General features: G+C 36.6%; 2 protein-coding genes and 1 long non-coding RNA gene across 21 annotated transcripts; 1 reads left to right on the top strand and 2 right to left on the bottom strand.

The window, feature by feature from the left end:
* Nucleotides 1-138,859: 138,859 nt before the first annotated feature.
* On the bottom strand, nt 138,860-572,930 carry PCLO (piccolo presynaptic cytomatrix protein). 16 transcript variants are annotated; one of them, XM_065049216.1, is made up of 27 exons: nt 572,599-572,930; nt 509,972-510,062; nt 489,408-490,662; nt 476,340-477,746; nt 341,398-342,615; nt 331,659-336,708; nt 329,276-331,287; nt 296,767-298,975; nt 292,137-292,285; nt 284,565-284,646; nt 266,208-266,333; nt 229,029-229,137; nt 228,357-228,424; nt 225,441-225,652; nt 219,771-219,821; nt 218,690-218,820; nt 217,095-217,121; nt 214,065-214,158; nt 207,942-208,013; nt 205,450-205,630; nt 204,051-204,245; nt 202,631-202,813; nt 191,212-191,353; nt 187,675-187,742; nt 149,469-149,603; nt 148,723-148,868; nt 138,860-143,985 (listed from the first exon to the last, which is right to left on the bottom strand). In XM_065049216.1, exons 3-27 carry the CDS (start codon nt 490,464-490,466, stop codon nt 143,845-143,847), a joined length of 15,267 nt encoding a protein of 5,088 aa, XP_064905288.1. In that variant the 5' UTR covers nt 490,467-490,662; nt 509,972-510,062; nt 572,599-572,930; the 3' UTR covers nt 138,860-143,844. The 16 variants fall into 16 exon arrangements, with proteins under 16 accessions (XP_064905288.1, XP_064905282.1, XP_021156279.2 ...); XM_065049210.1 differs by lacking the exons at nt 509,972-510,062; nt 572,599-572,930 and adding an exon at nt 496,305-496,800 and having other exon boundaries at nt 202,631-202,705; nt 292,149-292,285; XM_021300604.2 differs by lacking the exons at nt 509,972-510,062; nt 572,599-572,930 and adding an exon at nt 496,305-496,800 and having other exon boundaries at nt 292,149-292,285.
* On the top strand, nt 147,309-203,860 carry LOC135578238 (uncharacterized). 4 transcript variants are annotated; one of them, XR_010469633.1, is made up of 6 exons: nt 147,309-147,544; nt 178,712-178,787; nt 188,009-188,219; nt 190,035-190,225; nt 198,284-198,370; nt 201,862-203,860. It is a non-coding gene; the product is annotated as an uncharacterized LOC135578238 (long non-coding RNA). The 4 variants fall into 4 exon arrangements; XR_010469632.1 differs by lacking the exon at nt 147,309-147,544 and adding an exon at nt 160,423-160,664; XR_010469635.1 differs by lacking the exon at nt 178,712-178,787 and having other exon boundaries at nt 147,310-147,544.
* A 19,006-nt stretch (nt 572,931-591,936) lies between the features above and the next one.
* On the bottom strand, nt 591,937-737,662 carry SEMA3E (semaphorin 3E). Its single transcript, XM_005512065.3, has 17 exons — nt 736,897-737,662; nt 664,031-664,191; nt 655,721-655,780; nt 647,712-647,831; nt 630,886-630,979; nt 623,656-623,775; nt 623,294-623,436; nt 620,643-620,757; nt 620,231-620,300; nt 618,818-618,962; nt 612,744-612,966; nt 609,964-610,055; nt 608,789-608,830; nt 605,527-605,693; nt 599,254-599,321; nt 597,590-597,729; nt 591,937-595,126 (listed from the first exon to the last, which is right to left on the bottom strand). The coding sequence occupies exons 1-17, from the start codon at nt 737,009-737,011 to the stop codon at nt 594,674-594,676; spliced, it is 2,328 nt and encodes a 775-aa protein (XP_005512122.1). The 5' UTR covers nt 737,012-737,662; the 3' UTR covers nt 591,937-594,673.
* Between the last annotated feature and the right edge of the window lie 102,851 nt (nt 737,663-840,513).

Raw genomic sequence — 840,513 nt, forward strand, 5'->3', positions numbered from 1 at the left:
GAGCGCCTCTTTTTTCACCCTCTCAGCTGTAATTTCTAACAGTCTTCAGTTCAGACAATGATTATTAAGATGACGTGGATATAGCATTGTATAAAGCAACAGAGTTTTAAAAACTGAATGCATAGCCTTCTGCAACAAAAATCTGGCATTCTTTTTTTTTTTTTTGAGGGCAGCCAACATATAACCTAGCATCAATACTAGATAACTCTCTTTTGGATTCCCTAAAGAATATTTTTATGATTAGTGTTCAATGAACTCAGTCCAATAGCTGCAGAAACAATTTTGTTGATATGAACCTGGGTATGCATATAGAATAGGAAGTGCAATGAGACTACTGGGACTATTTCCTAAGAGAAACAAGCTTTCTTATTGACAAGCTCAAAGAGCAGAGAAACCCAAAACATAGCTGTGGGCTGTTAGTTAAAAATTATGTTTCACTGTCCACAGGTATAAAAGATTCCAATTCAAAGATCATGGAGAGGTCCATTGATTTTAGTACAATTCACATGCATCTCAGGATAACTGGGTTTCCAAAAGAAATCCAGTAAACAGCATTGAAATAAACTCTTTAAAATGGGGGGAGAGGGAAGGGTGATCAAAGTTTTATAGAGTGAAATATGAAAGTGTAAACAGAAATTCAAGTCATCCAGGAACCAAAGGCTTGAGCCTGAATTACTCAATACTTCCATGCCATTTACCATTACCTATTGATGTGCCCTCAGCATCAGAAATCTGCTTACAGTACTTCATCTAGAAAGGGAGAAATAACTAAAGGTTCTAATTTTGATCTTTGCCACAAATGGATTACATAACAATAAACCAAAACTTTGGAGTTCACTGTTCAGGCTTTTATTCCTAATTTATATTTCTCACTCTCCTTCTTTTAAACTACAGTTGATGTGAGTTTGCTGAAGCAAAATCACACACACATACAAGAAAGAAAAAAAGGCAAAAAGAATTAAAACTCAGGATATGGCTCTTTGTGAGTTTTTGGTGTTTCTTTCTTGCTATTTAATATCAGAGAATGTTCTGTAATTCTGTCATAGTGCCACATATACAGGAAAGTCTGATAAGTCCAAATGTTGTCATTCTGAGCACTTGATCTATGATGTAGATGACGACACAGGCAGTCTGTAATACATGATACTTGGTTGGTGGTTTTGGAGAGAATGCTTTTCACTTTCCTAGCAGCCTCTGTTATTAAACTCTTCATAACATTTACAGCAGTTCAGCTGCTGAAAGAAAATGCGTGAGTCTTGTAATGCCCTGGAAATGAATAAAGATGAAAACAGAAAAAGACAAAAGAAGCAGCTGTGAGCTTTGCTCTCTGGGTTGCTGGGAGCTCCCCGAAGCATGACATGCAGACATGCCAGAAAAGGGTCTTGCTCCTCTGGAGGGTTAATGTCTTATCTGTGTTGGAAAACAGCAACACAGGGAACTGAGCTGAGTTGTGACTTGTTATCCTGTTGTGTGTCCAACTAATGTGATGTGTGAACAGCTTTTGACTGAACAGCAAGGTTTGCTTTGGAATATTCTGATGTTGTGAAGAAGTATTTGATGCATGTCCTAGCAGTCACTTAATTGTATTTACCTATAATTTGTGTAAGCTGCCTCCCTCAGCTCCCCATAGTAACGAGAAGAATGAAATTCCAGGACCCAGACAAAGACTTTTAATATTTTTCATCCATCGTAACTGTACATAAAGAGAGACTTTACTAAACTAACGGATAAGGCTAAAAACATACCACCTCGTAGGAATTTATTACTTTCATTGCTGAGCACTATGCTCAGTGTTATAAACTGAGTGACTAGTGTATCAGTAAGAAAAAGGATAACAGCTAACAGAACTGTCCTTACAGCTCAAGTAACAACAACAGTGGGTTAGTGCCTTTTTTCCCATAGGATAGGCACCATCTGAGTATACGCATTGGCATGTAAATACATTCATGACATTATTATAATGACATTCTCTGCCAGGTTTTTTTTTGTCTGGAAGTGCTGAACACAGTATTTTAAATACTCATTAAGGAGAAGATACGACAGCTCTACCTCTTGACTGATAGAGCACTGTTCCTGCACTAGGAAACCTCAGTTTGAGCAAAGTAGACAGACAATCATTATGAAATTCTGAGACAAGTTCCCTATCCTCCCTTCATCAGGCTGTGCAGCAGAGCAAAACAGGTCTCTTTGAAGTACTGCTAAGCATAAAATACAAAAGTATTCACTGGCAAAGAGCAGGAGAGAATGACTCCATGACTTTGTCTTTGACTACAAACATAAGAAAAGGTTTTCTGGAGTTCCATTCCGTTTGCCAATTGATATTATGACAGCTGGAGCTGCCCACCCTGCCCTGAATGCTCGCACAATTACACAGAGGCTGTGAATTTCAATCTCCTCATCCAGACAAAGGAACTGAACCTGAATTTCTGCAATGAATATCTTAACTACTGTCTTGTTGTATAAAATAGGATGCTTCCTCACCATCTTCATTTATTCCTTTTAAAAATAATAGTAAAAAACTTTTAAAATTTGATCAAAGGAAATCAGTGACTTGACAAAGCTGCATTTTTCAATTTTTTTTGTTTCTGTTGAGAAGATTGTTTGTTATTCCTCTCCATCCCTCCCAGATTTCAGGTCAGACTGAACTCAAGTTCTTCTGATTTCTCCTAGTCAAATAAGATTTGGAGAAAAATGAGGTGTCTGTTTATCTGTTTCCCAAGACTGGTCTTGGATCTTGTGGTCTGAGACATTGTGGTGGAGACTGCTGCAAATTTGCAATGACAAAAAGAATCAATAAAATCAAGTGAATGACTGCAGCAGTTCTGAGTAGTGTGAGTAATTTCAGTTTGACAAGAGCAGATTTGAAGTGATTGTTGTTGTGACTCTAAAATGAGGGTGTCCCTTTCGTGAGACTTGGATGTCCAGGTGGGACAACTTCTTGCTTTATTTTTATCTCTGAATACTTGAATTTACTTTCTTCTCCTGTCTTCACTGTGTAATGGCGGTTTGTGTTTCTTTTGGTACTTTGGTTTCCTTGATTGTAGGGAAGACGATTGCATGGACACATACAGATTGTGAAACAACTGCACTTGTGCTCAGTAAAATCTCTGCTTGGTGAATGGATTTGTTAATTACTAGATTTATTGTTTCGTGGCTGGACACAAAGTTTTGTTTTGGTGGAGTTATATCCGTGTTCCTGGCACAGATTACCAACCCCATCTTCCCTCTGAGGGATGGAAAAGCAGAAGCACTTGTAGCTACTGTGATGCTCCATGGACTCCATGCTATCATACATGGTTTAGGGAGGTTCTTTATGTTCTATATATTTGTTCCCAGATACATAAAAAAGATTAGTGGTTTCTAAGTTTGTCTTAGGCTTAAATCCTAAGGAGAACTGTTCAATATAAATACCAATATCGACCAGCATAATTCTTCCTTTGAAGAGATCAATGTCTATAAAGGCAAAATAGAAACATGAATTTCCTAATTTTTGAGGGATCCCAGGGAGAGACTGAGTTTATCTAATGGTAATCTGGATCTAAATCTTTCTCCACTTGCTGCAGAAGGTAGGCACATACTAGTTCATTACATGCCTAAAATTTCCCACACATTTCACACCCAGCTTAAGCACATCAAATAGAAGTGAATATCACCAAAAGAGGCAACTCTGTAGCTTGAACACTGTCTGCTTTAGCTATCAAGATTTCTTGAAGCAGTATCTTGGATACGTGCACACTGCAGCACAACCTGAGAGCTGTATTGCTTACATTGTGCATATTGTGTATCCCATGTCAACATTCCTTTCTATTCCATTTTTTGTGATAAAATATTGTGTATTATATAGCATTGATAAAATATATTTAAAAAAGAAACCCAACCAACCTGAAAATGAGAAGGTTTATAAACAAAAGAGGCTTAAAATCACTTTACTGCCATTGTAAAGTTTATATTACTTGCAGTAATGCCAAGGTATTTCTAACCAATTCAAGCATAAGCTGGTGTTCTGTACAGAGAAATATTTTTACAGTGAAACAAAATAGACACTGTATCCTGGTATAAACTTCAGATTAGAAGTATTTTTAGGCTTTATATCTGCAAAAGGTTTCTTATGATTTTTTTAGAATTTGAGGATAAAGCATAAATAATCAGACCTTCAAAAAAAACATATATTGATTAGATGGCTGAATTTACTGACTGGCCCATTTCTGAAATTAATGTTCAAATCATTGTGCTTGTTAATTACACATCAATATTTATTAACCTGAAAGTTATAAAATAACTCTGCCTCCTCATTTATACTCATAGAATATCTGTGAGCCCTTTGGCTTTGATATTATTCATGTAGATACAGGGCCACGTGCAAATCTATCAACACTGGGCATTTAATTCATGCCTAAATTTTATGTATCTAATGGAGCATTCTTTCAAATAAGTACTTAATATAAAAATATAATTTTAAAAAGATATTTTAAAGTTAAGATCCCACAAGTACTTACAGGGAAAGATCTAGTATAAGTAAGGTACTTGACCTATGTGAACAGATTCTCCCTCTGGAGGCCTCCAAACTCATCTATTTCTCTTCTTTGCCTTTATTGAGATGATAGACACGTAAACGTTTAGAGCTAAGGGTCTAAATTTATCTATAGGAACTGAAAAGTCAGTATTAGATAGCAGCTACACTGGTGGTCTCTGATGTAATTTTTTTGAAGTTACTTCCTAACCTAACAAAAGCAACTGTCAATATTATCCTGTGGCAGCACCTAATAAATGCCACAGTTTTCAAAGGTGAAAAAAAGATATTTTTGGGTATATTCAATCTTCTGACTACGTGATTGAGGAAACTAAGAGCAGATTCGTCATTATATGGTCAGGGCAGATGATCATAGATTTCCTAGAGTTTAAGCTCAGAAAGGGCAACTGAATAATTCAATTGGATCTTCTATATGTTGAATATTATCTAATTTCAATGTTATCTCTCTTTTTCTCCCAGTACTGTGTGTACATTGAATGAGAGGATATGAACATAAAAGTACATGTTTGGGTGTGGTTTTTGTTCCCTACTGATCTCTCAAACATGCCTTGCCCTTACAATATATCTGTGAAAGACACTCAAAGTTTTTCTAGCCAGAATTCTTGAAAAAAAGATTTAGTCATTGACATTCCTCTTTTTATTCATTTATACAGTAGATAGAAGACTTAATCAGGATATAAAAGGTAGTGTCTGTTTTCCCTCTACCTGAGAATATGTGACTAAATCACATCTTTCTAGAGATTATTCAAATTCCCATGAGATATTCTAGGGTGGCATTTTAATCTGTTCTCTCACATTGCCTCACATTGTAAAAGACAAATAGAACTTCGTACAAGTCTGATTAGATTCTAAATTTGAGTTTTGATCAGGCTGTCTGTGCAAGAAAAATGTTCACTAGGAAGTGCTTAGAAAAAAAGGTAGAGAGGCAAGAACACAGGCATCGAACTCCCAAGCCTTGATAATTGAACTGTGTGGTCATTCTCACCAGAACACAGTAAATAAGTATTTAATGCAAAACAGAGCAGCCTCAAAGGGAGGAATCAGACACAGAAGAATATGGTCGATGAGGTGATGGTGAAGGTTTTTTAGGGGAGATGTTTCAGTCTTCTACATGAAGGAGTAGATTGAATCAGGACCATTTTTATGTTCAGTAAGCATATATGGGATTTTGTGCTTGTACTTTTCTGATTAACACTACCACACTACATATTACAGTTATTTTCTATTTTTCTCTGCCTTAAATTCTGCAGGAAACTCATCTACAGCCCTGGAACTAAAAGTCGAAGAAAGACACAGGTGCTCTGCTGTCTTTCCAGACAGCTTGGCCTAGACATGGAGGTTCCCCTGTGCATGCAGAAAGGTCCGCTTCTAAACATACATGGCTCTTATGGTAATACTATTTCTCTGGTAATATATTTCTATGATAAAGTACAGGATTCTTTAGGAATTATCATAGTGAGGTAACACCTATCCTTGATAGAATGATGAGCTCACAGGTGATTATTAATTGACTGTGATGAAAGGTAACTTGTTATCAAATCGTGGTTATACAACCATGGACATGGAAAATAAGCCACTATAGGGTCAGAAGAAATGGGTTTTGCTGGGGTAAGTAGCTGGAGTTTCATGTGTTATTTTCAGCATATATAAAACATATACATACCCTGAAAGGAGCCCTCAAAATAATTTTAGTTTATTTTTCATTCTAAGTAGACACATTGAAGATATATGCTCAGTACTGAGACTGAAAGAGTCTGGGACAAAATTCAAAAAAGTAGATCACTTGTAAAGCAGAATAAGTCACACTAAAAATTCTAAGTAATAAAAGGAGAAGCTGTATTACTAAGGGATATGACCAGCAGTTGAAAACCTCTACTGTGATTTTATTATTTTAAAATAGAGAAAAAATAATGCATTTCATTAAATTCATTGGTTGTGATTCGGACCAAGTTTGCATTTAAGCAACATCTTTGGAAGCGTCTGCTCATAGGTACTTACATGATTCCCCTATCATCACAAACTATGTGTACCTTGCAGAGCTAATGAGCACCGAAATTGTCCCTAAGTTCTAGGGTCTCTGAACAGTCTGCAGTACTGTTGACATTACCTTCATCCTAACATCATTTGCCGGTTACATTTTTGAACCTATATTTTCTTTTTTTCTCTACTGCAATAACTGACCTTGAGTCTTTGTTCAGGTGTTCTTTAATTAATCTGGAATTCAAAATACGATGTCTGCTTCTAGTGTCCTCACAAACTGACCTCACAAAATGTTAAATCAGAAGTGAATTCATTAGCATTCAGAACCACTGCAGATGAACAAAGAAGGAACATTACAGAAAATAAAAGGAAAGATATTAAAAGAAGAGCATTGTGGGGAGGAAAATAATTTCTTAAGTGGACTGGCGAGAAGGAGTAGGTGAAGGAGGCTGCCCTGTATCAGAACATCTTTGCAATGATCTGTCATTTGGCAGGTAGAATGAGATTGCCTCTACATTTTTTTTCATTTTATCTTGAATGTAAAGACTCATTGAGAAGCATATTTAAACAGGATGAAAAGCATACGCAAAAATGCAAGTAGCTGGTGCCATCATCTTAATGGACACACAATGAAACAGCAGTTTTTTCTTCAACATAACATTGTCAATGTTTTGAATTGTTTTTGGTTTTTCCTAATGGTATTTTTCTCCTTCTTCCTTAACTAAACAGCCTAGCAGCCTTTCACTTCAGTAACCTCTTATAACAGTTCCGTCATTTAAAAAGTTTGGTAGCCATACTTATTGTAGCACCCGTGATGATCTAAGGAATGTTTCGGACCACACAAGGAGCCTTGATTTTGTTACTTGCCTGGAAAAGAGTGTGAGAAGTGAACTGACAAAAGTAATACCTTGTGATATGAAATGAGTAGTTTGGTTAATGACTAAAGACTGTTTCTGTTGTTTGGATAGAAGAACATTGCAGGAGTATATTGTACACAAAGTATTCTACTCCAGCTAAGTTAGGGCTTGGAGTCGTTTTAAAAATAAACCAGCCTAGTTGCTAAGATATCCATCAACTAGGTGATGGGAAGCCTGAATTCCAGATTCCTGCTCTTATAATTATTTTTACTTTTACCCAATGACTGCCTAATATGAAATGTATAAACACTGATGGGAACAGTTACCAGAGATCAGGAGTCTCCTGCTGACCTAAAGGGTACATTAGGCCATCTGTAGAGAGCTGGTTGGTTGTTTTATTTATTTTATTTTATTTTATTTTATTTTATTTTATTTTATTTTATTTTATTTTATTTTATTTTATTTTATTTTATTTTCTTCTTCTTCCTATTCTGTTCATATGAATCTTACTTTACTTAGAATCATAGAATCATTTCAGTTGGAAGAAACCCTCAGGACCATCGAGTCTAACCATAACCTAACCTAACTCTTGTTAATCAATTGGTCAAATTTTAGCAGGAGGGGTAGAAGGTGACACACTGAAGCCATATGGTGCTTAAGGCGTTTTAGGGTATGTAAACTACATGCACTTGAATCTGAAGACAGGTAGGAGTCTAAGGCAATAATGTCTAATACCTGATACAAATTGTTGGCACCACTGATTCATCTTGCTCTGATTTGAATGAAGGTGGCTCTGGCTGCTATAACTTGTATTTTATTTAATGGTTTATTTACAATTTTAATTAAATAGTATGGCCTATGCAATTTCTTTATCAGAAAATATGTCCCATTTAGTGTACATGACGGTCATTCAAACAGGCTTACCGGGCCTGACCCTGTAGAGAACTGAAACATTGTCTCACCTAGGTTTTAGCTGAGTGGGTTGGAGGGGACCTGTTTCCTTGGCTGTTCACAGCAGAGCTCTGGTTATGTCCTGAAGGTAAACATAAAGATACTAATAAAATCACTGATTTAAATTAAAGCAGTAAGTTTAGTCTCCTTTTATATCAGGAAGACAATTAGTACTATTTTGTTTTTGTAGGAGGGGGACTTTGGATTTAAAGTTGGGTTTAGATTGAAGCGATGGAAGCTTTATTTATGCTCCTAAAGTCATCTTCATATCTGGCCTGTGGACAAATATGTTCTTAGAACTGTATTCTCATGGTAACTCTGGTTTCAATTGTAGATGAATTTTCTCTTCTTGTTAGAAAATGATTAATACACTGTTTGCTAAGAAACCATGAGTGGTTGTTGTGTGGAGGGAAAACAAAAGACCAGATTGTTGAAAGCTCTATCTGAAATAAGGCAAATTATCACTGAAATTCAGTAGTGTGGTTATTTTTTCTTTATATTCTTTATTGCCAAACTTCTCTAACCTTTCATAAAACTGAATTAAGAAAGATTTAGGTGGGACTTGGATTTTTTTTTTTTTTTTTTTCAATTGCTAAGAATGAACTTCTTAGGGTAGATGCTTTCTGTATTCCCAGAGGAAAACCTTCAAGCTATGTATTGCAGTTTCTCTCTTGGGGCCAATTATGTAAAGGGCATCAACCCTGTGTTTCAGAGGCTACAACTATCAGTTACCAAGCTTGCTCACATGTTCAAAGGAGGCTCCGCACATGTGTTTGTGTTAATTTTCAGCCCTCATGAGCACGCTAATTCAAAGAAGGGCTGAGTCACTGTTAAAGTTATATTCCCTTGTCCTTCATGTAGAGCAGATTGGCTTTGCAATTCTATAACAGGCATGTTAAGCCTCCTCAGTGAACAAAGCACATGAGATACATTAATAATTGTCTGTGGTCGTTTGACAGACTCAAAAAGAACATAAGAAAAAGGGCCAGCATGAGAAAGGAGTCTGAGAGAAAAAGACCCAATGGAGTTCTGTACTGATTCAGTCTCCTTGGAGTGAATGTAGCTGTCATGATCTCTCCTGTAGAAAATAAGCATTAAAAAGGCCAGCTGGCGATTATTTCTCAGGATCTTATTTGTAGCACAAGGGGATTTTCTTTCTAAAGCACTGTTACTCTTTCTCAAAAACATTTTGTTACATTTGTGTATTAGCTTTTGAAAAATCATAGGAAAGCGCCATAATTGCTAATTAGAAAGCAGTTAAAGAGATATTAATGAAACTCCTACATTGGTCTTTTATGCAGAGAATTGATGAGTTTTTCCCCAAGCAGACACAGTTCTCAGACAGATTCATTAGCTGGTCTCTAACATGCACAATACAGTTAATGAGCAGAATATACATGTCATTTATTCAGCTATATCAAATGGTATTTACTCACTTGAGGAAAAGGCTACATGTTAAATATAGTTATTGTATGAACAGCAAAAATTATACATTTTTAATGGAGATGAAAGTTAAACTTTGGAAGAGATTGTCAGCTTGTTTCATAGATTCATCATAATTTCATAAATTCTTCATTGCTTGGTTTTTTTTTTTTTCAAAATAAATAAATCTTTAAAATATGTGCTTAAGTTCAAGTTCACTAAATCTTTTTTTTTTTTTTTTTTAAATCATAGTGCTTCTCATTGCTGTGCAGGATAACAAGCTGCATGACCATAATGTTTCTTTCAGCCCTCTAGTTGTGTGATACTGTACAACTAACAGATCTTGCGTATATCGCGACAAATGCAATCGAAGTCCAAAGTTGGCTTTGTGGGTCAAACACAAAATATGTAAATTATCACAGCTTTATATATGGAATTAAAATGAATTTCACCAGCTAAGATAGTGTTTGTTTTTTCACCTCATTTACAGTTATGCTGCGACTATTTTTCATCATAGGTGCAAATCAATCAGGTGTCTTATACAGATTTATGATTGGTAGTCAATCCTTGCATCATATTTTTTGCTTACCATGACAAACCTGGAAATACATACTGTTTTAAAGGATATGGTACCTGGTTTTATGGCTTTACAGTAACTCATTTGCAGTTGCATCACTTACAAAAAGGGCTGCTAAGGTACTCAGCCAAGAGTGTGATGATCCAAATAAAGAATATCCCAACAGCATCACAAGGCAGCAGCCTGTGGTGTATCCACGAAGAGCATCTTTTTGATCCTCACTCCTAGAGACAATGCTGGTTTACAAAGAAGAAAAGAAGAGATTAAAGGGAATGTGAAGCTTTATAGAGCTGGGCCCTGGAAAAAAGGAGGAAGAGGGGTTAGAGGAAACTGTTTACTCTTTCAAGGCAAGATGAAGAGCAAACAAGAAATCAGACTGCCAGAGACATACCCAGATGAACAGGGGGTTGCTATAGCTCCATGTGTCTTGGTCCAGCCAGTAGAGAGGCTGAGCTTTTTAGGGACACACTCACATACTGCACACAGTGCCTTGCCAACACCAACAGAAACATGACCGGCGTGACTGACCTGATGGTGGTCCTCCTCTTCTGCTGATCAGGATGGAAGTCTATACATATTTGAAGACAATAAGGCTCTCTCAGTAACTGGCCTTAGACAATCAGTCTATGCAGTGGCTGGCCTCAGACCCCTGCGCCCCAGTGCCCACAGCCCCAGTCCAGCTGCCAGGACACAAACCTCTTCTCAATACACACAGACAAAACCAGGTCTACCTGGCAGTTGGTTCAGACCTACGTTCTTCCAAGCTGCCATCTCTCACACTCCCTGGTCAGCCCAGTATCGAGAGCCCCATCTCCCCAGTAGCTGACTCCCAGACCTCTTATCCCACTCACCAGCTACTCTGGCTTAGGGTCTGCCAGCAAATTCCACTCACACATGAAGTCCTGCAGTTCCTTAGGGAAACATACCTCAGGTCACGTGGATTGCTGGCATCCAGACCTATTGACCCTTATGACCTTCAGTCCCTTCTCCGGTTGCTGCACATACACATACAATGCACATACACACAGAACTACATGTGAGATCACACTGAAAGCAGGAATGGGATTTAATAATCCTATGTGGTGATCAGGCATAGGTCCAGGCTAGACAAGCCTAGAGACTAGCAACTTGTTTACTCTCAGCCAGTCTTCTTGTTTTCTTTCTGCTCTGTTTTCCCATTCTTGTTCCTCCTCAATCCACCTTGATGTCTACCTTTCCTTCCCTTCGATTATTGCTCTAAACAACCCATAACAAGTCTTGCTTATTCCCATAGTCCCCATAAATACATTATAATTTTCACACAACCTCCCAACGTTCTTCCCCTGCTTCCCATAAGAAGTCCAATATCTCTATAGCAACAACCCTCTTCAGCCTGCAAGTTATTCTTGTAAGAGTTTCTTTGGTTGAACCACTTTTCTGAGTTTCACACCAAGGACGATGGTCTGAGTGTTCTCCTTGAGTAGCCCTTGGAGCAGCCTTTTTGGTGCACCTCATTTGCCCTGGCATTGTTCCTCTGAGCTGTGCCAGGCCCCCGGGTTTGTGGTGACCAGCCTCTAATCACACAGCTTAGCACTGAACAGTCTGTTCCTCCCAGGCTTCTGTGGGCACTTGAAGGACTCTACCTACGTGCCAGGAAAACTAAATTATGGAAAAGGAAAGTGGCATATCTATAGGAACTTTTTTTCTTTTTTTGTATTTTCACTTTTGACCAAATGGAGATCTAATTCTTCACTTCAGAGAAACTCTTCCACTTTGCATAATATAATTATTATTAGGAGACTAATTATTCATTGGAACAGAGAATTAGGATATTAGGGCAATTACCTTGGAGGACCCAATTACAATTCCTCTTCCAGTGAGTACATAATTATGTGTAAAAAGCAAGATTCAGATAGCATACCTCAGGACCCATGCTCGTGGAACACTTCAAGAAAGTAGAAATCAAATAAACCAAGAATTTGTTCCTGTGCTCCCTGGTAGGCCTTGTTTGCTCATACTGCTACTCTTCTAAATACAAATGGCCAATTGGTATCATTTTACTATCTGTTGTACAACATGAGACATGAATCACTGATGTTTCTTTCTTGTTTTGTGCTAACTGGGATAGATTTCACTTGTGAATTCTACTAGAGGTTTCAAAATATCCCTTGGGGCTATTTGTACTTCGGTGGATCTGTGAATGACCAAAGGCAGAAATGGAGATTACCAAAAACGTCTTTAGTTTTCTCAAATGTACCACCTGAATGATTGGGGGTAGACAAAGGGTACATGTTAAATCTCTCCCACCTCATAAAATCCTAGAATCAGCTCATCATGTGGCTCCATTGAACCAGGCCCACCATTTTAATGTTCTGGTGAGACTATGGGCACCAGAAACCATTAACACCATAGTAAACAGCAATAATTAATCAACAAAAACTAAAAGCATCAATCAAATAAAATTCTGACAAAAAAGCAGCTAATTTTATATCTGTGTCATACTGACACTTGTCCATAGCTATGCAGACATTAATACAGTATAGAATAAAGACAGCTGAGATACAGATAGCTTCCAACATCTTGCTTCAGTTCCAGCAGGGGTCTAAATGCTTTAGACTGCTCCTCATAAAGTCTTGCTTTATGGAGCATTAAACCTGAAATGCTGTGCAGGAAGTCTCTGTCATCTACGTGAGGTGAATTGCCTGTATTTTTACTTGAAGTCACTGTAGCACACATATATACTATTTTCTTTATTTAGCTTGATCGAGAGATGTCTGAACAACTCAAAATTCAGCACAGATCAAAAGAAGCAGTATGGCTAAAAATATTGCAAGTCCTGAAAACACACATTTGGCTCTGCAAGGTGTGACTTCAAAGTCCATCTGGTGAATCGACTCTGTTCTTAAGGTTACTAAACTCTGTTCGCTCTTACTATTAACTGAAAGTAAAAAATGCACAAAATCAAGTTGCTAAGAATTGGCGTTTAACGAATTAAAATTTTCATGCATAGATTCATTTGCTGACAGAAATGAGTAAGATTTACAACAATTACTAATTTAAAATACTGCAGATTTTGGTGTGACTGTTTAACGATGCGTAGTCCTTAAAGAAAACATGGGCAACTTGTTTTCTAACAATTTGGCTTCTTTAAGAGGTGATGTGATAGCAGCATTTTTTCCGCTGTTACTTTCTTTTCTATTAGTAGCGCTTCTATGTGGGGGTAAAGTTGCCATAGCTTTTGTGGTTTGATCTACACAGCTATAATGAGATGTGGGCACTGTTAGCTATGTCTATCAGATGTTCGGATCTTTCCTCTAATATCAGCTAATGGCCAGATGGTACCATTGATTACTAAGCAGAGATGCCCGTTGATTCACTAGACTGTCTGCTGGAAAATCAATAAAATAATGTGGCCCAAATTTCACTGAAAAAAGTCCATTATATTTGGAATATAGCTGACTCTGTAGGCTAAGCTACATGTCAGGGTATTTTATGAACCTGCTCATTGTGAACTGACTAAATGTGAAAGCCATTAGCATTCACATATGAAAAATAATATAACACACATAGGGGGTCTAATTTGCTTTCTCTTGACTTGTGTTGTCAGCTACACTGGTGTAAAGTGGGTATAAAATGCTATTATTCTGGTCTGGGTTTTTTTACATTCTCACTAGTGAAACGACCTGGGGATGTGCAGAACAAGGGTTAACTGAGAAATTCTATTCAAAGTTTTATGTTATTTCTATGCTAGTTTTATAAAGGAGATAGCATTTCTGTAACATACTCCTGCTGTTTCTTTTTCATTACTCTTTAGTCCTGATAAAACCAAAGATAAGCTCCAAAGCATCTGCCTTTTGTTATATGATCTTGACATTATTCAACACCTGAACAGAATACATGGTTCAACATTGAGGATATTGGTCCTCTCATTTCCATAGCCCAAGTTCAGTTCCCTACGTTTTTGCAATCCCACTAAGCCTGTACAAAGCAGTATCTCACAGAAACGCTAGGCTAGCTCTAACTAAGCTGGTGTTTTGAGGCTGGCAGAGATATGAATTTGAACTCTGGAAGTTTCATGACATTTTCATAGGCCATGTGTACTGATTATCCATGGATCTTGCCATACTTGAATGTCAATGCACAGCCAAACACCATTTCAACAGTCTGAGATTTACTTTCCCATCTGTGAAATGGAATTAAGAATACTTTATTATCTCACAGTGTTACTGGGAGGAAAATGCTTTTAAGATTGCAAGATACCCATATACCAAGCTAATAAGTGTATTGGAAATCCCTAGAATATTTAGTTATGTTAATTGGTTATATTAATTTTGGTACAGCACTTTAACTCAACATAAAGTATAGAAAGTCAAATCCTTTTGCATGTAGAGTTTAATCTGTAATGATGTAATGAAGATATTTAATTTCATTCTTCTCTTGTATTTGGTGGATGAATAAATGAGTCTTAGTGGTGTTGTTTTCAGGGCTTGAACTTCAAGTATCTGCCAACGATTTATTTTTTTGCCAGGCTACTCTGGCCTTTACAATTGAGATTTTGGCTCTATCCCAGCTACTGAATCCTGACACTAGGGTTCTTGTTTAAAAAAAAAACCAGAAAACACAACTAAAATAATGCTATTTTCTTGTAACTAGAAGATGCTATGGCAATGTGGGTTAGGAGTCAACTGAGTAAGAGTCTTTTCTTTGCATCCCAATGATGCAAGGCTGAATTTAGTGGATTGAAGATGTAGAGGCAAAGTCTGTTCGACAAATTTTTGAATTGCCAAAATAAGCAAATTGTGGGTTGGTTCCTCTAGGCTGTCCTTTCCACTCTCTCAGGAAGAAAAGACAAAAGAGTTTGAAAGACCAACAGCAGGAAGAGAGATTCTCTGTTAAACTGTTAATAAAGCACAGGAATACTGCAAATCTAACGGTCTGCTAGGTGTTGAAACTGTGGAGTCATTCCTATTCTTCAGCTGTGCTGAAGCACTGATTATGGATTATTTGCTTTGTTTTGTTTGACCCTGACTACACATTGATTTGTTTTTGCCTTACCAGAAACAGTTGGTAGAACAGAGAAGTCAAATACAGTCTTCCAAGAGAAAATAGCTTATGACAAAGGTAAAGATAAACAGAGGCAGGGAGAATAAAATTTAAAAAAAATCTTAGAGGGGAAGTGAGATGAGTGATGACCGAAAAAAAAGGTGTTTGGAGTAGAAAGAATGGTGCCAGAGATTGTATCTATACCCCCTTTTTACACAGGAGAATTTCTATATGTTGCCAAGGGCTCAGTCTAGAGTGGGATAATCTTTTACCATACTCAGCAACGTGAGAGAAGGAAACCATTTAGCCGATGGGACTCAGGCAGTCTGCAAGCTACATCTGCTACAGTCCTTTAACACAGAATTTCAATCAGTTTCAATCAGTCCTTTGCCTTCACTCAGAAAATAGTCAAGAGCACCTCAGCAGTGAAGATGCTGTCACAGCGCATGATGAGTTTTGTTCACTGAAGTAGGTAAATACCAAAGGTGATGTACAGTTCCACACTTTGATGGTATCAATTAGTCAGTCAGTTATTTAAAAAAATAGCCTCTAGCAAAATATTTAAAATGTTTATATCAATGCTAGAGATTTCTTCAAATTCAGTCTCAGACAATGAATAAGTAAACTTAGCCCGAGGCTCAAAAAAGCAACATATTTTCTTAATTTTATAATAATTACTCAATGATAATTACTTTGTACACTCCTGAGTGAGTAAGATTTATGATCCTTCCTTCTGGGCAGCCATATTTAATCATCTTGTCAGATTTCTATGTAAGGACAGATGTCCATAATGGCATGTTAATGGTATATCTGTTCTACCAGTATAATGCTTCCGACATTACTGGAAATACTTGTTCACTTCATTGAGATGAAGACAGGTGAGCTCAGGGGTGTGTGATATTCTAAACTGGACACTCTTGCTAAAGAGTTTTTCAGTCTACAGAAAGCACCTACGTAATGCCTTTCAAACTGAAAACATTGCATTTTTTTGTTCAATCCTTAACTTTTTAAAGTTTCTCATGAGAGATTGCAGCATTTTCCCAATGGTGAAACCAACAGAAGATGTCACCGAATTGTCCTCAGAAATGTCAATGCATTTGGTAGAATCTGGAGGAAAAACGTCAAAGTAAAACCAAGAAAATTTTCATTCAAAAATAGGTGTGTCAGGGAGGGGTCCATATGAAAGAAATTATGCTTTTCTGTCAACAATAAGTGAAATTTCTTCGTCATAGGGACCACTGATAATCAAGAATACTCCTTTTTATTTGTTGGGTATGATTCAGAAAGTGAATTATACTCAGCAGAGCTTTGCAGGTAAATATGTGTGACATTTACAGTGGTTGGCTCACCTTATATTTCCTTTTATTAGTTTTAGACTCATATTTACTGTAGTTTTTTGAAATTGTTATAACCCTGTATCCTTCCTAACATAAAGACATATTAGGCATAAAACATAAATCTATTGCTTGCTTTTTATGAGTTCTCCCCATAAAGGCAGATTTATATTTTTGATTTTACTAAACAGTGACAAAACCAAACTTTTGATCTAAGAACTTTCTTTTAACAGTGTCTCACTTAAATGAGATTATAAGTGAAGACATTTCCTCTAGTAAAAAAGAGAATAGTCATTACAAAAGGTGTCCTCTTTTTTCTCTTTATGGAAGGTCAGCAAACTCATAGCAGAGGTGGTGTCAACCTGCAAACTGTATGGACACAGTATTGGAAATAGTCTGTATGCCTCCTTTTCACCTTTCACCAAGAAAGTACAGGAGAAAGCTGCAAGCTCACAAATGCTGTTTTATTTTTTTTTTTTTTGTCTCCTGCTGCTGTCATGGTTATTTTCAAATACATTCTCAGATCATGCATTCCTCAGGGAAGGTCCTTTCCTCGTCTAGCACAAAGCTGATCACTTTGCTGTTGTCCTTTTGATTTAGGGAGAAAAATCCCATGTCTGATGTACAGCTTTGATTTCCTACTAATTAAAATGGCAGTGTGGGAGCTCATCACTCCTCCTCCTATCCACCCTGCTGAGGTTCAAGGCTACCTTTGGAACAATTCCACCCCCTGACGTGTTAAGACTGAAGAGAAGTCCTTGTTGCTGTTTACCTAGTTCCCCCAGATTTACTAGATAAATGTTTTCTGAATCTGCAAGCAGGTGAGCTGCTTTGAAGCATGAACCATGGCTAAATAAAACACATATTTGTACTGCCTGGATAATGGGTTAGTCTATCACTTTTATATGAGAAGTGAGTGGTCTCACTCTTCTGTGTTTCAAGTCTCTTTTTTCTATCAATCAAAAGGACAGTGTCATGGGAACTTCTAGTGCTACAAAGTTTAATAGCAGATTTTCACTCACATGTTAGTTTTGGAGAAGTGAACCATAATAGTTAGGTTTTCTGTGGAATTATTGTCACTGAACTGAAATCACTCCCCATCCAAGTCACAGAAACTTTTCCACTGAAAAAAGCACCCACCTGTACTGCACTGATGTAAGAATAGAGATCAGCAAAATACTTCTACAAAATTATTTGGGGGGCTTGAAACAAGATAATTATTTTAATATATATATGAGGCAGTTGTTTATTTGTTTGTTTTTGTTTGTTTTTTGTTTGTAGTTTGTTTGTTTGTTTGTTTTCCTAGAAAAGAAGCCCTAAAAATCTACCATTTTGCAAAATCTAGAATGGATATTTTCTTTTTCTATCTTCTCTCAAAAGGTCTTGGCCGTTTCACTTTCGCACTTCAGGCCAAAATTAAAATTGCCGTTAGCTTAGAAATGGGCTGCCAAATAGCATTTGCTACCCCATCTTTCCTTTTCTGCCTCCCCAGGGGGACTGTCAGTAAGCCAGGAAGGCTGTAGGTCAAATATAAAGCCAAAACATTTGATTCACAAAATTTCTCTTCAAGATTCGGTACTAAAGAAGCAGGGGCTTGTGACACGTAGCTAGAAGTATCCTACTTGGATACTCGTTCTCAATTTTCTACAAACAAATAGTAATTATTTTTAAAAAGCCATCCATCCAAGTTCCATCCATGTCTTCAAAACACTACTATAAGAGAAAATAATGAGAAAAAGATCCTGTCACTCTTAAGATATATGAACCAACATTCATTTTTAAATAGAGGACTGGAAGTTAAAATAAAATACTGATTTGGACGATTTATATAGTGTTGGCTGTGTTGTACACATACTTCTCTGCTTCACATTGCGGAGCAGCCACATCACCATGCCTCAAGGAGACAAATAAAAAGCACTGAAGTTTATTAACCACTTATTTTCTACAGAGTATCAGCACTCAGTTATTTAGCACAGTCACTTCTCTTATTTTGACACATTTGGGAAAATTCACAGCATCTAATTGGCTTTCAAACTCCCACTTCTACCTATGTGGCTTGTTAATCTGTCATTAGTACACACAGGATGTAAAAGAAAACACGTAGCATGGGAATACTGACTGGCTCAAGAGCTGCTAAAAGGTTTCATGTTGCACTCTAAGAGCTTTATTCATCTAGGGGTTTTTTTGTGTTTACAAAATAGAAAATAAGTCTTTGACTCCTTAGCTTGTCTGCCATAGACATCATTCTACTGAAGTACCATGGTGTGACAAAATTTTGTCCTTTATCTTTGTGGGGAAAAAAAGCTAAATCTATTTTCCTGGCTGCAATAACCAGATCCCTGTCTTTTTTGGTGTGGTTGAGTGCCATGTTGAGGATGAGTTTGGACACTAAGCTGACTGTGGATCCTGAACCTGTTTAGCATGCACTCAGGTTGGATAGTAGTCTTCTGATTACAGAGCACAATCTGGTCAGAGACTCCAGAAATTTGGTTTTAATTTTAAATGTTCATATTCTGTATGCAGAATGGATTATTATTATTTTTTTTTTTTTAATTACCAGCTCTGTTTCTCAGCTCTGTTGTGAACCATAAGAAAAATTTATACAAAAGGCCTAGGTTTTTAAGCATGTGCAGAATGCTCTTTCTGTGCTGATGCTATTGAACTTAGAGAAAACACAGAAGCAATGGACACACTCTTAAATCACAAAGTTATCTTGGGGATTAACGCTGGTGCTGCATATGACAAGTGATTAGGGCTCATCCACAGAGCTGAAGCCCTGCTTTCAATATTCCCTACAAGGCATTGCAGCTTCAACTCCACCTTGTCAAGATACTTTGCTCAAAAAGACAACGAGATGAAGGAAAACCTGTCCTGCTCTCCAGTACCTTGTTTCAGACTGTTTACATATTTTTGATTAGTCAGTTATTGGATAAAAAACACAATTTAGAGACTGCTCATAGAATGACAGAATGTTTGGGGTTGGAAGGAACCTCTGGAGATCATCCAGTCCAATCCACCTGCTAAAGCAGGTTCACCAGAGCAGATCACACAGGATTGTGTCCAGGTGGGTTTGAATGTCTCCAGAGAAGGAGACTCCACAGCCTCTCTGGGCAGCCTGTTCCAGGGCTCTGGCACCCTCAGAGTAAAGAATTTTCTCCTCATGTTTCAATGGAGCCTCCTGTGCTTCAGTCTGTGCCCATTGCCCCTCATCTTACCATTGGGCACCACTGAGAGGAGTCTGGTCCCATCCTTTTGACACCCACCCTCGAGATATTTCTAAGTATTTATATGAAAATATTTAAACAAGAGCAATAATAAACCAGTGGTAACTATCACCAGTAAGATGACATTGTTCATATTTAAGTAAAAATAAAAAAAGAAACCAAATGTAATCAAGATCAAATTAGCTAATTAAAAATTTAACCCCAGTAATTGGAATGGTGCTTAAATAAAAATTATTTCTACCAAAAATAAATAATTTCTATGAGTTCTGAAAAGAGTGATCTTCATTTGATTATAAATCATACTAAATGACTTTTCTCTAGTTAATTAGTCATTTTACCTGCATGTTTTTAATTCTATTACTGAAATCATGCTATTACTTAATGACTCAGTTGCAGCTTAGAACCAATTACGATCCTATTTGTTTAAATTTTTCTTTTTACTGAGCACCTATTGCCCTACTTCCATAAACCAAGATACAGGGTTCATAGGCAACAATTCTCAATAAATATCCAGGTTTACCTGGCTTTCTATCAAAAGTTATAGCTGGTAACTTCAAGTATCTTCTATAGCTTTACTTCTACAGCTTTTATTTTTCTTTGTGGAGACTGGAGATTCTTGGATAAAGATTGTTGGCCTACTTAAAAGGGGGATTCTTCTTGGCCTTCTTTGGTTTTACAGTTCACAGGCATTGATTTACTTACTTTATGATATCTTTCTGCAAGGTGTAAGGTCATTCAAATGACTTTAATTACTGCTGTGTGTATTGGTTGAGTCAGTATTAGTGAGCAACATTTTGAAAAGGCTTTATTTGTCTGCAAAGTGCAAAAAATATTTTCAAATATTAGGTTACATGAAGTGATTTTTTGGGGATACGAAAAATGGTCCACAGCATGTACTAGATCTTAAGATTAAATTGTCTCACTAGTACGTGGAAAGGCAGAATAAACTAAACATAGTTAGTTGTGGCAGTGGGGGTGGAACTTCGTGACAACTAGCTATTCTGCATTTACTCATTAAAAAATAAAAATAGGTTTAACTTACTGACAATTTTCCCCAGTTTCTTTTTTAATTTAAAACAAAACATGTTCAAATGCAATCTGTAAAAAAGCTGACTTTTTTCTGAAGTTTTTTTATATAACCACAAGCAACTTTCCAGTTACATTGTTGTCTCTGTTGATAGAACAGAGATGCTTCTTATTCTTGCCTTGTCAGTAAAGAATCAAATGGCCAATGTACAGTAAAAGAGTCACCCATTTGGAATCATAGCCTGTACACACTATGACAAGCCAAATAAATTATTAGAAATTCTCTTATGAGTAAAGAGTCCACATCACTTCTTTTAAAATCTAGTAATTATAGTAAAGGAGGTAAGACTATAATAACTTGTGAGAACAAATCTGAATTTTTCAATGCAATTTTATGAAGTTAATGAAAATATAAAGAAGAAGAAGTTATGGATGTTCAACTGTACCTTTGTTGTTCAAAATGAGACATAATTTTAGTTACGTGTGGTTTAACTGAAAGTGTATAATACCAATGTACAGGAAAAAAAATGTTTAACAAGTTGTATTGGTTCAGCCAGATGATCGAAATGCAGACTGTCACATGTTGCCAGTGGCCAAATTACTATGACATGCAAGATGGCTGATGTCATATATTAGTTATGCTGACTTATGGATGTGAAATAAGAAAAGATGATTATTAGCAAAGATCCAAATAGCTGAGAGATGCAAAATGGACAGCTTGTCATATTGACGGAGCCTAATGAGATTATAGTTGAATAGGATAAAAGATTATAATGAGAGGAGAACTCAGAGTGTGTAAAGCTATACAGTAACAAGAAAGATAGTGACTGCTGTAGCAACACATGGGATTACACCATAAGTTGTCCATCTTCCACTTTGCAGAGCATCTGCTGACAAAGCAGTCTGGGCTTAAGAGAAGAAGTCTTTGCTCATTTTCTAATGTATTAGAGCTTGGAGCAAAAATAGCTGTAAATTATATTCTTTTCATCAGAGAAACATTTTTCTTATTTCAGAGCATATCACTGTAATTGGGTTACTGCAACTGAGTAAATTAAGAAATCTCAGTTGAGCTGTATTAACTGACTTTGCCCACTGCCAATGCGACATCAGACACGACCTTAAACCACTTTCATGACAAGAGAGTGCAGAAGTAGCTACTGAAGGAAGGTTAAAAGGTACTTCTGTGTGTTGCATGTGCACGCACTTATTTTTCCATATTCTCAGTGTTGCCATATATCATAAACTTATCAAGTCTTTCTTATTTTTCCAGTAAGTTTTCATTTTCTAGAGTTACTTGTTGCTTGCATAAGGATATACTATGTTCTGCTGCATGAGGGGAACAAGCAGAATTTAGCAGCAGTATTTTAAGAGAGCCTATTTTAAAGAATGAGGGAATGTTAAAAGCAAGCTCTAGGTATCTTATGGCACACAAAGAAAATGTTTCTCAGCTAGAGATAACTGCTTATATACCCAGTAACTACAGAAGAGGAAGACAAGCAAAAGTCCACCTATCAAGATGTAAATTTTAAAAAGATCTATAATGAAAAATATGTTGGCCACATCAGGCTGCATTATATGTAGATATCTTAACTGGATAGAAAGGCTAAGTTTATATTACCAGTTTCCGATCTGAATACAAAAGTTAAAAGTCTTAGATTTCTACCTAAAAAGGGAAATTAAGCACCCTTGAGCTTTGTGCCTTTTAGAAGACTCTACTGAATTGTAATATTCCCTTTTCAGATGAGATCAACTTCCCTGACTCTTACATCTGTGTGTAAAATTCTTCATTCTCTCTCTTCTTTGCAGAGGACTTTTGAGAGGATAAATTTCAGACACAAGTAACTGTAGTGGAGGTTATAGAATTAGCTGTCAATATGAAGAGCAACAACCTGCAAGGAGAAGGGAATGTTTATTTAGAGGTTCTAAAGAAACTCAGAGCTGAAGTATTCATAGCTGCATTACTAACACTGATATCAAAACTTTACTTCAAAACTGCTTTACTGAAGGCTGGGGGATGGCAAATATAACACCAGTTCAAAAAAAAAAAAAAAAAAAAGAGAAAAAAAGTCTAGAAGATATATACACAGTTGCTGGCTTGCAAACCTGATGTCTACCCAGGACAAAGTAGGAGAAACTATTATTAAGAATGGAATTGGTGTACATGTGGATAGATGTGCTTTACCTTGGAAAAGTCAGCATGTTTTTTGCAAAAGGAAATACTGTCTTGAAAATTTATTGGAGATCTTTGAAAGGGTCAGGAGACACATGAATAAAGCTGATCTGATTGATAGAATCTATTTGGATTTAGATATTTAGCAGCCATGCACAGGAGATAAAAAGGTCATAGCTTGGATAAATAATTGGTTACAAGACAGGCAACAGAGAGAGGGAGTAAATAGTCAATTCTCCCAGTGAAGGGAGGTCAGCAACAGAATTCCACAGGGACATGTGCAAGGGATTGTTCTACTTAATATGGTTTTCAGTGACCTGTATAACAGGGTGAGCAGTGATGTAAGAAAGTTGGATGATGATGCTAAATTATTCAGAGTAGCATGAGATCTAATGGCAAAAAGGCTGAGGAAGGGTTCCATGAGATAAATTAAAGAGGGGGAAAAAAAGGCACATGAAATTCTGCATAGCTAAATGCAAAATAATGAGAAGAAGACAATCTTAGTTCCATATACAAACCATGTACACTGACATAACTATTGCCACTCAGCAGCGAGTGTGTGTTGCTGAGAAAGAGATTTGCATTGAAATGTCAGTTGGTGTTCCGCAGTCATCAAAAGCAAATGTTAGGAATTATTAAGAAAGTAACAGAAAGCAAAACAGAGATCACTGTTCCACTATATAAAGTCATGGGTTCACCCATATCCTAGAATATTCTACATGGTCCTGAGCCTCTCATTTCAAATGCATGAAGTAGAACTAGAAGAAGTGCAGAGGATGATCAAAGGTCTGTAACAGCTTTCAGTCAAGGAAACCTTGTGTAAGATAGGAATCTTCTTTCTGTAAAAGAGACAACATGAGGGAAGGATGTGCTAGAAATTTTAAAAATTTTGAGTGATATGAAGATAGTGGGTGGAGATGAAATTATTCACAGTTTCTTCCAGTTGAAGAACAAGAGAGAGTCAAATTAAACTCACAGAACCCACCTCTTTTTTCTTCAAGACAAGTGAGATGCAATAGAAGCTTATACAAGATGGGAGAGGTGAGCAAGTTCTTGTTGAAGTTTGTTTTACATGCTGAAAATTTCCACGGACTCAAGGGCAGACTGGACAAGTTTATGTAGAAGAAATCTGTTGAGGTTTGCCAAACACATAACCCCCTTATCTGGCTCAGCAAATCTCTGAAATAGAAATAACTGGAGAATAGGACAGTCATAAGGAGAAATATAGACTGTTACCCTTCTAGTTTGTATTGTGTCCTCCAGAATTGTGCCCATTAGAATCAGGTTACTGGAGTACACTGCAGTTGGTCTGACCTAATATGGATATACTTAGATTAATATATTCCCTTTCAAACAAGTTTTCTTATCAGGATACCAATTGTCGTATTCCAAAGCTGAATTTCAATGTATGACAAAATACAGGCAGCGTGGTGGATGTAGGAGCTGGGATCTAAGCATGAACTAAAGAATAAACCAATTTGATAACATGTCTATATATCCAGTGTCATGCCCATTGAAGCTGGGTTCAAGTGCATGTAGACATGTAGAACATTCTTGTATTTCATCCCACACTTCTGTTTTCCTATTTATAAAAGCTTGCTGTGGGCTTAAAAAAGGACAAACATGCAGTTGAAGAGACAGTCTGCAGATGGAGAGAGGATGATCAGTGGTATGCAGTAAAACTATGTAGACACATATACAAAGAATTATCCATCTGCCTGTTTGGCTCCTGGTAAACCCCGAGCACTTGTGACTGTACGTAGGCAGTTATTATGAGCTGTGATATGTGCTTTGGAGATCATGAACGTGAAACTTCATTGCAACTATATTTTCCTGGGTTTTTGCATATTTAGGCTCCTTTTCTTGCCATTACAACCCACCAAATAAAAATAAAAGTCCCTGAATATGCGTAAGATTTAAACATCTTAATAAATGCATAAATATCTTGAAACAGAAAACGAATGTGGTAATCTCATTTTTTTCTTTGTCAGATTTCAATGGTTGGTATGCACTTCTGGCAGACTAGCATATGTGGTATCTTCTATGCATCACCAGCTTAAACTAAGTTATTATCTAACCTAAATGCTATTCTGGAAAACATGCCAGATTCATGCTATTATTATTAGTCTTTTATATTATTTATCAGAGATTATTATTCATCTCTGATATTGTTCTACTGTCCTTTCTAGAAACTGCTCATATGTCGATGTACCTTAGACATACAAGGCAGCTTGTGGTAAAAGCTGCAATGTGACCTTAAACAAGAGAATTATTGCAACATTAATTATTAAAGACTCCAAGAATAGTCGTGAAGTTAAAAAATGGGGCTTAAGAAACAGGTAGTAGGACGTCTATTTCTGGCTTTGCTACTGACGTCATAGCTAAGAAATTCATTCCTTTTTTTCCTTCTATGTACAATAACAACAATGAAATTTTCTAAACCAAAGCAATGTAAGAAATTATAGTTACTAATTTTTTGTAAAGTGATTGGAAAATCTTCCATGGAAGAATGCATTTTTAACAATTTTCTTGATAAATGTCTATGTTTTGCTGTCATAATTCACCCATATATTTTCAGGCAAAAAACTAGAACTGTGGAGGACAGTAGAGATCGTAATTTGCAGCTGAAATTTTCAAATGTTGTCCCTATAATGTTATTGTGTGTATGGAGCTAGTTCCTGCTAGTATATTAGTTGGAGACAAAGCACACTATCCACACAATTGGGTTATTTTAAGAATAAGAAGTACTTAAAATGAGCAATTTTTTTCATTCTATCTAGTGATGCAAGGAGGCACCTAAAAGCAACCGGGAGAAAGGACTCTGAAAAAGAAAGTGCTACTAACTTATCGTTAAAGTGGTTTGAGAGCTGTCTGAATGCCCACCTAAGACTGTCTCTGAAGAAGGCTCAGAGATTGTGCTTGAAGAGAATCATGCAGCGGATGCTTACAATAGCTGTAATAGAGCAGGATGATGGAAAAGTTTTCTATTTTAATTTATTTATTTTTGAAAATATCCAGTTAGTCAAACATTAATGTAAAGAAAGATGATTCCACTTAAATTACCTGTACAGTAAGAATTTGAATGGTGAGGTGTCTAAGTATCTATGATATTTTATGACCGTCAAATGTTAAGGTAAGGTTCCTGTGGTTTGGTTGGATGTTTTTTTTTTCCCCCAAGAAGTGGAAAGTGTCACCCAGAGAAGGACTAATAATGCAAACCGCAAAAAAAATAAATAAATTATTTCTATTGATGGAGATCTGTAGTGTTTTCTACTTGATGATCAAATAGATAATTTGCAATTATGTCCATACTGTTATTGTAAACACAGAAAAAACAGTTTCTAGAGTACAACACAGATACTCACACACATATAGATCTACACATACGTACATACATACACCTACACATATGTATTATATTTGTATATTTAGAACATAATCCAAAGCTCCCTGATGTTACTGGAAAAAAATTCATGCACATATTTATATGCTTTTATACACATGGATATTTGTTTCCTAATTAATACATAGAAGGTGTTGATGGTGAAAAAAAACTAACAAAGCTTTGGAAAGTGAGGAGGGAAAGGATAAAGTCTATTCAACAAAAACAACTAGAAATGGGGTGGTTCAGTGGCTCTTGATATAACATTTCTGGACAACTCCCCGCTGGAAATCAAGAATTAGAAATCAGTGATCTGTGCTTTGTTCATCTCCTTATCAATGTGTTGAGCATGAAAACAGGATCTAGTTTAATGAAACAAACTGCTCACCCTACGAGATGATTATATGATGTGCACGCAGAGTACTTATTTTTATATTAACATAAAGGACTGAATATGAAAACAATAGAAACACATGTGTTATTGAACCTTGTCTTTTTTAGTATGATTTTTTTCTCCTTATGTATTTCTGTCTTGCATTTGAAATTTCCTAGTTACAGCACACATTTCCACTCAGTCCACAGCAGCAGATAAAAGTTCACTGCAATTTTCACTAGTTCTATCATTCCAACCCAAAAAGAGTTAGATCCACTGAAGAATGAGATCTTTCATGGGCTAGTTTTTAAAAGAAGCAGGAAAAATGATTGTTTTTTCACTGATACAACAGAAGAAATATATGGCAGAATGTATTCTGGGACTGTTTTCCTTAAACAATTAAATCTGTTAATAGGATAATAAAGACTTATTTAATCAGATACATCACTTACTTGTCCAGAAAGAAAGAACCAAGTGGCTTTGTGAATAAAAATATATTAAGTCTTATGAAGTAGTTGATAATTTTTTATCAGTAAAAATTCTGTATGAAAAGACAGACTACAAATAGGTGGAAACCCAGAATGGAATGTCAGCTGTATGGCAACAAATGCTTCGTGTACCTGTGCACTGCTGAGGTCAGGATTCCCTGACCTGTCCTCATTGATGATTCCCTTACATGCCTTCCCCTCACATGAAAACAACAGACAAATAAAAAATCTGAAAAGATTTTTTAGATAGTGTTGCTCCATTTTTAGTATCAGGACCTTCAGTTATTATTTAAGCTTCTGTAGGTATCCTCTGAAGGGCAATGACAAAGAAAAATGTGTAATGTGATACCCATAATTAACCTTCTGACATGGTCTCATTATTACTTGGTCCTACCTACTTCTTTCTGCTTCAGAGTAGTGATGTGTAAATGAAGTAAAATGTATTCATCTGGTGTACAATACCTTGGTCCCCTATACTAACTGCAGAACACTTCAGACATCTTCAAAAGTTTATCAATGTCACTTGAAAAAATGTGATAAATTCACCCTACTAGGGATTTGGCCTGCAGATCACAGTATCACACAGTATCACAGTATGTTTGGGATTGGAAGGGACCTCAAAAGATCATCTAGTCCAATCCCCCTGCTGGAGCAGGAACGCCTAGGTGAGGTCGCACAGGAACATGTCCAGGTGGGTTTTGAATGTCTCCAGAGAAGGAGACTCCACAACCCCCCTGGGCAGCCTGTTCCAGTGCTCTGTCACCCTCACTGAGAAGAAGTTTCTTCTCAAATTTAAGCGGAACCTCTTGTGTTCCAGCTTGATCCCATTACCCCTTGTCCTATCATTGTTGGCCACCGAGAAGAGCCTGGCTCCATCCTCATGGCACTCACCCTTTATATATTTATAAACATTAATGAGGTCCCCCCTTAGTCTCCTCTTCTCCAAACTAAAGAGCCCCAGCTCCCTCAGCCTTTCTTCATAAGGGAGGTGCTCCACTCCCTTAATCATCTTGGTTGCCCTATGCTGGACCCTCTCCAGCAGTTCCCTGTCCTTCTGGAACTGAGGGGCCCAGAACTGGACACAATATTCCAGATGTGGTCTCACCAGGGCGGAGTAGAGGGGAAGGAGGACCTCTCTCGATCTACTAGCCACCCCCCTTCTAATACACCCCAGGATGCCATTGGCCTTCCTGGCCACAAGGGCACAGTGCTGGCTCATGGTCATCCTGTTGTCCACCAGGACCCCCAGGTCCCTTTCCCCTACACTGCTCTCTAATATGTAATTTCCCAACCTATACTGGAACCTGGGGTTGTTCCTGCCCAGATACAGGACTCTACACTTTCCCTTGTTAAATTTCATCAGGTTATTCCCCACCCAACTCTCCAGCCTGTCCAGGTCCCACTGGATGGCAGCACAGCCTTCTGGTAGACATGTCTATCTATTTGCTGAAATTGCATACTACCAGGTTGCTCCAACTCTCAGTATATTTATTTGCAAATGGTGCAACTTATATAATGCAATGTTGAACCTTGGGTGCCTGAGATGGAGACTTGCTATGACTGGGTATTAAACATGCGTCTGTGTGTGTCTGCACTTAAGACCTGGCTATTTATATTTTGAGAAAATCTGGGGTTTATACATGCAACGGTTACGTATACAATATACAGAGTCAAACATTAAGAAGACAATGTACTTGTAGATCTTCATTGTGAAGAAAAGATAGTTCATATTTTTTAAAAATAGACAGAAGAAAAAGGGAAAAACTATTATAGAATGTGTGGGTAGATTGCTAACATCATGGAAAAATCACTCCCCAATTTGAATGTTTGTTGTCATGCCCTTTAGATGATAAGTTCTCACATGGCCTTTATGCTGCTCTAAAAAGCACAACACTGATTAACAAAAAGCAAAAACAAATCCAACATACAAACTCACAGTGAAACAAATTCTTTCCAGAATCCCTATAAGGAAAAAAAAAAAGGGGGAAGAGGTGATATATCTTAGAATAATCCTCACCTTCATTAGTGAACCAAGAAATGTATGTACACTTTCTTCTCTGTTGCTTAGAAATAAAGAGCAGTGAGATAAAGCTCTAGTGCCATTACAGTCAATTTACAATAGCCTATTTACACCAACTGAGGAACTGGCTCATAATGTTGCTTAAATACAGTGACAGCCCAGAAAATGGTCTGATTAATGAGTCACTGAGCTGTAGAACCAAAATTCATTCCTGACCCACTATGGCTACTGCACTTATGCTATAAAGAGGGTCGTGGTTGTTTTTATGTTGTATAGGGTACCCTGAGGTTTTAATTAAATGGGATTTAAAATTATGAATACCAAAGCCAGACAGGTCATATTGGATAATCCACTTGTATTTTACAGTAATTGGTTACGCAAGTTATTATTATATTATTTAGAACACCCTGATCCTCAGTGGAAGTACTTGTGCATTTAATTAACCATGAGTATAAAATGACTATAACAAACTAAAGCCATTAAGCCCTCCTCATATATTCTTTTCAAATGGAAATTGACAGTGTTTTCATTTAATTTCTTAGAATTTTGTAGTTTTTAGATGAAGAAGCAAGGTAAATAAAACTGGCTTAATTGTTGATTTAGTTATTACCTTTAATAACTAGTATTAGTGAATATTTCATATTTGAATTCTGATCTGAGGTTTTCATAACATGATCTTCACATCTTCTAACTTTATGGGTAGCTTGACCTCCACTTTGCTTAAGTTTGTAGGAGTTTAAGTTTCTAATCACAAGAAAAGTTGCCTACTGTTTCTGTATCTTTGCTGAGGCCTACAGATTTTGAAGCATTTATAAAAAAAAGGTGAAAGAATGCTGATGGTAAATCTTAAAGGGCAAGAGGAGATTTAATCTTTACTTAACTGAAAGATCAGAAAACCAGCTTATTATTGCGTATCTCAGCGTGATGCTCAAGTATGATGGAGTACTCAGTAACTTCTTGCAGACCAAGACAATCTTTCTTTTTTGGTGTTTTTTTTTTGCGATGTTCCTGACTGCAGTTTTCAGTACCACTCTAGGGAAAACAGAATGTTCAGACTGTAACAGCAAGGTAGAGATTTCAGCGAGCATGCAGGATGGGTCCGTCACAAACCCATGGCAAGAACTCACTTCCCCAGCAGTCTGTGATCCTTATGGATATAGAATGCTGACAGCAATGTCTGTAAGGAGTTTCTTTTCGGCAGTTCTTTTCACTAACTGCAACCTGCTTCAGCTTGTTTGGCTATGAAAAGTGATTCATCTGGGCAATCATCAAGAACACGGTACAATGGAAGTGCTCTCTGGCACATCATAATGCCCAATATTAAACAGTGTTTACTCACATGTCCATTTACATTCCAGGTCTGGGCAACTGTGAAAGATAAGCATAGTCAAACCTAAAGTCATTAGGGACCATAAAAGACAGGTTGCTATTTGTACTGTTTGGTTAATTGTTCTATACGACTGAGAAATAGATGAGAATTTACTGGAGTCTTTTGATATTCACTGTTGCTGTGTCACAGTACATTGAGAATAATGAATAGGATGTTCACTTCAGAGCAAAGAACATTAGTTTTCTTACCCAGGAAAAAAGGAAGCCAGCTGGAGGGGAGAAAATTGCCAGGTAGGTTGTCGACACAAAGGCAAAAATAACATGCTGATTATAACCAAGGGAAATATGAAGATAATAACAGAGGATGATAACAACCCAGCTGAGGAGAAGAGTGTGGTCTGGAAGATCAAGTGATCCCAAGCTGTGCACAGCTATTATGCAGGTGGAGGGGCAACTTCGCTCTTGCAGGAAGGAGCTGGTTTATCTCTCCTGCAGAACAATGTGTTAACTCCAGCCTTGTACTAAATAGGATCAGGCCGTGCTTGCTTTCTATTATTAGGGGTGCATATTTCCCCACAGATTTCCACACTGCTGCATTGTTATTTTGAATGTATCATTATTTATCCCACTTTGTCCTCCCTCCTCCTTCCCCTTGGCTGGGGGGCTCTGCATGTTGCAGGCAACTGTCACCTCAGGTGTGTGTGAATCTGTCAGACGCACAATGAAGAAAGATGGAGCGATCGCTTCCCGCTGCCGTGTTTATTCTGTTTTCTGCCTTCAGCAGGCCTGTTCTCAATGAGATGCTTTCCAGGATGCTTCCCGCCAAGAGCGCTGGGAGGAGCGAGGGTGGCTGCGGTAGCTGTGCTACTGCTCGGTAATGACAGAAACCTTGGATCATATCCCTGCCTCCAGCAGCTCATCCTGGAGCACCTTTTCTCAACAGCACACCCACTCCTCCCAGACTGTCCCAGCTCCTTGTAGCCATCTGCTGTCACTGGCAAATGAGGAGCGAGGAAGAGGAGCTGAGAGGCAGGGAGAAAAGAAAGGTCAGGGTGGGGAGATGGAGGGCAAGAGCTTCCAGCACTGACAAGATGGGCGAGAATTTTGTCTTGCTCTAGAAATCAGTTTACTTTTAACAAGTGTTGTGTTCTATTTTTGTAATCTTCCAGCAATAGTGGCTACACAAACAATTTTTGTTTCTTTTCCAAGCCATAGTGGTTTACGTAAGAACAGTTTGAAATGAGAGATTTCCCAAACTGTATTTCTTCTTCATCTTCTTCTCCTTTATTTCTGCTTCTGCTTCTTTTCTTCTTGTCCACCTTGTCTGTCTGGTTTCTTTGTTTCTTTTTTATATTTTTTCCTAAATTACCTCACTGAAACTACGTTTTACAGTCAAGATATTTTCTGGGATAGGCTTATATGAGTATCCTAACTTGAATGTAAGTGACTCATAAACTCCTGTGACTTATTAAAGCTTACCTTTGGAGAGAAAAAAAAAAAAGTTATTTCAAATATGATGGGAGTCATTATACTGTATATTTATGAAGGTGACTCACAATATTTACAATCCCAGAAATCATGAACATATCGTTGAATGCAGAATCTGAAATAATATATTAAGTTCTTTCATTAATTACTGATCTAAAAAGACAGACCTAATGTCAGCCCACTGCCTTGCTTACACACAGACCATGAAGCTCCACTTTTGTCAACAATTATTATTTTTTTTCTTTTTTTTTTTTTCTTTTTTTTTCCTGCATTGGAGAAGGGATACAAGCATTTTCCCAGATCAGTTTTCCATTGTTGGTGACTCATTGGTGCAGATATAGAAAAGATGGTGAACTGTGACAAGCTAGCCAAAGATTTGGATTTCTGTTTTTACTAGAAGGCTTGGGAAAATTTGCCTTTGGCTTTGTAATGATAAGTCTAGCTCCTCCTCGCATATCTCCTGTCTGTCAGAAAGGATGATTGAGGAGTTGTAGACTCTGCTCAGAACCCCTGATGTACTGAGAAAGATAACCGGAACAGCAGCAGCACAGGAATAGTCACGGAGCACGGACACTGTCAATATTTTTGAACTGAACTCTTGCTTACTGCTTTTTCTTTCCCCTTCTAATAGCTTAAGCACAGAAATTAAGGGTATGCAACAATTTTCTGATTGCTGTGATGGATCCTTTAGCTCAGGTAATGCAAGAGCTTAATATTTAATGCAGAGTCCTGTCTGTGGCTCTCCCTACCAACCCGTGTTATTTATATAATCTGGTTATAGAAATTCTGTCAGCACCATGCCTTTCTGTCATGTAAAGCCCTCTAATAGTGAAAGCTTATTAACTTGTGCTTTATTAGATTCTGTGCCTTTACAACCAAGTCATTAGACATACCCATTATCCTAGTCTCCTTTCGTTTGTGTCTTAAGATCCATCTTTACCATGATACCCATGCTTAATGAGAGCGCTTAAGTAGACAGGCTGCAAGTGATTCATTTGTATCTCTTGTCCACTTGTTTCATGGAATAAAAAAAACCTTTAAAGCTTCCAGCTGGATGATCAGCCAATAGTTTTTCCAATCTTGTGTTCCAATTATTTGCCCTCAGGTTTAGCATCCTTCTTCCACACTGCTTTCTGTAAGACTCAATGTGCATTGCTGTTGTATAGATGGTAGTGATTTTGAGGCAAGGAATGTTGCCTGTTTATGTTCATACAATAATCAGCACAGTGAGGGCTCTGAACTAATTGGAGCCTATGGATGCTACTTGCTTACTACTGATATACATTATATATACATCCAAACAATTTGTAGAGATTAGTGAGGAGATTCTGGTTTTTAATTGTTGCTCATTTTTGCGACTAGTGCGTTGTTGGTTTATATTACCTTAATTAACAGGCAAATGCAACACTCAGTACAGTTTAAAGATGTGTCAAGTATCTACTTTTGGACAACTGCGTATCCAGACACAGCTAGTTCAGATTTTGTTGAGAAAAGGAGACATGAGTAGAATGTTGTGTATGCGTTCAAATTTTCTTCAGTAAAATCGATAAAGGCAGTCCTAGAAAAAGGTTATCCATCTATTTATCGATCTATCTATCTAGCTATCTATCATCTTTCTAGCTATCTATCTTCTTCATTTTACATTTAAAAGTAAGAATTTATACAGATTTTTGCTAATACTCTATTCTCACTCTGGGTTCACACTGACAGTGTTCGTTAGCTTGAATAGCTTTACAGGGGCTCTATTCTAAACATGCAATCTCTGACTTAAAAATAGTTCTTGAATTATCTTACTCTGTTTCTGTTCCATCTGACAGTCTTTACTGAGGCTCTTCAACTTAGTCTGGCAGGTTGGACTACACTAATAAAACCTTCACAGAGGGCAAGGAGAAAGCGTTTAATGCATGTGTAACAGTATGCTTGCCTGCTGGTGATTTTTGTGCTCTCAGTTCTGGTTAAGAAATCATTGATGACTACAGCAATGCTTCTGAAAATTAGTAAAATCTGTTGGTACATGAAATCCTACTTCAGAAGTTGTGTCTTACAGATATTCAAAATGAGTCTGTCATAGAACCATAAGTAGAGCTTTTTGCAAAGCATTTGTTCAATGGAGTATCCAAGAATGAGCTCTGAGTAAATGAGTGCGCTTAGCACATCCTAGTATAATGTCAAAGCCTCGCTGGCTCCAAGGGGGACCTTTGCTTTGACAAACCTAGTTCTGGTGCCTTTTGCTTGCAATGGATTCAGGGAGTTTGAAATATATGAAAATAATATATCAGCACAATGACGCCTACAATGAGCAGAAGGTATTCATTAGCAGGAAATGGAAAAAGAACAAACAAACTCTTGCTATAATTTTCTTAGAAATTTGCTTTTTTATTTGTTTTTTTTAATCTGACTGTGACTATACATCAATATCTCCAGCAAAGAAAGAAAAATACTCCAGTTGAACTCTGTCACTACAGAATGATCCTGAAGTGTATTTTCAGAGGAAACTCTGATATTATTTATATTTCTTGTGTGGATGCAGAATGCTCTGACTAAGGTGCATTAATGATGGGAAGAGACAGCTCTGACAGCTCACTTTCGAGTCCTGCAGCTTTCAAGAGGAATCAGTCCATGTTTTGCTCTGCGATACCTTCCATTGAGTCAACCAAAGTAAACACTGCTCGGGAGCTGTGTGATTCCAGCTTGTTGAAATACTAAATGGGAGCACCTGATGGGTGGATTGTTTAATGTAGGGATAATTGATCACTGGGAGTGATGCATGGCCAAGCCTCCTTGTGTCAGAGCTGGTTGTTAATTAAGCAGCCCACCCAGGGGCTGTGAGCAGGTGTGTCTGTGTAGTCAATCTGCCTGGGGATTTATTTCTCTGGAGCTGCCTAGTGATGTGATGCAGATGGTTGTGCTCCCATGACACTCCCAGCCTCTCCATCCCTCACAACAGACCACTGGGAAGACTTTATGATACTCTCAGAGTGCAACTCAGATCCACGGAGAGAGAAAGCAACAAATAGCCCCAGGAAGTTTCAGTGTTGCTGCTCTCAGATGTAGGGAATTTCTGTTTGCATGGACCTAAGGTGCCAATCCCAGTCAGTTCTACCACATAAAAATGTGTAGATTAAAAACCTTGAGCCAAAGTGCTGAATGTCTTTAGACCCCATTGAGCTTCCTTCCTTGGTAAATGGCACGCTGCCATGGTGTCTTGCAGGATGCAACCAGAAATGAGCATCTAACTAGGGCCCAATACCAGATTACCTCCAGGGCGGATTACCTCCAGAGTTAGGATCCAAACACTAGGGAAGTGATAGTAGTGTTCCCTGGGAGAGTCAGTCTGATAAGTAAAGGTGCTGGTGTCCTCCTGGGATTATCTACTTTGTTGTTGTTGTTGATGTTGTTGTTGATGTTGTTGTTGTCCTCAAGAACTAGCTCTTCACATAAAAAGCGTCTTTCTTCATGAGTTCTTATTTTTACTATAAGAGACAAAAATAGACCTTGTAAAACCTCTTTTAAGAGGAAGTTATTTTTCTTAGATGCTTAAAGGAATGTAGGAATATGCTATCAACCGTAAACTGCAGATTAGAAAGACAGTAGTTTGGTCCAGATGTCAGACTCTGAAATTTGGTCCTGGGAACCCTGCTTAGCAGCTACTTTATTTTAGACTTCGTGGACCTCTCTTGGAGCACTGTCCCGTTCTAGCCTGTACACAAATAGGAGTTTGCAAATTAAGTTTTTAAAATATGTTTTTAATGCTAGGCACTGATAATGTGACATAGTGTTAATTTATTCCTGAAACATTTCCAGTCAAAAAAAAAAAATGCAGATATTGTCATGTTAATTCATCCTCATTAATTTGAATGATTTGTTTATTTCAGTTAGGAGAAGAGAAATAGATTGTAACATGATACCAAAACAAGTTTTTCTGAATGTCTGAAGCAAAGTGTTCATTTCTGTATAATGTTTCTGCACACATCACTTTTAGATGTGAATGTTGCTGAAGCACTGTACGCATTGCTCAGATTTCTACTTCCTTAGTTGAGTCTCCCTGAGCCTGGTCTAAAGCCTAATGATTCCGTGTTCATTCTGAATTTGGATCCAACCCTTTTTATTTCTGTTATCTTTGCCTACTCCTTAAATTTTAAGAAACAATCTACTTTTTCTCACCAGTTTCCCCCAGCTGAGCAGGTGCTGAAATCTTCGACTCCTGTAACTATTGCTGTGGTTTCTGTTAATTAGGCCAGAGCAAAATCTTTTTTTAAATAGGAATGGAACAGAATGATGCATTTGTTCTCAAGGGATATGTCCATTTTCTATGCATGAATGCACTACCCAAAGGTTTGCCTAGCACATGTGTCAAACACATTTGTCTCATCTAGTAGGATAATTAAATCACAGCAACTTGTATTGTAGAAATAGTAAATGTTTTTTTTTTTCTAGATTAACTAAGTTCTTTCCTAGAAGGAAAAGGTTACAAAAATTCTATATAGAAGTTCTTACACACTGAAGAAAACAAGCATATCTTAGTCTTAAGAATTTTATTTATTTGAATTTATTTAGAGGATAAACCATGTGTAAGTTCAAATATTGATCAAATTTCTATTCCAATCAGTTTTTTAACTTCAGCTCCCAAAGCTGCATAAATGTATTAATGAAATTACTCTAAGGAACCATATGTGCAGAAATATTTGCAAGGTCAAGTCATTAGATTATTCAGTATTTTGTCCTATGACTATTTGGAAATACAGTAGTTACTTTTTGAAAGCATTGAAAATATCCTTGTGTATTTATCAAGGTTTGTTTTTTGTTTTTGTTTTTTTTTTTTTTTCTCCATGTTCTTCAATAGTGAGTTTCATTATCCTCTTGTTAGCTGCGGCATTTCCACTATGAAATGCAGTTTTTGCTGATAAATAGGCACTCACCATTTCAACACATTTTATTGTCAGTGGAGAAGCTGAAGAGCAGAGCCTGCTTCCTCTCACATTTGAACTGCTTGTTTGTGATCATTGCAGTATTCTGCTGCGTCTGACATTTGAGAGAAAATGAGCAAGAATCCCTAGAAAAAGTTAAATGCAAATGATAATACCATCACATCAGGTTCATACTCCTTTATAAGTCTGAGACGTTAATAATAAAGAAGTATGAGGTTCTCCACTAATTTAATTCTGCTAGTGCTAGAAAAATAGATAAACATAAGTTGGCAAATTTGTAGGTAGGAAGGAGATTTTTACTTTGATGCAGATTCAGGGAAAAATTATATATTAGCACCACATGATGTGTCCATATTTCTTGCTGAAATTCAGATTGCTAACATCAGTAGTGGTTGGAACTGAAACTTAAGCAGCAAAAGCTGCACTGCAACAGTGCAAAAGAACAGCAGCAGCCAGAAGGAGGGATAAAGTCAGGAAAATATGAAAACACTTCTGACACCCCTAAAAGTAGTGAAAAGGCTTCCACTGATCAGAAGCAAGTGCTGGGTCAGGGACTGAGGAAAAGATTTGAGGATAAGGAGAACAGGGTAAGAATAGAGAGCAAATGTCCAACCACTGGGGTGAGGGTGTGAGCTCAGAACCTTCGCTGTCTCCAGTGGCTTAGCTGTATGTGTGTTGCTATGTGTGTGTGATTAAAAGTAATTTTTAAATTCCGATTTATAAATATTTATTGATTTCTACATATTTGAATACAGGCAGGGTTTTTTTGTTTTGGTTTGGTTTTCATTTTGGATATAATCTTCAGTTCATTCACTGCAAATGCAGACTCCTATATTTTGTTTTCATTTTTCCAAAAAAAAAATTTAAAAGGTCTAATTTTTCAGCTTCTGATCATATTAGATAAGTGTCAGGCAGCTACTTGTCTATCAATGAATGTTTGAAAAACTAAAAACTCTAGATTCCAAGGCCAGGTTGGGAATAGCTGCTGAGCAGAACGGGTTCTTTAGTCCGTAGGAGAGACAGGCTAGTAAAGAATCTAATTCTGGGAACTGCGTGAATTATTTACATCCTCCAACATATTTTATGCAGTTCCTGAAGTAGATTACACCATTTTAATTCTGCTTGGAGACAGAGGTTTAACATAGATGCCTCCTTGCTTTGTTAAGCATCCTATGATCCTACCTGCTCTCATGCAGGGGAGAGCTGTGAGAGGGTCTTTGTTGTGGTGGCATCTGTGAGGCTGTGGGAGACTGGAGTAATGTACATACAGAGGCTGGAGGGCTGTTATAGTTCCACATCGTGATGTTTCCATGTAAATTGAGCCCAAGAAAGACTAGATGTTGTAGAAATTGGGTAAAAGGATTATTTCCTAAAGATTTAAGAAAATCTGAATTCCTCAGCTGATGCACTGGAGAGTTAATAAGGCATTTAATTTTTGCTGGGTGTTATGTAGCTTGTGCCATATTTTAGAAGTTGAAGAAGTGGCTGCTACAGAATGTCCTTGTGCTCATAAGCAAAAAATTGAGAAATGTAGGTGTAATTGTTCCATGGTAATTAAAATGCAAACTATATAAAAAAAAAAGAAAAGAAGCCTTGGGAAAATATTTGTTTTGTCAAAAAAAACCCTGAAATAGTGAAAAATCCTTTCTAGAAATGGTAATATTTTTGTGTACTATGTAATGTATTCGTTTTTGTGAAGAAAAATCGCAATCATTCGTGAAAGGTGTTTTTCACAGCCATGGCAATAAAAAGGAAATATCTCAGATCTTCATTAAAAAGTGACTGCCCAAAATGTTTTACATATTCTATGCCCTTTTTAAAACAAAAACAAAAACAAAAAACAACAACCTGATTGTATTTCCATTTGTAATGGAATTTTATCTTTCTTTGCAACTGCCTGGCATTTTGCTTTCATTTTGACTCTGTTTTGTTTGGCTTCCCAGAGCACACAGCTGATGAAACATAGAAATAGTGAGTTTGACTTGAAAATGATATTGAGTTCACTGTTCACTGGAAGTTTTATGCCTTCCACATGTTTGGGAAAGTGTTTCCTTGTCTCTTTGGTTTACTGGGTTTTACCACACATTTCAGTGGTGGTTGCAATAAGCAAACCCTTAACCCTGTTTTGAGATCAGAGAGACCTCCAGGATACTTTGAAGAGTTTGCGACCATCTGAGAGACAGGAAAGGGCCTTATTGCTGATGCTTTCAAAATATAATGTCAGTTCGCATTTTTTCTACATGTTAAAATATTGTTACAGACACTGTAGCAGGGGTACACACTGGTAATGATCATCTGAGCATAAGTTGGGCCTTCAGCTTTGCTAATACAGTTATTAATACAGAATGATTGCAATTACTCTTCCTGAAAAGGTTTTATTTGATTAATGAAATCCAGGAACAGGGTTCCCTCTCAATGCCCTAAGGCTATTTTGAAATGATACTTGTGCCTCAAATGCATTATTCCTAAAGAAAAACTATTTCCACGTATTTGTTTTATATTTGGTGTAAATGAAGGATCTACTGAATAAAGTGTGGCTACTACTTTCCTAACATGATTAGGATTCCTTCCATTAAAAAAAATGATTTCTAATAAATGGAGCCTCTGAAAAAAAATAAATAAAGGACACATTTTCAAAATATGAAATGTTTTAATAATAATAATATTTTTAATTATTTTTAATAATGCTGTGCCAAAAGCAGATCTTCAATTAAATAACAAATAAAAAAAATGTCAAAAGGGAAACAAATAGGGTCTTCAAAAGCTTCAGTGTAGTGTTTGCCAAAACTGGTGTTTGAACTACTGGACTATTAAATGGTGGTTGCCATAGGAGGGCTTACCACTGTCATCTTGTAGCAGACTATACTCCTCTAGAACCATCAGCTATGGCGAATGAAGAAGAAAGACTTATTCTGTGTCCTGGGTCTAGGAATGATTTGAGTATTTAGCTGCTCAACATACACAACACAGACACTGCCAAATCTAGGCATCTTGGCTGATGATGCAAATATATTGAGCTAGAGCATTTAGGTACTTCTCACATGAGGGTTCACTTGAATCAAAGTTTCATATAGGATATCTTTATTTGCAGTCAGGCAGTATTTGGATGTCTAAGATGTATGGGAGCAAAACAGAATATAAAATATTCTGAATAATAATCACAGAATGTTAGGGATTGGAAGGGACCTCAAAAGATCATCTAGTCCAATCCCCCTGTTGGAGCAGGAACACGTGCTTATAGAAATACGGTGTCTCAAAATGTGAGTCTTACAGCCTGAGGTCTTCTTTTGGTATCATCTACTGTGAGACAAGAGGGCTGAGAAGTAATAGAAAAAAGAGAACCTGCTCCAAGGCAGGAGTTACGTAGTGATAACCCCATAATATGCTCAAGCTGATATGCCAAAAATGGGCAGAATAATAGTACTTTTTATCTCACGGAAGGTAATGTGCAAACTGAGAGAATATACATTAAAGATTAAAACAAGCTTAGATACTAAGTTTATAATAAAAATTTGAAACTGCTTAAATATTACAATTGCAGCATTTGGCAAACATGAACTTGTGACAGTGGGAGTGGCAGTACCAGATCACCGGGAAGTGACTGGTCCATATAGATAAAAATAAATCTAAGGCTAGAATTAGGCATTTAATTTATTAAAGTATTAACATCTATAGTTAACCTAAAATAACCTGAGTTGTTCCTTTCGAACTTTATCTTAAACTACGTGGTCCTGCTTTCACTGACCATCGTGTGTAGGTATATTTAAGTTCAGATTGTTGTTTTTTTTTTTTTGTTACAGAGGTTACATTTTGTTTTTCAAAGAACCTGTGGTCCTGAAAGGTAAAATGAAGAGTTGATCCAGAAGGAAGAACTGAAATTCAAAGACAAAGAAGCTGTCTGAGAAATGATCTTGCTGTGAAATGATTGATATTTCTTGTTTGTATAGCAATGGTGTTAATGAACTCCAGGTAAAGTCCCAGTGTTCTTATACCCTCATGTCCACTTGATAATATAAGCATGAGTTCATCCAAGATCCACCTTATTAGTGGTGTGACAAGCACCATGCAAATACAAGTGTATGGCTTCCAGAGAGGGGCTGCCCAACCAAGCTTGTGCCTGCCTGCATGGTAAACATTCCTGTCACCTACCTTTAGAGTACGTACCTATCAAAACGTAAATCCAGAAACTTTGAGAGTGGAATATAGTTGGTTGTTTATGACTAGAGGAGTTACCTTTTGGAGTGTCAGTTTTTCATAAAGGGAGTCCAGAAGTCACTAAATTCATTTGGTCAGATGCAACCCATCACTCATGAGTGTCTAATTAGTCTTGGCTTTTACATACAAGTATCAAAATTTCTCTGTCTGAGAAAATGCTCTGTCAAATTAGATAAAGAAGCAAAATAGTAATATGGTTACCTCCAGTGTATTCAAAACTTTCGCTAAGTAAACAAGACTTGGAAGTATTGTGATATTTATTTAAATAATATTCTCCATAGCCATTTTTTTCATCCAAGATCTCCTGCTGGTATTGTCATGGAGACCAAGGTTGTTAATTTCATGCAATTCTATAATATATATAGAACAACTATTTCATCTCATAATTCATAAAAACAAGTTTATACAATGTCACAATCCTCACCTCACAATGCAGAATTATAGCTACACCTTTGTTGCCAGCTTCAAACTTTGGACATTTACCGGGTATGTCACTGACAAAACTAAGTAAAAAGATGCAGTGCTTAAGATTATTTATGCATGTTCAACCTTCATCTGCTCAGTCAAGAAAAACAAACCACTGCAGTAGGTTTATTTTGGTTGTAATAAAGAATACAGTCCGAGTAATCTCAGTGCACGGAACAGCAATAAAATTGGCAGCTACATAATCAGTCTAAAATGAGCTCACTAGGAAGGGTCGAATTCCTTTGGGAATCCAAATGAGATTTGTATGGCTTCTGCGCTTAGTGTTTTGCTATTTTGCATCATAGAGCCTGATATCTGTATTTTACATAAAGAGAAAAATGACAGAAACCCTCATTGTTAGTGTCCATCTGTGAAGCATAACACAGATTTCTATTTTTAATTAAAGCAAGAAAACAGTTTTGAAAGTCCAGAACTCACAAACACATGTATAGAAGAAGTTGCTTTTGTGAGTAGCCCCTACCATTTCAATCAGGCTGAACATAGTCTGATTCTACTAGAGATGAGCAGAAGATGGGTTTATTGCAGGAACTTGAACTCTGGGCATGAATAGAGGGATTTTGCATGTCTAGTTGTGGTGATTTAAGACAGTACTGCCCCAGCTGTTCACTTGAATTTAAAAAGCAAAGCCACGTTTATTATTTACTGAGAATCTTGCTCATCCTCAACCAAAGCTCCACTCACATATTTTGAAAAAATCATTTGGGGGTGACTGAGACTAAGCCAGATGACTTTGAAACAAAAATGCACCAACTTGGGCTGTTAGCTTGGCTCAGACATAGAACTGGTAAGAATGAATCTTGGACAAAATATTAAACCATTATAACGGCAGAAGTAAGACATCATATAGACATTCTAAGTTGCACCATGTGTATGTCAGGCCTATTTCCTCTTCGTCAATGAAGATTTAAGTGTAATCCACTGCTCCATTTTTACCTGAGACATAGACATCAGAGATAAAATTCAGCAACTCCTTTGCTACTCTATCATAAAAAGATAATAGTTGCTAGGATAGGACTTAAGACTATAACATATGCTATACACCTTGGAGCACTGTCCAGCTGTTGTGTTAGTTTTCTGCCTGTAAGTATCACCTGTATGAAGCTGCACTTTAGAAAGGATGGAAAGGAAGATCCTCTCTCCCAGGAGAATCCAGGTACATTACTTAGGAAGTACCAGATAGAGCCAGATGAGCCAGACACAATCATTCATTGTCTTTGATCCTGTTTTTAACTTACTCAGCTGAAATATATTAAATATGTGAGTTAAAAGGCATGAGGTATAAAAAGACTGAACAATGAGCATTCACGTTTGCAGACATGACTATAATTAAAAAAGCATAGATAAGTTTTTCTTGTATTGAAACAATGCGATCAGGATTGTAAAAGACTGTACACCAAAGTATCTAGGTTTTTTGGACAGTTGAACTGAAAATCTGAGGAGATAATTAGTAAGGCTCTAAACTTCATATAAAAAAAAATCACTGATATTTCATTTCTGAAAAAGAGGAGCATGTTATAGGGATGAATAGATGCAATTATAATAACACTTCCCAGGCTCTTTTTAAATTTTACCACTACTGACAATATCAGAATGCCATTGTTATATTTCTAATTTGGCAGTCTTACAGACCTTGTGCGATGGTTTCACTCAGTTTTTATCCTTTCCTGGTGATTCAGCTTGATTCAACCTCAGCTAAATAACATTCTTACCATTGTTTTGCTTACACACTGCAGTGTGCATTTTCACTCTGCAAACAAATTAGCAAACCTCATCCTCTCACTTTGTGAGTAAAATCCATAGGATCCTTAAAACTGTCATAGAGTGAAGTCACAAACTGCATTTGCGATTCTTTTATGGAAAGCATAAAGAATCAGTACTCCTCAGCTAGTACTGATGTGTGAACCGTGATGGTTTTAATAGATCTCTGTCCCCTAAAGCCAGCTGAGGCCTTGTTACATACTTTCACAAGTGAATGACTATCAGTTAGAGTTATGAATGCTTAGCCCATTTACATAGGCTTTAAAACCTAGCTATTTAATTCAGTTGCCTAAAAGTAGGGATATTTATTTTGGCTGAGTGATCTAGGGTTATAAAAAAGGAGATTAAGTAAGATGATATTGCCCGTACAGTGTTATGATCACACTGAGAAAAATATACTCCACTCAGCAACATCAGAGAACGTAAATTCCTGTGTAAGTTGCTGTGTTTTATGGCACACAATCCAAGTAACTTACTGCAGTGTCAGAAAGATGGCTTTGGTGATAAGCTGGTCCAATAAAGTTAATTCTGTAAACAAATATTGAGTAAAAACTACTGTCAGAAATACATGAAGTGTTTTTTTTCCCTCTGCTTCTCCTGGAAAGTCTGTCCTTTGGCAGGCAGCTATGCACACTGTGCGATTCATCTGTCTGAGAAGACAGCTGATGTCACCTCCTGGCCAGCTGGCAAGGTGTGACTACGTACACAGACGCCAGCACATTCCTCTGAGAGGGAATAAATCAGACAACTGGCACCTGTGACACTGATGTCCATTCAAATACTTCTCCGATCGTGTAATTTCAAGTGTAGTGGAAGAGCATAGTTGGGGTCCCTCTCCTTTGTCGCAATCTGGTATCAAAAGCAGCTTCTTCCCATACATAATCAACTAGGACTAGAAACTCATTTTTGGAAAATGGAATTAAATGATGAACTCCTAGGGACTGACCAGATTGCACATGGAAGTAATATTAAGCAATAGATTTCATGTCTAACATGTAGGCTGTGATATATTTTCTTCTTTTATTAGAGTAAACTTGAAGCAATGTCTATTTGAGGAGAGCCCTTCCTACCTTAACATATAATTAATAGCACAATGGGAAACAGGCTTGTCAGTATTAGTGGTCTGGTACAAAATACATCATCACTTTGTATTTATTGACCTCTTCCAACTTCAATGCCCTCTGTAAAGACGCATTAGACGCGAGTGAAATAAATCTGAATACACCTGTCTCCCAGAGCCCTTCAAATATTTTTAATACATAATAGCTAGAAGCTGGTGAATGAAAGACAGTGCCCAAGGCTTCTGAAGCTTGAACTAAGCCAGTTTTCATTCCACTTATGTGAGAAATACTAATAATAGTCATGTACAGGTAGAAAAGATTTGGGATAAGCAAATAAACCTCATGAGAGTGCCTGACAACTTCAACCAGAGTGTAGCTTGAAATCAGAACTACCCCACCACCTTTCATGCCGATAGTTCTTTTAGATTAAATAAATATTAATATGGAGAAAATATATCAATAGCTACTTCAAGTTTTTAAGAGATCATTTTATTTCTACAGAAACATACATATTTCATAAAATCTGAAACCTAAAGTAGCTGTATATTTTTGACAAAAGTTCTAGCAGCTTCAAGGAATTTTCCCTGAACTTGTCTGTTAACCAAGGTAAGTTACTGCAGTAATACAAGTCACTTATGTTGTAAACACTTGAATAAATGGCATTGTCTCTTCTGACCCATGATATACACCCTCCTGATGCTATGCTTCTCCTTCTCCTGTGCTTTCACTCTGCTATAGCCATGAGTTATATCCAGTTCTAAGTTAATGGAAAATGTAAGGTCCCCTTAATTAATTCCAATAATCTCATATTTTCTGTAGGCTAAGAACATGCACAGGGATGGTTACACAATGTGTAGTGATGTGTGTGAGCCAATGTACTTTCTTCTAAGTGTGTTAGAAATACAATGGTTGTGGAAACTTCTATTTATTGTAGACAATCACGGTCTCAGGCTGTAGCACTGGTTCAAAAATAGTCTTGTTCCTTGACACAGTGGTGTTCTAAACATTACATTATGATTATATACACTCTGGTCTAATGAATATTCAGTTATTCATCTCAAAGACCCCCTGCTAAGAACGCAGGACATTCAAAGGTAAGACACTTGCTCAACAGGGAAATTGAGCTGGATCTCCACCCCCAAGATGAGTGGGCTCATCATTACCGTCCTGGCAAAAGAGGCAGTTCTAGCTCCTGGGATGCGTGGGGCATTTTTAATGCATGATCCAATGCAACAAAAATATAGACACAGCAGATATCAATGAAAAACAAAACAAAACAGATTAGCTGCAGGTGATCTAGCATGATTTTTGTGATTTGTTAACATTTAAGGCATAAGACTGATGTGTTATCAACACTGTTCTAGCTTCAAATACAAAGCATAGCACTATGAAGGCTACTACAAGGAAAGTTAACTCTGTCCCAGCCAGACCCAGTTCAACCATCAAGGTATCAGACACTTTGGGGGAACTTAGAAGTGACAAGGTGATTCATAACAGGTCTTCCAAAATGCTTTGACCTTCTGGATTCTTTAGGTAGCGTACAATTTTGCCTTTTGTTTACAAACATCTTCCTTGACATAATCAAAATGAGTGCCCAGGAATTCTGTGGCTCCTGCGTCATTAACATTGACCTCACCTCAGTGTGCTAATGAAGGAAATGTCACTACACCTAACTAGACTTTTTAATCCTACTCCTTGCTTCTCTGCCAATTTAGGGTGTTCCAGGTGTGCCTAAAATCAGATCTTTTGTTTCCTAAGGTACTATTCTGATGAAAATTTAGGATAAAAGTGTGATAAGGTTTCATTTAAGTTTCATTCAAGTTTCACTGGGACCTACAGTGACAAGTTCATTTAGTAATTTCATACGTCTAGCTTTCGCCCTGCCCTCCTCAAAGTTCTATGGATCATACCTAGTAGGAGTAAAGAAACGTTTTGGATTATAAATCTGTTTCTGCCAATCAGACCATCTACAAGCTCTATCTTATTAACATCGAAGATATTTTCAGTCTGTTCTCTGTTTTCAGTACTTTGTTGTTATAATTTAAAGAAATTTCACCCTGAATTCATTTTTGGACAGTGTATATGTTTATCCCTGTATTGGACATGGTTAGAATGTGAAGCTCTTCTATCTTGATGATGTTTATTCTCCTTGTCTCACTTTCCTCACTCTGCCTGTGTATTTTTTGGGAAAAAAAAAAAAAAGAAAAATCTCCTCTCAGCCTTTCTTTACTATGCTAAATAAGCCATGCTTTCATACCATCCTCTCACACAGCTGTCCTTTCATCATAATGCTACTACTTGTAGTTCTTTTTTACTCTCATTTGCTGAGGTTTCCTCTATCCCATTCTTATTTTTCATTCATCACTTACCTGGATTTTAAGGCTCATGTGATGAGCTGACACATTCTGTGCTGGAGTTCTGCCTCCCACAGTGCGGGCCTGCAAAGGCAGGCTAAGGTTATCAATAGTTAACAAGCATACTCTACTATTTTAACCTTTGCATTTGCTTTGAAAATCTGTATAAAGCAAAAAGAAACAGGGTACAGGCACACTATAGTCAAGAAGTTCTCAGTTCAATGATCTGTACATGAGAATCAGTCAGTAGGATTAGGTTTACTAAGCTCAGATAAAAGGCAGGAGTAGAAAATGCTGATAGAGTTTTGTCTTCTTCTCCTTCCCCCTCCATGGTCTACACCCCGCCTGCCCCCAATAGAAATAATAATTTCAATTCTCAGCTTCTGGAAAGAAAGCTCCTCAACATACTTAAATGTATATAGGCCATTCCCAATCGGTTTCAGGTGCTGAGTGAAAGGAAGATTTCTGCCTCTTTCCTATTATTGAGGCCCTTGAGTAAAACAATGACCTCCAACAGTCTGTTTTCCCTTCTATAAATGCTCTGGGCAGCAGAGAGGTCCATCATGTTCTTCTGCACCATCCTAAAGACAGCCCCTAGGTTGATCACAAGACCAAAATAATGTATCATGCAGACAATGGTCTTGAAATCCAGCCTTGTGAGAAATCAGGACACATCCTTTGGAGTGTACGAAACACATGGTTCCCAACACACTGATGTATTTCTCTACATGAAGCAGGCAGTCTATAGGTGTGCAACTGTATGGATGGGCAAGGAGCTCGGAAAGAAAAGTCCAGAGTCTTCTCTTGGGAGTGGATGAAGGTGCAGCAACTGTGTTTTGACACTTTTACTTTGTGAATTTTTTATTTGTGTGCTCAACATTTCCTGAGAAGCAGCAGCAGCGTATAACTGCGGTAATTCTTGTCTGCCCACATAATATGTAACTGTAATTGTGAAATTGAACAATCTTGTTAAATTCCTTTCTGGAGGTTCTTAACAAAACTGTGAGCAGGACCAGAAGCTCTGGGATTTCTGTGTACAACCTTAAAACTACCTTGTATTTGGTTTATACTTGATTCATATTTAGAATCACAGGAATTAAAAAGACTTCAACAAATATGTACTAGAAGTCTAATATTAAAAAAAAAAAAAAAGATGGATGCTATCAGTCCTGTTGCTTGCCAAAGCAAATTTCTGAATTACCAATTGAACAGAGTGTCAGGGATTTTTAAGCTCTGCATTTGCTATATGAATACAGATTATTTGATGCCTACAGGGCCTCCATGTAAACACCCACTAATCTGTTAAAAAAAGAAATATGAATGATCCTGCTCACTAACAGGCATTTCCTCAGGGACTTCAATGAGTGTTAGATTAGGTAATGAATGCTTAGAGGTTCTTCTGTTAAACAGCAGCACAGGCTCCTTTTTGTGGGGATGGTATTTTTCTGCCAGTAATATAGAGTCAATGCTTTAGGTTTGATAGAACTTTTCCCAGTAACAATCAACAGATATGAGATTGTGGGAGTTTATTTTTTTTGCCAGATTTTCGAATGTCTATTTCTAGCCTCCTACTGTGTGAAATGCTGGCACATTTCACAAGGTCTTTGCATGATCCTTCATCACTAAAAGCCTTTTTCAGGTCTTCAAATATTTATTTCTACATGTCTGTGCAGAAACTACAAGTTTTACAAGACCCCTGCTTTAACTAAACCAATGAATTTTGATATTCCAAACCAGACAAAAGTAGGTCTCAAAAAGCATTGGTTTTAAAACCTTTGCATTGGAGGAATTTCTACTTTCACACTTGTAGCTAAGTTGGAGCTGGAGAAAAAGACCTGGGCTGTGATCCTGGGGTCTGCTATTTTTTCTTGATTAAATAATGATTTTTGCATTCTTAGAAGGTATGTGAAGTAAGTGAAGGATTTTTTCTTCTGAGATAGCTTTGAACAGCAAGCTGCAGTCTTTAACTGAATAGGTTGCAGTAGCTCCAAGGCTCGAGGTCTGAGAGGGCCCATGCGATGTTCATGGGGTGAGTCTTCTTGGAATATATTTCTGGGAACATAAAGGCAAAGAAGGTGATTAGGAACAATCAGAACAAATTTACTTACGCCTGACCAACATGATTGTCTTTTACAAAACTGTGGATGAGGGGACAGCAGTTGAAGTCATTAACCTGGACTTGAGAAAGGCTTTTGACACCATCTTTCACAGTGTACTTGCATTCAAGGTAGGATGTTAACAAGTGGATGAGTGTGTAAAAAATAATTTGGATGGTTGTGCTCAGATTATAGTGGCTAACAGGCCTTTCATTACCTGAATGCTGTTAAGAAGAGGGGTGTTACAAGGGTCTAGCCTGATACAAATCCTGTTTAACATCTTTATCAGCAATCAGGAGAAGGCAATGGAATGTGCTCTCAGAAAGTCTGCAAATGATATCAAACTGCAGAGGCTAAGGAGACACCAGTAGCCATGCTTGAGCACAGGACTGCCAGCCACAGAGACCTGGACACCTGAGCAGGCACCTAGAAAGAATGAGGTTTGTTCCACCAGGAGAAAAGACTGCTTCAGCCATCCCATACCTCCAAGGAGCATAGCATGAAGATGGAGCCACTCTCTTCACAAGAGGCATACACTGAAACAAGAGGTGTTCAGAAACTTTTTCCATGTGCAGATATTCAAGTACATAGTTTACGCTGTCCAGACATGTTGTGCAGTCTCCATCCTTGGAGGTTTACAACACCTCAGTAGATAAAGCCCCAAGGAACCTGGTGTGACAACATAGCTGGCCCAGCTTTGAGGGGTTGGGGTAGCAGGAGCTTGCCAGGGCACAGGGCAGGACCCAGAAGCCAGACACATCCCCCCAAGCCCGGAGCAGTACCTGCAGGGGGTCAGGCAAGGCAACATCAGCCCTGGGCATTGGACACTTTCCTGGGGATGGGATGAGCTGAACTGGGATGTAAACTTGTGGGCAGGAGTACAGATCCATAGCTTGTGTTCAGCCACAGACATGGTGGCAGTGCAGCAGGGGCTATAGCTCGTGTGAGGGTCAAGGGTGAGATCCTCTGCTCAGGGCAGCTCCCTGGGCTGGGACAGGCCCTGGCCACAGCCTTCCCACCAACTACTGGATCTTGTCCTTGCAACCCAGGGGATGGGCTGCCCTCAGGGAGATAGCTCTGCTCTGCCCTGGGCTCCTTCCTCAGGCCTGACTCAAGGGCTAAGGGTGTGCTCAGTGCCCTTGTACAGGGCTTGGGATGGGTGACCTCCTAAGGTGCCTTCCAACCTGAGTTATCTGGTGATTCTACCATGCAAACACCGTCAGATTTTAGCAAAAATAATAGAGTTGTTGCTGTCTACCAGCGAGCTCTCCAACATTGGTGCATGACATGTATTCATAGTGGGAAGGGTAAAGGACAGGGGAGGAGACTGAGAAAGTTAGGAAGGCACCTTCCTTGCTGACAAGTGAAAGACTTTTAGAGAGAAGAAGAACATTTTTTAAGAGAATATTTGTTCTCTGACTTTAAAGTACTATCACAATATTGTTTGGTCATCTTTCACAGGATGTTTTCATACCTGTTTTAGGGATGGGAGAATACAGATGTGGCAAACACAGATGACACACATAAGTGAAGATGATAAGGCAAGATGACGAAGACTCAGGCCTGCTCTCTAGACAACAAAAGCACCCTTAGCTTCTTGATCCAGCCCAAATGAACAGCAAAATGTTACTGGTGTATTCTTTTCTAAGTAGCACCCTATTGATACTTCCAGGGTTTGATATATGTGCAGAATTTCCTTGCACCATGAAAAAAAAAAAAAAAAAAGTAAAATAAGCAGCAAAGTACTTTCTGACAGTTTCACTGTTAGCACAATGTAACAAAAATTCAAACGCCATTATCTGAGATTAGAAGCAATGGATAATTCAGAGAAGTTGATCCTGTCAACTACACTTTGTCAAATCAAGTGATTTGTAAAATCACTGCATTGACTACAAATGAAATAAGGAAACCTGACCAGTGTAAGGACAAAGAGAACAGTCAGTACTTGGCCTGTTGTGTTATGTTTCCTGTTTGCTGTGAGAGCAACTTTAGGAAAAAACTGCCTGCCTTTCATTTAACCCATTTACCAGGGTATATCTGCACAAAGTTTTCACTACTTATACAGCTTTAACATTTTTTTCCAGGGTCAGTCTGTATGGTGGTCTGGTCAGTTGGATATATTTAACCCTGAACAGACACTCTAAAAGGTAAATAATGATACTATCTGACTTCAAGAGAACAGATTGTCTAAGATCAGTGGTGAAGAGAACATTAATCTGGGTCTCTTAAATCTGCTCAGACGTACTCAGTAAAGTCCACAGACACCATTTAAATAAAAATATTTAGTGTTTAAAGGAACAGGTTTGGTTCTCTACTGGACAAGAGAACAGAATAAAAAGAAGTGTTCATCTTTCTCCAGTTTTGGGACCTATGGAAATAGGACTGATCCCTAACACAATTTAGGGTGAGCATCTCTAATTCACATCCCATAACATCACCTCCCAGAAAGTAATCCTGCCATAAGTGATACTGAAAGCTCTAAGGCATGAGGCTATTCTTCCTATGAATTGTTTTTGACACATCAGAATCAGGAAGTTAAAATGTGTTTGTAGGTTATGAAGTGCTGAGAAACTCCTTTATGGGATAGTTTTGTTACTGCTATCTTTCTTTAATATCAGTGTCATGGAGGCACCCTGAAGTTAGTTTTAGGCAGACAACAAGGTCCAAAACAAACTTTTATTTTGGTCAAAAAGGTGCAGCAGATTAACTGGTAAAGAATGGGGTTTTAGTACTCCAGTAACGTAAATACAGGTTCGAGTATCAGTTGAGGAAATTATTGGGATGCAGCAAATAAGAATAATGGAGGTCCACAGTGTGCATAGACGTGGCTCACCAAAAACAATGCCAGAGCTGTCCCTGACTCCGGGAAAAATATACGCCTGCCTGAATCTGGCAAGAAATTATTAAAGAAAATACACGTGGTTATATTTAAGCACAGAATCATTCACCCACATGTGGAGATAAAGCAGTCCCATTTTTCTTTCGGGAGGTTACCTTAGACGACGTCCCAGGAGGGCTCTCGGCAGCAGCATTTGGCCCACACTCCAAGAGGACATGCCAAGCACATGCCTCGGTGGAGTCCCGCTTATATAGCTGAGTCAGGTCCAACTGTGGGCATTTCAGAAGCTTCTCTGCACCCCCACTCTGGCTGTGGGGTGCCCTGAAATTTCTCGGCACACCCCCAACTCCATCTGTGGGAGCCCAGAAACTTCTCAGCTCCTTGGTGCCTCTGAGTCTCCTCCTCTTCTCTCTTAATGACCTTGGCCAAAGGGCTCTGGGGTCATACAAAAGAAGCTTTCAGCCCCAATGCAGGAGAGTGAGGGGGGAATGTGTTGAGGGAGAGGGGGATGTGCCTGCACCTTCCATATCCAAGGAAAGTGGGGGGAGCAAGGGGGAAGAGAGAGGGGTATGCAACTGCCACACAATCAGTTTTCAAAAAACAAAATATCTAGACTGTTTTACTCTCAAAGAAAAAGAATAAACCTTCCCTTCCAGAATTCTGAGGACATGAGCCTGGATTCTAATGCAGAGGTTAAAAGTTAAACTTAGCAAGTCTGTCCATTTTAGGTATAAAACATTGCAGGATGAACTAGGCCTTTGAGATGTGCAGATTCCAGACTAAAGTGCACTTTTTTCCCCAGCTTCTCCTGCTCATATGACAGAAAACAGATGACTAACTGGAAGTCTATTTATAATAGTATGGTGGTGTTTTGACCTGCTCTCAAGGAGTCTTTGGATGAGATTCTGTGAAGGTCCAGTCCTGAGAGCAAAAGAGCGAATAAGTAAAGCAGATGTTGAAGGTGCTTGGGAGGAAATCTATAGAGGGGTGGGGGAAAAAACAAAAAAAACCCAAACAACAACAACAAAAAAAACAGGAAATAGTCTTTAAAGATAGACTAAAGAAAAAAAACTCTTGAAAGCTAGTGGAGAAGGCCAGACTGTCAGCAGATATTCTAATCTGTGAACAGGGTAGTCTTGGAATTAAGCCAGAGTAAAGTCAACAGTTATAATAAGATGAGTGAAATATAGTGCAGGAAGGACTTGACTTCCTCGGGTTAGTAGTGGGAACCCTTTCACCAGAAGGGAAAAGACTTAACTATATAAGAAATGGCTGAAAAGTCTCTTTTCTGTTTTATTCATATTTCTTTTATTTTAAGAAATGTGACCATCTGCATTTTAAGGGTGACCTGGCAAAAGTGCTCTGTCTGCAAATAGCGTGGGACTACGGAAAAGTTCATAATTTTCTAGATCTCTGTAGTCTTTTTCTTTTGCATTCTAGCCTCTTCTAACATTCCAACCAAATGATCATGTTAACATATTTAACTCCTCAAGAGTGTGTTTACTCCCATAATCAAGATTTACTCATATATTTCAGTCCTTCATTCACTACTTGCATTCTTAAATTATTAATTGCAATGGTAAGTGGCAGGTAGCAAAGAAACAGTAATCAGTATAAAGCAGGTTTAAATTATAGAGCAAGAGCTCAAGATCAAAGTTTCTGAATCATGTCCTCTTTTCCATATACATTTAACCAGAACCCTACTGACTACCTTCCATCACTGGCAGAACACACATAAACAATATTAGATGTTTCTAAATTGGTCAATTATTTTGTCCATGTATTTAGCACACACTTGTGTTTCAGTTTAATCAATGTTATATCTTCATGTATTCAGGCAAATAACCTACTATGCTAAGCTTGGATGTGTCCCATCTGCATATACTGCTGTGTGATGCCCTCTCCATGGCTGCTACAAGTCAGAAGAATGATTATGAGAATAACTGCTCATTAGCAATTTGTTGGCACAGTCATCCTGTTATGATTATCTTGCGATCCCCTGACCACTATGGTCACCCATGTAAATAATCCATTACCTACTTAAAAGCAGCAACCCAAATACACCACAGCTCCTTTTTTGATAATACAAGTGCCCTGTATCTAACCATTAGTTTAATCATAATTAGATCATGAATGACTTGGATGGGCTTCTCATTTTTTAAAAAACCTGCAGCTCATGTATTAATAAGATTTTAGACACAACCTTTTTCCTTCATAGTGCAGCTTGCCTTCAGCCTCAGTTTTTGCCTACAGCTGATTGCCAAGTTGTGGGATGCTGACTTATGTCATTCTATATGTCTTTTACACATAAGCTTTAGCAGTCACCTTCAACAGTAAGAAGTAAGAACTGTACTTTGTGGGAACATCTTGAATTTTTATTTTTTTATTCCAGATAAAGCAAAGTCTGTTCTTTCTCATTTGAGCAATTATTTAACTTGTGAGCTGCTGTTTTCCATTGGAAACCAAAACAAACCCACAAAACATTAACAGAAATAAACACATAGAAGTAGAAACAGAGAAGGAAAGGGAAGACTATGTATTTCATGAGAGCTATTGCCTGTTATTCAGCCTTCAGATCCATTTCAGAGACACTGTTTGTTATTAAAGCTCATTAGAAACTTGCAGTTCTTTCAGATTCTAAATCTCCTTTGTATCAACATTCTTTACTCTTTCCATCCATCTTAAATTACTGTGTGAAGAAAAATCCTGTGCATAATCTGAATGCTTTCATTATCTGGCTCTCCTACAGACATCGGATATTAAATCTCTTGCTTAGTATTGTCCCAATATTTGACATTTACCATTGCAGCATTTATCTTTCAGAACCTACATCTTTGTTGACTTTCCTTCTAGACCAAATATTTATTGTACAGCCCTTACTGTACCTATATCTAATCCTGCCAACCTTTCCAACTACAGCCGCCAGATATTATTTTTTCAAAAACCTATTAACCTAACAGTAAGAAATAAGGATCTAGTGAGTTCAGCCTCTTCCTGGCACTGGTGCTAACCCTGGGAGTCCACATGGCTTTGATTAAAGCCCCTTTATAAGCCATAAATGAGTAGCAGCTGTTCCTGACATATCTAGGAAACTTGGCAAATTAGACCACCTCACATTTGATGAAGCTGCAGGTGGGAGATGACAGGTTTCGTTTGTGGTCTTCAAATCAGTTCCCTCAAATTAATGTTCTGCATCAAAGCAAATACTATTTTTAACTTTTTGATTAAGAGAGAAAAGGAAAGGAAAAAGACGATTGCCTCTCAGGTAACAGAGTTACCTGTATAACCAATATACCTGCAATGTTAAATATGATGCAAAACTCCTATAAAGGCTTGTGCATATATCAAAGCTTCTGCTGCTTGGAACATGTTGAATGATGGGCTGCATCAAAACCTTGATGAAATAGAAATATATCACACATACAGTAAGAGACAATAAATCATGTTATGGGTGTGATGAATGAATCAAAATGAGTCAACATTAAGTTATGGGAGAGAGGAATCATCCATATATTTTGCCTCAGCACTGGGGTAGATAAGGGCAGCAACTACGGGGTTTGATTTGAAATTTTGAACACAAATTTGAAATTTTGACGTTTAAAAAAAATCCTCTAATTTTTGTTCCAGGCCCATTCCGGCTTTATTTTCTAACATAATACATGCAAACTCTTGAGATGTTGATTTTTGCTTTGTTTTATTTTAAGTTCTGTCTTAAGTGCTGTAATTTGAATAACTACATTTCAGTCATTTCTATATACTGTATACATCTGCCCAGGATCTATTCTTACAAATTTGGCATGCAAATAATAATCTCCACTTCAATTCTTTGCTTAGAAACTGAGATTCAGAATATATTAGAATAAACTCATACATTAGAACTTGAGAACATGTATAAAATTTTTTGAGAACCAGAAAACTTTGCCAAAAAGTCAACACAGGCTTCCAGTTTGTATAGTTCTGAAGATCACAACAGTGTATTCAATGACTATTCAGCAACACCTATATGAATTTAAAGGGTAAGTTAAGAAATAATGACTTCTGTACTTGATATCAATTGTAGCCCTCACTGGCAACTCAAAATAAAACCTGAAAGTGGAAGCTGAATTACAATTATCCATTTGACACCTGAAAATGAAGTTTAAATAACCTGATGCTATGTGATTGCAAATATATTTCAAAAGTTTGTTCCAACCACTTTTTTTGGTAGAAAGACTGGCAGCTGAATTCTCTTTGGATGCTTAACTACAATCAAAAACAGAATAAAAATTCCTTCTAATCTTACTTATTACTAGATAGAATACCTAATACTTTACAGAATGTTGTCATATATCAATGTTAATGGGCATCTCTAACCCTGTAAATTAAAGGAGCTGATAAAAACTAGTCAAACTTTCAATTCCAGTTTAAATGTCAGCTCAGTCACTAGAAAAATTCCCATTGACTGGAATAATTTGGTTCATAGACTAACAAAGGAGACCTAAACAGGCTTAAAACTATAATCTTGCACTTAAAAGCATGTGGTTTATTTTTGCCCCCACTTGACACTCTGTGAGAGCCAGCGTCACATACCCTGAATTGCATAAGCCATTTGTTCCCTTGGAATGTTCCTCGGAGTATCATATTGTGGTCCTTTAAAATTTGCTGTTCATTTCTTTTTAAACAATCTGACTCAAAATTGCATTTGTCTGTTTTGTTGTGTACACTCCAACAGTCCCTTGTGAAGCGTTTTTCACAGAGAAGGGCTAAAAAAATGGTAGAACAATGATGTCTGGTAAACACATTAACAGAAACAGATTGTTTTGCATTGCCTTTGACTGGTATGTTTTTTCTCTAGCTCTCCCTCTGGGTCCCCTTTGCCCTCCAATACTCAGTAGCCTTGCTACTTTTCCCCAACAACAGAATAGCTTTGAAAGTTTACTTTCTAAGACAGGAATTAAAATGGGATTTGCAAGAAACCTCCTAGCCAGGGGCATTTTTCTGAAAGTATCAGTGTCTGAAGATAAGTAGCTTTAGATGTAGCTGCTTCTTAGGGCTACTCAAAGCTCAATGTCTCCATTCTCTCACAGCCCTGTAGACCTTTTTTACATTTTAGCTTTCTTTAAAAGAGCAAATATTGGAAAGAATAAACAATCCCACATACTTGTAAAGTTGGCAACATCGCAGCAGCCAGTATCCTGTTGAAAGGTGGTCAAGGAAAGCACTAAGCTGTTACAAAGCTATCAAAACCAGCTAGAACCTCAAAGTTTATTCTAGGTTTCCTCCCAAATTTTCAATTCTTAGTTCATTAAGATGTTGATTTTTCTGAGTACCCTATGCGTTCACTTCTCTCTTGGGACAACAAGAGGTGCATCTGTCTCTTCCTTTAGTAATATGTTCTTTGTGCTTCTTCAGGCTGTTGTATCAACCACTTCCTGTTGGAGCAAGAGTGAAGAAAGAAAGACCAAGGGAAAGAGCTTAGGTGTCTGTGTTAAGCCAACAACTTGTCTAGGACATGTTTCTACTGAAATGAAAATTTATGGTGAGACAAGCGTGGAAGTCAGTGATCACGAAAGGTACTGACATATTGTCATTGACCTTGCAAACACGATAGCAGGTTGTAAGTGTAGGACAATCTACGTTGCACAAAAGAACCCATGTTTTTTCTTTGTATTTGACATTGGTAACACTACCTTGTAAAACACTATGAAACATTCTGAGTTCTTTTGAATGTATTAAGTGGATTGAGTCGACTTCCAAAGTATTTATGTATCACAAGCTTTACAACAGAAAATTTACAACAGAAAATTTACAACACAAGCTTTACAACAGTCTTTCCTCCACCGTAGGAAGAAAAACTGCAATTCTTTGGCTTGGTCCCTCTGAGGGACATGAGAGCACTTCTGTGCTGTCCTCAATTGTATGTTTTTCTTCCTGCATCAAGGAAATCTGGACATTTGAGCCAGAAGGGAGCTATGGAACAGTGCCTGGGAGATGACGTGCCATTGCTATGCGTAAGAAGAGGAGACTGAGTGACTAGTCAGCTTGTCACAAATCAAATGAAGAACTGTCATCAGGGAAAGGAATTTTAGACTTTTAGACTTAGGTCCTGATTATAATTTTAACCACCAATGTTAACAGACTGGACAAGAAGCTCCTGCAAGGATAAGGAGGTAGTTATAGATATAACCTGAAATCTGTGTGATCCTTTGACCAGAGGAGGAAGGAATGGGCTGCAAATTCCAGTCTCTTACATGTTTGATTTGATTTTTTTTTTGTTTTTTTCCTGCATTTGAAAAATACAACATTAAATAGAACTGCAGAATCTTACATTTCTTACATTACCAGAGCACTATGAGGCTGTTAACAGCTGCTGTAGTTATCGAGTTTAATGCTATTGTGCCCCACCAGCAAGTCTGAGCCATCAGCTTCTGGGAGTTTCCATGTTTCCAGCAAAGATGCCAATCCTGTTCATAGTTCTGTCCTACACACCATAGTCCATGATAAAAATGAACAGGGAAACCTATTGAAAATGCCACTCAATAACATTAATATATGACTGCTACCAAACCAGGGACAATCCAAATCACTGCCATAAAGTTTTAGAGGTGGAAGACTCCGTACATCTCTTTCTGTGTCATCTTGTCTCTTAGGAAAAAAAAACAACAAACAAACCAAACCAAAAGCTATTAAGAATATAATCTCAAACTGTTCATAGGTCTTACTTCAGAAAAACAAACAAGCCAAAGACCTCATGAACAATTATGTAATTAGGATTCTGTCTGAAACTGGCATTATTCATTTCCATAGGTGAATTAAGCACTCATTACTTTCATTATGCTCCATTCTGCTAATATGATTAATCATATATATTTTAAAATGAAGTCATTTAACTACTATTGGCCATAAACCATACTTCTAATAAAAACAAAGCCTTTTAACTACTGTTGGCCATGAAGGGTACTTCTGATTACTCACTTCACTAATGCTCATTTGTCATCTAACTCTTTGATTTTACTGCATTAGTCCATAACAAATATAAAATAAGAGACCTTAACCTGATGCCAAAAGATATTTAGCTTGGATCGCTGTAATCCATCAAATGTCCTAGTGAGTCAAAATGGAATCTGCAATCCTCTGAACATTGTTATTGATTTGAAAACTGCGATATTTTGGGCAAGCCTCTGAGAAATATCATCATTCTCTTGTGTAAATATGGAGAGTGATCAAATACATGCATCTGCATTCTTTCATAGCAAATGATGTAAAGGCAGGAATAGATTAGACTGCAGCACACAACAGAGGGCAGGCTATAACCCAGAAAGATATAATGCTGGATGGAACACTTATGCCCTATTAGCAAAAACCAAGCTGTTACAATTGTTGCCTTAAATCAAATCTTAACCACCCTGACCAATTACAGCTCTGACTGCAATGTGCAGTAAATGGATAGGACATAATAAATCTTTCTATTTTACCAGACATATCAAGATACAAATGTGCTTGACTGTATACTATTATCTTACAGCTGAGTCTCATGACACTTCATATCTCACTCTGCAACAAGATTTTGAACAAGCACGTGCTAGATGGTTTAATACGAGTTCAGGTGGTGACAAATAGCCCCCTTTTGCCAAAGACATTTCCAGAGAGCTGCTGGTCACATACAATGTTACTGTCTTTGTTACTTCAGTCTGCAAAAGCACAGGAAAATCAGTGGGCTCATCATCTATAGCTGGAATCTATATCATGGATTTCTGACCTTACCGTGCAATTTTATTTTGAAAACAGTGAGATAAAAATGATGAGTCTTATTTCACGTTTCCCAGATAAGTGCTGTTTGTTTGGCTTCCAGCAGTAGACAGTAACAAAGAAATCCAAATAAAACCTCTTAAATCTCACTGCTTACACATGACTACTGTTCTCCAGCAACTATCCTGACAGCTTGAGAAAAAGCTATTGTTATTTTCTGTAATGAGTGACTTGTGTTGGAAATGTGACATGTTTTCTAGTTTTCTAAAGTGATGTAAACCTGTGTAAATGCATATTATCAGATACTGTCATTGCAGACACAGTATTAGGCATTGTTCTGAAAGGAATGGCACAGTTAAAATTAACAGGCTGAATTTGTAGCCGGAGGAGTTGATGCCATGCCGTTACCTTAATGTCCGCTTTCCAATCATTACAGACTTTTTCTCTTTAATTAACAAGGCATGACAGTGAAAAGTTGATTATAGACAAGAAGGTGCTTTTAATGTCCCTTAGAACTGTAGAATGTCCCCACTCAGCTGGAATATAGGCTCACCAGGAGGCTCATACGTAGTTACCAGGCAGTTGTTTCTCAGTAAAGCAGTTACCTTCATTGGCTGAGTTAGTCTGATTTTCTCCTGGTTTTGCCTTTTGGCAATAGAGCAAGCAAAGCTCTCTTTTCTCAGAGGACATTAGCCAATTAAAGCAGTGGTCTGGCAAAGGTACTGTGCAGAAATCACAGCCATATATTAATTATGCAGATCTTTTTCACGTTGTACAATTGCTATAAACCCCCTTTTATTTCAGGTTTCTAATCAGCTGGGTATAACATTGACATCAAGGTTGCCTCAACGCCAGCCCCATCCCTTCTCTATTTATCCACTGGGTCACAAGTATTAAATAAATTTTGTGGGAAAAACAACTGGCATACAGACATTAAGTGCACAATACCAGGTGAAATGGGAATGCAGAGGGGTTGTTGGAAAAGCTGTGTCATATCTGAGCTGCTAGCAATGCAAAGGGGCAAAATCACAAAGTCTCTGTAGATATGCTGTAATAGAAAAGGGAAGGGCACAATCAAATGCAGTTGGAGCAAATTCAAGAAGCATCTGACTGATAAGAATTTGAGCATGTGTAATGTTATTTTTATGATAAACATTCTGGCCAAAAAAGTACTTGGCAGTTTTCCTCTAAGGCTGTTTTTCGATGTTGTTGTTGGCCTCAGTTTCATTAGCCTAAAACGTGTTGGTGGTTTTGTAAAAAAGCAATACCCGTAAATTACTCTTGTATCATAGTTGTCATGATGATAAATGAAGAGCGATTAATTAAATGTATATTCAAATGAACTTCACTGACTTTATAAGTTTTTTTCTAGGATGGGATTTCACTGAGGCTTGGAAGTGGTGTCATGGTGAGAGAAAACTTTTGTTCAGAAACTTCTGAAGTTTAAATGTGTGGAAAGACATGAGAGACGGCACTGGAGGGTTATGGTTTTAAATGTGGCATCTGGGTGCCCCTTTGTGGGCTGTGGTGTTATTGCACTGGTGAGGACTCATAAGGTACCCACAGGATTTCATCACCTGTGATTATTAGTATCTGTCTGATGTTTATACACTTTGTAAAAATATATCATTTTGAAATTACACTTTTGCTGCTTCAGTATCTTTTCTCTCATTATGTGGTGTAAGCTATCCACCTGATATTGCAGTGAAGCACAGTACTTTATTAAATTACAAGGCAGATTAATGTTATGAGTCATTTATTATCCACATTTGAGGCAAAACACAGCCACAAAAGTAGAAATATTAACATAAGTAGGAGGAAATGCAAGCAGAGACTAGAGAAGCAGTAACAGTTACCAGCAGATATGAGGAGTAATCTTCCATCCAGAAAAACAAAACAAAGCAAAACAAAACTATTTTGGGGCTACTCATATCAGGATGAGAGAAATAGTAGGTCAGAAAAAGGTCTAGCTAATGAATCTGTGCTTCTAAATACTTTTGATTTATAATTGCTATAACAGTTGCATTTATCACAGTATCACAGCGTGGTTGAGGTTGGAAGGGACCTGGTCCAACACCTCTGCCCAAGCTGGGTGACCTAGTTCACCGGAATGATGTCCAGTCAGGTTTTGACTGTCTCCAATGAGGGAGACTACAGAACCTCTCTAGGCAATCTGTGCCAATGCTCAGCCACCCTCAGAGTAAATAAGTGTTTCCTGGTGTTCAGGGGCTCCTGTGTTTCAATTTGTGCCCACTGCCACTTGCCCTGTCACTGAGCTCTACTGAAAAAACCCTGGCTCTATCTTATTTGCATCCTCCCATCTGGTATTCATATACTCTGCTAAGACCTCTCCTGAACCTTCTCTTCTTCAACCTGAGAAACCCCAGGTCACTTAGCCTCTTCTCTATGTCATGTGCTTCAAACCTCTAATGGTCTTTGTAATCCTTCACTGGACTTGCTCCAGTATGTCCATGTTCTCTGGTACCGTGGAGTGCTCAACGGGACCCAGCACTCCAAATGTGTCTCACCAGTGCTGAGTATAGGGGATCATCTACCTTGACCTGCTAACACAGCCTAGAAGGCTGTTGATCTTTGCTGAGAAGGTGCATTGCTGTCTTATAGTCAATTTGGCATCCACCAGGACCCTTAAGAAACTTTTCTGTAATTCTGCTTTCCAGCTGGTAGATCCCCTGTGCTGGCACAGGAAGCTATTCCTCCCCAAGTGCAGGACTTGGCATTTCTCTTTGCTAAACCTCACAAAATTCCTGTTGGTTCATTTCTCCAACTTGTTGAGGTTTCTGTGAGTGTCATCACAAAAGTCTGCTGTATCAGTGACTCCTTTTAATTCTTTATTTTCCTCAAACTTGCTGAGGCTGTGCTCTAGGTCATTAATGAGTATATTGAACAGTATTGGCTCTGATATCAATTGCTGTGGTATTCCACTAGTGACTGACCTCTAGCTGGACTATGTTGCTGATGATAACCCTCTTCATCCAACAGTTCAGACAGTTTTCAGTCAGTCTTATTGACCACTTACCTAGATCATACTTCATCATTTTGTCTATGTGAGACAGTGTTGAAAGCCCAACCAAAATCAAGACAAACAACATCCCCTGTTCTTTCCTCCTCCACTGGCTTAGTTATTTCCTTGCAGAAGACTATCAGGTTGGCAAGGCCTGATTTCCCTTTTATAACTCTTGTCCTTCATATGCTTGGACTTGTTTGTTCCAGAAGGACTTGCTCTTTCTTGATCCTGGAAATAAGATGAGGTTGACTGGCTTTTTGTTCCCTAGATCCTTCTTGCAAGTTTTGAAGATAGCAATGGTATTTTCTTTCTTGCAATCTCTCAATTGCCATGACCTTTTAGTGATTATTGAGAGTAGCCTCTCAGTGGCATCAGCCAGCTCTCTCAGCATGGTTTTGGGTCCACGTGCCTGTCCACTTTGTTTAAATGTTCCTTAGGTCGATCCTCCTGCATAAATTGATTTTTTGGGGTGCTTCTGTAATACTACTCTACAGAGGCTAAGCCTATTTATTCCCCAATTAAGACTGATGATTCATTGTTCTCTTTCACAGAGAAAAAATAGACTTTGACTTGAAGAGCAGAAATCATAACAGAAGAGACATATAAGGAAAGAATATTCTCACTTATGTCACTATAGAACCAAGATTTAGAATAAGGCACACTGTTTAGCATTGAAGTGGGTGACAGTGATAGGAGCTGGCCTCACTTTTAGTGTGTTCGCTTCTAGTCTGACATCTATTGACCACCAAAGACCTGTGTAAAAAATTCAATTGTTTTGTTCCACATGGAACAGCATATTTAAAGTTAAAAAATGTTCTGCTTTATCTCATTGTGTGTTCTTCAGTAGATGAGGAATGTTCTGCGCTTTGCAGAAAGAAATCACAAGTTGCATCTCTGCCGCTGCAAAGTAATTCCCTGTGACAGTGGTGAAGTCCAGGGCTAGTTTTGCAGTTAATATATTCTTTTTTTGGATTAACGATTTTGATGAAGTAGAGGATCTGTGGTTCTTAGTCCCTCTTTCTTCCAGTATATGGTGTGAGCTGGACCACGTTCCCCTAGCCCCCAGCTGTGCCAACACTGTCCACCATGGTTGCTCCTCACAGAATATTTCAGTGTATTTCACTCAGTATGAGAGGAAAAAGTACATCAAAACAATTGAATTTCCAGTGAGACAGGTCATATAGTTTTGTGTTTATTTCATTCGTTGTTGTTGTTGTTGTTGTTGTTTCTCTTTTTTTTTGGGGGGGTGAGGGAGGGAGTGGATTGTCCTTTTCTCCATCATACAAATCTATCATTGTTGTAGTTTCCACTTGTCATTACCTATCAACTAGTATTTCATCTCCATGACCATTTCTTATTTTTCTGACAAAAAGCATACCATGGAGGCAACTTGGAAATTGTATTAGACACCAGTGAAAAGCTGAATATAAAGACAATGAAAAAGAGAGTTAAATATTTTAGTAACAATTTAAGGAATCTCTGCTTCACAGGAAAACTCTAGAGCTAGACAGTAGATGTTGCATGGTGGGGTATCCTTAAGATCCAGCTTTCCTCCATAGTTTGTGTCCTGAACAGCATGCATGAGAGGCAGTCTCCTTCCTTATTTTATTAAAGATTGGTCAGTGGGTATTATATAAAGCAGTTGCAGAAAAGAACATCAGAATGTAAGACTGACTGCCTCAGATGAGTGTTAATACAGTACATTCCCTTCTCTGTTTTCCTTTCTCCTTCATTTGGTGTTTAATGAAAAATCTTTTTCTCCGAAGTCAGTATTATTAAGCTACAGAGTCATGTTGCTCCTCCGTGTCTCTCTTTTCTCACTGCATTCTTAATTTGTTTTCTGCCAAATGACACATCTTCAACCAGAGAAGTGCAGATACTCACAATACAAATTCTAGCCTTAAAAGCCTAGAGAAAAACATTGACACTGTCAGTTCCACGGGGTAGAAAGGTACCCAGCATACAGGGCTGCTAAAACTATTTTTCTGGAGCCTGCATGCAATAAACAGGGATGAGTTCAAAAGACATCTGGAGACTGGGGCCAGCGAAACCATCACAACTTGATAATGATGTTCTCTGCATATTGAAAGAAACCCCTTCAAACAAACTCCAATGCCCGATACCAAACTCCTCTTTTGTCCTGCATATGGCTTCCCTGTTCCTGGCCCTGTGTGGGCATGCTGTACTGTATCATTCAGCTGGCTAGTCCTTGGCCTTCTCTGAGCCTTCCTCTGTTAAGACTAGCTCCACTGCCTGCTGTCTTTCTTCCACTTAACTTTCTCAAGCAACAACAGAAATTCTTGCCAGTTCCCCACAGGTCTTTAATAGCAGTGTTAGCTTTTGACTTGGTTCTCATTTCAAATGTTGCTGCAACAATAGCAACAAGAACAGCTTATTTTTAATGAAAACTGTATTTATGTGGACAATGCTGGTTTTCCTGTAGTTCATGGTCTAAATGAAATTTTCAAGTTTTCTATGTATTGTGTAAAATGATTCAGTGCCTTGTTTATCTTTTTTCCACCGAAACAGATATAACTGAAAGAACAAGGGTTCAAAGTCAATGAGTTCTTCTTACATGAATCTCCAGCAGCACAGCTGTGTACCCAGCTTTATAGAGAGCTCTGTCAATAAAGTCAGATAAAGAAATCCTTCATAAACCAGACTCTCAAGAAGTCCTGGTCACAATGTCTGTGAGATATAACATCTCAAGATAGAGTAGCATGTTTGCCTTCAGTACAGAATAGACTTTTGATCACAATCACAACTATAGTATAGCTGCAACACCTTTGAAAAATAAAGAGGAATTATTATCTGGAAGTTAATTCACCTGTGGTGGACTTGATGGAGTTAGAACACAGGTAAGAAAAGTAATCCTTAGACAGATTACTGAATCTATACTAATCTTTAGTTCTACATGTATAAAATGGGGACATTTTCTGATTTAATGGGAGTGCCAGCATGTCAGGGAGGTGATTCTGCCCTTCTGCTCTGCTCTGGTGAGACCTCACCTGCAGTGAGGGGTCCTCAGCAAAGGACAGACATGGACCTGTTAGAGAGGGGCCAGAGGAGCCACAGAAATGATCAGGGGGCTGGAACACCTCTTCTATGAGGACCAGCTGAGAGATATGGGATCTATAAGAAGGATGAAGATAGCCTTTTTAGCAGGCCCTGTTGCATTAGTACAAGGGGTAATGGTTTTAAGCTAAAAGAGGGGAGATTCAGGTTAGACATGAGAAAAAAGATTTTTACAATGAGGTTGGTAAAATACTGGAACAGGTTTCCCACAGAGGTGGTAGATGACTTATCCCTGGAGACATTCAAGGCCAGGCTGGATAGGGCTCTGAGCAACCTGATCTAGTTGAAGATGTCTCTGCTCATTGCAGAGGGGTTGGACTAGGTGACTTTTTGGAGGCCCTTTGTAACCCAAACTATTCTATGATTCTATGATTTTAGCACTTGTTCACAGACTTTTTTAAAGCAACTGTTATCTAGCATACAACATTTTTTTTTAATTGCATCTAGATTCTCAGGCAGAACTTGAAACCCAACTGCAACAATGCCTGGTTTTTATGTCTAACATAGATGGGGCCTCATAGAAATGTTAGATACAGACTAACAGGCAGGAAACCTTGGTCAGCCTAATGTAATACAAACATTTGAGTGCCTTACTCAGCTGTGCCCGCAGGAGATCCAGACCTCTTAATTTGTTACTTCTCTCTCTCTTTGCAAGACAATCCAGTTAACTGGCTTCTGGCTATTGAGAAAACCATGACAAAATGTCTGGCACCTCCATTCGCTTGGGATAAAATATAGCTAACACTTACCGAGAGCATGTTTAATTGTATGGTGAGTGCCAATGTTACGTTGTCGTTACATGATTGTTCAGAAGCCAAATCACTCACCCAGAAGTGACGCCACTCTGCACACCCATAGGAAGCAAGCTCAGGCTGCAAAAGGAGGATCTAGCCATGGATTATGCTGGAGGAAGCACTCCCCTTACATGTGGTAAGGGAGATGCAAGGTTTCAAACCCACTTTCCAGTGATGTATATGTTTTATTAAAGCCTTGCTGGGTAGATGCCCCATCCCTGGAAACGTTAAAGGTCAGGTTGGATGGGGCTCTGAGTAACGTCATCTAGTTGAAGATGTCCCTGTTAATTGCAGGGGAAGTTAGACTAGATGAGCTTTAACAATCCCTTCCAACATAAACTATTCTATGATTCTGTGATATTCAAATTACCCTCCAGGTCAAGGATCAGAAGTCTCTCCTTCTCAGTTGTTGTCAGGCCTTTTCCCTCTCTCTGTGACTGTTGCATACCTGACTGCTCAGTGTCTGACCTTCAGCAGGAAACAGGAAGGTATTCTTACTCAGGATGCTCCGTGGTGCTTAGGACAGTCCTCTGGGATGGAGACAGAAAAGGCCACTTCATTGGGCTAGTAAGAATCAAAGACCTAGATGATTCGGTGTGTATGCAAGATCTGAGCAAAGCGGCCACTTCACCAGGTAATTGTAGCCTTGATTCTTTCTGTCTCCTTGGACATCTCCAAGAAACTTAAGCAGGACAAAAACAGCTATCTGTCTCACAAGGATCGCATTAGAGCTCCCATCTTCTCAGAGCAGGAGGTTCAGAACAGTCATGGGTGACTGAGGTTACATAAACTGAGGCTGCTGAGGTCACAAGGAGCTTTAAGCAAATTGGGGAAATGCCTAAAGGACAGAGGGACCTATGTAGCTAGGCAAAGCAAGATTGCTCTCTTACAACACTCTGAGTCTAGTCTTAATTTGAGAAGATTTTTCTGCATTGTTCTGTGAAGTAACAGTGCATTTTGCAAGTTATTTAATATGTGTTTTTCAAAGACAATACTCTCTGGTTGCTAACATGACAACTAATTTGACTATTTACTTTCTTGCTTTGTTCAACAAGTGAAATACTAGTAATAAAAATAATAGTAATAACGATAGTAATAATAATAGTAGTAATAGCAATAATAACGATAAGAGTAATAATTTGAAGGTTTGTTTCTAGATAAAATCTCCTCTCATTTATACCGGCACCATTGAATGAGTTGAAGGTGCAGGGTGGAATCAAGGCCAGCTCATATAAAAACTGGACACAAACTCTAGTTTGAGAATCTGCAAAAAGGTTGGGTTTGTTCTTTATTTTTTAACGTGCCAATGGTAACAAATTCCCAAAGGTTTAAGACTTAATCATCATCAGTAGCTGAGTAGAAGACTGAAGTACAATTGTAGCAGAGCTGTTTATCTGCTTGGATAGAATTCATTTCCTCAGCCTTTTTCTGACACAAAAACAGATGTAACTCTGTCATTCCTCTGACCTCTGTGGCAAGATGAACAGCTAGGCTGCTACATGTATTGATCAGAGAAAGAAGCACTCCATGGGAAATAAGCTGTAGATGCCTTGCTGTGAAATTGAAGATTTAACATCTGTCCCATGCAGATGGTAATTAATCTTGAATTTGTAATGCCCACAATTGGTTGGTTGACAACATTACTTTCTTAATCTGGGAGCACGGATAAACAAACGTATTGGATTGCTCTGTGGGTAACATTTTATGAATGTGTTATAATTGCATATGCAGCCCATAAATCAGTTAGATTTCTCATCTACATTGCTAATTGTGTTTATTATTGGAAATGCTTCTCATGTTGCTTGGTATTCACTAACTGGTTGATTTCCCACTGTTGAAATCACATACCCATGTAGGAATTGAAAACCTTACTGATACAAATATTTTACGAACTATTAAAGATTTTGCTGATTCTAATCATCTGGTAGCTAGGTGTGTGCATTTAAGGGTAGCTTAGGTATTCATTTTTTATTCCATTTTATGGAATCTGCAATTATGAAATAAATTTAATAGATAATGTTCTGGTTATGAGATGTTAAGGGTTGTTTTATATCCCTTTCTGCCCTGCTACAGTTTTACTCTTCGCACCTCAACACTGCTACTTCACGTTCTGAAACCAAATTCCTTCCCCATATCTTCCTTTAAGGATTGATTTAGAGGATCACTGTAGATATATCTAACTTTGTGGCAGGATTCTAGCACTTCCAAATCTTAATTTCTCAGTTATACTCATACATGTAGCTTACCGTAACTAGGACAGCTACTAGCATAAAAAGTGTTGAAAATGTTGAAATTAAACTGGTAGTCTGCAGAAAAAAAAATCTTCCATAATCAAAAATGTTTGCAGTAACTGAATCTGTGTCCCAAAAAATTACCCCTATGAGGGGAATTTTGAAAGTGTTGCCTGAACCTGGTTAGACTCAAAGGTTTCAATATGTAATATAATATGAATTACATGCTAGTTTAGACATGTAATAATTCATGTGTGTATTTAAAAGCCAAATAACAGCATATTGGTGGTTCCTTCTCTGCTGTATGTCAGTAGCCTGGGGGAACTGGGTAGCCTGTGCAGAGTAAATGCTTAGAGTCATGACAGCACATTTGAAGTAAATCACAACCCTTACACTCTAGTGTAGGCTGCTTGACATTAGGGTGTAAGGGGGAGAAGGAAAGAAGGAGCTTTCTCTTCTTGAATTGTGTAGGCAATGGTTCTTCTCCCACTGTTTTCTCCTCTGTACTGGCACTGGGAGGGCTTTACCTCATATTTCTGCCTATACCACAGGCAGCATCAAAACACACTCCAACCACAATAATTAATTTCATTTTGGCCTCTGAACAGACAACAGCAGATGTCTGAAGCTTTTGATTTTCAGTCCTAAGTTAAGACTCTTTGAAGTCAATGGAAAGACTGCCGTTTGCTTCAGTGGGCTCTGAATCAACCTTTTAGTCCCTTACCAATGAATGGCTGATTTAAGCTGGCTGCTTGTTCATGGAAGGGTTTGCATTTGTTACAGCACTTTGAATGGAGCTGTCCCCTGAAAAATTTGCTCCTTCTTTTCTTAAAGGAAGATGTAGATTCTAGAAGCTGGTGTATAATCTGGTCTGACACAGAATATGCTGGATCTCCATATTTGTATTATTCTGACTTTAAAGGATAAAATATTGATAGAAGTTAGGAGCTGATGACTTTTGTTGTGAGCATTTCCAAGCAGAATATTTGTATGTAGATGGTTTTGAAACATTCTGAACCAAGTCATCTATCTTTTAAGTGAATCTTGAAGTAAAGTTTGCTCTGGATTCTAGAAGCTTAATTTAGGTTACAGCTGTAACAATCATCATTAAACTCATATTTAAGTTTTCTAGACTTTTATTTTTTTAGGGTGGATGAAACATCAGTATGAATTCTAAAATGAAATCAGCCCCATTATGCTTCTACAGGGTTTGTGGGAACAGGTCATGCCACTACATAATTCTAATAACACAAAGTCAGGGAAATAAAATTATAATAACAAAATAGAAGAGAAGAAAAAATGGTACTACAGCTACTAAATTACTGTAGCAGTAAAAATATCACCAGATTTGTAGAATTATTCTTCAGCAAAAAAGCTGAAATTCCTTCATAGAAATTCTGGTTCCATTATTTTCATAACAAAACTACTCCCATCTTTTGTTTTTGCAGACTCTTTATGCTGTTATTTCTTGTTTAAATTTATTGTATGAAAGCCAAAGTGGTTTTCTTCCCCCAAATTTCCCATACATTTGTGTTGAAAAGAGCTGCACGCATAAATTTAAAAATAAATAAGCAAATAAAATCCCTTCATTTTTCATGGTTGTATTAGACTTCATCTTTAAATTGACTATCTCTGAGCACTTCTGCCAATGAAACTCAATAACAAAAATGTCTGCAGAAGGTAAGCATGAAAAGAGGTGTGGATATGATCAAAATGAGTTTGCCTGAATATTTTTATAGAATGGATACTGCTAGAACAGAAACAGTAGCTGTATCAAGCTTCACAAAGTAAAACACATGAAATTGCTAATTTAGAGGATGTCTATTCAAATTGTCAGGAGGAAGCCAGTATCTAGATTTGAAGCCACTTAGCTACTTTGCAATGGTTTTCCAATGTGCAAGACTTTAACTTGTAGTCAATTTGGTGAGTTACTTTGCCACAAATGTTAAATCTCTTATGTAAAGGTTAAAATTTACTCTGGAAAATGTAGCATCTTGTAAATCAGAAGTATCACTTTCACATGGCAATTTGTTTTTGAGTCCATGTTATCTGCAAAAAGATACTGGAATTTATAATTTTAACGCTTGACCATGAGAATTGAATCACCAGTAAATATGTAGAATATTACATTCATTATTTCACTTTTTCAACCTCCAATTAACTCTACGTCCCCCTGTCTTTTCCTTATTGGTGTCTGCTGCTTATTGTAACTAATTTAGAAGCAAGATCCTTAGGGTAGGAACCTGTCTTTTTTTGTTTGTCTGTAAAGTGCTATGAAGCCATGGGAGTAATGTGTTGTCTTTCATAGTAACTGACCTATGATATGTCAGATAAAGGTTAAAGCCCTCCATAATATGCTAATGCCTGGGACCCTCAACCTGACAATTACCATTTTAGAGGTTATTTATGTCCAGCAGCACAGTGAATTAGCACACAAACAAGCAGAGAAGTTGGACCAACTTCCTCATCTCTTGCACATATACAAACTATGATGGCAGCTCTGCAGACTGATGTCATTTTTCACTATGAGCAGAACAATACAAGGCCTTTAATAAAATATATCTCAGAAAACCCACAGTTTTGACTTATTTATATGATATCATCTAAATATTCTGGAAGCAGAAGGAGCTTGCCTATATCAGTAGGAAAGACCTTAGATTTCTTTTCTCTTGCCAGAGCCATAGAATGCAAATACTGCAGAAGTAGCCAGAATGAGTTCCAGATACCAAAGGGAAGGATCAGTGGGACTGTAGAAAGAATGCTTTAAAGCATTAATTAAATAATGGCAATAGTCATGCTACTTTGTCTCCTTGCCCTTTGGTGTATGTTTTCCAGCTTTAGAAAGCTAAAGAGTGCTAAAGCTAACGTAGCATATTAGCCTGGTTTGAGACACTGGATTTAAATCTGGACTTACACAGAAGGAACACAGTTCACACTGTAGAACATTCTCAGGCACTGGTTCCACCTGAGCCCTGAAGTGCCCTTGAACAGTGCTTTAGCATTAAATCTGGCAGTCCCTCCAGAGTTTAGGAAAATAGAAACCATAATCTACTCCGGTAAGTTTCCAAGCTAATACTAACATTTGTACAACATGGATCTTTAAGCAAAAAGCTAAGTCAGACTGAAGGACGAAGAGATATTGAGGCACAGAGATTACTTTACAGCCTGTGAAATTGTAAAGAAGGTATGGTAATTTCAGCGTTGGACACACAGGGGATAGCTCCGCCTAAGAAGTGTGTAAATTTCCAGTAGCTGTGAGCTTGGTTAAAAGCTTTAAAGTATTACATATTCTTTAAAGTTCTAGGGGTGCCTATACATATTCATAACCTGTCTCGGAGAAGGCGGTTCTTATTACAGTAAGTTCTGGGAGATCATTTCCATGGTCTCCACCTCCAGCCCCTCCTGGTTGCACCTGTGCAGTGATCATGGGCCGGGACCTTCTCAACTATACACTTTTAGCTCTGGCCTGGTGTGCTGAGTTGTCTGGGACACAAACTGATGGGTTGGTTAGAAGTGGCGTATCTCCTGTCCTGTGCCCAAGATTCTGTTATCTAGTCCACCCAAGGATGCAGCTAGGGTTTTTTATCTTTGCAAGGCCTGTGAAGTTATTAGCGAACTCCTGTTTCTCATACAATAAGTTACACAAAACTCTAAGCTAGGCAATTCTATGTGGGTTAAGGGTTAGCTTTCTAAGTGTTAGCTCCTTAGTTCTTTAAGTGTTAGTTCTTTAAGTGTTAGTTAGTTCCCTGTGTCAATATGAGGATACTGGTGCTCAGCCCTGTTCCTGGAGCCCAGCTATTTCATCTAGCAGCACACCAGATGTTTATTGTCTACCATGAGAGGGTAGCACCTGTGGAAACTGCAAAAAATGAACTTTAGTTCTGAAATTTTGACGATAAGGTGAAACACGAGCGATAGTGCTATCTGTGTTTTCCAAATACCTATGTTCGAGGAGATCTAGGATTTCTTTCCTCTGGAAATGTCTGGGTTATAAAGACAGTAGCAATTCCCAAAGCATCAGAGTATGTGTTTCTCCCTGCAGATAGAAAATGGACATAATATCTAAAATGTAAGTACCACATGCATGACCTTTGGTGAGATTAAATGTGCATTAGGCCAATAAGTAGAGCAGAGTTTTTCAGTTTTCAACAGTATGGCTCAGAATCAATAAGTTACTGTAAATACTTTTTATTTCACCCACTATGGGAGTAAACAGTCACATATTACTTCCTATTTGTTCTGGTTTTTCTTTCTATATCTGCATTATGCATGCGTACAGTAACAGAAGTATGTAAGGTAATATGATTTATTCTAGAGGATTGATTTTCCCTTTTCTGCCAAGCTTGTCCTCATTACCTCATTGGGACTAGATTCTTCCTAGCATTTACTTGAACCAAGAAGAATCTATTTGCAGTGATCTTGTCACCAGAATCCTCTTAGCAACCATTTTACAGTTTTATGTAAAACCCACACTCTCCTCTGTGGTCCTGTGTGTAGAGATTTGCTGCAGGGGTTAAATCAGTCCTTGCACACAGGAAACCTGAGGCATAAGCCAGCAGCAACAGAGTCAAGAAGAGGAATTAGTACTTCATGAGTTGTGAAAATATGGAATACACTGACATTATCCTGCATATTTAACTATCATGTATGTTTTATTTTCTCATCAATATAGACAAGTAAATGTCTGTGAAAGTAAGTATTCCTGTTTGTCTAAGTTCAGGTTCCTAAAAATAGATGGGCTGGATTTTAAGGAACCTTCACTGAGCTTTGTCTTTCTTGTACATTTTTTTTTTTTTTCCCATCCAAGAAGCCTGCATCCAATGTCATGGATATTTCAATACATTAAAACAGTATGTATTGGAATTTACATTTATTGCCAGTACTTTGTGTTTTCATTGTTTGCTTGGTTGCTTGCTTGCATGTATGTGTTTTGCTTTATAACCCTCAAGGAAAAAGTTGCTTGTGATTATAAGGCTCTGGTCTTGCATTACACTATTATTACTGGAACATATTTTTTCTTATTATTCTTTCAAGATGACTCATGCATGTTGATTAATGAAAACAAGACTTTGTTGATGTTACTTAATGTTTAAGTGGGTGGTGATGAGAACTGACAAGAAACACTTTGAAAAGTCTTGCAAAGAGCAGTATTTATGCAGTTTTCCATTGTGTTCCTCTCATACTGTGTTTAAGCAATGGTGCTTCATACAGCAACCCTCATTAAAAACTGTTATAGAATGGGGGAGCCAGGTTATGATGAGTAATGGAACAGTGTCACTTAAGCCTTGCAGAACTAACCTCACTTTCATAACACAATTGCTCTTTCTTGCAAAAAGTTGTAAACCAGAGAGACCAATTTTTTACTTACTCCCTCTTCCTCCCACAGCAGCCCCTGGCTTTTCTCCTGCTTCCAGAGTTGAAAGAATCTCACTGACCTCAATGTGCTGAACTGTGTATTTCATATTCCTGAAGTGCCCAGAAACTGAACATTCTTCTGTAGACAAATACAAAGCTACTTGCATGAGAGCACTGCCCTCCTCAGAAGGAAAACAGATGTGCTCTAATGAGGGCCCTTCGAGTGCATCTTTCTGTACATTCTCAGTGTTTGAGATGCTGATTTTCAAATGAGGTACCTAAGGCAATATGCTAAAAAATAAATCAGCATTACAATGTTTTTCATATTGAAATTGTTATGGAAGATCAGATGGGCATGTTATATGGTAAATGGCTTGAATTAAAACTTGTGTCAATAAAGATAATAGTACTGAATCGTAAGTCTCCAACATATTTATAAAAGCTGTATAACAATGCTCACAGTCATGGCAACTCCACCTTTGTCAACAAAAATACATTAAAATGAAATCTGAAGTTGTCCAGTGTACGGTCTATAGTTCAGAAAACAAATGTGCAGGATGCATGAAGCTATTCATGGCAGAGTGCTGCATGGGGTTGGACTAGAAGCAATAGAAATACTTGCTGGAAGCCATTCCACATGAGAAAATGTTCTATGACATGACAGCCTGACATTACCAATATATCAGGAGCTTGGTGGAAGTAAAGGACTTTGCCCTACAAGAAATGCTAGGCTGTCCATTCGTGACGTGGTTTGGTGTTTCAGGCAGTGAGAATAAAACAAAAAAAGCCTTAATGTTTTGCATTAATGAACAATTCACAGCCAGTGTCGAAAAATTGAATGTTGTTCTTGGAATATGCACTTCGAAGGAAAAATAAAAGACTTAAAAAAGAAATTTATCAAAAAAGAGTCTATAAACATTGATCACCATAGCCATCTTAAATGTATAGTCTGTATATAGAAAGTTCCCAGAGGTACAAAAATCATTTTTTGTTTCATTTACTTTTTTCAGACAAGTACATTTTTCATTAAGAAGTGTTTAATTAGTACAACTGGCCTCATAAATAAAGGAATATTCTCTTTTGCTCTGTATAAAGAAGTACAATTGGAAGACTGGATAATTCAAGAATAGGACCTGATTTGAATTCATCCCAGCACAGTGACTGGGAATGATTATTACTTGGTAGCTATTCAGGAATTTATAAAAAACAAAATATTCAAAAGTTCTTTGGGTGCATTTATTATATATTTGTGATGTTTATGCATCTCAATAATCATTCAAAATTAAAATTCAGTGATCAAAGTGTGACCAGATCTGAGGCGTATTTTTGAGTCGCCCAACGGACTGACATAATATTTGATAGCACCACTTTCATGATATTCCAGGCTAGTAAAACTGACACAGTTTTAGAAGAAACAAACTATGCTAACACATCATGGGAACATCCTTGAATATACCACCAGAACCAAAATATTGCAGAACTAGGACTGAAGCTGCCACAGCATCAGAAGTACTAGGCCACACCCAGGGTAATTAAATTTTACAATTCTCACAGCCTGTACATTTCTAATAACATTAGTTTAAAGCACATCAATAACCACAGAAGAAACTCACAGTGATATAAGAAGCTATTTTGGAAGTATGAAAGATGTCCCCTCCTTTCAAATATTCTCTCACAGTTCAGACAGTAAGCATCTTAGATCAGTACTTTCTACTAGAATGCAAAAAGTCTAAAAATCAAACTATAAGAGTCTGCCCTATTGTCCCTGAAAAGATTCTTATTGGTTGCGAAGTCTTTGGGTCAGAAGAACAGAATTTGCATGGGATCCAGAACTCAAACTATTTTCTTTGTTCATATCTGTTTGAACTAACACAAATGAGGCCAGTTAATGTCCATTTCTGTCAACACAGCATACATGCAATAAAAGGGTAGACCTTTCACATAGAGTAAGACTCTATTCCTTTATGTTTTCAGTGTATACGGTGATTATTTTTCTTTTTCTTTTCTTTTTTTTCTTTTCTTTTCTTTTCTTTTCTTTTCTTTTCTTTTCTTTTCTTTTCTTTTCTTTTCTTTTCTTTTCTTTTCTTTTCTTTTCTTTTCTTTTCTTTTCTTTTCTTTTCTTTTCTTTTCTTTTCTTTTCTTTTCTTTTCTTTTCTTTTTCTTTTCTTTTCTTCTTTCCTTTCCTTTCCTTTCCTTTCCTTTCCTTTCCTTTCCTTTCCTTTCCTTTCCTTTCCTTTCCTTTCCTTTCCTTTCCTTTCCTTTCCTTTCCTTTCCTTTCCTTTCCTTTCCTTTCCTTTCCTTTCCTTTCCTTTCCTTTCCTTTCCTTTCCTTTCCTTTCCTTTCCTTTCCTTTCCTTTCCTTTCCTTTCCTTTCCTTTCCTTTCCTTTCCTTTCCTTTCCTTTCCTTTCCTTTCCTTTCCTTTCCTTTCCTTCTTTGCTTTTTTTCACAGATGTTGATATCTTCTTAAAGCTGGAATTGATAGAAGAGAAAGATCTGATTAATTTTTATATTCTTAAAAGGCAAAAAAAAATCCTCAAGAAGGAGTTCAAGAAAGAGTTTTAAATGTAAAAATACAAATTATTCTATTCCAGACAAGTACTAGTGAAGGCCAATGCACAGCTAGTCCCGAAATCAAGAAGTTATGGTCAAAATGAAATGTCCCAGATGGAGCTGAAGTAACAAAATGACTATACCAGATCTAATATTAGTTCTGTCACATGGGTTATATCAGGGAAAAAGGAGGTTTGACAGAGGAGGTTGATGATTTCGTGATTACTGGTCACTAGAATACTCTTTGAGCTTATTTGAGTGCAATTTGGCACATAGCTAAACCTGAACTACCTTGCTTTAGTGACTGCAGTGGCTTCCTGTTTAACGGAACAGTATGAAGCGGTGAAGATGAAATAAGGCAACTTTTTGGATCCTAATCAGAGAACAGCATGATGATCAGAGGACTGACATCTGAGGTTTTTTTTCCTGAATAATCTAATTTCTTCCTTTTTCTTGGTATTTCTGTCTAATTAAAAGTATACTCTTCCATAAGATCTCATGTTTGTTTTAGCCAACAGTGCACTATCCAGATAATTACAATGTGTTCTCTCTACTGCAGTATACTTTAAGGATCAGAAAATTTTATATAATTTTCTTTTGAAAGCAATTAGAATGAATATTTTTATGGTCCCTTGCTAGTACAGTGTATGATATGAATTAAGAAATTAACATTTTCAGATAAAGAACAGGTTGCATTTTAAATTTTCTGTGCATCTGACCAAATAAATTAGGCTTATTTTAAAGTTAGGTAATTGCCCAGTAATTGAAAAAATAACAGGATTTAAAGACAAATATTTTCTTAGATTCAGACTTATTTTTTAAATTGTATGTATATATATATATATATATATGTATGTATTTCACTATGGGATATTACATAGTGTTCAGTGTTGGCCTGATCCTGTATTGTCCGAGCAAGACAATTATGGGAAACCAACTATACAATGTGTTTTCTATCAGCCTGTAAATTTTACCTTTTAAGTTTAAGGGAAACATTCTATCCCAGTTTGAACAGCCCATTTTATGTTCATTCAGCTTAAAGTAATTTTACAACATGCAGTGATGAGAAGATTAAGTAATTTGCCCTAGTCAGTGTGTATTGTACTGCATTCTAGGTGACAAAAACCCTCCACAAGCAAAGCAATACGAATTCTTTATCTAACTTCATTTCTGCATGTATCTGAGAATCTAAAGGTGTTACAGCAGAAATGTTACTGCTCCTACAGACTTCTAGGCCCACATTGGATTTTTCTGTACATTAATTGTTTAGGTAAACTGCTTGGTATGTACGACAGTGCAAATCTGATACTTTTCCTAAATGCCCTTGTCACCATTGGTCAATATAAACGGCATAGTCTTCCCTACCTCTCATTCACTAAGGAACTATTAGGTGCAAAGATACAAAGCTGGCTCGTAAAGTCAAGCTTTATGTATCAGGTTTCTAGTTAAAATCCGTTTCAGTCAAGATGGGAGTTAAAATCCATGTCAAGCAAGATGGGAACAATTCTGTGCACAGAGGCAAACAGGGGGCAGTTGTGGTGTTGAGGAAGAGGCTGGACAGCAACTAAACAATTTCCCACCCTACGGCCTTGCAGTGCAAGCCACTTGCCTCATGAGGCACTCAGTGTATCACCTTCTAAACAGTGCAGATATCAAAACTGCAATTTAGGAACTGGAGCCCACTAAAGAAAAGAAGAATTAAGAGATTGATTCTGTTTAGACACGAAAGAAGTATAACCCTGTCTTCTGTATCTTCTGAGTTACAAAGCTGTTGTCATGGAGCACTTCAGTCATTAAAATAGAACTTGAACAGCTGTTTGGATTTGTGCTGGCTGGGATCACAAGGAGAGTGTTAATGGGTGATATAATTGTAACAAATTGAAAATCCAAGTGTTCCCATAGATTTCAAAAATAATTTTATGTAAGCTAAACTGAATGTGCATCCCAGCCTTCGCTGTTTTGTTTCTGTCATGCTATTTAGTTGTTGTTTTTTGTTTGTTTTTTTTTCAGGGTGTTAAGGAGTTTACTTTTATATATATATATATATATATTTTTTGTAATTATTATCGCATGACCATGAGTCTGAACGTTAACAAATTTCACATGATATTGTGACACTGTTCTTGTGCACTAGTCAGACTCCTTAGTTTGCTGGGAACCATGGAAGTAACTGGGCTGGCCAGCCTGTAGCTGTTGAACCAAGTTGCATGCAGATTCAGTGGCAAGGCTAAGCTGGTGCAGGACTCCTGTGGAGGTTCACATAGGTGTCTGTGAGGTTCCCAGCACAGGTCTCTCAGGAATGCAGTGTATGCTTGTGCCATCTTCATCATGCAAGGGCAAAAGCTTTTTAACTCCACTTTGCAAATGACTTCCCTTGTGTGTTCATGTTGTTCCTCACTGCATTAAGCTTTTCACAAGTGTCTCTTACAGTCAGTGAGGCTGACCAGCCATAGTGTATATGAACAGTGTACCCAACTCTTTCACCTATGCTTTTTCTTCTTTTGTAAACGCTAACAAATGAAAGACCATACATGGAATTTAAATTGCTGTGACTTTCTCTCTGTTCCTTTAGAAAATTATCTTTTAAAAACTGTTAGCCAATAAAATATTGGCAGGATGTTGGAGCTGTTGAGTTTCATAAGCATCTGTAAAATATTGTTTTTAATAAACTCTGTATTTACTGCTAGAAGTCCTGTAAAAATTATCTGCAGATTTGTCTGCCTTCTACGGAATACATTAACGTCTATCACTTTGTGTGTACCCATTAAAATTTTATAGAATAGCTAGTGCAAAAAGCTCTTTAAATCATTGCAAGATGTTGTCTGGCTATTTTATGTTGATACACTAAATATAATTGTAGGGGAGAAAGGGTGCAATTCATGGTTGAATATTTAAGTCAAAGTAGCAGATCTATAAAACATACTTCTTTGACTGAGACAACAAAAATTATCAGTCTAATAATATTTTCCTTTGAATATGTGTAATTGGTGTATGCAGCAAATGCTGTAAGCTGTATTACATTGGAGGTCTTAATCTAGTAGCTGTCTGGGTTATGACTGATTATAATAAGCAAGCTTTAAAATAATGGTAAATAACCAAAAAAGGTGAAAAAGACATGGAAAAATTTTAGCAGGATTCAGCTAAGTCAAGGTGAGTTCTTCATTGCAGGCCTGTATCTTTCTTACTGACAATTAAACATCACATAATAAATTAGAAGTAAGCCAAACAATTTCCTGCTAGAAATGGTGCAGTTCAATCCTATTGAACTTTGAATCAAACCATGGATTTCTGAACATTCCACTAACTGCCATTTCACAGTTCAGAATTTATTTGGTCTGGATTTTATGCTTTCTGTTTATTTTGTTGACATCCTGATTCTGCATGGGGTTGTATAATATCTGGTGAATCACATTATCACAGAAAAAGGATTTGGTGATGAAGAAAAAAAGGAAAGTCTTCCAGCTACAGTATTTCCAGTTATTTCAATTCTTCCTTAAAATCTGTGTATTCCTTTCTTACACTGTCTTCTCATCTACCTTTTGTCCTGGCTACACCACACAGATTGTGCTCTTTGCACACCCACAGTGCTACTACATGGGACAAGAAACTCAAGCTAAATTCTCAAAAGAGATTTAGACTTAGGTGTTCCAGTACAGAAGTTTTCTGTGCACTTTTGTTTATAGGAATTTAATGCTAAGTGTTAGGCACATCATACACAAGGATTTGGTACTTCAACCGAGCTTCACAGAAACTGGTCTTTGAGTGAGACAACGCTTAAGCTTGCCACAAAGAAAACTGAGGAAAAAGGTGATACTGAAGCAATGTACCTCAAAATACCTAACTGAACTGGGGCAAGTTTTCCTTCTGTTTAAGATTTGCAGATAAAGACACTTGCAGAACTGAAACAATGATATCAGATCAGTCCTGGATCTTGAAAGAAAATATAAAAGAAATAAAAATGAAGAAATGAAACTGCTGGTAACAACTGTATCTCAATCAATTGATCAGATTCAGTGATGTGAGTGCACATACTTCATGTACCTCTTCCTCTACAGCAGATAGAGAAAATGAGGTTTTTTTTACATCCAGTACAGCAATTTTTTCACACAACAAAACAAACCAAACCAAAATTCTACGAGTAGAAAGAATGCCATAATTTGTGTATATGTGGTGCTGTTAGGAAGCCTGTTTTCCTTTCTTAGGTTAAAAAGGCACTTCAAGCTGTGATTTGTTACCAAGGCACAGAAAATAAAAATTGATGGCTCCCAAAAGATGAGGAATCATATACACTGTGTACCCATCAATAGTAGGAAATCTTTGCTTTGCAGTGTCATTGACACTTCGCTTTTACTTTTGTTAGAAACATGAGTATTAGCTTTTCTGAACACTTAATGCATGACACAGCACATTTTCACACTAGAAATCTCTATCTTTGCTTATTCTTTGTATACTACTTTAGTCTTGATATATAAGTTAAAATATCTCATCTCAAAGTCTAATATTTATTTCTTTCAAAAGAGATCCACTATTTGTGTCCCCTCTTCAGTACTAGTAGAAAAGCATTGGAGGGCAAGCTAGCACAGAACTATTTGGAAGCCCTAATATAACTTCATCCCCTCCTCCCAAGCTTCCCAATAATTCACAATTATTTTTTCCCTAGCAAAAGTCCAAATTACACTTTCAGACTTACATGGTGGGGCTGGCTTGAGGATAGTTTGTTTCCCAAAAAGTTTTGCTTTCCCCTTAATGTCAATTAGCATTTCATGTCAGTTCAGTGATAATGTTGTGGCAGATTGCAACCCCCCTCCCTCCTTCAGTATGGCACATCTCCCCCTTTCTCTGCTACTTGAGGCTAACAGCTTCTTTTGTTTGGCCCAGAGCACCCTGGCTCCTGGGACATTAGCAGAAGGGAGTGCCAAGGCACACTGAGCCGCGCCCAGTGTGGGGGATGTTTGAAGGCTTCAGGGGCACCCACACTCAGTGTGGGGGGTGCAGAGAAGCTTCTACAATGCCTACAGTCAGGTCTGATCAGATAACAAAAACGGAACTCTCGTCGAGACTCCGCCCACTTTGCCGCAGGTCTCTCGGAGCACGAGCAAGATGCTGCCGCTGAGAGCCCCCCTCCCGGGGATGGGGACTGCGCTTGCCTTGCCGCCACGTGTGTAAGCAAAACCTCTCGCAGGATTGCGAGTATATTTATACTTTCGTGCACATATGCACGTATAACTTTCCGTGCTCCATATGAGCGCGTGTAAAATTAATCCTCGCAGAATCGCGGGTGTATTTTCTTTCCGTGCACATTTGCACAAGTACTTTATTTCCTCGCACAATCGCGAGTGGCCGCCGAGAGCCCCTCACACAATTGCGAGTGTATTTTCCTCCCGTGCTTCCACATAAGCACTTGTAGGATTCCGTGCACATTTGCACGTGTAAAATAACTCTTGCAGGACTGCGAGCGTATTATAAATTTACTCTCGTGGAATCGCGAGTGCACACTTTCCGTACTCACTACGAGTACGTGTATCTCTTTAAAAATAATCCCGCACCGTGTTCAGGCAAGTGTGTATTCCTCCGGGACTCAGGGACTCAGGGACGGCTCCGGCATTGTTTTGGTGAAGCCACATGCATGCACATTGTGGACAGCCTGTTGGTTATATCAATGGCCGCCCCTCTCAATAATTTCCTCCACTGATATCCGAACCTGTATTTAAGTCACTTCTGGAGTGCTAAAACCCTGTTCCTCGCCGGTCTAATAAAAGTTGTTTTTGGACCTTGTTGTCCCTTAAATTGACCTGTGGGTAGCCTTCTGTGACATTTTTATTCCCCTTCCCATCATCTTTGTGTGTCATCTCTCTGCTGTACCTGAGACCGAGAATACAAGCACTATGCCATGTTATGAATAAACACTTTCCTAGCATCTCTGTCACGGAGGTACCCCGAGGTTAGTTTAAGGGACAACAGGGTCCAAAACAACTTTTATTTAACTGGTGAGAAACAGGGTTTTAGCACTCCAAAGTGACTTAAATAAAGGTTCAGATATCAGTTGAGGAAAATTATTAAGGGGCAGCAACTAATACAACAGGCGGTCCACAGTGTGCATGCAAAGTGGCTTCACCCAAAACAATGCTGGAGCTGTCCCTGAGTCCCGGAGAAGTGCACACTTGCCTAAACACGGTGTGGGATTATTTTTAAAGAGATACACATACTCGTAGTGAGTACGGGAAGTGTACACTCGCAATTCTGCGAGGGTAAATATGTGCACGGGAGGAAAATACACCCGCGATTCTGCGAGGATTAATTTTACACGCGCTCATATGGAGCACGGAAAATTACACGTGCATATGTGCACGGAAAGTATAAATACACTTGCAATCCTGCGAGAAGTTTTACTCACACCCGTGGAGGCAAGGCAAGCGCAGTCTCCATCCCGGGGGGGCTCTCAGCGGCAGCATCTCGCTCGTGCTCCAAGAGACCCACGACAATGGGCGGAGTCTCGACGAGAATCCCGTTTTTATATTGGCTGATCAGATCTGACTGTAGGCATTCTAGAAGCTTCTCTGCACCACCACACTGGCTGTGGGTGCCCCTGAAGCCTCCAAACATCCCCCACACTGGCCACAGGTGCCCAGCTGCCCAGTGGTGCCTCAGCACTCCCTTCTCCTAATGGCCCTGGCCAGGGTGCTCTGGGGCCAAACAAAAGAAGCTGTTAGCCTCAAGTAGCAGAGAGAGAGGGAGATGTGCCTACTCCTTCTATACTGGAAGGAGGGAGGGGGAGAGAGGGGGGTTTGCATTCTGCCACAATCTCTTTGCCACAATCGAAGCAGTGTCCAAAAAAAAGAGGAAAAAAAAAAGAAATTGTAGCTATGCTTAGGATAATAGAAAAATGTATTTTGTTGTGGTAAAAATACTTAAATGGGTCACTACCCATAATCTGATGAGTTCGGTAAATATTCTCCGCCAAAGGAAGAACAAAAATTCCATAGTGACCTACTGCAGACTTTCTGATTCTTACCTCAGAATCAGGTATGCAGACTTTCAGGCAGGTGCAAGAAGTAGGTATACGGAGACGTTCTTGAAACACACAGCTTCATTATAATTAGAAACTTCCTTAATAGTTAGTGGATATTTCAAGTTTTAATCCAGTTTTATACAGGTGAAAGTTAGAAAATGAACAGCAGGGTCTAAATTTCCCCAGTTGTTAGGTGGGTCACATTTAAATTATTGATTTGGTAGCTTTCCCAATGCAAAATAAAATAGGATCTTCTCTGAGGACAGCAGAGCACATCAGACATATGCATGAGGGACATCTTATTTATTTGCATGATAATGGGGAATACTATTCATTTTAATTAAGTTTCAAAATAAGAATATGCTAGGAAATCTGTATTCACTGCATTTCCTCTGTGAATTCTGTAAGGTGATGAATAATTACTCTCACAATTTTTCTCACTCTCTTGAGATTCTTAATTCCTGTCTTGGAAATCAGAAGAGGGTTGGAGAAAATGTACAGCTCATTTTTCATTGCATTTTCCAGTGGGATTATGGTATTAATGGGATTTGCCTTCCTGACTGATGTGTTCCCCATTTTTTAACTGCTAATGTTCAACTAAAGGAATGAAAAAGAATAATCTTATTTTAGTGTAAGCCCAAAAGAAATGTCAAATGATGCATCCATGGGACTTTAACAAGTATCTCAAAATAGATATAATAGTCAAGTCCTTATTGTTAATTTACCATGGAGCATAAAATACTGTACATAAAATGAAATAGCTAGAAGTCAAAGAGAAGCATGGAGGAAAGATGTCTCTTGAAGTTCATGGAGTCCATCATCCTTTCTAGATATTGCCAAGACATTTATATTGACCTAGACAGATTACTGATGTCAGAATGTGCTAATATCTGCAGCACAGAAATCTTAACTCCTCACCTAATTCTAACCTTTAACACACAGGGGAAAATATTTTCTGGTACACTTTATGATATGGATTAATGTACATTAAGCGCATGCAGATAACATCTTGAACTGTTCCATAACCAGCCAAATATCATGCAGTGGAACTCTGTGGAATACTTAAGTATTCTTAAGTTAAACTTCACGGAAAACCTGAAAAGTAAACAAGATCACTGATACAGATCAAAATCCATGTGTTTGAATCACTACTGTTAAAGTATCGAATAAAATTTTAACAGAAACTTTTTGTCTTCTTTTTGGATGTTGAATCAGTTACATAAAGATGAAAGGAAGGAAGGAGATATTACAAGCTCTACATCGTAACATGAGTCCATAATGATACAGGAGGTCTGAATTATATTGTAACATTTGCTTGCTAACAAACATTTGAAGTAGGAGAACACAACTGAAAGGAAAACCCTATCAGTACATTTCAACATGAATTAAGAACATACAGAAAAATCTCAGACTTTGGTCCATCAACATAAGAAACACCAATGCACATCCTTTTGAATGCCTTCATTTGATGTGCTCACAAAGGCAGATATTAATGGACAGGTAAATAATTGAGATTAACATTCCCTCATGCTCTTCTGAGGTACCTGGACCACAGGAACACAGACTTACATGGAAGTCAAGTCAAATGAATCTGCACTCAGTATACCTAGGTAGTACCTACACAAGCATCCACAGCTGTAAAATCTCATTAGCACACACACTCTTTCAAGATTGTATGTGATTCATGACTAACTGTCCTTTGATAGAACCATCATTAGACAGAGTCCCACCAATTTCTGAGGAAATAATTAAATCTACAAATAAATTATTCTAAAAATTCTACAACTCAGTATTGGAAATACTGTAATTAAAAAAAACAAAATACATTTGTTTGAGCTGCTCCTTATTTTGTAATAATTGTATAAAAAAGAATATTTGAAATGGACTGCCCTGTTTTTCCAGCTGCTTTCTGTAAAGAAATAGCATCATAGTATTATTCCAGCTAGTATGAGAGTATGAGTGATGAGATTTTCACGACTTTACCCATCAAAAAGAAGACTTCTAATTTGACCTGAAGAACTTCTTCACCCTGCTGTCAGCTCTTGAGTTACTGCTTGCTTTTTTTTTCTTTTCCTTTTTGTCTACCCATTCTAAAGTTGCTTTTGTTAGTTTGGTGAACCTTTGTTGTGTTATGGAGGTGAGACCAAGGTCTTACAGTTTCAAAAGAGTGACCTCACCCCTGCCAGTTTGAAATCCACCTGGGAAATACACAAAAGAGTAACCTTAGCATTCGGTGTGACAGCCTTGATAAGTCTTAACATTGTAGCTTGATAACTTATTTTAACTTTGACAACTGAAGAAGTAGAAAAGAGAGCAAAATGTATGAAAACTTCAACAATGGCATTGGGTCAGCTCTGATTGATTAAAATATGTCATCTGGATGACAGGAATAAATATCAGTGATGAGAGTAACAGTCTATGTCAGGTATTTAAACATCTTTTTCAGTGGACTAGGGAGATTAAGGTACTAGGGGCTATCATGCTAATGTAAAAAAGAGCAATATGGAATCTCAGGGTAAATGTGCTAAATGAAAATAAAAAGATATATTTTTCAAAAGGTCTAATACATTGGTCTTTGTTTACTGTAACCAATAAGCTAATACTGAAAGGTACTATCAATAATTAATTAAACTAATTGTTTCTGCTAATTCTTCCTACAAAATAAAAAATGCATAACTAGTATTTAGTTTTGTTCATATCCATTCTATACTGACAAATGTCACCCCATTTCTTCATATTCTGATCCACAGCAGGAAAATTCTTCAGGGACAAGGACAAAGCACTGGCATAAGTTAATAGGCTTCTAATTTTGATCTAAGGCTCTTATATCTCAAACAGCTGTCTGAGTTGGTTCCTGTAAGAATTTCCACCTATTTGCAGCCAGTTCCAGACTTGTGTTTGGTTTCCCAGCACTCACACTCTTCCCTGTTAATTCACCCAAGCAATTACCCTGTCTTAGCACCAGAATGCTCAGCCTGTTGACCATCTGCCCAAATTCAGATGCTACAATGTTCCACTACATCCATGTAGTACATTGTTCATCAGGACAACTGCAGGTACAGGAGCTACGTATTTCTTTCATCCAGCTAGGATAGTAGTGTCTGCTTATTTGTCAGCTCTCCACATCAACTCATCATGACAGTCACCCAGAACTTTGAAGGTCTGGAAAACACCCACAGATGCAACTGAAAGTCACCCAGCAAATGCAATATTTGCCTCTGGCAACAAGTTGAACTGTTGACTTTTTATCACTACATTCTTGTCAAAATATATCATTACAGTGCATCTTCCTGGTTTTCCTTTGACTTCTCTGGGTTGGATAATGGAATATTGTTCACTGTAAGCAAGTTACATTTCAACTATAAAGAAAAACAATCCATACGATAGCTGCTGGAGAGACAACTGGAGAAAACCAGCAAGTATTAATCATGGGTATGAGTAAGTTACGAAGTCTTGTTTCTGGAGGAAAAGCTAGAAAAAACAGATTATGATAGAGAAATGAGAAAAGCAAAATTTTCTCCAGAGTGTCTCCAGATCTACATTTTTCTTTTAAGAAAAGTTATTTAATTAAGCAGTACAAATTTAAAAATTTAAATTTAGAAGCTTCTTGGAACTAGATATTTATACCACAGACTTCCCTTCACTGTTGTGGGTTTTTTTCTGTTTGTTTGTTTGTTTTTTTGTTTGGTTTTGTTTGTTTTGTGTGTGTTTTATTGTTGTTGTTGTTGTTGTTTTGTTTGTTTGTTTTTTGTCCTGTGTGTTATCCTCCAATGCAAACTCCAGGTCGATGATAACATTTTTGGGGTAAGGGCTGCTCCTCTGGGTCTGTGCTTTTTGTGTTCCAGATTCTCATTTCAGTAGGAAATAGGCACAGGCATATGTTCAGGATTGCAGCTAAGAGGTTAATAATTCCTTCAAGGGAGTGGAAATTTTGGCTACCTCTGGATCCTGGGTAGAGGGTGGGGATAAGGGAGTGGGTTGATGGACAGCCTGTCCTCTGACCCTGCTCCATGTGTCCTCATTGACACCTGTGGGCTGTTTGGGGGTTACTGTCCACACACTGCAAGGGCAACTTAAGCTGTTTGACTCTGCAGGCCCTTTCACCTTTCTGGCTGGAGATATTAAGGCTCTTGTAGAAAAATAAAAAGGTTGTTGCTTCTACCCGTAAGTTATTGAAGCTACAGAGTTTCCTTGAAATGTATCACTTTTGCATCAGTCTGGCAGAATGTGTTTCACTAATTCACAGAAATATGTAGGTGTCCAAAACAGATTAGACAGGAATATGTCACCATCTTTCAACAGGTACAACATGCCTATCAGAGCCCATATTGAAAACAAAACACCTTGAGCATGTGCTAAGAGGTAGTGTGGACCTGATTTTTTTTGCCACCCAGAAGTTTTAAAATTTATCTGAAGTTACCATCTAATTGTGTCAGTATAGTGTGGCTGGTCATCAATGCCAGACACAGGTTTGTACTCAGTGTGCTAACCAGACCAGTCCATTGTGCCCACACTAGATTGAGAAATGTAATGTTAAATGAAACACTTCACAAGTGACAGATCCTGTTACAGAACAATTTAATGAGTTCATAATTAAATTTAAAAATTTTGGTTATCCTGGTCATGTTCAGAGGCTTAACAAAGCAATTAATATCATAATTCCTAAAGTAAACTTACATTATTTCATTTGTGTTGCTGCTCTCATACTTTAGAATCCTTAATTGAGCCCATTACACTTCAAAAACCTTTTTTTTTTCACTTTCATCTCTTTCTTTCTCATTATGTTTTTAACACTTCATTTGTCAACACTTTTTAGTCACAAGGTGGGAACACAAAGTCAGGATGTGTGTTTCTTAACAGGAGCATTGAAGCTGCCACAAATGCTCCCCAACTGTCCTATTCCTTCAGCTTGACACATTTAAAAAAACTGATTACTAGTTTTGATTTTATATGACTGGAACTCATCCTCACTTATTTCTTGTCACAGTTTTCCCTGGCATGACACTGTGTATGTGTTCAAGATCCAGGCGAGTTTCTTAAGATTTAAATAGCTACTTGAATAACTTAAATTTAAAGCTATTTGAATAGCCTAAAATTTAAATAGCTATTTAACTTGCAACTCAGCCTGATCTTCAGCTGTAAAATACCGCAGGACTAGAGAGGCTTTGGTGCTAGTTGGAAGTGTTATCTTGCTACTAAATTAGCAACTACTGACTGTTAACCACTACAGAAATCACAGTATTAATTGATAATTCATTTTGTTTGCAGACTTACATTATCCAGGTTTATATGACAGATTTTTCTCTTAGGTTCAACAACTGAATTTCTTAGTCATAGCAACATTTATTAGATATAAATGCTCTGGATGTATAAGAAATCAGGCATTCTTCTTATGCATGGAAAAGGACTGAAGAGATTTTTTTTTACCATTATTTGAAAAAAAAAAAAAATCTGATCTGCCACAACTATGAGTTGAACTGAGCCACCCCAGATCTGTATCTTAATTGAAATACCTGATTTCATATCTGCCCGCTAAACTATGATTCAGTTTATCTGAAATTATAGTATGAGATGTATTAGGTATGACACCAGTTTTAATGTAATAATAAAACATAAATACTATGAATCTTTAAAGATATGAATGCCATGACACTAATTGGATCAGAATGCTTGCTAATTATTTGTTTTCTGTGTTTACAGTCACTATTTCATGGAAACACTTAAATAATATTTTAACTTGAAAGTACTAAGTTCAGATTCAGAAACAATTTTTCAGTTTAAGATGGAAGGTCGTTTCCTTTCCTCATTATCTTAAGCTGCTGAAAATGGTTCAGAAAAATTCTGATTGAATCAAGGATTTAAGTCCATTTTCAACTGGTATTGAAGTGAGCAGAGCACAGCACACTGCCAACCTCCCTCCAACATCACCATCAGTTGTGATTTTAGCACGAAAGGTCTGGATTTGTCCTGTGTAAGGTAACTCCCTCACTGAGAGCTCTAAATCAAACACCAGTTTCCTCACTGGTAAACAGACAAACCCAGGCATGTTGATGATAGGTGTAACATGGGATTTCTATGTCAAGCAACTTTGGCCTGTGTAAATTCTTAATGTTAGTTAGGATTAATCTGGCTTGGGTTCCTTTACTTTTATTGTCAACAATAGAGATAAAGAATACGTCACTGTTCTCAGCAGAATTGGCATAGGCAAGTGTAACAGGGGAATCATCTTCTGGAACAAAGTTACATCAGCAACAATCTACATCAATTTATAGCTGGTCTACTATTGATTTCAATAAACTGGTCCATTGTAGCATGTTTGTTTAAAGCTTTCTTTTTGCCAGTAATTTCACCATTTAATATTTCATGTAATTGTCTATGAGTAATAGAGCAGAAAGCCATGAGGCATGGTTTTGTTTCTTCTCCCCTTTTTTCTTTTCTGCCTTGTCTTTCCTTGTGATTCCTTGTTCCATGTCAAACAACTAATTTATGATTAGACTCTGAGTCATGTCTGGCCTGTTGATTTATTATTGAGCAGTGATGAAATGAGACTGTCTATTTAGAATTTTCATCTTTCTGAATGACAAGTAACTACCGATTTTATATTAAAATTTCTGATTTTCTGCAAGTCTGATGGTTAATATTATTTTAAGGTTCCTACCATAATTTGCATACCTCTACATCACATCACCTCTTCTTCTCAAATATAAGAAATCTAATAAACCATTTTCTTAATAGCAAGAGCTATGAGATCAGAGGTTAAAGTAAAGAATAAAATATTGATGATCCTTACAGATCCTATTACGAAAAATCAGTTTTTAGTAGTAGTAGTCTCTTGGTTAAGATATACTTTAAGGAATGTAAATATATCTGTGTAAAAATACCACATTGAACAGAGGTGAATAAAGGAATGTTTACTTCCTATTTCACATTGACCTTGTATTTTTTCTGTTAAATTTTGTTGTTGTATTTCAAGATTTTGAGGCAGTGTGCTATTTTTATTGCTATGTAAATTCACGTTACTCATGCTTTTTATGTGCACATGTATGCATACTGACAATTTTAATTTAACTTTATGTTCTATGTTCTAGGAACATTGAAACACATCAACAGGCAGTTGAAAACAGTTCATGTAATGCAGTCATGAATGTCAGGCCTTTTCCTAGCCTCAGAAATAAACAGATTTATATATTCAGATCAGTAAAACACCTTCGGACAGAAAAAACCTCATGTGAGAAAGTGCTGTGATTTTTAAGTGTCTTTCTGGTTCCAATGTCGGTATAGATGCATTCTCAGGCAGCATTAAATGCATGAGAAGATGTAACATGCTCTTCCTCACATTAATTGAGAAAAGCACTGAAATACTTTCTCAACATTACACATCTAATTGAAGTCAAAATGCCTACACTGTGAGTTTAAACTTAGATTTGAGAGTGGATAAGTTAGCTAAATTATCTGTTTCAGTTTGATCCATGTTTTTGTGTTAATTATACATCAAACGATATGAGTAATCACAATGAAATCAATCCTCTAGTTCAGCATATTTGATTTTAATAATCACTAGGGATATTTTAAATTCCACTGCCATCAACTTTTGCATATAAGGGTAGACAAAAATTAAAACTTTTTTCCTAGGGAACTGTGAGATCTCTATACTTGGAGACGTAAAATGTCAGCTGGACAAAGTCCCTGAGTAATCCCATCTACCTGTGAAGTAATCTGTGCTCTTAGCAAGCTGGCACTAGATGATCTTAAGAGGTTTCTCCCAATCTAATTTACTCTAGGACTTTACTTATCTCTTTCATTATTCACTCTGTGTCCTCTCCTCTATTGTCTCTATTTCTTCCTCCCCAATAAAAAAGAAACACCCTACAGTTCATATAACATGTATTGTTGTCTCTTCATATAGTCCATGGAATTGGGATGCTATTGATCTCACCACTTTCTTGGCCCTTTCACTTGTTCTACAAAAATTGCCAGGGAAGAAAAGATATTCCAGCAGAGGAACATCCTTTCAATTAAACTTACATCTTTGTGTTTACTGCATATTAATGCCTTGCAGTCTGATATGCCACCTGCCCCCCACACCAGCTGAGATCATTGTCTTCTTTGTGATTGTCTCATTTTTCTGACTCCTCAAAATAAAAAAAAAAAAAAAAGAAGAAATTTTTGATTCCTTTGTCATTTTATAGAGTTCTCCAGGCCTTCCTCATTATAATGTTACTTCCATAACATTACTTTTGCTACCGTAGTGCCTTTGAAGTGGAGTTAGCAGATAATAATTTTATCTTACACTGTTTTGTTAGAAGTAAGGCCAAATTCAGATTGATAGATTGAATATAGCTTAATATTTTATTCACCAGGAGTGTGAATATTTGCAATTTACTGTTAAAACTAGACAATACATCATAATTTTTCATATTAAACTGTATATTTTGCTACTATTTTAGCAGTGAATTACTGAAGAAACAGAGGCACATGATTTATGGCATCCTGTTCATGCATGTTCTTATCCAAGTGGGTCTTAGAGATTTGCATATATGTCATAGAAAGACACTAACCTTTTTATTTTTTAGCTAGCAGAAAGGTCCCTTTGTTACTGTCCCTCAAACTGTATGGGTTGCTGTGCTGTTGAGTGACCAGTTAGAATAACCTCAGCATTCATTCTGCTGACCACTGGGTTTAAATTTTAATTAAATTCAAATGAAAATTTTAATGCAACTGCTACTTTCAGTAAAGCTACTTCTGTTTAACATTGTCCAAAACTAATGTTAAAACAATATGAAACACTTATTAGTCACTTTCATTATGTAGACAAAACAATACATGTGCATGATGCTTTACCTCAACCTCACTAGAGTTTACAAATAAATACAAAAAACAGAATCACCACATAGGGTCACCAAACTAAAATATGCACAAGACATGAGGAAGAACTACAGTATGTAATTGTGCAGAAAAGGCGATTTTTTTTTCCTGAGAAAAAATACAAGAACCAGGACAAGGGTAGAACAGAAAAGTAGATTTATTCTAAAATAATTAAGATAAGTGGGAATATAATATGAACATTATAATTTATATATTTTATATATGTGATCAAGTAATAATAGCGATCAGAAAAGAAAGAGGAGAAATGAGATTAGACAATTAGAAAGACGGAGACAGGACAATTGTGCTTGTCAGCTTCAGAGGGAAATGAAGAGCATGTTTTGAGTTACTACAAACCTCTATGGGATTCAGTCTTTTTTTAATGAGACTGAAGGCCGAACGGGTGAAAGTAATTCAGTTAAATAATACTGCATTCAAGAGATAAAAATAAGAGACTAAACATATATATAGTAGATGAAAGGATTGAACAGAAAATACAGGAATAATGGAAAAACCTACTGTGATATCCCATAAGACAGAAATTTTTCATATTAGGAATTGTCTAAAATCTTATACACAAGATGTCTATTTCTAATCCTTGGAACAAGGAACCTGAAGGTAAAGGCTCCCAGTGGTTTTAATAGGCTATATCTATGGTTCTTAAGGTGTCTGCCTTTCAGAATTATACCCATTAACACATAATTCAGTAGCATTATTTGGGATTTGTACTACAGTAAGAGAATAAGTGTTTTGGATTGATTTACTAAAGATAAACATGTGGTTCTATTAAGTCAATAAAACATTTTGTATGAAACTTTCTTGATAAAGATGTGATTGCTTCTTTAGTTCTTATTTATGTGCTTTTCAGGTTATTACCTTGTATTTTTTACTATTGTAGGAAAAGAGATCATGTTGAATTTAGGAGAGAACAGACCAGGGTTTTTTACGAATTCTTCAGATTTACTGGAAGAATTAAAAAAAAAAAAAAAAAAAACAAAAGAATAATTGTTGTTTAGTCCAATCATAGTTGTATTAACTGATTTGGTACAATTATACATGATTTATAAATATAGCAAACAATAAAGAGAACCAGTAAAAACAGCTGCTCATGGTTATTTCGAGCAACTGTTTTGATCAGGGTCAGCAGGACAGATTGAGACAGGTGGCTCAAAATGCACCTGCCACTCGAGCTTTTTATAGATCATTAATATATTTGGATACTGGACTGGCAACTTTATCAATATAAATTTTATCTGCAGAGATGTACTTTTTAAACTAATTAGTGTTTTATGAAAGAAGCAGTCATTTTCTACAGGAAGTCAGTAGCCGTAAATCACTGGAGCTGCATATTAAGCATCAGTTCTTCCCACTTGCTCAGCCACCATATGGCACCACACACTGTGCTGAAAGATAATCACTTTATTGTTGGCTGGGTTTTTAATCAGATACATCTCATACTGTTTTGTTAAACATTGCCTTGCAAATAAACCAGCCTTACAATACATTTTCTCCTTGGAAGAAAACATAAGTAAGACCCAGCAAAACACAGGAAGGTCTGGTCAAACTTGAAATCCAGAATTTAGTAAAATGATCAGGCATGAAAAAATCTAAAGCATTATTTTCAGTACCACAAAGATGCACCAAGATGAACTGGGTTGGGAACCTGGGAATCCATTGTGGAAGGTGTCTTTTTTTCTAGCAGTAGTTTGCTGGTTGCATTAACCTTGACAGCTGTTGTGCTTGGTGGCCATCAGACTTTGATCTTCACTACATCTAGCAGCTAATGGGCTTCTGTGGTCCACTGACACTTGAAGGGTGCGCAAGCAGGGATTTTATACAATGACTGGTCTTGCAGTTCTCTCCCACAGACAGAAACTCCCATGGAACATTGCCCTTGGGTATTCCTCAGATGGAGGTCATTGGTTTTGGTTGTTCTTTACATCCACCCAAACAGAAGCTCTCTGGCCAATTTGTCTCAGGTGCTCTGCAAGGGGAAAGGAACAGAAAATTTGGTGAGGTCTGCATTCATAGGGATGAAAAAGGGAAAAAAGAGGAATGAATATGCACAGTAAGGGAAAAAAAATCCCATCCTCCTTAAGACAAGTTTCTTAGTTTATGATAATGTTTCCTAGGAGAAGTAGCTGAAGATTCATCCTTGTGGAGGGTTAAGATTGCGGGATAACAATAAAACCCTGGCAGATGTATTGTTAACCCCCTCTTCCCCCCCCACTTTCCCCTTTTTGCCCCTCCCTCTCCCCCCTTCCCACTCAGGACAGACGATCGCAAGGGAAAGGACAGAGAGAAGAGAGTTGGGAAAATTAACAATGTTTTACTAATGCTACTAATAAGAATAAAGAAAATAATACAAAATACACAAAATCAATCTTGAAAGTCTCAGCAACTGCAGAGCCGGCAACCAAAGTCCTGGATTGGACTCTGCAGCCAACCGGAGCTGGATTCAGTCTCTCGCTAGGCCTCAGTTCGCAGGGACGACTAGCAAGGTCCTCTCCTAATGTCGGCCATAAGCAGAAGGGAAAGAGCAAAGGCAAAAGGGCAAAAGGGACGAGATCCTCATGATCTCCCACTTTTATATGAAGTATTCACGTGAATGGAATGTTATACAGAATTGGTCAGTTTCTTGGTCACCGGTTTCTCGTTGCCCCTCTCGCGAGATGTCCATCCATGCTTATCAATAAGTTTGCATTCCATGGCTAGGTTTACCAAAACATGTGTCTGGTTCTCCAGGAAAATGCATTTAATATGAAGGCTTTAGCTGACAGGCAAAATTCACTGAAAGAGAAACTTGTTTTTAACAAAACCAGGACAGTCCTCTAGAATGACTGAAACAAGCACAGATATACAACAGGAACAGCCCGATCTGAAAAAGAGATAAATTAGAGGCTCTTTGTATTGCTGAAATACAATTAACAGAATGTTACACAGTCAAATGCTGACATTAATATTAGCTGTGCAACCTTGTCTATATGCTTTTGCATATTAATTGTGATACATGACTCCATTGGGACTGTTGTAATCCCCAGACAACATCCTTTCTCTCATTTCCTGCATTTGGTATCAGATTATTCCTTGGGGAGGGGCTGGAGGAGGGACAGTGGTGGGGAGGAACAGTTCCTAACTGTCTGAGGAATTTCTGACCCTTCTGGATGGAACATGTTTAGTGTGGATTTGGTGCTCTGAAAAACTGCACGGAAAAGATGTTCAGATACATTTAGGGAAAATCTCATGGGATGCTACAACATTTCTGAGGCAAGAAGAATTTCTCTCTCAAGTGTTTTCTTTCTTTCCCAGACAGTGGAGAAACTTGAGTTCTCAAAGATTTATAAATTACTTGGTCTGAACAAAACCAATATCTGACCTAATCTGCAGAAAGGCTGGGTTGTTTTTGCTGTATTTGCTCCAAAATGTAGTCTGGTAGACTCAAAAAATTAAAAAAAAAAAAAATTAGAATGAACACTTAATTGTTAGCTAAGTTGAAAACACTTAAAACCAGTGTCTGTATTTGTCTTAAAACCAGTCTTCTATATCTACATTTATATCACAGGGTTAAATAGTGGTTTTGGAGAAACAGTCATAGACAGTGCTGGGAAATCTCAGGATACCAAAAAGATCACACTGATATCACCCTCCTCTTGAGTTCTTCTGACAGAATCATAGAAATACAAGCTTGCTTTATCTTGCCTCTCTTCCAAGGTGATATCAACAAGATACCTTAGTAGATGCTTGATTTAACCTTGCCTTAAAAGTTGCAAAGTACTATGATGTAGATTCCATTAACATTCCAAGTAGAGCTTAAAGTCTTCAGAAGTTCCCATTGACACCAATTGACTTTGCTTCAGGTTTGCAGCTCATAGTGATGTGAGGAATTGGATACAAATTCATTCTATGAGTGCTAGGTATCCTAATGAAAACATGAGGCTCCTTATTTTTCTATCTTACAGGTAGTGCTCAATTTTAAGGCTTTTATTAAGTAGTGGATATTACCAACCTTACTTGCATTGTTTACACTTTGCATGCTTTGTGAGTACTTTACATTTCATGTAACTACTAATGTTCACCAACAATTTATAAAAGGAACGTATGTGACACCTGGATATCTCAATCAAGGAAGCAAGACAACTCTTAGAAAATGCCTTTTCTTCTTTGGATATTTGGTCTTAAGCCACATGCATAACTGTGGACCATAATCGAGCTGATCTTTTCACTATTCTCAAACATAAGATTTACTGAAGATTTGTTGCAATGTTTCTATGTAAATACCGGTTCTAATCTCGTAAACATGTATGTTTTGTTTCGGGGAGAAAAGTATGTTTTTTTCATATCCTTTATTTGCTTACTTTATTTGCTTACTTTATTATTGAACAAATTTGTTTTACTTTACCTTTGCTGGAGTATTTTTGATGGCTAGTCTATAAGGAAAAGAAGAGCAGGGCAAGGTAGACATTTACACATTGATGTTGACATCATTCATAGTTTCAGCTCCCATGTAAAGCATCATGGAATCCTTCATTTTTGCATCAGTCATGTACCAGATTTTATTATATTGTCAGGAATAGCCATAGTTGTTTTAAGAAAGAACAAAATTACTATTTTCCATTTCTATTTCAACAAACTTCTTCAACATTTGTTTGAAATTTTTCTGAGGTCTTTCCCGTTCTCTCGGGATTGACATGATTTGGAAGAGAAATTCCTATTCTTGTTTTCTTTCACACTAACAAGAATTTTCATGTAAATATGTTTCCAGTTGGTTTGTTCCTAGCTCCCAGCCTGCAGCAAGACCATCTAGTGAATAAATCCTGATATCAAAGAAAGGATAGTGCACGTGTGGGTGCATATTATATAAGAAATACAAATGCAAGTATTGGGTGCTGACTTCCGTATGCTCACACAGAAACCGAGGTTGCCCACAGTACCCTTGTGGCTGCAACACCCAGGAATGAACGAAATGTGCATGTTTGGTTTGGAAAGCAGAGATACTGGCATTAAGGAACCAGTAATGTGCCTTAGGTTTAAGAGACCTCATGAATGTGTGGACTTAAGGAGGAACATAGGAAAAGAAAGGAATACCTCTGAGCATGTGTATTATCTCTCATAAATCCTGAGGTTCTGGCACTGTGATTATGGCAACCCTTTCTGTGACATATCTGATCATTATAAAATGTTTTTTCCAAACAGGAGTTTGTGTGCATAAATGTGATTAGTCATTTATTCATGGAAATTCTATATCTATTGCCAGGAAATAGAAATAGTGAGCTTGGTTTTGGGTAAGCTCTCATGCCATCATCTGTATTTGAAAGATCTCCCAGGCAGATTGAATCTAACTTTTTCTGTTGCCAATAGCACCTTGCAGAGGGGGTCCTGGATATGCTCTGACCCATAAAAAACCAACCAACCAAACTGTAATCAGCCCTGTAGCTGATGGAGTTTTATGGTTAGGTCTTAAGTTCTCTCCGTTCCATGTGCTGAATATGTTTCAGGGGAAAGAGCAGTGGGAGAAGAGCTGATGACAGTAATGTTTGGTTTTAGGCAGCCTCTGATGCATTACAATCTTTAATTAAAATGATCAGAGCAATGTGTCTTCCTCATGCCAATCTTTGCTTCAGAGGGAGCCCAGCAGACAAAGGCAGCATAAACTGCTTTTTAGTCTTTGAGTTTGTGTGTCTCAAAAGTGTACCTGACTGCCATGTTTCCAGTTGATTCTGTCAAATATTGCTGAAAATATTTGGAAAATCTGTCTTCTTTCTATAGACCATGACATGAGCCTGAACATTTTGCTTCGATTTTTAGTGTTGAAGGTTTCAGTAATGCAGGTGGTTTTTCTTTCTATCTACATGTACCTCAGAACAGGAAACTGTTTGGGTGGTGGATTTTGTTTGTTTGATTTAAATTTTTTGTTTATTTGTTGGTTTGTTTTCACCTGTTGTTTTCATTGAAAATTCAGGCTGAGAACACTTCTGTGTCTATGACAGGTGTGTCTGTTTGCTCCTTGATTTCAACTCAGCAGTCCCTTGTCTCCTTGACATTACCAGTGCTTTCTGGCTGGGACTGAGTGTTGGCAGCTTAGTATGGACACTGCAAGCATAAATGTGTCCCTTTATAGCAGCGAAGACATCAGGAAGGTTGACAGAAGAAGTGAGGAGAGGGTGGTGGGATGACATGAGAAATGTGCCAGGGTGAGTGCATCTTCCTGATATCTTAATCTGTCTGTAGGCCTTGTTCCAATGAGTGCCGGATTATAGGGTTGTTTTGGTAAGGGACAGATTTCCCCAGGAAAAAGGGTCAACATTTCACCAAAAACTTATGAAGCACAAGTAAAGTTATACCATTGCTCCTCTTTGTCCAGGGTAGATTTACACAATCTTAGTCATATAAAGGTGAGTAATTCTGTGAGTAATGCTGTTGGCTCCTGTGAGTTTAGTCAGTGTGTGAGTAGGAGAATTGCACTGTTGTCTGAATGTGATATCGTGAGCAGCTGCTCACAGTTCTCCTTACCTTTTTTTTTTCAACCTCAGCACACAGAATTTTAAAAACTGATTTGCTGGACTTGTATATTTTTTTGTTTGTTTGTCTATTGTTTATTGTTTATGATATTTTAAACTGAAGTCTGAATTTTCCATTACAGATGTAACTGAAGTACAACCAGCTTGTCTGGGGATATTTTCTAGTTGTTTTAACCATGTGAGATGTTTCATATTTTGTTATAAACACATCTTAGAGAGAATTTCCACTGAGTTACCACGTCCCAAATAACATTCTCTTCACAAAAGAATTAAGTGCCTGGGGAATTTTCAAGAAAAATTATTTTACTGTTCTTCATCACTTTTTAATTTTTTGTTGTTGTTGTTGTTGCCTTATCTAAGCTCATTCAAAATATTGCATTTACTACCTTACCTTTTAGGACTGTCGGAGTATAGTTCTTGGAAACATGGATGATGTTTTTGGCTTACCAAGAAAGAACATCCTACTAAGTAGTTTAGGAATATTTATTGTAACACGATCATTGCCTTGTTGGTTAACATCATAAGACAAAGTAGATAAAACCAATATCTGCATCAACAAAAAATATGAGTTGTGACTCATGAGCACAGCTGAAGTAGAAACTACATCTCAGTTCTCCAATGTCACCTTGTTTTACAGAAATGTACATTCAGACAACTTGAATGGAACCCATTTCTCCCATCTTAGGCTCCTAAGAATTATATGTTTAAAGCTCAGCTTGTTATCTGAGATTTTTTAACTATCGCTGAAGAGAACAGACTCTGAAGCGGATGACTTGTCTCACCTAAAGAAAGCTTTTTAAGACAGGCCAATAACCTGACATTGACAAGGAACATATTGTCTGTGTAGGGAGTCATTTGTAAGTAAACTAACTGAAGATGAAGAAACTCTTGATCCCTGCAGTTGATCAGAATTCAATCCTAGGAATGAGAATCAGATGCCAGATATAAATATTATTTTTGTGAGTAGGAATTATTATATTAAAGTGAAAGAATATTAGTTGCTTGCTTCCTGATTCTAAACTGTGAGATAGGCCACTATGTGTGATTGTCTCACTGTGAAGAATGCAATCTGTATGAGATCTGTGTTCTGAGGTAAAGAGGACTACATAGAATTGAGACAATATTGGGAAAATCATGATTGGAAAGTACTTGCATTGGAAATCCAAAAGGTAACTTGCCCTTTCTGTGATGAACAAAGACATGTAAAGAGGCCACAATGGGAATCTTATCTCTCAGAGGAGAGAGCGCACTTACCACTTCAGTGATGGTAGCATGACTTCCTTTTACCTTGATGATAAATGCAGAAAACATTTTATCTTGACTTTTTTTACTTCATTTAACACACTTAGGTGTGGCGTATCACCATGCAAAATGGGAAGAATCCTAAAGCTGTTACTTAGAAAAATGAATAAAACATATAATGATATTAATATTTATAACCGGTAGCACAAAAAAGACCAGTAGCAGCTAATTAATGCTTAGCGGTATGAAAAGGTCTGCATGTTATCCCCGTTGGACAGCAGTCAATGAGGTTGGATGCTAAGCTGACTAATCTATCGCCTCTCAGATATCATGTTGTTTACTTCTGTCATGCTGGCTAATACCTGCATGTGATATATACCCTTCATGTATTGGTTTTCAGGAGGTCTGATCTTTTCCTAGATAACAGCTGTCCTGACAGGCAGCTGTGGTCTTTTGAGACAGATATATTGCAACCCATCAAGACGTGCTAATATAAGCTCTTGAGCACACTTTCTCAGTCAATGGTTTGTTGCTTGTTTTAAAGAACTATGGATGCTCTTTAAGAGCTTTTGAAAGAACTGTGACAAAGTCTATGAAAATCTGTATTTCATTTTACATGAAAGCATCCTGTAAAAGCAAATATTCAATGAAGTATTATTTTAAAATTATATTAACTATGGGAATATTTTATGTTCCCTGTAAATTTAAGGTAATTAGAGGAATACAGAACTTGCATAATATAGGTAGCAAAACTAACCTAGATAATAATGTTTTACACTAAGGTTATTGAATTTATGTGGTTGTGAAATCAAGGTTACAGGCATTTAAAAATGCTGATTGGTAAACTGCTTTGGTTGACTCTGTGTCATCTGAAGATATAGATTCATCAGAAAAGATGCAAAATACAATATGAATTATAACTTTCTTTCCAATAATGCCTTCTTGGCTGGGGTGTAAGGAAGTAAAAATGGGGCCACTATACATACTTAGACAAAAGAAACTGTAAGAATGTGTAAGTTAACTAACGTTCTTTTTCTTATTATTAATTCTGTCCTTTGTCATTCGTTTTGTTTTGTTTTGTTTTGTTTTCCTACTCCTTGGCATAAAAGTTGCTCTCACTCAGCCTCCTACATTTGTCATACGGCAGATCTGAGTAGGCTTACAGGAATAATTTAAAATATGCTTCCAAAGATTCCTGAAAGTATTTTTATGGCTCTTATGGAATTAAGCAGTAAGGACTGAACTTGCCACAGGCATGGGCATCTAAATAATTCTCGGTTTATATTTTATAATTAATTTAATTAAACCCTCATTTAAAATATGGGTAATTTATTAAGACATCTTTCTACATAGGAAAGAATGAGCTAGCATTTGTTTTATGTTCATTTTATGTTTCTGCATGCTGATCTGATCATCAAAGCGTGAGGTGTGGAGCATTTTGCTGAAGTGACAGAAAGTTCTGTCTCTGGAAGGTCTTATTTCCCCGCATATGATTACTTTTATGAAAGAGATACAATGTGTTTCAGTGGAGAGTGAATGGAGTAAGAGGAAATCAAGAATCTGAAGTTTTTTCGTAACTCTGCCACTAGACAACTCTGTCTTCTTGATCATATTACCCTAAAAACAAACAAACAAACAAATAGACAAAACCCCACAAACGAAAAAAACAAAAACATAACCAAACCCCCAAACAAAAAAAACCAAACCAACAAACTTTACATAAGAATGAAGTAGAATTGAGATATTTACATTCCATATATTTTTGTAAATGCTTAGATTTTGTGCTTGGTTTTCTACCCCATCTGCCCTATATTTAGATAGAAAGTAGACCTCTACTCTCCTTCATGTGCTTAAGTCTTAGCAGTGTGATGCTGCTTAAGTACATCTTGAGCCTTCTGCTTAGGGAACCACATCCAGAATAGACCATATCCTGGTGGTTCTACTAAGTGCAAAGCAGGCAGAGTAGGTTTTCCCTATCTTGAAATGTGAGGAATATGAAATTTAGTAAGTACTGAAAATTTTGGTAAAATATAGGCATGACAGGGTCAGGGAGGTTTTGAGGACTGTTTCAACATTTGAATCCTTTTCAGTTTAGCCCTAGATTTTCTGCAGCATTAGTCTTTTATTTTATGTGTGTATGACCTGTATCCAAACAAAATGAAATACAAATTAGACTTTCAAGTCCCTGCATAATGTTGGTAAAACTGATTTTTTGTGAAGTTCTATTTAAATTAATTGAGTTACAGGTTTCACACAGATTTTTATCTACTATTTTACTGTACACTTTTCCTTACTTGTGTTTTTAAAACTTGATTTTAGTTATCTCAACTCTTTGTAAGTTCAAAATGAATTATTGTGGGAAATTTGTTAAACTGAGAAGAAAGTACATTTATTTATATACAGATTTTACCTTCTGTCTCCCAAAATACTGCCTTGAGAAACTGAATAGCATGTTCTGAAATATCACTTCCCCAGTAGCATCGTGCCCAGAAGTGTCATCCTACACAGGCACTGCAATGGGTTGCAACATGAAGTACATCAGGCACAAAGGAAAAAGGAGGCACTTCACTGTGAGCAGAAAGAAATAATTTCATTCCTGTCCCTCTGGATAGGTAAAAAGGGGAAGATGTAGGGAAGGAATCCAAGAAAAATGGTTCTCACAGTGTTCAAATTGTACTCGGTGAAAGATCTGTCACTTACAGAGGTAGAATGTATTGTATGCCTGCACACCATCGCTTTTTCAGGTGTGTGCCCCAAAGGACAGAACTATTTTCTGGAGTCAAGAAGCCTCCTGTGTATCACTGTGTGGTGTGTTACAGTGACACCACTTTCTTCATGCTGCCACAGCCAATGCAGTTGCATGGGGCTTATGTATTCTATTTTTTCCTTGCCTTTCATTGTAAGCTGTGTTTCAGTCAATGTCCACACATCTTTGCTTTTGCATTTTAAAGTTTAACTGATTGCAAAAATCAGAGCAGTGTTATAAGAGTCTATAAGAATTGCCATGTTCTGTCAAACAACAGGTTCTTCAATCCCACTATCCTGTCTTAAGATGCTGCCAACAACAGCTGTTTAGAGAAAGATTATAAGAAATGGCAAGGAAAACATTTTGGTGACCCTGTCTCATTTTGTTCCATTATGACATTTAGATTCAAACATTAATTGTAACATTCTGTCGTATTTACACCTGTGACAATTCATAGCCATTCAATGTCAAAAGAAATCTAGTGTGATATTAAGGTTTTCTATTAGTAATTTGGAGTGACAGCACATTTTAAGGAGAGAAAATTCTTTCCAGATCTCCAGTTTGAAGGACTTGAACTGGATTTTAAGGCTTAAAATGACCTGGCTTTATTATTTTCTATGGGATATTGTATCACAGATCTCATGGGTTCGCCAATACATAAAAACAGATACAGTTTTATTATTTTATCTCTTTTATTACATAAGCTGTGTAGCCTACATCACACTTTCATGTGCATTGTGAAGAATTCATTTATAGAGAAATACATTGGGAACAGTATACCAAGGTTATTTATGACATACAAAGTGGGAATAACAAACACATATATACATATTTAAAATCTATTTGAAAGCTAATTTAAATAGTGCAAATAGTTCCTGATTTTCAATAGGTTAAGATCACTTCTTCTGGGTATCTGTGCCTTTGATTTTGATACAGATACAGATTTATTCCTATACTTCAGTGTAAATATGTGTCTAAGTTCTTCTCTTGATGAGGGAATTTGGTGTCTGTGAAATGAGAAGTTTTAATATTGAACTTGAACACAACAAACAAAATTTAAATGAACTGTTTCTTCTATTGCATTCTTTAGATAATTTGAAAGTCAAGAATTTTCCATTTCTGCTTTTTACCCTTGCTGCTGGATATTTACAACTGTCAATGACATTCACTAGGTTTCATGAAAAAAGAACATTGTCATGAGGCCTGAGCTGTTGTGTTAGTGCTGTTATTTTCTTTCTCACTTTTTAATATAATAGAGAAAATAAAATCTTAGTCAATAACAATCACTGTAAACTAGCAACACAGTTCAGTCCCATGAGGATGTTTTACTCATACCTTGCACAGCATATATATTATAACATTAAAAGCTTTTAAAAACTTATTGCTTGCCATAAATTTTAATAAAAACACCTCACATCTGCTATTTTTGTTTTAATGAAAATAAAATCTCTTTTTTTTTTGCGTATGTGAATGGTAATCAAGAATTACCGTTTTCAGAACATGTATTATCAAGTGGGATTAAGTCAATGATTTATTCATTTTTTTTTTCTAATTTCTTTGTTAGAATTCCTATTATTCCCAGGGAGGATTTGTCATTAGTAGGGTGGCAAAGGTGGCAACACTTTAAGTTTCAGGTACTGATCAAATAGAGGAATGTACAGATTCATGGTATAATGAGCTGGAATGCATGAAGCTCTGTCTGGGGATGGATGGGGAGATAACTGAGAGTTTATGAGTCAAGATTAAAGGGAGGAAAGGGACAGGGGACATTATAGTGGGGTTTGTTATAGGCCACCCAACCAGGAAGATCGAGTGGATGAGGCCCTCTAAAGACAGACAGGAGCCGCCTCACATTCACAAGTCCATGTCCTTATGGGGGACTTCAACCACTCCCATGTCTGTTGGAGGTAAAAGACAACAAGGCATAAGCAAATCAGGAGGCTCCTGGAATGCGTTGGTGATATCTTCCTTCTTCAAGTGATAGAGGATCCAATGAGGAGAGGTGTTATGCTGGACTTTTTACTCACCAACAAGGAAGGGCTGGTGGAGAGTGTGAAGCCCAAGGGAAGTCTTGGCTGCAGTGACTATGAGCCATTGAAGTTCCAGACCCTTAGGGCAGTGAGGGGCGGGGACACAGCAAGATCACTACCCTGGACTACAGGACAGAAGACTTTGGCCTCTTCAGGGACCTGCTTGATAGTGTGCCATGAGATAAAGCCCTGGAAGAAAGAAGGGCCCAAAAAAGCTGATTAATATTCAAGGATCACCTCCAAGCTCAAGAGCAATGCATCCCAACAAAGAAGAAGTCAGGCAAAAAAGCTAGGAGGCCTGCATGGATGAACAAGGAGCTCCTGGACAAATTCAAACACAGAAAGGAAGGCTGCAGAGGGTGGAAGCAAGGACAGGTAGCCTGTGAGAAATACAGAGAAATTGTTTGAGTGGCCAGGGATCAGGTTAGGAAAGCTAAAGCCCTGATACAGTTAAAAGTGGTCAGGGAAATCAAGGGTAACATGAAAAGCTTCTATAGGTACCTCGGTGATAAAAGGAAGTCTAAGAAAAATGTAGGTCTTCTCCAGAAGGAAACAGGAGACCTAGTTACCTGAGATATGTAGAAGGCTGATGTACTCAACTAGCTTTTTACCTCAGTCTTCACTGACAGGAGCTCTAACCACACTGCTCAGGTCACAGACAGCAAAGGAAGGGACTGGGAGAATGATGATCTGCCCATAGTAGGAGATCACAGAATCACAGAATCACAGAATTGACTGGGTTGGAAAAGACTTCAGAGATCATCGAGTCCAACCCTTGGTCCAACTCTAGTCCGTTTACTAGATCATGGCACTAAGTGCCATGTCCAATCTCAGTTTAAAAACCTCCAGGGACGGCGAGTCCACTACCTCCCTGGGCAGGCCATTCCAATGCCTGACCACTCTCTCTGTAAATAATTTCTTTCTAATATCCAGCCTAAATTTCCCCTGGAAGAGTTTAAGCCCATGCCCCCTTGTCCTATTGCTAACTGCAATGAGATGATCAGGTTCAAGAGCCTCTAAGGAACCTGAAGGTGTACAAATCAATGGGGCCTGATGAGATGAATCCATTGGTCCTGAGGGAGCTGGCAGATGAAGTTTCTAAACCACTATGCATTTATATTTGAGAATTCATGGCAGTCCTGTGAAGTTTCCACTAACTGGAAAAAGGGAAACATAAGTCCCATTTTTAAAAACAGGAAAAAGGAAGATACTGGGGATTTATTATCAATATATTGGTCAAAACCCCAAAATCCTTTCTGGTATGCTTCTGTATGATGTATCTATCAAGATATATTAAAGGACTACTACTTATTTTGTCCCTCATTTTTAACAGAAATACTAGGCAAGTGCGTACATTTTATTCATGAATGCTGGGATGAGCGCGTACTGCTTGTAAAAGGGATAAGACCGGTTGATGACAATGACAATCCTAGAGGTCTGCACAGCATTTATAGTATCCATTTATCTGTGATAACTAATAAAGTACTGGCACTTGAAGAAGCTGTTTCTCTTCTACATTTATTACATAGATTAATCAATAATCTAGGCAACCGGTTCCAAGATCAATTTTAAATATATTCAGCCCAGCCTAACCTCAGTTAATCAAACTGATATGGTTATTTGGAATATTAAAGAGAAGCAAATAAGGGACCTTACAAATACTTCAGCCTTTGAAGACACTGAAATAATAACAGCAATGGAGAATCACTATTTAGATCTGTGGCACAAAAAATACAAAAGTTACAATTCCTGTTGGTTTTGAATATACTCAGATGTTTGTTTTCTTACCTTGTGTGAAACAGGATGAGTTCCAGCTCAGCAGTAAATTTCTTGTCTGCCAAAAGAGCAAATTAAATCATGATTTTATAACCTAATGCTTTATTTTTTTTTTCCTAATCTGATATGTGGCTAATGTCCTTGGATAATATAATTAGCTTTTTATCTTGATAACCTTTATGAAGAAGTTTTGCTGAGCTATATGCTTCTTTGACATTGGGATTCTCTCCTTACTATAGATATGAGGTTTTAATTCTTGAGTTTTCATGTTTCATGTCTGTTAAGGATCTTAAATACTTTGTTTGTTCCATTAAAACTCACAAATTCTACAATTTGCACTTTAAAAAGTTACAAATGTATTGAAATTGTGTTTAGCTAAAATAAAAATCCTGTGACTTTTGCATTTGTAACTTTAATGATTCAGTGATCATAATTATTTTGTTCACTATAATCTTTAAGATTTTAGCTTAAACCTTTCCCAAGCTTTTCCATCTGTATTTTTGCCGAGCCCTGATTCTTAGCCATTCCTTATGTATTGAAGCTGATATTCTACTGATCCAGCTTCAGTCATGTAACACCTACCCGTGTTTTATTATAAGACTGAGTTGGGATGCACCTTCGAGGTTGGACTTCTCTCTCCTCATACCAGGATGAGCTATTGACAAATGAAAACATGTCAGCTTTTGTGCCTTTTACAGTCAGTGGAAAAAGAGAGGTAATTTCAGAGTGTGATTCAGCTTCCTCAGTCTTGTCTGCTACCCATCTTTCTCTTCTCTACAGAAAGATGAATAATTATTATGGATTTCCAATAAAACAATGGTTTAGTTTCATATGAGAGATTATGGTTATTTTCTCTCGACCACACTTCTTAAAATCTCTAGATTGTGTAGTAAAACAAACATGTAAAACATCAATGAAGGTGGAGTATCTAGAGTTGTCCTATGATTTCTTGCCTTTTTATGTTTTTTGATAATATATATGAGGTTTGATTTTCATAATTCTTGTGCAAAATCAAAATTCCATTGAATAAAATTAAAAAATGTTATTAACATTTCTCATTAATATCATTTGTGGGTAGCATTGTTTTCCTGACACTTCCTAAAATAAATCCTTTGCACTTGTTTCAGAAGTTAATTATCTGGACTGAAAATTTTCAGCTTGGATATCTGCTTCAGTTTTTTTGTTAGGCTTGTTTATCTATAGAAAGTTTCACTCAAAACAGTTCAGCTCTTTCTGAGGAAAGGTAAAGTAAAAATGTCTCAGTAGAAAATATGCTGGTTTCTTATTTTAAAAAGTGCCTTCTGGGACCTTCAAGCAACAAGGACTGGATCAATGATAGGTAAATGTTTTCTTGAATTTAGAAATATGAATCATGTCTTTAAGGCTGGTCATATTTAGTCAAATTACTTAAATTTTAAAACATACTCCCTGAAACTCAATTAAGATGTCCTCTGCTCAACTACCAGGATATTTCTCAAAGCCGTAACTGGGCTGTCTCATACTGTGCTACTAATCACAGAATCACAGAATGGTTTGGGTTGGAAGGAACCTCTGGAGATCATCTAGTCTAACTCACCTTCCAAAGAAGGTTTGGCTGGAGTAGATTGCACAGGAATGTGTCCAGGCAGGTTTTGAATGTCTTCAAAGAAGGAGACTTTACCACCTATCTGGGAAGCCTGTTCCAGTGCTTTGGCACCCTCAAAGGAAAAGTTTCTCCACATTTTCAGATGGAACCTCCTATATTTAAATCTGTGCCTGTTGCCCTTCATTATATCATTGGTCACCACCAAAAAGAAACTGGTCCCATCCTCTTACATGCACCCTTGACATATTTGTAAGAATTGATAAGATCCTCTCTCAGCCTTCTCTCCTCCAGGATAAAAAGACTCTCTCAGTCTTTTCTCATCAGAAAGATACTCTGGACCCCTGATCATCTTCATAGCCCACCACTGGACTCCCTTCAGTAGTTCTGTGTCTTTCTTGAACTGTGGAGCCCAGAATAATATATATATGCTGCTCAGAAGACTTGGATGGAAAACATATACCTTTATAAACAGTCACCCTTTCCTGTGTTTAGGTAGAAAAATTAAAAAATTTCTACCTCAGTCTTCCCTCTTGCATAAGTACTGTAGGGAGTAGTTGAAGACAAAAAGCTGAGAACATTGGCAAAACCACTAAAGTTACAGAATGATTATGCGCTAGGACAGAGGAAGAAAAGGAGTATGCAGTGGGGAAGGAATTATCAAGGAAAAGATTATTGTGAGCCAGGTGATGTGGAAGATGTGAAAACAGACATGGATCCGGTGTAACTGTTAAAAAAGTGGCTGACTTAAATTTGAGATTGATTACCTGGTCTAGGAAACTGTCAGGAGAAGATTTTTGACTGTCACCACTAGGACTTGATGGGTTGCTGTTATCTCATAACATCCCCCAAGAATACAAGTCTGAGAGGAGAGATGAGAGATGCATGTGAATGTGGCAGAACATCTTACAGCTGAGGCACTCATAATCACTGAAGACTAAAATATTTCAAATTCAACATGTAGAGAGAACTACTACTTAACTCAGCAGATTAATTTATATGATAATTTTATAATCCTTCATGGTATGGCTCTGTCTTTAAAACAATGAAAAAATAACTTGAACACTTTTTTTCTAACAAAAAATTATGCATACATAATAAACTCTGGAGAAAACAATTCAATAAAATAATACATATGCATCAGGAATTCACTGAATATTCTTGATTTCCCTTGATTCCCTTAGATTTTCCTTCAAGCTTTAAACTCCCAGGACCACATCCATCCCCAATGTATACTGAGTTCCCTGCAGGCAATGAAGTTATGTTGCAGGTGTACTCTATTTAGTTCTAATAAGTATATAGCTTATACTGAACTGCTGATGTAAACATCTTCTTTAGGTCTCTAAAGAACAGTATTGTTTTTCACTTTAAAGGGAAATACAGTAAAGTAGAAAGTGATTAATGTACCTGATTGGATATTCATCATCACGGGCAAGTTGTTAGTTATGTTTTTCACTCAGAAGTGGCTTGTTTTTGAATAAGCACCTGTTCTTTGTGTCCCTGCTCCCCAAAGTCCCTGAAAGTAATTAGTATTGTTGTGGAAAACTGGGAACAGAGCTACACTTCAGTTACAGACATATCCAGCTTTAAAGTAGGTGCTGGTGGTTCTAGAAGACACCTAGCATGGTATCACCAAATTCAGGATGTGCTGCAAATCTCTGGATGAATTCTCAGAGGTAGATCTTCAATATGATAAATATTTCTTGTTGGGTTTAGAGGTTATCATCATCCCACCTGATGCTGGAGTCACAGCAAGAACCACGTAGCCAAATATTTAGTGTTTTGAGTTCACAAGTGCTTGTGAAAAGGTTGCATACTTTTCTGTTTTGATGAGTTTGTATTCCTGAGGACAATGATTTTTTTCTGCAAGCAATGTGCAACTCCAAATAATTCCCTCAATAAAAGAACAGGAGGAAAAAAATGTTAAAAACCAAACTTAATGAGAAAAGAAGGCTAATTCAACACAGAGAGTCCCATCAGTTTGATACTTAGAAATCATAAGGGATATTGTAGTATAATGGGACTTTTATCCCCAAAGCTGCAAGTTCTCCTTTTGAAGCTTCTCCTCTTTGAATCACATTATTTTCAGGGGAAAATTTTTCTGCCTTTTTTTTTGTATTTATGGCAAGTTAATAATCCATAATAAAGCATTAGTTATTTTTGGACTGTAATTTTAATACAAGCAACAGCTATTAAAATGGCCCCACAGAAGAGACTCAAATACCTACCATTAAAGCTTTTGATAGATTAGTACCTTGGAAAATAATTTGTGGCACTGTCAGCTGGATGCTCATAGAGCTTCCTCCTTTCAGTCAGGAACGGATATCAGTCATCAATGGATATCAGACAGATAGATAGATAGATAGATAGATAGATAGATAGATAAAGATACATAAGTCAAATAAGGGAATAATACCCCATCTTATACTGAAAGGTCTATGGTGCAAGAAAAGTATGTGATTTTAATCCAGTCTATCAAAAAAAAAAAAAAAAAAAAACAACCCCAAACAAACCAAAAAACAACCAACCAACCAACCAAAACCAAGTGAGAATAGGAATTGTCTCCAAGGAGTCAAAATCCAGGACACTGATGTCTGGGTTAGGCTTTTAAATACTCCTAGCTCCCATAAAAAAGTAAAAAGTAGCAAACAACAGGCTGAGAATCTGAAATTGCATGGGGTGCTTCTCTGACATGTAAGGCAACTGGCATCGTATTGGTCATTTCTATAACCTGGCTCTCCAAATAGGTGACCACATCGAATCTGTCTCATCTGTGCATGTATCTTTTGTCCAGACTAACTCCTGAAGCATGAGAGTGGGTGGTTCAGAAGAGTTTTACATGACAAGGACCAAAATCACATGAGTGATTACCCAAACAATTTACCAGTGTGTAGCAAGAAGCATTTGTATCTTGTTTAATTTGGTATATAACTGTAGCATTGGAGTCTTGAGGTCACCAGGCTTCTAGAAAGGCACACTGGAAATAACTCTGAAAACAACCAGGTCACCATAGTTCCCAGCAGAGGGAAAGGAGTGGTTCTTTCAGAGAGTTTCATATAGTAAGCACAACTTGAAATAGATAAATAATGTCTATAATAATCTGTATAGTCAGGCGCACACACTTTCTGCTTAGTCCCAACACAGAAAATATATATATACATAATGGATAAAGAAAATTGTAATAGATTTACTTTTTTCTGGGGTTACATGACCTTATATATATAACCTTATGTAGAAGACAACACACCTAAGCAATCAGACAATTAAGCACTGGAAAGATTTTCATTGTAAGATTATGGATTCTCCTTTTTTTGAGATACCTAAGAGCCTACCACACACGCAGACCTCATATAAAAATCTAATATATATTTTGCATTATTTGGGTAAAGATAGTATGTCTTAATTGGACCAACTGATTCTGCCCATTTTTCTAAAAATATGGTGATTACACAAAACAGGCCACTGTCAGCTGCATGGCAGTAACATCCCTGGTTATATTGCCTGACTGGTTAGGGTAGAAGCCAGTTTACCTCACCTAAATGACTAAACTTAAACAGACCAGATCTCTCTTTACAGCCTCCAGAAATACCTCCCTCTCTCTCTCTCCACAACTTATTTCAGGGGATTAATTCTAAACTTAAGCATCAGGCACTTAGGAGGCTAAATTAGATGAACTAGAGTCCCACAATTCCTTGCTTTCATTTTAGTGTTATCTTTATGCAAATTTCAAGTTAAGATATTATGATTCATAAAAATTAAAAATTGCAGAGGTACACAGAACTTAGGCCTGCTGTGCTTTTAGTCTCAAAATAACTTGCATTTACTACATATCTTATTACAACTGTGAAATTTGTGTAGGACAGTAATGAAACTGTCAGGCTAAGCATATAACGAGCTATTTTGCTTTGTTGCTAACTGCCTCTTTGTTTGTATTATATTTCATGAGTGTACCACATCTTCATAAACATGATTGAATACAATAATAACTTTAAAGGAACTACAGCAACTGCTTTGTTTTGAGAAAGGTAATGTTTTAGTGTCTTGCCATTTGTATTGGACTTGTGCTGAATATGAATATTTGTAAAATTAGAACATTTTTTAAAATAAGGAATTGTTTAAAGTAAAATATGGCACTAATTAAAAAGAAGCCTAGAGCTGTGCTGAATGGTGTAAAACTTTGCTACACTTATATGAAACCTGAGTGAAATATAAAATTAAGCAAGTTTAACTAGAACTCTAGCCTTATTTTCTGAAGGTGGTAAAAAGCAGATATCTTATGGATTTGATTAGAAACTATCAGGAATTCAGTGATTACAAATACACGAAAATGAGTAATGACCTCTTCACCTGCAAAAAATCCATCATGTAAGCGTGTTGATATAAAGTACTTCAGACCATGAGAATGTTTTTTCCTGGAACAAATAAGCTTATGAGAGCTTGGGTTTGTTTTTACACAAGTATGGTAAAGTGAGGCACAGTCATAGGAATGTATATTAGGTGAAAATCATACTAACTCAGATAAATTGAGTTTTGTAAAATTATCAAACTGTGTATCGAGGAGGTCTATTTGCAGACTTAAGGATTTGACCTAATGTAAGGATATTTTTAAGACTAATAGTGCTGTCAGCCCCTCTCAACAAACTAGTCACTGCTTTTAGGAAATCCTTCTCATTTGAGCACCTTAATAGCATTATTTTCTATTTATTTTTTTTTTTTTTTTTCAGTTTCCAACTCCCCACAAGTTTTCTCATGTGGAATAGTTGCCTCTAAAATAAATCTAAGCTTACTGAGAATAGATCTGTTTTTTTCTTTAACAGTATTCCCAGAAGGATTAGAAATTGTAAACCATTCTGCTAAATGGACAAGGAGTAGTCAAGTACTTAAAAAAGGCAAAAGTATGTTAAATGTGGCAATGTGAAATGCTGCTTCACTGGGAAAAACACAAAAATACTGGTAAAAAGAAAAATCATTTGACTCATTGGGGACAAAAAAAAAATAAAAGGAAAGATTTCATCCATTTTCTACTTCACAAAAGACTCAGAGCTTTAATGTAGGCACTTCTTGCATCCTGTGAAAGGTTTTGGTGCTTATCTTTGTTCCATTCATGATTCAGAGAAACTTGAGTCAGACACCGTTTCTTTTTGCTTGTTCTTATCGAGTCATAGAAGGTGTTTCTGATATTTTCTGGTAGGCTGCAGCTTCACCCACTTTGTATCTACAAAGACTTTGATGACTGTGCTCGCTCATCAAGTGTTTATGACTGCCTTGGACATTTGTCAGGCCTCTTCAGGGCCCATCACCCCAGGGAGCCCCCACTGCTCCTGCCACCCAACACAGACAGCCACTGGCCCCCACTGGTACTTGACATCTACTTTTTCACATCTTAATTTCTTCCTTCTTTTAAATTACTGAATTTATAACCCAAATGTTCCCTTAACTGTATTAAATAAATAAACCCTTAATCTTCTTAGTTCCCAGCTAAGTTGCAGCTTAGGTCTGACAGTGTTAAATCCTGAGATATGCATCCTAGACCACCATCCAGGAGATTTGCTTTCATTAGCTTCAAGGGTTCCCATATCAGCTTGAGGTCTCCAGAAAGTTTTGGATGCTGAATTTTAGTTGCCCATTTTAGTTCAGGTGTGTCTGAATTTAGGAAACAGGAGATTTCATTTCTGAGTATGAAACAGGTTTCAGTGGATAGTTAGATAAAGTCCACCTTAGTCCGCTCTGCACGCAGTCATGAGGGAAATACAAGACCAACTGGAAACCTGGTGACTAAGAGCCTGATTCAAACACTTCTGGTCAGGTCAGCCTTTTAGAGAAGGCAAAATGCTTAGAACCTGGTTCATTGCAATGGTTTTGCGTATATTCATCAGGTTAAAAAAGCCAGCACAGAACCTGGAAGTAGGAACCAAATGTCACACCCACTCAGCCAAAGGTGCCAGTGTCAGTGTTAATGCCAGGAATCCATTTTCCTGCTCTTCTTGTGGCTCCATGTCCTGGTTTCAGCTGGGTTAGAGTTTATTTTCTTCCTAGTAGCTGGTATAGTGCTGTGTTTTGAATTTAGGATGAGAATAATTTTGATAACACCCTGAAGTTTTAGTTGTTGCTGAGCAACGTTTACACCAAGTCAGGGACTTTTCAGCTTCTCATATGACTCTGCCAGCGAGCAGGTTGGCAGTGATCAGGAAGCTGAGAGGGGACACAGCCAGGACAGCTGATCCAAATGGACCAAAGGGGTATTCCATACCGTATGACATCATGCTCAGTAGATAAACTTGAGGCAAGCTCACCAAGGGCATGATCACTGCCTGGGGATGAGCTGAGCATCAGTCGTTAGGTAATGAGCATTTGCATTGTCTATCACTTGTTTTGTATGTTATTTTATCATTATTAATATTATTAATTTTTGTATTATTTTACTGTCCTATTAAACTGTTTTTATCTCAACCCATGAGTTTTACCTTTTTTCCTGATTCTGTCCCCCATCCCACTGGGAAGTGGGGGAAGAGTGAGTGAACAGCTGTTTGGTGTTTATCTGCCTGTCAGGAAAAACACCACGGTCCTTTAATATTGTTGATATGGCATGTAACAACCATGGTGGTGATGTCGTACAGTATTATATAGCAGTTAACATGGTACATTTCAAATCATTGGCTATTCTTACTCAAAATCAAAGCCCCTTGAGGTACCCATCGGAATTCCTCATCCTCTCACATTACCCACCAAGTTCACCCAGGTTCTTAAGCAAAACCAACCCCATGGATTGGTTTGCCTTTGCCTGAGACAGGAATAACCCAGACTGTCTTCCCTTGCATATTTTTAATATTCACTACAGGTACTTTATCCCCTTCTAGTACGCATTAAAATTTTGACTGGGCAGGGACAGCTGTATTAGTAGATCCACTAGTGTTGACTAGCCAGGCATCTTTTGCTGAATGTGGATCTCAATGTTTGAATGTTCCAGCAATCATTGCTCTCAGTGAATGGTAAAACCCACCACACTAATGCCATCTTCCTTCAGCAACAAAGTTTAGGAAACCAGACTCCAAGTAGATCAAAGTGTCTGCCTTTTCCTGTTGATTCCCTGTGTTTAGGAAAATGGGTAGACATTTAACCAGTACTCTAATCCATCATCCATCAGTTCATTAAAATGTCTGAGCTGGATGAACTGAAATCCCACTCATAATTTTTTTATAGGCACCTATTTCTTTCCTCTGCCCGTACGTGAGTGACATGGGGTGCCAAATACATACATTTTAATGAAGCAACGTGTAATGTAAGTACCTAACAAAGGTGGCCTGATACGTTTCATTTCAGGTATGCAGATGACTCATAGACAAGATTATGGAATAATAAAAATTCAGATTGAAAATAATATTGAATGTAAATAAGCATAGGTACCACTTAATAATGAAAAGATTGTAAACTATGACTAGATATCTTTCTGACACACTAGTGTAAGGAAAAACTATGATCTTACTGCAAAAAGAATGAGAAATAGTTCTCTTATGTTGATTGCTTCTAATATGCTATTTCTCTAACACTTTGCTTCATGTGTCACACTCTTACTCTGAGGTGGTTGCATTTGCAGGACGTGAAATTCGTGGTCACCTAAATGGCCTGTGATTAACTCTGTATGTACCTTTAGACACTCTGCGTGAGAAAATAATGACGTTCCTTTAGTACACAACTGTCCATTGTAACTGGAAGTTAGCAGTAAAAGCCTGGGAAAATCTAACTTAATTACATGGAGTGTCTATTATATGATTGAAATGTTACAGAAGGCATTAAATTATAGGTTTTTAGTTATTATGAAAGTTGCTGGGAATCTCTACTTTTTTTTTTTTTTTTCTAGTAACAAATAGTAGTAAGCTAAATCAAATTTACGTTCTCTTGAATTTGTACTGCTGAAACTAGACAGTTTGTACACTATTCAGAGCAAATTATTCTAGTGAGATTAGGAAAGCTTCATGATGAAAACTTAATTTCACTCACTGGAACATAATCAGTGTTGTGTGTTGACAAGGAGCAAAAGTAATGTAAAGGTTATAATTGGTAACAGGTTACCACTGTTATCAATATGGTATTTTTATTGGTGTCTGCATAGATGATACACTGAGACCTGACATCATCTATACATACACGTAGTACAAGTTGACAAAGGGCAAGCATGAAAATGAAACTCTCCTATCACCTACAGAAAGAGCATTACAAAATAATAGTGCTGTAGAGAACTTTCTGTGCACAAGACAAAGTAAATGCAATTGCTTTAAGAGGCCAGAAGTAATAAAATACAGTGAGGCTAGAACTGATATTAATAACACTGCCCAGAAACATTCTATATGTAGAGACAGAGCCCTGCACTTAGACTTATTCCTTAATAATCAAAAACTGGAGAATTCCTTGTAAAAGGATGTAAAGGATGTTCTGCTTAGGTAAAGGACACTTATCCTGTGGACAAAAGCTCTCTTCATAATAAAAAAGACAAAATTTTCCTCTACCATCTTGAGTAGAATATTATTGGGAAAAAAAAATCTAACTAAAGCAAACGCTGTGACACCAAAGTTGTGATAGCTATCTGATGAGATGTCAGATGAAGACTCCCAATAGTATCATCACTGACTGGTGCAGTAAAGTTTTCAGGAAGTCTTAGGTTCAACAAGACAACAAATCAGACTTTCAGAAATGTTTCATGAAAGGCTAATGAGAAGCATTATCAAACCAGCAAGTAATCAAAACCCAAATAAACTAAGTTGAGGTTCTGCATTGAATTTATTCTTCAGTAGAATTAAATCCTAAAATTATTTGAAAACAAACAGATGTTTGGTACACTTCACATAATTAACTTTTAACGTTCTGTACTGTGAAGCTGCAGGACAAAGAGAACATTTCTCTGTCATGCTTTCATCAGGTCACTGTGACAATTGTCAAATTCATTGTTACTCTTGAGGTGGGGGCAGGTAGGATTTAAGACGTACAGCAGCAGTCTTTTTGTAGAGGATCATCTTACCCAAGTTGCCTCCTCTAAAAATAAGCTTTCAACAGGATGGATTCAGTAAAATTTCAATAAAATTACTTCAGCTGACAGCTACCTAAAATCTCAATAGCTTCTTTTCCTCATTGTCTGAACAGCAAAAAATTAGGAATTGATACTCAGCCTACATACTAATGATTGTTCTTCTACAGAAGTGTTCAAGCCACATTGAGAAGGTACATCCCAGAGAAATCAGTAGTGTGCATAACGTTTGGGACTGTGATTTCTACTGGACTTTGTGCACGCTGCAGTTTCCTCAACATAAAAACAATGTTAGAGTTGTATCTTCAGTCACTATAATCCTCTTCTGTGTGTGTCAATAGTAAATGAAGAAAGAGAATAATATCTGTCCTTCTCTTTACTGCTGACATAATGAAAATGACTCATGGACGTATCATTCGACTATTCACTTTATTAGCTCCAGAGAAGAGTCGTGTCTGTCTCTTCATCTAAAACTGACCTTTTCTCTCACTATCTGTTCCTTTTCCAGTCAAGGATACCAATGATCTAGATTACCTACTGTAACTGAAGTGTTTCATTAGGATTTACCCAAATGTGAATGGATTATAACCTTTCCATCCCTGAAATGTGTTTTCAGGGCTAGTAGATCAGGGAGTAACATTCCCACATGCATCAGGATGAAACCACTAACAAGTCTCTGCACATCTGTTGTTTGTTTATGTGAACTCTATGTTACCCAATCTTTCCCCAGGGTTCTTCGTCCAGTTTTTGTGTAGAAATTTTCAAGCTGTTAGCCTCAAGGAAGCTTGTGCTCAGTTCTGCCTCTAAAATACTGGCCTAAACTTTTGATTTCAACAGTGGTAACCGTAATACCTTCCCTGTGAACTCACTGAGAATTAATACCACTGAAGCAAGATCATGGATTAGTATATCTATATATGAGATATTGATGAATGACATTAGGGTCATTGTATATTCTGTTACAGATCTTGAGACTTTTAACCTTCCAGCTATTTTGAAGTCAGTAATGCTATCAGGTCTGTAATAGTGGGAATCATAGCCCAATGGAAGACACTTTTAAATAGGAATCGATAACTTGAATTGTGGTTTTGCAGTTTTCTTTCAGAATGCTTCCCAGGGTTCTCACAACTGTGCAGCAAATGTCTTTGCTCCCACCTCTGAGTTTACAGTGAAAATGTTCAAACTTTCCTGTGTCTATTACTTAGTTACAAAGGTTATCTTTGACTTGACCGGTTAGAGTCTTTGTGGGCATATAGAATAGTGGCTTGTGACAACTGGTGGTGATTAAAGAGAGCACTCAGAACCCAGCCTTAGATGAGTGCCAGAGACGCAGTGGTTATCTGAAGGACAGGCAGAGTAGCCAAGAACAGCTCTCTGAAGTGATACCAGCTTCTAAAACCCTGCCAGTGCCACAGCTGCCTTGTATTTTAGATGGATAATTTTGCTGCTTTTATGTGACTTTTCATTCTTCTTGAAAAATATCATAGAGATTTGCTCCTTATATGACTTTATCACAGTTTGGGAGATAATCGGAACTGGACTTGGCTGCATCCCCAGGCTTGCTGTGTTTGGAAAAGAACTTGATTATGTATGAAATGAGAAACACAAAATCCAAGAAAAAACAGCAAAAAGGAGCATAAGAAATACTCCTATTAACTCTTTATGTTCCTGCTTTATTGTACCTGACTGCAACCAAAGAAAGGTAGAATTTTGTAGTGAAATTAATATATATATGTTAAAGCTCATCTATTTTTTTAGAGAACTCAAAGCCATAAAGACAAGAACCATCTTCTTCTGTACTTGTGAAAATTTTAATCTAGAAAGTTAACATTACTTTCCCAGGACATAATAATATTGTTATCAAAACCACCACAGTCTGGACACTTCCACACTGAAGTCTTCTATGGAGTTCACCTCTTCCCTTCCTGGCTAAACCCTTAAGAATGAAACATGTGAAAACTTTTTCTTCATAATTCTTTTTGATTTTAGTTTGAGCTCTAATTATGGCTCTGGTTCCTGCATTTCATTGAGAGTTCTGAGCCCCATATATTTCAATATAAGTTGAGGAGATTTTGAATTTTTCTTCTTATTATTTCTTACTATTTTAATTTTCACTCCTGCTATTCACCAGCTCTTCTAAACAGTGGTCTCCAAAGCAATAAAAGTCAAAGAATTGACAGGTGCATTCGTATAATACCAAGAGAAGCATCACCATCTTCCTTCTGAATAAAATATTTAAAGGGCATTTGGAACATCTGGGAAGGATGGTCACTCTTCTCTAATTTGCTGTGGTGAGTACATTGCATGTTAGCTGGAGCACACAAGGCCTTCTCAACATTTCACTTTGCTACAGGCCTAACTGCAATGTTATCAATTTCTATTACTGTCTGTAGCAACTTCAACAATTCAAACTCAAGGTAACTGGAAGCTCAGCAACTGTTTCACTGGCCACTGACATTTATTTCCTGGACATAGAGTAGATTCATTGAGTTATAAGCACTGAGTGCCATCTAGTGTATATATTGCAGTGCATGGACAAAAGCAGCCTAGGGAAGTCTAAAGAATCTCATTATTACAGTGCCTAGCAAAAAAGTGTGTAGAAAAAGTTGCTATGTCTGAATCATTAAATTACACAGCTCCACTGAAAAAAAAAAAAACAACAGAACATATCTCAGACTAGAGGGAGAGATGTATGGGCACAAAACTATTGGAGGGTCATGTATATTATTGCTTCTGTAGGCTGAGCTCATTAAATACACCAGGAGTTTCTTGTATCCTTTCATTCTCCATGTGATTTCCCAGTATACCACCTTCTCATCCCACTTTACATCTTAGAACAGTTAAGCCATTAACAACTTGCAATTTGCCAAATTACTTTGTTCTTTCTTCCTGGGAGAAAAGTAAATCTTAACTGAGATATTTAACAGGGTTAAAAGCTATTCTATCACTCCAACTCTTTGATCTATAGGCAATTATAATCCCATTAGGTGACAAATTGACTTATCAATTGCCATAGTTTTACTGGTCCCACATTTGCATCTCCAGTTTTCACCAAAATCAATAGGACCCTTCTTACTGGTATCTGACACTGTTTTCTGAAAGAATGATTGCACCATGGCCAGGCAAACAGAGTTCTTGCAAAAAAAAAATGTTGCTAGTGTGAATGTAAGTCCTTGTTTCACTTGGGACAGTACAGCCTGAAGAATTAAACTGTATAAAGACTACAACTAAACCTCTGTCAAAACATCTAAGGTGATAAATATCTATGTAAAGTGATAGCTGCTATATTTTGAAATGACAAAAATGTAACACTCTGGTCTTACACATATAATATCTTGTATTTTTTTTCCAGTTGAAGCTGGATGTTTGCAATAGCCCTATTTGCACACATGAGTCTTGGTTTTGTTTACCTGATATGATATATATAATTTCTCATTTCATGTTACAGATGTAAAAATCTTACCTTTGGCACTTTTAATGACCAGATGGAGACATCAATAGATGTATTTCCAAACTTAGTTTCAATTGATTTAACATTTAGTGCAGCTTTCTTCAGAAAATTGCCTAGGTCTGTATCACTAGGTGCTCCAAAAGCCTAGATGAGATTGAATGCTATTAGAAATTCCATAACGTGTTTATGATAAAAAAAACTTTTGAGTGTCATTGTGTTAAAAGAAGAAAGTAATAGCTCAAAGGAAAACTTCTAGGAAACTACTGGGAAAGTCTCCAAGTGGATCAACAAAATATGAAACTCGTTCTTTCAAAAGAAAAATAAACGCTTGAAAGGTTAAACAGCTCATAAAGTGTTTGTAAAGTGCTGTATACTACATGCAGCTGTATGGGTACAAAGGTAGGGAGGAAAAAAAAAAGCTACCTGCTGCTGTCAGTAGAGAAAATAATAATCCATTAAGTTGATGCTGTTTGTACACCTGAAATGAAAAGGGTAGAAAGCAGCATTGTGTCCAATTTTACTGATTTTTGGCTGCAGTACCAATCACCTTACTACTTAGGGAAGCTGGAGGAGAAAGCACACACGCACCCACAAACCTGCTTAAAATTCTAAATATATTTAACCTAGCTACTTAAAGATAACATGTCAGAGAGGACTGCTGACTTGTAGCAGCAAAATATGGTGAATGGCAAATAAAAGAGGAGCTCTCGTTCTCTGCCAGAGGAGGTGGATGACCTGCTGCAGATACCCAGAGGCACTGCCCAGGTGCAGCATCCCTACCTGGAGAAACAGGGCTGGAGTGATCCCCTCTCTCGCTGCTGCCTCTGCCCCTGTTCCTGTAGGGCTGTAACCGCCCTTTACACCTTCTGGTTATCGCCTTTGTGTTTCCATGCTGTATGGGGTGTTTTAAATGCAATGCCAATGTGTTATTTGTTGTCTCTGCTGTGTCTAAGACAGGTTCTTCCCAGCTCTCATGGCTGCATCGCTTCAGTGAGCAGAATATAGTATTCGGTATTTCTGCAATTCCCCAAGAACAAGTGGTATTACCCTGTACTTGTACTGTCAGTTCCTCTGCTATCAATCTAGGCTTGTTATAGACTAGGTGAAGCATTGAAAGCTGATAAGCAGGTACTAATCTACAGTAGCAAACTGGTTTGTGTTCATTAAAAGTATAATTTTTATTGTCCTTAAGGTGGAAAATATTTCCAGTTTTAGAAAGAGATTATTTTAAAACCATGAAAGAGAAGTAAAATGAACTAGAAACACATCTATCAGAAATCAATCAACAATTTTAGATGAATATTATATACTAGACATTGTCATAATATGTAATCTGTTATGTATTTGAGTATTTGAAGGGCAACTTACTTGAAGTGGTGTAATGCTAGAAACAGGCTTAGCAGCCAAATCAAAATCATCATATAACCAAGTAATTTTGGAGTGGAAGAGATTTACTGTTGAGTCATCAAAATACCAGGTGTGAATGAGTCACGAACTCCTCAAATCTCAGGACTGAATCACGACTCAGTAAATACCATGTGCCTTCTTCACACAAATGGAACAATAAGAATCCCTCAGTTTATGAGCCAAAGTGGAACAATTGATGAACTCCTTTGATGAAAGCACAGTTTCCATAGAGAGATGAAGTAATTCAACAAGATAGCTTTTTCTAACATTTATTACAGAGCACAAGTGATTTTCAACAAGAAATCTAATGTTTCATCTGAGTAGTTGTTTTAGCTGGAAATGCTAGGCAAACTTTTGAGCATCTTCAGGTTTAAGATAGCCTTGGCATGTTTTAAAGCTAAGCAGAAATTTTAAACATTTGTTTAGTGCCTAGATAGACAGGTATCAGTAAGATCATCTGTGAGAGAAAAGGTGTTTGATGCTTATGGAATAGATGATATATTATCAGAGGAAAAAGGCAGGTGGCAGAGAAGGAGAGGTAGAGTAGTAAATATGAGAGACATCATTTCCATAACAATTTAGTAGAGGAGAAGACGACAACAGTATGTCCTAAAAGCAATACCACCACTGAGTTTATTTGTTCTGTATCTAGTAAAATTATGAAACTTAGTTCCCAGCATCAGTGAAGAAATATTATTAGTCTGTTTCTTTTGAAGATAAAGTATTAGAGATCAGAAATAGAGTGATTTTTCTTTTTTAGAAATACTAATCTTTGTTATGTAGCCTGTTATAGAGGTTTTGGAGTGTTCATCCAAACATGAAAGGGACTGTGATATTTTATACACTATTTGATAACTGAATATGACTGACAGGGCACTTTCTCCAGAAATTATTGTTAGACATTCATTCTTCAGTACACACAAAATTTGTGTAGGTTAACCCCAATAGACATTGAGAGAAGTACAGAGGCACTGCATCATGGAAGGTGAAGTCCTATTCAATGTCTTGCCATAGGACTTAAAAATTGGAAGTAATACATGGAGAAAGTGAGCATCACAGCATTGCCTCTGCCAGCCTGCGAGGTTTAGGAAAGAGATGGACCTTTAGCACTGCAGCTGTGGGAAGGCGAGGTTAAGAATAGTTCAGATAGAGCAAGCCAGACAATCCTCAATCCTGAGGCCTTGCAAACTCAGTACAAAGCTCTAATAAGCTTTAATAGCACCTTTAATTATTTCTAGCATTTTTTCATTAAACAAAGACTATTATTACTCTTTAATCAATACAAAAACATTTTACCAGTAAGGCTTATTACGCATAAAATAAATATGGTTATGTCAGTTCTGAGAACACCATCACTAACATAATCGTCACTTCTAAGGTAACAAGAAATTTGTAACATCTAAATGAAGTCTGTGGGTACATATCTTCAAGATATCTAGATTTTGTCATTTCAGCTTTGTCAATAGCTTAGATTTCTGACTTGGGTCACTGGCTGAAAATTCTGCAAGGTGAAACCATGGTAGTTGTACAAAGTGGAATAAAATACACAATAAATTTAGCAAAGATGAATAAATATCTTTAGACTGATGCCACTGAGAGACTGTGGGTTACACTGGACAGTGGCTCCTAGTAACGAGCAGCATCACATAAAGAAGTATTAAATTGGGAATAAGCTGTAAGATTTCAGATGAATCAGCTGTTAGTGTTTTGGCAGGGATAGGGGATTCTCAGTTATTTGAGTTATAAGTACTATAGATAGATCATGCTGTACCCAGCTTGAGGTTCTATATGTATCATCAAATATATGTTAGACAGCCTGGGATGTGTCTTAAAAGGGTCCCTCTGGAACCTGCTAAAAAGGTAGCCAGACACTGTAAATAATTCAAACTTAGTTGAGACTCAGGTTGCCCCATTGATATTTGGGTCTGCATCCCCAGCACCTCCAGCTGCTCCCATGGTGGAGCTCAAACAGGGTTGGCTGTCAAACTGGGTCTCGGTTTCAGCAATGCAGTTTGATCGGTCTATAAAAAATCTGTACTTTTCTGCTTTCTTGTCGAATAAACCACAAATCCATGTTTTCCGGACTTACGGCACCATCTCGTGGCAAAATGGAGTGTTTGCGCTGAAAGTCAAAAACGTATTGTGAAACAAATTAAAAGATATCTCGGTAGGTCCTCTGAACTTTCCAGCTCCAGCTCGTTCTAGTCACCAGAATTCCCAACTGCCTGTGGTACATTAATCGGGGCTGGGGGAGCAGGTCTATACTATTTGCAGTGTTTTACCAAAATAAAAATTGTAACAGAAGCATAAATATTAATGATTTTTTGAAGAGACTCAAACCAGTTGTACTTTGGAGTGTTGGTGCATCCTCTTACTTGCAATGTGCACAATGTTACAGTGGAACTTCACCATGGAAAGGCATTGACTCTCTTCATCTTTGCTTCCTTAGTCGTGCCTTCTCCTTTCATGACAGCATGGTGGAGTCACATCCACATCTGACAGCCAATAACCAGGTACAGGAAAACAGTTCTGAGGTCAGAAAGTGGGTGTTTCCACATTAACTGGACGTAATAAATTTTCCTGCATCAGTTATTGCTTTGCTTCATGTTTCAGGCTGGCCAGAGTTGTCAAAACACACCAGACACAACGTTCTAAGGCCCTTTCTGGCAGAAACTAGCCTTTGATCCTGTGGATCCTTCAATGACAAGATTCTATGAACTTTTATTAAAATCGTTTGTGAAATAATGTAATTGCTTGTAGACCTGGGAAAAATATTACAGGTGGAAGAAGAAACAGAAACACAAAGAAACTGATGACTTTCTGGTCTCTGATTAATGATTTTTTTGACCTAGAGGTTACTTGCAATATTCTGTCACATCTTCACAGCCACCAATAGTCTGTTAATATAGTATTATTGCGTTTTGAAGCTGTAGAAATAATTAAACCAAACTAAAACTGCAGAGCACCAGGGTGAGTGTTCAAATGCTACCATCTGTTTTCAGCATGAAACACCAGTTTTCCAAGACAAATGTTGGCTGTTCCATTTTTCTAGTTATTTAACAATGTACATGATCATGTGGACAAGACTACCTTGGGAGAAGAGACAAGATAATATTAGGTCTTTTTCATTCTTAATTTCTGTCACCTGTAATATGCTCCATTTGCATCAATAACTTCAATTTTGTGCAAGCTGAAGTGAAAGAACATACAGGATAATTTTATTAACATATGTTAAAAGAGAGCTCTTGTTACATGTAGTTATTTAAAAGTGGGGCTTGATGTTTTCTCATCCATGTGTCCAAATACAGATGTAGAAGCACTGACCTGAGATACCTAAGGCTTCTGCCAGCACTCTCGTATCGACTCTTCAGGCATTTTTCATCATGACTTTATTTCGCAATTCAAGAAGAACGGGTGAATTTTCCAATTAAAATGTTAAAATTTTGTTCAGTAACTAGGTCCTTATTAATGTTTTCATGTATTAATAACTTATTTGTACAGAAAATTCTAGAACTTAGATTTTAAAATGGTGGTCTGTAATTACTTGTATATTTATAGATGAAAAAAATAATTTATATTTCACAGATATATGTGGGTGATTTCTTTCTTTTTTGTTTGTTTGTTTCTATATCTAAACATTTTAAAAGCTGTACTGAGCAGCAAAACCCTATCAGGACCTCTTGTTATCTTTTCAGGTTGTTTGAGATATGAGGAGTACTGCTCACCTGTTGCCTGTTCTTTCCAGAGCTGATAAAGCATAAGCAATTCTTTTTAACATACATATCACACAATAAACTTTCTTTCATAAGTATTCTATTTTTCTCCTATTTTTTTGTAGTCATGATCCATGTTGGAGGTTGATAGAAGCTAGCATAATGAAAAGAAAAAAAAAATTAAACAAAATAAATTACTTTTAATTCAAAACAAAAATGTTTAGTTAGGCTTATAAGATAATGTTTAAACTTCTAATTGTTTCTGAGATTGTTTCTGACTTCTGACAGAGGACGAACTTCTGATCTGGTAAAATGATGGCTAAAATTTACTTTTTCACTCAGCAATTCATGACCAAAATGTTATAAAGCATTTCCAGATAGTCATATTCAAAACTGCACAGCATCTGAGAAGCTCCATTTTCTATCTACCGAATCACACTCATTCAGCAGTATCGATGCTGGGAAACAGGAATATATTCCAATATATAGTTATATCTATATATAGATATATTCCAAGTAGTTCTTTCCATGGAATCAGTTGGGAAAATCAGTAAAGCAGTCTTGAAAAACTTAATCAAGTTAATGATTCAGCAATGGATTTTCATTTATGTCTCTGAGTCTGGTTTGCTAATATTCAAGTAAAGATAAACATGAAATTTCAATTTAAAATGTTTATTAGTACAATTCCTGTAGCTTAACAATAGGGTGTCTGATTCTGAACTTCACTCATGCTACTTTTGGCATAGATGGAGTGTGGGAAAGGTGACAGACGGAGACAAAATTGTAATTAAATTTTAATTCCTCTGGCCCTACTCTGAAAAAGAAATAATGTCTTATTGCACACAACAGCCATTCACTCCATTCTGGCAAACTCCCAAACAAAAGAGCAACCTGTTCTAGCAAAGAATTCCTCAGACCATTCCTTAACAAACTTGCATTCAGGTATCGTGATAAAAACTATTAAAAATGCTTTTTGATTTGACTTGCAAAAGTGTGTATGACTGTGAGAGCATTAGTAAGTAATTACGGTTGTAATGTTAATTTTTAAAAAGCACGTTTTTCCCATGATTTTATAAAGCTTTGTGCTAGCCAGCCAAAAATGACACCTATCTGCAAATGCTTCATAAAAAATAACATAACATAACATAACATAACATAACATAACATAACATGACATAACACAACATGAAAAAATAAAATAAAATAAAATAAAATAAAATAAAATAAAATAAAATAAAATAAAATAAAATAAAATAAAATAAAAATCAGTGGATGTTCAGCAGGAATCATGTTAGTTTTTGCATCATTATTTTCATCTGCACAGCCTGAGACTTCTAAAGGAGATGCCTGCACACCCCATAAGTCTGAAATTTTGTCACACTGTCACTGCTGTGCAGCCTGGTCTGTCCTCCACACCACCTCAAGCTTGTAAAAATGAATGCTATAAGCTACCACAACACCTCAGAAACACATTGAAGAAATTTGTTTATTGATTATTTCTTATTTATGTTAAGTCCATGCCTCAAAAATTTTGGTCTAAAGAATTTCCTGCTCATTTTAAACTGAAAACATGTTTTGAACTTTCAGAGGTTTAGATCCAGTCACAGACTTCGCTGCTTTCTAAAGCCAAGACTTTCTTAACACTAACGTGGCTAAGACAAAATTTGTAAAGACAAGTTTTCACATAACATTTTATTCAGGAAAAAATGTAGGTTTACATTTCTGCTTAATTTTTTCTTTAGAAGTAAGCTTTGGACTCATCAGATAGGGTACCTTCTCCCCCTAAAGTCTACTGGGAGTTACAGAACTTGCTATGTGTATCCAGCCTAAATACATGAGGAATAATCCTAGAGGACAATGCTGCTTTCTCTGCTGCCATCTGCTGCTTGCTTTAAAATCATCAGCCTTTAAATGTCGAAAAAAGAAAAAAAAAAAAAGAAATGACGTGAAACTTAAACTGAGTTTCAGAAATCCTAATAAAAGATGTACGAATTGCAGCTTATAACTGGGTTTTATTCTAAATATAACATAAAAATCGTTTAACTGTGTTCTATGTAGTTACATCACTGTTATTTTTTTTATTTATTTATTTTAATGTGGAAATTGATAGAAATGTCTGCACAAAGCAGTTTTCCATAAAAGGATCATTAATGTTTCTTTTTAATTTCTCATTGTAGAAGAATTCTTGGTTTTTCTTCTATCTTTACCACCTTTCATATATATATATCACCATAAAATGTAGTCACAGTGTCTTTATCTTCAATTGGTATCTTCTAAATAAAAATGATAGCATGTATTTGTGGGGAGTGCTCCAGATTTATGTAGCCCCTGGGTTTTCTTCCTCAGAGAGTTTACTCACTTGTTTATTCCTTATTTTCATATCTTGAGGCTGTTGCCTGGTCAGCATTCTTTATAATCTTTTGAAGTCTGAATCAAGGTTTTCAAGGACTGGATGAAATGTATCTGGTACTGGAAATATATCACAGATCCAAGATTAGCATTAAAAAGTAATATTAAAATTCGAAACACCAGGGAACCTTGGTAATAATTAATGCCCTTTCTATAAATAAAAATAGCTGTTTAAGATAGTTATTATTGCTGTTCTGGTTAACACAGAATGAAATCAGCAACTTCTGCACAAAACCTGAAGTTTTCATACTCTCACTCACTTTTACTCTCATCTATAAACACATGAAAAAGTATATTCTTCAAAAATCTATCCTTGCAACTGTTGAAATAGTTTTAAAAGTGCATACTGTAGCTGGTTCCTTGCAAGGGTAGCTGCCTAAGAGTGCGAATATATACAAATAAAGCAAGAATGTTTACTGAGACTTAAGCATATCACTTTTGCAAGCACCTTTCTGGGTTGTTAAACTGAGGAGGAGGTATTTAATGAACGCTTTTTCTCTTAACAGGAAAGATCCCACTTAATTTTTATTAAACTTTAATTAATCTACAACATACTTTTTTAAAGTCAGAAATAACTTTTGATTCTAACAAACCAAATATTATATTACTAAATTTTTAAGAAGATTAATTCCCATGCCACTCTGGATATTGAACAATATTTTGAATGCCATAGCCTCTGCTCTTATGCGAGGTTTAAAATAAGTGGCTCAGCTCACATACCTTGTTCTGGTGGCTGGTGAGAAGGCGTGTTATGGGTACTGCTTCCTTAAGTTCATCAAAGCACTTCAGTCACTGTTACTGCTTTTTGTCTTTAATTATCAAACTTGGGTGTCTAGTAAACAGCCTCTGTACATTACACATTGAGTTGGAGTCCACGAAGAGTGATTAAGAACAGTTTATTCAAACTTCTGGTCCTGTTAGACCTTAAACTTTAAAAAAGTAGTAATTTAAACAGGAGTGACTGGGAAAGACTGGTTTGGTAAGCTTCTGAAAATTTTTGATTTAGGACTGTAAAGAATCTTCTCAGACTCATATTGATGATTTCTGCTCAGCCTGATCTCCTGGTCTCGCTGAGCTGCTGGAACTCAGGTCAGCACAGGGCAAACTCTATAGTTACTTAACAAAGAAAAACTTGTTTTCCAGACCTTGCCGAGAATCAGGTGGAAAAGAGGAATATGAAGCATGCTCACTCACATTTCATATGAGTCCTAGTTGGTTTTGGATGAACGACAACAATGACTCTGTCTTTCTCATTCCACCATAGGTACCTAAGTCCAGAAAAAGCTTTTTACCTTCTTCTATTAAGAAAGATAAAGTGCCTCCCTCCAGTCTGGAGTTTAGTGTATGAATCATTGAAATGTATTAACTCTTCTTTGATAGTACAGAGACACAGTGTTAAAAAAAAATAAAATAATACTAATAACAGTACTTTAAAAATAATTTTTAAAAAAGATACAATTTTTTATTTTTAGGTTTTTAAATATTTTTTTATATTATTGATCTTCATATTGATTGACACATAGATTTACTGGGCTCTAGGTTTCTCTATTGTATGCTTGTAGACATAAACTGTAAAATAAAGATGAAACTTTTGTGAAATTGGAAAATGGCCTGAATCCACTAGAGACTAGTAATTACTGCCTAGATTTAATTCCAAGACAAATGTGTCACTGCTACTGCCTTTTTCCTGTCTATAAGCAGAGACCTCAACAGTATAAGCATAGTGTCATATCAGGGGCCCTTAGGGCATGAATACAAATCTCATCTGCTGTTCTACTACTCACTGAAGTGATGTAGCCCTTAAAGATGGGCAGAACCTGGCTCAGGCACAGCAAAGACAAGGAACATGTACTTATTGCATGTAAAACACCCTGTATAGCATGAAAGCAAAAAGGAGATAATCAGAAGGTATAAAGGGCAGAAGCAGCAGAGAGAGAGGGGATCACTCCAGCCCTGTTTCTACAGGTAAGGATGCTGCACCTGGGCAGTGCCACTGGGTATCTGCTGCCTCCTCTGGGTATCTGCTGATACCTCTGGGTATCTTCACCTCCTCTGGCAGAGAAGGGTTGCATCTTTTTTATTTGGGGTCTGGAGCATCTTTCTTATGAGGAGAGCCTAGAGAGAGCTGAATTTGTTCAGTCTGGAGAAGACTGAGAGGATATCTTATCAATGCTTATAAATTTCTCAAGGTTGGGTGTCAAGACTCCTTTCAGTGGTGCCAATGATAGGATGAGGGGCAATGAGCACAAACCAAAGCACAGGAGGTTCAATTGAAACGTGAGGAGAAACTGTTTTACTTCGAGGGTGCCAGAGCCCTGGAACAGGCTGCCCAGACAGGCTGTAGAGTCTCCTTCTCTGGAGACATTCAAACCCACCTGGACACATTCCTGTGTGATCTGCTCTGGTGAACCTGCTTTAGCAGGTGGGTTGCACTCGATGTTCTCCAGAGGTCCCTTCCAACCCCAACCATTCTGTGATTTACCACATTTTGCTGCTGTAACTCAGCAGTCATGTCTATTGTGTTCTTTTGCTAAGTAACTAGGTTAAATATATCAGAATTTTAAGCAGGTGTGTGGGCATGTGTGTGTGTGAATGTTTTTTCCTCCAGCCTCCACACACAGTAAGTTGACTGACAGCTCAGTGCTGAATCAGAGCAAATTTGGATGCACCACAACATAAAAGAAGTCAGGTGGCACCAGCAAAAGTGTTGCTGCTTGGTGTTGTTACTTGGTGTTGCTATAGAAAGAGTATTTTTAAGACCTGCAGAAAAAAAAAACAACAAAAAACCCAAAAACCAGCAACAAAACAAAAACCCAACTTGTGGATTATTTTCAATTGCTGCATTAGCATCCATCGGTGATATCAAATATATGGAACTGAGAGCATCACTTTGAAGATTTCACATCTTGGTGTTCTTTTCCCATATGTTAATTACTTAAAAAAATTATATGGAACATTTTTTTTACGAAGACTGTTTACTTTTTCTATTTGGAACATGTAAAAAGTTTTAGCCATAAAAAATTTTTGAAGGTAACTCAGTGTTGCAAGGAAAAGATTTTCCTACGGGCATTAAACTTCATAAGTTTGCATTGCTACTTCATTAACACTACAATCAAGTGTACTTTCTTGTTTCTCTTGGGTTTTTGCTGACCTATGTACTAACAACTACTTCATGATTTAACTGATGATATTATGTGATTAAACCTTGCTTTGAGAGCTTATTATAGTAATTAATATTGCCCTTTGGAGTTTCTATATGGGCACATTGTTTTGCTGTGCCTTCAGCACTTACTCTTTGTGTTGCTTGTACCAAGACGTAGAAACTAAATGTTAATAATGATAAACTTAATTTCACCCTCACTCATGCTTTTGGGAAGACTTATGACATCAGAACAACAGGATCTTTAAAAACAGGTTGAACATCTTAATTAAGCATCATGGTAGAAATGAGAAATGAGCTCTTACAGCAAACACAATTCTAGAATTCTACAAAATATTTATTATTGGGAATAGAGATTCCAGGATTGTAAGTATTCAATAATTTTAAAATATTTTAAATGTAGTTTAAAAATTAAATTGTTTAAGGAAATTGGCTGTTTATTTGTTGTTTTTTTTTTTTTTGTGTGTGTGTGTTTCTGAGCTTTTAGAGTGTGAGCTGTGCATGTTTTCTGCCTCTTTACTACAGTATGTGATTTGAAAGCACTTTCTGTCGCTTATCAGAGAAGGCCTGGTGTGGCAGAATGCAAACCCCCCTCTCTCCCCCTCCCTCCTTCAGTATGGAAGGAGTAGGCACATCTCCCTCTCTCTCTGCTACTTGAGGCTAACAGCTTCTTTTGTTTGGCCCCAGAGCACACTGGCCAGGGCCATTAGGAGAAGGGAGTGCCGAGGTGCCAGTGAGCTGCTGGGTGCCTGCGGCCGATATGGGGGATGTTTGGAGGCTTCAGGGGCACCCACAGCCAGTGTGGGGGTGCAGAGAAGCTTCTAGAATGCCTACAGTCAGGTCTGATCAGCCAATATAAAAACGGGATTCTCGTCGAGACTCCGCCCTTTGTCGCGGATCTCTCGGAGCACGAGCAAGATGCTGCCGCTGAGAGCCCCCCTCCCTGGGATGGAGACTCCGCCTGCCTTGCCGCCACGTGTGTAAGTAAATTAACCCTCGCAGGATTGCGAGTGTATTATAAATTAATCCTCGCAGAATCGCGGATGTATTTTCCTTCCGTGCACATTTGCACGTGTAACTTTCTGTGCTCAATACGAGCACGTGTATAAATTAATCCTCGCAGAATCGCGAGTGTATTTTCCTCCCGTGCTTCCACATAAGCACGTGTAATATTCCATGCACATTTGCACGTGTAAGTAAATTAACCCTCGCAGGATTGCGAGTGTATTATAAATTTACCCTCGCACCATCGCGAGTGTACACTTTCCGTACTCACTACGAGTACGTGTATCTCTTTAAAAATAATCCCACACCGTGTTTAGGCAAGTGTGTACTTCTCTGCGACTCAGGGCCGGCTCTGGCATTGTTTTGAGTGAAGCCACATGCATGCACACTGTGGACTGCCTGTTGTATTAGTTGCTGCCCCTTAATGATTTTCCTCAACTGATATCCGAACCTGTATTTAAGTCACTTTTGGAGTGCTAAAACCCTGTTTCTCACCGGTTAAATAAAAGTTGTTTTGGACCCTGTTGTCCCTTAAACTAACCTCGGTGTGCCTCCATGACACCTGGTCTTTCAGTAAAACAACAAAAGCGATTAATTTCACATAGCTTTGGATGTTACCCCAATAGCTCAGATGAATCCATTTTGTGTGAGTAGTATTAAACAAAACCAGTCTGGAGCTCTGGATTCTTTCCTAAAGCAACATCGCACATATCACATAGAATCAGGAACAAAGGATTTTAGACTATACACAGGTTTTATTTTCATTAAACCACATCACTCTTGTATGCTTACCAGGTATTATTGTTACTCTTAAAATTGCAGCTTTCCCTTGGCTTCCAATTTTGTGATAGTAGTTAAGACTTTCAAAGTGGGATTTATTTTACCTGAATTCAAATGCCTACGATGCAGGCCTATAAGGCTGTATTTCTGTTCCATGCTTGAATATAGAGTTAAACTAAGCTAAAGAGGTGAGGAACCATTGTCACATGCTGGTGAGAGACGAGTGAACTAGGTGAGGAGTTCCTGCCTGTGTGATATATACACCAAAAGGCAAAACTCTCTGTGGAGCAGCAGTGCAGAAACCACCAATATTAACTGAAGAAAGATGACATCAGGTGAACTCTGGTAGGAAAGCTGTTGAAAAGTTTGCATGCTTGCATCCCTCTATTTATAATAAAATAATGAAAAGAAGAAAAATAATATTAAATTCTGTTGTGCCCTGAAGTCACACTAAATGAGACTGAGAACAGAATATCGTCCTAACAAACTGAGTATTAGCTTTCAAGTAGTTTGTTGGTTTTATTTTTTTTAATTCCATCTTCTGAATGCCTAGGATGAAGCAAGAATGAAGTGCCCCCAGGTCGTAAAAGCTTCTCCAAATTCTCAGAGCTAGGGATGAAAACGGGCCTGTTATTACCATTGTCAATTAGAGCAGAGACTAAGAGCGGCTCCAAGCTGTTACCCAAATGTGTTCAGCCCAAATCTGCTTCAAAGTCAGCACGAAAGCTCCAGGCACTCGCTGCTAGCATGGATGCTTACTACTTACTGTTGGAGTTTCCTTTCTGACCTCTTGTCTTTAGACAAAAAAATATATTCCAGGTTTTATTAATTTGATTTTCAGAACACAGCATCACAATGAGATTTTCTTTTGTTTCATTTCCTTTTAGAGGGAGGGACTGAGTAAGGCCAATCATTTACAAAGAAAAGATGAGAAAGTTGTGATAACCCGAAGACTTTTGCAAAGAGACTTGTAGCGTTCTTGTGTGTCAGGTCCTTCACCTGTGAAAGAAAAGGAATAACATTTCCCTACTTTCTGTAGACTGCATGTATGAAAAAACTTGCAATTGTTTATAATCATTTTTATTGTTCTAGGTAAGTTTTGAAATGTAACTGGCTGAAAAATCAACAATTGTCCTGTGTTCTCACTAGGATGCAGACATTACTTAGCATTATCAGGACCTCCTTTCTAATGGCCAGTTTCATGAGCATAAAAAAAGTCTAAAAGCATCAGATTTTGATTCCTCTATATTTTGAAATGCCAGTCATGGACAATTAATTTTGAGTTAGCTATAGAAATAGCGATAGGGTAAACCCATCCAATCCCTATTCTCTAGCACCTTTATCTCCACAATAGTTTTGTTTTTTTTTTTTTTTTTCTGGAAAGAGTTTCAAATATACCTCATGGAAACTATCTTATTCTTTCCTGTTTAATATTTATTGCATTCCTTTCAGCTATTCTTCATAGATAATGATTAGTGATTAATTAATATTTGAAGTAGAACTTTAAATCTTTGTGTATTAATAGTACTTTGTCATTTTCTGATGCTAAGTGGGAAATGTTGGGTCATTACAGCTCTTACTTGTAGGATTAGCAGGGAATGTTTGCTCAAAATCCTCTATAAATCCCTTAAACCCTCAATTTAACATAATTTTTCATGTTTGTATGATGAATTGGCAATTTGAATTACTAGGTGCTACTGGGTTTTATTCTTAAGCACATGCAACAAACTCAGAAATTAATAATTAATTTTAATATTTGCAATGATTAATTAGAAATAAGTTAATCAAAGACTTTCTTTGGATAAGTGTAGGTAGAATCAGAAAGCACATGGTCTTCTTGTAGAAGAATCTGAAAAATGGAACAATCTTCCAGTGCTATTTTGTCATTGCTTAAATATTGTACCTTCTCTCATAAAAAGAGGACTATAGTGTTTTTAGGCCCTGGACTAGTCCCATTCCACTTTCAACACAAAACTGCAACTCTTCTTTGTCCATTTGACTTTTGCATCCCACTTGTAGCTGATTATCCCACCAACAGTGTGTTGTATTTTTTTTTTTTTGTATGAAGGCTCCTGAAGCAAGAGAGAAGATGTAGTATTGTGCAACAACTTGAATCTCTGTGCTTTTTTCACACTAAAGTCCTGCAATACAGCCTGACCCTATCTTGGTGCACAGGAAAGTGAATTACTTTCAAAAAACAGAAAATTATGGCATATGCTGGCTTTGCTCAAGTACATCTTTCTTCTACTGCGAATTTTAAATCTATACACAATACTATCAAATCTTACATATGCCGAATAGAAGGATATAATACTTTTGTGACCCAGTGGATACATTCATAATAGTTCGCTCTAGTATCTGGTTGGTCTTCTTTATAGCAAGGGCACACTGATGAACCATGTTCAACTTGTTGTCCACCAGGACCCTTAAGTCCTCTTCTGCAAAGCTGAGCTTCATTTAACTGGCCTTTTAATCACAGATGCCGGACTTCACGTCTGCCTTTTTGAAATTTATGAGTTTCTCACCAGCCCATTTCTCCTGGTTGCCAAGGTCTCTCTAAATAGCACGATCCCTACCAACCAGTATATTGACCCTAGCCTCAAATTTGCTGGCAGTGCCTTTATCACAGCTGTGGATGCTGAATCGCTGCTAACAAGAACTTGATTTGACAATGTGTGCTGAAAAAAAGGTTTTATTTTGTGTTTTCATATGTTTAAAATCTTATCTGACACTATATAATCTAAACATTTCTGATACAGTAAGTGGAATGCTGTAGGATCAAGCAGTACAAGATCCTTTAGAAAGGCTGAAGTAGTAGTCACTTTGAAACTGTAATGACAGTAAAACGGCCAGCCTGTCCAAACTAGAAGTTATCCTCCTCTGGAGACATTCAAAACCCACCTGGACACCTTCCTGTGTAACCTCATCTAGGTGTTCCTGCTCCAGCAGGGCATTGGACTGGATGATCTTTCAAGGTCCTTTCCAATCCCTGACATTCTGTGATTCTGTGATTCTTTTATCAGACCTTTAGTGTCCAAGTCCTTGACTGCAAAGAGTAATACTATTTTAGCTATACTGAAACAGATAAATCATCCATCTATCCCTATGTCCTTAGTTTTTTCCCCAGTCTTAAGTGACAGACTGAAATTTGTGGAACTTGGCACCCTTGTAAAGCATGGATGGAAAAGGTGCACTGTGCTTTTTCTGCATCAGCTCTTAGGAAAATCACACAGAAAAAGGAAGGATTAAGGAGTTTTCCATTCCCATGTATGGCAGATAAGAAAATAATGAAGATATTTACTGTGATGTTCTTGCTACAATCTCTTGGAGTTTGGCCTCCCTAAGGAAACAGGAGAGTAAAGAATTCACAGAATTTGTGTAGGTTGGACACCATTTTGCAGGTTGACATAGTTGGGGAGCAGCAAATTCTGCTAGACCTCAAGGGCTTAGTGGTACCTGGGAAGAAAACCCTCATGGAGATCACCCAAAGCACGTAAGGATTCATGGTTAGGACAATATGCCTGGAGACCCATGTTACTGGAGACAGTTTTAACAAGTTAAAAGTAAAAGTTCCTATGTTCAGACATGCTTGGGTTATTACAGTAAGAGAAACCAAAGTGTGTTGAGTTGATAAATCTGTAAAATCTATAAGAAGACAGAGCCTGAGAGCAAAGTCCTGGAGGAGTAGTGAAGAGAGGGCAGAATAGAGAAGCAGGTGTCCCTCATATGTGACTGCATTGGAAGAGACAGGAGCAACTTAGACCTATTTTGATTTTTCAAGTAATAATAAAAAACTGTAGTCTGTAGCTATTCAAGCAGTTCTAGCAGCAGTACCTGTGAAATGTAGCTGTGGTGCTGGACGATGCTGGGCAGGGGGACAGTGCAGCCTCTCAGTTGCAGCAATTTTAAGCCTGTGGCTCTTCTCACGCTGAATTTAGTGACCATTTGGTGTTTGATTTCGGTATGTGAGAATGGAGGGATCCATCCTCAGAGTCAGAGTGCCAGGCTGAATCTCTGTGCATATTTTCAGAGACTTCTCTCGATCACAGGATTAATTTCAGCCTATATTTTAAAAACATTCTTTGAACTGTCCAGTTCCCAGTTTCATATCCTATATCATGTATAGCTGCTAGATTAAAACCCACATTATCACTTCTGAGAAGTATTTAATATATACTCTGCACTTTGCTGAGTGCTTTAACCGAGTAAACACACATTTTTGTTAAGCATTGTTAATTATTTAAAGAAAGGTATTTTATTAATTCATTCTCTGTCTGTGTGTGAAAGCATACTGGGATTTTCTTTCTATAAGCTAGTTTCCAGCAGCTAGATTCAGATAAACCTATAGCTTCCACAGCAGCTAATTCCAGGCAGCTTTCTGTCCAGAAATTATTTCTATGCATTTCCAGAGTGCCACCATGCTGGGCAGGAGCTGCCTGACCAAAATAAAAAGGAGGCTGAGAAATGCAGCTAACTATTTCATTAGGGAGAGGTATCAGAGAGACGTAACCTAAATGTAAATCTTTGTGATTAAGACAAGTACTGGGAAAACTGGAGTTTTTCTTCTGATGGACATTAAGTAGATATGAGCCTCTGTCACTGCTGTAGTAAGTAGGCTAACATTAAAAAGAGCACCTCTTTTCTTGAGGTACCCTCCTATGACGTTGTCTGTTTCTCAGCATGTTACTTTTTGAGAAAAGGACATCAAGGGAGAGAAAACATTCCACACTGTGTGCTCTTTGTGCCAGACTCAAGCATCAAATTATCTTACTTGAGAAGCATTATTTTTTATTATTTGTATCAAAGAGGGAAACTATGGAAATATAAAAATTTAGGTCTAGATGTGGCTCAGAATTGCAAGCTCTATGCGAAAACGTCATGGATGTTCTACAAGTCAGGTAAAATTCAGTAACATAAAAATCACTGCTGAGAGAAACTGATTTCTAGTTTATAAAAAGGGCTAAAAGACATTGTCCCTGGTAACTTTCTTTCTAGCGGAAAAAAGAGCCAGAAAATCCCTTTAGGGATTTAGCATTTTTCAGATGCTTTCTTACTCTGCTTTTGTCAGCAACTTAAAAGGTACAGAGTGGATACTTGAAAGGGTACATTTAGGCCACGTTTTCAATTCAACTTTTCTTCACAGTGAAGAGACAAAACTCTGTACACTCCTAAACTCTGATGATGTGTATGTATTTATTTGTTGTCTATACAGGATGCCAGAGATTCATCTGTGCGAAGATATCAACAAGCTGCATGTGGATTCTGGTTCTGACTTGTTTGAAGAAAGGTTTTGATGAACTAATAATCCCTTATTTCAAATTGAAATGTGGAACATTAGTGATACCATGGGAGGTGAGCTAATGCTGAAACAGGACAGATGACTATTGGCAGTGTGCACAGTATTACAATAAAACCAACAAATAGGAAATTTGAACCAGCAAAATAGATTTTTACGTTAATTAGGGAAAAGAAATCAGATGAAATATTTTAAATATTTATTTGTCAGACTGGGATACAGCCTTTATACAGCACAATTTGCATAAGTTCTCAAGATACATCCTGTATACAATCACAAAACCATGACATGGATTTATACATAAAGTGAAAACTGAGACAGATTTACAAGCATTTTTATACAATTCTCATACTGCTTTTGTTTCAGTTTTTACAACTTTTAGAACAAGTTTGTATTTTTTTTTCCTGATGAATCTGGAAGCAAAATGAAAATTAAAAGAAATTCAAACCAAAAGGAATATCAACGAACCACCACCTATGCATGCAACATTCACTGTGGAAACATTACATTTCTCCAAGGACTAAACTTTTTTGTGGTTTTGTGGGGTTTTTTGTGGGTTTGGATGTTTTAAAATATTGAGTGTGCTGTACACGTTGTCCGTAGCATGACAGCACACACGCTAGTCAGCCATTGTTGAGCACCTGAGCACATCACTGAACATCTATAAGATACAATCAAATAAGGTCACATTCACATGCTTAGATGTCAGATGGAGTTAATAATTCAAATCAAGTTTCTTTTACAAAAATGTATACTTATTTACAGGGTAACAAATTAAGAAAACAGTTTTTGCTCAAATCATCTATTTTGAGTTATGGATATCTATATATATATTATAACTTTTGTGTTCATGAATATATTTGCTTATTAATCTTTTCAAAATAATAGAACATATAGAAAACATTAAAATGCTTTTTATGATTTAAAGAGAGAGTATCCGGATTCGCTTATTCCTTCTATTTTCCTTCTAAAGGCAACATGTATTCATAAAGAGCAATGGATCCTACATGCCAGGTGTACTGAAAATTCACAAGGCATGTAGGACTAGGTTTTAAATATTAATATAATGTAGGTGGATACTTACACTGAATTTCCTCTCTGTTTCATTTCCTTTGTAAGTTACACTCACACAAATGCAAATTTTCTCTGTTATTCACATAGGTATGTACATATCTAGATATATACTCAAATAATGGAATCTGGGACATTCAACATCGTAGCAATGAAAATAAAGTACTTAAAAATAGTGTCACTTATGATTTAAATAATAATTTAAAAAAATACTATTATCTTTATGATATCTCCATGAAACTAAATCCTAATTAAATAATCTCTATTGGGCACACACTAGCTTACAATATAGTAGATGTCTTCTTTTTCTTCATCATCATCCTCAAAGTAAGAATCAATATCAGCTGGTTACCAGCTACCATATCCCACAGCCTAACCATGCGAACACCCAGCATCCAGAAAAATAACTCAAATATTTCCTAGGTCTTGATTTAAAACCAATTTGAGTCAACAGATTGTTTGTTGTTGACTTCGGTTGTTTGGGATTGGGGTTTTGTTTCTTCCACACAGGATCCATGTAATGTAAAAACATGGGTAATAATAAAGAAGCAGCACTCATTGCCCCTGGATACTATCCCTTTAAAGTTTAATGATAAAGAACTAGCTCAACATTCATCATAGAAACTCTCATGTCTATTTTTAATCTGAAAAAAAAAAGTGGCTGCTTGCTGCTCATTTTATGCATAATAATAACTATAATAGTGATAATGTTAGAAATCCCTGTCATTTTTAAACACAAACACTGTGCTTTTGCTCATTTTTCAACTTGTTTCCACTATACAAGGCCTTGAACAAAGAAGCAGCTTCAGTCTCTGTTGACTCAGCAGATTTAGGAATAAAAACAGTTAAAATGCCTCTGCTATTGCCTCCCTGCAATAAGCATCTTCAAAGCAATCGTAGAAATGTGTCAACTCATTAATCAATCAATCAGAAATGATAAAAACTGTTGCCACATCTGAGCACTTTTGGCCAGATAAAAGAAACAAAAATTAATGAGAAAAAAGTGAAAAAAATATACTGAGATATATACAAAAAAGTAAAAAAATACTAGTAGTCCTTGTCCGAATATTTTTTAAAAAACATTGTCACAAGTGAGTTTTTCCTGACTTCATTCACAAAACAAGAAAATGTAAAAAGAAAACAAAAATGCATTCAAACATGAATCTGTGTTGCATAGAGTGATTCCAGTACAACCTAGAAATTTGGTCAAAAAAAGGAACTTGGCACACTTTGGAAGCATCCTCTGACTTCTGCATGATGCTGCCTTGGAAAAGAGAGAGCACGTGGGCCCAGGTCTCTCACTAGCCCATTCTGGGTGACACCAAAGGAGCCCTGTCCTTGCTGCAGCTGGCCAAGGCAGTGCTGCCTTCCTGACAAATTCTACTCTTTGAATTTCATAATGGGAGTTTGCAACTTACATTTCAACATGCAGAAACATTTCGCGTGATGTTCAGAGAATCAAAGATGCTTGAATTAAACCAGTTGCCGACAGCTGATATACCCTGCAAAGGTAGCTGTTCCATAGAGCCGTAGCTATACCACTCAACACAACTATTTTATAAAAATATTGGCCACATTTGTATGTGTGTGAGAGCAAAACACCCTTGTCCGCTTTTGCAATTAAGAGTGATGATTACATGCTTCCCTGTAAAGCAGCCGAATAGTGCTTGCTCCTGCTGGAAATCTCCATAGCAACTACCATCATGAATTGCTGTCTTTATAATAAATCTTAGCAAGAACAAAATTACCAGCAGTTTGCACAAAATTGCACACCTCATGGCTTGCACTTCACACAGTAATTGAAACGGGACATTTTTTTTGTTGTTGTTTTTGTTTTGTTTTGTTTTTTTAAAAAAAAAGAACACACACTGTAGCCACCAGGAATGCAAAATAACCCACCAAAAGAGCAACACATACGTCAAATATATCCACACAGGATTTTTTGGTTCAATCGGGGATCTTTTTCTTTGAATTATTTATCTTCTTATAAAAACATATACAACATCAAAACATATAGGATGTTTACAATAACTCCAGAGGACTGCTTTGAAAATATATGAGAGGTAGGGCATACATATACTGGTGAAAGCATAAAATTCAACATTAAAGCACACATCCTACTTACACTGTCAGTGATGTTGTGTTTTTAAGATAGCTAATAAGATTTTGGTAAGATTGCTCTGCTTGTAAGTGAAGCAGGCTACCAGCAGGTTATTGACAACGGGAGTTGCCTTGGTGTGCATAGCATTAATTTCTTCTGTGTGTTTCTTCTCATATTCTTTTACTACACTGTTATTTTAAGCTGACAAAGGTAATTGAAATCTGTATGTGGGCAGTGTCATCAGATTAATTGATGAAGTTTTTTTCATGGTTAGTCCAGCTTCTGAAGAAGCTGGGCCTTATTTTTCCTTTTTTAAAAGCATATATTATTTTCCAGAATATTCTCAGTTGGTCTTGCACAACCTGTTGAAGAGTACTACATATATTCAGAAAGTATAAGAAGAAATAAATTAAATAGTTCGTGAAAAGTCCTTATCAGGCAAGAAAATTAAATGTCTGATGTGCAAAAGTTTGGTCATTTTCTTTTTAAATATGCAGAGGTTATGAGGTAATACTTCAAGGGAAACTACTTTTTAATGAAGCTTATTAAACAACTTCTGAGTAACAGTAACAGGGGCATTAGTACCCTATTTATTCATTTGGTGGCGTCTCTTTTATTTTATTTTATTTTATTTTTTTTTAAGAAACTTCTATATTTTTAGGAATAGGAGAAAAAGCTCTCCCTTCTTCTTCAAAAATGGCATGACGGAAAATACAACTAGCCTAAACCATCCCAGACAGAAGTTTCTCCCCAAAGTGAGCTGACTCCTCTGTTTCAAGTCCCTGAAAGTGGAACTTTAAACATGGAAGTGCTGACACAGTCTTAAATGTTGCAAGTTACCTTCCTACTATGTTCTTTCCTGACTGAGGAGCCATGCTGTTGAGTGAATTATACTCAGACATTCACCTGAGAGAGCAAGGGGATATTCTCAATTGTCTATAATGGAACAGCATTCAGGCAGTAACTGCCCTGCAATCCCTTCCCCTTAGATTTCAAGTGTTAGCATGGTGGGTCTACTGCTCCGAAGCGCACACGATATAGCCTAGAATTTATTGTCTCTGTACAGTTTCAGAATAAGACTGCCTGCTGAAAAATGGAAGGACTAGTCAAAATGATCGTATTAGTCCCAGTGCTTAAGTCTCTTAAATTCCAAACTTTTTTTAATACTGCTGATTCAAAGGGTAGTGTGAAGTACAGTGTCACTGACATTGAAACAGCATTTTTTCTTCCTGATGTAGTGCAGTTTACATCCTGTCCTTTGTCTTTAAAACCACATCCCAAATTATAGACCATTGATATACTTTTATCCATTACATTCTAGGACAGTGGTTTATATTAATAGTTAACACACAGAAATAAATCAAACAATTAGATCTGATTCTCCACAGCATAGTTTCTGAAGGAAAAAAAAAAAGAAGGAAAAAGTAATATAAAATAACATTACCACTCTTGCAAACATCTTGCACTTTGTGTCAAGTGGCATAATCTCACTACAGCAAATTATCAGAGATCCTAAGGTGCAGAGGAACAAGTTTTGCACTCCTGATAAGTGAGATTTGGAAAGTCAGTCACCTTAGGTGCTTTTGCATAAAATGATCTCCTTCTTGTTGCACAGAAAACCAGACTGCTCTTTCCATCACACTAGCTCCAGCTGCAGCCAAATTCTGCATTAACACCTGCCTTCCAGCCTTCATTACTTCCTTCACAGTTACTCTCTTCACAAAGAGTCCAACAATACAGAGCTCTCGCATCAGTCTTCATTTCAAACACCTTCATTTGAATTTCTGGGCCCAGGTTTTCTTTTACTTTGCTGTCTTTTGCAGCAAAACAAGTGTACTAGCCCTCATTTAAGTGTGCTATGTAGCCCAGAGACTGCTCTTTTCTACTTTGTATTCTGAAAGACTAGCTAAACACAATGATATCAAACTATACTCTTGGAGTGATGCTGTTTATAGCAGACTCTGCAGGTTTTGTGCCCTAAGCAGACAGCTCTGCTCAGTGTGTTTGTGTGGAGCTGACCAACAGTTTGTGCCAGTTTACTATTCTTTTCCTTAGATCCACTTTGTCAAGCCAGATATAAGCTTCCCCAATCAGTGTCTTTTTCATAAACTTCCCTCCATTGGAGACAAGAAGAATCTGGGAAAATATAATAATAATAATAAACATCATCATCATCAATGTGCATATAAATATACAGCATTTGTTAGCAAACATGAAAGATTCAGAAATGTTGAGCTCTGATGCAGTCCATGCAGCAAAGAAACAGTGACCACTACACTTATATAGAGTCACCTTCCCAATAAAGCCCTGTAAATATTGGACCTTCCTCTTCTTTTATTATCATGGGATGTAGCAACAAGAAGATTACAATCTTGAACTTCAGCAAGCAATTTGTTCACCTCCTGGTTACCAAAGACGAACACAGGGTCAAATTTTAAGTTACAGACTAAAGCTTTATGCAGTAAGTCCGAGGGCACCCTGCATACAGGTTGTAACTTGAGAGCAGAATAGTGTGTGAGAAAATGAAGTTCTCATTTCTGACCTCAGTAAGTGGTAGTCTAACCTAAAATGTAGCATTGGTCTGGAATGTCACTCCTGCTATACCTCTGTTGAGAACCACAGTATTTTGTCTGGTTTTATGGCTCTTGCTTGCCCAGCTGTGGAGGGCAGGAAGGGCAAGGAACTGTTGCGGCACCTACGTAAGCTGTGCGGGCTGGATGTTCAAGACTCTCCCTGATACATCATACAGGCATGTTTTCCGGATAAGCAGACTCATGCCATGCAAGCAGTAGCCTTCTCTGGAGGACTTGATTCATTCTCTGGATATATAGGTTCATTCTATGTGTTTCTGGGAGAAATACATTTGATGTTATATATACTTCAGGGGGTGAGTTATAATTACAGTTGGATAAATTCTAGCATGACTTTATTATTCAGTAACTGACTTAACAAGCTCAATGCTTCTTTGTTTGTTTGTTTGCTTTTGTTTATTTGTTTGTTTGTTTGTTTTTACCACTTCTTAGATTTTTCAAAAATAAAAAGAACTCATGAAAAATTGCAGTTCAATTATAGGATTAGCAGCAAGTTTCTAATATTCACAGTCACTGAGCAGACCTCTGGCAATGAGCAAGGGAGGTAACTGATAACAGTAGGAGGCTGTCACCCTCTGTATGAACCAGCAGGAGAGAAAACAGGGCATTTTGTTGCTTGGTTTCACAGATCTAGGCTAACAGAAGAATAGCAGGATTCAGGGATTTTGTGCTTCACTGAGATGCTGGAAGAGACCATACGGCAGTAGACGTGTAAAAGAATTGTATAAGAACTAGAGTTTCTAGTAATCAAGAACTTCAGCTTTTTAAAAATTTTTCCATTCTGATTTGGGAAACAAAGTAAAAAATGCAAACATCGTTTTTTTAAAAATTATTATTGTACTTTTAAATGTGTGCGAGGGTGAGAAATTTGCAAATGTTTTCCTGGATGAGCTTCCCAGTTCCCTGTCCATTTTTGCTATCAATTGGCACAGCTTAGATACCTACATGCCTGTTGGTCAACAGGTGTGAGGAAGGAAGACCAAATGATCCTTAGGCACTGATCTATTAGGGAATGCCACTTCACTCATCAGAAAGTTCAGCCTTGGGGAAAATAGGAAGTCTCTTTCTACTGGCAGTGGCTTCTAGGTCACTTGCTTCAGTGAATCCTGAAGAAATTGACAGCCTAGAGGCTGGCAAGCCAAACAAAACATCTGTGAGAAACATTATTCTGGATTTTTCTGATTACCTTAACGTAGGACATTATGTGTTTCTAATTGCAGCAAGCCATCCAGCCTGAAGCCAGCTAGGGAATGAGGCAAACGAGCCGGGATCTTAGTGCTTTCCAGAAGGGTCCCAGGTGGGTTGCCAAGGAACAGGGAAATCAGGCAAGCCAGCAAGCAAGCTGCCAGGGGCAAGTGCCAGTCTGAAACCTGTCAGAATGTTTTTTGCAAAATGTTTTAATTCTGATACATCAACAGTTTTGTGACAGAAAAATTTTTAACAGAAATCTTCCGTCACTTCTGTCCTTGATCCTTCTCTTCACTTCTGCCAGCTGGATCCCTAGTATCTGTCCTCTCTAGCTTGTCTGTCTCTCAGCCTTGTGTCTTCTCTGCTTCAGGTTTCAAATTCCAGCCTTGTTATCCTGAATCTGTTCATGTCAGTTCCTTATTCTTAGGGTTTTTTTCCCCCATTCCCAATACTCTTGATGAGATGATTATACATTCTCTTCTCTTCTCTTCTCTTCTCTTCTCTTCTCTTCTCTTCTCTTCTCTTCTCTTCTCTTCTCTTCTCTTCTCTTCTCTTCTCTTCTCTTCTCTTCTCTTCTCTTCTCTTCTCTTCTCTTCTCTTCTCTTCTCTTCTCTTCTCTTCTCTTCTCTTCTCTCCTCTCCTCTCCTCTCCTCTCCTCTCCTCTCCTCTCCTCTCCTCTCCTCTCCTCTCCTCTCCTCTCCTCTCCTCTCCTCTCCTCTCCTCTCCTCTCCTCTCCTCTCCTCTCCTCTCCTCTCCTCTCCTCTCCTCTCCTCTCCTCTCCTCTCCTCTCCTCTCCTCTCCTCTCCTCTCCTCTCCTCTCCTCTCCTCTCCTCTCCTCTCCTCTCCTCTCCTCTCCTCTCCTCTCCTCTTATTTTCCTTTCTTTTTTTCTTTTCCTTGATATCCCATATTTCCGTATTTATGGCTAATATTCACAGATCTTGCTGTTGATTTTTAGAGTGCAGACCCTTGTCCTAATTTCTTCCTCTATTTGTTTCAATATCTCTTTACAATATATTTTCTGTGACTAAAATGTTTGACATGTCTTACTCCCTCTCACTGATCTTATTACTCCTCCTCAGTTTCCTAGTTCCATGTTTATTTTTTACATTCTGGTTTTATTTCTTTCCTTTCGCCCTCAAATCTCTTTTGACAATGTCCATCTCTTTGCCCCTGAATGTTCACCACTCTGAAATTCAGCATTCAAATCAGCCAACTTTATTTACAGTAGGAATGGACTGATTGATAGGTATGAAGAGCATGGAAAAACAGATGTACTGAGTCAAATCAAATCAATCTTTCCAGGCTAATATTCTGCTTCCAAAAGTGTATAGGACAGTGATTAAGACAGAATATAAGAACAGGACAATCATGTAACAATACTTCACCAAAATATCTACTGTAAACTGTGGAGCCTTGGCTTCTTTACTCACAAGTTGTATGTTTATATTTAACAAGCTATGAGATATTTTACTCTTTAATTTGTCCAATCATTTTCTCCAGTTACTTTTTCCATTAAAACATTTAGCACCACAATATCTCATAGCAATAGAGTTTATAGGTCAAACTCCGAGTTGCATCAAGAAGAAACACATTTTTGTTGTTTTAAACTTGTTCCTTGCTACTTTTGCAGGTTTATTCTCGTGGGTTTGGTGTGCAGCATCAGTACATATCACAGAGTTTCTGAGGATTTTTTGTGAAATCTCAGGCTGACTGTTCCTATGACTACCTCTCTCACTGTCTCCCTCCGTAACAACTTGATGGCTTATTTTCCCATAGGAATCTGTGGCTTTTTCTTTATTGGTCTACTAATTCCTTCTGATTTCCTCTTCAAAACACTGCTGGAAGCAAAGTTTTTACAGGAATTTTAGCTGCTAAACTTCAGCAAGACTTTATTGACCACTCTGGATTTTCCAAGGTAAGATAACATCTTAAATAATCTTTTAGCGAATCAACAAGAATGTTAGGATGCCTTAACACAGGGGAAAGAGTGTCTATTTTTGTTGGGTTTGTTTTGTAAGCAACATCCATTTTGTCTTTAATTTTAATGATACAACCAATAAGCCTAGCACAAGCACTTAGGTAATCCAGTATAGCTTTAGTCATCAGAATGTAGCTGACTTGTTTACATCGGTCTTCCAGATTTAAAGGCACATTAAGTCGATGCTGGTATGCCCAACAATTCCTCCCACTGCCTTTTAAGATTAACATGCAGATATCCTCGGAATTGTCCATCCCTTTCTACTAACTAGTGGAAGCCTGAATATGTAGCTTATATTAGTTATCTACTCAAGTGAAAGTAAAGGAAGGTAGTCAAAATGATTCCTACCTGTCCGAAAAAGCATATCTGACCAAATGTCTTAACAACTGAAACCCATGAGAAGAATGATTTCTGAACCAGTTCCATACATCATTTGATGTGCCATAGGCTGAAAATACCATCACCTGCTTTACAAATGTACACAGAGAATATTTGACTTGGCATAGTCAATGATTCTGCAATGCCTGAGATTATCACTGTTGTGTCTAATTCTAGGCACACAACTTTTAAAGAAGCTGAAGAACTGGAGAGAATGCTAAAATGATTAGGCATTTAGGTAACAGGAGATATCAAAGAAACTTGGTTTACTTAGCCTGGAAAAATAGAGAGGAAAGATATGATAACAACCTCTCAGTGTGCATTTTTTTTTTAAGAAAGTAGATCAGCTTTTGTCTCTGATTTGTCAGGATACTTAAGGATAAATAAATTTTAAAATGTAGCATATTTAAGTTAGATTTTACACTAAACTTTCTGAGTATATAGAAAAGTATTTTTGGAAGGCATGCATAACTTCCTTCTCTAGAGGATTTTAAGAACATACTAAGACTCAAACATTCAGGCCTGGTCTACAAATATCCTTCCTTGATGTGGGGTGATAGATTAAACCATCTTTTAAAATGTCCTCTAGCCCAATATTTCCATTTTTATGTAGCTGTGTTATTTCCTTTGTAATTTTCTCTTTTAAGCAAGTAACTGGGGTAGAAGATTGGTCTCAAATGCCAAAAGCACAGCATGGACACCATCCAAAATCAGATTTTAATAAAATACAGCATTACCTGAAGAGAATGCCCAGCAGGACTCAAGCTAAATCTAAACGTTTCATTGAACGAAGGCTCCCGGTCATGCCTGCATACCCTGGTTTTCTTCTTAATTACTCTTTTTTGAGTAGAGATATTGACAACGTACAGCTTCACATACAGGTCTGGGGAAGAACAGTTCAATCATTAATTATGGAAGCTTTTAAATAATTGTTGTTGTTAATGGTTACAACAGATGAGAAGTGTTGTGATAGAACAGAGCATGGTACTTTACAAAGTCATATTCTGTTCTCATTCGCATGGTGCAGAAATGGAACCACCCTACTAAATCCAAGATAGTTATTGTGTGTTTACAATGTTGTCATTAAAGGAACAGATACCGTGATGTATTTATGCATGATGAAAATATTGTTACTAACATCAGTTTTTAATTTTTAAAAAAGATTTTTCACCAAAACACAATTTTTCACTTGATATTATTGTTATTTAATAACCTAGTGACTTATCATTTTTATTAAAGTTTAAAAGGATTAATTTTTAACAACCAAAAATAAATTAAAAAGTGGATTAACTTCTGAGAGCTAATTTGCTTCTACAAAATATTTTTACTTTCTTGGAAGATGTTCACAGAAGAAAAAAAAAAATCACTTCAAAAGGATCCTATAGAATATGTCATTCTGACTAAGGAGCAATGTTCTTTCCCATTGTAGTGGTTTTCAGTTACATCCTACTTAATGTTTTCAAATCTGGTTTATGTGTGATACCTGGTAGGTGATCTGGAGATTTAAATTTGTATGTGATATTTCTGCACTGAAGGATTTCTACTATCAGCTGTTCTCCATCTGTCTTCATTTCCTTCTTTAATGCAATCTTGATTTCACCCATAACCTGTGTTTTACCTGGAAAAGCAGAAAAAGCAACCCCCATTAATATAAAATGAAGCTGAATGTATACTTTAAACTTGGAAAGAGGTAGAGGAGGGTTTGTTTAGTTGGTTGGTTGGTTTTGTTCGTTTGTTTTCAGGACAGCTTGGAGTTTTTAGTCAGGGATGTAAGGATAATGTATTGGTTGAATAAACAAATGGTAAATACATGCGTACACGTGTGTACCTAGATTATATGCTTCAGAATGTACTAGATTCAGTGGAGATCTGTTCACAAGAATACAAATTTCACTAGAAGTCATTACAAGTCATGTAATGGTCACTACAATTCATCTTTTCAGAAACCTTTACTACATGATTCTGAAGTTTTCTCATTAAAAAAAAAAAAATAAAAAAATAAAAAAGAAGGGGGACATTTGTTCGAGTGTTAAAAAGCAAGATTCTGAGAGCCAATGACTTAAGACCTTGGTGAAGTTAGCATTACATTTCACCTGCATGTGGATATGGATAAATATAATTCACAAAATTTAAAGGGAAGTGCTCATTTTGACCTTTAAAATAAAGGTGATTTCCCTTCTTGTGTGGGCAAAAATACATACCCATTGTTCCTACATTGTACGGATTTCTCTATGAATCAGTTCAGAGATGGAGAGAAGGCACAGAAAGAAATGTAGACAAAGTTGGTTTATCTTTCCCTTGCCTGTCCTCCCACAAGGCTTCACTGAAGCCAGACAGAGTAGAACAGGGTTGAATCTTCCAAATTAGTGTGGTGGTGTAAGCAGAGCCCATGTTCTCAGCTCAATGCTGTCTATACAGCACCATGTCGTAACAGGAGTTGTGTTCCTATATCTATTGTCCTGCTACTGTAAAATATTTCACCTTCCTTTTCTCTTTAGACACCATTGGTAAAAAAAACCAAACCAAACCAAACAAAACAAAACAAAAGAACAATGTTAAAACGTATTATGCCCCTGGGAGTCTTTATTACTTAGTTTCTGGTGTCAGCATTCTGGAGCTTTACCAAGAAATTATAGAAGCTGGTGCCAAGAGGTTTTAAGAAGAAAAGAAATTCTGCAGAAAGTAAACAATTATGGTACATCTGGAGAACCTCCTCTCTTAAAGAACAGAAAGTTACCAAGGGGCATTTAGAAATTATTTATTTGTCTCACAAACATATAACCAAATTTGAATAATCCCCAGTAAAAATGCCAACTGTTATGTCCCAGATGTTTATGAGCATTCTATTGGTTTTTGGACTTAAAATATATTTTGGGATCATGAATTAAAATTTAATAACAAATAATCACAGCTACAGCCTGGCCCCTTAACTGTACTCACAAACTGAAGCTGGAATCTGACTTAGTTACAATCAATAAAATATTTGCAAATTCAGCTCTGGGAAAGGACCATGAGGCAAGCGATGCTTTTGCCATATTTAATCATCAGAAAACCCTTCCCATAGGTTTGAACATGCAATAATAGCATCTTGCTTTCTGGTATATGTTTGTGAAAAGAAAATGGAGCCCTCATCTTGCCATGACAGCAGAAAAAATCATCAGTAGTTTGGATTAAAGAAGGAAAGGCCAACCATGTCCCAGTTGTTATTTATTAAACTGTTCCATCATCTGTCAACAAGGTTTACACTATAGTTATAATGACCTTTTTTCTGGAAAGTGTTGAGTGACCAGTGGTCAAGCTTAGCTAAACTTTGGATTTTGACTAGAAACGAACAAACAAAAAAATTATAATGCCTCCCCAGATCTGTGGATGAACTACCAAAATCACTGATGAAGATACGACATCCCTGAAAGATGTTGTATAAATCTGTTTTTTTGATCAATATGGACAGTTGTAGCACAAACCTAATGCTAGTTTCAGGCAATCTTTAGTGAAGTACTGCCTTTCCTGGAAAACGTGCTCGACTTATTTACTTTATTTTTGTTCTGTACTTTAGGGTATAGTTGCAACATTTGTTAGGTCTTGATTGCCTAAGTATCTTTTACTTCACTGAGATGCACATTCAACCTAAACCACGATGAGGTGCATCAGATGGCACCTGTGCCACTGTGAGCCAGAAAAAGGGATGAATGCTTCCAGTAAATTAGAATGTGTTTGAAAATTTTAGCACCATTTCTCAGCATCTAGAAATTTTCTGTGGACTGTTCTGAACTCCAGATACTCTTTATGACAAACAGTCCTGCTTCACAGTTTAAGCCTCATGGGGAAAACAATAATCTCCAGCTGTGAGCACATGAAGCATGATAGCTCTCTTGTGCTTCCATACTAATTTTCATTTCTCCCATAGCATGCAGGAAAAAAGCCTTAACACCAGCCTTATGTATCATTGCACTAAAATAAATCACCACTTCAAAACCTAGCAGAATTTTGAAGACTCAGAAGAGATTCCTATTCCATGGTTTAGGTTTTTTTTCTCTTTCTTTTGTATGTTCACTACATCTTTCCTTTGGCAGGTGTGTAAGAACAGCTCAAACAAACATTGCTTTGTGGAGTTGGTTTAAATGGAAATACATTAAGAAAAAGAGATACACTGATGAGGGCAAGTGTTAATGATGAACTGTCTCTGAGCTGTTGAGAGAATTCACAGTGGACTGAGCTGGACATGAATGTTCTTTGACTGATATGACAGAAATCAAGTTGCTCAGGATGTCATGGGATTGGATGACTCTGAGGATTGCACTGGTAGGAATAGCTCAAAAAACAGAGTCTAGTCACCACCTTTTACATTCTGGAAAACAACAACAACAACAACAACAACAAAACCAACAACAACAAAAAACAGCTTTATTTTCCTACACTTTATGGCTAAAATCTATAGGACTAGCATGCCTTACTCATCATGTATGGAGAAAAGGAAGGATCATAGAGCCATGGTTTGTTTTAGCAGGATTTCTCCTAATTTTTCTGTGTTCTGTGTTCAGAGCCATGGCTGCATTTTAAGAAGAATACACACTCTGGGTTTATTTCTACACTTTCTAATTGTGAGTACTCGTGTTACTTCTACTTTTCTGAAAGCATACATCCCAGAGAGCAGTTCCAGGTTTCCAAAGGCTGGTGCAGAACACCTTAATCTACTGTTGTAGACAAGCTCCCTTTAAAGAAGACCAGACACATTCACACTGCTTTGCCATTAGTCCTGTGTCTTCTGACCTCCAGTCTGATTCCTTGTGGAAAAAAAAGATTGTTTGTTTTGTGATATTTTAGTGCAAAGAGCCTGATAAAATTACAATTGTCTTATTGTAGCATGACTATGGTGGTATATAGACAGCATGATAATAACGTTGGAGTTTTTGGTGGAGCAGGGCTGTGTTAGTGCTGATAGTCGGTACGAATTACAGGGAAGAAAACACATCCTCCATGCTGTTGGGAGATGAGCAGATTGCCTCCAGAACCTAGGTTTTGTCTCAGAAAGAGTAAATCAGTTTCTGCTAAAAGAATTCCCAGAAGAAAACTAAAATCATTCAGTATGGAAATCAAATAAGCCAGATTAGGGAGTCAACTGAGGAGAGAAATCATGTGACAGTGCAAATTCTGGTTATGAGACTACATGATGCAACTCCGTAAATGTTCTCTTGAGGAAGGTTTGGGAATAAAATATCTCCACAGATTTTTGCATTAATAGCTTCTGGTATTTGGTATTAGTATTTTGCATGAGTGTTCCCCATGAACAAACTAAAGTGAATGAAATCTATCTCCCAACTTGTCTTGCAAACATTTCTGAGTATAACATGAAGTATTGATCCTTCCTAATCTGTTACATTTATAATTTTGAAAGAGTGAGTAATAAGCCTCCAAATTTCTATAATCTTTCAGTCTGAGATGAAGAGATGAGTAATGATTAGCACAGTGTCATCATAAGCATATGATCAGAAATAAAGCCTTCTGTTTTTAGACTTAATTTAATTTCCTTAGGTCTTTATCTGTTTTGACACACTAAGAGATTAAATCAATGAACCTCTGAGAGCTCTGCACACTGTTCATTGATAGAATACAACATTTGTCCCACAAATATCTAGTGACCTGGAGCTTGTGCAGCTACAGTTATCTCTAACATTGTTTAACGACACAGAACCCATGGTTTTGGATTCCTTTTAATCACAACTACATAGCTGCGCAAAGAGTGTTTATCATACGATTCTATGATTCCAGAACTGAACAACTCAAATGTTTTACGTAGCTGTATTGCTTAAATTAACAAAATCTTGGGATCAGCTATATTAGGATATGTTTGTAGTATTTAGAAGCTTAAAATATGTAGTAGCATGACATAAATTACTAGGAATCCCAGGTGAGTTCTTGAGAACTTAATTCTAGAAAGGAAAATTTACAGCTTTAAAATATGGAGCATGATAAAGGGAACCCAAAACCATGGGTTCTGTCCTCAGATCCCCATCCCTTAGTAACTTTCTGTCATCTTAGACTTCATCTCAGTGCCTAACCTCAGAGGTGGAGATAAGAATATCTATTTTGCTAATTAAGAGTTGTTTGGTTTTAGTAACTGGAAGTGGGTATATTGCAAAGAGAGAGACTTAGACCATCTAAGCATAAACAGGATTTTGGTGTGTGATTTCTAATACCATGAAAAAACACAAAGATTTAGAAAGCCTGATGAGGATTTATGCCACTCTTATGCTTTCCTCTACCATAATCCATGAAACTCACGTAGACATAATTTTCTGTCTAACAGAGTGCTGTTGTAGCAAGAAGTATGTTTCTGCTGGATTCCTTTAACACTATTTTGAGAATCAGAAGTCCATCCTCCAGCAGACAGCTGTGCTTCAGGAAAAGAAGATAGCATTATCTTGTTGAAATATTCAGGAAAAGAAGATAGCATTATCTTATTGAAATAAATAATCCAGTAGTACTGCAAATACTAGACATTTATTATTTACTTTTCAGTATTGGAGTTAAATATCTCTAACTGAAAGTGAAAGGGTATTCAATACAACTTAAAAATCAAATATACCAAGAATTCAAAATGTTAGACAAACCCTTCCAATACTTTTTTTAAGCAAAGCATTGTTTGTTTGTTTGTTTGTTTGTTTGTTTGTTTGTTTTTTACATCACACCAGTTACTTACAGTACCAGGTGTTTGTATTCATAATGCCTTTCATCCCCTTGCTGGGAAATGAGCTACTGGCAAAGCTGTTGTAAAATAATGGTGGATGAGTTTTATTAACAGTATCTTCCATTGTTTACAGGCTCTGATGTTTGCTGTTATTTTGAGTTTTTTTCATTACCTTCTTTTTGTCTTTCACCTTCCCCCAACACATTTCTTTCTCCCTGAAAACTGCCACAATTTTCTCTGTAGGCTGGTTTTATCTTTGTGTTCCCTACTATAAGAAAAATCAGACATCTATTATAGTTTTAACTACTCCCTCCTCCCATCTCACAGCATTTTAAATAGATGTTGGGTTTACTGTGTCAATAAATATGCAGTTTGGCTCCACATACGAGGTTGAATATATGCAGGTTCTGAAATCTGTTACTTCTCTTGACACCGCATACCCAGTCTGCCCTGCACAGTGCAACCAAATGATCATGGAACAAACTAAAACTCAGAGTAAGGGTGTTTCTTTTTTCCTGTGCTCTGAAGAGGAGTTGCAGCTGCTGAGGGTTCCTGGTATGTCTTCAGAGTCTTGTCGAATCTGCCTGTGTGAAGGTTAATTGTTGTTATACATAATGGGCTCAGGTGTTTTTACAATTTATTCCCTCCCTTACCTGATGCAGGGAGGGATACTGTGTGCAGGCAGTCATGCTCCTCTGAGACGCCAAACACAATTGGCTCAACTGCTGACAAACGGGTTCCCTCTGCGATACAGGGATGCTCTGCAATGGGAGCGGGCATGAACTGAGGGAACCACTCTTTTTTCTTCCCTCTCCTTACCCTGAAGATCTGAACTGCTGTGAACGAACTGTATATTATGAAATGAGAAAAGAAGATTGAGGTCTTTCATTAATATCTCCCTGTCTCCTCTGTTGTGATGTGTATGAAATCACGTTAAGAGGGAGACGTACAGAATTAATGAACTTTGCTCACAGCAAACACAATTCACAATTTTGCAGGCAGTGAGGGTGGCTGGCTTTTAAGCTCAGGCATGTGAAGAAGTTGATAGTTTTATGTTATGATTCTTAGAGCTACCAGGCTCACTGCCCACAAAATGTTGAATATACTAGTGCAGAAATTTAGCTTGTATGCCCAGAATTCTCAGTAGGACTAAACAAAGAATATTTGAGGGAAAATACTGTTCAGACTTCATTTTCAGATGAAGCAAAACTCTTGCGCAAAATACAATTTGAAAACAGAGAAAGCTTTTTTTCCTCTTGAGATTTTGAGGTGTGGAATATTTCCCAGAAGAAATACAAACTCTGTTCCATTTATTGGTCACTATGTGTGTGTGCCTCTTTCAGAGAGTTTATTTATTTATTTTAAAAGGAAAAAAAAAATGCTGATTGGCCTACTGTGGACTGATGCCATATGTAAAATCTCTTGGCCTGAAGCAAAGTTATTTGTGGGAAAATAACACTGATACTTCACAAATGTTCAAGTACAAAAAATAAAAATCATAGACTTGTGCAAATGCACTTTCAACCAGCTTTATTTCTGACAGTTGGCATTCCAAAATATTGTAGCAAGAGGTTAATGAGGCAGCAGGATTAGAGATGAATTAGAGGATGAAGTTTTGCTTGAGTCAGAAGGTGTCCAAGTCAGTGACCTAAAGGACAGTGTAGGGGATTGGAGATTTCTCTAGAAAGATTTTTTCAATATTTTAGTGAGACTGGTCCTTCTACCATAAATGAATTAGTAGTAAATGGAGGGAAATTAATGAGAAATGTAAATATCAGATTCAACCAATTTAGCTGCTCAGAGATGACTACAGTGATTGCTTTTAACTAAGCAGATGAACACAGAACACCTGCATGTACTTGACAGGTGGTAGGTAGGGGGAGAATAAAAATGAGGTGAGGGAAAAAAAGAGAGTTATAGAACAAACTGATAGTACATCCTACTTCTACAACAAGGTGACCTGTTTAGTGGATGTTGTCTACCTAGATGTTAGTAAAGCCTTTGACACCATTTCCCACAGCATTCTCCTGAAGAAACTGGCTGCTCATGGCTTGGATGGATATACTCTTTGCTGGGTAAAAAACTGGCTTGATTGTCAGTTCCAAATGGCTGTGGTGAATGGAGTCAAATCCAGTTGGCGGTTGGTCACGAGTGGTGTTCCCCAGGGCTCAATGTGGGGGCCAGTTCTATTTAATCTCTTTATCAATGATCTGGACATGGGGATCGAGTGCATCCTTAGTAAGTCTGCAGATGAGACCATGTTGGATGGGAGTATTGATCTGCTTGAGGGTAGGAAGGCTCTACAGAGGGATCCGGACCAAGGCCAATTGTATGGGGTGAAGTGCTGTGTCCTGCACTTGACTCACAACGTCCCCATACAATGCTACAGGCTTGGAGAAGAGTGGATGGAAAGCTGCCTGGCAGAAAAGGACCTGGGTAGGTTGGTCAACAGACAGCTGAATATGAGCCAGCAGTGTGCCCAGGTGGCCAAAAAGGCCAGCAGCATCCTCGCTTGTATCAGAAACAGTGTGGCCAGCAGGACTAGAGAGGTGATCATCCCCCTGGATTAGGCACTGGTGAGACCACACCTCAAATACTGAATTCAGTTTTGGGCACCTGGCTGCAAGAAAGACATTGAGGTGCTGGAGCGTTCAGAGAAGAGCAATGGAGGTGGTGAATGGTCTGGAGCACAAGTTCTGTGAGGAGTAGTGGAGGGATCTGGGTTTGTTAAGCCTGGAGAAAAGGAGTCTCTCTCTACAACTACCTGAAAGGAGGTTGTAGCATGGTGGGACTTGGTATCTTCTCCCAAGTAGCAAGTGATAGGATGAGAGGAAATTACCTCAAGTTGCACAAGGGAGGGTTTAGATTGGATATTAGGAAAAATTTGTTCATTGAAAGGGTTGCCAAGCATTTGAACAGGCTGCCCAAGGAAGTGGTTGAGTCACCGCCCCTGGAGGTGTTTAAAAGGCACATAGATGTGGCACTTAGGGACGTGGTTTAGAGGTGGACTTAAGAGTACTAATTTAACAGTTGAACTCAATGATCTTAAATGAGTTTTCCAACCTAAATGATTCTATGACGTTATGATTCTATGATCTCTTATTTATATTTATTTATACTTGTTTATACTCCTGCGGAAGAGAAACCTTATGTTCTCAGCTGATTACTCTATCCACATCCATTCTGCAATTCATGCAAATACCAGAGTTCCCCAAAATTTAGCTTTGGTTTAGAATAATGAACTAATGACAGGGTTAATCATAAGGAAGTTTAGTTCTGTAACTCCCTAGACTGTACAATCAACAAGGATAGCATCACCTTAAACTTCTATCTTAGGATGGATAAATGCCTTCAGTGACAGTTAAGAAACAAGGTGATCACTTTGATTTAGAAATCTGATATTTAAACAGTGAAATTGGGCTAGGAGTATCAAAATGCAAATCTACAGCTCTGATGATTTCCATAACTTCAATGACAGAAAGCTAAAATTATGGTTGAAATTATTCTTGGTATTTTAATTGAACTTCAAAGATAGGCACACCTGGATCTGAAAGAGGAAATTATGCAATCTCATGTCTCAGAAGGCAAAACTCTCTTCAACCACATTTCCTCCCTTTCATCCTTGCCGTAAATCACTGCCTGAGCCTAAATATAGATTCACAGTCTTCTTTTCTCAATTTTAGCATCTTACATAAGGAGACATATCAGATGCTGCAGATTCAGCTGCATAAAAGACAACTTGGCACAGTATACCCGAAATTTTGATGATGAAAGGTGCACTTTGCCCTGGCTTTTGGGTGACCAAAAGTTCATACAGGGAAAATAAGAGAAGTATTTAATGTCATATACACAGAACAACCAGAATCTTTATTATTTTAAGCCTATTTTATTGTAACTTTACCAAGGAGAACATGTGTTGCTAAAGGGAGAAGAAATTTGCAAGCTGCCATTAAAATTCTGTATTTGACATAACCACAATTGGTAAAGTATTTTGCACAATCCTACAATAATCTTTCTGTAATGTGGCATAAACATTCTGGTAAAGTAGTACAAGTGAATCTACAAGCTCTTTTACCTTGTCTATGTGAGAACACAAAATGGGTTTTACCTATACAAAACCAGGGAGGATTTTGCTAGATTTTGCTTAAGTTCTCATTTAAATGATGACAAATGTTAAGGTACTTTTCCTGTCCCATGGCAAATATATTTTCTATCTTTTTTGTCTGTTTGTTTTGATATGCAAGTTTTTGAGAGCTTGACAATATATTCTGAAATGACAAAATCCCTTCTGAGCCAGCCTTCACTTTCTGTGCCAAAATAATGAAAATGTTACACCTTCTTGATCTGAATGTGTATATGACGTGAATATCACAACAAATTTATTTATTCTTTTTGTCCACTTGATGTCATGTAATCAGATATTTTTGCTGGAACCACTAGAAACCCTAGGAAATGGCTTAAAGCCCATTTGGCTTATATTACAATATGATGAAAGTATAATGGAAATAAAATGAACACTTTAAGATGAGTGAAATGAATCCCATGGATGGTAGCAAGAGATAATAGAAAATTTTCCCAAATAAATAATAAAGAAGATCAAATAATTATGAATATAATTTGAAATATTAGGTATCACAATATCAGAAGGGAGGAAAATAGATTCTCAAGTAGGTGTTGTATAATATTTACTTTTTTTGAATCCGAAGAGAAAATAATCCTTTGAACAGAATATTTTGTACTTGGGATGTAAGCAAACATCCCCCAACCTAAATTCAAATACACAGAGTGCTTTAAAAATATTTTAAGAACAACATATTTCTTAAGAACAACAGCTAAAAACGAAAGCAATGAAACCAAAGTATTGAAGATTGCATTGCTGAAAAGTAATTGTTCTTTTGGGAAACCTGCTGACCGCTCAAGGAGTAGAATGACATAAAAACAAAGTGTTTATATAATTTCTGCCAAATTCGTCGGTCAGACATAAGCAAAATGAGTCATATCACATTTAAATATAAACCAAAGAATATGTTGTGTTACAGGAACTCCTAGGAACTTCCCCATTTGCTTTGGCAGATAGCCACCTTAGGTGGTGATTTTTCATTCCTTTTAGTGTTTTGGACATATGGTCTGACTAAAGAAAAAAAAAATCAAACTTCAAAGACAGATGGATAAAATTACATGCAGATCTTTCAAGAATTTAGATAACAGAAAAAAGAGCTCTAGGATAAAGAGCTGACTTCAAGAGTAGGTGTTACCTACACATCTAATACAGGCTTAGATTTATTAGTCATAGTAAAAATTTTAAAAGTGGTAAGCAAACTCAAAAAAATACTGATGTTTTCTGACTTAGCAGTGGAAATAATGGAATATTTATTACTTTCTCTTTGTCATAAAGCCATCCTGTTACAGGGAAGTATACACAGTAAATAGGAATTGGTATACGAACCGCATATGATGTGTTTTCATTCCATGTAGTTTGGAGAGTGGGTCATTGCACATTTACTGCATAGACAATAAGCACTGAGCCTGCACTGTTATTTCTGTGGAACAAGCTGTTTCATTTCACAGCTTGGCCAAGTCATTTATAGCCCATAAAAAATTTCTTAACACATGGTGGCATATGTAAGTCTCTAAAGCTTTCTTTGAGAAGGAGGTGGAAGATGGCATTTGTATACACAAATTTATCCATACACATACTCAAGCTAACACAATATGTTATCACTCTTTTGTGCTATAAACCTAGTAGGCACACTATGATGTTAACTAAAGATGGAAATTTTTTGTAAGAACCTGCCTATTCATTCCCTACATCATGATTTCCAGATCCCCCACTCAGATTTATACTGCAGCTCTGAGGCTCTTCAGTGAAATATGCTTTAAGTCTTGCTCATACCTCCCTGGAACTACATACTGGTGAGCACAGTTGTGTGTGCTGCACAGCTTGGGTACCAGAGCAGATGCTTCTGCACTGACTGTTCATGTGGAAAACAGGTAATGCTATTATATTAATAGATTTTCTTTCGTATACTTCCATTACCTGATACAGTGGTAGCAGCCCACTGTTGAGATGCTATTTCTCTGTCATTAAATTAGAATGATTACTGAAATAATTGTTGCTAATAAGACTACTAAGTGTAAGAGAATAAGAAATTGCCTATTCAGTGTGATAGTAAGCACTGTGATAATTCTAACAAAGCTCATTGTGTCTGATATACTAAAGAAAGCCAAATTTGTCTTCCAGGACCACCAGAGTGTTTTGTAGAGAACCTAGGAAATTTTAACACAAAAATGAGTAATTATTACTGGAATTCAGCTACCTGCATAATCTGTACAACAGAGCAATGAAGGATAATCCTTCATATTAATCAGGATAAACATGGAATCAGCTCAGTCAAAACTGGAAAAATTTTGCTCAGGAGGGATGGATGGAAATATTATGCAGAGTATCCTACAGTATTATGCAGAATGAAGATTTCTACAGTCCCTGGAGGACTGATGTCTGTAAGCATTGCTTACAGTAATGTGGAGATGGTTCCTAAAGTTGTTACCAGTTTGGAGAAACATCAATTTACTTTTCAGCTTCTGCCGGCAACTTTCTGTTAAATGCATTTTATTTTTTAATTTTTTTTTTAATTTGCAACTTTCCATTGGAAATCGTTATAGTCTGACATACCTGTTTTTCATTTAAATACTTACTTTACATTTCCCCCCTTATTCAGCAGTGCCATTATTCTTCATTTCATGAAATGCAAATTCCCTCAAACTGCTGTAATAGACATTTCCTGAAGTTGGTATTTCATTGCACTGCTGAACTGATATATGTGGTTAAAGTCCACAGGGATACACTTGAATAAAAAATATCATATAAAATCCTAGAACAGAAAAAAAAGTACAGGGACAGTACTGCACTTACCTAAATGTACTCATAGAGCTTTTTGATTAAGACTGAAATAATGGAAAGAAAAAGAGAAAGGGAAAAGGTGCTCCTACTTACAGTGTTCATGAACTGGGAAGAAACCATTAAGTAAGTGGAATTATGTATCACTTGAAAACGAAGGGTGAAGCTCAAAATGATAAGTCTATGTTCCAAGTGGACTAATTGACTGTACAGAAGAGATCTTGATCTTCTACAGGGGTGAAAATGCCAAAAATGTTTCTCAGTTTCTGAACTTTCATGGTCAATGGGGGAAATGGTGGAAGTGCTCTTACAAAGAAAGGGAGAGTTGGGAATTATGGATTTTAGAAAAAGAGAAGGGCCTAATGTTCAGTAATGGGAGAATGTAATAGGTTGGTATCAGAGATGCAAGGACTGAAAATTTTCCAAGATGATGACCTAAAACATCTATTCAGGACCTTTAAGAGTGAGAAAAAAATTCAGAGACTGATTCCTGGGAATCTCACATCTCAAATGCTGAGACCTTTCTCTGGTGCCACACAGAACAGAGGTACCCAGTCCCCTGGTCTGAGTGCTGAGAGTCTGTCCCAAGCAATTCCACCTGCAATTGAGAAACTTTTTAAATGAAAATTTTCTCAAAACTGTGTGCCTTAGAAAAAGTGAATCAGAAAGCACACACATATTTGTATTTAAATATGTCTGGCTGGATTAGAAACTCCCCCAAAATTTTCTGAAGTCATTGAAGCAAATACTATCTATTTGTAGATATAAAAACCTCAGCTCTTTTGCAACTCATTGAAAGTCTTTTTCTGCTTCTGGGCAATACGTATGCAGTAGGACTTGTATAATTAACCGAACCTTTTCAATAATGAATACAAAGGAGTATCTCATAGGAAGCTAATGCTCTGACAGCTCCTGTAGATTTATTTTCTGTCTTTAAACAGATATGAGACTTTTTTCTGTCTCCTGCCACAGTACAGTGAGACTGTTTTGAAAGTTAATGCCTCACAGATTTTATGTACTGAGGCCGACACTGATGATTTTATCAAGAATCTCTGAGGCTTAGTACCGCTCTTTTGAAAACATCTGTTGAAGCCTTGCTCATAATTTATATTTAAAAATTAAAGCTGTGCATATGGAAATTGAAAGTAGGGTTTTTCAAGTCCTTACAAAGTGAAAATGCAACATTGACTCTTTGCATAACATGATTTAAAACTTGTCTGGCAGTTTTTGAAATGTAAAATGCCTGGGACCTGGAAAAATATTATTACTGTTATACACTCATTATAAATATGTAATAAAATATAGCAAACATTGTATTTGTGATCATCATCCATGAATATGATTCCACTACCTGTAGGAATTATGCAGGCTCTCTTTACAGTTTCAATCTATTTAGAAGAGATAGTTAAAAGGGTATTTTTGTTTGTTTACAACTAAAAATGAAGAAATTTTAGGAGAGTAGAACATACATTCTTCTGGATTTGGAACTTACTCAGGAAGTGCTCTATACCATATGAGAGACGTTTGAATAAATATCTGATGTACAGTTCAGGTTTATGTGAACTGAAGAAAGATGCCTTGCCCTGAAAAGTTACCACAAAAAGAGCCTTGAATAATGTAAAGAATATTTAAAAACTCTACAGTGCTGCCTTGCTAGAAATCCTACAGTGACCTGGTATGTCTACTGAATATATGCTTGTAATGGGCTCAAAAAAATGCAACTGCACAGTCCCTTGGGGTAGTGTACATGAAGAATAACTTACTGAGCTAGTGCCAGGGCATGGCTAGGTACCATGCCACCTGACATACTCAGCATCACTAGACAAGACCTTGTGAAGAACAGTAAAGTATCATGTGAGACTCCTGTTTCTAGCATCAGCATGCAATATTACGTTTGCAAGCTGATGTACAACAAATTGCTTCTGTATCCATGAGGAAAAAGAGTATTATGTATTATTTCCTACAGAATATAAGTCTGTTAATTTTTCTGATCTAACTAGGTCAGAAAAAGCATTAAAAGGTGTAGAAAATCTTAGAAATATGTTTGACAGCTTAATGTGTATGCTGGATACCAAATGACTGAAGACAGAAAAAAATCCATAGGCTCTGAAGACTAGTCAGTAGTTCTCATCAGTGTTTGACGTTATTTGGTCACTTGAAGAGCTGTTCTCTGAGTTTCCAATAAAATTAATCAATCATTGAGAACATTAGCATAGGAATAAAAGTATAAATGCTATTTAAATATGCAAATATTGAGGTATAGATATGGATTAGCTCAGGAACAGTAACAAAGTCATTAAAGATCATTTCAGATTATGATCTGCCTTTGAAAGATAATTACGTTTTCCTAAAAGTCTATGAGCTTTTTCAGTAGTAATGCATATGATTAGATTTACATTCCTGTTTGTCAGATTCAAAGTACAATATCTGGATTCTTCATGTAAAATTGACTTTCAGTTGCTTGCCTGACAGCAGTATCATGCTGTCCATCTGATTTGGAAAATACTACATATTCATACTCAAAGACTACTACTCTGCCCATTTTAATGGGCTTATTGACTGTGGTGGTAGCACTAATTATTTCCGTAAATTGATTATCATTGTGAAATATAGGGCTGCATGGCAGAAGAACCTGAGGACCCTATTCTGTCCCTAAAGTTATTTCAGCACAATTTTAACCCCTTGGGTTAAAAAGGGAGTGTGGCCAGCAGGTTGAGGGAGGTAGTTCTGCCCCTCTGTTCTGGGAGACCTCACCTGCAGTGCAGCATCCAGTTCTGGAGCCCTCTGTACAGGCAAGACATGGACCTGTTGGAGAGGGGCCAGAGGAGGCTATCAAGATGATCAGAGGCAGGAACACCTCTCCTGTGAAGACAGGATGAGAGATTTGGGGTTGTTCAGTCTGGAGAAGGGAAGACTCTGGGGAGAAATTATTGTGGCCTTTCAGTACTTAAAAGGGGCCTAAAAGAAAGCAGGGTGTGTTATGATAGGATAAGAGGTGATGCTTTTAAACTAAAAGAAAGGAGATTCAGGTTAGAGCTGAGGAAGAAATTTTTTACAATGAGGATGGTAAAATACAGGAACAGGCTGCCCAGAGAGCTGGTAGATGCCCCATCCCTGGAGACATCCAAGGCCAGGCTGGACTGGACTCTGAGCAACCTGATCTAGTTGATAATGTCCCTGCCCATGGCAGGGGAGTTGGACTAGATGATCTTTGAAGGTCTCTTCCAACTCAAACTATGGTATGATTCTATGATCATGTGTACCAGAAGTGTTTTACAAGCAAAACTTTGGGGAACTGCTGCTGAACTGCAAGTCTTTGAGCACTGTTCCTCTCAGTACTGAATCCAAAAGGTCTCTATTGGTAGCTCTTCCAAAGAGGGGGCAGCTTTATTTAGCAATCAAATATATACATTTTACTATCTTCAGATCTGAAATTTGAGGATACGTATACAACATGACTCAGGTCAAGGCTGTTTTTAACTTCTTTCTTTTATAATTTTCATTCCTCCTTCTCCATATAGTTTGGCTACAGGAAAGAATGCAGCCATTTAAATTCATGACTTGAAACCAATAAGATTATACTGATATGGGAAACTGCAAACTTGATCCTGAAATGGTTTGCAAGCCATCTAATTATTCTGTGCAAGGCACTCAAGTCAAATTTTGAAATAGTATTTATATAACATATTTCAGTTGAACAACAGATACACTTCCCTGCATTAAATAGAATTAAGCTTGAGATGCCCATCATGCTGTCAGTTAATAGTTGTGATTTCCCTCAAAATAATTAAAAATTCTGTCTCAGGAACTTTGTGATACATAATCTCAGCTGTTTGCACAAAGTGTTTCTTGTAAAATTTTCATTTGCTTCTTTTAATGATTTTAATAACAGTAGTAGTTAAAAAAAAAAAAAAAAATAAAAGGATCATAGGATCACAGAATGTCTTGAGTTGGAAGGCACCCACAAGGATCATAAAGTCCAACTAGTGAGTGGTATCCTTATTTTCAGTTTACAAGGAAATAAGGCTTAAAGAGCATAAAAAGATGTCTAATTTAACCCAACACAGCTGCAAAAATCATAATGTAAACCTGTTTTCTTTCTTGGTTCTCAGCTGTGTGGGAGAGGATACAGTATTCTTTGTGTACCCATGTTTCTGAGTGGTCTGTATTGTATGTTTATTTTCATTATTTGCACAAAATTATAAGCAATTATAAGCAGGTCTTCTAATCAAAAGGGTCAGGCAACTACAGCTACAGACAATAATTGCAACTAAATGTATATTGGTAACCTTTGCTATTTTTCTGACCTATCTCAGAGAAGCACAAAGAGACAAAATAATAAGGAGTTTCATGCTGATTTATTTTTCTTTCTCCATGTGACATATAAGCTGCATCAAAGCAGTACTTCTTTTATCAAGAATGCTTCAAGACACATTTGGCAAGTCTGCTACCCTGCTGAGCAGTGTAGTTTCTGATTTTGAAAGCCATTTGTTACGCTTTGAAAACAGGCACTGGTAATGGCAGAAGTAACTGCTCTGCTGTCAAAGACAAAGCGGGTGCCATTGGGAACTCCAAGCACTGTTGCTGATACCCGTAAAACCATCATCCTACTGCTCAGACAAAGAAAAGGCATAGGAAATATTTGTTTATTTTCTGTTATTCAGCAAATAGATTGTTTTAAAAATAATCCCTTATTTTAAAAGCTCGTGAATAGATATGTCAGGTGTTGCCAGCATATGTATGGTAGGGAAAGAAAACAATGTGTTATTTGTATGCAATTGCAGCAGGGAACTTCAAGCAATAGAACATTATTACCTGAGAGGAATCTGGACAATTTGGTGGTTATGAAAAATACTATGTAGTGTTTAAAGAATAGGTGTAACAGATTGCTACTTTAAATTCTTCCTGGTAACATGTCCCCTTAAAAAATAATTCCATCCTTGGCATCAGTCTAGCTGCAAATAACATCTACCTGTAACTAATCACTGATTGTTACTCATCCTAATATGGAATAAACAGGCACTGGCACTAACAGAACTCTGTTCACACTCCTGCTTTTTCCTTCCCACACAGTTTCCTTAATGTTGTCTCTATTAGCCATAGATGGTTGTGCAGCTGCCTGGTGAACTAGTTGGCACTAATGATCCTACTAACTGCCACTTCACCCCCCCGACTCCCACAAAGGATTGATTTTGCGTTAGTCCCCCAACTTGATTCAGCACATGCTTTATGCCACCATGAAGGGAGACATGAGACTGAGGGAAAACACTTTTCAGCAACAGTGTTGGTTTATGACAAAGCGTGCTTTATGAAGCAATTTTAGACTGAAAAGATAGTTGAGAGAGAAAAGGACTGGTGGACATCTCCAGTCTAATCCTGCATTCATAGTAGGGTGAACTTCTGAATTAGATCAGGCTGCACAGAGATTGTTAACTTTTGAAAATTTCCTACTGAAGCTACGCAGCATCTCTGGGCAGTTGTACCCAGTTTCCAACTACACTCATGGAGATATTTTTTCAGCTTTCCTTCTATTCAGTTGGAATTTTCCTTACTTAACTTGTGAATGTCTATTTCTGTTTTGTTTGTGGTTTTTTGTTCACTTTGTTTGGTTGTGTTTTTTTTGTTTGCTTGTTTGTTTGTTTTCTGTGCAGCTCTGAGAAGTGTCTGGCTCCATTTTCTCTATACTACCCCATAAGGTAGTTGGCTGCCCATAAAGTAGCTAATTTCCTAAGATTTAAAGAAATCTTCAGCATCTCCTCAATGATACTTGTACTGGCCACTAATCATTTTACTGGCACTCTAGTTGGAGTCTCCTCAGTATCTCCAGAGTCCACAAACAAGACCCATTGGTCTGGATGTGGCCTCATAACTACTCAGTGGAAGGGAATAACCCCTTCCTATGACCTGCTCCCTACACAGATACTTTTGCAGCCCAGTATGCAGCAACAATGATCACAAAGACATTTACTAAATTAATATTGTTTAAAGAAAAGTTGTTGGTGTCATTGTACTACTGATTTTCTCATAGAAAATCTGATTTGAAGATCCTTTAAAAATGTTCATCTGACCAGAATAGAGTGGACAAAACACATTTTGAGATGGGGACATGTGAAAATTAATTCCTTTGTAGGAAAAGGACATTTTCTCCAATGCCAGCACTTTCAATATTTCTAAAATTGCTTTGGGCATCAATTGTTTGTTTTTAGTTTTACTCATTTTAAAAAAGTCTAAAGAATATTGAATCTGCTTTATGGTCCCTGCATTATTCTCCAACTCTGAAAAGAAAGAGCAGAACAAAAATCTCTTTTCATGGACCATCCATTTTACTGTCAACAATAAAGAAAAGTTGCCTCAGGAAAAGAGCTTTAAGTGTAGCTGTGGTGCTATCAACAAGTTAGCACTCCTGCATGAAACCATGACCAATTGTTTATTCAAGAGTTTTGTTGTAGCATGAATGTAACCGCAGTTCTTCATTGCTCAGTTTTGCTGCAGGGAGCTGGAGCTGGAGAGATCAGATGCATACACATCTTGGCCATACATGGTTGGGTTTGCTCTTTATATAAATGGAAGGTTGGTTATGATTCCCAAAGGCTTCTAATGCTACAAATGCGTGTTCATGAAGTGAGCTGGACTAAGCTGAGTATGAAGAATTTATATGAAGACAGCTTGGCAGTTCTCAGAAGTGAGCAGGTTTACTTCTGTCTCTTTGGGCCAGCTGTTGCACTGGTATCAAAGAGGAAAAGGAATAGCCTTGATCAATTTTTTTCAGCTACGCACAAGAGCTGTGATTGTTGCATGGGCTGTAAATCCATGTGTAACAGTCCACTGGGAGCTGCTAAAAGCTCAAGGATACTTCAAATCCTTGTTACCACTCTGTAGGAAAGTCTAAACAATGGAAACAATGCTTTTCCTCACTCGTTTTGACAGACATATGCCCGATTGCCTTGTGGGCTGCTCAGTCTCCAAGCTTTTAATGTCAGTGCTTCCAAACAGCACCATGGTGTGGATTATGAGGATTATTAATATTTTATATCATCTGACTAGTTCCCACATCAGCTTTGTCCCTTTTTCCCAGTTTCATCTTTGCTCTCCTAACAGTTCCCAGAGTTCTTTATCTTCCACCTTCCTAGCTGGTGAAGGCAACCCTGCTGGGATCCTACCTTCCATGAACAAGTGGTTAACTAAATACCTAAATACTGATGAGTTTTGAACCCAGAAAAAATAATTGAAGTATGAGACAGTGAACTTGTCAGAACTGTTGAGGATATTTCCATTTTTGTCCTAGAGTCTTATTCTGAAATTATATGAGACCGTGGTTTAAATCCAAGACCAATATTACTGTCATGTTTTATATCCCACTATCCAATTATGAAAAATATTAGGGATCTTGTGTAACAAAGGAGTAATGATAAGTGTTGTTTTTTAATTTGATTTATTTGTGTTTCCTTTTACCGGTTTGCCTCAAGATTATAACTATGATTATGACTCTGTGTGTTCTTTTCATGGTGAACTACAGTGAAGTAAACAGGGATAGAGCTGTGATCTCCACAGAGGTAGAGAATTCAGAGAAAAGCACATATGGTTTCTTTAGGAAACTCAGGGTTTCTTGCCAGGCTTGCCTCAGGTCAGGGAGACTGCTATGTGCTAGCGCGTTCTGAGGGTTAAATTCTTTCAGCAAATACAAGACACCAATTCTTCTGAGAGACAAAACCAATTAAAAGGCAATCAGTAACTCCAGGTACAGCAAATCATGAGTGCTCCTAGTTCTCTTCTTTCTAATGAGCTTTGTGTCAGTCACTGAATCCATAGAAGAATTCTGCAGGCTCTCTATAGCATTTCTACAGTATGGGGATTTTTTAACTCTTCCCAGTGAGATTTGAAATGTGGAGAAATGGGGAGAAATTAGTGTGGTGTTCTCCTCAAGTAGAACCAAGAGAGAAATTTATTCTGTTGCTAAATCGATCACTAATCTTGACATAATTCCAGTTGCCTTGTAAAAAAAGAAAAATAAAAAATCAGACTGATTAGCAAGTGTTAGGTTATATAAATGCAATGAAAGCAGTATTAGTATTTGTAATCTAAAGATGCACAAAACTCATCCTTAATTCATGTTTGTGACCTGCTTCAGATTCATCTTTATTGAAATAAACCTGTCTGTTATCCTGCTATATGTCTGTGATTTTAAGATGGTTATGGTTATCTTGTGTCTGAGTAAACTCTTAACCTAAAATTTCTCCCCTATTCCATTTTTCACATCCTAATTACAGCCTTTTCAAACAGAAAAAACCCAACCAAATTGACACTATTTTGTGCTTCTTGTTAGTTCAAGATAATTATGGAACTCAACACTCCAAATGGTAATTACACTTGCAGTTGAGCACAGCAGCCGTTTTAGAACTGCAGACCAAATCAAATTAGCATTTTTGTCAAATAAAGTTAAATGTGCTTAGAAGTTACTTCTTGATGCTTATAGAACAACATTTTACAGTGACTGTCACCTAACGCCTGTTGGACATAGACCCTGCTGAGAGGATTCATCTACCTGAGCATTGGTGCCTATACCTGAGCTAGATATCAAGGATCCTTTTACAGCAAAGGTAGCTCAATTGCTCTTCTAGAATGTGGTTTGTTTTATTTGCAAATAGATCTCTAAAACAGGTCAGATGAATTGCACCTTCAAAATAGTTCTTTCCACTCATTGCAAAAGTTTTACTTAGTGGATGATTCTCCCTTAACTCCCATGATAACATTTCTCATTGCATTATCTATTTCAGGTATCCCAGCTGTAGAAGGATATTGGTTTAGATTTTTTTAATATGGTAGACAAAACTCTAGGTTTTTCATTAGACAATTGACATAGAAATATGAGAATCAAACAAAACTTCTGCTATTCAGAGAAATTCCTGGACTAGTTAAGCAGGTCCTGTTTGTGAGATCTAATGGATCTATTTATCTTCTATTTATCCTCTATTTAAGATTGAAAAGAAATTGCCAATTAAATCAATAATCATTAAATTATTGTAAATTTATTTAAACAAAAAAAGACCGTTAAACTAGTAGCACATGCAAAAGCTGATTGTGAAACTGAATGCTATCCATTGCAGTCACAATGGTGTTTACTTTCCAGATTATAAAAGTTCATTAAACAAAAGTGATATTTTGAATAATGGAGAATACCATAGACACAGAGTATTTAATTCAGAACCCTTTTTTTTTTTTTTCCCCAGACATGTATCTAGAACTGTTATTAGGTCATAATAAGTGTAATTATACATTTATATGTATATATATGTGTTGAATTCAATCCTTTACGTAAGTGCACATATACGTATATACAATGCACATGTGTATACATATATGTGCATGTGTACAAATGTATGCATACATATAATTGAAGTTGGCTTAATCCTAAGAATCTACATATATTAAACCCACCTTGACTCAACACAAAGTATTCGCTTGTTGAACACTAAATTAACACTATTAACACTAAATCCTTGGGCTTGAATTGTAGTTTATAAAGTTATAGGTTGCTAAAATAACTTCAAATTGCTGACTCTGCTTTTGCTCCTAACACGTAGTATTATACAAACTGTCTACTTCAAATTATTCATAAATCTTACCTTCCATTTCATAATCTAAGCACAATTTAATAAAAAAAAAAAAAAAAGAAAAAAAGAAAAAAAAGAAACACACCAGCCACTGATATCAGTACAGAAACCAACTAGGGAAACAAAAAAAATTATATGGTTTGGATATCTCTCTGAGTACAAGACAGGAAATCTGAAATCCAACAAAAGCGTGCTGCAAAGGTTTCCTAACATATGTATAAGCAACTTTCTGAAATAAAGCACTGCTTATCTAACGTAAATATAGTACAGCGAACCAGTGCGGTGAAAACCTGGGGAGTTAAAGATCGTAGGTAGAATAGGACAAAAGTGCTGCTCCTCTAAATAATGAGTATAAAGCTGCACAGGCTGAGCTCAGGGTTGCTCAGAGGACAGACTTCCCACCTTCAGGGATCATTTGCAGCACTTAGTTGCTCAGTCAGCTAAATGCTTTGATTTTAACTTTTCTGCTCTCTCCAGTACTGCTCCTGTGTTTTTCACGGTACTTGAAAGTTCTCATTGTGCAATCCCTCTTCTCTCATGTTGATTGCAGGCTGATGGAATTTCAGTGACTTTAGTGGAGTGTGTTCTGATCAAAACTTTTACATGATAATAATCTAGCCCACTACATCTGTTTGACTGTGTATGTCACCTATGTATGTCACAACCATGTATATACCTTCTGTACTTTATATTGTAGTTAAGCAATGTTTCCTCTACAATGCAATGAAATATATTTGAGTAATTTATTTCACAATTCATTGCAGAACTCAAAGTATGCTACAGGGAATTTTGACTCCCAATGGCAAAACTCCCATTAATTCATGGGACACAGTCTCTCTTGTCATAACCATCATTTGGATTCTGAAAGCTTTATGAAAGGATGAGGTTAATGTAATTTTATGAATGAATATACATATGTATTAAAAAGTTACTTAGTTCATATGGTGAGTGGAAAAAAAAAATAAAAATCAAAGACTCCTGATTGCAACATAACTCAATATCACTTACATTAAGAGCTTTAAATATACGTTTTAAGGTGAATTAATAAAAACCAGTAGACAACACAATGTCAAGCAAGATAAAATTGAAGAATTTATTTCAAAGTTATGTTACTGCTCTGAATCATAGAAGCGACCTGAAATGAACATAATGATGTCAGAGAGATTGTTTACAGAAGTAATGTAAAGCAGGGAAGCGCTTGTAGACTGTAAGTCTTGGTCAGTGCTGTGTTTCTTAGCAGGGCCATGCTCAGTTTGCTTATTGGGGTGTTTTCTGTGATCCCTGGGATATTTTTTTTTTCAGTGTAATTTTGCTGGGAGAATTTTTTTCTCTGTATTTTACTCCATATCTTGTGGCTAAGTAAGCTTTGAAGATTTTTGTTAGGTTAGATTTGATGTAAGGTAGACTGGACAATTATGGATTTTGACCTATACATGTAAACTAACTACAGTTTTTGTGAGACTACACAAGACTGATTGTCTACTGAGGATTTCATAGTCCTAATGAATTGATGCTTAAGATAAAATATTAATCTGTCTCAAGTGAAATGGAGTTGGATAAAGATTTGTGACTTACATTTGTCTACAGGTGGATAAGCAGACAACTGCTTGTAGGAAGAGAAGAATACAAGGTACACAGTACATCTATGAAAATGTCCAGGGGGACAGTAGAGGGACTGACTGTCAGCAGACTCCTTCTAAGCCCATTTTGAGTGGGGGCAAATCGCACTTAAGTGATGCACATCTCAGCTGTATGATATTGCAATGTGTTGAATGTCATTTCAAATATACATTTGAGATTGCAAAGGTAAGAGTTAAGAAGGACAGATGGAAGGACAGAATGCACACAGTGTGCATTATCTACATTTTCCAAACAGAAGCATTGTCTTTGGGTACTAACTCTATTGTCTTAACAAAATTATGCAGAAACCTTGAAGTTCCTCTACTAACCATCAACACTAACTTGGTACTATCAGAAAAGGTATTTACCCAAGGCTTCCCAACCAGTATTCTCAAAGCATTTCAGGCAGTTGTGAATATTTTGGAATGCTACTTTTGTCATGGAAAATTACATTATAAAGACCAAGTTGTTCATTCAAATGCTTCATAAAGAAAATAAGATGGCAATTTTATGTATCCATTTCTAAATTGTTAGGGTTTTTTTTTTGGTTTTTTTTGTGTGTTTTTTTTTAATTTTATTTTATTTTTTATTTTTTACTAAAAAATTCATCAAAACTTGCAATCTTTTGAAGAAATCTGTTCAGAGAAACCTGTTGACATTGACTTTTAGTAGGAAAAAATCTGCTATTGTGTAATTTGGATTAATCAGGTAAAAAGAATCATATAGATAAATTGACAAAATGCATCCAAAAAGATCTGACCTCTTTGTATTTAATTTATAATGTTCACAGACATAGTACCCCTAAGAAAGACTGCTTAAGATTATAACAGAAATCAGACTAATTATTTCTTTTTGTCAGTGCTTTAAACATACATACATATATTCAGTTGGCTGCAGAGAGGGACAAGAAAGAAAGAATCTGTTTATGAGTTTGTTTTGTTTTTTTTTGTGTGTGTTGTCCTTTCTCCCAGGATTTGCATCACTTCCTATTATATCCATTTTTCAAGTTGTCTTCACTGGCAGAAAATTTTACTTGAAACAAATTACTCAGCTTTGTTCAACATGAAAACTGCAATATTTAATTTTGGAATTTGATTCAGAACAAGTAACCTGAGGGCGGTAAATGCTGCCAATAAAAAGGGGACTAATTTGTCATATTACACTTGGATGCATCTATGATTTCAGTGCAGTCTTTCCCTTACAATGGGACAAGATGCACTCTAAAATGAATGAGATGTTTCTGGGGAGGCTATGGCCTCTTTACCTTTCCTCGTTCTTGATAAATCTCTACCTGCATACATCTAGTTAGATTCAACAAGTAAATTTCAAGAGGCTAGGAGAAAAAACATAGTGTATGATGACATATTAGCTACTGGATTTTGTCCAGTGGATGACAAAATTATTAGGCTGGTGCAAAACTAATTGTGGTTTTGGATGGTGAATTTTAAATCAATGTAACTAGGCTTTAGGAAGACTGGCTTTGTCTCACTCAAATTGGTGCTTTTCTGTTTTCTGATGGAAAACAATATATTTTCACATTATTTCCACTGTTGAAAATAAATTCTAAAAATCTGTTTAATGCTGTAGTATTCTTGCAAATATCCCAAATAAAACCAGAATATTAATCATTATTTTATGTAACTTTGGAAAAGCTCAAGTCATTTCCTGAAGGCAAGCTGAGACTACTCAATGTCTCGTTCTCTTTTTATGAAGTTGTAAATCTGGTTTATTCGCTTTAGTCAATGGAAGTACACCTAGGTAAGGTGGTGGTGATAAGGTGAGGTGAAGAGCAGCTCCTAGGCTCTGCTTCCCAAACTCTGTTTCCCTTTTGGTGTGAAAGCTTTTGTTAATTTTCTTCCATTTCTTTGTTCTAACACTGCTCAGATTCTTTTCTTTGGAAATGACAGCTTTCATGTACAGAAATATCACGGACTCTAAAACCTACTGTTACACTGTAAAGTTTCTGAATTATAATAAAATCTAGTATAATTTTACAGGAACTTTCAAATTTTGCTTTGTGGAAGTGTTTGAAAAGAAAGCACTGAGTATGAAAGAAGATACACAGTATGAATATTGCATAAGTTTCACTTTTTCAAACATGGAAAATAGTATGGAAAATGTGTCTGTATAAAGTCTGAGACTCTGCATAGTGCTTTAAAACATAAGGAAAACACCAAATAGTCCTAAACCAAACATATTAAAAATGAGTGAAGGTGTCTATATTTGTTACTCTCCCAAATGTCCAGAGAGAAGAAGGAAAAACCTCCGTTTTCTCTCTTTTACTTGCAAAGAAAGGAGGAACTGTTAAGAAAATCAGATTAGTCAGAAAGGTATACGTTAAAAAGAAAAAAAAAGTGTCAAATAATGGCATTCAGATCAGTGAGAATCCAATTCCTTCAAGAAGATAACGAAGTGCAAATGTGGTTCTAAATAGCTAAGCACTCAGCCAGGCACAGCCAAGGCGATCAGGAGGCTGCTGAAGAAATGCTATAGGTATTAAATGAGGAGCAGGAGGAAACAGTAAGAATCCATAGCATACTCAGCAGGCATTGATGCAAGTTACTTATGGGGCTTTTTCTAGTAAATTGCACAAACTGACTGGTTATCATAGGCAGTATGTTACCAGACTTCTGGAAAATATGTGAACTTCTAGTTACGACAGCAGTGTGAAACACAAGGGCAGATGTGTATCAGATGTTTGAACCCGCTGATCTCCAGAAGCTTTGTGGATTTTTCCAAGGCGTGGAAGTTCAGTTACATTATGTTGTTATCACATCACAATCAGTCAGAGTGCAAAGCCGATGTGGCAGACAAAAAAACCCAACCAAACAGACAAACTAAAAACACCTAAAAAAAGCTTAAAAAAGAAAGTATAACAAAATGAAGCATACAAAAGGGTGTTTCATAAAAGACTTATGGAGTCGATGGCAGTAACACACATGCAAACCCAGAGACCATTTGGCAGAACTAATCTCATCTGATATCAGCCACCTAAACTTTAGATATGCAAGCTAAAATAAATGTCGTAAATTTTCATTATAATCTTTTGGTTCTTAACAGATAGTGGAAAAGGACTAGAACTCCAGGTAGGTGACCCTGAAGGGAATCCTAAATATTGCCTTAGCTGTATGAGCAAATCAGGTTTGTGTCTGTACACATGTGGATCTGGGTCATTCGAGATGTGATAGTGAAACTGAGGTATCTGGTCAAGAATGGCAGATGTGATGAAGAATCTGTGAGACACCCATGATTTTCTGGACCAACAACTGGACTGATGCAGAAAAATACTTTTGGGTATTTAAAACAGCAGGATACACCTACAACTAAAGCCCCTGAATCCTTTTGTAGCTAAAGATACACAAACTGCATCCTACTATACACACAGTACATCACTTTCTGACACTAGATTTGTCTCATCTTCTGTCCATCTGATTCCCTCACAGTTATAGCCTAGTAGTGTCAGCATAAATAATAAAGAAAAGGGAAGAGCAGCATACAACGGCCTAAAGTAATTACAAATGACTGCACAGGACAAACTGTTATGAATTCTTGAAGAGAAATACACACTTTAAAGTTTTCCTTAACAGACAAAGCACTATTCACGTACTGTTGCAATGGATGACACATTCCATTAAAGCCGAAAGCCTGTAAGACTACTTTCATAGCATGAAATAAGGAACATGGAGCATGGTGAAAACTGTATTAATCTGAAAATAAACTGGGGACAAAACAGAAGGTTCTAATTATAAATATGAAAGCAGACCCTCTACCCTGAGAATCATACATATCTAGGTAATTTCAACACAGGAAACATTTATATTAATTCTAATGCACTGATTTAAAAAAACATCTGTCTTGACACACAACTTACAGTCCAATAATTCTGAGCAGTTTCACATGCAAACACAAATATCAGCTGAAGTTTAATTTAAGCTTGCCACGTGATCTCACCTGGAAATGCCCTAGGTTCATCTGCATTTAAACAGCATTCCAATATAATAGTTTGAACATCAGTCTAAAAAAAGAGTTTATATTACAAGAACATGTGAAGGTAAATAAGAAACTCCTTTCTGAATCTCTAGCATAACAGTTAAATTTCTAAGCAAGTTATAAATTGTTTGACAAAAGAAATAAAGAACAAATAATCTTCTAAACCACTCATGCATAATTGAATACCAGCAGGTCCTTTTACAAGAGTTACAAATGTTAAGAAGCTACAAAGGACTGTTAAGTATAGAAACAGGTTATGACACTCCTTTTTTTTTTTTTTTGACATTTCAAATAAATACAACTAAAGTGCAGCTCTAATTCAGAACTGTTCAGTAGGAACAGCTGTGTTATTATTTGTAGGCAATCTTAGAAAAAAACTATTTATGGGAAGTGCTTGATAAAATATGCTATGTGTGTGAGAGGAAGAGCTTGGATTTTGGATTCCTGTTTCTCTCCTTGAATATTAATTACAGCAAGAAAGATCAAGCTAATAGTTAGGAAAAACATTTTAGTGTCAAGGATATTCAAGCATTAGACCAGACTAATGAAGCTGTAAAATCTCTATCCCCACTAATAATTTTCTGGTGCAAGTTAGCAAAAGTCTTTTAGGAACAATATGTGTTTTGAAGTAACGGGATAATCTCTTGAAGACCCCTTGACTCCATTCCTGCTACACAGTAGCTCACACATATTTGAGCATTTAACATTACTGACCTTAAAATAGATCTATTTTATTTTTTTTCTTGAGTATGCACAAAATTCCAGGTCCTAAGCACACTGCTAAATGGAGGAGATCACCTGAATCGTCCAGGAAGATGACATTTAAAACCCCTGCTCAGTATCTCCTAGTTTTATTTTCATCACAGAGGGGAACTTACTTAGAATTTCACAATTCACCTTCTATCATTTAATTGCATCAACCTAACTTTTGCTAACTCTAAAAGAGCACTGATCATAAAAAGTGCCTCCATTTCATTGTTTTAAATTACTCACTGGGTGAAGCAGCCTTTCTTCAGACTTACACCAGACACAGCTCAGGTCCAGTAGTCATACATTCCAGCATCTTCACCTTTACTACATTTTTGGTGGGGGGTTCACCTGTTTGCTCCCCAGTGTTTAAGGTCTTTATTATTAAGTGGTATTTGTACTAAATGTGCCAGCTGGTATTAAATTAATTTCCTTCATAATCATGTCTTTTTTAGAAAAACAGATTACAGAATTCTACTAAAACTCATTTAACATGTAGCTTTGTCATGTTTTGGATGGAATTACTAGTACTCTGATTCCCAGCCCAAACAGTCTGAGCCCATCACATTTCCAAGCAGTCACCAGCAGAAATCTTCTGAAAGTCTCCAGCAGGTTTATTTTAGTTAAGGTGTAGGTCAATACAAGTGATTAAGAAAATCAGGCAAGCAAATTATCTTTCCGGGTGCTTACTGAAGCATTATAATAAAGGGTGATATTTTGGGTTCACGATAAAATACAGATGCTTTCAGGTTTTGCTCCTTTTACTTGTTTGTCTTCTTAATATTTGTTAATTTTCTACAGCTCCCATAGTAAAATCAGACTTTTTCTAATGAAATCTTAAAAAAAAAAAAAAAAGAATAATAAAGTTTTTTCAAATTTTCTTGCGACATGATTTAATGGCTAATAGCCATTCAGTTCCAGTTGATATAAGAGTGGCACAAGCTGCTGGCCAGCCAATAGCTAATCACAGTCAGGCTCCCTGGATTATTTACATCTCTTTCAATGACACTTCATAATAACAATTCAGGAACAGGATGATTTGTAACTATGTAAAATGTCATTTGTGATGTGAATACAAGAATACAGAAGATTATTTTGTCCTTTTTCCCCTTATGTTTCTATCTCTGGCTGCAGTCTTTATTCTTATTTAAATTCTTTATCCTTCTTTTTAGGAAAACCAGCTGGATTATACTGGCAAATACCTCAGGAAAGCAGAACTAATTGCTCCAATTATTACTGGAGAACGAGGTGGGCAAATTAGAGTACTGGTCCAATCAGGGTTAGATCAAAGAAATGTTTCCCAGAATTTAGAGAGGAAGTTGACAATTATCAGGCTTATGATACTGCTGGTTTTTTTTATCTTGAATGGCTTCTTCAAAATAGTGTGGCATTTAGGCTTAGTTGTATGGCTATTCCTATTGTGAGGGAGCATGTATAAAATGTTATAGATGGCTTCAAACAAATCAAAAGAGAGAAAGGATAAGGCCTACTGTCAGTGCATAAGCCTGATTAATTGTTTAAGGATCTCTTGCGACAGAAAGCGTATCTGATCTTTGCATTCCCAAAAACAAAGAAGGTGCAGGATGAGGCATCAACATGTGACAGGCTAGCTGCAAGGGCTTATATTCTATTCCCTTGTGGCCCTTTTTATCTCTGTACTGAAGCAGCTACTCATGTGAGAAATCACCCTTGCTGGTATTTTCTGCTTTAAATTTTGTTGGCATTGATTAATCTTACACTGTCAAGAGTAGTAGACGGTAGACCTTTGGTAAAAGCTGATGGCAAAAATCAAGGTTGTGATTTTATATTAAAGACAGTTTAAACAATGCCAGGTTGAATTTTAACCTTTTTCTTTAAAGAGATAGTAGTCTGGCAATACCTTATTCTTACATTTACGTGTCTTCCTGGGATGGCATCACATTTTACTCCTTAATATTTTATTTCATAAAGTTACCTCATCTACATGTAAATCAGAATGGCAACAAGACTACAAAAGCAGATATTGCACCTCCTAAAAATGTACTTTAAAAAAGAGATGACCCCGCTTATATTGCTCTTTAGGAAATACATTAAGAGTGTGCAGCACTTTCTTTTGCTATGTATTACTGCACATAAATTCAAAAGCAAAAAATGCAATTCAACCACCGTTCAAGTCAGGGTTGGTAACATTTCATATCGGCTGTATTTTTCTTTAAATCCATGGATCAATATCCACTGCAATCAAGTCAACAGTCTCATACTTCGTCTGTATATGATTCTATTGATTCAAGAATAATACTTCAAAGTCCAGATTTTTTCAGGTTCTCTTACATTTTAGTATATGTTAGGTTTAAAGTTTCAATACTCTTGAGATATTTGAGTTATTGGGAAGGCAACAAAGAGCAAAGATATTATTTGGCATGTGTGCAAGAATAAAACAGATGGTGCTCCTTGTGGCTTTGAGATACCAGTCTAAAAAGGCCTTAAAAAGAATTGGAACAAGCCTTGGTGCAGAAACATGGAACTGTTCCAAAATAACAAATTCTCTGCTATTATGAAAGTGACTGGTTCTGACTTTGTCATTTATTGCCGATCTGTTTACTGCTAGTGTGCCATGACTCGGGGATTATGTTATAGGAGACAGGAATTTTCTCTCCAGAAGATAAAGTTTAGTTTAACTAAATTTAGAAAAAAAACAATATGCGTTAGTATATGATTTTTGAGTTAATTCGAGACTACTTCTGCCAAAAACCTTGGGCGTGTGGATTCACAATTCCTCTGTCAATTTAGTCACTTTCGAACTTAAACAGAAGTGAGCACAGTTCTTGGACTCTTACCACCCAATAATATACATGTAACAGTCTGATGTTGTTTCAATAATTGGAAGGTAAGACACTGAAAAGAAGGTGGAATTTTCCTGGCACAGGGTCACTGACTGGATCTGTTCAAGACAAAACCCTGGGCAAAGCAAATGAGATGTGCATGCTTGAAGATCCCAGTCAAAGGTATAGAAGAAATCATGGTCGAAGGATTAAAGTGTTTCTACTTCTATAACTGCAAAATATCTTTGCCTGAATGGGCAATAGCGCCCAGAATATGACTCACACAGTACATGAGTATTTGCAGTTTATGTGTTGAACCCTTCAATAATCATTGTCATATCTCATATCATAGAATCATAGAATGATTTGGGTTGAAAGAGACCTTTAAAGATCATCTAGTCCAACCCCCATGATCCCTGCCATGGGAAGGGAGATTTTTCACTACATTAGGCTGCTCAAAGCCATGTCCAATTTGATCTTGAACTTTTCCGGAGATGAGGCATCTTCAACTTCTCTGGGAAACTTGTTCTGTTGTCCCACCACCCTCATCATAAAACATTTCTCCCTTACACGCAAACTAAATCTCCCCTCTTTTTGTTTAAAACTGTTGTCCCTTGTTCTATTGGAGCAGGCCCCGCTAAAAAGTCTCTCTCTTTCTGATAACTCCATTTATATGCTAGAAGGCCACAATAAGGACTCCCTGGAGCCTTCTCTTCTCCAGGCTCAACAAGACCAACCCTCTCAGCCTGTCTTCACAGGAGAGGTGCTACAGCCCACTGACCATTTTCTGTGGCCCATCTCAGGACCTGCTCTAGCAGGTCCATGTCTTTCTTGTACTGGGGACCCCAGAGGTGAACAAAGTCCTCGAGATGGAGCCTCACCAGAGCAGGGTAGAAGGGCAAAATCACCTCTCTTGGCCTGCTGACCATGCTTTTTGTGATGCAGCCCAGGATGCGGTCAGCTTTCTGGACTGCAAGTGCACATTGCCAGCTCATTTCCAGCTTTTCATCCACCATTATCTCCAAGTCCTTTTCTGCAGGCTTGCTCTCAATTAACTTATCACCTTCCTTTGAATATTGGTAATAAATACGAACTCTGTCAAAACTCCTGCCCACTTTACTCATTTTGCAGGTTGTGTTTGATTCTATTCTATAGTTGAGCCTTGTGGAAGAAGTAATCTACCATAATTTTTTCTGATTACTGACCAAGAAAAACAACAAAGGCAGTTGGATTAATCATTAGAAATAAATTGTTAGATATTAATAGAGGACTTTTGTCATGCCAAAGGAAGTTGAAGGTATATTTATAATACATAGAGTATTTAAACTCATTATGTAGTCCATGAGGAAACTCAGATAGCTGCAGGGGCAAAGTATAGCACATAAATTAGGTGCTGATATACTTCATAACACTGGCCTAAAGTGGTGGTAATCTAGTCTCCACAAAAGGTGAGGATGTAGTCCCAAAATGCAGTGGTGCTGGGCTCCAGACAAGCACAAGAAACTACTTGTTGCCTAGAACTGCCTGATAACAAGATGATAATCCCCCTTGTCCAAATGTAGAACATCCATCTTAGATTTTTTTTTTTTTTTGTGTGTTTTCTTTCCTAAATTATAGTGCTTCTCCATTCAATATCAAAGAACTTACTCCAAATATTTAAAAGAAATGGCTGGATGTTTTATCATCTGGTTTCCATTACGCAACTTTGTGGAGGAAGTGCCTACAAATGCCCTAATGCTTCCTTTCTAATTGTGTGTGTGTGTGAGTATGTGTGTGTGTGTGTCTTCAAGAACAGTTAGAGAGGAAAAATGCTTATGAGGGAAAGACAACTAAATATGTCTTTCTGATATTCACATTAGATGACATAAAATGTAGTTATATTTTATAGAAGTTACTTCCTAAGGGTACAAAGATATAAATTAGACTTGATTATGAAAGAAGAAAAGACTCAGGTGATCCCAATACTACATAAATTTAATATTTAACCTGATCTCTGTCTTGCATTGTTCCCAGTCTCAGTGTTTTCATTCAAATTCATAATTGTTTGTACAAGTGCAATAAAATTCACCTTAATTTTAATCCAACAAGAAGTTTAATTCTATTTATAACCTCTTTAATTAATATTAAGCATCATATTTTAATCTGATCACAGTCCTCTTTGTTTGCTTGGTTTTTTGTTGGTTGGTTTGGCTTTTTTTTTTTTGTGTGTGTGTGTGTGTGTGTGAAATGATGCAGATAGCTGCAGAAAAAAGTTTCTCATCTGCAGTAAACCCCATATGTTCAGCCTGGCCAACCAAGACATCAAAGTACAGATCTGTGCATAGGCAGAAGCACTTGCAGGTCTCAGTAACTGTACTGTGATTAGCTTTTAATTATTTCCTTCATCTGTCTTTTTTCTCCTCTTACTTATAATTTTATGGTTGACGGTCTAAAATTAAGACAATTTCTCTCTGAGTATCTTTATAAGAACTAATATTATAGTTCTGATATTTCAATGATTAGAGTTAAAAAAAAAATCAAAATGTTAAATTTCTAAAATGTGGAAATGCAGCAAGTTGATTTAAGCAACATCTCAAGCCCTTTGTCTCTTCTCAGTCATGCCACAGTGCTGAAACAGTACCTTTGGCTTAAAAGGAGTCTCTCTAGCTTACCTAAACAGCAAATAAAGGAGATTTTTTTTTTTTGTGAGTTTTAATTACTTCAAATAATGTGACAATACTTAGCTGTGCCTGTGCTGTCAGTTTGTTATGTGCTTTATTTTACCCAAGAGCTAATTCACATATTATTTCTGGGTATCCCTTCAAGAGAAAGTGTGAAACAGTTTGCAAGACAATTTGGTCCATAGTCTATCCTGTGCAGATATAATTGATGAAAATTTCATCAAGACTATTCAGAAATGTATAAAGGAAAATTTACAAGTTTAATAATCACCAGTCCCTTACTTACAGAGGTCATAGACTTTTCCTCCAAAATGTTAATAGAATGACCTCCTAGCTTTTTATAATATTTGTGTGGTATTTCAACCATTTTTCTCATAAATAAAAATTAGACAGTTGTAATTAATAAAATACAAAGTTAACTGATAAAACTACTGTTAAATCTGAATTTCTTAGTTTATAATATATGCCAAAAAACGAGCGAGCTCAAAAATTAAGGAAAAACATGGATGTTTTTTAGCTCAGACTACTCTGAATAGATGAAATAAAAATCACAGTATTGCCAGATTTTCCTGTTAAAGCATGATGTTATCACAGAGCTTGTTTATTGTTGTGGTTGTTTTAATCTGCAACTCAGCCAAGTACATAGCATACAAAAAAGGAAAACCATGGAAGACTTCATTAAAGGTTATTGTAAACAATGTATCGTAAACATCGTAAACAATGAGTGCATACCGTTAGGATGTCACCTTGGAGAAGTTAAGCAAGTATGTGTGGATCATCAGATTTTGAAACAGTACAAATCTATTTCTTCTGCTTGGGTGTGGAAATACATCTGCAGAGTCTATACTAAAATATTCTCTAGTTTTCTGGACAGGGTCAGTCATTTATACAGAGAGTTTCTTACTTACAGGACATCATTTTACTGGACTCAAAGAATGATGGTCAAAGGACAAGTGGAAATGTCAGAAAGTGAGGCTCTGAGCCATGGCAGAACTGTGTAGAGAAGTTTTGGGTATTCAGGACATGGACTGGACAGAATTTTTAAAACAAAAACTAAAAAAACACCACCATTTTGGAAGATGTGGGTGGGAAACCACTCTAGTACTATATAAAGTTTACAGTATTCTGACTGAAAATCCTAACGAGGCCAAGCACAGAGGATGACAGAAGCATTGTGAGTACTCGTTCACTCCAAAAAACACCGAATGGGTGGAGCCAGGCCATGTTTACTGATGTGTTCATCTTTCCTAAAAGACTCTTTTTTTGACATGAACCTCAATGTCTGTAATACTAAAAGAGTATTTTGCATGTGTATAACATATTCAAAATTAGAAAATGCAAAATTTCCCTATATCAAAGTATTTCAATTAAAATGCTATTTATATTTATATATTCCTCTTCTACTAGAAACAATGGCAGTTTGGGATTACTGAGTAAATTTACATTTTTTAAATATATAAAAATAACTTTCCCCATATATTTCTTAACTGGATAAATAGCTGGAGTGTGGAAAATACCATGTGGGATCTATTACCTGAGCAGTTTCATAGGGCAGATATACCAATCATGACCTACAATTGAATCAAGATATTAATCATGTATTTTTAATTGTTAGTTTCAATCCTTACATGGAATGTAATTGCTTTTTTTTTTGTCTCTAATATCTGTAATATTCCATAGCATGTCATAAGAAATCTTTAAACAAAAGATATTGCACTTTCTGAAACTAATAGAGAAATTGGTTCACGTAACTCAGTGAAGATCGCAATATGTATCATGAGATTTACTGAAGCTTAAGAAGATTAAGTATTTTATCTGCTCAGGGCAGAATATCCAGTATAAGACAGCATGCAACAATGCATATCATAAAAATAACTGCAACACAGCATCCAAGAACCGAACTCTGAATTATTTTATATTATTAAGTAGTATGAAAATACAGAATATAACAAGATGATATGTTCAGAGAAACAAAGAATATCATAGAAATACTCATAGTTATTCATATTGACCATTTGGTTGTGTCAACAAAGTAAATAGTACTGGTTTCCAATATTTACTTATAACTTAACTGGTACATCTTAATAGCACAAAAACTATCCCCAAGAAAACATTAGCACAGTTCTCAAATGGGTAAACAATTACAAAAGGAGCATATTTTTCCCTGGTGATTCCACTTATGTACATACCTAAATTTTGATGTCATACCCTGTGAGCTGAATCCAAACTCTGTTGCTACAGTCTTGGTTCAGCTGCCTAAAAATCAGGTGCTTTTGCTATTTGAGAGTCCTACCTTGCTCTGCCTCCAGCTACTGGTCTTAAAGATCTTGTACCTGTAAGTCCCCTGCCATATTTGCCAGGCCTATGTGAATGACCTGGATGACTAAAACATTTCAAGTAGCAGTAGATCCGCATGTCTAAGCAATTGAATTTATTCTGGACAGTTTTAAAGAGAGTAATCTGCAGGCTACTTTTCACAGAAATTATCCATCAAGAATACTTGAAAAAGTAAAAATAGCACTAGTACTAAAACGTTTGAAGTATAACACTAAATGATTTTTTAATCCTTTTTTTTGCAAATGCGAATACAGATGTCAACCATGGAAGCTCTCTACAAATTAATGAAAAATGGGAATAAGTTAATTGCAGAGCTCACCTGGTCCACAACACAGAAAATATATTCCACTACCGAAAACATATTATTCTAAGACTTCAAGATTTTTATTCACTTTTGTTCACCTATGAAAAAAATACCACAATGACACTATAACACTGAAGTAATTCTCAGCTAATCTTGAGTTCCTCTAAATTCCAAACTATATCCCTGCAAGATGATTATATTTACACGTCAAAACAGAAATGTTCTTGAATTGTTTTCCAGCTTTTATTTAAGATTGATGTGTCCCATCTTAGACAGCTACAAATCAGACACTGAAAACTAGGCTGACTGTCCTAGCTTCTCTCAATGGAGGGAAACAACCACACATTTTATCATAACTGGAGTTGTAACTCCTAGAGTACTCAAGCTAGGAGAAGTGAATTGCATCATAAGTGAAAATTAGGGAATTACAGCTCTTGAGTTATTTGCAAATTTTGAAGATGAGCATAAACATACCTTTGGTTGGAAAAATAGTTTTAGTGATCAAAAGTTATAAACGTATTTTTAGCTTGTTCCAAAAGTGTTTTTTGTTTGTTTGTTTGTTTTTGTTGTTTTTTTCAGTTGGTTTTGTTTGCTTGTTTGGGTTTTTTGTTTGTTTGTTTTTAATGACAGAAATATTAAATGTATACATTTTGTATTTGTTGATTCTGAAACTTATGATCCAAGACCTCACCAAAGGGGCAATTTATGATAAACAAAATGATGAAAAGCTATTTGTTTACAATTATCATTCTGTATAAAACACACCATGACAAAGTAAAAATGGAAAATTCCTGATTTCCCATTTTCATCCCACCATTTCTCTTTTAAAAAATAGTTTGGTTTTCAAATACTTAAAAATACCATTGAATTTTGATTTTTGTATGATGAGTACTATGTACTGAAATACTTAGCAAAATTTATATACAAAGTTAAGAATTCCTGCTTTAGAAAAGACAGTTTTATAGTTCTACTTTCAAAGTCTAATTTGATTTCTTCAAATCTGTGGAACATTTGACCATTTTACCTCAAATATAGCAACAGCAATTATTTCCCCATATATACAGATTGCAGAAACCTGAAAAATGACAATTTTTTAAGGTTGAACTTAACATGAAATTAACTTCAAATGTACTTATGAATTCAATTTATGAATGAATTAAAACCCTGAAGCTGCATTGAAATGCATTGAAATGATTAAACTCTTGTTTTAATAATAAAATGAAGATCAAGATAATTAGATTTTATATTTGAGGTCAGCAGAAACATATACTTGAAAGAAATTACCTTATATGTAAAGGGAAATGGAATTTTCTTAACATGTCCTTCAATACAAAACACTCTTAATTTTCATGCAGTTGTCCATTATTACACATGAAAGAGATAACCACGTTGTTCATGAAATGTTGACAGCCATTCTGTCAGGCTCCTTCCAGCTCCAGTATTATAATGTGTCCTTCTTTGGCTTCACTACATTAATGTCGAGAAAAATCACTCAGGATTTCCCAATTAGATAAGAGTTTCCACTATTATCTAAGTGCAGCAGTCAAGTCAAGCTTGACGTTCAGCTAATATTTTTTATTTAAACTTAATGTTTTATGTTGACAGCAAAATTAATAATTGCTTTATGAAGTGAATATTGTGAAATGTTACAAAAAATAGAGCCTGACAGCCATTGGATATTTTCTTTTGATCTAATGGGTACTGAGTTAGCTTCACACTTCATACTTTTTATTCTAATACTATGAAAAACAATGAACATTGAAAGACAGATATTATTCATTCCAATCTAACTATTTAGTTGCTTTAAATAAACAGGTAAGAAACTATTCTCATTTAAACTGAAGACTCATTACATTGATGCTATGTGTGTGATGCTATGATGCATGCCTTAGAGTAAATGAAAGACAGGATCTTAATCTGTAATACAAAGAGAGCATAGGCTAATCTTTCATAGCACAACAAGTAAAAGAAATAAACACATTTGTTCTATAAACATGGGATACCCCTGTAGTGTTGTTTGTATTTCTTTTTACCTTCTGCATCGGTTAATCCTGCTCCTGACTGTTTTACTGGCTCTTGTCCATTCTGGCTCATCTTCCCTCTGTTAAAAGATATGGTGGTAGTTGTCAATAAGATCATAAAGAAATGAAATCTAAGAAAATGATACATCTAAGCCAATGAGGCTTAAAAGATAAACAAAATATAAACAAAGGGTAAACAAAAAGATAAATGTCACAGATATTTCTAAACCACAAAAAAGTGTGTGTAAATATAAACATAAATAGTCAAGAAGATAAGGTCAATGATAATTTTTTTCTATTGGTATTTGGACACGTCACTTAAGAGCATTATGTTTTTTTTCTTTAGGAGCCAACTGCAATCGCATCTTGGTGAGCTCATACATTCTCACAGAATGGGGCCATCAGGTGCTGTCTGCTACTTGCCCCCCATCAGCCTGGGGTTTCACAATCAGTTTGCATAGCTCCTGTACTCACTTTATCCTGTTACGGTGAACAACGAAATATATAATAAGGAGTCACAAAATTGATATTGTGTCTACAATACTACTACTTCAAAGGTAAGGCATGTTTGTGGTCAATATCTTATTTAATGATTGCTTTACATTAGAGTCTAGGCTTAGTATTAAACAAAACCAGTTCAGTTCCAAGACTTATATTAAAGTAAGGTGAGTGGAATAAATCATGCTCCGAAAGTCCCTGTCTTTCTCCACTGGATGCAGAAAGAAGCCCGGTTACAATCTAGACATCTATTTTTAGGCAATGAAAATTAGGTAAAATTTAAGTTATTGTTAAACATACTTGTTGTAAGCTCTAAGCATGATTACAGTCACTCTCAAAAACAAGTCTGCTACTATGACATTTTTGACATGTTTCTCTTTCTCCCTCAAGAGTCCAAATGTTGTGATAAAGAATATAAGGCATTATCTTCAGATGCATGTGATTCCTCTGGGGTCAAATGGTCAGCGCTGTTCTTTGCTATCAACAAAACAGCTTCATGTTTCACAATAGCAACAGAAGCTGCCCAAGTTCACAATGAACTAAAAGCTTAATATAAGATGTCAGTTTTTAAAGTGTTTTTATGTTTAATTTTAGCTGAAATTTATTATTTTCTTTTTTTTTTTTCTGTGTTAGATTCCTTAGACATTGTTCAATTGCATTTCACCTTTGCATTCAAAATTAATATTTTACAGACATCATACTGCTATAGTTGGTCACGTAATACAAAGGCATAGAGAATCTGGTCGTTATCACAGTTGATATCATGAGTAACTTTCAGGGGTATCACAACCAGATAATAAGAGTCTTCTAAAAATATATCTCCCAAATAGAAAGACTTCACAAGATTTATTCATCAGTGTATAACTGTATATAATGATTAATTTCCCTTGATAGTTATATTTAATATTGGCAAGTATTCTCATTATTTACCTCATCAAAAAACTCCCATGGTGTCACTATTTAATTTTCTTTTGCTGCATGACTAAATGTTCTTCTGGTTAAAAGCATTTGGACTAGAGTTTAAAACTCAGCTTATCCAACACTTTTTCTATCAATAAATAAGAAACTTCACCTGAGCAGAGAGCTTAGAAGCAAAAATGCTTTTAAATGCCAAGACACCTAAAATTATTTAGCTCACTTAATGCTTCACATGCAAATTGTGAGCTATGGTCTTATGGATATGATGAATTAAGAGCGCAAGATCAGAATCCATGAAGTCATTATCAAAACAGTGTGAATGCAAATGTTGATTAGAATTTCAGTCATATATATACTGTGATACATAAGAATCTTTATAAAGAATTCAAAATGGAAACAGTTATCTACTTTAAAACATTCTCCCCAGGGATGAACCCAAAGGTTTCTGATGGCAAACAGTAATTTTGTCATTAATTTTCATTAAATTGCCATGTAAAGCCCTTGAGACTAACATGAAAAATAAAGCATTTTTTGTCTATGTAGATGTCCTGTTTCACTTTTAAAGTCTCTGTCTAATAACAGCATATAAACCATTTCCTTTAAAAATGCCATAATAAAAAAATACATATATTGTAGCCCTTAACAGAAAATAAGAGTGCTGGATGTATTTTATTTAATTAAGTACAATTCATGGGAACAATTTACTATAAGAGAAAAGATGAAGCCATGGAGATTTTTTCCTGCTTTTCAGTAGAAGTGAGGCTGGTTTAATATGCTGCTGAATCTGTCAGCCAAATACCAAGTAACTGTACGTAGTGTCCCATTCCTGGACAATACATAGTAAGTGATACTATTTAGATTCAAATTTAGCATATGCGAACTAAAAACTTCTATTGATAGCTCCATGTTGTGTTTCTGTGCATAAAGGTTTTATGCATCTTTGCTTTTCTCATTAGGAATAACAGCAAAATAGTTTTAAGATTATCAAATCCAATTAAGGATTACCTTTTTGCAACTGGGAAGCACAACATGTTTTAACCCAGAAAAAAACATGATGGAAAAGCTCAATGATTTTTAAAAAATTGGCACCCCACAACCTGTGCTTACATTGCCCTCCTGGATTCTGGAAATGAGACTGAAATATGAGGTATGTGTCTATTTTCCTTTTAGCTACTATTAAGCTGTAGACTTTATTTTAGAAATGAAGAATACTTAGAAGTGTTACAGTTCTAGAGAATGATTTTTTTCTTCACTCAAGCTTTTTTAAGAAAATTATATCATACTCTTGTGACTAATAATTCAAGACTGCAGGGGAAAAGCAAAAACTTGTGTCCCAGAGAAAAAACATGGAACAACTATTGCAGACACTGAATGAGCAATGACCACCAACTAATATTTTGAGAAGAATCAATCTATAAAAAATTCAGGTCAGAAACATTAAGTTGATCAGAAACAATTAAGGTGATCAGAAGCAATTGCATTTTGCTATAAAGGAATATAAATTAAATTGCTAATTGAAGATAAATACTGCCAAACTTGAGGAAAAAAAAAAAAAAAATCCTGGCAAAACTTTTCTCTGTGGAGTAGTTAACCAGGAAAAATGACTGAAAATTAAATCACTTCATAGGATCATTGCACTGATAGTATGTTGATAATTCCTATAGGGATACCATCTCAAAAATATTTTTTTCCAACCAAGAACTATTGGGAAATCCTACAAAACTCTTAAAAACTTGGGGAAAGCTGGTTTATATTCAGAATCTGAATTTCAGTTGAATTAGTAAAATCTATTTCTAGAAGGAGGTCAATCTGAAAACTTCTAAAGCCTATGAAGGTTGTACTTTTAAAACCTAACCCAAGCCCACGTTACACACTTGCATCAAAAGCTGAGACTGGCACATCTCTTGTGTGACAGAAATAAATTCATGAGGTTGAGGCACAGGTTTGGTTGGTTATTAAGAATGCAGAGTTCAACAAAGAATAAAAATACAAGCTCTGAAAAATTCTTCACCTTCATCTGTTGGCCTACTGCACAACAAGTCTGCAAAGAAAACTACGTAAAAAGATAACTGGAAAATGGAAGGGCTATACATAGTGTACAGAGGATGTAGTATATTAAAGGAAAAGCCTTACATTCTTGGGATGGGAAATAGATTATTCTCTCCGGTGGCACTGCTGCTGCCTTCGCTGTCCATGCTGTATCCACTGCCAAAGCTACTGGCTGATGAGCCAGTGGAGACAGAACTTTCTGTAGGTCGGTGATTAGTAGACCTTGCTGTACAGGGCAGGAACAGTGGGTTACCAAAAAACTCATAAGACATCAGTACCATCAAAATCACATGCTGAAAACACTTTCAGTTTTTTACTTTACATTACAGTACTGACTTATAATCTTTTGAAGATTATGTTTATTTCCACATAGAATAAGGTGTTCTAAACCAAATAGTATACCACCATTATTTTTTCTCCAGTCATGTTAACAGTTCAAATCAACAGCCTGAAGGAAAAAAAGAATGTGTTTGATTGGTTAACACTGCTTTTCTGATTAAAGATAAAGAAAACCAGTTATTCATCTGAAACATTTCATGTGGTAGTCTCTTAAAAAGGAAAGACTCAGTGTGCCTTTCTCATATTCCTCATGAAACATTCTTTGCATTTGGTGATTTTGAGACAGAGAAGAAGCTGCAAGGAAATATAGGTACACCATATATAGTCACAGAGACTGTATGAAGACTTCCACCCTTCTTCAGACTTAACACAGCTACTGCATTATATTTCTCAACTGCTCCTACCCATCTGGATCTCTCTTACTGCATGTCTAGAATGCTAATGCACATATTTTGCCAGGAGCTGTGCTAAACTTAAGAACATTTGGTGTAGAAAATGTGCACCAGCATGTTATTTTTACTTCAGATGCTTTGTGTTTTGGATATTGTACTACATAAGCAAATCTTCTGGTATTGAGCCTTTGGCAAGTTGAGAAATATAAACAAAAAAAGGACACACTGACATTACACATAATTAATACAGGAACAGTAGAGTAGTATAGCTATTATCATATTGAAAAACAAAATTGTCTGGGGATGTTAATACATTTTTTGTTGTTGTTTTTAAATGTCCTCAACGACATCTACTATTGTCACATTTCATCTGTTCCAACTGACTGAACGTATACACTGAAGACAAAAAATATGTTTTGTAAAGTTATTTTTTCTGTGAAGACTTAATAAAGTTTTATGGTATTTTAGTGAAATGTGAAACTCTAATGCAAGCAGTTAAAAGAGATTTTTCTTTAAACAATAAATTAGCCAAATATCTAAATGGAAATTACTTCAAATAAGAGCCAGAGCCCCAATGGTGTCTTGCCTTAAACTGGCAACCAATATTATTTAGGTTTGACCGGATGAGTAGTATTTTTGGTGAAGACTGCTCCATGCTGCCTGACATGGGACTGAGAAGCTGTGAGTGACTCCTCAAAAATAATACAAAAGCAGATTAATAATTTAAACTAAAAGAGAGAAATGAAGCAATTCACATATTTTTAATCCTTAGGCCAAACTGTTAGTGAAAACAGGACTCTTACTGTGACAAGTGATTCTTTGCTACTAAACCGAGCTGTCACATAACTTTATTTTAAAACCGTAATAGCCTCCTCTGTTTCACTATTGCCTATAGCCACAGAAGGAAACTGTCAATCTAAATTATTTTCAGACAAAAATATTCTTTAGCTCTATTTCATTATTTTATGCATTGATCATAGGCTGTCTTCTTGGATATTAATACAAATTAATCAACTCTAAAATCATAGTATTATTAACAGGCACTTTCAGTGCCTTATCTGGAGAGAAAGCCACCAGGTTTTTCCAGCAGAGATGGCCAGAGCACAGCAGTGTGTCCTGCTAAGGCAGTTGTGGGCAAAGGGTGCTCCATCACTTACAGTTTGCGGTACGGTAAGTGAATTCCTATGACTACAGTGACATGTCACAAAACTGCTGTTGGGCAAAAGCGAGATTTAAGAGAGGTCAAGCTCTACTTTACAGTGCATTACTGCCAGCTGCCCTATATTCAACAGCCTGAACGAGGGCTGTCTCAAACTAATCCATAACTTCAGTTCTCAGTGTTTGTGTGACATGTATGACTTCTGATGTTTGTTGTTTGGGATTCTGAGGTTTCTTTAGGTTGGGTTGGGGTGTTTTTGCCATGGCATAACAAATGACTCATAGATGAGGACAATGGCGAAAGACACACATCTGCAAAACCCATGGAAACCAAGACAATCTTGTGCCAGCACAAAAAAGTGACTTTAGTCCTTCCCTTAGGCATGAATTTGCTTAGTGTAGCATACATCTCCACTACAGCATATGTGGCTGAAAGAGCAGTTCATATCTGAGCTATTATTTTTATTGACTTTGCTGTAAAAGCTAATGCCTGAAGTAATTTCTTATCTCTTTACTGGTGGATTTCTAAAACCAGTAAGAACTTAGAATTTAGTTCAAACCAGAAAAATTGAATTGAATTGAATCAAGCCTTTATAAATGATTCAGAAGTTTTGCTATATCTATTTATAATCAAAACATAGTTGTTTTCTTTGAAACATCTGTATCCTGATGATCCATTCAGTATGCTCTATTTTTAGCTTATCCACTGTTTTCACTAATTTATGTCTTTTTCTGTATTGATTTTCTTCCCCATAAGATCTCCTGGTGAATGGCTATAATGGATCCAAATTTAGATTCATTACTAGATTTTGAAAATTCTGAAGTTCAACGTTATTATTTTGCTTTCTTTTTTTTTCCCTGTGGGCTCTATGAAAGTAACAAACTACATCATCAGTTTGCAACAAGAGATGAAATTCACAAATAGATTTACAGCTAGTTTTGTGACAAATTAAGAATCTGGATACAGACAACTGCTCCGTAACTCATGAGGCACTCACATTTTCTATATATCTATATTTTTACAGATAAATGTAGAACTCTAAGCTGCTTCTGCTGTTTACATAGGAGACTTCCAAGTTTTGAAGATGTGTTGAAGCCTGCTGTGAGATATTTTATCTGAGAGCCAGAATAACCATGGCTAGATTTTTACTTTTAATTCGAAAGTTAGAATTTTTTCCCTGCTCTCATGTGCAAGAGATTAGCATTGATTTGCAGTTTTGCCCTTTCTCTTTGAACAAAGGCAAATATTGTCTTAGGAACTTTTACAAGGAAGGCTGAGTTCACTGTCTTCTAGTTCTTCTAGTCTTACTAGTCTATGTAAGATCTATGAAGCCCTCTAAGTGTCACAGCAATTGCCACATTTCTGGGCCAGTTGTGTTCCTATCCACATAAAGGACAAGTAACTAAAGTGAGATTAGGACAGGTTCACTTCTGAGTTACAGAGTTCTGCTTGCAGCTGCCTATGCTAGAAAATGCCTAAGTTCTCAGGTTTTAACATCACAGTTCTGGTGGGAGGTGCCTTGGTCTGGAAACAATTAAATAGTTTTGCATGGATCCACTCAGTTTTTGAGGTCCACAGACTGAATATTTTCTTCTGTTATCACAGAGGTGGCTTGTACTATGAGGGGTAGTTTTACTTTGTGTAAATGTACAACACGTATTTGAATAGGAGCCTGGGCAAAGGCAAGTGACATCATTCAAATATCAAGTATCCAGAGTACAGAAGAGCTATGTTTCTTTGCTTTCTTGCCCATTGGTTTTTAAAATTATTTTGTGATTCTTGGGAAAACAAACAAACAAACAAACAAACAACAACAAAACAAAACAAAACAAAACAAAACAACAAAAACAAACAAACAAAAAAACCCCACAACAAAACAACAAAGATTTAGAAACTCATAGAAAGCTTAGGAAACTTTTAGAAACTCTCAGGAAAAAAACCTTCTCATGTGCAAGGTTTTGCTTGCCAATTACATATGATGCTGAAATAATTTCAGTTTTAGAAGAAAACAAAAAAAAAGAGCCTTCAGGCTTCAGCAGATGGAAGAGACTAAGTTAAACTAAAGATCAATACCCAGCATCATCATTTGGCCTCGTACTGGGAGACAGGAGATATCATTTCCTCCCTCCAGCCCCTTCTCCATTCACCATTTCTGGAGTTTATCAGGTGTTCAGTACTTTTTAAGGATAGTAACTTCAATGATGTCTGGGCTGTCCAACCATTGGACTATGAAGAATAGAAATAGGAAAGGAAAGTGTAAAACTCTAATATGAGATGCTTACTCTGAAATAGTGCACAGAATTTCCTATTATACAAAACTATTGTTGTAGCTAAATCACATTTTATAACCCAGAAAAACATGTAAGTCATGTCTTATTATAAAGAAGATATTATATTAAAATCAATAAGAAAGGAGAGAATGGAAGTCATATATTTCACTTAATCTTTCAGCGAAGTCTTTCTTTATAACAGAGAAGATGCATTTTAAAGGCTGACATAGGGGAGATCAATAATTCACAAAAGACATATACCCATGAACTGTCAAATCAGCCAGTGGCAAAATGGGAACAACCCAGCACTGTCAGTCTCTCCAGACATTCTCCTACAGTGAAATACTTAAAAAAAAATTAAAAAGAAAAAGGAAAAAATCTTAAATTTGAAAAAATAGGATTGTGTTGTTCTGTGCTTCCTGGGGACAAAAGAACATGCTCAAATAAAGCTTTCTCCTGGGGATTAAATTGTGGATGTTATCCTTTTCAGGTATCTGTCTAGAAGCAGAAATACAACTGTCAAAACACATTCGGGAAGACAGTTCTATCTGTAAAACAAACAGGAGGAGGGAAAATGCTTTTAAGTATGCATTCAGGATGAAATTTTGTGACTTTGCCTGTAATCACTTGAAAAAAAAAAAAAAATTGTTCTTTAAAACCCTGGGTAACAAAAAGGCTGAGAGCATCGTGCTGGGTCTCCTCAAAGAGATGCAATCCCATGGGAGCAGTTGAAATCACCAATCTGCTTTGGATACTTATCTGCTGACCCACAGATGGGGCGTGTCACACAGCATCTTCTGGCTGAAGTTTGTCTACTCTTCAATCTCAGTCACCTTGTCTTTCAAATATCCAACCTCGACCTGCCCCCGAGGTGCCTGTTTACCTGTTTTTCTGAAGAGTTTGCTAGTGCTAGAAGCAATTGCTGCTCAGGCTTGCTCTGTAAGGTTCATCAGTGTAAAACCCTGTTTTTGTGACTGCTAGTTGCACCTTTTGTGAAGTGGCAACAGAATGGGGATACATAGATAACTAGTGATCAAAGGCATATACCTCAAGTCAGTTCTGATGGTGGCTTTTCCTCACTCTTCCTCATATGGAACAGTACTTTAGACCATGGTCTCACGTATTTCAGCCACATTTGTATATTACACGTGACTTTGACCGCACACTGAGTAATGGTATTTTGTGAAATTTCAACACCACTCTTCATAGAGCAATTTACCATTCAAAGTGAGTAATGGCAAACTGCATTTGTCTTAAACTGTAGTGATGGCATTTCTTCACCCAGCAAAGCAATTCTGATGAAATAACTTTCTTCCATGTACACCATAGTGTTAGGCTAGCGTCTACTAGAGTTTTGAAATAAGAGTTATCAAATGAAGAATCTGATCAATCTCCTGAAATTACATGTCAGCTTAAAATGGTGGAAGAATAAACAGCAGGAATAGCCAAAGCAAAATGTGCCAGCTAGTAGACTGAAACAAGACTCAAAAGACAGCCTCAGATTATTGCTATCTGCAGAGAATAGGGACAAACTGCTCATGTTTTGATAATGATTCTTGGAAAGGGGTTATTTGTAGCAATATGAAGGCCCATTTAACTTGGAAATTAAGAGACTAGTGAAGTTAGGCAAAAAAGACCTTTGGGTGGTATATTATTTAAAGTGTGAAGGAAACGACGTAAATTATTGCAGGAAATTAAAACATGGCATTGCCTATTAAAAGTGTGAAAATGGGTATAGACCTAAAGGGACACCAAATAAGCAGGTATTTAAATCCACAGTTGTGTGCAATTGAAAAGATTTACGGAACCTAGGAATCAATTTCCTTTCACTCCACATTGTTGCTAACACCAGTAAATAGAACTTAGTGATAAGGAAAATTCCTGTTGATTTTAATTTCTTACAGCTAAGTGTCTAGAAATTACACAATCCTGGCTCAGCCCTGCATCATGGATTATACAGTGCTAGCAATATCTTAATAGACACATCACACCACATTTCTGTGTAGTTTTAACCTGTTATGCTGACACTTAAGTGAACTTTTGTCAAAGATATTGGACAAAGGTAGCTAAAACCAGACATGCTGCCTTTTGAACTGAAGTGTTTTAAACTGAAGGTCTTCAACAGGTGTAAATGACAGGCTCATTTGAGTACAATTGTGAAAATGCTGATGCACAGTCTGTCTACTCTAGATATTCTAGCTAACAGTATAAGCTCTGATAGTAAACCTTCCTCTGACCAGTAAAATCACTTGACACACAACTATTTGGAAAGTAGCTTCTTCTTAGGATATCACAGAAATGCTTTTGTATCTGATAGAAAAATCTATAATGCAAAAAAATGAAATGTTCTCTATGAGATGTGAGAAATAAATAGGTTCTGTGTATAGGCATTAGATTTGGAGATTTTCAGAAAATGTTGTGATTTTAAATTCCCAGGGATTTGAGGTTGAAAAAAACAAGTCTATTGTTGAGTAAAAAAAAATATAGGGAAAATAGATAGAGATACCTGTGGAAATATATTGTTTGTATTACTTAAATGGTAATTTAACAGTAATGTTTGAAACTTTAACTGAAACACATGGTATTTTCTCTAGATCTTTAACATTTGGTAACTATTTAAGGTCAAGAGTATAGCAGTGCTTTTCCAATTGCAGGTTGTTTGATTGTTTCTCTCATTGTGTTTTTTAATGTGTGCCAAATAAAATAGGATGTTCTATGGCATCCATTATCACATGATGTTCAAGCAACAGCATATTGGCTTGTATCTTCTCTCTCATGAGTGTCTGTTTGAAAGGATAGAAAAGTGCATAGGACTAAAATGATATTCAGGCTTGAAATCACCTACTTAGCTATTTAAATATTAATTTACTGTTCTCCAAAGATCCTAGGAAGAATCAAAATAATTTTTTAGCAATTCTCTTCATTGTTCATAAAACATTTTGTTGTTGTTGTTGGCTATTTGATATTCTGATGTAATAAAGGAATTGTTTTTCCAGTGTACAATCATTGCACCTTTTGGGGCAAAACTGGCATATCTTCCTCTGCAAATAAGGACAAGCACACTGAATTTTACCCATTAGCAGGTATGTTAAACACTCATGTAAAGACCAGAGCTCCCTATAAAACCGTGTACTTTAAAAAATGACCAGTTACATTGATAAATGTGGACTATAAGGTGAGCACCAGCATTACCTTTTTTTTTTTTTTTGGTGCTCTGTACCTCTGTACACCTTATTTCACTGGAAACTATAATACACTTTCTATTCTAATGAGGAAGAGATGGTGAACCTTTCTGCTTCACACAGACATTGAAGGAAAATTTTTCTGTTTCTTGTCATTCTTATTCACTTTATTGGAAGTTATTAAAACTAAACTATGTAGCTTATTCTTTTAAAACTATAAACTGGCTTTGAAAAGGCCTTTTATATGAAATCAGTAAATAACTGCATTGCAGATACATTTACTGTTTTATATGCACATATCTGGTATATATGGTATAGATATCTATATCTATATCTATATCTATATCTATATCTATATCTATATCTATATCTATATCTATATCTATCTATATCTATATCTATATCTATATCTATATCTATATCTATATCTATATCTATATCTATATCTATATCTATATCTATATCTATATCTATATCTATATCTATATCTATATCTATAGAACTGGTAATCAAACTACCTTTATTTGTTCAAATATCTGAAGAACTCTAACAACATTTGCTATATTTAAAACATAGGTGATCTACCAAATAAATTCTGTATACTGGAAAGATTCTTCTGTGGGATAAATTACTGACTTAAAAGGAGGTGGACTGATTTACATTATCTCTAAAACTGACCTATCTGGTGGATACATTCTAATGCACAGATTTATGTTGAAAGGAATGTGCTTAATTTTATATGAATGTGTAATTGGCAATGATTAAGATTTTTCACAAAAAATAAATCAAATGAACTCAAACCCAGGCACTGCTTTCTCCCTCTGCCTTGGATCCCTCACAACTTCAGCCTGCAAAGGGTTGGCTCGGAAATTTTATTCTTCCTCTCCAAGGGATGTGATGGGGATGTGTATTAGGCAATTGGTTTCTTAGCAGATCACACTCTTACGTCTCACAGGCAACAAGAAAATTATACTTCAGGATTTATTTTTAATTAAATGCTGTAGCTGAATATTGTTTTTTACAAAGGGGCTGAACAAAGACCAAAGTTTTCTGTTGTAGTTTCACCTTACTTTTAAAATACATTTTTTACAGTTTGAAATGATCAAAGAAATAGTTTTGTCTAATAAACTTAAAGTCATGGAAGTCCTTTACATTTACAAAAAAATATTTAGTATACCACAGGTGCTGGTTTTGTTTATTACTTCCTTTTTTACTTCTCATCAGACATACTGTCAAAAGAACTGTCAAAATACATCCAATAGAAAAGCTCCTAGGAGTCGGAAGAATAGAAAGATTTCTCTGGAACATTCTAAGAATGACCGAAGGTTCTTGTTCTGTTTTGTTTTTTTCAAGTGCCAATTCAATTCAAGAAAATTAAAAAAGCTATTGAGGGACTAAGGTAAAGGAGGGAACTCCTTCTGAGCATTCTCTTAGGTAGAGAAGGATTGACTCACAGAACAGATTTTTTCCCATCACCCTTGTGGAAACCTTGCTAGATTACAGCCACCTGGTATGCTTGGGCTGAAGAAACCCAAACAGTTATTTTAAAAGGTGCTGTTAGCTGGCAAACTCACATAGAAATAACTGTGGTTAGTACTACTACTACTACTACTACTGTGGATTATCTGTAATGGCTTCTTTAATAAAAGGCTTTGAGATTTAGTGACAAAAAATTACTAACTTGCAAAGATGACTGTTCCAGTCCATAAAACCAGTTCATAATTGGTTCTTTTCCATGTGTCAATAAAGCAGGCTGTAATGGGAGTGGGTAACACAAGGATGCAGCATACCTTTAGGAACGGACTTGCAAACTGATGACGCCATTATATTAATTGTTCACAATAGTTTTAACTTTTAGAATTTTTGAACTACAGGGGCATCCTCTCTTTCCTTCCACTGCTCTTCCTGCTGTAAAGAACACTAAAAATTAAAAGCTGACTTAAGTATTTTTGGTGTTTTTTTTCCTATTCAAGTTCATAGCCTCTCCTCATTTTACTTCCATACTCCACAAAGCTGCAATCTTGGTTTTTGCTCCTGCTGAAATGCATGAGTTCTATTAACCTTAAAATGGTAATTTTTGGCCCACCTCATATGAATAAATTACAACAGACTAGTTTTGGTACAACAAGGAGAAGCCAAAACTTCCCACAGATCTGAAAACAGACGTGTAAGCTTTGTGTAGGTGATTATGCATTGTGTATAATTTTCAGAAGTAAAAAGACAGAAGTACTATGTCTCCTTATAGTAACCCTAACCTCATTGATATATTAATGATAATAATGTGGGCTCTTATTCCCACAGCTCTCTATGATGCTTCTAATACTGCTGAGCCAAAGGCATATTGATACATAGCCTTTTTGTAATTTTAAAAGTAAAGAAGTTAGCATAATAGCTCAGTGGCAAGCTTACTCAAAGCCAACAGCCTAGCTATTTCCTCATCATAAAAGTATATATGAACCTTGATTCAACCTCATGTCACAAACAAAAGTTTTAGCATTGCTTGTGTAGGCCATAAGGCACCACAGGACCACAAATACTTATGATAAATCTCTATAGACATGACACCTCAAAACATCATAAGAGTTGAATAGACTATACTAGACTAGACTAGAATATATTTTAGTTGGAAGTGAGCTACAGTGATCATCTAATCCAACTGCCTGACCAATCTAGGGCTGACCAAAAGTTAAAGCATATTATTAAGGGCATCGTCCAAATGCCCGTTAAACACTGACAGGCTTGGAACAACAACAACATCTCAAGAAACTCTGTTTCAGTGTTTGACCACCCTCTTGGTAAAGAAACGTTTTCTAATGTCCAGTCTAAACCTCCCATGGCCCAGCTTTGAATCATTCCCACATATCCTATCACAGGACACCAGGGAGAACCAGAACCACCTCCCTTCCCACTTCTCCTCAGGAAGGTGTAGAGAGCCATGAAGTAACCCCTCAGTCTCCTTTTCCGTAAACTAGACAAACCTAAAGTACTTAGCCACTTCTCATAGGACATTCTTTCCAGAATTAGACTTCCGTCGTATACATCCCAGGAATTGGATGAGCCTTTCAGTCATGATACCTGAACTAGTACCATGATATAATCTGGCCTCTGTCTGAACTGAGTGTCTGAAGTTGAGCTGTAGAGTAAGACAACATATATGCGGGTGGATGCACACGTGTAGATATACTTATAGCTCTCATAAAAAACACCTTTTTATTTCTAAATGCAATGTTTAAAATTATTTGTTAAATTTGACCTTGTTAATTAGCTGCTTTAACATCACAGTAGTTCTCTTATTGACTTCTTGCTTATGGATATATTGCTTGAAATATAATTCCCTCTTTTTCTTCTACAACCTTAGACTGCATTGTCCATGTGTGCATTTGTGTTGACAGGAAAAACGTCAATGAATTGTGAGAGCCTGGGAAGGGATTACAGCACAAGAGAAGATCTGTGAATCCAGTCTGTCAGTTTATTGGGATAATCTCTCCAATTCCATGGAAATAAGCAAAAGATCAGTGCCAATTTGAACCAATTGAGAATCTGGCTCTTTATTTGTGATGAGGGGATAAATTGATGATGGTATTTAGGTTTGATGCACAGGTTCCTATAGATAGAAAACATTTTTTAAGTGACTGATGAGAAAGTTATCAAGAGATTTAACTGTACATAGATCAAAACTTTCCTTTCCACTGGCGGTTTAAAAAATTATCTATGCTAATGACTTTTGACATAACAGCTGTGTTGGGAGAGGAAAAAGAAATGGTTAATGTCCCAATTAGAATTCCAAGAAAAAAAAAAAAAAGTGCAATTAGGTTTTTGTCACAGTAGAAGAAATGTTCAATTATGCTTAAGCAGACCAACTTGTATGCATACTTTTTATTAGGCAACAACAAGACCAAAGCTGTACCATTTTTCAACAGATGTCTAAGTCCTCCAGTGGAATGGAAGTGCACATGTTTGTTGTTTTGTAATGTTTTTTAGCACAATTTTCATCGTGGATTTATGCGCTGATGTGGAAAGATCAAGCAGATTTCTTGATTCATGTTAATATTTGCAGCAATTAATGGAGGGGCAAAATAAATAAATATTGCAATGAATTAGTTTACATGGCAAGAAGGATTTGGGATGTGGTTGGCTTCTTAACTATGTCTTTCTGCTCACCTCCTTCAGGCTTGACTGGTCCATCAGACATCACTTTCCTGAGGGCTAGTTGACTTTGGTCTTTGTTGTCATTGGCTGGTGGAGGCAGATTGTCAGACTGAGTTCTTTGAATAGGGAGGACTCCTGCTATGCTGTGTCTGTGCTGCTTCCTGGCATGATTAGACTGACCGCTTTTATGTGCTGCTGTGGCAGTGTGGGTGAAATGGAAACCCAGAGTATGTATCCTCAGATGGAACCAGCTTAAATGTTATTCATGCAAACAGAAGTGGTTTTTTTTTCTGTATTTAAGTAGTGTTTTCAAACACCAAAGAGACACCACATGCACAGCATTAAAGAGTATTAAAACTGGCTGTTTCTTTATTAATGATGGTGAAGACAAGGGAAAAAATTTTTCCCAAGTTTTTGCATTATACCATGTTAAGTTTATGGCATATCAACAAATCCTGAAGACAAACACAATGATTCCACAGTCAGAGAGTTTTAATTTGCCATCAACTAAACCCTCAGCTAGCAATCAGAAACTACTCTGAAGTATACTCTGGAGAGCAAAGTTTTAATATATTAATCTATTTGAAGTTGTCAGATGAAATCTATCTTGACTCTTAATCAATCCATGGCACAAAAACTACTAGAAAAATTTAACTGACTATGGCACCTGACTTAGCTCTCACTTCCCTTCGACTTTATGAACTCATTAACGGTGTTGAAATCTGATGTTGTTAATGGCTTTGTGTCTTTAATGATTTTGCATTTAATGTGTTTAATGTTTTTGTCTGTTGCTGTTCTGCTTAACACTAATGTGATTTTATCTGAGATATTAAGAAGGTTGCCTTGTATTTCCTTTCAAAAAAAAAAAAAAAGATATTTACAGTCATCTTTCAAAAATAGAAATCTCAGACATATAGTTAAAAAACCTTTTTCTTCAATTATAAATCTTCTTTTGTGTATATAGTACTGTCCTTCCTGATCACTACTTATGGATATATTTTGTTGTTAATGTGCTCCAGCACTTGTGTGCAACTTGAAGAACTGGCAGCTGTATCTATGCAGGTTTTGATTATTTCATTGGTAGTTATTTAGTGACATCAAAATATCACCACACAAAGAAATTCTCTGTGAGTCATGCACAACCATGGAACATCATGGACCATGAGTGAAGGGACTGATGGAGAAACAGCCAGTTTCACTGCAGTCTATATAAATTAAAATAAATAAATTAAAAAAAAAAAAGACTTCTATATACAAGAGTATATTGTAATTATATGTATTCACACACAGGCACACAAAAAAAGACATTGAACAGAGTGAGCACAGTGTGCCAAGAACAGAAAAAAATAGCCAAAACGGGAAGGACAGCAGGGAAAAAGGCAACAGATGAACATTAAGCTGCCATGCTGAGGAATTTATTTGCGTCTTTTACTTGGTTGAAGGCGAAGTTGTTGAACAGCTGCTTCAGCAGCGGCGATGGCTGCCCCAGCGTCTTCAAGGTGAGTTTGAGTGACGCTGGTTTTGCTTTGGCTGCGAGATGGACCGTGAGAACGTAGATGTCCTTCAGAAGAAGATTTGGAGCTCCCTGGGCTGCTGTGGGATTTCTCAATGGTGGGCACCTGCATGTCTACCATGAAAATGAAGAAACACAAGGGTTGCATTTATTAAAAACAAATAATTTCATTTTCTTTCTCTTGACTGGCCTTTCTAGATGCATTCCAAAACAAGTAATAAAGATTAAGCTGTGAAATGCCATGAATGTCTTGGGGTATATCGTGACTAAGAAACTTATGAAGCACAATTTTTTACTTCCCCACTGTTCCCTGGCCCAGGAAATAATTAATTTACTATCGGGTTTCTTTCACCTGTGAATTATGTCGCCTGTGCAGGTTCACACTGGTGGAATAACAGGGTAGCCTAAAGATCAATTTTTTTCCACTTTGTACTTCTATAGTATGTAGCAACTGACTGGTGTTACCTACATTCTTCCTGAATACTTAGATAAAGTAAGCAGTTTTATTCTGAGGAATGGTCATGTCAAAACCATAGTCTAACTTAAAATATACTATACTATACTAACCTCTAATTTAGATATAGACCATATCTAGACACCAATCCCTAGCAAAACATTACACAGAGAAATAGAGAGGAGGTGGAGCAGAGTCTTATCACTCCAAGGCTCTCATCTGGGTGCTATTTGGGATGGCTTTTACCATTTGTGTTTTAAGTGAGCAAAGGGCCACTGACTAATTACTGTATGTATATATATTAAAAAAAAAAAATAAAAAAAAATGTAGAGACAAACTTCTCGGACCAGGAGACACTGAGATCAATTCTGCTTTTCTAAACATTAGTATAATTCTACTATATCAGCTCCACTGATTTCCAATACAATTTAGATATGCTACAGTCCATTATCATTGTCTGGAAATGCATATGCTTTATTATAGCATAATCGTCATTCTAAAAAATATTAATATGATTTTCCAGAAGATAAAACACGATAGAATATTAAGGAACATGAAAAATAGATAGCTAAATATGTATTGAATTTGGCCAAGGCTATCAAAAAATGAAAAGGGCACAGAACCTATAGCAGACATAGAACTTGTAAGCTGCTGTTTTTAGGACACAACTACTCAGTACGTTGGCTGGCACTGAATTAAGCTTTGTCTCCAATGAATTAATCATAGACATAAATACATTTTTAATAAAAGTCTATACAAACTCAATAGCAGTAACTTTATTTTTCTATTAGAACTTACACATGGCAAAGGTTTTCCCATCACCTGGAAAAACATTTTAGGTCAGATGCACCAAGTCATTCCTACCCTTGGAGGGGTCCGGGAAGATTCCATGACTTCTGCTTTTGATGACAGATGGTTTTGGAGATTGCTGGCTACTTTGTCCAGAATGAGATTTGCCGTGATCAATGTTTTCACTCTGTTCTTTCAGAGGGTACCACCGAGGAGTGTTGTCAAGCTGAGAGACACTGGATAACTCGATCAATACCTACAAATAAGTCAAAGTACAACATATAGCCTGTATCTCATCTATTAATGGTTGGGTACAGTAGAAGAGTCTACAGTTGTGTTACCAAAAGTTGCAATCCAATGTAAGAAGTTAAGGTTATAAGACTGTATGCTGACAGATTTGGGACTCTCTGCCTATGCTCTGACCTCGCCTGATACAAGCCAGCTCTGATCCCAAACCCACATTTGCTAGAATATTGATGTGACTGAACCAATAAGTCTTCTCAACAGCACCTCAGTAATGACTAAGAGCTTAGACAGAGCTCCGTACCAAGATGGCTAGACAGTTTAAGGAGTAGCTTCTGACCACCAGCTTGATAGCTAGACTAAAAAGACATCTAGTCATTCTATCTCTGTATAGATATATTCTAATCAAAGAATCAGGCAGTGTTATTTTCTCTCTTTTGTCAGTATTAGTAAAAGGGTAAATAATTCAACATTTGTTTTTAATAAAGTCTTCAATAACATAAGACTGGTGCTTGTTAATTCTTAAAAAAATCCACATATGTAGAATTTGTAACAAAAGGAAAATAATAAAGATACCTTCACACTTCAGTAAAATAATAGAATTCAATAGGCCAATTAGGCCTTGAAACTTCACTGGAAAAAAAAAAAAGGTAGATGCAGTGGCATTGTGGAAATGAAATGACCAACTGTCTTTTTTATCTCCATAAAATCTGCTCTAGGCCACCAGCATTGCTAGAAGGAGTTCTGTGATTTTTTTTTTTTTTTAAAGTAAAAAAAAACAAAACAAAAAAAAAATCAGCATTTAGACCAATAGAAACCCTTCCCTTGACGGTCTTGAAACTGAGAGGGCCAAGAGTTGTAAAGTACTAAAGAGTCATCATAGAGTCTTGAATGAAGGAAAGGACAAAAGTAGCCTTGCTTTTGGCAAGGTGAGAGAGTTAAAACTAATGTCAGGTGGGGAAGTTTTAAAGCTGCTAGACAAATAAAGTGTGCAATTACCTCAGGGAACAATGCCTTTGTCAGTTTATTACCAGACCCTGAATAAAAGAAAGCCTCTTTAAGTTTAGGGATGGAGAAGCCTCTTCACAACTGATTGTTTCTAGAACGTGAAAAGACTTTTTTCTTTCTTTTTTTTCTTTCAGCTTCACAGGTTGTATATGTTTCGGCTTGGTATTTCTGGTTAGGTCTATACTTAATATGAATAGAATAACTATTTAGCATGTTCCTTGATGTGGTTTTTGGTCATAGCTTTGGGAACGGTTGAAGATTGCTCCCAAGAAGCTGAACAGGCTGGGGGACTCTGCTGTGTAGAAGAAGAGGGTTCACCTTCCATGGAGGTGAACTATAAGGTGCCACTTGCCGTCTGGGGCATAAAAGTGGTGCTGGCCCTATTCAAGCACGTCCTTGGAGCACAATTTGGACATCCCATGTCTGGTGTCATGGCACAGGATTCCTCTGGACATCCTGGTCCTGAAATACACTAGATGGACTTTTCCATTCCTTTTTTCCAATAAAATCTGAATGATTTAATAAATGACATAGTTATAGAGGTTGAAAATATTTAAAGGCAAAAGTTTAAATATTCCTGTAGAGGCATCCATTTTCTAAATGTTATAAATAACAATGTAAATATTAATTAAAGCCCTGCATTTGGACAAACATGCTGAACTCAACAAGAATACTGACGCAGTATGCGCAAAATAAGTAATCATGTATCTGCTTTCTATATATTTATTTTTCTAATTGTTTAAATAGTGCCACTGATTGCTCAGTTTTGTAGTTACACAAAGGGGAACTGGAGCTGAACTGAGGGGTTTTTTTTTGCAAAATACAAATGCAGAATGAGCAGAGATACTCTGAGGTACTCTGTATATGAGCGATCTATTTTCTTGGGCTTCTGTTTCTAACTATTATATAACATTCTTTTGTAATAACATTTTTAATTACTTTTGACATTATAGTTATTGCTGGTAATTCTGTATAACACATGCATATGTTTATTTGCTTTAAAAAAGAGACTATACTTCTTCCTCCTATAATAACTCATCTTATTTATTATTAATTACAAGATTTTTCCTTCAGTCATACTTTGGTAATGATATTACTATTCTGTAGCATTAAAAATGAGACCTTGATCAGCAAGACCAAATTTGCAAATGAAAGAAATCATGTCTGTTTGCTATGAAGCGACCAGTAAAACTGTGATGTAAAAAAAGTTTTGTTTAACAAAGTACAATACCGTGGAAGCAGTCTCCAAGTACCAGTGTGCAGTTAATCAGCTTTCTAACTAGTCATTGTTAGAGAGGAGGAAATAAGATACTCACTTCACCAAGAAAGTCATTTGAGGAGAATCTATCATAATCCCAGACAGTCACTTCCAGCGTTTTCTTTTTCAGCTGCAATTTAAGTCAAAGGATAATTAACCCCATTGCCATCATAAACTTCAATTCAAGTCTTTATGGTGGTTTCTATTCATTATCTCACCCTTATACCCTTTTTCATAGTGACAGCTAGGCAGCTTTTGTCCTCCCATCAGAAAAATAATTTGGGGCTATTATTTGTTATCAAGAAAAATGGGCTTGTGCTTGGCCCTCTTTTAGGGATTTCCACAAGTTGTTTTTGACAGAATGTGTGTCCATTACAAAAGCCAAACTGATTTTTAAGGCCCCATTTTTGTATTTCTGAAGCTTTTCTCATTGTGAGATCTGAGTTGTTTGATCCCAGGCATTTGCCTAAGGTGCATTTGAGTGTGAATATCAAATGCATTATCTAAACCACCCTATTTACACAATCTCATCTGTGAAGACCAGGCTTTAATACCCCCAGAATTCAGTGTAGTCAATGGGACCCTGCAAGTGATCCAGGCATGTAGGTCAAGTTGTACTGTTAGATATTAATGACATTATCTGTTGACCCTGTTATGCATGGTAGCTGTGTCAAGCACTCTTCTTCCAGGCTGCAGTAAACCTTTTCATATAACAAGATAGCACAAGACAGAGAAGCTATTGACCAAAGCAGTTGACGTCATTGGAAAAAATGACCTGAATGTTATTCCAGGGCTGTTTGGGAGCAGAATAGGAGACGATTGACTACTGGTAGCATGTGCTGGGCCAAAAGACCAGCAAGTGGCTGGAGAGGCAGTAATAAAATCTTGTGGCTTGAAAGAGAGAAGAACAAAATCCTGTGGGTATGGGGTATCTGCAAAGTCAGGTTGAGAAGTTGTAAGTGAAGAGTTTGTTGGATGCTTCCAAGCATCACTAAGGAAAACAGGGCTCTTTTCACATACTTGAATAAAGGAGGCCAGAACCAGAAATTTTATGAGATAATTGAGGTCACCATCCTAAGAGAAGCAATGTATCACTCACTGCTGTGATTATTAATTGGCTGCTTGGGACAGAAGGATCAAGTCATTGCTCAAAATTATAAGCTATACTATTTACTGTTCATATTATACATACTTTCAAGAAAAACACTGTTTGCTATTTACTTCCATTGCCCCTTGTTTTAATGCAATATTTTCACAGCTCTTAATAACTTTTAATTGCCTTTAAATAGTAATTTAATCTCATTATTATGCATCCAGAATATCTTCTGCTCTCAGCTAACTTCAGAAGAATGAGCAACCATGAAAAGTCAGTGTCTTTGAAAAACAAGTTTTAATCAGCATGTCCTGGAAAACCCACACAAAGGGGAATTGCACTATTTTTAGCACCGATGATGTACTCTTCAAGCAGGTAACAACATGACTTGAAACCTAAACTCAAAAAAAAAAAAAACTTGAGAACAATTCTTTAATCTTTCTCTGTTTTATTCCTGCATAATTAGGCAAAATCCTTCTTAAAATTATCCTGCAAAACTTAAGGAAAAGGTTGGACAAAAAGATTCTCTTTTAACATCCCTTACCGAATACTTATAAAACTGATTTCCTTCACTGAATAAAATTAATTTTCGTTGCTGTTCTAAGACAGTATAGAAACTGCAATGTGAGAAATAACCTGAAAAAATGAGTTGAGCAGCCACTGGTCCATGCTACTTTTAGATTCCTGGTTGATATAATTTCCTACTAAATGCTATACTATCTATATGTATTTTTACCCTTTAACAAAGAGGAATAGCATAAACACTTTTCAAAATGTATAGTCTCAATTGTTGCTGTTTTGGGTGGACATGTCTTCTTGTTTCAAGTGATGACTGTGCAAGGACAGAAAGAAGAAACTATTTATCCAGGAAAGGAAACCAAAACCAAAACCAAAGCAAAACAAACACAACAACAAAACCCCAAAGCAAAACAAAACAAAAGGAGATTTTCAAGTAACTGAATCCCTAAGTCCCTATTTTGTTAGCTTCTTTGCATTAGTATGATAATAAAACTGTGTTAAAAACTTGCAGTATTCTACATTTCTTTGTGATATCTTTTTTAAGCTTCTCAGTTTAATAATGATTTTATAAAATACTTTATAAAATATTATGACAATGAAAAACCATCAAAAGAGCTGTATTAGGCAGAGTGAATGAAATTAGTTTCCAAGAGGAGGAAAAATTGCTTTTCTGAAGATATATTTATGAACCACTATTGAAGGCAAAGAACACTCAGTGGCTAGTGATTTTAAAAACAGCAATCACACCATCCCAGCAAAGTGGGGTTCTGCCCCACATCATCCAGTTTTAGGTCATTAACTCAGAAGTTCAGATCCCCATCAGGAATTTAACTGATAGCAATACTGAAATGGGTTGCAGAAACCCACTGTCCATCTAACCGTGAGGTTTTGCAACTGGGCGATGTACCAACAGGAAAGATGAGAAGTGTCCTAAAAGAAGGAAAGCAGTTTACGTTGTGCACCTCAACTGAATTCCAAGCATATAATGAAAACAGTGTTACTAAGCAGCAACTAATTTCAGGTTGTGCCTTGTGGCAAAATTTAAAATAAAATAAAGAAAGAAATAGATAACAATAAAAAAACCACACACGCATACACAAAAAACCAAACAAAACAACAAAAAAACCCACAACCAACCAACCAAAAAAAAACACCTAAAAGATTATTACTGCATGTGAACTACATTTAGCTTTAGGCTGCTGTGGACAACCATCATTTAAAAACAATGAAACAATACACAGAAAGTGCTAATGCTTCTCTTACAGAAGAGAAAAACAGCACCACATGCACAAAAGTGTGTGTTTCTTGTTTAAAATCTCCGTCGGTCACTGGATTTTTTATGGATAATGTGTACCTATGTAACTAAACACGTACTACTTGAAATAGATAATAGATATTCCTTGAAACTCTCCTACAAGAATTTGTAAGAGGAAATAAATAATTTTAAGGCAGTTTTTTCTATGCTTCAAGTAAATTCCTAAAATTACTTCAAAATAAAACATAAGATTTCAGTCTCAGGATATTTGATGAATAGAAATGAAGGTGTTGTATTATCTCATGCTTTACACTTATTTGTCTTTACATTTATATTTAACATTGTATCGTACTTTTCTCTATGTTAGTGCACTTCAGCACACAGAACAACAAAGACTTTTGCTTGGTCACTTTGAAATTTACTTTCTCTTGTCCAAGATATTAAGTAAGACTCAAGTATCAACACCCTACTGATTCATAAGCGGGCTTTCCTAATTTTGGAAATAAGACATAGACTCCTACATCACTCAAGGATTTTGAAAACATTACTCTTTCTAGATATATTCATTTTAAGGACATGAGCTATGGCAAAAGCTATTTGCTTTAATGAATTACATCCATCATCTAAGTAGAGACATTTATTTGCTTTCTGACAAGTAAGAAATTGAGGCAAAGAAAGCCACACCTTATATTGTTGTCTTACATTATACCAGTGGCCTGACCTGCAACAGAACTTACATTTTTTACAATTTTCTCCTCAGATCAGTATAATGCTTCATTTCATGCTCTGAGAAAGTACTTGAGTTAGCAATTTTTATACCGTATTTGTAATGTGTGTACTTGGCCTTCCTTGTAAATTATCTCCATTTTATTACTTAACAAAAACCTTAAATTACTAAATATTTACAGTTTATTTTTCTCCAACTGTCAAAGTAAAATTTGCTACATGATGTAACCAGTCATTCTGACCTTGAAAAACTCTGCTCCATTTCAGAGAGTCATCTGTTTCCCATAATTATTTTCACTTTAATTTCAGCTAGGTTACAAAAGGGAAAAGGAAAATGAAAAATTGTACAACCAGCTAAAGTCTAGACAGTGACATTAAAAGGACTATATTAGGAAATATTTAATAATATTTATTTGCTGTCAGCAAGCAATCCATGATTTGATGGAGGGAAAGGAAATGTTTCTTTGAAGAAGCAAGACTTAAAATGATTCATAAGTTTACCGTAGGGTACAACTGCTAACTCTGTATAACTTTGTGTATGATGCAGTTTTCCTTGTTTTGTGATCAGAACATTTATTCTCAGTCTATAGAAAACTATTGTTTTGTACTTCTCTTTATATTCCTAACTATTTTGAAATATCCATTCTGAGGGTTATGAGAGCAAAAGATATACTATTGCATGATGATAGTTCTTCAAACTGTAGTGGGAACTTATCAACAGCATGGAATTATTTGGTGATTTAAGAATGTGCTTTACTGTATAGTCTCTAAGCCAGGGCACTGAAGTTTATAGGAGAAGTATCACTCACACTGGTATCTTAGCACTAGATACAAACCATGGAAAGGTGTGTAAGGAAATACTATTCCCTGCACACACTTTTGTGTGACAAGAGGACAAAATATACAACATATGTGGTGCTCGGATAAAGTTTACTTGCCTGTAATCATAAGCACTACACAATAATCTCAGAGGAAGGGAAAAGGAGGAGATTTACAAATAGAAAGCAAAAGTTCAAAGAATTCAACACGAGAGCTAAAGGCAAATTTCATCAAATAATGGTCAAAATTACATCAAAGGTATTAGGAGATGTTCTGCCATAAAAATGTATGTCCAATAAATCCTAGACTAAGATCATTATCCAATTTAAAATCATCAAACATCCATTGAATGTTCAACACCCAAATGCTCTTAATTACAGCTCTGCGAAATGTCACAGCAGAACATGAAATAAAATCCAGTAAACTGAAGAGCCTTTCTTAAATGGAAAGCTCAGTTTGGAAGTATTGCTAAGACTCAGCAAACATTTTTAAAAAGCATATAAGACCTAGGTTTTATACTGCAGCCAGGCAAACATCCCAGGGTTTTGATTCTGATGCTTTCATTGTCGATTAGCTAACTTTTATGCAACTCTACGCAAGACAACCTACAAAACCCAGCAAACTACAACCACTACATACAACAGGGCACCCCTGAAGAAAATGTAAGCTACCACCTGTTAAGTTCAGATGTGTAGATTGCGTGAGCAACCATATGCGTCCCTCTGAGGGAAGGGGCTTGCTCCATGCACAAATTAGTATCTTAAACTATGTTACTCTCAATGAACAAGAAGAATGTATAATGAAATTGTAAGTTAGGAAGATAATATTGAGGTCTTGGTGTCGTGTGGGAGAAGTATATTAAAAGCATTGGGAAATCTATTCGCTAAAGAGTCCGGTTATTCTGGGCTGTTTAAAAAAGTACTGAAAGATTCAGTGGCCTTGAAAAATGAAGTTGGAAGTATCAAGAACAAAACACTAAGAAAGGCAAAAAAAAAATTAGGGCTGCGTACAGATCCATTATTCTACAAAATATGCTTCATAATTTAAACAAATGGACCGATCATCACTTTGCTCTTTAAGCCTTTTTCAAATGATAAAAAGTCCCTTTGAAAGAGGAGAAAGAGGACTAAATTGCTTCATACTGCCTCAGTTAACCCTGTAGGTCAGACAGCATTAGGAAGCCAAGAAACAGAGAAGACTTCTACAGACTCTTTTCCCAGATGTGAGTTAAATCTCTCCATAACAATGAAATGAAATATCTTCTAATTCTTTTTCAGGTGATTCAAATTTCAAGCCCATTGCTGTAAATTGCTGTTAAATCTAAAAATTTATCCCTGTATTTTATAAATATTTTTAATAAGAAAATGGTAGGACCTGAGTTTTGTGTGAGCTTGCATGGCTTTTGGAATGAAGAGTGACAGTGATTTCTTCATCTACTTCAGAAACTTATGTCTTAATTCACTCCCTCATTAATTTATTCCTTCATTCCATTATAATTTTTTAAATTGCCACATGTATACTTACAGCATAATTATGAGTTTAATCCCCACAAATTACCATTTTTATGAGTAGAAGAGACAAGAAAAGTGTATTGATATAGTAAGCTCTATCAGAGGAAAGGAAAAAGTTCCAAACTTCCCCTAAATATGGCAAGACTTTACAAGGGTTCACAAAATTGCCAGTAGCACTGTTCCCTTCATGGAAAGCACTGCAAACCATACAAATAATAAAGTAGTAAATTGCACTGAACAGTACTACCAGTCACGCACCTGCTCCGTGGAGATATTTTTATAGATGACTGTCTGATTCCACTCAGGATTCAAGCTTTTCTGTACATACTTAGTTCTCCGCTTGTACTCAGCACTGAATTTGAACAAAGGAGGAAACATTACATTAGAAATAATCTGTTTCTTTCAGTTCTAGTGCAAAAAAAACCCACCCACAAACAACAACAACAAAAACACAACACAAAACCCCCAAACAAACAAAAATCAGAAAAAGAAAAATAAAAGAACCACATCTCCCATTTCTGAAACATCTCAGGGTTGGAAGAGGACAACGACCACCTTTGGTTTTTTTTTCTTTAGTATGCTTTCCTGACACAGCTTTTTGAAGCATCTTCTCCTGACTCTTCAGCAGGCTAGCTCTGCCTACAACCATTTCAACATAAGACATCAGTCAGCACATGCAGATATGCTTTGTTCTCTTGTAGGTGTTAGGGTCTGATTATAAATTGAAATGATAGTGCATCGATTTCTTTTCCAACACCATCCTCCTATTAGCACTTTAAAGTAGCATGAATCCATTATACTTATAGGTTGCAGTCTCTAATTACGGGAGTCCCATCTCACAAGAATGTTTAATGAATGCCATGGGATAACTAATATCCTGTTAATGATAGAAACACTAATTTCTTATTGATCCTGTTCCCTGGCTATGCCTCTCACTGTACTGGAAACAAACACAGAAGAGCATCAAGCTCATGATTGTTTTTATCAAGAGCCAAGAATAAAATTTTGGCTGCATGATGTTTTTTAAAGAGAATTGGTAATGCTTTGTATTGCACATTAAATTTCCTGAGTATGAAAAAAACCCTACACTAACCTTTAACAGAGTATGGATTAATCTACCTCTGTGAGCTTTGATACCAGATTTGCTTCCATTCCAATTCTAATTTAAAATAAGAGCTGGGTAGGAGAACATGAGAAGCTTTTAATACTTCAAAAACCCAACAAGGTATAAGGTTAAGAACCTATTTTTGCACCCCTACAACCAACTACCCTTTGTTTTCTGTTCAAGCCTCCCATACATTGAAAGACTTACCACTATATCTGTCACTAAATTAAATGTGCCCAGGACAGTTCTCCAGCACTAACACCAAATGGCACAGAATAACCTGTATCTGCCCTATTAAACAGTCTTCAGGTTAATTTTTGGTAATATGTTGTTCTCCTGATTCTCACTTCTGACTTTTGATCGAACTGTGTTTTGGTTCGCACTGTGGCATGGTCTCAGAGCTAATGAACTGGATGCCTTTCATATGAGATTAACTTGGAAGATGCACTGCAGGGACTCATTTAATCAGCTAGTCACTAACGATGTACCACACGTGGTACCAGATCGGAGCAGGTCTGAATTAACATTATGTAAAAGATGTATGTGTTTCATCGACCCATATATATCAATGTTGGGTCTTCAGCACCAGCAGTTTCACTCTACAAACTCAAGTCTACTGTGCAGTGCCTAGTGGCCTTATTCTCCAAAAGGGTGTGGCCATATTCAGCCTGCTGACTAGACTGTTATCTTTTAATTAAAGTGACTTCCTCTACTTTTGCTCCCACTTTTCACTCATAGTCTTTCTATGCAGTTCCATTTCTTTTCTTGCAAAACATGCTATCCACTGTCTTCCAAAAAACGTGAAGGGTATTGGGACCTGTGAATTTATGGTTCTTTTCAGAAATTTCTGATTATTTTCAGAAATGTGAGAAGAGGATTCATGCACTGTTGAGTTTCAGAGCTGGCACAGACAAAAGGTAAATGTGTTGTTAACATGGTAACTCTGGAGCATTTCCACTGAAGTCCATAGAGTGTCTGGATCTAAACTGGCAAGGGTGGCGTTAGCCCACGTTCATGTAACCTATGGTGTGGATCTGTTGCAGAGGGAAGCAGGAGACATTGACCACTTCTAAGGATGTGCAGACTCAGGCAAAGCTGGATGACTACTGAAGGTTTCTAGACCTCTGAAGGGAAGGATCTGGCAAATACAGTAAGTTCGTACCACCAATGCACTTTCCCCCAACAACTGTGACTGACAGGTGCTTTAATCAAATGTATTCATTAAACCAGTCTAAACCTAGTATGAAATAACTTGCACTTGAAATTCATAGAGTATGTTGTGTAAAAATATAAAGACTGCATTACTGTTTTCTTTTTTGTTTCTCTATGCTTCCCTAACTATAGTTTATTAATAAATAATATAAATGAAAGTACAATGAAAAAAGTATAATAGAATAACTGCATAAAAAATGTGGCATTTAAACACATTAATTAAATAATTTTATTAATGAAGGAACAGGCTGATGACAGAGAAGATCCACGTATGAAAATTCATCTGTTGGCTTGTTTGGTCAGGTTTCTACTTTCAACCAAATCTAGAAGTAAGGTTGAATTACTACTCTTATGTATAATACTGAACATGGGCTGATATTAGCATATCTTGAGAACTGAGTTTTGCCTTATGTTTCCAACCCCAGGACAAACAATGCACGACTAATTTTAACAAATAAAAATTTAACTTTGTTTACCATGAATAGACATTTATGTGGTCAAGCAGCTTTAAAGCCAGCTGTGGAATTGCCTAGAATTATCCATGGCTTCAATGTCTATACACTGTGCAAGGTGCAGAGCGAAAAATATTCCATTTAATTTCCAAAAAGTGCCTATTTCTCCTGACAGTAACACAATTCCAAATCTTGATACAAGTTCACAGTTTATTATTTCACAATATTCAGTGAGTTAGAATTAATCTTTAGATATCTCTGAACTAAATTCTTCCAGACTCCCAAAGAAATTTTGCTTGTCGTCAGAGTTTGGCCCTGGAATATTAAGGACCATTAATTACTTGTTTACAGTTCCTTCTGACCTGGAAATGGGATTTACTTGAAAATGAACAGCAAAACTGCACTGCAATCACATCATAAAAACTCAAGAGAAATGTATAGTCCAATGCACAGGCTTATCATAATACCATGCAAGCATACAAAAATGAAAGAATAAAATTGGAAGATAGTACACTCTACCTTGCATTTTGGACAACCATGACTTGTCTGCATACCCAGCATTTACAGAGATAAGAACATAGAGGAAGCAGTGTGAGAGAAAGTGAGACAGAGGTGAAAGAAAACATGCAAATAATGGGTAGTTTCTAGTATCAGAATCAAAGGAAACAGAGGCATTAGGAAGAATAAGAAGTATAGCATGGACTGAACTACAGATAAAAGATATTTGGTAGCAATTCAAGTTTCTGATTTCAGAAATAAGTTCATGTCTTTTGAGAAGATTTTCATTTTCATTTTTCCCTAAAGTCCCAAGTTACATGCAAAACTGTAACATTGCCATGTTTTAAAAAGATGAACCCAAACACAACTAAAATCCAAAGTTTTCATCATTTGTCTGCAAGTTTAAACTTGGTTGGATCTGGCTTAGACCTCTGCAGGTTGAATATCTCTCTAGTTCAAAGTCTTATTTGTACATCAGTGTACATCACTAAATGCACCTGCAAAATTCCCAGTAAGATTGACTTGACAAGTATTTTACAAGACTCTTATGCGCAGTAAAAAACCTCTCAAGATTTAGGACCTGTTCCCATTATATTCAGTAATAGTTTTGGGCCCAGTGCCACTGAACAATATTGAATGCTGTATAGCTGGAATCAGCAAGCTACAAAAGAATACGTGCGTCTTTAGTTGTACCATTCATGTGCTTTTAGTGCTGCTTGCCCATATGTCAAATGCTGAACTGTGACCTGAGCATCTACTTTCCTGTTACTTTGAATAGAGCAGAAATATAGATTTTTAGTCGCATGGTCGTAGCCTAAGAGTCTTTTAGGATAAGTGTGATTAAACCAGCAGAAAAGTTTGCAGGAATTTGTTTTTGCAGTCCAAGGTCTAATCCACCAATTTAGCTTTAGGTATTGTCACTGAAGTCAACAGGATTATTACAGCCATGTATACTTATGCATACATTGCATTCTGCAACTTTAGGGCACAAAAAAGTTATAATATTGCTGATAGAGAAACATGTTTTTTAAAGGAAGCACTAGTGAGATACTTGTAATTACAGAGTCTAGAAAAAGGTGATTAGTGATTTGTATAGTCATTAGATAGACAATTACTTGAATTTTAACTCTTAAAAGAAGTCATAAAAAACACATGGAATTATTATTTCCTGTCTGTTATTTCTCACATTTTACATAATACTGCTACCTTAAATTTATCTCTGATACTGTAATTCTGCATGTTTGTGAATCTGTCCCACATTAATGTCTTGAGCTGAAGCAACAATTCAATTTTAACCTTAACATGTAGTTTTCTTTGTTAGAGAGACTATTACATGTATTTAGTACATTACAGTAGTGTCTGCTGTTCTCTTAATATATATTTTTGCATGTAGCAGAATTTTTACATGGAAACAGAAAAAAAAACAATCTACACGAATGAGTCCCTGAGGTGATTAGCAAAGTGTGCACATTCTCCTGAGAAGAGGATCTGGCTCTCTACTAAAAATCTACCATTTTACCTGATTTTGTACCTAGATTCTTTTATAGTATATATTAGTGACAAGTAACACACCCAAATTAAAAGAAAGTTCAGGTTAAAATTTCTCCTACACTTACCCTCTCCCTGGCAGAAGATAAACTTTAACAAATGGGTCAGAATAGCCATTGTTGTCTCTGGGAGCAAGGTTTCTTGCCTGAAGGATGTGGATGATAAGGTTGCCAAGGTGTTTGTCATAGTTGATTTGAAGCTAGAGAATGCATTAAAACACAGTAAGATAATTTAATTTTTTTTCCTAAATGATTCAACACCTCTCCAAAATTCTTTGAATAAAATCAATTTTAGACCTTTACTTTGGCTGGAAATAAATACATTTTAGCAGTTTCTGTCTCTCTCTCCTGACTAGGACAAGATGCTAGATGATTATGTTGGACCTTGAAGCAAATTTTGTTCTCAAAGTCTGTCAGTATTAGTTAAAAAAAAAAAAAAAAAAAAAAACAACCAAAACCAAACCCAAAAACCAAAAAAACCCATGCATATTGATCAATTCCATTCAGGAAAAAGCAGATGAAATTCAAACCCTTTATATTCTTCTGAGCAATAGCCATCTTACTGAGTAGAAATTACACAAATTCTGACTGCCTGGAGGCCAGTACAAGGAAGGATGTTGTACTACGGAAAAACCCTTAGGATTAGTATAGGAGAGTGGGATGAATTAAGGAAACAAAAGACAGAAATCAATAGGAAATCAGGCTTAATTTATTCTGCTGCTTCCAGTTCCACTGTTTAAAAAAAACCACAAAGTCAAGTCAGTTTGCATAAGACATAATCAGAAACTTGGCATTGCATGGAAATTAATCCACTGCACTAGGAGGGACCGACAGAAGCCTTTGCTTAAATGTAGAGTCTGGCAATTTCTGATATAAACCACAAGTGTCCAAAGGCTGAAGATCAGAATGAATTTCACTACACTTTTAGCCCCTTCAGGAACAGTAGTATTTTCCATTCTTCTGTTTATATTTCACAAGACAACATTAAAGACAGAGGCAAAAATCTAGCACTGACTTACATTAGTGACATTTCAATAGGCTGGAGTTGAATAAGAAATCACTTCATAGATATTGTGTTCAGCAAACTTATTCAACGGGGAAACACAACCAAGAGCAATAACAATTTACACAGCAAGAATTAAATATTTACCTGAATTTCTCCAGTGATTGGATGGGAAGCAGACTTCACAGTTTCAGTGGGCTGCCAGATTAAAATACATAAATAAATACATAGGCACACACTCACAAACATACACATATGCATATTGGAAGTAACAGATGTTCGAAGTTAACTTTTTAAACAATTGTTGTTTAGACTGATGTATTGCCATATATTTAAAAAAAAACAAAACACATTTGTCTCCAATTTGTATTCTTAAAACTAATAGTTACGGTATTGCAACAGTACTTAAAGTCCAGCCCAGACTTTGTGCCTTAGACCACTTGAACACCAAAGTCTTTACAGTCTGAGCAGGTTGGTCACACAGGGAGGCGTGGAGAGAAAAAGACATATAGCATTAACTCTGTCTAACTAAAGTGAATTTTGCAAAGAGAAACCAAATATCATGAGAAGTACAACATATATGTATTTTTTATTGAATGGCAAAGGTCACACTAGTTTAAACTGAGTTTAGGTTAAAGTGGGTAGAAATAATGGAAAAAATGGTACTAAAACTGTGTGAAGTGTGTAAATGGATTTCAAAATTGCAAGCCATCTCAGATAACATTTTTTGCTTTATTATGTGTTTTCTGACAATCAATCCAGCTACACCTCTTCATCATCAAATTCCTCCACACACTTTCCATGACAGGAATTTTAAATTTTCTGTCCTCTGTTTTACAACACTGTACAATTTTCCTTGTTCCTCTCTCTTCTTTATCACTGAGCTTCTCTAGGTTGATTACAAAAGCAATAAAATCCTTGGTGCCTTTGTTTTTTCATGTTTTCTTCCCTCCTGCTTGTAAGTAGTTGGAAAATAATATCATAATTTGCTTCACATCCTGGACTGTTATAAAATGCCATTCTGTTAAACTGTGGTGCCTTTGACCCACCCTGGATCTATCTCTAATCTGCAAGCCATCAGTCAAGCAAGAAAGTTCAGTAGCAGGATTTGAATATTTTTGCATTCACTCCACATCTGCTTTCTTTGTTGATGCAGCAGAAAACAAAAGATGCAAACAAGGACAAACTTACTGGTCTCTGAAGACTTATCTGGAAGTCATCTTTTCTTGTCTTTCCAGATGTAACCAGCATCCTGGCATGTTATTCTGTGTAATTAGGATTTCTTTCACTTTCTGAGAGGAGGAAAACCCATCTGCCCCTTTTGTGCTGCCCTATCCTCCAAAAAAACCCTTAGAGGTTTTCTCAGGATGTTGGAAATGAACTGTTTTAAATTAGGTCAAAACAAAGCCTACATCTCCCAGACCAGAGCATGAAGTTAAGGTGATGCACTACCCTTTTCAGGTTTGCAATATGGAAACATCCCCTCAGTCACTCAGACCTGCAGACCAGAACTAACCAGAAGAATTCCAGCCAAGCATTAGCGCAACAGAAAACAAGGGAGAAAAACATCCCAAACCTGCCTCTTATATAATTCTATTCACTATCCTGTGTAGCCTTATTTTTGTTTGTTTAATATGCTTTACTTCACCTTCTGGGTGTGTTTCTTTATGAACACAAACTTTTTCAGAATAACAAAAAATGTTATTTTTCTGGAAATGCATGTGGCTCTGAAAAATAATTTTCATGGAAAATTTTTAAATCAGCTTTTCTTGGTACCTTACAAAGCTTTTAAATTGTAATGCATCTAGCAGCTAAAACAGGACATCAATAGTTTATAAAATGTTCTGAATCTTACATGATATTTTAAATTGACAGCAAACTACTTCTAAAACTTCTTTGGTCCCTGAAAGAATATTCAAAGAGAGAATTTAACTCTTTTTGCCAAAGACAGAAATCTACCTGAGTACCATGCAAACTTTCAAAGCAGGCTTTAAATGGCTTACATTTCTCATAACTTTACCTCTGCAAACGGATTCTGACCTCCGTTCTGACCTCCGTTGGTACTAGCACTGACAATACTGACAATGCTACGAAATAATATGGAGTCAGATGTTCTGTGTCTCAAAAATCACTGCCAGATAGTCTAAATGCTCTAATTTTTCAGAAGTTTGAATAGAAAAAATAATGAGTTTGTTCACTCCAAATATCACACAAGAATGTATTAGTACTGATAATGTACAAGGAGTTCAGAGAAAAGGGAATGGGCATGCTGAATTTGTGCGAGGACTTCCAAAGTTGGTTAAATTGGAGTTCTCTTTAGTCATGCAGTTACTTTGCTTTCACCTACTTTTCTGTAAAAATAAATGTGCATTTTTATGTTTTAATATCATTGTTAAATATCTGTATTCATTTACAAGGCTGTGATTCAGCATATTAAATATTTTGTTTTCTCTCTGATATCAGCTGACTTAAAACTGACCATGGAGAACTACCTAAATATTCAAAGAAACATGAATGATTTAAGCTGAAAGAAACCTCTCAAGGTCACCTGGTCCAACTCCCAGCTCAGAGCTGGGCCAACTTTGAAGTTGGATCTGGACTGAAAAGCAGAGATGAAAGTAAGTATCCTTTATCAGGGCCTCATTGAGGATTAATTTGAAAAGATGGAAAAGCATCTTACTGCTGACTTCTCTAAGAGACAAAGCATCTGAGGATTTAGAAAAACAACCCATTCTTCAAGACACAAAGACAATTAGATGTTCCTATAGGGCATTTATATCCTGGATGTAAGCTGCACTGTAGAATGATCCTGCTTATTTACATTACAAAAGAAACAGGTCTGCACAGGATATAGTCAGATGAAAACTCCCAAAGGTTAAATCTCTCATGCGATGGCTACTCTAATTTCATTCTAATTTCTTTGATACTCCCTGAATGCACTCACACACCTTGTGTAAGAGCCAGTGCTTTGTAATTTCACACCTGATGGAGAAGGTTCTCATTTCCATGATGTGAAACTTGTTAATGCCAGGCTCAGATTCCATGTGCTATCACTCTCCGGAGATGTGGAACAAAGCATTAAATATGAGAGAATCAGCACTGTGCAATGTCAGAGACCCCTACAACCTTTCTGAAGCATATATTCTATACAGAAAGCTTTAAATAAATAAATAAATAGATAAATATAATATAATAATAATAATAATAATAATAATAATAATAATAATAATAATAATAATAATAATAATAATAATAATAATAAATAAAATAAGCTTGCTAAAAATAAGAACAGTTGCAAAAACAAGATCTAGGCAGTTTGGATATTTAGTCTGTCATAATACTTCGGCATGGCTGCAGCCTGCCTAGAAATGCTGTCGGCCCAAGGCAAAGATTCGGTCCAGAAACGATGAGCAGTAGCTTTCTCTTCTAACAGAGCTCAACATTATTAGAAACTTGGCCTGCAGTCAATGAACAGAAACTATACAAGTCAACAAGAGCTGTGGTTATTATGGAAGAAGTGCCTCTCAATGTGATTTTCAGAAATAAGCAAAGAATGCTTTAAACATTTACCTGATTACGTTTGACTTTTGCATCCTCTACATAAAGGCACTAGTCTTAATGACTTTTTGTTTCATCTTTATAAGCCTTCAGCTGAATTTTTGTAAAAGATTAGTAAATCCTCTGTGAAGCAGGAAATGAAATTTATGCATCAAACTTTAGGTGACCTGCTACAGTGCCAAAGCTGGGAACCCAACCTTCTCATGTGGGTAGAGAGAAGCACCACTCCAGGACACACAACACATCAAGAATTTATGGATCTCCATACACTATGCAGTGAATTTAGGAGTGTGATTCATTTAACCAAGTGAAAAAGGTTTCAGTCTAGATAGTGACATCTGCACTGAGAGCCCTGCCCTCTACTTTCCATGCCATGCATGCACTTTAGTAACAGGTTTCATCCAGTCTCATGAATCATACTTCAGAAGTGCTTTATTCTCACTGGTAAACCTAAAGCACATGGCAAACTTGTTCATATGTAGACGTATACAACATCCAGAGTAAGGTGCGATGAAACCAACTTTTCTCCTGATGATGAGACAATTCTGCCAGATCCCCGAAAATTTTGACATGGATTTAATTTATGCATCACAGACCTGAATCAGTTCATACAGAGTCTATAGGAATTGCAGCAAGACCAAATTACTATCCAAAATAAACTGATCAATAAATATATTTACGTGATTTGCTAAATTCCTGGATGAAAGAGATTTCTGTGCTTCCTCTCACATGGAAGTTACATAAGCACATTGAAGAGCCATCTGAAGTGAGCAGGCACCGTGTACTGGTTTTGGTTTGCACAGTACCTAATGAATTTCGTATTTGAAAACACAGTTATAGTTTCAACAGCACAAAAACACAAACATAACAATAATGCAATAGGAACCTGACAGTCCCAAGAAGGAATAAAGATACAGAGAAAAAAAAAAAAATCTAGAAAAAAAATCTAGAAAGTACCTCATTTGCAATGTGAAACTTTGCTTCCAATAGTAAGACAGAAAGAACCTGGGTATTCAGGGTAGCAATCATCTTATCTATCTTGCAAATTGCTTAAGCAAGTACAGTCTTTGAAAGACTGATTTTTACTTCAGGTGTTATATATTTTGACACTAAATACATAAAAAATGTGACAGATGACTTTATAATCTAGTTTGCAGTTTCAACTTGAAAAAATGCAACTAAATTCCCATTCTGCCCTTTCCAGCTGTGCAGGTGGGTGCACAAGGAGAAAGAAAGCAAGCTGAGAAATGGACAGGACATTGCAAAGAATATGAGAAAATGTACTTAACAATTTCATAGGAATTAGAGCCACAAAGATGATTAAGGGAGTGGAGCATCTTCCGCATGAGGAAAGGTTGAGGGAGTTGGGTCTCCTTAGCTTGGAAAAGAGGAGAATGAGGGGTGACCTCATTAATGTTTATAAATATGTAAAGGGTGAGTGTCACGAGGATGGAGCCAGGCTCTTCTCAGTGACAAGCAATGATAGGACAAGGGGCAATGGATACAAACTGGAACATAGGAGGTTCCACTTAAATATGAGAAGAAACTTCTTCACAGTGAGGGAGACAGACACTGGAAGAGGCTGCCCAGGGAGGTTGTGGAGTCTCTTTCTTTGGAGATATTCAAACCCGCCTGGACACCTTCCTGTGTAACCTCATCTGGGTGTTCCTGCTCCAGCAGGGGGATTGGACTGGATGATCTTTTGAGGTCCCTTCCATTCCCTGACATTCTGTGATTCTGTAATTCTGTAATTAGCTAGTGCCAAAAAACATTTTGATGGTAAATTTATTTTTCATTCTTTCCCTGGATTTCAGAGAAATGCTTAATATTGCTATGATTATTCAAAGCTTGTAACACTTCAAACTGTAGCTTAGTACAAAAAGGTAAATTATCATCTTAATAATATCATCTTCTGCGGAACTAGTACCTCACCATCATGGAGGATGCGCTTAAAAAGGAGCAGAAACAAAAAAAAAAAAAAAAAATGAAAAGTGGAATTATTTGGTTTAAAAACAATAATATTAAGTAAGTTCAATAAATCTATTTTCAGAGAGGGCCCAATCTTTTTTGACCTTGGATAAATCACATAATCTCCTTTCCTAGTGTCCAAATTCTTTATCTTAACAGTAATACTTATCACTGTCACAGAAATGAATTCATCAATATGTGCTGTGATTTCTTGCTCCATTAAAGAAGATAAATAGGCAGTTTCTTCTTGACATCAAAATGGTATTGCCACACAGCTGACAAGTTTCTTACTTTGCTGCTGTGCCGCTTTTTGCTCACTGAGGGAGAACCAGGCTGACCGGGGCTGGGAACAGCACTGGAGGTGGCAGAAGTAGTTCCAGAGTGAATGTGAGATCCCTTTTCCGCTCCTGACGAAGTGACCAGAGGCGACTGCTGCAGTGAAACCTTCTGGAGCTCTGCAGCCAGCTGCTTGGGATCGACTCCTGGGGACTTTGCTTTATCTACTGGATTAAAGAAAGAGAGCTTTGTATTGATAATTGCTAGCACATTCAAATCCATCTTACCATGGTACATGGACAGGATAATGATCTTTAAAAATTTTCATGTCATCATACATTGTACACTTTGAAGATGCAAAAGGCAACCTATGAAAAATAGAGTTCTCCCCCACAAAGTCGACATTGCAATTCCAATCTTTCCACTCAACATGCTGTCAGCTAGTGTTACTCATCTCCCCAGATTTCTCAGAAGGTCATTCTCTAGCTGAAGAAAATTAGGCCTTGCTGATCATGCTGAATCATACTGGAGCAAATTACAGTTTTAAAGACTGGCCTATGCTAACTTGCACTGTTTGAAACTGGTCCAGTTTCAACAAGTATCTGAACTTTATTGTAACAAACTTTAATCTCAACTTTGTTTTTAATCAACTGGACATCCAATAAAACTGAATTATGCTCCTGAGATAATTTATACAAAAATAAAGAGAAAAGGAGCTCAAAACTTTAGCACTGCAAATTAATCAAAGCAGAATAAAATGAAAACAAATGTAGAGTAAAAGCCCTGATTAACCTTTCCTTATTTCACATATCTATGTGAGGCATCTGTTGTAGGAGTCTGATTGCCCTCCCTTCTACCCAGGGATGAGTGAGGAGAATTTACGCTTTGTAGATGGCAATTTCCATTTAACAGAGAAATGAGGTCAAGCAAGTTTCATATGTGCCTTAAAGTGCATAAAATTAAAAGGATACTGTGCCCAGCTTGCTTCCCAGGTTCTCAGAAGTATGAGACGTGTCAGGCAATACATTAACCTTACCTTGCCTGCTAGTCTATATTTGTTTTTTTCTTTCTAGAGGGATTGTTCCTTTCCAAAGCAAAAACGGTCTGCAATACCTCAGAGATGATGGCAAGAAAGACTTGACTAGGCAGCCAGAAGGGACTCTGCAGTGCTCTTCCAGCAAAGAAACCACCAGAAGATTGCTAGACTAGGAGGAAGAATGGCTGCAAGACTGGGGGAATTTAATTTTATTTCTGTTTTTTCTCATTTTGAGTTTTCTCAATTAATTAAAAAAAATATTGTTTATTCTATCTTCCCAAACCCAATTTCAATGTCTTTGAATGCCATTGGTGTTTTTGGATCTGCTCACTAAGGAAAAAAATTGTGGCTCGCTCTGCCTCAAAGCTCTGTTAGACTCAGTTTTTGCTTTACATTAATGTCAGTAACATCCACTTTCAGCAAAAAGTAGCTTGATGGTAAGTCTATTAATAGACAGGAAGAGTTATATGGTCAGAAGATGGAGTATTTAATCCAAGTAACTTGTGTACTGATTGAAAAAAGAGCAGTCACAAAACCACAGAACTTAGAACAGATCCCTGAGATGCTGAGTGAAACACTCTTTTAATCTGCACTGAGCTTGCCCAAAGGTAGCATTGCTAGTAAGATTGTGGATGTCAGTTCAAAGTTAGATTAGATACAACTAATACCATGAGTGGAGCCTGCAGTCATAGTATTGATTGAACAGAAGGAAATTTCCTCTAAAACATTGCCATCTTAACAAAATTTCACACAAAGTACCTGCTATTGCATCCGTGTATCTTAGTAAATACTTTATTTTCATCACTTATACCAGGCCACAAACCTTTTATTAAGGTAACATAGGCCTTAGAACTCGTTCTGTGTTATTTGGACTTGCTCCAGTTTGCTAGGAGCTTTGTTTCAGCTTGTCTGGCTGCAACAGTAATTGTCTAACGACCAGATGGCTATGACCTTAATTAGTCTCTGAGTTATGTTTCACCTTATATAATTTATGGCACAATGTCTGTTCTTAATAATTTTTATATGTAAAGGCACAACAGTAATTGCACTGTGTAGAGTGAAGTATTTCTGACTCCAGAATAATAATGCAGCTTATAGGAGCACAGGCCTGGGATGACAGCAGAGTGCTGCAAGGTTTGGGCACAGGATAACAGCTGAGGCCCCAGGGATACTGGCAACATGCTGCTCAGTACTGACACTGATGCAAACTCAGGAGTTGGACAAAATAAATTTTAGGGGCAACAGAAACGACAAAGAACAAGAATATACCACATGTAAAATGTACAATATCCAGTCAAGTCATATGCATTACAAAGTTGCTGGCTGGTGAGGATGTTGCAAAGAATGCTAGAAAACATGAAAAAAAAAAAGCCCCAAGCAGATCCTGAAGTGAAGAAGAAGGAATCTTCAACATCATCCACCTCCCAGCAAGGAGGAGTCAAAAACTCTCACCACAAATATCACACTCTCCCAGAAAATTCCTCAGATCACTGTCAACTTGCTGCAATGCCCCTGCAGTGAAAGCTCTGCCTGCAGGGACCGGAGAAGCTGCCGAAGGGGGACCCTTATGCCACGGTTTTCTGTGGCATGTATAGATGAAGGGGTAGCTAGTGGTATGTTTTCTTTGGATAACGAAAGTTAGCTGCAGTATTGTTACTGAAATTTCCTTTGTATTGATTAGACAGTGTGGACTGTGTCAGTATGAACTGAACTAGGTTAATAATAATAACCAACTAATGGCTGGCTTTGTACATAAAGTGTGGTCCCCCTTCTGCTCATGACAAGATTTAAGATGTAACACCTGAGATTTCAATGCTATTATCGTAGCTCGCATCACATCCAATTTTCAGCTGATATCCAGTCTTGCTGTATGAAAGCAACAGCTTGTCGCTCACCTGCCTTTACTGGCTCATGCAGCTCCAGGTGCTGGGGATTCTCAGAGTCCGAGAGCATGTTCAGGTCCCTAAAGAAAGCAATGAGAAGCCTGAGACAAAAGAAACTCTTTCCTCATACCCTCATTATTGTATTAAGTAGATAAATGAATAGTGGTTCATGACAGAAAGCAGCTCCCAAGCATGGCCCCTTCTTAGCTGATTCATATTTGCAGTGCTGTTAAAGAGCTGAGAAGAAAAGGTTCTTTTAAGGTGAAATCTTTAATGGACTGAATGCAAGTTTATACATTTCTCATGATGCTTAAATGACTTTCATCTAAAGGACACAGATTTCAGTAAAAGTCAAGTTAGTGCTAAATAACCATCTTTTTCTAACCCCAGGAAATTCAGTGAATTGTATGTGTGTCAGTTAGAGTAGATTGTGGCCTGACAATGGAGATATCATTGTTTATAGAAGTATAATTACTAACATCTGCCTCACTTATCTTTACTTATGGCTTTAAAAGAAAAAAAGAACAGATTTCCCACACTCACAGTGAACTCCTCCTAATTATTACATTGATGCTTTGTGCTAACAAAGGTTCCACCTTAATAACAGTAAATTCAAAAAAAAAAAAAAAAAAAAAGCCATGAAAAGCCAAAAAAATGGAAACAGAAAGATGGGGAAAAACTCACAGTCTTACACATATTTCTGCTTCCCCACTCTGTTGAATAATAATGCTCTGGACTTCTTCATAAGTTTTCCCAGTCAAGGGGATGCCATTCCATTCCAGCACCTGCATTCCTAGGAAGGCGAAACAGTATAAGGTCAAGTGCTCACAGTTCGACAAAGGCATCAGACAGACTACTTTGACAAGAAGATTTGATGTGACATTCAGTGAATGTTGTTTAAATGGCACAACACATTACCAAATCCCTTTCACTTCACACGTATTAGATTGTTGAATGTTACTGTCCCATTAGCTATAACTTACCTATTGAAACAAGACAGGACATTAATTCCTTTCTGATTCAAAATATACATGCATTCTCCACAGTCTGGACTGCATGATATTGAAAAACTTTTACATGCACACTTACCAACATGGCAAGAAACCAAAACATTTTATATATCAGACATTTCCTGGCCAGACATGGTCTTGGAAGATAACTGCTCCCTACAGCGCCACATTGCTATTAAGAAGCTGAATCTCAAAATAGAACTGAATTTGTGAATGTGATTTGCTAATTCAAACATATGTTCTCTACTTTGTCACTTAAGCAAATACAAGAAGATGAAGGCAGTTGGGCTGCTCCACATTTTAAAAATCAGCATGGAAATATTCAGATTTAAATTTTTCTTCCATATATTTTCTTATGAAAAAGTGACAGAACAGCTGAACATAATTCATTGTGGAAGATAGGAATAGAGTCATGATAACCAGGTTGAAAAATACTGAATACTGATGTAATCTCTTGTGTCTTCCAACTGTCCCAGGACTGAGCCAGGAAACTTGGTACAGAGCAAGGTATCACTATACGGAAGTTTTATGCTCAATATTTGCAGAGTCAACTCCCTCTGTAAATCATGTGAGGTGTATTCTGATGAGATATCTTTTGGTTACATTAAAATGCTTACAAAAAACAAACTATAGATACATATCTGGGAGTTACATCTCAGGTTCTGAGAACTGCATTCATATTTTGAATTAGTGGTCATAAGGATGACTCCAAAAAGATTAACTTCTCACTAATGTACAAATGTCAAAATACAAGCCTCAGGCTCTATTGAAAAAAAAAGATTTCTTAATGGGACAAGAAACTTAATTCTTAATAGGCCACTAAAAGCAATGTATTACAAAACATCTGAAAAACACATCACTCACACGGCAAGGAGAAACACAAACACTTATCTTGCTGCCACTTACACAGATAAAACCAAGTCTTCACCTGGGTCATATTTTTAATTCAAATTCCTGTGCTGTTGCGTATAACAAATGGGAAAAATAATGAAGTGAAATGTGGAGATCAACTCAGAGGAAAACATGCTGCTAAATAAAATATAATGACAGCTGTTCATGGAATAAAGCAGATGAAATTATTTGATGATGAAGAACATGAAAAATAAAGACTATAACTTTATGTTACTAAATTTTACATAGAATTCCACAAATTATGATTTGAAATATCGGATTTGCTCATAACTTTCATCAGTAAGAATTTATCATTTATCAGCACTTTACAGAAACATAAACTGTGCAGTATGACAAAAAAGTGATGCTCAGAAGGCAGTAAAACCAGCTGCTTACTGCCAAAATAGATTTGTCTTTTCCTAAAATTTAGCCCTTTTCATTCACCAGCCATCATTCAAAAGCACCATCTTGCTTTTGCTTGTTAGAGCAGATCTGGCTTTAAGCTCAGTTCCTCTGGAATAAAGCAAGAGCAATTATGAATAAATGCAGCTCCCCCTAATTTTCTGCCATACAAATATAACAGCATGCACTCTGTCTTTAGAGGCTTCTAGAAAGGAAGAAACTGAAGTTATTTTTGTTTTTCCTGTCAGTGTGTGCCCCCATAATGCTATCATGGCATAGGATGTTGAGTCTGACAGTACGAACCACTTGAGTAAGATAAGCCAAGCCACCACTTCTATGTATTGGCAACAAACAAGAATAAAACCAGCAAGTTTTTGATACTTGAGAAAGTGGTTAGTATCCTTTTTATGAGAAAAAAAAAAAGAGCTTTGTTGAAACCATCCATGGTTTATCATATCCTGCTTGCATGGCTTCAGAAGAAAATTTACTGGGGGAACAGTAAGGCTCTCATCAACCACTTGTTTTAATTTAAAAGAGCAGCAGGAACTGCCCAGCTGAGCGCTGCTGCAGTGTTGGGGTGAGGAAATTGAGTTTCATTCTCAGTGGTGAGAGTTTCACTGCTGAGTGCGACGGCACCGCAGTCACTCCCTTGGTCAGTAAGGCTACGGACATGTGAACAAAGCAGCAAACCAAAAGGAAATTGAATCTCAACAACCTTGGCTCACACAGAGATGCATTTAAGCTGTCAGTATAGAGGTATATTCTTTTATTGGCTGCCTTGTGGATTCATTAATGTTTAAAATCAAAGCAATTTAAACATGACTTAATTGATCTGTCTGATGGCCCTGGCTTCTCAGGAAAAAGTTTTTAGGCAAGAAGCTGATTTCTCTTTTCTTAAGGAGTAACTGCTAAATAACTTTTGCTGGAAAAAAATAATGTTACAAAGAAAGCCTTTAGGAGGAGGAACATGAGTCTAATCAACAGAAAGAGAAAAAAGGTACTGAGAAGTCACAGGAGACTAGTGATAATGAATTTTTTTGTCTTAAAACCAATCACATTCTGTAACTGGTCTTTGGTATTCAGAAGATATTATTCACATTTCCAAAACTTTGTATGCTTCAGACTCCCAGTTCAGTAGACAAGAAAAACAAATAGGAAGATAAGAAAACTTATATTGCTCCATGAGAACTCTGCTGACTGAGGAAGAACTAGTAATTGCCCTGATAATCGAATCCATAATTTCTTGTAGCATCCTTTTTTCTTTTTTAAATTTTATTGGGATGGCTATATCCTGCATTGATGGTGAGCAATGACTTATTTTTAGCAATATCAGCTCCCACAGTCAGCAGATCAGCTTTGCACATCAAGACCTCCTCCCTGTTCCCACTAAGTAAGCTGACACATGATTTTCTGTCTTTTTGGTATCTACTTTATGTTGACATTTAGAACCTGGAATCAGAACAAGTTTACCACTTTCCACTGATTACAAAATTATTATTCCAGAGAGGGAAACTCATAAATTCATAACTGCCACGGACATATCCACATTTAGCTAAATTAATATCATCTTTTCCCTTAAAAAAACATTCTACAGTTCTACCATATTGAATGAAAGAAGCCTATTGTGTCTGTATATTCTTCTGTATGCATCTGTTACCGGCCACAGTTGGAGATGTTATCAAAATCTAAATGCACCTTTCCTCTGATATGTATAACCATTGTGTTCTCCTTTATATGTATCAAATAAATATGTCCAAGTCTCATGTATTCATTATAGTTGCTGCTCTCAGAGCTTAAACTAAGAGATGGTGAAATTTTGTTGTATTGCATTATATTGCCATGCTTAATACATAGTTTCATGCTGCTCAAGATTGCCAGGCACTTTTTAACAGCTTCTAAAGTGTTAATTCTTATTTATTTTTGTTTAAGCATGAATAGGCCAATTATCTGTTAACTGATAACAATAAAACCTGAAAACGTTCCAGAATATATTTCCTTTTTCTGACATTTTGACTAGTCATTTGACAGCTTGTGAAATGGAAGCTAAGTACCGGTGAATCTAGAAATCAGCTTTTAACAACAGGGAGTCAGGGACTATTGAGAGGTAGTTTCTATCAGCCCAGGGATGAAAATACTTGAAATAGTTACCTCTGTTTCCTGGAGAGCATTCAGCATGCTTTGCTGATCCCGGAAGATATGTGAAATTTTTGGCAAGAGAAGTTTTGGGGAGAAAGTTTTAACAATCTGTAAAAAAGGTGAGTTTAGACTCAAACCTAGGGCCACAATTGAGCTTACAACACCACATACTATTTCTCAGGAGCCTGAATAAACCTGTGTCCAAATATGAGGAGCTAGTCTGCTGAAACTTGCTTGGACTGGCCACACGGTTTGAACTGGAAATCTTCTACTGATAATTTTTATTGCTATACTAAAGCTCTCTAATTTCTGACTACTTAAATTTATGAACATCATAGGTGTATCAGCTTTTAGAAAAAAAATGCTTGCATAATAGTAAGGACTATATTGGTATTGCTTCCTGTTCAGTCTTACAAAATGTTGCTCAATTAAGAAGTGCAAAATGAAGCTCACTAATAATGTTCAACAGACTGTACAAAATAAGGCACTTTTTAATCTTAATTATTTCCATATGTTTACAAGCATTGAAAAATTACAGCTTGTTCAGAGAGGTTGTGGAGTCTCTGTCCTTACAGATATCCAAAATCCAAAAGGACACAACCCTGGGCATATACTGGCTGGAGGGCCGGGCCCAGAGAGTGCTGGTGAATGGGGCTGCATCCAGCTGGCGGCCAGTCACTAGTGGTGTTCCCCAGGGGTCAGTGTTGGGTCCAGTCCTGTTTAACATCTTTATTGATGATTTAGATGAGGGGATTGAGACCATCATCAGCAAATTTGCTGATGACACCAAGTTGGGAGGGAGTGTCGACCTGCTGGAAGGCAGGAGGGCTCTGCAGAGGGATCTGGATAGACTGGAAAAATGGGCTGATTCCAATGGGATGAAGTTCAATAAGGCCAAAGGCCGGGTGCTGCACTTTGGTCACAACAACCCCCTGCAGCGCTACAGGCTGGGCGCAGAGTGGCTGGAGAGCAGAAGCTCAACATGAGCCAACAGTGTGCCCAGGTGGCCAAGAAGGCCAACGGTATCCTGTCCTGTATCAAAAACAGCGTGGTCAGCAGGACAAGGGAAGTGATCCTTCCCCTGTACTCTGCATTGGTGAGGCCACACCTGGAGTATTGTGTTCAGTTCTGGGCCCCTCAGTTCAGGAAAGACATTGAAGTGCTGGAGCGGGTCCAGAGAAGAGCAACACGACTGGTGAAGGGACTTGAACATAAGACCTATGAGGAGAGGCTGAGGGAGCTGGGGTTGTTTAGTCTAGAGAAGAGGAGGCTTAGAGGTGACCTCATCACTCTCTATAACTACCTGAAGGGAAGTTATAGCCAGGTGGGGATTGGTCTCTTCTCCCAGGCAGTTAGCAATAGGACAAGGGGGCATGGGCTTAAACTCTACCAGGGGAAATTTAGGCTGGATATTAGAAAGAAATTCTTTACAGAGAGAGTGATCAGGCATTGGAATGGCCTGCCCAGGGAGGTAGTGGACTCGCCGTCCCTAGAGGTTTTTAAACTGAGATTGGACATGGCACTTAGTGCCATGATCTAGTAAACGGACTAGAGTTGCACCAAGGGTTGGACTCGATGATCTCTGAGGTCTCTTCCAACCCAGTCGATTCTGTGATTCTGTGATTCTGTGATATCAGTCTCAGTGACCCCGCTTTGAACAGGGAGCTTAAACTAGGTGTTCTCCAGAGGTGCTTTCCAGCCTCAACTGCCTTGTTATTCTGTGTCAAATAGTTATATTTTGCTTTATAGACTATGTTAATATTTCATCCATATATGCCACAGCTCTATGTATCAAAGAAATAACCAGTTCTGGAGATATCAGCTCTGGACTCTGATGTCCATAAATAGTTCAAAGTGCAGTTCCATGAATTAACTGATTTGATCTAACTGAGCAATAATGAACAACTGTTCTCCATCTCTTTGAGCTCCTGTACATGAGTGTGTATATACACAAACTGTTTAGCTGATTTTTCATGAAGAGGAGAGATATTTAGTAACATTGAAAAAGCCCATGATATCAAATGATCAGAAATCAGTTCCATGGATATCGTTGAAATCTGTGTCTAAACCTCATAGCTTCTTTCAAAATGTTGGATTACATTCAGTTTTAAAATTTGGATATAATTGCATCCTGTATCATAGATCATGGTATTTAGGATAAAATTAGATAACAATAGTTCTTTGTTCTCCTACTTTTTGGCATAAGTACTTTGATGTAGTTCCTTTGAGTAGACTCTGCCCTCATTAACTAATGATTAATTACACTAACCATCATCCTATTTAAAACTAAACTGTAGGAAAGATCTGAGAACTGATAAAATGTGTCATTATATTATCATCTCTTTTAGGATTTATGATAAAGATATCTAAAGCAGACATAGAGAGAAAATTGAAAGTACTACCAACTATGGTACCCTTAATTTTCAAAGTCTTTCCTACCACTGAATTTGCTATGCTATGGTGATACAGAACCCTAGATGCTAAAATTGCTGCTTTTAATGGTTACCAGTGAAGACTGGATGACATTGTAGTTATGTCAAACATATTAACCTATAAGCATTTCATGAGTTCATCTCGTTAGTGCATATAAAATCCATGCTCATGGCCAATAGTTTGAGGACTGTTTCTTCAGAGATGTTCAAAGACTGTGGCTGTGAATGCTCCCTGCCATGCACCTGGTTCTCTTTCTACTTACACTACTTTATGAATTCCATTATCTTTACTTTGGACTTGCACTAATGTAAAACACTGACACAAATGCTCTTTTAAAAAATAAAATTGTTAGATACTGGCTGTACAATATCCAAACTTTTCTCTGTATTTGTGTACACCACGAGTGACCCAGAGTTTAGAAATTTTATAGAAATGACAGCTGTTAATAGGAGTAATTCAGAGCCACAACCTTGAACTATGTATAATATTGTGTTTTCATATTCAGAGGAGTTTTCAGAAGGAACACATGCTGCAGGAGAATACCAGATAAATGACTACTTTTTCTCTGAAGTGAATTTCATACCAGGGCAGCTGTTAGAGTTGAAAACTTAAATTATTTACTTATTCACAGAAACAATATAGCAAAGTTTCAAATACCCTATGCTGGTGCTACAGAATATCTCATATTAGACCCAGAAGAGCTACTTCTAGCTGCCTTCTCTGTAACTGTGTGAGTCCTTGGCTTTGTATTAAGATCTTGAACATTGGTATTTTCATTTACTCCATGGAACCATGTATTTATGAGTCATTTATGTCATATGACTTCATACAGAGCTGGTAGGAGAGAGTTTGTTCCTTTATCCTGCAGCCTTGAGAGAAAACATGACTAAATGGTGTGAAAAAGCTACTGAAAGAAGGGGAAACAGAGCAAAACAACTAACGCATCGATGACTCTGGGGGTTGGGCATGGTGTGGATTTGGAAAGGCTATAAGATCTGTTCCCATATCTATCCAACATATAATGTTTTGGTTTTTTTTGGTTTGTTTTTTTTTTTTTTAATGTCTATTTCCTTAATAGCGATCAAGGTAAGAAATATTTCTTCTCTTCATTAGGATACTGCAATTATGTGCTTATATATATATATGTATAAATATGTTTGAAGAGATCCTATTCTGCTTGGGTGGCTGCTCTCAAGAAATACCTCCTTCAGTCCACCAGCTGGGTGATAAAGCTGTATTGTTTAAATGAGTGTGGTTGTATATATAACATTCCTATCAATAAAAAAGCACAAAACCTATTATAAAATAAGCAGACAGAGTAGATCTTGGTATTAGAGTTTCTGACTGTCAACTAGAAGACATAATATATATCTCAGTTTCCACCCATCTTCTGTTATTTTCCACTTTTTCTGTCCTCTTCAGATTCATTTTTAAGACATGAGCTGACTGCATGATTAAAGTTGAAATTGAAAGGAATCTGAAAATCATCAAAGGATTTTATTTCTCTGAATATGAGTCCCAACATAGCTGCTTCAAATACAGAAATACTAAACTGAGCCACTGAACATCTCTTGAATTTTATTCCCATCTGTAACACAATGTACAGTATTAGAAAGTTAATCTTAGTCACTTTGCATACATTGTTACACTGCAGAATCTCCTATTGAGTATACCCAAGGTGCCTGAGAAATGGTAAAACTATTGCTTGCTATTTCACCAGGAGTTTTTAATCACTTCTAAAAAACCAGACTGCACATATATAAAACCTATTTTTTCCCCAATTTTTAGAGGTTCAGAGATGCTCTCCTACTGGAATTTTAAAATACCTGGACATTACACCATCAGAATAGAGCCTCTGATTTTGCTTACACCATAGTTATACACACACAGATTGCTGGGGTTTATTCTCTGCTTCTTCATAGTGTTGTTTATACATACGCCAAATAAACATGTCAGTTTGAATTGCATTTTTCACCAGTCCAGTGCTCACCAAGGAAAAGAAAATTTGACTCTCTAGGCTTGCAGCTTCAATCAGAAGAATGTGAATGTTAGTTTCTTTTTATTTAACAGAAGAATTAAAATTCAGAAACATTACTTTGAAAACCCAGAAAGTGCTATAGAAGTTAAATGAACACGCAGAACAAGGAGAAAAAATATCAAGTTTCAGTCTGACATTCAACACTAAATTACTTTATGGTCTATGTTCTCCAGTTATTTTTCTTTTGTTTCTAAACCCTTCTGACGCTTAAAAATAGGTTGATGGAAGTCAATGTGTTAATGTATTTCCCTGTACTGCTGGGAATGAATCACACCAAAACTCATTATTTTTTGTAGGCAACTTAACTTCCTCTCCCATTCATCATTCACACCTAGGCTGAATATTTTCCATTATTACAATAATTATTTAATAGATAACACAATTCTTAAAAATGGATATGTTGTTCATCACATAGAAATGATATAATGGACTTGTCTATTCCTTATGGCTGCTGTGCTGCTACTATGAAATGGCATTTATAAAAGTACAGCCAGGGCAAATCAACCTTGTATTTGAAGTGTACTTGGCATTTACAGGCAGCTCTACATCACACCACTGCATGGTACAGCTGCAGTTATCAACTCAGTACTAAACAACTCTCTATTTTAGTTTGCCTTCAAATTTCTGTATGTAGTGGCACACAATTCTGTAGATCACTCTTCAGTTTGAACTATGCTAGGGCAAAAAACAATGGCCTGGATGTGTTTGTACTACCTGAACTGAAGCTCTTAGCAATTTAAATGAAGATTTGAGTTACTGTTTATGAAAATAGTTATGACATAAATGATAAATTTATAGTGCTTTCATGACTATTCTGTCCTCAAACAATATATTACATTAGAGATACAGACAGATGATCAGTTATACCATACTGAACAAAATGCTGTGGTGCATTGTAATTATTCAGTGTGTCAGAAAAATAAATGCTTTTCAAAACATACTATTCATTGAAGCTATAGAGCATCACACATTTACTTTACTTTCAGAAATGCCATATGAAAGATTAGAATGATTTTACCAGAGAGATGAGCTTCCTGTAGAGAGCTCTAATTTAACTGAAAGTCTTAAACATTTCATTTTCAGCTTGTGTTCAGAAAAAAAATCCACTTTTGAAAGCAGTTTGCTACAACTTTAGATTAAAGACAAACAAACAAACAAAAAAACCCCAAAACTTGTAATAATATAGATATCTGGTGAAAAAGCCTGTTTCATTCAGATTCACCTAAAAATTTATCTAAAGATCAGTAAACAATGAGGCTGAAGGAATTTCTCTTTTGCTGTCTCCTTCATGAGTGATAAATACATAAAAAACATTATTTTCATGTGGGTTTAATGTCAGGTATGAATTTAGACTGTCTGCATTCTATATTTACCAGTATCGGTGTATTCAGAATTCAGTGGGGGTTTTGTTTGGATTTCCATTTTGGAGGAAAAAAAAAAAATCTCATTTCCACAACTGAAGTTGTCTTAGTCCAGCCTCCATTAGTTACCACTGAGAATGGAATTTGCTCCAGTGATATTTGGTTTTGAAATTTTCTTTGGGAGGGGCAAGAGGGACATGTCATGAGATGCAAGCACACAGTTCTTGTGCAAGTTACAGTGTGTGTCTGAAGAATCACTTTTTCTGTATTACTTAGTTTTTAGTCTCATTAGGAGCATAAATTACTGCAGTAAGTATGTCAAAGTCTATATGAAACACTGTTCTATTGTCAAAACAATTAGACTCTAAACATAAATCCTAATTTACATTAAAAGAAAACTGACTTAACTTATTAGTGTCAAAATTTCTTTTGTACTTTCACATAAATAAAAAAAGTTTTAATGCTCTGTCTTCTACAGAGTGGGAGGGAAATTGCCTACACCTCATGGGAGGCCCACTGACTGCTGCTGAGATACCCACAGCCTGATCTTCCCTTTAAGAAAGTGAGTTTCTGCCAAGATTAGTCTCAACAGCGTGGATCCAAGACAGATCCAGACCCTCCAACCCCAGTAGTGCTGGTGTCTATATGTACCAATCGAGGATTTAAACATGACATTCTGTTCTTTCTCCTATCTCTTCTCCATCACTTCTCTTTCTTCAATCAAAATATCACCCATTAACGAAAAAACACAGGATAGATTTGGTTCAGACCAGCCATCTTTGCCACATCAAAGAAACAGCAAGTACCTACTACTCCGTAGTATCCTAGTTGCCACTCAAGTGTCAAGAAAAACTAAGTCAAGGGAGAGAAATTCATACAGACTAGGGACTCAGCTCTGTCATGTGGAGCTACATAACAGAAACCTTACGACTATTACGAATATGTCCTGGCTTTTTATGACTGGTAATTTATGTATGTAGGGCTCCTAGAAGGGATGGTAAGGAAAAGGATTCATGGCACATAAATTAGCAGGTCATCAAGATCCCAACACATGTACATGTGGCTTCTCAAGACGCTTGGCTCAGGAAAGGGAAAGCAGCCTAAAAAATACAAGTGAGAGCCACACTTTAGCAAATAGCTGATTCAACCAAGTGCAGCCTGAAACTATAAAGAGATAATGACACAGGAAGATAAAGAACAGAACTGAAGCCATAAGACCCCAAGTTATGGAAAAAATGGTCAGAGAGTAACACAGCAACACATTGCAGTGACTCATAGAGGTACAGGGCATAGAAACAAAAGATTGCAATCACTATCAGCTTCTAAAGGTGTGAAAAAGGCACTTCCAAGACCATCACATGATTGCCAACTCAAGAACTCAGAGGAAAAGAAGAAGACTCAATAGCTAGCGTCACTTGCTCTCTGGGCATGCCACTTAGATACACATACCCTGGTGTTCAGGAGAACATAGGTACGAGAGAATGGATTTATTCAGAAAGCACAATAGAGAAAGAACACTAATAGAAAATAAAAGTTACTCAACTGAGAATTCCCAACCTGCTGCGTCTGTTGGGGCTTCCTGAAGAGACTCTTCTGATACAGCTCTGCACTGCCCTCGGGGTTTATCCCTGTTTGATGGAGCCCAGGCTGGTCTCCAGCAGTGTCACCACTGAGGGACTAGAGTCCAGTTCAGAAACTAATGGAACTGCTGTGATAATTTAAATACTGAAAGCATGCTAGGAATAAGCAAAGGCCATGGTTATGCATTGGATGGCAATGTTACTTAAGGTCATATACAAACAAGTACAGAAAGTTTTTGTGACTCACAGTAAGCAAATACCACTGTTTAAGTAAAAAGTCAAGCCTTCTTAATGGGAACGACTGAAGACCTTAAAATACCACTCTGTCATACAGGATAGCGTGAGATCTTTACTTGATGTCTTCTAATAGGAGTCACACTGTCAGATAATCATCCTCTGTACCCTGGGGGTAATTTAACAGTTCTGACACTATGTGCTTATTCAAATAGTAAGTAGAATTTACTCACTATGATCCCATTTGTGAGGGTCACGTAACCTGAAAACTAAGGAAATTGAATGCAAACTGCTGGCCAGTGCTGCCCAGTTCTCATCTCCTGTATGTATCTAGTTTTCAACTGTGTATGTTTAACTCGCCTTTTAAGAAAAGTTTTGGGAAATTATGTTCTTCATAATGTAAATAGGTATGGTAAATCCATGATATTATCTTGGAATCAACATGTTCATGTTCTAACTTAAGCTGAGCTAATTTTTTAAGTCACATTCTGCATTTTAAGATAGGCAGACTAATTACCACTGAAGTTATTTAAAAACTAATTTTAAGAATTTGATATTGTTTTAGCTAAAAAAAATAAGTAATTATTTATCTTTTTTTTACAAGATAAATTTATTTTTAATTTTTAAAGGATTTTCCAATCCTTAATTTTTAATTTGATGTAAAATTTCATTTGAAACTGAAGCAATGTTGTCTCCCATTTTTTCAGGAAGAAAAGTTTATTTCATAAAAAATCCAACATCTATTTTGATGCTAACACAGATGTAGGTAGAGGGGAAAGAACATAGCTATGCCAAAATATGGTATCAATGTAGAGTGTTTTTTTTTTTTTTTTTTCAAGAAAAGGAAGTTGTGGTTTTTATCACCAACAACAGTAATTTGATATCATTAGGAAGTAATGGTGTGGGATGAAGATTTCAAATTACAGTACAAATAGATCTATTTGCAAGTCCTTAATGGTATCTTCTGAGATGAAAATATAATAGATGCTCTAAAATTTACTCGAATAAATAAGTACCACTGGAGAAATTTGACTAGATATGCCAGTTACTAATTTAGGAAAAAATATTTTATACAACAGCTTCTAAGCAGGAGGTAGTGGGTTTCCTACAGGGAATAATAACCTATTCACAGAGATTAAGAAACTGTTGATTTCTTATAAGATATCAAAATAGTTTTCCTTCACAGAATTGCTAGAACTATGGAATCTCAGCCATTGGAATGATTTCATTTCTACCAACATTTGCTATGCTTGAGGGGTTAATTTGGTGTTTGTACAAATTCCTGACATATAGCATGTCCATAGTTGTGGGACCACAGTAGAAAGTACATGGAGCAGATTTGTTTGATTATTGGCTGGTTTCAACAATCAATAATCTGAACCACAGGTGAAAATGTATACAATCATAATTTTTTTTTCCATCAAATTTTGATGTGAAATAATAAAGAAAAGAGCATGGATAGCATTATGCATGTCTACAGGGAAGAAGTTTCAGGCACACAAACAAAATCTCTCTTCTAATTTTTCCTTGCTTTGGCCTTAGAGTCAATGGGTCAATTTTTAGCTTTTTAGTATTAGGATGGTCCATCTGATCTGAAACCTCTTTGGAATGAGATGAATCACATCCTTTGGGGTACCGTTCTTTAACTTGTGACTAGAAAAGAAGCTGATAGTAAAAGCTTAATTAAACTATTTACTTATCAGACACCTACAAATATGTGTATTGATTCCCTCATTTGTCATCTAAAATTATAAACCTGTCCTAGAAACTGAAATGGACTTTGGTTGGTTGTTTTTTCTCAATTTAGTAAGGTGGCAGCTGTACCTTGTCAACAATGAAAGGAATGAACTGAAAGATCGTGTACCTCGAGTGAAGAGGATTAATGTGCCATCATCAGAGACTGAGTGGTACTTCTGCTTCTGCTACAGCCATCCAGGTGACCACTGACCAATTAGCCTTTTTGTGCCTCAGTTTCTTTATGTGTTAAAAGACATGGTGGAAAAATGTTAGGATTATTCAACTTTAAGAAGTATAGGTTACATATCTCCTAGAAAAATGAGAGATCCTAAAAGTTAACAGTTAGAAATGACTGGCATTTCAACAGTAATGCTGAAAACCTTCAGGATTTCTCTTTTCAATAAATATTCTACAAGTTCAATGATAAAATTAGGCACAAACCCCATTTTTAGGAACATCCACTGAGTGATATTGATGCAATTTTACTGCTGGTTCACAGAGCAGCTAAGCTCCCTGATACGATACTGGGCTGTCCAGAGCAGTGTCTCCAGTTCCCAAAGTATCTTTTCTTGGGAGCTCCAGCACTGCCCACCATTGTGGCACAACTTAAGCTAGGAACTATGAACCAGAAAAATCTGGCAGGTTTAAGTGTGATTTAGTAATAGATTTGATGAGTAGAGTCAGAGATATATAATCAAATAGGGATAGAAAGTTGTTTATGGTCATATTTAAAAGTACAGTTCAATTTGCTGCACTGATTTTAGCTGGGATGGAACCCTTTCTGCCATCTCACTGCAGGGGAGTGAGTGGCTATGTAGAGCTGAGCTGCCTACCAGGGTTAAGCCACACTTACCAAAGTTATACTGTACATTCAGGGTGTGATGGTGATTATCTCATATCTACATACCTAATTAACTTGCATGAATACTCACATAAGATGTCAGAAACAGGTCCTATTGCTTTTGCTGTAACGGTTCTTCATATTATAATAAGCTTTTGGAATTCAAGTCATAGCTTAAGAATTTAATACGAGAAACAGCATCCAGGCAAAAATGAAAAAAAAATCTATGAAGACCAAGAACTAACCAACTATATGCCAGATAGGGTAGGAGAGAAGCTGCAGGAAAGGAGCAAGGTAATAAAATAGTTACACAAGTATGTTCCTGTTTGACTGTTCCATACTTTCTACTGACATCAAATTCTGATTCAAAGGTTGGTTTTACATTATCCCCAAGAGAGATAAGGAATACTTTTTTTGACATGAGCATGAGTTCCTTCTTCACAGCAGAGCTACAATAATAACGTCAATAGCAAATCCCTTACAGCTGCAGGTTCTTGGAAAGAACTTATATGATAAATGTGTCGTTCTTTTTTATTGGTTTTAATAGAACAAGAAAAGCTACTTGGTATTATCATAGATAAAAATAGCTTAAATTGTGAATGCTAGCAGGAGGTAGATAATTGGATGCATGTGTGTGTGTGTATGAATGTTTGAAATTGAATTTTTGAACTCTCAGACAGATGTGGCTACTTCATAACTGTAACAAGTATGGTCTGGTTGGAAATATTGATAACTCTTGGACTAAAGGAAAGTGACCCTTCCTAAGTCCTCCTGTTAATAATGAGAAATGAGACAGAACCACCATTTAGCAGACTGATCACACAATGTGCTTCTACACATAAACAGTTTTGATTGAGGAAACTGGGGGACTAGTGAGTCCAGAAAGGAGTAACTTAAAAGGAGGGATCACAAAAAGAACTGGCCTATGAAAAGGGAAGGGAATCTGGAAAGAAGTGAAGATCTTGGCTGGAGGAGAGTTGTGGGAAATGGAAGACTCTGGAGATCCAGGAGATGGATGGAGATGAGTGCCAGAGGCCACCTGGGGTGCTTGAGACAGGTACTTGCAAGCAGTGGCACAGCAGGAGCCAACACAACATCCTGCCCAACCACCCCAGGCAGCGGGGACTGGAAGGGAAGGTGGGACCTCCCAAATGTGGCACTGGGCTGAGAGAGAGGGAGTATGAAAACAGGGCAGGGCAAGGACTCTGCTCTTCTTTGGTATCAAACAAAACTCTGTATCCAGGTCCCCTGCAGGCAGGTGTTTGTGGTTTTACACATGACAAGCAGATGACAACTAAGAAGAAAGCAGTCAGAACAATGGATCACCTAACATTCATTGTCTGCTGGCTATAGTAATCTAATGTATTTATTTATTTAAAGTCCTTGAAGATAAGGACAAATTCAAGCTAGCTTTGGCATGCATACTGATTAGCAGCAGCTTCTATTTCTTCTCATTATGTACACTAAAACAAATGATCCCTTAGTAGCCAGTGTCTGTATACTTGTGTGTTATAATCACCATTAATATACTCACAGTGTCAGCTTCAGGAAGACAAACAAAACAAGTGTATGACACCACGTTCCCTTACTGATAACTATAGCTCTAGAAACTTTATTCATGTCTCTCCAGAGAAAGCAGTTTCCCCAGGGGAGAAGCCACTGTTACCCTCAGGATGACAACAGACAAGTCCCTTTTTGCAGCTGGTGACAAGCAAAAGGAGTACAGGACTGCTAGTTTCAGGGCTCATTTTCTAGTTTCCTAAAGACATTTGGAGCTTTTCTGCTGAAGTAATATAGTCCATCAAAACTCATAGGGAATAATACAACCGACGAAATCTGATTTAAGATTTAAGGGTGAGGAGTTGAGCATGAACTGCGGCTATGCACAGGGAAGGTGCTGGAAGGAAGAGTTCCCAGCCTGACTGCTACATGCCGATGCTTTGGTGCAAGCACCAATCCTGCTGTTGCTGCTGCTGCCCAGCAATAGTGCTGCCTATACAGGCAACCTCTTGCCTGGTAGCAACACTAGTAATAAGCCTGTCTATTTTGATACTCTTGTAGTCTCAACCTAGCAACTACATGCTAGCCCTACAGCAACATCTCTCTGTATTTCTTAAAACTCATATGTCTTAATTACACACAAAAACCACATTTAAACACTGCAGTGTTACTGAATTCTCAACACTGCATCTCGCTTTAGCTTCACTGAGTACTGAAATGGCCTATTCTCCTTCAAAAACATGCCCCAAGCGAGATATTGAGCATTACTGCCAAATGTAAGTGTTAAAGTGACATTTCAACTCTGTAGACTCAAGCTCACATGTGTATTATGGGTCAACAAGGACAAAGAAGTTTGATCATGTCACTAATTTTATAAGACTACTTTCATTTAACCAAAGCTATTGTACAGTTATTTTTTTTTTCCCAGGACTGATATATTAAAATTATTAGTGTCAAACAATGTAAGAGAGTAAAACAATCATCTCTGCTTCTTTACATCAAACCACTAAATATTCTTTCCCAGGCAAAAGGAAAAGTAGGTGTCATTTTTAACTGAATAAAAATTACATATGTCCTTTCTTCTAGAGAAAATGTAAACAAGAGCATCCTCCTCTCAAAACTGCGCAATTACACCTGTGAAATACTGTGAATCAGTTATGTAACAATAGGTGTAAGCAAAGTAAAAATGTAAGCAAGCAGTAAAAAAATGCCAGCTGAAAGTATAAATTCCACAAACATCCTGAATACAGTAAGAGTAAAGCACAAATGAAACTATACACTTTAGAGATGAAAAAGTTTGTGCAATTCTCCTTGAGGAAAAAGTATCCAAGGAATTGTTAAGTTGCCTATCAGATCATCAGCATTTCAAAGGCATTTCTTTATCTTCACCAAAACTCATAATTATTTTCTCTAAAAGTAATGAACAAGATTAATCTGACTATTTTTTTCTAGCTGATGAAAAATATTGTTTTGAATATACACGACAAATTTTAATGAAAATACTAAAAAGCCCAGTCACTTTTCCCAGCTCAATCCAAAGGCTGAGAGGCAACAGAAATAGCATTGCCAGTTGTATTTCTTCTTTACCAATTGCCTGGAGGCCTGCAGGACCACTCCTAGTCATACTCTCTTCATAGGCGAAAAGAACTGAACCCATAATGCATCCTGAAGACCTATAAATGCAAAATCCAGATGGAAACTTGGTTTCATTCACATATGCACCTCTTCAAAGCATGATTTTATTTGTTCTTCCACTGAATTCAATGATAGCTGAGAACCAGGCACAATGTCCAAATTGCAATTCTAACTCCAATGCTCACCTTCTAGCTATGGATGGTGTTGCCAGGACAGCAGGCTCCAACAAGCAAAAGGAGATACTGTGTCATACAGCATGTAGGAACTCTGTGGAAGATCATTATGCTGGAAGTCTAAGGGTGGACTAGACAAGATCATGCAGGAAAAAACCCCATGGATTACTAAATAGAAGACACCATGCTGTAGACTCATATAGGGAATTCTTGAGTCATATAGCATATGTCATAATTGTATATATGACCATATGACTATATACATGTATATATATGTGTGTGAGTGTACACAAACATATGTAATCATAGAATCATAAAATCATATAATCATTTCAGTTGGAAGAGACCCTCAGGATCATTGTGTCCAACCATAACCTAACATAACTCTGGCACTAAACCATGTCCCTAAGAAACTCATCTAAATGCCTTTTAAACATCTTTATATATTATATATAATGATATGCACACATACATCTGTACACCTATACATATATCACAGATATATGTGTTTAATTTGCTGTTTCTGGGATATATTAGATGGTTCATCTGATAAAATAGAGATAGTCTTATGATTTTTTACCTGTTCTGCTTTCTGAAGTACATTACACGTAATCAGGTCACCACTAACAGCTTTTACAGCAATAATAATTGTTTGTAGCATTATTCATTATGACAGTGATTGTATTGGTGGTGGAGTAGTCCAACTCCTTTTTGCTAATGGACTTTGTAAGTGTACATGCTGATATAAAGCCCATGGGCTAATGCAATACTTTGTTGACATAATCATATTTTCTACTAAGACAGATAGCTAAGTCCATGGAGTTAGCAGTAAACTTGTTTAAGGATGGTTTAGAATAATCTATCTCATTTTGACAAAATATCTAGTTAAATTTCATCTGTAAACACATCAGAGCACTTAGGTGTAATAATTTAGTTTCACATGTTGTTACATTGCTGAAACCAAGGAAGATGTTTGATGACCTCAGTTCATAAATTTAAAGCCAGCAAACACAGAAATCTTTGTATTGCCTGTGGGGATTAGTAAGTCTTTGCCTTCAAACAATGCATATTACATCCCAAGATATATGACTCAGCACACTGAATTAGAAATCCTTATTTTGAAGCATTAACAAACATAGGTAACAGGTCTTTACAGATCCCTTGTGAAAGCATTCCTGTATGGAGTTAAACACATTGGAAATTCGGGATGTGGGGTGCTGTCCATTAGGTGGCACCAAATTTTTCCATATCTATGGAAACTGTAGACACCAGAGCATTTATCTGCTAGTAGACGTCAGGGTATCTCCCAACTAGTCTCCATTCAGAGGCAGAACCTCTGAGTTAGCATTGCAGCCCATCAGTGTTCATCCAGATAGGGGACTCTGTGCTTCAGCTCCTGTTTAACTAAATGTCCAGTGTAAAGTTGTTTTTATCATATCTGTGAGTCTGTCTGCATCATACTCAGCAAGGGTCACTGTGGCACTCAAATTTATTTTCATTTCCTCCTTTGGATCTTCACTCTTTCCTAAGCAGGGGGAAGTATTTTTCTTGTCTCATGTTCTCTACAGCTACTCAATCAGAAGAAAGCCCCTACTTTTCAAATAATCAGTCAGCTTCCACTGTGCAAATTGCACAGTTATTACTATCACTGAGATACGCTGGTACTTCAAAGAGTAGTACAGTGGTCTATGAATAAGAAGACGAAAGATTGCATTTTCTTTCTACAGTATTAAAAATGTTTCTACTTTCCCATTAGTAGCAGCCACGAAAGTCCCTGCCTAGAATTCTGCTTCCTTTTCTCCTTTCTTTCACACACATCTCAGGAACTGTCAGTTCTCTCTAATCAGTCACTTCAGATCTATTTGGAAAGTACAATCAGTAAACATAACACGAAACTTTGCTGTATTTAGACATAAGTCAATGCTTATTTCTATTTAACAGTCTCTAAACTGTCTGTATGATTAGCAAATGTATGAATTATATAGATTGATTCCACTTCACCCACACTATGACAGAAATAATTTAGCAAGCTTGGTGCTCACACAGTGATGCACATCGCCTGATATGACTCATTTCCTTTTACTGTGTCATCTTAAATGTTAATTTCATGGGGTTCTGTTCAGCATATTATGTAGTACCAGAGAAACAATCAAACCTCCTATCCATTGAGATGACTGGTCAGCACCACTAAACAGCACTGTCATTGCACTTGGGCTGGTAAATGGTACTCATCAAACTTTCCCTTGCAAATAGATTCTAATGAGGAACAGAAGTACATGGGGCATTGCTTTTCACCAGATTTCTTTCCACACAGTTCTAGAAATCCTTTCCTCTAGCACTAACTGGATCATACTAACGTTCTCTTTACCTCCTGCCTGCTCTTCTTTACCTTGTGCCTGCCATAAAGCAGCTAACATGCAGTCTAACCCTCCAACATAGGACAGTCCCATATTTACTGTCCATTTGTCATCTGATCTGTCTGCATGTGGGCAGCATGTAAATTCACAGGCCTGGGCTAAGGCAACCTTGGTGCCGTTGTACAGCACAGCAGTTGTCAGGTTCTTTGTTTGCCTTTGACTGGAAGTGTTTAGGAGGGGTGTCCTGAGACCCCACAGTGCTTCTGAAAACCAAACCCTCACAGAACAACAGGGCCCGTGGCAGTACCAAAACTAACCCTGCTTGTCTGGGTATGTATCTTTGAAGGATATTCTAGATATACTTCCTCCTGACCTGAGCTGGTTTAGGATGGGAAGCAAGCAGACAGGTAGCATGTGAGCAACCAAACCTATTCCCTGTGTCTTTAATTGTCAGTTTATTTTTATGGATGTATACCTCTGGGTCTCTACTCTACCCCTGCTGGCCTTTTAGGAATAAATTTATGGAAATAAAAAAAACAACCAAACAAACAAAAAAACAGCAAAGAATTCTTTACACTTCCACAGACTAAGGAACAACTGTAATACAGGCACTACTGCTGGATGATAGTATACTTCCTTCTTATTGGACAAATTACCTGTATCATATTAAAGGCTTTATGGACCTTTTAAGAATTAGTACTTTTCAGTTATTAGCATGTCCTTGTGGTTTGGCAGTAACGAGTCCCCTGGGAAATGCCCTTATAGCCACATAACATTACACAGGTAGGTGGATAAAGCTAATTTTAGACCAAAGACCTTTATTATTAAATCAAATTATTAATATTTTTCAGTGGGATTCTTCTTGGCATTCAGAAGTAGACACAGAGCTACAGACTCAATACTCTCTATCTTTGTACATTATTAGCAGTCTTCATCACCATAGTGCAAATATTTTATCTACATTTCCTCAACATCAGAAGGTTGACACTTTTTTCACACCTTTTTAATGTGAAATCTTATTATTACTCCAGCTGTTTAAATTCAATTAAACACCTAAATCAAAATGTACATTCATTCTGCATGCTTTTGTTTGGACTGACAGTGCCAACATCCAAAGAGAAGAAGGATGTGAACAAGTTACTTCTGAATTTGCAAATGATTGTCATATAGCAATACATATATGAATAAACCCTATAGTGAAAGTTAATTTAAGACCCAACATTTAAAGTAAATTCAGCTGGAATGAGCATCATGGTCCTACAATGGCTTAAGTGTTTCACAGTTTCATTGGAAATAATTTTTAAGAAAGCTACTGTTTCCTATTAGGTGATTCGGGGAATAACAGGAACATATGCAATAATTCCAGGAAAAAAAAAAAAAAAAAAAATAAAAAAGTATACAATACGATCATCAAGCAAGAAAAAGTAACTGTGCTAAACTTCTGCAATTCCTGTTCATGTCATTTGGGGAGAGAAACTGTGACTTTTCCTTGGCACACAGCAATATTCATTCCTAGAAAAACAGCAGTTAAGAATTTGTGAAGTGGATTGACTTGAGCTGTTGAAAAGGAGAATCACTAAACAGAAATGTATGGCCCAGAGTGAAGGCTGGAGTATCACAACCCTTATTTTAATTGTACTTCACATGACAATACACAAGGAGAGATGCTTATGTCACAGTAGTTACTTCTGGTCTTTCTCAAAATTCGTGAATTTTTGCTTCATAATAAAGATTTAATAAAGTGTTATGAAAGTGTTAAGCTTCCTAAAGTCTTAATGGAAATTTCCTAATTTTTATAAAATGTAAATATCTATTTAAGTGTAATATATTTTCAATATCTACCCAATATCAAATTTAAATCTTTAGATCACAGTATCACAGTATGTTTGGGATTGGAAGGGACCTCAAAAGATCATCTAGTCCAATCCCCCTGCTGGAGCAGGAATGCCTAGGTGAGGTCGCACGGGAACATGTCCAGGCGGGTTTTGAATGTCTCCAGAGAAGGAGACTCCACAACCTCCCTGGGCAGCCTGTTCCAGTGTTCTGTCACCCTCACTGAGAAGAAGTTTCTTCTCAAATTTAAGTGGAACCTCTTGTGTTCCAGCTTGATCCCATTACCCCTTGTCCTATCATTGTTTGACACCGAGAAGAGCCTGGCTCCATCCTCATGGCACTCAACTTTATATATTTATAAACATTGATAAGGTCCCCCCTTAGTCTCCTCTTCTCCAAACTAAAGAGACCCAGCTCCCTCAGCCTTTCTTCATAAGGGAGGTGCTCCACTCCCTTAATCATCTTTGTTGTCCTACACTGGACCCTCTCCAGCAGTTCCCTGTCCTTCTGGAACTGAGGGTCCCAGAACTGGACACAATATTCCAGATGTGGTCTCACCAGGGCGGAGTAGAGGGGAAGGAGGACCTCTCTCGATCTACTAACCACCCCCCTTCTAATACACCCCAGGACGCCATTGGCCTTCCTGGCCACAAGAGCACAGTGCTGGCTCATGGTCATCCTGTTGTCCACCAGGACCCCCAGGTCCCTTTCCCCTACACTGCTCTCTAATATGTAATTTCCCAACCTATACTGGAACCTGGGGTTGTTCCTGCAAAGATGCAGGACTCTACACTTTCCCTTGTTAAATTTCATTAGGTTATTCCCCACACAACTCTCCAGACTGTCCAGATCCTGCTGGATGGCAGCACAGCCTTCTGGCATGTCAGCCACACCTCCCAGCTTAGTGTCATCAGCAAACTTGCTGATAGTACACTCTATTCCCTCATCTAAATCGTTAATGAATATATTGAATAATATTGGCCCCAGTACTGACCCCTGAGGCACTCCACTAGATACTGGCCTCCAACTAGACTCCACACCATTGACTACCACTCTCTGGCTTCTCTCCTTAAGCCAGTTTGCAACCCACCTCACTAGTCTATTGTCTAGACCACACCTCCTCAACTTAGCTGTGAGGATGCTGTGGGAGACTGTGTCAAAGGCTTTACTGAAGTCAAGGTAGACCACATCCACCGCTCTGCCATCATCCATCCATCTTGTTACATTCTCATAAAAGGCTATGAGATTGATCAAGCATGACTTACCCTTGGCGAAGCCATGCTGACTGCCCCTAATAACCCTCTTATCCTTGATATGCCTTGAGATGGCACCAAGGATAAACTGTTCCATTACTTTCCCAGGGACAGAGGTGAGGCTGACCAGTCTGTAATTACCCGGGTCCTCCTTCTTGCCCTTTTTGAAGACTGGAGTGACATTTGCTTTCCTCCAATCCTCAGGCACCTCCCCCATTTCCCAAGACTTGGCAAAGATAGATAATACACTTCTACCTAGATATCTTGTATAGAGCCCTCAGAATTAGACCTGTGGATGCCCCAGCATACAAATAATTATTTTCAGACCATTTTCTTTGATTTTCTTTAACACAACCAACATTCAAACCTTCTCACTGTGAACACTTTTTGTGTGTCCTATGTGTGGTATGTCCCTCTTGTTGCTGTTTGTTACATTAATAATGCATAAAGAACAGTGGCTAATTAATTTTCATGTAATCAGTGTTGTGAAAGATGATGGCAGTCAAAAAAAAGTATATGAATGTTAAAAAAGATCCTCACCAGTATCCACAGGAAAAAATTGAACAATTGAACAACATAAAACCAGACTTCACAGTGGAATTTCTTGCCACTGTTCTAGGGACTGCCTGCTGCTTACTGGGAATGACATTATAACATTCTTTCTAGCTATAAATCATGAAGGAATGTTGTGCCCCTGAGAAAGCCATGACCACAATCAGCATGGAAAATAATAGCTCACTGTTTTATCTAGGTTATTCTTCTGTTTCAGGTGAATTATTAATCCTAGTCTGCAACTGTGCATTTCAGTACACATGGCAATAAAGTCCAGAACAACTATAATTCAGCTAAGACATGTCAATTGGCAATGTTTTGTTTTTCATCCAAGATACGTATTTAGATGAGATGCAGATGTTAAAGCATCTCTTAGAAATGAGATATGCAACATTTATGATTTTACCCAGCACATAATTTACTGTACCTATATTATCTGTCATGATAACTGAAAGCAGTGGAATAAATTGCAGGAAATCTAACACAGATATTCTGGGAAATACACAAGAATTTGGGCCTTAAACTATTTGAATGCCTTTGAATCTGTCGGTATCATCATACTTTTAATGAAGACTACATTAGCTTTTAGACTCCAAAAACACACAAGCTAAGCTTTCATGCTAAGTGCTATGCAGAAAAGTATTAAAAATGGTCAGACAGTGTTGAAATTGAGTCATAAATAATCAATACTGAATGCTAAATTCTTCACTAAGGTTTTTAAATTGGGATCCCATAGGCTTTCACGGTGTTTGCCCAGGACCTGTCTGCAGAATATTCTTCTATACCCACACATTAAACACTGAGTACAACAGGAAGCCTTCTCACAAGAGTGCAACATACTGGTTAAAGGCAAGCTGACAGTCAGTGAAGAACAATTTAACATTTAACTATTTATTTTTTATTATTTAGTTTTATTTATTTATTGTATATGTATTTTTTAAGACTGGAATGGAATTATTCATATTGCATTATTTGTAAATTTTTCATAAAGTTGAGTAATGATCCAGATTTCATCTTTCTTTCTTATTCCTTGCTCTTGAGGCATTTAACTGACCATGCACACATATTATTACAATTTATTTTAAAAGGATGCTCCTTTACTGGAAAACTTACAATTGAGGGTCTGGATATTATAATTTTAGGTCTTGGGTAGAACGGACCAGTATATGCCAGTGGGGATCTGGCCTCACAACAGCAGTTGCAAAATTATGCATAAACAAATATGGGACTACTTATAATGGAAAAAATATTATTTAAAAAATCCTTTTCAAGACAAAGTAGATATTTCCCAGAAGGTACCCTAACTGTCACAGTACATAATAGCCTATGGTTTATTGTTTGGAAGACAGACCATCAGTAAAATGGAAAGCAAGATCCAATTCAAAATAAAATGCATCCAGTTGCCCATTCTCAGTGGAATTTAATAGTAAGCAGCTCCATTTCAAATACAGCCCTCCTTGGAAGCAGATGTATCTGAGCAACTGAACATCAGCTGAGCTAGGAAAGGCCCACAATCAGGCTTTCCTATTACTTTGGTGGGTACCAAACCATTACATTGTTACTTAAAAGCAGTCAGGACCAGCTACACCATATACACCATGACTTGGAAAAATTCTTAAAATCTGAATGTTTCAAATGCAGTCTGAACCACCTCACATACAATGTGTTCTTTCAGAGATTTAGGGCTCAGGCCCTGGAGAACTTAGCTGCTATCTGCCCACATCTGCCAGACACCAAGAGAGACAGTCTGAATTCTTTTCGCTTTCAAGTTTTTTGCACTTTATATCCTAGTTTGCTCCTGCTGTTACACCCAAGAAAAGGAAATGTCAGTACATGCTCACTTGAAAATGCTCATTTTACCATGAAATCTGATCTCCAATACTCAAATAGCTATGACTATAAGGTTATTACTATCTTTGTGAATTGATTGTTTGCAAATCCCTGTCATTTGTAATAAGTTAGTACTTCCCTCACATCCACCCAAATCAAGACTAATTCAATTTTTCCAGAAAATAAAAGTAAAGTACTTAACAAAAACAGTTTGAAAAGTTACCTTGAACATACTATTATACCTGTAAGGTAATTTCAGAAGTTTTCAAATGGACCATAAAATGCAAAGATCTTAACAGAATTCTGCTTGGTGCTCTGTTTAGAGAGACATCAGGCAGTTTTAAATTCATTTCAATTCATTTAAATTCATTCTGAATCTCAGGCATTCCCATTGGAAACCATGAAAAGTAATAAGATTTTAAGGAGTTCTGGCTTAAAAATTTTAGGAAAAATTGATTGCAGAAAATTATTTATTTGTTCTTAAGGTTCCTATATCTTTTCAACTGAATAAGAGAATCACTGTTAGATTAGGACAAAGCAAAGTACAGCCTAGTTAAGCATCTCTTCTGAAAACAGTTGATATCAGAGGTTTTAGAAGTTGTCTAGAAAACCTTGGAAAATTCTGGAATTAAATTGCTTATGCCATTTTCTTGTTATTATTTTTTTTTCTCAATTATCTCCAGAGATTAGTTGACTTAGTTTAAGTAATTTAGGAAATATCTTGTTATTCTCTTTTTCCTCTCTGTCTACTACCTGACACCTATAAAAGTTACAGGTTTTTTCATTGTGATTATGTCATTTATGAAAACACTGAAGTGAGTCTCTGTGATCAAGCATTCCAAATTTGTGCTCAAGCCTTACATATTACCATGATCAAAGTCCATCTAAAAGACGTATAATGTTCTACTCTGAGACAACCCACTTTCAGTAGTCCTTTCTTCATAGTAAAATGTAGGTAATTGTTAATAATGTTCCTTCTAGCCACGGAAGAATCAAATGTGCATACACGTATCTAGAAAATATTTTAATATAGCAAGCAACAAAAGCAAGTATGTTTGCTGCAGTTCCCAGCTTCATTGTCAGGAAAATGTACTGTTTACAAGCCTCTCAATTTCTGGGAAGTGTCTTGCAAAACAGCGAACACACCAGATATTCAGTGAGAGTGGTTATTTGTTTACCTGACCTGCAGCAAATCAAGACTTGACTAGGGACAGTTAATCTTGGGCCTTGAATCTTTGCTATATTTTACATCAATACGGCACTCCGTGGAGTCCCGAAACTGGCCTAATATTTATGGAAATCCAGATTTCAGAAATGGGATTGAAGGTTAGAATTGTTATGTGTAGATGCAAAATGTTCCAGTGCACTTTTTGGAGTCCAGGAATGGTGAAATCGTCTGTAAGGACAGAGTTATATTTTATCTGTACTTCAAGATGACCCTCACATAGATTTCACTGGACTTCTTTCACAATCAAAACCCATCAAACCATTAATCTGCTAGTTTCAGCCCACAATAGTCTGCATAATAGGAAACAGAATGAGGGTATTTTTAGATTCCCAGTTCACTAGGAAGCCACTATCAAACAACACAGTTCAGTGGCTATGGAAATAGACTTTTTCATGCTGCAATAAGATTTTTCCTCTTGGAATGCTCATGTACGTGAGCCCAAATCTGTATTGTTCCTTAAAAACATCAAGAAAAAAAAAAATGATATTGTTTTATGAGATGTGCTCCAGCATGCCTAATGTACGCAATTAGCATCTAAATTTTATGCTGAGTCAGTTCACCTAAAAGAAACACCTAAGGTTCTGGTACAGTTAATAAAGGCAGGAGGGTGCTTTCGATGACTTCCACTGGTAAAACAAATGGCCTTGGTTTAAGTACAAAAGGATTTACATTTGTCTGGTTTCTTTGTAAATCTGCTACACAGAAGCCTGTCCTTGAGAACAGAAGACAATAAACAGAGCAATACAGGCACATAGCTTTGATGCTTCCAGCTGAAATTCAACTCCCTTTTAGCACCCATAGCAAGTAATTGCCATGTAAAGGGGCAGGTACAGTTTCTATGTCTCCCTGTGTTTGTTATTTGCCTGTGTATCAGGTATAACGTGATCTCATGACTGTATCTCCCAGTCTATCTTTACAGGCCCAGACAGGCTGCCTTTGTTTGACTAAAGCTGTAGCTGTATCCCTGAACATCTTGGGCCCGGTAACTAAAACCATCTCTATAGCTGAGATTCATCTCCGTGCCCACAGAGCTGGGTCTGCACTCTGTGTTTTTCTCTCCAATGTTGCCCAAATAAGAAAAGTCACAGCTTCCTCCTTGTCACTTCTGCCAATGTGTACTGGGAATACAAAAGTAGAAAATACCACTGCATCTTCTTACAAATCTGCACCAATTTGATTTTAATACAGTGTTGTACCACATTACATAGTTACTGTCCGTCCTGCAACCATGTCTCTGATGTAAGAATGGACAAATCATATTAAAAATACTGAAAAAAGGAATTAAACTCTTTTATGGTGACAAATAAACCTTAATACTACTCACACTGTCAGAACATAGCAAGAACTATCCAAGAAGAGTAAGTGAGGAATGACTGGAACCACATGGACAGGTGATATCTGTCAATGTCAGAGGCAGAAAATCAAAGCAACCATGATCTGTATGATCCTAGAGGACACCAGAGAGCTGTATGGTCCTGGTCAGAGCCAAGAGGAAACCATTGTGGGCAGCCTCATGACAATGCTCCACTGCTGTTTCTGCTGTGCTCAAAGAAATAGGGTGTCAGGCACATCCTCTGGAAGCAATGAGGACTTTTCCCAAGAAGTACGTGGATTTTCTTCCTAACATGAACTATCCATCAAGGTCTTGAATAATTACAGCTGTCAAAAGCGGTGTGTCTGATAATTACTAATTGCATAGCTCCATGTAAGTACTTTACAATACCTAGCAGTGACTTCTAATATGATCTTAGTGGGATGTTATTGAAAGCCAGTTATAACACCAATGACATCTTCACCAGTGATCCTCCACAATTTGTGTTACAAACCATCTGATGAATGCTTTCAGCCTGACCTCTGTGATTGTTCTTCACTTCATTACCTCTGGAACTCTAGTGATTTTGTCCGTATCTACTCACTGCTTGAAGCATCCAGGTTATTTTGCTTGTCTCTATAAAGCAGACTTACCACTCTAAGACTAAAGAGAAACTCCCTAAAGAGATATTTTGATGCAGTTATATATTTGCTATTAAGAGCCCAATTTCCCTGTGCAATTTTTACAACAGAGCTTTTCCTTCAAAACTGATTTTCAGAGTTCCTGATCCTAAAGAAAGTACAACATATACTAGCTTACATGGTGCATAACAGGGCTACAGGAGTGAAAAATTGGTAACGTGTTATGCAAGAAGCCAGATCTTTATTGGTCCTAATGTGAATTAATTTAATGCTTCTTCCTCATAGCTTTAAAACTTTTATACATGCTCCATAAGTTTTCTATTATCTTCAGCTTTAGATTACATCAAAAAGATCCTGAATTCTCAGTCTATACAGTTGCTCAACTACTTGCTAGATCAAAGTTCCCTCTAACAGCTGTTAACAGTGTTGATTTTTATTGCAGGAAAATTAAATATAGAGCGATTACAGTGCTAGGCAGAAACATTACAAACTCATATTACCTGCTTTATCTCATTAAAACAGATATTCTAGGTATACAAGAAGTTTTCTGATGAAGTTTCCTTGCAATATCCCAGTTGTATTTTTCTGCTACCATAAGATTAAACTAAATCTCCATAAACTACATGCCCTATACTGTGAAGCACCTAAATGTATCATTTTCTACGTGGTTTTCAACTGCTGCAAAACAGATTTAGTAAATAAAGTTACAGTGTTACAATAACCAGCTATCTCAGATTTCCATGTCAAACATTCATACTGCAATTATTTCTTCCTCCATTTCCTTCTGTAAGACCCACAGGGGTGGTAAAACAATTCTTGATCCTACTGGTGATTCTGATTTCCTTCTCATATCTCAGCAAATGGTCAAACTGGACTCTCAGTACAACTCACCTCTTACCACAGTAAGAAAAGTATTGACACCTCTATCCATGAGATAGCATATGAAATTACTAAAGCAGTGTGAGAAAGCTTCCTTGCTTGCTTCTTTCTAACAGATAAAAGGTTAATTGTAATATGCAAATGATAGACCTTGCAGGGGTGCTCTTTCTACTACATTTTTAGAATAACCTTTCCTTTAAAAAAAAATCTAAATTTTTAAAAGTAATTTTCTTATATGCTGAATGCCCATAGCCACATTTAGCAAGAACAACACTGCACACTCATTAATGATTGCTTATTTGATAGAAGTACAAGGCAGAACAAAATACATAGATGAGAGGAGCACAACTAGCAAGACTTACAGCTGATGGAGGCCATTTTGGGGTTTGTTTAGATTAAGTCCTTTCTAAAGAGCTGTAAGGCAAATCTTTCAACTGCACTATCGCATTGTCTGTTAGTTTGTGCAATACTTCTTTAGATGAAGTGAGTTTCTGCTGGGACAGATAAACTTGAGCCTGTAGCCCAGGGGTTATGTTGAGAGCAAGCTCTCCTCTCTTTTAACCCCACAGAATAAGCATGGGCAGCACAATAAATCACTAAGACTAATGCTCAGAGAACAGGGTAAAGTTAATTCTTCATTTTCTCCAATGTTTCATAAATTAAAGCAAACTGCAAAACGGAAGTGCAGGATGGGAAGACTATTTCTGACTATTTCTGATAATTTAAGACCTGATCCAAAGTTTTTTGAGAATTTTTCCTTCCCTTCTTGTGTTCCTTTTAATTTATTTTCAGCATTTTCCAGCTTCATCATGTTATCTACTGTCTGCCAGGAGTGTAATTATCAGAGGGACTCTAGAATGGATTCTGGCTCTTCACTTTCCCCAGCTTCATGGGGACTGGAAAATATCTTTTCACTGCGATTCCCCTATCAACGTTTCTAATTTTAGCTCACTAAATAGCAAGCAGCACTCGCTACTGTCTTCTAGAACTCAGGAAGATCTGGTGCTGGTTGCACTTCCCACCAATAGATGATGAAGATCAGTCAGTGTTACACTCAAGCCTGTCTATAACTCGGGGAGAAGAGGGAAGGGGCAAGAGGAGCAGTGGAAGGACAGTGACTTACTGCTTCTGTTCTGGTTTTCCAAATATTTAGGTGTCCATGACCATTCCAGCCACATTCCATTTTCAAAGCAACATCCAAAACCTGTCTATGATATGATAAGAGATAGTTTTGATAAGATGGATGGCCATTACACATGCTATTGCCTTTGCAAAAGGCCTTCTGAAACTGGGTCTGGTCTTGTCCTTCAGTACTCAGTGCTTTCCAAACTTGTTCAAAAGTGCCTCAAACAAGCTGCAGAAAAATGGTACTTAATGTTTTCTTTCTGCTTCTTTCATGGACTGGTCAATAATCCAGTGGCATGTCCCACGGCCCCTCTGAGAGGACTTAAATTGTGTGCTTTCAATGTCAGTAAATAATATGATTTAAGATGACAAGGACTTAAAAACTTGAAAAGTCATGATTAAAAACTTATGGTGTGAAACACATGAAGGGAACATCCCTGGGGCATGGCTGAGCTGATACAACTTCTGGAAGCTGACTAGTTGGCACTTTTACCTGGAGGAATAAGAAAGCTGCTTGTACTCAAAGATGTTATTGCCCAGAACCTAGGAAATACTTTGCAGAATAAACAGTGATGCTAATATTCCAACAACCTCTATCCACCATTGCTTATGCTCAGATTCATGTTACTTATACTAGACAACCACAGCACAGCTAATCATCTGCTAAATTGGCCATCTCCTCTATTAGTCTGCTCATCAGACTTATTTACATTCTCCTCAGAGGAAGTGTTGTAGGTATTATAATAGTATAACAGTATAAATACTCAAGATATTTTTCTCCATGCAGTCAATGCAGACTGTGTGCCCTGGAATAATGAAGAGCTGTGGTAATGACACTTGGAGCTATAGGGATGAGGATCCCAGTGACCCTGGGTTTTCTTTTTCTGCATTCAGAGAAACTTCCCAGTGCACATGCTTCCGTGGGGAAGCCTGAGGCTAGGAGATGCTTGAAGTGGGATAGGTCAGAAGCCAAAGTCCACAGCATGGGTTAGAGCTGTAGAGCAGCCCTGTTAAGGCAGACTTCTGACAGGAAATCCTAGGTCTGCCTCCTTCTTCACAGAAGGAAAGGTGGGGAGCTTGGCTGATCTCTGAAGCCCACGGAGGTAATCCAAATATGTCTTTGCTCCTTTCTCCTATCCCACTCTGTTTTAGGTGGAAAATATCTCCCACTGGTCTAGATGCTTCCTTGTTTTGCCAGTCACAGCATGATGTTTTGGTACACACCGTTCATCTCATGTCAGTCCTGGTGTGGTGAGCTGTATGGTGGCAAACAATGAACAACATGTTTCTCCCCATATTGGCTTAACATCTGTGAGGAAGTGTTGTCTTTGGCACTGTAGCCATGGTCCATGGCTTCAAGAGATAATAAGCTATGCCATCTCATGAAAGTCCAAGGGAAGGCTCTTAGTTTCAATGGGAGGAATGTTTCTAATATTTCTTGGGTCTCATATTAGGAGATTAATTAGAGAGAGAAGGAGTGAGATGTGCACTAAAGGTCTTCTTACAAGAAGCAATTGAACAATGCCCTCAGACACATGGTGTGAATTTTAGGATTGTCTATGCAGGGACAGGATTTGGACTTGATGATCCTTGTGAGTCCCTTGTAACTCAGGACATTCTATGATTCTATGGAAAGGAAATTGTGACACTTAAATATGTAAGAATATGTATGACTTTCTACAGAAGAAGAAAGAGTGAATAAATAGGGATAAGAGGAATGGGAACACTTCAGTCTTATTTCAAGACAGTGTCTTAAAGTTCTGAGATTGCACTGTTTTCTAAAGATGAAAGACAGCTCTGACATTTGCCATAAAGACCCACTCATTCAAAACACAGGAAAATGCATTTTGAATGAGTGGGTCTTTATTAGGTATGTCAAACTGGTCATGCAGCCTGGGAAACTTCTAGCACAATTAAAGGCAATCAACCAATTTGGAAAACTGACCATTTGTAATTGAATCTAAGGCTAAAAGATATTAAGTACATTTAAGAACTCGTCATCAATCTTCACTTTGATGCTGAGGACATTGGAAGTGTTTTTGTCTACTCTTTGTATCTGTCACCAGGCTGCAGGTGGCTCTTCCCAGAGGACCTTCATAGTGTTTTGAGGAGTAATGTTTCTTGCACCCTAAGGGGAGTATTTATTCATTTAGATCAAAACAAGTGCCTAAGGACTGGACTGAGGGACAGGACACCATTAACTACCACAGAATTCTCAAATGGCAGAGCATTTTCTCTTCCCTGACCTACTTCACAGCTTTATCAGGATGGTATTATCCTTCCATTGTCTGTTCACACATTGGGTAGCTTTTCTGGTAGCATTATTGGACTAGCTTCAGGATGAAGAAGCTTAAAATATCCTTGTATGATGAATATTTTTATTGAATTATAAAATGCAAAATCTAACAAACTGAATTGAATAGCATGCCTCTTTGCTGGCACGGATTGCTTATATACAAAATTCTACAGTGAAGCTCTGTGACTCATAAGGTAGGTGGCATCCTTCCATGTTATGCTAGAAATGTTACATTATTATATTTGGTATAAAATAGAAACCAGGGGTTCTATTTCAGTATTTTTAAGAAGAGTTTTCATCTTTACTGTATAAGATTTTTCTTTTCTTAAGTTTGGGAAGATATAATTTAAATGGGGCATACATATTAAAAATAAACATGCACACATAAAGCCTCAGACAAGTTAACAAAAACTGATCAGTGTCATGGTTGGTGTTGAGAGGAGTGACAGCAAAGGCCTTAAGAACAGCACTGATTAAGTCCACGTTAGCTTTTAGACCATGCAGGTTCCCTAGAATTGCCAGGAGACTGGAAAGTCAGGGAATCTCTTCAATCTTGGTGAATGTCAGATGGCTTAAGCATTGCAACACAGTATGCTTGGCTGATTGAAAACGTGGAACAAAGACACCTACAGTTCCCAGGCTCTCCACTCAACCTGTTGAAGTGGTCCAATAAGAAAACTTGAATGCTGAGGGCATCCAGAAAATTTGTAACAGTTGGTAAAACACATCAATATTTTATTTCTGCTCTTTACCTTAGGTTCCTCTGTTTCTGAAAAATGCTGGCAGTGTAAAATGCCATTTACCCAGTAGATTTACCAGGTGGAATCTAACTGAACAGTTTCTGTCAACACAAGAGGGAGCACAGACACATCTATCAAATTGACACAGTCCCTGCACTTGATGAGTTCAGTGGAATGAGTCTTCCACCTCCAGTTTTCGTAGTGCCAATGAATGATGAACCAGAGATATTTTTGACATCTGAAAGCAATTCAAGGTGAGAGAACCAAGAAGAGTGGTATTTGCCAGTCAGAACTATAAATAAACTTTTCAGCACTAAGACTCCTCCAAAGCTATTTAAATAGGCTAAAATATGGACTGCTATTCCCTAAGGAAAGGAATGCTATCTGTATGTGTGTCATTTCTTCATAGATGCAGGCATAGATGCAGTCATGCAGACAGCAGGTAGGACTTTGCCATCCTACAACCACAGTAAATCTGTCCTTGTTACTTATGCTATAGATCGGATTTTTAGACCTGACCCAGTGTTTTCTATTTTTAGAATTAGAGGAATTATTTAAATTGATGGGACTTCTCACAGTGAACCATGTTCTTAGAAAGGCTAATGAGTCATGAGCTTAGCTTGTAATGACATTAGTATACATTTAGTTGATGACTAGGTGTATAATTTGAAGTCATATAGAATTTTGGCAGAAAAAAATGACTCATGATTACTATAAAAATTATTAATATGTAATTGTCATTTATAGATAATGACATAAAGTTTTCCACATGTGATCTGAGAGACAGCAAATAACTTGAAAAAGAAGTTAAGGGTAGTCTCTATTTTCAGTCATAGAAGTATCAGTGATACTGGTAGCATCAGCAGTTTGCCCAGATTTACAGAGATCAATATGAGAATGATTGGAGACCTCAATGAATTTCTTCTGAAGGGCAGAGATTAAATTTGCATCAGCCATATTTCCTGTAAAACAAACAAACCTAACAGTGGAGTACCCATATATTCTTTGGTGATCTATGATAGCCATCTAAAGCAACGTAAAAAGTAAACTAGACATAAAGGCAAGATTTAAAAGGTAAATTACAGTAAGGGGAAATTTCTCTTGTATGCTATAGTAATAGCACATTCTGAATAAAACATTTTTTCTCTCTGACAGAACATTTACACATCAATAGTAAAACACATTCTGGGACATTGTGTGGACAAATTCTACAGATTAAGTATAGTGATTTTGATGGAGTTGATTTATGCCAACATATTCAAGTCTAGGATATGTTAAAGGTCAGACCAGAAAGATGATGGATCATATGATGGGAGAAGGAAACAAAGTAATAAATATTTTACCATTTTGTTAATATTTCTATAAAATATGAATAAACCTTCAAAATATATGATATGGACAGAAAAGCAAACTGCCATGTTTGAACTTCTCTTGTAGTTATTGTAAATCCAAGATGGTTTTGATCATTGCTAAAATATACCTATATGGTGAATGAAGAACTAATTCAAGCCTCAATATCCAGAAAAGTTCCTGACAATAGAAACTAAAACACAGGAGATAATTCCAAGTAGTAACTGCTCAGCCTCTTGAAATGTTGAGTCTCAGGGAAATGTTAAATAATGTTCTCATCTTTCTCTGCATGGTACTGAAACATTGCATGCATGATCCAGCACAGCACTCTTCTGTATGGAGGGAGCTGTCCTGGTTTTGTTAAAAACAAGACCAGTTTCTCTTTTAGTGAATCTTCCTTTCAGTTAAATTCTTCTAAGTAACTGCACTTTTCTGAAGTTGGCTACATATTTTTGTAAACAAACATAGCAATGGAATGCAAGGTCACTCATAAGAATGCACATCCCATAAGCGAGAGGGGCATATTTGCAAGGAGGGGTGAACTGAACAGGTTACTAAAATTGACCAACTAAGTATTCCATCCAATCCATGTCATACATCATATAAAGGTGGGAGATCACGAGGATCTCTCTCTTTTTGACTATGACCGGCATCTAAAGGGGACCCTGCCTGCCGTCCCTGAATCTGAGGCCTAGTGACAGACCCTGCATCCCTGAATCCAATTCCAGCTTGCTGCAGAGTCCAACCCAGGACTTCTGGGTGCCTGTCCTGCAGCTGCCGGAGCAGCTGGCAGTGAGCTGTGCCAGGAATTTCAAGGTTAGTTTTGTATATTTTGTATTATTTTCTCTATTTTAATAGCAACATTAGTAAAACATTTAAAACTTTTTCCAACTTGCAAGTCCTCTCTCTCTTTGCCTCTCTTTGCCCTCCTATTGCTTTCCTTGGTGGGGAGGGCTGAGGTGGGGGAAAAAGAGAGGGGGTTAACAGAAAGCATCTGCCACAGTTTATTGTCATCCTGCATTAAACAGTGACAGGAGCCAAAACAAACTCATTTCAAACACAATAAAGTCAATTCCTTCATCATTCACTTGCAATAAATAACACTGTTCTATCACTTCATAAGTGATACACTACCCATTAAATATGAATGGCAGAATCAACTCCATAGGGGAAAAAAGGAAGATATTTTCATTGACAGATCATTTCTTCACTTAAACTTTAAATTGACATCAGTATATGTGCAACTTTTTAATGTATACCTTTAAAATATTGGCAAAGAAACCACCAAGGATATAAAAAGAAGGGAAAACATGGATGAAGGTGACATTGTATTGCAATACCTACAACATACTTAAACTATTTTTTGTGAATATATTTAATCAATTTACTCAGCTTTTTTATCTGTAAAGTACTCTTGGTTTAGTTGTGACTTCTGTTGCATGTTTGATATTCAATTAACTCATGTGAATTGAATTCTGCCTGAGAGAACTATTCCTTCTGCTTATCTTTTTTTTTTTTTTTTTTTTCCGTATATCTGCTTTTATTAAAGAAATAAAAATAACTGGTTGAATTAATTAGAAACAAATGTATCATGTTTTTGTCTATGGATAAATTCACGTATCAGGTGTATACAGACAGAAAACAGAAATAGAAAATAATTATACAGAGAAGGGACCATTTATGTCATTATGGATAGAAATATTTTTTTATTAGACAGATTTATCACTTTTGTAATAATCCTAGAAAATTTAGAGATAACTAAGTCAAATTCATTTCACCTAGCTTTAGTTGTCTAAAAGATGATGTGAAGTACAATGCAGTCTTCTTAAAGTCAATTAAAAGAGGAAGATATTCCTAGCTGTTGAAACAGTTCTGTGGTAGATTAAATCAGTTGCCCATCTGTACATGCCTCTTTTTCTCTGTTGCCTGTTCAGGCAGACAGGACGACTATCTTACACTGGAAACCTAAAGTTAGGTCAGATAAATTCAGTCAAGTCTGAATTTAGGGAATGTTTAAAAGAGTGCATGTAACTGAGAGAGAATTAGATCTGTGATCCCTTTTACCTCTGCAACTAAAAAATGTAAATAATCTCAGACATAGGTGCCTAGATGATCGAGCCAGGTTAAAGATCTTCAAAATAGCATGTCTATGATATATGTTGATGATATACGTCCATGATATATAGTTGGACTCTGGTCATATTGTCTTACCCCCACTACAGACACCATGTTGGCATAGATTACTGAAGACATGCCATAATGCTGCTCATCATGACAATTCTCTTTGGCTATAGAAGTTATAAAATGACCTCCTATCACTCCTTTTCCCCTTTTTCACAACTTTAAGACCCATGGAGGTTTAGAAGGGCTCTCAAATGCCCCACACTCCTTGCACAAGATTACACCACTTTTGCAAGAGAAAATGTATGTTATAATAATTCTACCCAACTTCCAACTCTCTTATGGTTCAATTTTTTGATAACACATTTATCTTACCCTCTATCAGCTTCCCCGTCAGCTCTGCATTGCCTCCAGGCAAGATCTTGGCAATGTAAGCTCCAATTTCCCCACTGCTTCCTGGAATTTCTTTCCCACCTACAACTCGGATTCCCAGTCCATTGCCTGTGATCAAAAGAAAGAGAAAACTTTAAATGGAGGTAAAGTAAAGAATAATTCACCAGAAAGAAAGGAAGAGAACAACTCATTAGAGGGTATTGAAGGATGTTACCAATAACTTCTGGCTGTGGTTGGAAAATTAAGGTTAGCTGCAGTCCCTGCCAGCACTTTCCCAAAGACTTAACTTTGGGTAGAAACATTTCAACACAGGAAAAGATTTTGAGTAAATATTGTATGAATGACATCATACAAATAACTATTTCCCTTTAAAATAGTGTTGAAACCAATCCTACCTTCTTTTGATAGCCTTAGTCTGCTACAAAGGGACTGTTAGCATGGCAAAACTATTTCAAGCAAACCATAATTTTCAGTATTTAAATTGCCTCAAAGTGCTAGAAATCCACGTGAAACACAGATTCAAATGATAACTTTATCATATACCTAAATTATGCAGTCAATTTAACTGAAAAATATAGTAGCTACCCTTTGAGAAACACATAAATATGGAGACAGACAGGGATCATTAATCTCCAGTTGCAAAGCAGGCACATTTACATGAACCTATATTTGGCAGATGCTATTATTTTAATTAAATATTTGCTTTTAATTGACATCTTTTACATCAAATGATGTATAAATCATCACAATTGAAAAAGCCCACAACTGCTCTATGTAAGGCATCATTAAATCTAACATATTTTTTTCCCTTTTTTAAAAATTACAAAGATGAAAACATTTTGATCACTATGATTATTTTAGCTGGAGAGAAGCCAAGCACTAAAGTCCCTTTTGTATAAAACAAGGAGAGAGAAAAGAAAAGCTTAAAAAATAATCTCATAAAGTTAGCTTTATGCATTGCAATCTTTTCATGCTACCTTACCTTTTTTAAAAAAATACTTCCCATACAAGAAAAGCAAATTCCTTCTTTGAAGAAACAGAAGATTTCATCTGAGATGATTTGCACTTTGATGTGGGAATGTAAAGGCTGATTTTCCCACCTTCATTGCAAAGGCTAAATAATTAATTTTCAATTTCTTAATTTAATAAACCAAACCTGGTAAATGATAAGCCTAATCAACTATAGGCAGTTCACCACACAATCTCTTTGCAAAGCTTTATCTTTTTAGATTGAGGCTTTTACTTATAATCATATTAATGTACGATAAGTCAGCCCTCAGTTTGTTTTAGAAGCAAGACAGTGATATTGAGTTTCTGGCCAAAAAAGTTTCCAGTGGTTTTTCTATTCTAGTTTAACTACATCTATACCCTTTGTGCCTCACCTTTCCTCATAATTGCATATTAGACATTTTCCAAACAAGCATTTTCTTTTCTTTCAGAAGGTGCCTGGTGTTCAGATACATGCATGGATCCTATGCAGCACAATACAAAGGTAAGGAAGGACACAGTAGACTTACAACTTAAGGGATTTAGCAGGAATTACTTAACATGGTAACAGCTCACTCCACCACTGCAAGCATAGACCAAAATGGTGTATCCCTCTTATATACTGATTAAACAGATAGCTGAGAGCAACCAAGGAAACCTAATGGTGAGGAACTAAAAGGAAATATCTGATGATTGTTCTTACAGCTACAGCATTGAAATTAGTGCACATAGGTCCATCTAATGTGCTGAGATGAACAGACTGCTATATAAATCAAGCACTATGCATTGCTGGAACATGCAAGAAGTTCAGTCACACAGCTAGTGGTGCAGGCTGGTGGCACCTCAGAGGATGGTTGCAGATCAGTCTTGGGGAGATGGTGTTACTATGCACATAGGTGTTGTCAACTAAGAGATAAATATTACATTCCATACAAAATGCTAGTTGCTGAGCTAGCAGATGTGTCAAAATATGCCCTGTAGATGAACTTTGTTCATTATAATCTCATTATAATTCAAAACCACACCTCCATCCCAAAAGATACCAACATCCACTCGCGCTGGAGCATGCTCCCTGAATTCTTTTAAGTCTACACCTTTAAAACAGAAGAGAGAGACTTTTACACCAATCAATAACAAGGGTATGAATGACCAGAGTCTTTCTAGTTCCACCTAAATGTGGAAAATAGAACAAAATACCCTAACAATAGGGAAAAGTTAAGGAAGACACCATCACTGAGAAGTCAAGGAGACTGCATCGCAGACTTCTGCAATCAGTCAACGGGCTGAGTTTATCTTCTCACCCAAAAGGATGCTTTTGGGTAAGATTTGCACACTTGGTTATACCAAGTGTTTCCCCAGGAAACTTAGACTTCAAGCTTATATTTGTAATCACATCAGTAGTGCTACACAGTAATCTTAGAACACATATATATTTGCTACCAAGGTGTATTTTTGCAACTAAAGTGTATTTTTGCAGACAGTGTATTTTATCATTGGCAATCTAAAAGAACTTCAACCTGTTGCTTTAATAAACCTCATCATTTGTGGAGCTAGGTATGAGAATTTCTCATTGGATGCACTCACACTTATAGTATATATTATACTATTTGTGAATCTGTGAAAGCAAGCAAAGTCAATGACCACAACCCAACCCTGCACTATTAGTGATTCTGTAATCATGTGAAAGCAACATAACGCCGGAGTGGTTGTTGAGCATGATCAGACTCATAGCGTCGACTTGAGGTCATCTGGTGTAATTAGTACTCAGAAGCTAAGCTCAGCCGTCCCCAGCCTCCCAGTAATATACCGAGAACAAGCTGGAATGCAAGGGGGTTTGGCTTCTGTCAAATTAACCCTTCTTAATATGACACCTTAGGACTTGGAACTTCATGCGGACTGCTCTACACATTTATCAGAGGACTTCTGATCAAACACTATTGAAAGACTCGCTAATATGTTACGGATCTGAGGCTCACAACTGAAGACTACTAAATTCAGCAAATCCAACAAACAACAATCCCTAGTATACAACACATGCAAACGAACACACGGTAATTTATTCTTAAGCCACGCAGTCAAAATATGGACTTTTCAACATATCAGTAGGACTGAAGGTTTTTCAACACATAGCGAAGTGAGTCCACAGAGTCAGAATTTTCCCATGATATACCATGCTAGTAATCTCTATCTCTGATAATTGTAACAGAATGGCAGAAAGGTGGTTTGTCATTTACATGGGTGTACAAAACACTTGAATTCTACAGATACCTATGCTATATAAATTTGAGAATCATGGCTGACATTGGTTCTGATTTTGCAAATCTAAGCTGTTTTTCCATATTACTGCTAATAAAATAAATGATCTTCCATGCTAACATATACAGAATTTTATTGCCAGACGCTTTGAAAAGGCTTGTGATTTTACATTTGCAGATTTTAGAGTCAAATGTATGACTGACATTATGTATTTAGTAGGAGCATGCTTGCTAAGGGACGGCCATGGGGGCGTGTGTTTGCACACGATCTTGTTGCTGGACAAAATAGGTGGTATTTAATCTAATTTGATCTGTTTGCACTGGATTATGAATTGTATTTCATTCTTATTATGTTGCAAAAATGTTACCAGAATAAATATTTTAACTTAAATTACAAAACATTCAATTCCTGGTAGTCAAAATTAATTAAATACTTTTTGCCCAATGAGCTTTAACTTCCCTGTTCTGTCTGACAAATATTACTTGGAAGTTGCTGTATTTTCTCATGTAAATATGGGATTTCAAACCTGTTTATACTGTATCTATTGAAAACATTGAGTTTACTGCTTTTCTTTGCAATGATATTGCCCAATTTATCACCTTGAATGCAGACAGCTTAAAATATCATCACTCGTATGCTTTCTTAGATACCTTTTCCCTTGTTTTTTGATATTTATCTAAGAAATCTTTGAGTATTTATTTCCATCTCTCAGACTATTTTTATGTAACCAGACATTCACCTTTCAGTTTCAGATTTTCAGGTTAATGAACTACTGTTTTCTCCCTTAGAAGACACAGGAGCAGTTAACCATCAGAAAGTGAATCACTGTGCTTTGAATGAGAGAGAGCACCTTTCTGAACTCTGAGTATTGATTAATATGGAAAATATCTTCAGGAAAAACATCTCGTCAAAGGGAATTTTGTACATTTAAGATCCAATCCTTTTTAGGATGCTTCAAAGCTAAAAGTCTGGTAATTAATTGCAACTGTTTTTACTGATCTTCCAAAGCTGTGATCCTGCTCTCCTATGTAATCTTAACTAAAGTCTTAAGATGCAGCACATTAAGCAAAAATAAAGCCTCCTAAAACCCCAACAACCCAAACCCAAAGAGTCTAATGGTAAAATTTAACAAGATAGATCATGCAACTGAATTGGTTATATACTTTGATAAACAAATATGGATACTAAATCATTACAGGTAGCTTGTGAGCCATTGATTTACACAGCTGGAAATTCAAACTTAGAAGCTTTAATGAAGATTTCAAATGTCCAATAAATGAAGAGTTGCTTTTGAGAGAAATTCATACTTAGAGAAAAATATTAATAAAATTAAATGGCCAATAGCTTTTTTTTCTTTTTGGCAATTAACCTACTTTGTGACTTTCAAAAGGATATTTTAAGGATATTTCATTTGTCATTTTGTATCCTTCCAGACATCACAAATTGTTCCAGTGATGCATGTTTGAGTAGAGATCAACAACTTGACACTAACAAATTCTGTCACTGGTGACCTGTCAAGCATCACTGCAAAACTATTTTAAGAAATTATCATGCTCTTTTCCTTAACTCCACCATTAGGTACTTTGTGTCCAATTAGACTTATTTATTCTGAACTTGTGTAGCTCAGTGTTTCTCAGACCACTATGAAATTATATCCTCTGGTATATTTTGCTGTGTCAGAGTAACACCACAGCAGAAAGACTAGAAACATGACTCAGCTGATACACAATAATTTGTTCTGCTGGGCTAGACTGACCATACCCAGAGCTCCGCAATTACAATTTGGTCATTTTTCTGCATTACAGAGATAATAAAGATCAGATTGCTCCCAATCTGTTGCTGTTCCTCTGGTCACATGGAAGTTAATGAAAACTTATCATCTTTTTACTACTCAGCTGAGCAGCTCCACTATAGCCATTAGCGTATAAACAGCCTAGATTTCCTGGAACTATTGCAGCATCTAAGCAATGATTACACTTGCCTTTCCAAACAAATTTCAATAAACCCTTCCTTAAGTTACATGCTAAAAAAAAAAAAAAAGAAAAAAATAGTAGAGAAAAACTGATTAATTCAAGGCACACCAGCCTTTTGCTCGTGCTGGTGGTTCTGCCTTTACACAAAGGTGAAAATTAAGTTTCCTGGGATGTTTTCTCTTATAAAAGTAAATAGAATTTCAGCACCAAATGCAGGGATTGATATTGTTTGATTATTAGCTAAGTTCCTTATAGTAGCAACGACTTCAACATGCGACCCAGAAGCTCTGTGCAAACACTATTCATGTGTTAACTCAAACAAATATTTCCTCTGAGCTAATTTTTCAAAGTATGAAACCATTTGTATGTCTAATTAGAACAACAAAGAGAGTAAAGAAGCAAGTAGGATGTACAACAGATTTTCAGTAATCGTACATGAGTTTGTGCAAATTGGCATTGGAAACCCTAAGTATGACTGCCAGCAGCAATCTGGCTCTTATCACAGTTAGAAATAGAGCTATATGAATTTTTAATAGACGTTTAGGTGACTGAATTTTTAAGAAATATATTAAATACTGCTACTCATTTGGATTTCTAAGCACATAAGAGCATGCCCTCCAAGATTACAGTTGAAAATCACTGTTTATTTCTGTAAAACTATTTGGTTTACCACCTTTGGATATTATGTGCTCTGAACTTAAAACTATACATAAGTAAAATGGGAAAATATGAAATGGGCCTAAACTGAAAAATGCAGATGAGAGCTACAATGTATGTCTCTGAGTATTCTAAAATAGAAGATATGTTTAAACCTCAAAATAAAGATTAGGTGTTGTGTTTCAGGTCCATGAGCTGATGTACAGACATATTACTGAGGGAGGAAAAAAACATATGTTCAAATACGATTTTCATCACTTTCTAACAACACTTTCAAAAACAAAATACAAAACCAGAAGACTGAATTATAGCAAATAAGCCTAAGGATGACCTTTCATGGACCAGGTTCAATTGTAGCAATCAGAAAAATGCATGAGGATAAAGAATGAAAAGGAGATGTTAGGCATGAAAGACTTTGCAATGTGCCAAAATACCATGCTATAGAAATGAGAACATATCAATCAAATCAAACAATATGAAGTCTTCCAACTCAATTTAGCTGTGAATGGAGACAGAACATACCTTCCTTCAGTGTTAATTTACTAGAGGTTATCTCCCCATTCCTCCTCCAGCCTTATCTAGATCAGACATATGCAGGTTGCTGGTAGACCCTTATCTGCTGGAAGAATTTTACACCATGTTCCATTGTCTGTATGAAACAGAATTGTTATCCACAGAAAAAAAAAAAAAAAAAAAAACAACGATGACTTCTCTTTGGAGAGTTCAGACTGAAAAGTTCCATGAAGAAATGCAAGGCATTTATTTAAAAAACATAGTAGTGATAAAGCTATCTGTAAAGTCTGGAGAACAGATGGAAATGAAACATGTCAAAGCAAACAAAATCAGGTTAGATCAGACACTAGAAAAACTGCAGGAAAAGTAATGTGCATAATAAAATCCAAGCTAAATTTTTATTTGCATTATTATTCCTATGCAATTCTCTAGAACACCTAACATCATGATCCATATCAGAGCTTGGTTGACTAGATAGGTGCATTTTCAAGATTGTACTCAGGAGAATTGTTTCGATGCTTTCTAATTAAATTAGTTTAAATGAAGTTGTTTCCTAGAATCATGATTAAGCCTACTCAGTTATTGCACTTCTTGGCCACTGGCAATTGAAGCATAAAATATACATGAAGCCAAATTCTGAGCTGATGAAATTCAGATCTATTCCAGTTGTTTTAATAGGACAGCATTAATTTATATCAGCTGCAAATCTGCTTCATGCTGATTTGCACACTAGTTATCATCCTGAAGGATCATGAAGTGTTTTACGAATTAGCATCTTGGAGTACTTATCATATCTACTTGAAAATAAGACACATGTCTCTTCCTTTCGGATGATTTGTCACATCAGAATTTATGGCATGATCTATGGCAGACTGTAGCTTTAAATCTATAAAAAACCTGTAGGCAATGAGTTTCATTTGTGTTTATTGATAGACACCAATGGCTCAATACATGCCACTGACTGACAGCTGAACTTCATTGTTTAAAATGTTAGTTTTGGATTCTCCCATCCATATCAGCTTGGTATTTAAGAAGTACAAACAGAATTAATGTAAATATAATAGGATAGGATATTAAACAATATGTAAGACATATAGATGCATATGCTAACAAAAGCCTCTAGGAAAGGAGTAGTTCCCCATTAAATGCAAAGAAGCAATCACTGCTTCACAAAGTGGCTGAACCACAAACTATAGGAAGCTGTGAGAATATTGTATTGTGTTTACCCTGTCCTTATATACTTAAACACTTTCTGTCAGAGCTATGATGAAGGGCTAAATGAACTTTGTGTCTGACGTAGAAAGACTGTTCTTATGTTTAATAAATTTTGGAAAAATTTGCTGTCTTCAATAAACAGTGATGATTATTACATCTGCTAAAAATCTCATCCAGGGTGTTGCATAGACTTATCCAACATACAGTCACGTTGAGAAGGAAGCAAGAAACACACTCCTCTCCTACCTTTTGCATTACTTCTTCAGTAAAGATGGTGCTGATATTTGCGGAGCATAAAGGCTATATCTATCATAAATTCTTTTTATTAGGCTGGTAAGCTGGAGCATAGGGTTAAGAGGAAACAGAAACATGACTCTGTCCTGTCGCCTATTAGACAGTGGTTCATGCTACCCATGCAGAGTGCTGATGCTATCTTAAGGTATGTCAATGGCGACACTGTTTTTCAAAAAATATAGATAAATGCAGACATAGTGATCTTATTCACTGTAAACTTATACTCTGGAGCAACTCAAGACTTTTTAGCAAAGACCAGTCTTGGTCTTGTCTTCAGTGCTGCATTAGTCAAAACTTGTTCTTCACCCTTCTCCATCTGTTCTGAATTTTCTCTCCCTTCTTTGTCACTGTGTTCTTGCCCATACAGCTTTATTTAGTGAGCAGTCCTGTATCTAAGCACATACACACTCTTTACTATTCCAAAATTGAAGGAATTTTAAGCAAGTCACAAAATAGCTTAGTTTTACAGATTTTAATAGTTCTAGCTAGGTGCAGTGGTGACAAAGATGTCCTTTAGTATTAACCTCTCTTGTTTTGACTTACGTCCGCTGACTCTCATCTTCCTGCTGTGTATCACCGTGAACAGCCTGGCTCCCTCTTGTTGATAAGCTCTTCATCAGTATGGGGCAGCTGCTATTAGGTGTCCTTTTCAGGCTTAACAAGACCTGGCCCTCAACTGTTGCTCTCAGGGAAGGTGCTGTAGTCCTCGATCACCTCAGTGGCCCTCTGCTGTGCTTTCTCCTGTGTGTCAATGTCTTTCTTGTATTGGGGGTGAGGTGTGGGCAACACTGAACACAGTATCTAGACACAGTCTGACATGCTGAGTACAAGGGGACAGTCACTTCCTTTGATCTACTGGCATGTTCCTGGTAACACAGCCCAGGATGCTGTGGGCCACCTTTACTGTCAAGGCACATGATGTGAAGATGGCTATCTATGAAGTCTTCTTCTGCGCAACTGCTCCCCAGCTACTAAGTTCCCAGCTTGTATCATTGCACAGGGTTCTTTGTCTCCAGATACAGGATCTGTATTTGCCCTTGTTCGGCTTCACAAGTTTTCTGTCTTGGTCCCTCTGAATGGCAGCTCTGCCCTCAAGTGTATTCCCCCAATTTGATGTCATCTGCAAATGTTACAAGAGTGCACTCCATCACCTGCTTCATCTCCCTAATAAAGATATTAAACAGTCCCACAATAGGGTCTTCTGTGGAACTCATTGTCTGCCTCCAGGAAAAGTATGGGCCATTAATCAGCACCCTCAAAACCCAAACATCTAACCAGTTTTTTGCTCATCTAGTTACATGCACATCCAGATCTTTACATCCTAATTCCAGGTTAAAAGTAAATGTAAGAAAATACCTGAAGTCTAGAGTCACTCTCAGCTTACTGCATTAAAATAATTTCAGTCTAGTTTCACAGAAATGTAAAGATTCTTGTGAGGATGCCATAAAAGCATATAATACTATAAAAGGCAAGCTTTAATCTGTTCAGCCAACGTCAGCCAATCTTTTATGGCTTCACTTTAAAAAAATCAATCTTTGTGATATTTTTAATGCTACAGTAATTGGGTTTAGCTCAAGCTTTTCATTAATGTTCCTCTCAACGAGGGGAAAAGTTGAATAGATTTTACTGATGTTTCCCACATAGTATAAGGTAGCCCTGTCATCAGAGGAAAAGGATTTACATAAAGGATGCTCTGCTGGCATATCACAACTTACTTGTTTTTTTATGAATCTAGCATATTAGTGATGTTTTAGCAACCATTATTAGCAAATAATAGTTCAGTTCTATGTGAATGCAATAAGAATTGTAGCAGTTATCTTTACATATTGTACCAAAACTTCAAATCATTTGCTTTCATTTAGCTGATTTGGAAGACGACCTTCAGCTTTTGAAGTGATCTATATTTTGTTAAGAAAATACCAAGAAAATGCTTGGTGATTTAGCATGTAATTTCTCTCTTCTATGACTTTGTATGCTTGTCTTGCATTGCAGATTTATTTGCATAATGTTCTGTTATTACAATTTCATACAAACTGCAGACAGGTGTGAATTTATGTAATTAATGAACTTCCAATAAATTTCTTAGAGCAGAACAAATCTGCCTGATATCTGTGTAAATATGTGTTGGGAATAGTTAAATAGATGCTACTCAGCTCTACAACTTTCTTTGGGACGAAAGACACCATGGAGAGTGTACACACCATGGGGAACACTGAGGGATCTTGATCAGCATTTTGAGGAACCTGTAGAAAAGATGATACTGCCTGCACTTAACAGCCACCCCGTAAAGCCTCTACACGTTGCATAATTCCTCCTGAAGGAAAACCGTAGAGGAATATTACACCCAAACGACTCTCTTGCACAAAGGAATCAACTGAAACCATACTGCATGGACTTTTGCCATGAATGGGGAAGAATTTGTGGAATTACAAATTGTAAAATAGCATTATTTCAGAACAAGTAATACCTGAAGTCCATTAAGTCTTTGTAAAAAATGCTGAACTTTCCTTCTTTTTTCAAAGACAGTGTCTGGTTTTGTTGTAGAATTAATTTAAAACATTAAAATATTCATTTAAATTACAATAAATAACTGAAGGAATTGTAGTTCCTCTGTTGTTAAAACTTCAAATTAATTTTTGACTCAATGCTTGGAAAAGATCCCAAGTTGGCAACAGCAGAGGCAGAAGCTCATGGTTTATTCTCAGAAGAGGTATCACAGGGCATCTCTTCAGACTGTCCCTGGGAAGTATTGTGTGGCCATTTGACAGTCCATTTCTCACAACCAATCTGTGAGTATGAGCTATCTTTGTGTTTGGAAATCTGAACTGTCTGCTAAGACACATGTTGAGACCTTCAGGTCATTGCACATGCTCTTTTCCCAATGACATCAGTCACTACTGAATGAGGTTAGGAACTGTATCCATTCATTTCTCATCTAAGTTGGGTTTAAACTCATGTCTTTAAGTAATCAATTGCCTTATTTCTGTTGTACGCAGCTTAGGCTAGTAATAAAAAAATAATAATTAAAAAGAAATAAAAGGAAGGAAAGACATAGAAAAAAATAACTTCCATGTTTTAACATGAGGGAACTGACAAAACGATTTTTAGTTGTTTTTCCTTTTTAAATAACAGGCATAAATTTTGTAAGACTTGATATATCACATCTTATTTGGGATATATTAATTTGATTTCTCACACAAAATTAATATTTATTATAATAACCATACGAAAGAAAAACAGCGTATGGATTAAGTGCATAGTAATTTACTAGTCAGCTTGTTGTTTGTTGAAATTAACTCCTCAAAATGCAGTGTGTTTTCTTTTTGTCACAGGGATAAAGACAATTTATTTAACAGCATAGCTTGTTCCTTTAAACACTGCAGAAGAAGCTGTCTTTTCTCAGAAAATGGTATATCCTCAAGCCAATGACTACTGCCGTCCAAGACATCAACATGCAAAAACCCCCAAACATTTTTTAGAGAAATCAGAAAGACAATTTCCAATCTCACACACAAAACAGCACTTTGATATATCTTAAACTTGTGCCTAAACTTCTTTTAGAAAAATGTGGATTGTAGTGAATATGTGGGCTGATTTTGTGAGAGTGTGTGTGTGTGTGTGTGTGTGTGTGTGTAGGAATTTCATGTAATTTTTGGGTGCCTATCCTCAGACAGCTTTGGCTTCAAAAGCCTTGGCTGCCCAATGTCAACTTCACTCCCTTTCTTGATGAACAGATTTCTTCAGGAACAAGAACACTTTATGGCAAACTTTAGTTTATTTAAATCATTATTGGCTGAAAACCCTTTTCCCCCAACTTCTTTTTACTGAAGTAAACAAGCAAATAAACATGCAGGCATTGCGTGCATATTGCTTGGAAACAACATTAAAGTGAAAAAAAGAAACAGAGATAATGAAAAGCAGAGATTTCACTTGACAAAAGCTGCACCTCAGCTTAGTGCAGTGATCCTATGAGACAATCAGCACCTCAGAGTACCCTGCCAATCCATGAGGAACATTTTATTTGCATCAGTGACCTGCAGAATCAGAATGTTTTAACCATAATCATCCTGCATCCAAAATGCCTGGGAGTGTACACATAGTACACTTCAAAGACCTGTACAAATCTACGATCAGATGAACAGTGAATGGAAAGCAAAGATTCTCAAAATGTTCCAGCACCCTGCCCTGGAAAGTACATCCAACTCAAACATTGCCTGTGTTTGTCTCTTGCTGATGAGGAGTGATGTGGTCCTTCAGACAACCAGTCCTCTACAAGTTTTTTGATTGTTCTATAGACTTTTTGTACATACACCGTATGTGTTTATCTCATCTAATTTAAGATGTCTGTAAGATAGAAATGGTAGTCTAACTTATTCACCTCATGGTCTTTTTATAATCAATGGAGCAAAATTGCCATATCCAAAAGGGGATTTCTTTAAGCTATTTCAACATCTAATTGTCTTTTGTAACTGCCTCATTCTAATGTAATTATTAAACCTACACATATTTTTGATAGCCAGCATGCAGAGAAGGGAGCACAGGGTCTTCATTTTCCTCTGAGAGTCATTAAGATAATTTATGTCTCACCTGCGAAGTAAAACATTAAACTGACATTTCTGCATTATTAACTTTTACTAATGTCCTTGAAAAGTCCTCTCACCAATGATACACATCCCTGAATGTCTCATCCTTTAGCTCTTCACGAAAAAGACCTGACCTGCATTACTTATCTCCAAAACAGAGAGAATTCTGGTTTGGCTTCTGTGAATCTCCTTCTTACATGCTGGCTTTCCTCTCAGCTTTCCATGGGAACCTGGGGGCCTGACTTAACTCTGACATTCACTATGCAGTGATCTGTTTCTGCAGCCTTTTCTGCCTGAGAGCTATGAAAGAAAATTGGACTTTTATAACCAGTAGACACATTGCCCTCTTAATTACCTCCACTCGTCTTAAGATCGTAGAACCATAGATCTTATCAGTCATCTTTCAACAGATGTTCAGATGCTGAAAAATGCATTAACAACTGAGCTGCAGAAAAGGCTTCATGGAAAGTATTTTAAATACACACACTAGTGCTTTTCAAATTAAGCTAGAGTGAAGGCACATAAACATGGAATATATGGTCTGTATCTCTACAAAATATTTCTATCAAATACCAAAATGTGTTTGTGGCTTGCTTTTTTTTTTTTTTTTTTTTTTTAGATTTAGTAAACCTGAATATGATATTAAGTTTTTTCTAAGCTTGCTATTAAGACCTTAACAGACATTTCTCCACCCCTTTATTTCCATTTCTGTCCTCACTTGCTGCTGCGTGACTTCACTGGAAAATCTCTGATGTCATCTGGCTGTAACAGCTCTGTCCTTTTCTGTTTATGGTTTTTACCTTCTGTGACACATCTCAGATAAGGAGAGAGTGTTTGAGGGAATGATGGTCATTAATTAGGGGTTATATCTTTCCCCAGTGACAAATGAGTGCTGGAGGAGAGTATTGTATTATCACAGTTCTTCACAACATTAAACCAAACAAACAAGATAAGTAATCCTCTAAGAAAAGAGTATGAGGAAAAGAGGTGGATTACAATTACATTTCTCTACCCTTTGACTATTATATCACATTCAACACAGATTATGTTTAATGTGTTTTTGATTAGTAATTAGATATTGACTCCACTTCAGTATTTTGCTGTAAGAACTGAATTTGCTGAACTTGCAGGTGAAAAAAACCCTAAATATAAAGGGTTATTTATTTAGAGACTTTCTAAAGTAGTGAGGGCTTGCTGTAGGAAAACCCTTCTAGTTCTCTCTCAGGATAAATACCCCATGAGCTGGCATGCTGGAGACCTGTAGAGTTGTGTGCAGGAGTTAATAACCCTTTTAGAGAGTATGAGGCATCTCTTGACGTGTTTTCAGCGTTACAGCTACGCTGTCATCCCCTTAGCAGTTTCACTGCCATCACTGCTGAAGTGAATATTAAGGATACAATCTTCCACCCACAGTCTAAGTCCCTTCTTTATAATAAAGTTTACAGCTTTTTCTGAGCTGCTTCTCTGCCTTTTATTTTTTCTTCAGAATTGAAGAGGATGCTTCACTATGGAGACAGTCTGGCTGCTGAAAGGTACATTTTTCTCCCTTGAAACACAGAATATTGTACCTTTGGAAAGGGAAGAATTATTTGTGACTCAGCCTAAGTGAGGCAAAGCAGCAAAAATTACCTTCGACTGAGTGCTCTCTTTGTACCTATGCACCTACTGAGATTTGTCTTCCTTGCTGGCTTTTCACCCAGCGTGTCTAAACAGCTTACTGATCAGGAATAACAAAATGCAAATTTTTATCTCTGTGACATTTCCAAAGGCATTGCCAATGCTTTCATTGCTTTCAACAGCCATGTCCTCTCTTCACTTTTTCAAATATAACTATGAAGTGTTAAAAAAAAAAAAAAGAAAACAATTTAAAAAAAAAAAAAAGACAAACCAAACCAAACCAAACCAAACAAAAAAACAAAACAGAAGAGATACACTGGCATAAACCAGTGCTTATGCTACTATTGTAAAGGATCCAAAAGGAATAAGTGATTCTCACTGAAAACAAACAGGGAGATTCTGGAGCATCAAATATTGCTACATTATCATTCACTGATCACTACTGTCATTGCTTTGACACCTCAGGGTAACCGTGACACTTTTTTTTTTTTTTTTAATGCAAATTATTAATCAAACTTTGCAGAGAAAATCCTTGGCAATTCCTTCACATCTATCATCATTGCCTGAGGAGGGGACACTGCATACCTTGAAAAGAACAGCTGTGAGTTCTAGATGATGGAATTTGCTAAAGAAACAACAACCCTCAAGAGAGAGGCCAGCTAGCAAGTACACATTTAGTTTTCATTCAGAATTACAGTTCTCCTGCCATCACAATTTTGGCCCAGTTCCTCATTCCTTAAACATCTCATTCAAATGCTAAAATTTGTAGCAAATATTTTTTGAGTGCAGAATTATGCCAGATTATGTAAGAGGCATCGAAGGCATCTGTACCTCACAGCCAGTTTTCATTAATCAAGAAAGCAAATAAACAGAACTACTCTAATAACTGATATTCATGATGTGCCAATTTCTGTATCCATAATCAAGCAACAACATCCACTATGTTAATTATATGGTGAGATCAATGGAATTCAAATTATAATGGTGATATTAGGATGAAGTTCAAGGTTGCCCTGGTATAGCTGGGTACCAGGGCTGACCCAGCACACTGAGTCATTAATGCCCAGGTTGGCCCAGGAATTCCCCAGTGAGATGAGGTGATGGGCTGAACCACTGGCCAGCGTCCCAGCAAAACAGCTGATCAACAGTTGCAGGAGTTCTCCAGGTGGGAATTGTGGACAGTTTGGGAGATTTCCCCATGTAACTCCTGCTGTGCACACACCAGTTAAGATACACTATTTGTATACTTAAAATGTGTTCATTAATTCCCTGAAAGGAGAAACTGTCAGTCCCAGGCATCTTCCCAGGCAGGTCCTGCTCTTGAATCAACCAAACTGCACCTAGATCATTCAGATCAGGTGTGTCAAACTCATTTTCACCAGGGACCACATCAGCCTTGTGGTTGGCTTCAAACGGCCGAATGGAATTTTAGGACTGTATACTGGCTGTATGCATTTATACAGTCCAAAATTCCATTCAGCCCTGTGAAGGCAACTGTGAGGTTGATGTGGCCCCTGGTGAAAATGAGTTTGACGGCCCTGATTTAGATCATCAGTAGAAAGTGATTCTGCATGTGTAGAAATGATCAAATAGAACAGGCTTTTGTGCATAGCTAAGGCAGAGGACGTTTTGTACATACTGTAAGATAATCAGAAACAATGGACCACAGGTGAGCTGGCTTGTAAGAATCCAGCAACACAACAGTTCAGGAAGTCTTATATGATACAGCTGAAGATACTGCTGCAAGGATGACTTCAACTGAGACTCCCATCTTGCCACCCAGTGACTGGCTGCTGTCTTGGAGAGATCTGACTCCTCATGTGAGCTTTATTGAGTTGTTTCTGTTTGCATTGGTTTGTTTGTTTGGTTGGTTGGTTTGGTTTGTTTTGAACATACACTGTTCCTGTATCTATACAACAGGCAAAAAGGCAAAGCATAAGGCAAAACATATCTATGCATAAGGCAAAGTGTTGAATATAATAATTCAACACCTCATTTTAGTACTTTTGATGAGAAAGAGAGGGGGTTGGAGAAAGGGAGAGCATAAAAAGGAGAGGATGGGAAGAAACAAAGAAAAAGGAAGAATTCAGCCAGCCAGTCAACCAAACATGGCATGTGTATCTTGTAGTGAGGTAGATGTGGTGGTATATGAGTATATATTGTTTAATTTACCATTATTTTAAGTACCTTTTGCTCTATAATAGATTTCTAAGTCAGCCTCTGGTTCATAGTCATTGTCTGGTTAATAAACAAAAATACTTTCTATTAGTTTGCAGACAATGGTTAATCAAAATCAAATGTTTAAAAAAGTGAATAAAACCCATGTGAGTGGCTCTGGGAGACACCATTTGGAAAGCTAAAGGCTAAGCAGAAAGCACTGTACATTTAAAAAGAGTTTCAGTGTACTTTAATCCTTCAGACAGTGAGAAGTGAGGAAGGGAGCTATGAATTCAAGGAGTTATGCTACTTCAAAGACGTATGAGGAATGAAAAATACAATGATTTCTTCTGGCTCAGGTCCTCCCTATTGGTACCATATTCTACCTTTGGCTTTTCCCTGTACAACTCACATTTGAATCTTTTCATATTTGTAGGGAAATCTACACGTACCTCACACAGAAGTATGTCTGCGCAGGTATCCAAGGCTGTATAAGGACTAAAACCCAAAAGTATGAGTGCAGCTTGTAGAGACATAGTCAAGCTTGCTTACTGCAATTGGAATTAAAGTAGAATATAGCACAGCTACAGCAGTGAGCAATCCAAGTTTGGGCTATGAAACCTTAGCGGGATCCTGAGTGAATATTTGATCCTGTCTTACCTCATGCTGTGCAGGGCATTAGGAAATGGGAAGTCAACATCTACACCTTGGTTTTCCAGTCATGCATTTACCCTGATGCACTGTATGTTGCTGTGGCTGCCAGCACAAGAGCTGGTAGAGAATTTGGAATAGTCATTTTACATTGTATGAGGGTAACTTTACGTAGGAGAGCAGGCCTTCAGTAACATGAAATCATGAGCTATACACAGTAGCGTGGTTATAATTCCACTTGTTCTTGAGTAAGAGAGAAGCCTGGATCACAACATTACTCATCACCCACAGGGCAAAATTCCTCACTAGGATGTCGAGGAGCTGCTATGGACTTGCTAGGGCTTGGGGACACAGAAGCTGAAACAACCACTGACCCTGAGGCTTCTTTCAGACTGTGCTCTGTGGGTGGAGGGGTCTTCATGCATTCTGGAATCATCTGTGGGCGTTACACTGACTAGCAAGAAAATACCTCATAATATATAAAGAACATTAATTTAACACCCTAAATATGAGGTGGATACTGGGGGTGGAAGTAATCAAGATTTTACTGCCAGAAACCCTGTGAAAACAATATTTAGCAATTCAAGTAATTTTGTGCCACTTTCTACTTAATGCTCAAGGGAACTCCAGGGCTGGCAGTCAGTAATTACTTCTGCACAGAAACAGTTTGACACACGCTGCTAGAATTTTTAAGAGAGTTAAAAGAAACTGTGATGGTTCCATGACAAAGCTGCTTCAAGCATGTACCTCTGAAAGAAGGCAAACAGCATATTAAAAAATCCAACGACTTTTTCAGTTCCTTATCAGTATTAGATGTGAAAAAGTGTGCAATTCCAAAAGCTCAAACAGACAGATGTTGCCTGGTGCTAGATCTTTTAACTTGCAGTCTTTTACAATTTCATACATGAAAACATCACGCTGTGTTCTGCTCAGAGTCCAGGAGGTGAATGAATATAAACTTTGCCACCTTTCTTTGTAAAAAGACTCACACTTACATGAACATTTGTATCAGCATTAGGGATAACAGAATAAAAAATGGGATCTGATACCCCCTTCTGTAGAATAGTTCTAGTACAGAAAGAATAAAATTGTTGTTTCTGTACATGTCGAACACCTACACAAGTCTATTTTATATAAACTCCTCATACAGAGAATATAGAGTTATATAAAAAGCAATAGCAGAACAGACTGCTTATATGTATAATACAACAGATTTTCCCTCTGTTTTTAATGTCGGTATAGCTTATGTATCTTGAACAGATGTTGTGACCTTTTTTCCGCACTGCTGCTTTCTGTTATAACCAACCAGCAAGATTTAAAATGACCGCTGAATTTTCTGCTGCATATGACACAAGAACTATTTTTAATACTGCCAGTATTTTGCATGATTCATGTTAATCAAATTAATTATCATGTAGAGGGTTCTTGTTTTTTACCTGAAACTGTGTGATCCTTTGGGTCTCTCAGTAGTTTGAGCCTTGCATGAGGGAATATGTACTGCAGGGGCTTCCCATTTATCTGAGGAACACAAATATGCATGTCATAAAAAGATAAAACAACTTCAATTGTTTCCATAATTTTAGACAGTTGAAACAGAAACAAGCAAACACACTTATTTCACCCTGGGAAATATCACAGCTTCACAATTCAAACACCCCCCCCGAGTTTCAAGACATTTATCAGACTGCAAAATCCTTCTGCAGGGGAATGAATATTTGCTTCTATAAGGCTAAATTCATTTTGAATATGGCTTTAGTTCTGATTTGTATTTTCTAATGATTAGAAGGTACGCAGCCTTCTGTAGCTTCTCTTAATGTTAATCCTTTGCTGAAGCAATGTTCAAGACAATAATTAAATTAAACATAATTCCTGTAATTATTATAAAATCCTATTCATACAGACCTAAACAAAATGATGGTTGAATGTGTAAACATCCACGAGTTACTGCTTTAGTTTCAACAAAGCCACATAATCCAATGTACCTCTTGACATCAAATTTGAAAAGCCTTTTGGAAGAGCCTACCCAAAACTTTCAGGACTACATCTTATATGAAAATGTGCAACATTTGTTTGGGCTGATACTGGGAAGTGTCAAAACTGAAATAAATGCATGTCTACAATGCCTGCTAAAGAGCCAGGTTTCCAGCTGGGATGATCGCACCTGCCCCAGGACACAGGCACACAGGAGGGACCATGAGCAGGAACTAAACCAAGTGCCAGGGACAACCATCATCAGCTTGCAGCAAAATGCCTTTGCAGAAAGAGTATTAATCGCAAAACTTCCACACCTGACACTATCACAGAGCCTCTTTGCCTGCAGCTTTTGTCTTTGTGAAGCCAAGCAGAGTCCAAGACCTCTTTGCCTCTGGCCCGTTGGTGCTGAGCCTGAGCACTGCCTGGACTGAGAGGAGAGACACGAGTGTCTATGACTGCTCCAGGCTGAGAGTTTGGGATAGGACTTGGGGGGGCAAATTCAATATTTAAGTTGCATTTGAAACCGCTAAGCTCCTTCTGAACTAAGCACTTCAAAGCCAGTTTCTGTTGTGGAGAGTTTGTGATGCTAATGGATAGCATACTTAAAGGACAGGAGGAAAACAGAGACGTCAAGGGCCTCAGCGCAAACCCGCAGTGAGAATAAGAATCTATACATCTTTTGTCATAATTCAGCTTCTTATCCATTAGATGACACTGCATCTAGAAGGCTGAAATCTTCATGCTACACACTGAAAGTAGTATTGATTGTAATTAATTTCAGACATAAAGATGGATTTGGTAGCAGACAAGTACTCCAGAATAAATCAGAACATGAGATCAGGTAGTGTTTAGGTCTTAACATGGAATTTTGCCAGTATGTAGTCTACTACTGCCAGAAGTGTATGAAATTCTATGAGACTTCCATAATTATAAATAGATAGGGACATTGTTATGTTTTTAATTATATTATCAGACATTCAGGAAGTGTAATTAAAGAGTAAAAATAATGTATTTGTCACATGTAACTTACATAAATTGTAAAAAATAAGAAAAAAATGTGTCTAGTTTTATTTTTAGTTAAGTAAAAAAAAGAATACAAAATAAAGCAATTTAAGAGAAGCAGTATTAACACATTTGAACAAATACTTAGCTAGGATCCATTTTGGTGGGAGCAATTCAATTTAACTGGGGAACACTGCAGCTTATAAACTCAAATTCACTTTTTTTAAAAATTGCTCTATCTTATCTTTCTTTAGCAACACTGGATTTTTTCTTTAATAATCCAAGACTATTCAATGTCATATTGTACATGATTTTCTTATAGATATATAGACCATGTCCTACTTTAGTCTATTACTTATTCGTTACTTGCACTTACAGAATTTTATGATAAGTATAAATCTTGGTGATTCATATCATCATGAATAAAATCATTAAAGTTTTTGAGCATATTGTTTTTTACTGTTGGTAGGAATTAGTAGTTATATTGAATATGTCATTAGGCATTTACCTTCAAAACAGTATCTGTCTGAAAGTGGCAGAATAAATAGGAAAAAACAGTGCTTGCTGTAAACAGATAATAGAATGAACAGTTATATTGGTTTTTATTATTTTACTTTAACCAGTAATGCCTATATCCATCTGAAATCTATTAGTGCATTTGAAACCCTGTAGAACACAAATTATTTTGTGTTTCCAGTTGTTCACATCTTCTAATTTTCACTAAAGGTGATTTCCCTTCACCCGAATATATGCCACGGGGTCCTTCTAGCTGACTGTTTCCGCATTAACTCTTGTGAAGACAGAGGGACCCCACTGAAGTCACACAATCACAGCAGTGTAAATCTGAGCTACGGCACAGATAGGACATCCCTTGGTTGCAAGGCTTCAGGAATGGAGGATGTGTAAGTCCCCAAGCCCAGATTTAGGTCACAGGGCAAATAGTGACTTGATCCCACTTAGTTGCTACAAAAACCACAGATTCCTGCCATCTGTCTTTGCCATTGAGATCCTTTCCTCACCTTTCTGGGAGCATTCAGTACACTCAAGTAATAATTCTTGCAGTTCAGCTCTGCTCTTATGATCACGGACACATTTTGACTCTCCAGTGGATATTCCCTCTTGTTGTGCTCTTTGAGCTGACAGTGAGCTCAGGTCACATTTTTTCTGTACATTACTCAGTGGGCCCTTGGGGTTTGCATCCCAGTGAGTTAAATGAAAACTGGACTGCAAAGCGTTTCCTCCAGGCATTTAAGTTCTCATCATGTGTTTCATGTTATTAGTCAGCTCAAACCCCCCAAAAAATTAGAATGAATGGCAAATAAACGTGCTGAGATTTTCCAACACTGTTGCAGAAAATCAGTTTAAATATCCACTTTATTATCCTTTTGTTGTTGTTACACATTTTGTCTGATAAAGAATCTCTACAGAAACCCTATGTAAGGGAATTTTATAAGGCAAAGAAGACAATTAAGAAAAATAAATTTCTTTAGTGCTGTATTAAAGTATTCCATGTATTTTAGTATTCCAGGCAAAGCCCATAGCAACAGCTATAACTTATTAACTGGTCTTTGGATGACGTCACCAAAGCCACAGTATTAAAAATTTCTAGTTTTAAATGGTGCTGCCTGATAAAGTGAATCTCAGTGGCCATGCCTGGCTGTAGAGCTTTAGAAAACACAGTCTTCAAGGGAAATTCTACTGAGTTAGGCATCCAGGAACAGGATAGTGGATGCTCAAGGTGATGATTTAGATAGTATCTGTCCTAATTTCTGAATACCACAGGTACTTGCATGAGCACACAAGTCCTGTGAATGCTGACATGAAGAATTTCCACAGCTGAGGTAATCCTGCCCCTTTGAAACTCTGTATCTCCTCTGAGCAGAGTACAAACATCAAGTTCTCTAGAAATCCTAAAGCTAGAAAGCTCTGACAGATTCCTGATGATGGAGATATTTTGCAAAAGAAGTACTGAAGAAAAACTTAACAAATACTATGTTCCTGTTCATTAACATATTGCAGAATGAGTGGCCTTTGCTTCTGCAATTAGATCAGTTCAGAACTCTGACTTTTGATTAAAAAGTCATTCTGTCATGCAGTGAAAATAACATTGCTGGGTGACTAAAAAATGAGCAACTGCCTGCTAAATTCCATCTTGAATTACAGTGAGGGGGTGGCTAACAATTCACTCATTAGATTAGATAGTTTAACAGCTACACTAAATTTGGAAATGTCTTATTTCTCATCATATTTTCAGAGAATCAGAAAAAACAAAATTACTTCCTCTGCAAGAGAAAGCACTAACACTATAAATTTAATGAAATCTCCTTGGGAATTGGAAAACAATAAAAACTAAGCAGTATGGACTTACAAAACATGGAATAAAAGTTTGCAGGTAGCCTTCTGGATCTCTGTCACTTTCTTATTTTAACCCAATTGCTCACCTTATGACCCATTTTTTCTTCATTTTTAAATATTCAAGTGCCCCTAAAAAGGCATGACTTAAATGTTATTTTAAGGGAATGATACACACCCATGAACCAAGAAAAGCATATACTTTTTGAGGGCCTTTAGAAACAGACTAGCACTGAAAAGGCTCTAGAGCTCTAGCCTTGTTTTTGTGCTTAGAAAACTGTTGCCAAAGCAAATTGATGATGATACACTGGTATTATGACGAGTTTGAGATTTTGTTACTCATTCATCTATGTTCACTGGAATTTCTGTATTTAAAACCCTTCGCTGAGAAGCTGCTTATCTCCTGTTAATATACTCTCTCTGTCCACCTCCTTGTCATGGTCTCTTACTCCCCTGGCACCTCCTCCTACTATTCCTTCCCAAACTGTTTAAAATAGTCAGTTTAGTTCAGGATATACAATTATTTTTCAAAGAAAATAATAGTGAAAAGAGCCTTGATGTCTGGAGATTTAAAGAAGCTGCAGGTCAACTGGTAGCAACTAAGCAAACCGTTGAGGTCAACAGGGATCAGGGAGAATCTGCAATAGATTATGTATTGGTTGGGTTTAAACCATGTTTACCCTCCTCTGGTAAGCATTTCAGAAACACTACATTCGGAAAAGCTCTTTTAAGATATTAAACTGCACTGTAATTTAATGTGAATTAGGAATACTATGTAGCCCTGCAGAAGTTGCTATAGAAACACATATGTTTTAATATTAATAATACAGTATGTGAGTTTAATCTGCTAGGTTATAAGAAATCCATGGAAACCTGGAAATTCAGGGTTGCCATTCTGCTTCATTCTTGTTTCAAAAGCCCAGTTTTGGCTTATTTATTACATTTAATTGTATAAGCTCCGTGGGACATACGAGTTCTGATTTCTACTAGTAAGGAAACCGATGTTTCAGGCATGTGAAACAAAATCTTCTGGAAAACATGTTTTGGTGGTCAGTAAAATATTTACATTTTTTTATAAAGAAGAAAATACAAATGGAAAATTTACAGTGGCTAAGTGTATGTGGAAACTTTAGCTGATCCATCACAAGCAGATTAGTGCTACTGATGCAAATATTCCCTTTTGTGGCTGGTTTGCACTCAGTACTGGATATTACAGGAGTCGCATTGGCTGAATTCCCTTGCTAACAAGGAAACTGCCATCTTAAATGATTTGAGGAGAGTCTCTGCAATAAAGGAATCTCTGGGTGCAGGTGGACCTATTCAGCTGTTTCAGGATGAAGAACAATTTGTCATTTTTGTCTCCAGAGTGCATTATGCTTGGACACTACAGTTCTCTGTGCAGAACTGAGTTGTGGATACAGGAGACATAGAGCATGGGACAATGAAATCAGGAACTTTTTTGTTACAGAAAACACAGGACTGAAAAAACCTTTATGCCTCAGCACACTCTTTGACCTGAAAATTGTTTATTTTTCTTAATAGCTTTAAAATATAAAATGAATGCTAATAATAGAGATGTTGATATTGATTTACTTGCTTCTACTGCTACGTGTTATACTTTCAGAATTCAATGTGGAGCTAATGAAAGTTTTAAAAATGGCTCTGACCCTTGTTATCTTACGTTAAAGTAATTTAACTTCTGTATGTCTTAAAATATATATATTTTTTAAGTTATCACAAACAAATGTTCACAGAAAAAAAATAAAATACACAATGTCTGAGCAATATTTAGACAAGGTAGATGATGAAGAATCGGTGAGAACGGACATTTCTCCCTTCTGCAGACACACTGACACTGTTTTACACCAGGGGGTGAATGACAGTAGTTAACCTGGATGGAAACAGATGAAGAGGGAACTGTTGTAAAGCTTCTCCTTCCACACCACTTTTGTTTTGCAGAGGCTTTACACAGCACCACACAGAACTATTTAGAACATGTTCTCTCTCCAGTTTCCATCCCAGATTTTATAAAACCTTACAAGGTGCCTTTGAGAATATTTTAAATGCAGTACCTCTATTTCCATATAAACTTGGGGACATCACTACAACTTCAGGGAGAAAAACAAAAAAGTATTTTCCTTCTGAACATAATCCAAGAAAAGAAGAACTCTCAGTCCCCTAAATCTTCCTCCTAAAAAGTCTCATCAAGTCTTTCAACTGGTCCTAGCATAGTGCTATGTATATGAGAGAAAAGAAACAAACCAACAACAAAAATTGGAGCTTTGTCACTAGTAACTTTCCCTGCAGCTGTTTCTCAGGGCAAAAGGTCTGGGATGCTAAGAGTAAAATACATCTTACTGACCATGTCCATGTCACAGAGCTCAGGATAACAGTAACCTTCCTCTTGGGAAAGCCTAATTTTCAACGCACATTTTTCATTTTACATCATGAGGCTGTAGTGGCCAAATACAATCATGTATGCAGAGGAAAATTAATGTTTCACATGAGGATTAAAGTGCTCAGATAGACAGTTTTTTATCTGTTACCAGTGTAACTAAGAGTTGTGAAGACTAAAAGATCCTTTATCCTGCAGTAAGATTGGTTCACGTAGAGTTCTTTAAAAAGATTCCTGTAAGACCTGTATCTTGTATAACCCCCTTTCTTAAAAAGAAATGGGTAGGCTCAGTACAACATAGGCTTTGTAAATTTCAATATATGCTAAACTAGAGATAGGAAGAGAGGTAAAAATAAAAATAAATGACAGCTTGTAAGATATTTGAATGCTCACTTCATAAAATCTACATCCTTACTTCATAAAACCTACATTCTATTGATAAATGTCAGTCAAAATGCTCGCCAGCAAAAATGTTTGGAAGGCTGCATGATAGCAGGATATTCCTGTTTGTATATTATCTGAGGAGTTAACATGACCAATATAAGCTATTAAGTACCACAACGGGGCCATACAATACCTTCTCTTGCATCCATTGCATCTCATGGAAAACAGAGTATAATCTCAATCAATCAGTAAAAATGATAACTAAAACAATCAAGTGAAGACCTTAAAGGTTTGAAATATATAAACTTCTTTAATACAAACAGGATATGGGATGGCATAATAAGGTGAACTAGATTTCAAAGTTGGCAAGCTTGAAAAGCAGAATATGGTATATTTTGTTCTTGCTATAATGAATGAAATATTCTAATTATTATATTGATAAAGTCTTGCTGATTTATTCAGTAATTGATCACATACTGTTGGGATTATACTGACCAACTAAAAGTAGAAACAACTGTCAACAGGATAAAGCAACTCTTTTCCTTAAACTACTAAAAGAAGGGGCTTGGCTTTGGATGGCATAAAGCTGATGAGGTAAAATAGGATTGTTTAACTTTTTGTAATTTTTAGTTTTAATATGAATACCTAATCTATAGATAGTTTTGGTTAGCAGACTAACTCCTTTCAGATATGTTTCAAAATTCAAAAGATAACCTGCAAAATTAGTACTGAATTGCAGATGAATGTTACTCTAATTTCATCGTCAAGTACTGATGACAAATCCAGGTTCAACAGCACTGCAGCTGAATGTAGGTGGAATTTGATTAATCCTATAGTCCCTGTGCTACTGGACAGTGTGATTAAAATGTCAAACATTTATAAAACTGGAGACAGAGCTTACTTGACAGCTTACTTGATCTTGGTGTTGACTTGGTGGTCGAGAGTGGGACAACTTCTCTGGCAGCCTTCTGTCGAGGCCATGTCCATTCTCCAAACGAGATTCCCTGGGCTTGTCAAACCAATCTGTTTCTTCACGACGGAGATGATAGGCTTTGAAAACCAAGGACAGGTCAAATGTTCTGATCCAGTGCTGGGCAAAGGGCAATAATGTGCATTGTGCATAGCAAGCATGCATAGTGGTTACTAATTGGCCATGCAGCTAAAGCAGAGTTACAGGTGAGACTTGAGGCATTGAACTTAAGCAAAATTTAGCCATAAGTGATAGAAAAAAATGGGAAGATTCTTTTTATGTCAAAACTATGGATATTAGATACCAGAAGGAACTCACTGCTGAGTGCTCTAGCCATTTCCTTCCTTCTGGCAGCTCAGAAAAACACTACAGATTTCATATATTTCTAAAATGTTTGATGAAAAAAAAAAATAGTCAAATTAGTTACTTTGCAGTGAGTTAAATAAAAACAAAACAAAACAAAACAAAAGCAAAACCTAAAAAAACCCAGTCTCTATTAATTCCCAATCTTCTGAACTGAATATTTTATGAAGTATTTTGGAAATAATCTAGAACTACTTATAAGAAAACTGAGACTCCTTTATGGAATCAATATAATCTCAAATCAAAGAAGATATGAAGCAAACTGTGCTCTTTGTGATACTAAGCAGAAATAATCCAAGTGTTCTTATTTTGAATTCCATCCCCTGAATTTGCAGCATGAAACTTTGTGCTGGGAAAGTTAGCCAGAATGTTCTTTCTGCAACAATTCTGTAAGACTAATGTTCTTATATTTTCAACAATTTTAAACTTGCATAAAATCTATTGTATTAGGCACTCTTTTGGGATCAAATAACACTGCTGCATTTAAATGAGTTTTGAAATGACACGTATTTATGCCTATTCACTAGTGGGTCAACTGACATAAGTCTCACTCCATTGGGATCAGAATCAGCTGCCACGTATTTTATATTTCCACTATACAAACCAGAGATTTTCATCTATGTTGCCTATCACTGTAAACTAAAGCAACGTGTAGCTAATTAGAATGTACTGCAAGTTTGATTGCTATGATTTAATAAGCAAATTATATTTGGAATTCAAAGAAAGGCAATATTTACTTCAGCCAAACCACCAGAAATTGCAAATCTTAAATAAGGTCAGTTGTTGCTATAGTAACAACAGTGAATGCAATTGTTCCATGATGTAGAAGAGAATTTAAAATGAAAAATGGTAGTGTGCATAATCTTCTCTATTTAGTTCTTAAAGTTGTTAAATGTAACCTAGTTCATTTCACAAATATTAGGAAAAAAGTTTAATGGGAGGAAAAAAAAAGTTGTATTTTTTCATTAATATTTTATTTATTTTCTCCAAAAAGAGGAGTCATATATATATATGCATGTTTTTGAAAAATAATATTTTGTATGTTGTCAAAACAACATCCTATATTCTAATAGGCCTTTGAATAATTCTTCATCGTAGTTCAGATATTATGCAGTCCCTTCCTAACTGTGCACAGATTTAATATGAAATGGTTTGAAAATATTATTTATATATGAATTAAATTAAAACATTATTAAAGGTTGATGCTTGTCTGGCTGGTGATTAGTTATTGATTAATTGCTCTCAATAAACCATTATGATCTAATATGCAGATTATTTATGCATTACACATTCCTGCCAATTGACTAGTGCCTGCACGAAGCAGTGTGGTTCATAAATCATCCTGACAGACTTTTTTTATGGAAGCTTACATGAGGCGCCTAATGCATTTTTCTGATCCCAGGTACTAACACTGACTGTCACAATCTGTGTCATTAGCTAAGTGAAGAAAGAATGATAATTTTTTTTTCCTTCTGTTTCAGTTGAAATAACTTTTGCTGGATTTCTTCTTTTGAAAAGTGAGCACATATGTAGAATCCCATACTGCAGTTCAGACCACTCTACTTTTTTATCAAACTGTGATGAATGTGTGTATTTTATATGAAATTTAAAAAGTTATGTATGTATGTGTATATAGGCACACAGACACCACACTCACATGTACATACACACACAACTGGTTTTCGTGTGATTAGTCGGGATTTGTTTCAGCTGGAAACCTGAGAACAGCCAAGATGAATCACTGACAGTCTCAGAGGATACATATTTTTTTTTAAGACTAACAATATGCAGCCAGGTGGTTCCACCTGCAAAAAACTGCTGGAGTCAATAAGGTCCCATGCTGTTAATAGCACACAGTTTAACAAGATGAGATTGAACATCAGGCTGTTGAGTCCAAAAAACTTAATCAGAAAACTAGTAGTGATCACTCTAAATCCCACAGATTAAAAATTACAATGGGTCAGCTGTGTTGATGTCTTGATATCTCACTTGTAAACTTCTAAACTCTATGGTAGAATTAACAATGGCTGGATGCAACATGCCAGAATAGCTATCCAGTTTCAGGGCACTACAGAAAAAAGTACAGTCCAGAGAAAAGAAGGCCGTAATTTTCTGAAGAACTGTAATTGCTTCTTTGGAACATTTTTTTATCTTACATCCAAACTATATGAATTATTTTCATCTCAAGTTACTTGCTATTAGACAGCATATTTGAAAATAATGTCATAAAGTGTTTTGATTTCTCAAGAATTTACATAAAATGGTGCAAAAATAAGCTATTTGTGAACAAACAAAAGGTTGATAGAAATCACAAAAATATTGCTGAAAGGGGAAGCCGTGGTATTCAGGGACATAACAATCCAATAAGGAATATGTGAATAGAGTTATAATACTTCTGAAAGAGTGTAACTATTCAGAGACTAATTTAAAACCAAAACATGTTCAACCTAAAATGTAACATGTATGACTTCTACAAATATATAACAAAAGCATAATGTGCTGTAGTGCAGAAATCTAATTCTCTATGACCTATTTACATGAGATTGAATTGCACCAAATAGGATTTTTTTGGTCCAGGTTGTTTCTCATCAGTTTTCAGGAGGAAAAGTCCTGTGACTTTCACAAAGTGACCATAGAACGACCCTTAAAAGTCACAAGTTGAATTGAGACAAGATAACATCTACTTATTTAAGAGGAATTATATGAGTTGCAACTTGGGGAGTTTCTCTTAAGTGACTTCAGATTTAATCATAGGGCTCTGTGTGCTAATAATTTAAGAACAGTGAAAACACTAAAACTTCTGATAAAAATAAAAAATGCTGATGATCCCAAACCTCTCCTGAAACACAGACTTCATGGGGGGGTTGTAAATATCTAAGAAATATGAAGAGAAATGTACAGAACAAAACCCTTCAATATATTGTAGTATCAGGTAGGCATGAAAGATTCAGCATATATAAAAAAGCAATAATGCAATAATGAACATTGCGGTTAATATAAACCTGAAAAATAAACCATGCTACTTCATAATAATGCAAATGTGCCTTTTGAGACAATCATTGCCATTTACAGACAATATAGCACATGCAAAGTCTCTTTTATTGTGCAGTAAATACACATAAGAAAAAGTTAAGGGAGCGCATACAGTTTTGAACATATTAGTTTCATTTTGTTTCAAACTGTCTTTATGATTTTTAAACAATTTAGAATATATTAAGTCTGAACTGACTCCAACAAAACTAATACATGATTTGCAATTATTTAGTACTCAACATCAGCTTCAACATTCCGCTGTACTTATTCAGAAGAAACATTTTTAATTGCACCATTTATAATACATCAGAAAGGTTCCTTTCATGAACCTAAGCGGGATAAACCTTTTGTGCTTATTTGGCAGACATATTGTATGGGGTGCATATAAAACCAGCTACACTGCATAATCCATAAATAGAAGTAAAATACTTTATGCAAGTTTATTGAAGGATGAGATTGTCTTGCACCATCCAAATGACAAATTATCTTACATCATCACAATTCGGAATGCACAGAAGTCCACACGACAGGATGCTTTCAACAAATCATATGTAGGACGTCATTTTGCAATCACGTCTATATGGTTCTAACATACAATATGTACTTAATGGACATACTATTACTATAAAAATGCAGATCTAAAGTGGTGCATCGGGAGATGGAATTATCAGTTCTTGAATTCTATTGTGAAATTTCATGCAAATAAAATTACCAGAGTTTTTTAGAGATTTGGGAGGTTATTTCCAAATCTCAACAAAAACTATTGCAAAGAAGTTCAATGATTCACAGTCACTGGAGACGGCTCCACATAAAGACTGATGGTAGAGTCTGTACTGTATATGGAATACTCTACACAGTATCATTAGACATCAACAAGTGAAAAGGAAAATGCACAAGCAAACCAAAAGGAAGGCAAATCAACAATATAGTGAGCATGCTAGAGTAGCTTCACACCATCCAGAAACTGCTGTAAGGGTAAAACAAAGAAACAAACAAAATCAAATAAACCAAAACAAATAAAACCCCAAAAATGTAGATACACAGAAGATGCACCAAGGAACAGAAAAAAAGAACAAGTCTTTGAAGCATAACAAAAATCAGACACATGCATAGAAATGAGGATTTGCGTTGTGATAGTAAGATACCAGTCTGAGGCCTAATTTACCTTCACTGTCTGACATGGCATGCTGGAAGTCATCCATGATGAAGGCTATATCTCGATCATAGCCTCGAGTCCGTGACTCCTCCCTCATATGTTGCTGGACCTCAGGTAATGAATGGCTCGATCCAAACTGGTCCCTGGTATCTGCAGATATTGGTGGCAAGGGTCCAGCTGCTGCTCTTGCCATTCCCATTGGCTGGCCAACAGGACTTAGTGGGCTCTCTTCCTCTGAGTTCTGAGCTACTATCGGGATCCTTCCCCTGCTTTGGCTAATAGGTAGACTGGTGGGTTTAGTTCTTCCAGAAGGTGCTGCATGGCTAAAGGAAACATCTAAGGGTTCAGCTTCTTGGGCTTTCAGTCTTAAAGAAGAACTGGAGGAATCCCTTTTCAATGATAAATCAAGCCCATAAACTGAGGAGGGTCTAGATGAGGGCCTAGATCTACTACCACTGCTATACGACTTGTCTGCTTCATCTTGTAATGTGGATCTCATTGTTGGACCTAGTGCAGTCCCAAGGCCTGCTCCAATGGATGAAGTCAGTTGTGGCCCCATGTATTTCTGTTGGTCTGTGATGTTTTTTCTAAGGCCAAAAGTGATATCATCCTGAAGAAGCCTTGCCCTAGCAGTAATTCCCCCAAGTGTTGAAGTGCTAGAAGTCATATAGCTTGAATAGTCAGGCTCAAGGTCTCTGCTTTCTTGGATAGGTGAAAACTTTGTTAGTTTGGGGTCTATCAAAGCTTTCTTGTGTTTTGATTGCTTTTGGTAAAGGAGGGCTGCTGGGAGCTGCTTAGCAGCCTGTTTCTCAAGAGTAAGCCTACCTATGCTATATTTCTCAGATTTTGGAAAATGCCTGTAGCTGCCCTCTGCGTGGTAATACTGCGACAGGCCAGCCAGATGATCAAGACTTTCTGCACCTCTACGGAACTCTTGTTTTATCTGGTGTTTCAGAAGTTTGAGCTCATAAGGGTCCTCCATTGGGTCTTCATCAGCTTTAACATAGGAATGTAACCTAGAAGAAGTCTGCAGTGGTGCTAGGAAGTCTGACACTTCTTGTGCTCTCCTGGCCTCAGTTGTGCGAAGCAGTCGATCTGTTTTGGTCAGATCTTTCTCATGGAGGCTAAAACTGGAACCAAGTGCTCCTGTTCCTTTAGTGAGTTCTCCTATATCATCAATTAGCACATAATTTCGGGGTGTATGGTGGTGGTCTATATCTGCATAGAATGAATCTGTAGATATGCTTGATATAGGGCTGCTTGCTATGCTGTTTCTCTCATCTAGTCCTATTCTTAAGTCCAAGGTAGAGTATTTACTGCCCAGCTGGGAAACTGCATAATTATTGTCGGTTGAAACTGGTGCTATCATGAGAGGCTGATTGCGAATTACATCATAGTTTGTTGTTATCTTAGGCTCCAAATACAATGCGGTTTGTCTTGGCTTTGGCTGTATCACCATCATCTGTGATGGGAGTTGATATGATGGTTGTTGAGATGGTGGAGGTTGAGCCTGTGGAGTAAAGGACATAGTAGCTCCTGTTTGGAAAGCTGTCTGGGTCGGATAGGGTGAAACCTGCTGGTGATATAAAGGCTGCTGTTGTTGGTAATGTGATTGTTGTGTGAACTGAGTTGGTGCTTGAGTTGGCAGGGCAGGAGATGAATACTGATATTGAGCATATGGGCTTGTAGCAGGGGCAAATTGTGTTTCTGGCTGGGTTTGTGGTGGCATAAACTGGTTAAATTCTGTCTGGGGTGCAGTACGTGGTCTTTCCAAGCCGTGCTGAGTTTCTATTCTGGTTGACCTGGTATTATTAACTTCACTGTCTGACATATAATCACGTTCTTCTGCTACTCCTTGGAGATAGGCACGCTCTCTCTTTTCTCTTTCCTTTAGTAGGGCTTCTTTCCTCCTATTAATACCCATTTCCAAGTATCTCAGCTTGGCATCTATTTCTTTTTCCTCCTCATCTAGCTCTGCTTGCTTCTTCCTAAGCTTGGCTGATTCACGTTCAACCAGATCCAATTCCCTGTCTATATCCTGAAGGATTTTGGCTCTGGCCATAGTGGTGGTTCTACAAATCCTTCTGCGTGAAACTGATCCCATAGAAGTATATGGCAACTGAGTTCCTGCTGTTGCTTCCTCTGGAGGTGGATTGGGTAGAGTCCTCTTCACCTTCTTTTGAGTGCCTGATGGAGTTATGCTTGAAGAACCTTTTGTCTGCAACAGAAGAAACAAGACTGAATCACTATTCTGGAGGCTTGATCGCAAAGTAATCACAAGTCGTTTAAATTTTTTTCACGGTATGCCTTTATATTGTAGCCACACACTTTCTCTAATGGAGATGAAAGCTTGTGGTATCTGTGAATAAGCAGCAGAAAACGGCGTGAAAAAATGCCGTCAGTCTGCTAAAGGTCAGGAAGATAAGCAATCTAATGCAAAATAAGGGTGATACTCACTAGGACTTTGTTTAGCCTAAAACTGAAAAATCTACTTGATGTAAATGAAATTGAATTGACTGTAATTTAAAAGTTTTCTTTAATTTCTGAATGCTTATACATAAACATATACAGTGCATGTGTGTGTGAGGGGAAAAATATATACGCTTACACATCTTCCTTTTATATAACACCTAACAGAAAAAATATATGTATCATTACAAATGCAAATATATACATATTAATATATAAACATATGTATAACCTGTACAATCAAATAGAAGTCCCTGAGATGGACACTGAGCAAGATACTAAGCAACTATAACTTGTACTGTAATCCAGACACCAAAGCAGGATTTCCTGGTGCCTACACGTTTGGTACAGCAGGTACTTCTTAGCTGATCTTGTAATTTTGCCTCACTTCTGCTGCTACATATATATTATCAGGGAAGATTTTTGTGCCTTACAAAATTGGTATGTGCTCTCTTCAGTTCACTTCTTAAACGAAATTTGTTCCAGTTCCAAACTTTAAAACTTAAAAAAAAAGCTAAGCAACATAAAAATATAGGAATCTGTTCAGTCTAGATTCTAGAATTCCCCATAGTTAACGGTAGAAGGGTGACTCACCCTGATGTAGGAGAACTATCTGCCTCAGGTTGATGAGTCACTTTTTGGAGGTGCCTATCTCTCTTCATCAACTCAGAAAGTAGGCAATGCAACTGGGTAGATGCAATCTAAATTGCACCCTAAATTACCAGGGTTTTTGAAGGTTCTTTTTAGTTTTGAAGTAAATTTAGACTCCCTCAAAGTGCAGATACATTAAGAAGTGGGACTTGAATGATTTGAAATTGTATCCAATCTACCCAATAGCTTCTTACGAATTTTGTCTTAGTAAGAGATTGGCCTATACACATATACCAAAAATAATCACCTCAGCCATAACAGAATACATCCATGTTAATAGCAAAATATGGAAACACCTTAGCAGTGTTTAACAAGGTAAGTAACAAGAATTGTAACTAACTTGACTCTACTGTCTCTGCCACAAGCAAAGACTTTAGCAAGCATCAACTGTTATTAATTAAAAATGGAATTTCTTCTGAGTTAAATACTACTTCACTCAGATAAGAAGTCAACAAGATTAATTTTAATTAGGAGTTTTAAAATCACTGTTTTCTCTGTTTATTTTCTGTCATTAACAAATTGTAAAACTTTTAAAGTGCTGATAAACCTCCTTTGCTGCTCCCCTGCTACCTAACCTTAGCAAATCACAACAATCAACACATCATTTCTCATGGATTGTTAAAGAAATGGCACCTTTTCAAGTGCGATTTGAGCTCTTTTCATCCTCTTCATCTAAATTCCATCAATTTTTGCATGTTTCAGATTTCAATAAACACAATTTAATTTTGTTTTCAGCTTCCCGTGGCCATTTCCCAAACCCATGTTGTGCCAACAAATCAAAGAAACTAATTTTCTTTTGCTCAGTGTGTACTTATAATCAAAGACAAACTAATCATCTACAGTAGGTCTAGTTGGCTATAAATTTATATTATAAATTCAGTCCAATACCACTGTTACTTTCCCCCCCCAAACTGAAATAGCAATCACAGATGGTGAAGCAGTCACAGATGGTCACTCGTATTGGGGAAGAGCTATTAATAACACATTCATTAAAAGGTCTATAATACTTTATAGAACTATTAATTTCAGATGACAGTTCAGTTGCTCATGAGTAAATCCCAATGTCATCTTATAAAGCATTTTATTGAAAAAAAAACATTTTTTATATATATCTTTGTCTGCATACAAAGAAGCTCAGAATAACAGACACTACAGGAAGATGTACCACTTGCTGTTGACAAAGTATTGATACCTTGTAGCTCTCAGCTGCTATTCTGTCAAAATGCAAGTCTTAATAATTTTTACTTGATATTTACATTGGTATAAGAAAAAAACAAATATGATATTGTAGCACAAGTGATAAAATGTGGTGTATTTTTTTTTTTTCTTTCTACATATTCTTATTATTGGTTATGTTAGCATGCTACCTGGGAAGTTCATTAGTAGATTTAAGGGAAGTTCAACTGCAGCATTTTGGCAGATAACTTTAAAGTAGTTGTTAAATTTAGTTTTTGCATTTCCTTTGAATTTGTTAACCAGCAAGCAAAAAATATAATCCAGGACTGCTCTGCACAAAATTCTAATCTCTTCACCACAAAGAACTGGGAGTGGAAAGGAATAATTGTGCCATCCAGCCCTATCCCTGTATTTTTGATCTCTGTAAAACATTTATAATGTGCCCATTTTAGGTTTAAAGTATCCAAATGAAGGATGGTGCAGAAACCTTCATGAGTCTATTCTGGAGCCAAATCAACCAACCAACCAACCAACGAACCAACCAACCAACCACCAAAAACAAACAAACAAACAAACAAAAAACAACAACAACAACAAAAAACCACAAAACAAAACTATCAGGCATTTTTAGGCCTTACAATTACTGGTTAAAGAATAGGTTAGATGTCAGACAGGTGACCTTAGCAAACTCTCTGACTGAATAAGCCACAAAGTTTTCTAACATATTTTTTTCTCACACATATTGTTATTCTTCATTCTAACCCAATTACTTCTAGCTATCTACCTCACTAACTTTTAAAAATCATTCTGTGTTTAGCAAATGATCACTATAAATGCTGACTCTAAATCTCAAGAACTAGAAGTAAATTATTCTGCTTCTTGTTTCACCAAGGCAACCTTATAAAAGTTATACTTTATTGCTGACCTTGTATATGGAAAGAATTTCACAGTATTCTGGGACATCTCTTCAGGATGGACATAATGTTAATCAGATCTGCTTCTGAGGCAAAGCTAAAATAAGTCCAAAGCATGTGCTTGAGATAAATCTACAGATATGTTCTTCCTTATACTACAGATTAAAGAACTAAGGGAGAAACAGTCTTCCCCGCCCCCATTTTTTAAGCTTAACAATGTTTTGATAATCAAGACAGAAGAATAATGGTCTTTTCAGTCTTGTACTTCAATGATAAGACTACATCACAGCAAGAAACTCAAAACACTGAGCTGAAGGTTGTGTGCAAACAGATATAGTAAAACCTTCCTTTTCTGCCTTGCCAATACACATTAGTCTTGACATGCTTATCTCCTGAATTTTAACTTTTACAGGTCAGTTGGATGAAGCCTTGTGAATTCTGCTAAATTTTGCAATGACTTTGGAATAATTTCTTTGAGATGACCATCCTATTCCTTGTAAATCTTTGTACCTATTTTTTGTCTCCTCCAATTTGATGGCATTGCTGATGAGGTCAGCAAGACTCAGACCCACTAAAAGAATCATTCAAGCAGTAGAAAATACTCATAGCTTCCACTGTTTTTTATCAGTTGTGAAGAGGTAGTTTACTTTGGGGGACTGAATGACTCAGGAGATCTGTGGTGAATTTCTATCTCTAAACAGTGTATTTGACTCAGTCTTTCTCCTCTTCTCAACTGAATTTGTTTGAACATTATATGGTACTGTTCTTTTACCTTTTTTTCTCTATTTGTCTAGCCATGCTTGGATATTAGCTTCATCTGCTCAAAGAACTGAGCTATCACACTTGAGCAGACAACTCTTATATACTTCTTGCATATTTTGGATTTTAGTGGCAAATATGTAACCCTCATTATTCATTGCTCTTTTAACGTTTTCTCTCATCACGATGCAAAAAAAATTAACTTCGTCTGTCCTCTTTAGACCCGAAAAAATAGACACATATTTATATGTATTTTTGGTGTAAGATTTTTGCAAATCTTGCAAATAATGTATAGAATAAGTGTACTTATCTGCATATGCAAAAAAAACCCAATTACAATTGTAATGACGGCATCCTTATTAGAGTCTGCCACTACTAGATTTTCTATGTAATAGACACAGGGATATTAGACTGCTGACAGTCTGATGCTACGAAAAAACAATAGTAAAGTGGATCATATCTGAAGCCACTCCTCTGCTTCAATCTTGAGAAGGCTCAACAGCATGGTGGAAAGCCTGCTCTACGCTCTAGAGCAGGGGTGTCAAACTCATTTTCACCAGGGGCCACATCAGCCTCACGGTTGCCTTCCAAGGGCCAAATGTAATTTTAGGACATCTGGCCCTTTGAAGGCAACCGTGAGGCTGATGTGGCCTCCGGTGAAAATGAGTTTGACATCCTTGCTCTAGAAGAACAAAACCTTACTCTCTGCAGGGTGTCTTGAAGCATCTGATATTGACTTGCAATAGACTTGAAATGTCAGCAAAATGTTGGCTATAGCCTGATTATCAGAAAAACAATGCAACTGATTTTTTTTGTCTTCAAACAAGGCCTATGAAATCAATAAAGCTTTCTCAGCAAACTCATCACTATCATCAGTTCGAGATGCATGCTGATGTGTTAAATGAGATTACTGGTAATAAATCATTTGCATGTAGAAAAGATGTCAGTTAGTGGAGGGACAGAAATTACTGTCTCAATCTGAAAAAAGGTCACTTTAGGTGGGGATCAATGCAGCGATGGGGTGGAAGGAGAAGCCTGTGCTGTAGCTCTGTGTATTCCATCTCTCACAACTGGGATTTTTCTTGTATCAAAAAACTCCCCGAATGCAACCCTTCCAAAACTCACAGTAAAAATTGCAATTGTAATGATGCTGTTCAACTTATAAAGGGTTGGTATGTGTTACTCAGGATTATGGTATGTACTCTTCATTGTTAGAAATGCATCAGTAAGAACAGTTAGAAATTTTGGAAATTCATTATTTTAAACATTAATTTTATTTAAAAGATTCTATGAAAATCAGTTATAATTCATTAAGGAATTTTTAGTAATTTAACAGTATTTTTCAGATTGCTTGTAAATGAGACCTAATTCCAAAACATGCTAACATAATACACGAGTATTAGTTTACTTCATCCTAAGTATGGAAAACTTAACTGTATCTTCTTGTAGGATGCATACAGAGATATTGGACAGTATTTTGTAGCTTGTCCTGTGCAAAGAAGTAGTTCCTCATGTAAGTTTTTGTGGACTCTTCTGTACTCAATATCTGTTACGTGGTAACCGCTGACTAGAGGGGACCAGCTTTGCTACCCCTTGCTAACAGACATTAGAGCAAGAATATTGAGGAACATCTCTCTGCTGACTGAGACTGGCATGGGGTCACATTCATGGCAAGAACAGCCAGAGAGTGTGGAATCCCACCTCTGAAGCCAGCAGGTAGAGTGAAGCAGAAGATTTGTGCATGGTAAGGAAAAGATATTGAAACACGTATTTTTAAAAGCTAGTCTTATCAGCAGTGCTGAAAATTCAGTAATACATGCTCTGAACAAATTCTAACCATCAGTAAAACCCTTCCGGCCAACCTGTGCTGCCTTGTATTGTGTGACGTTGCTGGTAATGGGAAAGGAAGATGAATTTGACGAGCTGAATTTGGCCTTGTGTATGGCAGGAAAGTACCCTGCTTCATGAGTAATATACTAGAGCTTTCCTTTAATATTGTGGGTTTTTTTGTTTTCCTGCAAGTATTTTGCTCTGGGGACTGAGATGCCAGTCAGTCTGATATTATTATTATTTTTTCTCTTTTTTTTTTTTTTTTTCCACTTCTTTGGAGATTCCGTGAAGATAAATTTCTCTTCTGCTAAGACCATTACAAAATTTTTACTCTATTCCAAAACAATAAGCATTTTTCAGACGTTTTTGCTTTCATTTGTGTTAGAGTCACTCATTCCTCAGATAAGCACTTCTGTACTTTCCAACCTCTTGCTCCTTTCATTTTCTCTGTGAAATTGTTTGAAATTGCCATTTTCACTTCAAATGCAAGGGAAACAGCACAGTGCACTTCCTAACAGCTGATGTGACATGAGGTATCAAGTTCTTTCCTCAGTTAAACACATAAAAGGCCATATGCTTCTTTTGATCTTGGGGGAGAAAGGAGAAATTCAATGGAAATTTGATATGCAAACTACAGATGTGGCCCTTACATAGTGATTTTCAAAGGGATCTAAACCTACATTTCATCTGCTTTATGTGAGTAGGCATAATAGTTGTTCTCAGGCATTTGACAGAAGAGGTAGTTTTACACAGACTGATTTGTGATTCATTTGGAACAGGACTGACAACTTTTGCCTATATGGTCAATGAGACAATTCCCTCCTCAATTTATACTGTTGAAAATAAGAAATAGCAGTTTAAAACAGCAGAAATTCATCAGTGGAAAAGCAGTTTGTGAGAAGAATGAAGGCCAATGTTTTAAAACTTTGACTTTAAATATTGTAACTGGAACAATACTCCATATGTGCACATTTAACTGATTTTAGACAATATACACATTATTCACAAGCTTGTGTTTTCATTTCCTCAGCTTATATCTACAAACAATATCTATATTGCTTCTTTTGGCTCACTGAAGATGCAGCAGTCTCTTTACCCATTCTCTTTAGTATGATTCAATAGTGTTTGTAACTTTTTTTCTTCCACAGCCTAAGCCTGGTACAAAAGGGAAACATTTCTGGCTACTTCATACAGTAACAGTATCTTCAAAACTCACCTGAAAACAACTGTTTTCTTTTTTATCTTCATTTAATTTTGCCTCTGTTATTCTTTGCTACTTGTCTTTCTAATCATACTACTTATCTTTGCAACATGTTCTGGGACACAAGCTTTTATGTGAGATTTGCTGTCTAATTATTTGAAATGCATATAGGATTACATGTATCATCTCAGTTGCTTTACAATAGGGCAAAAATCTCTGGCAGACTGATTTAGACAATGGGCATCTGTCAAGCCAGTAGAGTTGAGCACTGCATCAGCACTGAAATCTCTGTACCAAATGGGCTTAATATTTTTTCCCAGTATGCAATCTCTGGAGAAAAAAAAAAAAAAAAAGGAAAAATAGGAAAAAAAAAAGGGAAGGGGGAAATTATTCTCAAGTGTTCTGAAAACAGAATAACATGGTCAGAATTTCTTCTCTGAATGACAAATATAGGTTTCATACTTTACTGTAAATGGCTAGAAAACATGGCAGAAAATATATAGCTGTTATGTAGGCATCAAGTACTGATGCTTACAAGTGCTTGTCTTTATATGCTTTTAGTAAAATATGTTAAATATTCTTAAGTATTTTATTTATATATCGTTATATTAAAAATTCTGAAGGGACTTCACAGAAAGAAAATAGTATTCTCCCACTGCTGCAATACTGTGCTTTTAGTACCAACTCTGGTTTGTACTCTGAGTACTATTCTACTATAGCCCTAGTCCAGGACTGAAGCCTGAATCTGGTAAAGAATTCAGAATAAATACATTTGTTTGTGAATTAAAATCTTTCCTCCTTTGTAAATTACTAGTGATTTTTAAGAAGATAGTCCAATTTTTGTTTAAAAGAAACAAGGATCCAAATGAATTTATATATCTGGATGCTGCCTTCCTCATGACTCATTAAAGTTTCTGAAAATGAGGCTTCTGAGGCATATTCTGCTTTGACAACAAAAATATTAAGAAATAAATGAAAAATCAGAGGGTAAAGTATTCAGAACTCTATGTACTCCACAACAACAAGCTGGACAGGAGAAAGATTCACTATCCGGATAAACACTAATGGCAAAGCTAGAATTGCTATGAGGTAGGTGCTTAACAAGATTAAGATGAAGTCTGTAGATTTGTGGTGACTATATACTATACTATAAAATAGTATACTATACTATAACATATATATACTATACTATAAAATAGTATACTATACTATAACATAATTAGTGTTTCTTAATTAATCTTCACTTCTTTCCCCCCTGCCCCTCTATTGTTTCACTTACAGTCTAAGAGGTGTTTTACCTAAATACAGAACTGTAGGTACTGAGAACTTCTAAGCCTAACCTGTCGAAAGTTATTAAAAGTTCTATGAAGCTGATGGACCATTTGATGCCTGTGCCAGATGAAGATAAAAATATTGCTTGCACATGATGTGTCCTGTCTCCAGCACAGCCTGGTTTTGGATTTAAGTAATGACACAGAACTGTACCTCAGTAATATGTTCTGATACAGAGGCGATGTGATTCTGCCATTAGTAATTCAAACCAGTTACATTAAAGGATATTGTACCAAAGTATTAATTAATAGCTTCAGGATTAGCTGATCATGAAGGTATTTGTGGCAGTACGGAAAGACATCAGTCACCTTAATCTTGGAATGACAAAGTCCTTAGAATAAATCTTTTTGCACATAATGCAACATCCTCAGCATGGGCTCATTCACTCATTATAATTAATAATACATTGTTTCTTATCATGTAACACAAATCATTATATGTCATTCCCCTCAGTCAGACTAATAAATTTTATTTGAAACTTGGATCTCATCTGTCAAAGATTTTACTGGATTATAAAGAGCCTTTTCCCAGTCAATGAGAACATTATTAAATTCTCTTCCTTCGCAATCTGAGAATTCTGGCCAGAAAATACTGGTGGGAAAAATTCAGAACAGTTTATACTTATCAGTAGGATATGCATATGCTGAATTAACACCATCTGTTTTCAAGCGATTTCAGACTACTTTGCAAACTTTCAGCTATAATTAAAAAAAAAACAAAAAACAAAAAAACAAAAAAGCAAAAAAAAACCCAACTCTATCTCTAAAGAGAGAAAGGAAATATTAATCTTGTTTCAGAGGAAAAACAAACAAACAAAAAAGGTGTGAGAAAATCTTGGCTTTTTCTGCCTCTCCTTCATTACTGGCTTCCTCCAAGGAATGGCAGCTGACAGGACTTCACATGCTGCGCCACAGCCCTTGTTTATTCGCAAGAGCGCGGATTCATCTGCCCAAGCGCAGATATAATGTAGAGAGCTAATCTGAGCTAGTCCTCCAGACTACTGAACTGGAAGAAAGTGCAATTTTTCTTCAGCTCACTCCATAACCACACCTGTTTCTCTTACTGACTGTAGAAACGCATGTAACACAGTTGTCACCTGTAAATATCTCAAGACTGCAGCAATTTGAATTCCTGCTTTTGGCTTCTCATGCAGGATCTGTTTTCTAGCAGAGTTTTAATCCTTTACTCTGTGCAGGAATCTCACCACCTCTGCAGTTTTTCAGAATATGACACCTCTCCTCAGCAACCAGAGGCTTGGCTTCAGTTAGATCATTCGGGCAGCATTTATTTTATTTTGCACCCATGATGCTTTGCCTTCCTGGTCCAAGATTAAAGGTGGCAAAGTGAGCAGAGCCCTGATTAACCACTTTCTCTAAAATGTGGTTCATGCTGAGTAACAGTGGCCATGTAACTCCTGCTGTAAGGCACAGATTAGAGAAACTTACCAAGTATCTAACTGCTTAATTCAGGTCTTTCTATAAGCATCACAGCTAAGCCTTCTCTTTGTCTTTTCTGCTTCATTCTTACTGCTGTGCACCTGCAGAATAGCCTGTATTAAATTTCCTTCCCCTTCTTTCCAATAGTGGCTTAAAATTTACCAATGCAACGTATTCTGTTGTAGAAAAATGTATGTCTTATTCTGCTTTGGTACCATGTATAGCTCTATAAAGGCTTTTCATGTTCTGTAAGGACCGATAGACCTTCATGGTGGCAACACAGGTGTCAAAATCCCAATGTTATACACTACTAAAATAGTATAGAAACAAAAAGCAGAGTAGAAATGAAAGGAAGTTTGTGAAACTCTCCTTGGTTACTGACACCTAGCTTCCAGGCTTCACTCCATTCCAACAACTCACCAGCTTTCTGGTCTGCAGCAAATTCTGCATAATCTCCTCTGCCTCAGCTGGACAAGTTGCTCTCTCCATCAGGTCAGGTTGTGAGTCCATTCCTCTCCTCTGCAGTTTCTCAGTGTCTGCCTGGAACTTCCTTCCACCTGAAACTTTTTTGTTTCCCCTCTCCCTTCACCCTTCTTTTTCTGAAGCATGAGAACTCCCATTAAAATATGTTCATTTGCTCTCAGGGCAGGAGCAATCTCTCTCTCTCTCTCTCCAGAAGCTTCCAGCCAACCCAATCCGCTCCCTTTTTAAAGGAACGTAACTGAACCTGACAACAAACACACAGAATAGATCATCTGCCACAGATGGCTAAACTTATGAAGTGTGAAAACCACTCACAGTATGTCCAGATTTTTCATTACGCGTTTTCTACAGCAAAAAAGGGTACTAGCCAGACCACACAAAATGCCATATTCCTACTCTTATTCTCATATAAGAGTAGCATTTCAAGTTTGATATAAACCCACCACCAAGTGACACAAGTTAAACAAAATCATATTAATCCCTCCTCCTACCCCACCCCAAATCTTCAACCACTTTTGCTAAGTTTACTTTTTTTCTTCTTCCCCCCGCCCCCATTTTTCTTATATATGCATTCTATAGTGTTGATATTACACCAGACTTAATCCATGGAGCTTGGAAGAGAAGTGGCAGATGTCTCATCATTTGAGAGCATTTAAAACCACACTGGACATCAGCAGTTGCTCTTCAACAAAGAAATCCAGTCAAGGCACTCAACTCAGCCTTGATTAGCTCGACTGCGAATAAAACTGGGAGAAAGTTCTGGCTTTTAGAACACCCTCCATTTTTTCTTCTCAAGTATAAATGGAAATAATTTTTATTCCTGATTGTTTTAGCAATTATTAAATCTGGTTTATATGACTAACACTGAAATCTAGGTTCATTTCAGAAGAGGAAGTGTTTCACTCTTGGATAAATTCAATGAGATGACAGCTTAGCAGGCAATGTGGTATTTAATCCAACAGTGCAGGGTTGGGGAAGAAAAAAACAGTAACCTTTAATGAATTTTCTTCCTACTATTTTAATAGCAATTATACTCTTTTAGAATCATGACCTTCCTTTTCCCATTTCTGCTTACTGTGACAAGCAGGACAGGAAGATAGAAATTTGGCAAGCTTACTTTTAAACACTAATGAAGATAAAAATAAAGAAAAGGCAGCAGAAAAAAAAACAGAAGTTAATGTAAAAGAAGATGTGCCATTTGCAGTTTCTAAACCTACACTTGTATCCAAAAAAAAAAAAAAAAAAAAAAGAAAAAAAAGAAACAGAACTTAAACCAACTGTGATGTTTCACGACACCACATAAAAATGAAATTTCTTATGGTTAACCTGGAATCTAGGATATACTTTCACTTTTATACTTTTCAGGCCCCTATTATTCCTGTTTCAAACCATTCTTTGTTCACTACTGCCATAGCTCAAAAGAAATAAAAAAAGTAGCTCTACTTGATTAGATGCATATGGACTATACCAATTACCCTAAACATGCAGTGCACAGTGAGTTTTACTATAGAAAGACAGGAAATAAACAGTAAAAGAGCTTTAAAACATTAATGCATATTTGGGGTGCTTATCTTCTCTGTTGTTTTTATGTGTTGTTCTCACTGTTTTAAAATTTCTAGCGACACTAATGAGCCTGAAGTTGATCTTGTAAACCCAGAGCTTACAAAGAAAAGAAAATGAATGAAACCTTGAAATGTATGTAATCATTCAAGTTCGCATTCTAGACCTGTGGTAGGGTAAGGTCTGAAGAAGTTAGTTCAGACTATCCAAACCAAACATATAAAATATACTAGTGACATTTTAACTTCACAAATTATCAGGCTTTACAGCCATGTCATTCAATGTTTTGCAGTCTGTATGGGGATATAGCGGAAGATTTGGCGAGGAGGTTAGTTAAATGTAAATATGCTCAAGTGACTTGCACCTGTCTGTAGAAAAAGCACATACATCACACTAATTGTTTTACCGACCTTGTGTGCTTGATGAGTAGAACCTCTGTGTTAGATAACATAGGCCTGTGAGAAACTCTAGGCACTATGTCTGAGATTCCTGCTTTGTTGTGAGAAAGAGCAGGAGGCTGCGCCTGCCTGAAGCCTTGAAATACAGGCGAGCCCAGCAGGCCTAGTGATCTTCCAGCAGGGCTGAAGTGACCAGCTCCTGCGTCCCTGCCAGTGTCACCTCTGCATGGGAGCTCAGGTGTGGCTTCGGAGATCCCCTAGTAGAGGTAACTAAAATAAAACTTGCTCTTTGCAATGCATTCATGGCCTCTGGCTCTTCTTGCAACATGCCTGCGTATGTGTACACAGGGTCCAGATGGAAAGTCAAATGATTGCTCTAAAAGTCTCAGAAGATGTGACGGTTACCATGGTCTATAGCAGCCTAAGGCACAGTGTATGAATTCACTTTCTTACATAAAACAAATGGCAGTATTTATGGATTGAAAGCAGAACTGCCGGATGCAAGTGTGGTTTGTTAAAGATGTGCTCCCTAAAGACTGAAAAAGGCAGAGATGACTAATGGTTTTTAGCTGGTGAGGATGTCAGAAGAAAATGTAGTACAAATCTCCAACACAACAAAGGTTTAAGAAAACCGTACTGCACAAAACAGTCAAAGTTTTACAGTAACAGGATAAACAAGACAAGAACACTTATTAGTTAATAGTTAGAAAACAGGAAAAATTGGCTGAGCATGAAAAGGGTTTTTCTAAACCTTCATCGCACAGTGCTACCACTGCAACTCACAACGAAGAAAGAACTTTAGCTAGGATTAAAAAAATTCAGACAGGGACGAACACTGGTATTCCCAAGGTAAGAACTACCCCGGATGGAGACCTGGGCTTGTTGAAAACAGCAAGGCAAAGGATGGGAAGACAAGAAGCACAGACTTTAAGCAGCTGAAAGTCACCTTTCAGTAACAGGCCATAATGGTATGTTTAATAGTACTGTAGAGGTGAGGAATGCCTACCGGAAACACTAAATACCTGGATGCTAGACAGTGTCTGATGTAGACGAATAGTTTTGGTCACCTACATAAAATCTATAGGTGGCAAAGTTTTTGTTTCAGTTTTTCTCATTTCAAGATAAATCTGATTTTGTGCAAGTCCTAACATTATTAGATTTAAAGATACAAATGAAAAACTTAATAAAATTATTTGTGTTTCATATTTTGTAAATTATGAATACTTTTGATATTTAGTTAAGGCAACCAAAGCAAAATCACTGCGCTGAAATATTTTGACTCTGCATCAAAGTTGACGCTTAAAGGGTCTCAGGCTTATTAGCCATTAATTCATTCATCTCTGAGCTAAGACTGACAAAAGGTTATTGTTTAGCATGAATCATGAACTGATATTAGAGCTTGGAAAGACCAGAATACAGATCATCTAGTCATCTTCCATGATGAAGATTACTGTCATTTACTTTAATTGAGGCAGAAACCTAAATGTTTTTTACTTCATTTCCAGAAGACAGACAGTATTTATGTTCATTGATCTTTGATAAGTCCATAAACAAAAGTAAAGAACCTCTCCAGAAGTATTACAGAACTTGTAATACTTACAGAACCAGCTGTTTGTATTTCAGCAGGAAACATGAAATCCTTTAATTCTCAGATATCTCTTCTGATATCCAAATAAACAATAATCTCTCTAGTACATACAGCAGAGAGGAGCCAGGCTGGCTGAACAGTGATGAAGATTATCTTGCCTGACGAATCATTGATGCCATTTACCTCAGCATGCATTATCTATGAGCTCTGTGTATTAGTGTGCAATTCCATATCTTGTTGTTTGAACATTCGTTTACACATAAACAGTAAGCACATTTTTCTTTATCTGCTCTGATCTCTTTCTGGAAAACACTAAATGACTTTGTATCTGACTATAGCCAACATTTTTAATTTACACTGCTTTGCTGCCACAATGCCAATTCCTTCTCACAGCATTTTACAAATTATGTATTCATCAAATATAACTACAAGGCTGCAATATAATAATAATTCCAGATATTTCAGAATTAGAAAATGGAACGCATATCAAAAATATTTTAGCTCAAAGCAACATAAGAACAACAATGTGTTCTTTTTAATTTTAGAACAACTGAAACTCAGGACCAAGTCAGGAGAAACCCACTGGCACAAGGGTCTCTTCCAAAAAGCAAACCTTGAGGTCTTTGTTAGACTTAACAAGAAGACTCCAAAGAGGACAGAAAAGGTGAGCCCATTATTTTCTTACATGTTCATAGATCTAGGTCAAAACATAAGATAGGCCTGCTCCATTCAAGAAAAAAAATCTTAACATCTACGCTCATGTCACGAAGCCCCAACAGCACAGTCTTCCTATGCAGCAGTTCTGAAAGGACACCGGAAAAGCACTGCACCACTTTATATATATATGGGTCATGTACATGAGGAATACACTGTCTTGTGAAAAATCATGTATTTATATGTAAAAGTATGTGCTTTTTTGTGAATCATTCTCTAGCTTAGCCCAGCAAAGGTAAGCAGCCAGCTATCCAACAGATGTGGGACACATCTAGTTATTTGGAAACTGCTGTGTTTGAGACTTTGGAAACATTCAATATGAGAAAATGTCTGCTGCAGACTTCATGCATGAAGTGAAAGAACAGGTTCAGAAAAAAACTGTATTCTATCCGAACACTTCCCTTAAAGGACTGAATATGTTCTAAAATACAATAAAGATTTATATTTTCCATTCTGTTTTCAGATTTAAAAAAAAAAAAAAAAAAAAAAAGAATAACATTTTTAGGGATAAAAAAAATGTGTTGCATTTAATAATTAGCATTAATTGATATTTAAAAGAAATATTGTGCTAGCCTTCCAGGGGTAAGCCAAGTTCTATTACAGAGGATGACAGCTACCTTCAGAAGCTACCTCATTCTTTTCTGAAGACATCTGAATTGGTCACTGTCATGGAGAAAAGGTTGAATTAGATGGACCTTGGTCTGAAATTGTGTTGCAGATCCTACCCTTACAAAACTACACTGCAGTTGTTGAACTGCACATGAAAAAAACAAATACCTGAAAATCCTCAAGTTGTCCTTCGGTTTATTCTTTCTCTATGACCCACTCAGGATCCACTATAAAACATTCATTGCAACTTGTTTTTTCTCAGTTCTCCACTACATTTCCAAACTACATTCAAACTCTGAATATTCTGAACTGCAGGAAAAAAAAAATAAATATTTCCAATACATTACTTTAAAAATGTTTTGGAGTTTTATAGTAATAATGCTATAACTTTCAGCAGAAGATTCACAAGTGATGACAATGATTTTCAGAGAGAGGATGAGAAATATACTGGTATTTTAAAGCATTTACATGTTTCTCCCCATTACATAATTACCACCTGTTCAGTGTAATGGAGTTAAAACATACTTCTATATAGTGAAGCCCTTGTAGGCTTTGAAGCAAATGGAGCTGATGATCATCATCTGTCACTTCCCACCATTTACTTTATTGACTGTATTGTCAATAATTCCAGAACAAGTCACATGAATGAAAATTCTTCTCTATTAATAAAAACATCCTCCTTTTTTGTTCTTTTTTTTTTTTTTTTCAAAATAAATTTTGAGTATGTTCAAAAGTAGAGGATAGGAAAAATGTGTTTCAGGAGAATCACTGTATATTATTTCAGCTTGTCAGCTGCCAGGGCCTCATTTGCACTTTCTCTCTAAAGACAGTTTGCAAACTATCATTTTTTTTTCCTATTATACAAAACTCTGTTATTTTTTTTCCTATGCAAACTTGAACCTCTCCAATATAAAACTCAGATTTTAAGGATATTTTCTTCTACAACATTTTCAGTGGCACTAACTATTTAAATCATTGAAATGAACAGCCTTCCCCCCTGTTCCACACACTCCATCTATTTGGGGGTTCCTTTTTTTTTTTTTTTCTAATAATCAGAACTCATAAATTTTGTTTAAAAGGAAGTACAAAAAAGCATCTCCGTATTGGAAATAGTGGAACAACCAGTTGAGAGTAAAAAATTCATTTTAATTTCTTCAATCATGATCCACATCTTACTGAATTAACAGAGTGTACCATTAGCTTCAGAGAATTTTGTATGAGTTATCTAGTTAATGTCTTCTACAACAGCCCCTGAAACATAAGCATAAGCCTCTAAAGCTTTAAAAGTCAGTGGAAATACTCAGCTTTGAACTTAAACCATCATAATAGATCACAAAGGGTTCAGCGGCAATGCTGCTTTAGAGCAGCTACTAATAAGCCGGTAAACTGCAGCAGATACAATTTTGCTACTGAAACTACTATGTAGATTAATGGGAGAGTAAGTCTAGTACTGTTAATGTGCATTATCTCGCACAAAGTGCAAGTAACTTCTTCAGAGCCAGTTTAAATTTTTATACATAATACTACATGTGCTGGACACACATTTGTTCTCTGAGAGTCATGCCTCTTCTTTTCCCACATTTAATTTCAATATATCACCTTTTGAAGTTTCTTTTTGAGCTTGATCCATTTGATGGCAGTTCTCTGTGCCTTTTTTTCTGCTAATATTCCTATCCTTGGTGGTTAAGGTGGCAATTTGGCTGACATAACACCACCAGAAACTGCTGCAAATATTAATGAGGCAAAAGATTCATGATGCCAGCAAACATGCTTGGAAGAAATGACTCAATGGTGAAAACACAGAAGAGAAATGACATGAAACAAATAGGAGAAAAGAATACAGTTAGCAAAGGACAGGAAGAAAGAATGGAGAGAAGGAAAAGGACAAAAAAAGCTTGAAGAAAGGAGGGAAAGGTTACACAGGCTGAACAAAATAGGAACACACGCATATCCAGTGTGGACTGGATGCAGATGACTGGAAAATAAGAAATAGAAATGAGGTGATAATTTTCTTCTTGTTTTTTACCTTATACTTAGACTTCTACATTAAGCACACAAACAGGTAGTTATAGAAGAGAGAAAAAACTATTATCAATTTATCGATTTTATTATTTCCCTTTTTTCTTTAGTTATACCTTAAACATTTATCTTAAATTTTATCTGTTTTAAACCACAGATATATTATATCTATAATTATGAAGTTAAATTAATAAAATGTATAATCTCTTTTAACAGTCATTGCTCCCCTGTTACTTGGATATGATTATTTATAGATTATAACCAAACTTTTCTATTTCAACAGGATTTGAAAGACAGATCTTCATTTAAACATGAATTTATCTGCTTAAATACATTATAAGCAATCAATACTGAGTAGTAATGGAAAACATTAGTATATCTTCAAGACCAAGGATCATATACCTCAAGAATCTTTGAAGAATTTGTAAACCAAATTAGAAATAGGAGTTAAAAGCATTCTGGTCCCAGAGTTACTCTTCTGCAATCAAAGTTTTAATAAAGAAATTTGTTTTTAAATTTTTTTTTAAATATTCCAAAATCGAAGAAAATATTCCAACATTAAGATTCTAAAAATCATATTCCAAGAAATTCCTCAAGAAAAGGTATTAATGGGTGCCAACTTGAATTTGGGATGGTGCTGTAAATTAGAAGTGTTTCAGCAGTGCCCCATCACTTCCCCTTCAATTGTAGCTTCTTGTTATTTTTATATAAAACACAGAAATATTGTCACTGGATTTTGGGGATCTTTATTTCCAGTCACAGATATCCATAACACAGGTGTGACAGAAGCATTTTCTAATCTGTCAGTTAAAAACCTAGGATACATTTATAATAGATTTTCTCTCTATGATGAAGACAGACATTGAGGTTTTACTATGTCTGAATTTATATATTACTTGTGCATTACATGCCTATAAACAGATACTAGTTTTTATTATGAAAGGATGAATTCTCAAACTTTCAGTCTATCAAAAAAAAAAAATAGAAAAAAAGAAAAAGGAGGAGGTTTTAGTGTAAAAAATATATATATATATATTCCAGCAATTTCTCGAATTACTCTAAATTAATTATGGGGTTTGAGAGCTTAATGGGGGGCATTGGATAGTGTTTCCTGAACTGTACTGTGTAATTCTTTATAATGCTGCATAGGAAGTGCTTGAGGGAACATAATTTGCCTCTGAAGTGAAGCAGTACAGCAGTTCGAGTGTCACTGCACTCCAGCTAATGGGAACAGCACCACTAACTAGAAGAGCAGAACTCAGATGGGAGGGGTTCCTGTCCTCTTCCCATCCTGTTCTATATCCACTCAAAGCATTAAAAACCTTGTCTAGAGAGCCCAATGTAGTCCCAGCTAAGATGGTGTGAGAAGAGTGTGTTTTTCTGGTTTTTTTTGCAAAGAAGAGAGGTGAGGCAAACTGAGCTTCTTCAGCTTGGAAAAATCAGCTAACTGCTGTTTTCAGCTCTGAAATGCTGCACTACTGAAAAGACAGAATCAGACTCTTTTAAGAGATGCACAGTGAAGGACATAAAGCACAAGTTGCACAAGGGAAATTAAGCATTCTTCACCATGAGAGGAATGACGTCCCAGAACAGGATGCCCAATGAGACAGTGAAATCTCCATCCTTGGAGACCTTCAAAATTCGACTGGACAAGCCTCTAGTCATTTGATCTAACTTTGAAATTAGCCCATCTTTGAGGTGGAGATGGGACTACATGACCTCCATATAACCTTCCCAATATAATTTGCTGGTGATGCTTTTCTCAGTCACTGTCATGGCTGACGAGTTTTGCTAGTTAATGTTTCCAAAACATAACAGAGGCACCAACACTCTGATGGATTTGCTGCCAAGATGCTGTGGAAGGTGCGAAAGAGTAGGGACTGCAGCATTTATTTTTATTAAATAAAAGCTTCAGTGTAGGCAAGAATGTTCCATAATTGCAGTGTTGCTAAGATCAAATATACCATTAGTCTTGTTTGTAAAATACGCTCCAGAAAAGCCATTTGCCTTTTTACATATTTTATATATATATATATATATATATATACACACATACATATATATAGATGAAGTAAAAATGTTACTTTCATAACATTGTCAAAACTTTTTGTTTTCTTTGGTGATCTTTTGTTTTGGGTCAAATCATGAAGAGATGGGGAAAAAAAAAAGGAGATAAAAATGAATTCCTTTGCCTGGGTTATGGTTCTCTCAGACAGGCAATGTTCGAACAGGCTGTAAGAACATAAGGACGTGGAGCAGCCTACACTACTGCTGTCAAAAGAATGACTTTTAACACCTAAAGCAATATCTGGAGGCATTACTATAAAACTTTCTATGTTACTACATGACTGATCAAATGAGCAAAGGACAAACACATTGATTCCTTTCTGTTCTTTGTAGAGGGGCTGGATATTTTGGCTGTGGATTTTAACTTTGGTATGATAGAAGGAATATCAATGTAATATCACCATGTAAGTGATTAACCCAGACAGGAAAATTTCTGAAAAAGACAGTTATTGGTTCTAACTTCAATTCAGACAAAAAGCATAATTTTATTTCATTGTTGCTCTCTTACACCATATATATGTAGCTAAAACACAACTATGAAAGAGGTTTCAGAAAATGTGCTCCAGAAAATTATGAAGTAAACAGTACTTTCAAGCTACCTTAAGATTTCCTGGGGCTTATGTTACTTTGATTTATTAATGCTATACAGCAACTGAAAATAAACACTGAGTCTGAAATTAACCTTCTCTGTATTAGGCTCAAATTTTAGGTGAGTGACTCTCATTCTGATTCACCCTGTACATCATCCTTCCTGACAATCTTTTCACCTCTGGCAAGTGCTGTCTAAATCAAGCAGTTATCCAAATTTAGAGAAACCAGGACCATTAAACTTCTCATCTCACACATACTGAGGAAATTATCAGCATTCAGTCCTCCTTCATGTCTTCCTCCATACTAGTTACTTAATTTCAAACCCTGCCTTTACTTTCAGTTAATCGTTAGCCCATTTAACCTGGTTGATATTTATGGTCCTACAGCAGGGAAAAGGCTTGGCAGGCAGTGTAAGAGCACAGTCAGTGCTTGAGCTGGATTCAGCATTTGCAAGCAGCTTGCAAAGTGAGTAAGGTGAGATAGTAAAAGCTGTATTTTTATAGGAACCATTTAGACTGGATGAGAGAAGCTGTCAAGAGAGAGACTGGCTGGGAAACAGAAGCAGAGTTTAGCAAAAAGATCAGTGAGAAGATATGGACAGATGGAGAATGTGAACAGAAATTGAACCAAGACCTGAATTCAGTCTGTACAAAATGCAAGAAGTTCTGGAGAAGGAGAGCCAAAAGGCAAGCTTCCTCTGTAGCCTCATGTGGAGAGGAGGAATACGAAGACAGAAATTTCAGGCTCTGCATCAGTTTCACAGAGGTGTCTAAGCCGTATCTTGTGACAATATTTCAGACTTACCCTTGTATTTGGAGTTTCTAAATGGCTGACTTAGACATCACAGCACTGAGCAAACTGGCTACTGTTAATTCCCGTTCATTCTAAATGCAGAGACTGAAAGCACTTACAATATGGATCCCACTCCCTCAGCTGAACATTGCAGTAGGTAAATCACTTTTTTGAGTTTATGAAAAAGTTTACCAGTGTTTCCTTCCTGGTAAGGAAACTGGAAATTATTTGGAAAAACTGAACCAAGAAGATAAGAACAAAGGAAAAACTATCTTGGTTTCTCCAGGCCAGATTTGAGAACAAAATATTTTTGCCTGCTGACTATTACAGGACTCTACAGTGACCAGGCCAGGTGTGATTTTACACCACCAATATCTAACATGAAACATGATCTTTCCAATCCTTCATACCTTAACTAGGTAGCCTATGTCCTTGTGTCAGTCAAGGAGGATACTAGACCTCTAGGCTTTTGAAGAGAAATGTAAAAAGAGGAAAGCAAAATGTGAAATAAATGCCCCTTCAGCTAAAGGATAGAATAAGATAGGTGGCATTTAGGCTATTTGATTATGGATGTATTTTCTTTGTCTCAGCTTCCCATCTTTTAAACAAAGGCTGTAACTACTGAGGTCACCCAGATTATAAAAAGAACCCTATAAGGTCTGAGGGGTTAGTTTACTTGAGCAGTCTGTGACAAATGCTGTATCAACACAAATTGACAGCAGTGATGTGGATAATAATTTGTGAGAAGAGCCACGAAGAGTAAAGAAAGTTGTATTTTTAGAATTCAATTTTTAAAGATAATGCTATTACTTGTACTGTTCAAGATATTCTTGTCTTGGAAGAGAAATCAGTAATTTAGGCTATCTCTTTATGTTATATCCAATATTCAGATGTAAACCAGTTTCACTAAAATATATTCATTCTAAGACATTTGTCCTATTGCAGTTATAATGTTGTTTTTCATATCTATTAAATAACTCAGGCCACAAATTGTGATAATCAGTTTCTTGCCTCCCTTGGATGTGAATGGTGGTTAGTAGCAGTCCTAGTTACAGTAATGTTGAACACAGTGACAGACCGTTATTTGCCCAGCTTTGGTTTTCTTCTGAGATTAACACAACCAGATCATTCAGCCTTCCAATCAATCTCTTGCTGTCTAAATCTTTTATCCTTTCTCTTTTGCTCAACTTTGAATTTTTTCAGTCCCTCTAACTCTTAAGTGCTGCTGCCCTAAACCGCATGTAGCATTATAGCTGAAGTCTCACCAGCCTCTGAGTAGGGTAGAACAATTACAACATGTATCTTACACATGGATAAGTTGTCAGCATTTCCCAAGAACTCTGCTGCCTTTCATGAAAGCACTGCATATTTTTCAATCGTATTAAGTCTGAACTTTTGCTGCTACACCTGAACATTTTCAGTGCTGCTTTTGCATAAACAGCTATATTTCTGGATATATTTTTTTTTTTTCTTTTGTACCTGTACTGTCTGTATCATTACTGAATTTGATTTTGGAACAATGCTCTGAATTGCAATTCTGGTTTTCAAAGTAATTTTGTTTTCTATATTCATCAGCAAAGCTATACGAGTGCTTTCTCCATACTCTAAATTGACATTGAATTATTAAAAAGTCAAGCCTATGACAAACTCTTGTTCGACCCACTTAAAACTGCCTTCCAGTTTGGCAGTGGCCAACTTGACCTAATATAGCTACTTCCAGCTGGCAGATGGAAAGTAAACTTCCATTAAAAATTAGTAAGAGTTTTAGTTTATCAATAAAAAATGTTGTGCTGGACTAAGAAACAAGTGCTGTAGAAGAGACTATTTTTATCAACATTTCATACTAAAATTTGATTTTGCAGCATCAGTATGTAAACCCATATGCATGCACCTAGTATAATTTATAACTGTAAATAGTTATTTATCTTAAATTATTTTTAATATGAAATCACTGTCTCAGAAAACTAAAGCCTGAATAGAAGGATTCCAAGGATCAGAACCAAGGTAAATTTAGTTCTAGTATTGACAAGGCTTATTAATTAAAAACAACAACAACCAAAAGATTGAACAAACAAATGAACGAAAAAACAAACAAATGAACAGTGTTTTCAGACCACATTGCAATTTGAAACACCAATAGCATGAGAGAAACTGGCCTGGAAAGTATTTTCAGAGATGAGAAGTAAAACTTCAGAGCTCTGGTAGACAATTTATGAAGTTTTAATGCTAATGCAGTGATGATTATTAACAATACATGCCTAGCCCAAAGATTACTGCTCAGCTCATTTCTTTTTTTTCTTTTTGGGATGATCATATGGGCTATGTTCACCTCCACAGTTATTTTTAATTATTTTCTTCAGGGGAAAATGCAGAGTTCAAAAAGTTTCAATAACTCATATGCAAAAAATAAATTCATCTCCATGGACAAGTATGTCCTTGGACAAAGTATGCCCAGGTATCAAAATTTAATGGAGATGCATCTCTTTAAGTTCTAAATGATTGAACAAAATAGTTATCTCAATACTGGCATATCTTGAAATGTTTCCAAAAAACAGAAACAAAAAACACAAACCAATCAAACAATGGAAACAAAAACAAAGAACCCCCCCTACAAACATACAAACAAACAAACAAACAACAAATCCCTCCAAACAACCAACCAAACAACAGGGAGAATTTTAAATGCACTGGTTTGTTTTAAAGTAGCATCCTAGAGGTCTCATATGCAGAGGAAAGGTAACCTTTCATACAGTGGAGAATGAAGGGGCATTCAGAACATCCTTTTACTGTTCTGAATATTTTCTTGTATTTAATCATATCTGATCAAAAGTTTTGGATGTACTGTGGTACTATTTCACTTTTTTATTTTTATTTATTAATCTTCATATAGGACATATGAGCTATCATGGGATTTTGCCAGTCTTGAATCATTTCCAAAAAATATTTTATTACATTTGGCTGATCAAGACAGTATTTTACAATATGAAAAATAGTTTAATAAAATTATCATCAAAAGTGTTGGAACTAAAGCTTGCATTTTGTGAAGAGATGATGTTCAGACTACTTTGACAGGATTTAATTTGCTTTCTCTAGTTGCTGCCCATTTTGCTGCTACAGTTTGCAGGGAGGTTTTCATTAATGCAAACTAGATTTCTTCTAGAGAAAACTAAATAGGAAACTCCATCCTAAGTGTATCTTAAATGCGCTCAAACTCCAGTAGGGAAAACCAGTCCAAGCAAATGACTGGTGCCCTTTGGACAACAATACTGTATGCTCACAGATATTTTAGCATTAGCCACTTTTATCCATTTCTGCTTTTATTGCACCAAACAACTTGCTAACATAGCACAGTCAGTGCTTCCTTTCTTGGGAAGATGTAATAGACATGGGTCTTCTGCTGCTTTTGGAGAATGTACATTCAATTTCTCAGTACAATATGATTTTCCTGTGCTCCAGTCACAGCTGCTCATGATAAAGTGGACAGAATACAATGCAGGAAGCCAAACTTATCAGCAAAACATGTGAAAGAAACTCACTTTTGAATTCAGTCAGGTAATTACTCCAGTAGAAATTTTACCCTCCTACTATTTATTCAGACCAACTACAGTAATCTATGACATAGTAGGAGATGAAAGTCTGAGGCAAAACAGAGCTGAAGTAGGCAAAAACTTGCTGGTCACTGTGTGTCCCTCTGTAAATCTTCAGTGCCTGCTTGGTTCTGCTGTATACATTTATATACTGTATTTATTATTTTAAAGCAGGGAACATGGCCTCTCTCTACACCCAAAATTGAAAGTATTCTTAAAATGAATAGCCAAGATAACCAAGACAGCTAGCAATGAGAGGAAAGATATTTTTGCACCTTTATTCTTCATTGTCTTTTATGGAAGAAAAATATATGAGGAACGGGATTTGTGGCTGGGATGCTGGTTTTGGGTTTGTTTTTTTTATGTGTATATGAGAGCTGGCTTAAGAGGAAGATGGCTAAGTTGGCAGCAGGTGAGAAAAGGCACAAGTGACAGAAAGCCTAGGCTCTTTGTCAACTCTGCCATAAATCTCATGCTTTACAAAAGATTGTTAAGGCTTCTCTTTGAAAAGCAAAAGAGCGAATACTATAATAATTTTCTATTATTCATGAATGTCCCTTGGTTGAATAGAGAAGGTGTGAAATCAACTAATTTAAAAGTATCAGGCAAGACAGACTGACCCAGTTAAATGTGCTTTAGAAAATAATGTTTATATGATATGTTGACCAAGTGTGGGGTAGTCTTTCTGTTTGAAGATCTGACAGATGGGAAAAAGATGCCTCATTTGAGTCACACAAATGTTAAACCAAAGGATTTCAAATACAGCACAAGAAGCAGTAGCTTGAAATGTTGACAAGACTCTAAATTGTAAATAATTCAGACCATTAGGGGAAAAAGTAATCTTAAATCTAGCTAAAACCACATATTTAAATAAGAAGATAGATATATCTTTACTGTTTACACGGGGATAAGATTGTCTAGAATTGTTTCTAGATGTGAGATCACCTTTTCAACTAGGTTTCTAGTGAATTCCTTTGAAACACACAAAAAGTGTGTGACTTGATAATCAAGTACAAAAGGAACTCACTGGGTACATCTACATCTTCTCTGAATTGCTGACCTGAATTAAATCTCAAAATAAGATGCCCTGGCCATAGGTAATGAACCAGCCCCCCATGGAGCTGCAGGAACTCTTCAAGGATGCAGGAACATGCGTGCCTAATCAGACCTGGTGATGCAGCCTGTTGCTATGCGGGGTAACACACTGTTGGGCCAAGCCAGATGCACATTTCACAAACTGCATGCAAATCCTTTAAATCACGGCAATCAGCCTGCTCCCAGACTGTTCTTTAAGACTGGCATAGGCATGGCCAAAATGAAGGACCAGTTGTTACCTATGCCTGAAGAATTTCATTAAACCACAGCCCACAGGCATAACCTGGAATCAAAGGAAAGAAAAACAAAACAAAACTTACACTTTAAATCTAGGTTACTCTAATATCAAAGATGCCAAAGATGGTTCTTCACTCAACACCTGTTTGCACTTAAACCCAAATAGCAGTTCTTTCTGTCAGAGGTAATGGCTCATTTATACCGAAATATAAATTTTACAGAAAACAAAAGGTTCTTCCTTTTTTTCTGGACCAGTTCACAGGATTAAAATGGAAAACTAAAGTAATTGAATTAAGCCTCTTGCAGTTACAAGCACGTGACCACCTATTTCTCAGACCACAAAACACTTCTGAAGATTTTACAATAAGAGCTGTAACAAAGTACCAACCCCTTTTGGCTGGAATTAGCCCAAAATGAAACAACAATGTTCTGTGCTTCAACAATAGCAGAAATCTCTCACCTGAAATTCTGACATGACACTAAGAAAGAGCCTACTTGCTGAGGAAGGTAAACAGAAATACCAAACTCCAAACCAGGTAATTACCCCTACCATTTATCTCTATTCATTACCCAAGCAAAACATTCCTCACTGTCATACAAGTTTGGTGATCAGCTTAGTCCTGAATAAACAAGCAAAACATCATGGATGTCACATATGGAAGATTTTAATTCTGCTGAGAACAACCACATTCCACATTCCTTCCCCTCTCCAGTGCCCAGATGTACAGCACATCTGACACAGCAAAAGGCAGCCCAAATCACTGATGTCCCAACCTTCAGTTTTAAATTTTAAAAATTTAGAATGCCACAGAAGACAAAAGACAGATTAGTGTTCCTTGTTTTCACTTTAAAAATCAGCATAAAATCATTTCTGGTCTTACTGCAGCAATAGATGAAATCCTGCAATTCTTACCTAAATAAAGAAACAACCTTTTACGATTTTGCTTGAAATCACTTACTTTTTCTACTATAGTATAAAGACTTGAATTATATTTGCCTTACAACTGCAACAACTCACATCAGATGAAAAATTTGAGGAAAGTCTCTGTTAATGCTCTTAATAAACAGATTGATAGAATTTGTTCGAAGTGTTGAAGCTTAAATGTACATTTTCTACCCTGAAGCTGACAGGCTGTTGACAGATGTGTCTTTGCATTACTTTCACTAATACAAACAGTTCTGCTGAGTCTTTATGCACTGCTTAGCTGTAGATGTTATACGTGAGTGACAGTTTATGTGCAAGACCTTTCGCAATTTGCTTCAGTTTAGTTGTGGAGGCATTCTGCATCCAAAGGCAATAGGAAGACAACTTCCATCTTTGATTACACACACGCAATTTGTACAAATGCTGAAGTTGACTGTGACTGGCATGTGACTTCATGCTGTGATGCTCTGGTGCAAAGCTTCTTTATTAAAGCAGACAGGTACCCACAACTTTTTGCTGCTGCTGAATGGACAAATTTAAATCTCCACTTTCAAACTCTACAAACACTTGCCAGTGTCCTCACAGAAATCACTGCTATGGCTTTGAATCTGTGGAAAGCTACCACGCCGGGCTGCGGACAGTCTATCAAGGTCAGCCCTACGGAGATCATTGTCCCTGGGAGCTCAAATGGCCCAAAGCTCACAAAACAGCAAAATGTGGATCTTTTCAAAGTATCAGTTCTACATAGGTGGTTTCCACAACATTTTTTTTGGGTGATAGACAGTAAATGAAAATGTAATGCAAACATATAACTTGTTAGCTGAAAATTAAATGTGCCATCACTTAACGCAATATTATCTGCATACTTATTATTATGTGATTAGCTACCAAGTTATTTTTCAGCCTTTCCTTTACACTAAATTAGACAAAACATTGTAATAATTTCTTATAAAAGACACATTAAAGAATAAAATCCTATTTAAAGCAGAGAGACATAATTTAATCTTCTTAGTCATAGTCTCCATAATATTTTTTTTCTTGAAATGTTGTAATAAATATATTTTTCAACAGAAGAAGTACATGAATGATGAAAGTGTACTGCCTGAAGGACAAGGTATCATTTCATTGTAAAACTTTGAAAGAGACCAATTTTATTCTCACCCTTTTAGTCCCACTGATTGCATAAAGATCAACTTTTTTTTATAAACTGCTATAAAAAGAAGACTGTGAAAAATATATGTGAACACATAAACACCCTTTTCACGCGCAGTGCCTATGAATTCAGACAAAGACATAACCCTGAAACAAGAACTACTAAAAAAAGCAATGGGATAATCATCCATGCAAAAAATATTAATATACACACTCAATTTTCCTAAGGTAGTGAAAGATTAATCTTTCATTGCCATTTTATTCTTTATGTTCAGCTCTAGTAAATTCTCTTTTCCAGAGTGAGCTGCTTCACAAGTTTTTCTACACTGAACTTCACTGTTTTGAATGACAGAACTGATCCCTTCCACCCTTCTCTTTTAATAACTAGGAGATCTCCAGCCAGGAGGCACAAACGGGTACACAGAGAATTACAGACAATGACTTTAGCTGTTGTAGACACAGTACAAACACAGATTGAAAAAAACAGTCCCAGTGCCAAAAATATCTTAAAGTTGAGGAAACATCTTACTTTCACACTTAGCAAGATAATTCAAAAGCAACTCTGTATTTAAACTCAAGTATAACAATGATATATTGCTGTAACAATGCTGTTGAAAAAATGTCAACAATATTTACACTTTGTCAATGGTGACACTGTGTGTATGCTAACTTTCAGGAAGAACTTCTGAGTGTTACAAAAGGTATAAGAAATAAATCACTGACTACTTTTTCCTGTTCTTCCAAGATGATACAGTCCTAAAACCAGGTTCTCAGTATAAACACAGACATGCTGGAGAGAACATTGTCAGTCTTGTGAAAATGAGGAGATCATTTAGAACTCATATTGCAGATCCCTCCTTTCCAACATAACTGCACTGAGTAACCAAAACTGATATAGCAACGGCAAAATGAATTCATGACCGTATTTACAGATGCTGATGAGGTCACTACATTATGTAAGCTTCACCTGAAATACTCTCTTTTTGTCATGTGTCTCTTTTCTGCCTTTAAATTTCATATACCTGATGCCAGTCTAAGCTAACCAAACCTCAGATACTTAATTAACAAAACTCTATCAGAAAGAGATATCATCAAAGTTGAAAGCAGCCATGGGAGGTTACAGAGCAGCTTCCTCACCATATGCCACATGACACAGTTAGTGTAGCCCACTTTACATCTATGGAAGTTTTTTACTTTCCTTACATTTGTCTACGTGCACCTTACGTTCCATAAAAATATCCATCTCATTTATTTAGACTGTAAGTACCTTGAGACATGGGCTATTTGCTGCTTGATGGCTGCATACTAATAAGAACAATGTAGCTCACTATTTGGGCTTAAGGCAAAATAGTAGTAAACATGTAGGTAAAAAATAAACAGTTATGTATAAGCCCTTTGTTTCCATGTCTCATTAATGAATACGTGTTCAAACTCTACTGTAGAGGCCTTTAAACAATTTGCTGTTCATAGAATTTATCATTTAGCATATAAAGTATAAAATTCATATCAAACATACAGGTATCTGTGAAACAGGCAAACTAAATAATTTGTCCTCAGTAACAGTTTCACTGCACTGACAGTTATTTTACAACATTATACCTACTCTCCAATATCTAGTACAACCCAACACTTTCTAACTCACGAGCAATGTTCGAGATGCTGTTCCAAATTCTCTACGTGAAACTTTAGTGCTTGTGCTACAGTTTCCCCCACTGTGCTAATCCTGCATTAGGGAATGATGGCTAATGCCATGACTACAGTTTTCCAAGCAGTAACAGCGCAGGAGGCATCTAATATCCACATAAATATGTGAAGCTGCAGAAACTGCTTACGTTGTGAGACTTGGAGGGCATAACTAGATAATTCTGCATTTGAAAGTCACCACAAGCTATCAAACATAGAGAAAAACCCCTCATTATTCTATTCAGCATGTACTAATCACTCATGTGTTCACAGATAACTGAACATAAAAGGTAAAATTTGCTGAAGAACTCAAAGGGCAACTCTACTAGAGCTCTCGCAAATAAGATACTGACCCTGCAACTGAGAGACAGGAAAGGGCTCGGACAAAAGGACAGCCAAGAACATGCAAAATTCTAAAAGTACTTTTTTTTTAGCCAAGACTTCATCCTCTTATGTGTAAAAAGAGCGAAACAAAAACCAGACTGATTCTCCAATCAGAAATCCTACCACTCAAGGAAAAGGAATACTGTAGAAATGACAGATTTAAATCCTGATGATGCCAGCCTTATTCAAAATTGCCTTCTCTGACTCCGTAAGAAACAGCCTTCAACACTTGCACAACTTCTTGATAATTCTCCTTATCCAAAACAAGCAGACAAAAAATGGGCTTGTGATCTGAGACCTTTTGGTCTGGGAGAGATAAAAGATGTACACATTGGGTCACAAGATTACCCACAGAATCACAAATGGCCAAGTAACCTCATGAGGGTCGAAGAGGACAGCTAACTAAAGTGATTATGAATCTAGTGTTAGCTGCCTCTCAAAAGAAGCATGCAGTAGTTTCAAGGCAAACACACTGTAGACTGTGCCACAAGAGCTGAGTGTTGTATGATTAGAAAGAAAATGCTTTTCATTTTCTGAAGACTTGGTGGTAACTACTCAATTGGCCATTAATTGCCATGTAAAATAGAATGTGTCTTCCAAATTCTGAATTTTTTTTTTTTCTTTTTTTCTTTTTTTTCTGAATCATAGTAAGACTGTGGTATGGATTCCTGTAATTTCAGGCAAAGCAATGAAGTAAATAACCATTGCTTCAGAGAGCAGACATTGCTTGGGACTTTTCAGCAGGTGTGCAAAAAGACTAAATACATAGGTATTGCAAATGAATGTGCTAGACCTCATGCTGTACTGATAGCTGTAGAGTTAAATATTTAAAAAAAAAAAAAAAAAGGCAAGCAAATACTTCTTACCATGAAACCCTCAGTGTACTGAAACTGAGCTCTGGAACTGTCTTCTGCTGTGGGACTCAGGGGCTTAGGATCAGACATAGAGCGTTGCATCATCTTTGTTGCCTTTGGGCTTGATGGAGGAACCTTGGCAATGTCAGCATGCAGCATCTTCTGAGGGCTGATGTCATCAGTGATGGGTTTTTCATAGGGTACAAATGCTGACTCTATAACTTTGCTTGGTGAAACAGGTGAAATGGGTGAATAGAGAACTTTGGGAGATTTGGGAGGGGAAGGAACTACCTGCAATGTGGAGTCTGGATGAAGATGGGTTGAGTATCCTATCTCTAATGGTGTTGGGCGTTTTTTATCTTTCTGAGGAGATGAAGCTGACAGATATTGGGGACTCTGAGTATCTGACTCTGTCTCTGTTTGACATCCCAAACTTTCTCCTTTATATGTCTTTTCTGGAGCTGAAATGTGCTTTATGATTTCTACCTTAGCATCCAATCGGGCCCTGATTGAAGGTGTTCTTATTGTTCCTACAGGTTCTGTTTGTACTGAAATCTCTGCCACTGTCTGAACTGCAATACTAGATACTTTGGAGAATTGTTTAGCTTTGTCTGCCTCAGTGGTACTCTCACTGTATTTCCCTACACGAGGTTTCCTTCTAGATCTGCTAGAAAGATCCCATTCATCTTGATCTTCATCATCTGTCTGAACACTCGTATCAACACTCTTCTTAGTTCTCCGTCTCCTGTTTGTGTAACCTCTGTCTGCTCCATCTTCATCATCAGTTTGCACTCCACTGTCCACTATCTTTTTGAAGCATCGTGGCTCTTCTTCCAGAGTCTCCTCAAGCTCCTCATATGGACCACGTAATTTTGGCATAGAACTTCTCTTTTTCAATTGCTTCTCCTCTCTAACATCAATATCCTTAAGAGACATCTCTGACACAGAGCTTAGGATACCAGTCCTTGGTATGTATTGGGTAATACCATCAGACTGAACTGTATACCATGCTTGGCTTTGTGGAATTTCAATACCCAGCACTCCTGAAGCCGTAGTGGTTGCATCATCAGTAGGCCAGAACTGGCCATTTTCTGTGGTTGCATACTGTCCTTCCAAAAGTGTTTGATCTGTGGTAGTTTGTGGTGAGCCAGTTCCTGAAGGTTCATAACCATACTGATATATTTGACGAATTTTTTGCTCCTCTAACTGTTGGTGGAGCTGTTGTTGAAGTTGTTGGAATTGTTCAAGCTGCAACTGCTGCTGGGCTAATGTCTCTTGCCTCATTATAAACTGAGCTTGTCGTTCTTCCTCTTGCTGAAATAAGAGATGATGTTTCATGGATTGCAACTCCTCAAGCTTTTTTTGCACCATAAACTTTTCTTGTTCCCTAAATCTTTGAATTTCCTGACGTTCCCATTCCAGCTCTTCTGCAAAACGCTGCTGCTTTATTTTCTCAAGCTCAAGAAGTTCACGCTCCAAATCAAGCTGCTGTTGTTTGCCTTCTTCAGGGGCAATGAGAAGGGCAACCTCATCTTCAATTGCGTCTGTATAAACTTCAGATGCTGTGGTCAAAGCAGGTATCAAGTTGGTTGGCTCTGTTGTAATAGTTTCTATAGTAAGAGGTGGCAACCCTGTCTCCATATCAATGGCAGTAATTGCATCTTTTTCAGCTGCCACTGTTGTCAAGAAACTGTATGATCTTGGGAGTGGTTGATTCTGTTGTAAAGTTGATATAGAGGGCACTGAGTCAATTGTTTGGAGAGCAGGTAAATCTCTGACAGATGTACTGAAAATAGAACCAGGTTGTGTAGTGATGGCAAACGTGGATGGGATTGGAGTCGCTACTGAAGAATAAACAACACCATTGGATGATCTTAAAACACTTCCAACGCCAAACTGGGAACCCAGAGATGAAACCATTCTTGCTTGGGAATATTGTGGTGTACTGAGCCCGATGCCAGAAATCACCTGTCGAGTCTCTGGATAAGGACCAGTGGTCTTGCTTGAGTAATCCATAACCTCACCTGAAATTATAGGGCAAAGTTACAGTCCAGTCCCACAAAAGAATGCTGCTTTGCGGATTCTGAAAGTCATCTCATCCTGATGAATTAAATGGGAAGGGGAAACTGCATGCAAATCTTCAGGTTAATGATCTACTTTAGATGTGAAGCAAACAGCATTTCTGAACATGCAGGCACATGCAGGCACCTCTGTGCAAAACACATGTAAAATGAAGAAATGGAAAACACGTGTAATCCGGAATTATTTGTCACACTGTCCAAAAGAAAACAAAACAACAGAAGGAGGGGAAAAATAATAAAAAATCATCCTGAAATGAGGTGAAGAACATCAAAATTATATTTCAAAGAAAGATCTGCTGCTGTGTCATACTGACCTGTAGTAACTCTTCCAGAAGTAAGATCTACTGCTGCATCAGTTGCCCCAACTCGATAATTAAAGCTATTCTTGCTTTTGTATGCAAACAGTCCAGCTTCTGATAAATTTGTGTCAGACATAGATGGTTTCATACCTCCCATTCCTCGGTAGCCATATGACCCTGAACGATCATACTGATAATGGTCATCTCTGTAACCAAAGCGATCTTCAGGAAGTGTAGTTGGTGGCTGCTGTGCTGTACAACTCCTACCAAATGGCAATTTATAAACCATATCACAGCAGACAGCTCTTCTCCCTGCAGTCAGATCCACAGGCTTTTCATCATCTTCTATCACTGTTGTTATGATACCTGAAGTAGTTTCGTCCATTGTTACTACTGTTCTGTGGGATTTTGTAGTGCTAAGGTCAACAGCTCCACTCTCTATTGGCTCCTGAGAAGCGGAGAGGTCAGTCCAACCATTTGTAACACCAACGGGTGGTACAGTAACAGGCTTTGTAGTAGCCCATGTCACTGCATGCGTTGAAGTACCTAGGGATAAATTTATTGGCACTTCGTCTCTACCTGTAGGGAATGCCGGGCTGCCTGTTACTCTGTATGCAGGCTCAAAGTGTTTCGCTGTTGTTAGCTGAAGTGGCGTTGTCATCGCATGTCCCAGATCTACAAGGCTGTCTGTACTGGCAGTGTAGCTTACAGGGGCAGTGCAGGTCACTACAGTTACTGTCTCAGTGACTACAGACAGAGAAGGATCTGCAACACAGGTAGTGCTAAGATTTATTATAGATGGCTGGACAGTACTTACTGGCCGCCCACATGTATCACTTGCTGGCATTTGCCTTCTCACATCCATGGAAACAGCAGAGAGATCCATACAGTTGTCTCTCACTTCGATATCCATCTTAGTTAAAGTGCGAAGATCTATGACATCACCCAGGGGATGGAATCTTCCATTCTCTCTATACCTGGGTTGATCTACTATATGTATTGGCTCTGGAGGTATAGTAATAGCAACACTACCTAAACCAAAACCAGGTGCTGGGCCCTTAACCACTGACACTGTGGTCTTGGTTACCTCTCGTGTTACTACTTCTGACTTTGAACTAGGTAATTTCTCAAAAGCTGATTGTGTTGTGACAGGAACAGTTTGCAAAGCACCTGAAATATACAAACTTTGATCTGCCATACTTTGAATTTCCATAGTTTTCATGGATGAAGTAAAAATTGGTTGCATAGGCTGGGGAATCTGTTCTTTCGAAGGTGCTTCTAAAGGCCAGCTTGTAACAGCCTGACTAGTTATAGCCTCTGTGGGAGTTCCAGGCTCAGATGGCAAAGTGATGACAACATAAGTTTCCTGTGAGGGTTTTGTCAACCTTGGTGAAGATTTGTTAGAGTGTGGAGACAAAGGGGAAGTGGGAGATGCTATTTTGTATTCAGCTGCAGAGACCAAATTCAGAGTCATACTTGAAGTCAACGACAAACCTATTGGTTTGGGCTGTGTTTCTGATGGCTTATGAACAGCTATTGGGAGAGGAGGAACTGCTGGTTTTGGAGCAATTGGAGGTTTAGTTACTTCAGTGGGCCTGTGACTGAAAACAAGCCCTGCTGGAATGGAGGACGGTTTGGGTGGCACAGGAGGTGGTGTTGGGGTATATGTTTTTGTGACTGGTACCACATGGTTCTTTAATACAGCTGGGGACTCACGTGTTGGAACACTCGTGACTGCAGGTACTACTGTAGGATCTGTTGCTGCCGGAGTCTTAATCTGTGACTTCTTTTTGGGATAAATGGCTGGCTTGGGTAAAATAGGTGGAGGTAATGGTGGTGGAGGAGGTGGTGGAGGAGGAGGAGGCGGGGGTGGAGAAAGTTGTGCAGAAGAATCCAAAGAAGAGCTTCTTAAAAGCGAGAATACTTTGGATGTTACAGCAGGAGCTGAGGAAGGCACAGGGACCATGCTGGTCTTACTTACAACACCAGGAGTAGGTACAGAAGATGTTTCTGATGCAGGCTCTGTTACTAGTACTGATGCTATACATATAGGTGGTTGCTCAGATGTAGCACTAGTCAAATTAATTCTTGTCATATCAACACCCAATTCTTTGCGTGAATCTTCAGGATGAATTTTGACAATGCCAGCATCTAATGTACTTTTCATTTTTCTAGCTGCTTCCTTTTCTGCTTTGGAGGTATCAAAGGCAATGGTATCAGTTTCATATTGCTTGGGTTTTACAACTGCTGAAGGTGCAGTTTCAGACAAACAAACTGCAGCTTGATCCACGCTTTCCATATCAGATGATATAGATGCCTTTTTAGTGGCTTCGGCAACAGATTCATAAGGCATGCTCACTTCAGAGTACTCTTTTGTAGAAGTTAAGGGAACTTGGGCTATTATCCTGACACCTTCAGAATCTGCTAGTTTATCTACAGCATCTGCCTTATCTACATAACCTGTGGTTGCACTATCTATAGGTGATGAACTATCTGTGGTACAAACTGAAGATGTCGATGATGTTAAGGAAGCTGTATCAGAAGGTAAAACTGATGCAGCACCTTCTGATGTCTCAGAGTATGTCAACATTGATGTTTCATGAGAAATTATTTCTTGAATTTCTCTGGCATAATCTGTTAAGTATTCATCTTCAATTTCCTCTGCTGTAAAATGCTGTGTTATTTTAACATCTGGAATAGAAAGTGGTGTGCTACTGACAGGTGAAACATCTGAGATTGCTGAAGTAGTGCTTGATGTTAAAGATGCACTATCCACTGTTTCTCCAACACTAGATGCCTTTGTATCGGATGTGGGAATGAAACCTGAAGCGGGTTGTGTTGGACTGGACCCAGGGGTTAGCTGCTTTCTCTGCCTTTTCATAAGCTCTTCATAAGCAGCTTCTGCATCTAACAACTGTTTTTCCTCACTGGTGGAAGCTACTGTGCTGTCTAATACAACTATTTCGTGACTTTCTGGGATAATGTAAGAACTGGACACTATATCTTCTTGAGGCACAATAGAATGTAAAGTCTCAACACTATAGTAGTCTTTCTGTAGATCAGTAATTTTCTGTGGCTCTTCATAGATCTGTTCTGATGCTCTTATTTTTTTCTCTTTTCCTCTCTGTTGTATATATTCATTGCTCTCATCTTGTCTCATTACAAGATTAGTATCAATACTTCCATTGTAACTATCCTCTACTAAAGATTCATAAATATAATCCTCTATTAGCATTCCACCATATAATGATTCTTTTTCAAATACTTCATCTTTTTCATTTGCAATTTGAAATGGCTTGGACTTATGGGTCTTATGCATCATCTCCTCATATACCTCTTCGGCACTTTTCAATGTCTTTTGACCGCTTTCTTCTTTTGGGAGTCCAGTCGGTTGTTCATCTGTTGGTGAGTATAGAGAGACAGCAGTAGGCAATTTATAAACTTTTTGTACTTCTATTATTTTTTCTGGACTGATTTCAAATCCTTCAGGATCTGACTCAATACTAGGTGAATATTCTGAACAGGAAGATCTGTGCAGCTCTTCCATTTCTGCTGCCTGTCGTAATTCTTCTGTTGGAGATGCATCTTCAATGGGAGAAAGATTACTTGGTGGAGTCTTTGGACGCTCCCTTCTTCTCTGGGCTCTTAGTTCATCCTTGTCCTTTTTAGATTTTTTGCTAGAACTTTTTCTTTGTTGCTGTTCTAATTCACGCTGTTTCTCTTGTTCCTTTAGTAGTTCTTCCTCTTCCCGTAGTTCTTCTTCTTCTGAAGAATCTTCAATAGTTGGAAGAAGAGGACCATGTGACCGATGTCTGGATTTGCGCTGTTTGCTCTCCCCTCCCAGTTTCTTGTGACTCGGACTGCTGTCGCTGTCTTCATCAAGTGATGACACTGAAGTAGGAGATGTACCTGGTGTGAAACTAGAAGCATGTAAACTAGAAGACCCTTCTCCTCTAGATCTATCTTCTGGTGAATCTGTAAGACTCTCCATCTCTAGCTCAGGCTCTTCATCAAAATATAAAATGCCTTTCTGTTGTTCAGATGCTTCAGAATATTTGTTTGTTATTGTACTATTTAATTCTATTGTTTTGAACCGTCGAAGGCCGCCTCCCCCAGTTACTGCAAGTTCTTCACTGTCTTGACTTTTAGTTTCTCTGTATTTTGGCTCTGGGCTTTCATCAAAAGTCTCATCATCGTCATCGTGCCATGAATGTCGCCTTCCTGCATCCTCATCATAGCTTGCACTACTTTTCCGTGCCATTCTTCTATGTTTTCCAGCTGTTCCTTTGGCTTTGCTTTTCACTTCATCTTTCTTTTGGCTATCAGTTATACTGATCTCTTTCAGTTGATTTCTTATGAATTCATCATCCTCAGAACCTGAGGCATCTTCATCAGCACTCATCTCTATAATCTGTTTTCTAATATAGTCTTCCTCATCACCAGATCCCTGGCTGTCATCTCGTTTGTACTCATCACTGCTTGAAGAACCAACACTGGCTCTTCTTTTTCTCCTTGGGACAGGTGAGTTTTCACTTTCACTGCTGTCTTCCACAGAATCATAGCGCTGTCTTCTTGATGGTAAGTCGTCTCTTTCCTCTTCTTTGTAGTCTGCTTGGGAGGAAGTGCTTCCTTTGCCACCTTCTACAATGTTTTTTTCACTTTTTTGAATAGTTTCTAAGTCTTCCTCATCTGAACTGTAAGACTCAGGAGTGACGGGCAAAGGTTTTGTTTTATGTGGATCTTTTGTCTGTTCACTGTACATTTCATAAAGCTCTTTGCTTTTAGCAGACTTTTCATCAGAAAGTGTAGTTGCCTGAGCTTCCAAAATAGAGAGTACAGTACTTTCCAATTTAGCTAGGTCTGAGGGGCTTGGAGGACTTTCTTGTGAAACAGTGTCTTTTTTACTAGATTCTCTGAGTAAATCCTTTTCATCACTGGGGATATGACTTGGAATTTCACCAAGTGAACTTGATATCCCATCAGAAGAATAGCCGGTGTCACTCAGACCTTGTGGACTTTTCTGTTGCTGAGAGCTTGATGTGTCTGATTTGTCATCCTCCTTTTCCTAAAAAAATAAATACATATGTGTGTACATATTTATATAGTAACTCTTAATGTCTCCAGGCAAGTAAACACATGTGATTTTTTTTTTTTTTTTCTAAAAGATGAGTTAATGTCTCAAGGAAAAAAAATATCATGCCAAGAAGAATTATATTAAACCATAAAGGCTGAACACTAATTTTATTATTCAAAGCTACTAAAATAATACAAAAAGTTCCTCAAATTTTGAGTTTTTAATTGAATTTGTGCTTTGTCTGGCTGTCCACACGGAGATCTATTTTTCAGTATAAACAAATACTGTAGTTAATTCTTTCCAGAACACTTATAAATTATAATCTATCATTTGTTCACGTATGCATGGGACAAGATGTTTGGGGGTTAATTTAGATGAAGCTTTCAATTACCTGTGTTTCAAAACTGCCTACATAGTTCTACATACAAAGTAATATAGCTCATCAAATATCAGCTTGCAGTATTTTTTGGGGTCTGCTTCTTTCTTTGCCCATTTAATGATGGAGTATTGAAGCATGATGTAATGCAATTTGCAATGTCACCATATCTGCAGTTCAGAGCTGTACAAACATTTTCTGAGTACCCCATGAACAAAAAGAAGTTTCTCAGTTAATTTGTAATGCAGCAGTAAGCTGCTCGTAGGGAAGTGTAATTGCAGGGAGGAAAGCACAACAGTCAGCTATAGATTGAAGGAAATAAGGAAACAAACAAGTCAGGATCCTTAGTCATTCTCCTGGCTTCTGGATCCCTCTACACCATTCTGAATGATACGTACTTCTATCTCCTTCTTTAGATAACAAAAATATCAAGAATATCCTTCAGCAAGTGTTTAGTTCTTACTGTGAAATGCTCTGTACCTAAGGAAAGTATCTCAGCATCCAGCTAAACAAAACAGCTAACTCTCCAAATGACAGGTCATCTTAGCTGTCATCTTAGCTGACAATCTTACAAGAAGTCCCCACCTCCACTAGCAATTTGAGAAAAAGAATCCCAAAGCCTCCTGGTTTTAGTAATATAGTGTGATCTTATTTGTTATGGCCCTAAATAATACAGGTAGGTAGTATTTATCACCTTTGCTAATCTAAGCCAATGACTTCTGAAGTACAGCAAACCATTTATTTAAAGCTTTAACATCTTCATTGGCAATATACTGAGTTAAAAAAAAAAAAAAAGGTGGAATAAATATATTAAGAAAATTATGTCAGTGGTTAATTATAATTTAAAGTTATATTTACACTCCTGTTAAGTTGCTAGTACTTGCAAGTATTTTCAAATGTTTATTCACACTAAAGTTATATTTAATGCCTAAATATCATAAACATTACATTTGTTATTGTCATCTATATTATTTTTAAAAATGACTCAGGTTTTCTTTATTATGGAATCTACATTTACAGTACCTGTTCTTGCCTATAGACATACCACTGTGCACATAATCCTACATTAAAACAGTAATATAAATATCACAGTAATCTACTAGTTAATTTTTTATTAAGTAGTCTGCATTTCACTGGAGTGATTTATTATATGCTTTGCAAAATCATATACTACCTTGAATATAAACTACATCTGTTCTTACCAATATTGTACCCAATATGATAAACCAAATATCTGATAGCAGAGCAAAATCCATTGCAATTAAAAATCAAATAAGAAAACAAATATTTCTAAAGACAACTCTATTGAGAAAGTTGAGATTAATACATAAATATGGAGAAGCCTATAGGACTCAAAAATCTTTTGTAAGTCATCGCCACTTCAACACTTCAGCACTTCTTATTCTGAAAAATGTACTCTCAGGTATTCTCCAGCCCGTAATGACAGAATTATAAATACTCTTAATGAAAGTCAGCAATGAAGCATAGCTAAAAATTTTTGGGTTTGTATGTAATATTTACATTTTTGTTCCCTTCACTAACGAAGAAAGTGTTTAAGGGGAATTTACTGGTCTACGTTTAAAAAAAAAATACACTTTTCATTAGAACCAAAGGATTTTTCCATCCAGAAGTATGATGCCCCTCACTGGAATTTCAGCTTTGACATTTGATTGTTATTTTTTACTTTATTTCCAACATGTTCATACTGCTAAAGACATACCAAACCAAACACAGTGTCATCAACTTAGATGAGCTACTAGAAAATCCATTGTTCAAGCTCAGAAATTCTCCCAGGAGTTGATGGACAGCCTGTCTAACTAGTGAAAGTCAATCTGGCAGGTCTTGGTTCTCCACAGGGAGATGAAGCGATTCAGTGACTTGTAAAGCAGAGCCAGAAAGCATCAGCTAAACAGTTAAGTTCATAAATATGTAGATAGGTTATGGAACAGTTTTAGCTGTTCTCCTTGTAATTTGTGATGGTGCCAGTATCTGTGAGTCCAAGGTGTAGTACCTACTCAGTGACAAAAGCAGAGGAGATGGCAATGAACGTTGCTATTGCCCACCTTGCTGTTGAACCTCACTGTACACCATAACATCTCTGCTATGATTAATAGGAAATAGAATATAGGAAAGAGTGCTATTGTACAGTAAGGAGATGAAAAAGATCTGCAATAAGGAAGGACTCCTTTTTTCACTAGAAATAAATGTCACGAGAAAATCCAAGTATCTTTCTAAGGCTACCAACAATATGAATATATTTTATATAATTTTTGTATGTATAGTTGTCTGCCCTGTGATACGTCATGCAAAAATTATCCTCCACATCATGCTTGAAGATCACATGCACGTAACTTAAAATAAATAAAAAATAATTAAAAAAAAAATTGGTCTTCATGTTATCTTGGTTGGTTGAGTTATTTTTGTTTGCTTTTTTTGTGTGTGTTTTTTTTTCCCTATTTCTTTCAGCCTGAGAACTAGGACATTGTCATTAGCTAGATCTATTTTTAAATGACTAATAACTTATTTTCTACAGGGTTGGCCATCACATACACAAAAACATCATTGTCAAACCTGTAAACATACTGCAAACATAAGATTATTAGATGAACAGCAAAACATTGAAGAAATAATGCTGCTAAGAATCATATATATATATATATATATATATATTCAATGACTCTTGGAAAATGAAAAATTTATTTTAATCAATAAGAAAAAGAACCCACTTTTTCTGGTAAAGTAGGAAGTGATCTGGTACACATTGAATTACTGGGCCATTCTGAGTAGTAGAACTACATTTTTTCTGAAAGTTTGCCTACTGTGAGTTTTTTAAGACCCAAAGATTTTAAAGTGTTCTAATATTAAAGTCACATTTATTTGCAATTATGTGAGATCTCCAAATACAATTGATACTTGTGATTTTCCAAGCCTCTCCATATCTTTAGGGACTTGTTGAAGTGTTGTTGTCTTTTTTTTTTTTTTTAATGAAAAAATGAGGGTAGTATTATTTACTTTTCTCCTTGGAATACTACAAGAGTAAGTAATTACAATTTGCACAGATTTGGGTATAAAATGCCATCGGCAGTTTGTTAAGTGCAAAAGTATTAGGTCTTCCCTTGCACCCCTATTTAAAAAGACACATATCTGAAATTCTTGATACAATTCCGTCCTGAAATACATATAAAATGCCTGCTTCAAAGCCTAAATATTGGTTCTTTTTAGCCACTGAAAAAGAACCAATATGTGATATTTAAATTGTTATCTCTTCCACTTCTGTCACATGCTCTGTTGCAAAAGAACTGTATCTAACAAAGTTTGGTGTACAGCACAGAGAAGATTAAAATACTTAAATAAAGGTGAAAAAACACAGCTATTTTAATGAAGTACAAGCTAGATGAGGCACCAGCTTTATCTTTAATTCTGAACAATTTGAGCTGCTTCCTACTAGGTGCATGTTTTGTTGGTTTTTGTTGTTGTTGTTGTTTGGTTTTTGAGTTTTTTTCCTGTATGTTGGTTGGTTTTCTTTTATTTGTTTGTTTTGTTTTGTTTTTTTTTCAGGGAGCAAAAATCTACTTGTACTTTCATAACATAATAATTAGCATTTAATTTCATTTCTCAACAAATTGTGTGTATTACCCACTTTGGCTGATAAAGTAACTTATTGGTGACTTCACATCCAGCAAATGCATATATTTAAGACATCTGGCCCTCTAGTACAAGCTGTCATAAAATCACCCACTTGTCTGACTTCAGAGCCCACCAAGAACCCTACCTAAAAGTACTTGTCCATATGAGGTAAGCAAATGAAATACTAAAAAAAACATAAAGGTTGCATATTCTAACATACCACGTTCAGGCATCACAAAGTATTCCTCAAATGTTTCTTACACTTAAATATTGCAAAACACTGTACATTTTACCATCACAGATTATTCCCCTCTGAGATTAAGAACTATGAAAACAATCCCATTTCAAAAGCTATACTTCAAGGACCTGAGAGTCTATAGAAGCAGGTAAATAAAACAAAAGTATTGGAAAAAATTATTAAACAGGAACTGTGTCTTAGTTTAAATGCTTAACTGCTTGAGACTGAAAATCATGCAACAAGTACTGAAAAGTTGCATGTAGAGCACAGGGTTAACTGGTGAAACTTTCACTCAATGGGACTCATTGATTCTATAAGTTAGAATCATTCCGTACAGAAAATTACAATAAAGAGCAGGAAGACATAAGGGAGAGGTTCTGTCAGGATCAGATTCTAAATTGTAGCAAGGGAGGCGGCTATGAGTGAGAAAGTCACTTACTGTTTTTTCCTTTGCTGCTTCCACATGGCCAGTTCTTGGCAAAGGTGCTGTTTGAACAGGAATTTCTTCTCCCTGAGCTTTTTCAGCTTTCAAAACCAGTTCTGAAATCCCAGTTGTCAAACCTTCTTTCTTAACATCCTCTTGCTTCTTAGATTGAAGTCCCTTATCAGGTTCTTCAGCTTCTGCTTTCTGTTCAGCAACATGGTCTTTAGTCTCAGCTGTAATTTGTTCTTTTTTGTCCTCTGGATGTGGTGTGCTCTTTGCTGGGAGCACAGGTTTTTTATCTTCTTCCAATGTGCTTAGGGGTTTCTTTTGATCTGAACTTATTGTTGCAGGAATTTTTTCTGCTGAAAGTGTCTTTGAAAGTTTCCCTTGCTGAAGTTTTGAGTCTTCTTTCTGAGTTTCCTGTTGGATTTTATCCACTGATGGAGTTTTCATTATTTTCTCATGTTGAAGTTTTGGATCTTCTTTCTGAATACCATGTTGGATTTTATCAACTGAAACTGCCTTTGACAATCTGACCTCCTGAAGTTGCTTATCTTCCTTCTGAGCTGCTGGTTGGATTTTGTCAGCTGATAGTGCCTTTGCCATTTTCATTTGTTGGAGTTTTGGGTCTTCTTTCTGAATTCCATGTAAAATTTTGTCAGCTGAGGGTGTCTTTACCAATTTTGCCTCTTGAAGTGTTATGTCTTCCTTCTGAACTCCATGTAAAATTTTATCAGCTGAGGATGTTTTTGCCAGTTTTGCCTCTTGAAATTTTACATCCTCCTTCTGAAGTCCATGCAAAATTTTATCAGATGAGGCTGTCTTTGTCAGCTTTGTTTGCTGGAGTCTTGGGTCTTCCTTCTGAGAAACACGTTGGATTTTATCGGCTGAGGGTGTCTTGACCAGTTTTCCCTGCTTAAGTTTTGCATCTTCTTTTTGAATTCCTTGTTGGAGTTTATCAGCTGACAACGTTTTTTCCAGTCTCCCCTGTTGAAGTTTTGGAACTTCCTTCTGAACGCCTGGTTCTTCTTTCAGTTTTGCTGCTGTAGGCGGTGTGGAAGTCTTCTGAGGGGAATGTGAGACAGCAGGCATAGGCTGTTTTTGAGGAGAAGCAGGTGGTTTGGATACTGGTTGTGAAGGTCCTGTTTTCGGAAGTGGCACCTTCCCCATATCCCCAAGTTGTCCTGACATTGCCCTCTGGGTCTGGCAGTTTAAACAGAGCCATTCCTGTACCTGTGATAAAACAAACATAGGAAGTTACTTATTTGAAAACTTAACAGTAAAATTATGTGGTGTCTTGAAGTGATACAGTTGAATACTTTGAATGCTACACATACTGAAAAAATATTTTCTTGGTTTTCTGCTCCTGCAGGAAGATCCGTAACACTTTTCTAACAGAAATTAAGCAGAAATGAAGTTCTAGAAAGCCAAGCAGGACAAATATGAGGTGAAAACTAACAGCAATTGCATTGCTCCAAAGTATTGATGACCTTTACGTACAAAATTTGCTTATATATTTCTGACATCTGTTTTCTAGAGCCTGTATAATCTGTCAATAGTTCCCTCTAATTTTATAAATCTGAGCAAAAGCGGACAAACTGGGACTCATGGCTCTCTGTGTTTCTCTTCAGAAGTTATCTGCCCCTCTTGCATTTGTGTATAAGTATCACTGTGGAAATTTAAGATGGCCATAATCCAAAAGGACTATCACCTGTCTTCTCTCCTTACTGCTAAACCCCTGCTGCACACTGGCTCCTTTTACTTTTCTTCCCAGAAAAAACAGAAAAAAATAGGACAAGCGCTTATATCTGTGCAGAAGATCTTGTTGCCAGTTGCCTAGCTACTACATGAGAGGAGTAATCAGACTGTTTCCAGTGGGATTTGGGTTATAGTTTCTTTAGAGTAGCAAAAGGAAATTTTAAACACAGAAAAGTGCTGGAATAAAAAGAGAACACCAAGAATCTTCTGGATACTAGAATAGCTAATGAAGCCCTACTTTGCTAGTGCAAAATTAGCTTTACTGGAGGATATGAGGCCTATGCTATATATTAAAATCTTTGCATGTTTGTTTTTAACTCCTTCTACTGTGACAATGGAAGGTCTCAGCAATTCAGTTATTTATTTGTCTGGTTGAGAGAACTTAGAGACCTACTGAATGTGAAGCACAGGAAAAACAGTGCAAAATTGTTCTATTAATAATTAAATAGGTAGTACTGCTGATAATATTAGGATAATACGGATGACTGATCAGTTATATAACACTATGTATTTCAGAATATCCAGTGGTATATAATCAGTTGCCCAGAAGGTGAGGCATTCAGTCAGAAGAAAGAGGTATCTGGCAGAAGTGTAGAACTCCAGAAACATTCACACATTTAATATTAACAAATAACAGTAATAAATGAGGAAACACCAAAAGCAGAGACTGGAACTGCAGCTGTGCCCCTGCCAGCAACGAATTCCCAGATAACAGGAGTGTAAGCATCAGAGTCCCTTCTTTCCTGACTCCATGAACCTGCCTTTTTCAGTGTAAAGTGGGGACAAACATTTTTTCTACTAAGAGCACTAAGCATTTGGTGATGTCAGCACCTTGCCATTGATAGGGCATTTCCCAGAGTGATAGGGTTGGTCTTGATAGGACCACAAATGGCTTTTCAAGACAGTTAAGCAGAAACGAGGCACCTCTCTACTCATCTTGAATGATTGAATTTAGGTGCTCAGCTCCCACATCCTAACCAAGGTATTTCTGAGCACATGAGTACTTTATAAAGTTTCTATGCATAGTAGGTATGTCCAGGATACTGTGACTTTTGTTACCTTCAGAAATTAAGACATTTTGAGATTAGCTGGTTTCAAACGTTTTCTGGAATGATGTAAAATCTACCAAACCTCTAAAGTGTGAAATCTATCTGCATGCTTCAGATCCAAATCCCATAGTTAAATGGTTCTACAATTCCCTTGGGTTTTTAAAATTGTTTTAAAAATAATTGAATCACTACTATGATGCTGCTCCTTTGTAAAATTAGCTGAAATGATAATTGGATGTGAAACAAAATATATTAAGAAAAGCTCAAGTGGGCTAATTTCGTTTAAGTGCAACAATAGTCTACTTAACGTATAAAATAATTTACTTTGGCTGAAAGAAATTGTTTCAGGCACAAGAAATGCAACAATGCATTCATTATCACTCAGGTCATCTAACAATTGCCTTGTGTGGTTATTATTCTACTTTTATGGATAGTGACCAAACCAGTGAGTCCTAGTAATTGACATAAATAAATGTTTATTAAAAGTATTTAGCAATATTGTCTCAAAAAATTGAATTTATTGACTGAATCAGCTGTCCCCAAATGTAACATAGCTCCTAATAGTTACTGTACCCTTTCCAGCTCCAAACTGAATGTGGCTCTGTATCAGAATACTAAGTATACTTTAAGTTTGTTGGTTTTGTTTTTGTTTTCTGTGAAAACAAACAAACAAACAAAACATTAAAACATAATACTCCAGGAAAGCTTATCCTCCTCTGTAGGACTTAAAAGGCTTCAATGGCACATCATTTGTCTGGGAAGCAATAATTAAGAAATATAAATTAAAGCAACTTTTTATTTCAAGAATGTGGAAAATATAAATTAGTTTTCTTGAAAATATTTGTTAGAGTGTTTTTTTCTGAATTTTTTACTATAGTTTCCTCCCTTTTTATGGGCAGCAACATTTTTTTCCTAGAAACCAATACTGGAAACAAAAAGTATGTTGTGAACTCTCTTTTATAAACTTAAAATACAATCAATACACCAGGAAATAAAATTACCTCACAGAAAATCATGATGTTAGTATTGTCAGCAGTTTATAAGTGACTAAATATGCTAGATAATATTTAGTATAAATATACTACATAAGAAAAGATCCAGTTTCATAGTTTCCTGGATTCTTTTCCCATAAATATTGTAAAGACCACCACCTAAAGCTGACTAGATAATTATGATAGATCAATTTTTATTAAATTTATCAGAGAGTCTAAAAGCTTTTAAACTCATTAAAAAGGGGGTAGGTTTTGCCTTCTCCAATCAGCCTGACAAATACTCATTTCACAATGTAAGCAGAAATAATACCATTATTATTTGTGCTAATATAGCTTCTGTCAGCATGGGGCATGGGAAGAAGACAATACTTAAATGTCATTAAGCTTCTCAGAATCTAGCCTTAACCATCTTTAATTTAATAAAAATGTAATAAAGTGGCTTCTATCATTAAATAATCCAGGGTTTAAGAGTTTGCTGAATTTCACATACATGCTATATAGATACTCTTAAAGAATATGTTACTCTACATTAAATGCACATGTTCTCACAGTACTATTTGTTTGTGACATGATTTACATTTATTTCCTTATAATATAAACATATCCAGCTCTTAGGGTCTCTGTGTTTGTTTCTTTTCTATACATCTACATCTGGCTCTTATTACTTCTCTAGTGCTGCTCCTTATGTAGATCCCGTTTAGTAACTCTTCAGCCTCAGCCTACTCACTGCTCAGATACTTGCTCCTTCTCAGTTTCATCAAGTCTCTTCACTTCCCTCATTCACAGATTCAATTCTTTGAAATGCCTATAACTAGTTCAGCAACTTCACTAATAGTATTAACTACTGAAAAAACAAAACTGCTACCCAGACACCGTTTCCTCTCAGTTTTGCTCACTCAGTCTCTTTTCCCTGCAGTAAAGTCCTTCAACTCAAGAACTGCGTATTGTGGTGAGTATATAGTAGAACAAGCCTCTTAAAATGGAAAATAATAATAATTAACATGAGCAAAGGAAGGTGATTATGAGAAAATTGGCAAACCGCATCAAATCTTGTCAAGAGATGTAAGTCCCAGTTTTGTCCTCCTGCCATACTGATGTGAGTGATGCTACTGAAATGGCCTGGAATTGTCCGGATACGACCGATTTAATGAACCTTGCCATTGTACTCTTGGACATTTGTTATATCTGTATCTGCTTACCCGTTTATTTTTTTAGTGTTGCTATACAGGCACAGCAAATACTTCTCCCAAGCTATGTGTTTCAAATTCCAATCTAAACTTTTATAATCTTGCAGATATTCGATCACAAAAGAGTCTACAAAAATCTTCTTATATCACCCGCCCTCTAGCTCATGATTCTCTGTCAGAATGGTTCTCTGTAAAATCAAATTTTGTACCATGAAGTCATATGTCTCAGTTTTAGAGTTGTCTTTTCCTCAGTTAACCTCATGCCCTGAATGCAAGTTTTTCCCTACAGCTATCTTTTCAGTTAGCGTGTCAACCCAAATTTATTAGGACTTGGGAAACGGACATCATCTTCTTTTAGCAGTCTTCACTAGATAAGTTTTCTTTGTTCCTTACAGAATTCTTCACACCCTTTGGTTCCTGAATGGGCAGTAGACACTTATTGCCATCACAACTGATACTAGTGTGCTTTAATATTCTGAATCCATAGCTCTCCCCCTGTGTTTTCATCAATCCTTACAACCCCATATTGCTGGATAGAACAAAGTAGCTGTGGCACAATGTTCTGCTCATTCAATTTGGTAATAAACAAACGTCTTCATGAAAAGGGCATACAGCTGACATCCATTGTGAATGTCTATTTTTCACTTGTCACGCAAGAGCTCAGGCACTTCAGTTCCTTTGCTTTTGTACCCCCAGATGACAATGTTAGATAATTTGAAGTTCAAAATAATAACTGTTCCATCTCCCTACAAGTCAAGGATTTTATTTTTTTTTTTGCAGTATGTTGATAAATTCATTACCCACTCTTGGCAAATGCTTATTGACAAACTAGAGTTTTTCTCTAGCTGAAAGTAACTCCATGTACTCAATATATTTGCGAACGTGAAAACAAACACTTCTTCCCAAAAAACTTCTTTAAAGAATGTAAATCCTTTAGGTTCATTTAGATATTAAGTAACTCTTTTGCAATAGCTAGATCTTATCTTTAACCCTTCCTAATTCTTCCTCCTCACTGTTTTCAGTAAAACAAAATCATAAAACCCACATAGAAATGAAAAAAAAAAATTAAGAAATAAATCTCTGAAAGATTAATATCCTTCTGATTTCACCACCTAGAGTAATCAAATTGCAAAACAGAATCATTATAAAAAAGCATATACTACTTATAAAAAAGTGAATATATCTATGAAAAGAAAAGCATGCTTTTTCTACCTAATTATCTCATAAACAAAACAGGGGGAGAAGGAATGGAGGCAGTCACTAAAATATTTTTCTTATTACTCAAATTTGCCATCTTTTTTACTAAGCATAGATTTGAATATGTTTCTTAGAAAAAACAATAAACAGACTTTTAAAAATAACAAACACTTAATGAAATAATGAAAAATAATGAAAAATAACAAACACTTAATGAAATAATAGAAAAAGTAACGACATAGCCCACCCAGAGAGCAAAAGTAATTTCTTCAGATGTATCTGTCTGCGGTGTGCTATTTATTCATCAGCAAATAATTGCTCTGTACTCCTAATGTCTGTATATCTTCCTTGTTGAGTCTCTCATTGCCTGCACCAAGTGACGCATAAAGGGAAGGTAACTTTCCCACCTAGAATGGGACTGGTGGTCAGAGCATTTCTTTGGGTGTGTGAACTACAAACTCAAATCCTGCACAACTTGAGGACTCTGATCTCCAGGATAAATATTCAAATTGCTTAATTTACATGCAAAAAAGTTACCAGCACCGTTGCACAGAATGATAGAGGGATATACGTATTCACAGAATGACCACCAAATCAGACTGTAGAGCTGGCAGGAGATAAAAGATAAAATACAAAATATCCCACACTCTTCCCTGTTCAAAGAGTATTAGGCAGGAGGTAACTGCCTAAGTAGCCAGCTTGATAGAGACAGGGTCCACAGATGAGCTTCTACGGTGTCTAAAATTAGGAAAATACAGAAAGGTTTTAATAGTTACTGTGTGCTGATGGAGGTCAAAGACAGTTTTCCAGGATCATTCTCCTTAATTTATACACATAAACTTTGTCCAAAATGTAAATTAGAATTTTAAACTTATTTTTTTTAATGTTATCCCAGTTGGAGGAAGGATGTGTAAACAAATGCTTATATGCTTAGTCAGACAGCTGATTTTTGGAGAAGACATTAAAAGAATATGGCTAATTTAACCTACGAAAATGAATCCCACAAATACGATCTACGTAGCAGGAAAGGTATACTGGCTGCAAACCAAATAGACATAATTTGTCCCTGGATAAATGTAGGTTTGAAACTAGAAGACAATTCCTTGCCATTAGTGATTTGCAGTTTGGAGTACAATACAACAGGAGTGGTGATACAAAGAAATGCAGCTGATTTCAATATATGATGTGATTGCCAACAAAATCACTCGATGACTGATGAAATCCTACCAGTGTTACAAACTGCATTCCTGCAATAGTATTCAAGAGCAGAATACCTTATATTATTAGCCTCAGATAGAATCATAACATTTAGCTGACTTTAAACGCCAAGTTATTATGATCTCACCAAAGAGAGAGATAAAAAAACCCCACCAAAGCTGGTTCAGGTAATGTAAGACATTAACTCAAAACAAACACCTGCAAAAAAATCTGCAGAATAAGGACCTTTCTCAACAGAAGGAGAAAGTGACATCACTTTCTATGTTTGAGAATGTTTTTTTTTTAATTTTTTAGGTTGCATTGTTATTTGAACAATGCAAAAAAATGACCAGATTTTATATCTTTCTAAAGTAAAGGCTTCTAGCATGTGATTGAGGAAAAACAAGTTATCTCAGAATCTCAGCTTATTTTCATTGATAAGCTTACTTTTAAGCCAGCACAACAATGAAATAAGCTATTTTCAATTATTTACCTTGCGTAGTTTTGTATGTGCCCCATTACCGCTGCTTACGTGACTTGATGTATATATTAAAAGTCACAAAAACTATTGCAAATGACAAAAAAATGGATTCTATATATTTATTTTTGTTGCTACTGGGAAGCCGATATAGCAAAAAGGAGTGAGAAACTTCTCTGTTTCTCCTGTATGCATCAGTAGAAATATCTGCTATATGCTTCTTGGCTACTGCTGTGCACAACCACTGAAGACAACACTTACTTATGGACATCAATTATGGTATATACACCAAAGTCTCAAAAAATTTTGGTCAGTGTGTTGAAAGATACAATTAATACCAAAATAAGAATAGAATCAAGTTTAGTTCTCCCTATCTCAACTTTGAAGTTTAACAGAAACACAGAAGAAAAAAATACCCAAAAAGCAATATTGCCACTGACAGTGCTGGTATTTGTTCTGAACTGTGACACGTCAGCATGTCATCTGCTTGATGAGTTGTCATTTTTGCATTCTGCTGTAAGGTACTTTACTTTTTTTATTTGGTGTATGATGGGCAGCAATTAAAGCAAAATCTATTCTATGGCTTCAGTCCACAATCTACTGTCTCAAATTATGGGAATTTCAATCATTACTGAAGGAAACAAAGCAGTTCTAATAAAAGAAATCTTAAGTTTCTGAAGGCTCTTTTAGCTTGTCATCTTTAAAATAAAATGTTTTGGAGTAAAACTGTTATCAAATCCATTAAAAATTACCTTTTTTTTTTTTTTCCTTCAGTTGCTTTAATTATTTCCCAGCATCTCTTAATGACAATATAGTTCATACTTTTACAGGGAGTAAAGCATTCCAGAACATTAGAAGACATTTTCAAATCACATACATTCACATTTATTGGAATCAGCATATAATTACTCAGTGTGGTCTAACTGAACACTTATTCTTTAGGCTGTTGAATCTTATCTGTAACTTAGCATTGTTTAAAACACTGGGGTAGCCACTACCTAAGCAGGCAAGATAGCAGGATTTCCACTAAACTGTGGATATGTATTGTGTAGACATTTATAATTGTGGTTGGTAACTTCTACCTTCAGTGAAGAAAACCAGGAATATATAGAAGGCAGTGGCAGTTAATCTCATAGGACATTAGATAAAAGGAATGACACTTCAAAAGTGTCTGCTTGTGTCCACTGACTATAGGGCAAGAGTGTTGCTGATTAGACCAGTTACTCACATCTACAGCTGAGCTAGTGAATATCACCTTGGTCTTTGAGCTGGAAGAAACTTCAACAAATAAGAAAAAGTAAGGACATGGGAGAACACATGAGACAGCATTGACCTGTACACCGGTGCACAGTTACTCCCCAAAAGCTTCTATGGAACTTTTATCTTGAATGCAGTGACTATGCACAACCACTATTTGGATTATAGAATCATGAAATAGTTTGGGTTGGAATGGATCTTTAAAGGTTATCTAGTCCAACCACCTGCAATGAGCAAAGCCATCTTCAACTAGATCAAGATGTTCAGAGCCCCATCCAGCCTGACCTCGAATATTTCCAAGTATGGGGCATCTACCACCTCTGTGGGCAACCTGTGCCAGTGTTTCACCACCCTCATCATAAAAAAAAAATAAATAAAATTTCTTATGTCCAGTCTACATCACTCCTCTTTTAGTTTAAAACCATTACTCCTTGTCGTATTACAACAGGCCTGACTAAAAAGTCTGTCCTCATCTTTCTTATAAGCTCCCTTTAAGTACTGAAAGGCACAATGAGGTCTTCCAGGAGCCTTCTCTTCTCCAGGCTGAACAACCCCAACTCTCTCAGCCTGTCCTCACAGCAGAGCTGTTCCAGCCTCAGATAATTTCTGTGGCTTTTCTGGCCCCTCTCCAACAGGTCCATGTCTGTCCTGTGCTGAGGACCCCAGAGCTGGACCAGCACTGCAGGTGTGGTCTCACCAGGGCAGAGCAGAGGGGCAGAATCACCTCCCTGACCTCCTGGCCACGCTCCTTGTGATACAGCCCAGGATACGATCACATGACAGTTATTGCAATGACATTCTCCTTCACTTGTTCTTTTAAAGAGATTCCTAATTAGATGGCTACAAGAATTGCAATGTACTTGCACCCATGAAAAATCAATATGCTGTTGTGTATTAATTAAATAGCACTATATGTTCTTCATTTACATTATTTTTAACTTGCTTTGATAATGTTTTTTGTAGTTACTCCATTTAGATCATGTAGACCAAAGAAATACAAGGTTGTGTCAGTGTCTGGAATAATAATTTTATAGTAAAAGACGGTTTTTAATAACCGGTTATTTAGAAAATACTCTGTGCTTTAATAATTTAGGTTACTGCAGTCCTTCTTGGCTATATGTAGATACTGAGTAACCCTAGTATGCTCCTTTGTACCTTTTATAATAACAGTCTCAACGAACTGACTGTTTTCTGTGCATTCTAGCAGCTAAATCACTATTTCCCACATAGCTGGTCAGCAGAGAGCATGAGTATTCCCATCCCATCATTGCTATTATTTGTCCTGAACTGACAAAATGTCTAGTGTCACAGATGGCACTAAAACAACACACAATTCCATTCCCTGGAGAGTCTGTGGTCTTTTGAGTCCTGCTCTCAATGTTGACCTTTTAGGGAGGCCCTAGACAAAATTGGTTTTGTTCCAACAAGGGCTTAGCTATGGAATTAGATGAGATGAATTCTGTAGTAGAAAGGAGAACTATTCTTAATGTTTCATAGTGCCTCGTGCTCAGTTGATCTTTATACAATTCAGAATGTAAGCTTGATGTTCAACTATAAATACAACCTTTTACCTGAACCTTAATGGATCATATAAAAAAACAGTTTAAACACTTTCTGTAAAATCTTTTTTATATTGGTCATCCCAATAGAAATACAGAGACATAACTATTCTGAAAAGTCATTTTACATTGTGTTCACACTTGCAAAACAGATAATCCTAAAACTAACATGTGTAGTTCACTTCAACAATATGCTTTGCAAAAACAATAATCTCTACTAAAACAGACTGAAATGTGTCTTCCCTTTTCTCATGTTTAGCCTATTTCTGCATGAAAAGTCCTTTTTACAAAGAGGGATCTGCATGCTATTTCACATAAGTGGAAGTGGCTGCTCTCTACTTCAAGTGAAATGCTATGGAGTAGGATAGAAACTTATTTAAAGAACAGAAGTTTTGTTGTTGTTGCTGTTGTTTGGTTTGTTTGTTTGTTTGTTTGGTACTCCTAGCTCAATCCAGTCTCATCACACCTACATTTCAATATTTTTAATACTTAACTGAGGAGCTAAAGTTTTGACCCTGGCTACTCAGATTAACTCACCAGGCAATGGGACATTATCTCCAGATACAAATGCCATTGGTGGGCTGACTCCTGATGAGGGAGAAAGCATGCAGCAAACTATGCTCTAGACAAACCTCACTTCAAGGATAAATGTGAAATGTGTTGAAAGCCTACATTAAAGTCCAGAGACAAAGTATTCTTAAAATGATAGCCTGAAGTAAGGTCCTAAATCTGTCATCTGATACCTAAATACATGGTCTGATTTTCAAAAGCTCTAAATACACTTCCGCTGACTCCCATTACTCAATTAATCTCTTCTGTTTGAATCATACTTTAATCCGAACCACAGTGTGCATATCTGTTTCATCACTTGTGTACACGTTCATCACATTGTACATGGCTTTCTCATCTGAGTTTATTATAATTTAGTAATTATTTATGCATAATGTTTGCTCTGTATGTTACATGACTGATACATGAATCATTTAGGTGTCTGAAAATAATCCTTAGTCAAGGCAATGGACTGTTCTCAAGGAAGAGAGCACAGGTCCAGCAGAAAGCAAAGGAAAATCACTTACTTAGCTTTGGAAAATTACATTAATCATTAACTACAAATACAGTATGAAGGTTGCATGTAACCATTTCCTGATATACTGGCAACTGCCATGGCAGTAAAGAGATAATAAAGCAAAAAAGAAAATAGATATACCACTACATCTGTGCAGAATGACCATGACTTTGTGTGATACCATACATACTGAGAAGAACATATACTTTCCAGCACTTCTTGAGCTCTTCCCAATGGACACCTCTACTGAGCACCCAAACTGAGGAGGTGAAAACCATTCTGGCCTCCCTGCTTTAAAATCATGACAAAGGCAAGGTGAAGAGATGGCAGAGCACAGGAGCACAGAAATCATCATAGCTGCCATCTCCTACAAAAACACCAGCTGGTTTTGCAACGTATGGATCAGAATAACACTTTATCATTAGGTGTGGCCCTTTTCACTGATAAGAGGCAAATTACCAAGCTTCGAAGCAACGCAGTCCAAAGTCCAAGGAAAGGCAAAGGGAGAGAAGAGGTGCAGGAGCAAAAGTCAAACCCAAGCTTTTTTAATGTCTTGGTTTCTGCCTGATTATGCTGATTATGTCTCAGGAAGACTGTGGTAGACACAATTTAATTAATACTAATCTTTCCTATGTGTCCTGCTCATTAATTTTACCTTGCACTTTAATGCCTTTAATTGTGTCCTTGTACAGCCACACAACAGGAAATACTGGAAAGATAGTCTTAAAAAGGAATGTGCCATTTAGCCAACAAGATAATCCCGTCAAATATTGTAACTCAAAAAAGGGAAGGATGCTGTGTACTTCCATAATTCGGCAAATACGTGCACAAAGAATAAAAATAAAGCATTTTTACTGGAAAACTTCAAACCAATATTAATTAAGATTTCTTCTCAATATTTCATACAGAAACATGTGTGCAATCTGTTTAAAAGCATAACATACTGTGATGCTACAGTATGACTTAAAGCAGATGTTTTTTGTCATTTTATGTGTAAATAAATCCTATATACTCCAGCAATCATAGATAATAAGCTTGAGTTTACTTTCAAGAGACACAGAATCATAGAATCACAGAATGTTAGAGATTGGAAGGGATCTCCAAAGATAGCTTCTGTTGTAAACTAGACAAAACTCTAACACAATAATGCTAACAATAGCATAAATATCGCTGTACTTCAAAATCATACAATTCATGTTTCTATTTTAAAACATACTTATTGGTTTTATACCTCATGTCAGAACTAACAAACCTTATTTCCGTGGTTAACAACACATTTATATCATTCTCACAATATTAGCAGAAGCTGCATGCAAGCTTAACTTTCAACTTGAAAGCATGACCTGTCTTCAACTGTGTTCTAAAAGGGTATTTGATGCTAAAATGTCCTTAGTAAAACTTTTAGATATATTGCAAATGGCAGAAAACTTTTAGAAATATTTTTAAATGCTTTTAATATAAACTGTTACTGGATTCTAAAGTCAACTGCTCTTCTTACTCTATCGACAAGAACCTGTGTGTCATTTTGGAAGTATACCATTCCCTTACTTTACTACTCCACCCAAAATATTAACATCTGCCACAAAAGCAAACAAAAAAAATAATTCTCTGAACTTTGGACTGAATTATGTCTTTTTGTCCCTTATGAAATGAACAAACAAACAAATAAACAAACAATAAAACAAAACAAAACAAAACCAACAAAAAACACATAACACCCAAAACAACAATAATAAAAACAAACAAACAAACAAACAAACAAGCAAACAAACAAACAAACCTCCTCAACATATATAGCAAATTAGTAAATAAAGCAACATTCATTTCAATTTCAACATTGTCAGCTTTTGTTTCTTTGTAACTGCCTATGTGGCTTAAAATTAACTGTTACTGTTATTCGGAAGTCAATTTTCAAGTCTCAATTAATTTTGAAGCATTTCCTCAACCACTGAAAGACTTTTCTAAAGAACCTGTTCACATCATAGGTAACATAACATGATGCAGTCTTCCAGGATGAGTGATACTAATGTTGGCTTCTAATTAATTTAATTGTATGTTTCCCATTAAGTAAAGAACAAACATCTGGAGATAAAAATGCCAAAGAAGTCAATAGCTCTCAGTTGTTTGATGAAAAGTTATAAAAAAGAAAAACAAAACAAACAAATAAACAAAACCCAAAAAATAAACTGAAAACAACAGCAAAAAAAACCCACCACCACAACCACAAAACAAACAAAAACATAAAATTTCTTCCTTCATAGGTTTCCTATAACTTCCTTTCTTATTCCATTCTTTTCTCCCTCTAGTCAAATAGGAAAGGGAAGCTCAGGGGAAGAGAGAAAAGAGAGAGAGAAGATTAAAAAAAGGGGAAGGGAAGGGAAGGGAAGGGAAGGGAAGGGAAGGGAAGGGAAGGGAAGGGAAGGGAAGGGAAGGGAAGGGAAGGGAAGGGAAGGGAAGGGAAGGGAAGGGAAGGGAAGGGAAGGGAAGGGAAGGGAAGGGAAGGGAAGGGAAGGGAAGGGAAGGGAAGGGAAGGGAAGGGGAAGGGCCTGAACAAGAAAAGAGTCAGCTAGGTTAAACACGTCATAAAGAAACAAACTTTTTTTTTTTTTTTTTTTTTTTTTTAATGGAAAAGGGTTGTTAATGAAAATAATGTGATTCTCTCTGTTCTTAGCCTATGATTCAGCCAACAGAATTAATGTGATTAAAACTGAACTGAGGGTCTTATCCAGATAGCAACTCCACTACTGTGGGTAAAAATCCAGAGCAAAAAATATTGCATGCATTTTGATATAATTTTATTTTAAAAAAGAAGAAAGAAGAGGAACAGACTTTGCTGGTTATCTCTAAATCTCCTTATTTATTCTAAAATTATCACTATTTCCAGAAAAACAAACAAGAAACCAAACAAAACCAACAGCCTTTTGGTAAAACCATTCAAAATATTTAGTTCTTGGCTTGTGGCACCTGAACAATTTTGCTAGTTTACTGTCACCTTAATTCACAGTGTATAAAACCAGGATACAATTTTTTTACATGTTTGGCCTTTTTTTTTGTTTGTTTGTTTGGTTGGTTTTTTGTTAAAAAGAAAGAGATCTTTGGAATAGAAACTTACTCATGGTTTTATGCAACTATATAGCTTAAACTAGGAATTCTCATTTACATTCATTTTTTTAAAATCTTAAATGTCATGTAAACCAATTGAAATAAAAATAAAGTAAAAATAAAATAAAAATTAAAAAAAAAAAAAAAGTAACCTTTTTGGTAAAATATGCATCTGTCTGAATGAAACAAACCAAACCAAAACAAAACCAATCCCATTTATTGGTAGTGATTTTAAACAACCACAGACAGCAGGAGCTCTTGTAAACATGGGTTACAGAGAGCTGCAGACATAAATGCATGAAGTGTATATTACAGAGATCACAACTCCAGGTGTATGGCTTAGATAATTCCAGTTTCATTCTAAAACATAACAGAAATTATCATATCTATATTATAGTGTATGTAATCAATTCCAAAGCCTTTGACATGAGAAAAATATATAGTGTGCTTGCAAAACGAACCATTTATGGAGTTCTCTTCAAAAAAACATCTTTAGGCAATGAAGTGGAAAGTTCACATCTGTCTTCAAGGGCAGAACTGGAAGCAGTTTCCAGTGTGCAGAAGTGAATTTTTGTACATCAAAACAGTTACAAGTATGTCCCCCAATAATCTGCATTTAATATAAATCCAGTACTTCAGAAACAATATTTTTTTTTTTAATTTAAAGATGGCAGTTGGATAAAATAATCTACTTTTTCTGCAAAGATAACTAAGCAGATCTTCTTCAAAACTTTTAAATTTTCAATACTGTGTTTTCACATATTTTGCAGTATAAGTTTACTCTTTTTTCTGTTTCAAATACAATTAAAAATAGTTAAAAGCAGCACAAAAGTATTTAAATTGCACTGTTATCTTTAAAAATAAAATGTGCAAATAATTATTTCAATTGTCTATTCTTTCCAGAGTCACATTTGGGATGTTAAACCACAACCTAAACTGCTTAGATAGATTCATAAAATTCACCATTCATGAGTTCGTTTAGGACATCTTATTGCCAATTGAACATCTACCTGTGTAATTCATCTCATCATGGTATTTATCATTATTTTGCTTAAATCTCTCTGATTAAACTACATTGGCACCTAGAAAAAAAAAATAACGCTTCATCAGCTATTTTTTCATCATAGTTAAAAAATGAATGTTACAGCTATAAAGTACTATAGCAAAACTGTAGATAGCTCAGAAGTTGCCAGTTCTTTTCAGATCTCTCTTTCTAATGGAGTATTTGCCCAATAATCTTCACTGGGCATTGCATCTTACAAAACTAATTTGTTGTTATTTTTAAATAAGTATACTGTATAATAGTACAAAAAACATTTCTTAGAAATTCCTTATAAGAGAAGTGTTGCTACCAATGAATTTTATTGTTGATGTTAGTCACAATAGTAGGAAAATGAAGCCATATCTGAAATAACATTTAGTATTTCAGAACAAAAAATTATCTCCATATTTGCAGAATAATTGTGCTGAACAGAAGAAGCCAGAGAAGAACTAAGGCCGTTTTTGTCTGGTTTTACATAAAAGGATTCACTGAATTAAATCAGCAAACCTCATGAACTGATTTAAGAAGCACATGCACAAATAGAATCAAAAACAGTCTATGAGTTTAACAAAAATCTGAATCAAAGAGCAGAAATCAGTAATTACAAAAATCGGGGAAAACAGACTGTACCACAGTGCAAGACTTGACAGGACGAATGCTCAAAACCAGACATCACTCAGAAGAACAGGGAGACCCAACTGCTGGGGAACGAAGCACAGCAAAACACAGAGGACCTTGGGCAGCTCCAAGTTAATAAAGAAAACCCTTTACTCTCATTCCGTCAATAAGGATCCTTCTCAGAATAATGCTGATTTAAAGAAGGGGGAAAAGAGTGCTGCTCTGTCCACAAAGCCTTCATGCTTCGATAAGTAATTTCTGTTAGATAACAGCAGTGAGTACGGTAACTATACACTTCAAGAAAAGTACGTAACTGTAGGACTGGCTAATCTGCTTTTAGAGCTGCCTCTGTAAAACCTGATGAACCCTCTAGGAAGTAGCATGTTTGCTAGTTTCATTTGAAAAACATATCATTATGAATCTGTCATAAAAGCTTACTGTCTGCCAAAGCATGGGGTTGAAAACTGATGTCCAAATATAATTTTTAAGAGCTTCTTCTTAATATGAATCAGTTTTAATTGGTATGTCAGAAAATGAATCCATTTTGTCACAAGAACTATCCGAAGCATCTATGCTTGATAGAGCTTTTTGAACAACCAATTAGAACACTGAGTTTCCATAATTATTTGAGATAATAAAATATGTCTTACCCAGTCTGAATAAAAAGCCTTAAAGTAACTATTAATAAAAGACTTGAATGATGCTCTAGATATTTTGAAAAGTCATATTGAACATCATGCAGTACTTCAAACTCGGGTTACTTTTCTGAAACACCACTCAACAACGTGAGCACAGGTTTTATTTCCTGCCCAAAACTACCCACAACCCTTCTGAGGCTGACCCAGATTTGTTCTACTTGGCTTAAACTCTCCATGTTTAGCTGGAAAGTGTCATCACCTAACATTATCTTTACATGATGAAAGGCATTAAATATTTCTAAAATGTCTTCTTGAGAAAAAACTGCATGGACACATTTAATTTTTATAAAGTCTGTGTATTCCTAATGAGACACTAAGAGATGGGTAAGTAAACAAAAAAAGTGTACAATGGAGAAGACTAAGGGAACCTAGAAAATATCATTTGTGGGCAACAGTGAGATTGCATTTTAGAAAGCTCAGAAAATTGGTACATTCTGTGTAGAATCTTCTGTTCTTCTTACAGTTTGTCAGTTTTCACCAGAACAAATTAAGTTTGTGATATTTTCTGTTCTCATTACAATCTATGTGACAAGAATGCATTATAAATTTGCCATTTTCTATACCTTTTACAGTCACTGTTACAATAAATTATATCAGCATTAATGGATGATAGTTTATCACTCTGTACAGATTCACTAGATAGATAGATAAGCAGTATCTGACTCTGATCTCACATTTACCTGGTGAGATTTACGAGTGTCATCAGTAAAACTGAGACCTTCAGAAATTTATGCAAATGTCACGTCAGATATAAGTAAACATGAGGCTAATCTACAGAGTTCCGACGATAAAAGAAAAAATATATATATAATCTGGTGCCGCAACAGATGAGCTGGGAATAAAAAATATTTATCTCTTCTTTAGTCTTTCCTTCTAATCTAGACCATTTATTAACAATTCTACTCAGTTTCTGCAGACCTAATTTTTGTTTTCTAAAAGATCACTCTTTCTCCAGACTTCACTATTCTTTCTCCTGTCCTACATGGATGATGCTGTGTCGCATTAAGACAGTTTGCTCATTTCAGGATGTCAAAGTTCTGCTTAGACTTTAAATCACAAAGCTCATAAGAAAAAGCTAAGAATCATTACAGCAATGATTTATTTTAGACCACCTCGTGAACCCAGACACACCCTCTAGCTCAGTTTTTATATATCCTCTTTCTCCCTGCTCACATTAATTTTGAGGAAATCCAGTTATGTATTTTGGTAGAAAAGGGAAACAAAGCAAAAGGAAATGTCTCAATAATTTGATGATAAATGTTATAAACTCTTATTTTCTATGGTATTCCAGAAAGGTGTCACATAAGAATATATAGATCATTTATCATCAAGGAATACAACTCTTACTAAGGCCTTTTTAAATTCTATATAGGGAGAGTGTGACCATGCTAAATAACAGAAAGAATTTGCATAAACTCCACTTACCTTTCTAAAAATATTGTAATACAACTATTATTTCCACACAAAAAGATCTCTAGATGCTAAACAGAATCAAATCCTGATGCAGTAAGATAATTTGCTGACTTACACAATATACAACGAGAAGTGCAATGATGACTGTAGTTACATTCAAAAGCTGCTGATGTGTTTCAATGCACACCAGTAATTGCCCCTGGAAGAAAATGTCAATAAATCATGAACTGGCATTCTGAAGTTATGTGTTTCCCATAAAACTCACCTGAACTGTTAAAGAATCATTGTGATTTAGGGTAGGTCTGTTGAAGTTTATCCTAAACAGACCACTTAAAATTAAGATTCAGGATGTTGTAAGGTGATGAAATGTTTCCTGTGCAGAACATGTGAAAAATAAAATTATTTAAACTGCAGAAGTGTAAATAGCTGTTCCTTGAATACAGAATGCTTTAACTGAAATCAATTGGATCTATTCAGCCCACAGTGGCTGAAGAGAACATCTAAAATGCTTTGTGTTTGTCTATGTGTGTTTGTTTACATGCACATTTTGTTTCTAGGTCTGCAGGCTACCACTATTATTCACTTGAAAAGCCACCCAACCTTGTTTAAAAATAAAAAAATAAACACATCTATTTTTATACCTGGAGTCATCATAATCTTAATTAAAATAAGCTCAGTGAAGGGATGCACCCACGAGTGCTCAGAGAGCTTGCAGATGTTATTGCTAAGTTGCTCTCCGTGATCTCTGAAAGGTTGTGGAGAACAGGAGAGGTACCTGATGACTCGAAGAAAGCAAACATCACTCCAGTCTTCAAAAAGGGTAAGAAAGACGACCCAGGAAACTACAGGCCTGTCAGCCTCACCTCCATCCCTAGTAAGGTGATGGAACAGCTCATTCTGGACATCATCTCTAAGCGTGTGGAGGAAAAGAAGGTTATCAGGAGTAGTCAGCATGGATTCATCAAGGGGAAGTCATGTTTGACCAACCTGATAACTTTCTGTGATGTTATGACTGGCTGGATAGACAAGGGAAGAGCAATGGATGTTGTCTACCTTGACTTCAGCAAGGCTTTTGACACTTTTCCTCACAACATCCTCATAGGTAAGCTCAGGAAGTGCAACCCAGATGAATGAACGATGAGATGCATCATGAACTGGCTGGATGGCAGAGCTCAGAATGTTGAGATCAACGGTGCAGAGTCTACTTGAAGGCCTGTAGTTACTGGGGTTCCCCAGGGGTCAGTATTAGGTCCAATCCTGTTCAACCTGTTCATCAATGACATGGATAAAGAGACTGAGTGCGCCCTTAGCAAGCTTGCGGATGATACCAAACTGGGAGGAAGGGCTGACACACCAGAAGACCTGGACAGGCTGGAGGGCTGGGCAGAGAAGAATCTGATGAAGTTCAACAAGGGCAAGTGTAGGGTCCTACACCTGGGGAAGAATAACCCCAGGCACCAGTACAGGTTGGGGGCAAACCTGTTAGAAATCAGCATTGCAGAGAAGGACATGGGAGTTCTGGTTGAGAACAGGTTTACCAGGAGTCAGTAGCATGTCTGTGTGGTCAAAAAGGCCAATGGTACCTGGGGTGCATTAAGAAGAGTGTGATTAGCAGGTTGAGGGAGGTTGTTCCTCCCCCTCTACTCTGCCCTAGTGAGGCTGCATCTGGAGAACTGTGTCCAGTTCTGGGCTCTTCACTTTAAAAAGGACAAGGAATTACTGGAGGGAATCCAGTGGCAGGCTATGAAGATGATTAGGGGTTTGGAGCATCTTTCTTATGAGGAAAGACTGAGAGAGCTGGGTCTGTTCAGCCTGGAGAGGACTTGAGAGCGGATCTCATCAATGCTTATAAATATCTTAAGGGTAAGTTTCAAGAGGATAAGACCAGACATTTTTCAGTGGTGCTCAATGATAGCATGAGGGACAATGAGCACAGACAAGCACAAGAAGTTCTATCTAAATATGAGGAGAAACTTCTTTACTCTGAGAATGCCAGAGCCCTGGAACAGGCTGCCCAGAGAGGTTGTGGAGTCTCCTTCTCTGGAGACATTCAAACTCACCTGGACACATTCCTGTGTGATCTGCTCTGGTGAACCTGCTTTAGCAGGTGGGTTGGACTGGATGATCTCCAGAGGTCCCTTTTAACCCCAACCATTCTGTGATTCCATAAATAGTTACTTCAGCAGATACCACTTTAGTATTGAATTAAAAAGATGATGGAAAAAATTAATGTGAATGTCCTAGAAAGATCACTTTTGAATGTTGACGAGCCTCTCTCCTGGAAAAATCCAAAAAAGAACAAAGAACCACAGAACCATAAATCTATCTCCTCCTCTCCAAGTGTATAAACACCATCTCAGCTAAAAGAGTCAGAACGGATGTCAGTGGGACATTAATCTCACCTGACATAAAACACCTAACAGAATATGTCTGAACTAGTTACCCTAAACTAGTTTCACAGTGTATGAAAAGAAGCATGCATGTCAAGAACACAAACCTTTGTCTTATTTAACTCTCTTAAAATTAGATATAACACAGGCCTAAAACATTTAAAGGAAGAAAATTAGACATGAAGTCTTTAGTCTGTTGAGCCATTAGACCATTTTATCTCAGGAGAGGTACAAGTCATGTTTTGTTTCTTTTGTGCCATCAGTCTCCCTTATTGGTAGGTGTCCATGGTGACATCTACACATAAGTGGGTTGGGGTCTGTTCTTTATCACTGAGATCAAGTGGTGCAGCAGAGTTCCTGTCTATATGGCTTTACTGGCCCTCCCCCCTACATGCATCTCAGCCAAAACCAGAATGACTTCATCCAAACTGTCTGTTTGGAATACTTTGCTTGTTACTATACGAACTCTGACCATAAATTGCCTGGATTTTGGTAAATTCATACATGCTAAAAACAGGGAGCCAGGGACCATGCTACTGATTGACAGTATAGTTTCAAGCCAGTGCTTGTTCCACAACACATAATTAGGTTGCTAACAGTTTATATTGATTATGCTTTTACTATATTCACTACGTCATGTGAAAACATTATTTCAATACACCTAATAACACATTTTTGTATTATTTCATTTAATATTTCCATGTATTTAGGAGAAATCTGTTTCAAGACAGACTTTCACTGAAGGAAACTGTTACTTTTGACCAGCTTCAGCATTGTAGCTGAAAATAAGAGCAGATGGATTCTCCCTTGTAATTAAAGGATACAGTTTACTTCTGAAAGAACACTATGAATGAATTCACTCAACATTTAATTTCAGTAATGATAAACTCAAAAACAGCACAAGGTAGATGATTTGCATCACAGAACAACTTTTAAAAGAGTCTAGTTTGCTCATTAACCACAATTTGCAAATTATTCCACATACCAGAAAGGAATTAATATTGTGAAATAGCACATATAGAATCACAGATGAGCAAAGCCAATTGGTAGAAGAAGAGAGATTTAAAATGTTTCTTGCAAGTTAAAATCCCATTACAAATCAGAGCTAAACTAGTGTATTCTCATAGCACAAAAACTACAGAATCCAGTAGCACTCGTGTTCATAATCATAGGTGTATCTGAACGAATAGGAAGTGTGATTGGGTATCTCTGAAAACAGTTTGGTAACCAAATTGCACAGTGTCTTACTGATAGCATGTACTGACATGCCACCAAATGCAATTTCCTAGTAATTAATAGGAATAGAATTCTTACCCTCAATAGGAAACACTGCAAAGAACTGACTGTATTCCAGGGAGAGATTAATGTTTATCACTTCGTTTGATATCACTCAGACAAGTTAAGAGTTTTGCTTTTTATTACCCCTATGGAAAGTGTCTGCTAGAAGTAGGATTTCACTGTTTTAGCCATCTGCTCAAATGCCTTTAATGAACCTTGAAAGACTAATTCACACATTTTCTTGTTATTGTGATAAGGTCAGAGGAAATCACTTCAAATTGGATATTTTTTCTTGTTCACTTCTGCATGAGGTAAATGAGATCAAAGGTTTCTTTGAGGCACAGCAGAAATGAAATCACTGCCCTATTCATGGAAATGTACATGGCTTGAGTCACTCTGTGACACATTCCCATCTGAATCATTTAAATGCTACATCATAAAATATTTACTCATTGACATGAAAAAAATCCTAAATGGGTGAAAAAAAAAAACAAACATGCAAACAAAAAACAAAAACAAAAAACACATGGGAGGGTTGATTAACATATCTCTTGTTTTCATGACCCAAAAGAGACAAATTCTCTGTATGATACATTTTCCTTAAAAAAAGTCTATCAGCACTTACTGTAAATGATCAAGAAATGACTACATATTAACACAGAGTGATGTTTTATAAGTTAGTATTTTTAATGAAGGTACTGTGGTATTTTCTTACTGTTAGATTGCATCATGTAGTATCTCAAAGCCTCTCTTGCCGACTCAGAATAAAAACCTCCATAGATAGTATGCACAGAAGAAAAAAAAAAAAAAACTACTAAAAATAACTGAGATTCAGGATGTTATATCTCGAAAAATTCTTCTTGGAAAATCAGAACTTTACATATTGAAAGATCACCATGAACAAGAATATTAATCATCTTCAGTTTTCAAGTATGTCAGAAAATATCTCACTGAGAATTTCTAGTGAAGTATTTTTTTTTCATTCCAAAATGTTTATTCACCATATTCAATACTACCTGGAGCAGTATATTACCTTTGATTAAATGTTTGTCAGGAAATCGTTCTCAGATTTTTCTAATATGGACAATAAAAGAGAGTGCTCATAGAAAAAACAGCAGATACTGAGATACATAAATTTAGAACAGAGATATAGAGCTATCAAAGAGCTACATTCACATTTCTGAAGGTAAATATAAAATTTATATTATTTTTTACAATGTTAATTATTTTTGCAAATTATAATGTTAAAAAAAAAAAAAAAAAGTAATCCACTCTGGACTTCACAGAAACATGAAGAATCTACCTTTGCTTGAACCAGGTAGAGAATAAACATTAAACTCTCTCTTCTGAAGAGTTCCAGAATCTCTGACCTGGTAATGTTTTGTAAATGTCAAGAGATTAGAGTAGTAAAGAAAAAACTTCCTGCAAATTCCAACATGAACCTCTCTTTAATATCTTTAGTCATGTCTGAAGTTTTGTTCCTATGAAATAGTTTTTATAATTACTGCCAAGACATAATCTTACTTTTTTGTTCAGCCAGGATTCAGAAAATATTAACTCACTTCCACTCTAGAGAACATATTTGATGTTTATTTAAGCAGTTAATTTAATTCAGCAACATTTCCATTAAAGATAAAGTCCTGAGACAGTGTCTCACTGACACGCACAGAAAGCAAGACGAAGAAAACAGTGAGAGGAAGAGATAAGTCTACTAAGAATTCCCATTTCTAGAAGGGTGTTACGAAATACACTGATTAATGTCAAATGTCTGAAGTGACAGCCAATGTGCAAATACATGATTGCTTAACTTTGATAGAAACTGTCAACCAATAAGAGCCTTAAGAAATCTTTTTGTGGTGCACAGAGATTTACTGACAAACTGCTGCATGGGGATGAAAAATGTGTAAGTTCGTATAAAGAAACATAGCTTCATGTGAGTGATTATTTTTGGGGGAAAACTGCCTTGAAATAAATAATGATAGTGTAATTTTGTCACATTGCCAGAATGTGAACAAACCACAAACGTAGAAGTGCAAGACACCACCTTCTACTGTGAGAATAATTTTTACTTAAAAGCACATGTAAACTCAGTCTCTAGACTACAAAGACCGTGTAATGAAGATGAGACCTTCCCCTGCCTACAATCAGGAGAGGGGAGAGAGGATCTGAGATTGGGGTACCTAAATTTTGCTTTCATGTGTTAAGTGTGGCATTCCATCACTTGAACCCAGGGGTGACCGCCACTTTAGACACTTGACTGTATCCTGACTCACCTATGCCCAACCTTTTTACATACAGACTTTTTATATACACTTTTTTATACACACTGCAGTATCCAAGACACCAAAAAGGAACTTGAAGAGATGATCCAGTACTGAGAGCTGTGCCTTCTGGATTACAAGCAACAAGCAAAGAATGATATTCTAACTTGTAGGCAACTCAGTTTAGTGACAGTAATCTTTAACTGAATCCCATCCAGTCTCAAGAGCCACAGTGAGCCCCAGGAAGAAAACAGGAAAACTCAAAAGCTGACCCAATGTCCTAAGTTCCTCCCATTTCTTCATGCACATTTGTATTCAAAAATGTGCATCTGCTGTAGTATAACATGTAATTTCAAACTCTTTTTTTAATATTAAATAAAAATCATAATAACAATAAGAAGTTGAAAGTTTCTAATAGAATTTAAAATAAGAATAAACAGAAGCCAGTAATGTTCCTACAAAAAATAACAGAAAATATGTGGCAGATCTAAAATGCAATCTCACAGGTCATATTATTCTTTGGCCTAAAAATTGGTTATATATTCTCAATTTCTGTTTATTAAGAAGTAGTGAAAAATTTGTTAGAAACATTTTAAGTTATAGAAAACAAACAAACAAAACCCACAAAACCCAACAACTCCTACAAGTCTTTATGTACAAGGACTCACAAACAATAGTGAACACAATCACAATAAGGTGCTTAATGAACAAGCTCATGTAACTATCAGCATATGCTCTTTCTGCCCATTCCATTGCAAATTAAAATAATAGTTTATTGTGATTACACTACTGATGTTTAGTCTAATGCATTTCAATACAAAGTGAGGTTTGGTTTAGAATACAGTCGTAAGCAATCAAGTTACCGTGGCTTAGCTTCCAATGTAGCTACATCATCTGACTAAATGTTCATTTCCATTCGGCCTGAATTTTAAAACATGTGGTACATTCATATTTTACGTGACATTTATAACAATTAAAGTTGTCCTAGCATCACTTCATGCTGCTCAGATAACATGAGCTAACTCATTAAAATGTGATATGGATTTCTTTGCAGCCATTTAACAGTGGCTATTTAATATGGGTAGGTACCACAGCTCAGCTGACCAGTAGTTTGTCAAGTTGCTACAATTCAGCTCTTATCTGATCATGTGTTTAAGCACATTTTATAACTTGTTTAGATAAGGCTCTTAGGGACATGGTTGAGTGCTAGAGTTAGGTTAGGTTGTGGTTGGACTTGATGATCCTGAAAGTTTCTTCCAACTTCAATGATTCTATGATTCTATTCAATGATTATTCTAAAATAACCCTTTACCAAGCAATTAGTTTAGATAAATTGATCAAGTAAAAGAATTGGACAAGTAAAAAAATAAATATGAGAAGTACGGTACACTGCAGCAAAAACACTGTTCTGTGATGAAATTGTAATCTGCATACTGATGAGCTGTAGCAACAAGACTCAGTTATTAAGCTCATTGAGGTATCTATAGCTTAATTTATATAGGTACTAAGCCTAGGTGACTTAGGACCAATTCAAACATTTTTGTACCAATAGACTCACTAGCTGACATTATAGGTCATAAAACTGCTTTAAAAACATCAACAAGGGGATTTTGTATTTTGAAAATTTGATCTCATGAAACATCTCTGTTAACCACTGGCAATAAAGTTTGTCAACACATACAAGAAACATAGAGGTCCATTTTATATGTACACAGGTATTTGTTTTGGCATTTCAGCATCAACAGATGTCATGAGGGAAGAAAGCATGTGGAACCAATGTGGCAAATCTATCTTAGAGCAGAGAGAGCCTGTAGAAAAGCTTTTAAAACTGCCTAAACCCACATTCACTTGGCATCTGTAATCTAGTGTAATCGTCCGACCAACTTCTAAGTAGGAATATTGCCATGATAACAGATGGATAAAAGTGTAGGCAGCAACAGGAACATGTACCAGCATCCAGTTTATTTACTGAGACTTGGAAAACCTAGCCAGGAATGACTCAAGTGACTGAAATAAAAGCCTGTGGCCAAGATGGCTTGCCAGTGGCAATTCAGCTCTTGCCTCAGCATTTCAAAGTACATACATTCTGCCATTTCTAAGTAGGGATAAAAAACTAAGAAAATAGGCTGTATAGTAAATATAGGGGACCTTGCGTTTTCAGTCTTATCTGACAGGACGGTGCCTGTGCAAATCTGCATAGGCACTGAACAAACATCTCCTGATTCTGCTGGCAGATCTGGGACTATTGCTGAGGCTGCTGCATACAAGACTGGCACAGTTGTGTAGATCTTTATTTACAAGGCTCCTTAGGGTGAGTAGTGCTGTTTTATGAGTACTTCAGTCATCAGTGTAATTGCTGAGTTTGCCCCTACTGTGCTACAGATGAGGAAGGCAGGTTACTATTTTCAGAATTCTGTGGAGACATATTTGTGTCCCTTCACAAAGCAGTTTTCCACCCCATTATGTAAAGGCTTTTCAGACTAACAGGAGGAAGCCTCTAATAGCTCTTGTGAGCCACAACTGGCTGGAATGTCAATAGGGTAAAGTGTTTTCTACTCAGATTTTCACAGTCTGGTCACTGGAAAATAATTTACTGACTCTGGCATTCAGGTTGTCAACATTAAATCAAACAGGACTGTACCCAGACAAAGATCAATTGATTAAGCCAAAAAGAACTGAAGCAAAAGAAAGCACTTCCTCAGCAATGTCTGCTCAAAGAGCTGGCAGCTGTGAGGTTATCTCTGCACAGGGAAAGTGCTTGCTTTTTTCTTGCCAAATGCAGATCACTGTTCCATTATATGAAGGAGACCAGGCAGCTGGTCTCCTTCCATAGTTATCAGTCTGAGAGCAGTATATGAAAACACAGGGAATTAATTCTGTCATGGAAAAAGGACTTGCAGAAAATAAATTTATGTGTACCTCAGCATACAATGAAGCTGGAATTAAGTTTCTAATAGATCACAACTGGAACTCTACAATGCAATAAAATGGAGAGGCATGAGACAGAGGAAGGAAGTACAAAAGTCTTATTAAAACTCTTGTACGAAGTAGTGTCCTCAAAGAGCATACAGGACATTTATTAAACAAACTTTCCTTCCAGAAAGTTGTTATGCTACAGCACAAGCTCACCAGCTCTTGTAACAATAAAGATATGACATAACATGATAAAACTAAGCCACATATTTTAGTGTCAAGTCTTAAAATGCCCTGCTGCAAAATTGGAAAAAAGTCCTGTCCCTCTAGTACTTGAAATAAGAGGCTCTATATAGCTCCTGTCTGCTACTACTTAAATGAAAGACTTCATATGACAATATATGTAAACTTTCATGCCCTCTATGATCAAAAGCTGTCTTCTTTGACATGGCCTAATATATATATAAAATAAAAATATGCTTGCTATTTACTACCTAGACTCAGAAACAGGCTGTTTTCAAAATAGTATCATGGTTTTAGTGCCGTTCTGCAAGGTTAGACTCATGTTCAAGAAGCAGAAAGTGGCATCGATGATGGATATATTAGGTTAATGGTTGGACTCAATGATCTTAAGGATCTTTTCTATCATCTTCCCATAGAAAATTACTCAACAGATGAAGTGAAATTCAGTAACATCCTGTTATATTACTTAAGAGTATTATAATACTGAGCTCATAAGAACCACTATCACTACTTGTGAAGTATTACTATAAATGAACACATCACTAAAGAGACACAGAGCAATAACACTTGATACCAGGTGACAAACCAGGTATCAATCCTTAAAGCTTTACAAGAAGGCTACATGTTTCACCATAGACCAAAGAGAGAAAGGGACCAGAGCGAGTACCTGTGTGAAAATTAAAAATGCCTCTGCCTTTACAGGAAGCCTAAGAGATGCCTGGCAAATTGAGATTGATTTAACAGGAGTTCCTTTACTTTATGGAAAATTTTAGAGAGTATAGGTTAGCCAAGAATGTCTGCCATGGACAAGAGTTTGTGATACTTGGGTATTTGATCTATGTCTGCAGGGTAGTATCACCCACCAAGCTTTACAAGTCCATCTGTTAGCTGAAATATTGCTGCGATACCCTCACTTCAGTATACATACAAAGGGCGATCTGGCAGTGAGGGACTGCAGCAAGGATTCTGTGTGGCAAGCAGGGCTCTGGGTCCAGAGGGAGCTGCTAGTTCAGAGAAACACACGAAGAATTGGTGACGTCGGAATTTCTTATAAAGGAAAATTGTTTACAAAAAGGTATTCTGTTACTTAAAAAGAAAAACATTAATAAGATCAACATGAAATGTTGAAATGTTACTTTCTTTCTAGTGAATACATCATGGAGTGGCAAATTCAAAACCAAGCACATTTGTTTTGAGTACAATACATTGGCCTAAAGCCAACAAACAAAAAACCTTCTCAAATGTTGGCATTGTTTCACTTTCATAGCTCTGGAATCCTTCCCTAAATGTTTAATCTGATAATTGCTTAGTAAATTATTTCTTCCATTCACCTGATGGCAGCTTCAGAAATCTGGTGCCTGAGTCCTGCAGGGAACCTAAAAAGATGCCCCATGGACATTAAAAATGCCTTATCTCTGCTACCTGGGTTCAGGCAGATTCTGGGATATGCAAAGACAAACGGTACAGAAAGCACCTTTATGTTCTGCAAGCATTTGTCACAGGACATGAGATAGGACTAGTCACATCTGGCTTGATTACCAAATTTCTATCCTAATGAACTTTTTTTTTCTTTTTTCATTCTCTGCATGTTCTGCAGACAAGTACCTAGGAGTCCTGGTGGACAAGTTAACCATGAGCCTGCAATGTGCCTGTGTGGCCAAGGCCAATGGTACCTGGGGTGCATTAGGAAGAGGGTGGCCAGCAGGTCAAGGGAGGTTGTACTCCCCCTCTACTCAGCCCTGGTGTGGCTGCATCTGGAGTACTGCATCCAGTTCCGGACTCCCAGGTACCAGAAAGACAAGGAACTAGGAGAAAGAGTCCACTGGAGTGCTAGAAAGATGCTCAGGTGTCTGGAGCATCTTTCTTACAAGGAAAGGCTGAGAGAGCTGGGCCTGTTCAGCCTGGAGAAGATTTGAGAGGGGATCTTTTCAATGCTTATAAATATCCCAAGAGGGGGTGTCAAGAAGATGCGACCAGACACTTTACAGTGGTGCCCAATGAGAGGATATGGGTAATGGGCACAAACTGAAACACAGGAGGTTCCATCTGAATATGAGGAGAAACTTCTTTACTTTGAGGGTGCCAGAGCACTGGAACAGGCTGTCCAGAGAGGCTGTAGAGTCTCCTTCGCTGAAGACATTCAAAACGTCCCTGGACGGGATCCTGTGCAACCTGTCCTAGGTGAACCTGCTTTATCAGGTAGGTTGGACTAGATGATCTCCAGACGTCCCTTCCAATCCCAAACATTCTGTGATTCTGTGATCCATCCAGAACCCTGAGGAATAGGGCAGGCGTATGTTACATCATCAGTAGCAAACTTGAAAATTATGTTTCACATGTTCCAGACAATTGATCACTAGTTGATTTGGAATATGTTGTCACATAGTCACTGGATCATGCAGGTGTGAAGATCGTCTTGATCATCTAGGCAACCAACATTTGCCAGACATTTATCATTGACGTTGTTTACAGAGCTTCAGCTCACACAAAGGTGAGACAACAGTCACCTGGCCACTAGACAATTGTTAAAACAAACTTCCTGGTGGCCTTCGCTGTCCCATGAGCCCAAAACCAATGGCATTTTACTGGTCATGAAAAAAACAGTATTTTCTGGGCTACACGGCGGAGCTCTCTTGACTTCTATGTCAGTCTTCAAATAATAATGGATTTTATCCTTTGGGCATAGGAGGAATATTTGCTCTAGCATTTATTCTATCCAGGCAGAAGATTTTTAAAAAGGTCTCTCATTGCTCTGTTTTTCAGTATCTCAGCCATTTCCCAGGGCTGCATAGGATGAAACAGGTCTCCACACTGGATCTACAAGGAGGTAGAGGGAGACAGAAAGCTCTGGACTGATCAAGTATGGATGCTCAAAGGGCAATAATCGTGAACTGAACAAATTTTCAGTCTTGAAAGATGGGCTGACCCAGACTGCAGTCTCTTCCTTTTCCTTTTCCTAAACATGTCACTGGCTGGACTCAGAGAGAGGTATTTCTATCATTGGCACGGGCCTTTAAGATCAACAAGAGAATCTACTGTGTGACTTGCTACACATTTCAAGCTACAGAGCAAAGACACTAATACTCTTCACCCCACATTCTCCTCCTGCTTTCCCATATGTGACTAACCAACCTCCCAGAGTCATCACAATCCCTTTTCACTGCCACTAAACCTGCTCTAGGAACTGAGTGCATGTGTCAAGCTCTGACTTCAACCATTCTTTCACAGATGTCTTTCAGTCAAGATGGGGCTAATTTGCTGAGATACTTTAATAATCATAGCTAGGCTATAAATAAACACAGTATTAGCAGAGGCTTCTCTAATTCATTTGCAGGAAGTACAAGAAACATAAGCACAGATTTTGAAGTGTCAGGAACGCAACAAGCATTACTTCTGATTAAATGAACCATGTTGTAAACACAGGTTTTGGAAGGAGGTAAACACGGCTCACTCAGGAAAAGGGAACAATGGGGACTGTTTTTATTAGAACTCCCCACTTTCTCTTAATCACTATTGAGTGTGAATGCATTCTAATCCTTAAATGAAGGAATAAGAAAATACCTTTCATTGCCTGTAATGATACAAGATACTTTCCATTGATTTGTTCATACATTTAAGCTACCGGTTAGCTATTCCATATTCTTTGACTGTAATGTTTCTGCCAAAATGGATGTAGACATAAAGTTCAATGTTCCTGTGAGAATTTTTCAGGGGGAATTACAGAAAAAAAACAGAAGGAGAAAATTGGATAAATTAAATCAAATTACTATTACACTATAGATGGTTGTAATATCTTATTATACGTATATTTCTTTCCAAACTTTTTTTTTTTTTAAAAAAAAAAGAGAACAGTGAAGTAAAGGAAATAATAAAAATAACAACACTCCATATCAGATAATCTTATTAACTTGAAAAGCTAACCAAGGTTGAAGAAACTCAGTATTATCTGTGGTTACACTGCCTACAAACTATTCAGTTAAAGCTGGTATTTGCAATATAATAAAGCAAGAAATTATGGTGGTAAGTCATCATGGAGAACTCTAAATTTTTGGTTGGCTTATGGTTGGCACTTGCCTGACAGCAGATGGGATTAAGATCGTTTTTTTGCTGTGACTTTGATTTGCTCTTTAAAGGCAATTTCTGTATCCTTAAATTTAGCCTTCTGTATACTGAGGCATATGCTACACTGCCCACAAGACATAATTAATCTAAAATATACACAGCTCCTAATCAGTGATCACTTAGTCTTTTACTAGACAGAAATCATTACTGGATATTACATACAATTTGAGAGAAATACTGCTTCTGAAGAGGCCAGATGTTCTTTTATACAGCTACTGCTTCAATTTAACTGCATACAAATCCTGTAAACTCTGAAATAAACATTTTAAAACGTAGGAGGAAAGGGTACATAAATATATATACATATATGTCAGTGGTAAATGGAAGAGAAGAAAACTCCCTTGTGACCTCCTCTGGAACCTGTGTAACAAATTTACTTCTGCCTGAATCCAGATCAACAAAAAGTAAAAGCTCAGACATAAGCATTCCCTTTTATTGTACTCAGAACACAAGGCAAAATTCTTAGAAATCAGCACTGTTCATCATGTTTTCCATATATATGAGCATCCCCTAGAAGTACTATGGCAGAACAGAAACATGCGTCATTGCATATAGAGAGTGGGAGAAAGGAAAGGCCATAATATCTGCTGATTTATTTTTTTCCAGGTTCTATCAATAAATATATCAATAAATATATCAATAAAACTATGCATAGACACAGAAATACAAAAAAAATACATATTTCCATATGTGTATATAATTATACACCAACATATAGCTTTATTATTTTCTCAGCCACAATACAAAATACAAATTAAGCATAATATTAAAGATTTTCATATCTTTTTCTTGAATTGCAAAGGTATAAGCCCAATTTGCCTTTGTAGTCAAGAAAATGTGAACTCAGAGAAGCTTTTCTCGAAGTTATAGTTTTTACAAAGAAATTCCCAAAGTCGTTTCTACAACATGAAGCCTTCTCTTAATGCTTTTCAGACCTCTGTGGCTTTGTCAGATTCGAAATGCCCCAAAATTCAGAGGTTATTAAGGTCTGGGGTTTTCTTATTCCATTTTAACGAAGAAAGTAATGAATCCCTGAATGCCACTTGCACTGTTTTCCACACCTGCATAAATCTGTTCCACTTTTTTTTTTTTTTGTTCTTTAATTCTACAGTATGTAAGATGACAGGGGAGCTACAAATAATGAAAATATTTGGGTTTCTTTTACAGTCTAAAGCAAGATACTTGATTATATTGAAAACTAATTGTTCATATTCTGAAACTCTGATGGTTTGTTTTCCTGTTTATTTCAAATAATTTACTGTTAAATTCATTGTTTCAAGTTAAATGTGATTTCAGTGTATTTATCAGATGTATTCATAGCATTATCAGCTAAAACACATTAGAATTCTACGTTGTTTGTTGCCTGTTTTAATGTTTGGCTCAAAACCTGCAGATAGGTGTGTAAACTACAGCGGACCCACTCACGACCTTTATCAGTGAAGTGGTTTAGAGCAGTCCTTAAACCTTTGAATTCAACATTTGGAACTGATTGTGCTTTTCCTAAAACCTTTATTCTAAAGACCGTGGATTTTCTCTCTGACATCATAATGTGGAGGATATTGACCCATTGCCTCCAGCTGATAACACCCATAATTCAATTTTCCCTCTCTGCCACAAACTCTCCCAGTTACCACCTTTTTAATAATTCTGAAAAATACCGGCATCCAAGCTCTAATTCAAACCCATAACCTGGCCACTGTCGTCAACTCAGAGCTTCCTCTAGATCTTTAAATTCAAATCACGCTTCACAGAAACAGCATCTTCTATCACCAAACTACACTATAAGGTAGGATGCAGAAATCTTTGAGGCTAATACAACCACTTATGCAGTTTTAAATAAAAACATATGCTTAAAAAAGATTGCTAAAATATTTAGGTAAGGAAATCTGATAGGTTTCCAAACTCTGTTTTCCTAATATTTGAATACCTTTGTAACCAGATTAAAAAGTTTCCTGATATTCAAATCAGAAAATGTACTTGGTCCCTTATTAACCTTTCCTATGGCAATGAATTGGATTTTTCTAGAACAATCTTCTACATGTATAATACCAGAGCTTGTATTGCATTTCTGACTCAAAGCATCCACGCAAGATGTACAAAAATATACCCTAAATATATATTTGTGATTCTGCTTGTAACCTTAAACAAATGTGATATTAACATGCCTGTAGTTCCACAGCTTTCCAAGTTCACACATTTTCCTTCGGGTTTTCTATTGTTTTGCTTTTTTTTAAAAAAAAACCTTTGTCTGAAGTTGGGTATCACCAAAACTTTCTTTGCTTCTCCAGTCACTGGTTAAATTATTTCAAAATCTCACTGATTGATGCCATTATTCAGTTGTTAACAGTGCTTTAACTGAACAATTTATTATTTACATAATCAAATTTGTGCCAACCTACTGCATATAAACATAAGGCATTTAAGAAAATTAAATTCCAAGCATTCAGTATGGTTCAGTTCGGTTCAATGGCCTCAGTGGCTATTTAACTAATAGATTCCAATGCATATGAACTAAAATCAACCAACCAATGTAACAAAACCAAACTCCAAAACAATAAAACAAAACAGAAAACCTCAATAAGTTATAAATAAGTCCATAGTTGATTAGAGAACTGAGCAGTGATTTTCAAATCTGCATCTATCTCAAAGGCCTTTTTCCAGTTGCAGACCAAATTTTAACTTTTCAGGATTGTACCTAAAACCACAGAGATAGTAGGATAAAATGGCTCTTTTTTGCCATCTATGAATACAATATTCCTTCTGTTTTTATCACAAGAAAATCCAGTACCTTCTATCCTAGGAAGTCTTAGAAAATATAAACATAGCAACCAACAGAGCTAGTAAAAAAAAAATAAATTCAGGTAAGTACTGTTCTCTAAAAATCAGAGTTTTATGCAAGGAAATTTTAAACTACACTGCTTTATCATTAAAAGAAAAATTCAATATTTTTCCAAGTGAAATTATTTTCTTTCTGTCGATTTACATTAAGTATTTTATTTCATATTGCTTTGCAAGTCAGAGCCTGCCTGACTTGGTAAGACTTGAGGCTGGAATTTTCAGTATCATGGTGCTTGAAATTATATTCCCCTCCTTTATCCCATGTTGTGGAAACTGATGTAATTTTAATTCTTCACATAACATATAATTTTTATTATTTTATGTCAACACCTTTATTTTTAATTTAACCTGACACTGAATTATGATACTTTATTGAATGCAGTCTCTTGGATGTATTCTAATTAATTAGGATATATCCTTCCTCCCCTCTATCAGCCAGTCTCATGGGCTGGACTTGCTTCCTATTGCCAGTGCTTACCACAGCTTCTCTTCAAAGTCCCATTGCATGTACCTCATAGGAAACATATTCCTGGGGGAGATTGTAATATAGAGGTAATTTGCAAACTATTAGAAACTTCTGTGAAAAATCCAGTCATTTATAAGGTTGAATGAAATCTGAGGGTAAAAAGAAAGCACCAATAAACTGAATAGCAAAACTGGAGACATTTGACATGTGACAGGATTCAGGGACCAAGTCATCTTCATCTCTCTTTTCTCTAGTTCACAATAATGATTTTGTAAGTTCCAGGTTTTACAATACATTATTCTTTTATATAAATAGCACCCGTATCAACTTCCTTTCCCCAGCTCCTCATAACGAAAAGCACCCAAGAAGTCTGAGATCTTATTTTGTTCTAAGAGTTTCACCACAGTACAATAACTACTGCATCGCATAAATTGATTATTTAGTTTTCAGTGTCATTCTTATACTACACACTTCAATTACTTTTCCCTGTAATGTATGTACTTTTCTATGTTCAGTACTGTGTGAACCCTTCCATAACATATGTGGTATATACCACAGCATGCTGTGGAAGAAAGCAACTTACAAAATGTTACATAGATATCTAGGTTGGATTTATGTTCTGTTTTATAACTATCTGTTGTAATGTCAAAACAACACTCACCCCCAAAAAAATCAAGGTTTTTCTGGTTATTCTTAATGCATCTAATGCAATAAGAGGAATTTCCCAAATTCTAATCAACAGAAAAAACAAAAAAAGCCACTATGTTCTTTTCCACTCACTTATCATGTTTGACTATGAGGAGGGAAAGGCTGAATAGTCATAACTGGATTTAAAACAATTCTGTACAGCATCATGATGGTAATAAACAGACCTCTCTCTGCATCTGGAGCAGTAGACATTCACACTCAAATTCAAAGTCAATAAATAAATATCTAATTACTAATGCCATTCACCTACCTATGTTGTGCTCTGCCACATATCACCACGGCACAGTGCCAGAGATGGTGAGTACTACCCAGAGATAGTGAGACTACCCCACCTAAAACCGGAGGAGTTCCCACAATGTGATGAATGAGCAGTTACGCAGACCAGGGTATTAAGTACTCAGTGCTGTAGCATCACTACTCCAGGATGGCCACTTGCAAAGGTGGAATGTTATTGAAGAGACAACAACTGTGGCCACCTTAGTCCAAAGCCTGCCTCAGTCTTCTTCCTATAAGTGTAAGCCTTGCACCCCTAATTTCTAATTAACTTATAAAAACATCTTATGATCATCTGTGAAGCAGTAAGTTAAATTGAACCCTGCTGAAATAATAATAACTTGTCTCTTTCACTTGCTGATCAGTGGGAACTCTATGCTGCAACCAAAAGGTATCTTACTGTAGAGTAAATCCTATTTTTCTGAAAAAAAAACAAAAGCTACAGGGATTCTAATGTGAATAAAATTAAATCAACTTTGAGTAATTTTCATTTTAATGAACAGGCTTCCAAAAAAAGGTGAAATTGTAAACATGACTAAGTGTAGCATCCTCTGAAGAGCTTGGTGATGTCCTGTCTATGCCACTATAAATCAAATTCAGCTTTTAAAAGAACATTTATTTATTTTTCAAGATTTATTTGAATGTAGGAAATGTAATTTTTCATTAAATCAACAAAATGAGGATTGAGAATCTAAATGGAATTTTAACATGTCTAATGCAAATTTCGTAAAATTACTTTAAATCAGCGAAGACCACAGGTAACAAGCTGAAAGACTGTGGCATCAAAACAAGAAATTCAGTCACAGACTCAAGTAAAAATGCTGACAAGCATTAAATGAAGAGAGAGCTGTGTTACATTCAGTACTTGCAAATGGAAAGCTAAAAATATCAGTTTTATGGTAGCTAGCTATTCAGCAAGAAATGAGTTCAGATTCTAAGATGGACATTAAGCAAGTCCAAATTACAGAGCAAACATGATGAAAAATATTCCCATTGGAAGTCAAACTGATAGTGAGAGTTGGATGTATGTCACCATTTACACCGTTTACAAAACCAGAACAATGTGTGATCCAGCAACCTGGTCTATGGGTTACCTAATAAACATCCTACCAAGGAAACATTCTGCATTTCCCAGTATTTGACCTGTTCTTGGTATCAAAATAGTTCAACTTCCATAACATTCATCAGAAAAAGTGCAGAAAACAATGTGAAAAACAAACAATACTCAAATTACAGTAATGAGTGAATGACAGTATCTGTGACAACGGATAATTTTGACACTATTTGGTAAGTCCACTGTGTTTATTGCACAAAATCTGTCCTTACTGCACAATGACACAACAGAGTGATTAACTGAAAGACTTGCACAGTAAGTATGAAGACTACAAAGTCTAAATAAATCAGTCTTTATTAAACAAGGGAAAAACCACTCAGAAAATGTTTCAGAACTAACTTAAAAACTAATGAATCTGAGCTTTAGACTCCAAGTTTCAAGGTAACTTCAGAAAATAACACATAAATTACTTAGTTATCATTAATATATTGTATCTAAATCTCATTGAAATACATTCATTCACTGCCTTAAGTACATTCAGAAACAAAGGCTGGAACACACTTCCCCTTAGGGTAAGTAGTGGAAAAATATATGAAAGCACCAGGTATTAAAGTGGAGGTTTTGATTTACATGGTAAAGGCATTATCACCAGAAAAGGATTAGGGAAAACAAAGAGGAAAAAGAAAACACAATTACATTTTGTATTTCTGTGCTTATGAAAACTGCAGGAACTGGCAAGTAGCAACTAATTGGAATGTGACATGATATATTGGTAAACTGCAATCATATAATTTATAGAGCAGTGACCTCCCTGTGCCATTTCTGGCTCACAAGAGTTTTATTAAGGATATTTTTTCCTTTGGTGATGACATTCGGACTAAGACTGCCGGATCAGGGTCCCTATTCAGTGAGTGAGCCAGCTGAATGTTAGGAAGCCTGATCTCAGTCATGATTTTTCAAAAGTTCATGAATGGAACAGATTTGTCAAATATTCTTAAGTACTTGCTGGTGAAATAAATACAAGACTTGTTGCTAACTCCAAGCACTCCCAAACCTCTGGGAGGGAAAGGCAAAAGTGAGAGCAACTACAAGTAAGATCATGGGTAAATACAGATAAACAGGGTCCACTTAAAGACAAAACAATACATAATTAATATGGATTTTAGGAAAGCCTTTGCATATGCATTCTTAAAAGCTATTGCAGAGAAACAAAAACATGCTCCTTAAATAACTAAAAAGATATGAAATATTAAACACTTTTTGGAATCCAAGTTTAAAGTGGTATAATTAAAAGGTGCTAGTCTGTGAATAACAGCATCACGCATTTCAGGATAGCAAGAAAGGACTGCAAGAAAGTGAAAAAAATGGATTCATCTGCTTAACAGCATTCATATTGTGGCTGAACTGAAATCATCAATGTTCTGATTTTATTCTAGGTTTGCTCCTCATGTGCAGTTGTCAAATTGTCTTGGCCAATGTATAGGAAAAGCTGAAGCAGACTTTAGAACATTGTTTTCTAAATGGGAAACCATTCATCACCAGCGGTGTGAACAAACAATGCTGTGTTGTGTACACCAATGGCTCTCAGACACACTAATACTTTCACCTCTATGAATTTTCTGTCATTCACCTTACCTCTCCACATCAAATTTAAACACAGCACAGACAATGCAAAGAAGGGAAAATATACAGCTTTAAAGACCATTACAAGACATTTCCCAATGCAGACTGCTGTCTATCGACCGAAAGTTCAGACTGGAAGCACTGGGGCAGAGATCTGAAGCTGAGAAGAGCTTCCTCCTTTATAGAGCAGATCAGTAAGGTGGAGGAAATCATTGCCTGCAAATGTGCAAAGATGCATGACCTAAGGCACAGTTGCTGTCTACATGCCTGAGACTTCAGGATCTGGCTGTACAGTTTGTTTGTTTGCTCATATTTTTGCTGCCATTTTCTAAAAAGAACGGTATTAATATCATATTGCTCTCTATTATGAATCACACATAAGTATATGAACACTTATGTTCCTGTTACTCAATTCCATTTTGTTACACAAATCGGCAGAATAAGGGCCTTTACAGGCATCCTCCCTCTTTACAGACCAGAGGACACACCAGGGAAAAATGCTACACGTACACACACAGAATCTCATCATCACTAGTTTATTAGGCAGAAGCCAATTTATTTAGCAAAGCACTCAGCTTTACATCTTTTTAAATACTCTATATGGAACAATAAAACAGCAAGACATTTGGAATACATAGCTAATGGTTACTTTTCTTGCTCTAGCAGGTTTGCAGATATGTTAAGAAAATCTGTATGTGTTCTAGAATGCAGAAGAGGAGAAATGAATTGTGTCCTATATCTGCAAATCTTGGAAGTTTACAACACATTGTGGTGAAAGACAGGAAATGAACCTGTAATATCTTATGGAAACAAAACAAAACATATACCACTTTGCTGGTGTTGTTTTTGTTTGGCTGGTTTTTCATTTGGTTTGTTTTTGTTTTGTTGGGTTGTTTGTGGTTTGTTCTGGTGTTGTTGGCTGGTTGGTTTTTAATGCTCTTTGCTATGTGGACGTGACAAGAAACTAAACCCCCATAGAAAGGTGACAAAAATTTCTCATAGCCCTTGGGCAGCTGCTACTAAGAAGTACTGTAAAAGTGCCAGTTCCACGGAAGTCTCCCCTAAACACACACGTTTGTCTGTCCAGCTTTGGTAGGAAAGACACCAATTTGTTACCTCAATGGGTGATGAGGGAAACAAAGATCTCTGGATTAACTGAGGAAGCAAAAGTTCTAGGTAAGACAGTATGTACAGACACATTTCCTTATGCTGCATCTTTTCTGTTGAGATGACGTGTGTATTTGAAAAGGCTGATTTGTGTTTGCAGGTCACAGCTCTCACAGTAAGTCTTGTAGGACAGACAAACCCAACCAGGCCTACAGAGAGGCGGAAAGCATTAAAACAACCAACCAACCCACCCCCCCAAAAAAAGCCAACCAACGAATGAAACAAACAAACAAAAAAAAAAAAAAAAACAAACCCACTGCATTTTACTGTCTAATGAAAATCAGCAAATCTGAGTAAGAAAAGCAAAAAAGCTTTCAACATTAAAATCTCTCTGAAGCAAATTTTCCAGGGTAGCTAGTTGGAAAAATGCTCCCAGCTGTTTTCTTCCTCATTAATATTACTAGTCACAAGGTGGATAAAAAGGGAAAATGCACACAACAATAAATTGCAAGGTTTTACAGAACACCTCTCTTAGACCATCATTTCATAATAGAAGAGAATCAGTGAGCACTTAGCAGATTGAAAAAAGGTTGGCAAGGACCTGGGCGAATTGATCAGGCTAAGAACATGGCATAGATTAGTGGCAAAGGTGAGAATAAAAACATTCTATTTTGGGGTAAGCAGTCCAATGAACAAGTCTACTATCCAACCTTCTCTGATATGGTTCAATACTGACCCAACCTGTCACAAGATATCAGTTGGGAGAAATAACTGAAAAAAGGAAAAAACACTTATTTTTCCACCGTTAATGCTAAATGCATGAAGGTCAATGGAAAGCTGAACACCAGGTTTGACTTTTAGCTGGAAAATGTTCCTCAAATAAATGAAAGTCAAAAACCTAATAAATTTTCCTTCACAATACTTGCTTAACAATGATGCACTTAGTTCTTTGCATTTTCAAATTGCTTCACAAATATTAACTAATTAGTAAAAGATGAAGCACAGCATTTTAAGTAACAAACATGGGATGAAAATGAAACAAAAGAAAAAGATACCTTTTTCTGCAGTCACACCATCTGACAAATAGAGGTGATTTTTAATTACACTGAATGCCTAATGATTACAAATTACCATGTATCAGTGATCAAACAGCTTTCTCTACTGGCTCATAGGAATTAATGGGAAAATACAGAGAACAGACTTTTCAGATATAGTTTATATGTCCTCCATGAGATGTTTCTGACTGTTTCTTCCCTATTTCCTTAGTAACAATTAGTCTTTATTTATTTTTTTATTTTAAATTTTTTAAATTTATCATGTAATCAGGTTATTATATTTTCAGCTACTTGGAGGAAAAAGGCATTTTACAGATGGCTGCTACAGTATTACAAATGATATAAAATCATAGGGTTTAGAAGACCCCACAGACAAAACTATAATCAGTTATATGAAGATATGACTAAAGAAGTTTATATTTTAATGTATATTTACGAAGCTCAAAGACAAAACACATCCACAAAGAAGGTGGAGTTTACAACCATATTTTATATATAGCAAAGCGAGTTTTCATGAATACAAACATTAAATCAGATACTGTAGCAGAAGAGATACTAAAATATATCTGAAATGAATTCTTTAATTAAATATGGCAGTCAAAAAGCTAGAGAAAAAAAAATTTCAACATTTCTTTTTCTCAGTGGAAAAAATGACTGATTATTACAGTTTATTGATAAAGTCCTCCAGTGTCCTCGAGATCCCAATTATGTACTTTGCTAACTAAAACTAAAAATAAAACACACAAAGCTTACAATAACTGCAGACTGGAATTGTTATCGGCACCAAGCTTCTGTCACATAACACAAGGATTTCAAAGTAGTTTCGTATAAATGACTCACATGTTGGATACTTCTGGTTTGATCATGGTGCTCCAATATAATATACATATATTATAATATGTTCACATAATCAGTAAGAAAATTTCTGTATCATCACCTGTTCAATTTCAAGAAAATTCTAAAAACTTGTTAGTTATCTGACATAGTGTAACTTGACTGTTTTCCCATTGTAGTAACTGACTGGAACACTGTAGACACAGATCTATGGATCAGTATTTATTGTGCCAAAACAGTACTGAAAATGCTTATCCTACTCATTAAGAAATGGACCATTTTCCTAATTTGTCCCTAAAATTATCTCACCTCCATTCCACTTTTAGTCACATTTTTGGTGCCCATTTTAAGCACTTGAAACCCAAGCTTCTTGAGTGTATGCCTAATACCCATTGCAATTTGGCACTGCCTCACTTCAGTGACCTATTAGTTTCTTATGACCACCTAACACAATCTGTACCTTCTGAGAATGGTTGGTAGCAAAATGCAAAGAAAGGATACAAGAAAAGAATGCTTAAAAGTGACAGTTCTCTCTCTTATTCATGTAGCTTTTCATTCACTTAATCACAGCATCCTTTTTCCTGCACTGAACCTCCTTCAGCAGTGTCTCTGTTACTGTACTTTTCAGGAAGTAAAATAAATCCTTAAGTTCTAAAATAAGAGAAAGAGTGACACAATTTTTTAAATTACTTTTGGAAAGAGAAAAATATTTTTCACTGCAACCTAGAATATTCTGGAGGGAAAATAGCACAGCAGAGATTCCAGAATTTATATTATTTTCCCACAACACATTACTTTAGGGCCAGAAGAAGAAAATAACCCATTGAGATGATGAATTACTGATTATTTTAACATAGGCATAAAAGAGACAATGTTTCCTTTAGTGAACTCACATGACATGCTTCCCTGCAGCATGCAGGGTCTGAACAGCATCTCAAAGAGGGGCCACAGCACGCACTCTGTAAGCACATTGCTGAACCAGCTCCTACCAGAATTAGTGGCGAAGTTGCTGCCAAGTTCAAGTTCAGAGGCTGCATGTTCACATGCAGCTAAAGGGCCATGTGTGAGCGTCTTGGTTTCACAAAGATTGAAATATCATCCTCACAAAATCAGAACTGATGGTTTTTCCAAACATTGTTTAGGAATTACTCTGGGTTACTCAGTAAATATAGGAGAATGGGGGACACAACATTGCTGTCCTACATATGTCTTCAACTGCTCTGCCCAACTGGAAGGCCGAAACAGCAATGACTTTTACACCAAATATGAAAGGTTATCTCTGTTACATTTAATTTTGTGAAGGTTTTGAGGTGAGTCAGCAGAAGGATTAAAATGCTGAGGGATGCAGTGGTGGTAGAGATTTGACGCAACCTAGACAAGCACTAGGACATTAAGGAAAGGGAAAAGGGAGAGTGGTTAATTATGAGAGAAGATTGCTTCTTGATGCTTAATTGCAATCATATTCAGATAATAATATTTTCATATAACTTCTGTGAAGAAATAAGACTCATCAGTGCTAACTGATCGATCATCAGTTCCTTCTGGTAATAGAAACAATTTTCACCATCGGAATTTCTAGTTGAGTTATGTAACTTTGGTTAATATTTTAATTTTTGATGGAAGCATTAGTTAATATGTATCATCAATAAAAATTACAATTGCTGTTAATTTTGTGGGGGTTTGTTTGTTTGTTTTTTAAAATCATCTCAGTGCTAATAATTGGAGTAGAGACTAGAACACTGAAGGACATTGGAACTGAAAATGACAAACACTTGTTTCTACATTACAATTAAGTGAAGGAAAATGTCAAAAATATTCAGTGTATGACTCCAAGCTGGCTGGATATCTGTAAAGTCAGCATCAGCTTCTTTATGAGAAAGCACTACCTATTAACAAAATTGATCCTCTCTTGAAAATATGAGAAACAGACATTTGTTGCATAAATAATGGAATGAGGACTCATTCTCAAATTCAGAAGCTTCACAGGTTAGAAGAATATACACAAATCTCTGATATATTGGGTTTCTCACAATTATAAAATCACATCAATCAAGTTAAACTTGATTTAAGTTGGTGTATTTATGTATTTTTACAACTTTTTTTTTTTTTGAGGGGGAGAGGAGGTGTTGCTCATTCAACCAGTTTGTTAGATATGTAATTAAGATATAGTCATTTAGAAATATTTTTTTTTCCTTTCTTCACTGCCACTCACTACTTATCATTTTGCTGTTCAGCAAATAAGCCATTGGAATATCTACTGTCAAATTGAAACAACTGTACCAAAACTTATACTGGTATAATTGTAAAAAATACTGCTTCTAATCTGTATCTGTGCTCCAGCTGATTCCTTAATAGCCATCCCCAGCAAGCATCAACCACATTACGTCAAAAGTGAGCATGATTCTTGTTTTGGAAAGATAAAGGGTAGAAAATGAAAAGATGCAATCTCATGAAAAAACTACCTAACAAGAACATTTTTAGTAAAACAGGAAAAATATACTTCAAACCTTTTCCTCTTTAAACAATCTCCAAAAGGAGTAAGGACATGGACCACCACAGAAATGTGCCCATGCAGCTAGAGGTTTCTTCCGCTATAGAATCTTCCCAAAACAAAACAAACAAAAAAATTGTCTTATGATTTTCCAAGGAAAGGTCTGAATTTTGGAAGAAAAATTCGTAAATGAAATATTCAAAAACCAAATCTATACTGTTTTATTCTCATATGCTTCTTACTATAAAAATACTAATTCTTGGCCTATGTCATTTATTCAAGAGTTTTGTCTCTTCTGTTTAAATTCCCAAGTGCTGCTTCTTCACCATTGGTTAATTCTTCACAACACAGCTGTGCATAGAGCTCTATGGACACTACTACATCTCACAAACGCAGAATACAAAGATCTCTGCCACAAAGTCAGGAATCTAAAGACAAACTTTTAAAGGTAGTGATTTACCATCTTGGCATTTATTACTAAAAGACCATGTAAACTGCCTAAAAACTTAAAAACAAAACCTGCTGTTTTAACTATTGGGGTGAATCTCTTTGCAATACCACACTTTTTTTCACTTTGTCTTTGCAGTGCAATTTTTGAATCATAAGCAGTTTAAATACAACTACCTTAAAGTGTGTTGTCATACTAAGAGAAAGCTTTGAAGTGTTTTAGATCTGAGAATTTGAGACAGACAAAGGGGGCTTGAAGTGCTGGGAAATAAATAATCACGCCTTAGTGGCACTTCTTATTAAATCAGTAAAAACAGTTCTAGCTCAATAAACACCGCGGACTTCAGCTACAGATCCTACATAGCCAAAATGTAGTTAGTACCTCATAAAGCACAAAAACATTTGAGTTATTGCCTGTATAAGCCTACATTTATGACTTCATAGAATGCTATAAATGAAACAGGTGCCTGTTGGTATTCTAGGTTGACTCCAAAGAGCGGAATGAACAAGAGGCAACAGGCACAAACTTAAATGCAGGAAATTCCACTTAATCATAAGTAAAAGTTGCTTCAGTGTGAGTGCTGTTGAACACTGGCACAAGTTTCCCAGAGAGGTTGTGGAGTCTCCCTCCTCAGTGATTCAAAACTCTAATGGACAAGGCCTTGAACAACTTGTTCTGATGACCCTGCTTGAATATGGGGTTGGACAAGATGACCTCCAGAGGGTTCCTTCCAGCTTCAGCAATTCTGTGGTCCTGTGTGGGAACATACCTAAAACACAGACTAAAGACTGAGTCCAGCAAACTCTTCTAACTCTTCTACAATATATATATACATATATATATATATGTATATTTGTTCTTTTTTTTGGTCAAACACCAGTGAATACAGGGGGTTCAAGGAAAGCAGTCACACACAACAAATTACTTAGAGGTGTTGGGTTTTTTTTTTGCAGGATTAGGATAGGTTTGGGACTTCTAGAGGGCTATTGGAAATAATGTGATATTGTCTTACAAATGAATTTCTCTCAAGACAACCTGCAGCTCCAGAAGTAGAACAAATTAATAAGATAATGATTCTGCAAAAAAGTAAATTATTCCCTTTTAATAGCATAAATCAGAAATAACTTCACATAAGTCAGTTAAAATACATAACTGTGAAAATGGGTTTGTGCTAAATATCTTTCTTCAGTGCAGAAATTGTCTCCTTGCCACCTAATTCAGTGCCTATTGTAATGTGGATCTTTTAAACCCTGGAAGAGCAACTGACCTATCTCTAAGCAAACGATACATAGGCACTGGGTTCAGCTCAGGGGCTTGCTTCCCAGCTGGTGCATTTAAATACAATTGCAGTCCAGGGGAAAGGTAGAAAGCTAGATGCATGCCCCTGGGGACAGGATGTTCCCAGAAGAGCAAGTCTTAAGCATCTTTCTGTGGAGATGGCTGAAGGACCACTGATACCACCTGAGTGAAAGGAAGATAAAGTTCTGCTGCTGCTGTGGTTCACTGCTCAGAGCTGCCTGGCTCTTTTGCTAGGTGGGAAATGAGAATTGATTGTAGATTCCATATTAGGTGTCTGACTCCACATGGAAGGACACTAGAGGCAAAACCAGCCTTGCACCAACTTTTCCCCAGCATTAGTCCCTGCTGTCTGACCTCAGTGACCTCCCAAAAAAAAGAACTGTGAAAGGAGGGCTATCCTGTTTTTTCTGTCATCTCTTTCTTGCATTTACCCTAACAAAAAGGATCATCTTTAGGGCAGAAACTAAGCCTGTATTTGCACAGTACAAAAAGTGTAACCCATCATCAACTACACCAAAATAAATAAGAATTCAGCATCTAGTTTATTTATCATCACTTAGTGGTGAAACAAGGAAAACATGGTGTTTACAGACATATAAGATCTCAAAAAATGAATACTGATGTAAATTATGTCACATGAGAACTCAGGAAAAACACTGCTAAGAAAAATGACAGCAAAAACCAAAACAACATCAGTAACAAAAGCATCAGACTTCTTCAGTGTAGAAAATAATTAAACAAAAGAAAATAAATATGTTTGTGGTTTTAAGAGTAGGAAAGCCTTTTGCCTTAGTTAAAATCATAAGATGAATGGAAAATACTATAAAAACAATATTACAGAAATAATTATTTTATTTCATTTTATACTTACATATACCCTCCAATGGCTGATCTAATTCTTTAGGCAATGCAAGTATTTGTTGGAAGTTGCTTATCTCACCAATATGAAATCAAAGTAAGACTTACACCCTTGAGACACAAATAATAATAATAATATTGAACATCCGAATCAGTCCACCAGGGCAGTAATTTGATCAGGATTAAATAAATAAAATCAAAATTCATAAAGCATTGAGAGAAAACCGGAGACCTCTACTACATAGTCTACAAAATATGCTTCATTTTTCTATGCAGATTTCAGTTTAGCTCTCAGTTATTTAGCACATGGAAGTCTTAAGGAAAACATGGTGTAGGTAACAGCTGTGGGGTCACTGAAAAGCTGGGGGCTACATTACATAAAAGTTGGCTATAACATGAAACAGGAGGTCCTGATGTCCCTCAAGTACTTTTTATGAGCTATCTCTTGAGATTTTTAGACACCTGGACTCTTTCTCTGCCTGAGGAATTATAAGTGACCCAAAGTGTATAGAGTGTGTGCATCTCCCGACAGAGAACTTCCAACTGTGAAATATTCACAGGGACATGTCAGCCCGGTTATCCATGACTGAACAAACACATGTGCCAGCAGGTAAATCATCTGTTCTTGGGTTTTGGTCAGTTTTCTAGTCTTCTCAAGAAGCATTTGTCACAAATATGAAAGAAATTAATTTTCCATCTTAGATTATAGGATTAACTAAAAGGCCTTATATCAGCTAGCCTCAATAAATACAGCAGTTTGGACTAAACCAAAGATTTGATCTTAAACGGTCATGCTGATATAAGTACATTGAGGTTTACACTTAACATGTGATAGTCACAGGTAAACTATTTTTCATTGTTTCTCACACATTATTTGCAGGTGAGATGTGGGAGCATGACAAGTAATTTTGCAGTGCTAAAAATACAACATCTTGGGAGAACTGAGAGATTCCATGCTGGAATCCATGATTTAATAAAATAGCTTGCACCTCATTGTACTGATATTCCAAGGGGAATACAGTGCCATAATACAAATCCATTTTTCATATATCCAACATCACTCCCTGCCAAGCACATTTCTCCTCTCAAGCTGATATCTTCTGTACTTGAAAACATCCAAAGGGACAGTAAAAAGCATTTGCAAGATCACATTTCCACAATAAGCTTTCTACAGACTTCATTCTGAAGCACAAGTCTGCACAAAGTTCTTCTTGTTTGATTCAACTAACAGCCTGTTTCACAGCTCTAACTCTTCTGGTTTTACTGTGTGACTCAGCCAACAGCAACAGAACAGTCTGGATTTTAACAAAATGAGATTCTTCAAAGTAAAGATTTAAGATTTATGTCTTTGCTGCTTTTCTTTTTTTTTCTTTTTTTTTTTAAACCACTGCAAAACTAACAAACACCCTTGCTGTCAAATCTATCTTTACATTTTACCCCCTGCAAAAAGTAACATTCCCTTGAGTTTGGGATGACCTCTATGTGTGACAGTCAATCAAGTGAGTAATAAAGAGGATTAACGTAATTTCTGTCACAGAGATGAAGTTATCTGGGAACAAGAACATGTGGGTGAACTTGAACTCCTGCTCAAACTCTGTACAAACTCTATCAAAGTTTCAGAGGCTTTGACCATAGTTGATAGTTAAGTAGATAGTAACTTGATAGTTAAGTAGAGCCATAACAGTGCCCCCAGGCACTGCAATTTGACACTCTGTGCCGTTGAAATGTTAGATGGATCCCTAGCCTTACTTTCTGTCCATGTAAATAGCACTGACCCAAGAAATCTCCAATGGACAGATTGTGGGAGTTACCCTGGGCCAGGTATGGGTACGACCACTTCATTGGGTGAAATAGTTTGGTTCTAAGGGAGTGCATAATTTTCTGCCAGCAGGTCTTAGCATCTGCTGGACATAATCACCTGTATAGATGTAGCTGACTCATAATGTATTCTTAGCCTTGATGAAGCAAGGAGGACTTTTGCCATGGAAGCTAATGGGCTGGGAATTTAGGTACAGCCTTGTCAAGTTTCACACAGTGAGGATATGCACGTAGCACCCAAGAAGAGTCTAGACGATGCCCTCAGACACATGGTGTGAACTGTGGGGTTGTCATATGCAAGGACAGGAGCTGGACTTGATGATCCTTGATCCTAGCCCAAAGCCTGGTGCCGCTGTTTCTAATGTAACTTGGTGTCCCCACACAGCTTCTACAGCTGATTTGGGATCAACGGATGGCCCACAGCTGCAGCAGCCAGAGCATGAAATAGGCAGTGATGGTCCACTGCTGCAGAAGAAATGTCCCATAAATGCACCTTCTTGCCAGAAGCCTAATGCTAAGGATCCTTCCATGCTGAGCCCCAGGTGTGTTGGTGATCTGGCCTCAATACTAGAGACATGGTTTATCTTCCATTCCCGTCCTGTGTCCAGATAAGAAACATTCAGACACTGGATTTCTCAGAGCTTGAAGGATCCACATACACCAACTTTCTGCTCTGTAAAACTACAATTCCCCACTGTGATAATGTGCTGTGAAACCCAACTCAAACTGTTTCCAAGATTTTCAGATGCTGTGATCAGCAGCAGCTTGTAAGTCTTTATATAAATAAAATTAATTTATCTAATGCCATAGAATGAAGCTACTTGACTTCAATGCCAAGCAAACTTCTTATGAATGACTAGATTTTGCAAATGAGAGAGGAATAAACTCCATTAAAACATGGCTATCACAAATTCTGCTGCATTTATTTGACAAGTTATAGCTCAATAATCTAGCAGATATGCTGTAGTACATTTCTTAAATGCAATTAAGCCTTAGTAGTATGAGACCTCACTACAGCATCTGCTATTAAATCCTTACTGAGGGCTGTAAAAGAGAGACAAGGATTTCTTTTCTTTCCTCCTTGTCTTTTTTTAGGAGATTATAGAGTGAACTGCTTAATGAAGTGCAGATTATCATTATTTTACTGAACATAACTGTGACAAAATATTTACACATAATTAATTTATCTCTGACTTTCCCAGCCATAAAGAAGCTCAGAACACAGGGGAAAAGGATGAGGAAAAAGAAAGAGAATTTGAATTTCTTTGCTCTTTTTTAGGGCAAGAGGGAGGGAACCCTGGGGAAAAATACCCAAGGTTAGTTGCTGTTTGCATAGTGATGCTAAATCTGGCTCCCAACAGCAGGCAGAGAAGTCAGAAATGTGCAACAGATCTGTACAATGGTGCAAGAAGGGAATCCAGCTGACAAAGGAGCAACGCAGCCAGGCCCTAGATCAGGCCAGCATGTTCAGCTGGCCAGTTCCTTTGTCATTCCAGTCACTCACCTCTATTTATGAAATTGGTAGTAGGAGAATATATCTGTTTGGTGTTGGGTTTTTGTTTTGTTTTGTTTTGTTTGTTTGTTTGTTTGTTTTGGTTGGTTCGTTGGTTGGTTGGTTTTTTTTAATACGAGTATCTCTTGTGCTGTCCAATCCACTGGAAAATCAGAATTGATATGCTACCTCACAAGCATCCCCAACTCCAATTATCACTGAAGAAGAGCACAAATTGAGCTAAAACTTATGAAGAATGAAAACTAAAACAAGCTAACATTTATCTTGCCCTCTGTATCTCCCATCACAAAATTGGACTAGAAACCACACAAAAAATATAAATAAGAAGTTCACACTCAGTTTCTTGATCTTGGGATCCAGATTTCCCTGATGCTCCTCAGAACCTGCAAGATACCTTTAGCATCTCTTAGAATGCTGTTGTCCCAAACATGTTTACTGACTGTCAGCCCAGATTCTTTATTGAGAGCTAGTAGTAAACGGAAGGTTTTTTTCTTCTTTATACTTTAAATACAGAGAGTAAATTTTAATCTGTATGTTTAAAGAGCTTCATACTGAGATATAAATCTCACCCCACCAGATCTCAGAAAAAAATTTCATTCACAGCAGTCCATATCAAGCTATAACTAGTTTAGTAAAAAAAAACTGTCAGGTCTTGAACTTGCCTTTCATAAAGAGGTTGCTCCACAACTGGCTAAATCCTCATTATAAATGAAGTCTACTTTGCAGTGAGTAAAACACACATCATGATTAAATGCCAAATTTACGATTTACAGGACACATTTATGGGAAGAGTGGATCTGTCATTGGATTGCCAGGGAGTAAATAGACAAATAAAAACATATTTGTTATGATATGAGCATAATTTTTCAGGGCAGAGGCAACATCAGGATGAGATTTGTTAATTTCTGAGTGCCATCTGACACTGTGCAAATATCCTGAGAGCTTTTTAGATGAACAAAACAGAGGAAGAATTGCATAAAGTTAAACTAGAAAACAGGTAGCTATCCATTGTGGGACAGTTGTTTATGTTGGAGCATCTCTCTCTAAATACAGCATCTATCCTATTAGTTTTATATTTTCAATAGAATATATTCTTTATATTCAAGTAATAGTGATGACAATGGTGTTAGAAAACTAGAGTCCATCCTGAACCAGTTGTAACCATTGGGACTGGTCCACTCTTGAGGCTCTCAGTACCCCAAACACAAGAAGAAAGGTCTCCAAGATGCTGCAGTGTGCTCCTCCACTAATCTGCAAGGCACAGTCTAAATATCAGCAAAGTAGGGTATCAGTTTTGAAGCCACACATCTGAGAAGCAAGCAGTAAACATTGCATTTAGCAGGATAGCAGGAAGACCATCTGTACAGATGAAGAAAACTGCCTTCACAGCAAGTACTCCTGTGCTTCATCTTCCTGTCAAATCTCTCCTCCAGACTGCTTTGCTATTTTTCCTCTCCTTCTTACTTATTTTGCTTGGCCAGTTCTTTGCTCTTCCTGAGGCTTGTAGTTTGGGTAACACCACCACCAGCAACACCACTCCCCAGATGTACAGAGAAGGGCTGTTCTTGCTCTCATTGGCTCATCTCCAATGACGCATGATAGAGAAGAGAGGAGGAAAATGGAAAAGAAAACCTGATCACTCAAGGGAAGGGAGAAGTGAGCAGAGCCACCACTGAGCTATTGGGCCACCTGCTCCCCAGCTGAGCTCTGGGAAGGGTGTGAGCTCACAGCTAGAATGAGGGAGAACGCTGACTTTGTCACCTCCTGAGGCAGGTGTGATTCACTGCTCCAGGCATCTGATCACCCAGGAAGATTGCTTCCTGTAAAGGAAAGAAATTCTAAGGTCTGTACTTTCATGAATTATCTTGCAATTGCTTTTATCCTATCAAAGAAATGTAAACCAGAGAACAATCCTGCACAAAAAAGGACTTTCTCACAAAACCAGGCAAACTAGCCCTCCATCAGTTGGTCTTCTCTAACTCAACAGGAATAGAAAGGGTTTTTGTTTTTGTTTCCCCTACATGTGCACAGATATTTATTTCTAGCCCTACATAGCTTATAGTACAATTTTCACTACGTCAACTCCTTAGATAGTTCCAGGAACATGGAAGAGCAGGTCATCACTTTATTATTGCACAGAATACTTCACAGAGGACAAATTAATAGTATGGTATGGTATGGTATGAAAAAAAAAAAAAAAGGCAAACTTTTTTTTATAAAAGGTTCTCCTATTTAAAAGTGTGAAGATTGAATAGGAGGTTATGAACTGGATTTCCATCTGATTCTTTAATTCTGCAGACATAAGCAGTATAATAAAGAAGGAGGAGATGAGGAAATAATGTCAGCTTCTAAAAACCACATTGTTTCTTCTTGTCTTGATTTATACAGAAATCTAAATATAATAATGTATGGATTCCCTTAATTGCCATTAACAGGGCAGAGGTTGTGATTTGCAAGGATATAATTACAGTATTTTTCCAGAAGAACACAATTGAGAATAACTTTGAAAGAACAGAAGAAAAACTATCAAAAGCAAAACTGAATAGAAAGAATGTGGAGTATTATTGCAGCTTGATGAAAAAACAAGAATGCTAATTATAAATCACACAATTGCACGGGAAAGTTCAATTCACACTTATACTAATTAAAGGATGTCTTCATGAACAATCTAAAAAGCCAGCCAAAATTAAATTTTCTTAAAGGATTAAAGCTGCAAAAGCAATGGAAATGCTTAGACCAGAAGAGCAAACTGCCAAAGGCACACGGTGTTCCAGAGCAATGCAGAAAAGAGAAACATGTCAAAAGCATTTATTTCTGAATTCCATATAAACAAGCCAAATTGGTAGGCAAGATACCTTCAGTTTACCCTAGCACAAAGTGTTCACAACCCTTTCCTTTCTTTCAATTACTATACACCATTAGTACTCAGCAAATTAGATAGTTTCAGATAAATTAGCAAAGAATTCAGGTGTTAAAATTAGACCTATTGAAATAATTATTTTCCAGCTGGAAGACTGCAACTATACACCATAATGTGTTCCGTAAGCACTATTCCACTTTTCAATAATTAAATATTCATTGGACTACAGACAGAGACAGACTGACTCAGCAAGCCCAAGGGTTCTGAGACAGGAGATCAAAACTCAAACCTCTGATCAAAATAAGGCTTAAAAGAGATCTAAAAGTGGGATTCCCTGTGTCCCAGGGAATGCCTAACTGCTTGATATTTGGGACTACAAAATGAGGCAACACTGTTCTTTCAGCTCCTGAGAGAGAATCAGCTTCCTTTCCCGAGGAACTGAAACTTTTAACAGCTGAACTTTCTGCACATATAAGTTCAACACATTATTGACACTACTTGTAGATTAGTGAAACAAGCACAGTCATGATTCAGGTGCTGGTCCATGACTATCCATCCTGTTTTACTGTTAGCATGAGTCCTGGTTTGATATTGCCTCCGTCAAAAATTGGTCAGTTTAGGGGACAGCACCAGCCAGACCCTCATCCCTCATCTACGATTCTATGATCCCTGCAAGGCTTCCTCTTGCAGGAGGACGAGCAATTTTAGCTGCAGGGATGCAACCTGTGCCATGCAAGGCCTGAGAAGAGGCTTCAGAGAGGCACAACCTGGGAGGCCACAGCATCAGGCAGATTTATTGGAAGCACCAAAACTGGTATTTAAGTGGGTTCTACCCCACAACAGACAAATTCACAAGGAAATTGTCAAAGAGCACTAGAAAGGTTTTTATGTTAAAAGTTACACTAGCACTGGAACCCAGAGAATTTGGGAGACAGCAACAACACAAATTTGCCAGACTATGCACTTTAATTGCAAGCAGTCATCCTCAGCAGAAAGGAAGGTGATCAGGAGAACCCAATGTCCCATTACTGCTGGTTCTGAGGTACCTGCTGTGCTCAAGAGTTTTCAGACAACTAAAGGAGAAAATAATTACTATGAAATTAATAGAGATTTAAAATCAGTGAGGGAAAAAAACAAGAAGAGGTACAAAAAAGAAGGCTAAAGGAGAATTTGCAAATATGTGTCATATGACACTGCACACAGAACCTTGTCTGAACTTAAAAAAAGTATTGTAATTTGCAGTGGCTAGAGAAATTCCTAATAAAAATGAGATTGCAGTTGGGATCAGTAAGAATATAAAACAGAGAAAGGTTACAATTATTAGAATCAACCCTTGATAAAGCAAACTAAAATTTACCAATCAAAATAAATTATCTAACATTATGAGGCTTATCACAAATGACAACACTTTTGCATGAGACGGTATCCAAAAACCTAAAAAAAAAAAAAGGAAAACAACCCGAGGCAGTAAGGCAGACAGAGTTCAAAGCAGCAGCACAGCAAAAACAACAGACACAGTTGCATACACTGTCAAAAATGAAAACAAGCCAAGAAAATGCCCAGGAGATACAAAATTTTTGCAAGTGCAGCCAGCACATACATAACATCAATGGAAAAAACAGAGTCTTTTTTGATCAGCATTTTTGTAAGAGTAATACAGGATGTTGTGAAATAAGTGGGGAGATAGAAAACAAAACAGACAACAAGATCTTGGCTGATAGCTCAGACATTCATGTCTGCCACAGTTTCATGAATATTTGATAGCGTATGTTGGGAAAATACAGCAAACTCAGGTGTTGACACTGGAATTTAACTTTAGAAAATTGGACAAAATGACAACACCCCCCACATAATCCCAGGCAGGGACTGGAAATGACAGGGAGGCCCATTTAGCCTTTAGCTTTCATTTGGAAGCTCTCAGAAGGCACTAACCACAGCAAGATGAGAAAATGGAGGTGCTGGGATATGAGGATTCGCAAGCTTTTAATATTTAATTTTCTAGAAAAGCCAGCAGGCCCAAGCAAGACTGCTCTAATATTAATTAAGCAGCATTTGTGAGCTGAAGTCAGGAAGATACTTGTGTACCCTTGAACTTGGGAGTTATAGTCATTTGATCTTCATTTAGTTTTGTACTTTTATGGATTGACCTCACCAGAGAGAACCTGCAAAAGGTATTTTGAGGTTCCTGCTGGCATATGCAGCCACTGAAACAAGAAACAAATATGGTCTTTTTCTTAAAGGCAAAGAGAAAGTCTGAACAGAACTCAGATAAAAGCAGCTTCAGAAGTCATAGTAGTTCATGCACAAACTACACAGGGCTTGGGGCTTTCCTGGAGGCTGGGAAATAGCAATGGCAAGTGCTACCTACTAATTGATTCCCTGTGCTAGCGTTATGACAGGTTCAGAATGGCTGCAATAATGTTCTAAGGAAACTCCCTCTTGAGAGTAATTCTTTAAAAAAAATTTAAAAAAACAACAACACAAACAAAAAAAATACCCAACAAAACAAAAACAAAATACCATTGCAAGTACTCTACAGCCACTTCAAAGTAGTTAAGCAATTACAGAGCAACGATTGTAACAAAATAAACATCCCTTATGGATCAAAAAGGCTTTGAGTTTCATGAGAAGTGCACATTTCTAAAGGGTCTGTCTTGGTTTCAGCCTCTCTCTAGACAGGAATTAAGGTTAAATTCATAGCAGCAATGTCCTATGGACTAATGGATGTTTGGCCTAAGCAATTCAAACCTCTACTCACTCTGATAATCGATTCTGCTTATTTCATTATAACCTCTGTATTATAACATATCTCACAAGCTATTTTAGCACCTCCACATATTTCAAACATCAGTAAAAATCAATCAGAAGAAATCTTCAATGCATAAAATCCAGACATCTACATTCAAGAAAGTTCCAATAAGAGGGATATTCCTGGCTTTGCTGTCTTTGGAAACAATAAGTATTGCATTAAACAGTTGTGGTTCCTACTGATAGTCAAGAATAACAGCTATTGAACCAAAATTCACTCATTTGCAGTTAACTGGAACAATGATAAAGGTAAATGCAGGAATTTTTCTGCATTTGTGACTATTTCACAAAGTCCAGTGTAGTCTTGTATGGCTCACACATTGTATGTGATTGTGCATTTATACTAGAAAAGGTGGTGTATTGAGTGACAAGAATTTAATTACTGTGCACAATACATCCCAGTATTCCATTCGTGACTCTGAGAAAGTGCAAGGTCATGCTCAGCCAGTATATAGCTGATTACAGAAAAAACTGTTATATCAAAGGAAAAAAACTGAGCAAAAGCTGTTGTCAGTCATCTCTGTCCTTTACTGATTATGAAGGTATCTTTAAGCATAGCCCCTGCAAGAATTTTCTTGTGCAAGTATTTCACCTCACATGTTTATTCTGTTTCTTCAGGTATAATTATAGGAGTATTTGTGAACAAAGCATACAAGGCACTAAATTTTTGCCTCTTCAAAATATTGGCTGAATTTCCGTATAATACAGTCTGACTGCTACTAGCACTGATCTGAGGAAATAATTTCCAAATTCAGCCTTTAGTAGTACCATGACATCCCATTTGTATGTAAGTAAATTCCAAGATAAAGTGTTTTCCTTTCTCACAGGCAAAATTTATACTAATATTACTGTAGAATATAATATAAAGCTATCATACATTTTAGCTCAGGAGAGCATTTAAAAGGAAAATACTGAGTCATATTATACATTTTGACTCTCTTATCTTTTTCATTTTAGTTTAAAGTTACTGACTTTTTTATTTAAGATAACTTTCAATTACCTATTAACAATGTTAGAACTTGAATCACCAATTGTCTGTTGCTCTGCATATGCTAACATCAGCTTAGACTCAATTCTGCCTTCATTAATTTTCTCATTTCTCCAAAATCACATCCCAGTATAACATCCTAAATTCACTATTATAAATTGGGAGTAGAAAATACAGACGTCAAATTCAGTGCCATGCAGCAAAGGACTTAACTCAGTCTTTCAAGAGGTAAGACTTCAGTTTGGCACCAACCTTATACACTAAAAACAAATTAAAACAAAAAAATCCAGGAGTGGCTTTATCTGACCAAATAGGTAGTATCAGAGCTGTCAGCCTTTGACTCCCCTCTACTGACTGGAAAGGTGTGATTGATTTGACTGATTTTAGATGCCTACTTCAGGATGTGATAAATAGCACCCTTTCTAGAAAGGCCTCCTTTGTTCCACTGAACATGTAGGTAGCCTCAAGTGACTGACTCCAATACAGACAATGTAGACTTCTCATATTGAGTTCCTCTTGCTCATACACACCTTCTTGGGTCACACAAAGAGTGATCAAAAGACATTTGAAAAGACATTATCAAAAGAGAGATCTTTCGTGATCAAAAGACATTTAATAATAGACATTACAAAGGGTACAATCTTCACCAAACCAAAGCCCTATATAAACTTAGCTTTTGCTTTTGCTTGCTCCCATTTTACCCCTGGAAATTTGTCCATTTCTTCTGACTATTTCACATTCTGTAGATTGTGGCACCACATTCACTGCAGCATTACACACAATGAAATATTTGCATATTTACCTTAGTTTTAAAATTTTAATCATAAGGCCTCTATTTTATAGGACTCAATAAAGACACTGGAGAATTTTTGGCTGTTGGAAAATGAGAGGAAATGACAGTTCTCCCACCTGAGATCAAGCCCGAGGGCTTCTCGGCAGTAGAACCCCTGGCCCAACCTTCATACCTCCCAGGGGCATTCTGAGAGACAACAGGCACCAGCTGAACATGCAGATTTCTGATATAAAGAAAAACCTGTTCATGCCCTGGAAGATGTTGCCCAGAAAACTTGTGAAATCTCCATCCTCAGAGACACTACAAAACTCAATGGGTAAGGTCCTGATCTAATTGTCGGGTGAAAAGGGCTGGACCAGAGGACCTCCAAAGCTCCCTTTTAGCCTCCACAATTCTATTGTTGTCCTGAGCAGTCATGCTGTGAAATGGTGACTTGACATCATGAAAAGAAAGCTCAGAAATATCCTGTAACTAATTTACACTTCCTTAATGAAATAATTTGACAGATGAGTAAAAGTTCTGATTTACACTGGCAAGTGAAAGTAGATTAAATATATCAAACCTGATAATGATTTCTCAACAGTTCACCTGTACGATGTCAACATTTATCACGAGGCAGTTCACAATGGAAAGGAAAAACACAACCAAACATTTTCAGTAATCTGTGTTACTGAAGGTAATTTAACTTTGGTATCTTTACTGATATTAGTAAGACCAAAGAAACAAGCTTTGACATGAGAGAGTAGTCTGCAGAAAATTTCACAGACCACAGCAATCTTTAATAACATTTCATGAAATTTAAATCTCATGCCATTCAAAAGACTGTTTATTTTGAGCAGAAATAAAGGATGTTTTCATTATCCATAATTATTAGCTACTCTTTAGCTTCCTGTACAGACAATTTTCAATTATAAAAGAAATTTTTATTTCCAGAAGAAGACAGAATGGCCTTAGAATAATGATTTGCATTTGGTGGATAGACTCTTTCTCTTAGTGCAGTCAATGGCATTTCCATGTACAGGGGGTCTGACAACATTAAATTAAAAAACTAAGCCTTGTGTTTCTTCTGTTTTTCTATTTGCTAATACAGTTTTGTGAACCTTTGACTCTGACTGGAAAAATAAATACACTGCTTAGTCAAACATTGCACCGGTTTGCATATTTTGCTTAGCACCATTAAAACAATCAGATTTTTAAAGTGCACATTAAAATATGTATATCTTTGCAAAATAGCAGCCTATACCAATTCATGTTCTTCATCCCAGTAAAATTCAGCTTTGCTGATTTTGTAAAAGAATTTTTCATATGGCAACATTTCCTAGAACAAGCTGGATCTTTTAATGACAACCAAAAATACTGTGCTGATATGCAGCTATAAAACACGCAATAGCGCCTGCTGAAAAAAAAAAAAATCATGCTCCATGTGCATGTTTTGCATTTAATTTTTACAGGTTTTGAGTTATAAAAGATTTCTGTTTTTTCACTTGCCTTTACACCCACTGACATTTTTCAGCAGTTCTGTAGTTGTATTTTCATTATATTTATTTACAGCAAAAGGTTTTTTGTTATTTCAGTCTTTCTAGGTTCTGGATGAAATAACTGTTTAAAGCATGAGGGCGACAGTAAAAAATAGAATATTCAGAAAGTGAAAGTGCTGTCAAATGTTCACAAATGTGCACAAGTGTTTTTAAAATTTGGGTTCAAAAGCTCAGTACCCCTAATATTAGAGTAGAAAGTGTTCACTACCTGGGAGGGAAGTTAAAGATGATTTGTTGAATCATTGGGAAAGAATACAAGATGATCACTGGTGATTTGGGAAATGTAAGGCATTATAAGAATAAAAATAGTGTATATATTAAAAAAAAAAAAGAAACAAGAGAAGAGACACTGAAAGATATGCATGAAAATAATATGCATCCTTGTTTCAGAAAAAACAGAATTACAATTTCATATTGGTTTCATAATTTTTTTTTTTTTTTACTATGTCTTTTTCTAAAATGATGTAAATCAGAGAACTGGAGCTCAGGAAATGGTTTATATTTTCTTATCTGTTCTACAGTCACAAAACTCTTATTGAAGCAAAATAAAAATAAATAATCTTGATTGATATAAACTGGCTTATCAAACCAGTAGGGCTCACGATCTTCACACAACGACACATTCTTATATGTTAAATGTGAACTATATTCTATATTAATATTAGTTTTATTTCCATCAATCCAAATGGGAATAGATTGGGATTTTTTTCAACCTTCAAGTCAAAACAACAAACCTTTCCAACTTACTGCGAAAAATTACAGAGGTGATTTCAAATCATGAAGCTTGAACAAGTAATGACTGCAACATCCACCTGCAAATATTTATTAGAGTGATTTACTATGAGCTGAAAAACATTATTAGTATTTTTGTAACCTCTTGCTAGGTATTTTTAAAGAGATCCATCATAGGCAACCTGTAGAACAGCACATGAAAGTAAGAATCATTACCAAGAGAACCACTGAGAACCATTGGAGTAACTGAATGTTGTTAGGGATGTCAACGTAGCAATAGACAAGAAACATATTTGTTGCCTGGTTTCCTTGCTGAAAGAACACTGGTGTACATATTAGCTGTGTGGGTAACCCTATTGGCTCTGGTGCCATAGAGCTCTTTGAAGACAGCATCTAGATTTTCACGAAACTGCATTTCATTTCCTTAACTCTTTCAGGCAAATTTCTCATCTTCCATTTGCAATGTTAAAAGAAACACATTGCTATTTGAAGTATGAGCTACTAACTTCAGTATGCTTTGAAATGTCTCTAAATTAACAAAAATATTCTCACTGTCTTCAATGGCCAGTCAATTAAAGAGTGTGCTGATCCAGTGAGGTACTGAGACTTCCTTTGATTCTTCTTTGAAAAGGAAGAAAAATACAATATTTGCTTTGGAAGTTGTCATTATATGGGCAACAAAATACCTGTGAATCCCTATACCTGATATAAGAGAAGCAACAAACTCAATACTCACAAAATAGCAATTCAGGCTCTCACACTGTTATCCTGAATGGTTCATCACCTTGACTGAGTAGTAGGAATATGGTGTTTACAAAAGTTTGGTGATGATTTATTGATTTAATCACAAAATAAACAAAAAAAATCCAAACAATTAAAATTTTGGCCTTGAAGGAACTCCTTTGTGAATACACAGGTGCATAATAAAAACAGCCAGTGATCATGGCCTGATGCTGTGCAATGGCAGGAACCTACATCTGCTGTGCCTAGGATGACAGACGTGCAGAGTGCCTCAGCACAAGGAACAGAAAAAGGGGAAAAAAAAGAACTCTTTGGATAGTTATTTTCTCTCTTTCTACTTTTACATGTCTTTGATCTTTCCACTATTGGCCCTTCCATTGGTCTGTCTTTGTGGTTTTCTACATTCCCTATGTGCTATATTTTTCCCATTTACTGTGATCATGCTCATATATGATACTTTCCCTAGCTCTTTTAAAGTCTTTTTTGCATTCTTTTTTTCCGTCTTCTGAACCTTTAGCTTCTGTGTCTTTTCCTCACTTAAATTCAGTGCACAATTTATTTTTTATTTTTTTGCCTTGGCTGCAGTGTTTTTAATTTCATTTCCCTGGAGCCTTTTGTTTTCTCTATGCCTCCCTAAACACCATCTGCTCAACTAATTTGGTTGAACATATGATCCTGGAGCCTGGCTCTCTTCTTGTACCTTTACCACCCCTTTATATCTCTCAGATTCAATGAAAATATTTTCATTTGCAACAGCACTGCTGAGAGCACAACCCTAATAGATGAAACATTTATTAATTCATCCTGTTTGAAGCTGTTCTACTTATGTATTCATGGGACTAGAGAATGAATTTCTAGCTTAGAAAGGGAGGAGTTAGCAGTTCCAATGAATTTTCAAGTACTTTATACACAAGCAGAACACTTTCAACACGAGAGACAGAGGTTATGTCCAACCAGTTAAATAATATGGGGAGAAGGAGAAAGCACAAGCTCTTATCTACAGTGGCTAATAATTTGTGACCTCTTGCTGTGTTTTTAGCAAGAGCCAGGTGTTCACCAGGGCACTGACCACAGCATGTAGTGTAGTCAACTGAATAAGGCTTGTCTGGCTCTCTCCAACCTACACCATCCTTCAGCTCTATCTCTCTAACCTTTGTGGTTTGAAGCCTCTACATGTTCTCAGGTTACATCATAATACAAGGTAGAGAATATATTCCTTAACTTTTTCTGCCATAAAAACACTAACACAGACCTTATACTATGTAACGTACTTGAAAATAAATTCCTGGAAGATGAGAGATCTTTGTTGAGAAGCAAAAGGATAGAAAGGTGTCTTGAAACAAAGTCTTTAGGGGTAAAGCATAACACAGTAGAAAAAAACTGACTTCTTTCAGAAAGTTTCATTAGTCTTCAATCAGTTTCAAAACAGTAGTAAAATACTCAGTAATGTATCATTACTCTACTTCTGAAAGTAGAAAATATTCAGAATAGCTTGCCAAAATGATTATTTGGCATATTTGGTTGATTTTTTTTAATAGTCTCCTATTACTCACTTAAGAAAGAGTATTTCCTTATTCTTCTTATTATTTAAAGTCAACTAGCATTGGATTAAAAAAAAAAAAAAAAAAGAAAGTTTAAACTGCAAGTACCAAGAAATCAAACAACTGAGCTTTATAAAACTGATTTAATATTTCTCATTTTAAAATTATTTTTATTTTACTTCATAAAGAAGCCCACATGCAGTGTATTAATGTGTTATTTTTACCCAAAAAGCTAAAGTTTTTATTTCCGTAAATCACTTAAATGCAAGATGACAAAACCGAGAACTGCATGATTATTCAATAATATACTTCCATTATGTCATAAAATGGAAAGTTAGAGAGTAGAAGAAGATTTTCCTTAAGGCAATCACTTAATGTTTTGACATTTCTAAAATGGGACACTTAACAGCGAGTAATACTGCGGAAAATATCCTCACAGAATAATAATCAAATCACAGGGGAAATGAGGTGAAGTGTGAAGGTCTCAATGCCATGATTTGTTTAATTACATTTTTTATGAAGCCTTCTTTTTTTTTTCTCTCTCTCTGCCAGGCTTTCTAATTTCTTCACTAAATTTTACATATCAAACTAAGTTTGTATGTTTGATTGGCCACAGTAGCTTTCCTCTAAGAAGGTGTAACTTGGCCCTGTTCCTGTCAACCCTGGAATATATAATGCACAGGGAAGAATAAAAGAAAACTCAGGAGGGGAAAGAAACATGAACAAAAGATGTGAGGAGAACAGAAAAAAAATGAGGAGATCCATGAAAAGAGGGAGAAAGGCTCAGAGAAATGCACGTAAAGAGCCCATTTGAAGGCAGTACCAGAAAACTTTCATCTTGCATAACGTCCCTAACTAACAAGCATTTATTGCTGTGTTTCAGCTTTGAACTTTTAAGCTTACAAAAGTAAGAGAATAGTATGTATTTGTCACCAGCAGATATTAACTACAGCTCATTCCACCCTAGTGTACACTTGCCAGACTTTCCTCTCTGAGTGATCTGATGGATACAGACCCATGATGAACGGTCCTGGTGCAATCAGCTGTTCATGCAGTAACACGTGCAACACAATACTGATTCCTAATACTTCTTAATCTTCAGAGGAGAGGATTTGAGGACAATGGAGAAAGGGTATGGTAAGCTGCAAAATGACTAGGTAGGGCGAGAAGTTACATTTCACGTGTAGCACGTGCTGTGGAAAGTAGGACATACAACACTGCAGTTAGAAAACCATATATAAAGCTAACAAAGACTAAAAATGTTAAAGGAGCAACAGTAAAACAAATATTGAAGCTGAGATTAAATGTGCTTCCAATTGTGTTGCACAAAGGCTGAGTTTCACTGATGAAAGCTTCTACCAGATATGTATCTGGGACCACAAGGCAGCATCTGCAAATTTGCAGGGTATTTCATAAGTATTTAACATTCTTTTGTCTGAGCAACTACGGACAATGTGCTCTTTAATTTCTAACACTATGAGATCCTCAACTAATTACATTCACATGAAAAGATTCAAATAACCTGGATTGCCAGGATTTTAAATCCATTGAACAACCAACTATATGCTTGAGAATGTTATTCATAAATACCACAGGACAGACCATAGAAAAAACTAAGGAGGGACACACTCACCTCCAGCTGCAGAACCTTATTCAGGAAGGACCGCATAAATTATCAAGGTCATTATTTTCTCTACTTTCATAGGCATAGCCACAGTTCTAATACACTTATTATTTCTTTGTTTCAGTCTGAATTCCCAAATTGAGTATTTGATCCCTTTAATCAGTTATCAATATAAATCCAAGCACCATTAGAAATTCACTAAGTGCCTGTAATATTTATTTTTTTTTATTTCTGTCACATCATAAATGTATGTCTGGTTGGGTTCAGATGCCGATCTTAATACCTTCTTGTCTCTACACGCTGCATCTTATATATACAGGCAGGGCTCTCATACATGTTTTCTCATTAGAGTTCTCTGTGGAACAGAGACACCAGTGAGTGTTTGAAAGCCAGGCTCCTCCTGCCATGGACTATTTCATATCACATACCCCTTTTAAAGATTTCCAACCTCATAATCTGCTTTCAGGCATTTTTTACCTCCAACATGAATTTCTTTTATGTTGCTTCTGGAAAATAGACAGTTTATGGGTATGTATCTGTTGCAGCCAGATTTTCATAATGGCCAAGTGCCCAAAGCAGAATGGCAGTGCCATGGATTTTGCTTCCTGGGAGATTTAATTTTCATTAACTTTTGCATGACTTTGGGCACATTTCATGTAATCCAAGGCACTGGATGAGTTCATAACTAGAAAGGGTTCTTGTAATATACATTTGTGCTTTACTGAGCACAGACAAACAAGAAAAAAAAAAAAAAAAGAAAGAAAAAAACAGAAGAGACATTCTATTAGGTGTAAGAGAGTTGCATACATTGTGTAAAGCAAGATTAGTTCTGCTTCTTTGTTCAAACCAGTGGTGACGATTAAGTGGAATAATTAGCTAAGTGCAGAACAGGAGGCTCACAGAATCACAGAATATTAGGGATTGGAAGGAACCTTGAAAGATCATCCAGTTCAATCCCCCTGCTGGAGCAGGAACACCTAGATAAGGTGTTCCAATTAAATTTGAGAAGAAACTTCTTCACAGTGAGGGTGACAGAATACTGGACCAGGCTGCCCAGAAAGGTTGTGGAGTCTCCTTCTCTGGAGACATTCAAAACCCACCTGGACACATCCCTGTATAACCTTATCTAGGAATGCAGAGGATGGAGAACCCAGAATAGTTGCATGTAAACATGTGAAGAAAACATTGATAAAATCTTAGTTATCTAGTTATTGGCAATAACAAGCATATATTTGTTATATTTAAATACATTATGTGTCAGAATAAAAGCTATTATATGTATGGCAAAGTCACACAGATATGCCTAGTAAGGGAAAATAATTGTGGAGAATATATTGAAAGGAGAGATGATGTTACAACATGATGTCAGAGATCTGCACTTAGTTTAACTCTCTATAGACAATCAAAGCTTTCATATATACAGCTAGACTTTGATTGTGATGCTAAATATTCATTGATTTCCTGCAAATATTACTGACAAACTACATAATTATATCATCTGAGGCTAAGACAAACTACCACAGGCACTTAGTGAGGACCAGCAGTACTAGTACGTCATTTTGGACAAGAAAATAACCTGTACTACTTTTTCTTTCAGATGTCATTGTGACTAATTGTACTTTCTACAGTGTAACTCCTGCTGGTATAACTGTACTCTCTCTCACACATTTTCTATTATAAATATCACATTTTTAAGGAATTCACCTATTCATACATGGGTGAAATATTTTCTTGAGACATTTCTCCCTTAAGAAAATTGCTTTAGAAGCAAAGCTCCTCTTATGCAAGCTCAGGGTGGAACCTAAATTATTGTAACTCCATCTCAGGTGCTCACAAATTCTTTTACTTATTTTTCAGCTTTGCTCTATCTTCTCCAAAGACAAAACTCTTAACATCCCTGTCTACATGATAAAGTAATACAGTGGAAATTCTGTTTTGTTTCCTTTTTTTTTTTCTCCCTTCTTCATTAGTTACCTGAACTAAACCAATGATCAGCTACTAGCAACTACCAGAGTCTTTTATTGGGCAAGTAAAACAAAACGATCATCTGCCTGAACTCAAGAGGTGCCACATTTTACCATTCATTGCAAAATAGTGTTGTGTATATTAACATCTTATTTTTATTACAGCTTGACCTTTTATCAAAATAATCTTCAGCCTCTGTTAAACAAAAGGATAATACAGTAGGAAAAGCCTTTACATAAATACTTACTTTGCAGTCTGCAAATAACACATGGAAATTCAACACGTAGAGTAAAGCCTTTGCTTTTCAGAAAGAGTTTTAAGAATCCTTTTGATTTGAAGACTAAAGAAGGTCACTAATAATTATTTGAGATAATCTAAAGATGGATAGACTAGAGATGGATTTGTCTGGAGTTCTACAAGGAGGAAATTTGCAGAGAAGTAGTTGGATATTCATCTACCACTCAAGAAGTGAATTGTTTTGGTTTGTTTTTTTTTTTCCCATAAAAGAGTAAAATGAGGAAGGGTCGGGGTTTGGTGATGTTTTGTTTAAAAACAGCACTGGAGTAAGGGAAGACCAGTAAATGTCCATTGTTGTCAACATGGTAAGTGATTCCTCCAGTTGCTTATAGTCTTTCACTAAAACTATAAACTCAGTAAAGCAGCAGTTAAAAATAATCTTAAAAGAAATAAATAAATACATAAATAAATACAGGTATTATATTTAGCTCTCACCTTTCCATAAATTTATATGAATAAAAATGACTAAAAAAATATCCTATCTGCATCTATGTTTTGAGTAACATCACAAAAGAAGGATGTTTTTGAGAATTCTGTCAGAATAAAGTTCCATGTGAATTTCAAAAGTACAAAGATGTCAATTAAATCAAACAGTTTGAGATTATGTATCTAAAATCTCTTTTTGTAATTTATTTGTAAATATATGTTCAGGTGTAAAAAATAATCATATTTATACAAATAGATAAGTAACAGAATAGATCCACTAACTGAATTATTTAAAATTCAATTGAACAAGTGTGCATGTTGGTTATATAAACCAGATGGTACTTTTGCTATATCCTACTAGCGCAAAGTATGTTTCCTCCGCCTCCTTGAAAGGTGATACTGAATAAAATCAGTGTTATACAAAAACAAAGGCCATTGTCTGCCAAAACACAGACTTATAAAAGAAGTTGAACTAGCACTCTGCCTCTTTTCTTTTTCTTTTATTTTTTTCCTGAGAATGTTTATTCTAAACACATTCATTATTGTGTAGATGAGGTTCTTGGGGACATGGTTTAGAGGAGAACTTGACAGTGTTAGGTTAATGGTTGGACTCGACGATCTTAAAGGTCTTTTCCAATCAAAATAATTCTATGATACTCTGAAATACAAAATTTTGAGCTCTATGACTTTTAAGTGCTTAAAAATAAACTATATTTCTGAAAATTCAAATTTAGAATTGTTAGAAGGGCACAGAAACAACAATATGATTTTTTAATACTTTTTATTTTTACTTTTTTAATTAGTTTTCAAGTTTATGTATTATAAATAAGCCAAAGAACATGAAAAGGAACAAAAGCATAATTTCATTTTGTGCACTGCATTATTCTCTACACCTTTTTGTACCACAATTTCTTTTTGGAAGCTAACAGAGGAACCTGTAAGTAAATAAGACTTAGAGAATAAGTAAAGGTTGGTTTCAACTTCTCTCTAGGTGTAGGCAGCAAAAAAGCTCAATTTCTTAGGATTTTCACTCTAAAAACATATTTCATACAGTGAAGTCAATGAGATAGGTTCCTCCGCCAAGAAGTAATTTTCTTTTATCAACACTGAAGAATTAGAAAGTTTGGGATTTTCTTTTTAAACTGTCAAAAATATAAATTAACTTGAGCTAGACATATCTTGAGAAGTATTTCACCTGCTAGCAAAGCACTGCAGTAACTATTCTTCCCTTATCTCTGACTAGCAAAAGGACAATTATTATTGGAAGGGAATTAATATGAGAAAAGAGAGATTTTTAATTCATCACTGTAATATTTATGCTTAACAAATAGAGAAATGTACTAGCCTTTACTTAAGCCAAATGTTGGTTATCGACATTAATCTGAAATTCCAGAAAAAGGCATATCTCCAAATGGCAGCAATTCAAAATGTGTTTGAGCAATCTTATTTTTAAAAATTAATGATCAAAGGAAGTAATCTGGAAGTGTCTACAATGAAATTTGTTTAAGGTATGCTAAATATCTTATTATCTTATGAACCTTTTTAATATTTCCTTATCCCTTGGTAAATTTAGTTCGTTCAATTGATGAGCAGGCTATAAACTTAAATTTTAAAATTACTCCTAACACTTTTCCAGTGTACATACAGGCATGAAATGAAATTGGATCTTAATTTTGATATCAGTAGCGAATCATTTTCCACAAAAGAAGCAGATGTGCTCATCCAATCTTTCTATTCAGTGTGTAATAGTGACCACTTCCAAAGTGTGAAGTGAATTAGGACTGACCAAAAAAAAACACAAGAAAAAAAATCTCTTTGGAGAATTTGTCTTCAAGCCAATTTGAAAGGAAATGACAAGAGTTTTTAATTTCTTGTGAAATATAAATGTAGCTTATTATCCATCTTCATTATACTTTCTTACCGCTAACACTCCAAATAAAACATTGTTCTCTTACCTGACAGTGCTTTCTCACACCAGAGACTATCTATATGAAAACCTAATGATTCCTCTTGACCTTATTTTGCCTGTCCAAAATGTCAGTCAAACTGACATTTTAAATTTGGCAGAACCAGGTTTTCCTATGGAAAACAGATATTTTTTTCCCAGAACAGTTATAAGGGAAATGTAGAGGAAAATACTGAACAGTTATGGGGGAGCATCTCCACAGGGAGATGTTCTCCCAACATTACAATGAGAACAACGTAAATTTATAACCATGACTGTTTATTTTAGTAGACTGTAGTTGTTTTAATGGTATATCTTTGACATATCAAATCTAATCTCAAAATCTGCAGAAAAAAACCTCCATGGATTAACCTTTTCTAGATGGTGCATCTCTTTTGATTTATTTTAGATGTTCACTTTACCATTTTATCATTTTTTTTCTGGTGCCAGTTGTGTTTACATGATTGCTGTGCTCTCTGTCAGTGGTGATCTGTGTCCAGCTGTTTCTGTTTTAGTGCGTATGGCATATATGTGTTTGTGTGGGTACCTATCAGGAACAGATGCTGAGCATCACTGCTGCCTGGACCTGAAGACAAGGAACTGTGTCAGCCTCATTTCTCTTGGATTCCCAGATGTGGCAACCCCTAACCATCTCTATAAGTTTCTTGTTATTTCATATATTTGAGACACAGTAACCAGAGCATTGCAGGTTTTCAGGCCAAAATATTTATCAGATTTATATAATAAAATTGCAACAGATCTTATATTTTTGGTATAATTTTCCTTAGCGACACCAGGGTATATTGGTGTACCAGGTCAAAATTTTCATTCAGCTCTCCATTATGAAATCCAAAGCTTTTCCCCTCTGGCTACAGAGATAATGAATGTGTGCACACAGACATAGACACGTGAGCAACAAGCAATCAAAAGAGAAGCAAAAATGTACCATGAAATTCAAGTCTGAGAAGTGTCAACACAGGCCGTAACCCAAGCTTTAACTAGTATATGAGTATTGATATCAACATGTAAATCCTGTAATCTAGTTGACCCCTATACCTACCATTGACAACTTCAGAAATACTTTCCATGTTCCTTTCTATTAATATATTTTGAAAACTGAGAAATCTATAAACCCCAAATAGAGAAGCAGATATTTGATAATAATGTACAGAAGCATAAATTAGAAGGACAAGCATTTAAAAGCAGAAAAAAATCCTAGGAGATTATCTTCTTTAATCCTAATTTTGTTTTTAGTGTTGATATGCTAGTAGAAGTATAGTTGAATACACAAAAAAATCCCTTTGCATAGGGACTTCTGTATCTCACTGGATTTCAAACCTAGGAAATAACATTTTATAGTTTGAGAAGAAAAATCTCAGAATTCATGATGAAAGTAAAAAAAAATGTATTTGATTTAGTGGCATATGATCTAACAATTTAATATTGAAAACTCCTTTCTGAATGCAAATCATCTTCAACACTTAAATTATACGTAGCAACATCACTTGCATAAGGAATTCCATCCCACATTTTATAGAAAGTCAACATTATCACATAGCAGATTATATAAAACGTGAATGTGTTGGTGGATTCAAAATCAGCAAGCAAAAACCCAAATCCTCTACATTGTATTAAGGAAAAAATATCTGTGGTGGGTGAAACTGAATGACAGTTTTACCTCACATATCACTGAGACCTCAGATGATGATTCACTGTTGTTGGAAGCATGCAAAAGTCATTGTGTGGTTTTCACATAAGTGAAAGGCCACCACATCACTGTGTTCAGTTTTGAGCCCCTCATCATACGAAGGACATCGAGGTACTAAAGAGAGTGCAGAGGAGGCAACACAGCTGGTGAGAGGCCTGGAGCACAAGTCTGATGAGGAACGGCTGAGGGAACTGGGGCTGATCAGCCTGGAGAACAGGAGGCTGAAGGGAGATCTTATCTCTGTCTGCAACTACCTGAAGTTGGCCTCAGGTTGCACCAGGAGAGGTTTAGAGTGAATATTAGGAAAAAATTCTTCCCAGAAGGGGTTGTGCAGTGTTGGAACAGGCTGCCCAGGGAAGTGGTGGAGTCACCATCCCTGGAGGTGTTTAAAAGGCATTTAGATGAGGCTCTTAGGGACGTGGTTTAGTGGTAGAGTTAGGTTAGGTTATGGTTGGACTCAATGATCCTGAGGGTCTCTTCCAACCAAAATGATTCTATGATTCTGTGATTCTATTTTCGTCTTGGAACAAGGACGGGCAACAACTTTTTTCTTGATCAGAATGTCTAAGTGATAAGTGAAGGTTATAGCATAGTTATTCAGAAAGAACACAGTGGAATCAATGCTACAAGCCAAATTTTAGATCTCAGTCAAGGAGTGGTAACCTTCATAACAAAATCTACAGTTCTGTAATTAGTGGTGTGCAGCTTCTAATGTCTCCTGGATGGCAACTGAGACTTTTCACTGAGAGATTCTCATCTTGGTTTTGCATTAGAATTACTGCCTGAACATTTGTCAGTGAAATTAATGATATAATTTATCCTTGTACTTCAGCCAATTGAAAGTTTACAAATACTAACTATATTACCATTGCGGGGATTTCCAAGCAAATTCCTATACAGGGAATAACAAAACTAAACCATACACAATTAATCTTTTTCCTTCACAATAGTATTCATATTTTATTATTTTGAGAGACAAGCTAATCACAACAGCAATTAAGTTGTATTTGACTTCAATAATGTATTTGTAATGTGAATATATTAATATCTAGATTGGAATCCTAATAGAAATTAATTATGTATTATTTGTATTGCTCCTTAATTTTATATTTAAAGTAATTGGAAACAAGACTTGATTTTTACATTATTGGGATTCTTGGGAGGTGCCAATGTATCAAATTTTTGTTTTGTAAGATAAGAAATATGAAGAGCCAGGTGAGGTGGTTCACAGAAAGTCATGAAGGAATATTTGAAAATCTTATTTACCAATAGAAATAATATGCAGGATGATATAATTTAGACTGACAGAAGCACTTTCCATTCCAATTTTATCTTAAAAAGCATCTGCCAATGGCACTCACTAAGGAAAATTTATATTAAAATCTACAATCCTGTCCAAATCTGGATATCAATGATTAGCACATTAATATATGCACTTACAGTAAGATGGATGTGCATGCAACCCATAAAAGAAGAGATATAAAAATTAAAGAAGTGGTTTAAAATTTTTAATTTTAAAAGCCTTTGCTGAAAGGCACACTAGTGATACTGTACAGATTTTAATTTTCAGGCTTCATCTTTCCAGTGTCTATTTCTCAAATCCAAGATGCCATTATTAAAGGAGGTGGGGAAGGCATCAACACATCAGATCACCCTTGCAACACAGTGATGGCTCCACAGACAATTTACTCCAATCTACAAAAAAAAAATGTAATCTGTGAAAGTGTATTCTCAAAATGATAACCCTGCAAAATAGAGAAGGAACATATTAGGTCAGTTCTTAATTACTTGCTAACTATCCATATAAAAGCTTATAGTACGGTAAGTCATGGAATCATAGAGTAATTTTTGTTGGAAAAGACCTTAAGATCATTGAGTCCAGCCACTGACTTAACACTATTCACCTCTAAGCCATGTGCCTAGGAGCCTCATCTACATTCTCCCTCTTCAACTTGCTGTCATGAGAGTCACAAGGAAGTAAACAAATCTGCTGGTCATTTAAGTACAACTGAACAATGTCCATGATTCAAGGCAGCACAGACCTGTAATTCTTCCTAGTTTTCTCCTGTAGTGGACCTTCACCAGCAAATTGCTTCCATAACCACTCTCACATCCCTTTGTGTGAAAATACTAGAAATTTAAATTCTTATCTGCTAAAGCTGTAGCTTTAGCTTTCACCTGTAAATACTTTTCACATTAGCTACTGTATGGGTTATATCAAGTGCCCTACTCAAGATCATGTCAGCTGAGTGGGGATCAACCTATTCACCCTTGAATTCAGCATATATGTTATTCAGCAAATCAGGTATTCAGGTCTGTCCAACATTGGAAAGCTCTTCTTTCTTTCAAACAAACCAATACTGAGTTACCTGTAGGATAAAGCTAACAGCAAAAAGCAAGTCAGTGGGGGGAAAACATTTTCTTTAAGTTCTAGCAGTTCTGGCCTTTGCACCTTTCAAGAACTTAAAAAAAAAAAAAAAAGAAAAAAAAAAAAATCAGCTTTTCTTTTGAAATTCAAAGCAGTAAGAAACTGCCTTCTGTAGAGGATTTAACACCAAAACCTGAATGCAGCTGAATTTTTAAAGGGAGACATGAAGATTGCTTAACTAACTAAAGGCTAACTCTAGTAATCTGGGTCACTACTCTGTTTCAAGTCAAAATGTTACTGTACTGCAAAATCCCTTGTGGATTCAGGTAAAGATGAGAGATTTGGGCTGTGGTTTCAGATGGAATTTATTTAGTGAAAGTCATACCGATGAGGTGAAGGCTTATCCTTTGAGATCTCCATTTGCTGAGCTATCAGTGAAATCAATATGATTCTGCACATAGCCTGCTTGTCTGGGGACAGAATATTTCACATTAAAGTGGGAGGGAAAATATCCTGCAAGAAATGTCCGAAGCAAAGTTACAAAATTTTCCACAATTAAAAAAAAAAAAATAATCCCTTTCTTAGGGGACTCATTATCGCAATCTTTACCAGACAACTTTACAAAGAAAGCCATAAAGATACCACAAGGCATTCTTTACTAGATTAAGTTTCTCCCTCTCTCAGCAATTGTGTTTCTCTGGAATATAATTCACTGGATTAATCTTCTGCGTTATGCTCTTCAAAGTGCTCACAGGATCATCAAGCTCTCTTTCAAGCTGCTATAGCTGAGTAATTCACATTGGCACTGCAACATCTGTCAGTCCTGCATCCTGTATTCCACCCTATTGCTAATATATAAAAGTGTAAAAGTCAGTAGCACAACCTGAACAAAAAACTCGTTGACCTAAAAGAAAGTGCAAATCTACCAGAAAAAGCATGGAAATTTGCAGTCTCCATATTATATCACACACAGGAATCTTCATTTTACATAATTTCCAGAAGCTGGTCAGTTTTATGCTGAACTGATGAACTTCAACTGTGTCTCTCAGAGGATGATCCAATTTGCTTTAGTTTACTATCTTCCATCAGGTACCTCCTCCGTTCTGTGTGAAAATCCATGCAGAATGGGACCCATTACTTTAAAGACTGCATTCCTGTCATAAGTTACCATGACAGCATATTTTACCCAGAAGTGTAATTACAGAATCTCAGAGATGCTAACTAAGAGGAAAAAAAAGCTGCATAGCACAAACAGATGTTTGTACATCTTGCTAAAAAATTTCCTCACGCTTGCAGAATCAAACAGGAGGGAGAGAAAGACAAATCAAAGGAAATGGGGTCATGTGCATGCAAATATGTGGATCCCACCTACCACAGAGCTTTATTGTGCTGCTCAGACAGCACCCTGAGCAAAACAAAAACCTGCTGAGTATCACAGAGCCTTTTGCCTCCGGTGAATAATGCCCTAAAATCTGCCTGGAGCTCTGTCTTGAAAGACTTCGGTGACTGCCCAAACACTAACTTTGTTTGCCCATACATTAAAAAGAAAAGTTAATGCTACACTATGCTTGCCTCCTGTACCAAGATATGCAGGACACAGTGTCATTCTTATGACCATCTAATCAAACTTGCTTCCCGACCAAGGCAAACCACAAGTGTAATCCCAAAATAAAAACCTACAGAGACCGAGAGAGCATGTCAGACAATTACTGACTTGCACCACTCTTGGCATTACTGGACAAACTGTGTAGTGGTATATGTATAACCTACGACTCTGAGGGACACAAGCAAAAATCCTAAGCTAAACTCCTCTCATAGAGCATCAGTGATCTACATTCAAGTAAAATGTTCATTAAAAATTACAGAGGCACTTATTCAGGGCGTGCTGTTACCACGGCATTCACTTTACCCACAGGTCCAAGCTACTCTGTTACTCAGTGATATTGTCTGATGGGGAAAGGAGTTTAAAAATGTCTCTATGGGGAGTTGAGAGGCACTTTTAGATTTTCATAAAGCAATTTATCTTTTTGCTATTCTTATTCTTCATCTTAAGCTGAAGGATCATCCACTTTGCCCAACCTTTTTTTCTTTTTTTTCAGAGGTGATACATATTATTCGCCTCATTTTGACAGCTAGGAAGTTAGTCTTTGCACCTCCTTGTGAGGTAAAAGGAAAGATATTAGTGACTCTGCAGGGTGACACAGATGAGGAGCTTACTTTTTGTTCTCTGAATCTTCCTGTTTTAGACTCCTAGAGACAAATAGTCTTAATACCCCGTAGATCAGTGCTTCAAATACTCAAGCAAGCTCTAATTTCATGTCATGGTGCAGGGGTACATTGGAGAACACAGCCATGAAATCCACTGCCCTTAATCCAGTGATGCTCAGGGTACCATCCAAATGCACATCCATCCTGCAGTAGGATCTGAGTGTGTAGACACCACATCATAGAACTTTGTAATACATAACTGACAGCTCATGTAAATACTGTGGCCATCTCATGTTTCCTTTCAACAAAAGTCTGGCTCTATGCACAACTCAATGCAATATCTTCAATGTATGAATGCTCCATCTCTCCTTTTCAACCCTGTACATCTCTAACAGTGCTCAGACTTTCCTGATATTTTAACTGGACTCCTGAATGTTCCCTCTATGGTTGTCTTCTGTCATGTGAAATGTTCAGAAGAGTTTGTCCTTGGGCATCAGATTCCTCTGTTCCACCCTGAGCGCCACTGTGACTGAGGCTTAGGTGGATAACCATTTACCTCCCAGAGGAGGATGCAGTGGCAGACACTGTAGTATTTCGCACATCAAAGGGATTAAAGCATTTAGCAAAGGATTAGAAACCAGATTCTAGACCCTCCTGAGCCTACTATCTCCCAAATCCAGCAGAACATACCATCCACAGCCATACAAGAGGAGGAAAGTCTGATTTCTCTAGGCATTGCAGATTGCCTTTTTAGTGATTTATTTGGCTTCTCCCAGATGGTTGCCCTGTGACTGTTTACCACATTACTGTCCCCTGCCCTTTGCTGAAAGACATAGAAATGGAATATGGCATTATATTCAAAATCTTGTTATGGACAAAAGGGAAGACACTATATATAAAGAGATAAGAATTTACTGATAGTTGAATTAATGTTTAAACAGTCACACAGTCCAAATTATATAATTAATACAAGAAAACCCATTAATAATAGTTATATCAAACTCTTCTAGGATCTCCTCAAGTCATTCCTCTTGGTCTTAAGGCTGACTGTCAGAGTCTTCTTTAAATAGAAAGAGGGGGACCTATACCAAGTTGTGAGCAACCTGAGATCCTTGCTGGGAGTATGATGTTCACAGCTGTGGGAGTTTCTTCCTTTTCTGTCCTGTGGTATGCTTGGAGCTATATTTATATGTTTTGTTATCACACTCTGCCTCCTCACTGACTCCCTGCTGAAGTCCTGACGTTGCCTCCTCCAGCCTCAATTGACACCAAGCACTGTATCTTGCAAGGCAGTGCTGCCCCAGGTTGGACAGACTTCCACCATTCATGGTGTTCACAAAGCTCCTGCTCACACAAAGGTGAGGCAATAGTCACTTGGCCCCTCTTCTGTCATTAAAGCAATCTGAAACTGTGCCAAGGCAAACCCACACACCTCCTAACACCCTGCGCTGTCAACTCAGTCCAATGCCTTTGGCCTTTTACCAGTAATGAAAAATTAATGTTTGCAGAGCTACATTCTGACCTTCTTCCCTTCCCTTTCCTCTTCCCTTTACTTAAAAGATAACCTCCATTTATTAAGTGTAGTTATCTCTGGACAAGTATACAAGTTCTGCATACAAGATCCATTTATGCCACGTTGCTTCTTCTCATGATTTGTAAATCACAAGGATTTGGAAAAGTCAGCAAGGAGTCTAGTGGGGAAGCTTTGTCTATGCCAAGGAAACAAATCATGTATTTTTGAAATAAACCCACAAAGCTCTATCATAGAATAGAATCATAGAATCATTTTGGTTGGAAGACACCCTCAGGATCATCAAGTCCAACCATAACCTAACTCTAGCACTAAACCATGTCCCTAAGAACCTTTTCTAAATGCCTTCTAAACACCTCCAGGGATGGTGACTCCACCACTGCCCTGGCCAGTCCGTTCAGATCTTCCTTCCTTTCTTCAACTGGGCAGATGTGATGGAAAGGTGGGCAGACAGTTTTAACTACAGCTGTACTTAAAATTTATTTTCCTAGTTGGTATTCTGAGTTTGCCAAAAAAATATTCCTAGAGGAACCCGATCATCTATACTGTGTTGGGGGTTAATTCTGTGTCTTTATAAGAAATCCCTCTGACTTAAATCTCTAAACTTGAAAATTTATATAATGTAGTCTTTCAATTGTTCTGTTGAGATCACTGATGAAAGACAGTGCAACCACTTTTACAGTATATTTTTTTGATAATGCACTACCACATTTCTCTCTTTATGGAGACTAGATAAGAATTATACCATCAAGTAGGTTATAAATGTCTTACAAAGACTTTTCCACAATGTGTTCTTTGTAATCTAAATGACTGGTTTAGGATTTTGCTCACTTTTTGATAAATAACTGGAATTTATAAAATTAGTTTACTACAGAGGTCCTTGATATTATAACACTAGGAATTGCAGAAGAGCTTAGGTAAATGTTATTGTATTAGATACACAAGGATCTCATCAAACAAAATCTTCTTAGAACAATTAACCAGCTAGCTGGCTTATTACCAGAAAAATGTTGCATAGACATGTTTCTACTATACATGAGAGAAAGAGACATGATTTACCACACTCATATCTTAAAAATATTAACTGCACTTTGAAGAAAGGCTAACAAACTGAAAATCAGCACTGAAAGATCAACAAAACTCCATTCTTCCTAAATGAGACATTTGTCAGCTGTTACCACTTTTCTCTGCTTAATTTAGCACAAATTGTTATTTCAGGATGTCACGATTGCTGTAGAGTGGTTTATTATTTAAATCACTTTGGTGTTTGAATAAAATACTAAAAATCTAGAGACCATATATTCACCAGGTGCATATATGGTGTCAGATGTTTGTGAATCACAAATAAGAAACAGAGACCAACATCGACTTGTGAATACATGGTGAATTCCTGAATGAACTGTTGAATAGCTTCAAAACCCAAATGAAGATCTTACTCTTCAAATGTCTGTAATATTTCTTGTAATGACCCAGTAAAATATCACATCAAGTTTGTTTTGTTTTGTTTTCTGCCTAAAACTGTGGCTTCAGGACAAGGGTGGGGAAAAGAACTCTGACACCCTCTTGAAATGCAACAACAGGAACTGGAACCTGCAGCCAACATTTATTGTTTCTGTTGATGTATATTCTTAAAATTCATCAGTAAAAAGCTTTACATTTAAATGGACAGTTAAGAATGCTCAAGGAAAATTTGAAAGTTACCTTGGCTTTGGACAGTGAAAGATTAAACAGGGAAACCTATGCTATTCCAAAATTTTGTTGTTTTTTTTTTTTTCATTCTGTTGCATTGCAGAGACAAATTTACATTCTGATTTGTCTTTCCTTCAGTGGCATTATAAACGAGTAACTAGATCCTTATCCTTCCCCCAAGAAATAAATGACTTTTGATCACTACTGAAAGAATTCATCCAATACTCCACACATCTTAGGATTTTATATATGCAGTATTGCTATTTATACTCCAGAACATTTCTAGTTGATGTCCCATGAGGATGTATTAATACTACACTTAGAGCTACCTCACACCCCAGGAATACAACCAATGATAGGACAAGGGGTAATGGGCACAAACTGGAACACAAAAGGTTCCACTTAAATTTGAGAAGAAACAACTTCTCAGTAAGGGTGACAGAACAGTGGAACAGGCTGCCCAGGGAGATTGTGGTGTCTCCTACTCTGGAGACACTCAAAACCCACCTGGACGCCTTCCTGTGTAACCTCATCTGGGTGTTTCTGCTCCGGCAGGGGGATTGGACTGGATGATGTTTCGAGGTCCCTTCCAATCCCCAACGTTCTGTGATTCTGTGTGATTCTGTGAATAAGTGTAACACTCCAATGCATGGTCACATCAGAGCTGTTTCCCTGTGTATCATCTTCTCCAGGATGTTTTTGGGTGCCAAGACTGAGCAAGCTCTCCAGACCAAACACACCCCACTCTTCACTTTTCTTTATGGGTCTCTCTGCTAAACAGTGGGGACAAAACAGGGCTGGATGTGCAGGCAGCACAGCGCTTCTACGTGTGCCTGAGCCAAGGGGCTTGTTCAGTCCCGCTGCTCACAGCTACTAGAGGGATTTGGAAGTGAAAAGCTGTGGTTGCCTCTGAGCCAGGCATAGCACTTCAGTCACTTCTTTTTGAGTAGAAATCTTCTTCTCTCTTGCATAAAACCAACCTTTTTTTTTTTTTTTTTTTTTTTTTTTTCTTCTAAGCACTGTCTACTTTTGTCATACCTAAAACTAACCTTCTCCTCAGTACTAAACATAATAACAAGGTTTGGGTAATAGGACTATTTTTGTCTCATATTTATTCTAAATTCTGAAATGGGAGCTCTGAAAGTCTGTGCTGTGTGATTAGACTTACACACATACATGTCCATGGAACAGCTCCTGTAATTGCACCTGTTCAGTGATCACCTCTTCTCAAACACTGGATATTGCAAATCAGGCTTGGTAATCAATCTAAGAAGCATTTCTTGCCTCCAGCATTCCACAAAAAAAACCCCAAACAATAAAATGGTGACGTTTGAATTACATTATGTGCCTTTATTGGAATATGGATGGTAATTCCTACATCATACATAACTTAAATTCCAAAGTCAGGCTAATTGCATTCATGTTTAAAACCCAAAAGTACGTATCCTAATAGTTCAGGTGTTACTAGTTTTATTCAAAATTACATGAAATACATTTTATCCCCAGTGGGCTAGATTTTGATTATTTATTTGCAGGACTTCGGCTAGCTGAAATAAGCAAGGAGACTATGTTGTGTGTATATTGCTTTGTCGCTATACAAACCAGCTTGATGCATGCAAAGAATTACAGAAACTGCCTTTATCTCATCTAACGGTAGAGGGCTACAAAGCAGGTATTGACACCTCAGTCAGCTATTGAGATTTCTACTACAGTGAATGGAGATCTAGATCTCACTTTAGTGGCCTGAAACAGACGTCAGAAGAGGAACATCAGTCTTAAACCAGTACCATCAGATATCACAGAATCACAGAATGGTTGGGGTTAAAAGGGACCTCTGGAGACCATCTAGTCCAACCCACCTGCTAAAACAGGTTTACCTAGAGTAGTTTGCACAGGAATGTGTCCAGGTGGGGTTTGAATGTCTCCAGAGAAGGAGAACCCACATCCTCTTGGGCAGCCTGTTCCATATGCCCTGAGACATCTGCATGGTGGCAGAGGATACAATCTGCAAGCCTCTGGACCAGCCTAGAAGCTAGACAAAATGCCCACAGGCTCCTCAACTATTACTAGATGTCACTCTTCATGCAATTTAACCAAGTCCCTAGTCAATACAGTCAATAAAATTTAGAGCACCATCCATCTCACCAAGCACAGGTGTCTACTTGAGGCAGAGGTTGCATGTTGGCTCCACAGAACAGCTCACCCTGGACCTCAGGAGTCTCTGGCAAACACAGTCACTGCACAGCTCAGCTCACCCAGAATTCCGTCTCAATTGGAAAATATATGCACATTTATGAAAGTACCTATGACAGTGACAAAATGAAATGCTAGCTCATTACAACTACCTAAACGTTTTAATACTGAAAAAAAAAAAAAGTCTCTGCATCTTCTTAGCATTTTGGCCAAATTATACACCTGTTTTGTACACAAAGACAGTTTATATGGGTTATTTGCTAATTATAGTTTCCTTTGAAAATCTTTGATTTCACCTATACTGAATCCATACATTCTCTTCCTGATATTTAATTTCACCACCTGGGTTTTTCTCTCTCACAAGATAAAGTACTATTAGTGTGTAGGCAACACATTTGGAGAATGATTATCTTCCTGCCTCATGATTTTTACACAGCACTGCAGTACCAGTTATTCTAGGTTTCCTGTCCTCTGACAGCTAAAATACGGCCCCAACCGATTTTCTTGACAGCAGTGTATAATTCTCAAAGAATATTAAGAAAAATGATGATAATTAGATGACAAAAAGAAAATAAATTCATTTTATAGGGAAGTACAACATTATTTATCTACGTCAATATGCAATGAAAACAAAACAAAAAGGCAAATTGCAAATGAACTAAATTTTGTATTACTATGTTATTATTACTTTTGAAATACTACTATTTATTTTGAAATAAGATCTCCAAAGCTGTCATAATAGAGTGAACACAGAGCTTTCATTAGTAAAATGATACATAGGGGGAAATCATTATTTTTAATAATTTCTTTCTACCAGCCTTATATAATTCAGCAAAAGTGAACTTTACAGGAAATATCTCAGCCCTAATAACAGGACAACAAAGACTGAGAGGGAGGAACAAAGTAAAAGATGCAGGAAGGACAACATGCTAAAAAAGTATTTATTAGTTTTTGGCAACTTGTAGTATTATGAGCTATTTTAAATGTAAACATGAGCTTTTTCTCCTCTTCATCTTTTATACAATGTACTCTCAGATACGAATGATACCTTGTCATTTCAAGTGAAAAGAGAAATTCCAATATATTTATATTTTATACCAACAATAAAAAAGGTTTTCTTTTCACTGTGACATATATAAAAGCCACACTTTGAAACCATAAGACTACAAACAAAATAATACAAACTCATGATTCTCATGGTATGTCACCTACTTAGATACTCCCTAATATACACCTTTCTATAACAATTCTTTTTTAAGATTAAATATTTTATTCCATAATGAAGACACAGCTTTCCTGTCTAGTATTTTATATATTTTTCATCATATTGTTTTGTTTGCCTTTCACAGCAGGATGGATCTTCCTCTTTTTCTACAACATGCTCACGTCTCCTTACTGTTAGAGAAATTGTGTGGTGCTGAGTTGTGAACAAAACACAGAGCAGGTTTATGGTTATTTTTTAATAAAAACTGGGGAGTATCATTTATATAATTTATAACACATAACATGCCATTAGTATCTGAGCATCAGATTGCTTGTTTGGGCCAACTACTACACCAAGCACTTTCTGAGGTTACTTCTCTAAAGCCAAAAGGATAAGTCTATTCATGGATCCCAGTTAGGAACCAAAATTCTTCCCATAGTCTTCTCTTCTGAATTCCTGCCCATGAGTAAATATGAAAGTGGTTTTTAGCAAGGCAAGTACAGCAACAACCTCGTAAAGCTTGTTCTACATTATAACAATTGATATAGAAATACAGTTGGTTTGAACTATTTACAGCATGGACTAAGTATAACATCTGATTGTTTTTTCCATTCCACATGACAAATTCCACAAAGTGTATTTCTGTTACTTTGGACTTCCACTGATAACTTAGTTTTATGTAATTTGTAAAATGAAGGAGTCATACTGAAGAAAATCTCTGAACAAATGGGATGGCTATGGTTGACTGTGCTCTGTTCCCCCCTCCCAAAAATAAAGATTTATTTCTGATGAAAAAAAAAAAATAAAATATTATCTGGTTGTTACCTAATGCCCACTTATCCAATTTCTTATGGAAAAGTAAAGATCATGAGGACCTGACAAGATACATTAGAACTGTCCTCCATTCCACCAGAACAAAGGAGGAGAGCGATGAATGATGAGCACTTTAGTTTGCAAAGGATAAATCCATTGATCACTTGGAACATGATTTAATAAGTTTACAGAGCTTGATAATAATACAATGCAGAAATGTCACATCAAATTACTGTTATGCAGTAAAAAGAAGTTTAACATTTTGCTTAGACTATTATCTTTTAGTAAAAAGTTACTTTGGCGAAGTAGAAACTAGCAGCTTTTAAATAAAGCTATTACTAGTCTTAAAGAGAATCTCTTGGAGGATCTCTGAACAGAGGATTTCCTGTTTTTGATAAAAAATATTATGGGGGAACTTGGGGAAGAATAAACAAACAAACAAACAAACAAACACAAACATAAAAACAGGTAAAGACTATAGAAGACTATGCAACAGCTATTGCGGAAATATTTTCAAAACAGTAATATAAATGTAATAAACTACGGTTGACAGCATTTATATCTAAATGAACAGGCAAAAATACAACTGAAATTTCTAAGTGAAACTTAATTAAAATATTTAATTCACCTTCAAAATACTCCAACACATAAATATGTGTTCCCTAAGTAATACCAGGGGCTTTAAAAGGCTAGGGATTTGTGCTGGGGTTGGGTTATTTCATTAATAATTTTGCACATTTGTGCTGAAGTTTACAGACTATCCATAGGAAGCCCAACTGTACCTCTGTCACTGATAGCATTTCTTTTTTCACTCTGAACCAAAATCCCCACTCACTTCTATTGAAGCAATCACATGAGGTTCACCATCTGTGCATTCATTAAGATACAGTTTAGTTTGGAATATTCTTTTGCTTTCTTTTCAGCAGAATCTACAAGCAAATCAGTGCTGGCCAAAGGTAAAGATTGTGGCTACCTAAGCTCAGGGTCTACAAGGTAGCCACTTGAACTTGCAAGTGCTCCTGAGCTCCATTGTGGTCAGTGTGAAAAACAGGTACTTTAAATACTAAATTTAATCTTGCCTGTGTTGATGTTAACTCCAGAATAAGGCCAAATCCTAGAAGATTTGGGTTGATTGGTTGTTTTTTCCCACTGACTGTAAAGGGAATTCTAGCAACCATCTGAGATGGAGACACATACAAGAGATGCTCTTACATCAGGTAGTGTGAATCTCACTCAATACATTATGCACCACAAATTACACACATTGAATTAAATTATGAATATTCTTTGTTTTCCAAACAAAAATATAAGCCTAAATTTTATTACAGAATTTGTACATAGAAGATTGTGTCATGAGGGACACTCATAGAACTTCTTTCAATAACAAGACTTACATTGCATCCTGGTTCTAGTGTTTCCCTTAACCACCCCACCCCACCCAATACAGGAAAACCTTGAGAGACGGGAGAGTTTTTAATGGAGTGTCACCACATTTGTCAGGTCTGAGGCACCTGCCCTATGAGAAGAAGCTGAGGAACAGGGTTTGTTCAGCCTAGAGAAGAGACAGTTTCTGGGGAACCTAAGAGCAACTCCCAACAGCTATGATGAGACCCTGCTTTATGCAAGAGGTTGGACTTGAAACACTGAGGTTCCTTTCAACCCAAATTATCCTTTGATTTTAATGGATGAGTTTTCATTGTGACAGGCCTAACACACATATTTCTGGGTCTATGCAGCTGAAGAAGACAACCATCTTATAAGAGCAATCAGTAAGTTCTTAGTTAGGATGTATGTTTCTGAATCAGACATTTCTGATGCACAACATTGTGACACGTAAGCCCAGAAACAGCTGAGCCATCATCATGTGTTTTTACAACACATTAACACAGATACACATACTCAAATACACAGGAAAAAAAAAGCTTTGACATTTTTGTTTGTAGATACACACAGCATGAAAATCTCCTAGACACTGGATTTTGTTCTTTCTGTATTTTAGAAAGGTCTACGACAGCATGTGGATTGCAAGACTAACTGGCTCTTTATAGAAGGATAGTTATATAACAACGCATTACAGAGCCCTCAACCTACTTTGTAATACAACAGGATTTCTTAAAATTATTAAAAACAAACAACCACTTCAATTGTCACATGTTGTAGATCACTCATAGCAATTATATGAGCCTGTTGGTATCATTGGTCCAGACACTTGAGTTTCTCAGTGGATTACAACATATTCAGGACTTATAGACTCTTTTGTAGCAAATCCTCTTTAGTGATGCAGGGATGAGAGATTAGCCCATTAATCACAACCTTAAAAATAATGTTAACCTAAATCCCTTTTCTTGCAAATATCTATAACTATATATATATTACTTTCATCAGGTAAAGTATTCTGGAAGCTTCTGAATGAAGAATGCTCAATGAATGTCCCATGCAAAACCAAAATATGCACTACAAAACGAGAAATTCTGGGGTGTAACCAGTGTTTTCAGTAGGCAAACAGAAGAATTCATAACTAAAAGACATTAAGAAAAATAAAAGCAGTGAGCAAAATTTAATAGATGTCCAGTCTCTTCAGAGCTTTATGCCACATACAAAATGGAAGCACATTTGGGATAATACACTGATTTGGCAGCACTTCACGTGTGCTTTGCATTCATGTCATACAGGTATAAGGGATTAAACAGAGAGCAAGTGAACAGGCTATAGCAGCAATCAATTTTTCATTTCTCCAGTACATGAGAAAAAGGAGCAAGAGAATCAACCTTCCAGAATACAATGCTAACATAAATCTAGCTGCTTGAAAGACGATATAATGGAAAAAGAAAGATTCAACTGCTTAACATATAAAGTAATTCAGATTTTTTTCTGTTTAGCTTCTTAAACAGAAAGAGAACCTACACAGTTGTGGAACTGTTTACTTTCCAAAATGGCTGCTGTTCTATGCACCTCCAAACTCAAAACTTTTACATCCAAAGCCTCTGCAAGAGCAAATGGCAAGGCAAAACTCAGCCAGGCACAAAACTCAGCCAGGCTCTTCTCAGTGACAACCAATGGTAGGACAAGGGGTAATGGGTTCAAACTGGAACACAAGAGGTTCCACTTAAATATGAGAAGAAACTTCTTCTCAGAAAGGGTAACAGAACACTGGAACAGACTATTAGGAATTGGAAGGCACCTCAAAAGATCATCTAGTTCAATTACACCTGCCAGAGCAGGAACACCTAGATGAGGTTACACAGGAAGGTGTCCAGGTGGGTTTTGAACGTCTCCAGAGTAGGAGACTCCACAACCCCCCTGGGCAGCCTGTTCCAGTGTCTGTCACCCTCACTGTGAAGAAGTTTCTTCTCGTATTTAAGTGGAACCTCCTGTGTTTCAGTTTGTATCCGTTGCCCCTTTTCCTATCATTGGTTGTCACCGAGAAGAGCCTGGCTCCATCCTCATGACACTCACCCTTTACATATTTATAAACATTAATGAGGTCACCCCTCAGTCTCCTCTTCTCCAAGCTAAAGAGACCCAGCTCCCTCAGCCTTTTCCCATAAGGGAGATGTAGCGATAGCAAAAAATGGAACTACCTGTATGAGCAGAGACTGACCAGCCACTATGACCAATCACTCATTTAAACTAATCACATCTGTAAGACCCCTGCTACAGAAGTTAATTTTACTTTCTTTACTTCTGCTATGAAAAATAACTGTCCTAAAGTCCCAGTTGATAGCTAGGATTTTCATCTGCATAAATAAAATAAGGATGTTTTAGTACCATGTTTTGTATGTTTAAATGCATAAAAAATACTGCAAAAGAGAAACTTCCGATTATTGTCATGTCCTCCCAGTGCAGTCATACCTCTCAGGACATTTTTAAAAGATGTTTGCAATGGTCTAAACATAAATCCTCTGTCAGAGTTTGAAATGAATAGTCAAAGGGTTTAATCAATCCTCAGATGCTTTGACACAGTATGAAGTCTCAACATGAGTTTAAATGTGATGCCATCTAGTAAATTGCAAAAAGGAATTACAAGATGAAGAAGCACATCTAACTTGAAAGACATAAAATCTTCCCATTCAATATATCCCTAAAAGTATGGCTACACCAGAAACACCGGGGATATTTGCTCAAAAAGCTAACGTCAACAGAAAAATGTGTTTCATGACAGAATTCATTAATTACTCGGACAAACAAGCACTATCCTGTCAAATCACTGTCTTACCAGACCAGCCCCAGCAAAAGAAGATTCTTGAAGATGGACATTTTTTCCTTGGATTACTTAGGGAAGAGATTATCAGAGCATGATCCTGAAGTTGCCCTTTAATTAAAAAAAAAATTATATAGAAAGTATCTATTAGCTACCAAATTTTATGGAGTTAGCTGAGTATCATTTTTATTATGATCTCTCTTTAATTCATGCACAGTAATATAGTTTTTCATACTAAGTAAATTGACTGCAGAGATTTTTGTCCTTGATCATGTCTCAAAGAAGCATCTCTATTTCTCCAAAAGAAATTAAACCAAGCTTTCTGACTTCTTAGCTTTTAGGCTAGGCAATTTATATTTGCAATTATGATCAAAGACTGCATTTCCTTTCCAATGAAGAGCAGAAAATTACTCTGCTATGACTCCAGCTCATTAACACTTCCCCAGAACTCAGAGCCAGACTGTGGAACCGATGCAAGGATAATAGTGTGGTTCAAGAAGAAAGTGCTCATCTGAAGGGTGTATATGGCTTATTGGTGTGACTTCCAAGTATCTCAAAGTCTTTATTCTGAATAAGGGAAATGTCAATTTTCACATTTTCTCTTGATGATACTGGAGAAGACTGAGGTATATAGGAATGCATTGATAAAGACTGGTGGAAGAGAAAAGCTGAGATGAGACCAAGCCTAACTGAACTGCATAAAATAACATTGGCAGATGGTTATGCTCCACTTTGTCCTCTTATTGGGCAAGCACACGACAGAACTTTTTTCCATGATTTGCAGCTTCTCTAGGCCAGGAAACAGGCAATTGACTTAACCCAATGCAGTTTTACCTTATATGCTTCCTAATGTCTCCTTAGAACATAAGCTATGTCTATTAGTGAATTCTAAACACTGGATGAGAAGACGTAAACACTGAAGTAGTTATGAACTGGTCACAAAGAAATGTGTAAAATGACATCTGATTTATAACATCTTTATCAAGTTTCTCCATTTTTTTTAGTGTATTTTCATTCCCTTTTCAATCTCCGGTATTTCTCTTTTTAAGATGCAATCAGCTGCAGCCAGAAGTTTTGCAGGCCTTGGAGGCTTTCCAGACAAGTCTGGATAAAGCCCTGAATAACCTGTTCTGACCTGTTCTGAGCAGGAGGCTGGACAACGGACCCTCATGAGGTGCCTTCCAACCTCATGTATTCACATTAAAATGAATACAGCACTTTATAAGAGGTATTGTTTCTGCCTCTATTGAGAAAAAGTGTTTATCACTGCTGTGTGTGTCAGACAGCTACGTTTTGAATCAAGTTTATCATATAAACTGAACTGTGATTATGAAGAAGGCCGTGCTTTGATTGCACTTTCAAAAACATCATTTTTCAGCTATAGCACAAGTGTCAGTAGCATTTATCACCAGAGGAGAAGTGATAGCAGTGTTCAAAACTGAAGTTATCTATTCACTGGATGGAATATATTAATAATGAGTAAGCATTAATTGCTGAAAGACTTTTTTTTTTTTAATTGGAGTTTCATGATGCAGACTCGAGCCTACTGCCACGCAGGACTGCACACAAACAACAGCAGGATCTTCAGAGTAAGATTCACAACAGCTCACATGAAAAGATAAAGCTGCTTAAAGAAGGCACCAGATCAAGCTAGATTTTCCTGAAATCCTACAGTCAGATACCTAATTCTAGGCTTTAGGGAAGCAGTAAAACAAGAGCAATATATATTAGGTCTAAATAAATGTAGCAGGATTTTAGATAGCATGACAAGGGAGTAACAGATTTATGCTTGCACTGCCTGTGCTATGGGCAGGAGATAGCTTTAGTTCAGATGCTATGGAGCCAGGCTCTTGTCACAGTATGTCCCAGCAGGGAAATAGGTCAAACTTCCTCAAGTATGGAGCAGCACTAAAGATGAATACTTAGCTTCAAGTCTGGAGATGTCTTATCTCTGGACAGCTCGGGGAATGAGATAGCACAGCTGGTATCCATTTGTATATGTTCCCATAGCTATGTCCTTTGTGGTCTAGTGACTAGGACATATACTGCTCCTACAATACAGAAGTAAATATCAGTGATTTCAGTTGTCATGCAGTAATCGCTGGGAAGTTATGGGTAAATGGTAAAATAAATCTCTGCTACCTTTTTAACAGGTACCTGGCAATATCTAGGACCAACTACTTCTATCTCTCCATATGAGAAAAGCATTGAGTCAGACCAACATTTCAGTCTAACTCCTTTATGTGATTGTAAGCAAACAATATTGGGAGACCACCTTTTAAACGCTTGGGCAAAGATCCCTTCCAATCTCTGTCACCTTATAGTGCTATGAAGAGAGGTGATGTGTGCAGCCCTCCCCACACAAGGCATGGAAATTTGCTTGATAGTCCTGAGAGCTGCCTCCATCCACAGATCCTCAGTTTGACCCACTAAATGTTATATCTTGACCTAAACCACATTCTGCTATCCTGTATAAGGCCTCTTTGCTATGTCACAAAACAGCATAATCCAGGCACTTTTCCTTCTATACAGAGTAAATAATTTTGCTTAGACCCTGGCAAAGCTACTCAAAAGCTTAATAGTAAACTTCTCAGAAGTGATTCCTGAGATCTGGCTGCCAAACAGAAACCATAACAGATGCAAAGAAACTGACTCCAGAGTACTAGATGGGGTCATCCCCTGAACATGTGCCCTGATGAATTGAGATAACATTGAGAATTTCTATGCTCCTACTGTCAAGTCAAAAATAGGTGGTATGCTGATGTACTTCAGAAGGCATTGACATGGTAGCCAAACCACAATATTCAGCTGTTATGCTCCTCTGGAATACAGTTACAGGGCATAATATATAGTAAAATCTATAATTTCTGCCAGAACTCCAGTGTCAGAAGTAACAATGAGACAACTAGGAGCCTCCAATTGCTCTTAATAGGCAGAGTTCAAATTAAAAGCAATACCCAGGTCATGTACTTCTCTTTCAACCAGAACAACCACCCCTTCCCTATGTAGTCCTGCCCAACATCTGGAGTGCTATGTCTCCTTCTCATTAGCCCCATCCCTGCACAACACTCATTATGTTCATCATTAGCTCTTCTTGACACCAGTGACACATTCCTACCCCAGCTAACCACCAGCTCATACCTATATTCTGTAACTCATTCTGGGTAGTTACGTTATTTTAACTGTCATAAATGCAATTTCTTTTTGCATTCTGTTAGGAATCAGAGGTATGACTTTGCCATACCACTAATAAAATTAGATTCAAGTGGCTTCTCTCTCCCATAAACACATGCATCTTGCCCTATTCTAATTCCTTTTTAGTCAGCTCCATGTGCATTGCTTTTAAAGCTTTCACAACACTGACTAATTGTTATGGAAAATAATCAGAGAGTGCAAAGAACACACAGTCTAGATGAAGCTAATTATAGCATTACAGCTGACAAAATAGGATGTGTTCATTTGTGAGGTGACCTGTACAGATTTCCTTTGTGAGTTCTCCACAATGCTTCCTGCATGCAACTGCATAGTGGATGGGCAGAGACAAAGAGTGAAGATATGCTCTTGATAAATAAGTGAAGCTGAGTCAGTATCAAGTATTTACTATTTGGCAGAAAGCAGGCAGCTGGTTTATGCCTTTGAGAAAGCAAAGAGAAAGCATTAATAGAGGTTATATAGCCTAAGACAGCACAGGTAGCATGAGGAGCACAGATCAGAAGGTGCTGGATTCAACTCATTCATTATGTGCATGAATTCAGAACCACCAAAAGCAGACCATTTAATCAAATCATAGATTAGTTTGGGCTGGGAGGGACCTTTAAAGGTCTTCTAATCCAACATTTCCTGCAATGAGAAGGGACATCTTCAACTAGATCAGGTTGCTCAGAGCCCTATGCAACCTGACCTTGAATGTTTCCAGGGATGAGGCCCTGCTTTAGGCAACCTGTTCCAGTGTTTCACCATGCTCATCATAAAAATTCTGTTCCTTATGTCTATTCTGAATCTTCTCTCTTCTAGTTAAAAACTATTACCCCTTGTCCTATCACAATAGGCCCTGCTAAAATGTCTGTTCCCATCTTTCTTATAAGCCTCCATTAAGTATTGAAAGGCAAAAATAAGGAGCCGCCTCTTCTCCAGGCTGAACAATCCCAACTCTCTCAGCCTTTTTTCATAGGAGAGGTGTTCTATCCCTGTGATCATTTTTATGGCCTCCTCTAGACCATATCCAACAGGTCCATGTCTGTCCTGTGCTAAGCATGCCAGAGCTGGACCAGCACCGCAGGTGGGGTCTCACCAGAGAGAAGCAGAGGGGTAGAATCACCTCCCTGACCTGCTGCCCACGCCCCTTGTGATGCAGCCCAGGACACCATTGGCTTCTGGGCTGCAAGCGCACATTGCCGTCTCACGTCCCATCTCTCATCCACCAACACCCCCAAGTCCTTCTCTGCAGGGCTGCTCTCAACCACCCCATTCATAGCAGGGGTTTCCCTGACCCAGGTGCAGGACCTTGCAGCACTCAACCTTGTTGAACCTCATCATGTCCACATTAGCCCACTTCGTGAGTTTGTCCAGGTCCCTCTGGATGGCATCCTGTCCCTCAGGCATGTCAACTGAACCACTCATCTTCGTGTTATCGGCAAACTTGCTGAGGGTGTACTCAATCCCACTGTCTATGTCACTGAGGAAGATATTAAACAGCACTGGTACCAATATGGACCCCTGAGGGATACCACTTGTTACTGGTGTTCATCCAGACATCGAGCCATTGACCCATACTCTCTGGCTGCAACCCTCCAGCCAATTGCTTATCCACCAAACAGCCCATGGAATCATAGAATCATATCATAGAATCATAGAATGCTAGGGATTGGAAGGGACCTCAAAAGATCATCTAGTCCAATCCCCCTGCTGGAGCAGGAACACCTAGATGAGGCTACACAGGAAGGTGTCCAGGCGGGTTTTGAATGTCTCCAGAGAAGGAGACTCCACAACCTCCCTGGGCAGCCTGTTCCAGTGTTCTGTCACCCTCACTGAGAAGAAGTTTATTCTCCAGTTTAAGTGGAACCTCTTATTTTCCAGCTTAAACCCATTACCCCTTGTCCTACCATTGTTTGTCACCAAGAAGAGCCTGGCTCCATCCTCATGACACTCACCCTCTGTAAATTTGTAAACATTAATAAGGTCACCCCTCAGTCTCCTCTTCTCCAAACTAAAGAGACCCAGCTTCCTCAGTCTTTCCTCATAAGGGAGGTGCTCCACTCCCTTAATCATCTTGGTTACCCTATGCTGGACTCTCTCCAGCAGTTCCCTGTCCTTCTGGAACTGAGGGGCCCAGAACTGGACACAATATTCCAGGTGTGGTCTCACCAGGGCAGAGTAGAGAGGAAGGAGAACCTCTCTTGACCTACTAACCACCCCCTTTCTAATACACCCCAGGATGCCATTGGCCCTCATGGAAATATGTTTCTGAAAAAAATAGGTTCCCAAGTCTATATTTCCCTTATTTGCTGTTTATTGTTATTTATAACCTAATTTGTTTGTTTGATCATTTTGATTTGTTATTTTTTTCAAAAAGATCCCTCTTTGTCCCCTTGTTTGACATGCTTCACTGTAAGTAAGGAACATACACTTTTCACCTGCAGCAAGGCTCTGGGGTCTTCAGTTCAAACAGTCTGTCACAGGTTATTTTATTAGAGCCATGAGATGCCTGACAAGCAAATAAAGGTCATGCTTCACCATGAAATATTTATAAGTAACATACCTGTAGTGTAATCTTTGCACTGAATGTGATTCCTAGAAATGGGACATGGTTTGCCTCACAGGCTGCAGTGTAATGATTATAGGTTACCCCCATCAGGCTGTTTGCTTATAACCAATGCAAAGCCATCTTAGAACTGATAAATAAAAGGACTCTTTACTGACACACCCAGGGTTACACACTGCCAATACACACTGCAAACTTCACCATTGCATTTTAGAGGGTAAAAGAGTTTCAGTGGCAAGGACAGAAGCTCCTCTGTGAATGACCTCAGCTGTACAACACAGTTACAAGCAGGGTTAATTACAGCAGAGCATAAGAGATCAACTGTCTTACACCATTTTTTTTTTTCCCCATCTAAAACATTTTTGAGTTATCTTAGCAGCTGCTCAGCAGTGTCAGTTTATAGACCATGGAAGGCTGCTGAAGGACAGAAGCCTGACAAGCTGTAGGAGCCTGATACAAATGTGACGTACATCTCTTTATCATTTTGGGAGCTCTAAAGCGCTATGATATACTAAATACAATGAACAATCAAGCAGGTCCACCATTTCTCTAATAAATCCAGCCTATGTTTTTGTTTTAAACTTTATGCCATACCACAAAAAAAAATAATATATTTTGTATTTGTATTTGTATTGTATTTACTTGCTGATTTTTGGAAAATACAGTAAATCATGAACAGGGTTAAATATTCAAAATTAAAAAGAAAAAAATATTATGGCCAGTCCTGTGGGAGGTAAAAAAAAATGGAAGTTGTTCTATAATTAAAAACATACTTAGGAAGGAAGGTGCAAATAAACATGACAATTGTCACCTAAAGTCCTGCATACACAATTTTTAAGTGCTTAACTTTGCAGTTTGCAATATTATTTCAACACACTTTTTTTTTTAGTTTAAAAAAAAATGAAAACAACAAACCCACATTTCAAACAGTAATTTCTGGTTGATAGTTCTTTAAATGGGAAAAAAAAAAATCATCAGGAAAAAGGTTTGATTTTAGGAAAACTCTGACTATTAAAAATGAAGGGTTTACTTGAAGGGACTGAAAACAAATAAAAAATAAAAATAAATAAAAATAATAAAAAAAAGGAAGCTGCACAGTAAAAATCAACAGAATAGAAGAAGAGAGAGAAGAAATGGACTGTAAAGACTGACTGGAAACACTGGCAGAAAGCAGGTACAAACACAAAAGCCAGAAAAACCTCAAGGGAGTTTAAGAAAGAGAACTTTAAAGTGCACAGAAGGGAGGCTGGCAGAGCCGAAGTATAATCCGTATGGAATGAAGGACCTCTGCCTGCAGAAGTGGATGGTAGAAGAGTTATCAGGGGAAAGTGCAATAGATGTTTCCCCTGTTCTTACTCTTACTTTGGCATCTGTCACTGATGGAGACTCTGTTCCGTGTACCTTGGTCTGACTCAACACCATCATGCCTGTGTTTGTATAATCCCCCCATATGCAAGCTGAAAATCAAAAAGGGATACTTCATATAAAATGGATTATTATGGCTTATTCCAAAACCATAAATAAACCAGCGTGACATTGCCTTATCCACTTCTTCAGGAAATTAATTATTAATGCCTGGACAGCTATGTAGACTACAACACAGAATTTGCACACCCACAAACATGTAAGCAGACATATTATATCTGTATATAAAACAAGTTTCCTAGCTTTAAAATGAAGAATATCTCTGGAAACACGAAAATAGTTGTTCAAACCTCCACCATTCTCTGAGTTACATCACTGAATTCTTCCACCTATTTTATATATGCTTGTATATATGTATATGTCTGTGTATATGCGTATAGAAAAGTAGATACTAAAATACTTGTTTAAAGTTATTCGCAAATGTAAGAAAAAAAGCCTAAAAAGTCATGAATGGTATTTCTAGCAAGGTCACCTGGTGCCCACTGTTGGTAGAATAAGAGACTCTGAACAGCCATTAAGTGAGTGGTGCACATTTCCAGCTGACTGTTCAGAGACCCCTATGAACTTTTAGTTTGTCACAGCAAAGACTGGTCACTCTTTTGACAGAGCTTCTGTCATCCTGTTCAGAACAGATGATAGAAAAATTCTCTGTTCACATCAAGAACTATGTAACTGCCTAAAGTGCTACATTCTTTAACATTCTGACAGGTTTTTATGTTACTGTTTAATTTTTAATTCCTTTTTTATTTATTTCTTACCAGAGGATCATTCAGTGACTGAGAGACAATGTGCCCAAAATGCTAATCAAAAGGCTCTGCTCTGGTTTTATCTGCATTCTTGGCTGGAACAGCTGTTGGATCACAGGATACCTTCCTACATCTAAACATATGAGCACTTCTTACTTCATAACATGTCAGTTATCATGGTTATTGCTGTAGTAAACAGGGAGATTAGCCTCCAATGGGCAAATACCGACATTCGAAGTAGATGGACTAACCTCCTGCAAAAAATAACATCTCTCCACTAAATACACAGAGAGAACCCTAATCAATAATTTAGGCAAGATGCTTAACTTTTTCATGGCTAGAGGTAGAAGAGATTAATCTGAGCTTCAGGCAGCAAGAGAGACCAGAGTTTCTCATGATTTGAAGCTAGTAGTTACTGAATTTCTGCTGTCCCCAAGGGTAAAGGTTCCTTTTTTAACATCTTATACAATAGGCTTGTGCTGCAGGCTTTTACTATTTCATTTACAATATTTAATTTTGGCCTGTTTAAGAAATTTTCAAGTTTTGTAACGATAACTTACAATTTTAAGAAGTAATTCTACCACCTGGAGAAATGACCATGTACAGTTCTCTGAGAATGTAGAACGTGTGAAGCTAAATAAGAGAAACATATTGGTTCCTTTCCTCGTCTGAAGTGAGTGTGTTTTAGTTCTAATAGGACAGTATAGGTAGGACAACCTGAACAAAGTTTAACCTAAGGAACCTGTGGCTAGAAGAGTGAACATCCTTGTCTCTAACATTACCTACCTAGTCTACAACATCCTATATTAACCTGTTTTCCCTAGCTGTTACATTGGATGGCATTTTCTCATTGCCATTATGGAACAAGAAAGGGTTTGTTTCTTTCCAGAACAGCCATTGTACACAATTTTAAGTACTTGTTTTACTTGAGCTAAACAACCAAAAGGAAAGACACCCGCAGGTAGAAGTGACTGCCAGAATGTCATGCAGAGAAATGACATTCAAAAGGCAACTCGTCAACAGTCTAGATGGCAGACAAGCACAGTACTTCAGGGCATCGACAACACTGCCCATCTCCCATATAGGCACCACTGCCAAAACATTATTTAATTTTAAACAAGAAAATGTTACCTCGGATGGGTGACAAACTGGAAAGGCTCTGAATCCATTCTAGGTTTTTATTATTATGAAGGTCCAAATTAATACAAAAATACACAGTTCTCTAGGGAAATGATTAAAGCATGTGTAAATATTCTCACAATTGAATAATTACTTCAGTTGTTTCACCTAGTTTTTCAGGATTTAACAAAAACAACAACAACAAAAAATCACCTAGTTTATGATAGTAGAAAAGCTCTGCCTAGTTCTCAAATGATGCAGGTTTGTACATCTGTAAAACAGTAAATTCTTAGAGTAGTAAATTGCTGTTGCACCAAGAATCTGTTAACAGTTACAATATCACACTAAGATTAAGAGCAAAAATAACATGCTGGGCAAGGTGTCCCAGCAGGCGTGTGCTATATGTGTTGTACCACTACTGAAAATACATAGAGAGGCTTAATTGACGAGATCACACAATGCAAGTGCAAAACATAAAATACACCCACTCTGTTGGAGAGAAAATGAAGATACACTACCAGTTTTGTATTTCTAAAGGATATTGTTTAAGTTAAAACAAAAGCTCTTTCCCTTTCAAGAGGTAAAGATTTCCAATTGACTTATCCCTAATAATAAGCACTTTTAAAACAAAATAATCAAATCTTTCATGTCTGGGAAATGTCACTGTTTTCACATGATAAATAACATTTACAGCTAGGTACTAATGTTCTATTTTTTGCCTGATATCACTGTGTGTTTTGGGAGAGGTAAGAGGGAGGACTAGGATAAAGGAACAACTGCTTCATTCCTGCCTGGCAGTTCCTCCGCTCTTATGAAACTATCATCTGTGATTATCAGGCTGTTTTTAAATATAATCTACTGAGGGTAGAATGCGATTTGCAATATTTAACGGCATCAGTGCAATCATGTAGCTCAATTCCCACGTGCTCCTTTGAAAATCTGCTCACTTTTGTACTTAAACTCCTCTTCCTCTACAGAACAGAGCATTGATTCGTCTTCTTTAGCACAATGAATCCCTTCCCATGTGATTCCACATGTCGTTCTGTTCTAATCACTTCCAGCTGCCTTTGCTCATCCAAGCACAGCGCAGGCATTTCAAAGGGCTGTGAGATGCTTTCCTAAGGAACCCCACTGGATAGGAAACAGATTTCTTTGATGACTCTGAGAGGTGGACAAGACGACATTGCCAGTATACTAACCTGCTGTTGACAGAAATAATATTAAAAACATAAATGTCTGTTATACTGTCTGACCTTCTACACGCTGGGTGGTTTTCAGACTCTTTTTTACTTTAACTGATTTACCACTGCATTGCCTTGTCAGATGAAAGCCAGTTTTGTTTTCTACTAATGTAACAATGGTGAGCACAGTCAGGATTCAAATAAAATCATAGGAAAAAAAGAAAAAAAGAAATGGGGGGGTTGGGGAAACACACACACACATTGATCTACATGGGAAATAGAAAACCTGGTTTTGTGTGTGTGTGTGTGTTTCCTCACAGATAACTAATTTATTTTTTTTTCTGACATATTATGTCAAACATATGCATATAAAGTACATACAAGTACATATGGACATTATTTGCATATATAAACGTGTGTGTGGCAGTTTTCTGACCTCTGTGGTGTGGCAATAGCTTTCAATTCACAATTGTTTGTGAATGTTACTTACATTGATTTTTACCTTCTCCCATGGATCACGATTAAGGCTGTTAAAATACAACCAGTCCTAATAATAAAAACAAGCAGGCATATTTGACCAAATAGAACACATTATTCTCATTACCTCTAAAAATACTGGTTTGGTTTTTTTTATGCTATTTCTATAAAGTAACATGTAAGCAATCAGTTTTGTCACAAAACCAACTCATTAAAACCCTTAGTTGCAAAAGCTGGTTTTATAAAAAGTGTATTTTATGTGCACTAAATAGTGTGTATCATGTGCTTGCATCTTTCACTGGAACATCTTTTAAGGCTGAACAATCAAATTTTCAAGTTTATTTCAATACTATTTCCAAGTTTGTATGTTCACACACTTTTATTGCAAAAATAATTGGAAAGAAAGTAAATTAATATCTAAAATGAGTGACTGTATCTATACACTCGTATATAGACCTAAATATATATTATGTAACTGAATACAGACATAAGGCTTTCCATATATATTTTTTTAAAAAAAACAGATTCAGCAGAGTAATAAGCTGATTTTTACGTGGTGGTGATCTGCTTTTCTTTCACTAAAGTACAGTGAAATTATATTTTTTTTTATACATATATGACTTTTCCAGAAAGTTAGAAAAATGAACATTAGAAAGTAGCCACAGTAGTTTCAAAAGTGTTAAATATTAATTAAAAAAAAAAAAAATCAATCTTCTAGATTTTTACATTTTACTTTTACTCTCTATCCCCATTTCTAAGAATTAACCATAAAACAGCTGTTTTCAGGATTACTTCCTACCAATTTAGTAAGAAAGTTGCTGATCTTGCTCTCCTCTGCGATTTAACATCTGAGCTTTTATTTTCCTTCAGGCTCCCAAAGGGACAAGTAACAGTATAGTAAGGAAAATGGGTTTGCTACCTCTATGCAGATTGTATGTTTGTTTATTCTTTACTTCTTTTTCACTAGTACATGGAATGCACTATGAAAGTTTACATATTATGTATATATTACTACATACTATGTAATGTATGCATTGCCTGTATGTGTATATATGTGTGTGTATAAACACACATACACATGCACACACAGTAGGAGTACGAAGACATTGCATTCAATTCCTTTGTCTTCACAGTGTTTCCTCAGAAAAGAAGAGAACCTCACTGCAATGTTTTCCTACCTTTTTTTAGATGCACAAGCATTTTGGGCACAGGCAGACAAGGAATGAGAACACAGCAGGGAAACTTCATCTTGGGTGATCACAGGTTTTAAACACCAAAGGAAAAAGAGATCCTCACTTGACGTAACAGGTTCAGTTCCAAGAAAATTATGGAGTGACGCCAGGTGAGGACTCAAACAATCACATTGATAGAAAGTAAATTGCTTTTTGCTCTGATACTCTTTACCTAAAACCGCCAGTAAAATATAGATTAAATTTAACCACTACTGAGAATTAGTCAAAATATCTAATTCAGCTTAACAGTTTTTTTTACATATAGTTGTTCACATAGTAACTTGTATCCTAATTTTAAATCTCTCATAGCCCAACTTCTGAACTTCCCAAAAGCAAAATAATCATAAAACTTACCTGTACAGCTATTGAACCACAGTTATATAAACTTAGGCCTTCAGCTTAGAAACCCTCAGTCTGGAAAGCAGTGACTTCTTAATCAAACTATCTAAATATGTAAAAATCTATAATATATGTTCCATACATCACTCTTGAAGGACATGTCGTAATCCCTCATTTTAGGAAGCAATCCCCAGGCACCGAGAATCTTGGTTACAATAGTAATGGCATCTAAATCTGCACAGTTAATTTGCATTTAAGCCAAGTAATAAACCAGAAAGTAGTCAGTCCTCCATCTAAGCCCATGATGGGCTTGAGCCAGTATTCTCCTCAAAACACTTGTAAAATTCAGTGCAGTTTTCAGTAGCATCTTGTGCTTTCTTACATAAAACCACAAGAGCATAAAAAAATCTGTAGACTGCAAATTTATGTGATAACTTGCTGGTTAAAACACTTGTACACTTGATATGGGTGACCCAGATTCGATTCTGTTCTCTGCACAAGCAGATTCAAACCCACATTTACAGAAGTTCTCTAACCACAAAGCTGAGTAACTGTAAGGGATTATATCAGCTGGAGTTTGTCCGCTGTAGAGAAAAGTAATTTCAGGATTCAAAGAGTCCAATCACAACATGGGTCCACTTTAATACAGAACACTCAACTGAGAAGGGGTGCATGGGCTTGTCTCATTTTTCTACAGTACATGCCAAATTCACATTTAAATCTTAATTTACCTGCCCTAGAGTACACATCTCCAGGCTATGGAGTGTATTTCTTCTCCTTAAATGCTTCTGTGGTAAGGTGTGATATAGTAAGGGATGCAACCAACCCTTCTTTGTTCTTTCATATTGATTGTAACATCAGAATAATATCAGTGACACAGGGGAAGTACTTATAACTTACACATGTAAACATATGTAACAACACAGATATCTGACATACAACAACCTGTCCCTCCTTAAGGTCAGTTGTTGTGCACATTATACTACCACACACATCCTAACCTATACAACATTTAAAATGATAATGTGAAGAATATATTGTAGATTATCTCAACACTGAGAACAGATAATGAGGGGGTCCAAAGAACAAACAGTTTCTGATAGTTTCCACTTGCTCTGTTAAATCTGCAACAATATTCTTGGAAGAAATACTCATTTTCAAGTCACCAAACTAGTAAGCTAGTCATATTGTATCTTTACTAGGCACCTAAGCTAGGTATGGAAGTCCACCTAAGCGCTTACATCTTATCTATCCCAAATTACAGTACTCAAATCCAAATTTAGATTCCAGAAAAGTCAGCAACCACAGAACTCCATCATAATCCTATTGTTCACATAATCTCTGGAGAGAGAAGAGTTGAAATCCCCTAAAACAGAGAAAGATGTTGGCCAGACTCTTTGGTGCTCTCCAAAACCTGAGCATATGTGGTAAAGTGGTGTCTTGCCTGATTAGTATAGGAGGAAGTGAGAAGACCAGAAAAACAGTGATTATATCCTGATAACTGTCAATTTCATACTCTGCCTTTAGGTAACACCAATAGATAAACAAACAAACAACTAAGTAAATAAATATATAGATAAATAAATAAATAAAGTAGTTCACTGTAAGAGACCAAAAACTGAAGTACACATTTTCCTGAATTATCTCTTGGCAAGACACTTGTGCCGTGTAGGTAGGATCCAAATTCTGCTCCATCAATTAGGTTGTGGTCTTTTTGTCTGTTTAACAAAACAGCCAGTCTGTTTTCTTACTCAGCCATTTGTTCTCCTTCAGCAGGAGTTCTTCATTTTCTGTAACACTGGGTAAATTATTATTATGCACATTCAATAATGGGTTGGAATTTCTGCAAAAGCAGAAGTGATTTCTAAGTGGGTGTAATTATGCTTAAGCAACACTAAATTGGTTTCATCTTCAATGCATCCGTAGGTGATGCAAAAGAGCTCCAACTTGTGTAAGCTAACATACAACCTCAGAATGAGTTGGTACCCCCTGAAGATATTTGTTTTCCTCACCTCACTGTTCCAGCCAACTGTGGCAGATGAGCGGTGCATCCGTCACACCGACATGCAGATTTTGCCATTTCAAGCTCTCTTCTGGTTATGGACCAGAAGTCGAATGTGACAATTAGGATCAGTAACTCCCTATTACTGGTTGGAGTAGGCAACATGAAAATAGCAACAATTCAACTCATCGCAGAATCCATGAGAAAGCTTCTGATTGCTGATTTCATGAAGCATCCAGACAGTATTTGTAGTTATAAACAAGTTCTTCATGAACATAAAATGCAAATTATCACTACAGCGGGGCAGCTCCTGTGGAGTAAGAGAGCAACAACTCCTAACAGCCACACAGTCTAGGAAATGAAGTAAATTTCCTATCTAGGAGGTTGGTAGATACTATTGAGGTACGAAGGAAATAATCATAAGTTGTCCACTGGATACCAATTTTGTAAATAATGACAGTTCTTTTATCTCTAGATAGCAGGACATCATCACAAAGTAAAAATGAAAAAAAAATTATACATATAAAATACTAATTTGTGTATATTTTTTCTTTGATTCTACCCTGCAATTAATTTAAGGTACCAGGAAGTGACTGAAAAATGCTCCCATCCCGATTCACTAGGGGATCAGGTTTCTATTCCATAGGTACAACTGGCTACATAGAGGGTCAGGAAGTGCGAGAATGTTGCTCTGATTGTGTAACAGCTAAACTAAAGCATGGATTTAATGAAAGGGTAGCAGAGCAGGGTGTAGTTATTCATTAACAGTGATAGGTGTGATACTACAGTATGGTGTTGATCTCTATGTTATGCTTTCATCTGCAATGGGATTAATTCCTGAATATCCTCGTTGGAAAGAAGACTGTTTTTCAGACAACAAGCTGTCTTAAAAATTAATTGTACTTTCTGAGTTTTGAAAGCCAAGAGTATCACTAAATCAAAAGCTTTGTTTTGTCCAACGCCTCTTCCCCTTCATCAAAATAAAGTGACTACTTGAGATAATCTTTCACTTACAATAAATCTAAATCAAGAAAAACAACAACAACAAAACTTTAAATTGAACTCTGAAGCATCTCTTTTTTTTTTTGTTCAAACACAGCTGCTGCTTCTGTGTGTCACACTAGATATATTGTTACCTTTACCCTAAGAGATTTTACCACTCTTTACATAACTGCCTACCAGTTCACTAGATACTTTATCAACCATACTGACAAACAAAATACTTTTTTTTCCTTTCAACAACGGACTGACAAAAACTTAAAACTCACATGCTGCACTATAATTTTATGTGTATTTATGTACTAATATAAAGGCTACAACAGGATATTATAAACATCATGGGTAATTAAAAAACAAAACATCCCAAGTCCTACCAAACTCACTGTGTTATTAGTCTTAAAAAAAAAATTGCAAGACTCTCTGGGTGAGAATGGGGAACTTAACTTACTCAATTTATTTTCATGTCCCAAATTTTCAAGTGACATGAAATAGTCACTTTTCCATTTACATGAGTAACTCAGTAAATCAGTGCTTCAGTACTCAGGATGTATTACAATAAGAATATAGATTAGGAAAACACAGCTTATACTTGCACTGAAATTCTTTTAAAGACATATTAGCAGGTGAAAATAGATGTTTTCACATTGCACTATAAAATTAAAATCCACCTGGTGAAGAGTAGCTTTTGAAATACAAGGGTAAAGAATGGCTTGTTCTCAAAAGAACATTTAACTGAGAATTAAAAAAAAACCCACAACACTGAAATATTTTTTTAGCATTTTCACTACAGTGCTGCTTATAAACCTTCCTCCCCAAAGAACAGGTAAGACTATGCAGAGAATCTAAAGCCCCCATGGAAGAAGTCTGAAACAAGACAGATCTGCCATTAAGCGTTGACATAAAGCTATTGATGGAAGAAGTACTCCACTTGATACATAGATTAAGATAAGTCTTCACTTAAGTATTCCTAGTAATCATTGGTTATTCTTTACAATAATCTTTTGTATAACTGAATTATGGTAAAACCTGAAATCATCCTACACCACTAAGCAATCTGACCCCTTAACATTAATCTGAACTTTAAGAAGACTATTGCACTGTGGAATGCCTGCTTCTATGTTTATGTGCTGTTAAAGGGGGATCTTAATTTGCTGATTTGTACTAAAGTGCTTATCAGCCATTTATATCAGATTGTATTGAAGTCTCATTACATGTGACAAAAGATGAAACTTCTCTAATCTAGTTAACTTAACAGGTACATTTTGACTGAAATTATTTAGCAATTCATTTTAATCTTAATTCACAAAATCTCACAGATAGCTTTTCTACATCTTATTCTTACCTCTGCTTCTACACACATACATGCAGTGCATTGACCCACCAACCTGTTCTCTCACTTCCCTTCCTCAGCTGGATGGGGGAGAGAAAATACAACAAAAAGCTTGTGGGTTGAGATAATGGCAGGAAGAGATCACTCAGCACTTACCACCATAGGCAAACCACACTTAAAATAATATTTCCCCAATCAAATCAGAGTAGGGCGATGGGAAATAAAACCACATCTTAAAACACCTTCCCACTCACCCCTCCCTTCTTCCCAGGCTCAACATCACTCCCAATTTTTTCTACCTCTTCCCCCTCAGTGGCACAGGAGGACAGGGAATGGAGGCTGCGGTCTGTTCATGCTGTATTGTCTCTGCCACTCCTTCCTCCTCAAGGAGACAACTCCTCACCTTCTTCCCCTGCTCCAGCATGGGGTCCCTCCCAGGGCAGACAGTCCACCATAAACTTGTCCAACATGAGTCCTTCCCATGGGCTTCCCATGCGTGGTTCAGGAACTGCTGCAGCGTGGATCCCTTCCATGGCATGCAGTCTTTCAGGAACAGACTGCTTCAGCCTGGGTCCCCCATGGGGTCACAAGTCCCACCAGAAAACCTGCTCCAGCCTGGGCTGCTCTCTCCATGGAGCCACAGGTCCTGCCAGGCGCCTACTCCAGCATGGGCTTCTTACAGGATCACAGCCTCCTTTGGGTGCATTCACCTGCTCTGACATAGGGTCTTCCAAGGGCTGCAGGTGGATCTCTGCTCCACCATGGACCGCCATGGGTTGCAGGGGTACAGCTGATCTCATAGTGCTCTGCACCGCAGGCTGCAAAGGAATCTCTGCTCCAGCACATAGAGCACCTCCTGCCACTCCTTCTTCACTGATATCGGTGTCTGCAGGGCTGTTTCTCTCACATGTCCTCACTCCTCTCTCCTGCTGCTGTTGCTGGTCTGCAGGCTTTTCCCCTTCTTAATTATGTTATCCCAGAGGTGCTACCACTGTCACTGATGGGCTCAGCCTTGGCCAGCGGTGTGTCCACCTTGCAGCCGTCTGACTTTGGCTGCGTCAGACATGGTGTAAACTCCTGGCATTTTCTCACAGAACACACTTTTACAGCCCCCTCTGCCACAACATTATTTTTTTTTTCAAATTCTCAAATACCAACAGAAATTTATTTAACAAGCAATGAATGATTTTGGGGAAGCCTACAAACTACACCAGTGACCTATTAGACATAGTTTGAAAAATCAGCAGAAAGCACATAACTATTTCCCCAACTCAACTTGTATTAACATTACTGCCAATTCAGCTGTCAGTATATTTTTTTGCCTTTAACTTGTACAACAATACATAGATAGTAGGAAATGACAACTTATTTTAATTCCAATTGCAACATCACTGGAATTGCTCACAACTGCCTCATCTCAAATAACTCTGCAACAACTACAAAACATGACACCACTCCCTTCATCCTTCCTAGGACTGGAGTGACCCATATTATATATTTCTTTAGATAAACTAGTAGACTTACACAGGAACTACTGAACAGTACCAAAAGATGACAATACCTTATAGATTCACATTGTCATTCATCACAAGTTTATGGAGACACCAGCTCTTTAACATTTTGAGATGTTTTAATTCTCTTTGAGGGAATACCACCTATTGACTAATCCCAATCTTACACTAAGTATCTTGGCAAACACAAATTCTGTCAAATGTATATCTTATTTCTCAGAGCAAACTGTGTAAAACGATTAAGTGTAGGGAAAAATGACAAAAGTATGTTTATGGATAAAAGAGCAAAGCATGGCATAAAATAGCTTGGACAGAAAATAATATTTTAATAAAACTTGAATATAATGTGTTTACTGGGGTTTCAGGTAATTAAATATTCATTATTTCTGTACCTTGAGAACTGCTGTATTCCCAAGCATACAAAATTTCAGTCTGCCAGCTACAATCTTAGCTTAGTATAGATCATCTCACTTTCCTGATCTATTATGCAAGCACTATTAACAATTTCCTTGATAAATGCTTCACATGAAATACTGTAACATCTATTTTTATTTAAGAGAAGAACTTCTATCTCCAGGTGTATGGTTCAGACAGAAAGAAATCAAGAATATAAAAATACAGCAGGGTGACACCTTGGCTACTACCTTGCCAATAAAAATATCTCTGTGCAGTATTAAATCACTGTATTATGTTGTTAAAGCCACTAGCAGATAATGTCACTCCATGGCTGACCATTTAATATATCACCTCATTTATAAATGTCCATGTCATGTTATAAAATGCCAAGCCATAAATATTGCACTTAGGTAATACATAAAGTTAAATTTTAACTCCTGAAGACTACTATAATCCATTGAGAAATGTTGTCTGAATTTTTTTTCAGTAATCCACCATTTCACTACCTAGTTGTAAAAAAATGGAACAACTAGTAGCTTGTAAAGTATATAAAGCTGTACACTTCTGTGCTCACTGATAATGTTTTGCTCACATTTGCAAATACAAAATATGTATTCAAATCTGATTTGAGATTGCAAAATATCACAAACACCACTTTATTTCCCTTTTAACCACATCTTGGAAAGGCTGCAAGGCATTCCAGAGGGACTTAGAGTAAAATGAAATGAATGGAGAGTGCAAAGTAAAACTAAGTTCAGAGCACATGCAAGGACACATCTGTTGTCTTTATGTCAAATAAAAATTGCATCACCAAAAATTGAGAGCCCAAATATCCAAATTAGCCAAACAAGAAAGGACAGTGCTTGCAAGGTGCAAGTCAAGATAACCAAACCACAGATTTTTAAATCTATTCCAGAATATCCAACAAAGTGGTGCATAACAAAATAAATAACCATTATCAGGTTCCAAATTAATTTTAAAATTCCCCAAAAAACAAACAAACAAACAAACAAACAAAAACAAACTCAAAATATATAAGGACATCTCAATGATCCCTCACCACCAGTCTGTAGGTAAAATGAGCAAAACCAATAGGTTGACACTGAAGCTACTATAAAGCTGAAAATAATACAGTCCATCATTTTAAAACCAAAGAATCGCATCACCTAAAGAAACCCCTCAGCTCTCTGGGTTCAAATCAGGGAACTAACAAACAAAACCAGTCCAGAAACAGGTGATAAAAAAGTGTTTCAGTGGTTGTAAAGATTCCTACACACAGAGCCTCTGAGCAGACTGGGATTGCTTAAAAAAAGGAGATTAATAATGCTGCATTTACAACTGATGAAAAATGACGAACAGAACAGTCAGACCTGGCTCAACAGGCAAAGTGAACAGTTGCCCTTGGCAACAGGCTGCCAGGAGCAGCAAAATGGTGGCAGTTCCCTGGGCCTGGGCCACAACCCAGGCAAGTCATGGCTACTGCTGGTGCTGCTGTTCCTCTCCTCCTCCTTCATAGTCCAGCTCCAGCAGCTCACTGCTCTGCTCTCACCCTTCCCTCCTTCTCTTGTCTTCTTCTGGCCTCCCTTAGATAAACACAAATCCTCTGTGCCCATACTACAAAGATGCCAGCAGCTTATTCTAGAGAGGGAAAAAAAAAATGCAATGGATTCTAATTTACACTGTCTTAAAAAAGGAAAAATAAAGGGCCACCTCATGAAATTCAGAATAAAGTCCAGACCTGGTACAAACATATCTCAGTGAATTTCAAACAGATAATCTAGATAATTCACTAGCAGAATATATTATCAAGCTTTAAAGAAGATTTTTACATGGACCAAAAAAAAAAAGTTTCATTCTTGTTCAGTAGAACACAAATGTGCACAGCAAGATACAATCTCTGACAGTTCAGCCACAAGCTGCAATCAAGAAATATCATCTGTCCCTGGTGCACAGGGAATTCTGCAACTATCATCATGATCTCTTAGACCTCATTCTGAAATACAAGATAGCAGCTGAGGAGAGAGATGAGTCATGAACAGGGCTGAGTTTTGTTTGTTTGGGGTTTTTTTACTCCCTGCTGTAGACACAGAAATCACAGAATCACAGAATGTCCTGATTTGGAAGGGACCCACAAGGATCATCGAGTCCAACTCCTGTCCCTGCATATGACAACCCCACAGTTCACACCAGGAGTCTGAGGGCGTTGTCCAGTCTCTTCTTGAACACTGTCAGGCCTGGAGCCGTGACACCTCCCTGGGGAGCCTGTTCCAATGTCCAGCACCCTCTGGGTGAAGAACCTTTTCCTAATGTCCAACCTGAACCTCTCCTGGCACATCTTTCTGCCATTCCCTTGGGTTCTGTCATTGGCCACCAGGGAGAAGAGTTTGGCACCTACCCTTCAACTTTAACCACAGCTGCGAGATAAGCTTATTTCTCACACATTCCTTGTACAGTAAGTTTGAAGGAATAAATTTAATCCTCAGTGAGAAACAGAACAATCCACACCAACCTTCAAAGTGTTAATGAATATACTTGTAGGTACCTTCAAGATTCAGCTTATTCCTTGCAGAAAACCACTTTCTTCTTCTCAGTCCAGTATTACAATTCACATATAATTGTTTCCTTTCTGCTGCTTCTTATTCCAGATTCCCTCCCACTTCATTGCTTTTGTTCGTCCACATTTACCCTGGCACTCTCCCATCTCAGCGTAACTCAAGCTCTTTTATGCACCTGGTCTATCAGAAAGGACGTTTTTGCACGCTGAGTGACCTACAGAGACCAAAGGCCTGGGGTGACAGATTCACCATGGAGCTGCTCTCTTCAGCCAGCAGCTTTCCAAGAAGCCAGCCAACATGGGCAGGAAATAACACATGGTTAACATATAGGTGATAGAAAAACAACTTTGTAGTTAACTGAGATACCAGTTAAGGATACAGCTAACCAGATTCATTTTGGTGCTCTTCAGATGTCATAATACTAATGCTTTCAACCTGCACCAAAACAAAGAACCAGAAAGTACTTTAAAAATATAGCAAGAATTGAAGGGAAACAAAGAAACAAAAAGCACCGATACAGGCCTTCTACAGATTTTATAGATCAGCCAAAATCAGGTGGCTCGCTCACTTGTTTCAATACAGATAACTCTGTGGAGGTATCTGAGATGGCCTACAATATCCTCCCTGGACTCCAGCTGCCGTTTCAGAGAGCAAGTGCCCTGTCTGCCAGCCCACGGGACTGTCTCACATACCAGGGAAAACTAAATTGAAGCCAGAATGCTCAGTAAAACAAGACAATATTATAAATAAGTCAATTTTAAGAAATAAAAAGTAATAACTTTTTCATTTATAATATTTCTCTAGGGCTTCCTAGTCTTCATTTTCAAAATACATCACAGTTTAGAACAGCAAGTTTTTCTGTCATAAGAGTGCATTACAACAAACTGCCATCCAGAATAAGACTATCCTGAATGAAATCAAAGAGAACAAAAGAAAAAAGCACAATACAGGAAAAACCCTTGAACGGGGAAAAAACAGAGTATGAGATACATCACTAGGTGCATAAAAAAAGGTAGAGAAGCAGAAGAGAGACCTTAGCAAGAGTAAACTGCAGCAAAGGGAGAGGACAGTACAAAGTTCAGCATACAGAACCAAACCAGCCACTTTCGCACATGCCGATTATTATGTCAAATGGATTGTTTCCAACTCTGTTCTTGATCTTTACTGTGTTTATTCAACTAACCAATCTATATGAACTAGTATAATGCTGACAAATGCCTTTTAAGTGCCACCATTTTTCATACAGTCAAAGCTGAGGAGCCTTAGTGCTTGGTAAGAGAAAGATCCCATGTAGAAGGACAGACCAAGCACAAAACTGCGGACCTGCAAGTTCATACTTGGTGATTCAGAAGAACCTTGTCAAAGCAGCCGAGGTTATTGCAAGTCTCATACCTTCATTCACTCACTACAAACAGAGGGCTGCAAACCTCAGGCAGTGTTTAACAGCCAAAAATAGTCATAACTTTGAAAAAGACAAAAGCACAAATCCTAACAAGGCTTTAACTCAAACAGCACATGAGAGTTGACGGAAATTCTGCTAAAACCCACACAAACCCAACACAACTCCATTGATTCTTCACAAAGTTCAGGCAAACAAATGTTACAATTTTTAATTAATGGCCAACTCTTCAGTCATTTCCCAGCAATCAAAACTTCCCTGAGCTTTTGACATTCCAATTTAATTTTGGTTAAAAAAACAACAACCAAACAAAACAACAGCAACAACAACAACAAAACATACACAAGTAACACGAAGTGCACACTCTACTTTTGTAGAAGTATGCTTTTGGTCTAAGCTGATGAAAGGTTTCTCTGCTGCCATGGGGAGGATTGAGATGTAAACCCAGTTCCTCCAGCCCTAAAACTGCCAAGATGCAAAGCATCTGTCTACTGCTTTAAGAGTCTGGAATTGCTTCAGACATACTGGGAGTTGCTACTAATTCCCATCAGCTCTCCAAAGGCTAGATTCCTGGTTTTGCTTTACTTTGTACTCGTAGCCATTCTGGTTCTTCAGTATTGTAGCAGCAAAAAAGAATTAGTTGGGAGACACACGTACAAACACAGTGAGAAACACAGCAGGACAGAGAGAGGAAAAGCACAACTTGTTTTCAGTCCCAGTTGTATATTGTATAATATCTGCATATCACCCCTGCCACAGCTGATGAGTGTCTCTAGGGGACCAGCAGCTTTCTCAAACTCTAGTTACATCCAAGAATTGTTAAGACATTAAAGAAAACTAAGTAGATTCTCAGCATATTGAAGGGCCAGGCAGCACTAACAGGCTCTGCCCACAGGCTGTTAAGAATGAAACAGAGATGCTTCAAACGACACTCTTTTTGCTGGGAACTAAGGTTGCTTTGCTGTGTCTGACCAAACATGATAGCTTCTCACAAACACACAGATGGTCATATACACACCTTGAAGGCCAAAACAACATTTCATTCTGTCATCAAAATAGGCTAGCAATAGGATTTTATAATTTTACTTCTGGAAGATTTGTACACTACTGCCCATTTGGCCTCAAGCATATTCCAATTTTTCAATCAAAACATTGTACGCTATAGTGTGTATGCAACAGAATACTCAGCATATTGATCTTCCTTACACATGGGTTTTGTGTTATTATAAATATCTACAAATTAATGATATTTTAGGAAGAACACCATCCTCCTTTATGCACCTGTGTACGTAAACACATATTACCCAGTCTGCTTCTACATATTTTTTTCTATGTCAGTCCCAAAAATCAGTCTCAGGTGGCATTAGTTATCTAAACGCTGTTGACAGCTTCATGAGAAATTCATAACTGTGCTCACAGTGAAGGGAGGCTCACTGCGAGTCACACAATGCCTGAGTTTTGGACAGTTGCTATTATAGATACCTCCTTTTATTCAGGGATTACTACACCAGATAGGGAGCTTCTCCTGCAATGCTTTGCCTGAAGGAGAATAAGGTAGATTCTTTCTTTCTATGAAAGGACAAATCTGATGAATGAATTTATAACCTGACCTTAGAGAAACACACAGAAATTGAGTAAAATAACAAGGAAGTTTACTTGGTGCATAATTTAATGAATCAATTACAATCATTAGTTGCACAAGATTAAAATAGATTTTCATTATATTGTACACAAGGAAGAAGAATTTCCCCACCCCCACAATTCCAGCAAATGAGTTATCTTGAAAAGGAACAAAAATACCACAAAGTAAAGCACTATAAAATTAACGTAACCACACTGCACAACTACAACAAACAAAATCAGGACAAATAAATCTATAATTGTCATGTATAAATATAAAATTAGTGCTAAGTGCACTTCCAACTCACACAAGGTTGCTATCTATAATTTATTAATGCAAAGAACTTTTACACCTATATCCTTCAAATCTATATTAAAGTAAGGATTACTTATCACACAATGCTATTAAAGGTTATGCGTGCCCTTAGTTCAGGAAAATGGCCCAGAATTATGGAAAATATATATAGATGCATTTTATGGATACCAGCTACTACAGTTCCAGCTAAGAAATAAATTGAAGCTGTAGATGTCCAAGCCTATGGTTTTCACACATACCTCCAAGGAGCAATGCACAAAGCTTCAGGTACTTTGTGGCTGTGCCCTGAATGATTTCAAAGAGAATGTATTTAATCCAGCCATGGTGAGATACTGTTACTAGTACCAAGTAAGAAAAGGCACGCACACGGCGCATAGTGTGTTCTGAGTTGGAGACAAAAAGTAACAGGCAGGAGAATGGGCACTTTCCCAGAGCCTAGGCAGACTCATAAAAGTTTTATTTCCACACATAAGATCCGTACATTTGGATAATACAAAGGTAAATTCACACCAGAGTGACTTCTGTGAGACTTTTAGTATCATAGTAAACCTCAAGATTGGGGTGAAATTCGAGAGGAGAAAATAGAAGAGTGGGGATATGGAGAAGGATGAGGTATCACATCATTACTTCTACTCAACTCTACTTCAACTCAATGATACAGGAACTGCTAAATGTAAGGAGGAGGTACTGACTCCACTCAGACAGATCTCAGCAATGCTGGCTTAGCTCATCAGCCTACTTTCACAGTAGAAAACACTGGAAACAGACACCAAATCTCTGTTGTGATATCAATATCACAAAGCATATGATGAGATACTGCAAGAGGAAAAGTCACTGATGTGGAACTTCAGGACATCTTTGTTCTGCTCTTTCCACAATTCAGACCAAAATGGGTTTTATACTTTCGAGTTTGTGACTTACTCCCATGTTGATACATTATAATTATCACTGAAACAGCTGGATACAGCAGGAAGAACAGGTGGAAAATTTAACCATCTGCTCACATTAATAACTATAAATAGGATAGTATAAAAGCAATTACGTTTAAGTCTGTACTGCTTTTTAGCTACGTGTACAAAATGCTGTATAAAGTCTGTCATCAGCAGTAACCAGCCCTCCCCACACACACCCAGAAGAAGAATCCAGTTTGGTACTGATTCACAGAGAGAGCTGAAAGAAAAATAATTGAGATGCTATCAGATTTAAAAATAAGACCAAAGGGTGAAAAGAAGTGAGAATGTTTGAAAGGAGACAAAAATTCAGTTAAAGAAACTGGGGGAAAGTATAGGAAGCAATTTTTAAGGTGTTATTAACACTTGCTATGTTTGAAGTGAGAATAAAGCAAAAATTAAACATCTAAAAATAAAAGCTGACATTGAATAATTCATGGAAAGGTTACTTTTCTGAGAGAACTGGCATCTTCATGTTTTTCTAGATTTCTTGATTTACATACAAGTAAGATTGTGGTCAATATGTTTCAGATGATTAAAGCAAGGTAGGGGAAGGCAGAGAACCAAACAGCCACAGGACCCTCAGCCACTTCTGAAATTCCTGTGACCCACACTGTTAACCTGGGTATAACGATGACTGCACTAATAGTCCACTTGTCAGAACTTCAGCTGCATGGAAAACACACAAAATGCATTTAGAGGTGTTCATTTCTCTCTAAATGTAAGTCTTGCTTCACATTCACAATTATCTAATCAGTAATGAAGCTACATTGGTGTAAGACTAAGTTAAAATGAAGATTAGTCACTCTGAATATGCTGAAGCATCTGTCAAGGAGATAATTTTATAGTGTTTTTCTTGGATGAAGGCCACACTTGCCACATTGGCCAACAAGATGATTGAATTTAAAGATTGCAATTTAGTTGCAATGAGAGACCCTTTTTACAACTGCACTGGTAAAACTTGGTATTAATTGTCTTTGCCCCATCCTACCACACACCAGGAGTACCACAAAAGTAAAGATTTTTTGTAAAGGCTGTTTGGTAATCTGAATACAAACTTCAGTCCTAGAGCCCGGGCACATGATAAAGGCACACGGGGTTGATACAGTTTGGGAGTCTCCTCAGAAAGTAAAAGAAATGGCAGAGTGAAAAATGTATCTGCTCCCACACTTAATTTTCCTAGAGTTAAGACACATTGACCAAGCAGCAAGTAGGGAAGAAACTGCTATTAATACTACACCTTAGAAGTCCCTAAGATGTTTAGTTTAGCCCAATTCGGGTATGCAAATGAAAGCAAGCACATGTATGAAAGAATGTTCCTGCAAAGTGCCAATGGCTATAACTGAAAGAAGCAGCAAATTAATACATCCATTAAAAAAAAAAAATGGAAAAGTGCTATAATGAAACCTAGATGTGACCATATCTAACAGCAGTTACAAGAAAAGTGATATGACAGATGGAATGGATTCCATGCTGGAATATGGCATAGTGATGAACATAGCAGAGACAGACCAGAGTGATCCAGAGAACTTTCTTCTGAGACTGCCTTTGGTTTTGTGGCTAATCCAGAAGTTAAAGCTGGATATATAAAATGACAACCAAAAACAATCGTACGACACACCAAAATAAGTTTTAAAGTAGACAAGTGATTATCAAAACCTCAGTTTATACAAAAACATAAACGAAAACAGACAAATGAGAAAAGATGTTGTCTTGGGGCAATGATTTACCATTGCTAATGCATAGAAGTGCAATAGATGTAGCTATTAGCATAAGAATGCTTTCACCCAGCTGTAATCTCAAGATTCACTGAATTAAAAGAGAAAGTAAAGCTTATATATAGCTCTACATGTGAACTTTAAGAGGCAGAAAGGTTCAGATGTAGTGATCCAGCTAAAGACCATCTCCACAAGTGATTGATTTTATTTGATCTTAACATCCAGAGTTGTAAAAGCCTAGTCTTGTCATCTTTTGTGGAAAAAAAGACAAGACTGAGTGCAACATCTGGAAGAGCTGAATATTAAGATATGTTTTTTTTTTTTTTTCCAAGTCAGTGTTTAATTGCTATTTCAATAAAAATCAGTTCTGTTTTCTTCGATATTTAATATGGTGCGAGGATAAGTGCTACACAAAATGTTGAAAATGGTCAGTGGTTGTCTGTAGAAACTTCGAGTTCTGTTTTTCAGAGTGAACATTGTTTTCTCCATTTCCCAGATCATTTTGAAGGAACACTAAATTGTGACCATAGCAGATTTTCAATGAGAAAAATTTTTCTTTGACTATGTGATGATTAATGGGTAAAAGAATGGAAATAAATGAAAACTGACTACTATTAATGAAAGGAAAAAAAATAAAAAAAGCACAAAACAAACAAACAAAAAAAACCAACAGTGTCATCAATCAAAATTTGATGGTGTATGAATCTTTGAAACAGTAAAAGAGAGAGTGTATTGCTCATGCATCTAACAGTCTTCACTCTACAGATCAATGCATTTTTCTGCTCTTTGCTCAGCCCTGTGTCACAAGAAATCTTAACTACCTGAGAGCTCATCTTCGATTACATTGTCCACAGGCAGAAGAAATCACTTTTTTCAATTAGTCTGACTCAGTGTTTCGTGTTTAACACAAACTGTACAGTCTCACTCAAACTGAGACAATCTCTACTTATTATGCAAACTACATCTATTTTTTTTTCTTGATTTCCATGGCATTTCTGGTAGTAGTTCCTCACGTCAAACAATGGAAAATAGTGTATTACCACCAGTTCTCGGTACTTCGTTGCAATAAATAGTTGTGCTCAGTCCTGCACCTTTTCTGATTGTCTAAAGTGAGCTATGTTCAGTTTGCAATAAGACTTGTTCACCTCTGAGATCAGTATGCTATCAAACTATGTTCACTGGGTACTTTAAGAATCTTACAAAAGCTGATCTTAAACTTTTCCTCATAAAAATAGACTGACAGTATGTTTTTCTTTCTTTCTAGATACCATTGTTATATTTACATACAGAGTAATTGTTACAGCTTCTCGGGTGCCCTTCCAACATAGCAGTATATTTTTGAACCACAGTCACAAAAAATGTTTTACACATAAAATAAGAATAAATTGTCACATACCTCTTGGCCTTTAAGTCCAGCACCATAGCATTACAGCACACCAGCATTCTTGCTAATCCAGGATTCATATTCCCATTACTTCATATATCATAGTGTGTGCTAGAATTTGTTTATACGCAGTCCATGATTAACTAATCTAAATACTCTTTTTACTTTTGACCATAAAATCATACTTTTCCTTTTCCAGCAGTCTATTATACAGAATCCCTTTCTAATAAAATAATATTATGATTTTCTACAACAGAAATAAACAAACAAAACCAGATTTGCATATTCGTTTTGGATAAACACATAATGAAATGCTAAAATGAATTTTTATGAAAAACCTACAGACCTCTCAGCTCTGAAAAATGTAGGTAGTAATCTCACAAGGACAGATGTCCTAATGAGGTCTGATGATTTACATTCATAGTTGGGTCGGAACACAATATATGGAGACAATAAAAAGTCTTCTCCCTATAGAGTACAAAGCAAATTGGGCAGCAAATATTCTGTATGCCGACATACAAGCAGATGGAGACTTTCTAGAGTTTAATAATTCCCATTTTAAAAGCACTTTTCATCATTTATATTTCAGCAGCATTTAAAAAACATGGCTAGGATTGAGCTGTGCAAAATGGAAAGCAAACAGAGATAGCAGACCAAACAGTCAGGTCAACGACTGGAAAGGGAAATGCCAAACATTGCCCATGGACGATCAGTTTTACAGTCAAGAGCTCTGAATATCCAGCTCAAGTCCACCTACTGCAGTGTTGAGTTACTACGGACACTGACAGCCACTTGGATGAAAAAGATGGCTTGTCTTCAGAAATGACTGTAAAGCTGAATTCCACTTTTGGGTATACTGGTGCATGTGAGGGAAGTTCTACTGTGTCAGTGAAGTTACTTCAGATTTACAGTTATTTAAATGAGAGCAGATGATAGGCTGTAATCTGCTGTCTGGTTTATAATAGCTCGGAGGTTCACATGGAAATGTTATATATCTTTACTATGACAACTCTTATAGCCATGCTCTTGAATAAAAAAATATGAGCTGATGACATTAATCCCAACAGCACATAATGAATGACTGCAATGAACCAACCTACCAGTCAGTGTAAATATACCATACAGGAAAAATGACCAAGTGAACACAGATTTGGGCCTACATTGTTATGCCCGCTGGTTTACTTTTCAGTGTCTGTTACTCATCTGTACTCAGGGTGATCTTACCATTAATGAATAAACAATGGTCAACAGTCATCAAGGCAATTTGCAATTCTAAGCCTCTGATCAGGCTTAGTGCGAAATACACCTTTAGCTCCATCCTTTGCTCCAAAACAGCTGAGCTGTAGCAGAAGGTGGCTTTACAATGCTTGGCTACATCCTGATGCAGGGGAAGGCACTCAGGTTTTAGCCTAACCAAATATTTCCTTCCCACTCCAAGGCAGTAGCTTCAGCCAGGTGGAGTGGGGCCAGTCACTGACTTCTACTGGAAGACCATGGATGTCACTGTTTCTGGCTATTATCCACAATTCAACCCATAAAACTGATTATAATCTGGGATTCAAACCTCAAAATAAAAATGTATATTCAATCCACATAGAAATAACTTCTATTCAAACTATGCCTTCAGACCAGTAATATATAGACCCTTTCTTCTTCAGTTTACACGACAAATCTTCACTAATTGTCAAGGTATCTGGGTTTTGAAAAAAAAAAAAAAAAAAAAAAAAAATTCCCCTAAATTGAAATTAGAGGGTTGAATATTACAGCATCTTTCTTTGGCTTGTGAAGATAATTTTGTGTTTACCACATTAAATCTGGCTCTTCTACGGCACTGGTTTAACCTCTTTTCCTCACTATGCCATGTACTCATTTATTAGAGATAATGAAGAACAAATACAAATAAGTAGTCATTTAAAATATGAAGCTATAGTAAAGTCTCTTTCAGGCAAACTCAGAACATCTGTCAGAATTTCAATCAGAAATTATAATAGAAGAATAAGTATTGCTGTGAGTAATGATAAGCACAGTAACTGAAGCTAACGGTATTTTTACCATTGAAGGACAAACACTTTGCTATAGAAAACCAACCCAATCTCATAGCAATGATACATGTTGATGTGTTTATATGCTAAGTCTGACAATTTCTACATAACAAAGTTGAAGAGGAATCTATTTTTATTAAATGTGACACATACAATGGTGTGAAGTACCTCAGTGAAGAAAAACAAGACATTATGATAAAGTTTAGATGGACAATTACATTAACATTGAAGTAAATTTGACTCACAGAGGCAAGAGCTTTCTCATCTCTGGGGGCTGAAATGGTTTTTTATGGCTATCCAAAATATAAACTGCCATAACAGGCACTGCCTTATGCCTGGACTAGGAGGCTGTCAAAAAAGGTTGACATTAGTATATGCTACTTCAAAACCCAAAGAGCATTGTGAAGTTCATATTTCTATATATCTTTGCACTTGCTAGCCTTCTTCCAAAATGTTCCTGCATATTTGCATCCATAGTAATTTGCACATACTGTTTCCAATAAGGTCTGTGGCATTAAAGCAACCTGCTGTGTACATGGGACAGGACATCTCAATCTCTGAATGCTTTTTCTAGTCCAGAATTCACACTCTAATTAGAGAGGATACAAAAAAGGAATTCAGAAACACTGCACAGGCATTTGGCTAAGAAAAGCACAGCTTAACTAGGATTGAGACTAGCAAGGGACTTCAAGGGCAACAAGAACAGCTTCTACTCTAAATAAGCAAGAAAGTCTGGACAGGAAAAATATCAGCCCACTGCTAAACATGGTGAATGTAGCACACCTTGGCTCCAAAGAAAGCCTAGAGCATCTTGGGCTGATTTAAAAGGACCATAGCCAATAAGTAGATCAAGTGAGGACTTTTACCCAGTACCCACTACACCATATTTAGCACGCTGCATCCAGTACTGTTCCCCCAGTACAAGAAAAACAGTGGCAAGCTGCAAAAACTTCAGAAAAGGCAATCAATATGGTTAGAGACCAGAGCAACTCCTTTGTGAGGAGAAGATGAGGGAAAGAGGTTTGTTCGGCCTGGAGAAGATTACGCCGGGGACTCCAACAGAAGCCTAACCATATTTATGAGGAGGTCATCGAGAATACAGAGCCAGGCACTTCAGAGTGGTGCCTAGTGGGAAGACAAGGTACCACAGACATAAATTTAAACTAAATATAAGGAAAAACTTTTTTCACCATGAGGCCTTTCAAGCATTGGAATAGGTTGCCCACAGATGTTATGCCGTCTCCATTGTTGGAGGCTTTCAAGATTAGATGAGATAAAGTCTTGAGCAATCTTTAGTACTAGAGTTATGTTATGTTGTGGTTGGACTCAATGATCGTGAGGGTCTCTTCCAAGTGAAATTATTCCATGATCTGGTCTGGTCCACTGACCCTGATTTGAATAGGAGGTTGGACTAGATAACCTGCCAACATCCCTTGTAACCTCAATAATTCTATGTCTGTAATTTACGTATCTGCATTAGAGCTAGTTGTCTAAGATCCCACTAGGGTCACTGGAGATTTAGTCAATACTGTCAATGGAGTTTAGTCAATAATTCATATGGCCAAATGTAGATGAATCACATCACTTCATTAACTATATTGATTAGCTCACTACCAAGTAAAGATAACTTCCATGAACTTGACCACCCCACCTGCAGCTGTCAACATCATATACACACAGTCATATGAGCTCCACCTATTAGGTTTAAAATACTGGTTTTCAAACACAACTCTTCTCACTTAAAAAAAAAAAAAAAAAAAAAAAAAAAGGTCACAACCATGAAATGAAAGTACACACTTTATTTCATCAGGAAAAGACCAGCCAGCTCTAGGAACAATTTTTGGTATGGATTTACTTAGAGGAATAAGGGAGCTAAAGTTCTGCCATTAGCAATGCCTCTTACAATGTATACATTAAGGGTCACACCACAGCAAGACCAGATCAAAGAATAGTCTCCCACCCCTTTTGGCCCCTTTTTGTTCACATCCCCTTCTAATGTCCCCAACTATCATTGATGCTACCTGGAAGCATCAGGACCCTGAGCACACCAAAAGGCTCCAGTTGCCCTTCCCAGTCTCCAACCACCTTTCTCTGTAAACCTCCTCTTCCCCTGCCCACAGGTTTAGGAATTTGGGTTAAAGGTCTGCATGACCCCTGGATGAGGTATTTACAATAAACCCTAAGCTGTGGGAAAACTACTGTGAGAAGCTCCAACTGGGGTTTCTACCCACATAGCCTCCACTCATTGGCTTGGTTGCTGCACTGAAGCTTCTGCCATGTTGTAGATACACTGTGCTTTGGTTATACCTTCTTGACATTGATCCTGCCTTATTGACTTGACTTCTACCTCAAATCTAAGTCTTATGACTACAGACTTCATTGGCAGTCACCAAACAGACTGTTGGTTGACCTTTGTTATTGTCACCAAACCTGCTCTGCTTGTCCCATTCAGATACTGTAGGACTGCACACCTCATCAATGAGGTCACTGTCTTGATGTCACCCTCAGCTCCCTTGTTGAAGAGCCCAGTCATGTTGACTGCTGACAGTAATTTACAGCAAGGGCGTCAGCAGCATCGCCACTAACACAAATGGAAACAAACATGATAAAGGTACATTAGGACTGACTCAGACTCTTGGAAATCTTGTTGATCTATTCAGATTCAGCAATCCATGGAGCCATAGGTCAAGTGTTGCTTCAGTATTAATGCCTTCAGAATAGTACTATTGCTTCAAGATGCCATTCCTCCAAGTTGTACTTTTTTCTCCTCCTTGTAATAATATGTGTGGAATAAAAACATCTTTAATGCATTGGCTTATAAGAAACATGCTTTGATGTCTTCAAATTTAATTTCCCATAGCCCTGAATAAAATGAGAACCTAATCACACATTTAGGAAAGTTTGAAACAAGATCCAAAAAGTACCAAGCAATCATCCAAAAGTTCCTACTTTACATATACATATATATATATATATATTTTTTTACTTTAGCCGCTGTGGGTGTTTGACTGAAGTTTCTAATCATGAACAAATCACATATTTTCAAAAGTTCTCCATCAATGCACTAAATCATCACACACAGAAACAGAGCAGTACCATGAAAAACCAGCATGCATCACTTCAAGTGATTGTACCATGTTAGTCACCTTCCTGGAAGATTTCATTCATCATAATGGTCTTTACTCAGGAAGAAAGAAATTTGTCACCTACATTCCTAATGAGCTTTCTCTTTCTTTTTGAATAGCTCAATCAAGCTGACTGAGCTCTTTATAGGATAAGTCACTCCTTCAAAGGAGAGAAATATAGCAACACTCTACTCATAAGTAGAAGGCTGAAGTAGATCAGATTACTCATGAGAAAGTTTATTACTTGCAAGACTAAGGCTCAAACTGTTAGTTTCCAAAATTGCGTGAAAATTGTTGTAATTTTGGAAATGTAATGTTCAGGGTTCTAGTGCCATACCTTTGAACGTATCTGGAAATAACTACTAACAAGAGCCAATTTATTTCACTTTCTAATCAGTTTAGAGGATGAAGGTCTGAAATCCTAACAGCCACTATGAAAGTACATCCCTGAAGACAGAATGCAAGCGCTTAAACCAGTATTTAGTTCTGCTTCTGTTCACTCCCAGGGCTGATTGTTTCAGTCACATCCTGTCAGACAGTACTGTCTACTAAAAACAAGTAACATATCTTTCTTGATTTGAACAGTCACAACATGGTGCTGATTGACCAATGCTAGCCTTTCTGAAATCAGAATCACTTCCAGCAACTCCTGAGAAGTAAATCAAGGAAAATGACACCTCTATTACCTTTGTTTGTGGTTAATTTTGAGACTTCTTGCTTCTAAAAGACATCATTCAGACTTCCATAATTTACTTCAGCTGCCTCTCAAATAGACATGAGGAACACATTTTTTAAGAGCCTGAGGAGCTTCAGCTGCATCACAAAAGATAATTTTTTTTCTGGCAGTGATGTCTAGTAATTTCTTGCTCTTTTGCCACAGTTCAACCGAGTTATCTTATAGTTTATCTTATAGTGTTTTGTAATCATTCTTTTTTTTTCCTGGATTAGGGCTTTAATTTCTCCAAAAGGGGCTTAGATGTAGAAAGGGGCTTAGCAATAAAAATCCCTGATCAATCAGAACTAGGTGAAGAAAATACACAACTCTTGAGGTCACAGAAATCTAATCCATTATCATTCTTAATTAGGTAACACAATCCTATTTCTTGTCACTAATAATCTGTCTACAGAAGTTCTATCACTTGCAGTCACACAAGGAATCTCCATAATAAATCATATTACTCATATCACACTCTCAAATGTCTTGCCAAACCAAAAGTGTCCCTAACTCCTTCCAAGTTACTTCAACAGCCTTGATAGGCCTGTAGTGACAGCCTGTCACAGGACTAGGTGCTGTGGGACTCCTGCATGCACAGGGCATCACCTTCTCATGGGCCAACAAATGGAGAAGAAACTACTTGCTCTGTGCCTTCCCTTTCCTTTCTTACATGTCTCATAATAACTTAAACTCATGTGTCCAGTTCAGAAGCTATTGGTGCCATGACTTTTTCACCTGTAATGAAGACTGAGGACCACTGCAAAAGTTAAGACAAGTATTTTCCTAGTGAGCACCCTCCATGTAGCACCTACAGACTGACCTTCCCCTTTTAGTAGCTCCTTGTCAGAAGGAGATGTAAAAACTGGATAGCACAGGGAAAGACTGTCCTCAAGACCTGACTGCAGGAACTTTGTAACCTAAAAACTCCATGGGGGGCCTCAAGGAAAAAGCCTGATTAATTTAATTGATCCATTTGTGACTGATAATTGAAATTCACTCCTGTGACTGACAATCTGCATGTCTTTCTATCTTAGTCATTGTAGGTCATGCATAATTCAAAAATACACAGCTTTCACTTTCCTCACTTGAAATTACGTTAGAGTGCTCATTGGGGGTCTGAATGAAAACCTTATACAAATGGACCTCCTGTATCTTTCCTTCTACACACTGCAAGGTTGTATTTGATTTTTATTCTGCTCATATATAAAGGCTTCCACATTCAGCATCCAAGCATTTAATAGATCAGACTCCTGGCCTTTTTGACTGACCAAGGAAACAATTTTACCAAAATTAAAAAGAACTAGCTACAAGGTAATGATTTAGCACCTTCATTTGAAACTAAATGTCTTATAAAACATAGATATAAATCTTTCAACCTGCAAATGAATTTTTGCGCTCCCCTACATCTACCACATCAAACACAAGAGTCTGCAATGTACTCTAACCACCATAAAATCCGACCTTTAAAAGAGAATATGCAAAAAATACACACCATCTGCAGATGCATAAGGAAGTAATATACAGTATGAATCTATGCATTTGAATTACTGTATACGTCCTTTTTTTTTTTTTTTTATGATGCTAAGAATAGATAGCATAGAGACTGAAGCCCCAAACTAAATCATGACATAGATAATTGAAGACCCCTTTTTAATACTTTCATAAAAATAATTCCATCTACCATATTCTACCACACTGAAGCACTGGGTTCAGGTTTGGTACCTTCAGGAGACAAGAAGAATATAACTGCAAGGAAATATACTTATGTTAACAACTGATCTTATTACTTTTTATTATACTAATTTGCAAATAACCGTCTTTCTGCCAGCACCTCCTTCTTTTCACTTGCCTAGTTTCATTTCTCAAAAGTTTTTTTTTTTTAAAAATAGATCTTTTTGGTAATTAAATAAAATGAGATGTTCACACATTTACTATCAAGTGGAAAATAGGCAATAAGAATAACTGCTTTAGAATGGCTGAAAATAAAAGGTGGAGAGAAGAGAATTATATTATAGCAGCAGTAGTGTTTTGAACACAAAATTCAAGATGTGTCTGTTCTCAGACGGATTCAGTGCGACAGACTCAAACTCAAGTGCAGAGAATTAAGTGATGCCAAGGAAAGAGCAGATGAGATCTGTCAACAGAAATCAATATTTTTATCTGAACAGAAACTGCACAAGAAAGGTATGTTCAAAAACGTGAAAGGACTTAGAAGGCATACCAGGGAAACGACTAGTTTCTAACAACTGGTACCTGACCCTACTTTAACAGCAAGTACACATTTTGTACTTAGAAATTCAAAGTATAACCTCCTTAAAACAGTATCAGTGCTGGCATTCCTTTTCCTTTTCAATACAGGAGCTGTATAAATAAAAGTGTAATGGATGAAGAGAGTAACCTGTGCAGAGGAACCTGATGTGCCATTGCAAGAACACCTCAATTTCTCTCTCTCTGATAGAGCTGGAACTGGAGGAAAGGGACCTGGAGAAAAGGAGACTCAGGGAGATTTCAGTGTGTGTAAATAGCTGATGAGAGAGTGAAAAGATGATGAAGCCAGGGTCTTCTCAGTGTCATTCAGTCATTCAACAAAAAATTCAAACAGACATAAATTCGAATACCATTTCAACATAAGAAAACACACACACACACAAAAAAAAAAAAAAAAAAAAAAAAAAAAAAAGGCCGTCATAGGTTGCCTGAAAAGGTTCTGGAGTCTCAGTCTTCAGAAGCACTCAGAGTCTGACCAGCCTTGAGAAACCTGCTCCAATTGACCCAGCTTTCGTCAAGGAGTTGGTCTATATGATCTGCTCTGTGACTGATAGGTGGAGGGAGCTTCAGCCTGCCCCATACAGATACTAAAGGCAGTTACAACATCAAATGTATCTGCATTTTGTCCTGGAAATACAGCCAGGAACAAACTCAAATGTACCCAAGGAAATCACCAGGGTAGATACCTCATGCCTCAGACCAACACCTGGAACAAGCCAATTCACCATGTGTGAATTGGCTGAACAGTTCTCTATTTCGATTACCAGTAGCATATAGAAGAAGGGAGGAGTAGATGAGAGCAAGAATTTCACTGAAGCTTCCAATTATGACTGTAACTAATTATAAAGCATTATGGATTCATACAAAAGTTTCTTTAGCTTCACTGTGCATTATGCCTCATGATAAAGCACTGACCAGTGTCCTGGTTTTGTTAAAAACAAAACCAGTTCTCTTTTAGTGATTTTTCTTTCAGCTAAGTTTTTCTAGGTGGCTGTACTTTTCTGAGTTTTAGCCTGCATATTTTTACTCAGATACTGTAGTCAGTGCTGATAAGAAGACCAAGGAAATGCTGAAGAAGCTCATGTGTTTTGGCTACTACGGTAGCCGAGAAAGACTGATAAGCTTTCCCACGTTCTGTTGTGAGAGGGCCGTGTTTGAGGAGGGGTGGATGGAACAGGTGACTAGAGCATTCCATCCCATAATCATCACACCCCCCTATATACGAAGATGATCACAAGGGTCACTCTCTCTTCGACCATGGCCGGCATCTAGAGAGGACCCTGCCTGTCTGCCTGTGATCTACAGGCCTCAGGCCCTGCAACCAGGTTCGGGTTTGCTGTGAAGTCCCACCCATGACTTCCAGGGGCCTGAGCGGCACCCGCTGGAGCCACCAGCTCCACACACCCAGCTCCTGCTGTTGGAGTGACGCCAACTCCACATCGAGCACTCAAGATTGGTTTTGTATATTTTGTATATATTCTCTATTTATTAGTAGCATTAGTAAAACTGTTTAAAACTCTCCAACTTGAAGTCTCTCTTCTTTCTCTTTTATCTTCTCTATCATCATTCTGATCTAAAGGAAAAAGGGGTGGCGGGAGGTAAGAGGGTAATAGGGAGCGTCTGCCATGGTTTATTGCCACCTTGCGTTAAACCTTGACAACCAGATTTGGCATTTGAAGGATGACAGAGCACTAACACAATCCTTACAGCTCTGGAGAAAAAAGCAGCACAGCTGAAATATTTAAAACTATACCAAATCAAATGAGAGATTGTTCTGATCAGGAGATCCTTCTGCTGATAGGTGATATAGAAGAAAAATGGCAACGCTCTTTCTCTTTAGAGGTCTGAGATAATAGTGTAATTCAGTCCCAGCTATACTGGGCACACGCATTTAAAAATTCACTACGCAGCACAATACAAGTGTTCTTGGCTCAGACACGGTTCAGGACAAAACAGAAGCACATTGTAGGTCAGTGCAAAGGTGTATGCACAGAAGTCTGCAAAAGAAATATCTCTGTTTTACTTGTTCTGTAATGAGTACAAAGTCTACACTTTCAGTCTTACAGAGGTCATACCGTGACACCAACCCTGAAGCACTTTAAATAGATTCAAAATTGAATTTCTTAAAAAAAATCTAAACCAAAACTTTTTAATCAGAATACTTGCCTTTCTGTAGTTAAAATTAAACATTACAAAAATGCAAATACTTTTAGAGATAGCACTTTAATCCAATGTCTAGTTCTGGCTGAAAAAAAAAAAGAAAAAGTGGAAAACAACTCTACTATGAGACACTAAAAACACCAGCCAGAAAGTAGAGCATATTGAAATTTTACTGTTTTATCCAAGTCTCAGAGTAAAATATATTTTTGATGAAACAAGATATTTAGTGTATATTTCAATACAAAGCCATTTAGGAAATCTCAAGTATTTCAAATATTCCTTTTTTTTTTTCATATTACAATTCAATAGTGAGAAGAGAGCATCTGAAGTTGCTTATGTGTTGAGGTTGGTTTTTATGTAATATGTCAGAGCTCAATGTTTCAGTGAAAATTCCAGTTGAATTTCAGTGGGAAAATATTACTGATACATAGAAATGTAAGGGCTGATGTGTTGGTTTGGGAGAGGAGTGGGGAGGGCAGGGAATAGGAACAGGTATATGGGACAGATTTCCAGACATTAAAGGACTTAGCACTGGGCTCTAAATGTACAAAGAGATAGTTACTAAATATCTACTACTACAGTATCTTGAAGACAGTAGTTATGAATTAGCATTCAGAAAGACATATGTATGTTTATGTTTTCTTCTTATATAAAAGAGAGGATACAAAACATAAGATCAATTACAAAAGTGAGACTTCAAGTAACTCAGACATTTGTATCTGAATTATGGCGTCATTTTCAATGAACTCCTGCACTTGCAAATGTGTGCAATTATGAGTGAATGCCATTGTAAAACAAAACAAACAAACAAACAAAATCACAACAATATACTCTGATGGGTCAGGAAAATGTACAGAAATCTGAAAAAAAATTTTTGAAAGTATAAATACATTTAGGGGTTTTAGCTCAATTATTCACGTAACTGTTAGGACACAATCTTCAAAAAAAAAAAAAAAAAAAAACAAAAGTAGGTACATTAATTAAAGTAATATATTTAAGGACAATATTTCTTATGCTCAATTTCCAATCTCTGTACCTGACAACCAGATCATTTCCAGTGTAAGGGCTGTTTGCTAAAAAAAAAAAAAGCGGCAAACAAAAAAAAAAATAAACCACCGCACACACCAACTCAAAAGATTACTAACCTAGAAATACTAAAACAGAAAACTACCATATGGTCTTTCAAGTCTTGTCCTTAGAAGCCTAGGTTACCTCACTGTCTGAGTAATTTCATTAATCTCCAAAACACAGATGGAAAACTAGCATACCTCATCATTCTTCTCAGCGAGTGTTCTGGTCTGATACAGCCTAGTGGCTCTTAAGTTTTCTTCTAGTGACTGCAAAAATACGTTATTTTTTTCCCCCTGACTCTACAGCATTTTGTACAAAATTCAGTCAGAATGGTTTAGAGGCAGCTAATCCCCCTGTTCAGCATCAGCCTATGACCTCCTGCTTCCAGTGCTACTAGACAGCACCTCAAACAGCTTACTGATTTGAATCTAATCTTCTTTCCTCCATAATGGCTTAGGTTCCCCTCAGCTTCCACCTTTACTCTTAGTAATACTGGAAAAATCAATTTAAAACATAAATAATATTAAATATAAAGCCAGCTTTGTTCTCATTCTGGTCCACTGAACCTCATGCATTTTAAAAATATTAAAAATAATTACTGGCCACTGTCACTTTAAAAGACACGTTCTTTGCATTGCTCAGTGAGAAGTACTGTTGTATAGCCTACAAAAGAGAAATCAGTAAAAAGTGCCCCGTCTTGCTCATTTCTTCTCTTTCTTTACATTTTAAGGTTTAATTAATTATTTTTACTTCACACAAGCACTGCAAATTAACTGCAAATGCCTTTGATTACACTTGTGCAATCCCATTAAGTTTAAAATCACCACACAGCAGTGACAAACAACTGATTTCTGGACCTGCTTTGTACAAAGTGTTGACCTTTAGTAAAGTACTGTCATGACGTGGTGAACATTAGCCTTTCGGTCAGCACAAGCACGAAATTAAATTTTAAATATCTGCAGTAATTGGAACTTACTAACTGCTGTAACAATATTAACAGTTTCATTCTGCGGGAAATCAGATCACCAAACGCATGCAAATTTTTAAATTTACAGTATGCTGCCTTTTCAGAATCTGATTAAACACTCAAATGTCTATCTGTCTCAGTAATCTAAGTTAACAATACCCACTGAAAAAACATTGTGTTTTCAGGTACATAATGTTACAGCATTTGTTGCTAGAAAGGAAACCCACTCTTCATATTGCTGGAATAGAAAAAAAAAAAAAAATCATTTGAAGCTCCCCATATAGCAAATCTATCAGAAGACCAAAACCATTTGAGGATTCTGACAAAAAAAGTATATGCTTTGTATTTTAATGACCACAGATGTTTTGACACTGTCTGGATATATCATTAATGTGTTCAGATAGTAAGTAATGTCTTACTATGGTACCTCAGCTGGGCACTGAAAAAATATTGAGGCACTTAACAACCCTTAGATTTTGTCTGCTTAAAAAAAAAATGGAAGTGGGTCAAAATGTTTTAGACTTATTGGTTCTTATCTTAAAATTAAGTCTCACACCATAGTCTCTAAACTAAGTTTTTTGCTTCTCAAGAAAACATGAACAAAAATTTATTATTCCATAACGTAATATAAAAAAAAAAAAAAACTTTATCCCAATAAAGTATTTTAAAAATATCATTGTAAAGTTCACTAGACAATTTTAAACATAGATGCAATTAATATCAGCTTAGCTTTCAGAAGACTTCGTACTTTTTTAATAATAGGGCAGCAACCAAATTTCTAATGAAATAACAGAGAAGAAAGCCACCTGGCTGAACACCAGATCAGTAATTTTCCTGATTATCTGTTTTAGATTTGTGACTCCAGCTTGACCCTCACTAATACAACTAGTCTATGAACTGTCCTATTTCCTAATGCCACAGGAAAAAAAGTAAACCACATACATTAATCAACACTGAAAGATCTGTGCTAATCATTCACCCAAGAATTTCAAGTTTCAAAGGGGCAAAGACATATAGAGGTGGAATAAATATATATAGGTAAAAAAGTCATTGCATAGGAATTCCAATGGGATGAGGACAATAGCCAGCTAGACAGGAGCTGTGTGTCAGCAGCAGCGCTGCAGCAAACACCCCTTTGGGTTTCACACCATCAATGCCCATTACCAACGTTAATAAGAGCCATCTGGCTTTGCATAGCTTTACATCTGTATCTCAGTGTTTGTTTCAACAATATTTATCCACCTTTGGAGTTCCTCATTCTGAGAGGTAATTTGGAACCTTTTAGAGGTCTGAATCAAGAAAACAAACAGCAGGCAGTTAATCATGGTAATAGTGCTTCTGAAGGTCACATTATTACTTTGAGCAATGATTCCAATCTTTTTCACTCCTCAAATTTAATTCCAGTGGAAAAAATAAATATCCCTAATTTTATGGTTATAACTACCGGAAAGAAAAATTACTAAGAATGCGGTCCTGTAGTCAATGCCTTGCCTAGTAATCCTGCGGATCTAAGCAGCCTTGCTTTCAAATAATGTCCTGAGATCATCATATTCAGAAGTAAGCATCAAAAATGAAACTGCATCAGTGTATAACTTGACTTGGAGCAAGTAGATGTATCAAAATGCAAGACATCTCTTCAGAGAAACTTGTGAGAAAGTAAGGATGTTTTCATTTCTCCCTGCAGTGACAAGAAATTAAAGAAAACCATCACAGGTCATTTGCTTATCTGGATGCAGTGGCTTATTCTTGGCTTCACTTCTTCTGTTGCAACTCAAAGAGTACAAACTCAGGGGGGTCTTGGAGGAGACTGGGAGACAAGAATCTTGGCTGTAGCATCTCAGTAACAGTCCTGAGCTGAGGATGGGAGTCCTGAATTCACAAGACTATTTGCAGATCTATATTTTGCATACGATAGTACTGGATAACAAATAAACTCAACAAACCATCATCACATTGTACTTGACCATGAGCAGGTTTTATTATTATTGTTATTACTAAATAAAGTAGCTGTAGCCAAACAATACTGCTTCTGTGTCAACTATTCTCAAGAACAGGTCAAAATTAGATTCCGAAAGGGGTGGAATGTGTGGAACACAAAGGAATTTAAACAGAAGCTAGACACTGCTCAAAAGGAATGGATTAAGCCTCATGCAAAAGGCAAGTGTTCAGGCCTCTGGAGAATCATCAGGTGAAAGTGGGGTCATTTGGAATACAGCTTTAGCCAAGGCAGTCATGGAAGGACAGAAGGTCCTAATGCAATTCTCATGGCAACTCAAGTCTCCGTCTTTAAGGATTTAAATGCGTCTGCACATATGAATACCAGGAGCCTGACTCTGCTGATGAAGTTTAAGTTCTTCAGCCTTACTTCAAAGGTGAAGTCAGGTACTATTTTTTTTTTTTTTATATATATTTTTCTGTGTTTAATGTTGATTAAATCATCCAAAGAGCTATTCCTTATTAGCTCTTCCTTTCTGTATATACACTATGTGTGTATTACAGAAAAAAATGGAAGAGGTGAGTCATTCTGCTATTAAAATATTTCCATTTTAATGTTGTTTCTATTATACATATTGAGTTAGTCACACAGGAGAAGTAGAATACCTCATTTGGAATTAAATTAATTTCATTCTGACAGTCAAGAAATACAGTGGAATTCTTAATCATTTAACATGCACTCTGTTTTTTAATGCTAGATTTTATCTTTCAAAATAATAATTAGCAGTAGTTTTAACATTTTCTCAGTTATAAAGATTTATCATTTAATGGGTAAAACTTCCATAAACCTTAGTGAATACACTGTGTTAGCCTACTATGTTCTGTATTATTTGGCTACTGTTATTAAACAATAATAGCATTCACTTTCTTACAATCAAAATTGAGAAGAAAACTTATGTAACTGAAAGGAGTTATTTTTATATCTTAAGTGCAAATTATTCTTTACTGTGTTTCCCAGACACCATCTCTTTCCAAAACAGCTCATCACCAAACACAACAGAGGAGATACGAACTTCTGTTAGGAGTTAAACCTGCCAACTTGCAGAATTATCTGAACTTTCTCAAATAGGAAAAAGCCGATAGTGCAGAGTTGTTAATAAATTAAAGGGAGGCAATAGATGTCACCTCAGGTGATGCACTGCACCATTTTAGGGCTTTTCATTAGAACCACAGATGGCTCATTACTTTACAATGTTCCTGCACACTTGCTTTGAGAAGTCCAAACCACATTTGGGCATTTAATAGCAGGGTTCATTGCACTTCAGATAGGTTTGCCGTTTTTTTTAATCATTTTTTTAAGCCTATTACTAAAGCCTGAATAATGGGTCACACCTGCTGAGGGCCTCACTCCATTTACAATGAGGTATCAGTGAAAGTTTGGAAAAATAGAAACTGCCAGAATTGTTTACATTGAAGACACACCTGTGCCAGGACCCTTTTTGCAGGGTTTCAGGAGGAGGTACAGGAACCCAAGATGTATTCAGGTATATGACAACATGCTATGACAAGAGAGCTCCCCTCAACTCCAGAGAAGTTCATATCAGTTCCAAAAAGTTAACTGTTTACTGTTAATTCTAGAAGTTCTTATTGGAAGATCACGATACCTTTTTTAACTTGGTTATACCATTGAGTTTAAAGATAGCACGGTGCTTACTTAGAAAATTAGTTTGTCTTTTTTGCTTTTCTCTCTCCATAGTACGTGGGGAGAAGAAAACAAAATATTTATTTTGTTTAGTCTAATAAGAAACACTGGGAAAATTAGTTATCAAAAAAGCATATAAATTCTTTTGGTGGGTTATACATCTATTTTTCAAAAAGTTCTATGATAAAAGAACATGCGTTGGGCAGGAACCATCAAGGTCATTGTGCATAGACTTCTGCTTATAGAATCCTGCTATCACACCCACCCATGTCAAACAATTTCATACAGACAATACTTTCTGTAATAAACACATTAAGAAACATCACTCTCTATGTGATTTTTTTTATCTATTCTGATCACATCTCTAACAGATTACATCTTTTTTTCAAACAAGAATTCCTTAGAAAGTCTGAGATATGTCATCTTTTTTGTCCTTCCCCAGTCCTTCCTGTCCTTTTCCTTCATTCAACAATTCTCTCCTTTCTGTAGCCTCTATAATTTATTTCATACATAGAACATTTTTTACTTCCAAGTACCTTTCCAGATAATTTTATTGCTATCAGAAGACTAAGAAGTGCTTCTCTTGTTCCCTTGGCAGTTCTATTAGATGAGATCCATTAGCACACTCACATATACACGCATTAATTTTAAGCTCTTTCTGTTCATAACATGTGACTCTAAGCTGTTATTCTTTCTTGTTGCCCATACAGATTCTACAAATTTTGATATCTTGGTTTTTCTTAGCTTAGTTTTTATTTTTTTTTTAATTTTATTTTACTACTACTACATTAATTCATCACAGGTTCTATATTCCTGACCCTGCCGCCTCAACATACTTAATTACATTACAGGCAACCATCTCCACTCCTGTTCAATATTCTGAGCAGCTTCACTGAGTTTAAATGCACAAAATGGTCGTTGCCACACACTTCATTTATGGCTTTGGCAGTTGCGATCTTGTGCTCTGTTACTAAAAATAGAGCTTCTTCCATTTACCTGAGCTGGAAAGCTAATTACAGAGCTGGTAAACAGCACTCCTCCCTGTTGAGCAAATGGCAGAATAAGGAGTCTGCTAATGCACTAAGGCACACATGGTCCTGTGGGTCTTTGAAATCTATCAAGTGTCATTTATTTAATAATTTCTGGCTGTTTGCTTCATGGATAAATTGCCATTTGAATAAATAACTGTTTGACTGTTGGATCAACAAATCAAGGAGAAAAAGAACAATCAGCCTATTTTAGGAAAAAGTATTCTAGCCTCATTCTCGCCTGCAGAAATCAGAATAACTTCAGCGAAGGAAATAGCATATTGTTGATCTAGACTGGGTAAAAGTATAGCTCTCTTATTTCCTGCTGAAGAGAGGTTATTAGAGGACTGAATGTTTGCAGCAGCTTAAAGACTTTTTGGAAAGTTATTTCTGTCACATACAGGCAAGAACAAACAGCTGACAGGTAAGAAAGCTGCTTCTTCCCTTAAATGCACCCTCAGCCATGTCTGCAGTACGGCAGCACGTTGCCTGCAAGACATTCCCTGCTGAACGATCTGAAATAACAGTGCCCACAGAGTTTAGATGCTCCTCCATATTCATCAATTAAACATTTGTTTCCCTGCTCCATGAGACTGATTCTTACCACACAGCTGAATACAAGCTTTGCTGGCAACAAGGTTTCAGCTGTCACTTGGTCAATAAAACTCATTTTCAGCCATTACTGAGGCAACAACATATAGATAACGCATATGTGACACTTAGAATTACTGGGATATAGCTGCAGACCCAAAGCAAAACTGTAAAATAATTGTTACATTTGTTCACCCAAAACACTTTCTGGGGTCAGGAGGGAATATCGCCTTCTGGAATTATATTTTTTTAATTTGAATGCAGAATATAGGAATAAAAGGATTAGGTAGAAAAACACAAGAAATATCAATTTTAAAAGAATTTCTATTTCTCCTTCCTAACTCTTAGAAGAAACAACAAGACAAGTAAACAAAACCTCCAAGGCTGTACTCAACACATTCGAAAAGTTTGATGGAGGAACTGAATATCCTAGTGAGCATAAACTATTTGCTCATCTTCATGTCTCTGTCATGTAACAGGTACACACTATATACAGTGCACACAGGGACAGAATCACTATCAGAGGTTAAATATGTTATTTACACAGACCATTTGGGAAGGAGGGGATGAGCTCCCTCTTCTGTCTCCCATCTTAATGAAAAGGAAAGTCAGTTTGTCCTCAGCCAAACAACCTACCTCCTGTTGTCAAGAAAAAGCAGTTTGCCAAAAAAAAAGGATAAGATGGAAAACTGTGGACAGAGATGGAAATGTGTAGTATAAGGAAGAAGAAAATGCAAGAAGGAGCTAAAAAGAGGCAAAGAAAGCCATGTGGAAGTCAGACTACAGAAAAATCAACAGTATTACAAGCTCTGCATATGCCAAAGAGTGGAAAAAGAATCCTCTAGCAATAACAGTGATGGGAAAAAGACAGAATACCAGCCTTCTCATCTTAAAAGGAAGAAATGTAGAGTATAAATCTGCACACTAAGGCCATGCTGCACCATGACACCTAAGTCAACTCTGAAGAGGTCAACTCGTGCACCAGTAGCTGTCATTATAGCAGAGTGTTTCACCAGCACTGACACATCTTGTTTCCCTGGTATCTTGTGTATGCATAACAGAGAGACTCTGGAGAAAGTCATATGCATTTCTTACATTTAAAACCTAAATAAGCATGTGTGTATGTGCACGTGTATACACACATATGTTTGTGTGTGTGTGTTTGTACGGGACAGGGGGGTTGGACAGCGATAAAAGAACATGTGTGTGATGGAATTCAGCACATAAGCAACATTAAAAGTAAAAGAAATCCTGGCTTCCAATCACCGATCACTCTTCCTGTGTTTTCAGACCTTTCTTTCTGACCTAAACGACCACTAAGACAGTAAACAACATATTTGCAAGTTAGATAAAATATGCTTATTTAAATAGGACAAATACCTATCAAACAATACTATATTTTAGAAAATAATCCACAAAAAAAGCATATGCAGACAACATAAGCAATATTTTCCCCTCAGCTTGCTATTTCTCCCAACATTTCTCATGTCATGGCAGAGATGTTATACCGTTTAACACAGGGAGCCATTTCTAATTTATTAATTCATCTTTCAAAGACACAGCATTAACAGCCACTTTCCTCATGTGCTACACTGACCAACTTACATTTAAATTACAAGTATTTTTAGGTGGTCTCCTTCTTTTGAGTCGAACTTGCCAAATCAATATGGCAAATATGGTGCATCTCTACCTTTCTGTTAACTAGTATAAAGTTACCGATCCCCTTGCCAAAAAAAAAAAAGAAAAACACAAGAAAGAAAGGAATGAGGGTAAAAACATGGAATGTGAGGAAACTGTTGAAAATAAGTTACTTAATTCTTTTTAGCATAAGTTGGCCCTACTGGATCTGTCTTGGACAATCATAGGGAAGGAACTTTGAAACTCACACTACTTAATGAAGTGCCTTTGTGAACCTTACATTATTTACAACAAAAAACTACATCTTTCACCACACAGATAGCACTCAAACTTCAACCTTCCTAATGAGTACATCAGCATGTGCAAAGACTCCAAAGCCAAAATGAGATTAATGGAATAAATCTGAAAATATATCAAACAGGAAAGAAAGGGAATAACTAAGCATTAACACATTCCTTCATTCAAAAATTGTCTGAATCAGAGGCACTGATTAAATACATATGTTAACATACAATACTGAAGCATATTAAAAAGAACTTTATCCCATGACAGACTGAAAATACAGTAGTTTGCTATATCATAGTAGCAGCAATTTCAAAAGAGGTCATAACCATAATTAACTATCTGCTTATGCCTCAAAAACCTAGCAACCAGCCATACCAGGCTCCCTTAATCTGCAGAAAATACACTGGAAATACTTTCTGACTACTGGCTAAGTTTCATACAACACGTATCTAATTTTAAAAGCCCCCAGATGATGAAAAATTCAAATGTTTCTCAACAATTCAATAGCTAAAAATCAGCTAGAGAGTGGTCTCCACAGCACAGGGACCCTGTAGGTAAGATCACAGGGTAAATACAGACTCCATCGCCTTACCTCAGCTATGTGCGGCATTGGGTTAAATCCACAGAGATTGCACACAACCTTCTTGCACTCTGTACACGTATTAAAGTTGGGAGGATCCTTAGAACCAATATTTAGTCCAGTTTTACAAAGGGGACAAGACACTTCAGGCTGGCTGGCTTTCTCCGGTTCCGACAGCCCAGAAGGTTTCTTAGCTTCAGCAGCCTGAGGCTTGCTGTCTTTAGCCAAACCAGGTTTCTTTTCTAAATCAGATCCTTTAGTCATCAAAACACTATCTGTTTTTGAGGTCTCTGATTTTTCAATCACAACAGGCTTGGCTTCTTTCTTTACAGGAACAGCTTTTGGAGGAGGCTGAGCCTGAGCAGCCTCTTTGGGGGCTGCCTGGGAGGCTGGGGGCTGTGCTGAAGGCTGGGGCTGCTTTGCTGCAGGAGCAGGCGCAGCGGGGGCTGATGTCTGAGATCCTGGCTGACCTGCTGTGGAAATTAAATTTGAGGCCTGGCTGAAGATTGAAGCTCCAAATCCGAAGAGTTTTCCAGTAACTGTTTCTTGTGGTGTTGTAGGCTGAGGCTTAGGAGCATCAGTGATGCCTCCCAGATTAAGGCTGAAACGCCTTGGTTGCTCAGGGGTTTTCTGAGGTGGCTGGGGTTGAGGTGTCAGCTGTACTGGCGCTGGCTTGGAACCTGCCCCTGCTTGTGGGCCCTTGGGAGCTGGTTTGGTATCAGGCTTTGAAGCTGGTTTTGTTTGCAACTTCTTAGGATCATCTTTTGTTTGTGTTGGCTCACCAGGCTTTTGAGTTTTAGCATCTGGTCTAGCCCCAGGCTGAGACACAAGCTTGGGATCCGACTTCTGCCGAGACACTTGTGGAAGAGGTTTGGAATCTGGTTTATCCCCAGCTGCATGTGTATCCTGTGATGGCTTGGCAAGCTCCAGCTTTGGGGAATCTGTCACTTTCTGTTGAGTTGGCGGAGGTCTGGGACCTGCTGAATCTTGTTTCAGCCCTGGTGTTGCAGAGGAAGGTGCAGTGTCCACTGTTGGCTTCTGTACACTGGGTTGTTTTTGCTTATCTTCAGCCTGGGCTGGCTTGGCCTGATCAGACTTTGGAGCAGAGTCTGTTTGCTGGGAGATCTCAGTAGGCTCAGCGGAGGGTTGTTTTGATTTTACAGGAGGAGACCCGGGCAAGGATGGTTGCTTTTTCTGTGGCAGGGGTTTTTTAGATTCTGCTAGCTGTGTAGGATCAGGTTTTGGAGAAGCATCTTTCTTTTGAATTGGGGGTGGCTGTGGTGATGGTTTAGCTGTTGAAGGTGGAATGGGTGTCTTCTGTTTGGGTAGAGGTGGCTGTGGCCCGGGACCCTGACCTGGTGCTAGGTCACCACCTAACGCTCTTTGCATCTGGCAGTTTAAACAGAGCCATTCCTTAATCTGCAGAAAAAAAAATAGTTTTAAAGGTAATTATAATTAAGATAAACCAAAGTTAATAAAATCAACATAATAATGGGCTATTCTATTGTACGGCTTGTTCCGATATTTCAGGATTCTTTGTAAAATCGGAGAAATATTACCACTAAGACTATTTTGGTGCTAACATGCCCAACTGATTATTTTGTTCTTCTCCACAGTCCTATGATTCGACCTATTGCTCAGCCCATGTTTCTAATGACTTCACATTCAGTTTAAACACAGCTGAATATTGGAGGATAAAAACCCAGCAGAATGAAGAAATGTATTGGAATTCCATGGGACCCAGCAGTGATTCATTTACAGTGATGGTTTGCCAGAATAAAGACAAATACTACTAAAATAGTTTGACACATCAAGTCTGCTGAGAGAAAACAATAATCAGAATTAAAACACAGTAAATGCATAATTACCTTTAAGCATACATCTATCAAGCTCTTCATATAGCTTATGGTTTTGATAATGGATTAAATTACAGAGCACAAGTATTGGCTGTATACATGTATCCAATGAATTAGGCACAGAACTATGTTAATTGGCATCATACATTACACAGACTTAAATTTTACAACCAATTTCAGAGGGCAAGTCTTCATTTGGAATCAGTGAAGAGCTTCACTTAAGTCCTGATGGTATTTGAAGAGCCATAAGTAGGTTTCCAAAAATTTATTTGTTATGAAAAGTAGTTCCCAGTTTAATTACTGTACACATGTATACCATGGGCCCCTCTTTTCAACACAGAGAAGAAGGAACAAGGCAAATAATGTATTTACCTGTTTCTCAACAATTTTAGTTCCTCACAACTTCAAAACATTTTTCTCCTTCCCAAGAAGCACTACATGAGAGGGAAACCATATTTTCTGACAAGACAGAAAAAGCCAATAATCCCAAGTGGTCACCCCTACCTTTGTTTTTGTACAGCCTCACAATCTGAGGGAGGATCAAATAGGTAAAAGCAACATGTGCTCAGGAAGAAGCATGTGCTACGTTCCACATTTTTCCATCACTAGCAGAAACATTATAGGCAGCAATAATGCCATTCAATATGGCACAGAGTCCCTTGGGCCTACACCTGCAAGTAGATACTTAAGCAGGTCATCTGTAGCTCTGCTTCTGCTCTTTAGTCTGCGTGTGAAACACAGTGGACCAGCTACAGCATTCGCACGCATCACTGCAGCAGAGGGAAACTGCAATTAAGAGGAGACAGAATATAAGATACAGATCTTTTCCCCTAAGGGTAAAGATTTCTGGATCCTGTTTCTCACTTGGGTCTGAAATCTCTACGATACACCACGGGATTAATCTGGAGGTACAACATGCAAAGAAAGATTTTTGTCTGTAATATCAGAGCTCACTAGAAGAAAAGAACTCTGATGTCAGGGACTGAGGCAACAAATTCACTCTTTTGGTTTGTTTTGCCAGCCTTGTATTTTTCCAGCACCAAAGATTAAAAGAACAGTTGAACGCCGTTCCTTAATACAGTTATTCCAATTATTCTCATAAACATGGTATATGCACACTCTGGAATATGACCTTGCTATTGCTAACACCTTCACAAAGAAATGCCAAATTTTGGACTCCAGATGTAAGTTCACAGTAATCAAGTTACCATTCATTATAATGCTGCTTTTATATTCCCAGGTTTCAGTTTTCAGAGCAATTTTTTTAGATTGTTTAAACAATTCTCTGATCTACTTGCAATCCGTATAGCAAATGACTGTTAAAAAGTGAAACCAACTGAAACAAACTGGAACACGTGTTTAAGCTCTGCTTTGAATTATTAAAGGAATTAAGTTAACAACTGCACAGAGAACCTGAGCAAAGATTACATTCAGCTTAATGCCCATATTGTTTGCTCGGTGATCAGTTCCCCTACAAGTCCCGGGTCCAAAGGAAAATTACTTGTAATAAGTAAATCTTAATTATGACACCTGATTTTAGATATTAGTAATCCAATTTAATTAGATACACATTAATACTATTTCTGGATGAATTCTTAAGGGTTTTATAGAAGCTTTAAGTTTAATCAAAGACCAGACTTAAGCCACATGCTCCGAACATCCACCTCAGCTGTCACAGCTGTCTGGTTTTGCCAAAGTGATTAAGATTTCTTATATTAAGGAGTTGGGCTCCTTATGGTGGAAAAAGAGGACCCTGCGAGGAGTTTTTTAGTGGGCCTAAGTGAGGAATGTCTTCTCCCACTCACCGCAGAACTTTTACAGAGATTTGGACAATGCTCCTGCTTCTTCTTAACACCTCCACTTGCCTTTTTTGTTTGTTTTTTAAATGAAAGTGCTGTAATCTAAAGTAAGATGACCAAACAAAACCATGGCTGTAACAGGTGCCTGCCTGCTCTCACTCAGCTTCAGATAGTCTCATTTTAAGTCACAATGACACCTTCAAGGCCCCAATGTAGCTGTAGGGTTTGGTGGGACTACAGATTAAGTAGTGTTATTTTTAAGGTGTCTAGATTCCAATCACATTCATAAGCATTTCAGCTTGTCTTTAACAAGCAGCTGGTCCAGTCTGCCTCTACTACCTAGCTGGAGTTCCAACAAATGTTAATTCTGTGCTACACTTTTCAACATAGTCTTCTGCAAAAGACAAAAGCTTAACTCACAACTGTTATTTTTTATCTTAAAAAAGCAAACATATGTATACACACAAGTATACTCTCAGTATTAAACTGCAGCCTTTAAAACTAAAACTGAATCTGCTACTCCTGCAGTTGAACTTCAAAATGAAAGATGTAGGAAGTTTTACTTCACTGTATTGTTTTTTCAAACCTTTCTGGTTTAGACATAAAATTCCTCCCATGCATTTTAGTGGGAGGAATTAAGTGCCAAAATCCCCAAGTCATTGTAGTTTACACACATCATCTTCAAACAAATGCAGAGCTGCACAAAGTGTAGTTCTGTGGCTGGAACTGCAGGAGTTCAAAATTGGGTGTGACACATGAGGCAGTTTTGTATCAAACACTGACTTGTTTGTTCTACTGCAGTTACAGAGATTTTTCCATAAACTTTAATAGGAGAAAGCTTCTGTTAAATATGGATGATCAGTGAAGTAAAACTTACTGCTGCTGCAGATACCTAAAATACTAATGTTTGTCTAACCTTAGAGGTCTTCCTGGACAGCAGTTCTGTGACTTTCTAGTTTCTTTCTCCATATTTCTCATATCTCTACCCAGAATTGAAAGGCAAAATTTTCCAGAGCAACATATGTGCTATTGCTTTTTTTCTATTTCTGAAGGAGATTCTTCTTTGATCCTAAGGATCCCAAGAAGTCTGTTATTACACTGATAGATAGGGATGGTGCTGGGTCTTATTTCTAGAAGAAATCATAAGTAATTTTCTTCATCCTGAGACCCATGCCATTAAGTGCCATGACTAGCACTTTAAATTTGACAGATTTCATGCAGCATTTTTGTTCAGATTTCAACTACTAAACATAGAAAGTGCTACTTTGTCTTCTAACTCACTAATGTAGAAACTATGTTCTCATAACAACAATCAAGTAATTAAAACATATTTTATGTATTCATCAACTATGGCATCTTTAAAAAGCTTCATAAAGACTCTATTAGTTGGAAGCACCAAATGAATTTATTCAGTGTTTTAGTAACAGTATCCATGGAGAATTACATTGAAGAAAGTTACAGCACCATGTTCCGTAGCTCACCTTTCTTTATGCATTCCTAATCTAACAGTTGACTCCAATATCAAATACAAGCTACACTGAAGTTTTTATCCCAAACAAAGCAAAAACAACTGAAGGCAATCTGGAACCTATTCCTTCCTGCAGAAGTGTTCAGATTTGTTCAAACTATGCAAACCCATCAAAAGGAATAGGAAAACTGTCAGAGAGTGACTGCATTGATTGGTATGTTCAATTTCTATTCCTGCAGATGATGTAGGGGAGGACGAGAATCCAGCTAGATTCTAAGCTTCCAGATGTACTGCGAGAAATAAATTTTACTTGCAGATTGAACATATTTCATACAAAAATCACTGGCACACAATGCAAATTATGCTCTCAGAAGCCATTTTAATAGCCCTTTTGCAGAACAGAGCCACATTCTAAGGCAATGGATCTCATTCTCACTCAGACCAGTCATTTAGTACTATAAAAAGGAACTTTAAGATATGCATAAAATATTAAGATCCCTTTACATTGCCAGATAAGGTAAAGATTTATAGTGCCTTTACATTGCCAGAGATACATAAATGGACTTTGCTGACATTGCTCAGCATTGCCCAAAATCTTTATTGACAAAAATGTTTCTAGTCTGAAAACACATCAGCTTATTTGGTTCCTGACAATTTCAGAGAGGAGTGAGGAAACCAGATTTGGCTCTTAGCAAATATTTCTGTCAAGATGATGAAAAACATGAAAAATAAACACTTGAACCCATGATTTTATGCAGTTTCAAGCCAAGTGGTAGAATACTGTAAGAAACAAGAAACTAGATTCAAAAATCCCTTTATGAACAAAAAAGAACAACCTCTATCACAGAAAAAAAAATGAATTAGTATGTTGACATGCAACTGAAAAGGTCTCCTAAGCAAGCCTTGGCAATAATAAAGACAAAATTTTGCTTCTACACCGTCCTTCCATGAATAAGATCTCAGCTATTTGAAGTGACTACACTGAAACAAACATTTAACTATTGTACACGGTATGGAACTGATCCTCATTTGAGGCAAATAGATCATCACTAAAGAGTAAATATTTACCTTTCTTTTGGATATCAGATATAAAATGCAACTAGGGAGTTTATCAGGAAACATTGACTCAAGCTGCTTATGAAAATGACACTAAGTTCTAGTCAGCAGCCTACAAACCACTGCGATAGCTGCAAACACTGTGCCTGGGTGCTAAACCAGTGTTTGAGCAAACTTTTTAAATAGCCATTTTAAAAGGCTCTTTATAAATGCTATTTTAAAACTACTACAAAACATGACTGCATGCATTGTGTTAAGCAGTTATCACAATCTTAAAAACTTACTCCACTATTCTCCTTAAATTACTAATACAAAGGTATAGTTTGCATATGAACTGTGAGTGTTTGGGGAACTATTGATTTATAGCTTCTATAATTAGAAGCATAGAGCAAAATAGTGAATATAAGCTTTCAACTTTTTTTATTTTTGAATGCCAGTATTTCAGAATATCTAAAAGTTATTTTTTACAGCCACATGTGTTTAAGCTGCCTCATGCATAGAACAAGGAAAAAGACTTAAACACAGCTCTGTGCCCTGCATCATGCATCACTGCAACAAATGCTGGTTGCTCTCATTAACTGCATCTGGATTTAATACACTAGAATCATGTGAGTGATTAACAATAAACATAATGACATATCAAGAGTGCAGCAAAGAAAAGGTTAACAAAGTTCATCTGTGCTGCACCGAGCGCATCCGAGTGGATATTGCTGGGATGTGGAACAGGATTAAGCCGTCTGGTGGGAGCCAGGCTGGGCTGTGCCTCCTGCCCAGCGCTCACCCAGGAAACAGCAGCTCCCGTCACGTGGCCCAATATCGTAGTAAATTCCAGTTGCTGAGCAACAGCAATGCTGGTGCAGATGGCTCCCTGCAGTTGACATCTTTAGCTATGCAGATTAATTTATTATTTACTTGTGTTAAAAACTGGACAGGACAGTCTTCTAGGCTAATGCGTAAACACTCCAACATATTGTAGAATGAGTCCCAATTAAAATTTTGAGAAACTATTTGCCATGCACAGGTGTTTGGTTCTATGTTCTGTCCCCTTCTTAAAAGAAAAAAAAAAAAAAAGAAAAATCCACAGGGCCTCAATACTATTAATACATCTAACCCTAAATGTAAAGCAGAAATGTAGGCACACAGTCTCCCTATGAGAGAGAAACAGTGTGTCTGTGTTTAGGGGTATTCCACAGAGAGAAACAATATTCTGTACTTCCATAGCCCTTCTATTTCTGGATTGTTACCATTTTCCCAAATGCCTGTGTGGCAGTTGTAGCTAGGAGCAGAACTGAAGGAGCTATATTAAGGTCATTTGATCACGAAAATTGTGAATAACGTCCACTTCCATATGAATTGTAGTGTTCGTAACACTGAAATACCACAAGTAGTATTTGGATCAAAGTAAATATTTCACAAAAGATCATTTTTAAGAGACAACTAAACAAGGCTTGTTCAAATCTGCTCTACAATCAGTTTGAACCCAGACTAAACTCCATTCTCTTTTACAGAACACCTCCAGCTTTATTTTGGGGCAGTTAAGAGTTTATATTTAAATTAACACTTTGAGAAAGTTTTTTTTTAAAAAAAAAAAAGGTTTGTTGGAGGTTTGTTGGGTTTTAACCTATTTCTTTACAACTTATGATTATAACAATTGATAGTCAGATTCAAGTCCTTAATCATTGTCTATTCTGTTTTGCATTACTTATAACACCTTGAAAATCCATCCAAGTCTAAGCTTACATACTGCGTACAGTTTCAAAGCTATTTCACCTGTTATTAAAAAGCTCTGACTTTGTGGCATGTCACTAGTCACAGCAATGGCACTTTTATTTTTGTATATATGTCATTTCCAGTCCATGTTACATTCTGGTTCTTATGCACTAAGGCAACACGGCAGGGTCTAGACTGTAAACCAAAGGGTTTCAATTCAATTTCAATTCAATCAATAGATTCCTTTAGTGTCACATAATCAACAATGATTTAATAGTCATTTCTATTAATGTTATTCTAAGTGTAAGTAAAACTTATCTGGCTTTGCCACAAGAATTACAGTCATCTTCTTTATGTGAATAGTATTTATTATATATTCCCTTCCTTGTAGAATTACTACTAATGATAATACCTGAAGAAGATCAGTGCATTTCTAACTGATTAAATTCTCTTTAGTTACTGAAAAATACTTCAAGTCCAAGGGTTTTCCACTGTTTAGGATACTTGGATATGCAAGATGTCAATAAAAACAAATACAAATACTGAAAATCATTATAAGGATTTGAACCAAATCATCATGCTCTTAAATCACCAAAGGCTGTGACAGGATTGTACTTCAAAATGGAAGCAGAAAGAAAGAGCAAATATTCAAGGCTCTAGTATCTAGAGCAACTGATACAGAAATTTCCTAGCTCTACCAAAAGAAGAACAAAAAAAATAGACCTCTCCCCAAAACAATTTCAACAATGACAAACACGAATATATTTTCCAATTGGGTTAAAAAAAAAATAATCCTGACAAAAAGAAAAATAAAGGTGTGGACTCAGCAAAACATTCTGCTTCATCTGAAATTATACACTCTGTGTTGGGAGATTTAACCTTTTATTTTTTTTTAATTCCTCTTTTTTTTTTCCATTAGGATTAAGTCAACTTGGATACAGACATGTCATTTCAGAAACAGTCAGAACCAATAAAATACTTTTTAGAACTCACTTTACCTCCATCCAGAAGAGCTTTTGGCAAGTAAACAAATTGTACATCAATATGCACATCTTCACATTCTCTGAGTGTGCAACTTTCAGCAAGTATCTACATAAAAGATTATACCTGGCTCCAACACTGATTTTAAATGGTCTTTCAACATCTTACTGAAACATGGATGAAATATGCACTGACGTAGATAAAATGCATGAAAAATAATCCCTTCTAAAAGACAAGCATTCACATAGGCACACGGACTCATCAAGGGTAGGCTCATGGAGCAGAGCTCATGTACAACCAGGTTTCCAACATCAACAGCTTTAACACTTCACTTGATCTCTGACTTTACAGATGTCCAGCATAAATAATGTAATCAAATATTTTAACAGTTTAAACTACTGTTCAGTTCATGTTGTATGTCTCTTCCAATAACTACTTCACAGGGAATGAAAACTTACTCCAGCTATCAAGCACAAGCACTGATCATTTAGATTTAACTACAGCAGTTCATGCTTTTTACCCAGCTTTATTAAAAACTATACGTAAGTGCTTAATAAAATGGATAGTGCCTCACATGTCTCTGCTCATTTTCAGAAAGCCTACTCCTATTCACATGATCTAAAGGGCTGGATCTTTTTTTGGGAAGTGTTGGTTTCTGTTGCTAATGGCTCATGAGAGTGGCTTCAGCAAAATATATATATATTTTAATGAGCAAAATAAATCACCATGTGATAAAACAAATACACACTTGCTACAAGGTTCTGAAGTATGTGAAAGGAAAATGGAAGGGAGTACCAGTCAAACCTCTTTATATAATTTTTTCTGTTACTTTATGCAACTGTTGCTAAGGAATCATGTGCCATGGTGATGTGTGGAGTGTGAATACCTAGGCAGATTAGAGAGACATATGTTACTGAACACATTACGTATGGAGTGTTTTCTCTCTAGACTGCTGTATAAACCAAAATACCAACTATCCCTTTTCCCTAAGGGGACAGTAATGTCAGGTAGTTCAAAGAAATAGTTCAAGGGGTCTGACCTTGTGGCAATGCAGGTATCACTTTCTGCCCTGACTTACACAGTTCTCTCTAGTGAGTTAAAACAGAGTGCATGTAATACTGCATTTTAAATAGAGGTTTAAATGAAAATAATGACTGTTTTTGTTTTTTAAATCAGTACTTTTTACAATGGCTTTACAATGCATGCAACCTACTTCCTGAGACAGTTTGTAAAGCCTGCTATACATTCTCTCCAGAATCAGCTAGAAACATAGAAATTTAGAAATATCTATGTTGCAAAATAATGCACTCTGTTACTTATGAAGACTGATTTATCCTGTAAAAAACTTGTAAGAAGAATATCTTAAGAAGACAGTTGAAGCAGCTGTACAGGGGAAAATGTTAGACAACAAAAGTAATATAATTTTTTTTTTCTAAATAAATACGTTCCATTCTCCCCACATCCAATATGAAAGTATTGCTTTCCAATTGATAATGTGTTTTAACATAAGGAATAAAAACAGTGGCTACAAAGTGCATGGTAAAGGCACAACACAATTAAAGAATTATGAAACTTGGCAAAACGAACAGCAACAACAGTCAAAGTACAACAACAAGAGGTGAAGACATAGTCAGTAGGTCACATGGGTATGAGGCAAAGACTTCTGGTCAATAAAACTTTAGGAGAACATAAAAAAGAGAAGCCAAAAGAAAAAAAAAAAAAAAAACAAAACCTTTTATCATAATCAAGCATACTGACAGCTAAGACACAAACCATGGTCTTCACGCTAGACAAGAAGAAATGTGTTATCTATTATAAAGGAGGAATCAGAAACTTTTGTTAGCAATCTAAATATTGAAAAGAAAGGTAAACTAGAAAGTCTGATAATAACTCAAGTGGGAGTGTTGCAGTTGCAATAAGTCAAATTTTTGTATGTGCCAGGGTGGGTTCAATTACTTTGCTCCAACTGTTCAGAAATTAAGTCAGATGTGATTTTTGTTGCACTTCACTGCAGATTGGAGTAGGACACCTACAATGAAGTTTCAGCAAGACAGCTGGTGGTGTAAAGCTGAGCAAATGAGAAAAGTCTGAGTGGGAGTCAGGAGATTGGAACTAATAGCTGAATAATTTAGATGCCCAATACCTTCATCTACTGAAGTGATTTCATCATGAAATAAATGCATATCCTGTGTTTATTTCAATGTGCAATATGAAATTCAAATCTGCTTTTACATATGTATGCAATCAGTTAGTCTTAAATGCAGCTGTATTTTTTGTCTTAAAGTCCTGAATTTCACACTCATAGAGTACCCACTTTGAAAACTAGTAGTTATTCACAGAATTTCCAAATACTTTGAAATCTTCTCATATAAATTCTCTCTCAAACTCCACTTCATTTGAACATATCAAAGTCATTGCAATTTCCATGGAAAATCTGAAGTTTTTAAAGGAAGACAAAGTTGGAGCTCCAAGACACTCCAGGAACACACTACAGAAATAAACAATTTGGCACCCGCAAATAAATTTAAGATTTTTTTCCTAAAAACACTCTTAGAATTTGAAGGCAATGTTTTCTTAAGAAGTTCCTCTTTGACTTTAACATCAATGTATTCATATTTCTTGTCCATTATACATAACTGTATCTCTTTTTACCTCCAAACTGTCCAGAATTACATGCTTTATGTCCTTTCCTCATATAGGCCTTCATAATATAATCTTTGAGCACCCGGTTAGTTGCAGATGCTCTGAAATTTCTCCACATGGCTGGTCAAGTCACTTCTTTTCCAGTCCAAGCATTAGTGTCAACTATCTCAACCCTGAATTTCCCTAAACTTAAACAACAGTACACTCCTAAATGATGTTTACATTTGCAATTTTAAAAACAAATCAATAAATAATATACTTGTCGAATACAAAAAGCCTGCTGTTTGTTAACAGGTACTCACCTAATAAGCATGCACACTGGAAAGAAATCCAATTGCTAGCAATGATTTCAAAGCTTTGTGGTACTGAGCTAACAGATTGCCTAGAGAGGCTGTGGAGTCTCCATCCTTGGAGATATCAAAAAATGGCTACAAGCAACCTGCTTCAGGTGATCCTGCTTTGAGCAGAGGGTTGAACTACATGATCTGCAGACGACCCTTTCAGCTGCAGCAATTCTTTCATTCAATTTTAAACCTGCAGACATTATTTGTCAGATTCAAAACGTAGTAGCAGTCTGCACTTCTTCTTATCAGCATCTCTGATCATTTAAAGTAATGCCAAAACAAGTCAAAAATAAATTTCCTAAATACCCCTTCCAGCTATTTATCACTAGTTAGTCTTCAGTGCCAGGTCTGCTATGCTTGAATGTCTATAAATTATAGAAATCTTGGTACTGAAAACAAACCCAAACTACACTGAAAAATTAACTTAGCATATGAGGAAGTATGAGAACCTGTTAAAGCAATAAGAGGAGATCAGACATTCATACGAAGCCTTATTCCCACACAGAACAGGTAAAGAATAAAGCTATGTATAAGCACATAAATCAAGCTACTGCAAACATCAGGTTAAAATTTCATTTAAAGTCTTAATATTACTCCCTATGCCATTTCTATGTTATATAATTACAGCAAGAATGGTGATCAAGGTTAGAAATAGTCCACAGAGATCTTTCTTAGCATCACACAAGAATGAAATCACCTGAGTATCACCAAGTCAAAACTCATGACTCAGGCTTTCAGCTAATGAACGTTCATACTGTTACAAAGCAAGTCCACCTCATATCCTTTTCAAAACACACACTGAGGCTATAAAGAGTCATTTTCCTTTTTTTTTTTCTTTTACTTAGTTCTTACACTAACAAATTTAACTTCTTTATAAACATATTAGCACATGGCTACTGTGGTTAGATTATAAACATAGCCACTCAGTGCTTAAAATCAAGCAAAATGGCAAAAAAAGTCACATTGGGGTTCCTCCTCTTTTCATATGAAAAAATAAGAACACACTTCTAAACACTGTACAGAGAACCATTACCATTTTTCCCCAATTTTACCCACTTGTATTCATAAGTAGTGTTCCTAAATAGCACGATTGTTTTTCACTGAACTTGTTAAGGCCTTAAGTGATCATGATGATACACTGCAACACATGTGATGTTTCAGCATAACAAAGGCAAACATGATTGTGTGCTCTGGAAGAAAAAAGTTGTTTTAAAACTACTCACCTCTGTTATGTGAGGATTAGGATTGAATCCACACAGGCTGCAGACTACAGTGTGACACTGTGTGCATGTGTTATAATTGGTCTTTTCTGGAGCGTGCAGCAGAAGTTCGGTGGTTGTGCAAAGAGGACAGAAGGTTTTCTTTGGGGCAGACTCAGCGGGTTGTGTTGCACCTGCTTGCTTTTGCTGTGAGGGTTTTTCAGGCCCTGGTTGCTGGCCTGGTGGTTTTGTAGGTCCTGGTTGTTGTGCCAGGGGCTTTGTGGCCCCTGCAGTCTGAGAAGATGTTTTTGCAGCCCCTGCCTGTGGTGGCACTTGTTTTACAAGCCCTGTTTGCTGCAGAGGTGGCTTCCCAGGTGCAGGCTGAGATGGTTGTTTTGCAGGTCCCGTTTGCTGAGCAGATGGCTTTTCAGGTCCAGGTTGTTGAGGAGGCTGTTTTGGAGGCGCTGCTTGCTGCGAAGATGGTTTTACAGGACCTCCTTGCCGTGCTGGCTGTTGAGATGGTTGCTTTGCAGGTCCTGGCTGCTGCGATGATGGTTTTGTCAGAGGTGGGGCTTGGGATGACGTTCTAGCATTGTCTGGCTGGTGTGGTGATGGTTTTGCAGGGCCTGATGAAGGTTTTGCAGAAGTTTGTTGTTGAGCAGGTTTTGTTGGCTCTGGCTGCTGGGGCTGAGGTTTTTGTGGTCCTCGCGGCTGGGGTGGTTGTTTCGCTTGTTCTGGCTTAGTGTCTGCTGGATGACCAGGACCTGGTTTCTGAACTTGCTTTGGTTCCCCCGGCTGCTGCTGCTGAGGCACAGATTTGGAAGACTCAGTTTGCTGGGGGGTAGGTCTGACAGCTCCTTGTTGTTGAACAGTTGGCTTTGGAGACTGCTGTTGAGCTGGATGTTTTGCAAGGCCCCTCTGCTCCTCAGGTTTCCCTTGCTCTTTCTGGGTAACTTTTTGTTTCCTACCAGCTTCTTCATGGGCTGAATCTGAATCTGATATCAAATCAAAAGGATTGAATTTGTTCACAACTGAAGTGACTGCACTCAATGGGTTGGCTTCTGAGAGAAAACTGGGCATCATACTTGGCTTCTGATCTTCTTTAAAATCAGTCCTGGATCTTGATTCCCTTAGACTAATAGAAGAAGGGCTCCGGCCAGGTGCCCGTTGTTCTGTCTTCAGCACATCTACCGTTCTGCTTTTACTTAAACTTGGTGGTCCTGGATCTGGAGGCTTACCTGGTTGCCGGGGATGGTGGCTTGTATCAAGTTCAGGATGTCTGCAAACAGAAAATGTAATAAAGTTAAAATGATACAGAGTACTAGAAAAATGAGATAAAAGATGATGTATCTGTGACTCTGGAAGAGCTTGGTCAACACTGTGAAGCTACACAGGTGCTTAAGTGTTTTCAAGACCAAGACTTATATGGTAAGGTATACATAAAAAGTATTTAAATAAAAATTATTGGTCTATAAGGGCTTATACAGGTATTCAGTCATAGACTGATTATTTAGAAAATAATGTAATACGACAATAATGTTTAACCAGATAATTTTATCATCTGAAATCTGAAGAACTCAAAGCTATGACTTCATGTTTACCTAAAGTAAATGCTTCTCTTTAAAGTATTTACTTTGCCACCCATCCACTCACAAATCAGAAGAATTTTCAATTGAATAAAACAGATCTCAATCTCAGTTCACAGAATTAGTCCTGAAATTTGGAGGTTTTTTTTTTCCTTTTAAATAGAACTACTGCAAAGCTCCCTCCCAGCACCATCCCAACAATTCACATTGCCCCACAATAAAAAAAGAAAATATCTCATTATGTAGAGAAGTTTCCCAGTTCTCTAACAGTAACATTTTGTTGTGTTTTCATACAGGAGAAAATAAAAATAAGAATGTGGGAACCAAAATCAAGATCATGTCCTCATATGATGCATCGTACTCTATTTGCTGCTATGCTCAGCTGCAGCTGAGGGAAATAATATTGTATTCAGTGCTATTTCTAAATGATATAGTAAGATCTCCTATTCAGCGCTATCACCATCCTTTTGCTGGAAGATATGGTGTTCCCTTCAGTATTATAACCGAGTTGCACATATAAAATTTTCAGTTTTTACTTTAAGAAATCCAGTTAACTGTGATCTCATTTTTCTAGATGTGAGATTTCTTCTTGAGCATTCATGAGAAAAACAAACGGTTGCTCATCTCATTGCATTTCCTTAACTAAATGCATAATTCTGTTTAAGAGTTTTACCAGAAGTCTGCAGAATCATACATAGTAGACACATTGAAAAACATATTTTACACTGTTAATGTTACCATGGGTTTACTATTATTTCTGATTATTATTTAGAGTTTTCATTACATAACTAGCAATGGCAATATCAAGAGACAGAGCTAAGTGGTAGCTATTTCTGTGCTCATAATTCTTGCAACATGTGATTTTCTCACAATCTTGTATCTGATGTTCTTGTAAATTAAAAAATTCCACATAAAATTCTTGTTAAGGGCAAGCTATTTCCAGTCTTCCATAGCTCCATTTATCCTCCTCCATTCTTGTAAAATTATTGCCCACAATACTGGGAAGTTTACAACTTTAATGTGGAACCCACTGAAGTGGGTTGGTGTGTTTCTATTGGCATCAGTGAGCATTGATTAATTCATTATTTATAAAGAGGATAATTCAGGAAAGCCCCATAATAATCTAATTCCTTAAAAGATTTGTCATTTTCACTTGTTAAAAGAACAATTTTATACTCTATTTAGCAACTAGATAGGTCTACCTGCAGTTCTCTTTCTTGCTATTTAGATAAGCACTCTAAGTTTATCTGAAGACGTACTGCTTACTAAGTGAAATAATTTCAACTATTCTATTAGCAGCAATCTGGTGCACTTCCAGTGTTCATGTTTGCAGTGTTCAAAATGTTGGAAGGCTTCATTCAACAATGCTAAAAGTGACAAGGGAAAACAAGGATCAACGGTACTATTAAAGCTCAGGTCAAGAAATGGGGAACCACATCCAAACCTTACAGTGTGGAGGTGGAAGGAAAAAAAAACAAACCAACAACTTTTTAAAAAATTGATCATTAACAAGACGTACATGTGGATCCCTATTGGAACAGAATTTTTTATTACAACAATGCACTCTATAAATTTCCACCTGATCAGACATCAGGACTTGAAATGAGATTAAAATCCATGAATCTAGGAAATAAAAAACCCAGGTGATTCTGCATGGCTGCTGGTGTATTCTGAAGACCAGACTTGTTGTGCCTTTATACATAATGTTTCTAAACAATGGAGATAGAGCATGCTTAACTAGTGGAAGAAAAAGCCTTGAAAAGACAAGCTTCTTGAGCAATGTTACCTTTGTCAAAAGCCAGGACTTGATCCATGTAGTTTTAGGAAGCTGGAGCTGTATTTTCTAGAACTCTTACAACAAGCTACAGACTAATATCGAACAATTTACCAGGAGAATCAGAAAGGCTCAAAAAAAAAAAAAAAACAAAAAAACAAAAAAAAAAAAGCCACCTTTATTTGACAAGAATTTTATTATTTGTAAGTCTTTTGAAAGTTTTAAAGTCTTCAATTCAGACTCAACAAGCAAACTCATTTAGTCTTCCCTCACCTAATTCTTTTCTTTGTTCTGCTACCTTTCTCCTCACTTTTGCCTTGATTTACAGAGCTCATCTTTATTCATTTATATAACTATTACAGCCAAATCAAAGCTTACTTTGGAGTCAAGAGGTGATTTAACAAAAAGACTATTGGCCTTGTTCTTGAATGCCATAGCTATAAAAACCTATTTACAACGGCATGTCTTCTTCCCATTCATCAGTACAAATAGTTTTAGAGAGAAGCTCAATAACTACACAACTCCAAGACAGTTAGGTCTTTTCATAGCTGCAGAAAAGATATGTATAAACATACACACATACCTGGTGGGTAAATTTCTTTTTTTAAGTCAATAGAGTGAGGGCATTAACAAAAACACATGTTTCTTCCGGAAAATACACTATAAACATACTTTAGAAGGGTGATACTCAGTAAGACTTCTTAGCATTTCCTCTCAAAATGCAACATTCTTTTTTCTGTTTATGTGTATAGTGAACAACATAATGAACTGAAAATAAAAAATACCAAACACACAAACACAGCTGTATTACATGGTTCATGTATTCAGTGTGGTCATCTAATCCTTTCAGATGATGTGGAACAATTCCTCAGAAAGTGGACACTGAAACAGTTATTCAATGAAACTAGAACATCTGGAACTTGCTTACAAATTGACTGTGTATGTTCAGCTAAACTTCCTAACCATGGGTTTTCTGAAGACAGGTGATTGAAATGCTATGGAATGATTTCCATAGGTGCTAAGCATCACAAATTCTGATTGCAACCTATAGAATAAAACCTTGATTTAGGCAGTTCACTTTAGATGCTCTAGATCTAAATGCTTATATTAAAATGCATAACATATTAGCTGGATGTATTTAGCTATTGCATTTTTTAAGACTTAAAAGTTCAAAGCCTGTAGACCTAGAAGCTACAGAATGTATTTTATGGTGGTAAAGGTGTAACTATGTTTCCTGGTACATACGTTACTTCCTATTAAAAAGTCCATAGTTGCAGAGATTGTTACTTTAGGATATAATCAATCATGAGGAATTCATATACTTCGAGACTTGGGTTACTTTGGGAGTGGAAAGAAAGCATTTAGAATAGGAAATAATTATTAGTCTCTCAGGTAAGACTAGATAACAGCTAAGGTCATCACAGAAATCACAGAGGAAAAATTCAGTTAATATCATGAAAAAAACCTATCAGACAATGCAATAGGGACACTGTAATAAAGCAAGGCTACATGAACTGGAAGCCAGGACTCCTCTTTTAATCACTATTTCAGTCACTTAACATTTGGACTGTCATAACCACAGTTGTAGAGCACCAGTTAAGATGTATTTCCCATATCTGATTTCTTTGGCCACACAGACTGAAAAAAGCTTAAAGCTAAGGAATCTGAGTCTCAGCAGACTAGTTCTTTACTGAAGCTGAAGTCTGGAAAGGCTGATCCTTAGTCCTTAGAAGAGTCTTATTCCAAGGGTTTGGATCGGGTTCTAAATAATTATTCCCATCGTTCTTGGTAGATCTCAGTAGCAAAGAAAGGTGTGCAAGAGGACCAAGTAAAGCCAGAAAACAAGAGCAGAGACAAGTAGTAACCTCGTCGCAGTGTGACAAGCAAAAAGATGCTATGATATGAATCACTACAACCCCACATGAGAAAATAGTTCATAGGTTATTGCACCAAATGTTTAAATGTTAACTTTGACTACAAGTTAAAAGGTTGTAAGTCACAAATATAGAGTACCTTTACTTTAAATGGAGAGTGAAAATAAGGTAAGCTAACAAGATCAAAGTAGTTTCTGACATCATAAATGTTTGTAGGAAAGGAGTCATTTAAAAATGCAGAAACATTCACATTGCAATGAGTTTAGTCTATTCTAAAATCTTCCAAGGACATTTATCCTACTTTCTACTGGAACATTAGCATGAAACAAACTTTAAGTCTTTGTGTCTTTGCTCAGAGACTATTACAATAAAGGAGATTTTGAGCTTGGTTTCACAGAACTAACCAATTTAATTTTTTCTTTCCACTAACATCTACACAAGCTTGGCAGAGCCCTGAACTGAATGGAAAGTTATATTTTACAGTGTTAATACATCTTTAATAATTATGCAAGACATAAAACAGGAAGATTTGATTTTCAGTTTTTTAAAAGATGGAGACCATCATCTCAGGTGTAATGCCAATTATTTCAGTAGTTTGCCTAAGGATTAATTTGATCTCACCCTCCTTGCTTCTCTTTTAGAATTCATTTCTATAAACCTGTTATTATATAAACTCATAATGTATTTATCTAGGGTGAGGCCAATACACAAGAACCGTGTTGAACAGTCACTCGAGGATGCTCCTTTCAGCATCCTCCTGCGAGACAACACACCCAGCCCCGCGGCGGGAGAGCACCGGCGAGCCCTGGACCCGAGGCCGAGGAACAGGCGAGTTCAGCACCACGGACAGGGGCAGCGCGGAGCGAACCAGCCGCGGGGCGGGGAACGGAGCTTGTTGCACGTCGAGCACTGAATTTACGAAGGGACAGGGAAAGAAAGGAGAAGGAAATCAACCCAAGCCTTGGCAGATGCACAAGGAGGTAAAGCCATCGCTATCCGGAATACTGAATCTCGTGACAAACAATTTAATTTATTATATAGCTTCTCTTTCCCCTTTCAACAAAAAAGGAAAAAAAAAATCGAAAAGAAAAATAAAAGCAAAAAAAAAGACTGAAACAGACCTCCTCAATCCATGACTATTTAATGAAGCCAAATGATAGTTGTAGAGGTTAAGAATTGGCAGAGTAATGGCTAGCAAATACATTATGCCCCAAAGCTATAAAAGATTCAACAAGAATCCCTCCAGAGGAGAAGCTCACAGAGCCCATCAGCCCTGAGCAGAGCTTCCCTGGCTACTATCTGAGCTGTGGGGCACTCAAGCCCTGTAAAGCACACACAGAGAAAATCGAAACGTTGCCTGCAAATCTCTCCTCTCCCTAGACACTGAAACTACCCGTGCTCCGAATCGGTGAGGATGGAAGGAAAGGAATAGGGCGCAGCCCTCTGGAACCGAGGACCCTCGTTTTTATTAGAAACCACCGGAGCGGGAACAGCTGGAGAGTGCAGGCTCCATCCCAGTGTCCGCACCCGTGCAGCCGCCCCCTTCCCTCCCCCAGCCAACAAAATGCAACGCTGGCTTCCGATGCAGCGAGCCCGGATGGTACTGCGACTCGCCCCCCGCCCCACCGCGAGGAGATGGAGAAGGGGGGAAGGGAGGAGTGGGAGAAGGGAGATTTTCCGTGCGTGCCTTTGCATGGGAGGCGGCTCCGCGCCGGCGAGGTTCCCTCTGGGCAGCCCCTGCGCCCTTGACATGACAGCGGCGATCTGCCTCCTTTCCTCCTCGCTCAGCTGGCTCAGGTCCGCCTCCACCCCGGCCGGGACCAGGTGCTGCAAGGGGGCCGCGGAGCCGCTGCCATCCCCGGCTGCCGCCGCCCCTTCGGGGAAGGCGCCCAGCCCTTCGCCTCCTTCCAGGCTCGCCTCGTTGCCCATGGCCGCCGCCGCAGTTCCCCGCTTGCCTCCTCTCCCTTCGAGCTCAGACCAGGCGGGAGGACGGCTCGCCGGCGCGCAGCCCCGCTCCCCAGCGGGCGGAGCGGCAGACACTCAGGGCTCTGAGGCCGTCAACACGGCCCCGCGCGGCGGCAGCAGCGTCGGGATCGGGGCCGGACTCGCTGGCCCCTGCTGCCGCCGCGGCTGCCGGGGAAATGCGGTGCTACCGGCCCCCCGCCGCCCCGCGCAGCGCATGCTCCGGGGGAGCTGACGGCTCCGCCCGCACACACCACCCCCCGCACCCCGCCCTTTAAAGGCACCGCGCAGCCCCCCCACCGCCTCCGGCAAGTGCCGCCCGAACCGCCCCACGCATCCGCTGCCGGCGCATCTTGAGAGGGCGGACGGGCCGCGGCCGTGGCGGCCTCTCGGCCAGCCCTCCTGTCGGATCCCTGCCACCCACTCACGGGAGTGCTGCCTCACGTTCTCCTTCCAGCTGCAAATAAGCATGTACTCATAAGCAGCCAAAGCTTGAGAGAGCCGAGCCCACCCAAAGCACAAAGTAAGGAAGGCTGAAAGGCACAGCTGGAGGACACCCTTCCAAGTGAGCCCTCAGAGCAGAGCCAATGGGGTCAGGTTGCTCAGGGCCATGTGCTGGTGAGTTTTGAACATCTCCATGGATGGAGATTTCACAACCTCTCTGGGCCCCTACCCCAGTATTTGACTACCCTCATGATGACTGGCTTCAGCATGTCAACATCTTTCCAAGAGTGGAAACCCAAACTGGACACAGGTCCCCTAATGCAGTCTCACAACTGCTGAATGTATTGGGAAGAATCACCTTCTTTGACTTGCTGGCTCCACTTGAGGTAGCATAGCCTGATCTGCTGTTGGCATTCTTCATCATGAAGGCATACTGCTGAAATGTGTCCATCTTCTCATCCACTGGGACTTTTTCTGCAAAGCTGCTTTGGGGACAGTCTGTCCTGGTCCATGGAGTTGTTCTTTCCCAGGCACGGGACTCTGCACTTGACTTTCTTCACGTTCACGAGGTTCCTACAAGCCCACCCTTCTGCTGCCATGGGCCCTGTAAGCAGCAGCCCTGCCTTTCAGGGTGTCTACCATTCTCTGAACTGGCATCATTCACAAAGTTGCTGAGAGTGTGTTCCATGCCTTTGCCCACATCATTAAACAGAGACATTAAATCTTATTAGCCAGTAAGGTACAACCACTAATGTGCCACCAGTTTGACTTCAAACAACTAACCACAACTGTTTGAGCCTGACAGTTCAGTCTATTTTTCACCTACTGTACAGGTCTCACTAATTTGGCTATAACAATATTATAATAGATTGTGCTGAAAAGCTGACAGAGTGTGATTTTCCTGGGGTAAACACAGGCTGTCTGTTTCCAACAACCTTTCTGTCCATCATCTGCTTGGACATGGCTTCCAGGAGGATTTGCTCTGTGGTTGTCTTGTGGATCACCTTTCCTGAAGACAGATGCAGTGCTTGCCTTTTTCTGGCCATGAGGGAACTTTCCCAGTGACCTTTTGAAGATGACAGAGTGGCTTTGCAATAGCATGAGCCAGCTCCCTTTGGTCCACCCCATCCAGTTCCTTCTGCATATTCAACCAGTTTAAGTGCTCTCTAAGTCTGTCTTACTCTGCTACAGATAATGCTTCATTCCCACATACTTTGGTGCTTGGCTCAGGGACCTGGGACACTAGATGACAAATCTTGCCCATAAAAGCCACATTGAAGAGCCACTAAGTATCTCAGCCTTTCTGTGTCTTTTGCCACTAGCTTTTCCGCCTCATTGATCGGAGGCCACATATTTTCCAAATCCTTCCTAGAGATCTTACTAAATTATGATTGTGTTTTGAATATTGCAATGTGTCTGTTAAACAGCTAGTTCTTCACAAATATCAGTTGTTTTAGCAACAGAGATGTGACACCATTTGGTGCTCTTGCTTATCTCCTTCATTAACATTAGTACTATTTTTCTCCAGACACAGCTGTATGCAGATCAGACCCCAAAATGACCTACATAAGGATGCTGTCTAAATATTTATAGTATTGTAACAATCAGAGACCATTTTTTCCAGTCCTGGTTCACTCTAAATGATGACACTAGTAGCAGTTGGGGGCTTCCTACTCTTTTCTCAAGTTGCTTTAAGTTGCACATCAAAAGAATAGCTCGGCAGAGAACACAATAAAGCACAGAGGGAAAATTCTGTAAATGGAGTAGCATGACATGAAGTGTAAGTGGATGCTTATTCACACAGTTTTCTGGGTAAAGACACCCAAGGAGCCTATGGAAGAGGTGGCACACAGCACAGTCACACCTGAACAAAGATGAATTCAATTGGCATATGAACTAAAGGTACAAATCTCACTTAAGGGTTTTAGAGGGAAGTAACTACACATCTCTATTCATGTAACACAAATGAACATCATATACTTGGGTATTGATAGATTTGCAAAGGGCTACTGTCTGGAAGAAGGCAAATGCACTATGAAGGAGGGGCTGGCCACTTGGGAAGATTATAAGGCTGTTGTCAGAGGATGTAGGGAGGCAACTAGGAAAGCTAAGGCCTCCTTAGAATTAAATCTTGCGAGAGGGGTCAAAGACAACAGAAAGAGCTTCTTCAAATACATGGCAGACAAAACTAACACTACAGGCAACGTTGAATGGGGCAGGTGCCCTGGTGACAGAAGATACAGAGAAGGCAGAGTTACTGAATGCCTTCTTTGTCTCTGTGTACACTGACGGAGGCTGTCCTGAGAAGCCCCGTACATCTGAGGCCCCAGAGGAAGTCAGAACAATGGAGGAGTTTGCCTCGGTTGATGAGGACTGGGTTAGAGACCAATTAAACAATCTGGACATCCATTAATCCATGTGTCCAGATGGAATGCACCCACGGATGCTGAGGAAGCTGGCTGAAGTCATTGCTAGACCACTCTCCATCATCTTTGCTAAGTCATGGGAAATGGGAGAGGTAACTGAGGACTGGAGGAAAGCAAATGTCACTCCAGTCTTCAAAAAGGGCAAGAAGGAGGACCCGGGTAACTATAGACTGGTCAGCCTCACCTCCATCCCTGGAAAGGTGATGGACCAACTTATCCTTGGTGCCATCTCAGGGCATATCAAAGATAAGAGGTCATTAGGGGCAGTCAACATGGCTTCACCAAGGGGAAGTCATGCTTGACCAACTTCATCACCTTTTATGAGTACATAACCAGGTGGATAGATGATGGCAAAGCAGTGGGTGTGGTCTACCTTGACTTCAGTAAGGCATTTGACACAGTCTCCCACAGCATCCTCACTGTTAAACTGAGGAAGTGTGGTCTGGATGATCGGGTAGTGATGTGGACTGCAAACTGGCTGAAGGAAAGAAGCCAGAGAGTTGTGGTCAATGGGGCAGAGTCTAGTTGGAGGCCTGTATCTAGTGTAGTCCCTCAAGGGTCACTACTGGAACCAGTACTATTCATTATATTAATCAACGACTTAGATGAGGGAATAGAGTGCACTATCAGCAAGTTTGCTGATGACACCAAACTGGGTGGAGTGGCTGACATGCCAGAAGGCTGTGCTGCCATCCAGCGGGACCTGGACAGTCTGGAGAGTTGGGCGGGTAAAAATTTAATTAAATATAACAAGGGCAAGTGTAAAGTATTGCATCTGGACAGGAACAACCCCAGGTTCCAGTATAAGTTGGGGAAAAAGCTGTTAGTAGTGTAAGGGAAAGGGACCTGGGGGTCATGGTGGACAGCAGGATGACCATGAGCCAACACTGTGCCCTTGTGGCCAGGAAGGCCAATGGCATCCTGGGGTGTATTAGAAAGGGTGTGGTTAGTAGGTGGAGAGGTTCTCCTCCTCTTCTGCTCTGCCCTGGTGAGACCACATCTGGAATATTGTGTGTCCAGGTTTGGGCCCCTAAGTTCAAGAAGGACAAGGAACTGTTTGAGAGAGTCCAGCGCAGAGCCACAAAGATGATTAAGGGAGTGGAGCATCTCCCATGTGAGGAAAGGCTGAGGGAGCTGGGGCTCTTTAGCTTGGAGGAGACTGAGGAGTGACCTCATTAATGTTTATAAATATGTAAAGGGTGAGTGTCACGAGGATGGAGCCAGGCTCTTCTCGATGACAACCAATGGTAAGACAAGGAACGGTGGGTACAAACTGGAACACAGTAGGTTCCACTTAAATATGAGAAGAAACTTCTTCTCAGTGAGGGTGACAGAACTCTGGAACAGGCTGTCCAGGGAGGTTGTGGAGTCTCCTTCACTGGAGACATTCAAAACCTGCCTGGATGCCTTCCAGTGTGACCTCATGTAGGTGTCCTGCTCCAGCAGGGGCATTGGACTAGATGATCTTTTGAGGTCCATTCCAATCCCTAACATTCTGTGATTCTGTGAAGATGAGGAAAAGGGAATTTAATCAGTGAAAGCATTTAGTTTTCTGATACATACTAATGTATGCATTCATATGCACTTAAATATACACATATACTTAAATATTCTGTGGTGGGGGGTGTTCCTGTCCTTTAACTGAGTATTCTGGAAGCTTATTAAGTTCCCAAATGCAATTTTTCTAAACAAACCCCTATATTTCTTTATTCAAAGCCAAAATAAGTAACATAAGCAATAATCTTATAATAAGTAACAATAAGTAATAAGCCTTTGACTCAGACCTAGAAGTCATCTTATTTTTAAAAACAGATGTCTTATGTCAGATATAGATGCAGACAAAATAAGTGAGATCAAAACATATTGCATTCACTCGATAAACCAATTAAAACTGGGGAAATAGCAGTTTTACTAGTGCTTACAGATCAAAACAGTATACAGTGTTCCTGTTTCACTGTTAACATGTCCTGAGGTAGAAGATAGGGGGAAAGAGACATATGCCTAGGGAAGTAAGCTGAGCTCAGGTGGAGATGCAGGATGAGATATGACCTTCTGTGGGAAGTACACTATTGGCTTCACTGGAGCCAAGGATGTCACCTTAAAATGATTATAGTTTCAAATATCTTACGTATTTTTGTGCAAACTGGCTCTTTTCACAGTTCCATGACATTTACCTTTGGTTCTAGAACAGAATGAAATCAATCATTATCTGTTCCAGAATTCCCACTGCAGGCCTGTTTTCCCTACATCCCATCATTTCCACACCTTTTTCCTGATATACTTCAGTCTGTCCAAAAGTGACACCAGGTCTCTCATTTTGCTGTTGCCGATGAAACTCAGAAACTAATGAGGCGTAACATTCTGCTGCAGCAAGGAAAGTAGAGTTATCAAATGAATCAGCCTCTTTGTCAAAAGTCATAATATCTGACTTGGAAGGAACAGCTTGGTGGTGTCAGGGTAAATACCCGTGTCAAAAAAAAAAAAAACAAAAACAAAATGTATTTTCTTAATCACTAGCACTTAAAAATATTATTAAGACCCTTCAGAGATAAACCAATCTCTTCAAAATGCATGCAAATTAGAGCTTTGCACATTAATTTAGAGGCAGAGATATAGAAGCAGGTTGCCTTCTCTTAGATACTAGGTAATATACAAAGGAAAATCATGAACAGAGGCAAAGCCAACTACCCCTTGAGGGCTCACTCACAGTTTTTTTTTTAATTTTCATTACATCTGTTTAAATCCAAAATAGATCAGCACAATCCACAAACATTTATAGATTTCACAACACTAAGTCCATACACAGTATTATTATCCTTGAAAAGCAAAAGCATAGTATATTTTAAGTGATGTATCTTCATTGACACTAGGGACTGCACTGTATCAGTAATGCAGTAGATTAATTTGGGCCTGACCGGTTTGGTATGCAAACTAGATGCATCAGGTTGCCAAAAGAGCCCATCCAAGTTAGAGCTGAGTAGGCAGAAGCAGCACAAGGACGCTGGTTCATCTTTTGCCAGTGCTGAATCTGATCTAGGGCAAGTGAATCTCAGTTAAGTGTGTATCTTCAGCACTAAAATAAGTGCTCAAAGTTAATTTACTGATTAACAACACGGAAGACGTCCAATCTTCTCATCAGTAGGCTGCTTAGTATAGATGTACTCTTTACGTTTTAAAGGGGAGAAAAATGTTTTTAGTGCATAGAATTTTGAGAAGTAATACTAAAATCATCAGAAGAAAAGAATGAGAGGTCACACCTTGGCATGAGCTGGCAAAATGGGAGACAAAGAAAAACTCTTCTATCTTAATAATATGTCTGGCATTATGCCCAGATAAAAGTGAAGGAGGAAAAAGGTGAGTTAATCATTAACGATTAACAGAAGCTGTACCGATCAGTACCACAAAGTAAAGTAACATTAAAGAGAAACTAGAATATTTACTTATAACTATCTATAACACTTTACAAATTAATTATTTTGTATTCTAATTTTTACAAATACCTTGCAAAATGTTACAGTGCCCCATCACATTACCTACTCCATTTCTGAGACTGCGTAGGGTACTTTGAATTTGACAGACATGGCTATGATACATCCAACAGTTTGGTCCATCTGCTATACAGAATGAGCAATGCTTCTTAATCATTGCTGTTTTCAGACAGTTAAAACAATGCATTTGATAAATATATTTAAATTTATAAAAAATAAAGGGAAATTACAAAATACCATGGTGCAGTCTGTTGCACAACTGTGTTTGCTTCCATCGCCTATTCACTATCTCAGAATGCAAGTGATCACACTGCACCAGAGATTAAACAGGAGGGACACACCAAAATCACATTGGATCAATAGAATAAATGGAATTTGCCCAATACAAAAAACCTTACTAAGTTTTTAGAAGATGAAATAAAAGAGTATGAATATCTCTTCTGGAAAACTATTGTGCAACACATAGGAAGTAAGAATATAAAGTATGACATAAGTTATGTCTATATAAGTGCATAAGCGAAAAGCACACAATGCTTTAAACTACACATTTATATGGGCACCTGTATGTACCACTCGTGCACTAGTGTACTAGGCATTTCACTGGTGCACGTTATATGAAATGCCTATTAAGGAGTGGAAAAAAGTGCATACACACTCTGCACTAAATGGCTACATGCTCTAAAACAAGAAAATAGGAGAGTAAGGCTTCTCCTCTCACAAGTACTAATCCTGTATCAAAACTACTCCTCTACATACTAACCAAAATTTGGATAAGGGGTGCACATCAAATGTTCTTCAAGATCGCAATGAATCTCCAGTCTCACTTGACTTACTAGTCGCCAAAACTGTCAATAAAGGACAATAACATGGTACCTTGTGAAACATCTTGTTCTATTCAAATATGTATTACTTTTCTCTCTCTACACAGAATTTTCTATTCTATCAGTTTGTACAAGTAGGTTGAGAAACCATAGGAATAGTGAATTACCCTGTTCCAAAGATATTACAAAAAACACCTACTTAAGCGGGAAAAAAAATAAAAGATTGAATATAGCACAAAAACTCTCTGGGGAAAACAATATTTTCAGTATTCCAGACTTCCTGAATGTCTGTTTTTTGGGGATACCACGTGCTCTGATACAATAGTGTTGATGTTATACTATCTATTTATTATTAAATAAATCACTTTCGAACCACCAATGGAGATATGTCAGCCTCATTATCATCAGTCCAACCAAAACACGATTAGTAGATGCACTTTATCTCAGCGAATAGCCAGCACACAGACACCTGTCTAAGTCATCCTAGCAATCTCACAACCAGATTTGCTTGCTTAAACAAAACAAGAAGGTCTGCCAACTGCCTGCAGCACAGCAATGCTGATATGCTCACAATATGGACTCCCACAGTATAGATTAGTCACAGTGTTAAAAATCTAATGTTTACTTGCAATCAGTGCTTGTAATACACAAATAGTGATTTGCATTGTAAAGCGAAGAATGGGACAAAAAAAGCCTTAAATCTAAAAGCCTGTATCCTAAACCACCTGCAAAAACAGCAGCATGTAGTTTTCTCCTGTCATTCTCCAGCTGCTTTCTCTAATTCGAGTTTATCCACCTGCAACATTTAAGTACCACTAATAGTAGTACAGAAACCATCACAAAGAGCTCAATTTTTATTTGCTTTTATGGTGAAATAGTCATAGCTGGGATGACTATAATTCAAGAGCAAAAGCAGTCAATTAGGAAGAATTTAGGGAAAGATTTGAACCATGACTAGAATCAAATTATGATAAATCACATTACAGTAAAGTAACCGTTCAGTTTATTGAATTGGGTTTGTATCCACAAGCGTAACACTGAGATTCTCAGGATCTGTCTCTTAGGATAGTTATTGGTAAGATAAGACTGTTGAAAATTTTCATTCCCCTAGCAGTTATCTCCTTCATACCCAGAATACAGTAGGTACTTAAACTGAAAACTGCATAGTCTAAACAGAGGAAAATCTCATTAGTGAAGCTCATATTTAGATTACATGTCCAGGTCCCACCTGTACCACAGAGCGCAGGCTTTCACTTTAAACACAATATTATTTATTTTTTGTTCTAAATTAGTTAACCCATGAGGAGGAGAGAGGAGTGTATGTTAAGATTCATTAGGACTATCACAGGTAGTTCACTTAATTTACATAGAGCTCTGTATAGAAAGCTTACTTAAAATAGGATTCTTGAGATAAAATCTACTTTACTGTAAGTATAATATTTAACTAAATATTGGCCGAGGCCACCGTTACCAAGAATAAGAGATACAAATGAAGCATCTGAGTCCTTCTTCACAAGCTGATATGTAGAATGATAAACAGGGTCACAGAACACACAGTTCCAGTGGTTACTGCCTGTCGCTTTCTGTGTATTGAGTGACACATTGTAGACCATGTTAAATACACATTAACTAGATTTTCTGGCATGATCTATCAGCTGGCTCTATGGTAGAATTAAGGAGAAAAAGAAAAAAAAAATCTTTGATCTATGAAGCCCTTCTTAGAATGGGTTCTGGATACTGTTCATTTCATGCAAAATAAACAGCCTTTATCCCAGAACGTGTATCTATTCAGAACTAAGAAAGTTTATCCTTCTTTTCAAGTATGTACTTAGAGGCTTTATATTCTTGACACTAGAAATAGCTTCTAGTTCATAAAGGAGCACTGTCTTTCTCTTTGGGTTCATATATTGGCTGTGTCTGTACTAAGGAAGTAATTGAGTGTATGTGTTTTCTAATGACACATGTTTGGCCTCGCTACTGGGTAGACTTCAAACAGGGAACAACAGCAGCTTTAGCTCTAGTGGACTGGGAAAAAATCTCCCTTGTGCCCTGAAGTCCATTTCTCTCAACAGTTTTTGCTCTCTGTAAATAATCATTCAGATATCAGAATCCTTATCAGCATTTTTGCACCAAGCAATTAGGTACTACAGCTGGATTTAACTAAATTAGGGTACCTACATGTAAGTGCCTTCAGATGGACTCTACATGTGAGCTGAGTGTTCAGACTCCCATTGCAGATGGAGGAGAGCCAGTCCATAAACATGAAGAGGGAGTCAGGTGAACGACAGATGGGATTCAGTTGCATAACATGTTATATGCTACTTAAACTTCAGCTGTCAAAGCAGATATTTTATAAGATATACAATTTATTTCATAAATTCTTAGTCGTACCTGCCAGCCCTACTGTAAGGCATATTAAATGGCATTACATGCCTCCTTGTGGGCACATGATTCAAGTGAGCAGTATATACCTCAGAAAGTTAACCAGAATGGTGTAAGCTTCCGCTAACTAAATGGGAAGCCAGCCAGCCAGCTTCCTTACAATTTAGATGTCTCCATCCCTTTAGCTGAATTTAAGTGCCTTCTTGAAAAGTAAAGTTTATAAGTCTTTCTTATAAGTGTTCTCTTCTGTCACAGTACAAGCCTCTGGCTGATACATCCAGTGCAAATAACACCTGCAGTTAAGATCAAGAACACATTCTAAGCTTCACAGGAAAGCCTTTGTAACAGCTTGAGGCATGGAGGAAAAGGACTATGTAAAATTTTTCAAACAATACTTCTGAAAAATGAACAAGCCAGTCATGGGCCAGGTGGCAGAAACATATTTTTATGGTTTTGTTGGAACATTTGCAGAACCACAAAATGACAGAGTGGCTGGGGTTGGAAGGGACCTCTGGACCATCTTATCCAGCTTCCCTGCTCAAGCAGGGCCACCTACAGCTAGTTGCCCAGGACCATGTCCAGACAGCTTTTGAATATCTCCAAGTTTGGAGACTCAACTGTGTTTCAGTAGTTCAGTGGAATACCACTAAAAACCTTGATGTTTCACATCATACAGCACCAAAGTCACAAGCAAGCCTATGATCTAACTCAGCTACAAGGTTTCCCAAAGCAGCAGCAACAACAAAAAAATACAGTCATTTCAGAGATAAGACTGCAGAACAGCAGCAAAAGCACTATGAATAAAATATCCAGCTTATTTCTCTTACCAGCCTGACTGTTACATAAAGAAGAGTATCTAGCAAAAAACATAACTAACTCAGAAGGAGTTTTAAATTACTACTATAAACTAATCCAGTTTAAAATAAACCTCACTCATTTGGGTTTAAATACTTTTTATGTTGCATTCATTGATTTTAGCATCTCAGATCAGCTCTCACCACCTGAAACATAATTTCCACTTTACCAGAATTCACTCATATAGCATAGAGATGCTTAAGAATTGTAGCAGATTTAGTTAAGTTTCTTAAGCTCCTAAAGTCTTTTGGACTAGTTCACACAAAGAAATTCTGAGGATATGAAGACAGATGAATATACAATTTCAGCTAAAACAAGAAAATATTCGCTCCCACACAGATCTTCTCCCCACTTTCATCTCATCCTCCTCCTCCCCTGCCCTGGAGTCAAGTCATTGTTCCATCTATGTGTAATTCCCTTAACACCCGTAATACATTTATACAAAATAATACAAAAACACAAGTAAAAATAACCAGCTATAACTCAGAAGCCACAGAAAGAACAGAATCAAAGAGTAATGGAGCACTTCCCCTGGGTTCTGGTGGGAGAGGTTGGGTATGACATACTGAATTCTCAACTTTGCTCCTTACCACAGTGTCTTTGACTGTCCTGTGATTGTAGAGAAGATAAAACATTTTATCATAAAAATAATGGATATATGCAAAGATTTAGAGAAAATATGCACCTACAGCGTCAATGCTAAATAAACTTATGTCCTCTCCTTTCCTTCACATTTTGACCTAGAAAAGTGACTTTGAAATCTAAGGTTCATCTTTGTAAAATACGATCTAGATGTTTTTTAGGTCTTTCACTAGGATACTTTCTGAGTTTGCCTTCAGCAAAAACACAATGGAAGAACAGCCCTATAAAGGTAATTGTTTTCATCTGTGTCAAAGACATAACTCTCTTCCAGTTTCATTTACATACCAAGATTTCATAGACATATTCTAGTACAGCCATGTTTGCTATTAAATATACACTCCAGACATAAAAATTCACAAAATAAAATAAAGGAAATCTACAACACAGCCAAGATTCCACATTTGTTAAAGATATCTCCTTCCAGAAACAACTCCAATGCAGCAGATCAAAATTCTTAGGAGACGAATCTTTAACAACTGCCAGTAGTCTCAATTTTGAACTTACAGCTGTCTCTCTTTCTTCTTAGCTTTCCATTATCCTTACTGAGTTTTTCCTTAAAGAATAGCTACATTTTTCTCTTTAAGAGTTTTTCAAATCCCTTCCCAGCCAAGACCCTGCCTAACTCCTTAGCAGAAGTTCCTGACTCACTTTGCTCTGGATGTGCTGAATTATTTAGCAGATAGAAATGTTTTCTCCGCTGCCATGCAGATCACACAAATACAAGAGGAATACCACCTTGCTTTGTTTGTTGTGTTTTTGCCCTGAACTGCCCAGGACATCAATTGAGCAGTTTTCTATTCTCATTCTCAACTTTCATATAGGCACCAAGGAAAACCATAGGAAGCTTAAGCAGAAAATAAAGAAGGAGAAAAAAAAAAAAATGAGAGAGAGATTGGTACATGAAAAAAAGCAATAACTAAAAAATAGTATTCTTTGCCAAAACACTGTAGTCATAAGCATAAAATTTCCCTTACAGGGTCAACAGGCTTGTATATAACATTAAAATAACAGTTTCAAAGGCCAGTTCAATTTTAAACTCCTGCTCTTGTGACTCAGCTTCTATTGATTTCTGTTTAAGAACTCTCATTTTATATTTGCTTTTAAGAAAAATTATTGTAAATAAAATATAAATAGTCTAAGGCTTGGTGCCTTTAATAATTTTTGATCCAAACTGAATTTTTCGTATAAATTTACTATTTAATTGATACAATAAAGGACAAATTAAATACTTTTTCAGCAGATGTTTTCAAGATCCCAGAAATTTCTAGAGGTAGTAAATATGTTGATCAATGAGGCTCACAATACCTCCCAAAAGATCAAAATACCCTACTTGACAGCATTTTTGAAACCATTTTTCCTAAGTACATGAAACTTCAGCAATGCAAAACAGTAACATTTAGCAATATAACTAATTGGATAGTGCCCTTCTATGTGCACTTAGAGAATATTACACAACAGTTAAGACTGCAGTAGTAGGGTTAAAGCGGTTATTTTTCTTCAGTTTTTATTCCCATCCGTGTTTGTCCTAGTAATTATTCCTTCTTCCTCTTTCCTATTTATCAAGTAAAAATTTGAAAGACGCTTATGTTGCTGTTCATAAACACCTTTGAGAAATGTCACTCTCTCCACAGTGTGAAGCTGCGTTTTAACTGTGTATAACTACTGTTCATGATACCCTAAATGCCCTCACAGAACTGCTGGTCCCACTGTTAGAGAACACAGCCACAAAAAGGTAATTCACAGAACAAACAGAAATGAACAAACAGAAATTTTAATATAACCCTAAAAATTTAGTATACATTTTGAAAATACTAGGAAAGTAATGTAGCTGATAATATCACCCATTGAGAGCAGCAAAAAAAAAGCCATACAAGCAGTGTTTAATTATAACTTATTATCTACTATTAACCTATTTTATAAAACAATTAATTACAATGAGAGATTATATTATATAAGATTATAATGCCTTTCAATGTATTATATGCTGCTATGAAGCTAAAAACTGCATGTTGCTTATCTGTTTTCTAACGTGATATTTATGTACCCATACAAACTTTTGATATTTTTCATGCACTCCTAATAATACACTGATTTTTTACTTATTTGTGAGAAGTAACTTTCTTACCATAATTCAAATAAAATTTGAATCAAAAGTACTATAAATTAGGAATTTCACTAAGGAAATTTAAAACAAAAGGCGAGTTCGTTACTACTAGTTACTGTTCAGCTCCTGAGATTCTTTTTCTTTAAAAAAAATATAAAAGGTTCATAATTCAATATGGAAAAGCTGCTCAACATGAAAAAAAAAATACAACTGATAGAAGAATTGCTTACCTTAAACTTCATCTTTCCTTGTAATCGTGATTTTTTTTGTCTTCATATCTCGTGGTTCCAGGTAGCAGTAGAATGAGAATTGTCTTTGTCCCTGTGAATGTCCAGAGCAAAGAGGTTAGTCTGTGATATATTGGTCTCTCTAATCTCTTCATATCCTCCCTGGCGCAACTGAGTATTTTCTGTAGCTCTTAATACTGAACACAGATTGCAAAATCAGTGATTCCAACTGAACGTAGCAGGAGAATAATTTGATTCCACATACTGTTTTATAACATAACAGCCTTATATAAGGTTTAGCCAATTCAAGATATATTTTACAAAGGAAATAATTATTTTCAGGGCAGGAATATACCAGAGTGGTATACCTTTGATTATGTCCTTTACTAGTTTATTATGTAAGGTTTCAAACAATCCTTTTTAATTTTGAAACTATCAGTAATATACTTAATGCTGTTACAGGCAGCATGTGAACAAAAAGGATTTAGACCATAGCTGGCCCTGATCCAAAGACCTTTTGCCCGTGCCCTGCTCACACACACACACACACACACACACACACACAAACCCAGCTCTGGAGAGCTGCCAGTGCACACTTAAGTCACCTGTTTGAGCTCTTCTCTAACCATCTCCTAACTAATAACCACCGTTCCTCAGAGAAGTTAAGGGAATGAGCTGGGAGGAGAGGTGGGATTTCTCATTTAGTTAGCAATATGTATCTGTGGACTGGTTTTATCAGTGTCATATATACATATATATATATGTATATATATATATATATAAGTTTTAATGGCTCTAGATAGAAAAATATGTTTGCTTTCTTCAAAATAGCTTCCCCAAAGTATTTGCCATCTTCTGCAAACTCTTAAATTCATTGAAGGGGGAAAGCTTTTTTAATATTCACAGTCTTAACATTTTTTTTTTACCCACTTTGTTTTTTCCCCTCTCAATTCTCAGTAGAATTTAAAAGAACAAACCCAAACCATAGAAGGAATGAGCTGATCTAGCATGATTGCTTCTGATAGATGAAAGCAGATTACATCACATGAGGATTATAGATTAAGATTACTGAGCTGGTTGTGCGAATGCCTATGAGTTCAGTTGTTGTTGTTTTTCTTTACTGTAACTTTAGAAGTTGAGTGGGTTTTTTTAATGTGTTTTCACATGCATAGTTTGGTCTGTGAATTTCTTATGCCTGTTTTCAAGTGGAACAAAATTTAGTGTTACAGTTGTTCTTTTATTTCTACCAGCTGCCCTCATACAAATCCATTGTAGGGATTACACATTTTATATGGGTCTTAAAAAGCTCCTATAGACAGAAAAACAGATAGTGCTGGAATGCCACTCCCCAAGCTGATATTAAAATGAAGTGGCTTCTGTTTCCACCATGACACAAAACTGTATGCATGACCAGTACCTAATCCTTTAGAGACAGATATGCTGTTGCTGAAATACCTCTAAATTCTGACCCTGCTTGATATTATGCTCAGATATATCCATATGTATGTACACCTGTAGAAAACAAAAACTTGCACTACACACACATACAAGCAAGTTATCCATTAACACATTAAAAAACATCTAAATATTGTGAAAATTCCTATAAAAAGTTATAGTATTTTTCCCTGATCACATAATCACATAGTTGAAGATTAGACTACTCCATTGTAAAGATACTTTTGTTCTGCTTTAACTCTCATAGTGACCTTCCAATATATTCCACAGCCACACACAAAATAAATAATGCTTAAACTTATGTATATTGGGCAAGGGAGATGTCCTTGCTCTCTGCAAGCAACAAATCATTCACGCTTCATTCATTAGCAATGTCACATTTTGACACAATTCAGCAGCTGACTAATAGTATGAAGAAAGTTTCTGATAGTTCATCATCATACAAGCCTGATAATTGATTAGTTGTCTCTGTTGACTGAAGCTATCAACTTTGTACTGGAAAGCTGAAACTTTAGATGTCATATTTTCCCCTCAACAGTCTGCTGGCCAGTTTCTGAAGTTTACGTTGAAACTAGCAACTTCCAATTGTGTTTCGGGATCTGCTGATTTCCTGTCCCTTGAGTTTGTTGAAGTGTCTTTATGGTTTTACTCAGACTCAGATCTGGATCAATACTACAGTTCAGTGCTAGGGAAATGGCTGCCACCTTGACATGTTCAGATTTGTTTTGGTAAGGTATCAAGGGTGTCACACTTTGCAGGGTCAAAGCAATTTTCTTGAAGTCTGTATGTTCACTGCAGTGCCTGTAACAGATCACTAAAACAAGTGGGGAAAACCAACCAACCAATCAACCAAACAAAAACCTCTATGAAATCAAGAACAGCAAAAATATGTTTCTGTCTTCAGCTCAGAACTTTTGTTTAAAAATTTCACTTCCCATGTGCTTCTTTTGTAGATGTGCAGTAGAAACATGTCATTCAGAAATCATGTTAAATTTGCAAATATAATTTATCCAGTATCTTCAAAGTCCTGAAGATTTTGTGTTAGCTAAAGTTGGTCAGAATTTCCATACATTCTGTACAACTTGAGTCTAAGAAATTTAACTTTGAAATTCATGTGTGTCCATTAAAACATAACAGAGAGCAAGTCTAAACAGAAAATACTGAATTCTCTTATTATCAAGTTTGTTGTGACACTTTAGTAAATGACATTCATAGCTGTTTCAAAACTGTACACCTTTCAGACTATTTTCATTAGTTCTAAAAGGTCAGCTTCTTGCCCAGAACCTTATTGACCCTTATTTTCCTTAAATATTTTTTTAAAGGAATTGCTTAATTTCATTTTAAAGTCATATACGCTTTTATTGGCTGCCCATGCCCAGACATGGGCTGCGGGGGCTGTGAGGAGCGGCTGGGGTTGCCCAGGTTGGACATGGCTGGTTACAGTCAGCTCCAGCCAACCCCCTGCAGGGCACAGCTGACCCCTCAGCCAGGATGGTGGCACCTCAGGGAAAACCTGCTGAGCTATGGGCAGAAAATGCCACACAGGCAGAGGAGGAGTGAACAGAAAAAGTGAGAAACAGCAGAGGGGCATCAAGATCGGAGAAGTAAGATGTGAAGGAGATGCTCAGGGCACCAGAACCCATGGAGAAGACCACAGAATCACAGGATGGTTGAGGTTGGAAGGGACCTCTGGAGATCATATAGTCCAATCCACCTGCTAAAGCAGGTTCACCAGAGCAGATTGCACAGGAATGTGTCCAGAGAAGGAGACTCCACAACCTCTCCGGCCAGCCTGTTCCAGGGCTCTGACACCCTCAAAATAAAAAGTTTTTCCTCATATTCAGATGGAACCTTCTTGGCTTCAATCTGTGTTCGTTGCTCTTCATCCTATCATTTGACATCACTGAAACCATGCCAAAGCAGATGTCTACACTGCAACCCATGGAGGACCCAACCCTGGAGCAGGTGAATATTCCCCAAGGGAGCTATGGCCCATGAGAAGGACCTACATCACAGAGGGCTCCTAAGAGGCACTGCAGCTGGTGCTGTCATATCTGCTCTCACACCGCTGAGTTTTTCCTGAAGGACAGCAGCCTCTGGAGAGGACTCCGGTTGAAGCAGGGTAAAGTGTGAGGAGGAAGGAGCAGCAGAAAGGAGCTGTATTGACCACCACAACACCCCATTCCCCATGGTCCTGCACCGCTTGAAGTGACAGTAGATAGAAGAGTCAGAATGAAGGAGTAGAATTTTGGAAAAAATAGTGAGGGTTGGTGTTTCCATTTTTGTCTTCATTTCTCACCATCCAACTCAATTTTAACTGGCAATAAATTAAATTAATTGAGTCCATTTTTACTGTGATGCTAACCGGTAAGTGATCTCTTTCTCTTTGCCCGAACAGACAAGATATTTTTTTCTCCCTTATATTGTTGAGAAGGGGGAAGAGAGTGGCCAGGCCTGGCAACAACTCAGATCAACCCACCACAATACTCTGCTGATACCTGTTTGTTAATTACAGGATGAAAACCTTAATGGAACACATCAGTGTTCACATGTTTGTTGTGGTATACCACTTGTATCCTAACAAAAATGAAATTATTTTAAATTAATTTATATCATGCTTTGTTTAGGTAAATGGTAGCACTAACATTCATACTTCTAAACTTCAGTACTTTACTACTTTTTACAGCACATAAGGATATGTTTCCATCTTCATTATGTGACAATTAATGTTTATCTAGAAATTTACTATGTAAGCCAAAAATATAAGCAGCCAAGGTAAGATTTGCATCTGAAATACTTGCATTAAAAACAGGTTTCCATGTTCACACAATTAATTTAGCCTGCTGGACTAATACAAATACATCTTACACTGCTTACAATTAACTTGTGAGATGCACAGTAGATATTACTGAATAAAATCCTTCCTGGACCTGATGTCTATTGGCACAGCAGGGCTTATGTCTACATATGCAAAATCTTTTCTACTTCAAAACTAGGTTGCCATCCCATAGCACTTACTGTGAGCAGTCCATGGTTGTGAGGCTAGGGGGTTAACAGACTGTTTATTTTATAATTAGTTATAATGGCTTTCAGAAATAATATCTATGATGAAAGCAAACAGGAAGATCTTTCAAGTAGCTGGCATCTGAATACAAAATTTCTGTTACTGGTAGAAACAGCAGCAGAAATTTTGTGTATGCAAATGTTGTTCCACGTTATCTTCAGTGTTTGTCCTAACCTTCTTGCGAAGTAATCTGTCTGGAGACAGATGGAAAGAGAATACAAGATTAGAGATGACTGCTACATTTCTTCCTCCACATTGTAAAAACATCCTTTCCAATCCAAGATAACTGTTGATTCGCCTTCACAAGAAACTCTGCTCTCTTCTTGCACTGCAACTAAAGAAAATCTCGGTAGCCAGCTTCATTTTCATCTCCTGTTTGCTTCCTCATATGACATTTTCCCATTATTGTGTGCTTGAGTGATGTTATTGTGTCTTGTAAGGAAGTGGGATTTTTTCAGAACAAGCAGGGAGTCACTTGGCAGAAACAACCTCCTAGAGTTATCTTTAATGTTTTAGCATTGGCTCTGATAACACTGTTGTATTACTTCTGCAGAAAACTGCATAAACAGATATATAGAATTTTTAGGCCTCGAGTAACAGACGTTATTTTTTGTTTTAGTTATATGCTTAAAAAGAAAATAAATACTTCTTTCCACTAAGGAGTATCTCTCCTGAACAATGTACTTTTCCTATGATGTTTCAAATATCCTATTTAAAAAAAATTAAAAGTAATTTAAAAAGTTCCCGATGTTCATTGAATCTCTGTTCCAAAGATATCTCAGCTAAGAATGTGGCTGTAGCATTTAAAGTGTGGTATCTCCTCGCCAACATATAAAGTGATGAAGCTGTTTGAAATGTTTCAGAATTTTGATGATCAGAACATGTGAAATAAAATTTCACACTTCAACCACTTTAATATTTTTAAGTGTTATATACATTTCATCCAAATACCAATGCTCCAATTTTATTCTTTGTTCAGCAGTACTTAATTGCAAACATTCATTGAAGCTAGAAAGCACCAAGCATGAATATGTTATCCTACTGAAGTTAGTCTCTTTTTGTCATTAACTCATGTGCATTCAGGATCTTTTCCATTGCTTCCTCAAATTTATTTATTCTTCTTTCTGCTTACTAAGGGTAGGAAGTATGTAATCAACGTGAGCATAGTGTACCAATGAGTAGCCTATATTTTGAAGAACTTTGAAAAAAAAAAGACAATTTATACATTTCTAATTTATTATTTTTCTGTCTCAAGCATCCATTCTGTCCATGGACATGACTTTGGTAAATTATTTCAAATTATAAAGAGATTAATATTAATTTTTAAACATCTACCTGTAGTTTTATTCCCATAGTATGTCTTAATACTTGAACTTAAAAAATAGAAAAAGGCCAGCTGACATTGCTTCATATTTGTATGATGCACTTACTTGCATACCCTGTATCACCAAATGGTTCCCAATTAACTATAAAAATAGAAAACACAGATGCTGTATGTAGTAGCAAAATAAGGCTGATTAAACGCATTCATATCTCAAGAGCTGAACCTCTTAACAGATAATTGGATTGACATCTTCCCAAAAGAGACGCACCAGCAGGTGGCTTTTGAATTTGATAGAAGTCTACAATTTCAAATAATTGATCAGTGGCAAGATCCCACTGTCTCTCTTTAGTTCTGGATCAAGACTTACACCATATGAACACAATCATGACTTGTGAGCCCTGGTGTACATCCCAGCATCCGTGGACTTTCCCCGTGTATTCAGTTTATGGAAGGAGTTCTAATTTGTACAGTGATAAAACATCAAATAATTCTGGTACAGAAGAACCTATTATTTTTTTCCTCAGAGACAGTGATCTGTTCAACAGCCTTATAGCCTCAACTCTAAAGGAGATCGCACAATTTGCAGGAACCAGTTACCAGGTAACTTCCACCAGAGATTACACATTGATGCCAATGGGGCTGCACCATAAGAAATGAAGCACAAATTGTGAAGTACATTTATGCTCAGCCACAATCCTATTTCCTCCCCTCAAGCTTGAAGATGGAACTTTGCTTTTTATATCTATTATAAATCATGTTCTTTCCATTGCCTGCAAGCTTGCTAGACATTTCCAGAGGCATAAACAAAATTAAACCAAGACAACTGCTTGTGCTGTTAATACAAATGCTTTTCCTTTCTCCAAAAATTTTAACCCTTTGTTAACAAACTCTTAAAGAAATGTCCCCTTCTCTCTTCCCAAAAGTAAGGACATATTTATGGTTTATTGTAATAGCTTTAATTGAAGTTTTCCTGTAGATGCAGTTAAATAAAGATTCTCCTAATTCTGCAGGCAAGTTCTTTTGCCACTGACTGTCAAATTCACTTATCCCTTCTGTAAAATATACAGTAGATTAATCTCAGTCAGGTTTGGCTCCATTTCTTACATGGCTCTCCCACTTCTACTATGATATGAGAAGCAAGAAATCAAATGTTTTGTTTGCCCCAAATTGGGGTAAAATATACTGAATATTCCTAGACATGATTCAGAGATTCTTCTCTCAAGTTCTAGAGAAAATCTATTACTTTCTCCAGCTGTGAAAATAGAATGTTCCCAAACTCAGTACTGTTAATTATCTTATAGTTATAAATGACAAGAAAAGAAATTCAATTTCTAGAGCTGTATGGTCATCTGTGAGAACACTATGTTCAACTTCTGAATAATGATGAAAGAAATAATGACAAACGTTAAAAAAAAAAAAGGAGAGGTGTTCTGTGGAAGAAGTGTTCCTTTGAGCTCTGTTCTTAAGAAAAGGGTCTGAAAAGTTCCCTGCATTCAGAAGGTAAATTTGTTTGCTTGTTTATTTTTAAGTCACTTTGCCATATTTTTCAACCTTTCATTCAACTGAACTGTAATTACTGGAGATATTGGTTATATTTATGTAGCTTTATAAAAAGACTCCAGTTTTTATAAGAACATCAAACTACTACAAAATGAACACTGTTACAGTGTAAAAGAGAGAAAATTAACACTGCAGGGAGCATCAGAAAGAGAAAAAATATTTTAAAAGCAGATTTAAACTGTCTATTCCAAATTCCATTTAAAGGTTGTAAGTATTTAGCTTCTATAATCTAATAATGCAAGTGTAAAATGCAGACAAAAAGAAAATTTCATGAAGAATAAGACCTTTTTTTAACTTAATAAAGAGTTTTTCTTGTAGCTACTTTCCAGCTGTAATTAATTATTTACCTTGGCCTTCATAGTGCAGGGAGAAACAACCCCTTGCCATTTTCATTATCTGAAGAAATTACTTGAATGACAGAGTTACCTTGTGCCAGGGCTTCTTGTTCCGAAGGAAGACAATATTGCCATACTTTTCCCCCTGAGCTGTGTTCTATAGCAAGGCACAGAAATGCGAACTGCAGACAGAGATCATGACAGATGTTTTAGATACGAAGTTCATGCAGAAGTTTTCGTTGAAACTGTTTCTTTATCTAAGTTTACAGAGTTAAGGTATTGCATACAGTAAATGGACAGTTATGCTAAGTTTCTTGAGGAAGCTTCCTAAATGCTTCTGTTGCTTATGCATAGACAGCCAAATGCCTTAATGTTTAGAGAAAACTATAAGCATACAGGTGTCAACCGCGGTGAAAAAGCAGTTTTAGTACTGCACATAAAGTAGCTTTAAAACCATGCAAACAGCTCAAACAACCATGAATACCATCTAAAAAAAATCTAATGTAGGATTTGCTTTTCTCCTGGACCTCTTCCTACTTGTTTAAGGTAATTCAGGGAACAGGAATGATTGAACATTAGCCTGCTTTACCTAGAAACAACTTCTTATCTCTGAAAACTCTCATGGGAATATGTTAATCCATTGTGCTGTACACCTTGTAAACAAAATACAAGAGGAGGCTTAGTAAGACATATATACTATAATTTCTATATTTCCTGAGGAACCTTCCTTTTTATTTGAAGTGCTGAATTATCTGTGCTCTGCTGATAAAATGAATCTGAATAAGGTTCTTGTTATTCGACAAATTACTTAACAAAGGAGTAAGTTCATCTGACCTTTCATTTGTTGGTTAGCCAGTTGCTGGTTGATACCAGGTCAGGCTGGTACCAAGAAATAACTGGAATTAAATGCAACAGTATACTCAGAGAAGGAAGGAAGGATTTTACAGTTGAAGTCCACTTTAACAAATACTCTTCTGCTTCTCTTCTGCCATCCACATTGTGGTCCACTATTTTGTCCACCTCTGTAGTTCATTTTGGTAATTCATTTCAGGTATGCATCATTTGAACAGACTTAACTTACAGGCAGGTTCACATTTATGCATCACTCAGCCTTTGTCATATTGTTTGATTATGATGTTATACAGAAAACATCTATTGTAATGTTTTTATTTTTCACAAAATAGTCAGATTTGACAACATCCAATACTGTTCTTATTCTTGAGATGTTGGTTAAAAGAGGACTCGCAATGTTTTAGATAATACAAGGAAAAAAAAAAAAAAGGCCAGGTCTTCAGAAAGCGATTCAAAGTTTATTTTGACATTCTGTGCAGACAATGTCATGTGGTATACAAACAGCAGAAATCATAAATAACAAATTATGTGAATCTGGTTGAAATGTCTTGGCTTCAGATTGAAAGCACTGTGTTTACGTTTTGGGTTGCAATGTGCCTTTCAAGGCTAGTTTGCATATGTGTGATATTACAGAATAAAAGGCTGCAATGGTAATGATTTAGTGCTGTTAGTATGAAGCAGTCAGAAGCTCATAAAAGGCCAGACATAAGCTAAGTTAATGCTAAAGCCTAAGCAGCACAAGACTTAATTTTTGGGAAATATTTTGAGGTTTTGTCCCTATTTTTTTCTTCCCTTTTCCAGTCAAACACATAAAAGAGAATAATTGAAGTGTATTGAACAAGAAAATCAAAGGAGATTTCCCTTCACATGTGTTCAGCTGGCTGTTTTTAAAAGAAAATTAGTAAGCATTCCTTTTATTCATGAGTTACTGGGGGCCATAACTTCAACAGTACATGAGCACCTGCATATGTCAATAGGCAGGAATTACATTTCCTAAAATGTAGGAAGTTAGGTGCCTAACTTCCTAAGTTTCATCCCACTAATCAGTCTAGTCCCTAGAGCTGGTGTGTCACACATCAGCCTCACGGTTGCCTTCAAAGGGCTGAATGCAATTTTAGACCTGTATAGATGTAACTCTTCTACATTTATACAGTTCAAAAATTGCATTTCACCCTTTGAAGGCAACTGTGAGGTTGATGTGGCCCCTGGTAAAAATGAGTTTGATACCCCTGTCCTAGAGAGTAGCAAAAAAGAAGAAAGAAAAGGGGGTGGCAAATGCATCAAAGACTTTTCTTTAAATGTAGGATTAAGAAGATAAGACAATCACCGATGAAAAGCACACAGAAAGATATTCTGGTTGTCTCATTTTAGGTTCCCAATATGAGACCTGTCCTTCAGGCCATGAGTTTGTACCTCTCAGGACACAAAGAAAACCCTACAGGCATTCCTTTTTGCATTTCTGCCACACATTCACTGTCAAGAGGAAAGAAAGCAAGGTTGCACACCAAATGATGAAAGGTTTCCCTTTCATCTATCAAATTATTTTACCATTCCAGTACCATTTTGCACCTTTAAATGTTCATGCTGAAAAAAATTTGGTTTATTAAGATATACTGATGTAAAAGTAAATGAGAAATAATGGATTTATGAGTCTAGATTAACTTAATCTTTCTACTGATAATAGATTACATTTTCATTTTCCATAAAAGTTAGGTGAATTTTATCTATCTGGATATTAGTTAAGCATCTCAGATAGTGCCACATGGGTGAGAATTGGATAAGGCTGAGATATTTTGTTCTGTGGAGAACAGGTAAACAAGAAATATGAAAAACCACACTAAAGATCAGAAGAACAAGCCTGGGAAGGGTTTTCAAGTAGATCTTTTCCAGAACTAGTCATCAAGATTATATTTTAACACACTTTCTGATGTCCTTGGCACAAATTGGAGGAGTGGGTTAATGAGATTCTCTGATTAAAAAGTCATTGTCCACACAGCAAAGAATTGGAAATTCTCTTCCACAAAGGAAAAACTGGATGACCTTGAGAATGGTAATAACAGAAATGAAGTGAAATTGAATAGCTTGTGAACTTAAGGCTAAGCAACAGGAATTGATGCCATGATCCAGACAGAGAGTCTGAAATAGCAGAGGAAAAGAACATGGGTAAATAGATGTGTTACAGGATAAGTAGAAACCACTGATGCGAGAAAGTTTTGAAAAGCAGCGAAGACAATCTAAAAATGTTTCAGGCTTTATATTATCAGGAGAAAAAGAGAATTTTTAATGTCACTATAAAAGACCTTAAGGTCTTACGCTCATCCACAATACTGTTTAAATCAAATGTGGTCATTCTGGTTCAAGAGAAATTAACTCAAATAAAACACATGAGAAATTTAACCAAGAGTACTGCAAAGTCTGCTTTATGAGTGGCAATTAAAGAAGCCTTTTTGCCCTGGTGAAATAAAGGCTGAGAAAGGGATACAATCACAATCTCCAAATAGATCAGAAAAATAAATATACAGAAGGTGAGAAGCTAAAGAACAATGTCAATACAGGAAAAAAAATGAATATATTGCCTCCATCTTGCAGCCAGCTGGCATTAGCTGCACTGCACATGTGGGAACCTTCTGATATGTTCTCACAGAATCCACCCTTGTATCCGGCTTGCTACCAAAACCTGGCCATTTAAACAGACATATTTGACAAGGGCAAGTGCCAGATTTTGTACCTGGGACACACCAACCCTGGCTGTACTGTGTCCTGGGGTGCATCAAGCACAGCATTGCCAGTCAGGTGAGGGAGGTTGTCCCGCTCTGCTCCACACTGGTGCAGTCTCACCTGCAGCACTGTGTGCAGTTCTGGGCGCCACAGGATAAAAAAGATATGAAGCTACTGGAGAGTGTCCAGAAGAGGCTACAAAGTTGGTGAAGAGTTTAGAGGGGAAGCTGTACAAGGAGTGGGTAAAGTCACTGGGTTTGTTCAGCTTGGAGAAGAGGAAATTAAGAGGAGATCTCACGGAGGTTACAGCTTCCTCACAAGGGGAGAAGGAGGGGCAGACACTGAACTCTTCTCTTTAGTGACCAATGACAGAACCCAAGGAAATGGCAGGAAGATGTGCCAGGGGAGGTTTAGGTTGGACATTAGGAAAATGTTCTTCCCCCAGAGGGTGCTGGACACTGGAACAGGATCTCCAGGGAGGTGGCACTGCCTCAGGCCTGACAGTGTTCAAGAAGAGACTGGACTAGGTCTTCAGACACATGGTGTGAACTGTGGGGTTGTCCTGTGGAGGGACAGGAGTTGGACTCGATGATCCTTGTGGGTCTGTTCCAACTCAGGACATTCTATGATTCTATGGCTCTATGACACTGGGAATTCTTAGAAAAATGAACATGCACTTTTTTTTTTTTTGTTCACAGATATGCAGCAATTAAAAAATAGATACAGTACAATGCAAATATGCATAGCTTGAATTTCTACTTGAACAGAAGCAAATGTTTATGTCTTAGCATTCAAAGTAGATGTGCTGTACCTTAAATGGCATGAAAATTGATCGGTCAGCTTCAGAGAAAGTCTCCATTGGAGTAGACCAGATACATAATCAGGAGGACATCAAATTATAAGATATGCAGCACTTCCCAATTTTCACAGGAATGACTACAATCTAGGATGTGTATTTCATCATGTGTGATGAACAGTAAATTTTCCATTAATAATTAAACTGACATTTAAGTGTTCAAAATTAGCTTTTAAGTTAATCTTCTCTGAGACGTATCCATGTATCTCTGTTGTAATTATAGCACATTTGCCTCATTTAATTGAAGCTTTTAATCTAAAAGGTTATGTTTTAAAACACACTTCCCTGAAACACATACTAGGAATGAATTATTGGCAAGACAGTAAAATTGTTCTGAGGACCATAAATCAACAAAGCATTAAAGACACTGGGCACTGATATTTATTTTAAGATAAAGTAACTAAAAGTTACCTTTTATGATTTGTCTAAGTCCTCTAATAAATGATCTGTTTTCAGAATTTAGGCTCATGTAGGTGCTACAAATTGAGTACTAAGGAAATCCAGTTCTTCAAAGAAAAAAAAAAAATGTGCCAGGTATTTATTTGACTCAAACAGAATTGAAACTAACTCTAATCAAAACCAACTGTAAAAACCTTTCACCATTTGGTCAGTCTTACTTATGTTTAGACACTGAGGCATAAGAGAGTGATTTTCATTATGTTTTTTCTAAGTCTTCTTCAAATTCAGTGAGATATAACTCCCAAATCAAAAGTCAGTTAAAAATGAAATTTTGGAAATATATCAGTAAAACCAGATTAAAATAGTACTTCACAGAATGACAGTCAGGTAGGTTTGAAAAGGACCTCTAGCATCATCTAGTCCAACCCCCCCGCTCACACTTGGTCAACTAGAGCCGATTGCCTAGCTGGTTGTCAGCTTTTGAATATCTCCAAGGTGGGAGACCCTACAACCTCCCAAGGCAACCTCTTCAGTGCTTGGTCACCTTCATGATAAAATGTGTTCCCTGATGTTCAGATGGAGTCTCCTGTGTGTCAGTTTGTGTTCATTGCCTCTTGTACAGTCACTGGACACCAATGGAGAGAGCCTGGCTTCATCTTCTTTGTATCTTCCTTCAGGTATTTGTATACATTGGTAAGATGCATGTCTCCGTTGTACTGTTGAGCCCAAAACTGGACACAGTACTCCATCTGTGACTTCACTAGCAGTGAATAAATGGAAAGGATCACCTTCCTTGACTTGCTGGCAACACCCCTAATGCAGCCCAGGACACAACTAGCCTTCTTTGCTCTCTCCAGCAGTTACCTGTCCTTCTGGAACTGAGGGACCCAGTAGACACTCACTAGTGTCTGCAGTGGTTGTTCCTCCCCAGGTGCTGGACTTTGCATTTCCCCCTGTTGAACTACATGATTGATTCAGCTAATGTGTCTTGGTTGTGTGTTGGATAGATTATATACAAGGTCAATTAAGGGTAAAAGCGTGGGTGTGTCTCTCCAATCAGAATAACCAAGAGATTCCAATGCAGTGGTAAAGAATAGGATAAATATATTGCCATCTTAGAAATGAACAGAGTACCAAAATCAAATATTATACTAATAAACAGTGAAAGATTGTAGAGATTAGAAATCCCTTTCACATGCAGAGGAAGAGGTAGATGAATCTTACTCTCTGTTATGCTAAGATGAATGAACTTCAATTCAGCAATAAGAATTTTTTTTCCCCTTCCTTGAGCATTCTTATCACTTTACAATTAAGATGAAATCTTACTGGATCGAATATCATGGTGTGAATTAATAAAAAATTCTGCCTTGTCTATCTAAAGTGTGCTACCCCCTATATGATATTAATTACTACACATTTTGTTCTCTGCAAAGAATAAGGAGTGATTATGAGTAGCCTCTTCTGCTGCTCACTAGCCTGGCAGATCTCTGTGCTTTTCACTTTTAAACACACCCTAGACATTTGTCTTCTTCTGTTGATAGTTACACCAGTGAAGGAATACTGAAACAGAAAATGTCTTAGCAGGTGTTAAACAAAGTTTTTAAACAGAGCATAAGCCTTAAAGAAAGCAACACAGTAAAAAAATAGGAAAAAAAAAAAAAAAAGAGAATCAATTTATGAAGTTGGTGGTTTTTTTTGAAAAAAAAAAGTATATGTAGAACAATTTAATTTAATTATAATGCTGTGCTAAGTAAAAGGCTGATTGTCTTTCTAAAAAAGGGTCAGGTAGCTAAATGGAATCCTGAATGTACTAGCAGAAAGATTTTGACAGAGAAGTTTTAGAAACTGAATTGAATAAAATGAATGAATATTCTATATTTAGCTGTACTGACAAAACCAGAAACTCAAAAAATCACAAGCCAGACAAAATAAATCATTAGACTGTTAAAAAAAAAAAAAAAAGAACAGAAAAAAAAAAAGAAAATTAAAGAGCTCATGAATCTGCAGACATCTTAGAGGTTGGATTATTTTTATTTCACATCTGATTTGAATGTGCAAGAATGATGATCTTGGGATTTTCTCCACAACCTGAAGGGCAAAGGACTAGATAAAATAGTGAGAATTGATAGCATTATGAATATCTTTATGTGAAATGTTTTATTTAAAACCTTATTTCCCATGAACAAGTTAAGAATCTGGTCTCTGACAAATTTCTCCGAAGAGATGGAGCTTTAAATTAAACACTGAAAAGCATGAGACTCAGGACAAAATCATAAAAGAGCGTGACACCTCTAATTTAAAATAACTTTTACTTTTTTTTTTTTTTTGTGCACCACAGTGGTATTATAGTATCTAAAGGTTCTAAATAAATCTTTTAAAGAATTTACAGATAATGTTTTTCAGTTATTAAGCTCATGTGAGAACAAAGTTTTTGATCAAAATGAAACAATTTTTAGGAAAGACAAGTGTTTTAAGGGTGATCTGGCAGACAGATAAGCAGTTTTTACTGTCCTCAAGTGGGATTGGGAGAAAAAGTGCAAGCCTTCCTCTTGGAAAACTGCAATATTCAAAAAAGATGTGAGAAATTTGTTTTTTTATAGCAGGTTTTTTTGCTATGGTCTTGACATCTTATCAACCGACTTTTTTTCCTGTAAAACCTGGCTCATTAAAGGTTCTGAACTGCTTTTCCACTATGCCCTACTCTTTTCTGGAAATAAAACTCTGTGCTCAATGAGCCTGGAGTCAAATATGATTTTTTTTTTTTCTTCTCTAGGAAGAAGAAAGCTCTGTTGTCAGATGGCCATTTTTCTGTTCCTTTTCTGTGATGATTTCGATTTATTAATTAGATAAGACTGCAATGGAAATAATTTACATGTTGAATAGTGTAATTCTTTTGAAACAAGATATAGCTGATATTTTAAAAAAACTAAAAAGCAAAATTCTAGTCTCTGGAAGTCAAATGGCCTTTTCTTGCTAATTGTGATGATAATTTAATTTTTTTTGCTACATGATTGGTCAGAAGAACCCGTATGTACGGAAATCCCAAAGAAACATTTACATGCAGATCATCAGTCTGGATTTGGTAAGTGAAGGAAAGTACTGTGAACTCAGGAGTTATTTTTCAACTATCCATAGAGCCTGCTGCTCTATACTGAAATTGTAGCCAGTAATTTATTTCTCAGAAAAGCAAATGTGCCCTTCTCAAGTCACAGGTTGTCCTTTCACTATCTGTTCCTTGCCAGAGTCACTCATAAATACAGAAGCAGGCTTCACACACTATGTATATCAGGTACTAGTCTGACTTCTGCAGATAAATGGGGTATACACAACATCAAGAACTGCTTGAATTTGGGCAATGAGATGATTTATTTGCATTCATTCCATTGTTTAGATTTTTTTTTTCTTCTGAGAAAGTAAAAACACCATAGAAGTGTGTTATATACCTGAATCCAGTTTAAATAATAGTCAAGCTTTAAATGAAAATGAGACATTCTATTTTTAGCAAAGTTGTGTCAACTTCTTGGTTACTAAGCTGGGCAGGGTGTTACAGAAGAAAAGGAGAAAATAATAAAATACATACTGTCATTTAGTGCATCCAACGTCTTGTTTTAGATGCCATTTATGATTTCTCTAAGTTTAATATCAGCTGTAGAAGCCAAGATAATTATCTAGGTTCATTCTAGCCTTAGGCAGTTTCCTTTAAAAAAAGCTTCAAGTTTCAAGGTTAGAGAATCTTTTTACCTCCTTTGGTGAGACTGCCTATGAGAAGGTTATGCTGCCTCTGTTCCAAATCAATCCTCTTTCTTTTCCCCTCCACATTTTTAGGCTTAACTTGAAGAGGTATTGCCATGCAACCCAAGCACCTATTCTCCTGCCCTAGACCTCTTGGTTTACAAACCTGTTTTTTTTCTTAGCATATCCTCCTACACTCAATGATTTTCCTGCTAGTCCTGAACTTTTTCAAAACAGTTGCTACATTTTAATTGCATGTTACTGAAAATCAGACCCCTTACCTTTTAATACTTGCAATCTCTGGTGAGCTCACTGTAGTGACCACACCAAAGATGTAAATTATAAGAGAGTTGTTAGTCTTCTGAACTACATCAGACACAAACATCTGCTAAATTTAACTCAAATAAACCTCAGTAGTATCCTTCTACTACTTAATATTTTAACTTTTCAAGACACAGTGGGTGGGAAAAGTCAGAAGATGTGGAAAGTTAATAATGTCATTAACTGCCCCCCCCAACTGTAGTTCCTTTAGGTACCAGTTACCCATTACTGGATAGTTGTGAGAGATTTTATTTAGGAGAGGCTACCAGTCAGCTGAAAAAAAAAAAAAAAAAGAAAAAAAAAAAAAAAAAAGAAAAAAAAGAAACACAATAGGAAGAGAAAAAGGTTACAAAACAAAATGGATGTGAAGAGTGTAAAGAAAGAGGAAGAACAAGGTGGAAGTAAACCACACGTGACAGGAACTGTTCAATCAGAGCTAGGGAAGTTGTTTTCAGAATGGTGAAATGGCTTTACTATTGGGGCTTTTACTATTGGGGCTTAAACTATAGCTAGTGTTATTTTTTTTGAAGCAACATACACAGGTATCTTGGAGGGGAAAAGATAATACCGTCCATCACCTGGTTGCTATAATCCCACAAACTGTAGAAGTGGGGTTTCCCTGCTTATTTTCCGTGTTATGCTTTACGTGACTTCATACATCATCTTTTTTGAACTTTAAATTAGATATTTTTAATATGAAAAATGTATCAATACACAGTATTGCAAAACATAAGAATTAAGTAGTTCATCCTATGTAAGACTGTGTACTGATTAATTTTAGTGTACATCCACAGTATTAGAAAATCAATTAGCAATCTGTCCCTTGAAAATATTGAATTAATGCTGCTAGGAAGTATCACAGAATCACAGAATCACAGAATCGACTGGGTTGGAAAAGACCTCAGAGATCATTGAGTCCAACCCTTGGTCCAACTCTAGTCCGTTTATTAGATCATGGCACTAAGTGCCATGTCCAATCTCAGTTTAAAAACCTCTAGGGACAGCGAGTCCACTACCTCCCTGGGCAGGCCAGTATCAGATTTTAAGAAAATGAGAGCATATTTACAAGTACATAGTGATAATTTAGAACATCTACCAATGAAACCTCTCAAAGGTTTTACAAGCAATACTAAATTATGAATCTCTAAAGCCTTCCAGACTACAAAAATACAATTATTCCTGCTTTCCAAACAAATTATAGCTAAGAGATTAATTGACATACCAAAATCCCGAAGAAGTCTCAGGGTGTCATGGGGAAACTTAAGTCTCTTTTTGTCAAATTCCACCTTTATTCTTGGCTGTCTTAAGAGTATGCAATCCGACACTCACATCTCTTATCTGCCTGAATAATTCAAATGGTTCCCAATTAGTGACAAAAAATGATCTAAGAATTTTCTAAATTGCCAGTCAGCAGAAATGAGACTTGCATAACTTTAGAGCCAAATGAATTATACAGTTTTCAACTCTTCTTCCTACTATGATCATAGGTAGCTGTGTGTTGATTTCACATCTTCTTTTCAATAATTTCAATCTGTGTGAAAAAAATCAGACATTGGATGCATAGGAGCAGAAAGAAAAATTGTTAGCATTGCTACCAATCTTAATTCCATTGCTCCTGACAAATATGGTCAATTGCCATAGCTGTTTCCATTAAAAATAGCTTTAATGATGGTGAACATTTGTGTCAGATAAGTAGTATTTAATGCATTACTAATGCTTTAATGTGTAAAACTATGTTCTTTAAAGTGGAACTATGTTATTTAAAGTGGAACTAGTGGAACCAGTACAGTTGCATTGGAAATTAGGGATTGTTTGGCCACTGATCCAGGAATCAGGAAAAATAATGAATTAATAAAAGGCTAAATGAAAAGCAAATATTATATTATATAAGTTATGAGCAGTTCTAATTTGGATTAAGATCTCTTTTGCAAACTCACTGTGTTTTAGATTTAGGTATCAGATCTTTTGAGAATGCTAATGTATTTCAGTGTCAGTTTTTGCATTCATACTTAATAATGTAGCCAGCTTTAACACACTTACTCAGCATTTATTGAGAGTGATACACTTCGATATTTTGTTTAAAATGCTTAGATATATAATGCTTAAAATGCTTAAAATATAAACCAATTTTATATTGAGGAAATAGACTTTTACTTGCACCAGATACTCATGTTATTCTTCAATTATGTAAACATTCACAGTAAGATGTACTTATTCATACCACTGAATCCTTAATTCACTACATTTTGTAAATAAGCCAAGATAATACAGGAACTACAGAATCTTCATCTTGTTGTGGGATGGTGAAGGACGGACTGGTGTCTTTTTACTGACAGCTGCGTATGTACAGTATGACTATTTTATTTTTTTTCTCAACTCATGTTTAATCAGAAATAATCAGAAAGCTTGGTGCTAGATTTCCACTGAAGTAGATGTACAGTGGGAACTCAATTATTCAAAGGTCTCCAGATCTCTGAGGACCAGAACCTGAATGCAGATGTCAAGATTTGCTGACCTAAATCTTCCAGTTCTGGACAAGAAGGGGTCAGGAAGGCTTTCTAAAAACAGGCCAAATTTTCTACATAAGAATTGAAAGATTTACATGCCAAGACATACACACAAGTGTTTAACATGCAAATAATACATTGAACATGATTTTAAAGGAGAACAAATCTTTGCACAAATATTCATGGCTAGATGTTTTAATCCAAGTTAGTAGAACTAGTTAATTAATCCATACACTACAGACAATTTTCCCAAACTTTTGATACCTGAGTGACATGATTTTCTATGTTAAAGTTGACGGCATGTGGCAGATCTCCTTGAACAGTCCTGACTCTGCCCAATACAGCTATCACCAGCTGCTGGACCTGTCATGCATGATATTCCGTTCCTCAGGCTACCTCATTCTTGCCAATCTATTTAGACTGGTTGCAGGGCAGAATGTACTGGCCATCACATTACACCTGTTGGGAATTTTTACCATAAGGCATCAGAAAAACAAGCAGCAAAACAAATATGAAAACACTCTAACTTTTTGTTTTGTCCACAAACTCGGAGACAAATACCATATTGAAAATAACAAGAACATATCCTTTGACGTGTATTCTCTACAATCTTTGTTACATGTATCGCATGAGTTGAAACCCAGAGAAGACAAGCAATCATAGCATCCAAGTGAAATGGAAAAGAGAAACCACAGTGTATGAATACACAGCATAAAGTCCAGGAAGCATTACTGCTTGTCTTCTCCTCCTCTCTCTCCATTGGAAGGAACACTTGAAATGTGATTTTTCTACCTGATACTGTTTTGATACTTTCCATGTCAGAAACAGAAGTAAGTCATCCTCCCTCCCAGCCATTTCACTAAATACTAAGCAAAATATTTAGTCTCTTTCTTAATAACATTTTCTAACTCTGTGAATACTGAATTCTTACCTCTACAGCAAAATGGTTTCAAAAGCGGAGCAGAGTGAAGCTACCTCAATGTTGGTTATCACCTGTGTTAAGGAATTTTTTTAAAAGAAATGTGAATTTGCGTTCATCTGAACAGAATGAAGAACCAGATCCTATAATCTACTTCCTTATCAACTTCTCTAGCCACCAAAATATTTTGTGTCATTCTATTTTCCTCAGAAGTGTTTCCCAAATCTTCCAATTTTGGGGGAGCTTCATTGTCAAAAACTGCTTCAGATTTCAGATTAAGCTGCTTGGAAAATAGGTGTCTAGCTCTGGATGCGCGTCAGACTGAGACATGAGCTATGAATAGAGGTGATCAACACTGTCAAGTCTGAAGAACAGTTTATATTTAGAGAAAGTAGTGTAGGCAGCAGTGAACATGAAAATGTTTGGTGTCTGTAAGAACTGGGACTACTCAGGACATGGCAACAACTGAGGAAGGAGCTTGAAGGCCTTCGAGTTGGGCTTTGACATCTAAACTACACAAATTTCATTTCAAGTAATTTGCTCCTATTTGGCACCTTTTAGTTAAAAGTATTTAACAGCAAATATTTTTTTATGTTTTTATTAGTTAACTTATTATGTGGGGTTTTAAATACAATATATCAAGTGGACACTGTACATGACAATGACCACAAACTGAAACACAGGAGTTTCCATCTGAAACATCAGGAAACACATTTCTACTGTGAAGATAACTGAGCACTGGGATGAGTTGCCCAGAGAGGTTTTGGAGTCTCCCACCTTAGAGATATTCAAAAGTTGTCTGGACACGGTCCTGGGCAACTGGCTCTAAACTGGCTCTGCTTGAGCAGGGGCTTGGATAAGATGACCTCCTGAGGTCCTTTCCAATCTCAACCATTCTCTGGTGCTGTGACTCACAGAGTTATACACAGCTGTCTTGCATAGTTCCACAGAACAATGTATCTGTACACCAGAGTTTCAAAAGCTTATGAAAGAGGTCAACTAAAATGTTCATCTACTAGAATTCAAATCTGATGGATAGTGGAATAATTTCCATGTGTATTTCTCCTCTCTTGTTACCTGAAAAAAAGAAATGAGTAAACAGTCTTTAAATTAATATGATTTCTGTATTGGAAGGGTTTAGTTTCTGTGTAATACAGAAAGGTACTACAAATTACTTTTAAAGAACAGCGTGCCAAGACTCTCTAACAGTACTAAAAAAAAATAATGGGCTGCAGATTTGTTCAAAAACTATAATGGAAACCTGTAAAACTCCTAATAAAATTTGTGACTAAAATGATACTCTCTTGATTTGTCTTTTGTAAGCACTGTTAAGAAGTACCCTTGTCAAAGTACTGAGCAGGCATGTTCCTTGTCATACTTAATTGAACTAATATTTCAAGCACAACAACACAAACTCAGTATCATATAACTCAGAATTACCTAGAGCAGTTCCCTGATACTGGACAGTCACATATTACGGTCAGATTATTTTTTTAAAAAGGTGGTCATTAAATGACATGTGACATAGACTACGGGTAACTTAAATGAAATCAGTGTCTTTGAAAATGAGATAATTATTGAATGTTTTTTAACTACTTCTGTCCTTTCAAATATAGTAATAATTGCTGCTAAGAAAACTTGAGTGGGACAAGGGAAATTCACAGTCTGTGGTCCAACTTAGTGTCAAAAACAGGATATGAGGAATTTGTAAGAGGGTAACCAGGGTATTCCTGATATCTGCAAATGCAGTATCAATACAGTTTTATAATCTTATCTGGAAATCTGATTGCCATTGTGGATCACAGTCTGATAGGAACTCACCAGCAGAGCACAAAAATATATAATACAGACACCAAGCAGACCAGCAATTTTTTACTTTTTTGTGAAGTTTTAGCATCCCTTCTGTGCAGTTGCTAATGCAGTTAAATGAAGAAAATCATGTATGTAAAGCAACAAGAACAAAAATGCTCAGCTCAGTTATTTCTTTTGGATTTCCGAGTGAGGTGCATCTCGGATAACTCTTAGTGCAAAAGCAGTAATATAAAATTGTTTCTCAAACTTTTGTAAGATAGATGGTTTTGAAGGCACCGTTAAAGTAAGCGATTGAATGATCAACTCTGGCAGTAGAGTAAATCAAGATCATCAATCAGATATGAAGCAGCACAACTTCTGTAAGTTTTCTTACACAAAAGGAGAAATAATGTAGCTCAAGCCTTCCAATCTTTGAAGCTCAAAAAAGTTCACAATGTTTTCTACATCTATGGAATTTCAGGTTTCAGCTAGGAAGACTACCATGTCCTGCCCTGCCGATGTGTTATAATAAAAAAATGTTTACGGATATACTCTATACAGACTATCAGAAGGGGTTTTTTTGTTTGTTATTTTTAAAAGGGGGAAAATTGTTCTCCTCTCAACAACTGTAGTGGTCTGCTGGCAGTGCCTGGCTTGTTATATTAAATGGCTTAAGATGCTTTCTTCTGTATTGCTCTGATTGAGTCAAACCATATTGTTTTACTTCTCTTAGTGCTTGCGAAAATATTACCTGACACATAGTTTTAATTCACAGATACCCCAGCTAACACAGTGTAATAGTGTCACTGCACAACAGGCCTCTCACTCATGATGTGCAGAATTAAATTGCTGAAGAGTACAGGGGATGCACTGGTGAGGCAAGTAGGATTTCCTTCTTCCATGTACATGCTATAGAAGATTTGCTGACTACAGCCACCACAGTAAATTACTGTGCACAAGGATTATAATGATGATGGCTGAGAACATTTTCAATACAGCTCCAAGATTAATATGGCATTGATAGAAGCAGAATTCCTGTATTTCTAACAAATATAATGACTGAGTTACTAGATATAGTGAAGAACTGTATACACAGGGTAAGAGAAAGAAGAATAGAGCTCAGAGAAATATATAGTGTGCCAAAAATGATCAGGACCTTTGGTTGCCCAGGAATATCCCTGCAAAGCTGATATGAAAACTTTGTATTATATTCGTTATCTGAGGATTTATGGGACACTGAGTGACTTGCATTCACTTCAGCAGAAAATCAAATATCAATTTTCAATGACAGCCACTATTCTGGGATAGCCACTTAAATAGAAAATAAGAAGAAAAAATAGCCTATCATTTTAGTAACTCTTTCCTTATTTTACTATTCATGTAGCAATGAAGCTGAAGAAATAATGCCACGGGCTAGTCCTTTCCCCAGTCATCCTGTAACCTATTTCTTCACCCTACAAAGCAGGGCTTGCACACTGCTGTAATAAGGGAGTGTAACAAGGTAAGAACCAGGACCACAGTCTAAGGTCTAAAAAGGTCTGCTCATTGTAAATACGAATTTGAGCAATACTATACTGGGCAACGTTGAACAAAACAGCTGCTTCCAGAGCTAAGATACAGGTGAACACATCAAAAGCTGTCTTAGACTGCAGAGACATATCCCGTCTGTTTTCAAGGAACATCAGCTGTAAATAATTTCTGCTAATAATTTCTAGTGCAAAAATGTAAACTACCTTGGGGTTGTCTGTGGCAACAAAAATAGGTGATGACAGAGAATAGAAACAAAACAAAAAGAAATATAGAGTAGAATAGGAAGAAAAAGGTAGAAATAGAAGACATCCGGAGGAAAGAAAGGACCAAAATGATAAAAATAATGTCAACATTTTAAACAAAAACAAGAACAACAACAAAACCACAGAAATACTACCTCCCACTAAAAACAAACACACAGATTTCCCAACTGGATTCTCTAGTAAAACAAGGAACTTATCAGGAACTTATCCATGTGGTATTTTTTAAAAATTGAATGACTGTAAAGAAAAAACAAACAAAAAACAAAAACAAACCCCAAAACTTCATCTCATCTCTCTGCTATAACAAGCACACCTGTTCTACAGTGAGCTAAATATAGACCGCTAAAATGTGGACCAAGTTTGGTGCTGTTGGCTTCAGACTTTAAACACTGGTTTGCTACTCTGCAAATTCCTCTGGACTTTGAAGGAGTTTTGTCTTAGGACAGAAAGCCTTCAAAATGTAACCTAATATTTAAACTTGAGGTATAATATGAAACAATTGTGAGAATACTTGTTATTGTATCATTTAAACCAATAATATGACTTTTTATATTACTCTGATGTGAATACATGGTGCTATATGGAGATGGTGAAGCATATGAGGAAACTGAATAGAGAATTTTTTGCCATCTCATTCTGGTTCAGACAATTCTTTGCCAATGAGTTTGTTTTAGTGTTTCTCATCAAGGCACTGACAAAGAGACTCTGAACATAAATTACTGGCAGTGGTTTAGTTAAATTATACTAAACATATTGATTTATGCTTCCATCTGAAAACCTTGGAACCTTCTGAACCTACTTTTGAAAGCTCAGCGGAACAGAATGTGTTTATTGCCAAAGAAGAGACAAATGTACTTGCTTGAACACCTAAGTGGAGTGCAAAATTAAAAGGATAGTATTTTGGTCTTTTAAAACTGATATAATTTATGGAGAAGCTGGATTTTCCTTACATATGCCTGAAGCCAGGAGTGCACTCTGAGAAAATACCTAGCATATAGATACACAGCTACAGAATTTTCTCATTTAAAAATCAATTTTAAATTTCTCATTTTAAAATCAATTTCTCTTGAGTTAGATTCTACTTATAAACTGACTTCTAAATACCACGGATATTACCTTTGCATAAAAGCTCCTTGGCTGTAGCTGTGGAGATAAACCTCAAGATTTATTCCATGGCTAGTTTAAGACTGAAGTTATACTTGGTGCATAATCAACTCAACAATATAATTGCCAGGATTAGTCTTCTGGCCCACTGAGTCCTGACCCTCTTCCTTCCTTTGGCCTCCACGGTGCCTTTATCCATTCAGGAAGCCCAGTGGCTTTGCTCGAGCAACGGAGAGGAATAGGGAGAGGTCTCCTCCTCCTCTTTCTCCTTTGACCTCCCCAGCAAGGGGTCACCCTTCTCTCTTTAAGGTAGTACCTCAGAAGTGTTCATGTCACACTAAAATAAATGAAGGCCCCACACTGGTAGCTGTGTTACAGCGTATGGGAGAAGGTTTTTTTTCTTCCAAAACTCCAGCATCACCTTGTCCACAATTTAGTAGCTTTGTAATAAGAGGTAATATTGTCACATTTTGGGGTTACCACCACGATGAAACATTAAAATTGTACTGCCCACCAGCAATCTGTTAACACATATGGGCATGTATGGAACATTTTAAGAAGCACAAAAATAATTTGGGTGTTTCATTACTGTGTAAGTCTATACATAATTTATACCTAGGCTCATCATAACCATTCAGTAGATAAAATCACTAGTACACAATTTCTTATCTTCCTTGCTGTATTGTGTTTCATCCGTTTTGCACAATTCATTTTCTAACTGTGTTTTAGTGCTTGACTGCCATGTTACCTTTGTTGTCTCTTCTCACAGCACTTCATATATTTAAATTCAGATGCTTTTTTTTTCTATACATACAGCTTTATTTGTGTTCCTCTGTGATTTAAAGATTAGCCTAAGCAATCCAGTCAACATAACACCAACAATGTTACTATTTATTCCACTGACACCTCAGAGATAACTCAGTAGTAAAACTAAGAAAAGCTTAGCTTTTTTTTTGTAACAGTAACGATATTATTTTGTATCAACATACTAATGTTTCCTATGTAGACTTGTTATTCACTGTGTTCTGTAAATGTAACAATCTTTGACTGAAGTGTTTCTTGAACCATTTAAGTTCTTTGTTCTACATAAAAATAGAGTTTAAATTATATGTTTTGGTGATATCAAGAGCAAGAGGTACTTTAAAATATATTACCTTCTCATTAGTCTTAACAATTCATTTACTTAGATAAAATCCAATAAAGTGTTGTCTTGAATACAAAGCACAGACAGAGAACATGTAACATTACAGTTTGGGTTTTGCAGCTGCCTCATTTCGTGGCCTTGGAATCAATATTTAACCTTTCCATGACTTCACAGCATCATCTGTATAATGAAGACAAAATTCATTGAGCTAGAAAGAGAAACATTAAAAGCTACTGAAGTGTTTGCTCTAAAGACTTGTTAAATGAATGGATATGTTTCCATCTATTTTAATGAATTTTAGATCAAGCTCTTAATTCAGAGGATTACATTTTCATTAAATTGAAAAAGAAAAAAATCAATAAATGGAAAAGTTGTGTTTGATGCACAGCTCTTCGTAACATTTGTATGCTAAACAATACAGTATTATGATAATGTCTGACAGCTAGGTGATACTGCTTAGAAATAGGAGTCCACCCACTTCATTTTCTTCTTTCAGCTTGGGAACAGAAAATATTATCTACAGAATAAATGGATAAATAATCATAAAATCTGAGAGGTTTTTTGTTTTTGTGTTTGTTTGTTTGTTTGTTTGTTTGTTTGTTGTTGTTGTTGTTGTTGGTTTTTAATGTAAAATGTATATTAACTTGGGTGGGTATCTACATGCTAGAGAGAAAATGTCAATGACATTATGGCTTTTCATTTCACCAGCTATTAAAATGAAAATCACTAAGTTCTCAGCTAGTCACAATTTTTTCTTCAGTAATCCGTTACACACGTGGACAAATACTAGAAAAAAAAATGCATCAAAATAAAAAGAGTGTGCCCCTCAACACAGTGTTCACGAAGTCAGTGTTCAGTGTCAATTATTCAAATGTCCTAAGGGACACTAAAAATGTTTAAATAATCAGTATATTGGATAATGAAAGTAATTTTCAATGTGATATTCAGTGTTAAACCCCAGGGCACAACTCCATTTAGAATATGATTATCTGTTACACATATCAGAGGGTAAAGCATGTGAGATTGAGAAATTAATGGTCATTAATTTTAGAATACATATTTTTTCTATATTTACTTATTTAATTCTACTGAAATTAGTCAAAGTCTTGGGGGAAGGAGGCTAAAAACATGTCAGGAGATGCAATAAGTATCAGGCTGAGGCACTGACCATAAATATCAAAACCAAAGCAGGTCAGACTAAATAATGCCTGAATGTCTTTTGGCTTTTTAGTTATTTTATTGTTTTCACACACATTCCTCTTTCCAAATGACAAGTAATTTTGGCTTCAATCAAGCTGTAGTATACAAAAAAATAACAGATTTTTCATAGTCCCAACAAACACTTCGCCACGTTAGCTGAAAAAAAAAACCATAACAAACTACATATTAACATGAGTTTGTTAAGAAAGATTTTCTTAAAGATATTTTATTTAAATTTCACTAAGTAATCGACTGTTATAAAATCACTCTTCTGATGCAGACAGTAGAAGCAAATTGCTCTGATTTGTAAGCTGTCTGCTCAGCTATTGTTGATGTTACATACAGAGGAACTGTGATCAACAATGGCTCTTAGCAGAAAAAGGCCTTTGTGAAAAGACATTTCCAGCAGGAAAAATGAATATCTTGCTAAGCTCTCAGATATTCCACCATTTGGTAATGAGTCACTGAAGCATCTGGCATGAATTTAAGCACCCTTGAACCATTTATGCACTGATAATGTTGATACACACTTCTTTGTTTATGGAAAAGAAGATGTGAATACATTCATTACTGCCTATGATGAAGGAGGAATGGAACTATCAGAAATAAATTAAAAAAAAAAAAAAAAGCGCAACCGATGAACAACAGGCAAAATCAATGGAAATGCTACATTCGTTTTTGGTAACACAGTGTCTGATAGCTTTGCCAAGGTGATGATACATCATTTTTTAAAAAGGAAGAAGTTAAGGCAGACAACAGATGCCTGAAGAAATTACTACAGTAAGACGTATTCACTGAATTGCTATTTTCCAAAATATACTCTTTGGCTTAGAGGCAAAGTTGAGTGCACCATTTGTATTTAGCATATCTAAAGCACACGGAGAACAATCTCATCATTATGAAAGCTACCCTGAGTTAAGTTTTTAGTTGAATATTCACAAGCTCCAAGTAACATGAACATTTAGGAAGACATGATTATCAAAATTGCTGCCAAAACAGCATTTTACCTACAACTCCCTCCAGTTTCATGAAATCTCTCACCCCTTCTCTGAAAGGACACTTCCATCATGTGTACATACGCAGGATAATATGCACTCATTAAAAATTAAAATAACTTACAAACAAGAAAAATCGATAAAAAAGTAAAAACAGAAGAAGCACAAATAAATAATTTTAGAACCCCCAGATCTTTCTTGTGTTATTTTATAGTTATTTGCAATAAGAACACGCTTGTAGCTGTACAAGGTTGAAGCAAATTTTATGATGCTTGATGATGACAGCATAAACCCTGTGTTTTATTGTATAGGCTTTTTTCTGTTTACTTCAGTAAAGTACTGTTAAGTACTGATGTAAATAAATCCAAGTTCAAACCCATTGTTTGGTTTTGGCACTAATGTATCTCTGAGGAGAATCTTTTTCACACTCAAGTGTATTGGGTTTGACCTGTCTACTTTAAAAATATAGGTGGCTGAACAATCAGGGTTCTTGAGTACCTTTGAATATCTCAACAGCCAAATGTATTCAGTAAGTCTTTTGCAAATCACACCAATTATTACCATCTTTCTTATGATTTTACGTGTGCAGAGTGATAATCAAAGTATTTTAATCACCTGAGAAATAATTAAATAGGAAAAGAAGGTAGAATCTGGCATTCTTTATGTATCAGAACAATGTAATTGTCTTCTAAAATAGTAGCAGGCCTTGCAGATGTGGAGAACCAGTAGATGTTATGTCCTGAGTCCATTAAAGCTCATAAACTAGGAAAGAAAACAACACAAATAAAAATGATACAGGTTGGATGCAAAACTAGACAGATAGCCATGCCTGCAGGACACTTATCTGTAATTCATTGGCAAATAATGAAAAACATATCAAGTTACAATGCAGAGGGACCTGTCTTGGGATAATGGAAAAATCTTTTTAGCTTTTTAAATTTTCTTATTGCAACTTCAAACATGTTAACCTAGAGGAGACTATGACTATACTAAAGGACAGTAGTGAAGTCTATTACATTGAAAAGTTGGACACATGTCTTGGTATCTATGGAATTCTGTATATAGATAACCTGCAATTTATTTCATCAGGCACATTCGCTTAATTAAACACAGAGTAAAGAGTGACCAGGCAGACAGCAGACAAAAAATTGAGGTTATAATGGATCACACATTGCAAATGTTAATGACAAGTTCTTGTTAAGTGAAACATTATACCACTACATAAATCAGAAGAACAACCTGTAGAGTATCCCTTCCACTTCGCAACTTTCCTGCTTCTCCTTGAACAGGACACTCTCCAAGTGAACAATATGCTCAGAAGAGTTCAGAGAAGAGCAGCAAAAGTAGAGTATTATTATACTCTAGACAGTGGGAATAAATCTTGACAAAAGTAAGAAACTGAAGAGGAACATAACAATTTTCACTTATATAAAAGGATTATAAAGAAGAAAGGAGTAATGTCCTTTGCATCTGCTAGGGCTGGATCTTAATTATCAAACCTCATACATTCCATTAAAACTATCCCCTTGAACATGTTGTATAAAGAAAATACAAAAACCTTTAAAGCAGTGTTAAAACACTAACACTGAAAAACCTTCTCTGGTACGAGGTTTTGCAATGGTTGAAGCAACCAGTTGATACATCAGAAACCAAACTGACCTAAAAAATAAACTGCCCCTTACTAGGAACATACACTATTCTGTTCAAAGAAGGTATTACTAAAACAGGCTTGCACCAAATCAAATACAGATACTCAGGTTCCAAAGGCTGCATTTTCATTCTTTTGTTTCCTTTTGACACCACAGCACATCTTTAGAAGAGAAAAAACAGTGATGTAACAGTGACTCCTCATCTGTTTTCTACAGAGTATTTTTGTCTCTTACTGCAAGGGAATGAGCACTCCTCAGAATGTGAATCTGTGGAAGGAAAAAAGTCATCCATCAAATCTTTTACCATCGAAATACAGAAGTGTTTTGTCTATTGCTTCTAGATTCAAACATAGAAGAAACATGCACTGTTTAAAAATGAACAAAAAATTAATGCCACTGGAAATTTGTTGTTGGAATTGAATGCACTAGTTGGGAAATAATAGTTCATGAGTGTTTCTATGCTAAGTCCAGCCTCCCAGGAGGATCCTAAGTAAATGGTTGTGGTTAGCAGTGAATTCTTTGGAATGGAATAAATATTTCAGTGGAAGACAAAAGTTGAAACAATATGCCCTGTACACTTGACACTAGCATTACTGTTAACTACAGGGCAGTTCTGTGACTCCAAATTCTTATGGGACACCCTACTTAGGAACAACTTCAAAGGTGTTAAATCATACATATTTTAGTCACTTGAATACGGAATTATGCTAACAAAGTCAATATAGCAAGCCAATTACTTTTTAGATTAAGCAGACTCAAAGATTTAAATTAGTATGAATAAGTCAGTCTTAGGAGAGGCTTTTAGAGTATCAAAGAAAAATAGCACCTCATGGATCAAATTTGGCCTCTATAAAAGGAATGGGAATATGCAACTCTGTGCATTCCTTTTTCACAGAAAAAAATAGTCTTTGATCTCTCCCTCTTCCCTTTGTGTTTTTGGAGGAAAGATTGCTCTCTGTTAACATTGCAGGAGAGACTATGCAAGTTCTGGTAACTGCTGCGTCTGTAGTCATACTGAGAAAAATACAGGATCATTGTACTCAAGAGCTTTTGTTATTGCTGGCATCGGCACTTTTGATCAGCTGGCAAGTAGCCACGGAGAACATAATCTATCAAAAACCTACTGCTACCCCGAGGTTTTTATAGTTCATATAAACACATTTGGTTACACTGAAAATTAAGGAATCACAATATTCAGTTATTTCTTTTGATGGATGAAAAAAATTAAGACTACTAAGAGGAATTAGAATGAGTGGTTTGTATAATAACTAAGTAAACTTAATGTCACGGTTATAGCAAGTAGTTTGTGATCTAAATATTAATGTTATGTCTTAATAGAACAGCACATATTGTGTTTTGTTCCTTTATGCTTTAATATTTGCAAAAAAATAATTAAAAAAAATCAGACTTTAAGTAGCATGTTAAATTACAGCCTGAGAAATGTTCATATTGAAGCACTTAATCTTTCAGAGAAATCCTCAGCCATCTGTTTGCCTAAGGTTCAGAGTACTGTCTGGAAAGATGTAGAGAATACACCTCAGATTAATTTACACTGCTCTCATTTGCTGCCAAATTCCCTCGTAACACTGAAGGTTCGTGACAAACAATAACATACAGCCTAAATGATTATGCTTGTTTTAGTACCATGGGAAACAGGCCCCTAAACAGTGTAATTTCCATTAAACACCACCATGTCTGTGTTAGAATCAAAACACAGAAAAACATAATTCTCCTCTAAACACATAATTTTTTTACGGAGTACATAATTTTCTCTACAATCGCTTAGCTCTTTCTTGAAGAATACAAGAGAGTACTAAGCGAAATGTCTAACACCAAACTTGGTGTTACCTGTACATAAAGAAACAGAATCCATTACGTATTATTCTCATATACCAGCACCACAGTTTCTGTAGCTCTGGCTCCTGTAGGATTTTAGTCTTTACTTTCTTCTTCTTTGAGGATGAAGCCACATAGTTCACTGGAACACTATGTGAGAAAACCTAGAATTACCTCAAAATAAACAGGTAAATCTAAGTGATACAACATTGTACATGGGCCCATGCTAGCCTGTGTATTCCATTGCAGATTATATATGCCCCAATTTTGCTGAAATATTTTTGAATTTTTTTTTTTATGGAAAAAATATTCAGGCCTATAAATAAAAATTGCAGCCTGTTAGATTTGAAACACTTACAAATAAATCTGAGGCAACCATTGTTCAAGTGTTAATCCCATCAACACCTAAATCCATAAAAAAAGAGTGAAAAGGTAAGACAAAAAATACATAAATTTATAAGCAAGAGGAAATTCTGGGTGTTCTTTTACTGTTTTATTTAATATTTTTATTCAAAGAGCAATAAAGGCCCGAAGATAATTTTATAAGAGAGAGGATTTCCAGAAGTGCCTAACTACATTTGATCCCAAATCTGGTTTCTCACTTACACAAGGCACCCATCAGCATTTTTGTCTCTAACTTTGCAAGTCTGCCCCTTAAACTAGGTTCCCATTATATTGTGCCTATTACAGACATACTAAAATGATGGCCTCTATTCTGCAGACATTAACCACAATTATTCTGGAAGGCTGAAGGAAAGAGAAGCAAACATTTTTTGACTATGATTTGGACCAAATTTTCTGTAAATTCAGTTGGTAGTCAGCTTAACAATTGAAAAAATGTTAGTTTTCTATATGGTTCTTTGAAGGCAGAATTTTCAAGAAGGCTTTTCAGCATAGGTGATTGGATAGATTTGCATATCCTAACAGATTTTTCCAAAGTATATGACAGACAGATCTTACTTATAAGGTACATAAGCTTGATATGGTTAGGAAGAAAAGCTAACAGAACTGCATCAGGGCTTGTGCAAAGGGACATTTCCAATTTCAAAGTTTTCAGATTTAAAATCTTACCATCTACAAGTTCTTTCCTAGTACTAACAATTTCTGTCAGTAATTCTTGACAATAACATCTAAATAAAGTAACATGAGTACCTTAGAAGACATTTTGAAAAATATGTATTTAAAAGACACTAATGATACTAATTTCCTCCCTTTTCCTTGACATCTAAAAATTTTAGTAAACCTAAATTTTCATAATCTTATAGTGTTCTGCTTATGAAAACTGTTTTGTGATTGATTGTAACATCTTTTTATTTAACCAGGTATGAGACAAGAGGAAAGGTCAATAACCCTTTTGATAATTCATGGTCTTTAGTGCCTTAAAGAAAATCTTCCTTTTTTTTTTTTTTTTTTTTTTTTTAAAGAAAAAAAAAAGAAAAAAACACATAATCAACGATGTTGTATGCAGACTTGTATCATACAATTGATATAGTATTTTACCCATTATAAGCAGATAAATACACTTAAGAAATTGAAAAGATCAGTGTGGTCATCTCTTGTTTTTCTGTGTGCACAATCCAACAAAACTTCTTGATTTCAAAATTGAACGCAAAAGCATCTGCTTAATGTGCAACAGATGTTTTAGAGGACAAATATTGTTACCTGAAGATAATGATAACCTATGATAGTGATCTTGAATTGCTTAATTGTTTTGATGTTTAAAAGGTAAACTTTTAAATGACATTTAAATGAAAGGTAAAAATTCTCACATGTCTTAGGAATTAGCTATGACCTTTATGTTAACCTGCCAGTTCAAGTCACTGTCAACCTGAGATGAATCTGAAATACTCTGGTGGCTAAATGAAAGCTTCTGTGAAATTAATAAATGTTTTTACTTATTTCTTCATGTAAAAGGTTCTTAATTTTGTTTTGTTTTGATGCTACTATGACTGACATCTTTTTGTGAATCAAACAGAAGAAAAAGAACACTAAGTAGGACAGTCTCAGAGAATAAACTCTTGTAGTTTCACAGTTTCTGCCAACTAAAAGCAATGCGTAGCTATCAACTTACATATACAGAGTTGCAGTATCATCAACAGGCAATATGTGTTCTCTCCACATAGCTTCATTTTGAAATGAATAAAGTATACTTAATTTTTCTTTTAGTGCTTCATTTAAACTGAGAAACAATTTTGATAAGACCTGAAAGAAAACCCCAAAGATTCATTTACTATAATCACTATATTTCATAGAACTTGGATCATGAATTGTTTGTATAAGACTTTGCATCCACATAAAAATGCCTTGAAGTAATAATCAGGAGTAAAAATGTTCTTAAGAGAATGCCTTCATTCACCGAAAAGAGGCTTTTCTGAGAGGAAAGAGAATACTCAAGCTTATGTTGAAGGCAGGAGTCAAATAACAATTTGAGTTACAATTTTTACAATTTACAATGCTGGAATAACATTTATTTGTTCAGTTGAAGAGTGTCAATAATACATTTTTGAAAGCCAAAGCTAAAATAAGCAATTATGATACTATATTTAATATCAAATTCACAAAATGTTGCAATCTTCAAATATCCCCTGCTGATTTTACACAGACAGTATTTAAAGTGTATACAAAGGTAGGAAGAACCATAATGAAATTTATGCAGTCAATATAGAAGTTATACTGAAAATTTGCCAAAGCTGAGTCAATTCTAAATTGTGCTTCAAAGTGACATTAAAAAAACCCCACAAACAAACAAAAACACAAAAAACCCCAAACAAAACTAAGCCAAACCAACCAAAAAAAATCAAACCAAAACAAAAAAACTACAAACCAAAAGAAACAATGCCCAGCCCCCCAACCAACCAACTAAACAAACAAAAAGGTAAAACCAAAACAAAATGAGAAACAGACACCGAAAGATGTGCATCTATGATGGATGATAGAAGATTGTGCTTTCAGTCTACAATGACATTGATTTTGCTAACCAACAAAACAGTTTGAGAATGATACCTCATGTTAGGTTTTCTATGCAGGTAAATCCTTGGGTAGATCTTTGGGATGATGATTCTGAGTAAGTGTTAGCTGGCAGTAAGAATAAATAATTTTGAAGTAATCGTTTGGCATTAATAAAATAAATTATTAATAATTTTTTAAAAAAAACCTTTTATCAGGTCTAAAATCAGGAGACTGAGGTCGGGATTCAACAAATCATATTCAGCAACCCACAGAATAAATATCTCTCTATGAATTAGTTGCTTAAGCTGTCTTTATACACAGTGGAAAATATAAATCTTCTCTAGAACAATACTAATCTTATCTCCTGAAGCAGCTGTCTGAAATAGGTTAGATGAATCATGCCCTAGACATTGGGTTTTTTTAAACAGTTCTAAAGTGAATCTAGGCAACTAGCTCAGAAGTAGTCAGATGACATAAAACTTTGGGCTGTGTCTCTTTCAGCAAGTATGCCCTGTAAAAAGGAAGAATCTGCTCTCTGAAGGTTAAAGCAACACATTAGTACCTAGTATTGTTAAAAAGAGAGATGCTGCCTATAAAATAGTTGAAGGGCAAACAAATTAGCTCGCCACTCTGCCCTTAACATATATTTGGCAATAGTACTGGAAATTCAAGAGTAACATGAATTTGTTTTTTCAACCCCGTCATAACACTCTCCATAAATAATATTAAATAACATAAATATCATTAAAGAATGCAATTGCTAAATGTGTAAAGCCAATATGCACCTATGGCTCTGAGATGTGACATATCCACTGCAGCAGTGGTATGACTTACAGGTTGGCTATTATGAGTTTAAATCCGTTTCGAAAGAGTATGATTGCAAGCATATTGCTTTTGGTTTCTGGTATTCACTTCTTAATGGTTTGGTGTGAAATGTTGTTAAAAGCATTGAAAGAACATTTCAAAAAAGCTGAAGAGTCAAATCTCTACTTGGCACTACTACATTATAGATCACCACTCTGAAAACTGGCATAGAAATTGCTGAAATATTACTTGATTAAAGTCTTAGAATCAGGTTACTTGATTACATGGAAGTAAATGGTAAAAGCAGCTTGTTGTAAAATCATATTAGAAAAACACAAAAACATCTAATCAAGCATACTATAACAAAGATTCATCAGAACCTAGCCATTTGCAGTGATAAAACATATGGGATATCAGTGACTAAAAAGACTATGCTTGTAAATCTATTCCTGAGCCTGTAGAGATAATATGAAATCAGGACAGCCATATAAATGAAACATAAAGGAGGTTCCAGCTTTATATAGAACAATGGAAGAAACAAAGCAAACAAACATCAAAACCAGTAATCTGCATCATCGTTAAAACCTAAATTAACACAAGGTGTGGAGAAGCCAATAGATCTGACAGCACAATGGGCAGAACAATCCAAGAGAAACACTAAAACACATGGGATGCCTCTAAGATCTGCAAAACAAAGGCTAAGCCAGAGACTGCGAGAGGGATCTTGACATGTTACGTCTTTCCTACAGAGTAAAAAGAGTGTTGACAATGCAAAGATAGCACCATCTCAGAAGTCTGGATTGAAATAACACTTCCTAAAACAGCCACATAGTCATTACTACTAGCCTAGGAAAGATGTACAAACACTTCTTTTGCACTCTGCCCTGGAATTTCATATGTATAAAATGTCTCCAAATTGTAGGCCAAATACCACATTGAAAGAACCTCTGATGTCACTCCCATCAACTCTGATATGCCCAGGGAAATTAAATCTATCACATTTAATAAGTATAGAAAACTAATTACCTTATTAAAGAAAGATCACAGAATTACAAAATAATTTAAGTTGCACTGGACCTTTGGAGGTCACCTGTACCAGTTCCAAGTCAAAGCAGAGCAAACTTTGAAGTCAGAGGATGCTCAGATCCTTGTTCAGTTGAGATTTGGGTACCTCCATGGATGGAAATTCCAAAATCTTTTTAGAGAAATGATTACCTCTCTGATTTTTGTCTGAGTTCTTCATCTACCTTGGAATTTGGATTGATACTATAACTTCTGCTGATGTATTATTATTTCCGTTACACTATCATATATATCTTTGAACACCGAATTCACTTATTCTTGAAAGACCTGGTCCAAGTATTTTATGTTCACTTTTCCTTTCTTCCTATATAAAAGTTACATTTCTCTTCTTAGTCTCTTTTTATTTATGCATCTTGATATTTTATTTTTTCCACTTTCCAGTGAAAATTGAAAATTAACATTTTTGACAAGTTTTATTTTATTCCTACAGTGAGGACAGAACTTTGTTATTGAGCACTCCTACATTCCACAGATAATCCTTTTGATTTCCATGTCAGGAAATTTCTGGCTGTAGCTATTTGCCCCAATAGATTGGGAGTGTTTTTTCAATGTTTCTTTTTTCCCTCTCATTTAGAATATGGATTTTATGTAGATTTAGCAACTTTGGTTTAAATTCAAAGCCTTCTCCACAATGAAACCTGGAACTACTGAATTGATGCAATAATAAGAAATTCACATACATTGTCAGAATTTACACTTTTAAAGCTGTGAAATGTAAAGATTCACCTTTCTAGATTGTGTAGACGAATAATCCATACCCTTTGACCCCAAGCTAAAGGCTAAAAACTCATTTTGATATCGGACTTGTCACTTCTTTATTCAAGAAGCACAGGACATTGAATTGCTCTGGCATATCACTGGCTAAAATGCCAGTGTGGCATGGCCATGCAACAGCTAGAAATCCTAAGTGGCTTCATTGATATGCAAGTTAAACACAAAATGCGAAGTATCTAAATAATCTATAATATGGTCACATTATCCACTTCATGTAATTAATCATTATTTTGGAAAACTAAAAATCAATCTAAACCAGTATCCTAATCAGTATTGCTAAGCATTTAATTTTATTAACAAATACCAGCAACAATGTCAGATACAAAAAATTTCATTTTTCCGATTTAAGGATTTTAATCAGTTATCTTGGAGATTTATTTATACCTAACTCCCAATCTACGCACTTTTCCTTTAAGCTCAAATTGAATCATGGTTAAAGAAATGATAAAAGTCTATTTCTGACAATGAGATCTCATAAGGTACCTTCATAATTTAGCAGAATCAAACCTAAACCAACGTAACCTCAGATAGCTTCATGATTTTTTAGTAAGAAATGACAGTGATTACATCCAGTAATATCTGTGCCCTACAGCATTAGCAGCCTTTCAATCTGTATCTCAGGTTTTACAACCTCATTATGACAGAATTTCTGATATGATTTTTTTCTCTGATACTATTAGATAAACCACACCACTATCCAGATCTCAGTCTGTCCCTGGGAAGTCTATTGTAGATTTCTGAGCACGATTTCAGTACAATTTTTTCTACCCATCCATTCTCAAAGTAATTTTACCCAAAGATGATTTGTTTAATGCTGAAAGGCACAGATACTTCCTAGCCCTAAGAATGGGGTATTTTCCATGACAGTCATTTTCACTTAGCTGAGTAAAGCCATGTTTTCTAAAACATAGGTATTCCTTCTTTTTGTGCCAAGAGTTTTTTTTTGGGTTTTTTTGTTTTTTTTTTAAGCTGTCAGGAGGTTAAGACTAAAGATCTGAAATTGTGGAGATTACTTATATGTGCATTTTACTATGTACTGCACATACTCTACCTGCCTAAATCTACTGCCTGTTTCAAGTGGAAAAAGAATGACCTATATTACTTGTCTTTTTTTTTTTTTTTTTCCTTGTTATGTTTTCATGAAGTGGATGAAATAGCAGACAGTGGGATTTTAGGAACTTTGAAACTTTAGAGTCACTTTGGCTTGAAGTAACTCTTAGTGTCTGTTGAGAGACTTGTGCATGATACCATTGCAACTACTAAGGAATAAATATGGAAGTTAGAAGCAAGATTGGATACAAGATCCAAAAAAAAGGCCTAGCAGTAGGATGAAATTTTGTAATTTTTTTAGATGTGTGAAGTAGAATGCACCTTGCATACTTTAACCCATACTTATGTTCTCAGGATTGATTTTGACTAATAAATGATATCAACAGCTTTATCATCAGTTAAAGGAAGCAATGGATCTGGATAAAGTCTCCTGTGGCCTTGTAAGTCTGCCACAAAAGGAAAGTATGGTACAGATCGGGGCCCTGCTCACTAGTGGGGATTGATATTCTATTTTTATTTATTCAAACACAGGAGAACACGAGGGAGGGAAAAAAAAAAAAACCAAACAGATTTTCTGAAATGGAGCAGGGAAGAGCAGGGGAGGCATACCTATGCCACATTCCAGATGGCGAAGAGAGGCATCTGTTCCAGGTGACTTCTGAAGATGCAGATCTTCCTTTCTTTCAAACATATGTTTTATCTGGGATAATGAGCAGGGCAGGTGTGTGCATTATGACAGTGGTGTGGATATCGAGATGTTCCTTAGATGTTGTTAAAAATTCTAGCTTAACTGTAATAAGCTATCGTAAGTGGTTGTCCTTTTATTAATATTATTGGATAATTGGATTGGTGATTAGAGTAAATAATATCTAGTCTCTTGTTATTGTAACATATTTTTTACACCTAAGAAATCAATGTATATTCTTCCTTCCAATCAAGATGAAGCATATTTTATAAGATAGTTACAGTAACGAACCTTTCCCTGGGAAACATGAATTATTTTGCCTCTTAGTTATTACAAAGAGCAGAATCAGAAAATACTGTACTATTATGGTAATAATTACCAGTACAATTGCAATGCACTTAACTCTACAGCACTTTATGAGCCACATTTCAATGGGATACAGCCTGACTTAGATAAAAGATTCCTTATTAGCCAACCTCAGACAGAAAAAAACAACTTTCAAATATTTCAACTCTTCAACTTTTCACTCTGGAGTTCTAATAATCTTTGAATAGAACAGTCAGAGTCAAAAAGAGAAAAGGTAGAATTCAGCAGGTATATGTGAGGACAGAATGCAGTATTTTTTTCACAAAGTCCATTAACTTGAGGATAATCAGAGGATGATTATTGGTTTTACCGAGGTTCTATCTTTCTATGTTGGTTTCTGATAACAAACTTGTTGACATATTTCCATCTCTTTCTTCCATTCCCTCCCATCCTCTTTAAAACATTATACATTAAGTGGAAAGTGTGGAGACCTTAGGGACACCTGGAGTTTTGCGTGAATAATCCATCCTCTTCAAGAGTAAAGTGAAAAATGAAAAAATGAGCAAAGCAATCCAGTCTCTATTTCTCTACACATTTACATTGATGCAATAAATCCTGTATACAGATTCTTTACAGTGGCCCTTATAACAGGATCTCTGGAACCCCCAACAAAGTACTGACAGGTGTTTTAAATTAGGCCACCTCACATATTTTAGCAGAATTTCTATGTATTTTTAGCTTAAAATGAAAAGAAAAAAAAAGTCCGAATTTATGTTGTGCTTCTGACACAAGAAAGAGCTAACAATCTTTATATTGTTCACGTATTTGTATTTTAGAATAACTGACACTTACTTGACAAAGGAGGAACTGTTTCAGAAAAGCACTACAGAGGCTGTATTTAATCTCAAGTCCTAACCTTGTACAAGGGTGTATACTCTAAATAATAGTTTGAAAGAGAACATAATATAGTAACAAACTAGAAATGGCTCAATAAAACAATATTTCAAAGGCTCATGACAGATTTTACATTTGTGTTTTCAAGGAATAAGGTGTCTGGAGTGTATCTTTATGAGGAATTTTGCAGATATTTGAATGTATTGAATTTGATGCCAACAAAAACAAGAGACTGGTGCTATCAGAACCACAGAACACAGACCTTGAGTAGTTTTCCTCATTGAGTTTGCCTTTCCAGTCCCTGTCAGTGACAGAAGAAAAACTCTTGCATCCTTCTGTTGGCATTTTCATTTGTATTTATATTCAGGTACATTCAAAACCAATTTTGCTCTCTCTTAACAGTCATTTTTATGAGCAATATTGATTTATAAGAATGGTTACAGAACAGACACTTTCAGAATGTAGCAATGATTTATTTAATTAAGGAAAAGAAACTCAGTTTGTGATTACATTAATTTCAGGTTGAAACAATTAGTTGTCCTTCTAGATGGGTTCATGTACTATGTTCACACCACCAATCTGTCTTCAGTGCTTTCATTCAGGGAAGCAATGGTGTAATAAAAAGAATGCTCAAGGAGCAAATTCAGGTTTGTAAATATTTTAAGTAGTATTCAGTACTAAGAGAACAGTAATAATCCATAGGTAAAATCTGATATTTTGTGGGTAAATGAGCAGAAATTGTATTATATTAATGAAGTTTTTACTGCTTACTAAGAGAAAATAAGGCTAATTTCAAGAAATATCTCTTTTTCGAATAAATACTCCAGTCACTTTTATTTGTGGATGTCCTACTCATTAATTGCGTAACATAGTCTGCCTACATAAATTTAGGTGAAGAAAAATGAAATAGAAAACTTGTCCCCAAGGAAATCAACTGAAGTGTGCAATGGGGTTCAGAGAAACCAGGGTTTAATTTAAAAGCTACCAGCCATAGTTTTATCTGAGTGATACATAGAATTTTAACTTCCTCTTTGATGCAGGCATAATTCTGCCAGTTTTCCCTTGTTAATGCCTTTGTTTCCCCTGAAGGAAAATGTTAATGTCTGCCACTAGACCTGTCCCTCATGCAGTTTTCTCCACAAAAAAAGTGAAGTAAATTGGGTATTAAAATGATTCAGCTCTGCCTAACAGGAATGTTTCTTCCAGTTAAGAGCCAATTACCTGCTAAGACCCTTGAGGCTATCTGGAATTGTAACAGATGTAGGTGCTGAATCATAATTTACAAGTTTTCTAACAGTACTTTCTATCTTCTTCAATTTGTGAACTCTTCAGGGTTTATTTGTTTGTTTTTTTAACTGGAATAGCAGACCCCACCTTAAGCAAGTTTAAGTCTTTTGAAGAACTGAAAACCAGGCTACTTGCTGAACACCAGAGTTTAGGCAATGAGCCTTAAGTAAAATCTGTACAACCAGCTGAGACACAGACTCTCCACATGCTGTTTGCTTTCTTTAAAATATATTTTCAGTTCAAAAGAACCTGTTTTCCTCTCCCAGAAACAAAGGAATCTGAAAAAAAAAATCTGTATCCTACATTTCTAAGAGTATGTTCACTTTTCACAACTTCCAGCATTCCTACATGAGAGTAGAGCTGCTGAGAATTAGTGGCCTCCAACCTCTCCAACAAGACAGCCAGCAGTCTTACCAACAAGCTAGGCATTCAACAAAAGTACAACTAAACTTTCAAGTTAACTTTGATTTACGAGTTTGAGTTAAACACCTCATGTTTCTTAATCAGTGCCTGGAGGGAATTAAGTACCATAAAATGGAATTCACTATAATTTCCTGAATAAGTAACATGAAGCCTAAAGTAGCTAATAGGTAAATCTGGGAAGGGTGGAGCTAAGACTAAGTCCCTTTGTGGTCGTGTGGCAGCTAACAGGATTACAGGTGGATTCCTGTGTTAGATCAGAATCACAACTACAGCTACTCTCTGACTCCCAGGAGCCAAAATCACCACTTTTCAAAAAATGGAGCAGGAGTTTTTATTTAAAGTTTAAGAGGTTTAAAGCATAAAATCTAGAAGCTAACATAATTAATCTGCTAGTTCAGGATTTTAAGCGCTCGAGAACAATTTTTTCAATAACTTTGTATATATTTTAATTAGCTCTTGGAGTAGAGACTAGGACTTTCTTCGTTCCCTGCTTATGACCTAAGAGGCTGGATGAAAAAAAACAGGTGTCTTCTTTCCCTGAACTAATAGGTATTATATTTTTGGTACACTAAACTGTTGCCCTGCAGTAAATGGTGACAAAAACCCACCTCACTAAACAGGCTGAAAGCTTGTTGTTAGAACAGTTCTTCCCTGAGGATGGAAAGACCTGGCAAGAGAGGGAACCTGTTCTTCTTCCTCTATCCCTTTAACTCTGAAGTTTTTGAATTAAGAAATGTATAGCAAACATCATCCATATGGTCATCATTTGGATAGAAGTAGTTTTGTGTAGAAAACATAGAACCATAGAATAACAGGTTGGAAGGACCATGAGGATCACCTGGTCTAAACATTCTTGGCAAAAGCACATGAATACAATAAACACATTAAGTGAACATTGAGGATATCTGAAGTATTGATCCCTTAGTACACACATAAGCATCCAGCTTAAAGATCTTGAACAAGTGTCAAGCAGTTCAGGCCTACCAAAAAGACACAACTTTTAACCACACACAGAATCAAAACTGTGGATATATTAATAAATTTAGTAGACAGAAGTAGGCTAAATTAATAGGATTTAACATATAAATATTGAAAAAATTCCCTCTTGTGTAGCTGGAGAGTTTAGCATGTTCAGTCTTTACAAAGGTATGTATTCATACCTGACTTGATATCTGACCGCTCCTGTGAGATGTTAACTCTCCTTGGTCTCATTCATATCATTTAAACAGTTGTGTGATTGTCTCCATGACAAAAATGAATTCTGAAAACAGACCTTAATCTGAAGAGTAAAACGAATGCCTAGGGCTTCTAAGAGTCTGACTTATAAAAGGACAAGGGAACATCTAGCTAGAGTAAATATGGCAAAGAAATATAATTGCTGTATTACAACATAAGTCATGCAAAATAAAGACAGATGGATAAATGGTCTAACCCACTCAGTCATCCCACCCTATTTCCCCTCCTGAGTATGAGTAAAAGGGCAACTGCTATCGAATCACTTCCTCATTCCTTATGATATTGTATTTATCAAGTGTATTTTAAATGTAGATGTGGGTGTTTCCTACGTATGTCAGGGACAAGATAGCTGACTGAGTAATAGGCCAACCTAACAGAAATGTGTTAGTTATGAGCATCACCATTTAAAAATATATTTATGAGAACTGAAATTCAACATCATATAAACAAATACAGCTATGCTGTACAGCCATATCTCAGCTTGGTTCTGAGGCTCGATTTTAAGGTAAGGTTGTTGCTGTATAAAATATTGTTACTGGTAAGACAGGTGCACTGCATATATAGAACTAAATATTGGAGCTGAATTAATGTTTTAACAGTCTAATCACTCAAGTTAGCTATTTGAAACAGCAATTCATATCAACAATACAGCTGAAATCATTAGACAGAATCCTTCTTCCTATAGTTCTGCCTTTTCTCTGGCATTATAGTCATTCTTCCAATGTTTGTCTTGTCCTACAGTTGCAGTCTTCTTCATGCAGAAGTCAGGGTGGTGGTTATGATGAGTTGTCAGTCTTTACTTGTCAGTTATGAGCTGCAGTCTTTAAAACAGAGAAGAAGGGAAGAGGAAGAGGAAGAGGAAGAGGAAGAGGAAGAGATATATGCAAGACTGAAAATCAGAAGTAAATATGATGGAAACATACATAATTGCTGTTGACAAACTGAAAATGTTTTTCAGTATTTAAGATCTCGCTCTTTGTGAGGAGCTTCTAATCAAGAGCAATGAAGCAGATATACTTCTCATAAATGAACAAGAATGTAAGTTCCATTCACTTTAGGACTAAACCGAATTCTCCTACCATATGTGAGAGCCTAAGGATAGCTCAGGTATTTCTGCAGCTGACTCAGATGATATAGTAAGTTGGCACAAACAGGGCTGTATGTATTGCGTTAGATGCTATTAATAGGGCAGGAAGATGGATATGTTCATATATATTGATTTCCCAATTAGTATACTTATCCTGAATAATGGATAAGATATCAGAACTGGAAACAAATGGGTTGTCCGTATGTTATTTCTACAAATTTTGACTTCTGCTGTATCCATAGTAATGAAGTTATTAAGAAGTGAACATTTGTACTTTTCATTGAGCTCTGTCTTATTGAATTAAAAAGTGCATTTTTATTCCATTTGAGTATTGAGACCACAACTCTTAATGCTTTCAAGGCAAAGCCAAGTCTGACAGGGTTCTGGGAGAGTCGACATCTCCCTGGGCTGGGGGTCAGTGGTGTCAGGATCTCCCCAGGGCAGCAGGGCAGGGCTGGTCAGCCAGCGTCTGTCCCCCACAGCCGGGACAGGGCAGGCTGGGGGCAGCCGGGGAAGCCCCAGCCTTGGGCACCAGACACCTATTTGGGGATGGGGACAGTCTGGGACATCAGTGAGTGAGTGGGTGGGGATCAGGATCCAGACACAGGAGGGCCAGGGCGGAGGATTTGTGTGGCTATGGCACCACAGGAGTCTGTGAGCTGGCCCCGAGCCCTTCTAGCCCTGGCTTTGGGAGCGGGAATGTTTTGAGGGACCCAACACCTTCTGTTTCATTAGCAATCCTTCTTTATAATCTCCACACCAGTGTTTTTCTCGCAGGTTGCAGGGGGAATAGGGGCAGAGAAGAAAGAAGACAGTAAGACTCCCAGCTGTTTGGTATATCTTTCAGAGTCTGCCTGGCAATACTCTGCAGCTGAGGTGAACTCCCTTAGCAGAGCTTGTCAGAGGCTGCGTTTGCTCACTGATGTTTGCACCTCACGTAAATGCACTCCAGTGCTGCAGAGCTCTGAACAGCCTCCTTTGCTTACATCAGTAAACTGCTCAAATGAACTCAAAACAACTAATCTGTCCATATGCATCTGAATTAGCATTAGCAGGGCTCCGGCCAGAGCATGGCAATAATTCTCTTACTGTAAGTGGAATTGTTATGAATAGCTGCTCATAAATAACATGTTTCCATTTTCAAGCTGTGTCAATTGGACACAGACCACAAAGCACATCTTTCTTTTGCCCATTTAGCTGCCAAATGAAGTGTGAGTGTTTGCAGATACAGAATACACTTTTCACACCTCCACTAACACACAGTACAAGTGGGATAATTGTACAAACTTACCTGCTAGCAAAATGCAAATACAGTGAGGAGAAGAATTAATTTGAGTGAATCATTTAAAAGCAGCATTGAAAGATTATTTGTGCTAGTCAGCATACTTTGCCTCTCCATTTCTAGGAATGCATTAGTAAGCTGTTTTTTGGTTTGTTCATGCTCAGGTTCTACATCGTCAGTATCTAATAAAATTAATGAGGCAATTATCTGGCAAGAAAAGGTAACTCAATAGCTTATTCATTAAGAGTACTTAAATAAGTAGTCACATCTTGGTCTTAGTTCAGCACAAACTCAAACTGTATTTATTTTGAAGAGAATCAGGAAACCCAAAAAGAAAATGCTTTGAAGAAATTGAAACCACATGTGTTAGTCATAACCCCCACCAGAGAATTAGAAGAGAACTTCAGTGATAAATTTTTGAAATTGGACTTCAAATGTGTAACAGTGTGATCTAATTTTCTAGGAGCTCATTTAGAAGACGCTAAGGAGAATACAAAATTGTAACAGTAAAAACTTTGAAAAAAAAAAAAAGTAGCAATTCATCAATTAAGCTAAAAAATGGCAGATCAAGGTGTTCAAGAGCTGCAAAAGAACTTTACTTCAAAGTGTGCTTTGGATTTTTAATGTCCTCCACTATACTGTCAGTCCATTCTATTGGTGTAAACTATGTTCTTGCCCAGAGTGGCTTTTGAATCTTCATCCTTGGAGATGGAGACAATATTCCTCAACTGGACACATCTCAGAGCAACCTGTTCTAGCTGGACTTTCTCTACTTGGAGCAGCTGGACCATGTTTTCCCTGGAGGACTCAGGCAATCTCAGGTTCTTCTAGGACTGGGACATATGTCAAAACAGGTAAGACTGAAATTTTTTGTGTTTCTTACTAATCCAAGTGAACTCTTCGGGAACATAGAAGTATATTCTTAATGTGTAGATGAAACCAGTGAGAGAGACAATAAAGAAACTAAGTCTTAAGCAGGAAGGAATTAAAATGATTAATTTATTTTATTGTTATCTTCACATTGGTTGTGGGTGTTTGTTTATTTGTTTGTTTGTTTGTTTTTCCTGGCCAACAGATATAAATCTTTAGCATCTCTTTAAAATGCACAGTGGATTACACACAGTAGGACAGAAGTCGTTAATTATGCTAGGAATTTTGAGCTTGGAAAATCTATGGATGAGGAGTACATAGACAGCCATAGAGTCATGAATGACATGGTAAAGGTAGGTAAGTAGGTGCATATTTTTTATCTCTTCTAGAACTGAAAATGAACACCGTAAGTTGAAGTTAGTGACAGGCTTAAAATAAGCAAAATGAGTGATTCTTAACAAAGCAAGTAGTGTATTTGTAAAACTCATTACCAAAGTACATTTTGAATGTTAAAAGTTTACATGGATTCAAGTTGGGACTGGACAAGTTCATCCATTAAAGATTACAAAATGCACAGAAGCCACGTATGTCTTGGGTAGTCTCAGAGCTGAAAATGGATGGAGCTTCCAAGAGTGGTAAGGGGAAGAAATCACAGGGAAGAAATCACATATGCTTCCTCTGTTCTTACGCTTTTCTCTGGACATCTGCTTGTGGCCACCAGAGGAAGAAGTATACCAGAACAGCCATTGTTACGTAAAAACTATTAAAAACTTATTCTAACAATTTTACTGGCTTAAAATTGAGTGAATTAATATAACAACTAAAATGAATATAACAATCCTAAGTGCAAGGGAAAACATTTTGATGTAATAGAAACTAAGAGATTAAATTCAGAAGTATACACATGGAAGAGAAGTGCTGCAAAATATAAAAAATAAGTCTGGATACCTTAGCTCACAGTCTTAAAGCTGCAAAAGCCCAAGGAAGTTAAATCAGGCTGAAAATACTGTCCTTAAGTCACCTGGCATTTTTCTTTCTAATGACTAAAGAACAGATGGCCAGCCTCAATCCAAAACTTCTTTCTTCTGTGAGTTTGATTCAGCCCCACAGCACAATTTGTAAGTAATTTTTCCTGATTAATTTTAAATATTCTGCAATGGAAGAATGAGTTTTGATCTGCTTTGAGGACATTTACATCTTTTGTAAGGTCGCTCTACACAAAATGTAAATTGATGTTATGCAAGATAGGCTATGGTAATTATGATTATTGTAATTGGTTACAAAATGTGAAAAGAGGAAAGCGGGAGTGGGAATTAGAAACTAAAGCAAGATGGAGAATCTCAGCTTCAAATGTTATAGGGCACAGAATGTGGCTTGACTTGCAAAAACTTCCAGATGCTTGTCAATGAAAAGTAAAAACAGGAAATCTGAGGCATCTTAAAGACAGATTCAAAGAGACTGAATTTTGAAGACCAAAAGGATGAAATCATTCTGAAAATTTTGCCCAGCATGTCCAAAGTTCCTGAACAGAGCATGGGGAGATACATATCCTATAAATAAAATAAGAAAATTTCAGAACCTTTCAGGGAAGCAAATTGTACTCAGTTCTGAAAATCCAATCACAATGCAAGGACTAGCTTCTCCTCCCTCAAAATACCCTTCATACAGACACATTTCAAGATTAGAGAAGATAACTAAACGACGCTGCCTTACACCCCTCATAAATAATAAATTTCAAGTAGGCTTGTTCCCACCCCAGGCTTTAAACCAGTATGCTTTAAAAGCATTTTTGAAGTATTTTATACTTGAAGTAAACATACAGTGTTTTTTGATATTATCTGCATCGGGGAGAGAGAAGAAGCTATTCTCATACTTTTATTTCAGAAGCAGCATTGGAATTTAAACTGGAAGCTTTGTCATCTTACATCCTTTGTGTAACCTCTGAAGAGAAAACACTTCACCACTGACTGTGCTGGACCTCAGGCAGATAAGCTGTCTAGTTTAGCTACCAGCCAAGGTCTTCCCATTGACAGCATTTTTGTGACTACCTAATCATTAACAATTTGATAACAATTAGATAAACTACCAATGGAGGACATACATCTGAAAGTCTATTTTATCTTTTCCAATTTTCCTAATGTGGATTAACTATGAAAATGGAAATATGTGAAAACCTAGAATGACTACTTTTAGTTTATTTACACAACTTTGGCTCCCAGAGTTTGATTCGTGGTCAGGTGATAGATATGCAGGGAATAGAAGAGTTGCATGCTCAGCTTAAGTCATAAATGTCATGAAAACCATGAAAATCCTTCAGAGCAGATTGAATACTGCAATTCAGAAGACAGAGTGAATGTAAATCACATTCACTGCCAATCCAAACATGTTCTCAGTTATCTAGACCTATTCACAGAGAATTTTTTTCCTTTTAACAAAAACTGTTACTTAACCGAACTTCCAATATGAGAGTAGGAAGTGGTAAACTACAATATATGAATAAAAAGATATACACTAGGATTTCTCAGAAAGAATGTTAAGAAGCAGATTTGCCTGTTTTTCTTCTTGGTTCAAAGAACTCAGTTAATTTATATCTGGTGTACAAGATTTGTTTGATCTGCACCTCACTTATATTCTTTGTGCAGAGTCAATCATTTAGAACATTGTTGGAAGCCTATCATGAACAGTTTCAAACACTGTTGACACTGCAGCCTCTTAAACAATCCAAAACATAAAGGTTGCCATCATGAGTTCCTTGAGTGACCTTGTCACTTTCCGCGTATATACTATTACTATATACCTAATTACATTTCAAAAATGTCACATCATCAGAAACATCAGAGTAATAAAGATATAAAGATATATAAGATATGAACATTTTTAAAAATGCACTGTGAAGTAAATGTTAATCTCAGGTAAGTGATCACAAGGTTAAACTAACATTGGATGTTTTGGAAACTGTTCAAGTACCTAGACAGTTGTGTTAGTCAAAAGATGGACGTTACCAGACCTTAATGTTTAGTCAATTTTGATGTCTTACGTCCATTTTTTCCATGCCGCATGGGGAGTTTGCCAGGCAACATTTAATCTGGACCAGGCAGTCACCTGATACAGAAGTCACCAACAAAGGTACTTTGAGTCCTGATTCACTACTAGACAGATGGTGACATTTTGTCATCCCAAATTTCACCATCTTCAGGAGGATACAATCGTGAACACAGATGCTTTTTCTGAATCAGGCTGCTTTCATATATCAGGAACTTTAAGTATATTTTAAGTTAGATTTCTCAATGTGTATTTTATATCAGCTATGGAGGAGGAAGCAAAACCCTCATGCAATTCTTTGAAAATGAAGCCTGTTAGAGAAGACTCTAAATCAAAGTGTCTGACACATCCTGCCATAGATGTGAAATAATCATCTGCCAGAATGCATTAGTGGAGTGATGAATTATGTACCAGTGCCTTCACTGAAGCTAGCATCAGAGTCTGATTCTTACTTTAGTTTCATATATTTTTTTGTTTCATCGAAAAAATAAACTAAACTCCTGCTTTTCCCTCCCCCAGAAAACTGAACAAAGCCAACCAAATAAGATGATTTTACAGCTGAGTTTCTTTTTTTTCCCCACTTTTCCTTTAGGATTTCTCATTTCAAACCTAGATTGATGTTTTGATTTTAGCTACTAAAACAACTTTTAAGTGTAGCTGTTATCTATACCGAAAGCATTAGTGAGAATAGTGTATGAAGGTGTGTGAAGGCAGTTAAAGTGCCTTTATTTTTAAAATAAGTAGAGGTGAACACATTTGTTTGTTGGCTTGTTTCCTTCTCTAAAAGCTGTAGGGGTTTTTTTGTGAAGTAATTTTGAAACAATTCCATCAATTGGATTTCATAAAAGGCATCTTAATGCAGAGGCCAGTAAATACATTTATTACAGGTCTTTGTTCGATGGCAGAGCTTAAAGGCTGAAACTGAGTGGAGGGCCCCACTTAGACTATGCACTGTGTAAACAAGTAGAAAGGGAAAATGCTTCTGTGAAGAGCTAATAAAACAAGTTATGAAAGAAGGTAGCAAGAGATGCCCAAAGCCACATGGAAAACTGGTAGTAGACTAATGGATCAGAAGCCCATTTTTCTTGCTGTCCCTCTCTCAGATTTTTTGTAGTCTCATGGATGGAAGATTATATGGTCACAAAGATAACCTCAGTGGCTTGACTTTGGCACTGGCAGTGTCTGTGTTTTCTGTGGTGGAAATGGACGCCCCTGCAAATAACTCCCTTGTCTGGGTAAAGCACTTACACCACACACAGACATACACACACACATACCCCACACACTGTGGCAGCCTCACCATACAGCTGTTTTGTCACATTAAATGACAAAATGTGGATGCAAAAGTGCACAGAAACACTTTATTATAAATTAGAGTTCCAGCTCCCATCGTCCTAGTGACACAAATCATGCATCTTTCTCTCTGCCGTTATCCCACGAATACCTATCTTGTAGACATGCAAAAAAAGAAAGTGAATAATTCCCCCATTGCTGCTGAGTCATTGTCAATGTAACACTTGCCTACATATTTAATGAATCACAATAATGTGACATGATGGCAGCTCCTGTGAGAAAGCAGAACGTGCTGGGGAAAGCTGGAGGTGTATGCGTGGAAATAATGCTCTTGGGCATATTCTTGAAGTGAATATTTCAACTCTGACATGCCTAGGAAAGTATAGTTTATCAGACCAAGGAAAAGTCATCCATCTAGTCATGTGGGGACAGCTGTGGACAGAAATGCAGAAGCAAATTATGGATAAATACTACTAATCTAAACTGCAGGTCGCACTTGTCTTTTGCAGCATGGAAAAGAGAAGGAGTGAGAAGGAAAACAAGGCAGCACATCAAAGCCATCCTACTATATTAGACATTGCTGGACAAAATGCCCCAGAAAGACTGCTGTGTTTATGAAACAGACTGAATGACCTGACTATTCTTTGCAGTCTCTGTTTTTTTCTATAACTATATTATACAGACTTCTGTAAAGGAACAGGGAACGGACATAACCACTTTGTCATACAAATATACCAGGCATATTGCAGTGAACTGGCTGTTTCTGTCAGTTGGTATCAGGCTTATGTGATAGGGTTTGCATTGGCTTCTTGGGCAAGAATGGCATGTCACCATCATACATGGGGACTTATTTGGTTTGTCCTGCAAGAAGGGACTGTTTTCTCTGCAACTTTGAGCTTTGAAATACAGAAAAAAAAAAAAAAAAAAAAAAAAAAGATGAAAGAAGCTGTAAAGGGAAAAAGTACCTGTACAGTCTGCTTTTGCTGCTCTCACTGGGAATAACTGTGTTTTCAAGATCACTTGGTCAGCTTTCACTGGTTTTCCACGAATTAATGATATTTGTTATCTTTCTTTAGTTCAAAACATTCAAAGTCAGATTATAGGGTGAAAAAGTACCTTTAAAAAAATCTTGAAAGAAAATTTGAACTCGTAAGTCCAAATAACTTGAAAATCTCAACATAGAAAGAATATTAATTTAAAAATCACCTAAAGCCATTGTTTTCAGATAACTGTTTGTTATAGTAGTTCAGTGCTCAAACAGGGCCACTTTGCAATATTTATTTGGCCCAAAAGAAAAAAAAAGTGGAAGTATTCTGTTGGGAGCTCACTAAGGCTATCCTGGGTTATGGACTGAACAACTCCATCTTATACTTGACATTAACACATTCATTTTACAATTATTTAAAACAGGAATGAGAAAAATACCCAGCTAAACTGTAGGTTTCCAATGTTGCAGTGACCACCTATCTAGAGGAATTTCTCCCAGGTGGTCTTATAACTTTATTAGCTAAGCTGCATTAATGTGTAACTTGGGAAATACTTAGCAGTAGTAAATTAAATGTGAGAAGATAAATCCATCATTTTTTGTGAAACAAACTATTTGTTATTGCACGTATGAAGTCTGAAAACGCTAAAATAGCCCATATATTTTCCTCAGACAGTCCTGGATTAATAGAATGACATTCACAACAAGGACATTTTTACTGCTGAACATAAACTTCACTTATTTGGTTGTTTGCAGTACAGCTTGTTTTAGAAAAACCAAACAGCAAACAAGGTTGTAACCTGGATGAGGTACCAAGCAGAATGCACACTAGATAAGAAAGAAAGAGAAGCCAGGTAGAATGTAAAGAAGAGTTAACCTGTTAAGAAAGTTAACCTATATTTATAGAGTTTTCCTAGAATTAGTAGTAAAAAGAGTAGGAACTTAAACAATATTGCTTTACAATACACATCTTTACTTAGCCAATATTCATATCCCATATATTGTCTTATACTCACATTGCTATATCAACAGTTTATTAGCACCTGAGGAGAGTCCCTTGATCCCTTCAAGTAATCTAAAACCGCTCCTCTCCACCATCCACAGTAATCCTAAATGCATAGTTTGGAAATATTCCTGTTTCTGCATTGTCCTGTCCCTAAGTAGCACAAGCACCTTCTCAGCTTGTTTTTCTAAACCTGACTTGTTTTAAAAGACATTTTTAAACCTTACCACTCTCAAATATCTTGGATTTATCAGGCAGCAGAAGACCACCATGTACAAACACAAGTTTTGCACAGCCCTGGCTACAATGATGCTTCAGAGCTGTCCTCTGCTCAGGAGGTCTAGGCTCATTCTCTTTTCAGACAACAGATGTTGCAAAGCTCAGACTCCTAGTAGGCTGCTGGTATAGCCAGACAGGGACTGATAGCTGGATGATACATGATAGGTGCACCACAGAGCATTTTAAATTAACACTAATAGCAGTTCCAACCAGAGGTGACTGCTATATGTGTCCCAAACCTACCTATACTCACTAGAAACATAACATTAGCTTTTGAAGTTAAGATAGCCAAAGCTTTGTCTAGCTGCAGGATCTAACACTTCAACCTTAGTTTGACATACACTGATCAAGTAGTTACATACAAAAGGATTGTCGTATTAAACTGATTTTATATGCCTTGTCTTTCTGACAGTCATCTTCCCCAAACACTTCTGCAAATTTCAGTCTGAGCAGACATGTCAAGTCTCACATTTGGGGAGTGAGACTCACAATGCCAGGTTTGTGCATGGCTTGACAAGCACTGCAGCACCAGCCTGTGACCCCACACCACAGTGACAAACAGATTCGTGCTCTGCTGAACAGCTGTATTTGCCACATGACATCGCTCCTGGGGAGGCAGCTGGTCAGCAGCTGTGAAGCTGGAATGTGGCTTTTTGAGATCCTTTGGGCAGCAGAGCCCACTGGAAGACACTTGCCCTAAACTCTACCATGTCATCTGCCATTCTCCCCTCTTTATGTAATTTAACATATCAAGAGCAAATGTTGAGAGACAGGAGAGGAGAGCTTAATTATCAGTTAAAGGTAGTATATAACTTGCCTGAGCATAAGTCTGCTGGCTGCCAAATTCTCAGGGATTTTGGCCCAATTAAAGCTGTTTCAGTCTATTATTAAGCAGAGAGGACCATCTTGCTCTCCCCAGTTATTGGCTGTTAGTTCTTGTTCTGCAGAAGTACAGGCCACTTAGATGATTTGTTTTCTTTTGCAGAGAATAGTATAATTCCTAGGTTTGCCAGGAATATACAGTTTTTGGGGAAAACTGAGGGTCTTCAGCATTGACACACTGAACTGCTGAGAGTTGTCAAACAGGAGTGTGATAGAGTTAAAACATTAGGAGAAGTTTAGATTTTAGTACAGAACACGGCCTACCTTGATGAAGAAAAGTTGTTGATAGAATAGGCAGCAGTTGAAATATGTCAAGTCAAAATTGTACCTTTACCATATTTGACAAAAGGAATCTGTCTTTTCATTTGAAAGTTTTAGAACTGTTTCTGGAGGTTAAGCTGTGCGAGAATAATTGTTTTCCTTTTTATGAAAAAAATATTTCTATACATTGAAGACATAAAAACATAGGTCTTCTTAAGTGTCTTTCATATGTAAATATACAAAATGCAGGTCAAAAATCCATTAAAGGAAAATAAATTACCATGACTAGTAGTTGTGTAAAGAAATAAAAGTGAGTTAATTGATAATCAATAGGAGAACCTGGAAACTTGTGTAAAGAAATAAAAGTGAGTTAATTGATAATCAATAGGAGAACCTGGAAACTATTTCAAATGGGCAGTAGTTCATACTTTCTCTGTGACTCATTTTATGACTCTTGTGCTGTTTCTATGGCTTTTTCATATTTTTCCTAATCATGTAATACTGAATATTTTTGTGCAATCACAGTACCTGAAGGATTTAATAGGAGAGTCTGTTACAAATGCTAGATAAGCAGACGGAGAAACTATTATGAATTATTTAACAGTTAGAAACTTGGGATTGACCTCCTACTGTCAGTAGAAAGGTAGATAATTTGCAGAGTTATATGGTATCTACTTGCAGTAGGTTTATCTAAGCATGTTACTGATTGCTTGTATAGCTGCATAAACGAAAATCCACCATAATCCTGTGCACATAGACTAAACAACATATACTGGATCCTAATATCTCATCTATGTTGGAAAGTCTCAACCACAGCTTCTGTACCGTTGTAAGATGAGGTGCTCACAGTGATACTCTGAGGGCTGCTTCAAGGTTTTCTGAAATTAGTGAAAGAGTCTCCACCAACTTAATGAGATTTGATTTCAAATGCTGGCTTCAAAGAGCAGATTGGGCTGAGTAGCTGAAATTATAAATCATTGTAATATTATATTAAATCATTGTACGATTATTTTGTTGTCAGTCCTATAATCATTACATGTACATTATGATGATCCAGGCTAATCAATGTCTGTGCTATTTCTTACATTAAAATTGAAGAGCATCTGTGCCTTATACAAAGAAATCCAGTTAACTTGAGAGTACTTTACAGCACTTTAAAATATGAAAACTTACAGTTGTTTAAAAATGCATTTGCATACAACAGGCAATGCTTGTCTCTGCTCTCAGTCATCTGAGCAACACAAAACCCTGTTTGAAATACAGTGTTCTAGTCTACCACCAAGGTTAATGTGTACACTCATGCCTCACCAGATTTCTACGTGACTGCTTCTACATATTAAATGATAGGTCCTTTGCAGCTTCCAGGCATTACAATCAATCACTTCCAGCTCTGCATCTGGCCTCTATTTTGCAAATGTGGTCATTCTTGATTATTAGCTGGACTGTGTCTTTATTAATCTTGCTGGTTATCAACTTCTTAAGTCAAAATCACATTGATAACTACGGTGACAAATTATGATTATTACAGAGATGCAAGAGAGAAAAACTCATCTCAGAAGATTGTAAGAGACAGTTAATCAAACTGTAATGATCTTTTATATTCAGTTGCTACCACTTAATTGTATAGAGACTGATCCTTAATCTTTTGCTTAATCTCTTCCTGCTACTCACACACACTTCAACCTTTATCTTTTTTTTCCATGGATGGAAAAAGTGAAGTGGATGGAAAAAAAAACAACCCATAATCTATAGATGTTTTTTTTTTTTTCTTAGTATTTTCCTGATCCAGGAAAATGAGAAGAAAGGGAAGAGCAAGGATTGCTGTTTTTATTTACAATCACAGCGGAACTTTTTCCTTAGCCCTGGTTAAGTCCTTCTTATAATTTGTTCCTAGTGGCTCTAAACTGGTTCCTGCCTCTGCCGTGTTCAGAGAAGCTATGAATGAGCTATGAATGTTTTTGATGTGACACTACTATTTCATAGAATCATGGAATCGTTTTCGTTGGAAGAGACCCTCAGGATCATCGAGTCCAAACATAACCTAACTCTAGCACTAACCCGTGCCCCTGAGAATCTCCTTCAGGGATGGTTCCTGGCTCACTTCCCTGGGCAGCCCGTTCCAATGCCTGATGACCCTTTCCATGAATAATTTTTTCCTAATACCTAATCTAAAACTCCACTGGCCCAACTTGAGGCCATCTCTTCTTGTCCTACCACTTGTTACCTGGAAGAAGAGACCAACAGTAGTTGTAGTAGGTAGTTGTAGACAGCAACAGGGTCTCCCCTCAGTCTCTTTTTCTTAAGGCTAAACAACCTGGATAAAATAATCTTGCCTGTGAGCAGAATAATTTAGAAAATGAACATGAAAGAGATACATTCTATACAAATTCAGATTTTATTTGGAGACAATATTTTAGGCCACCATAGATATTGTCCAAATTGTAATCATGGCTGAATGCAGCCTTTCCCAAATAAGTAAATCACAACTAAGTGGAATGCTCTACCTAAGAAAATCAGGATAGAATATAGCTGAATTGTGTTGCCTAACTCATTAATAAAAGATACTACTGGGATATTTGTGGACATGGAGAAGGTTGGAACAAAATAATTGTATGACAAGTGTGACCTCAAAGGCTGTGTGCAGGCCAGCAACCAGAAAGTCCCGTGTGCCAGTCCTGAATCTACCTCTTGACAGGCAAATTACCTGTGATTGAATTAATGCACACTAATTCAAAAGAGCTATTTCCTCACTTCCCTGGGGTAAATCAGTTAAGAATCTGGGAGAATGATTAGTCTGTATTCTATGTGAACAGTCTGTAAGTGGCTTGTTTAATACGAAAAGAATCACAAGCAGATTTGGGTAAATCAGACTCTGCATATAACCAAAATCTAGGTGTCTAAGAAACATAAATCTTTGACAATATGAAATAAAAGACTTTCTCTACTTTGGCAGTTGCAAGATGAAGTACTGAGTGGAAAAAATGGTGATATGATCAGCCAACCAAAAGGTAGAAAATAAAAGAAAACATGAAAGATGCAGCATTAATGAAATACCATCACAAACCAAGAAATTATTGGAGCAATTATAAGCTTACAGAACTTTTTACTTCAGAACAGTTTTTTTAATACTTATGTGACATAAAATGTATTCAGATGCTTTTGATAGTGCATTCAGTCATGATCAAAATCACCCTGAAGTCAGTTTAGAGGCAATTTCAGGTTTTGTGGGGGTTCCTTTTCCATTAGGTGCGATTTTTGCATTTCTTAGCTGAAAACAGTCTCATCAGTTTCCAGTTAATTTCACTTTCCATTTCTCCTGCACCATGCACACTGTCGTGATTTCTGGTTGGCAAATACTGCAATGAAGTATCAATTTTTAGGCTATTACTGAAGAATATCCACAGAAAGCATGTTTAAAATTATATAGGAAATAGCATTTATTTTAGAAATGTAATTCTGGAAGTTGTATTATAATATACAATCAAGGAAAATAAAACCAGGCGTTCAAATAATATAAAGTATCAGGAAAAAATGAGCTTATCCTTAAAATAATGAATTGTTTGTAATACATAAATATTTGAATATTGGTTACCTAACTTTGTCTCTCACTTTCTAAAAAAATATTTGAGTCCCAAATTTTCATACTGTTTCAGAGTCATATGAGCTATAAATAACATTTTAAAAAAAATATTAAAAACGTACAGTCTAAAACAATAACCTGATTCAATGAGGTCACATTTTTAAAATGGCAAATTGTCATCCTTGCAACACTTAACTCTGTATAGTTTCAAAGGATCCCTGAACTTCTCACAAACAAAACAGATCAACAATTACTCTGTAATTTATGTTTATATGCTTTTTTATGATTAGACCAAAAGGTTCTTAGGCCTGTTCTTACTGCTAAACTGAATATAAGAAACTGTTTCTAATTCCCTCCTGACTTATGAATTATTGGAGACTTTCCCCCAGTAGCAACATTAATACATCTGAATTTGTGTCACTAACTACCATCCACATAACCATGTGTGTAGCTTTTTTTTTTTTTTAAATATAAATTTTATTCCCCACTGTAAAGTAAGGCCTGGAAACTCAGCTGTAATAAAAACTGAAGAAACCCAGATGATTACAAAGTATCCACAATTCACTCTTTTAGATAAAATCTCATATTATTTCTCTTTCAGTGCAGTATTTTCTTCGTACTAATATTCAAACCAGTGTTATCCATATATTTCCTTGAAAAAAAAAAAAAAAAACAAAAAACAAAACTAACAGCAAAGGAATAAAGACAGTTAGAAAGAAAAGGAACTAAGCCTTTTCTGAAGAAATAGAAGCAAAGTTAGAAAGTTTAGAGCCTCACCACTTTTTCTCTTGCACCACATTTAATCTAACAGATACTAAAATCCTATGTCCAACCCTTCTTACATGCAAGAGGTGTATTTCCAACAAACTTGAAGGATAACTTTCAGGTACTACAGTTCTTCATTATACACCCCTCACTCAGCCCTTTTCCTGGCTGAAGAAGCTTTATTTACTGATTCCTTCTTCTAGGTATGGAAGCCTTTCCATACCTTTCTTCTTTCTCTTTGAGGTTACACATTTCTGGATGGTGCTTCTTAAAAAAGATACACTGGATTTAAAAAATGTTAAAAGAATATTTAATGTGTGGATAAACTATGTATTTGCATAGCAGCAAGATGTCCAGAGACATTAAGTACCATGGATTTGGATATTTTTCTCCTGTTCATTGCTTCACAATAATTTCCAGTGGAATTTTTTTACTGTTTTGCCAGTCCCTTAGTCTCATATTAGTTTCAGTCTACCCTTGGTTTTATTACTTTGAATAGCTACTAATAATAGGAAACTTTTTCATCCCATTCCTTTTTCCAGTTCCTTTTATGATTTTGTTGAACTGCGCAAGTCATAGCAGAGATCCATGGGTGATTTCCTTCCATTATGAAAACTCTGCATTTATTTGTTCCTTTAGATTTCAGTAAGATAGTGATTACATTATTTTAATAAAACTCCAGTTATATTCTGTAACCTAGAGCTTGGGCAAGCAGGTCTGATTCAGTAAGCTTGTTTAGTGCTCTTTACTGAATACCCACAGCTCTTCTTAGCTGACCCTACTCACTTCCAACATCAGGTCCTCCTTCTCTCATCAGTTTCATTTGAAATTTTATTTCCTTTGCACAGCACTGACAGGAAAGTAGACATCTTATGCCATAGCCAGCAAAAGCCTACAAAATACATTTTGGAATATACTTTCACATAAGCTAAGTCAGACGATGTCTGAAAACATAATACGAACAATGTCAGATTAATTGTTGCAAGCTGTCTGGCAGTGGTGGGAATATCTGAATGCCAGGCTACCGCTGCTGTAAATAAAGTGAGCAGCAGGTGAATACTACAAAATTATACTCTATTTTTCACCATTCTGTTGATGAATCTTGGTTTTTCTCCTTGTAGCTGTCCAGTCTTTATTAGGCTAGACGTAATTGTAATTGTAGTTCTGTTTTCCTGCTGATCTTTTTTTTTTTCTAACTTTGAAAGAAACAAGCAAAACTAAAATACATTGTTATCTTGCTAGAATGCAATTTTCTGTTGCTATGGGCAACGAAGCTCTGTTTACCTAATGGGTTGTTTTGCTACAAAGGGGAAAAATATCCCCTGGGGATCAATACAGATTATGCCTTGTACTGTCACATGTCTTATGACTAAGAGAAGCAGAGAAGCTTCCAGAGGGCAATGAGCTTCAGTTTCCAGAAAGGGTTAATTTGTTCTCTTTCCTTCCCGTCGTCTTTTTCGCCAAAATGATCACATACATGTTACTTCTTGTACTGCAACAGATTTTATCACAATGCTGAGTTGTCACAGAAGGTTTTACTGACTGGTATATTTTCCTGTTATACTGTTTCTCTAAGAAGGATCATGATGAGAACAGAGAATCGCACAATATTAATTCATTTGCATTATAACAATGGGAACAAGAACAGAAAAGCACATCGTCTTCCTGTTGTCTTGACTATGTGATAGATAGAAGGAGGCCAAAAATAGCCTGAAATTTCCCATGGTAATCCAATGAGCAGAATGAGCAATAAGAAATTACGCACTATGCTTCATGCTGCTCTTGAAAGGCAGCAACAGTGTTGTGAAGAGGTGACATACCAATCATTTACTCTTAAGCTATGGTTATGTGGCTGAGTATGACTTAGAGCAGCTTAGCAACTTATCTCTTCACAGTTATGATGCCTTTCTGGCCGTTTGTGCGTGGTTTTAGCTCTTACACTTATGAAGCAGGTTGTGTTTAGACTATCTGACAGCTGCACAAACTAATCTGTTTTGCCCCACAACCAGAAAGAATTAGGAGCAAGCACTGAATCAATCACAGTATTTCAGCTGATAAGGGGCAACTGCTTCAGTAATTAAGATTTCCTTTGCTTGGCTACCAGAAAAGTGACAGTTAATATCAATTAATATTTTGTCTTTTACAGTCACTAAAACAGCCACAGAGGCATACCTACGAAGGGTCTTGCTATCATTTTAGTTACCCAATAGGTATATCTAATAACTTGTTTTTGCAGCTATAGCCTGTGGTATGTAATTTCAGGCAAAGGTTTCCAGCTTTGAAGCCTGAGCAGAGGTCAGGTGTGGAAATGCATGAAAGAAGAAGTTACCTGGCACATCTGAGGGGTCTTTCAGAGGAGGGGACTATAGCTTAGGCCATGCTGACTCATACCTTAATGGAGAACCATAAAGGTCTGGTGTCTTATTGGACCTATAGACAATGTAACCAAATAAAATATACTGTAACATTCTAGAGACTGACATACGATTTAAATTTTAAAATTTTCTTTTTCTATATTTTTTATTTTTTTGTGTTTTTTTTCCAGTGCAGAAAAATGTGTTTGTGGTATCGCTGTGCTTTCGGTAAGTTTTCTGGAAGGACTCTAATTTTTTTTACCACCACCACTTCAGGATTCTCTGATGTCTTGTTTTCTGAAGACATATTAAATCTATAATGTTTTTATTGTTCACATTAGTAGTGTGATAGAATTCTAGTTATTTTTGTTATATTTACAATTGTTAATACTTCTTCAAGCAGAATTAATGCTTAATTGACTAGCACAGAAAACAGAATGGAAGAAATCTGTATTAAAACAGAGGAGTAAAATAACCTAAGTAGTTCACAAAACCTGCAAAAGAAAGGAATCAAAAACTCAAACTACATGATGACGCAGTGTAATAGCAGAGAACAAAATAAATGGCTTATAACTCTCTCCCCCTACACTTGTTTGCAGTATTAAAATGCTCTGGCATTGCCTCTTGAAACTAGAGCATGCTGCTGCTACAAAGGACCATGTTCGCAGTGATAGACAGAAATAGATGCTTAGTAGTGCATAGTTAGCTGAAAAACAATAAAATCCTCTAACCTCTTAAAAGGGATGTTAATTTCTGTCCAATGTGTATTTCAGACCAGATCAGCTCCAAAAATGCATCCAGTTCTGATTCTGTTCAAATTATACTTGACCTCACCAGGTGCAACTCCAGAAACTGGAAGCACATACAATCCAGGTCTGAATAAACCAAATCTCTCCTCTTTGTCTTACTTCCCTGTCCCATAACCTGGGACTACAAGGAGTACAACCGCCAGCAGACTACAGGAATACCACAGTATCTTGGTATTTTCTCAATATTGGAAGAAATCCCAAACAACTATATGTTTGCAGATGCATGTAGCAACAGAGTAGGCTGGAACATGCCGTCAATTAAAAATGTCCCCCTTTTCTAGAACCAAAAATACACTAATTCACAAATACACACATCTCGTCCCAACAACTCAGACACCAAAATATTGTCATCGTGTAATTAAAACATTTTAAAAATATTTAATTAGCTGAAGTGTGAGCCATATGAGTCCATGAAGAAGGTTATTTTTTAAAAGTTTATCAGACTTTCAAGGTAGAAGATAAACATGGAAGGACAGAAGTTTTCAGCAAAATCAATATGCATTATTAAGACCTTCCCATAAGGTTATCACCTGTGACAAACGTTGCATCACAGCTTTCAAGTTACTTTTTAGCAACTTAATGTTTTTGTGGTTGTTGATAAAGCAGGAAAGATCATAATTCTTTTGACTTTCAAAACTCCCTGCAATAGGTAGGTACTACAGCTTAAAATACAATGCATTAACCATGAATGTTCCAATAACAGAAGTGGTTTCCTGTCACAGAAAACTGCACCCATTGATTTTCAAGAACACTGGATTGAGAACCAAGGACTCTTTTGAAAAGAGACAGTATATTTGCCAGTATATTTGCCAGTATATTATTAAATTGTTTTGACTTTTTGAAACTTAGACAGAAGAGTACTTCTTTCTATCAGATTTAACTTTACCTGTGGGCCTATATGGTGGTGTAAACAGATGTCCACAAATATTCCAGCAGTATCAGACCATGCTATACATTCTGGACATCTATTTTGGTTTAGTCACCATCTGTGTCATGATATCAGCAGCACAAAATCATTCTTTCAAACAAATACTCCCCTCAAACTTTTCAGATGCCACAGAACCAGAAAAGACACATGCATATAAACACTAACCTTCAGGAATGATGTGATGTTTTGTGTTTCTTTTCTTTTCTTTTCTTTTCTTTTCTTTTCTTTTCTTTTCTTTTCTTTTCTTTTCTTTTCTTTTCTTTTCTTTTCTTTTCTTTTCTTTTCTTTTCTTTTCTTTTCTTTTCTTTTCTTTTCTTTTCTTTTCTTTTCTTTTCTTTTCCTTTCTTTTCTTTTCTTTTCCTTTCTTTTCTTTTCTTTTCTTTTCTTTTCTTTTCTTTTCTTTTCTTTTCTTTTCTTTTCTTTTCTTTTCTTTTCTTTTCTTTTCTTTTCTTTTCTTTTTCTTTTTCTTTTTCTTTTTCTTTTTCTTTTTCTTTTTCTTTTTCTTTTTCTTTTTCTTTTTCTTTTTCTTTTCTTTTTCTTTTTCTTTTCTTTTCCCTTCCTTTCCTTTCCTCTCCCTTCCCTTCCCTTCCCTTCCCTTCCCTTCCCTTCCCTTCCCTTCCCTTCCCTTCCCTTCCCTTCCCTTCCCTTCCCTTCCCTTCCCTTCCCTTCCCTTCCCTTCCCTTCCCTTCCCTTCCCTTCCCTTCCCTTCCCTTCCCTTCCCTTCCCTTCCCTTCCCTTCCCTTCCCTTCCCTTCCCTTCCCTTCCCTTCCCTTCCCTTCCCTTCCCTTCTCTTCTCTTTTCAAAAAGATTAATTTTGTTATCTCTTACTATCTCAGATCTACCAAAATGGTTTAGCAGCCTAAATCTGTTCACTTCCAGTGAGTCTCTGAAGGCTGTGCAGTCAGGACACTGCTGCCCACTGTCAACTGCAGCAAGTACAGAACCAACAGCTCAAAGGACTCATTGCCAATACAGACCGCTTCTGGATTTTCCTCTTATCAATACCTCACAACCCTACCAAATCCAGACGTTATACAGACACAGGAACTTTTTTACATCCTCCCTGTAGAGCATGATTCTTTAGTAAGTCACATGTTTAAGGCTTTTGCTTAGAAGGTATTCAAAGTTAATTCCACTTCATGCATTAAATATGATACTTGTGATTCTTGTTTCACTAAAATCACAGAGACTCACTGAAGTTTTTGGCAGTTCAGCTGTGTAATGTCTGTTCCTTATTTTCCTATGTGTGCTTCTTACACCTTTAGCAGGGAGGATGACTCACCATCCGAACACAGCTGTAGTGAGAAAAATGGTCACAGCCAGGGGACGAAAAATCAGGTTTTCACCCTGCCCAGCTGCAGGGCTGTTCTGTGCTCTCATGGTATGCACAGCTTCTTGGCAGGGCTCTTAATGTGGCACATGGCTGTGCCAGGCATAACAGATTGTGACACACTGTCACATTAAAACCAGTGACCTGTATAGAAAAGCCTGTGTCAGGAACCCGACTGCAGGGAGCATCTCTGCACACTCTCCCTCTCCAGAAATTTGGTTTCTGGTGTTGGAGGTCAGCTCTGATATGGTGTAGCTGTGTAACCTTGCTGACCTGCTTAAGAAAGGATCCTTTTGCCCTTTGCTTGAGAGCTGCATTTAAGTTCAGGCCCTTGCCTGGTGCTTGCCTGAGCTACACTGCAAACGTGCTTTGGACTTGCTGAATTTGACCCTGATCCACAAGCTTGACTTTCCAGCCAGGCCTTGGACTTGTCTCATTGCTATGGACTTGTCTGATCGTGTGGACTTTGGGATGAGCCTAGCTGTCATCTCCAACCTGCACTGCTCATCTCATTCAGGGGTGGTGGGACTGACTTGGATTGGTAAAACCACTGCACTGCCAGCAAAGCAAGTTGCCATCCCTCGCTGCTCCCTGACAGTATGGCCCCTTCCACATGCTGTTCAAAACTGCAAGAAAAAAATAATAATTAAAAAAAAACACAGAAAAATCTTATAAAATTACACACTGAACCACCCATGTAGAAAAAAAAAAAAGACCTGAGGCTAGGACTGAGGACCCACTGTGCTATACTATTTGTCCAAGGTGGCAATTAACTGGATAAAAAGAGGTGGTTTAAATCCTCTTTACTTTCTATCTTCCTGCCCCATGACAACTTAATAACTAATGTTTGGAGGTCATGTAGTATGTTTGAGATAAAGTGACACCTTTTGGAAAATGTCTCAAAATTATCAAGAACAGCTAAAATGCCACTATATATATATATATTTAAAGATTTCCTTAAGCTTTTTTTTTTTTTTTTTTTTTGAGTAAAAGAAAATTACTTTGACTTTGCCTCTGTACCTTGAAAGTGTTAATGACATATCAGAAGTATTGCTATAAGGTGATAAAACGAAGTTAAAAGTTTAATACTTTCAAGCTTTTCTAGAATCAACATCAGCTTAGAGGTAAAAGCTGAATCTCTTTCCAAACCTAATACAACAGAAGGAAGGTTATGACAAGCAGTATAGCATGAGTGTACATTAATGCATATATGAACTTTTCCTCATTAAGGAGTAATCATGTATTTTACGTATTCATTTGTGTTACTTTTTAATGTAAAAGTTAGCACTGTTACAATTGATTTTCTTATAACTATGTATCCTATCATGAATTTCATTCTGAAGATGAAAATTTTTTTCCCAAGATCAAAGAGAGGACTTGTTCTCTATACTGACTATAGAAGAAAACTATGGGAACTAAATCACTGACTGTCAGATGGTTGCCTATAGTTTTAGGTTCATCTAGATTCTCTACAGATACTTTGAATTATTTTCACAGCTTATGTTTTAACATTCATATTCTGTTGTTGTTATTGTTATTATTACTTTTGTCTAGCAAAGACAGACAATTGTATTAGTTCTCATATTGTACATAAACAAATAAAAAATGTTAATTAAAAAAGTAGTAAAGTCTGACAAATAGATTATTACAAAGTTAAAAAACATAATAATTAATCATCTTTGAAGCTTTAATTCGATCCTTTAATGTCTATACATTCTTTACGATCTATAACAAAAGGAAATCATAGCTCTCCCAATAGGATTCTGGTCTCATTCAGGGCACCAAATGAACAATATGAAGTTATTCAATATTTTGCATTATGTTTATACCAGTTATTTCTGATGCTTTAAATTGTGTACAATTTGAACATACTTCCAGCAGGAGAATTTTTCATTTCTTTGATGTTCTGGCCTCTGAGTGCATAATAAATGGAGTGATTCATTTCACCATATTTCTCAAAGCATGAAAGAGCCAAAGTACAGAATTTTTTTTAATTTTTTTTTTTTCCAATTCAGTTAGTTTACATATAGGTATGTAAGGAACAGGCTATACCAGAAAGTATCAGACTACACACATTTTAGTTCACGCACCTGCATAGTTACCATGGCAGCATCCTATATCTCTGTGATAGGAATACACATCTGTCCTATGCAATGCCTTTCAAATAAAATTAAGTACAGGTCCTAAGCAGGAACCATGGATGCTCAGAGTATCAAGATTGTATGTCATGCACTGCATTGTGGTAGCTGAGTCCCAGTCTTGCCAAAGAGATCTAAATCCTACAAGGGCCCCGTCACAGCTCTTGGTGAGATGATGAGGCTCAGTAAATCATGTGCAGAGGGACCTAACCCTGAGCAAAGAAAGCCGGACACTGATTGAACAGGTTATACAGCTTAAACAGCAAGTGGGAAATGAAGAAGTGAAGAGTGCAGCCTAAGACCTGGCCCTGAACCTAGATGCATTGTTACATTGGTCAAGAAGTCACCATCTATCCCATTTTTATGATTATAAGAAAATGTCCCCATAGTGGGGAGCTACCAAGTCAGCCAGTAGACCTTGTGTAAGGGTCAGATAAGGCATCTGTAAAGCAGAGAAAAATGTCTGTTTTACTACCTACTACCTACTTGGGATGGCAGGCTACTCTTTTTCTCCATTACTCACATGGGGAAATGAGCAGCAGAAGTGACAAAACTGTTCATTAGTATATTGAGGAGTGTCAGCACAGGTCCTTAACATGTCTTTTTGTGTGTGTGTGTGTGTGTGGTTTTGTGTGTTTGTTTGTTTTGTTTTGTTTTGTTTTGTTTTGTTTTGTTTTGTTTTGTTTTGTTTTTTACTTTGACCTAGATGGAGAAGCTTCTAAGTCTTATTTGGCACAGATCCTCCAGCCCAGTTAAGCTCAGCCAGGCACAGAAGTAAGTGAACTGAGAAATAAGTTTATTACTATGATCAGTGGTGCAGTGATTTCCAATTCAAGGATTTAATGTGCCTCCCTGCAGTTTGTATGGAGGGAATAGAGTCTGTCTAACTGACAAGGAGCTTGGCATTTTCAGGAACTTGGACTAAGACGGATTCCTTTCTAATTGCAGAGAGAGATAGCCATGAATATTTAAGTTTCGACTGGTGGTTTAAAAAGGAATTGATGTTGATTCTTGGACCTGAAGATTTGCTAGGACATGAGCCCTGAAAAAAAAAACATTTTACACCAAAAACATGCACTTCTGTGCCTCAGGCAGACTATGCTGTCTCTCAGCTCTTTTTCTTTTTCTCTTTGAAGTAGAAGGGTTTAGCCTTTTGTCTTCCCACAAGAGTACTTGCGTTTCAATACTTGAAATTGAACCACTTCCTAGGCCTGAAGTTCAGATACTGGTCCTTATAAATGGTAAATTTAAAGAGGCAGAGGAGGAAGCAGCATGGTAAAGACAGCATCTTTCCATGATCCATGGGCTCTGAGAGATGATCAGAAGGAAGCCAGATAATCTGCAGAATGCGTATGACACTATTTCTCATCCACAAAGCAGGGACTTTCATGTAGAGAGGAAGGGGTTTTCATTAATTTAGGAGAACTATGATCTTCATATCTAATCAAATCCTTGCAAATGAATCTTAACATTTCCACTCATTAATACTGACTCCAAGTAGCCATGCCTCTGCAGTAGCACAGTATGGATCACTGCATACAGCCAGAGCTTAGAATAGATATCCTACTTTCCATCTTAATTCCGAGCAAAAGCAGCAACACTGTAGTGTTTTCACTAGTTAGTTGCTAAGCTTCTGGATTGTCTCTACCTTTTGGTGTTTGACAGCAGTTTAAGAAAAAAAAAACAAACAAAACCCAAGACTTTCAGGGCATTGATCATGGTGAAGCTTCCTTCTTTGTAGCAGTAGCTTCCAAGATACTTTTGAAAATTTTCGAACAGACTATAGACAATAGAATAACCTAATGCACAGGTTTTGGGGGATTTTTTCGTTGATTTTTTTTTTTTTTCATTGACTTTTTCATAATTGTGGGTTTCATATGAAAGAACTATCTTCAGCAGAAAAGATATAACCTAATATATGTTTTTTTGCATTCAGATTAATTTAAACTACTGACAGTTCTGTTCATTAGTTTGCTTCTCATTTAATGGCTGAAAAGAATAATATATATTCTGGAGTTATCTATAAAAGTTATTAGCTTTCTTCAGATATATTTTGGAGATTTATTAGGACCCCTCTCTACAAACATATATAAAAATATATTTATATAGTTATTTAGACATTCATGCATATGCAAATATAAGTCTCTGTATATAAAACATTTTCATTGAAAAATCTTTAAGTGGTCACTTACTGATATTGTCCACGCTACGTATTTATTTTCTGTTGAGCTCTGTGATATTCCTTAGGCCAAGTAGAATAAGGAAAAGTCTTATGGCATCATTTTATGTCAGCTGTTCTTCACTTTGCTGCTGAAAACTTGTTAAGGTGATGATTATAGGATGAAAGTAATTCCCTCTCCTTCCTATTTCACGGTTCTGGCTACTACCAGTATTGATAACTCAAGAGCATATTCTTTCATATTAAGGTTATTGTTTAGTTTTAAATCCTTCAATTTAGGTAAAAAATGAAGACTATAGACTTTGTTTTGCTTAATTCATCTTTTCAGCATCCATTTGCTTGGAGCACAGTACTGAAAGGTAAAAAAATTCTTCTTTGCCCAGTACATGAATTATTGACATCTGGCAACTTTGCAGTTCAGAGAGGGATAAAATTTTGTATTTCGGAGCATTATAAAATTTTGAATTTATAGAAGATGGGAAAGAAAGGGATTTTTTTTGTACTTCCTTTATTTACCAAGCAATACCTGTTGCGAGGGAGCTAGTATCTTCTATTATTAATGGACAGGTGCTTTGAGCTTGCATGTCCATTACTAGTTCCATCTAGCACACTGTTGAATTTAACCAGTGACAGTCATGAAAACTCAGATTCCTTATGATTTTTTTTTTTTTTCTTTTCAACTGAGAGATAATAATCTTTGGCACATCTTGTATGCTCTTCACTACATAAAAGTTTTTTCCTAATAGCCTATACAGAATGCTACAGCCCTTCTTAAAAATAAGCCTGGTTTCATAAACACTGAATTACCATTTTGCTTTCCTAAGATACAGATGCTGTTTCAGGGAGTAAATTGCACACCACAGGTGGCAGTTCATCAGTTTCACATTCGTGTCTCTTCAGGATTATTGGGGAAATGCCATCCAGTCCTGGAAATTTGTTACTCTTCCTTGTACCCATTTCTTCCAAAATCTCTTATACTGACACTTCTATTAGGGACAGTTCTTCAGCTCATACTATGAAGACTGTGTATGAACCTTATTTAGGAAACTCTCTAACCCCTTTTTAGCAAACAGCACATAAATTTGATTTAGCTGTTTTCCTTATTGTCCTTGAATGCTTCTTTTATGGTTATCATCTATCAGCCATGCAAATTCTCTAGCGGGTTTCCTTCTTCTGAAGTATTTGAAAATTTTCATTGTTAGTTTTCATGCCTCTAGCAAGTTTCTCCTTCTATTTTTTTTTTTTTTTTTCTATTCTAGTTTATCTCCTTGCAGTTTTATATTTAACTTGAGATTTTACCCCCTTCTGTGCTTCTGTTTTAGAAAGTGTCATTTTCTGGAAGGGTGAATTTTATTGCTAATACTTATTTTCTTTACCATTTATCCATGATAGTTATGTGTGTGTGTGTGTGTGTGTGTGTGTATATTCCTCATACATTTTGTTTCTTTCTTTCTGTTTAGTAGTATATTTTTAAATTTAAGCATCTAATAAGACAATTTTAAATAGTCTTTGCATGGAAGTATTTTATCCTGCCAAGAACTCTTTTTATTTTGTTCTACCATTCTTCATCCTATATATATGGATTGTCTTTTAATGAAGGTGTGTCCTCCACAAGGATGTCAGATTTCTATGCCATATGGCTCCCATTCCTCAAATATGAAATTGCTGAATACATTATTACCACTTCAGTCTTTGGTCCTGAAACAGCATGCTTTTGATGTAAGTCAGTTGTTCTCTTGTGCCTCCACTAACTACTCGAAAGAATAGTTACCAAATGCATTTTAAAATATAGTTTATACACCACATTCCACATATTCACTTTGATTATGGAGAGTTAAGTGAAGATTTACACTATTCTTGGTTTTCTTCTTAATTTTTGTAAAGCTTTTCATCACTTTCAGAGCATAATCCTCTTTTATAATGTTATAATTTGGCCCATTCATGACTCTGCTATTACATTCTTTCTAATTCAACCAGCAATTTTAATCCATGACCATTATGTGATATATGTGACAGAAATGGCTTACTTGAGTCTATTTTTTAAAAATAAACCTCTGTCCCTTTCACAAGTTCCTAAATAACTGGACAATAATGATAGACTAATGATGATTATTTTCTTTCTATCAAGTTTAAATATATATTTACGTCTTATAAATATATATTATTTACTATAAATATATATTATTCAAAACTATGGATTCCAATGGTTCCTGGAGTTTGTCAGATGCAAGTACCATTTTTCATGCCCCAGCAACAGATTGTAAATAAGTGTAAGTCAATAAAATACTTCAGTGGACAAGTGAGAGGTGAAAGATTCTGGAGCAGGCTATGTAAGAATAAGATCATTAGAACTTTGGTAAGAGGATGTGGAAACTGACAGAATGTCCTGTTTTGTGAATTTTCAGCAGACATCATAAGGGTGGAGCTATTCCCTGTCCACTGAACATAGATTTGTGGTATATTACATTTTAAATATGTTTGCATAAAGTTCTAGTTCTGAACATTTCAGTCCTGTGTCTTCCTCTACTTCCAGTCCAAGCTGAAAACACATTCCTTCATGTTTAATTGCCCATAAATTTTAGCTATTCCTGACAGATACAAATACAACTTTTCATTCAACATCTTTAAGTCTTTAAGTATCTCTAAGACAAAACGTTATCAGATAGCTTTGCAATCTGATTCTTATTCAGATTTGTTACATATTAGCTATACAAATAGAGTGTAAAGGGGCCATATGTCAGAAGGCTTTCTGATTTCTCAGTTTTGGATGTACATTACAAGATATTGGAGGTTTTACATCTCTTAATGAGGGTACTTCAGGTGCCCAGTTCATGCTGCAGTGACAGCATCCTGGCCACTTCAACCAACTGTTAGTTATAATTTCTTAGTCTTAGTTTGTACTGGAGGAAACACCACATAGGTTCTGGTTGTCTGTATCAGGACCAGAATTAATAGGTTCCAAATATTTTGGTTTTTATGAAGTGCTTACATTTATGCAAACCATACATATATCGCACACCACTGCTTGCTAAGAGGTGCATTTTTTATGTACATTGTATATGTTTATGTGACTATAAAACCTCAGATGTGTACCTAGCTCATAAGCAGAGGGCAACATATGGAAATAATTGAAATCATTCTGGAAAACAAATAGCTCTCAAAGAATTCTAAGATTTTTTATTAAATAAAATGTTTCTGATACAAATGAGTATGTAAAATGGTCATGGATGCTTTTTACAACAGCAAATCCAGCTTATGGATCAGCTGTCCATCCTCTTTTATTCCTATTCCTACTGTCCTTTGTTCCTCCTGTGCCTCTTGCACAGTTGTATCAGTTGTTGAAGTCCCTACTCTGGGCCCCCTTACAAACCAAACCAACCCTTATTCATATACAGATGAGAGGGACGCATAAGCGTAGTAATGAGGGGCCAGAGCTAGTGTAGTTGGAAGGCAAAAATTAGTCAAGCTAAGAACGTGGTTATGGAACCCCACACTTAATGCATTAAATGAAATGGGGATAAAATCCAGCTCTTAATTAAAAAAGTATGCTTCATAAATAACAAATTATTAATGATGTTGGTCATTTGCCCACTCTTTCTGATGTGTGTACCCCGTGTGAGTGTGTAGATGCTACAGCTGTTCTAGTTTGCAATGTCAGGTAACAAAAGTGACATTCTTAATTCTTTTCAGGAAGTAGGACATACAGTGCTTTTTGCTGAGCAACATAATTGCATCTTCACTGGTTATCTCAAGTATATCCAAAGGAATTAAGCTGTGCTTCAGAAATGAAACTCCAGAGAAATCGTGCAGTAAACAAATTCTCTCTGAATGTGTTTTTCCACATTCCTTTTCTTTATAGTTCCATAGATATTCAAAAGGCTTTTTTTCCTCTTTTACCCTGAAATCTAGTTAAATACCAAATGATATACGCATGCATCTTACTAACATGTGGTGTCTCTTAATGAAGAGGATGACTTAGGTCTATAAGCTAGCTTTCAGAATTTATAATGTGTTTTTCCAAAACTAGTTTGCAGTTTGTGTTTGTATCTGTATAGATACATTGACGTGTAAATCTAATCAACTGTTACTATTTCTCTTTTCAGAATACTGTCCATGCCAAGTGTGCTAACAGATTGGTTTCAACTTCCTTGAGCTAAATCCCTGGTCTGAAGAAGAATCACTCTCTGCTACAAAGAAAGTCTGTAGCTTATTCATGTGAAAGCCCTAGCATGGTGTTTGCATCTAAATGATATTGTTAAATAAAAAATAATAATAAAAAAAAATTCTCCACTGGAGAAATGAGGGGAACTCCAAAGACACCTGATACAAGAAAAGCCTTAAGGAGATAATAAGAGATTTGAGAATACAGGCATAATAGTGATGAAAGATTCTAGTGTAAAATTATCATTTTCTGGGAACAAAATGCAGGCTTGCACCCTGAAAACCAAAATTATAGACTAGTTTTGCAGATAGCTTTAAAGTGTCTGGAATGGATGACAGAAACAGAAATGGCAGGAGTATGAAAATGTCAAAGCACTAACAGAAATAGCAGAAGTTGTCTACAGGCAAGGTTACTGTACTATATGTAGTAATAATCAGTTAATTCTGCAGTTTCCTGGGATTTCATATGTATAATTACAACTTTTGACTGTACCTTAGTTAGAACCGGATAGGCAAACTCTTATTCTAAAATCTTCAACTCATACTGCCTGAAGCAGATTCACATCATCTTTGTTATGAGCACAACCCGTATATGCGACTTACACATGAAGACTATAAATCATAGAATAATGGAATGGTTTGGGTTGGAAAGCACCTTTAAACACTATCTAGTTCCAACCCCCTGACAAAGGCAGGGACATCTTTCACTAGATCAGGTTAGTCAAAATCTGGTCCAAACTGACCTTGAACATTTCCAGTGATGGGGCAGGCCCAGCTTCTCTGGGCATCTTGTTCCAATGTCTCACCAAAAGACAGAATTTTTTCCTTATATCCAAGCTACAGTCCTTTAGTTTAAAATCATTATCTCTTGTCATTTCACTACAGACCCTAGTAAAAAGTCTTTCTCCTTCTTTCTTACAAGCCCTCTTTATACACAGAAAGGACACAATCAGGTCTCCCTAGAGTCTTCTCTTCTCCAGCCTGAACAATCCCAACTGTCTCAGCCTTTCTTCAGAGGTTCCAGCCCTCTGATCATCTTGGGGGCCTCCTCTGGACCCACTCCAACAGGTTCTTTTCTTTCCTGTGCTGAGGGCACCAGGGCTAGACACAGTACTCCAGGTGTGTTTTCACAACAATGGAGTAGAGGGGGAGAATCTCCTCCCCCAGACTGCTGGCCACACTTCTTTTGGTGCAGTCCAGGATACAACTGGCCTTCTGGACTGGAAGCACACCTTGACTGCTCACATCCAGTTTTTCATCCACCAGTCTCCCCAAGTCCTTCTGCAGAGGACCCCAATGTTGATTCATCTCCCAGTCTGTAGTGATATCAATGATTGTTCTGACCCAGGTGCAAGACCTTGCACTTGACCTTGTTGAGCTTCATGAAGTTCACAAGGGTCCAGTCCTGAAGCCTATCAAGGTCCCTCTGGATGGCATCCTGTCCTTAAGTGCACCACTCATTTTGCTGTCACCCACATGGTGAGGGTGCACTCAATCACACTGTCTTTCCTTACTAAAAATATTGAAAAGTACCATTCTCCTGAGGCAGACCACTTGTTACAGATCTCCATTTGGACACTGAGCAATTGACTGCAAATCTGGATGCAGCCATCCAGCCAGGTCCTTGTCCCTCAAACAGTCCATCCATTGAACCCATATCTCTCCAATTTATTTATAAGGATGTTGTGTGGGTGTCACGGAGGCACCCCATGGGTCAATTTAAGGGACAACAAGGTCCAAAAACGACTTTTATTGAACCGGTGAAAAACAGGGTTTTAGCACTCCGAAAGTGACTTAAATACAGGTTCGGATATCAGTTGAGGAAAATTATTGAGAGGGGCAGCCACTAACACAACAGGCGGTCCACAGTGTGCATGCACGTGGCTTCACCCAAAAATGCCGGAGCCGTCCCTGTGTCCCGGAGGAGTACACACTTGCCTAAACACGGTGCGGGATTATTTTTTAAGAGATACACGCACTCGTAGTGAGTACGGGAAGTGTACACTCGCGATTGTGCGAGGGTAAATTTATAATACACCCGCAATCCTGCGAGAGATATTTTACTTACACGTGCAAATGTGCACGGAATCCTACACATGCTTATGTGGAAGCACGGGAGGAAAATACACTCGCGATTGTGCGAGGGGCTCTCGGCTGCCACTCGCGATTGTGCAAGGAAATAAAGTACTTGTGCAAATGTGCACGGAAAGAAAATACACCCGCGATTCTGCGAGGATTAATTTTACACGCGCTCATATGGAGCGCAGAAAGTTATACGTGCGTATGTGCACAAAAAGTATAAATATACTTGCAATCCTGCGAGAAGTTTTACTTACACACGTGGCAGCAAGGCAAGCAGGGTCCCCATCCCGGAGAGGGGGGCTCTCGACGGCAGCATCTTGCTCGTGCTCCAAGAGACTCGCGGCAAATGGGCGGAGTCTCGACAAGAGTCCCGTTTTTATACTGGCTGATCAGATCTGACTGTAGGCATTCTGGGAGCTTCTCTGCACCCCTACACTGTCTGTGGGTGCCCCTGAAGCCTTCAAACATCCCCCACACTGGGCGCAGCTCAGTGTGCCTCGGCACTCCCTTCTCCTAATGACCCTGGCCAGGGTGCTCTGGGGCCAAACAAAAGAAGCTGTTAGCCTCAAGTAGCAGAGAAAGAGGGAGATGTGTCCACTCCTTCCATACTGAAGGAGGGAGGGGGAGAGAGGGGGGGGTTGCATTCTGCCACAGTGGGTTCTGGCAAAAACCCTGCAGAAGTCAAGACAGATTACATTAGTTGCTCTTCCCTCAACCATCAACACAGTCACTCCATCGTAGAAGACAACCAGATTACCCAGGCAATTATGGACTTTATGAAGTCCGTAAAGCTATGAAATTTCATTTCACATAATATAATGATGGAAAACTGAAATAAATCCATTCTCGGTGGGAAAACAAAATGAAATAATGTGGGACAGGGCTAAACCTGGATCAGAGTTGTGTGGAAAGATCTTTCTTTCTGAGCCCTCTCACAAAAACTGATAAGCCTTCAACAAAACACATGGGCACCAGCTAGTCTGACCGTTATGTTTCTAGTTTACCTGCTCGGTGAACTTGATTTAATTTCATTACATGTTAAACAGCAGGCATTCTGAACTCAGAGAAAGTTTCTTCTTTAATGATGCAATTCTGCCTTTTTCATGTCAATGTTGGTCAGAGCCAACAGGTGTTCAATGCCCAGGAAGCTCTGATAACTGGAGTAGCTATAGGGCTTGCTTTCAAGTCTTGTAGTATGGACGTATGCCAGGGCTAACAGCAGTATTGTTTTTCCATCATTATGATTCTGGCCTCCAGGAGGTGAGTGTTTTTTCTATTCTGGGCATCTTCTGAACTCAAAACAGATAACAGTGGAACTAACAATGAAGAGCAGCTCTCCAACAAAATCCCATAGACAGGTGGGAAAGTGCTACATGGATAAGGCCTAGCTGGATCGTGTGGATATCTCAGCAGCTGTTACTGCTTTTACTAACTTCTATGAAATATTTCCTTTTACCTCAGTCAACAAGTAAACTTGTATGCACATTTTTTCCCCAGTACGCAGTTCTGTAGTGAGGTTAGAAATGGGATGAACAAGTTATACACACACACACAAAACATACAGCAGGGAAACTTCCTTCAGTTTTTAATATTGATATGAACAGGCACAAAAGAACATGCCTTTTTCACCTAGTACTTTCTCTTAAAGATAAATGTCTCTGTTGAGGCATGACATCTCTGAGGAACGAGTAATAGGAAGATTTTACAATTGACTGGCACACAAAGCCAAATATGAAGCTATAGAAAGACATAAGCAGCTCCACTTTGTGTTCAACACATAAAAATGGAGTGCAATCAATTGAACTGGGGAGTTCACAGAATCACAAAATCACAGAACGACCCAGATTGCAGGAGGCCTGGAAACATCATCTGGTCCAAACTTTTATGGAAAAGAGAGCCTAGATTAAATTATGTTACTTTTTTTGTGGTATAAAGTCCCAAAGAATTCTTGCTACAATGGAAAGCAAAGCCTTCATTGTAATGGTGAAGATGTTCAATCTCTATCAGACTTTTGAACTTTTTTGAATGGAAATCTGGTCCTTGGATTAGCAAAAAACAAAATATGGAGAGATTGCTTAGCATGGAGTTCTACATGGTAGCTATCTGCTTCTGTCATTAAAGAAGAGACTGGAAATTAGTTGCTACTTTGCACAATATTGTGGAATAGGACCTGGGTCAACTGCCTAAAATACATTTTTGGAACTGTTTCTTCTTTTGCCTTGTATTTGATGATCACTATATTGTGCATCTTACTGTAAAGTCTCATATCCGCCACACAAAGCACATGAAAACACAATATGTTTGTTTCCATTCCTGTATCACTTGTGTTGTACACCACGAAAAACAGTATGAGAAGTGACCAGATGAGATGTAAACCTCTTCTATGGGACTACAATTGGTACAAATGCCTCTTATTCTGTGTCCCCAAACTTGTCATGTTAGGAAATAATCAGCTCTTGCTGAACAAAACAAAAAAGTTTGTCTTCAAAGAAAGCAAAGTGAGAAGCAACTTCTTTAAGTCTGTTACAAAATATCTACAGATTGCAAATACAGCAGGTTAGTTTTACTTATTTAAGATAACAGTCTTGCATGCATTGAAGAGATGCCACTTGTGCTGCATAAATCACTGCCTTGACTCTGTTCGATTAATCAGACCTTGGTCTATTTGCCTGTGTAGACCTTGTGTGGGGAGAACAGTGCTGATGAAAAGAAAGTTCAGTTTCAGGTAAGAAGAGATTCCCCACAGCACGGCTTTTGTTTATGGTTATAAAAATAGACTACTTGCTTCATTTGATACACTTACTAACGTTGCTTAAAAAACTTATGTAGAAGATAGACTGAATGTGGGACCAGAAGGAGATCACAGTCTGCCTTTCAGCTCTCCAACCTTTAAAAGTCTTTTATCGGCTTAAGTCTAGTGAGAGGAAATAAAACCCACTTACTCTATAGCCTGAATATAACAGGGACTAAAAATGATTCCTCTGCAGCTTTTGAAACGGTAGCCTGCATGCTTATTCAGCTCCCACTGGGCTAATAGATTTTTTTGAGGGCTTTCTGTAATTGGAGTCATGATGGCCCTCTGTGCAGCCTGCTTTGCAATTGAAAACTCTGTGGACCATGTGGCATCTGCTGACCAAATTGTGCCATTTGCTTGATTTTAATTTTGTGAAACCAGCTTTCCAAGAGGGAAAATTCAAACTACAGAAGCTACTGACAAATATTTCTTTTTCCTGCCTCCTTCTCCTGCATGGTACAATATCAAACACAATGAATTGCAAGAAGTCGTTATGAAAGAGAAATGGTCGCCCACACATTCTACCAGCTTCCCCACCAGTCATGCTACACCCAAACCTCTCCCACCACTGTATCCTCTAATCCTTTGCTCTTTTCATGTAGCTTTTCCAATGTCTCCAGAAGGCTTTGCAATCTGTATGTTGTCTAATCCTCTGGATCAGATCAGGTCTGCATTTTAACACACTGAAAACAGCCAGTGGTGAGAGTCATCTCTGCTGGGGCATGGTCCTTGGCAGAAGCTGTACTAGCACTGAGGAAGCCCCAGAAAGGCCACTTTGCAACTGTTCTACTCTGCGGTTTCCTAATTTGTGCATTTTAAGTGATTTGAAAGGATAAATGGGATTTTTTTTAAGCTAAAAAAAGTCTTTCTGGATCATATTTTCTATGCAACGGAGTATTTCTTAACCATTTACAATCCACCCAGTCAAAGGAGCTATGATAACAAATCACAACTCCAGGTGTTTTCTAAAAGCCTTTGTGGGTAAGCAGTTCTCAAATCATTATAGACATTAACACCAAACCAATATAAATAACTCACAGATGAATATTTATCTACAGTTCTCTGTGCCCTGTGTAATATTTAATGAAATCCACAAAACAATGCCATTAAAGTGTAGAAAACTGCCAAAAAGCCAGAGCATAGAACAGAGATGGTAATATTCTAGGCTGGAACATAAATATTTTCAAAAGAATATTTTATATTCTGGAGGTTAAATGAATTTTTACCATGTGCACACTCTTAAAAGGTCAGTGCACACACAAAAAATTGTTGTAGTTCTTAGACGTTAAAAAAATTCTCTGCTCTTTTTCGAGATGTTTAAAAGGTAGGAAGACAGAAAAGCAGGTATTCTTTGGAAAATATACTTCAGGTTGTTACTTTTTTTGCAGAAATAAGGTGTAAAAGTGAGTACCTAATTCCCCTAGTGTCCAAGCAGATTAAAACAATCATGACTTCTTGTTTAAAATAATCTCTGATAAAACATGACTTCTGAATAAATGAGAGTACATCACTTAAAGATTTCTGCTGTTTAAAACAAACAAACAAAAAATCCCTCTGTACAAAGCCATCTCCCAGTTTATATTTTCTTGTTGAATGCTGTCAAACTTGTCCTCCCCACTGGCTTTATTTGCTAGCTCTCTAAGACAAAACTGCTCAGAAGTAGTTACCATATTTTCAGCTATATTGATAGCTCTGGTGTTTTAGAGTATTTACTTTGAGATAAAAGTTAGCTTGAAATGGTCTTCCTGATGACCTTAAAGCTTCATGTGAAGTTAATCTGATGAATCATCTAATTCTAATGAACATATCTTAAAAGGACCTGATACACTGCAATCTAAAAATCTATATTTTTCTCCAACAATTATTAAAAAAAAAAAAATAAATAACCCCGTAAAACAAAGAAACAAACACCCACAACACCAAAAAATCCCAAAGAAACAAAATCCAACATCCTTCATACTCCACAAAAATAGAAAAACCAAACCAACCAAACAAAAACCACCCAAAACCAAAATAAAACAAACCCACAAACAAACAAAAAGAAAACCAAACAGAAAAGAAAAAAATCTTGAACAAACACAGACACTTGTGCTTTAAATACTAATATGATCTGTACCCTGGACTCAGACTGATAAGGCCATGAATGAACATTACTGTAAAGAGGTTTTATATTCTTTGGTAGACTTACTGACCTCTGATTTTCCACTTTGATCCTTTTCCAGAAGTTTTCACTCCATAGCAGGAATGTGTTAGCCTATAATATTATAAACTGAAGCTGCCTGAAAAATAAAATGTACAAACATGCCCTTACAAGCTGCTTCTGGAGCACAAGCTGGGGTCTCTGTGTGGAATCACACAGTGTTGATTTAACTTGCCCACTCGCTTGGCACTGCTGTACGTGGTTACAGCATAACACGGTGTTGCGTTGCATCACGTTGCACTGCGTTGCATTGCGAGGGAGATTTGTCTGGCCACAGGCCTTTTCAGCTCCTGTAAACAACAGAGTAAGGGATGCTAAAATACATTTTCATCCCTCTTGTGGCTGTTGTGAAACTAAACACATTTTGAACATAAACAGCATAATCAAATATTACTTATTTTTTATGATCGCAAAATAAAAATGTGATAAGTAACACATTTAATCAGAAGAAAATGTTGTAAATTAAATTGTAACAATGTGTATGCCTGAGTTAAAACTACAGGTGGAATACATTCAGTACCTTGATTTTGACTACGTTCACAGTGCATTCTTCAAATTTTCATTGTTAATAGTACCTTTAATATATCTAGCAAATTAAAATGCAGAAAATGCTTATGGTGCATTAATCCTGCTCATTGGTCTACAAATTTCCTCTCTTATTTTTGGGAAGAATAGAAGACAGTTACAGCTGTTGTGGCTTACAATGATCACAATGGCGATGATGATTATTGACATTATTACGTGCCTTCACAGACGTGCTTGAAATCCATGTTGAGGACACTTGGTGACTGTGATTCTTCGGAGTGAAAAAAAATCATCTTAGACTCTATGTGTGATTTTGTTGGATATGCTAAATTTCAAACAAACTAGAGATATTCTGAGAGTTCATTATTTATATACAAGTGCACCCTCATTAAATGTAAATCTAGACTGTACTTCTTCAAACATAGCTTTTCAAAGATGTACAAAAGCCCTCTCAAAGGCATGGAATTCTGCAGTTGTATTAACTGGCACCACAAGTAATGTTTTGTTCCAACTGAGCATCTTTCAATTGGAGAAGTCTACTGAAACAAGTTATTAACAATGGTTTTTTAGCCCACAGATGATCAGAAACAGAATCTGTGACTTATCAAATCATTTGTGGATCCAGGCTCCTCATCCTCTTCTCTTTCTAGGTATGGATAAGAATCTCAGGAAATCTTGGAAGTGGGCAGCTATGGCTCCTGTGCTCCAGCTGTGTTCAACTATGCTTAGTCCTGCACCTCTCGTTTCAGCAAATTATGAGCACGTGTGTGCAAAGGCTTAACAACATATTTCCTGGTTCAACATTACCCAAGAGTCATATCTCAAAGGTGCAAACTTGTTTTGTGAAATGAGATTGTGCTGATGGATTTGGTTGATGTGTGATAAACTTGTATAGAAATGTGTGCGTCACTGTAAAATGTTGATTAACTCATAACGACTAGCACCTTTACTTGGTATTGCTAGCTCTTCCATTTTCCTGTTTATAGTGCTAGTCAGATAACTTATATCCTCAAAAAAAGAAGCAAGACTTGTCAATCATGTCTTCATTTAAGATAAATGCCCATGTTAACTGGACACGAATTCTCCTTTAAAGCAGTAATTTGGTTAACTGAACAGGATTCCAGGGCTGATAGGAACTGCAGACATCCTGCTAGGTTACAGATGTAGAAAAGCTCACTTTCAGAGCCTCTTATCTGGACAGTGCAGCTTTCAGAGGCATTTGTGCCTTCTGGACCCAGAGACATAAAGCTGCATAAATAACTCCAGCTTCACTGCTCCAAGGTAAACTAAGGAGACTAATGGGCTTTTTAAAAAGGGGAAACTAACTGACTGCTTTTTTTAGGGGAAAATAAAATTGATTTTCCCTCCCAGATTACAAGAAAATAAAATAACAAGAGAAACTCTGTAACTATGTCAGTTATTTTAATTCAAGCACTTCTTCAAATATGACCGTTAACTCTGCTATTTAGACACTCGGATGTAGGGCAATTATTTTTCTCTCTTGCCTACATAAAGAGATCTGGTTTATGCTACGCAGAACTTATGTAGATACTAAAAGTCTATTTTGAGATATAAAGGACAGGAATTTAACAGCAGGCTAGCACTCACCTGGCTTGATGTCCCAACATAATCTGAGAGTACAGTAGATTGTATGAGGTGACAATAATCTCATTGACAGTAAAAGAGCAAGAGGAAAGCCAAATAAGCGTTCATTCCAAGTGATCTGGCTTGTCCCTAATCAGGCAAGGCAGAGTTCAAATCTTTATACAAATTGTTGTTTCTCAGTGAATTTCCATCAATTAGAATCTTCTGGGTTTAAGTGACCATGTTCTACTCTCAAAATACATTCATGTAGCAGATGCTGCTCTAATGATAGCTTTGGCAAATCTACCTGACGTTAACAGACTAAATGTACTCATTACCCTGTATCACAGTTGACCACTTGTCAACCATATACTAACATCCCTCCTCCCGATCTGAGATCTCTGCTCACAAAATGCACGGTGAAGGGTATCTGTAAATAACAATGTGTGACTAGTAATCCACACATAATCATATTGTCTGGTGAAAATAAAAGATGAGAAATAATTCAGATTATTTCAGCCAAGTATGGTTCTTAATTATATTTATAATTTGACCACTTCATGCACATACAAAATACATCAAACTCATAATGAAAAGAAGCAGACAATGCCCCAAAAATATACAAAGAAGCATTTTAAATAACGTTGTCTGTATGCCAGCATATTTGTGCGTATCCTTCCAAAATACGTCACTCTTTCTCTTTCTTCCATAGATGTTATAGCACTCTTTGAACAAGACCTTGTAGATGTGAATCCTCACAGGCATTGCAATCAAGATGCAAGGTGTGAGCTAGAAATTTAAATTTTAAAAGGTAAATAAAAAAATTAATGCAATTCTGCACATGTAACCACTAAAGGGATGGGGACCTAAAAATACACACTCTCGTATTAAATAAGGAACCTTGATTTGCATATCATACGGTTTCCACCTGAAAACTCAGAATATGAGACACAAAGTTATATTTGTTCCATCAGGCTGAGATGCTGTTATTCCTTTGTAATAGTCCATTAATGGTGCATTTGGCCCTGGATACTAGCATATGAATTAGGAAAAGTAAAATATAACTCCTGTTACTGTTGAAAAGAAGTGGACTCCATAATTCATCAGAAAAATATTTCAGTGGTGTTTTTAACAGTTTTCCATTAAGGATGCCAGTGAGGATTGTATAGGGGATGAAGTCTAAATTGGGGGTGCTTGTTCTGTGTATGTTGTCTCTGCCACAGCCCTCAGTGCTGGCACTTTCCATATAACTGTAAACAGAGGATCCTAACTGCAACTAAGTTCCATTTAACTGTCACATAAAAGTGAGTTTATGCTTCTTCTGTATCAGATCAAAATCCAGAACTGCATGAATTCATGCAAGGCTATGCAATGTCCACTTCCATCTCTTAGGCATTCTAGCTAAATGAAGTACAAACCCGCAGGTAAATTGATTTCCTTAACCCAGCTGGCTGACTGAAATTCTTGTCTGCTGATACATCAACACAAGATGAAACCCTGTTTTCCTCATACACTGGTTGCTAGAAGTGTGCCCATGGGCTTCTTTCAAACACTGGGACGGTCTCTATTCCTAGAGAAGCACAGCAAAGCTGGCTGGTCCTGCCAACAATTGTGAGATCCTCTCACACACAGCCTGTTTGCAAAACACTGGGTCAGCAGCAGTTGCTGGGTTTGTTAACACAGCAAACCTGGCAAGTCACAGTTATCCAGGTTGTTAATTCCAACTAAGTCTGAATTCTGTTTCCTGATTAGAAGTTGAAGCTCAGCATGAACCTCTTTGTGGCTGGTGAGTCTCTTGTATATTTTCTTGGTGGCATCAAAATCTGTAACAGCTTGGATATTTCCCCTATTGGCACTATGTTCTCATTTAAGGAGTTAACTCATTTGTGATGCATTTGTGTTTATAACTTCCCTATCTATTAAATTGCAAATTAAAAAAAAATCAGATTTCTCACAAAGTGAAATGCTATTTTTTCTGCATTTTCTGCATCTTACTTCTTGTACTTAAAGATTTTTTTTATTATTATTATTTTTTTTTTTTAAAGCAAGTCTGGGAAGACCTGAATTACGACTTAGTTCTTTGATCTCCCCTCCTGGTATCACTCATAAGAACAGTAAAGTAGACCTTTTGACAAGAGATCACATATCAGTAAAAGATTAACTGGGATCAGACCCTGAAACTATAGAAACACAGCTGCATAATGTTGTTCTTGTTTTTAATCTACACCTTAACTTTTTATGACTGCATTTTACCCCAAAAGCGTATTAACAACATGAAACATTGCTTACTTCAAATGCTGTCTTTCCAGCATAAATGACTTCCAGCACTGCCTTCTAAATCTTTGGATTTAGCACATAGAGACTAGAACTGTGTGCTAAAAACAAACCAGCTGTAGATCTGGGTAATACTTCACTATACACATTTATTCAGAAAATAGATGATAATATTGGATTTCACTTTGTTTTGCCACAAGAGGGCACTCCCTTAATTCATGTCGATGCTAAGTCAATGTCCATTACTAGATACAAGATAGAGTCGTTTTCTAGCTAAACCATCATTTCAACCTTTTATATAGATAAATTGAAGAATTTCATTCCATTTGTGTTCTCAGCATGCATTTGACTTACATCAAGTTACCAGGCAATATTATTCAGCTGTGAGAGCACACTGCACTTCATAAATGACTGATAAGACAAAAAATGTTGGGAAGTAAATAGGTTTTCCCTTCATTATCTTTAGAAATAGCAGTACACTGTATTAACACAACTCATCGTTCTCAGTGATAAAATCAGACTTGTCACAATCAAAAGGAAAGATCTTACGTAGTGCCACTTTCAGAAGCATGAGAAATTGTGAAACGAAGAAAAGATATGTGTTATATTTTTCATCCACTTGTGAATGCTTAGCTATATGAATTTGCTTAAATATGCCATCATATGCAACAATATACAGCACAAGCATGGTCCACATAGGAAACTGATTCAAGCACTCAAAGTCTGAAGATTGTCATGTCCTCCCTAATGTAAAACTCTGATTGCATTGAACTACTTAGATAGTTTAAATTTTGTTTAAAATGCTTCTAAACAGTCACCAGGAGTGTACAGTATAACTTACCATAGCATTTTTGTTTTCAGTCCTGATATTATATATATAAACCTGTGTCATTTACGAAAACCAAGACTGATTTCTCCCTCTTACTTAAGTCCAAATAAGATTTCGCCCAGCACAGTGGATGGATTTTGTCCATCAAGAGTCAGCTATGTTCCTGGGCAACCGGTAATGCTCTGGCTTGATCCTTGCCTTCTTCTCCTGAGGGTTGGCATATTTCCACTTGGATGGAGACATTTTCAGCTTTTTTCTCTTCTTATCTGTACACCACACTTTTTCACAGTATTCTTCCACTCTCTGGAAGTTGCTGTAACCTATTAGTTGAAGAAATTCCTTGTACCACGGCTTCGATGCCTGAGGTATACTGCTCTGCATTGGGCATGGCATTTTGTGAGGTATCTCCTCCTCATAATCTTTATTGAACATTTCATCTACGCGTTCTTCCTCAACTATTTCCAGGGTGATTTTCCTCACAGTGTGAACAATGCTGTGTTCCACTGTCTGACAAAAATAGGTCCCTGCATCCAGCCGATGCAGCTTCAGGAATAAGAGGCCCAGATCCATTTTGATTATTCTATCATCCGTCTTCACCTGGAAAGCAAATTGATGCAGTCATAGGGCACATGCCTTTACTATTACATTAAATCAGTGCAATTGTTTCTGAAATGCACTCTCATGAATATAATATTATGTTTTGAGAGGAAGATTCACATTACTCTACATCAGTTTCAAAATAACAAAACCAGTTACTTGAATTAGAGGTTGAGCTGTGAAAGGAAAGTGGTCTAGAGAATCTGGCAAGCATGGTGGAACAGACAGTAGAGCAAATAGTTTCCTGTTTTCCCAACATGGATTAGTCACTTGTGGCTAAATCACAGAGGGAAATAAGGTTGAAACATGCAAATAAACTACTGAATGGAAAACAAATAGGCATTTGCCAGCTGACCTGCAATAACTGTCCTTGTGAATGCTCTTACACATCAACAAATTTTTTGAGGCAACACTCATAGATATCCATATATCTAACTGCAGGGCCATTTCAATCTTAAAGCCTAAGTTCTCAGTTTGGTGTTTGAGTTCCCCCTACAGCTGCTGAGAGCTAGGCTATTAACTATGAATCGTCTGCAGATGCGAGCAAGCAGGGAGTGCTGAGCTGTCTAATCCAGCCAGCAGAAGTGCTCAGGAGAATGCAATCCCCATCTTTGCATTGAACAGTAAGGTGCTGAATATTAAGCAGAAGAGAAGTACTGGTGATGAGTAGATTGAGAACAGCCCTGCAGAAAAGGACTCATGGAAAATGGTGGATGTAAAATTTGACATGAGCTGGCAGTGTGTGCTCACAACCCAGAAAGCCAACAGTATCACAAGAAGCGTGGTCAGCAAGCCAAGGGAGGTGATTCTCCCTCTCTACTCTGCTCTTATGAGGCCCTGCCTGGAGTACCGAATCCAGATTTGTTGTCCCCAGTACAAGAAAGACGTGGACCTGTTAATAGTGGGTCCAGAGGAGGCCATGAAAATGACCAGAAGGCTGAAACACCTCTCCTGTGAAGAAAGGCTGAGAGAGATGTGTTTTTTTTCAGGATGGAGAAGAGAAGTCTCTAGGAAGACCTTATCATGACCTTTCACTATATAAAGGGGATTTATAAAAAAAAACCACTGAGATTTTTTTCCATGTCCTGCAGTGGTCTGACAAAGAGCAATGATTTTGAACTGAAAAAGGATAGATTTAGATTCAACATAAAGAAGAAATTTTTTACAACGAGGGTGGTGAGGCACTGGAACAGGTTGCCCAGAGAAGCTGTGGGTGTCCCATCATTGGAAGAATTCTAGGTCAGGCTGGATGGGGGTTTGAACAACCTGATCTAGATGTTCCTGCCCATGGCAAGGGGCTTGGACTAGATGATCATTAAAGGTCTTTTCCAACACAAACTATCGTGTGATTCTGTGACTCTATGATTCTACTACTCTCTGCTTTTATTTGTCTTTTTCTAATGACTATATAAATATTCATTAATAAATTAAATAGGTTTCAGAATGAAAAATGAAAATTAATTCATCCTAGTAGTATAAAGACATACTGAAATGTTAGAGCCTGTTCAAATTTACACTATTGGCATTCAGTATCTGAACTACTGAGTCAAAGGGGATACATATATAACAAAACATGCTCCCCGTCACACTTCACAACCTTTTGTGAAAGACCTGATTAATAGATCTACTGTAAGAATGATTATGCATAGATAAGGATCTTCCAGCTAAATACATGAGGAAATACCAAATGTGAAAAACCATGCAGAGATTTGGGACTTAGACAAAACTTCAGGCAAAAAAGTGCCTGAAGTGGGGATGGCATTCATATTGCATATATTTAGATATTTAAAGCAAAGTGTGGCATCCTTGGCTGTTTTTGTATTCATTATTCACCCGACCAAATGAAGCTGTCTATTTTAGCATGAGGTGATACAACTGCAACACCAGCCAGTTTGATTTCAAATGTAGCCTACATTGACTAGCTCCTGCATGGATCTCTTTGTTATAAATGTCTACATTTACTCTCATATAAGTGGGGATAGATACACTGATGTCTGTCAGAGAGGTATTGAGGAATAAATATAGTATACTTATGAAGGACTTTCCATAATAGGGAAATATATGTAAAAGAGGCAGGGAATCCAACAACACCCGTTTTCAGAAGGTTGTGTAATGTAATGGGTGAGGAAGCAAGAAAGAGTAGATGTTAAACTAGACTACCATTGGGAGTAATACATAGACATCTCACCTTTGCAATAGCATACCAAGAGAAGTGCTGGATTCTCTTTTGTACTGAGATCTTAAATCAATTTTTGCTAGATTTCTAATAGCAGTGTTCAAGATGCTGAATGCAAAGACCAGATGAAATTCTTAAGTCTGTTAATTCAAGAGAGCAGATGAACATAATGATTTTCCCTTACATCCATATGCATTTCAGAAACAGATGACAGGCCCTTCAGTGAAGATGTAATATTCTTAACATGGGCTCTTTTAGTTCAAAGGCTAGGTTATAAGAATATTTACCTCTTCTTTCTTGGATTCATGTGCTCGCTGGACAAACCAGATTACTTTTGCTTGTAAGGTCCGAGGGGTGCACTCCAGAAGGGTACTGTTGTACTCTATTCCATAAACAAGTCTCTCCTCAGTCTTCTCCAGGACTTCACCTGGAAGAAAAAGAAGTATTTTAAAAATACATGTTACTGTCAATAGTAGTTACACTCCATATTCAGGGTATATTTATTTTTAAGAGTGAAGTTTAATTCAGATCCAATCAGATAGTGACTGAAAAGTAGTGTCTGGTGAAGATCTGACCTGCTATGTGAATTTTCCCCTCATCTCAAGGCTTGCATAGGATCTGGCCATAAGACAAATGGATCAAATTTTGCCATGATTCAGCTAAGGTTTTATGTATAGAAACAGATGTCAGCCTTTCACACTGTTAATTGCTTGTGCCTGATTCTTATGAATAGTTCATCTATTTCATTTTCAGTCAGTGAAACGGGAGGATTCCATACATGTTTAACTATAATAACTAATTAAATATTTTAGGGAAACAAATGAGAGCAGCATGAAAATCTTAAAAACTATAAATACTCTAGCCAACATTGTATCTATCCATGCTATACACACGTAAAATGAATGTGTAAGTTTGACCCAAGGGTGCTAATAAAAACAAGGTGAATTACATTAATCAAAACTCAATTCTGCTTTTCCATCCAACAAAAATCTGGAGGAAGATAGGCTAGATATTACACTGGAGGAGACCTACTGCATAATTAGTGAAATCATCTTATTCCACAGTAGTGAGAAATATTATTGACACCAATCAATTTTACTGCCTAAAAAATACAGGGTTGGATATTGTTGTGATTTCTCTGTTGTATTTCAAACTTACTATGCAATTAATACTTTGTATTGGGATACACTTTTCCAAAATCTATTGTATCTTCCAATGGACTCCAATTTTAAGGAAGCTTTCTCTGGTAAAATATCTATCTAATATTTAATACTTAAAATATCTTTGGCTGTCTAGCTAAAATAAGCTTTTATATTTGATTTTTTGTAGTTGTTGTTCTAGAAGTGTATTGGATGTTATCCTAGAAAATACTGAGGATGTCCAGGCAACTCTTTGTTGTCTGTTTTGCCATTACCAATATCAATGTTTGAATTCTTCACTTCCCAAGGCTTGGACAACATCATTAGATACATTAATGTGTCATTTTCAAGAACTAATCTGGATAACGATCATAAATACACATTTGTGTTCTAAAATGTCATTGCCTATGTCTGTGCTAGGGAGCTCTGTCAATTCTCACTTCTGGCTGAGCATCCTGGCAGTATTTCATACATATTTCAGGATGCACCCCTGTTATTTCCCATCTCTGCCTCATCTTCCCACGCACATTTCCATTGGAAGCCCTTGAGATGCATTAGCCACATCCCTAGTCTGACTGATAGGGCTGCAGGACTATGTGAACACTATGGCATGAACCTGACCTGCCATGGAAACAGAGTAATTCTTAGACTTAGATGACATGTGTTTGTCCCTATTAATCTTGTAATTTATTCTAGGAATATGCGAGTACAAAAACTCAGGTGAGATCATGGTCTGGCTCATACTCTTGGCAAAAACTCCGTGCTCTGCTCCAGGCATTTGCTAGCAATTTGTAAATGTGTGAGTAGATTACCAATGAACTGCTGGCCAAAGCACTGCTGCGCTGCATTTCCGTGTCGAACATCTTGTCTGCGGAAACGTCTGGAGAGGAAAAAATGAAATTGTTTGAGATAACATGTTTCGCTTACAGATTGTTGAGTTTATGCTAAAGTGGTGTTCATTAAAAACATAAAGACCTAAATCTTGATTATGAAAAATTTAGCATTGTTCTGAGAAGTACTCATTTATGCATTTGTCTTTTCTCTGTGCTCATTGGAAACCACAGATCTGAAGAAAAGAAACAGACTTGTCTGGGGAAGAGGTACAACTACATGTCCAGTTTATATATAACCACATTGATATTATAAATACTAAACCAACATCCTCTGAATTAACTGGGCAACATTCAGTGCTAGGAAGAGTCAAAGTGACCTTTAGCCTGTCTTTGGGTTCTCTCTCCAGCAGCCAAGGAAATTTCCATTTTTAATTTAGAACATTTTGCCATGTATGTTAATGGTAGTTCTCAGGTTATACTCCTATTTTTATTTTTATTTTTATTTTTATTTTTATTTTTATTTTTATTTTTATTTTTATTTTTATTTTTATTTTTATTTTTATTTTTATTTTTATTTTTATTTTTATTTTTATTTTTATTTTTTATTTTTTCATTTCAGAGTAAATTTCAGTGCAGAGTAAATACTTCATTTTATTACAAATTACAACTGTGTAGCAGACAGTTGTCAAGCTTATTTTTCTCAATAGGAAAACAGACACAGACATGACTTGCCCATGCCTAGAAATTGAGCTGATGGCAGAACTGTGGTCAGAATCAGGCAACCCTGGCTGTGTCCTGGAAATAATGCAATTGTTTTTGAAAGAAAAACTGTTGTGAGTTTTAGGCTTTGAGGTTTTTATGCGCATTTACAGAAAAATAATGAAAACTGTAATTGTATAGCACATTCCCAGAAGAACTGTGCTTTTATATGGTGATTTTTTTACCTGAGTGTCCTGAAAAATAAAATTAAGATTCCTTACTAAGGAAATGAAAGAGCTTATTGGAATGCCATATCTTGCCAGATGTCGTGTTTCCAACAACCTGAAATTAATTTATACTAATAAGATACCTTTCCTATCTTTGCAAAAAGAACAATTCTACACAGTATTATCAATGCCATACATAACAGATTAAGAGAAATATGCAATGCAGCAAATCTTACACAGCAAGTATGTGCACAGTATAAATCATATATGATAGAAATAAGCAAAGCCAAGCAGTTCTGTTACTCTTTGCATTTGCCACTTAAATAATACTTTTCTCCAGAGGTATATGAGCACAAAAGGCAGAATTTTTATTTGGCACAAATGCAATTTATTGAAACTGTATAGATTTATACTAGTTAAAGATCTTGCTCATTGATGTTACTCATCACATTTCTAAACTGGTGGTATACAGCAATTGTTTTTTTAGTTCTGTCACCCATATGGAATTCTGATCCAGTGGTGCTGGTGGACAAACAGGACAGCTTTAACCTTTACTGATATTTAGACTAGCAGAACCAATGTTTTGCCACTGTTTCAGGGGAATCTGCAAATTCAGTGGGGACTAAGTTGGGTCTTTTAGTGCTAAAAATATGCACATGTTATCAAATGGAGACTGAGATTCTGAGATAGCAACAGGGCTTTAGCATGCCCTGGGAGTTCTCATTGTTATGTATGGATGTGGCAGCCATGCTTACTGATAACTCTGTGAAGTGGCAGTGCTGAATAACACTGGCATCAGCTTTGCATATCTGTATATACAGATTATTCAGAAGAGACATTCTCCTGCAAAAAAAATATACATAAATTCTTTAGGCCTTAGCCTTAAAAAATGCAAACAAGAAAACCCCACTGCTGCCAGGGCCAGCAGCCCTATCTAGCAGGAAGAGGTCAGTTAGCAGGCATGCACTATTTACTCTTCAGTTCCGGAAGATCATTGTAGAGCTAAAAAAATCCTAGTCCTGTAAGACAGGATGTTTCTCCAGTTGTTAGAACCATTCAAGAAATAGAAATGTTTATTTGATGGAATTTTGCTGTTGTGAGTGTGAAGACTGGGGAAGGTACATTTACTTGTGCCTTCCCTTGCTACTTTCTTGAAGATGAGTTAAAAATTGTGAGAGATGCTGAAAGAGAAATGGTGGGAGTTAAAGGTATTTAATAAATACTGACATAAGCATGGCATTTGTTACTTTTTTGTTAGTAAACATTTCATTCAGAATTCCATAATAAAGTACCAGACAATTCCTGAAGTAAACTATTATAAGGAACAATTTTCAGTGACTAGCAATTGTACTGAATATATTGAAGTGTCTTTTGTAATCTGTAACTCCATGAACTTGGATTTCAGTCTGTAAGTCTGTACTTTCAGGACCTTAGTAAAAATGATCTGCAGGAAAGCAATACAGTAGTGATCATCATCATCATCATCATCATCATCATCATTGCCATCCTTCTCACGCTTCCTTGTTATTTCTCAGGGATATATGACACAAAGCCGAAAAGTCTCAGGGAGAAAAAGCATCACTGTGGTTTGAATGAGTAAATCAGTGGGATGAGTTTGTGCTTGCTAAAATAAATATTATAGCTGACTGATGTTTGGGTTAGCACTAGCCTGAAGCTTCCAGGTGAAGGTGGCCCCTCAACTGCCCCCCATCTTACCCTGCCCCACCGCGCTCTTTTGCGCCCCCTGGTAGACAGCTGCTGTCACTACAGCCCCACCATGCCCCTCCAGCCCAGGCACCCGATGGTAGACAGGCAGCTGGTAAGGCAGGAGGCTTGGAGAGGTTTGAAAATAAATTAAAAAAAAAAAAAAATCAAATACAAAACAAAACAAAACAAAAACAAAACACACACACACACACAAAACCCACAAAACCCAACAGAACACCTCTTCGAAGCTCCCTTGCTAACCATTAGACACAAAGCATATGTTTGTGCATCTGCTGGGGGGACTGGGTGGTGGAGAAAGAGGCCAGAGAGAAAGAAGAGTCAGGATGGCAACCGTCAGCTTCCTAAAATTAGCTAAAGAATGCTAGGTTGCCAGACCTATCCAAGCTGAAAGACAATTTAAAATTACTTCAATCCTTTTCCAGCCTGGACAGTGAGCTGGCACAGAAAAGAATCTCGCTTGCAGAATTTAGTGCTTTTTTAGATTAAAATTAAAATTGCCTAAACCAGATTGCTGAGGTAACAGTGAACTAAAGCATTTCTTTAAGTCTTGGACCTCTCCGCTTTCTCAAACGTAATTCTTGGAAGTTGAGTGCAATATAATTTCCTTCTGGCATCTTAGGTATTTGCAGTATGCAGAAGCCATACACCTGTAACTACCACGACATTGTAGCATGCTGCACTGCCAGCCTCAAAATATGGGATTTTGATCTTGGTTTTCATTTGTCCTTAATTAAATTCCATATTGAAATAATTATCAAGGCTATGCATTTACAAGGAATTGTAAGCTTTCAAAATTCAACAAATTAGTACCAACTGTCAAGCAGAGGATTTTTTGGATTTATGCTGCAGTTCTCTCTATATCCTGTACATCCTTTAGTTTACAGCTTTTATTTTTCATGCTTCTCTAAACACTTGTCATACCTTGGAGGCATTAGGATCTAAAGCAAAGAGCATTTGAGTCAAAGTGGGGAGGACACATTGTACATCGCTGGTCTCATTCAACTTACTACCAGTAGGACTGGAATTAAAAATAGAGCTTTTAGCAATGCTCTTACTGCACTAACAAGGCTGCTCTTACAAGTCAAAAGCCCACCTAAAGGTACTGTATGACGGTCACATTGGAGCAGATAGAGGTGGTATTAAAACCATCTCAAGTTGTGCTGTAATATAAGGCACAGCTCCAGAAGTCCTGATGAAGGGATGGCTGCCAGGAGTGAGGGGAACAAGTGCTCTCCAATGCCCCTTGTACTCACATTAAGTATACTACCCTGTACCACTTGAGCAGAAGCCTTGAGACAAGGCCAAACTAAGATGCGTATGCTCTGTGACATAGCATTACTTGTATTTGGAACCCAGAGCAGCCATGTCAAGGTTATCGCCTGCTCAGGTTTGCTTAGTATCAGAAAAATCCACGCTGTCTATTGAGACTTGCCTTTTCCAGCAACACTCTCTACCTGTAACCAAGTGGGAGACAACTTAAAACAACCTCTGTATGTGTGTCCTGAGTAGTTCTCCCTGCCTCTCCATGTAATACACAGTCAGTGTGAACTCACAAGTTTAAAATGCTCCGAGATTCAGCTATGAGCTAAAGTGGACAAAGAAAATTCCATCCATCACTTTCAACATTATTGGTTCTTTTTGGCTCTTCCCCAAACTCTTATATGTAAAACTAGTTTTGCAGGCTTCAAGAACATTCAATTGAGTGCAAATCCCTCGCCACAATTGCAGTGCTTATCTTAAGAGAAGAAGTATGATAACAGCAGTATTTTCTTCTTTTAGAGACTGACTTGCTGAATGGTGGGGAGTTAAGACACGGGGAGGTGCCTGGGGTGCTGCCCATATCACTCAACCCTAGATAAATGTGTGTTTCAGGGGACTTAAATGTTGCTACTCTGGACACTGTCTTAGCTGAGAAATATGCTAAAAATGTACAACAAAGTTCAGGACCTTGAGAGTTTTTCTTATCTTTTCTTAGACAATAAATAGCCTACAGAAAAATGTAAATGCTGATACAGTCCTAGTAGGCTGGTAGGAAAATTTTTGCACACCCTTCCTTCTCCAAATGACATTTGCATCATTAGATGAGTAACCGATACACTCTATGACTACAATAATCCAATTTCTACTTGGATTGTGGGAAATTAATCTCCCTGAACCACTATATAACTGCTCATCTTTCTTAATATGGGGCCTGAAAATTTTAACCAGAGTCTTCTCACACTGAGCAGACAATCAGAGCCCACTTCCTCCCTTGCTTGCAAGAGGTATGAGAAGACTATGCAATCCTGCTTGGAAAATGGTATAGATTTCCTGCTTGGTTTAACCTATGCCTTAGTGTAGTAAGTGCAAGACAATCTTAAATATGCTGAGTCACTGGCTGTATTTCTCATTTTTATGTCTTAAGGTGCTTTACCCAAAAGTCTTGTTACACAGTGTAACATGATCGTATTGGTTATCTTTTAGAAAAATCCAAAGAAATGTCTGTTATGCCTGGCTAAAGTCAGAAGTGCAATTGTTTGAGTGCGTCTGGGTTCATGGAAAGATAAAATGTGGAGAAAAAAAATAAATAAATAAATAGAAATCTCACTTTCCTGACTTCTGTTGAGAAACAATAATCAGTTTGTGTACTATAACTTCATTTTTACTGAACCATCTCTACTGGTTTTCAAAACTGTCTGCAGAAGTTACTCAATTCATTCTAATTCTTGCAGTCCATGTAGTTCTAACACATATAAGCATATATTTGCCAAAGCAGTGATTGTAAAAAAGCCACAGAAATAATTTGAATTATACATCATTACCAAAGTTTTGCCAACTAAAGCTAGAAATTGCTCTCTCTAGTGGCAAACGTGATTCAAAGTCTAGTGAAAAAGCCTGGGTTAAAATGTGCACATTCTAGATGACTGATCAAGTAGCTGTATAGCTGTACTGGAGAACCTGGGTTTGAGAGGGAAGGGAAGAGCACAGGTACATGAGAAATTACTGCACAAAAGAGACATGAATAAGTGACTGGTGATGGAAAGAATTCTTCCCAAGGGAAGAACTGAAGCACCCGAATGAGGTTTGTGCTTTGAACTGGCAACTAGACTAACTTGTTTTTGTACATTTACTAGAGAAAGCCTAAGCCTAACTTTAGCTTTTGCAGATACTCTGGTTTAATTTTGACTGGTGAAAGTATTTATTAACACAGACTCTTCTTAGCTTTTTTTTTCTTCAAATCGTGTTGTATATGTTATTGCAGAGTATATATTTGCTTTGTAATAGTACCAAAGCAGGTCTCTGATGTTGTAAAGAATCTTTTCTCTGCTCGCTGAAAGATATATAAGGAAACTGAGCTTTGTTTAAGACTTTCTGCAAACAATTACTTAGTGAATTTGCTTCTTACATAAACATATTCCTGGTACTGCAGTTCGTGCCATCATGTCAAGTTGTCTCCTTTGCAATTCCCCAAGGTTGCACTAATAAATTAGCAGCTACCATATCTTCTCACTGTTCAGTTATTTTTACAAGGAAGAAATATAAGTACTTTGTGTTGCAGTAGGAACTCTTCATGCAAGCACTTTGCAAAAAGGATATGACGGAAAGCAGCAGTTCTCACCTCTTTGCCTGCATTCCTGTGGGATAGTATCGGGAGCAGGAGATTCCATCCCAGGCGCAGTATGGATCTCGAGCGAGGCAGCAGTCGGCACAGGCGGTGCCATACATGTCACACTGGTGGAACTTCACTTGTGCTATGACTGACTCAGATCCAACATAGAGCTGTTGCTGGAAAAAATACACCCAAGATAATTAAATCCCTAGAACTTCCACTAAAACTTCTGTTATCAATGGAGTTATTAAAAAATGTTAGCTTCGGTGTCGTTTGCCAGTTGTGCATCCACCCTGTGCCCTGAGGGAGGCAGAGTTGCTCTGTAGGAAAATATCTGATTACAGACTAAACTCTCCTGCATGAGCACAGAGGAACAGAAAGAATGTAGAATGAACAAGTTTATTTTGGCATTTCCTTGCTTCTGAAGTTTCAGCTTTTGTAAGGTTTGTGTTTGAACAGGCAGGGTTTTAAGTTTCTTCTTCTTCCTCAAGGTAGTTTCCAAAGCCTCACTTTTAAAACTTCTCTGTCACCTAACTAATCTGCAAAAAACACTTGACATGTAAGAACTTAAACAAAGCAGTTCAAATTTGCAAAAGTTAGAAGCAACATCAATCTTAAAATGGGAGCTATCAAGTAAATTTAACTCTTGATGGGGTTACTTACAATATGGTCACATATACACATATACACATGCACAGTAGTACTACAATCTGTATTATCCCTTAGTTCACATGAGGTAGTGTTTGTTTGTTGGTTGTGGTTTTGTTGCTTTTTGGGTTACTTTAATTTAATTTTATTTTATTTTATTTTATTTTCCTGGTGCTGTGCAGTCTTTCCTTATAAATTAACCAGTCATGATCTACTTCTTTAATATTTATGTAGTAGGGTTTTGGGGTTTTGTTCAGCATTAGTGTTAAGCCTATTTGCATCTTCTGAGTTCACATAAATATTCTTTTCAACTCAAATGAAAGATGACCAATCTAATTCACGAGATGCTGACATAAATTCAAAAGAGAATGGCTTGAATTTACAGGGATTTGAAAAAAAAAAAGTCTTGTTGCTGGTGAATGTAAAAGATCTGAAAACAGAAATATGCACTGTGTGCTGCAAAAGAAACTACTTATGCACAGCTCACTTCCATGGTTTTAGCAGTCAGAAAAAGGATTCCTAATGAACACCTAAGATCTGCTTATCCTAATGGCCAAACTTAGTCCATAATTTGCAATCTTAGACCAAGCTTTCAAAATGTTTTAAAAATATTTTAAAAGTGAAAAATACTGGCAGCTCTTTTAATCTGGTTTACCTATCACAAAACAAGAAATTTAATCCAGATAGTTCATTCTCGTTCCTAATTACACCTCCAATATCTGTTTAGATCACAAAAATTTAACTTTCAGAAATGCTAGTGCAAGAGACCAGGAGAGGCTGGTAACAGAAATGTCTGAAGACTTTTCCAGCTGAGATAAACCAGATGATAGTAGCAGGAACCCAATTTGCCAACCAGAATGAAGAAGAATTCTTGGATCCTTGTTTGAGGGGAGATCTTTCTTGCCTGCAAAAGCTGCAGTGTGATTTTCCCAGAAGACATGAGCAACACTTTCAATGAGACATATGAGATGGGATTTTCTCTTTCATCTTTTAGTGAAGACTACTCTAAGTCTTGGTTCATCAGAGGAGGGCAAAAACCAACTGATATCTAGCCAATTGAACATCAAAGAAGAACATTCTTTCCAAGCCTCTGCAGATAACTAGCTCATCCCTGAAATATGATATTTTATTTTACCACTGACTTAGTGAAGACTGGTTAGTGTTATAAGGATATTGAGACAAAGCTAGCAAGGAGGTCTCTGCAAGCTCACTAACTCCAAGGTCAAAAGAGACCAGCCAAAACAGTTGAGCTATATAACCTTTTTCACACAAACTCAAGGTATACTTCTGCTCATTTTAAAGACAAAATGACTGGCAGCCGACCTGTCCCTAACAAGTATTCCAACGTTTAACTGTCCTAAGTATCAGAAAATTGCACCCTATTTCAAGATTAAGTTTGCCTACATTCAGCAAGCTGAACTGGATTATTTAAGCTGATATTTCTTTGCCATCAGTGTTCAAGAATCCGTATACTCATACACTAGGAAGTCACTTTATTCAGTAGAATTTTATATCCAGCTATCCTGTCCTCCCTGTCTTTTCTTTGATATCTTGAAAAAGTTAAGCTACTTCTCACAAGAAGATTTATACTTCAACCACTGGATTGCGTTGGTGTCCCTTTTAGAATTCTCTCCAGATTTTCCAGATATTTTTTTGAATTAGTAGAGTTAGCAGCCCTTTTGAGAGCTGGATGTAATGGAGGAAGACTACTTAATGTTTTATATATTATCTCCTTTTTACTCTTTCAACACAGCCTTTACTGTGACATTTCACTGAGAGCTAAATGTGAGGCAAATATCTGAAATGATACTGAGGTCTTTCTCCAAATAATCACTTAGGTGCATTGTTAAACAATCTAGTCTCCAGAGTAGTTTTCATAGTCCCTGGAAAAAAAAAAAATAGATTGATCCAGGAAATAATTAAGAATACTTATCCCTAAAATCCTCCTCTGAATCACCATCAGAGGAGTCTGGCTTTCTGCATTATCTACAGAAATAATGTAAGTTGACTAGACAACAAAACTAAAATTATCTTTTGGGGCACACTCACACCTCCTATTAATGCAATTGTCATTCTTTGTTGTTTGTGTTTAATTCTCTTTATGGGCACCTATCTTGTGCCAGATGTCTAAGATATATTAAATATAGCTGTCCTGGAATATTTATAATGACTCCATTCTGAGATGACATGATTGTATGTTCCGGATATCTATGATATGGTACAGATGAGAATCTACGTACAAGAGTCGTGAATTGGGTGTTTATATTAGCAGAAACGCAAAAGGGAGTCAGATCCAAACAGCCCTGCCTTTATGTGCAGCTGAGTATGTTGGAAAGCCAGCAATGCTTTTTTTGCGCTGATATCCCCATGGGGCTGAAGTCTGTCTGCATTTATCAGAGAGGAACTTTACTGTGAGATGCCACATCCACCAAGCTAATACCTACTGTGATTACTATGCCAGTTAACTCATGAAACAGATTGGGTTTCAGTTGCTTTGATATAAATGATAGTGTGAACTAAGGAGATTTAACATCTATCTATCTATCTATCTATCTCTATAAAGTTTCTGAGTTCATTAGATTTGAGACACAATCTTCAGTTTTTAAATTTGTCAAATACTTACCCTTTTTGAAGAGATTTCCATAGAAATAATGGGAACTGGCACCTAGAAAAAAGGAAAATATTTCCTTGCTTAGAAAAAATAATATCTTTGTGCTATGACAATAAATTAGGTAAAATAGTGCTGATGATTAATTATTATATTCAGCTTTCCTATGCTGCAGAAAGTTGTGAGGAAGTTTTGACTTTCAGAAGTATTACTTTTAAAGAGTTTATTTAAAAACAACCAGCCAACACTTGATTCAGGATTATCCTAGCCACAGGAACACTACAATTTCCCTGTCAAACATTGCATTAGCTCTTGCCACCACTGAATCTCTTTTGTCCTACTTGAGAGTGATAAGTGGAGTGTTCTTCATAACAAAACATTCATTGAAGATAAGATAAAAATAGCAGGAATTCCCTCTTTTACCATTGTCCTCTCTGCCCTCTGCTCAGATTTCCTGGAGCAATGGTAAGACATATCTCCCAAAACGTCTATTGAAAATCAGCTTTATCAAGAGGAGTATTTTCTGTGATTTTCCCCTCAGACAAGTCAATAGTTACACTGCCTAAATGCAGGTACCAGATTTAAATATCTAAATTTGGATGTTAGATTTTTCCCTATGGTTGCAAGTAGGTTAGCCTCCTATTTTATGTGACTAATGTGATGTGATGTGAATACTCACTATGAGAATGTTATTAGCTTTGTCACGTACTAAATGCTTCATGGGTTATTTTTAAACAGACTGGAGTTTTGCCTCATTAGGACTCAGGTTTGACCACTGTAAAGACAGATTAACTGATTCACTCTTTCTGAGGATTGGGCATTTTTTATCTGGGCCTCATTTAAGCTTCCAATATTGTAGTAGGCACCTTTCTGTGCGTGCAGTTACACTTTTTGAAATACATCATTGGATATGAGGAAAAATTAATTAGAAATCACCCTACAACCTCTAAGCATGTAAACAGAAAGACAGTAGTCCTGGTTTACTGTAATATGCTTCAATACTTGGGCTATAACACTCTCAGAAAAACCTCACTTGAAAATGAAGATTTTCTGTCATAACATAACTAGATCAATAGAAAATTTATTGCACACATCTATTATATATTGGACTATCATCAGAGTTTTTAGACATTTTAATTCTTCAGAAAACTCAAAACTTGCATATAAGCTTTGTATACAGCACAGTTCACCTTGAATACTTGCAGCTCTTCAAGAATCACTTCTTCCATTGATTCTGTCTCTTGATTGTAAATTGTAATGACTTTCAGCACAATTCCATTATCTGGGAGTAATTTTAAAAAGAAAAGAAAACAAAATAAAACTAAAGGTTAAAATTGGTGGAAACAGTCTTATGGTTTTCAAATACCTTACACGACTTCTTCACATTGATAATGGATAGAAATTTATAAATATGTACAGGTAGTTGCATATTGCTGGTTTTGCTGTGATTCTTACTCTTAGAAAATAAACACACATAACAATTTGTCCCTGGCAAATAAGAGTCAACTGAGACATCCCTGAGCTGTTTGATTAATTGACTTGCATTTTTCAGACTCTGGGTCATAACCCTTTGGTCAGCTGCAAAAGGATTAAAGGAGCATGACCATATTTCAGAAAAAGAAGTGAGAGTAGGCAGAAGCTGAGTCCATCAAGCCAAGGGAATGTAAAGCTTGCTTTTTTTTTAATAGGATCTGAGTCTATACACTAGTGAGGAAAGGCCTAACTATCCTTAATTGCTGGCAGCAGCTCCATTCCTCCAGGCAAAAGTATAAAAACATTCAGGGGTTCATTGTCCACAGTTTTCCCCCACCTCTAGGGAAACACTGTTGAGCTGAAGGTGTTAATCCAAGGAAGAGGAACCAAAAAACCCCTGCACATTCAAAAAGTGTAAGGCACATGGGAGTCTAGATTTATCAGTGTCTCTGTCACTACAACAATTGCAGGAAATTAAAACACATGAATTGACTCTGTCTTCCACCACTTCAACTTTGTCTTTCTGACTAATATTAGCATAGTCTTGGTTTCCTTATTCTGAAAATCTGTCATCAGCAATGGCAAATATAACTTTTTTTTTTCAGTTGTTATCAGTCACCTTTACTTCACAGGGGACAGGACATATTAAGCAGACAAGCACTGGGAAAAATGTTCAGCAAAAGATCCAAGGGGCAAACATAAAGAGGAACCATTAAACAGGTCATACGCTGCTTCTCAAAGAGAATATGTAATCAAAGACATCCATTTTGTGATGGAACGGTAAAAAAAAATAGCATTCTGAGCTCTCATTTTCGTAAGTCCCTCTTCGAATCCTGCTGACAGACACGTGAAAGTTAGCCCTCATGTTCAGACTTTGTCTTTGATGGACCTTTCTAACCTGCACTGCTGCACTAAGGAAACTTCTGTTCAGCTGTAAGACCCTGTTTACTAATGTTATACAGCAGGTGTTGGACTTGGATAAAACAAGATTAACCCATTCTAACATTCTACCACCAAGTTTTTTGATGAGAGCTTTGTCAGAACAGAGATTGCAGGGATTGCTTTATGGTTTCTAAAGCCCAAATTGCTATGGAGGCATTTCTTGCCACCTGAGATGAGACATCTTGAGAAAACTAAGCAGCTGCTGAGTGTCAATCCAGCACAGCTCTAAAGCACACACTTCTGTCTCCCTGGATTCAACTTTGCTGAACGAAGGACTTGTGTCCAAGAGTGTTTTGAGACAATATCTCAATCACAAATGCAAGTGGAAAATATGAAAAATATAGTCACCATTATAAAATCTGCTGTAGAGAAATAAGGGACACATGGCAAAATGTTTTATGGACTGCACCAAGTCTGATACTGAGAATTTACTGAGGCTACTTGAAAGCTCAGAAAACAGCACTACTATAAGTAACCCTTTGCTATTCTACAAACATGCTTCTTTGAATGTTGTCAGCACTGAAACGTGCTTATCAGAGGAATTTCATTAGTAAAAAATAATTCACTGTAACTGCTTTCCTCGACAAAATGGTCAAAATGATTTGTGATACCACTACTGTTGTTAAACTGATAAAATGTGAATGTATGAATCCTTGGGTTTTATCCAGACAGATTATATGTGACTAAAATCTTGTCTAGTTCCAGGCTTTCCTCTTATTTTCTTAAGTTTTCTTATTTTTCAAGTACCATTAGAACGTTCTCTGGCTCCTTAGAGTTAGGGCACTTCTATGATATATTTTACCTTATTCATGTGTGTTTGCTATACGTTTAAAAAATTCTTTTCAAACAAGCTCTATGTATCTTATGAAAATAGCAAAAAAGAAAGACAAGAAACTTAGCAGAAAATATCCAACAGTTTCTTTTTAAGAAACTTGAGTATTTCCTCCTTCCTTCCATGAGCCGTGGTGTAACCCAAGTCTGGAAGTTGGCAATTTCTTTATGACAGTATCAGCTGTGGTGTCCAGAACTGGGGAAAACAAACTTTGGAAGAAAGCAAGTAACTTGAACTGATATTTTGAAAATCATATCACCTCTGTTTCTCTCAGAGTCTAAGTCTCAGCTCAAAGTTTTACTTAGATACCTGATTGTGTTCTAAAGTTTTTAAAATAAGGGCAGTTGTTCAGGAATTTAATTTAAGATTCTTGCTTGGAAAAAATAAAAAATGAAAAGCTGAATCCCATACTAAAGTTTCTCTCCCTAGTCTTTTAAATGTTTTCCTACCATTATTTTTCTATATAATGTTATCAGCACAGTGGAACACATGTCTAAAATGACTAAACTCTCCTGTAAGGTGGAGACAGGAACAGTCATGCAAAAAAAGATTGTTAAAAAGGAGTGTTGTATTAATTTATTATTTCTGGACTGTACACAACTTAATTTCCTTCCTCCTGGAGGTAAAAAACAAAACAAAACAAAACAAAACAAAACAAAACAAAACAAAACAAAACAGCAAACCCTATTAAATCAAATGTTTTCATTGCTTTCTTTAATTTACCTGTGCCAATGAACAAAACATCATATTGTCCATCCTCAGCTTCCACTCTGTCCACTGCTATTTGTTTAAGATTGTACTTTCCATCTGTTTTAACTAGTATTGGTCTTTTATGAACAGGCTTGATGGGCTGATACATCAGTGGATGACTCCTGGCAAAATGGACAGCTTCATCAGGATAATCTTTGGTGGTAGTATACAGACCGCCATTCACCTTGCTGGCACACTGCAAAGACATAAAACATAGATTATCCTGAAGGCTTGCCAAATAAATTGTCAGAGTCAGATCTTTTTTTGAAGTGTAATGACAAGTCTACAGAAATATTAGTATAAAACCAGGTGTAGAAGAACACACTATGAATTGGGACAGTGAATTCTATGCTTTATACATGTGTAGATTATTAATGTTGAAAAATCAAGAAAGAAAATGCTGAACAAAGCCCAGACATTTTCACGCCTAGAAAGAATGAAAAGTGTGAAAGCATGTCCTTCCTGTCTGACATACAAAGAGCAGAATAAATAGTTAAACTTTTAGACTGTGACAAAAACAAACAAACAAACAAAAACATAATGCTTATGTCTTCTCCAAATTCATATTGAAGATGTAACCAAAATAGCCATTGGCAGAATTAGGAGAAATTAGTTTCCTATCCCAGTAAAGAGACATCCATGTAAAGCCAGCAGAATAATAATGCATGAAATCAATCTCTAGTCTAATTACTTTTGATTGCAAAATGTATTACCATAAGAAACTAAACACATTTTAAAATTATGCCAGCAGCAATAGTAATTCTTGATCTCAGGCATTCTACTAGTATTGCAGTTGATTCTAATTCCTAACTTACAATGACAGTATTATATATCACGGTTTAGCTTGAAATACCAATGTTTGCATTGATCAATCTACTGTTTTGCAAAGCAAATAGACTTTATGTCAATGATTGATTAAAAGAGGCTTATTCCTTTGGTCAAATATAGAATTAGGGATAATTTAATGTGTTAATTTTAGGATGCTTTGTGAAGGATATAGTGTTCCCTAACTGAACATAGATTCTACGCTTCTAATTTGCACCATGATATCTAATTGAAACCATTTATGATCAAGCTGGAAATATATCAGTAACCATTTACTTTCTCCAGATATTCATAAGACAATGTGGTTTTAAGAAGCATTTCAAGCAAAGCCACAGTAGCAGAATTTCCCTGTTTAAATTGGATTTTTCAATCAATAAAATGAAATAAAATACTCTTTAGTTTACTGGAAACAGTAATTTTAAACTTGTGGTCAACTACAATTGACAATAACAAACTCCTGCACTTGTCAAGTAAGGCAATGTTTGTTTCCACTTTTTAGGCTTAGCTACAGGAAAGTATTTGTTTAGTGTTGACTTTAAAGTAATTGTCTAATCAGCCTAGTGATGGAATTTCTCCGGCTGTTTACAATAAAGAGACAAAGCTGGAGCATGAAGACAGGCTAAGCCTCTGCTTTCCATGCACAGCACAGCATATCAAGTGAACAGGCATTGCCAGGCTCCCTTTGCAAAGTCCTAGCCCTGGAGAGATTTAATAAAAATAATCCTTCACAGCCCTTTCCTTTTAAATTATATAAAACCAAGTAGTCTGGAAAGGAAACTATAGATGTAGCTGTCTCTAAAGTCTATGAGCACCATTTTTGAGGTAACTGATGTCATTCCCAGAAGCATCACAGTCTAAATGCACTAAATGAATCAGCAAAACAGAAGCTGAGATGATGGCAGAAGTGTTTCAAGCAGACTTCAGAGAGCAGTGGTTTGCAGAGCCTGTTAGAATCGGTGCACCTCTTCACAGTGGTTTTCTGTTTATTTAGCTTTAAGCTCTACTGTCATTCCTTATAGACTTCAACTTTGCCCATTCAATAGCTAAGATCAAAGAGTGCTGACTCTCAGAGATGCCTAATAGTAGGTTATTTTTGGCTTCTTGTCACTGTCACTCCTGTAACTGAAAAGGTGGTGAGATTCACCTTACCAATATGTTGACCTTTTCTTTGGAGTGTGAAACCTAACACTGTGGGCTACAGCCCAAAACACGCTTTGTTTTCATGCTACTGGAAAAGTGTTGAAAAGACCTCTAAACTGTGCCCTAAATGAGCAGTGAAAAATTAATCAACTAGTCCTGTTAGCTAGCAGAGCCAGCCACTTCAGCCTCTGGTGTGCTCTGCAACACACAGAGACAAACACGATTAAATCAATTAACACCCAGGAAAGACCTGGTTCTTCAACTAACTTGTTCCATGACATTGGGGAAATTACTTGCTCTCTTCTTTTAAAAGTTTCAGCTCCTGTATCTTGCCTGTTGGGGAGGCTACAATCCAGTCTCATCCAAATGTGGCCATTCAGAGCCAATGGAGAGAAGCATTGAAACCAAATGGAACTTAGGGCAACTTTTCTGTAAATCATTGTCAACTTTGCCAAAGTGCTGGCTCAGTGTTCTCTCCTTCTTGTCAAAAAGACACCATTTAATCTTCAGTGCTAGGCAATATCAATGTAATGACTGTAGTCATTAATACTGAATTCCTGCCTGTATTTAACATAAGTCTAAATAACATATGTGAGGTGTCCTACTGCCTGGAAAAATAAAAAGTTAATACCATATAATCTTTGTAAACTATACGGTCATTCTGCAATCCATGCATAATACTGCCTCATCATTTGGTAAAACTGCAAAAACTGTAAATGTACTATACAAAATGCCAAATAGGAAACCAAGACTTCATTTGCATTGAATAATTTTGCTAAAATGTGATAATTTACCTATCTGATTTTCCATCCTGACTCAATACAAATTACTTGGATCTACATCAAACAAGAAAACATTCAGTATTAATGTCAGCATTGCTACAGGGGTAGCTAACTGGCCAAATAGGTCAAATCATATTCATAATGTTTAAATACCAGATAATATTTTTTTGGGGGAGCATCCACTTCTACATTTTGACTTATGTCTCTAACTCCAAGACAAACAGAGGAAAACATTAATTTAAAATGAGAGATGACATGCATTTGTAATCGTACTACAGGGAGAAAGGCTGTACTGACATGGAGTAGATAAGTTAACAGGTCTTTTAACCTGTCATTCCTGTGATTTAGTGATAAATGAATTGTATGCAATGATTGTTTCTGCAAATTATTTCTTTTAGTATAAAAGAGAATATTGATTCAGTTAGCAAAGGAATAATGACACTGAAAGACACTGAAAGTAATGATCCAGCAACTGCTTATTCTGTCGTTAAGCTCAAGAGAGCGAGTCTGTAGCCTGCGAGAAGATAAAGAGGTGAACTGTGAAGGTTTTAGCCAAACAGCTATTGGAAATATATTTGCATCTCACAGAGGGAAAAACCTGCACATTGTTGACGTAAGGAGTAGACCTTCAGTGACTGTAAACAAAAGCAGCTTTGCAACAGATGTCAATTGCCATGGGTGGGTAAGTAGTTGTATTCCCAAATGGTATGGGGTGAAGAATAAATATTGGATGTGATGTGTCTCTGGGTCAGACTGGCATTGTCTGACCTGGGACGACTCCTGAGCTGCAGCAGGAAGGGAAAGGTGAAGGAGGCCCTGGTCATGCCCCATCTGTGAGATGCTGATGGATCTCTGCAATGCAAAGGGCATCCTTAAGCTGCCCTGACCAGCAGTGAACATGAGGCTGTTCTCACCCCCAGGCTGGGATGTGAGAGTCCTGGGCTAAGATACTACAGGGAGAGAAACTTCAGAAACACCTAAAAAGAGTGTGAATCAGTTGAAGATTTTGAGAAGATTATTTGTGATGCCTTAGAGAAGTCAGCACAGACATTAGGAATTCCTTGTAGAAATTAATAACTTGTCTCTAAGTAATGTTCCTTGTGATTTCCTCCAGAATTTCCATTTAGCAGATGAAAAACCTAAGTACCGGGCAGGAAAAACTCTACATGACAGCACTGGTATAGTGGCAGACTATTCAAAAGTTGTTGCCAGATTAATTGCATTATCAAAATATGTCTATATGTCTCGTTTCTTTTCTTCACTTAATGTCCATTAGAAGAAAAATAAAAAACAAAAACAACAATAACAACAAAAAGTTTTGGAAGAAACGTGTGAAAATCAGCAAAAACCAGAAGTGATTTTATTGAGTTTGGTTCTTTGCAACGTGTTAATATGTTTATATTCTCTGTAAAGGGTACAGAACAAGAACGTTAATAAGCTCAGGAACTTGACTTGAGGGTAATAAAATCTCACTCTGCGGTGTCCGGAAGAAAACCAATGAATTGTGGGAATGCTAGAGCATTACTTCTAGAAAGAATTAGCCTTGAGACAAGAATCTCAGGTGGATGAAGGATTTACTCCTTACCTACAAACTTGTTTATTCTAATTAGTTGCTTTTATTAAAATCTATGTCTCATTTCTAACCTGTGACCTGATCTAAATTATAGAAATATTGACATTTGATCCATTTTGAAAAAGAGAGGAAAAAAGGAACCAGAATCACCTGATCTTGAAATAGTGGATCATCTTTTGTTCTTTCTTCCTTTAACACTTTCAGCAGGCAATAGAAGGAAAGCGGATTGCCTTGTGTAAGCTGATTCTTTCCAGTAGTAAACATATTTACATTTGGCAATATTGCATGTATATTAAATATATATATTTTTATGTAAATATAGGTATATGTTTCAAGTTCATCTTGGCTTTATTTTCTGAAGTCACTGAATCACAGAATCACAGAATGTCAGGGATTGGAAGGGACCTCAAAAGATCATCTAGTCCCAATCCCCCTGCCAGAGCAGGAACACCCAGTTGAGGCTATACAGGAATGTGTCCAGGTAGGTTTTTAATGTCTCCAGAGAAGAAGACTCCACAACTTCTCTGGGCAGCCTGTTCCAGTGTTCTGTTCCCCTTATTGAGAAGAAGCTTCTTCTCAAATTTAAGTGGAACTTCCTGTGTTCCAGTTTGAACCCATTACCCCTTGTCTTACCATTGGTTGTCACCAAGAAGAGCTTGGCTCAATCCTCGTGGCACTCACCTTTATATATTTGTAAACATTAATAAGGTCACTCCTCAGTCTCCTCCAAACTAAAGAGACCCAGGTCCCTCAGCCTTTCCTCTTAAGGGAGATGCTCCACTCCCTTAATCATCTTTGTTGCCCTGTGCTGAACTCTCTACAGCAGTTCCCTGTCCTTCTTGAACTGAGGGTCCCAGAACTGGACACAATGTGGTCAGATGTGGACAGATGTGGTCTCACCAGGGCAGAGTAGAGGGGGAGGAGAACCTCTGCCGACCTACTAACCACACCCCTTCTAATATGCCCCAGGATGCTATTTGCCTTCCTGGCCACAAGGGCACAGTGCTGGCTCATGATCATCCTGCTGTCCACCAGGACCCCCAGGTCCCTTTCCACTATGCTGTTTTCTAATAGGTCATTCCCCAGTTTATACTGGAACCTGGGGTTGTTCCTAGCCAGTCAAGTCAGTAGAGGTAATTTGTTGTACAGAAAGTTCCATTAGGAAAAAAACTCATCGTTCACTCAGTGCACTTAAAGAAATTTGGTTTTTTTTTATTTATTTATTTGGCAATTAGATTAAAGTTATCAAGATTCAAATACAAAATAAAAACCAAACCAAACCAAACCAAACCAAACCAAAACAAACAAACAAAACACAACACAGATGTCAGCAGCCAAATTTAGGAGAATAGATATTCTAGGTTCAATAGAAAGTGAGATTTCTTCCCAAGTGATGCACTTACTGCTCTGAACACAGCATCTGACCTACCTTCTATAGGCACCACTTTCTACTCCTGTTGCTTGGGCATCAAACTTTGGAACCTTAGCATCCTAATCCGAATTTTGAAAACCCTTGTATGCCTAATTCCACTATTTTCCTTTTGGAAATTTATAGCTCTAGTACTTGATTAAACTTATATCCAGAAATACTAGAGAACTTATTATATATATTCAAATAATTATATACTGCACTATGAAGTCAGGAATATTTGTATGTTAGTAGCAGTCTGCTTTTTCTTCCTGAATTCATTTACATAGCAAAGCAATGGAGAATAGATTGTACTTACTGAACCAGGCCTAGGATAAGGTACTTTTCCTTCGTATAGAGCCCAGTGATATTCAGGTCCTTCTTTATGAGCATATGGTCCATTGAAAGCTGCTCGGACACTTGCCATATGGTAAACACATATAGCATATCCCCTAAATATATTGCTATGAAGTAAAATTCAAGGACATTATTAAAGCAATATGACATATTCTGTACATATAATACTGGTATTATTATGTAATTAAAAATAAGTCACATTTCAACAGTATTCAAGGAGAAAGAACTTGTTTTTCTTATAACTTGTTTTTCTTATAACTTCTGAGTCCAATGTTCTTCAGAAAGTCTTTATATGTATCTATATTTAGAGCATTCTCTGAGGAAGCTCAGCGTTGGTATCCCAAAATTTGAAGATGGTGAGCCCAGACTCTAAATTACTTTTTTTATGAGTATAGAGGAAGTACAGCAAACTGAACCCAGGTCTTATATGTCTTTGATTAGTGACTTAAACAGTAAAGCACTTTTCTAAGATTTTTCCTGTTGTTATTTGGAAAAATGGGAATCAACCGGTGCTGACTGAAATGAACAGGAGTCTCTTCATATTGTTTGGGAATGTTGGTTGGTGTTATTAGATCATTACGATTATGCAGATCAAACCACATAAAAGTATCTTATATACTTTTAAATTTTATTCACTTAGTTCTGGAGAAGCGATTCACTATTTTTTAAAGAAGCATCAGTTCTCGCTACAAAGAAATTATCTCTGAAGACTCTGGAAGGTGATCCAGGTCATTTTAATTAGGTGTCCACCTTTCTCTACTGGTATGGGAAGCCAGTAGGAAATGCTAAGTGCTTGCATCCCTAGAGGACCAGATCTGCCTTTCTTTGTTCCAAAAAAATCAATAATGAGAGTGAAATAGTGGCAAAAACACATTTGCTCTTCTCTGCCAGTTACATCCTGAACAGTTGGATCTCCAAGAAATGGGTACTGTGTGTTTCCACTTCAGTGGAAAAGGAGCCCACCAGCAACATCACAGCTCGTATTTTAGGCTTCACTAAGAGGTTAGTAGGAATTTAAGCTGCTATCTACTTTAACTCAAATTACAGCAGGGCTCTTGAAGGAAGACAAGGGGCTCTGATGGGCTGCTCTTATAAGCATGCAGGACTTTGTAGACTTTGACACTACGAAATTTTAAAGTAGGGAAACATTTAGTTAGTTTTTGATCCAGATAGACTAGATCACTGATTGAGATTTTGAGCCTTTGAGTGTCATAGAACAATTTTTACATAAATAAGGATGCCCACAGTGAATAGAATAGGGATTAAACTCTTTGCTATGTATTTGCTAAGGGGTATTTATCATGAAGCTTCTATCTCTTCAATAGGCTGTTCAAACATTCCTCTATTGCTTCCATTATATCTTCTAGTTGTTTACCTTGTGGTGTTGAAGAGGCCAAATATCACTGGATTTTTGTTATCACGAGTTTGCAGCAGAAACACATCCTCTGCAAAATTTGAATGCAGTGTTATTGTTATCAAACAATTTTTCTCATCCCCATAAGAGAAAATTAATTGCTTGTTTAAAGTGTAATCCCATTTTGCTCATACACTTTATTTATTTTTACACATATTTTAAAAGCAATCTTTAAAAACAATGCAATTATAAAGGCATAATTGATGATAATCAGCTCCGTATGTTATAGAACGTAATATACGTTGGAAACAAAACATTAGCAACCATTCCCTGTTAATGAATACAATAAGAGTATTTGATAGTAAGATGTGTTATCATGAAAGAATATGTTTTGTATGATGGTTATAATTTTGTTGCAGTCTAGGATGTTTACCTAATTCATCAAAATGCGTATCAATTCCGTTTCTCCCAGGTACAGAGCAAACTAGTCTGGTTTTGAGGAAAGTGCTCCATTTATTCACGAGCATTCGCTGGCCTCCCATATCATTCTGCAGAGAAAGAAAGTAATATTGGTGGTAATTTGAATTAGTAAGTCTAGAAATACAAACATCTCTGCTGAATTATCTGCTTATTGTATATTTTAATGTCAAAAGCATGCATTGCCAAACCACTGTCTATTACTAGTGTAATTTCTCTGGAGTCAGTTTTCAAGTAGAATTGCACTGATCAAATCCAGGTCTCAGTAAGAGCTGTGGGTTTATAAGAATTTTTTAATTCTGTACCACATCCATGGAAAGTTTTGATGATGCAGCTGTTGTAAAGCTTTTTTATTTCTCATTTTCATTAACTGGATCTACTGAGTACATTAGCAACGTTTAACTTTGCTATAGGACCCCAGTGAAGGATTAGATCAACACATTTGGAAACTGAAGCCCTGAGTCTACCTGTAGAGCTGATACAGATGGGGCAAGCCTGATGGAAGTGTCTACTTGGTGTTCTAACAATTTCTCAACAATTTTAAATAATTTCTGCTTTGCTGTGGCAGTCTAATCTTTCTTGCTTTTATGACTCAGACTGTCAAGAAAAGGGGGCATTTAGTACTACATAGTAGTTGGACTCTGTAACCTTTGAGGAGCATACTCAAAGCTATGGCCTTATATTCAGGTAGACTGTGTAACTGACTGTTGAAGGCTCCATATTTGGCCTGCAAAACACCTTTCACAATGTCACCCTAAGCTACTGAAATAAATTGTTTTTCTCAGCTTCCTATTGAGATCTTACAAAAACAGAAATTCAGCAGGATTTTAGTTTAGCCCATGGCTAGAGCTAAGACATTTAAGTAGATGTATTTCAGACTAGAGAGACTGTTAAAGTAATCTATTCAGACATCTACTAGAACATAGGCCAAAGAATTCTACTTCAGATCTTGATGCATACTTGAGTTCACAAAGCCAACTGGCTTTGTGAATATTAATGGCTTAGGATGCAATTTGGTATTTTGCATACTTTAGATGTTTTAAGTTATACATGAACACTCCTTAAGAACTGTTAATAGAAAGTATGCTGGTGAGCATATGCGACACATACTAAACGTTGAAGTGACAGAAGGTTTTTAACTTGTATCTTGCTTTTTGTGTGACAGATTTAGGAATGTATCCCCTACAGTTAGGAGGGAAGAATGCAATTTTTTTTCAGGAACTTAATCAGATCCTAAGAAATAAATTTCTCATTCCTTCCCTTAATGAAGCAGATGTAGCCCCACTGGGAAAGGGAGACCTCCTCTCATCAACCTTGCAATTAACAGTTCAATTAATAGAAAACAAATGCACCTGAACTTTTACAATTGTTCAGAGGGGTCTAATGGTGGGCAGCTTAACCTGGGAGATCATAAGTTAACAGTGCTCCTCTCCAGTGACTGCCTGACATCTTCTTGTGTTTGTGGCCAGGGAGCCAAAAATAGATGGGATCAATACACAAGGAACGTGGCTTGAGAGGGAAATGGATAATTGTGCAGGGTAGTTGGGGGAAGCAAGGTCTCGCCTCATGACTTTTCTGCTCTTTCTGGTAAACATTATGCCTGGTTGTAATAATTTGCTGGGCACTTCAATCCTTTTTTCTAGTTTCCTATCTGCATGTTTTTCCTTTGTTGCTGTTAAGAAGAAGAATGACAGATGAAATGAAATGAAATCAGTGGTTAGCTACTCACTATAAAACACTTCATAGGTGGCTGACACGCATCTCCTATGGTTCATACATGAGAAAGACATTATAGAATCACAGAACAGTTGAATTTAGCAGGGATGTCTGAAGATTGTTTGAGCCAATCAACCTGCTCAAAGTAAGTTTCCACAAGTGAGTTGCTCAGCAAGTTGTCAGACCTGTGTCCACTCAGGTTTTGATTATTTCCAAATCTGGAAACTCTGGGCAACCTGTGTCAGTGTTCAACCACCCTGGCAGTAAAAAATTGTTTTCTTATGTTCAGATAGAATTTAATGTATTACAGTCTGTGTCCATTGTCTCCTATCCTGTCCAGATGGCTGCAAAAGCCAGCTATTTGAAAGGATAGCCATGGATCCTCCACAAGTACAGGTGAGTTAAGTTTCCTCCTTGTTGACAGAATAGGAAAGCAAGTAGGAATGTCAGAGACGACAGGTGTCTGGGCTGGTCCTGTCACCAGGAAAGTGAAATGACATCAATTTATGTCAGAAGGCCCTGGAACTACAGCCAATACTAATGGCAAATACGGCTTGATCTGAATCAAGAAAATGGATGGTAACAGTGTCCTGTAGGCAACTGATATTACTGTTACAATGTAATAGCACAAAGAGAGACAAAGCTGAATAACAAGATTCCTGAACTTCGCCTTCCTCTCTCAGCAAAATTGGGCTTCAAACCCAGATTCAGATTGCTTTTGAATTTTCTAATGCTTCAGGCTGTTTAAATGTAGGATTTTCATTCAGACCTATAACTTGCTCTCGTGTATATTAACAGATGCCATATTTGTCTGGGGAAGAATGACCAAAGAGAGTTGGTTTTGTTGTTTTTTTTTTTCATTTAAGTGAGAAATCAGAAAAAGGATCTTACCGCACATACACGTCCCACTCTAGCATATATGGCATGAGTGCTTGCCTCGGCTTCCAATGCTTTTTCAGTAAAGAAAAAATATACTTTGTTATCTTCGTGGTCTTCATTGTCAGGAATCATGTATGAGCCAACAAATTTTGGTTCTTTAAAAGAAAACAAGAATTAAGTAAAGTTTTCAATTTGTTCATTCTGGCAGGGGGGTCATGAAAAGATTAATGGAAAAAAAAAAAAGATAGTTTAAACAAATCCATCTCCAAATTGATATACATATGCATGAACAATATCTTTTAAATTTCTGGTTAAACAGAAATTGTCTGGTCAACCAAAACACCTCTGGTTCTTCCTTCTACTCCTTCCCATACCTTTCAATAGACGCTCACTATCAGGCTCAGTTCGCAGATGGGCCATGCGATTCATGGTGCGAAATAGAGCAGCATCTCTTCCCCAGTAGTCACTGTAGAGACCAGTAAAAAGTTCGCCACCTGCAGACCACACATCAAAACCAAAACCAAAACAAAGCGATTTTGTAATGCTCTAGTTATTCATTTCACTGCATTATAAACATGGCTCATTAGTATTCGCTCAAATTCAAGTAAAAAGGCAAGTCAGTAAGTTATATATGGTCTAAGGAACATACGGGCGTTGTTCCTACCAGCACTGCAAACATTTAGAGTTAGAACAGCAGGAAGTCAAGAATTTTAAATTTTATTCATGGGCTGCTGGCACCTAAATTTTCACCAGTGCAAAGACTCTGACCAGTGGTTTGCTTCTGAGCACTTCCAGATGTGCCCATGTCTTCCAAATGAGAAGCAATGACTTGCTGTTCCCAGAACTGGATAGGACATGTTAGGTTTATGAGAAGCCAGAAATAACAGGAGCCAGAAAATGGGAAGAAAATGCAATAGCAGGTTCAGAGAGTGCAGTGCTAAGGAAAAGAACAGGGATAGCTGCACCAGACCACTGATTTGGGCTACACTGCATAGATACAGGACAAGGTTAAACTACACTTGAATTTTAGACCTCAAACGGGGAATTTTTTCTGAGCATAGTTATCAGATTTAGCTCTGCACAAAACATGGATGGAGAAAAGATTAATTAGTGAAGCACATAATGAAAATACTGGAGGGCTGGACGCAGTTATCTCTCCGGCTGGACACATAAGCAGCAGTACTTGATACCTGAGAAATTATTTACAGACATCAACTATGTGTTTTGTTCAGCTGAGGGGGGATGTCAGCCTACTGGAGCTGTTCCACTTTATCTGAAATAACTACAGTTTGCATATAACCTGCTGGCAGATATGCTTAGGTGTTCAGTGGACAAAGAAAAAGAGCTTATTTTTCTGTGGCCCAGCAATAACTTGTTTCCATATCCTTAAAATATTCACCAGTGTTGGGACAAGACCTGAGATCTCATCCACCCTGGGCAACTGGTGATGAATACTACCTGAAAAATTTATGGGAAGAGAAGTTTGGTCTCATGTTCAAAGGGTTTAGGTGGCATTCACAAATTAAGTGAGCATAGGAAAATATTAGAAATAATTCAGTGATTGCCAAAAACTGTTGAAAAAATGTATGTAGTTAATAACAACTAGATCATGCATATACTCAAAAATCCAGCTTAACTTTATCTGACCCATCTAAAATTGTGCCAGCAGATATACTTTTCTTTAGTGAAATATCAGTAATAATTCTAACTCTTAGTTATGCATGGGTGCAATTTCCTTTAACTAACCAAGCATTAAGAGTAATATATTCCATATCCTTGTGGACTTAGATTACTATAGAATTTTTTTTGGCCCAGTTTAGGAAGCAAACAGTTATTGTCACTAGGTGGCATCCTTATGTTAGAAAATAACGCAACAGGAATTAAACGACACAAGGAGAGGGAAATAAACTATTTCCAGTTTGTGGCTAATCTGAGTGGAGGTTTAAGTGACACGACTTCCTACCCCCTAATCAAAATAAACATGAATGATCCATTCAAATAACATTTATAAAGGATTATACCAAAAGCAATAATTTTGCCCGTTCATTTCTCTTAAAAGTGTGATTTTTTTTTTCTCTTAAGAGATATGTATGAATTGAATGGCACCATAAGTCTGAATAATGATTCTGAAAAGTTTGCAGTTTGGCAGCTGGGGCTGGTTCAGGGATCTGTGCTGATTCGGAGCTGAGTGTAGTTTTGTCTTAGGTTTCACCATATAAGGAATGTATATTGCCTTATAAAATACATAGTGGGTGATTTAAAACATTGGCAAGTGAAATGAGAAGAAAATAGAAATTATAGCATCAGTAGAAATTAAGGTTACCCCAAACTAATTTATTTTTTAAACAATACAGAGCTACTTAAAAAACAGAATTGCCAGTGTTTCTGAAATGTGTTCCAAAAATTTTTCACAACTCTAACTGATGAGTTACATGAGTTGTAAATCCCACTTTAAGAATATTGTTGGAAAAATATCTCAGACTGGGTGAGGTTTTCTTTATGCTGATGCATAATAAAAAACACAATGCTTTTATCCTTTCAAAACCACAGTGAATCTTGAAAAATGTATCAGTGTAGGGTAAATGATTTGTCACATATTACTAGTGAGTAGAGTTGACATTTACAACCCCAGATGTTCAAAATTTTGGGTATAAAACCTATTCCTTCTGCTTGACATAGGTATAAAATGTCAGTGTACTTAATCAGCATCCAACCATACACCAAGGAAGTTACCACTGTTCTAATCTGTGAGATCCTGGGGGGAGAAAATGAAAGTTCCAACCTTGGATGGATATTGTTCCATGAAATATATTGTACAGACACAGAAGTTAAATCTGATTTTTTACCCTGTAGTGTTACTAATCTAAACAAAAGACAAGTATTGAATGTGGGCAGACAGGTCACTTAAGGGAAGTGATGAGACGATACTGATGAGTGTGACTGGCAAAGATCCCAGCACAAGAACATTCAATATAGTTCTGAGATCTTTTGCACTTTTGACATTAAAAGAGTCTTCTATTTTTTCTGTTCAGTACCCTTTTGCACATCATTGAAATCTACGTTACAAATTTTGAACAGTGCTAGGTTTTTACAGGTGCTGACTAATTCTAGATTTAGAGACAGCCTGAGGTTAAGGTTTGAAAAATCCTGGCAAGATTTCTACTCTTTTTCCTCTGTTGAAAAGCTACTCCTGTCTTGGTTGCAGGGTTTTATACGGCTGCACATCACACTGATAAACCAGTATCATCCAGTGAAAAATCAACTGCAAACCGAGCAACTTCACTGAACTTCACCACTCCTTCCTTCTTCCAGTCTAACCTCAGCTCCGTATGTATTTGACAAATCAATTGCTTCAAGTTTAATTTTAACACAGCCTGGTTAATCCTGCTAAAATAAGAATAGAAAATTTATTTTTCTCTCCTTAAAAAAAAAAAAAAAAATCCCACGAACATGAAAAAAACACTTTTAGCTCAAATGATACATTAATATTTTTTAGCTGGCATTTTTTTCACACAAACAAATACATCAAGTTCAGTTGTGCCCACCTAAAAGACACCTTCATTTTTGCCCATTTCTTCAGGGTCAAAATGATTAATAAAATCAATACAAAATTTTTCTTCTAAAATCAAGAATTCCTAGATGACAGCCCTTAAAATAAAAGAGATTGAAGCATGTGATTTATTTTAAAAAAACTTAATATATACAAGGGATTTCTGTAAATCGGCTCCCTCCACCTTTGAAGTGGATTTCCTTTGTTGTTATTGGTATGTTTTGCATACCTGTGTCAAACTGGAAGGTGATACAAACATAAACTCTAATTCAACAGTAGATATTTTTGTGTAAAGTCCCCATTACATCACTTTCTTCAAAGTGGACTAGCTCTGTTATGAGTGAAGGAGTAGAACATAATAAGTGGAACATAACCAGCACCTTTCACGCATTTATTTGACTGTCAGACAGTTATTACTCACATGACAACTAAAATCAGAATGCCAATTCACATTTTTAACAAGTGGTACTTTTCACAGTAGGAAAAAAAAAACAAAACAAACAAAACAAACAAACAAACAAACAAACAAACAAAACCCCACACAACAAATTCAAAATAAATTAGTTATCGTTTAACTGGTAAACTTTCTCCATATATTTGTATTTTCTGTCAGTCACTCAAGTATTGTGTCTTCTGTTTTGAGATAATATGTATTTATTTTAATTCATTGCCTAGAGTGAAAGAAAAGACACAAACTCATGAACCTGTATTAAAATTGTAAAATCAAAACATATTGTTGGAATGGATTCCCTGGACAGAAAATGTATTAAAATATAGTTTAGGTTTTCCACCACTTGCTCATGACATAGTGCAGGTAACAAAACATAGACATGAACTGATTTCTCATCTTTTAAGAGCTAGTGTGATCTAAGTTAATTGGTGTGCGTGATCTGATATCAAAAATAGTTTTGTCTATTGGAAGCAGATGGGAGAGTTCATTAGAAATTTAAGTCCAAAAGTTTTATATGCAGTTTATCTAAACACATACATTGTATTCACCCTGTTTTTCATTCAACATCTATTCTGTTTCCTGATGCTGACAATAAATTACTAAAAGTTAATTGTCCATAAATTGAAGAATTCATCACAAGCTACTTTACCACTGGGCCAGACAACCTGTAATAAAACTTATGATAGCATGAATATTTAGTTTTAAAGCCAAGTCACGAACTATTGGGTATTTTAACTGATGTGTTGAAATACATGAAGAGATACAGAAAAAGAGATTCTCTTTCTTCCTAAATTTATTTATATAAACCTGGTTCCAATTAGAGTTGGTGCAAATGATCTTGCAAGATCGAGATTTTAAAAGCTTTAAAACTTTTATCAGAGCTATGTAAAGTTTCCTCAGTAGTCTGATCCTCACAGTTAGTCAATAGCCATGCTGGTGTAGGCAGCTGTATTAATGTGAGTTTCAGAGGTGGAAGCAGGTTTTGAATTGTTTGGTTAGGAAGAAGAGGATGCTGGGATGTGAAAGTCTTTTCTAACAGGTTTGCATAAAACCTTTTCAAGGACATGCATATTGGCTGAACCTGCACGGGAGAGTGGAGGCAGCTCTGGGGTGCAGCCTCCAAGGCCACACTGACTCCACACAAGGAGTGGATTTCACTTTCTAAAAAACTGGAGTTTGTGAAGAGGAAGGTGACCTCCAAGTGTTGGAGGAAAGCCTGGAAGACCAGTCCTTGAGGGTACATGGTGCAGCTGTCATCTCCAGTCATAGGATCATGGCCACCAAGAACTGGAGTCAAGGCTTACCTGAATGAAGTAGCATCCCTTCCTTCAGAGTGCACTTAGCATTGAAGGTCCTATTCTCATTTTCACATGTTAGTTACAAGAATTTTTAATATTAACTGTGTTTGCATCTGTGTCTTCTATCCTTTTCAAATGGATACCTACAGAGATACAGGCTATATATACTGGAACATAAGGAGCAGCATTAATTTTATTTATTCTGTAAACTATGTGTCTGGTCCATAGAAGTTAGTATAATATAGTATAATACATGGAAATGCAAACTTCTTTAGGATATTTTTTCCAAAGATTTGGAAGTGTTTCATTTTAGTAGTATAAAAAGTATAACAGTAAAAATGAAATAATAAAGTATTTCAAAAATTTTTGTTATGCTTTTAAAATAAAATTCTATGATAATTTGTAGTTATAGATTTCCAATGAAGGCCTCAGGTCATATTAGTTTTGAGGAAGAAGTGAAATTTTGGCTATTTTTTTGTGTTGCATCAGTGATCGGATAAAAATGTGTTACGTTTTCCTGTTAATCTTAACACATTACAGAATTGTTAGGTTTGTAAGATTGATTTTCTAAGTCATTGTCAGTCGATGTCCAAGATTCTGATCAACATTTGTCAACGATGGGCTTATTTAATGGATTTATCTTTCAGAGATATGAGAATCCACAGATCCTCTCATAATCCAAGCAAATTATTGAATAGGCCAGAAACACAGGGACTAACCAGTAGTCTGGTGGGACAATCTGGCTTCCATTTAAGCAAATAAAATTCACGTTGATCTCACAGTAGGAACATGATCAAGTTAATTTATTTACTTAGTTCTGGCTAAGGAAAGGTTGAGAAGGACTTTGAGATTAGACCACAAGGTTTCAGGCCTACAGCAAATTCCATGGGATGAATCTTTGTTCCCAGGCTGTGCTAAGACTGTAATCTGTTAAAAACTGTAGAAACAATTTCAAAAAAAGGGTGGAATAAAAGCGTAGCAATCTGTTCTTCATGGATTTCAGAAGGTCAAGCAAAATACAGCGTTTTTATATGATTCTTTCAGGACTTTTTAACTCACTAATTCTTAAGTATTTGAGCTGTAATATTTTATAATGAGAATTAACAATATTTTAACGAATTGCTGCAATTTGAAAGGCTTAGCATTGCTGGTGATGATTCTTCTTGTAAGTAATTTGTTGACATAAATGAACAAATAAACCTAGCATGTAAAACTACATGTGTCTCTTATCACCAATACTTTCTCACCACCATGAGCAAGCTATATCATTGTAGTTAACAGAGACTTCAGCTGTCTGATTTTAAAATTCAACTTTAAGACATGAAGTCAAATATCAAAGGGCCCTAAAATCCTCTTTTTTATCCCTGAAAAGTTGAAAATTTATTTGATCTTCAGCCTCTTTTTTTTTCTAGTTATTTCTTTTAATGACTATTCCTTTCAAATGCTCAGTTTTCATCTTATCTATGTTCTCTAAAATCAGAAATCACTGTGTTACTCCCTAAGTACACCTAAGTTTCACCTTTTACCTACTGTTGCAGTCTATTTTTAGTCAGTATGTTATAATATAACCAAGATTGTGTTTGTTTGGTCTCTCAAAATATTATCAGGAAAACATTTTACAGGAAAAAAAACATATGGTTTACTATACTACAATTGCAAAGGTCTTAGCCCTACAGGGATACAGGTGCCAACAAGGCACAGAGGAGCACTATCTCAGCACAGATTTCTGGCACTGCAGGACTTAGACCGAATTTTATTTTTATAACTTTCAAATATAAGATCAATTGTCTTAACAGAAAAATAACAGATTTTGAAGGTTTTGTTAGATGGCAGCATTGAAAAAAAACTATTTTGATCTCAAAAGCTATAATTCTTATAAAAATAAATGCTTGATGTAAAAACAGTTAAATTCACATTTTTACAATATGCGTATTACACAGATTACATCTCAGTAGATGAAAATTAGTAAATTTTGTGTATTTCTCTCAATGGTGTAAAAGACTGAACTAGACATATTGTTTTGCTTTGAAGGAAAGCAGAAAATTATTACTTCCAAAATTACACAACAACCAACTACCTCTTCAGGATGGCACATGTCATATAACATCTACCCACTTCAGTGAGGCACCCTTGCTGGAGTTAAAGCTGCCTGGGATGTAATATTAATGTGGGCAGCACCATGAGGATTAAGTCTGACATGTGGAAGGCTGCAATGGAAGGCTGACAACACCTTGGTGTGTTGAAGAAAGAGACTCAGAAAGACAGATTGACAGGACCGTGAAGCTTGTGACATGAAGATCATTACCAATTAAGATGGAGGTGAAGGAAGAACTGGGGTCAAAAGGGCATCTGCCTCGTCCTTTCTCAAATTTGTGCGATTCCAGTTGAAACAGATGATCCTTTAAAAAAAAGAAATCACACAAAAAAAGCATAAACCCTACAGGCAAAGAAAAAAAGTCCTTAGAGACAAGCTTTAACTTTATTTTATCTTTGTAATGGATTGACTTCATTAGGGAGAAAACACAATTACCGTTGCACATTGATGTACTAGTAAAAATTCCCTGGGTTTCTACAAACCAGCTTTGTGCGTGCACTTCTCAAAATGAATCAGTAAAAGAATCAGTAAAATATGCACTAAAATTAGGCTTTTTTCAACTTTGTGGGAGTAAGGAGTGAAGATTCCTCTCTCTTTTCTCCAAATTATCTAAACATTAAATAGATATCTAGCCATGGAATGTGTTTTCCTTCTTTAAACATTTTTTCCAGTAGCTGTTAAATGTATCATCCTGTGTTATCTTTTCCTGGTGGTTTTATATCTCTTCTTCATAAAAGTATGTTCAGGAATTAATCCCCATTTTTTTTGTTTTCAAAGTAGAAGTGATTTCTGCAGTGGATATAACAGAATATTGGCAAATTAGTTTAATTTGTCTGTGTAAGGGTTTCAAGGATGAGAAAAAAAAATCCATTCAGATTTTCATTTGCACTTCTACTTTTGTCTCAACTTTCTCAAAAAAGTCCAACAAATATTGTTATCTGATTAAAAGATGAAATGAGAGCATAAACATTTTTAAAATTATATATTAACAAAAAAGCATAACACACAACAGTAATGGGGGAGAATGAGAAGTCAAATAGAAAGAAAACTATGAAAGTATCATATACAATATGCCGCCCAACCATGAAGTACATTATTAGTAAACATGGTAGTCTAGCAGTTTCAGTTCTGTGTAACAGTTTCACTCAAAAGGGCTACTGAAATGCAGATGGTAAGAACATAGTGGATAAATGTAACTTACCTGTTCAGTAAACCAATCTCAGCTTCACATTGCTAATATACTAAGGCAATGTTTTGTGAGACATAAAATAAACCAAATACCCAGGATGCCAAATCCCCCTGAATTTTGAGGAGGTTCTGTGTGAATCGCTCCCTCACAGCACACATTCTAAAAGGGATCCAAGATACTTTTTAACCATAAAAATCTGGTTTTACTAGACTATAAGGTAGAATAAATCTGCATTTGCACAGAAACAAACAAACAAAAACCCAACAAACAAACAACCCTCAATATATCTATACTGGGAAAATTAGAAATAAGGAAAAGTTGACAGGAAATTTTCCTTTCCACTATGTCCTGGTAGTCCTCATTTAGTTATATGTAGTTCTTTTAGTCCTTATGTCATTATAGAAGGTTCTTTTTTTCTATTATTGTTTACAATTAATTTAATTTTGTGGCATTGTAACATATGAATCTTTGTCCCTAGAAAGTTTTGCTTTTGAGAGACACAGAAACCTGATTAGGTCTGCTCTCCTCAAAACTGTGTTTCTCACTCTCCATCAGATCTCTCACTTATGTCCACCCATCCTACCCTAAAACTTGCGAATCTCTCTCTTTCCAAGCAAGTACAATTGCCCCCAAAGCAAAACTGATGTTCCCTTTTCTTCAGTTAGCTCCACTCATGGCAATTATGCTCTTTTTAAAAAGCCATAATATATGTACAAGGAGCAAAGAAGTAGAAGAGGTACTGATCATTGCATGGGGTGGAAAACTGGTGGTGGAAGAAGAAATAATTAAAAGGATAGAAAGAAAAAAGATGAAAGTGGGAAAGCTGTGGAGTTGTTAGTTCCCACTCATTGATGAATAATTGAATATTTCTATGTGTTTCATTGAAAACAGTTAATCCTGAATTTGCCACAAACCTCTTCCCTTCAAACCTTAATTCCCACCTTAATCCCCAGATCATCCAAGCTGATGTACCTATCTTACATTTCCATCTGTCTCAATAATACATGCCATTTTGCTGCCACTTCTGCTCAAAAAGTAAGATCCTCATTAGTTAGAGAGTTTCCATAAAAAGGGGATGTAACTCCGAATGCAGTTGTGGAAAAATAAGACGTCTGTTTCATGTCTACTTGAAGTGAAAAAGCCACCTCAAAATGAAAATAACAAGCAAAAACCATACAAAATTTTGGTAGTGGTCCTAAAAGGCACAAGGTAATAAGGCATTCAGAATCTCACGTCTTCAGAAGCTCCTGTGTTGGCCTAACCCTGGCATTTTAGTGTCTGAACTTAAAGCTGATGCAGCAGAAAATAATCATCCTATGCAGAGACTGGTGGTGCAGAAATATTATTTTCTGCTGTACCAGCTTCAATTGCACATCAGTAGTAATTGATTCTCTTCTGCTGTTGGGTAAATGTCAAACAATGAAGAAATATCTGTGTGTGTGAAAATACCAGCCCCATTCCATACTTTTCAAACATCACATACCAGGTATTTTTCAAAACTAACTGCTATAACATTTTGAGTCAACAGTATAAAAAAAAGAATAAGGTGAACTTAGGAAGGAAAAGAAACCATGCAAAAGGACTAGGGAGCCATAATTAGCATAAAATATAATGTAAAGGAAATATTTCTAAAAACAATTTGACTGATGCTATTTGTTCTCTAATCAGGTATTAAAATAAAGTTGCTCATGAAAAAGTATGTCTTCTGGGATCTCAACCAAACTATTTGTCAATTAATCAGTTCAATAAAGGAAAAAAAACACACACATTTTTGGTTTTGACAGAGAGAGATGTAGAAGTGGAGAAATAAAATGGAAAGTAAAAATTTAATGTATTTTTCTAGTCTTAATGCTTTCTGTTCACTTTTCCCCACAGTAAAATAAAAATGTACTTGTCTAGTAATGGAAAAAAAGCAACAAATTTGAAAATGTTTATATATAAAAAACAAACAACAAAACAACTAGGTAAAGTGATCATGTGTAGAAAAAAAATTATTTTGAAACAATACTTGAAGAAGTTATATTATCCATACTTCATGGTTTATAGTGTATGGCTCCTATTTCATCCTAAACAGGGAACAGAAACTGAATTTTTTTGTGGTGTAGGACAAGATGTGATAGCACTAAGGCATCAGAAACCACACTCCGTATTCCTGTCTTCTTTGGTAAAATGCCACTGAGTCTCAGATCGGGGAGACTTGTCCAGTATAGAAGTCTTCCAGATGATGTAGAAGCATTTTCAAATTACAATATCACAATGAAAAAGCTACTAAAGTAGTTAACAATCCCCCTGAGAACCAGCATGAAATCAATGGTAAAGATAAACCCATCTCTTTAAATGTTCATTATGTGAATGTGTTTGAAATAGCTAACTATTGCCATGGAATGAAAATGTTAAGCAGTATACATAGTATCATTTCATTACTCACATTTTAACAGCTGGAATTTCTGCATAAGGACTGTAGTTTAAACATATAATCTAATGTTGACACTGAGGGTAGACAAAAATTTGGATTTCAGTGCAACTCAGAGAAGTTTTTAAGTGGATCTCACCAGTTTTGATATAAAGCAGGATGTGTATCTCATAAATGCTTGCAGATGCATGTAGCTGTTTGAAAAGTCACTGGAAATGTAAGCAATGACTCCTCCGAGAGAGATTTTCCACCTTCGCCTTTTAGGACAGCATACCAAATATTCCATGGTTGCCATAAGTTATTCCCATCACTGGGGCAAGTAACTGAAGATCAGGTGTTAGATGTGTCAGCTTCCACGGGATGCGAATTTAAATGAAATAAGTTACATATTAATAATCAGCTTTGAAGGCTAATACCATAATTCTAACCCTCCTTTCTGTTTGTGACATTGGAACCCCTTGAGAAATGTCAGAAGAAAACTGACAGTTTCCTCACAGATTATCCAACACAGAAATTCAACACTGCAATTTATTTTACTGGCACTTTTCAGTAGTTAGGGTAAAAATTATTGAAAAACACACACAGAGGGCTGGGAGTGGAATCACAAATTTCTGTTTGCAGTTTGGGAGAAGAAATGAGACTCTGGGTTTGATTTATGATACGTATGACTCAGGAAATGTAATACAGATCAACTCTTATTAAAATAATAATTTAAATAGAATAATAGTTTAAAAAGAAATAAAAGATATTTCCAAGAGCATTGAGCATTTTGCCATTAACTTGATATGAACTGATAATTTTAGACAATGAAGAATAATGTAGGCTATAAATAATAACGACAGAAAAGGTCAATAAAAGCCATCAAAATTTAAACACCACATTTAACTTTTGTTGCAGAAAATTGCTCTCTCCAATGCCAAGTGCTGCTTTGCTCTAGATCAAGACAGCATTTATGCATGTGATTAATTCAAAACATATGCTTACTTCGATTCCTATTTAGCAAAGTACCTAAGCCTATTCTCAATGTTAATACAATGGCTGTATCTTTTCACTAAATCATGGACTTAAAACTATAGAGGCTTTGGTTGGACTTTCCTATGATATTATTTTAATGAGAAAAAATAATTTGATTTTCTGTAAGGGGATTTTTTTTTTCACTTTCCGTTTTTATCATTTTCCAGGTAACAAAAAAGTAAAACATATCATGCTAGTATTTTTGAAAGGAAATTTAAACTATTGCAGAACCTTTAATTACATACTTAACTGTGTGTGCATATTCTCCAAAGGTATACCCAAGATTTGCTCTCCAGGAGACCTGCGCCTTTTTGTGGTAGGTATGTTTTGATTGTTTGGGGGTGTTGTGCTTGTGGAGCTTCTTGTGTGTTTTTTTGTTTGTTTGTTTGGTTTGGTTTTGTTTTTTGTTTTTGCTTTTTCTGGTGGTGGTGGTTTGTTTTCTGTTTTGTGTGTGGCTTTTGTTTGTTTTTGTTGTTGTTTGTTTGTTTGTTTTAATACCGGCTATACTATTTACTATTACTCTAGCTCTCTGGACAAAATTCGTTCTCAGTGGTCTTAGTGTTAAACGACCTCATAGTTATTCAACCTCAGACCAAGAATGACAATACACGCAAAAGCTGTTTCTTGCATTTCCTATTCATATATCTGAGACTTTTTTAAAGATAACTATGAATAAGAAGGTTCATCAGCCAAGTGCATAGAATGGGAAAGTATGAAATAGAGACATTGCTTGTGTGAAACTATGAGGAATGTTCTTTTAATAATCTTAATAAAGCCATGTGGTGCAAGGGTTGTATGATGAGCTCTTTTTTCTTTTCAAGTAGCTCCTAAAGCATCAAAAAGGCAGTGTAAACAACAGCAATTCAACTTATTGGATCGTAGTGCCCTGTTTGAGGAAAAAGAATGTTGGGAATGGATGAGACACACTGGGATGCACTGACTCCACAGGGAAAGGACATCTCAATGGACTGGCTGACTGGGCGATCTGGCAAAGTGGGATTTCAGCAAGACTCATCAGATTTGGAGATGCAAACCCAGACCAAGAGGGAGAGCTGCAGATGGGGAGGGTCTGGAAGGGAGAGGGCTGCCAAGGGTATGTACACATCTTTGCTTCTGAACAGCATGTTCAGAAGGTTTTCTTAAACCTCTGGACCAAACCTGCGAGGCTAACTGTCACTTGCAGGGTAACATCCACTCACAGGGCACTTCTGTAGAAGTCCGTTGCAATTTTGGCCTTGTTCTTTATAAGAAAGACACTGGGATCCTTGCTCCCGAATAGGGGATGTTGTTCTTGGATTCACTGGTTCCATGTATTCATTTTTTTTTCCTAATACTAACTTAAAACTCAAGTGACAAAACAATGAAGTAACACTTTGGTTAAAACTGTGATTGAAAAACTTCACCATGTTAGGGACAGAGTGAGACACAGTTGCAACTTTACTGACAGTCTTTAACATCATAAAAATGAAAGTTACTTCTGAAATCTCCAAGTTAGTACAGACTTTATTCTGTAGAAAATTAAATTTTAAAATATTTAAAGTAGCAGATGTGCTATTTTTAAACCAAGAAAATATTTATTACCCATATGTACTTTCTCATTTATTCATATAATTTTCAAGTCTGGTTTAAGCTTAACATTGCACCTTTAAAGTCTGGCACTTTACACATCCATGTTTACCCCTGCACACTCACATAGACTAACAGGAAGAATCACACAACTTATTTTGAAATTAATCAAAATATAAGATTTGTAGATCATTTCACTGGTGTAACTGGATTCTTTTCTCATGCAAGAAACTGAATAGTGAGCAAAACCAGTGAAATTTTGTGACCACACAAAGTGAAGTACATTGCACAGAATAAACCTCATCTTGATTTCCTTTCTTTTTAGCACTATAATGTTTTTACTTTAAATTCACATCTTTTTTTGCAAATATTCTTTTGTTCTGTATAGTCTTAAAACACTTTTTTACTCCTTTTCTTCTTTCTTGTGTAGGTACTTATCTGTACATTTTTATTTTGACATAGAAAGACACACTGAATACACTATGCAGAGGCTTCTTTTAGGAAGGATGAACCTTGACTTCCCCATTAAAAAAAAAAAAAAAACAAAAATCTGAAAAATCACAGAACATGTCTGTAAATTAGCAGAAAACATAATTCATATATAAGTCTTCAAAATGAACTCCCAACTCCACAACCTGTCTTAATCTGTACACTTTTCTCATCAAGAAAGCACATGGTAAAAGAGATATAGAGTAAAATATTTTGCCTTTGCATAACAACAGAAAATAGCATACTGGGTCTGGTCTGAAATTATGCCTCCTATCATATAGCCTTTTGTATTTAAACAGACTAAATTTGGGCACTAAGAAAAATCTGTATCGGTAGTGTCTGATAACGATAGTCGTAAATAAAAGGTAGCTACCTAATTGATATAAATACAACTAACTCATTCAAGAAATTAAAAACCTAATACCAATAGAAAATGAATCAATATCAATATCATTGGAGTTTATATAAAATAACCTGTTTTCAAATACTTATAATAACACTAATAACTTTTTATTACAGCCTACTTGTCTGTATAATTCAACATAGCACAGGCAGGCAGATACATGGGTATCAGAAACACAAGGATGCTCCGACAATGAAAAATTTTCAATTCATGATCTTATTTTAAAAATCCAAACACTAATTTTAAAAAAGATCATAAGCACTGGCAAAAATTCGTCTGCTTGTCAGAGGATTACTAACTTTCAAAATTACACCTTCCCTGTTCATTCAACTTTATTTTCCAAGCCAAATTGGGGATGCAATGTTAGGAACAGATTCCTCAAAGAACTGACTGAAATAGTCAGGTCACGGCTAGTTGACATAGTTAAGATTATTTCGGAGATAGTATTTATTCTGAGGATCTGTTTTCAATCCTCTTTACTATCTAGTGATGTACTGAAAAGATTAGTCATCATATGGGATGAGAGTGTGCAAAATATTACAGACATTAAATCCTCCCTAAAAATTTAGATGTGTTATTCAAATCTACACATTTTATTCCACAGTTAAATGGGTAAGACACATTGGGCTCCAATCAGAAAACAGGTTTAAAATCTGAAGCTATGTCAGACTGTAATCTGAGTTTGCTAAAGGATTAGCAGTTTGTGACTTGTGTCAAAATATCTGTCCTAAAGTGACAGAAATAATACATTTCCCTGATTCAACACATGTAAAATACTCTGGCAAGCGGAAAAAAATCCAACCACCCTGCATAGAGAAGTCACAGGCGTTTACCCTTAGCAGGTCAGAATGTTTAAACAGAAGCGATTGAATAAGTCAGAATTTTAGGAGACACACCTTTGCATAACCTTAAACTGGACACATAAACTCATTAGGGTCCTATGTTATAGACTAGTTCCATCAGCAAAATTAATTAGGATTATAGTGCACTGGCATGATAGTACAATCAAAAGTTCCAAGGGTGACATAAGGGATCCCTAGAATTAAAATGGTTGAGTAGCAGTATATGGAGATATAATCTTATGACCAGGTGAAAGAGGAGCTAAAGATAGTAAAAAATTGCTATCCAAAAGTGAAGAGGTTTCTGTAGGGAAGTGCACAGTATTTATACAGCGCTTTACTAGCCAGGGCTTTCCTTTTTCCTCGATTTTGACAGGCTAAACTTGTGTTGAGATTGTGAGGGTCAGATCAGAGTAAATACCAAATAAAAGCCCTCTCATCTAATGATTGTTATAATAACAACTAGGGACAAAGGTGATGAAAAAAAAAGAGCTCACAGTTTAGGTCTTGGTGATGGATGGAGCAACAGATGTACTAAATATGGAGAGGACAATAGCTTCATTCAACTTAGAATAGATTTCAGAAGAAAAGCAGACACTCTGGAGTATTCTGTCTGTCTCTGTAGTGTGGAGCCTTAGATACCCAACAGTCCTTTTGCAGATCTTCAACAGAGCATGTCAAAGTGAGCCATTCTGGAGGAAAGGGCAGAGGAGTGGACCCACTGCCTCTTGATGGCACATATGAACTGCAAGTAATACTTCTTTTAGCTTCACTTTTTAATATGGAATAATTTTCCTAGATAGATCACAGTCAAAAAAGAATTATTATCAGTCATAAATTGTTTAACATTTATAGAATATTAAGGGTGTATTTTGTAAACCTGCAAAAATGTTAACTAAACACTGTCATTGTTCAGTTTGTGCTGGTTTTAATTATGATGGCTAACATCTTATTGAGCAGAACCTCTGCTCCTCAAACAATGCCATAGATTTCACCAGGTACCCTCACTTTGAAAAATATTTTCATAAATAAAGGTGGCAGAATCTAAAAACCATTATGATGAGAGCTGGAATATTTTACCTACGCCCATCAAATTACCACACAGGTGGAGTATTTCTTTCTCTTTGGGATAACAGTATTATTCCTCTGCATTGATTCATTCTCTCCTGACCATCTGTCTTTAATCTTGCAAAAGGGCAGGTTTAATATGATGGAAAATTCATTTTCTATGGCTGATCAATTCATATTCTCTACTAATCTGCCAAATTGAACTTAAACTTCAAGTATGGCCATATTTAGGCAGTATTCAAAAGGAATGAATGTCATTCACTTCGTTTTATGGATGGAGAGAATTGTCAAACAAACCTGTTGTCTGTTACAATGTGTAAGACTGACTGATAAGAACAACTGTGCTGATACAGAATACTGAGTGTTCTTCAAGGCATTTGACTTAGTACATAGCTATCCAATGAAACAATAAACATTGGAGAATTATTAAGAAATATGCACTGCTGACATATATCAAAGTGTAGTTTTTATTAGGTATGCATTGATAAATCCTTTACTGAAGGTTTCCTCAAGTTTTGTTTCTGATAGAAAGGTGATTTTTTTTTTTTTTTTTTTAATTTAGCAGTGATTTAAACAATCATGTGATTTCTTTCCTAGAAAAAAAAATACAAAAAGACATAATGAAGATAAAAGGTTAATGAGAGCTCTGAGTGCATTCAGGTTGTGGAATGCCTTCAATACCGAGTTAAAGATCAGAAGCATACAAAGTAGATTTTAATACAACCATATCCAAAGTGGTCTACCTTGGAACAGGGAACACAGTTTACATCTGAAGTACATCAGGATGTCCTAGAAGGTGGAGGTTCAGATCCTTGTTCAGTCAGATTATTTTCATGCATTAGACTGAGGGGCCTCATTTAGGATCTTGAACATCTCAGGTGCCTTGTTACAGCTAATAGTGTCAAGCATCTCCAGAAAGCTCTTCAATGACCTTGTCATATGAGACTGCTAATTAGAGGCCTCAAGTAAGTATTTAAACTGGGATAATTTTGTGCTCCAGAGAAGAACTTTCAGTCAAGTGCAAAATGATGGAAAGATATTTCTCATTGTGATGCTCTGCCAAGAACTCAGCACTTGCACCTATGAAAAGAGGAATCTCAAACAGAGGAAGGGAAGTGACCTTGCCTGTATACACACCGTTGAAGAGCATGTCTGGTTCTAGTGTCTGCACTTCCAGAACATGTGAAAATACTGCAGAGTTCACAGGAAGGACAAAAATACGACTGAGGAATCCTTGTGATAGGAGGTTTAAAGAGCTATATTTATTCAGCTTATCAAAGAAGTGAAGAGGTGGCTTGATCTTTGTGCATAGGTACTTACATGTGGAAAAGATGTGGAAAAGATAGTGGGAAACTTTTCAGCTTTGCTATCAAAGCCATATTAAGGTTAAATGGCAGGAAGTTGAAGTTAGATAATTTTAACCTTGAATAAGTGGCTATTTCCTAACATTTAAAGTAATTAGATATTAGCATAGCTTACCAGAGAAATAATGGAGCTACCATTATCTGGATTCTTTGTAATGAAAATATGTATTTTTCTGAATATGTTTTAATTCAATATCTGAAATAAATCATCCATGTCATATGTGACTGACCACATAAAATACCCTGATGGTCTCTTCTGGCCTTTTTTGTATTTATGCACTACCTGTTTCCGAGCAAAGCATGGAAAAAAGAGAATTGCCCTTTCACCATTATTCTTACTGAGGTTCATAGACACAGGTGTCCATTAAGGTAATTATTATAACCAAATCTTATTAACTTTAAAATTTCACATAACTGTATGCATGGGATTTGGAAGCAAATTTTTTCACCCTCTACCTCTATCACAAGGGGGTGTTAGGCTTTTTGTTTTGATTTTTTTTTTTTCTTGTAAGGATTGGAGATTAGCCAGTGTTAGGAATTGGGTTGTTATTTGAATTGGTGCAGAAAATCTTGTTCATGTATTGCTTGGCTAGTGCTTTCTCATATTCTCAGGAGTACATAGATAAGCCATGGGTTCAGTAAGAAATACTTCTTCAGGTTAGGGATGATGTGGTCTTCAGCTTTTTCTTCTTGCAACACAGCACCTTTGTTATATGCTGTAGGCATAGGGGTAACACTCACCTATTTCCTGCCTGTTATTAGCTTAGTTAGCATTTTAGTCACAAAATGTATACATATTTAACTTCCAAAACCTAAAATTCTTTAATCTAACTGAAATTGGGGGCTTTTGGATATTTTGGTGCAATTTGAGACACTGTGATGTGGGTATTTAGACTGGATGATATAATGAATCCTTCTGGTAAAAAAATATACAACACTGTGCTGCTTACTTGGCAGCAGTTCATATATATGAACATTTGATACTGGTTAATTACTAGTTTCACATGAACTATAGATGCATAGGTCTGTAATAAATAAACAGTTTTGTAGTATTTAGGATTACAGATTCAATTCCATAAATAGATTGAGTTTAAAAACCTGCTAAGATTTAGCAGATGGCATTCTAACTGGTGACTTTTTATCCATGCAGAGGGATACTGTGTCTCTCAGCAAATACTTTCAGGGCAAGAATTTGTCACACATTCTATCTAATGAAGGAATGACCAACACCCATTTCTGTTTGGTCAGTGAAACCAGATGTTCCTCCTCCTTAATCCTCTGGAAACTAAGAGCGGAGATGAGGTAATAGAAAAAAGCATGGAGAGGAAGTAACTGGGTAGCTCATTGTTTGTTTTGATTATAAAACTACGTCAGAAAAAATATCCTAAAATAATAGATATAAATATATGCAACTTTGTTTCTTAACAAAGCTGAAAGAATGACAACATTACCAAATGCTGGTCAAGAAAAGAAGAATTATGTCCTATAAAAAATAAACTGAGATATGACTGGAACATTCTCGCTTAACTTCCATGTCAATTCACTTTTATTTGTTAAAGCAAGAGCTGAGGATCTCATGTTGCCTACATTTGTTTGGGGTAGAGAACTGAATGGAAAGCTTATTGCACAGTTGAAGTTTATCCTGTTTTTGCTTTCAGTCACAGAATATGTAGAAAAATAAGTGCCCCTCCCCACATCCAAAGAAATACTACAGATTAGATCCAATTAATATATTATAGATTAGAAAGAAGAAATTCCAACTTGATGGAACTGTCTTCCAATCAAACAAATATACCTCCTGCTTTGCTGAAGGCAATTCCTTTCTAACAGGCATTAAAGACTTTGAATTTAGAGTGGCTGTTCCCTCATAAGCAGAATCTCATCTGGCTAATTGAAGAGAAAATAGCATAGTAGGAATATATCAGATTAGGAACACCTAAGAGAGACTCTCAGAAACCAGCAGTGCATTTTGTGGAAAGGGTGACTTAGTCCTTCTGAGGTGGGGAACAACAGCTGCAGGCAGTTTACTGAGTTAAATGAGGCATTGAAAATGGTACCCAGCCAGCTCAATGTACATATTAAAAATTTACAATATAGTCTGGAAGAAAAATTCTTCATGCACTGATCTTTCCCACAACTTTCATTCCCTCAGCAGGTTTTGTCAAGCAGAGATGCCTTCCTCTCCAGGAATCAGCTTTATCTTGTTGCCATATCATTTGCAAAAAATTAGGATATTATTTCTGCACATCGTATTCTTTTGAAATTTCCACTCATTTTGCAGGTCCTATGGAGACAGAGTAATCTCTTCAGCCATATTTGGTAGAACTCCCATCTGGACTTGTTAAAGGTACTTCATGAGTTAGTTAATAAGGCAGTTTGAATCACTGGATGGCCCCTGGAGCACACCTAAAATCTGTTGCTCTGTTGGATAGATAACTCATTAAGATAAAATCACTGCCTGACTGCAGATAGGTTATATGATTTATCTAAGGATCACATGATTCATTTAGGGTATTTTGAGCTATACAGAGCAGTAGTGAAGTACTGTTTTATTAGCAGATAGATGTGGAAAAACAGACTGAAAGTACTTCATTCAGTACTCACGTTCTACTACCAAAACTGAGAAGTTTATATAAGCGCAAAGGAAGAGACTGGATGCAGATGCTTTCCCCACCCTCCTTGTTGGTGTCAAAGGCAACAGGAGTGACAAATATCAATCTGGTGAGAATGGAAGCAGAGTTGTTTGTTTGTTTGTTTTTTTCTGCACTTTTCTTATTCTCCTAGACTTGTTTTGAAGATTTATCACAGATTTTTTTTCTTATAGAGCACTCGAAAAGTATGCATATTCCATTCATCATGGGAAATCTGGTCTGAAGGGCCTCTGATTCTTACTTCAGAAAAAAAAACCTGTTGATTTTAATGAAATGAACCCTCCTTCATTTTTGGATGATAGACAAACAGAAACCAGAGGAACCAAAATTTTTCTGACCAGCATGGATTTTTGACATTTAGAAGTAATTCGTGAAGTCAGTGACAATGAACTCACTGGTTGGCAATTAACTCACTTAGGTTATTTTGGACAAGATTTTGTAATATGTTCTTTTGCAAACACCAAGAGTTGTTCTGTCTGCAAAATGAGCACTCTGATTATTCCCAATTTGTAATTTATTTCTAAACACCCAAAAACGTTGGTTAATTTGCTGAAATGTTTACATTTGGGAAAGCAACAATCATCAAAGTAATTAGAAAGCCAGAAAAAGATAAAAAGCTGCATGTTGCTGTCAGTGACTATAACTGTACATTTTTAGAAAGGTAGTATCTGACAAGAGCTTTACAGCCTTGAACTCCAAAGCAATATCAATTAAAACAATATTACAATAGAATGACTGCAGTATAGCATCTTTCAAATGGACATATAGCTTATCATAAGATTTGTAAATAATTTGATTTACAAAACCATATATGGTTAGACTCTGGTGGTACAAGTTTGAGGTAGAAGTTAACAAATCCAAGATTTATTGTTTGATGTTTTGTATGATCAATTACATAATTATTTATATTAAGACAAAATACATAGTATCATGAAGTTTCTATAACCCATGAAAAACATGAAAGAAGCATTTAAACATATATAATGTGTAATAGTAAAATTTGATTGTGAAATGTTTCAATCCACATTTCAATTACTACATAGTAAGTTAGAGACTGGTTGAGGGAATGAACATTTTAACTGTAGTTTTTGAGAAACTTGGAAGTTCTGATTTTCATTAAGTTCCAAAGATTAATGATCTGCCAATGAGGAAATCAAATTCTGCCTATTTTTGGAGACAAAAAATCTTCTTTTGGCTTCTCTTCTTGTTGACAAGAGCTCAGTGTTGTGCAAGAGAGCTCAACCTGTTTTTGATAAGAAAGTTTGAATTTGTAGTTACATAAGAATGCAGGAGGTAGAATGCTCCTTTTCTTAATCTGGATTGCACCTCAAAAAAACATAATAAATACCAGATCAAGATGCCATCCAGTATGATTATGATAATGATTTTGAGATACTCTCACTGTTTAAAAGAAAAGTGTTAATGCTTTCTTTTCTTACTAAATGGCAATTCATTTGCAATGTGTGTTGCAAGACAACAATGAAATACATTTTCCTGAACACCACGAACAAGAGCCTCAACACATTTTTTTTATTTCAACAGATTGTTTCTTTTTGTCCTGCTCAGTAAATAGCAAGAAATAAGGTTGTAGAAAATTAGAGTCCCACTATTCTACCATGCTCTTAAATGCCTGTATCTCTAATTTGAATTTACATACAGTTTGAATTTAAGAACCGTGCAGTTTGTAGTCAGAGGGTCACACCTTCCCTTTGCCATCAATTGAGGAAGTACTACTGAAACTTATGGTTAAGGTTCCTAAACATAGAGCAAGTACTTCCTCTGTGTTGATACAGCTAATTCATAGTTCCACATGGAAGAGTGAATCTAGCTTCATATGCTACGTTGGCTGGGTATTTAGATACATAGGTGTCTGCAAAGTTTCATTGTTTAAATTTATATAAGCCTCAAATACACCTTGTGCTACTTAAAGAGACTCTGTTCAGAAGCATCATGCTTTGCAGGTCAAAGTCAGATTTTACTTCTATTTGTAAGTTCAATATATTTAATAAAAAATGTCAACAATATCTGAAAATTGCTACTTTGAGCCACTTGCATATTATGAACTACATTTAACTGCATGTAACTGCATATTATAAACCAGCATTTACCCTTCAAATTAAAAGTCTGAGTTTTACTAGTTTTTGTTTGTTTGTTTTTTAATAAATGTCCTTGGGTCCTGTTTAGAAATAAAATAATATAATTATATCTTTAAGCTTGTTCCATTTGTTATTCTACTTTCAACAACAGTCAGACAGTAAGAAAGAGGCCAGAGAGCTGAGGTGGAATAAGTGGGGGACAGTAATTAGAACTCATTTGGTTAAGATACTCTGGCAAACAGAGACCAAACTGCAGTTTTCTGAGGAAGGATCTTGTCCCTTTACTTCTTGCAGCTACATGATGTCCTTATCAGTGAAAGAAAGCAAGATTACAATTTGCCCATTCAATCACATACCATGTGTTATTTTTAACCTACCATAAACTCGGCACCTGTCTTTTTTAATCCTGATGGTCAGCTTTTCAGATAACAGAAACTAATATAGCTACTTATAAGTGTAGCAAATATATTTCCTGATGGTCTACACAGATAGAAAAATGGTAATTTTCCCATGACTTCTGTGTGGGTAAAGTTTCAGAACTTCAGTTAGACAAGGGAGAATAATAAACAAAAAGAAGGGAAAGACAGTGATACATAAGGGGAGCATCATAGGCCACACATTTTTACATATAAGTCTTGTTTCTTATGTTTTGTTTGTTTGGTTTCTATTTTTATCAGCCTGTTGCTTGTGCTTTCTTAAATAGCGTTCCTAAATATACAGACATTGCTTCCTTTAAACTGTGCCAGGAAGCATAACAGGAGGTTCATGAGAGTAGCAAAGAAGACATGCAAAGTTGCCTTATTATTAAACTGCTTGTTATTCAGTTCCTTTCTCAATCTTTTTTATTTTTGCAATTCTAAATAACTTCAAGTGTAAGTGCTGCAATGGAGTCTTAACTTCTCACACGCTTCTAATTTTGCCATCAGTTGGAGATGCACAGCCTGGATTGGATCCTTGGAAGCTCATTTCTGGTTCTAGTATGGTTTCTCAAAGGTTTGCATCTTTACTTAGAAAAACTTATTCAAAAAAATTTACTAAAGTAAATACCTCAATTGACTTACAGAAGTACACTTTAAATAACTTTCTATCTGCAATTAAGATTCAGTTCTTCCAGCCAAGTGCTTATTTTAAATCAGCTCCAGCCCCTGTCCTCTCTTTTCCTATTGTTCTCACTAAAAGACCAATAAATATTAATAATACTGTAGGTATGGGACAAGCCTGAATTGTAGCTTCTTTAACTCATTAGGTACAAAAACTGTCAGTTAAATTTAGAGTACAACAATTTAAGTGATGTAAGGGAAAGAATAAAACAAAGTTGGTTTGGAAAGCTTAAGCTGAAATTTGTGAGAAATGAAAACAGGGGAAACAGTATTTGTAAATTGAGAAACTGAGTAATTCTGATGTGGAATAACTTAGAAAAAATGAACAAACAAACAACACAATTCAAATATAATTTAAAAATTATCTTCAATTTTCTAGGATAAAGGAGAGTTTTTCCAATCTATCCAACCAAAATGATCCTATAATTTTGTTATATGGGATATGACTTCATAAAAAAAAAAAATAAAAACACACCAAAGAAAATCAAAAAAAAGAAACAAACAAACAAATATCCCCAACCAACCAGATTTAGCTAAAAACTCTGAAATATTTAATACTTTTTTGGCAAGAATTGCTATTTCAGCTTATCTAGTAATAAAATTTTGCAATTAAAATAACTTTGAGTTCTTTGCATAATTCTCCAAAATATAACTTCAATCATTATTGAGTTCTTCTAGTCACAAACTGAATTTTAGACCAGCATTACATTTCATGGGGGAAAATATCTCTTGTATGGTTTGTGTGAGAACTCTGAACACTTGAATTTAAATATTTGTTTTCAGCCATAGAAGCTTTGCTGGAATACAGACCAAAAGAGTCACTACTGTAAAATGAATTTCTTACCTCTGATGGATGTCCAGCTCTAATAAAAGTACAGAGCGGATCAAAAGCTCCTGTTCCACAAGCCAGCAGATGTGTTCTATTGTATCGGTGAAGTACACGTATGTAATTTGCACATTCATCCTAGTTTACAAAAAAACCCAAACAAACACAACAAAAAGCACAGGAAAATATTAGCATTTTTTTAAAAAAAGTTGTTTGTTTTCTTGTTTGTGTATTTGTTTTAATATCTTAGGTGCCCTTAGGTGATACTCTGCATATTGAAACTCTATTCTGTTAAATACAACATCTTCGTTCTCCCATTTCATGCTAGTAGCTCAGTGCTGCCAAATTCATAGAGGGACACTTCTGACGTGAAAACAAACAAACAAACAAAAGCAAGGATACAAACTCAACAATAACAACAACAAAAAAAACCCCAAAAGAACAAAAAAACCCACAAAACAATAACAACAACAAACCAAAACAGACAAACAACAAAAACAACCAAACAAACACAAAACCCAAACAGGTTTAGAGCACTCTTTTATCAGAATTTATTTCAGGTGCTTAACCAAGTAGGTTATTCAGTCAAAGAAGGACAAAAATTTATTAAGTTAGAAACCACACTTTTGTCCTTCTTTAGTCTCAGAGATATTCTGCAAATCTAAATACTTGTTTTACTAAATATTATTAGATGGACTAGTCATTAGACTCAGAGCATGAGATATGAATAGTCAGCAAATGGCTTCTCTCAAGTTTAATAAAATTTATCTAAAGAAAAATAACACTTTTTCTACTACATTTTTTTCATAAGGCCCCTGCATCAATAATTTATTGTGTCATTAGTCACTAATCAATATTATTCTATATTGTATAGTCTCATGCTTTATCTGTTCCCACTTTTGAAACCCTCCTTTGAAGAAGAAAATATTCATTTCCCTCAGGGCAATACTTTGGGACTCATTAGTGCATTTGCAGCTTCATAAATATTAAAATTAACAATTTTCAAGCATCCCTTTGAGATGTGGGGTCATTATCCTTCCTGTGCTAAACTAGAAATGGTGACAGTGAGATAAAAGTATCCATTGATTGTGGAACTCTAGAGACTTGTTTTTACAGGCTGTTTAACATTTTGCAATAATTTCTATGTTTGGAGTAAAAATTATGTTCATTCATATGCGCGCAGCATGGGGAATAAGCAGGAGGAGTTAGAATCCTGTGTTCGGTCGGGAGATTATGATCTGGTGGCAATTACGGAAACATGGTGGGACAGTTCACATGACTGGAATGTGGTCATGGATGGCTATGCCCTTTTCAGGAAAGACAGGCCAGCCAGGCGTGGTGATGGAGTTGCTCTCTATGTGAGAGAACAACTACAATGTACTAAATTCTGCCCAGGAGTGGATGAGGAGCGAGTTGAGAGTGTATGGGTCAGGATCAAGGGGCAGGCTGGCAGGGGTGACACTGTTGTGGGCATCTGTTACAGGCCACCAGATCAGGCTGAGGAAGTTGATGAGGCCTTCTATGGGCAGTTGAGGGTGGCCTCACAGTCACAGGCCCTGGTTGTTGTGGGGGATTTTAACTTCCCTGATGTTTGCTGGAAAGACCATTCAGCCAGCCAGCCACAGTCCAGGAGGTTCCTCCAGTGCATTGATGATAACTTCCTCATGCAGATGGTGGAGGAGCCGACTAGGAGAGGTGCACTGCTGGATCTCATCCTCACTAACAAGGAGGGTCTGGTCGAAGCAGTAAAGGTTGAGGGCTGCCTGGGTTGCAGTGACCACGAGATGGTGGAGTTCAGCATCTTGGGTGGCAGGAACAGAATAGCAAGTAGAATTGCAACCCTGGACTTTAGCAGGGCTAACTTTGGCCTTTTCAAGCAATTGCTGGGGGAAATCCCATGGGCAAGACTGCTTGAAGGAAAAGGGGCCCAAGATAGCTGGATTGCATTCAGAGATTGCTTCTTCCACGCTCAGGATCAGAGCATCCCCACACGAAGGAAGTCAAGGAAGGGAGCCAGAAGGCCTGTGTGGTTGAATAGGGATCTGTTGGGTATGCTCAAGCAGAAGAGGAGAGTTTACAGGTCATGGAAGCAGGGGCTGGCCACTTGGGAAGAATATAAGGCTGCTGTTAGAGAATGTAGGAAGGCAGCTAGGATAGCCAAGGCCTCCTTAGAATTACAGCTGGTGAGAGGGGTCAAGGACAGCAAAAAGAACTTTTTCAAATACGTAGCAGATAAAACTAATACCAGAGGCAATGTAGGCCCACTGATGAATGGGGTGGGTGCCCTGGTGGCAGAAGATACAGAGAAGGCAGAATTACTGAATGCCTTCTTTGTCTCTGTCTACTCTGCTGGAGGTTGTCCTGGGGAGCCCTGTACCCCTGAGACCCCAGATGAAGCCAGGTCAATGGAGGAGTTTGTTTTAGTCTATGAGGACTGGGTTAGGGAGCAATTAAATAGTCTGGACATCCATAAATCCATGGGTCCAGATGGGATGCATCCGCTGGTGCTGAGGGAGCTGGCTGAAGTCATTGCTAGACAGCTCTCCATCATCTTTGCCAAGTCTTGGGAAACGGGGGAGGTGCCCGAGGATTGGAGGAAAGCAAATGTCACTCCAGTCTTCAAAAAGGGCAAGAAGGAGGACCCGGGTAATTATAGACCGGTCAGCCTCACCTCTGTCCCTGCGAAAGTAATGGAACAGCTTATCCTTGGTGCCATCTCAAGGCACATCAAGGATAAGAGGGTTATTAGGGGCAGTCAGCATGGCTTTACCAAGGGTAAGTCATGCTTGACCAACCTCATAGCCTTTTATGAGAATGTAACAAGGTGGATGGATGATGGCAGAGCAGTGGATGTGGTCTACCTTGACTTCAGTAAAGCCTTTGACACAGTCTCCCACAGCATCCTCACAGCTAAGTTGAGGAGGTGTGGTCTAGACAATAGAGTAGTGAGGTGGGTTGCAAAGTGGCTTAAGGAGAGAAGCCAGAGAGTGGTAGTCAATGGTGCGGAGTCTAGTTGGAGGCCAGTATCTAGTGGACTGCCTCAGGGGTCAGTACTGGGGCCAATATTATTCAATATATTCATTAACGATTTGGACGAGGGAATAGAGTGTACTATCAGCAAGTTTGCTGATGACACTAAGCTGGGAGGGGTGGCTGACATGCCAGAAGGCTGTGCTGCCATCCAGCGGGACCTGGACAGGCTGGAGAGTTGGGCGGGGAATAACCTAATGAAATTTAACAAGGGAAAGTGTAGAGTCCTGCATCTGGGCAGGAACAACCCCAGGTTCCAGTATAGGCTGGGAAATTACATATTAGAGAGCAGTGTAGGGGAAAGGGACCTGGGGGTCCTGGTGGACAACAGGATGACCATGAGCCAGCACTGTGCCCTTGTGGCCAGGAAGGCCAATGGCATCCTGGGGTGTATTAGAAGGGGGGTGGTTAGTAGGTCGAGAGAGGTCCTCCTTCCCCTCTACTCCACCCTGGTGAGACCACATCTGGAATATTGTGTCCAGTTCTGGGCCCCTCAGTTCCAGAAGGACAGGGAACTGCTGGAGAGGATCCAGCATAGGGCAACGAAGATGATTAAGGGAGTGGAGCACCTCCCTTATGAAGAAAGGCTGAGGGAGCTGGGTCTCTTTAGTTTGGAGAAAAGGAGACTAAGGGGGGACCTCATTAATGTTTATAAATATATAAAGGGTGAGTGCCATGAGGAAGGAGCCAGGCTCTTCTCGGTGGCCAACAATGATAGGACAAGGGGTAATGGGATCAAGCTGGAACACAAGAGGTTCCGCTTAAATTTGAGAAGAAACTTCTTCTCAGTGAGGGTGACAGAGCACTGAAACAGGCTGCCCAGGGAGGTTGTGGAGTCTCCTTCTCTGGAGACATTCAAAACCCGCCTGGACATGTTCCTGTGCAACCTCACCTAGGCGTTCCTGCTCCAGCAGGGGGATTGGACTAGATGATCTTTTGAGGTCCCTTCCAATCCCAAACATACTGTGATACTGTGATACTGTGATTTCCATTAATTGCTCAACAGTTTTGCAGCTCAGACTCTGGATTTTAAGACAGTCACATCAAGTTTAAGAAGACAATGATAATGGGATTAATGTTAACTAACTTTAGCTATTCTAAAATTTATACATGTAATTTATGCTATTCTCCTAGGCTTTTTCAGCAATCAATGAAGAAGGTCATATATCTCCAAAAGGCAATTAATTCTATCCTAAAATGAATGTGTAAAACAGAGTGGAGGAATTTCCAATCTGAAAAATTTTCTGTTCTTTGCTGTTGACTACTCTCGTTTTCAGACTGGTATATTTATACAAGAAAAATCCTGGGTCTTATTCACTGTCTGCAAGAACTTAACGCCACAGAAGATGAGTCTGCGGCAAGGCCACAAGCAGAATTCAGCTCTCGCAAATCCACATTGGGCTCAAAACTAAGAAACCATCTTTCTTCTTTCTTCAAACCCTTGCATCATTCAGTCTAAGTCTTACAAATGCTACAAGAAATACGTAAGGATCATAAGGAAAAATTCTCCTTTTCTACATGACGCTCCATAATCATTCACCTTGAAGAGATAGCATGCTAATTGAAAGAAGCAGGTAACCTACACTGACATGTAACCCATTGTGTAATTAAATATTATATATTTGCAAAGGACATATCAACCTTGAAATATCTTGCTTTTGGAATTTCTTAATTCTTAACTAATGTATTCCTTTTTTAAAACAGGAACTTAAAAAAAGAGGTGGTATCTACATGGTCTCTCACCTGGACAAAATTTTAGACTCACTGAAATAAATCCACAGTTACTCAAATTGTGAAATAAAATGAGGGGACAATGATTTGTGATTAGTAAGATGTGATTCATTATACATGCATCAGCACTAAAAGACAGAGGCACTCACTTTCTATGTGCTTTCACAAACATTTGTTAGCTGGTGGCAGTAGAATGGAAATACACATGAATTTATGATGCTTTGCAGTTTTTAAATAGATGCTTCACTGGGCACTGATGCTGTCCCTCCTTCTCCCTCCCCTCCATGTATGACCTTCCTGACTTATCCCCTCTGTTCTATCTCAGTGGTGGTCTGGTCTTTACAGTTTTCATTTTTTTCCCACATATCTCTTCAGGTCTTGATCTTTGTCTCAAAAGCACTGTGGAGGAAGAGAGATCTTAGGACTTTTTTAAACGGGCAAAAAGTACATATTTTTTCTTCTGTGCACCTTAATAGAGATGCCTGAAATTTTCTGCAGAAAAAAACAAACAAACAAACAAACAAAAAAACAAAACAAAACAAAAAAAACCAAACAGGATAAGGCAGATACCAAATATAGAAAAAGTCATTCCAATGGCTAGACGTTTATCATATATAAACAAATGAAAAAAGGTGCTATTCTGGGAAGTGTTAGGCAGCTAGGCATTCCTGCTGGCCCCACTAATAATATCCTGTACACATAACGAGGAAGCTATGTGTCAGACAAGGGAACATTAAAATAAGTTTTCTTTCTACTATATGAAATAATTAAATGTTGCGGCTGTCTTTAGGAGGCTCTCTAGTCATATTAATAGATCTGTGGAATTTTATTCATCTGAAACTTCTCGATGTGAAGGAGTTAGTCATCACTACAGAATTTGATTTCCATATCTGAATGTTTTCCAATTCTGATAAAATAATTGAAAGGATCAAAAGCTCTCACACCAGAGGCCAACAGGTGTGTTTACTGGCACACTGGATGAGAGCAGAAGGATTTTATTCCTTGTCTTGATTTGGATCAGAAAAGCATGGTCTGAGGTTAAGATGATGTATTAACGCAAGGCTTTTCCAACTGTCCTGTTAGGTCTGTTACAAGCTCTCTGCAACTGTGTTTATGACTACGATACCCGAAATTTTACTGCTGAAAGATGAACTGATAACTATGAAAGGCTGTAAGAACTTGTAAAAGTGGCCTGTTCTGTTATATAGAAAGATGTAGCAGAGAACACATGAAGTACCTCAACACTGAGATTTTACAACATCCTAAGTTCTACTAAATATTAATTGTGCACTGAGTAACAGATCTTTTGCAAAGGAAAGCAAAGAAAAAACAGTATGGAAATAAGCAAAAAGGTTTGAAAGAGCACAGATGAGTATTTCTTTTCTAGGACTTTACATTGTGAAAAAAATAGCATTCAGAACACAGAAATGGCAAAGGGTTGCTTTTAAAACATTGTGTTAAAACATTAAGCCAAAATTGGTTTATGGCTGCAAAAAATGAAGGTGAAAAGGAAAGTAATAGGAAAAGTTTTGATTCCAATTTAGATTCCTTTCAGGCTGAACAATGTAGCTTACTGAATACTGAGCATGTAAATGAAAATTATTATGGTTTCCCTGGAATTAATTAATCTTAGCCATTTATGTAGTCCAATACATCATCAGGTATCACGTGAGGATCAGAATATTATTTGGTACTGTTTGGTATTGCCATATTTGCAGGTTTTACAACTTTAACAACTTTTTAAGTGTTTCTCTTTTAAAAAATAGAGACACCTAACTTTCATAGTACAGAGACATGTGGGAAACATATGAAGTTCTTTAAATGATCACTCATTACAATGCAAGTTGGAAGACTTATAATAACAGACTGAATTGCAAAAAGTTTGGATTTTGGGGAATCTCATGAGTTTGAGGTAGATTCCTTTACATTCCATTGGAACAACAGTACCTATTTCTGTATTTATTTAACACAAAGAGTATTGTCGAAGTGTCAGAAAATAAATCCCATCATGTACTGATGAAGGAATGATGACAGAGCTTTAACTCTAATAACAGCCTATGCTGAGAGTTAGTGTTACATAAAGCTCAAATAATTTAGGTTTTGGATTCACTTAATACGACCATGAAGTTCGGATAAATTAAATAAGCACCGTTTACAATGAAAGCCACCTAAAATCTCAAGGGTACAAAAGCATTCAGAAAAATGCAATGAACTTTTAAGATACCTCAAAATGTATCAGTTCTAGGACAGGTGCATGTAACAACTAAAGCAACTAAAGTATCTCTTTTTTTTTTTTTTCTTTTTTTAAAAAAAGGTGTTATTTTCCAATCTGGTTCACTGATTCCCTTGACATGGACAGTTCTCATGCTTGTACTTCAACAGGAATCTTTATAGCTTCCTAATCTTCACCGGGAACATGTTGTGGTTATCATCAAGGTTGCCTGTTTGCTGCATTTGTGGGAAAAATGTGCATGTCCCTTTCCCTGTCTATGTTCCCGTTGCTGTAAAACTATCATCATTTTCAAATCCTTTGGTACAGTGAGAGCTATCTCAGCTGTGGGATTTATTAGGTGTTGTACTTGCTGTGTGTTTATGAGGTGCAGATAATGAGCTTGGTGCACAGCAAAACTAAAAAGAGCTCCCCCATCCAGAAGAACTTTTATCCTGTGGTGCCAATAATATCAGCTGCTGTATGTCAGTGAGCTTTCAGGTCTTTCCTTGGGAACTGATTATGGTCAAAGCACTGGATCACAAGAGCAGAATAGTTCTGGATCTCATGAAAATCAAATATTTTTACTAATAAATGACAAAAACCTATAGGACAAAACAATCTGGTGTAGAATTTATAACTACTAATAATTTAACTGCCTTTTGGAAAGTTTTCTAGAGAATGTGAACTTTAAATACAAGTTAGAATGTGCAAAAGTTTGAAAGGAGTATGTATCCTACCTGTATGAAAAGAAAGGGAAACAGAAATAGGAAAGGAGAATTTTTAAGGTACCTTCTTTGATATCACCAGAAAAAGAATAAGGAGAAAGTTCACATGATCAAAAGTGTTCATTGGCTGTTTATGAGCTCGTTTGAAAATTAAACTAATTAAACTAATAATTTATTTTGTTCACAATAGTTACACATTTTTAAGCTGCAACACTTAGAATTATATCAGTGCTTTGATCTCTCTGAAGTTTAGGGATGCCTGAATCCTTGTTTTGGGCCAGCCACTGGTATAATTAAAGTAAATTTGATTTGTAATTAATGATACTTACAGCATCTCTTCCTTTAATTATACATTCTTCTGCCTGCAGAGGTGTACTAGGCCAATGGATCTGAGGAAAAAAAAAAATAAAACCAAACGTCGAAAATCATTCCGTTGACAGTCTGATCATGTCAGTCCAGCTTTTCCACTACTTTTCATGTAAAAGACTTGTAGAAAATAATTATAGATCTATAGAACAGCCCAGGTTTGATGGGTTCTCAAAACACCATCCTGCCCAACCTTTTATAGGAAAGGAAGATTAGATGAGATCATACAGCGTCCTGTTTTCTCACATCTTTAAATCCTCCAGGTATAGAGATTCCAACATGTCCCTGGGGAAGTTGTTTCAGTGATTAATTGTTTTCACTGTAAAAGATTATTATTTCCTGGTGCAGCTTGTACCCATTGTCCCTTCTCTTCTCCCTGTGGTTCTTTGTGAAGAGACAGCCTCTGTCCTCTTTGCAACTTTGTAGCCCTTTATGTACTGGAATACTTTGATGAGTTGCCCCTGAGCTTTCTCAGGGAGAAAAGATGTAACTCCTTCAGTCTTTCCTTGTAGAGCAGGTTCTTCAGCCCTTTGGGCATGTTTGTGACCCTTCTTCGAGCCCTCTCCAGTTTTTCCATGTCTTTGTTGAACTGTGGGGACCAGAACTAGACACAGTACTCCAGATGAGGCTTGACAAGAGCAGTATCTACACTTTTTATTGTATGTTATAAAGTTTAATCAACTTCCTGTTACCATGTGAACAGTTTTCAAGTACAAAATTCCAATTTTATATTTAAACATCTATAAAAGCTTACAATAAGGTAAGAAATATTTTTGTTGAAACATAACTTTTTTGCTTAGAGTAACTCAGAAAACTGAATACTAGTCAACCGAATTTAAAGGAAGTTAATGTGTGGAACATTTTATATAAATTCAGTAGAAACAACTCTGCTAATTTAACAGTGACTTTCAACATAGGATATTAATTTTGAACAACTGATTTTCTGCCTTAAGTGACACTTAGTAAAGAAAATGGTTTACAGTAAAGTTAATGCGGGTCAGCAATTAACCTCATAGGAGTAGCACCAGCTCTTCACAGTCAGTTAGTGGAAGTGAAGCCAAATTACACAAGCGAGCTTTTTTTCAGCTACTTACTGTATAAAATTTGTGCTTCTTTCCAGATGCACGATTTTTTTGGGATGAAAACAGTGTTAATCAATGACTGAGCAGACTGGAATGATTGCTTCATTTCTTGGAACTTTAAGAAGTGAAAACAAAAACATATTCACTTTGGTGATATCAAATTTGGCTGAAACCAATTAAGTATCAAAAAAATTGATGTCATCATTAAGAAATTTCTGTCAATAGTCCAATTACAAATTATTCTATCTGGAGAATATTTTAAAATTAAGTTATTCTTCTGCTTTTCTCTTTCTCTCTCTCTCTCTCTTTTTTTTTTTTTTTTTTTTTTTTCACTTGAATTAACGTAGTTTTCTTGAAATAAGTCTAACATAATAATATCTGGGATAAATTATAAGAAAAGTAAATTTCAAGGGAAGAGTGGATACATTATAAATTCTGGAGGCTTGGTGCTTAAAAGCAAGAGATCTTCTACATGTTAGTCTTGTCAGCTTCAACAGACTGTCAGTGTTTAGGTCTCAGTGCCCAAATCAGATCACCTATGTTTAGACACCATCTAAATCTTGCAAGGAACATATTTTAAACAGAATATTTGTTTTAAGTGAGGTGATCTTATAGTCACCTCTGTATGATCAGAAGTAACTCTCACCTAGTCTCTGTGTGGTCCGGGGAGGTACCTGAACTCTGCTGAATTCCTATGCGGGCACTCATCCAGTTGCCCTGCTCAGACCACTCCTGGTTCATTCAGTGCAAAACCCAGGGTCCACAGTCATTTACTTTTCTCACTGGTCAAGGATTGAATAGGCAAAAGCCTATCCTCAATGTAAAAGCCTAGAAGTTGGCAGATGTGAAATCTAGGATCTCCTGAGCCTAAAAGTTTGAAGCCACAGCTTCCACTTCCCAAAGAAATGTAGGTAGGCTAAAATGGGGGGTTTGCCCATTTCAGGTGTAGGCAGCTGTTAGGAACAGAGAAACCACAGAGGGAATAAAACACTTGGCTCTGTAACCTAATACTAAATACACTGTGTGTAGGTGTATTTGGTTACTTAGTCCCAGTGCTATTGAAAATATTTTATATGCCCATTTTCCACTTAAGACATACCAAATTAAATACATACACAGAATTAAAAGAAAAAAGCCAAAGATGTAACTCAGTGTCCCCACTTTGGAGTATCAAATAGAAGCTGCAGTATAAACAACAAGAATTTGGTCCTTAGCACAGAATTATAGAATGAATCGAAGAGTCACAGGATAGTTTTGATTGGGAGGGACCTTTAAAGATCATCTGGTCTAATACCCTTCCACAGGCAGGGTCATCTTTCACTAGATCAGGTTGCTCTAAGCCCTATGCAGCCTGACCTTTTGAGGGGCACAACTCATTACTGGTTTCTACTTGGATATTGAGCCACTGACTGCAACTCTTTCAACACAGAGAATCAGCCAATTCCTTACCATCCATCAAATCCATACCTCTCTAATTTAGAGGTAAGAATGTTGTGGAGGACCATATCAAAGGCCTTACAGAAGTCTAGGTAGATTACATCCATAGCTCTTCCCTTGCCCACTGATGCAGTCACCCCATTGTAGAAGGCCCCTAATTTAGTCAGATGTGATTTGGTGAAGTCTGTCTCTAATCATATCCCCATCTTCTATATGTTTTGATGCATCTTTGAGAAGGATCTGTTCCATGAACTAATGAGAAGCAGGGGATGTGTGCACAAACCTCTCGCAGATGAGATGGAAGGCTTTGTTCCCTGAGTGAGCTTCTGTAATCAAAAGGCTAATGTGTAACAGGAGCTACCCTCTGTCCCCATACCTACCACTGCTCTTAGGTATTTGCTTTCCAAAGTGACTCCTGAACAAATCCTTCTCCAAATGAAGTCCTGGTTCTGTGTTTGTTCACCTATATGCATCTTCTCTATTGGTATACTTATAATAGCTTATTTTAGAAAAAGATGCCTAATAGAGGAGAAAGAAAGGCAGACATCTCTGTATCTTTTCCTCAGGCTGTGTAGAGAGGTAGGAATCTATCTTAGATTCTCACAGCAAACTGCTCGCCTCTAAGGCAAGTCCATGACAGCTGCCTGAAGTAGATAGGCCTGAATTCCGACTTTAGTAATGCATGAGTCTTTTGAAGAAGCTTTTCTATCCAGAAATTATTTTTTGAGGCTCATAACTCTTAAAAGCTTATAAGTCTCAAAATAAATTAGCATTAAGATTTTAATTTCCTCAAAAATATTTTAGACTAAAAAAATCTGCATATCAGATTTTGCTATCCTATCCTATCCCATCATATTGCATATCATATGGCATATCCTCTAAACAGTAGTCAAAAATGTCTGTAGTAAATAAAATGTTCTGCAGAACATAAAGAAATATTTTATTGTTTTTTAATCTTGAGCTCATCATGAGGATTTTTTAGCACAGTTAAAACAGCTGAGGAAAAGCTCCTTGGTCTGTTATGATTATTTTCAAAGAAAGCCATAGTAAGTGGCTCATGGCAGTGATACTTTAATAAGGTGTGCTTACTGTACTTAATTATATTTGTGTAATTATTGCTGTTTTACTTAACTAACACAACATAGGTTGTGTTTGCACTGCATGGAAATCCAGATATTAATCAGCTGTGGTGGTAGCCTTTAGCCTGCCACATATTATTTTTCCTGATGTTTATGCTTTAGAGTTATGACAACTACCAGCTTTAACTTTGAATTGATTCTTTGCCAGCAATTCAATCTTATAGCAAACTGTCAATAACTATTGTTGGGAATTTTTTCTGCACACCTAGACTGGAATAGCCACCCTAACATACATTTCACTGGGCTGCAGGTTTGACATAATTATTAGCTTGGACATAATTTTTCAAACCTTTTCACTCCTGCAGATTACTGTGAAGTAAATGTTTAAATTGTTTGTTTAGTGATATTTTCTCATCTTGCATTATCATGCTATCATCCTTGAGAGCTGGATGATGTAAATTTAACACTGTCTTTAAATGACAGGGGAAAACTACTTTTAAATATACTTCTCATGGGAAAAAATGAATTATAAGACAGTACAGACAACAGCTACTGAGCAAATTCAGATAGGGGGAAAACTTTAATTGGAGATGGAATGCTAATTAGTGTCTCCAAACAGCTTCCTTATTCAGTCACTAGCCTCAAAAAACAAGATGGCATGTCTAATGAAAACTAATTTCAGGAAATTTTATGAACTTTATAGCACTTCAGGCCAAAATAGACTACTGTGTGAGCTAGTCTGAACTCAAGTATATGACAAGAACAATTAAGCCATTCAACTATCCCAACCCTGTTTAAGTCAATAAAGAGTGCTTAATTAACACATAACTTGTGTTGGGCTGAAGCACAAATTCTGTGAAGTATCTGATTATGATTAGTTATTATACGTATGTTATTAACAAATACATAGCCACCTTGTCTCTTGGAAGGTAATTCCCATGGATAATCGAACTCTCTGCTAAACCGTGTGCTTCTTGTTTCAGTTCGAATATATCCACAGTACTCAAAGGAGACTTAAGCAAACCCTTTTCTTGCAGACTTGTGTTGAGCCAATTCTGGAGTGGAGATAGAGTTAGCTTCACTAGAGGCAGGATATATTATGAGGGCTCTGTATTTTATTGCAACAGAGGTGTAAATCCTAATCTGGAGCTATCTCATACTAGATCAGAAACAGCAGATTGAAATCTACCTGCACAAGCCTATTTACAGAAGTAGAAAGGCTTCGCTGAAGAGAAAGACCTTCATAAGCCCTTTGAAGAAGCAGCTAGGAAGAAAAAGTATCTATAAGGAGTTTGTGGACAAGAGAAGAAAAGTAGAAACAAAGGTCATCCTTCTTTATGAGCTGTTAGACCAGTGGTGATGAACTACCGGCATAGATTCAAGTTTGCTGTCAACAAAGATCTGCTCTGGCAACAATTACAACAAACTGAAATGCTTTTTAAAACAAATTTGGCACCAGATATCAATGAAAGTTCTCTCTCAGTGTGTTATATCATTACAAACCTTAAAGACTTTGGATCAAATCCCAAATATGTATTAATACAAAGTTTGATTCTGAAGATGGTGTCAAAAGGAATGAGATCTTAGGGAAAGCAAAGGTCACATGGAGTGTACCTCCGAAGCTTCACCTTTACACAAGGTTTCAAGTGCTTCTGTGTTTTAATGCTCTGTAAATATTGATATCCACATTTTATATTCTCCCTCATTCTTGCTGTTGATAGTGTTAGGGCATTCTTCTTGTAGAAACCAAGGCACATGAGCAACTTTGTTTCAAAACCTTATGGTAATCTATGTTAAATACTCTAAGCAAGAAAATTTTTGTGTATGTTATATGAAAGGAGTGACATAAAGAGTACCAAAAAAAAATTGCAAAGTAGGCACATGAAATATAATTTGACTAATGGAGCAGTGAGACTCTGTCAAAGAAGACATGGAGGGTCTATGCCACAGTTGCAAGCTCAACCCAAATTTTTGGACTCCCTGACCAATGCAAGAATGACATCAGTAGTTTTCTTCCCCAAAAGATTTTTCCTGTCTTGTGTGTATCCTTTCTTTACTGAATATGAAAGGTGGTCAGGATAATATATGCTTAGTGTGACATTGGTAGATATATGCACAAATAGATAATAGCTTAGGTGAAAAAAGCTATAATCTACCCACAGAGTGTTGCTTTCTATTTGAAAGATTAAGTGAACTGAACCTTAAGAAAAGATGTAGTCTATTAAATGGAAATTTACAGGATGCATACCTCATATGCATCACAAGTTGAATTTTTTTGGAAATGCTGGATTACTTTGGCAGTCAATACGTCTCAGTGCAAAAGCATTTTATATCCATTCAGCATGTTGTTGTTTTTCTTTAGGGGTCTTCTAATATACTTGTTATAACCGAATTACTATGTCATTTTACAGCAGAAGACATACATCTCTGATTGGAAATGGGTTTTACTTTGGTTTTTAGAGAGCATATTCATATTCCAAAGCATGGAAAAGAGGATGGCAATGAATTAAAACACATAAACTGTTTTCTAGAACACAGAGGCTGAAAAAGATCTATGCAAATCTGCCCCAAACCTACCAACTTTATGAAACATTTCTTTTGCAGCTAGTGACTCATACTGATTACCAGAGAGAGAATAAAACTCAGGAACTTGCCTCCACTCTTGCATTATAACTGGTTTAGTTTAATTTATCTAAATTCTTCAGTCTGAATGAAAAGGTCAAAGGCTAATCAATACGCAGTCAAAGGCAGCTTAATGAAGAACTTTGGTAATAATGAATAAACCAGTCTCTAAATTCCAGGAACTTCCCTCAATGTATCTCAGTAATTAAGCTTCCATACAAAAGAAATCTTTCATTGCACACTTTTGCTGGTAGTGCTGTAAGACAATCATGTTTTCCCTGGTTGTCACTGAATGAGATCAGCACTAACACTAGGAAAAGAGAAAAGGATCATCACGGTTGCATTCAAGGGAGCTAAGTCACAGTGAGGTCATGTTTCTAAACATGCTAGGTCAAGCCCCATTTATTCCAGTTTCTCATCTTTTGCACATCATAAAAGTAGGCAAGTGGGAAAGAAGAGCTTCCATTAATTTGTCATACTCTGTACACAGGTCTCAAGACAGAGAGTATGGTTTCAGAGGAAATGACTGCTCTTCCATCTAAAAACAAGGAGAGCAACGACCTTCAAGAATGTGCCCTGATGGAACAATGGTGGTTGGACAGAAACATAAAGTGGTCTACCCTGTCATCTTTCCTCACACAGATTTACTGCCAAATGGGGAAGAAGAGAGGAGGAAAAAAGCTCATTTTATAGAAAAAACCTGCTTCCTGAATGTTTTCATATCCCTGAGCTCTACTGTCTTGTCACAGGATATTAATAATTTTTATCAAATAGAAAAGGAGTTAACTCATGTCTCACTGTGGAGGAGCAAACTCAGTACATAACATTGCTCTCTGAGGAGTTAAAAAATTATATATATATTTTTAATGTAGATAAATTCTCATATGGCCTCCCTGAGTATATCCATTTCCCCATATCTAGAATTGTCTTTCCAAAAATGTTTATAAAAAGGACAAAGCATAACATATCTGTTCACAGCAGAGGAACATGCTAATTGCACTTTGAGATAAGAAAGGTTGCTTATGGTAAAGTTTTCCTGAGTGTAGGCATGAGAATAGTGGTATTCACTTAAAACAAGGGAGCAGATTAAAAAAAGAATTTAAAACATCAGTGGTCAGTGCAGTATAGAAATCAACAAAAAAATATATTTCTCCAGAGTGGCTTTATTTACTCACTTTTTCATTTATTTATTAATTTGAGAATTAATTAGAATGTATTAAAATACCTTGGGGAATTTTCAAAAAGTAGATAAGGAAAACACTGGAATATTTCAAGACATCATTTAGCCACAGTCAAGATGGTTGAGGTAGGAACAATGCTCCTATCAGCTTCCTTTGCCACCACATGCTTCCAATCCCAGCTGCCAAGGGCAGAAGTAAGTAAGGAAGCCAAATCTCACACCAGCTCAAACTCCAGCCTCTCCGCTTCAGTTGCCAGTTTGCCAATCAGTTGTGGTTTCTATGACATTCCAAGCTCTCTGGTAGGATTATGACTTAAACCACCTTTCTCCCACAAACCACTGAGTAGACTTCAAATGGTAATTTCAGTCACTACTTAATAGCATCTCTGGCTCAAAGTCAATGCAACATCCAGTTTCTAAAGAGGGCTAAAAATTAGCTGCATGGATTATGCTGCTATTGAGTACTTCTTACCAATTATGTGCTAAAATCTTTATATTTTTTTAATTTTTTTTTCTGTTTCTGTGACAAAGTCCCCCATAAATACCAGGGAGAAATTATTCCTTTATAATATCATGGAAATACAGAAATCAAATATGCACTAAATGTGAGAAGGTCTCAAGATCTGTAAACATTCTAAAAAACAGTGAAAAACATATGTCCCCCAGATTTGTCTTTCTAGAGTGACCCTTACAGGTTACTACTGGGAAAAAAATGGTAATTAGCATATTTTTCTTAAATGCAAACGTGACCTTAAAATTCATGCACAAAACATCTACAAAAACTCAATTATCTCATTTCCTGTCATGCAAACTGATATTCTGTGCTACACGTTATGACACAGACTGACTAATACATATGGCTTTTTACTCCACCTCTCGATAGTTGTCGCTGATTCGATCCAAACTGAGGGAATACAAGAGGTCTCTTCCTCCAATGAACAGTCGCTCTTGATACTCATCCAGCAGCATAATATGAAGACCAAGATATCCAAATGGGCTATGAAAGACTGACGTCCTGTTTAAATCCCAGAGCTCTGAAACACAATCAGAGTGTGCATGATAAATACCAAACAGCTTAGCTTTCATGGCTTCATTTTCATATCCTCCTACGGAACTAGACAACAAGTTGTGGGACATTAAAATGCTAATCATATATTTTTTGGGTAAAAAAGAGATATGAAACACCTGGGAACAATTTTCAAAATAAGCCAGCTTTCCAGGAGTTTTGTGTGTGAATCTTTATACAATAATCTTTGTGCCCAATATTTGGGGAGGGGGGAAATAGGTTTTCTCTTTAACATTTTCTGAAAAGGAGAAAACACTGCTTATAACATTAAGTGCAAATAGAAAAAAAAAAAAAAAAAAAAGAATGAACTGTTGGAAATTGAAAAAATTCCTGCAAGTTTTCTCCTTGTCTTTCCCTTAGGCATGTCAAACTGCAGGTTTTTACTGTACATACTACACTGTTCTGGTTTTGAATTTTGAGGGGGCTGGGGTTGCTTGTTTTAAGCCCAGCACTCTCTCCACTCAGTTCACTGAAAATATTGCCTCTAAATTCACTTAGAACAGCATGAAGTCTCTAAAATGCATATTCACAATTTTCCAAGTGATTACCGATTTTGTCAAGAAATACAGTGACTAGATAAGGAAAGTGAGGCTTAGCTGCACATGATCCAGGCTAAAGTCATTTCCACAGAGAAAGAGAAATTCATCCTGGGTAATGTTGCAGAAACTTGGAATCAAGCCTCAGGAAGCAAGGAAGAGTCAAGCACAGGGGTCTTTCTGCACTCTCGAGCAGATGGTGCAGAGTGCAGCCTGGCTTGCAGCAGGCCTGAGAGGCTGAAAATCATTTTGCTGTCAGGAAGAATCAAAAGAAGTCATTACAGAGAGTACCTTAGGACTGCCTCCAAAACAGCGGAGCTGGGACGGGGGGACAACAACTATGTTTCTATGTCTATATTGTGGTGATTTTTTTCATTTTGAAGAAATAAAAATCACACTTGGTAAAAGCTATTAAATTCCTTTTAGCTTATCCTCACAACTATCACTAAACATAACTTTTCCAATTGTGTGGATGTGGCCAGCATCTGATGTTGGGAGAAGTGGGGTTCTCCAAGAGCTAGCAAAGACGACAAATATGCCCTCATCCAGTTTGGGGTGGAGGCTCCAGCTTTTGTGCCACACCAGCAGCTATGTTAGTTCATCCATGCAGCACCTTGTCAGCCACCTAGAGGCCACGGCTCATCTTCTGCAAGGGGACTGGTCCTACATGCCAGAGAAGGTCCTTGCACAAGTCTGCTACATCCACAAAAAGATTTAGCATGAGCAATTTTCCTCATGAGATACCCTATTTATATCCTAAAGTATAGAAAACACAAAAAATATTTTGAGAGAAGGTAAGAAATTTAGCATTCAATGAGGATATTAATTTAATCCAACAAATTGCCACAATTTCATTTTAAATTATTATTTATATTGTTTGTGTGATGACAAGGAAATGTAATAATAGGATAAATGTGTTTTGTTCCAGTTTTGACTTGGTTTGATTCAAATCAACAGAAGCTGAGAGCAGCTAGTCTCTGGAAGCTGTTTCTCTAGATGATAAAATTTCTATTAAAGAAGTTATACTAGAAATTCAGTCTCACAACCGATTTTTTTCCTGAGCTATATTCATAAAGAACCTATTGATTAACTAGCTGTGGAGAATAATGTTATTATCTAGGCTTTCCATAATTTTCTTTTTTTCTCTGTAGAGGTCAAAACACTTTGTACCTCGGTATGATTTGCCTCATTTAACAATGGGAAAACTAAGTCACTGAGAGGAGCATCATGATGACCAGAACAAGAGCCATTTGTCTAAGCTTTGCATACTGACCAGTGAACATATACCCATTATTTGACAGTGATACATTCAGCACACAACTATAACACATAGCAATGTGGAAATGGTGCTTTCAAAGCAAGCTTCTTGTCAAGAAAATGCCTTAGACTGCTATTTCAGAAGAAATTACTTGATTGTGTTCAGATTAAAAACGGAATGAAAGCAGAACTAGAAATATTCTTTTGGTCCTAAATAAAGCCACTCTTTATTTGCAAAAATACAGAACATCCAATATGTTTTATATTTGAGTCAGTCTTGGAGTTAAAAAAATTGCATTTTAAATTATAGTTACATGCAAGGCACAAAAGGATACTGTGGTATCTTTCCCTGATTTATCTCTATGTTGTCCTGAAGGCAAATTTTTCACAAATGAGACAGTATTTCTTTACATAGATCAGAGATATCACTCACATGATCTCAATGAGAACACAAGGCACAACAAACAGTCCTCTACCTGATCTTGTACACTGCTAACTACTCATTTAAGACTCTGTCCTGCCAGGTACACTTACAACTCTCATTGTCTTAAATGAAAGTTGAGAATATAAAACATTTTTCAAGATGAAACTTGTAAAAAAGAGATATTTCTAGGACTACCTCCAGCAAAGCCATACAGGCATATTTTTGCTGTAGGTGTAGGTGCTGTAGGTGTAGAGACAAGCACAGAAGCAAACCTGACATCTGGAATGACTGGAAAACACCAAGCAGTGAAACATGAGGAGAAATTTTGTAACTGAAACACAAATGTACTAATACGATGTAGTTTCTTTGAAAGGCAGTAGGATTCCTGGACATTGTAGGATATCTGTTTTATTAGGATAGGGCAGGCAAAAAGAATACAGCACCTTCATCAGGAAAATGTGTGGGACATCTGAGAGTCTAAAATGGCACTAGATGCCTGCCATTTCTAGGCAAATGAATCTCACCACCATCTGTCTTGATGTAAATGACCCAGGTGTTCAAGCAGCAGAACTTCATTCATGTAGTGCTATGTCCATTCAGCAAAGATGGTTGGTTTTGATATAGTACTACATGAATTCAGCTATTCCAGACTTGAGCTGCTGCAGCCACAGGTTGCAGAGCCTTCACACCCATTTAGTGAATTGTTAGTTGATGGGTCATTGCTCTTTGCAGCATTCAGGTACCCCCAGCTATTGAAATCAAGGCACAACTGGGAGTGAGATACTTAAATTCAAAGCTTAAAGCAACTCTCACAAAATCTACCTTTAGTTACCTTGAAGAAGGTCATGTTTGCAAGGGTTACTTTGTGACTCTAGACTCCTCGAGGCGTCAAAAAGTTGTTTTCCTGGTCATGACAACACCCTTAATTTGAAAAATTCAGTTTCTAGATCATACCTGAACTTGATCATAACCAAAGAAAGAGGTTGTCTTCTACCAGTACTAGGATTTAATGGCTACATTTGTGCTGAGCATATCTAACACACAAGATCAGGTGCAACTGCAATCTTGAGAACCTGGTCAGAGAAAATTTAGTTCTGCCTAATGTATTTAAAATATTCTAGTGGCTAAATCGGTCACCTGAGAAACAGCAGACATGAGTTCAATTTCCTTTTCTAAATGGATTGAAACCCAGATCTTTATCTTTCCATAAAGAGGTCTAATCAAAAGCTATTATCTACTGGATTGGTGGGCAAGGATGGATCTTTTTCCATTTCCTGATGAAACTGTGCAAAAAAATTTTCAGGCTTCAGAAGAGCAAACAAGCAGCAGCATGACTCTAATTTACTAGTTAAGTTGTTTTTCTGGTAAAGAAGTTGTGTCTGTAGCGCACAAAATAGTCTGTACATTTTTTTGGGGGGAGTGGGGTTGGGTAAACTAAATAAACTGTTCTAGCATGTGGACTAGAAACATTCTGCTCTTCTCTCACATGGGAATGGCTAAAGATGTCAGCTTTTTATTGAGTTTCTCTAGATCTCTGTGACAAAAAGCCCTTCCTTTATAAAGATCTTGTGTAAAGAAGTAAAAAGCAAGAGAAAAAGAGGATGAATTGTTCAGGTAGTGTATGTTGTTACTGCCTAACACAGGACAAAAGAGAAGAGACCATTCCTACTCCTATCTTTTGGTAAAAACAGAGGTTCAAGTTGCCTCAGTGTACTAATCCTCAAATTTGAAAAAATGTTATTTATTCTTGTACTATAGTGTTTTGCCATTTTAATCTAAAAGCTCAACACTATAACTAAAACTGCATCGTAACAGTAAAAACAATATTTTACTCAAGAAAGAAAGGACTGCTTCAATATTTACATATTAAAACAAGTTTGGGATGCTAGGCTACATTTTGTAAGAGAAAAAAATCTTATTTCTTGTTGCTATAAATGTTGGGAACAAACCTGAAGGTTTATTCTATGTCTGCCAGAGCTTACTGGTGAATATTCGGACTGATCTTCCTTACCACACTTTCTCTTAAATCTACTTTGGTGAACATACTCATATTAAATCCTCTTTGACAAGATGAATTCTGTTAGCTATTTGTCAAGCAATGTTAATTATATTCATAATAGCTTCAACTTCTTGAATGATTTAATGATCAATATTTAGTTATTTCTAACTTCTAAGACTGTGTTAAAGCAACAATTTCTTCTATTATAAAAAAAAAAAGTCACAATTTTAATATCCTATTTTGATTTTTTTAATATAAATGCTTGATAACTAAAATATGCTTGGTACATTAAATTCAAAAACCTCATTGTTGCTCCACAGCAACAGGAGTATAGCAAGTTCTCCTGTATAACATGTTCTCAGAAATTAAGCATGTGTTGAGTAAGATATAACTTTCAACTTTGAATATAGACAAATATCACTACAGATGTTTTTTGGTTTTTGTTTTGTTTTGTTTTCTCAAGGAGTGAAAAAGCTGCTGTTGCTCTGCTTTGTTTTTCATAGCATTACGTCACCACAACTGCGCAAATCTATTGCTTTTGCCCTTTTTTGCCCTCATAAAAATCTTTGGTTCCCCTTTTAAATTCTGCAGAAGTATAGCCTCACCTCCCACACTACTTCATTTTACAGAACATTCTTCTGGCAAAGATGTTTTCCAGATGCAATCACTGACAAATGAGTCTGGCACTCTGAACATTTTGAGTACATAAGGTGGACATCTCAGTGCTGCTTTACAGGAAGGGCTAATGACTGGGGTTGCCTTCTGTTCTCATCTATAATGTAAAAGGCTAGAGATATAAAATCTAGGTAATGTTAACACCTGAATGACGTTTTTTGTTTCCAATTTTCAGCATAGTCTTGAAATACACATATTAGAGTGGAATAAGTTTTACAAGAATTTGGTGAGGCTTCTGTAATTTAGGTAATTCAGCTTTTTGTTATATAACTGAGAAGTGATAACCAAAATCTGCTTATATGTGACAAGAGAGACAGAAACAAGAAGGAGGAAAAACAAAAAGGAGACCTAGGAGACTCCCTGAAATATCCGTGACAGTCTATGAACTACAGTTTAATAGTAAGATCAGGCAATGCAACTATCTTTCAGTTTTAAAGCACCAGTACTTTCAGGTATATTTTTATTCAAGAGTACTCTAAAGAGTCATCCATCAGAAAGACAAAAATATAATCTTACAAGTGGTTGGATCTTTCTAACAAGGTTAAGACCTCTAACTGGCAATATTCCATATGAAATTGTTAACAGCAGTCAGAAGTTTTCTTCCCTAAGAAAAAAAAAGAAACAAACCAAAAGTCCCCCACGCACACACAAATTATGCTGCTGAATATGAGGTAATGCATTAACAATTTTTACTTTCCTGTGCTCACAGTCATCAGTCACCTATATTGCTGCAACAATAATTATAGAGTTGTGATAGTGATTGATAGGTAGTGGAAGGATACACTAACTCAGGTGAACCAGCAAGCAACAGAACCGACTGAGCAATGGAAAACAGGACAGTGTAAATTGGCCAGAGATAGCTGAAGTCAATAGTGCTGCATGAAATTTGCTAGAAAAACCTGAGCCAAGAACTTTAAAGGCAGAATTAATCAGAAATAGCAAACTCCCAAAAAAAAATCTTGGTGGTAGTAGTGCTAAAAGTTACCACTATACTTTTAAAACACAGCTCTCGAGAGGTTTTAGTATCTTATTTGGGGAACGTGAATCAGTAGGAGATAAACTTGAAAGGCTGTGAGGGATACTGAAGTCTGAACTTTCACTGCTTGAGGTTATGTCTGTGCGGCTGCCAGGCAGATGCCTCAGAAACTTGGCAGGGTAGGAGACAGAAAGCAAAGTCTGGTAATAACAAGCAAAACCCCATTAGTCCATAACTATTCTCACATGGTTCAACCTCTGCTCTTAACAGCAGGTGAGTTTGGCTATCTAGCTATATTTGGAGAATCTAATTGGCTTCATGAAGTGAGTTGGTGCAGCAAAATCCATAAATAATTTTGTTTCTTTGGTGCTCTTCCTCTGAATGTGTTGGATCTAGTGCTGAAGCTTAAATTACAGTGAAAACTTCAAACAAAGAACTTTCCCTGTGAGTTTGTTTAAATTACAGAGGCAAAAGTTTCTGAAATTAAAAGGTATGGTTTGGGGAGGCAAGAATATTTTCAATCTGTGTGCAATACAAAACTCCCCTCTCTTTTTTTTCTAAGAATATTGGAAAAACCTATAACTGGAACATGTAATAAATCATAGGGTATATTTTTGTTTCCTCTAATTCTGCTAATCTTATAGCAGAAGAATTTCAGTGGAACTTGAAAGATTTTAACACAGTTAATCATGTTAGCTCATGTCCTAATTCTTAATATTACAATATCAAATTATTATATGTCACATGTATACTTTAACATCTAACAAGTTTTTCTTCCCTTTTGGCAAAATAACATACTGCGTTAATCCCACTGTAACTGATCTGGCTTTAGTTACTAAACAACAGAAATATAATCATGACAAATCTACCAGGGCTTGAAGTACTGATATGCTACATACTACTAAAAAATCAAAGTATATACTTACGCAATATTTCATAATGTTTCTAGTTTTTGCTGGAAACTTCTACAGTGTACACTAAATTAAAAACCACACATAATCACAATACTAGCTGGGTTTACTGCAATTTTAACATGAATTTCTATGAGCAAATATCAGTCCAATAAAAAAATATGATATTCAGTTTAATGTTACTAATTCTGAAAAAGAAATTCCATGCAGTGTAATAAAAATCTGTTTTGTTTTGTTTTTTAATCTAATAAAACCTACATAGTAGTAATGACAAATTTACAGACTGTATTAGAATAAAACTTAATTGTAAATCAGCTGAAAACATTTACAGTACCTGCTTAACAGTGGTGTATGTTGAATGCTCTTTATATTCTGACAGTAATATATGTGACCCTACCACTTTCTGGATCTCATCGTTGATTTTCATTACAGCCATAGTAAGCTACTATGGCTTCTGATATAAGGCCTAATCCAGAGCTCATCTGCCATTTTTCCCAGTTAAGTTCATTAACTTTGAGCTAGGTAATTACACTAATATACATTAAATAGATGTGAAACAGTATATGAATAATAGATATTCTCTTGTATTTTATCTGAACCTAAGAAACAACAAAGAGGGAATCGACTCAGAATGAGAAGAAACCTTCATAATTCCACTATTAAGATTTTATTAAAAGGATAATTCCTTTCATGCATCCACAACATGTTTTTAATGATAACAGTTAATATTTAATAATATTAATTCAGTCAACATTTATTTTTGAAGATTTATGTTAAGCTTACTATAGTGATTCTATATCTATTTCCAGTTAGCTGGATATGGCTTCACAAGTGATGTGCCATCTATTTTTTTGATTAATTTTGGAGTTTGATAGCAAATTTTGGCATGCATTCAAACAAATCTTCTATGGTCAAGTTGACATACTTCTTATACCAGGGTCTCTATTATCAAAAAACTATTATTTAGCTTTCCAGTGTGATTTTTATCAGAAAAAGGTACACACATCCCTCAATTGTTCTCTGACAATGCAGCTCAAAATTGGGGTTGTGATACAAAATATTAAACCATATTCATTGCTTATGCAAAACGGCATAGTACCATTGCTGTTACAAGTTCCCAGGTCTCTGTCAAAGATAGTGTAGATGTTTACTCATATGAGCAATATTACACCAGTATAATGTGGCTGCCTAAAATTCTCTAGTGTCTTCAAATCCCAATGACCCTTATGTCTTTAATAAAGCATTTTGGGTAGATGGTAAGTGATAATGTTGTGTACAATAAAAAATATTTATTAATGTTGGATTTTTTTCTAAATGTGCAATACATGATAGCAAGTTTCAGAAATGTGATTGTCTATGAAAACATTCCATCAGAAATATAAATTAGAAATTTTTAATATGAAATTATTCCAGTCTAAGGATGACACAAGCATCCACGAAATACTCTTTGAGCAAATTATCCACTTCATCCTATGTACCTCTTAGGAAGCAAGAATACAAATAAATGTCCTCTTTAAATTATACTCCTAGAAGATGTTTCAAATTATGTTTAATACCTTAATAGTGTTAACAAGTGAAAGAACTGATTTATAAAACTCTTGAGTTTTAGAAGATACATGTGGTTCAAATAATCACAGCCATCTCCTGATGAAACACAGACAATCCAGTCTCTTGAGGACTTGATTTATTAAGGTGTACCACTCACTACATGCTTATTACCACACCAGTCTGGGAGGGATAGAATTCTTCCTACAGAGAGATCCAGTGTTTTGACAGAAAGAGAATCTGGTGCTTTCATTTAAAATGAAGATGCCAAAAGTCAGGGTTTTATGCTGTTCAAAATGACTATTAAATTTAATTTCCTTTCAAAAAGATGGATAAAATTGAGCTATCCCATGTGATTTTCAGGGGCATATGCTCTTAGGATGGCATGTGATCGACAGTATACGTAAGGCTATCTGGAATCATCAACATGATAAAAAACAGAAAGAAGGAGAAAGGAAGCATTGCAAGAAAAGCAAAAAGCAGAGGGAAAATTGAGATGGAAATAACCAAAAATATGAAAGAAAACCTTCAAGATATTGTTTTTTGCCAAATCAATTACAGCAGATGCAGAGTTTGAGATAATATTCCATGCATAAGTTTAGAAAGATTTGCTACAACTCACACACTGAATAAAAGCACAGCACAGAGCAGTGAATGGAAATGATTACATAGTTACCTCAAAGTCTGTTCTTTTTAATTGAACAGAAAAGCTTCTCTGGAAATATTTAATTCACAGGAAGGAGACAATATTCAGCTGCTAAACCTCAGTGTCTTCAGAAGACCTACCTAGTTTGAGTTAACTAGCACTAACGTATACATGATTTGTCCTGCTTTTTCTGATATATCCCAAATGCTTCTAAATATTAATGAAAACTGAATGCACTAAAGGTCTGTTTTTGTGACTTTATTTTAATTATGTTATCTTTTTATTATGAGACAGATTTTTTTCAAAGTCAGGTGTCTGGTTTAAGATATTTATCCAGCTGACTTTTTTTGTCAGAACAAGAGAAAGAGTGATTCCCAAATTGGATTTTAAAATTCCTTTATAAAATAATCTAAACACACATAATCTAAAATTAGTAATTTCTGTACTCCAGTTTTTAAGGATTCTACTAAGTTTTAGAGACAAGGTTAAATATAAATGAATTCCACCCCAAAATGTATTCTATACATCAGCTAAGGCTGTACTTTGTCAATGTTTGCAATTTTAAACACTGCAATGAAGGGCAATTCACAGAAATAACTGTCTTTAAGAACCTTTGTTGTCTCTACTTCTTCTCCCCCAGTATGCCTAATTATCTGTAAAACGATGGTTAGATTAAATGACTTGGAAGAAAGAGACAGGGAAAAACTTTACTTGAATAACTTGAGACTTATTTGAAACCTTTCAGAATCAATAACACTTTGCAAATATTAACAGTATAAACCAAAGACAAGCTTCTGCCATTTGACTTTGAGCCAGTAGAACTAACCAGATTGATTTCAAGTAGTGTAACCCGAGAATAAAAGTCAATATGAGGCAGCTATTAATGGTCACATAACTATTATGAATTGTACTAGGAGCCACTGCATATTTTCGCATATTATCCTTAAACCTTCACGGAAAAGTACTCCCATCCTCCCACCTTTTTTTTTTTTCTTTTTTTTTTCCCCACACCATTTGTTTCTGGCAGATTTTGCAAGGAAAGGGGAAATCCTAGTGTTTGTTTAGAAGTTTATTGTACATTTGTCATAAACATTTTTTTTTTCATGGCAAACTTGTGCATCTAATAGAGTCAGACAATAGGTCTTTTGGAATTTCAGACATAATTTGTGCTCCTAAACCTGTCAGATGCTTTTAGAAAAATGATGGTAATAAAAGCCCTGTCAGACTGTGGAGAAATCTACATGTAGAGGGAAGAAACAGTCTCCCCACATTACAAGTAACATCTCTATATCCTCCTTTGACCTGATGTTAACAATAAAAAAAGCCCAACAGCTCTTCTCCCTTCAAAATGGAACATGCCTCAGTATGACTCTGTCCTGATTCATTTTGCCCAGTATGTATAAACAGCATACAGTTATGAGGTATTCCTCCATTAGTTCTTTCTTCGCTGTAACTTTAGAAATTCACCTTCATCTTTATGCTTGGTTTAGCATTAAGGCTTAACTTCAGATGTTATGAGGTCAACCTGTCTTCTTATAGCTGACTTTACAGTAGGTAAAACATGAGATAATTTCATTAGAGTCTTTATTTCTCATGAGGGCTATTGAAACTATGGAAAAAAGGGGTTGATACAATGGATTCATTTTTGTATATTAGTTGTGCAGAAGCCCATAGTGATCTAGGGATTAGATGTCAGAATCATTGAATTATAGAATTATAGAAGCATAGAAGCATAGAAGCATAGAAGCATAGAAGCATAGAAGCATAGAAGCATAGAAGCATAGAATCATAGAGCGGTTTTTGTTGGAAAGGAAATTCAGAGATAATGTGGTCCATGCCATGGATAGTGACATCTTCAACTAGATGAGGTTGCTCAAAGTCAAGTCCAATCTGACCTTGAATATTTCCATTGATGGGGCAGCCACAACTTCTCTGAGCAACCTGTTCCAGTCTCTCACTACTTTTTCTTTATATCTAATCTAAATGTATCCTCTTTCAGTTTAAAATAATTACATTTTGTCACATCACTACAATTCCCACTAAAAAAGTCTTTCTCATAAGCCCCCCTTTCCATACAGAAAGGCCAGAATAAGGTCTCCCTGGAGCCTTCTTTTCTCCAGGATGAACAACCTCAACCTTCTGAGCTTTTCTTCATATGAGAGATGTCCCAGCCCTCTGACCATTTTCATGGCCCTCCTCTGGACCCTCTCCAACAGGTCTGTGTCTTTCTTGTACTGGGGACTCCAGAGCTGGGCACAGTACTTGAGGTGAGCTCTCAAGAGAGTGGAGTACAGGGGGAGAATCACATCCCTCAACTTGCTGGCCACACTTCTTGTGATGCAGCCCAAGATACATTTGTGTTTCTGGGCTGCAAGTGACCATTGCTGGCTCACCTCCAATCTTTCATCCACCAATATCCCCAAATTCTTCTCTACGGGTCTGCTCTCAATCCATTAATCCCCCAGTCCGTATTGATGATGGTAATTGCCCTAACAAAGGTACGTGACCTTACACCTGGCCTTGTTGAACTTCATGAGGTTTGCATAGGCCCACTCATCCAACATGTCAGTGTCATTCTGGATGACATCCTGTCCCTCAAGCATATCATCTGCACCATTCAGCTTGGTGTCATCCACAAACTTGCTGAAGTTTCACTCAATCATACTATGTTTCTTATGAAGAACTTAAATAGTATTGGTCCCAATACAGACCCTTGAGGGACACAACTCTTTACTGTATTATGTACAGATCAGCCCTGAGAAAATATACAGCCTTAGACAATTCTTTCCTCTAGGAATTTGCAATCTAACTGGAAGACACAGCCAAAAAAATAAAACAAAAGGAAAGCATTTCTGTTTTGAAGGTGGAGAAAATGAGAGAATAATAATTTGCATATTCAGAAAATTCTCCAGTATTTGTATATAGCCCTACATGATTTTCCAAGATATTCAAGATGTCTGTGTAACTATTGGACATTTCCTATTTTGAATTTCCTATTTTGAAATACCATGGGTGATACACAAGGCTATTCTTCTGTGATGAGAATTTGCCCTCAGAAAGAAAGGATCAGAACACACACAAGGTATTAGAACTAAGAGGGAACATTTTTCTGGCACCGAAAGAATTTTTAAAGGCTTTGAAAAATGTTTCCATCCTGAACTGGAATAAAATGTTAAAATACAGAGTGTTTTCAAACATAGAAAAAGCCTGATATTTTCACACTGATGTGATAGAATATTTTAATAACTCTAGATAGTCTATTTTGATAAAAGTTTCATATTTTTATTGCAAATAAACTAATATTTCAAAATGAAATGTTATTTGAAAAAAAAATAGAAGTCTTAATTTAAACATGTGAATATTTTTCCCAAAATATTAATCAATGAAAACATTCAATTTCCATGATTTTGCAATCTTTCATAGAAAAAAAAAAAAAAATCAGAAAACCAAAACCAAAATGCACATAGCCACCAAAGAGCTTCTGCATACTTTCAACTACCTCTGAAACCAAATGAATGTTTGGAAAAACAATGTGTCATTAGTGAAACTGTTATGGATTTTTATAGTAGTATGTAGAGATGGAAAGATGTAGGGAAGACATGTAGAAGAAAACATTCAGAAGGATTACAAGACAATTTCTAACTGTTGACTTTTGAGATATGAAGATTACTTTCAAAATTAGTTTAAATGTAAACATGAAAACCTTGAAGATATTATAACTATATATCCCAAGTACCATATGACTGAATCTGACAGAAATGTTTTTGTTTAGAATACAATAGAATCAGAAACTTATATTCTGTACATTATTTATGAGCCTCAGACTATCTGAGGACATGTTAATTTTGTAATACATGCTGCATCTTGCACCAGTACTTATCCATCAGAATGCAATTCTCCATCCCTGATACTATGCAAAATATGTAAAAAGAACATAAGGAACTGTATGAAATAGCTTGTCACAGAATAATATATTTATCAAACTGTCGCAAGTTAGTACTCTTAGGAATGAATAGGTCCTAAACATATATTATTTAACTGAAAGCTATTTAATTGTTTATATTATATTTCTTTAATATTTTACAGGAAAATGTTACACTTAAGTAATTCTGCCACTTACTATATAAGCTTAACTGAAGTTCAAGGGAATTTTCTCTATTTAAAAATTGAAGAATTGGGAACATTTTATTCTATTCTGACTCTTGTATGATATTATAAAATAGTGTCTGGTCTGAAGGCAGTGAGACAGCTTTCTTTGTAGAGAAAAATTTTAAAAAAAGGAAAAGTGTTAGAAAATGTTCATTTGTGTAAATGTATATCTAATATATCTAGTTTATTTAGTCCAGCTTTATTCACAGAAACAGATATTATCTATATAAAAACTGATTTCAACATACTCTCTTGCAGAGGGATCTATTTGTCAATCTAAGAGTTGCATGAACACTAAGATACCACATGGTCCATGATGTGTGTTATATTTGTATTGCAAGAAAACCAAATGAAAATGGTCTTCATTGCATCTTTTGTAATTGTCTCATCCACTTGTTCAAGTAGAGTGTAAGAGAAGTATAAAACATTGTCTCCCCATTTTACATGGTTGGAAGCAATGAAAGATAAAGTTGCTAAAACGTAACACAATTGTATATACTTGCTCTTGAAAGAAAAAAAAAAAAACAACAAAAAAAGAAAGATATCAGCAAATACTTCAAGAACAAGATAAGGAATTGTGTTGAGTCACTTAGCAATATGGATACAAATAATGTGACAGATCCATTAGCTTCAGAATAATCTGCAAAACTGAGCACCAGAACTACTATTATATGAACCAATTAAAAAAAAGATAGGAGGAAGCATTTGACAATCTACTCTAGTTAATAGCTATGCACTGGTTCAAAAAGGATGAATTGTCTTCCAGGTTATTTCCCCATCTCCATTTTCCTTGATAAAATTTATATTAAAGAACAGAGTTTTCTGTACTCACAGGATATCGATACAGGTCATTAATTGGATGTGTCACCTTTCCAAGTAAAATATTTCTCCATGACAAAAAGATAAAAAAGAATATTTACATCCATCTCCTACAGGCATCTGAGGAAAATATTCTGTGACCCATAGAATGTGTGTTTGTGTACATGTATATATGTATGTTTATATGTATATTTAAACTCCTTTGCCATTCAGGACTGCCTCCCAAGTGACTCTGTCCATCAGGTTCCTAGACAGGACAATGTCTGCCCTCCAGAAGTCCAAGGTAATAGCTCTGCCGATCCCCATCTTCACTTCCCCAAGAACTGGAAACTCGATTGTTTTGCGATCCTATGCCTAAGAAAGCCTCTAACCACCATATCACCCACATGTCCTTCTATGTTCACAAACAACAGCTCCAGTGGGTGCCTTCCCTAGCTGGCTCACTGACCAGTTGTGTCTAAACACTCCAGGAACCTCCTAGACTGCTTACTCTCTGCTGTGTTGTATTTCCAGCAGACATCTGTTAAGTTGAAGTCCCCCATGAGAACAAGGGCTAGTGATCCTGAGACTTCTTCCAGCTGCCTATAGAATATTTTATCTGTGTCTTCATCCTGGTTAGGTGCTCTATAACAGACTCCCACCAGGATATGTGCCTTGTTGGCCTTCCCATTGGTTCTTACTCACAAAGACTCAACCTTATCATCACCATCATTACGCTCTAGACAACCAAAAAACTGCCTAACAGATAAGGCTACCCTGCCGCCTCTCCTTCCTTGCCTATTCCTTCTGAAGAGTTTATAGCCATCCATATAATAAATAAAGATAATCTCTAAAAATTGTCACAGTGCTAATTTAAAATTACTTATTTTCTGTGCAAGTCTAGCCTAGTGCTTCTATTAATGCCATTTGTCAATAACAATTTTCTCTGTAGTTATCAGTTCTTTTGTCCATGACCATCATCTTTATCTCAATAGCTTTAAAAAATGCTAAATAGCTATTGAAAACAATTACCTTTTTCTTCCTTACTGAATTTAACATTTTGCTAATTCATAGCTCAGTTAGGTCAATGTCTCTGTATCAATTATTTATTTCTTTCAAAGAGCTTAACTTTTTGGAATTTGCCCTGCTTTCTTTCTTGTTCTTTTTAGATGAGTTATAAAGATCAGAATGCAGGGCCTTCAGAAGGGTTCATTTTCACTGTGGATATGTTGATGGCTTGCTATGATGAAGGTTTACATGTTGTGTTACAGTAAGGTGGAAATATAGATGCTGTCTGTACTGAAATCTATTAGAGAAGCAATGCTGTTTGCATAGGTGCCTTGACATTGCCAAGGGAGCTGTGACTTCCACCAAGTCCAGCTGCCCTGTTCTTGCATTTATACCAAAAACACAAGCATCAATCCCTTAACGAAAGTTATGTATCTCAAAATCCCATCCTCTGCTTCAAGTAAGTTGTACTAAACCCATCTAAGGAATCCCTTCATGTTAAATATTTATTCCACCTCCTTTTAACATTATGTAAGGGAGCTTTAAATAAAGCTTTAAACAAGAGTTCAAGGAAATTTTGATTAATTTATTCTTAATTATCATTATCTGTCTTCCAATACCACCCAGTTTGGGCTTTAAGTCACACAACTGAACACACGGTTACAAACACTAAATTTCATATCAAGCTACAAACTCTATGCAGATATTGGCATTCTTTTCTTGAGTTCTAATGAGTCTTTTGGGGTAAAAAAAAAAAAGGAATAGAAATATAAGTGATTAGAGAGTAGTATAACAAAAACTGAAGTGCATTTGACATCAGTAACCCACCATTCAGCCTCAAAGTCTCCAAGAGAAACACCATAGTAGCAAAAGAAGATGGCACAAACATTGTGCAAAAAATAGTATTACAAATTGCAAGTAGTTTTTCACTGCTGAAACATATTCTGAGGGTCAGACATGTAGGGATGTAGTTAACCTATGTACACTGGCATAAATTAGGTTTCATTTACTTACATGTGTGTAAAATCTGGCCCTTGATGCACTACATTTCTGTTTGTGGTTTGTACATTCTGCTGATCTAAATTACAGAAAGAATTTTCCTGTGTTAGGAACAAGAAGATATGAAGTCTGCTATTAAAATCCAAATTCATTCCAATTTACTAAACACTTTTAAGATAAATTTAAAAATGCACATCCAAACCTACCGGTAATGTCTGTAGCCCTTTCTTTTATGACTGCAATGATCTCTGATTGTATTGAACTAACAGTGTAACTTTCATTTCAGATGCTACAGATTCATGTTTAGACTAAAGACTGCAGGTTCAGTCTCCACAGTATTTGGCCCCTCCTTGCACATTAATCATGTGCAATAAGTGGCAGAAGCCTTCAAAATGTATTAACACAGGTGAACCTTTGGTGCTTATTTGTAGTCCTGCTGAATAAGCATGCTTCAGGCTGTTTGTATAGGTCCAGTAGCAGGGTTAGAACTGGGGAGTGACAAGGTTACCTAAACCGTAGCACAACTAAAGAAAGTCAAGCCATCCAAGAAAATCAAGGTTGATTTCTACCTGTCACATTTGAAAACTAAATATGTACATTGCCTGAGGAATGCATTTGAAACTGCAAAGTCTGGTTGGAAAGAATGTTTTAAGAGCACTATTTCAGCAGGGATATTTCTACTGGGAATAAATAAACTGTTGAACATGCCTCATTTTTTAATGCCCCACAGATGTAAACTTCACTTGATTCTATTGTCTATAATTTAATTTAATGCTTGGAATGTTCTAGTAATACACAGTAACTGATATGCCCTTTGATTGGGAAACAGCCAGACCAAAAAAGTTTATAATTTTTCCTGCTTTGTAGAGCCTTCTTATTGTAAAGAGAAGATTAGTTTTACCATTAATTTGTATTATTCAGTCTTTATTAGAAATGACATACAGAACTAAGAGAAAGACAATGCCTGCTTCATGTCTTATTAATTGGAAAGCTTTTCTATTGTAGATGTATGGGATTTTTTCTTTGTGTTGTTAATTATGAACAATATCTTGTAAGTTTAAATAATGATTCAATAGAAGTATTGGTTGAAAAGCACTATCACCAGTACTGTGAAATTATTGTTCTGCAAAGACAGAATTGTTTTTTTAACTATCCTTATCCTTGCTGCTCTCAAATACCTCTAATTCCTTGAGGAACCAAGCACTTAGCATTCAGTACAAGAAAGATGCAAAGGAGTGCAATAATATTCAAAAATACTTTTCACTTTGTAGTGTTTCTGGCCAGAGAATTAACTTAAACGCTTGTTTTAATGCATAGCACTATGTTGTGACTCACAGTGTATTAGAATTTTAATGTTTTACTCCATGTTATTTCAATACTTTTCTAATACAGATGAATTAGAAAAATAATGTATTTTAATGTGTCAATACTTTGGATTCTTTTCAAATTAGAATATTTATGTTGTTTTGCAGTTGTTCTTCAGACTTTTTTTTTTTTTTTTTCCATAAAACTAGACTTTCCTAGTTTTATGAACTTTATGTCAGGAGAGTTTTATGGGTTGTTGTACTCACATAGAATAAAGCTACCAACAGAGATGCAACATATTGCTTATACTCGATTCATAACCTGTTTTACAACACTGTCAGCTTCCATCATTATAATGTGACCATTGCAGCATTGACTTTTCTGAAAGTCCTTATGACTGGATTTTCAGTGTACATTAGAATCTAATGTTTTTAAAATGAAAGTGTCTCTTGTGATTGTGAAGATGCTAAACGTGTCAGAAACATGAAGGCCTCGAAGGCAAAAGAAATCAAAACATAAATAATCCAATTTAATTTCATTTCATTCTTTTTAAATACTTCTATGTCAGTGGTTCTGATTTTCAAGCTGCCTCCATCATTTGACACACGCGTTTGACTATTTAAGTTATGCAGTGCTTGGTTACACAGTATATTAACGTTTGTTCCTTTCATAAATTAATTTTGACATAAGCAATTGACCTTCTAAAATTCTGACTAGTTATGTGCAAAGTTTGTTTCTGATAGAAGCAAAACTCACACAGAAGAGGTTGAAGACATCTGGAAGCTTGTTGATTACCAGCAAACCTCAATCTAACAAAATTTTTTAATTGTTGAAAAAAAGCACATTTTTTGTTTCCACCATTGCTAACAAGCATGAAAACTGGATTTGCTTTTTTATTTTTCATTTTTAAGAAATGATAAATTAAACAGGTCTATACAAATCACAGGGGTTTTTTAGCACAAACTAGCTAATAGGAAATCCATATCAAGCTGAAGGATTTGTAAGTATCAGTTTAATGCTGTTTAATATATTATAAGCAAAGAAAGATGGTGGTACCAGGGTGCTTTTTTTTATTTACTCGTGGATACAAATGAATAGAAATAGAATACTAATCATTCATTAACATTATAAAATAATCTACTTCCTTTTTCTGAAGAGTTGGAGATTGTTGAAGGCTGAATCACTTGCTACTAAGGATATGTTCTGAATATAAATATTTGCATTCCTTGCAGGATATTCTCCACAGCAGCTAGGAGCACTTGGCTTTGGCTTTACGCCTAACTACACACCTTTAATGTGCAGCTATCTCAAAACTCTTGTATACTGTATTGTACCTAGAGGTTAAGAGTAGCATGTCAAGGGGAGACCAATTTCAGTTAAAAATGCAATAATGGAATTAAAATATGCACTGTCGTACCTTCAGTAAGGTCTCTTGTCTATTACTGTCAACAGGAGCTTGTTAGGGTTTGCTTAATTATGTGCACACAAGGAATGACACAGTTGCTACTGTTTGGACAATAGCGCCTGAGCTGTATTTCAGAGTAGGAAAAAAAAAAAACAGCATTTAAAAACTGATCTTCATATTTTGGCATTTCAGTCTTTATTTGGGAGGTAGGAGGTTTTACTTGCAGAGCTGCTGAGAATCTTTAGTATTCTGCTGACTTACTTGAAGAAAAAGCATGAGGGAAAAAATATATATGTATATATTTGATAGTGTTTATTTAAGACATATTAAGCAGCAGAAATATGTTAAACAGGCACCAGTAGCACTGCCCAGAAAATCAGTGAATTATATGGCAGCAATAGGGTTGCTGGGATAGATAATTACACAGACCTACACCGTGCTCAGCATATGGGAATCTGCCATTTAGACTTGGTGAGCTAACAAACCCTGAAAAGTATTCCAGCTTATTTAAAAATCTACCGTGAAATTGAAAGCTGATCTACAGGTTGCTTGCCAGGTATTTTATTCACCTAGAAGTTCAAAAGATGTGAGCTTCTGAGCTTCAAGGCAGGGAAAGGGATGTTGCCTTTGAAAAAAGCAAAGGGAATAAGGCAAGAAGAAGAAGACTGAGACTAAAACTTTTTTATGTCTTGAAAAGAACATGCACTGACTACTGGGAAAGCATCAATTATTAGTGCTGTGAGAAATAATTGCTGTTACTAACAAGCACCCTCACTTATAGATATTATGGAACATGTTTTAAGAGACGGATTCAGTGGCAGATTTTTAATGAGCTCATTTCATAGTTACAAATACTCTGTTGCTCCCCTACAACACAGAACCATTTAATGTCTTTTCTCATGAAACTTAAAACTAACACTTAATTTGCTTACTGCTTCTGTAAAGCTCTCTTCTTTCCCTCTGAACTGGCTAGTGAGCCACATATTCATTTTCTCCGTTCAATTTTGTAACAGATTTTGAAAAATTCTCATCCCTTTTTCTTTCATCTTATGGATGTGACCCACTGCACAGCATCCAGTAGCTTCTCTTTATTCTTCTGTATGTGCTAACATCAGAGATAGCTGTTAGTCTGCAAAGAGCATAACTTGCAATGCTGGTGCTGATGCACCTGGAATAGAAGCAGAGTCAAAGGCCGAAGAAGCTTCAGAGGTGGTCACAGACCTTTATTGGTTCTTTTGCCTTTTCTGCGTTCTCTGTGAGTATATTTCTTCTGAGAGATTATCCACAAATGGAATGAAGAAGAAAACTAATAGTTTAAAGGTGAGTCTTTGGCTTCTGCATAAGCAGATACTCTCACCTGTTGTAGTTTAACTCTCTTCATTCTTTGTTGCTTCCAGGCATACACTCAAGCTATATAATTCATCACTGAACACTGAAATTGTTTGTAAAACACAGCGATAGGATTCCAGTACTGCTGACACTTGTTTTTATTTATTTTTTTCTCTTGCATGAATACCACAAGTGCATGTGTGTCAACGCAAATTCAAATTGTTTTCATTACATATGAAACGGCAAATAGACTAGTAATAGTATTTTCTGTTAAAATACTTTGTTAACATGGCACTCCATTGAAGCTGTAGAATGAAAAATAGTTTTGCAAGAGAGATGAAAACTGAGTGTGTGATGGAGAACTCAAATATTATGGTAGCGAGAGTATTTAGTAGAAATACGCCTCAGAAAGCCAAGACTCTTTGGTGTGTGAGTGACAAAAAAGGTGACTAACTGGGAGGGTGATTAGTTCCCTTTTGTATACAAATGCTACAAGAAAAATTTTCGTAAAATAATAGACTTGCTGCAAATGTCAAGAATGAGATACCATGAATGCACAGGCTGTATTCCATTAATCATACATCTCAAAATAGCATTAAAAAGAACTTTATTTTATACCTTTTCTATATACTGTGGATGGACTTCATGCATTTTTGTGAAGAAGCCAAAATGTCAGCCTGACAAATGTTTTCACATTATCAAAAAGCCCAAAATTGTATTATTTCTGTTGCATGCTGATGAAAGCAAGAAAGTATAGCATAATAAATTTCAATGTCTGGAATCAAGGATGACTTTGATCATCTTGGCGAAAAAAAATGTGATTTTCAACGAAAATTTATGGAGGAAAGTCACTGTGAATCCTGTTTTCTCTATTCTGCACTCCATTCAATTATGAAATGTAGAAGAACAAGGCAAGAGAGACTAAAATAAAGTTCATTTGTACTAAAAAGTGAACTTAGAGAACAACTCTGTGTTAGAAGATTTATTGTAGAAGAAAAGTTAAAAAAAAAAAATCTTTGGTACTTCTCAGAATTATCTAAATTGCATTTAGCCACTCTTATTCTCAAATGAGATAACAAACAACATCAGTAACAAAGAACTGTTGATGATGTAACTATGACACAACCTATATAGCTGTGAAACTATGGCCACCTCTTCTGTTTGAGAAGTATTAACACTATAATAGGCCCAGCTAATGTGAAAGACTATGGTTTCCTTGGCTGCAAAAGTATTACTAAATAAAACCATTTTATGGCTCAGAGGTCACATGGCATACATCCATAAAACAAACTGTTCCACCATCTACATCTGCAAGTAACATAACGTCACCCAGCCCCCTTATGTAGAATGGTCCTTGCCTTGTCTCGTGAACCATGCTCAAATATTATTTGGAAGAGTGCTAGTTCTCACAGTTGCCAAGAAGAACATGAAAATTTTAAATATAAGGGATAACCACAGGTCAATGCTTTAATTGGTGCTTGTGCTCTGGATTTGCTTTTGAAAATTTTGTGTAAACGTTACTAAATATATCCCTACTAGGTTTGTTTTAATTTGGATCATTTCTTATTTTATTGTATGTCTCTTCTATTCCAGAATAGAATAATTACTATTTGATATATTACAGCAATGATGAGAGAATTAAGTGAGAAAAGTTTCTGTTATCTCAAATATCTCACATATGTACAACAAAGGTCCCAGTTCCTTGGCCTTGAGTTTGAAGAAACAGTAGGGAAACATTCACTTGCTGCATCATAGCCAAGGGGCAATAATGAGCATAAGTAATGTTACCACAGTAATGTTAATAAGCAGTGGTTACTTCAGTTACCATCAACAATATCTTAAGAAAAGCATATCTATAATCTGTTAGTTAATGCCTAGCTAGAAGCTGTTTTGACATACTTAGGCTGACCACATAGCTCAATGATAATAATCTCGTTTAATCCAGGAGGCACTTGAGTATATAGTACAAACTAAGAGATTTCTTTTATTTGAATTGATCCAAATCTCAGTGCTACATCTAGCCCCCCAAAAGTCTGTATCATGGATTTTGTCCATGAGAAATGTTCTAGAATCTAATAAAACAGGTTAGTTCACAGTGATGATATATGAAATAATAGCTTCAAACCATGGAAACTGCAATCTGTAATTACCTTGAAGACAGTAAAATAATATAGGTCACTTTAGCCAGCATTTTTTCATCAGATAAACATGTGTTCTACAGTAGGTATATATTCATAAAGCATATGAGATACTGTGCACAGGCACAAACCCTGGTCCCCAGGGGAAACAGAAGAGTTACATGAAAAATGTTATTTTTTTATGAGTAACTCAGCAACTGCGACTTTTTCTAGAGCCAAGAACAGAATCTAAAGATTGTAGTCAGAATTTTGCTTCAATGTTTCTTCCTTCTATCATCAACATCCCTCACATAAAGAAACATTAGGGCTGTGAACTGAAGTGGGGATGACTTCTCAGTGCAGAGCTTCTGATACACTACTCAGCACATTGAAAGGACATGGGTTTTGGGCAGGGGAGGGAGTTATATACTATGTCTCATTAAGGAGTAATCCACAAATGATTACTGTTATCAGGAATACATTTTTAGAATTTCAAGCTTTTCCATTTTTTGTGTATGTTAATATGATCTATATTATAAACCATAGTAGTATAACTCTGCCAGCCTCTTGCTCAACTACAGGATGAAAGAATTCTGTTCTCATACACCTCTGCTAACCTTTGCCTTCTCACTTCAATTATGTGATAAATCATCATCTTGTCTGCAAAAGCCAAATTTTCTCATCTAAGAAATGAATAATCTTGAGTATGCTGTGGGATCAACCTTGCCATGCCAATATGTCTTTACTCACTTCTTCCTGTAGGCATAATGCTACATTTTCCACTCTATAATGTAGACTTGTCGAAATGCATAATCCAAAATTAAACAATCTAAAATACAAAACCACATCAAAGTAACAAAAATGAGTTAATTAGCCCCACAAGAGGATTACAGATATGGTTTCCACTGCCTCAAGTCCATTTAGTTAATTGTTCTGAAATATCTTTCTGATATTAAAAGACAATGCAAGGTTAGTTTTAAGTTGAATCATTTGCCTATCTTGACTGGCATTTTTCTGAGGATCCTGACAAAATTCTGATGTTTCAGGACTTTTAAATAATTCTAATACTGACTGGGTGACACAGTACATGTGTTGCCCCAGAGTCTTCTGGAATGTAATACACATCTAGAAGCATGAAAATGGATTGTAATTGTCATTCATGAATAAGTACTAATGTCAATAGCATTAATAGCTCATAGCAGCTTCTATTAGTACATTCAGTGCAATAAGCAAATTCACTCCTCCATGTTGCCGAAAGCACGTAATCCTTTTAATGTGTTTCCACCCTATGAAGGAGTTATAATTTTAAACAATAATGTATGTTTGTCTTCATATTCATTTATCCATAATACTTAAGAATATGAAATCTTTCCCTACTGTCTGTTAAGTGTTACATTTAATTAGGTCCTTGATGACTAGATGGCATTTAAATACATTTATTTAAGATAAGGGCAAATAAAAAGCCATAGTAATTAATCTTAAGTAAGAAGAAGATGACATTGTTAATCTGGACTAAATATCAGATCCAAGATATTATTGTCTTCAATATTTTAACCATTAATAAAATGCAAATATTCCCACTGCACACTGTTGTTTACCTTTTATCATCTTCACCTACCCTTCTTTGTGTTAAACTTTGTAAACTTTCCTGAAATATAAAGTAAGCATAAATACTTATCTAAGGTTGCTATACATGTTCCTTTCCACTAACATTTCCCCTTGAAAATGCATCCATGCAATTCTATAAAGCAGAAGAGAAATTGTAGGTATTTAAGAAAGTGTATGTTATGACCCTTAAAACTTATTATACTTGAAACCAGGTAAATTATATGAGAATTCTCTCCAGAAGCCAAAGACACTAAACAAAAAACCACAGAGAGAAAAAAAAAAAAAAAAGAAAAAGAGGAGAAAAAAAAATCTATCTCTTCTGCTGCTCATTAGTGCACAGTAACTCACAGACTAGAAGAACAGATAAATGGACTCCCTACTGTTTATACCTAACCATCGTTTGCATAGAAATATGTTCTATCAGCATAAATGTGGCTGTATTCCATTCTGGTCACACTTTAGTGGCATGTTCATTCTGTTTCATTTATAAAACCTGCTGGTGTCACATGGAAAACTATGAAACAAAGTTTATTAAGGGAAAATTAAATATATTTGCTGTTTTACTTTTTTCCTTGTTTTTTTCCTGGTTACATTTGCACAAAAATAGTTTCTTTGTACATTGAAGTTCATTTTCTTTTCCTGCTCATGATTTTTAGCTGTGGTCATATTTCTAAATTTGCAGTTTTGCAGCTGCTTACTACTGCCTTGCTACTACTAAAATAGGATTTTTCTATGGCATGAACTCTGATGGGTGTGTGATCATCTGTGTGGAAGGAAAGGAGAGGGCATTGCACCATGCACTTGTACTGCACTCCATGAGCCATGTGCACCACCCACCTGAGACTTCTTTTAGATCATGCTACTTAAGCTTTTTTCTGAGTAAAAGTCAGTAACTGTGGCTTCTGAGCCACAGCAGGGACACCATGTGTTCACAGAGCTTTGCTGTAGGCATCAAAAGTAGGAAGATGGAGAAGCAGCACAAAATTTCTACCTTCTCACTTGGAGTCCCAGTTCATGGGCTCAGCCCTGGGAGGTAACAATGAAACTTGTCTTAAGACGACTTGATATGGCAAGTAGTGTTCAGCATCCTCACTGACATTGTCCTGGCATCCATTAGCACTCTTACTCATACCTCATATAGTAGTATTTCCCAATTCCATTGGAAACACCTTGCTTAGTAGATTTTAGGAGCCCTTTTATCTTTGGCCAATCCCAATGCTGAGCTAATAATCTCCCTAGGATCAGTCCTTATCCTTCTCTTTTCCCTTTCCCTGTGGGTCCTAAAAATCTTAACTGCAGCTTCTAGCACAGCCATTTGTTATGGACCTTTATGTTCACAACCAAGCATTCAGGACTATTAACATTTCATTCAATTTATTTCAGTCTAACACTTGATTCTTAAGGTCATCTATTTTGTGCATTTTCTGTTAATATCATTACCACACTGCTTGTTTTCATTCCAAGCACATAAATGGGTCTATTAAATGAGATGCATTCCACGAATAACCCTTCTGGAATTAAAAAAAAAAGCCCTTCTTCAAGTCAAATTATTCTCCTTTATTTATTTTATAAGCTATGTGCTAAAACTTGTCCAGCCCTAACCCTTTAGCTGACTAGTGGCATCTCATAGCACTATATTATATATTTTACTGAAATCTACACACATTTGCTCTACTACATTTCATCTGTCTGAAGAAATGAATCATATATTAAACAACAATAAATAGTACAAGTAAGTGCATTTATCTTTGATGAAGCTTTCTTCAGTGTTATCTCACTGTCAAATTAATTCCATGTTTTAAGGACAGTTTTTTCTTTAAATTGAAAAGATACTCCACCCAAATCTAGCAAAATCAAATGCAAGAATCTAGTGTAAAACAGCCTTTTAGGTTCCAAATAATCAGTGAGAAGACATAAACATATGTGAAGAGTAAATTACTTCATGCATATGTACCTGAAATGTTTAGAATTACATAAGATACTTCTTTCTCTCTTGAATGAACGTGGATCCATACTTTTAGATAGCTGGATAAGTCTATACTTTGGATTGAAGAAGATTGTGTCTTCTGACTTGAGATTTTCAAACTGCTTATGTTTTGGGTTTTTTTTGTTTTCCAAATCAAATAGAGACACTTCCCTCAAATATATCTATTGTTATTAATAATGTATTCCCACATTCAATATTACTACCCTTACTGAAAGCAAATTTCCACTTAGCTTTGGGTTCTATCTCTAAGTTCTGCCCAGTCCTTACTGAACAGTGACTTAATTGTCCTCTCCTATATCTTCTTTCTTTCAGACACCTAAAGATCTTACAGTTGCAGACACTGTGAAGGCTAAGCTTCATATATATGTTTTTTTAAAATGTGTATTATATAAGTATTTTGAAGGTAATGTCAGAAAATTGAAAGAAAAAAACAGGTTTTATTCTGCTTTTATGGAGACAGACTAGGCATATTAAAGGAAAAAGACTCTACTGACTGTAATGGGCATGACTCAATGGACCCTAAGAAAAAAAAGCATTGATGCAGCCAGCAGATGTATTTTCTACATTTTTGCTCAAAGCCTCTCTGGGAAAGCATCTCCCAGTTCCAACCTCCCAACCTGAAATCACGTACAACAGAAGTACTTGTCTAAGAACAGTAGCTGAACTGACAGGTTTTTCATTTCATAGGCTTCTACTGCTGCACTTTAACATGCCTGTTATAGATTTTTTTTTTTTTCCAAAAGCCAGCTGAGGGTGCCAATTCTAAGGATACTACTTTGAAGATAACAGAAAAAAAAAATCTGCTTCTGTACATATAAACATAACTATATCCTTATGTCAATGTTATTTTTTGTGCTTTTCGATGTTAAATTGGACAGCAGTGACACAAAGCCTGTAATATGAGGTAAAATGAATTCCAGATGGATTGCCTGGTTTATTATTTCAGTAGCATTCAGAACAATTTTAATTTATTTTTACTAAAAATTGTAGTGTACAAAGATGCCTTTGATGGTATAGCTCAAGGGTGTAAATACTTAAATATATACTTCTGCTTTAAAATGAAGACCACAAAGTCCTTCAATGTCAGTAACTGTAACAGCTAGTCAGATGCTCCAGTGTATGAGATTTGGAACCTTTGGCAGTGGTCTTCATGAAAATTACCCTATAATTTTACCTAAAATTGAGCTCTTAACTTTCCTTATTTTGATTAATACATCCTTACCTATCATTAACCATTCATTAAGACACTTCAGTGAGATCACTGCAAACTTCTTTTATGAGGCAGGGTGCAATTCAGCTGGCTTAAAAAGGTACATCAGTGAAGATGGAGAGGGCTTGTGCAGCCAAATGAGCAAACATGCGTTTGACCTGAGACTAATAGTTAGCTAATTGTTTTAGAGGGGAGACTCTAAGGTTCCCACTTCCCAAGGCAATTTTTACTTTTTTAGTCCAAAAATTGCACATATCTTTCATGGTATGATGTGTATGATCTGATGACATTGCTTGATGAATTGAATACACTAATCACTGCTTTGTTGTTTGGAATTTGGATGAGTCATAGGCTCCTAAAGCACAATGCATATATGGTTGAGACAGACTGGATTTCATCCTAACAGGTGAGAGGAAACAACTGGAATGGCTGAACATTAATGTTTGACTTGCTATGTCTAATGTGATTTCCTTTTCATCAGAAGACAAAGAAAATAGAATCATAGAATAATAGAATGTCCTGAGTTGGAAGGGACGCACAAGGATCATCGAGTCCAGCTCCCGTCCCTGCATACGACAACCCCACAGTTCACACCATGTGTCTGAGGACATTGTCCAGTCTCTTCTTGAACACTGTCAGGCTTGGGGATGTGACACCTCCCTGGGGAACCTATACCAGTGCTCCACCAACCTCTGCGTGAAGAACCTTTTCCTAATGTCCAACCTAAATCTGGCACATCTTCCTGCCATTCCCTCAGTTTCTGTGGTTGGTCACTAAAGACAAGAGTTCGACAACTGCCCTTCCTCCTCCTCCTCTTGTGATAAAGCTTTAATGAAGCTTTCACTGCGATGACGTCTCCCCTCAGTCTCCTCCACGCTGAACAAATCAAGTGACTTCAGCCACTCCTCATACGGCTTCCTCTACAAACCCTTCATCAACTTTGTAGCCTCTTCTGGACACCCTCCAGTAGCTTTAAATCTTTTTTTATCCTGCGGTGCCCAGAACTGCACACAGTGCTGCAGGTGAGACCGCACCAGAGCAGAGCATGACAATCACCTCCCTTGCCCGGCTGGCAATGTTGTGCTGTTTGCACCTCAGGACACGTTTGGCCCTCTTGGCTGTGAGGGCAATAGAGTGAATATTGATAGCATTTTGGTTTTGATAGATTATATACTAAGTATTAATTCACATATTACCTCCAATAACAGAAGACTTGTTGTTTAATGATAAAACTGAAGAGTTCCATTACTAGAACAAATCAAGTGCTTTACGATATACATGGCATGTTTAACTGGCTGAAGGTGTCATACTTAGCACTAATATTGGATTAAATTTCACAAGAATATCAAGGCGATAAAAAAAGAAAAGCAATTTTTTCTGATCACTTCTCTTCAATACCCTGAATATAGGAGACCAGTTCAAGCCTCCAGATCCTGGATGTTTTATGATTTCATTTGTACCCCCCTGATAATTTTTGAGGCACGTGGATTCAGAGTCGTTCCATCTCAAGTAAGAACTTATCAAATGACCCAAGATACTGATCCAGTAACTAAATTCTCCAATAGTTAAGGGAGAGAAATAAGCCACCCCAAAATTTAGACTACTTAAGATCAGCATTGCCAACTGGAAAGGCCCATCCTTTTCCACTGACTGCATGAGCAGTTTATTAAGACCATAATATTAATTTAAGCATTACAGGTGTCTGAATTTAGATAAGATGAACATATGCACTGACTACTACAATGAATATAGTGACACAGATGTGGTTGTGATGTTATATGAGATGTTTTTCCCACACTATTTGGTCTACAAACACCTTGTATTATTGGTGAAGAATGTATTACTTTGATAGTCTTTGAGCCAGGAAAGTTATTTTCAGTCACAATGCCAGTACATGATGTGTGGTGACAGTATGTGTGGTGGGTAGTGGCAGTAAATATTTTCCTGCCTTTGCTAGTTATTTGTTTTAGCTCTGAACTGCACAGAACCACCCACTCAGCTGCAAGAATAGTTCAGTCCCTGTTCCATTCAGTCTTCACTTCAGATTCTGGGACCACCAGGAATGTCCAAATATCTGAGCTCCAGATTGCCTACAGTTTGCCAGTTACTATTTACTTGCTAGTCAAATAATTGCATGCTTCATGTCCTGTTCTAATAAAGACATCCAACCCTATTAACTTCATTTAAAAAAACAAAAAAATGAAAAAGAAAAAATAATACTTAACATTCATTAGAATGTTATTAGAATTTATGTCCAGACTATTTTGGTTTTAAGTCAGAGGAAATTACAGATACACTATTATTTCTATTAATTGCAACTAAAGTACTGTTCAGAATCTCAAGGAAATTGCCATCAGAAATTGCAGTGGTAACTCAAGTTTTTGTAGCAATTGCAATTCAATTGCAATTTCAATTGTTTTCAGTCAAGTGCATTAAAAACTGTTAGGGCTGCTGTTAAGGCTTCCAGGGCAACAGGCATTTGGCAATACTTTCCCAGCCAAAGAAGCCAGAAGACTGGGCTCTTCTTTCACTTTTGCAGTTACAGAATACTTTCATCCATAGCTCTTCTCAAATAAGATATCAGGATCACATTTAGAGGACAGGTTAATGACATTGTCCTTGTATCAAAGCCTAGAAACATTTAATCTTAGAAACTTTTAATTTTTTTTCCTAAAGATGCAGATCTGTGCCTAACACGTTACTAAATCTGACATTAAAGGTAGGAGATCCAAATTCAGAAGCCTGATATGTAGATATATTCTAGCTGTGTAATCTTTTTGCAACAAAGTGAGTCATTCTAAGGAGACAGATGTTCAAATCATCCTCATATAAGTCCAATGTTGCTGAGGTAAATTGCTCTACAAGTGCTTATTGGTCTTCACTGGTCATAAAGGATGGCCATATGCCAAGCTCAGGTACAGCCAGAATTCAGTAGTCTTATTTGTAAGTATATTAATGAAATTATGGATCCATCTGATTCACTCACAGTTCCAAAGATAAAAACTGACTTTTAAAGACTATTTATCTAACAATATTGGTCCATCTGTTGTTAATGTCTTTGGATTTTAGAATCTGATCACAACCCATTTATAGAACCATTATCATCTTGGTACACAGACTATGTTTTTGACTTTTTTCTCCTGGGGACTGTCTGTTAGCACATTGGTTTTTCTCTCTAGTTCTCTCAGATTACTTACATTATTCAGCCAACATAAAAAGCTACAAAGCATCTGAAATAGTTCTAGTATGATTCTGTGATAAGTAAACAAAAGTATGTTGTTCTAGATTCAGACTACAAGTTTTACCTAAATGACCATTATCACCTACTTATGCATAGTTGATTTGCTGTACTACCTCCTGTGCAGCATTTAAAGCAAAACTTCCAGATCCCTTTCAATTACTCTGTTTAAATGTTTGGCACAATCTTGCTAAGAATAATGTTTTATGTTCAGGTTTCCATGAGAGTCAGCTTAACAGGTTATCTGTAGATCAAAAGCTCTGAAAACATGGTGATTGAAATAAAATAATAAATATCAGTGTGATGGAACTGGAACCAAATATTTAGGATGCAAAATTTAACATTCATGCTTTCAGTCTTCAGGAGTTTTTTGAAAACAATATGAGGAGAGACAGTCTTCTGTTTAAAGATGGTCTGGAAATTTTTTTGTTCAGTGTTTCTTAGCTGTTTATACAATCATCTTCCAAGGAAGTATTTGAAAGTCTAATACAGATCATCTTCTATAGAGTGTATTTCAAAATTCCCATGGCACACTATTCAGATTAACAATACATTAGTGAACATAACTAACATGTCTGATGACTTTAGGTTGTAATCTTAGAAGTCCAATTGTTGTCGGTTATTTTCACCTATATTCACCTTCAGCATCTCAAATCTCATCAGAGTAAATAAAATAACATTCTCTTAGTTCAGCAGTTAATAGGGGTGAAAGAAATCACTGAGGCCAAAGCTAAGCCTGTCACACTGAATAGTGAAATTTGTCTGACAGCCACAGCTCCTGCTGAAATCACAAAGTGTCTTGAGGTCCACCCATATCTGGTCAACAGAGAGAAAAGGGGATGTTATTAAAACTCTTAGAAGTTTGGTTGGTTATGGCAAATAATTGGTTAAAAACTCCAGTCTCCCCCAACACCTGTGGAAAACCTAATATCAATGGGGAACAGATCAAGCAAATTCATACAGCCCTTGTGATCTTGGATTACAATTTGCCAAGGCTTCAGAGATTAGGAAACCTATGGAAAAATTCTTATATAGTTCAGATTGAGAACCATCAACTCTGAACAAACTGGAGGATTTCACAAGACTTTTCTTTCACCTAGTCTGATTAAACCATCTAAAATTGTCTATGAGAAAAATACAGATGAAACTATATTCTCTACTGGTGCAGCCTATATTTCTCTGCATACTTTAAGATAATGAAATCCACTTTGGAAAAAAAGAAACAAACAAACAAACCAACAAACAAACAAGTACATGGAATCTTAAGAAACAAGCAAGGAAAACAAACAAACAACAACACACTCATTCTCATCTCAGATTTATGACCTCTTAATGCAGAACTTTTACAGCTATTACACAAGAAAAGTTAACAAGAAAAGTTAAAATGTCAGTTCCATTCACTTCTTTCATTGAACTGGTTCTCCCCGAAATAAATTTATTATTTTTCTTTTTCAACAAAAGTAAATCTGTATTTATGGCATCATAATAATTCTTGGTGGATTCATGGACTATGCCATTTTAGTTAAAAGAGTTCACTTCTATGTACCAGCCATTTTGCACCAAACAACTTATTAAAGACATCAAAGAGGGTCTTCTGATAAAATAATAAATTATAGCTTGCCAATTAGTAACATTAGTGAATGATTTTTTCAGTGGACTTATAAATTTTGTAGGTCTGTCCAGGAGATTGTTAATTACAAATTGTCTCCATAAGTTCCTCATTTAAATTTATATATCCTTGTTCTTCCTATCAGAATGTATTTCTTTCATTTTGTTGAGTTTTGGGGCTGCTTCACGCAGACTATTTATAATATTACATTAATCTCAAAACTGGTATCACTGAGGCACTGGAGTCCTATAATTACTGGTATAGAGATACTCCTAGGAATACATCTATATAATTTTAGCAATACAAAGTTTGCACAGATATCTCAAGTTTCACTTTATTTTATTTTAGTCAACACAAATAATCTCATAATCCTTAGAAGACACTGTGAGCACAAACAGAAGCAACCAGCTGTAAACCATGCTGAAGCAGCAGTAAAGAAATTTGTCACTGGAATACCATAATGCTTTCTCTATAGCCTTCAGGCAATTTCTCCCCTTTCGGGCGACATCTTAGATTTGAAATGTGTGCTTTGTGCTAAAACTGCCTTATCATTAAATCAGTCTCATTTTTTTTGGTCTCAACTATTCCAGTCATTAAAAGATAAAATCAACATCTTTGATGGATTAAGTAATGATCCAATAAAACTACACTCAGCCAGAAGATACATTTCTGACTGCGTAACTCCCGTGTTGAAGAGTTCCTTTATGAGAAAGGAAAAAAAAAAAAAAAAGGTTCTAATTAATCTATACTTGTTCCAAAATGCAGTGAGATAATCTCTTTTATTAACAGATGGTGAACATTTAAGACTTAAATCCTCCAAAATGCAGGTTAATGCAGGTATCAGTGTAATCAAAAGCACATGATGATGGGGAAAACCATATATCTAAATGTAATTAAATACAGACATAATAAAGAAACACTTATAAAAACATATACTTTTTTGCTCATAAGCAGTAAAATGACAAAAGCAATTACTCTGTATATCTTGCAACTGTTTGCTAGTTTACATGGATATTGCAAAAAAAACCCCTGTGAAATATGCAACAAATGCTTGACTTTATGTCTTAAGAACAAGCTAGCTATTGGACTGCAAACAGATCTTTAATAATTGAGATTTTTCTCAAAGAAACAAAACATTTTACCTCCTTTCTAAATGGATGAAATACTGTATATTTTTAATTATCATTCTAGAAGCAAAGAAACTGAAAAAAAAGAAGGTAATAATTAAAATGAAGCAGAGTGCAAAAGTGAATTTGATTAAAACAGTACAAAAAAAAATCTTATCAGTTTTCATGATGAGGTCTGAATTACACATGAACATAATTCTATCTCTTAATTGTCCTTAATAACTTCTAATACTCATATCTCTAATTAGCATGTATTTGAAGATAATTCAGTTTCTATTATTAAAAAGAAAATTATTTGAACAGCATGTTCATTGACTGCATTTAACATGTTTAACTGTGTGTAGATTGAAGTGTGATTTAATTATTCCTTTCATATCATTAGACCACTATTTTTCAGTTCAAAGTCAGCTGTAATGATGTTTTGGATGTTCACTGCTGAAAACATAACCTTATTTTCTGCACACCTAAGGTATTTCAACCAATATTCCATACTAGGTCAAGGCAAGGAGTATGGCAACTTGACCTTGTCCATGCTTTCTGAATTTTGAGAGATGCATCAGTATTCCCTTATTCCTTGAGGAGGGATGAGAAGTCAACAAGGAGACATCAGTTGCCTTGAGAAGAAACTGTTCATTTCTAGCCCACAGAGAGCTGCAGAATGAATAGAGAAATCTGTTTCTGCAAACCATGAAACACTATTGCTCACAAGAGTTCAGGATGGTCCCAGTCAGACCTTCTGTTCCTGCAGCTGCCTCCACCAACTGGCCCAGACATATCTTCAATTAAGAAAGACCTCACCATTGGCTGATATACAGAAGACTAAATATTGCTATTCTAGCTGCTCAGGATATAAAAATTTAAATTTAAAAAATGAACTAAAGGAAAAGTACACTAAAATATAGTAAAGTGTACCTTTTGCTCCTTTAGACCATCACTTGTCTTCATATTTTAATTATTTTTTTCTCCTGTTCTTTAAGTTTCCTTCTTTTTATGCATTTTAAGAATTTTAAATATTACTTTAATATGTGGCTATTATCTACTCTACTAAGTTTTAATTTAGGGTTCATGCACATGTCTGCAAAATTCATAATGGGATAAAATAGTTGTTTTGCCATAGTGGCATTTTCACCCTTCCTAGTTTTCATTCATTACATTTTTTGGTAATAAACTCACGCTAATATCATCAGATGGTGAGTAAATAGAGGCTTATGTCCCTTAATGTTAGCTGTCTAAAAATTAGATGTCCAGCATAAACAAGTACAGTAGGATCCTACATCTCTATATACATAACCACAAAAGGCAGACACTTGGACATGGATATTCAGCCCACCTATCACATAAATTACCTTTGGAAGTGTCTCTTTTGCTCCACAGACTACAGAGAAAACCTGAGCTAACTGGACTCTTCAAGTAAACTTACATGTCATAACCATATTTCAAATAAGGTCTTTTTTCTTCTGTGTTTTTCCTAACTTCCTTTTGGCATGCTTTATTTTCCAAATAACTTTCTTCTTATGCTGTTAGCAATTTTTATTATTATCTTAAAATAAATTTTTTTAAAAAAATGGCACTTTTTGAATAATCTTCCTTTTTTCATATTTTCATTTTGTATGAAATGCAGAGGGCACAGTCTCCTGATAATAGTGGTACTGCAGATGGTGTAAATCTGAAAAATGAAAATCTATAGTATTTAAAAGACAACAGCAATAACTTATAATCACAAGTGCATTAAAGTCTTGTCCATTACTGAATCAGATCCTGACTTGTCTGTGATTTGACTGAGAATGTTCTTTAACAAATTGGCCGTTAATTCCTGTGGAAAATCAATTCACTGAAATAATGGCTTAAAAGTATTGCTGAACGGTTTGTCATGAAGTATATATATGAGTGAAGATAAAATGCTTTAATTTAAGCTGCAATTTATAAGTTATGTCTGTGCTGCCAATCACATCTAACAGTCAGGGCACTTCTTCCAGTGGTCGGAAATCCTGTCAGCATTTTCACAAGTGGAAAGTAATTGAATTAACTGCAAAATGCTAACATTATCCCTTTTCATGGCCACTGAAAAGAAAAAAATTACATGTCTTAGAAACACTGAAATGTTTTAAGACAGAAGCAATTAGGGGTCACAACAGCCGACTGACCCCCTTTAGATTCTAAATTGCATTGGTCTCTCTACCACATTATATGGAGGAGCTAAAAATATAGGCATTAACTTGAAAAAGAAAAAAATTAGCAGGGACCTAAATCTGTGTCTCAGGGAAGCCAAAAAGGTCTGTAATTCACTGGAAGAGGATTAAGACCTACTCCTCCGCGCATAATATATAGGATGTGTGTGTATACAGATACACATAAGCACACTTATGTAGTAAATATAATACATATTATAGCCCAACGTTAACTAAAATCTTAACAGGTTTGCTGGAAGTTGTGTTAGTCATAATGAGCTAAGAAAAGACAGATGGAAAGATGCTAAATTTCCATAGGGACATTCAGCAGTTTTCTCAACATGACACAGGAGGGACTTTTATAATTTTCTCCCTTGGTAAATGCACATGAGATAACAATAATAAAACCTTTTTCATCATTGAGTCCATCTCCTCAGAGGACAACTGTTCATTAGCTCACTACATGGCTAACACCATACCAAAGGGCTTCTGTAATAAATTCAGTGAGAATGAAAATAATGGCCAAAACAATTACAACATATTTGGCTATGAAGGTATTAACACTTATTTGCTTTTGGTCAGCCCTGATGTGGTCAGGAAGTTGGACTAGGTCCCTTCCAACTGAATATTCTATTCTATTCTATTCTATTCTATTCTATTCTATTCTATTCTATTCTATTCTATTCTATTCTATTCTATTCTATTCTATCCTACCCTATTCTATTGTATTCTATTCACCCAAGCAGGTTTGTTTTGTTTTTTTTTTTTTAATTACTACTGAGTTATCCCTCCATTAAAATGTACAGCCTAAGAAACAGATATCCTTCCAGTTGTGCAAAGATGCTCTGGTTCTATACTAGATAATCTCAAATCATTAATCATAGTTGAAAATAGAACATTGATACCAAGAAAAATAATTCCAGAAGATGGGAAAGCTGGAGGCAAACTGAAATAAGCTGAAATAGAGGCTCTTATTGATGACAGGAGCACACAGCTCATCTGATGCTTCTGGAGACACCTCATCGCAATAATTGAGTTGATGCATCAGTATTGAACCCACTGCAGTTCCCACTGGGACGCCTCTTTGTTTTACTTCAAAATTCCTTCTGCGTAGGTGCAGAACTGCCCCAGATAGTAATAAATTAGCAGAAGACTCACAAACAAACTTTCAGGCTTTTCTGAGCTGTATCACAACTGCTGTTGTCATGCTTCACATTTTACACTGAAGGGATTTCATCTCAAGTTAAATTCGTATGAGTTTTTTAAAAAGTCTATCAGTAGAACTCTTACAAGCAGAACTTTTCATTTTCTTTTAACCTATCAGACAACAAAACATTTTCCATCTATTAGTATACCATGACCCTGTCACTATGACAAAACCAGCATTGTGCAAAGCTAACAAAATAACCAAATAAAGTATTTTTACTGAAGAGACAGCTTTATTTCTTTACTGAGTCAAATTATGAACTTGGTTTATCAGTTTACAAAACATTTCTGAATGCTTTGGTACAAAACAGAATTAATAATGTAAAATCTTATTGTCACAGCAAAAAACATAGGTATATACCATTGTATCCATATCTCATTCTCCTTCATAATACTTTATTACATAATGCAATAGATTAAAAATGATTACGTATACTTTCTGTTTCTGCCTTCACCTAACACAAGTGAAAGTTTTGTTCATAAATTTATTGGATTAAATAGTTTCCTTATTGAAATCATTAGGATTCAGGCCCTAGATTCACTTGGCCACAATTTCACCTGCAAGTGAGAACCAGAAAGGATTATTATGACTATTTAGTTTGACCTCTCTCATTACACAGGGCATAAAATTTAATTAAGTAATTTCTGCATCAAGCCTAATAATTTCCTGATGAGCTCAAGTAGATGATTTAGAAAGACACTGAGTTATAGCTGCTCCATCACTTTGGGTAGAAAAAAAGTCCCAACAATTAATTACTCTCACTATTAAAAAAAAAAAAAAGTGTCTACATAATTTCCCATCGAAATCTGTCTTATTATGTCTTTGTCTACTATATTACCGGTGTCTAAAAAAGACAAATAACTCAATGCTGGCATTTTTGGAAGGACTTCATATGAATTCAAGAAAAACACTGCATTTTTTTTCTAACTTTTTATGGTCATTCAGGCATGGTAGTGGGCAAGATGCCATTAGATATCTTCCTAATTAACACAATTTAGATTCAGTTGAGGACATAAATGCTCTCTGAAGCAACAACAATAAAAGCAGGCTAAAAGAGCAAATTGCACAAGTGAACCAAATTCATTCTTAAGGCATAAGACAAGTTGTATATGTCAAATGAAGTGAGAGAGACAGACATGCCACAATAGTTGTTTTCAAGAAAAGAATGAAAAAAATAACTATATATTTTCTAGTATCAAGGTACCAGACAACATAAATTCAGTATTACTGCACTGACCAAATAGACTTTACACATGGATGCCTGTAAAGTGTAAATGGTAGGACAAATAGCAGAAACATCATTATGATTTCTACAGCATGCAAATTAACAATATCCAAATGAGCACCTGGATTTAAGTTTTGTACACCTGTCTAAGTCCCTTGAGAGACGGTAGCATTCATAAACATTTTGCTAATTCAAACTGCCAAATAATTCAGGGAGTTCATAAATCTGTGAGCAAGGATTTTGATCCAGTGCTTTCAACTCAAGTCTAGTCTAGAAAATGTATGTCCACATTGAGAAAGGGGGAAAAGAGGAAACCAGATGCTGAGAAAAATGAAAGGGGAAGTCATCCTATGTCTCACTGAAGCCAAGCACCAGTGTTCCTTGGCAGCAAAACTGTGACATGACTTAAGTACTCTCAGTATAGTCTAAAGAGATCTGATATTTCTAATTATAGTCTATTTTTTTCATCAGAAATTGAGGGTTTAGCTTTCTTGCACATATTTTAGGACAATTTGTCCTTGTCACCTGTTCTTATTTTTCCAAAAAATAAAATTCTTATAAAGCTGTTTCAGACAGGAGAGATATGGAGTATTTGTTTACAAGCTTATAATCAGCAGCATATGAACTCTGTAGTGAGGATTAAGTTACACATACTAACCTCTTGCCTCATTCACAAAGATCTGAAGTTTGGCCCATGATATAAAGTCTCAACATGAATGACCTTGTAATCCATAATTAAAATTCCTTGAAACAAAGGTTTTTCAAAAGCTTTAATAGTTTGCAGCACTGGCATGTGTAGCCCATGCTACTGGGACACTGACTCATGCAAACTGTCTACAGCTGGTATCTGACTACAGCAAAACATGGGGATGAGATGAAAAAATTAGGTCAGGGTTTGCTAAGGAATAAGTCTTGATGCTTTCCTCCAATTAGTGTCTGTGTGGGTCAACTTCTTTCTTATACCAAAAGAAAAAAAGAAAAACATGTAATTACAGTTTTCTTTCGTTTTACACCTTGATTTATCTTTTCATTAATGTAAATGAAAAATGGAAACCTGGCAATTTTGTCCTAGGAAAGCATAATACAAAAGAGTTTCAGAAACTTTTCCTAAATATAAGGGATTACAACTATTCTGTATTCAGACAGGGTGGAAAGATTCTCTTTTGGAAATATTTTCATGTGTATTTATACCACAAACACAAGCATCTTTCTACTTTCTTAAGGAAGCTGAATGTTGAACTTGAAGTATACTACACAGACTTTAGACCGTGAATGCATGTATTATCTTTTCTGTTTCCCCAAAAGGGGAATTTTCTCCCTTGGAGAAGTATGGCCACTCAAACAGCAAAGTTGGCTGAAATCTCAGTGCTGGGGAACAGAACCTTGTTTTAATGGAAAACTTCCTTATAGAAATGTAAATTTGTTGCCTGAAGTTCTGATACTTAAAAATATGGGAAACATACATACTTTAAATAATGTACACAAAAAATAACTTACGTTGTCTTCTGTTCTATGTGTGATTAAGAATTTTGCCAGATTAGTTGCTTCTTTTTTTACTTAAATACAAACACGTGAATGATGAAAATGTACATTTATTAAAATATATATATATATATATAAAATAACTAAATACTGAACACCTTTTGTGCACTAATTAGTGAATTAAAAACTCTGTACAACTTGTGCGCAGGATTATAACTGAGCAAATACAGTGCTGCTCTAACCCATAGCACAGGAACAATTACTGCAAGGGCTTTTATGAAAAATGTATGTTTGAAAAAGGATGAATCTTCTTAAACCAGAAGTATGGAGATATGAATGTATGTGAATATACATGCATATCTATGTACATATGTACAAAGACACACGTTAAAGAAATGAGTATGTATACAGTCACATACATGCTGTATTAATATACATGTAAACACATAAATACAAATGCACACACTGTTATCTTCATATTAACACTTTTATCTTTTTCTTTATCAGAAGAACATAAGATCACAGGAAAATGAAACTGCCAACTATTTCACCTTTATGTAATGCCAAGTGTTTTTTTCATGTGTACCTGGAGTCATGTGCCTCTCTTGGGGCTCATAAAACTCTCACTGAAGTTCAAGAGCATCAAATTATTTCCTAACACTGGATTGTATGAATTCAAAAATATACTTTCCTCCTACTTTACTAGAATCTGTACTGGAGCTTCATGGGCTTTTATAGAGATTCTTCTGTCAAATCACTGAAGTTTTAATGCTTGACAGTCTTCTCGGCCCAGCTCTTAGTTGTGCTGCTGAGACTGTGATTATAGTGAGATAGAGCAAAGGTTAAAGTGCCTTTCTCCTGTCTTAATGTAAAAGCAGCAAATCAGGTGTACAAAAAGAATAATCTGGTTTTCAGATTATGAGAAGTAGGCACCTGAACTGGGAGACACAATCTATTCCATATTTTACTGCTTTTATCAGGGCAGCTGTTCAGTATAGCAAAGAAAAAGGTTACCACTGGTCTTTTCTAGGTATGTGCTCTGATTCATTCGAACATCCTTATTGAGAATGCTAGTTAAGCATAATTGCCATCCTAAGGAGGAATGGATTAATATTTAGTTGAAGAAATTTATCAGTGATAACTGTGGGAGCAAACGTGTTCCCTATGTAGATATATTCACAGGAACGTTAATATTTTAGATCTGTTAGAACAATGTGAATGCATTTCAACATACCCTGAAACACAAAGACAGTTGAAAGTCACCACTAGAGCAGAGTGAATCTGTAGAAAAAAAGTATTCCCGCCCCTAGAGAACACCCAGATGCACTGTCAGAAAATGGGTGTTTAAAACTAATTTTCAACTGGCAGATGTCCACCAGCAAGGATGAACTTCTAGTTGTAGCTGTACTTTTCACTATGAGATTCACAATGAAAGCAATGGAAGGAATGAAGCAAAATCATGATCTCAGGTTTGCTAATGACTGCATCAGAGTTACTTCAGATCCCCTCAGCTCAAGTTGAAAGCACACAAAACCACAAACATCATTGAGAAGTCACTCTTTGCAAACCATACTTCTAAACTCGAGTTCTCAGTGCTCACTTTGCCGCTGAACTCCCCAAGCAGGAGACTGTGTGTAACTCCTGGGTAGCCCAGGGAAACACTGTGACTCACAGACATCCCTCTGAGTCATAGTTCCTCCCTGGCTTCCTCCTCACTCCCACAGCCTTTCCATTTACTTATGGTCTTTTCCAGAAATAAGTTACTGTCCCACCTCCATGCCAGCTCAGCTATATTGGCCAGCGAGTGGAGAAACTGAGCCAAAGAGGGTGTTAATTCCCTGTCTGCACCTTGTCACCAGGGCTGGGCAGGCAGCGGAGCCAGCTCAGTGCTCCAGGCAGCCCCACCAGGCTGGGGAGCTCACAAAGGAAAACAAAGCGGTTGTGAGTTGTGAGTTGTCCTCATTTCATACTTTTATGTGGGCATTTAGCTCTTGATCTAACCATTCTTATTAAGACCTCAGAAGCTCTAAACTGCACGTGGTTTTCAGTGATTCAAGAAGCAAAAACACTACTGATACATTAAAAAATCTAACAAGCTACTGGCAGCAAGTCTCCCAGGGACTGACATAGACTAATAGGGACCCAGACAAAGAAACGTTTAGTGTCCATTGTTTTATTTAAGTTATTTATCCATTGTTGTTTTTTCTCATTTGTCAGCAAAAGCAAACTTTCTTTTCCAGAACAGGAACTGTGAAAGCTAAAACGTCTTCAAAGCAATTAAAATTGAACTTCTGAATCAACAAATCCTCACTCAGAATCTGTCAGCAGATAAGTAGAATCTGCCTCTTCCAGACTCATATTTTCACTGCAAATGCTGATTTTTAAGAGTCTGAGAATAATCTATTGGAACAACTTAATACATTAACATTCTTGTGCAGTTGTAAATGACCGGACTTCTGTTCAGAATTTAAAATAGGAATTGATGTGAAAAGCAAGGAAGTGTTATAGCAGTCTCAGAGAAAGCTAAACTCAATGCTACAGAACAGATGACACATGCAGCTTTTACTACCTGTGTAATGAATCTCCACAGTGAAGATAATTAAAATAATAGTTAGAAAATATGTGGAGGACTTCAGGTTCTGAATGTCCAGAATTTCCTTAGCCAAGGCATTGCTGTAGCTTCCAGGTTTCCATACGAGAGCCTTACTTTCACTCGTATACTCTCTTTAATGACTCAAAAACTTTTATAAAAGTGATAGCTGCAGTGGGAGGAGAGGCAAGCATCCCCAACACAGTATTGAAAGTCTCTATTGGAGGTGTAGGATAAAAGGTTGAATTGTCATCAGCCAAGTAAGGAAGCGGAGTTCAGACCTCTCACATCTCAAATAAAAAATGTTCTACCTATTAAGTTAGGTGTGAATGAAGCTATGTCAAGGAGGAAAACTGAGACCTCTTATTTCAAGAGTAGATTATTACTTAAGAAAAAAAAAAAAAAAGTTTCATAGTTTTGTCTTGCAGATGTCTGAAACCACTAATTACCTGAGGACTGAGACTACAATGTTGCCCTTTTTTTCCTATTCACTAGAACAGTGCAATTCCTGAGTTTCCTTCTGACTTTAAATAGTATATTGGGTAGACTGATGGCTGCTTTCAGTCTAGGGAGGCACTTACACTTGTAAAAGGTGACTGTGTGGTAACACAGGATCTTGGTCTTCATTGCAGAAGACAAGCGTCTCAATTAAGTACTGGAGGATATGAATTTTTACTGAATTTGAATCAGCAAATAACTTGAGATGTCTTTTTTTTTTCCTGGTTCATTCTCTCATATCTCACATTGAGGAGATAACAGTACATATAATTTATTCCAGTGTTGTTAGATTTAGATTATAATGAAGAAGCAGTATTTAATTTATCTGTTGTTTCCATAGTCTCATATTTGTGGAAAGGCCTTCTAAAATCAAGCTTCTAGCGGTTGCTGGGCCTAATGAGGCATTTGTTCAGGAAAGTGAGGATAGACAGAACAAAAGAAAATTCACCCTTTATTTATTTAATGGTAGTGCTCTTTTCTGTAGAAAATTTCCACTTCATCCCTTTCTGGCCAGTTTCTTTCCAAGTTTATGTCCATTATGATAAAATTTTCCACAGTTCATCTCTCCCCAATGGTAAATTCTTTCTGATTCTATGCGAAGCAGATGAGGAGAAAGCTAAATAAATGAAGAACAACAACAACAAAATCAATGAATTGAATATAACCCTCTCAAATATTTTCCATGTCTATTTTTATGTATAATTGTTTATGAAAAAACTTGTAAATAAAAGATTATGTATCTTCTGTATTTTTTTTAAATAATCTTTTGTGACTTAAAAAATCCAATCCAAAGACCATGAAATGAATAATTTTTAAATTATAGCTCTTGAAACTAAGTAGAGGCACAATAAAATGTCTCTCTTGAATATTTTTAATGTATTTCTTAAAGATGCCTTCACTGGCAAAGCCTGTATACTTTGCAAACTAGAAATGGCTCGGTTTCAATTAATTTATACCCTCTGCAAGAAAATATTTCTATAATAGGAAACACACAAGCTTAACTAAGTATGCCTGAGAGTTACTGGAGCTTGGAGAGCTCCATGGGGTGGGAACAATGTGGGGGGAGAATTGGTTGGCCTGCACAAGTGGTTTAGCTAGGAAGAGCAGAGGAGTGGGATACAAGATTCTCAGGTTCTTGTCACTTGCCTCTAAAAATTAGGCAAGTGACTAATAATAATTTTTCATATGTGGCACTAACATGGGTAGCCCAAACTGTCTGGCTTTTCACAGTTGCCATGCACAAACACGTTGTTGTTTTGACCTCTGCCTTGACGAGGGCATCAAAAATTATAGAAATGCAGAAGACACATATTGGTTTTCCAAATGAGTAAACCAGGCAGATGGCTGATTAAACGAGCATCCTATATTTAATGAGTATTATACATCTTCTAAAGCACTCTGAGAACTCCAAGGGAAAAGTAAAGTCAAAATACAAATAATTGTGATACAGAAATTAATAGCCGTAATAGCCAAACAGAATTTAAATCAGTTTAATTTTCACTACCATTCAATGTCCACAGTATAGTCGTAACACTTCCAAGAGCAGGCATCTTTATCAGTAAGTGAGTAGATGAAAACTCTTTTATTGTGATTGCTCCGAAAATGGAATTTTCTAGTTCTAAATAAGGAACGCAAAGATCTCCAAAACTAAATGGGGCAGGTGCAACAAGTAGAAAGAAGATCAATAAAGGAGAAATTAGATGTTGGTAACCTTTCCAATGCTGAATCTTGGTAATCTTTTCCAATGTACCCGTTAAATAGATGAGTAGTGCTATAAATGAACATTTGAAAATTGTTGATAACAAGGAGAACTCCTAAATCCAAGACTTTGCATGGAAACATTTGACCCCAGAGTGGAGCCTAAGTGTCATTAATCAGGGATCTCACTGAAAACAGTGGTTACCATCGTCATAAAGTTAGTATAGTAAAAAAAATGTTGATAAGTATCCCTTCACTAGTATGAACAACTCACCACACTCATTAACATGTTGCTAAGATTCTGACAATGCAAACCCAAACCCTCAGGTAAAGTTCAGACCTTGGATAAGATGAAAATTGAATTATATAGCTAAATGATACACATATGACCATTTTCATAAATCATGCTGATCTGACTATGTTAAAAGATCAAGAGAAAAATAAAAAATTATTAATGTGTAGACAGACACTTTTCTCACCTCTGGACTATGTTTTGGGTTTTTTTTGTTTTTTTTAGTTTGAAAGTATATATATATTGCTTTACAAGTCATCATAAATATGAAGGGGACTGAAGGGTAAAATGTGAGAATACAGAGTTATCAGATCAATATACAGACTGAATCTTAAAAAATAGTTTCTAATACCCCTGCCAGTCCATGATTCTGATGCAAACAGTGAAATGAAATTAAAACAAGAGATTCTTATTTAGAAAAAAGGGGTATTACATTTGAGCACCAAGAAAGAATATGACAACTTCTCTTAGAAATGTTATAATTAGCTACGTTCAAACTGAGTGAATAACCTGCTATCTTTACTTGCATATCATTCTGGTTTCCATAGAAATTAAACTCAGTTCACTTAAATACTAGCAAACAATGCATGTTTTTACCACTCAACAATAACACCATGATTAGGGGTTTCTAAGATCAGATTGTGAGCTGTTTCCAAAATCAGATTGTGTTTCTTGGTAGCAAGAGAAGTTTAAGAGTCAATTAGTTGCTGACTGAATTTCATGTCCCCATGTTTTTTTCAGGGAAATGGAAAAAGAAACTTTACAGATCTGGTTATGAACGTAAAGAAAAAAACAAGATGTCTTGTTAAAATTGAATAGTTCAAAAGTCAATGTGGATACTATTAAATGGGTAACTCCAAGAAATGGCAGACAACCATACATGTGATTGTGTTTGGCCTTCTGTGGAGTGTAATTATAAATTCATGAGAGAGATTTTGAACCCCTTTTTTGTCTGCGTAAAACACATATACTACCATTCGTGTCTGTGCAGCAGTATACGCTGCAGACAACTCAATTTTTTTCATTATGATTAAACCAATATAAATAAGGAATTTGACCTATATATACAAAAACGGAACTAAATGCTCAGAAGCACAACATTTTAAAGTTAAATTTTACTTGATTACAAGATCACAAAAATGAGAGCTATCTCATTAAATCCTATGGATCTTGACAGAATGCTAATAAATTGCTCTAATACTTATTTCTCCAGTAAGAACAGGCAGTATACAGATAAGCAACAAAACTGAGGTTACTATTCCAGATATTTTCAGAAAAAAAAGCCAAGTTGTGCTCCCTGGGAATAGAAGAATCTTGCTATAGATTTGTACAATTGTCACTCTAATCTCATATCCATGATAGATAAATGTAACAATAACATTAAAATGTTAACAAGTGGAGACATATAGATATGCCAGACTTGTAATTCAACTAAAAGCGTTTGCTGTGTTTTACATCGGTATGTTTAAGAATATTTGATACAAAACTAATATATGATTTAAAATATAGTTTAAAATATATAGAGAGAATTTTAGGGAGAATGACAAGTAGTAACTATGCTTGATTATATTGCCACATATAAGTATGGTCATTTTTATTGATGTCTTTCAAAAATTCACACTTTTCTTAAAAAAAAAAATAAATTAAATTATACTTTTCTTACAAACAGCTAATTAAGTAAATATGTTGTTAAACTGCTGCACGTATAGCGAAAAGATAGAAAAGTCCTTAAAATAATAAAAGAACCAACTAGTTTATCTGAATAGTTAAGAAATATCACTTGAAAAATCACCTGTTGTTTTCCTCTTCAAAGACAAGTTATTTCAAAGGGCTACATTATATATCATTTGAGAAGTACATGGGTACTTTCAAAAATTCATTAGGAGAATTCAATAGTTAATGGTAGGATGTTCAAAGGGATTTAAGTGGATTAGATAAGGGCTTGGTCATAGAAATCCTACAGACTTATTGAAAATGTCAGCTAACATGAATGTTTCAGCAATTAAGTCATGCATGCATAGCACTGGTGCATCGTTACATTATATTTAGTCATAAGGTACTCCAGCCAAAAAAGGATCTGAGCATTTGAACAGAAACTTCTTTAAAAATGCAAGTCACCAATAAGAGTAGTCCAGTGTTCAACTCAAAATCAAATGGCTAAGATAAGAAAAATACATGTTGTTTTCAGGTTGCATTTGCCTGAAAAGAAACCTGCTGGCTCAGTTTCTTTGTGAAAAATGTATTTTTGATTTTTTATGAAGTAAAAAATTGCTATGAAGAATTCCACTTCTCAGGTACATCCATAAAAATTCCTTTCCACAAATAATTACAAAATCAATTCACATTACTATTTACTTTTTTAATTAAGCAATTAATCAGTAGGGATGACTCTGCTAACAGAGTTATCAGCAGTGCAAATAGATTGAGTGGAATCTCTTGTTAAAATTCTATTATATTCCAGATACGGCATCTTAAACATTGTACTTGAACTTTTATACTTATATATTTAAGATTTCAGTTTAGAAGATAATTGGGAATGGTGCTAAAAATGTTAAAACATAGCTGGATGGACCTCAGAAATTTTTTCGGTTGTTATATCAAATGTCAAGTTACATTAATGTTTTATGAAAATTGAATGCATGCAGAGTCCCTAGATTTATCCACACTATTAAAGTGAGAGCTGCTTCTCCCTGTTTAAAAATAATTACTCGTTATTAAATATCTCAATTAAGCATATTTACATATGTTTCTAAAGAAAAGATATCCTGGAAGTCTCTTTCTTTTCAAAGAAATGTACACTACTGAAACTACACTTATCTCCGCTCTCTTTTCTAAGAATTTTTTGCTTTTAATAAAAGCAATGTGACATGATTTTAGTTGCTAATGTCTAAAGTCTTCCATTTCCAGTGCTTTCTGAAACAGCTAAATCCATTAAAGTCAGAGAAAACATTATGCTATACAGAACAGAGTATCCTTTTCAACCAGAATTACTTTTTTTTTCCCTGAGGATGGAAAAAAAATATGCTGTGGTTAAATGGGATAAAGCTTCTTACTTTTTTTTTTCTTTCTTTCTTTTTAAATTCATGCATGCAGTAGCAGCTAAAATGATATATTTCATATGTTTGCTCAAAAAATGCATTTGATGAAAACTGAACATTAATGATGAAAGGCCATCAGGACTGCCTTTATAAATGAGGACTCTATTGACAATGAAATTGTGCTAAGCCTGTACATGCCTATGCATTCAACAGAGTTGGACTGAATTATGCCAATAAGAAATGTCCCAGAAATTTGAAGCATAAAAGAGAATATTATAACAATCTATCCCAACCCTGTGTGCTCAGTACAGGCAGTACTATTTCAATATTCAGAGATGTGAAAAGACCTTTTCTTGTACGAGAGACATTCTCATAGGAAATGCCACATTATAGGCACTGCTAGATAAATACTTATGTTTAGACATATATTGAAAAAACTGACTTTATTTAATCAATGTATATATAATACTTATGTATATAACATTATTTAACCAATATATATCAAGAAAGACCAAAGACAGAACAATGTTCTCATATCGGCTAACAAAGACTGTCTCACAGAATGCAGCTGAATAGACTTATTTCCACATATATCATTTAGGGACGTCGGTTTTCAACATCTATCTAGACATTGACAGCCATGTAATATTTTACATTCAATACACATTGAGACGAGTGGAAAGTCTAGGCTATGAGGCTTTTAAATGTTGTGCCTCTAATTTGGCCACAGTAGCTGTGAAAACAATCTCCTAGGTAAGTAGGAGGATTTCCTAATTAATGTTTAGGCACTTACATCTAAACTGTGAGACAGATGAGTTTACAGCCCTTTCTTTTTTTCTGTTGTTGTTTGGGTTTTGTTTGTTTGTTTGTTTAGTTTGTTTTGTTTTTTGTTTGTTTTTTTATAGGTGCTTGTGCAATGTCTAATAAAATGGAGAGTTTACTGACTTGAGGTATTTGGAAACTTATGGAAAAAATCATTCCCTGCTGGATCCACAGGAGAGACCAAAGACTGGGTGGAAATGATAACCACAATACTGCACTTCGTAGCCAGGTGTGATGATTGCCTCAGTACAAGAGTGTCTGAAAATATCAAGTAGATGTCAGCACTTAGGAAATGTTGTTCCTGTTGATATACCCAGTCCCAGACAGACAAAAGGTCTCCACTGGCTTTTGTAAAACCTTGTTTGAGCCCATTTAGCTAATCCAGAGTTGCAAGGCTGTATGCCTACCAACCTACCCCCTTCCAGATTTCTGGCTGGATATATGTTTTCCTGGAGTAAAACAAAAATAAATATATATATTAATCTATACCAGTAGATGTCAAATGACTTGCTTTATTGCGACCCTTCCTTTATACTCCTGGTTTGTAGTTAAAGAGAAAGTGACTACAAGTTTCACTAGGAATTGAATCTGAAGAAGAATTAATGTGACTAGGAGCATGCTTCCAACTGTTTTTTCTTCCAGCTGGTCTTGTAAAAGTTTTATCTTTGCCAGGATTATGGGTGTTTTTGATAAGAACTATGTTCACTGTGATACCGAGAAAATATCTACTACACTCTAATTCAGTCGATTGTGACTTGAATATCTTCCTTTTAAAACAAAAAATACTGTAATGTTTTTGTTTATGTTTGGGAAATGATCTTCCACTTAATTATCATCCATCACTACACATGTGGGCTGGCCCAGCACATCTCTACATGTTCAAGGAAGGAAGAAGTATACTGAACCTGCACGGACATAAACCAGTGAAATCAAGATAGGTACACTGAAGTCGTGGATGATACTTCAGTTTACATTGAATGGTGATGTAAATTGCAATGGATTTGCAATTTGGATGAAATTTAATTTGCACTGAGTGGCAATGGTAGTTAGCCCGATTATGTTAAAATTGAGTACAAGGAAACCACAGTTCCTGGTATAAACAGAGAAAGTGTAAGTAGAAACTTATGCATACAACATAACAAAGACATTTTTAATTCCTGGATTACTCAGTATCTCAAGTTGGAAAACTATTCTTTCAGAGAGAAGAAAATTGTGATGTTATTGAAATATTTGCTTCATGAACAAGTGTGTAGTCACTCCAGGAAAAAACAGTGTTTGAATTACGATGATTGAAATGCCAGGTGTAGACTAGACTAATTTTACATAGTAGCATTAATTAAAGAATAAAATTATCATTATTGTCATAATCAGCCCTGACTCCTACTGTACTGCTGCAAACTTAACGTTGATTTATCACACAGAAGTCGTGAAGTTGTGTTTGCACTAATACTTAAATAGTCAAGACAGATCATGCAATTTGTCTCAGTCTTCAGGTTTCTCTTATGTAGAAAGGTTACAGAAACAGCCAGGTGCGGATGAAAATTGCTCAGGGCTTACTGTTTCACACTTGCCCAAACATCAGTCACTTCAAGATGATCATATACAGGTTGAGACGAGACATACTCTTACTGAAACAATTGTTGCTGCAAACCAGGTGGTGCAATCTCCTCAGCAAAGTCTTCCAATACTGATATTGACTTTCTGCTCTCAAGGCCCTACTTTTGTCTGACTGTGTTGGAGATTGCGGTCATTACAATTCCTTTTGCTGAAAAAGAATTCAGCTAGTCAATGCTAAGTAGGAGAAAAGAAAACTGGACAGCCTTTTTTAACTGTGAACATCACATTCTTTCTGAATAAGTGCAGCTACTTATCACTGCAGGCGAACAACTGTACTTTCGACTGGTGAAAGACATATGTTATTTCAATATATAGGGTGAAAAAATATTGCTCTAGGAGATGTGGACAGATGTGGTTTTTTCAATCTGTAGGAATGATAAACTGTCTAAGTGATCCATAGTGAAGTAGAAAACTCTATCCTTGACTTAATTAATAGTCCAGGAAACTGGCTATACTCCATGGATCTACTCCCTGGTAAACTGAAACACCAGGGATCTCTGCTTCTCAATTACATGTAGTGAACAGCAATTGTTACACTCTGTGCAAGATTTCAGTGTCCCGCAGGTTACTCAAAATTGAAGTCTTGAAGAGAAAATTGAAAACATGAGATTTGTTGCTTAAGTTGCAGAGTGCTCTGCAGTTTCTTTAGAAAGTCTGGGTTTACTGACGGGAGAAGGACAAAGTGGTTAATGGCTCTTCCTGACAGGGTGAACTACAAAGGTTACTCCACTAAAATATGCTAACTTTCATATTATAACAGTTCATCTATTTTCCAGACAGTCCCATAGGATTGAGGAACCTGGCTTTTAAACTTCAAGTGGTATTAAAATGACAAGGAAGCCTTCTTTAAACACCAAGGTATAGTAGTGAAATATTGAATTTAGCTATACTAGGATTCTGAATAGTTGAGCCTTACATCTCTTAATATAGTCACAAAATCAATAAGCAATTTATAAAGTTACTTACTGGGAAGAACAGGAAAACAGCTATCATGCTTTATAAATAGCAAAATAATACATTGTGAAACACAATATTTAATAAAGACAGCAAACATTGCAAGAACCGAATAATAAATATCAAGGCATTCAAATCAGGACTTATGTGGTATATGGACTTTGTCTCTAATGATCATTCATATAATTTCAGAAGTAAGAATAGTTTTTATGATAAGATTATTTCATATCTGTATGTATTACACTTATATCTTTCACAAAGAATAATTAACTTACACCAAAACTTATGTTTTCATTTGAGCAAAGGTATAGTTTTTGCATGATTATGCATAAAAATTTAATGAGATCTACTTTGTTGTTCACTGTTATTTTCCATAGGCTGAGCTATGCATCAGTAGGAGGAAATATGTGCCTATACATAAACATGCACACAATCTGCTTCATTTACATTGCATCTATCTGGGACAACTGAAAATTGTTGGCATCTGTTGTTATTTGAAATAATAACGATAAATAAAACAGTAATATCAAAATATTTCAAGTAAAAAGAAACTCACATCTCCTTGTCAAATGTGAAGCAGTGAAAAAAAAGCTACTTTGAAAAATTATATTTATCATATGAAGTGAGAACTTGACATTTAAGGTTGTGTCAGATTCTGTCAAACCATAATGCCATATAATGCAACATAGTTCTTCAGTTCGAATCTGTCTTCAATGTGTTTATGCATGCCAGCTTGAGATGGCCAACTGTAGCTGCAGAAAGGCAACGTTGGTTTCCATTCCAGCAGTTCCAAATAGCCAATTCGTCCTAAAATTGCTTACCTCAAACTGTATTCCCAAGTGCAGAACTACCAATGTATGAAATTCAGAGTTATTGGCTGAATTTAAGATGGGACAAATATACAAAGGATTTTTTTTAATTCTACATCTTCCTCTAGAATATTGTCACTCTTCCATTTATGATCCTAGTTATAACTACAAGGTTAAAAACAAGGCATAAGGGATACAGCAGAGATATTTAGAGAAATTATCTAAATATTTAATATCCCACAACATTACTGATCCTTATTTTGGTTTTCATTTCAACAAAGAAATTGTTTTGGAGTGTTTCATTACAGGAATACTAGCTAATGACTAGTTTTAAAATAACTCAATCACTTCCTAAGTTTTAATTGTAGACTGTGGTTATGATTTTCTGAGAGTGTAGGTAAGGAAAATAAAGAGGCTATAGCTTATAATAGCTGAAACAGTTGGAAAAAGCAACAAGCTTTCAGACACAAGATCTTTTCCACAGGTCTCTCAGATTATATGTTTCCTTCTCAAATGTAAGACAGCTCCCACAGAATGACAATTAGCATTTTAGTGTACTACTGAGGAATATAACCAAGCTGTCCCACTGACTACAGATCTGAAAGTTTAGAAAGACCTCCCATTTCTTCAGTGGTTATGTGTCTCTAACTCTGCAACATGGAACAGCATTTAAAAATACAAATAGCACAGGTCAAGATTATCTACATGACTGATATTGAGCTATCAGTTCAGATGAAACTCCTTAGTTTTTACTCTCTGACTTTCTGCTGTGATGACCCAGACCTCTATAAATAATGAGAAGGCTGTGGATTCTCACAACAATATGTGAATAATACATCTATCATGATTCTGGTTGTACCCTAAGGTTGATGGGAGTATGAATAGGCACAAGGCCTGCTAAGATAATTTTAGGAACCCATGTCAAGAGATAATTTTAGGAACCCATGTGCCACAGTGACACAGCCTTAACCAATTTCAACACATAAATCTGTACCATCCTGAATCAAACGCCAGTGGTTTTCTAGATGTGGTTGTTTTTATAGTGTTTTGTTGTGAAGTTTTTTTTATGGTTGATTGGTTTTGTTTTTCAGGGGGGAGTGGAAGGGCAGGACAGGGAATGACATCTTCCCTTTTCTTTCCTCTTGGCCTCCTGAAATTGTTTCAGAGGATGCTCACAGGCTATTTCTTTTCTAATATTGATGCAATCACAGATCCTAAGAGCATTTAACTACAGGGATAGCTAATATGGAAAAGACTGTAGAATCATAAAGAATAAGAAATTTAGTGTGGATTCACAAAACCCCAGAAAAATTACTTAGTTATAATGTTTTATGAATCAGAAGGGAATACTCTGCCTGAATATGGTTAGTAATCATCAGAGTGTAAACTCAGCTTTACTTCCCAAACAGTAACAATTCATCAACATATTTCTAATACTCTGAGTAGATTTAGTTAGCTATGAACAGAAAGAAAGAAAGAACTAGTGTTTGAAAGGATCACATGTCTTCACTACACTGTTAATTTGGGCTTTTCCTTGTTACTCATTTGTAGAATAAATCTAAGGCCAAGTGTAGGGGTTCTTCAAACAAAGCACAAGGCCCAGCTTGGGTTGCAGTATGTGAGCTAGTTCTGAACCTATTTTGCAGTGAAAATGCAGTGGGGAAAAAAAAAAAAAAAAAAAAAAAAAAGGCAAACCTAATTAAGCTTCCAAAAAACACAAGTTCCCTCAAAACTTGGAAAAGATCAGAAGAGCCTTAGCCAACTGAAGCACTAAAAAGTCAGATGGTATGTTCACAGAAGTCCTGAACACATGTTCAGGGGACATGCTGAACTTGAGCTTCAACATGCGATACAGGGCTCAAATCTTCTTCAGCTGACCTTAACACATACAAAAAATAATACATATGTGATGTATATTTAAGTAGGGAGTCTTTGTCCTTTCTTTTACCCTTCTCCTACCAAATATTTTTCTAAAGCTATCTGGTCTTCAGCTGAAAGAAAACTTATTCTTGAAATTACATAGAATGCAATGCATTATTCATCAGATATTTTTGAATTCATTGTGCACTGATTCTTACCACTCAGATCAAATTCCATGTATTCTCATATCATCAGTCATTGTTATAAAATCGTTATCCTAAGAAATGTATGCTTTTAACACAGAAACAGACACAAAAGGAGTATTCGATTCAGAAATGCTCAGCTTGGGGGGAAAAAAGAAAAGTGCTGTTTATTCAGTAGTCATGAATGATCTGTTGTTCTTTTCAATTGTGTCACTTTCTTTCTAGTTTATCCAAAGGAAGAAGAAAGTTTTCATCTGTTGTGAAACTCAGGATAGCCTAACAGGACGAAAGAAATATAGTCTCCTAATTTAGCCATATAAACTTTACCTGGGAATTTATTGCAGACTAGGAGTTGACACTTGTCTTGGATCAAAAGTTTAATAATTTAAACTGAGAATTCAGTCGATATTTGTCTGTGTCTGAGAGCTAACATAGAACTGGAACTATTTGGAATTTTTCAGGTTGTAGTGGAATTTTAAAGGAGCAAATAAAAAATAAAACTGATCTCTGAAAAAAGCTGATAGCTTTGGAAATCAAAAGATAGGCAACTCCACTTTGAACAAACATGTTCTGTACTTGGATTAAATGTTTTAAATAACAGATAATTTGTCATAAAATTTGCAGACATTCTTCTTTATCTAAGTAGGTTAATATCATTAACCTACTGCTGGCCTGAAATGTACATCAGTCAGAGTTATTGAAATCTTCTGCAGTTGAATGACAATCAGACCTCTCTGTTCTCATTGACATTAACAAAACTTAAAAATTAATGTCAGGAAAATCTGGAAAGAGATATGTGGCTTATGAAATCTAGTTCCACCTAACTAAAAGCAACCTTACTGCAACTGCATGGTTTAGGAGGACTTCCAGGAGATATTAATAGTCCGGACATCAGTGTGGGCTACAGAAAACAACACAGTTTCCAACTTCCTAAACAATCTGAACACCACAGAAAAAGCTGTAAATAAGAAGTGCCAAATGAAATTATTTCAAGCATATTATCAAAGCAGCACTTTGTTAGTTATAGTTGATCTGAAGGAGTGTCAGCCTCACAAAAAAAAAGAAAGAGAAAATTGGAGTAGAGAGGAATATTTATTTCTGTACCAAATTTAGTTATCAGTTTAATCCTGATTATGTCAGAAGGACATAACAGAGGGGTACCTGACAAATTCAGGCCAAGAGAAATATGAAGCCTGCCATTCCCCAGTGCTTCTTAGAAAATAAAAAAAAGGGGGGGGGGGGGAGGAGTGGGGGCAGGGAATAAACAAACCTTAAGATTAGGTTGGAAAAGACCTTTAAGAGAATAGAGTTAACCTAACACTGCCAAGTCCACAACTAAACCATGTCCCTAAGCACCACCTCTACATGTCTTTTAAACACCTCCAGGGATGGTGACTCCACTTCCCTGGGCAGCCTGTTACAATGCCTGACAACCCTTTCCATGAATAATTTTTTCCTAATATCCAATCTAAATCTCCCCTACCACAACTTAAGGCCATTTCTTCTTGTCCTATCACTTGTTACTTGGGAGAAGAGACCAACACCCACCTGGATACATTCTGCTTTCAGGTAGTTGTAGAGAGCAAGAAGCTCTCCTCTCAGCTTCCTTTTCTCCAGGCTAAACACACCCACTTCTCTCAGACATTCCTCATAAGACTTGTACTCCAGAACCTTTACCAGCTTCATTGCCCTCCTCCGAACTCTCTCCAGCACCTCAATGTCTTTCCTATAGTGAGGGGTGCAGTGCAAAACTGAACACACGATTCAAGGTGTGGCCTCACCAGTGCTGAGTACAGAGGGACTTCCCTTGTCTTGCTGGCCACACTATTCCTAGTATAAGTCAGGATTATGTTGGCCTTCTTGGCCACCTGGACACACTGCTGACTCACATTCAGCTGCTGTCAATCAACACCCCCAGGTCCATTTCCACCAGGCAGCTTTCCAGCCACTCTTCTCCAAGCCTGTAGTATTGCATATATATCAAAACATAAGCTGTACAAGGACTAATAATGAAAACCATAATTACCTATTTCCACTTTTTCTGCTATTTAGTTACATAAATACTGGTATGGTACTGTTTCAGTCCTGTTCTTAATTAATTACAGCATCAACATCCAATATCTTCCAATAAGATACTGGAAGATCTTCCATTTTTGTAAATCTGATTCTTATCTAGATGATGAATAAAAATTACCCTGAATAATAAGTGAAAATGTCTAGAGATTTTAAGTATGTGCAACTAAAATATAATAACTCATTGAAAATAACTGACTTATTTTGCACTAAATTGGTTTAGTGAGTCAAAGTAAACCCTCTATCTTGATTTGAAACTTTAATGATTGCTTTCTGTATTCTCAAATTCATATTCAAATATAGTAAAATGAAGATCCACTCAGGAAAATCTCTCTCTCTTACTCTCTTTATTAAAAGTTACAATTTTTCTTCATCCGAAACCCTCCAAATTGAGCAAGAGGCATATGCGACAGAAGAATAGGTAGAAACACTGCTATAGTCCACAGAGAAGAAGTTGTGCATAATAAATGCAATTGTTGAAACAAAGTAAATATATTCTAAAATATGTTAAATGTATTTATTTCTTAAATTGATGTCTGTAGGGAACACAGAGAGTATCATGAAGATACAGTACTACTTCTACTAGACAGAATATTAATGACACAGTCTTGGCTGAGATTAATGAGCCCAGACAAAAAATAAAATTACATTAGAAAATGTCTGGGACATCTCTTTTGTAAACTGATTATCTGGCATAATAAAGAAAACGTTTAAGGAAGTTCTATTTTGCCTGTTAAATGATACTTTCTTGGAATGGTTTTTTTGGAACACGTCAAAGGAAAAGCTAGTAAAAAAATGAAAAAGTAGTTCTATTCGAGACGTTAAGTAATAGTGATCACATCAGGATTAAATGTAGCTCTCTTAGAGGGAGAATAATACTGAAAAGGAAAAAAAAAAAAGAGGACATAAATTACCTTCATGATATGAAACTCCAGAAGACATTAAAATCAAAAGAAAAATATATACAATAACAAAACTAAAAGGACCAAAATATCTTGAAAGTTACTTTAAACCCTTATATTATTAGCTGGATGTTACAAAAACACATGATAGCAATCATTCATATTCAGGAAAATGAATTTTTAAAGAACCCACAAAGTAAAGCAGCATGGTCTTAGATGTGCTTTTTTCACTCAAGCAGAAACCATTTAAAAGAAAAAAAGAAACCACTGAGACCAACACAAGAGAATCAACTACAACATGTGAACTGATGTCAATCTGATGCATGATCAAGTTATAAGGAGAAGACATGTTGACAGCCATCAGCTACCTTTTGATAACTGGATGCCTTAGAATGAAAGTAATTAGGCCCCAAATTGCAATGATTATGTGAAGTTGCTTTACTTTATGTTTGCTGCAGGCTGTGAATGTGCACCCAGATGCCACTCGACTTGCTAAACCATTGAAAAATGAGTGTGTTCCTAAGCCCTGTATTTGTGATTTGCAAAGCTACAGTGAAATCTGAAGAATGAGTAGTCAAACTCAAACTCAAATAGTCTGCAGAAGGATGTATGTGGCACTTGAGCTGCCTTGCAATAAATGACCAACCAAACATTTCCTTGCAATTGTTCTTCACCATAGTAATTTGCACAAATACCTGTTCAAAACATATTCACTTGTTTGAAGTTATAATAATAAGCCTCTGTCCTAGAAGAAAAAAGTATCACTTAAACTTGCTGTTAATGTATTAAGAAGTTATTATAGTTATTGATATTTATCAAAAGGCAATTTTGATAAACTCAGGTAAAATGGCATCAGACTTTCCAGAAAAACACGTAATATTTCAACAAATAAATGCAAAGCTCTTTCAATTTGCTGCCCATTTTTCCAATATTTAGGGTTTCTGTATCCAAGAATTCTTTGCAAAGCTGAATGCTATAATTTTTTAAAATTAATGCTTATATTTTCAAAACTCTTTAAATTTCAGTGCCTAAGATTTCAAAAGAAAAATGTTGTACCTCAATTTATTAATCTGGAAGTCACAGCATTTCAGAGATTTCATATGGAATTTTATGATTAAATACTTAACTACTAGCAAAAATAAGCATTCTTGTGGAGTCTAGAATTGAAAGGCAACACCTGTCATTTTCTGTTTAAAAGTACTGCTACAGTTTCTAGGAAGTGAGAGAAAACAAGGCTTGTTTTAACATTCCTAAACTATCTGCAAAAGGGAAGTAAGTTAAGAGTATCTAGATAAACATTACAAAAGAATAAATGGCAGCAGCTTAGGGAAAAACTTGATTTCATCAGCACACTAGAATTTTTGGAATGCATTTACAGGACAATCAATAAAAGGAAAAAGGTTAAGCTATCTGACTTAGCACTCCAAATAAAATGCTGCTCTACTGAAGTACTTTGGAGGGTCTTTGCAGCCCAGAAGGCCAGTCGTATTTTGGGCTGCAGCAAAAGCAGTGTGGCCAGCAGGTCAGGGAGGTGATTCTGCCCCTCTACTCGGCTCTGGTAAGACCCCACTGGGAGTTTTGCATCCAGCTCTAGGGTCCTCAGCACAGGACAGACATAGACCTGTTGGAGAGGTGCCAGAGGAGCCACAAAAATGATCAGAGGGCTGGAACAGCTCTGCTGGGAGGACAGGCTGAGAGAGCTGGGGTGTTCAGCCTGGAGAAGAGAAGGCTCTGGGGAGACCTTATTGCAGCCTTTGAGTATTTAAAAGGGGCCTACAAGAAAGATGGGGACAGACTTTTTGGCAGGGCATGTTACAATGGGACAAGGGGCAATGTTTTTAAACTCAAGTAGGGAAGATTCAGGCTAGACATGAAGAAATTTTTTACAATGACCCTAGTAAAATACTGGAACAAGTTTCCCAGAGAGGTGGTAGATGCCCCATCCCTGGAGACATTCAAGGCTAGGCTGGATGGGGCTCTGAGCAACCTGATCTCACTGGAGTTGTTCCTGCTCATTGCTTGGGGGCTGGACTAGATGACTTTTGAAGGTCCCTTCTAAAGGATGAACTATTCTACAGTTCTATGACTACTGATAAATAAAACTGTTTGTTAGCACAACATAAACCGATTTATTAATAGTTTATCACTTAGAGCTGAATAATACCATCTGAGATAATACAAAGTCAACAGAGGATGTTTTTTTCTTATTATTCCTAAATGAGACTATGCTCAGATACCCATAAATTTTAATCTTGCTTGTCTAAACACTTGTCAGCTGCTAGCCTGATAAGCTTTTTTTTTTTTTTTAACTGTTCATATGACCAAGTCTATTGGTGAAAAGTAGCTGATACTGATACAGTGGGATTGATTTAGGTTATAAAGCCTTTTCTCTACTAGGCTAGCTATCTGGTCTTCTCTAAAATTCCCAGTCTGTGAGTTTTTCTAGTAAAGACTGTTTCTTCTTCCACAGTCATACACATCTTATGTGTTCCTTTTTCTCAGATGTTCTTTTCCTTTAGCACTATACTGACCTGGGCAGTCTTCTTCATTCCTTGGCTTCTCACTTAAACATTCTCTCCCTAGAAAGCTCCACATGTCTGTACATCTTCAAGACTTCACTGGTAATAAGATCATGTCGAAATCCTACAGGAAAGAGCTGGAATAATAATCCTAAACTATCTGAAAGCAGAGAGTACCATAGAAAATCTCTTCCAAATACTCATTTATTACACTGTCCCCAATTATTGATAAAAGACAAAACATTAAGAACCAAACCCCACATATCTATTAATTTTAATACTTTTAATCTTTAAGAAAGCAGAACTAGTGCCTTTAACTTGTGTAATAAGAAAATATGTTCAGCCTAAACTGTACATGGTGATCGGCTGGACTTTCTAGGAACCTGCAACACAGGAGAAGACAGAAATTTCCATAGGAGCTACTGAAAAAGATAATTGCATTGCCACTAAATTAACAGGAGCTTATTAGACTTCACTACGGAAATATCAGTTTGGAAGGACTAAGGGATGATGAGTCTAATTTCCTAAGAAAATATGGCCTTTTTCATTACTCTGCTTATCAGTGACATAATCTATTTAGCTGTTTGTTCTCTATGACAGGTGGGATCCCTTTGACCAATTTCAAATTTCTTGGGAGAAGGGTGGGGAGTAAGGGCAGTCTAAAAATTATTACATTTTTCCAAGTTCAATGAAAATAAGTAGTTAAGAAAAGGGAATACTACATTAGTTCCTTAACCAAAAGGGAGTACACAGTTATTAATCAATTAATACAATTAGCAGGATTTTTGCATTTGTGCAAATCAATTTTCACATGCAAACTGAGTGGTCAACAAGCACATGCAGAAACAACCTGCTACTTTTTGTCCATGTAAGGAGCCAAAAATGTGGTTAATAAATATAAAGTGTTCCAGGAATACTGTTGAAAGTTACATGAGAGGAAGATGCTACAAGGGAGACTTTAGTGCCTGGGATACCATTATGTGTACTGCAGTAAGAAAATATTAGGGATGAGGAAAGATGAGTATGACTTTGGAAGGATTACATGATTTTTCAAGTGGAGACACTAAAAAAGCTAGTGATAAAGAGAATAAGATCTCAGACTGTTTCAGGAGGGGAAAGGACAAAGCCCAAGGGACATGAGATCTAAGCTTACAGGAGTCTAGAGTATATATCTTTAACTTTTTGTGTTTTTTTCTGCTTTAATGATTGCATCCGATTGAGGGATGTCTTTCTTAATACCTCTTATTGCCAGTGTCCCACTGGTCAAAGATATTTCAGTCTAACTAGGCAAACATAGGTAGCTGGAAGGAAGGTTTATTCACACACTTAGGTTAGATAAATCTACTGGGGGGGGGGGGCGGGGGGAAAGAAAAAATATTTAGCAAGGCTTAAATATTTGAGGATCCAAGGGCCTTGTTGAAACTGTTTCATAAAACTTCAAAGTGAATCCAGATTTCTCAAATCTAACAGATTATTAACATTGGTGATCCAATCAGCCCAACAGAATTACTCTCACTGAAAAAAACTGTAGCTCTTTTTTGCCAGAACAAATATTTTATTTATAAAATAATTTGTTTTAAAATTGCACACAGTTGTGTTTTATGGGTGCTATAACTTCTATAAGCATCACAATCAGATCTCTGGATAGCTCTCAGCAGTTGTAAGGTCTTTATTGAAGTTCACCATCTACATTTTCAGGAGCTGTGAAGTCTTTACAAGAGTAAAAGTCAATAATTGCTTATGTTAGGAACTGATCAGATAAAAACAAATCTTGTCTAATCAACAACATTAAAGTCAGCCTGAAGGTTTTCTAATCCAGTTATGAAAGCCGCTCTCAGGACTTACCTCCACACTTTAGTGCTCTCAGATGCGTTTTTCAAAGTCTGTAAACAATCCTGTGGTGACTAAATAGTATCAGCATTACTACAATCCCTGTGAGAGCAACTGCAAAACTTCAAGATACCAACAGAAGCACATTATTACCCTGTGAAATTGTAATGCAGTTACAACCATAAGTATGGGACTCAGGTGAATACAGTAATAGGTAACTTCTACTATCAAAATTACAATGTCTGGCATGAGCAGACCTTGCAGACTGAACAATCAAACTCTTATAAAGCAAAAAATCACTGAGAGAGTTTGCACAGAAATCCACATTTTTAGAAACTTACCATCATGTTGTGAACAGTTAAACACAGAAGCCAAATCACCCCAACAGAGTTGTAGCAGGAATACTGTCATGGGCATAAGCCATGACTAACTCAGGAAAACTCTGAGGCACCTTTTTGTCATAGACTGAAAATCTATTTCATTCAATTTATAGTTTACAGTATTTATGATATAAAACATGCTAAGACATGACAACTCTAACTCAGATATTCCCCACGGGTCCTGCAGCATTCCCAGGTGATAGTATCAGTTATTGTTACATGTCAATACCTCTGTTAACTTTCAACAATTCCAAGGTAGACCATAACTATGCTGCTATCAAATTCACAGCACACTCAGGAGCTGTTTCACAAGAATGTATAAACATCAGTTACTATTATTTTCAAATCTCTATGCTGTAAGTTTTTTTTTGCTTTGTTTTACTTTTAAATTAAGAGTACAAGGAATTTTCAACAGCCCAAAGATCTAATTTTACAGCTCAAGGGTTTTAGTGCTATTACACATTAAAGCAGTAAAAGTGAAACAAGAAAAAGAATCCAATTCATTAACCTGATATTATGAAGTAATTTGTTGCATTATCTAACAAAGTAAGGGGTTGTTCTGTGTCAAGAAAATTACAGAGATCACATAAAACATTTGTAACATCTATTTCACAATTCCAAACGGCAAGTACCCTCACATGTCACAGTGCTCTATAAAATTTTCAAAGAGGCATTTTCTGAAAATACCACTTTCCTTGTAACAAAGGAGCATGGCAAGTTGTAAGTCTCAAGCCTTTTCATAAGTGTTTTAACCAAATAATAAAATGGAAAGTGAAATTATACACATAAATCAAAATTGTCAGAGTTTCGTGTTGCTTGGTAATGCCTGGGGTATGGGCAAAATAGAACAACTTTTGTCACGGTTGGTCTTAATCAATCACACTATGGGGATGGCCACAAAGAATCTGTGCATTAGACTTTGATCTTGCAAACAAACCCCCACTTAACTTTTAATCAATGGAGTCATTTGTATGATTAAAGGTACACACGTGATCAAGTATTAATAGAATCAAAGTTTTAGAATATCATCTATAAGGCTGCTTTGTGTGCAGCCAAAATAACTTAAACAGCTTGTATATAAGCACTGTTTATTACTCCTTGGCCAGAGGGTAGCTGTGAGGCAGCTGTGAGAGTCTCACCTATTTCAATACAATAGTTCATTAGTTTAGTTTAAACTGTTCTGAAAGCAGCTTAGCCTAAGTTAGCATATAATGCTTAACCTAATCAGCATATTGTGCTTAATCAAAGTCAGCATATTTTGCACTAAGCAGATGCAGAACACATCCAAGTAATTACTGTGGTCCAGAGATAGCTGTGTACATCAGCCATGATAGTCACTTACAGTGCTCAAGTCACAGCCCAACTGACTACACCTTTGTCCTCACCTTCCAGACCATTATTGGATAAAAGACATTGGATCAAAGAAATTACTTAGTAATAGTATCTTCACTTATATTTTATCAAGGCAATAATGCTGCAGCTTGTGAGGTCTGCAGTAAGTCATTCTCAGTAAAAGGGTTTTATCCTTGGATATGTAATATCCTAGATCTATCATCAAACATTCATCCCAAATCCATCCCAACTACTTTTATCTGAGTGTAAATTAGGCCTCCAGTTTAAGCTGATCATTATTCTCCATCTACACTCAGGAGAGACAGAAATACACTTCCAGGCTAAGTGCAAGAGCCAAATGAATCACCTCTTTCAGAAAGTAAAGTCAGGAACGAGGAATATCCTGTCAACTCCTTAGTCACAGAAGCTTGTGGGAGGTTTGTTATTGTCCTTAGTAGAAGTGAAATAAGGGCTCTGTTCTATATTTGCATTAAAAGTTTCATATGCTTAGCCATAGAATTCAATAATATTGTACTGTATTCAAAGCTGTTGTTGGAGATCCACTCTTTACTGTAACTATTTTACCTTCTAAATACAAAGCATTTTACCTACAACAATTCAAGTATTTTAGAAATGAAATAACCCATTGAACTGTTATAGTGTTAACCCACAGAAGTTGCAGTCACTCAATAAGGAATACTATGGAATAAATAAAGAGCTTGGGGCAATTTACAGCCTGGTTCTGAGATGTAACAAATGCTCAACCTGCTAAAGGCTTCAACACCTCCTCAATAGTGTGTTTAGAAATTACTACTATCCCAGATGCTTGTGTAACCTGAAAATATGCAGAAGGACATGGCCATGCCTTAGATAAGCAGAGAAGAGAAAACAATGACTTACTGCATGTAAACACAGGCACATAAAGACATTTTTTTCAGTAATATCATTATAAGAACAAGATCTCTAAGACAGTTTACGTGTTTCTGGGCTCCCAGACAAGATATATTTTCAAGCTTTGCATCATACCATTCTCAATCAACTGAGATGAAATATTTAATACATAAAGGAATGGGTTTATTTTCCTTTACTTTTGGCTTTTATCACACACCCACAGGAAAACACTTAGCTTAATCATAAATGAAGAGTAGCAGGAGCTCGTGGAGTTAGGCAACACTTGCTAACCTTTAGCTTTCTGGCTGAAAAATGACCTTCAGTGATGACCTCAGTGAATAGTGCTATCTGGAATAATTCCCTCACATCAAACAACCTATTATTTTACTACTATTAAGTCTTAGTAACACTGCTGGGAGAAACCATCTGTTAAAAGAGAAACAAGGTACTGACCCTTCGGTATTTGGGGACTGTTGTTTTCTGCAATCAGTTTAAGGCACTTTTCATTCATTTTGTACAATTTCCTTTCACCAGTGTCAGGAAGATCAGAATAAGAAAAGGGCAACATCCCCGTGATTTTATTGCACATCAACAAATAAAAGATATATTTACAGCTGCATTCACCATTTTACTAGGCCTATTAAACAAATGTGTTGTAAGAAAAAGCCTATAAAGCAAACTTAGCAACAGTAAAAAGCCCATTGTTTGACTCCCCACAGAAGCTTCAATTGCTTCACAGTATGAAGTCAGGAATCCTTTAGATAAAAATAAACAGAGAAGAAGTAGAGAACAGATAGACTAAGGATGTTAAGAGGAGTGAAGTCTTCCTTCACTGAATGCTTGTCTTCCGAGCACTGGTTCCTTGGTTTAGATAATTATTTTGCAAATAGCTTGGCAAAAACTGCCACAAATCTTTTAAATTTGTATGTAAATATATTTGGGGAGATTTAAAGAAATAAAAACAGAGGACTAACTTCACATGCTGCACTGAAAGAACAAATTTCCTAAAACCTGAAATTCTTCAGTACTGATGAAGTAGAAATGTTAGCAACATGATTTCACAAGGATCATAAACATCTTTTTTTTTCTTAGCTGCTACTGCCAAATCACAGACTGAAGAGAACTATATATTGCTTGTCATCAAGTTCTTATAAATAATGAACATCATCTGCCCAGTCTAAAGGGATATGAGAAGTCGTCAGTGTTTTTTTCTTTCTTTCTTGTTTTTGGCTAACAGGCTTTGTTTGATTTGCTTTGGGTTTTTTTTGTTTTTTTTTTTTTTTTTTTTCATGACTGAAATTTTTGGCCTTTTTTTCTTATGTATTTTGACATTTAATATTCATAGGAATCTTTTGAACTATAAAGTATTAGATTATACAAAGCACAAGAATTTCATGTCTACCATACAGCCTTCTTTGACTGGAAACTTATCCTTCACGGCTAGGTTTCTGATATGAAAGATCATATCAAGCAAATTCAACTAAGAATGTTAATACAATTTTAGAAGCTAGATGTTGCATGTCTCTTGCAAATTAATCTTTGTCATTACACTATACAGCATTTCCTTTGTGTTGACTTTTTAACCTGCAGAAGCATTGAAAAATTCAGTTTTGAAGCCATTCCTTGATACAGGTGATCTAAGTACTAGGAGTCAACCAGTAACAGCAAGTGAGTTACAGAAATGCTATGGCACCAAGTTTCTCCATGGAAGGCAAAGAGACAACAGGGAAGAGACTTTTGCTGTTTCCTGGTAAACTATGAAGTGTACAATGCAAATGAAGGGCACTTCCACTAAGCAAATGCACTTTCAATCTGAAACATTTCACCACATTCAAGGACAAATCTTAGGTCATTATAGGTAACTAGAAGATCCTCATTGACTTTAATGATAGTTGAACAGATTCCGATTGACAGAAGAGGTTAACAAGTATACCAAGTACAATATTGAGACAGGGTCACAAAACATGACATCAACAACTACCAATTATCTGTTTTACTTGAGACTAATAAAAAGTAATTTAAAGATGAGATTCAACTTTTTTCCATCATATTTTTTTTTCAGCTACATGAGTGATCCAAGTTTTGCAGCTATTGGCTACACATACAGTCTGTGCTTCATGCCAGGGCCAAGATGTTTGCACACATTATCTTGTTGAGATCTTTGTGGCTACAGATCTCCTGTACATACTTGCACAGAAACTGTAAAAAGAACCTTAGACATGCCATTATGTTGCAGTGCTGCAAATTACAGGTAAAATAAGAATGAGAATAGACTAGAAGAGAAACAAAGATTCATTGCTGAAATGATATATATATATCCAGAGTAGTGCTGCCAAACAGTATATACAGATGCCTGGTAAGAATGTGCTGTGATTTACAAATCCTCTGAGAAGGTCTAGCAACAAGAAATGTCACTGAGAAACCCTCAGGAAAAAAAAAGAAAAAAACAAACAACAACAACAAAAACAAACAAACACACACACACACACAAAACCAAAACAAAACAAACCACAACAACACAGAGAAACACTTCTTTGTGTTTGTAATGTTTCTTAAAAGAAATATATAGGCATGAAAATCATCACAGGGTAAGAGAAAGCTGAATACATGATACATTCCTGCTTTACATTGTTTTGAAAGGGAAAAAATCCCAAGTCTTTAGACTGCTATAAAACACTTTGCCAAGGGGATGAAGCATGAATGAAAACATATCAATTTATAGCTTTATCAAAACTAACAGAAGATACTTAGAGGAGAAACACAGTGAAGTCAACCCTCAATTGAATTCACTAACAATGTGAAATCTCTCTTCCAAAATAAGAATTTGTAGCCTTGAGTATGATAGGAAGAACCAAGATCAAGGGAAAAAGGATTTTGTTAATGTGAGATGATAAATTTGGGGAAAGAATAGGTCAGTAACATTTGGGTTTGAAATTATGCTCTGAGAGAATCATGAGGGTTTTATTTGTTTAAATGGATCTAGAAAACTCATCCAGTTCCTCAAACTGAATCTCAGTGATGGTAATTTAAATTTTTCATCAAAGATATCGTTTATTTTTAAAACTTCTCAAATATTGTTTCTTTAAAGTTATTCATGTCCTTTCTTTACAGAAGTTTGGAATTATAACTAAACTATGCTACATATTTCTTATAATACAATAATTTAATTATTTTTCTCTTTTAACATTTTCTTTCATGTTTAGTCATGAATCCTTAACTGATTATTTAAATGCCAAACATTAGCTAACCAACACAAAACATTTTAAATAGTATACACAAGTTAAGAGGGCTTTTTTATTTTTTTTTCCGGCAAAACAAAGATTATTATCTTTATCCCTGCAAGTTATGGATTTCTTTAAGAAATTGAGATTTTCCTAATTAGTGCTGCCTGCATGCCATAACTTCATCATATTTGCCTGGCTACATGAAGAAAACGAGGGTGGCAGTTCTAATAATATTTAGTATTCCCATTGTATTTATTGACTGAAAATTTCTCAAAAGGCCTGAAACAGATGTTCACCCTTGCACAGCATACTGTAAGTCATACAAATAGCATTTATCCTGTTTTCATTTAAGTAAAATGTAACACTTGTTTTCAGTGAGATAATGATAAATACAATATCTGATGAAGACTTTAAAATAGCAGATGGTGTTATCGCTTTGAAAGCAGGGAGGTAGCTACAATTGAAGCAGCAGCATGCAGGATATTCTGGTCTTGCACCTTCAGATGGTTCCTAGTTCTTTAGAGCAAAAGTAGGAAAGTGATTGATGTTACACAGCAAACAGTCTGTTTCTTGCATCCCCAGAAGTGGTGCTTATCACTTCAGAGTTCTGCTACATCAATACTTACAGAAGCCTTTGTCAACAAAATGCAGTTATGAAAAGAACTAGCATGGATTCTCTGCCAAAAAATTCCTGTCTTGGTAAGTCCCTCCAGGATTACTTGGAAACACTCCTGAACTTGCTGCCAGTCTCCTCTTGTAATATGAATGAATAATAACCCTAAAACTGTCTTAATCTTTGGTAAAGAATCACTTGTCTGTCTAGTGGGAGAAGGGATGCAAAAGCTCTCCTCTCTACCCCACAAGTGGACCAGAGATATTTGAGCAGCTTTCCCTAAGACATTTCTCTGTTGACATTGAGTTCTATGTGGCCTCGAGAATTTGGGTAAGAAGAGAGTCCTTGTCATGTGGTTTTTCCAAACACTTGTAATGCTGGTTATCAGCCCTTATACCCAAACACATTGAGACCTGGAGTCATAATACAGGATAATACAGATCTTTATTTCCTAAACCCTTGGAATTATATTGCCCTTTAATTCACTCTAAGAAAAATTTGAACTTCAGTCTTTTATATATATACACACACATACTTTATATATATATATATATATATGTGTGTGTGTGTGTGTGTGTGTACATATACATAATCATCTATGATTTTTTATACAGACTTCTCTGGGCTACATGTGAGCTTAGATCACAAGCTGAATCCTTATTCTGATACAAATTCAAGGTGATTTATATCTAGCATGAATTCATGTATTTCTTGAATTTGCCTTAGTAGGAAAACGAGTCTTTCCTAGGCATTCAAAACCAAAATTCTATTACAGAGAAAGCTGTTAAAAATAGAAAACATTTTCATGTATGAAATTGAATCAGTCATGATTCAGTTATGGGTTATATGGCTAGTCATTAATTAGTCAGGATTTATGTGGTCAGGTGATTACTAATTGAAAATACTATACTTGCATTAAATGTATTTTTCTACTTCATAATTCACAAATGCCTGTCTAAAAATTCCCTACATTTTTGTTATTCAATGTAGTCATTAGTCCCTGTGTAAATTTTGCTGCCACCTAGCTAGAGAATAGACACAGTAAGGTATCATGGGTAAGCATGATGAAACTCGTAGTATTAATTAAAGTGAATTCTAAATTACAATTATCAAGAAAGTTAAAGTAGGTGCGCTTAAAGTCTGGCTCCTGCAAATGGCAATGAAGCAGTTTTTCCTCTGTAACAGACCTCAGCAGCCCTCAAGATGATTAGCCAGCCCTAACCAACCTAAATTCTTATGTATTAAGTGTCCAATATTACTCATTCTACATATTATAATCTGTTTATGAACATGGAAAGTATCACTTTATTTCTGCAACATTTCAGCTCTCCCTTTCTTAGACGTCTCTGCTTTTGTTTAAAATATTTAGGCTTGGAGAATAAATTTGCTAATCCAGATTATTTCCTTCCAAATTCAGTCTGCTCCTTCTGCCTGCTGCAGCTTTATTCTACTATAAAAGTAGCAAGCAGTTCCCACAGCAGGTAAAATGGATATATTTGGATAGATAAGGCAGGCACAACTGCTGGTTAACCATACCTTTTCCAGACAAAAACAGTGTTCCGTGCATAGCCACCCAACCTGAGATCCAGTGATGACAAAATCCCTCAAATCACCCAAGAGCAGTGTAAATGGGTAAAACAGAAAACAGATCTCTCAAGATGTGCAAATCTCTGCACATAACTGACTGTACCAGATCTCCTTGCAGTAACAAAATTGAACAGACCACTGTAAAGGCTCAACATCTCATTTTCATACTATGTTACCTTTGCTCTTTACCATATTCACAAACTAGGGGAAAAAAAAAATGTGAGAAATACACTGCAAACCATGTGTAATGCTTGAATTATACAATTACATCCTTCATGGGCTTTTCAGGCCTACATGTTTCTAGTGCAGCTCTGTTCAGCTTATATAAATATATCCCTCCTGATCTCTGGAAACCCAATCCATTTCAATCCGTAATATAAATAGTTTCTTTTTAACATGCAGTGTGTGCTGATTTCACCTTAATTATATATTTCCCATTGCGAGAATTCAAACTGTGGGATACTGGGAAAGAATTTAACCAGCAGCCTATAAAGAATAGGGGCTGAAGCTTGGCTTCCATTAACACCTCATTAGGCAGAGCCTGTACTGTATATAAAATGAGCTAATGATTTTTAAATGTAGTTGTCAATCTATAACTTAATAATGTAGAAATTTATTTCTCTGTAATACTGAGCAAGCAATAATACATTTTTATATTCACAAATCAACATGAAGCTATTGGAGTACCTTATCTCAAGATCTCCATTGGTCATCATCAAACACTGACCTTTAGTGCAACCATGCCACTAATACCACAAGTGCTACTAATTGCAGTGTAAATTTTCTGGTAGGCACAAGCTGACTGAGGAAAACACCTTCAAGTCCTGGATATAAATCTAGTTCAGCTTACTAAAAATAAAGTTAGAACCATAAAATCACTACTAGGTGGTTATAGGATTGATTCTAAACCTATGACAAAATTCTCATGTTTGAGTCTACTGTGAGTAAAGACCATCCTTTATCTTACCAATAATCACCATTACAATTTGCATTAACTTGACAGGTTTAGCAGCTGTTCAAGAATGCAAAACTTTCATTAACTCCCACTGAAGCTGAGTTAATGGCCATAGAGTCAAACAGAGGTTGCACAATATAACGCTTAATGGGCAAGGGGATTGTGGTATTCCTATCCATCAGGTGACCCCTCTGAGCAAGGGTTAGGACCTGATCTTGTTGTAGTGGGTTTGGAGGCATGTGTGTGCTGCAGGTGAAGCCTGGTTTACTGTGAGAGTAAAAAGTTCTCATTCTCTGGCAGTTCTCTGCAGCTTTACTGAATATCACTTCAAAAGTGAAAAAAAAAAAAAAAAGAGATCGTTTGGAAATATATAGAAAGGACAGAATCTCTGTAATTCATGAAAGGCTTCTCTTGGCTCTTTAACAAGATTTCAACAGACTAATTTTAAATACTTCTTCCATAACAGAAAGAAAAAAAAAAAAAAGAAATAAAATCTCATGTCCATAAACCTCATCATTCCTCCAAGAATCTTTTATCTTACCAGTCAGCACTAGCCTATCTTGCAGTGGATGGAATCCCAATTAGCCACCAGCATCCACAGTTACAAACAGAGGCAGTGAGCAGGCCGCCTTACTTTCATGTTTCAGGGTCTTTGCAGTGCAATTTTTAACTGAATTTACAGTTACTCCACACTGAAAATTTACACATATGGGTTTCATTGTCTGTGCCACACAGCAACTCACAAGACAGGCTGGAGCAGCTTTGTAAAGAGAGTACATAACCACCTTGTTGTAACTACCACTTTCTTGCCTAGCTGGTACCCACAGCAGCCTCTCTCTGGAGTAAATGCAATTAAGATGAGGGACCCTCCTGCTGTTCCTGTTTGATTAGTGAATACAGCAATGACATTTACTCATTGTCTTCATGCTTGGTCGCTACATTCTTTTGACTGGGGCGCATTGCAATAGCTGTTCCCAGGGTGCAGGCAGGTATGTCATTTCTAACCCTTGGCTCAGGGTATGCGGTCATGCACTCACTGGCTGCAACATAGTTTGTAAAATCAGTCACATTTCATAAGTGTGAAAAATGCAAGAGGGTATTGTACAAGGTGAAATATAAGATGGTGATGTGTGTGTTCATGGTAGAGAATTTACTTGGGACAGATCTTCCTGTGTCATTGGATCTGAGTGAACTGGTAGGGGAGGTTTGGCCCTCCGTGAGAAATGGATGCTTTAAAATCTCCTTGAAAATATCAGTTATGATGTGTTGTGGCCAAATTATTGGCTCCCTGCTGAAAATGGAAGTAATATATAGTGAAATATACACTGATTCCAACCAGCAGAATAACAATTACTTCTACAAGTGAGCACAGAAGCAGTTAATAGTTGCAGCACCATAATGGGGAGCTTGCCAAAACTGGCAGCTAAGCCAGAGTCCTGAACCAACATAACAGTAGGTTTGCTTGTCTCATTTACTGTGCTTTTTTCATCGCCCTTACCCCATCACATGCAATCAAGTATCAATAATAATGGTAATTATAACTAGAAATACATCAATGTTCAAATGCGCATTTTCAAAAATAAGAAATATGGAAAAGATTATATAATCAGCATTTGTCACTCATTCCTACTGTACTCTGAAACCATAGGCTAAAAAAGAAGTGGTTTATATATTAAAATGGATCATTTAATTTATTTCATTAGGAACAGTTAATTGTTTATTCACAAGAAAGCTTTCCATGACAAATCATTCTCTCTTTAAAACATGTTTCACTGCCCTATAAAAGCAAACCCTGTTTCTTATAGCTTCCTAGCAAGACATTCAAACCAATTATCCTATTCAGCTTCTCCTTTCTTTATAATTGGTAATTCAGCTTGTTATATAAAACACAATTAAACCTTGTTTAGACTAAAGCTGTCTACATGTGGAGCTGTAGCTGATGATAATTCTTAAATCTTAGCCATACTTAAAATAGGTATTCTAATGTACTTCACACTGATGAAGCTTAGTTATCACTTTCATAACCACAGAAGTGTTCTTGAGTAAATTAGCATTTGCTCATTCCCAACTATGTCAGCAAAAAGGCATTTTCTTTTCATCTTTGCATAAGAGGTAATATCAAAACATTGCTGATTGGCCAATCATCAGTTTATCTTGCACACTTACATTTTTTTCACTCTTACTGCAATAGCTGCCTGTCATTTATTTCTAAGAACATAATCTATAAATATATGTACTGCTGCAGATAACTAAAATTGCATGGTTGTGCACAGGTACCTATATGCAGACCTAGGATTAAAACTAAATCATAGGGAAGAGTTTAAATCACATACAATCCAGAACGGAACAAGGAGATACTCTAAAGGAGTTAAGAATTGTTCAGGCTTCACGTTAACTGAAACTTAAATAATTAAAACCAAACAAAACAAAGTTACAAGTACTCTACATATATATGTCAGGAAAAAAAAACACATTTTTTTTTTCCCTTTGGGTAACTCATTTAAACTGCAAGCAGACTTACATTGGCAGTTAGTCATTTTAATTATAGTGTGATGACACTTGCTAGTTTAGAAAATGAATCATATGGTTACACAGGAATTCAGTCTTTTTGCCTTAGCTATATTTGTAGATAGATAGAATTCTAAAAGTGAAACAGACATTTAATTGTTTAAGAGTTACTTGATGCATAAGAATATATTTATTCAGCAATAATTTCAGGTCATCTTCTCAATTTCTCTTATTAGAGATCAGACATCCTGCTTAGAGCATGGAATCTAAGGCAGAATGACAAGCAAATCTAACACATTATTAGGTAGAAGAATATTTCAGTAGCCTAAAGACAAGACTGTAAGTGCCTTAATCTTCCTGAATTCAATCAGCTTAATTATGGATGAAGGTTAGCACAAGGAAACAATTCACAAGATTTCTGAATGGGTGTATGTTACTCTGTCAAAACACCATAATTTAACCCCAATGCAATACTTTCAGTGAAGTCAATGAACTTGTATTAGCATAAAGTCTTTATAAACCTGACACACTGACCTACCTTTATGTGACAGACGTAACCTTGGCTGCCTCGTATCTGTTGCGTGACATCCAGTCGGTAGCTCTAGTAACAAGCCATATAGTGCCAGGATTAAAAGGTCCTGGGCTGATGCCATCCTGCCCAAGATAAAATTCTTGCACTCTTCACTGTGCTGCTGCTGTTTGTTTGTTGTTTTGGTGAGGGCTTTTTTAAGGCTCCAAGTTCCACTTCTACTTCCCCAGTGCAGTTAAATCTCTTTGGTCAGTTTGTGGGGTGTCTCTATGGGAAATTCAACGTTCATCAAAGAAGCACACAGCCCCAGCTAGCCATTTGTCAAGCTGTGCAAATGTCATGTAAAAATATTCCCTCCCTAGGACAATTGTTTATAAAGTGCGAGGACATTCCAAGGCGTTACTCTGCAGTGTTGTGTCTTGAGCTCTCTTTAGTAACTCTGCCAGTGGATTCAGGAAGAAGCTGTATTTTCAGTCCCTCCTGCAAGGCAATTCATTCAGAGAAGGAGGGAGGGAAAAAAAAAAAAAAAAAAAGCAAGCACCCTCCTCCTTGGTGCTCTTCAGAACTCAGCCCCTTGCTCTGACTTGCCAAACAGCTAGTTTTAATTCACCTTTCACCTTTGCTAATTAAAAACAAGAAGTGCCATTCCCTCCTGGAGCTGCAGGATCCACCCAGCGGGGAAGCCGGGCTGTCAGGCTGCTGTATTTACTGAGAAAGTTCAGGGAGGGTTGAGGTAGTGTGCAGTGCTGGCTGCTCCTAGGAAGCATTTTAATCCACGTGCCGTGCGCTGATTCCTCAATTGCTTCGTGGTTTCACGTTGTAAAGCATCGGGAGAAGGGTCAGAATTCCTCCCGTCCCTCCCTTTCGAAAAGTCATTTCAGCTTTTGTTCGCAGCTCAGTTTTAGAGGAGGATTAACCCTTGAATTAGCTATTAAAGTACATTATCACTTAGAGTCATTAAACAGCATGATTTTTTTTTCCAAATATGCTTTTACATAGTGGTTTCTCTCCATTACATTTTAAATTTATGTAAGCCTGGAATCCTAGGTCATCTATACATGTCAGTAAAATTACTTATCTGCCTAGAAGTCTGTAGGATTCTAAAAAAAAAAAACTGAGCAAACCACTGTGATAACATTATAAACAACATCAGATTTACAAGTGTCAAGCAGCAACTAACAAACACCAGAAAACTGCATCCCTTTTTCACATCTTTTGTTACTTAAAAATATAACAATTGCAAGAACAATTAAAAAAAAAAAAAAAAAAAGCTAGACATAGATCTATGTCTGGAATACATTAATTAAGGAATAAAGTTCCCTGTAATTAAGACCTCATGCATAGAATCATTTTGAATTTTCTGAGGTGAATTTTGGTAATTAAAAATTGTAGTTTTTTTAATATAATGGAACATTAAAGTCATGTTAAGTCTCTATTCTTCTCATTGTTTTATACAGAAAAAGAATCACAAAGAAAGTAATATATGCAGTAATATATGCATTTGGCAATAATGCACTTAAACAAATTTGGTAGCCAACAAAAGATAATGATATCTGTAGATAAAGATTTAATAAGAAATTTCTGTATGCCAGCAAGCTGAAAAGAACCCAGTACAATAATACAGTGAACTTCTAATCATTATAATAGTGGGATACGTGGATGGGAGAAGACAAACCTGTTCAAGAAGAATAAAAATATGGACTATCAGGATGGAAAAAAAAAAAAAAAAGAAAACAAAATAAAACAAAACCAAGCAAACAATCAAAAAATCAACCACCCAACCAACCAAAAAAAAAAAAAACCACAAAGACACAACTTCAGTGAAAAGAAAGAAATAAATCATGAGAATGCCCAAGGACTCCTGGAGGCTGTATAATCAGGAGTGGGGAGGAGGTCATGTCTACCTGTTAGTTCTCCAACGGCGGGTCACGTACACATACCTGGGTTTGCTTTAAATCAGCTGGAAACTGTGCCAAGAGCAGTTAAACCACAGGAGTAAGAGCTAAATCACACAGCTATTTGCTCAATTTCTTGCACACAACTGCAGGTTACACTGAATTTTATGCTGATGTGCCGGCTGTCTGGCAGCAGCTCAGCATGTGTACTTGAGACATTGTCCGTGGAGAAGGCAATGTAGGCCCTGCCTATAAGCACTGACCTCAGCACAGGTGAGTTTATTATTTATCCATTGGGATTATTATTATTGACACCTTTCTGTAGTAATGATGCAAACAACTGGGCTGCATTTGGCCATCAAAATATGCTGTAAATGGGCCTGACCTGGTGCTTGTTGAGGTTAGTGAAGACTGAAAATTTTGACTTGTCTTCAGGTGTGATTCTGTGAGTTCTTAATGAAATATTTCCATAAAACAAACAAACAAACAAAAACAAACACAAATCATCAAACATTCATTTAATAGAACTCTCAAATGCTCTTTCTTTCAACATAAGTCTGCAAAATTTGAACACTTCCATTTCTCAGATAGCCTAAATGGTATCCCTAGGTGATACCAAAAAGTCAGTGCAACAAGCTCAAAACAATTACCTTAGTTTAAACTTTTGGTTTCATTTTCCAGTTGGGGAAATGGAACTGGGGAGGTAGAAGGGACAAGGAAACTGCTGGTAACTATGGGCCTTAATTTGTATTTATGCTTAGGGATTAGTGTCAAGGTGCAGCAGGTCTATTCAAACAAGACATACATACAAATAAGGACAATTCCCCACCAACATGAACTTACATGCACCCGCACGCAGCTCTAACCCCACACATCCCCAGCCATTACTCAGCTCCTTGGCTCCTACAAACACAATGTGACCCAGGGCTGAAGCTCCAATGGAGTGAGAAATACCCAAACAAGCTGATTTTCATATTTGTGCCCAAGGACAAAGCTTTTTTGTCTGAAATCTGATTCTCAAGCAGGGTGGGCTGTGCGGGTGCCTCGGGCTCCTTTCCCTGCCTGTTGAGGGAAGGGCCATGGAGCAAAGGCGCAGAAGCAGAAGCTGGAGCTGCCTCTCGACGCTAAAGCTTTGGCTGTCAGCAAGAGGTGCCAGCGTGGGAAAGCGGGGAAGGGCTGCTGAGCATGAGGAAAAATGCCTGCACTGGAAGGAGACCTGACAGAACAGAAGAGAAAGGGAAAATTCACATATCACTATATGGTGGAGACTTTTTTTTTTTTTTTTTTTTTTTTTTGGTAAGAAAAGAGAATGTTCTCTCAGCATGAATCCTCACTTTATTTTTTTCTCAAATCGACGCATAAGGATCGTAAGCCTTACACCAACCTCCACCCTTACACAATGAGTTTTGTTGCAAAGCCAGTAGTGGAAAGGTACACACAATTTCAAGTCAAGAGAAACAGTGGCCTCAGGCGAGGCAGCCCAGCTCTCTGCCTCAGCATCTTTTCAATTAAATAGGCATATGGTCTTGCCTCAAGGGGTGTTTTGAAAGACTTCTTCCTAAAGGATTTCAAACAGTAGTAGAAGGATGGCAACAAAGATGTTCAAATATTAGGATTCAGTCTCAGATGAGTACAAACACAGATGCCCCAGAGCTGTGGAGCCTGCATGTAGTACAATGCTGGGTCTCTGAAGAGTAAACAAAGTGGGTTTACTGCTTATTTTCTGTTAATAAAGCAAATACAACAGATATCTGTCAAACCTCAATTTGTTTCAGTAATAGAATCTCCAGTTAAGTAAATGCTGACAGACAAGTAAAAAATCATGCCTGGAAATCTGCAAGTAAAGACTATTTGGGTATTCAAATACAAACCCTGTATTTGATTGCTGGGGTAGAATTTGTATAGTTACACTGTCCTAAAGAAGAAAGTGACAGTTTTCCTTAATCAAAAGGGGGAAAAAAAGGTTGTTGTGTACATTCATATTCTTTTTGTACAGTAAAGAAGTCCACTAAAAACACTACAAATCAATTGTGAACTGCTATGTAAAGTCTGTGAACCACAGTTTGATTTGCTGCAGCCGCTTTAGATCCAGAGCAATTCTAACAAAGTCATTGAGCCTGTAAATCTAAACACTCTAACACAAAATACTTCTGACATATTATGTGAACCAGTTTAACTGATAGAGTGAAATGTAAACGCAGGGGCAGGATATAAATAAGTAGATCTCCAGCTACTAGCACCGGTAACAAATTCTAAACATTATAACTATAAAGTAAAATGAAGTGTTTAGAAATTTGAAAGCTGGGGTGGTCCAAGAAATGCCATAACCATAACTTAGAATCAGGTTTAAAAGTTACAACACTGCCTCCTTCTTCTGATGAGGATACATTGAGCCATGGCAGGAATTCTCTTTCTTTATTGGACTATGCTTACAGATTAAAAAGAGGTGTGTAATCCCAAGAGGAGGTGTGTGGCCTCCACTGATGCTAATGATGCCTAATCATCATTAGTACTATAACCTGTGGCAGCTGTATTTCACAGGTAATCATATCTTCATTTATTTGAAAGACAAAACTTTAAAAGACACAAATAACTTATCTCACAGTACTTAATTTGTAGAGCTTTTTAATATCACTAGTTATCCACTGAGCATTGCAGTCCTCATTCACACGTCAGCTTTCAAATTCTATCATACAAAAGTCCTTGCACCAGATGTAGAAGATGAAGATCTATATATCATGTAGTTGTTATCTCTGTTTTATCTCTGCCTTTGAGGTGGGAACTCATGTCTGCTCCAGTCTCCATCACAAACCGGTAACTGTCTCTCTTGCGTCAACAGTACTGGAAGAAACAATGACACAAAACTGCTTGTCACGGGCACGGTGCAGGTACTGCAGCCTCATAACTCCTCATCAACCCATAAAAAATTCTGTGGACACATTAAGTAAGAATGCTGACAAGACACAACATGAACATGAAAAATCTGATCCAACCAGTGAGCAATGACTCAATAATATCTTCTGGGATATCTCTCAACGAAAGGAGCAGAACCACTGCTTGGATGACCCCACTGACCCTCGGGAGGATATGTTAACTGATAGCAGAAGAATGTTGTCAGATTCTGTTTGATACAAGGAAATAACAGGAAATAATAATAAAACTTAGTCCTTATATGGAATTTTCCATTTAAAAATGTTCTAGGCCACTGCTTTTGTCTGCAAAAAGTTGGATCCTAAACCTGCATGAAAGTGGATGCATTTATATGTAATGTCTCTAGGCTGGGGAAGTGTTATTCATCTTGTTTTATACACAGTGTGTTCTCTCTTTGATCCAAGATCAAATTTAGACAATATTCATTAAGCAAAAGTGTTTGACTAAACACGAACATGTACTTCAAACTAGCCACAAAATTACACGGTAACTTAATGCTCTGGAGGAAGAAAAAGAATTCTCAATTAAATTACATTCCTCCTAATTCCAGAAAGACTAGGGTTTGACAGGTAAATAATGAAACATACTGTCCTTGGAACATTGTTTGCAGTAACGTTATTTCTATGACTAATCACAAGTGAATGTCAACACTACTTGCAACACAGATCAAATACATTGGTTAACCTATAAAAACAGGTGGAATAAATGTTTCTTTATTCAAATTCAGACCTCTTGAAGTATTTGTTTATAGATTGCACTAAAAAATGGTATATAAGCATATTTTATTCTTGAAATCAACTCCATATGCCTGACTTAGGATTAGTACATGGGTCACAGCAATCTGTACGGTTAGTTATAGATGAAAATAAAATTACCAATTTCTCCAGGGGAATGTATTTTTTATTATATTTTTGCTACTAAATAATTGCTGAAATCTCTCAAAAGAAAAAAGAAATGAAGCAGTTAGTTGTTTGTTGAAAATCAAGATGAAATATAGCATGTCATATTTTTCATTGATCACTGAGAAGGAAATCAAAATATAATAGTCAAAAGTCTAATATTTAGTAGTTATGGCTATCAGAAATTTCCTGTTAACTCACAATGAGGAATATATTTTATTAAAAGTTAGTGATGCCTCTTTTTATCCCAAATGACATGAATATTATGTAGTTCTCCCTTTAAATGATTTTTTTTCCAATTGATTGCTTCCTGATTCTTCACTATTTAAAAAAGAAAGAAAACAACAAACAAAACAGTTATATAAGAATAATATTTTATGACTTAAAGGTGCTCTTTAGTTGCTTCAGTTCTTAACTATTAATTTCTCTATGCAATAATGAAGTGGTTTGGCCACCATCAGAGACAGCTGTAAACAAAAGTTTTCTTGCCTTGATCAGACATGTGAAGTTATAACCTATAAATTTTCTGTCTGATGCCTACAGCCATCTTTTAATATAATTACCATCTTAAAGGTGAAATGGAACACACTTGTAAAAAGTAAACCATGTTCACCACAAATCAGTTGCAGGTTTTAAAGCTGCAAATGCATTTTCATGCAAAATATTTGAAAATCAGTTCCAGTTTTATCACCCGCTATTGGATTCCACATTCCTACTTGAGTAAGGTAATGACATCATCAGTCTGGACACAAGTCCTGGGCTATACTTAGTTTGTATTTTCACTCACTTCTTTGTGAAGACATACACTGTGACAGATCCCAAAAGCAGAGAGCAAGAACTGGTATATGCTGTGATTTGTATCAGTGGGACATAATCTGCTTTCAGGAATGAATTAGATTTCTTGTGACAGCAACGTGGGTCCAAAAACTTAAGGAATGACGGAAGAAATCTAAAGACACACTTTCAGGCATTTAATACGGAGCATGCTTGGAAGCAAGCTCTCTGTATTCAACTGTCATACAGAAAAGAAGCTTAGCTGATATGCTCCTGTGTCACAGTGGTTAAAGCACTAATTCTCTCCTTGGTATAAAGACGTTCATAGGTATATATCCTACTTTGAATCGCTTTACAGTTGTCAGGCAGCTAACACTTAGGTACTGTGACACTGAGTAGTGAAGCGCACAAATCCCCAGTATTTTGCAGCAATTCCTGGTGAGCAGTGGCTGATCTTGCTGCAGCCACAGACAGCTTTGGGAAGTGCAGGAGACGTCAAACCTTTCAATTTCTGTACAAAACATCTCAAAGGAATGAGGAACCCAGTGTGGTCAGAACTGAACAATCTATTTCCTTTAAGATCTTTAGAAATCCAAGCATATCATTTTGAAAGAAGAAAAACAACAACAAAAAAATCCATTGCTACATTTCCAACCACTTTATCACATTCACACACACATATACACCCATAGATTGTAATAACTCTACATAAGAGAACTTCTTGTCTGATTGACTTACTGTCCTTTGCTGTACAGTAGCTGAAACAAAAAGATCTGACTGTGCATTTGGAACTTAGGTGTTCCGTACATCATAAACATTTTTTTAATGTTGTCTGTTTTATTATTATCATGCAGAATTCATTATCATTTGATTTCACTTTTAACATCCATCTAAACAGATATTTATTCACACCACCAACACATTCACTTAAAGTAAAAAAAAAAAAAAGAAAAAGAAAGGGGGAAGAGGGGGAAAAAACAGAGGCTTAAATATATTTTCTTTATTGAAGAGCCAACAGCTTCAGCTTTCAAGAAGTCCCTGGACAGGGTATCAAACAGCATTAAGATAATCCTTTAAATTACAAACTTGAGCATGTGAGAGAGGAATGTAAGTCTATTTTACAAGTAGATAAGTGAATACTTTATCTCAGGGAAATCTGTTGTCTGCCTGTTGAGATCATTTTTATCATTATTAAAGGTAGACAACTATTACTCTCACCTGCTAAGATACTGCCATCTTCATAGTGATTTGACATTGTTCCAGCAAGAAAATCAATTGTTACAGTCATTAGAATAACTACTTAGAAATCCAGTTTTATAGCTGTGTAGCAGAAGTGCAATAGTGTTGTCAGACGTGAGGAAAACATCAAAAATCAAATCCTAAGACTGTGTTGGCTGATACAGAAATTTCATATACACATTTCCCCAATTCAGAAGAACAGCAACAATATAGAAGCATAAACAGGAGACGAGCAATTGTACAAATGTGGAAAGCTGTCAGCAGGCAAACGATGTTCACTCCCTCACCATAGCTGAGCTGAATTCAAAGTGAGAGGCTGGAGCTATGAAACAGGGTATCAAGAAAAATCAAGGAAATCATTGTGGCAGCAGGACGGATTAGACAGCGGACTGGCTGGCTCAGGACGTGGTTAAAGCCATGTTATTTGGGTCATTCTTAACTAGGCTAGCATGCCCTGCTGGGGAGGTGTACCGGATGATGTATCGGTTGTTTTCCATCCCTAGGTGCTATGATATTATAAATGTTGTGGCTCAGGACAGTGTCTATTTTGAATTAACAAAACCACTTTGTATGTAATGGGCAAGGCAAGGACTAGAGAGCTGATTAATTAGACCAGTATGAGACTATTTATACAGAGACTTTGTATACTTGGTGAGGGCACAGTGAAACCACACTTCTCTGGTTAATCTCTCTGTAGGGATTCTCTGAATCATAATTTGTTTTTATAGAAGTGACCATCTTCCTCCAACACTAGAGGAGGGCATGACCCAAAAGGGAAAGTCACCATAGACCGTAGTTTAGTCTGCTATGACTTACTTGCTCTAACACAAAGCACATGTCTATTCCCTAAAATAGAAAAGTTAAAGTAGGCAAAACCAGAAGGACATACAAATTATGGCTGCCTGGGGAAAGCCCAGGTTTACAATACAGCGAGCTATACAGTCTGGTGTTGCTGTGCTTGTTGATGCTCAGCATAACCACCATAGCAGTTACTATGATGCAGTTTTTAAAATAACAGTAATTAAAATATTAGGTAGCTGTTAAATCACCTGGAATACTAATGCAGTCTGTAAAACACAGAACCCTCTCATTTGGGTTCCTATGTATTACTTGTAAGGTCTGTGTAGCTCTTATTCCTTCTGTTATATTTTCCTAAGATTTCAGAGCCAAATTATTGCATCACTAAAAAAGCCAGAAACAGGATGGCCTCATTTTCTGGTTGTGTAAAATGACTTGATTCAACTTCTATTAATAGCTACAGCTAGGACCACTAAATATGCTGAAAGTATAATGCAATTGGTGAGAAACCTGAATATGTTAAAACATTCATTAAAAAAAAACCAAACAACAACAACAAAAAAATAATGTGTTAAATTCTCCAAGCTGAATTTTTGGGGTTACATGAAGTTAGTTGCAGCACTCATTGTGAGAACTGAAAACATCATTAATAAAACACACTTCTACTGTTTCAATAATCCAAGGCAATACTTCAGACTTATCCGTCAGACTGAAAACAGTTCCACTGATTTCAACAGCAGCATTCATGTGTGCTAAGTCAAGCACATGGTCAAGTAATTTGTTGAATCAGAGTTCAAAATCCTGAATTTTTTATTAATAGAAAAATAGGAAATAACAAAAACAAAAACAAACAAAAAAAAAAGTTCCCAGTAACTGTGTTAGAAAATTAGAAATTACTCCTTAGTTTTAGACTTGCTTTTCTCACTTCAGGATTTTAGACTTGCTTTTCTCACTTCAGGATTCCCCTCAAACAGATGATAATTTCTGTGAAACTGATTCCAGACAGAGATCACATTTTTTGCATCTGTACAGTAAATACCAGTTCTGAGATGGTGAAAAACTTTTACTGGGTAAGCTGAGGAAAGTGAGTTTCAGGGAAATTAGGGCAGGCAAATGGAGACAGGAGTAGAACTGGGATTGGAAGGTACCTCTCCAGTGTTAAGAATGTCGGGGAATGCTTGCGGCTACAAGAGTGAGTGGCACAAACTGACGTGTCCGTACTACATAGGGTTAATGCATTATAGTACAGATTGACCAAATCCACTTACATAAAGCGTGGACTACAGGTTTCCCTGTGATCCTGAGGTATGATTTTCACCTTATGTATTTTATTAGTTTTGAACAGTCTAATACTTAGGAGGTTGTGTTGCAATTCACTAGTCTGGCATTTTTCTAAAACAAAACTAGGGTTCTGTGTCTGCATGTCATTGGGTGAGTTATGAAGACTTGTGGGTCTTTCTGAGGGTGCAAAGCCTACAGAAATAATATTGAAGGACTGTATAGAATGAAGACTGGTGCAGCCTTTCTGTGCTGCTTGCCAAAAGGCATCCCTGAAGTGAATTGTCTCCTGGACTGGAGAGAGCTGCTTGGAACAATCCAAAAAAGAGTCAGGGAGCAAATAAAATGCTACTGGGTCCTGAGCTGGCTCAATTAAATGAGATTGGGGAAGACTACAAGAAATTTTAAAAGGGCAGGATTGAAGGCAGAGACCTTTCTCTTTGTTCTTCCTTTTCATCTGTGGGATAGGAGCCATTGCCTCCCCCTCATACCTGCAGACTCCTTTGACTTCCCTGTTATAGCAGCTTTTGGCATCACTCAGAGCTTACTGTCCCTTTTTCCTTCCCATGCATCTTTCCTTGCATTTTAGGCTGACATGAAGGCTGAGCTGCTCTTACATGGAATAAGGGTGGATCAGCCTCATCCTTTTCATAATGTAAAGGTCAGCATGGGATCCAGACACTTATGCTGTGGAAAAAGTATTCCTGTATGCCCTGGCCTGTGCATGAATAGATAGATATGAAACATTCGGGCCCAAAGACTCTTTCTTATCCCAGATGCAGGCAAAAGGGACTGTATATTGCCTCTTGCAGGACACACTTGTAGGCAAATGCCTGTCTCTGTTTAGGCTGTGCAAGCTTTTAACAGTCAGGTACTATTTTGTGAGAACAAATTCTAATCAGTACCTATCACTTATTTCACTTTGATGGAAATCAATATTATGTAGAAGGCTAGGTTAGTCACTTCCGTCATTGCACAGGTCTATCTATTCCTCAGTTTCTGACCAAGTCTTTGTAATCTGTACAGTTTCTCTGTACCACTGACAAAGTTTCTTGAATATGCCTTGTTCAAGGGACTTTTCTGTCCTTTTTCTAACTGTGTCAATGGGAAAAACAAAACAAAACAAAACAAAGACTATTTGTAACTGAAGTTTTTGCTTTCCTCTTTGAAACCTTTGGGACTTTGTTTGGTCCCCTTCTACTTTCAGACCTAGTGCTATAATCAACAATCACCATAAGTCATTTTTGGTCTCAAGATCTAAGGATACTCAAGCTTGAAAAGATTCAGCTGAAGCCTACATTGAAGTGATTGCTATGAATCCGAAGACATGAATTATTTGTTATAGAAGAAAAGGAAGAAAACAGTATAACCTGCAGAACTTACACCCTGTTTTGACTGCACTAACACTTTGCCTTGGGAGAAAGAGGGTACAGACTAAGGGTGCATCTGCCTACATGGACACTTTTGTTCTGATCAGGACTAGGACTTTGTAGTGAATCTCTTCAGTTCGCATTGCAGAGCAAAGATGCAAACTGGATTCCTTTCTGATGAAACTAAACTGGAAGATGCATTCCAGGATTGTACTCAACATGCTTCTGCTGTTACTGGGCACCAGTCCAGAGAATCAGATTAGAACTAACCCAAAATTAAACTCCAGGAACTCATGTAGCATAGATGTCAGGTCTTGTTAATGATATATGAACTGATCAAAATGACTATTGTCTCCTGACTGCTTATAAATTCACATTGAATTGATTGAATATTTTCATATACAACAGATTTTCATGGAAATAGCAAGGAAGTGACTAGTCTCATAAAAATGTTAAAACAAGAGTGTGAATCTTACCTATGTTGATCCAATAGTCCAGGGATTAGATGTCCAGATGTCAGAGAATCAACTTCAAACTACGTCACAATTTGATTTAAAACCATGAATCTAAAGTCTTTTTTTTTTTTTTTTTAATGAAACTGTGCATGAAGTTGAACCGTAGTCCAGGTAGTTTAATATTTTTGCATGCCCACCTCAAATAAGAAGGTTATCTGATTTAGATCTACTTGGACCTTTCCTCTGAGGTTCACTATAAATGTAATCTTTCATTCACCAGAAACACTTTTTGTGGGTTTTTTTGAGAAAGAGAAAAAAAATTTAACATTCTATTTAACTTAAAACTTCATGTTCACTTTTAAAGTACCAAAATACTGCTATTCACATAGCACTATTCACAGGACCTCAGTAGATCTGGCACTCAGTTCCCATGTTCAGATCATCAGACTAAAACACTCAGCAAAATGGAAGCTTGTCTGAGAAAGATTGCTATTACATGTCACTTTTATGGAAATGTGCCATTTTCTTCTAAAAAAGGGGTGTGCTTGATCAAGAAAGCCTGCCAACTAGAAGTATATATTTATAAATACATAAATCTTGTTCAGCCATAGCTGGGAGCTTATTTCTCCATGGGGTGAACACCCAACAAGTGACCAATTGACTTCACTGTTTGAATAACTGTAAGATGGGAGGAATTATTTTGTACTGAAGGTCATATTTTATTTATTTCAGTTCAAGGGCCAGTGATTTTCCACAGCTAATATCCTGTTTTTAAAATATCTTTAAATGATGACCCTAAAAATAAAACCATATACTAACACATGTCTTTCACTGGCACTTAACTTTTGGAAATACTTAATTTTAAGTTTGTTTTATTGAACTAGTTCTTTCCACAGATATTCTCAGGAATTTGTCTTAGGAGCAAGATTTCTTTGAATGTTTTCCTCCAGATTTTAGTGCTTTCAGGATTTTTGGATTATTCTCTTATAATTTCTATAGAAGACTGACAACTTTGACCCCTAAACCTCATGATCTGAGAAATATATTAAACCAACTATCTTTTCTGCATGCAGTAATTTCAGACTTTCACTGGACAATTGTTCACCAACATTGCCTTTCTCAGTCATTTTTGTAGGAAATCGATACTTATGAAAAGTGCTGTCCTGCTTGAAAGAAACAAGAAACACAAATAGAATTTACTACAAATGAACTTTACAGAAAGGAGGGAAAGAGAGAGTCTTGGTACCAATAATATAATATCAGAGATGAGCCAATGTAAAGAAGTGAAGATAGATGCATAGTGAAATTGAGAAATGCAATTTCAGGTAACTGTGGGTTTAGGATAGGATATGAGAAAAGTGAAGGCAAAACTACAAGAGGAGATTTCAAAAGAGCTAGAAAGAACATAGAAATTGCCATATTTCAGTAGGAAGGTCCCTGTGACCATGGCTATGGAGAGGATCGGCAGGGCTTGTTCATGTCTACAGACCACTTCAACTTTGTCTCCACAACCATAGCAGCAGGAGAAGTTTTGTCATCTTTTAGGCCTAGATATCTTCATTTAATTTCAGAAAACACTCCACACAGAGACAGTGCACATTTTGGTGCTCAAATGTGCCTCAGTGTTGATGAGTGATAAAATAATGAACTATCAGTCTTGTTCAGAAGCACCATATGTTTTTACACATGTTTGTCCTTTTTTGATGAGGCCACCACAAGATTTCACATGCCATTTTAGAGTATTAAACCTAGCTGAAAATGAGACTCAGCCCAAAGATTTCACATTGACCACTGGACAATAAAACTAGAAATTAGTCAGTGTAGTTGCTAATGTTCTGGACTGGATTTGGGCTGGAACAAATCCCTAAAATTCTTAGTACTCGCAAGCTGTGAATTTCAATCAGAAGTTTTATTCTCTAGACTTTATTAATTTTGGAACTGTATTCTTTATAAATGTCTAATTTTACTCCGTGTTAGCTAGAACATCAAGAATACAAAGCATTTAGGAAGAATGAAAAAATAATAATCGGTAACTGTTTTGAGAACTGGTTTTAATTTGGATCTTCTCCTTAACTCAGGCTGCCCTTCATCCCTCTGAGGTTTCTCAAGCTGTCCACATTCAATTGACCCCTTGGTAGCAAAAACCTCATTCAAATTTCCTGGTCTTTAGTTTACTGTAAAAGCTCATAGCAGCATTTTTGAAGATGCATCAACCAATATATGCAAAAATTTAACTCTCTTCAGATTGAAATTCTTCACATCTTTCCACCATATATATAACATATAACATTTGTGTCTGAGTTTTTTTCTATTAAAGATAATATTTTCATTAACACCAGATAGTGAAATGTGATTCCAATCATCACTAGTTATTTTGGATTAAACTCCCTCATGATAAAAACATAATAAAAATAAAATGTGAAGTGTTGAGATTAATTAATAATTATTTCCTTTTTGTTACAGATAACTTGCTTTTAGGCATGCATTTCAGTCTCCCTCAGACCTCCCCTACAATTTTCTTCCCCTTTTTGTGAAGTTTCTTCATATAGATAATATCTACAGTTAAATAATCATCAAACTGAAAAAAAAAAAAAAAGGGAAAGGGATTTTATTTGAAAAGGTTATTTCTGTTTTGGAGAACAGGCTTGTTATTTTGAATCTTGGTGTGAAGTTCATGACATTGGTGCAATGTTTCCGTCTGCCAAAATCTGACTGGCAGCAATAAGACCTGGGTTTAAATTTTATAGGAACCACTACAAAAACACTGGCTCCATCCAGAAACCTGGGAAAACTACGCAAACACTTTTGCTTCTCAATGAACTAATTTTCTAACCAGACAAAAAAAAGTTTTAGCAAACATTGCTTAACACACAAAATTTTCATCTAAGGAAGAAAAGGCAACAATTTAAGAGGTAGATAAACTGAGAAACAATAGAATTCCTAGGGGATAAATATAACTGCTTAGCATTCTTTGTTTCCAGATACATGATTCTTTTTTAAATGGCTACCTCTTAAATGTAACACATACCAAACCAAGTATGTCTCAGATCTCTATTTTTGTCATTTTCATTTTTTACCTCTTTGCTCCAACCATTGACAAAATATCTCTTTCTCTTGTGGCTTCCTCTCCCCTCTGCAGTTACTGGGATGCATCTGATGTCTTGGTAATAAAACTTAAATAAGCCTTGTACAAGCACTAGTTGTAGTGTTCTTTATGCCTTAGTATGGGTCAAGTACTAGTGTTAAGTCTCAGAAACCTATCTTTAAGCTGTATTGAAAGTAAACCTCTTTATTGACTGTAGAGGATATTTAGATGTCTATCCTCTACAGCATAGTTTATATATCTATAGATATACATATACATAGCCAAATTTAGCTGAGCTAAGATCTACCTGAATTGCTCAGGTTTATCAAGAATACAATCAGTCTCCCAAAAATACTGACAACATATATTGCATTTTCCACCAGAAAATGTGATTCCTAATGATGAGCCAATTTTTTATAATTGGCAGCCATGAGATAGCACCATGAATCATGCAACTCTTTTTTTCTTGTTTCGTCAGCTGGCTATAAAAGTTGCTTTCAAGGTGCAGAAAAATGGAATTTACTTGAATAACAATTACCCACCTGCTTCCTTTCATAATTCCTGAGATGAATATGCAGCTGTTTGCTGCTTTCTAAACCACAAGGCTACTTTATTGGAAGCCAAAAGAACAACTGCAGGAATGTCATATGAAAGATGAAGAACAGCAACATATAATTTCTTTCCTAAATGGCTACTTCAGCAATTAAAATGAAAGAATTAACATTCAGGAGATCCAGATTCAATTCCTTGCTCTACTTTTGAAATAGTTGTTCCAGTCACTTCATTTCTTCAGGTCTGATGTTCCTCATAAGAAAAAACAGACATGTTACTTTTCATGTCAAATGTATACAACAAAGACATTTATTTGAATATTTATGGATTCTAAAGATATCAAATCTGAAATACAAACACCTTTTGTATAAACAATTATCTTATCGAAGTGTATACATGTTTAACTTCACCATAGTTCACACATCATCTTTTAAGACTAAATCTTCCTATTAATATATTGCCTACTTAAACAACCACAACAGAAACAAGCTGAATTTTAAATAAACTCTGTTCTTTCAGATACAGGAGTTAAGATAATCTGCTTTCCCAGAAGCCTGAGGCCCTTTAGAAAGTTGCACAAAACTAAACACTTTAAAACTATTCCTGTGAGTCCCATGTAAAACTTGTGTAAATTAAACAACTCAGTTTTAAGAAACATCATTTGCCATGTAAGGGAGGCAGATGTTATTAATTATCTATGAAGAGATCATGCTTACACTGCACAAAAGCATAAGAAGTATAGTAGCACTGTAAGTGAACCACAAAATCACAATGTGTTATTTTTGCTAGAGGTAGTAAAACTAACATCAGATTCAGTAAGAAGGAATGTTGCTTTTCCTTTAAAAGAAAATGTTACAGGAAAAATCTCTATATAATTACATCTGTCAGTAATGTTAATCAGAAAGACTTTTTCTTTTGCCTTGGTTTCTGCTTTTTTGATGGTACAAAACTGATGAACTTTATACTAGAATGGGATGACAAATTGTGGCACAGTCCAAGTCGTCAATGTGATGTGGTTCTGCTTCACTGGCTTCCTATGCGACTTTTGCAAGGTCATTTTTCCTTCCCTTCCCTTCCCTTCCCTTCCCTTCCCTTCCCTTCCCTTCCCTTCCCTTCCCTTCCCTTCCCTTCCCTTCCCTTCCCTTCCCTTCCCTTCCCTTCCCTTCCCTTCCCTTCCCTTCCCTTCCCTTCCCTTCCCTTCCCTTCCCTTCCCTTCCCTTCCCTTCCCTTCCCTTCCCTTCCCTTCCCTTCCCTTCCTTTCCCTTCCCTTCCCTTCCCTTCCCTTCCCCAGAATATAATTTTTATGACAGACCTGAGTGTAGCCTATCTCAAATAGGCCCAAATCTCAAATACTGCCATATAAATAGGGAGGAGATATTTTTTTCTTATTTTCTTTTGTACTCAGTTGTCTCTGGAATGCCCATGATATCAAACGTACTGAAATCAAACTGTGTTGCTCCTTCTTTTCCCAGCATTTGTTATCAACCAAAGAAGATACATTTCTGAGACTAATTCCTTTACACTTGCAGTCCTTTACACATCATGCAATAAATTTGACTTGACATTAATTTTTGTATTGTTTTGACCTTTAGAACAGGAATTACTGAAGGCTTAAAATTCTGTAGGCTACTAGAATAATAATTGTAATAATAACCTATTTCACACAGAATAGAACTTGTATGGGTTTATTTTATTAATTTTTATAGAAAACCAAAACCTTTTCTGATAAACACAAAGGGAAATGATAAAACAGCTAAATACTAGAGTCAAACTAATAGAGATTTTTTACTGTTGACTTTGCTTTTGATTTGTCACAGAATTCACTTTCCACACTTGGAAACTCTCTCTCTTTAGCTAAGAGTTACTCATATTTGGAATAAATTATACCACCATATGTTTTAATTTCTCTCATTTTCATATGGCTATTTATTTCTTTTTTCTACAAGACCATTTAGTTCAAAGCTGATCTTCAGTATGTGACACTGAAGATTCAAGTCTAAAATTATCACATGAGAAGTTATAAGCCAAATGAGTAGATTTACTAACTTCTTCAATATTGCACACATCTTTTAAACATTGCTCTTGTGAATCTTTACTCATGTAATCACTTGTGTCTTGGCTTTATACAAGTCTTCTAGTTGCAAACTCCACAGAATAATAATTCCACTTCAATTAGGTAGATAGGTAAGAAACTAATGATCAATATAAATGAATTATTTAATTAAAAAAAATCTGATTTTATAAAACAGCTCTTCAATTTAAGTTAGCATTTAAACAGTAAGGAGACATAATACAGATCCATTACCCAATAATCCCATCAAATTTTAGAGACTTGCATATTAAATTTCTGCTCTATTTGTAATTTAAAAAAAAAAAAAAAGTTATCACAATCTCTTTTTTCCTCTGTAGATGTAAAACCTGTTTTTTTTTTTTTTCCTGGTTACATAGGTAGACCATACTGCTACCTAATTATATTTTAAAATATGAAGAAAAATAAGAAACAAATAGAAAAATATGTCTGAAATAACATTATATTTACAATTTTCCTAAGATAGATCATATATTTTTTGTACAGGAAACTGCAACATGGGAGGAGAAGATCTTTTATGTAAATAGAGTAATCAACCAATCAGAGACTAACTGGAGACTAATTCTTCTACACTGGAATGAAACATGAAGTTAATGAGAAGTCTGAAAAACAAACCAGGAAACAAGTTCAAAAAACGCTTTTTCTTGGTTACAGACCAGTGCTACTTGCAGTAAAAAATACATAGCTTTCTTTTATTTCTGATCATTTCTGTGGTTAGAAAGTTGAAAACATAAATTTCCAAGCAGACCTAAAATTTCCACATGGTCATGGAAGATTTCTCAACTTTCATGTTGAAGACCCTTAAAAGCTGAATGCTTACTTTCATTTCTGCCTTTCTGGACCAGGTCTTTTAGCTCAGACTCCAGATTTTTGGTCCATGTGTGTTAACTCTTGACATTTATATGAAATTATAGTACAGTATTCTATTAGGTTATTGGAATATTTTTTAAAATGCATTTAGAATTACAAGGAGTATTTTATCCTTGTTTTTATATAAATGGCACCGTAATATTTTATTCAGTGACATGACACTTTATGTTTCTCAATTCTGCTTCATCAGCATCATTTAATATTTTTTTTTTCTCTACAGAGTTTTAGAGTACTCTTCTCTGGTGGAAACCAGATAATTCAGAGAAAGACACAAGAAAACTAATGGGAAGCATAGAGTAAGTTTTCACAGGATTATCTTCCTGGCTCCTTGTTTGATCAGAATTGCCAGCCGGAATAAAAAGATACTTGAAATCTAGATTCTCATATCAGGGTGGAACAGTCAGTGAGAAAACGATTGCCCCATCTATATTACTTATATCCAAAACATTAAAATTGCTTTTAGTTTATAGTGCATTCAGGGAGCTCAAATGCACTGGTGTTTTCTTCTTATGTCAAGATCAGGAAAGAGAAGTTTCAGAGAGCAGAAGAAGATAAAAGATTAATTAATTAATTGCTGACAAGAAAGGTGTTTACGTTTATAATTATATTAATGATTTTACTTGACTGGGAGTTCACATTCTTAAGCAGTTTTGGTCTGTTGATCAGTCTTTAAAAAGACTGCACAATCTCTGGGTGAAGACAGAAGTTTTTAAGCTTCCCAAAAAACAGTCCAAAAATATATTGCCTGCTAAAACTGGCAAAATATCAAACTATGTCACCTCACCCTGACCTAATTTAGATCCTTAGTTCACAAGTAGTTTCATTTATTTCCCTGAGACTATTCCTGCACATAGGTGATATTCAGTCTAATTAAAGTCATTCATCTGCTTTTAAGAAAATCCAAATAAAGAGAGATTGAAATGGTATTCAATGATTGCACACATCTTATGTTGGAAAAAACACATAATGAAAAGAGTCCTATTGGCTGCACGATTCTTGCAGTTTTTACTATGAAAGTTGAATCAAGTACTATTAATGCAAGGTGAGAGACTTCCAACGTTTGTTCTGATACTTCTAAGGTTGAGTTGTCAGTAAAGATTGTATATTTCTTTAATACCATTGTAAGCAGTGAGTGAAAACTAGACAAAAAGATTCACATGAATTATGGTGGTTTATCAAAAGGATTTCCAGTGCTGTTTATAAGCATTTTCAAAGTGAAAATAAAAATATCACAGATACTTTAATCTTGTGGTAAAAGACACAACAAGAATCGATGACAACAAATTTGACAGGAAGGTATCAATAAAAATAAGGTCCCTATTCTCTCTTAACACAATCAGGTTGCAGATTAGGCGAACCTGTTGGATTCACCACTTATAAAGCCTCAAAATAAAACTAAGTGCATTTTGGAAGCTGTGCTTTAGTCACATCGAGTTATCAGCTTCCACACAGGAAAAAATACATTACTTTTTGTATTGAATTAGAGCTGGATCATATATACCCTGAATTATGCAGGACATCAGATGACGCCTGTTAATGGCACTTAAGGTATTTATGAATGGCACTCTCAGCAGAGACCTGTAACAGAGTCCAATGTAACACATTTGTTCTCTTCTAGCATCATGCCGGTATTTTCCAAGCTGGAGGCATAGCTTTATGCAAAGTAGTTGATCTCAGGCCTTGTATTCTCCAGGTGTTTTCCAAGATGTTAAATCCTTTTGATGATGCCCATGAGATATAAATCAATATTTAAACCTACATTTTTTTTTCTTTAATCCACAGAGGATTTCAGCTAAGGCTCTGCTCTGTCTAACAGTGAACATTGTCCCATGCAACATTCCTGACGTTGGCAATGACAGTTGACTTTGGCTTATCTGACATATTCTTTCATTGCTATAGTTACATTCCAGTAACTTTCCATGCACTTGGCAAGTGTCATGAATTATAACTATTAGATCCCCTAGAAACAGTTGTGGAGGTACTGAGGACAGGCTGGCACTTCCTGACATGTAGCTGGAAAAAGCTGTCTGTTTTTAATGGATAGTATACCCCTAAACAGAGTACAGTTATAATGGTTCTTTTTTCTAAGACTGATTCATGTAAAATCTGATTTAAGTAACCATCAGCTGTCCTTCTGAGGAGCTTAACTTCCAAAGGGATTGTGGAATACAAAGCCATTCTTTGGTTTTAAGGTTGCTATCAGCAACATGTAATAATAGATTTTAAGTCAGATGGAAAATAGAAAAAAAAATTACATATTCTAGGCATATTTCCAGACAAAAGTTTATTTTTGTTTGTTTTAATTTTTGTTTTATTCAAAATACGAGTATTAACTGGTTTTACTGACCTTAATCCTAATGGCTTTAAAGCTATGCATCACATTATAATTGCAAAATCAGGACACAAATTTTGCTACCAGGACCTAAAAATAAAAAAAAATGCACAATGTTGTGTGTCTAAACAGACAGCATTCAAATTGTGCATTGATTTTTTTTTAGGAATATGCATATTGAATACCAATCACAGTTAGCAGTGCTGTGGCAGCTGACAGACAGCAGACTTTTTCCTCTTGTACATACACTGGTATTTCAGATTTTTCTTATTTCCTTTCTCAAGCTGCTGTAGTACTATTAATTGGCTTCTCTAAAAGCACCCTCAAAATCTTGAAATAAAAATCTTCTGTGACACTTGCAATTTGCTCTAAATCCCATCAACCTAGTATATAACCATTCTCTGTGGAAGGCTTCCCAAAGTCCCTGTTCAGCATCAGTTAGATTTTGACATGAAAAAAAGTTTCACTAGGAAAGCATTACAGCAACGTGCTATGGAGTGCCATGTAGCTGTCTCTTCCTTTTATTTAGATGACTTGGTTTTGTCCCATGTAAGTTCTCTACTGAAAACATTAAGTAAAACTTTATATGTTACCATTACCTCACAAAACAGGGCCAAATAATTTAGTAATGCATTGACATATGAGTGTGATAATCGTAGTCAAGATTACTTGTGCTATTAGGCAGTTGAAAACATTTCACTCAGTAAGAAAGTAAATGTTTGGTCTAAAAGTGCCAGCTTAGCCTAAAGACTATGATTTACTTACTGAGTTAACTCAAGTTCTTCTTGGCTGATAAAATTAGCTAGCAACTAACTCAAGTTCTTGGTATGGGAAGGTATTAAGAAGGTATTTAGTCTGTCCCAGTATGATGTTTCAATTAAAAAATTAAAAAGAAAAAAAAAAAAGAAAGTAGAAAGCCAAGAAGCCAAGATCCATAAATATTATATAACGAGGTCTGTTTATTTCTTCTTTGTAAAACTATTGCAAAATGATAATAGGAAAGAAAATGCTACATTGCATCAAACAAAAAAAATGTGCCCTTTGTTCCTACTTAATCTGGACTTTTTTCTTGGTTTCCGGCACTGATTCTTGCTTGTCAGTGCTAATCCCCAATTGTTCCTACCTTAAAAGCTATCTGATTGAACTTCTTCCTCAATCACCCTCTAACAATTAGATTGATTCAACACATTCATTCAAAGAAGATGAGAGAAGACATAAGAAGAAATAACAAGTGTGATTTTTTTGTATTTCAGAAAGACACAGCAAGTAATTTCAGATATTAAAAGCAAGGCCTTTTGGGAAAAACACATAACACCAACTTTTCTACATTATAATAAGTGGACTTGCAAAACATTTCCTACCTAAAATGCACAGCCTTCATTTCTATTTGACAGCTGCTTTAGATATGATCACATTTCTGCAGGGAATTTGGAACAGGTGAGAAGCTTGGGAGAAATTGTTACATCGAGACCGAAAACACTTTTGAAAGAGATAGTCTGAGCACCCTGTTTCCATTTATCCAACAGAAGGCATTATACAATATTTTGATACTGTGTAATATGTATTTCACGTTACCATAAGATATTCTAATTGATCTGTGCAAGGAGGAAAGAAAATATGTTAAAGCTCTTCCAATAACTAAAAAAGTTGTCTTGTAAAATTTTTAGCAACAGGACAATCTAAATTAGGCTACTGGAAATTGGGTGGTATGGATTCTCAGTTTTTGCCCATTCCACAGGAGACAAGAGGGTATTATGGACGGAAGAGTGGAGGCTGATTCTCATACTTTAAGCCGGAGAAGTCCATACACTCAGCTATAGAGGTATTCAAATTTTATGTGGCAGCCATAATGATAACTATACAAATAAACAGTTTGAGAGTACTCTTCTCAGCTTCCAGAAACGAGTCTTTTTTATAGGAAGAGTTCAATAAGAATTGCAAAAACCATGCTCATTTTTATTATAACACTAAAAGGCCAGACATAATTTTAAGTTTTTCAAATATTGATAAACCAGGTCATCGCTTGGAAACCATGTCAATGTTTATCTGTTGTGGGAATGTTTAAAATGCAGTGTGTTATTGCTCTAAGGGAGTGGAAGGGGAAGGAGTGAAAATCAAGGAGGAAGCAGAACAGAATAAAGTATTTCATCTTTTAGAGTTATGGCATCTTTTTTATCTCCTTATGTAGGTGATTTTGACTGTGCTGCAAAAGCTCATTTAGACATGAACTGTGATCCTTTGGGTAACTGTACTGATGGTAAACTGAGATGAAGTTCTCTCCCACATAAATCTATTTCACTTAAGAATTTAATATGCATGAAGTAGCTTTTATAAAACTTCCAACTGAAGAAACCTAATAAGATTCTGACAACTTTACTAGCAAGTGTCAATTTGCAAATATATAAATTTAGAAATTGATTTTCTTTCTCTGCTCTTCTAGAACCAAGATGTAGTTGAGAATTCTAGGTGTTTGGGATCAGATTCATATTGCCGCATGAAATGAATGATATAGTCTCTTTTCTTGATATCAGTAGCAACTGGAATTACCAGCCAATACATAGTGCTTTTTATACTGTATGTTCTACAGATATTTAGTGAAATACTGCCCCTGCAACAACTGAAATTTGCAAAAGAACTGAAACAAGTAAAATGTCAGAAATTTCAAATTTACTTCTATTAATTTATTTATGGATTGAACTCCTATGAAGAAAGATAAGCATAAGGCAGGAATGGATTTAGGAGGGGTAAAGAAGTAGAAGCACTGCTACAAACAGGAACTAGAGATTAATTTGTCTCATCTGTTTTTACATGTAAAATTTAGATTTCTAATTTGAAATCCCAAGGTGCCTCTTGAACACTGATAAATTCAACAAAGATAATTTAAAAATTACAGACAATCTGCACTCAAAATGAGTCATTATTTCTTTTTTTGTTAAGTTCTAAAATATTTTTTAATTTGCTTTACTATTTAGCAATACTAAATACAGCTGCAATATAGTTCTTCTGTTCATCGAATCATAGAATAGTTTCGGTTGGAAAGTACCTTCAAAGGTGATCTATTCCAGCCTCCCTGCAATGAGTGGGGACATCTTCAACTAGATCAGGTTACTTCTTGGAGCCCCATCCAGCCTGGCCTGGGATGTCTCCAGGGATGGGGCATCTACCACCTCTCTGGACGACCTGGGCCAATATTTTACTAGGCTTATTATAAAAAAAAAATCTTTCTCATGTCTAGCCTGAATATTCCTTACTTGAGTTTAAAACCATTATCCCTTGTCCCATTGTAACATGCCCTGCCAAAAAGTCTGTCACCATCTTTCTTATAGGTCCCTTTTAACCACTAAAAGGCTGCAATAAGGTCTCCCCAGAGCCTTCACTTCTCCTGGCTGAACAACCCCAACTCTCTCAGCCTGTCCTCCCAGCAGAGCTCTTCCAGTCTCATATCATTTCTGTGGCTCCTCTGGCCCCTCTCTAACAGGTCCCTGTCTTTCCTGTGCTGAGGACCCCAGAGCTGGATGCAAGACTCCAGGTGGGGTCTCACCAGAGCAGAGCAGAGGGGCAGAATCGCCTGCCTCCACCTGCTGGTCACACTCGTTTTGATGCAGCGCAAGATACAACTGGCCTTCTGGGCTGCGTGCACACATTGCTGTTATCTGATAGTTTCAAAAGTTCATCCTAGAATTTTTCTGCACAACTCATTACTGTGACTGAAGAGACTCATTTGGAGGATTTTTAAATTATTCTTTAGAACTCATACCTTAAAAGGTTTCAATGTTAGGGAAAAATAAAGTTTTTAAAGATACATTTAAAGATATCAGGTGGATCTGATTCTGTCAGTTGTTCCCTACCCTGGGTTAGTTTATTGAATCCAGTGCCACTAATTTTAAATCTGGGGAAAGAAATGTACCACTGAGCACACACATTGCGTATGATTACCATGTTGTACCATTCATATATAAAACACATGTACAGAGTGACATTGTGATTTTCACTTTCCTTTTCCAAGTTTCAACCTTAGTCTTAAGCCTTGTGACATTTGAGAAACTTCCAGTGAAATCAGGGCACCACATGAAGGTATAGGGTACACCAAAGCCTCTGTTCTCTAAAACACAATTCTGCTGGTAGGCTACAAGCTGTAGAACTGTTCCTTTTGGGTATCAACTGTTAAAACAAAAGCTATGTTAATGGCTGAAAATGTACCACTACTTCAATTCTTTTTCCTTCGCTATAAAACTGGAGTCAGGCCTGTATGTTTTTCCATATCCCTGAAGACACAACTACTGTGTTGTTAACATTGGTAAAAATCTAAGCATTTGTTATGCTGAAAAGCTCTATTTGTTGAAGATCCAGTAAAGTTCAAAGAATTTTCTTTTTCAGTCAAACACGGCTGGCTACACTGGGCTAAGTGTTTATTACCACCTACTTTCACTCATGCCAATTAGCACCTACCAGTGAACACAAAGACAGATGTTCATTGCCAGTGAGGGCTTTCTGTCAAAAATTTCCCTTTCCTGAGTATGTTGGTGGGGAGGCTGGGGTGTAGAGAAGAGAAGTTGTATAAAACCTGCTTTGTGTTTTTACAGAAAGGGACCCGGCAGAAAATTTTATGATGTTATTATGGCTAGTTCTAAAATAAGAATTCTATTTAAACAGAATAAGACCTCCATTCTTATTTTTAACTTTGCATAATACAAGCCTAAATGGATGTAGCTCAAGTACCCTGGAAAACAAGGAAATGCACAGCATCATTTCTACTCACTTTCTAAGCATATGCAGTTCATAACAATCTTATTTTTTAGATTTAGAAATGAAAATATTAATCCTGAAAAAAACTTCACAAGTCATTGTACTGCAAGTAAAATTCTGACCCATGCATTTCAAGGAATTAATCTGCAGTAATTAAGTTTCTATTAATAACAATGAGGTATAGGAACACAAAGTTTATTATACCAAATAGAAGTATGATATTATATTATGACAGAAATTCTGAGACATATTATCCTTTGAGCAAGATGTAAGTATAATGACCTAGATCTGAGTGACATAGAGCCATGATTCTTAGGTCTTGACTAAATTTCACCTAACTAATTGCTCCTATATCTATTTTTCCTACACTGATATGAAGATTCCTTATTAATCTCCTATCTTATGTGTCATCTTTATGTATGTTCACAAGGCTGCTCTATTCTTTCTCTAGAAATATCTGCATTTCATTAATGGATACAGTGATCTAACATATAGGCTGTAAAACTGAAGTGCTTTTGGGTCTTCAGATAAGAGCTGCTATATGAAAAACTGTCATTTAAATAAAACACCTCTTGCTGTGCTCTTCAGTTCAGCATTTTTCTTCCAAATATCACGTCTTTCTAATCTTGCCTTATCTGCAGGCACAGATAGTTTGTCAGAAAATAGTTGTATGGATTAGAAATTATACTCTTGTCAAGTGATGAAGGTTAATGGGGCACAAATTAAAATTCATATGGATTGAGGAAATGAATGCATAGCATGTGTATTGTTTTAATGTACCCTTGTCTGTTATAGTTTAGAAAACCCTTATTATAAGGAAGTTAATTTTCCAAAGAAGCAGACCTCATCAAGATGGAGGAGAAGGAATGTTCATTACTGTTTGTATTTGATAAGTCATCTATGAGAAATGCAAATATTTGGAGTAACCTAAACTGTGTACTGATTGTTAAGAGAGTATATAGGCTTGTACTGTTTGCAGTTGAGTGTTGTTTTTTTTCCATGGTGCCAACAAATATCTATATTGTGTTAAAGCAGTAGAATGTAACTTTTAGTGTATAATATTTTTATAAATAAGGCACAGTTAGAAGCAAGATCTAAAGGATGCCTCAAAAGTATGTGTTCCGTTTTTTTTTCAGAGTGATTCTCATTAAGACTTCCTCTGAACACTGAAAGCCCTACTGAGATTGGAGCATAAACTCCAAAAATGAAAATGTTGTTCTGTAGATATTTCAATCTCAGGATGGTATGGGAGGGTGGATGCTTATACTATGACTGTGGTAACATTGTTAGGTAGTTAGTAGCTATTTTGATCCTGGTGTTTCTTACCGCAACTACTTAATTATGTTTATGTGTTTACATGGCGTGACATGTACACATTCAGTTCATAAAATATTTTTCCGCCTAGTAAAGAATTTCAGGTTCTTGTTAAGTGAGAGATTGTGCGTAAACATCCCTTGCAAAACAGACAAGTTTGAGCTGTGAGCTGGAGTTGATTTTAAGCATTGCCACATAAGTACTTCTGGAATCACATGACGTGCTCTAATGTTCAATGTTTTATTCCTATTTGTAGACCAAAAGATAGAAATTCATTAGTTTAATTTATTTTGTATTCTTTCTCTTGTCCTTACTTTATGCCTTTTTTTACCCTCTTCATTATTTTAAAGACATCTTAGAGAGCTTCTGGTCCTTCAGTGAAATATTCCAGTCTTGGAAATTTGACCTTTTATGTGTACATTTTAGAAAATGAGTAGATTAATTGCTTTTAAGGTCAGGAGGGACCATTCGATCATCAAACCTGACCTCCTGTATAAAACAGGCAAAAGAATTTCCCCTCTATTGAGTCCAATAATTTATCTGTAAACCATCTAGTAACAGGATGTTTTATTTTAAGAGTAGCTTAAAACTCTACAGGTCTCATTTTAATTTTTCCCCAGGAGTTTTAGTTATCATTCAAATAATATTTATAACAGAGAATATCTGTATGAATATTTCTCGTACTTTATATAGATCTCTGCCTGTGGTTTTGTTTAGTTTATTGGTGAAGCATATGTTGCTTTGCATTTCAGTGGTTACAAATTGGAGTCCTAAAATTCTCCAAATCAGAGACTGTGCTGACATTAGACTAAATCATTTCATCTCACAGGCATCCAGTTGCACCCATCGAAATTATCAAATTTAAATTCAAGACTTACTTGTTAGTTATCAACACTGCATTGTTTCTGCCAGATTCGACTTTCACAGTCCCACATAGTATGGAAAAATGAAAGAGCAATAATAATTCGCCAGTTCATGTCTATTTACATCACATATAATAGCCTTTATCTCAGCTTTATTCAGCTCTGACTCCTCGGCTGCTTACAAATTGATGGGAAAAGTTACATTATGCAACAACTGAGAGGCTGGCTGGGGAAACAGGCTCAGCATAAAAGACCAGCAATGAGAACCATGTTCAAGCTATACGGTTTAAAAAAAAAGAAAAGCATGAATGCACCCCAAGTGCTCTACTGAGTTACAGTATAAAATGACTTATCTGAGAAGAAGAGGAACAGTGGCTCTCACTGAGATTTCAGGCTAAGTTGAACCCACCTCAAACATCTTATCCAGTAAAAAAGAATCAAAAGGGAAGGAAGAGTGCAATTCCCCTTCCACAGACACTGTCAAGTGGAAGAAGGCTTTTCATTTTCACTGAAATGAGTAACACTCAGACTCACATATTGGTAAATTACTGATGTAGAGCACAGAATGCAGAGACAGATATGTAGATGCACTAATATTTAACATCTCACCATGGTTAGAATAGCTACAACCATGTTGAATAAAATTTAAGAGATGTAATAGATGTTATAATAGAGACACAAATCAGACAAATCTGACACATAGATTACCACCTCTAACTGCCTGATTGTCTGAATGTGATACAAACCAGGGAAATTAATCTCTGGAAACCCCTGCAGCCTTTAGTCAGGAAGGCACAATCTACTCTTTTGTCAGAGACAGCTAAGAGACTTACTGTTTTCAATAAATAACATATACATGTGCCATCTAACTTCTGGAGAATGACTGGACATTGCTTGGAAACTAACTGTCATGTTAAGAATATTCAAATGCATTTGAAGTCAAAGTCTCCAAAGAAAGGGAAATGTGAACATGTTATAGAAGGCATATTAAAAGATAATTTCCCGAGGAATTGGAGGGACATCACTATCATGCATTGCCAAGTTAACTATAAGTAAAAATGGATATGAAACTCAGCAAGGCAATACATGAAGATATAAAATAGACACATAACACTAGACTAACCATTCTGCACTTCTCATGATGTGTTTTTTTCAGAACATCATTAGAAGAAAAAAAGAGTTGAGCAGGGAGAGGGATCAGTATGGACAGCCAGAAATACATATTAGAGTGAATTTTATTTTTCACTAAACTTCATTAATTTTCTTGGTGTCAAAGGTTTACCAAGTATCCAAAATAAAAGAGAGTCTATGGTGCTCGAAGTACATTATTGAACCATGTGAAAAATCTACAGATGCAGATAAGGGAAAAGATAGTGGAAAACTGTCAAAACAGAGGAGACATTCATATGCACTATTTATATCTCAAAATAGCAGAACAGATAAGCAAGATACTGAAAAATAGGGAGAAAGCATTCAAGAAGTCTTTTAAAAAATAAGAGTTTTGGGATCATGCATATGCAGGGACAACACAAAGTATTTCTTCTAAAAATAAATACAGAAACAAAACACAACCTTGAGTAATAGCTATGCTATTAGTATTCAGTGAATAGTAAACATTAAATGTTCAGGAAAAATGAACAGGAAATTAATAAAAAAAAAATACTTTTAAGATTATTGTTAAATGTTACTGTCCTCATCGCTTCAGTCCTGACTTGCTGGGGTGCTACACTAGATGGTTTCAAATCACAATGTATATGTGGCTGCTCACAAACACTACCTTTCACTGAACTAGGAGTGAAATTTGAAAAGTAGATGTGAGCCTTAAACTTAGCATATTATTGTAACTGAAGTGGTCACTGCTGAGGTGCAACTAGCTAGGAAGAAATGCTCTGTCAATCAGCTTGCCACACTCAAAAGAAATTTGATTCAATGTCTGTGGGAGATATAGTATGAATTTGGCCTCTGAATTTTAATATGTGGCTTCTTGTACCCAAGGAAAAGATAAGCACATTTCCTTGCCTAAGCAGAGGAATATAGAATAGCAATTTTTACTAGGCATTGTTAAATAACTGTGGTACAGATTATGAAACCTGGATTCTCATCTCCAGCCATCTTAAGTTCATGTGCAGTGAATCAGGCTTTAACACACAGAGTTCAGGGCTAAAACCCTTGCTGTGCTTCTTGGTGCACTGTAAATGTTCATGAGAAAAGAGACAATTAAGAGATATGAGGATGTTACACAGAACTTTGGAAGTTTTAATGCTGACAGACACAGGGTCAAACAAGAGAAGATCAGGCACTATGGCAATCAGCAGAATGCAAAGGGGTAATTAACATGGAGAATGGATCATCTGAGATAGCACCAGCACCACAGCTGTGATGATTCAGAAAGTGTTAAACAAGCACTTTGAAGCAATGAAAACATTAGCAATGTGTTACTGGGAATGACTGCAGTGGACTGCATGGCCTCTTTCTGTCCTGAAGCATTACTGTAAGGGCTTGTACTTTAATGCTGAAACAAAAAGGGAAGAAAAGTTAGCAATGCTGTAATGTTAACACTGCAGACTTTAAACCCAGAAAAATAAATACTCGGCAGAGAGATGAGCACCTATATTTGTATTATTTGAAGGAAGGGAATTGAGAAAGTGGCCTGAGCACAATGCAGGAAAGCAGGACTCTTCAAGGGTAATTGTGTCTCTCTCGGAAAATTTTATTTTACCTTGGAGAAAACAAATCTTAATTCTTTGCCCCATTTTCTTCCTCCTATAAACAAATAATATTTGTCTGAGCTGCAAGAGGAAGAAATTGGCAGTAAATGTTAAATGCTTTGAAAATTTGAATTTCCTACTCAGAGAGTAAGGGCATTAAGTTTAGCCACAACTGATGTGACTGAATGGGTAGTTTTCAACCACAAAACTCTCAATTTCTGAGACAGGTGTGGTTGACTAGCCTATCACATAGCCTAATGCAGTTTCTGCTTCTGCAATTGGGCAGTTTTTAGGGAAAAAAATTCAATATTGGGTCTCAGTTTCCCTGACTAAAGACCGCAGGACATTGATCAAATCAAAAAGGTGTTTGAGATCTACTTTCGCAAATCTGCATATAAAGGCTGGGTTGTCACCATAAACTTTGCACATCAATCTCAAACTTATTGTTTTTTGAGGCTTTGGAGGGGGCTTATTGTAACTATAACAATAATTATATTCGTATGTGAATAAAACTTTCAAATTCAAAGGACTTAGGGTATTTTTTAGATACATTTACATGATGATTCCCTTGCTCAGAATGTGTACAATGACTATGTGCAACCTGACACCTGCATTTCACTAATGTTTCCTTCAAGGAATAAAAAATTGCTATGAATGGATGTTTATAATGCTTAAGGATGTAAAGAGGATAAATAGGATGAGGGATATTCACAACTGCAGTGAATTTACCGAGCAAAAGAAAGAATTTGTCCAACTGAAATATGATGGAGATTATGTAAGTGCAACATTTCTTACTGGCATTATAATCTCCTCCATGTTGCAACCATAACTGCTTTCATTTCTTTATGAAAGTAGCTGGTCTTTCCTGCAAAGGAGCTCTCTGAGAATTAACTAGGCTGCCATATACTTAAGATCTCATGGTGGCACATATTATTGCCTGAATATGGCTTTCTATGCTCCCCTGTCTCTGCACATTTTGAGAGCCATGTGCTGGGGTCCATTTGGAGGTGGGGGATGTTACATTCCCAATACCTGTTCTTTGTGATGTAAAGATAAGATCTGGTCCTATTCATTAAGGCTTTCTAGGAAACTGCTTCAGTTTCTACCACACAGACATAGAAATGTTGTAGTAAAATAGAGCTTTGCTAAAAAAAATGGAAATCGTTTGGTGAATAAATGGTGCCTGAGGCCTTGTCTTTACAGGAGAGTTTTTGTATGTAAAGCTAGTATAGAAATTTCTGGCACACTACCTACTTCAGGGCTGGACTGTTCACATTGGGAGTTAATGTGGGGTAACTAATGTGCCGTAAAATCACATCTTACTTTACTAAACACTAACTACTCTTTTTGGAGAAGCCTGGAAAGTTTGAGATTTGCTTGTAAAAAGTGTTTTGAAAATGCAGTTCCATCTGACATTCTTGTGAAAAGTAAATATAACCTGCTATACAATTAACAGTGACTTGTTCTTGGCAATTCAGTTTAAAACAAATGAATTACTAACAAGACATTGGGTAATGGTATCTTGTCTGTAGAGATTTCTATTTTTATATTTTGCTAAGCATAGTTTGATTCTTGGCTTTGTAATTAAAAAGAAAGTGACATTTTGAGTTCAGTTTTCATGGAATCAGCAGACGTTGCAGGCAGCTGGTAAAACAAGGGAAAAGTTCTTTTACCTTTTCTTTATAACTCTATATGACTTTGATCCCATATGAGCCAGATTTCTGCACAAGCTCAAAGTCAACAGAGCTCTGTACAGTCACAAAAAGCTCCTTGCAGAAATATTGTCCATTTTCTATCTCCACTAATCTTCCCAAGTAACCTCAGCCCATGTAATACAATATGGGTACCTATCTATGATGCAGCTATGCTCTGCGGTGGGTCCCCAATTTGTGCCCATTAGTGGATGAGTTGTAATGAATGTCGGTTTCTTCCATTCCTTTCATTTGAAAGGAGACCCAGAAATGCAAGGCTACAGAGCCAGGCAACAAGCTGGGGGCACTCAGGATGAGACCTGGAAACAGGGAGTGGAGGACTCCTGATTTTTAATGTGGGCTCAGACAGAGATTGCTGGTGGTAGTAATATTTGTTTAATTTATCTTCCTCTAAAGTAACTGTCATTGTGGGGATGGACATCCCAAAATCTGTGCAATGCATTCTGCAAGCTCGTGAGTGTTTTGTTGTACTTTCTACTACTACTGTTACAGTACTTATGATTCATAACCTACCTGACTGGCTAGGAAAAAATCCAAGGTGTGGAACAGTGATGGTTTTTGCAGAGAACCAGTGAAATTATATTGGGATAAGTTCCAAATACAACCTGTTTTTTTAGATGAAAAGACATTTTTCAAAGATGTGCCTTCAAACTGGCTTTTACTTTGAAACATTAACAATGCACACTACCGAAAATATTACTAGATCTGTTCTAACATAAATCAGGGCTCCTTTGGTCCACTAGGTCTTGCTAAGGAAGTCCATTTTCTGTTAAAACTGTGGGAAGGAAAATATTTTCTGTATGTCTTGTAAGTGATTGATTTTAACCAGGTTTTGGGTAAACAGCATAAAAATAGTCAGAAGGCTACAGCATCTCTCCTGTGAAGAAAAACTGAGAGATTTGATAATTTTTATACTGGAGAAGTTTCCTGGGAGAGCTTTTTGTGGCCTTTCAATACTTAAAGAGAGTTTATAAGAAAGATGGACAGGCCTCTACCAAGACCTGTAGTGACAGGACAAGGGGCAATGATTTTAAACTGAAAGAGTAGATTTAGACTGGACAGAAGGAAGACATTTTTTACAATAAGGGTGGTGGGACAGTGAAACAGGATGCCCAGAGAAGCTGTGACTGCTCCATCGTTGGAAGTGTTCAAGGTCAGGTTGGATGGGGCTTTGAACAACAAGTGAAAGGTGTCCATGGCCATGTCAAGGAGTTGGAGTAAGTGGTCTTTAAAGTCTGTTCCAATGCAAACCATTCTATGTTTGTTTGTTTATTGGAAGAAATTATAAATCCTGAAGGCTTAAATATATTACAAGCATTTTGCAACTCAATAGCCAAATTATGTGATTATTAATGTTAATGAGTCACATATGTCTCACATAAAGCTGTATTAGGGTCAAAATGATTAATTCACAGGTTGCAAGAAAATAGATAGGTAGGAAATAAAAATACCTAAATTAAATTAATACCCAAGTTTGGTGAATTGCTTAATTGTTTTATACATATGAGTTTATTGCCTTTTTTCATAACATATGACAGAAATATTAAATATAGGTTTTGTAACCTAAGACAATACCTTTAGAAAAAGCTATAGAAAGCAATGCATTAGAAATTAATTCAGATTGATTCCCATATATGCAACAGGAAAGTAAATGGCTACCAAATTAAACAACTAAGAAGCTGAAAACTAATTAAAGGTAAAAGATATCCAAGATACAAGGCAACTGAGACTTCTGATTTAAATCACTTGTCCTCAGGTAAAATGAACAGTCCACTGATTTTACAGACTCTGCTTTCATCCCATATCCAGAATAGCTGGGAAATGCACCTGCTTACATGTACTTTACCAAAAATACCTGCAACAGATTTATTACAAATTAAGTTTGTTGTATGTAACCAGAATTTGGCTCAATGTATTTATTTTTCATTGTTACTAAGTACACTGTACTTAGTTCTAACAGATGAAGAAATCACACTTTTTTTTCTTTCTTGGCTTTGGAAATCATTATTCAGCTTACAGTGATCAAAGCATGAGTCACTGGTCTATGCGGATGTAAGCAAAGGCATTTTAACCTCTCTGTTTTCATACAGAGAAATATATTGTTTTGCCGACACTAAAAATGTGAACTACAAAAAGAAGACATATATGATCTCTTCCAGTGCAATAGGAATGATGTTTGTTGCTCAAAACAAATATCAAGTACTTTCTGCAGGGTTTGTCACTGCATAGGAAGTTTACACACTTGTATAATTCGCACCAAATATAGAATATGTTCCATGAATACTGAATTCGCCAAATCATGTGCACTTTCTTGCCAATGCAGTGTGAAACACAGAGGCCTATTACTTTCTCTTTATTCACACAAACTTCATTCACATGACATTACAACATACGGAGTGCTATTAATTCTCATTCATCAACAGCAACAAAAAACAGCAACAGTGTAGAAAGCTACAATAAATTAACCTTTACCATACCTTGTATTGAAATAATTCTCTGTACAGCTTATCACAGATCCAACTGGTTCTACTCCAGATCTAACTATGAGGTTTCTACCAAGTCATAGCTCTGATTTCTGATTTCATGCTCAAACTCCTGACACTGAATGTCGGCTACATACTGGGTCGCCCTCTGGCTGTGGTTCAGAAGGAGCTAACTAATTTCGTAGGACGGGAAACTTGTGCTTGTAGGACAATTATTCATGCTCGAACCCTACCAGAAGCATTATTAATAACATTTTTCAATTTCTTTCTTCACTATATAAGATAGAGATATATTAAGAATTTTAATACTTTCTCAACATCAGACATGCTGTATTCTGATAAAAGCCAATCAAAATGAATACATGTTAATTCTAGGACAATTACAAAAATCAAAAGCCACTTCTCTAAAAACAGATCAGACACTTAAGGTTTTGGTGATTACTGAATTTCCATTTTCTTTTAGAAAATAAGACTTTTTTTTTAATTGAACAAAAAATATTATTTTGTACTAAACCTAAAATTCCAATCCAGAATCAAGATGTTCAGCTTCATGCGTTAATGAAAATGAATTAAAGTTAAGCCATTTAGAATTTTCCAGTTTGATTAGGATATATATACTAGAAGTGTTTTCATTTTGATACAGCTATTTGTGAAATATGAATATTAGCATTAGTTTTTCCCCAAAGCTGTTTTAGTTTGAATAAACACCATCTACTTTCTCAGACACTGGCATTTTTAGATAGTGTTGTGTACTATACTTTATATTAAGGACCGTATTCTAGAAATATCCAGCTAACACACAGAAAAAGAAACTAGAGGTCATTTGAAAAAGAGCCACTTCTCAGTAGGAGTTCTTATAAATCTCTTGTGAAATGAGATTTATATTGTCTTGCCTGATACTAATAAGACATAATGAGTAAAATTTCTGAAAGAGCTATTGTAGTTCATCTGTCAAGTGGAAAACTGTATGTCCAAAGCACTAATTAGATGGTTATCATAACTTACACAAAATGTGAATCCAAACTGAAGGAATCCACTGGGATTAGTAGACTGCTCCTGATGTCCTGTTCACATAAATTTAACCCTTATGACTATGCTAACAGAACTCATTTGGTGAAATATAGGTCTATGCCACATGTGCAATTTTACCTTCAGAAGGTACCTCTAAAAGCAAGAGTGAAACAGTGGGAGAGAAATTTTATTCATCACAACTAGGATCAAATAACTGGCTTTGTTCATGTCAAATCAGTATGATACGCATTTACATGTGAAATGTATTTTTAAATAATGTTTTGAAAAAAAAAACAGATTAATCAAAATGATACTTCCTTTAAGCAACTTTCTGTTGAACGAGTTAATAGACATACTTAGAGAATGTGTATATTTATATCTGCATATATGTTTACATATGTATGTAAACATGTAATACACATGCATGCAAACATATAGTTGCACTTGTAGGAGATACATATGTATGCATACAGATGCATACACACACACAGAGGAAGACAGATGTTTCAGATGAGAGACTCTTCTTTGAAAAGTATTGATAACATTCCAAGTTATCTGTTACTTTGAAGTAGACCTATCTAGACCTTTCCCTTATAATGAGCTCCCTGAAGAAGACCACAAGGCTTTTAAAATCAATACAAGTTACATTTTTATAAGAAAGAAAACTAGAATTCATGAGTTCTTTTATGCAGAGGAATATTTTAGAATTCTTTTTATCCAAGGAGTAGAGAAGTCAAATAAAAAATATTTATGCACCAACTTTCCTTTTCCCCATGCATCCTTGCAGGTGGAACTTTGCGTTCATATGATGTTATAATTAACTCAAAGATCTTTGAAATGCAGTAAACTTTGTCCACACTCTAATCCCCAGGGAGTTTCTCATTTTGTTTCATCTAAACCTTGGCTGATTAGTCCCTGTTTTTCACAGCACCTTCATTTTCTCTGAGCCAAATTTCCCCATCCCCATATTTACAAGCTTTTGCCTGTCATACCCTGTAGTCCCTGATCCTTTCTTTGTCCCTGCATGATTCCATCTCACCTGATCTTCCTAAAAGAGGAAAATATATGACCAAGAAGAAATATGACAAATCTCACCCGTCATAAAGACTAAAATGCATAAAAGACAGTGGTTTGGAGGATATATTTTAGGGGAAGAGAGAAAAGGACTTATTTAAGTCAAGAAAATTCTGAAGAACAACCAAGCAAGTGCTGAAATAAATCATTGTATGCCCCCAAAAGAAGAAGATATTCTCTTTTAGACATGATCAAATCTTCTTCCAGACTTTTTTTTTTTTTTTTTTCCCCAAAGGCAGTAAAATGGAGTTATTTCCAGGCACTGAATTTAGCTTAAATTAGACAATGTGGCAAAGAGACTGCACAATAACCTTCTGTAGTCAGTGATCTCTCTGTGTTGGCTCCTCTTTATTCCTTCATGAGGAACTGTTACTGCTTACTTCAGCAGACAATGGACCAGAGATTGATCCAGAAGTCATGGACATTATGGATTGTAACACTCCTGTTTTTTTATAAGCAATCAGAAATCCCAGACTGCAAGATTTTCACCAAATAGCACTGAACCATTTATAAGTAAAGAATAGACTATGAACTTACTTTCATGAAAGTTGGCTTTTTTTTTTTTTTTTCCAAACCCATCTCTTTCTGCAACACAAAAGCTGTGTATATACTACTGGCAAAATGCTACAGAAACATGATGACATCTTTTTCCTCAGCTCAAATAACTGGTAGTGTGTTGGAAGAAGAAAAGTTGTTATTGATTATGCTGGTGTTCAGACTAAGCATTAATGATCCCAGTTTCTCTTTCTAATGTCAAACTTCATTCTGATACTTTATGAAAAAAAAAAACACAGACCACAAACCTTTATTCCCCACAAATCAAAAAAGAAACCCAAGGCACGTGGGAGTAGCAATTTAAAAATCACAGCGACCATACTAAAACTGAGCAGCTGCTGCAGATGCATTGCTAGAATTCTTCTTTTGTCCACAAGAAACATTACTAGGTGCAATCATAACCTTGTCAAATACAGGATCTGTGTTTGGAATAACACTATGTTAATAATAATGAATAGTAATGGAGTACTGGCTAGCACCCAAAAGTATCAGCCTTACTTTCACTGAATAAATATTCCGAATGCTAGCTGCTTATCTGAATATGCAAGCTTCTTGAAATCTAGTTCTTTCAAGATGTTTTATATATCTATATATCTATATCTTCTTTCCGCCCCCCCCCTTCCCCACTGTCAGACCAACTATACCTTGGGGCTGGGCTTTCTTGAGTTACCCTTGTTGTCACGGCTGGCACTGAAAAAATATAAAAGTGTCATTGATTTTGTCTTTAGGTTAGACATGGGAGTAAGGCTCAAGAAGTGTAGATTCAGTCTTTGGCACAGAATGTCAATCTAGGTCTCAAGTCACAGACACATGGAAATTCATGGTGCCATAATGAGTTACCCAATATAGCTGATCTGCAACAACGTGTATCTTCAATCTCTTAGCCTGTGACAAGTGTGAACTGATTTACATTTCTTTGGTCCTCAACAAAATATGTGATGAAAGAGGATAAGGATTATTTGAATTACTTCACATTTGCACAAACCAAGAGAACAAAAAAGGACAGTTACAATGCTGAGTTGCTACTCAGTAACTTGTTATCTCCGTGGGAATTCGTCCATGTGTCTAAGCCTGTAACTCTCTACCTCTTGAAATGAGATAACAGTGCTTCTTCCTCTTCACTTTTCATCTTAGATGAGTGTAAAGTCATCAAGCCTAAGGGGCCCTCATAATAATTTATTTTTTAGTTGAAACTGCTTCTGCTATATTAATAAAGGAAGTTCAATAAATAATACTACTTTTCTTGGCTCACTCACACAGATAAAAATACAGGACTGTTGCCAACAAAAGATGCTTCCATTTGCAAATATTATCATGTGATAAATCACACACTGAACATGGGATACCCTGTCTGCAGCATTTGAATCTCACAGCCTGACCATTCAACATTATCGATTTTTGTTTAAACTCTGTTCTTCAGGGTGACTATGAAGATAAATTAATGCACGGAAATGGAAAATTTCTTCTGTAAGTTATTTAGCAACCTGAAGGTAGAGTAAGTATTACTGCCCTGCTATATGTTAGGTATATGCAAACAAAGAACTATAGGCGTTTTTTTATTATTTGGTTGGTTGGTTGGTTTTTGTTAAAGGAATGTATTTGTTCTCTGAATACATTTAAAAACAAAAAAAAATTTGCAATTTACAATAATAAATAAAAGTTTCAAAACCTGCTTACTGACTTATGAAGTACATCAAGAGCACACTGGAAGCATAACTGTATTTTCCTTGCACAAAATAGTCTCTTTATGCTATTTTTGTAAGCGCCAGTTAGTAATAAGCCATTCAGAATGGAACAAGTTTTTCACATTGAAGTCAGTCAAAGGAAAATGGCAGCAGGACAAAAGACAAGTCATAAGCAGAGCCTTTCTGCACCAGCCTCTTATGCCAGTCCAAAATGGCAAAAGTAGTCAGACCAGACAGGAAGTTTGCCACATACCGTGTGCTGTTCTTGGTGGAAAAATACATTCCTGGCCTTGGCATCAAAATTTCATGGCAGTAAATCTCAACTCGTGTGTGGCCAGAGTGTCCTGGCTGCAAGATTAACATGTTTTAGGGAGCCAGGTGAAAGGGAACCATGGATGCTGGAATTTCAGAGCAATTTCAGCACTAAAGAAAGAAGAGATGGGCTCCATGACCTGAAAATAGTTTTGTTTAACAGCTATTTCGGGAAATATACTGCCAATGGATAAATGTAGTTCACATATTTTCCCATTCATGGGTAGTATATCACTTTTTCTTATTTACATCACGCAGTAATTTCCACCACGAAACTTTGCATTCTGTTGTTTACAGTTTTGACAATACTAGTATTTCAGGGTGAACTTCCATAAGTCTGCCATAGGTTGTACCTTTTCTCCAAAGGTTTCAGTCACACCAAATTGTCGAAATTAAGGAAACAACAGGCTGAGAAAAAGGCTGACAATAACACTATGTGACTATGTTCAATTCTCATCCTCAGTTTCTTTGAGAAGGTCTTGCCTTAAGCATTAAAAATAGTAGGAGGAAGATAGGGGAATATGACCTTTGTCTTTGCTGTAGAGGCAGTTGTGGGAATAAAGCCACCACACATACATCCAGGGGAAACTGGACTGAAACACAAAGAGACAAGGGGCCCTCTGGTGAGAAGAAAAATTGGGAGAAGATAAAGTGGAATCAGCAGGGCCTGAGATGTGCCACTTGGACCTTGGAGGAGATTAGAAGCCTGGAGAGGAAACACGGAGCATGGTTTGAGCTGTGCATTTCTGCTTTATTATCTTTTGCAGTGAAACCTAGGGCAAAATGTTTGAGTATTCATTTATCTCACCCACATAAAGAATAACAATCTGTGATTACATATAGTTGATAGGTGGTTGCCTGTGCTGATAGACATGTCTGAACAATGAATCTACAGTTCAAACTTGTTCTTGACAGAGAATGTAATAGAGATGTTATTTTAATTAGTCTGGTTTTTGAAATGTTGATACTACACATCCAAAAAATCTCTGTAAATTATGAAGTCTCAAAATTGGGATATAAGAGAACATATATTTTCATTTGAAATGTGATGTGGTCTTTAACTATATGACTAATTTTTCTCCTGACAAAGGGCATAACACATACATACACAAGATTGTTATTTATCTTTGCACAAGTAAACTTAACCTTGATGTTTCCTTAATTTTCAGAGGCTGCTTTAAAAATCTTATTTCAACATAGACTTACACATTCAGTAAAGATACCATACAGAAATGACCATTATCTTAACCCTTGACCTGTTATTTATTTATCTCTATTTGCTGGTTCTCGCTGGATGACACTGCTTGGTGGAAGGTCTGAAAAAGCACAATTAGAAAAGAGTGGCTGTGTGATCTCCACACAAGTGCAAAGCAGTTGCAGATGGTGCTTTGTACTGGATCTACTAAGCTGACCTGTCTGCTGCCTCCAGCTCTAGCGGAGAACTATCCTGTACCAACAGAACACCCAAGAGATCGTAGAAACCACAAGTTATCTTTTTACTTTCCTCAGAACTCCATGTTAAACATGATACAAAGTAAATGCCTGAGGGTAAGATAAATCTCACTGAACTTTCATCTTGATTGGCCAGAGTCCTGCAGCGCTGAGAGGTAATGGAGAAGCTACCATCACACCGAAATGGATGGTTCATTGCACTCATCTTAAACTTCTGTTTCAGAAGGGGATGAATCAGCCTTGGAATGGCTCAATGATAGATCTCAATGAAGCAGATAACTTTAGAGAAGATAAGTCCTGTGTCAAACAGCTTTACAGATACATGGCACAAACACAGCCCTGATGAAAAACAGTGCAAGTCATTTCACAAATATGAGATGAGGCACTGTAACTGATATTTTTAATACATTTGTCTCACTTTCACCATGAGAATAGAGTAAATGAAAGGCCAGTAGCTTCAGTTTGTGACAGACACTAATTCATTAAACTTCAACATTTGGCTGAGCATAGATCCCATTCAAAGTCTGCTACTAAAGGCTTATAGATGTTCTAAAATCAGAAATTATGTAATTTTGAAAAATTGTTCTTGAGTTAAATTTCTCATTCAACCAAAACACTTCTGTGTAATAGCAATTCTCATACCTGTGTTTTCCCAAGTTTGTTCCTTGCTGTCTTCTTTCATAAGGAAAGGTTGGCTACTAAATATCACCACACGAATTATTACCACTTTTATGGGAGATGGGAGAAAACACATGGAAACATTAAAAACCGTTCCTCTCCAAAACTCTGTTATTTTCTACAGAGAAAATTGAAAGTAAAACTTTCTAACTAATCTCACCACAGTGTGGATCCAAACCCTTTTTTCTTTCAAACCCTGCATAATTTTGGCTGTTGATTCAATTTTCACAACTTTTGCTGGAACTCTTTGAATAACAGTATTTTTAATTTATTCTGTGTTTCTACACACCTCTCTGCAGCTCTCTAAGTAAGTCTGGGCAAGCCTGTCTCTTTCAACAGTTTGGCCAACAAATGTAATTAGGAATGTTGTGCTTGCCAGCTCTCCAGGGGAAATGTTGAGGAAAATAGGCAAGAATAGAACAGTAAATATTTTCTCTAGTTGAAAAATTTCCACAAAATGCACCTGCACAATAATTAATCTTTTTCCAAATTTTAAATCTTTGGGTTCAAGATTTTGACAACGCTCAGTACCAACTGGAAGCAAGGACATTTCTGCACCTCTCTGATCAAAATTAAGTCTTCTCTAAAGGCAAGAAGTATTTTAACTTCAGAAGAAGCATCTTTGTTCATTCCAAAACTGTCTGTGTACTGTTAGATACTGGAAAATCATGTAGACTCAAATTTTGTCTGTTTAATCAGTCTCCTGTCCAAGGTTATTTCTTGCTTAGCTATGAACTCATTCTTCGATACCATGTCTAGGTAAAGTTTAATTTCTGCATTTAATTAATTTGATTTTATACAGGCACCTGCTCTTCTAAATTATCTGCAGTTTTCCAAGCCCTTTCCCCTGACAGTTGTTTAAGTTTCTTTTTTTTTACACATTTCTTTGCTTCATTAATCCTTTCCCATAATATCACAAAGATTACTGATTCCTCTTTTGCTCTGAGGACATTTTTATTCTCTCTATATTCCTAATTATCTACTCTCTTCCTCAGAAGCTATTTACTGATATGCTTCAACTCATCTTTTACATTAACTGTTATAGGTGCTAATGTTTGTTTAGCTTCTCCTCTGCCTCTGTTGTTGGTGTTTATTAGGGCACACTGCAGCCATTACATCAAGGTAGAATCCCCTTGAGGTGGGCAATTCTCGTTTTAACAGGCCTTACCAGATTTTGTCACTTTGGACTGTTTATTTCAGAAAAAGGGACACAATTACAAATGAGAACCATTGTGCTGTCTTCTTAGATATTTTTAATGACAAAAGACAATTTATGTAATGAAGTTGCTATATAGTCCTCAGAAAGCACCTGGCTTCTGCAACATTTTCTGTTTCTCAAACTTATGAGGTGCTACTTTGCTTAGAATTCATGTTCTCACACAAGCTGCACTGAAACCATATACATTTTGAAGGAAACACATGCATGATATACAGTAATACATAGACTGCATGCTACATAGTGTAAAATATAGCTCCCAAAGCACAAATTCTTCATAAAATATTTAAAATAACATATATTGATGCACTTTTTCTTTACACTACTGTGTAATGAAGATGTTGGCGCTGTAGTCCATGTCAAAATGACCTATGTTGGAAAGTCTACTGCTTAATTACGGTGTAGTGGGTGCTGAAATACAAAGAGAAAACTAACGAGCTGATGTTAGTGGATTGCACTGTACAGACTGACTGTACCTATACCACAGGCCACTGAATTTCCTTTCAGGCTTGAGGGACAGTCCCATATTGCCTATCTAATCTTTTTTTTTTTTTTCCATTTCCAGAGTTTATTGAGACCAACACGGTCTCATGAAACATCTCCATCACAAGAAAATGCCATTTTTATATGGGGAAAAAAAAAAAAAAATAGAAGCTATCTCATTCTCTAAGGATCAAATTATACCTTTCATTCTTACACAAAGTAAAATCAAGCCTTCTCCCTTATAGTTTAATCATATTGACTCTATAGTATTTTATAAAACTTAGTTGTATGGAGTGAAAAAGGGATACTTCTCTGCGGGAAGTTAACTCATTGCTGTGGACTGTGCGGTATGTGATTTGAAGATTTGGCTGCAGCTGAAAAGAAGACTGTAGGGTCAATAAGTCCTCTGTGAGGTCCATTTACCTTGTTACCAAATTCCATCTGATCTTGGACCAGAGGGTGACTTATTCAAAAAACAATTCAGGTACATATTCTGCAGTACTCCGATGAGACTCAACCTTAAATTTTTATCTAAAACTCAAGATTCAGAATTAGTATTACCCTTAAAAAAAAAAAAAAAGTCTGCCTGAACTAAGAATATAAAAACCTAACTCTGTGTTCAATTTGTGATATTAACCTTCCAAACTATGGTCAATATAAAATAAATCTCCCCCCTGCATCTCTCAGTGGATATGAATCTCCTAACAAAGGTATTTAAGATGACTGTTCCAACATGATACTATTCATCATCCCAAAGGTCAGAAACAGTTCTATCATGAAACAGTGATACAGCAGAAAATCAGCATGACATGAAACTTTCAGCATTCCTAATGTTCAAAATAGTCTTAAAAACTCAAGAATATTTCTCAAGTAACACACTATCAGGAGCATACTAAGTCCATTCACTTTTTAATCTGGCAGTCTAACATACTATCAAATAATTTTATTGAGCCCAGTCACTATTTTCATGTCATTGAACACTATGAGTCAAGTTAGTCTAAAAGACCTTGTAATGGCAAATTATTAATATGTTGGCAAAACTTCTGTTACTCAAGTGAAAAAAAAAAAAAGGATCTTCTCCTTAGAACATTAGGGATTATCAAAGGATAAAACACAAATTCTGGAGCAAATGCTACAGAACACCATAATTATCTTTTATGTTAAGCCCAAAGAAAAAAATTCTCTTACTTTTCAACATAAAGGTATTGCAGAGTAACTATATGGAAATAAGAGTGGAGGATAGAAATGAATAGACTAGACAAGAACAATGTATTGTTGTATTTAAGCTCTATAGTCACAGATGCTTGGAACAGCTCACACCCCCCTACAAAGCAAGCCTTCAAAACGTCTGTGATGAAATGTGTGTTTATATTCTGATGTTGACCATGAAGGGTAATTATTACTTTATAAATTCAATTAACTATGATATGAGGAAAAAAAATCTCGAAAAAAGTCACATTAGATATATGATTAAAAACTAACCATCGTGAACACAGAAGCCCAGCAACATGCAGAGGAACAATATCAGCCTGAGAAACCCCCATAAATTAATGTGAACAGGGAGCCCAGAACCACTTCCTTGAGGCTATCCAAGGAGAATGGTGAGACCTTTGTCCCTAGTGAGAAGCCCACCAAGAGACAGCTCAGCCTTGCTGAGCCTGAGAACATGGAGTCACAACAGCCTCATGTTCATTGAATGAGTGGACTCATCAGCCTCTAACATTTTAAAATAAAGTATTCATATATCCTTACAGCTTGAAACAAAGACCCACTAGCACAGTATTTTTCTAGCAGACACCTACATTCAGAATCACGTGATCCATTTTATTTTAACAAGCTGCACTCTCTCCCTCCACCTACATAATACAAATAGGGGAATCCCTTGGAATCCTCTCAGCACATCTTCTGTCAGAACAAGATAATTTTTTCTTGCACAATTGTCCTAAAATGGTGTAAAGCTGGTATGTTGTAATATTAAAATAGAAATTTTGGAGAGGGATAAGGAGTTAGTGCTTCTACCACAAGAAAGCCAAACGTGTCATGTTTCTGGCGATCTACAAAGATTGTTGAAAACAGAACGTGTACCTCAGAATGCAAATGTGAGAGAAGAAAAGAAAAACACCTTAACATTTCCTTTATTTATTTTTTTTTTCTGTTGCTGTGACATGTTTTGCTTTGTTTATGTCTTAGAAAAGTATACACTTTGGATTCCTCAGAAAGCATTCCTACGTAAACACTGAACAACTCTGGTTTCTCATTTTTATAAAATTCCTGAAACTTAAGTAGCGAATGCAAAGTTTCACCTGAAAATGATGACACATTTACTGTCATATGACACTTCCAGCAGAGAAGTGGGAAAATCCCTAATCATAGACATTAGACAGCTCCACAGTTTCTTAACAAATTAAGATTTATACAGTGGTAGCTGGATGCAAACTATGACCTAATTTCTTAAGTTTTTCTTGAACTGCATTCAGCCTCCAATCTATACAAAGCAAATATCCAGTTATCCACAAAGGTTCCCTGAAACTTATGCTAGTTGACAGGAGGTCACTTAACAGCTAAGAACTGCCAGAAGATGATAACTCACACCTCACCACATAGCCTGGAGGGGGATGAGTCCACCAAATTTTTCTGTCCATGGATTTGCCAAGACAAAGCATTCTTCAGCTCCTTAGGAGATGTAAAAGCTGTGATTTTGTTGCTAGAACTTCATGATATGCTTAAACATTGCAGACCAAAATCTCTCTTCACTTACTTGATAATCAATAATCACCCAGCTCACAAAACATTATCACTGATGGAAAGAGTCAAGTATGTACATCAACTATATGCCCTAATCAGTATAAGGAGTTATATGGGAAGTTTACCTGATCTAATATATTCTTTCAGCCAGACTGAAGCTCATGGTGGTGAAGTTTACATAGGAGTGACCCCCAAATTTAAGGCTCTGGAAAAATAAATGTGTAAGCATAGATTCTAACATTAATTTGGAATATCTTCTTGAAAATGTTTAGATTCAGTATCTTGAAAGTTACTGGAAAATAAATTGCAAAGATCTAATAATCCAACATCATATTTGAAAATATTGAGCTGAAATAACAGTAAATTCTCTTTTATATACAGCTTTTACTTTGTATGAGCATAGAATTTTAATAACATATCAAATAAGGTACTAAAACTATGTTTGAGGCCAAGCTACACTTGTGGTGAGGACCATCATTATGAACTTCCTGACTGTGGTGAAAGTAAAACTTATATGGGAATATATCACCTCCATTTATAAAGTTTCAGATCTATGTTTTTTAAAAAAAAATGAAAGGCAAAAACCACACTGACGATCTGTTCCTTAAAGACACACAAACTTAAAGAGCTTTCCAAAAGATCTTTGAATGTATCTTTTTAAAGCAATGATGTGTTCTTCATCAAAAAGAACATATGCCTCACATTTAATAAGTGATACTTGAGTTTATGTAGTTTAAAAGTATATATTAACAACAAAAAGGGGATGTAGAAAATAAGAGAAAGATAATCTTTAATTTAATCCAACAGGAAAGATCTGAATCCAAGCATATTTACCTACCACTAACATTTGAGATGTTTGGAAAAAGATAATTAATTATAACAAAACCCAGGTCTTTTTTTTTTTCTCTTCCAACTTTTGGAGCTGGAGCTTCTTTTCACTTCGGACGTAAGTTATGGTAGTTGTCAAAAAGAAGATACTTTCAACAAGCCATGGAAAAAAGTCAGAAAGGGAAAAACTGCCAAAGCAAGCAATGATCTACATGAAACCACACTACAGTAATTCTGCATTGGCAAAGAATTATATATAGTCTGTGTGTAAAGACATTTTTTTTATTCATATAGTAACACTTCAAGATAGACTGAAAGCAGAAACTAATTGAGGAACATATTCACAATAAAATCTATAAGGAAAATGCTATGTTTAACATGTCAACCAATAACGAAGCTTAATTTTCCTTCATATTCTGTTTAACTTTATGCAGTACTTTTTACGTTAACTTCTCTGTTCTCACTATGTTCAAAAATAGCACCTAAAATATTGTTATTCTTTTAAGTATAATACTTCATCAAAACATTTTTAGCAGTAAATATAGCAGGCCAAAATACTTTATTAAAACTTCTAAGACAGCAACAGCTCAAGTTGCAACTATGGAAAATAGCGCAAGTGAAAGTATAGAAGTGATGATTGTCACACTTGCTGGCTCTTTTGAAAATAAAATGCTAGGAGCAAGGTAGTTTAGTCTAGTAACTATGCAAGCTAAGCAAAACTTAGTAAAACTTAGTCCTGAGGTATTTCACTCCCTTAGATTACTTAGTCAAGGCAACAAAAAAAGGAAGCAGAGAATACTGAGATCATTTAAAACTCTGTTTTCCAGCTTCCAGAGTAAGCACTTCAGCTCAGATCCTCAGGATCAAGCAAAAACCAGAAGACACCTGGGGCAAATCTCACTGATTTGAAGGATAAACTATTGCCAGCTAATTAAAAAAATGAAATATACAGGAGTCCTGCAATTTTGGCATATAAATGCTTTCTGCTTCTTTTAAGGCTTTTTATGGAAAAAAAATTTCCAAATGTATAATGCTCAGGATAAAAAATTATTTTTTTTCTCTATTTTATGCCTTAATACGGTATTGTTTAATGGAATTATGATATTTACATTCATTTCATCCCTCATTCTTGAAACCTAGAAAAGTGAACAATAAAATTTGGCAACCTTTTCTTGCCTGTGACTGCAAAAAATGGTAAATGCAATCTGAGAGATACATATTCAAAAAGTATTCCTGGAGAGTCCATTCTGATAGCCACCTATCCATAAATTGTGTTTCAAGACTATTAACATGGAATACACATTATGATGCACAGTCTATGTATATTGACAGGTAATTAAAACTTCTATTTTCACAACCAGAATTTCACAGAAAATCGAATCTGAATGAGGCTTCAGTAGCATATAGCTTTTGTTTCCAATCATACTTTGAAGTTATACTGCTAAATATAACATAACTGAAAGGATTCAGGTGAGAGAAAACTGACACGTTTACTTGCTAATATGAGAAAATCATATGGCATTTGGTTCAACTGCTGTAATGTGCTTAAAATAGCAGTTTTGCACCTCTGGAAGACAAAGAAGTTAAAAAACAAAAATGGATGACCAAAAGTATGTACCAACATGTCAGAATACCTCACCTTTTGCTAAATAAAGTGTCTTTCGCAAAACATTTATCAAAAATAAAAATAGGTTGATGTTCCTGCTGTAAATGTACTCATTGCAAATTTTGGCAATAACTTGAAAAAGTCTAGGATTCAGACCTAACAGTTTTGTGAAAAACGAATGAGAAAGGAACGGAAAGTTAAGTAAAATGACCCTTTTAGGAAACCTTGAGAGGTCTGAAGTGCTCAGTAGATTTTAAGCATTAACAGAAGAAAATTGAGACCATTAACAGTATGAGGGAGCATAAACCATTCTTTTTTAAAGGGTGGAAAGTGAGGGGGAGATTCAAGGCCTGGAAAAATGGGATTATTCTACCTGTTATGTTTCCATTTTCATCTGTGATAGAATGGGTAGGACCTGTACACTGACGCACTGGCAGAGACATACATGTACCTGTCTTGCTGGCTGTTGAAATAACACAAAGTTGTGCCTGGATTTGCAGCAATGAAAGAATATCTGAAAGAATGTTGTAGGTCTATTTAAAAAAAAAAAAAAGAAAAAAGAAAAAAAGAAAAAAAAGAAAAAAAAAGCAACAACAACACACTTGTAGATTTTCAGGTTAGAAGCAAGAATAAAGAAAATAAATATGAAAGTTTACCAAGTCATTTAATTATTTTATAGAGTGAAAAAATAATGAATTTTATTATTTGAAGAAATAGACAGTATTCACATTTCCTACAGTGGGGGTAAAAGTAACACTTGCTTTCAAACACTGTTTGCTTTTTTATTACTCCATACATATTTTTAAAGAGTAATGACTATTATTGGAAGGAATTGACATGATCTTTTCATATTTGTAAAGGCAAGCTCTCCCACTGAATTTGGCACAGGCTGTTTGTAGAGAAAGGTTGCTGGGTTGGGTCCACAACAGCTTGGTTTTATTTAAGCTATGATTTTCATTACTGCAGCCCATGTTTGTCATCTTCTAGGGAGTAGTTTGTTCGCTAATCCTTTTCAATTCTATATACTTAGTGTACATGTGTTCTGTGGCTTGGATGTGTAATGAAACATGTAAAACTACCTCTAGCTGATTTTATCATACACCTAGGATATGTACCACAAATTCAGGGATGAGAAGCTGGAATGCAGCTCTGTGGAGGGGGATCTGAGGGTTCTGGTTGATGGCAAGTTGAACAGGAGCCAACAGTGTCCCTGGCAGCCAAGAGGGCAACTGTGTCCTGAGCGCATCCAGCACAGCATTGCCAGCCGGTCAGGGAGGTGATTGTCCCGCTCTGCTCTGCACTGGTGTGGCCTCACCTGCAGCACTGTGTGCAGTTCTGGGTGACACAGGATAAAAAAGATACAAAGCTACTGGAGAGTGTCCAGAAGAGGCTACAAAGTTGGTGAAGGATTTGGAGGGGAAGCAGTACAAGAAGTGGCTAAAGTCACTTGGTTTGTTCAGCCTGGAGAAGAGAAGACTAAGAGGGGACCTCATCACAGTTACAACTTCCTCACAAGGGGAAGAGGAAGGGCAGGTGCCAAACTCTTCTCTTTAGTGACCAATGACAGAACCCAAGGGAATGGCAGGAAGATGTGCCAGGGGAGGTTTAGGTTGGACATTAGGAAAAATTTCTTCCCCCAGAGGGTGCTGGAGCACTAGAACAGGCTTCCCGGGGAGGTGTCATGGCCCCAAGCCTGACAGTGTTCCACAAGAGACTGTACAATGGCCTCAGACACATGGTGTGAACTGTGGGGTTGTCCTGTGCAGGGACAGGAGTTGGACTTGATGATTCTTGTCGGTCCCTTCCAGCTCAGGACATTCTACAATTCTTTGATACTCTGGAATACTGTGCCTTCAGACCTGCAGTATTTGTTCAGGCCCGTAATGCTTTTTCCATTTTGTGCTGCTTATTGGGTCATGGCTATTAGTACATGGGGCAACTGATTTATGCCACTTCCAATACACTTACATGTCCTGACATTACACCTTTGACTGCAGGGTAGATGGGTCAAAGGGAAAATGCTAAGAGTTGGCTCAACTTTGTGATTATATTGGTAGAGATCACTTATTTGGAACCACTCAAGGTAGATGTCGGCTGAAGCTCAAAGTTTTAGTTGTCTCTTTGTCTATGGGCACTTTTACTAGGTGATGCAGCTGGTGCAAGACTGTGTTGGACATCTGTTTACCACCACTACAGCAAAAGTACAGGTATCTCATACCGTGTGTCTAACTGAAGGATCGTGATATATCACATCACACAACTGATGATCTCCAATTTAACAAAATGCAACAGCAAGCTGGCTTATTTTGAAACATCTGATTAACACTGTTGCACTTAAAGTAAGGGCTTTAAGTGCTTTGATGATTCAAAATCTAACTAGAGAATAAAGACAAATGATAAACTGTTGAAATTAAAACAATCTCATTAATATTTTTTTTCTAATTTATTGGCAGATAAGAGCTTTTCAAGATTCCATCAAACAAAGTTATACAGTAGAAAGTCAAAGGTGTATTTTCCAGTTCATGCATCATCCTTACATTGATTTTCATTATCTTCTTAATGTTGAATCAGCTATTTTTATACCTACTATGTCAACATGCATTAAGAGTTACCATTAACTGGCTTTTTATTTATTTAACTTCAGCTGTAGAGGTGGAGAAGCCTGCTTTATTGAAGGCTTTCTTACCTAGAATGTTAAATAGAATTTTTAGAGTTATACCTGCTGAAGTCCAAGTCTGACACAAAGCTTGAACTTTTTTTGCTTTGATGTGTTTATACAAGGTAGAAGTATTTTTAGTCAATGTGGATCTGCAAACTGAAACAGTATTTCTCCCTTTGTTCCACAATCCTAACTATAATATCAGAGGTTGCTGCTTTTTTTTTTTTTGAAGATGACATTAAATGTGATTAAAAAAGAACTAAAGACAATAGACCAGGTGGCTACTTAGTGAAAACAGATTAGAATAGGCAGAGTCTAATAGAGCAAAAGCACAGTCATTTTGCCCTATTTTTATCATCCTTTAATCTCCAGTTAGCTGTGAATGATTTTCCTAGGAATATCTTCCTGAAGAACACTTGGGAGAAGATAGGAAGATAAGCATTGTAGCTTATCTTCCTTTTAGTCAGATAAATAGTTGTAGTCTAAACTAACAGAAGATGTACTAAACAGAAACAGCTTCCATTTGGGATTTTTTTTTTCAACCTTCTACCTTCACAGTTCCTTTTTCCTGTTTGGGAGATTTAGGCAGGATTTTTGAGTGAGGAGGGAAGAAGAATCTTGTAGATGGGTAGATTTATTTATTGCTTACCTGGTTTCTCTGCTGTTTTCAAAGTATTCAGAGGTAGCTCAACCTTTAAAATCAAAACACAGAAGATAGTTACACAGATGAGCCCAGTGATCTGGATCCTGAGAATTGTTTAAAGTCTTCATCTTCAGTTTAGAAGTTTTCAGATTTCCCAGTCTGGAACAAAATCTACTTGACATAATGATAAAAATAAGTTTTTTTTTTTTTTTTTTTAACTCATGTTAGCTTGACAAAAGAAACAGAAGAGTGAGATTCATTAATTCCTGCTGTATAACTCATCAAGAAAAGCATTATTTTGTTTAGTGCATAGTTTTAATAGAGAGTAGAGGCGCATTGGTATATTGACTACAATGGCATAAAAAAATTCATTTTTTATCCAGGCCGAGTGAAGAGAAGTTCTTTTGCTCGGAACAAAATAATGGATAATATTAAAGTCATTAAGTAGTAATAAAATGAGAGTGATTTGGGATTTTTCAGTTATTTTACTTTATTTGCTGAAGTATTATTTGATGATTTCAGCACAGAAATTTTAATAGAGAAATGCTACTATTTATTAGTTGCACAAAGATATTGAATGTATTAGTTGACTAATCGTCGTAAAGTACTTGGATTTTAATAAGCTGCCCAGTCTGTGTAATCATGCAAAAGCAATAACAGTGAAGGGAAAAATATTAAAAATAGCTCAATTCTATTTTAAAGATTCAAAATATACACTTGTGTATTCCTGCCTCAAACAGCAAACCTGTGAAAATATGAGCTTCCTTTAAAGTGTGGGAGAACTCCCTTGTAAGTCAGGGAGACTGCACTGTTTGCTTTAAGTTACAGAGGTATTTAAGCATTTTGCTGTAGTGCCAGCTGTTGTACTAGGGCTTGTACTCCTGAGTTCCCCCATCAAGAAGCTGCATTTCAGGCAGTACTTGTCCCCATAATAAGCATTAATAACCTGTCCTGTTTGGAGATACTGGCATGTGACAACTATAATCCCCTGCAAGATCACATGTTTCAGGGTGAAGACTGACTTTAGTGACACAGGAATGTACCAAAGACTCAGTTCTCCTCTGTTATACTCACATTCATACGCACAAGTTATTTTGATAAGAAGTATCCTCAGGCACATATACTTAATATTGCAATCCTATCTGACTTCCATTGGAGACTAAATTCATTCATGAGCTTTGTTTAAGTTCAGCCAAAATAAGTGGAACCACTTACATAGTCAAAGTAAACCCTATGTGAAAGCTACCTTGCTGAAATTGCAACAGATTATTGAAGAAAGTTTTACTAGCTCATGAAAGTCTTTTCATCCATGTGATCATGGAGAGCTATACAATTTACGTGTGCTCAAAATCCCCACTGAATGTCTGTTTTTCACTTTCTGAATAAACTTTGACACAACTAAAGGAAAAAAAAAAAATAGTCCATTTGTACTTGATAATCCTTGAGAGAAACTTAATCTCTCTATCAGCACTGGCATGTGCATTGCACTGTAGACATCACGCCTGCTCTGAAGCTGTTCTCTCGTTCCTTGAGGACAACTTCTTTATGAGCGTCTGAGTACCAAACAGAACATGTATGAAACACTGGGCAGATGTCCTTAGCAAATCATTGAGAGGTTCACATTAAAAATTAGCCACCTGTGTATTTATCTGTTCTTTTCTAAGTATCAATAAATTATTTAGAACATTGAAATGTCTGTTTGAATTTATCAGCATATTCCTTTTCATAGGTATTTCTCTTCTAGTTTCCCAGGAATTTAAAAAAAAAAAAAAAAAACACAACAGGAAAATCCTTTAAATATAATTGTTAATTTATAGCAAACAGCATGATCTCTGGCTGCAGAAACACAATTTCTGGCAAAGCAAAACAAAACAAAACAACTTTAAAAGAAACACGCCATTCAAGTTTTATCGTTTTACTACTTGATTGTTTCTTCAAAATAACAGACGCCACCCGTCAAATATACAGGTCCAAAGCAGTCCTAATATAGTGTTTCTCTTTGGGGACAGACAGAAATTTGCTATGTGAAAATTCTAATAGGTTCAGTTTTCCTTTTAAAAGTGGTTCACTGCTAATAGCAACACCAAACCTCCTCTTTCCTTTTTGTGCTAAGCTGCAGTGGAAGAATTATGCAATCACTTCCTATTGCTGAAAATCTTGACAATCAAAATTCCTGAAATTCAGTAACATTCAAATCTAGTATCTGTTATATTTTTTGTCTAACTGAAAGCTATATGGCTTTTTGGCCCCTACTCGAGTTCAGAAAAGCTTTTTTGAGATAGGAACTATGACTTTATCAATTTCTGAATATATGCACATCTGGAGATCAAACAAATGATCAGAGCACTGGCACTTAGCTGAAATCTGGTATTAGGTTCTATAAACAGTGGTAGTTCTTAAAATTTAAACCAGCTCCATCTGCAACTAATAAGCTGTCTTCCAACTGTACATGAGAGACAGGATCAAATAATAGCATGAAGATCACCTGGTCCTCATAAAAGCCTGTTAGGAGCTTGGTTGAAGGGCAGTAGTGAATAGGTAGGTTGGCTCTGGCAAGAGGGTTTGGATTGACAGAAGGAGTATGAGTGATACTTTGAGCTTCTGCTGAATTACTTTGAAAGAGTCAAACTTTGTGTTTGAGGGAAACGGACTAAAATTTTGTACTGGGAAGTATTTCACCTGAATATGGTTTGACTGAGCATTTATAGTCACATTTTTTTTTCTTTCAGGAGCTTTATTTTTCTTATAAGCAGATTCCAAAATTGCTACAAATAACTAGGTCAATATGTAACTAGGTTCTTGTTCTTATTCATCCTGTCTCCTTCTCACAGTAAAAGCTGCTTAGAGACATTAGTGAAGTTAGGTGATAAAAAATAACATGCATGGGAGAATTTTCCCTTGTAATAAAGGATTTCATCCTCAGCTTCTTCATCAGAAAGTTTTCTAAATACTCAATATAAGAAGAAAATCATATCTTGTCAAGGATTTGATCTTTTTCGTCTCAGAAAAAGAAAGCTCTGAGAGGCTTCATAGCTTTGAGCTGAGACAGTACCTGCCAAATTGTCAGAAGGGTAAATGTTAAACCACCATATGTTTCTTTATCGTTTCTGACTGTTTGGCTTCTCAAGCATTGAGCTACATGGAAATTCTCCTCTGAAGTGCACAGTAGCCACATGCACTAGCTAATGAGACCCCATGCCTACCCCGAGAACATAAGTGTCCAGGGAGCTGGATACCCACAAATTTGACTGAGACTTTGCTATTATCGTGTTACACAATGTCTTAATACTCATATATAACTTGGTAGCTCTGCTCCACTGCTAAGGTTAAGAGAGGATAATACTGTATTTACATGAAAAGGGAACATGACTGAAGACTGGAAATAAAATGCATCTTTAAAAAGCAGCTTAGTCTTGATTGACATTACTGAAGAAAGTTACACAAGAGTGCTGTAAAGAATGGAATGAAGATGTGGAGGTTCAGATGTAAAATAAACCAATTAAACCATACTGTTTGATATCGGATGAAGTCATACAAGATGATCTGGTCAGACCAACAGCATTAGTGCAAAAAAGCAGAAACTCCATCAAAACCAGATGCTACACCAGTGTTTACCTATCATAAGCATAATACATTTGGAAGTGAGTACTGTGAACAAGGTATTGTGAACTCATTGTCTATTTTGAATAAAAGCACAACGCCTTGAAGGAAGCACACAACTTAAACTATAGTCTTAAAAAAGCTGAATAGAGATATATAAACAGAGGGAAAATAAGACTAAAAAAAAAAAAAAGCAACTCTTGTTGCTATGTTACTGGTCTTTGGAGCAAGATCATGCACACATGGAAATCAATGTCAGTTCTGCTTTTTTAGTTTTCCTCCTGTGTCATAACTCTCATAGTTTCTGGCTGGGAAACAGATGATAACAGAGCCAAGTCTTAATAAAGTCTGAGTGGGGTACTCCAGCTGAACAGAGCATATTTTGAGCAGAGACATTCAGTAATTGCTCATAGCAGGAATTGCAGACTTTTATTAATTGTATACTGAGGCTGGGGAGTGTGTTAAAGCACTTGGAATGTGTGGCATGGAAGCCAAGAGAGCTTCAAGAGACACCATGGCTGAGAGGACACATTTCTGAGGCATTACTTACTCTACCTCTGCAACAAGGTATGAGGGGGAGGGAAAGCAGTGCCACAGCATCAAGATCAGTATTGCAAGAGCATGGCTTTGTTATACTAGATGCTGCTGATACAGAATGAAACAGTCCTGACCACAAAGAGTTGCATGTGAGGAAACATGTTTTCATGCAGAGTAGCAGGTGGGAATCTCACCTGCGTGTTCACTTTGTTTCCCTTCTCACGGAAGCACTGAAATCTCCACCAAGAGAGAGTAAGAATATTGAAATTAAAATCTATGTAATGAAGAAAGCTACTCCAGCCAGTTTAAATTTAAGAAACAACAAAAGAAATAATTCAATCTTGGGCTTATTTTCTTCTTGTTTTCACTTGAGTAAGCCTAGGGGAAGGGCCTTCAAGATGATCACGGGGTTGGAGCATGTGACAGCTGAGAAGAAGGTCAGAGAACGTCACTTGTTTATCCTTAGAAAGAGAAGGTAGAGAGGACATCTTATTGCTACCTTGAGCTCTGTAGTTTAAAATTAGCCCTGCTTTGAGCATTGGGGATGACCTGACGACCTCCAAAGGCCTTTTCCAAATTTTCATTATATGATTGTAGGAACAGGGGTTGGAAACTGTCATAACCACAATTCTCCAAAAAAAGTATTTTACCCAAGTAACTTAATATAAAGCATCATGAGACTGTGAAAACTGGAACAATTACCAACACTGCTATGACACATTTTGGGACTGAAGACAAAAATAGGTGAGGGGTCACAAGGTCCTTAACTAAAGTTTGACAATATAGTTCAAAGGCAACCAAAAAGCCAGCTGTATGGTTTCAAACAACCACAAATATTAGTATAGTTAGAAAGTTAGCTGTTCAAAAAATCCCCAAAGGGAAAACAGAGATTTCCCCCTTCTTTCCAAATCAAATACACAGAGCTGTTATTGCATAAGCATTTTGTTGAATTTATTTTTCTTTCTAGCACTTAACCTCAAAGCTGGTCTCTGCAGACAGATTCAGTCTAAAGTCCTAAAAGATCAGGGCAATACACAAAGTATAAGCAAAGTGGGGTTTTTTTGGTTATTTTTTGTTTTTGTTTTTGTTTTATTTTCCCAAATGGAAATTCTGGACGTATCCCTCAAAACATGTATTTCAAATATGAGCTACCATTATACATTTGCCTGGCCAGATATGACTGTAATAATTGACAGTGATATTTTCATTTTTGCCCAGATCAAACCCAACAATTTCCAGTGTCTTTATGATGCACAGAGTATTCACTAGGAGTTAAACACTCCTCCTCTCCATGAAGTCTTTTGTCTTAATATCTTTTAATGAGGCAAATTTTCAAAGTTTGTAGGAGGAAAGGAAACCTTCCTTTCTCTACCTGATTATACTATAGAAAGGCAACAGAAGCACTCTGTCCTCTCTACCCAAACTGCTTATCATTACTTTTGGTAGATACCTTGGATTTACTTCATATGATTTCATATTTTGTGATTAAAATTATATGTCTACATAGGTCTATTTTCTATAAACAGAACAGAAATTACTAGATCGTGTATCTGCAAAAAGACATCTACAGTTATTCATTGAATCACACTATTTTTTCTTGAAATAAATATAGCAATATTTAAAGGTGGATTCATTGTAACTGTGGCACAGTCCAGTTTAGACAATGTCATTCTTGCCACTAAAACTTCGATGTAAACAGTACAAGGACACCTAAGGGTATGGCTTGGTCTTGGTCCTGAAATGTTTGTTATGCTGCTATTTTTCATTACTATCTTCTACACATAAACAAACACTGCTATTTTCCCCTTAAGCTAAGGACAGCTTAAATTCATTATATTTTTGTTAACTGTTTGTGTAATTTGATTGTAATGTAATGCAATCTGGTTGCTTCCATAAACAAACAAACAAATAAACAAACAACAACAACCACCACTATATACAGCTCTTAACATTTTCCCTCAAAAGAGATTATTCAAAGCATTTTTATTGAATATACATATGTTAATGATTAAGCAAATAGTCTTTCTTATACTTGAGTTTTTCAGCACATTAACATTCAGAATTCTTTCCTCGATTACATGTTTTGATGGGGTTGCTTTTTAATTCAGCAGAACTTCTAGAAAGAGTCAATGGATTTTAAAAAAATGCTTTTACTACACTAATATATTTTGAAACAGATTGTTTTTAGTTAATTTACAAGGTCTGTCTTCTCTTTTTAAGGAGAAGTCTAGTTCAGCAATTTGAATTCTAATACAGATATTAAGGAAAGTCTACTTACACATGTAGCTGCAACTCCTGTAAGAAAACAGAGATCTTGTGAGGGAACACATTTTTTCTGAAGTGCCTGAATCAATTTAAATATGAACCATGAACGACTTCTCAGTGGATTAGCCCCTAACCTTTAACTTTCGTGACATTCATCACATCTCATCTTGACATCTATAATGGAATATTCTCCTATTCAACTGCTTAAAAAATGCCCATTTTGACTTCTGATTGACCTTTGATGAGAGCTGATCTCTTTAAAAGGGTTTAACAGTTGTAAATTCATTCATCTTTCAGTAAGAGACTAATGATAGATGGAAATTATAAAGTTAAAAAAAATACAGCAGAAAATATTTCCTGTGATTAAAAATAATGAAATAAATATTGCTAGGCTTGCTTCCTTTCCTTAAATCTGTAGAAGAACTTTATTCCAAGCAACTGTAAGAAATAATCCTTAGGCATTCTTTCAATCTACTAAAAACCAAACCAAAACAGAACAATTATTACAGCAGAAAACCAAACAAATTTGAAGGAGGAATACATTTGAACTGAGAACCACACTGACAATGACATATATGTTATTTCTCACAAAAAAAAATATCTGAAACGGTATTTCAAAACACCACTCTCTCAGTCCTAGTAGGTAAAGTATTTAGAAGGATACCTTAAATATCTTACAGACACATCTGATAAATGGTAGCTCTAGAAGCTGGAATGACTAATTATGAAAGCTTTTAATTGAAGACATCAAGATTTTCCATAGCATTCGTAATGAACTCTGAGTGAGATGCCAGATTCAGAAACATAAAAGGGATCAGCACCTGGATCCACAAGAGTTGACTTGTAATGATGAGCAAGGCCCTAAAAATTGACTCTGTTGTCCCTTAGGACAATAAAGTTTCTTCCTTTCATCTGGAAAAAAAATATTAATTGCTGCATATAATGGCTTATACAGAGGATATATATTATTAACTTGTTAACCTTTGCTCCCCCATAGCTGTAGGATTCATGTCCATTCAGCTACATTAAAATAAAAGGGCTCTACAAAACTGCTAATAGAGATACTTTATTGAGAAGTCAAATACAAATAAGAAAGCCACACATATAACATAGTTGAAGGAAGCTGAACTTATTCCCACTAGTTCTAATTCAAATGAAATATTTGAAAGTTGACCACCATTAGCATGTGTCATGAGGACCAACATTCAGCTGGAAAAACATTTTTCGTATGATGAGGACACAGGATTTTTGAACTGATTACAAGGAGGTATTTATTTAAGACAAAGATTTTGTTATGTGTCTCTGTGTTTGGCTGTCAAATACACTATCTGTTGGGCATTTGGGAAATTGGAGGACAGAAAATCCAGGAAACTCTAAAACTTGCTTTGCACTACATTGGATTAATTCCTTATAGTGCCAGCCCGTAGCACTGACTATGCACAGTGTGTGTTACTTGGGTCCCTACTTGACAGGAATTTTGAAACAGTTGCCTAATAATAATGTTTAAATATGTCAAATTTGAATTTAGAAATGGAACTGAGAAGCAGTCCAATATTTTCTTTTAGTGAGAAAATGCAAGCTGGGAACGTTTCTAATCCATCACCCTAGAAGAGCTCTCTCCTCTCATGCTGCACAGATACCTATAGTGACTAATAGGATGTTAAAACCTGGTCAGAGAGTTTTTCAAATGATCATATATGGCAACTGATTCTGATCTCATGTGTGCTTTTATTGTCTTTCAGCAATCAAATGTAATCCAGCATACCACAGGGAAAATGAGATCTTGGAAACAGGTTTATCTACATACAATAAATTTCTCAAGGTCTTTGTCTGAGCAACCACCTTTCCAGCATGCTTTAACATGAACCTGCTCACTTCAAAGGGTCAAAATTTTAGCCTTCCTCAGCGTGGATTTGTCTTTAAGGTAACAATGAAGAACCCTTTTCTCCAGGTGTGACAACTCTTAAGGTTTTTAATTGAAAGCTTTCCAAACTTTTTTTTTGTCCTCTCCCTAGAAAAATCTTATAAAGTAGCAGCTGTCTTAGTGAGTCATCAGAACTAGCATGTCTAGCATCAACATTTACTACTGGTCTTCAAATAGCATAACTTACAATAACTCCCTTAATATGGACTGTGTCAGTTTATACAAGGAAAGAATACATAGTAGCATGTAGTCCAAATAAATTCAAGGAGCCTCTTAGAAGAATCATAGCGAATCTCCAAGAATCACAGGGAATCATAGAATGGTTTGGGTTGGAAAGTACCTTCAAAAGTCATCTATTCCAACCCTCCTGCAATGAGCAGGGACATCTTCAACTAGATCAGGTTTGCTCAGAGCCCCAACCAGCCTGGTCTTGAGTGTCTCCAGGGATGGGGCATGTACCACATCTCTGGGCAACCTGGGCCAGTGTCTCACCACCCTCATTGTAAAAAGTTTCTTCCTTATAACTTGCTTGAATCTACCTTCTTTTAATTTAAAACCATCACCCTTTGTTCTATCACAACAGGCCCTGCTAAAAAGTCTGTCTCAACTTTCTTTTAAGCCTCTTTCAAGTACTGAAAGGCTGCATTAAGGTCTCTACAGAGCCTTCTCTTCTCCAGGCTGAACAAACCCAACTCTCTCAGCTTGTTCTTGTAGTAGATGTGTTCCATCCCTCTGAAGAGTATATGCGATTATTTACATCAAGTCATACAACTTATCAAACTTCAGACGTTTTGATATTTAAAGACTCCCTGACAAAGCTATTTTTTCACATTAAGAATTGCATGCCTCACTACGTTAGATCCTATGCTGCTTTTTAAACCTTGGTCTTCACAGGCATAGAACTTCAACTTTACCAAGCTATTTTTAAAAAGGATCAATTGATTGCACCAACTAGCCTGAGTTGTAGAACGAATAATTAGGATGAATGTACCCTCCCCCATCCTTGAATGTGAAAGTATTTTCTGTTTTAAATCTTTGGATCAAAAGAGAAATAGTAAAATAAAAATCAGCTATTTTTGTTCACTGCAAGAACAGCAGAAAACAACTGAATCTATAATTTTGAAAATATTGTCCAGAAGTCTATGACTGGGAACAAATGGAGAAATTCTGTTACTCAACAACCATAAAACTGTGAAGACAACAAACAGATATATACATTCCGGTCTGTGTTTTATTAGAAAGATGATACATTATATTACTGTGGCACAGTTTTTTGCTAACTGAATATACCTAGTATTTTAAAGGGACAGAACCCTTTCAACAGAAGCTCAGAAGAAACTTCTATTTGTTATGCCTGCAAACTATCTTATTTAATCATCCAAAACATGAAAATTGATTTTGATAATATGTTACACTGTTTAGTTTATAAGATACAGAAACCACAAAGACATTAAGAAATGACTGACAGCAAGAAAAGGACCAACAAATACAGTAGAAAGAGGATCTGTTGGGAGAATTATGTGCTAGCCTCTACATTCTATACATTCTAACTTCATTCTAGACCTTTTATTAATGATTAAAATGTAACAAAAAAAAAAGAAGGCAGAAGAAAAGACAGTAACTTTTTATGACTAGGTTCATGGGCAATATGTTGTGTGTATCAGCTACACAGATCAAGATGTATGTGGTTAAGTTTTAATTAAATGAAAAGGAGTAAGACTCATTTTTTTTTAAATGTCTAAGTATGCAAGATTGGCAAATTACCTTCTACGGGAAAAAACATTATCTTTCCAAATGATTCTCACTTTGGAAGACCCCTAGGGCTTCTCATAAAGAAGAAAATACATGGAAGTTGTCTGCTTGTATACAAGCAATGTGTCCCACTATCCACCTTCCTTTACATAGTTTTCTACATTAGGAACACTGCAGGATGAAGAATACTGACTTCAGCCTATTTCTCTTTCTAAGAAATCTGTATGGATCAAAACTTCACTATCCAGGCTGCAACGAACACAGAGCAAACCAGTCCTGTATCTTGATCCTTCAAGTCAGCTCCCTAGGGAGGGCTGATTTCCCGCCAACATGGCAACAAAGAGCGCGTGTACTTCTGGATTATCAGCAGCATGTGTTAAACCTTTCCCAGTTGTTCCCTGTGTCTTGCCATGGTCACTGCTACCAGAAGATTTGGCTACTGCTGCAGGAAGATCTGGGCACACAAATTCAGAAGAGATCAGCCTTCATTAGCCTCACAACATGCTGAATTTGTTCCTGTTGTTGTTGTTTTTTATGTTTGCATTGAAGATTTACAATATCAAATCACAATAAGTTTGCATTATTTTCCTTAAACCAAGCAGCCTTATCAAACAATGTTCAAGACGTAAGGGTACCTGGAATATAACTGGATGCGTTCTCCTGTATTTGAATCAAAGTTAAACAAAACGCAAAACTTATCTCCAGAAATGTATCAGCTAAGAAAGTCAGTCATAGCCCCTTTAAGTAAAAGTAGATACAAACAAGATACTGATGAAAATACTATTTATAATATGTGAATTCTACATCTGAAGTGTGATGATTAACTCAATAAGTCAGCAATATATTTGCTGAGTTTGTACTTCCTAAACTATTTCAACTTCAAGACAACAAAATATTTCTTATAAGAAATTAGGAATCACATTTTCCCTTAATCTAATATAAAGATAATGGTCTTCAAGAACATTGCACAGCTGTTAAGATAATTATGTTTTCAGGCTCAGCTTCTTTTGTTGATCATTGCAAGTTCCTGTAACTGCAACACTTCGAAGCCATTGTATCACAAGTGAAGACACGGAAATTATACTGCTCAGTGAAGAGATTTGAGGTGGAATGGAAAGGGGCTGCCAGCTTCTCAGCTGACAAACCTGGAGACCACAGAGATCTTCTCAGCAGGCCCTTCTTGTTCCTTCTGCTAGACATTTTCCTTTCATTGGGAAATGAGAAATACAGATCTGTCTGTGCTGACTTTGTACTGAAGAGATGGAAATCTCAGTGTCCTCTTGAAGACATATTTTCAACCTTCTTTCCTTTGCAGAGTGGAACGAACAACTTCATGCAGGCAAAGCTCTGGCTGACACAATCACTGGGACCAGCTCTGACACTTTTAGGGATGCTGCCCATACCTGCAGTGGTGTGAACCGTGGCATGTGACACGGTGTAGTACATACAGGCTATAATGACCAGTTACAGTGTATGGTGCATGAATGGCTACACTAAATTAGACATTCATTTAACATGATCTTACAAAATCTTTTGATGAAAATATTACTGATTTATAAGCTATACAGCTTTGCATAACTTTTCTATCGTTAAAATTGGTCCCCTATGGCTACAAAACAGAGAAAAAAAAGGAAAAAAAGAAGTGCAAGATTCCCCTTTCATTTTCAGCTCTGCCACAGATTTCCTGAGTCTGCATAAATTGCCTTTGTTTTGTGCCTTAGCACCCACCTCTAAACTTAAAGGCCTGTTCTAAGGATACTTTCCTTAATGTTTCTAAAGTGCCAAAGATGCCTAACTGATCCCAGAGGAATTAATTATACATACAAAGATCAAAATAGAAACAGGAAAGTAACTAGCTGAAAAAAATAGAAGTGTTAATTCATTACTTATACTGTATGGAGCTTATACCAGACTGACTATTGAACTTCCTTTCTTTTCCTACTGCTCATTATATAAATCAAACCACTGCACTTCTTTCAATTTCTTTCTGGACTTATCCTAAACTCTAGAGGTATAAAGTCCTGGCCCACAAGCAAGTCATTCACAAAGGTGTAGTTTATTCAGAAGTATTTAATTTAAAATGCATTTTCATTTAGTCTTTGGCTTCCAACTGAAACAGTGTTATGCAACAGGGAAATTTTGTTGTGAATCCTGTGTGGTCCACCCCAGGACAAAAACCTACTGCTGCTGCAAAGACCTTAGTGAGGCGCAGGGTAGCAAATACGTAATTTGAATTCCTTCAAACACAGAATAACAAACCAAGTCTCCTAGTCTCCTATCCAGGGCACGTAAGTGACATAGTGGTTTTGATACTTAACACCTTTGCCAAAAATTCAGGGATGAAAAGTCCTAGCTATTATTTATTTTTAAGTCAATTTACAAAAGGGTGTGTTTCTACAGTCAAAAGTTCATATTTAGTTTTTATGGAAACCTTGTGCTAGGTCTAGTCCAGATAATGTGCTCTGTTTCCACAGGAGGGAATCACAGTGATACAGCACGTGGCTTGGAGATGAAGAAGGAAGGTGAATTAGAGAAATCCTTGTTGACTAACTCATGTACAGAGGGCCCTCTGGCTGCAAGGTGCTGTGTCACTAACAGAGAGGAGCTCATCGTAGGCTGTTTGAATGGAAAAAAGAAACTATGGATTTCAATAGCCAATTAGAGAAAATACAAACCAAAAATTGACTGTACAAATAGGAAACAATAGTTCTCTTCAGATATCTAGCTCTACCTAGTGCTAAATTACTGGAAAGATGTAAGAGTGGATAAAGCAAGAAATGAAGTTATGAGGTATAATGAAAATATATAATTGTAGCTACAGGTTTCATTCTGATAATTTATTTCTATGAACATTGAAAACTTTTCAAAGTAAACACCTACAAAGAATAACTTCTCCTGAGGGAAATGAAAAACAATGCAAATTACTGTGATTCCCTTAGTCAGAGACTTAGACTTAGTAGTTGTTCACACTGGAGCAACAAAGTTTGCCTCACAGAGCAAGACCAAAGGAATCTCAACCAGATATTGACACTAAATTGTGGAAAAAAATTGAAGATTATTGAAAGTCAAAGGAGAGACTAACATGGGAGGATACCGCACAAAAAGGATAAAATACCAAAACAGATAAACATCTATGAAATACTGAACTGAGTTTTCTCCTAAAACAATCTCTCCCTTACACTTTAGGCTTAATTCCTGTATTTTCAAGGTCTTGTTATGGTTTCAGGTGAAATTATAGCTTTAGTAAATTTACCACAGTGGGACAATCAGTTTCCTAATTTTTCATTAGGACTTTTTAAAAATATTTTTTTACCTTTTTCAGACCAAAGCCAGGTCTAGTATCTAAATTTTACTGGACAATATTTGCTAAAATATTTGATTAATATTACTTAAATGTATCACTTCAAAGAAGTTTCACTAAGACATTTTCTAGTCATTGAGAAACTTGTTAAAGTATATAACAGATGTGTTATGTCTGATCAAAAGTCTGCTACAATACCAGCATGTCCATTTAAAGACCAGTGACTGGCTAAAGGAGATCACATATATTGCAACAGAAGTTCAAAATTAATGAAACGGGATTGTTTATGTTTGCGTTTTTAAAATAGTGAAAAAAATCAAGTAGGTTTATTCTTTCATGGATACCTTTCCTACTGGAGGTATTTTACCTTAAAATCCAGAATCCAGCCACACTCTATAAACTTCCCAATCTCCTTCTACAGGTCCTTGTCTCTAATTTGATGTTTTAGAGGACAAAACAAAAAAAAAAAAAAAAAAAAGAGAGAAAGAAAAAGGACCATTTTAATTACATTAGCCGAGTCTTTTATTAAGAACATGTAATTTAAAATGTTTAGAGAATCTTAAGATGTTGAGGAAATGGCTGGATTACACAGAAAGCTCTACAGGTGAGGCGAAGCTTACGTAGTTTAAATGTTACTAGTACTCATTAAAGCTGTGGGCCTTTCCATAGGACCTAAATACACATGCATCCTGAAGGAACATCTGCTACCAATCCGACATAGTTGCTTCCCATACCCTTAAGCATCAGATATTTGAGTGCTTACCATATGCCTGTACCTTTCATACTTGACAGCATACATCTAATGCCAAGGCTGCAATGCCAAGTCCTCAATGCCAAGTTTATGCTATTTGTCACAGTCTTCAAAGAGCCGAGGATGTGTATGCTTCTGCTAATTGAAGGTCTTTGGTCTACTGTGCCCACCAGTGCTGCAGTCCTCCCCACTCCCTTTTGCCATTAGAAAACCACTGTTTTTCAGTGCCACCAGCAGTGAATTGCCTTTAAACTGTATCCACACTTCATTATGCAGAGGTTTTTAGTACAGCTGAGTGTTTTGTTAACATAATGAACCAAAATTTACAGGGCATTCTGGAGAAAATAACAAAGTGTTAAAAAGAGATATTTTCTTCACTGGCTTCAGCCAGTTTGGAGACCAGATGTTTATTTGTTCTGCAAACATTAAAAATATTTGCTCCTTGGATTAAGTTCATACATATTTGCATAACGAATAATTACATGGTTACATTTGCTTTATTCTATTCTATATAAAGACTAATAGCAGAAATTCTCTGGTGTGATGCTACAAGTCACAACAGTTGGTTTATACAAGGAATGGTTAACATAGTTTGAAGTAATGGTTAATATAGTTCAAAGATTTTAAAATACTTCAGTGATGCTTCATTTTATTGGTAAATTTAGCTGCATGAATTACATGTCTCCTTCCAGTTATTGATAGGTAAATGACTTAAAATAAAATTTATAATTTAATTGTAAATTCACATTTACTGAAGCTTGCACTACGCAAGATGTTATTTTTTCCCTGAAGTCCAATTTATGCTATACTAAATAGTCTCTTACCTTAACTTTAATCGAAATTGTATCTTCAACAACTATAGTATAAAATGGTTGCAGATCAGACTGGAACAATTAAGAAAGTAACCATCAGTTCCCAAATATTTCCAGTGACAAATTAAGCTCATTACACCAAATACTGGCATGAATATTTTGTGTTTCTTGCAGGGTTCTAGACCTCAAGTGAAGTTCCAAAACCTCAATTAGGATCACAAGTATGAAAGAAATCCATCATTTAGGTACCATTTTCTAAACAAAGATGGGCAGTGAAACACTGAAGAGAGGCATAGAAACACTAATACAGGAATTACTCCATCTGTTCAAATCTTCCTGAATTCAGAGAACCAGAATAGTGTGTCTGTTCTTTGTAGGATAAAGTATCAGATCTAGCTGACTCTATTACTAGTTATCCTTTCAAAATAAACTTGATCTTTTCTGTTATCTCATTATTTTTGTCCATCTTCAACAGGGTCCTATTAATTGCCATTACAAAACGCTAACATTCAAAGCTAGAAATTTACCAAAATCTTACCAACCGGCAGCTTATCAATGCAAACAGTGTTTTCCTGTTGCATTCTTCAAACATTCACAGAATGAAAAACCAGCCTGTGAAACCTTCTAAAATTTACTGTTGTTCTTACCAAATAAAAATAATTTGTCAAAAATTTACTTCCAGCTTCTTATCACTTGATGTACTTGCAGGCAGGTTGTCTAAAAACACATGCTTAAATATCCTGTTGCAGCTGACTAGGGATCTAAGAAGCAGCAGCATATCTTCCTTTAAGAACAACATCCCCTTGAATTTATTTTGTGTCTAAAACACTTGTAAGAGTATTAAAAGCAAAAATAATCTGGGAATTCTTGTCCTAATCATTTCTTGTGTGAATAGGAAGGCACAACTCCAATGCCAAGAGAAAGGACAATTGTTCTGGAAATCTAGAAATAAGTAAAATAGGAAAATCTGAAAATCAGTGAAATAGGAAGAACTTTCTTTCCTGCATACAGATATATCATGTCCATGTTACATTCTGTTGGCATTTGGCTAGAGTTACCTCAAAGAGCTATTGCATTGTGGCAAAAACATGGGAAGAAAAGTCCTTCACCTACACACTGTAGGAGATTTCAGTTACCTGTTCTCTCCATGTCCCACCTTCAGCATTTCAGCACACAGTTACCATGGACACTGATGGCAAGATTAATTCCTCCAGATTCAGGTGACAATTTAACAGCCACCCTACCCTAGGTTCCTCCGTGCTTGGGGAACAAAAACGGGCACCTTGAGAAGGCAATACTGTGTAGAGATGGATTTAATAACTTACCAGAGATTCAGTCTAAATTCCCATAGAAGGGTTTTGCATCTCTCCACTGATAACAGAAAGAGCTTGGGGAAAATTGGCTTGTACTTTAAATGTCTCAGATGCCTACACTTAATGGGAAAGAATGCCTATACAGCTAGCAACATTGAGTGGGCGGTAATCAGCTTCCCTACTGCTGGTACCTGTCTTGTGGTCTTATTGTTTCCAGTACACAGCTTACAACTACAAACTGAGGTAAACGTGTAAGCCTATGAACTTAGTGGGCATTGCTGAGAGGGCTACATGACCAATAAGACCATGAAACAAATCACAAGGCAGTTTGTTTGAGAGAAAAACATTTTTGTGAAGTTCCTGATTCAGTCGTTCACTCACGTCAACTCTTTGTGCCCATTTGTTCTCTTTTTGTCTTTCTGATTTGCTTCTGTAGGCACTAGGAACTAGAAAAAGCTGCTTACATAAGTAATAAAGTAAATGGGCACCTAATGGTGCCCATCATTCCTAAATACCTCCAACTGAAGATAACCTTCAAAAACTTGGTTTGGCATTTTCTAAAGAAATATCTGTTCAAATTATTTGTTACTACAGTGATTAATTTAATCAGAAGTGGAGGTTAGAAAATACAAAACTTTAATGATGTACACTGCTCTTACTTCAACACTAAAAAAATGGAGACAGGCATATACCCGATCAGATTAGGAAAAGAGGATGTGAAACCGCAAAGGCTCTCCCATGTCCCACAATCAGATATGAACACACTCTTGTCTGTGTGGCTAACAGAAAGACTACAAAGGCCTTCATATCCCTTTGCCTCTCTCAAAGCTACCTGAACAGAAATATCACATTAGAAATAGTCCTCATTAAAATGTAATAAGGTGGCAATAATAATGGTACATATTGGAGGTTAGCCACTAATATTATTATTTGCTGGATCATTATCAGTACTCATAAAGACAATCACTGGACATAAAAATGAAAATAAATTTTTGACCTATTCATTTATGATTTAAAAGAAAAATTACTGATAAGTGCACTGGTGTGGCTTTAAGCCAGAAAGCCATACTTTTTGTGACTCAGCTGTAGCGTATTTTGCATGGGTGCTAAATAAATTCCACGTATAATCCTTGAAATGTATGGAATGTTTTTTGAGTGTGTTTTAAGAATTCCTACCTCAGATTGTCTTCTGTTCTATTGCTTGTTTTTCAAAAGTGTTTGCAAGGCTTTTTGCAGTTATTATGTAAAGTGCTAATGCTACAAGTATTTATGATAATGTTTACCTTCACAGATAACGAAGTTTAGTGAATACCTTAGTTTGCAAGCTTGCAAGAAGGCTTATTTGAAATAACTCACTTAAAAAAGCATGTATTTGTCTTGCACCTCAAGCTTTTTTACTTAACAGTCTTTCTCCTCTTTATCTTCGGAAACATATTAAAGTATCATTAAAATTAAATGCTGCTTTCCACAGCAGTTGCAAAAGTTACTGTTTCTATAATTCATTATTGTTCTTTATTAGAGGAACTCTTTTTACCAACTGAAAACTTTGAAGTCAAATGTGAGGGAAGTTTCGTCCTGCAGTAGAAGTTCAGTTCTAGTCCTAAAATAGAATTAGGCTAAGATAAATTCTGGCCTATAAGGAATATCTCTGCTATGTGACACTCTGCTCAATAGTATCTATTCACAGTTCATTTTTGAAGAATAGTAGCTTACGAGGCACAGGAATCGCTTTTAGATTTGTATATACTAGAAAGATTAGTAAGTGGAGACTGCTTAATAATAGAGATACAAAAACCCCTAATACCCACCTATCAAAAAAATAATATGTTAAAAAGTCTTTTTATATTACTTCTGTGAGTCTACTTGGTAAGTCAGCAGATGTCCTGACATTCTGTGCTCTCAAGTTTACCCTGGGCACAAACCATTTTTCCCCTATTTCCAATTCTTAAAGTTATTTAAACAATTCATACTTTAGTTACCACAGTATAAGCTGCATAAAGTTAAGTCTATTCTATATTTCCTGTCTCTTCAGTATAATTAACAGCTGTTGCCAAATTTTGTGAAATTGTTCCCACTTGTTTTCCTAGCAGAGAACACAATTCTTTCTAATGGTTCACAACTTGTTAGATCCCATTACCAATTCTCCCGGATCTCTCCTTTTGCTATTACTTGGGCAATTCTCAAGACTTTTGTTTTAACAGCAGTTCAGTTATCTCTCTAACCTCTAAGCTAATTAATGAGCCACAGGGGATAGTCCATATTGCACAACCATAATGATCACTTGACACCAACATCTGAGACTGTTAGGGTAATAGTGCTTCCAAACCACACAGCAAAAGGATTAGCCTTCCATTTTACACTCAGACAGAGGTCAGACCTATTCCAATTTATCAGTATGAATAATCAAAGCTTACTCCAGTCAGGCTACTTGTGTTATTCTGTAGAGTTTCAATGGAATATATGTTTAAAGAGTAGTAATATCAGATTATTTAACTCCTCTCCTACTTGCTGGAAGGACCAGATTTTTTTAATCTTCACAAAACTGTGCAATGCAACACCTTTTGTATATTTGATTCTTTATTTTTTCAACTGGCTTGCTGAGTCTGGATATGCCTATAGTGATGGTGTTGGCAGAAGGGACCAGCTAACATTCATAAGATCTTCTATGTCTTTCTTTGAACACAGAACCATATTAATTTGACTACATAAGTTCAAAACTATGCATTACTGTTTGTTATTGCACTTCATCTGTAAATTCCGATGCACATTACAGAGTAAATGTATCAGTACCCTCATTTTAGAGAGGAACCAACAGCAATAGTCACTTAAGGTAACACAGCAAGTGATTTTATTCTAATATGTCTTTATTTCTCAAACTTTACTCTGTTGTTTGATTTGCCAGACCATAAAGCTGCTTGCTGAGGTTTTTTATGTGTAGTCTTAACATAAATGATTTATTGATAGAACTGCAGAGAAAGCATTATAATCTATATTATAGCTACACAGCCTATTGAAAGCTGAAACAAATATTATCCCAGAAGTCTCAGAAGAAGATGAGAGAGATGTGGCAGGTAGGATTATCTACATAATTAAAAGTAATAACAGTACATTAAATCCCAGACAATTAGCTTGACAGTACTGATAAGTTTAGTTCTTTAATTGTAGATGGTAAGCTGGGGCTTTGTTTTAAATTAGGCAATCAACAGCTTCAGGAATATTTCTTAATCTGTAGAAAGAAAAAGCGAAAAAGAAAGAAAAAGAAAGAAAAAATAAAGAAAAAGAAGAAGGAGAAAGAAAAAAAGAAAAATAAGAAGAAAAAGAAGAAGAAAAAGAAGAAGAAAAAGAAGAAGAAAAAGAAGAAGAAAAAGAAGAAGAAAAAGAAGAAGAAAAAGAAGAAGAAAAAGAAGAAGAAAAAGAAGAAGAAAAAGAAGAAGAAAAAGAAGAAGAAAAAGAAGAAGAAAGAAAAAAAGGAAAGAGAAAATGAAAGAGAAAAAGAAAAAGAAAGAAAAAGAAAAAGAAAAAGAAAAAGAAAAAGAAAAAGAAAAAGGAAAAAGGAAAAAGGAAAAAGGAAAAAGGAAAAAGGAAAAAGGAAAAAGGAAAAGAGAATCAGGAAATCAGGTGCTTAATACAGATTTGCTAGAAATAGCAGGAGACACTTTCAGGCTATATTCATATTTCAATACTTCCTGTTAACATCTGTCAGGATTTTTTTTTTATTTTTTTTTTACTGATGGAAGTATAACATAGAAAGACTAATCACAGAGTTTCATGAAGAACTGCTTTCATGCCAAAACTGAAAAACAAAATAATTGGTTTACCCAATCCCCAATGATTAGGCTTTTCCAGAGAGCAAACATCTGTTCCTTTACTCAGATTGAATCAGTTTGCCAATGCCCTTTTTTTACATCATAGCCTATCGTGGCACTTTTTAAAAGTATTGAGTCAAGAGCTGAAGAAGGACAGGAAGTATCAGGAGTGCAGGTGGCACTCTTCCAGCTGGAGGTAACTCAAGCAGAGATTGAAGCAGCTGAAATATAAAATGGACCACTCTGAAAAAGCATTGACTGCAAACTAATGGGTTTCTTAGCAATGAAATAGGCTGCAAAGGGTTGCTGGTCAGAGATGGGATCCATGTAATGTTTTGTGGCACACAAAGAAAATTCTAGGTTGACTTTATGTACATTTTGATTTTTTTTTTACATAAAGTACACATGAAATCTTCAGTTTTTTTAAGTTTTTACCCAGAATATTTCAGGACATGAAATCATGTTACACTCATTTTAAAAACACCTATTTAGTTCAACATGAAGTCTAGTCTCTGTTCGGTCTGCATAAATCACATCCTGCATTAATCATCAATATTTTAGGATTCTACAGTAACAGAATTTACTTTTGTAGAAAACCTGTGGAAAAATAAAACAGAACAAAACAAAAGAACAAAACTATAGCTACAAAAAAAAACCACCTTCTGAGCACCCTAAAATAAAATCATATATAAGTAAATACCATCCCACTTTTGAGAAGTATCTGAGGAAACTGTACAGCATCCTCATTCCTAATCTCTGCTTGATTTTTTAGAAGGACAACATTGCTGGCTGGTATCATCACCCTCCAAAAACCAGTGCTATTATATTTGAGAATCACAAGCTTTCAATATTGTTAAAACTTAATTAAAATATAATTAATTAACATTAGTTGAAAATATAAAACCACTGGATTTACCTGCTGTACTCTGACATGCTGGATTTTTACAGGGCCTTTGCACACTGTTCTGTGTGAATTATGGTACAAATTGCATATTCTACAAACCAACATTCAACAGCAAAAAGTTAATAACCATGTCCTTGACATCAAAATAAAAACCACAAGGTAGACTGAACTATTTATGTTCCTTTTAAATTTAATAAAAAAACTTGAAAGACACAGAATGTCTAGTTTTTGCTCCCAGAGTGCCTGAGAACCCAGGGGACCTAAGCACAGAACCTATAATATATGCAACTTGGTGACAGTATATGTAACCTTGACTTAAAGTTTATATTCCAGCTAGGAACATATTTTTTATCAAAAATAAAAAGTTTTTATCCTACTTGGGCCACTCTCTTCACTGTTTGGAAGTTATTGCCTTGGGCTATAGTGTGGGGCTGCTGCGCAGTTATAATATCTCCTCTGGATGGTGTTTTGTTAGATTAACCTTTGGTTCTCAAAAGGTCATGTTTTTATTCATTTTCTGAATCAAACCACCAATATATTCTCTTAGGAGATCCCAACACAACCCTCTGTATTAAACAAAGGAAATTGTTCATATGGCGTCCACAAGTTTCCTTTTCCAAATATATATATTGACCTTATAGCACTATCTAGCCTGAAAACAGTTTCATTGTAAGGCACATGTGAAAGGCAAGAGCTTCTCTTCAGTGGAAAGCCAAAAATAAAGAGCCCCATGAGCTCTTTCTGTCAGCAAGACTGCATGTCCAGCTTATTTATAGCAGTATAAAATGGGTGCTTTTTTCAGTCTTCTGTCCATGTTACTGGAATCCATAAATGAATAAAAGTGAGTGCACAAGTTAAGCATTACCTGATTTTCTCATTTTCCAAAGAGATTTTTTTTCATAATTACTCCAAACGTGTTCAAATCAAAATAATTTTGCTACTGAGCCCAGCCAGATGAACTAGAATATAATGGGCATGAACCACTAACCGAGGATAATGATTCTTCATCCTTGAAGAGGAGGATATTTATTTTTTAGCATTTTATGAGGAAACATTTCTAACTTCTTTTTCATTCTTAGAGGAAATAAACCATTTAGGGGATTTACTTACCCAGATGTAACAAAAATGTGAATTGAATTACTTGAGGGGGAAAAAAAAAATAAAGCTTTTGTGTGCTTTACTTTAGAAGGCTATTCTGAACTTGATGGTCCATTTCATAAACATCTTCTAACCTGATAGGAAAACTGACTTTGTGGTCAGACCACTGAATTTTGTTCTCTCATTACCTACTACGGTTACAAAGCTTTGCTAGGAAGCAGGATACAACAGGCTACATGGTGGTTATTGCTCAAAGCTGAAATTCAGAGGACCTGGATTTATTTCTACTTCTCTGATGTGTCCTTGGAAATGGATCTCAATTCTCTGTACTTCAGTCCTACCTTCTTCAAGTTGAAACAGTCTGGACACCTTCCTGGAAAGTGCTCTCATGCACTGAGGAAAAGTGCTACAAAAGAATAATTTATTAATTTGTACAAGCTGCTGTATGTCACCTTCATATTGATCAAAATGGTTTACGCTGGCTTCAAAGTAAGCTGTGGTTTAAATTAAATAAAAACAACACTGAAACAAACAGAGTAAGAGTGTCTCAATGTGCCTTCAAGCTTGTTTCAACTCCACATGTTTAAAATCATGCAGCTGCCTCCATTCCTGAGCTGCAGTGTTTTCTCTTAAGAACTGAGATCCCTTATACCTTCATTCATGAAACCTGGCTCTTTATCTCCTTCTTTCCTATGTGGATGTGGGCAGCCAGAAATTACATGTGGAAGTTATCCCTCTATACATCAAATCATGGGAAGAAAGTCTGTTCCCTGACATACCAAAACAGCAACGTGAGGGATTTTTAAAGAAGGGTTTGAGGTCAGTGGAGGAACTGTGTTTGGCCTGGAATAATCAGAAGGCTGTTCCAGAGCTACAGGGTGGCATAGCAAAAAAAGGTGCAAAATGTTCAGTAGATTTGGAAGACAAAGAGAGCAGTCAGAACAGGAGAGCTGGCAGGCTGCAGAGAGCAGGAAGAGGTGAGGAGGGCAGTGGTGCAACCAGGAGTGGGCTTGTGAAGTGTTTTAAAAGTGAGGAAGAGAAGCTTGAACTTAACGTGCTAGGAAACAAGGAAAAAGCAAGACACAAAATCTTTGCAGCTATATTTTGGATTAAATGAAAGGAGGCCAAAAAGCTGAGAGCAGCAGATGCAGCTCATCCAGATTTGTAATTTTACGTCCATGACTCCCGCAGCTGTGGCCTACCATCCTTTGATTTTATCTTTTTCAAGTACTCCCCATTGGTCAAATCTCACAAGAGAACTGCTGCTGTTGAACTGAAATTGCCAGATTCCATTGCCAGATATTGGACGTAACTTTCCTACACTCAATCTAATAATTTTGTCATGTCATCATTTAAAACATCAGCTAGCCATTCTTCTCTGAAAATTATATATAAAGATGTACTTTCTAGCACTGCAAATCTCTTCACTGTTCATCATGCAAGATAATGTGTAGGTTCTTAAGCCAGAGCTACATCTAGAGTGCTCAAACAGATGTGGTTTTTTTGCTCAGCTAGATAGTTGTGGTGAATTTAAGGGTTTTCACCAATTGTACATTTTTATCTTTATTTGGAAATTTTTAGTCCATAGTTTTGTACCATGTAGATATCCCCCACTAAGATTTGTCACATACTACAGCAAATGAAACAAGCTCCTAAACACAAGATCTTAAATACCTTTTACAAAATTTGGAACATTTTCAATCACATTAAACCTGGTACATTGATTTTCCTGTAAGTTTTTCCAAACAAGAATTGAAATCTGCCCATTTGGATTTGACCTCTCATATTTATTTGTTTGTACCTAATAAAATAATAACCTATCATAACACAATCATGCAGGTATTTAATGTTACATGTAGCATACTGCCACTAAAATTAATGAGAATATTTATCATAGGTGTAAGTATTTGAAGGACTTAGGATTAGTTTGACAAACATGAAAGAAAATTCCAAATTGAAATATTAATAATTATGTTTAGCATTTAGATGAGTGGGGAGAACTGATCAAATATGTTTGCTCACAGCCACACCTACCAAGCTGCCTCTTTTAATTAGACATCTGCAGGAACATAATGTGTTAAATTGCCTCCTTCTCACTATATGCATTAAAAAGGAAAATCATGAAAGCAGATTTGAACTTCTCGGTAGCACCAGATTTCCAGTACTAAATCCTTTATATTAATGGTGATACAGCACATTAATGGAACACACCTGCTATCAGCTAGTATTATGTCCATTGGGAACTAAGCATGTGAGCTATTTGTTTTCCAGTTTACTCATAATCTCTCCATATACAACAGTATTTTCATATCACATCAAAAGTCCAGGTCCACCTTGCACTCTTCCCTCAGAGATTTGCATCACAGGATTTTCATGCAACAAAATTTTCAGTCTTAGCTAGGAATCCTTTCTCACTCTCTGTACACCCAGTCTCAAGTCCTTTTTTCAGCTCTGGTAAGAAAAAAGGGTGAAAGATTGGTAAGCTGCTGTGATCTCTTCCTTTGCTATCTAATTGGCAAAGTACAGAATAACTTCAAAACTGTGATAGTCTTGACATTCATTCCTCTCCCTCAAAGAATGGAGAACTTCATCAGAACTTCAGTTTTTATGGATCTATAATTCAGCCAAAAGAAGCTGAAATCTAGGATCCTGGAGGATAAGTAATAGTGTAGTAAAAGTTTAGTATTTGAATGGATGTCTCCCCAACACAAATAAATACTGTATTTCAATTTAATTAAATCTTTTGGAGTATCTGATATTTTCTCTGAACTTCAGATACTAGAGTATTATTTGTACAAAAGAATCTCAATTTTGTATGTATATAAAAAATCACCATAGCCCTCATAGTTAAAACGTTAGCTGTAAAGTCTCAGGTAAAATCGCAGAAGATAAATAAAATACATAAATATGATCATGCACATATATATATGTATTTAAAACCACATTCATTATTGTCCAGGGACTAACACATTCCTTTCAAGTGTCTGAGGTCAGTAATACTGTAAATGACTCAATCTTTAACCTAGCAATGTAGAAGGCTACTGTAAATCAAGAAGGATAGGAAATAGTAAAGAGACGGTGGAGAACTTGGCAGGAAAAACACTGATACCATTATATACCCTTTTTACAGGTACTCGTGTGTGGCACAGCTAAGTGAAGGAAGCAATTGGAGACATGAGGCTTGGCAGCGTTAAGTGGCTGAGTAACTTCAGTGGAGAAAGTACGATGCTTTTGTGGATGGGAGAGCACAATACATAGGAGGCAATGTTAAAGAAAGTGGAGAAGCAGATAAACAGGCTATTAAGGATGACATTATTGAGGAGAAAAAAGAGAGGCTACACATAAGCTAAACTATTTTAGGTCTGTCTAAAGCTGACACCAATGGAAGCTCCCTAGCTTAGACAGAAGAGATTGTTCCTACAATACAAAAACATAAAATATATTTTTTATATATTTTAGATTCAATAGAATAAACACATTTGAACTCTAATGAGAAGTGTATCAAAAGCGTCCATATAACAAATTTATGATACTGAAATTTTCATTCCATAATGATATTATGTATAAATCTAAAAATGATAAAGAAGAGGTAAGAATATATCTGCATTTTCATGTTAGTTTACAGTTCACATTTATGTACAAATTTCTCATTACTCCATTGTCTGTATATTGGTTTATATGTTAATTCTACTATGGGAAAGCCACGTATGCCCTTAGCTGTACAGATTGTATGGTTAAAATGAGAACAGACGGATCCTCCGTCCATCCCACTTCAGCTCTTTCAGGATGTATAGACAAGTGAAATACAGTTACCATCTCCTGATTGCTTTACTGTATCTCAGACAAGAGAAAGTGATGGAAGCAATGCAATATTACAGCCCTAGCCAAAACCAGTTCAAATTACTCTTATGTCAGAATTGGTGGAGCTGTCACTGACAATGCCTGGATTGTGTGAAGAGCCTGAGGGCAGCGTGTAACATCCACAGGGCAAGGTGGCCTCTCTGCAGAACCTATTTCTTGGCCTTTCCAAGTCTCCATGGAGTAATGCTTGGCACATGGAAGCTCTCATTTTCAAAATGTTCTTTAAATATGTTTTTCCAAACTTTCCTTTAACTACTTCAACAGTCTCTAAAACTGAAATAAAAAGCTCCTGAGCTGTTAAGTCCAAAGCTTTGGGGCTCAGTAAATATAGAGTGTTTATTTAAGTTCTCTTCCTTTACTGGGTAATCTTCTGAGTTTATTACCATTGTACCACATGATCCATATCTTATATTTCTAACTCTAATAATTTTATTCTTCAGAGACTAATCATCTTTCTACCTGTTTGTAACAGAGTACACTCTCAGCTGGCCCATATTTATTTCTTCATTTCTAAGCACTTCAGTTTAGCTGGCATTTCATTCGCTATATGCTTTTGAACATTGCCAACTAAAATGAGGAGTCAAGTCACCACACTGTATTATTTTCTATCTCTGCCTACACATACAGTATTAAGGAAAAAATAAACAAGATTTACTCTACAGCATTGAATCCTGCCATGCAATATATTGAGCACTGATTAGAATAATACAGCAACAACTCCACCAACTAACAGCACTGGTTATCTGTTCACCCTTGTGACTGATACAACTTTTCGGGAATATATTCAGTGTCCATGTCACTGAAAACAAATTCATTGCCTGAGAACATATTCTCTACTGGCTTTTAAGGCACCATGCAATGGAAATGGAATATAATCTAGTCTGGAAAATAAAATGCTGTCAACATCCTGATGACTTAGACATGCTTGAATGCATGTGCACGCTCTTTATATTAGTTCCAATGTAAGGGGTGCTGCTTCATGTAAAGAAGCCTGGCCTAGAGCTTATAAAAACATGTTCTGTAATTCTGAATTTTCCAGTGGCCTGTTGGTTATCCTTAGGAAACATTCTGATGTCTTCTGTTTTCGATCTGCGTAATATGAGGTTGATACTGCTCTCTTTTGTGCTGTTTTAAGACCTATGGGAGAAGCTAATGAGGGATTTGAAGTTAAAAACAAAAATACTGGTAAGAGTCATTAAATTAGTGTCACAAGCTTCCTTAACAACTTAGTGTTACAAAATTACAAAAATAAATAAAAAATGGCTAAATTACTCTTTGATGTTATTCATAAGCAATTTTGTGAAAAGACAGTATGATTTCCCCTAAAATTTCCCTTCACGTCACAAACCACCACAAACACACATCTATACTGTCTAGGTGTTCATATCTAACTTGGCCAAACTTGCACAAATTCATCCTTGTGTTCTGCAGGCTGGAATGCCATCAAAATTCGCTCTGGCACACAACACAGAATTCATTCTGTGACAAAATGTGTGTTTGGATAAAGCTTTATCCTGAATTCAGATGTATATCTCATGAAGTATGGATTCAATGAATGTGACCTGCTCTCAGGACTGGCCAGAAGTAGAAATATGAAATGTGGTTGAGGGTATCTCTTCTTTCTCTTGATCCTAGTGCCAGTTTGGCTGCTAACATATATCAGAACAGTTTCAATAAATGCTTAGTTATATTTGGCCCCAGAGGGAGTGTATAAACCACTGTGGATATTCATTATTCTGAAATGATCTAACTCTGCCTCCAGCTATGTACTTTACATTAGACAGCATATGAGAATCATTTGTCCAAATGTAGCTGCCTACAGAAGGAGTTGTTTAGATCTTGTTTATAGTCAATGGAGTGAAGTAGGTACTTGTAGGGCATGGTTCATTTCATTCTGAAGAAGATATATAAGTCGCATCAGATAAAATGCACCCTAGAAGTGCCAGAACGTGCTTCCAAGTTGAATCTGTGTAGGCGAGAATTTAATTTAGGACCAGAGGGTGGTAGAGAGAGAAAGAGACAGCTCCAGAGTGCAATACATCTGGCTAATTTTACATGTCTATTTTAGGATAAAAGTTGAATCCCTCCTGGAGATCCTCACTTCTCTCCTTTAACTAAGAGATATTGGGATGTCAGTCTTAAGTAATAATATCCATGTGTGGAGTTCTAAGATGGTAGGATGAACCCCACTCTGGGACAAGTTAGGTCAAATTTGGCCAAAGCTGTAGGCATTATAGAGCTTCACATTGGCTGAAATGATCATGGAAATTTTATGAGAGCAGATGAGCTGTATTGGTAACTAAAAATCAAGAAACAATAAAAACAGTAAGATTTTAGCAGTTCATTCTAAATGCTGTCTTATTAAGTATCTCATTAGAAGTTTTAGTTGCACTTAGTTGTGAAATGCATTTATTCCTTTTTATGCTAATTCTATGTCTTTATCAAATAACAAAATCATACTCAGTTCCTCTAGTTACTTCACACTGCAGTCTAAAATGGCTTTGCAATGGGAACTAATCTATAGACTTAATCTAGGTTATACCCACAAAACCAGCATGGTTGCGTCTGTGTGAGTGCGGCACATTGGTGAGGCGTGTTATGACCAACTTCAGAGTTAGTGGGGTGGTCTATGTATAAAACTCTGGTAGTGTGTCACTATCCTGCTTTTGGAACTAGTTCAAACTTCTCCAGCCTGACTTAATGTCATAAAATCCGATTATTCTAGTTAGATAACAGGTCATGGGAGTATTATAAATCCAAACAGCACATTTGATGTATAATTTCAAAAAGGCATTATTTCAGGTATTAAAAAAAAAAAAAAAAAAATGAAGCATACTTTATTTGCTGAACAATAAAATGAAATCTCGCACTTTTACCATAATTTTCCTCTGGAACACCTCCAGAAAATACTAATTATCAAAACTTCTTAATAAATAATGAAAGCTCCCACATCTATAAATTACTATGTTGCTACCTATGTACTACAAAAACTGTGGGAAAGAAGCCCCATGCCACTGAGAAACTTTTCAGAACTTTAAGAAAAAAGAAGCAGCACGATAAAAGCAGAAACATTTTCACAAAGGTAGTAAAATTTATATTCCAGAATGACAAAAAAGGAAAATCAACTATATGTTGCTTTTGAGGCTGTAATAATCAGTTTGCAGAGGAAATGATGGAGGAAGAAAAGCCTTAAGTAGCAAATCAACAAATCCAGCTGTAGGCAAAAGCAATTTCTTCCACTTCTGGCAGTAGATTTTTAGAAGTGTGTTCATTTTCTGTTAAGTTTTTTTGTTTGTGGTTGGTTTTTTTTGCTGGTTTTTTTTTGTTTGTTTGTTTGTTTTTTAATGCATAAGTTAATAAGATTTTCTTCTTTTCCACAAACTACATGCCTAAGACATTTATTTTGTGAATGCACACAGCTTTTACAGTTTTGAGGAAAAGGGAAAAGAAGTAATATTGGGGGATGGGGGGGTCTGTTTGGTTTTGGGTTTTTTTTAATAGCTTTTTAAATGACTGAGTGACAAGTGAACAAGAATGGAGAAAAAAAAAAAAGGAAGTCAACATTTAAACACTGGGGATTTATAGGGGTATGTTTGGGAGATGAAGACTAAAAGATACTAAAAAATTAAATACAGAAATTGCAATTCCAGATTCTTTGTAAAAAAATTGCATATTGAATTTTTTTTTGACACTGGAAAATGTAATATCTTTTGTTATAAGGTTCCTAGTTGGTACACTTACCTTTAAAATAATAATTGAAGTTACACATCAGTGAGACTTAATCCTGTGATATCAATATGAATCTTCTACTGATTTCAAAATGCTGTACAGTATGCTTAGCAAGGTGGAAATAACACCAGGTGGAGAACCTCCTTGTATTCTATTAGGCAAGTATCTCCAGAATAAAGAAAAAAAAAAAATCAAGACATATCAAATACTAGACAAATTCTAATTTGTCAGAAGACTTTGTTAAAGCATTAGCCATCATCTTGTGCTAGAAGTCCAAAATATAAATAATGACATAATTTTTCAATACCTTAGACTGCTGTAAGATATCAAAAGATATACAGTAAAGTTCCTGGAGAGGAAAAATTAGTATGGGTAAATGATGGGTTCTGGGCATGAACCAATTCTCTTACATAGAGTGAAGAAGATGACCAGTTGGAGCATTAAAACCTCCTTCCACTCTTGTCTCTGTCATCAAAAAACTACTCCATTCATTACTGATTTTTAAGTTTTGACCAGAGTAAAATCATTAATATTCAAGTAACTGATGGTGTTTCTTCAACTATTTAATGACAGGCTGCCCTCAATCTCTCCTGTGGAACTTCTTCATCTTGAATAGTTATTTAGATCCAGACTGAACTGGGGGAAATAAAAAGTGATGTTACAGACTTGTTAATGTGATACCCTGAATGGGTAACTAAGCTTTTGAGGACCACTTGTGATCTCATAGCATACCTAAGACATCTGTTGAAGTCATTATTTGGATACAGAGTTTAGAGGAGAAATGTGCCCTTCTTGAAAAGCAAACAGAGGCCTAGAAAACCTAAAATAAAGGAGATTGCTTAGGTGGCTCAGTTCTACTAATAGCTTTCAATCTTTCCTCTAATTAGTGTGTAAGTGTTCACATGAAGTGGAAGACAGGAGGCGGAGAACAATTCACTGCACTACACGTGTAGGATTCCGTGCACACTTGCACGTGTAAGTAAATTAACTCTCGCAGGATTGTGGGTGTATTATAAATTTACCCTTGCGGAATCGCGAGTGTACACTTCCCGTACTCACTAAGAGTGCGTGTATCTCTTAAAAGATAATCCTGCACCGTGTTTAGGCAAGTGTGTTTTTCTCCGGGACTCAGGGACGGCTCCGGCATTTTTGGATGAAGCCACGTGCATGCACACTGTGGACCGCCTGTTGTATCAGTGGTTGCTACCTCAATAATTTTCCTCAACTGATATCCGAACCCGTATTTAAGTCACTTTTGGAGTGCTAAAACCCTGTTTCTCACCAGTCTAATAAAGGTTGTTTTTGGACCTTGTTGTCCCCTAAATTAACCTACGGGGTGCCTCCGTGACAATACCCAAGGCACATTTTGAGAAAAGCAAACTCTTTTAGCCTAATGAAAGCTGGTTAGACTTGTTTCCCAATTAATATATTTCTTGCTTCCTATAAAAGCACAAGCATTCAGAAGAATTTCTTTCAGATATAAGGTCTTTGCTTTATATTATTGCCCCATTAGATTATTTTTAGCAGCTTCCTATCATTTAGGTAATACAATATCAAAGAGGGTAGTCACCATTTAAGTTATTTCAAAATTGAAACAAAAACAGAACCAAACAAAAGAACTGTTACAGGAAAACCACTCTATCTCCTCGAATTTTTACAATATTGTAATGCTATGAAGAATAAGTGACATTTATTTTGCAGTTGGAAGTGTTGTTAACTCAGCACTGAATGGTATGCTGATATAGAAATGTGCCTTCTGAACATATCTGTGATTTCAGCCCAACATCTTATGTAAGAAGTGATTTGCATACCCTTGCAACTTTTCAAGATGGGAAGAGCAACTGGTGTCACCTACCCGAACTCACGCAAAGCATTTGACACTGTCCTGCATGAAATCTTCAAATTGGAGAGACATGGATTTGACAGAAGGACCACTTGGTGAATTAGGAATTGGCTGGATGCTCACACTTGAAGAGTTGCAGTCAATGACTCAGTGTCCAAGTGGAGATCCGTGGCAACTGGCGTTCCTCAGGGTTCAGTATTGGGACATTTAACATCTTTGTTAGTGACATGGACAGTGGGATTGAGTGCACCCTCAGCAACTTTGCCGATGACACCAAGTTGTGTGGTTGACACGCTGGAGGGAACGGATGCCATCCAGGGGGACCTTGACAGGCTTAAGAAGTGAGCCCACGTGAATCTTATGAAGATCAATAAAGCCAAGTTCAAGCTCCTGCACATGGGTTGGGGTGATCCCAAGCACAAATACAGGCTGGGCACAGAATGGGTTGAGAGCAGCCCTGAGGAGAGGAAAGTGGGGTTGTTGGTCGATAAGAAGCTCAACATGACCCCTTAGTGTCTGCTTGCAGCCCAAAAGCCAACCATATTCTGTTGTGCACCAACAAAATGCACAAAATCAACAAAAAAAACATGCTTCAAAAGAAGCATGACCAGCATGTTGAGGAAGGTGATTCTCCCCTTCTACTGTGCTCTGGTAAGACCCCACCTGCAGTACTGTGTTCAGCCCTGGGACTGCTGACATAAGAAGTACATGGACCTGCTGGAGTAAGTCCAGTTTTTAAATGGTTGGAAGGAACCTCCTGACACCATTTAATCCAATACCCAGCTCAAAGCGGGTTCTGAATCTACCTCCTGCCAGAAGCCTTGATTTGGTACCTAAGTCAGAAATGAGTAATAAAATAAGTCAATAAGCATAAGGGTCATCGATTTTAGGCACTTACTAAATTAATAACAATAAGGTTCACAGATGTTAGGTTTTAGGCACTTATGAGACATTAAGTCATGAGAATGGTATTTGTTGAGATAAGCAGAAGTTAGGAGACAATGTGCTTGCTCCTGGAAGATAAGGTAGTGAGACCAGACCAGAGACCAGCTCAAGACCAGTTCATATTGTCTTTGCGGTTGCGAGTCAAATAACAAAAGGACTGCGCTTGTCCGGGACTCAGGGTCAACCAGTGGACAGCCTGAGAAAGACACCTTACTTCAGCTCAGGGCCCTCAAAAGACTCATTGAACTGTGTATGTGTGAGGAACATATACATATTCTAAGTGGTTCTAAGAAATGTAATGCATATGCAAAGGATTTCCTGGAAATGTAATGAATATGTATGATCCGTGTGGATATAACCTTAGTCTGGAGCTTCCTCAGAGCCATCACTAGGCAGAGCTATCCCCGTGAGAGTGACGCACATCAATCAATAAACTGAATGCTACTTTTAAAACCTTAAACCCTGGTTTTAGAAGTTTCTTTGCTGATTTTACCGTATTAGATTCAATCATCAAAGGTGCTTCTGAGTAACAGTGACATCAATCATGGATCACTTTTCATTGAGGTTGTATTATATGATGGGCACTTAACTAGTTCTAGTAAGAATGAAGCATAAGAGTTAAGCGATTATTGCAGTCATTAACACAGTAGCCCATAGATTTTGGTAGAAATTAGATCTGACTTTACACATTTTTTTTTTCATAAGTTTCTGTCAGGATTTTCTGCAGATTGTAATTAACTCCCATGAAACGTCTCGTTAATTGACCTGTAAAGTAGCGGCGAGAATTGATAGGAAACATATTGCTTAAACTGCTTTGGAGGAACAAACTAATTTTAGTGCCAATAACTGGGGGGGGAAAAAAAAAAAAAAAAAAAAAAGGGAAAAAAGAAAAGCACAAAAAATAGAAATGTATACCTGCTGGGACTCAAAACAAATGTCTATAACCAAATTAAACAAAACAGCAATTCCATCCACTAAATTTCTCCATAGAGTTATGAGATAAGAGAAATGAGACATTTTAAGAGACACTTTACAGAAAGTTATGTGGCAGAAAACTTTAAAGGGATCTTTGTGAATTAAAAAAACTGCTGAAGGATAGTGTATAAGGGAGGAGGATGTTGACTTCCCTTATGAATTACTCTGAAGTTCTGCCATGAATTTGTGTACAGAGCAAATTACCTTGGTTTTCACATGTTGACAGTAACATTTTTGGAGCCTTACATTGCTTGGACTAGTTTAAAATCATTTAATTTCCATAAAAATAAGGTATTTTCCTCCAAAACATGCTGCATCCTCTACAGAATATTGAGACTACATTTCCAAGTGAAATGTGGCCAGATGGATGTTCTTTTGCAGGACACTCATACAGGAGTTATTATAGCAATATGAGAACAGAATCAACTTTCAGACCAGTGAATGGTAACTCTGTGGGTGTCTAAATGTTTCTAGAATTCATATGTGGAAGAAAGAAATACCTTGCACTGAAACACAGTATCTGTCCTCTCAACAATATTGAAGTGAGTCATGGTTGAGAATGTTATTCAAGTTAAGGCCAACCTAAGGGTGCTTGATAGGCTTACTAGCCAGAATTAAATTATTTAAGTAGATACAGACAATATTTTTTTCTTTTAGAAACTGATTCTGAGGTACATGTTATGTTGAGGCTCTGTGGAAAGTTTTTTACTCGTGGGATCAAGAAAAAATTGTCACAGCTATATGCACATATAGGACTTCATAACTAGGATTTATTTTAGAGATGGATAGGGTAAGAAAATGCTGATCCAGTTCCGATTCTAAATGGCAATGTGTTATACGGTTGTAAATACAGTACAGTTTCAATCTGACAATAAATGCAGAAGAACAAAATCTTGGGTTTAGTGAAAGCTGAATTAGTTTTAAAGACAGAGGAGCAGTGTTCTGTTAAAAAACAAACATCTATTAGAGCCTCACTGAAGAGTTTGTTGAAAATGTTACTGCTATGACACAGTCCCCATGCATATTTGAGATGCTGGCTGGTATTCTTAGAGACTTACAGATTTACAGCTCTTTTCAACAGAATGAGCTTCATAAAACTTTCCAGGGGATGGCAGGTAATTATCATTGTTCTTCATTATTTGTATGCCTTTATCTCCTACAGAACTAACAAAGAGGCATTACACACACTGTTTTAAAACACAGTCCCAAAACTTACTAAATGCAGTCAAAAGAAGTTCAACTGAAATTCAACACAAACACCCCAAACTTAATTCCTTATTAAGTATATGTTGCTGAACAGGTCTATATTAGAAATCAAGATTTCCTTGTTTCTGCTTGTTTCAAGAATCAGAACTCTTCCTGTCTTTCTACTTTGGTACAGATTTTCAAAAGTATTTCAGAGCCTTAAGAGATTATCTTAGCTAAATTTAAGATGAGACAAAATTATTCTCTCTTTATGCGTCTAGAAAGGACTGGAAATGAACATGGAAGGGAGTCACTGGAGACAGATGGAGAAAACCCTTTATTATTTGGAATTTATAGAAGACTCTGCCACATTTCCTTCAGTATGGTTTCCCTTTACAAGGCGAGATTACGTTTTGAACATGTTAATGGAATAGCTATCTGCATAATGAACCCATCCTAACATATCTCTGCAGTCCTGTAGCAGTCTGACACTGATTCCAGTGAGAACAGAATTAAGCTCCTATAAATTTTTCACTGAGGGATCACTCTTGGAGTTTATGCTGACAGAACCACTGAATTTCCCTGTCTGGCTGAAAATGAGTGGCAAAGAGTTGCAGAATGTTTTGGTGAAGTCACTAGTTAGTAAAAACTCACTCTATTCTTCTCTTTCACCCACACTGCCTGAAAAGATACTCCTTTCAGCCTGTTCTCACTTGCTTACCTCTTCACAGTCCTTTACACATTCTACAGAACTGCCAACTAACTAATTTCAGACAAAATAGGGGCCCCTAAAGCTAGCAAAGATCTACTATAAATACTACTACAAATTAAAAAAATAATAAAAAAAAGAGGTCCGACAGTTGGTATAGCCACAGTTGGCCAGAGATCTGGATAAAGCCTCAGGAAGTCTCCTGTCATGCAAGAGGAAGCCTCTGTACCTCTCTTGATCGTTCTAAGATTGAATGGAGTTGCTTTGCTTGCTTGCTTTGGCAGTCCTTTACCTGGAACCTGCAAATACATTCTGTTGGTGAGACATAAAGGAGAGGTTGCATGAGACCACTCCAGCTGCTAGTAGGTTGTTCTGCAGTACAACACTGATTTCAAATACATCATGATTCAGAAAAAATAAAAAGGCATATTCTTAGTCCCAATAAACTGAAACTATTGTCACAAAGTATTGTGATAGCTTGAGATAAAACAGATGTTGCCAGAGTTACAACATTGACTTATCACGCAATGTTGAAATGAGATACAAGAGAGGCAGCAAGTAGCACTTTTAGAGCTGCTTTTTGCTGGTGTACTCTAGTAACATTTCTGCCACTTAGAATATCCTGTCAGCATCAGTTAAAGAATCTGAAAGTCTTTTACATGAGACTTCCCTAGTGCAAGTACATAAACTCTATGGCTTTCACCAACTCTGCACAGGACAGTTACAAACTGTTGTTCAGGATCATCTCTAGTTGTCCTTTCCTGACCTGTGAGGAAGGGCAGCATAAGAGTTAATTAATTTCACTTTGGGTATCTAAAACATAGGCTTCTTCTCTGAGCTTAGTGTTATCTCTTAAAGACAGTAGAGAGAAAAAGGCCTAGAAGATGTAGAAAATTATCATAAGACAAAAATGCCTATGCCTTTTCATTAACCAGAAAGGAGTTTAGCAATACTAACTCAAAAGATGTCTGCATCTGGAGAGATGATTTCTAACCTCGCAGTCCACACACAGGAGAGATGCCACTGTTTCACATGCACTCAAACTCTGTGGCAATGCTAAGTAATCTAGGCATTATTATTTCAATGAATGAGCCCTACAGTGTCTTGAGTCTGCCCCAGCAGAGCTTCTCCATCATTTGAAAAACAACATTAAACAGAAATACCAACAATGCTAAACCAATCACTTTTCACCCTGTGGTCTCACAATTATTACCCTTCGATAGCTGTTTCAACAAGTAGGAAACACTGTCATTCAAACTATCAAGTACAATGAAGATTTCATAAGAACTCACTTATTTTGGATACACTTAATCTTGAAAGATGCAACTTATTTGATTACCAGTATTTTTTTTTAATTAATACTGAAATAGTTTCCCTGTGCTCATCTTTATTCTATTTATAACACTCTTCAATATGACATGGCATATATTGATAACTACCATGATATTTTTCTGATAGATATATCACAATCTTTGAGATAATTATTCCCACTTCATTTTACTGCCTTTATATTCTTTTTGGTTTACAATTGTAGTTGTATATTCATTTTTTACCACAGCTAAATGATGTGCCTGAGGTCATAAAAAAAAATATGCAGCAAAGCAGAGAAATGGACCTCCATTTCTCAAATCATAAGCAAATGTCTAAGTTCTTGTCAAACTCAGGAAAAAAAAAATAGTAAGAATACATTCTTCCGTATTGGATTAAAAGTATTTAGACTTTTGCTTAGAATCTTCAGAATTTCTTTACAAACACAACACTTAAAAGAAATAGACCACACCTCTTTTGAATTTTATTCCCTAAAAAGCTATAAAAAATAATAATATTCTGAAAAATGCCAAGTACGGTATAGAAAGGGAGAAACTACGCCTGGAATTTTGTAAGTGGCGTGTGTGGGCAGGCTGAGCCATTTACACTAACCAGTGTTGGGCAATGTGGATACACTGAATCATTTCAAAAGTAAATGCTTCAATGACTACTTTGTTGTGCTGAAGGGTAGACCAGCCAATAACCACATGATCCCATCCTGTGTTCTTGACAGTCTGAAACTTGAGTTCCTGCATATAGCAAAGTATAAATATAACTCATTCAATAAAAAATAACTGAAGGCTTTCAAGCCCTTTCTTAATAAAAGGCTTTTGGATTTGGTTCCTTTCTATGGAAATCTTCAAGTCATGTTCTTTCCTTCAACCAAATCAGTCAATCTGTCCTGAAGTTGAGTAAATAAGTATTTTTTTTCTCTACTGCTTGTCCTCTCATTTGTGGAGTTTAGAAGATGAGAGAAGATCATATCAGAACATGTTTGCATGCAAGCATTTTTATTTTTTTTTAATGCAGGACTGCCTGGATCAATAAAAAGCTCACTACCATCTGGTATTACTGTTATTTAACTGGATACTTGAAAAGCTACAATCACATAGATCAGACAAGCCTAGTGAGCTAATCTAAATACATCACTCCTCTGTGATTACATTTGAAAGGTAAAATGATATAAAACCTGGAACATTGCAGACTGCTTGACAAAGGTGTTGAAATCTGAAGCAGATAAAAATCATTGAAGGGGAAGGGGGAAATAAAACATAAAGGGAGTAGAGATGAAGATTAAGTTTTCATGAGAAAACATTAACATCCGATACAGATGCACGTTAGGTTTGATGGCAAGATTAAATCCACATGTAGTTACCGTTCTACCATGCAAGCAATATGGATCTGTCTGCATTGGGCCTTCCCAGTGAGAAGGCTCCCCCTTCATCTGGCAGCATAAATGTTAATAATATCTACACCAGAGAGGTTGTCTCCACTGTCAGCAACTCATCTCTCGAGAGGTCTGCTATGGTCTTCTTTCTGTTGACCTGACAAAGGCCATGACTTGATCCAGTTTCATTTTTAGCCGTTTTGGAAGCAGTTTCTTCCTTTCTGTTCTTTGCATCAAAGATGTTTAAAAGTGACTCTAAATTTTTCACCAATTTTCACTGTGAAGTCTAATTTTCAGCACTTTCTGAAAACATAACCCATAGTATTAATGCTACCATAAGCCCTGGAAATACCAGGCCTACTAACATAACTAATAGGATAAACTGAAGTGGACCAGCTGATGATATAAGAACATATCCAGCTCACAAAATGTATTTTCTAGCTTAGTGATCTTCCCAGAGGAGGCAGGTTACAGCACGTGTTTGACTAAAAGGTCAATACTCTCACTATACATCTTCAAACATCTGTATTGCCATGATATGGAGCAGTAATGGGAGATTTCTCCATTGCTACCACTTGGTCTTAGGATGCTGTTGTTGAATGATGTAGAGAAGAGTTAACACAGCAAAACTCAAAGTGGGGCTGCCTCAATATCATGGAAGATCTGGTCCCTAACAGAAGGTCCTGCAGCTGCCAGACACACAGGTAGGATTTTCTGAAGGGCTGTGTCTCCCATGTTACCTACGTGGTTGAGAAAAGGTCAGAACAGAGAAAGGCATGGGAAATCAAGTCACTTGTGCGCTGGAAGACTCCAGGGAAAATAAGAGGCCTCCAATAACTTGGTGAAGGTGGGGACATTTAAATGCCAAATTCCTGGAGCTTTCTGGCTGTTATAAGAAAAGCAAGTCTAAGCAGCAAGCAAGATTCAATGAGATGAAAGTACAAGACTAATTCCCCTGAAAGAATTTTGTTGCATGCACGAGTTGTCTTGACCCCTACTGAAAACAGACATGGTCACTTCTGCTGAAATCCTCAAAGGTTTCAGTAGCATGAATATTCTGAAGGGGTTGAGTTTTACTGTATAAACACTAATTATATTCAGGTCATAGAAGCATATGAAATATTCAGAGGAACAAATACACAATCAGACTTCTCCATTTGTTTATGATTGGAGTTCAGACATTATCAAGATGTTTCTGTCATTATCATGTATAAATCTGTCGTCTGCATAGAAAAAAAGTTCTCCTTCCCCTTCCATTCTTGTAGCCCACCTCCTGTGTGCCCTCAGTGAATTTACAGTGATTCCTGCTTGCTTCTGGCTCTGCTGGGTGGAAGGACAGTCACTCAGGAAGGCATAGATATCACACCCAGCACTGTCTCAGGCCATAATCTCAGAAAACAATTTATTACTCTAACAAAATGATGCAACTGTTCTCCGGACAGTTTTTGTCTTGTTTTTCGTAGTCCACAGAAAGAGGGCACATACCAGGCAGGTAGACAGTAACCCTTTCTTGGTTGGCTTGTGATCTTGTATTTCACCCTTACTGCCTACCCACATCTGTGATCCCATCTTAGTAAGCATGAAAACCATGCTGAGCCAGGAGTTGCACATTCCCTGTATTGCCCTGTCCCATTTAAAATGACACAGAGAGCCACTGCCTCTCACAGCACTTGCTATGGCTCTGCACACAGAAACTGAGTGTCTTCAGCAGCATGCTGGTACAGCTCACTCTGCCTCATCAGCTAGGCTTTTAATAGCATAAGTCTTTTATTGAAGTAATAAGATTAAATAATATCTGGACAGAATCAGCTTCAGCCTTGACAGCATGGAATATCAGTGTAGAGTTTGGGTGCACCTACAGCCAATGGTATAGCCATAGTGCCAGCTGTGCTGCCTGCTGCATGGAAGAAGGACGTTGCTTTTTGGAAGGGTTACTTGATAACCTTAACCTACCATTCCAGCTCTGCAGAAAACATATGAGTTTTTTGAACTCTCAGAGGTCTGCTTTTTAGGCAAACGGTAAGTATTGATAAATGAAAGATTTCTTCGGGGTATTTTGCTTGGTATGGATAGGACAGTATCTCCACAAGGAAAGAGGGGACTTTTACAACAGCAGCAGCTCAGGATTCCAGACCAGTAGCAACCTTATTGTGGTGTAAATAAGATTGTCCTCATGCTGAGGATTTCTCATAAACTTATTTTGAATAACAATAAGTAGAAAAACATTACCCTCTCTGTATAACAGAAAGATATGAAACTTCCAAAGAAAATAGGAAGGAAAAAATTCTTCTTCAAATAGGAAGACAAAATATTTTCTAATAAAAATAACGCCTCCAGCTACAGCAGAATACATCTTAGATACCTCTCCAAAATCATAGCATTTGCATTATTCTTCCTAAGTTATGGTGGAACAAATCCAACTCATAAAGTCAAAACATATTGTACAAATATTTATTTATTTAGTAGATATAATATGAAAGCCAAATAAAAGAAGAAGTGGGGTACCATCTTTAAAGCTTCAGTAAACTAATGGAAACCAGGGAGAAAATTTCTTCACAGTCAGATTATTAAAAACTGTTCACTGTGGAGCTTTTTTCATAGCATCAACAAAAGCAGCTAGCAGTGGTCACTGTCAGTGACAGTAGCACGGACACTGTGGCTGTTCCAAAATCAATATTATTTATAATATGCACTGCATGAACACTTAAGCGTTCTACTTGGGCATTTAGATTGTATATACAGTACAAACACAAAAACTCATCACAAAACCATGTTCTGAAACATCTTTGCTTTTTTGGAGACCAGAATACTCAGCTCAGAACTGTTTGGATGCAGCAGGATTTGCTCATAATGTCTGGTGTGATCATTGCAACGCATTTCACAAGAACTAAGTCTACCACAAACATACACACACAATTTATACAAAGAGGAATTGCAGAAATAATCCTACGAAGCAATGCATTAAATATCCATTGTTGTATCTTACCTAACATCAGCATGACTTAACATTTGGCAGGAAATAGACTGGAATTATGCGTGCCCTATCTACTTTATCAAAAACCATTGAAGGCTGCTGAATTATTTGTAGTCTTGCATGTTTCACTTACTTTTGGATCTCCAGAAATGGCATTACCAGGTCAGCCAAGATCTTCCAGCTAAAAAAGTTACATAATTCCTGGACTTTTTATTTTGTGACAATCACATCAAAACACAATACCTTATTTTTATTAAATACCTTTCACTCTACAGAACCAAAAAAACCCTTTGCAAGTTGTTTATGTATCTCTCTATATGTATAAGGACAGTTAATGTCACATCTCCTCTCTGACATAACCATTACGTACCACGTTTAGGAAACGAAATAATGTCTAACGTAAACCAATGAAGTTACGGGGTAATTTTGCACAAACAGGATGTGATCACTCAAAGAAAATTTATCTAGGTCATCAAGGAAAAGGCTCTACAAACATATCCCATGAGCTCTTTTTCTGATTTTTTTTACAGTCAAGATCTGTATTTTCTCAAAGTTGATATATGAGAAACACATATCTACTTTCCTTTCTACACACTTAGATCTTGAAATCTCTCCTCCAAATATTAGACTTAGACTATGAAATCTACCATGATGGTAGCTGAAATTTATGTGGCTGCAAACTTTGTCTCTGGCAATCCAGAATTTCCAAAGTTCTTCTGGACACATTTCATTTTTACAATTGCACAAAGTGTTTTCAAGTAGGGCTTTACAATCCACAGAAGGATGTTTCCTAAGCAGGGGAATACTTGGATAACAAGTTCAAAAATATCTCTTTCGTATTGCTGAATGTAAAATTCAACATCCAGAGCAGTAATGTAGCTTTTGTGGTCCTGTCAAGGCTGTCACTGTCAGTTTAATGAGTAGTCTCCAAATATTCTGTTGTTAAGCTTCGCTCAAATACCACACCTGGTAACAGCAGATAAATGCACTGATAAGTTTAATAGCTTACAGTATTTCACCTTACCTTGAGGCAGAACTGCTAAACGATATTTTTTTTAAAAAGCCTTTAGCAAACTTGTGCAAGAATTCCTTTACTGTATCCAAATAAACTTGAATTACCAGTCCTTCCATCTCTCTGGAGAGAAAGGTATTAAAAATGATTGACTAATATCTTCCAGGTGCCCTGTTCCTTGCTGAAGTGCTGTGTAAAGAAGCAGGTGTCAATTGTACCCAGGAGTGATGGGGGATGAGTTTGATTGCATTAGGCTCCTGGGACCTCCAGGAGCAGCTCTGCAATATTTGGGATCTACTGGGAAAACAATGACTGAAGTGGTACCGCAAGGTCCTGCAGGCACATTTTGAGGACCTATGACGGAGTGATGTCTGCAAGTCTGCAGTGTGCTGCTGTCACAAAGGAGTTACACTCTTGGTCCACCAGAAAAGATGAAGGCAATGAAGTCAGGGCTGCAGCTGCTGCCAGTTTTCTCTCCTTTCTTGACAACACCTCTCAAGAGCCAGGTTCTCTCAGCAACATGCTTCTACTCTCATCAGCCCTTTCCCCAGGCTCGATGAAGGGGTGACAGGAAGCAGATAGCAGATCTAGAGGATACATTCATGGTAGTAAGGAAAATGGGCCAAGGACTGTTTCTCCAGCTCTGTGAGCAAGTGGTATGGCTCAGATCACATCTATGCATCTTTTGTTCCCTTCAACAAAAAACAGTGTGGCAGCTTCTTCCATACTGCTTATTATGAACAGTCCCCAGTGCAAGCTGTAACCTAAATTGTGTCTGAAGATTGTCTTGGAAAGTGCCACTTGGTGTGCTGACAATTAAACATTCACATGACAAAACTCCCTTCTCTTGCCTCCTCATTGAAATAAGTCCCAACAGTTAGGAAAACCTTTTGTTTCTGGATCTTCCAGGCACAGGGATTGAACTGGCATTGCACAGAGTTTTCAGATTTCAGTGAGAATTTGCTCCAAAACTAGCACCATACCTTTGTTTTCTGATAACAACACAAATGTCATACAGCTTCTGGCACCAGTCTATTTAAGAATTTCCAACTCAAGTAAATCTTATATAGCTAATTAAAACAGCATCCCCTAGGCTTAATTAAATCCCCTATGTAAAATTACTGCACACAGACCTTTCTAACTGTCGGATTAACCCTGTCTGATATAATTAAGATGGAAAATGAAATTGCAATCAAATCAAAGGTAGATTTTATGTACTTTATAAACAGTACCTGGACACTGAAGTATATGTAGCAGCAGGTAGCTATAATTATAGATTAGTGCAGGATTCAGGGTTGATTGCCTCATTACTTTAAGACATTTTAATTATTTTTTAATTTTAAATTATTCATGCAAAATGAAATATTTTCTGCTTTAAATCTTCTTTACGTCTTGCTTAATATTTCTGTAATATGCTAAGTACATGACAGTGTCTAAGTAAAATTCTCCTGGAGTTAAATGTGGCTGTTATCACAATTTGCAATGCAGAATTCAAGTTACTGGGCCAGAGTCTCTAGTGTGTTAGTGTCAGTGTGCACTACACAACCTAACTGGTTTGGGGACTTTATATCTCTAATGACACAGTGCTGAAATGTCTTAGTCCTGATGTATTTATACCCTGTGAGGTGGAAAGTACTACGATCCCTATTCTATGTATAGAATTCAGCACAAAGAAAACTAATTCTTGATCCTTCAGAGTGTTAGGCATTACTTCTGTCTGAAATTATAGAAATGATGCTCTTAAATCGTTTTTTTTGGACCAATGATTTATGGGGTCTCTTACCAAAGCTGTAAGTGGGTGCATTATTCTGAATGCTAAGCCAATGCCCTCTCTACCCTTCTTAGTCCAGAAACACTGCAGAGTGCTTTAAGGTAAACAGAACAAGGCGCTTCTTTCTTGGAAATGGACGGTGCCTCTTTTTGTCAGCTGACATCAGATGTGGTTGATCTCAACAGTTTCAGCTGTTCTGAATGAGAAAACCTATATCTGAAGAGGGGCTGATAGGGCAGAGCAGAGAAGCATGGCCTGTAAATTTTAAAATATAAATGACCACTCTGCAACTTTCATGTACTGAGTTGCTTTCAAAACTGCTCTCTTTTTTCCTCTTTTTTTTCCTCTCTTTTCCTTCACATAATTTTTCAATGTGTCTTACTGTCTGCTGAGCTGGATATAGATCCATGCTATAAAATATATTTATCTTTTCAAGGAGCACAGAAATATAATTATATAGACATACAGCCTCATGTGCTCACTAAGGTGAAAGGAATGTAACTGCTTAAGCCCTCCGGCCAATCCATACGTGAAGCGTACTGGAACCATATGGGCCACTGAAAGAATAAAACTTCATATTGCACCATTCTTCCCCCACTCTTTAAAGGACAGTTGAGACTCCCTCAGCATCTGGTGGTGTTTATATTATTTTCTGTTTCATCAGCATTCATGTCACATAGGTAGGTATTTCAGCTTTCATTATAAACTTTAATGAACCATGTTCCTACTCTTGGTGACAATGACTGCCTTTCCAGGCTTAATGACAGGAAAGTCCTAGTAAGTTATCAAGCCTATCTCCCAAAACTGTTCCCCAGAGTACCTTTTTAATTTAAGAGTCCCATGTAACAGAGTTTCTACAGCTTCCCTTGGGAGACTTTGCTGATCATTCAGTTTGCTCTCAGGAGCTTTTCCAGATATTCATCCTAGATCTTCAAGTCCTTAAATTAATCCAATTACTTGCTTAAATCAACCAGAACTTTTATAGTAGAGACAATGAGTGAAAAAGGAGAAGAAAAAAAGTGGAAAGAAAAAGACCCAGCAGGAAAATTAATACTGTATATGGACACTTTTTTCTACCATTTCTGCATCTAGATATATCCACAGCCCTCATTTCTACAGCATCAATGAACTATTTCCAGTTCAATCCCATTTTCTGCAAAAAAGAATGTTTACATTTATCACTAATCACTGGCTTTCTTCTAGGTAAACAAAGTGTCTGTATGTCACCATGAGAGACAGACACATATACTAGATGTCAATGTCCAGTTTTCTGTTTGCAGCCTTCCACAGAAGCTCTTTGGGATTTCGTTATCACAAAGTAGGAGCTGGATACGTGATGACATTTAGAATTTAAATTTCATATGCTTTTCTGAGCTTTTGTTTCTGTTGCCATATACTCATTCAGATCAACATATGACATACCATGTTAGAGGTGTGAAGAAGGAGAAACTATTTAACACAGCAAAGAAAGAAATCACACGTACATGGTGCCCCAAGAAAACAAGGGATTGATTTCACAGAACTGAATAAAGTTGGTCAGTTTTTTGGTTTTTTTTTTCCATAGAGGGAGGTTATTTGAAAAATACCTGTTCATCGAGCTGGAATTGTTTCCTTCATATTTGAACTTTTCCCAAGGTAAAGTCTTCAGGGAACTGTCCTGAACAAAATTCACTTGGATTTTTGATGACCGATACATCATGGCCTTCAGAAATTGATGTCTCCTTTTCTACTCAAATCTTTACTTCCCACCCCTCTTCTTCATTAATTAATGTAACTCATATACAAATGGTAGTGGGAAACTGTCTCAATCACCTTTGTAAACAACTTTAGAGAAAAAAACAAACCAAAACAAAAAAACACACAGAAGAAATATTGCAATACTGCAGTAGAGTATTTACAGTATAACCTAATGGTATTACCTAGTGGGTCTTTTGGCAACTCCTGCTAATCACTTTTTGTAAAGGGATGGTTTGTCTCATTGATGATGATGATTTACCTTTCTTACAAATTTTGGTATGTTCTAGAACACTTAGGTTAATTTTTAAAGGGATCACCCTTAATTTTTCTGCTTTGTATATAAATGTCTAGTTGTGTTTTAAATTGTGTAATATTTCAGCCTGAATAGTATTTTGTATCAAAGAAATAACAGATGCCTTGTCATTCGCATGAACAGAACTTGTTCTTTTGCAGTTTTCTGCCAGGAACACAGCAAAAGGATAAAAATATTTTGGGAAAGCTTGAAAATGGAGACTCCCAGTCTCACATCACTGACTCAAGATGTCAGATTTGTTCAGATATCTATCCAAGCTTTTAGATTCTTACCTTAATCAAAGCCAAATGCCAAAAGTTTTAAAGTTCACCATTTCCTGCTGTGTCTCTAATAATTGTTAGAACATCTTATGCCCTTTTAAGTGCAAAATCCAGAGTTTTCTGAGCTATCAAGCTGAGCTACTTTATGAAGAAAAAAATTTGCAAACAGAAAAATCACTGTATCTGAAATACAGTGTCAGATAAAGCAACCTGACAGCTATGTGGCGTGATAGGAATCCACAGACTTTTTTGAGTCCTGAAGTCTATTTCCCATGTATCTTTCTCTGCCTGATATGACATTAAGTTGAAGTGTATAGATAACATGGAAAAGTGATCTAACATCTGTGATGTTCAACACACAGTTGCTGTAGAGTAACAGCTGCAGCAAGAAATAGATGACTTGTGCCAAATGAGGGTCACTAAAGATGTAAATCAGTATCAGGAAACAGGAAAGAATGGTAATGAAAGGGAACATTAAGTGCATCAAAAACACTCTTAAATGCTTTCTTATTCAAAAAACCTTCACTCTTTTCTAAAATTATGGGTACTACTGCAGCTAAACGGAAAAATGTTGACCCTGTCAAAACTGCTTGCACAGATTTTAGTTCAGCCATTTTAATGAACACTGAACAGGTATAATAAGTGTTGTATATGGACTATATATTACAGATGAATGAAATTGTAGCTGTGCATGGTTATAGCTATACACTTTATGCAGGCATGATATGTACTGGTACACTTGTGAAGAGTATCTGCAAAGATGTCATTGCAAGGTATGTGCCACGCTGCTCTGGTAATCCGTCGTGGTTTGGATTTCTTTGTTTCTCTATGGTGCATAAGAAAAGCAGGGTGATGGCTGCCAGGACTGTATGACCATATTTCCACATGACTCACTCAGACTACATCTAAGTCTTCTTTGGACATTTCTGCTTGTTTGTTTTGATCTCATTTGTTGTTACCTTATTTTTTAACAGATGAGAAGGTGGGGGTTATTTCTCCAAGGCAAACAGAATCTGAACTAAACAAATATTAGTGTATCAAAGCTGGTTTGTTTTGCACTGTGGTTTCAAGAGAAAGCTGGGTTTCATTACAGACTTTGACTTGGTGATGCAAACTTGTTTCTTTGGTGATTTTAATACTCAGTTGCTTAGATACAATCTTGAAAAAAAGAATTTTGCAGCTAGATTGGACTGGGAAAAAAAATCAACAAAAACCCAAGCCATACAAAGAAAAACCCTTCAATGATTCTGAACAGATGAAAAGACAACAGATGTAATATTAGCAGAAAAAAAAAAAAAGCCATAATGAAGACAGTCCTGTGATTGCTGGTTACCGGGACTTGGCAGCCAATAACAGGTAAATGTGATTGTTTCTCTTTTTTATTTTCTGGACTATATAAATGATATGTGTGGGCCAATGGTCAAAAGAAGATCACTTTCCCAATGGGCTGGTCACTTAAGACTATTCAATGCACAGCAAATGTTGCATACTTGGCTGATGCTCTGAAGCAACATCTGGCTGACCAGACAATAATTTCAGTACACATGGTGCTATGCAGCCACTTCCCATATATCTCTATGGCCAAATACAACAACGCACACCACCACAGCAGATGTGACATATTCATGCTTTGTGCACATTCAAATACAAACATTCAGTAGAAAATGTTATTACTTACAGGTTGAGATGGCAAGCAAAAAAAGCCCTTGCAGACCTACAGAGAATTACCAGCAGGACAACAAGTCTGCCCAAAGTAGTGCTGGATCTTCATCTGGACTGTGGTTAAGTACTGTCTCTCCATAACAGAAGTTCTTGAGCTCAAGGCAGTATCTCCAGGCAGGAAGATCCTGTTCATATAAGGATTTGAGAGGACTACTGATGTTGCATGACTTTTATTCAAGGAGATACTTCTGCAGGCCTTCATGGGAGCTTGAATCTTTCCACACCTTCACTGCATCACCCTACTTTGTCATCTGTTCCTACAGTGCCTCACAACTCTGAATTTGCATTTCTCTCTGGTTGCTGTCCCTAGACAGCTATAATTAAATGTTTGGAGACTGTCTGAAATAACCAGAAGTTTTGTTACAGTACATTGCATCCTAGGAAAAATTCCTGGTAAGTACGAACACAAAGAAACAACTCTGTGCCTGCAGAGGTGCTGCTTGGCACTACAGGGGATTGAGGGAACCTACTACTGCAGGAGACCAGAGTATGACCAGGGAGTTCGGGGATCCCCAGAAGACCTGGTCACAAAATTGTATTACAGTCAGGGAGCAAAAAGAAACAGCAGAATGACAAAAGCAAAACACGCAATACTCACTTGATTGGTGCAAGGTACTCACAACAACTTGGTGCTCCATGGTATTTGCAGCTGTAGCTGAACTGTAAAAAAACCCATAAATTATATAAAAAAGATTTCAATGGATTACAAAATACTACTCACACAATGACATACTTTCTGGGTTAACATTTTTACAGCACTGAAGGAGTTAATCAGAATCAAGAAAAGAGGCTGGCTGAGTGGAAAGAAAAATACATTTTAATGAATAATAAATGAGAAAATTGAGCTTCACGTATTTAGAAACTAATTCCTTTTTGTTGCATTAATGGATGAACTCGAAGGTTTGTAAGTGTCAGGAGGTGAATGTGTGCATCACTAAATGCTGTACTTTATTTCTACAAATGTAGGTTATCAAACCAGAAGAATTTATTGTAACAATGTACCCTTTTTCCTAACACAGGCCACAAGATACCTATTTAAACTAGAACATTACTTTTAAAGACAGAAGGAAAAAACATACAAACAAACAAACAAAAAAGCCCACACAACAGGCAAACAAACCACAAAACAAACTCTGAAATATTGTTTTTCTTAATCCTTCAAAGCACTAGAGAAAGTATTACAATGGTTAATTTCCCTATTAGTACTCCCCCTAAGTAGATATTTGTTAGGCTGCACTGGTGGGTCACAGTCTGGCATCTCTGAGACACTGGAAAGGCATGAACATAGCCATAGACATGACTTCTAAGTAAACCAGCTGCTTAGAAATAAATGTTTATTTTCAGTGTTTTGCAAAGTTCCAGAATAACCTTTTTGTCTGCATATTTATTGATGTTAAGCAGAAATAAAGGACAAGAGTGTAAAACTTCTTACTGAAAGAAACCTCATGGTAACTGGATTTGCCCTTCTGACATCCCCAGAAGATTCCACTAGGATTCTCAGAATTCTTAACACTATAAACTTGAAGATGAATGGCCAATTGATTTATAGTTTATGCCAAATTAATTAATGGCACATAATTCTCAAATAACTCATTTTGATAACACCAGAAATACTACAATTTCACGAAAATAAATAATTTATACTGCCCTTACCTCCATTTCTTCAGCATATTGGAGGATTCCTTGAGTTATATCAGTATTCTTCGTGGTACCTAAAATCTTTCTTCTGTATCTCCTCACAGTCCTGTATTCAGGTGATATCAACCAATTTAATATGTTTGTTTGACTATTGAAACTCATTCCCCATCAGTGGTTTTTGGTTATCTGTGAGACTATTGCATGATTCCAAGCAATAACAGCAACGCATTGCACACTGCACTGAATTTTCATTCCCTGAACTTCAGTGATAGGAGTATGAAAAGTAATATCGCCTCCCTAGTTCTACTCAGGAGTCTTTGCTTCAGTCACATCTTCTTGTTTGATGTTTCTCTGGGAGTTAAACTACAATTAAATAACATCTTGGACATCTTTCTCTGACAGAGCTGTACCAGTTACAGCCTGCTTTGATCTTTCACTTATCCTTGCTATTTTTTGGTCCACATCCTTCATATGTTTAGGGTCCCAGAGGTGAAAGCCGTACTCTAGTCTCACCAGAGCAGAGGGGCAGAATCACCTCCCTCAATCTACTGGTCATGCTTCCTTTGATGCATAAAAGGATATGGTTGGCTTCCTGGGCTGCAAGCCGACACTGAGGGGTCATGTTGAGCTTCTCATCAACCAACACCTCCAAGTCCTCCTCCTCAGGGTTGTTCTCAGTCTATTCTCTACACAGACTGTATTTGTGTTTGGGATAGCCCCAAGCAATGTGCAAGACCTTGCACCTGGCCTTGTTAAACTTCAGGAGGTTCACATAGGCCAATTTCTCAAGCCTCTCAAGGTCCCTCTGGACATCAGGCCTTCCCTCCAGCATATCAACTGCATCACACAGCTTGGCATCATTGGCAAACTTGCTGAGGGTGCACTCAATCTGTCCATGTTGATTTTTCATGTAGCCCTGCAAGCAAAAGTCCGTGCTCTGGTTTCCAGTCTGAATCCACAAGTCAGCCACATCATGTTTAACACTGTCATTGGGAAGTGAAGAGTTCTTTTCTGTTTTACTAGCTGACTTTTACAGGTACAGCTCCAAGATATATATATATGTATATATATATATATCTGTAAAAAAATGAAAATAAAAATAAAAAATAAAAATAAACACAAAACCAAAACCAAAGCCAAACAAAACAAACAAACAAACCAAACCAAAACAAAACAAACAAACAAACAAAAACCCTCAAGCACTCAAACAAACAGAAAACCTGTCTGCAAATTCAATGGCTTTATCACTGCTCTGAGGAGATTTTTATATGAGATGGAAGGAGATTCTGTCTGCCCAATAGTTACTGTTAATTTTAAAGATCTACTTGGCAATAAAGGTCAGACATACCTTTAATAGCTTCTAGCCAGAGCTGCTGATCGTCAGGAGTCTCCTGGTCTGAAGTCTGTCTCACTTCTATTAGTACTAATATTTCTGTCTCATATTTATGAACCATAGGGTAGTAAAGATGTTGCTGTCTTACTGGTAAACTACGAGAGACCTACTCCAAAAGGTCGCTCGGTGATCTAAGCCAAGTCAAACTCAGAATCTGTAAAAGAACCCAAAACAAAACACAAAAATAAAACAAAACATCTAGACCTTATTTTTCTGCCTCTGCAAAGAGTATGCGATGTTCGACAGCAAACAAGGGAGGAATATCTTAGGTCGCAGAATATTACAGTACTGTAAGTAAGGAAAAAAGAACGTACAACTGAGCAGTTGGATTAGGATTGTATCCTGATGGCAGACTAATGCTTTCAGATCTACATCCTAGGAAATTAAACATACTGTTCGACAGATACCTTTGAGAATATATTTTAGATTTAAGAGTACTGAACACATTATCCAGTTACATTTTACCGTCTCCATAAATTTACATTAAAATAAAATTTTATCAACTTAAAATAAAACAAAATAAAACTTTCAGTTCAGTAAAGAGGTTAACAACTATGCAGTGTGCAAATAAAAGTGATCCATACACAGTGAAATTAAGAAAGACAAACCTTTGTAATACTTTGATCAGTGATCCATATGCACTGAGTTTCCGTTACTGATACGCAATTTTACCTTAATATGTTTGAATGTATGTTTAAATCTCTATTGGAGAGAGATTTGACACCACCACTTCCTCATTACACAGAAGAAAGTTAGAGCTTTTCAGAAAGTCAGAAATTGTTTCAAAATCTTGTTAAACATACTCATTTTCGATTTTTTCATGTTTCCCCCTAAGGAGTTATTTGGAAGAAGTTATTTGAATCAAAATGGGAAACAATTGTCAGAACTCCAGTTTTGGCAAATAAATTAAGCCTGTTAATTAGTCTGATAAAAATTGACTTGGGGCAGTATGCTGTGTTTTATAATTACAGACATGTTTAGAAATATATTAAATTAAAATATTTTTTCAATCAGTACATTTTACATTTTAAAACAGAACAACATTTTCAGTTTAAACTTAGATTCAGATAGCATAATTATTACAGCTTCAATATGGATGTTTAATAATTAACATTCTTTTCTGAAATAATAAAAGAATATTAACTGAGAACCATTCAAACTTTAACAGCTTCTAAATCTCATCTTTCAAAGAACTGTTGGCTTTCTTGACTTCCAGCTGACAGAAAGGAAGTGGATAAGGTAAACTTCCTCAAATAGTGACTGGTGTCTATTTAAATCAGAGTGCCAAAGCCGCCAAAGTGAATTTCCTTACATAATTTCAGAAAAACTTAGAACTACTCAAGTAGGGATTTAATCATATCTGCAGGAAAGAGAGTTATTATTTCTAGAATAACAGAAATTAATATTAAAGTCTAAAAAAAAAATTCTCAGAAACTGACTTTTTCCATAGTTAGTATAGAC

The sequence above is a fragment of the Columba livia genome, chromosome 1, assembly GCF_036013475.1.
Source record: "Columba livia isolate bColLiv1 breed racing homer chromosome 1, bColLiv1.pat.W.v2, whole genome shotgun sequence".
Lineage (NCBI taxonomy): Eukaryota > Metazoa > Chordata > Aves > Columbiformes > Columbidae > Columba > Columba livia.

Excerpts from the sequence above, each read along its gene's own strand:
- PCLO (XM_065049205.1), bottom strand. The coding sequence starts at position 496,546 with ATGGGCAACGAGGCGAGCCTGGAAGGAGGCGAAGGGCTGGGCGCCTTC. Across the intron at positions 202,814-204,050 it reads ACAACTTCGCCTTCAACCAA|CAGCACATAAAAGCGGTCAG; the intron begins GTAAAAGACGCA and ends ACACTGCCACAG. Across the intron at positions 191,354-202,630 it reads ACCAGTCAAGCCTGAAGGAG|CAAGGTCTACTAATCACCGA; the intron begins GTGAGCAGAAAG and ends TGCCCTGTACAG.
- SEMA3E (XM_005512065.3), bottom strand. The coding sequence starts at position 737,011 with ATGGCATCAGCCCAGGACCTTTTAATCCTGGCACTATATGGCTTGTTA. Across the intron at positions 623,437-623,655 it reads TAGTGAGCGTCTATTGAAAG|AACCAAAATTTGTTGGCTCA; the intron begins GTATGGGAAGGA and ends TTTCTTTTAAAG. Across the intron at positions 610,056-612,743 it reads TGTTTTGTTCATTGGCACAG|ATAATGGAATTGTGCTGAAA; the intron begins GTAAATTAAAGA and ends AATTACTCCCAG.